The sequence below is a fragment of the Schistocerca nitens genome, chromosome 2, assembly GCF_023898315.1.
Source record: "Schistocerca nitens isolate TAMUIC-IGC-003100 chromosome 2, iqSchNite1.1, whole genome shotgun sequence".
Classification (NCBI taxonomy): domain Eukaryota; kingdom Metazoa; phylum Arthropoda; class Insecta; order Orthoptera; family Acrididae; genus Schistocerca; species Schistocerca nitens.
This window is the reverse complement of record NC_064615.1, coordinates 141,472,205-142,625,637: the sequence shown is the minus strand read 5'-3', so window position 1 is coordinate 142,625,637 and position 1,153,433 is coordinate 141,472,205. Positions and strand designations below refer to the sequence as shown.

Here is a 1,153,433-nt window from a genome sequence, read left to right as displayed (position 1 = left end):
AAGCAGGAGACCCAGGTTCGAACACCAGTCCGCATTTCTATATTTGTTATTTTTTGGCTATATGATTTTTCCTGTCAGTATGTAAGCGTATTTATAGGTGAAAAAAGTGTGCTACTTCCTGATTCAGAGGAGACTCATTTCTGCAGTGTTGATTTTATTTCAGGAAAATAATTAAATAAGTTGAAGTTATAAATCTCGAGTTATTATTTGCGATTAACCATTGTCCTTGCAATTATTACTACTATTACTGCATTTGAGCTGATCTTCAGCACGGGAAAGATGACACTGAATGCAATGATTTCTTAATGTCTTATTAAACAAATAACTGCGAGAGGATAAGAAATCCATGTGCACGAAGTTTTGTCCTGGCAGAATAACGTGCAATTTTGTAAGAAACGTGTCTACAACACATACAAGGTTAAACTGATGTCAGCCTATAAATTCATTATCTGTATTTCAGTTATACTATTCATCATCAGCGTCATACGTTAAGTTACATATTATATACGTTTTACTTTCACGGGGTAACACACTGGTGATCGACTTATAGGACTCAGTTAGTGTGTAACTAATCCATTAGCTTTCTCCTTCTCATGATACAAAAATTAAAATAAACGAGAAGAAAGAAGCAAACGAAGTCTGTACTTAAATACAGAATTCTTTACAGCCGGCCGAAGTGGCCGTGCGGTTAAAGGCGCTGCAGTCTGGAACCGCAAGACCGCTACGGTTGCAGGTTCGAATCCTGCCTCGGGCATGGATGTTTGTGATGTCCTTAGATTAGTTAGGTTTAACTAGTTCTAAGTTCTAGGGGACTAATGACCTCAGCAGTTGAGTCCCATAGTGCTCAGAGCCATTTGAGCCAATTCTTTACATGCAGAGTGTTCACAGTTTTTTTTTCTTTCAGATTCAATCTCATTATTGACTATCAGTTTCAGTTTTGTGCGTAATTGTGGTAGAACTGCACGCTGGGCTTGTTGAGACCAAGCGTCCCCAGATTATTTTCTACGCGTTACCTGCTATTACAAGACGTTTCTGACAGGAGACGTTGCATTGTCAATACTTTTTCTAGTTTTACGATACAGTAACTACTCATTTTTATTTTGTAGGTTTTTGTTAACAATAAATCTCAAAATATAAAATCATGAACAACCTAAAGCAGATGTAGGTCCGATGAAATAACAGACAGAATTACATTACATAGAACAAATTAACGAAGCATTAAGAAATTGAATTACTGATTCTTGCTATGAAAACTATATTGTCCAACCAGCTGTGTCGAGAAAGGAATTATTAAGCAAAACTGAACAATCGTCTGCTGAATACACTCGAGTGCAAACCGGTACAATCATTTTAAAACACAGCTATGACAGTCGCTGGATGTTGAGCAACTTAGTTTTATTTATGTTTCTCGAGTGAATTCATCTTCACAGTATCAAAGGTGGTCAGGTGGTCCATAGACCGGGTACGGCCCCAAGTGTGAGTCAGTAGTTTCATATAACTACTCAAGTATGAAATCAAAGACCCACACAACACGCCATACTCGTGTATAAAGCATCTTACTTTCTTTGATATTCTGAAGATGGGTTTACTCGAAATACGTAAATAAAACTGAGTTGCTAAACATCAAGTTACTGAAATATTTTTCTCCAGCGACCATCACAGCAGTGTTTAAAATTATTAAGTTCATAAAATGGTCGCAGGCCTCTTAAGTGACTATGCTACATCTTAAATGCAACTCAATATGTAACCTGAAACTGAATAAGTTTCTCACGCAGAAAAAGATGAGCCACGCGGGGTAGCCGCGAGGTCGGGGGCGTCTTGCCACGGTCCGGGTGGCTGCCCCCGTCGGAGGTTCGAGTCCTCCCTCGGACATTGGTGCGTGTGTCGTCCTTGGCGTAAGTTAGTTTAAGTTAGGTTATGTAGTGTATAGGCTTAGGGACCGATGACCGATGACCGATGACCCTTAAGAATTCACACACATTTGAACATTTGAGAAAAAAATGGTTCTCAGTTGCACGAAGAATCATCCCATGTATAATAACAATTACTCGCCACTAATTCTAAACTGCAGACTGACGTTGTGAATAAAAGAAGAAACGTTTTTAAAGACAAGGAGAGAATAATCTCATAGCAATTTCACTGGCATGTGAAAGCAATGGAAGCAGAAACGCTCAAATTTATGTGGAAAAATACGAACAAATAACCAGTCTAATCGAAGAAAGTCCCACTGAGAACAGCGACAAAAAGGCAATAGCGAAAGCTCACCTCTAAGCACATCAAGACGAGGAAGATAAACACATAGGCAAAACTGTTGATAACAATTTAACGTGATAAGATGACATCATGTTCATGTACAAAATCTAAATAAACGCATAAATTATAAAAAAAAATCCATCACATCCAAGTTCAAGAGGTAGAAACTATTGGCTGTCGCACAAACAATAATTGTTAAACAAGACCCAAACAAATTAAATCAAGTGATAGAAGCAATAGTTCACAACAAATTAGTGGCAATAATGCATGGGGTCTGAATGGCACGTTTTTAATGCAAGCCACTCAGTTCCCAACCACAGTGTTGAGACTTAATATGAGGCCGTATGCAGCTTACGCAAAATTCCAGTGACGGCACAATGCCATCATAGAGGAGAATATTATATAGCATATTCAAATTGGTGTATTCATGCCGGAGAAAAAGAGCATGGTTTTTATTAACTTCTTCAAAGGAATTTGGTCCTATTGCTGGAACAAGCTGCAAAAGATTAAACTTGTCAATGGCTGTATGCTGGGTGAAGCAGCACTCGGGGCAACACAGGCTACAGACACATGATAAACGTATGAGGAAGTCGAGAAGTGGTTCTTTACAAAATTTTGGTCAAATGGTGTGCAGGAACGCATCCAGATCGAAGTATTCATCCACGAACAATGTAAAAGCATCAAGGTAGCCCAAGGTGCTGTTTCGAGAAGTATATCAAATATGGAAATGGGAGAGGACCAGAGGAAGATTAGAAGGGAGATCTGATACTGCTTGAAGAATTTGACAAAACACTGAAAGACTTAAGTCGAAACACGACCCCAGGAGTAGAGAATATTCCGTGAGAGCTATTGTCATGTGGGCTAGGGGGTAGCGTCTTTGATTAGTAACCAAAACGGACTCGGCCCCGGGTTCGAAACCCGCCATTGCTAAAATTTTGATTAATAATCAGCATTGGCGGCCGAAGACATCCCTCATTCCGCCAACTGACTTGTCAAAGAGGCCAGAGGAGCGAACAGAGGTTCAGGGCACTTTCTTGTCCTAAGGGTGGGAAACTGGCCATAAGGGTGGAATAATCAGCAATGATCAACGGCATGAGAATGCAGAAGACAATGGAAGCCATCGTGTATCCACAGGACATGTGGCCTGTAATTGAAAAGTGTCATGATGATCTCTCCATCGGCATAAGATTCTGAAATAGTACCCCATTCGGATCTCCAGGACGGGGCTGAAAAGGGGGAGGTGACCATGAGAAAAAAAGTGGATAATGAAGGATAATGTTCTACGAGTCAGGGCGTGGAATGTCAGAATCTTGAACGTGGTAGGAGATCTAGAAATTCTGAGAAGGGAAATGCAAAGGCTCCATCTAGATATATTAGGGGTCAGTGAAGTGAAATGGAAAGAAGACAAGGATTTCTGGTCAGATGAATATAGGGTTATATCAACAGCAGCAGAAAATGGTATAATGACAGCAGGATTCGATATGAATAGGAAGGTAGGGCAGACAATGTGTTACAGTGAACAGTTCAGTGATAGGGTTGTTCTTATCAGAATCGACAGCAAAGCAACTCTGACAACGATACAGGTATACATGGCGACATCGCAAGCTGAAGATGAAGAGATAGTTTGGTTTGTGATGAAGTTTGTTTTGTGGGGCGCTCAACTGAGCGGTCATCAGCGCCCGTAAAAAGTCCCAATTTTTACACAGTCAAATTCCTTACACAGTCCAATCTAGCCGCTGGCACGAATGACGATGATGATGATGATGAAACGATGAGGACACCACAAGCATCTAGTCCCTGGGCAGAGAAAATCCCCAACTCGGCCGGTAATCGAACGAGGGACCCCGTGATCCAGAGGCAGCAACGCTAGCCACTAGACCACGAGCTGCGGACGATGAAGAGATAAAGTATGTGAGGTATTGAAAGGGCAACACAGTACATAAAAGGATATGAAAATCTAATAGTCGTGGGGATTTGAATACAGTTGTAGGGGAACGAGTAGAATAAAAGGTTACAGGAGAATATGGGCATGGGATAAGAAGTGAGAGAGTAGAAAGACTAATTGAGTTCTGTAACAAATTTCAGTTAGTAATAGCCAATACTCTGTTCAAGAACCACAAGAGGGGGTAGTATACTTGGAAAAGACTGGAAGATTTCAGTTAGATTAAATCATGGTCAGACAGAGATTCCGAAATCAGATACTGAATTTTAAGGCGTACCCAGGAGCAGATATAGACTCGTATCGCAATATAGTAGTAATGAAGAGTAGGCTGAAGCTTAAGACATTAGTCAGGAAGAACCAAAACGCAAAGAAGTGGGACACGGAATTACTAAGAAATGACGAGATACGCTTGGTGTTCTCTAAGGCTGTACATACAGCAATAAGGAATAGCACAGTGGGCAGTACAGTAGAAGAGGAATGGACATCGCTAAAAAAGGGTGATCACAGAAGTTGGAAAGCAAAACATAGGCACGAAGAAGGTATCTGCGAAGAAACCGTGGGTAACAGAAGAAATACTGCAGTTGATCGATGAAAGGAGGAAGAATAAAAATTTTCTGTGATAGAAATACAGAAATACAAGTTGCTGAAGAATTAAATAAATAGGAAGTGCCGAGAAGCTAAGACGAAATGGCTGCATGAGAAATGTGAAGAACTCGAAAAAGAAAAGATTGTCGGAAGGACAGACTCAGCATAGAGGGAAGTCAAAGCAACCTTCGGTGACATTAAAATCAAGGGTGATAACATTAACAGTGCAACGGAAATTCCATTGTTAAATGCAGAGAAGAGAGAGGAAACGTGGAAAGAATACATTGGAAGTCGCTGTGAGGGGCTACGAGGGGAAAAATTTGTGTGATGTGAAGAAGAAACCGGAGTCCATTTAGACGAGATATAGGATCCAGTAGTAGAAACCGAATTTAAACTAGCTTTGTAAGACTTACGATCAAATAAGGCAGAAGGGATACATAACATTACATCATAATTTCTATAGTCATTTTGGAAGTGGCAACAAAACGACTATTCACTTCGGTTTGTAGAATATATAGTCTAGCGACATACCATCTGACTTCCGGAAAAAAATCATCCACACAATTCCGAAGACTGGAAGAGCTGAGAAGTGTGAGAATTCTCGCGCAATCAGCTTAACAGCTCATGCATTCAAGTTGCTGACAAGAGTAACATAGCGCAGAATTGAAAGGAAAATTCAGGAATTCATAGACGAGGATCAGTTTGGGTTTAGAAAAGGTGAAAGCACGGGAGAGGCAATTCTGACGTTGTCTTGATAATGGAAGCAAGACTGAAAAAAGTGAAGACACATTCAGGATTAGTCGACCTGGAAAAAGCATTCGATAGTGTAAAGTGGTGCAATATATACGAAATTCTGAGAAAAATAACGGTAAGCAATAGGGTGAGACGGAGAATATACAATATGTACAAGAGCCAAGAGGGAAAATAAGAGTGGACGACCAAGAACGAAGTGCTCGTATTAAAAAGGGTGTAAGACGGGGATGTAGTCTTTCGCCCCTACTGTACAATCTGTACGTCGAAGAAGGAATGATGGAAATAAAAGAAAGCTTCGGGAAGTGGAATTAAAATTCAAAGAGAAATGACGTCAGTGATACGATTCGCTGACGACATTGCTATCCTGAGTAAAAGAGAAGAATAATTACATGATCTGCTGAATGGAATGAACAGTCTAATGAGTACAGAATACAGACTGAGAGTAAATCGAAGAAAGACGAAAGTAATGAGAAGTAGCAGCAATGAGAACACCGAGAAACTTAATATCACGATTGATGGCCACGAACTAGATATAGTTAAATAATACTGCTACCCAGGCAGTAAATAACCAATGACGGATGGAGAAAGGAGGACATAAAAAGTAGACTAGCAGTGGCAAGAAGGGCGTTCCTAGCCAAGAGAAGTCTACTAATATCAAACATGGGTCTTAATTTGAGGAAGAAATTTCTGAGAATGTACGTCTGGAGCACAGCATTGTATGGTAGTGAAATATGGACTGTGGGAAAACCAGAACAGAAGAGAATCGAAGCATTTGAGATGTGGTGCAACAGACAAATGTTGAAAATAAGGTGGACTGATAAGGTATGGAATGAGGAGGTACTGCGCAGAATCGGAGAAGAAAGGAATATGTGGAAAACACTAATAAGGAGAAGGGATAGGATGATACGACATCTGTTGAGACATGAGGGAATGACTTCCATGGCACTAGCTAGAGCGGTAGAAGGCAAAACTGTAGACGAAGACAGAGATTGGAATACATCCAGAAAATAATTGACGACGTAGGTTGCAGGTGCTGCTCTGAGATGAAGAGGCTGGCACAGGAGAGGAATTCGCGGCGGGCCGCATCAAACCAATCAGAAGACTGATGACCTCTCCCACCCCCCTCCACCCCCTCCCCCCCTCCCCCCCCCCGTGCTCCCCCCTCCCAAAAAAGAGCTACTGATAGACTTCAGAAAGCCAACCATGACAAAAATATTCCATTTAGTTAGCAAAATGTATGAGACAGGCGAAATACCCTCAGACTTCAAGAAGAATATAACAATTCCAATTCCAAAGGAAGCAGGTGCTGACAAGCGTGAAAATTACCGAACTATCAGTTTCATAAGTCATGGATACAAAACACTTATACAAAACTTTACAGAAGGATGGAAAAAACTGATGGAAGCTGACCTCTGGGAAGAAGAGTTTGGATTTCGGAGCAATGTAGAAACACGCTAGTCAGTACTGACCCTAAAACTTCTCACAGAAGACATGTTAAGGAGAACAAAATTACGTTTAGAGCATTTTTAGACTTAGAGACAGCTTTTAACATTATTGACTGGAGTACTCTCTTTCAAATTCTTAAGGTGGTAGGGGTACAGTTCAGGAGGCGAAAAGCTACTTACAATTTGTGCAGAACTATACAGAAACGTACATGGTAAATAGAGCTAGTTTATATGTCCATTACTTGAAGGACAGATTTTCTACTTCAGCACCTCCGGACGACATCCCTGCTGATACGGCATTTCAGCAGATTCTGAGACTTCCATATCGCTGTGCTCAAGTGGAAGTGACCTAGGACTGGAGCAGCCTTCAGGAAGTTTCAGCAGTTTGACTGACTTCTGCATTAAAAACAGCCAGGCCGTGGCCATTGGCCTGTACTCCAGAAGTTTCCTGGCAATATTTGTGTTCTGTATTCTGACACGTACCACTGGCTCTCTACGGAGATTATGACCTATTGATGGGAGGAAAATTACGTATTTTGTTAGTACCCCAGGTAACATGTTAATTATATGCATAGATCAGTCAACTAGCATGGGGTTAAGCTAATTCAATGTGACTATATTGTGTACGTGTACAAGGGTGCAAGGGATGCATGTACAGGATGTTAGTTTTAACCTGAGACAGCTAAATATCTCGAAAACGATGCAGCGTATGAAAAAAATTGATCTATGTAAAAAGTTAATAATAGGAAAAGAGATTGATATCTGTCGATGCTACAACTGACAACTTCCTCACCATCCCTCCTGAGTGAGCGGCGTCAATTTTGTGTTTTCAAATGAGAACCCATCCCCCTTCAATATTTATTGCATATTCAGATTCTACGCCCCATTTGTAGTAGGTAGCGCTGGAATTGACAAATATCAGGCGCGCCTGTTTTTGCAATTGAGAGCTGACGCATTTCTTTCTATAGTTCATTTACCATGTAAATGTAAACCTTTCCGTTCTGACGGTTGATACTGATGTTCACACGTTACTTGACGGTTGCATATATGATTTAAAAGTACAAATAATACGATCAGACATTGACGTTTCCGTAAAATACGCTACTTGTATGGTAATGTAGTTTTTTGTTCCTTACGTGGTTGAATGTGGTGAGTCCTCAAACAAAATCGTTGCCAGCAGCATGTCGAGAAGTGGTCATGATGCACAGTAGTAGTGTAGAAAACCGGTAACAGAGGTCACTGTCGTTTGAGCTACGGCGTACAGCATATCTTCGACTGCAACGAACTGAGACAGCGGCTTTCAAGTTACTCTTTGACATGAACCTTGCGTATGACTTGAGTGACAGCTGTGGACTAAAGAAGAATTGAATAAAGACGCTTTCAGTGGATGGCATATCGAGAGAACTAAATTGCGCCGATTAGTATATATAAGACGTATACTAGGTTTATTTTTCCTTTTCGCACTTCTGCTTTTACGAAACCATGTATTGACGGGAAACATTTTTCCAGGAAGACCATTATGTTTTATTAGTCTAATACTAATTGTACAATTCTGCCTTTTTCGAGCATCCTGTATTACTGACCTATTGTCCTGGAGCTGGATCACAATCTCCCCACAGATCACTCAGCTGACGCATCTTATGCTTTTGTTGATGACTGATATTATTGTGGTTCCTACTTCTGAAAACATTAAATGTTTATTACTGTGTCTACTTGAAAATGTTTGGTTGGAATAAAGTTCTGTTACGAGATATATGACTACTGTTATTTAATCCTGGCTGCGAATGTGATATCTTCGTAATCTTCGATCACTGAATTGTTTTCTTTGAGTTGCTCGCCCTGTAGTGCCAGTGTACGTTGTGTGCTGATCCTCTTCAGTTAATTGTTCTTCGCACAGATATCATTCTTATAATGTTCGAAATGAACGATACTTTTAGTTTTGAAATATAATTTTTCTGCAGATTAATTTTTAGATGTAAGTAATTTTGCTGTTGTTACCTTAAAAATAATCTTCTGACTTCATAGGTCATTTCATTTCTGCATTTTGGCATGTCTTTGATTTTTTATTTCGTACAGGACGGTGAACAAGGTATATGACCGAAACCGGTCGGTGTAAAATATAAATAAAGTCAACATCTGTGTGTCATGCATTTTATAAATTTTATTGTGCTGGTTTCCCGTGGGCGACGAACAAATCTCAGGACATGCACCAACCTAGCAACAACACCACATTAGGCCTATCAGCCAATGCACAATAACGGAATAACCGAATATATTGTCCAAATCGAACGAGAATAAATAAAAAAATGTACAAATGAAATTTGATTCTTTTATTTGAATGATTCAATTGTACTTTAGCATACAGAGCGAAATTGAATAAGACTCTTGTATCTAAAAATGTTATTGTATGCCTATAAGTATGTTCTCATTGGAAGAAAGTCAATGATTATTCTCCCATTTAATTATTCAGCTAGGTATTCCCTAAGTACATGTATTTGTCACATAGTGTTCATTCACTGTGTAGAGCTGTGTGTTTGTCTGTAGGACAATTTTTTAACATGAATATGGCTATTAAGTACGAATGTGATTAACTTTTAGTGTAAAGTATTTTGTTACGCTTTTCTCAAATACTTTGTGAATGAAAGACAGTAGAGAACTCAAAACTGTTATATGCGATTTTTGTCAATACTTACAGAGTAATTTAGGTGATAATGACAATGTTATATGACCTATTTAATGGTTCCATTAATAATATAATATGATTCCCATGGTCGTTTGGGGCAGTGCAATGTCGTTGATTATATTTACTTTTTTTAAAAGGAGGCTATACGCACTTTTCCTCATTACTTACTTGCACGTCATCCAAAGTCAGTGCTGTACATGCTGTTTCGCTGATGCTAGCCCATCAACTAACGTCTATCTTTTGCGATGAGCGAAATTTTCTAACTGAATATTCATCGTGTCTGCTCAGAGCATTCACAGGATCAGGACGCACATTTCGACTGTTCTCATATTCGCATACATAAGCGTACGTAAAGCTAAAATAGTTTGTTAATGTAATGCATCAGAAGCGAGTCACTCTCTTAATCATGAAGTTCTTTAAAGAAGTTATAAGTGCCGACTACTTATTTGTATTTAACCTATGCTATTGTATTTTTTACTGATTTGCCATATGTCTCATTTCATGTTTAGCACAGAAAAGAAAAGATTGGATGTGTTGTTCTCATATCTTAATAGCCAAACAGTTGAGAGAGCTTAAGTAAACCATATACTTGAAACTTTGTCCTCGCAGAATAACTTGCATTTTTTTGCAAGAAATGTGCCTGCACAACACACACGGTTCGATACCAACCAATGCATTTATTATTATCCATTGAATTTTATTATTAGTCATCATTGTTAAACATTAAATTACACTCCTGGAAATGGAAAAAAGAACACATTGACACCGGTGTGTCAGACCCACCATACTTGCTCCGGACACTGCGAGAGGGCTGTACAAGCAATGATCACACGCACGGCACAGCGGACACACCAGGAACCGCGGTGTTGGCCGTCGAATGGCGCTAGCTGCGCAGCATTTGTGCACCGCCGCCGTCAGTGTCAGCCAGTTTGCCGTGGCATACGGAGCTCCATCGCAGTCTTTAACACTGGTAGCATGCCGCGACAGCGTGGACGTGATCCGTATGTGAAGTTGACGGACTTTGAGCGAGGGCGTATAGTGGGCATGCGGGAGGCCGGGTGGGCGTACCGCCGAATTGCTCAACACGTGGGGCGTGAGGTCTCCACAGTACATCGATGTTGTCGCCAGTGGTCGGCGGAAGGTGCACGTGCCCATCGACCTGGGACCGGACCGCAGCGACGCACGGATGCACGCCAAGACCGTAGGATCCTACGCAGTGCCGTAGGGGGCCACACCGCCACTTCCCAGCAAATTAGGGACACTGTTGCTCCTGGGGTATCGGCGAGGACCATTCGCAACCGTCTCCATGAAGCTGGGCTACGGTCCCGCACACCGTTAGGCCGTCTTCCGCTCACGCCCCAACATCGTGCAGCCCGCCTCCAGTGGTGTCGCGACAGGCGTGAATGGAGGGACGAATGGAGACGTGTCGTCTTCAGCGATGAGAGTCGCTTCTGCCTTGGTGCCAATGATGGTCGTATGCGTGTTTGGCGCCGTGCAGGTGAGCGCCACAATCAGGACTGCATACGACCGAGGCACACAGGGCCAACACCCGGCATCATGGTGTGGGGAGCGATCTCCTACACTGGCCGTACACCACTGGTGATCGTCGAGGGGACACTGAATAGTGCACGGTACATCCAAACCGTCATCGAACCCATCGTTCTACCATTCCTAGACCGGCAAGGGAACTTGCTGTTCCAACAGGACAATGCACGTCCGCATGTATCCCGTGCCACCCAACGTGCTCTAGAAGGTGTAAGTCAACTACCCTGGCCAGCAAGATCTCCGGATCTGTCCCCCATTGAGCATGTTTGGGACTGGATGAAGCGTCGTCTCACGCGGTCTGCACGTCCGGCACGAACGCTGGTCCAACTGAGGCGCCAGGTGGAAATGGCATGGCAAGCCGTTCCACAGGACTACATCCAGCATCTCTACGATCGTCTCCATGGGAGAATAGCAGCCTGCATTGCTGCGAAAGGTGGATATACACTGTACTAGTGCCGACATTGTGCATGCTCTGTTGCCTGTGTCTATGTGCCTGTGGTTCTGTCAGTGTGATCATGTGATGTATCTGACCCCAGGAATGTGTCAATAAAGTTTCCCCTTCCTGGGACAATGAATTCACGGTGTTCTTATTTCAATTTCCAGGAGTGTATATGTTATCTATTTTTTCTTTCACGGGGCGCCAGAACTGTCTGTAAAACTGTATTAAGTGTTTGTTCAAGTGTCCATGTGTAGCTATTATGTCTAGTTCAGTAACGGTTGCTGTAAATGTGCGTTGTAATATTATTGGGATTTCCGTCGTATGAAAGCTGTGAGTACCCTTGGAAAGGCATTCACCTATCGGTATATTAAACGATCAACTTATGAGATGAGACCTATTCTTTGAAAGACATTTGTTTTATGTAACTTTCGTAACTGTAAAGATGCGCATCTAGCGCGGACGCTAATACATCGATTGCGCAGTCAAAGAAACATTTTAACAGAAGCTGAACTGAACGTTCCGCTTCGATCTAAATAAAATATGACAGTAAAAACTTTTTTAGATCTTCAGATTTTATCGTACTTCTGCTTGTAATGTGAAAGTGTAAATAAGGTCGCCTTTAAGCCAAAAAAGTAAGAAGTCATCCCAGCGTGCAGACAACAGTTATTGATTAATAAAATTCAAGTAATTTTTGTTCGAAATTGTAAATCGGCAAGTTATTGTTATGAAGGTGTTGAACGGTGCAAGAATTGTCTCGAAGGAAGGAGAAAAGTAATGAATGTAATTTCTGACAAAAACGTAAACCAAGGAACGTGAACACAGGACAGGCTGAAATCGGATCGGACCATACAGTTAGAAAAGTATTTATGTAAGTTATACTGTTTATAAATAAACCCTAATTGCTTGTGAGAATTGTTTGAATATATTTAGTGTTTACCAGATTTCTTATTCTATTCTGTTTCTTTATACTTTTTTTTTACCTCCATGTCATATTATTTTTGTAAATGTCAAACAGCCTTTACTACAGCAGAGAATACTGCGGCATCCTGGTCGTGGACAGAAGACTGCTCCTTGTCTTCTATACAACTCATAGCTGCCCCATTTATTAATGATTTATTTTCAAATGCAATTTTTTTATTGTTCATTGTTAAAGGTCCCTTAGGTGATTATAAATTTCATACTGATTACGTAAAGAAATCCGGGTTGCTTTTTTCTAAATAATAGAAGTCTTTGCGTAATCAAATACTAGCCTCCTTCTGACAATGATCAGGAGCCGACCAGAAGACGGACGTCTTCGACCGCTTTCGTGTTTCCTGTGCCAAACTGGGAACACGACATTCTAATATGAACCAATATAATTATCAGATTAAAACTGAAAGAACTGAAATATATTTAACTTATTTGTTTTTTTTTTTCTTTTGTCATACTAGAGCGTTCTATTCGTACACAAGCTGATGTGGGCATTTTTATGCTCTAGGGGATATCGGACGTACCTACTGGCTTCACTGATGGTATAACGGAAACACCATGTGCCAGAAAATCTCTCACGCCAGTTACAGACCTTCTTGACATTAGCGAGTCAGCAGTGATAAGCGTGGTGTTGTGAATGATCCACATCGTGCACTGGACGCATCCCGTTGCACGGGAGTAATTGCTCCGCGCGCGAAAGCGGGTGGCACGCACGCAGTTTGAGCTGGGCTCCAGCCGAAAGCGAAAGCGGCCGGAACAAGCAGCGAGCCAGGCTAGGCTGCAGGTGCGGCCTGTGGTCAGATCAATAGCGTTCAGGCCTACACATCGCATCGCATCGCGCGGCCCGCGCCTCAGCTGCTTTAAGCTGCGCGGCTCATTCACATGCAAATGAAGCGTGTTTTGACTCATCCAGCTCGTCAAAAGTAATCCACCACTGCTCTTAAAGCTGCCGTCTAGCCGTACCAACGTTCGATTTTACGTGAACGTGAGGCTCTCTTATCGTATAAAAGTTTCTAACAAACATTAAACACCTTTTTTTAAAAAAACGTAGTTTACAGGAAGCTGTATCGTCACTTTACTAAACAACCAGTTTCGGTCAGAAATGGACTATCCTCAGGTATACAGTGATATCATAATCAGATGCATGTCAGGTCATAACGCTTAGCAAACACCACGCCCCAGAGGTTCTCATACCTTTTCCGTCGTGTCCCCGCCCCCCTGAAACGTAAATTATTTTGCCGTCCCCCTACTTTTCTTTCCTTCATCAGCACTTCTCACACTTGGCAGAAAAACGCCCACGATATCTATTTACATCTAATTTTTGTTCAAAAATGGTTCAAATGGCTCTGAGCACTATGGGACTTAACATCTGAGGTCATCAGTCCCCTAGAACTTATTACTATTGTAAACCTAACTAACCTAAGGACATCACAAACATCCATGCCCGAGGCAGCATTCGAACCTGCGACCGTAGCAGCAGCGATGCTCAGGACCGAAGCGTCTAGAACTAATTTTTGTAACTGTCAGTTGCAATAACAATAATAGTATTATTACTAATAATAATAATTAAAAGTGTGTTCCTCAACAATATGAGAGTTAAACATTTTTTTGTTTTTTTGTGTTTTGATTATCATACATTTGAATTATTCAAAGGCACTGTAATTTAGTGATTACATCTAGTTTATAAATAATGATGGTTGTGTTTGCAGTTATTGCAACTGAACAAATATGTGTGTTTCACTATCTATGTTGTATTTCCAAATTAGTTCACAAATTCCCTCTATATTGGTTCTAATTTATTCAGAATGTTTTAATATTTGAAATATCAAGATATACAAATGACGATAGAACAATATTCAGCATCTCAACGCCAATTTAAAAATTGCTATATTTCAAATGATCATCCAAAAAAGAAATAAACAAGACTAAAATTGCTACTGTGAAGACAACAGATCAAGTCTTGGTTGTATCTCTATAAGATCAACTCGGAGGGTCCCTCTCTAGTTGCAGTCAAGAGAAATATTCGTCTTGACTAATGACGCTGCAGGACATGTTGAATCGTACAAGTCGATGTGAAGGATAATATCACAATTTGGATAATCATTGCGAGTCTGCACTCAGAAATTTTCAGGAGACTTCGATTTAAATTTATTTCGAAATCCTCTGTCACCTTAGAGTTCTATTAACTCGTCATGTTCTGCTCTTTTCAAATGTCTGATTAGTGGTCTGAAATCATGGTATCGAAAAGGTTGTGGATCCAGTCATGATCAAATGAAGGTTCATCCTCGAATTGTTCACGAAGTTTTCCGAGATGTACTACGCCCATTCTACTAATTTTGCGCACATTCCACTCATTTCCCATCATAAAATCATTTAGACAATATAAAATCTCGCAGTTACTCTTTTCCATCAGTATTCTTCAAACTCTCAGTTCTCTCTTAAATGCAAGCATTTTTCCCCTCAGAAAAATGATATTACTATTTAGGCCTTGAAATGATATGTTAATATCTTTCAGATTCTCAAAAACGTAGGCCAAGCAGAACAATATAGGAAGCCATTTTTCATACAGAAACAGAACCACGAGAAAAAGATGAAGTTCATCCTTCAGATCCATAGCGCGATGAAGAACCTTACCATGAGACAATCAACGTCCCTCCTCTGTCTGCAATACAAGCGAATCATATATTCTCGCAAGGAGCGGAAAATAGCCTACTGTTTAAAGGTCGTGCTTTCAAGAAAATTTACAACACTGATGGCATCGTTCAGTACTTTATTGAGTTCCAAATGAACCAATGGCTCACTGTGTATCACACAGCGCACGCATTTTTCAGAGGGAGGAACAGCACACACTCCCTTGAACCTCTTTTTGGTTCCAGTAATTGCTATGCTGTCGATGCATCAGTGGCACATGTACCAACATCATTTGTCCATGACCTATAGTTGGCAACGAAAAAGGAATGCACAAGACAGAAAATATCTTCGCCTGTAGTCCTCCCTTCTAGAGCTTTACAAAATAGAAAATTCTCGTACATTTCATTTTCATAACAGTAGCGTACAAAAACAGGAAGCTGGGAAAGTTTTCCGACATCAGTATCCTCATCAAGCTGCAGGGCGAGTTTTGGGCTATCATAAAGATGTGGTAGCAATTAATTTTTCATGTCTGAGGTTGTTGCATCAATACGACGACCACGGAATCATCTGCGAATAGTATCGCCTTCAGATTCTCTCCAAATCTCTCTCCACGCATTTTTGACGGATAGGGGAAGAACTAATTTCTCGCCAATAATGCGTGGTGATTTGCATTTTGCAGTTAAGTAGGATACATCTTAAATGCTCGTAGGGATTTCTTAGGAACTAATATCTGTTTTTAGAGGAATCTGACGCTATCTTTTAGTTGTTGCTCATGGGTACTCTGCAATTCACACTTAAGTGCCTGGCAGAGGGTTCATCGAAACATTCTCATACTATTTCTCAACCATTCCATTCTCGAATGGCGCGTGGGAAAGAGGAACACCTAAATCTTTCCGTTTGCATGGGGGCTTAATTAAATAGAATGCAAATAATTTTAGTAGCTGTATGTCCGGCTACGAAGTCTCGTAACCGGTTGGCCCTGAGTAGTATTACTCCGCAATCTGACTGCATAGACTAACAACAAAGAATGAAACGAAATTTCCGTTAAAACAATTGATTAATTAAATCCCCAGCAACTATAAAAGCTACGAAACAACAAAGTACAAGTGTAACTGTTCTGTATGTGGAAGTGTGATTCAACGTACACATGTGGCACGGTTCTTCCTCAATACGACAAGATGCTTTAAACGTCATTTACAATGGAGTAATTAAAAAAAAAACAGGAATACTATGAGTGCACATAGAAACCAGAATTACACTCTAATACATGAACACAAGCCAGATGCTTTGTTGACTGAACCTGTGACCAAGAGACATTGTTAGTTAGGAAATTTAAAAAAATTTTAAAAAATGTATTTTACCTTCATATATATTGACGAAAAAAACACTCTGATCATTACAACATCCCCATTCGAACAGCATCGGCTGTCTAGCCCATCAGAACAACTGCACACGACATGCTCACAACTAGTACTGCTATCGACATTCTCTCAACAAGCACTGACTACGGCAACCTCAGACCTACTACTTCCGACAGCAACTTCTGAACAAGCACTGCCAGTGGAGGCGGCAGAATAAAACTCTTTGGCGCAATCTCTGGCGCTGTGACTCAGTGTAGCCACCCGGCCCTGACTAGTATTAGTACGCAATCTGACTGCATAGAATAACAACAAAGAATGAAAGGAAATTTCCGTTAACACAATTAATTAATTAAGTACCCAGCAACTATAAAAGCTACGAAACAAAAACTCCGAAACAACAAACCACAAGTGTAACTGTTCTGTGTGTGGAAGTGTGATTCAACGTACACATCTGGCACGGTTCTTCCTCAATAAGACAAGGTATTTTAAGCACCATTTACACTGAAGTAATTAAAAAAAGAAACAGAAATACTATAATTGCACACAGAAACCAGAATTACACTCTAATACATGAACACAAGCCAGATGCTTTGTTGACTGAACCTGTGACCAAGAGACATTGTTAGTAAGGAAATTTAAAAAAATAAAAAAAATGTTTTTTACCTTCATATATATTGAGGAAAAATACACTCTGATCATTACAACATCCCCATTCGAGCAGCATCGGCTGTCTAGCCGATCAGAACAACTCCACACGACATGCGCTGATGCTTTATCACGTGCACCTGTGGGTTTGAAACAAAGTGCTGAGGAGGACTGCAAAGAAAACAATTATTGTTTGATGTATATTCAAGGTGTTGCGTTTGAAAATTGAAACAACAAAGCACAAGTGTAACTGTTCTGTGTGTGGAAGTGTGATTCAACGTACACATCTGGCACGGTTCTTCCTCAATACGACAAGATGCTTTAAACGCCATTTACAATGGAGTAATTTAAAAAAAAAACAGAAATACTATGATTGCACATAGAAACCAGAATTACACTCCAATACATGAACACAAGCCGGATGCTTTGTTGACTGAACCTGTGACCAAGAGATTGTTAGTTAGGAAATTTAAAAAAATTTTAAAAAATGTTTTTTACCTTCATATATATTGACGAAAAAAACACTCTGATCATTACAACATCCCCATTCGAACAGCATCGGCTGTCTAGCCCATCAGAACAACTGCACACGACATGCTCACAACTAGTACTGCTATCGACATTCTCTCAACAAGCACTGACTACGGCAACCTCAGAACTACTACTTCCGACAGCAACTTCTGAACAAGCACTGCCAGTGGAGGCGGCGGAATAAAACTCTTTGGCGCAATCTCTGGCGCTGTGACTCAGTGTAGCCACCCGGCCCTGACTAGTATTAGTACGCAATCTGACTGCATAGAATAACAACAAAGAATGAAAGGAAATTTCCGTTAACACAATTAATTAATTAAGTACCCAGCAACTATAAAAGCTACGAAACAAAAACTCCGAAACAACAAACCACAAGTGTAACTGTTCTGTGTGTGGAAGTGTGATTCAACGTACACATCTGGCACGGTTCTTCCTCAATAAGACAAGGTATTTTAAGCACCATTTACACTGAAGTAATTAAAAAAAGAAACAGAAATACTATAATTGCACACAGAAACCAGAATTACACTCTAATACATGAACACAAGCCAGATGCTTTGTTGACTGAACCTGTGCCCAAGAGACATTGTTAGTTAGGAAATTTAAAAAAAATAAAAAAAATGTTTTTTACCTTCATATATATTGAGGAAAAATACACTCTGATCATTACAACATCCCCATTCGAACAGCATCGGCTGTCTAGCCGATCAGAACAACTCCACACGACATGCGCTGATGCTTTATCACGTGCACCTGTGGGTTTGAAACAAAGTGCTGAGGAGGACTGCAAAGAAAACAATTATTGTTTGATGTATATTCAAGGTGTTGCGTTTGAAAATTGAAACAACAAAGCACAAGTGTAACTGTTCTGTGTGTGGAAGTGTGATTCAACGTACACATCTGGCACGGTTCTTCCTCAATACGACAAGATGCTTTAAACGCCATTTACAATGGAGTAATTTAAAAAAAAAAACAGAAATACTATGATTGCACATAGAAACCAGAATTACACTCTAATACATGAACACAAGCCGGATGCTTTGTTGACTGAACCTGTGACCAAGAGATTGTTAGTTAGGAAATTTAAAAAAATTAAAAAAATGTTTTTTACCTTCATATATATTGACGAAAAAAACACTCTGATCATTACAACATCCCCATTCGAACAGCATCGGCTGTCTAGCCCATCAGAACAACTGCACACGACATGCTCACAACTAGTACTGCTATCGACATTCTCTCAACAAGCACTGACTACGGCAACCTCAGAACTACTACTTCCGACAACAACTTCTGAACAAGCACTGCCAGTGGAGGCGGCGGAATAAAACTCTTTGGCGCAATCTCTGGCGCTGTGACTCAGTGCAGCCACCTTTCACGTTAGAGCTCTGATTTCTCTTATTTTATTATGATGATCATTTCTCCCTACGTAGGTGAGTGTCAACAAAATATTTTCGCATTCGGAAGATGCGATTGAAACTTCGTAAATATATCTCGCCGCAAAGAAAACCGCCTTTGTTTCAGTGACTGCACCCCAACTCGCGTATCATATCAGTGACACTCTCACCCATACTGCGCGATAACACGAAACGGGCTGCCCTTCTTTGGACTTTTTCGATGTCCTCCGTCAGTCCTACCTGGTAAGGATCCCATAGCGTGTAGCATTATTCCAGCAGAGGACGGAGAAGTGTAATGTAGGCTGTCTCTTTAGTGGGTCTCTCGCATCTTCTAAGTGTTCTGCCAACAAAGCGCAGTCTTTGTTTCGCCTTCCCCACAATATTATCTATGTGGTCTTTCCAATTTAAATGTTCGAATTTGTAATTCCTAGGTATTTAGTCGAATTAACAGCCCTTAGATTTATGCGATTTATCGTATACCCAAAATCGTTTTAGTTTTATTCTCCTCAACCTGTTGCAGGCTCAAATCAAAAAGACATCGTCGCCTTACTTGCTATTCAAAAGAATTCTGGTACAGCTTAATGTGAGAGAATCAGCTTGAACTTTATGGTTTTTGATTATGGGTTTAAAACTAACGTCGCTAATAATAAACAGAGGAAGACGCGAAAGAAGAATGTACTTGGATTAAATTCGAATCTTTTTCCTTATTATAACTGCATACTTTTGGGAAATAGGGGACACGTGGTGAACCACTAACATGGGATCTCTTGTTACCACTGGGAATCAGTCACTTATCTTTGGGAATGATGAAACTTGTATTAGTTTATTATAAATCCGGTTAACAACATCCACTGAACACAACTTTAATTCAATTTCTAGCAAACGTAGTGATTTTGAACTGACTTCGTAAGCCTGGCTGATATCAAGTGGATAGCCACAATAGCTGTGAAAACAATCTACTATTGTAGTCAGCGTCGCAAGGAAGTGTCGGTCACATTGTGATTATTAATTGCTTGGTAACCAGCTAACCCTGAGGGTGATCACTGATAGTTTCTCATGACAGGATCTACTGGTCAGTTCTTGTGGAATAAGACAACAAATTAATGATTGGGGAGTTTACTAACTTGGTACATTGAGATGAGAATCTTTCGGTAGCAATATTTGTTCAGCGGAAGTCTTTTTCTTACATAATATGAAAAGCAAATATTTTGGTGAAAACCTGCACCCTCTCAGTAACTTTCTGCGGCCCGCAGGGGGCACGCCCGCTCACTCTGACGGCGCCTGCCTTAAACCAATATGTTAAATCCAAGTAAGATGGTGGAGTACACACAGCCCACAGTATGTAATTTGGCGAAGCACATGGCAAGACTACTAAGAAAGTCAGTTTACGGCACGATATTTCTTTATAGTTATGATCTGCTAGGCAACGGATTAATTGTGTCACATTATACCTGCGGATGATCCGGTCCAACCGAAACTAGTTGCTTAATAAAGTGAAAATAAAGCTGTATGCAAACCATGATTTTGCAAACATTTGTATAAACTGTAAGACACCACCCCCCAAAATAATATTAAATACTTTCTTTATTAGTAGTTACTTGCTAATAAAAAACTAAGTCCAATTATCTGCAGAAGCATGGAATGTCAGGTACAGGCCTACCTGTGGGAAGATTAGTTTGGGCTGCAGCGATTTACTTATTATTAACTAGCGAAGCCAGCAATGCTTCGCAGTTCCTAAATATGTTTGAGAATTGCATATACATCCTAAATTCCTTGTCCCCTCTCTCTGCCCATCTTCTCATTCCCCTTCTCTCTCCCTACATTTACTCCCCACCTCACCCCCCCCCCCAAATCTCTCTGTGCATAGCCACTTCCCCCTCCCCCTCTACGTCCATCTCCTCCACCCCCTCACCATCTCCATTTCTGCCTTAATGTTCAGTAACTCCGCACATCTCCTTCTCGTCCCGTCTCTCTGTATACAACGTCCTTGCCGTCTCTCTCTCTTTCCAACTCCTCTCCCCTCTCTACGTTTATCTCTGTCTGAATGTTCAGTAGACCCTTGTCTAAAAATTTAAACTAAATCGGTCAAAAACTTTTCGAGATTTGGATTAACCACGCTTCCCCTTTATACATTACATAGATACGTATATATTACAAAAATATACAGCCTGTTCCTATCCGGACGGTCATTAAAACGTCATGTAAGCATTTGTAAAAAGTCACTCAAGAACTTTTCGAGATTTTCGGAAACAACAGTTCTACTGTATATATTACATATGTATTTATATCTTACTTGTATGACTGTCAAACAATTGTTTTTGTTATTAAAACATATAACAGTAGATTTGCCAAGCTGAACGGAATTTCTTTTTCATTTTCTTTTTCATACCAAAAGTACCATTTCCGTAAAAAAAAGAGGTTGAGCCAATCTCAGGTGATGATCTTTTAGAACTGATTTTAATCTGCTACTTTTCCGGTGGATTTTACAAAAAATTTCTTCAATACAAACCTTTACCTGACAATTACGAACACAATAAAGTCAAAAATCAACAAAATCTGACCGGCCTTACTTAGGTTTGACGATATTTCAAACATGCGGCAGCTGATATTAATTTAAGACTGGATTTTCAAAAAAAAATTTTTTTTTCAAACAAACCTTGTCATGAGAATAACGAAAACTACAGTAAAATAACAAGCAAATCGGTCAATCCGTTATCAGGTAGTGATCTTTCATACATGCGCCAACTGTTTTTAATTTATATAGATTTACCAATAACGCGTTTCGTCTGATTCAGGTATCTTCAGATTGGCTGAATATTAGATGGTGTTAGGTACATAGGATACCAAGCACACAGAAATCCCCAGAAAATAACTGCCTCGTTAAATGTTGAGAAACATTGCGCAGTGTCCTTATTGAGACATGCGATGTAGTCCAAACAATGCAAAACAGGATCAGGCGTACACAGATCTGTCATCATGCAAAACATGTCGGAGATATAGGTGCTTTTATACGGGCTGTGCACATAGTATCGCAGAAGCCACCGCAGAATGTTTCCCAATATTTGACAAGAGCAACTATTTGACGGGACGTTCTGTATTCTCGGTATCCCATGTACTTAACACCATCTAACATTCAGCCAATATGAAGATGCCTGAATCAGGCGAAACATGTACTTATTAAATAAATAATAAATACATCCCTGCAACCAAGAACATTCGTTTCTTCGTCATATATTACTGCCCTGTTTTGGAAAACGTTTTAATTTGAGATTGTTATCAGATGTGTAAAATTAAAATTTAGACTCTATTCAAAAATGGTTCAAATGGCTCTGAGCACTATGGGACTCAACTGCTGAGGTCATTAGTCCCCTAGAACTTAGAACTAGTGAAACCTAACTAACCTAAGGACATCACAAACATCCATGCCCGAGGCAGGATTCGAACCTGCGACCGTAGCGGTCTCGCGATTCCAGACTGCAGTGCCTTTAACCGCACGACCACTTCGGCCGGCCTAGACTCTATTGTGCAAATGAAATGACGTAGTTTTAGAGACTTACTGATCTCACGCAGATACGATTTTATGAATATAGACTTAAGCGGTGAGTGAAAATTTATACATTTTCACTCGCCGCTTCAGTCTATATACATGGAGTCCATTGGGTTAGTGGTACGGCTTCTGAGCCAACGGGACCTTCCGCTAGGTCATCGGTTTCACATACCCTTGCTTATTAGTTACGGTAACTCTTTGGTCCCCAGAATTATTTTGAAAGTAATTTCAGAAGATATAATGCTTTGTGAATAGACGTGCCAAGGTAAGTTTTTTTCTCGCATTATGTAAGTAACTAAGGAGGCTTACAACTGAAATATCGTTTACATTTGTGTCAATTTGAAAAGTAAATTATTTTCGTAAATCGAAACGTTGAGCACCATATGGTCATTAGTGAACACTGTATTGAGTCATTTGTCTAATAAAGAACGCGTAACAAGGCGTGGACAAGTGTAATCTTAACAGCAGAAAAATCCTCTTTCAGGGTGTGCAAGAATTTCTCGTCGTCTTCGAGTTAATCCCTGAACTCCTATTTGAATGTGGGAAAGTCGGCCCTGTTCATTGCCCACGTAAGTAGGTATCTCCCGAATTTGAGAAGGCTACTGAGTGCTTGGATTATATGTGTGTATCTCTCAAATATTTCTACTCAGATTTTATTCTGTACTACTTTCTACTGTACTTTGTTCTGTGGTTTTGTTCTAAGCACACAGTTATTGTATGATTTCATGTTGTGGAGGATTTGTCTAATTTGTTTCAGTGTTCAGTGATTTTGGCTCAGTTTTCAGTTGTATTTTCATATATTTATATTACTTCTGTGGTAAACGGAATTTCGGAACCTAGATTTGCTACCATGATTTTTAATTGGAGTGTATAATTTCGTTTTTTCTTACAGGTATTTGTTCCGGTGTGTGTGTCCCACGTGGTCAGGAAGGAGCTTGTCCATAACAAAAGCAGTTTTTATAATGTATAGTTCACTACTACTTTCCTTTCAGCCTATAATTCCGGCGAACGACGCTGCAACTGCAAGACTTCAGGTTAAGTCGTAAGTTATGCTAGTGTTCCACTTGGGTGCTACAGCGTTCCAGACGTTGTCCGGTACGGATACAAATAGCTGGGCGTTGCATGACGTCAGGAACGTTACCCAGTATTTCTTTTCCTTACAGAATGATGGAGTAATTCAGCTGTACTTCGTGCTTTTATGCTTAGTCGTTTATTCGGTAGTTCAGAGTATGCTCTGTTACACTCAGTGGTGTAATGTCTGATATAAGGAGTTGGGCTTTAATGTTTAATTGTTTTTTGTTGGTCGGATTACTTATTCCTTTACGCTTAGCTGCTTCGTGTGTAACATTAAGAGTTCAATTTCTTTAGTGGCCCCTGTTTACGTTCCAAGTTCAAGTTCAGAGACAGTATTAAATAACAAATGTCATACAGATGAAACATGGATTATTAGGAACATGCGATATACACTCATGGAAATTGAAATAAGAACACCGTGAATTCATTGTCCCAGGAAGGGGAAACTTTATTGACACATTCCTGGGGTCAGATACATCACATGATCACACTGACAGAACCACAGGCACATAGACACAGGCAACAGAGCATGCACAATGTCGGCACTAGTACAGTGTATATCCACCTTTCGCAGCAATGCAGGCTGCTATTCTCCCATGGAGACGATCGTAGAGATGCTGGATGTAGTCCTGTGGAACGGCTTGCCATGCCATTTCCACCTGGCGCCTCAGTTGGACCAGCGTTCGTGCTGGAGGTGCAGACCGCGTGAGACGACGCTTCATCCAGTCCCAAACATGCTCAATGGGGGACAGATCCGGAGATCTTGCTGGCCAGGGTAGTTGACTTACACCTTCTAGAGCACGTTGGGTGGCACGGGATACATGCGGACGTGCATTGTCCTGTTGGAACAGCAAGTTCCCTTGCCGGTCTAGGAATGGTAGAACGATGGGTTCGATGACGGTTTGGATGTACCGTGCACTATTCAGTGCCCCCTCGACGATCACCAGTGGTGTACGGCCAGTGTAGGAGATCGCTCCCCACGCCATGATGCCGGGTGTTGGCCCTGTGTGCCTCGGTCGTATGCAGTCCTGATTGTGGCGCTCACCTGCACGGCGCCAAACACGCATACGACCATCATTGGCACCAAGGCAGAAGCGACTCTCATCGCTGAAGACGACACGTCTCCATTCGTCCCTCCATTCACGCCTGTCGCGACACCACTGGAGGCGGGCTGCACGATGTTGGGGCGTGAGCGGAAGACGGCCTAACGGTGTGCGGGACCGTAGCCCAGCTTCACGGAGACGGTTGCGAATGGTCCTCGCCGATACCCCAGGAGCAACAGTGTCCGTAATTTGCTGGGAAGTGGCGGTGCGGTCCCCTACGGCACTGCGTAGGATCCTACGGTCTTGGCGTGCATCCGTGCGTCGCTGCGGTCCGGTCCCAGGTCGACGGGCACGTGCACCTTCCGCCGACCACTGGCGACAACATCGATGTACTGTGGAGACCTCACGCCCCACGTGTTGAGCAATTCGGCGGTACGTCCACCCGGCCTCCCGCATGCCCACTATACGCCCTCGCTCAAAGTTCGTCAACTGCACATACGGTTCACGTGCACGTTGTCGCGGCATGCTACCAGTGTTAAAGACTGCGATGGAGCTCCGTATGTCACGGCAAACTGGCTGACACTGACGGAGGCGGTGCACAAATGCTGCGCAGCTAGCGCCATTCGACGGCCAACACCGCGGTTCCTGGTGTGTCCGCTGTGCCGTGCGTGTGATCATTGCTTGTACAGCCCTCTCGCAGTGTCCGGAGCAAGTATGGTGGGTCTGACACACCGGTGGCAATGTGTTCTTTTTTCCATTTCCAGGAGTGTAGGTCAGATACGATACCAGTCAAACACCGTTACAAACACGTTCACAATGACATTGTGATTTTATCAGAGACGGCAAAAGACTTGGCAGATCACCTGAACGGAATGGATAGTGTTCTGAAAAGAGGTTATAAGATGAACATCAACAAAAGAAACTCGAGGATAATGCGAAATATTCTAATTAAATCAGATGATGCAGGAGAAATAATATTAGGCAATAAGACACCTAAGTTTATTTGGGTTGCAAAAATCCGATAATGGCTGAAGTACAGTGATTATAAAATGTAGACTGTCAATAGCAAGAAAATCTTTTGTGAGTAAAATAAATTTGTTAACATAGAACACCAGTTTTAATGACAGAAATTATTTTCTGAAAGTATTTGAATTATAACCTTAAATGGAGGCAAAATGAGGACGACGCACAGCACAGACAAGAGGAGGATAGAAGCTTTTTCAGTGTGATGCTGCAAAAGAATGCTGAAGATACAGTGACTACAGTGAGTAGATAATGTAGAGATGCTGCATCGAATCGAGATTAAAAGTGTTCCGGCGTAACGTCCAGCACCGTCACGCCGGTCAAGAACGGTAGAGCGGAGACGGCTGTGAGACGTCAGCCAATAGCAGGCTGAGCGACCCCTCTCCAGGACGACACCGAGACAGCAGCGGCCTCTAGGCGAAGACAACATAAGCACCGTTCCACCTGACCGCAGCGGAGGTGAAGACGTGCCATTCTAACAGGGGAACTTCCCCATCGCACCCCCCTCAGATTTAGTTATAAGTTGGCACAGTGGATAGGCCTTGAAAAACTGAACACAGATCAATTGAGAAAACAGGAAGAAGTTGTGTGGAACTGTGAAAAAATAAGCAAAATATACAAACTGAGTAGTTCGTAGGGAGATAGGCAACATCAAGGACACTGGAAACGCAGGAGCGCTGTGGTCTCGTGGTAACGTGAGCAGCTGCGGAACGAAAGGTCCGTGGTTCAAATCTTCCATCGAGTAAAAAGTTTAATTTTTTTATTTTCAATTTATGTGACAAACTCTTATGTTTTCATCACTTTTTTGGGAGTGATTATCACATCCACAAGAAAACCTAAATCGGGCAAGGTAGAAGAATCTTTTTACCCATTCGCCAAGTGTACAAGTTAGGTGGGTTGACAACATATTCCTGTCATGTGACGCACATGCCGTCACCAGTGTCGTATAGAATATATCAGATGTGTTTTCCTGTGGAGGAATCGGTTGACCTATGACCTTGCGATAAAATGTTTTCGGTTCCCATTGGAGAGGCACGTCCTTTCGTCCTACTGATCGCACGGTTTTGCGATGCGGTCGCAAAACACAGACACTAAACTTATGACAGTGAACAGAGACGTCAATGAACGAACGGCCAGATAATAACTATGCAAAAATAAAGTAAGTAAAATTTTCACTCGAGGGAAGACTTGAACCAAGAACCTCTCGTTGTGCAGCTGCTCACGCTACCACGGGACCACGGCGCTCCCGTGCTCATATATTCCATTATGTTGCCTATGTGGCCCATGGACTACTCGGTTTGTGTATTTTGCTTATTTTTTCACAGTTCCACTCAACTTCTTCCTGTTTTCTCAATTGATCTGTGTTCAGTTTTTCAAGGCCTATCCACTGTGGCAACTTGTAACTAAATCTGAGGGGGGTGCGATGGGGAGGTTCCCTTGTAAGAACGCTACAGCAGTGACTTGTGAACTGTATTGTTTCACTTGTATTAGGACTTGTGTACACTGAAGGTATTGCTTATATTTCATGTCGCCCTTTGCTTGCGACATCTCATTGTACATTTCTCGTAGTTAGTATTGATACTATGCTGGAATTGTTGTCTAGCGATCCGAGAAACCAGGTTTCCTAGGCACCCTATATTGGACGAGTGGGCAGCCACAACAAAAAGACCTTTATGGCGCAATATGACTGAAAGGAAGAACAGGCAGGACACATCCAGAAGCATAAAAACATCATTGATTTGGTTATGAAGGAAAGCAAGATAGTAAATATTGTAGACGGACACCGATGCTTGATCAGAGCAAGCAGTAAGCAGTTCAAGTATTTTTGCAGAGATGTAGGAAATTTCACATGTTCGTCAGACATGATGCGCTACATCAAACATAACTTTGGACGTTATACAGCAACAAAAACAAAACAAAAAATACTAATTTTAAACAAAAATCAACGCAGCAAGTCTATTCCACACGGAAGTGTCACTTCAGTGTAGGCTACATATTCACGACATAGCTCGCTGGCTGTAAAAGATGCTAACGCTTCCATACGGAATAGAAATTTAGTGAGTGTGTCTGAAGATGGCCTCAATTTGGCAGAAACCAGTTCCAGTGTTGCTCAACGATGATAAAAGCAATCATGCCCTTCCCCGACAATAGTAAAACACGCCTTGGATCTTCAAATACTGAGCGAGGTGGCGCCGTGATAAGTCAATGGATTCGTATTCGGGAGGGCGAAGCTTAAAATCCTGTGCTGCCATCTAGATTTAAGTTTTTCGTTTCAGGCGGATTCAAGGATGCTTCCTTTGAAAGAGCACCATCTATTTCCTCCCCTATCAGTCCACAATCTGAGCCTGTGCTTCGTCTCTAATGATTTCCTCGTCGATGGGACGTTAACAATTTTCTCACATCAATCTCTACGATTTGACGCGACATCATGAACATTTCATTTCAGAATATTAAACTCTGGTGAGAGGCAACTATTGAAATCATTAATGCCTGCTCTACTACTCGCCTTACTCTTTTCGGTGTTCCTGGTTCGTTGAAAGTAAGAAACTAAACATTTGACATTTTATGAGTTAGACGTTAACAAACAGTAATCAGGAGATACGATTGTATTTATAGGAAAGTGTACATCGAGATATATTACTTTTTTGATTCGTATTTCAGTTTAGTGGCTCATTTTAGAATCACGTGAAGGAATGCGCATTAGAGAGTGCTCTAAGCATTTTCCGACATTGTATACAGTTTTTCTTGTTGCTAGACATGACGTTGTGTTTTGCCTAACATTTGTTAATATTATGAGTTCTACATATTTAATTTCTCATTAACTTTCGGGAACGTGTTGTTTATTCTTCGGTAACAGAATGTTACGGCAAGAAAATATTTTATATTTTTAAAACCAGTTATATATCGTGTAGATGGTTAAGCCGTGCTTCGTCACTCGTGCACCATCTTGCACCTTGAAACAGAAGAAAGTGTTTTATCGTAGAACATGCGATATTTGAAAAATTAACAGAGTTTCGTTAACATTTAACAAATTTTACCCGTCTTGTTAATGGGAATTTGTTTTAGTTTCCAATAACTTCAGTTTCAAAATGTATTTAACTTGTAACTGTTTCATTAATGCTTATACTTAATTTGATTTCACATACTGATAATGTAACAGTTAGACGACTAATTACTAACAAAATTTTCTCGATAGCAACGCTTTTAAATTTCAACTGAACATTTGTTCCTAGGTAGATGACCATCTTGTACAAACATGTTTTCTCATTTGGAAAAACTATAATTTTCTGGAATAATATTTGCAGTTTCAGAAAAAGACTGCAGTACGTAAAAAGTAAATACCATCATTAAGAAATGCTTTAAGAAAATGTAGTGTCGTCCGAAGAGCGCGGTGCCAAAGCACGGTTGGCATCTCGCAAGGAAACCACGAAAGAGTGTAGTCAGTGCTTGCCGCACTGACGAATAAGGAACGCTACTAGCTTCTCCTCGCCACCACAACGGGTCGTCTACTTACGGCTGAGCAGAGGGAATCTCGACCCAATTCGCAGTCAATGATCAAGACGACAGTATCGTCTTAGACAGGCAGCCAGTGTACTAAACGTTTAGGTAGAACATTCATGTGAACATTATGAGTGTAAGACTTCAAGGGAAGAGTCTTACAAATTTGTCTGTATCAAGGAGACAGTTGTAAATACTCGAAATGTTCTTGGGGAATTCAGCTATACAAAACTGAGTAAACCTTCATGTCTTTAATGTAAAAAAGTGAACGAATAATTTATATGTTAAGGTTCCGAGCAATCTCTCTCCCGGAGCAAACCAAAGAACCCACCGTTCTGCCGTGAGTATATTTTCGTATGGCACAACAGAAAGAAGTCTGAAAAGTTTTCCAATGTTCATTACTTTCCCCAGCGTTAAACCGTAGCCTCGGTTGCAACAAAATTGTGAAATATCGCATATCATGAGAGACAAGCGGCTGTTCCTTGGCATGCCCATGTTCCACTTGACAAGTTGCAGAAGCAAAGCTACTTGAATAATTACATCAATCAAAAATATTTCGTAGTGAACCTTCACACAAAAAAGTCTCGAAGCTTTACGTCTACTAAATAGTTATTATTACACACAATCCCAAAACCTTCTGCAGACTGAGTCGATTCAGTACACATCTCATAGCTTCTGTTCTTTCACTACAGTTCCATTTGGTAACGCGTTAAAATACGAGTAAATTAAAGCAATCAAATTATCACACTGCTGCCAGCTTCAAATATTACACCTGAGCACGTAAAGACCCGTAATGAGGCTTTTTGCGACAGGCTATGGGCAGCATTAGGACTTACGAGCAGATTGCCGCACCGTAACCAGCCTACGAGCAACTGCACCGAGCTAACATGCAGACAATTCTCTGTGGCAGCAGCGACGCGGCCGACTGAACTGACTAACGCTGCCCTCTGCGTTATAATCAGCCAACTTGTCGGGCATCTCAATGGCGGCACTAATTCTCGGTGCTTTGAAATTACAGGGCAACACAGCGCTGCCTGGAAAGAGCGCGCCGGGCATTTAAATCTTCTAATGAAGGGCGATGACGCGATCAGTCGTTACTATAATTTTCACGGGGCCGTCCTCTGTCAGCTAACTGTCGGTGCTTCGAAATTACAAAGCTATAGCACGTTCAATACGTCTTCCAGCAACAAGCGCGCCAGGCATTGAAATCCTTTAGTCAAAACTGATGACGTGATTTTCGCGGGCATGTTCTTCACGTTAGTTGCCTACTAAGCAGTTACACAGGGCATCGTCGATAAAACAGCAGTTCGAGCTGTTCGGTAGCGGAGAATGTTAAAGCGATCTTTAGGCAACGACTGACTGAAACAGAGGAAAGTACTGCAATAAATGACGAACGGGTAGCTATCAGAGATGAAATAGTGAGTATAGCAGAGGATCAGATAGCGAAAACGAGAAGGCCCCGTAGAAATCCTTGGCTAACACATGAGCTAGTAAATAAATCTGAAGCAGTTGGAACAGGTAGATAGGAATGAGATTGATAGGAAATACAAAACGGTAAGTGTGTTACTGTGAGAATGTGAGAAAGAAGGATACTGCTTACAGACAAAATGAAGAATCAATTACAGAAAAGAGCAGCAGCTCTATCACAAAGATCACCGATGGCAAACAAGAGCAAAGCAAAGCAAAGAAGACAAGGTTGAAAGGTGGAAGGACTACATGGAAGGACCATAAAGTGGCTTCGAACTTTTTTTTCTTACATTTCATTCGCAACTCGTGAGAGCAGGACTCTTCAGTTGAGTATCCCAACAGAGTTGCAGTGGGGCAGAGGGTTTCCCCATTAAGAATCTTAGGAAAGGAGTTTCCAGTTGTGACATTGGTCTGATGACAGCGAAAAACCTACAGAAATCCTTGCACTGGGGGATTGTGACTGATTTATTCAAGGGACAATCCATATTATATTATGTTATCGAGACAGAACTGGATGAAGATGAGACGGGCGACATGATACTGCGAGAACACCTAAGTCGGAAAAAGACATTCGGAGGACACGATATTCTCCCTAAACTACTCAAATCCTTGCTAGAACATACCAGATATGAGACCGGCGGAATACCAGCACAGTTCAATAAAAATGCAATACTTCCATTCGAAAAGTAGGCAAGTGCTGACAGATGTCAATAATGCACAACTATCAATGTACTAATTGAAGACTGAAAAGTACTGGCAGAAGCCAATACTGCAGAGCTATCACTTTGCTAAGTGACGACTGAAAAGTACGGACGAGACTTATTGAGAGAAAAAACGTAAGACTTACAGAAGCTGACAAGGGGGAACATTAGTTTTGGTATCGGTGTAATGTAGAAATGACCCTACGACTTTTAGTAGAAGATAAAATTAAAAATAACAAACGTACCCTTATAGCGTTTGTAGATTTAGAGAAAACTTTCGGTAATGTTGACCGGAAACTCAGAAAATAAAAACAATAAAATGCAGACAGAAAAATAATGTCTACAACTTGTACAAAAATAAGACCACAGTTCTAAGAGTCCAAGGACATGAATGTCAAGCAGTGGGTGAGAAGGAAGTGAGACAGGGTTGTAGCCTGTCCCGATTTCACTGAATCTGTACAGGAGCATCAGTAATGACATTGAAAGATAAATTTGGAAAGGAAATTAAAGGAATAAGAAATAAATATTTCGAGGTTAGCTAATGTCAGGGTCGGTAAAAGACTTGGAGGATCAGTTGAAGCAACGTACAGTGTCTTGAAGAAAGTTATAAACTGAACGTTAACAATTTTGAAACAAGGACAATGTAATGTAATCGGTACTAGTCATGCGATGCTAACTAATTTGAATAGAAACCGAGGTGCTAAAATTAGGAAATGCCCTTTACTATTTAGTCAGCAAATTTGACTATGGTCGAAATAGAGACGACATAAAATCAAGACTCGCAATCCCAAGAAATTGTTTGGGGAAAACAGAAATTTGTTGATGTTGAATATAGCTTTAAGTGTTAGAAAATGTTGTGTACAAGTATGTAACATAGTGCACAAATGAAACGTGAGAGCTAAACAACTGAGATAAGAAGAAAGAAGGAGCTTTCGAAACATAATTCTACAGAAGAATGCTTATGAAGTGGTAGTGAATTCAGTTGAGGAGAAAAAAAAATTTATCACGCAACTTGATTAAAAAACGGTTGATATGACAAATCGTGAAGCATCGAGGAATAGTTAACTTTGCACTGGAGGGAAGTGGGGGGTAAAATTATTGAAAAGGCCAAGAGTTGACCACAGCAAGCAAGTTCAAATGAATGTTGGTTGCATTAGTTATGCTGAGATGAAGAGACTTCCACGGGACAGACAGTTATAGAGATCTGCATCAAACTAGTCGCCGCATTGGAGACGACATCGACAACAGCAATAATTAACATAATTAGAAACCATTTGATATTGCCCCCCTCACCACAACTTATTCTGACCTGGCGTGTATCGATGCAGAACGCACTGTCACAACGCATTGCTTCTCCAAGTCCAGAATGTGAACACGTGGCTTCTGGGATAGGATTATTAATTTTTGGTTATGTTCTTAGTTGCGTTTAAACTGAAATATTGATGACATAGAGGTAACGCTGATTTGCCGTACACAAAATATCAAAACTGCTCGAAATGCCACACGCGGTGCGTTAATGGACAACCTTTCCTTTTTTTTTTCTTTTTTTTTTATATATATATATATAGCATGAACTTCGTTGTGTCAGATTTCAGTTTTGTTGAAAAACTCAGTGGCAGTAGGTGAGAAGTTTACTACGGGCGGTTTCTTACGCTCCTCCTGAAAATTTGTTGTATGTCTAGTGAAGCTAAGGAAGCGATAAAGCTGTGAATTTGTGTAAATGCGAAGCATGATCATTTAGTAATGTTCGGCTTCGAACGTCGTACACGATGTTTTGGGTAGTGTTTGCTTCCGGCACCACGTAAGAACATTAACGTAGGCAACTCCCAGTAAGTACATCGATTCTGATTGAACTTGTTACAACATAAAAACGCAGTTCAAGGTCAAAAACTGTAACTGACTGCTGCTCCATGAATAGAAATGCAAGGAGACGCGTTTAATTTGTGTATGTTTTCTCGACCTAATGTTCACGCGTCACATGAATTAAGAACCATCGCATGATGTTTCGTTTATGTTAATCTGGACTTCTTAGTTTATAAAGGCAAGGACTTTTTTAACACTTATTTAGTGTTGAATTTTTTTCTGTTGACGGCAGTCTTGGTCGGATACATACAGTACTCATTATACACACCATATGGCCGAATGCCTTTAGATTTCGCTTTGGACGTACTCTCTGTTGTTAATCTTATCATTTTAGTACATCATTCTGTCTAGTCTGGTCATTCTATTATGGGATAGTTTACATGTTTCCTTTGCCAGAGTTTTCTCACAGCCGAAGTTTTTTTCTCCATGTAGTGCTCTTGTCGAGGAGTGTACTTTCGGAAACGTCTGCCTCAACTAAGTGTCAGTATTTTATGCTAAAAGAGCGCTTTTGTGTTGGCCCAAGACCGCGTAGTTCTTATGTCTCGGGCGCTTCAACCATTCTCTCTGATCTCGCTTCTCCATAGCGTCTTCTAACGTGTCTTTTCCAGTGCTAGTGTTCTCGAGTAGCTTTTCTTCCTTCTGCTAGTCATCATTATTGCCTGTATTATATTTTTATCCCTGACTCAAATATACGTTTAGCAAACTGCCTACTCCATTGAACCGTTCTAAATTTCTGTCACAAAGGCTTCATTGCCTGAAAATCTTCCGTCATTGTTTCTGTACTTACGTCTTCTTCTGATTCCTTTATCTTGTCAACTTAAGAACAGTACCTACAAGCATCTATCTTGTCTTATAACTTTCTCAGCAGTGTTAACGTCTGCACAGACGGACCTTCTCCACGCCAGCCATTCCTAGTATCATCAAGGAACGTATATCTGATGATGATCTCTTAGAAAATCAAAACGGGTCATTGAAAAATACAAATAAAAAATTAAATGCGATCACGTCTGTGTTTATTGAACAAATTATAAAGTTAATAGATCTCTTTTTTCTTTCACTAGTTCTTGCAGATGTTGTAATTGACTTTCTAATTTCTGAAATTTATATGCTCTCCTCCTTGCAGATGGTTCAGATGGCTCTGAGCACTATGGGACTTAACAGCGAAGGTCATCAGTCCCCTAGAACGTAGTACTACTTAAACCTAACTAACCTAAGGACATCACATCCATGCCCGAGGCAGGATTCGAACCTGCGACCGTAGCGGTCGCGCGGTTCCAGACTGTAGCGCCTAGAACCCCTCGCTCACCCCGGCCGGCTCTCCTCCTTGCAGTTTTGATAATCCCTTCTATCTTTCGCTGTAGTTAACAATGTTATTTTCTAAGTGAATTAAGCCTCTGCTGTCGTTTCCTGTCTACGTTTACAGCAGTAAGTTCTTACCAGGTAGAAAGAGTCGGTATTCTTCATTGTATACTACCTCAGAATAGTAGCGACTGCATTTTGTCGTTCTGTTAAGGTCAGTGGTTTGCGTGCGGCGGCTACGGCCTCCCACACTCGCCTCCAGTGGCTGCGAAGACCGCACGGGCCCCGACAGGCAATTAGGTTCCGGAACATCCCTCGGGGAGTGACACATGCTAACACGGCCACCACCACACTCCAGGGACATAAACACGTACAGTCACCTGGCACGCCCGTATCAAAAAAACGCGTGACAACGACGATATTTTAGCTCCTCTGCTGCTTGGTTTACGTGATGAACAAGCAACGAAGACAAAACAGATTCACAACAACAGCAACAGCGTGCGAAGAAAAACAGGAACTATTTAATGCCTGTGGATAACAATAGCATTTTGGTTGAAAGGAAGGCACTTCAATCTGTTGAAAAGAAACTGTGAGGCTTATACGCCTTCCCCACTCCCGCTCCCACTAGCCTGTCATCCTATCTAGATGATTCACCATATGAAATTACGGATTTACAGACAATACATCTGAGTTTGAACGCAACTTCTAAAGGAAATAAGAACAGTGAAGCCGATGCTAGTCGCTGATACTTCCACTAACTTAATTTTGGAATTCCAAATAACGATGTCGTAAGACAAAACAGGAAGCAACAGAAACAAAAATAAATACGAAAGACTTACCAGTTACGGGAGGGATACGGTAAACACGTAAACGCCGCATACGGTGTGTCAGTAAACAGCTAAAGAAGCAGAAACTGAGATGAAAATTGAGATAAGCAAATAATTATTTAGGGAAACAAACCTTTCGTTTGGTTAGCGTCAACCTCAAATAAATAAAAACAGTTTTTAACAATGCAGCATTGAAGCAATGCCTGCAGTAATTATTTCGTGTCTGAACGTTATGACACACTGTAATATGTGTTCATGTGTGCAGTGGTGAGGTAGGTTCCCTTTTCTTTCCTCTGCGTGGTGTGTTAAGTGTGCAGCAATGGAAAGCTTAGGAACCATCACATTTTCTCGTCGTAAAATGTCACTTCAGTTTAATTGCACACAATCACAAAGTAATTCAAAATTGTAACCATGTTGATCTACACTGGCCATTGTCAGAACCATAAAACGGAAGCAGCAAATGGTGATGACAACAAGATGTAGTATTAGTCTGACGAAGCATTTCGTGTCTTTGGAATACCATTTGCTACTTTCATTTTAAGGTTCTCATGATGGCCAGCGTACTTCAGTACCAGCTAATATTTCAAACACTTTTGTGTTTATGTCAGATGAAAATAAAAAGTTAACAATTTAGTCACTCACATTATCCGACGACAAAATGTCATTCTTTCCGAGTCAGAAACTGCTAACACTTGGCATAATAGGCAGAAGATACAAGACGGAACTTACAGTGTAACGTGTGGCTAACTGTGACGAACGTTGTAGGTTTATGCTTGAAGTTGGTACGAATAGTCAAAAATAAAAAATAAATAAACACGGACAGGATTAACTTGCTCCCGTCACCTTCTTTAATAGCATCAACAGAACGTCCGCGCTTACCGTCCCCATGATATGATCGCCATAGACACTCTGACGAGACGTTAATATACCGAATTTTGCAGTCAGAATTTCGGTTTCTTTGCGAGCATCCTACCTTCGTCTCTGGCGCTCATCTTAACCAAGTGGTTGTTACGACCAAGGCCACTGCAGGTTACAGTCCTCACTGTGCATTCAGAATGGTTAGAACCAGTGTTGGACTCTTAACGAAAGAAAATTGTAGGTAATTATTTATCATCAGACGCAAGATATAAACTCTGCTCCTCACCTGACACTCTGGCGATACAACCTCCTTGGTTAACACAACCAATTACGTCGCGAAGGAAAAAAAGAGAGAGATAGAGAGAGAGAAGACGGACCAGTGCTACTCTTTTAAAGCTATTCTCGACCAATCATAAGTAACCTAGTACGAGTCGATGAGTTTCTCCCTGCTTAATTTTGCACTACGCATATCAAAACTTTGTCATATATAGTTTCCAATTACAGGAACGTAGAGTACCTTATATAATAATCTCCTAGGACTCTCCTTGGTTACCAAAATTACGAATAATACTGTGAAAATAATAGCGTTAGATGATATCGAGAGTATCAGCGATGCAAGCACGTTTCCGCCAGGTAGCCGCATTGTAGTTTTACTTGCCCCAATAAGTGTGCATTTTCGGGTATGCTCCTCTTCCAGGGTGGATTAACGCTTGCTCGTTCAAATCGGCGGTGCCGTAACTCACATGGAAACCTCTTATTCTGATGATCTTGAGAGCTAGCAACAGCAACACCACTGTTCTATTCCCATCTCTGTCACAGCAGATAAACATAAAGTTAGTGGTTATGAAAATTAATAGGACTTCCTTGGTTTTGTTAATAAAGTAAGCCTTTAGAATCGGTAAATTTGTACCAAATATTACAAGGTTTGAGATTTTCCCAAGGAAAATGATGTACACTTCGATATTCAGAAACAACACGACATTGACTCATCTAATTGCAGGCTAAATTACAATGACTTTTTCCATTATTGTGAATCGAACCATACTCCTTTGGATCACCGCCGATGAAATATCATTCATTAACGGTCTCAGATATAGGACTTCAGATATATTTTCAAAAATATGTTGTACTAAATCCGGGAGGTGATAACGAAGAAAAGAAATGTAGCAAGTACAGGAATACGAACATTAAGTTACCGAAAACATTGATTATTGACGATACGAAATACACTCCTGGAAATTGAAATAAGAACACCGTGAATTCATTGTCCCAGGAAGGGGAAACTTTATTGACACATTCCTGTGGTCAGATACATCACATGATCACACTGACAGAACCACAGGCACATAGACACAGGCAACAGAGCATGCACAATGTCGGCACTATTACAGTGTATATCCACCTTTCGCAGCAATGCAGGCTGCTATTCTCCCATGGAGACGATCGTAGAGATGCTGGATGTAGTCCTGTGGAACGGCTTGCCATGCCATTTCCACCTGGCGCCTCAGTTGGACCAGCGTTCGTGCTGGAGGTGCAGACCGCGTGAGACGACGCTTCATCCAGTCCCAAACATGCTCAATGGGGGACAGATCCGGAGATCTTGCTGGCCAGGGTAGTTGACTTACACCTTCTAGAGCACGTTGGGTGGCACGGGATACATGCGGACGTGCATTGTCCTGTTGGAACAGCAAGTTCCCTTGCCGGTCTAGGAATGGTAGAACGATGGGTTCGATGACGGTTTGGATGTACCGTGCACTATTCAGTGTCCCCTCGACGATCACCAGTGGTGTACGGCCAGTGTAGGAGATCGCTCCCCACACCATGATGCCGGGTGTTGGCCCTGTGTGCCTCGGTCGTATGCAGTCCTGATTGTGGCGCTCACCTGCACGGCGCCAAACACGCATACGACCATCATTGGCACCAAGGCAGAAGCGACTCTCATCGCTGAAGACGACACGTCTCCATTCGTCCCTCCATTCACGCCTGTCGCGACACCACTGGAGGCGGGCTGCACGATGTTGGGGCGTGAGCGGAAGACGGCCTAACGGTGTGCGGGACCGTAGCCCAGCTTCATGGAGACGGTTGCGAATGGTTCTCGCCGATACCCCAGGAGCAACAGTGTCAATAATTTGCTGGGAAGTGGCGGTGTGGTCCCCTACGGCACTGCGTAGGATCCTACGGTCTTGGCGTGCATCCGTGCGTCGCTGCGGTCCGGTCCCAGGTCGACGGGCACGTGCACCTTCCGCCGACCGCTGGCGACAACATCGATGTACTGTGGAGACCTCACGCCCCACGTGTTGAGCAATTCGGCGGTACGTCCACCCGGCCTCCAGCATGCCCACTATACGCCCTCGCTCAAAGTCCGTCAACTGCACATACGGTTCACGTCCACGCTGTCGCGGCATGCTACCAGTGTTAAAGACTGCGATGGAGCTCCGTATGCCACGGCAAACTGGCTGACACTGACGGCGGCGGTGCACAAATACTGCGCAGCTAGCGCCATTCGACGGCCAACACCGCGGTTCCTGGTGTGTCCGCTGTGCCGTGCGTGTGATCATTGCTTGTACAGCCCTCTCGCAGTGTCCGGAGCAAGTATGGTGGGTCTGACACACCGGTGTCAATGTGTTCTTTTTTCCATTTCCAGGAGTGTATGTCTGGAGCTACTTTTGGAGTTGATTGCTGGTCTCTTTCCATTCAAAACTACTATTCACTAATTATTAATTCTGGGTGCAGATAAGCTACTTGGTCTTTTCTTTCTTGTTACAGCGGTTTTTTTCGGGTATTGTTCATTTCTCCAATAATATGACACTGATATTCCTTACACCGTTTAGTTTTATGGAGCTTCGATAGTCTGGATGTAACATTTATAAAATTTTTATCCACTTCAGTTTTATGAAAGTTAGAAGACATCTCGCAAAAACTGTCCTAGTCGGTAGATATGGGAATATAATAATCATTTCTAAATGTTCGCTGTTACATTTGTTAACTAAGCTAAAGCACATACACCCAACGTACTCTATGCCGCTCACACACACACACACACACACATACACACCGGAAGGTGGCTTGTGGATTGCAGATGAATCCACAACGACAAATAAAACCTTCCGCGGCTTCACTCACCTCGCAGAGAGTGTGCGCCATTCTCGGATGACTCGGTGCATTCGCTCAGAAACTGCTACATATACAGTTTACCGATTCTATATATTTCTTTCTAGGTTTCATTCGACAACAACATAATCTGACGTCACTTTAAGAGCGGGGAAAACTATATATCGCAGTTTCACATTGTACTATCATTTTTGTGCATTTGTGTTCATGTGTATGGCTGGTTTTCACTGAAATTAAAGATCTATTACAGCACTATTTTAAGTGATTTGTAATCGTGTCTTGACATATGGTGACAGTCGAGAGCTAAAGAAATTTCCTTATTTCTTCTTGAAAATTTCGTATCTAATAAGTCTCTGTCCTCTTGACTCATGGCTAGATGGTTCAACCTGTAAGAGCAGTACCTGCAAATCTAGACTCTTGTCTAGGTCCGGCACGAAGTTTTAATGTTTTAGAAAATCTCACAGGAGAACATTCTGCATTTCAGAGTGTAATATGTATTCCGGTAACAACTTCTAGGTTGTGGCTAAAAAATTCTCCGTGATATCTTTTCTTCCAAGGTCTAGAAAGGTACATGGAAGAGCTGTCCATTTGGGAAAGTGGGGAGATGCTGCCAGAAATGAGGATGTTGAAGACGTTTCTTAGTTTCTGTTGCTAAGCACAGCACAGTTCGGTTTCAAAACGACACAGAATGTGAATTTTAAACATATGCGACACCCATTATTAACACCTATCAATTTTAACACTGTGGCCTCTAGCACTTTTTCGCTGACTTCAAATACAAAAGGCCGACAAGTAAGCTGCTGTGCTGGTCATAGCCTCACATGACATGAAGGTACACAGGCCAGTCATCGGCACAAATAAATGACGTCCGGTAGCAAACTCAGCAGAACACAGTTTATTATTAGTCTCTGCACTGACGTACCGGCAGACACGTTTTGGGAACCTAATGATGTGGATTTAATGTAGAAAATTTGTGGATGCATTCATTCAAAAAAGAAACTTTGATAAAAAGTAGAATAAAATTTTCCATTAGTTCTCTTACGATAATTTTTCCTGACAACAGAAATAGCAGTGTGCGTATACCAGCGTACGCTCACAAGAAATAAACAACACGGGAGCCAGGGTAACTCTGTCAGATGACTGAGAGTATATCTTTTTAATGATGTGCAGTTCCGTCTTGGCCGAGCTACAACATTCACAAATTGGCTGTTTCCGTCAGGCGTTGAGTTCTCATAAACAACGTGAGCTTAAAACGGGGCTGTCTAAGTCCGCATTCATATTTTCTCGTATGATAATTGCTTCGTAACCTCGTTTATAAGTTGCACAGATGTTTTTTCTGTGTGTTATATTCTCTTGGAAAGAGAACACTTATTGTGCTACAACATTTATTTTGTGTAATAACCAGCTCACTCTCCTCATACACTCCATAGCGCAGAAAGCGGTTTTGTGTGTGTGTGTGTGTGTGTGTGTGTGTCTGTGTGTTTAAATATTCGGGTGAGGAAATCGGAGACTTTCTCGTCAATCACGGCAGTCACTCCAGCAAAACAGTTTGGTGGAACATGAACTTGCAGAGGGGCTGATGGTCTCGACGGAATAACCACGATGTCGAAAGATCTTCCACAAAAGCTAAGTTAATTCTAGTTGTATGTAAAGACTGTTTGTGGCACCGAAGTTACCATCCAGTCACTTGTGGACGAGACAGGAAATGAAATTGAGGATAGCAAAGAAAAAGCAGAAATTCTTAACTCTGTTTTCAAATGTCCCATTAGCAAGGAAAACCTAGGAGTACAGTCCGGATTTAATTCTTATACCACTGAGAATACAAACGACATAGACATTGTCAGTGGGGTTGAGAAACAGCTGGAACCGTCAAAACTAGACAAATTTCACTGGCCCGATGGAAGCCTTGTTGCCGGCCGGGGTGGCCGAACGGTTCTAGGCGCTACAGTCTGGAACCGCGCGACCACTACGGTCGCAGGTTCGAATCCTGCCTCGGGCATGGATGTGTGTGTGGTTCCTTAGATTAGTCAGGTGTAAGTAGTTCTAAGTTCTAGGGGACTGATGACCTCAGAAGTTAAGTCCCATAGTGCTCAGAGCCATTTGAACCATTTTTTGAAGCCTTGTTTTAGATTCTATCCTGAATTTTCCACTGCATTAGCCTGTCTTTTAACTATTATCTATCGTAGAGCCCTCATAAGAAATCGTGCCCAGTGGTTGGGTGAATCCTCAGGACACATTAGTCTGCAAGAAGTGTAGTGACTCACATCCCGTCCTATGTCCTTGACATCGATTTGTTGTAGAATTTTATAACGTATTCCGAGCTCAAATATAATTAGGTATTTCAAACAGAACAATCTTCTCCATGCAAACCAGCATGGATCCGGAAACACCGATCATGTGAAACTCAACTCGCACTTTTCTCACATGACACACTGAAAGCCTTGGATCAAGGTAGTCGGGTAAAAGAATTTTCGATTTCTGAAAAGCATTTGTCTCATTGCCACATGTGCGCTTATTATCAAAAGTATGATCGTATTGGGTATCAGGCGAAATTTTTGACTGAACTGAGGATTTATTGGTAGAGAGCGCGCAGCAAGTTACCTTGATTCAGAGTCATCGACAGATGTGGCGGTACCCTCACGTGGGTCCCAGGGAACTATCTTGGGACTCTTGCTAATCATGTTGTATATTAATGACCTCGCGAGCAATATTAATAGTATCCTCAGACTTTTCGCATTTGTCTATAATGGAATACTGTCTCACACAAACCGCATAAATATGCAGTCAGATCTTGATAAGATTTCAAAGAAGTTCAAAGACGGGCAATTGGCTTTACATGTTCAGAAATGTATGATTGTGCACTTCACTAAACCAGAAAACGTAGTATCATATGAGCATAATATCAATGAGTCACCGTTCGAATCAACTAACTCACACAAATATGTTTGTATAAGGAAATGAAATAGAATGATCTACATCTGCATCTACATTTATACTCCGCAAGCCACCCAACGGTCTGTAGCGGAGGGCACTCTACGTGCCCCTGTCATTACCTCCCTTTTCTGTTCCAGTCGCGTATGGTTCGCGGGAAGAACGACTGTCTGAAAGCCTCCGTGCGCCCTCTAATCTCTCTAATTTTACATTCGTGATCTCCTCGGGAGATATAAGTAGGGGGAAGCAATATATTCGATACCTCATCCAGAAACGCACCCTCTCGAAACCTGGACCGCAAGCTACACCGCGATGCAGAGCGCCTCTCTTGCAGAGTCTGCCACTTGAGTTTATTAAACATCTCCGTAACGCTATCACGGTTACCAAATAACCCTGTGACGAAACGCGCCACTCTTCTTTGTATCTTCTCTATCTCCTCCGTCAACCCGATCTGGTACGGATCCCACACTGATGAGCAATACTCAAGTATAGGTCGAACGAGTGTTTTGTAAGCCACCTCCTTTGTTGATGGACTACATTTTCTAAGGACTCTCCCAATGAATCTCAACCTGGTACCCGCATTACCAACAATTAATTTTACATGATTATGCCACTTCAAATCGTTCCGCACGCATACTCCCAGATATTTTACAGAAGTAACTGCTACCAGTGTTTGTTCCGCTATCATATAATCATACAATAAAGGGTCCTTCTTTCTATGTATTCGCAATACATTACATTTGTCTATGTTAAGGGTCAGTTGCCACTCCCTGCACCAAGTGCCTATCCGCTGCAGATCTTCCTGAATTTCGCTACAATTTTCTAATGCTGCAACTTCTCTGTATACTACAGCATCATCCGCGAAAATCCGCATGGAACTTCCGACACTATCTACTAGGTCATTTATATATGTATTGTGAAAATCAATGGTCCCATAACCCATAGGATCAGTCGTGGGTAAAGCAGATGGCAAACATTGGTTTATTGACAGAATACTGGGGAAATGCTGTCAGTCTACAAAGGAGATCGCTTGCAAATCACTCATGTGACAAATCCTCGGAGATTCCTGCAGTGTGTGCAACCTGTACCAGATATTACTAACAGGGGATGCTAAACGCCTACAGAGAAGGGCAGCACGAATGTTCACAGGTTTGTTTGATCTTCGGGAGAGTATTACAGAGATGCTGGCAGGCTATTGCAGACAGACGTTAACTACACCGAGAATGCCTGCTTACGAAGTTTCACCAATTGGCATCCAACGGTGACACTAGAAATATACTGCAACCCCTTGCGTATTGCTCCCATAGGGATGGAAAGTATTAGATGAGATTATACACAAAGTCATTTAAACAATCATTCTTCCCACGCTCCGTACGTAAATGGAAGGGAAAGAATCCCTAATAAGAGTACAATGGGACGTACCCTCTGTCATGCACTTTAGAGTGGTTGGCAGAGTAGAGATGCAGATGTAGATCTAAAAAAATGATAGAGCGAATTATGACAGACAGGAGGGAAGATCAAATCGTGACCTCCTAGAAATCAGAAATGCAAATATATAAAGGAAAGAGCAGAGTGGAGAAGAAAATGTTGCGTCATAGAATTGACTAAGCCAGAATGGACAACCTTGACGTAAGTCTAAATGTACGCATGTGTTTCTACATAGATTTTGAAGAGCTCCAAGTAACTCTGGTAGAGGAGGAGAGCAAATCTTCCAGTATCGGCTACCCGATACTCAATGTTAGGATGAATGACTAATGAGAATTTAGTCACCGATGGTCAGACCCCTGTGACTGATCAAAGTATGTTTGAGATGATGTGTGTTAAGGAAAAGCATGGCCAGTCTCCGCAATGCAGAGATCGAGATTACAGGGGACATTGAACGGAAGTAGTACTGAAGTGAAGAAGTAACTCCACGCAATCTGCGATTGCTCCCCCCCCCCCCCCCCCCCCCCATTTATTTTCTTGTCTTTTGTGCGATTGCTCCCCCCTTTTTTTTCCTTGTCTTTTACCTGTTTCATTACTTTGGAAACTTTTGGTGCCCGGGCGTGATGTCCGTTTTTTCTGATTTTGTGGTCCCTTTACCCTTTCGATACGGAACATTTGGTTCCATGATAACATTGGGCTGAGAATGACTCAGATGATTAGGTGATTTTATTTATAAGTAATGTCCCGTTCTCTTTTTCAATTTGTTTTGATTTAAAAATTTTAGCAGCGTAGTTCCTTATTTGATATTTTTTTTTACTTGAGCATCCCCACCCATTCGCGTGTAACGGAATGTTTTTATTATTACAGTTTACACCAGATGAATGAGCTTTAAGTGTTCCCAAACCGATCGTATGCACAGTAAAAAGAGTGTGGAATAAGAAACTGTTTGGCGGTTTCTTTATTTTTAAAAAATAGATCATTTTGTAGTTTTGATGCGTATTTACGTAAATTTGTCCGTAGAATTTGAAGTTGTGTATCTGTTTGTTGGCAAAGGAACATTTGTGCGGCTCGATCCCATGTGTGAACAAGGTAAGGATATCGTGAGTGAAAGCTTTTCTGCTGAGTAGAATGAGTGGTTCTGTGCAGAATGAACACCAGTTTGGATAATGTTTTTCAAATATAGTGGTAATTGCAGAATTTATTAATTAGCGTCTTTCATCTGTGTGGTTCAGTGGTGGTGGAGAACGAATTGCCTGTAGTAGTCACTGTGTTGTACGTGATTATTCCGACATCAGTGAAGGATTGCTCTCCTCTTTGTACGGTCTCCCAGTTCTCATCTGTTTGCCTCTGAAATTATCCACACTGCGTTTCCCCAGTAATTTTAGTTAAGCATCGTCGTGTTGCAAGCTTGGGACGCTATAATTGATATCAGTTCATGTGTTTCGAAGTGGGTTGTTGATCATTATAATAAACCACTAGTTTTATTCAGACTTGCTTTCGAAATATTCACCCTCGCCATTCACTCCCACATCCTATAGCCGTTCCCTCAAAAGAAATAGAAATCAAATCCTTTTAGATTCAAAATAAAATTTAATAACGTTTCACGTGTAGTCGAACCGTGTCACAGGGATATTTCCGAAGCTCAATAAAATCTCAAGGTTTTCATGAAGTTTGTAAATCATCTCGAACGGTCAACACTGAAGGCACTGTGGACAAGAATGAGACGAAATTTACCTAACCTACTTGCTCTCTCCCTTCTTTCCTTCTTTACTCTAGAGATAGTAGTAATGTCGAGGGGTATATGACAGCTAATGTAACTACTCGAGCGTAATAAGCATAATAATAGGCAATGTGAAAACAGAGTCAAACAGAAGTGTTGCCTAGACCGCTCAATTTAAACGAAGTCCCAGATGGAATCCAAACGGATGCAGTAGCACACTTCACCTGCAAGCTGCCGGATCTCAAGAGCGTTCGACGACCCGTGCAGCGGCGAGATGTGGCGTGCGCCTGCGAATCCGCTTACGTCAATTAGGCCGCCTTGCCTCGCTTCTGCGCCAGACCCCCAGGACAGACGGTCCGCCTATCGGCGCCAAGGAGGCGGGGGCCCGACCCCTCCCCCCTCCCCCCCCCCTCCACCACTTCCCGCGGTGCTATTGCTGCTCACGGCTGGCCTCCCAGGCGTGAATAACGATAAGGCCACTCCCACGTCGCGGTATTGTTCCGATTCTAAAAATACTCTATCTTCAATTCAGCACGAACGCAGAGAAATTTTTGTGTTTGCTTGTAACACCTCGCCTGGTAGAAAAGGTCTGTCGGAAAGACTTTGAAGAACGAATCTGTGTATTTTTAAACACAATGTACTTGCAGAAAAACAGGTTTTGATTGCGTAGAGAATTTGTCCTCTGACACAAATGAACGTGTTTTATTTTAACGCACAATGAAACTTTGGCAAAGTTTATCGATCATGCCTTTAGCTACAGGTAATTTTCTGTAAGCTAATATTTTTCTCCTCCTACGTTCCAGTCCTCTTTCAATCAACAAGGAAAACACTGTGTAAAGTTTCTGTTCAACTGGACAACTGTTAGGCAATTCCAATATATTTCAAATTTTGATCATAGTACATTCAACTATTAATTCCGTTCAAAAGTATACTCCTCCGTATCTACAATGTTTTCTTTTAGGTGTAATAGCAATATATGGCGACACATCCGAGCCAACTCATATTTGTCAAAAGTGTTATGAACCAAAGTTTCAAAGAATAGTTCCCAAAAGTGATTTCCAAAATTTCCTCAAAAATGAGGAAATTTTGAAAGAATTTATTTTCTGTTAATAATGCACACAATTTCGTAATAGAAACGAACTTTTCCTTAAAAATTCCAAGCTATAAAACCGTGATGTGGGGGAACAGACATTAAGCATTACTCGTATTTTTATGCAGAGACAGGATTTAATAGCTGTTGACAAATCTATACTCTCTAGCAACAATCCGTAAAACCTTTCATCTTTAGTTACAATTTTGTTATAATGCTAAATGAGTTTTGTTGTGGCGTAACAAGCTAGTCACGCCACACTGAGTAGGAAGCCGAAAGGCACGCGTACACACACGCCGACTGGCGTCAAGTCTGGAACAGGATACGTATTGAATACTATAAAGAAAATACGTGTCTTTGGAATATACTTAACTTTTAATCAATCCTTGTGATACATCTCTCTTGACTATACAAATGAGACTCGTAAGATACATGCACTGTGACAATTGGCGCAGCTTTACTGATTTACCTATCAGTGTACTGATAATCTATCAACTGATACTTGGACTGATTCTCATTCTTCAGAATGCCTCCAAGAGAGATCACTGTCAACACCGAACGTATTCAGTAGTCATCTCGCTGTTCTTTCTGCATGTAAATGAGCTGTTCAAGAAATACAAGAATGGTAGAGCTTCATTACGTAAACAATGTTGAAAAGCTTCGACCATGTTTCTCTAAATCTTTTCAAAGATAGTGCAAAGACCATAAATGGTACTCATTAGCGTGCCGACACATTTCATAAAAAAAATACAGCGGTGACAAGGAAAGTTCCACAAGTCACGAGTGAACGATTTTTCCACGTTTGTACAGGAAAAATTTAGTCTACTAGTGTTGCTTACTGTCCTGTCACACCAAATGTGTGAATTTTATCAGCTTCCCCGAATTCTCCACTGGGTGGCAAACAATCAATGCTTGCTCTTCTCCTGGATATTTTGCGATTTTAGGGATTCCCAGCTATTACTCCATCCTAGCCCAGAGGACACAAATTCCTGACAGTCGACTAAGGACAAAGGGAAAGTGGCTGAATTTCGAAGAACATGTCAAATTAAAAAGCTGGAAAACCACCAGAATTCTACGGAAGATACAAATAATTGTGGATAGCATACTGTTGTGAAACCGCAAGAAAGCAAAGATTTCGTTTAAAACGACCAAATTATACGGGAGAAAAGTACTCATAGACAAGGATTTAGAAACTATCAGTCTAAAATCCAAAGACCTCCCAGATCATAACAATCAAGAAAAAGGAGACTACATTTGAAAAGTAAGGTAAAAAAAAACTTTTGTGGCACTAGTATAGGAAATGAGACACCAAACAAAGAGATTTGCGATATTCTATACCGCTATTAATACTGGGCTTAGCATAAATATCGAACACAAGTCAGCACAAGTGAACCGGAACGTGGTGAAGAACAGAAAATGCATTAGTGAAGAATCTACTAATGTCAGACAGTAAAAGTGGGGAGCCTTAGATAACTGAAAACAAAGCCTAGTTAACAGACGAAAGAAGAAAACAGAGCTCTGGATAGGCAACAAAAATACTCCAGCAGTATAATTAGGAATTAAACAATTGGTAGAAAGAAGCTCAAGCCAAATGTGAAAAGAAGAACACGAAGATATTTAGGTGATGTGTACGAGAAAACACAGCTTCTGATAACTCAAAAGACTAGGTGTTAGTGTCAGAAATTTAGCTACTGAATTTCTGTTAAGACCAGAATAAATAACAGATAAATGTAAAGTATTCATCGAGAGCCTGCTGTAAGGGAAAGAAGTAGAGGAAACGAAATGCGAGTAGTGGATGAGCCAAGACACTGATAAAATTTGTAAAACTATTGTGGGAAACGTAGTAAATTAATTACGTGGACATATAAGAGAGGTGAAAAAGTTCCGTCTGCCCATTCTGTAAGAAAAGATGGGTTACTGGAACAAATTAATTTAAAACTAGAGGGAGCAATGGACGACCAATATTGTGGGATACAAAAATGGTTCAAATGGCTCTGAGCACTATGGGACTCAACTTCTGAGGTCATTAGTCCCCTAGAACTTAGAACTAGTTAAACCTAACTAACCTAAGGACTTCACAAACATCCATGCCCGAGGCAGGATTCGAACCTGCGACCGTAGCGGTATTGCGGTTCCAGACTACAGCGCCTTTAACCGCACGGCCACTTCGGCCGGCTTGTGGAATACACCAAATTTGACTATACATGTATGTCATTCCAAATATTAGAAGACAATTAACTGGCAGGAAGCCACAAGGTGCAATCAAATGCTTCGGTACAAATAAGAACTTTTAACAAAATTAAAATTTTACAAAGAAATCCGCTATAACTGCAGCTGTAAGTGTTGAGTAAATATCTCGTCATCGCTGTTTAAAGTCATGGGCTTTATTGTCCATGTAGGCTGAGAGATTCATTCACGAACTCTTACGGTTCCTGAAAACTGCCTTTGGAATGGATTTAACACTGAAATACCTTGAGTTTCTAAACGCCGTGGATGTAAAGAGCAAATCAGCTAGTAAAAAGTAAGATAACAAAAGCATGCTTTCATTCGGAACAGATACTAATACATCGTAATGAGCTTACCTGTAATCAGTGATTTATTTAGCCTTACAGCTACAAAATTTCCATACAGTTGCAGCAGAAATCTCTCATTTAACTCTAAAAATCTGTTTACACGCTTTGGATTTACAGAAACTCGTCTAACAAGAACCCCTTGGATGCGAGGTCGCAGGTTCAATCTGTAGTAAGACTCCTCCCTCACTCATTACAGATATCGGACGTCGTAGGCTGGTCAGACTGGCAACACACGACAGGCTGCGAACTGTGGCGGAACTAACATTTTGCTTTAACACTGGGCAGAGTACAAGTGTGTCTGGACACACAGTGCACCGAAGACTCCGAACGAAGGGCCTTCACAGCCGACGACCCATGCATGTCCCAATGTTAACACCACTATATAGACAATTACGACTGAAATGGTCACGAGACCATTGGCACTGGACATTGGCGTAGTGTCAGAGCGTTGCATGGTCTGATGAATCCCAATAGCTTCTTCGTCATGCCGATTTGGAGGGGGGGGGGAGGGGGACAGCTTCTTGATACTTGTTCTGCTGGACAGATACAACATATAGCACGTCACTGGATCAGTGGATGCCCACGTGAATGTTCCTTAGAGCATAATGGAGACGGCCAAGGAGTACCGTACACTGGTTGCAGGCCACGTGCACACTTTGATGACGATCATGTTTCCCGATGACAGTGGTAATTTTCGACAAGATAATGCGCAACCCACTATCATCCAGAAATTAAAAAGTAGGAGACTGCAATGGGCTGGACATGTGGCCAGAATGGAAAACAACAGAATCACCACGAAAGCATTTGAAGGAACTCTCCAGGCAACAAGACCATTGGGCCGACCTCGTACAAGGTGGTAAGATGACATACAGAAGGACATCGCAGCATTAGGAGTTTCCGCAGGGTGGAGAGAGGCTGCGAGAGATAGAAGGCGGTGTAAGCAGATCGCTGATGCAGCGCATGGTCTACAGGACCTGGGATCGCTGAGAAGAGAGAGAGAGAGATAATGCGCAATGCCACAAGGTCGGGATTGTGATGGAGTGTTTCGAGGAACACAATGGCGAGTTCCAATTGATGTGCTGGCCCCTCAACTCTCCAGATCTGAAACCTATGGGACACATCTGGGATGTGATTGAACGGGGAGTCAGAGCTCATCGCACTCCACCCGGCATTTACGGGAATTATGTGACTTTGTGTGTGCAGATGTGATTCCCTCCAACAACCTACCAAGCCTCTTTGTTTGCATGTCAAGACGCGTCGCCGATGTTATCTGTGCCAAAGGTGGACATACCTGTTATTATGTGGGTGGTATAATGTTCTGGTTGACGAGTGTACAAACCGTGCACTACGCTCAGTTAGGTATCCCGTCCTAAGGTATGCGTGTAGAATCATACTGGTGTAAAGGGGTGATGAGAACTGACGGAATGTGGTAGCATTTTACAGAATACGTAACAGTCTGTCGTGGAGCTTATCCTGGTACTGGCTATCCTTCAAGGCGTAGCTGCAGATAGTGTGATAATATGTTTCATACGCACGGAAAAGCAAACATCTAGAGGCTTAATTTCTTCAGTGGTCCTAAGTGATATGAACTGCAATGTCACACACTTTTCAGGAGGATAGTTTGCTCTAAGGAGTTAATTTTTATATGCACAGTAGGAATCAAGCAAAAGCAAGTTATTTGGATTAGCATTTGACCAAAGTCAGTGTTCATACTAAAGTTGTAGTTCTCTTACGGCAATTTTTCCACCCTTGCTTGCTGTGACGTAAATATTCCCTACTGCCCTTGCAAGATCACTCACATGAGAAATAATCGTAGGAGGCACAGCACCTCCAACGTCTCTCAGCACAGTACCTGGTAAATAGTTTTTCAACCAATTTTCCATGCAGATTAACAGGTGGCATAATTATTGTATATGTATGCGCTAAGGCATTGATATAATCGATCTTGATACAGCTCTTTTAGTACCTCTTGCTTGTCTCATCCACAAATTTCCGGGCCGATTCCGCAGTTTGCTGTGCATCGACATCGTTATATTACATCTTTCAGCTCTTTAGTTAGAAACTAAACTCCGTCCGAACCGGCCATGAAGGCCCAGCGGTACCGCCTGGCCGCCGTATTATCCTCAGCCCACAGGCGTCAATGTACGTGGATGTGGAGAGGCGTGTGGTCAGCACACCGCTCTCCCGGTCATATGTCATATTTAGAGACCGGAGCCGCTACTTCTCGGTCAAGTAGCTCCTCCGTTTGTCTCACACAAGGGATAAGTACAGCCTGCCTGCCAACAGCGCACGGCTGACCGGATGGTCACCCATCCAAGTTCTAGCTTAGCCCGACAGCGCTTAACTTCGCTGATCTGACGGGAACCGGTGCTACCACTGCGGCCAGACCGTTAGCCCAATTCTGTATCACTGTTTGAAATTATGCAGCTATTCACTGCTTCCCTTTAAATCAGTATAATATATATCGCGCGCAGTTTGATGTGCTTAACGCAGTACGTCACTATGATCTAGATCATGTAAATTGTATCCAGCATCCTTTAAACGCACAAACATCAGTTTTTGTAACAAGTTCACCTTGTCCTTCCTCTAATATCCGTTGTTTTTCTTATACACTACACGGTCATATTGCGACTTCGCACTCTAGTAGTTTCTTGTCAGTTGAGCATAGTATTGGAACTGTAGTCCGTTTAGACCACAGCAGTTGAAATGTAGGGTTATCTAGTATGTTGGTTCATGTCACACGATAATACATTTTAAGATGAAATACAACTGCCTTATTTGAGGTATCAGCTTTCTGAAGGCTTTCTAGTTGTCTGATTATTGTCGTATATATAAAATTCCCAAGGAAAACCGAAAACTACTGTAAACTATCATAACGATCAGTTACAGAATATCTAACGTAACAGAAATTTTTCTTCTTATTCAGAGATCAGATATCTCGTTCCTCTAGTAGTTACCTCGAAGTTACCACTTGTAATAATGGGACACAAAATTGAAGGAAAGATGGGCCATGAAAGAAGAGCAAAGGTAAGTAATATAAAGAAGTCTTTTCACATCAAGAAGTGACAGTTAGCATAACTCAAAGGGCAAATATTCGAGCAGAAACTGAAAATAATTACCGGTTGATATTTTGATACTCGTCGAAATATAAGACCTGTCCATTTCATGTTTTTGTGACTATTAAACGCTCCCCTCGGTTTTTATTCTACATCCAAACCCATAAGTTGATGAGACAGACCGTACAGAAGTTGTCATTGCCGCAGTATTCATGGGTATTATTAAGGATCAAACGTGCATTGTGTAGAAGCGAGAATGAAGAACAAATTGGAGATGCTACAGCGTTCATTCCACTCGTCTGTATCGTTATAGTCGCGTCCTCGGATCAAGATCCAGAGATGTGCCATAACTCATGGGGAAAGAGTTACGCGTAGAAGTAACGAAATGCGCATCATTTTTATGGCCTCGCAGCGGTTAGGAAGGGAATAACTCTGGCGATGGAATGGGTTGCGGTAGGCCGCAGCCGTGATTAGATGTCTGCCGCGATACCTAGGAAGGCGCTAACTGCCACCTGCGAGGCGGCACGTCTGCGTTCTCCGCTGCCCTAATCACACAGCTTGTCGGCTGCACCAGTCACGTAGCAGGGGCGGCGCTGCAAACTTTATGACGAATGAGTTCACGTAACAGCTGTCTCATTCCCTCAACCTGATTTCGATCTTCCACCATTCACAGCGAGACCAGGCGGCAGTTACATATTCATATCCTTACATATTGCAAAAAAGTGAATCCGGCAATGCTTCGCAGTTGCTAAATATGAATTGGAACTCAACATACATCCTACATCCCAGCCCCCTTCTCTCTGCCCATCTTATCATCCCCCTCTCCCTCTCTCCGTACATCTGCTCCTCCCACCCCCAACCCCCACCCCCAGCTCTCTGTCCGCAATCTCCTCTTCCTTCGTCCGTTCATCTCCTCCTCCACCTCCCTAGGTCAGGTTCAGTAGAGAATCGTGTAAAAATTTGAAGTAAATCTGTTAAGATCTTTTCGAGAGTTGTGGTAACAACATTTCCTCTTTAAATATTACATATATATTTATACATGCAATATAGTACAAAAATATGTAGCCCCTGTCTGCCGATGTTACTATAAAGCTTTTCAATCCAAACATTCATTAGTGTCATGTAGAAATTTGAAGCAAATTCGACAAGAGCATTGGAGGTCTTCCAACACAACGTTCCCCACTTACATATTACATATGAACCTTCATATTATACATATAACTGTCAAACTGATCATGTTTTGTTATTAAAACATGACAGTAGAATTCTCAAACTGAACATAAAAACTCTTTTATTTTCTTTTTCGTACCAAAAGTACCATTACCATCCACAATTACGAACACACACACTCACACAAATCCGCGCGGGGTAGCCGAGCGTTCTGAGGCGTCTTGTCACGGTCCGCGCGACTTCCCCTGTGGGAGGTTCGAATACTCCCTCAGGCATGGGTGTGTGTGTCGTCCTTAGCGTAAGTGAGTTTAAGTTAGACTAAGTAGTGTGTAAGCTTAGGGACCGATGACCTCAGCAGTTAGGTGCCATAAGACCTTCCCACAAATTTCCAATTACACTCACACAAAAACAAGGAAAAGATCAATCAAATCGGTCGAGCTGTTCTCAAGTGATGATCTTTCAGAGTTCATTTAATTTTCGACTTTTCTGGTGTATTTTTCACTAATTTTCTTTCATGCAAGGCTTGACCTGACAATTACGAGCACAAGAAAGACAAACTAAATCTGTGAAGCCGTTCATAATGGATGATATTTCATACATGCAGAAATTAATGTTAATTTACAATTTTTTCGTTGGATTTTCCAATTTTTTTCCATACGAACTGTGGTGTCACCGCCAGACACCACACTTGCTAGGTGGTAGCCTTTAAATCGGCCGCGGTCCGTTAGTATATGTCGGACCCGCGCGTCGCCACTGTCAGTGATTGCAGACCGAGCGCCACCACACGGCAGGTCTAGAGAGACTTACTAGCACTCGCCCCAGTTGTACAGCCGACTTTGCTAGCGAAGCTACACTGACAAATACGCTCTCATTTGCCGAGACGATAGTTAGCATAGCCTTCAGCTACGTCATTTGCTACGATCTAGCAAGGCGCCATTACCAGTTAATATTGAAATTATACTTTTGTATCGTCAAGAGCGATGTACACCGATTATGGATTAAAGTTAAGTGTTCCAGCAACAGCGTACCTTATTGGCTATATTAACTACATTTAACTGTTCCAGACCTCACGCCAGTCTGCGTGTAATTAAACGCGTGCATTTCGGCCTCCTGTAGCAACACGGTGTTGGCTCTTCTGCCAACACAGCACGAACCTTGTCCTGACAGTGATGACCACATAAAAACAACCAACCAAACCTTTTTCAGGTGATTATCTTTCATATATGCGGCAATTTATTTTTGTTTACTTAGAAAAGAAATGAAAATGTGTATGGGTGTTTGCGTGTGTGTATGTATGTATGATCCACATCTCCTTCTAAATCACTGGGCCGTTTTGAACCAAACTAGGTACGTATATGCCTTTCTGTCAGACAACAAGACAGACAGTTAAGGAAATATGACGTTATAAACAATGAGATGTGTGAGAAACTACCGCATCATGCATGACGTCTATTTTTTTCTTTTATTTTTGTGTTGCTAACTCTATTCGCAATACTTTAGCAAACAGTATCCACATAGGCCGCTAAATGCAACTACAAAATTATATCATGATAGCGCAGGTAATTCAGGGGCTATGTCGTCATAAACATTAAGGTCACGGCGTGCCTTACCCCGGCTTACCATTAGCATCTGTACACCAAGAAGCTAGTTTATAGTGATGGCGGGCACATTCAGCCTGGGATCTCACTGGAGTAGAATTGTCTTCAGTGATGAATCCTACTTCGAACTGAGCCCTGATGTCCAGCGAAGACGTGTCTGGAGATGTCCTGAACGGGATGCCACTCTGACTGTCGCCTGCAGCACGGCACGACACTCAGGATTGAGGCGCTAGGGTGCCATTTCCTTTCATTTCAAGATCACGTTTTCATCCGCAGCATTGTTACAGGACAGCAGCACGTCGGCTGTATTCTACGCCTCGTTTTCTAGCCCTTCATGGCAAGACATCCTGGACTTATATTTCAGCAATCCCCGGCCTCACACGGCGAGAGTTCCTACTACTTGTCTCCACGGTTGCCAGACCCTGCCTTTGCCAGCAAGGTTGCAAGATCTCTACGCAGTTGAGAACGATAATGGGTAGGGCTCTCCATCTAGCTGGAGATTTTGACGACCTAATGCCCAAGTTAAACACAATTTGGTACGATACCCTCTCAGGAGGATATCCAACAATTCTTATCAACCAGTGTCAAGCCGAATATCTGCTTGCTAACGGGCCATAGGTGGACTAACGCGTTATCAACTTGCTCAATTTCTGAAGCACTTTCTGTTGCATACATCATCCAATTTTTCTGAAATTTTAACCATTTGTTTGTCTACACGTGTATATCACATCTACCAACGTCCGTCCCATTCGGATAATTCCCCCATGGCGCGTGTTTTTCTTTTCCTCTTAGAGTGGACATGTACGATTCCACTTGCTTAAGATGTTCACAATTAATCTTCTAATTAGATATACGAGCTTCTTACCCTTTGTTATTGTTATTACATTAGTCCAGATTAAAAATGAAAATTTCGGCCAAGTTTTTCTGCAATTCCTTACGAGTCGCCATAGGCGATACTTTCCTCTACACAGCCACGTCGTCAACGAACAAACTTATACTGTTTTAATTATATTTCCGCCATTTTGCTGTACAGACTTTTGTACTTTATTTGACTATGACTTAAGGTTGAAATCATGATAGTAACGTAAAATAAAGAAGTTTATACAGCCAAATGGTGGAAATGTCTATAGTGCTGCTGATCCTATCTGTACGTCGTCTGTACTCGTACTTTACCTGCAAACAGCTAAGTATAAAGTTGCATCCTATGTCCGTCCCGTTCGATGCAATTCAAGAATAACGGGTGTCAAACGAAAGCTTATCCTCCAGCATTATGTATCCCGTAGTTTTAACAACTCAAACATAGTTTAATTTCAGTTCCACTATTCGTTATCCTTCAACGGACTTAGACCACGTCTCTAATGGCCTTCCCTTTGCCTTAAACATTTGACTTCCTTCTCGTTTTTGTCTTCTCTGTAATATATTGCTTAAGAAGAAAGCTTGCTTTTTTTGGATTTCTGTATATACATACAGCGGCAAATAATTATTGTAATAATGATATGCAAAGGGCGTTCAAAAAGTTATGCACAGTCGTATCTATTTTTTTTTATTTTTTGCAGGAGGAGAATGAAATTTTTTTGTGAACGTATTTGGAACAGTTAGCTATAAGCTGATATATAAAAGTATTTTCTTTTATTTACAGGTGAGCCATAATGAACCGTGAAGTAGATGTAAGGTTGCGGCAACTGTCGGTGATGGAGTTCCTCTTCAAGACCGGCGCTGACTCTGCCACATCGATTCACAGGAAGTTGCTCCCTGTTTATGGGGACGACACAGTGGATCACAGCAGTATCCAGCGGTGGTTGCAGATGTTTTAAGAAGGTGACTTCTCTCTACTGAAGAATCCACAATGCGTTAGACCATCGACGGCAGTAAGTGATATGAGTAAGGGGACCATTGATAAAATCATCCAAAATGACAGATGTGTGACGACACGACAGCTTGCTTAAATGACTCGTTTGTCATTCGGTAGTGTGGTATCACTAGTACAGTCACTAGGATACAGAAAAATCTGTGTACGTTCGGTGCCTAGATTATTGACAAGAGAAATCAAAACGATGAGGAAAAACGTTGTCGAGGGTCTCATGAAAACCTTTATTGGAGAGTGCAAACAGTGTTTTCACTGCGTCATTACCCAGGATGAAACAGGGTTGTTTTTGTTCGAACCTGAGAGCAAAACCCAATACATGGAGTGGCGTCTTCCGGGCTCCCCTCGGAAGAAGAAACCAAGACTTTCACGAACAGCAGGCCGGAAGGTGATGGCCTCCTTCTTCTGGGATCAGTGTGGTGTCATTTTCATCGACATTTTGGAACCTGGCTCCACAATTAACCTGGACCGTTGCTGTTTGTCACTGGACACGCTGCGAGGTACCATCAAGACGCACAGACCACAGCTTCAGGGTCAGCTCATCAGACTACACCATGACAATGTCAAACCCCATACAGCCCTTATGACGTAGGAGAAAATCACGAAAATGGGTTGGAAAATTGGTCCTCGTCCTCCCTATAGTCCAGACTTGGTTCCGTCTGTTTTTTATCTCTTTGGTCGTCTGAAGGCCCACCTGCGTGGTAAAACATTTGATAGTGAGAAAGACCTTATTTCCTGTGTCAGGCGATGGTGCAAAAGTCAATCCCCAGAATTTTACCAAAGTGCATTTGCATCATGGAAAGAACGTTGGCCCAGATGCGTCACAGCTGTTGGAGGCTACAATGAGTAGGCTCAATGTATAGCAAAATGTTCCAAGTATGTTCACAAAAAATTTCATTCTCCTCCTTTATTTATTTATTTTTTCCAAAAGCATTGCATTATAGGTTTCACTATGAATGGAAACCAAAGGTCTTTATCAAGACCTCACCTTGTGATTGTATCAATCAACATAGAAGGATTGTCTGTTGCCAAAGAAGAACTCCTGCAACATATTGCCAAGGAACCTAGGTGTGATATTTTATGTATACAAGAAACCCATCGAGATGACACCATGAGAAGACCAAAAATCCTTGGGATGAAACTGGCAGTTGAGCGACCCCATAGACAATATGGCAGTGCTATCTTTGTGAGGAACGATATAGCTGTTCTCTCTACCTCACTTACAGAATTCAACAATATTGAAATACTGTCTGTAGAACTGAATGGTTGTATTGTGTCGTCAATTTACAAACCCCCAGGAGCAGATTTCCAATTTTCACCTACAGACAACTACACCAATCAACAAGCTCACTTTATTGTTGGAGATTTCAATAGTCATAGCAGTGTTTGGGGTTATGTTGAGGACGACAGTAATGGTGAAGCAGTTTTGACTTGGGCTGATACCAACCATCTTAATCTTGTCCATGATAATAAACTCCCACCATCTTTTAACAGTGGGCGTTGGAAACGTGGGTATAACCCCGACTTAATTTTTGTTAGCGAGAACATAGCTCACCAATGCAGAAAAACTGTTCTAAATCCGATACCAAATACTCAACACCGCCCCATAGGCTGCCAAGTGTTTGCAGCCATTACTCCTAGAATCACATCATTCCGAAGGCGATACAATTTCAAGAAAGCAGACTGGCAGAAGTTTGCTGATCTCCTTGACTCAGAAGTTTCACGCATAGAACCCTCAGTTTCCAACTACGATGAGTTTGTAGAAGCCGTGAAAAGATGCTCAAGACTCTCAACTCCCAGAGGCTGTCGAGTTAACTACATACCTGGCTTGACAGAAGAATCCGTGAAGCATCTACATAACTATATCCAACTTTTCAATGATAATCCTTACAGCATTGAAACCTTAACTGCTGGCCAAAATTTATCCTCAGCCTTAGCCAAATCCAAAAAAGAACGATGGATAGAGTTACTCGAGAACCTTGATATGTCTAAAAGCAGTCAGAAAGCCTGGCAGTTGCTGCGACGCCTGAACAACGACCCTGTCCACAATCATGGCCATGCAAACATTGCACCAGATCAAATTGCTCATCATCTAGTTCAGAATGGAAGGGTCAATTGTTCTAAAGATAGAACAAAACTCAGAAGAGAACCTGAACGTGAAAACAACCATCTATCAAATGACTTCATCTTACAAGAACTCAGAACCGCAATTCAGAAATGCAAAAATGGTAAAGCGCCTGGTCTAGACGACCTAATGATTGAGCAAATTAAACATTTTGGTCCCATCACGGAAAGATGGCTTCTGCAATTCTATAATGGTTGTCTGAAGCGGAAACAGATCCCTGCCATCTGGAGGAAAACTAAAGTTATTCCCTTACTAAAACCTGGAAAGGGTGCAGCTGATCCCAAGAACTACCGACCGATTTCGCTCCTTTGCCATTTGTATAAAATCTATGAAAGAATGTTGCTAAATAGACTCACTCCCATTGTTGAAAAACAACTCATACCTCAACAAGCAGGTTTCCGACCTGGAAAGAATTGTACAGCACAAGTCCTTAATCTGACTGAACATATTGAAGAGGGATATGAAAAAGGATACATTTCCGGGGCTGTCTTCGTGGATCTCACAGCAGCATATGACACCATTCAACATCGACAATTATTGCACAAAGTCTACTACATCACTAGAGACATTAATTTCACCAGAACTGTGCAGACACTTTTGGAAAACCGGCGATTCTATGTGGAGTTCCAAGGAAGAAAGAGTAGATGGAGAAGTCAAAGGAATGGCTTGCCTCAGGGTAGTGTCCTTTCCCCCATATTGTTCAATATATTTACAAATGACCAGCCTCAACCTTCTCTTACAAAGAGTTTCATCTATGCAGATGATCTTGCCTTAGTCACACAAGCCAGAGATTTTGACACAGTAGAAAACCAGCTTACTGTTGCTCTCAAGGACCTATCTGAGTACTACAGAGTCAATAACTTAAGACCGAACCCTGCTAAAACTCAAGTTTGTGCCTTCCACCTACGCAATCGAGAGGCCTATAGAAAACTTACAGTGTTTTGGGAAGATCAAGAGCTTGAACATTGTTTCTACCCCAAATATCTGGGTGTCACCTTAGATCGAACGTTGACCTACAGAAAACACTGCACTAACACTAAGCAGAAAGTTGCTGCTCGTAACAACATCCTGCGGAAGCTCACTGGCAGCGTTTGGGGTGCAGATCCCAAACTACTAAGAACATCAGCCTTGGCCTTGTGCTATTCCGCAGCTGAATACGCATGTCCTGTATGGTACAAGTCATCTCATGCAAAGCAGGTTGATGTGGCCCTGAACGAAACCTGCAGGACAGTAACGGGATGCCTCAAAGCTACACCTATTGATAAACTCCATAAACTAGCAGGTATTGCTCCTCCAGACATAAGGCGTGAAGTCGCAGCCAAACTTGAGAGACATAAAGCAGATCATAACACCGATCACCTGCTACATGGATACCAGCCACCAATTAGTAGACTCAAATCTAGGAGGAGCTTCATGAGAACTACTACACCCCTCACCGGTCGGACTGGAGCAGCCAGACTATCTCAGTGGACAGCAAAATCTGACAGTAATGATTGGATGACTCCTTCTGAGACCCTTCCTCCTGGTGGAAATCAAGTCTGGACAGTGTGGAAGTCTCTAAATCGGCTCAGGAGTGGCGTCGGACGAACTAAGGACAATCTGTTTAAATGGGGCTTTATGAAGGAATCTTCCACCTTGTGTGACTGCGGAGAAGAACAGACAACCAAACATTTAATTAACTGTCCTAGATGTCCTGTATCATGTTCCACACAAGAGCTTGTTGATGTTTCAGACAATGCTGCTGCCGTTGCACAATTTTGGGCTAATACCGTTTAGTTTGTTCTTTTATGATTTGACCTGATTTGTTATATTGTGTATATTGTAAATATTGTTGTAATGTTTTTGACTCGAAATAAATATTCTCCTCCTGCAAAGAATAAAAATATTAGAGACGACTGTGCAAAACTTTTTGAACGCCCTTTGTAATAGCGTTTTTTGTGAATTTAAAACACTATAATTCCGTACGCAGTAACTTTTTGTAGCCTGTCAAAGCAGTGAATTTGTTCTTTTGTAGCAGCCTAGCCTATGTATTACACTATTTGAGATATCACCAAGGAATGGACAGAACTCATGTTATATCCCCTGTACACTCTTGTGACTCTTACTTTTCCTTCCAACTTTTCAGTAACAATAATTTAGTCAGTAAGAGACGTAAATCCTCGAGATAGCCATGAATGTTTGTGGATGAACATATTGTTTATCAGTAGGTTCTTAAAAGGAACAAAATCTCTAGGCAATCTTCCATTATTCTTTACGACGTTTCTCCTATCGTTCCTACAATATTTGGGATAAGTGTATTCCCTATCATTGTGTTTATATCTCCTATCAGTATTATTTGATGCTTATTGTCAAACTTGTCCAGAATCGACTGCAGTTTGTCATATAAATCTGTAGACTCTTCTTTTTTCTCTTCATCAGGGGCGTAAACTGTAATAATAGTCAAGTTCTATCTCTCCACTTTGTTAAAACTGTAATTCTTTTATTTATGTAACGGTGATGTGGTAGTCAGGCAGAGGCAGGATTGTGGATGGGGCCGTAATCAGCTTTCGTTGGCTACAATAAACACATACACTTTATTTGAAGAAATAATTTTCAAAAATCATTTTAAAGGAATTTACCACACTGACAACTGAAGACCTTACTAAGAAAGAATTCAAAATTATTGGTCGGCTGAAGGCCACAAGCAACTTCAGAGTACTCAACAGCTGAGGCCCTGGATTACAAGTGAGGAAGGCAGCTACACGTTAAGAAAGACTAAGATATTTTCTTCTTAAGCAATCAAAAACTGTAACAAGTTATAGTAACGGCTGAAGGCCTCATTAAGAAAAAATTGCAAATCATTTGTCGGCTGAAGGCCACAAGAAATGTTACACACAATCACTGGCTGAAGGCCTGAATTACAAATGAGGACGGCAATTAAACGTTAAAAATACTAAAACCCTTTTTTTAAACAATCTTAACAAACTGTAACAAACTTTAGTGACGGCTGAAGGCCTTATCAAGACAGAACTGAAAATTATTTATCGGCTGTAAGCCACAAGCAATGTTACATTCAATTAATGGCTGAAGGTCTGATTAAGAAAGGATTCAAAATTATTTGTCGGCTAAGGCCACAAGCAATTTCAGAATACTCAACGGCTGAAGACCTAAATTACAAGTAAGGAAGACAATTACACGTTAAAAATACCAAAACCTTTTTAAACAATCTTAACAAACTGTAACAGGCTATAGTGATGGCTGAAGGCCTTATTAAGACAGAATTGAAAATTATTTGTCAGCTGAAGGCCACGGAGAGTAATTACATGTTAAAACATTAAGGTAAATTTTTAACAATTATGACAACTTGACCAAGTAGGACAGAGCTGTCCACAGACAATGCTCCCTGGATCGATCTGAAGGTCACTACAGCTGTGTAAGCGGTGAGACTGGCAGCCAAGAATAATGTTCACCTAAGGAGGGCAAGTCAAACTAGAGATGGCTTAAACGCCGATCAGTATTCTTACCAAATCCATCTAACGCCAAATAGCCAGTACAACGATGGAATAATTCAGGCGAGGGCGAAGTTACAGACAGCTCTGCGTCTCCAGAGTCCGGCCACTATATCCAAGGTAGACAAGGAAAACAGTTATCCATACCCCAATCAAGGATGCTGTCAAATTACACGCCATGTCGGACAACATTGGCAAGACGAGGAAAAGTACACTGCTGCAAATTACGCTAACCTCCAGGGCAGATAACTGGGGCGTTAGCGGCCATTAGGCAGTGAGATACCGCTGGTTGCACTTCACCAATAATAACATCAAATTCAAACTAACATCAAACAGTAGAAGGTGGCTAATAGTTTCCGTCAACCTGACAGACTCCACTTGTTGCGGTTGATCTCACCGACCCTGGAAGCAGCAACATGCAAACAACGCAAGATCTCAAACAGTGGAGATTTCACTACTGGATAAGGTTCACTCAACTTCAAACGTCCTGGGTTCGGTCGTCGGTTACAGCCCTTCGATCCGACAGTGCCTGCACTCCGCCAGTGGTCCCAGCCTGCCCCTCCTCGCTGCTCTGTCGGAAGTCTAACCGCCTGACACACACAACGACCCGGAAATACAAGTGGTCGCACCAAAGATAGTACCACAGTACAGGCTATCCATAACCGCTGCTGCTGCCACTCGCGGACAAATAACACTACCAAACTCAGTGGTGACATTAACACAAGAAGGAAACGAGACGCCACTACCGCTATTAGAAGATGCCAGGTTAAGAACAGCAAGAACGCGAGCCGCACACGCCTCAGTAACTGTACCCTGTAATTCTCTTTTCCCATGTCTTATGTATGAAGATGGTAACCCCTCTCTCCAGTTTTTGTGTTCCGCTATGTAACATCAAATAGTCTCCTACAAATTTGTTACTCTGTAGCTTTTTCTTTGTTTGTGTTACTGAAGCGCTATCTACCGTGGCCTTTTGTTAAATTTCTGACAGCTCTTCCTTTTTGTTTGCAAAACCTCTGGCATTCTATGTTGCTAACCTGATTGTATTAACAATCCATTTATTCTTAGTCTTTTTCTGCACCGGGTTCCTCTTCGGCACATCTGACCTTGACTCGAGGCTGTTTTGGGTACTAGTAGTAAATGTAAAATTCACCTGGCCGCCTTACGAATGCTGCGCAAATATATTTGGATAGTGGTGTTCCCACTTTGGGGCTTTCCAACCTGCCTGCTCTCCTTTTAAGGGTTTACTGACCTAGGGAGGTTACTTCCGGACGTCTAAGTGTCTTCCCTACCCTTTACCTGTAAGCGGAAGTCACATGAAAAGGGGATATGGGAAGGCTAGGCTTAGGACAGTATAGAGAGACCAGTAGTCAGTTGTGGGACACACTGCGTCTAGCTGCTCCCCTTCGGCTTGTCTGGCTTGGGTGATCCTTTTGGCAGCTATACTACCGTCGGAACACGCAGACCGCCTCGCCCGCTACGTTAAGGCAATGCCCACTAAGGAGGAAAGGCGTGTCATATGACAGTAACAATAGTTACAGAGTACAGCTGTAAACGACACTCAGGCTCCATACCACACCGGCTCAAAAATTTTTAAAAGTAAATCCAGTGCAGCCAAGGTCGACTTTTAGTCTCCGTGAAGTTCCCGAGATCCGTACGAGCTGAACACATCATGTGTGTAAAACATTTACAGCCTGTCTTCAGAGTAGTTGCCCTGAACATGCGTAAGCAATCACTTTCCACATAACCCACCAGTAAAAACTTACACAGTCTTAGCCTTTACAATTTCAAAACAACCGTACTACTGTGACATGTATTGTACATCAGCACGTAACAAAATCTAGAAAGGTGCCTGCTTATTCGGTTCTTTCATTTCTTCCCATTATATCTTGTTCTAGGGAAAAGCGATATTGATCTTTGCCATAATTTACCCTAGTCTGCTATAATAAGTTTCGATTTGTCGCTATAAGCACTGCAGCAGACCTTGCCTGATCACTGTGGCAGTTTTAAGTCTGTTGGAGCGTAGTTTTTGCTTTCTAACGATGAGATTTGTTCGCGGGTATCAGACCTTGAGGTTGTGCTCATTTGAAAGAGAATTCACCACTCTGGTTTCTGATTTCGAATGGCTAGTTGAGCCTTGACTGGACTGCCTTTATCATGCAGATTCTACAATGACTAAGGAATTTGGTGAGATTGTTTCAATTTATTTACCTTGGTCAAAAATATTGAAAGTGGCAAGTTTAGACTGACATTACTTATCTGCGATCAGCCCACTGGTAAACATGTGGCGACGCACTTGCGCGTAATAAAATGGATGGTAATGGTTTCTCATAGTTAGCTGAATGGAAGTTGGTTATACCAACGCAAAGTCACTGTTTTCTTCAATGTGTTGTAAATTCAAGGTTCTTACACTCTCATGAAGTATAAAACAGATTTTTGTTTGCTGAAAAATCGTGAGACGTGAACATGATGATCTGTTTTTTTGTCATGAATATGAATTTCTACTTCTAGGTTTGAGTGCCTGTGCTGGATTGTAAGTTTCTTTATTTATGGGCTGTGACAATACAATTATTTACTGCTCTAATTCTTTCGGGTTTATTTCAAAAATACCTGGTCATGCTTTGTTACTTAATGCTGGAGATTGTGTCACGTCGCATGGCAACCGTCTTGTTACTGGTGTGAGCTCGCTTCACGACTCACGTATGTTCTAATTGATAAATAAACTGCCAGTAAGAAATAGCTCTCCTTTGCATGCCATTCAGTTCCTGATTCTGAAAGAAAGAGGTCAACGAGTTTTGTTTTGCTGATTGTTGTTTGTCGGACATTGTGCGACATGATCTTACTTCTATTGCTACGCGTTATGTAGTACTGAGAATCAGGATTTAGTTCCTTTCTCAGATGATTTTAATCATTTTTGAACATCAAACTGGTGATCACAAATTCGAGGAAACATCTAACGGGACAGTTGTACCCAACGAGCAGAAGCCTAAGACACGTTCAATTTTGTCAATGTCTTTACGAGTCAGTACTCACCATGTATATAGAAGTACGAGATATGATGGTCCATTTCTTTCTGTTGCCCTGAATTGCTGAAAAAATATATGTGTGCTTTTAATTAATTCTATCCAAATTTACGACGTTTCCGGATTGTTTTCTGGGGAATTATATTATACATTTTGCATATCTCGGAGTTATCTGGGCTTGATGTCACTACTAATGGGAGCTGTCCGCGCTTTTCTAAAGATACACGCGTCTTCCAATCTGCTAACGATAAAATATCACCGGTTGGATCTTATGTGACTTTTCGAACACTTTTAATACTTTCACTCATTGCATTCTATTAGAGAAATTAAATTATTATGAAAAATGTAGTTCAGAACATACCTGGTTTAGTTCTTACTAACAAATAGAATAATAATACAGAGTGGGACGCCATACTACTGCTCTTGTTTAATATTAATGATCGGCCGTTTTACTTGACTCAGAAGGAAGAATTAGTCCTGTTTTCGGATGATATGAAAATTGTTGTGAAGCTGAACAAATGCGCATCAACAAAGAAAAAATTCAATGACGTTTTTGTGAAATTTACCTCCTGGTTTTGAACAAATGGTCTGGTTTTTACCTTTGACAAAACACAGCTCATCCTGTTTTGTGCTGTGAAAAACATACCACCTCCTACTAAACACGTATATCGAAAGAGAATGATATACAAGGTGGGAAGTTCTATACTCTTAGGTATGTTTATTGATAAAAACTTGAGCTGGAAAAGTCGTATGTGGGTTACAGAATAAAAAATGAAGGTTGTTGCTTAAAAACAACATACTGCTGTTCCTGCCTTGGTAACAGAGTGACAGAAAAGCAGTCACACAGGCTAATATTCTAACGATAGGTAAATAGCATTCACTTGACACATATCTTTTCTATTTTTCTTGTGGAGAAAAAGTCATTTATGGTGCTCAAGACAGAATGGACACTTTGTAATATATCTTTCATTTTTGTTGTTATTATTTGCGAATAAGCCCATTAGGACTACGTAAAGTACTAAGAGGTAAGCAGTTCTCTTCCTTTGTCTGCATATTTCTTTCCTTCTCTTCCTGTAGGTTTCCTTTCTCCATTCTTACCATGTTCTTCCAGTCTGCTTTGGTTTTTTCCTCTTGGTGAACTAGCCACTTGTGATGAATATATCACGATTTTGGACATATTCCAGATTAATTCCTGTCAATTTCAGATCAGTTTTAATCTCGTCAACCCATTTCATTGTGTCCGTTTCGGATTTGCTCGTATTGTCAAAGAAATCGACTATTTGTTTTGTAAATGTGTATTGCTTCATTCTTTTAATGTCCCCATAGAATCATAACCTGCGTTATCTAATGTTACTATTGATTTTTTGTGTATTGTTTGATTTTCTGATTGCTACTCAGCCGCAACTGTTCGTCTACAAATTTTGGGTCTTTACTATTTCTTACAATTTTGTATTCCTTTCTTTCAGTTTTTCCAATGTCTGTTTTCCCGTTCAAATAATTGCTTCTGAGACATGGAGGCGTTCTGGTGTAATTACTTTGTTGTAATGTATTAGTTTGGTGTGCTTGGAGATAAATTTCTTGCTGTAAGTATTTTGTGTGCAGTATGCATCTTTTGGCGCCTCATTTTGTTGCCTTTCGATTCGATTCCATTGTTCTCAATCTTTTCACTGACATATTTAAATTGTAGAGATTGTTTAATTTTGTTATATAACCCGCCCGTGAATTTTTGTGCTTCTTTATTGCAGATTATGTAGTGTTTCTTTTCAAAAGAAATCCGGAGATTTTGGACATTTTTATTAAATATGCGTTCCGTCTTCGTTCAGCTGACGGGTTCCACATCATAACCTTTGCCGTGAATATAATCTATGGAACATCTAATTAATTAATAATTAATTAATGCAGATGAAACTAATTTGCACCTGAAAGGTATTTTACTGTGATTTGCAGTGTAAGGCTGAGGACGAGGCGGAAGGATCTGTTGAAGCAGCTCGGATGCAGTGAGCGGGTGACCTGGATTCCAGCAATGCAGGGGGGCGGTGCCGGCAGCTGGGAGGTCAGAGCACGTGGAGCCGACAGCGCGGCTGACCCAAACGTAAATGGATGGTCCGCTAACACGGACAGTGCCATGGATGTGAAGAAAGCACACAGTTCGCCATTGAAAGTAATCTGCCTGCCGAACTCATAACGTTGCCAATCATTACGTTACGGTACATTTTCGCCTATATGTGTATCTCTCAGGCTGTTCTGTACCAGCCTGTAGGATGCCTACACAGCTAAATTTAAGTCAGGTAAGTGGACTTTGTATTACACTCTCTGACACATTTACTTAAGAACCCTTTTGTAGCCGGAGTTATGACACTGCCTGTGTAAAATAAGCTAACAGCGGAGAATCTAAAAAAAAAAAAAAAAAAAAAAGTTCAAATGGCTCGGAGCACTACGGGACTTAACGTCTGAGGTCGTCAGTCCCCTAGAACTTACAACCACTTAAACCTAACTAACCTAAGGACATCACACACATCCATGCCCGAGGCAGGATTCGAACCTGCGACCGTAGCAGTCGCACGGTTCCGGACTGAAGCGCCTAGAAGCGTTTGGCCACCACGACCGGCGGAGAATCTCAGCTTATGTATTATTTGCATTATGCTGCTTTAACGAAGAGCACTGAGCAGTGACTTCCTGCGAAGCTTTTGACAGGATAGTTTCTCTGTCGAAATTACGCGCTTTGCTGGGTGCTGGTTGGCTAGCGCCCTCTATTTATGACGGCCGCGGCTCGCAAGGTGACACTCGGTCGTGGCAGTGACGGGGGGAATACAGCGCACGGAGCATCGCGAGTAGTCAGTCGGCGCGTGGTGTACCGCGAGGACGCACCGAGTTGACATTCCGGCGCCTGGGTCCGGCGGCGAGCGGAATTGGAGTGCGGAAGCAGTCATCGGTCAACATAGGCTCTGTTTATGAGTCGTGTTTAATTCGAGTCGAGAGCGCGGGAGTTCACCCTGCCGGGTATGTTAACAGCGATCTCCTGGACTAACTTTAAATGGTGAGCCATTTTCTAGTGGAAATTTTGGATGTGAATGCTCCGTGTAGCCACTCCGATTTTCGCTAGTCATTACTTAAACCACTTCGACCAGGGTCCGGTATACATGGTATTGCTAGTCCACGTAACTACGCCAAGCCCTGGTTCCGTTGCATTTATCTTGAATTACAAGTGTGACCGATATTCGGCGATTAATTTTTTGATTATTATTGTTAATATGTTAAGTGGTCAATTTTATGAATCAAAGATTATTCTCTGTATTAGTCTTCAGGGGCTAATTTAAACTGGTATTGCAAACTTCTTTCTTGTTGGCGACTATAATACACTCCTGGAAATGGAAAAAAGAACACATTGACACCGGTGTGTCAGACCCACCATACTTGCTCCGGACACTGCGAGAGGGCTGTACAAGCAATGATCACACGCACGGCACAGCGGACACACCAGGAACCGCGGTGTTGGCCGTCGAATGGCGCTAGCTGCGCAGCATTTGTGCACCGCCGCCGTCAGTGTCAGCCAGTTTGCCGTGGCATACGGAGCTCCATCGCAGTCTTTAACACTGGTAGCATGCCGCTACAGCGTGGACGTGAACCGTATGTGCAGTTGACGGACTTTGAGCGAGGGCGTATAGTGGGCATGCGGGAGGCCGGGTGGACGTACCGCCGAATTGCTCAACACGTGGGGCGTGAGGTCTCCACAGTACATCGATGTTGTCGCCAGTGGTCGGCGGAAGGTGCACGTGCCCGTCGACCTGGGACCGGACCGCAGCGACGCACGGATGCACGCCAAGACCGTAGGATCCTACGCAGTGCCGTAGGGGACCGCACCGCCACTTCCCAGCAAATTAGGGACACTGTTGCTCCTGGGGTATCGGCGAGGACCATTCGCAACCGTCTCCATGAAGCTGGGCTACGGTCCCGCACACCGTTAGGCCGTCTTCCGCTCACGCCCCAACATCGTGCAGCCCGCCTCCAGTGGTGTCGCGACAGGCGTGAATGGAGGGACGAATGGAGACGTGTCGTCTTCAGCGATGAGAGTCGCTTCTGCCTTGGTGCCAATGATGGTCGCATGCGTGTTTGGCGCCGTGCAGGCGAGCGCCACAATCAGGACTGCATACGACCGAGGCACACAGGGCCAACACCCGGCATCATGGTGTGGGGAGCGATCTCCTACACTGGCCGTACACCACTGGTGATCGTCGAGGGGACACTGAATAGTGCACGGTACATCCAAACCGTCATCGAACCCATCGTTCTACCATTCCTAGACCGGCAAGGGAACTTGCTGTTCCAACAGGACAATGCACGTCCGCATGTATCCCGTGCCACCCAACGTGCTCTAGAAGGTGTAAGTCAACTACCCTGGCCAGCAAGATCTCCGGATCAGTCCCCCATTGAGCATGTTTGGGACTGGATGAAGCGTCGTCTCACGCGGTCTGCACGTCCAGCACGAACGCTGGTCCAACTGAGGCGCCAGGTGGAAATGGCATGGCTAGCCGTTCCACAGGACTACATCCAGCATCTCTACGATCGTCTCCATGGGAGAATAGCAGCCTGCATTGCTGCGAAAGGTGGATATACACTGTACTAGTGCCGACATTGTGCATGCTCTGTTGCCTGTGTCTATGTGCCTGTGGTTCTGTCAGTGTGATCATGTGATGTATCTGACCCCAGGAATGTGTCAATAAAGTTTCCCCTTCCTGGGACAATGAATTCACGGTGTTCTTATTTCAATTGCCAGGAGTGTAGTAACAATTTTGCGCCGTAGAGCGGTGCTTTGGTATTCAAGGTTGTGTGCGGGTTGTCTGGTCATTATGACTTTGAGCTAGTTGTGGTTTATAAATTTATCAAGTGAAATTTCACGTATTTGGAGATCGTTTAATGAACTATTGCTTTAAAAGAAACTGCAGTTGCCATATTATAACGTTTAACGTCTCTTCCTGCATATGGCGTTACCCATTGCATGGCTGTTGGTTTTAGTATTTTAGTGAACTGTGTATTAATACCGGGTTTGTGTGTTCTAGAATCCGTTATTTTTGTGAGCAGGCCCTCCTGCCTGTTGTCGTCACCTGAGCTCTTGAGCACGGAATTCAGACAAGCGGCCGATGTGAGCGCCAAACGTCGAGAATGTGCTGATTGCTGTGTAGATCGTTCAGGCTGTCGTAACATCATTCGTTTTCCATAATAATTCACGATCTTATGAGATCTTGCTATATGAGTATTTTTGAAACCTAATAGCTTTTACAAATTGTTCCTTTTCATATTCACAAGGCCTGATAATTTACTTGATCTCGCAACTAGTGATCTCAGATCTGCAGTTATGTCAAAGTTATATTTGTGTTAAGTAATGTTTTATTAATTTAAAGTTGGGGTCATAAGGCTGTTTTTCTTTTTAAATTTTTTGAATTATTTTAATTGCTTTTATAAAACTGAATAATCGGTGTAGATCACCGCAATTTGCAAACGCTAGTTAATCATTGTGTTGTTACCAGTGTTCTGTTTTAATTAAAGTGGCGAATATAAATTTTTGTATCCTCAAATGAGGTCAGCATTCCACTCCGGCATCCCATGTGGCCTGCTTACTAATCCTATACCTTACCAAGCATAGGTGACAGTAATACCCGATATATTCAAACAGAAGTACGCAGCTTATAAAAATGACTTTGAGTATTATATATGGAGCGAAACTGGGAGAAAAAAAATAGCATCTTAAGGCGATAAAGTTCACTCCAAAACACACATGAAGGCTGCGAAAGAAACGTTCTCTGAAATACCAGTATGTGGTTCCAGAGAAACAGCAATTTAGATAGACACTAAAGTAACCATTCTTATTTCACCTTTCGTGCAAATACTGTAAGGATATGCTACGACAGATTAATTCATATGCAGAGGTCAATGAGACATAGCTTCATGCGTAAAACGACGAAAAATATTCCATAAAGAACCCTCTCCGCCACCTCTGTCTCCAGACCACGCATCATTATAAAGTGGCTTGGGCCAAATATATGCAGACAATTCGTAAGTGAAATGTAGCTGCGTACTAATGGAAGATCATTGGAAAGAAAGCTGTAATGCGAATCTACACTGATCAACCACAACATAATGATCACCGACCTGCTATCGACATAAACCCGTCCAGGCTATAGCTGCGTCACCTGGCGAGGAGTGACTGCTGCTCAGACACACTCATGGTGCATTAGTATTAGTGAACGTGCTGTCGTGACTAGACTGGGGGGAAGCGTTCTATCTATCTGAGTTTGACGGAGAGCAGATTGTGATGGACCGGAGGCTCGGAAAGAGCATTTTGGAAACTGTACGATGTCTCGGGTGTTCGAGGAGTACTGTGGTGAGTACCTTCAACACGTGGCGAAACTAAGATGAAATGACGTCCAGACGTCGTGGGACTGGGCGGTCATCCCTCGTTATAGATGTAGGACGTCTTAGGCTGGGCAGACTGGTAAAACAGGACAGGCGGCGAACCAGGTTTTAATGCTGGGCAGATTACAACAGTGCACCGGACACTCCTAACGATGAACCTCCGTAGCCGACGACCCATGCATGTGCCGATGGTAACACCACGATGCTGGCAAATACAATTGAAATGCGCACGTGATCATCGGCACTGGACGTTGGTGTCGATACCTTCCTCTTCATACCGATGGGAGTGCGCGAGTCTGACGTCTTTCAGGGGAAGAGGTCCTCAACAGCTATACTGTGGGGCAGAGACAAGCGGACGCCGGCTCTCTTATGTTCTGGGGAATGTTCACGTGGGAGCCCATGGGTCCAGTGGAGCTCGTGCCAGGCATCACGACGGCCAAAGAGTGTCGTGCACATACACCCCTTCATGACGATCATATTTCCCTACGGCAGTGGCATTTTTCAAAAAGATAGTGCGCCGTGTCAGGAGGCCAGGAGCATGATGGAGTTCTTCGAGGAACACAGAGGCGAGTTCAAATTGATGTGCTAACCCCCCCCCCCCCAACTCGTCATATTTGAACCCGATCGAACATATCTGAGATGTAAATGAACCGAGGCGAAACTAACGTCAAACTGTAATGCTGAGCAGAGTACAAGTGCGCCTCAAAGCGCAGTGCACCGAATGTGCTTCCAGCTTCCTCCAGCGACCTACCAAGGCATCATTGCCTCCATCCAACGACGCGTCACCGCTTTTATCCGTACCGAGGTGGATATACCGGCTATTGGGTAGGTGGTCAGCGTATAAGACTATTCAAGGTCACGCAGACGATAATAACGCCCCGGAAAGACATCGCTCTGCATTGTTACTGGATGTGAATAAGACAGATCCGGAAAGAGAAAAAATGTAATGAATTTGTGAAAGTATAAAACTAGTTACTGATATGATAACATACTGGGTTGGAAATATAAAGTAAGTAGGTCAGTCACGCGAGTTCTGAGGTAGTGACGAGTACTGAGGTAACTAAATTAAAAATAAATCACTAACATATTGTTCGTATACTAGCCAGTCTAAATGGACAAAGCTTTTTTGAGCATATTGTTTATCACTGTGATTATTCTACTTAAGTGTGGAAGGTATGGGGCACACTGCGAACGTAACATTCCCAAATGAGCAAACAAAAATAAATTAACGAATGATTGAATTCATGTGATAATGCAGACCGAATTTAAAACTAAAGATACGAAATTAAGTACTTAATGAACATGAATCCTATGTTCCATTTCACTTATGTAAGTCCATGCCGTTGCTTTAACGGTTAATTACAAATAATTTTACATAATATAGCGTTCAGGACTATAGAACGAACTTCGTTTGACCACTAGGCAAAACAACAAAAGGTTTCAACGAATCTGAACATACATTTCAGAAACAGCTTAATTTACTGATTTGTATTTCACTTACTGTTAAGTAAAAATTTCAGCCAATCAGAAACTAATTTTAAGTATGTGAGAAACACCTCCTTTAAGACATTCTCTCTCTTTTGATAACCAATTTAGCAAATAATGGATTGTGACAACATAACAGGACCAATCGAAAATCATGATCAAGGTAATATTGTCCCAGGTATATGATGAAGCCAAGATCGAAATGATGCATTGATTGAGGTAATATTAACACCATGAAAGTCAGACGCTGATCCTCTCTTTTAGTGCATTAATTGATTTCGCAACACTTTGCTTCAGATTCTGCTACGTTGTAGTAACGATTGTGTTGCGAGTTGGTGACGATATTCAGCCGCAAGCCAACTTCTTACAACTGCTTTGTTTGTGCTATGCGTGTTTTTATACAGTACGCAATTTTAAGTGGTTTGAGAATAAATAAAAAATTTATTGCCGAACAGTCACATTTTTTACGTACAGTTTCTTCTCATCACAGATGCGTAACATCTATAACTTGTAACACGCTAACTAGTTTCAGACGTCTAAGTGCTAAGTTATTGATTACCTTCAATAAAATTTATTATGTAAGCCTTTTCATTTTTTAAATATTTCACTGTACGTGGCACGGCACACATGAATAGTTATTTAAATGCCCACCAGCGGATTACCCTTCAGGTGCATGAGACTCGTCATTCATACCCACTGATAAAGCGTTTCTCACAGTGCGATTGAGAGTTAGCTATTGTTTCCTTTTATGGCATGGTGTCACTGTGTTTCACAAGTTTCAGTTTTCAATTATCTGTGCAGCTTTACTTTTAAACGTGTTTTCATTAGTATCCGCTTTGCAGGTACGAAGATGATCAGTTACAACCGGACCCGATACTTTTGTGATGAATTCATATGTGACTGTGACGGACAATAACCCTTTCTAAAATCGGTGACACTCTTCCATTCCCACAGTTCGGTGCATTCTAATAGTCTGTCTAAATACATACTCTAGGCGGTTTCCAATGGAGCACACGCCTCTTATACCAATCATTTAGGAAAAAATTGTCACCATCCTGAGTTGATTCATACAGCAAAACATTGCAGGGCACTGTATGGCAAACGATACAGCGAACCAAGTTTCAACTGTTCACCAACTGGTTTCAGTACCCAAGTGGATCGTCTCTCATTAAAAGAAAGGGTTGTGGTCGCCGAAGACGGTGGATATGGCTACTACTTTTTTTTCAAAAAGTCGTAGAATTGCGCTGCTGTTGGTAGAGGAATGTTGATCCATCTGAAGTACGTCGTATTTATGGATGTCTTCTGGCGGTCTTTATGGCTGTCTTGCGGACGGAAAGTGCCACAGTAAAATTTGATACAATTATTCCCCATTAAATATCACCTCCAAAAGATTATCGAATACACAACTAAATGAACTCTATGTGATTGACCAATTTATTTATCATTCAGCATTGCATCAGTTACTCCACTGAATTTGTTAATTTCGGTGTATAACAAATGGTACAGCGTGACATTTTTGAGGATAGTTGACTGATAAAAACCTGGAAGCTAACAACCAGTCGCAAATTGTGATTACCGTTTCATTTCCTTATCATTTTCATTTATGTTTTCTTGTTAGAATAGTACATGTATTTGATGATGAAACTGTATGTCACTAGTTGCAACACTGGATGAATAATCAAGTCCATAATGGCAACAACAAGCACACAAATTATCATTTATTTTAATCAAATACACCACTTCAGATGTAATGAAATGATAATAGACACATTCATATTTAAAGTACACTTATAATTGTAAAAGTAATGTGACTGGTAGCAGGTTATCACAAATAATTATTTCACAGAATTACGTTCGCTACACTTAACAACCATGGCCATAGTTGAAAGTGACCGTGATCTTAAAAAAATACCCCCCAGATAACAATGGTATTTTTAAAAGTTCACTAAAAAAATCTTCATGAAAATTATCTCTATTTCTTTATAGAATTTTATTTAGAAACAAACAGTATGTACAATATACAAGGCTTTAATATTATCAAATGTAAGTGATTATCGCCATATAAATCGTTATATGGGTGACATTAAGACGTATATACGTAATAACCCCCCCCCCTAAATGAACAATGGACCTTGCCGTTGGCGAGGAGGCTTGCGTGCCTGACCCTTGACTGATCTGGCCCTGTAACACCAACCAAAACGGACTTGCTGTGCTGGTACTGCGAACGGCTGAAAGCAAGGGGAAACTACAGCCGTAATTTTTCCCGAGGGCATGCAGCTTTACTGTATGATCAAATGATGATGGCGTCCTCTATGGTAAAATATTCCGGAGGTAAAATAGCCCCCCGTTCGGATCTCCGGGCGGGGACTACTCAAGAGGACGTCGTTATCAGGAGAAAGAAAACTGGCGTTTTACGGATCGGAGCGTGGAATGTCAGATCCCTTAATCGGGCAGGTAGGTTAGAAAATTTAGAAAGGGAAATGGATAAGTTAAAGTTAGATATAGTGGGAATTAGTGAAGATCGGTGGCAGGAAGAACAAGACTTTTGGTCAGGTGAATACAGGGTTATAAATACAAAGTCAAACAGGGGTAATGCAGGAGTAGGTTTAATAATGAATAAAAAAAATAAGAGTGCGGGTAAGCTACTACAGACAGTATAGTGAACGCATTATTGTGGCCAAGATAGACACGAAGCGCAAGCCTACTACAGTAGTACAAGTTTATATGCCACCTAGCTCTGCAGATGAAGAAGAAATTGGTGAAATGTATGATGAGATAAAAGAAATTATTCAGGTAGTGAAGGGAGACGAAAATTTAATAGTCATGGGTGACTGGAATGCGAATGTAGGAAAAGGGAGAGAAGGAAACATAGTAGGTGAATATGGATTGGGGGTAAGAAATGAAAGAGGAAGCCGTCTGGCAGAATTTTGCACAGACCATAATTTAATCATAGCTAACACTTTGTTCAAGAATCACGAGAGAAGGTTGTATACATGGAGAAGCCTGGAGATACTAGAAGGTATCAGATAAATTACATAATGGTAAGACAGAGTTTTAGGAACCAGGTTTTACATTGTAAGACATTTCCAGGGGCAGATGTGGACTCTGACCACAATCTATTGGTTATGAACTGTAGATTCAAACTGAAGAAACTGCAAAAAGGTGAGAATTTAAGGAGATGGGACCAGGATAAACTGAAAGAACCAGAGGTTGTACAGAGTTTTAGGGAGAGCATAAGGAAAAAATTGACAGGAATGGGGAAAATAAATACAGTAGAAGAAGAATGGGTAGCTTTGAGGAATGAAATAGTGAAGGCAGCAGAGGATCCAGTAGGTACAAAGACGAGGGCTAGTCGGAATCCTTGGGTAACAGAAGAGATACTGAATTTAATTGATGTAAGGAGAAAATACAAAAATGCAGTAAGTGAAGCCGGCAAAAAGGAATACAAAGGTCTCAAAAATGAGATCGACAGGAAATACAAATTGGCTAAGCAGGGATGGCTACAGGACAAATGTAAGGATGTAGTGGCTTATCTCACGAGGTGTAAGATAGATACTGCCTACAGGAAAATTAAAGAGACCTTTGGAGAAGAGAGAACCACTTCCGTGAATATCAAGAGCTCATATGGAAACCCAGTTCTAAGCAAAGAAGGGAAAGCAGAAAGGTGGAAGGAGTATATAAAAGGTCTATACAGGGGCGATGTTCTCGAGGAGAATATTATGGAAATGGAAGAATAGGTAGATGAAAATGAAATGGGAGATATGATACTGCGTGAAGAGTTTGACAGAGCACTGAAAGACCTAAGTCGAAAAAAATCCCCTGGAGTAGACAACATTCCATTAGAACTACTGACAGCCTTGGGAGAGCCAGGCCTGACAAAACTATACCATCTGGTGAGCAAGATGTATGAGACAGGCGAAATTCCTTCAGACTTCAAGAAGAATATAATAATTCCAATCCCAAAGAAAGCAGGTGTTGACACATGTAAAAATTACCGAACTATCAGTTTAATAAGTCACAGCTGCAAAATACTAACGCGAATCCTTTACAGACGAATGGAAAAACTGGTAGAAGCCGACCTCGGGGAAGACCAGTTTGGATTCCGTAGAAATGTTGGAACACGTGAGGCAATACTGACCCTACGACTTATCTTAGAAGAAAGATTAAGAAAAGGCAAACCTACGTTTCTAGCATTTGTAGACTTAGAGAAAGCTTTTGACAACGTTAACTGGAATACTCTCTTTCAAATTCTGAAGGTGGCAGGGGTAAAATAAAGGGAGCGAACGGCTATTTACAATTTGTACAGAAACCAGATGGCAGTTACAAGAGTCGAGGGGCATGAAAGGGAAGCAGTGGTTGGGAAAGGAGTGAGACAGGGTTGTAGCCTCTCCCCGATGTTATTCAATCTGTATATTGAGCAAGCAGTAAAGGAAACAAAAGAAAAATTCGGAGTAGGTATTAAAATTCATGGAGAAGAAGTAAAAACTGTGAGGTTCGCCGATGACATTGTAATTCTGTCAGAGACAGCAAAGGACTTGGAAGAGCAGTTGAACGGAATGGACAGTGTCTTGAAAGGAGGATATAAGATGAACATCAACAAAAGCAAAACGAGGATAATGGAATGTAGTCAAATTAAATCGGGTGATGCTGAGGGGATTAGATTAGGAAATGAGACACTTAAAGTAGTAAAGGAGTTTTGCTATTTGGGGAGTAAAATAACTGATGATGGTCGAAGTAGAGAAGATATAAAATGTAGACTGGCAATGGCAAGGAAATCGTTTCTGAAGAAGAGAAATTTGTTAACATCGAGTATTGATTTAAGTGTCAGGAAATCGTTTCTGAAAGTATTTTTATGGAGTGTAGCCATGTATGGAAGTGAAACATGGACGATAAATAGTTTGGACAAGAAGAGAATAGAAGCTTTCGAAACGTGGTGCTACAGAAGAATGTTGAAGATTAGATGGGTAGATCACAAAACTAATGTGGAGGTATTGAATAGAATTGGGGAGAAGAGGAGTTTGTGGCACAACTTGACTAGAAGAAGGGATCGGTTGGTAGGACATGTTCTGAGGCATCAAGGGATCACCAATTTGGTACTGGAGGGCAGCGTGGAGGGTAAAAATCGTAGAGGGAGACCAAGAGATGAATACACTAAGCAGATTCAGAAATTGCAGTAGGTACTGGGAGATGAAGAAGCTTGCACAGGATAGAGTAGCATGGAGAGCTGCATCAAACCTGTCTCAGGACTGAAGACCATAACAACACAACAACATACGCAATAATAAACTATCTTAAATATTGTGCGGATTAAGTTGTTGTAAATCACTGTGTAGACGTGTACGTTGTCTATGTAGCCTATCAAAAAATTATCAGGTTGTTTGAAGAAACTTTTGTGATGTGCAGGAAATCAGGCAGTGTGCAGATCATTCGTAAACATGATACAAAAACTTGGAAGAAACAGGTGAAAATATGGCTAGTTGACAGTGATATTTATTTATTGTTAAGGAAATGAAGGGTGGAAAACGAGTAAATAGTTATTAGAAATAAAAAATTCATGCATCTTACTGAAGTTGTACTTGCTCAGAACAGAAGGGTTAACGGCGTATGGATTTAGATTTGAAAATAAACGCTAAATTCTCGTTATTTTTCTTAGTAACGTGTCGGTAAAAATAGACTACGAGAGAAGTACTCGGTGTTTTTGTCAGTGAAATAGTCAGAATAGACTGAGAGAGTGGTTGTCAAATTAAAATGGCTCTGAGCGCTATGGGACTTAACATCTGTGGTCGTCAGTCCCCTAGAACTTAGAACTACTTAAACCTAAATAACCTAAGGACATCACACACATCCATTCCCGAGGCAGGATTCGAACCTGCGACCGTAGCAGTCGCGCGGTTCCGGACTCTGCGCCTAGAACCGCAAGACCACCGCGGCCGGCTGTCAAATTAAAATGAGATTCGCTGATGACATTGTAATCCACTATGAAAATAATGATGTATTACAACGCGTATGGAATGAAATGAAATGATCAGTCTGATGAATGCAGAACGTGGATCGAAAGTAAATAAAAGGAAGAAGAAAATAATGAGGGTTAACACAAATCAGATTAGCGCTAAACTCAACATCAAGATCGGGGACCACGTAGTAGTCGACATCAAGGAACTGGAAGAAAAATAATGCAGAGTAACCTAAGTATTGGAGATATAGACAGTACACTAACTAATGCTAAGAGGTCAGTCCGGACTTGAGGAAGTCAACTACTACTACTAAACACACAATTTGGGGAAAAAATTCCTAAGAACGTACGTCTAGTAACCACCATTGTACGTAAGTCAACAGCGGACTGTCGTAAACTCACGTGGCTGGACGTTACTACTCTGAGATGAAGAGGTTAGTACGGAAGAGGAAGTCGTACCGGACGACGCCAAACCAACCAGAAGAATTCTGTAGATTTGGCTAATGGTAAAATAGGTGAAACTGAAGGATCTGAAATACAGTTGGTCCATAGACCACCAAATATGATGCCATCCGAATTTCGCCTGTTCTTATAGCTAAATAATTTGTCCCTGGAGGATCTATTCAGTCTGACTAGGAAGTTACAGAGGTGCATTTGTTTTGTAAACGATCCACGATTGCTTTTGAGAGTATTTTTATAATTGAGCTAATAAGTACAAAAAATAAAATAACGAAACAACGCCCAAAGGAAGCAACCACTCCGGATAAAAGTCGCAACAACGTCTATTGATACTGTCACACCATTTATTAGCTTGGGCAGACCGTATTATATGGAGGACAAACACAAGATAAGGGTCAAATAACAGAAAAGTTTGGGGTTGTAGAGATCACATGAGAATTATGGAATTTGATCTAAGGAAGACCGAACTTTTAATTTCCAAATATCTGAACTACACTCATGCTCATAAATTAAGGATAATGCTGATACATGGTGAAACAACGCTCTGGTGGGTGGTTTGCGGGTTTAAATCACCTCCAGGTATGACCATGCGGTGCATTTGACATACGGTCGTCGAAGGGTGGCGCTGGCAGCAGCCCACATACGCAGAGGTGTGTTGGTGCATGTCAGAGTACGAAACAGCGAGTAAGTGTGCAGACGTTTTCAGACGTGCTAATGGTGACTGTGTGTTCAAAATGGCTCAAAGAACACATATTGATGACGTTATGAGGGGTAGAATACTAAGCCGACTGGAGGCTGGTCAAACACAGCAGATGGTTGGACGGGCCCTCCATGTGCCACAAAGTGTGGTCTCAAGATTATGGGAACGATTCCAGCATACAGGAAACATGTCGAGGCGCTACAGTACGGGACATCCACAGTGTACAACACCACAAGAAGACCGATATCTCACCATGAGTGCCCGCAGGCGGCCACGGAGTAATGCAGGTAGCATTGCTCGGGACCTTACCGCAGCCACTGGAACAGTTGTCTCCAGACGCACAGTCTACAGACGACTAAACAGACGTGGTTTATTCGACTGGAGACCCGCAAGGTGCATTCCACTGATCCCTGGTCACAGGAGAGCCCGTAAAGCCTGGTATCAAGAACACAGTACATGGTCATTGGAACAGTGGTCCCAGGCTATGTTCACGGACGAGTCCAGGTATGGTCTGAACAGTGATTCTCGCCGGGTTTTCATCTGGCGTGAACGAGAAACCAGATACCAACCCCTTAACGTCCTTGAAAGGGACCTGCATGGGGGTCGTGGTTTGATCGTGTGGGGTGGGATTATGATTGGTGCACGTACACCCCTGCATGTCTTTGACAGAGGAACTGTAACGGGTCAGGTGTATCGGGGCGTCATTTTGCACCAGTATGTCCGCCTTTTCAGGAGTGCAGTGGGTCCCACCTTCCTCCTGATGGATGATAACGCACGGCCCCAGCGAGCTGCCTTCGTGGAGGAGTACCTTCCCATTGAGCACGTATGGGCTGTTCTCGATCGACGTGTCGCTACACGTCTTCAAACCCCTAGGACATTTCAGGAGCTCCGACAGGCACTGGTGCAAGAATGGGAGGCTATACCCCAGCCGCTGCTCGAGCACCTGATCCAGAGTATGCCAACCTGTTGTGCGGCCTGTGTACGTGTGCATGGTGATCATAGCCCATATCGATGTCGGTGAACATGCTCAGGAAACAGTGGCGTTTTGTAGCACATGTGTTTAGGAACGGTTTTCTCAACTTATCACAAATACCGTGGAGTTACTGATATGTGTCGTGTGTGTTCCCTATGTGTCTATGCTATTAAAACCAGTTTTGTGTAGTGCCACGTTGTATGGCACCACATTTTGCAATTACCTTAATTTATGAGCAAGATCAGCTTTCTCAAAGAATCAAATGGGAAAAGACAGAGCAATGACTCATTGACAAGTATGGTCTTAAGTAGTAAACAAACGAAATCACAATTCAAGTACTGGAATAAAGGGATAGAGGTATTGGGATTATGAACTGGCGACAGATGGAGTCAACGATGAAGTAGAACACCACAGGGTGCAAATGAAGAGATGAGTGTCGACAATCTGTCGGAAAAACTGATAATTCCTAACGCGAAGTCTAACATCAATAACTATGAAGGCATAACAATGAAGACCAAAAGAATAATTTGAAACATCCGGGAAAAAAACCGAAGATGTACTGAAGACTCTGTATGTGCTCCACTTCACTACAGATGAAACATATCAGATGCTTTACGTTGTGATCAGTAATAATGAATGTGACATTTGTATTAACTGTTTGCAAGAATTACGGACGCAAATTACAGCTTTTAAAAGCGAATTGGTTATTATAAAGAAACACATGAAAATTGATAGAAAATCGTGCAATAAATTGATATTAAAGAGATCTAATAACAGGCGGTGGGAGAGACGTGCTCTGCGAAACGCCCCTGCCGGTGATTTCGGCAGTGGTCACCTCATTTCGCGACCGTTCCAATGTACGCACAAACAACTCTCCGCACGATACTACTATAAGATGTTTCCTACAGGGACTGATTTATCCGTAAAAGCGTCATAAAATCTGTTCTTTTTTTTTTTTTTTTTTTTTTCACTGGAGTCCGTTCGGGTTCTCTTTAATTAGAGGTTACCGTTGCGTGACGGAGAACATAATTTTAAATTACCTTTACAGGACCAACACTTAATGAGTCCTATCGCTGTCTCAAATGCGTTTTTCGATGCGGTAGATTATATTTTTTATCCCCCAAGTACGCCGACATTCTTTTCAAACAGACTGGCTTCACAACAGCCAGGCTATCTCGTTCTCAGATGATCGTGCATTGCTCTAGCAGCAATGGCTGAGGCAAATGTATCCTTACTAGTTCGCATTGTTTGCCTGCCTCTCAGAAGCGGCAGCTGGGTTCCCCTAAAGCTCACCCCATCTGCCCAGTGATGTTTATCATCTGTCCTATTTTCCGCTGTTTTTCGTGATCTGGATCGGTTAGTTTTAGTTCCTTAACGATTTAAGGTTAGTGAGCTTCCAGTTTGAGACTGATGACAAACGGGTGCCACACTATTCCTCAACAAATACTCATCATTAATTTCACGAAAAACGTAAGCGTGTAGAATTAGCACTTGTGTTCGTATTCGTCACAACTTTAGGAGTTGTTTCGGAACTCTTATGATTTGCTCTGTCTTGGAACATGTGTTTTGAAAGTGCACAGTCACAGCTTTATACTAGAAACAGTCTCTGTTTTTAATATTCTGCATTGAACTACTAGAACGCAAAGTTGCAGATGGACAGTCCAGTAATAAATCTTCAGTAACAGACTATTATCTTGTGAAAGAAACATGTAACGTGATAAGGAATCACGCTTCCGATAAGACGATGTCATTCATTCATGTAATGAATTTACACTACTGGCCATTAAAATTGCTACACCACGAGGATGATGTGCTACAGACGCGAAATTTAACCGACAGGAAGAAGATGCTGTGATATGCAAATGATTAGCTTTTCGGAGCATTCACATAAGCTGGCGCTGGTGGCGATACCTACAACGTGCTGACATGAGGAAAGATTCCAACCGATTTCTCATACACAAAAAGCAGTTGACCGGTGTTGCCTGGTAAAACGTTGTTGTGATGCCTCGTGTAAGGAGGAGAAATGCATACCATCACGTTTCCGACTTTGATATAGGTCGGATTGTAGCCTTTCGCGATTGTGGTTTATCGTATCGCGACATTGCTGCTCGCGTTGGTCGAGATCCAATGACTGTTAGCAGAATATGGAACCGGTTGGTTCAGGAGGGTAATACAGAAGCAGTGCTGGATCCCCACGGCCTCGTATCTCTAGCAGTCAAGATGACAGGCATCTTATCTGCATGGCTGTAACGGATCGTGCAGCCACGTCTCGATCCCTGAGTCAACAGATGGGGACTTTTGGAAGACAACAACCATCTGTTCAAATGGTTCAAATGGCTCTGAACACTATGGGACTTAACATCTGAGGTCATCAGTCCCCTAGAACTTAGAGCTACTTAAACCTAATTAACCTACGGACATCACACACATCCATGCCCGAGGCAGGATTCGAACCTGCGACCGTAGCGGTCGCGCGGTTCCAGACTGAAGCGCCTTTAACCGCTTGGCCACACCGGCCGGCACAACCATCTGTACGAACAGTTCGACGACGTTTGCAGCAGCATTGACTATCAGCTTGGAGACCATGGCTGCGGTTACCCTGGAGGCTGCGTCACGGACAGGAGCGCCTGCGATGGTGAACTCAACGACGAACCTGGGTGCACGAATGGCAGAACGTCATTTTTTTCGGATGAATCCAGGTTCTGTTTACAGCATTATGATGGTCGCATCCGTGATTGGCGACATCGCGGTGAGCGCACATTGGAAGCGTGTATTCGTCATCGCCATACTGGCGTATCACCCGGCGTGATGGTATGGGGTTAGATTAGATTAGATTAGTTTTCGTGCCATAGATCCGTGCTGAGGAGATCCTCGTGGATGTGGAACATGTCAATTTTTTAAGCTGAAATAACAATACTAATAGTATGAATATATACAATACATCATTGGTTTCTATTAAAAAATTCGTCAATGGAGTAGAAGGAGTTGGCCACTAGTAAGTCTTTCAGGCTCCTTTTAAACTGATCTTTATTTGTAACTAAATTTTTTATGTTTACTGGAAAATTATTGAAGATGAGTGTTCCTGAGTAGTGGACCCCTTTTTGAACTAAAGTAAGTGCTTTTAAGTCCTTGTGCAGATCATTTTTGTTCCTGGTATTGTATGTATGAACTGAGCTGTTTGTTGGAAAAAGAGATATATTATTTAGAACAAATTTCATTAATGAGTAAATATACTGAGAGGCAGTAGTTAGTATACCCAGTTCTTTGAAGAGGTTTCTACAGGACGTCCGTGAATTTACTCCACAAATAATACGTATTACACGCTTCTGGACTCTGAAAACTTTTGTTTGACTTGAACAGTTACCCCAAAATATTATACCATATGACATTATGGAATGAAAGTAGGCAAAGTATGCAAGCTTTTTCATTCTTATGTCGCCTATGTCTGCTAACACTCGAATTGCAAATACAGATTTGTTAAGGCGTTTCTGCAGTTCTGTGGTGTGCTCTTCCCAACTGAATTTATTATCAAGTTGTAATCCCAGGAATTTAAGACTGTCAACCTCTTCTATCTGCTCTTCTTTGTATTTTATGCATATGCTGGGTGGAAACCTCTTACAGGTTCTGATTGCATATAGTGAGTCTTTTCGAAGTTTAATGTCAGTGAGTTGGCTTTAAACCATTTATTAATATCCATGAAAATACCATTAGCAGATCTTTCTAGAACTACACTTGACATACTATTTATTGCAATACTTTGTGTCATCTGCAAACAAAACGAACTCTGCTTCTGGCAGTGTAACTGATGAGAGATCATTAATGTACACAAGAAAAAGCAATGGCCCTAAGATGGATCCCTGTGGGACACCACATGTAATTTCTTCCCATTCTGATGATGACTGATGACTTAATTCACTAGTCCCTTGCACTGACACCCTTTGTTTCCTGTTAGTGAGGTATGACTTGAACCATTTTGCAGCACTGCCTGTGACACCATAGAATTCTAATTTACTTAAAAGGATGTTGTGGTCCACACAATCAAATGCCTTTGAAAAATCACAGAAAATACCTGCTGCTTGTAATTTGTTATTTAATGAATTAAGTACATTTTCACTGTAGGTGTAAATAGCCTTTTCGATATCAGAACCCTTCAGAAATCCAAACTGTGTTCTTGATAATATGTTATTTGTGGTCAGATGGTTGAGCAGCTGCCTGTACATTACTTTTTCTAAAATTTTTGAGAATGCTGGCAAAAGTGAAATCGGTCTGTTGTTTGGTGGTATCTCTTTATCCCTTTTCTTGAATAGAGATTTAACATCTGCATATTTTAGCCGGTCAGGAAATGTCCCAGTTATAATTAACTGGTTACACAAGTAACTTAGAATTGTGCTAAGCCGGCCGGGGTGGCCGTGCGGTTCTAGGCGCTACAGTCTGGAACCGCGAGACCGCTACGGTCGCAGGTTCGAATCCTGCCTCGGGCATGGATGTGTGTGATGTCCTTAGGTTAGTTAGGTTTAAGTAGTTCTAAGTTCTAGGGGACTGATGACCTCAGAAGTTAAGTCCCATAGCGCTCAGAGCCATTTTTTGAATTGTGCTAAACTCACAAGAACATGCCTTAATTAACTTTGTTGATATTTCATCGTACCCACTAGAATGCTTTGTTTTTAAAGATTTTATTATGGATGTTATTTCTTTTGGTGAAGTGAGTGATATATTCATGTACTTGAAGCTATTTGTGAAGGCTAGTTTCAGATAATCAAGGGCATTATTTACTGATCCTGAAAGTCCCATTCTATCAGTAACGGATATAAAGTACTTGTTAAATAGATTTGCCACACAATGCCTATCAGTTACCAATGTGTCGTCTACCCTTAGTGCTATTTGCTCCTGTTCCTTTCTGGTTCTACCAGTCTGCTCTTTCACTATATCCCATATTGATTTTATTTTGTTCCCTGACATTGCTATCTTCTTCTCGTAGTGCATTTGTTTAGACGTCTGAATTACTTTTTTTAATGTTTTACAGTATTCCTTGTATTTAGCTAAATCATCAGCATTGGAGCTATTCTTGGTCGACAGATACATTTTCCGTTTTGTCTTAAAATAAATTTTTATTCCTTGTGTAATCCATGGTTTTATTATAGACTTCTGTTTAATTTGAGTAACTTTTAGAGGAAAACAGTTTTCAAACATGGTACTGACATTGTTCATGAATGTGTTATATTTTTCATTCATGTCATGAGCACTATAAACATCTTTCCAGTTCATATCTTTGAAAAGATGTTTATAGTGCTCCTGACATGAATGAAAAATATAACACATTCATGAACAATGTCAGTACCATGTTTGAAAACGGTTTTCCTCTAAAAGTTACTCAAATTAAACAGAAGTCTATAATAAAACCATGGATTACACAAGGAATAAAGATTTATTTTAAGACAAAACGGAAAATGTATCTATCGACCAAGAATAGCTCCAATGCTGATGATTTAGCTAAATACAAGGAATACTGTAAAACATTAAAAAAAGTAATTCAGACGTCTAAACAAATGCACTACGAGAAGAAGATAGCAATGTCAGGGAACAAAATAAAATCAATATGGGATATAGTGAAAGAGCAGACTGGTAGAACCAGAAAGGAACAGGAGCAAATAGCACTAAGGGTAGACGACACATTAGTAACTGATGGGCATAGTGTAGCAAATCTATTTAACAAGTGCCATTGGTTACACGTCTCGATCACCTCTTGTTCGCATTGCCGGTACTTTGAACAGTGTTACGACCCCTCGCTCTCCCCTCATTCGATCCCTGCGAAACCCTACATTTCAGCAGGATAATGCACGACCGCATGTTGCAGGTCTTGTAAGGGCCTTTCTGGATACAGAAAATGTTCGACTGCTGCCCTGGCCTGCACATTCTCCAGATCTCTCACCAATTGAAAAATTCTGCTCAATGGTGGCCGAGCAACTGGCTCGTCACAATACACCAGTCACTACTCTTGGTGAACTGTGGTATCGTCTTGAAGCTGCATGGGCAGCTGTACCTGTACGCGCCATCCAAGCTCTGTTTGACTCAATGCCCATGCCTATCAAGGCCGTTATTACGGCCAGAGGTGGTTGTTGTCGGTACTGATTTCTCAGGATCTATGCACCCAAATTAAGTGAAAATGTAATCACATGTCACTTCTAGTATAATATATTTGTCCAATGAATCCCCCTTTATCATCTGCATTTCTTCTTGGTGTAGCTATTTTAATGGCCAGTAGTGTAGTATCGCTGTAGCTTGGTCTGTTTTCATTCGCATGAAAATAAATTGCGCGGAACATATCAAAGACGACTGAGATCGATATGCGTGGAATCTTTACTTAGAGAGACTGACAGGGTGTTCTTGGTGCCAGCCCTGCCGTAAACTCACGTGGCTGGACCTTAAGTCAGGTATCTGGTGCGCGGGAACGTTTCTAGATCGAAACTTTGTGGCGTATGCAGCGCGGGGGATGCTAGTGCCAATATAATCACAATGAAGTCCCATTTTCGAGGTCTATACGGTGAGTTATCATACTATAGATATTAAATGAAGTTAACAAGTAGCTCTCCTGTTTAATTAATTCTTCAATTTAATAAACATCTCTGTTATGCTACAACTAGACAAGAAGTTTGCGAAATGAATTTAGTAGTCTGTCTAAACGTAAGTAGTTAATGTTACGTTAGCAATTCGCAGTTTCGGTGTTGGAGTGCACCTATGGTCTCGGAGGGAGGGTGGGAGGGAGTGCAAGTTTCGGATGGTAGGATTTTGGTGCGTTGGCCGTGGGAACTTGGTAGCTAGCTGTTGCAACAAAGGGATGTGTTGAGCAAAACATCCTGCAGTACTAATATCAGTGGTGCTGGTAATATACTCACGTGGTGCAGGGAAGAAGCTCATTCCTGGGAGGGGGGGGGGGGGGGCGCAGACGATTTATAAGTGAGTGTGAACTCTACACCGAGTATTGCGAGCTCATTCTTTTTTTTTTTTTTTTGGTCTACTGACTGGTTTGATGCGGCCCGCCAAGAATTCCTTTCCTGTGTTAACCTCTTCATTTTAGAGTAGCACTTGCAACCTACGTCCTCAATTATTTGCTTGACGTATTCCAATCTCTGTCTTCCTCTACAGTTTTTGCCCTCTACAGCTCCCTCTAGTACCATGGAAGTCATTCCCTCATGTCTTAGCAGATGTCCTATCATCCTGTCCCTTCTCCTTATCGGTGTTTTCCACATATTCCTTTCCTCTCCGATTCTGCGTAGAACCTCCTCATTCCTTACCTTATCAGTCCACCTAATTTTCAACATTCGTCTATAGCACCACATCTCAAATGCTTCGATTCTCTTCTGTTCCGGTTTTCCCACAGTCCATGTTTCACTACCATACAATGCTGTACTCCAGACGTACATCCTCAGAAATTTCTTCTACAAATTAAGGCCGGTATTTGATATTAGTAGACTTCTCTTGGCCAGAAATGCCTTTTTTGCCATAGCGAGTCTGCTTTTGATGTCCTCCTTGCTCCGTCCGTCATTGGTTATTTTACTGCCTAGGTAGCAGAATTCCTTAACTTCATTGACTTCGTGACCATCAACCCTGATGTTAAGTTTCTCGCTGTTCTCATTTCTACTACTTCTCATTACCTTCGTCTTTCTCCGATTTACTCTCAAACCATACTTTGTACTCATTAGACTGTTCATTCCGTTCAGCAGATCATTCAATTCTTCTTCACTTTCACTCAGGATAGCAATGTCATCAGCGAATCGTATCATTGATATCTTTTCACCTTGTATTTTAATTCCACTCCTGAACCTTTCTTTTATTTCCATCATTGCGTCCTCGATGTACAGATTGAAGAGTAGGGGCGAAAGGCTACAGCCTTGTCTTACACCCTTCTTAATACGAGCACTTCGTTCTTTATCGTCCACTCTTGTTATTCCCACTTGGTTGTTGTACATATTGTATATGACCCGTCTCTCCCTACAGCTTACCCCTACTTTTTTCAGAATCTCGAACAGCTTGCACCATTTTATATTGTCGAACGCTTTTTCCAGGACGACAAATCCTATGAAAGTGTCTTGATTTTTTTTTAGCCTTGCTTCCATTATTAGCCGTAACGTCAGAATTGCCTCTCTCGTCCCTTTACTTTTCCTAAAGCCAAACTGATCGTCACCTAGCGCATTCTCAATTTTCTTTCCATTCTTCTGTATATTATTTTTGTAAGCAGCTTCGATGCATGAGCTGTTAAGCTGATTGTGCGATAATTCTCGCACATGTTAGCTCTTGCCGTCTTCGGAATTGTGTGGATGATGCTTTTCCGAAAGTCAGATGGTATGTCGCCAGACTCATATATTCTACACACCAACGTGAATAGTCGTTTTGTTGCCACTTCCCCCAATGATTTTAGAAATTCTGATGGAATGTTATCTATCCCTTCTGCATTATTTGACCGTAAGTCCTCCAAAGCTCTTTTAAATTCCGATTCTAATACTGGGTCCCCTATCTCTTCTAAATCGACTCCTGTTTCTTCTTCTATCACATCAGACAAATCTTCACCCTCATAGAGGCTTTCAATGTATTCTTTCCACCTATCTGCTCTCTCCTCTGCATTTAACAGTGGAATTCCCATTGCACTCTTAATGATACCACCGTTGCTTATAATGTCACCTAAGGTTGTTTTGACTTTCCTGTATGCTGAGTCTGTCCTTCCGACAATCAGATCTTTTTCGATGTATTCACATTTTTGCTGCAGCCATTTCGTCTTAGCTTCCCTGCACTTCCTGTTTATTTCATTCCTCAGCGACTTGTATTTCTGTATTCCTGATTTTCCCGGAACATGTTTGTATTTCCTCCTTTCATCAATCAACTGAAGTATTTCTTCTGTTACCCATGGTTTCTTCGCAGCTACCGTCTTTGTACCTATGTTTTCCATCCCAACTTCTGTGATGGCCCTTTTTGGAGATGTCCATTCCTCTTCAACTGTACTGCCTACTGCGCTATTCCTTATTGTTGTATCTATAGCGTTAGAGAACTTCAAACGTATCTCGTCATTCCTTAGTACTTCCGTATCCCACTTCTTTGCGTATTGATTCTTCCTGACTAATGTCTTGAACTTCAGCCTACTCTTCATCACTACTATATTGTGATCTGAGTCTATATCTGCTCCTGGGTACGCCTTACAATCCAGTATCTGATTTCGGAATCTCTGTCTGACCAGGATGTAATCTAATTGAAATCTTCCCGTATCTCCCTGCCTTTTCCAAGTATACCTCCTCCTCTTGTGATTCTTGAACAGGGTATTCGCTATTACTAGCTGAAGCTTGTTACAGAACTCAATTAGTCTTTCTCCTCTTTCATTCCTTGTCCCAAGCCCATATTCTCCTGTAACCTTTTCTTCTACTTCTTCCCCTACAACTGCATTCCAGTCGCCCATGACTATTTGATTTTCGTCCCCCTTTACATACTGCATTACCCTTTCAATATCCTCATACACTTTCTCTATTTGTTCATCTTCAGCTTGCGATGTCGGCAGGTATACCTGAACTATCGTTGTCGGTGTTGGTCTGCTGTAGATTCTGATTAGAACAACCCAGTCACTGAACTGTTCACAGTAACACACCCTCTGCCCTACCTTCCTATTCATAACGAATCCTACACCTGTTATACCATTTTCTGCTGCTGTTGATATTAACCGATACTCATCTGACCAGAAATCCTTGTCTTCCTTTCACTTCACTTCACTGACCCCTACTATATCTAGATTGAGCCTTTGCATTTCCCTTTTCAGATTTTCTAGTTTCCCTACCACGTTCAAACTTCTGACATTCCACGCCCCGACTCGTAGTACGTTATCCTTTCGTTGATTATTCAATCTTTTTCTCATGGTAACCTCCCCCTTGGCAGTCCCCTCCCGGAGATCCGAATGGGGGACTCTTCCGGAATCTTTTGCCAATGGAGAGATCATCGTGATACTTCTTCAATTACAGGCCACATGTCCTGTGGATACACGTTACGTGTCTTTAATGCAGTGGTTTCCATTGCCTTCTGCATCCTCATGTCGTTGATCATTGCTGATTCTTCCGCCTTTAGGGGCAATTTCCCACCCCTAGGACAAGAGAATGCCCTGAACCTCTATCCGCTCCTCCGCCCTCTTTGACAAGGCCGTTGGCAGAATGAGGCTGACTTCTTATGCCGGAAGTCTTCGGCCGCCAATGCTGATTATTTATCAAAATTTCGGCAGTGGCGGGGATCGAACCCGGGACCGAAGACGTTTTGATTATGAATCAAAGACGCTACCCCCTTTTTTATCTCATTTTGCTCTATTTTGTTCGTTGTATATGTTCGGCGCGGACGTCTCATGACATCCGTTCAGGTAGTTCGTTGGTCCGTTCACTCAGTTTTTTTATTACAGAGGGTAACAGTTCGCTTTTGTTCGTTGCGTCTGCTCAGGGCGGACGTCGTAAGACATCAGTTTAAGTTCGTTGATGATCGATTAACTCAGTTTTTTATTACAGAGGGCAGCTAACCCTCTGACCGAACACGCTGAGCTACCGTGCCGGCGTTCTTTGGCTCGTTGTATCTGCTCGGGGCGGACGTCGTAAGACATCCGTGTAAGTTCGTTGTTGATCGATTAACTCAGCTTTTTTATTACAGAGGGCGCTAACCCTCTAACCGAACACGCTGAGCTACCGTGCCGGCCCTTAGACCACGGGTACCTTCCTTCATTCTGACTAGCAACAGAAATTAGACCCACTTGTACGAGGTGTGGCTAGAAAAACACCGGACTAGTACTGGTGAAACAATAAAACGAATGCAATAAGGCTGAAAGTCGCGTGGCCTGTCACGTGACTCTCGCTCCGCCTACTGCTCGAATTTCATCTGCCTCCTGCACTCAGTCTGCCCGTGGCGTCTGTTTTAAGTAGTTGACGTTTTGTCTGTGCGTCGGAAAATGTTGAGTGTACAGAAAGAACAGCGTGTTAACATCAAATTTTGTTTCAAACTAGGAAAATCTGCAAGTGAAACGTTTGTAATGTTACAACAAGTGTACGGCGATGATTGTTTATCGCGAACACAAGTGTTTGAGTGGTTTAAACGATTTAAAGATGGCCGCGAAGACACCAGTGATGACACTCGCACTGGCAGACCATTGTCAGCAAAAACTGACGCAAACATTGAAAAAATCGGTAAACTTGTTCGACAAGATCGCCGTTTAACAATCAGAGCAGGAGTTGACAAGGAAAGTGTCGAACAAGTTTACCGATTTTTTCAATGTTTGCGTCAGTTTTTGCTGACAATGGTCTGCCAGTGCGAGTGTCATCACTGGTGTCTTCGCGGCCATCTTTAAATCGTTTAAACCACTCAAACACTTGTGTTCGCGATAAACAATCATCGCCGTACACTTGTTGTAACATTACAAACGTTTCACTTGCAGATTTTCCTAGTTTGAAACAAAATTTGATGTTAACACGCTGTTCTTTCTGTACACTCAACATTTTCCGACGCACAGACAAAACGTCAACTACTTAAAACAGACGCCACGGGCAGACTGAGTGCAGGAGGCAGATGAAACTCGAGCAGTAGGCGGAGCGAGAGTCACGTGACAGGCCACGCGACTTTCAGCCTTATTGCATTCGTTTTATTGTTTCACCAGTACTAGTCCGGTTTTTTTCTAGCCACACCTCGTATGCCTCAGTAAAGTGTCGACTAGACGATGCGATTTTGTGTGATGGGACATAATAATATTACCGTCAGATATTCAGAACGACAACAGTTCGAATCCTGTACATTGACGCTATAATTGGTGTGAGAAACCTATCATCGGAGTGATTTAGTTTCATATTCTAAGAATAATCCCGGTATATGCAACTGATACAAAACTTGTTGCGGAAAGATAACGTCCCCGTTCCGTCATAATGGTAGAAAGACCATCGTGGTACGCTCAAATCGAATTCAGTTAATTTAAAGGAATGTTATTTTGTTTTTTTACTTTTTGGTTGAGCTGTGGGTAACATTGCGTGCCCTTTCCCACTCCTTGGGACACCCATGCTTCTAATTTTTTTACAAGCGCAGTTAGTGGCTATCTTATTGCGCCGGGAAAGTGGTTGCCTGTAATTACAAAACGCTTATACCGATTTCGTGAGGACTGTGCACTTCACCAGTATAAAAACAGGGAAAAAAGAAACAAACACCTTATTTGCTAAAATCTTCTTCAGCGACTAACCATAATCCGAGATGTTATCTTTCATCGTATTTCTGTAACAGTAATTACTGGATGTATAAAGGAGACCGGAGTTGAGGGGCAGTCCTTGGATGCCATACAAACGGTAACTACTATTCTACCGGTGTTACAGTGGTCGCTTAGTTTTGACCAAAATGGTGAATCTGTTAGTACTGTTGACATGCAGCCTTTACTGAGTGCATAGAAAACAAGCTACCAAAGTAATCCAAACTACTTGATTCTGATAAAGTATATGTTCAGTCTCAGTTAGGTTTGTACTTAGTAGCACTTAGAAATGCTAGCATCTTTCCAATAATAGCCGAAGGGTCAGCAATCCACTGTTTTTATATGGTTTCTTACCATTAAGTTTCACTGTTTTCTTAGAGAAACTGTTTTCAGATATATCCATAAAGATATCATCAAATAGGTTACATTTTAAATTAGCATCAGGTTCCCTGTACATCTCATCCCAGTGTAACTGTTGCAAGCTTCCCCTAAAATATGCAGTTGTTAAATCGTTACTGGAACGCGCTAATGATTGCTTTTCATTACTCTATGGAGCTGTGCGATACATTGTAACTAGCTTTGCATCATGATCAGAAAGACCGTTCTTCACAGAAACAGGTTTTACTTGATTAAATTTATTTTGGTTTGTAATACTTTCCTATACAGCCCGAGTAGGAAAATCAGTAACTGGTGTCAAACTGGAAGAAACAAGTAGTACTTCAAGGTCATTTTTTCTGTCAGCCTCTCTCAGAAAACATATTTTTAAATCCCCACAACCAATAATTTGCTTCCCTCTGTTTGACATATAGCACAACAAAGAATCCAAGTTTTTCAGAAATAGCTGAAAATTTCCCAATGGGGACCTATACACAGCTACAATAATAAAAATATCTTGTAAACAGAAAAGAGAAATGTATCTTATAGCTAGAGGGAGTAACAGTCCCGAAACAGTTAAACAGTATAAAAACTACTGCACTGTATTAAGAAAAGTTATTAAAAATGCGCGTTGTTCCTGAGACTAGCATCTCTGATAGTAAAATTAGAACAGTTTGGAATATTGTTAAAGAGGAAAGGGCAACCGAGAGCACAGGAAGACGGTATTTCTATCAAACTGCATGAAAAGTTTGGTAGCAAAAAGTCAGAAGTAGGAAATATTTTTAATAATCATTTTTAAGTGTTGTAGAGAAACTAGGATCCGGTTGTTCACTAGAAAATGCAAGGCTGTACACGGAAAAGGCAATACCTATGCAATTTGGTAAAACTGACATTCCACCCAACTATCCTACTGAAACTAAGAATAGAATAAATTCACTCAAAAGTGAAAGCTAATATGAAATTCATGGCGTTTTCAACAGGGTACTAAAAACTTGTTCCCAAGAGATAGGTAGGATTCTCAGCAACATATGTAGTAGCTCTCTGAAACACGACATTTTTCTGGTTAGACTGAAATTTGCTTTTGTTAAACCATTGTACAAAAAGGGGGGATAGGTCTGATGCTAACAACTACAGCCAAATCTCGTTTCTGATAGCTTTATCCAAAATTATTGAAAAAGTGATGTACTCGAGAGTAGCTTCACACATTTGTAAAACTGGAGTACTAACTAAATATCAGTGTGGGTTTCAGAAAGGCTTTTCAACATAAACTGCAATTCATGCTTCCACTCATAAATATTAAATGCTCTGAATAACCGTACATCACATACTGGGATTTTTTGTGATTCTCCAAGGCATTTGACTGTGTGAATCACATAGTATTGTAGTGTGAGTGGGACAGTGCACAAATGATTTAATTAATATTCATCTGATGGCCGTAAAGAATCCAGAATAGAGCTCTGCGGCTGGCGCTACCCCCTCCGAGGGACTATCCATTGCGATAACTGCACCTACTGGCTGAAATACCACGAATGCAGTAACAATATCGAGAAACTGCCAGAAGCTTCTACCAAGAGACTGCTACATTTACATAAGTATAAATGAGAAACCTCAGCAACAAAGATGAGTACCGTCTCAGTCTGAGATGGCCACACCGTTAGAAAGCAAGCAGTACTTCTTCCCATTTGTAAGACAGACAGCCAACAGATCTGTCAGTCGTCCGTGACAAGAACTTAGCGGTGATGTCCCAACCTGTTGTACACTCATTTTAGAGCCGTTAAGGAAAGATAGTGCAGTAAAATTGTGTTCGCAGTACGTAGAGAGACTCAGAAAGCATGTTTCCTCCAAAATTAATCTTGTGCTTTAGAAGATATTGATGTTCCTCCTATGTTTTTATTGTTCTTAGGGAATGGCGTTAGAGAGCCATAGTTTAACAGTAATGTGTATTTCACATGCAGCAAGGTCCCCCTGTGCCAATTTAGAAATATTTTTCAACGTGAGGAAGATATTCTGGAGTTAACTCTTTCATGGTTAAAATTTATATCGCATTTACTTCAAAAATAAAATGTCAAAAACTGTCTTCTTTTGTGATAAACGATACACTTTCATTACCAAAAAAATTTTAAGCGGGCCGATTTTGAAAATCTGTGAAGTGGGACAGATGTGTCCCAAGAACCTAACTACACTATGTGATCAAAAGTATCCTGACGACCCCAAAAACATACGTTAATCATATTAGGTGCATTGTGCCGCCACCTACTGCCAGGTATTCCATATCAGCGACCTCAGTAGTGATTAGACATCGTGAGAGAGGAGAATGGGACGCTCCGCGGAACTCAAGGACTTCGAACGTGGTCAGGTGATTAGGTGTCACCTGTGTCATACGTCTGTACGCGAGATTTCCACACTCCTAAAAATCTCTAGATCCACTGTTTCCGATATGATACTGAGGTGGAAACGTGAAGGGACACGTACAGCACAAAAGCGTGCAGGCCGACCTCGTTCTGTTGACTGACTGAGAACGCCGACAGTTGAAGAGGGCGGTAATGTGTAATAGGCAGACATCTATTCAGACCATCACACAGGAATTACAAACTGCATCAGGATCCACTGCAAGTACTATGACAGTTAGGCAGGAGGCGAGAAAACTTGGCTTTCATGGTCGGGCGGCTGCTCATAAGCCACACATCAAGCCCGTAAACGCCAAACGACACCTTGCTTTGTGTAAGGAGCATAGACATTGGACGACTGAACAGCGGTAAAACGTTGTGTGGAGTGACGAATCACGGTACACAATGTGGCGATCCGACGCAATGGCGAATGCCCGGTGAACGTCAACTGCCAATGTGTGTAGTGCTAACAGTAAAATTCGGAGGCGGTGGTGTTATGGTGTGGTAGTGTTTTTCGTGGAGTGGGCTTGTACTCCTTGTTGTTTTGCGTGGCACTAACTCAGCATAGGCCTACACTGATGTTTTAAGCACCTTCTTGCTTGCCACTATCAAAGAGCGATTCGGGGATGGCGATTGCATCTTTCAACACGATCGAGCACCTGTTCATAATGCACGCCTGTGGCGGAGCGGTTACACGATAATAACATCCCTGTAATGGACTGTCCTGCACAAAGTCCTGACCTGAATCCTGTAGAACACCTTTGGGATGTTTTTGAACGCCGACTTCGTGCCAGGCCTCACCAACCGACATCGATATCTCTCCTCAGCGCAGCACTCCGTGAAGAATGGGCTGCCATTCCCCAAGAAATCTTGCAGCACCCGATTGTACGTATGCCTGCGAGAGTTGAAGCTGTCATCAAGGCTAAGGGTGGGCTAACACCATACTGAGTTCCAGCATTACCGATGGAGGGCGCCACGAACTTGTAAGTCATTTTCAGCCAGGTGTCCGGACACTTTTGGTCACATAGTGTAGATCCATGTTTTCTTGTGCACCTAGGATTTTCAGGGTTAAAATCTTAATTTGATAATGATTCTATTAGGATGGAATTTACCGAAGAAAGTGTAGCAGATTAGTATCGAAACACATTCATTCTCGTGACAATGAAAAACATGAAATATCGCACCTAACCTGTATGCAAGCTGGACAGACAAAGAAGCTTTATCATTAATTTGAAGTTCCCGAAACTTTCCTGTTTTGCTATTATGGTACACATTGGTTAAGAACTATTGAAGATAGAAACTTCGTATACTATCCTAGGACATAATTAACTAAAAAGTAGACTCTATATGTACATCCTTATACAGATATTTGCAGTGATCTAAATTTCCAGGTTGTTATTTATTGAGCAGTAAGTTTCGGCAATATATTACGACATCTTCGGGCAACCTGACCGACGTGTAGGAATATTCCCGCCTCTGGTCCAGTCACAATAGCGGCCAGCATTAATGACTAGCATCCGGAGATTTATACTTGAGACAGCGATCAGTTCAGTCATCACGTGTCGGCATATGATGCTTGAAGTATGAAACTATGAGTTAATTGCTGAAATTTTGGTGATCGGTATTAAAAAAGTTTTCAATTATGACTGATGACAGTAACATATTTTTAAAAGTCTGCTATGAAGATAATAGTATCGGCGAGTTTCAGAAAAAATATAGGCTTCTACACTGTTTTTATTTCGAGAATCTCTACCTATGGGCCGGCTGGTGTGGCCGAGCGGCTCTAGGCGCTTCAGTCTGGAACCGCGCGACCGCTACGGTCGCAGGTTCGAATCCTGCCTTGGGCATGGATGTGTCTGATGTCCTTAGGTTAGTTAGGTTTAGGTAGTTCTACGTTCTAGGGGACTGATGACCTCAGATGTTAAGTCCCATAGTGCTCAGAACCATTTGAACCATTTCTACCTATGGTGTACGTAAATAATTAACATGCTTTATTTAACTTGCATCCACAGCTCGTGGTCTCGCGGTAACGTTCTCGGTTTCCGAGCACGTGGTCCCTGGTTCGATGCCCGGCGGGGTCAGGGCTTTTCACCTGCCCTGAGATGGTGTTTGTTGCGTCGTCTTCACCGTCATCATTCATCCCCATTAGGGTCGGAGGAAGGCAACGGCATACCATCTCCATTAGGACCTTGCCTAGTATGGCGGTGCGGGTCTCCTGCATCATTCCCCTACGCTCTGTCAACAAGCATGGGACATAATTTCCATTTCACTTGCAATACAAGACATAATTCAGAAAAAAGTGTGAAACTAAAAGTTGTAAATCAGACACTAAAATGTTCCGAAATGAACTGTTAAGATGGAAAGCCTAACATGGGCTTACGACCGCTATTCTTTAAACTACACCACCCAGAAAACTGACAGTTTTACAAAAATTCACTATGTGTTTCTGAACCATTCCCCTTGATTGTCCCAGATCTTTCTCTAAACTTTTTAAAATGCCCTGTTTTTTTAATAAAAATCAAATGCACACCATAGTCCATGGGCAAGCAACAGAGTGCTGAGAAAGCGCATTTAACCACACGTCACAGCTGAAGGCTAGAGAAAATTTAATCGGTGTATATCGCCGTGTCACGACGCACTCGTGCGAAACCGGCTTCGTTAAAACTGAGTGGTACCGTCGAGTACCACGATCGGGACAAGTGGGCTGCTTTGCACCGGGGGGCAAGTGGTTTGTCGGCGGCGAACGAGCGCCTGTCACGGGGAGCGGGGCGAGAGCCCTCGGCGGCGTCTATCGGCCGCCAGGTGAGCACAATGGCGCCGCGGCGGATCACCGTAATCCCGCCAATGCGCCGCCACCACATTGTGCTCCCCAAATACGCGGCGCTCCTACGATCCGGCCGGCCGCTTGCTTCATTCCCCACCTTCTCTTTTTCGCTGCGTGGCGAACGCTGCCGTTTTTAGCGGATTGTCGCTGCCCGGTGTGATTGGAATCCGGCGCGCTGAATGGGGAAACGCGATGGGACGGGGTTGACTCAGCAGCGTTCGTGACGGAAGTGGCCAGCGCTGGCGGGCGCCGTATCCCCACCGCAGCTAATGCCGCGCCGTTCCCTGAAACGACACCATTAGCGCTCCGCGTCTCGCGATTATCCCTCGCGCCAGAATCAACACCCTCTGGCCAGCTAAGCTGAGCAAATAATCACTTATGTTCTCATTACGCTCTCGGCGAAACGTGGAATCGAGCTTTAAACTCTCCCCTACCACGATTACATCTAACGACGGCACCACTGACGGGGGGCGAGGGGAGAATCAAAAGTAACGGGTGATCAAAAAGTCAGTATAAATTTGGAAACTTAATAAACCACGGAATAATGTAGACACACAGGTAAAAATTGACACACATGCTTGGAATGACATGGGGTTTTATTAGAACCACCCCATATTGCTAGACGCGAGAAAGATCTCTTGCGCGCGTCGTTTGGTGATGATCGTGTGCTCAGCCGCCACTTTCGTCATGCTTGGCCTCCCAGGTCCCCAGACCTCCGTCCGTGCGATTATTTGCTTTGGGGTTACCTGTAGTCGCAAGTTTATCGTGATCGACCGACATCTCTAGGGATGCTAAAAGACAACATCCGACGCCAATGCCTCACCATAACTCCGGACATCCTTTACGGTGCTGTTCACAACATTATTCCTCGACTGCAGCTATTGTTGAGGAATGATGGTGGACATATTGAGCATTTCCTGTAAAGAACATCATCTTTGCTTTGTCTTACTTTGTTATGCTATTTATTGCCATTCTGATCAGATGAAGCACCATCTGTCGGACATTTTTTGAACTTTTGTATTTTTTTGGTTCTAATAAAACCCCATGGCATTCCAAGCATGTGTGTCCATTTGTACCCCTCTATCTACATTATTCCGTGGTTTATTCAGTTTTCATATTTATACTGACTTTTTGATCACCCGGTGTGTCCTATAAAACGATGTCATTCGCACAGAAATGTTTCTGAAACACACATCAACGTTTCTAGAATGGACGGAAAAAGAATTGCAACACAAAGAAGGAGTTGTGTGAAATAAACGGAAGTTCGTAGGTGTGTTTCTACATCCGAAAGATATCCATTAAAATTTAGCGTCAGTCGCACAAGAGTGGAGCATGCTTTAAACACACGATGTAACAGTTATGAGCGTTAGTTACCCGTGAGATCTGACTTGGTGAGTTGATATTAGTGAAGAATGCCTTTAAGGCAACAAAGACGCCATTATGAACATCTGACTGAGTTTGGACGAGGTCGTGTAACAGGGCTACGAAATGCCGCATGTTCCTTTTGAAATGTTGTAGAAAGACTTGACAGACATGTAGCCTCCGTACATAATTGCTATCAGCGGTGCTCACAACAATGTACAGAGGCAAAGAAGACCAGTCTCCGGACGACCAGGTGGCACCACCGAAGAGGTAGACCACTGTGTTCGGCTTATGTCTCTGGCGCATCGTGCTGCATCAACGGTTCGCGCCACAGTGCTTTTTTTTTTTTGCATTTACCATTTTGACCTGTTATCTAGGTTACCAAAGTACCCCCTCTAATAGACCAACATTACAGCTAATATTTAACGATTATAATTGACAGGCAGTGGATTCTCTAAAACATTAACTCTTACAAACATTTCTCGCATGTTAGCAAACCCACTTCAGGCGGGCCAGTACCCGTCCCTAATCTCGGGGAGGTGTGCGGAGTTCACCATCTAGCAAAACCACTGCTGCAATACAATATAATTAAGATTTTATGACTTACGAAAACTTATAAAACTAATTACAGGTACTCATACAGTTATTTACCACTGGAGCACCGTTATTATTCACTACAAAAAAAATGCTAGAGGCCTGAGAAGCAAACTGACTACCAGCTTCTGTCCTATTGTTTTTCTATCTATCCTTAACTAGCGATAAGTACTATAAGCTTACATTTAACGCACCTCTCCCACCATCTCGAGACAGTGTAAATAATAAACTTGCTCCCCAAGACTATCAGTCCTTGTTGATATATTTGATCGCAAGCATTTCTACACTGAATACCCAAAGAAACTGGTACACCTGCCTAATATCGATTAGGGTCCCCACGAGCACGCAGAAGTGCCGCAAAACGATGTGTAATAGACTCGACTAATGTCTGAAGTAGTGCAAGAGGGAAGTGACATCATGAATCCTGCTGGCTGTCCGTAAATCCATAAGAGTACTAAGGGGTGGTGATCTCTTCTGAACAGCACATTGTAAGTCATCCCAGATATGCCCAGCGACATTCATGTCCCGGGAGTTTGGTGGAAAGCGGAAGTGTTAAGTTCAGAAGAGTGTTCCTGAGTCACTCTGTAGCAATTCTGGACGTGTGAGGCGCCACATTGTCCTGCTGGAATTGCCCAAGTCCGTCGAATGCACAACGGATACGAATGGATGCAGATAATCAGACAGGGTGCTTACGTACGTGTCACCTGTCACAGTCGCATCTAGACTTATCAAGGGTCATATATCACTCCGACTGCACACGCCCCAAACCATTACAGAGCCTCCACCAGCTTGAACAGTCCCCTGCTGACATGCAGAGCCCATGGATTCATGAGGTTGTCTCCATACCCGTACACGTTCATCAGATCTACACTGCCGGCCGGTACGGCCGTACGGTTCTAGGCGCTTCAGTCTGGAACCGTGTGACGGCAGGTTCGAATCCTGCCTCGGGCGTGGATGTGTGTGATGTCCTTAGGTTAGTTAGGTTTAAGTAGTTCTAAGTTCTATGGGACTGATGACCACAGATGTTAAGTCCCATAGTGCTCAGAGCCATTTGAACCAGATCGATACAATTTAAAAAAGAACTCGTCTGACCAGGCAACGTGTTTCCAGTCATCAACAGTCCAATGTTGATGTTGACGGGCCCAGGAGAGGCCTGAAGCTCTACCTCATTAACGGTACAAGAGTGGGCCTTGTGCTCCGAAAGCCCATATCGATGATGTTTCGTTGAATGGTTCGCATTCTAACACATGTTGATGGCCTAGCATTGAAATCTGCAGCAATTTGCGGAAGGGTTGCACTTTTGTCTCGTTGAACGATTCTCTTCAGTCGTTTTTGGTTCCGTTCTTGCAGGATCTTTTTCCAGCCGCAGCGATTTGGGAGTTTTGATGTTTTACCGGATTCCTGATCTTCACGGCACACTCATATAACGGTCGAACGGAAAAAACCCCACTTCATCGTTACCTCGGAAATGCTGTGTCCCATCGCTCGTTCAAACTTACTTAAATCTTGATAACCTGCCATTGTAGCAGCAGTAATCAATCTAAATACTGCGCCAGACACTTGTTGTGTCACATAGGCGTTGCCGACCGCAGCGCCGTATTCTGCCTTTTTTATATATCTCTGTATTTGTACACTCATGCCTATACCAGTTTCTTTGGCGCTTCAGTACATATTAATATTGACTAGATTAGTTGCCACCGGCCGGGGTGGCCGAGCGGTTCTAGGTGCTTCAGTCTGAAGCTGCTCGACCGCTACGGTCGCAGGTTCCAATCCTGCCTCGGGCATGGATGTGTGTGATGTCCTTAGGTTAGTTAGGTTTAAGTAGTTCTAAGTTCTAGGGGACTGATGACCACAGCAGTTAAGTCCCATAGTGCTCAGAGCCATTTGAGCCATTTGAACCATTGAACCACTTTTTTTTTTTAAATTTGTTTCCAATGTGTGCTACACAGCACAATCGGCTTCTTTCACATGTAGTCACCACGCTGCAGCTGTTCTCTCCAACAACAGCGCTGTGCGTGTGTCGATATAATATCGACTAACTTTGATAAATGACTCAGTTGGTCAACACCAAGCAATAACTGATGTACGTTCTGGCTGTTTATGGCTTCCCTCCCATCTGAAGCGGCTTGTGCGTGTGTTGCACAAGCGAAAACAACATGCTCAGGTGTACCAACCTCTTCACAACATTCGCAGGCTGCTGTTGGCCTTTTTCCAGTCCGTTATAATTTCGCCAGATATGGCCCTTTCCACGTACAGAGGGCAACCCACAGTGACACAACGAACTGTTACAAACCAGTTACTCCAAGGACAGCTCCGACTCGACGCTCTGTAGCGTGCATTCAGCGGACCCCGAACCACTGCCATTTGTGGGTCCAGCGGTGTCAACCGAGAGCTCACTGGAGGGGGGGTGGAGTCCTGTCGTGTTTCCTGATGAAAGATGGTTCTGCCTCGATGCCAGTGATGACCGTGTGTTGGTTAGAAGGAGACCAGTTGAGGGCCTGGATCCAATCTGTCTGCGTACTAGACACACTGGAGTTACATTTGGACTTATTGTCTGTGGGCAATTGTGTATGACAGCAGGACTAACCTCGTGGTTATCCCACGCACCCTCACTGCAAACTTGCACGTCAGTTTGATGATTCGACCTGTTGTGCTGCTAATCATGAACAGTATTACAGGGGATGTTTTCAACAGGATAACGCTCGCACGCATACTGCTGTTGTAATCCAACACGCCTTACAAAGTGCCGACATGTTGCCTTGGTCTGCTCGATCACCAGATCTGTCTCAAATTGATCACTTCATAGCACGACAACTCCAGCGTCATCCACAAACAGCTTTAACAATTCCTGTACTGATCGAACAAGTGCAACAGATATGGAACTCCAGCCCACAAACTGACTGAATCCGGCACCTGTACAGCGCAATGCACACACGACTGCATACTTGCATTCAACATTTCACATTTTCAGTGGCTTACCTCGTGCTTATATTAACCTGTGATCTTACAACGTTAAACACTTACATATTATACCTAGACAAATGTATTCCCGTAACTTCATTACTGTACCCTGTTTTTTGGTGTTGAGATTTTTTCCGTCAGTGTATTTCATTCTGTTACCCAAAGCAAAAGTCAACCCAGGCGTTAAATATTCATGCCGATTCTTGCCTTTCGCGAACAGCACCAGGATAGCTCTGTCAGTAAGAACATTGCCTGTGGAAGACAAATGTTCCAGGTTCGAGTCCCGATGTGTCGGCTCACAATAATAAGCTTCGTAAAAACTCACAGTCCGCTGCTGAGTGAAACGTACATGGGAAAGCTTATGTGAAATTTGCAGAGTAGGGGAGAGGTACTGGGGAATATGAAGCTGTGAGGGTGGGTTACTACTCGTACTGTGACCAGCTTAGTCGGTAAAACAACTGCTTGCGAAGGCCAACATTTTTTCACGCATCTCAGTGTTTATGACGTCATAGCCTTGAACTGCATGAGGATACTGCATGGGGATACTGCATGTGGATACAGTCTGCGAAATTTGTTGTGAAGACTGTTAGTAGCTCAGAAGCAATACATTTAAACGTCATGTATGATGCGGCAGTTTTTCATGTATTTGATTATGATGTCATCTGCTGATCTACGATAGCTGTGTGGTTCTTACTCCCACAACGATTGTTTCTTGACAATAAGGGATACGTGTATCGGCTTGGTTGAAATCGGTCCAGTCGTTTAGGAGGATGTGGTAAACACATACACCCCCCCACACACACACACACACACGCGCGCACAACTACTATACATAAGGATTTATGCTAATTTCCAATGGTGCATTACCTGAAAACTCGCATCCACCCTTCCTATAGCCCATAATAAACTAAGCTCACCAAAAAAGTCAAGCATTAATGCGCATTCTATTTGTCTGTATGGCAATCACAACAACTGGCCCCATATAAGGGTCGATTCGCACAAACTCAAGACTGTAAACTACGCAAAAGATTGGGCGGGAGAGGGGGGGGGGGGGGGAGGGGCAAGGATTGTATCTTTCACGGATGGTAAATAAATGATAATGATATTTTGTCTCTCGCAGTTTTCAGATCAAAATAATACAGCTATAGAGTGCTGTGCACTGTGTGGTGTCACCGCCAGACACCACACTTGCTAGGTGGTAGCCTTTAAATCGGCCGCGGTCCGTTAGTATACGCCGGACCCGCGTGTCGCCACTATCAGTGATTGCAGACCGAGCGCCGCCACACGGCAGGTCTAGAGAGAGACTCCCTAGCACTCACCCCAGCTGTACAGCCAACTTTGCTAGCAATGGTTCACTGACTACATACGCTCTCATTTGCAGAGACGACAGTTTAGCATAGCCTTCAGCTACGTCATTTGCTACGACCTAGCAAGGCGCCATATTCAGTTACTATTGATACTGATATTGTGAATCATGTACCGTCAAGAGCGACGTTCATCATTAGTGGTTCAAATGGTTCAAAATGGTTCAAATGGTTCTGAGCACTATGGGACTCAACTGCTGAGGTCATTAGTTCCCTAGAACTTAGAACTAGTTAAACCTAACTAACCTAATGACATCACAAACATCCATGCCCGAGGCAGGATTCGAACCTGCGACCGTTGCGGTCTCGCGTTTCCAGGCTGCAGCGCCTTTAACTGCACGGCCACTTCGGCCGGCCATCATTAGTGGATTAAAGTTAAGTACCAAACTAGCTACGTCCGCTTTCTGAATTCTAATTCCTTGTCATGTTCCAGACCTGACGTCAGTATAGTTCTTCCCTCCTCACGCCAGCCTGCGTGAGCTAAAACGCGTGCATTTCGGCCTCCTCTAGTAACACGGTGTTGGCTCTTCTGCCAACCCAACACACTGAATATTTTCAACTGAGCAACCGTTGGTCGTGTTAAACGTTCGACAAGTTCCCTAAAATATTAATGGATGTAAATCAGGTTAATTTTCGTTATAAACGACAAAGGCTGTCACATCGATACCGGTGGCACGAGCCTGCAGAAAGTAATTAATCGTCGGTGATTTATAAACAATTTACATAGATACGTTTAATACCCTGTATTTAGTGTTACAGTACAATGCTCCGAACATCGAACGAAAATAGAGAGAAATATTCATCATTAGCCGTCATCTAAGAGCCCTGCCACTGTGGTCTGAGAAGCGCGTTAATGTCTTGGTCACCAAATTCTCGTGATCTGAACTGACCCACCTCCCCACGGAACCCTTGAGGCTGTTGATATTTGGCAGTCTCCACACTCTTCTGTAATGATTATCAGGCACGAGACGAATCCTGTAATCGTAGGTGAAGATCAGGTTCCATTGGCTCTCTGGCTCTGAGCACTATGGGACTTAACATCTATGGTCATCAGTCCCCTAGAACTTAGAACTACTTACCTAAGGACATCACACAACACCCAGTCATCACGAGGCAGAGAAAATCCCTGACCCCGCCGGGAATCGAACCCGGGAACCCGGGCGCGGGAAGCGAGAACGCTACCGCACGACCACGAGCTGCGGACGGTTCCATTCCAGGTGTTACCCTCTTTCTTTGCTAATTGAGGTGCTGGAGCGTTTGCTGTATTCTTCGTAACACATGTATAGAAATCAGATTGTTTATGTGGAGACGGTTGCGTACTATTAAGCGGCGGCCAGTCACTACGAGACAGATCTTCGATGGCTGGTGTTTCATGATAGTAGCTGAACTCTGAGCTGACATCAGTGTGTTGTACGCCGATTGGGCGGTCAATTTCTCATGCCGACAACCGTTCGTAAGTGTTGGTGCAGTCATGTTCTAAACTCGAAATTAACCTTCAAAAGTAAACTGTGTGCACAAGCCGCATTGCCTTTCTGACGATTGGAGATACAACTGTACTGAATTGTACTGACGACGGGAGGCCACGATGTTCGGATCAGGATTTACTTCAAACTTTGTACACTTTTAGTATCCATCAGGACAACGTAATGTGCAAGAAGTAAGGTGTACTATTCAGGCGATTTCGAAAAATTTGCAAGAAAAGTTTTATAGAACTGTGATGTATCTTTGCGTTGCGACTCCGTGCAAGAATGACGGCGGTCACGTGATCAGCGTTCAAGTTCCGTAGTCGGCAGATAGCGGGATCGAATCCCTCTCATGGTTTTTTTAATTTATATTTTTTGGAATACAGGTCATATTATTTCATACGTGTTACATTTGAATCGTACTATGATGGAAAAAAAGTGTAATTGCACGAACGTTTATTGACTTTTCGATGTTATTTGGTTGTTCGCAAAATTTTACTATCACAACTAATATTACATTTATATCTGTCCACAAGTAAACGACCAAACGCATAAAGTTTTCCTGAGAATGCATGCCTGTGCTAAATTCCGTAAATCGGGTAAGGTAGCAAGAATTGATTTGCACGCGGACGCTTCGACCTGCAGACACTGGTTTGAAGGACGAGGGATAGGCCTGGAAAGTATAAATCAAACATCGATAAATAAAGGGATAACATAAAATGTCTGTCCTTTACCTATGATATAGCCATCATAACAAATAACAGAAAAGAAGCCAAAGAAGCCCCAGAGACACTACATGAAATCGCAACCGGAACAGGACTACAAATTTCGTATGAAAAACCCAGTACATGGGCACAAAATCCACAGACAGAAACCCACTGGTAACAAGTATGGAGAGATAGCACAGGTCGAAAGTTTCAAAAACCTGGGAGAGATTATACAGAAAACAGGACTATATTCGACAGCCAATGAAAAAAGAGTTGCAAAGCTACAAAAAGCTTACGGACTTACATGGAACCATTACAACAAAAGAAGTATTTCCATTAATGCCAAATTAAGACATTCCAAAACAGCAGTCTTACCAGAAGAGTAGTGTCGCGGAATAGTAAAGAGTTGGAAACGTGGAATATTGTCAAAGTTTCGTTGCCTATGCCGAGAGCCATAGGAAGTACGTTAGCCAAGAGGTAGGAGGATTGCACATATTCGGAATGTATCGCCACGCAGGGGCAGTGGCCTGGTTACACACAACAGGCGAGAGAGAATTGCTTAGCACGCGGGTTTATGTTAGGCGGAGACTTTCGTAGAGTGCAAGACAGAGGTATAGCGTCAGCTGTACTGCATTTCACAACTTCGCGTATGTCTGCCGTAACAACACGTAACTCTGTCGCAAGAACACCTAAGGGGCGAGTACAACAGATGAATCAGCAGTATAAGTGGAACAAATGCGGTCTTTACAAACGAGCATGACGTCAGGACGTCGCTCGTGCTTCCTTTAAATACACCAGCTTTGATAGCAACAACGCACTCGCAGTTAGACTTGCAGTTACATGTGTACTGGATTGCTGTGTAGCTCTCAGCTCGGTGATCGACATGTTAATCTTTATTAAGGAGATGTTGCAGTAAGGGCGGCCCGTCCAGCAGCAGACATGAGGGGACAGTACCAGCTCTGGTCCTCTCTGCTGCCGCTGTCAATCATCAACCCAGGATTAGCAGACATCGCGGCAGACTCGCTCGCCGCCAATGCTGACCACATCAGTGAGCCGTCGTCGAGATCGTGCGGGGCCTAGGCGCTGTGCATCCGCTGTAGCAACCTGGTGAGCCGACGACGCTGGGGGCTGCACCCCGTTCAGTCCGTCCATCGCGGACGAGCCACCAGGAGGAGCAGGGAAGAAGACGGGGTGGGATAGAGTACACTCCGCACTACGAAAACGCTTCTCGTGCCGACAGCGGCGAGGACTTCAACCCGGAGCCATCTACGCGCAACGGCCTGCTGTCCGCAGCCGAGCCGCCGCCTAGCTGGGCGCCGCCAGCCACGCGCGGCCGAAGTAAGGGGATTCCTCCGCTACGTCACAGCACGCGGCGCTGCGCTAGCAAGACTGCGCGGCCCGGATCTGGTATCATCGCTACGAGTCAGCGAGGACTCGGGGAAGGTCGTTGATATCACCAAGCCACATTGTACTCGGCAGGAAAAAAGGTGTCATGAATTAATAATGTTTCTTTGGCGTTTTTGGCGCTTCTACAGCCATTTCCTAGCATCCTGACAACTGGAGAGGTCACCGCTCGGCCATCCAGTCCATCGTAGGCGACCGGGACCACCGAGGCGCCTATAGAAGCCTTGTATGCCTCAGAAACGACAGTAATCAGGGGAAGAACGAAAATCAAGGAATTGGAAAAGCAAGAGAGGAAAATTTTGAGAAAGATCTATGGACCAGATCAGAGACAGGGGATATGGATAAAAAGACCGACAAAAGAACTGTACAGTCAGAGAAAATTACAGACGACATCAGAAAAAGAAGGGCTTAATTCTGTGGGCACATTTATAGGAAGAACGAAAATAGGCTGATCAAGAAGATTTTTAATACAGTGATCAGTAATACGATGAAAACTAACTGGGCAAAGGAAACCATGGAAGATTTTAAAAAACTAAATATCTCCACAGAAGAAATAACGAACAGAGAAAAAAATCAGTAAATAGGACTTCGAAACACCAAAAGAGAAGAAACCAGGAAAGATGTGGACAGAAGAGAGGAAGAAGAAACACAGTGAATATATGAGTGGTTTTTGGAAAGAGAAAAGAAAGAAACAAAAAAAGTACCATGAAAATTTATTGTGTTTTAATGCTCTCCTAAATGGGGAATTAATTATAATAATAATAATAAAGGGATAAATAACTTTATTTTCTAATAAAATGAGTTACAGTATGCCAGAATATGAGAGAAATGTACGACTAATCGTCGGATGTGCCTCCGACGTTACAGGTATCAGGATGATATTTTTCACATAAACATAGAAAACATCAATTACAGTGGCATCTACATCATATGAACGCATTTTTCCCGCATGCGCAAGGACTCTTCAGAGTGTCTAAGGAAAAAGTTTGACTTTCTGCCAAAATTCTCTTTCTTCAGACAATTTGGATCCAAACCATGTACAACGCAACATTTTCGTTCATATAGGTACCAAAAATTGGTGATGTAGGAGTGAATGTATTTTAATAGCGTTCTCACGAGAAGCAATTTCTCCTTCGTTGCCAGTCAAGTTTGAAGAAGCTTGATAAGGTTTTTAACTTACCAATAAAAATAAAAGTCGCATAATATTTATTGTACGACAAAAATTAGTAAACCGTGAAACAACATTGGAAATTCAATAAAATTTCATGTAAATACACGTCTTTCCATCATACTATCTTTCAAATGTAATATACACGAAGTAATACGAGTCGTGTCGAAAAATATATAAATTAAGAAAGTGACTCATCGATTAAGGATCTTGAACGCTAACTCCATGACCGCCGCTAGTTCCTGCACATGGCTGCAACACACTGGTACCTCATTGACGGCTTATAACGTTTCTTGCTATTTTGTCCTAATGAACTACTAAAGGTGTACAAAGTCTTAAGTAATTCCTGATCCGAACGTCGTGGCCTCTCCTTGTGAGAAACGTCTACTTAGGGTGCTATTCCCTGTTGTCAAACCATACAAGTCAAGTGCATGGTGAAAAAAGCTTTTTTAGCTTTTTATTGTGAAAATATTCTTGGATATATTAATTAACAGCAGATTTTGAGACGTTCCCTTCTCTTGCCCTTGGTATTTACAGAGTGCTAACGCTTTTGTGTGTGTGTGTGTGTGTGTGTGTACGTGTGCGTGCGTGTGTGTGCGTGCTTGCGTGGTAGAGAGGACATATGTCTGCTTGATAGAGAGGGAGAATCCATGTAAGACTGCGAGTCTCATACATAATAACAGCGAAACAATAGGGCAGCACAATAGCGGCGCCAGCAGACTAGTTCTCGCTGCCGCTTTCGCTGCGTCGCTAGCAAATCCCGCGCCTGAATACACTAGAACCCTCTCACAGCTCGGCACGAGTAAACAAGCCATCGTGTACACAGAAGCTTTCGCTGTTCCGGGCCCTTTCACGCGCGCCTGTGAGGAAGCAAGGAACATTACCCCGAACAGCTTCGTCAGAGCCCGCGTGAGCCTCTGTGTGCTCGCCCCCAAGTTCCCGCCGCCAGACCGCCGTCGGCGCCTCAGAAGCCCGACAGTCGGCTGTGTTCACACTCAGGCAGCAATCACGGCCGTGCGCTGACTTCTGGCGTGTCATAGTAGCTATCAATTCTCTGAAACTTCTCCGCTCATTAATGAGTCCTGTTTCGAAAATAAAGTTTCGCGAGTGTGCTACATCTCTAATTATGAGGAAAGCGGAATAAACTCGTAGTAGTCACATAAGCTTCAATTTTTCACGTGGTTTCTATGGACTTTGTCCCAATCCGGCATATGTAAATACTGCGCAACATGAAACATCTTATTTTTTTTAATAAATCTTATAATATACACTGTTGTTGTGGTCCTCAGTCCTGAGACTGGTTTGATGCAGCTCTCCATGCTACTCTATCCTGTGCAAGCTTCTTCATCTCCCAGTACCTACTGCAACCTACATCCTTCTGAATCTGCTTAGTGTATTCATCTCTTGGTCTCCCTCTACGATTTTTACCCTCCACGCTGCCCTCCAATGCTAAATTTGTGGTCCCTTGATGCCTCAAAACATGTCCTACCAACCGATCCCTTCTTCTAGTTAAGTTGTCCCACAAACTTCTCTTCTCCCCAATCCTATGCAATACCTCCTCATTAGTTACGTGATCTACCCACCTTATCTTCAGCATTCTTCTGTAGCACCACATTTCGAAAGCTTCTATTCTCTCCTTGTCCAAACTGGTTATCGTCCATGTTTCACTTCCATACATGGCTACACTCCATACAAATACTTTCAGAAACGACTTCCTGACACTTAAATCTATACTCAATGTTAACAAATTTCTCTTCTTCAGAAACGATTTCCTTGCCATTGCCAGTCTACATTTTATATCCTCTCTATTTCGACCATCATCAGTTATTTTACTCCCCAAATAGCAAAACTCCTTTACTACTTTAATTGTCTCATTTCCTAATCTAATCCCCTCAGCATCACCCGATTTAATTTGACTACATTCCATTATCCTCGTTTTGCTTTTGTTGATGTTCATCTTATATCCTCCTTTCAAGACACTGTCCATTCCGTTCAACTGCTCTTCCAAGTCCTCTGCTGTCTCTGACAGAATTACAATGTCATCGGCGAACCTCAAAGTTTTTACTTCTTCTCCATGGATTTTAATACCTACTCCGAATTTTTCTTTTGTTTCCTTTACTGCTTGCTCAATATACAGATTGAATAACATCGGGCAGAGGTTACAACCCTGTCTCACTCCTTTCCCAACCACTGCTTCCCTTTCATGCCCCTCGACTCTTATAACTGCCATCTGGTTTCTGTACAAATTGTAAATAGCCTTTCGCTCCTTCTATTTTACCCCTGCCACCTTCAGAATTTGAAAGAGAGTATATACACTAACGGGAAAAATAACAACACCAAGAAGAAATAGTGCGGTGTAAACTTAAGTTGGTACGCTTGTTTCTACTTCTGAAAAATGATACCTGTTCAGATTTCTCGCCTGATGTACAAGAGAGGCGCTAGTAGTGCCACCATGAGAATACAAATCAGGTTTGCTTTCAATACACGCTGTAAGGGTCGTGAGCGTCAGTTGCGTTTGAGATTGGACGCCGTGAGTTGATGATAGCAAAGAAAGCGTTTAAGGTGATAAAGACGCCCTCATCAATACCTCACTGAGTTTGAACCTGGTCACGTGAAAGACTACGAGAAGCTGAATGTTCCTTCTGCGATGCTGCAAAAAGACTTGGAATGACTGCAGCCAACAGCACTTGATTGCTAACAGCGGCGGTCAATGGAATGTACGGCTGCAGAAAGACCGGGCTCCGGACGGCCATGTGGCACTACCGAAAGCGAAGAACGTAGCGTATCGTATTGCATATGCAGAAGCAATTTTAGCAGCAGTTGGCACCACAGTGAAAGAACAAACGATTCCAAATAGTTTACTTCAAGGACATTTTGCAGCCAGGCGCCCTCCACTGGTCCCAAACCACCGCCATTTGCGACTTCAGTGGTGTCAAGCGACAGCTCAATGGAGGCCAAGGTGGAGGTATGTTGTGTTTTCTGATGAAATCTGATTCTGCCTCGGGCCTGTTGAGGACCTGCAACCAACATGTCTGTATGCTAGACTCACTGGACCTACACCTGGATTTGTGGCCTCAGTTGCGATTTCGTATGACAGTAGTAGCACTCTCTTGCTTATCCCAGGCACACTGACTGTGTCAATCTGGTAATTCGACCTGTTGTGCTGTCATTGATAAACGGCACTACAGAGGGTGCTTTCCAGCAGGATAACGCTCCCCCACATACCGCTGTTTTAACCCAACACGCTCTACAGAGTGTCGACATGTTGTCTTGGCCTGCTCGATCGTCACATCTGTCTCCAATCGAGCATATATGGGACGTCATTGAATGACAACTTCTGCGTCATCCACAACAAGCAATAACCGTCCCTGTATTGACCGACCAAGACTGGAACTCCATTTCAAAAACGGACACCCGGCACCTGAACAACACAATGTATGCACGTTTGCATGCCTTCATTCAAAATTCTGGCGATTAAACCGGTTTTTAATGTAGCAGCACTTCACATTTGCCATGGCTTATCTCGGGCTTGCATACCTGTGATCTCACAATGTTTATCACTTACATATATTACCTAGTCAAATGTATTCGCGAAATTTGATTACTCTACATTAACTATTTTTTGAAGTTTGTGTTTTTCCGTCACTGTATTTAGTTCAAACTACATTAATTAGAATATAGTGGCTATTACAATTTTAAAATGGTATCCTGGTGAAAAAAAAAAACATTTTAGTGGGCCAGCTGAAGAAGTTCAGGCGTCTATTTAGCGAGCAGGTTTCAGTACCCTATATATTAGGGTAGACTGAGGAAGCAGAGTACTAGCATGAAGCGCTTGCAGCCTTTTGTGCAGGTGCAAAGTGGAGGTCTACAGCTACGGGCAACCGTATTGGTTAGTTTCCCTTAGAGCACACTCTTTCTAAGGAGGAGAACATTCTTTATCTTCAAATAGTGACGTCTGCTTTTCCTTTCCACGGCATGATGGCATTGGAAAAGGATGTTTTATTGGTCTGCTTAAGACTGCTCCCCCTAACTGCTAATTTTGGAATCAGCATTCTATGTTCACACAGCAATCAAGGTGAACGTGACAAAAGGCCCTCTGCCTGAAAAATAAGTGTAGCAGTCGGAAGAGGAGTAGGAAACAAAATGAAATGAATGAATGGTATTCCAGTCATTACGAACTTCAGTCAAATCTACAAAGAAATTGGCACGATGAGCCTACCAGCCAGTATGGCGTTGCGCCCGCTCTGGCCTAGATGCGTTCACTGATTAAGTTGGGAAGCGTGTCATAACGCTGTTGTTTCCCATACTGCGACAAGGTGGCTCTCTGCAGTTGTAATTTGCCTTTATATCCAGCATACTGGGACTTTGATGCCATTGACGTCGGAGCTAGTCCCACACATATTCTATCGTGGGCAGATCTGGGGGTCCTGCTGAACACAGGAGATTCTCACATTATGAGACAGCTCATAGAGACACGCACCATGCATTGATGGGCACTGTCCTGTTAAAAAATGCTACATCGATACTGTCACATGAGAAATGACACATAAGGACAGAAGATGTCAGTGATTAACTATTGTGCCGTCGTAGTTCCCACAGTCATTATCAGCCGTGACCTAAAGACACAGATGATAGCTCCTCACATCATGACACAGCTGTGTGTCTCCAAAACATCTGAAGGATGTGAGCTCTCTCCAGGCAACTGCTGCATTCACCGACTGGTGTTATTCAGGGAAGTGCAGAACCGCAATTCATCGCTGAATGCAGTGTGACACTACTCGTCAGCATTCCATGCTTCCCGGCACGGAACTACCTCAAACGCAGCCGTTCGTGTCGTGGTGATAACCGCAGGGCGGCCTACGCATAGGACGGAAACATCCTAGCCCCTCTGCAACAGTGGTGCAGAATGACGCAGAACGCCGCAGGGAGGCCATTACCTGTGAAAATGGGGTTACGATGTTCTTGGTGTACAATACAGCAGTCCTCCCTTGTCGTAGTCAGATGTGGTCGATCGGATACTTGAGGACGAGTACGCCTGCCCTCACGTTTCCATTCGTTCCAACAACGAGCCGGCCCGATACGACCATAAGGCCAAATGGAGACCCACAATGAGCCACTTTTCAAACTCTGTCATCTGCTGATAACTCTGTCTCACACGAGTTTGCTGCGCATCCACACTCTTCACAGTGATCACTCAACATTTGGTGCTGTTCACGCCTCTTGTACATCCCACCAGGCCCCCTCTAAACACGAGGAAAACTAATGAACTCTGGTGGCCGTTCTACCTGTCACGGAGAACTGCAGTTCTAATCACTTACATACTTTCCGATGGTGAGCACTTGTACGAAGTTTGATTGACTTTCTACCATGTTTTCTGGGTGCTCCTTTTTCTGCCTTCTCAGGCCCCAACCTACAGATAGAGCGAGCGCAAGAAACGTCTGAAAGATGACGCAGATGCGGTCTACATAACTGGTGGAAGAGAAACTGTTTTTGCGCTCCTGTTCCGTACCTAGCTCACCTCCTGTAATGCCTTAACAGGCGAGAATAGGCCTGAGATACATATCTCTAACCAAGTCAACATATATTTCATTTCCTTTTCCTATTTTCTTATGAAATTAGCTTAATTCGCTTCCCGGCAGCTCAATTAAGAGGAGTTCTCTTTTTTCCAAAGACAGTGGCTTGCTCTCTCATTTCGGTTCTCTATATCATATTTGACATTTCAAATCTCACCGTGATGGTCTCAACGAGATTACAGTATGCAAAAGGCCAATGAATTTTCATGCAAGTTTTAGGGACGATTGACGAAATGAATGTGTACTACAATACTTCTCTGGTCATTGAATAGCCGGCCCATGTGGCCGTGCGGTTCTAGGCGCTTCAGTCTGGAACCGCGTGACCGCTACGGTCGCAGGTTTGAATCCTGCCTCGGGCATGGATGTGTGTGATGTTCTTAGGTTAGTTAGGTTTAAGTAGTTCTAAGTTCTAGGGGACTGATGACCACAGATGTTAAGTCCCATAGTGCTCAGAGCCATTTGAACCACTTTTTTGTCATTGAATTATCTCCTTAAACTACTTTTAAGTATTAGGAGACACGACCACCATTACAGTATTTCACCGGAGCCTGGTCGATCTAAAATCGTAAGATGAAAGCAGCGTAGTACAGTTAATACTGCATTTTTTCTATTTTTTCTAGCAATTAACTGACGTAGGGTCTGCCAGATTTCGGTAATCGCGCGAGAACGGTACACTCACAGGCAGTACTCACGCATTTTAATGTGGCATTTGCTCTCCACTGAACGAAACCTGAAACAGTGCATTCTCTATTTTTGTTGCTCTTGGAATGGCTATAAGACATAGGTAAGTTGGGCATGACTAGAATTATGCCAATAATCTCCAGACTATGTCGAAAGATGCCTCTGTAGTGAATACCTGTCTCATCCTGGTCCTCTCCCTCCTCTAGCAGTCATACGACTTCATCTACGACGAAATCTTGAACTCCAATTTTCCTTACTTGTAATCAGTAGACCATCTAAACTTCTCCAGAGCACATACTGGGGGGACAAATGTCATGGGATACCTCCTAACATTGTCTCGGATCTCCATTTTCTTGGTGTAAAGTCACTGGAACTCTTCTACAGAAATAATGAACCGTGCTGCCTCTTTAGCTGTCCATAATTGCGAATACATTGCCGATGCAGGATTTTGAGCAGGAGATGACCTCTCGATTATGTCCCACAAATATTCTCTAGGTGGCCAAATCATTCGCTCTAACTGTCCAGAATGTTGTTCAAACCAATCGTGGACTATTGTGCATCGGTGACATGGCGCATTGTCATCCATAAAAATTCCTTCGTTGTTTGGAAACATGGTGCTGCAGCTTATCTACAAATAGCCAAAATAAATATTTCGAGTCAATAATCGGTTCAGTTGTACCAGAGGACCCACTCCATTCCATGTAAACACAGCCTACACCATTACGGAGTGACCACTGGCTTGCACACTGCCTTGATAACAGCTTGGGTCCGTGGCTTTGTGGGGTCTGCACCACACTCGAGCGCTGTCATCAGCTCTTACCACCTGAAATCGGGGATCATCTGACCGGGTCACGGTTTTTCAGTCGTCTAGGGTCCAACCGATACGGTCACGAGCCCAGAAGAGGCACTGCAGGCGATGTCGTGCTGTTACCAAAGGCGCCCGTGTAGGTTGTCTGCAGCCGCAGCTCATTAACGCCACATTTCGCCGCGCTGTCCTAACGCATACGTTCGTCGTATGTCCCACACTGATTTCTGAGGTTATTTCGAGCAATGTTGCTGGTCTGTCAGCTCTGACAACTATGCAAACCCCGTTGCTCTCGGTCGTTAACTGAAGGCCGTCGGCCACTGCGTTGTCCGTGGTGAGATGTAATGCCTGAAATTTGGTGTTATCGGCACACTCTTGACACAGTGGATCTCGGAAAATTGAATTCCCTAACGATTTCCGAAATGGAATGTCCCACGTGTCTAGCTCCAGCTACCATTCCACGTTCAAAATCTGTTAATTCCCGTTGTCGGCCCAATCATGTCGGAAATCTTTTCACACGAAACACCTGAGTAATAATGACAGTTTAGATAATGCACTACTCTTTTATACCTTGTGTACGCGATACTACAGCCATCTATAAATGTGCACATCGCTATCCCACCTCGCTGTACGCTAAGTTCTTCTCTTGGATTACAACACCGAACGACAGCTCTCTCTATGCATTTAATGGACTCATATACAGAACAACGGTTCAAATCCTCCTCCGTCCCCGAATGTTTTTAGGAAAATGCAGCAATGATTCCACACGGCCAGTTTCCTTCGCCATCATTTTCAAATCGAATCATGTGTCCCGTCTCTCATAACCTCTTCATCAACTGAACATGAAACACCAATCTTCCTACTTTCCTATGTCTTTCAAGGAACAGCTTTTCCCTCCCGCCGTAGTGTACAGTAAAACTAGTTCTCCCAGTAAGGCAGGAAATTACGCAGGCAAGTGCTCATTGTTTCAGAGATGTATAAGATGACTGTAGTATCCGACACAATGGGTGCATCTCTGGTACGTAAGATATCCTCACCTTAGCTTCGGAGCCGGACTTACCACCAGCAGCGCCCACGACAGCCATATTATTAGAGGAGCCATCAACACACAGCTGTCCAGTACAAATCTGACAGACCTGCAGGTGCACATGTACTAGATTTTCACATTTTTTTATCTGGAACATATTTTCAAAGAATTAAGTTGAAAGCCTTCCACAGTCCCCCAGTTCTGACCAAGGTTTTTGAGAGATTTTTCTTGATTGTAAGGTGGATGTTGAAATGGACGTCCCCTACCAAATATTTGCAACTGGTATTGCATCTGATCAATTACAGCTCGCCTGGTTCGGCTGGAAAGACTCTTCTCTCTACCACAGGTCAGACCTCGAATAGGCCACTCCGTAAAAAAATAATAGAGTCGAAGGTACACTGACTGACGGATCATTGCTACACAACTGAAATATATCGGGGTTGCTCTTATAAGCACTATGTTCTCCGACGACTCGCAAATCTGTTACGTACCAACTGCTATTTGTACTTTTTATTGTGTTGTCAGTAATATCCCCCCCCCCCAAAAAAAAAAAAATTCCACCCTAGTTCAGTAAAGAATGGAACTCTTGTGTATAAAATAGTTCCAGACGTCTGATTACTCTACAAATGAGGTACTATGTTAAATTTTTCAGCCTCGTGATGACTGGGTGTTGTGTGCTGTCCTTAGGTTAGTTAGGTTTAAGTAGTTCTAAGTTCTAGGGGACTGATGACCATAGATGTTAAGTCCCATAGTGCTCAGAGCCATTTGAGCCATTTAATATGTTAAATATTTGACGTTAAACATGTGAGCGATAAAAAGCTTAGCAAAGGTTTGAATTTATGTCTAAAGTTTCTTGGAAGTCGCTAAGTGAGCGCCTTATCAAAAACTAGATTCGTATACTTTGGGCAATTTGAGGTTCGTTTTTCAAGCATCTCAATGTTTATAGCGTCATATCTCTTTTAACAGGTGTCGTACAATCATATAATTTTGTAGGTAGATTAGCGGTATATGTGGATACTGTCTGCAAAATGTGTTGCGAATAGAATAAGTAGTAAAGAACTAATAAATTAAAAATTAGTGTCTAATCATGGGGTTTTACTGCATGAAAGCGAGAATGTACTACGTGATAAACTATTTTCCTTTAATTATTTTGTGGGGGCTGCCAACAAGGAAAATATTAAGAAACGGTTGAAATCATGTGTGAGGGTTGTTGGAAGCCGCTAAATACTCTCATTCTCAGATATTGAACCAATATAGTCTAGGCAATTAGTACTGCCACAAGACATAGTGATGTTTTCTAACTGTAGTACTTGAACTACTACTGTTTTAAACATTCCACATAAGATGATATCGAATAATTAATAGATTACGACAGCGTTTTAGAATTTTAAATTCGAAATTATTTAAAATACTGAAAATCAAATTATTCTTGGCCCTGGAACCCATACTCCTGCAACCGGCACAGTGCACCACAAATCGTGAAGTATGAACCGGGTTAGGTGTCTAGTTATGTAGACCGATTTCTGGGTTAACATCTCCATCCTCAGATGCATCAATTAACGTCCATGTGCTCAAATCAAACTTTATATAATGCTGAAATCCAGAAAACAATAGGCAAAAACACTTACACAATGATATCTGATTTATGCGAGTTCTGTACCATCTAATAATGTTGGCAACCAGTTTACACCTAGAACTAAGAAACACTTATAATGCGGGCAGGTACAGAATGTCCGCGTTAAAGGAATACAGAAACATTTGTCTATAAATACATGAAAAAAAAAGTTGTGCTTCACCTCGGTTCCGAGAGTTCCGGAACCTGTACAGAAAATCGGAATAGAGATCAGCATAAACATCATTTCCGCCCTTTTTATTGCTCATGAAACTCACACATTGCATGTTGTACCACCATACAACGAGACCTTCAGAGGTGGTGGTCCAGATTGCTGTACACACCGGTACCTCTAATACCCACTAGCACATTCTCTTGCATTGATGCATGCCTATATACGTAGTGGTATACTATCCAAAAGTTCATCAAGGCACTGTTGGTCCAGATTGTCCCACTCCTCTACGGCGATTCGGCGTAGATCGCTCAGAGTGGTTGGTGGAAATGAAATGAACGTTTGGCGTCATTGGCCGGGAGGCCCGTTGCGGGGCAGGTCCGGCCGCCTTGGTGCAGGTCTTACTACATTCGACGCTACAGTGGGCGACCTGCGGTCCGGATGGGGAATAAAAGATGTTGAAGACTGCACAACACCCAGTCCCTGAGTGGAGAAAAATCCCCCAACCCAGCCGGGAATCAAACCCGGGCCCGTAGGCTGGCAATCCGTAACGCTGACCACTCAGCTTCTTTCAGGTACATTTCGTTAGGCCCTTACGTTACCAGTAGGACTAGCAACGTGCTTTGCAAATAATGTCCAAACTCGGTTACTATTTGTATGTGCTAACACCATGGTCCCATTAATTGTTTCAACTGTCTCTTTCTTATTTGGCTAACCACGTGTTTGTTGTGTTCAGCGTTACAAAATGTAAATTTAGGGAACATGTGACATAAGACTATGAAATGTCAGAATGAAATTAGTAAGTAAAAAGTTCAACCCTAACCCAGCATTGAACCCTCGACCTCCCGCAGCCCAACACAAAACTCCATCCATTTTATTTTTTATTTTTTATTTCTTTTACACAGGAAACACATCCAAATACACACTCAAATCGCAGTGTATTCCTTGAAAAAACGAAAATATTCTCGTTTTTTTTCCAAAACACTTATTGAAGGCAATCAATTTAAAGAAAACAAAAAGAAGTCCTTTCGACAAAAACAGAAGAGTGAAATCAGAAAAACCTATAGGAAGGAATGGAGCATGTGCCCACACATTCTTTCTTCCGTCACTTCGACATCGTGGAACATCTAAATCCATAGAAGTGTTCTCAAAAGTAAATAAATAAATAAATAAAGGGGGGGGGGGGAGCATGGTAACTCATCCAACGCCTTGGCGATGAAAAACTAGATACAACATATTAGAAAAAAATTCACGATAACGGGGCATCCGGAGCCACGTCCAATGTGCGGTGGCCATATAGTGGGAAAAGGCACACGGATCTGCGTGATATCCACTCACCATCACGTAGTGGACATAATGGCCAACAAGCCACATGAAGGTATTGTTCTTCGATCGAGGAAAGAAGGTTGAATCGCGACGCACGAGAATCTCCCCCGAGATGGCCGCCTCCGACGACCTGAGGAGAAAATCCAGTTGTCGGCGAAGCCATCTCCATTGGTCATGACCGCAGGAAATCTACCGAGGAGATAATGTATCAGTTTCATGGCAACGATTGCAGCGATCCGTTACACTGAGGCCAATACGAAAAAATCGCACGTTGGTAGGGACAATATCATGAACAACTTGGTACCACGAGGACGCCACTTCCGTCGGGGAAATCGGGTGGCTGATGTTAGACCAAACAATCTTCCAGTTCGTTTCTGCCGACAGGGCTTCCACAGAGGGAAGACTATAAGGAAGTGGCCAGCGGCTTAACAGCATTTTTAGGGAGAGATTCGCTTGGGAAAGGATATTTACTCCTAAATAACTGACCTCAAGAAAAAATTCCTTGACGTGCCGTAATTTATAACTAATCCTACCAATATCTACTGGAGGTGTTAATCTCGCAGGTCGGATATAGACATAAAGGCGAGCTGTAAGTGCGACGGATGAATAAGGCAGAAGCCTTAACCCGAATGTCAGGGAGGCCCAAACCTCCCTGCAAATGGGACCGCGCCATGACCCCATAACGCACGCGAAATACAGAGTGGCGCCAGATTAATCTGCCAGTTAAACTTTGCAACTTGCAGGACATCATCGCAGGAAGTGGAAAGATTTGTGCAATAAAATAAGCCTTACTTAACACATACGTTTCCATGGCCCGAACCTTATGAAGAAGTGAGAGGGAGCAACCCTCGTGTTCAATTATTGCATCCTGAACTTATCCGTGACAGACTTCCAGTTTATCGTAGCCATCTTTAGAGGACAGCAGTCGGTTATAACACCCAACGATCGATATCGGGTGACCTTCGAAGCCCATGTAATTTCAACAGCACCAAATCCTCGCAAGTTGAGTAAACGACATTTCTGGTCATTAATCCGCGCTCCCGTAAGACGACAAAAGCCATCCAAAACTTCCTTCAGCAGTAGTTATCATCATGGGTACGGAGAAGAAACATAACGTCATCAGCATATGCACGTACGGTAAACCTTTCTCGCAGCTGCGACCAGCCACTCAAACGAGCACCTATAGTTCGCAATAATGGTTCCAGAAACAGCACGTAGAGCGACATTGATAATGGACTGCCTTGAAGGACGTCCTGACACACCGCGCTGGGGGAAGTGAGACGGCCATTTACGTCAATGGACATCTGAATACCAGTGACTAGAGAGCTAAACAGCAATCGTGCAGCATTGTTAAAACCAACAGTCGTCAATACTCGCATAAGGAATCCATGATTGACGCGGTCAAACGCTTGGTGAAAATCAATGAAAAGCAAAGCGCTTGGCACGGAAATGGTGGAAGCAAGCGAAATTAAGTCTCGACATTCAGCAACGGGAGTCAGGAGAGTACGACCCGGAAGACAACTTTGATGACTCGCGATGATGGTAGTCAACAATAACGATAGTCGGCTATTGACCGCTCGCACCACTATTTTATAATCACAGTTGAAGAGGGTTATTGGGCGGACCTGATCCACACGGCTTTTTGGGAATCAGGACTATTTTAGTAACCTTAAAGCTGGGCGGGAGAAGGCTTCCGTGGAACACTTCATTCACCATGGAATTTATCGTATCTCCTATTAAGGGCCAAAATCGAATATAAAATTCTTTGGAAAGGCCATCGGGGCCAGGTGATTTATGGGAGGGAGAACGAACCACAATATCAGGCCAGGAGAGCTGGTGTAACAACACGATCAAGGAGGGAAGTGAAATCAACAGACGGTGGACCGTCTGAATCCACTTCAGGATAAAGCTCGGGATAGTAGTGGTAGAGTTCACGCTTGATATCAGATTTGGAGGGCCACTCACGCCCATCTAGAGAACGAATGGTAGAAAGACACGTCCTCTGGATCGCCTGTGAAGCCAGAGAAGATGATAGAGAGAGGTCAACTCATCCTGTACGATTGAACAAGGCTGGGAACGCAGCCGGACCACATCCATTTGCCTACGTTTGAGTTGGAGAAGTTTTGCCTTCACACGGTGGACGTCTACGACCCTCAAGGCGGCATCACGAGCATTATCGTAAAGATCGCGAAGGACCGCATAATAAAATTCCCTAGTGCGCCTTGTTTCAGCCGCTTTTTCAGCGCTAAAATGCTTGAGAGTATTTCGAATCCGGGGTTTAGCAAAGGTAACCCACCATTCGAGAAGTGAGGAATAACGCGTCTGGGACTGGGTCGTCCGCCGCCATACGTCTGCGATAATGCCTTCCAGAGAGGGGTCCGTGAGATGTAGAGTGTCTCAGGACTATTTTAGCAACCTTAAAGCTGGGCGAGATGTAGAGTGTTTAGCTTCCATAAAGGGCGCGAGAGATGGACCCGCTGCGGAACGTGGTTAAAAGTCATTGAAACCGCACAGTGATCAGTGAAAATGGCAGGAATTACATCAATCGATAGAAGCTGACTACATATGGGGGCAGATAAATAAAAGCGGTCCAATCGGCTACTTGAAGTAGCTGTAAAAAACAAACCGCACCAATGTAGGATATCTGCAAACCCAAGCATCCTGGAGATGCAAGGACGTCACCATATCATTAAGTTCACAACAAAATGTATAATTGGGAGTCTGATCAACACGGCGTAAGACGCAGTTAAAATCGCCCCCTTACAAAACCTTGCGTGGGTTCCGTCGGAGTAAATAAACAACTTCTTCCTTATAAAACCACGCGCGATTGGATGAACGACCGGATCCAGACGGAGTCTAAAGAAAAATTAAGGTGAGGTCATAAAAACCACAGCCTATACCGCGACCATCATCTAGCGTTTCGACGTCCGTCAGCGGGATTCCATACCGGTAGAATTTCCAGGCGCGACATTGAAAAACATAGAATATCCAGGAAGACAAAACACATCAAATAATACCTGTTGTAAACACAGGATATCAGCTTGGGAATCGTAAATAAACTGGCGTAACGCAGCAAGCCGTAATTGGGAACGTATCCTATTAACATTGAGGGTTATAAATGTATACGCCTGCATCCGTTAACACATGTACGGTCAATAAAACAACATTAAGGAGAAAGCACTATCACGCCCGTCTCTCCCCGACGTCCGGAGGCTGGGAAAAGAAGGTATAATGCTAGTCCTCCCCAACTGACGCCGAGGAATCCTCGCTTTTCTTTTTACGAAGCGCCGCGGCACAGGCAGGTTGAAAACGCTGTTTCACACCACTCCGTGAAAATATACACTTTTGATGTGGAGGGGTTGGGGGCACGTCAAGCTCCGATTTGACAGAGGAGCCATCGTCACCGCACTTATCGGAAATCGGGAACACAACTCAGAACGACGATCAGCAACATCAGGTACAGAAGAGACAGGTAATGCAGTGCCGGTGTCGCGTGGCATCTCCTGTACATCAGGAAGAGAACCCGTAGAATCCTGTTGCTCGACCGTCTCAGCGTGGAGGAGGGGTGGTACTGCACTAGAACACTAAAGACTGGCCAGCAGGCGACGTCTCTACGGGAACAACGGAACCCACGGGAACCGTCATGGCGACGGGTGAAGTGGGGGACACAGATTGAACGCACATTTCAACATCAACAAAAGCAGCTACATCCTCTCTGGTAATACTGGAATTACAATTAACATCAGTAGACAACGCATTACCGCCAGAAGGTGCACCCTCTGTCAACGCTGTGTCAGAGGAACGAGACTGGAGTGGGGAGTCCTCGAAATCTGTACCATTCTCAGTCCGCCGGCGTTTGACGTGCGCTGCAGGAGCCATCGTCCCCTCGTGGACAGAGGCTGCCCTGGTACGCGTCGGCAACGGTGGAAATTCGCGGGGAGTAGGGGGTAATGTTGTCCCTACATCGCTTAAAGCTGGGGACTGACTGACAGCTGACTGCGAAGTTACTATGTCTGCTAACGTTAAAGGAAGATGTTTTTGATAAGACGACGTCAGAACAGTAGTACGGCGCGGGCAATCAGATCTGAGATGACCGCTTTCGTTACAGAAAAAAACAAGTTCCTTCTTGCCCTGTATACGTAACATGGATGCGGTAACCACAAACAGTTAAGTGGGAAGGAATATTGTTTTTAACGCACATGTCCACAGTCCGGATACCATTATAACACTGGAAGCGATGTTGTGCTGACCAGCGTTCCCATCGGATATGCCGTATGAATCCAAGCGGAAGCAACGCTGTTTTAAGAAATGAATCGTCCACTTCAGGAGGAAGGTTATAAATTCTAACCGGAGTGTACTCAAGTGGCGCATTTTCAAGGAGGACTTGACTAACAGAACCATCGCGATGTGTAAACAACACTCTAGAACCAACCCGGGATATAAGTCTTTCTACTTGAACGGGATCATAGAATGCATACAAATCGGAATCAAAGTAACAGGGATAACACCAGCCAACCAATCGTGAATTTCTAAGGAGCCAGGTTGAACACAACGGGTACTCTTGCCAAAACTGAAACGAACAGTAGCTCGACGAGGAACAGATTTAGGAGACTCGACAGACACAATGGCGCGGACAGAAAACACCGCCGCCAAGAGGAAAACGACAACAAACTCCACTACGCAACTATGATGTGACTCCGGCCGATACACCAAGACTGAGTAGCTTCGACACAAGCGACGCTGGGGCACAGGCGGAAGTTAACGACAACCTGCTTGCTCGACGCGCAAGGCGACACTGGTCGGGGCGCACAGGGTGGTTGGTGGATCACGTCGTCCATAAACAGCCCTTTTCAATCCATCCCTGGCATGTTCGATAGGATTCATGTCTGGAGAACATGCTGGCCACTAGTCGAGCGATGTCGTTATCCTGAAGGAAGTCATTCACAAGATGTACATGATGGGAGCACGAATTGTCGTCCATGAAGACGAAAGCCAACAATATCCTGCCGATATGGTTGCACTATCTGTCGGAGGATGGCATTCACTTATCGTACAGTCGTTACGGCGCCTTCCATCAGCACCAGCGGCGTACGTCCTCCCCACATAATGCCACCCTAAACCAGCAGGGAATCTCCACCTTGCTTCACTCGCTGGACAGTGTGTCTGAGGCCTTCAGCCTGACCGGTTACCTTCAAACACGTATCCGACGATTGCCTGGTTGAAGGCATCGGTGAAGAGAACGTGATGCCAATCCTGAGCGGTCCATTCGGCATGTTAATGGGCCCATCTGCACCGCGCTGCATGGTGTCGTTGTTGCAAAGAAGGACCTCGCTATGGACGTCGGGAGAGACGTTGCGCATCATGCAGCCTATTCCGCACAGGGTTCCTCCGAGCCATAATCCGTAGGTAGCGGTCATCCACTGCAGTAGTAGCCCTTGGGCGGCCTGAGCGAGGCATGTCATCGACAGTTCCTATCTCTCTGTCTTTCCTCCATGTCCGAACAACGTCGATTTGGTTCACTCCGAGACGCCTGGACACTTCCCATGATGAGAGCCCTTCCTGGCACAAAGTAACAGTGCGGACGCTATCGAACCATGTATGGTATAGACCGTCTAGGGATGGTTGAACTACAGACAACACGAGCCGTGTACTTCCTTCCTGGTGGAATGACTGATACTCATCACCTGTCGGACTTCCTCCGTCTAATAGGTGCTGCTCATGCATGGTTGTTTATATCTTTTGGCGCCGGCCGCGGTGGTCTAGCGGTTCTAGGCGCTCAGTCCGGAACCGCGCGACTGCTACGGTCGCAGGTTCGAATCCTGCCTCGGGCATGGATGTTTGTGATGTCCTCAGGTTAGTTAGGTTTAAGTAGTTCTAAGTTCTAGGGGACTGATGACCACAGATGTTAAGTCCCATAGTGCTCAGAGCCATTATCTTTTGGCGGTTCAAATGGCTCTGAGCACTATGGGACTCAACTGCTGAGGTTATTAGTCCCCTAGAACTTAGAACTAGTTAAACCTAACTAACCTAAGGACATCACAAACATCCATGCCCGAGGCAGGATTCGAACCTGCGACCGTAGCGGTCTTGCGGTTCCAGACTGCAGCGCCTTTAACCGCACGGCCACTTCGGCCGGCTATCTTTTGGCGGGTTTAGTGACATAACAGTCAAAGGGACTGTGCCTGCTATACGATACCCACAGTCAACGTCTATCTTCAGGAGTTCTGGGAACTGGGGTAATGCAAAACTTTTTTTGATTTGTGTATTTCAGTACCTATTGAAGCTTATAAATTTATTTGTACAACACTGCACGCAGGAATTCATTTTTTGGTACAGTTCAATGTCGGCACCGTTTGTAGATAGACAGATATCGAACCGGTACTCCACTTGTCGCCACAAATTCATAAACATGACAACTAGCTTCGTTATCTCATATCCGCCAGATCTCTAACCTCTGATCTGTAAACAGTGTCCTTGATAAACCCCCGTGCACTGAAACCCAACGGAGTCAGATCGTGAGAGCAAGGGGGGCAGGCAAAGGGACCCCACCTTCGGATATAACGCTCAGGAAACTCCTCACAGAGAAATGTGGTAACGTTCCCATGATTTTGTGTGCTGGGTGGGGGGTGGGGAGGGGAGGGGGGAGGGGGCACCGTTCTGCTGGAATATGAGGTCGGGAGGCATCTGTGGAACTGCATAATTCGGCAGCACATCGACACAGATGTGGGCTCTGCCACTGTAGCACATGCGGCATTCGACTCAGCGCAGTACATGAAATGATGAAGATCAAATCTTGGAGAGTGTCTGTGTCGACCGTGTATTTACACAACAACATGCAATGTCGAGATTTTTCGCGACAAGTGTTTGTTTGTGTATACCTGTTCTCTGGACATCCTGTACCTCACACTCCAATGTCGTCGCGAATGTTTGGCGCCAGAAACTAAGTTTATCACATAACCTCAACATATTATACGACTGAATTTCCGTGTTCCATCATGATGAAAAGTTTAAATATTCCTCTTAAGTATTTTGTATAGCAAATGATATTGCTAATTCGTAGCTTTTCACGTTGCTTTAACTGCCTCGGGTTGCGGGGACAGTCCCATCTGGCGCTATAGTCAGGCTGATCTCAGGCCAGGTGATGTTCAGCTTCCTGTGCACGACTGGGAGACCTCTGATAATATACTCGCGCACTGTCATTCATCTCCACGTAGTTGTTAATATGTTGTGTATGACCGTACGAGCTGTGGCGGGAGTTTAAAGCGTCAGTTTCTCGCCTCAGAGCACATGGCTGGCGGTTGCTACGGGGCCGTGGCGAGCGGATAGCGTTTATGCGGCCTTGGAAAAACCCGAGGGGACTCTTGGCAGGGGCGCATATGACCGTGTCTGCGCGCTTGGAGAAATTTATTTGCCAGATAAAAAATGATAAAAACAAAACTAAGAGTGTTATGGAGGTGTGATTGGGCACTCATGCACAGAAAAATATGTAAAATTAAATTATCTAGACGCACCACAAAAATATATAATAGTTTTAAATGTTATTATCGTCTTAAAAATTGTAAATTTATTAAATTTCAGAAGCTACTATGTCGGCAATGCTTTGGCCGATTAATATGAACAAAATGTTTACGGACGCGGCTAGTAGGGCTGCGTCGAGTAGTCATAGCCCATTTAGCTGGATCTGTACCATTTTTAATGAGAGGTCGGAATATGGGATTCGACTGAGAGAAACTGTGCTTTTGGTAATAAATAAATTTAAAGAGACGAAACCAGAGGCAACATTCTAAAGTTTAAAGAGATACATGAGTTATTAAGTATGGTATGTATTTTGTATTTGTTTGTTTATGTTTAGTATTAGAAATCCAGGAAAAGCAATATCACGCCATAAGAACATTATTTGTGAATAAACAGTGACAGATACAGAAAATTGAACCTTAAATTGTTATTGGCTGGAAATTTTACATATTTTTCAATGTGTTTTTCTGTCTAGTGTTAGAATATTCTTAATTCTTTTTGTCAAAAATTGTTCTGAGTTAGGCAGTGGTTTCGAGGGTTCATAGGGTGGCCATCTTTGATGACAGTGGAGTTGGTTCTGAGCGACGCTAAGAGCCGGACGTGCCACGCATCTGGCGGTAGTAGTGAGTTGGTAGCCACGTTCGAAAGCGATCAAGTGGAGCGCAATATAGTGGTTTAGGACGCCAGACAAGAGTGTATTTTGTGAATTGTGAACTGACTGTCAAGTGACGTTATCGCGACATACGAATTTTACAGTGAAGTGTTGCTGCATCAGTTGTTAAAGACCGCCCTTACGTAAGAGCCCCTCAGACTGCATTTTAAGTGTTTAGTGAATATATCGAAGACAAATAAACTACTTGTTGAAATTATAAATCAACGAGAGTGACTCAAGGTTTTAAATTTCCCTCAATACCTGGATGCATTGTTGCTTATTTTTATGTTTTATTTCAGCTTTAAAAATTGCTTTTACGACAGTTGTGAGCTGGCACCCTATGACGAAAAACGTAGACAAACATTGAGACCAGCCACATCTCTGGGCCGCTTTATTATGGTTCAAATGGCTCTGAGCACTATGCGACTTAGCTTCTGAGGTCATCAGTCTCGTAGAACTTAGAACTAATTAAGCCTAACTAACCTAAGGACATCACACACATCCATGCCCGAGGCAGGATTCGAACCTGCGACCGTAGCGGTCTCTCGGCTCCAGACTGTAGCGCCTAGAACCGCGCTCTATTATGCTGAGTGTAACAAGTATATATATTTTCGTGCCATAGCACGTGGAGGCTCGAGCCAAACTACTCAAACTTCAATGCATAGTGCCCAGCACAGTTGTATATGTTACTTTCTAACTCTTACTTAAGTTTTGCAGAGCCATGTATATTTCAGGAACACCATATATTTAAGAATCCTCCCCATTATTTTCTATCTAAAGGCAGGATCCCGCTAAAGTTGACTAGACCGTAAGATACCTAGGAACGGCCTAAAGTTGAAGGAGCACATGAAACTTGTTGTAGGAGAGGCAGATTCCAGGTTGTGATTCTTGGAATGACCCTAATAAAATGCATTTCGCCCTTGCGAGAATGGATGGTTAGGGTTAAATGTCGCGATTATCATGGAGTCATTAGAGACGAAGCAGCCTTTCGGATTTGCAGAACCATAACTAAAGAAATCGACAGTAGCGTGTTCACGGAAACTGCATCGACATTTGCCTTAAGTGTTCTACGGAAATATCGGAAAACATAAAAATGGCAATTAGAACCCCGATCTCCTAAAGATGAGTACAGTGCTTCACGGCAACGCCACCTCGCTCGGTACTCCAGAAAGCACTCGTTCGAGAGGCTCTACCTTACCCGGTAGGATTAATGGAACAGTGGCACATTTCGTTTAGTGAGTACGGGAATAGTAACAGAGATGTTCATCGAACTAGAGAGAAAGACTCCATAATACAAGCACTGTGCGTATTGAAGTAGTTTTGTGGTAAAATCCCGAGACTGTACGTTGCAAGAAGTTCGGTGATTGATAAACGTGGTGCCGTCAAAGTGTTGGGAATATATCGCATACTGTATGTCTGGAAATCTACGTTTAAAGAACTGCAACACCAAACAACCAAACGTTTCTGTAATTTGTATTGGTTTATAGACACTCATTTTCGGTCAGGCTATCATATGCAAGTCACTGACACCATTACAACGCTTTAAAGTACGTACTTTATCTCTTACCTCCCGAAATTCACAGAAGCTCTCCTGCGAACCTTGCAAGACTAGCACTTATGGAAGAAAGGATATTGTGGAGACATGGCTCAGCTACAGCGTGGGGGATATTTCCAGAATGAACTTTTTACTCTGCAGCGGAGTATGGGCTAATATGAAACTTCCAGGCAGATTAAAACTGTGTACGGGACCGAGACTCGAACTCGGGACCTTTGCCTTTCGCGGGCAAGTGCTTTACCATATATTTTTTATTTTTTTTTTTATTTTTGTCCGTTGTTGATCGTTGGGTTTGGTCGTTGCGGACGTCACATGACATCCGTTAAAGTTCGTTTGTTGATCCTTCCACTCAGTTTTTTTATTACAGAGGCCAACCAGCTCCCTGACCGAACACGCTGAGGTACCGTACCGGCACCATCTGAGCTACCAAAGCACGACTCCCGACCCGTCCCCACAGCTTTACTTCCACCAATACCTCGTCTCTTACCTTCCAAACTTCACGGAAGTTCTCCTGCGAATTTTGCAAGACTGGCACTTCTGAAAGGCCATGTCTCCGTAAAACCCTTTCTGATAGAAGCGCTAGTTTTGCAGGGTTCGCAGGAGAACTTCTGTAAAGTATGGAAGGTAGGAGACGAGGTACTGTCGGAAGTAAAGCTGTGAGGACGAGTCATGAGTCGTACGTGGGTAGCCCAGTTGGGAGAACACTTGCTCGCGAAAGGCACATGTCCCGAGTTCGAGTTTCGGTGCGACACACAGTTTTAATCTACCAGGAAGTTTCATATCAGCGCACACTCTGCTGCAGAGTAAAAATTTCATTCTTGAAACCTTAAGGGAAGCTTCTTGGTGTCAAGTAAATAAATTACTGTTACTTGCACACTTGTCAGTTACGTATGTATCCATTGACAGATTCTGGAAAGGATAATAATTATAAGTTTGACGTCAAGGAACCTTCCTTTAACCTGGTGCAAAGGTATCCGCAAGATGAAATGTTCGCTTGACCGATATTGGTTCCTCATAAATGAATAGACATTGCAGCACCTTTTGATGTTATTGTTATGCCTTTGTGAAGGACCGTTTGCAGAAAATATTTTGGAAAGTCCGTGTTGGAATGATGAGCCGACCCATAATTACTAGGATCATTCACAATAAGCGGTGTTTCTGGATGGGACATACGAAGAATTCCGCCGTGGCGGAGCACACTCTTTGAGAAACCAATAGTTTAACAAAATTCGGTGACACGAAGGTTCTCGCTGTGAAGAAGAACTAGGACATCTGTTTGTTCACAAAAACCATACAATTTCAAAAAACACGACAACTGTTTCAACGAGAAAGAGGAATGCCTTCAACGGAGCGTGCTGCCTGTGACAAGGTAAATGATCAGAGAACGTCCCTCAGAAGATGGCACTTCAACAATATATAACAACTTCTGGCTGCAAGCTTGACTTCAGTCCACCACCAGCAACGGACGGTAAATTTTTCATAAGGCCACTCGTGTAGGCGAAACGGCAGGAAAACTTCTAAACGACCGTTGCCGGAAAATCTCGAGACAAGCTCCAACAGACCACATGTCAAGAAGTCGCCATAAAAGCCTCAAGAATTTATTTATGCATTATTCCTCATTATCAGGTTCAAGTATTAGCTCCTGTTTGCATGCTCGATGTTTGGTCTGGATGAAGCAGTACTGTATGAACATGCTAGTCCAAGTTCATATGGCGTAATCGTTTGCAAATAACTGGTGGTAGGTAGCTGCTAATTTCAAAAAGTAAAAATCCACTAAATGTGATCACATTTCCTGATCGTGCACATAAGCACTATTTTAGACTGTATGAGAGATTCAACATGTCATCTCTCTGTACGCCTGTCACAAATAAAACAGAGTAACGCATTTGAGAGCGGCACAAGTACATTTGTTCACCTAATGCATATGGTGTTCCACTTTTCTGAAGTCCATTGCACTCAAAATTTTACTAGTTATCGTGATTCGCTTGTTAAGATCTAACAATTAAACTAATACGTGAGTTCTTGCTTTACGACCGGCTTTTGGCCGTTTAAGGTGTACTGAATTAAAATTATATCGTACATAACTTTCTCGTACTGGAAAAACTGTCACATTCAAATGGTTTATTTCGTGTTTTTGTCACCCTATAGACGAAGAACTTCGCGATTTGACGAACTTTTGCTGCTCCTCGCGTCCATTAGAATTAAAAGCACTTCTAGGGGCGTAATTTCACTCCCTAACTTTATTTTCGTCCTTTTCCGTAGCCTCAGGATAAGGAACCGGCAGTTTGAAAATCATTCTGCAGAACTATCTCACTCCCTTGTGCTAAACACGCCTTCAACCAGGAGCAGTTCAGTTTGTTGAAGGGCCATAAGGAACACACCAAACATATTCTGTTGATGTGCAGTCATTCGCAACATGTCATGTCGAATAATGAAAAAGGAGATACTTCCTCTGCTTGTTGTGAAAGGTATTAGACCAGAATTATTCTTCCTTTCCCGATTATGACTGCATATGTAATTTGCAGTTTCATTATGAAGACACAAATCACTTATCCATTAGGAGACGTAGAGCCACAGAGTCTCATATTACAAATTCTGTCGAAGCTGCAAACAACTTCACCACCCTCTGCGCTCCCCGCACAACGGAAAACCATACGACGCTCGACTATATGATTCAACGTTCGTAAGGAAGGAAGAATAGCGTTTAAAGTCCCCTCGACAGTGAAATCATTAGAGAGTTAGTTAAATATCGGAGTAGGGTGGGATAATGAGAAAACTAAGCTGTTTCCTGTTCAATGGAAGCATCCTGACGTTTGCTATACGTGATTTAGAAAAATTACGGAAAACCGAAATCTGAATAACCGACTCCAGTGTGTGCTAACGTTGAGCAACCTTGCTCGGTGATATAACGTTCATCTCATAGCGAGCAGCTCCCACACCTTCAGTGCAAAGCTAGCGTAAATAACTGATATACTGAGGCCATATATTGACTTTGCTGTACCCCCAAGGATTTTCTTTCGAGAAGAGTATGGGACACGTTACACACAAGGTCATGGGGAGTAATTTTCGGCTATAGAACAATACATTAACGGTCGACAAAGCTGTGTGCTGACAAACCCCTTCTGTGCTGCCGTCCACTAACATAAAGTAGTTACGTTATGCCACGCCTACTCGATCTGTTTAAGTTGCAGTGTAAGAGTTGTTGGTTCATGAGTCGCATGAGTCACTTCTCGTCCAATCATACCCACACACTCTCGATTGGAGTCGAGTCCGGAGGTCATGCTGGCGAGGGAAGTTGCTGCACGCCACTTTGAGATTCACAGACAGTGTGTGGGCGGACATCATGCTGTTGCAGCAACACATCACCTTCCTGTTGCAAGAACGGCAAAAGAGCAGCTCTAAGAACACTCCGCACGTTCACTCCAGAAACACCAAGGGTGAACGAGAGTTTTAGCTTATCGCACGGCAGGCCAGCCTCAGGTGGGGCCAGTGTGTCTTGGACGAATGCAGTCTACGAGACAGCACACGCCAGGTCTGCGCCATGTGTGCAAACGACCCTCATTTGCTTGCAGGCAGAATCTGCTTTCAAAATGGTTCAAATGGCTCTGAGCACTATGGGACTTAACTGCTGAGGTCATCAGTCCCCTAGAACTTAGAACTACTTGAACCTAACCAACCTAAGGACATCACACACATCGATGCCCGAGGCAGGATTCGAACCTGCGACCGTAGCGATCGCACGGTTCCAGACTGTAGCGCGTAGAACCGCTTAGCCACAACGGCCGGTGAATCTGCTTTCATCGTTGAAGACCACGGCGCACCATTCCATCTTCCAAGTGATCCTCTGACGTCACCAACGAGCCGTGCCCGACGATGCTGTGGCGTGGGTGGAAGATGAGCTAGAGGTGTGCGCACCAATAGTCTCACTGGTAATAACCGGTTCACAACAGTCCGTGTTGACATGTCTGGGCTCACAAGCCCTCTTGCCTCTGCTGTATTAGCTGATTTCCCACAACTGAGCTTAAAATACGACGATCCCGATCCTGCTGCGTGGATGGTCAGAATTTCGTCTATGGGTATGAGGATGTACGCGTGATCACTGATACCACCATCGTTGCACTACCTACGCAGTACGCCCAACTTGTGTGGCAGTTCTCCGAAAGGACCACCCTGTCCCTCGGAAGGCCACAGTTTGACACATATGAATCTCACACATTTGGCGAAATCGTCTCCGTGGAATGGCTACCTGTTTGCAAAACTCATCTGCACCACGCTGAGCCTTCTGGCTGTGAGTATTTCCTATTAAAGGGTGGACACAGATGGAGCTCTAGTATCTACTCCACCACGCTGTCTCTTGGCAAATGACGTTGAAACTATTATCAGTTCATCTGCCATCCCCCAGCTGGCATATGGCGTCGTCGGATCACAATCTAAGTCGTCTTTTCAAGTGTACTAATTTTTTTCCCTCAGTGCATATACACTGCCGTAAAAAAATGCACCTCTCCTAAGGGCCGTGTTCAGTGGCGCAAAGGTATAAGGTGTATGCTGAGGGGTTTAATTCATTCGTCACGTGCGTGGTCAATGACATTGTGCTCAGGACGCCTATCTGTAAATCCTTTGTTTTGACTCTGTAGACAGTAAGTGTGCTGAGTTTAGAGGTGAACGGTGTTTGCAACATCACTGACGAATAGAAACTCCTGTTGAACAGCATCAGCCATTTCAACGGATCGCAATGTGGGCCTCCAGGAAACTGGATGGACGTACCGATGGATTGCTGCACATGTTGGCCGCAACATATGCTTTCAGCAGTAGTCTGTGGATCATTCCCACACCAGTGGACCAGGTTATGGACATCCGAGTACAACAGACGCAGGTCGAGATCGACGTATTTTGTGAGGAGCGGTGGCCGACCGAACACCATCCAGGGACAAAGTCTCGGTGTATGTTCCATCGACGCTGTCATCAGGGACCATTGGGAACCCTCTGCTTGTAGCAGGATTAACATCACATGATCCTGTGGCCAGGCTTACACTGACACCACGACACCGCCAAGAACGGCTACTCAGGTATCGTGAAAGAGTTGAACGATTTGGCTAAAGAGTGGAAATGCGCTTATTGTCTTCAGTCATGAGAGCAGGTGTTGTCTGTATGCGAGTGATGGATGGATACGTGTATGGCGGAGAGATGGTAAGTTGCATATTCCAGAGTGCATTAGCCGATAACACATAGATCCCACCCAGGTTTCATTGTGTCGGGTGGCATCAGTTATAACTCACGATCACATATGGCGTTTCTGCAGGGTAAAGTAACCAGTTCCCGCTACGTCACACTGGTTGTTATCCTCATGCTACTGCCATTTCTTCGACAGGAAGATGATGTGATTTTTCAGACGGACAGTGTGCTTCCACGTATGGCTGCCTCAGCGCAACGTCTTCTTCGTGGAACACAACTGACCTGGACAGCAATATCACCAGATCTCTCGCCAGTCGAACACATATGACACATGATGAAGCAGAAACTTTCTCCTTCCCCAGAGTCTGCAAGAGTTACTGCCGAATTACAATGAATGGCAGAATGTCATTCGGCTCCTTTACGATCGTTTGCATACGTTACACTTGCTCTGGAATTGTTGTTACGTACTCCTGCAATTATGCAGGATTAACGACGAGGGTGATGTGACGACCAGCCAGGGTGTGGTTTTTAGGCGGTTTCCCACATCCGACTAAGCAAATACCGGGCTGGTACCACGTCCGCCTCAGTCACACGATTCTCAAACATTTAGAAAATGTCCCCACACATTCACGTGGATAACTCTAGAAGCAAACAGCTGCGGTACACGAATTCCGTCGTAGTGCAAAGACGTAGCGGGAGAAGGGCACTCGGCTATTGTCTACCACTAACATTGTCAAATACAATAATTAAAATGTTGATTCCGTGAAGATACTGGATAAAGGCCAGGAAAAAGTTGAGTCCGAGTAATCTTACAGCCTCTCATAGATATACACAGCGTGACATATGCAACCCTACTGCTTCTACACCAAGTCTTTCACTGGCCCGGCGACATCCTGTAACAATGTGCTCAGTATGCAAGCAAGTCACAGAAAAATTTAACTTTCTAAGCCTGCCCGTTAAGGGGTATAAACGCGGTAGATTCATGCACTAAGTAAACTCACTTTTCAAAGACTCCCGAAATTAGGTTAGAAAAGTGTTAACAGTACTGTTAAAATAGACACTTATGTCCTTCTATATCAGTACAGATAAGAAAACCAGGAGCAGTGGATACACGTCTCTCACCTTCTTATCATTTGTACGACAATTTATTTCCTAGGGGCTGATCCTCCTGTCGTTTGGTCCCTTTATACCCCAAACCAATTTATTTCCATATCTTAAATGGTTATTGGGTGAAGGAGCTTTCTCCCTCTATTTACCTTCATACTTCAAGGTACCTGTAATTGTAGCATAATTACTGTATATATTGTATGTTCAGTATTCCATCCTTTCCTTTCCATAATACGTTATTTCTACCATTGTTGTCATTTCTTCTATAACAAGTCACCGAGCAAAATTCCGAGGTCCAAACCACTCCGCATTCATCAACAACCGGGAGTGTTGCCAGTGTACCTTCCGTCTAAAGGTGGTATAGAAATGTTTATTTCTGTCTTAACAGTACAACAAATCTGTCGTATATCCCTGTTCTGTCTTCGTTCTTCCCTTCTTCGCTATTAAAATTAAACTTTCCTATGTTAATCATTTTATATTCTATGTGCTGTGAAATGCCCTCGTCAAAAACCGCTAACGCTGAATTTAGGATTACATTTAAATGTAGAAACGTTGATAAAGTTTCCATATAGAGCACATGTACAAATAAATTTAAAATTCTCTCTGTGTTAATAGCTGATTTGGTGCCGCAGGTTTCTTTGTAGTGGAAAGTAGAGGAAGACATAGATTGCAATACATCCAGCAAATATACTCAGACCCACTTGCAATGTCGGGAATATACCGTATACCATGCACATGCGGAAAAGTTTATGTCGGAATGACTGGACGATCCATCAACACCAGGATCAACGAGCATAAGCGACATTGTAGGTTGGGGCAGGTGGAGAAATCGGCCGTGGCAGAGCACGCACTCAATGAGACCGACCACGTAATAAAATTCGCCGACACGGAAGTTCTGGCTGTAGAGAAGCACTATCACACGCGCTTGTTCAGAGAAGCTGTAGAAATACAAAAACACGCGAACAGTTTGAACAAGAAAGAGGAAAGCCTTAAGGTCAACGGATCCTGGCTTCCCGTACTGCAGCGAACGACCGTCGCAGGTAGCAAGAGGAGAACCGCACCGTAAATGACCGCGGAGAAGCCCTCGGACGTTGGCGCGCCAGGTACATATAGTCTGCGCCCGCGAGCTCGGCTCCAGTTCACCACCGGCAGTGGAGGGTGAAGCTTTGACAATGCCAGCCACTCGTGCTGGCGAAACGTCAGAAAAATCATTAGATGAACGTCGGCCGAAGAACCCGAGACAGAAGCCAATAGGCAGTTTGTCAAATATACTGAGGCGACAAAAGTCACGGGATACTGAGCCATGCTGCCTCTATAGCCGTCCATAATTGCGGAAGTGTTGCCTGTGGAGGATTCTGTCCACGATCTAGCCTCTAGATTATGTCCCATAGATGTTCAATGGGATTCATGTCGGGCGATCTAGATGGCCAAATCTTTCACTCCAACTGTCCAGAAGATTCTTCAAACCAATCGTGAACTGTTTTGGCCCAGTGACATGGCACATCGTTGTTTGGGAACTTGAAGTTCATGAATGGCTACATATGGTCTCCGGGTAGCCAACCATAACCGTTTTCAGTCAATGGTCGATTCAGTTGCACTAGAGGACCAAGTCCATTCCATCTAAACACAGCCCACGTCATTATGGGGCCACTACCAACTTGCACAGTGCCTTGTTGACAACTTGGATCCATGGCTTCGTAGGGTATGCGCTCATTCGAACCATACTATCTGCTTTTACCAACTGAGATCATGACTCCAGGTCACGAATTTCCAGTCGCCTAGGGTCCAGCCGACATGGTTAGGAACCCAGGAGAGGCGCTGCAGGTGATGTCATGCTCTTAGCAAAGGCACTGACGTCGGTCGTCAGCTGCCACAGCCCATAAATGCCACATTTTCCCACACTGTCCTAACGGATACGTTGGGCGTATGTTCCACATTGTTTTCTGTGGTTATTTCATTCAGTGTTTCTTGTCCCTTGGCACTGACAACCTTGTGCAATCGTCGCTGCTGTCGGTCGTTAAGTGAAGGCCGTCGGCCACTGCGTCGTCCATGGTGAGAGGTAGTGCCTGAAATCTGGTATTCTCGGCACAGTCTTGTCACGATCTCGGAATATTGAATTCTCTAAGGATGTCCAAAACAGACTGTCTCACGCTTCTAGCTCCAACTACCACTTCGCGTTCAAAGTCATTTAATTCCCGTCGTGTGGCCATAATCTCTTCGGAAATCTTTTCACATGAATTGGAAAGCTGTAGGAAGGTCTTATGGGACCAAACTGCTGAGGTCATCGGCCCCTAAGCTTTCACAGTACTTAATCTATCTTAAACTAACTTACGCATGCCCGAGGGAAGACTACCCTTCGACGGGGGGAGCTGCGCTGATTTTCATATGAATCATTTGAGTTCAGATGACAACTCCGCCAAGGCACTGACCCTTTATACCTTGAATCCCCGATACTACCGCCTTCTGTATACGTGCATTTCTCTGTCTCATGACTTTCGTCACCTCAGTGTACATTCAGCAAAATATAAAGCCAATTCACTACAGTAAAGGAATTTCTCTGCACCATGAGTTTGATATTTTTGGGATTAAACTACAAAAACACGTTAATTTGATTGAGCGTTCTCTCTGTTAAAAAATCTTATTGGTAAACACGTTTCCTTTAGCAATACGGTAATATTCCCCTCTGTGTCTAGCTCCCGAGACATCATTGTTGTTTATTTTGTGAGAAGGAAATACTTGACAGACAAATGCAAATTATAATCAATGGTCCACCGTTAAGGGCAAATGACACTGAGTTGCAAGTGGAGAGCCAAAGCCGTAGCATCGTGAACTTCTGCGAGTTTTAGTGCTCACGGAGATCTCGACCAACTCTGAAGTGGCAAGTTCCTACGGCTTTTGCCTCCCCCATCTTTCAACCCGCCCCCCCCCAACCCCACCCCTTTCTTCTCAAGGACTTAATAGCTTTTCTCGAGAAATGTCAGCCGCTTTTATTGCAGCCTTCTGATATTGCCTTCACTGCAAAGAAGAGAAAGAAATATTTCGGTGTCTCGTATTTTACTTTTATGTCAAGTCAAAAATAGTTGTCGTTGACTGTTGTTCCGCACGTCATTATCCTGAAATTGATATGCCTAACGCACAAACCGAAAGTTTCTAAGAAAAATGAGCCAGCAACAACGACGCTAGTTACAACTCTATGACACATCATACTGCAGACTACAGTCTCTGTGGAGGCCCACATTTAAACAATCAAATGACAGCCTGCAGTATGTCGTCGACCACGTTTGAAATATATACGCAGTATACATTTGGAAGGGTGGAATCAGTCAAGCGGAGGTATGCGATTTCCTTTTCAGCATGGTGATACTTATACCTGTACATAAAGTCCGGGAACACTTTCAATTCTACAGATATCATACATATGTCATTCTGAAGAGAAGCCGTGAAAGATTTTTTTTTCATGTATAACGCCATGTCAAAGCTAGTCGCAAACATGGCGAGTTCAGGTGCGGAGCGAGCTTTCTGTGTGTTGGAGTTCGACAAAAACAACTGTGCTACAGCTGTTCAGCGTATATTTAGAACCAAGTACGGTAAGAAGCCACCAACAAGGAAGGCCATTTACCACTAGCACAACAAATTGTTCCGACGTGTTGCTTGTGCCCGGCGAAGAGAAGCGGACGTCCCAGTGTGGGTGAAGTGAAAGTGAAGCGCGTACGACAGACATTCATAAGGAGTCCGAAGAGTCACTCGGTTTTTGACTGAAGTGCCTAGAACCTCTTGGACACCGCGGCCGACACTAATGGGAAGACATGGAAGGGATATAGTACTGCCTAAAAGGAACTATTAAAGCTGTAAAGCAGTTTAAATGCTTAGAATAGATTATTCATTCCTCATGAGGCTGTGTAGCTGGTGTGGAAAGCGGTATCCAGCCGGCCGCTGTGGACGAGCGGTTCTAGGCACTTCAGTCCGGAACCGCGCTGCTGCTACGGTCGCATGTTGAATCCTGCCTCGGGCGTGGATGTGTGTGATGTCCTTAGTTAGTTTTAAGTAGTTCTAAGTGTAGGGGACTGATGACCTCAGATATTAAGTTCCAAAGTGCGTAGAGCCATTTGAACCATTTTTGCAGTATCCAGCAGACATGAGGAGCAATTAAAATGCTAAATGAAGTTTGGTTTAGCCGGCCAATATCAAACGAAACAAAGAAAATTATCCTACAAACAGTAGTGCAAAATACACTGATACACGGTGCACAAGGATGAACTCTGGAGGAGAGAGAGACAAGCAGAGAGCCGGCCGAAGTGGCCGCGCGGTTCTGGCGCTGCAGTCTGGAACCGCGAGACCGCTACGGTCGCAGGTTCGAATCCTGCCTCGGGCATGGATGTGTGTGATGTCCTTAAGTTAGTTAGGTTTAACTAGTTCTAAGTTCTAGGGGACTAATGACCTCAGCAGTTGAGTCACATAGTGCTCAGAGCCATTTGAACCATTTAGACAAGCAGAGAACAGGGAGTAGAGATGGATGGAATAAGGAGGGCAGCCAGGAAATCCAGGACAGAGAGGAGATGAAATAAGAAAATTAGGGAGGTAATGGATATGGAACAAACAGTCGTGCAAAGAACTAAGAATAGAACTCTTGAATGGTATGGCTATGTACAGTGAATGGAGCAAGGACGATGGCCAAAAGCAGTCCTGGAATGTTCGCCGCCAGGAAGGGAGAAGCTTATAAGGCCGAATTTAAAATGGAGAGCTGGAGTAATTGGAGTAATGAGGAAGAGAAGTCTCAAAGAGGAAGACTGCCATGATCATGAGAGCTGGCAAATGGAAACTCAGGGCAACTGCTGAAGGGTGGAGCAATCCTTAAGACTAAAAGTAAATGCATATCAAGAAATTTGAGAACAATAAAGTTTTCAGGCACCGAAGTCATACAAAAGTCCCTAAGAATCTCACCGTCGACGGAACCTTAAACTGTCGTGAAAGCGATCGACTGTGCCAGTGTCTCTGTCAAATACACACTGTATCCCAAACTACTATGGTCAAAATGATACAAACAGTAGAAGATCCTAAGCTGTTTTGAGGTAGACTACCAAATCTCGGAAATAAATATTTTGGGTAAATTTCATTTTCTTCACGTCCATGGTCTCAAATTTTGTCATCAGACTACCTGTTACAGTCTTTAATGACCATTTTGTAAAAACATGTCCTAATAGACTGGAGCCATAGTGGCATCTTCAAATGCTATTAGGACATGCTTTTGTAAAACAGGTCTGAAGGTAGTCATTATAGACCGAAACTGGCAGTCTGATGACAAAACATTTTTTTGACCATAGATGTGAAGTACATGAAATTTATTCTATGTTCTGGTCACTGTTCAATTCGCGACCATATACTGTATTTCGGGTGCTACAAGGTGTAGAACCATGTGTTTGTTAACTTCTTTGGTTTCTTAACAAACAAGTCGTGCCTGTACCTCCAAAACCAATTCACAATCGACTGTAATATCTCCACAGTGCAGTTTGCCTGCGTTTGCAGTCCACGACTGGATGTTGAAGGTGGAGCATTACTTGTTACAGGAAGTTATAGGCATGCACTTATTATATGGCGCATCAGGAAGTTGTGTCTACAAAACTGAACGAATGGACACTTTTACTTTTCTTTCATACTGCTACTCTCGATTGACTACTCTTTTGGACGTGTGATCTGTATATTTAAGATGGGTCCTTTGAAAGCCACACTCTGTCTGGCGTTATCGTGCCGCATCACATGCAGGTAGATCCGTTCAGCCCATTCTTATAGTGATGCAACCCCGTGTATGTTCATTGCAACACTTCATACAGCCATTGTCATACTTCATAAGGCCATAAGAGTTTTGAGCTGCAACTGGTACCGGAGAGTCTCCCAGAAGCAAAACTGGGGAGGCTTAACAGCGGTGTTTACCCAGCACGGGAAGAAATTGCCCCCGCTTTAAGTCTGACAGACAACAAAAAGGATGTGGCTGTAATGAACACCTGTAGACACTGTCCGTACTGATACAAACATGTGTGTTTCTTGTTTTATGGATGCTTTTTCGCACTATTGAATGCAAACAAACACTTGGGTGATTAGCTGTTGGGATCTAGGGCTGAAAACTGCCAGAACGTTGGACACCTGAGAACAAGACGAGAGTTCCTGTGTCACATGCTAGCTGTCTCAAGATCGAAGATTTTTCACCTTACGCAAGGATTGGGATATGTGACCACAAAAAGAAAATGGTTGAGCATTGGGCGTTAATGCAAATCTGGTATGCCAATGACAAAAATGATGCAACAGAAAATTCGTACAGCCTGTGAGCAGTGTGAATAGCAAGGAAATTTTACCTGCAGGATACTCAGTCGGACAGACAGTGAGAAATCAGATGTTCAGGCGGAAACAGACTGTGAAGGGACTGTGAAGAAACAGAAATGAGACCCTGAGTTTATCTTTTGGAGGTATGCCAGCCTATTGCTGACTCAGTCTTTGGACTTCTAGTCAGATCCCTATTCCTGTTCCTATGCTATAATTACCTTGTGACGTATTCATTGGCACTCCATGATGAATTGCCGAATCCTTCTAGTCAGGCACTTGGCCCTTCAAGTGTCTGACTGCACTTCTCCACGTCTGATCTCAGCCTGCAAACATTAAGCCAACACGGCTCCCGCGAGGCAATCGCCACGAATAAAAGGCGCCAGCAGTGCAGACACAGGAATGCCACGTCGGTATCCATTTGGTACGTAAAGGATTAAGGCCCGCTGTCAGTGAGTGCGGAAAACAGAAAGAGTTCTTAGGCTGCGCAGGCTGTATCCCATAAACGAGGAGTAAAGACTAGAGGGACTAGGGGACCTGGTGGGCTCTCTTTTGTGAGTAATCTACGAAAAAAAATTACAGATTATTGCTTGATGCTCTGTACCTATAAATAATGAGTGTCCTTCCGTTTGGTTTCGCACTGTAATGATTAAAGTACTGGTTTGACGTGCGTATAGATTGTGGGTTCAAGTCTCGTCTAATGCTTTCAAATTTTTTATTTCTAAATCTTCATCAAAATGACTTTGATCATTATTTTTATTCATTTAATTGGTTTAAATGTGTTTTTAGTACTATTCCTCTGGCACATGAACGAAGATATAAGATACTAATAAGTAAACAATTGAAACTTCCTGGCAGATTAAAACTGTGTGCCCGACCGAGACTCGAACTCGGGACCTTTGCCTTTCGCGGGCAAGCGCTCTACCAACTGAGCTACCGAAGCACGACTCACGCCCGGCACTCACAGCCTTACTTCTGCCAGTATCTCGTCTCCTACCTTCCAAACTTTACAGAAGCTCTCCTGCGAACCTTGCAGAACTAGCACTCCTGAAAGAAAGGATATAGCGGAGACATGGCTTAGCCACAGCCTGGGGGATGTTTCCAGTTCTACTGGAAACATCCCCCAGGCTGTGGCTAAGCCATGTCTCCGCTATATCCTTTCTTTCAGGAGTGCTAGTTCTGCAAGGTTCGCAGGAGAGCTTCTGTAAAGTTTGGAAGGTAGGAGACGAGATACTGGCAGAAGTAAGGCTGTGAGTGCCGGGCGTGAGTCGTGCTTCGGTAGCTCAGTTGGTAGAGCGCTTGCCCGCGAAAGGCAAAGGTCCCGAGTTCGAGTCTCGGTCGGGCACACAGTTTTAATCTGCCAGGAAGTTTCATATCAGCGCACACTCCGCTGCAGAGTGAAAATCTCATTCAAGTAAACAATTAATTCTAAGTTAATACATAATAAATTGGTCAGGTGTAGTAGGACTCGCGCACAGAGGACTCTGTACAAACTGATTTATGCGTACATATAGTTCATCCATTCCGGGAATCGAGAAACCCAATGATTTTTGCCTGTGATCCACAAGGATACTGGTGACTTATTGGTCCCACGTGAAGCGAAACAAGCGCTGTACGGTGTGTGAGATACAGAGCAAGCGAGTGTACCGGGACTTACCCCAGTTCACTGATAGTAGCGCCACGTCACTTTAACGCGTCCGCGTATAGCGCACAAGTGTTGCACCACAATTAAGTATAAAATTAAAAGTCAAAATTTTCGTTTGAAACTTTGTCAACATATATTTTGTTGTAATAAAGTTTTACATATCAAGTCTTAATGTCATTAAACTAACAGTTCCGTAAAAATGCAGTTTTAAGAAAAAAATAAGTGGTGCTAAATAATAAAGCTAGAAAGCCCGAATTTGGTCAGAATGTGCCTATGGAGGTCAGAAATAAGTCGTGCAAGTTTAAAAGGAAAAGAATGAAAATTACAAACGTTTTTAAGAAAAATGGAAGCTGCTAAATATTGGACTTACAAACGTAAAAATTTATTTTATGCTTCAGTTCACCCTAAAAATAATAACTAGGAGACCACGTTAAGCTACCTCTTATAGTTTTTGAGTAATTCCAGGAAAACCAAATTTGTAACTAAAATATGCCCATTTGTAGTAGATTAAGTACCTGTAATTTTAATGATAGAAAATTTTGGTTTCAGCACATGGTAAAAACCTACTAAGTAATAGAGCTATACCTAATTTTAGAACCATTATAGCTACAACATCCAATATAAGTTCTAGTAAATGTTTCAGAATTCTAGAAGGCAAAGTTTTCATTCAAGCGAGCTGAAACTTTTTCCGTGCTTTCAAACAACTTACCTAAATATATGCAAAAATTAAGAAGAAACTAAATTAATTCATAACTTCGCTATTAAAGATTATGTGTCCGAGAAAGTGGTCATTCAGATGCTGCTACCATATGCATAAGGCAGTAGATAACAGTTGTTCCATCTGCCGTCCGCTGCGTCACATATACAGGGTGTTACAAGAAGGTACGACCAAACTTTCAGGAAACATTCCTCACACACAAATAAAGAAAAGATGTTATGTGGACATGTGTCCGGAAACGCTTAATTTCCATGTTAGAGCTCATTTTAGTTTCAAATGGCTCTGAGCACTATGGGACCCAACTGCTGTGGTCATTAGTCCCCTAGGACTTAGAACTACTTAAACCTAACTAACCTAAGGACATCACAAACATCCATGCCCGAGGCAGGATTCGAACCTGCGACCGTAGCAGTCGCACGGTTCCGGACTGCGCGCCTAGAACCGCGAGACGACCGCGGCCGGCATTTTAGTTTCGTCCACCTACGCTCAATGGAGCACATTATCATGATTTCATACGAGATACTCTACCTGTGCTGCTAGAACATGTGCCTTTACAAGTACGACACAACATGTGGTTCATGCACGATGGAGCTCCTGCACATTTCAGTCGAAGTGTTCGTACGCTTCTCAACAACAGATTCGGTGACCGATGGATTGGTAGAGGCGGACCAATTCCATGGCCTCCACGCTCTCCTGACCTCAACCCTCTTGACTTTCATTTATGGGGGCATTTGAAAGCTCTTGTCTACGCAACCCCCGTACCAAATGTAGAGACTCTTTGTGCTCGTATTGTGGACGGCTGTGATACAATACGCCATTCTCCAGGGCTGCATCAGCGCATCACGGATTCCATGCGACGGAGGGTGGATGCATGTATCCTCGCTAAAGGAGGACATTTTGAACATTTCCTGTAACAAAGTGTTTGAAGTCACGCTGCTACGTTCTGTTGCTGTGTGTTTCCATTCCATGATTAATGTGATTTGAAGAGAAGTAATAAAATGAGCTCTAACGTGGAAAGTAAGCGTTTCCGGACACATGTCCACATAACATATTTTCTTTCTTTGTGTGCGAGGAATGTTTCCTGAAAGTTTGGCCGTACCTTTTTGTAACACCCTGTATAAATACAGCCGGAGAGGCAGGAAAAAACTGTACTTCCACCGTTGGAGGGTGGCACGGAACTTAAAAGTTCCACCGCCACACCTTCACCTTGCTATGCTCGGCTGTTATTCAGCCGTTGCTTTGAGTCTCCTCTCACTTGTCCACCGAGACAGTTGGACCGGATCTGAACCGGTGACGCTGTGTATTAGTAAACTGCCACAAAAAAAGGAGAAGAAGTTCACTTCGCACTCAGCCGCTGTAAGATCCACGTCTGTTAAACGACGGATCGCGTTCTGCCTCGGATGACGACAGAGATGGACTGTGACAAATCGCATATTTGCGGTAAAAACGGATAGTGGACTCGCGAGGACTGTACACCGTCCTGGATCGCTTAGAATTCGCTAAAGTAGCTGTTAGTGCGCCGTGCATGATAATTAAAAGTGCTCGTGGCCTGTCCGCAGCTCGTGTTCTCGCGGTCGCGTTCTCGCTTCCCGAGTAAGGAGACACGGGTTCGATTCTCAGCGGGGTGAGGGATTTTTCACCTGACTCGAGATGACTGGGTGTTTGTGTTGTCATCATCATTCATTTAAGGTGCGACATTACACTGAGCAAAGGTTGGAAACTTGTACGGGCGCTGATAACCGCCCAGTTGAACGTCTCACAGAACAAACATCATCATCGTCATCATCTGCGTGGCAAGTGGTGAATATTATTTCAACTTATGTGGCAGCAATTTATTTTGAACATTTATTTAATTATTAGTCGTCAGGGCGAAGCATTATTTGACAGTAACGTACCGTAGAGGTCGCCTCTGACCTGATACTAGTGCTCTTCAAGATAAAAAGATTTACTGTCAATTGAACATAGTGACTTTCAAAGTATTGTACGTGAGATACTTTACTCGATATATGTATCAACTAGGACTTTATACCTTCATTTATAATCATTTTCCTCATCCCGTAGAAAGAGGATAGAAACATTTCTTTCAGTGGGCTGGACCAAAATGTGGTCGTGCAGACTGGAAACTAAGGTCAGTACGTTCTCCATCGCTTTCTGGCTGACCACAAAAATAATTGCCAGGCTCGCGTGAGAAAGACGGCGTACTAAACAACAATACAACCGTCATACTTTTACCCGCCGCCGCACACACGAATCCCAAGATTTTAGAGCACTCTAATTTCACTTTTGAAGGCGGAGAGCAAATGACAAAAAATATCTTTTTTCTTGTGATGCAGCTATAAATTAACAATTTTTGGATTTTTTCCTTTGGTTGTAGTGTGAAGCCTTGCTACTTTACCAAATTTCATGATTCGAGGTCAACGGGATGTACCCTGTAGGTTTTGGTGACTGAGTTTGCGAGTGTCAAAATGTGTGACATAAACGGCCATATCTTTTGAGTGCATTGAGTACAAGCTAACGCTTATTATAAAAACGAATGTCAACTGAAAACGTCTTGATTAAAAGCTGTCTTAACAGATGGACGGACGGACAGACAGACAGTCTGATAACAAAAATGTCGTGTGATATAATTATAGTTCAACAATTTTCAGATTTTTTTCCCTTTGGTTGTAGTGTGAAACCTTGCTTACTAGCAAATTTCATGATTGTAGGTCAAAGGGAAGTACCGTGCAGGTTTTAATGGGTGAGTTTGCGAGTAGGCCCATTAAAATATTTAACATAAATGGCCGTATATTTTGATTGCACTGACTTCGCGTCACATTTTTACATAGCCAAGAGACCGCAGACCACAATATGTAACACAAATTTCTACTTGATATGTCTACCCATTTTGAACAGTCGGACAGACATCAACAACTGGAGACAGAACTCAATTACCTCACTGAATTATTCAGTGCCGCACTGAAGTACTAAATTTACTATAGTTTGTGCAGTTCAAAGAGGCAGCCTCCTCTTAATCTATTAATGGTGACAGTCTCCTTCCAATTGAGACCAGGTTTAGAAAGTATAGGGCAGCAGGGAGAGTGAACCTTTCCAGCGAAGTAATCGATGTTATAAAACTTTCTGACGTATTATGATTGTGTGTCGGACTGAGGATCAGTTCCAGAAACTTACTTTACACGGTAATGTTCTCACCACCCACGTTATCGAGGAACGGCTCTCGAACAGCCATCATAGCTCCAATTCTGTCAGTATCTCTCTCCTACTAACCAAACTTAACATAAACTACTCTGCATATCTCACGGGAAGGAAGGACATTATAGAGAAATAGTATATCCAAAGACGAGGCGATGTTTCCAAAATGAATACTGCGCCATGCAGCGGCTTGTGCGCTGTTACGTAACTTCAGGGCAGATTAAAACTGTTTTCCGAGAGGGGATCGAACACGGAAAGCTATGTGTTGTAGGTAATGCTCTTACCGAAACCCTAGGAAGTAGGAATGTTGTAATAAAGAACTGACGCTGTTGGGATGTGTCGTTAGTTGTTCTTGGATCGCTCAGTCGATAGAAATTCTTGTTTTCGACTAAATAAAAGAAAAATAGTAGAGGACATATTCAAATCCTGTGAGTGTCGCGGCTGAAACTTTGCCAAGAACTACTCCCGTGGTACGTCTTCTCTTTACGATAATTTAAGCAAATTATTTTTCTGCTATCTTCCCTCTTGATGTTATTAGTTCATTTTCATTAAGCCTAACCTGCTCAAACCATCTAAGTTTCAGTTTAAAAAATGCTTTAAATGGCACTTTTATTGTTATGTAAGGCAGCCTTAACTTAATGTACAAATAAAAAATTCCATTTATCAACTACTGAAAGACACCGTGAGTACAAAAAGACGATACAGATGTGTCATTCGGAAACCATCATTTAACAGATGTATCTGCAAGTAATTGCGTGCACAAACTCGGATTTCTACTACTGCTGTCTTTTTGCTTCCATTAAAACGAGCATGTGAAGGACTCCAGCGTACAGCAATTTTATCCAAGAATGTCATTTTGCTACGAGAAAGATTTAATAGCTCTTGTGAGATATGTCGGGCGGTTTTATTGCTGTATTCTGACATTTCCTTCGCAGAAGTTAAAAGAAAGAAATATGACGTCGTTCACGTTATGTTTTGTGTCAAGGAAATGTCGTGAATTACTGCTCTCTCGTACATCTCCTGTAATACCACACAGACCGATAAGGGAAATTGACGGCTAGAAAACAACTCAGCAGTTCCAGTAAATTTTTACAGTAAGTTATAACTTTCTAAGATGTTGTCAACATCCGATACTTCCGGTGAGAACCAGAGGGATTTTATTTTTCTTATGTTTGCTTGTGGTTATTCTACGCCCTTCAGAATTGAGTTGTGGGGTATGTACAGAGAACGGTCATCAATATTACGTAAACCACACGTTGGGAAAGAAATGAAAGAAAGAATAGGCTTCAACGTCCCGTCAATATCGAGGTCGTTAGAGTCAGAGCACAAGTTCGGACTGATTGAAAGTTGGGGAAGGAGATCGACTGTACCCTTTCTAAGAAACGTTCCCAGCATTTGCCTAGGGACATTCAGAGAAATCACAGAGAACCATAATCACGATGGCCGTACTCGAATTTCAACCGTCATCCTCCAGAATGCGAGTCCAGTGTGTTAAGCACGCGCCGCCTCGCTCGCTCGGTCATATGCGAGGGAGAGTCTTTTTTGAGTAGTCACACTGCGAGGCTAAAGTGATCCTTATTTTGGCCATGTTTACAGACTTTGACAACACTCTGCTTCACGATTCAAGCCCGCATACGAAAGCGACTAGTTACGTGATCGCGTTCGTGCATAAACATACAGTTGTGGGGCCGCTTACGGATACGGATCCCCTATTCGCTACGAGTTGTTAGATAAGAATCCGAGTTCGGCAAAAAGCCGCTTAGCATGTATTCGTTATCAATTTTTCAAACCAACAAAAGCGCAGCGCCAATTTCCGTTGTGTTTGTTGCGCCGCATTAGGCCTCAATACATCGTAATAACTGACAAGTTTAAAAAAATTATAAATGGCATTGTCTTATGTTAGTTACTAGGTATTATTCCACCGTCATAACAGTGAACCCTCTACTTTGTCTGGTACTCATACAAACCTTCAAATTAATATATGTTACTTAATACCTAATTTAACTCGAAAAGGTCTTCTTAGTAGTCTGCTTTCCGTGGTAGAGTTGTAACCTTTCTTGATTCCAAACCACCAATGACAAGTTGTTGTTGGTCGTCCTTTAAGCCGCCCGAAAGTATGAATCAAGGTGTTATTTGTACAGTCATAGTCATTTTTACGTTTTTGATAGCATTATACTTTCAACAGCACTTCGGCGACTGTGTGAGTCGTCTTATGTGGAGCTGTTAGTAAATTTAATTTCTGCAACGGACTGATTCGATATTGATTTGGCTGAATGGATGTTATCCAGAGGCCAAAAACAAAAACAATAATTAACAACACAAAGATCACAAAAGAGTAATATACTGCTCCATAATGACAGAGATGCATACACCGACCGTCCAAAATGTGCCAAGACTGATTTTATTTCTGGCCTAGTAACTACTGTGGCAGTTTGACTTATCAGTTGTCAGTTGTGAGCAGGCAGTGTTAAGTGGAGGATTTGCGACCGTTTTCGGATTGACGGGTATATTGGGCCTACAGCCCAAGCAGTTGTGACGTCATTAAGTTATTGTTGTTGTTGTTGTTGTTGTTGTGGTCTTCAGTCCCGAGACTGGTTTGATGCAGCTCTTCATGCTACTCTATCCTGTGCATGCTTCTTCATCTCCCAGTACCTACTGCAACCTACATCCTTCTGAATCTGCTTAGTGTATTGATCTCTTGGTCTCCCTCTACGATTTTTACCCTCCACGCTGCCCTCCAATGCTAAATTTGTGATCCCTTGATGCCTCAAAACATGTCCTACCAACCGATCCCTTCTTCTGGTCAAGTTGTGCCACAAACTTCTCTTCTCCCCAATCCTATTCAATACCTCCTCATTAGTTACGTGATCTACCCACCTTATCTTCAGCATTCTTCTGTAGCACCACATTTCGAAAGCTTCTATTCTCTTCTTGTCCAAACTGGTTATCGTCCATGTTTCACTTCCATACATGGCTACACTCCATACAAATACTTTCAGAAACGACTTCCTGACACTTCAATCTATACTCGATGTTAACAAATTTCTCTTCTTAAGAAACGATTTCCTTGCCATTGCCAGTCTACATTTTATATCCTCTCTACTTCGACCATCATCAGTTATTTTGCTCCCTAAATAGCAAAACTCCTTTACTACTTTAAGTGTCTCATTTCCTAATCTAATTCCCTCAGCATCACCCGACTTAATTCGACTACATTCCATTATCCTCGTTTTGCTTTTGTTGATGTTCATCTTATATCCTCCTATCAAGACACTGTCCATTCCGTTCAACTGCTCTCCCAAGTCCTTTGCTGTCTCTGACAGAATTACAATGTTATCGGCGAACCTCAAAGTTTTTACTTCTTCTCCATGAATTTTAATACCTACTCCGAATTTTTCTTTTGTTTCCTTTACTGCTTGCTCAATATACAGATTGAATAACATCGGGGAGAGGCTACAACCCTGTCTCTCTCCCTTCCCAACCACTGCTTCCCTTTCATGCCCCTCCACGCATCTTAATTCAGGTAATAGCAATTATCAGCATTTGCGTTGATATAAAATTTTATTACTAATAATGAACTATAATTTTCTGCAGAAGGAAATTCAAAGTTTGTTAATTAATTTCTATTTCGCTTACACTAATGCAAAACAATACTTGAATATTTTTAACTTTACATATTTGATTACTTGTTGATGTCATTCATTTGTCGAAGGATTTTATTTTCTGTACGTGAGAACGGATGAATTACATGACAGGTTACGTTCCGTAGTCGCGCACTAGCTCGGTTGGTGGTCAAAATATTGTACCTGAAATGGAACGAACAATTCGTTGAACACTTGGATGTACACCTTTAACAAAGTATATAAAAGGTAGTTAAGTGAAAGGTATGAAAGAAATTTGACTTTATAAGTGCTTACACAAGAGCAAGTGAACACTTACATAAAATGGGAAACCAATTTATGTTAAATCAACTATGTTTAACATCCTTCTGTTATATATTTTTAAAACATACTCTGAGTTAAATCGTAATGAGCTTTTCTGAACGGATGACCCCATCCAGTAACATCGGGCTCGCCAAGAGTTGTTCTGTGCCAACCCCTTTATCTCAGAGTAGCTCTTGAAGCTTGTGTCCGCAATTGTTTTTCTATGTACTTCTCCTGCAATTTTGCCCTCTACTTCTCTCTCTAGTGCCGTGAAACTTATTTCCTGTCGTCTTAACGAATGCCCTGTCATACTGTCCCCTCTTCTTTTGTCACAGTTCCCCGTCGAATTTTCTCTAGCACCAATTCTCTTTCTGTTTCCCAACCGCGCATGATTCGCTACCATCCATTGCTGCGCTCAAAATGTGCATTCCCAGAAATTGCTTTCTCAAATTAAAGCCTATTTTCAATAATCGTAGGCTTCTCTTGACCAGGAATGCCCTCTTCCCTTTGATATTCTGCTTTTTATGCCCCCCTTGCTTCATTCATCATGCGTTATTTTGCTTCAAAAGTAGTAAAATACCTTAAATGCGTCTGAATCGTGAACACATATTTTCACGCTACGTTTCTTGCTATTCTCAGTTTTGCTACTTCAGATTACTTTCGTCTCTCTTCAGATTACTCTCAATCCATATTCTACAATCCTTAGACTGTTCATGCCATTCGATATATCCTGTAACGATTCTTCACCTTCATTGAGGATAGCAATATAATTAGCGAGTCTTATCGTTGATATCCTTTCAGTCCGAATTTCAATCCCACTCTTGAACCTTTCTTTCATTCCTGTCACTGTTTCTTCGATGCCTAAATTGAACAGTAGAGGCGAAAGTCTGCATCCCTGTGTTACGCCCTTTGTAATCCGAGCACTTCGTTTTTGGTCTTTCTATTACTGCTCATTCTTAGATTTTAAACGCATTGTATATAGGCGTCTGTCCCTACAGTTAACTCATATTTTTCTTAGAATTTCGAACATCTTCCACCGTTTTACATTACTGAACACTTCTTCCAGGTCGACAAATCCTACGAACATTTCTTGTTTTTCATTGGTCTTGCTTCCATAATCATGCGCAACGTCAGGACTGCCTCTCTGGTGCATTTACCTTTCCTAAAGCCAAACTGATTGCCATCTAGCAGATCGTCGATTTTCTTTTTCATTCTTCTGCATATTGTTGTTGTCAGCAACTTGGATGAATGAACAGTTAACCTGATTGTGCGATGACAGTTTTCGCTCTTACCAGCTCAGCCTTCGATATCCTCGGAATTGTGTGAATGATATTTTTCTGCCAGTCGAGTTCGATCATATGGAGCAACAGATTTGTAAAGATTTCATGACAACCAAAGGGTTCCTGCTATGAAAACAAATTGCACCCCAGATAATTATTCCTGATTGTCTGGCCGTATGGCGGGCGAGAGCTAGGTTATTATCGCATTGCTGTCTGGGACGTCTCAAGACACGTCTTGGCTGGTCATCGGGGCTCATTTCGAAGCGAGTTTCATCACTGAAAACAGTTCTGCTTCAACCAATGAAGACATGGAGACGCCCGGACAACAGCGGGATACCAACTCGTATTTCGCCCACCATACAGCCTGACAACCAGGAATGATGGTCTGGGGTGCTATTTCATTTCATAGCGGTTGCCATCCGCGGTGTCCTTACATAACTGCGGTAGGTCGACGATAATTTTACTATGCCCTGTTTTTTGCCCTTCACGGCAAGTCATCCTGTTCTTACATTTCAGCAAAACAACGGCGGCTCACACAAGGCGAGATTTTCTACTGCATGTCTTCGTGCTTGCCAATATGGAGCATTATGGCCATGACCCTGCAACCAACGGAATTTTAGCAATCTAACGCGCGCCAGTTGGACGAAGTTTGGCACGATATCACACAAATGTTATCTGCATTATTATGTTTTTAATGATGTATTTTGTACCGTTGTTATTGTATTCTTATGTTATAAAATTGTAATTGATACCAGTTCATCATATTATTAACTTTTAAGTTACATTTCACTGCACACGTTTCTGTTGGTCATAGTATATGGACAATATGTGAGAAGTAGGGACTGTTAGTGTTTGCACGTGTGTTAATAATTCAGCAAGGGACTGGATAACAGCATTGCTGGTTCTAAGGACAATTAAAAAACTTTGTGAGTGCACAAGTGGTGGTTTATGGACTTGCTATATTGTCCGCAAGACTCTTCGATGGTGATTGTGCACCTGCACATTTGCAACAGATGGCTGCTGGCCATCTCTACAAGGACTACAGTGGGTCTGCATCTTTGATGACTTTGATGACCCACCAGTACCATTATCTCTACAAGGACTACAGTGGGTCTGCATCTTTGATGACCCACTAGTACCATTATCTCTACAAGGACTACAGTGGGTCTACATCTTTGATGATCCATCAATACCATTATTTCTACAAGGACTGCAGTGGGTCTGCACCTCTGGTGGCCCACCAATACCGTAATCTCTACCAGGACTACAGTGGGTCTGCTCTGTGATGACCTACCCACCAATACTCTTCAAAACTTCGACTGACTCCGCTGTGGGTTTGCTCTGTTGTGGCCAATTACCTGTCAGCATGTCAAGAGTCAGCACTGTCTTTCCGCTGGAAGGACAACACTACTTCTTCAAGACTGCATGGAAATCCACTACTTCTGTGTGCAATTTCCTTTACTAATGAGACTTTGTGAAAAAAAACTGTAATTACTATTATGATGAATGATCAGGACTATCTTTATGGACTGTGAGAAAATTTTAGCTTTTGACCAACATTGTATCAATAAGTGTGTGCATTTGATTTTTTTGTTATTGTAATTACGATTATGAAAAATTTTAACAAATATGTGTTGCCCAGTGCCCAAAACAATTTGTAAAATTTTTTGTGGGGAGCATGGGGGCTATGTAAGTAGGCTGTTCAGGTTTTTTTATTGGTAACGCCACCTCTGTATGAAAATCACTGGCTGTGCTGTGTGCAGTCTGTGGCTGCTTTGCATTGTTGTAATACTCGCCATTGTAGTGTTAGGCAGCTGGCTGTGAACAGCGCGTAGCGTTGCGCAGTTGGAGGTGAGCCGCCAGCAGTGGTGGATGTGGGGAGAGAGATGGCGGAGTTTTGAAATTTGTCATGAACTGCTATATATATTATGACTATTGAGGTAAATACATTGGTTGTTCTCTATCAAAATCTTTCATTTGCGAACTATGCCTATCAGTAGTTAGTGCCTTCAGTAGTTTGAATCTTTTATTTAGCTGGCAGTAGTGGCGCTAGCTTTATTGCAGTAGCTCGAGTAACCAAGATTTTTGTGACGTAAGTGATTTGTGAAAGGTATAGGTTAATGTTAGTCAGGGCCATTCTTTTGTAGGGATTTTTTGAAAGTCAGGTTGCGTTGCGCTAAAAAATATTGTGTGTCAGTTTAAGCACAGTCCTGTAAAATTGTTCAAAGGGGACGTTTCAAATTTTTCTGAAATTCTACTCATTTGTTTATCATTACATATACATCACATCTATCGATTTCCGGGCAGTTCCGATAATTCCTTCGTTGTGTGTCGTTATTTTTGTCTTAAGAGTGCATTAAGCAGATCGAAGAATACTCTGATCAGCCAGAACATTACGACCACTGACCTATTGCCGATATAAATCCGTCCAGGCGATAACAGCGTCACCTGGTGAGGAATGACTGCTAGCCGGATACACGCAAGGTGCACGTAATATTACTGAGCATGCTGTCCAAGTGTAGAATGGGGAAAGTGCACGATCTACCTGAGTTTGACCGAGGGCGGATTGTGATGGCCAAGAGGATCGGCACTAGCATTTCAGAAATTGCACGACTTATCGGGTGTTCGAGGAGTGCTGTGGTGAGTGCTGTCAACACGTGGTGAAACCAAGGTAGAAACACGTCCAGCCGTCTTTGGGTTGGGCGACCACCCAGCATTACAGATGTCGGGCATCGTAAGCTGGGCATGCTGGTAGAACAGGACAGGCGGCTAACTGTGGTGGAATTAACACCAAACTTTAATGCTCCGCAGAGTCTGAACACACAGTGCCCCGAACACTCCTAACGAAGGGCCTCCGCAGCCTACGATCCATGTATGTGCCAATGTTAACACCACGACATCGGCAACTACGACTGACAAGGGGAGCTGATCATCGGCACTGGACGTTGGCGCAGTGGCAGAGCGCTGCATGGCCCGATGAATCATTCAGATGGGAGGGCGCGAATCTGTCGTCTTCCAGAGGAACAGTTCCTTGACACCTGTACTGTGAGATGGAGAAAAGCTGACTGTGGCTCCATTATGTTACGGGAAACATTCACGTGGGCACCACGGGTGCAGTGGAGCTCTTGCAAGGACCTTTAGGGCCAAGGAGTATCGTACACCAATTCATGACGATCATGTTTCCCGACGGCAGTGGCATTTTCAGCAAGATAATGCGTCATGGCACAAGGCCAGAAGTGTGATGGAGTGGTTCGAGGAATACAGCGGCGAGTTCCAGTCGATGCGCCGGCCCCCCAACTCGCTAGATCTGGACCCCATCGAACAGATCAGGGATGTGGCTGAACTTGGCGTCAGAGATCATCGCCCGCCTCCCCTGAATTTACGGGAAGTATGTGACGTGTATCCACAGGACATGTGGCCTGTAAGTGAAGAAGTGTCATGATGATCTCTCCATTGCCAAAAGATTCCGGAATAGTCCCCCATTCAGATCTCCGGGAGGGGACTGCCAAGGGGGAAGTTACCATGAGAAAGAGATTGAATAATCAACGAAAGGATAACGTACTACGAGTCGGGGCGTGGAATGTCAGAAGTTTGAAAGTGTTAGGGAAACTAGAAAATCTGAAAAGGGAAATGCAAAGGCTCAATCTAGATATAGTAGGGGTCAGTGAAGTAAAGTGGAAGGGAGACAAGGATTTCTGGTCAGATGAGTATCGGGTAATATCAACAGCAGCACAAAATGGTATAATAGGTGTAGGATTCGTTATGAATAGGAAGGTAGGGCAGAGGGTGTGTTACTGTGAACAGTTCAGTGACCGGGTTGTTCTAATCAGAATCGACAGCAGACCAACACCGACAACGATAGTTCAGGTATACATGCCGACGTCGCAAGCTGAAGATGAAGAGATAGAAAAAGTGTATGAGGATATTGAAAGGGTAATGCAGTATGTAAAGGGGGACGAAAATCTAATAGTCATGGGCGACTGGAATGCAGTTGTAGGGGAAGAAGTAGAAGAAAAGGTTACAGGAGAATATGGGCTTGGGACGAGGAATGAAAGAGGAGAAAGACGAGTTCTGTAACAAGTTTCAGCTAGTAATGGCGAATACCCTGTTCAAGAATCACAGGAGGAGGAGGTATACTTGGAAAAGGCCGGGAGATACGGGAAGATTTCAATTAGATTACATCATGGTCAGACAGAGATTCCGAAATCAGATACTGGATTGTAAGGCGTACCCAGGAGCAGATATAGACTCAGATCACAATATAGTAGTGATGAAGAGTAGGCTGAAGTTCAAGACATTAGTCAGGAAGAATCAATACGCAAAGAAGTGGGATACGGAAGTACTAAGGAATGACGAGATACGTTTGAAGTTCTCTAACGCTATAGATACAGCAATAAGGAATAGCGCAGTAGGCAGTACAGTTGAAGAGGAATGGACATCTCCAAAAAGGGCCATCACAGAAGTTGGGAAGGAAAACATAGGTACAAAGAAGGTAGCTGCGAAGAAACCATGGGTAACAGAAGAAATACTTCAGTTGATTGATGAAAGGAGGAAGTACAAACATGTTCCGGGAAAATCAGGAACACAGAAATACAAGTCGCTGAGGAATGAAATAAATAGGAAGTATAGGGAAGCTAAGACGAAATGGCTGCAGGAAAAATGTGAAGACATCGGAAAAGATATGATTGTCGGAAGGACAGACTCAGCATACAGGAAAGTCAAAACAACCTTTGGTGACATTAAAAGCAACGGTGGTAACATTAAGAGTGCAACGGGAATTCCACTGTTAAATGCAGAGGAGAGAGCAGATAGGTGGAAAGAATACATTGAAAGCCTCTATGAGGGTGAAGATTTGTCTGATGTGATAGAAGAAGAAACAGGAGTCGATTTAGAAGAGATAGGGAATCCAGAATTAGAATCGGAATTTAAAAGAGCTTTGGAGGACTTACGGTCAAATAAGGCAGAAGGGATAGATAACATTCCATCAGAATTTTTAAAATCATTGGGGGAAGTGGCAACAAAACGACTATTCACGTTGGTGTGTAGAATATATGAGTCTGGCGACATACCATCTGACTTTCGGAAAAGCATCATCCACACAATTCCGAAGACGGCAAGAGCTGACAAGTGCGAGAATTATCGCACAATCAGGTTAACAGCCCATGCATCGAAGCTGCTTGCAAGAATAATATACAGAAGAATGGAAAAGAAAATTGAGAATGCGCTAGGTGGCGATCAGTTTGGCTTTAGGAAAAGTAAAGGGACGAGAGAGGCAATTCTAATAATGGAAGCAAGGCTAAAGAAAAATCAAGACACTTTCATAGGATTTGTCGACCTGGAAAAAGCGTTCGACAATATAAAATGGTGCAAGCTGTTCGAGATTCTGAAAAAAGTAAGGATACGCTATAGGGAGAGACGGGTCAAATACAATATGTGCAACAACCAAGAGGGAATAATAAAAGTGGACGATCAAGAACGAAGTGCTCGTATTAAGAAGGGTGTAAGACAAGGCTGTAGCCTTTCGCCCGTACTCTTCAATGTGTACATCGAGGAAGCAATGATGGAAATAAAAGAAAGGTTCAGGAGTGGAATTAAAATACAAGGTGAAAGGATATCAATGATACGATTCGCTGATGACATTGCTATCCTGAGTGAAAGTGAAGAAGAATTAAATGATCTGCTGAACGGAATGAACAGTCTAATGAGTACACAGTATGGTTTGAGAGTAAATCGGAGAAAGACGAAGGTAATGAGAAGTAGTAGAAATGAGAACAGCGAGAAACTTAACATCAGGATTGATGGTCACGAAGTCAATGAAGCTAAGGAATTCTGCTACCTAGGCAGTAAAATAACCAATGACGGACGGAGCAAGGAGGACATCAAAAGCAGACTCACTATGGGAAAAAAGGCATTTCTGGCCAAGAGAAGTCTACTAATATCAAATACCGGCCTTAATTTGAAGAAGAAATTTCTGAGGATGTACGTCTGGAGTACAGCATTGTATGGTAGCGAAAATAGACTGTGGGAAAACCAGAACAGAAGAGAATTGAAGCATTTGAGATGTGGTGCTATAGACGAATGTTGAAAATTAGGTGGACTCATAAGGTAAGGAATGAGGAGGTTCTACGCAGAATCTAAGAGGAAAGGAATATGTGGAAAACACTGATAAGGAGAAGGGACAGGATGATAGGACATCTGCTAAGACATGAGGGAATGACTTCCATGGTACTAGAGGGAGCTGTAGAGGGCAAAAACCAGTCAGTAGACTGATGACCAAAAAAAAAAAAATGTGACTTTGTGTGCAGATGTGGTGCCAACTCCCTCCATTGACGTAGCAAGGTCTCATTGCTACCACGCCACGACGCGTCGTCGCTGTTATGAGTTCCAAAGGTGGACATACCGGCCGTTAGGTAGGTGATCATAACGTTCTGGCTGATCAGTGTATAATAGTTCAAGTAATTTCAGACTTTTTGCAGACCATGCACTTATCTTTAATGATATATTGTCTCATAAAATTGTAAGGTTCTCGATATGTCTGCTTTCGGCACGACATCGTCTCTGATAAAAATTACACAAATATTCAGACAAAAACGTAGTATTATATGACTAAAATATCATATAACTCATACAAATACCGTGGTGTGGCTGTTTGTAGCAATACGAAGTTACGCTGTGAGTCGTAAATAAAGCCGGTGGCACATATCGGTTCTACTGATGTGATTTTTGGAAAAATAGAGCCAGTCTACAAAAAAGATTACTTACAAAACAATGGCGCAACACATCCTAGGATACTACTCAAGTGTGTGGGAGCCATACGAAAAGGAAAACGGAGATATTGTGACGGATTTGTTTTGACTCAGCTGAAAAACGTGAAGTGGGAGATGCTCGAAGATAGATGCAAACTACCAGGGAAAGGTTACTTATACATTTTCAAGAAACAGTATTAAATGAGAAATTTAGAAATATGGTGCACACACCCAATCTCTCGCTTCCAAAAGGGCTATGCCGTCAAAATTAGAATCTTTCACAGCTTGTGCAGAGATACTTAAGCAGTCATTCTTCTCGCGCTTGATACGCGAATAGCTCGGAAGAAAGCTTAACACTTGATGTAACAGGGCGTACCCTGCGCCATGCACTTCTCGGAGGTTAAAAGAGTATATATGTAGATGCTGACGTACCAGATGTACAAAGACATGGATGTAAAGTGTACTGGCAGCAGAGAGCGAAACAGTATACGAAAATGGCGATGCAGATTCAGGTGCAGGAGAGGACGTGGAGAGACTAGTGAGATTTGCGTGTAAAATGGCGGCCCTTATATCACTTGGAGCGCTGCAGGCAAATGACACGTGGCGCCATCCACGGCCTGCCTGGCAGGAACTGTTATGGCCTCTGGAGAGCCCTCGGCCCTCAGCCCTCGCCGTGACACGCAAAGGGCCATTTGGCAGGCATGCCGCTCCCCCAGCTGCCCAGCTGCCGCCTGGCAGCCTCGGCCCTGGCGCGCTCTCGCCAGCCCACAGTGCCGAAGGGCAAGGAGCCGCCTGGGGGGCACTGACCCAGCCGCTGGCTGCTCAGGGTTAAGAAGTGGGCCTAGAAAGTTCAGCTGATGCACCGTTATCTGCGTAGAAAAAAGCTTGGAAGAGTGTGTCCATAGTCGATGAGCGTCTCGTAGCGTCGAACGCAACAAGTAGAAACAGGATTACCGTCACTTCACGAAGAACCGATTTTAATGCGCTACTGGCCATCACTAGTGGAATACCATGAAGGCGACTTGCAACTAATATCAACGCATTTGCAACAAATACCAACGCATATGCGAATGTCTAGCATTTCAGCGCAACTGCCCAAATTAACGCCATCTACATTCTATATACAGGGTGTACATTAAGTCCAAGAACACTTTCAATTATTTATTGCATTAAACATTGTATAGATGTCATACATTTTGCATTTTGGGGAGAAACTCTGAAAGCTTTTTTTTTTTTTTTTTCAAACATTCGATATGCGAACCATGAGTGACCTGGCAGACGTCAATACGGTTATCGAATGCTTGCCATACCCGTTCCAGCATGGCATCGTCGACTGTGGCAGTAGATTAGATTAGATTAGATTAGATTAGTAACTGTTCCATAGATCATGAATACGACACTTCGTAATGATGTGAAACGTGTCAGGTTGATAAAAGGTGTCTATACAAGATATTACATTAGACAAAATATTACATACATGACACTCAATATTTTTAATTTTTTTAATTTTATTTCATTTCTTTTCTTTTGGGGGGGGGGTTGGGAAATTACCCAATTACTGTATCCAAAAATTCATCTAATGAGTAGAAGCAGTTGCCATTAAGAAATTCTTTTAATTTCCTTTTAAATGCTATATGGCTATCTGTCAGACTTTTGATGCTATTAGGTAAGTGGCCAAAGACTTTTGTGGCAGCATAATTTACCCCCTTCTGAGCCAAAGTTAGATTTAACCTTGAGTAGTGAAGATCATCCTTTCTCCTGGTGTTGTAGCCATGTACACTGCTACAACTTTTGAATTCGTTCGGATTGTTAATAACAAATTTCATAAGTGAATATATATTTTGTGAGGCTACAGTGAAGATTTCCAGCTCTCTAAATAAGTGTCTGCAGGATGATCTTGGATGAGCTCCAGCAATTATTCTGATTACACGCTATTGTGTAATGAACATTCTTTTACTCAATGATGAGTTACCCCAGAATATGATGCCATACGAAAGCAGAGAATGAAAATAGGCGTGATATGCTAATTTACTCAGATGTATATCGCCAAAATTTGCAATGACCATAGCATAAGTAGCTGAACTCAAACGTTTCAGCAGATCCTCAGTATGTTTTTTTCCAGTTCGACCCCTCATCAATGCATGCACCTAGAAATTTTGAATATTCTACCTTAGCTACCGATTTCTGATTGAAGTCTATATTTATTAATGGGGTCATTTACTGTGTGGAACTGTATATACTGTGTTTTGTCAAAGTTTAATGAGAGCCCATTGTCAGAGAACCACTAAATGATTTTCTGAAAAACATCGTTCACAATTTCACCATTTAATTCTTGTCTGTCGGGTGTGATAGCTTCCCGTGTTCCCTCCCGGAGCTCTGCTACGTCACGTGGCAGAGGCGGTACATACACCAGATAATGTATCACCACAGAAAAAAGTCACACGGAGTGAGATCTGGTGATCAGGGAGACCATTTCATGAAACAACTGTCCGCTTCTGTAGCACGGCCACCATGTTCGCGACTAGCACTGACTATCGGCAATTTTCCAAACTACGCTGTGGTGGTATACATGAAAAGAAAATTTCAGGGTTTCTCTTCAAAATGACATATGTATGATATCTGTACAATGTTTGGTTCCCATGCAATAAGTAACTGAAAGTGATCCCGAATCTTATGCAAACTCCGTATAAAGGGAAATTAGGCAACAGGATCCTCATTCAGGAATTGCAAATTAATGATTGTTTTTAGAACATTTCGTTCTATCTCGGATCAGAATTCAATAACAGCACGATTGAGGGTGTGGTTTATGGTTCCACGATATTGCTACTCACGGTAGTCGCCAACCTATGACTGCCGTACGAATATGGAATCGACTGGTTCAGGACTGTCATACTGAACATCATGCCGGAGCTCATTGGTCGCACCTGACTATTTCCATTTGTTCTCTCGTGCAGTGTCGTACAGCTATATAACGCAAATCAGAAAATCTGCTAGTTTGTCGTAAGGCAGGTAGCCACACGGTTATTTTTTCTTAACTATTACTCTTAAACCTGCTACCTAGAAAGTTTAAATCAGGTTGCAAATATTACACAACGGAAATAATAGTCACGTAATAGTAGAGATTATTCCTTTATAACTATTTATTAATGTTACTATCTTGGTCTGCTTAGTCTTGGGTGTTACTCTCGAGTTGCCCTGCCGTAGGGCTTTGTCCGAGATCAGCCACTCCTGGTTCTCGACTACCAAACATTCACTCCAAACTCTTCATTTACATAATTACAGTAGAATTTTAACTGAAAAACTACGAGAAGCGTTCAGTAAGTAATTGAACACATTTTTTTCTAAAAGGAGGTTGGTTTAATCAGGATCCCAACAAAACATATAATTTCCCAATCCTTTGGCTATAAAACACTATTTTTCAACATTATCTCCGTTCAGTCTGACGACTTTAAACCACTTTACTGGGAAGACCTATCTGCCCGCATGACACAACTCTAGTGGTCGACGTTGGATCCAACGTCTTGCTTCATCAGTAACCTCTCCGTTCAAGTATTGCTTTCGTGCTCTGCATCCTTCATTGGCCTATACAAACACGCAAGGTGCGAGATCTGGGCTGTAGAATGGATGAGGTAGAACAGTGCAATTTAGTCTTTTGAGCTCTTCGCGGGTTCGCAAGCTCGTGTGATTGTGATCCGTCAATCACCTCGAATGAAAGTGTCCAACACTGCAGGAGTGACAGATTTGTGCGGCTTCCGGCACGCGGTAGATGTTTGTGCGACCTCCTTGTAATGATCACAAACGCCTTGCCCAACGACACACCGTCCAGTTGTTAGTTGACAGGCTTCCGTAGACATCCTGCAAGCGCCTGAGAATATCTGCAATGATCTGGTTTTCCGCCAAAAGAAACTCAATGACAGCTATCTGCTTCTAACCCACCACCCCTACAGACGCCATTTTGAAGGCTGGATCACCGTCACGTAACGAAACTTCGTGGAACTATAGGGGGTGAAGTATTCCACCATGTCCCACAACAAATTTTGCATTTTTTTTTTTTCAACCGAAACTGGCCGAGAAAAAATGTTACCTATTGCTAATTGAATACCTCTCGTAAAAAAGAAAGAAAAGTAACGCCCTAACTAGTTACAATAATAGATACATGCACTTACGGTCTATGAGAGTCTCGGAACTGCCTCGAGACTTGCCTGTACCATGAAGGCAAATTTATGTAGCTACATATACTGATACTACTGTACCAGCCTTCTTTGTGTGAGTTGGAAGTACTCAAGTCAACACAATTCCAGACGAGACTATTTTAATATGTTAAGCATGAAACTTGATATTATTTCTGTTACTACAACCTTAGGCACATAGTTAACTATTTCAGATACGTCGTTGATCTAAAATCTATTTTGAGTGATTAGGCAAGATTCAAGTCAAGCAAAATCTGGTCGGTTCTGTCCTAAAAGTCTATTAAGTAAATATGACTGAGCAAATTACATATATCTATACAGTTAAAAAGTACACTATTTATTTTCAAACTAAGACAGTAGGTACATCTGCTACAGTTAGTTGTTGGTTTAAACTGCTCAAACTTCTTCGGACACTCAAGACAGTCTTTCTTCAATACTAGGTCCATCATCATCAAATCTGGAGTCCGCATCTTCAAGAATGCCTGGAACACGCACGCCTTCTAAGCGAAACCCATGGGAATCGTCTCCTGTTAATTGCTACAGGCACCATGGGCTGTTGTTGCTGAGACAGATGTATGAGACATGTCCCCGATTCCTCTTCTCGTTCTTATTCTCACGCAGCTGCTGGCTGCAAGTGCTTCATTTCACTACATTTCTATGCAGTGCTCTCCTGATGACGTTTCCCCATGTGCAGCTCTACGTACTCTTTTATTTCCTAGGTTTTATGTGCCATGATTTTGATGAGTGGCACAACGTAGTATTCTGAAACGAGGCCATGTCGGCATACAACATTACAATGGATGTGTCCGTGGATGGAGGCTCGGCCTCAACGTGGCGTAATGGTTTAGGGTGCAGTACACAACACGTTCACTTGTGGATGGCATAACCGGTAATTTTTTGACGCCGGACATTACATTTCTCAAGTGTTAGGATCGATGGTTATGCCTACTCTTCAGGGTTACCGTGACGCTGCCTTTCAGTAGTAGTCAGCGAAAATGCACTTTGCCTGTGCTGCCTGTCCTCACTCGATACAGAGGCTATTTACTTAATGGAAACAACAACTCGGCTGTACACCCATAAGACCGTCATCAATCAGTCACGCTGAGAAAATTGAAAGGTTGTATAACCCTGTTGTTCAGTGTATTTAACCATGCTGCTAAAACCTTGCTCCACACTGCTTCTTTATTCTTTTCATAGACTGAGATCACGCGAACTCAAATGTACCATATACACCACAGAACGAGAAGTCAACTAATAACGAATGTAGTAATGGATTTAATTCGAGCACCACATTAGGAGCGTAATTCACATTCAAACAATTATTAACTAGGAAAATGTGAACTTGAGTATGGCAATTTCTATTAACAACATGTAACTGTTTTATTTACCTGCACGATTACAGAGAGTATGTATAACAAACATCTTACTCCCATAAAACATATATGTTTTAACTATAAATAGACTAAATGCAGTTATCATTCACAAAATTTACTCTGACAAAATTAACGTCTTCCCATGAAATACTACAATAAAAAAAAGAAACAATAATATGCTTTCGATGGAAATTTCGGGGTTACTTCTCCTTGTTATCAATTTGAGACAAATATTAAATCAGGAGGTGAAATTTTTGAGTAATTTCTCAAGTGGTGTGATGGCATCTCTCATGCTATGCCTGTAACAACCGTGGTCGCAATGGGCCTCTCATGATTTGCTAATGTTCATCACTTAAGTGCACGAGAAAAGCCTTGCAGTACCTTCCACCGAATGTTCGTGTCTTACATCTTACTAAGCTGTGAACTATCTTCCATAAAGTCTAGCAGAAATTCGGCCTTACTGGGTTATGTCCTTCAACGTTCTGCAAAATTTGCTTTGGGTTGCCCGTCCATTTGATTGGCTAGCTTAGATCCTTCGTCTCATCAGCTGATTTTATTTAGGAACCACATTCGTTGACTTGCGTCACGCCTTCCTTTCCCACGTTGATAGATATGCTCGCTAAGAATATTCTTCCCTAAATGCATCCATGTATAACTTCAGATAGGCTACTATTTAATCAGATATCTCCAAAGTTTGTGTAAATCAATTCGTCAGGTCCCTGTGGCTAGCTCCTTTATCGTGCAAATACACTCCTGGAAATGGAAAAAAGAACACATTGACACCGGTGTGTCAGACCCACCATACTTGCTCCGGACACTGCGAGAGGGCTGTACAAGCAATGATCACACGCACGGCACAGCGGACACACCAGGAACTGCGGTGTTGGCCGTCGAATGGCGCTAGCTGCGCAGCATTTGTGCACCGCCGCCGTCAGTGTCAGCCAGTTTGCCGTGGCATACGGAGCTCCATCGCAGTCTTTAACACTGGTAGCATGCCGCGACAGCGTGGACGTGAACCGTATGTGCAGTTGACGGACTTTGAGCGAGGGCGTATAGTGGGCATGCGGGAGGCCGGGTGGACGTACCGCCGAATTGCTCAACACGTGGGGCGTGAGGTCTCCACAGTACATCGATGTTGTCGCCAGTGGTCGGCGGAAGGTGCACGTGCCCGTCGGCCTGGGACCGGACCGCAGCGACGCACGGATGCACGCCAAGACCGTAGGATCCTACGCAGTGCCGTAGGGGGCCGCACCGCCACTTCCCAGCAAATTAGGGACACTGTTGCTCCTGGGGTATCGGCGAGGACCATTCGCAACCGTCTCCATGAAGCTGGGCTACGGTCCCGCACACCGTTAGGCCGTCTTCCGCTCACGCCCCAACATCGTGCAGCCCGCCTCCAGTGGTGTCGCGACAGGCGTGAATGGAGGGACGAATGGAGACGTGTCGTCTTCAGCGATGAGAGTCGCTTCTGCCTTGGTGCCAATGATGGTCGTATGCGTGTTTGGCGCCGTGCAGGTGAGCGCCACAATCAGGACTGCATACGACCGAGGCACACAGGGCCAACACCCGGCATCATGGTGTGGGGAGCGATCTCGTACACTGGCCGTACACCACTGGTGATCGTCGAGGGGACACTGAATAGTGCACGGTTCATCCAAACCGTCATCGAACCCATCGTTCTACCATTCCTAGACCGGCAAGGGAACTTGCTGTTCCAACAGGACAATGCACGTCCGCACGTATCCCGTGCCACCCAACGTGCTCTAGAAGGTGTAAGTCAACTACCCTGGCCAGCAAGATCTCCGGATCTGTCCCCCATTGAGCATGTTTGGGACTGGATGAAGCGTCGTCTCACGCGGTCTGCACGTCCAGCACGAACGCTGGTCTAACTGAGGCGCCAGGTGGAAATGGCATGGCAAGCCGTTCCACAGGACTACATCCAGCATCTCTACGATCGTCTCCATGGGAGAATAGCAGCCTGCATTGCTGCGAAAGGTGGATATACACTGTACTAGTGCCGACATTGTGCATGCTCTGTTGCCTGTGTCTATGTGCCTGTGGTTCTGTCAGTGTGATCATGTGATGTATCTGACCCCAGGAATGTGTCAATAAAGTTTCCCCTTCCTGGGACAATGAATTCACGGTGTTCTTATTTCAATTTCCAGGAGTGTATCTCCTTGACTTAACGCGATATTCTTGGTCGGTCTTCTGAACACTACAGTAGCACTTAGTGTTCTTCAAGTGGTGACTTCCTAAATATCCCTGTCTGTGGTATCAGAGTGGTAAGCCTTCATATTCCTCCTCTTGGCTGACACACGACTTCACTTATTGTTGGTGAACTTGGAAATACAAGCTCTCCCACCCCTGTCGGTCGACACGTCACACTATTCAACTGTCGTAACTCAACTAGTAAGTATATTTTTGTGCCACTGTTCTCGATTAATGTACTCTAAAAATATCTGTATTGGGCTCATGTTTCTCCAGTATTCAACATTCGAAATATTAGAAATCTCTTCTGCACATTCTAATCTTCCTATTTTTTCTCATTTTTACGTCCGTACAATTACTATTAGTGGTGAATCGACTAAAATGGGTGCCTAAGCAGATGTATCATTAATCTATCATTCCAATTACTTATCATTTTCGCTTCTAATCGTCACTTTTACATCAATGCTTAGCAAACCACAGAACGCTGGGTGGCAATTTCTCTTAAGTCTTTCACCTACTTTTTCAATTTCTTCTTCTTTAAAACGAGTTAAACAACAATCATGATTAGCTGTGACTCTCGTTGACACTTTTCTTAACCACAACATTTCTTTCTTGATTACTTACATTTAAAGCTTGAACTTGGTTTCTGTGCTTTACTTTCCTCGCGAATTCGGAAAAAAGTCACGTTCAGTTAAATACAGTTCCTTGATTTTTAGTGGTTACATATTAATCGTTAAATGACGACCGTTGACAGACGGTAAGATATGATAAATCATATCACACTACACTTCATTGTCACTGAATACGCAACTACAACCAACTAACAAGTTACACGGAACAATTTATAGCCTACGCAAAGGCTAAGCAGTGTAGTGAAAATACAGATATACATCGGATTTTGAATAATCGGAATATGATCTATAGAAGTGGACCACGAAAATTCAGTATTACTTTACTTTGTGTCTTAATGTTATTTCACTTAGAACTTTCAGCGCTTTATCAATTTTCCAGTTTGACGATAACTTTTTTGGTGTGGAGATATAACAAATCGGTGTAGAAAATAGCCTTGTGGGTGAAAATTTCATTGCCATCAAGGGGATTATGAAAAAAGAATTAAATGTAGTTGGAGATGCAGAATGGGATTATTAAACACACATTGTATTTTAACAACATTTCTTGTGCAAAAGTCAGCACATTCGTTGCCGTTAGAGTCTCGAACACTTCATGGCACCACGTTAATCCCTATACGTATTCCGGAGAAACTCTTCTTTTCTTTAGTTATTCGTGTCCTAGTCCAAAGAGGTGCATTTACTGCCGCTCGATCGTAACATGTACCCAAAGTTCGAAGTCTAAGGCATGTTTAAAAGCGGACACCTCTAGGGAATGAGGCAGTCTAGGGATGAAGTAGTATCCGTAATGAATAAAATGGTCTTTATCATTATCTGCAGCTTCTATATGAGGTTGTCCAATTTCAATACACCTCGGGTAATGAACGGAAGAAACAATGATGTTGAAATGTTGCACTCTACATCATCCTGATTTCTGAACGTAATCCTATTGGGGATCATCCAGCATCATGCGTGATACGCAGTATCTGCCTAAGCAGTCGTGTCATACGTTCGTCCTTTCTGGGTTGGCAATCACCTCTGCGACGTTTGACGCAAAAGCAGCCACAACTGCCGTGGTGTGGACATCCATCTGTTTAAAGACGATGTTATCGTTCCGGCGCAGTCGCGACTTTGATGTCTCAGTCAGACGATGCATCAGCCTAAACTTACCACCATGCAAATAGTAGTATTAATGACAAAGCCACATAACAACACAATGAAAACATCTACATAAATGCAGAAATAATTTCTGCGTTCACCAAAAGCATGTGTCAAACCAGCATTACAGTTGTAACACCGAAAATGCAGGATGCGTGGCACCTGCTACCGATATATCTTTTTTTTTTCAATTGTATGTAAATATTTGTAATTTAAATGCTTTCTCTTAATAAGTAAGGACATTGCTTCACTGTATGTGTACATTTAGGTAGAAGTCTGTTGACGTTTCATTGTATTTATCTGTGTTTTACTGTGAAACTTATAAGCTCTGGGAAAAAGCCAAAGGAACTGTTATTTGCATCGACTAGCAACGATAATAGCAGTGTTTGTGCGTTGTAAAATCTTTGGGTAGGGAGTTGTTGTGCAGAGCGCGCGGAGATAGCGGGAGACGGGTTCCAGAGCTTGTAGTGTGCGGAAGTGTGTTAACGCTCTCGCAGTAGAGAGTACCATTTTCGGCGGCATCATGTACGCGCGCCGGCCAGATGTCTAGAGCAGGAGTACGGACAGTGGACGGGCAGAATAGGCTGTATTAATTACGATTGCCCGTTCCTATAATTAGCCTTGGCTCCACGATATGCTACCGTCTTCAACAACAGCAGCAGTTCCAGCAACACAGTTTCGTCGTCGGCTCCGAGTTTCGGAGTTTCGTCGTATGCACAGCACTGAAGTAAGACTGTTCATTGGTAGAAAGAATTAACGGCTAACCCAACAGCATAACTGAATGTGATTTGATTGATAAGTCTTATTTAAATAATAATCAGTTAAACTGAGGGCGATTGTGTCCTCACTGCCCCCAGACATTGTTACCAAGCAGGATCCTTGTTCCTTTCTTCCCTAATATGCTGACTGAATGTCATAGGAAACAAATTGAATAGTTACAACCAGTTTATTAATGAATAATTTCTCTTTTAAGAATTTTAGCCTCAGTCTAGTTTCAATTAACTGTTGTACAACAGAGGCTTCAGTATATGACTAAAGTAAAGCAGTTTCAATTTTCAAGTTTTAGAATCAATCACTGGAAAAAATCCAAATCTAAAGAAATGCACAAATTAAGAGCGCGGAAGTCTTATTTATTTTCCACATAGCTTTGAGCACATGGCGGTTTGGTTTGGTATGAATTCTAGTGTTTAATTCTGTTCAAGTCAGTAAAAAAAGGCTCAGTTGTTCAGACAATAATATGAAATCCAATTTGCAAAATAAATAACGGCATGGTAAAAAGTGCTTGCTTTTTTTCTAAATTTCTTTGCTGACGTGCTGAGGTCAATGAAAGTCATTGTTCACGTAACGAAGTTCAGTACTAACATACAGTTTAATTGCATATTTTCAAATCATTACTCGACTGCCTTTCAAAATTTAATGCCAAACATAACGTAAGAGTGACTTCTCAGTTTTCTTTATCATTATATACTCACTTAAAATTAGTGAAAAAGAAAACCTGGCAACCTTTAGTTGCCACGTCAGTGTTTAATAATACATGTTTTTCTTTCCCATCATCTTGTACAGGATTTTGGATGTAAATTGCCCTAGTGGGCTGGCGACCGTTAATTACTTCCTTTTCGTTCTTTAGTGTAACGTTTTGATTCATGATCAGTGGTACCCCTTTCTGTCCAGTGTTGTTCATGAGTGAATGCACAAAATAACTTTCATTTTCCAAATTATAGCCCTGTTCGGTTTAATTACTTTTATTTTTAGTGGACTTTCCATCAGAAGGGTCACTTGTACACTTCCTTCCTACTTATCGGTATCACTTCTTCGGGAAATATACCCTTATACAATTAGACAAAATCCATTACACATACACGCCATACGTGGTCATATTTTATATAGCAAGCAGGATAGGCCGATTAGTAAGAGGGAGGTTACACAGTGTAACATATTATTTTGAAATTAAACTTCCAGTATGTTCACTTCACAAGTAATTTAACTCAAATATGACCTCAGTTGTCATTTTAGACTTGTATCTTCTAGTAGATAACTATTTTAGTGAACACAGTAGAGATTTTCACGAATTTATTTTGTCAGCAGTTTTCATTATCCATTATGACTGTGTAGCCAAAATAACGAATTTAACGTCTTGGCGACTTTTTTTGAAAGTCTCAACAGAGAGATACAACTAGAAAGAACGATACTGCGTTGTTTCTCTACCCGGATTGCGTTCAGGACAAGACTCCCCGTGTCTTCAAATAATGCCAACCTTTTCTCCTAATTACGGTATGATTAGCATGGAAAATGACACATTGCTTGTTCTGTAAAGAGATTGCCCCAACACATGACTTTTAAACTTTTATGGAATAATCAGAATTACAAAGCATAAAATAATGTGAAAGTGGGACAGGGTCAGAGAAGTTTACAAACACCCTTGCCGACAGGCAGTAGAGAACTAACCTGGTCATGAGCGGAAGGGACCCCTGCGCCACTATCCTCCGTCTCAGGCCTTCCACGTACACACAGGGCGAGCACAGCAGACAGCTGCCACGGACTTCAAAGCTCAAGGGTTACAAACTGCTCGGCACTCGTTTTTAATAACATGCTGTCCATAATTGCTTGATTGACAGCATCATGTAGTTCAGTGTTTCATGTGTTTGTGGCTGCATTCTAGTAAAAACTGTACTTCCAGAGTTTTCTGCTCCCTTATGAAATTAACTAAATGTGTGATTGTGTGAACCTTGATTTCGGTAACCGTTTTAGCGTTACACGACAGCCCGCAACTCACTGTGTTGATCTTTGATATGGTACCACACTTGGAAAGCCAAAGCGCTTTGTATTACCTTTTAGAGAAAGTCTGTTAATGCCACCAATTAAATAAATATATCTTAATGGCATCAAATAAAGGAATATTCTCATAGTAAATGAATTGCTGTAACATTTCCCCGTATGTGAACTATCATAACTAATGGTTTAAAGAATTACGAGACACGTTCTTTCACCGCTGTCTGGTAAGTACAGAAGAGTAAGCCGAGAGCATTGTCGATATACAGTACAGCTAATATAACATTACCTTCAGCATCTGACTGACATCGTAAAATATACGCAGCCAATGGACGAAATCCGAGAAGATTAATGGCGGACATTTCTAGGAAATGAGGCAGGCAAGGGACGAAGCAGTGGGCCAGCGCGCACCAGGGAAAATCTTATGAAGTAATGCAAATAACATTATCTATGTTCAGTTTTTATTTTACATGCAGCATTCAAATAATAGTAACACAATATCATACGTGTTCTTATGATATATTTTGGATTCTAATTGTTCGTGTCAAAGTGTAATGTACATTTAGCGCTCCTGTTTAAATACCTTGTATTGTTGACATGGTCAAACAGGATGCCACCTTTACTTTAGTGTGCGACTATCTTGCATAACCTCTTCACTCCTGAGAGAAAAAATTATTCGCAGAAAATTTTTCTTTTCATATTTCCATAAAACTAATAAACAAGAATGACACAAACTCAAAAGAAATACTTTTATGGAGATTCACCTGTCGTGAAAACGTACTAGTCTTTGCTTTGTATTTTCTTTCACATTTTATTCAGTAAGATGTATATTTGATCTGAAAAAATTAACTTTATTTGCTAATCCACACGAAAAAAGGATCATTAATGGTATCAGTACCAGATAGTGTTGATAGAAGAGATAGAGAAGATCCAACTGAGAGCAGCGCGCTTTGTTACAGGATCATTTAGTAATCGCGAAAGGGTTACGGAGATGATGGATAAACTCCAGTGCAAGACTCTGCAAGAGAGACGCTCAGTAGCTCGGTACGGGCTTTTGTTGAAGTTTCGAAGTTTCGAGAACATATATTCACCGAGGAGTCATGCAGTATATTGCTCCCTTCTACGTATACCTCGCGAAGAGACCATGAGGATAAAGTCAGAGAGATTAGAGCCCACACAGAGGCATACCGACAATCTTTCTTTCACGAACAATACGAGATCGGAATAGAAGGGAGAACCGATAGAGGTAATCAAGGTACCCTCCGCCACACAACGTCAGGTGGCTTTCGGAGTATGGATGTAGATGTAGATATAGCATATTTTTGAATTATATGATTTCCAATAAAGGTTTTTGTTGATTTGTAACAACAACGGCTCTGTACTATTGTACATATAAGTAATTCTTTTCATCTGATTTTTACTATAAGCTTATGTAATTGATGTTCTGATTTCATTTCTTTTTGTTTCATGCCATTATGTTAAGAAAACTGTAAATAAGTTTCAGTGTGAATATTAATGTTTATGTCAAATGTCAAGTAATATTGTAATAGAATTCAAATGTAACAAAATTTGAAACTGCTGCAATATGTTTAAAATTGTAACTGTGTGTCTGGTCCATACGTAGGCAATGTGTTAGGATATGTAGAATGCAAAACCTCGGGTGAATACCCGGTCTGTCAGGGAGCGGTGAAAGGTGGATGACAGGCGAGCGCGGGACAATGCACGCGGGCACTGCACGGCACAACGGGCTCAGTAGAAGTTGGAGTTTGGCACTGGTTAGAGCAACACCTTCTGGAGCGAGGAGGCTCTCCTGGAAGACATAGCTTCACTGAGACTCGGGTATGCCGTTCCAACGCCCACACAGCATGGCAAAATTCCATAGGCACTAAATGGAAAAGTATTGCGACGATAAGAAGAATTAAAGTGCCGATACGTCAAGAGCCATAGCTGTGGTTGTATGTGTGCTCTGTGCCTCGCCATCTTGCCGCCCGCCAACCGCCGCATCGATACTAGCAGGTTGAAACTTTTAGTACTGTATTCGTATGGGTCAGAGAGTGAACTGTGTTTGTTCGGTGCAATAATAACCTAAATTTTACCCGAACTTATCCATCATTTAATTATGCTCGCAACTAACCTAGACAGGGTCCTTTCCAAACGTTGTGCAATCCGAGTGTCCCGAAATGAAAATTAAAAATTGTGTTAATAAGAATTATTCGAGGAGTCATGCAGTATATTGCTCCCTTCTACGTATACCTCGCGAAGAGACCATGAGGATAAAGTCAGAGAGATTAGAGCCCACCATTAGAATGGTGTTTAAAGAAATGTTTTGTTAATGAACCAGTAAATGAATAGCGAAGGTCTAACGAAGTCGAAAGATAACTTTAGTATTGATATAGTAATGAAGTTTATTATTTCGAGACATACTTAAATTCATTTAAATGAGCAGTACAGAAGATGAAAAGAGTAGTAACTTATATACTGGAAATCTTGAATGAATAATAAATTCAGTAATCATTTTATAAATACAGCAAATCATAACAGTTTCAGGTTCCCCCCATCATTCATTTGAATTCTGAAGTGGTCTAAATTGGTCTGACCAGTAAAAGTTAAAGTCAATACAAAAGTCAAAATTTATCACTGTTTTATCTTTATCAAAGTTAACATTTTGTGTGTTGCTTGAAAGTACAATTTCTAGGGTAACCTATGCCCGATTTTAATCAGATTAATAGATAGTATAAAGTTTTGTAGTAAACATTATAGTGCAGTGTTATGTATTCATGATTTTCCATATCAGTACAGAACGTGAAACTATCAGTTCAATAGATTTTCTGGTTCCAAAATTCTACTATATTATGCAGTGTTACAACTTGTTGTTTTGCATGAATATAAACCAACTTGTACAGGGAAGAAACTCAGTTAATACCTAATTAGGCTGGCGACCGTATTATTGTCACATTGGTAGCATCTTCTGGTTTGCTTTTGATCCATCCTGACGTGTGATTGCATTTCGAACGTACTTGACGGATCATTCTCATTACAGAGTGGATGTAAGTCTGATTTGCCACCATTCAGGTACACGCGGTCGATATCTATGCGACAATCATTTCTCATAAGGTGTATCCCGCTCACTTACCATAGCACAGGCTTTAACGAGTACTGTGTCAGGGATTACAGATTGTCTAAAACAACTTCATAAATACAAGAAAATAATTATCATACAACAATTTCTGGTACGTAATAATTTGCTACAGCCAATAAATAAATCTGTACGGTACGTTTTATGCTGAGCGCCATTATTATTTTACACAACATATGAAATACATTCCATATCTGCTGCACATGTCTCTTATCTTGGAATTTCAGGCACGTTTCCTGCATTTTGAGGCATTCCTTGCCTCAACAAATTTTGGTATTTGGTCGACATTATAAAGCTTAACTTCTGTAACTGGTTGCACCACAGCTCTTTGTGGCTTTTTGTCCATATTTTCTATATAATTTACATCTTCGCCGTCAGAGGAATTCACTGTACAAGGATGTCCTCTGCTCTTAACTACTGGCACTACATCTTAACGTTCTCATTGTTTACCACTTAGTTTCATCGGGATCAGCGGAGTAATCCTCAATAAAAAAGGAGAACCCATCACCTTCCAAATCAGATAATTACGCAGTATTGACATTAACAGGAGCTTCTAATTGTTCACCAGTTACTATTTCATGTCTTCCTGCAGAGTGCAGAAATAATATTTAGACATAATAATTATTTACACCTCCTTTTCTCTTTGTAAAATTAAACGTACGCTGCGTACGAATGCCAAATTAAATTTAGCAGATATCCATTATGACTTGACGTCCATGTACGAGGACATTCAGAAAATGGGCTATTTCATAGTAACAAATAAAATTTATAAAATCTGGACTAATCCTCAACATGTAGAATAGGTAGTAAAACGTTAGGTAGGAAACACATAATATTTAGACATAATAATCATTTACACCTCTTTTTAGATTTGCAAAATTAAAAATCTCCTGCAAACGTTCAGCTGTAAACTAACAAAGGAATCTTTCCATGTCAGGTGCTGCTCCCTGGTTTGAGGACACTTAAAACTAAGAATTATAAGGTTCATACTCACGGACCATCGGTCTATAAGTGTAAAAAGAAATGAAAAGAAATGAACGAAGGTCTATATGTGTGGACCGATGGAATAAAATGGTTAAGGTCATATATGATCATTGTCCGCACTATTGCAGGATACAGCAAGTTCTAGCAAGCATTTGAGTTATTAGAGTAACTTATTGTTGCTTTCTGCAGGTTTTACTTGTATTTGCTGGGTGACAGCAGTTCAGGACTGAATCAGTTTTCGTATTTGGGAGTAAATGGCAGTTATGTAACAGTCCTTAATATGATCTTCAAAATACAAACAGGGAGATGCACTAAGCCACGATGTGGTGTTGGCGGGCACATGGTAAAGAGATTTAGGGGAATCATTATAGCGGAAGTACAGGCCGCTAGTGGGGAAATCCACGGACGTTAGCGACTTTGACAAAGAGCAGATCGTTATGGCGTGGCGCATAGGACCGCATCAGACCACGTATTGTTGATCCAACGACATCGGACTCCGTCAATTACGAGTCCAGTCGCCACGGAATCGTCGATATTGGACCAGGGATCAGTAAGGAAACCTCGCCTGGTCGGATAAATCACGGCTCTTGTTACACCACATTTGATAACCCGTCTCTAAACGAACATCTATTCGAAACATGCACCACGCCACGGACACTTGTCGGTTGGCTATAGGGGACATTCCCGTGTGCTTTCATGGCACCTGTGGTAGTAATTGAAGGCATCATGTGAGCTGTGAAGCACATGCACATTATTGCGGATTGCCTGCACCCTCCATGCTTGATGTCTTCCTAGACGATGATGGCATCTACGAGCGGTCACAACCGTGCTACAGTGGCTGGAGGAGTGTTAAGTCTTGGCCACCAAATTCTCGACATGTTAGCTCCATGGAAAACGTCTGACACAGTATCGGATGCCAGAACTGGTCTGTAGTTAACATAATTGCGTGACCTGTGCCTAGACGTCTGGTGCCACATGCCTCGTGAAATCTACCAATGTTGACAGACACACTTTTGAGAAGGTGGTTATGACTCTTTGGCTCTTCAGTGTACAATGTGCTTAAACGTTGGATTCTTCTTCTTACGCTCAACATTTTTACTCTCTACGCTCAGAGGATACACCTGCTCAGATTACGGTTTAAACTTCAGCAAATAGTAATAGCCTGGTGTTTGTTAGCGTTGCATTCTCTAATACAGATACTTTAAGGAAACGTTCTCAAGTTTCCCTAACTCGATTAAGCAAATCGTATAGAAAAGATCTTGTAAAAACAACAAAGTTACTTTCTCCCGTTTTAAAGTGTACTCCATTTCTGATTACCTCTTATCGATGAGATGCCGAACCAGGATCACCCCTCTATTTAAAAGTGACTTTCAAACGAGTGTGGTTAGAGTTTTAAGGTTTTCTGGTACGTACAACTCGTTTTAGAGAGATGTTCTCAATATGTTAACTGGGTGCTTGGCTCACCCACGTTTTTCGTAAGTCGTCAACCAGTCATATTTTACTATGCTCCTTTTTTTGATTTTCTCTAGCATTTTTTGTTCTGTTTCCGTTTTAGCACCTTCCTTTTAGCCCCTTTAAGGCATTTTACAAACTGGCTCGCCCTTGTTTTTTTTTCTTTTTTTTTGTACGTAATCAGTCAGTCTTCTCTCTGTGTTCTTAGTTTAGTTTCTCTGTCGTTTTATTTATGTTTTACACCCACGTATAGCACCCTTGTACAGGTCGACGCAATGAGGCGGAGATGGTAGCGGGTGAGTGATTGTCACTTTGTAGGTTTACTCCTCACCAGCTGACAACGTTTTTACACATTTTATCCACATTTATTTCTTTTAATCTACGTAAGGGCACTGATAACATCACCGTTGAACCCCGTAAACTCCAAACACACACACACACACACACACACACACGTCTTTCCCAATGAGGCAACCGCCGCAGCACTAAGCGACACCTTATGTGTAGTTTACCCGCGCAGCAGTGCAGGATGACAAGTTACATGCCAGTAAGGCGATCTCTTGACTCGTGTGAAACCGTCAATATTCCTATAACATACGTATAAGGGAAAGCCAAATGAAAACGTAGCAGAGGAACAAAAATTAAATAAGCTGTTTGCTATTTCAAAATTAATTGGCATAACTGTTAATATATTAAATACGCTGTGAGACAAGACGGTCAATGCGTTGATAGGAACATTTTGCTGTTGCAAACAGAACCATAACTGTATCCAGGCGTACACCTCTCCCCCATCAACCATGGACATTGTCTTCGGTGGGTGGCTTAAATGCCTCTGCGATACAGACAGCCGTACCGTAGGTACAACCACAATGGTAGGGTATCTGTTGAGAAACCAGACAAATCTGTTCTTCCTGAAGAGGGGCAACAGCCTTTTCAGTAGTTGCGGGAGCAATAATTTAGATGTTTGACTTATATGGCCTTGTAACATCAACCAAAAGGCCTTGCTGTGCTAGTACTGCGGACGGCTGAAAGCAAGGGGAAACTACAGCGGAAATTTTTCCCGAGGATATGCAACTCTACTGTATGTTTGAATAAAAGTAGAGTCCTCTTGGGTAAAATATTCCGGAGGTAAATAGTCCCCCATTCGGATCCCTGGGCGGGGACTAATCAAGAGGATGTCGTCATCAGGAGAAACAAACCTGGCATTCTACGGACCGGAGCGTGGAATGTTAGATCCCTTAATCGTGCAGATAGGTTAGAAAATTTAAAAAGGGAAAGGGACAGGTTGAAGTTATATATAGTGGGAATTAGTGAAGTTCGCTGGCAGGTCAAACAGAACTTCTTGTCAGTGGAATACAGGGTTATAAACTCAAAAGTTAAACATGGGTAATGCTGGAGTGGGTTTAATAATGAATAAGAAAATAGCAATGACGCTAAGCTACTGCGAGCAGCATAGTGAGCGAATTATCGTAGTCACGAAAGACAAGGCTACACGCACCACAGTAGTGCACGGTTACATGCCAGCTATCACCGCAGATGATGAAAAGATTGAATAAATGTTGTTGTTGTTGTGGTCTTCAGTCCTGAGACTCTCCATGCTACCCTATCCTGTGCAAGCTTCTTCATCTCCCAGTGCTTACTGCAACCCATATCCTTCTGAATCTGCTTAGTGTATTCATCTCTTGGTCTCCCTCTACGATTTTTACCCTCCACGCTGCTCTCCAATGTTAAATTTGTGATCCCTTGATGCCTCAGAACATGTCCCACTAACCGGTCCCTTCTTTTTGTCAAGTTGCGCCACATACTCCTCTTCTCCCCAATTCTATTCAATATTTCATCATTAGTTATGTGATCTACCCATCTAATCTTCAGCATTCTTCTGTAGCACCACATTTCGAAAGCTTCTATTCTCTTCTTGTCCAAACTATTTATCGTCCATGTTTCACTTCCATACATGGCTACACTCCATACAAATACTTTCAGAAACGACTTCCTCACACTTAAATCTATACACGGTGTTAACAAATTTCTCTTCTTCAGAAACGCTTTCCTTGCCATTGCCAGTCTACATTTTGTATCTTCTCTACTTCGACCATCATCAGTTATTTTGCTCCCCAAATAGCAAAACTCATGATGAGATAAAACAAGTTATTCGGCTAGTTAAAGGAGAAGAAAATTAGTTTTATCATCGCTAACGTTTCGTTTAAGAATCACAAAAGAAGGTTGTATACGTGGAGGAGACCTGGAGGCACCGGAACGTTTCAGATTGATTACGGAATGGTTGGACAGAGATTTAGGAACCAGATTTTAAATTGTAAGACGTTTCCAGGGGCAGATGTGGTCCTGGGCAACAATTAATTGGTTATGAACTGTACATTAAAACAGAAGATACTGGAAAACGGTAGGAAATTAAGGAGACGGGACCTGAATAAGTTGAAAGAACCAGAGATTGTTGAGAGTTTTAGAGGGAGCATTAGAAAACGGTTAACAAGAACAGGGTAAAGGAATACAGTAGAAGATGGATGGGTAGCTTTAAAAGATGAAGTAGTGGAGGCAGCAGAGAATGAAGTAGCTAAAAAGACAAGGCCTGGTACAAATCCTTGAATAACTTTAACTGATGAAAGGAGAAAAATTAAAAATGCAGCAAATGAAGCAGTGGAAAGGGAGTACAAACATTTAAAACTTGAGATTGAAGGAAGTGCAAAATTGCTAAGAAGCAGCGGTTAGAAGGCAGATGTAAGGATTTAGAAGTATATTTCACTAGATGAAAGATAGATACCACCTACAAGAAAATTAAAGAGGCCTTTGGGGAAAAGAGTAGTAGCTATACGAATATCAGGAGCTCAGATAGTAAACCAGTTCTAAGCAAAAAAGGAAAAGCTGAAAGCTGGAATGAGTATGTAGAGGGTCTATACAAGGGAGATTGACTCGAAAGCAATATTATACAAAGGGAAGTGCACATAGATGAAGACGAGGGGGAGATATGATACTGCAAGAAGAATTTGACAAAGCTCTGAATGATCTAGGTCAAAACATGGCCCCGGGAGTAGATGATACTCTATCAGAACTAATGATAGCTTTAGGAGAGCCACTCATGACAAAACTCTTCCATCTGGTAGGTAAGATGTATGAGACAGGTGTAATACCCTTAAACGTTTACCCAGTAATTCCAATTCCAAAGAAAGCAGTTGTTGACAGGTGTGAAAATTAAAGAACTATCAGTTTAATAAGCCATGTTTGCAAAATACTAAAACGAATTCTTTACAGAAGAATGTAAAAACTTATAGAAATAGATATCGGGGAAGTACAGTTTGGATTCCGGAGAAATTTAGGAACACGCTAGGCAATACTGACCATTCGATTTATCTTAGAAGATAGGTTAAGGAAAAGTAAATCTACATTTATTGCATTTGTGAACTTAGAGAAAGCTTTTGACAATGCTGACTGAAATAATCTCTTTCAGATTCTGACGGTATCAGGGGTAAAATACAGGGAACGAAAGACTTTTCAACTTGTACAGAAAGCAGACGGTAGTTATAAGAGTCGAGGATCGTGAGATAGGAAGCACTGCTTGAAATGTAAAAGAAAGCAAAGAAAAGTTTAGAGTAGGAATTAAGTTCAGGGAGAAAAACTAAAAACTCTGAGGTTTGCCGATGACATTGTAATTCGGTCAGAGACAACAAAGGACTTGGAAGAGCAACTGAACTTAATGGACAGTATCTTGAAAGAAGGACATGAGATGAGCACCAACAGAGGCTAAACAAGGAAAATGGAATGTAGTCGAATTAAATCAGGTGATGCTAATGGACTCAGATTTGGAAATAAGTCACTTAAAGAAGTAGATGAGTTTTGCCATTTGGGCAGAAAAATAACTGTTGATGGCCGAAGTAGAGAGGATACAAAATGTTGATGGCACTGGCAAGAAAAGCATTTCTGAAGAAGAGAAATTTGTTAACATGTAGATTTAAGTTTTACAAAGACTTTTCTGAAGGTATCTGGAGTGAAGCCTTGTATGGAAGTGAAACATGGACGATGAACACTTAGGATAAAAAGAGAATAAAGACTTTCGAAATGTGATGTTACAGAAGAATGCTGAAGACTAGATGGGTCGATCACGGAACTAATGAGGAAGTACTGAATAGAACTGGGGAGACAGGAAATTCATGGCGCAACTTGACCAAAAGAAGGAATTAGTTCACAGGAAACATCCTGAGACATCAAGGGATCACCAGTTAGTATTTTATAGAAGTGTAGCGGATAAGAATCATAGAGGGAGACCAAGAGATGAATACATTAAGCAGGCTGAGAAAGATGTATGTTGCAGTAGTTATTCGGAGATGAAGAGCCTCACACAGGATAGAGTAGCAAGAAGGGCTGCGTCAAACAATTTTTCGGATTGAAGACCACATCATCAACAACAACACTGTACACCTCTTCGTCCGAAGCAAATCTATGGCAACCAATGTCCTTCTTTGGGGCTCCAAAATTTTGGAATCGCACAAAAAAATAACAGGACGGTATGGAGGATTTGTAAGGGCTTCCCATCGAAACTTCACCTGTGTGCTTCAAACAACCTTTACAACATGTGACTGGGTATTACCCTGCAGAAAAATGATGCTGCCTGTCAACATTACTGATCGTATGGACTTGCCCCGCTGCTCCTTGACTTTCAAGAACACAACGCCACAATTAACGCATAGATGTACGTGGACACTTTATAAAAAATAAAGCCAGCATCATTTTATTGTAGGATAATACCTGTCCATATGTTCCCAAACTTGTTTCGTGTACGTTGCAGAAGTTTCTCTAGGAAGCACTTACATATCTCCCACAAGGTCCCGATCCCTCCGCATGCTAGGTAGTATCTTCGAAACCTGAAGAAAGATAGTCAGAGTCGTCGATTTGCTTCGGATGAAGGAAATCATGGATCCGTAGGTAACCATAAACATTTTTCCGTGAAGGCTCTTACCGTCTTGTCTTATTGTAGGATAAATGTATTAACAGCTATGCCTATTACTTCTGAAATAACTAACAGTTTACATATCTTTTTACATCTTTATCGTTTTCATTTGAGTGCCCCTTATACTGGTGTGCAAAACTTTAGAACGAAAGTAACTTTTGCATAATCTGTCATTGTCAAGTAATACAGCGCGATGAAACTTGAATCATACATATAACTGATATACTATAGTACTGAAGGCAGTTGAAGGAAATGATACTTTTACTCAAGAACAAAAATTGCACTGAAGTAACTGCATTCATGATAGTCCCATGGATATTACAAAAGGCGGATCATGGTTCTTAATAGGTTATGTGATCAGCACGGACAGCAATGCCTGCTCTGCAACGTACTCCCGTCCAGGTCTCAAGACTGCTAAGGAATTCCTTTGGCCGTGGGTTGTTTTTCTCCACCAGTGCGATTGACAACAGGTGAATGAAGATGTCCTATAATACAACACAATGCGTCCCTGAAGTGCTCGAAGGGTTTTAAATCGCAGGAACTGGCAGAATATACTCTCGTTCCTATTGCTACTCCATCTCCACTGTTCGATGCTATCGGACGTTGCCATCCATAAAAATTAAGTCAGGGCCGAATTAACCCGTGGAAAGACACTTATGGGCTAGAAGTACCATGTTTCAATAACGCTGACCGTTGAACGCAGCCCGTTCAAAGATTTACATGTCAGTACGCCCATGTAATATTATGCACCCCCCCCCACACACACACACACACATGCATAACAACACCTGGACCGCCAATTCTACATCTACATCTACATCTACATCTATACTCCGCGAGCCACCTTACGGTGTGTGGCGGAGGGTACTTATTGTACCACTATCTGATCCCCCCTTCCCTGTTCCATTCACGAATTGTGCGTGGGAAGAACGACTGCTTGTAAGTCTCCGTATTTGCTCTAATTTCTCGGATCTTTTCGTTGTGATCATTACGCGAGATATATGTGGGCGGTAGTAATATGTTGCCCATCTCTTCCCGGAATGTGCTCTCTCGTAATTTCGATAATAAACCTCTCCGTATTGCGTAACGCCTTTCTTGAAGTGTCTGCCACTGGAGCTTGTTCAGCATCTCCGTAACGCTCTCGCGCTGACTAAATGTCCCCATGACGAATCGCGCTGCTTTTCGCTGGATCATGTCTATCTCTTCTATTAATCCAACCTGGTAAGGGTCCCATACTGATGAGCAATACTCAAGAATCGGACGAACAAGCGTTTTGTAAGCTACTTCTTTCGTCGATGAGTCACATTTTCTTAGAATTCTTCCTATGAATCTCAACCTGGCGCCTGCTTTTCCCACTATTTGTTTTATGTGATCATTCCACTTCAGATCGCTCCGGATAGTAACTCCTAAGTATTTTACGGTCGTTACCGCTTCCAATGATTTACCACCTATGGCATAATCGTACTGGAATGGATTTCTGCCCCTATGTATGCGCATTATATTACATTTATCTACATTTAGGGAAAGCTGCCAGCTGTCGCACCATTCATTAATCCTCTGCAGGTCTTCCTGGAGTACGTACGAGTCTTCTGATGTTGCTACTTTCTTGTAGACAACCGTGTCATCTGCAAATAGCCTCACGGAGCTACCGATGTTGTCAACTAAGTCATTTATGTATATTGTAAACAATAAAGGTCCTATCACGCTTCCTTGCGGTACTCCCGAAATTACCTCTACATCTGCAGATTTTGAACCGTTAAGAATGACATGTTGTGTTCTTTCTTCTAGGAAATCCTGAATCCAATCACAAACCTGGTCCGATATTCCGTAAGCACGTATTTTTTTCACTAAACGTAAGTGCGGAACCGTATCAAATGCCTTCCTGAAGTCCAGGAATACGGCATCAATCTGCTCGCCAGTGTCTACGGCACTGTGAATTTCTTGGGCAAATAGGGCGAGCTGGGTTTCACATGATCTCTGTTTGCGGAATCCATGTTGGTTATGATGAAGGAGATTTGTATTATCTAAGAACGTCATAATACGAGAACACAAAACATGTTCCATTATTCTACAACAGATTGACGTAAGTGAAATAGGCCTATAATTATTCGCATCTGATTTATGACCCTTCTTGAAAATGGGAACGACCTGTGCTTTCTTCCAGTCGCTAGGTACTTTACGTTCTTCCAGAGATCTACGATAAATTGCTGATAGAAAGGGGGCAAGTTCTTTAGCATAATCACTGTAGAATCTTAAGGGTATCTCGTCTGGTCCGGATGCTTTTCCGCTACTAAGTGATAGCAGTTGTTTTTCAATTCCGATATCGTTTATTTCAATATTTTCCATTTTGGCGTCCGTGCGACGGCTGAAGTCAGGGACCGTGTTACGATTTTCCGCAGTGAAACAGTTTCGGAACACTGAATTCAGTATTTCTGCCTTTCTTCGGTCGTCCTCTGTTTCGGTGCCATCGTGGTCAACGAGTGACTGAATAGGGGATTTAGATCCGCTTACCGATTTTACATATGACCAAAACTTTTTAGGGTTCTTGTTTAGATTGTTTGCCAATGTTTTATGTTCGAATTCGTTGAATGCTTCTCTCATTGCTCTCTTTACGCTCTTTTTCGCTTCGTTCAGCTTTTCCTTATCAGCTATGATTCGACTACTCTTAAACCTATGGTGAAGCTTTCTTTGTTTCCGTAGTACCTTTCGTACATGATTGTTATACCACGGTGGATCTTTCCCCTCGCTTTGGACCTTAGTCGGTACGAACTTATCTAAGGCGTACTGGACGATGTTTCTGAATTTTTTCCATTTTTGTTCCACATCCTCTTCCTCAGAAATGAACGTTTGATGGTGGTCACTCAGATATTCTGCGATTTGTGCCCTATCACTCTTGTTAAGCAAATAGATTTTCCTTCCTTTCTTGGCATTTCTTATTACACTTGTAGTCATTGATGCAACCACTGACTTATGATCACTGATACCCTCTTCTACATTCACGGAGTCGAAAAGTTCCGGTCTATTTGTTGCTATGAGGTCTAAAACGTTAGCTTCACGAGTTGGTTCTCTAACTATCTGCTCGAAGTAATTCTCGGACAAGGCAGTCAGGATAATGTCACAAGAGTCTCTGTCCCTGGCTCCAGTTCTGATTGTGTGACTATCCCATTCTATACCTGGTAGATTGAAGTCTCCCCCTATTACAATAGTATGATCACGAAACTTCTTCACGACGTTCTGCAGGTTCTCTCTGAGGCGCTCAACTACTACGGTTGCTGATGCAGGTGGCCTATAGAAGCATCCGACTATCATATCTGACCCACCTTTGATACTTAACTTAACCCAGATTATTTCACATTCGCATTCGCTAATAACTTCACTGGATATTATTGAATTCTTTACTGCTATAAATACTCCTCCACCATTGGCGTTTATCCTATCCTTGCGGTATATATTCCATTCTGTGTCTAGGATTTCGTTACTGTTCACTTCCGGTTTTAACCAACTTTCCGTTCCTAATACTATATGCGCACTATTTCCTTCAATAAGAGATACTAATTCAGGAACCTTGCCCTGGATACTCCTGCAGTTTACCAATATTACGTTAACTTTTCCTGTTTTTGGTCTCTGAGGACGGACGTTCTTTATCAACGATGATAATGTTCTCTCTGGTAAGCCGTCAGGTATTTTATCGTTTCGCCCAAGGGGGGGTCCCTCTAACCTAAAAAACCCCCGTGTGCACGCCACACGTACTCTGCTACCCTAGTAGCTGCTTCCGGTGTGTAGTGCACGCCTGACCTGTCTAGGGGGGCCCTACAGTTCTCCACCCAATAACGGAGGTCGATGAATTTGCAACCATTATAGTCGCAGAGTCGTCTGAGCCTCTGGTTTAGACCCTCCACACGGCTCCAAACCAGAGGACCGCGATCGACTCTGGGCACTATGCTGCAGATATTAAGCTCAGCTTGCACTCCGCGTGCGATGCTGGTTGTCTTCACCAAATCAGCCAGCCGCCGGAAGGAACCAAGGATGGCCTCAGAACCCAAGCGGCAGGCGTCATTCGTTCCGACATGTGCTACTATCTGCAGCCGGTCACACCCAGTGCGTTCAATAGCTGCCGGAAGGGCCTCCTCCACATTACGGACGAGACCCCCCGGCAAGCACACCGAGTGCACACTGGCATTCTTCCCCGACCTACCCGCTATTTTCCTGAGGGGCTCCATAACCCGCCTAACGTTGGAGCTCCCTATAACTAATAGGCCCGCCCTCTGTGACTGTCGGGACCTTGCCGGAGAATCGGCCACTGGCCCAACAGGCGAGGCATCCTGTGGTGGCTCGGAAACGATGTCATCACCACTAGGAAGCACCCCGTACCTGTTGGAAAGGGGTAAGGCAGCCGCCACGCGGCCAGATCCCACCTTCGCCTTTCGGCCAGGCACGCGCGAGCCCACCACTGTCCGCCATTCACCCTGGAGTGATGGCTGACCGGTAAGATGCTCACTGCCGGAAGACGCAGCGACATCAGGGGTTCCATGTGATTCCAAGGCCACCGAAGTAGGCATAGGTCTCACCACAGTTGCCCCAACGCCACTACGAGCCGACGCCTGCGCCTCGAGCTCGATGAGCCTAACAGACAAAGCCTCCACCTGTCCCCGAAGAGTGGCCAATTCTCCTTGCGTCCGCTCACAACAACCACAGTCCCTACACATGACTATGTTTACCCTACTCTATACGGTGACAAATTCCCAAGATAATCTTCTGATGAGCTACTCTGATAATCAAGAAACACTCACTGAAATACGAGACGCGAAAACTACGCTAGGTTTTCCCAGAAAAACTATTTAAAAGCTAAGCGCAGCAAATAAGTACAAAAACACTGTTATTGAAATAAAAGGTTCTACCTAGTAAGCACTCGAACACGCAAGAAATTACAAAAATAAACTAGTAATTACACAGATAACTGAAAATAAGTCGCTGCTGTTTGTAAAATATGTAAGAAGCAAACGGTGTACTCGCCTTAGTAGTAGCAGGAGCTAGCGATGCGCTCTCGCTGACGGTCTAACTGTTCGGCATTTCTGGCAAGAGGTGGGAGCACGTAATGCACTGATGCACCCAGGAAAATTGTAGAACATCATCAAAGTCAAAAGAGCATACGTCTCTAGTGACGATTCAGCTTCGTAGGCTTTTCGCTTTAGGAATGCCATATTACCCGCGCTCTCAGTTCACACGACACGTACGGCAGTAAGGTGGGTTGCCTAACGTTCAGGAACTCTGTTCTTTTTCTAACATACACACACGATTGGTTGACTGTAAGAATTTCCACTCACTACCTAGAGAACCTGTATTATCGTTTTCCCTCATGGTGGTTTCTAATATGTCGGTGTAAATTTGCTTCAAGTCCAGGGTTACCAAGTTCTCAGAAATCGCAAACTACTGTCTCGTTCTTGAAGCGGTGTACTCTTTGCAACGTCGTGCCTTGTGAACGTTGTTTTATACAAGCAATTTCCAGTATTTAAAGAAATCGTCTACCGAATCCTCTACCTTCCTCAAAAATGAATAATGTTCCGTACACATTGCTGTTTCAGAGCATGGTGACGACTTGCGTAATAGGGTGCTCCGAAGACATAAGGGTCCATTAATGGAGTCAGAGTTTAAAAGATATTTAGAACATGAGTTACAAATAGTTTTCTGTTGACGGCAACGGCAGCTGAAGTAATCCATGTTTTCCCACAGCCCATGATTTTCTACCATGCAATTCTGTGATACAAACGCAGATTGTCATAAATTTCTTCCTCTAACTAAGGCTTATATTTGGTACTAATAGGCTTCTCTTGCCTGGAAATGTCCTCTTGATCCGTGCTGGTCTGCTTTTTATACCCTCGCTCCATCTTTCCAAGATAAAAATTTCTTTAGTTCACTCATTTCCTGATCATCAATTTTGATATTAGTTTTTTCATTACTGTCATTTCTATTACTTCTCATTACTTTCAACCTTTTCCGATTTATTCTGAACCTATATTCTCTCATTAGACTTGATTCCATTCAACAGGTCCCATAATTCTTCACTGAGGATATCAAAATTATCAGCGAATTTTATCATTGATATCCTTTCACCCTGAATTTTAATGTCGTTTTTGAATTTGTCGACCAAGAAAAGGCGTTCGAAAATAATTCTTCACTGAGGATAGCAACGTTATCAGCGAATCTTATCATTGATATCCTTTGACCCTGAATTCTAATCCCATTTTTGAACTTGTCGACCTAGAAAAGGCGTTCGAAAATGTGAAATGGTGTAAGATATTCGAAATTATGAGAAAAATAAGTGTAAAATATAGGAAAAAATGGGTAATATACAGTGTGTATTTGAACCAAGAAATGAAATGTCGTGTGACGAGGGCCTCCCGTCGGGTAGACCGCTCGCCTGGTGCAAGTCTTTAGATTTGACGCCACTTCGGCGACTTGCGCGTCGATGGGGATGAAATGATGATGATTAGGACAACACAACACCCAGTCCCTGAGCGGAGAAAATCTCCGACCCAGCCGGGAATCGAACCCGGGCCCTTAGGATTGACAGTCTGTCGCGCTGACCACTCAGCTACCGGGGGCGGACTTGAACCAAGAAGAAACATTAAGACTGGAAGACCAAGAGTGCTCGGATTGAAAAGGATATAATAGTGTATCATCAGTCTATGCGTCGAAGAAGCAGTGACGGGCATAAAGGAAAGTATCACGAGTGGGATAATAATTCGGGGTAGACGAATATCAAAGATAAGATTCGCTGATGATATTGACTGTGAAGAAGAATTACAGGATCTGTTGAATGGAATGGTCTAATGAGTGCAGCAAACCGAAGAAAGACGAAAGTAATTAGGAGTGACTTAAATGAGACTAACATTACACTTAATCGAAATCGACTATCACAAAGTAGACAAAGTTTAGAAATTCGGTTACCTAGGGAGCAATATATCACATGACAGACGAAGGACATAAAAAGCAGACTAAAACAGGCAAAGAGAGCATTACTGGCCAAAATAAGAATACTTGTATACATAGGTTTTCATTTGAAAAATGTGAGTGTGGTGCTCAGTATTATATGATAACGAATCACGGATCACGGATTGAGGAAGAACCGGAAAAAAGTGAATCGAAGGGGTTGAGGTGGGTCGCTGTAGAAGAATGTTGAAAATTATGTACACTGATAAGGTGATTCTCCGTAGAATAGGCAGAGAAATAACGTATGGAAATTACTGACAAGAAGAAGGATCAGGATGATAGGGCACGTGTTGAGACATCAGAGAATAACTTACACGGTAATAGAGAGGGTTGTAGATGGTAAATTGCAGGGGAACACAGTGATTTGAACGTTCAACAGTAACTGAGGACGTGCGGTCCTCTGAGATGACATTAAGGGAAGAGAGGAATTCGTCAAGGGACACATCAAACCATTCAGAAGACTGATGACTCGACAAAAATTGGAATCATTGGCGACCAATTAAATGTCCACCACAGCATGAGACTGTCCTTGCCGGCCTATGTCCGTCGCACGGTACATGTTTCCAGGAAGCGTTTGCCTGGACGATGGGATCCGGACATAATCATTGATCTGATGTAACGGGTAACGTGTTTCATCCTACTCATCCTACCGGATGGCATGTTTCCATTGATCCACTGTCCAGTATCGATGGTACCAGGCACACTGCAATGTATACGATGTTGGGTCAACATGTAAACGTCTAGTGGTCACCTCCTATGTAGCCCCTTGTTCGAGAAATGCTCTGAACGATGTGAACTGAAACACGTATGCCTGCATCAGTATGGTACTCTGTGGTGATTTCTGCCACGCATCGCCGCCTATGCTGCGTACCAGAATGGGCAGCCTCTGGAGTCCACGTTTTGTAATTAGGTGTAAACGTCCAACAGCTTGTGGCCTGATCGTGGTTTCTCGGTCCTTTAACCACTTTTCGCACATACCCATAACAGTAACGCGAACAGAGATCAATTTTGGGAATTCTCATTCCAAGGCGCCGTGCCAAAAATATCTGGCGTTTCTCAATGTCGCTGCAGTCAGGTGATTTCCCGATTTGCAGTTCGTATCAACAGTGGAATGATTCATCTATGCTCCGCTTACATAGAGTGTAACTGGGTAAGTGCAGTTATGGTGCCTTAAAAACACACATCAGTGTATTGTTGTCTTTTTTCTGTGTCGAACAGTCTCCCCACAAACACGTCACCAACTTCACGTCCGTAGTGCACTACTAAGTGAACTATGACTGTCTGTATTGACTAACCATTTTGTTTCCATGGGTCCACACCTCAGCAATTGACCTGCTGCCCAAGGAAAATAATCATTAATGGCTTGCCCTTGCCACATGTACTTGGAAGTTCTAACCAACTTAAAAACTTACAACTTGTAATTTCTCTAACTACTAGTCTCCAAAAAGTCATGTAATGTTGTTCAGAACACTGTTCTCAGTCACCAATAGAAATATATGCCCTTATACCTGTTACATCCTGTATACTTTCTTTACTGAGTCGCGTTCCCACAATGCCACCAGTTAGCGTTCATCTCGTGGTGGGCAGTCGTCATTATGTTTTTCACTAATTAGTATATGTGAATTTGAGCACTATATGTAGCACCTCCGGGAAAACGATTATTTCCATTGTTCATTTCACATAAATTCCTGGTTTCCAAGACATCGATATAGATTTAGTGACGTTGCGCGTGTCGTTCCCAAACAATGTTTTAAAGAAATGGTCAGTCAAGCTGGACACCGTAACATCAAGCAGGGAAACTCTCTAGAACTGGAACTCTACGCCTGTAAAACGTACTCAGAGACCCAATTTCAGGAGATAATAAAACAATCAATAGAATGAAAAGAAAAAACAACCACTACCTACCTCAGACAAAAACTTAGGCCTGGGGAACTGCATTTTTTGCCTGTTATGCAAAGTTTAGAGAACCAGAATAATATGAGATACCAAAGATATCCGTAACAGACTGAGAACCACTTACCACAAACACGGTGCTGAAACAGAGATGTTTTAACATTTACTACTCCTTGCAAATGCAGTCAGAAAATGCAGTTGTTGAGGGTGACCTATGCGGTATGAGGAATACTGTCTGTAAACTAGCTGTCAATTTTGAAAGCTACATAGTATATTCATACACTAGCAATGATAGTGGTACGCGATGGACCGATGCCCTTCCTGTCACCTTCCCTTTCTGCCTGGGACGGGATTTATGTACCCAAATTTCTGTGTTTAGTTTTATACCTGTGAAAGCGTGAGAAAGTTTTCTAAATGTTTGCAAATCGTTTCACTGACGAGCAACGTGGGTACCGCCCTGGTATTTACTTAGTGGGATGTCGCAAACCACCTAAAAATCACGTAAAAGCTCGGTCTTCGTCATTAATCCCTCTGAATCGGTCCGGCGCGCCTCCTCGAATAATGGAAGTGGCGTGCTTTCGCGATCTGTTATCCGAACCGATCATCTTATTTTTTTCTCTGAAAATGAAAAATGTAGTTTTTCAATGTCCCGTCCTCATTTTCAGGTGCCTTACAGGATGGCTTAAAATATTTCGAAGAAGTGGAAGTTAACATTACCAATCTTATTTCGTCTCTATTGAATGAAATCTGTGTATCACCTCAGCTGAGAAGCAATACAAGCGAAATAGCTAACAAATTTGATGCGTTCTGAAAGGAAGTCAGTAGTGAGATGTAAGGTGGAAATATTTTCCTGGAATTTGCATTACTTTTGCATTAACGTACGGTAGAATGAATAGTTGTAAGAGCTTTCTAAGAAAAGTAGATACATTTTTATGGTCCAGTTTTCATCTTATCGCAAATTGCAATCAAGTTATAGTCAAGTTATAAATGTCCGAGTAATGGGGAAAAATATTTTTACCCTTTGTATTTGCATATATGTAGCGTCTTTCTCACTTAACTACGTTAAGGAAAGACCAGGAAATATGGTAGGTGCTGCTGAGTCGGTTTATAGCGGTAATCCACAAACATACAGTCGTAAAAGAAAAATCTCCTAGCTGTGACACACAATTTGAAGAACTCTTAGGACATCGTAAAATTCTGTGGATGGACATCCCATTTAGATGCATATGAAATAAAGTGACACTTCTGCTGTTAGATTAAAAAGATTAGTGATACTTCGTTGCTGTAGTTCGTCTTTTTCTCTGTGCGTATAAGGTACTCATTTGCAGACGTAATTTATCTGTCTGCTACATCCTGAGACTTATGGACTATTAATTCTAAGCCCATAAATCGTTTCGTAATTTCTGAGGATGTGTATTTGTTTGTAGAAAATTATGTGGGATTCGTCCATATCTCTTCCCCAAAAAAACTGTTGGCATAAAGTAACCACTGCGTCATTGAAAAGTGATATTTTGCTGACCACCGTAAGTAACTATGAACATGTAGTTATAAATTGTGAGGGGAGTAAGCATAATACGAAACGCATTTGTTCGGACTGCGTATGTTTACACTGGTGCATCGATGACGGTATCATCAATGGGTTTTTAATTCTTCTCTTTTTCTTGTCTCACGTTTCACTAAACACTTACAGACTGTGTTTCTGTAATACAGCATAACTGTATTTTACTCATATTGTGCAGTGCCTAGTTAACGTGAACGGCGTGTACGAAAGACGTACGTGCAAAGTCAGTAATTATTTTCTGTTTTGGTCTATGTTTTTTCTGATTGATGAAGACGCTAATTAGTAACTAAGTAAGAGGTGTACATTGCATGTTTTGCTGTATTATGAAATTCACCATGTAATAATTTAATAATACGTGATAAAAGAGGAAGAACCAATGAATAAACTCGCTCATGGGAAAAGTCTTCCCGGCACTGGTTTGGGTAAAACACAGTGCTCTGCATTAAAACAAACTTATTGCACTTACTATTTCTATTAGTTATCACGAAAGTGTGATCTATCGCTGCATAATAATATCGGCGATCAGAATGGAGACCGGTAAATAACATCTATAAATATTATGAATGGAATTCTATGTACAGCTACTGGTATGAAATATGCAAGAAAATAAATATACTACTAGGACACGTGACTCGTTTGGAAACAAAATTTCATTTTTGAGTGGACAAAAGAGTACACACGTACGAAAACAGCATGTACGCAACGCAATAGTTTTATCAACAACGTTTCTGATAGTATCCCACAGCTTTATTGTGAAATGATATATTATTGACCAACGTAATTAGCTCTAAAATGTGGTTATTTACTGTGGACAGTTTTCATCAGGTAACCATCACGTAAGACATATTTTATCTGACAACATAGGTCTGCATTAGTATGATCTCATGATGCTATCATTACTGAAAAAGAATAGGTATGTTTTATACTTCTCATCAATGTTTCTTAGGTTTTTTATTGGTCTTGTCTCCAGTGTGTATTGCTGAAGTGTTAGTAGCTGTGTCTGATAATATAGCCTAGGGTGTACTTCACTTCTGTTGTTTGGCAATTTGTTCAAATCCTCAACACATACGAAAAATGTAGATACTAAAATAACTATCTTCCTCTAATTTGATGATTTGAAGCCTATGCTGTTTTCTAAACAGTAAAGATGCAAATTAGTCAGCGTAAGAGGGGAGTGAATTAAATGAGGTAATGAACTGTCAACGACATCGTGTAATAATTTTTTGGTACGTGAGATGAGAGGAAGAAACGAGTTAAAGACACGCAATGAAAACGTCTTTCTGATACTAGTTTTGGTGTATTTTGTATTATCACAAACGTATTTCACTGTACTTTTTCTTTTAGCTATCACAAGACTGTGTCGTCACGAATTTCCGAATCGATACTAGCAAATTCTTTAGGAATAGAGTACTGTTTTGGATACACTATTACTACTGAAAGAAACACAGTAATTGCGTCTAGGTTTGAAACGTACAAGAAAAGAAATATCATGCTAGGTAAGGGTTTTCGTCTGGAAAAAAAAAATTATTATTTCACGGAGAAAAGCGACCAGATTCGTGGGAACACAGTGTGTGTGTGTGTGTGTGTGTCTGTGTGTGTGTGTGTGTGTGTGTGTGCGAAGTAGCACTCATATCAATATCGTTACTGTTAGCACCCTCAGTTTGATTGAGAAATTATGTACAATTGATCAACATAATTACCTCGAACAACATAATTATTTCTTGTGGATCATTTTCATATGGGAAACAGTTCATATGATAACTTAGCTTTAAGTTGGTATCATGATAACATGAATGGCATTGTTACTGAAAATGAATGTTTTGTACTTTACATCAGCGGGTATTCTACGTTTGTTTTTCTTGTCTACCGTATTTGTTGCTCAACTGTTATTGGTTGTATTTGATAATATAGCTTAGCGTGTACTTTACGGCAACTAGTTCAAGTTTTCAACACATACAAAAAACGTAGATATAAAGGCAACTCTTATTCCCTGATTTGGTCATTTGAGGTCTATGTTTCTTTCTACCCATAGGAGAAAGTACTGGATAGTCAATTTTGCCACGTAATAATTTTGTAGTGAGTGAAAAGAGAGAAAAAAAAGAATTAAAAACAAGTGATGAAAACATCTTTCTGACACTAATTTGGCGTGTTTTAGATTATCACAAACGAATTGCACTGTGCTATTTCTATTAGGTACAGCAAAGCTGTGACGTAGGGCTGAAGAATAATCTCAGGTTTCCGAATGGATACTAATAAATAACGTACACCTCTGGGAAATACTTCAGGTATGGTGTCCAATACTGGGAATACTGTTACTTTCCCGCGAAAGGCAAAGGTCCCGAGTTCGAGTCTCGGTCGGGCACACAGTTTTAATCTGCCAGGAAGTTTCAATAATGTTACTGCTGAAAGATACACAATACGTGCATCTCGGTCTGAAACGTACAAGAAAACAAATTTGACGCTAGGTCACGTGGCTAGTCTGGAAACAAATTTTTATTACTGCACGGAGAAAAGCGACCGGACGCGTGGGAACAGCGTGAGCGCCAGGTAGCAGTCTGCATCAGCAACACTGCGGGCCGTGACGTAAGCGGGAGGACGGGCGTAGCGACAGGTGCGCGCGGCGCCGCACGCCGTAGCTTGTGCTGTACTCACCACAGCTGAGAGCGGACGGCGGAGGCGGAGGCAGGACGAACGGCGCGCTTCGCGGTGCTCACCGGGAGGCAGGCGGCCACGCGGCTCGCTCGCCGCGGGGGCGGCGGGGGCGGTGGGGGCGGCGGGGCGGCTCGGCGCATGCCCGCGGCCTCGGCCCGGCGACCTGCGCGGGGCGCATCAATCAATGGCCGCCCCTCCCCTCCACCGGTCCCGGATCCGGCCACGGCTGCCGAATTAATCAACAGGGTGCCCTCGGCGCGCACGGGCCACCATTGTCCGGATTAAGCGAGGAGGACGCCGGAACAGTCTCCGGCCTTCCGCGCCACCACTGTTTTTAGAGCGGGCTCGCGCTGTTGTGTCCAGTACGGACGCTTGTTGCGTGATCTTTCCTGATTACTGTCACCGACCCAGGAACATTCCTAGCATCCAAATGAGTCAATGGGGAGTGTTTAACCCTCCTACTAATGGGATGTTTTTGTCTCACTGAGTGCCAGTGGGGTCATGTAGATCCCAGGTAATTTGCACTGGATCTATTGGAAGTATCTGAATTCCTCCGGCGTATGCAGTGTTCAAATAACTTGCGGAAATTCAGCCCGCTAACGTCGTCGAAAACCGCCGGTATTCGACGGGAGCACACCCTGCCATTTTCAAGGCAGATTTACCTTAAAGATGGGGACAGGATCTGCTCCTGTCGAAATACCGGCGCTGTCGACGATGTCACCCGGTTGCAATCACTTAGATTATTTGAATACGAGCCTGCCGGTGTGGCCGTTGGTTCTAGGCACTTCAGTCTGGAACCGCGTGACCGCTACGGTCGCAGGTTCGAATCCTGCCTCGGGCATGGATGTGTGTGATGTCCTTAGGTTAGTTAGGTTTAAGTAGTTCTAAGTTCTAGGGGACTGATGACCTCAGTAGTAGGTCCCATAGTGCTCAGAGCCATTTGAACCATTTTTGAATACGGGAAGTATGTTAACTAACATAGAAACATATATTACGGTTTTTCGATGTAACAGTAATGATTCTATTTTTATGAAAATTACGTCGAAAAAACCAAAAAATCTTCTTCATTTTTAATAAACTAGTAGGAAATAGTTTATTTCTCGTTAACAGAATCTTCCGTCGGTTTTGGTAGAACAACATTAATATAAATGAAAAGCGCCAGTTTGCTTTTGTTCTACAATATTACTTTTATTGTTAAGCGGTTTTCGGCTTACAAGACCACCTTCAGACATTTACTGAGTATTATCACCAAAGAAGTTAAATGTTTGTAAACAACACTGGAAGAGAAGTAACACATCTAGACTCAAGTAGAAACATACAGTAAGTAACATCTTTGCAATGAAAAAGTAAAAATTGAACAGTACATAAATAACAATGGAGCAGACAGGAAAACCTTTAGCTCAAAATAGGAATAGCATGCCTACATAACTGTTTCTATTAATAAACAAAACTAATAAAATAAAATAAAATGAGTACTAGACAAGGCTACATCAGGAGGTATGAAACATGGAGAGTGATACATATACCAATTAAAAGAAGAGACAATTATCAATGTAACTACAGCACACAGAAGCAACTTAAGCAATATCAATAAGATAAACAGAAATAAATAAATGCAGGAAAATGGAGGTGTTTTAGGGAACCTACAGTTTGAGAGTGTGGTGGTTCTGCACTTTAACATTAACATTATGATCAAAGCAGTGGCTGTGTAACAGTTTTCATTAAATAAATGAGCAAAGTAAAATATGAACAGCATTTGATGAGACAACTACAAGGGGTGTTAAACATGGACAGTAATACCTGTACCAGTTAAAAGAAAAGCTTTAACTATTGAAACTACAATCTATGTGGAATACAAAGACAACTTCAACAAAACAAAACAACTTAATGAATACAGGAAAATGGGAATATGTAGGAAGAGAAAGTGTGGGAAGTAATGAACAACAAAGATGGTTATATGAAGTATAGGAGAGGGGAAGTGTTGAGCTGTGTCTGGTCATTTAGCATGAGATCTGGACTGTGAGCAAGATGTTTGTTAATTTCCAGGGCTTCCAGCAGGTTGAGTTTACGGCCTTTGTTTGCTAAGAGAAGTACATGGAACACTGGCTGATAGTTGTGACCCTCACTCAGAACATGATCAGCAAATACAGAGTCTGAATTCTGCAACCTCCAGGTGCGTTCATGTTTAGCCAGCCTAGTTGATATGTCTCTGCCAAACTGACGAATGTAAAATGTTCCACAAACAGAACAGGTGATTTTGTATACCCCACTATTGGCTAATAACTGGATCTTGCCTTTGCTATTAAAACACACTGGGCTGTCGTGTTCCTGACGTTGTGCAAGACGTGGTCAATAAAAACTGGATTTTAGCCATTGTCTGTGGCAACAAATTTTATTGTATCTCACTCTGCTTTAAAATCATCTGTTTCATTTATTTCTCGTTGTTTTCACATAGGTTCAGGACAAGCTTGTTTCGGCATTTGTGCCTTTTGAAGTGTTCATGTTGATTATAAACGTAGGCATCCGAGGCCATTGTTCACATTAAATAAAATTTTTCTTGGTTTGTGACCGCACTGTCAGTATATATAACACTACCGACGTTTCGGTCCCTGTTGCAAGCGACTGCTTCAGAGTTTTTTTGTTTACTCTTAGTTTTATATACACTGACAATACGGTCACAAACCCAGAGAAAATTTATTGAACGTTCCTGTTGACATTACATTTATAAACCACTCTATTTTGCTACTACGCAACAGCATTACGAAATTTTTATCTTATACTTACGTCTAGATGGTGTGACGTCCCTAAAACATCCTGGAACGTAATTTATTCTATCTACTGCGTTGATCATACAGGTCACTTATTTACCTTCTAAAAAATTTCGTGTTATTTTTTAACAGTTAGCAAATGACAGATCATTCCACTGATGCATTATGTTTCCAAGTAAATTTTATCTTAGTAGTAGTGAGAGATACTTTTCCCCAGAGATAATTTGCATTACGTAGATGTATGTTCTTAATGTTGTCTATTTTTTTTATTGTATTGTTTCATCCCTTTTCTTTTTCTGTTATGTCAATAAAGTTTCCCAGATAATTTTTATATTTGAGTTCCATTTGTTCGTTTAGGATGTCGTTAGGATATCTATTTGCGAGTGTATACATTTCTATTTCTTCCAAACTCTTAAGCTCGCACGCGCATATAATGCAAATTATCTCTGGCAAAAAATATCTCTGACTACATAAGACAAAATTTGCTTGGAAACTTAATGCATCAAGGGAACTATCTGTCGTTTGACAACTGTCAAACAATAACGCGAGATTTCTATAGAAGGTAAATACGTGACCTATATAAACAACGCAATAAATACAAAAAAATTACGTTCCAAGATATTTAATATACGTCATTTCACTTTGTCATCACTATAAAATGATACAAAAATCTCGTCGTACTGTGAATTTTAAACTGTTACACTGACGTAGCATAAAATGCTTTATAAATGTAATGCCAACAGGATCACTTGAAAATGGCACAAATGTCGAAACAAGCTCGTCGTGTACCTACGTAAGAACAACAAGAAATAAACTGTTTGCAGCTAATTTTCTAAAAGTATAAAGAAGATACCGTATTATGATCTTATGCAAACTGTGGACAAAACAGGGAATAATTTATTTATTTTTAAATTCAGTTTGCTTTCATATTGATCCCATTGTTACTCAGTGCAAAAAACATTAATAAATTTTCCTCTCTTTTAGATACAAAAATGAACAAAACATCATTGGCAAGAAATGACTAAGAGAGAGAAAGTAATATATTTTAAGAAATACCTTTGAAAACAAGGGAGACGTGATTTTACAATATGCTTGTGGTGTCATGCTGACGCGGGTAGTTTTAGGAAGGGTACAACAACAGCTGGTACAAGAAATCCTAAAATTTGTAAAAAACAATACTAGAAAATCATATTTCCATTATTTCAGGCGTTCCGTAAAACGCTCTTCAACATATTCCATTTTTATAAAGTTTATATTGAAGAAGCAAGCAAACAGTTTATGTTGGAGTGATACTGATCCCAGTGGTACTCAGTTCAAAAACTAGGTTCAAATGGCTCTGAGCACTATGGGACTGAACTGCTGTGGTCATCAGTCCCCTAGAACTTGGAACTACTTAAACCTAACTAACCTAAGGACATCACACACATCCATACCCGAGGCAGGATTCGAACCTGCGACCGTAGCGGTCGCGCGGTTCCAGACTGTAGCGCCTAGAACCGCTCGGCCACCCCGGACGGCCTCAAAAACTAGGAATAAAATTTGTTGAAAATATAAAAATGAAGGGACCATCATGTGATACAGTTGACTATGAGAGATTAATTTATATCCTAATGTTGTGCATATTAGACTTGCTGAGTGCATCTTTATCAGCCAATTCAATCATTAAATCATTTGGCCTCTTCGAGTCGTGGATTCAGGTAGACTTTCAGCAGTCCTCTCCACGTGGGCAGTTCTCTACCAGGTACTACCAGCGATCTTCTTGCTATCTTTGTCCCATCTATCCTGTGGTCTTCCTCTAGGCCTCCGATGCTCTCTCGGACTCCACTCCAGTACTAGCTTCGCCCATCTGACGTCTTTTCTTCTCGTGACGTGACCAGCCCACTGCCATTTCAAGGAGCCTACTGTCTCTAAGATGTCCTTAACCTTCGTCACAGACCGTATGTCATCCACCCTTTTCGTATCCTTTCTTGTATAGCCCAGCATTGATCTTTCCATGGCTCTCCGTGCTGTCCTAAGTTTCCGTTTTGTAAATGAGTTCAGTGTCCATGTCTAGCAGCCATACGTCAGTACAGGAAGAATGCATTGATCAAATACTGATTTCTTCACATTTACTGGCATTTTTGATCTGAATACTGTTGAATTCCTCCCAAATACTTGCCAGCCAAGCTTGATGCGCTGATAGATTTCTGGCCTTACATCTCCCTTCATATTTATAATCTAGTCAAGGTAGATATATTCACTGACCTGTTCTAATGGACTGTCCTTGACTTTCACATCTCCAGCTGGAAGCCACTTGTTTGACATTCCTTTTGTTTTGGAAAGGTTCCTGTTCAAGCCAACCAACTGACATTCCGATGCAAGATGCGTAACTAAGTTTTGGAGCTCTGAGAAGTCGTTGGCCAGTAAGCCAATATCATAAGAAAAATCTCAAGTCGGTAAGCCTTTTTACATTAATTTTAATTCCCTTACCTTACCAGCTCAGCTCTGACGTAGCCATTTCCATAATAGCCGAGAACTGATTTGGGGAGTTGGGGTCCCCTTGCTTGACACCCTACATGATGCAGAATTCTTGAGTTAATTCGCCGATATTAACATAAGCTGCAAAGTTTCGTAGATATTGCTAAGCAGTTCAATGTACGCTGCTCCCATTCCTTGTCCACAAAAAGCTTTGAGGACAGCTATATGGCTAACGGAGTCAAACGCCTTTTCAAAATCAACAAAGGCAATGCAGAGAGGCAGTCGGTATTCATTTGCTCTGCTTATCACTTCACTAACGGTCAGAAAGTGGTGAATAGTGCTAAAATTGCTTCGAAATCCTGCTTATTCTATAGGTTGGGCTAAGTATAGGGTGGAACTAATTCGATTTAACAGGATCTTTGTGAAAATTTTCTACAAAATTGAGTGACCTTAACAACAGATAATTCTCAAAACACTGTACAGGAACAGTGAGAATTTATATATTTTTTTTATTTTATTTGTGTCTTAATACTTTTAACAAGTTTTTGTACAGAATTAAACAATTTTATAATAGTTATGTGTATCTATGACCCACACTGGAAGTTAGTACTGGGTGATCATTCACTCCGTTTACATGGGGCTCCCAGAATCTGTTAACCGATTTCCCGATACCGCTTTTGTTTGGTCTTGTAAATACCTCAGAATCGATTTTGGAAATCCGCTTCTAGTTTCCAGTTTCCCAATTCCGCAATCTATTTTCGCTCCCATGTAAACGCAACTGGTTTTGAAACGTGCTTGGCTTGTCAGCTTACGTGTAGCCTTCAGAAAATGCGATTAATATGGACTTATTGTGCAGTGAAGGACAAGCAGAAATATGTAAGTGAAGAGAAATAACGATTACGTTGACTGAATCAGAACCTGGATCACCTGTTTTCCAGACTCCATATTTAAATGGGGAAGCAAATCCATTGTAATTGGAAACCGAGAAAAATGGTAGGGAGCAAAACTGGTACGTTCTAAGTGCCAGTTCACTTTAAATAACACCTTCCAAACATTGTGCAGCGTCAACCGGTATTAGCGCCGGAAGGGACGTTAAACTCTAATCTTCCTTTCTCCTTTCTTCGGAAATTAAAACCACAGTTTAAGCCGATGTTTCGATCGCGTTCGCAGCGGTCCTCTTTACGATAGCTGAACTTGCTAACTTGCTGTGAAGGAGACCGAAGCAAAGACTGTCAAATGTAGGTTTCAATAGTGGTTTTAGTTTCACGATAATGAGACCTAATGACCAAAACAATTTTATTCAAATCGTCACTTTGCACGATAACCTTCACAGTTTCGATTCATTTTATATTTTTAAAAATGGTGAAGTATGACATGGGTACAGTGTAAGGTACGGTGGTCCAGTGTTTGAAACTGTAGGATTTGTATCTCTCTATGAAGGCAAGAATATTTTATATTTTACTTAGCTACTAATTTCGAGTCATTATCATCTTCTAATCGTGCTGTAAGAATAGGGACCTATTCATGGATGATCATAACTGAAACAAACCAAAAATAAACTGACCACTTGTGCATTCAAAGTAATCAGTAAGGAAGGATGGAGACAGCTACAGTATACTGTTCCTGGGATTGTCACAAATGTCTAAATATGACTCCACTAATGGAAAAAGGGCCGTAGTATACCAGAAGCGTCTATTTAACTATCTATTGTAAAATTTGAAACAATCTATATGAGACTCTTTCATTCGGTTTAAGCACTGTTCTCAACAAAAATCGACATAAATGTATTGTTGGCGAAAGTGAGCAAGAGACTGGTGAACCTCAAGCAACAGTAAGTGACGTATACCTCTATAGTATAGTTTTATTATATCGATGAATAGTGCTAAGGCCACGCTACTTAAAAAACTTTTGTATGAAATAGTAACTCAACATAAATAAATAAATAAATAAATATGAAAGGTATATTCATTAAGCTTGCTACTTTGTAAGGTACCTCAATTCTTCGTGAGTAAATAAGAAAATTCACTTACATTAATAGCAAACTATGCAGCAACTTAAAAAAAAATACTGAAGTCTTTTTTGAAATTCAGGGTATTATGATTATTCCATTTCTCCTATACGTAAACAATGTGTGGGTTTTAAAGAAGCAGAAGGAAGGAAGGTTACTAACAGCTGATGCGAGTTTTGAGAAGTATAGCAGGCTACACAAAAAGAAAAATGAAATGATACATTGTTACATAAATGCAAATAAATTACATAACGGAGCGCTCATACGCCGGTACAACATAACAGTGTATGACTAGACGACACTTTTGACTGTAATTTCAGCATGTATTATACTACAATCTTTAGAAAATGGCTACGTCTTCGAACCTGTACAATAATGGAGAATCCGAAATAAAAGGAAATTTTAGCAAAATGAAAGTTAACCATTGCGGTATTGACATTTGCAAAGCATCAGAATGAGTAAATCTCTTCGATACAGAAGACTTAATTTGTTTTTCTTCTTCTTCATCACTGCAAGGTTGAGACAAAATGCCTGTTTCGATTTCACATTTTTAAGGCCATCATTTTCTCGGTCTTCCAACTTCTCTTTTTTTTAGGTTTTGCACTTATTTACAATGACTGGAATTATGTCAGCTTCATTACGTTTAAGATGTTGCTCCTATCGCCCCTGTATCCTTCTCCGTTCGTTTAAGTAGAATATTCGAAGTTCGTCTCGTATATTCTCAATCTTTATAAAATCCCTTTTTCAGCAATCCTTGACAGGTCTTAAAAATTTCATTTCAGCTGTTACTATGCCACTATTGTCTTCCTCTTTTCCAATGTAAGATTCACTGCAATAAAGCATCTTGTTCTTTAAAGTTTTACTTATGGTACCACATATGTGCTGAATTTTATTGATTTTAATCTGTACATCATTATAGTAATGTAAATTGATATCACACCCCAACATCTAAAACTATCTCCCTCATAAAATTAACTACCTTGTAAAATGACATCCATCGATGAGATGAATTTTATCGTCATTTTTTAACTTGCGGGTACATCTTATTACGCTTGGTGGCTGGCGCAATTTTACACCCTGTGCAATGCGTGTATGGCTGTCTAGCTAGCCGTTAGCACCAATAAACTCCAAATCGTCAGCAAAAACAAAAAAAACAAAAAAAAAACATTCTCCGAAGCTGCAGGCTTTAGTGCTTTCTACCTACGAACCATCAACTAACGCCATACCACAGAAGCAATGTCATAGTACAGAAAAAGACTAATATTCGTGTTAATAAATCTTACTCCTGTTAATAAATCTGAGAGAAAAACATTGATAACCTGAAGTAGTCTCACCACCGTATTTATTCCACCATTCTTCAATGTATATGAAAGACAAGCACGTCAGTATTAATCGTGCAGATATATCGAATACGTTTGGACAAAATTATGAGCACGTCTACGTCCAAGCACGAAGCCAAAGTGAGTATTTAAGATCTTCTTCTTTGGATAAAAAAAATTATGGAATAGCTGAAGTGTAGCAGCGATAACAATACGAGCACATTGCTATTTACTACAGACACTCTCACAGTAGCTAGTCCGACTTAAACAAAACGTAATATTCTAATGAGACATTACAGAGCCCCCCCCACCAAAGGAAGCAGTAATCTTTAAGTATTAAATATTACTGCTAGGATTCATTGTTCACAATTGCTTTAGCTGACGGCCTGGCTTTTATCGTAATTTTATTTATTTTTTCTTTGATAACCGATTTTCATACGATAAGTTCTTTTTTTATCATTTTGGGGTGGGATTACAGGTTAAATTATTTTTCCTTCGCATAATATAACGTTTCGACATACACATGTAGAGTCAACATTGCATCATTAAATGATCCCCAATAATCAATAGATTTGTGTGAGTCATCACTTTAACAACCATCAGTTCATTGGCATTGCTTCATAGCCAAAATTTAACGTCGTACGGTCTCTCTCTCTCTCTCTCTTTTTCTCTCTCTCTCTCTCTCTCTCTCTCTCTCTCTCTCACTCTATCACTCTCTCTCCGTCGCCGACTTTTCAACGATTGATTTTGTTTCACATTTACAACATTTCACTTTGACTACTAAGCTCTGGATTGGATGAAAGTTTCAGCTTTGGCACAAAATATGAATCGTGACAATGATTACAATAATTACTTCTAACAGTACGTTGCTCAAGGCTTAATGATTAAGTCGCCATGTATTCATTTATTTAGTGCGATTCCCCATTCGGGCACATCTTGCAGGAAACAAGGGGAAACTCCCAAGGAAAGTCTTCAGCCATTCATCGCAATTTCATAATTGAAAAAAAAAATGGTTCAAATGGCTCTGAGCACTATGCGACTTAACTTCTGAGGTCATCAGTCGCCTAGAACTTAGAACTAATTAAACCTAACTAACCTAAGGACATCACACACATCCATGCCCGAGGCAGGATTCGAACCTGCGACCGTAGCAGTCACGCGGTTCCAGACTGAAGCGCCTTTAACCGCACGGCCACACCGGCCGGCTTTCATAATTGAAGCTCAAGACATTGGTTACATAGAGCGTAAGATATGTTTTTGTTGATGTTGAAATTGAAGTACGTTACATATCAAGACTGTTACATACGAAATTGAAGCAGGTTGTACAGCAAGACTGTTACATACCTGATTTGTTGTTCGTGAAATGAGATTGTCGGGTCAGAGATACAGTACTTACATAATAACGTTGTGTGCCGATTGATTAATGTTATTTTTTCACGATGAATGGAATAGTAAGTCGTATTACCTCCATTCTGAGCAAGGGGAAATAAAGTCTTTGGTGGAAAATTCTCTCCTTATGTTGATGATAACGGAGTAAGTGTGAAATCGCTGTGACATTAGCAAGGTTTCCAGAATGAATTTCCACTCTGAAGCGGAGTGTGCGCTGACATGAAAATTTCTGGCTGATTAAAACAGTGTGCTGGGCCGAGACTCGCACTCGAGACCTTTGCCTTTCGCAGACAAGTGCTCTAGCAACTGAGATACACAAGCACGACTCAGAACCCGTCCTCACAGCTTTACTTCAGCCAGTACCCAGTCTCCTACCTTCCATATTTCACAGAAGCTCTTCTGCGAACCTTGCAAGACTAGCACTCCTGGAAGAATGGATACTGCGCAAATATTGTTTAGCCACAGCCTGGGGGATTGTTTACAGAATGAATGTTCACGCTACAGCGCAGTATGCGCTCATATGAAGCTTCCTGGCAAATTAAAACTATGTACCACATCGAAACTCGAGACCTTTGCCTTTTGGGGGCAGTTGCTCTACCAACTTACCCAAGCACGATTCACGATATATCCTCACCGATCATCTCCTACTTTCCAAAGCTCTCCTACGCACCTTGCAAGGCGAGCACTCCTGGAGGAGATGAGTTTCTGGTGGAAGTAAAGCTGTGAGGACGGGTCGTAAGTCGTGAATGGGCAGCTCAGGTGGTAGAACTCTCACCTGCGAAAGGCCATGGTCCCAAGTTCGAGTCTCGCTCTGGCACACAGTTTTCATCTACCAGGAAGTTTCGTATCAGCACACATTCCGCTGCAGAGAGAAAGTTCATTCTGGAAACAATCAAACTGGCTGTGACACGGCCTCATCTCCTCATTATCCGTTTTCCAGGAGTACTAGTCTTGTAGGGTATGCGGGAGAGCTTCTGTGAATTTTGGAAGGTAGGACATCAGGTACTGGTGGAATAAGGCTGTGAGCATGGGTGGTGGGTGAGCTTTGGTATCTCAGCCAGTAGAGCACTTTCCCACAAAAGGCAAAGGTACCGAGTTCGAGTCTCGGTCTGGCAGACAGTTTTCATCTGCCAGGAAGTTTTACATAGCGCACACTCCGCTGCAGAGTGAAAATTCATTCCGGAAACAATCTCCGAGGCTGTTGCTAAACGGTACCTGTGCAATATCCTTTCTTCCAGGAGTGATAGTCTCGCAGGGTTCGCAGGAGAGCTTCTGTGGAGTTTGTAAGGTAGGAGATGAGGTACTGGTAGAAATAAAGATGTGAGGACGGGTCGTGAGCCTCGGTTGGGTAGCTCATTTGGTAGAGCCCTTGCTTACGTAAGGCAAAGGTCCCGAGCTCGAGTCCCTGTCAGGCACACAGTTATAACCTACCTGGAAGTTTCATCAGCAAGGATTTCGGTGGGTTTGGTGGTAAGGTGGTGGATGGAGTGATCGGTCGAATAGTCAGTTAAGCTCTTCTTGTTCACCAGCTAGGGGTGTGTGGTCTTGGGCACATCAAGGGCCCTCAGAAGGCAGAAGAAACAGCTCTTGAAACGCGCCGTGCAGTTACTGCTGGCAAGAGTCAACAAGTGCAAGTAAAATATCATGATTAAGCTTCCTGGAAAAGATTTGATTAGAACAAGACATTTGTATGATAGTGTAAGCAAAGCCGTTTAGCCTGCAATAACATTAATCAAACTACAATTGGCATTGAGCAGAATTCGGGTGTTAGCTCTCCGACATACAACCATAGAAACTTTTACATGACAATTCATGGCACAGTTCAATATCAGTCTACACGTCGTAGGAATAGTCACAAGTCGAATTCCCTTATGTCTCTTAAAATTTGCGCAAGAAAAGTCTTAAAACTAGCAACGCAAGCACATTGCTGCTATATCAACAAATTTTCTCAAAAAAAAAAAAAATTCAAATCTGTGTGAAATCTTATGGGACTTAACTGCTAAGGTCATCAGTCCCTAAGCTTACACTCTACTTAACCTAAATTATCCTCAGGACAAACACACACACCCATGCCCGAGGGAGGACTCGAACCTCCGCCGGGACCAGCCGCACAGTCCACGACTGCAGCGCCTAAGACCGCTCAGCTAATCCCGCGCGGCAATATTGTCTCCTACGAAGCGATTGTCCATTAGCAGTTCAATTGAATACAGCTGTGAGCTTGACCAAAGCTCGTGCGAGCACCAATGTTTACCACTCTTCATGACACTTCATTACTCAGTGGTCGTGATTTGACATTACATATTAGACTCTAGAATCACGTCTTCACACCAGCACATGTGATGTACTAGATAAGTGAACGTTCATGAGTTATGTTGATTATGCAGATCCTTCCATACAGTGTTCTTTAAATTGCAGTGTATGTACCACTGATTCACTCCATCATCACGAAGGTGAAGATGGTGACTTGTATGACAAGTCAGTTCGTAGTCACAAAGTTCCTATACATTTAAACGATCAGTTCAGACTGCCCCTGAACCACACACGAATTCGGCTCGACATTGTGAACTTAAATATTAGTGACATCTAATTTACATCTACATCGTACTCCGCAAAACACCTAATGATGTGTGACGGAGAGAACTTTCGGTACCACTATCTGATCCCTCCAACCCTGTTCCACTCGCGAATAGTGCGTGGGAAGAATGATGGTCGGCAAGCCTCTGTATTGGCTCTAATTTCTCGAATTTTCTTCTCGTGGTCAATACGCGAGATGTATATGTGGGGCGGGCGGGGGGGGGGGGGGGGGGGAAGTGATATGTTGTCTGACTCCTCCTGAAAAGTGCAGTCCAGAAATTTCAGTAGTAAATCTCTCCGTGATGCACAACGCCTCTCTTGTAACGTCTGCCAGTGGAGTTTGTTTAGCATCTCAGTAACGCTGTCTCACCAGCTTAACGATCCCGTGACGAAACGCACCACTCTTCGTTGGATCTTCTCTATCTCGTCTATCAGTCCTACGTGATAGGGATCCCAGATGGATGAACAATACTCAAGAATAGGGCTAACAAGCGCCTTATAAGCCACTTATAGCGTGGTTGAATTACATTTCCTTAAAAATTTTCCGATGAATCTGAGTCTTGTGTCTGATTTTCCTCCTATCTGTTTTATATGGTCATTCCACTTAAGGTCGCTCTGGATAGATACGCCTAGATATTTTACGGCAGACGCTGTCTTCAGCTGTTTGTCATCAATAGCGTAGCTGTACAGTGGTGGATTTCTTTTCCTACGAAGGCGAAATATGTTACATTTATCTACGTTCAGGCTCAACTGCAAGAGTCTGCATTGAACCGTGAATTTCATACTTTCAAAATCTTTTCTTAAAGAATTTACTTTATTTACTAGCGATTCATCAACAACATTAAGACACTATGTGAGCGTGGAAGTAGTTGCCAAGGAGTCACTGATGCAAACAAATTAAATTTCAGCCAATGGAAATTTTATTCATAAAAGCCTTTTCAAAAACAGATTTAAAATTTATAAGCAGAAAAACACCCTCGAAATATCAAGTTTCAATTTAACAAATGTGAATTTATTCCTAAAAGCTTTTTCAAAACAGATTTAAATTTATATGCAGAAAAGCACCTTAGAAATATCAAGTTACAATTTAACATATGTGAATTTTATTCCTATAGCTTTTTCAAAACAGATTTAAAATTATAAGCAGAAAAGCACCCTCGAAATATCAAGCTACAATTATTCAGAAGCATTTTTTTTTTTTTTTTTTTTTTTTTTTTTTTTTTTTTTTTTTTTTTTTTTTTTTTTTGCTACAGTAGGAGCCTTAGGGCTGAAAATCTTTCGCTCCCTTTCAACACGGCCGTAGTCACGACCGCTGACGACGATGGAAAACTACACTGGTGCAAATCTGCAACACACCAGATTACTTTAAACTAAAATTCTTAACAACTCACACAAACACATTAATTATGTACCCCGTAAGAGGGATGGAAATGGTACAAACACTTACACTAAGAAATTATTTCCCAACAAAAGTGCAATTTGTTTATAAAAGGGCTTTTACGGTGGAAGGGTGGCAACTTTATAAAAATGACTATTTAAATAAAACCCATGAAATTCAGACTTACATAAAGTGTACAACATGCTCTACATTACACATATACCGCCTCGCAAGATGATAGGCAAGATGAAAACATATTTCAGGAATTCGGTCCTCACCTTAATTCTATACATTCGTTAACACCGAATCCGACCAACATGACAGAGGCAGCTACTAACGTACGGCAGACCGACAAACAGACAGACACTAACTGCCTAACAAATGCGGTCGAGAGACAAACCAGCAAACTGGGGGACGAGAGACTGACCAAGAACACAAGTAGGATTTAACAAGTAACTGAAACAACATATCACTAATCACTCAACTTCTAGTAACTGCGATTTCTGGCGAAGACGTGGCGCAGCACCCCCAACGCTCTCCCGAACCGTCCGCTGCCAACCACTTCAACGGACGCAGGAAGGTGCTCCGATCTCCCATCTCACGGCTTCGCAGCTCACACCGGCCAATCCGACGTCGTGGGCAGACACCTGCAGTTCCCGCGTCGGCCGCGAAGCCACTACCCCTAGCTACACGGCGCGACCCACTGGAGCGACGTGGCGACCTCACACGCGCCGACGCCCAAGACGGACAAGTCATCCCGCGTCTCAGCGCGCGACCGACCAACCGATCGATGCAACCGCCAACGACCACTGCCTAACTCGAGCAGGCTGGCGGCCTAACACATACTAGCACTCCAGACGACAGACACTCACTGCCCCACACTGACCCGGCTGACCAACTGAGCAGACTCGCCCAGACTGACAGACTGACCCAGACTCACTCCAACTGACCAACTGCCGAGCTGATAGCACCCTTAAATGCACGTGAACAGGCAACCTTTCCCCTTTCCCACCAGAGGGAGACACCAAAGCTGGGACTGCCACAGCGGCGCCATCGCCAGAAACGGAGGGCGACTGCTTTACACTACGCGCTGCGGCGCGCTCTTCAAAACAGCAAATATTACTACGGCTCATACACCATTCATCAGTTCTCTGCAGGTCGTTCTGCAAATTCTTACTATCTTCTGGCATTGCTACTTTGGTATAAACAACTGCATCATCTGCGAATTGCCTTAAAGAGCATCAGACACTTTCCACCAGATCATTTATATACACTCCTGGAAATGGAAAAAAGAAAACATTGACACCGGTGTGTCAGACCCACCATACTTGCTCCGGACACTGCGAGAGGGCTGTACAAGCAATGATCACACGCACGGCACAGCGGACACACCAGGAACCGCGGTGTTGGCCGTCGAATGGCGCTAGCTGCGCAGCATTTGTGCACCGCCGCCGTCAGTGTCAGCCAGTTTGCCGTGGCATACGGAGCTCCATCGCAGTCTTTAACACTGGTAGCATGCCGCGACGGCGTGGACGTGAACCGTATGTGCAGTTGACGGACTTTGAGCGAGGGCGTATAGTGGGCATGCGGGAGGCCGGGTGGACGTACCGCCGAATTGCTCAACACGTGGGGCGTGAGGTCTCCACAGTACATCGATGTTGTCGCCAGTGGTCGGCGGAAGGTGCACGTACCCGTCGACCTGGGACCGGACCGCAACGACGCATGGATGCACGCCAAGACCGTAGGATCCTACGCAGTGCCGTAGGGGACCGCACCGCCACTTCCCAGCAAATTAGGGACACTGTTGCTCCTGGGGTATCGGCGAGGACCATTCGCAACCGTCTCCATGAAGCTGGGCTACGGTCCCGCACACCGTTAGGCCGTCTTCCGCTCACGCCCCAACATCGTGCAGCCCGCCTCCAGTGGTGTCGCGACAGGCGTGAATGGAGGGACGAATGGAGACGTGTCGTCTTCAGCGATGAGAGTCGCTTCTGCCTTGGTGCCAATGATGGTCGTATGCGTGTTTGGCGCCGTGCAGGCGAGCGCCACAATCAGGACTGCATACGACCGAGGCACACAGGGCCAACACCCGGCATCATGGTGTGGGGAGCGATCTCCTACACTGGCCGTACACCACTGGTGATCGTCGAGGGGACACTGAATAGTGCACGGTACATCCAAACCGTCATCGAACCCATCGTTCTACCATTCCTAGACCGGCAAGGGAACTTGCTGTTCCAACAGGACAATGCACGTCCGCATGTATCCCGTGCCACCCAACGTGCTCTAGAAGGTGTACGTCAACTACCCTGGCTTCAAATGGTTCAAATGGCTCTGAGCACTATGGGACTCAACTGCTGAGGTCATTAGTCCCCTAGAACTTAGAACTAGTTAAACCTAACTAACCTAAGGACATCACAAACATCCATGCCCGAGGCAGGATTCGAACCTGCGACCGTAGCGGTCTTGCGGTTCCAGACTGCAGCGCCTTTAACCGCACGGCCACTTCGGCCGGCAACTACCCTGGCCAGCAAGATCTCCGGATCTGTCCCCCATTGAGCATGTTTGGGACTGGATGAAGCGTCGACTCACGCGGTCTGCACGTCCAGCACGAACACTGGTCCAACTGAGGCGCCAGGTGGAAATGGCATGGCAAGCCGTTCCACAGGACTACATCCAGCATCTCTACGATCGTCTCCATGGGAGAATAGCAGCCTGCATTGCTGCGAAAGGTGGATATACACTGTACTAGTGCCGACATTGTGCATGCTCTGTTGCCTGTGTCTATGTGCCTGTGGTTCTGTCAGTGTGATCATGTGATGTATCTGACCCCAGGAATGTGTCAATAAAGTTTCCCCTTTCTGGGACAATGAATTCACGGTGTTCTTATTTCAATTTCCAGGAGTGTATATTGTGAACAGCAACGGTCCTTTCACATTTCCCTGTGGCACTCCGGATATTACATTTACATCTGTCGATTGAGTTCCGTTAAGAGCGACGTTTTGAGTTCTATCTGCAAGGAAGTCTTGAATCCAGTCGCAGGTCTGCTCCGATACTCCGTAAGTTCGTATTTTTTTCATTAAATGGCAATGCGGGACGGTGTCAAATGCCTTACTGAAATCAAATAACACGGCATCAGCCTGAGCGCCGTTGTCCACTGCACTGTGGATCTCATGGAGGAACAGAGCGAGCTGAGTTTCCCAGGATCTCTGTTTGCGGCATCCATGTTGATTTTTATGGAGGAGCTGTTCATTTCCCAAGAACATCATAATTCTTGAGCATCAAACATGTTCCATAATTCTGCAACAGATTGACGTCAACGATAGAGGTCTATATTTGTGTCGATCTGTCTTATTGCCTTTCTTAGAAACGGAATGACCTGCGCTTTTTTCCAGTCGTTAAGGTACCTTTCGTTGCTAGAAGGGGAGCAAGTTCATTCGCATAATCTTTATAGAATCTTATAGGTATCTCATCTTGTCCTAAATCCTTTCCACTACTAAGCGATTGTAGCTGCATTTCAATTCCGCAAACGGTTATCTCAATATCTGCCGTTTCGACGTTCGCACGACGGTTGAAAGGAGGAACAGTGTTACGATCTTCCGCGGTGAAACAACTTCGGAAGACCGAATTCTGTATTTCGGCCTTCTCTCTGTTATCTTCCGTTTCGGTGCCGGTGTGGTCGCTAGGAGAATGACTAGATGATTTTGACCCACTTACTAATTTTACATACGACCAAAATCTCTTAGGGTTTTTACTGAGGTCGGTTGACAACCTCTTATTTTCGAAATCATTGAACGCTTCTCTCATTGCTCTCCTTACGCTCATTTTCGCTTCTTTCATCTTTTGTTTGTCAGCTAGGTTGTTACTTCTCTTGAATCTGGGCAAGATTTTCTATGTACTCTTAAAAAAATTACAGGAAACTTCTGATTATACAATCACATTTACATGACAGGAGGGATAGGTAATGGGAGAGTGTAACAATATATCACTACTTTTTCTAATGGGTACCACCAGTACTTGTACCAAGTTCAGCATAGCTTTAAAACAGCAATACCTGTACCTAAATTCCAAAGTTCAACGCAAGTCCACGGACTGATGAGAATCTGCCTGGACCAAAACAGTTTGTGCGCTGTCATGATTCAAAATTCACATAAGGGGTCATTTCTGTAAGGTAGACCTTTAAGATTATGAGCACCAGGATATGAAAGTAAATTTGCTCCTGGATTAGGGATTCTAACGATGGCAAACGGACCTGTATATATAATTCTCACCTTTTATTTTTCTTATGTATCTGCAATAAATGAAGCAGGCAAAAAGGAATACAAACGTCTCAAAAATGAGATAGACAGGAAGTGCAAAATGGCTAAGCAGGGATGGCTAGAGGACAAATGTAAGGATGTAGAGGCCTATCTCACTAGGGGTAAGATAGATACTGCCTACAGGAAAATTAAAGAGACCTTTGGAGAGAAGAGAACCACTTGTATGAATATCAAGAGCTCAGATGGCAACCCAGTTCTAAGCAAAGAAGGGAAAGCAGAAACGTGGAAGGAGTATATAGAGGGTCTATACAGGGGCGATGTTCTTGAGGACAATATTATGGAAATGGAAAAGGATGTAGATGAAGATGAAATGGGAGATACGATGCTGCGTGAAGAGTTTGACAGAGCACCTGAGTCGAAACAAGGCCCCGGGAGTAGACAACATTCCATTAGAACTACTGATGGCCTTGGGAGAGCCAGTCATGACAAAACTCTACCATCTGGTGAGCAAGATGTATGAGACAGGCGAAATACCCTCAGACTTCAAGAAGAATATAATAATTCCAATCCCAATGAAAGCAGGTGTTGACAGATGTGAAAATTACCGAACTATCAGTTTAATAAGTCACAGCTACAAAATACTAACGCGAATTCTTTACAGACGAATGGAAAAACTGGTAGAAGCGGACCTCGGGGAAGATCAGTTTGGATTCCGTAGAAATGTTGGAACACGTGAGGCAATACTAACCTTACGACTTATCTTAGAAGAAAGATTAAGAAAAGGCAAACCTACGTTTCTAGCATTTGTAGACTTTGAGAAAGCTTTTGACAATGTTAACTGGAATACTCTCTTTCAAATTCTGAAGGTGGCAGGGGTAAAATACAGGGAGCGAAAAGCTATTTACAATTTGTACAGAAACCAGATGGCAGTTGTAAGAGTCGAGGGGCATGAAAGGGAAGCAGTGGTTGGGAAAGGAGTGAGACATGGTTGTAGCCTCTCCCCGATGTTATTCAATCTGTATATTGAGCAAGCAGTAAAGGAAACAAAAGAAAAATTCGGAGTAGGTATTAAAATTCATGGAGAAGAAGTAAAAACTTTGAGGTTCGCCGACGACATTGTAATTCTGTCAGAGACAGCAAAGGACTTGGAAGAGCAGTTGAACGGAATGGAAAGTGTCTTGAAAGGAGGATATAAGATGAACATCAACAAAAGCAAAACGAGGATAATGGAATGTAGTCAAATTAAATCGGGTGATGCTGAGGGAATTAGATTAGGAAATGAGACACTTAAAGTAGTAAAGGAGTTTTGCTATTTAGGGAGTAAAATAACTGATTATGGTCGAAGTAGAGAGGATATAAAATGTAGACTGGCAATGGCAAGGAAATCGTTTCTGAAGAAGAGAAATTTGTTAACATCGAGTATAGATTTAAGTGTCAGGAAGTCGTTTCTCAGAGTATTTGTATGGAGTGTAGCCATGTATGGAAGTGAAACATGGACGATAAACAGTTTGGACAAGAAGAGAATAGAAGCTTTCGAAATATGGTGCTACAGAAGAATGCTGAAGATAAGGTGGGTAGATCACGTAACTAATGAGGAGGTATTGAATAGGATTGGGGAGAAGAGAAGTTTGTGGCACAACTTGACTAGAAGAAGGGATCGGTTGGTAGGACATGTTTTGAGGCATCAAGGGATCACAAATTTAGCATTGGAGGGCAGCGTGGAGGGTAAAAATCGTAGAGGGAGACCAAGAGATGAATACACTAAGCAGATTCAGAAGGATGTAGGTTGCAGTAGGTACTGGGAGATGAAGAAGCTTGCACAGGATAGAGTAGCATGGAGAGCTGCATCAAACCAGTCTCAGGACTGAAGACTACAACAACAACAATGTATCTGCTCCAGGGTACACCTTACTATCCCATGTCTGATTTCGGAATCTCTGACCATGTTGTAATCCAGCTAGAATCTACCTCTGCCTCCATATTTTTTCCAAGTATACTTCCTCCTATTGTGATTCCTGAACATAGTATACGATGTCAGTATCTGAAACTTATAGTAGAACTCAATTAGTCCTCCTCCTCTCTCATTCTTACCACCTAATCATTTCAACTATTCCTAGGTCTATAACCACGGTCCGATACCCAATGACTATCATATTTTCGTCTCCCTTTACATATGGAATTACTGGTTCATTATCGTTATATACTTTCTCTATCTCTTAATCTATCACCTGCGACGTTGGCATATATACCTAAATTATCATGGTCAGCGATGATTTGTTGTCGAATCTAATAAGAACAACCCTATCACGGAACTGTTCACAGTATTTCACTCTCTACCCTGCTTTGCTATTAGTAATTAGTGAATCGTGTTTTAGGGGTAGCGTCATTGTTTCGTAATCAAAACGTAATCGGCCTCGCGTCCGAACCCCTCCACTGCTTAAATTTTGAATGGAAATCATCAGTAATGGCAGCCGAAGACGTACGGCATAAGAAGTCACCTTAACTTAGCCTATGGCCTTGTCAGAGAGGGCCAAAGAGTGGACAGAAGTTCAGGGTATTCTCCTGCCTTTGGAAAAACGGCCTCTAAACGCTGAAGAATCAGCAATGATCAACGGCATGAAGATGCAAAAGGCAATGGAAAGTACTGCAGTAAAGCCACGTAACGTGTATCCGCAGGACATATGTCCTGTAATTGAAAAATTGTGATGATGATCTCTCCCTTGGAAAAACATTCCAGACTAGTCCCCCATTAGGATCTCCTGGAGGGGACTGCCAAGTGCGAGGTGATCATGAGAAAAATATTGATCAACCAACGAAGGGTTAACGTTCTACGAGTCGGGGCGTGAAATGTCCGAAGAACATGGTAGAGGAGCTAGAAAGTCCGAAAAGGGAAATGCTGAGGCTCAATATACACTCCTGGAAATGGAAAAAAGAACACATTGACACCGGTGTGTCAGACCCACCATACTTGCTCCGGACACTGCGAGAGGGCTGTACAAGCAATGATCACACGCACGGCACAGCGGACACACCAGGAACCGCGGTGTTGGCCGTCGAATGGCGCTAGCTGCGCAGCATTTGTGCACCGCCGCCGTCAGTGTCAGCCAGTTTGCCGTGGCATACGGAGCTCCATCGCAGTCTTTAACACTGGTAGCATGCCGCGACAGCGTGGACGTGAACCGTATGTGCAGTTGACGGACTTTGAGCGAGGGCGTATAGTGGGCATGCGGGAGGCCGGGTGGACGTACCGCCGAATTGCTCAACACGTGGGGCGTGAGGTCTCCACAGTACATCGATGTTGTCGCCAGTGGTCGCCGGAAGGTGCACGTGCCCGTCGACCTGGGACCGGACCGCAGCGACGCACGGATGCACGCCAAGACCGTAGGATCCTACGCACTGCCGTAGGGGACCGCACCGCCACTTCCCAGCAAATTAGGGACACTGTTGCTCCTGGGGTATCGGCGAGGACCATTCGCAACCGTCTCCATGAAGCTGGGCTACGGTCCCGCACACCGTTAGGCCGTCTTCCGCTCACGCCCCAACATCGTGCAGCCCGCCTCCAGTGGTGTCGCGACAGGCGTGAATGGAGGGACGAATGGAGACGTGTCGTCTTCAGCGATCAGAGTCGCTTCTGCCTTGGTGCCAATGATGGTCGTATGCGTGTTTGGCGCCGTGCAGGTGAGCGCCACAATCAGGACTGCATACTACCGAGGCACACAGGGCCAACACCCGGCATCATGGTGTGGGGAGCGATCTCCTACACTGGCCGTACACCACTGGTGATCGTCGAGGGGACACTGAATAGTGCACGGTACATCCAAACCGTCATCGAACCCATCGTTCTACCATTCCTAGACCGGCAAGGGAACTTGCTGTTCCAACAGGACAATGCACGTCCGCATGTATCCCGTGCCACCCAACGTGCTCTAGAAGGTGTAAGTCAACTACCCTGGCCAGCAAGATCTCCGGATCTGTCCCCCATTGAGCATGTTTGGGACTGGATGAAGCGTCGTCTCACGCGGTCTGCACGTCCAGCACGAACGCTGGTCCAACTGAGGCGCCAGGTGGAAATGGCATGGCAAGCCGTTCCACAGGACTACATCCAGCATCTCTACGATCGTCTCCATGGGATAATCGCAGCCTGCATTGCTGCGAAAGGTGGATATACACTGTACTAGTGCCGACATTGTGCATGCTCTGTTGCCTGTGTCGATGTGCCTGTGGTTCTGTCAGTGTGATCATGTGATGTATCTGACCCCAGGAATGTGTCAATAAAGTTTCCCCTTCCTGGGACAATGAATTCACGGTGTTCTTATTTCAATTTCCAGGAGTGTAGATGTAGTGAGGATCAGTGAAGTAAGATGGAAAAAAGGGATTTCTGGTCAGATGAGTGCAGAATAATGGTATAATGGTAATTCGTCATGAATAGGAAGGTAGGACATAGAGTGATTTACTATAAATTAATTTAATTGTGCTGAAGGGTGGGCTGAATCTTAAAAGCCTAGTCAGGAAGTATGAGTGCACAATGAAGTAGGATGCGGAAGGAACAGTTATTCTCAACAAAATCTATGGCAAACGAGCATCGACAACCATAGTTCAAGTATACATGCCGACGGTACCAGCAGGAGATGAAGAGATAAAGTGTAGGAAGATATTGAACTGGTAATTCATTACATAGAGTCATGGGGGATTGGAATGTGGTTGTTAAGGAATGAGTACAAGAAAGGGTTACAGGAGTATTGGGATTGGTAGTAGGAATGAGAGAGAGAGTAACTGAGTTTTGCAATAAATTTCAAATAGTGAATACACCATTCAAGAATCACAAGAGGAGGAAGTATACCTGCAAAAAGCCGGGAGACAAGGAAAAATTTTAGTTAGATAACTTCATGGTCAGGCAGAGATTTCGAAATCAGATACAGGATTTAAAGGGTACCTAGAAGCAGATACAAACTCAGATCAGTATTTAATTGTGCTGAAGGGTGGGCTGCATCTTAAAAGCCTAGTCAGGAAGAATCAGTGCACAGTGAAGTAGGATACGGAAGTAATAAGGAATGAAGAGATGCGCTTGAAATTCTCTGTACTGTAGATACTGCTATAAGAAATAGTTCAGTAGGGAGTTCAGTTGATGAGGATCGGACAGCTCTAGAAAGGTCAGTTACAGAAGTTGGAAAGGAAAAAGTAGGTACAAAGAAGGTAACTGCGAAGAAATTGTGGATAACAGAAGGAATACTGCAGTTGACCGATGGTAGAAGAGAGTACAAAACTGTTCAGGGATATTAGGGCACATAGAAGTACAAGTCACTTAGGAATAAAATAAATAGGAAGTGCAAGGAAGCTGGGGCTTAATACTGATATGAAAAATGTGAAGAAAACGGAAGAGAAACGTTTGTCGGAAGGAGTGGCTCATTTCAGTGAAATGAAAAGTAAGGACGGTAACATAAGAATGCAATGTTAAATGCAGAGGACACAGTAGATAGGAGGAAGGCGTAGATTGAAGGCCTTTAAGAGGGGAAGAATTGTTTAATGACGTGATAGAAGAAGAAACAGAAGTCAAATCGATATAGAAGAGGCAGGAGACCCAATTTTAGAATCGGAATTTAAAAGAGCTTTGGAAGACTTAAGATTGAATAGCGCAGAAAAAATAGATAACATTGCATCAGAATATCTGAAATCGTTGGGGGAAGTGGCAACACAAGGACTATCCACATGGGTGTGTAGAATGTATGAGTCCAACCATCTGATTTTCGTAAAAATTTCACCCTCATTCTTCCGAAGAGCCTACAAGTGCGAGAATTATCGCACAATCAGATTAACATATTATTCACCAAGTTTCTGATAAGAATAATATACGGAGGAACGAAAAAGAAAACTGAGGATCTGTTAGATGACGATTATCTGGATTTAGGAAAGTTAAAGGCATCAGAGAGCCAGTTCCGACGTTGCGGTTGATAATGGAAGCAAAACCAAAGAAAAAATCGAGACACGTTCATTGGATCTGTCAACCTAGAAAAAGCGTAAGAACGGAAGAGTGGAAGACTAAGAACGAAATGCTAGAATTAAAAACAATGTAGAACGGGGATGCAGTCTTTCGCCCCCGCGGTTTAATCTGTACATTGAAGAAGCAATGACGGAAATGAAATGGAAGTACAAGAATGAAATTAAAATTCAAGGTGAAAAGATATCAATTTACAAGACTCGCTAATGACATTGTTACCGTCAGTGACAGTGAAGAAGAATTACATAATTTGCAGAATGGAATGAACAGTGTAATGAGTATAGAATACGGATTGAGAGCAAATCGAACAAAGGAAAAAGTAACGAGAAGTAGCAGAAATGAGTACAGAGAGAATCTTAACATCAGTGTTGGTGATCACGGAGTAGATAACGTTAAGCACTTCTGCTACCTAGGTAGCGAAATCACCGATAACGTACGGAGCAAGGAAGACATAAAAGGCAGACTAACACGAGCAAAATGGCTTTCCTGACCAAGAGAAGTCTACTAGTATCAAACATAGGCCTCAATTTGAGGAAAAAATCTCTAAGAGTGTAGTTTAGAGCAGACCATTGCACGATAGTGAAAAATGGAGTGTAGGAAAACTGGAAAAAGAAGACAATCGAAGCATCTGAGATGTGATGCTATAGACGAATGTTTCGGTGTACTGCTGAGGTAAGGAATGTGCAGGGTCCCCATGTAATCTGCGGGGAAGAGAGTATATGGAAAACACTGAAAGTACAAAGAAGCAGGATTATAAGACATCTCTTAAGACATTAAGAAATAACTTCTGTAGTATCAGAGGGAGCTGTTGGTGGGAAAAACAGGGATTGGAATACATCCAGCAAACAATTGAGGAGGTAGCTTGCACGTGCTGCTCGTCATGCTGATTCTTCCCCCTGTTTGGGGCAGTTTCCCACCACAAGTGCACGAGAGTGCCTTGAATCTCTGTCCTCCACCTACTTTGACACGACCGTTGGCAGAGTGAGGATGACTCCTTATGCTGGAAGTTTTTTTCCACCACTGTTATTCAAAATTTAACCAGTGACTATGTTGGAAGTTGGGAGCGCAGACTTTTTGATTACCAATTATATACACAACCCCTCCCCCTTTTTCCGTTTATAACTTTCTCATATTCCTCAACATACCTAAACCTAAAAAAAGGAGCAGGAGAACTAATGTCACGGCCAATTTTAGGCTAAAATTAAAAAGAAGTCTCAAGAAAAGCTAAAGGTGTTGGCTCCTGTCAGTAAAGTCGCCAATAACGTCTACCAAAAACAGTAAAGGAGGATACAAGGAAGGATTTTCTAAAGCTATCTCCATCACACCAACACATCCTCGCAAAGATTGACGATCACCTTCGACATCAGCGAGAGAAAACCCGCGTTGTGGCGACGCGGCAAATCATCGAGGCAAGACCTCTGGCGAGTGTGTATGTAAAACCGCTGAGGCGATATCAGCTGCTCCTAGCACGGATGATCCAGCTGCGAGGGAGGTTTCGGAAAGCGCTCCAGAGAGAGTTCTAGAAATATTTTGGGACTTGGGTTCTTGAAAAGGGCACAACGTCGGTCGAAAAGATATAGCTAGAAATCGAGGGCTGATTTGCCACCTCCACCAAAGAGGTACTGTACAGCGTGCCAACTAATTCGGGTCACTGAGTGAGTCTTTTTCTGCTGCAAATAGTTCTTGTTCGGGATAAGAAGTATTGTGCGGTGAAACTATCAGGAGTCGTGTGATGAACGCCGACATCTGGCGGATCAAACGCCATACATCGCTTGCCTCGCCACGTAGAAGTCGATTGCCATTGTCGTCTTGCACACCGCATGTGGTACATAATGGCGAATGCGTCAGATGTATCCGGTGGAGACGTGACTGGCATATCTGCTTCCCATTAACGATAGTGTACCAGGTAGATTGGAAATCTGACGCAATTGTAGGGGCGTCCAACTGGACGAGGAGATGTTTGCTTCAATCATATTCGACGGAAGCTGAGATTGCAGTGAGGCATACACTATCCTGGCCGTCGACGGACATGGAGTGACAAGCGCTATCCGCATATAACTGTATTCAAGAAAGAAGTAGCTCAAGTAGAAAAAGGTCTCTGGGACGTCTGACAGCGGCACTGGGGCCACGAACGACCTTAGGGTCAGGGCCTTATCAGAAGGCTTGCGAGGTGCCGGGGCTAGCAGTGTATTTGACACTAAATTCTTCTTGAATCTACATATGTAAATGATGCTCTAAGCCCCCCCCCCCCTATTCTAACTCCGACTTTTGCTGTTGCACAAGGATAAAAAAAAAACACGCGAACTGACTCTAATCAACCCTGCCAGTGGAGTAGAAGAGAGTTTGGCACCTGCAATAATTTAATTTGATAAATAAGTTAAATAAACGAAGGTTTCATTAACATAGTGGGAAATGATGGGTTGCTCTACCGATTAACAGAATGAAAGTTCTGTCCAAAATAACAATACGATTTATTAAGACTAAACACAAAATAATCAAAAAACACATGAAATATTTATAATACATCAAATTGGCTCAAATTCGAGACTCATACAAACACTGTAAATGTGAAGTTGTCCCTAAACTAGATTGTGACATTTATGACGAAGTGGTATGTGGAGCCAATTCCTTGCCACTCAAATCTCAAGAGAGACACACAGCTAACCCAACAGTAATTGCTGCTACTCAAGTCAGAACAAAGTTAGAAAAAGGCGAACAGGCGCGCTCTGCTGAGCTCTGATTATCACCTAGGAAAATCCCTATCTGCCGGTGCTGCGGACATACATTACCAAACTGTCTTCTTAACTGCCCGAACACGATCTGGCGTATCGGCGGCGATGGCTGGTTGCTTCGACGTCCTCGACCGAAAGGCGAGAGCCGACTACCTAGAGCACCCGTACAGGCCGAACACACAACATTCCCGCCCCCACGACAGAGTCGGCTCTCGCCTTTCGGTCGAGGACGTCGAAGCAACCAGCCATCGCCTCCTGTACGCCAGATCGTGTTCGGGCAGTTAAGAAGACAGTTTGGTAATGTATGTCCGCAGCACCGGCAGATAGGGATTTTCCTAGGTGATAATCAGAGCTCAGCAGAGCGCGCCTGTTCGTCTTTTTCTAACTTTGTTCTGTCTTGAGTAGCAGCAATTACTGTTGGGTTAGCTGTGTGTCTCTCTTGAGATTTGAGTGGCAAGGAATTGGCTCCACATACCACTTCGTCTTAAACCTCACGATCTAGTTTAGGGACAACTTCACCTTTACAGTGTTTGTATGAGTCTCCAATTTGAGCCAATTTGATGTATTATAAATATTTCATGTGTTTCTTTTATTCTTTTGTGTTTAGTCTTAATACATCATATTGTTATTTTGGACAGAACTTTCATTCTGTTAATCGGTAGAGCAAGCCATCATTTCTCACTATGTTAATGAAACCTTCGTTTATTTAACTTATTTATCAAATTAAATTATTGCAGGTGCCAAACTCTCTTCTACTCCACTGGCAGGGTTGATTAGAGTCAGTTCGCGTGTCTTTTTTTTTTTTTTATCCTTGTGCAACAGCAAAAGTCGGAGTTAGAATAGGGGGGGCTTAGAGCATCATTTACATATGTAGATTCAAGAAGAATTTAGTGTCAAATACACTGCTAGCCCCGGCACCTCGCAGGCTGGTCAGGAAAGTACATCGTCACATCTTGCCATGCGTGCTTGCAAAGAGGGCTGTTGCTTGATGTTGGACAGGACAGATTGAGACCTTGTTTGCCCTTCGTCGGATCCGGTGTAATAAGCGCCTACTATTAGAGGCCACAGATTGCCTCAAGTCGGCCGTAAAATCAGTGCCCAGACATCTTATCACAACGTAGACCCCCTGGGGAGCGATGCATTCATCGGGCACCCCACGCCCTATGGGCAGCACGTGATATTTCCAAACGTTAATGGCGTAGCCTGAAGTAGCAACCATAGGACCTCACCTACCCTAGCGCTGAAAGCGGTACCATTGCACAGCAGAAAGGCCAGGTAATCCGCGTAGGCCGTGCAACAAAATTTTGGCCGCGAAGCATCATTCCGTTCAGACGTTGGCGGACGTCGCAAAGTAACGGTTCCATACTGACAGCGTACAGAATCGCAGAAAGAGGGCATCGATCGTAGTACTAGAAAGGGCGGCTTAATATCATCATTGTACTGGGTCCTAGATGTCGCACCGTTGAGGAGACGCAATATTACCTCCACGGAGCTCTCCGGGAACCCCACATTTCGCATCACTGCTGCCAGATAAGAGTGATCACCCCTATCGAAGGCCTGGTTAAAATGAAGGGAAGCCAACATCCCCGTCATGTGCCGTGCCCGCGCAAGCGCGACCATAATGCAGTCCGGATGTTGTGATTGCCTCTTAAAAATGGTTCATATGGCTCTGAGCACTATGGGACTCAACATCTTAGGTCATAAGTCCCCTAGAACTTAGAACTACTTAAACCTAACTAACCTAAGGACATCACACACACCCATGCCCGAGGCAGGATTCGAACCTGCGACCGTAGCAGTCCCGCGGTGCCGGACTGCAGTGCCTAGAACCGCACGACCACCGCGGCCGGCCAGTGCAAATATCGGCTGCATGATCTGAAAAGCCAACGAGCCATATTGCAGCGACTCATGTGCCCTGAATAACGGAGTGCGAGAGATAGACGCGGCCTATGCGGCTGAAGGGATGGTTGGTATAGTGCGTGAACCCCTCCCTTTCATCATTTACATACTCCCACGTGTCCACGAGTCGAAGCTGGTTATGATGGTGAAGGTTAGTGTGGCATTTGGACCAACGGTGCCTGAGTGGAGTTAAAACCCTTATCGAAAATTATGTCGCCTGAAAAATAGAGGCGCGACCGCATCCGAGAAGAAAGCGGGCTGTTCACGATGACGGCCCGATACGGAGACCGAGTAGATGTTAACGATTCTGAAGTCATGAAGAGTGAGTGCCGAACCTCTCGCGTCAGGGAGGAAAGCGACGTATTCGGCAATTAAGCCATCATGGGGATGAATTGCCACGCCGCCGAGTGAATTCGAAAGGAGAGACGAAATCTGTGACATGGACCTCCTGGAGTAGCCTACGTTGTAGTATCGTCAGTTTGTGGCGCGCTCGGATATTATTGACGTCGGGATATTATTGACGTCGAGAGTAACCAGGTGACGTCCGCTTGGGTAGACTAGCGGCAGCAGCGGTAGAGTTATCATTCACTGTGTCGTACTTGTGTCTGACACCTCCAACTGGACACTCCCATCCGCGGTAGCAGGTGGCAGCACCGTGACATGCTCTATCTCATCTGCCCAGAAGTTCGTCAGTACAGATGTGGGGTCCTTCGATAGGTCGTCCACTTTGCACGCAGGTGCATTGGCACCGTAGGAGGGACGCCACTTGGGATGTACACGGGTGGGATCGGCGCCGCCGCATCCTGCGACTTGAAGCGGTCGTGGAGTGACGTGGTGGAACATTATTGTCCGACATCTGAGTGTCAGAGGGCTTTTGGTCGTCATCATGTAGCCCCAGTCGTTGAAGGTAATCATCCGAGATGCCATTTCCGGCGCTTTCCTGGGTATTTTTGTTTACGTGCATGCTGTTCAGAGTCGGAATGGTAGCGGTTGCCCGTCGCCTCCTCGCCAGATGGAAGAAAGGCAGAAGTCGGTACAACGCCAGGCGCCATTTCCATCGCCGGCCGTTGTGGCCTTGCGGTTCTAGGCGCTTCAGTCTGGTACCGCGTGACCGCTACGGTCGCAGGTTCGAATCCTGCCTCGGGCATGGATGTGTGTGATGTCCTTAGTTAGGTTTAAGTAGTTCTAAGTTCTAGGGGACTGATGACCGTAGATGTTAAGTCCCATAGTGCTCAGAGCCATTTTTGAGCCATTTCCATCGCCGCCTCGCAGTCATCGGTGAACGGCAGGTGAGAGACAACGTCTCTGGTTGCAATGATGTGGCAAGTGCCGGACCTGCTTCTGTGACGGCAGTCGTCATCTGTGAAGGGTCGCGAGTTTGTGTGGAAGACCGACAGGTGATGGGGTTACGGGAACGACTGTAGACGGCGCATTGGGTGCGGTGTCATTGAACAGTGTCTGTACAAGCCGGCATCGGATGCAGTTTTGGTGGACATATTCTTCCTGGACGCAAGTAGCACACGTATGATGCTGCCCACTATGCATAATGATGGCCCTACATCCTCCTATAACCGGGTATGACGGCAATTTAATTTTTGTTTGGCGGACACCATCGAGAACAGGTTAGGTGTCAAAGATTTTCCGTTTTTCAGCCTGGCGACTGAGTAAATTGCCATACTGTTTGAAAGCCAAAATGACGACCCCCATCGGGACCTCGAACTCTAGCTCGCATTCCCTGATCGGACACAGGTCGAAACCGGCGCGGTCCGTCTGGATGTTTAAACTTAATACCTCTGTGCATGGCGGTTCAAATGGCTCTGATCATTATGGGAATTAACATCTAAGGTCATCAGTCCCCTAGAAATTAGAACTACTGCAACCTAACTAACCTAAGGACATCACACACATCCATGCCCGAGTCAGGATTCGAAGCTGCGAACGTTGCGGTCTCGTGGATCCAGACTGAAGTGCCTTGAACCGCTCGACCACTGCGGCCGGCGGTGCTTGGCGGCTCACAGTTTCGGCACACAGTTCTTCGGTGCGCATCTTGACATATACAGCATTTCCAGTGACGAATAAGTGAATGGTAGTTACACCCTGTGGACCGAGGTGAAGATCATCCTGTGTAAAGTTCTCAATTTGAGAAGGTCATTGTCACGCATATTGTGCCTGGAACGATCTTGTTAGTTGCCCCGACGTAAGAGAGTGTTCAGGGTCTCTCGTAAGAGAGAAGCAATACACGAAACATCAGCGAGAAGTAAACACGGAAATCGCTCCACGGCACGCGCGACGCAAGCAGACGTCCGCGCCTCACAGCTACACGAGCCAAACTGCCCCCCTACACCGCAGGGGCTCCTGATATTAGTGACTGATAAATTCGCAGTTCCTACATTTATTACTGGCTGTGAAACATATGAATAACTGGTATTGCTTTGATTAATATCAGAGCATAACTATTGCCAGATGTGCGTGTCATTGTATCTCACTGGACTCGCATTCGGAAGGACGACGGTTCAATCCCGCGTACGACCATCCTGATTTAGGTTTTCCGTGATTTCCCTAAATCGCTCCAGGCAAATGCCGGGATGTTCCTTTGAAAGGGCACGGCCGACTTCCTTCCCCATCCTTCCCTAACCCTATGAGACCGATAACCTCGCTGTTTGGTCTCTTCCCCCAAACAACCAACCAACCATTGTATCTCAATATGTTTACCCTTCTAATGCAGCCTATACTCCTGTCCACGACTAACATGTCGGGACCAGATGTGGTTGCACTCAGTTTCCCAGTCTTGGTATAGTCAGCTGACTGCTATTGTCGACTACTTCCGTAATCACCAGTGGCTGATTTCTCAAATCATTTTCAGTTTTCTGTTACTGACGACTAACCTGTCAATGATTGTTATTATTCCATGACAGGAAATCCGGGTCGTACCTACTCTCCTGTCGTTTTTGTTTATGTTTACTATTACTACGGTTATTCCCACAGCCATTGCCTTTGTGCCGATTCTGCGAATTCAAGTACATCTTGTTAATCACAGCACGATGATCACTCACGCATGATGTTCTTGACTGTTGCCTGCGCTGGTGACAGACCCTTGATTCATAACATGTTCAGTTCTTCACTTAACATCTCCATGTATTAAATCCATCAAGTCAAGAACAGACTTGAATCCTCCCAGAATACACTCTGCTATATGAGTCAGCTTCTCATGAACCTCATTCAGTAATTTTGATTTTAAATTTCTTAAGATGTCAAAAAATGGCTCTGAGCACTATGGGACTTAACTTCTGAGGTCATCAGTCCCCTAGAACTTAGAACTACTTAAACCTAACTAACCTAAGGACATCACACACATCCATGCCCGAGGCAGGATTCGAACCTGCGACCGTAGCGGTTGCGCGGTTCCAGACTGTAGCATCTAGAACCTCTCGGCCACTACGGCCGGCTCTTAAGATGTCATGATGTGACATGCCTTCATGTAAATACCGGGTTTTATTAACACATTTTTCGAAATACGTCCGTAAACTGCCTTGTCGGGAAGTCTTTCGTATATGCCACATGGCCAATGGCAAGAAACGCCATTTCGAATTCCGCATAAGCACTGCAAGACTCTTGTTACTTCAGTTGCGTGTTGTGCCACTGACAAATCCTGTCTTTTGGCTGTCATTACAAGACTGAAGTAATACACCATGGAATGCACTGATAAATATTTCAGGGTAAATACTTACCTTGAGCGGCAAGAAAATATGAAATTGCTGGTGTGTGATTAATTTTTTCTTCCATTAATATTGCCGCTTAATTCATCGGAGCCCACAGCGCACATTGTGTTCGAAGTGACAAATTAGCGTGGGTTCATATTCTTCACACTGCATACAATCTGACAACTGTGTAACTTCCCTGACCTTGTCCGTTTCTTACTTTTCAAAAAGTTCACTAGCGGCAGCAAAACATAGCGAAAAGCAAGATTGGGTTGGGTTGATTTGGTGGAAGAGACCAAACAGCGGGGAAGAAGGGGAAGGAAGGCGGCCGTGCCCTTTCAAAGAAACTATGCCGGCATTTGCCTGAAGCGAGTTAGGGGAATCACTGAAAACCTAAATCAGGATGGCCGGACACAGCATTGAACCGTCGTACTCCCGAATGCGAGTCCAGTGTGCTAACCAATGCGCCACCTCGCTCGGTAGCGAAAAGGCCATTGGCTCTTTACTCTTCAGTTTCATGTAACTATTGTTTAATGACTTTTCTGAATCATTATTTGCATTTGAAACATGGGTAACCAAAACCTGCATTTTCTCGCTACCTCTTTAGTAGTGTATATATCTTTTGTAGTGTCGATGTTGTTAGTTATGAGACAAATCCATCTTTCCGTAATACGAACAGCTCGCTAATCTACTTAAGACATCAATTAGTAACTCGATCGGATAAAATTTCTCTAATATTAGTTTAGAAAGGGAATTACCTATTACTACGTCTGAATTTGAACAATGTCGATGTGAACAGATAGAGCACAGGAATAAGTAAGATTTACTTTTTTTTCTTTCATTCATCTTCACTGACGAATTTCTTGTTCATGGGGACTTCTTCTTGCTATTAATTAGTTAATCCTCTTCCATTTATAACCAAGGACATGGAAGAGAAAAATGCGGGGCAAACAATAATACAAATAATATTTTATCACTGGTTCTATTATAACTATTTAATTAAAGTGCGTTCTGGAAGTTGGGCACCAATTAAACTATCTCATAAAATTGCCTTGTAAAATTAATTTCAATCAAAAATATGAATTTTAATTATTATTATTTTTCAATTTGAGGGAATATATTATTATTCTTGGTGGCTGACGTAATTTCATACCGTTTGTGTTGTGTGTATGGTTCCTCAGCTGAAAATAAGTACCAGAAAATTTTAAATTGTTGGTGGCAGAAAACAAAATGAAATATTTCCCGAAGCAGAGGCTCTAGTTGCGCTTTACCATGAGCTGTCAACCAACACCATGAAACAGAAGCAATCTCACGCAATAAAAGTAATTTATGTTCACATTTATAAATTTGAAGAAAAAGAATTAAAAATGTGAAGTAGGCGCACTATCCTATTTTTCCATCGATCTTCAATGCATATGGTCAACTAGTACATCGACGTTAATCGTGCAGATACATCGAATTCACCTATACAAAATGGCGATATAAGATTCTAATTATGGGCACGCCTTCCTCTGCCTAAGCAACGGCCTTCCCTCTGTGGATACACCGGTTCCCATCATATCACGGAAGTTAAGCGCTGTCGGGTTTGGCTCGCCCTTGGATGGGTGACCATCAGGGCCACCATGCGCTGTTGCCGTTTTTCGGGGTTCACGCAGCCTCGTGATGCCAAGCGAGGAGCAACTCGACCGAATAGTAGCGGCTCCGGTCAAAGAAAACCATCATAACGATCGGGAGTGCAGTGTGCTGACCACACTCCCCCTCCTATCTACATCCTCAACTGAGGATGAAACGGCGGTCGGATGGTCCCGATGGGAGTGATTTTCTCTATCTACAGACGAAGCCAAAGGAAATATTTAACATCTTTCTTTTTGGGAAGATATTTTGGAACAGTGGAAATGTAGCAATGATAACAATACGCACACAGCACACTTTACTACAACTACTCACACAAAGTTACTCTGACTTACACAAAATGTAATATTCCTGTGAAACATACTAGAAACTTATTCCAATGCCTTGTCTTCAGTACAGTCAATCAAGCGATAAAGATCATCAAGACGACAAAAAAAAAAAGAAATGAATAGATAAACATCGACAGTAAGAAGTAAAATTCACGACAGGCTATGCAGATTAATATGTGATGAAAGAAGGAAAATCTTTCCTATGGATAACTGGCAATAAGTCATACCTGCCAAAAAATTATTTTAATATTAAAATGCGAAAATCTACAGTAAAATACCTAGAATTAACACGTAAGAAATAGAAAACTATTAAAATTTATGCAAATGAAAATATCCGCACACCGATGGTTGTACGAATATGTCGAAGGGTAAAGTAAGATAGCAAAGCATCTACGCAACATCGCAGTTAGCATTACGTGACTGCCACAGAATGAAACACCGAGCATAGGTACACACGTTTAACATTAAGCCAGCTTACTTTGTTAACTATACACAAGTCTCCTTTCCGTACATTTTCATTATCGCCACAATTTTTAGGCTGCAAAGCTACATTCTGTTCGCGGGGACGTTTGTAACTGTGTGGTGATCCTTTGTATTACCTTTCCGTACACATCAATATTGTCATTAGTTCCGCTCGTCGCTTGTTTTCTGTATGATCGTTTTCACTCACTCTACACAACGCAGCTTTTGATAGCATGTGAAAAGATAAAATTGTATGCCGTATCGGGATTTCAATCTGAACCCTATCTCTCACATCAGAGCAATTCTGAATGGTAGAGCACTAACCGCGAAAGGTAGCCATCCGGGGCAATAAAGATCCTTTTTTCTTTTGTATATCATCAGTACAGAATACACTCCGGAAACAGTAAAATATTTGTTTATCAGTTGCATCTGTTGGTCTGCTTGTTTGCCTTCTACACCATAGTTGCGTTCCTGTTCTACGAGAGACGTAAATAACGCACTACTGAAGTTATATATAAGGTTACAGGGTTTTCGTTGCTGCATGTGACACTTTGTTCTTTTCCACTGCCAGCTGGTAGAAGAATATTGTTCTTGGCAATGAAGACCGGAATTTTCGAGGTTCTACAGTATTTTGTGAACCAATTTTCGGTTTACAAGGCCATCATCACACTATAACTAACTATTGTTATTAAACACTTTAATAGGTATCTGAAACACTTTGATAACGATATTAGTATGTGATGTGGAGTCCATAGCTCACGGGGTGAAAACAAATTTGTGGTTCAGCTACTGCTTTCATTTTTACACTCTTGCCACATCGTCTTCCTCATATTATTCATTCATTTCATTTTTATTTTTAATTTATTCTAAATGGCTTTTGTTTTATAATGTTTACAATCTTCTCTTATCTACAAATAATTCTTTATATTTATTACGTGTAGGTATTTTATACGTTTAGTAAAAGCATTCAACTAGAAGGATGGTGTGCAGACCAAAGTGCTTCAAAGGCGTGGTCCTCTTGTAGGTGATATGCACTTGCCTTTCTTCAAAGTGACTTACCCAACCAGATGTAAGAGCACTTGCACTATAACGTAGATCCTTAGCCTCTAAATCACAACTAAACGGGAAATTTTTCACATTAACAAATAATTTCCAGCTGGGAAATGAGCGGTAATGCCCAAAAAATTAGGAATGACAGTGTGAGTTGGACTTGGGTCTTTGCATATTTAGTATGGCACTGTCAAAGATGGATTTTTGTGAACTTTCAAGTCAACTTATATCTGAAGTATCTTTCTCGAAATGATTTGAAAGCTTGTTAGTGTCTTTTAAACGATACCAAGCAATCGTTCCCATTCACCCCCTAAGCCGAAATCAGATTGAGAAAATTAGTAAATATTGTAGATTAAAATCTTAAACATAGCTGCGAAAAACAGCAACTGTGTAAATCTGAAGAGGTTGAAAAGTCAGCCAACCAGTTGCAAATGATGGTTTATTAGCCCTTGACCATGGTTTACATTTCTGTATATAAGAGCCACTAGGCTTCATCTAATCTATTGTGCCATCATATGATGCAATAAGGCCACTACTTCTGAAGAAGATATTTTTGCAAATATCGAAACCATGGTCAAGGGCTAATAAACCTTTATTTGGAACTGATGTCTGATTTTTCAACCTATTGCAAAATGTTAACCATATTTGTATTCATTGTTATTCTCGAAAATTTAATAATATGATGCCACATTACTGGGAGTTTTATTAGAAGAAATAAACAACTATCCACTTTTTTATATAACTTTATGTACGCTAAGACCCGTTTCGGGTTTTCATACATCTTCAGTGGGCATAATACATTTGTATCTTCATGAATACCACATTTTTGTAGAAAATTTTTTTCAACACTGCAGCTTCCGATAATTATGTGGCCTCATGGATATTGCTGTGATGCATCCGTTGTTGGATTATTAAGAGTAACATAACATGTGAAGTGGAAGTGCTTGGGGATTATGAAAGCGCAATGATAATTTAGCAGTGATTCCATTTATTAATAACAGTAGCACTGAACAGTCACTAAACTATTGAGTAGAATTCTCTTAAACTAATTATTTTATAGGAGCACAGAAAAACATGAAAAATGGTTCAAATGGCTCTGAGCACTATGGGACTTAACTTCTGAGGTCATCAGTCCCCTAGAACTTAGAACTACTTAAACGTAGCTAACCTAAGGATATCACACACATCCGTACCCTAGGCAGGATTCGAACCTGCGACCGTAGCGGTCGCTCGGTTCCAGACTGTATCGCGTAGAACCGCTTGGCCACCCCGTCCGGCCATGCAAAATATTACTGGTTCCAAATCATTAATAATAATCTCTAAAACAATAACAGAAAAATGTTCAGTAAGAGAAATAGCGTTTGCAACAGTTCACTGATACTGGAGCTAAATTACTCTGCACTAATGACAGAAGTTTCACATTTCATAAGAAGTTCTGAACAATACTTGAAACCCTCAGTCAGACAGTAATCAACAATTTAACACTAAAACCCTAATTTAAGAGGCATAAAACGACATTGCAATTAAAACTTAAATTACATACTAAAAATACAACAAAAGTATAAAATAAAATTACAATTAATAACTGAATCATGCGATACAAATGCAACATTATCAACCAGGAACGCAGCAATGCTGGCTTAAGCCAAAACGTTAAACTAATTAAAAAACATTGTAAACCTTCCCTATACAGGGTGTTACAAAAAGGAACGGCCAAACTTTCAGGAAACATTCCTCATACACAAATAAAGAAAATATGTTATGTGGACATGTCTCCGGAAACGCTTAATTTCCGTGTTAGAGCTCATTTTAGTTTTGTCAGTATGTACTGTACTTCCTCGATTCACCGCCAGTTGGCCCAATTGAAGGAAGGTAATGTTGACTTCGGTGCTTGTGTCGACATGCGACTCATTGCTCTACAGTACTAGCATCAAGCACATCAGTACGTAGCATCAACAGGTTAGTGTTCATCACATACGTGGTTTTGCAGTCAGTGCAATGTTTACAAATGCGGAGTTGACAGATGCCTATTTGATGTATGGATTAGCACGGAGCAATAGCCGTGGCGCGTTACGTTTTTATCGAGATAGATTTCCAGAACGAAGTTGTCCCGACAGGAAGACGTTCGAAGCAATTGATCGGCGTCTTAGGGAGCACGGAACATTCCAGCCTATGACTCGCGACTTGGGAAGACCTAGAACGACGAGGACACCTGCAATGGACGAGGCAATTCTTCGTGCAGTTGACGATACCCCTAACGTCAGCGTCAGAGAAGTTGCTGCTGTACAAGGTAACGTTGACCACGTCACTGTATGGAGAGTTCTACGGGAGAACCAGTTGTTTCCGTACCATGTACAGTGTGTGCAGCCACTATCAGCAGCTGATTGGCCTCCACGGGTACACTTCTGCGGATGGTTCATCCAACAATGTGTCAATCCTCATTTCAGTGCAAATGTTCTCTTTACGGATGAGACTTCATTCCAACGTGATCAAGTTGTAAATTTTCACGATCAACATGTGTGGGCTGACGAGAATCCGCACGCAATTGTGCAATCACGTCGTCAACACAGATTTTCTGTAAACGTTTGGGCAGGCATTGTTGGTGATGTCTTGATTGGGCCACACGTTCTTCCACCTACGCTCAATGGAGCACGTTATCATGATTTCATACGGGATACTCTACCTGTGCTGCTAGAACATGTGCCTTTACAAGTACGACACAACATGTGGATCATGCACGATGGAGCTCCTGCACATTTCAGTCGAAGTGTTCGTACGCTTCTCAACATCAGATTCGGTGACCGATGGATTGGTTTAGTCGGACCAATTCCATGGCCTCCACGCTCTCCTGACCTCAACCCTCTTGACTTTCATTTACGGGGGCATTTGAAAGCTCTTGTCTACGCAACCCCGGTACCAAATGTAGAGACTCTTCGTGCTCGTATTGTGGACGGCTGTGATACAATACGCCATTCTCCAGGGCTGCATCAGCGCATCACGGATTCCATGCGACGGAGGGTGGATGCATGTATTCTTGCTAACGGAGAACATTTTGAACATTTCCTGTAACAAAGTGTTTGAAGTCACGCTGGTACGTTCTGTTGCTGTGTGTTTCCATTCCATGATTAATGTGATTTGAAGTGAAGTAATAAAATGAGCTCTAACATGGAAAGTAAGCGTTTCCGGACACATGTCCACATAACTTATTTTCTTTCTTTGTGTGTGAGGAATGTTTCCTGAAAGTTTGGCCGTACCTTTTTGTAACACCCTGTATAGAAATATGTCATCTGACAACGTCAATAACGTAAGAACGTAAGAGTATGGTAAGCCATTAACATAGCTAAAAGCCAATCCTGCAGGATACCATGATACCAAACTCAGAACTTGAGAATTTAAGGACAATGTTTTCTGTCAGTACAAACAAAAATATGCCCTACCACCTTGCCACAGACAGCAACAATGAGAGTGAACGAAGTAGGAAAGGTGACTGCGCTGACGGCATTTCGCTGCAATCGCCTGTAGTATGGGGACATACTAGTAAGTAATGCCTTCGAATGTGAAAATTCTTAAAGGGTTTTCAATAAAAGAAACGTTGTTAACATTCTACATCTCTGTTTCTCATGTGCACATATGTGCTTCACTCTGCCGCTATAGGGCTCCGAATTATAGCAATAACATGAGGATGTGTAACGTAGCAATGTAGGTGAGAGAGAAACAGTGCTCTGTAATCGAGATTCGAATTCGAAGAGTTTATACACACATGGGCCACCCTCTTCTTCAGCACGACAAAGTCAGACCACACACGAGCGCTGCGGCATTTGCGACAATCCGACGCCTTGGATTCACTGTCACTGATCGTCCTCCATACAATCTCGACTAGGCTCCAGCCGATATTCGTCTGCTTCCAAAACTTAAAGAACACCTTCGAGGAGCTCAATTTGACAGTGACGAATTGGTGCAAACAGAGGAGAGAGGTTGTAGCTCCAACAACAAAGTCAGACTCAACAATCAGCTGTCTTGTTGAGAGAAACGTGTTCGTTGCCAGAGTGACTATGTAGGGAAATGAATATACAGATATGAAGAATAAAGATGTAGAATGTTAACAACGTTTGTTTTTGTTTGAAAGGTTTAACAGCCTTCACATTAAAAGTTCGGGTGCATTACGTCCTCGTTGATAAGCAGCCAGCCGCACTCTTTGGAAATATTACAAGCACATACTAAAGCAGTCCAAACTGGTAAGTCACGAAATACATAGCAAGTACCAAAGGTTACTAACTGCACACTGCACTGCTTGAAAGCTTCCTTGAGCACTCCTGCGTACAAGATGTGCGGCACTCATCACAACCACGTCCGTGTACTCCAGGCACAGTCTTCCCGGCAAGACGCAATCAATACATTCACTGCGCGATAACAACGGTGAAGTCACTGATGACAATGCCACCAAAGCAGAGTTATTAAACTCGGTTTTCCGAAACTCCTTCACCAAAGAAGACGAAGCAAATATTCCTGAAATCCAATCCAGAACAACTGTCAAGATGAGAAACATAGAAGTAGATATTCTCGGTGTAACGAAGCAGCGTAAATCACTTAATAAAGGCAAGGCCTCCGGTCCAGATTGTATACCAGTCAGGTTCCTCTCACAGTATGCTGATAACATAGCTCCATATATAGCAATTATATACAACCACTCGCTCACAAAAAAATGGCTCTGAGCACTATGGGACTCAACTGCTGAGGTCATTAGTCCCCTAGAACTTAGAACTAGTTAAACCTAACTAACCTAAGGACATCACACACATCCATGCCCGAGGCAGGATTCGAACCTGCGACCGTAGCAGTCTCGCGGTTCCAGACTGCAGCGCCAGAACCGCGCGGCCACTTCGGCCGGCACACTCGCTCACAGAAAGAGCCGTACCTAAAGACTGGAAAATTGCTCAAGTCACACCAATACCCAAAAAGGGAAGTAGGAGTAATCCGCTGAATTACAGGCCTATATCCGGTTCTAGGCGCGCAGTCCGGAACCGCGCGACTGCTACGGTCGCCGGTTCGAATCCTGCCTCGGGCATGGATGTGTGTGATGTCCTTAGGTTAGTTAGGTTTAAGTAGTTCTAAGTTCTAGGGGACTGATGACCACAGATGTTAAGTCCCATAGTGCTCAGAGCCATTTGAACAGGCCTATATCACTAACGTCGAAATGCAGTAGGGTTTTAGAATATATGCTGTATTCGAACATTATGAATTACCTCGAAAAATACGATTTATTGACATATAATCAGCACGAATTCAGAAAATATCGTTGTTGTGAAACATAACTAGCTCTTTATACTCATGAAGTAATAAGTGCTATCGACAGGGGACGTCAGATTGATTCCATATTTTTAGATTTCCAGAAGGCTTTCGACACCGTTCCTCACAAACGTCTTCTAACCAAACTGCGTGCCTACGGAGTATCGCCTCAGTTGTGCGACTAGATTCGTGATTTCCTGTCAGAAAGGTCACAGTTCGTAGTAATAGACGGAAAGTCATCGAGTAAAACAGAAGTAATATCCGGCGTTCTCCAAGGAAGTGTTGTAGGCCTCTATTGCTCCTGATGTGTATTAACGACATAGGAGACAATCTGAGTAGCCGTCTCAGATTGTTTGCAGATGATGGTGTCATTTACCGTCTTGTAAAGTCATCATATGATCAAAACGACTTGCAAAATGATTTAGATAAGATATCTGTATAGTGCGAAAAGAGGCAATTGACCCTCAATAAAGAAAATTGTGAAGTTATTCACATGAGTACTAAAAGAAATCAACTAAATTTCGATTACGCGATAAGTCACACAAATCTGAAGGCTGTAAATTCAACTAAATACTTAGGGATTACAATTACAAATAACATAAATTGGAAAGATCACATAGATAATATTGTGGGTAGAGCAAACCAAAGACTGCCATTCATTGCCGGAACACTTAGAAGGAGCAACAGGTTTACTAGAGAGACTGCTTACACCACGCTTGTCCGCCCTGTTCTGAAGTATTGCTATGCAATGTGGGATCCGCATCAGGTGGGACTGACGGATGACATCGAGAAAGTACAAAGAAGGGCAGCTCGTTTTGTATATTCTCGAAATAGGGGTGATAGTGTTGCAGACATGATACGTGAACTGGTGTGGCTATCATTAAAACAAAGACTTTTTTCGTTGCGACGGGATCTTCTCATGAAATTTCAATCACCAGTTTTCTCCTCCGATTGCGAAAACTTTCTGTTGGCACCCACCTACATAGGGAGAAATGATCATCAGGATAAAATAAGAGAAATCAGGGCTCGCACAGAAAAATTTAAGTGCTCATTTTTCCCGGGTGCCGTTCGAGAGTGGAACAGTAGAGAGACAGTTTGAAGGTGGTTCATTGAACCCTCTGCCAGGCACTTTATTGTGAATAGCAGAGTAATAACGCAGATGTAGATGAATCAGCAAAACGCCATCCGGCCCACTCTTGTTGTGTTTGGCGCCGTTACCACAATGTCGACAGCCGTTAGCTGCCACTCACCTCTGCAGGCTTGCGTCGCCAGAAAAGGCTGCTCCGCTGCTTACCAACAGACTGCCTTCCAGTCAACGCAGCCGTTCTGTTATATGGGGCTACTACTACCAGTTGCAGTGACCAGCCACCACTCGTCTCCCAGGCACGCTTTCCAAGACTCCGCAGGTCCGCCGCTCCCCAACTGTTGCCAGACAGCAACACAACACTTGCTGACCCTTTCTCCTTGCATACCGACCTGCTCAATTGCGTTGCCAGGCGCCACCGGCGGCTCGTCTCCCCAAGCGCTACTCCAAGACTCCGCAGCTACGCTGCCAGCCGACAACTCACGAACCGACCGCTCCCGAACAGAAAATACCGGGTGGCGCAGCCCCAGTGTATGTGGCGCTGCACGTGATGTTCTGACAGTTCGCTGCTAACCACTGCCCTGGCCCTGTCTTAAACTCTTCAATGATCTGCTGCAACATACAAGACTCCTTAGTGCTGTCGCTTTCGCCCGTTCATCAATTCCAGTAGCGTTGCACTCGGCTCATTCTCCGCGCGCTCTCTGCCACAGCGACAACACATATTCAGCCTTGGCTCAAACAACCGAACGGGACGAGACTTAAACTGTGCCGCACAGTCACGGCACAGGCTATTACACGCACTACTGGCCATTAAAATTGCTACACCAAGAAGAAATGCAGATGATAAACGGGTATTCATCGGACAAATATATTATACTAGAACTGACATGTGATTACATTTTCACGCAATTTGGGTGCATAGATCCTGAGAAATCAGTACCCAGAACAACCACCTCTGGCCGTAATAAAGGCCTTGATACGCCTGGACATTGAGTCAAACAGAGCTTGGATGGCGTGTACAGGTGGTACAGCTGCCCATGCAGCTTCAACACGATACCATAGGTTATCGAGAGTAGTGAGTGGCGTATTGTCACGAGCCAGTTCCTCTGCCATCATTGACCAGACGTTTTCAGTTGGTGAGAGATCTGGAGAATTTGCTGGCCACGGTAGCAGCCGAACATTTTATGTATCCAGAAAGGCCCGTACATGACCTGCAACATGCGGTCGTGCATTATCTGCTGAAATGTAGGGTTTCGCAGGGATCGAATAAAGGGTAGAGCCACGGGTCGTAACACATCTGAAATGTAACGTCCACTGTTCAAAGTGCCGTCAATGCCAACAAGAGGTGACCGAGACGTGTAACCGATGGCACCCCATACCATCATGCCGGGTGATACGCCGGTATGGCGATGACGAATACACGCTTCCAATGTGCGTTCACCGCGATGTCACCAAACTCGGATGCGACCAACATGATGCTGTAAACAGAACCTGGATTCATCCGAAAAAATGACGTTTTGCCTTTCGTGCACCCAGGTTCGTTATTGAGTACACCATCGCAGGCGCTCCTGTCTGTGATGCAGCGTCAAGGGTAACCGCAGCCATGGTCTCCGAGCTGATAGTCCATGCCGCTGCAAACGTCGTCGAACTGTTCGTGCACATGGTTGTTGTCTTGCAAACGTCCCCATCTGTTGACTCAGGGACCTAGAAGTGGCTGCACGATCCGTTACAGCCGTGCGCATAAGATGCCTGTCACCTCGACTGCTAGTGATACGAGGCCAATGGGATCCAGCACGGCGTTCCGTATTACCCTCCTCAACCCCCCGATTCCATATTCTGCTAATAGTCATTGGATCTCGACCAACGCGAGTAGCAATGTCGTGATACGATAAACCACATTCGCGATAGGCTACAATCCGACCTTTATCAAAGTCGGAAACGTGATGGTACGCATTTCTCCTCCTTTCACTTGGCATCACAACAACGTTTCACCAGGCAGCGCCGGTCAACTGCTGTTTGTGTATGAGAAATTGGTTGGAAACTTTCCTCGTGTCAACACGTTGTAGGTGTCGCCACTGGCGCCAACCTTGTGTGAATGTTCTGAAAAGCTAATCATTTGCGTATCACAGCATCTTCTTGCTGTCGGTTAAATTTCGCGTCTGTAGCACCTCATCTTCGTGGTGTAGCAATTTTAATGGCCAGTAGTGTACATTTGAAAATACGAGCTACAAGTTACAGAAGTAACAGTAGCTGCTGCATTCACATTGCTGTCGATAAAAAAGTCGTTCTGTCGAAGATATAAATACAGTGTGTTTCAAAGAGAATATACGTAATACAAAGTATTATGTTATCATATTATCGATCTCGACGCTACGGCTCAGTTATTGGAGGAACGAATACATTGTCTAGTTCGTATTCCTTGCTGCTAGATGTCGATTGTCTTCTATTTGCTTCGTTGCTGTCACAGATTACATAATGCCTACTTCGCAGCATAAATAATATTATGTTTTCGAATATACGAAGTGCAATTCCGTGATTACATTGCAAAGACGTTTCAGTATGAGGTACTAAACTGTTCCTCCGAATGGAAGGAACATTCGCAGGTGCTATCGACATTTTGTAGACATAGGGCGTCTATGTAAAGCAAAGAGTTCTGACTGTACTCCCGTTAACGAGGAAAATGTGGCACAAATTCGAACCGCTTTCCAACATAGTACTATAAAATGTACTAGCCGTGCCAATCTGAAATTACAAATGCCACACAACAACAATTTGGCTGTTTTCGAGACGTCGGTCAGTTATAAGGCCGTGCAAGCTACAGCTGCCACAGATTTTATGTCATGATGTCATGATGACAAAATCAAACGTATGGCATTTTCTGACGAGCTTCAGAGAGCTGTTGACAATGATTACACATTCGCACAAGTAGTCGTGTTCGGTGATGAAGCGACTTTCCACCTAAGTGGCAAAGTGAACAAACACAATGTTCGAATTTGGGGCCTACAGAACACACATGCACACATTGAGCACGTACGAGACTCACCCAAAGCCAATGTGTTTTGTGCGACATCTGACTCATCTGTTTATGGCCCGTTTTCTTTTGATGGAAGCACGGATAACGGTCAACAGTATCTTGTTGTGTTACAAAACTGGTTGTTTCAGAGCTGAACGAGGACAATTTCGGTTTTCAACAAGACGAGTGACGCCGCTCTCTGCAGTCGCCAAGTGCGTAAACATCTGAATGAAGCTCTGCCGACCGGTAGAGTGCTCGTCAAACAGCCAGCGACTTGGAACTTCTCAGATGGCCTAAAAATGGTTCAAATGGCTCTGAGCACTATGGGACTCAACTGCTGAGGTCATCAGTCCCCTAGAACTTAGAACTAGTTAAACCTAATTAACCTAAGGACATCAGAAACATCCATGCCCGAGGCAGGATTCGAACCTGCGACCGTAGCGGTCTTGCGGTTCCAGACTGCAGCGCCTTTAACCGCACGGCCACTTCGGCCGGCCTCAGATGGCCTCCATAGTCACTAGATTTTACCACTTATGACCTCTTCCTGTGCAGTGTCATTATGCTCAACATTTGTCCACCTATACTACCATAGAACCTAAAAGAGTTGAAGAATCAGTGACGATGGACATGCGTGCCCCAGTACGGGAGGAATTCGAGTATCGATGTGATATTGTTGGTTTCGCTGGTAGGGGGCATATTGAACATCGGTAATCAAACTTGAGACATTGGTAAATATTGGCCCAAGTTTCATCGCTGTATATCTTAGCATTCGAAATACGTATATTCTTTTTGAAACACCGTGTATACTTCGCTGACTGAACGTGGATGAAAACCGGAAACGAACCGTGACAGAAACAAAACCGTATAACATGTTGCCAAGTAAATTCTTCGAGAGGTTCTAGGCGCTACAGTCTGGAACCGCGCGACCGTTACGGTCGATGGTTCGAACCTTGCCTCGAGCATGGATGTGTGTGATGTCCTTAGGTTAGTTAGGTTTAAGTAGTTCTAAGTTCTAGGGGACTGATGACCTCAGATGTTAAGTCCCATAGTGCTCAGAGCCATATGAATCATTTTTTAAATTCTTCATTTGTGTGGCCATATCGTCCGAAGCTGCTTTACAACTCCTGAGGCTATTTTCGTTCTATCGTCGCAACTACAAGAAAATGCGTGTTTTTCTTTCACTAGACGCGTTTCGCTTTATTGAAGTAAAGCATCGTCAATGGTCTGTTATTAAAGATATTTACAATTTGATACGTTTTTAAGATCGAAAAACAGTTCATTAACAATATCTTGCTCTTTACTTATGGCGATTTCCGTCTGGTTTCTGGCCTACGTCGGAAAATGCCGTCTGCTAGCACATGTTTGCAGTTTTTCAGACCACTAATGATGCTTTACCTAAAAAATGCGAAACGCGTCTGGCGAAAAAAAAACACGCATTTTCTTGTAATTGCAACGACAGAATGAAAATACTCTCAGAAAATGAGGCCCGTCTGTGCATTTCTTAAAATTATTTTATTTTATCCACAGCCTCGCAGCTCGGTCACCATTATCAAGGACAAATTAAATACTACAGAGATCCCAATAAACCTCCATTTTTAAATCTTGTAATGGAGACAGATAATTCAAATAAATTTGTGCACTAACTAGCTGACAAATCCGGCACCGCCCTGGGTATTCATTTGGCCAGTTTTCTATTAGAAACGAAAGCCAAAAGAGGATTGTGTCTGTAGTGTAATATAGAAAAAATTCATTTATATTTATTCGTGATAACATCTTTCAAATTATGAAACAGTTTCTGTACGCTGGGCACAGGTGTTTCTCGTGTCTACAAAGCGATTTTGTAAACGGCTCCTGCCAACACCCCTTCGCAGCTCTGCAGATGGCTACTGCTTTCGTCTACAGCCGTTTTCGCTTCGAAGTTCAAAGCTCTCAAAAGCGCTGCCTGGTGTGAGGTACTTCCGTACGTTGACTCGACTATAGTAGTGTCTTAGCAATAAAGAATAAACGTTTTAAAACTTCATGCTGATGCGGCATTTTTTCACGAATATCAGCGCTCATGGCGTCATATCTCTTGCTCTATGTATCGTACAATCATATATTTGTGTAGTCCAGCGACATATCTGGATACTGTCTGCAAAATGTATTACGAATAGAGTCAGTAGTACAGAAGTAATAAATTTAAACGTCATCCACAACGCGACAGTTTTTCGTGGATTTCATTGTTTACGACATCGTATCTGCTGTATTATGATAGGTAGGTGCTTCTTATCACCACAGCAATTTCCGCTGACAGTAAGGGATGTGGTAGAAAACAGTCCGTTGGTTTAGGAGGAGATGTGGGACATACACACACACCTACATCCATTTTTATGTATGGATGATTTGCGCCAGACAGAATATTATTAAGAGATCAGCAGGCCGCTGTGGCCGAGCGGTTCTGGGCGCTTCAGTCCGGTACCCCTCTGTTGCTACGGTCGCAGGTTCGAATCCTGTCTCGGGCATGGATGTGTGTGATGTCCTTAGGTGAGTTAGGTTTAAGTAGTGCTAAGTCTAGGGGACTGATGACCTCAGATGTTAAGCCCCAAAGTGCTTAGAGCCACTTGAACCTTTTTTATTAAGAGATCATTAAGTGGATAAATGGGAACTACGCATTGCAATGATGTAGAGCCTTGAAGGAGTGTATGACTTTTTTGTTCTGCTAACGAAATTTCACTCTGAGTATTGCACTAGGGGTCATTGCTGGCATGATGTCCTACTTTGTTGTACATGTCAGACCTGCTCTGTTTGTCGTCGCTGCTGTCCATAGGGTGGCCAGCACATGTAAGTAGATCTACAGGGTGGTCCATTGATAGTGAGCGGGCCAAATATCTCGCGAAATTAGCATCAAACGAAAAAACTACAAAGAACGAAACTCGTCTAGCTTGAAAGGGGGAAACTAGATGGCGCTGTGGTTGGCCTGCTAGATGGCGCTGCCATAGGTCAAACGGATATCAACTGCGTTTTTTAAAATAGTAACCCCCATTTTTTATTACATATTCATGTAGTACGTAAAGAATCATGAATGTTTTAGTTGGACCACTTTTTTCTCTTTGCGATAGATGGCGCAGTAATAGTCACAAACGTATAAGTACGTGGTATCACATAACATTCCACCAGTGCGGACGGTATTTGCTTAGTGATACACTACCCGTGTTAAAATGGACCGTTTACCAATTGCGGAAAAGGTCGGTATCATGTTGATGCATGGCTATTTTTATCAAAATGCCCAAAGGGCGTGTGTTATGTATGATGCTCGGTACCCTGGACGACATCATCCAAGTGTCCGGACCGTTCGCCGGATAGTTACGTTATTTAAGGAAACAGGAAGTGTTCAGCCACATGTGAAACGTCAACCACGACCTGCAACAAATGATGATGCCCAAGTAGGTGTTTTAGCTGCTGTCGCGGCTAATCCGCACATCAGTAGCAGACAAATTGAGCGAGAATCGGGAATCTCTAAAACGTCGGTGTTGAGAATGTTACATCAACATCGATTGCACCAGTACCATATTTCTATGCACCAGGAATTGCATGGCGACGACTTTGAACGTCGTGTACAGTTCTGCCACTGGGCACAAGAGAAATTACGGGACGATGACAGATTTTTTGCACGCGTTCTATTTAGCGATGAAGCGTCATTCACCAACAGCGGTAACGTAAACCGGCATAATATGCACTATTGGGCAACGGAAAATCCACGATGGCTGCGACAAGTGGAACATCAGCGACCTTGGCGGGTTAATGTATGGTGCGGCATTATGGGAGGAAGGATAAATGGTTCAAATGGCTCTGAGCACTATGGGACTTAACATCTGTGGTCATCAGTCCCCTAGAACTTAGAACTACTTAAACCTAACTAACCTAAGGACATCACACACATCCATGCCCGAAGCAGGATTCGAACCTGCGACCGTAGCAGTCGCGCGGTCCCGGACTGCGCGCCTAGAATCGCTAGACCACCGCGGCCGGCTGAGAAAGGATAACTGGTTCCCATTTTATCGATGGCAATCTAAATGGTGGAATGTATGCTGATTTCCTACGTAATGTTCTACCGATGTTACTACAATATGTTTCACTGCATGACAGAATGGCGATGTACTTCCAACATGATGGATGTCCGGCATATAGCTCGCGTGCGGTTGAAGCGGTATTAAATAGCACATTTCATGACAGGTGGATTGGTCGTCGAAGCACCACACCATGGCCCGCACGTTCACCGGATCTGACGTCCCCGGATTTCTTGTGTGGGGAAAGTTGAAGGCTATTTGCTAACGTGATCCACCGACAACGCCTGACAACATGCGTCAGCACATTGTCAATGCATGTGCGAACATTACGGAAGGCGAACTACTCGCTGTTGAGAGGAATGTCGTTACACGTATTGCCACATGCATTGAGGATGACGGACATCATTTTGAGCATTTATTTCATTAATATGGTATTTACAGTAATCACGCTGTAACAGCATGCGTTCTCAGAAATGATAAGTTCACAAAGGTACATGTATCACATTGGAACAACCGAAATAAAATGTTCAAACGTATCTACGTTCTGTATTTTCATTTAAAGAACCTACCTGTTACCAACTATTCGTCTAAAATTGTGAGCCATATTTTTGTGAATATTACAGCGCCATTTATCACAAAGCGAAAAAAGTGGTCCAACTAAAACATTCATATTTCTTTACGTACTACGCGAAAATGTAATAAAAAATGGGGGTTTCTATTTTTAAAAAACGCAATTGATATCCATTTGACCTATGGCAGCGCTACTAGCGGGCCAACCATTGCGCCATCTGGTTTCCCCCTTCGAGCTAGACAAGTTCGTCCTTTGATTTTTTTTCGTTTGACGTTTATTTCTTGGGATATTTAGTCCGGTCACGATCAATGAACCACCCTGTGTACAAGTAGTATCTGTTCTGTCGGACATGGGGAGGGGGGTTAATGGACAATGGATGCTGAATTACAGGGTGCGATAAGCTGGAAATTAGTGTTGGTCAGGGACTGTGTTCCTATGGCCGAAGCGGTTAAGGCAACCGCTCACGAGAAGCGGTAAATACGGGTTGAATTTCAAGTCCGGCAGAAATTTTCAGCTTTCGCCATTGCCTTTCCACAGTGCCCACTGCCGCTAGAAGTCCCAAGTTTCCCATCCACCCTTTCCCTTTCTTTCCCATTCCTCTATTTCATATACAGTATAACACGTGGGCAGTAATGCTCTGTTCCCGAGCCGCTACGGGCCTCATTCGGCACGCTCCGCCGTCGAAGGTCAAAGGACTTCTCTGTTCGGCGCTGCCCTGCAGTTGTAAGGCAGCAACTGATGCTGATAACGAGATGAACACGGCATGTCGCTCCCCGTTACCCTACGTGCTACATATACAACTACATACACATTTCGTGAATATGTCACAATGTTTCAAGGATGATGGAGAAGGGTACAGGCATCAATTTGAGGTAAACGACCCTTATCCGGAAATGACGAAGTCTAAAGCTATACGCGAAATTTGCTCCAACACCACTAACAGCAGGATATATACGCCGGTCGTGTTGTTGCTGACATGGGGTTTAAAATGCGTACCTTAAGTGCTAAGAGATCTTGTTCAACTTCGCTACTGTGAAACAGATCTCTTCCACTGAACAAGTGCCCATTACACATTTTAGAGCCCATATTTAGCGAACCTTCCCCCTTGAACCATGGACCTTGCCGTTGGTGGGGAGGCTTGCGTGCCTCAGCGATACAGATGGCCGTACCGTAGGTGCAACCACAACGGAGGGGTATCTGTTGAGAGGCCAGACAAACATGTGGTTCCTGAAGAGGGGCAGCAGCCTTTTCAGTAGTTGCAGGGTCAACAGTCTGGATGATTGACTGATCTGGCCTTGTAACATTAACCAAAACGGCCTTGCTGTGCTGGTACTGCGAACGGCTGAAAGCAAGGGGAAACTACAGCCGTAATTTTTCCCGAGGACATGCAGCTTTACTGTATGATTAAATGATGATGGCGTCCTCTTGGGTAAAATATTACGGAGGTAAAATAGTCCCCCTTTCGGATCTCCGGGCGGGGACTACTCAAGAGGACGTCGTTATCAGGAGAAAGAAAACTGGCATTCTACGGATCGGAGCGTGGAATGTCAGATCCCTTAATCGGGCAGGTAGGTTAGAAAATTTAAAATGGGAAATGGATAGGTTAAAGTTAGATATAGTGGGAATTAGTGAAGTTCGGTGGCAGGAGGAAAAAGACTTTTGGTCAGGTGATTACAGGATTATAAACACAAAATCAAATAGGGGTAATGCAGGAGTAGGTTTAATAATGAATAAAAAAAATAGGAGTGCGGGTTAGCTACTACAAACAGCATAGTGAACGCATTATTGTGGCAAAGATAGACACAAAGCCCATGCCTACTACAGTAGTACAGGTTTATATGCCAACTAGCTCTGCAGATGATGAAGAAATTGATGAAATGTATGACGAGATAAAAGAAATTATTCAGGTAGTGAAGGGAGACGAAAATTTAATAGTCATGGGTGACTGGAATTCGTCAGTAGGAAAAGGGAGAGAAGGAAACATAGTAGGTGAATATGGATTGGGGGGAAGAAATGAAAGAGGAAGCCGCCTTGTAGAATTTTGCACAGAGCATAACTTAATACTAGCTAACACTTGGTTCAAGAATCATAAAAGAAGGTTGTATACCTGGAAGAATCCTGGAGATACTAAAAGGTATCAGATAGATTATATAATGGTAAGACAGAGATTTAGGAACCAGGTTTTAAATTGTAAGACATTTCCAGGGGCAAATGTGGATTCTGACCACAATCTATTGGTTATGAACTGCAGATTGAAACTGACGAAACTGCAAAAAGGTGGGAATTTAAGGAGATGGGACCTGGATAAACTGAAAGAACCAGAGGTTGTAGAGAGTTTCAGGGAGAGCATAAGGGAACAATTGACAGGAATGGGGGAAAGAAATACAGTAGAAGAAGAATGGGTAGCTCTGAGGGATGAAGTAGTGAAGGCAGCAGAGGATCAAGTAGGTAAAAAGACGAGGGTTAATAGAAATCCTTGGGTAACAGAAGAAATATTGAATTTAATTGATGAAAGGAGAAAATATAAAAATGCAGTAAATGAAGCAGGCAAAAACGAATACATACGTCGCAAAAATGAGATCGACAGGAAGTGCAAAATGGCTAAGCAGGGATGGCTAGAGGACAAATTTAAGGATGTAGAGGCTTGTCTCACTAGGGGTAAGATAGATACTGCCTACAGGAAAATTAAAGAGACCTTTGGAGAGAAGAGAACCACTTGTATGAATATCAAGAGCTCAGATGGCAACCCAGTTCTAGGCAAAGAAGGGAAGGCAGAAAGGTGGAAGGAGTATGTAGAGGGTCTATACAAGGGTGATGTACTTGAGGACAATATTCTGGAAATTGAAGAGGATGTAGATGAAGATGAAATTGGAGACACGATACTGCGTGAAGAGTTTGACAAAGCACTGAAAGACCTGAGTCGAAACAAGGCCCCGGGAGTAGACAACATTCCATTAGAACTACTGATGGCCTTGGGAGAGCCAGTCACGACAAAACTCTACCATCTGGTGAGCAAGATGTATGAGACAGGTGAAATACCCACAGACTTCAAGAAGAATATAATAATTCCAATCCCAAAGAAAGCAGGTGTTGACAGATTTAAAAATTACCGAACTATCAGTTTAATAAGTCACAGCTGCAAAATACTAACGCGAATTCTTTACAGACGAATGGAAAAACTGGTAGAAGCGGACCTCGGGGAAGATCAGTTTGGATTCCGTAGAAATGTTGGAACACGTGAGGCAATACTAACTGTTGTGTCTAGACCATACAGCCTAGACACAATGCTGTAGCCGATAGGGCACGCAATGCTAACGCAGACGGGCGTGAAGTCTGGAAGATGAGACTTATAAATGAATAAGAAGAAAAGTACGTAGATGCTTGTTACTTAACTTTTAATTAGTCCTTGGAATACATCTCTCTTGAATATTAGTAAGCTATAGGCACTGATACAAATGGCGCCTTGCTAGGTGGTCGCCAGTTAACTTAGCAGAGGGCTATTCTACTGTCTATCTCTCGGCAAATGAGGGCAAGGCTTAGCACGTCCAATCGCTAGCTATGTTGTCCGTACAACTGGGGCTGAGGTCTCCTCAGTCTCTCGAGACCTGCCTTGTGGTGGCGCTAGGTTTGCGATCCCACAGTGGCGACACGCGGGTCCGACATGTACTACAGGACCGCGGCCGATTTAAGTTACCACCTAGCAAGTGTGGTGTCTAGCGGTGACACCACATTCCTCCCCCGCAAATCGGCGAACGGTCGTGAGATAAGGCTTCCGCCCGCCGTGGGGAGGACCGCATGGCGACGTATGCGATGAGGTGGGGAGCCTAACAACAGGCGAGGCTGTGCCACCCGCACCCGGCCATTCGGTCCGAGGGGAGCTAGGAAACGCCTGAAAACCTAGTCCAGGGTGCACGTCAACATGCGGTGTATGCGCACGTAATGAGACAGGAGGGGCCGAAGGGTCGACCTCCATTGCGTCGGGGAATCCGACGCGCGATGACGACATCTGGTCCGGAGCGGGCAAGAGGTCCATGGCGGAGGACGGCGGGTCACGGGAAGCGAGCGGCGGCGCGTGACCCTAGGAGGCGCCGGGCGGTTGCAGCGAAGCGTCCAGTGCGGGCGGCGCCGGCGGCGGCTGCGGCGGCGGCGCGACGCCATGAGGCAAAAGGGAAGGCAGCGTCGGTAACACCTGGGGATGAGACGAGCCAGTAGATGGGTCCCCAAGGCGCTGACCGGACGGCTCCGTCGCTGAAAGCAGACGGGGAGCGGCAGAACCCAGGCGACGACAGAGGCGCAGCTGATTGAGATGCCGACGCACCTCACCAGAGGCCCCCAAAACCAAATACATCGCGCGGCCGAGGCAGCGAAGAATGCGCCCTGCGAGCCAACGCCGTGAACCGCGATAGGTGCGATAATAGACAACGTCGCCAGGAGCAAAAGCAGGAGTCTGCCGCTGCACAGGAACCTGATGTGGCGGATGCAGCAAAGACATCAAGGTGCGATGAGAACGACCATGGAGCAATTCAGCCGGCGAGCGACCATCGCGGGGCTGAGAGCGATACGAAGACAAAAAGAGCAACAAAGCGTCCTCCCGAGAATGCGACTCTTTCAATTTCAACATCTGTGACTTGAAAGTCCGGACCAATCGTTCAGCGGCACCGTTTGACTGAGGCGAAAACGGCGCGGATGTCAGATGTTGAATACCATTGGCCTCGCAGAAGGACTGAAATTCTGCGGACATGAATTGTGGGCCATTGCCGGAAACAATAGTCTGCGGAAGACCTTCAATGCAAAAGATAGCAGACAAGGCTTGGATTGTGGCAGAAGACGTCGTGGAAGACATCCGGACAACAAAAGGAAAATTACTGAAAGCATCGACCACAACCAACCATCGAGCATTCCAGAATGGACCAGCAAAATCGATGTGCAAGCGTTGCCAAGGGGAAGTGGCTGTCGGCCATGCAAAGAATTTCCGCGGCGGTGCGGATTGTTGTTCGGCACACGCCACGCAAGAAGAGCACATATTCGTAATCGCCGCATCGATTCCGAACCAAGTACAGTGCTGACGAGCAAGTTGTTTCGTACGCACTATACCCCAATGTCCTTGGTGAAGAAGCTTTAAGACAGAGGACTGTAACGAACGTGGGACCACGACTCTGGACTGATCATTATCGGAACGCAACAACAAAACACCACGTCGGACAAAAAGTCTCTCCCTGTGAGCAAAAAAACGACGAACCAAAGGATCCTCGACCCGTGACTTGGACAAGGGCCATTGCGTAGCAACAAAACGCAAAACAGTAGCAAGGACAGGGTCAGCAGCTGTGGCTGTAGCTACACGACGAAAATCAATCGGAAACGATTCGACCACGTCATCGGTTTCCGAATCAATGAACATGCAAGCAAGTTCGGAAGAATCGAATGCTTTATCCTCAGCAACAGGCAAACGGGACAACGCATCAGCGTTTCCGTGCTTAGCAGTGGACCGATACAAGATATCGTAGCGGTACTGCGAGAGAAAAAGAGACCAGCGAATGAATTTCTGCGCTGTACGTGGAGGTACAGGCTTGTTCGGATGAAAAAGCGATGTCAAAGGTTTGTGGTCCGTGATGATTGTAAAGTGACGACCATACAAGAAATCATGAAACTTTGTAACACCAAACACGAGAGCTAAAGCTTCTTTCTCTATCTGGGAATAATTTCTTTGCGCAGATGAGAGCAATTTGGACGCAAAGGCAATAGGGCGATCATGCGAGCCATCCTTGTGCGCAAGCACAGCACCGATCCCGAAATCCGATGCATCCACCATCAACAAAAGGGGTTTCTGGGGATCGAATGGCGTAAGGCACGTATTTGAAAGTAACGCCGATTTCAACTGGCGAAAGGCGCGTTCGCATTCCGTCGTCCAGACGAACGGAACACCTTTACGGCGTAAGCGATGAAGCGGAGCTGAAATGGAAGAAGCATTGCGCACAAACTTTGCATAATAATTAATTTTACCCAGCACACTCTGTAGTTGTTTAACATCCCATCCTCGTCGCCAATAATGTTGTGTCTAGACCATACAGCCTAGACACAATGCTGTAGCCGATAGGGCACGCAATGCTAACGCAGACGGGCGTGAAGTCTGGAACATGAGACTTATAAATGAATAAGAAGAAAAGTACGTAGATGCTTGTTACTTAACTTTTAATTAGTCCTTGGAATACATCTCTCTTGAATATTAGAAAGCTATAGGCACTGATACAAATGGCGCCTTGCTAGGTGGTCGCCAGTTAACTTAGCAGAGGGCTATTCTACTGTCTATCTCTCGGCAAATGAGGGCAAGGCTTAGCACGTCCAATCGCTAGCTATGTTGTCCGTACAACTGGGGCTGAGGCCTCCTCAGTCTCTCGAGACCTGCCTTGTGGTGGCGCTAGGTTTGCGATCCCACAGTGGCGACACGCGGGTCCGACATGTACTACAGGACCGCGGCCGATTTAAGTTACCACCTAGCAAGTGTGGTGTCTAGCGGTGACACCACACTAACCTTACGACTTATCTTAGAAGAAAGATTAAGAAAAGGCAAACCTACGTTTCTAGCATTTGTAGACTTAGAGAAAGCTTTTGACAACGTTAACTGGAATACCCTCTTTCAAATTCTGAAGGTGGCAGGGGTAAAATACAAGGAGCGAAAGGCTATTTACAATTTGTACAGAAACCAGATGGCAGTTATAAGAGTCGAGGGGCATGAAAGGGAAGCAGTGGTTGGGAAAGGAGTGAGATAGGGTTGTAGCCTCTCCCCGATGTTATTCAATCTGTATATTGAGCAAGCAGTAAAGGAAACAAAAGAAAAATTCGGAGTAGGTATTAAAATTCATGGAGAAGAAGTAAAAACTTTGAGGTTCGCCGATGACATTGTAATTCTGTCAGAGACAGCAAAGGACTTGGAAGAGCAGTTGAACGGAATGGAAAGTGTCTTGAAAGGAGGATATAAGATGAACATCAACAAAAGCAAAACGAGGATAATGGAATGTAGTCAAATTAAATCGGGTGATGCTGAGGGGACTAGATTAGGAAATGAGACACTTAAAGTAGTAAAGGAGTTTTGCTATTTAGGGAGTAAAATAACTGATGATGGTCGAAGTAGAGAGGATATAAAATGTAGACTGGCAATGGCAAGGAAATCGTTTCTGAAGAAGAGAAATTTGTTAACATCGAGTATAGATTTAAGTGTCAGGAAGTCGTTTCTGAAATTATTTGTATGGAGTGTAGCCATGTATGGAAGTGAAACATGGACGATAAATAGTTTGGACAAGAAGAGAATAGAAGCTTTCGAAATGTGGTGCTACAGAAGAATGCTGAAGATAAGGTGGGTAGATCACGTAACTAATGAGGAGGTACTGAATAGGATTGGGGAGAAGAGAAGTTTGTGGCACAACTTGACTAGAAGAAGGGATCGGTTGGTAGGACATGTTTTGAGGCATCAAGGGATCACAAATTTAGCATTGGAGGGCAGCGTGGAGGGTAAAAATCGTAGAGGGAGACCAAGAGATCAATACACTAAGCAGATTCAGAAGGATGTAGGTTGCAGTAGGTACTGGGAGATGAAGAGGCTTGCACAGGATAGAGTGGCATGGAGAGCTGCATCAAACCAGTCTCAGGACTGAAGACCACAACAACAACAACATTTAGCGAACATTTTTTTCTTGTATTGGTCCTCCTGCCTTCTACAAAAACCTGGAAACTAAAGTGCTCGCAGTAGAAGAGATGTGTTCCACAGTATCGAAGATGAACAAATGCTCATAGTTTTATTATACGCATTTTACAGATCGTACTTAATACGCATTTTTCTTGCTTTGGTCTGTACTACAACCTCAGACAGTTGCCTACCCTACAGCAACATTACCGCTCATGTATTCCATTGCCAGAGGTAGCAGAACGATATTTACTTGTAATTTTCGACTCTATCATTTCCGGGCAAGAGTTCCTTCCCTCAGGTTGACACATTCACCACTCTCCATCATCCCTGAAAGTTTTAAACATCATCACGGAATCATCGTGTATATACTCCGCGACCCGCTGTACTTAAATACTGAAAATCAAATTTTTGTTGCCTCTGGAAGATGTTAGATAGGCAACCTGCAACTGGAACCGGGTGCTGAGGTTTTAGCGATTTAGTACTATAGATGATTTATTTAAAAAAATTACAACATAATTTCTAACCACAGGATGTTACAGAGTTTTCAACAATAGGAAGATATTAACTCCAAAAAGTACCAGCCTTGAAATCAAGGAAATATTTCTCAGAGCATATTTTTGGAGCGTAGCAGGCTATGAATGTGAAACATGGACTCTGGGTTCTGAGGAGAGAAGAAACTAAATTCTTTCGAGATGTGATGCCACTGAAGTACGGAAAAAACAAAGTGAATTGATGTCCTTACAAACAACGAGATTCACACAAGATGGATAAAAAGCCTATGTAAGTCAATAATCAAAATAAACGTGCAACTTTTTGGCCATCTAATAAGACATGAGAGACTCTACAACACAATGATAAAGAAGCATGTTAATGGAAACAGACCTAAAGGAAGACCATGCTAAGGTACACCGACCAAATTATGAAAGATGTGGATAACAACACCTACTGAAAAATTAACAGCAAACAATCAAACTGTTGCCAATCAATCCTCAGATTGAACACTATATATGAAAGCAATTGTGAGATATTGTTTACGTGTCAAAGCTGCGGTCGGAAACCCCGATTTTAGTTTTCCTTCATTAAATAACTTCCAACTGTCATTCATTTTGTACTTTTCCTTAAATAATTCGGCAAGCGAATGCCTTGATAATTCTTTTGACAGGGTTATAACCGATTTCTGCCGTCCTTGGAGTCGTAAACTCAGATGACTTTAAATTCCAACCTCCTCTCCTCCATTTCCCAAAACTTGTAAATTAATTGCGAATAATTCCTACCACGAAATAGGCATTCCCGGTCCTGGTCAACTCTCATTTACAGTCTTTAATTTTTTCTGAACTAGAAGTTAAAAAAGACATTACGATCTAATTTAAAATCTGACTACCTGAAGGTAAAGTTCTTCTTAACTGTTGACAAAATCTGAGCCGCTTTATGGCAACATATGCTTCTTCAAATTTCTAAACTGCCCGGTCTTTCGATCTCTCTGCAGGGATGTTTTTCGGGATTCCACTGGTTCATCTGCAAGGCTGGGAACTTATTTTATCGTCAACAACAGCGGTCATGAAAGCCTGCTGACATATATCAAGTTCCCCTTTCTTCCTATTTATACACATTTAAAACTCACATTGACCAGCAATAACTTGGTAGGAGTCTAAACTACGAATTTCATTGCTTACATAAAAGTATTTTTCCACACCAACTTTCACAGAACATTTAGCTGTTGTTGCTGTGGTCTTCAGTCCGAAGACTGGTTTGATGCAACCTTCCTCGCTAGTCTTCCTGTACAAGCCTATTCATCTCAACTACAAATACATCCATTTGAAACTGCTTAGTGCAGTGAAACCTTGGTCTATCCTGACAACTCCCCCAATCCCCAACATAAACACACACACACACACAAACAACACACAAACACAAGCACACACACACACACACACACACACACACACACACACAGAACGCGCACAAATCCCTCCGTTACTAAACTGACAAATCCTTGAAGCTTCAAGCTGTATCCTACCAAAGGGTTCAAAAATGGCTCTGAGCACTATGCGACTTAACTTCTGATGTCATCAGTCGCCTAGAAAGTTCTAATTAAACGTAACTAACCTTAGGACATCACACACATCCATGCCCGAGGCAGGATTCAAACCTGCGACCGTAGCGGTCGCTCGGTTCCAGACTGTAGCGCCTAGAACCGCACGGCCACTCCAGCCGGCTCCTACCAAACGGTCATAGCAACAAAATCGATAAATGCTTTATGAGATGCTGCGGCCATTTTAATGGACTAAAAAACTGATATTAGTCCTGACTACTGTAGTTACGGATTTTATACTGTCTTACGCGTTTCGGCCTTACACCATTCTCGAAGGTTCTACAAGAGAAATACTTGAGAGCGCCTCACTGAAAAAACGTTGGTACAGTTACATTAAACGTACTTCGTAAAAACGGAAGAATTAAGCACTAATTGAAAAAAAACATTGATAAAATATATGAAACACACATCATAAGAAAGGAAGAGAGGCAGAACTCGCCAAAATACCTATAACATATTCTTAGCGAAAACGAAACTGAATTTGTCGACCATGGATACGACGTATCTAGCCCATATTCCTTGACGACATTTGACTGCAAACTGACTCACTGTACACATCGAAGAATTGGGGGAAGAAGACCGCCAGATGGCAATACTGTACAGCTTAACGAAAATTACATGTCTAGAAATACAGAAGTACCAATACAATTGACTGATACAATTTAGTTTTAAAAGACAAATAATATTATATCCATTACAGATAGATCATAAACTGTGTGATGTAACAGATGCAATACAATATTATTTGTCATTTAAAACCATTACGGATAGATAACCTGGGTGATGTAATAAATATAATATAATATTATTCGTCGTTTAAAACTGTAGTGTATACAGAAGTTGTTTCAGCACATCTGTATTTAGAAACAAGATTTTCATTAACGCTGTATAATACTGCCACTGGCCGCCTCTTAATCTAATAGACTGGATGTTTTGTGGCCACTTTAACAAATTCAGTAGCCAAAAATGTGCTATCGATATTTTGGTGAGTTCTGCCTCTATTTGTATTCTACGATGTGAACTTCATGTATTTTATCAATGGTTTTTCGCTGAGCGTCTCTTCCATTTTTACGAAATACGTTTTATGTAACTGAACCAATGTTTCTTCATTGAGATTCTTTCAACTATTTCTCTCGTAGAGCCTTTGAGAATGGAGTCAGGCCGAAAAGCGAAAATCAGTATAAAATCAATAAGTACAGTGGTCAAGACTAATATCCGGTTTTGGGTCTATCAGACGGGTCTCCTTTGTAGTGTATTTGTGTAATTAATTTGTTTTCTCTCGAATTCAAACCACTGTCTCATGATTAGGTGTCTGATCTGTCCACCTAACCACATCTTCAGCGTTCTACAATAGTACCACGTTTCAAAAGCTCCGTTTCTCTTCTTGTCTGAACTATTTATAATCCACGTTTCACTTCCGTACAGGGTTACAAATCATATAAATACCTTGAGAAACCAGTTCTTAACACTTAAAATTTTTATCAGATGTTCAAAACTTTATCTTTTTCAGACACGGTTTTCTTGCCATTGGCGGTGTGCTTTTTACGTACTTCTTGCTTTTGGTATGACCAGAATGCTGAAATAACAAAACTCGTGTACTAATTTTACTGTCCCATTTACTTCTCTAATTCCCTCAGCATCAGCTGATTTAAATGGCTCTGAGCACTATGGGACTTAACCGAGCGGGGTGGCGCAGTGGTTAAACACTGGACTCGCATTCGGGAGGACGACGGTTCAATCCCGTGTCCGGCCATCCTGATTTAGGTTTTCCGTGATTTCCCTAAATCACTCCAGGCAAATGCCGGGATGGTTCCTCTGAAAGGGCACGGCCGACTTCCTTCCCAATCCTTCCCTAATCCGATGAGACCGATGACCACGCTGTCTGGTCTCCTTCCCCAAACCAACCACCCCAACCACTATGGGACTTAACTTCTGAGGTCATCAGTCCCCTAGAACTTAGAACTACATAAACCTAACTAACCTAAGGACATCACACACATCCATGCCCGAGGTAGGATTCGGACCTGCGACCGTAGCGGTCGCGCGGTTCCGGACTGTAGCGCCTAGAACCGCTCGGCCACTCCGGCCGGCTGCTGATTTAATTAGACTATATTAAACTACCCCCGTTTTACATTTGGCGATGCTCATCTTACATCCTCTTTTCAGCCAAATTCCTATATTTTACCGCAGTTGCAGTCAGGATTCAAACAGTTATATTCAAGTATTTTATCAAGGCATTTTGAGATATTGGTCCGCATTTATAGACACAATGTTCTTCACATTCTTTTTCTGTCGATATTTGCGAAGTTTATTATTGAGTCACGTGTTAAAAACGTGGAATAGAAGTTTAAGTGTAACTTGAAATGTATAATTTAATATTACAGTTTATCCCTAAGGTGTATTCTCGCGTAACTGTCTGCCGGTTTTCGACGGAAACGTTACGTCGAGCAACTACCAAAATAAAACGAAAATGTGTAGCATAGTACAAAAGCGACCCCGTGTAAAGGAGACACAATATTGTGTTTTCGTGGCGCAGGTCAGCGATACGGGCTGCGTTACGACGGGAAATTCCCCCGGCAGCCCAGGAGAGCGGCCCACAAATCTCGCCGTTATGTTGTTTACCTAGCAGCGGCACGTAATCTGATGCCAAGTATTCCGGGCCGCTGCGCGCCGCGTCTCGGTTTACCAGTTCGACGCTCGCGGCTCTTCAGAGGCAATGTCTCGGAAGTAAAACACACTCCGATCCCCCAGCAGCAAAATACATATTTAGCAGAAACGCAAACTGATAGTAAAATGATTTGCTCCGCTGGAGTCAGAGACTGAGCACCACTTCCATCCTGATTCAGTAAAGGCTTCTCGGTAACACGATCTCGCAAGATTTTCTCTGCAGGAACACGAAGGAGATTTCGAAGAAAAAAATATAGCAATCGAGAATCCACTATAGCAATGTAGACTCAGTAAACGTTGGTAAATGAAATATGAAAACATCAGTCATTTAACAGTCAATGACAGAGAGTAAATACTCCGTAAATTTACTTCATGATTGTCATAAGGTAATACGGTTTTAGAAAAACTAGATGTAGCCTAGTTTCTAATAAGGAATGCATTAAAACTATTTTTCTATGATTTCTTTTATAGTACAAATTATATTCATGCCTGTCGTGATAAATTATGACTATAGATGCCTTTTCCTAACTTTCTTGCGAATATTATTCCCAAGAAGTTGAGCTAATATCAAATAGCTGAAGGTTGGAAATAAATTTAATTTTAATTTTTTTTATTTTTGTTCATTATTGCTAATAGTGATCCGTCAAGAATCTCGACAATCACAGCTACCACCAGCCACGAAGCCCGGGATGCTACACAAGAGAGTGAATCTTAATACTCACAAGACGCAGCTGCTGCATTCGCTTCAGCCTAGTGACTGGCAAAAGCGCAAAGATTCTGAGTCTACGGAGAATCAGACTGTCTGAAAAAGTTAATGTTCACAGACAAACATGATTTCACGTGTTCCGAGAAGGTAAACCTACACAACGAGAGGACCTGTGACTCCGCTTCAACACGGAAATTTTGCGCGCCAGTACAAAGGGAAACGTGTGGTGGGATCTGCTTCATGATAAGTGATGGGAGCGTTTTGCTTTGCAGAGTCGTCAATAACCTCGACTGTTTATCCAGATATGTTAGAATAATTTGCATTTCCACAGCTCGAAGAACTGCAACCTGACATCTTGATGCAGCAGGGTGGTGGTCGTCCTCAATGGGCCTCGATCAATAGGAAGGTTCTGGACGACACTTTTCCTTTTCGCTGGATTGGGAGAGAGGAACCATTTCCTTGCCTCAAGATCCCTAGATATAATGAAGCTGGTGCCAGGTTGTCGTGGTCGTGTCGCGATCGTAGATACTTTAATATGTGGTTCTCTTGGGCTATGGCGTCGTCGTGCGTGAAGATCTCGACGTAAATCGTACGTAGTGTTGGCGGAGTGTGCTAGCTTTTATTTTGTTTTATTTGAATAACACAGTGACGGAGCTTCAATTCCGTTACTATACGCTGGTCACCGTGTGCGATACTAATTAACTGTTTCTTACACCTGCTACAAAATAGGCTGCCTCTAACTAATTATCTGGCCTGCACTATTGATTCTGATTTCTGATTATAGGTTTACAAAGGTTATTGTCTTTCCTTTCTTGGTAGGCCAATAAATATCCAATAACAAGTTATCAAAATCTTACAGCTAGATCAAAGTTTTCGTCCGACCATTGAGTCTAACAGGCTGCAGTTCTGAAATTTTGCCCTAACACTTGAATGTCGATATTGATACTGTCAACTTTTGCAAATATTTGCTCTAAAATGCAGTTAATTTCACTCTTTACTTTTTACTTGATAATTCCATTTAACGTCAAATATCACAAGTCTTCAGTTCTAATCAGTAAAGTATATACCTATGTCACTCTTTAAATAAATTCAAGTCTCCGAAACTTTATCTTTGGATGATGAATATTACGGCGACCTGCCGCAGACAGTACTTTCGTAAAATGATCGGTACTCTTCTTAAAATAACGTGGCATATTTTCAGTACTTTACTCTGCTCAACAATGTTAGCAATCGCAACAACAGTAATAACAGCAATCACAGGACAGAAATAGGAATAGTAATAAGTTAACAATGACGGTTACCTGTATTTATATGCTTAACAAAATACGGTATTATAGTTTTGTTCTCTTATAACTTTGTGATCTTAGTCATTTTATTCCTTTTAATTAAAATTTTTACGTAAACATTTTAAATAATGCTAGTTAAAAATTATTATGAAAGAAAGAATTACTAAAATATTTCCCTAACACTGAGGAATTGTGAGAGTGGTTACAATATCCTCATTAGAATTTTTTCTTCGTGGCTTTCTGAAGGATGCTGACTACAGACTCCGGTGCATGACCTACAAGAACTATGATCTCACATCTAGCAGTAGCTGCACACGTATATGAGGAAATACTAGGCCGGACATGGGAGAAACTGGAATATCGCTTAGATATCCTGCGTGTGCACACAATGAACTCTACGAAATTCCTACTAAAATCTTACGTGTGTGACCATTACGCCACAACTTCATACCTATTCCCCATTTCTGAAATAAGCCTCACTTTCTTTGGGAGACGTAGTACTACGTTGTTCTGCATGAGCTGGAATTATCTCTACGCTGCAAAACAGCTGTGCCGGTGTGGTTGCCGAACTGCAGGCGCTAATAAGACCACAATACATCTCAGTGCATAGCGTAATAGTTAAAAGTGCTTCACATAACACTTTTCGCGAATGTAGAGAAACCTACTTATTAAGTAGGTAAAACTCGGCTAAATACCAGTGCTTTCATATGCTGATAGATGTAAGTTTTGTACATTGGTAATAAGGTGTTAGTCGCCGTTATTAAAGTATTGTTAAAGACATTATGCATTATTCACTTTCAGCACTTTACTGTCAATTGAGAATAATACCTCCAACTCCTATTGCGCATAGTTTTGATACCTAACTCCCTCTCCCTCGTCATTCGAATAATAAGCGTTTAACTGCTTCTTTCCTGGAACGCGTAGTCGGACGTTCTCAAGTATAAGCAAAAGAGCAAAATTTTGTAGCTTTGATGATTAAATTTTTACTTAAAAGCGATCTCTGGGATTGCAGTTAGCTCAGATTGCATGAACTATAACGGTTCTTAATTTTCCCAATGCGTTTCACCCTAGTATCATCATCTAATATGATAAAGATTGTACAGCATTTCCCATTTACAATGTCAAATTGTTTTGTGGCATCTGAAACGAATAAGTAATGCCAGACAAGTTTAAAAGTGCGTACAAAAGACTATGTAACAGATAATTTTCGGTTGCTGCTCGAAATAGATTTCACTGCACATGAAAACTGAGTTATGGCCATGTACACCATGTAAAAAGAAAGAAAACTATAATTTTATTGAGAAATGAGGAATTGTGACATCTTTGGTGTCCTCAGCATGTTTGGCGTGATACTTTTTGCAGTCCAGCCAAGTAGACTGTTGACCTTTCAAGGTCAATATTTGAAAGATTGCTCTTTGTTAGGTGTTCTTCGCTTGAAATTCTTCGCTTGAAATCAGAACAGACAAGAACTTCGCAGAAGTTCTGAACAGTTATCACAGACAGACTGTACAGGAAAGACGTTATGTGTCACGTTTCAGAGTCAACAAATATGTTATTTCTAGTCAGGTACTGACTATGACTGTAGAATTATAGTAGCGACTGAGACGAATACAATCAATCATATTTTGCGCACTATGTAAGGATGGAATAAGATTAACTAATAGTAGGTAGCACGTATTTCGCACGTAATGCACAGTATGTTTTCAATACAAATGCAGTTGTAAATACTGAGGAGGGCGGGAGGGGGCGGGGGGGCGGGGGGGCGGGAGGGGGCATTCGCAAATGTCTATCAAATGTGTAGATAAAAGTGAGTGCTATGACAAGATATGTTACATTTAGAGAAAAGAATTCTTCATATGTATGACAAGTAATACATAATCAGTAGCTAGAGAAACTTGTTTTACAGTCTGCCTTGAGGACGAAAGAAAGGAAGATAACAACGCCATCATTAATTCCCTAATGTTGTAGTTGACAATGATTCAACCGTTTACCTAACACACACATCTGTACATATAGATTGAGGAACCTATATTACATTCAGCGTCTTACTGTATCTGAAAGTAACAATCAGTTCTCGGACTTGTTAATGAATGATACACATTTAGAGAAAGAGAATAACCACTGGCGTTATCGTCTCCCATTGCGAAGCAGAAGATTAAAATTTTCGTAAAAGATAAACCTTCCTCTGCAACGGTGTAAAGGTGCGGCGCCCTGCGACGACACCCTCGGGCTTAGCGACGCGTCGAATAGTGAAAAGAAGACCTGAGCTCATGTGAGGCTTAAGGCCGGTTAATTATGGCACACTGTCCCGCAGCTCGTGCTCTTGCGGTAGAGTTCTCGCTTCCCTCGCACAGAGTCCCGGCGGGGTTAGGGATTTTCTCTGCCTCGAGATGACTGGGTGTTGTGTGTCTTTCATCATCATTTCATCATCATTGACTCGCAAGTCGCCGAAGTGGCGTCAGCTAAAAAGGACTTGCAATACGGCCGCCGAACTTCCCCGCATGGGGTCTCCCGGCCAACAATGCCGTACGATCATTCCATTCATATGTCGCATTAACACCAAATTTCACCATAATTATGGTGACGGGGAAAAATTTTTCAGACACACCGCCGCTCAGAATCGACATGAAATAGCCTTAACGGATGCCACAAATGGGCGTCAATGAAATCACCCATTTCTTTGGATTTTGATTCCCATCATTTCGCGGACGTAAACTACAGTTTGCACTGTGGTAACACGACAACGTCCAGGACAACCTACGTCACTACTGACACCGCCCAGACGATTCAGCCCACCTCTAAGGATGACGAAGAATGACTATGGATCCAATCTGCATTTTAATCGGACTTCCTTGACTCTTGTGCAGAAAGATGTGCTGTATACTGCTGCATCCATTTTCAATAAGCTACCAAAATAATTCAAGAATCTTAGCAGGCATCCACGCGCTTTCAAATCGAAACTGAAGAGTTTTCTCATGGGTTACTCCTAGTCTGTTGAGGAGTTCCTTGAAAAATTAAGCAGAATCATATGTTATATCGTTGATTACGTCTACTTAAATTTATGGCTTGACATTTTTTTGGGTTCATAATCATTTTATTTTATCTGTTACTACTTTCATGTTGTAATTCCATGTCCTGACACGTTCAATGACCTTGGAGACTTGCTCCTCAGTTTGGTCCTATGGATCTAGACGTGTAAAATAGAATTTTTTAAAAAAACTACGGACTGTTCAAAACCATTCGACGAAATTTGATCACGTTCAGAAGGAGCTAATATTGCTTATGGTTTTTCAGCCTTCCTGTTTCGGGCCCTCTTGTGGAGTGATCACGCAGGTGTGCGACATGGACACACGCGTTCATAACACGGCAAAGGCCCCCTGTTTGGCAACACGCTCAGTACCACCTGCCCTCCTTCGTTAAGCACTTTATAAATGTACCTGTTCAGAAACTGTGGCGAGAGTCCTAAGCGCCTGCAAGCTGGCTTCACTCGCGCTCTTGTGCTTGATAGTACCCACCGAGAATCGAAGTGGTGTCAAGGGGCTGCCTGTCTGAAAGCAACTAGGACTCCCTCACAGCTACATTTTTCAAAGTTCTCCACAAAGGAAAGTGGGTGACACTAACGAGGTAGCTTAACCGGAGGCTCTTAGACGTACTATTTACTGTTTTATTCACGCTTGTGTTAATGTAGCACCCTCCGTGACCACGCCACAGGATGGTGCGAAACAAAATGACTGTAAAAGGGTAATCAGCCTTTGTTGCTCGGAATTGCTTTCAAACTTCGTCGAATGACTTTGAACAGTCCCTAGCGGTACCACCCTCCCCTGTAGCCAGAGCAACAACTGTGGTCGCACCAAACGTTCAGTGGTGTTGCTGGCCCACAATGTCCTTAGAGACTGATTTAACTGTCCGTGGGATGACAGTAGTGTAAAGGGTTGTCAACAACGTCATCCTGTTGCTTATCATAGCGCGTTTTCCTCGGCCACACACACAAAAACCACTTGATTCCAACGATGAGCGTCGCAGTTCTGACTTCCATCGCAGAGGTGTCAAAATAAAAGGGACAAAATGTGTGTAAGATTGGGTTTGGCACGTCCACGGTAGCGTTGATCAGGATTTTGGTGTCAATGTGACATAATTAACCCACCTCACTCCCCACACAAACTTCTGAGCTCCGTCCTTCATTTCGCAGTTTGAAGCGCCGTCGAGGTCCAGGGTGACGTCATAGGGCGCCACACTTTTGGATCGAGTACGGTTTTTAGCACCTTTTAAACAAGATTTCAAAGTTCTGCTTAGGAATGAAACGCGATTACGTTGTTTCGAAAATGTGATGCTTTAATTTATTGTGTGGCGTAATGTACGTACGAAGGAGATGCGAGCTTCATATACCATCGACGTCAAGGTCAATGGAGACGGTGCAGAAGTTCGGTTTGGGAAGGACGCGGAAGGAAATCGCTGTGTCCACTCAATGTAAATATCCCGGCATTAAGTTTTAGTGATTTGGAAAAAGTTACGGAAAACAAAAGTCTGGATGTCTGGGCAGAAATTGTAACTGGAGTCCTCCCTGATATGAATCCACTGTCTTGCACTGAGCTGTCCCCCTCGGTATTATAAAAATACGGAAAGAGTACAATTTACGGCCTCTTCGGACGATGGGCTATCGTGTGAACGTGTGAACGATGTCCAACAGAAGAGGCATATTACGGACAACAGATGTAATATGTCGTTACCATTGGCGCAACGTGCAGTTTTCCTTGTGAGTGGCGCTAGTAGGCAAGAGTATCGTATGAAATAATTTGGGTATCCGCGTCTCCAGTGATATTTATTACGTGATCTCCCGTCCTCCAAGCTCTATGTATCACCAGCTACAGAGCATTTGTTGACTGAGTTTGTAACAAAAGACTAAACAATTCGTCTTACAGACGCAGAAGAGCTGCCAGTGAAAATTCTCTAACATAAAAGTCACTGCGAGCATAGAGCACATTTTCAGTAATGTGTAGTTCTCTTTATTTCTTAAAGCCTATCCTTTGTCTTTAAACAGGCTTTCTATGGAAAATTCGTATACATCTGAATAAGGTAATTCAACGTCTTTCATTTTGAAGCAAAATTTCCTCAATTCAGAGTTTTTAAAGCGCGGACTTCCAGGCGGGGGAGTAGATGTTATCATCGCACAGATGCCTCGAAAGCTGCACAAGTTATCTGAGACATTCTCCCTAATCCGAGATCTTGTTTACTGTTATGCTCCGCCTTACGAGCCCAGAGAATTAACCGAAAGGCGCCCGCTTAACTTCTCTCCTCGACTTAATTGCGTGCTTTCTTGTTAATGGGTCACAACAGTATGTCTCAGGCATTACATAATCCCGCTTCTCTACTAAACACAGCCATTTTTAAATGGCCTGATATCTCCGGTTGATTATCTGCATTCAGAGTGCTGTGTTCCTGCAAAGGTAGCACAAACTTCAGTAGATCACGCAGTTACCTTAATTAGGTATTTCATACTTCGTGTTATTGACCAGAAGAAAGAAAAAATCCAGAGATAAAAAAATAGAGGAATAAAGATATTAGAGACATTTACATCAAATTCCAAAAACCGGAAAATCTGATTGCTTTCGGTACAAGATAATCTAGTTCAAATTGATGAACAAAATTCGCAATACCATTAAATATGGGACAGGCAGCTGTACTTTCTGACATACTTCATACATTGTTTTCATGTTACTGTAAACAGAAAAATCTTTGTGGCTGCATATTAAATTTCTTTCTGAGCCGCTGACAACAGAAATAATGAATAATATGTCGTTTTCATCTAGTATTGCAGCTGTGAATGTCATGGTTCGTCTCAAACTGTGGTGCACTATTTACAAGGACTTTCATACATTATATATGTATATCTATTGAAAGAGTGGTTAAAATACCTAACTCCTTGAAGCGGCATCATCAAAATGACACTATTGATTGCTTTTATTCCTTTTGTTTGGGCGCCATAGCCTCGATACATTAAAAAAGCATTTCCACCTAGGCTGTTTGTTTAACTCACATTATTTTCTTAATAAAGCTATTCCTATACTCTTTTTTGGGTCATAATGACCCGACTGCTATTTAAGGGCGTAATACTAATAAACTGTTAAAAGTTACTGTGGCCGGCCGAAGTGGCCGTGCGGTTAAAGGCGCTGCAGCCTGGAACCGCAAGACCGCTACGGTCGCAGGTTCGAATCCTGCCTCGGGCATGGCTGTTTGTGATGTCCTTAGGTTAGTTAGGTTTAACTAGTTCTAAGTTCTAGGGGACTAATGACCTCAGCAGTTGAGTCCCATAGTGCTCAGAGCCATTTGAACCAGCCAAAGTTACTGTGATTTTAAATTCAGGTTTTACTTGCAACCGAATAAATAACTTTTCAGTATTACAAGTAAACAATCAGATCAATCATGTAAAAAAAGCATTTTTGTCATAGACTTAGTCTGAACAGTCTGATTATAAACAAACTGTAGCGTTACTGGGCTTTTACTTAGCTTGAAGATGATCAGAACGGAAAATTTTCAAGTAATTTTCATTCAAAACTACAATGACAACAATTCGCAAATTCTCAGTTTCCTATACTACAAACGACTCCAGTTTTATTCTCATAAAATAATTTGCTTAATATTAGAAGCTCATAATCGAATTAATTATGTACTAAAAGTAAATATTTATTATGCACTTATTTTGTTACTGAATAAAGTAGAAATTGCTGGGAACGGGGAAAACTACAATAGTTGCAATAGCTAAATCCTTTGCTGCCTCAACGAAACAGAAGAACAAATTATTACAGTCCGCGGTTTGGGTAGTGGTACGTAATATGAACCTGACAAACATGTTTGTTACAATTTGAGCACTTAATAGCAATTTTTTCGTCACAACGTGATGGACATAATTTGCATCTGGTATGTTTGGAGTTCATATTTCTGGCACTGGAGCTTGGCGTTGAAGTATTTCCGTTTTTATTCTTCTAGCAAAGACTTCTGCTGATTCCTTTTCGTGGCAACTTTTTTCTAGCTTCAATATAAGGAATGGCCTCTTCCCAGTTCATCAATAAATATTATTTTTATCTCAAGAATATCTTTTTTCCACCTTCTGCTGATTTCTCTCCTTAGTATAAAAGTATCGCAGGCAGAGGTATGAAGAACATTTTTGTGTACCCACTAACAAATGCTCTCTCTAATCATAGTGTTTAGTTAGGGTAAATGAGACAGCGCCTTACAATATAGATAACTCCTCAACAGAAATCAGTTAGAATAATTAATTACTCCAGAAAAAATGTCTTTAATAATAATTTGCAAGAGACGACCTGGGCGAAATTTATACTGAACCAAATGCTGACATAACATTTAATTTATTACATGATAAATTCATATCATTATTTGAAAATATTTTTCCGCATAAGATGATCAGAAAAGACATGAAACAGTCATGTAAGAAACATGGACCAATAGAGTGATTAAAGTACCTTGTGGAAGGAAAATGGAATCATATCTGTTGGCAACAACAAGTAAAGATCCTGCAGTAGTTGCACACTACAAAAACTACTTAGAATTACTAAGAAAACTTATTAAAAATCCAGGAACATACACATTATGTAAGATATCAGTAATTCGGACAACAGACTTATGGTTTTATGGAACTTTGTGAAATGAGAGGCAGGACAACAGTCAAAGAACAGGATAACTTCGCTACTGACTTAGACGGAAGAGTCACAGATAACAAATGCCTTTAGTAATCACTTCTCAAATATAGTAGAAAACACAGAGCCAAGCAATTTAATTGAAAAATCACAGCAGTAGACTGGAAAACCAGCTCTGATAAAAATTCAATCATATGAACATACCACCAGTTTCTCCCTTTGAAATAAAGAAAATTATATATTCCCTCAAAAATAAAAGTTCATATGAAAGTGGTGGTGTTTCTAAAAGAGTACTAAAGATTTGTTCCCATTTAATAAGTCATATCTTATATGATACACTTAATGCATCACTTAGTTAAGGCGATCTCTGGAGAGATACGCGATAGCTAATCACCTTTCTATAAGAAAGGGGCAGCAGAGTTTACAATAACTACCAACCTGTTTCACTAGAGGCACCATTTTCCAAAATTTTTGAGAAGATGATATATTCTAGAGACTGTCCCACCTGAGGAACAATACCATCCTCTGTAAATCACAGTTTGGATTTCAGATGAGTTGTTCTACAGAGAACGCCATTTGCACGATCACTCATGAAATTTTACGATCATTGAATAACAAAATAACTTCGGCTAGTATTTTCTGCGACATATCTAAGGCATTTGACAGTGAGAACCACAATATCCTCCTAGATAAACTGTGTTTTATGGAACTGGTAGTGTAGTCAAGCAACGGGCAATGTCCTATCCAACCAAAAGAATGCAGGAAGTTGACCTTACTAATTATGCCAACGTTATTGTGGGATCTTCCTCTGATTCGAAAGAAATCATATGCGGAGTTCGCAAGGCTCAATCTTATGTCCGCCATTGTTTCTCATATGTGTAAACGATTTTCTGTCTTATATACGAAAGTAGAATAAGTTCCATTTGCAGATGACGCTAGTACTATAATCAATCCAAACACACATACAGTAACTGAAGAAACGGTAAACAACGTTCCGAATAGAGTCATTGTCTGGTTTTCTGTACTAATTCTAAAAGACACAACATTACTGTTTGGCTCATCTGTACGTACTACACCAATGGTAAATATGCACATGGTGAGAAAATAATAAAAAGATGGAAACTTCAAAACTTTTGGTGTCCATATTCATGAGAATCTGAACTGGAAAAAGCATGTTTTGAAATACCTAAAACAACTTAGTTCGGCCACATTTTCAGTTCGAGTCATTGAAAATCTTGGGAATATACAAATCAGTATGCTGACATATTTCGAACATTTTCGTTCAGCAATCTCATATGAAATAATGCCTGGAGTAACTAATCGTTAAGAAAGAAGACCTTGATTGCTCAAAAATGTGCTGTAAGAATAATATGTGGTGCTCACCCACGTTCATCTTGTAGACATATGATGTACATTAATCCACATTAAAGCGAAGTGGTGCACACTGCTGCCACTAAAATTTTTGATCAGCTAGCTGGTGATATAAAACGTCTGACAGACGGCAATGTAAAATTTGAAAACAAACTGGAAAATTTTCTCCTTGACAACTCCTATTTCGTAGAAGAATATCTCTTATTGTAATGTATAAAAGGTTGTAGGTAGGATTTACTGATCCACGTCTGTATATTTAATAATAATATTAATATAAAGTACATAAAAATAAAAACATAAATGCTCGACATTTAGTCATATTTTCAAATTAATTTGAGATATGAACACAAAATGTCTCGTTCTACATCACTACAATTTATCGTGCAAATGATTCATGGAATATGAAACTAACTATTATAACTAACTTTTAAAATTTTAATACTGGCCAGTGATTGGTTTCCTTCTAGCACGTGCAGTTAGCAATAATTCGACCCAGTGTGTCTAATGCTAAATTTATTGCATTGTATTCCAGTAACATTTTTATTTATTGTCTTCTCTGTTGCTTTATTACCTTATATTTGTGCATTGTACTCATCAAGATACAAGGTGTCCTTAGTAAAATAGAATTTTGAGTTTTGAACGTCTTCTTTGTTTGTATGCTTTTAGGAAGTTCAGGTTTCTTTTCTCTTTGGATTCCCAGAATTATAATATGTTAAGAAACCGTCACAGATAACGTTTTGTCCTTTCAGTTCATGTGTCAGTTCCACGACAATGTGCATCTTTGCTTTTTCACACATTTTTGCCTTGGTAGCCTTTTTGCATATATTTTTGTTTTAAAAACATAAGAATCAACACTGTCTCACAATGTCCATATTTTTGTCACATACGTTGAGGGCTTTTTTTAAATATATGTACTTTGAATAGATAACGTCCGTAGAAAGCCAAGGATTGCCCATCTACGACCATATTTGTCACAGGATTACATATTGTCGTAAGTATTTCAGCCTAATTTTCCCACAGAACACTTATATTGTAGATGCCAACTTGTAATTTGCTCTTTGTGTTTTTCAGTGAGATTTGTCATCGAAGCACAGCACACGTGAGAAGCAACAGGATCCGTTTCGGTGACATTATGTAACGAAGGTTACCTCTACCTGCTTTTGAAGCCTGTAGATTCTTTGCTGATTCACCTGAGATTTGTACAAATCAGCCAGTAATAAAAAAACTGATATAAGCTTAAAATGTAATTTTGATCTGATTCTCCCCAATTGTCACCATAACCTTTTTGACCATAAACATTATTCATTTCCACCACAGTACTCCGAAGCTCGTCGTTGACAAGATCTTGAAAAGAGGCTTTTGTATAACTTAGAATGTAACATATCTTGTAGGAGCAGAAGTCAGTTTTACAACGATTACATTGTATGCTCCTCCTGTACGTGTAAAAGGTTCCTAATTCCACATGATATTTTTGTCGTTTCTCTGAATCATTTTCACCGTTCGCATATTTCTATGTCACGTATCAATGTCTGAGTCTCTATTGATTCACATGTCGAAACAACGCTGCCGTCACTGGTGTGATTTTCCTGTTCCACCGTCAGGTGTGTTTGCTAATCCTTCCAACGACTCGTCAGAAAGAAATCATTACGTCATAATAGCCACATGGAAATTATTATTACATGAGATACATGAGCTGCATCCTCACTAAACAATTGATGAAACTTTACTTGTAGCGATAACACTGATAACTTGAAGATAATAAAGAACCTGAATTGTTGTGTAGCTTCACACATTTCAAGCAAAGAGATGCATTGTTAGAAAAAAAGTCATCATGCACGTACCTCAGGCATGTAGAAATAAAATTTTACTGCCGATAGTTGTACATACTCCTTTCTCTGTCATATTTACCTGAACTAAACGGCAGGGCTACGTTGGAACTTTATTAAACTCTACGTAAAGGTTTCGTGCCTGTGCTCATACGAACACACCACATGCCACGTGTAACTCTGCTTGGCATATAATTTGTGTTGCTTGCTTACAAGAGTCATGTGTCCCCATATGTTTCTGCATTTAAAAATGAGCACATGCTTGAAACCGACGAGAAGCGTTTAATAAAATTCTCGTTTAAACGAACATTCTCTTAAGACGATTGCTGGTAACGCCACAAATCATTGTCCCTGCTGAATTTTTGTGCAGTCGACAGTTTCTGTGCACCTGACAGGCTACCACAGAAAGCTGTACCATATGATATTATTGACAGGAATTCTCCAAAATCTTTTCAGATATCGATTATTTTCTTCGAAAATCGTACATTAAACGAAGAACAAAAGTATTGTATTTATGATCCGTAGCTGGAGTGTATTTAAAGCGAGCGTGTTTACCACAAAGGCTGTATTCTTTAGTCTTAGTTACATCCGTCTGTGGCATAACATAATATGGAACAGTCTCACACTTTCTACAGTATGCGAATAGATGCCTGGTAAAGAACCAAGTCGTAACAGCGCTGTTTCTTATTTCGACCCGGTGATAACCATTGCTGTCATTACGCCGTTCTTTATGAGAAACTGATTGACATCGTCGTCCGCACAACGTGAACGAGAAAAACTAATGATTACTCTGCTCCTGTGACCTCTGCGCTGGAGATGAGGTGAGCATGTCGATAGCAGTTCCGCTGTCGGACACAGCTGTGGCCAATGACAAACCGTCACTCCACACTGATGGCTGACGTCATCACGCCTGTTACCTCTCGAATTACTGTGAAGTGGGTAGCGGCAGCCAAATCCATCCTTGGTGTCCTATGAAAACCAATGCTCATTTATTCCATCTCACAAAGACTAGGAAATAAAGTTAGGTTAATACAATCTAGAAACTCACTTAATTCATATTTTAAATACATTTTTAGCTCGTCACTGTTACGATCTACTGGGACAATATAAATTGCTGCAGTAAATAATCACATTAATAGTATGTCAGAAGAGTCTTACGTTAACTCAAGGATGATCAAAGAGATGGATCTTGTAGATATACTTTGTTTCTGAAGTTAGGTAAACATATAAGAAGCCATGAATATTGTACTATATCTAACTTCTATCGAATGGGAGACTTAAATTGTTACATAACATAACAACCATCACCAGTAAAACTGCATCGACAGACACAAGCCTCCAGCCAATTAACATCAAAGCTTACCACCAGTTTGCTGTCCCTCAACTCGTTTTTCGTGTCCAAGTTATCACGGTAGTGCTTATACTCTCAGTTGCATCATTCTTGACAGATCTGTGTCCAGTGTCACTATTTTGTTCTTTCAAGTTCCCTCAAGTCAGTTATCTTCTTGTATTCTGAATTTTTCTAATGATTTTGCGTGTGAATCGTGTTCTTAATGTTATTTCGCCGAACAGATTTTTTATAAGATTCATCTCTGCCCTTCTAACCAGCGGCCCTTGTTCCCACGGAAAGGCAATTAAATGTAGTCCAAATCTTATAAGAAATACTTTGGAGTGCGAAGTTGAGACGGGATTAATATGGTTCGTAAACCAATAATAAAATACTTTATATACTTATATTTTTTATTACTTTTCTAAGACTTGCACTAAAACGTTTGAGTATTTGACATCTATTCTTTTAACACTTCAGGACTTAATCTTTTTCATTTTATATAAATTATTAAAATTTAATGTGGCAGTTCGGTACAGTGGCGACTATAAATGATTTGGGTGTGTTTTTCTCTCTAGTGGTAGATCAAATAATCTCTACAAAACTGGGTACACATCTTCTACCTGTGCAAAAGGGAAAAACATAAGAAGATAGGCAGAGACGTACACACTCGATTCTTGCCTGTGACTTTATGTAGTCTTATATCGAGGCAACTCATTCAATTACTTATATTTTATTCAAAGTTAAAAACATAATTTTTAGCTATGATGGAATGGAGAACCATATGAGTTGTTTCACAAAAACCAGTATTATTGAATTTCATTAGCATTCTCTCTCTTTATTCAGCTTCACTAGAACATGAATTACTTACAGTGGAAAAGAAAATACTGAAACTTAAGGAAATCAAGAATTTTCAATAAATACATGTGTATCCATCAGATTTGGTATTACTACTTCAGAACTTTGTATATAAATTTAATGACAACTAACCAACTTGATCTGAAAGTACCAGAAGGTATAGAAACTAACAACAACATAAAAATTTATTCAGTTGTTAAAAGTAACTTTGAATAAGAAGTAAAATTTAATCACCTGTCTTGAAATTTGGGTTCAAACTTGCTTTTCACGATCCATTAGAGTTGGACGTTGTTTACCTTTCCAGCTTCGAACATATAACTTCACACACACATGAACATGTCCATATTACAAGTTTGTCATTTACAGTACTGCATATGAAGTTCAACAGTTTGCAAAGTAAACTGAGAAACTATTTAAAACTACCCACCATAATGTAATAAATTGAAATAAATCCTCTTCGTGCCATTTTTGGAGAGGAGTCACAGCACGCATAGCTCAGGAAGCAAATAGATGAATTAATTTTAAACACAGTAATACCTCCCCTGATGAGTACCAGCTTCTGAATTTAATAACATTCGTTCAGTATTTCGCGTATTTGAGTCCAATTAATGAAGACACACACACACTGTTAATATTATAATACACTGACAAATGTTTGAAATCATGACTTTTTATCACGCTAGACAAGCGTCTTAATTCGTTCATTAACGTGTCAGTCACAGTGCTGCATAACGAATCCTCATCAGTCATCTCTAATACACTAGTTTTTTTCACGCTACATCCAACAACGGTCAATATTTACTCATATGAAAATTATAGTTAGAGTATCAGGTAATAATTCACAGCTCTTACAGAAATGGCTTAATATAACGCCGAAAATTGCTGTTTAATTTTCTTTTCAAAGCGCGATTGGGTTTTTTTTTAATCCACCACAGTTTTCTTGGCAGTAGGAATTACTCCTGTATCTGCTTTGGTTCATTCTTCTACTCTTGTTACTGTGGGGGTTTATTTATCAACTCGTTTGAGTCCAATGTTAGAGACTTATAATTGTGGCTGATTTTCATTGTTAATTGGTTGTATAACTAGATCTATGGCTCGCTTAGAGCGTCAATAACCACAGTGTCAGTAACATTACATTTTCAACTAATGTTGAGTTATGCATAGGTAGCTTAAACACATTTTCCTCTCCGCCATTCATTTTGGGTTCAGCCTCCGTTCAAGCCACTAATTTTTCAAACATATATGGGGCACTTGCTGTCACATCTGCGGACTAAGTCTCTCCACCCACTCCTCGATTATTTCAGAGAAACTGTTTTATCAAATTACCTCAAACACAACACGACATAATTACATAATTGGTTGACACGTTTGGCGAGTTTCTGTGGTCTACATCTACTTTTACATCTAAACACATGCTCTCTGCATCCATACCCCGCAAACCACTAAGAAATGCATGTCTGAGAGTACTTTCCATTTTACCACATATTACAGTTTCTTCCGGTTACATTCGTGTGTGTTGCACGGAAAGAACGTTTAAGAGCCTCTGCGCTCTCTGTTATTAGTCTAATTTAGTCTTTGAGGTGCCTAGGGGAAATGTTCGTAAGGGCAATTGTAATACAAGAGTAGATCCCTTACTTAATACTGACACTTGCAACTTAGTGAGAATGCATTTGGGCGACATTTGTGTTTCTTTGCGAGAAACACTATTGGGAAAATTTAGAGAATCAACATTTGAAGCTGACTCCCCAACGATTTTACTGCTGCCAACATACACTGAGCGTAAGGACTACGAATGTAAGATACAAGAAATTAGGGCTCATATGAAGGCATAAGGATAGTCGTTTTTTCCTCGCCCTATTCGCAGGTGGAACAGGAAATAAAACGCCAAGTAGTGGTACAGGGTACCCTCCACCACGGACCGTGCGGTGGCTTGCGGAGTATCTATGTAGATGTACGTGTAGATGTATATCTATCATCAGGTGCCTGCCAATTAACGTTGTTCAACATATCCGTAATACTATCTCTTGCGTCAAACAAACCTATCACCATTCGTGCACCCCTTGTTTGTATATGATTAGTATTCTCTGATAAACCTGCGCTTCGCAGCCTTAGTTGCTTCATCGACTTACAATAAACTGCTGGTAGAAGGATAGCATTTCTATTCATGTAATGTGTACGGAAGCATCGAGGTATCTTTGCAGATGGCTTCCCTCTTCAGCCAACTTGACTTTATATTCCGCGGTCACCTATTTCGAAATCTGTCGATGTTCATGCTATGATTTAAGCGAGGAACCGCATCACGATCTCCTGCATTTAAACAATTCCATATTTCGGCCTTTTCAGTATTCTTCCATTTCATTGGCAGTAAGGTCAAGGAGGGAGTGAATATATTATTTTGATTCGTTTAATTGCTTCAAATAAGGTCATAATTACTTATGATTTTTGTTCTTTTCACTTGGTGAAACTTCGCCTTCGAAATGCATTGAATGCTTCTTACTCTGCTGTCCTTACACTCATTTTGTTCCTGAACAGTAGCATATCTTTGGGGACTCTAGGTTACTTTGCACTAAATACGGTATTTCACCTTCTCATGTGATGTTCTTGAACTTGTCTGATCAGGTTCTAAACGATTATTTTTCCACAACATAAAATTTAACGCACAAGGTTGTAAGTAGCGACTGATGGCTGATGATGACCTCACGAGCAATAGCTGACTCCAGTAAGTGTCATCATAGTCGTCAACGTCGTTTTTCTTTTAAGAGCTAGTGTAAAGCGTAATCCTGACATATATATATATATATATATATATATATATATATATATATATATATATATATATTACATTAATAACCTACCGATTACTTATGTACGTCTTTTTTTTCAATGTTGCATTTTCTGCAACCAGCTGGAAAGAGAACAATGACTGTTTTATCATATACCAAACAAAAATGCACCGAAATTCAACACTTGTGGCAACTCTCTGAAAAAATGTAAGTTTTTTTCCGCTTATGCAGCATATTCATTCCTTGTCGTGTGTACAAATGTAACTCAGAAATGTTTTTCATTGAACGTTACCATTTCAGAACCTGCAAGCAGTACTCAGTCGAGCAGCATGTAACCTGCAAGAAGCTGTTGTCTAGTATCTTCCTCCTGGTCGAGCACCAGAGAATCTGCAAGCAGCAGCAGAAGATCTGCAGCAGTTGAAGACTTTAAGTTTCTCGGTAGGCTGAACTTCGTTGACTAACTTAGTAATGCAGAATTTGAAAAATTAGTGACCAGAAACATAACACATTAAAGTAGATGATCTCAGGTGGATTGCTGTCAAGTCTACATTTAGAAGTTGAATATGCACTGGTGTGCTTGATAACAGATTTGGGTTTAAGGAATTTAGCCATTTCTTGGATGCCCATTTTCGCATATTCAAAAAACAGAGTTTTTATAATTGATCAACCTCACAAAATCAATGATTTACTAGTCTGCAAGTTTCTCTCGCCTATGTCAGGTAAGCAAAATCAAATATACAGGGGATAGGCAAAATAATGTGAACAGTGGTAGTAATTGGATAATTGTGTTTAACGGTCAACAACGCAGGTAAGGCACATCTCGCGCTGGGCTGTGTAAGTTCAGGACGAACTAGGCAACAGTGCAGGTTGTTTACGAGTAGTGCACACTTCGTATTTGCATTCAGAGGCCGAGGTCGACGTGCAATGGAAGACCTAACAGAGTTCCAAAGAGGGCAGGTAGTGGAGGCCCGATTAGGCTGAGCATAGTAACTAAGACAGCCAACTTAATTGTTTCAAGAGCAACTGTTTCAGAAGTCATGACACCCTACACAAAACATGGAAAGAAATCATTCTATAAATGTAATAGTGTTTGCAAATCAAAGTTAAATGACCGATATCGTCGTACGCTAACACGATTTGTGTCAAAACAGCACAAAATTACGGTGGCTAAAGTGACTGCAGAGCTCAATGGTCACCTTCGAGACCCCATATCTATCGACACTGTCCGTCGAGAACTCCATAAAGTGAATATTCGTGGACGAGCTGCTATACCGAAACCATTAGTGACGATCATCAACGCAAAGTAGCGTAAAACTGGGTGTCGGGAGCATAAATCCTGGACGGCTGATCAGTGGAAACACATCGTATGGACCGACGAGTGCACATTTTCGTTACTTCCTACATCGGGGCGGGTTTACATCTGGAGAACGCCAAAAGAAGCCCACATTCCTGATTACTTGATTCCAACGGTTAAGCATGGAGGTGGAAATGTGTTGGTAGCGGCAGCCATGTCATGGTATTCTATTGCTCCCATCATTACTCTCAAAGGCCGTGTTACAGCCCACGATTATGTGAACATTCTAGGTGATCAGATGCACCCTGTAACAGGACAGCCTCCTCTACCATCACATTTCCTTACAGTAGTTGTCGATATCCGTATTATTTTTGAATTTTGGACAGATCTGTATTATCTCAATTTATTTTATGAAAACTTTCATATACCTTTATATACAGTATGTTATATTTCAAGCTAAAATTTATGAAAATGAATTACTTTATAAAATATTTTAGTTTCGATGTTATAATCGATAAGTACCAGTTCTGAATACACAGTTAAAATTAATTTTTTAGAAACATTGGAAATTGCGAACTGTTATTAATTACACAATACGGTGCGACTTTCTACGTTTATTTCTGGACTCATTTATGAAGTAATAATCGAAAGTAATAACTAATAGAAATTCATTTGTCAAGAAAAATTGTAAACCCTTTGAGATATTGTTATTCCCACTGAGTGAGACAGTAGAAAGCATGCCTCTGATGAGATAGGACCTTTTTGTATTTTGTGCGAATAACGTAATTTCGGCTTTATTAATGTGTAAACCAAAAGACTGAAGAATATACTAAAATCTGACAAAATATATTAACGTAAGAACAAAAATTTTGCAACAACAATTTTCAAATTTATTTGATCAATTCAACCACGAGGACCTAAAATGTGAGAATTTCAGCTTCATGAAGGAGACCCCTAGACAAGAAGAACTGGAGCGACCTCTAGTGAAAAGGTAAGTAAACTAGAAAGTTTATTGAAATCTTCGCGCCTCTCAAATCTTCATAAAAGACTAATCTAGACAATAGCTGCAAGTAGGAAGGAGGGGGTATATTACAGCCCCATGACTGAAACGCTGTTCCCCAACAATGATTCCATATTTCAGGACTATAATGTACCCAGTCACACAGCCAGGATGGTACAATCGTGGTATGAGGAGCATGCAGCTGAATTGCAGCGTCTTCCCTGGCCAGCACAGTCCCTGGACTTGAACATTATCGAACCCTTGTGGGCTGTATTGGAGCAGATTTCCGCCAGGAGAGGTTCTGATCGAAGAGTGGCATAAAATTCCACTAGACACTATACACTCATCATGTGCCAGAATTCGCAGAAGAATAGCAGATATATTACGGGAAAATGTGGGTCCAACCCCTTGTTAATAAATCGTTCCCAAGTAAGTACAGGTGTTCGCATAAATCGCCGGTATATCTCAATACAATAAATGCAAGCTTAATGTCACCCGAAATTAGTAATGGCCGCCACTCAACTAACGTCTTTGACATGTTGTTGTTGTTATTGTTGTTGTCTTCAGTCCTGAGACTGGTTTGATGCAGCTCTCCATGCTACTCTATCCTGTGCAAGCTTCTTCATCTCCCAGTACTTACTGCAACCTACATCCTTCTGAATCTGCTTAGTGTATTCATCTCTTGGTCTCCCTCTACGATTTTTACCCTCCACGCTTCCCTCCAATGCTAAATTTGTGATCCCTTGATGCCTCAGAACTTGTCCTACCAACCGATCCCTTCCTCTAGTCAAGTTGTGCCACAAACTCCTCTTCTCCCCAATTCTATTCAATACCTCCTCATTAGTTACGTGATCAACCCATCTAATCTTCAGCATTCTCTTGTAGCATCACATTTCGAAAGCTTCTATTCTCTTCTAGTCCAAACTATTTATCGTCCATGTTTCACTTCCATACATGGCTACACTCTATACAAACACTTTCAGAAACGACTTCCTGACACTTATATCTCTAATCGATGTTCACAAATTTCTCTTCTTCCGAGACGCTTTCCTTTCCATTGCCAGTCTACATTTTATATCCTCTGTACTTTGACCATCATCAGTTATTTTGCTCCCCAAATAGCAAAACTCCTTTACTACTTCAAGTGTCTCATTTCCTAATATAATTACCTCAGCAGCACCCGACTTAATTCGACTACATTCCATTATCCTCGTTTTGCTTTTGTTGATGTTCATCTTATATCCTCCTTTCAAGACACTGTCCATTCCGTTCAACTGCTCTTCCAAGTACTATGCTGTCTCTGACAGAATTACGTCATCGGCGAACCTCAACATTTTTATTTCTTCTCCATGGATTTTAATACCTACTCCGAATTTTTCTTTTGTTTCCTTTACTGCTTGCTCAATATACAGATTGAATAACATCGGAGACAGGCTACAACCCTGTCTCACTCCCTTCCCAACCACTCCTTCACTTTCATTTCCCTCGACTCTTATAACTGCCATCTGGTTTCTGTACAAATTGTAAATAGCCTTTCTCTCCCTGTATTTTAACCCTGCCATCTTTAGAATTTGAAAGATAATATTCCAGTCAACATTGTCGACAGCTTTCTCTAAGTCTACAAATGCTAGAAACGTAGGTTTGCCTTTTCTTAATCTTTCTTCTAAGATAAGTCGTAAGGTTAGTATTGCCTCACGTGTTCCAACATTTCTACGGAATCCAAACTGATCTTCCCCGAGGTCCGCTTCTACCAGTTATTCCATTCGTCTGTAAAGAATTCGCGTTAGTATTTTGCAGCTGTGACTTATTAAACTGATAGTTCGAAAATTTTCACATCTGTCAACACCTGCTTTCTTTGGGATTGGAATTATTATATTGAAGTCTGAGGGTATTTCGCCTGGCTCATACATCTTGCTCACCAGATGGTAGAGTTTTGTCAGGACTGGCTCTCCCAAGGCCGTCACTAGTTCCAATGGAATGTTGTCTATTCCTGGGGCCTTGTTTCGACTCAGGTCTTTCAGTGCTCTGTCAAACTCTTCACGCAGTATCGTGTCTCCCATTTCATCTTCATCTACATCCTCTTCAATTTCCATAATATTGTCCTCAAGTACATCACCCTTGTATAGACCCTCTATATACTCCTTCCACGTTTCTGCTTTCCCTTCTTTGCTTAGATCTGGTTTTCCACCTGAGCTCTTGATATTCATACAAGTGGTTCTCTCTTCTCCAAAGGTCTCTTTAATTTTCCTGTAGGCAGTATCTATCTTACCCCTAGTGAGATAAGCCTCTACATCCTTACATTTGTCCTCTTGCCATCCCTGCTTCGCTATTTTGCACTTCCTGTCGATCTCGTTTTTGGGACGTTTGTATTCCTTTTTGCCTGCTTCATTTACTGCGTTTTTAGTTTCTCCTTTCATCAGTTAAATTCAATATTTATTCTGTTACCCAAGGATTTCTACTAGTCCTTGTCTTTTTACCTACTTGATCTTCTGCTGCCTTCACTACTTCATCCCTCAGAGTTACCCATTCTTCTTCTACTGTATTTATTTCCCCCATTCCTGTCAATTGTTCCCTTATCCTCCCCCTGAAACTCTGTACAACCTCTGGTTTAGTCAGTTTATCCAGGTCCCATCTCCTTAAATTCCCACCTTTTTGCAGTTTCTTCAGTTGTAATCTACAGTTCATAACCAATAGATTGTAGTCAGAGTCCACATCTGCACCTGGAAATGTCTTACAATTTAAAACCTGGTTCCTAAATCTCTGTCTTACCATCATATAACGTATCTGATACCTTCTAGTATCTCCAGGCTTCTTCCATGTATACAACCTTCTTTTATGATTCTTGAACCAAGTGTTAGCTATGATTAAGTTATGCTCTGTGCAAAATTCTACCAGACGGCTTCCTCTTTCATTTCTCTCCCCCAATCCATATTCACCCAATATGTTTCCCTCACTCCCTTTTCCTATACTCGAATTCCAGTCACCCATGACTATTAAATTTTTGTCTCCCTTCACTACCTGAATAATTTCTTTTATCTCATCATATATTTCATCAATTTCTTCATCATCTGCAGACCCAGTAGGCATATAAACTTGTACTATTGTCGTACCCATGGGCTTCGTGTCTATCTTGGCCACAATAAGGCGTTCACTATGCTGTTTATAGTAGCTTACCCGAACTCCTATTTTTTTATTCATTATTAAACCTACTCATACATTACCCCTATTTGATTTTGTGTTTATAACCCTGTATTCACCTGACCAAAAGTCTTGTTCCTCCTGCCACCGAACTTCACTAATTCCCACTATATCTAACTTTAACCTATCCATTTCCCTTTTTAAATTTTCTAACCTACCTGCCCGATTAAAGGATCTGACATTCCACCTCCGATCCATAGAACGCCAGTTTTCTTTCTCCTGATAACGACGTCCTCCTGAGTAGTCCCCGCCCGGAGATCCGAATGGGGGACTATTTTACCTCCGTAATATTTTACCCAAGAGGACGCCATCATCATTTAACCATACAGTAAAGCTGCGTGCCCTCGGGAAAAATTACAGCTGTAGTTTCCCCTTGCTTTCAGCCATTCGCAGTACCAGCACAGCAAGTCTGTTTTGGTTAGTGTTACAAGGCAGATCAGTCAATCATCCAGACTGTTGCCCCTGCAACTACTGAAAAGGCTGCTGCCCCTCTTCAGGAACCACACATTTGTCTGGCCTCTCAACAGATACCCCTCCGTTGTACGGCCATCTGTATCGCTGAGGCACGCAAGCCTCCCCACCAATGGCAAGGTCCATGGTTCATGGGGGTAGGGTCTTTGACATGCAGTTAAGGAAACTTGAGAGTTTTCAACAGAGATAGTGAGGTAAGTAAAAGCATATATATATATATATATATATATATATATATATATATATATATATATATATATATATATATATATATATATATTCCAATACAATAAATGCAAGCTTAATGTCATCTGAGATTAGTGATGGCCGGTACTCAATATCAAAGGAAACTCCAGACATTTCAAGAGAGACATTCTGGCTGTGTACTGAAGGAAATATTTCAATCGCAAGTTAATGTAAATGAACATAAGGGATTTAATGCAGGAGTATACACAAAACTGCCCAAAGTGAAAGCAAATAAAATTGCAGCACTAAACGTACAGGCAAAGAAAAGTACCTACTTCAGGTGGCCAGTTGTAGTCGGATTGTCTCTTGTGAATACTCATACAGAACGTTTGTCTAGATATATTCCACATGCAAACAAATTAAACTTTGCCAGCTTACCGTTCTATACACAGCTGAAAAATGTTTGTATTTTCGAAAAACAGAATGAACGCATCTCTCTACGCGTCTGTAGCATCCACTATTGAGATTAAGAATTTATGGTCACGGGAGACAATAAAGAATCCCGAATTGTACCACTACGTATCACAAAGCAGCACCATGAGAAACATGTGACTATACTAATGTTGCAGGCAGGTAATAGATATATGTGTCATTTCTGTGGCATAGAAAACTTATTGAGGCTAGCACAAAGTAGCCTTACTGCTTGACGGTATTCAGTTGAAGTATGTGAGTGTTGTCTGCGCTATTTTCATTCCTAGGAAGAGTTAGATGCATATTTAGATGACTGTGCATTGTTTAAGCCAGTCACCTTGTATAGTGGGAAGAACGATTTTGTAAAATTTACGAAGCTCAGCAACAAACTGAATGTGCCATTTGCGTCTAATATCTGTAAGAATGTGTGTTGGAACCAGTTGTTACTTGCAGCTTAACAGTAACTTTGGTTTTTATTCCAGTGAATAATATTGCATCAACCTCTCAGTATTGCCTACTTCATACACTGTGCCTATGACCAGGGATATTCTGAATTTAAATTGTACAGAGATAGCGACTGTATGGAAAGGCTGAGAAACAGTCACATAAAATGGCTGCGAGTGTGACTGATAAACTGTTGCAAATTAAAAATATGGAAATGAGTCCTGGATAAGAATTAGCACTTCGCTCGGCAGAGATCTATCGCATTTGCAGCAAACCTTTTGAGGAAGGCTATATTTCATGCAGAGACAAGCATTATTTCACTATTTCACTGATGCAATTGATGTGCAGCCTATGCCAGCTGGGAAGGCAGCTTCATTAATCGCCAAACCAAACTTAAAAGAAAATTTAGTCACCATTGACTTTATGTAATCTTGATTAACCCATGTCTATTCTGGATTTTTGAAAACGCTTCCTATCGACTTTCATTATGGATATATATTGGACACGTTTTCGGCAAACCATGTAAAACTCTGCTACACAGACACATGAAACTTAATCTATGACATTACAGTTCCAAATATCTACGAAGATATCAGAAATGATGTGCATACAAGGTTTGATATTTTGGGTTTTCCGGTAAGTAACAGATACAATACTCTGCCGATGGATAAAAGGGATTTTGGATGATGAACGAAGAACTTAATGGAGAATCTATTACAGTATTTGTCAGTCTGCATGCTCTTGAGACAGGGTCTGGGAGCATAATACACAGAGCAAAAGGAATAAAACAGTAGATTGTTAATACGTTAACCACTGATGTGCCCTGGATTTGGAAATATAAACGGCTGTGGAGTAGGTAATTCAATCCGAGAAACATGTTTTACTACTATTAAACAACACAAACTGACTGTATCGACACAGGATGATCAAAATCATATACTTCAGGACATTGCTTTAAAGACATTATCAAATGGAAAACGATAGCTGGTAGTATTGTAAAACCTGAAAGAAATGTAAATATATATAAGAAATTTCTGTAATATAAATACTATAAAATATGTCTGTCTGAAAAATACAAAATGTATTTTTCGACTTGAGGTCATTACCATCTTTGTAAGATGAACTCACATAGTAATTCGTGATTGAACTTATGTCTCGTTATCTTGATTTTTGGCTGATGTATACCTTTTGATGGAAGTTTAGTTGTTTGTGATCCATCATAATTGTTCATATAGTAGAAACATTATGCAATTTGGGCTCTGAACATATCTTGTTTTAGCTACTGTGTGAGTAATAAGCTTTGCTGAACTGTAAGAACATGGTTTGTAACAATCATTGTATGAAAATGTATTAACACTGAATGTAAAAACTTTTCATTAAAATATACAGTATAAAAACATTGTAAAAATTTTATATCAAGAGAACCTTTTGCTTCTCTACACCATTTCCTCTGTAATATATCGTTTGTGCTTCATGCAACATACCATTGGCGAATTGGCATCTGATATCCGTCTCTCGGCAGCTGTCTGAGCTGTGGGGGGGTCTCTTCCACACTTGCCCCTCTATCTCTCTCTCTCTCTCTCCCTCGGACAGCAAGTGGCTGACGTCCATGTATATGTGTGCATGTGTGTTAGTGAGTGTGTCATTAATGACTAAAATCGAGTATTTGTACCTTTTCAACATGACTCAAAAAATTCAGAGGGGTACTTTTTTCGAATGTATGCGTAATGTGAAATTCAGGTGTGTGTGTGTGTGTGTGTGCGTGTGTGTGTGTGTGTGTGTGTGTGTGTGTGTGTACACATGTACGCGTGTTTCACGTACGAAGAGTCTTGAGGATTATACTTTGCTTGGACATGGCGCAAAAAATGAATCAGTACTGGTTACCATAGAGCAGAAGAGCTGTAGGTGTTAGACACTGGAGATGTCAGCTACTGGTGGAGTTGTCAGGTACTCAGGATGTCAGCAGCTCGTGGACTTGTCGCCTACGGGGTTGTTGGGTGCTAAGTGTACTTTTAAGATGTTTTATTGCCAAACATGAGAGATGAAACTGAACGACAAGGCAGAGGGGGAAAGAGATAGAGAGAGAGAGAGAGAGAGATGAAGTCTACTATGGTGTCCAAACAATAGAAATGTAGAAATGTTTTGTGTACATGCATATGAGATAAGAGAGGGGCAGAGAGAGAGAAAGAGAGAGAGAGAGGAAAAACCAAGATTTTGTGCACACAGGTGAAATGAAATTTAAATGGACAAGATAGTATAGTATTTATAGACATGGATTATAATGCTGTGTTTGTGTGTGTGTGTACACCCAATTCAGAGGTAAATATATTCAAACATAACGCTACTTTACACCAATATAAATTTTAATATCACTCTGATTGACTATATACTGTGATTGGCTGGAGAGGAGCGGCAGGGAGGGGAGGGGAAGAGAAAGGAAGTGGCTTGTCATGTGATGATGATGATGTTACCGTTAAGGGGCGTGGCTTGTCGCCGTCTTCGATAGTGATGTCATTACCTCTACATGTAGGTAACCTGTACTACCTCTTGCACTTGATATCAGTTGTGTGGCAAACATCAATACCACATTGAAGTACAAAGTTGGCTGGAGACGTCGTACACAAACTACTGCCAACATCGCTATGACTTCGCTAAAATCTGTATTAAAGTCCATTTTCCCTTCGCAGCCACTTTTTAATTCGTCTCTAGAATCACACCACATATTTTCTGTCCCTCACAACTTCGCTGGACGCATGTATAGCTAAGGGTGTTTTTTCTACAGTGGTTTTTAATTTCATCCTTTTGTATATCACATCTTCGTCCCAAGAGCTGAATATTTTACATTAACTGCTGAGATTAATTTGCAGTTTGCGAGTTATTGTAATATATGTGATTCCCAGGCAGCTGATGTTCCTTCAAATAATCTGTTCCCAAATGTATCAGTCTGAATATTGAGGGTTTATCTTCAGCAGCTGCCGCCCATCAGTCACTGTGGATGAGCGACAGGATTGGAAGCTCAGTAGTCTATTTTCCACTGTTGGGTCCGCTAAAGTAACTCACACACTATCTTTAGTATACTCCTGTCACCTTTCTGCCCATTGTTCTTCACGTAAGAGAAATTTCACAAGTCCATCTGGTAGGTAAACACCCGCATATTTTTCTTCTACAATATAAGCTTCAAGCTTTATTTGATGCACGCCAGTTTCTTCAAAACTACCCCTTCGACTTGTTTTAAAAAACTTTCTGATTCCTTTTGTTTTACTCTCTTGCATTTCCTGTTAATTTCAGTACCAAGAATTTTACCATTCTGAAACTCTCCTAGTAAGTACCTTCACTTTTCTCTTCTGCCGATCAGGCTGTTTTCTAATTTGTCTTTGGGATTTTTGTCTTTTGCAGTAAAGGATTCTCGTCATTACGAGCTGGAAGTCGGTGCCGGAGAGAGCGTCCAACGTGGAATCAGTGCTCCAGGTGATGGCCAGTAAACATCACGTGATTTATCTCCCACACTTCTTATAGTCTACTTATACTTGGTGAGTAGTGGAAATGCTTTCAGAAAATCATCCTTAGTACTTGGCACTGAGATCACAATGAATTTTATTTAAACATTACAATGTTAAATGTAAAATTAAAAATACAATGAAAATTATGAAATAAAGTTTAGTCTGACTCGTCATCTGTCGTGCTCAGTTGGTAAAGCAGTTGCCCAGCAGAGGCAAGAGTCCCAGATTCTAATCCCATTCCGGCACACAGTTTTATCTTCCAGGAAGTGTCATAATGTTTTACTTTCTTAGAGCGCAAAACCAACAAAAAGGGAATAGCAACCCATATTTGCCAGAAATCGATGAGAATTACTTGGTCATCTTAATTTCCACAGCAGATTCTAGTCAATATTAATAAGAACCAGCACAGCAGTATTGTTATAATGTATTCTGTCAGAACTGGTTTACTTCCAGTTACCCTGTCATAAGCCTTTCATAAGAAATCTTTACAGAGCTGTGTCATTAAAATGAGTCAGGAAGTCTAGTTGCTTTACGTAACGTTAAAGACAAATTCTGGAGCATGGCAATCACCCCATGGCAGAAACACAGCCGATTGCGCATACGTTACTGTATAGAAAAGTTTTCACATTATTTCCTCGACTACATTCTATGAAATTTTGAAGGTATCAAGGATGTAGTACAGGAAGCTAAGAGTTAATTACCTCTTGTACGGAAACCATAGAGAAGGTATGAGTCGAAGGACATGAAAGGGAAGCAGTAGTTGAAAGGAAAGTGAGACAGGATTGCAGACTATTCCCAATATCATTCAACCTGTGAAGTCTGTAAGCAGCATAGGAAACGAAGGAGAAAGGTATGAGTCGAAGGACATGAAAGGGAAGCAGTAGTTGAAAGGAAAGTGAGACAGGATTGCAGACTATTCCCAATATCATTCAACCTGTGAAGTGTGTAAGCAGCATAGGAAACGAAGGAGAAATTTGGAAAGGGAATTGAAGTTCAGGAAGGACTCTAAGGTTTGCCAATGACAGTGTCATTCTCATTGATGCGATTGCAAACAGACGGTACCATAAATTAAGAAGCATATGTCAACGCATTAACAAAACCCCACACGCGTTTCCTGCAACTTCGCCGCCACAGCAACCCAGGAGATGTTTTGCTGTAACACGATAAAGCTCGGGTACACACAAGTCTGAGGACTGCTGAACACATCGAAAGCGGGATTGAACAGTCTTACCCCATCCACCTTATAGCCCTGACCTAGCCCCCTCTGACTTTCACTTGTTTGGGCCGTTAAAAGATGCCATTCGTGAAAGACATTTTGAGGACGATGAGGAGGTGATTCACAAAGTGAAGCCCTGGCTCCGCCACCAGGACAAGGATTGGTACCGACAGGGCACAAGTCCCCTTCTTTCGCGCCGGAGGAGCGCCATAGAACGGGATGGAGATTACGTGGAAAAATAGGGTGTGTAGATAAAACACCATTCTTTCGTATGTGTAATTCTCATTATGTTCAATGAAGAATTATTGAAGAAAAAATGCAATGCATTACTTTCTGGGTAACCCACGAATTTGTGGGAAGATTCGTATACTGATATAATGGTGGTGAGCTACTGCTTGTATCACCAGCTTGGTATTTGCTAAATCAAAAATGTAACACTGCAGAAAATACTGATAACGAATTGCTTATAACACAAAATAAATAATTGCCCTACACAGTATGGCCGGTTTTAAATACGAAAGATTTGTAGGCTGAATTCCTCAAGATGGGTTCCACTGGTGCCTACCTCATAAGTGTTCTGAGAAGAAAGCATTCATTTGAAGCGTTACAGAGGTAAGCAGAGAAAGTATCGCATTGGAAGTACTTTACAGCCTGCCTCGTAACTGTGTATTAGTTTTATTGGAATTACGATAACCTTGGCTGCGACAAACGTAGTTTTTCCAGGCTACTGTTAGTTAAATTCATATTTATTATTTATTATTTAAAGAGAACTTTATTTTGAATTTTCGTCTTACTGCACCGACGTTTAGTGCGTCTACTTGGATACTAATTCTTTAGATAACTTCATAGAGCAAGGGCATGTTAAGTTGAACCCTTCATCGGTCTGAACTGTATTATCAACTTCAGCAGCAACTGTTTAGTAAATGTTGAGATTGCGTTAGTTCAGCAAGACATTCTTGCTTAAACGTTACGCCAAGAGACGGCATAAGAAAGAGACAATATAAAGAAAAATGTAGCCCCTAAGCCGTGAGAGAGTAAAACGGTTCCTCAAGTTCCGCCTTGCCGTTGCACTTTCTTCCCTTAAATTCTTTCGTTTAATTGCAATTAAATAATAATGTTCTATCTCATAATCTAAAACTTGAGTGACTGGATAAATTAAAGAGAAAGGAAGTAAACCAAAGTGTAACTATCTATTGACAAAAAATTTGGCATTTTGCGATGCTGGGACGTTACCTAAAGTATTATAGGACGATTTGAAAGTGGTGTCATCGAATTTGTATAGCGTTGGTACGGAAGACTACGTTCTCTGTTTTTACTTTGCCGTTTTGACTGAAAAGTCTCTGAACTGCGTCGACTGTGCCTCAGTCCCAGAATTTCAGCTGGCACACCAACATTATCTGTTCGCAGCTGCTCTTTCTGATACCTCGAACAGCTTCACAAGATAGGAAGTTGTCAAAATGGCATCGCATTCCTCTTTACGCTGAGAAAGTGCTATGTCAGAAATTAATGGGAAATAGAAGTAATAGTTCTAGGGTTTCTCTGTGATACTTAAGAAAAGCTGAACGAGATATAAGTAATGCTCTTATAAAAGTATTTCATTTAAGAAAGGAATGAAGGTTATGACAATAGGTAAAAACTATAGAAATGTAACGAAAAATTGATGAAAGTCATCATTGTTTCATTATCACCATTACTACAAGCCATTTGCCACACATTACTAGATAAATGACTCATGTAGTTTTCCATGCGTTACGAGAACCCAGCATCCATGCTGTACTTACTGATCTTTCATTTGGTCGTCAACTTGGTCTTTTCTTTTGCAATCGAGCATTGAGTAGGAATATCTGTCGAGTGAGTATTGAGATGCGCAGAGCAGAATTTTCGCCGGCAACAAACATCGCTTCCAAAGTCTTGTGACCATGGTACACCGCACTGTTCATCCGTAAGCGCTCTGAGAATTTTTAATGCAATTACGCAGCTAATAGAGACATATCGTTTCAAAATTACTGTGGGCTTTGTATACGTATTAGGCATCCCAACAATTATTATTCGACATTTCGAATGAACGTGACTTTGGTCTTTGATGAAAGAAATGAATGCAAGTGCATTTGCTTGTCTGCAACAAGTGTCTTAGCTCAGATGTCACTGCTTGTAATTTTTTTGTTCGCACTGCAACCGATCGATATTTTTTAAAATTAAGTTGCAGCAGTATAAAAATCTGGCCAAGATAAAGGTATCTATAGAAACATCGAATTTGGAGCGTTGACATTAAGTACATTATCAATTTATCACACACCGAAATGCTTCTACGAATTTTTTTCCGTTTCTTCTTTCTGATGCCGTATGTTTAATCTTCGTTCATCCGACGGACTTAAAATGTTAATCACTAACACTCATTTTCCACGAAATCTGCAGTTTATTATTATAACTGCTTTAATATAATCAATAGTTTGAAGAATATATATATATTCAGGAGATAATGACTGAGATGTATATAAATGTTACCTGCACCTGAAAATTGTTCGAAATGCGTGCACATTCAATGGATTGACCGATAGGACACTCCCACACTACTGATTTTATACAACACTTTTTCTCATCAATATATGGTTAGCAATAAATGTGAGCCTGGTATGGGCTTCTACCGACAGAGGTTTCTCGTCGCCTAGCAATGAATACTACGGCGTCTGGGAGAGCGCCAAATGTGCATCGCATAGCTGCTTTTAGAGGTCTGTTCACGCACACTCGCTCTGGAGGTGTCATGGATATTTCGTGATACAGCTAACCAGTGGAGACGACGTACGCCGAGCCGTCGCACAATCATCTGGATCTCAGAAAAGTTGGTAAATAATAGAAGAAAGTATTAGATATACACGTAAATTGGAATATACTGGTTTTTTGAGGTCACTGATTACAAATTTTGCATTATAATTTAAAAATTACAAATGGCAGAATCCATATTGCCGACCATATCATTCATAATTGTTTTGGAATTTCATTTAAGTCATTATATAATATTTTATGTGGTCTCTGATTACGAAATACATATAATTTCAATTTTCAAAATGACAAAATAACAGTTATAATATTACAATCGCGAAATACTAGTAAAAACAACTTATTTTTATTTTATTTTTGTTTTGAAAATTGTTGAAGTAACAGTTGTTATTTATTAACTAGCCATTTCCCCGCAGCTTCGCCCACGTACGGGTTTGACACTTACAGTATACACGCCGGCTCATTCGCTTCTCCATGTCCACTTGTTCTTCCCTCTGTCTATCCACCTCATTCTTCCATCTCTGTCTCTCTCCTACTCCCCATTCTGTCTGTCTCTTCGTCTCCTTTTCCCTCTTTCTTTGTCCATTTCCTACACCCCCTCCCTCTGACCAAATTCTCCACTCTCCCTCTCTTTCCATCTCCATCTCCATCTCCACCTCCACCTCTTCCTATTTCACCTGCCCACACACCTTTCACCTGCCTCATGGATTTTCCCCTCCTCCCCTCTCCCTGTTCATCTCCTCTTCCCCCTCGCTCTATCCATACCCTCCTATAAAGTTTAATATCGGGAATATTTTGTGTAGTCTGAAATTTTTGTGCTGTGGTAGGAGGGAGTGCAACGAACAACATACCAGGTATCCTGACTGGTGAGGGATGAGTGTGGTGTTAGAGGTGTGTTTGAGGATAACTTTTTTAAGTTTTTCTTTAATGATTCGAAAACGGTGGCATCAGCGAAAACGGTGGTTTCGAAGGCCAGGGTTACATAATATATATAAGAGATATGTAAAACTAAAACAATAAGTAAGTAAGAAAACAGAAAAAATCAGTCGGCTTCACCGTCAGGGTGTTTACCACGTTCGAAACCAAAGTCAGTATCATACTTACCAGAAATTTCCTGGAGATTTTCTGACTCATCATCAGGATAAATGGCGTCAATTGACAAATTTTTAAATTTTATCGTTTTCATTTTTTGCAGGTTCTAAATAAGTGGATCCGAAGATACAAGGATCCAATAAAACACATTTGCCATTGTTTTTGTGTGTAAATTTTTCTCGAAAACCGATTCACGAAATATTTTTATATCTTTATTTCTGGCTTCCTGAGCATCCTCAGATAACAGACCTACCTGCAAAAAAGATTATGTGAGCGCTGTCCATTAAGTCTTTATGAACTGTCATATACACATAATACCATGGAAACTTCTCGAAATTTTTGGTATTAGCGTTACAGCCACATGACATGACCTGTATGATAACGTGAAATCGATGAATGAAATCTTAGTCCATCTCCGGAATTTCAGCAGACAATGATGATTTCTCAAGAAAAAAAAATCAGAATTTTTTTCCGAAACTCAAAACGCCTTTTGTCTTCGGTTGATCTCGATTGTCATTTTTTACTTTCAAGTTTATATCCAAGGTAAACTAAATACTCAAAGCAAGGAATCCACGCCTCTACGTCTGGTAATTCATAAAGTAAATTGGAAACATGAAGCACTATATTTATTACGAAACAGATTGTTAAAATGTTTTGACGTTGCTCTACATAAGCAAACCGTTTCATAATGCATTATTATATCTTTTTCGTCCCAAACGGTTTCAGGAGGTAGCAGAGATGCAATTTGATCGTCAACATATTTCCTGTCGCTTAAGGTAGACTCTACATTTTCAAGTAAAATTGTAGCCTTGTAGGTCTACAAAAATGAGGTGACGAAGGAGCAGGGTTTTTCCGTATCATTACTTCTTTTTGGTAATAGCTTACATGTTGATGCAAGTTGCAATGGAATAACAGAAACATTAGTGTCCGAATCACTTCAATCAGTAAACTTCTGTTTGTATTCGCTGTGCCCTGAAAAACAATCAAAACCCCAATTTAATTTCAACCTAGCAATCTTTTAATGTTTCTGGAGACAATTTTTCATAGTGTGTTTCTGAAGAGTTAATTTTTTCTGATGTATCATGTGCTTCTACACTGACTTCCGTAAGAGTCTCAGTTTTGTGTGTATCTGATGGATAACACTTAACTTTGGCTTCTACGATTCTTTCGTAAGTGGGATAAATAAGAGCATCGTATTTTTCATTGAAATTCTAATCAGCATGTGCTCATATTTAGATAACTTGCTTTCAACGACATCGGACAATGCATCATCAGTAGACATTTTAATGACTGGGGGAGTTGCTTCAGTTTTAACGCTGCAGTGTATTTATCAGTTCACGTTGGTGACTGTCACGATTTGACAATACTGGCAGCATTACAGGTACCAGAATAACGAAGGCACAATTGAGTAGCCAACGATAATCCCTATTTGCTGACTGTGTTACGTAAATCAGCGACTTTTTTTCCTTTTGCTTCGATCATTGCTATCTTGAAGTCCATATTTGGACGACCGTGTTGCTGCGATTCCGTGAAGTTTATTTTTCTATATAGAAGTTGTCACCATATTTGAATCCACAGATTTATTTATTAGTAGTCCAAACATTTTGTGGGGTATATGATGGAATTATTATGAGGAATTTTGAATCTTATTTTAAGTTTCTGTACTACTTAGAACTACATTACCTTATTGGTATTAAATTTCAGTAAGTTAATTATTATGGAAGAAAAAAAGGACTCTTTATTGTTTTGAAAAAACCGGTCTGTTGTCTTTTGAGAATGTTTCGGTCTTCATTTAAATATACACAGCAACTACTTCAAACATTGTTTATCCTCGTCAAGCATTTCACAATAGTTTTGCATCTTTGTCGATAGCTGTTGCTCCAAACGTTTGAGTTGCGTGTCTATGACCGAGCTGAAAATGTTCCTGATAATCTTGAACAGTTCTCGACGAGTGTGATCAATTTACCAATATATGAATCTAAAATACAGACATAAAGCGATGTAATATTAGTAACTACTCTCTACCGTGCAGATAGGAAACATTAAAATTGTTTCCTGCTAACCCAGCTGGAGTACAGCTCTCTAGACAACAGATACTCCAAGATTTCATATTACCAACTCGCTTACAGGTTTCCAACATAATCTCTATTCGAAATATCACTTACACAAATGATAAAAAATTTAATGATACCGTGTATTAAAATAAGACACCCGCCATATACTCTTATACAGGGTGGTGCAAAATGAACCCATGGGTTTGAATTGTTTACTGTAAATGGAGGAGAGCGGTCAATTACCCCGCAGAGCTGTTATTCTGTCCGTTAGAGCAACCAGTTTCATCAGAAACGGCGCAGGGGACCGTTTCGCATCGTATTATCACTGGTTAACATCATTTAAAAATAAAAAATCTTCAGTTGGTTCGGTACCTGATCGCAACGCAATACCTCGTCGGATTAACTCTTTTCGAACAACTGGATCCGTTATGAAGAGAAAGCTGACTGGGCTCCACCTGACGGGATGTCTCGTCGCTCGTTGCAGCGCGTCTCAGAACTCCGAGTAACAATTTCTTCCTTCTAAATTATGATCTTACAGAAGCCACATGTACGTGATTTTGACGAACGGAAACTGTTTTGTGCGGTAATTCTTTATGTTCCGGCTACTGATGATGTTTTATTAATGGTGAGGGATGCAGCTCACTTTCACTTGGTCATTTTGTGAACAAGCAAAACTGTCGTTACTGGGCAGCAGACAACCCAAAAGAATTTCATCATAAATCACTGTGCAATGCTGAAGTAACCGTGTGGTGTGAAGTTTCCAAAGTGGGGATCCTGAACTTTATACTGCAATGATACGCAGTTTTTTGCGGCCACAGCGTAAGTCTTTGATGGTCAACATACGGTTACAACGAGATGGCGTCACACCCCACAAGACTAGTGCATCCGTGGCAGGTGTTCGAGAAACGTTTCCTGTACACTTAAACTCACAGTTCGGAGATCTCCCGCGTCCTGAGTGACCGCCAGGTCTGTCGGTTTGTTACTGCTTCTTATGGCGTCATTTGAAATTTACAGTCCATTGTCGCAAACCTCGTTCACGCAACGATCTGAAGGTTCCAAAACGTGAAGATATTTCTGCTGTTTCACAGGACACTTTGACGACAGTTATGCAGTACCTGAAAGAAAGACTTAATGTGCGTGCACGAAGAAGGACGCCATCTTTGCGATGTTATCTTCTAGAAATAATTGCTATTCTTAAAATGGGTTATTTACAGGTTGTACGGCTGTAAACATATTTTATATGAGATCAAAATGAAACTAATCATAGTAATTTGAAATTCATGCGTTCTTTTTGCACCATGCTGTATTAATATTATAAAAAAGAAGGCAACAGTTTGTAACACGCCCGGGGATACAAATGGCGGGGGGTCTCTTTAATAGATAGAAGTGCTTGCTGCTTCTTGACCGTGCGCCCTGTTCACACGCTGTACCTGATAATCCCACGGCGGTCGTATCGTTCTGCTCCACACTGCTGCTGGCTTGCCTGAAATTATGTATCTAAGTATACAAGTGGGTTAGGGGAGCCACTCAACGTCAAGCACAACACTGTCCTACGTCTGGTATGAACGATAAGGAGAATAGTAGGTTGCACTGTTTACACTCTAAGTCTTAAGTTTTAATGCCAACTTCTAAATGATTCTCTGTCCACAAAATCACTTACACGAGCGTACGCTTAACCGAACACAGTGCGGATGATTGTTAATGATGCGGAAGCCGAATGATAGAATGAAAGTTCTTACGCTCGCCACGCATATACACATTTCTTTTGGTACCAGTCCTCGTTGACGCTAGTAGTGATATAACAATGCTCATAAAGTTAAATTACAATTCACAGTTCGCAATTGAACGAGCGCGTGCGTAACCGTCGCTGCGCGGCTGATTGTTGATGATACGGAAACGCGATGGCCGAACGCACGTTCTCAAAAATGACTCTAAGCACTATGGGACTTAACATCTGAGGTCATCAGTCCCCTAGACTTAGAACTACTTAAACCTAACTAACCTAAGGACATCACACACATCCATGCCCGTGGCAGGATTCGAACCTGCGATCGTAGCAGCACCGTGGTTCCGGACTGAAGCACCTAGAACTGCTCGGCCACATCGGCTGGCTCACGCACGTTCTCACGCTCGCTACAAGACACTAGCACTTGATGCACTCTTTCATGGTAACTAATTTCTACTGATCCACATGATTCATGCTGTGCGACACGCAACGAGAGGATACACAAACACGTTACCGACGGCACTGCTCATTTTTAATTACATCATTGCGCACTTTCCTCTGAATCACGTCTGTATTGCACGACCTTACTGTAGTAGCACTTGTAGCAACACTTGAGCTTGCATAATAACAATGCTTCTCACATGCGCCGCGGCAGACCCCACTCTATCGGAACAGTGGCCTCCCGAGTCTCGGCGTCGTGTATTTCTAATCTCAAAAGTACATAAGCAGAGACGGCCTGGATTTTGTTTTACATTCTATTAAAAAGCATCATAAGCTACGAGGCCGTACTGAAAATTAAAGCCTCCGACTTTTCAATATGAAAACCCTTAAGACTTTTCAAATAAAACAAACTCTGTTAACATTCTGCATCTTATTCCTCATGTCTACTTATTTGCACACCTCTGCCGCTAGAGGGCTCCGAATCGCAGCGTGCAACATGACGGAGTGCAACGTAGCTATGTCGGTGTATGAGAAACAGCCTGCTATAATCGAATTTCGAATTCGAAGCGTTCCAAACTTTTTGAAGGCTAAAAATGATCATTGCAGCGGGTTCTCTAGATAAATAAAAATAAGAATGAAACGCGATTGTCTTCCGTAGAGCAGTAGTAAGGTGCGAGCCGCCGGTGCAAATGTCGTGGACTGGAATCTCGGAAGGTGGTAACATTTTTTTAATTTTCAAATCTTTTTTAAAATAATTTATTATTATTTTACGTTAATTGGTTTCAATGTCATTATTTTTAATCTTTTGTCGCATTATTTTCACTGTCGTAATGACTTTTTTATTTGCTGTCATTTTTCTTCCTATCATTCTTTTTTCGTTTGGGGTCTACCTGTATCGCCTTTAACCTTTAAATGAGCTCCAACCGGGCCTGCTCATCTGTTTGTATCGCGTCAGCTCGCGTAGAAAAAGCGGGAAGTTCAGTTCGCTTTAGCGCTGAAACAGAGTCTTTTTTTCTGACTTGAGTTTGCTCCTACAGGTCAGCTTTAATCGCCGTGAGCAAACCGAGGTGCTTAATAGTTCTGCTGCAGGTTGCTTTCTGCCGTTTTCTCGGGTAAATTGCACATCAACGTGGTTGTGGTAAGGTTAGGGCACGAGTGTAAATTCAGGGCTACAAAGTGCATTGTCTGCCACAGTTCAGTCATTTGTCATTTAAAATCAGCTGTGGACAGGGCTCCTCGTGTTTCTGTGGAACGTGATGGCAGCAGCTTCCAACACTGCTGCACGTTACATGAACAGCACGTCAGTACTTGTGAAGTGACCCGTGAGTTTGCGTGTCGTCTTTAACAGAAGGGTGGCCGGTGTGGCAACAGTGTAGCGTCAAGTGACACACACAAACTATCAAGTGATTTTAATCGAACTACAGCTGTTGGCAACTTCGTCCACTGCACCGCTAGTGGGCCACCGAAGCCTCGTAGAGCACACAGTTTCAGTTGCCTCTGTGTCACAGCCAGTGACGAGCGTGTGGTTGACAACGAAACATACTTCAACGGACTTTTATGTAACTTTCCCAGCTTCATTTGATTTCCGTGTCGTGGCAAAGCGATCTGAATCTGGATGTGTTCTCATGATATTTCTCCCTCTGTCAGGGTCTTAAAAGGGTTTGTAAAACACTGTCTTAGAGTTTAAAAGGTTTTTATGTGTGTATTGGTGATTGTGCTGCGATATCAATGGTAATTACTGCCTATTGAAGCATTCTTGAAAGTTAGTAGTTCTTTAACTTATTATTATCAGATTGTTATTAATGATTACTCACAGCTGTGAAGATTAGCTTTTTCTTTACATCCTCTGTGTGTAATCTGTAGCATTCAGTTTCTTGTTATTGTGTATTTCTTATTTATTTCCATGTTTAATGTGAACTGCCAGTTGCTGCGAGACATAATTAAGTTTATGAATTATTTAAGGGTCGATTTGGAATGTGATTAATTCCTTTATCTTTTATTAAGCCTCGTGACAATAAACCTGTACGGTTTTCATGGTTTTGGTCCAGCAATGGATTTAAAAAAAAAATTATGCCTTCGGCATAAAATTAATATTTTCTTGGTCTGGCACTCCTACACCAGACTCCTCGCTCTCGGTTTCTCAGATATTTTTGTAAAAAAAGGCATATGTGTATAACATTAGAGTTTAGCTCTTAACGGAAAATATGAGCGTTTTACTCCGTTTCATTTCCACTTCGGTCATAATTACGTCTTACACTCCATTCTGTTCCCTATTCCATATATTAGCTTTCCTGTCTCATCAAGTGATTCTATGAATTCAGTGCTACTATCTAATTAAAATAGATTTTAATTTCATTAAAGTGAATTTTCAAGTTCACTTTCACAAGGGATCTATGAACTTCTTCCATTATTTTTTGGAATTTTTCTGTTCTACATATGAAGATTACAATTTGACTAAAAATAAAAGAGGTTCATGTATATTCCATTAAATCGCATTCCTTCCGCATTTCTCCAACTTTGGCATCTGAAATCTTCCTCTACGCCTTGTACGTCCTCCCTCCGTAATTTTTGCTGCACGGACCTTTCAAGGAGAAGGATTTACAACACGTTCGAGAAGAAACCTGAACGGTAGTTTTGTTATAATTTGCTACAAAATTAATCCTAAAAGACCGTAAGGTTCTTCTGAAAAAAAGACAATGTTCTCGAACTTATTTCATTTAACTTCCAACAATAGAAACACGCCTAACCGTATAATTTTGATGAGGCACATATTTCAAAATCTATTCGTTCTGAAAAAGCTACGGTCGATTCGATGTTTCTGTTTCAATTAAATACTCAACTCAATGCACTATTAAACACCTTCTATCTCAATTTCGCGTATTCCTGATTCTCGACTCTTCCAATAAGTTAAATGTTCAACGGACCGATCCTGTCCCACTACTGGTCTTGCACACTCTCTATTCACTACATTGTGTCCCGTGTCCGCTGAAAACGTGGGAGGCTATAGAAAGTTCTAAAACCTAAGATTTGACAGATGGCTCTGGTTGCTAGGCAGTGAGTTAGTAAGGATATCGATCACGGTATGCCTGCTAAGAACAGTTTTCTTGATGTGGAATTTCCTTGCCTATATTCTTATTCTGAATTTTGTACTATCCTGATATAATTTAACGAAAGCTATATCATTTACGTATACATTGCACAGTGTATTAACCAGAGGATAGCGATTACCCGTGATCACTGATTTCGTCCAGAAATCAGAGAAGTGGGAGCTCCAGATGGACAAGCGTTTAGAAAAGAATAGCATTTTTGGCGCCGCAGGGAAAGGCATAAGCCCTTTATATTAATACAGTTTTCACGCAGCTGATGGCGAAGCGGGAAGAGTACAGAGTGGTAATCACAGGGACGTGGAGTGGAGTCCCTAGGGGGACAGTATAATGTATTCATTAATATTTCTAAAAGAGGTGTGAAAACAGGACAAAGGAACACTTTATGGATTAGTATGTGGCTAAATATATAAGGAATGTTGTCATTACTTTATCCAAATGTCATACAAAATTTTTCTTATGTGAATAAACCTTAAGTGCAGAAGAACAAATTTCTTTTGTTAACTAACTAGTGGAGAAGACAAAGAAATCCACAACTGTACGACGACATTTATCAACATGAAGAGGGATTGCCGTCATGTAGTACTACGGTGAGTCACTATCCAAATGTACTGTGCAAACCTGCGATGTCTGTTTTTATCGTCAGGTAAAGAAACTAATCAAAAAGCTTCAAAATTGATTTTATCTCACGAGGAGAGGAAAAAAAATCACTTCCCGAGAAGACTGCATCAAATTACACGTGGTTTGTTTCCACACTGTGCAATAAGAGAGAGATTCTTATGAATGTTAACCAGGCTTGTTTTTCTATTGTAACTTTAAAACGACGATGTAACTGCAAAACAGTGGCGTTTGTAACGTTTGCAACATGCCAAGAAAATTGCTGCTTTCCCTATTCTTACAGAGAATATCACTCCAGCACATGAAATCATCAAATGTACGACTGCTATCAAGAAAGTAACAGATGCTTTGCTCTATCGCAGTGGTGGACGGGGTTACAGCCGCCACCTTGGTGACATTATGTTTCTACACTCAGTACACACCCAGCGCTGGTAGCGTGGTCCGTGTCTCTGATATTTTGCTTTTTGCGACTTGTTAAAATGTGCGCTACAGTAGAAAATACCGCCACTTGTGTGATTACGTTTTCGTTGGAAAAAATTGAAACCAATTGAAATTTATCGCGGTTTTGTGACGTTTACGGAAAAGGAATAATGAGTGATAGTCGAGAGTGAGGTATTGCAGCATTTATTTTAAAAATGGCCGCTTCAGTGATCACTATGACAAACGCAGTGATGAGACTAGTCTTGTGACTGACGAACTGGCGATGAAAAATCAACGACAAAATTCGTGTAAATCGTGATTTCATGATGGAACTTTCGCAACATTTTCCCTAAATTTGACCGAATTTGGTGCATGAAGTTGTGCCGGAGAAGCTTTGTTACCACAAATTGTGCGCTAGATAGGTTCCCAAAATCCAGTGGCACGCAGCAGCTTTCTACAGAGACAGCCGGCCGCAGTGGCCGTGCGGTTCTAGGCACTGCAGTCCGGAACCGCGGGACTGCTACGGTCGCAGGTTCGAATCCTGCCTCGAGCATGGATGTGTGTGATGTCCTTAGGTTAGTTAGGTTTAAGTACTTCTAAGTTCTAGGGGACTGATGATGTTAAGTCCCATAGTGCTCAGAGCCATTTGAACCATTTTTTTCTACGGAGACAGTATTTAAAAACTTGTGCCACGGTGTGATAAGTGTCTCAATCTGAATGGCGATTACGTAGAAAAATAGCTTAAGAGTATACCTTTGAAATGCGTGTAATAAAGTTAGGTTTTTCCGCATTGTTAATTTTTTATTTCAAAGTGTCTGTTACTTTCTGGATAGCCCTTTTGTTATCATAAACGGATGTAATTTTATAAACTAAGTTATCGTGTATTCTTTAGAATCTCTTCCTGCAAATTTGTTTACAATCCCAAATTTTCGCTTGTCTTTCCTTTTCATGTCTTTTACAGAAATACTAGTAAATCCAAGATACTAAACGTTATTTCGGCTTATTTGTAGTGTAAGTGACGTAAAAGTTGTAATTAAAAAAAGAAAAAGGTTTCCGCATAGATAAATGACCTCATGACTCTCGGAATATCTTCTTTACTCCTTCCGCTACGCCAACCAAGCTGACTTATGTAGTTGACTCCTCGTCCGACACGCACCAAAAATGCTATTTTTGTCTAAATGCTTAGCCGTCGGGAGTTCCCATTCATGTCACTTTCAATTTGATATATACTCCATAAACTTGTACGAAATCGGTTATGACAAGTATGAGCAAACCTGTTGCAAGGTAGGTTGATCCACTGTCCTGTTTCTATATGATATTTCGCTCAGAGTCAAAACCACAGTCAGTATTGCGGCGTTGCTGGGTTAAAATTCGCGTAACTGCTTATTGCTTCTGTGGTGTCACCGCCAGACACCACACTTGCTAGGTGGTAGCTTAAATCGGCCGCGGTCCATTAGTACATGTCGGACCCGCGTGTCGCCACTGTCAGGATCGCAGACCGAGCGCCACCACGCGGCAGGTCTCGAGAGACGTACTGGCACTCGCCCCAGTTGTACGACGACGTTGCTAGCGACTACACTGACGAAGCCTTTCTCTCATTTGCCGAGAGACAGTTAGAATAGACTTCAGCTAAGTCCATGGCTACGACCTAGCAAGGCGCCATTAGTTACTTCATGAATCTAAAGAGTCTCACTTGTATCATCAAGAATGCTGTATACCAAAGGACGATATAAAAGTTAAGTGTTCTAGTAGCTACGTTCTTTTCTTTATCACATTCATCACGTATCCTGTTCCAGACTTCGCGCCAGTCGGCGTGTGTGTACGTGTGCCCTTTCGGCTACCCGTCTCTGTGGACTGGCTGCCTTGTCAGTCCACTACAGCTTCTTTCGTCGTACTGTAACCACAAAAGTTCCACTTACCTCAGTATAGCGTCTGGTCACCAACCGGCTTCTCTGGAACGTAGATACTGCTCTGACGATGTTAAAAGCAGCGTTGAAGAAAAACATCGTCAATACTTACGTCAGCACAGTCCGCATTAACTCTGTAGCTAAATGTCATGTAAATATCTTATAACAATTTTCGGGTGGAGGGCGATTGTTTCATCTCTTAGAAAAATGTCAAAATTCGGCAAATAAATCTTTTTTTGCTTTAGATGCCAAACCAAATAGGTGCCATCAGCCCGCATTTAAAACTAACAGCTAAACTGTTCTCATCTCATAGTTCATACCATCTAGTACACACGCTAGACAGTCAGAAATGGACCAAAGTTCTACCCGAATTGTTACGCGATTTTCACAGTTTATACTCAGCTACAGCATGAGTTTTACATTCGGTCCTCTTCAGTGGAATTCTTTAAAAGAAGTTGCTCGCTAACTATTCCGTAAACGATTACGAAATACGCCACGCGGAATTCTTCACAAAGGCCGAGAGATCACACGCGTTTATCTCTCCAACTAATTCCTTCACAAAGCTAAAATTTTCACAATCTGTCAGTAATTGCATCTGCTTTCACGGCGATATAAACCGAACGCGAAATAACAGTACCTTCTTCATTTTACATATAACTTTTTCGGACACATTCAACATGAACTGCGCGTCCGACAGCGAGACTACGACTGCCTCAATGCCGTTGCTCACAGCGCATATACTACTTGATAGAACGCAGGAAAGACTTCACTCTGATTGGTTGATCAAATGAACAGCCAGTCAGATCAATCTTTCAAGATCGTATTCGCGCCAAAACAGTTTTGGTTCAAATGGCTCTGAGCACTATGGGACTCAACTGCTGAGGTCATTAGTCCCCTAGAACTTAGAACTAGTTAAACCTAACTAACCTAAGGACATCACAAACATCCATGCCCGAGGCAGGATTCGAACCTGCGACCGTAGCGGTCTTGCGGCTCCAGACTGCAGCGCCTTTAACCGCACGGCCACTTCGGCCGGCCAAAACAGTTTTACTCCAATCAATATTCACAGATGCATTTACGTTATTTTATGCTGCAAATATTAATACCATGTTCCACCAAACCATACCAAACGATAACTAATCTTGAAATAACTTTAGAAAAACATCACCCTACAAATAACTGTTCTGGCTACCTTCTTACAAAAACAAGCACACTTGGACATACGTCATCAGCAAGTAAGGGGAATTACAGCTTTCGTTGCATCAGCTTGTTGCACACTTTCCCATGACCATGTTACATAATGTTTAACAGGAGATAATATTGAACCTTTACGTATGTCCCAAATACACACTTTCATTTACTCTCATTTATTTACACAACAAAACAAATAGTTATTACATCAGTATTAATTCTTACTGAATCCTCTATTACGAAAACGAAAAATTATGAACGTTATTTAAGTATAAAAATTCAAACATACTGACCTAACATTTTGTAAACTTCAGTAATGATTCCAACTGATAGCAAAGGACAAACTGTTATGGATTCGAACTGACTTTAATCTTACTAGTGTCGGTTTTTGGTATTTTTAGTAATTTTCTCTAACATTAATAGTATCCCAGCCAGAAAGCTAAGATTTTGCAACCAGTTTTTTTTTAACAAAAGGCTATATATATAAAGTTTTCTTCGAAATTGAATAAGATTTAGTACAGTTTCTTTAGATTCTTAAGGGTCTGAATATTCTGTCGCTGGAACTGACACAAGTATCGCTTCCCACGGTCGTGTTAGCGACAGGTGTGAGTGAATCACGCCGAGATACAAGCGGCTGTCACAGCCATCGATTCCAATCCTACAAGCCCGTACTGCATGGTAGCTTACTACAATGAACTGCTATTGCGGTTTGACTCGCATATTATCGTTCACGACTTTAAAATCGTGCATTGTACTCATATGAAATACTTAATGTTGCGTTTCTTTGCTTCATTAAAATCCAATGTCTTTTTCGGTGAACTAGACTCTGATTTTAGCGAATATCTTGTACATTTCGGCTAGAAAGCTTGTAATTCTAAAGTTATGTATGTCCTTTCTTATCTTACAAATTTCGGCTAGAAAGCTTATAAGTCTATAGTAGTTATTTATGTCCTTTCTGTCTCCTTGTTTAGGACAATAATTATAGTATTATTCACTGTAGAAATTCTGTAATCTATTTTCTTTTTATAATACTTTTCCTTTGGCTTTAATCATTCCTAATGAAAAGCTCAAATGGCTCTGAGCACTATGGAACTTAGCATCTATGGTCATCAGTCCCCTAGAACTTGGAACTACTTAAACCTAACTAACCTAAGGACATCACACAACACCCAGTCATCACGAGGCATAATGAAAAGCGTTTTAGATGTTCATACCTCGTACAGCTTTATACAACTCATCTAGAACTGCTATCAGTATTGGTTTATTTTCATCATCAACTATGTGTGTTTCTGATTCATCTCTTGAACTATTGAAATATTTAAAGAAATTTTCGAATGCTTCTATATTTTTCTTGACTTGATAGATAACGTACCATTTTCAGTCGTAACATGAAACCTGTCTACTAAAGTTAATTTTTGGTGGGGTGTTCTTTATACTTTCATTGTTTTAAACACTTCTCTGTATCTTCTCACATGCTGTCGAAGATATTTCCAGATTTCTTTCATCCTGTATTTTCTGTCATGTTATTACTGTCGTGTCTCTCACATTTTCGTTAATGGCTGCCTTCTTCCATATGACTTTTCTTTTTCTTAGCTTTCGCCACATCTACAGTATCGGCTGCTGTTGGCTTAAGTAATTTTATTAGATAATTGCTTTTTTCGGAAAAGTCTACTTGTTCTCCATTTTTATGATACTGAACGTGATTCTTAAATTAATCTAGTATTTTATTAGATAAATTCTCATAGCCTGTATTTCCTTGATACTACTGAAGAAATATCTGAGTGTCTTATATTTAATACTGTACAACAAACAAGTGTGTAAAACTTTTACGCCTAATATCACTTCGAACAACAGCCATATTTGGTAATAACGCTTTTTGTTAAAGCATTTTAAGGCTTTAGGTTTGTTTAACCATCTTAAGAAAGTTTTCACATAAGAGCGTTTCTTTGCGCACATGTATCAATTTTAGATGATGGTCAGTTATGCTGCTTCATGGTTACTACTGGATTAATGGTTTTGGGTCGAGCCAGCAGCGTGATACTTTCCTAACGTTATTGTTGATCATGTTTAGCGCCAATTCTAATTTTCTAATTGCTCCTTTGCATGACAGTGCTTTCCAGTATAATATTTTCACGTCCAGATGTAACTAATCATATATGCAAAATAAACTGTGCATTTTGAGCTACTTGTGTAACTTACCTTTTAAAATAGAATGGTCACTTGCAGAAAAAATCGTATTCGACGAACAAGCAACTCAAAGTTTCATGAGTAATGTTGCAGAAAAATAAACCTACTATATGGCGCTCTTGGAGGATAAACAGTCACCACCGCTATCAGCGTTAAAGTTTGACTGTTTACCGGCGACACTTACGGGTCCCAGGGGACACCTACTACGGAGTAAGTTGTTGCAAACCCCAGGAGGCTAACCGAAACATTTCCACTTTACGGTGGATTTTAGTTACGGCCATAGATGACGCTATTGTGTGTCTCTAGGGACATCGTTATAGCACCGCGCAACAAGAAAATGTTTTTATGGCTGAGTTTTACTGCAGTAACTAGCAATTTACGAGGTAGTATCTGAGGTTGTCTGCTCTGCTGAAGGCGAATTCTCCTCCCAGTGACCAATACGGACGATTCGTCAACACCGAGATGGATTGTTTAACAGCTGGAACAAATAACCGGCTTCAGCCAGACGTAACTTAGATGCTCACTGCCCTTGGGTAAGTAACCCACTGCAAAATAGCGAGAGAATTATCGCTGTGCAGAAACCGTGTCGCCAGTCCTGTTAGCTAGATAGTATAAACAAAGTGAAGTATGCCAAGTTATCTCTCCTTGTGCAGCGTAAATACAATGAAAAGGTCAGAATATTGTTTCACAGGCAGAACACCATTTGAAATACGCTACCTAGTCAAAAAAGGGAAATAAGCCTGAAGGAGATGAGGAAACAAAATGAAAGTTCAAGAGTTTCGTATATACGCCACTTCAGTCAGTCGTTACAAAATCAAGTTAAATTTGTAAATAACTTGACCATATCAGCCCACTTGTCAGTTTGACGTTGCAGTCCCTTTGGCATGGATGTTGTCATAAAATCTTCGTGTCTTGTTAGCAGGAAAGCTGGCTCACTACTATTGTAACTCAACCTTCATATCCTGTACACTGGCACTAGGACGGAGTTTCCCGAGGTTTTCCATACATATTCTACAACGAAGAGCAAAAGAAACTGATACACCTGCCTAATATCGTGTAGGGCCCCCGTGAGCGCACAGAAGTGCCGCGACACGGCGTGGCATGGACTCGAGTAGTGTCTGAAGTAGAGCTGGAGGGAATTGACACCATGAATCCCCCAGGGCTGTCCATAGATCCGTAAGAGTACAGGGAGAGGGGGAGGGGGATGGAGATCTGTCCTGAACAGCACGTTGCAAGTCACCGCAGATATGCCAATAATATTCACGTATGGGGAGTCTTGTGGCCAGCGAATTTTTTAAACTCATAAGGGTGTTCCTGGAGCCACTCTGCAGCAATTTTGGACGTGTGGGGTGTCGCATTGTCCTGCTGGAATTGCCCAAGTCCGTCGGAATGCACAGTGGAAATGAATGGATGCAGGTATTCAGACAGGATGCTTATTTAAGTGTCACCTGTCACTGTTGTATCTAGAAGTATCAGGGGTCCAATATCACTCCAATTGCACACGCACTATTCCATTACAGAGTCTCCAGCAGCTTGAACAGTCCCATGCTGACATGCAGGTCCATGGATTCATGAGGTTGTCTCCATACCGGTACACGTCCATCCACTCGATACAATTTGAAACGAGACTCGTGAAACCAGGTAACTTGTTTCCAGTCATCAACAATCCAATGTCGATGTTGATGGGCCCAGGCGAGGTGTAGAGCTTTGTGTCATGCAGTCATCAAGGTTACGCGGATGGGCTTTCAGCTCCGAAACCCTATATCGATGATGTTTCGTTGAACGGTTCGCACGATGACAATTGTTGATGGCCCAGCACTGATATCTGCAGCAATTTGTGGAATGGTTGCGCTTCTGTCACGTTGAACGATTCTCTTCTGTCGTCGTTGGTCCCGTTCTTGCAGAATCTTTTTCCGGCAACAACGATGTCGGAGATCTGATGTTTCACCAGATTTTTGATATTCACGGTACACTCGTGAAATGTTCATACGGGAAAACCCTCACTTCATAGTTACCTCGGAGATGCTGTGTCCCACCGCTCGTGCGCCGACTATAACATAACGTTCAAACTCTATTAAATCTTGATAACCAGCCATTGTCGCAGCAGTAACCGATCTAACAACTGCTCTAGACACTTGTTGTCTTATATAGGCGTCGCCGAACGCAGCGCCGTATTCTGCCTATTTATATATCTCTGTATTTGAATGCGCATGCCTATACCAGTCTCTTTGACACTTCAGTGTATATGTGACAGATCTTGCTGGCCAACGACTTTTTCAACAGCAGGCAGACATCATAAAGGCATATGCCACATAACGAAGAGCAGTACGCTGTTGAAAACCAGCACCACGATATTGTCACATGACAATAACACATGAGGGTACAGGGCGCCTTGTCGTATTTTTGTGCCGTCGGAGTTCTTTCAGCCACTATCAGCCGGGACCTGAAATCAAACCCCGTGGCTCTCCACAAAATGGTACCGGGAGTAACAACGCTGTGCCTCTCCAAAACATTGGAAGAATGCAATCTCACCCCAGGTCGTCGCCATACTCGCCGACGATGGTCAGTAGGAGTAGTTGAGAACCGCGATAGATAACACACAATGCGACGCCATTCATCAGCGTAATGTGATGCCATTCATGCTTCCCAGTAACGACACCACTCAAAAAATTGCTCTTTGTTTCGTGGTGTTAATGGCAGTCTGATCATGAGAAATTAATTCCCTATTCCGGCCACCGATCAGTGGTGCGGGATGACACATAATGTTGCTGGGAGTCCATTACTTGTTCCCGGATGGCTGGCGCAGATGTGAAGGGCTTTCGATGTGCACACGGCGATCCCCCCTTGTGGTGGACAGATGTGGTCGACTCTCTACTTCAGGAGAGAAAATTATTTCTGTTTAAGAGCTTGCCATCTCAGGGCATAGTGAGAAATCTGCAGAACAGTTTTTAGTCTTTCTTTATTCTCCTAATTGTATTTTGCGTACGTTGCAAACTCAGTAGCGCCATTTGAGATCCTGTATCTATTTTTACAAACTACAATATGGCTAGGAACTGTGGTTGTTGTGAGCGGACACAAGGAGAATTGTCTGCTGTCCGTTAACAGCATTAGCTTCTGTCAACATACTTCTAGCTAATGTTCATATTTGCGGCAACATCGGGTCGTTGGGGACGACAACTACGACACCTTTGGTGCCACTGGGCGGCAGGCGAAACTGGGAGCAGGTCACGTGGCTGGCTTCCTACGCCTTATCAACAGATACGAGGTGCTACCCGAACGAGATGTTGATGATACTCTGAGCCAGTACGGGATGGCTCTCCTGTTGTGCCAGCGACAGCTTTTCCTGCACTGTCCGGACAAGTGCAGAGGGTGAGTATGCTTGTTATTAGGAGCTCCAATGTTAGGTGGGTGACGGAGACTACCAGGGAACTAGCAGGCAAGGCGGGAAAGAATGCCAGTGTGAACTCAGTATGTTCTACATCTACATGTACATACATACATACTCCTCAATCCACCATACGGTGCGTGGCGGAGGGTACCTCGTACAACTAGCATCTTCTCTCCCTGTTACACTCCCAAACAGAACGAGGGAAAAATGACTGCCTATATGCCTCTGTGCGAGTCCTAATCTCTCTTATCTTATCTTTGTGGTCTTCCCGCGAAATGTAAGTTGGCGGCAGTAAAATTGGACTGCAGTCAGCCTCAAATGCTGATTCTCTAAATTTCCTCGGTAGCGATTCACGAAAAGAACGCCTCCTTTCCTCTAGAGACTCCCACCCGAGTTCCTGAAGCATTTCCGTAGCACTCGCGTGATGATCAAACCTACCTGTAACAAATCTAGCAGCCCGCCTCTGAATTGCTTTTATGTCCTCCCTCAATCCGACCTGATAGGGATCCCAAACGCTCGAACAGTACTCAAGAATAGGTCGTATTAGTGTTTTATAAGCGGTCTCCTTTACAGATGAACCACATCTTCCCAAAATTCTACCAATGAACCGAAGACTACTATCCGCCTTCCCCACAACTGCCATTGCATGCTTGTCCCACTTCCTATCGCTCTGCAATGTTACGCCCAAATATTTAATCGACGTGACTGTGTCAAGCGCTACACTACTAATGGAGTATTAACATTACACGGTTCTTTTTCCTATTCATCTTCATTAATTTACATTTATCTATATTTAGAGTTAGTTGCCATTCTTTACACCAATCACAAATACTGTCCAAGTCATCTTGTATCCTCCTACAGTCACTCAACGACGACACCTTCCCGTACACCACAGCATCATCAGCAAACAGCCGCACATTGCTATCCATCCTATCCGAAAGATCACTTATGTAGATAGAAAACAACGCGGACCTACAACACTTCCCTGGGGCACTCCAGATGACACCCTCACCTCCGATGAACACTCACCATCAAGGACAACGTACTGGGTTCTATTACTTAAGAAGTCTTCGAGCCACTCACATACTTGGGAACCAATCCCATATGCTCGTACCTTAGGAGTCTGCAGTGGGGCACCGAGTCAAACGCTTTCCGTAAGTCAAGGAATATGGCATCCGTCTGATACCCTTCATCCATGGTTCGCAAGATATCACGTGAAAAAAGGGCGAGTTGCGTTTCGCAGGAGCGATGCTTTCTAAAGCCGTGCTGATGCATGGACAGCAACTTCTCTGTCTCAAGGAGATTCATTACATTCGAACTGAGAATATGTTCGAGAATCCTGCAACAAACCGATGTTAAGGATATTGGTCTGTAATTTTGAGGATCCGTCCTTCTACCCTTCTTATATACAGGCGTCACCTGCGCTTTTTTCGAGTCGCTCGGGACTTTACGTTGGGCAAGAGATTCGCGATAAATGCAAGCTAAGTAAGGAGCCAATGCAGTGGAGTACTCTCTGTAAAACCGAATTGGAATCCCATCAGGACCTGGCGATTTATTTATTTTCAACCCATTCAGCTGCTTCACAACCCCAGGGATGTCTATCACTATGTCCTCCCTACGGGAATCTGTACGAGACTCGAATGGTGGTATGTTTGTACAATCCTCCTGCGTTAAAGATTTCTCAAATGGTAAATTTAAAATTTCAGCTTTCGTTTTGCTGGCTTCCATTGCCAGGCCAAACTGATCAGTGAGTGACTGGATGGAAGCCTTCGACCCGCTTACCGATTTTACGTAAGACCAGAATTTCCTTGGGTTTTCAGCAAGATCTTTTGCTAAGGTATGACGGTGGTAGTGGTTGTATGCTTCGTGCATCGCTCTTTTTACAGCAGCACGAATCTCTACTAACTTTTGCCTGTCCTTATTCTCCCGATCTTTCTTGTACCGTGAGTGCAACTGCCTTTGCTTCCTGACCATTCTCCGAATTGCGCTGTCAAACCACGATGGGTCTCTTCCGTCCGTAACCCACTTTTTCGACACATACTTGTCCAATGCGTGGTTTACAATGTGTTTAAAATTTTCTCATAATTCTTCCACGTCCATCGTACCGGAAGTAAATGAAGTCGATTCATTTACTAAGTGGGATGGTAACAACTGCTTATCTGCTCTTTCTAGTAAGAAAACTCTCCTATCCTTCTTGATCGACTTTTTAACTTTCGTAACCATAGTCGTAATGACAACATCATGATCACTAATCCCTGTCTCGACACTGACACCGTCGATGAGGTCTGGTCTGTTGGTGGCTACCAGATCTAAAATATTTCCATTACGCGTTGGCTGTTGATTTAGCTGCTCAAGACAGTTTTCGGATTATGTGTTCAAAAGTAATTCACACAACGGCTTGTCTGTACCACCTGTAATGAATCCATAGACATCCTAGTCTATACTAGGTAGGTTGAAGTCGCCTCCGACTAATATAGCATGATCCGGGTACTTCTGCTATACAGAATGTAGACTCCCTTTCAATGATTCTATAACTGTCATGGTGGAACCTGGTGGCCGGTAATAACACCCAACAATTAACTTTACTTCCCCTAGCCCTGTTAAACGTGTCCAGATAACTTCACAATCACACTCTACTTCGACCTCAGTAGACAATATTTTTGTCAACTGCGATGAAGACACCACCTCCTACGGTGTCTAATCTGTCTTACCGATACACGTTCCAACCCTCACTAAATATTTCAGAGCTCCCTATCTCAGGGTCAGCCAGGGGAGCTCGTCCGTGATGTGGAGGAGGCCCTGCCAGCGGTTATCGAGCGCATTGGGTGCAACCGGCTGCATGTAGTGGCACATGAAAGCACGAATGACGCCTGCTGCTTGGGTTTTGAGGGCATTCTCGGCTCATTTCTGCAGATGGCTAATTTAGTAAAGGCAAGTAGCATCGCACGTGTGGTGCAGAGTATTGTAGCATTGTACCCAGGGTTGATGGTGCTCCTCTGGTTTGGAGCAGAGTTGAAGGTCTAAACCAGAGGCTCAGACGGCTCTGCGACGGTGTCGGAAGTGAATTTCTCGACCTCCGCTATCGGGTACAGAGTTGCAGGGTCCCCCTTAATAGGTCAGGCGTGTATTTCACGCAGGTAGCGGCTACTAGGATAGTGGAGTACGTATGGTGTGCACAAACGGCTTTTAGGGCTTTTTTAGATTAGAGAAACCCTGCTTTGGGATCAAAGAAGATTGATGAATTAGCCACAGTGTCCTAAGAGAACGTTCGTCGTCGCATATCAGAGATAGAAAAAAGTTAATATGATTTTCGCAAAAGTGCAGGAGCAACCAAGGAAAGTTCCCAGAATTAGTACCACTTACTGCAGGGTATAATGCACACATAGTGGCAAGAACAGAAAGTTGGTTGAAACCAGAAGCTAATGACAATGAAATCCTAAGTTCAGATTGAAATATTTACGTAAGGATAGCTTAGTCGCCAATGGCGGTGGCGTCTTTATTGCAGTAAAGAATTCCATAAAATGTAGTGAGGTTATCACGGGTTCCAATTGTGAATTAATCTCGGTAAGACAAGTATCAAATATCGGTCAAAAATGGTAATCGGATGCATTTATAGACAGACTGGGTCAGGAGCTCCAGTGGTATATCGCTTTAGACAGAACTTGCAGAATATCTTTAGTAATTTTTATACTCATGCCGTTGTAATAGGGGTGTCGTAACAGGTATAGATTCGGAGTGTCATGCTATCAAAACTGGAGCCAGAGACAGGGATTCGTGTGACGCTGTTCCGACAGGATACAAATTTTAGAGAATCTGAGTAGTAAGCATCAAATATTCGGTAATGAGGAAGAAGATGTGGAAAACAAATGGAAAAAATTCAAAGGAATCGTGCAATATGCCCTACACAAGTGTGTTCGGAGTAAGGTCTTAAGGGATGGGAAAGACCCACGAATAGCCGTGTTAGAAAACAACTAAGTAAGGAAAGAGAACTTCATCTCACATTCAAGAGAAGTAAAAACCTAGCCGACAAAATCTGAAAGTAACGAAAATTAGCGTAGCGAGAGTAATGAGAGAAGCGTTCAATGACTACGAAAGAAAAGCTTTGTCAGCCGCTCTGAGTAAAAATCCCAAAAGGTTTTGCTAGTATGTTAAATCAGCGATTGGGTCAAAATCACCTACTCGGTCACCTAGTGACCGTACCGGCACCGAAGCGGAAGATAACAGAGAGAAGGCCGAAATACCGAATTCGGTCTTCCTTTCACCTCCTTTCGATCGTCGTACGAACGTCGAAATGGCAGATATTGATATAACCCATCGCGGAATAGAAAAACAGCTCCAATCGCTTAATGGTGGAAAGGCGTCAGGACACATCACTAGGTGGCTTGCGGAGTATAATATAGGTGCAGATGTATGCCTGCCCTCACTTTCCCAAGCAATCTAACATCAAGCCAGCGTCATATCCGAAAGCCCCACAAATCGACGGGTTGCACGATTCGACCAACCGGCTAAATGGAGACACACGACGAGGCAACTTTCTAACTCTCTCAGGTGCTGATAAAGTTGTCACATACGAGTACACAGCATCTTCGTGTTCTTCGTAGTGATCATAAAACATTTGGAACAGTTCACACCTTTCATGCACGGTGTCCGCAAAATAATGTCTCAGTTTCAATGATATACTGTTACCGTACAATTTAGTGTATTACCAACAAATCATACATCAAATTGAAGGTAAACTAACCCAGTTTTTCTTACTAATGTTCAGTCTTCTTACTAATGTTCAGTCTTTAGCTATATGACACACATCCAGCCTAATAACCAATTCTTCCCACACGTTGGTTAAACAATCCAGATTAACGAAATCAACTGCCTCTTCAGTTCTTTGTCTCAGTTCTGACAGAACAGTAGGTAGTGGTGAAACGAAGACACGATTGTTTTTATGAATCCCAAAGGAAAATATCGCATGGCATGAAGTCAAGTGAACGTGGAGGCCATCGGGAAAGAGCTCTGTCGTATTGACCATTGCGTCCAATCAAACGGTCAGAGACTTCAATGTTCAACCACAATCGTACAAAGAGAAGCCAATGGGGAGGGGCTTCATCTCTTTGTGAAATAAAGTTTTCAAGTTCACCTTTTAACTGGGTAAAGAGCCATTCTTGCAACGTATCTAGGCGTGTCACCCCTGTAATGGGAGTTTCACCGAAAAAAAAAAAATTTGTGGAATCCCTTTGATATCGTTGTAGAAGTCCATGGAGATGTTTTCCTACTTACATTAACAGTCGACGCCACACAACCAACAAAATAATATTCACGTTGCAACGCTTCACTTGCAAAGTTAGAACGTACACGATAGCCATCTGGCCTTAAAGAATGTAACAGGTATGGACACATGTGGTAAAGTTTTCTTGAAACTATAGCTTTTCGAAACTGAAATTCCGATCAGACTTCTTAGGGCTACGAAGGTAAGATACTCTGACACGGTCAACATTCTTTTCAGAAACTTTCGGCTGTCCCGTTCATTTCACATTACACACATATCAGTCGTTTCGCACTGACTGTACCAACGGTGGATGTTTTCCTACAGGGTAGATCATAATTAAACTTCAAACGAAATGCACGTTAAACTGATATTATAGATCCACTCTTAGCAAACTATAGAATACAAAATGCTTTACACTCGGGAGTGACCATTTTCCTTATGTGGCCCTGCAAGCGGGAAAAGAACAAAATAGTACTAGTGGATGAGCTTATCTAAAACTGTTTGAGTTACTCCTTAATTGTGGCCTTGAACCAACACTCTACAACGCTTACAGTTTATTTATAATTGGGACATTCTTTTCTGGAGACCCTGTACATCCTAGAAGACCTATTAACAACACCAAACACTGCTTGTAAGCAGTTAAAGTTTTACCCAAGACACGTTAGCGATCGGTGACCTCTATAGTTCCCTGTGTTAGACTTTTGTTCGCTCACGCAGGAGCACGTAACTTCACGCTTTACCTGGGCGAACCATCCACTGCAAATATTTTAGATTTTTATTATCATCTAAAAATTATTTTTAGCTTTTTAATTGTTTATTTGAAACTTCGAACATGTCAGAATATTCTTTATTACCTGACTTTGCTTCATAACAGTACAATGTAAGATACATATTATTTGCTGTACTTTTCTGTACATACGTAAGCTCCGTTTTTCAAGTCCTGCTGTGTGACGTAGTTACACATCCATTATTTTACCGACAAGCAGTGGTGATACGCCATCAATTATCAGCTGTTTTTTTAACCTTTAAATCAAAGGCGGTGGAAGGACTGAGCCAATAAAGTGAACATTTCTATTCCAATGGGTTTATTACCTACCCAAAACAATCAGGTAAAATTTGACAGGAGCCACTCGTGCAAAATTATTTAAGAGACTTTCAGTATATAAAATCATAAGCACGTTAATAAATCATATCCCATAAACATTGAAAACGGCCAGTCAGGCAAAATATTTAAGAAACTCATTACATAAAATCATTAACAAGTTAATGAAACAGCTTCCATGATATCCCACCAAAATTGACAGAACCCACTAAGGCTGAACTTAATCATAACTTTATCAAACAACTCTAGTTAAGATACATTTAAGACCCTTTCAATTTCAACTTTGACATTACATGTAAAATAACAGTGGAGACATAGTCTTAGCTTTAACACTAATACCTAAAACATTTATTACTCGTAAGCTGAGCAGTCTTGCAGAACGAACCGGAAATAATTCAAATGCCCATTGACCTGTAAGATGGACGTTTAGGGCATAGAAAGTTACATCTTTTTACAGTGATAAATGTGTAACGACAGAAGCAAGTTCCTAGCTTGTAAGGCAGAAAGTTAACCACGAACGGTGGAACTGACTGAGAGAAGTAATACTTAACTTCGAAACAAGACGTGGCTCCGTTTGGAACCCCAAGTCGAGTAGGCCACCAGAATGTGAACCAAGCAAACGCTACTGAAGAGGAACACACGAGCTCAGGTGAAGCCCACCGCCCGTAAGCCAAACTTGTAATCTAAAGGGAAGCCCAGTGCTTCGGTTGCCCACTGCCTCAGCTCACTGAAACACAGACCACGCCCGACAACAGTACGCAGAAAAACTTCCCTTAACTTTAACATTTAAGATTGATCAGTAAATTAACTCCATAAAATCAAGGCTAAACAACAACTAATTTCACTCGCAAGTGCTTCTTTTAAATAAAACTGTACTTGGTAAACAAACACTAAGAGTAGGAAATGAACTGGCTCCCGAGAACCGACACCATCTAGAACTTAATGACCCACATGTGCAAATACATCAATATTATGCGGAAGCAGAGCACACACTTAGTAACAGGCCTCAAATGAAAAGCGAACAATCATATCACGCGTTTTGCAACGTCTTACTGTACCAAGAGTGATCACGATCATAGTTAACTAAGCGTTCAGTGGCTAGCACACTGGACTCGCATTCGGGAGGACGACAGTTCAATCCCGCTTCCGGCCATACTGATTTAGGTTTTCCGTGATTTCCCTAAATCGCTCCAGGCAAATGCCGGAATGGTTCCTTTGAAAGGGCCGACTTCCTTCCCCGTCCTTCCCTAATCCGATGAGATCGATGACCTCGCTGTCTGATCTCCATCCCGAAAAATAACCCAACCAACCAACTGAGCGCTCTTAATAATTAGCGTACTTAACTGTGTGTCTTGAAGCTGGGGCGATTTTGCGAATATCTCAGACCATCAATTCGCGAGACCATAACAGCGTGTCCCTTCAAGTAAGAGGGCACATCCACAGCTCACGAGGCTGCCGGAGAATGCACAGCGCCGGCCAACTGCCGCCGACTCCAGTACAACCACGTGACACCCGCCGCCTGGCCTCAGGCATGCCGTCTTCGTTTCTGTCCGCCAGCCAGTCGCCGACTCGCGCACCGCCGCGTTCCGTTCTCAAAGCGTTGTGTCCTCTCTCTACTCGCAGTCAGCACTGCCTTATATCTTGAGCCGGCCCAAGCGCAAAGACAAACCTCTGCACTAGAAAATCGATCGCATTCATGTCAGAGATACTACTGGCGCCAGTCCCGCCACGGCTCAAGTGGTAGTTTCAGATCCGTTTGGACACATCCTGGCTGTGAATGCCAAGACCAGTCGTGAACATACATACACAAATACGTCTTTCCAACCCGAACATTCAACAGTTCTTTAGCGACTCTACGACCTTGTCCACGAGTATATAGTCACAGATGTTGTGCCTCTTACTCCCAGCTTCCAGTACTCAGAATCCATACCACGAACAGATTTAAACAAACCAATGAAAAGACATGAGAAACAGTAGCAAACTTATAAGATGACACGCTTTACACCATTTTTAACTTGAACCAAGAAACACCTCAAAAATTCTCTTCCTAAAATTTAGCAAACCTTCCAACGAAACCTCCTTGAACAACACGTTAGCGTGAACTCATTCTTCAGCTAATTCTGTGAATCAAGCCTCTTCCAACGCATCTACAAGCACTTTGAACCACATCTCCGTTTTCAAGTTACCTAGCGTAGCGTTCTTCCTATCTTTTACTAGTTCATCTATACCAACAACGCAACAAAGGCCACCCCTCCCATATCCTCTTCCTAGGCATCAGAAGAGCCTATGAACATGTCTGGGTTCCGGTTATCTGTTCAAACTTCATTGGTATATGCTTCTAAGTAGATGAATAATTCCTGACTAGTCGTCCATTTTATGTAACAGTTTCTCTCGAACATTCCATCCAACTTCAGGTATGGCCAAGAGATCCGCTCTATCACCGCTCCAGCATCTACTACACACAGTCCATGCCCTAAAACCATCCCCTCCTGGGTACCTTATTTATTTATTTTGCGTTCGACATGCCAGATGCCTTACAGTACTATACACATTCAGCATGGGAAACTTAATTAACATTCAAATGAAACAAAAAATTATTCGTTATAAATTTAGTTACACATATTACAGTACTTATAAACCTATAGTGTTAACAATTAAACAGAAACACTTAAATTACAAAGCCAAGAAATGGCACAGCCTGTGAGTCTAAGCAGATCCTCTAGTGAACCGTCGCAAAAACTATGAATTTCACACTCGATTATGTGCTGCGTCGTCTGTATTTCGCTAAAGTCACAGTGAGGATAGTCCACGTAGTCCCATTTGGCCATCAGCTCGTTGCACCGTCCAACACCAGTTCTCATTCGGTTTAGTGCTACCCAGGTTCTTAGAGGGATGTTGAGGCCAGGAACACGACAAGCTGGGTTCTTAATGAAGTGCCATTGTTAACATTTGCTTGTAGCCATTGGTGTTTCCATTCTGCTATGGTGTTCATATTGTTCGAGGAGTGGTCCCCGAAGGAATTTCTTGACTTTAATTGTGTCGAACCATGCAGATCGGCGTGTATTGGGAGTGCGGTGTCAGCAGCAAATTTTTGCATTTCTCTCTGGCTTGCGCGTTGTCTGCGGAGTGAGGGAGGGTCAATATTTGACAGCACAGAGAGCCATGGTGTTGTGGTAGGTCTCACTGTTTCAGTTACTGTACGCAAGGTGTCATTTAGGCGAGCATTACTTTATTGAGGTGCGAACTGTTAGCCCATACAGGCTCACAGTATTCTGCAAAACTGTACACTAGAGCCAAGAAGGAAGTTTGAAGTATCGTAGCATTACTTACCCGGGTAGAACCTGCGAGATTCTGGATGGTATTGTCTCTGCCTCTGAGTTTTCGGCTGACATCCTGCAGGTGTTCTTTGAATGTCAGGCTGCGGTTTAACACCCAGTTATTTTGGTGCTCTTTCATGTCTTATATTCTAGCCTGCTATATTCAAGCGCAGCTTCCTGTCTGCTTGTTTGTTATTCAGGTGCATCACTGTGCTTACTGTTTTTGATGCATTAAGGTTCAGCTGCCAGATCCTGTAGTAGTTATGAAGCTGCTCCAAGTCAGAATTTAGGCCTGATTCCAATTGTTCGAATGACTCGCCATGCAAAGCAATAGCCAGATCATCTCCTTCCGTGATTTGAGATGCGGCATACCAGAGATGTACAAGTTAAACAGTTAAGGAGCTAGCACAGAGCCTTGTGGCAGTCCATTATTCAGGATTCTGGCTTTGGTTGTTTTTCCGTGAAGATGCACTCTGTATGTAGTGGACTGACAAGGCAGCCAGTCCACAGAGACGGGTAGCCGAAAGGGCACACGTACACACACGCCGACTGGCGCGAAGTCTGGAACAGGATACGTGATGAATGTGATAAAGAAATGAACGTAGCTACCAGAACACTTAACTTTTATATCGTCCTTTGGTATACTGCATTCTTGATGATACAAGTGAGACTCTTTAGATTCATGAAGTAACTAATGGCGCCTTGCTAGGTCGTAGCCATTAACTTAGCTGAAGGCTATTCTAACTGTCTCTCGGCAAATGAGAGAAAGGCTTCGATCAGTGTAGTCGCTAGCAATGTCGTCGTACAACTGGGGCGAGTGCTAGTACGTCTCTCGAGACCTGCCTTGTGGTGGCGCTTGGTCTGCGATCCTGACAGTGGCGACACGCGGGTCCGACATGTACTAATGGACCGCGGCCGATTTAAGCTACCACCTAGCAAGTGTGGTGTCTGGCGGTGACACCACACTGTACTTCCTTGTGGATAGCTTATTATAGAAGAGCTTTAATGACGTATTACATTTTACTACTGTAGCAAGCTTATACAGTAGTCCTTTAAGCCATACTGTGTAGTATGCACCTGAGAGACCTATAAATACTACACCGGTCTTTTTCTTGTTCTGAAAACCACGTTCAATATGCGTGGTTAGTGCCAGGACTTGATCGGAGCAGAATGCGGCCCATCCTGAGTACCTGCAATATGCTGACATAATCGCATTCCAAGCAGTCCACCTTGACCTCCATTCATCCCAATGATCTCTCCAACTTTATCTCAGCAACACCTTCTAGCATAAGCAATGGTACAATTAGAACAAGCCTGCAAAAAAATAGACAATCCGCTGCCAATCAACCACTTAACTAAAACACTAAAGCACAGCAAACGCAGACATCACCCGCAGGGACACAGCGGCCATTGCAGTTAATGTACAAATCAGCCGCCACAAATCACGTGTAATTTGATTTATTTGAGTAATTTCGTTCATCATGTGTGAGCTACCTCGGATAATTCGTGCTCTGGTCACTCAGAACCATCGCTCATACCCTTTGCGTGGCAAGGGGTGGAGGGCGATCAATAAGAGAAAATCGCAGAACATAAACAGAGAACAACGAAACACAACGGAGGGTGGCCGACATTGATTTGTACTAGTAACAAACATTTTTGGGACGGCCAGTGACACGGATTATTGACAGAATCACGGCAGAAGAGAGCGAGTGTGGAAGGACTTTTTCCCCGCTACTCGCTTCCTTTCTCAACCGCGTACAACATTTAGGTTAGGTGTGAGGGAGATGAAAGGCCCTTATGTTGGATATATTCAGCGCTTGCATTTAAAATATTATTCACTGTGGTTTTAGTGCTTAAAAATTTATTCCAATCCATTGTGACGTTGTGGTACGGCCATCTTATACTATGGTTAATATTAAAAAAGGGTTGCAGAACGTTCTTTATTGGCTCATAAACGACTCGTTTCAGCCGAGTAGAGCATCAGTAGGCTATCTCCGGCGATGTTGGTCATTAGTCATAGCAGCGTATAGTAAGACTACGCCAACAAACATTAAACATTACCCTGGAAAAAAGTACTGTGGGCCGATTCGCGCTCTCACAGTGTTACTGTACGACCCAGATCACAGTGCATAACCTGATAATCCCCTCACCCGGCGAACTACATCGTTTTTGAACCAGAAAAGAACACTACGTATCCTAGGACTGCATTGTAATATTAATTTTACTGCTTAGTGGAATTCGACCACTCATGAAATAGCTTGATCTACAATGACACATTGCGAAAAGGCGGCTTCCAGTGCTGCACACTGCAGCAGTTGAACTGATAAATTACATGAAGAGTAGCAGTTGTAGATCTACATAGAGCGAGACTTTCCTGTGGAGTATCTTTTCATTTCAAACAACCTCCCTTTCTAGCCATGGGTGCATGCCGATGAATGAAACCCGAAAAAAAAAAGAAGTTGTGGGCGTTGCTATGCGTCAAGGAGCGTAGTGGCCCGCTTCTTTTCCAGTCTCAAGTGCAGCGCTTTCAGCTGTCTGACAGTCAGCAGAGGCCGAAAGGCATCTCGCTCATCTCCCGCTGCAGACTGCTTCGCTTTGCCGGCGAAATGCAGCGGCGGGCTGTGCTTTTATAGCGCCGGCAGTTGTTTTTAATTCCAGCCGCCGCCGCCGTAACTCAGCTCCGCGAGAACAATTGCCTTGCTGGCGGTGACGTGGCGGCAGAAATACGGCGATCAGCCGTCGGCCCGTCATTAGCACCCGCTGCCTTCATTCCCGCCGCTCCTGTTATTGTAGTCCGCAATTCATGGCGCCATTTCTCATTCGGGAGCCATTAACAGCGAGGTTTCCGCTGCTTTCTGCTTTGTATCTGCCAAAAGAAGCGAAATATGTCTTTTATAAACGCGGTTTGTTAATGTTCTGTTTGAGCTTAGCACATCTTCCCTCCAAGCGACTGCATCCGAAACCAACTCAGGCATGCAAACAACGTTTTTCGTTTAGCGCCGTTTAATGTTAAAGTTTCCTGTCCACGTACTTCATCTTTCACTCTTACTTCTCATCTCTTTTAATGTTGTGAATTTTTAAGGCTCCCCACGTCCTCGGAATTGATGATAAAAATACGTTTTTCTTTTTTTATCCGTGTCTGACCGCTCAGGTTTTTGAAATGCTTTTTTCTTCACACGAGAATGCTTCTCGTTCATCCTTTACACCTCTCCTTTACGGTGATTTAGAGTAATGTGCAGAAACTTCGATGCAATTCGTAAATGATGAAGCGTGGTAAATACCCATCAATAAAAGTTGCTCAAGATCTTCTTCTACAGCATTTCCACACTTTAATTTTTGTTACTTTATCGAAGACAGAAATCACCACAGCCTATATTTGCGAACTTTGTCAAAATCACTGTGTACACCATTATACAGGAAGCTTAACCCGTCGATAAAGCTGCACATTCACAACACTGTTATAATGTGTTTTGGTTCAGTACATAATTGGGGAACTTCCACGGTCGAAAATGTCACAGTAACTAATATATTTCGGAATATTACCCCGTGGTCGAATGCATTTTTGTGCATATCAAACGTTTCGTATCCTCCGCCTCCACCCCCCCATCCCACATACACACACACACACACACACACACACACACACACACACACACACCTGCCTCAAATAAGAACTTGACTGAAGTGAGTGCGCAGAAAAGTCTCTTCTGTTCAGCTGGGCTCCTTATGAGGCTATATGTTGCCAAAAATCCACGAAACAGACGTTCCGCAATGAAGATGGCATCCGCTGATGGAAAGGGAACGTTGGATTTCTTCAAGAAATTCAGTCGCTCACACCATAATAGCCCAGAACATTTTAATACGTATGACTTTATAACGGCGATGTCACATTAAAAAACGCTCTTATCGTAATGACTGGAGCCGATAATGAGCAAGAGCGCCCATATCAGGGGCAAGGGGGCGCCGCGCTCTCGTCCCTTCTAGCTCCCAGGGAAAGGAAAAAAACGTAGTGTAGTCAAGTATCTTTTTTTCCTCAATAATATGACTTAAAAGTTGGTATTTCGTAGTTTTTACCATGGTCGGAACTAGAGCTTCTTTATGGATACTTACAAGACGCCATTCGTCTTCAAACATATTAAAAATACTCCATCCCCACACGCTACAAAGTATCGTATGGGCGCCGTTGATGATGAATTAAAAATGTTTGATGCAAACATAACACTATTAGCCATAGAGTATTGTGCATTAGACTGGGGACCTAGAAACGACGAAGAGGTTTCGCCCCGCCGTAGCCCTCAGTTGTTCACAACCCCACAACAGGCCACTGCCGTCCACCCTCCCTACCGCCGCCTCACAACGAACCCAGGGTTATTGTGTGGTGCGGCCCCCAGTGCCGTCATCTTTGCAACGTGTGAGTTTTCGACAGCACGCAGGTGCTCCAAGTTACAAGATGTTACTTCAATCTTGGTGACACTGTGTTGCGACATTAACTGTGCTATGTGCTTCGCCTGTGGGTAGTGTTGCAAACACGTCTGACTGTAGCGTTTGATGTAATGTCAATAATATGGCCCAATGGCCTACTTGCTTAGAGTATCTGGTCGAGCTAGCCTCTATTACCTAGCAGCAACAAGAGTAAAACTTTTAAAAATTTTACAATTTGCGCGTCGAAGGCAGCATGACAACTGTGGAACATTATGGCGAGGCCATATACATCTCTTCACTCTTCGTGTACACCACAACAGACAAAATGGCTCTGAGCACTATGGGACTTAACTTCTGAGGTCATCAGTCCCCTGGAACTTAGAACTACTTAAACCTAACCAACCTAAGGATATCACACACATCCATGCCCGAGGCAGGATTCGAACCTGCGACCGTAGCGGTCGCGCGGTTACAGACTGTAGCGCCTAGAGCCGCTCGGCCAATCCGGCCGGCCCACAACAGACATCTTTCGGTACGATACCTACCCGTATCTTCAGGCCAGAATCGTGCAACAGTGGTTTATGAGCGTGATAACTCACCCTGATGTCTTGCCCACCATCTGATGCGCTACTGCGAGCTAGCTCCGCGCCTGCAAGCCATTGGTCCGCAATTTACGGACGTTGCGTGACCTGCGCGTAGATGTTCTACATTCTTCCAAGAACTTGTCGGATCCATTCCACGTAGAATTTAAGCTGTACTGCATTTGAAGATGGGCCAACATGCTATTAAGCAGATGGTTGAGATGATTGACGCGTCAATGTACACCTTTTTATTACGACTGTGTACATTATCTGATACTCTAGCAAATTATCTGAGATACTTCTAGGTTACTTACTTCTCACTAAAGTAAATGGTCAAATTATTAATTACTCCCTTAAAAGAGCACACTGCTCTCTTTGGCACAGGCTAGTCTAGGTGGTGCAGAGGTATCAGGCGTTCAATTGACCATGCATTCTAGACGTAAGCCAAGGCAGTGAAGTGGTTTGTATGCGTCAGTGAGTCGTTTGGAATTATCGGAGTAAGACTGTCGATACAGAGATACTAAAGTAAATGGTCAAATTATTCATTACTCCCTTAAAAGAGCACACTGCTCTCTTTGCAACAGTCTAGTCTAGGTGGTGCAGAGGTATCAGGCGGTCAATTGACCATGCATTCTAGATGTAAGCCATGGCAGTGAAGTGGTTTGTATGTGTCAGTGAGTCGTTTGGAATTATCGGAGTAAGACTGTCGATACAGAGACGTGGTTGATTAGTAGAGTGGGGGTGTCATGTTTGGATGTGACTACTACCATATTTTGAATGAAGTTGTCCGATTTTTTGGTGCATCATCGTGGACTGTGCAACGCGTCTGCACTCTGTACGATCTGTTTTCCCCCCAGTCACGAAACAAGGGATAAGAACACCGATCATAAAAAGACTCCAACTCACAGGGACTCGTAACGAGTGTCACGCCTTGTCAATGACTTTCGGTTCCAAGCCTGACAGGAATTTCTGCTTTCAGTGAATGCAGTTCTATCTCAACCGGTTTGGAGTCGCTTTCATTGCACGACACCATTTCCCACAGAGGCATAAGATTACAAGTCTTCAGTACTCCAAACAGTACAGAGCAGCTGCCTGGAGATGTGCAATGTAGTCTGACTTCCGAATGAGGTGTTTAATACGCAGTATATGGAAGACGTAAGGTTACCAGTGTCTCTGGTGTTTTGGGAATGTTTCTTACGCCATGAGCCGGCCGCGGTGGTCTCGCGGTTAAGGCGCTCAGTCCGGAACCGCGCGACTGCTACGGTCGCAGGTTCGAATCCCGCCTCGGGCATGGATGTGTGTGATGTCCTTAGGTTAATTAGGTTTAAGTAGTTCTAAGTTCTAGGGGACTGATGACCACAGATGTTAAGTCCCATAGTGCTCAGAGCCATTCTTACGCCATGAGTTGTACCTACTCATGCAAGTTATTATGGTCATGAACCAGGTTATCCATTTCATCATTCTACGACTCTGTGATTATACTGTGGACAGGCCCATCTTCCAAGGTAGCTCTGTTTACAGAGCTGCAAGCATACGTGCCTGGTTCGTCAAACACTTCGACTGGTCTACTAAATCATCTGATATTCAACCCACAGAATATGCACGGTACAATTTGGAGCAGTGAGTGAAACCCAACCATCTAGATCCTCGCAACTTAATAGAACTACGGGATCTAATCATCCATGACTGTCTTCAGCTCGATATGGCATATTTGGAGAAATCTGTACCCTCTCTTCCTCTCCGAACTGAGGCCATTGTCAAAACTAGAGGCAGTGTTACACGATATTAGCGTCTAGTCTCCTGGAGGTGAGATGTCATATGTGCTTATGTCTGACACCTTTAGCAACGTGTAGACGCTGCTCAAACCAATTACAGGAACAAAAATTTGATCCAGTGTACCATGTACGTAGATCGTGATTAAGATACTGATAACGCCCCTATCGATTTTGCTGCGAGCGTATCCAGATGGGGTACATGAGTAGTAGGCTTTTAAGCAGAGAGTTTGGCTGAGGTCTCTCTTGGAGGTATCAGAGCGAAGGAGAGAATGCACTGATCGAGAACGGTGTGGACTTTCAACTACGTGGCAATTGTAAAGGAGATACCTGTACAGCGCGAGGGGAGCACAGTACACTCTACTGATCGGCCAGTCGGTGGAAATGCTGTTGTCTGGCGGAGGTACAACGCTAGCTGCTGTGACCAAGCTGGTGTCTGAATTTGGTGAGCGAAAGTGTCGTTTAAATTGTAGCGGGTTTTGACGCTTAAGCTGCCGGACCATTTGTCAGAATTACACTACTGGGCATTAAAATTGCTGCACCAAGAAGAAATGCAGATGATAAACGGGTATTCATTGGACAAATATATTATACTAGAACTGACATGTGATTACATTTTCACGCAATTTGGGTGCATAGATCCTGAGAAACCAGTACCCAGAACAACCAGCTCTGGCCTTAACAACGGCCTTGATACGCCTGGGCATAGAGTCGAACAGAGCTTGGATGGTCTGTGAAGGTACAGCTGCCCATGCAGCTTCAACACGATACCACAGTTCATCAAGAGTTGTGACTGGCGTATTGTGACGAGCCAGTTGCTCGGCCACCACTGACCAGACGTTTTCAATTGGTGAGAGATCTGGAGAATGTGTTGGCCAGGGCAGCAGTCGAACATTTTCTGCATCCAGAAAGGCCCGTACAGGACCTGCAACATGCGGTCGTGCATTATCCTGCTGAAATGTAGGGTTTCGCAGGGATCGAATGAAGGGTAGAACCACGGGTCGTAACACATCTTAAATGTAACGACCACTGTTCAAAGTGCCGTCAGTGCGAACAAGAGGTGACCGAAACGTGTAACCAATGGCACCCCATACCATCACGCCGGGTGATACGCCATTATGGCGAGGGTTGGAACTCAAATAGTGGCAACTATTTATTCACAACCGATACAAAAAAATGGTTCAAATGGCTCTGAGCACTATGGGACTCAACTGCTGAGGTCATTAGTCCCCTAGAACTTAGAACTAGTTAAGCCTAACTAACCGAAGGACATCACAAACATCCATGCCCGAGGCAGGATTCGAACCTGCGACCGTAGCGGTCTTGCGGTTCCAGACTGCAGCGCCTTTAACCGCACGGCCACTTCGGCCGGCCCGATACAAAAGAGTTACATGTTTTCAACTGTTACTGTCCTTCAAAGTAGTCACCAGCGTTGTGTGGAACCCGTTGCCAGCGATGTGGAAGGCGTAGTATACCGTTAGCAGAACCCGTTCTGTTGATGGTGCGAATGGAGCAGTCTAAAGTTATGATGATTCTCGTGTACGACTGTGATGGTGTTATCCCAACGCATTTCGTTTCTCCACGACAGACCGTCAATGCACAGTATTACTCTTCGTTTTATGTAGCATCACCTGCGACCAGCTTTGCGAAAGAAGCGGTGACACTTTCTGCGCAACCCACCCATCATTTTGCATGACAATGCGGGAGTCCTTGTGACTTTGATTTGATTCCGAAGATGAAGGAACAACGTCGTGGCATTCGCTTCAGAACTGTTCCAGAGATTCGACAGGCAGTAGACAGCTCCATTCGCACCATCAACAGAACAGGCTCTGCTAAAGGTGTACTACGCCTTCCACATAGCTGGCAACGAGTTCTGCACAACGGTGGTGACTACTTTGAAGGGCAGTAACAGGTGTAAACATGTAACTATTTGGATCGGTTGTGAATAAATAGTTGCCACTATTGAATTTCCAACCCTCGTATAAGAATATCGGCAAAATAAATGGTATATTACTAATTAGCTGTTTTTCCACACCAGAATTCAGCACTGAAATCTGACCAGCTAAAAACGGTCACCCCCCTATACCCCGCTCTTAGCCATCCGATGTGTTTTAACAATGACAACAATCCTCCCCATTACATTAGAAAGGCATGGCTTAGTGGCAGTATTAAAATGTATTGTGCTATGCCTAAAAGCGAAATGGACGAGTAATGTCTCATTCTGCTACCTATTGAGTGTAAGTAACGATTTCGTCTCTATATTCTTTGTGTGAGTTTTATCAGGCATCTTGAGACATCTGATCGTGGCAGACCGTATTTGAATAGTCACGTTACTGTGGAAAGGTTGGACTATTCGTGCAGTGCTTACAGAGTTTGACGTCGCTTCATCTCTTGTCGTGAGGATTTGGAAACGTTTTCGTGGAACAGTTACATACACAAAAAGACCTAGGAAGGGAGAAAACGGAAAACATCAGCCAGAGACGACCGATATGTGGTTAATTGTTCTCTCCGCCAGCACACTTCGACTTCTCGGGATATACAAATACACAGCAACTCGTTGCAGTGTCAATGACCAAGCAGTACGTAACCGCCTCCGAGAGGCTGGTTTAAGGCCAAGAAGACCTCACCACCTTTCTCGGTTAATTGCTCGGCAAAGAAAGATCGACTTAGAATTGCTGATAAAAAATAGGCTCTGGTAGCTGCGTCACTGACGCAATGTATTATTTACAGACGAATCCCGCTATCGTCTAACAGAGTCCGACGAAAGTATATGTCTACATCGTCCTCTTGGTGAATGCTATAACGAAGCAACAGTTCAGGAAATGGACATATCTGGCTGCGGCTCAGTCACAGTGGGGCATCACAATTGATGGTCTATCGGACCTTCAGGTGCTCAGAGGGGACTTAATACTTAGACGTACATCATCGAGATTGCTACAGCGGGTTCGGCAGCAGCCACCATGAAGACGTTAAAGGATCTCGCGATTCAAACACTAAACTGACCTGCTCTGAGTCCTGACCTCAATCCTATTGAGCATTAGAATATACTGAACAGACAACCTCGGGCCCGTCCTGTAGCGTTTCAGACTCTTGAAGCACTTGCGAAGGTCCTTATTGAGCAATGGGAAACAATTTAACAAGAAAATGTTAGCAAACTTGCCAGTAGCATGCATCGAGGTTGTGAGGCAGTAATACGGGCACGTGGAGATCCTACTAGATACGGTTTTTTTTTGTGCCTCATGTGATTAAGTGAAGGAGTTTCAACTTTCGTTTGCGACATTGTGTTGAGCTTCTAGTCAAAGAACCATGTGTGATGAGAAGAGAACAGAATATGTACATTTCTCTTAAATAAAGGTTCCACTTTCCATGTCCGCAGCTCGTGGTCGTGCGGTAGCGTTCTCGCTTCCCATGCCCAGGTTCCCGGGTTCGATTCCCGGCGGGGTCAGGGATTTTCTCTGCCTCGTCATGACTAGGCTGTTGTGTGATGTCCTTAGGTTAGTTAGGTTTAAGTAGTTCTAAGTTCTAGGGGACTGATGACCATAGATGTTAAGTCCCATAGTGCTCAGAGCCATTTGAACAATTTGAACCACTTTCCATAACAAAAGTCTGTTGCGCTCCAAACATTCCCGCAAAAATAATGCAGGTGTTTAAAATGTAGTTCCTCTAATTTTTTTGAGCAGCGTATTTACATGCGACTTGAGTGCTTCTTTGGTGTACCGTCGTTAGTATGGCAGACATTGTGTGTTTTCGGATCCGTTCTCACAGTGACAGCAAGAAATCAAAGTTCTGTCGATGGAAGAAATATACATCAAGTAGGCTGGTTCAAACGGAGAGCCGGCCGTTGTGGCCAAGTGGTTCTAGGCGCTTCAGTCCGGAACCACGCTGCTGCTACGGTCGCAGGTTCGAGTCCTGCCTCGGGCATGGATGTGTGTGATGTCCTTAGGCTAGTTAGGTTTAAGTAGTTCTAAGTCTAGGGGACTGATGACCTCAGATGTTAAGTCCCATAGTGCTTAAGAGCCATTTGAACCATTTGAGCCATCAAACGGAGAAACGGTTCTACTAATGCTGAAAATGAAGGTTCTCAAAGTGCACGTCTCGATCATTGCATTGTATGGAAGAGAAATACCGGCTACGGGAAATTAGTTTTTGTGTCATTATCCCAACTAAATAAGTCAAAATTCAAATGAACGTGTAGTGAAAAGAATGAAGTTTTTAAGTGCACAAGAAAATTTCGTGACAAAGACTAACCAGAACAATAGGCCAGTCAGTAGCGAATTAAAAGGCAATTAGCGAGGAGTTAACGAACAATTAGATGTGAGAAAACTGTAAGGGACATATTGTGAGTACGAAATGCAATAGAAATTTGAGAAATTTAGCGTAAGACGGTAGGAGAGGAAAGCCAGCGTCAGACTGGCCCAAAGAATGATGACTAAGAACTGTTTCGCAAATTTTGACCAGATTGTAAATAAAGAGGATCAACAAATAAGGTAGAAGAAGCAGTTCATTGTGAAGAACAACAAAAATGTCAAACCTGGTACGTAAAAGTGCAGCCTGAATTGCCTTTTGCTGAAGCACTAAGAAGCAATGTTGGTTGCCTACACATAGGCTCAGCATAGGCAGTCCGTATAGGAGACCACAAGGAACCAGCGAGTATTCATCATAGACAAATCTGACATTCGGGATAACACAGAGGGAATGTAGTGAGATCTCTGTTACCGTCATTACGAAACAACGTCAGATACAGTTAGCAGAATATTCAAATTATGTAAAGGAAATATTTAGTATCTTTAGAAAAACACAGAGAATCTGTCTTTTTTGCTGTAAATAATAGTGCGGTTAATAAGTGGATTTTAATGTTAGTGAAGACAATTAAGTCTTATTTTACATAAATTTCAAACTTCAGAGATTTATGACATTTTCTTGCCACTATCATATTACTAAACTGTTCAAGATTTTTTCTTTTGGGTTTTAACGTTTCTTGGTAACTGACTGCCGTTTTTCGAGGTTTCCCACAATTAAATTTTTTTTGAGAAACTGTACATTCCATCATGATGGAGTTCGGAACTCTGTCATATTCTGAAGTTAGAGATGTGGAACAGTCATGACTCCGAGGCTATATAGGTATTTGTAACGAGATGGGCTATGAAGAAATTATAATATCCACTTTTGACTATGAAACTGCTCAAACTTTTAACTTTGATATGCAATGGAGCAAAGTTTAATAATTCTTGAATTCTAACGACTCGTTTTCCTATCAAAGTAATGTAAATACCACGTTCGGATTAAACAAGCAAATCACCAAAAGAATACAAACTACAAAAGATCACTCTTTTAGCGGAGTGTGCGCTGATAAGAAGTATCCTAGCAGATTAAAACTGTGTGACTGCGACTCGAACCTGAGGTTTTTGCCTTTCGCGAGTAAGCGCTCTACCAGCTGAGCTATCCGAACACAACTGACGACCCTCCCTTCCAACGCAGTCTTACTGAAGCCAGCATCTCGCTGCAGACCGAAAATTATTTCTGGAAACAATCCTCCATGTTGTGGCTAAGCTTTTTCTCCACATTATCCTTTTTTTCGGGAATGCTAGTTTCCTAGGAGACTGCTTCGGAGTTTGGAAGATAGGAGATGAGGTGCTGACGGGACTCATTTGTGGGTAGCTTACTTGCGAGAACATCTGCCCCAAAAGACAGTGTACGCGGGACAGTAGGATTCTTGTGGGCAAAGAATCTAAATTGCACAGATATACACAGTGAAGTTCTGGTGATATATGGACCAAATTCAATGACGCATCCAGCCATAGTGTAACGGTGCCGCAATTTCACCAAGCTGACACAGCCGTGGGTAATGCTGGTCGAGAAGGAAGGCCATCGATATCGACCACAGAGGACAATTTCCCGCGAATCGAGGAAGAACATCTGGGGAGAAAGAGGACGTTTCCACAACGGTTCTCGAATGTCTTCGTGAACCACGTGTGAATTTCTGTCGTCCAGAAATTGAGACTTTGGTAAAACGTTCCGCCCGTCATTTACAAGGATTTGGGGACAATGTTGAAAAATAGAGGAGCGTATATCTGTTACTTTGAAATGTATTGCAGCATTCAATAAAAGCTGCTTGTCCTGGCACAATCATGTACAACCTAACTTTTGAGGTTGCCTCGTAGTTTGGTACACCAGATAATCATATTTTAGTTAATAATCGTTGGTGTTAAATACTTGTTGTAAGTAAAAATATAATGCATATGCCGTATCGCTTTGATCTATGGTTTACAGAATTTCCGTTGAAGAAATAGCAGGTTGAGTTTAGCATGGCGATGTTTTCTGGATCCACCCTGGTTTTCATGGAGAAGGTCATTCTCTTCGAGACACCTCAGTAAGTTTGTGTCCGCGCTCTGCTAGAGCTTTTGCACCCGTCTCCAAATGCCTCTTCAAATGGCTCTGAGCACTATGGGACTTAACAGCTGTGGTCATCAGTCCCCTAGAACTTAGAACTACTTAAACCTAACCAACCGAAGGACATCACACACATCCATGCCCGAGGCAGGATTCGAACCTGCGACGTAGCACCAAATGCCTCTGACAGGAAGTTAACGACACAATATTCTTCCCGCTTTAAAAAAGTGGTGGTGTTTGTTCAATTCGAATGGGTGAACTGCAATAAATTTCTTTGTTTAAGACTGTTTACTGCTAATGAAAGTATTTAGTTATCTACTGGTTTCGCTTACAGTGTTTGCTAGATTGTAAAACAGGTCATATGATGCACATAAACTTGCATACAGAAGACTAAAACATAACATAGAACAACAAAACTAAAAATGTGTTAGTGTATCTCTGCATTATACTGTTTAACGAATGAAAGCATAATTTGTAGGAGATAAGAGAAAAGATAAATAGACTACTATCCAATCGCCCTCTGACACGCAAGTAAAAGCACATCTGAAATGCGTAAGGCACATGTGACTTCACTAGTGTACCATACCACATTGCTACACCACAGATTTTGTAAAATATAATAATAAGACTGACTTAGAAGGTAACATAGAGAAATTGCAATAGGAGCTGTACTTCAGGCTGTTCTAAGCTATAAGTCCTAACAGTTGGATTGTAAAATACGTTATTGTAATAATAATTTCTTTGTAACCTCACTCTGTCCCTAATCGGTGTGGCTACTATGCCTTCCGGACGTTGACAACAGCCTACGACCTGGCCGTGATATGTCCGTGTGAACAGGGGCGCTGATTCCAAGAAACGGTATCAAGCACGAATACATATAGGTGTTACTGCTGAAATAACTGCAAATGTCTCGGCGAACAGATGGAACTGCAACTGCAACTGCCTCTACCTATTAAATGTGGTTTACATTCTGGTTTGCGTAGTGATATGAAACTGGGCGCAATTTGTTCATCGTGACTGCTGACGTGCAAACATAATCGCCTGATGTTGCCGACCTACATCTACATCTACATTTATACTCCGCAAGCCACCCAACGGTGTGTGGCGGAGGGCACTTTACGTGCCACTGTCATTACCTCCCTTTCCTGTTCCAGTCGCGTATGGTTCGCGGGAAGAACGACTGCCGGAAAGCCTCCGTGCGCGCTCGAATCTCTCTAATTTTACATTCGTGATCTCCTCGGGAGGTATAAGTATGGCGAAGCAATATGTTCTATACCTCATCCAGAAACGCACCCTCTGAAAACCTGGACAGCAAGCTACACCGCGATGTAGGGCGCCTCTCTTGCAGAGTCTGCCACTTGAGTTTGCTAAACATCTCCGTAACGCTATCACGCTTATCAAATAACCCTGTGACGAAACGCGCGCTATTCTTTGGATCTTATCTATCTCCTCCGTCAACCCGATCTGGTACGGATCCCACACTGATGAGCAATACTCAAGTATAGGTCGAACGAGTGTTTTGTAAGCCACCTCCTTTGTTGATGTACTACATTTTCTAAGGACTCTCCCATTGAATCTCAACCTGGTACCCGCCTTACCAACAATTAATTTTATACGACCATTCTACTTCAAATCGTTCCGTACGCATACTCCCAGATATTTTACAGAAGTAACTGCTACCAGTGTTTGTTCCGCTATCATATAATCATACAATAAAGGATCCTTCTTTCTATGTATTCGCAATACATTACATTTGTCTATGTTAAGGGTCAGTTGCCACTCCCTGCACCAAGTGCCTATCCGCTACAGATCTTCCTGCATTTCGCTGCAATTTTCTAATGCTGCAACTTCTCTGTATACTACGGCATCATCTGCGAAAAGCCGCATGGAACTTCCGACACTATCTACTAGGTCATTTATATATATCGTGAAAAGCAATGGTTCCATAACACTCCCCTGTGGCACGCCAGAGGTTACTTTAACCTCTGTAGACGTCTCTCCATTGAGAACAAAATGCTGTGTTCTGTTTGCTAAAAACTCTTCAATCCAGCCACACAGCTGGTCTGATATTCCATAGGCTCTTACTTTGTTTATCAGGCGACAGTGCGGAACTGTATCGAACGGTTTCCGGAAGTCAAGGAAAATGGCATCTACCTGGGAGCCAGTATCTAATATTTTCTGGGTCTCATGAACAAATAAAGCGAGTTGGGTCTCACACGATCGCTGTTTACGGAATCCATGTTGATTCCTACAGAGTAGATTCCGGGTTTCCAGAAACGACATGATACGCGAGCAAAAAACATGTTCTAAAATTCTACAACAGATCGACGTCAGAGATATAGCCCTATAGTTTTGCGCATCTGCTCGACGCCCCTTCTTGAAGACTGGGACTACCTGTGCTCTTTTCCAATCATTTGGAACCTTCTTTTCCTCTAGAGACTTGCGGTACACGGCTGTTAGAAAGGGGGCAAGCTCTTTCGCGTACTCTGTGTAGAATCGAATTGGTATCCCGTCAGGTCCAGTGGACGTTCCTCTGTTGAGTGATTCCAGTTGCTTTTCTATTGCTTGGACACTTTTTTCGATGTCAGCCATTTTTTCGTTTGTGCGAGGATTTAGAGAAGGAACTTCCTTTGTGAAACAGCTTTGGAAAAAGGTGTTTAGTATTTCAGCTTTACGCGTGTCATCCTCTGTTTCAATGCCATCATCATCCCGGAGTGTCTGGATATGCTGTTTCGAGCCACTTACTGATTTAACGTAAGACCAGAACTTCCTAGGATTTTCTGTCAAGTCGGTACATAGAATTTTACTTTAGAATTTACTGAACGCTTCACGCATAGCCCTCCTTACGCTAACTTTGACATCGTTTAGCTTCTGTTTGTCTGAGAGGTTTTGGCTGCGTTTAAACTTGCAGTGAAGCTTCCTTTGCTTTCGCAGTAAACTTTGTTGTTGAACCACGGTGGGTTTTTCCCGTCCCTCACAGTTTTACTCGGCACGTATCTGTCTAAAACGCATTTTGCGATTGCCTTGAACTTTTTCCATAAACACTCAACATTGTCAGTGTCGGAACAGAACTTTTCGTTTTGATCTGTTAGGTAGTCTGAAATCTGCTTTCTGTTACTCTTGCTAAACAGATAAATCTTCCTCCCTTTTTTATATTCCTATTTACTTCCATATTCAGGGATGCTGCAACGGCCTTATGATCACTGATTCCCTGTTCTGCGCTTATAGAGTCGAAAAGTTTGGGTCTGTTTGTTATCAGTAGGTCCAAGATGTTATCTCCACGAGTCGGCTCTCTGTTTAATTGCTCGAGGTAATTTTCGGATGCTCTGTCCCTACCACCCGTCCTAAATATCTGAGTGTCCCAGTCTATACCTGGTAAATTGAAATCTCCACCTAAGACTATAACATGCTGAGGAAATTTATGTGAAATGTATTCCATATTTTCTCTCAGTTGTTCTGCCACTAATGCTGCTGAGTCGGGAGGTCGGTAAAAGGAGCCAATTATTATCCTAGCTCGGTTGTTGAGTGTAACCTCCACCCATAATAATTCACAGAAACTATCCACTTCTATTTCACTACAGGATAAACTACTACTAACAGCGACAAACACGCCACCACCGGTTGCATGCAATCTATCATTTCTAATCACCGCCTGTGCCTTTGTAAAAATTTCGGCAGAATTTATCTCTGGCTTCAGCCAGCTTTCCGTACCTATAACGATTTCAGCTTCGATGCTTTCTTTCAGCGCTTGTAGTTCCGATACTTTACTAATGCAGCTTCGACAGTTTACAATTACAATACCGATTGCTGCTTGGTCCCCGCATGTCCTGACTTTGCCCCGCACCCTTTAAGGCTGTTGCCCTTTCTGTACTTGCCCGAGGCCATCTAACCTAAAAAACCGCCCAGTCCACGCCACACAACCCCTGCTACCCGTGTAGCCGCCTGCTGTGTGTAGTGGACTCCTGACCTATCCAGCCGAACCCGAAACCCCACTACCCTATGGCGCAAGTCGAGGAATCTGCAGCCCACACAGTCGCAGAACCGTCTCAGCCTCTGATTCAGACCCTCCACTCGGCTCTGTACCAAAGGTGAAGACTGCCAGTCTTGCTAGCGGGATGAAAGCAGAGCTCACCATCTGCAGCATCGTCGACAGGACTCTGTCGACGATGCTGCAGATGGTGACCTCTGCTTTCATCCCGCTAGCGAGACTGGCAGTCTTCACCAAATCAGACAGCCGCCGGAAGCCAGAGAGGATTTCCTCCGATCCATAGCGACACACATCATTGGTGCCGACATGAGCGTCCACCTGCAGGTGGGTGCACCCTGTACCCTTCATGGCATCCGGAAGGACCCTTTCCACATCTGGAATGACTCCCCCCGGTATGCACAAAGAGAGCACATTGGTTTTCTTCCCCTCTCTTGCTGCCATATACCTAGGGGCCCCATTACGAGCTTGACGCTGGAGCTCCCAACTACCAGTAAGCCCATCCTCTGCGACCGCCCGGATCTTGCAGACTGAGGGGCAACCTACGGAACAGGACAAGCAGCCATGTCCGGCCGAAGATCAGTATCATCCGGAGACAGAGCCTGAAACCGGTTCGTCAGACAAGCTGCAAGAATTGCTAGCGGACGGACTGCTCCTGGCGAGTAGGCTCACCCGTGTTACCTGTAATGCTAGAGGGAAGGCTAGATTGCAGTGGAGTGAGCAAGGGATTGGCGGCCGCAACAAAATTCAATTCGATTTAAATTCAACGCTATGCGCAGTATACTTAATTATCCCGGCAAATTTACAACGTTCATTTTGGCTGTGGACTTAACGTTCGGTCTGTTGTGTGATATTAAACGCGATACAGAAGCGTTAACTGTTTTGAACAGAATATCAGATACATTCCAGGATAAAACTACGTAAGTATCATAATCTTTTGAGAAGCACAGACCATTAAGCTTGGTAATGTACGAGAGTACTGTTATCACTGTCATCTAGCATCAGAGGAGGCAGTTCAAAGAAACGATGACTGACGTCAACATTCGGTATGGTAAGCATGATGTTGCAACGATGTGCCAGTAATCTCGATTTTTGATTCAAATGGTTCAAATGGCTCTGAGCACTATGGGACTTAACATCTGAGGTCATCAGTCCCCTAGAACTTAGAACTACTTAAACCTAACTAACCTAAGGACATCACACGCATCCATGCCCGAGGCAGGATTCGAACCTGCGACCGTAGCGGTCGCGCGGTTCCAGACTGAAGCGCCTAGAACAGCTCGGCCACTTCAGTCGGCTCGATTCTTGAATTCATGACAAGTACCACCGGTTCCGGCTTGGTACACACTCCAATAGAGGAAAGACAGCAGCACGTCACGTCAACAACAGTACCTGCAGTGACGAACAATGGAGATAATACCCGTCACATCCAGCAGATGACACCCTACTTGCCGAAACATTACCAACGTCAATCTGCCAGAATGAAGGAAGCCGTGTTTTCCGAGTCCAACGCCGAGTGCTGGGGTGATGGGCACTCTGTATAGGGAGTCATGGACTGTGATTGGTGGATACCCTTATCATGAACAGATAAAACTATAACATAATCCAGAATCATAATCAGTTACTACATGAACACATCGTACTGCACTGTGAGCCGTATTCAAACACACACACCGAGAAACATAGCACTCAAGGATTTACACAAATGGGGAAGACGAATGAACTGTCAGCCACTCTCCAAGACAGAACACACCATCTACTGTAAGTAGACTGTTTATGTTTTCTTATTGGCAACGTTACGTAGCGCTCTGTATGAAAATCACTGGCTGTGCTGTGTGCAGTCTGTGGCTAGTTTGCATTGTTGTCTGCCACTGTAGTGTTGGGCAGCTGGATGTGAACAGCGCGTAGCGTTGCGCAGTTGGAGGTGAGCCGCCAGCAGTGGTGGATGTGGGGAGAGAGATGGCGGAGTTTTGAAATTTGTAATACTGAATATCATGAAGTGCTATATATATTATGACTATTAAGGTAAATACATTGTTTGTTCTCTATCAAAATCTTTCATTTGCTAACTATGCCTACCAGTAGTTAGTGCCTTCAGTAGTTTGAATCTTTTATTTAGCTGGCAGTAGTGGCTCTCGCTGTATTGCAGTAGTTCGAGTAACGAAGATTTTTGGTGAGGTAAGTGATTTGTGAAAGGTATAGGTTAACAGACCCTCGGAGCGTGAAATGAGCTTCGTCGGTCCACATCACGTTACTCAACCAATCGTCATCTTCCGCTATCTTTTGAAACGCCCACACGGCAAATGCCCTCCGCTTCACTAAATCGCCAGGTAACAGTTCATGATGACGATGGATTTTGTACGGATAGCATTGGAGGGTACGGCTAAGTGCCAACTGCAGAATTTGGGCTACCGAAAATCCTAGAACTGTCGTGGAAACTCCACTGCACGACGCGAAAGTCACGGTATGGGCTAGATTTACCGCATCTACTGTTTTTGCTTCAAGGAAATGCGTGATTCTGGTTTTGTAACTGCTACCGTAACGGGTGAGAGGTACGCCGATATGTTACAGAATCGCATCATCCCCAGCCTGGCTGATAAACACCTGCTGGAACGTACGATGTTTATGCAGGATTGAGCTTCACCCCATATTGATAGACGCGTGAAAGATCTCTTTTGCGCGTCGTTTGGTGATATCATGTGCTCAGCCACCACTTTCGTCATGCTTGGCCTCCCAGTTCCCCAGACCTCAGTCCGTGCGAGTATTGGCTTTGGGGTTACCTGAAGTCGCAAGTGTATCGTGATCGACCGACGTCTCTAGGGATGCTGACGCCAATGCCTCACCACAACTCCGGACATGCTTTACAGTGCTGTTCACAACATTATTCCTCGACTACAGCTATTGTTGAGGAATGATGGTGGACATATTGAGCATTTCCTGTAAAGAATATCATCTTTGCTTTGTGTTACTTTGTCATGCCAATTATTGCTATTCTGATCAGATGAAGCGCCATCTGTCGGACATTTTTTGAACTTTTGTATTTTGTTGGTTCTAATAAAACCCCATGTCGTTCCAAGCATGCGTGTCAATATGTACCTCTCTATCTACATTATTCCGTGATTTATTCAGTTTTCAAATTTATACTGACCTTTTGATCACCCGGTATGTGACTTTAGGAGGCATTGCACAGGGTTGTCGGGCGTATTCTGAGGCTTCCTACCTGGACAGCGCAGGTGAAACGACCTCTACTACTCAATCTATCCCACTTCCTTTTATCGCTTTTCTTAAATCAGTTTTTTTTTTCTTTTATAATTTCTTTTCTACAGTACGATATATAATAGTTTTATAAGAATAATACGGCTGATATTTATACACAGAAACAGGGCAAAAGACCTCCACGAGGCTGTGTGGGCAACGAAGGCTGCGGCGTCAGCTGGGTAGCGTGAGAGCTGCGCACAAGGGGCCGTTGGTTCCGGCTAAGTGGACTGAGTGGAGCACTACGGCCCGCACAAAACTTGTTACGTGGCGGGCCCTAATAGTCCAAATGAAGCATGGAAAAAGAGGGAGCAGTGCAGCACCTACCTATGCCTTGCATTATCTCTACTTTTCTATACCATTACTACTTTTTTGTTTCATTCTATTTAATATTTTCAGCTAGACAGTACCTTACGTTCCTCAATCTCATTCTTCCTTTTCCTCTGCTTCCTCCTTCCCTAGACCACTTTCTTTTCGTTTAGTTCCATCCCTTTTTTTAAACAGTCAACTAGGATAGCATGGTGTCCAGTTCCGAGACTGTTTATAAAAGAAGGCTACAATTTTACTTATACACTGTTGATTTTAATAACAACAATAATATAATAAAAGTAATAACTGCGAAATACCACCTGCGGTTGCTTCTAAAGTGCTGCTCATATGTAAAAAAAAAGAGTAATGAGTACATAAAATTGTATTTGGCTTTTGATATCCACGTTTTCGTTCCTGTTAATGACGAACGTATATGACCCGGTTTTGTAATTGTGTTCTACTATGTGTACTACAGACGATGAGTTTTAATACACAACACAAAGAAGAGTTTTTGTTTTGGTTTATTCCGAAAGAGGGAAAAAGTAATTGGAAAAATACTACATCGTCCTCCATCAACTGGCTGAGAAAATATACGGGAGAAGAGTTATCACAAGAAAAGAATGTCACCTGTACTTTAAGACAATACAGCAACACAGCAACAAAGATTTGGTATCAGGAAAATTTAGGGGTTTTTAATACGGGCTTGTGGACCATAGGCGCTATTCACCGAGTATCGAGCATAACCTATTCGCACATCAAACTCATTTGTCTCTGAAAGAGTTTTTGAGTCTGATTAGGAACTTGCAGAGATGTAGCTGTTTTGTAGTCTATCCAGAACCTTAATTGTATTGCATGTACCTCTTCTTCCATATCGACTGTTCGAGTACTCTGCGGGCTGCCTACATGATGCACTAGACATAGGACCTCCATAAGTCGACGGTGTACGACTTGCAACGTTCACAGTTGCAGCTGACGTCTGATCCGATAGTGAGTGCAGTAAAGGCGTTAAACACTCGTGTACATTGCCAGTAGCTCTGCCGTACATGAAACGCATTTCTCCCAGTTCCGAAAACGTGTGTGTTCCACTTGCGAAGTACTGTATTTTATGTTTCACAAACATTGCTGTCGCCTTCGGAAATGTTGCAGTCCAGGCCACTGTAGTATTCCAATGTAAAAAACCCACATGTCTAAGAGCGCATGAGTGAAGAGTATATGTACGTACACAACAACTGGCACACAAGATCTTAACGGAATGACAACAGACGGAATGTATTTGAATGACAAGCAGATGTAGAACACAGAAACAGTGCGTTATCTTTGCCGAACTTAGAGAGCGTGATTATTGATTGTCCTTGTTACTGACATTACAAAGCTTTCTTTGTTTCAGGTTACTTCCAAAGTAGTTTTATTTCGAGTCATCTGTCTGCTCCTTCACTTTGTGTGCTCTGTTTTGAATCACCCTCAATAAAAATATCTTTCTCTCCTAGGAATTGTATGTTCTACATACTGTAGCTATCAATCATATCCCTCCCAGTAACCTGTAAAGAAACAGAGCTCTTGTTGATCAATGACTGTATAGAAATATTTCAAGGTTCTTCAAACGGCGAATCACACGCGTTGTATTTAGGACCTGTAAAATAATAAACCGGCAACAAACACGATATTTCTCTTTATTTTCCTCCACATTCATGAATATTTCCAGGCCAAGGAATTTCCCTCCAGCGCCAATAAGACGTGTACCAAGTTCTGTACAGCTCTTTCATACCCACGTCAAACATTTGATACAACTCAGATGAGTGACTGAATTCTCCTTGTGTGTTGTTTGGAGCTGCATACGTTTCAGATTGTACGTATGATATTAACTGTGATTACAAGACCATACTTCTGTTTATGACTTCGTTTATTTGCCCACTCTGCAAATAGCCCAAACCTGAAGTTGCCGTCAGAGTCTCAGAAAGACGCGGAATTACGCGGTCAGTAGCCTGTTTATATTCACGAGAGTCTTATGGGGCATCCTCTGCGAGAAATGGATCGAGAAGTTCTCGAGTCTCTGAAGACATACCTTCACATTTCCACGCCCACCCAAAGTATAATCCAGTAATATCCAGCACATAAAAAGCATCTTGGGAATGCTTGTCCTATTGGTGTGTCCTCATCTACTCGTCGCCCAGTGCGATAAGCTGCTGTGTGGATTGCCTACGACTATTGGCAAGACATGCATCGTATTAACTTTCAGGCAGTACATGATGTCATATCTGACATTCTTTCTTTTAAATAGCTTCATTTCAATTGTTCTAATGTTAGTATTAATTCAGAAAGAAAAATTAACACTACATGCTTTGAAAACAAATGAAGTTTTCCAGTAGCAAGTGAAATTTCAAGTTTAAGAGTGCTGAAGACAAGAACAGTACGTTATTGAGTTCGGTAATTAACAGAACTTTTATCTATCACACAGAAGATATTATGCTTTTATGGTGATAGCTGTCGCAAAAAAAGAAAAAATACGTTTTCAACATTAGACAAAATTTACATTTCAAGTTAAAATTTTTGACATACTGTTGTATTTGAGCAATGAATTTTAAACCTAAAACAGCACAACAGAAACCTAGTAGATCTGACATAATTCCGTAAACATGAATTTTTGGTAAATGTGAAAATCACAGTTTTGAGAGTTTGTCTTTTTCCACACATTGTGTTGATCATCACTGAGTTAGCCTTCTTCCCGAATTTCGTCTCGAAAAATGATGCGAACTGTAAATTAGATCTAAGTTCGGAAAGCAATTAAAATGAAACGAGGCGAAGTAATCGTTTTTATGACAGTGATATACATGGAGAGCTTAATACGCAATGAAAACGTAACGGCTCAGAGGTATCATTTTTAATTTTGCGCACCGTTGCTTTTAGCGTCATAAAAGCAATGCGAAATTCACAAACGGAATTTGAAATGAATCTCTCTTTTAATGGAGGCACTCGGGGGCAGCTATACCGTAAGGCTACCAACCAAACATTTCAGTTTATTTTGCGTGCATACTACAACCGAATTAACAAGTAACGCTGAGATACTGAGCAGTCGATTCTAATGATGTCTCCTACAAGAAGTTTAAGTTTCATAACTCATCAAAGAACTTAAAATCACATTGAGATATACATATATTTTGTTGATTTCGGACTCCGCAGCCGCGCACTGTTGTGAGAAGAATATAACTTTTGTTCCACAGTAGTGCATTTACTAAGTGACTGGTTTCGACCGTTAACCAGTTACCTGCAGTACTACCATCATCAAAATATCCGATCCATTTAAATGTCGGACGACATTATTTTCATACTGTCAACATAAAGCAATTTTCTTGCAGATCCTCTAACCAGCTGGTGGTACAGTCGTGTTCCTAAACTGATTTATCATCGCAAGAGACCATCAAGGAACAATGTCTTCCGCCGCTATGTATTGCTCTACCCGAACTGATCGTGGAGGAATATCACGTTTAACGTGGAATGTAGATTTCGATTCGCTTCAGTGAGGCTGCTATGCGTCTTTTGTTCAATGTTAAAGGACTTTTATTCTGTTAAATTATATTTAACTAAATGTTATTAGAATTACCGACGCCAAAATTAATGGTGGTGGTGGTTAGTGTTTAACGTCCCGTCGACAACAAGGTCATTAGAGACGGACCGCAAGCTCGGGTTAGGGAAGGATTGGAAAGTAAATCGGCCGTGCCCTTTCAAAGGAACCATCCCGGCATTTGCCTGAAACGATTTAGGGAAATCACGGAAAACCTAAATCAGGATGGCCGGAGACGGGATTGAACCGTCGTCCTCCCGAATGCGAGTCCAGTGTGCTAACCACTGCGCCACCTCGCTCGGTAACAAAATTAAGGTCAATAATAATGATGAGGACGATGATCACAGAATAAAGATTGGTGTTACTCATAGTCAGGTTGAAGGTTGATGTTTATCAAAATCTGGTTAATGTTTCTAGATAAACACAGAACAGAGTGGGGCAAATAAAAGTGGCGCGGAGAACAGAGTTCCAGGGTAAAAAGAAACACAGTAGGGGCAAGGATATACACTACTAACCTGACTGCATCAGATGTTGAATGATGATCTCTTGTCACTTCTGGGCCCTGGTTAGCAAGTTGCTGACAGACGATCGAAGCTGAACTGCTGGAATTTATGCAATGTCATCCGAAATGTTCTGCCGCAGTTCTTGAATACTATGAGGGTTGCTGCGATACGCTTGAAGGCACGACTTGAAGGCACCCTACGCAAAGTAATCGCACACTGACAGATTAGATCTGACTGTAGACTGGCGAATAGAACCTTGTGAACAGCCGGCCAATGAAGAGAGACTGTAGCTTTTGCCGCTATATCGGTTGCCTCGTTTCCGCAGATACCAAAATGTCCTAGGGTCCAGAGGAATAGCACAGAGATGTTCCCCCAAGTGGAGCACGTGGTGGCAGTCATGAATACGGTGGAGAGTGGACGGGATAAAGAGCTTGGAGGTTGAGAAGACAGCTGAGCGATGGCGACGGATGTACTGGACAGCCTGGAGAACAGCGTAAAGCTCCGCAGTAAAAACCAAACACTGGTCGCGAAGCCGAAATCTAATGGGGCAACAATATAGGTCAGCTAAAGCTGCGACCAGACTGTTCTCTCCTAACAACTCTCTGAGGTTTGAAGATTGTGTAAATGTGCTCCTAGACTCGGCCGGTTGTATGGGCAGTTGCTCCATCCTGCTGGAAATAACTTAGGTCTTTTCCTTCTCCCTTGACGCTGCCACTAATGGTTTCAAAATGTTGGCAATGAAAAACGTCAAAGTTAGCATCTGATGAAAGAAACTGGGACCAATAATGCGGCATGTTCACGCTGTACACCAAACCCCAACCCTCTGCTCATGCAAGTGCGTTTCGTAGAAGTTATGTGGAATTTCCGCTGCACAGATCCTGTGTTTCTGTGAGTTGACATAATCACTCAGGTGAAACAGCGCTTCATCAGACACAGAGAACAGATCCGTGTCCAAGCCGTTCATTGTTACCTCAGCAAACTCACTCACTTAACTGGAGGCGCTGAGGACCGTCTGCTGGTTCGAATGCATGAACAATAGACATTCGGTAGGAATGCATGTGCAGGTCCATGTGTACCCGTCCGCATGTTGGTCTCTTGAGGCAGGCGTAGGGTTGATTTAGTAGGATTCAGAAACATTTTCTGTTGAACTGCAGGCATATTCTCTGGTGTCCGGGAACGTTTCGGAATGTTATTTGACTTCTTCAAAACATATCCTGTCTGATGCCATTTTCGGACTGAGCGTTCATGGCAGACTTTGCTGGCCTGACACCAGTAGACTTCTCAGCAGACAACTGACCACATTGTTTGAAAGACTTTGTTGCCACGTAACTTTACACAACGAACACCCGTTGGTCCACTGTGTGTACCATCAGCCCCTTTGCACTTCTCCCCTCACACAGATGCAGCCCGCACTACGCTCTGAACCGGTGTGGATCACGTTGCTGGCGTACCCGTATTGTGTGCTTCACGGGGTGTGATTATATGCATTGGCATCCACTCGTCCGAGCCACTATTATTTGTCCCACCAAGTACTTAGAATGCTACTTATGGTTTGCTTAAAGAATTTCATTTAAATAGTTTCAAGGAGGATTGAAGAAGAAGTAAGTGTTGATTAAGACTTAAATTACACCGTTTGTTAAAAGGTATTTGATCCAACAACATAGGCTGCCTATACTTCAGCAAGAGATATATTTACTCCTCTCTCTTTGACACAGTTGTAACTAAAGCAACGAATTCGTGAAGTGAAAAGTGGTATTATGTGTAGCTTTTGGTTGGAAAGCGCCTCCTGGATTCAAAATCTTAAATATACAATCTCGGCGTTACACATTAAGCGAGAATTACTCAGCATAGTTGATGGATACTAACGCTATGAGAAAATATCACATAAATTTGACAGGACAATTGTAATAAATTTGACAGGATAATTGTACATCACTCTAGGAGACGATGAAAAGCTGTCGATCATTTTCTACGGCGTAGCTAAATCTCAGTTATACTCGTGGTACGAAGAACACTTTTCCGTACCTGTATGTTTCTCGAGCGCCTCACATTTGTGAAGAAGAAGCTGCGCTTCAGAGACGCAGTGCTGGCAGCCGCCGACCTGGCTGAGGGCCAAAATAGTAAAATAATAAACCAAAGAGTTTTTTTTCTTTTCATTTAATTCGAATTTTATAAAAGGTCGTCAGTCGGTCAAACCAAAGTTTCGGCAAACGATAAAGTAATGTTGTAGACCTCAATGTTCAATGAGAAATCTGTATACACTACATCACGTTGTTCCTAAGTGAAGAAGATATATTACTACGTAATATTCAGGTTTCATATGCTATAGAACATATTATATATTTTTTAATTTTTTTTGAAACTGATACACTCGTGAAACAGAACCGTTTTTCATTAAAGAAAAAGATTATGTCGAACACAAATAGTCCAATTATTTGCTTCAGAACATACACAAATAACAAGGTAGTAAACTAATTTTGCAACGCAAGACATGATGCCGCAGGGAAACGCAATCACTGTCAATCCTTTGCAGTCACCTTTTGCAACTGATCACTCCAGAAACTCTTCTCACAATGCAGTTTCATCCTGCGGAATAAACACTTGAAGATTCTTGAGATTCACAAGTTTGCTTGATTTAATTGGAGCTTTTACTGTTGGATACGGTTTTACAAACGTCTGCTGAAAGTTTTAACTCACTACAGTGCAATTTGGAAAGTGTTCTGAATGAGTCCGTTAATAATTCGGTATCATGTTGTGACGTATCCTTTCATTTCTGTTTTAGAAACTAAATTATCAAATACTGAAGCAGAGAAATAGACACATTCATTTTGCAGATCATGTTGAGTCTTTATAGCCACAGAGATCTACTTATATTACTGCTTCCAGCAATCTTTGAAGCTGTAGATTTCGCAACACCACGCATCTTTCACAATAAATTTTCCACACTAAGAACTTTTGCTACTCATTTCGGTCAGTTCATGCACCAGGTATATTCTGACGTGCTTCGGGGACATTCGCTGAATGACTCTGAGTTTTGAGACAAAGCAACAGGGAAGAACCTAAGGACATAATGAAATTTCCTTAGTTCCAAAATGTTACTTGGATTCCATCTGATATAATCTGAAGGCAAAAATGTATGCCCTCTCGAGAAAGAACTACTGAATTTGTTTGGAACTACTCTGAATCTGTGAGTGATACCAAGTAATGACGGGACGAATGATTTTTATCTTGTACCGTACAGTTATCGGGAAACAGTTATAATTCAGTTATGTATTCAGGGATTTTCCTAACGTAACTAGAAAATGATGTACCTCGTCAGTATTTTTGCGTCTATTCTTTTTTGGTAAATGTAGATAATAGTTTCATTGCCGTGTATGTCCTGAATGCAGAATAAATGTCCGGTTAACTTTATATAACAAAACATGCTTGTTTATCTGCTGCAGCGTGCTTTGCTACGGTGTCTCGATAGGAAGATTTTAACTGCAAAATGTTTCAAATGGCTCTGAGCACTATGGGACTTGACATCGATGGTCATCAGTCCCCTAGAACTTAGAGCTACTTAAACCTAACTAACTTAAGGACATCACACAAGACCCAGTCATCACGAGGCAGAGAAAATCCCTGACCCCGCCGGGAATCGACCTCGGGAACCCGGGCGTGGGAAGCGAGAACGCTACCGCACGACCACGAGCTGCGGACTTTTAACTGCACTTTCAGGATTTTCTATTTGCAATATGCACACATCAGAGGTCTTCCAAACCTGTAATACCAATACTTCCAACAACTGACGTTCACATCTGACTCTATTTTCACAAAAACACCCTCTGCATTCTCTTTAGAAACAGTTGGTCACTCAAGTACTGGTGCGTCTTCCCGCAATTATGTGGCTCATTTACGGGGACAGATTCGTCTTCTTTGATCTGGACAGTGTAAATCGTGCTGTCTGAAATGATCTTTCCACTCTTTGTAGTATTACTGCCAGCTGTCTTCAAATCAAGTAACTTCGATAGGTATTTAATAATTACAGAAAAATCTGAGAGAAATACGTCAAAACATACATTCTCACTTTTCTTGAAGTTGAGCAAGTGATAATGGATCGAGTTTCATCGCCTTGCCACACATCGTAGACGCTTCGCTTAATTTCGTGTATATCAGCTATTGCCTTTAGATATAAATCTTTTTAGAGGGGCATATGTTGAAAATATCCAGGAAAATGTTCTCACTAAGTGACTTCAAGAATTTCTTCTGACATGTAAGACAAGAAACATGAGTTGTTAATTACATCTATTCCAACTTGTGTGACATTATGTTTGCGTATGGTTTCCTTGATTGGAGTATTTTGCAAGACAGATGTTACCAGATATGAGCATGAAAGATGAATTCAGGAGAGTAGTACATGACAAGCACACCTGCACTTCAATCTTAGTTGTTTTGCTGGTACACCGTCGTTTACATCTTTCACTGCTTTAAGTGTTGCTTTTTTGGTTATATTGCTTTTGTATCCTAGGATTTCTTTTACTTCTAGGTAGAACGTCGTCTATTGTACCACTGTCCAAACAGACGATTCCGGTTCGTGGGAAATTTATAAATAAGTATACTACATGGATAGATCCCGTGCCATTAATAATGTTGTCGAAGCTAGAAAATTATGGTTTAAATAAAATAAATGTTTATTGAAAATAGTTCACAATTAGCGAATGATGGCTATATCATTTGCTGATTCAAATAAAAGCAGACAATCCGTTGTGAAGCACATTAGGCCAGAAGACTAGAGAATCAATCTGACAGACTCTCATAGACACATCTCAAGTAAAATTTCTTTCTGAAGTACAGTATCTGATCCTTTTGGAGTTGGTACAGGAATCCGACAAGAAGATGGTTTCTCAAGGCTTCTGTTTAACATTGTATTCAACCAAGTCATCAAGGAATCGGCGACAGGTATTGACGGCATAATCATCAGGACCGAGGCAAAGAGAATCAAAGTTAAATGTCTGGCTTCTGCTGACGATCTGACTATCTTCACTACGACTAGTGAGGAAACTTTGTATGCCATGGACAAGTTACACGTGGTGGAATAAGAGACAGAACTCCAAAATAATGGAAAATTTACATAAAAATAAGAGAAAGTCCCCACTGAAAACGAAATATACGAAAAATCACTTGATCAGTGGGCCAGCCACAGCTGTAGGAATTCATCTGAGTAAATGAATAACCGTAACAACTGCCGTGAGAAAATTTATTGATAATTGTTGGAGCAAATCATTCCCCAAAGCATGGTTTATTCTGGAAACAGCAAATACATTATGGTCAATTGTTTGGCACCTGAAGACGTAAATTTATATTGCAGGAAATGGCAATTGAATCTCAATGTAGACAAGTGTAATGTACTGCGAATACGTAGAAAGAAAAACATTTTTTCATTTAGCTACAATATAGCAGGTCAGCAACTGGAAGCAGTTAATTCCGTGAATTATCTGGGAGTAGGCATTAGGAGTGATATAAAACGGAATGATCATATTAAGTTGATCGTCGGTAAAGCGGATGACAGACTGATATTCATTGGAAGAATCCTAAGGAAATGCAATCCGAAAACAAAGGAAGTAGGTTACAGTACACTTGTTCGCCCACTGCTTGAATAATGCTCACCAGTGTGGGATCCGTACCAGACAGGGTTTATAGAAGAGATAGAGTAGATCCAACGGAGAGCAGCGCGCTTCGTTACATGATCATTTAGTAATCGCGAAAGCGTTACGGAGATGATAGATAAACTCCAGTGGAAGACTGCAGGAGAGACGCTCAGTAGCTCGGTACAGGCTTATGTTGAAGTTTCGAGAACATACCTTCACCGAGGAGTCAGGCAGTATATTACTCTCTCCTACGTATATCTCGCGAAGACACCACGAGGCGAAAGTCAGAGAGATTAGAGCCCACACAGAGGCATACCGACAGTCTTTCTTTCCACGAACAATAAGAGACTGGAATACAAAGGAGAGCCGACAGAGGTACTCAAAGTACCCTCCGCCACACACCGTCAGGTGGCTTGCGGAGTATGGATGTAGATGTAGATACTAGTTGTCAACCAATAGGAGATAAAATCTTCTCACGGCAGCTATTGCACTTATTTATTTAATCAGATACATGTTTTAAATGTGTCATCTTTTAAAACATGATAATACCATCTGGAATAGGCAGTAAATCCTTCCCTAGAGCCAGCGACCTCATACTTCGGTACATGGTTCTGCTGCCAACAGGGGCAGAACGCGGCTGCTGCGAGACATTTTACGGACGGGAGCGCCGCCGTAGTCCTGCTGGGGAGAGGAGCGGACGGCGGCAGCCTGTCGGTTGAACTCGAGTAGTACGGAAACCAAGCGGCGAGTCTGTGGTGGCTCTCCATCGACAGTTAGTGCGAGGCACGGAGGGCTGGAGCCTCGGTCTGTGCTTGGAGTTGGGCGAAGTGAGTCGTCAGAAGATGCTGGAGAGACATCGTCGAAGGCAGTTCTACGGGAAGTCCAGGATTCTCACCGAGCTGGGGTATGCCTCAAAACCGCATTGACACAGTCAACATAGGTGGCACTGGCATATGGACAACAACCTGTTGGAGCACGTGTGTTTTCTCTAGTTACACAGATGACATTGCAGGAAGATGAGGAACTGCTACGACAGACTGCAAGAATCATAATCAGGGTGCTTTTGAGTTAATGTTGGTACCCTAGTGCTACTGAGTTCAAACTGAGTCACAGAGTTGTATGCAGAGGTGCATTATGTAAAGGCATTGGTAGCTCACTTCGGCCGGAAATTGTGGGCACTCAGTTACAGTTTGTTGCGGCTATTGCTAGCGGGGCCGTGCTAACTGAATATTGTGTACAGCATGTGGGGCATGCTACAGTAAATATTGTGTCTTAAGGGAATAAGGTCGTTCTCAGCGCGTACAGTGTCAATAACAGTGCAAGAGTTAAATGTAATTTAATATCTTGTTACAACTGTGGACCTATTCCTTTCTCTGTGGTTATGTTGATTCGGTACGCTTCTTGTTATTGAATCCGTGGTTCATTTATGTGTATTGTGAATTACCATTTTCTCTTATATGAAATAATATAATTGGTAACTTAGATGTAAGTGTCGGTAGTTGAGTAGCATGTTTTACCAGTTGGTGTATTGGTGGTTAAGTGTTGCTAGTAGTAGCCAGGCAAGCAGTGGTTACTAGTTTCACTTTGCTTTCTATTACAGACAATGAGTATTTTCTGGTATTATAAACTGTTTTTGTCGTATCTATTGAAGACCATCGGTCGTACATAGTAAAGTGTTACGACATTATTTGAACTGCCCGTGTGGAGCCAGTTTGTATTCTTTGTGATCATTATTGTCATTATTTCAAGAAGATATCTTGTATTATTCAAGCCATGTTCAAGTTTATTTGAACCTCAAAGAATTTTTTGTTTCTAATAGTGTTCCCTACCTTGTTACTTGGTAATTTGGTCTTTGTGTGGTAAGTATAGACGTAAAAATATGTTAAGTCATACATCTGCACAACCTCCTAGCCTGAACATCACTCCACCCAAATCTCACCCCATATTTTGGTAGCAGAGCGTTATAGTGCAGTGTACAGGTAGGGGCATAGTCTTGTGGGGCGGCGGGTGGAAAATAAAAGATTTATTATTATTATTATTATTATTATTGTATTGCCGTTCTCTACACAGGCTCTCTAACTACAGTGTTGGCAACCAGAAAGTAATTAGCAAAAACGTGATGCCTGCAATTAAAGTTCACTGTGCCCACTGTGATGGAGAAAAAGTTATTGATTATTGAAGTTCATTACTCTCAGGATTTAGGAAGGTGTCTGGGATTAATAGAAAATGCAGTTTACTGTAACAATTTTCACTATATTCTGAAAACGATAAAGCGTAAAATTCCAGACAAATGATTACCCATATCAGCTATTGTACTATCAGAGCTGTTCAGAGTCTATTGCGCGGATCCTATTATCCCTAGATAACGAAACTGTTCAATAATCGTTATCGATGTAAATGTTCAAAGTGAATGCTCGCCAAAATTTGATGTTAACACCGATCAAACACCACGCTAGTAATGGTAGAAAGTCTGTAATGCGGCGACACGTGAAAATACGACATACGCAAACTGGGCATAGTTCACTGGAGTCGTTCCGTAATTAACACATTACCCCAATGCAAACTCATTGTTAAGTGCATACCGAGTTACGTAATACGGCATCCAAGGCTGTTCCTGGCAACTGCACAAACGCGACGCGGCTTCCGACACAGAGTGTGCGCTGATATGAATCTAGAAGAGAAATGGGGCCTTACTCTAGCTCGTACGCTATTATTTATATAGCCCCTGTGCGGACCGCCGAAGGCGCAGCCGACAACATTTGCTTTACTGACTAGCCGCTGGGGCTAGCAGAACACCACTTCAAGTTACTAAATAATTAATTGCTTCATTCACTGAAGGCCAATGAATCTCTCGATTTAATTGTGCAATCCGCACATATCTATGTATCTACAATAAAATTCTAATGTGGCTAGGTTAAATACTTTTTGGCGAGAGAATTATTTTAGTTGTAGTGCACGCAATAGATAAACTCTGAACTTGCCCTTTGGAGAGACGCTACAGTTATAGTTTTATAGCTACCTTTTTGAAACTTCTCACATCTTTTTTATTATAGTTTATCTCCATTCTACCTAAATCTAAACATCCAAGCTTTATCTAATCACTTACTTAATCTTTCTTGCTTCCGAACTTTTAGGACACAAACCAGAAATTCATGAATTTCAACCAAAATATTACTTTGTGAGATCCAACAGGCTGTTTCCATTAAATTACGATGAAAAAGCAATCCGAAAATAAATTTTGAAGTTTCTAGCTCCTTTCTGTTGCGCCGATGATTTTTATGTAAAACGTCCAAATTTCGAAAACTGTTGAACTTACTAAACTGAAACTTATTGCATTATTACTTTAGCATCACTCCTGACATGCCATTAACTTTTCAAATTATTTACTTTACTTTTCAGGTATTGTGCAACATTCGTGACGTCACAGCTAGTTACAGCGGACTAGGCTGTCACACTTTAGAAAACATATGAATTCTATAAGGCGTGAGTAGGCTGCTTCCCTACAGTCTGATAGCCTCAAGATCTAAATTAGATCTTGTGTCTTGCTTTCCTGCCCTGTTTCAGTCGTGGCAGCCAGGACCTTGCCGAACACTGGTTGGCTTCCAAAAGAAGAACTCGCTCGTGGAGTGGCAGTGCTCCAAATGGTTCCAGCAGGTACAGTGGCGGAGCTGTCCCAGCAGCTACGTCAGGTCTTGAGTGAACCAGTGCAGTTGACTGAATTGCAGAGCAAGGACGTGACAAGTGCTACTGGTATTGCTAGTTTTGACCTCTTCGAGTTGGAACTTGTACAGTTCTTACGGTGTAAATTACCTTCGTGACGCCAGGTGTGCAGATTACAAGCAAGAGTTGCTCATTATAAACACAGGATTCGAGATCTGTTAGTTGTTAGGGGTGAGACGATTTCAGAATTAAATTGGTTAGAGAATACGTTGGGAGGAATAAAAACTATAATTGTGCATTTATTATCAATGTTTTCAGTGCAAGGGTGTCACACTGATTTAAGCCAGGTCATAGACGAAACTAAAGGTGAATTGTTGGCTGCTATCGTATTGCAGATATACTCTTTGTTTGCTAGGATTCCGCACGTAATAGTGTCGATGTTTAGTGATAAGGAATTATCTATTGATTATATATCTGACATTGTGAAATTTATTGATAAAATGACGTGGATAATTGTAAAAAAGGATGTTTTTAAATTGTAGGACATAATTATACAGTTAGTGTGTCTGCATTCTAATTGTAGTTTGGCAAGTAGGATAGCTAAGTCCTTAATGCAAAGGGAGATGTTGGCGGATGTTTACCAGCAATTATGGGAAAGAGTGACACCTGCGCATATTATGAGGAAATAATTTAAGTCATATTACTATTTGGTAAATGAATAAGTTAACAGGGTCTGTGTCACTGCACATGCATTTTGTATCCAGGCCCCACAGGTCGAGAGGTTACTCGTATGGTAGAAGGCATTAAACAAGATGATGGGACTCAGGTGGTGTTCACACGATCACCTTGAATGCTTAGCGATTTATTCGATTTAGTATACCGAATTGAGACACTTCCTAGTTTTAGATCAGGGTAGAGAAAATGAACCTCCAGTGAAAATGGCTGAAGACAAATAGTGGCGAGACAGAAGTACTGAGTCTTAAAGACGTTTCTTGTGCGGGATGGGTAGACGTTTCAGGAATGACAGCTAATGACAAGAAGGAGTCCCAGTAAGGTAGGATGTCAGATGTATCTCACGAACTGTGCTACGCTGCATATGCTGACGTCCAATCTGGCGGATAAGCTCCTGCCACTCTTCTGGGGGCTATCGAGTTGGTGTGTGGGTTGCTACTCCGGTTTCAATGACTATTTTGTTCTGTCTGCTGTTACGAAATGCGAGGCATACTATTCTTTACTCAAATCAGCTTATGAAGTAGAATTGTTACTATATACACTGAAGAAATGGTTCAAATGGCTCTGAGCACTATGGGACTTAACATCTATGGTCATCAGTCCCCTAGAACTTAGAACTACTTAAACCAAACTAACCTAAGGACAGCACACAACACCCAGTCATCACGAGGCAGAGAAAATCCCTGACCCCGCCGGGAATCGAACCCGGGAACCCTACACTGAAGAGCCACAGAAACTGGTAGACCTGCCTAATATCGTTTAGGAACCTCTCGATCACGTAGAAGTGCCGCGCCACGACGTGGCATAGACTAATGTTTGAAGTAGTTCTGGAGCGAACTGACACCATGAATCCTGCAGGATTGTCCATAAAGTCGTAAGAGTACGATGGGGCAGAGATCTCTTCTGAACAGCATGTTCCAAGGCATCCCAGATAAGCTCAATAATGTTCATGTCTGAGGAGTCTTGTGGCCAGCAGAAGAGGGTACCTGGAGCCACTTTGTAGCAATTCTGAACTTTTAGGGTCGTGTTGGAATTGCCCAAGTCCATCGGAAGACACAATGGACATGAATGGATCTACGTGATCAGACAGGATGCTTACATACGGTTCACCTGTCAGAGTCGTATCTAGACGTATCAGGGGTCTCATATCGCTCCAACTGCACACGCTCCACACCGTTACAAAGCCTCCAGCAGCTTGAACAGCTCCTGCTGACATGCAGGGTCCTTGGATTCATGAGGTTGTCTCCATACCCGTACACGTCCATCCGATCGATACAATTTGAAACGAGACTCGTCCGACCATGTTTCCAGTCATCAACAGTCCAATGTCGGTGTTGACGGACTTAGGTGAGGGGTAAAGTTTTGTGGCGTGCAGTCGTCAAGGGCACAAGAGGGGGCCTTCAGCTCCAAAAGCCTATATCGCTGTTGTTTCGTTGAATTATTCCCACGCTGACACTTGATGGGCCAACATTGAAATCTGCAGCTATTTGCGGAAGGGCTGCACTTCTGTCACGTTGAACGATTCTCTTCACTCGTCGTTGGCGCCGTATTTGCAGGATCTTTTTCCGGCCATAGCGGTGTCGGAGATTTGATATTTTACCGTATTCCTGATATTCGCGGTACACTCGTGAAATGGCCGTACGGAAAAATCCCCACTTCATCGCTACCTCGGACAAGCTGTGTCTCATCGCTCGTGCGCCGACTATAACACCATTTTCAATCTCACTTGAATCTTGATAACCTGCCATTGTAGCAGCAGTAACCGATTTAACAACTGCACCAGACACTTGTTATCTCATATAGGCGTTGCAGACCGCAGCGTCGTTTAGATGTCTTTGTATTCGAATATGCATGCCTATACCAGTTTCTTTGGCGTTTCAGTGTATGTGCAGCTTTGTGACCACGAATGCTCCGTTACGATCTGTTATGTTAGTGTTGAAGATCTCTCGCTTCTGCTGGGGAAGAGGAGGATAAAAGTCTCGAATGTTGGAGTGGGGAAAACTGTAGCGGAACGACTATCATCCTTGGCACCTGTGAACTTGTTCTTGGTTATGTGATGCAGGTGCACCAGAAAGCGGCCACTGCGGGACATGTAAGCGATGGGAGTGCCACAGTGACCATACTGGGGAAAAGAGCGGAGGGCGGCCCGCAGTCAGCTGGACTCGAGCAGAACAGACACATCTCCCGGAAAGAAGCCCCACGCCGTCGACAGTTTGGGGCTCTGAGGGCTGTGGCGGCAGCCAAGGCTGGAGGCTCGGCCTGTGCACTGAGAGGAGTTGCTGGAGAGAGACCAAGGAACGCAGTTCTGCGGCAAGCCAAGTCCAAGACCCTCAACAAGTTGGCATATGCATCGACACTGAATGGATATGGACAGTATCGCCGCCGTTGGAGTGGCGGACAACTTTTTGGAGGTGATGCTGTTTACACTAGTCAGCAGGTGGCATTGGAGTAGGACGTTGAACGACTTTAGCAGACTGCAAAGAGTACAATCAGAATGTGTACCTGAGTTAAGGTACGTATCCTCGAGTTATCGTGTTCAAGTTAAGTCAGAAAGTTATATACAGAGGGGCACTAAGTGAAGACAGTGGTAGCTCACTATGACTGGGAACTGTGAACATTGAGTTGCGGCTTGTTGGGACTATTACTCGAAAGACCACGCTAAGCGAATATTGTGGACTGCACGTGGAGTATGCTAAAGTCCATTTCAAATACCCTCTCAGATAGCCTTGAGTATTGTAGTGTCGTGCAATAGTAAAGAGTTGGAAACGTGGAATATTGTCAAAGTTTCGTTGCCTATGCCGAGAGCCAGAGGCTGTAGGTTAGCCAAGAGGTAAGAGGATTGCAATGTATCGGAATGTGTCGTCATGCAGGGGCAATGGCCTGGTTACACACTTCAGGCGAAGGACAATTGCTTAGCACGCGGGTTTGTGTTAGACGGAGACTTTTGTAGAGTGTAAGACAGAGATATAGCGTCAGATGTACTGCATTTCGCAACTTCGCATTAGTCTGCCATAACAACACGTAACTATGTCGCAAGAACACCTAAGGGGCGAGTACGACAGATGAATCAGCAGTATAAGTGGAACGAATGCATTCATTACAAACGAGCATGACGTCAGGACATCGCTTGTGCTTCCTTTAAATACGCCGGCTTTGATAGCAACAAGGCACTCGCAGTTAGACTTGCAGTTAGATGTGTACTGGCTCACTGCGTAGCGCTCAGCTCGGTGATCGACATGTTAACCTTTATAGGGACAGTACCTGCTCTGGTCCTCTCTGCTGCTGCTGTCAATCCTCAACCCAGGATTAGCAGACATCGCGGCAGGCTCGCTCGCCGCCAATGCTGACCACATCAGTGAGCCGTCGTCGAGATCGTGCGGGGCCTAGGCCCTGTGCATCCGCCGTCACAACCGGGTGAGCCGAGGACATAGGGGGACTGCAGCCCGTTCCGCCCGTCCACCGTGGACGAGCCACCAGGAGGAGCACGGAAGAAGACGGGGTGGGATTGAGTACAGTCTGCACTATGAGAACACCTCTTGTGCCGACAGCGCCGGGACTCCAACCCGGAGCCTCCTAAGCGCAGCGGCCTGCCGTCAGAGCCGGCCAGCCAGCCGAGCGCCGCCAGCCACGCGCGGCCGAAGTAAGGGCATTCCACGCTACGTCACAGCATGTGGCGCTGCGGTAGCAAGACGTGCTGCCCGGAGCTGCTGTCATCGCTACGAGTCAGCGAGGACTCGGGGAAGGTCGTTGATATCACCAAGCTCAGCCAGCCCGTGTTACACAGGCCACATTGTACTCGGCAGGAATAAAGCTGTTATGAATTAATAATGTTTCTTTGGCGTTTCTGACGCATGCACAGTTATTTCCTAGTATCCTGACAACTGCAGAGGTCACCGCTCGGCCTCAAGTCCACCGTAGGTGACCGGGACCACCAGGGCGCCAACAGATTTGGTGTCAGAAGTCCTCGCGCCCACCACCTACGGATTTGGTGTTCGAACCGCCCACTACAGGACTGGCCTGCAGATTTGGTATCTTGAGTCGTCGACACCGTCACTGCAGGACTGACACCACAGAGTCGCGGTCAGAACTGTCGACTCTACGCAGCCTTGTGGTAAGTGCTCGAGGCGATTTTTGTTAATAACTATGGGTGCACGTTCTTTGTTGGAAGTGCACTTTGTGAGACCTGCGGAAACAGCAGATTTATCTGAGTTTAAGGGAAACAGTTGGGAAACGTACCAGTCAGATGTACTATGTGTAATTTAACGGGCCATGGGAACCATGCACGAAGTTTGTACCAGTAGAATGTTCAATTTGTAGACGGTTTGGTCACGCAGCGCACAATTGTAGATCGCTGGGCAATAACAAGGCGGAAGGAGTAATTTTGTTTTGTTGTGCATTGTGAGTCATGTTTGTCTTCTTGTGTGTAGTGCTCAACTGTGACAAAGGAGTTGAGTAGCTAGTGTAGTTATTGTACTGAGGAGTAAATTCAGTATAGAGTAAGTTGTTGGTAATTTGCACAAATCATGCCGGAAACAAGATCTGTTAGTACTGGAGTGAGTATAGCTGCTCTGACGGAGCAAGTCTCAAAATTGTTAGAAGAGAATGCACAGCATAAGTTACGTCATATAGAATTAATGACGCAAATGGAGACCTTGCGTTCGGCGCAAGAGTCGCAAATGGGTTCAAGTGAGTGCAAGTCAGTAGCAATGTCCAACCCTGCAATATATCCTTCAGTAGCTGCCTTTCTCGGGTAAAACAACAGAGGATTGCAAAGCGTTCATTAACGATGTTTTGGCAACAGCTGCAATGAGAAATTGGTCGGACGTAACTACGTTACGTATGACAAATTTGCGACTTTCAGGGGAAGCCAAGACGTTCGTGATGTACCATGAGACGCTTAGTAAGGCGAGCACATTTGAAGCATTGGCAGAATAGTGCAAGGTTTTTTAGGGAGAAGTTAGCTACTTTGACACAGAAGATCAATGAGACAGTGGAGTCTTTTTAAGATAGGATACGGAAAATTAATTCGCAGACTTATGAATTATCTGGTAATCCTGATGCGGATCGTGTATTACTATGAGAGGCAGAAAACAGAGCCCTCGATGTATTCCTCAGGGGAATTCCTACAGAATTTTCTCGTAGGGTTAGGATGGAGAATCCTGGGGATTTAGCTGCAGCACTGCGTTTTGCAACGCATCTGCAGGAGATAGACATTGCAATAACGGTTCGCAATGATAAATGCATCTTTGCGTCGGAGAGGAATTTTTACCGTTGTGGGAGGAAAGCTCAATGCAGACAGCCGCTGTGCTATGCTTGTAAACGCTACGGTCACAAGGCTAATGAGTGTCATAGTAAACAGAATGGTAACGGGAATAAACAGGAAAAAGTGTTAAACGGGAACGGGAGTGTTTCGTCCATCGGAAGACATTCCCGGTAAGCAGAAGTACGGTGAAAACTAGTACAGAGACGGATTGTTGCTTGATGGGTGTTGTAAGGAATAGCATATGTAAGTTTTTGATTGATGCAGGGGCACATGTATCTGTTGCTAGTCTAGACCTCGTGGGTAGAAAAAGACTATGTGGCCGGCCGGCGTGGTCGTGCGGTTCTGGGCGCTACAGTCTGGAACCAAGCGACCGCTATGGTCGCAGGTTCGAATCCTGCCTCGGGCATGGATGTGTGTGATGTCCTTAGGTTAGTTAGGTTTAAGTAGTTCTAAGTTCTAGGGGACTGATGACCTCAGATGGTAAGTCCCATAGTGCTCAGGGCCATTTGAACCAAGACTAGGTACTCCTAGGTATAGATTATGTGGAGTAGGGAATAATGAGTTGCAATCATTGGGTACAACACAGTCGTTTTTAAGATTGGAACTGTAGAGTTCGGAGAGCAAATGGAAGTGTTGCCAACTGTGGGACAAGGGTATTCTGTGACAACACGTAATTATGTCGCAAGAACACCTAAGGGGCGAGTACGACAGATGAATCAGCAGTATAAGTGGAACGAATGCGTTCATTACAAACGAGCATGACGTCAGGACGTCGCTCGTGCTTCCTTTAAATACGCCAGCTTTGATAGCAACAAGGCACTCGCAGTTAGACTTGCAGTTAGATGTGTACTGGGTCGCTGCGTAACACTCAGCTCGGTGATCGACGTGTTAATCTTTATGAAGGAGATGTTGCAGTAAGAGTGGCCCATCCAGCAGCAGACGTGAGGGGACAGTCTGGTCCTCTCTGCTGCCGCTGTCAATCATCAACCCAGGATTAGCAGACATCGGTGCAGACTCGCTCGCCGCCAATGCTGACCACGTCAGCGAGCCGTCGTCGAGATCGTGCGGGGCCTAGGCCCTGTGCATCCGCCATCACAACTGGGTGAGCCGATGTCGCTGGGGGACTGCAGCCCGTTCCACCCGTCCACCGTGGACGAGCCACCAGGAGGAGCACGGAAGAAGGTGGGATGGGATGGAGTACACTCCGCACTACAAGAACGCCTCTCGTGCCGACAGCGGCGGGACTCCAACCCGGAGCCTCCTAAGCGCAGCGGCCTGCTGCCTGAGCCGGCCGGCCAGCCGAGCGCCACCAGCCACGGGCGGCCGAAGTAAGGGCATTCCATGCTACGTCACAGCATGCGGCGCTGCGCTAGCAAGACTGGTGCGGCCCGGATCTGGTGTCATCGCTACAAGTCAGCGAGGACTCGGGGTAGGTCATTGATATAGCTCAGCCAGTCTGTGTTATGCAGGCCACATTGTACTCGGCAGGAATAAAGGTGTTATGAATTAATAATGTTTCTTTGGCGTTTCTGACGCGTCCACAGTCATTTCCTAGCATCCTGACAACTGGAGAGGTCAGCGCTCGGCCTCCAGTCCACCGTAGGCGACCGAGACCACCGGGGCGCCTACAGTATTAAAACGCCGCTTCCGATACAGGAAGTGCAAGGCCCTGCAACAAATCCACTGGCTGAGTTATTGATGGGGGTTGTTGTGCCGGCCAGCTACGATGTGGTTTTCAGATTGTTTTCCACATACGACTATGTAAATGCGGGGCTAGTGCCCAAGTTCCGCTGCAGTTGAACAATTCTCAAACTTCCGCTCCCTTTGACATGAATAGTATCACATGCAGACAGTTGGGTAGACATATTCATACCCAGGGGGTAACGGGGTGGCGACAGGAAGAGTATGCGGCCACCCCTGAAACTAACCGTGTCAAATCCGTAAATAACCACGCCGACCCTGCCCCAGTACAGGCCAAATGCACAGAAAAAGAGGGAGGAGAAATCAAGCTGGTTCATATCAGTCCATGCAGTGCGCATGATTGTGAAAAACCTACATGTGATTTACAGTCTTGTTACATCTGTGAATCTATTCTGTTCTCATTGGTTTTTGTGCTGATTCATTATGGATCTTACTACTGAACCTGTGATTCATTCGTGTATATTTTGAATTAATGTTTTCTCTTATGTGAATTAATTCTTTGTATAGGCCTAATGTATCTGATGTACTAATCACTTAGACGTAAGCGTGGGTAGTTGTGTAGAATGTTGGTAACTGATTTCATGGCGATACGGGGTATCTAGTAGTAGCCAGGCAGACAGTGGCTACTACCGACTTTACTCAGGCCTGAAAGAATCTCTCGTTTATAATAGTGTTTTCTATCTTGTTGAGCTATTCTTTGCATGGTAAATAAAATGACAATAAATAAATTGAGCCCCACGTTTGCACAACTCCCAGCCCGAATTATACTCCATCTAAGTCCCATGCTACATTAGAAAGAGCCATCAAACTCCATAAAGTGTACAGAATAACGTGGAATAACTACAATATATGAGTGACTCCCATAACGCGAAATTCTGGTGTTACAATTTTATTTATTTATTTATTTATTTATTTATTTATTTATTTATTTATTTTTTTTGCCTGAAGCATTATATGCCTCGGAAATTACATTTCTAGGAGGTCAATAACAAATAAATGAAATTGCAGAGAAAGAGCAGGAAACTCTCCGAAAAATTTATGATTCCACTAATTTAAATGGCATATGGACTAAAAAGAAAATTACGGCTCTGTACACAGCAATAGACAAGTTCACTGGTGAAATTTCCTGGCAGAATAAAACTATATGTTGCTCTAAAGTTATGGAAAATGCATGCACCTGAATATGATATAATTTTGAATCAACGTAAGTGCTTATGTAATCTTCTGAAAACAGGCCTATGTGATCTACACATGGCGGTAAGCAGTCGCTGAGATCTTCTCCGTCCATGATCCGTAAGGGAAGAATCAGCCGACACATCGACCATCGATGGTATCTCTCCGTAATTTGTTTTCTTACAATGCGATTTTCAGTATTTATTCTCTTGCCTTTCTCCATTAGTACTATATCACGCTAAAGTATAAAGAATCAATGAAAAGATGGCTGCTTATGAGTATAAATACTGAAAGCCACTACATGTCGTAGAACACGTTTGCAGTTTGGGCCATTATTGAAGAAGGAAGGCAGCCTTCGACGACGACTCCTTGATGCATGTAGTTTTCTAGTTGCCTAGATTTTACCTTCGGATACAGTTATATTAATATTACAGTAACTTTCCTTTAATCAGATAGTGTATTCATGGCGATTGAGGCTTAAGTAGACATTACTAATCTCTCCCTTTGTGACGTTCACAGAAACTCTTTCAGCGCGTGTGCTCAGAAGTTCGTATTTTCTTCGATTCACCAGAATGAAAGGGAATTTGCTTTTTCTCTTGCCTTGTCCCCTTTAGATATAATGAGGTCAGTTACTCAGTGTTATTGCGTGGAACTGTTTACACGTTTCGATGTCAATAGTACCTTCGACGATAGCTTTTAAATAGTCCAGCACTTTCATTTTCATATTTATTTTCGGCAACGTTTTTCTGCTGGGAAGAGGGATGTCAATGATGATGCCAGCCCCTGCCCTCATGTGGCGTGTTTGAGGTGGACTTACCTTCTCTATGTTAAACGGGTCCCGTTCCACGATTAGTTCGAGCACATGTCTTTCTCTTTCACTCAGATGTGCATGTTGCTTACAAAGCTCTCGTAATCCAGCAGGTAGTCTTTCCAGTTCCCGCACACAAGTTAGATAAGGCCTCGGATTTTCGTAACTACCACTCATTGAAGAGATGAATTCACTTGTAAGTGCTTTATTCATTTCCTCCCACAATTTTTTTACATGTCGATTATCAGGTTATCATAACATTCCACTGCTTGATACCCCCTCCCCTTTCTTGATGTATTTAGTGTGTTTAAACATTTCTATGCGGTGCGTTTTTTCAAAAATGGTTCAAATGGCTCTGAGCACTATGGGACTTAACAGCTTAGGTCATCAGTCCCCTAGAACTTAGAACTACTTAAACCTAACTAACCTAAGGACATCACACACATCCATGCCCGAGGCAGGATTCGAACCTGCGACCGTAGCAGTCCCGCGGTTCCGGACTGCAGCGCCTAGAACCGCTCGGCCACACTGGCCGGCTGCATTTTTTCAAGTAGTGTGTCACCGCAGTTACTTTACTGTTCGTTGTGTGCATAATTTAATGTTATATGATCTATTTATTTGCTGAATGTTGCAACTTTGGGAGCTGTCTGCCCGCTATGTACATATATTACTCAGATATCCACGGATTTATTCAACAGAAACTTATTTGGCAAGCTGCGATTTAGTGGGCGAGCCAGGCCGGTAAGCAGCTGTCCAGCAGGGCGAGGCTGGTGGCCTATTCATGTTCACTGCTGCTCGGGTAAAGTTCTCTGTAAGATTGAGCAGCCAGAGAGCTGCATGTGTTCAGGTGTTTTCAGTGTTGGAAATATTCGACGTGCACTGATTCGGGACACAGTCATTTGCCAGTGTAACAGTTGGGGACTTAGACGAAGTTTGATCAGTGTTTGCTAGTAAAGCTATCAGTGACTGTTCTCTGCTAGGGTAACTGGTTATGGCATATAGTCTTGGCTGAACTTGTTCAGCTTTAAGAATATATTCAGTTCAGTTGATTTTGGTACAATGTGTTTTTGGTTTACGTTAGTCATTCCCTGAGAACGCTCTTCTTACTCTACTTGGTCAGTTATTTCACATTTCACATGTTTTGTCTTGACAGACGTCCACAGCTATCGATATTCATCAGCATCGATATTCATTTAACCTCTTATTATTCGACTTTTATAGGCTCACATTTTATATATACATGAAGATGGGACACAGGTTCTGAAATCGTGTTATGCTTTGCTTTTAGGAAATAAAAAAAATTACAACTCTAGAGGATCTTATCATTGATATGTCACTTCTTTTGCAGTGAGTAATATTACTCTAGGCAACGCCGTTATTGAAAGTAACTGAATAAACTGACAGAGTGCTTTATTTTTTATTACTGCTTATTTCTTCTTCTTCTTCTTCTTCTTCTTTATCTTTTACCTTTGTCCCACATCAGCGCAGAGTCCTCATGGTTATTAACGGATCTGGCATGGTTAGTTTAAGGGGAGACCGGGCCCTTTCTGTCGCCACTGCATTACATCACGAAACAGAATATATCTCCCCCTCCTTCCCCCGTCTGCGTGTAGTGTTATTCATGCGAGACTGAATGAATCATGTAACTCATGCGGGATTTAGCTACCAGACCGGTATTCACCTAGCGGAATGTGGGAAACCGCCTAAAAACCAGATCCAGGCAGGCCGGCACATCAACCATCGTTGTTAATCAGCCGGGCGGATTGGACCCCTGGCCGACGCATCTCCCTGTCCAGGAAGTGTTGACTTAACGCACACTGATAGCAAGGAAGGTTGATTACTTCTTATTTCCTTTATTTAAATACTTTCCTATTCTTTTATATGCTTTAAAATTAATCATTATAACACATAAAGATCCGCTTTCTTGTAGGCACCTACTTACAGATGCAAAAGTACTGTGATGCCGTTACTGTCGCTGTAGCAACAGCTCACCATAGAGTTTTTGTACCGCTCTTCCACCGCATTCAGTGAACCCAAAAGGCGCATACCAACCATTTATTCATCAGAAAAGCCATCCTTACTGCTGCATGTAACTGTTACCGTAAGCCGGCCGCTGTGGTCGAGCGGTTCTAGGCGCTTCAGTCCGGAACTGCTACGGTCGCAGGTTCGAATCCTGCCTCGGGCCTGGATGTGTGTGATGTCCTTAGTTTAGTTAAGTTTAAGTAGTTCTATGTCTAGGGGACTGATGAGCTCAGATGATAAGTCCCATAGCGCTTAGAGCCATTTGAACTGTTGCCGTGCAAATAACCTGCCGGAAAATTAAACCATAGACACAACAGAGCAGTGCTAAAATCTAGATTGAGAACATAGAGTAGAATGTGTATTGCTGCTGTCAAGAGCAAGTATCGAGAGTGAACGAAACCAGTTTGTTTCCAAAGAAGACACATGGTGCGTACTATCGACATTTGCACTGATAAGCACGTATTTTTAGTGCAGTTCAGATATAAAGATAAATGGGAATAAGAAATAAACCAAAAGGCAGACACTCTGGAACAAGCAACCGAAGACCAAGGGTATTTTCGTAATGTACGGAGAACGTATCCTAGAAGAGCTTCCAAAATTCTGTCTGTGGAGTGCAGATTCACCCTACATGTTCACTGTATTACGTATAACAGCCGGAATCGATGCTTTGTTTCTCAAGCACCGTTAGCATAGGTTTTATTCCGGTGGCGTTGTTAGGCATCTTGCACATCACGAAGAGACGATGCATAGTTTGATCTACATGTCTTCTCTGCCGCCTTCCCTCTGAAGTAAAATGCGAGCAATTATTATGGCTTACAAATGTATCTCTATCGATATACATAATCTGCAAACTACTGCAAATTATATGGCAGTAGTTACCACGTATTACATTTTCATCCTATTCCCATCGTCTGTGGAGCCCAGGGAGACCGACCGCTTAAATGCTTCTGTGCGTACAGTGAGCACACTTGTATTCATGGGAGCGAAACGTAGAAACTGATGAATACCTCTTGATTCTTCACTTTATACTGCTTCTTGAAACTTACTAAGCTAGCTTTCGCAGGATGGTTGGCTATCGTCAAATTGCCAACCATTGCTCAACTTTCTAATCTTATCAAGGTCTCACCGAATATTTGTGCAGCTTTATTGTTGTCATCCAGCGAAGTAACTGCTAAAGCCCTAATTATACAGATATAGCATTGGTTATTGCGAAATGTTTACAGAGTGGAAACGGTTGCATTCGGATTTTCTCTGCTACAGACTAAATATCAATGATGAATAAATCGATATCTCCCCTAGTCTAATTGCTAAAATTCATCACAGTGTTCAAATGTAGTATGCAAAAGATTTTAAGGAGTGTCCATAGTCACAATCAATTTTATGATGGTACCCTTTCATTCAGGTATTCGCTAACTAATTATATACTCAAAAATTACTACATCACTTCTGCATTTTGTACATAGAACAGTTTTGTTTCACAGTAGAATAACGAGCTTTGGATACTTTGTGGTGGAGAAATTAACAGGTCCCGTTCTCTTCAACTGCAATTCCGGTCGTCCTACCCAACGCACTCGCTGAATGTTGCAGGGATTACGCTCTTGTGAGTCGACGTGGTGTCTCTAAGGCACACAATGGGTATTCATCTGCAAGAACGACACGCGAAGCAGTCACCGTTAGAATGAAATGTCTGAAAAAGAGTTTCAGTGAACAAGGTAGACGTAGCCATTTATGCATCTAAGAAATGAAACGGAGTCATTTCTGTAATACGAGGAGGACTCTCATATGTAATACCTTTCAAGTTTCCTCCAGCCGTCTTTTTCTGTGTTTCACGACAGTGGACGCCGCGTCACAATAGTTTATTGAAAACGCTAACAACGATTGCACCGTGAATGGAGGCTCTCAGTAAAACATATCTTAATTAAATGTCAAATCTAAACCACTTTAAATTACTGCAAGAAAGTTTTTGTTCCAATTAAAAAATATTGTGATTACTTTCTGCGGAAGTGTTCTTTGTAATAAATATGGCCGGCCTCTGTGGCCGAGCGGTTCTAGGCGCTTCAGCCTGGAACCGCGGTGCTGCTACGGTCGCAGGTTCGAATCCTGCCTCGGGCATGGATGTGTGCGATGTCCTTAGGTTAGCTAGGTTTAAGTACTTCTAAGTCTAGGGGACCGATGACCTCAGATTTAAAGTCCCACAGTGCTTAGAGCCATTTTAACCATTTTTGAATAAATATGGTACCGAAAATTGTTCCTTACATCGATTGATTTGAATTATGTTCATAACAGCATTCTCCACTCAGTCAATCGGAAGCATTAAATGCAATGACACAGACGCAGTTGCCGATATGGCATCTTACATGACTGCCTTCATTTGTGTATTGCAACAAAATACAGGCAGTTCTCATATACTCCTACATATCTGTACGCTAGTGTGAGATTTGGAATCTGTTGGCAGCCCTGAAAATCAAGATGCATCTGGCACGCATATTTCTTTTGATATTAAATGATCATGCTCGACTTACTACTTCTCCTCTCCTCCACTTCATTTAAGTCCCAAGTTTCTCCAATTCTCCCCCAGAAGTTTGTTTCATTCTGTTCATCCATTCTGCCTTGAGTTTATTTGATTTATGTGATTGTATTTGTATTACAGATTGTTATGTTTTCTGCCGTTTCATTATGTATAAATCTTCCTTTCCCGCTTTCTGATATACGATTTAGCTTATGCAATTTCAACTGTTAGAATTGTCAGTTACAGCATTTACTCTGCTGCTGCATCACTTTTCATATGTAATACCTTTCAAGTTTCCTCCAGCCCTCTTTTTCTGTGTTATTTATATTTTACTGTGCTCGCGAATTTAATTTCAGTTTTATGTAACTTATTATGTTGTTGCACAACATGTACTTCTCGTCTGTTTAATATAATGTTTCTACTTACATGTATCAACCTCCAATCTGTGCAGTAGTTATAATTCAACATGCAGTAGTTATAATTGAATTCAAATGCAGCATATTTATTTTCTCCACCTCGTCGTGCTCCTCCTTTTCCGCCACATCCTCGCAAGTACTCACACAAACACTTTTTTTTTCAAAGCTTGTTCTCAACATTTTCCAGCGCGTTCTTTGCATACTTGTTTACTGTCTATCTTAAATATTTTCAGTTACATTGCAGTTGCACTAAAGGTGGCATTTACTCTGTTTTTGTGCATCGGTCTACTCGAGTAATACACTGCAGGATGAAAGAAGTGGAGAACCCAGAAGATATGCTTGGGTGTGAATATAATGTGGTTGGATGTGAATCTAACTTGATACACGTACACACCGACAGTGCTTACATTAATGTTTAAATTTAATCATTAGAGTTACAATTCTCTGTAACAGGTAGATCATTCACCTGAATGCATTAGTGTTGTTCGTATTTAGTGTTCTCATCAAGGCTGATAGGGCATAAAAGGGGCATGAACAGCGTCAGATACTGACTGATCACTGTCAAACAGATGCCACATACTCATGTGAGACAGTGTTATCAGCACTTAACAGATCTTGAAAGGAACCTCATTGTAGGTCTTCTCCTGGCTAACTCGTCGAATTGGGCAATATTCAGAGTTGTGGGGCTTTCGGATGTGGCAGTGACTCGGTCTTGATTGCGTGGGAGAATGAGGACAGGCATACACATAGTCTACCTTTAGTCCACAGTGTCTGCTCACCACAAGGGATAAACTCCATACTGTGTCCCCAGCCTCTTCACATTTGCCGCTGCCATCCGAGATGAAGTAACTGACCGCCTGCAACATTTCAGGTCATCCCGCACCATTGTTCAGAGACCAGCAGCAGCCGGACTAAGCAGTTACCGTCCCATTGCGTAGGCTGCCATTAACGCCACAACTCAAAGGGCTGTGTTTGAAGTGGTTCCATGACCGAGAAGCATGGATTGCAGGTGAATGGCCTCCCATACTCTTCAGAGATTACTACTCTGGATTACCATCATGGGCGAATATGTCAACAGCCTGGAGGGAGGTCGTGTTCCTCCAATGTTTTGGAGTGACATAGCTGCGTTACTCCTTGTACTATAGTCGTGAGCCATTGGGCATAACTTCAGGTCTTATCTGGTAGTGGGGACTCTGTTGACATAATAATCTACTGTATCACGTACATCCTGCAACGTCAAGTGGTACCTCTCATGCAACAATATCGTGATGTCATTTTTCAACAGGACATTGCTCATTCGCGCATGGCACGTGTCTCTATAAACTTATTGCAACATGCAGAGGTACTACGTCGATCATTTTCATTTTTTCATTTTTTATTCATTTATTTATTTATTGTTCCGTGGGACCACATTAAGGAGAAGTCTCCATGGCCATGGAACGAGTCAATACATGAAATTATAACACGATAGTGGAAACAGATAAAATGAAATATAAGAAACATATTCAGGCGACAATTCGTAAGTTTAAATAAAGAAAATCAACAATGTAACACTGGAATTTGCTTAATTTTTCAGCTCTTCCAGGAGCTCCTCAACAGAATAGAAGCTCTTCAGTTTAGACTTAAAAGTGTTTTAGCTACTGCTAAGATTTTTGAGTTCTTGTGGTAGGTTATTGAAAATGGATGCAGCAGAATACTGCACTCATTTCTGCACAAGAGTCAAGGAAGTGCATTCCACATGCAGATTTGATTTCTGCCTAGTATTAACTGAGTGAAAGCTGATAACTCTTGGGAATAAGCTAATATTGCTAACAACAAACGACATTAAAGAAAATATATACTGTGAGAGCAATGTCAGAATTCCCAGACTATTGAATAGGGGTCGACAAGAGGTTCTCGAACTTACACCACATATAGCTCGAATAGCCCGTTTTTGAGCCAAAAATACCCTTTTTGAATCAGAAGAATTACCCCAAAAAATAATACCATATGACATAAGCGTATGAAAATATGCGAAGTAGACTACTTTTCGTGTTGAACTGTCACTTATTTCAGATACTGTTCTAATGGTAAATAAAGCAGCATTTAGTTTTTGAACAAGATCCTGAACATGGGCTTTCCACAACAGCTTACTATCTATCCGAACGCCTAGGAACTTGAACTGATCCGTTTCGCTTATAATATGCCCATTCTGTCCGATCAAAATATCGGTTCTTGTTGAATTGTGAGTTAGAAACTGTAAAAACTGAGTCTTACTGTGATTTAGTATCAAACTATTTTCCACAAGCCATGAACTTATTTCATGAACTACATTATTTGATACTGTTTCAATATTACACACAAGATCCTTCCCTACCAAGCTGGTGTCATCAGCAAACAGAAATATTTTTGAATCACCTGTAATACTAGAAGGCATATCATTTACATAAATAAGAAACAGCAGTGGCCCCAGCTCCGACCCTTGGGGAATGCCCCACTTAACGGTGCCCCATTGGGACTGAACATCACTACCACTCTCAGTATTGCGGAGAATTACCTTCTGCTTTCTGTTCTTAAAGTATGAGGCGAACCAATTGTAAGCTACTCCCCTTACTCCATAATTGTCCAACTTCTGCAGTAATATTTTGTGGTCAACACAGTCAAATGCCTTAGTTAAATCAAAGAAAACACCTAACGTTCGGAACCTTTTATTTAATCCGTCCAAAAACTCACAGAGAAAAGAGACTATAGCATTTTCAGTTGTTAAGCCATTTCTAAAACCAAACTGTACATTTGACAGCAAATTATGTGAATTTAAATGCTCCAGTAACCTTGTATATACAACCTTCTCGATAACTTTAGCAAAAATCGATGGAATAGAAATAGGTCTAAAATTGTCAACATTATCCCTGTCTCCCTTTTTATAAAGTGGCTTTACTACTGAGTGCTTTAATCGGTCAGGAAACCGACCACTCCTAAAGGAAAAGTTACAGATATGGCTAAGTACTGGGCTAACAAGCATAGAACAATACTTCAGTATTCTGCTAGATACCCCGTCATATCCATGAGAGTTCTTGGTCTTTAGTGATTTAATTATTAACTCAATCTCCCTCTTGTTAGTATCATGGAGGAGCATTTCAGGTAACAGTCTCGGAACACTTTTTTCTAAGAGCGCTATATGATTCCCTGTTGGGACTAGGTTTCTATTTAGTTCACCTGCTATATTCAGAAAGTGATTAATAAATACTGTACATATATGCGACTTATCAGTAACACGGACATTCCCTCTACGCACTGATTCTATATCCTCGACCTGTCTCTGCAGACCAGCCACTTCCTTTACGACTGACCATATGGTTTTAATTTTATTCTGAGACTTAGCTATTCTATCTGCGTACCACATATTTTTTGCCTTCCTAATAACCTTTTAAGCACCTTACAATACTGTTTGTAATGGGCTGCTGCATTTAGATTATGACTGTTTCTAACGTTTTGATATAATGGCCACTTTGTTCTACAAGATATTCTTATCCCTTTAGTCAGCCACCCAGGCTGCCTCTTTGTGCTAGTACCCTGTTTTGAACGTTCTAACGGAAAGCAACTTTCAAAGAGCACGAGAAAAGTCTTGAGGAAAGCATTATATTTATCGTCTACTGTATCAGCACTATAAACATCTTGCCACTCTTGTTCCTTGATAAGGTTTACAAAGGTCTCTACAGCAACTGGATCAGCTTTCCTAAAAAGTTGATAACTATATTTAACATGTGCTGCAGCACAAAAATCTTTTAGAGTTAAAATTTGTGCATCATGATCTGAAAGGCCATTCACCTTTTTGCTAACAGAATGCCCTTCGAGTAATGAGGAATGAACAAAAATGTTGTCTATGGTTGTTCTACTGTTCCCTTGCACTCTCGTTGGAAAGAATACGGTTTGCATAAGATTATATGAATTAAGGATGTCTACCAGCATCCTTTTCCTTGCAAAATCACTTATACAATTAATATTGAAGTCACCACATATAACTAACTTTTTGTATTTCCTATAAAGTGAACCAAGAACCTCCTCTAGCTTTCGCAAAAATGTTGTGAAATCGGAGTCTGGGGATCTATAAATAACAACAGTAAGAAGTTTAGCTCCATTAAATTTAGCCACACCTGCACAACATTCAAACACCTTTTCAGTGCAGTACTTTGAAACATCAATTGACTCAAATGGGATACCGTTTTTCACATACATGGCTACTCCCCCACACCGCAAAGAGCTCCTAGAAAAGCTGCCAGCCAACCTGTATCCTGGTAAAGGAAGCCTCTGAATTATCTCCTTATTTAAGAAGTGTTCAGATATTTCAGAGTCAACATCTATAAGCAGTTCACTAACTTTATCTCTAATACCTTGTATATTTTGACGAAATATACTAATTCCCTCATTAATCGGATACCTAAGCTTTGTCGAAAGTGGTTTCTTTGTTAGAGAGACTTCCCTTAAACAGGAATACCTGTCAGCTGACTTCAACCTAAAAAAAGTACAGCTATAACACCCACAACTACCGGAATTTTCCCATGAGTGATCACACCACCCCCACCTATGCTGTCACCTATAAGCTTTGCCAATCTCCCCTTTCCATACCTGTTGAGGTGCAGGCCATGTCTAGTGAAACCCGTCCTGCTGATAGACTCCACCGACACCACTGAAATGTGACTCATGCCTTCTGTCATCAGCGCACCCCCAAGTCTCATGTTATTACGCCTGAGGGCTGTATTAAGATGAGGCCGATCGTGACGCTGAAACAGTCCCACGAAATGCACATTCGTGTTGCCACTCTGAGTGGCTATCTTTTCCAGGTCGCCATCTACGTCATACTCCCCATCCCTGTCAGTACTATTACCAGCCCCACCCACAATCACTACCTGATCCTCTTTATTAAAATCCCTACATAACCCCCCTATGTCAACAGTCACCTGAGCCAATCCTGCATTAGGCTTCACAATGCTGGTTCCCCAGATGACTCCCTGGTAGAACATGAGTGCGATCAGCTCAAACGCCAGCTCCGTTAGAGTGCCACTATCAGCTATGTCAAGGTCCACTTGCAACAGCTGTGGGACAGCTCGTCTTGAGAAAGGATAAAATGGCCTTATGACGCCCTTCCGAATCAAATCAGTACGTGCATCCAGGCAAGAGGAGGTTCATACTGATATTGGGCTCAGATTGCGAAGTACATTGTATGTATGACTCGATTTTGTATTCAACGAAATAATAGCACATACCTTCTCAACCGGAAAAGTTTTAATTTCTTCCGCCCGTTCTGGGTGCTTTACTTTTTTCTACAGGTAACATATCTTTTACAAAGCTGTTGTGCATTACTGTATGGTATTTAATGACGATACTCAGTTATAACCCGATGATGGGGCTGCAAGCCGAAAACCAGTTTGCTAAATACATTTATACTGACTTTCTTCCCGTATACCAAAATAAATGAAAATCTACATCTACATGGATACACGGCAAATCACACTTAAGTGCGTGACAGAGGGTAGGAGGAAAGAGAAAGGAAGGAAAATTAAGGTATAACGTCCCAAACACAACAAGCTCAGAATGTTTCAGTGATGGGGAAGGAAACCGGTCGGTGCTTTCAAAGCAGCCATCCGGCGTTTGGAGGGAGCGATTGAGCCAAATCAAGGTAAATCTACATCAGAATGGCCAGATGAAGATTCGTACCGTCGTCCTCCAGAAAGCGAGTCCATTGTGCTAACCACTGCACCAACTCGCTCTGTGAAATGAAATAAAATGATTCTGGTTAGCTGTGTAATCCACGACACATTGCACCCGTACAAATTGCGCAAGTACGAAGACACATTGATGTGCACATGCTGCTCGTTCTATGTGTTTGGTTACACGAAAGCTATTGGTGAAATGCTTATCAAAAAATCGAAGAAGATGAATGCAGAGTGCTCCAAGAGCAATTTCCACTCAGTCGATCATCATCTTTCCATCAGATCTAGATCAGAAATCAGAATGCAAGTGAACTGAAACAATCCTCATTAACATCGTCATGATATCTAATATCAATCCAAAACATTTACAATCCTCTTCTTCAAGTTTCAGACTAAGAACGTTGCATCTTAATGCCAGAGAACATTGAGCCGGGAATCGTCATAGAGAAGAGCACGCAGAAGGGAGCCTTGTCGTGCTCTGTAGACTGACATTCCAAGTGTTTAAACCTGGAAGAAGTTCACAATGTGAAGAAACTCCACATTTGTTTGTGAAACGATACAATGCTGTGGTGACGTTGACGGTATTCACAATAATCGTCACTAACATCCGAAACGATGTTGTGAAGGCGCAGAAATACGGCGATGAGGTTGTCTGACCCTATTGTTATGTTGTATCTTATAGGTTGGATAGAAGTCATTTTTCTTCCAATGATAATTCCTATCCTAAAAAGGAACATCAGTCGATGACAAGAAGCTAGGTGAAGACATAAATCAGCATTTACAGCGTAACAGTATAGGAATTAATATAGATAAATAAGTGAATAAACTGACGAATGTCTTCTATATAGGTTTTATATTACATACAAGTACACGTTCCATAAGAAATTCCCAGCAGATGACACTGATGTATTATTGAACAACGAAAATCCGTTACCCTGTAACTGAAACATCACTTTGAGTGCATTGATATAGCCCATCGATTAGAGATTAATTGGAACAATGACTAGGATACAGATGATTGCTCGGCAATAATCAGTGAAATTACGGTACTCAAAGGGCAGAGCGCAAATTTAATCAGAGTCATTACTGTTCCGACAATTATTAACTGCCACTCACCGTTCATTTGAGATCATTTTCATAATTAGATTGTCTGTTGATTGTCATACTTGTGTCGTGATAATGGAGCTTCCATTGTGCCATGCTCCTCTCTCATCAGTTCTTATCGGCGTCGTAGAAAGTTAATAGAGACTAACGTAAACATTAAAACTGATATTGGACATTGAAGTTAGGTAATTAGTGTTACGTATCAAGTGTTCAGAGATAAAGAGTAAAGAAATGACTGCTAACCTGGTCATTTACAAACTGAAGCGTATGTTTTGTGAATCGAAATGATGGGCATTTGCATACTGAAGCGTACGAGGTGTATCAGAAAAGTAATGAGACTGATTTTTTATCCACCGGAGTTTTTTTGAAACAACAATATTGTCCCCTTCAAAGCAGTTTCTTTCGGCAGCTATACACCGGCGGAGTCGTTGTTCCCTGTCTTGGTAGCAGCGCTGTAAGACATTAGCTGGTAGGGCCCTTAACATATCAGTCACACTCTTTGAATGTTCATCGGAGTCCCAAAATGATGTCCTTATAAGACATTTTTCATTTTCGAGAAAAGAAAAAGGTCACAAAGATCAGGTGGAGAGGAGGCTGTAGAACAACAGGAATGCCTTTCGAGTTAAAAAAAATTCCGTGATGGGTGGAGCGCTTTCATGACACAGCATCCACTTGTCTACAGTGTCTGATCTCACTCGATTCATCTTTTACCTGAGCCTTTCAAGGACATCTCTGTACAACACTTGGTTGACAGATTGTTCTGGAGGACCAAATTCCTTATGCACGATATTCCTACTGTCAAAAAAGCAAATCAGCGTTGTTTTTATCTTTGATTTGCTCATTCTAGCATTTTCGATCGAGGCGATGTCTCAGTGTGCCCCTTCTCTCTTTGCCGCTTTGCCTCAGGATCGAATTCAGTTCCAGAATTCGTCACCCGTAATCACATGACTGAACCATTCGTGGTCACTGACAATCCTCTCAACAATTGACAATCCTTTCAAGAAGATCAACGCAAACGTTTCGTCAATTGACCTTTTGCTCAGTTGTGAGATTTTTCGGTACGTTTGGCTACAAACATTCGAATGTGCAAATCTTCGATCACAGTTTGATATATGTTGAAAGTGTTTCACACATCACTCGTCGTCCTTATTGTTAATACGTCGGTTTGATCGGACAAGAGACCACACACGATCGACGTTTTCGTCGATATTTGAAGTTGGAAGTTTCCCTGTTCTCGGCTTTCCAAAAATGATTTGTGCCCTCGAAAAACTTGTACTCTTGATAAGGAATGATCCCCATAGCCCTGTTTCAACTTTTCTAACATCTCACTCGCTAGTTCTCCAAGTTCAACACAAAACTCGATTGCATAACGTTCCTCTGAATTCCGCTGTTACATTTTCGCAACGCACAACAAAAACAGAAGTTCATTGATGGCTCTCTCAAAAATCACGTGATGGCTGTGCAGAGCTGAAACTCGGACTGAACAACTGGAAGGGAATCTATACAAGGAGAACAACACGGCGCACCTCTTTCTCCCACACTTCGTTGTTTGGTAATCGAACTGATGGAGACCTGCACAGATTTGGCACAGTTAGCCACATTTGTGCTTTTGTTTTCATAACATTTCATCCAGCTATCAACGCATTGTCTCTTCGTTGCCATTTACATGAATGAACAAGTATTTACAAAAATAATTCTAGGCGTAAATGATTGCACTGAGTTCCAGAACAGTGAAGTAATATCCATACAACGGCGCACCACGCAATGATTGCTATAAATTACGACCACCAATAGCAAGCCACCAAAATAATTGGAGTGTGACATTCTGACACGATTTTCAAAATACTACAATATCTCTGATGTATCTCACTGAGGTGGTTAACTTACTGTCAGCCACTTCTTTAAACGCGGAAGCTGGACTATTATACCCAAGAGATTTTGTGCATTTTCGTAAGTAATAATCAAAAGGACTGGCAGCATATTGCAAGGTCTCCACGCAACGGACAGGTTAAATAATGATTACCGTAAATCAGTGACCGTAGTGGATCCTGATAGTGGACTGCACTGCCCCACCATAACTCGTTAATTTGAGCTGTCTCCGAATGACATCCAGAAAGCATATCCGTTCGTGATCACAGTCAATAAAGTTTATGTTACCACAGTAACTAGTATTGTTGTAGGTCTCTCTGTAACTAAGGTCGGACAGTGACCGAAATTTTTTTCATACCTGTCACTGATACCAATAAATAAATCGCCACATCTCGCCGAAATGTTATTTCTGAGCTTTTCTTGGCCCACCTAATTTATCCTAGGCCTGCCTGTTCAGTTTCATACTCTGTAGCCAAGTGGTCTTCCTGGCCATTTTTAGTGCAGGCTACTGAAAAATGATTAATTATCATTATTTATCATATGCCTGTTATTTGAAATAGAAACGCAGCCAAAATATGTTCGACAAACGGTGCAGTTTCGACGATAGCAACCACGTGACTACTCTGTTGTTCTCGGGAAAACTCGGTAACCCTTCTATGATTCTACGAAGATGATGAAGTGTTCTGCGCTTTAGGTAGGTCCACCAACCTAAGTTCACCGTTCTTCTCCCAGTCTTCCAGTCTTTCGTAGATGTTTATGATGAGTTCATCTTGATGTCGTCAATTAGTTGGCGCCTTCTTCTTCCAAGTCACCATTCCTTCGAATGCATCATTCATCATGCAGTCTCCACTCGTATAATGTCCATTTACAGAGTCCTGCTCTGAATTGTTTTCCGTACTTGTCTTCCTTCAGTTACCCTGTGTAACACAGCCTCATTCTTCGTTTCTTCATTTTAGATGTCCATTTCATACCTTCCATTCTTCTCTAGACCACTTCTCAGAAGCTACCAAACATTTCTCATCTCTCCGACACAGTGTCTATGTTTCGTCGCCATTTACTAATTTTTTCTATAATTCTTTAATTAACTTACCACAGGAAATACTCCACCTTCGGTAAAATTTTCTCTTTCGAGTAGTTAGCCTTGTTTTTACGAGGGTTATTCGGAAAGTAAGGAACAATCGGTCGCGAAATGGAAACCACGTGAAAATCCCATGAAATTTTGGACAGGTGTGTTGGGCAGTGTCTCTAGTATACCCGTCGATCGCGTTACGTCGTTCGTTTTAGTTCTGAGTATACAGGGAGCACATAAAGATACATAGAACAATAGTGTCTCCCGCCAAGTAAGAGGGCCTGGTGAGAAATTTCGTCTGAAGCTATGCAGCCAACATTGTCTTCTTCAAGACAATTCTCAGCCGCATTTTGCAGGGGCAATGAAGATGCTCCTGCATCGTTTTCAAATGGAAATCTTTGATTACCCACAATACAGCAGGTAATTTTCTCCCTCTGAGTTTCATCTCTGCTTACATGAACTGCTGGCTATGAAGACAAAATTTTGGCACAGACAATGAATTGTAGGCCAGCGTAGAGAATTGCCGGAAAGCACTGGCTGCTGCCTTCTACAACGAGGGTATTGTAAAATTGGTACAACGCTAAGATAAACGTCTACATCGGATCGGCGACTATTGAGATAAGTAGGTGGAAGTTGTAGCTAACTGTTGCAAATAAGCCGGCCGAAGTGGCCGTGCGGTTAAAGGCGCTGCAGTCTGGAACCGCAAGACCGCTACGGTCGCAGGTTCGAATCCTGCCTCGGGCATGGATGTTTGTGATGTCCTTAGGTTAGTTAGGTTTAACTAGTTCTAAGTTCTAGGGGACTAATGACCTCAGCAGTTGAGTCCCATAGTGCTCAGAGCCATTTGAACCATTTGTTGCAAATAAAACAGTTTTGATTTTCACTGCTGTTTCTATATCGCGACCTATCGTTCCTTACTTTCTGAATAGCCCTCATATTTCATCATTCATGTGTTATGACTGATTTTTTGCATCCTAGGTACTTGAAGATATTAACTTCTTATACGAACTCCTCAGAAATTTTCACTTTTATCTTCCTTAATTTTTCTCCAGCCCATATTCCTCACAACGATGTTCGTTTGGACATACTGGTACTTGCCTTTTCATTTTCATTTTGTAATACCATGTTAGCTATAAATCTTCATTTCTTAATTTACTTGAAATCAATTGGCAGCATAAACAAACCTGATCGATCATTAAATTATTTTTTTCTTAGCTTCACGTCTCACTGCCAGTGCTTCTGTACAAACATATGGACTAACTACGTTTCGAAACACGAACATCAAGAGTTTTACGCCAAGCTGTTGCATGAGATTGTCTACGTGGCTTCAGTGTGAAATTTGAAATGCCACTAATAATTACAACATGAGATATTCAGGTGTTCTGCTCGGATAAAAATAATCAGACAAAACATAGCTGATAGACGTATATAAGTGTATGTATCCTACAGTATGCATCCCAGACACATCTTCTACGCCAAAACATCGTGTTCCTTTTTCCTGTTTATTTTTGAATATCGTAAGATAAATGTGTACTGTTAGGCAGATGACAGATGACTAACTGTAATGGTACAAAGTGGTTTTCTGTATCAGCGAACAACACGCAAGTTTTACGGAAATGCTTCGGGACCTCAAATTGGAATCGCTAGAGGAAAGGTGACGTCCTTTCGAGGAACACTATGAAGAAAATTCAGAGAACCGGCGTTAGAGGCTGATAGCAGAACGATTCCGCGGCCCCCAACGTGCATTTCACGTAAGGACCACTATGCAGGTAAGGGCTTGTATGGAGGCTAACAGACAGTAGATTTGCCGTCGCTCTGTTTGCTAGTGTAAAAGTAAAGGAAATGACTAGTAGTGGTACAGGGACCCTCAGCCACGAAGCGTAAGGAGGCCTGCGGAATATATATATATATATAGATGTAGATGTAGAAGTAGTATTGCATAATTATGACATAATTATAATCACAAATTTGCATTGGCTATAAACACACTACCATAATAATGTTAATGTCAACTGGTAGATGATTTATAAAATAGCTTTAAAAAGGTTTGATGGAAATCAAAGTAAAAATAATATAAAATTGTTAAGGCTTTCGTGGCCACTTGTTGACAAACTGCCTATTGGCTTCTGTCTCGGGTTCTTCGGCCGACGTTCATCTAATGATTTTTCTGACGTTTCGCCAGCACGAGTGGCTGGCATTGTCAAAGCTTCACCCTCCATTGCCGGTGGTGAACTGGAGGCGAGCTCGCGGCCGCAGACTATATGTACCTGGCGCGCCAACGTCCGAGGGCTTCTCCGCGGTCATTTCCGGTGCGGTTCTCCTCTTGCTACCTGCGACGGTCGTCCGCTGCAGTACGGGAAGCCAGGATCCGTTTACCTTAAGGCTTTCCTCTTTCTTGTTGAAACTGTTCGCGTGCTTTTGGATTTCTACAGCTTCTCTGAACAAGCGCGTGTGATAGTGCTTCTCTACAGCCAGAACTTCCGTGTCGGCGAATTTTATTACGTGGTCGGTCTCATTCAGGAATGACTGGACGATCCATTAACACCAGGATCAAAGAGCATAAGCGACATTGCAGGTTGGGGCAGGTGGAGAAATCGGCCGTGGCAGAACACGCACTGAATGAGACCGACCACGTAATAAAATTCGCCGACACGGAAGTTCTGGCTGTAGAGAAGCACTATCACACGCGCTTGTTCAGAGAAGCTGTAGAAATCCAAAAACACGCGAACAGTTTCAACAAGAAAGAGGAAAGCCTTAAGGTAAACGGATCCTGGCTTCCCGTACTGCAGCGGACGACCGTCGCAGGTAGCAAGAGGAGAACCGCACCGGAAATGACCGCGGAGAAGCCCTCGGACGTTGGCGCGCCAGGTACATATAGTCTGCGGCCGCGAGCTCGCCTCCAGTTCACCACCGGCAATGGAGGGTGAAGCTTTGACAATGCCAGCCACTCGTGCTGGCGAAACGTCAGAAAAATCATTAGATGAACGTCGGCCGAAGAACCCGAGACAGAAGCCAATAGGCAGTTTGTCAAAAATAATATCTTACGATTTAATTATGCATATTATACGGCACTGCACAAAAAAAGTCTATGAAAATTATAGCTGCCTGACAATATAATATAGCTAAACGCATCTTTAAAGATGTGTGTAGTAATATAAATAAAGAAAAAATTATGCAAGTATATAAATTGCCCGTCATTGCATTGGATTTATTTCCAGTGTAATGTCTAAGACCTTTGCGAAAAAATTACAATAACGGAACGAAATGTCATTATATTCTAAAGCCTTTCCCTGTTGGATTTAGTTCCAATCAGACATTGATTGTGTTGCGTGTTAAACCTATGTTGCTTTTTAGTGTTAAATACAGTATAACGTCGAGTCAGTACTGTCTTGGAAAATAAAATAAAAATTACGTTATATGCTAACAAATTACACGTGCGACCGCTTCTAGAATATTGCTCAAGTGTGTGGAACCTGCACCAATTAGGATTAATAGCAGACATTGAACGTATACAGAGAAGGGCAGCACAGATGGTCACAGGTTTGTTTAATCTGTGAGTGGGGCGGCGGTTTATTGAAAATATGATTGCTGTATAAATGTCTGAAGAATGTAGAAACACTTCATTTCCCGGTATTTGGAATGTTATTTATGCTGTCTTTCGCCGTTCTCAACACTGGCTCTCTAATTACACTTTAGCAACCAGAAAGTGATTTAGTAAAACGTGAAGCCTGTAATTAGAATTCCTAGTGCCCACTTCATCTGAGAATACAATTATAGCTGCAGCTTATAGCTCTGAGGAATTAGGAGATTGTCCGGGATTTATAATCAAAAACGATATTCCAAAATAGTTAAGTATATTCTGAAAGTCATAGATGAAAAACAAAAGTATCCATACAACCTAACTAACAGATCAGTTCAGAGTCTAATGCACTGATGCAACTATAAATGTCCGAATAAAATGTTAAAATGAATGCTCGCCATAATTTGATGATAATATTTCATCAAACGCCACGCTAAATAATTGGTAGAATGTCTGTCCCGCGACGGCACGTGAAAATACGACAATACGCAAACTGAAGATCGATAATTAAAGTCAACCCAGAATTAACACATCACTTGAAAATGATTTCCTGGTTACGCGCATCTCGAGTAACTTAATACGGCATCCGAGGCTGTTTGTAGCAGTGATACCGACGCGACGCGACTCCCGACACAGATGGCGTGTTATTCAGCGTCTGGAGAGAACTGGGGCCTTGCTTCCTCGCGCAGCGTTCTTATATATAAAGCCGCGGTGCGGACGGCTAAGGGAACGCCTGATCAAATCGGCTCTCCCGACTAGCCGCTGGGCTAGTAATGCACCACTTTAAGTTACCTAATAAATCATAGCTTCTCTTGCTGATGGCCGATGAAGCTCTTAATTTAAATGTGCATTCAGCACGCAGGTAAGTATTGATAATAAAATTTTGACGTGGCTAAGTTAAATATTTTGGGCGAGAGAATTAATTTAATTACACTGCACGCAGTAGATGAGCTCTGAACTGGCCCTTTGGAGATACGCTATCGCTATTGTTTTATAGGTATTCAAATGAAACTTTTCACATCTTCATAGTTATAGCGGATCTCCAACCTATTTAAATCTAAACATCCTAGCCTTATTTATTAGCCTACTTAATCTATCTTGCTTCCTTAAGTTTTGAGACGAAAACCAGAAAATCATGAATTTCCACTAAAATCTTAATTTGTGAAATCCAAAGTACTGTTTTTATTAAATTATTATGAAAGATGAATTTAAATATAAATTTTGAAGTCTCTAGCTCTTTTCTGTTGCGCCAATGATTTTTACAGAAAAACGTCCAAATTTCGAAAATGGTTAATGTTATCGAACTGATATTCAACACACATTAATTTAGTATTACTTCTGACAAGCTAGAAAAGTTTTAGGTTATTTGCTTGATTTTTAAAGTATTGCGCAACATTTATGACGTCAGAGCTAGTTACAGCGGACTGGCTGGCACACAATGGAAAGACTGATGTGATTTTATTACGGCGTGAGTAGGCTGCTTCCCTACATGTGGGAGAGTGTCACAGAGATACTGAAGGAACTGAACTGGAAAACTCTTGAAAATAAATGTAAACTATTCCAGGAAAGTCTATCAACAAAGGTTCACGAACCGGCTTCAAATGAGTACGGTAGGAATGTACTATAACCCTGCGTATCGCTCACATAGAGATCGTGAGGATAAGATTAGAATAATTACTGCAAGAATTCAGACAATAAATCTTCCCGCTCTCCATTCGTGAATGGAACAGGAAGAAACCCTAATAACTGGTTCAATGGGACGTACCGTCTGCCATCCACCTCACAGAGGTTTGCAGAGTATAGATGAAGATGTACGTATGGTAGAGATATATCTAAAAAGCCTTCAAGTTCACGTTACTTTCATTTTACCTACACGTTACCCCAGTTCTACATAGCTTTCATGGCCCCTACCTGTGATTGCATTTCCGCCAATGGAATATGCATCTACATGGATACTCCGCAAAACACATTCAAGTGCCTGAGATAAGCTGCTTTGACCTTCATTGAGACATTAACCTGTGTACCTAGACACAAGAAATGCAATTGAGGCCTCGAATATCAACATCGTTGTAAACACTACTTATCCGTGAGTATTTGCTTCGGCATTCTAATGATTGTAGTGATTCGCTGTTTTCGATAGAGTACTTTCCGTAAACGTGTTATCACACCATCAACTGCCTAATAATCTAATATTTCCATCGAAGTGCTACTGTCATGGGTATATCGCCATTGCCAATATTGAATATATTACACTGAACCGCCAAAGCAACTGGTATAGGCATAATTTTTGAAATACAGAGAAATATAAACAGGCAGAATACGGCGCTGCGGTTGGTAACGCCTATGTAACAAGTGTCTGGCACAGTTGTTAGATCGGTTACTGCTGCTACAATGGCAGGTTAGCAAGATTTAAGTGAATTTGAACGTGGTGTTATAGTCGGCGCACGAGCGACGGGACACGATATCTCCGAGGGAGCGATGGAGATTTTTCCGCACGACCGTTTCAGGAGTGTACCGTGAATATCAAGAATCCGGTAAAACATCAAATCTCCGACATCTCCGCAGCCGGAAAAACATGAAGCAAGAACGGGACCTCCCGTCGAAGTTTCGAATCCTCCCACGGGCATGGATGTGTGTGTGTTTGTCCTTAGGATAATTTAGGTTAAGTAGTGTGTAAGCTTAGGGACTGGTGACCTTAGCAGTTAAGTCCCATAAGATTTCACACACATTTGAACATTTTGAACAAGAACAGGGCCGACGACGACTGAAGAGAATCGTTCAGTGTGACAGAAGTGCAGCCCTTCCGCAAATTGCTGCAGATTTCAATGCTGGGCCATCAACAAGTGTCAGCGTACGAATCATTCAACGAAACATCATCGATATGGGCTTTCGGAGCAGAAGGCCCACTCGTGTATCCTTGATGACAGCACGACACAAAACTTTACCACTCGCCTGGACCCGTCAACATCGACATGGGACTGTTGATCTGGAAACATGTAGCCTGGACTGACGAGTCTCGTTTCAACTTCTATTGAGCGGATGCACGTGTTCGGGGAGGTTTGTAACTGTGTGGCGCGTGTGCAGTTGGAGTGATATGGGAACCCTGATACGTCTAGATACGACTCTGACCAGGTGACACGTACGAAAGCATCCTGTCTGATGGCATGCATCCATTCATGTCCATTGTGTATTTCGACGGACATGGGCAATTCCAGCAGGACAATTCAACACCCCACCTGTCCAGAATTGGTACAGAGTGGCTCCAGAAACACTCTTCTGAGTTTAAACACTTCCTCTGGCCACCACACGCCCCAGACATGAACATTATTGAGCATATCTGGGACGACTTTTAACGTAATGTTCGGAAGAGATCTCCACCCCCTCTTACTCTTACGGATTTATGGACAGCCCTGCAGGAGGTCGGGTAACCGCAGCCAAATTTACACGTGGTGAATTACATCTTCCGCACTGGCTGTTTAAATACTTTTACCAAAACATCACTACCGGTTTCGCTTTAGTAGTGATGCATCTTCAGGTGATTCACCTGCAGATGCATCTCTACTGATGCGAAATCGCTAGTGACTTTTTAATAAAAGTGTTTTAACACGCAGTGCGGAAGCTTTTATTCACCAATGCAGATTGTATTTATTTCTCCGAGGGCAACACGCAGGATCTGATACAGGGAGACGTAGCATATGCCAAATCTAATGGGTCAAAGTGCCAATGGTAGTCACCATATACAAAATCGGTTTTATTTACTTTTTATCGGTGCCTACCTGTAATATAATGTCTACTATAATATTCAAATAATCTTATAGTCAATGTGATATTATGATGTCAAGGCTGTGTACTCTAATTTTTGAGGTAGTAACAAATTTCCATGCTTTGGAGCTCGCTTCTATCACGAAAATCGGTTGTCACGTATGGTGCCGAGACGTGGTTCATGACTGCAAATCAGGGAAGTATCCTTAACATTTGGGAGAGAAAGTTTCTGCGTAAGATACATGACCCTATATATGATCAAGAAGGATGGCGCATATGTAAGACTGAAGAGCCTGACATTGTTACTACCATTAAAATAAGAAGACTGCCTTGGGCAGAACACGCGATCAGAATGGAGGAAGACAGAACGTGGAAGAAGATTTCTGATGGCAAGTCTGGAGGCAGACGACGGAAGGGACGTCCCAGAAAGAGATGGGTGGGCGGAATTGAGACACGAAAAAGCTGGGTGTCAGAGGATGGATACGGAAAGTCATGGACCTGACAGAATGGCAGAATATTGTGATGCAGGCCAAGGCCCTTCACGGACTTTAGAGCCGAGGAGTAAGTATGTAGCAAGTAATTTTCTACATTTTCTGAAATTTTGCTATAACTTCTTTCAGTATTTCTCCTGATTTTAGTTGCTTTTACAGATTTAGTTTATAATTATCAGACTGAATCTTGTCAACTTTTCCTGTCCCGATGTAGGCTTCACTCACCAAAGACCACTGAAGTACCGATATAGGTCGCTGTAGGTTTTGATATTTTGCTACAGATCGATTAGCTACATTAGTGATGGTGGGGATACTGAACGTTTCAGCCAATGGTTCGTCTGGAAAGAGTGAATATTTGCAGTTAAATTTTCCTTCTGCGTTATACTCCTAGTTTCGTAGTGATTCATTCTTGGTTACGAAACCCTATAAAGTGTTGTGTGTTTTATAAAAATCATTAACGTTCCTCCTGGATAATATGGATTTGTATCACCCCGATGGGTTATATGCTTGGTACCATCGAGTATTTAACAATGATACAAGCAAGTAAAGTACAGCCGGCCGAAGTGGCCGAGCGGTTCTAGGCGCTACAGTCTAGATCCGCGCGACCGCTACGGTCGCAGGTTCGAATCCTGCCTCGGGCATGGGTGTGTGTGATGTCCTTAGGTTAGTTAGGTTTAATTAGTTCTAAGTTCTAGCGGACTGATGACCTCAGAAGTTAAGTCCCATAGTGCTCAGAGCCAAGTAAAGTACAATAATCATGACAGCTCTAAAGAAGGATTAATAATTTCCTGATTCGCAACTGCTTAGTTGGTTCAATCTATGTAGAATTTCTATCTGAAGACTCTAGCATTGAGTCCTGACAAACCCCTTTTCTCGTAATTTCTCAGTTCCGCCACATCTGGTCACGTGAAGTACTTTAAGAAACTGGAAATATTTTATTTCAAAATGGCACCAAATACGGGAGTCAAATTGAGATACGTATGTCAGTTGCATCAAACTGATACCCATAAATTTCCAGAAAAAGTAATTCGCATTTGCGAACGCACCTGACATCTTCCTGCATCAGCATATCTATTTTCGTATAACTTCTTCGTAAGACTCCAGCAACAGTATTCACTGAAAGACACACACAAAAATATATGTTTACACAGTTTAATGTGCTTCCTCGTTAGGCAATTTTCACAGTTTCTTCGATCTGTTTATTACTTATATTCATATGCCACAGTTTAAAAGAGATTATAGGAGGGTTACTGTGACGATCCTACATTATCAATTTTTTTTCCTTTCTTACACATAAGGATCTCAGTTACACAAGGTGTTAGAAAAAAGTCTACCACATATTTAGAAGAAATAAGAATATTTCAGACTAGAAATCAGTCGTATAAACATATATCCAACAACTGTAATCTGTGTTGATGACCTTGTGGCCTGAGAGCCTGCATACACTGTGACATGGATGAACTGCCTTCTCATACGGAATTAACAATGTAAGTGTGTATTTTACTCACCCAGCAACTCTAGTTGTTTGCTCACTTGTTTCGTGACGTTGTATTCGTCGCGATATTTGCACTTCTTATCTTGTGTGCGAACTGAGAGATGTCCATCGTAATGCCTTTGCAGAATTGCGATATTCCCTTGCAGCGTCCGTCCGTCCGCCTGCGATATCGGCATTCCGCATGATAGAACAGAAATGCGGTATGCCTTCGTCACAGCGAATGAAACCAGAGCAGATGTTTACGCTACGACCGATGTCGCTGCCGGAGACGGCGCCCATCACTCTCTAGTACTTTTATTTACGTCTTTTCTTTGCTGGATTTTCTCGAGCAAGAGACTTATGAGGAAAACATTTTATTTTGTTATTTTTCTGTTATAAGTTACGAACTGGGATCCGTACTTTGTTTCTTTTTTAAATTTTGCTTGTTTCCACTGCTTTGTCGACATTGGCAATATTCTTGTTTATTGATTTTTCTCAATAAAAACGGATTGAGGAATATCGTTCGCGTATTGTCTCTGTTACCGCAGATGCAGCACCCCTACATCTAAGTAGCTAGAAAAAAACCTGCTGAACTTTCTTTTGAGGTAGAATGAGCGTAGAGACTGCCAATTGACGTAGAATACGCATGCCCGCCGATTAGCGCTGTTAGCTGAACCGTAACAACAATACCATGTCTGTCATTTTCCGCTTGGCATAAGGGAACTTCATGAATCTTGAGTGATGGCTGTATTATTCGTGAACAAATTTTCGCAACTACAGCAATAACTATAGTCCGCTAACTCACCAAAAGAGTTAAAATTAGTGGTGAAACCTTCAGCTGTCATCTATTTTGCACAATTCGCCACCAGTTTCGGTCAATGACCATTACCAAGCTTAGTTGGCATAAACGGCAGGGAAGTTACACCATAGTTTGAACAAAAGTAATTTGTTCCTTTAAGCTCATCATTGTACGTAAAAAAAATTTCTCTCGGTAATAATTGTGTATGATAATTTCAGTCAAGAAGCAACCCCACATCGACAGCTCGTGTGTTATTAGCTGTTGATGTGGACTTGCTTCTTGAAGAAAATTATCGTACACAGTTATTGCGCTGAATTCTTTATGAGCTATGGTGGGTGTAAAAGAGCAAATTACTTTTGTTCAAATTATGGTGTAACTTTCTTGCCGTTTATGCCAGCTAAGCTTGATAATGGTCATTGACCGAAACTAGTACCAAATTATGCAAAACAGACGACAACTGAATGTTTCACCGTGAATTTTAACCATTATTTAGCGGCTGAATATCCCCCACCTGCAAACGTACATCAACCAAAGATCTTTTCCCGTGAACACACGCATGGGGTAGACCTCTGTGGTAAGCTAGTTGAAGTTGGTTCTAGTTGACGTCAGCGGTTTTCCAGCCAAGTTAGACAGACAGAATTTCGAGGGGGCACGTACTTCCATCCGGAATGCCGCTGCGCTGGTTACCCTCCGCATGCTGACGGTAAACTGTGCAGATTCTTTTCCGTGTGCTGCAGTCTCTAATTTCTTTTTTCTCAGTTAAGGCACTCTAGATTGTAAAACTGTTTTTATTAATACCATTTACGTGTTTCGCCATTTGGTGGCACCATCAGAATACGTAATCTGATGATGACGCGCAAGGGCGAAACACGTAATTAGTATTATTAAAAATCAGTTTTGCAATCGTGGAAGCCTTTATTTTAAAAAATGTAAAAATGTAAAAATAAATGGCTGTAACATACAGCCACTGATAAAATCGAACCAGAAACATCTAACCTTTTGTAACTTGATTGGGGCTGAACAATAATGTCGTGAGTTACCGTTTTTACATCCGATTCATGATTTATGATTGGACAATAAGTGGCTTGGTAGCCGCTTCACGGTAGCCACGTGGACCTAAGCATTAAGTTAGTTAAGACTAGAACGAAATTTTCGCCCTTCAGCGGAGTGTGCGCAGATATAAAACTTCCTGGCAGATTAAAACTGTGTGCCGGGCCCAGACTCGAGCTCGGGACCTTTTGATTTCCTGTACAAGTACTCTACCAACTGACAAGGAGAGGGTACAAATTTTCCTACATCGATGTGATTCACAGTGGTAAGGTGTGTAGGAACCCAACATATGTTGACAGGAAGAAGCAACTCTCAACGTTCTCGAGGAAACGAGTTTGAAAATTTTAAACGCGTTTTCATACTTCGCATGGTCGCTAGGATTCAAAGAGTCTGTAGCCCAACGAGTAAGTGCCTAAATTCGTAAACGTAACATTTGTGGGTCGATTCTCGCTGCCAGTACTTTTTTTCATTACTTCGTAATTCAAGCAACAGATGTGCGTGGTGCACCATGTAATCGTGTGATGACCGAGAACCGTTTGCGAATGTAAATCAAGTCTGATTTTCAACAGATAGCGGCCGCTGTGGCCGAGCGGTTCTAGGCGCTGCAGTCTGGAACCGCGCGACCACTACGGTGGCAGGTTCGAATTCTGCCTCGGGCATGGATGCGTGTGATGTACTTTGGTTAGTTAGTTTTAAGTAGTTCTAAGTTTTAGGGGATTGATGACCTCCGATGTTAATTCCCATAGTGCTCAGAGCATTTGATCCATTTTCAATAGACACATTGAAAAAACCATTCATACGCAAAATTTCGGCTTTCATTGCAAGTGCTGTATGTTGCAATAATTTTTTTCTATGTTTCTGAGCTCGGTATCATCCTGGTTCGCACATTGTTCCTTAAGTTACATTTTATACTAATCACAAATGTAGATAAAGTAATATAAATGAAAGGGTTATACTGATTTGATTGTAAGTTGTTGTGTATCCTGTTTTACAAAATAACGAATCAGTCGCTGGCCGCGGTGGCCAAGCGGTTCTAGCCCCTTCAGTACGGAACCGTGCGACTGCTACGGTCGCAGGTTCGATTCCTTCCTCTGGCATGGATGTGTGTGATGTCCTTAGATTAGTTAGGTTTAAGTAGTTCTAAGTTCTAGGGGACTGATGCCCTCAGATGTTAAGTCCAATAGTGCTCAGAGCCATTTGAACCATTTTTGATCGAATCAGTCATTAGACGCTGACAGTTTCCACGGTCGTAAAAAACTTAGAATTACGTGCGAATGAACAAAAACGGAGTCCCGGTCGAAACGAAGTGCTAACTCGCTCTGCTGTGGAATCCATACAAACTATATAACCACACGTAAAATTTTGAAACTCTTTTTCTCGGAAACGGTTGAGAGTTGCATCTTCCTTATTACGTATGTTAGTGTCCTAGTCATGCTCTCTACTAATCCACTCAATACGATTCAAATCGGTGAGGGGATGTTCCCACTGACCCGTCCTCACAGCTTTACTTCAGCGGAGGCGGAATCGGAACAAGGCAGCCCCTACCTTCCGAACTTCACAGAAGCCTTCCTGCGAATCTTGCTGAACTAGCACCCCTGAAAGAAGGATATTGCGGAGACATGGCTGAAGCACATGCTGGGGCACGTTTCCAGAACGAAAGTTCTCTGGAGCACATATGAAACTTCCTGGCAGATTAAAATTGTGGGCCGGACCGAGACTCGCACAGGGGTCTTTGCCTTTCGCGGGCAAATGTTCAACCGACTGAGCTACCCAAGCACGACTCGCGACCGCTCCTCACAGCTCTACTTCTACCAGGAACTAGTCTCCTATCTAACTGCGAATGCGGGTCCTGAGCCGTGCTTGGGTAGCTCAGTCGGTAGAGCGCTTGTCCGCGAAAGGCAAAGGTCCCGAATTCGAGCCTCGGTCCGGCACACGGCTTTAAACTGTCCGGAAGTTTCGTTGAATGAGACTATTTGAGAACGTAACTATATTTAATGCGACAGCTTATCATGACAAATATTAGGCGGAGTGAGAATATCATTCTAATCACTCAGTGAAGTTGCTTGGTGTCTTCAAACAGTGGGCGTGTGTTGTGGACTTAACATAATCTACAATACTGCAATGCCTGTCTTGTTAAAGAGATCAATGGAATGTTCCTTCGGACATCCAGAGTCGGCGGAATCGGAACAAGGCAGCTCGGCGCCAGAAACTATTGTCAAACGTGTCTGTCCTGTGGTCGCTAATGCTAGTTCTACCGACATGTATCGCTTCACGGTGACTAATTAATGCCTTTCATGGGAAATTTATTTTCTGTGATTGTTGCATTGATGAGATACAACAAATGAAACTTACATTAATTTTAATTGGTAAGGTGAAGGACTCATTACTAAAAATGATAATTCTTATGTATGTTGCAGCCCTATGACGACAGTCGTTTTCGGACGAAGTTGAAATTGACATCAACTTGTATTTCGTGACTATTTTATTCACACTTTGAACATAAAAATGCTGGAAGCCAACAAATGCTAATAAATTTAGTTTTCATCAAAGCATCAATATCTGTTACCACTTTCTGAGCAGTCCGAATTTAACTATAACCTTTAAAGTTGCAGACTCTGAGTGAGCTTCTGTAGGTGAACATTATCTTCACAAGTATGTAGTGCCAAACATCGACGTAATCGTAGCTGTGAACTTTGTGATGAAGAAATTGACACCGAGTAAAATGATTATACGGGTCTAAAAGACTTATTTTATTACGAAATTTGTCACGTAACACGCAGTATCGCACTGTAGGTCTATAAGTTATAGTTTACTGCCATCTTCTAAACTGATGTTGGAGTGTCCAGCCTTCTATTTCAAGTTCATAACTTGCCCTTATTGCCGCTTTTCATCGATTTAAAAAGAGCTGATCCCACGTTAAAGAATTCATCATTAAGTGTATACGCTTGCGTCTAAATGTATGGTGAATTTAACATTCGGAGTTTATGGGCAGTCAACGGCGAGATTGTTAGCGTAACACTCTGTCATTCCTCTGAAGAAGCGCACAGTCCACTTCCCCTACACTAAGTAATGGCACCTGACAATCCCATTTTTACCGCGAGGCTCGTTACTGTAGCGGCAAGCGAGATTGAGCGCTCGTACTCGGCTAACAGCCTCCAGAACAGGTCTGTTTTTTCTCATTTAACGGACGGAAAACGAATGCTCGCCTAACACGGATTCAGGAAGTTTTTACCTGGTTCGTTTCCTTCTGAGACTGTAAATGTGTTTCATGTAGGAATCAAGCGACGAAAATGTACGATGCTGTATTTGCCAGGTTTCTGTATTCCACGCTTGCCTCCACGTGGTCGTGACTGAAAAGTTTATCTAAGGAGGCATATGCTTGAAACTGAATGTAACACTTCAACAATCTATTAGTTTTCCTAGTTTCAATATAAAAATTGTTTTGAATTAAAGTTTTCTGTTGAGGGCAACCAAAGCTGAAATAACCCATGTTTCAGAAACAATCAGCTTTCAGCGCCACTACTCTCATACCGAGGAAGTTACATTTTCGCGAGTATCGAAATATCAGATGGCGTTAAGACATTACAATATACTACCATTTGACTACCTTTCAGGGACATAATGTCACAGTTTTTGACCGCTTGGTCATTGATCCTGGGTTTCCTATATGCTCTGGCTTCTAGACTATTTGGTTTTACCTATTTTTTTTAAGCTGAACTATTTTATACACTATTGGCCATAAAAATTGTTACACCAAGAAGAAATGCACATTATAAACGGGTGTTCATTGGACAAATATTTTATACTAGAACTGACATGTGATTACATTCTCACGCAATATGGGTGCATAGGTCCTGAGAAATCAGTACCCAGAACAACCACCTCTGGCCGTAATAACGGCCTAGATACGCCTGGGCATTGAGTCAAACAGAGCTTGCGGCTTCAACACGATACCACTGTTCATCAGGGGTATTGGGGGACAAGGAAGGAGCCTCCCAGAAGATTGTACAAGTACAGTCGGGCGTCCCCTGGGCAACGGTAAATACCGGCAGATCCTTCCACACACTGAGCTACGTCTAAAACGACATGTATTCAGAATCTAAAACGAAGGAAAGGCCCTTTTCAGAGCCATGTTTGACAGTCATATCTCTCAACATCGAGGGCATATCATCTGAAAAAGAAGAACTTATATCCAACACATGTAAACTTCATTCCTGCGACGTCCTGTGCCTCCAGGAGACACATAGAGGGCCATCACAACGCCGTCCAAATATTCCTGGGATGACCTTGGTGAAGGAGTGCCCTCACGACCAATATGGAAGTGCTCTGTTTATTCGGCCTGGAATCAAAGTATCCAACATTCAAGTTTACACCGTCAACAACACGGAAATCATTTCTGTTACTATCGGAAGCATTACGGTGTCATCAATATATAAACCGCCAGGGGAAAGGTTTGCTTTCAGCCAACATGTCTGCCACCCACAGCTAATAATGGGAGACTTTAACTGTCACAATAGAGTGTGGGGCTATCAAGACACAAATGAGGATGGAGAACTACTGGAAAGCTGGGCAGAAGAACACGAGCTGAATCTCATCCATGATCAGAAACAGCCTGCGTCATTCAACAGTGCAAGATGGAAGAGAGGGTATAACCCAGACCTCATATTTGTTTCTAAAACCTTGTCCGGGTCATGCAACAAATTCGTTCTCAACCCTATCCCAAAGACCCAACACAGACCAATCATGCTAAAGTTTAGACCAGTAATACTGCCACAAAAAGTACCCTTTAAAAGACGTTTTAACTTCAAAAGGGCCAACTGGAAAAAATTTGCGGACACCTTAGACATGGAAATCGTAAATTTACCATCAATCACTGAAAACTACGGAAAGTTCGTCCAAGCTGTTAAAAGATCAGCAAGACTCAGCATACCTAGAGGCTGCAGAACACTCTACATTCCTGGAGTTTCCAACGACATGAAACAAATATATAACGAATACCTGGAGCAGTACAGCATGGACCCTTTCAGTGAAGAAACCATAAAACTTGGGGATCAGCTAATTGAAACTATAAGCAAAGACAGACAAGAGTCCTGGAAACATACGTTGGAGAGTCTTGACATGAAGCACAGTAGCAGAAGAGCTTGGAACCTCATAAAGCGATTGTCCAGCGACCCGGCAGCCCCCAAAGATCAGGTTTCCGTAACAGCTAACCAAATCGCACATCAGCTCCTTTTGAATGGTAAACCAACCAGGAACAGTAAGACTGCCACCTCATATAAGAGGCCACAAGTGACAGAAATACCACCTGAGCCATACTTCACTTCAACAGAACTGGAAGCTGCTATCAGTTCCTTGAAACCCAGGAAGGCCGCGGGTCCCGACGACGTCATTAATGAATTTATACAGAACCTAGGGCCCATAGCTAAGGAATGGCTTTTAGAACTCTATAATCTCTGCTGGTCAAACAAGACGATACCTAAGCTATGGTTGAAGGCCAAGGTAGTAGCTATCCCAAAGCCAGGTAAACCAAGAGATGATGCTAAGAACTATCGTCCAATATCGCTGCTGTGCTGCCCTTTCAAGCTATATGAACGTCTTATCTTGAATAAAATAGCACCACAACTAGAAAGGCAAATCATTCCACAACAAGCAGGATTCAGACCAGGTAAATCTTGCACTGCCCAGGTCCTCTGCCTAACACAATACATAGAGGACGGTTTTGAGAAGGGAGAAAAAACTGGCGTGGTGTTTGTCGACTTATCAGCAGCTTACGACACGATAAACCACAAAATCCTCCTGGGAAAAATTTTCAAAATGACGGGAAACTACCACCTTACTGAAGTTGTGAGATCACTGATCTCCAACAGAAGATACTATGTGGAATTTCAAGAACAAAGAAGTCGCTGGAGGAACCAGAAGAACGGGCTCCCACAAGGTAGTGTTTTGTCCCCCCTACTTTTTAATCTGTATACAAATGACCAACCAGTTGGACCGACGACAAGAAGCTTTATCTATGCTGATGATGTAGCCATTGCATGCCAATCTAGATTAATCAAACAGATTGAGAGAAACCTAACAGATGCCTTAGAAGAACTAACTGAATATTACAACGGGAACCAGCTTCGACCTAATCCAGCAAAGACGCAGACTTGTTTATTTCATCTAAACAACAAGGAAGTAAACAGGGAATTACAATTGGAATGGAACTCAGTTAAACTTCAACACTGCCCAAACCCAGTTTATCTTGGAGTCACGTTAGATCGAACATTGTCTTACAAGAAACACGTAGAGAAAACTAGAGCGAAAGTCAACACACGGAACGGCATAATCCGTAAACTTACCAACTCACACTGGGGAGCAAACCCTGAAATTCTACGTGCATCATCCCTGGCATTGTGCTTTGCTCCAGCTGAATATGCATGCCCCGTCTGGAGAAGAACGACACATGCCCAGAAGCTAGACGCAGCACTGAATGCCTCATGTCGATTAATCACGGGATGCCTGAAGCCTACAAACCGTGATCTCCTTTATATGTGTTCTGGAATAGCCCCCCCACAGATCAGACGGCAAACGTTGGCGATGGCCGAACGAAGCAGGCAGTGGGAAGATAGAAGACATCCCCTGTACGCACATCAGCCAGCGGAGGCAAGACTTAAATCTAGGAAAGACTTCATAAAATTTGAACGTCCACTAACCGAAAGTCAGTCTACAACTAGAGAATCAATGTGGAAACAGAAATTGGATAAAGGCAGTCTGAAAAGTTGGAACATTAAAGAAAAACTTCCTGCTGGATCACAATTGGAATGGAGAGTCTGGAAGAGCCTAAATAGACTTAGATGTCAAATGGGAAGATCACAGGATAACCTGATCAAGTGGGGATACGCCGAAGAAGAGCCCTGCCAATGTGGAGGAAAACAAACCATGACACACCTGCTGACCTGCCCATCTTTGCTGGCCCCATGCACTTTCCAAGACCTGTGGTTGGCCAACGACGCTGCAGTGAAGTGTGCCGAACACTGGAGAGAGATATGAGCCTTGCTTTAGACAATAATGACGACTTACAATATGTGAAGATCATGAATGTATATATGAATGAATAACTATCATGTACTTGTATTTATAATCTAGCATATATAGCGTATTAATTAATTACAGATGTAGCTCAGACACGATTAAATAAATAAATCAGGGGTATTGACTGGCGTATTGTGACGAGCCAGTTGCGTGGCCACCATTGACCAGATGTCTTCAATTGGCGAGAGATCTGGAGAATGTGCTGGCCAGGGCAGCAGTCGAACATTTTCTGTATCCAGAAAGGACCGTACAGATCCTGCAACATGCGGTCGTGCATTATCCTGCTGAAATGTAGGATTTCGGAGGGATCGAATGAAGGGTACAGCCACGGGTCGTAACACATCTGAAATGTAACGTCCACTGTTCAAAGTGCCGTCAATGCGAACAAGAGGTGACAGAGACGTGTAACCAGTGGCACCCCATACCATCACGCCACGTGATACGCCAGTATGGCGATGACAAATACACGCTTCCAATGAGCGTTCACCGTGATGTCGCCAAACACGGATTCGACCATCATGATGCTGTAAACAGAACCTGGATTCATCTGAAAAAATGACGTTTTGCCATTCGTGCAGCCAGGTTCGTCGTTGAGTAAACCATCGTAGGCGCTCCTGTCTGTGATACAGCGTCAAGGGCAACCGCAAAAACATGATTCAAATGGCTCTGAGCACTATGGGACTTAACTTCTGAGGTCATCAGTCAAGGGTAACCGCAGCTATGGTCTCCGAGCTGATAGTCCATGCTGCTGCAAACGTCGACGAACTGTTCGTGCAGATGGTCTTTGTCTTGTGAACGTCCCCATCTGTTGACTCAGGGATCGAGACGTGGTTGCACGATCCCTTACAGCCATGCGGATAAGATGCCTGTCATCTCGACTGCTAGTGATTCGAGGCCATTGGGATCCAGCACGACGTTCCGTATTACCCTCCTGAACGCACCGATTCCATATTCTGCTAACAGTCATTGGATCTCGACCAACGCGAGCAGCAATGTCGCGATACGATAAACCGCAATCGCGATTGCCTACAATCCGACCTTTATCAAAGTCGGAAACGTGATGGTACGCATTTGTCCTCCTTACATGACGCATCTCAACAACGTTTCACCAGGCAACGCCGGTCAACTGCTGTTTGTGTATGAGAAATTGGTAGGAAACTTTCCTCATGTCAGCACGTTGTAGGTGTCGCCACCGGCGCCAACCTTGTGTGAATGCTCTGAAAAGCTAATAATTTGCATATCACAGCATCTTCTTCCTGTCGGTTAAATTTCGCGTGTGTACCACATCTTCGTGGTGTAGCAATTTTAATGGCCAGTACTGTAGTTCACATGGGTGTGTTGTGCAGCGGGGACGTGAATCATTCGTATAATATTTGGAGAGTCGCGAAAATGTTTCTAACTTTGGCCGCTGTGTGTGCGTGTGGTGGTGCTAGTGTCCTCAGCGACCCACATGAGGACGTCGTCTAGTAGTGTGGCCCTGCAAGGTGAGGCGGTTGTAAGGTCGCTGTCCGCTGCTTCCTGGTATAAAGTGATATTTATTAACCACGGGGCTTTCAACGTTTCTGTTTGGGGCTTTTTAGCTTTTCTTTTTTTATTGTTTTGCTCTTTTCATTTCTAGTTAAGACGATTTTAAAATTTCATTTCTTCAACTGGTCAGTTTCATTTACGACGCCCTACTTGTTGCGGGAAACAGCATTTTATTTTGGGAACGTTGAGTGCCCCTCAATCGCGTATCATGGGCTAAATGTCTTACTGACGTGTGATTATGTCATATTGACTGTCATAGACGTTAGATGATTAAGATAGGTATCCAGTTTTTTCTAACACAACGTAGATCGTATGGTTCTTGTCTTGTAGATGTACAACTGAAGATGTGATTCCATACCACATTTTACGTTTCCCATTTACTAATGGAAAACGTAACACGCCAGTCTGTTGCAAAGAGAAGAGACTCATTATTTAATCACAAACACGCTACCGCAGACGCACAACCGAAATCAGTTTGATAGGAGAACGTGGCGGGAAAATTTTACGTCATGCTTCACAGATGGGGTTGTCTCTGGACTGTCACTTGCCGATTAGGTGACCGTGTGACCGGAAAACCCTTCCTCTGGGCAGCATAACGGCTGCTCGTTTCTCATGGCCGCTTTTCACGTGCAGTGAGAAATTAAAGATTACCCCAAACTAGAAAATATTCAGCCATACTTGTCACTGTAGAGCCAAAAGGTTCATTTTAAGTGGAAAAGGTGGACGATTACGTGTGCGAGGATGCACCTTCGATATCCACATTAGTTTATATTTTATTGTAAGTGAAATGTTATAAATTATTCCTGAACTGTAAAAGTGAATGTCTCGAAAACGCATTACGCGATTGCAACAAACCAGGGGTCTACGGGTACCTCTCGTAAAACTGTATCGGACTGTGACAGTATGTCTACCGAAATTAATCACTCATGTAAATGAAAGGCCGAAAAGTGGATTTCGTTCACCTAAAAACAGCATTTCTTTCTAAATAAATAGAGAATCATTAAAAGTAGCGCCAGTATGTAAACTTAAGATATACATGAAATTAATGTGTAATTTAAATTGTTTGTTAATATCTGAAAACAGAGGAAAACCATAGAAACTATTGTTTATAAATGAACTATGCCAGATTAAAAAAAACTGGTAACAGCATAATATTTCTCGTAAAATTGTCCTGTGATTTGATTTGTCATACGTGTATTAAAGGTTAAAATTAAGAAATTCAGCAATTTCCATGTTCAGTAGTTTAACTGACTTCAGTGGTGTCCGACCGAGGTTTCCTGGATGAACAATGGCATTCTGGAGAGGTGTCTATATTCGGATGCTGTGAGGAGGCTATCAGGACGTGTTAGCCTGTGTATCGAGAAATTTTCATCTGATAAGCAGTAATATAACCGCTAGTTTGCGTGTGTGAATTTGCAGAGTTTCTACTTTCGGACATAGACATTTTTCGGCATCTGATGGGCTTGTTGTTTGGTACAAGCCGCACTTAGAAGGTTCCATTGTGTAACCACAGTGGAATTTGTAGTTTGAGATACTGTGGAACTTTAACAGCTTTCTAAAGAAACTCACGCAATTAATCTTGCTTTATTCAACCGCTTCCAAGATCTTAAGAAACTTGGTCGGGCACTGAAATTAATTTCTTGTGAACTCCGACTCGATTTCTTTATATTCTTAGTGGAAATAAAGTGGAATTTGTAAAACTTTAAAAAATACGTGAGTGCATACGTGCTTCTTGCGTAGAAAATCCTTCCTGCATTTATATTAAATACCTTTGCGGAACACTGGGCACATTTGACGAATGTGAGCTGGCGCCCCATAGACGAAGCCTATTTAAAGTTGTACGTCCAACCAAATTTCCGGAGGCCCATTGAAGTGTCTGTGCTGTGTGTGGGTAAACCTTTTCGCTAGTAGCACGTGGGGGCTGAGAGCTGATATGGAAATTGTAACAGTTTAGAACTTTGATTTTCGGCGAATTGATTAGAGAGATCGTATTTTATTTCGTCATCCACACCATATGCACATTCCAATACAACCCATGCGGTCGCATGTGTGGGCATGTTTCCGGGATAGTTCAGAGTGAACAGATTCGGAAGGCAGTGCAGGACTGCATCGTGGGAAACGGTCCTCGACAGCAGAACCGTATCATGGAACATCGTTACACGCCAGCGCGCGGAGGCTGCTGCAGTGCCGCATAAGTGCCGGTCGTTGCAGCTGCGATCCCCGCCAGCGCTACACAGTTCGCTGCACGACGCGCTAAGTGCTGTGACCGCCTGCTGCACTCAGAGATACTGGCTGCTGCTCAGTCAGCCACCGGAAAGCCGCTCCACAGCCCACCGCAACGACTGCACAGCAGTGCAGCATTCGTCAGCAGCAGCGGCAGAGTCGCAGTTATGTGTTAAGTACTGCAGCAAGACCAATTTCCTTTGTAATTTCAGATTTTGTGCCATTCAGAGTGAGGGAGCACGAAATTGGAGAAATCAAAACATCATCTACTGGTCGTGAATCCACAGCCTCAGAGCCCACAGAAACAGGAAAAAGTAGAGGATACAACCACGATGGACATGCTTAGGTCAGTGATGAGCGAGATGGGAAATCTGAGAATGGGTATGGGCAATATGAGCAGTTCTGTGAGGTGTTTAAAAGATGAACTGAGTGGTAAAATGGAGAGAGTAACAAGTCAAGTGGAAGATTTATCGATAAAATTTTGGGAGATGAAAAACAATGTGTTTGCAGAACTGATACAGTTGAAGTTGCAATGAGGGTTGAGATTGGTTCAGGCAGGCAGCTGTGTAATGCAAGGGATGAGGGAACCCCTTGTTCATCTGGAAAGGTTGTGATGAAACAAAAACTTTAGTGGTGCGTAGATTGGCAGGCACAGCTGGCAATCTGAGAAAAGAAATGTAGAATGTAGTTGCTGTTAATAATAATGAATTTTAAAGGGTAAATGATAGGATAAGTAATTTAGAATTGTGTGGTGCTTCTGGAAATTTTGGGTGGCTTAAGATGCAGGCACCCTGTGGTAAGTACCATACTGTAGATTTTTTTGCTGCATGGAAAGACTAACTCTTAAAGGGAATGTGTGATAACAGTAAAATTAAATTTGTTAAAAGATTGTAGGAGTGTTCTACTCAGACGTGGACAAATCAGTGTGCTGAACAGTTCACGTCATATGTAGTGCTTGCACAAATGTTTCTTAAATAGATACTGGAGCCAAGGAAAGCGGAGTAGGCTTCAGAATGAATTTCTAAATCGACCAGTGCGTAAGGTAAATATTAAATATTGGTTCAAATGGCTCTGAGCACTATGGGATTTAACTTCTGAGGTCGTCAGTCCCCTAGAACTTAAAACTACTTTAAGCTAACTAACCTAAGGACATCACACACATCCATGCCCGAGGCAGGATTCGAACCTGCGACCGCAGCGTCGCGCGGTACCAGACTGTAGCGCCTAGAACCGCTCGGCCACCCCGGCCGGCTAAATATTAATTATTCAGTGAGGAAATTTTGTCTGGAAGAATTAAGGAAGTTAGGACATTTACACTGACCTTTGGCAGCGTAAACTGAAATCTCTTTACTTTAAGGACAAGATTAGCAGAGAACTTGCAGTGGGAACTTATACATTGCCCCACTGATTCTGTTGAAACCTTTTTAGTTTGCATTGAAAGAGTGGATTAGGCAGTGTGCTATAAGCCAGGCTCAGGGGGTAATAACACAGGAAATAATCGTAGGGAGCATGGAGAGAAAAGGGGCAATACGAGTTGGTGAAACAATCACCAAAGTTCAAACAGAGGTAGAAAGCAAAATAAAACTGGGGGGAGACCAGAAATAGACTCCAGCTCTCGCCTGATTTATGTTTACAGAGTGGCAGGTTTAGTGCTTCTCTTTTTCTGTGTTTCCCTCGTACTATGTTTATTAAATTTCGTGCGTGTTTTTCTGTTTAAGAGGTTTAATCTCGCATTTTTGTAAGTGTAAATTCATTCTGTCTGTAGTTCAGTAGCTGTTTATCTGTTTTGTTTTGAAAGTAACCGTCCGTTCGTTTAGCAAGCCAGTCAGTCATGTTCCAGCTCTCGGCTGATATACGTCTACACAGCGGCAAGTTTGTTTTTCGTTTTCTGTGATTTATTCGTACAATATTTACTAAATTTCGTTCTTTTTCTGTTTAAGAGATTTAATCTCGCAATTATGTAAGTGAAAATTCATTCACTCTGTAACGGAATAGTTTCTCACTAAAGAGGCAGCTACATATCTCATTATTGCATCAGCGTCCATTGTTAACACATCAGGAGAGTAGTAAGCCGAATGGAGGGTCTCAACCAAAGGCTTCGTCGACTCTGTGGGGCTCTTGGCTGCAGATTTCTAGACCTGTGTCATCGTGTGGGGATTCGTAGGACTTTCCTTGACAGGTCAGGTGTGCACTACACAAAGAAAGCAGCTACTGGGGTAGCAGAATACTTGTGGAGTGCACACGATGGTCTTTCAGGGTAGGCAGTAATTTGAGGTGCTCTAATGAACACTCGCCAGTCGATACGCAGCAAGGGAAGCCAGACAGCGTAGAAAATAAAGACACTTCTACTGCCAAAATTATAAACTGTCGAAATATTCGTAATAAAGTTCCCGAATTTTCTGCCGTCCAGGAAAGGTCTAGCGCTCAAATTGTTCTTGAGACCGAAAGTGGCCAAAACCCGAAATGGTAGGCTCTGAGATATTTAGCAAGTCGTGGAACGTATATCGGAAAGATAGATGAAAGATAGATTAGAGGCCATAGGAGGGGGAGTATTCGTTGCACTTGACGAAAACATTGTCTCTATTGAGGTCGAAGTAAAGTATGGCAGTGATCTGGTCGCATATAACAAGTGTAGGTGAAACCAAGTTAATTTTTGGATGTTTTTACCAGCCATATAATTCTGTTGTGACAGTTCTAGAGTCATTGAAGAAAAGTCTACGGTCAGTAGCGTGTAAATACCCATATCGTACACTGCTAGTTGAAGTAGACTTTAAGGGGCTCCGGAAAGGCTCAAAATCATGAAAAGTTCAATTTTTACTTTTTTGCGTTTTCTGAATCTGCAGATTATTACCTTTTAATAGATATATAATTTATTCAATTCCGAAGACTACAACTATTTTTAAATTTTTTTTGAAATGTGTTCTACATGGGCGTGACCCACTGTGGCGCTGTTAAACTGCTGTCAAATGGTGTTATTATTAACGTCCGTGTTCATCAGGTACATTTTAGTGATGTGAGATAAAGTATGTGTTGTGGCTAACCTGTGATGGTTCAATATACACTCCTGGAAATGGAAAAAAGAACACATTGACACCGGTGTGTCATACCCACCATACTTGCTACGGACACTGCGAGAGGGCTGTACAAGCAATGATCACACGCACGGCACAGCGGACACACCAGGAACCGCGGTGTTGGCCGTCGAATGGCGCTAGCTGCGTAGCATTTGTGCACCGCCGCCGTCAGTGTCAGCCAGTTTGCCGTGGCATACGGAGCTCCATCGCAGTCTTTAACACTGGTAGCATGCCGCGACAGCGTGGACGTGAACCGTATGTGCAGTTGACGGACTTTGAGCGAGGGCGTATAGTGGGCATGCGGGAGGCCGGGTGGACGTACCGCCGAATTGCTCAACACGTGGGGCGTGAGGTCTCCACAGTACATCGATGTTGTCGCCAGTGGTCGGCGGAAGGTGCACGTGCCCGTCGACCTGGGACCGGACCGCAGCGACGCACGGATGCACGCCAAGACCGTAGGATCCTACGCAGTGCCGTAGGGGACCGCACCGCCACTTCCCAGCAAATTAGGGACACTGTTGCTCCTGGGGTATCGGCGAGGACCATTCGCAACCGTCTCCATGAAGCTGGGCTACGGTCCCGCACACCGTTAGGCCGTCTTCCGCTCACGCCCCAACATCGTGCAGCCCGCCTCCAGTGGTGTCGCGACAGGCGTGAATGGAGGGACGAATGGAGACGTGTCGTCTTCAGCGATGAGAGTCGCTTCTGCCTTGGTGCCAATGATGGTCGTATGCGTGTTTGGCGCCGTGCAGGTGAGCGCCACAATCAGGACTGCATACGACCGAGGCACACAGGGCCAACACCCGGCATCATGGTGTGGGGAGCGATCTCCTACACTGGCCGTACACCACTGGTGATCGTCGAGGGGACACTGAATAGTGCACGGTACATCCAAACCGTCATCGAACCCATCGTTCTACCATTCCTAGACCGGCAAGGGAACTTGCTGTTCCAACAGGACAATGCACGTCCGCATGTATCCCGTGCCACCCAACGTGCTCCAGAAGGTGTAAGTCAACTACCCTGGCCAGCAAGATCTCCGGATCTGTCCCCCATTGAGCATGTTTGGGACTGGATGAAGCGTCGTCTCACGCGGTCTGCACGTCCAGCACGAACGCTGGTCCAACTGAGGCGCCAGGTGGAAATGGCATGGCAAGCCGTTCCACAGGACTACATGCAGCATCTCTACGATCGTCTCCATGGAAGAATAGCAGCCTGCATTGCTGCGAAAGGTGGATATACACTGTACTAGTGCCGACATTGTGCATGCTCTGTTGCCTGTGTCTATGTGCCTGTGGTTCTGTCAGTGTGATCATGTGATGTATCTGACCCCAGGAATGTGTCAATAAAGTTTCCCCTTCCTGGGACAATGAATTCACGGTGTTCTTATTTCAATTTCCAGGAGTGTATATCGCTGGTGTTATTGTCGATTGTTTCATGTTTATTTACTCTGTCGTTATCTCGAAAATATTCGTAATTAATTCTGTTTCTTGAGTCTCTGTTTTGTTGAAGTATAATAATGAGTAAAAGTAAAGTTATTAAAAATCCTCTGAAGGCTTTTAAGAAAAGGAGAAATGTTGGAAAGCCAAAGGTATGTGTTATTACTGTAAACAATAAAGACGATAACCAAGTGAGTGAACCTAACCTCTCAAGTACACCTGCCCATAGCAGTCAAAGTGGGAAAGAAAATACTTCACAGAAGAAGCTTGGTTGAATGAGTGAAAACTATGAATGTGTTATGGGCGAATCGGATGTGAATGAAATATTTGATATGTCGGTTCTCAAAGGAATTTTTTCAAACTGTGTAAGATGTATTCATTGTAGTGAAGTTGGTCAGGAACTCTCCATAATAAAGCACGTAGGACTTGCTAGTGAAATACAACTGAAATGTGATAAGTGTTCATACATGACCACCTTTTGGAACAGTGTTGCAGTAACTGCAACTGAAGAAAATGGGAGCAAAATCTACGAACACAACATTAGATTTGTTTATTCCTTGCGCTCATTTGGTAAGGGTGTTACTGCAGGTGCAATTTTCTGTGGCATCATGAATCTTCCAAATCCCCCAACCAAGTTTACGACCTATAATAAATTAATAGGGTCTAAAGTAGAAGATGTCTGTATAGAATCTATGAAGAACGCTGTTGACTGCAGCGTTCGATGGTACCTGGCATAAACGGGGACACACATCTCTTCATGGTGTAGTATCTGCCACCAGTATGTATACAGGGAAAGTTTTAGATGTAGCAGTAATATCAAAGTATTGTAGATGTCCACAAAAATATAAAGGTACACATGAAAATAATTGCAAAGCTAACTACAGTGGCAGTAGTGGAGGAATGGAAGTGGCTGGTGTTGCCAGTATATTCCAGCGTTCTGAGGCGTGTGATAAAGTGCGATATGTTAATTACCTTGGCGACGGTGATTCTAAAAGTTTCAAACATGTTCAAGAACTGAAGCCCTATGGTGATGATGTTGTAGTGCAGAAATTTGAGTGTATTGGACACGTACAGAAGCGAATGGGAACAAGACTTCGGCGACTGAAAGCTTCGTACAAAAAACAAAAACTCAGTGATGGTAAAGGGTTGGATGGGAAGGGAAGGTTAACTGACAGTGTAAGTGACAAAATACAGAACTATTATGGAATGGCTATTAGGCAAAATGCACAAAGTGTCGACGAAATGAAGAAGGCTGTTTGGGCTCTTTTTTTTTTTCATACTTCTTCAACCGATGAAAATCCCCAACATAGCTTGTGTCCCAAAGAAGAAGACAGTTGGTGTAAATATAACAAAGGATTGCTAACTGGTGAAGTGTACACTCATAAGCATAGTCCGCCTCATGCAATAATGGAGGTGATAAAACCTATTTTCAGAGACTTAGCAGCACCTGAACTGTTGAAAAAGTGTATTCACGGAAAAACTCAAAACCCCAATGAAAGTGTAAATAGTGTTATATGGTCGAGAATCCCCAAGACTGTATTTGTTGGAATAGAAACACTTCACTTTGGTGTGTATGATGCTGTTGCGACTTTCAATGATGGCAACATTGTAAGGTGCAAGGTATTTAGAAATATGGGAATGAAGATAGGTTCTAACATGGTACGAGCGACGCTTGCCTTAGACAAGGAACGCCTTCGGACTGCAGACAGGGCTGTAAAGAGTCTAGAAATACAAGCAAGAGTAAACAGGAGGAGGAACAAGAGGAAGCTGGAGGAGGAGTTTGCAGAGGATGAAGATAATCCATCCTATGGACCTGGAATGCACTAAAAAGTTAATCCAATCTTTGTCGCTCGATTCCCAAAACTTTTATTTTCTCATACTAATTACATGTTTTCTACGGATCTTCCAAACATATTTGTTTCAAACTTTCAGTAAATGTTACACAGTACCTTCTGCATAATTTAACACAGCCTTTTTCTAAGAAACTGTATATTTTTGAATATATAAATAAAAAATTGCAAAAAATGTTGTGAATTTTCATTACAATTGAAAAAAAATCATCTTTAATAACTGAACTAAAATTTTGTAAAATCCCTGTGTTAAGTTGTAGCCCATATTCCAATAAATAATCTGTAAAAATTTCAACTTCCTACCTCAAATACTTTGTGAGGAAAGATGTAATTTATAAGCGTTATTTTAACATTGCAAGTATAGGGCGTTCCGGAGCCCCTTAACCTACAGATTATAGACTGGGACGTCCATAGATTCATTGCGGGGGATGCAGACGGACAGTTATGCAAAGAACTTTTAAACACGTTCTCTGAAAACTCACTTGAGCAGATAACTTGGCAGCTCATACGCAATGGAGATATCTTAGACCTTGTAGCTACAAATAGGACCGACCTTATCAGTACAGTAACGGCTTTTAGCGATCATGATGCCATTAAAGCAACTATGATTACGAAAGTTAATGAATCGGTCAAGAAGGCTAGAAGAGTGTTTCTGCTTGATAAAGCAGATAAGGAATTGTTAGCATCTCACTTAGACAGTGAATTGACATAAGTTTCAAAAAAATGTGTGTGAAATCTTATGGTACTTAACTGCTAAGGTCATCAGTCCCTAAGCTTACACACTACTTAACCTAAATTATCCTAAGGACAAACACACACACCCATGCCCGAGGGAGGACTCGAATCTCCGTCGGGACCAGCCGAACAGTCCATGACTGCAGCGCCTAAGACCGCTCGGCTAATCCCACGCGGCATAAGTTTCAGTAAGATAGATGTGGAGGAATTAGGGGCACAGTTTAAGCAGATCCTAAATCGTGGTCTGGAGAGATATGTGCCTGCTAAGTGGATAAAAGATGGAAAAGATCCACCATGGTCTAATTAAGAAATACGGAAGATTCTGAGGAAGCAGAGGCTGTTGTACTCTCGGTTCAAAAGAGGATGCACAAATGATAAGCGAAGGTTAGCAGAGATTCGTGCGTGTTAAAAGATCTATGCAAGTTATCAAAAGATCTGGCAGAGAACCCAAGAAAATTCTGGTCCTATGTAATATCGCTAAGGGGGTCTAAGGCTTCCATTCAGTCCCTTGTTCACCAGTCTTGACGTAGAGATCGAAGATAACAAACCGAAAGCCGAAGTTTTAAATTTCAGTTTGAAGAAATCGTTCACACAGGACAATCGTGCAAACATACCTTCATCGGACGGACTCCCATATGGACGACGTAGTAATAAGCATCCCTTCCGTAGAGAAACAACTGAAAGATGTGAAAGGTAATAAATCACCAGGTCTGGATGCAATCCCAATCCGGTTTTACAAAGAGTACTCTACGGCATTGCTCCCTTACCTAGCCTGTATTTTTCGTGAATCTCTCGCTCAGTACAAAGTCCCAAGAGACTGGAGAAAAACGCAGGTGACTCCAGTATAAAAGAAGGATAGAAAAATGGACCCACAGAATTACTTCTGTTTGCTGCATAACTCTTGAACATATCCTCAGTTCGAATACATTAAATTTTCTTAAGACTGAGAAGCTTTTGTGTCGAATCAGCATGATTGTAGAAACCATCGCTCTTGCGAAACTCAGGTTCCCCTTTTCTCAGATGATATCAACGAACTTTCTCTGCCTCGTGATGGCTGGGTGTTGTGTGCTGTCCTTAGGTTGGTTAGGTTTAAGTAGTTCTGAGTTCTAGGGGACTGATGACCATAGATGTTAAGTCCCATAGTGCTCAGAGCCATTTTTTGATATCAACGAACTATGGATGAAAGGCAATAGGCGAATTCCATATTTGAGATTTCCAGAGAGCATTTGACGAAGTGCGCCATTGAAGGGTCTTATCGAAGGTACGATCGCATGGAATAAATTCACGGGTATGTGAGTGGCTCGAGGACTTCTTAATTAATAGGACCCAGTATGTTGTCCTCCCCCAGGGACGTGTGAGAGGACCGCTGTTGTTCTCCATATACATAATTTGCGGCGGTTCAATTCCGGCGCCAGCGACCACCACTTTCAATTCCAGCGGAGTGTCGCCTCCGGCGAGCGCAAGGACTTAGGTCGCAGCGGTGTTGCTGCAAGATGAGGTCAGAACCTTCCGGAGGTGGGCGACGAAAACTTCTCGCTGCGGCACAGACAGCTGATGAAGAGAGGCTACAGACTTGCCCTGGTGATCCGGTGGACTGGTCGGGTCACATGGCCGGTCAACCGGCGGTTCCAACCCGTTGTTGGTTCGAGATGGCATGAAGAATTTTATGAAGGGGCCCACTGGAACTGCTGCATACCGCCATTCGCCAAATTGTGAACTCTGAACGACGCTAAGCAGCCACATAAAAATGTGATGTGGGTCGAGATGGCCGCTTCCAACTGTTTAGCCTAGGTACATTCTAGTGGCCGTTACAGCCTGTAAAGGCTATTCACTCCTCAGACGATTGAATAACTTAGTTGGTTTTAGTGAAGTACGTAATTGGTGCGCATCGTGGTAATTATATTGAGTTGATATGATTTTGGATGGGCGTGCTTGCCTTGAGAACAGTCATATTTATTATAATATGTGCTATTTGTTTCAGTACTGTGCATCTTGTAACTGATTTGATTATTGTTGAAAAAGATGTCTTACACCTTTTGGGAGGACGGTAATTTTAACGTGTGAACTATCAATTCAGTGTAGTAATGGACTTGGCTATTGTGGAGGAATTACCTGTGGTCATTGTAATACCTTTATTCTGAAAAGTAGGGTGGTAAACTCACTGTGTAAATTGAAATCTTTTCTTGATAATTCCTAGCGAGATCGGTGTTATTTCTGTCTACCATTTTAGTTGATGGGATTTGTTGTTTATGTAACGATTACCTGCGGACATGTCCGAAAGAACGGACACCACGCATTATATAATATTGATTGGCCTAACTGGGCAATGGATCCACCTTCTTCAGTGTGGCTGCACAAATATTTCCGACCTCCAGTGGGAATGACAGAGAGCAATTATGGAGGAAATGGACAGGGACTGCTGATAGGTGGCGCTCGATGTCAATGTGAATCGGCCGTGAGGCGTACCGAGATAGTCTGCACTGTTGCGATAACGCTGTGTCCCGGACGACGTAGTGGTTACCACTCCCGCCTAGTAAGCAGGATATCCCAGGTTCGAATATCGGTCCGGTACACATTTTCATTCGTCGCCACTGATTCCGCATAATGCCTCGATGCAGCGGACAGCAGTGATACCCTTCCGTTCCTTTCTTCCTCCTTCCACCTTCAATTTACATACAACACGTAAGTGTTACAAAGATGCTTCGGGAACATAAATGGGAATCCCTGGAGAGAAGATGGCGTTCTTTTCGACAAATTCTATTGAGAAAATTTAGAGAACCCTCATTTGAAGCTGGCTGCCACACGATTCTTCTGCCGCCAACGTACTAAGGACCGAAAAGATAATATACGAGAAATCAGGGCTCATAAGGAGGTCGTTTTTCCGTTGCTCTATTTGCGAGTAGAATAGGAAAAGACTAGTAGTGATACTGGGTGTCCTCCGCCAACGCACAATACCGTGGTTTGCGGAGTATCTATGTAGTATAGAGAGGGATAGAGCCGGCCGCGGTGGTCTTGCGGTTCTAGGCGCTCAGTCCGGAACCGCGCGACTGCTACGGTCGCGGGTTCGAATCCTGCCTCGGGCATGGATGTGTGTGATGTCCTTAGTTTAGTTAGGTTTAAGTAGTTCTAAGTTCTAGGGGACTGATGGCCAAAGATGTTAAGTCCCATAGTGCTCAGAGCCATTTGAACCATTTTTTTAGAGGGATAGAAATCAAAATGGAAATTGGAGAGAAAACAGAGGAATGTACAGTGATGAAAATAGGAACCAGAGGAATCCAGAGGGCGAATGACTACCGGATTGAGCAAAGACCTGTACAGGAAGATAGAGATAGGAGATGGGACATGAATAACAGATGGCAACCGGAACAGAATTCTTTAAACTAGCATATGTTCCAATTGTTGTTCGACTAGGGACAAGACACACAATAACAGAAATAGGACCAGGCAACTGAAAAATAATTATACGAAAAATAACGGGGGGAGGGAGGGTTCAGAATAAGCATGTAAGTAAAGAAGTGAGGGAGGAAAGGATATGAGGTATTGTAACCCCCCCCCAACCCCCCCCCTCCCCGCCCGTATGCAAAAATGGATAACGCTCGATTTAAATGTGGCCCTGTCACCCCTAATTAAACTTCGCTGGTAGTGTTGACGATAAATCACACCTATTTTTCCTTCCAAACATGAACGATCACGAACACTTAGGGTGTTCAATGACCTCAAACACATGCACAAAAATAAAAAATAAGCATAATGGTAAATTCAGGATAAAATACTGAAAGTAAAGGCTCTACTGATCACAATAATTTTATTATAACCTTCAGATAAATGCTGAATAAAACACAATGAACAATTTACAAATTACCTTCCTAACTGGCACTGACAGTGAACTGTGACAAAATCGGTACAAGACGGGATCTCTTATAAATTGGCTGACCGACTGACTTCGACGCAAACGTAAAATACGAAGAACCACTAAACCCCAAAGTATCGTGAAACCTCTGTGCAAACAGCAATTGCACGTGAGCCAACTACTTAACGTTCCTCCTAACACAGGCGGAGCGATCTCACCGTAATATTCCTGTTGTAGCGGCGGTCTCCGACGGCGACGGCGCAGCCGTGCGGTCGGCGTGTTGCGTCTCAGAAAGTACAATCCTACAGTATTCGGACACCAGACTGCTGTCCGTGAACTTCTCTAATTACGACAATGTTTCCGTGAGCTGGCGCGGCTAACGTCCTCTCAGCACAAAAGACCAAGAGGGGAGACGTCTTGGCTAACGTCCTCTCAGTACGAGAGCCCAGAACGCAAGACCTCTACTGAGAATCGAGCAAGATCGCTCTTCACCTTTGTTTTCCCACCTCAACTTTTATCGAGCGAATCACATTACTAGAAGCTCTCAAAATACGCTGTTTGCCAGTGCCGACCAATGTACAGCCTGGGAATAGAACTCTTTTCTACAATTCTTCCCTTTCTATAAAATTTCACAAGTAAACTCCGCCCACGCCGGCTGGGAAGAACCACAGCTGTGGGCAATAACACGTTTACTGGAATTTTTCTCCTAAGGGATCACTTGAGATTTTCCCAGCAAGATTCCCCGTCGTAGCGAACACAGACTCCTGCATTGAAAGTTTTTGTTATTCGGAACTCCTGGCCTGCCCCACTTGAGTTGCTCGAAGGTGTAAAATCAGTGGGACATAGGCGAGAGCACGCACAGGAAAGCCCATCCAGCTATCCTCTGCTCTGTTTTGGTAAACACTTCAACACCTGCAGCCGCGCGTCCCTCAGAGGCTGGCAGCCACTGTGGCCTCTCTAAACGGATTACAGAACTTCCCCAGTTCACCATTCATGCCGTTAGGCTGTCGCCTTCAGCGGCTAGCAGGGGAGGTAGCCGAGCTCTGTCTCGCTTGCAAAATCTTAAAAATCGCGGAATTCTCGCTGTAATACCCAGCCAGGGTGCCAATGCGTTTCCACATAGACTTCCTACACCGTAATTTAGAGTATTACTCCAAAAAACAACAACTACTTATCTACAAAGCGACTGCGACGCTATCAGTCGTTTGATATTGACCTAAAGTGGTCGCAAAGTGATTACAGTCACATTAAATGGACTTACGTAAGGTGCAAGACCGGTGCCACCTTACAGTATGAAGGCCATCGTAGACCCTAATGAGCTGTTTGGAGGATGGCTTAATCAGTATGATAAAAAGAGAGCTTATAAAAAAATTAACGGAAAACCCAGGCATCAAGGGGTGGAAATTAATGTTGGACATTTATTTAATAAGAGGCGTCACAGTGTAATAAATAGTGAAATTCATAGTATTGGTATGACAGCTACATTAAATAATAAATAATGTATCATCTGTGCAACTGTATAAAGTGAATGTGTGCTGTGAGGAAGAGAATGAGTGGGTGAATGGAGACAAGGAAAACATCGAAGTGGTTTAAGAGACTTCTCCAGTGAAAAGGGATGTTAATTATGTGAAGGCAGTACTGTCTGTTTCTAGCGTTATTATGGTTCGATATGTGGAGGAAGGTACATGTTTTAGTGGTGGGAATGACGACAGTGATGAGCAGGCTGGAGACACTGCATTAAAAACGTTTATTGGTAGTGGTTGTAACGCACAGAATAGAGCTGCAGAGGATAATGTTGTGATAGATGCTGTGAGTTGTTCCACTGAACCTATCGAAATAACTTCTGTTGCAAACAGTCTCAATGAAAAGGTGGAGCAGTTGCATTTACTTAAGGACGCTTGGGTGAATAAAAGGGAAATTTAGTTTGATATAAATGAGCGGGTAGCCATGGCCAGTTGGTTTCAGAAGTGGGCACCTGAAGACTCGGAGCTAAACAAGCATGATTACGCTAGTAAAATTAGGAAATTAAATGAAACGAATCATGAGTACAACACTGCAATTAGAGAAATATCCAATGGGGATAAAGATTAGTGAGAAAAAAATGTGTGTTCATGACAGGAAAAGGCAGTGTGTGCAATGATGTTCGAGAATGTAATGATTTAATTAGTGGTAGTGGTCAGGACGAGGATGAAATTAAAATCTTTTTATTCATAGTGATGAACAGCAAATTATTATAGATGAGTGATTTAAATAGTGAATTGATAGGGAAGGATGAGTATGATTATGATGCTGATGACTGGACTAACTTTGCAAAGATCGACCAGCTGTTAATACTAGAGACATGGGAGGAAGAGAATTATAGAGTTACCAGGAAGCTAGGTGGGGTTGAGTGTAGGAAGTTTAAAGGTTAGAGAGGCTTTTGAAGTAATATTTGCAGGGGATGATGGTATAGAACCTTTTAGTGAAGACCATGTGGTACTATGACTAAAGACTGTATGGATGAAATAGAGAGAGAACCTGTTAGCTGAAACTGAACTTAAGCATGAGTTTATTGAAAAATTACAGCCAATAGGGTTTGTGAAACTGCAGTGGTGGACACTGCTCTATACGTGGGTGGCAGAGAGATTTTACAAACACATTAAGAACCAGAAAACCGTTGAATTTTCAGTCTTGTGGGTAAGAATACAAATTCTATGGCGAATTACAGTACGCCAATAAGAAACAAGGCGATATTAGAAGTAATTATTGTAAAATTGCTCAGTCACGCATTTCTGGTGGTCCCAAATTTGAGTATAAATCTTTTGTTTGTGACTGACTTTTTTAATAAACATGAGGCATATGTAGGCTGTAAGGATTAGGCGTTTGAACTTAATCCTGTTGCGGGAGAAAACGGTAAAAATTTAAAAGTTCACTCAATGACGATTTAATGACTAGTTTGCAATTGGCATAGTCGTTAATTGATGAAATGGAGGCTGAGGAGGAGATAAGTTCAAATGGTTCAAATGGCTCTGAGCACTATGGGACTCAACTGCTGAGGTCATTAGTCCCCTAGAACTTAGAACTAGTTAAACCTAACTAACCTAAGGACATCACAAACATCCATGCCCGAGGCAGGATTCGAACCTGCGACCGTAGCAGTCTTGCGGTTCCAGACTACAGCGCCTTTAACCGCACGGCCACTTCGGCCGGCCGAGGAGATAAGTAACAAAGGAAATAATACTAAGGTGATTTCTGAAATTCAGAAGGCAGGATTATAACAGTTATTAATGAGAAACAGAGATATACTGGTATGCTCAGAACAACCGGGGAAGGTGACAGATTTTGAATATTCACTCAGGAATGGGACTGAGCTCTGTCTGTACGAACAGCCAATGTAATGTATTGGTGCATAATTTTGATGATATGAAAATATACTCTAGTTAAATTGTAAATTTTAATTAATATTTTGGGGGTTTTTCCTCATGTGTATATCAGTTTAATTTTTTTGTGGTGACGACTTTAGTGTAAATAAATGTGCTTAGGTTAAGAATTTTGAAAGCGTAATGTTTGATTTGGGAATTTGTTTACTTAAGGTGTGCTACTTGCAGCATAACCTATATTTAAATATTTGGAAGGAAAAGATATATTGGGGGATTAGAATTGTGGAGTACTATAACGTACAGCTAATGGAGAACTTAGGATTGGTGTGCCACAAACTACAGACGTTGTGGCTGTTGTGTAGCACATGATATGGAAGAAGGTTGAGTGAGGAACTTTGTAAGATTAAATTGAACTTTTGGAAGGTGACAAGTACAGATGCATTCTCGCACAGATTGACTAGTAAGAGGATGGGACCGAAATAGTGTACAATAAGCTATATCAACTGATTAATATTTTTGTGGTGTATAGTTTGCTCTCTGTATGTTAGTGGATTACTATTCAGTGAGGTTAGAATGAGATTCTGTATTGTTTTGTACGGGGATATTTAACAGTTTTTACTCATTTGCATAAAATTTAGGTCAAATAGCAATGAACAGCAGTTAACTTTATGTTTGCAAAACGATTAGCCAAGATCGTAGCTGACACCTACCATGATAGCAACCATGTTGCAAGATATTCTGAGTACCATCCTTGTTACATTTTCATTTTACTTTGGTAGGTGAAACTTTGTCCCTGTGTTGTACAGTTGGAATGGTTTGGCCCTTTCTGTCATTGAATAGAACAAATTGTTGCTACCAAAATGAAAAATCTGTACCAAGCACGTATTCCTAGCAAACGTGAACTCTGTCTGTGTTAGTTTTCGCCATGAAATTTAGTTTGATTGTGTCAAGTCAGGGTGGCAAAGGGTGTAGGTTCTTAATCCGTCCGATCTTTGGTACCCAGGCGCTTTTACTGGAAGGATATTGATTGGGTGATTTTTGTTTCTTGCTAGTGTCATGTCAACTGGCTGGCAGGAGTGCTCGGAACATTGCACCAGATATGTAAGCTGAATAATAGTTGCACTGGGGCAATATGAAGACAATGAAATGTGTTGTGTAGTGTCTGTGCAAATTGTTTGCAGTGAAATAAATAAGTAAAAGTGCGACTTTAAATTGATGTCGACTGACATTAAATTTGTTCATTTATTGTTTGAAAGAGAGCGCAACCTTATTCATGTCTATTTAGGATAATTATCTTTATCTGAAGGTGGAATGGGCTGCCGCACTTTATAGATTCATTTAGTTAAGTACTTTTGGCTTTCTTGTGAGAGTTTTCGGGGTAAATTATTTCTAATAATTCAGTACTGTGTTGGGTGCTGACTTGCGACACCATTTACTAGGTACATGGTGTAGCAAGTGGGGGTACTGTAATAGAATAGCCTATTGCAAAGGAAAATACACTTTTTTAAATCACAAATACGTAACCGCGGACGCATAGGACGCGGAGAAGATCGGGTCATATTCATTTTGACAGCTGAACTCTGCTTGACAGGAGCACATGGAGGGCCAGTTTCACACTATTCTCAACAGATGGGGTCGTCTCTGGACTTCCATCCGTTGCTAAAGTGACCGTGTGACTGAGAAAACCCGTCCGTTGGGTAGCAATACGGCTGCTCATTTTTCATGGTCCAGTGGAAAATTAAAGTTTGCCCCAAAATTAAAAAACATTGAATCATATGTGTGACTGAAGAGCCAGTAGGCTCATCTTAAGCAGAAAAGATGGACGATTACTCGCGTCTGTTTGTTCTGAAGTATCATATGTGTATTAAAGGTTAAAACTAAGAATTTCAGCAATTTTTATAGTCAGTAGGGTAACTGACTTGATGCTCGACCAAGGCTTCCTGGATGAACAGAGGCATTTTGGAGGGGAGTCTATGTTCGGATGCCGTTGGCACCAATCAGGCTGTGTTAGTCTGTGTTTCCAGAATGTTTTATCTGATGAGCGGTGAAATAGCCGCTAGTCTGCGTGTGTGAATTTTTCCGAGTTTCCGCTTTTAGACATTCGGCGTCTGATAGGCATGTTATTTTTCAGGTTACGTGTGACACAAGCCACACTTAGTAGGTTCCAGTGTGTAATCATTGTGGAATTTATAGTCTGAGATACTGTGGAACTTTAACGGCTTTCTAAAGGTAACTCAATTAATCGTTATTTTTTCAACCGCCTCCAAGGTCTTAAGAAACTCGGTCAGGCTCTGAAATTAATTTATTATGAACTGCGACTCTATTTCTTTACATTCTTATTGGAAATAAAGTCTAATTTGTGAAACTTTAAAAATTACGTGAGTTCATTCGTAATTCTTGCACAGCAAATCCTTCCTGCATTTATATTAAATAATTTTTTGGAACACTGGATACATTGTGACGAGTGTGAGTTGGCGTCCCACAGACAAAGCGTAGCCAAACTTGTAAGTCCAACCAAATTTACGGGGCACATAGAAGTATTTGTGGCGTGTAATGTGTGGGTAAATCTTTTCGTGCTGTACCACGTGGGGGCTCCGAGCTGATATAGAACTTGTGAACAGTTTATAACTTTGATTTTCGACGAGCTGAAGACAGAGATTTTATTTCGTCATCCACATCGCATTCACATTCCCATACAATCCGTACGGTCGCAAAAACCACCTTAAATGACAAAGCACACTTGCACTGCACGGCGGGATATATTTCACGTGCAGATGCAGACGACGATTATTATTAAAGCACTGCTGCAGAATGGAGCAAATCTTGCACGGACAGCATTTTTTTTTTTTTTAATTTCAGGGGCACGAGGAGCAATTCGTTTTACATGTTTTAAGATGAGATGATATGTTTTCAATTGTTAATATGTTCAAAGTAGAATCAATAACCTTTAAGGGCTTGAATTAGATTACTACGCTGAATCTGAATATCTTCAGGGCTTCAGCCACAATACCTACAATATTACATGATTCGAAGGTTATCAAAGTTACAGTTGAAATACCAGCATAGGTGAGTTATATTGAATGTTACAGATCACAAATTATGAACAATCGTTTAGTTTTAAAGTTTTGCAGTGCTCAAGTCTCAAACACCAAAGTTTTACAAAAGTAAATCCACATAAAGGTACCAAACTAGACGAACACTGAGTGTCGTAAGCTTTCTGCGTTGTCCACACAGCACAGAATCATTAATGTCGTTCTGAAGCCAGATCAGCATGAGAAAGATGCGGACACAACGTCTGGGCTAGGATATACGAGGGGATAGTACGTACTAAGTGCGAGAACAGCGTCACAAACAAAGGAATTAGAATAGAGATGAACACACAAATAAATTGCGAGGGATGTATCGTTTGCTGCAGATTGGACTTGTAACCTTTGAGCGTGCTCATCTCTGCTCCCGGTCGTTGCAGTTCTCATTAATCTTACAGTTACATTTGTGTGGAGCAGTGATGTTTTGCAGGCTGATCAACTTTGTTGAGACAGAACACTGACATTAGCGCTGGAAAAGTTCGCTCTTATACACAATCCTCTTAGGCTATAAAATGAAACATCGACGTGATTTACGTTTGTTATTATGAACCTTTCATGGTTTTTTATTATTACCTATAATTTGCGATAATGGTGGTTAGTCTTGATTGTTTCAGAAATTGAAATAACTGGTTGCTGACTAACTGCTTTGTAGTGAGAAGAATTGTGTGTTATCGTCAGTGAGGTATACCGGAGAGAAATCTCGGTACAGAAGTGACCCCTATTCTGGAATCGTAGTATTCCTGAAATCATGAGTTGCAGCTACAGGTGGAGAAGAGCTACAGGTTCTGGACAAAGGAAACGGTAATATTAGTTACTGTGGAATTTTTAATAATATGAATATTGTTAACTTCCAAAAATCCATAAACCCAAACGTAAACATCACTTACGGATTAGGACTTAGTCCTGTTCCGATTGACCGGATACTGTCTACAAGTCAGAAAGAGGAGCGATCTTTGGCCTTGAGACATGTGAACCGTAAGTCGCCAGTCCCGCCAAGCCGTTGTTGTCGGCATGTGAATCCTGATGATGCCGCTGCTTCTTTAGCTACTTCTTCACTCGTTCCACAGATCACGTGAACAGTTCTGTGACCCAAATGATGTGAATGAGTCAGTTTACAAGATATACTGAAAACGGCCCTTTATTTTCGCACCCAATTTCATTATTTTATCTTCCCTAACTTTCTTCTGCTATTCAATACTTATTTCACGTACATTTCTGTCTACCGCGTGTCGATGTTCAGCGGAGGATTTTCTGCTGGATATTTGGTTTTATTTATTTTTTTCTAATTTGTTATTGGCATTAGCAGCCTCAGTCCATTTCATTCAGCAAGTGCCTGTATGGTCACTTGCATCAGATGGGAACATGGCCACATAGCTTCAGGTTAAAGGAAGTTGCTTTCTTTCATTTTGTCTGTGAACCGAGGGTGGATGGGACCTGGTAGATTGGGGGGGAGGGGGGAGGGGAGAGAGTTCGTTGCCTTTTTTTATGCCTACTTGGCGGATGCAATTCTTAACGAAAAAAAATGGCTCTGAGCACTATGGGACTTAACATCTGTCGTCATCAGTCCCCTAGAACTTAGAAATACTTAAACATAACCAACCGAAGGACATCACACATGCCCAAGGCAGGATTCGAACCTGCGACCGTTGCGGTCACGCGGTTCCAGACTGAAGCGCCTAGAACCGCACGGCCACACCGGCCAGCAAATTCTTAACGGCAGAAAGGAGCCTTCGCGCAGTTTTTAAAATAGAATTCTTTGATTGTCCCTGTAAAATCCATTGCAGATCCTTCTAGAACTTTCTGGAACTTTTATATCTTCAGAAAGAGCGGCCGTTTGCTTTTTTTGTTTTTTTTTTCAGCCTTCCTTCTTGGCTTAGCAGCCCATGCTTCTTGACAGACGCCAAGGATTGGATTGGTAGGTTGCCTCCCATCCAGGTTGCCTCTGGACACTGCATCTCGGGGAGGTTGTGAAATTTTTCACGAGACAAACACCCGGACGCAGGCGGCCACTGAGTAGGCTAGACATGTTCACGAGTTCCTGCTGCAACGTGGGTTCCAGGGACGCGCAGATCGCGGCCCGCTACTGATCTGATGGCTGTCCGCTCCTCACTGGTTGTTCTTTTTACTCACATTTCATTCTCTCCCGTAAAATAGAGGGATGACTCTTGTACAACTTCATTCTTTCGACAATACATTGTTGCAACTTCGCTGCCAACATGAAGGACCACGTTTTTGAAACACCGTAATTGCCTCCAGTTCCATCGTACAAGTTTTTAATTTGTCTCAAAGATGCCTGCAACCTTCCTCTGTGATGGTGCAAAAGAATGGCGTCATGCAACGTCGCCCTCGGGTTCGATGACGCTCCAAACAGCATGACGTGTAAGGTAGGTTAATTACGTCATATTGGCACCAAATTTCACCTCAATTCTACCCAACGCCGCCGTGGAAATGTCACGAAGTGAGGGTCGTCACTACCCCCTTACCTATATGTGACCCCTTCTTTTGATGTCCGCAATGGAGGTCAGAACCACTACACCCAGCATTGAACTTACGCAGTTTTCTTATGGGTGGGTGAGGAAAACATTTCAGACACACCGCCACTCAGAATAGACACGAGCCTCAGACGGTTGCATAAATGGAGTAAATGAAACAATCCCTTTCCTTCGGACATTCTGCAGTCGTAAAAAATAGTTCTCAGTCCGATGTTCAACAGGACGACTTCGTTGACAAACTTTGTCGCTGCTGACATATCTGGATATATCAATCCTTCTCTAAGGACATTATGGGGCTGCATTCCCACTGAACGTGATCGCATGCCTTTCGAGCGAATCGCGATCGGAAATTTTTCTCTGGTGTACAGGTGGAAGCCACTAGGGGCCGTCTAAGATCATCCGAAGCAGTAAAGGGTGCTTATGCTTTTTCAGCCCTCCTGTTTCACACCCTATTGTGGTGTGGCCGCGGAGGGTTGCCACTTTGTCACAAGCATGAATAGAATGGTAAAGGGTCCCTCTAAGTCCATTAGGTCAGAATCACCGTCAGTGGCAAGGGCCCACATTTATTGAGAATTTTAAAAACGTGCCTTTATCTTTTGACACCCATCCGATGCCAGTCGCTTGCTTACAGGTATCTTGGATACTTCACGGGTTTTCTCTGTAAAGGCACATTTTCAGAATTCTCAATAGACGGTGGCAGGTGCCAGTGAGGGTAAGACTGAACGGCAGGTCTTAGAGGAGCCGTTTGCCTTTTTATTCCCGAATGTGTCAATGTTGCACCCCCCCCCCCCCCCCCCCATGAAAATGCCACAGGTGGGCTGAAAAAGCTTTACTGCTTCGGATAACGTTCAAATTTCGACGAATGATTTTAAACGCTAACAAGTGACTCCATTCTGCTCAGGAGAGCAGAAATTGCTGTAGCGTTGGGTTTCAAAGCGGTACGCCCACGTTCAGTGAGGAAGCAGCCCCACAATGCCTTTGTTTCGAAACGTCAGGTGGCGTCAGCAGACTCAAAGGTAATCAAGGACGGCGCCCTGTTGCCGAAAGCACTGAGAACTGTCGTTTTCGACCAAGAAATTTGCGCGAATCAGTGTCCCAAGAAAAGCGGTGGTTTCATTCATGCTCATTATGCTGACCCCTAAGGCCTTGATTCCGAGCGGTGGTGTTTCTGAAACTTTTCCCTCTGCCACCCATAAGAAGACAGCATGTTTCTTATGCTGAGTGTCGCCATTCTGACCTTCATCGCAGAGGCGTCAAAGGAAGGGCTGAAATGTGGGTAAGAAGGACTATAATGACCTTCCCATCATATGACACGTTCACGGAGGCACTGGGCATAATTTTGATGAAATTTGGTGCCAATGTGACGGTCTCAGCTCTGAACTTCTTTCGCATCTGTCTACACCTGGCTGTATGACGTAGTCGAGCCCAAGGGTCGCTTCGGAGGTCGCCATGCTTTTGTGCCGTTACAGAGCTGGAGTTATGCAATTACAGAGGACGTCTGTAGGCATCTTCGAGCCAAATTTTACAAATATATGTCGCAGTGGGAGTCAGTTACTGGATTTTGAAAAAGTTTTCCTTTAATTGTGTTGCGCACTGTATATATTTGTTAAAGCGAATCTTTGTGAAACGAAAGATTTCAATTAGCTTTGTATATGTGTGGTTTTTTTCGGTCCTAATCTTGTCACAGTGTAGGATTTCCAGGCGACGGTACTAACAACCCTGTATACCACAGTATCAGGTGTTGCTTCCTATTGATGCTGAGGTCGTGGCCCAGCGCTCTGCAGAAGATCCAGTTCTTCGTGAACTTCTCCTTCTGGTCCAGCGGGGATGGACATTGCATCTCTGGCTGATAGTCACCCCAGACTTTCTAGGTTATTGACATGACTGGCATGAATTGTCTACCCTCAATGGTGTATTGCTGCTTCTGGAAGGAAAATGCCGGACTCGAGTGGTCATCTCGTCCTCTCTTCAAAGCCAAGCTCTACTGATGCTTTACTGATAAAACGCCTAACATGGCAACAAATATATCGGAAAAGGATAGATAGTGACGTTGCTGCCTTGGTGGCCACCTGCCCATCTGGCCAAAGTGAACAGGCAGCCCCACCGATTCGCTATTTTCCCTGCCCAGAGACATCGACACCATGATCATGACCATTTGCACTTTACAGGCCCCTTTCTCGGAAATTCATGGTTCATCGTGGTCGATACCAGACCTGGTTTTCCATACATCTCCTGGATGTCTTCTATATCATCTCAGCACGTGGTTCAAGCCTTGACCCATATCTTCGCGAGTGAAGAGCTACTAGCAACAATAGTCACGGACTGTGGGCCGCAGTTTACGTCTGCTGAGTTCACATCTTTCTGCACATCCAGTGGAATTCCTCTTGTCCATACCGTGGCTTTCCACCTGGTTATAAAAAAATGGCTCTGAACACTATGGGACTTAACATCTGTGGTCATCAGTCCCCCAGAACTACTTAAACCTAAGTAACCTAAGGACATCACACACATCCATGCCCGAGGCAGGATTCAAACCTGCGACCGTAGCGGTCTCTCGCGGTTCCGGACTGAAGCGCCTAGAACCGCTCACCCACACCGGCCGGCTTTCCACTTGGTGTCCAAAGGTCTGGCGGAGCGGTTAGTTGACACATTTAAAGATCAGCTATTGAAGCTTCCCATCAACAGTCTGTGGACGATGCAGGTCCAGCTAAACGATTCCAGGGACGGCCGCAGTCATCACTTCTCTAGTCACTATCGAGGGGTTTCATCGCTTTTCGATCCGTGGTGATGTTTGGGTCCTGACGTTCTTCTAACAAGGCTGCCATTTGACTCCAGCAGTACTAATGCTGCTGTTGATATGAGCAATAGTCGAAGTACAGCTACCGGATCGTTAGTGCTGTCGCAAACTACGTCCACCCCAGGAAACTGCCGTAGGAAGCTGACACAGACTCTGTACCTTTCCTTATTCAAGCGAAACGCCATTGCTGAGGCACCACCTCCAACGGCCCTTCATCTTCCCCTGTGGAGGGTAGTCTTCAAGCACCCACACCCAGGCCAACAACAATGGACATCAGCCAGAGTGCACAGGACCCATATCCGCTTGGGGTCTCTGCTGACGCCATGGATATCGACCATGACGGCAAAATCAACTACTGTTTCTCATCCTCTTGTGGGGGAGCAATATCATTTACCCACCGTTTGTCTAAAGGGATCAGCAACCCGTCAGACACTAAAGCAGCATGAGGTTGCATATGTTCAAGGCGTTGCCAGACGACAGGATAAGCGCCACCAGAGGTTCTGAGCAGTAACAACCTACTTCCTTCATCTTGTCTTGAGTGCGAAACTAGGTTGGCGCAAATTCCTCCACACGCCGGCTATAAAGTGCGGTGCAAGCCAACACGTACGGAGTTCGCTCCACTGAAGCTCTAGGCCAATTCATCTGCTGCTCTTAGCAGCCCATCAGTCAGAGCCCGGTCAGAAGCCACTGCAGCGGGACCTGCAACTTTTCAGCGATGTCCCAAGATGTACCTGTCGGCCAACTACGCCGTACGCCCAGTCTCCGTCGTTAGGGACTATTGGTGGCTTAGTCTTCACGCCCAACTATCTTTATTTACTGTGTGTTTCAGGTGTACGACTGTTAGTGTCTGAGAATTTGTATTAGCTTTTGTTGAGAAGACTTTTCCTCTGTTATTAAGTGTCTATACTGGCTTCGTAACAAACCTTTGTTCTTGTTTACGTGTGTCTTATTATTTCGTATCAAGCATCTCCACGTGGGAGATATAACACAGTATTTTTACGTTATACTTACCTAATAAATAACAATTTTGATATTATAAATAGTTTACAGCACTTTTTTGTACAAATTAAACTTAATTAAGGATTCGCCTAATACAGTTCGTCCCAGCTGATTACTCAGTGTTGCCTGGCTATATATTTATCCCACACCTGGCTTAAACCATATATTCCTTCACATCTTCTCTCTCTCTAGCTCCTCCACACCCCACTCTCTGTGCATTTCCTCCTGCTTCTGTCTCTGTCAGTCTGGTCCTGCCCCCTCTGTCCACGTGATCCTTCCTCCTCTGTTCACTTCCTCCTTCCCCTCTCTTCCTCAGTCTCTTCCTGCATCTTTCTCTGTCCATTTTCTTCACCCACTCTCTCTGCCTATCTCTTGCTCTCCCTGACTCTATCCATGTCCTCCTTTTCTTTTATTCTGTCCATATCCTTCGCTCCCCTCTCTCTATTTGTTTCCCCCTAGCTTACCTCTGCGCTTCTCCTCTTCCTATCTATGCCTATCTCCTCCTTCCTCCCTGGCTGTCTGCCCATCTCCTCTTCCCCATTTTCTCTCCAGCTATCACACTCTCTCCAGTAGGAGACTGGTGGTTCCTACACCTACAGTATTTCTTTCCAAATTGTAACATGTATGTGTATCAAATTTAATTGAAATTATTCCAGGGTTTCAGGATGACTTTTACCCATCGATTTTCCTGTATATGAACATGTCGAGTATATTTCACACATACGTAACATATTTAACACGTATTTTTACACAGATTTCACCTGTATGTTTAGCAAATTCGGCCCTCAAATTTCATTTTTACGTGCTGAGTATTTATGACGCCGTATCTCTTGAATTATGTATCGAACAATGATATAATTTTACAGGTACAGCCAGTGTCATATGTGTCTACTGTCTGCGAAATCTGTGGCGAATAGAGTTAGTAGTAAAGAAGTAATAAATTAAATGGTTATGGACGATATATCAGTTTTTCATGCGTCGCTGTATTTGACGTCATATCTCCTGAACTATGACTCGTACAGTAATATATTTCTGTAGGTACATTCAGCGATAGATGTGAATACCGTCTACGAAAATTGTTCCGAATAGAATTAGTAGCAATGGAGTAATGAATTTAAATACCCTGCACAGTGCGACAGTTTTTCACGCATCTCACGGTTTATGACGCCGTATCTTCTGAACCAAGTGTCGTACAATAATGTAATTTGTCTGGTACATTCAGTGGTACTCGTGAATATTGTCTGCACAATGAGTCACGAATACAGTCAATAACAAAGAAGTAATAAGTTAGAACGCTGAGCTTCATGTGGCCGTTTTACGGTATGAACGGCGAAACTGTAGTAAGTGATAAAATGTGTATGTGGCAGTCAACGAGAAAAAGTTCCATAAAGGTTTTAAATTATGTGTAAAGTTTGTTGAAAGTCTCTAAGTGCTCTCATTCTCACATACTGGATAACTGAAGTATGGGTATTTACGCGTCTAGGGCTACGCTGCTCTCTCACCCCCACCCCTTTGATTGTTGGATGTTTCTTACAACCACAGTGATTCTTCCCAGACAGTACAAGATATATGTCCCTATTGTCTTGTCAATACAACGTAGGAGTAAAGCATAAGTGAAATAAGGAAGAATGAATTTTCTGATCGTTCTATCTATGTCCGGATCACACTGGATTTTGAAACGATGCAGCGGAAATTCCATCGTTGCTTGCCCTTGTTTCAAAATAGTCTATTTTGTTCTCTACAAACCTGGAACATTCGGCGTGATAGGCTCGACTGTCCGCAGAATCGGAAATATTTTCTTTTGCGTTCTAGTGATACTTTGGGGCCGTCATGATATTATTAGCCAAGAAGAACTCTAGAAATTATTTAATTTGTCAAAAAATGGATGAGCTGTTACATTTTAAACTTCATATTTAGAAAGAACTCAAATTTTATAGTTAATTATCTTAATTATTACCACAATTTTAATAAATCCGGAAAATTCATACAACTGTAAGTATAGTTTGTATGCTGTGCAAAATGCATCGAAGAATCTGTCTTACTTATGAAGAAAAGTGTACCTATAGCAACAGATGCAGCCAATAGTAAGTGAAAAAATGATGAAATTTTACTTGAAAAAAAATTATTTTGTTATGTCTTGGAACTTCCACTGCTATGAGTCTGAATCCTGAATCCTTCCTGGTCATGCTCACGAAGTTTTATGAATTTATTTGTAAAAGTATAGACAGTGGAAATTAAAATGTCCTGTGGTGCCGTTCATGCTCGAAGACGGACCGTTTGACGTCCTATCCCCTCTTAATATAACTTAATTCCAATTCCAGGACATTTGCTTTGTAAAGGAAACTTAGAGCTTCCACACAGTTTCTAACGACATAGTCATGAACTTCCTTTCTATCGATAACACTCTCAGCGTTGATATTCAACAAAAAATAATCCTAAATCCAAAAGACGTTGATTTGGAGACCAAAAAATGACACTCAACTTACGATTACAACGTGCCGAAACCTTCCTCACAAGTAGCCGGTATTTATAATTAAAGTACAGCTACTCACTGAGGTCCAACGTGGGCTGCAATTATTACTGTATGGCAGCGGAACCTCTTAGATATAGTGATGCGTTAATACGAACCCGGTTTACGCTGGAAAAAAAATTGGTTCTAGGTGTAAATCTGACGCTGTGAATGCACGAAGGATGTATAGAAATGTTTCCATAAGTAATGATTTAGGAACGGCATATGGGCAGAAAAGGTCAAACAACTGAGAAAGCATAAAGTTGAATTTATTATTAACACAATTTGCTCAATATGAGCACGGGAGACGGAGACGAGAGGCTTCAGCCGTAAAAAGATGTTATCAACAGCTCCTCACAGCAGTTCCAGTGGAATCCGAGCAACCTCTTCGTGCATACTGACCTTCGGACCGAAGGTGTTCCTGGCCAACGCGTTATTTCAGATGTACCCAGAACCAAAAGCCATTTGGATTCAGATCATGTGGTCTTACAGGCCATGCATCTCGGAAAACTCCGGAGATAAAAAGTTCGTGGAAGGTTGCATTAAGCACTTCTTTCACTGGGCGACCGAAATGAGATGGGGATCTCGCACGAAGACAGTGGGTTCCACACGGCGGAGCTCTTCCAAAACAGAGATCTCGGTAACTTGTAGACGTCACGGCACACCTGACAGACCCTCTGGGTGTATTCTCCTCAAGGAAGAATAGACCGAGAATAAAGGTGCTTATGAATTCAAAGCGCACACTCACATACGTGCAATAGCTCTTCATGCACGACACGCGGTTTTTTACAGTACCCCAAATTCTGTGCATTCACTGTACTCTGTAGTGTAGAATATGCGACGACGCTCCATGTAATATTGCCCAGCCACATATCACTACTTATGATCACTCCTAGGAAACGAAGAGCAAATTCAGGAAGTTGCTGCGAATCACGAGGTTTCAGTTGCTGCACCAACTGGATCTCGTGCACTTACCAGTGTAAAATAGACCGCAAAACTTCCCGCACTGTTGACAATGGGATGTACAATTTTCGTGACACTGCACTAGCAGTAGCACCTACCCGCGGCACTTGTAGCCTAGTCATTTACAGAAACGGCATCACTAACTTCCACGTGATAGGGCGCCTTCCTCTTCCTGGTACCATACCTAGTTCACCCTTCTTTTCGAATTTCATCAGCATTTTCTTTACGCCATTTAATGACATGCAGCAATTGCTGCCGTACACATAAAACAGTTTCACTAACAGCGCACGGTCTTTCTTCTCGATAACCCAACTGTTCGCCGACAATGTGGCTTGTCAAATGATAGCGTGGATGTCATACCATCGTACAAAAAGTTTTTAAAATAGAATTCTTTGATTGTCCCTGTAAAATCCATTGCAGATCCTTCAAGAACTTTCTGGAACTTTTATATCTTCAGAAAGAGCGGCCGTTCGCTTTTTTTGTTTTTTTCCAGCCTTCCTTCTTGGCTTAGCAGCCCATGCTTCTTGACAGACGCCAAGGATTGGATTGGTAGGTTGCCTCCCATCCAGGTTGCCTCTGGACACTGCATCTCGGGGAGGTTGTGAAATTTTTCACGAGACAAACACCCGGACGCAGGCGGCCACTGAGTAGGCTAGACATGTTCACGAGTTCCTGCTGCAACGTGGGTTCCAGGGACGCGCAGATCGCGGCCCGCTACTGATCTGATGGCTGTCCGCTCCTCACTGGTTGTTCTTTTTACTCACATTTCATTCTCTCCCGTAAAATAGAGGGATGACTCTTGTACAACTTCATTCTTTCGACAATACATTGTTGCAACTTCGCTGCCAACATGAAGGACCACGTTTTTGAAACACCGTAATTGCCTCCAGTTCCATCGTACAAGTTTTTAATTTGTCTCAAAGATGCCTGCAACCTTCCTCTGTGATGGTGCAAAAGAATGGCGTCATGCAACGTCGCCCTCGGGTTCGATGACGCTCCAAACAGCATGACGTGTAAGGTAGGTTAATTACGTCATACTGGCACCAAATTTCACCTCAATTCTACCCAACGCCGCCGTGGAAATGTCACGAAGTGAGGGTCGTCACTACCCCCTTACCTATATGTGACCCCTTCTTTTGATGTCCGCAATGGAGGTCAGAACCACTACACCCAGCATTGAACTTACGCAGTTTTCTTATGGGTGGGTGAGGAAAACATTTCAGACACACCGCCACTCAGAATAGACACGAGCCTCAGACGGTTGCATAAATGGAGTAAATGAAACAATCCCTTTCCTTCGGACATTCTGCAGTCGTAAAAAATAGTTCTCAGTCCGATGTTCAACAGGACGACTTCGTTGACAAACTTTGTCGCTGCTGACATATCTGGATATATCAATCCTTCTCTAAGGACATTATGGGGCTGCATTCCCACTGAACGTGATCGCATGCCTTTCGAGCGAATCGCGATCGGAAATTTTTCTCTGGTGTACAGGTGGAAGCCACTAGGGGCCGTCTAAGATCATCCGAAGCAGTAAAGGGTGCTTATGCTTTTTCAGCCCTCCTGTTTCACACCCTATTGTGGTGTGGCCGCGGAGGGTTGCCACTTTGTCACAAGCATGAATAGAATGGTAAAGGGTCCCTCTAAGTCCATTAGGTCAGAATCACCGTCAGTGGCAAGGGCCCACATTTATTGAGAATTTTAAAAACGTGCCTTTATCTTTTGACACCCATCCGATGCCAGTCGCTTGCTTACAGGTATCTTGGATACTTCACGGGTTTTCTCTGTAAAGGCACATTTTCAGAATTCTCAATAGACGGTGGCAGGTGCCAGTGAGGGTAAGACTGAACGGCAGGTCTTAGAGGAGCCGTTTGCCTTTTTATTCCCGAATGTGTCAATGTTGCACCCCCCCCCCCCCCCCCCCATGAAAATGCCACAGGTGGGCTGAAAAAGCTTTACTGCTTCGGATAACGTTCAAATTTCGACGAATGATTTTAAACGCTAACAAGTGACTCCATTCTGCTCAGGAGAGCAGAAATTGCTGTAGCGTTGGGTTTCAAAGCGGTACGCCCACGTTCAGTGAGGAAGCAGCCCCACAATGCCTTTGTTTCGAAACGTCAGGTGGCGTCAGCAGACTCAAAGGTAATCAAGGACGGCGCCCTGTTGCCGAAAGCACTGAGAACTGTCGTTTTCGACCAAGAAATTTGCGCGAATCAGTGTCCCAAGAAAAGCGGTGGTTTCATTCATGCTCATTATGCTGACCCCTAAGGCCTTGATTCCGAGCGGTGGTGTTTCTGAAACTTTTCCCTCTGCCACCCATAAGAAGACAGCATGTTTCTTATGCTGAGTGTCGCCATTCTGACCTTCATCGCAGAGGCGTCAAAGGAAGGGCTGAAATGTGGGTAAGAAGGACTATAATGACCTTCCCATCATATGACACGTTCACGGAGGCACTGGGCATAATTTTGATGAAATTTGGTGCCAATGTGACGGTCTCAGCTCTGAACTTCTTTCGCATCTGTCTACACCTGGCTGTATGACGCAGTCGAGCCCAAGGGTCGCTTCGGAGGTCGCCATGCTTTTGTGCCGTTACAGAGCTGGAGTTATGCAATTACAGAGGACGTCTGTAGGCATCTTCGAGCCAAATTTTACAAATATATGTCGCAGTGGGAGTCAGTTACTGGATTTTGAAAAAGTTTTCCTTTAATTGTGTTGCGCACTGTATATATTTGTTAAAGCGAATCTTTGTGAAACGAAAGATTTCAATTAGCTTTGTATATGTGTGGTTTTTTTCGGTCCTAATCTTGTCACAGTGTAGGATTTCCAGGCGACGGTACTAACAACCCTGTATACCACAGTATCAGGTGTTACGTCAGGTTGAGGTTTTATAAGATGCGTTTATACATGATGCTACCGCCACCCTCAAGTAAACCATCAAAAACATTTTTGCATCACCCGGTTCCCAGAACTCCTGAAGGCAGATGTTGACTGTGGATACTGTATCACAGACAAAGTCCCTCTGACTATTCAGATATATCACTAAAGCCGCCCAAATACGTAAACAATCATCCATGAGCAGCGCCTGTTAGAGGGAGGGTGTCCGACAGCCAATCAATTCCTGTCATTCCACCAGGAAGGAGGTACACAGCTGGTGTTTGTAATTCAACCATGCCTACACGGTCAATATCGTGGTTTGATCGCGCCCGCATTGTTACTTCGTGCTAGGAAGGGCTCTCAACAGGGGAACTGTCCAGGCCTCTCGGAGTGAACACAAGCGATGTTGTTCGGACATGGAGGAGGTACAGAGAGACAGGAACTGTCGATGACATGCCTCGCTCAGCCCGCCCAAGGGCTACTACTGCAGTGGATGATCGCTACCTATGGATTATGGCTCGGAGGAACCCTGGCAGCAACGCCACCATGTTGAATAATGCTTTTCGTGCAGCAACTTCACTCCCGATGACCATGGCGAGCTCCATCTTAGCAACCAGGACACCATGCAGCGCGATACAGATGGGCCCAACAACATGCCGAATGGACCGCTCAGGATTGGCATCACGTTCTCTTCACTGATGAGTGTCGTATATGCCATCAACCAGACAATCTTCGGAGACGCGTTTGGAGGCAACCCGGTCAGGCTGAAGGCCATAGACACACTGTCTAGCGAGTGTAGCAAGGTGGAGGTTTCCTGCTGTTTTGGGGTGGCATTTTGTGGGGCCGACGTACGCCGCTGGTGGTCATGGAAGGTGCCGTAACGGCTGTGCGATACGCGAATGCCATCCTCCGACCGATAGTGCAACCATATCGGCAGCACATTGGCGAGGCATTCGTCTTCATGGACGACAATTCGCGCCCCCGTCGGTCACATCTTGTGAATGACTTCCTTCAGAATAACGACATCGCTCGACTAGAGTGGCCAGCATGTTCTCCAGAAGTGAACCCTATCGAACATGCCTGAGATAGATTGAAAAGGTTTGCTTATGGACGACGTGACCGACCAACCAGTCTGTGGGATCTACGCCGAATCGCCGTTGAGGAGTGGAAGAATCTGGACCAACAATGCTTTGATGAACTTGTGGATACTATGCCACGACGAATACAGGCATGCATCAATGCAAGAGGACGTGCTGCTGGTATTAGAGGTACTGGTGTGAACAGCAATCTGGACGACCACCTCTGAAGGTCTCGCTGTATTGTGATACAACATGCAATGTGTGGTTTATATGAGCAATAAAAAGGGCGGAAATGATGTTTATGTTGATCTCTGTTCCAGTTTTCTGTACAGGTTCCGGAACTCTAGGAACCGAGAGGATGCAAAACTTTTTTGATGTGTGTATAAGGAGTGATCCATTTTAATTGTTTTCATTTTTACTTGTTTAGTTTAATTCTTTCGTGTGGAACCTAGAATCATATCATGGCCTTGTAGTAAGTCACGTGTTTGCTATGAAACGCTACTAGGTGGCCGTAGTACGAATTCCGTTTGCTCTAATGTCAATGCTGGGCGAATTTAATGATTGTTCTCTTGCCATGATGTCGGACGCCATGTCTTCATCGCCTTTCACTTCATAATCTCCATAGCTCGAAGAATGTCGGGCACACGAGTCTATCGAATCCCAATAGTTATGTCGCCAAATGAATAATCCGCTGCTACATGGAATTTACTGTAGGTTGTTAATTTCTATATCTGTGGAATCCCCATGTGAGATTGTAGATTCATTCTAAAGAAGACAGTTCTTCCAAACGCATGAAGCTGTTCGTGCCGCATTCTAGAGCTAAATTAGAGTGATCCATCTCCCTTCCGTGAGTACGTAAGGGACTAAAGTATAAAAATATTGTCTATGTGTTTGCCCATGTCCAATCCGTTATCACGTTTTAGAATAAATAAAGAGTTTTCTGAACACAGCCACCTTGTCACTTTAGATTGTTTCGTTTACTTTCTCTCAGAGAGCTTTAGTAACTATAGCAGAAACTATTAAAGATAACGCACAGTGAAAGCAAGTAATTAGTTTGTTGACAAACTGCCTATTGGCTTCTGTCTCGGGTTCTTCGGCCGACGTTCATCTAATGATTTTTCTGACGTTTCGCCAGCACGAGTGGCTGGCATTGTCAAAGCTTCACCCTCCATTGCCGGTGGTGAATGGAGGGTGAAGCTTTGACAATGCCAGCCACTCGTGCTGGCGAAACGTCAGAAAAATCATTAGATGAACGTCGGCCGAAGAACCCGAGACAGAAGCCAATAGGCAGTTTGTCAACAAGTGGCCACGAAAGCCTTAACAATTTTGAATTAGTTTGTTACTGCATGGTCGTACCGGGTCTTAGCGTATCCATTCCGTTATTTTTGTTCCTATGGGTTAAATCAGTTAGCAAATGTAGGATGCACTTGTGTTGCTTTAATAAATCGGGACCCTGTACGACCCTTGCATATGAAGTGAATGAATATTATCAGCTCACGAGGCGAAATATGGCCAGTGAAACCGTATCCACTGTACTAGCTTAAATAGTATTGCCCTTTCCCGTAGCGAATTTGATCGTGTTTGTAAATGGATATACAGAGCAGCATTCGATGGCAAATTAATGTACCCCTTTCAAAGCGTACGTGATTAGTTTGAACGTTATTGAACCTAAATATTACCGAGTGGGGTGGCACAGTGCCTAGCAAAAGCGCGACTTATCATCCTGCTTTAGGTTTTCCATGATTTCCCTAAATCGTTCTAGGCAGATGGCAGAATGGTTCCTTTGAAACGGGACGACCTATTTCCTTCCATGCCCTTGACGTAATCCGAGCTTGTGTTCCGTCTCTAATCAGCTCGATGTCGACAGGACGTTAAACGAAATCTTCCTTTCTTCTTTCCTTCCTTGAACTGATTAATTTCTAGGCCTACTCATGCAACTGCTCTTTCTACTGGCCACCAATTTTTAAATAAAAATTCGTCCATGGAATCTAAAGAGTTGCCCTCGTGAAATAATTTTCGTTTTGATTCAAAACTTGATTTGCTGCCTGTCAGACATTTTGTTGTGCAGTTGATCAAAAATTTTTGTTGCTGCATGCTAAACTTCTGTCTGAGCCACCGAAAGCTATAATATTTGGTAATGAAGTCCATCCTTTCTACTAGTATTATAGGTATGGACATCACTATTCTTCTGAAATTGTGATGGATTATTTACGAAGAATTTCGTTAACGAGTGTGTAACAACAACAACTGTACATATAATAATTTTTTCTTTTGAATTTCGATAAATTAGTGTACGCAATGTTTTGATTTCATTTCTTTTTCTTTTCGTGTCATTATGTGAAAGAAACTGTAAGCAACTTTCGATGTGAATATTAATATTTATGTCAAATTTCAAGCAATACTATAACAGAATTGAAGTGTAACCCATGTTGAATCTATTGTAACATGTTTAAAATTCTAATTGTGCGCCTGGTCCATACGTAGGCAATGTATTAGGATATGTGGAATGCAAAACCTTTGGTGAATACCCTGTCTGTAGGGGAGCGGTAAATGTGGATGGCAGGCGAGCGCGGGAAAATGCACACGGGCGCGGCACAGCATAACGGGCTCAGCAATACAGTCGGAGTTGGGCATCGGTCTGAGAAACACGCTCTGGATCGAGGAGGCTCTCCTGGAAAACGTGATTTCATTGAGCCTCGGATGTGCCGTTTCCGACGACTACACAGCATGGCTATATTCTATAGGCACTAAATTGAAAAGGATTGCGACGCTAAGAAGAAACAAAGTGCCGATACATCAAGAGCCATAGCTGTGATTGTATGTGTGCTTTGCGCCTCGCCATCTCGCCGCCCGCCAACTGCCGCATCGACACGAACAGGTTGAATCTTTAGAATTGTATTCGTGTGGACCAGTGTTAATTTTATTCCTGACTGTTCAATAACAACTTAACTTTTACCAGAATTGTCCTATCAATTAATTATCCTCATCACTAACCTAGACAGGGTCCTTTCCACATGTTGTGCAATCCGAGCGTCCCGAAATGAAGATTTAAAGTTTATGTTAATAAGAACTACCTGCAGACCTATTTATGCTAGAAAGATGTTTAAGGAGCTTTATTGTTAATGAAAATATAAGAAAATAACAAAGGTCTGACAAAGTTGGAAGATAATTTAGGAATTGGTTTAGTAATGAAGCTTAATTAATTTGAGGAAAAAATTAACGGTAGTTAAATGAGGAAGTAATAAGACAAAAGAGTAATAACTCATATATTGTAAATCTTGAGTGCTTAATGCTTCCAATAATTAATAGTTTCAACACAGTGATCATAACAGTTTCAGGGTCCCCCCCCCCCCCCTCACCACTCTTTTCTTTTCTATTCATTTAAATTCTGAAGTGTACTGAACTGATTTGACCAGCAAAGTTAAAGCCAATATAAAATCTAAATTTATCAGTGTTTTACCCTTGTTAAAATTGACATTGTATGTGTGTTTCAAAAGTGCTATTTCTAGGGTAACCTATGCCCGACTTCAGTCGGATTAATAGACAAAACGCAGTTCGTAGTAATCATTATAGTGTAATGTTGTGTGTTTATAGCTTGTCCAAATTAGTACAGAAAAGGAAAATCTTAGTTCAGTAGATTTTTCTGGTTCTAAAATTTTCCATATAATGCAGTATTACTACATGTTGTTATGCTTGTACATACATCCACTTGTACAAGGGAAAAACTTACTTAATGCCTAATTAGGCTGGCGACCGTATTATTAACAATTGGTAGCATCTGCTGTGTATGTTTCTTGACCGTCCTAACGTGTAGTTGCACTTTAGACTTGCTTGACGTATCATTGTTGTTACTGAGTGGGTGTAAGTCAGATTTTGCCTCCATTCAGGTACACGCGGTCAACATATTTACTAAAATCCTTTCTTATAAGGTGAAGCCCGTCAACTTACCATAGTACAGGCTTTAAAGAGTTAACGTACGCCAGAGCGAAGACGTTACAAGTGTAAGTATCGTGATGAGGCAGTTAAAATGCCTAACTCCTACGTGGCGGCCACGGGTTAACATCTCGTATTATTGTTACTGGTTAAGTTTTGTGCAATCAGTTCTTCGTTTCTAAGTTATGACTTACCCCAGAAAATTTTGTCATAACACCTTATAGAGCGCAAACATGCAAAATATCTCAAATGACTGATTTGCTTGTTTCCAAGAATAGCAATTATATTAAGAGCAAAAGTGGCTGAACATTTAGGAAGTATTGTTAGAAATACGTGCAACTTGTGAATTATCAGTCACAACATGGTAATTTAGTTTATTCGTCTGATATCTCCTACACTGACAGGTTGTCCTGTCACCCGTTTCTCAATTTTAATCTTACTATCTACGTTATTAATTTCTGTTAGGAACGTCATATTTATGGACATTTTCGTGACTTTCCTTAATTATTTTCTCTTCCTGCTTCAGAAAAGATTTGAGAAAGTGCCGGGAATCGAACCGAGACTCTTGTGCAAGGAAGGCAGAGAAGCCGATACTTCGGCTACGAGCTGACTCAAAAACTTCACCAATCTTGAATCAAACCATCGCTTAAAAATATATTTAAAGATATGCATAAATAAGCATTACATTATTACTCAGAATTAAGAATATCAGTTCAGATCACAAAAATGTTGTTTTCAAGTATCATTAGAGAGATCAATTTGCGTTTTCAGGAAGACGGTTGTGACTGAAATAGAGTTTGGTGATTACTTATCAAGTCTTAGTCATTGACAGTACAGCGTTAAGTTGTCCAAAAAGGTTTTCATAAATACTCGTTTTCGTTTTTCTAATGGCCAAAACAGTTCCTGAGGTCATTCAACTCATTCCAGATGGTGTCGTCCGAAAATAAGTATTGCTTATAGTACCAAAATATACCACCAGAAAGTTTGTATATTTGGAGACGTTTTCCGATGGTGCAAGTATAAGCTTGAAACTAACTGCGTTGTTGCAATTGCAGACCACAGGTTTTACTGATGCTCAGCAGTTCAATCGAAGAGTAAATGTTTTTCCAACTTAAAACTATAATTCAGCTCGGTACTCATATTCATCTACTTTCATCTATACAAGGAACTTTCTTATTGACTTCCATTGGTATTTACGTTTCAGTATTATTGTAAACGTAATGAAACAGCACCAAGGTACACACCAGCTACCACATTTATATTTAAGCTTGTAGGTGTCATTTACCTATTTGAATGTTTAATAGACATGCTCTGAATATTATTGAAATTGTTGTATGCTTCTGTGCTGTTGTTTGTCATTTTTAATGCATAAATACAAAAAAATTGCATGTGGGCATTGAATAGAACTATTAACCTTGACCAGTTTCAATAACTGTGTCTTCAGATGGACGGACTTTTACATATATGGTTTTCTGATAAACTCTCTAACCTTGACCAGTTTCAATAACTGTGTCTTCAGATGGACGGACTTTTACATATATGGTTTTCTGATAAACTCTCTCATCATGAAGACAGCAGGAGGCAAGATGAATGAGTGAACGATAGCTATAGAAACCAAGTTTGCGCAACACTAAGCGTCTCACAAGTACAAAAGTTAGTTGTTTCACACCACAACAGTCAAACGTTTGTATAAATTGTGACAGTGTGCTGCTTAAGACTAATTTGTGAACTGATTATTTAAAACATAATGTCTTAATCTTACCCTGTGCTTGACTAACTTACAGACCACGTGCATGTCTCATTTCTTTTAATATTCAGTTTTGATACTGCAACTTTGAAAGTATTTTCGTGGAAAAGTGAAGTAAAAATGGTTTGCTGCTGCTCCACAGCTTTGAAGAGAATTTTGTTATGAACAAACCCTTTTCTTAGCATTACAGTAAGTTCAGCTTACGGCTTCCTGAAATGTTCACTAGCTGGATTTTCATAAAGTTTGACTCTCAAGCACAACTTCTTATCAATAATTTTATACATCACCTGCGAAACTAGCTAATAGCTTCTAGTCAAAAATTTCTTTCTCAGTAAAAGCATATACAAGTATTATACAAATCATAGAACGCATTGATATTAACATTTTGGAAAATGGTTTATGAAAAACAGCATTTCGAAATTCTAAAGGTAAGTACTAGCTCCGATCTAACTAAATGATTGCTGTACTGCGGTGAGACTATACGTAAAGTTGGAAGTAACCAATATGCACGTAAGAAGATAATCATAACGAAGTGCTCCAGTAACTGCCAGCTAGCGTGTAGCGGAACTTTGGGAAACTATAGCCTGTCCGCGAATGTCTGTTGGTTCACATTAGGTCACGGTTTAAAGAACAATGATTCCTGGTAATGGGAAGCAATAAGTAGTTTGTTAATCAGCTTAGAGAAAATATAAATTCTGCGTAATGTGTTTAAAGCCACGTAAGGCAAAAGGACACATTAAGTTCTAAAATTTCAGTACGACAGGCAATTATTGAACATCGACATCTCTCTCGTTTAGCACGGCTAGTGATGTCTTAAATAATTGCTTAAACGAACGTAAAAAGGAAATCTGAATACAGGCGTTGTAAAGCTTTTGGCCATTTTTTTTTATATTTTGGTGGCCGTTCTGTAAACTACATTCATGCTGACGTCAAGCTGAATGTACAGAGACAGAGAAATTTAGGACTTCAAATAAATTATCCATTAACAACCCACCAATCCACGGAAAAAAATAATGTCTTGTATTACACCCAGAATGATTTTTTCCACTCAGTGGTGTCTGCGATGTCATGGAACTTCCCGGCAGATTAAAACTGTATCCAGACCAGACCCACTATCCCGGAACCGTACCTTTCGCGCTCAATGTTCTTACTGATTGAGCTGTGCATACACGACCTCGACTCATGATCCAGCCTCACACCTTTACTTTCGCCAGTACTTTTTCTCAACCGTGGATATTCATTGCAAGCGAAGGTAATAACTTCGCTCACAGTCATTTTAACTGTTCTAGAGATCCACTTAGATAAACGTCGTGGATGCCTTAGATGAGAAAACAGCTCCGAAGCGCCGGCAGAGAGCATAAGCCACCCCGCCTACAGGAACGCAAGTTGCCACCGCCTCCGCATTGTACGTTGTTTGCGGTCCACCAAGGGAAGAGCGTCACCGTTTGTAGGAAAGGCTCACTGTGGTTCAAAGCAGCTTCCCAGCGGCTTATCCGGAGCCACGATTCACCAGTTTACAATATTTATTCCGACTTTGCACGACTTCTTTCTCTACAGAGAGTCTTTCGCAGAGGAAATTGTTACCCCACCGAGGGCCATCCGCGCGCTCGCCTTAAGTTGTTTGTGCGACCAGCGGTCTTCCACAGCAGGAAGGAAATCAGAATTCCTCGTCTTGTTAGTGAAGCCACCGGCTTCTGTTCTTCCTCGCTCCCCTTTCCCTTCCTTCTTCGCAGAAATGTCCACACCCCCTTTGAATACACTAAAAGTAGGTCCTTTAGTAGTTTCAGTATTTCTTGACAAGTTAAAAACTTTTCTGTCTAAACTCACAAAATTTTTTTTTACAGATACATCGCCGTACCTACGAGAGGGACAACGTGCAGTAGCCAATAAATAAGAATCAAGTAATGATTGTTTTATAGAATCTTTTCCCACTGGGAGAACACCGTTCTCGATTGCCCACAAGCATACAAATAACGATCGAAATTCGAAGAGAAGAGTAAAATAGCAAGTCAGAATGGCAATTCTCAAACGAGGAATGAAAGCTACCGGAAATGCTTCGAATTCCGCTAACAGTAATAAGTAATGAGTAGGAAGAGATATTCATTTTGGTGTGTTTCATCTTCATTCATGGATACTTCGTGCAGTTGAACTGCATGTCTTTGGTATACTTTTATTAAATAACACATTCGCATCTTTTGTTGATAGAACGTAATTCACACGATCGACTTTGAAATTATTCAGTTTCATTTCGATGCAGTTATGGCAGTCCAACGCAAATACAAAAGTGTGGGATGTCCATAATTGAATTTCAAGTTTCAAAACGCTGTAGAAAGAGAACCACTGCTCAGAATGACGAGAGACTAGAACAGCATCTTATTAATGCCAGGGGAAACGTCATGGAACAAATAAGTTCAATAAAAATTTGACCAATAGAAGGCGCTGTTAAATATGCACACCAACAGAGTCACGCCACACGCGTGTTCCACAGTTTTCGTCCGACACTGGCAACATGACTATCTGCATGAAGGATCGCGAGTTGCCAGTAGCCCTGCAGAAGTTCCGGAGACTCAAGGCTATGAAAAAAAAAGGCGTTGGTCCAATGTCTGCTAAACGTCTGGAGAAAATGATCACAACATTCGAAAATACAGTATTCTGAAGTGCAAGGTGACAAAGAGAGGAAAGCAGCTAATCCGATGTCTGTTGGAAGACGTGGCCACAGCATTGCAGGAGGAGTCGAGTGGTGGTGTACAGACATGCAGTGCACGGGGCACGGGGAATTTCCTGAACGTTGGACATGTCTACAAACACGGAGCATAAAATCTTAGAAAATATTCTGAATTACCATCCATACAAAATCACCCATGGTCATAATTTGCTTCCTGCTGACCTGCCAGCAAGACAAAGGTTCGCTCTGGAATTTCTTGCTCGCATGAAAATGGATAATGAATGGACATGGAACATTATGTGCACATTTGCATCTCCGAGCACATGTCAGTATGCAGAACAGCAGAATATGGGAAAAGGAAAATCCGCAAGCATACCAACCGGTATCACTTCGTTCTGCAAAGGTGACTGTGTGCTGCGGAATGTCGGCATCGCTTATCGAAGGGCCGCATTTTTTCGAGGACGTGAGTCCTGGGCGTCCTGTTACCTGTGCGTCACTGGTAAACGCTATGAGAGTGTTTTGAAGACCAAGTCATTCCATTCAACAATTCACCGGCGTGGATGTGTTTTATGCAAGATAGCATTCCTGCGCACGTTTCACAGACAGTGAAACGGCTTCTACAGAGGCTTTTCGGAAATGCTAGAAATATCAGCCGTCATTTCCCTACAACCTAGCTGTTCAGATAGCCTGATTTGAGCGCAGTTAGGTGTGCATTTAAACAGCCGGTGGGGTTCAACAGGCTGCTCCTCGAGTCGCTTTGTGCTTACGTCGCTTACGATTCCGGTGCAGTGGCGTAGTGGCGGTACCGTCGCCTATGTCATGTTCGCGACGTCTTAAAACCCGCCCGGGGCGTTTCTTGGGTCCTTGGTGTCATTCTCCCTCCTCTCATGGGTCATGCCAGTGTCCTGCTCCGACTTTGTGTTGGTACATGTTCGGCGAGACCGTCCCCGTGTGGAGGTCAAGTGCGCAGTGTGCCGTGAGGTGGGCCATTTATCACCTGTTTGAGACAGTCGGGAAGCCGCGGATCGGCCGTCGGACGCTCCTGTCTTTTCACTTTAATCACGGGCTGTCACCGAGCCCTCGCGCATGTCGCCACAGCGTATTTTACTGACGTTGCTAGTAGGTGGGCTACCGGCTGAATTTCAAGCAGACAGGGATGCAATGGTCAGTGTCATTAACCTAGACTCCTTGTACAGGTTCTTGGACTGCCCGGCGTTGCAACGGCGCCAACGTCAGGTTGTATCTTCTAGTAAACAGTTTATTCCTTTGAGGGAGCGATTTTCCATCTCCGCCCTTTGTACGAATGTGTAACAGTAACTCACACTGTTAAGGTCAATTTCCTGTTGCCGCAAAATATTTTTCCATTGACACTTTTTCTGATTCGGGCTTCCAGATAGTTGATGAAGTCCATTTAGTGGCACCCATTTTTCAGGATTTCACTATGGCCATTCAACAAGCTGTTTGAGATACCTTGGGACGAGCAGAAACTTTAGAGGTACACATTCCTCATAAGTCGTCGGGGCTGCCTAAATTTTGTCGTCCGCACCCATTCCTTTCTCCATGCACGACAGGATAAAGGCCGTGTAGCAGTGCTGGCAGAATAAAGGAGTAGATATGGATAAAAACTGACCAAATAGTACCTTGTAATGAGTAGGCCTACGAACCGCTACTCTACAGATATTCTATTACTGATGTTTCTGACCCAATCTTCATGTAATTAATTACCTCTGTTTCCATAACATTCAAAAAACTGGAAATTTTATGGGACAAATATAACTATCTAAAATATTGCAGTACGTAATACCTGAGATGTCGTTAGAACAGATAGAGGACCAGGAGCGTGGACGTTCTCTGTTCTAAGGGTGCTCGCAGGCCTCCCCTGCTTTCTCCTAGGCAATAACTGCAAACCACTATGTACTGTCGTCAGACGATGCAGAAACTGTGCTATCCGCTTCACCACCTGCCATATTGACATTAGCTAGCGATGTGAACAGCTCCGGGTTATATGCTCCCGGCGGGCAACGAGCGGCGACGGGCCTGCAGCGAACAGCGATGTGCCAACAGTGTGGTGACAGCACAGACTTACCCTTAGTCATTTAGGCATGATAAGTAAGTAACGATATTGCATCTCACATTTTTTTTAACGTCACGAGTTCTTGGTTTCACAGGACATCGCAGGCGAAGGTATCGGGTGGTTGTAATAAAAGTGCAACTATTCATGGATGTCTAGTGTGGGTTGTAATTATCGTACGGTAGCGAAACTTGGTAGATATTCTAATGCATTAGTGCGTAACCGATTAACGCTAGAAAAAAATTGGTTCCACTTATGGCCACCAGGTGCAAACCTGGCGCTGTACATTGTTTGTACGATGGTATGACATCCACGCTATCATTTGACAAGCCACATTGTCGGCGAACAGTTGGGTTATCGAGAAGAAAGACCGTGCGCTGTTAGTGAAACTGTTTTCTGTGAACGGCAGCAATTGCTGCATGTCATTAAATGGCGTAAAGAAAATGCTGATGAAATTCGAAAAGATGGGTGAACTAGGTATGGTACCAGGAAGAGGAAGGCGCCCTATCACGTGGAAGTTAGTGATGCCGTTTGTGTAAATGACTAGGCTACAAGTGCCGCGGGTAGATGCTACTGCTCGTGCAGTGTCACGAAAATTGTACATCCCATTGTCAACAGTGCGGGAAGTTTTGCGGTCTATTTTACACTGGTAAGCGCACGAGATCCAGTTGGTGCAGCAACTGAAACCTCGTGATTCGCAGCAACTTCCTGAATTTGCTCTTCGTTTCCTAGGAGTGATCATAGGTAGTGATATGTGGCTGGGCAATATTACATGGAGCGTCTTCGCATATTCTACACTACAGAGTACAGTGAATGCACAGAATTTGGGGTACTGTAAAAAACCGCGTGTCGTGCATGAAGAGCTATTGCACGTATGTGAGTGTGTGCTTTGAATTCATAAGCACCTTTATTCTCGGTCTATTCTTCCTTGAGGAGAATACACCCAGAGGGTCGGTCAGGTGTGCCGTGACGTCTACAAGTTACCGAGATCTCTGCTTTGGAAGAGCTCCGCCGTGTGGAGCCCACTGTCTTCGTGCGAGATCCCCATCTCATTTCGGTCGCCCAGTGAAAGAAGTGCTTAATGCAACCTTCCACGAACTTTTTATCTCCAGAGTTTTCCGAGATGCATGGCCTGCAAGATCACATGATCTGAATCCAAATTACTTTTGGTTCTGGGTACATCTGAAATAACGCGTGGCCTGGAACACGTTCGGTCCGAAGGCCAGTATGCACGAAGAGGTTGCTCCGATTCCACTGGAACTGCTGTGAGGAGCTGTTGATAACATCTTTTTACGGCTGAAGCCTCTCGTCTCCGTCTCCCGTGCTCATATTGAGCAAATTGTGTAAGCGGCGGTTAATAATAAATTCAACTTTATGCTTTCTCAGTTGTTTGACCTTTTCTGCCCATATACCGTTCCTAAATCATTACTTATGGAAACATTTCTATACATCCTTCGTGCATTCACAGCGTCAGATTTACACCTGGAACCAATTTTTTTTTTCCAGCGTAAACCGGTTTCGTATTAACGCATCACTATATCTAAGAGGTTCCGCTGCCATACAGTAATAATTGCAGCCCACGTTGGACCTCAGTGAGTAGCTGTACTTTAATTATAAACACCGGCTACTTGTGAGGAAGGTTTCGGCACGTTTTAATCGTACGTTGAGTGGCATATTTTGGTCTCCAAATCAACGTCTTTTGGATTTAGGATTATTTTTTGTTGAATATCAACGCTGAGAGTGTTATCGATAGAAAGGAAGTTCATGACTATGTCGTTAGAAACTGTGTGGAAGCTCTAAGTTTCCTTCACAAAGCAAATGTCCTGGAATTGGAATTAAGTTATATTAAGAGGGGATAGGACGTCAAACGGTCCGTCTTCGAGCATGAACGGCACCACAGGACATTTTAATTTCCATTGTCTATACTTTTAAAAATAAATTCATAAAACTTCGTGAGCATGACCAGGAAGGATTCAGGATTCAGACTCATAGCAGTGGAAGTTCCAAGACATAACAAAATAATTTTTTTTTCATGTGAAATTTCATCATTTTTTCACCTGTTGCTACAGGTACACTTTTCTTCATAAGTGAGAGAGATTCTTCGATGCATTTTGCACTGCATACAAACCATACATACAGTTGTATGAATTTTCCAGATTTATTAAAATTGTGGTAATAATTGAGATAATTACCTATAAAATTTGAGTTCTTTCTAAATATGAAGTTTAAAAAATAACAGCTCATCCATTTTTTGATAAATTAAATAAATTCTAGAGTTCTTCTTGGCTAATAATATCATGACGGCCCCAGAGTATCACTAGAACGCAAAAGAAAATATTTCCGATTCTGCGGACAGTTGAGCCTATCACGCCGAATGTTCCAGGTTTGTGGAGAACAAAATAGACTATTTTGAAACAAGGGCAAGCAACGATGGAATTTCCGCTGCATCGTTTCAAAATCCAGTGTGATCCGGACATAGATAGAACGATCAGAAAATTCATTCTTCCTTATTTCACTTATGCTTTACTCCTACGTTGTATTGACAAGACAATAGGGACATATATCTTGTACTGTCTGGGAAGAATCACTGTGGTTGTAAGAAACATCCAACAATCAAAGGGGTGGGGGTGAGAGAGCAGCGTAGCCCTAGACGCGAAAATACCCATACTTCAGTTATCCAGTATGTGAGAATGAGAGCACTTAGAGACTTTCAACAGACTTTACACATAATTTAAAACTTTTACGGAACTTTTTCTCGTTGACTGCCCCCATACAAATTTTATCACTTACTACAGTTTCGCCGTTCATACCGTAAAACGGCCACGTGAAGCTCGGCGTTCTAACTTATTACTTCTTTGTTATTGACTGTATTCGTGACTCATTGTGCAGACAATATTCACGAGTACCACTGAATGTACCAGACAAATTACACTATTGTACGACACTTGGTTCAGAAGATACGGCGTCATAAACCGTGAGATGCGTGAAAAACTGTCGCACGGTGCAGGGTATTTAAATTCATTACTCCATTGCTACTAATTCTATTCGGAACAATTTCCGTAGACAGTATTCACATCTATCGCTGAATGTACCTACAAAAATATATTACTGTACGAGTCATAGTTCAGGATATATGACGTCAAATACAGGGACGCATGAAAAACTGATATATCGTCCATAACCATTTAATTTATTACTTCTTTACTACTAACTCTATTCGCCACAGATTTCGCAGACAGTAGACACATATGACACTGGCTGTACCTGTAAAATTATGTCATTGTTCGATACATAATTCAAGAGATACGGCGTCATAAATACTCAGTACGTGAAAATGAAACTTGAGGGCCGAATTTGCTAAACATACAGGTGAAATCTGTGTAAAAATACGTGTTAAATATGTTACGTATGTGTGAAATATACTCGACATGTTCATATACAGGAAAATCGATGGGTAAACGTCATCCTGAAACCCTGGAATAATTTCAATTAAATTTGATACACATACATGTTACAATTTGGAAAGAAATACTGTAGGTGTAGGAACCACCAGTCTCCTACTGGAGAGAGTGTGATAGCTGGAGAGAAAATGGGGAAGAGGAGATGGGCAGACAGCTAGGGAGGAAGGAGGAGATAGGCATAGAAATGAAGAGGAGAAGCGCAGAGGTAAGCTAGGGGGAAACAAATAGAGAGAGGGGAGCGAAGGATATGGACAGAATAAAAGAAAAGGAGGACATGGATAGAGTCAGGGAGAGCAAGAGATAGGCAGAGAGAGTGGGTGAAGAAAATGGACAGAGAAAGATGCAGGAAGAGACTGAGGAAGAGAGAGGAAGGAGGAGGTGAACAGAGGAGGAAGGATCACGTGGACAGAGGGGGCAGGACCAGACTGACAGAGACGGAAGCAGGAGGAAATGCACAGAGAGAGAGTGGGGTGTGGAGGAGCTAGAGAGAGAGAAGATGTGAAGGAATATATGGTTTAAGCCAGGAGTGGGATAAATATACAGGGTGAGTCACCTAACATTACCGCTGGATATATTTCGTAAACCACATCAAATACTGACGAATCGATTCCACAGACCGAAAGTGAGGAGTGGGGCTTCTGTAATTGGTTAATACAAACCATTAAAAAAATTCACGGAAATATGTTTTTTAACACAAACCTACGTCTTTTTAAATGGAACCCCGTTAGTTTTGTTAGCACATCTGAACATGTAAACAAATACGTAATCAGTGCCGTTTGTTGCATTGTAAAATGTTAATTACATCCGGAGATATTGTAACCTAAAGTTGACACTTGAGTACCACTCCTCCGCTGTTCGATCGTGTGTATCGGAGAGCACCTAATTACGTAGGGATCCAAAGGGAACGGTGATGGACCTTAGGTACAGAAGAGACTGGAACAGCACATTACGTCCACATGCTAACACCTTTTTATTGGTCTTTTTCACTGACGCACATGTACAGTCGTGGACAAAACGAGCGAGACCCCTCGCCTTTTCGTTATGCTGATCCGCACAGCTTCGAAGTCTGCTACACAGCATAACAGGCTAGGCGACGAAGTGCTACCAACATACTATGCACAGGCGTGAAATTGAAAAACCATCCGAACTTTGTCAGACTATTTTCAATCCCGTGTAAGACTATATTAACACTGATTAGTGTGTTAAACATAACACGTAAATATAAAGTATAAATCAAAGAAGAAACGCTAATTAGTATGAACTGTACTAATAAAAATGAATTCCAGCTTATCGAGATAACATAACTGTTTTAGTAAGACAAAGTACCCCACATCGTTACGAATTAGCAAAACATTACTCGCATTCGGCCACGAAACGGTCTGTGTCATCGTTCAGACCAGTCACACTGGATTACCGTTGCTGAACTACCATGAAAGTGTGCAAATTTAGCAAAGCTTGAAGATACATAACGAAATTCTGTCAAAAATCATTCGTTGCCACACTTAAGTCACTTCAGTTATCGACAGAAGCGGAAAAAGTGGGCAGTAACAAGTATGAAATTCTACAAGAGTTTCATATTGACATCCATAAGACTCTGGTTCAGAATAAAGGTAGCAATAAAACGCATTTGGGGCGCGAGAATTTCTTAAAATGGTTTTACTGATAGTCTATCTGCCTCCATCGAGATTAGAACCGAAAACAACCAGACGTCCACAAACTGCCTATTGGCTTCTGTCTCGGGTTCTTCGGCCGACGTTCATCTAATGATTTTTCTGACGTTTCGCCAGCACGAGTGGCTGGCATTGTCAAAGCTTCACCCTCCATTGCCGGTGGTGAACTGGAGGCGAGCTCGCGGCCGCAGACTATATGTACCTGGCGCGGCAACGTCCGAGGGCTTCTCCGCGGTCATTTCCGGTGCGGTTCTCCTCTTGCTACCTGCGACGGTCGTTCGCTGCAGTACGGGAAGCCAGGATCCGTTTACCTTAAGGCTTTCCTCTTTCTTGTTGAAACTGTTCGCGTGTTTTTGGATTTCTACAGCTTCTCTGAACAAGCGCGTGTGATAGTGCTTCTCTACAGCCAGAACTTCAGTTTGACAATGCCAGCCACTCGTGCTGGCGAAACGTCAGAAAAATCATTAGATGAACGTCGGCCGAAGAACCCGAGACAGAAGCCAATAGGCAGTTTGTCAACAAGTGGCCACGAAAGCCTTAACAATTTTGAACCAGACGTCCCTTGCAGTAGCCAATACCTTTCACTACACCAGCAGACAACCCAGGCAAAGAGCCCTCTATTATTACCCCACACACGAATAAGCCGGCAATTTCGCGATGAAAATGACAAAATAATCTGTACTTTCTGTCGCATAGAGCTTTTTGGACTAAAAAAAATGAATTTTTTACCTTTATGTCACCGCTTATGTGACGATCATTCGGGATGTTTGTCGAAATAACAAAATACTGTTATTAGCGAGTAAATTTAGTAGGATAATTCTGCACCACCCCAGGAAATAAACGGCGACATAGCTGCCAAATATATTCTACAATGTTTCGAATTCTCCATTAGACTCACCACAGCCAGAAAACGTTCATTAGCCGAAGTGTTTCTTAATCTAGCTAGCAATGAGGATACTCTCACTTCTAAAACGTGGTGGCATTAATACTGGGATCTGAATTACCACGTGTATAGGCAAATGGATTTTATTTGCATTCCTATAAAGGTGATTTGGATTGAAAGCGTAGCTACGATTAATATGCTGATGTATCAACTGCAACTGGAACATTTCGAATAAAGAGAAGGGCGAATTATTCATGCGGCCCTCGTCTTCAGTAACTGTCGTAGCTATTTTCGTTTTAGGATTTCGTCACCTAAATCGGTAAAAATGGAACCCTACTAGTCTCACTTTCTTGGCCGTCTATCTGTCTACCCAACCCTTGAAACCCGTTTACCTCGAGTACGGGCAGATATAATAAGCGGAAATGTGTCGCACTTCCTGCGGTATACGGTCCCTTGGTGGTGTAAAAAAGTGAGCTCCTATGTCAACGCAATCTAAAGATACGACCGTTTATGTAAAGGAAATTTACGCGACAGGGCAAAAAATTGGAACTATGCGACCAAACTACTTAGGTCATCAGTCCCCTAGACCTAGAACTACTTAAACCTACCTAAGCTAAGGGCCTCACACACATGCATGCCTGAGGTAGGATTCCAACCTGTGACTGAAGCAGCCGCGCTGTTCGTGGCTGAAGCGCCTAGAACCGCTCGGCCACCGCACCCGCTGAAACCCTTTGCACCATTAACAGAATTTCGTTATGAATCTTCACGCTTAGCTAAATTTGTACACTTTCATGGTAGTTCAGCAACGGTAATCCAGTGTGACTGGTCTGAACGATGACACAGACCGTTTCGTGGCCGTGTGCGAGTAATATTTTGCTAATTCGTAACGATGTGGGGTATTTTGTCTTACTAAAACAGTTATGTTATCTCGATGAGCTGGAATTCATTTTAATTAGTACAGTTCATACTAATTGGCGTTTCTTCTTTGATTTATATTTTATATTTACGTGTTATGTTTAACACACTGATCAGCGTTAATATAGTCTTAGACGGGACTGAAAACAATCTGACAAAGTTCGGATAGTTTTTCAGTTTCACGCCTGTGTATAGTATGTTGGTAGCACTTCGTCGCCTAGCCTGTTATGCTGTGTAGCAGACTTCGAAGCTGTGCGGATCAGCATAACGAAAAGGAGAGGGGTCTCGCTCGTTTTGTCCACGACTGTACATTACCATGAGGGGTGAGGTACACGTACACACGTGGTTTCCGTTTTCAATTACGGAGTGGAGTAGAGTGTGTCCCGACATGTCAGGCCAATAGATGTTCAATGTGGTGGCCATCATTTGCTGCACACAATTGCAATCTCTGGTGTAATGAATGTCGTACACGCCGCAATACATCTGGTGTAATGTCGCCGCAGGCTGCCACAATACATTGTTTCATATCCTCTGGGGTTGTAGGCGCATCACGGTACACATTCTCCTTTAACGTACCCCACAGAAAGAAGTCCAGAGGTGTAAGACCAGGAGAATGGGCTGGCCAATTTATGCGTCCTCCATGTCCTATGAAACGCCCGTCGAACATCCTGTCAAGGGCCAGCCTAGTGTTAATTGCGGAATGTGCAGGTGCACCATCATGCTGATACCACATACGTCGACGCGTTTCCAGTGGGACATTTTCGAGCAACGTTGGCAGATCATTCTGTAGAAACGCGATGTATGTTGCAGCTGTTTGGGCCCCTGCAATGAAGTGACGACCAATGAGGTGGTCGCCAATGATTCCGCACCATACATTTACAGTCCACGGTCGCTGTCGTTCTACCTGTCTGAGCCAGCGAGGATTGTCCGCGGACCAGTAATGCATGTTCCGTAGATTCACTGCCCCGTGGTTTGTGAAACCCGCTTCATCGGTAAACAGGTAGAACTGCAACGCATTCTCTGTTAATGCCCATTGACAGAATTGCACTCGATGATTAAAGTCATCACCATGTAATTGCTGATGTAGCGACACATGAAACGGGTGAAAGCGGTGACGATGCAGTATGCGCATGACACTACTTTGACTCAGTCCACCGGCTCTCGCAATGTCCCGTGTACTCATGTGTGGGTTCATGGCAACAGCAGCTAACACACCAACTGCACCCGCTTCTCCTGTGACGGGCCTGTTATGGACCCGTTTGCGTGCTACTACCATACCTGTTGCATAGAGTTGGCGGTAGATGTTTTGCAATGTGCGGCACGTTGGATGCTCTCTGTCCGGGTACCGTTCTGCATACACCCTGCAGGCTTCAGCTGCATTTCGACGACACTCGCCATAGATGAGTATCATCTCCGCCTTTCAGAGTTCGAATACACCATGGTCACAGTTCCTACAACACTACACTATCACAGATGTCTGGTAACACGGTGTACTAGAGTTGGTCTGCGTGCGGAGACGAATGCAGAATAACAATAGCAGCAAGCGCTATATGCGGACACTGCGACAGCTAGACCAAACCACAACAGTGCACTACAGCCACACTCGTAAACACGGGCATCATCGGAAATATGTCCCTGCAGATGCTGCTCGCCGACCGTGGCCCGTGTTTGTTACAACACGCAACTGAACGTTGGAGGTTTCAAGCGTCAACTTTAGGTTACAATATCTCCGGATGTAATTAACATTTTACAATGCAACAAACGGCACTGATTACTTATTTGTTTATATGTTCAGATGTGCTACCAAAACTAACGTGGTTCCATTTAATAAAACGTAGGTTTGTGTTAGAAAACATACTTCCGTGCATTTTTGTATGGTTTGTATTAAACAATTACACTAGACCCTCTCCTCACGTTCGGTCTGTGGAATCGGTTCGTGAGTATTTGATGTGGTTTACGAAATATATCCAGTGGTAATGTTAGGTGACTCACCCTGTATAGCCAGGCAACACTGAGTAATCAGCTGGGACGAACTATCTTAGGCGAATCCTTAATTAAGTTTAATTTGTACAACAAAGTGCTGTAAACTACTTATTGTCATATCAAAATTGTTATTTATTAGGTAAGTATGACGTAAAAATACTGCGTTATATCTCCCACGGGGAGATGCTTGATACGAATTAATAAGACACACGTAAACAAGAACAAAGGTTTGTTACGAAGCCAGTAGAGACACTTAATAACAGAGGAAAAGTCTTCTCAACAAAAACTAATACAAATTCTCAGACACTAACAGTCGTACACCTGGAACACACAGTGAATAAAGATAGTTGTGCGTGAAGACTAAGCCACCAACAGTCCCTAACGACGGAGACTGAACGTACGCGTAGTTGGCCGACAGGTACATCTTGGGACGTCGCTGAAAAGTTGCAGGTCTCGCTGCAGTGGCTTCAGACCGGGCTCTGACTGATGGGCTGCTAAGAGCAGCAGATGAATTGGCCTAGAGCTTCAGTGGAGCGAACTCCGTACATGTTGGCTTCCACCGCACTTTATAGCCGGCGTGTGGAGGAATTTGCGCCAACCTAGTTTCGCACTCAAGACAAGACGAAGAAGTAGGTTGTTGCTACTCAGAACCTCTGGTGGCGCTTATCCTGTCGTCTGTCAACGCCTTGAACATATGCGACCTCATGCTGCTTTAGTTTCTGACGGGTTGCCGATCCCTTTAGATAAACGGTGGGTAAATGGTATTGCTCCCCCACAAGAGGATGAGAAACAGTAGTTGATTTTGCCGTCATGGTCGATATCCATGGCGTCAGTAGAGACCCCAAGCGGATATGGGTCCTGTGCACTCTGGTTGAAGTCCATTGTTGTTGGCCTGGGCCGGCCGAAGTGGCCGTGCGGTTAAAGGCGCTGCAGTCTGGAACCGCAAGACCGCTACGGTCGCAGGTTCGAATCCTGCCTTGGGCATGGATGTTTGTGATGTCCTTAGGTTAGTTAGGTTTAACTAGTTCTAAGTTCTAGGGGACTAATGACCTCAGCAGTTGAGTCCCATAGTGCTCAGAGCCATTTGAACCATTTTTTTGTTGGCCTGGGTGTGGGTGCTTGAAGACTACCCTCCACAGGGGAAGATGAAGGGCCGTTGGAGGTGGTGCCTCAGCAATGGCGTCTCGCTTGAATAAGGAAAGGTACAGAGTCTGTGTCAGCTTCCAACGGCAGTTTCCTGGGGTGGACTTAGTTCAGATGTTTGCGGCAGAACTAACGATCCGGTAGCTGTACTTCGACTATTGCTCATATCAACAGCAGCATTAGTACTGCTGGAGTCAAATGGCAGCCTTGTTAGAAGAACGTCAGGACCCAAACATCACCACGGATGGAAAAGCGATGAAACCCCTCGATAGTGACTAGAGAAGTGATGACTGCGGCCGTCCCTGGAATCGTTTAGCTGGACCTGCATCGTCCACAGACTGTTGATGGGAAGCTTCAATAGCTGATCTTTAAATGTGTCAACTAACCGCTCCGCCAGACCTTTGGACACCAAGTGGAAAGCCGGCCGGTGTGGGTGAGCGGTTCTAGGCGCTTCAGTCCGGAACCGCGAGACCGCTACGGTCGCAGGTTTGAATCCTGCCTCGGGCATGGATGTGTGTGATGTCCTTAGGTTACTTATGTTTAAGTAGTTCTGGGGGACTGATGACCTCAGATGTTAAGTCCCATAGTGCTCAGAGCCATTTTTTTATAACCAGGTGGAAAGCCACTGTATGGACAAGAGGAATTCCACTGGATGTGCAGAAAGATGTGAACTCAGCAGACGTAAACTGAGGCCCACAGTCTGTGACTATTGTTGCTAGTAGCTCTTCAGTAGCGAAGATATGGGTCAAGGCTTGAAACCACATGCTGAGATGATATAGAAGACATCCAGGAGATATATTGAAAACCAGGTCTGGTATCGACCACGATGAACCATGAATTGCCGGGAAAGGGGCCTGTGAAGTGCAAATGGTCATGATCATGGTGTCGATGTCTCTGGGCGGGGAAAATAGCGAATCGGTGGGGCTGCCTGTTCACTTTGGCCAGATGGGCAGGTGGCCACCAAGGCAGCAACGTCACTATCTGTCCTTTTCCGATATACTTGTTGCCATGTTAGGCGTTTTATCAGTAAAGTATCAGTAAAGCTTGGCTTTGAAGAGAGGACGAGATGACCACTCGAGTCCGGCATTTTCCTTCCAGAAGCAACAATACACCATTGAGGGTAGACAATTCATGCCAGTCATGTCAATAACCTAGAAAGTCTGGGGTGACTATCAGCCAGAGATGCAATGTCCATCCCCGCTGGACCAGAAGGAGAAGTTCACGAAGAACTGGGTCTTCTGCAGAGCGCTGGGCCACGACCTTAGCATCAATAGGAAGCAAGACGATAGCTGCATCGTCTGCAGAATGTAAGGGGTCGCAGACTTCCGGTTCACAATCAAAGGAGGAGTCATGACCCACCGACAACCACGAAAGTAATTCGGCGTTGGCTGGGGGTCGTAGAATGCTACTGAAACTTGAAGGAATAAACTGGTGAGAAACGGAGCCCATCATAGAAGACGATGAGCCAGTTTTGTGAAGATGTTGGATCGGCGCGAAATAGTTGCCGCAATGGTTTGTGGTCGGTCAGCAGGATAAAATAACTACCATAAATAAAGTCATGGAATTTTTTAATGTATAGACAATGACCAAGGCTTCTTTTTCTGTTTGTTCATAGTTGCATTGAGCCGATGTCACTCTCTTTGAAATGACAGCGACCAGTCGATCCACCCCATCGACTATATGCGAGACCAGATGGGTCCACCACAATGACCATAGGAAGTGACGGATCGTAAGCCATTAGACGGTTGGCTGAACCAATGCCCACTTAACGGCCTGGTATGTGCGCTCGCAAGTAGTGTCTCAAGTCCACGCCACGTTCTTGCTTAAGAGACGGTGCAGCTGAGCAGCAAAGGGGTGGAAATTGTTGGGTGGAGGATGTGGGGACAGTAGGTAACACACAGTCCCCACAGCCTTCACCCAACAGTTTCCACCCGCTCTTTATCACCTTTTCCCTATTTACGACCCCTCACCTTCATTGTGTGCCGCTCTCTATCGACACACCCGTCTGTCTTTCTTTCCCATCCTTGCTTATCACCTTTCCTCCTCCGCACCTCCCCACCTTCCTGCCCTATACCCTGCTTGTGCTGTAACTGGCAGTCTTTGCGCCTCTATCTAGCCCCTGCGTCGGGAATGAACTTATGACAGTAATTCAGGTGGCCTAATATGGATTGAAATCGCTTGACATACGTCCATGTCAGTAAATCTGGCGTAGCCTGGACATATTGCGGCGCCAGCCGGATTCCTGAGGCGCTGAGGATGTGTATCAGATATTCCAGCTGATTAACGGAAAATTGGCACTTCTCTAAATTACAATGAAGGTTTACAGCACGGAGGACCGAGAAAAGAGCGTCTTCGTTATCAGCCAAGTCTTGTGCGGACCGTCGCACAACAATGATATGATCTAGGTAGTTGGCTGCGCCCGGAACTTAAGACGTAAGGTGGTCCAAATATATAACTATATATGACGGTAGTATCTGTTCCCGAAAGAACAGTTACCGTCGATGACCATGCAGCTTTGCTCGAAATGAAATGATAATTAAATAGACACCCTAGCTGCAAGCAGGCGTTGATACACTTCATTGGGGACATGTTGAAAATGTGTGCCCCGACCGGGACTCGAACCCGGGATCTCCTGCTTACATGGCAGACGCTCTATCCATCTGAGCCACCGCGGGCACAGAGGATAGTGCGTCTGCAGGGACTTATCCCTTGCACGCTCCCCGTGAGATCCACATTCCCAACATGTCCACAACACTACATTCGTAGTGCGCCTAATAGATGTTTGCCCATCATACTCATTACTCGTGGCAGATTAATCTACCAAGTCCCGTACGAGTTCGGGCATAGCGTGTGCGTTCGCACAAGAAGGTCAAAGGCCGGGAACCCATATTTTTAACTATATATGACGGTAGTATCTGTTCCCGAAAGAACAGTTACCGTCGATGACCATGCAGCTTTGCTCGAAATGAAATGATAATTAAATAGACACCCTAGCTGACATTTTCAACATGTCCCCAATGAAGTGTATCAACGCCTGCTTGCAGCTAGGGTGTCTATTTAATTATCATTTCATTGGTCCAAATATCGATGGGGCACCCGCAGTTCCACAGGGAAGGCAGTTGTAGCTGAAGAGACCGAAAGGTGTGTTGATTACCAGCAATTCGAACGATGCCTGATCCAGAGGCAGCTGTATATATGCGTCCATGAGGTCAATTTTCGCGAAGATCTTTCCCCCAGTCATTCGAGTAAGAACCTCCTCCATCTATGCTATAGGGCTCGCATCCACAATGGATTGTGTGTCAGCCGTGTTCTTCAGATCACCGCACATGCATAGGGAGCCGTCCGATTTGTCGACCAGTACGATGAGTGTTGCCCACGGACTACTGGAAACAGCTGTCAATATACTGGTGTCTTGCAAACGTCGCAGCTCCACCCATAACTCATCCTTCAGGTCAAATGGGTCGTTCAGAGCCTTCAAAAAGCGGGGCGTGGCCGTGGGAGGAGGATGATACAAGCTCCAAATCCCATGACGCCTGTAGTAGAACACTCAGACACTGAATGATATTTCTCGTGAAGACTGTGGAAGTAAAGACTGTCAACGCCTGGTTGGACGTTGCTGGTCAAATTGTGCTTCTAGTTTCAAAGCGGTGAAGGGGTGAAGGTCTAATATTTCCGTCGCCTCTCGGGTATCGACAACGAGAAGGGACCCTTTACATGTTGTAAGTCCACATTCGAGGAGGGCTGTGAACCGTTATTTTGGATTGGATTGGATTGTTTGGGGAAGAGACCAAACAGCGAGGTCATCGGTCTCGGGCAGGACGGAGAAGGAAGTCGGCCGTGCCCTTTCAAAGGAACCATACCGGCATTTGCATGGAGCGATTTAGGGAAATCACGGAAAACCTAAGTCAGGATGGTCGAAGGCGGGATTGAACCGTCGTCTTCCCGAATGCGAGTCCAGTGTGCTAACCACTGCGCCACCTCGCTCGGTGAACCGTTATTTGAACGCCACTATGTCACTGCCGTAACTGCGGAGGTGCTGGGAGAACGGTTGCAGTGAATGAGAGCCTAACCGCCGATAGGTTTTTCACTCGATGATCGTGGTGGTATAACCGGTATCCATCTAAAACTTGAGGGGATGATCATTGACAAACGCCTGGAGGGACGTTTGTCGATCTCAGACAGGAAGAAAGATGCGGACGTGAAGCACCTCTGAGGCCACGTGCAACTTGGTGTAGGCCCAGCAGACATCCGCTTTATAGCTTGTCTTCTCACAAGAGGCATATTTGGCATGGAGAAACTGCCACTGGTGCCAAGGATGCGTGATTAAACGGTTAACGCAGGATGGCAACTGTAGGGGCCGGCGGGAATGGGTGCTGCTGGGATAGCGGGCGGCGGGTAGGGTGGGCCGCATAGACAGAAGAAGGATCTTTTATGGCAGTTGAGAGATGAATGGACTGCTCGAATGCTCGAAAGATCTGAAAATAAGAGTCCAACGTGGTATCTTTCAGTTTCATAAGTCCGTCCGAATCCCCTCGAAGGGTGCGTGTAGCAGGAGCATGTCCCAAACGAGTGACATGGCATAAGACTGTTTACAGGCTTCATTTAAACTCCTAAATTGGCATTGCCGAGGAAGACCTTGGAGCATCGTGATCCATTCTCGGCACGACTGTCCCTGTTCCTTATGGCAGCTGAAAAGTTTGTGCCACGCTTCAGCAACGTGGACCTGCGAGTAGAAATATTCTTGCAAGAAAAATTTTACTTCCTCATATGACAGGGCATGCAGTTCTAATCCAGGTAAACTTCTGGTCTAACGTGGACGAAGGGAAACCCCCTACACTGGGCGTCGCTTGAGACACCCTACGCCAGAAAATGCTGCTCAAGGTGCACCACATAGTTCGCCCAAGGTTCGACTTTCTTGTCAAAAGGGGGAAAGGGCAGAGGCGTGCCGCGAAAGCCTTTACTTGTGAGATCCAGACAAGAAGGGCGTTGGAAGACATCGGTGGACGCTGTTGTAAGGCTTCCTACTGTGTCGGCCAACTTTTACAAGACTTGCTGCATGTTCCGCAGAAAGAGCAACATTTGTTGCGTCAAGTTAAGAGACTCGCATACTGGATGTTCAGCCATGGAGCAACATGATAAAGAAACCGAATATCACGTAATCTGGGAGACTAAGGAACAGATAAAAAACACACGTGCCCACCTGGGTCCAAATACCTGGTAGTCATTGCTACATCTCCTATGGGAGATGCTTGATAAGCAATAATAAGAAACAGCTAAACAAGAACAGAGGTTTATTACGACCACAGTAGAGAGATTAAATAACAGAGGAAGACTCTTCTTATTAAAAAATAGTACAACTTTTAAGACACCAACAGACATACGCCAGGAACACACAGTGAATAAAGGTAGTTGGACGTGAAGACTAAACCACCGACAATCTCTAATGACCGAGGTTGAGCGTTCGGCGTAGCTGGATTCGTCTCGGGATATCGCTGGAAAGTTGTAGATCCCGCTGCGGTGGCTTCCGACCGGGCTCTGACTGAAGGGCTGCTAAGAACCGGCACATGAATTGGCCCCGACCTTCGGTGGAACGAACTTCCGACGTGTTGGCTTGCGCAGCCCTACATGGCAGGGGTGCGGAGGAATTTGTGCGGATCCAGTTCTGCACAGAGGACACGACGGAGGAAATAGTAAATAGGTCATTGATGTGGAGAACATTTGGTGGCGCTTGCCCTGCCGTCTGTCGTCTGTCTCCCTGTTGTGAACGATGCTGTCCGGGGAGGCAACGCCTTGAACTTATGCAAACCCATGATGCTTCAGTGTCTGAGGGGTCGCTGTTCCCTTCACGTGGACGGTTGGTATACGGCATATTGTATGAGTAAAACCCTGATCCGAAGTAAGAGAGGGCCTGTATGGTCCTAATCATATCAGATCATATAAATCAATAATTAAAAAATAAAGTAAAATAAAATAAAAAAGCAGACGCCTCTTGAACAAAGTTGACAGTGTTTACCTAGACGTGTCCCTACTGCTGATAAAAACTACGAATGAACCAACAAAGTACTGATTAAGCATAAATTAATATTTAACTTTGTAAGGGAACTTATTTCTCAAATGATTATAATGAATCCGCCTCGATTGCAAATTGAAACCGGTTGTTGACCTAGGTTTCGGCGCGGATAGCCACGCCTTCTTCGGAACACACTAAAACTACAAACTGCCTAAAGAGGCGTGGTCCAACATTAATACAGAACGCCCAAAAGGGCAAAAGACTCGCATAAAATGTAAAATAAACGGTACGTGTGTACCATGTCAATAGCTGTACTTAGCTCAACGTCAGAAGCGTGCTTTCTCACCCCAGCCAACGTTCGGTGGGCCACGGACTCTCAGGTAGAGTTTACCTCAGCTGATGCCGGGAATAATGTCGCAGTATCTCTCAGAATGTAAGCAGTAGAGATATAAACCACATGCAATATTTCTGGTGCACTACGTTTCCTGTTATCGTTTGCAGTAACAAATCCACAGCAGAAATTGCATAAGGAAGGATTTATTTCGGTTGTTCGACGATCTGTCAATGAAATAATGTGCTGATCTGACACGTCTTTATCTAGACGCCGTTACAGTAAATGGTACGAGATTCGTAACCAGACACAGTTAATCTTTAATGATGCACAAACTAAACGGAAACACTTTACCTGCCTTCAGCATGCCAGGCGACGCAAACTACGGAAAACTACAGTCACGCGGAAGTTCTATGCCGACATTTCGACCAGTTTATTGTGGTCCTTTCCAGGGCAGTTCACTGCAGTTTAGCTGTTTCAGCAGTTACAATGGCCAAAATTGTTTTGTACAAAATGACACCGGCCATGAAAACCTTCAAACTTATAAAAGACATCTAAGTCTACAGAAGAATGCTGAAGATTAGATGGGTGGATCACATAAACAATGGGAGGCACTGAACTAAATGAGGGATTTTTGGCACAACTTGACTGAAAGAAGTGATTTGTTGATAACACACTTTCTGATACATCAATGGATCGTCAGTTTAGTACTGGAGGGAGGTTTGGGAGACAAAAATTTTAGAGGGGGACATAGAGATGAATGCACTATATAGGTTCAAAACGATTAAGTTGCAATTTGGAGATAAAGAGGGTTCCACAGGATAGACTGAAGATCATAGTATGAAGGCTTTCACGACCGGATGACATATCTTCTGGTAAACCTTCCGGGATGTAAGGTCGTGGTCCATGAAACTCTTCAGCTCCTAACGTTTCGTCCAGGGTGCGCTGGACATCTTCAGAGGGGTGTTTCTCCTCCGGTGAGTCTTGCCGAGTCGGCAAGACTCACCGGAGGAGAAACACCCCTCTGAAGATGTCCAGCGCACCCTGGACGAAACGTTAGGAGCTGAAGAGTTTCATGGACCACGACCTTACATCCAGGAAGGTTTACCAGAAGATATAGACTGAAGAGTTTCATCAAACCAGTTTTCGGACTGATGAGCATCATTTACATATACTGCTTGACTTTTCATCTTGTATTACGAGAAGAGGCGCACTCATATCGACCACCAGTAGAGTACAATTTCTCACTATTTTAGTCTTTCTTCACTTTGCGTCTATCGGAGAATCATTTCTTCAGCTACATTACTACGTCTGGTTTCGCACATAGCTCTTCATTCCAAATATATGGGTAGATGTAGTTTTTTTTTTAGTTACGTCACTCTATCTTTCGATTTATGTCTATACAAACTGAACAGTTACCTACCTCTAGTTGTATTACTGCATTTTAGCACTGATTTATTTATCCTCGTCTCTTGCTCCATTACAGCATTTTTTGAAACTGAAACACTGAATCATATAAATTTTTATTTATTATCAGTTCATAAAATAAAAAAAATGAGATACCCAGCTGGAACAACTAAACAGTATGTTAAGCCGAAGATGTTTAAAATTTGAATTAACACCATTTATAACATCGGCACATCTGGATTTCACAATTGCATGGCATCTCTGTTCTCTCATTAAGAAAGAACGTAGTAAACTTTCTTTAATAGATTCATATAAATTTATAAATTACTATAATAACTCAAGTTCAATCAATATTTATACCAAAATATGAAAACTTGATGTTCATTCAATACAACAATTGAAGTAAGGAGTACAGTCAACTTGTCAGATTCAAAGAGAACATAGAAACCCATAACAAATACCAGAAAACTAGAAACTAAACTATCTTCTGGATTTACTGAATGGTAAAATTATTACTCGCATAGTCCATTTTGAAAATACTTAAACTACCTAAGTTCTAGCATTCTCCTAATTTTATCAAATCGCTAACACTTTTCATTCATTACACCACACCATGCTGCTGGAAGGTACAGACTTGAACCAGCATTTCACTCTGTTGTTGCCAGTGTTAGTGCTAATGATGACGCTTTGTAATGGTTTCAACGTAAAGAAATACAGCAGTTCCATACGATCCGATTAGCAGACGGTTATTTCGTCCTGACACCACTCGGTCTAGCGGCACTCGGGGTGACATCACACGACTAACTTCACCAGATGACGGGCATTTGTTGGCGCGAAACCCGTCGTGAGTTTAAAAATAAAGCCTCACAACTCAAGGTGGTGACGTCCATGCCTATTTTATTTGGCAAAAACTTTTTAAAACCAAGCTAGCGTAAATATTTATTTATTTACAACAACAGGTTTCGACAGACATTGCTCTGACCAATCTTTTTGATAAAACGTGTTCATTTTGAGCTGGAACCTCACGCCAAGCTGTCGTGTTAGAGGATAAAATGTTGCACATTACACAAAAGTTCGGCGTAAATAAAATATTTAAAATAAAAAAAAACATTTTGTGCACATGGCACATGTGCATATGTAGCGCTTACGGAGGATTGTTACCTGCTACTACGCATTTTACTGTGTACTGCTAGTTTTACGAAGTAAAAATAATCCGTGTGTGCTACATATGCGCACATTGCCATGTGTTTCATCATTTTAAATGTTTTATTCTTGACGAACCTTTGTATAATGTGTTGCATTTCTATCTATTAACGTAACAACTTGTGAGTGTGAAACTTCAACTCAAAATGAAGAAGTTTAACAACAAAAACTTTTCGAGACTCGAACATGACAGGAAAGTCTTTCGAAACTGGTTGTAAGTGAAGAAATATTTATGCGGTTTTGGCTTTAGAAAGATTTTGCCAAATAAAAGAACGCTCCTTCTGATTTCCCAGCGTGAGAAATTTTAATCTATTTTAGTTCGAAAAACACGAAGTTAGTAATTCACACATTCAGCATTTATCCGTGTTGGCGTGTTTTACATAGGGATCTGTAGTAGAGTAAGGCACTTGTACTCTGAGGTCAGCTATTCTGTAAACGTCGGCGACAGCCGGCAGTGATTGCGCTGAGCCCAGCAGCGGGTGCGCGGCTGGTGGCAGTGAAGTAGCAGGCAGCAGGCGGTGCGGCTGCTCAGGCGGCCTCGTCCTCGCGGTCGTGGTCGTGGTTCTGGTCGTGGTCGCGGTCGGGGCGCAGCCGCAGCTCCTGGTCGCGCTGGTCGTGCCGACCGGCGGCGCCCGGCGCGTGGTTCCAGGGCTGCACCTCGCCGCTGCCCGCAGCCAGGTACACCACGCAGCTCGTCAGCGACACGGCAGACGTCACCCCGAACACCGGACGCCACTCCGACAGCGTCCGCGGCTGCGGCAAACAGACAGACAGTCAGTTCTCACGGAGTACGACACGGCCAGAAACTACTAGGTGTGTACAACAAGTAATGCAACACATTTTCTTTTTTTTCTGAAAGCAGGTTAGCTCTATTCGGGATTCCAGTACACCGTATTATTCCTCACTCATTCGACTACAAAAGCGACTTTTTCAATAAAATCGCCCTTCAATGCCATGGCCTTAAGCCACCTCACTGGGAGGGCCTGTATGCTCGCATAGTACAACGCTATTGGTCAGTATCTAAGCCAATTGCCTTCCATCATCCACATACTGATTTCCGCACCCTCATTGAGCTAAACAAATGGACGCTGGAAGGTGTGAGATCAGGGATGTAAAGAGGGAGCAAGCAACGTCCAGAGAAGTTTTATGAGCTCCTCTAGGGTGCACAGACTTGTGTGAGGCCTCACGTTGTCACTGAAAAGGAGTAATTCGTTTACATTGCTGTGATGACGAACACACTGAAGTCGTTTCTACAGTTGTCTGAGGGCAGCACAATACACTTCAGAGTTGATCGCTGCACCATGAGAGAGGACATTAAACAGAATGACCCCTTCAGAGTCCCAGAAGACCGTTCACTTGGCTTTATCGGCTGAGGTGCGGCATTGAACTTTTTCTTCGGAGGAGAGGTGGTGTGCTGCCACTCCACGCATTGCCAATTTGTATCCGGTTCGAGGTGACGAACTTATCTTTCATCGCCCGTAACGATTTTCGACAAAAAATTCTCCTTATCAGCCTTGTGATGCGCAAGCAGCTTCTGTGTTCTTTATGGACCACCCCAACTGATAGAAGAGTATATGAGCACTACCAACATAGACGTCAAGTTCTGTAGTGAGGGCCGGCCGGTGTGGCCGAGCGGTTCTAGGCGCTTCAGTCTGGAACCGCGCGACCGCTACGGTCGCAGGTTCGAATCCTGTCTCGGGCATGGATGTGTGTGATGTTCTTAGGTTAGTTAGGTTTAAGTAGTTTTAAGTTCTAGGGGACTGATGACCTCAGAAGTTAAGTCCCATAGTGCTCAGAGCCATTTCTTACTTATTGAACGCCCCTCCTAGCACTACCTTCTGCCGACATCACTACTGTGCAAGCTCTAAATCAGCTTAATTGAGGACGAGGACAGTCGAAGTTTTCATTATGACTGGAAAAACTGAGTCTTCTCGTAAAAATGACATGAGTCTTCTTTTTTTATTTTCGTGTACAAGCCAGCAGATTGCCGTATGACTCTAGTGTGTAAAGGATAAATTTTCACACGTAAAACAGTGGTGAAAAGGAAGTCGAGACGAAAAATTTTATATGGAACTTTTGTGATCTGTCAAGTCAGGAAATTACAGTGGCGTGCAAAACTTAAAGAAAAAAGTAACTTTAGCATGACGTGTCACTGCCAAGCAACATAGGTCGATGAAACTTGGACCATACATAGAAACAACTGCTACAATACAGTACAAGGTAACTGAAAGAGATACGCAAGGATACGAATAGAAACAACAATTTTATTCAAAGACAATAATTACAATGAAGTGACCGGGAATCATGATGGTTCCCTGGACGTTTCAAACATCGAGAAATGGATCTTACTAGGGTGTGTGATTACTACGGACGTCAGTGGATGCTCGCCATGTGCTCCCATGCCAACCACGAGACTGGTAAGGAGTTCTTGCGGAAGGGCGCTCGATTCCTCCACCAGCACGTTTGACGACTGAAGGATAACCACTGGTGCATATGGACGTCCTCCAATCCGTCTCTCCAACACATACCACAGGTTCTCGAAGTGAGTTAAGCCAGGGGAACGTTCAGGCCAGTCCTTCGCCGAACATCCTCTTCTTTCAAGATTTCGTCCACCGCCGTTCTTTGTTACCACTGCTCATTGTCATCCATAATAATGAAGTGAGGACTCAATGCACCCCTGAAAGGACGCACGCGGGGAATGAGTAAAGTGTTGCAATCACGTCGACTGGAGAGCGTAAAGTGCTCAAAGATGTGAAGGTCAGTACATCCATCCAACATTATCTCTCCACACATCATAAAGCTGGACCAGCATGATCGACCATGTTCGTGAATGCATTGTGTGTTCCTACTTGTGAGATTACGTTCTTTATTCTACTAGCTTCAAGTAATAGATTGTTTTCATAAAGCTTGTCCTAATATTCAGGGCAGAGTGTATTTATGGGCAAAGTCGTAAAACATTTCATATCCATGTGCTGTTGTTGCAGTCCGTCTCAGTTTTGCTAGACAGATGTCATTGCACTGTTTATGCTTCGGTTCCTCCCACCTTTAAATTTGTTTTTATCAATATTTACTAAGTAAATGCTTAGTTGCAGAAACGTTTTTCAAAGCTAACATTCCTCATCGTTTCAGGAGTGCTGGAGATCTGTGACACGACCAGTTCGATTGCTATCAGACCTAATTAAAGAGCCTGCAACGTTGACGTCTTTAGATAATTGTAAGGTTTTAGGGTTGGGGGTTGCATCCCAAACATGGTACTGTAACAACAACAACTGTACATATAATAATTTTTTTCTTCTGATTTTCGTTAAATTAGTGTAATCGATGTTCTGATTTCATTTCTTTTTCTTTTCATGCCATGATGTTAAAGGAACTGTAACCAATTTTCGATGTGAATATTAATGTTTATGTCAAATTGCAAGCAATATTATAACAAAATGGAAATGTAAGAAATGTTGAAACTGTTGTAAGATGTTAAAGTTGTAATTGTGCGTCTGGTCCATACGTATTAGGATATGTAGAATGTAAAACCTTTGGTGAATACCCTGTCTGTAGGGGAGCGGTAAAAGGTGGATGTCAGGCGAGCGCGGGAAAATGCACACGGGCGCGGCACGGCATAACGGGCTCAGCAGTAGTAGTCGGAGTTGGGCATCGGTCTGAGAAACACGCTCTGGATCGAAGAGGCTCTCCTAGAAAACGTGATTTCATTGAGCCTCGGATGTGCCGTTTCCGACGACTATACAGCATGGCTATATTCCATAGGCACTAAAGGGAAAAGTATTGCGACGCTAAGAAGAAGCAAAGTGCCGATACATCAAGAGCCATAGCTGTGATTGTATGTGTGCTTTGCGCCTCGCCATCTCGCCGCCCGCCAACCGCCGCATCGACACGAACAGGTTGAAACTTTTAGTACTGTATTCGTGTGGACCAGTGTTACTTTTGTTCCTGACTGTTCAATAACAACTTAACTTTTACCAGAACTGTCCTATCATTTAATTATCCTCATCACTAACCTAGACAGGGTCCTTTCCACATGTTGTGCAATCCGAGTATCCCGAAATGAAGATTTAAAGTTTATGTTAATAATACTTACCTGCAGACCTATCTATATTAGAATGATGCTTAAAGAACTTTGTTGTTAATGAATATATAGGTCTGGCAAAGTTGGAAGATAATGTTGAAATTGGTTTAGTAATGAAGTTTAATTAATTTGAGACAAAAATAATGATAGTTAAATAAGCAAGAAATAAGACAAAAAGTAGTAACTCATGTATTGGAAATCTTGAGTGCTTAACGATTTCGATAAACTAAAATCTCAGTACAGTGATCATAACAGTTTCAGCCCCCCCCCCCTTTTTCTTTTCTATTCATTCAAATTCTGAAGTGTACTGAACTGATTTGACCAGCAAAGTTAAAGTCAATATCAAACCAAAATTTATTAGTGTTTTACCTTTTTCAAAATTGACATTGTATGTGTGTTTCGAAAGTGCTATTTCTAGGGTAACCTATGTCCGATTTTAATCAGATCAATAGACAGTACGAAGTTTGTAGTAAACATTATAGTGTATTGTTGTGTATTTATGGCTTGTTCACATTAGTACAGAAAGTGAAATCATTAGTTCAGTAGATTTTCGGGTTCTAAAATTTACCATATTATGCAGTGTCATTACGTGTTGTTTTGTATGAACGTACATTAACTTGTACTGGGAAGAAACTCAGTTAATGCCTAAATAGGCTGGCGACCGTATTATTAATAATTTGGTAGCATCTGCTGCGTAGGTTTCTTGTCCGTATTAACGTGTAGTTGCACTTCAGGCTTGCTTGACGTATCATTGTTGTTACTGAGTGGGTGAAAGTCTGATTTTGCCTCCATTCGGGTACACGCGGTCAATATCTACCCCAAAATCCTTTCTTATAAGCTGAAGCCCGTCAACTTACCATAGTACAGGCTTTAATAAGTATCGTACGCAGTAGCGTAGTGTTACAGTACACGTTACAGTCCCTACACCACAGTACCGTAGAACGACACTGAAGGAGAAAAATCAAAATGGCGCAGTCGACTGATAAAGTATCGTACGGTAATTCGTTTTCGGTAAGTCGTGTCACGTCAATGTGGATGGCTTAAGAAATCGTGTTGGGCTACTGTGGTACGAAGGTATGTATCAGGACCGTTAAAAATAAAAATAAAATAAAAAATTAACTTACATAAATACTTTTTCGAGGTGATGAAAGCTAAGTAAGCGGAACACCCCACCTCCGCGGCTGCCAGTAGTTTTACTATTTATAGCGATGGAGGAAACAGCTGTTGAAAGCTCGAGATTTCAGTCGTAATGACGCGGCCGGAAAACCGAGACGGTTTTACTAAGCTTACCACGTCCACCGTACGATCGTAATAAAAGCCAGTTAATTGCAGGAAATGTTCTCCTTAATGCTGACCAGGCATATCTACTTTTTGTGCTATCCTTGCACGTCACTTAAAATCAAAAAATCAGTCTATCGGTGAGTCAAATATACACTCCTGGAAATGGAAAAAAGAACACATTGACACCGGTGTGTCAGACCCACCATACTTGCTCCGGACACTGCGAGAGGGCTGTACAAGCAATGATCACACGCACGGCACAGCGGACACACCAGGAACCGCGGTGTTGGCCGTCGAATGGCGCTAACTGCGCAGCATTTGTGCACCGCCGCCGTCAGTGTCAGCCAGTTAGCCGTGGCATACGGAGCTCCATCGCAGTCTTTAACACTGGTAGCATGCCGCGACAGCGTGGACGTGAACCGTATGTGCAGTTGACGAACTTTGAGCGAGGGCGTATAGTGGACATGCGGGAGGCCGGGTGGACGTACCGCCGAATTGCTCAACACGTGGGGCGTGAGGTCTCCACAGTACATCGATGTTGTCGCCAGTGGTCGGCGGAAGGCGCACGTGCCCGTCGACCTGGGACCGGACCGCAGCGACGCACGGATGCACGCCAAGACCGTAGGATCCTACGCAGTGCCGTAGGGGACCGCACCGCCACTTCCCAGCAAATTAGGGACACTGTTGCTCCTGGGGTATCGGCGAGGACCATTCGCAACCGTCTCCATGAAGCTGGGCTACGGTCCCGCACACCGTTAGGCCGTCTTCCGCTCACACTCCAACATCGTGCAGCCCGCCTCCAGTGGTGTCGCGACAGGCGTGAATGGAGGGACGAATGGAGACGTGTCGTCTTCAGCGATGAGAGTCGCTTCTGCCTTGGTGCCAATGATGGTCGTATGCGTGTTTGGCGCCGTGCAGGTGAGCGCCACAATCAGGACTGCATACGACCGAGGCACACAGGGCCAACACCCGGCATCATGGTGTGGGGAGCGATCTCCTACACTGGCCGTACACCACTGGTGATCGTCGAGGGGACACTGAATAGTGCACGGTACATCCAAACCGTCATCGAACCCATCGTTCTACCATTCCTAGACCGGCAAGGGAACTTGCTGTTCCAACAGGACAATGCACGTCCACATGTATCCCGTGCCACCCAACGTGCTCTAGAAGGTGTAAGTCAACTACCCTGGGCAGCAAGATCTCCGGATCTGTCCCCCATTGAGCATGTTTGGGACTGGATGAAGCGTCGTCTCACGCGGTCTGCACGTCCAGCACGAACGCTGGTCCAACTGAGGCGCCAGGTGGAAATGGCATGGCAAGCCGTTCCACAGGACTACATCCAGCATCTCTACGATCGTCTCCATGGGAGAATAGCAGCCTGCATTGCTGCGAAAGGTGGATATACACTGTACTAGTGCCGACATTGTGCATGCTCTGTTGCCTGTGTCTATGTGCCTGTGGTTCTGTCAGTGTGATCATGTGATGTATCTGACCCCAGGAATGTGTCAATAAAGTTTCCCCTTCCTGGGACAATGAATTCACGGTGTTCTTGTTTCAATTTCCTGGAGTGTAGTTCGGTAGGGCCCGACATGTTTTGCCGTTATGCTTCATTCCTACTCCGTACACCGCAAGACGTTTGCATTTTCTGCCATCTGCGAATGCTCCACACAAGTACAGCGTTTCTGCGTCACCTGCTTAGATATGATCATTTTCAGTTTTCTTCTGGAGCGTTATTCAGTCCTGGTTCGCGAAACACTGTAAGTCGGAATCCAAGGGTAATTCCCGTCTACCTTCAAGCTTCTAAGGCAGTTTTTCAGCATCTCGGTGACGTTCTCTCGTAACCCATACAAACCTGTGACCATTCGTGTTGTCCTTTGTATATGTTCAATATTCCCTGTTTGCCCTATGTGCTATGGGTCCAGGGATTTGAATAATATTCTCGGATTGGTCAAACGAGAGTTTAGCATGCAAGCTCGTTTCACCGAGTATCCTACCACAGAACAGTCTGCCTTTGTAGCTGAGTGGTCACCGCGGCTGACTGTCGTGGGTAAGACCCACGTTCGATTTCGAGTACTTCCATGGAATTTTCCTTAGTCGGAGGACATGAATGGCGTGCACACACAAGGGAATGGTCCAGTCCCACATGTCAAAACATGCTCCGAAAATTTTTATAGAGGAGGAATACGCCGAAAGATAGACCCTGTTAACATTTCAGTTGCTAAGTCACACCATAAGTATTTTTAAAAAAAACTTTGAAAATTGCCAAATTCCTAGGTCGCCAGGCGGCTGCTGAATTGTACACCCCTACCAGAGCTGCAGCGGACTGCGCATGCGCAACATGGCAGGTGCATATCCTTGGTTGACGGCACATCGGTAAACAGGTAACACAAGTCGGCGCGGTCTTAATATGAAAAGCGATTTTCAGTTCTCGTTGATAGTTTGTCTGAAACAATTGTCCACAATTACTGTTCACTCAAATTTGAAACTCTTTCAATATCCACAATATTTACCACTTGCTTTTGCGGTAGCGTTAAAAAGTTTTAGCAATGGAATTAAAACTGAATCTATACCTAAGCTAACCTAACCTTATTCAATATGGTTAACACTTAACGTTAAGCAGTATGCAAACACAGTTTTGTTTCGTAAAATCAGACCGTGAACCGAATAAATGAAGAAAGACTTCCACGAAGTAATAAATACTCGCCAAAATGAAACTCGCGAAAATGTGAAAGATTTACTGTACAGGGCGGCCACAAAGTCTTGTCACCCCTCATAAATAACCAATGTAAAGTACTAAACTTGAATAAATAATACACAATTCTTTAGAGGAGTTTTCTTGAGATATGAACCATGTAGAGCTGTTCGTGAGAAGCAGTGCACCATTATCAGCGGAGATCTACAAGACGACCTTTGAATTGCAGCTGAGATGAACATTGCTCATTTCATGTCTTATTCGTCCTGGTTAATCAGATTAAAGAAATCAAACTGTATTTGAAATTGCAAAACAACGAAGTTTACTTCAAGTAAAGGTGTAGAGAAGACGCCATTAATTCATACCTGACATACCTGACATGAAGACAAAGCTTGCTGTTATCCCCATGTCTGCTGATCCCCATGTCTGATCAGTCAGGTTTCGTGAAAGAACCGCGAGCAAACCCCACTTTATCTTTTACAGGAGAAAAGAAGACAGAGTCTGTTGTGCAACTGATTAATACTACGGCACATCGATACACAACAATGACGATGAGAAGTATGAACGTATTACTGTTTATGAAGCTTTATATCTGTCTTCAGAGACCTCAAGGCATACTAAACAAAAATAACAAAAAGGACTGTTTAGTGCCTAAATCTTATAATAGACCTAATTAATTCATTGCTTTTGTTGGACTCATGGCCTTGACATATCGATACCTCTGTCTTCAGGGGGACGACGGAAGGAATGTTAGTAAAATTCAGATTCCACCCAGAACAACCAAGTGACTCTCGATAAAGAAGTTTTTGCGCTGTAGAAAATATTTTAAGGTAATTGTCGGACAGTATAATTTCCAATACCTCAACGCAATTTGAGGTTTATCAATACAACATTATTCTTAAATTTCAGTTTTTTGTGCATTATCAGAGGGCATCGGATTATTTTACGAACTGCCTTGAGTATGCACCTTATACTGCACGATAAGCAGAGCAACTGCCAGGACCAATTTTTACTCCACCGCAATTCTGTCTAAATAAAATAAGCTGTTACTGTGAAGTGCCTGAAAGCATTAATTTTTCTTTAGTCAACTGTGCCTGTTGTAAGGAAAATGTTTGTTTTCGTCGTTCAAATGACACTTCGCTTTATTGTGACGACTATGGGGAATACACAAGGAACTGTTTCATTGTTACTAAACTATACATTTTCTAAAATTATCATAAGAACTGTGCTACAAGACTTTGTAAAATGATGTAACATAACAAATATTTCAATTCAATAAATTAAAGTCACGATTGATAGAAGTCAATAATGTAACATTAAATACTGCCTTGATTTATTTTCCTCTGCTAGCCACACTTGTAAGAAATACATATGCAACAGTTCAGCTGTCGATACTAACTGTATCTAAATGGTTTAGGTGCTACAAATTCGCTTGTGTCGCTCCGTAAAAGCATTCTCTTGTCACAGGCGGTCACGCGCTAGGTAGGAAGCACTGTACAAATCGCTGTGATAAGCATATCTTCGTGTGACAAAAACGAGTAACTTCAAACAATTTTTAAAGAATATTTGCAGTGTGTCTTGGCTGCTAAAATTTTGACAGTGCATTTCTTTCGTTGTATTCTTCCTGAATAAAAGACTTCAGAGCTGTACCATTCCCCTGTCAGACTCGTAATGCCAATAGAGGAGCTGCTTGATAGAGTAGTAGTGGCTCATGGTCACGAAAACCGACAACGGCCGGCAGAGCGGCGTTCTGAACCCACGTCCATCCACACCACATCAAATGACGCCATTCGCAGAGGGTGACATGGCGGTCGGTCGGTACCGGTGGACCCGTCAAGGCCTGTAGACGGAGGAGTCTACCAGCGTAACTTTTGTCCCTCTATATTCTTGCTGTTTCTTAACTGAAACAATTTCTTTGCAGAGATCGGACGTTAGTAAAGGATGATCAACCAGAAAAGGTGCTTCGTTCAAAATGTGACCGTGTTGCCCAAAGCGAAACCCTATCTCTCACTTTAATATTCGTAAAGTCATCAATTCGACAATTTAGGAGAATTGACATGGTTCACTGATTTCGTAACTAACGCACTTCATAACACTGACTAGCTCCTAACAGGCTCACATTTACGTACAGTTAAATTTAATTCCCATGGATTTTACTTTTGCTGTATTGCTATTCCAAATTAAACCATGAGGCTATAACAGTCCACCGTAGCCTTAATAATTGTTAAAGTAGTAATACAGCCCTCCAACAAGCACTACTGACCAAGATTAATGGTACTGATTTGACCACTGCTTTCGAGTCTAACTACGCGCACCCTCCGATAATAAACCAGTTAATCACTCTCTGTTGCCCTACCACCCAACGGAAAACTTTCAAACTCATATTTCATCAACTCTCCATTTTTTGCGCTATTCGACTGCATACAACTGTTTCTGTTCGACACGAAACCTAAAAAACGATTGCCCTCGTCTCGTAAACGGTGTGCTTGGGCATAGTTGAGCAGAACACAAAGACAATGGCTTCTGCCGGAAAAGGTGCTCTCAGCTCCGAATGTTCCAGACAACCAGCGATGAGTAAAGGGTACAATTAATTACGTCACTATCGATTTGTAATATCGCATACAACCTAAGTCTGTCACCTGCATTGCCGGCCGAAGTGGCCGTGCGGTTAAAGGCGCTGCAGTCTGGAACCGCAAGACCGCTACGGTCGCAGGTTCGAATCCTGCCTCGGGCATGGATGTTTGTGATGTCCTTAGGTTAGTTAGGTTTAACTAGTTCTAAGTTCTAGGGGACTAATGACCTCAGCAGTTGAGTCCCATAGTGCTTAGAGCCATTTGAACCATTTTTTGTCACCTGCATTAGATACGACTGAACCTATGTAATTATTCAGTTTCGTATCCCTAAATAGTTTTACACCGAGGTATTTTGTGTGAGTTAACTGATTCCCATTGTTATGGAGTAAAGTCAAGAGCCGGCAGGACAGTCGGGAACGTTAGAGCAGAGAGGGCTCTGAAGAAGACGTAAGACAATTGCACCCTGACCGACCTCTCTCCAGGACGACAACGCGACCGCACCGGCCTCTATACGAAGAGGACATAAGCCCCACTTCTACATCAGCTTCAAGATTAGGTATTTCAAGATCAGTCACTTACGAATTGTATATACTGAAGAAATTTCTTATTTTGATGTCGCCTTTTGCTTGCGACATTTCTGTGTTATTGTCAAAGTTAAGTATTGTTATTGTTCATTTCGTAATAAAACTCATTAATACGATTTATTTGAATGTTGTCTAGCGATCCGGGAAGGCAGGCTTCCTAGACCTCCATATTTGCCGTCAAGGTAGGATTCAACATTCACTGTGACTCATTCACATTCTAGTCTTAAAACCATACGTTTATGATTTATGTGGAGTATTAAATTTGACATTTCTAAACATTTAAAGAAAACATTTAAAGAAACCATCAAATCTAAGGAATCTTTTTTTCAGACAATATTTCATTATAGATAACGTCACCATGTGCATGAAGTCTGTAGTTTCTATTAGTAATCTCTGCCAGGTCATAATATTCAACATCAACAGCTCGGGGCCAACACACGGCCGTGAGGCACGCCTTAAATTACATCTACAGCTCTCGACAACTTTCCGTTCAGGATAACAAGCTGCATCCTACAAGACAGGCAATCACAAGTCCAAGCAGAAATTTCATTTCGTACCCCATATCACAGTAATTTCGTTAATACGTATTACAGCAAAACGCACCTCTACAAGAGGAAGCTCGAGTCCGCACTCGTAGGAATAATGACAACTCCGTAACTGCAGGCGATCCTGCTTGCTGCGAAACGCCAACAAGATATTGTCTGCAGAAAGCTATTGCGAAGAGCTCTTGGTGGAGTGGTTTCATAGCAATCTCCATTAGCCCTCGAAAGCCCCCTGGCGAGCTCATCGTGTCTGCAAGTAGCTCGCGTCTGTTGGCTATGCCGGCGAGGCATTTGCTTTGAGACGACGGAGACAATTCCAGAGCAGACGTGCGTATCGGCAAGTGGTCGCGTGGCATCCAAGCTGTCGCCCGCCCTCAAGCGGGCACAGCCAACCGCCACTGGCCCGTAATTAGCGCACCTAATCAAGAGACGCCTGCCGACTGCGCTCTAATTACATTCCTGGACACTGGCGCTTCCGTCGCAGATTGCATTCCCTCGTGACTGTCTGGCCAAAGGCATGCCATCTTACTCTCACCCTCTCACCTTCAGCAACCCTTTGTATGACATTCACTGTAGTCGCAAGCAAATTGTACCCTACTGCCCATTAAAATTGCTACACCACGAAGATGACGTGCTACCGACGCGAAATATAACCGACAGGAAGAAGATGCTGTGATATGCAAATGATTAGCTTTCCAGAGCATTCACACAAGGTTGCCGCCGGTGGAGACACCTACAACGTGCTGACACGAGGAAAGTTTCCAACCGATTTCTCATACACAAACAGCAGTTGACCGGCGTTGCCTGGTGAAACGTTGTTGTGGTACCTCGTGTAAGGAGGAGAAATGCGTACCACAACGTTTCCGACCTAGATAAAGGTCGGATTGTAGCCTATCGCGATTGCGTTTTGTCGTATCGCGAAATTGCTGCTCGAGTTGGTCGAGATCCAATGACTGTTGGCAGAATATGCAATCGGTGGGTTCAGGAGGGTAATAAGGAACGCCGTGCTGGATCCCAACGGCCTCGTACCACTAGCAGTCGAGATGACAGGCATCTTATCCGCATGGCTCTAACGGATCGTGCAGCCACGTCTCGATCCCTGAGTGAACAGATGGGGACGTTTGCAAGACAACAACCATCTGCACGAACAGTTCGACGACGTTTGCAGCAGCATGGGCTATCAGCTCAGAGACCATGGCTGTGGTAACCCTTGACGCTGCATCACAGACAGAAGTGCCTGCGATGGTGTATTCAACGACGAACCTGGGTGCACGAATGGCAAAACGTCATTATTTCGGACGAATCCAGGTTCTGTTTACAGCATCATGATGGTCGCATCCGTGTTTGTTGACATCTGTGGTAGACATGTGATTACATTTTCACGCAATTTGGGTGCATAGATCCTGCGAAATCAGTACCCAGAACAACCACCTCTGCCCGTAATAACGGCCTTGATCCGCCTGGGCATTGAGTCAAACAGAGCGTGAATGGCGTGTGCGGATACAGCTTCAACACGATACCACAGTTCTTCAAGAGTAGTGACTGGCGTATTGTGAGGACCCAGTTGCTCGGCCACCATTGTCCAGACGTTTTCAGTTGGTGAGATTTCTGGAGAATGTGCTGGCCACTGCAGCAGTCGAACATATTCTGTATCCAGAAAAGCCTGTACAGGACCTGCAACATGCGGTCGTGCATTGTCCTGCTGAAATGTAGGGTTTCGCAGGGATCGAATGAAGCGTAGAGCCACGGGTCGTAAAACATCTGAAATATAACGTCCACTGTTCAGAGTGCCGTCAGTGCGAACAAGAGGTGACCGAGACGTGTAACCAATGGCACCCCATATCATCACGCCGGGTGATACGCCAGTATGGCGGTGACGAATACACGCTTCCAATGTGCGTTCACCGCGATGACACCAAACACGGATGCGACCATCATGATGCTGTAAACAGAACCTGGATTCATCCGAAAAAATGACGTTTTGCCTTTCGTGGACCCAGGTTGGTCCTCGAGTACACCATCGGAGGCGCTCCTGTGTGTGATGCAGCGTCAAGGGTAACCGCAGCCATGGTCTCCGAGCTGATAATCCATGCCGCTGCAAACGTCGTCGAACTGTACGTGCAAATGGTTGTTGTCTTGCAAACGTCCCCATCTGTTGACTCAGGGATCGAGACGTGGCTGCACGATCCGTTACAGCCATGCGGAGAAGATGCCTGTCATCTCGACTGCTAGTGATACGAGGCCGTTGGGATCCAGCACGGCGTTCCGTATTACCGTCCTGAACCCACCGATTCCATATTCTGCTAACAGTCATTGGATCTCGACCAACTTGAGCAGCAATGTCGCGATACGATAAACCGCAATCGCGATAGGCTACAATCCGACATTTCTCCTGTAACGAGGCATCACAACAACGTTTCACGAGGAAAAGCCGGTGAACTGCTTTTTGTGCATGAGAAATCGGTTGGAAACTTTCCACATGTCAGCACGTTGTAGGTGTCGCCATCGGCGCCAACCTTGTGTGAATGCTCGGAGAAGCTAACCATTTGCACATCACATCATTTTCTTCCTGTCGGATAAATTTCGCGTCTGTAGCACGTCATCTTCGTGGTGTAGCAATTTTAATGGCCAGTATTGTACATTTAGGGGTGGAAATGGCCCCTAACGACAGATGCATATTTGTGATGCTCTTCCAGGACGACAAGATCACCGAGGGAATGCCACGCAAATGCTCTCTCATCCGACTTGGACCTTCCCGACCGTTATTGCAGGACCGTACACACCAACGGCTATGTGTCTGAAGGAACATAAAAAATGATTCTTCTGAAAAGGCTACCTGTCGCAACTCAGTGGACGCCCAGTTATGGTACTGAAGTGCAGATTCCAGCCATCATCTCCGACGAACAGCTGTGGCTACCTGTCGCAACTCAGTGGACGCCCAGTTATGGTACTGAAGTGCAGATTCCAGCCATCATCTCCGACGAACAGCTGTTAGCATGGGTGCATGAACCAGGAACCTTCTGCGGGGGCCCATATGCAGCAACGTTCGCTTAACAGACGTAGGGGGAACTGTTGGTAGCCCCGTGGTTCATCTGGACGGGAGTTTGCTCAACACTTGAACGTGTATCGCCAGTGTGAATCTCTGCAGCCATTCCTCGCCCCTGTCATCTAGGGTCCGCGGCGCACCATAGTTGCCTTGGCACTGGTTTTAGATAGTGCCTTTCTCCCATTGTAACACCCTAATGAACCCCAAAAACCCAATTAGGAATGACCATCATGATGTAAAGTAGGAAAAAGTTATCCTGACAGGTACGACAACTTTGCCAATGATATAACACCAGAAAGTCTTGATAAACACCAACATTAAGCATTACCGTGTGTGTTGAAAGTTATGTGCTGAGATTCGATCAGGATAGAGCTAGTGAAAAATGTCGATAGTTCCCAACCGCAAGGTTGGACGAGTAGTACATCTTCGAGTAGTAAGATCTTTGACAGCTAACAGAGCTAGGTGCACTCGGTAAACGTTTGAGTGGTGAGGAGATGCGCAGAGACAGCAGACGTGTTTCCAGTCGGAGCTAGATGCCTGCAGGAGGTAGCCGGGTCGTGACAGCATCAAAGTAAGAATTGGCACTACGCACATAATAAGCTATATATTGAGCGAAACTCGGCACATACCTGAGGAAACTAGAAAGAGTAATTAATAAAATAGGTTTTCTTTGGTTAAATAATGTCTAAAAGCTAGATAGAAATCTCATTGTTGATGCTTTAGCGTTTTGTGGAACTTTCTCGTAAATCCATGCTATAGAACTTTTTTTAATTTTTCACATGTGCCTTAAAAGTTTGAACAATAAATATATTTTAGATAAAATTAGAGTTTCATCTCACACCTTATGTCGTTCTCCGTATCCTGTGCTTGCATTGAACCAAAAGGTACATTAAAGTGAAGTTCCCATGAGTAAAGCTAATAATTTCATTTATCAGAGTAAAATAATCTATATGCCATTGCACAGTTGGCAAATTATTCAGATCAGGACAGAATTTTTATTAAGTAACAAACAGGGCCAAAATGAGCAAAGTTTATTTATTTATTTATTGTTTTATTTAACCTGGCAAGATTAGGGCCATCAGGCCCTCTCTTACATCTAACCAAGCATTCTACTTATTTTACATTCATATGTTTTAGTAGGCATGTTAAACTACATCTAGTACAGAAAGTGAAATAAACAATTAGAAAGGCACACCTGGAAAGATACATACATATAGAGTTTATATTTGTAGATCATAAGTACTGTTATAATTAGACATTATTGAAGAGACAGATTTTAGATAGGAGTGCTAGCAGCAGGGAGTATGAGGGAGACTCATGATGAAGGGAGGAGAAGAATAGAGAGACATGATGAAACATAATTAAGGAAATATAAAGGAAAAGAAGATTGCGTGGCTAATAGAGATAGATGAAGAGGAAGGCATCTCAGGAGCAAGATAGCTTTGCTATTTGACGGATGAGGGGATTGCCCTTGTACATTAATTTTGTGGAGAACTTTATGAGGATGATAGTAGGAAATGCTTCAACTTCTTCTTAAAAGCAGCAGGAGATTGAATTTTGCGGAAGGTAATGGACAGTTTGTTCCAGAGGCGGACAGCGGCAACTGAGAAGGAGTTTGCGAAAGTTTTTGTTTTGTGAGTGGGCACAGTTAGGATACCAAATAAGAGTGACCTCGTGTTTCGATTATGATGACATGACAGGTTTTTAATCTCTGAAGCAAGGTACTGGGGTGCTTGCGCGACGAGGAGTCGGTGGAGTAGACGTAGAGTGTGGTAGTCACGCAATTTGTCCGGCAGCAGCCACCCTAGCTCGGAGTATGAAGCACTAACATGATCATATCGGCGGATGTTGCAGGTGTAACGCACACAGGCATTCATGGTTAGCTCTAGCCGTCTTTTGTTTTCACTACTCATGCCTTGTTGAATCACATCACAATAGTGGAGGTTCGGTAGAACGAGTGCTTGCACGAGCTGGCGTTTCAAGTCCTGTGGAAATATGTTCCGAAACTTTTTGAGAGCATAGAGACAAGCAGACGTCTTTCGGCACACTGCGACTGTATTCTCCGCCCAGTTGAGATGCTCATCCAAAGTTACACCCAAGTTCTTCACTGTTTTCTGATATGGTATTGGAGTACCGTCGAGCAGAATAGGAGGTAGCCGTTCGCGGAAATCTGAACTTATTAATTTCTGATGGGCTATTAAGATTACTTGCGTCTTTTTTGCATTTAGTTTAAGCCCCAGGTTTTTCGCCCATGTCACTACTGACGACAGATCATCATTCATCTGAGAGATTGCAGTGTTTACATCTTCAGGTCTGACGCTTAGGTAGAGCTGGAGGTCGTCGGCATAGAAATTATATTTACAGGAGGACAGGACCGACGAAATATCGTTGACATATAAAGAAAACAAAAGTGGTCCTAAGACTGATCCTTGGGGCACTCCCGAGGAAACATGTTTCCAGGAAGATTTTTCATTTACGCAGACAACATATTGCTGTCTGTCTTTTAAGTAGCTTTCAAACCATCTCATTGCACTATCAGAGAAATTAAGCTGTTGCATTTTTCTGAGCAATATGTCAAAGTTAACAGTGTCAAAAGCTTTTCTGAAGTCCAGTAGCGTCAAAATTGTTGCCTTTCGATTGTCGATGGCATATTTCAGGTCATCAGTTACTTTAATTAGAGCAGTGTTTGTGCTGTGATGTTTACGGAAACCGTATTGAAATTTGTCATATAGGTTGAATTCATGCAAGTGTTCAGTGATTTGGTCATGAACAATATATTCAAGCGCTTTGGAAACAGCAGGCAGTATGCTAATTGGTCGGTAATCACTAGGCAGTTGCGGGTTTTCGATCTTAGGGATGGGTCGAATTAGGCTTCTTTTCCATGCAGTGGGATATATTCCGTTCACGAGGGAAAAATTAAATACGTCAGTTAAGACAGGTACTAAGATATCGGCAACATTCTTAATCATGGTTATACCGATACTGTCGTTGCCTATTGCATCAGAAGAGATTCTCATTATTGCTTTTCTTGCCGTATTTGTTGTTACATGTTTTAGATGGAAGGTATCGTTGTTAGTTATCCTGTTTGGGGATTCTTGTGGACGGTAATTATCAGCTGTGCTGGTATTCAGAGGTGCAGAGAAGAATTCATTTAATTCGTTAGCTGACACATGAAAAGTAGTTTCCAATTTTGCCTTTCCGACCCCCAAGCTACGGAGATTCTTCCATAGAGTCGTGGGCGTCAGATCGCTGCATACAAGGGAGCGAGCGTGCCTGATTTTAGCATTGCGAATGCATTGTTTCACTCTGTTCCGTAGCTTTCTATATTCTTCGAAACGCTCGGGTTTCGGATCTGCCTTGAAACGCCTGTGGGCAGCATCCCTATTAGTCATCATTTGACGTAATTCAGCTGTCAGCCATGGAGCAGGAGATTTTCTTACACGGATTGTGCGCACAGGTGCATGTTTATCATAGAGGGCAGTGAGTTTATCACCAAGTTCATTAATTTTGCCGTCGATTGTGGGTTTTCTGATTATTTGATGCCATGAGATTTCTGAGCAATCGGCTGTTAGAGCGTCAAGGTCAATACGTTTCATGTTCCTACAAGTTATGTAACGCGATTTGATCCTTGGGGGCTGCACAGAGTAGGCCAGGAATATTACATCATGTGTTGAGAGGCCAGGGGCCGATGTTTGACCAACATGTCTTACTTTGTCAGTCTGTTTCGTTGCGATTACGTCTATAAGAGTATGACTGTGCGCCGTATGGTGTGTAGGTTGTAATGGAAGAATGTTCATGATATTGCAACTAAACAGTCTTCTTAGGTTTATTGCGGAGGGAGTGTCTCTTAGCAGGTCTATGTTCAAGTCACCCATTACGATGACATGTTCGTATTGACACTGAAGTGAATGTAATTCCGACTGGAAGGAACTCATTGAGCTTATTTTTGGCGGCTTGTACACGACGCCAGTCAAGAATTTCCGACTTTGTATATTTATTTCAATGAACATGAATTCAGCCTCTTTTTCTTCAGCAGGAATGACAATTTTATGCCATTGCACTACGGCTGAGTTGAATATATGTTTTATTATCGGCTAAACGGGAAGGAGTGCACGAGCTAAGTCCACAGACGCAGTCAGATGCAGGTTGGTGACTCATTTATTTTTACCACTAAACTTTCATGCAGTCAGATGTGTATTTTGAGTATTAATTTTCCAACAATATTTTCATGCAGTCAGATAAAGTTCAGTTCAGTTAAATACGCATTCAGATGCAAGTTTTATTAAAGACTAAAGCAGTCACATGCAGTTCAGTCTAGTTTAAATAGAGAATTTTTATTAACAACACTTTCAGTGTTTTGGTGGAAAGGAAGAAGAAAGAAAGGTCATCTTTAGTTACTGGCCAAACATCTAAGTAATAATTGCAAATTCATACCATGAAAGTTAAGTCCAAAGAAATGTCGGTCAGAGATAACTTTTATGTGGAAGAGAGTTGTAAACGCAATGAAGAAATTCAATGCGTCTACAATACTCATTCATGGAAAAAGTAAGTCGCTTGCTAGCTATCGTGCTATCAAGTCATACGAGAGCAGCTCTTGCCACAGTTGAGCGAACGGAGCGCGACGAGATTGTTTTACTTTCAAGAGTCGTTGTTGCGCACCGTAGATGCACGGATTTTGTGAACTGATATTCAGAATAGAGACTTGAACCGAGATAGTATGCTGACTGTGTATACCGACTTGTAGGACTTTATTAACGGAAGTAGGCAATATTGGACTCAACATTCATATAAGTGAACTTATAGGAAGTAATGGAAAAAGTTTCAAAAGACTATAATACACGTTTAGTCTCGAGTAGGAGACATTGACACGAATACATGGAGAAGATACAATTACGCCGAGGGTTAAAGCTGTCGTAATTGTCACGATACTTGAAACTAACCGAACTGCCAGTACTAATTAACCGTGTGTGCGTGTGGCGTGATGTTTATAAAGTATTTAGCGAAAAGGAACAATAAAATTGTTCATCAAAAGTGGAAATTCAGCATGTCGCCTCCATCATTCTATGAATATTTGGTAATTGCTCATCGAAAGTTACTGAACAGTTTTAACTTGGAAGTAAATTCGTGGACTGTTAGTTGTTACAAGGAAGGTTTGGACATACATAATATTACGACGCAAGATAATCAAGACATCGTTAAAGAGTATCTATGGATCTCGCGTCATATAGAGCGAACAATTTTACTTAGCAACGAACAAATAGCGACCAATACGATTTGCAATTGAACTTTTTCTTCGCTTTTGGTGATGTGGACGATTCTCATGAGGAAATATTCATCAATTACTGCACTAAAGTGTTAACCGGGCACATAATAATTCAACTTCGAACCATAAGAGACAATCAGATTGCGCAGTTCGCATTAATAAGGAAACTGTGCGGACTCGCAATCAAACTTTAATCACTACGCGAGGAACGATTTCTTAAGAGCTTTTTCAGATCTTGTCTCTCGTTAACCGACGGAGACATCCACCATCGCGTCTCGACTCCACCGACCGAGCTGCAGCTGTAACAGCTCCACGGCGTCGACAACACCGGCACGCGGCGGAGAGGGGACGTCACACCATGCATGGTGTACTGTAACTACGACGGCGCGCACGCAGTTTACAAACTTAGCAATTTCGGAAATGGCCCGATGATCACGTCCTTTTGGATGTCGGATGTATCTGTCCGTTTCGGCATTACGACAACGACTGTGCCATTGTCCGCGTTCCCTCGTCACTCTTTACTTACCCTCCAGTGCCAGTGCTGCCACCTGCCACCCGTGAGTGGTTTTTGCACGATGACGTCGTGCATAGCCGGTGGTCATGTTAACGTGACTGGACCGTGCACTAACAAGGGCTTTCATGGCTGCAGCAGCTTGCTTCGGAACTTATTTCTAGTGAGGTTAAACTTAATTTTCGTATTTCCTGGCTTTTCTAAAACTCGTATCAAATGACAGTGTACTTTATATATTTGAAGTAGCATATTGCCTTACTTAAAACAATACATAGCATTTTCAAAAATATTTTTTTTATTTCAATCGAAATCACCTCTGACTCGAGTACAGCATCATTCGTACGCTATGTGCCAGGTTTTAATGGTGCACTGAGAATGCACGTTTGTGATGTTATCGTGGGAAAACATTTTACATTAGATATTCGATATTAACGAGTGAAGTGTTGCTATCATAATTCCCTAGTCATCGAACCGCAAGTCAGCTGCGGGGTGCACTAACAGCCTGGGAGTTAATTGCTGCTAATTAACTAATCACCGCTTAATACCAGCTAACATGCCGCTAATACCTGTGGTGCTTAACTCCGGAGCTTTGTAATTAGCATCCCCCGGGACCTACGGAGGCGCAGATTAACCGAGGGCGCGCAAGTTCCTTCATCAGCGCACGGAACAGCTGCCAAACCGACGAGGTCTGTTGGAACAGACTGTAGAAGCTGTTCGAATAACTGTTCCTAATGTATTTGTACACATCAAATTCGTGACGTTTCTCTCATCAGTCTTTCAACTTTATAACACGCTCCATATCTTCTTTTTTTTTTTTGTATCTTTTCATTTCAACTCATGTATCATACCAATGACTGTCCTTTTCTGTCTGCCTATTCTGTTGCTGTCATGGACGCTATAGTACATGTGTCAATAATTTTTGTCTTCTTTTGCCAATGGTATTCCCTAAACCACTAGGCGCACCTTTTAATTTTTCATTTTGCGCCTAATTCCTCTCTCCTCAACCCCCCCCCCCTCCCAGTGTTTAGCATTCCTCTACAGCACTGTATTTCTGATTCGCTTATTTTCCTATTACGAAGATTTTACTTTCATATAGAGTATTGTCCTCCACAGGTACGCTTTAGTAACTTCTTCCCTCGATTCATGTCAATATGTGACACCAGCAGGATTCTTTAATTGAAGAAGGCTTTCCTTACCTACACCAGGCTACTTTTTGCAATCTTCTGTCATGATATGCAGCTAACTCCTAGGAAAAGTCCTTCGCTTCAGCAACTCTATATTTGGCGTTCTTATGTTAAATAAATACCTATTCCTTTCTTAATTTTCCCTCTTTATTACTCCTGTTTAACAACCCAACCGTGTCTGTATTTTATCCCGATTCCTCTGAAGATGTATGATATCCTACTGCACCGTAAAGTGTCAAAGTCTACAATTATTACGAAAGATTCCAGACTTTTGCTTACTGTTTCTAGGAGCAGCTCTGGAATTGCTTCTCTGGCACCTACATATTTGCTGAAACCAATCGTCATACAATAGCTGCTCAATATTACTTTCTTTCCTTTTGATTGTTATTATAGCCGATAGTTTACAAGCGTAGCGAGTCAGTCTGTCCAAGAGCTTTTAAGTTTAGCCACTCATACCTATTTCGGTGGAACGATGAACATTCCCTCGGGAAATAGGGTGGTACGTTTGGTGTTTCATAAATTTTTGAATATATACCTAGCCCTATATCTGCAAGGGATTCCAGAAACTCCGAAATGTAAAAGAAAGTTAATGCTAAAAGTCGAAATTTAAGTGATTTAACGGAAAAAGAATATTCTTGGCACTTCTTGTATCAAAATGAAACGCTAAAAGCACATACGCTACTCTAAAACATATTATGCCATTCTACTTTCGACCTTCTCATCCCTGCAGATTTCTTCTACCCACAGTTCTCCATTATGTGTTTTAGAAAATATACTTTTTCTTTGATTCTGCAATTTTTAGCTCTCCATTACAGTGTCCAGTACGAAAACTATTTCTGAATGCCCTAAGATACGTCCGATAAACATATCCAATGTCTTCGCTACGTTCCTCTTCTCTCTACTGCCTTCTCACTTCACAATAAATTAGATTTTATATCCACTTAGAATTTGGCAGTCTTCTGAAACACGAAATTTCTAGTGTTGCCGTTTTGTTGCTCTCGGACGTTCCGATGATCAGCATTTCATAAAATACTCCGCTCGAAATCCATACTTTCACAAGCTTCTTATGGAAATCCATGCCTAAAATTATAAGATGTACTAAAGATTTCGTACAGAAATTTTTTAAAAGTCTTGTGGAACTCTGTAGAGTATTCAGTCCACACCTGCATCCACACTCTGGAATCCACATCACGGTACGCGGCGCGAGGTACCTCCAGTACCATCTCCACTGCCACTTCCCATGGCTTATTTCCTTTCGCGAATGGTGCAGTCGATAAGCCTTCACACAAACTCGAATTTCTCTGCTTTTCACGCCGTAGTCGTTACACGAGGTGCCCCTACCCTCTCGATCCTTTAACAATAAACCTGCTCGCAATCCACAACGCCTCTCTTGTAGCACCTGCCGCTAGTGTTTGATAAGGATCTCAGCAACACTCTCGCGCTTCCGAACTGGGCTAAAGACAAAATGTGCCGCAAATTTTGAATCTTCTCGGTCTTTTCTATTAATTCTTCCTGATAACCGTCTCAGAAGGACAAACAGTGTTCGATAAATGGTACAAAGAAATTATTCTTGACAATGGTTTTGGTGAATGAGTTCGTTGACTCAGAATTTCTTCAAGATTCTCAGCCTGGCCATTTTATAGGTTTTTATGGTCGTTTTGCCTTAGGTCACTCCGATAAACGCTCCTACATATTACCAGTAATAATTAACAGAGTAATCGAAAGTAACCTTGAATGAGATTTTCACTCTGCAGCGGAGTGTGCGCTGATATGAAACTTCCTGGCAGATTAAAACTGCGTGCAGTTTTAATCTGCCAGGAAGTTTCATATCAGCGCACACTCCGCTGCAGAGTGAAAATCTCATTCTGGAAACATCCCCCAGGCTGTGGCTAAGCCGTGTCTCCGCAATATCCTTTCCTTCAAGAGTGCTAGTTCTGCAAGATCGCAGAAGAGCTTCTCTTAAGTTTGGAAGGTAGGAGACGAGGTACTGGCAGAAGTAAAGCTGTGAGGACGGGCCGTGAGTCGTGCTTGGGTAGCTCAGTTGGTAGAGCACTTGCCCGCGAAAGGCAAAGTCCTGAGTTCGTCTCGGTCCGGCACACAGTTTTAATCTGCCAGGAAGTTTCATATCAGCACACACTCAGCTGCAGAGTGAAAATCTCATTCTGGAAACATCCTCCAGGCTGTGGCTAAGCCATGTCCGCAATATCCTTTCTTTCAGGAGTGCTAGTTCTGCAAGATCGCAGAAGAGCTTAAGTTTGGAAGGTAGGAGACGAGGCACTGGTAGAAGTAAAGCTGTGAGGACGAGGCGTGAGTCGTACTTAGGAAGCTCAGTTGGTAAGTCGGCTCTCAGCCGTGGCAGCGCGCGGACGGCCCCGCGCGACGGCCAGTGCTCCGCTGCAGGCGTTGTTTACTTCCGCGTCGTAGCTTTAAGGCTTGTGTCCGTCCACCGTGAACAATATGTCGAACGCTTACCGCCGTGCGATCCTTAAAGTTTCCTTCCCAGCTGAACATGCGCGACCTCGTTCACAATAAGTTGAAACGTTCATACGTGAAGAAGTTCGTTTAGATCCTAACCACGTTCTCGGAATCCATTTTTCGATCACGAGTAGTGTCGTTTATATTAAAATGACAAACACCGAGGTGTGTGAAGATGTTATTCGCCGCCATGCCAATGGACTTAAGTTCAAATACTCTGATGGTCACGTCGGAGCTGTAACACTTGAACTCGCACAGTACGGTCAACATACGATTAGGGTGTTTGAACTACCTTTTGAAGTGCCGAAGGACGAAGTTGTATCTGCGTTCAATGATACGGTAACGTCATCGGTTACGTTGAGGAAAAAATGGCAAACCTTCACGACCTACCATGTCCTTAATGGTGTGCTTCAGGTCAAAATTGAACTGAAAAAACATATACCATCATACCTGGCAATTGGCGGGGTGCGAGCCATTGTCATGTACGACGGCCAACCCCGAACATGTGCGGGTTGTGGACAAGAAGGCCACGTCAGATTCGCCTGCATGCGACGCCGCCTGATCCAGACGCCGGTCGGCGAGGAAGCGTCCCCAGCGGTGATCACTCAGATCCCTGTCACATATGCCAAGGTTGCCAAGGAAGGTAGCACCTCTACACAGGGTCTTATTGCTCCGTTGACGTCGTCTGATCAGGTAGATGCAACCGCTACTGAAATTCCTTCTGAGGTGCCACAGACGCCAGATCCTGACCTGCCGAATCTTCGTAGCACTCTGACTGAAAATGCTACTGAGATGTACGTTGATTCGGGAGTGGTACCTACTTCTGCTTTCCTTCAGACTGATCCGGAGTCAGACGAAAGCTACCCGCAATCAGACTATGAACGACATGTTCGAAAACAAGGGTCGACACGAAAGAGAAAGAAACGTAGCCGTACACCCCCTGATGCATCCATTCTACGGATGGATACCAGGAATGCAGACCGCTCTTTGATGACCAAAAGTATGATGCGAACGACCCGCCACAGGCGACCACTGGCAACGAACACCCCTCCTTACTGGCGCCGTCGCCCCCACAGGTCGACGTTGAAGAGAGCCTATCCGCTGAGCCGAAAACTACGTCTCCTGTCCACGTGGATGATGTGCACAGCCGATGCCCTACCGCAGTATCAGTCTCCTGGGCAGACGACGTGGAGATCGAAGGGACTGGGGTGGACAGTGCTGATGATGGGGCGCCCCCATTGGTTGCGCCCGCGCCCGCAAACTCTCCACAATAGCAGCCTCTTCAGCGGACCGGCAAGATCGACGGCCTCTCGCTCCTGAAGAAGGAGCCCCACCTGTGCCTGTGGGACTCCAAAACCAGCATTACCGTGTCGCAACGATTAACCTCGCGACCATTCGTGCGCCCCACAAACTAGCGCTGCTCCGTGATATGATTTATGATGCGGACATAGATATTGCGCTTTTTCAGGAAGTGCATGTCGCCGATTTTACACCACCACATGGCTTCACGGCGCATCTTTCTCCCGCTTCGGACACCGGTAGTGGTGTTGCCACCATCTTACGAGAAGATTTTCCTGCCGAAGATGTCCTATACCCCCCCCCCCCCCCAACGGCAGAGGTATGGCCCTTACTCTCTTTGGTGTACGCATCGTCAACATTTATGCGCTGTCGGGCTCCAGCTACCGTCGTGAACGCAATGCCTTCTTCGCGAATGAAGTTACACCCCTTTTTATGGGACCACACGATGACTGGGTCATGGGTGGAGACTTCAACTGCACCCAGCGACCTCAGGATCAATTGCCGCGTCACTCACCATGCGCAGCTCTGGAAACAGTCGTCACGCGGCTAAAATTTGTCGACACGTGGAGACATGTTCACGGTGATCTTATGGGCTTTACGTACTACACTGCGCACTCCTCTAGCCGACTGGATCGCATCTACATCTCGCGATCCCTAATTCAACACACTCGACAGGCTGAAATCTGACCTGTTGCTTTCTCAGATCATGAGGCTTACTTCTGTGATGTTGTCCTCACAAGACAGGCAGTATGGCACGGACGTGGTTTATGGAAACTGAACACGGCACTTCTCAATTCACCTGACTGTCGACTTCTAATAGAAGACACTTGGATCACATGTAATAGACGCCGTCCTGGTGGATCCAGTGTGCAAAACCTGCTCTTCGAAAAACTTTGATCCGGTATGGCAAAGATGTTGTAGCCTGGAGGAAGAGCACTATGAACTTTTACTACAGGATCCTACGAGAATGCTCCACGATGCCAATGCCTGCCTACCCTGAGCGCCATACAAGGATGAACCATGCTAAGGCACAAATCCCCAATCTCATGCGGAGGCATTTGAAAGGAGCGATAGTACGATCTCGTACTGCTGATCGCGTGCCTCATGAACATCCAAGAACGCCAAAATCGACGCCGAAAATTGATTCACGTCCTAACAGATCAAGAAGGGCGTCGCTACGAAACCCAGTCTGCAATAGGGAATGTGCTTCACGCCCACTACCAGCAGCTCTACGCCGCAATTCCACATTCCCCAGAATTGATCGAGGAAGTCTAACAGCTCAACTTCGGTGGTATCCCAGGAGATGCGGCGATTGACTTAACGTCAGAGTTGACTGATGATGAAGTCCGCGATGCGATCCGGGCAGGAACCATCAATTGCTCCCCAGGACCCGACGGTCTTCCCCTCGAATTTTATCGCACCTTCCGTGATTTGTTAGAGTCCACCTTCACCTCCATCTGTTGGGAACTGATGTCTCTGGAAGTACCTGTGCCGGACGCTTTCATGGAAGGAATTATTATTCCTGTACATAAACCGCATGGTGGCAGCAATATCAGTGATTATCGGCCCATCACCCTCCTTAACAGTGATATGAAAATCTTCACTCGCCTTTTGGCGGCACGACTTAAAAACGTTGCCCGATATGTTGTGTCGCCAGACCAAGCATCTTTGGGAGGGGATAATAATATCCGCACGGCTTTATGCCGCTACAGGGATATGATCGCCGTTACCCAGGCACAACGCCTCTCTGGGGCACTTGCGTCTTTGGACTTTATTCAAGCTTTTGATAGGGTTGACCATTCGTTCCTTATGGCCATTCTCCACCATATGGGTTTCCCAGTCGCCGTTATCACGGTAGTGATGCGCCTTCTGCGGGGTGCCTCATCCAGGATTATGTACAATGGCAGACTCACTCCTCCGATAAAAATAGGTCGATCCGTACGTCAAGGCTGCCCTCTATCACCGATTTTGTACGCCTTTTCCTTGGAATCCTTGCTATGTGGACTAAGACAACGTTTGGTAGGGTTGTCCATAGATCGCTACCGATTCTGTTGCACGGCCTATGCTGACGATGAAGTCATCTGTTTACGTAATATCCGACGAGGTTCGAGCTGTTTTGACGTGGGTAGCGACTTATGGTGAGGCATCGAGTAGCTCTTCAAACGTATGTAAGTCACAAGTTATGTTCATTGGCACGGGACTTCCCGTGGAGTGCATTACACCTCTCACCACCGTTGATACCATTCGCTGTTTGGGAATAGATTTTTCATCTGATCTCCGGCGTTCAGCCACCATCAACCGCCGACGCCTCCTTTTAATGATCAGAGCAGGTCTTATGGACCATCGCCTTCGATCCCTAGATATTCTCCAACGAGCTCGATATGTGAATATATATATCGCATCCCGAGTTCCCCATGTAGCACAAGTTCTACCTTTCCCGCTTACTCTGGCACGTCGCATGTTGGCAGCGATGGCATCTTTCGTCAGCTTTGGGCTCTTGTTCAAAGTTAACTATGCAACCCTTACTCTTCCCCATGAACGAGGTGGGCTATGTCTGTTTCACGTGCCGGATAGAGCTCGCTCCCTATTTGTCAGCTCCCAGATGACGGTATGGGCACGTTGCCCAACGAGCCTCACTGGTCTCCTCCTGTCGGCATATTCGCCGGTCTCACTGTCAGCCCCAGTGATGATCTCGGATGTTCCGGCCCAGTTCCATTATATACGATACTTCTTTCTTGAATTCAGTTATCTACGCCTCAGCTTACCAAGACCGCTTGTACTCAAGACAAAGGCAGTATACAATGTCCTCCAATTAGGTCGTCCACCTAACCCGATTGAACAAAACTGACTGGTACCTAACCGTCAATGGTAAGCAAATCAACCAATTTCGCCTTCATCGTATCCACCTCGCCCAATCACCTCTATGTTCCACGTGTGGAGTACCAGACAATGATGAACATCGGTTTGTTTGCGGACCGGCGGCGGAGGTTTGGCACTTGGTTCGTCGTATTGTGGCTTTTCTAACGCGGGACATTCCGGATCGGATTACTCCCCTTTCATTATTATTTCCGGAACGTGACTATTTTCCTCGGACAAAGACCAATGCTGTGAATTGGATTCGCGGACATGCCATTCACTACGTATTTGGACAAACTGTAGACTCTGTACTCGATTTTTGGACATACCTCAATGACCGTCATTATGTCGTTGTCCGTCACACAAAATACAGACAACTTTTCTCGAACTTCCTTGGGAATGCTTTCCACGACCCGCCTCGCAGCTGGAATGTGTTAAGCCAAAAGAGAAGAAGGTTTCCTCTTTGAACATTTCTGAACAATTGAACGGAACACATCAATTTCGATAAGACGTGACTCAACATATTACCAGCGGGGCGCAGAAGGCCTCTGATCAATTACACAACAAAACTGAACAAAAAATAAAAAATATATAAAAATAAAAATAAAAGCAATAAAAATAAAAATAAAATTCAGAAAAAGGAAGATTTTGTTTTGTTCGTAAGGATAGCCCTAACCTTGATTTCCCATATTTTCCCTGGTATATAGGTAGCTCTCTGGAGTAGGTTTAGTCAGGAGCCAACGCCTGAAGTGGACCAGATTTTTTTGTTATAGGATGAAAAGTGGCGGTGGGACTTAGGTTTTTTTTTGGTTCCATTTTATTAAGGGACTTTCTAAAAAGTAAAGAAGGAAAAGAGAAAAGAGGAAAAAAAAGTTGATAGAGCACTTGCCCGCGAAAGGCAAAGTCCCGAGTTCGTGTCTCGGTCCGGCTCACAGTTTTAATCTACCAGGAAGTTTCGAAAGTAACCTTAATTATGCGGGATTCGATACGTTCAATTCTTCTGAGAGTCAACTGGCAGTATTTATTTTGGAAATGGAACACACGCAGATTCACTTTGTTTTATTTTCTGCACTCGTCTGGCGTCACAACCCATTATCAAGCACAGAGGCTCTGAGTTATGGTCCCTAAAATCGTTACAACGCACTGACATAAAACGTTTCCATAATTCTACAACGCGACGACCATTTTTGGAAAATGAAATGGGATGTCCCTGTTCCAACCTACTGCTGGCAAACTGAAATTTCCACTGCTATGTTACAGCATAATAAGAAAATTTACAGCTTTAATCCCCTACACTTGTCAAAGGTCTTCTGCCACTAGAGCTCCAGTGACCTCCGGTGCTAGATTTCAATGTTACTTTCACCCACGTTATTTCACTTTCAAAATCTACAATGACTAAAAGAGATATTTTTGCGTTATTTACAGAAAATAAATATGCCGTCACCATTGGCTCTGAGGTTGCTCGGGAATATTTTCTGAATATTTTCCTGTAAGGGATATTGAGTTCCTGTGGCTCCTTACAGAATGTTAGTGATTCGTTTGATTTCTTATTCCCATTTATCTTTATATCTCAACTGCAATGAAAATATCTACACAACAGTGCAAATGTCAACATCACGTGCTTTCGTCTTGTTTGAAAACAAATTGCTCCATTGGTGGTTTATGTACGTATGACATACAACCAGTCGCTTCTTGAGTCTGATTTCAATTATGGTACCATGAAGTGGTTTCCGAGCCACTATGGTCCCAACGTTAGATGGTGTTACAGGAACATCATTTTCTGAATCACCTGCAAGCAGATACTACGTTCACCGTACTGGCGGAAATAACCGAAATTTATGCATAACTCGATGAAATGTGTATTATATTTCATACTCTTGTTGATTATCTTACATACTGCCTCCCACTTGTTCATTTTATTTTTCAACTCTTTATTATAATCGTAACTTATGTTCACAATCACCATAGTTAAAATGTTTTTCGTACAAGTGTCTTACTATTAACTAAAATTTTACTTGCACAGTTTATTTGCTTCCGAAAGGCTCTTTCTTGGTACTCCTTAAATATTGTTTATTAGTGGCTGTATATTTACGACACTAAGCATATGATATTTCATAACTAACGCAAGGATGCAATACACTTATTTATGCTGACGCCCATGCTGATAACATTAGCAACAAAAGTGCAGTTCACTTTCTACAAAATCACAACGTACTTTATTTCAACGTAGTTGTGATTATCTTAAAATCAAGCGAGTAACGCGATCGTTCCCTCCACAAAGGAAGAGCTGATTCTTCCATCTTCGTCTAATTTAAGTAGTGATCCGTGTCGAACGAAAATTTTGGAAATTCGTGGTAGTGGTCTATGGGACCAAACTCCTGTGGTCATCGGTCCCTAGGCCGGCCGAAGTGGCCGTGCGGTTAAAGGCGCTGCAGTCTGGAACCGCAAGACCGCTACGGTCGCAGGTTCGAATCCTGCCACGGGCATGGATGTTTGTGATGTCCTTAGGTTAGTTAGGTTTAACTAGTTCTACGTTCTAGGGGACTAATGACCTCAGCAGTTGAGTCCCATAGTGCTCAGAGCCATTTGAATCAATCATCGGTCCCTAGGCTTACACACTAATTTAACTAACTTAAATGAACTTACGCTAAGGACAACACACACACCAATGTCCGAGGGAGGACTCGAACCTCCGACGGGGGTAACTGCGCGAATGTGTCGAATGATCTTGACATGGACAGAAGAGTAAATTTTCAGCTTACTGTGAAATGAGGTAATAAAAAGAAACACATGTCAAGGCCACAGAGGAATTAAAGACATTAGCTGCTATCGGACATTGATCTAAATCAATGGGGAGAGTTGAAATGTTGTTCTGGACCAGGACTGTAACAAGGACCTCCTGCTCACTACGCAGATACTGTGCTCACTACGCCACCGGGACAGAGTAGTCATCGCAACTGCACGGACTGACCTAGCACGCCTTCAGTTAGACCCAAATTCTAAACCTATCCACACACTACTTATGTACTGCCCCTTGCCCATTAATCTCATTCCTCGCGGCATTTCACCAATTCCTATCAGAGGATGCCTACAGGGCAGATGCACAGCAAGCTCGATTTCTTACAGGAATCGACGAAATGTCCCAAGTAATGAGGATAATGAGCAAGTGATACTACATAAGTGGTATGTTCATAAGTACACAATTTAGGTGTGATGGGACTCTGTGTCCAGATGGCGTAGAAGTCAGCGCATTTGCCTATTAAGCAGGAGACCCACGTTCGAATATCGGTCTGGCACAAATTTTCAGGAATTTCCTATTGATTTAAATCAAGCTCACTGACAGCTGTTGTCTTTAATTCCTCTTTGTCTTGATTCATAATGGCTGCATAATCAGAAATAGTGTCTGTTCTTCTGGACATGTTCGAAGGAACAGGCACCACATATAGAGACTGACAGCAGATGGTCGTCAGCAAATGGCACGCACCTGGTCGGAGACGAAGCAGCTGACGACGGTGGGCACGAGGAAGCCGGAGCACATGGACAGCAGGCTGATGATGGCCATCACAGTCCCTGCAACAAAAGCGTCTGACACATGGGACTTCCTGTGAAAAACTCACTGAAAGTATGTAAATACATTTATGTCAGTCGGTGTCCAATGAGTATACGGAGTACATACGACTAGTGATGGCACTCCAAGTTTTCAGACTCCTTACTAACAATCTACACTACTGGCCATTAAAATTGCTACAACAAGAAGAAATGCAGATGATAAACGGGCATTCATTGGACAAATATATTATACTAGAACTAACATGTGATTACATTTTCACGCAATTTGGGTGCATAGATCCTGAGAAATCAGTACCCAGAACAACCAGCTCTGGTCGTAATAACGGCCTTGATACGCCTGGGCATTGAGTCAAACAGAGCGTGAATGGCGTGTACAGGTACAGCTGCTCACACAGCTTCAACACGATACCACAGTTCATCAAGAGTAGTGACTGGCGTATTATGACGAGCCAGTTGCTCGGCCACCATTGACCAGACGTTTTCAATTGGTGAGAGATCTGGAGAATTTGCTCGCCAGGGCAGCAGTCGAACATTTTCTGTATCCATAAAGGCCCGTACAGGACCTGCAACGTGCGGTCGTGCATTATCCTGCTGAAATGTAGGGTTTCGCAGGGATCGAATGAAGGGTAGAGCCACAGGTCGTAACACATCTGAAATGTAACGTCCACGGTTCAAAGTGCCGTCAATGCGAATAAGAGGTGACCGAGACGTGTAACCAATGGCACTCCATATCATCACGCCACGCGATACGCCAGTATGGCAATGACGAATACACGCTTCCAATGTGCGTTCACCGCGATGACACCAAACACGGATGCGACCATCATGATGCTGTAAACAGAACCTGGATTCATCCGAAAAAATGACGTTTTGCCATTCGTGCACCCAGGTTGGTCCTCGAGTACACCATCGCAGGCGTTCCTGTCTGTAATGCAGCGTCAAGGGTAACCACAGCCATGGCCTCCGAGCTGATAGTCCATGCTGCTGCAAACGACGTCGAAATGTTCGTGCAGATGGTTGTTGTCTTGCAAACGTCCCCATCTGTTGACTCGGGGATCGAGACGTGGCTGCACGATCTGTTACAGCCATGCTGATAAGATGCCTGTCATCTCGATTGGTAGTGATACGAGGCCGTTGGGATCCAGCACGGCGTTCCATATTACCCTCCTGAACCCACCGATTCCATATTCTGCTAACAGTCATTGGATCTCGACTAACGCGAGCAGCAATGTCGTGATACGATAAATCGCAATCGCGATAGGCTACAATCCGACCTTTTCAAAGTCGGAAGCGTGACGATACGCATTTCTCCTCCTTAAACGAGGCATCACAACAACGTTTCACCAGGAAACGCCGATCAACTGCTGTTTTTGTATGAGGAATCGGTTGGAAACTTTTCTCATGCTAGCACGTTGTAGGTGTCGCCACCGGCGCCAACCTTGTGTGAATGCTCTGAAAAGCTAATCATTTGGATATCACAGCATCTTCTTCCTGTCGGTTAAATTTCGCGTCTGTAGCACGTCATCTTCGTGGTGTAGCAATTTTAATGGCAAGTAGTGTATAAGATACCAATCAACAATGTTAAAAAGCGGATGTAAGTCTTAGGAATCGATTTTGCTGACTACTTTCTCACGCTATTTTGCTGTCTACTTTCTCACGCTTTACTTACAACACGTCGCGAGTAGTGTCTTCGCTAGTACTAGGGTACCACTGTCACTCACCTCCCCCCACCCTACCTTTTCCCATTCCATTCACGAATAATGCATGGAAAGTCTCGTTCTGAACTCGAATACCTCTCTAATTTTATATTTGTGGTCCTTACGTGAGGACGCAAAGATATGATTGAGTCTTCTAGGAACGGTACAGTCTCAGAATTTTAAGAGTAAGCCACTTCGTGTATGTTCAACGCTTCTCTTTTAGCGTCTGCCACTAGAGTTGGATGAGCATCTCCGTGACGCTTTCGAGCTTATTATACTAACCTGTGACGAAACGTGTCGCTTTTCTTTGGATCCTCTCTATGTTCTGCATCAATCCTATCTGATAATGGCCCCACACTGTCGAGCATTAAGGAATCGAACTCAGATTTGTAACCCGCTTGCTTCGACGATGGACTGCTCTTCAGGAGGATACTTCCAAATTGGTCTGTTATAGTTCCCGGCAGGGATGGCGAGTGAGACAGTCGTCATAGACAGCGGTGTTGTCCTCTCTCTGGCCGAGGTGAGCGAACCCGCGCAGCCCGAAGAGCCTTCTTCCGCGGGAATTCGACTGGACGGAAACCAGCACAGCCACGACTGCGTTGGTGCGAGGGGCACTGGACTATTTCACACTGCGGACTTAGACGTGCCGGCGATGCGGCCGTAGAATGTTACTGGGTTCCCCTCGTGGCAATTACATACACACTGGCGACAAAAAATTAGTACACCGTTTTAGAGGTTTCAAATTCACTTAAGATTTATTGTTGCAATAGTGCATGTGGAGTACATGAAATGATTACATTTATAGATCAATAGAACAAGACGTGCTGAAGTACCACGTATCGACCCCTGCTGAAACACCCATATTAGTACGTGGTGTAACCTCCACTGGCGGCAATACAGGCGCTGACTCTGGCATCCAGTCGATCGTACAGGTGGCGAATACTGTCCTGGTGTATGCTATGGTAAGCTTGTTCGACCTGTTCACGTAGTTCTGTAAGAGTTGTTGGTTGACGAGTCACTTATCGTCCCTCCATGTCCCCCAAGTCCGGAGATCGTGCTGGGCATATACGTTGCTGCACTTCTTGCAGAGCACATTGAGTTCCATGGACATTGTGTATAGCATTTTCCTGTTGGAACAACACATGACCTTCCTCTTGCAAGAACGACAAAAGAACCGGTGTAACAACATTCCGCATGTACCGAGCGCTGGTTAGCGTCCTGTCCATAAATACTCAAGGTAAACTTGTAGCTTATCGCATGCCACACCATAACGCCTAGGGTGGAGCTAGTGTGGGTGGACGAACGCACCTCTACGAGACAGCGCTCACCAGGTCTACGTCGTAAGCGGAAACGACCATCGATTGCGTGCTGGGAGAATCTGCTTTCATTGCTGAAGACCATTCCATCCTGCAAGCGATCCTCTGACGGCATCAGTCGAACCGTGCGCGTCAGTGCTGTGGTGTGAGTGGAAGACGGGCTAGGGGTGTGCCTGCCCATAGTCCAGTTACTATTAACCGCTTCGCAACATTCGTGTTGACACGTCGGGGCTCACAAGTCCTCTTATGTGTGCTGCGGTAGCTGTAAGATCTGCCATTGCTGCCCTTACAACATGATGATCCTGGAGGCCGTTTATGCTACATGGACGTCCAGAAACTGATCTATGGAATTGAGAATGACCACTGATACCTGCATCGTTGCACAACCGACTCAGCACGTCCAACTTGTGTGGCAATTCTCCAAAAGCACTGTCCCACAACTCGGAAGGCACAATTTGACCCATTTCAAACTCGGTCAGGTGGCAGTAGGAAGCCAGAGAGGGTGTGCGTTGCGTGGTTGCCTGCTTACTTCACACGTTTTACACCACACTAAGCCTTCTGGCTGTGAGTAGTCCCTGTTAAAGGGTAAACACAGATGGCGCTCTGGTACCTGTGCCACTATCAGTGCATCTGCTGTTCCCCATGTGGCATACGTCGTCATCGGATCAAAATCTACATCGTTTTTCAATGTGTACTAATTCTTTTTTCCGCCAGTTTGTTTCGAGTCGATTGCTGTTGGATATAACTCTACTTAATTCCATTTTGTAACGTGTGTAATAAAGATAGTGCCCTAGCTGTTCTTATACGTAACCTTATTTTGCAGTAATGAAAGGAAAGCCCTCATGTTTAAGGCAGTCAGCTGATTATGAATTTTACATCTTGCAAAGATAAGTTTGATTTTCGAAATTATTTTTGTATCACAAAGTTCATTATTCTTAGAAAAAGTTTATTATTTTCTAAAGGTTACGTATTTCGATTTGTTTAACCATTGAAGTCTCAGTTTATTCGGCTCGAATAAATATTTTAACTACTTTTTGCAATGTTAAATATTTAATAAATCAGCTTTTAATTATTGTAACGTATGTTTCATACAATCAGTCCTTCTCTCTCACTCCCATTCTGCTCGGATTTACAATGAATCTCACGCTGATATAGCCTTTGTTACGATTAATTTTATGTGATCGGTACACTTTAAATCGCTCCACTCTTTACCAGTTGTGGTTAGCTGGCACTGAAACATTGTAAAGAGAAAGAGTTTTCATAGCGACTGATATGTGTTGAGATAAAACTCAGACTATTTCACGAAAAGAGCAAACCCGCTAGAATTTATTTAAATGAGCACTAACACAAAATGATACGATGTTCTTTGTTGATCCCCATTGCGCCTTTCGGATATTAAAGAGCTGAAGCATAAATGACAGTTCTACATGTTTCTTGACTTGAGTGTTAGAGAACGACACAAAGCATAGCAAATAGTAATTTTCTCCTGGCGATAAGGGTGGTGATGGCTATCGAAGCATCAAGAATGATAGTGGAAGTGGTGCGATTTTTAAATACTTTTTGCAGACATACTGTCGCAAAAGAGGTTTTTGTGTGGCGTATTTCACTGTAACATTGTTTCGACAAAATAAAACTAGAGCCACAATACGCATTTTCTTATTTACGCGCTATCTCGCAAGCGAAAGAAAGGCGTATCAGAAACGGGACAAAAAATGATTTGGTCTTGAATTGAGAACGAAATCAACTGCAATGCTGTACACGGAAACGTCTCGGCATTCGCTCGATGTTGTTTAGGGAGAGGCCACTTCTCGCATATACAATAATTCCAGAACCCCAGCAGCTGCACGATCTAACTTCGTTCACATTTGAGACATCCCTAAGAAAATGCCGTCTTTGCCTCACTGCCTTATATCCTTCTTGCTTAGTCTCTCATGAGTTATTTTGCTTCTAAAGTAGAAGAATGTGTAGTCCAACCACAGACGAGAGGTTTACCTGAACCTCATGCCGCCCCTTTTACCTCCCCCCCCCCTTCCCCCACCCCTTTACTACCCTCTTTTACGAGACCGTTGGCAGGATGAAGGTGACTGGTCTTCTGTCACCATACAGAGGTACAGTCAAATCTAACCTGTTAGGTTCACAACCTGACCTAGAAAATCAAAGTTCAAATTGCGTGCATCTCTCATTTAATAAATTCTTCAGTACGACGACCATTTATTTTTTTAAGATAAAGTCTTACAGTTTCTTGCTCTCAGCGAATTATTTCAGACTATTATCTGTTAATCACCTCACACATTACACTACGTTGTCTCACTAAAAACTCCACCTGAACAAGTATGTTGTACAGCGACGCCACTGGCCATTGTAGGGAAGAAACAAAGAAATATACTGCAAAATAGCAACTCATTTAATTTTTTAAAAGTTTTTTCATCATTTTCCTCTTCCCCCATGAACCATGGACCTTGCCGTTGGTGGAGAGGCTTGCGTGCCTCAGCGATACAGATGGCCGTACCGTAGGTGCAACCACAACGGAGGGGTATCTGTTGAGAGGCCAGACAAACATGTGGTTCCTGAAGAGGGGCAGCAGCCTTTTCAGTAGTTGCAGGGGCAACAGTCTGGATGATTGACTGATCTGGCCTTGCAACATTAACCAAAACGGCCTTGCTGTGCTGGTACTGCAAACGGCTCAAAGCAAGAGGAAACTACAGCCGTAATTTTTCCCGAGGACATGCAGCTTTACTGTATGATTAAATGACGATGGCGTCCTCTTGGGTAAAATATTCCGGAGGTAAAATAGTCCCCCATTCGGATCTCCGGGCGGGGACTACTCAAGAGGACGTCGTTATCAGGAGAAAGAAAACTGGCATTCTACGGATCGGAGCGTGGAATGTCAGATCCCTTAATCGGGCAGGTAGATTAGAAAATTTAAAAAGGGAAATGGATAGGTTAAAGTTAGATATAGTGGGAATTAGTGAAGTTCGGTGGCAGGAGGAACAAGACTTTTGGTCAGGTGATTACAGGGTTATAAATACAAAATCAAATAGGGTTAATGCAGGAGTAGGTTTAATAATGAATAAAAAAATAGGAGTGCGGGTTAGCTACTACAAACAGCATAGTGAACGCATTATTGTGGCCAAGATAGACGACACAAAGCCCATGCCTACTACAGTAGTACAAGTTTATATGCCAACTAGCTCTGCAGATGATGAAGAAATTGATGAAATGTATGACGAGATAAAAGAAATTATTCAGGTAGTGAAGGGAGACGAAAATTTAATAGTCATGGGTGACTGGAATTCGTCAGTAGGAAAAGGGAGAGAAGGAAACATAGTAGGTGAATATGGAGTGGGGGTAAGAAATGAAAGAGGAAGCCGCCTTGTAGAATTTTGCACAGAGCATAACTTAATCATAGCTAACACTTGGTTCAAGAATCATAAAAGAAGGTTGTATACCTGGAAGAATCCTGGAGATACTAATAGGTATCAGATAGATTATATAATGGTAAGACAGAGATTTAGGAACCAGGTTTTAAATTGTAAGACATTTCCAGGGGCAGATGTGGATTCTGACCACAATCTATTGGTTATGAACTGCAGATTGAAACTGAAGAAACTGCAAAAAGGTGGGAATTTAAGGAGATGGGACCTGGATAAACTGAAAGAACCAGAAGTTGTAGAGAGTTTCAGGGAGAGGATAAGGGAACAATTGACAGGAATGGGGGAAAGAAATACAGTAGAAGAAGAATGGGTAGCTCTGAGGGATGAAGTAGTGAAGGCAGCAGAGGATCAAGTAGGTAAAAAGACGAGGGCTAATAGAAATACTTGGGTAACAGAAGAAATATTGAATTTAATTGATGAAAGGAGAAAATATAAAAATGCAGTAAATGAAGCAGGCAAAAGGGAATACAAACGTCTCAAAAATGAGATCGACAGGAAGTGCAAAATGGCTAAGCAGGGATGGCTAGAGGACAAATGTAAGGATGTAGAGGCTTGTCTCACTAGGGGTAAGATAGATACTGCCTACTGGAAAATTAAAGAGACCTTTGGAGAGAAGAGAACCATTTGTATGAATATCAAGAGCTCAGATGGCAACCCAGTTCTAAGCAAAGAAGGGAAGGCAGAAAGGTGGAAGGAGTATATAGAGGGTTTATACAAGGGCGATGTAATTGAGGACAGTATTATGGAAATGGAAGAGGATGTAGATGAAGATGAAATGGGAGATAAGATACTGCGTGAAGACTTTCACAGAGCACTGAAAGACTTGAGTCGAAACAAGGCCCCGGGAGTAGACAACATTCCATTAGAACTACTGATGGCCTCGGGAGAGCCAGTCATGACAAAACTCTACCATCTGGTGAGCAAGATGTATGAGACAGGCGAAATACCCACAGACTTCAAGAAGAATATAATAATTCCAATACCAAAGAAAGCAGGTGTTGACAGATGTGAAAATTACCGAACTATCAGTTTAATAAGTCACAGCTGCAAAATACTAACGCGAATTCTTTACAGACGAATGGAAAAACTGGTAGAAGCGGACCTCGGGGAAGATCAGTTTGGATTCCGTAGAAATGTTGGAACACGTGAGGCAATACTAACCTTACGACTTATCTTAGAAGAAAGATTAAGAAAAGGCAAACCTACGTTTCTAGCATTTGTAGACTTAGAGAAAGCTTTTGACAACGTTAACTGGAATACTCTCTTTCAAATTCTGAAGGTGGCAGGGGTAAAATACAGGGAGCGAAAGGCTATTTACAATTTGTACAGAAACCAGATGGCAGTTATAAGAGTCGAGGGGCATGAAAGGGAAGCAGTGGTTGGGAAAGGAGTGAGACAGGGTTGTAGCCTCTCCCCGATGTTATTCAATCTGTATATTGAGCAAGCAGTAAAGGAAACAAAAGAAAAATTCGGAGTAGGTATTAAAATTCATGGAAAAGAAGTAAAAACCTTGAGGTTCGCCGATGACATTGTAATTCTGTCAGAGATAGCAAAGGACTTGGAAGAGCAGTTGAACGGAATGGACAGTGTCTTGAAAGGAGGATATAAGATGAACATCAACAAAAGCAAAACGAGGATAATGGAATGTAGTCAGATTAAATCGGGTGATGCTGAGGGGATTAGATAAGGAAATGAGACACTTAAAGCAGTAAAGGAGTTTTGCTATTTAGGGAGTAAAATAACTGATGATGGTCGAAGTAGAGAGGATATAAAATGTAGACTGGCAATGGCAAGGAAATCGTTTCTGAAGAAGAGAAATTTGTTAACATCGAGTATAGATTTAAGTGTCAGGAAGTCGTTTCTGAAAGTATTTGTATGGAGTGTAGCCATGTATGGAAGTGAAACATGGACGATAACCAGTTTGGACAAGAAGAGAATAGAAGCTTTCGAAATGTGGTGCTACAGAAGAATGCTGAAGATAAGGTGGGTAGATCACGTAACTAATGAGGAGGTATTGAATAGGATTGGAGAGAAGAGAAGTTTGTGGCACAACTTGACTAGAAGAAGGGATCGGTTGGTAGGACATGTTTTGAGGCATCAAGGGATCACAAATTTAGCATTGGAGGGCAGCGTGGAGGGTAAAAATCGTAGAGGGAGACCAAGAGATCAATACACTAAGCAGATTCAGAAGGATGTAGGTTGCAGTAGGTACTGGGAGATGAAGAAGCTTGCACAGGATAGAGTAGCATGGAGAGCTGCATCAAACCAGTCTCAGGACTGAAGACCACAACAACAACAACATCATTTTTCTACACTCAGATTTCGCCAACACAATTTTAATTACTTTGAATGTTGAAATTAGAATTCCATAATGGTTCTACTAAATTTTCAGGTACATAATTTTGTCATTGATAACAACATGGCCTCGCAAGGCGGTATAATTTACGAATGTTTACATAAAAGTATGGAAACTTATAACTGAAATTAATTTCTACACACATCATCTTATGATGGCACACACATCTTAGAAACATACTAATAAATGTTTTTCACACAAATCTGCGTATTTATACATCCACAACTGAGTGTTGAAATTTGACTAAACTGAATTAGAAAGGCGAAATCACATCCATAGATGAAATATGCGATACTTCGCGTCTCAAAAACGATAAATAAGTTGTTGGATACCAATAACTATAACACATCTACATCTACGTGATTAATATGCGATTCATAATTAAGTGTCTGGTAGCGGATTCATCGAACCATCTTCAAGCTATTTCCCTACCATTCCATTCTCGAACAGTGCACATGAAAAACGATCACTTAAATCTTTCCATGCGAGCTCTGATTTCTCTTATTTTATGCTGATCATCACCTCTTCTTATACAGAAGGGCGCCAACAAAATACGAGGGGCGTTCAGAAAGTAAGCTCCGATCGGTCGCGAAATGGAAACGACTATGAAAATCCGATAAAGCTTTGCACAGATATGTTGGGTAGTGTCTCTAGTATAACCCCAGTTAGCATCACGTCGCTCTTCTCATTTCTGAGCTCGCAGTGAGTGCGTAAAGATGTCTAGAAAATAGTGTCTGCCGCCAAGTACGAGGGCCTGGTGAGAAATTTCGCCTGAAGCTATGCAGCTAACATTACATAACTGTCGTGCTGTTTCTTCTTCAAGACAATTCTCAGCCGCATTCTGCAGGGGCAATGAAGATGCTCCTGCATCGTTTTCAAATGGAAATGTGAGATTACCCACAATACAGTCCGCAATTGTCTCCCCCTGAGTTTCATCTCTGGTCACATGAACCGCTGTCTTTGAAGACAACATTTTGACACAGACAACGAGGTGTAGGCCAGCGTGGAGAATTGGCGGAAAGCACTGGCGGCTGCCTTCTATGATGAGGCTGTTGAAAAGTTGGTACAACGCTATGACAAAAGTCTAAGTCAGAACGGCGACTACGTAGAGAAGTAGCTGAAATGTGTAGCTAATTGTTACAAGTAAAACATTTCTGATGTTCACTGTGGTTTCAATTTGGCAATCAATCGGAGCTTACTTTCTGAACAGGCCTCGTATGTTCACACTCTGAGGCGAAAGTTGATGACTGAAATTTCACACAAGATACCGTCGCATACGGAAAACTCCTTTGTTTTAATGATTGTCATCCCAATTTTTCGTATCACACCCATGGCACTCTCTCCCCTATTTCCTGATAATACAAAATGAGCTGCCCTTCTTTGGACTTATTCGATGTCCTCCTTCCCACACTGCATTGCAGTAATCCAGAAGAGGGCGGACAAGCGTAGTGTAAGCAATCTCATTAGCAGACCTGCTGCACTTTTTAAGTGTTCTGCTAATATATCGCGGTCTTTAATTTGCTTTCACCACAACATTATCTGCGTGATGGTTCAAGTTTTAATCATAACTGTAATCATCCCTAAGCAATTTTATTCATAACTGTAATCTCTAGGTGTTTTTGTTAAATTTACAGTCTTCAGATTTGTGTGATTTATCGTGTAACCGAAATTTAACGGATTTCTTTTACTAGTCATGTGGACGACTTCACACCTGTCATTATTTAGAGTCAAATGCCATTTTTCGTCCCATCCAGATATCTTGTCTAAATCGTTTTGCAATTAGTTTTGATCATGTGACGACTTTACAAACGGAAAATGACAGCATCATCTGCAAATAATCTAAGACGGCTGCTTAGATTGTCGTCTAAACCGTTTATTTAGATGAGTAACAGCACAGGACCCGTTATTACTTCTGTTTTACTCGATGACTACCGCCAGTTACTAGAACTGTGACCTTTCTGACAAGGAATCAAGAATCAAGTAGAACAACGAAGACCATAATCCATAGGCACGTAATTTGATTAAAAGTCGCTTGTGAAGAAAGATGTCAAAAGCCTTCTGGAAATATAAAAATATAAAATCAATTTGACATACCCCGCCGATAGGATTCATTACTTCGTGAGAATAAAGAGCTAGTTGTGCTTCGCAAGAACGATATTTTCTGAATCTGAGCTGACTATTTGTTACTAAATTGTTTTCTGCGAGATAATTCATAATGTTTGAGCCCAGTATGTTTTCCAGAAGCGTACCGCAAATCGATGTTAGCGATGTGGGTCTGTAATTCAGCGGATTACTCCTACTTCCTTTCTCGAATGTAGGTGTGCCTTCTGCGACTTTCCAGTCTTTAGATATGGATCTTTCGACGAGCAAGCCCTTTCATTTGATTGCAAAGTATTGTGTCAGCATACTCTGTAACGAGCCTTATTCGTATGCAGTCTGGACCGGCGGCCGTGTCTTTATTAAGAGACTAAAGCTGCTTCGCTACAACGAGGATATCTACTTCTAAGTTACTCATGTTTGCAGCTGTTCTGGTTCTAATTCTGGAATATTTACTTCGTCTTGTCTGGTGAAGGGATTTCGGAAAACCGTTTAGTAACTCTACTTTAGTGGTACTGTCATCATCACTGATATCGCCATTGTTATTGCTTACTGATGGTATTGAATGCGTCTTGCCGCTTGTGTTGTACATACGACCAGAATCTCTTTGAGTTTCCTTCCAGATTTTGAGACGGTTTCGTTGCGGAAAATATTAAAAGCATTTCGCATTGAAGTTAGCACTAAATTAAGAGCTTCTGCAAAACTGCGCCAATCTTTTAGATTTTGCGTTGATTTAAATTTAAGATGCTTTTTTCCTTGTTTCTGCAACAGTGTTGTGACCTGTTGTTACTTGGTATATATATCTCCCAATTGCTGCCGATGCTATTTCTTTGAATTTAATCCACATCTTGTGTCCGCTTACATAATGAGATTAGAAAGCGTCAAGCGAATTTTTATCCCCTTTTTTTAATAATTTTTTCTCTTGTCTGGATGTTACGGTATTCAGCCTCGCCACAACATCCTTGTGGTCACTAATCCCAACATTCATCATGTTGGTCCCTATTTCCTGAGGATTATTTGTTGCTAAGAGATAAAGTAAGTATTCGCAGCCATTCAGCCCTGAATGGGCTCCTGAACATATTGTTAAAATAATTTTCTGAGAACGCATTCAGTATGATTTCAGGCGACGTTTCACGCCTACCAATGCCTTTGAACCTTCATTTCCGCCAAAATATCCAGGATAGGTTGAAGTCACCACCAACTATAATTCCGTGAGCGGGATACCTATTTGAAATGAGACTCGAGCTTTTTTAACTGTTTTGTATCATCTCAGCCGGGGGATGGGTAAAAGGAATCGATTATTAACTTATTTCGATCGTCAAGTATAACCTCTACCTATACAAACTCACACGAACTATCTACTTCAATTTCCCTACAAGGTAAACCACTTCTGATAGCAATAAACACACACAATGATTAAAACTTGAACCATCACGCAGATAATGTTGTGGTGAAAGCAAATTAAAGACCGCGATATATTAGCAGAACACTTAAAAAGTGCAGCAGGTCTGCTAATGAGATTGCTTACACTACGCTTGTCCGCCCTCTTCTGGATTACTGCTATGCAGTGTGGGAAGGAGGACATCGAATAAGTCCAAAGAAGGGCAGCTCATTTTGTATTATCAGGAAATAGGGGAGAGAGTGCCATGGGTGTGATACGAAAAATTGGGGTGACAATAATTAAAACAAAGGAGTTTTCCGTTGTTGTTGTTGTTGTTGTGGTCTTCAGTCCTGAGACTGGTTTGATGCAGCTCTCCATGCTACTCTATCCTGTGCAAGCTTCTTCATCTCCCAGTACCTACTGCAACCTACATCCTTCTGAATCTGCTTAGTGTATTGATCTCTTGGTCTCCCTCTACGATTTTTACCCTCCACGCTGCCCTCCAATGCTAAATTTGTGATCCCTTGATGCCTCAAAACATGTCCTACCAACCGATCCCTTCTTTTACTCAAGTTGTGCCACAAACTTCTCTTCTCCCCAATCCTATTCAATACCTCCTCATTAGTTACGTGATCTACCCACCTTATCCTCAGCATTCTTCTGTAGCACCACATTTCGAAAGCTTCTATTCTCTTCTTGTCCAAACTAGTTATCGTCCATGTCTCACTTCCATACATGGCTACACTCCATACAAATACTTTCAGAAACGACTTCCTGACACCTAAATCTATACTCGATGTTAACAAATTTCTCTTCTTGAGAAACGCTTTCCTTGCCATTGCCAGTCTACATTTTATATCCTCTCTACTTCGACCATCATCGGTTATTTTACTCCCTAAATAGCAAAACTCCTTTACTGCTTTAAGTGTCTCATTTCCTAATCTAATCCCCTCAGCATCACCCGACTTAATTTGACTACATTCCATTATCCTCGTTTTGCTTTTGTTGATGTTCATCTTGTATCCTCCTTTCAAGACATTGTCCATTCCGTTCAACTACTCTTCCAAGTCCTTTGCTGTCTCTGACAGAATTACAATGTCATCGGCGAACCTCAAAGTTTTTACTTCTTCTCCATGAATTTTAATACCTACTCCGAACTTTTCTTTTGTTTCCTTTACTGCTTGCTCAATATACAGATTGAATAACATCGGGGAGAGGCTACAACCCTGTCTCACTCCTTTCCCAACCACTGCTTCCCTTTCATGCCCCTCGACTCTTATAACTGCCATCTGGTTTCTGTACAAATTGTAAATAGCCTTTCGCTCCCTGTATTTTACCCCTGCCACCTTCAGAATTTGAAAGAGAGTATTCCAGTCAACATTGTCAAAAGCTTTCTCTAAGTCTACAAATGCTAGAAACGTAGGTTTGCCTTTTCTTAATCTTTCTTCCAAGATAAGTCGTAAGGTCAGTATTGCCTCACGTGTTCCAACATTTCTACGGAATCCAAACTGATCTTCCCCGAGGTCCGCTTCTACCAGTTTTTCCATTCGTCTGTAAAGAATTCGCGTAAGTATTTTGCAGCTGTGACTTATTAAACTGATAGTTCGGTAATTTTCACATCTGTCAACACCTGCTTTCTTTGGGATTGGAATTATTACATTCTTCTTGAAGTCTGAGGGTATTTCACCTGTCTCATACATCGTGCTCACTAGATGGTAGAGTTTTGTCATGACTGGCTCTCCCGAGGCCATCAGTAGTTCTAGTGGAATGTTGTCTACTCCCGGGGCCTTGTTTCGACTCAGGTCTTTCAGTGCTCTGTCAAACTCTTCACGCAGTATCTTATCTCCCATTTCGTCTTCATCTACATCCTCTTCCATTTCCATAATATTGTCCTCGAGTACATCTCCCTTGTATAAACCCTCTATATACTCCTTCCACCTTTCTGCCTTCCCTTCTTTGCTTAGAACTGGGTTTCCATCTGAGCTCTTGATATTCATACAAGTGGTTCTCTTCTCTCCAAAGGTCTCTTTAATTTTCCTGTAGGCAGTATCTATCTTACCCCTAGTGAGACAAGCCTCTACATCCTTACATTTGTCCTCTAGCCATCCCTGCTTAGCCATTTTGCACTTCCTGTCGATTTCATTTTTGAGACGTTTGTATTCCTTTTTGCCTGCTTCATTTACTGCATTTTTATATTTTCTCCTTTCATCAATTAAATTCAATATTTCTTCTGTTACCCAAGGATTTCTATTAGCCCTCGTCTTTTTACCTACTTGATCGTCTGCTGCCTTCACCACTTCATCCCTCAGAGCTACCCATTCTTCTTCTACTGTATTTCTTTCCCCCATTCCTGTCAATTGTCCCCTTATGCTCTCCCTGAAACTCTCTACAACCTCTGGTTCTTTCAGTTTATCCAGGTCCCATCTCCTTAAATTCCCACCTTTTTGCAGTTTCTTCAGTTTCAATCTGCAGTTCATAACCAATAGATTGTGGTCAGAATCCACATCTGCCCCAGGAAATGTCTTACAATTTAAAACCTGGTTCCTAAATCTCTGTCTTACCATTATATAATCTATCTGAAACCTGTCAGTATCTCCTGGCTTCTTCCACGTATACAGCCTCCTTTCATGATTCTTGAACCAAGTGTTAGCTATGATTAAGTTATGCTCTGTGCAAAATTCTACAAGGCGGCTTCCTCTTTCATTCCTTCCCCCCAATCCATATTCACCTACTATGTTTCCTTCTCTCCCTTTTCCTACTGACGAATTCCAGTCACCCATGACTATTAAATTTTCGTCGCCCTTCACTACCTGAATAATTTCTTTTATCTCGTCATACATTTCATCTATTTCTTCATCATCTGCAGAGCTAGTTGGCATATAAACTTGTACTACTGTAGTAGGCATGGGCTTCGTGTCTATCTTGGCCACAATAATGCGTTCACTATGCTGTTTGTAGTAGCTAACCCGCACTCCTATTTTTTTATTCATTATTAAACCTACTCCTGCATTACCCCTATTTGATTTTGTATTTATAACCCTGTAATCACCTGACCAAAAGTCTTGTTCCTCCTGCCACCGAAATTCACTAATTCCCACTATATCTAACTTTAACCTATCCATTTCCCTTTTCAAATTTTCTAACCTACCTGCCCGATTAAGTGATCTGACATTCCACGCTCCGATCCGTAGAACGCCAGTTTTCTTTCTCCTGATAACGACGTCCTCTTGAGTAGTCCCCGCCCGGAGATCCGAATGGGGGACTATTTTACCTCCGGAATATTTTACCCAAGAGGACGCCATCATCATTTAATCATACAGTAGAGCTGCATGTCCTCGGGAAAAATTACGGCTGTAGTTTCCCCTTGCTTTCAGCCGTTCGCAGTACCAGCACAGCAAGGCCGTTTTGGTTAATGTTACAAGGCCAGATCAGTCAATCATCCAGACTGTTGCCCCTGCAACTACTGAAAAGGCTGCTGCCCCTCTTCAGGAACCACATGTTTGTCTGGCCTCTCAACAGATACCCCTCCGTTGTGGTTGCACCTACGGTACGGCCATCTGTATCGCTGAGGCACGCAAGCCTCCCCACCAACGGCAAGGTCCATGGTTCATGGGGGGGGAGTTTTCCGTATGCGACGGTATCTTGTGTGACACCACCAGCTCTTTTTAATATATCCTTTCTGAACACGGCAAGGTCCTTTGAAAAAATTTCGACCTTTCTTATTTCCGACCTTAGGCTGCTTTCCGTACCTATAACGATTTCATCTTCAGCGCTACGACAGTTTACAACTACAATAGTGGTTCTTGCTAGGTCTATCTTCCTGTGTTTGCCCTTCACCGTTTTACACTTCTCTCCTCTTCTTATAGTTTCTATTTGTCATACAATGTAGGCTTTCGCGGCCGGCGTTGTCTTCAGTTGAAACTTCCGGGCTGAGAGACCGTGAACGATGTATAAAATTTCCACCTGGCATTTCGTCTCCATCTGCGGGAGACATCTTCTGAGGTCGTCCGGCTACTGCCACTGAGGTTCCAGGTACTCTCGCAATTATAGAGCGCATAGACGGCACCACCATTCGTCACGTGATGCCGACGGTATGCCTATCTTTGGAAGGCGTCATCATTCTCGATTAAGAGTGATCGATTGTCATTCTGCTGGCGCAACGTCGACATCCATATTTTGTCGAACTTTAAAGAAAAGAGGAAGTTTTTAAAGTTGGACAAAATATGGATGTCGACGTTGCGCCAGCAGAATGACAATCGATTACTCTTAATCGAGAATGATGACACCTTCCAAAGATAGGCATACCGTCGGCATCACGTGACGAATGGTGGTGCCCTGTATGAGCTCTATAAATGTGTGGTGTGCGTACTGTAAGACCTTCGGTATACACACCATCAGATTATTTGACTTGTCGCTCTAACGAAGTAGGCGAGTGTCAGCAATATGTCTCGTGGTCTTATCGTGGCGCGTTTATCTTCTCCCATTAGGTCAGACGATAGAAATGCCATTTGCACGCTTAGAGTAGCAGATTGACGGTGACCAACTTTAAACAGAACTTGATTAATTTTCACACACATTTATTAAAATAATAACAAGCATAAAAATAACTTAACTTGGTTCTGGATGCTATTTACAATTGACAACCTGAAGTTCCTTTGGTCTTGGTACGTTAATCTTATTCTCACATATCTCTGATACTTGACAAAGTGTCTATACATTTCTCTTCATGGCTATGTACAGGAATATGGTAATCTTATTAGGCGCAGACTGAAACTTGACTATAGACTGGTACAGACAAATGCACACTATTGCAGACTAATGCAGACTGATGCAGACTGACTACTCGGGGGTCTGTACACTCGTTATAATACCTCGCGCGTTCATGTATCACTGCGCGAGTGTGATCCGCGAGGAGAAAAAGTCCTACGTTAGCAGCAATCTCATTGGCTGCATTACATATTAATACGCGGATCGGCGGAAGCAGAATTTGGTCCGTCTCTAAGACAGCGCCATCTCGTAGTGCGGAGACGGACGAGCGCTGCGCCTGCGCTGTTGTGCTTAGCGGGGCGCGCTCTATTGGGAAAGTTGTGTACGCGCTCACTACGCGGAACTGTGTACACGACAAAATGCGAGAGTACATGGAACCTCAGTGGCAGTAGCCGGGCGACCTCAGAAGATGTCTCCCGCAGATGGAGACGAAACGTAAGGTGGAAATTTTATACATCGACCACGGCCTCTCAGCCCGGAAGTTTCAACTGAAGATTTGTATTTGTCTCTATATTTTACTGTGCTAAGGTTGGTTAGATTTCTAGAGAACCTCACGCTGTCTGCAGAATGAGCGCCAATCAGCATTTTAGAGACTGGTCCCGTAACAGGCAAGAGAAGTGAGCTGACAGTTGCGCATAAGCAAGCTATCGCTTTTATTAATTTTTAAAACCACATCTCTCGTTCGTACACTATCTGCGCAATGAATGTTAGCTCTACCTTCAGTGAACAGCATCCGGCAGAATCAGGATCACGATAGCGTGCCGCTGCAGCGCACAGTTGGCGCGGCATAGCTGGCCTGGGCAGCCGTGCAGAGGAAGCAGAAGAGCTAATGTGATTACGAGAAGAAGAGTAAGAAGAGCGGCCGAGGACGGTGGTTGATTGCAGCTGCAGGTAGCCTGGGGAAATCCCGGCGCGCCTCGCCTCGCCTTATGAAATAACCAGGCAGGCGCTGCCCCGGCTCCACCCCGGTCCCTGGGGGCGGTAATTGGGCGCCAGCAGGCAGCCGCCTCCCTGGGGGGAGGGGGAGGGGGTACGCCGCTCATGACTCGCTGATTAGGCGCACCGGCTCAGTCAGTACACACCCTGCGCAGCGCCCGGCTGCCGTGTATCTGCCCGCCTGCGTACGGTCTCCATCTTCTGCGCGAGACACTGTACACTAATTTCATTTCGCTTTCATTCGCGCGCCCGAGGGCCACAAATTGAATCTTGTCGTTACACGTAACGCAATTCGATAAGCGAACTACCAGTACTTGAATCTAGTTAGCGTTTTTTTGTCGGAGCAAAACACTCGCGAGCAGAGGAATCGTGTAGCGGTTTACTTAGATCCTCAAGTACACGCATTGACTACTAACGACACTCAGAGCAAAGAACTTAAGGTCACACCATAATGAATGGCTTTTCTACTGCTTTTATTTTAAGACTGTGACTCGTCTTGAATTTATTCCTGTGGTGTAAGAAAATAATTGAGAAAACGAGTGCCATAAAGATTCAAGACGAAACAGATAAAAGATTCAAGTCAAAACGTGTGTATACAGGGTGAAAAGTATTTAAACCGACAAATTCTGGGAGGTTGTAGGGGACATCAAAACAAATATTTTTTCCTAATGTCATTTTTTCCTATGAGGTGTATTTAAACCGGTAGACGAAGATTTCTCTGGCGGCAAATTATTTAAACCAACAAAAACTTTTCCATTTCTTTATGACCAAGAGACAACACATTAACACAACCCAATTTCAGTTACAGTAGATTTTCAAAAATGCCTCTATTGACACGTAAACAATGGTCACACCGTCGGATCATGTTCTGTATGACACGGGTAAAAACCCCAGGAGTATCCTGTATTGTTCCTGCTGCTGCTACTATCCTGGCAACCAGATCCTCTTCTGATGCAACAGGAGTTACGTAAACAAGCTTGTTCATCTCTCCCCACACAAAAAAGTCCAGAGGGAACATATCTGGGGATCGAACATGGTAGAGGGCCACCTCTGCCAATCCACGTTTCTGGGAACCGTCGGTCCAGGAATCGACGCACACGACGACTGAAATGTGCCGGTGCCCCGTCATGTTGGAACCACATGCGTTGTCTTGTAGGGAACTTGACGTCCTGCAGCAATTCTGGCAATGCTCTGGCGAGAAAATTGTAATAGTGCCTGCCATTTAATGGCCTAGGTAGCAGATACGGCCCAATTAAACAGTCCCCAACAACACCGACCCACACATTAACGAAGAACCACACTTGATGAGCGCTAGTAACGGTGGCATGTGGGTTATCCTCACTCAAAAATGCGAATTGTGGATGGTGAAGACTTTATCACGCCCGAATGTTGCTTCATCGGTAAACAACACAGTGGATGGAAATGTAGGATGCATTTCACACTCTTCCAGGTACCACTGCGAAAACTGTGCTCTGGGTGGATAATCAACTGGTTCCAGGTTGTGGACACGCTGTAAGTGAAATGGACGTAACAACTGCTCTCAAAGGACTGTTCTTACATTCGTCTGATTCGTCGTCATGTTACGTGCAATTGCACCAGTGCTGATTGAAGGATCCCGCTCCACATGCAGCAAGACAGCTACCTCAAATTGCAGCTTTCTTACCGTGCGACGGCGCCCCTGTCCAGTTAATCTGCTAAATGACCCGATCTTATGCAGACGTTGGTACACAGCAGCAAAGGTCGTATGATGAGGGATACGGCGATTAGGATATTGTTGTTGATAAACCCGCTGTGCAGCTCGTCCGTTGTGGTGTGCTACGTAGTACGCACCAACCATATCAGTGTACTCGCTCCAGGTGTATCGCTCCATTAGTAAACAGAGACAACGCACTACTACATTGGTGGAGAGCAGTTGCCTACAACTGAATAGCGTAATACGCCCTCTAACAACTGAAGATCGTAATACGGCCTCCGCCGATTTAAGTAATCCTCATAGGAAAAAATGACACTAGGGAAAAACATTTGTTTTGATGTCCCCTACAACCTCCCAGAGTTTGTCGGTTGAAATACTTTTCACCCAGTATACATATGCCACACCGTTCGTGCACACATTAAAAATAAATTTTTATGGGACAGACCTCACGTATGAACACACGACAACACTGTTCGAAATCATGTATTCAGTCCCTCAGAAACGAAAAATGACAGAGAGAAGACCGAAATACTGAATTCGGTGTTCCGAAACTGTTTCACCGCGGAAGATTGTAACATGGTCCCTCATTTCAATCATTGTACGAACTTCTAAATGGCAGATGTTGAGATAACTGATAGTACAATAGAAAAACAGCTACAATCGCTCTGTCGTGGAAAAGCGTCATTACCGAGGGGGCAGGAAGATTTGGTTTAACGTCCCATCGACATCGATGTCATTAGAGAGGGACTGTGTCAAGGTTGAGGAAGAAAATCAGCTGTGCACGGATGCATCCCCGTACGTGCCAGGAGCGATTTAGGGAAATCATGGGAAACCTAAACCTGGATGGCTGAAAGAGGGATTAACCCTTCGTCCTCCCAAATGTGAGTCCAGTGTGCTAATGGATTGAAGACTTCCTTACAGAGAGAGCTCGACATGACACTCTTAACGGAAAAAATCGACAGATGTAAAGGTAAATACCGGGGCGCACAAAGGAAGTGTGATAGGGCTATTCCTGTATGAAATTTATAGAAATGATGTAGTAGAATGCGGAGGAAGCTTTTAAGGTTGTTTGTAGGTAATGCGGCTGTATATAAGAAGATAGTAATGCCAGAAGAGAGCAACGTTTTGCAAAGGATTGATGAGTTGTGGGTTGGCAGGAGATTGACATTGAATGTAAATAAATATAACATATTCTAATACATAAGAAAAGAAATCCATTCTTGTACAGCCACACTATTCATGACAAATTGCTGGAAACAGAAACCACCGTAAAATATTTAAAAGAAACTATCCAGATCGACCTCAATCGGAAAAAGCAAAATAGAAACAGAGAACGGTCCAATGACGTGAATTGCGACATAGAGCAGCCTAAGAGAGCAATGGCGTCGTGGTTAAGCAGAAAGGAAGTGGTTTTCGAATGGGAGCCGCAAACATTTGATGACATCTGAAATTTGCTTGAAAATGCTGTGAGACGACTCTGCCATTTGGACGTACTTTTAATAACTTTACTTACGTCTTGACCACACTTTTATTTTTCCAACAACCTTACGCGTTACGACTTCCCGTCGTTTTCAAAGGCTACAAAATACATCCCTTGAAAATGACGGAAAGTCGAAACGCGTAAGGTTGTTGGAAAAATAAAAATGTGATCAAGACACAAGAAAAGTTATTTGATTGCAAGGCGACAAGTCAACCGAATCCTCCACCAGAAAACACGTCAGGTGTGTCATACGTGGCATTAGTGACACTAAGTGTGTCGTATGATGCGACTCTCTTATCGACGCACCTAATTTCTGTGCCTAGTAAGTGAGCGAGATATGCCACCTTGCCCGAATTAGGTGATCGTATGAATGTGAATGTCGTCGCTCCCAAGGAAATGATGAAACCATAATAGCTTATCACACAAGCTACAAGAAATGAATGCAACAGTTTCACAAACACAAAGTTTCTCTGTGCAGTGTCAAAACGTACGTTTTTAACGTTTCTGAAGTTGTGTTCCCTTTTTGAAGTTTTGCCTCTTGTATTCCTTTGTTGTAACATAGTTCACACCCGTTTGTTTGTTGTTTTCATTTCTGTGAGGCGTCTACGTGGTATCTCGCCTACTTTCACAATTCATCACATTTACTTGCGACGGTAACGTATTCTTACCACATGACTCATTCTACAACCAATGCACAGAATGACAACGGCCAAGACTACAGAAAGAGAGCAGACATTTCAAGGACCGGACGGACAGCTCATAATGCTGTGAAAAAAATAAATTAAAATAAATTTACAGTCCAGCAGCGAGAACACTTAGCCGCCCGCGACTGTTAAGCTTCTCTTTATATTGCACTCGTTAAACGTGGACAGTTCATTGTTTCTACTTTGCTCTTTTTTTCATAGTTCAATACACTTTCTTTCTGTTTTCGTTCTTGATCTGTGTTCAGCTTCTTACGGGTTATCCGCTGGGCCATCTTACCACTAAATCTGAGGGGGTGTGATGGGGAGTTTCCCTTCTGGGATTCACAGAAAGAATCTTAAGGAAATGTGACTCTCCCCCCGAAGAGGCTCGATAGACCCTGGCCAGTTAGGCGTGATAGAAGAGATTGAGAAGATCCAACGAAGAGCGGGGCGCTTCGTTACAGGGTCGTTTAGTCTGCGCTAGAGCGTTAGAGAGACGCTACAAGGGAGGTGTTATGCATCGCGGAGAAATTTACTATTGAAATTTCGGTAGAGCGCTTTCCGGGAAAAGTCGGACAGCATATTGTAGGTCTCGCGAAACGATCACAACGAGAAATTAGAGCCAATACAGATGCTTGCCGACCATCATTCTTCCCACTCGCCATTCGCAAACGGAATAGGTAAAGGAGAATCAGTTAATGGTGCTAGAAGTACCCTAGGCCATGCATCGTCAGATGGCTTTAGAAGTGTGGTGTCACTGCCAGACACCACACTTGCTAGGTGGTAGCCTTTAAATCGGCCGCGGTCCGCTAGTATACGTCGGACCCGCGTGTCGCCACTGTCAGTGATTGCAGACCGAGCGCCACCACACGGCAGGTCTAGAGAGACTTACTAGCACTCGCCCCAGTTGTCCAGTTGTACAGCCGACGTTCATAGGAATGGTTCACTGACAATCACGCTCTCATTTGCCGAGACGATAGTTAGCATAGCCTTCAGCTACGTCAATTGCTACGACCTAGCAAGGCGCCGTATTCAATTGATATTTATTATTGTGAAGCATGTATCATCAAGAGCGACGTTCTACAATTATGGATTAAAGTTAAGTATTACATCATCTACGTACTTTATTTGCAATTCTCAAGACCTTGTCCTGTTCCAGACCTCACGCCAGTCTGCGTGTAATTAAACGCGTGCATTTCGGCCTCCTCTAGCAACACGGTGTTGGCTCTTCTGCCAACACTTCAAGAAGTGCTGATGTAGATGTTTATATCAGCCAGTATCTTTCGTCTTTTACCGAATATTGTCTCTAGTAACATCTTTAACGGTCTCTTTAACTTAACGGTGTTCGCTTTCGCTAACAACATCTTTGACTTTAAAACCAATTCATTAGTGGCAGTATCAATGGCGGAGTCTATGACTAGCGCCTTAGGCTGTCTTCTGCTGTGGAAAAGAACTCGCCTTTTCTCGGGTAATCCATTGAGATAACATCGTGCTGCGAATAGTGCGGCGCCATCTTCGTGTGCCCAAAACTCATGTACTGGCGTCATGGACGACTGCAGCATAGCCTTAACCTTTTCAGACATGATTTTTTTCCTTTATGTGCTAATGCTCTCAGGTGATTTTTTAATGAATTTTGGATGCAAAATTTATACGATAAAATGTACCTGTTTTCAAAATATATTTTGTACACTTGGCTTCATTTTATGGACTAAAATATCTAATTATGAGTATTCTCTTTTACAAAATAACAAAATCATTATTCAATTATACAGTGAAATTGAAATATAGTGGACCAACCACAACCGTGTATTCTGGTGGTAACGAACTACTGCGTACTGCTACAGTGACTTGCAGATATTTTCACAGTGATGCCCAAGAGTTGGTATCACTTGCTTATCATGAAATGGTTGAACATTCACAAATTTGTACCCCAGGTATCCAATGGGGAAAAATATTTCTGTTGCAGCTAAGACACAGTAAAAGTTAATGTACACAATTGTAGCCAGATGTCTGAAAGTGTTAACGCCCCGAGAACGAGTCACATGGTGACACGGAATTGGACGTTCCGACACCTAGCGCCACCTGAGCGCTGTTGTAACCACGGCCTTTGCGAGATGGGAGTCGTGTGCACAATGATGAGAACAGCCAAAGGAAAATAATCTATTCAGTCGGTTGCAGGAAACCAGTGGAATCATTCGGTTCTGTTTTTATGTATCAGTAGAATTATTCATTCATTCTGTTGAGTGAAACCAGTCTATGGGAGCAACCGAATGGAAACAATCGATTCGGTAGTTTCTAGTTTGCCTATCGATTGAATTATTCATTCATTTTTTTTCGAGAAAAACCAGTTCATGGAACAGTCGATTCAGTACGTTGTAGTATTGCACATTCACCGAATCATTCACCGTTTCTTCTCAAGTGAAACAGTCTGTACATTTTCTTTCGATTGAAAAGTGTATTCGCTCTTTCGACTGAAACCACTCTTTTAGCTTATTAGTTCACCGAGTTATGCGCTGATTCTTCGAAGTGAAACCACTCTTTTCATCATTTAAAACTGAACAATATATTGCTGTGTATTAAGTTCTTTCAAGCGCAATTAATATGTAACTAATTAAGCTGATGTGTCGTTGGAGGTACAAAGTTAGGCACAAAAGTCCCCTGAGGGGCGACGAAAGAAAATTGCCAAATTTTAGCGATTGATAGCATTTCACTTCATTAAAAAGAGGTAACGATGTTCATTAATTAAAAAACATTTCAATTTAACATTTGAACACTTATTCAGCCATTTATTTGTGTGGAAGGTAAATTATTGTGTAGAAAATTACTTCATCAGTTATGTACGAACAAATCATACGGATAGACACAAACATGTCTACATTTTATATCCTTTAAAAAAATAGCAAATATAGTATTTCACGGGCATGAGAATGTACTACTCACATTTACACATTGGTATCTCGATTTTCCAGTTAACCCGCCAGGGTAGCCGAGAGCGCTAATGCACTGCTTCCTGAGCTCTGGAAGGCGCGCCGGCACCGGATCAAATCCGCCCGTCGGATTAACGACGGGGGCCGGTATGCTGGCCAGCCTGGATGTGGTTTTTAGGCGGTTTTCCACATCCCTCTAGGTGAATATCGGGCTGGTCCCCCAGTTCCGCCTCACAGACATTTGAAAACGTTCGCAATATTTCATAACTTACACTAGACACAGACAGCTGGGGTACACTACTTCCATCCTGGGGGGTTGGGGGTGGCGTCAGGAAGGGCATCCGGCCACCATCTGCAATTAACACTGCCAAGTCCACCCCGCGTTGGAGCGGGACAAAGGCCCCGAGGAAGAAAGAAAGATCTCCATTTTCCAGTTACTTCCTTCTCCAGCCGTACTATATACATTCTGAAACCACATTCATGCCTCTCTGGAGTTGCCTGATGCTCGGCGCATTCTGTTCTGAGCGGAAACATTCGATAGTTTTGGCGTTGTTAAATTATTACTGTTGGCTGCCCTCTGTTATCGCCTGTCGTCACTGTTATTCTCTTTCCGATATAGCTTGTTACCGAGGGCCTATAAGTGTCTTTTCGTTCATGTTTACCAGTAGGCAAAAGCATGTGATTAAGTCGCCAAACAATCGAAAATTTGTATCTTATATGCTTTCTGTTGAGAGAGAGAGAGAGAGAGAGAGAGAGAGAGAGACAGAGAGAGAGAGAGAGAGAGAGAGAGAGAGAGAGACCAACTTCAATAAATTTAAATAAGTCAGTAACTATTCATTTATTTAAACATAAGTATATAGTGTAGCACCAGTTATTAACATTTTAAAACATTTTAAATCAAATGAAACACCGACATTTAATTGCAGAAAAATTTTGTATTCAAGGAAATAAATACATAAATTTTGAAACACTCTGTTCGAAATATACTTTTTATTCACCTCTGCTTGAAACAAGATACTTTATTTGTCTCTGCAAAAGGATAGCGACCGTAGCCGTGGTTCATGTATAACCGAAAGGGTTGAGAGAGTGTATAAATGAAACCACGCAAACCCGGAGAGTGAGTGAGTGAAAAACATTCATTTAGTAGACATTGTTGCAGAGATAAGTTTCATTCTGTTGTTTTATTGGATAGCAAAGAAACAACTGAAGTAAAAAAAATAAGAGTGTACAGTCGGTTGTTTAAACCAGTAGTTTGTCGCATCACTACACGTGTGAACGGTGGACGTCTACCCATCGAGGCGGCTACCCGCCAAGCAGTGCTGTTAGCCTGCTGGTGTTACATCAGGGGCGAGCAACAAAACGGTGGCCCACTACGTCTTCCGTGTAGAATATGCAGGGTGATTCCGTGACGATGTTACAAACTTTCAGTGAGTTTGGAAAAGAACAAATCTTTCAATTTGAAACAACAGTCGAAAGTTGCAAGCGAAACGTCGTTCTGATACCTCTGACAGCGCAATGCATATACTGGTACTCCTGTTGTTAATGTTGTACTACCCAGAATCCTGGAACATATCCCACCAGTTATTTGTCAACGGATGTCGTTCCAGCATGATGGAGCCCCACATCACTTTGAACTGTGGGTCTTGGGTCAGAGATTCTCTAAAAGCTAGATAGGCACAGGACGTCCTATTTCGTGGCCGGCACGTTCATCTGATCTCATCTTACTTGATTTGTTCTTGCGGGGCAATGTGAAAGGTCTTGCGTACGAGAAGCTTGACGGGACTGAAGAAGAACTCCTGAGCAGAATTCTCACTGCATGTGACACTGTTCAAACGAGAGTGATATTAGAACAGGTACGACAGAACTTTCTGTAACGATGCCATGCCCCCATTGATGCTGGAGGACGCCATTTTTAACAACAGTTGTAATGTATTAGTTCGTAAAACTTGTGCAAGTACTTTGAATCATTATTGCCCTACTGTAGACTTAAGATTTTCGGTCCCTCTGACATCGAATTATGTGCTCCATTACTAGTCCAGCAACAGGGAGGATTATCTGAATGTATTATGGAGTATTCAGCGGAAATTCTATTCGTTATGATCAGGGTTTGAAAGTTGTATCCCTTAGTTTGAACAGCGCGAGATGCAAGGGCGGAATCTGAGTAGACTTTCATTCGTGCCTTTTGACTCGATAGGTTCCGGATTAGGGTCCGTTATCTCAAACTGAAACATGCATTCTTCTCTATCTTCCCTGAAAGTTTGTAACATCATTACGGAAACACAGTGTAAAAACTGTTCGATGAGCTGCGGTTGCTTATACGATAAAGCACCGGATTGTTTCAATGATGCTGTAGGGTACGCGTTGGTAATGTAAATGTGAAGCTGTACACGTTCTACCCATTTTTACCTTAGCTGCTCGGACTATTGACAAGTGGGGTCTTCGATTGAACTCTTTGCTGTACTGAAGTGACAGGATGTTCATTATTTAATTTTTAAGCTTTTATGTAATATATTAATTAGACTGCAACAAAAGGGTTGCTGTTTAATTCTGGTAAAATCAATTGGTTTTCCTTAAATTATAAAGACAGATTGGTTACAATTAATTCTTTCAGCTCGAAAGCAAGTTAGCTTTCCTCAAAGCGAAAATTGTGAATCGTACAGTGATTTCTCGTAATTTCAGTACTACTAACGCAGTTTTCTCTTTTTATAATAAATGCAGTTTGCCTGGCTTAATTGTAAGGCTCAATATACATATGTCTACCAATTTCAGCACATCCACGCCACTGTGAGATGGTTGTTCTTGAAGTATTGGCAGAAGTGCCAACACCGTGTTGCTAGAGGAGGCCGAAATGCACGCGTTTAATTACACGCAGACTGGCGTGAGGTCTGGAACAGGACAATGTCTTGAGAATTGCAAATAAAGTACGTAGATGATGTAATACTTAACTTTAATCCATAATTGGTGTACATCGCTCTTGACGGTACAGGTTTTATAATAAGCTCAATATAACTGGTAATGGCGCCTTGCTAGGTCGTAGCAAATGACGTAGCTGAAGGCTATGCTAACTATCGTCTCGGCAAATGAGAGCGTATTTGTCAATGAACCATTGCTATGAACGTCGGCTGTACTACTGGGGCGAGTGCTAGTAAGTCTCTCTAGACCTGCCGTGTGGTGGCGCTCGGTCTGCAATCACTGACAGTGGCGACACGCGGGTCCGACGTATACTAATGGACCGCGGCCGATTTAAAGGCTACCACCTAGCAAGTGTGGTGTCTGGCGGTGACACCACAGTTCTATTATACCATCCCAACATTACCAATTCCTGTGAACACAGCCAGTGTCCTCGTTCGAGTAAGAGAGAGACTAGTTTTCCATGATCTGGCCCATGCAGACGTATACCTGCCGAGGAGTGAACTTGGAACCTTTCTCAGCTATGTTAGCCTGGTATCTGTCTACATGCATACACTGTTGGCAGTTGGTTAGTGTGTGGTTTCGTAGTACAACAATATTTATATTCTCATCTTCAAGGCAAAATTTCAGGTGATTTAGTTCGAATTACAATGATTTTAATGTTGTACATGCATAGCCTAGGAGCTTTTATGTATTATTAGCGACCAGCCCCATGTTTGCATGGGTAGCTCTAAAGATTGAACAGCAGCGGTAACTTTGTTTACGGGCCACTGCGTAGAGTTATGATCAAAATTCGGAGATCACCGTTAAGTTACTGGATACTAATTCCAAATTCTGCAACTTAAGCGATTTAAGCAGCGCACGTCAGTAAAGTTCTCAGAAGGACGATTTAATAAATAAATATCCTCACAGTTCAGCAAATTTGCATGGAATATTTATAAATTATTTACTGAAACCTTCGTGATGAATCCATATGTCCAGTAGTAAGAACCATATCAAAATCCCTATAGTTGGTCCTGAAATTAGCCTTACATACTGACAGAAAAACCAAGAACGGGACTTCAATTTATGATACATAGTGATACATTGTGGTCAAGTTTCACTGCTGTCCATTTATATATATATATATATATATATATATATATATATATATATATTGTGTGGTGTGGACTGAAGAGATCATCCTTGATGACTTATTCTTCTAGGATGGGATGTAAGGATAAAAGGAAAACACTTTATTTATTACACATTCAGTTAGGCTTGGGCACGCAATGGGTTCTTTAGCCTGCTGTCTTTGGTGATGTCTATCTCCTGTGGAGGGTGAAATGTGTCAAGGCTGTTATGTGTGACTGCTTCCTCGTGTTATGACAGATTGCCTATGGGGGGTGAAACGTTATTGACTTCGGTACTCGATACTTGTGCCATCTTGCAGGGTTTACCGTTCCTACCGATTCTAATTGTCGAACTTCGTCCCTAAGGGCATCGATCTTGTCAAAAACTCGTAGAGCCTTGTCATGGACCTTCTCTTGTATAGTGGTGTCGTGGAGTGCGGTGCGGATGTCGACGTTTCTTGTCCACCATGGAGCTCCTGTAATCCATCGATAGCAAATGTTTTGCAGCGCTTGGAGTTTGTTGTAGTTGGAGACGCATGTAGTTCCCCACGAGGTGGAGTCATACAACATTGTGGGTTCCACTGTTGCCTTATACAATTGGAGTTTAGTCTTAGGGTTGAGATCCTTACTCTTCGGGAACGGAATCAATGACCTGGCCATCTTCTGGGCTGCCATCTTCTTGTCGTCAATATGCTGCGTAAAAAGTAATTTTTTGTCAAGGTAGACACCGAGATACTTCACTCCCGGCGACCATGGGATAAATTGGTCAGCTATTTGGAGTCTGTCGTTCAGAACTGGTTTCCTCCGTGTGAACAGAACGGCTGCCGTCTTCGTCGGGTTGATCGTTATCTTATTTTGCAGCGCCCAGCGTTCCATTACAGCAAGTTGCCGTTGCATCCTAGCGATTAGCTGGTCCAAGTGTCGTCCAGTTGTCAGAAAAGCCGTATCGTCCGCATAAAAACTCGCCGTAACAAGGGGGACTGTTGGGATGTCATTTATATATAAGTTGAAAAGCAGAGGCGAAATGACAGAGCCCTGCGGAATTCCTGCGGAGATCAGTTTCATTTCGGAGTTTTTGTCGTCGACTCGGACATACAGTGTCCTGTCCTGCAGAAAGCTGTCTATGAGTCTAATGTAACAATCCGCAATAGGGGTAGTGCGATGCAGTTTGACGATAAGGTTGGGCCGCCACACCTTATCGTAAGCTTTTTCGATGTCAAGGAAGACACCAATCGTGAAGTGCTGCTTGTTGTATCCTTCTTGTATCCGTTCGGTGATCCGTAAAAGTTGAAGTTCGGCAGATAACTTGTCCTTGAAACCGAATTGTTCGGGTCGTATAACATCATGCGCTGTAAGCGTGTCATGGAGCCTCTTCAACAGCACTCTCTCGAGCACCTTGCCAAGGGTCGGCAAGAGGCTAATTGGCCGGTAACTGTTGGGTTCTGCTGTGTCTTTACCTGGCTTGGGTACTGGACTACTCGAGCCGTCTTCCATGCCGTAGGAAAATATCCCTGCAGAAGACAGCTGTTGAGAATTCGGGTAAGGAGCACAGTTGGCTTCCTGGGCAACTGTTTCAAATCGGTGTTGTTTATGGAGTCGTTGCCCGGCGCATTATTCCGAGTCTTCCGGATAATTTTACGGATCTCTGCTGGTGTGGTGAGTTGTGGGCGGCTCTGCACAGGCGCAGCACGAAAAGCAGTCCATTCTGCTGTAACGACGGCTTCCTGTTCTTGCAGGCGGACGTCGTTCACGGGGGTCGCTGGTGTAGACATCTGTTCTTGGTAAGTCGTAGCATACAGCTCCGCCTGGGCGAGTTCGTCATAGAGGAGGCCATCTGGTCCTCTGATGGCTCGTTTAGGTGGCCGTTGGTGTCGTATGTTCTTGACTACCTGCCATTCGTTCTTGGTTCGAAGTAAGAACTCATCCATCTTATCTTCCCAGACCTGCTGTCGCCACTCGGCCACTCTCCTGTGCAGTTCTCGTGTTAAGACGTGTGTTTCTCGTCGATCGATCGGGTTTCTATAGCGGAGCCAACGTCGCCTACTCCTGTTTCTCTGTGTCTTCAGTTCTTGGAGTAGAGGCGGGAACTCATCGAAAGCTACTAAAGGGTAGACCGTGTGAGTAGTTGCCCTCCGTTTGGCTGCCTTTATCTTCTGCGTCAAAGTTTGTACCGCGATGTCGATGGCTTCCGGTGTTGAAACGTCCTGCGTCGGGCAGATATTGTTGTCAAGATATGTCCGAAATTGACCCCAGTTCAGAGTTTGTGAGGTTGGGGGCGGAAGGTTGGCCGTTGCGTGTTCCACTATGCTGATAACAGGTCGGTGGTCAGACGAAAGATCGTCGACGGTGCGGAGCTGGAGGTTCGTCTCAATATTTTTGATGATAGCAATATCTAGTACGTCTGCTTCTTGCCGATCGACGTAAGGAATCCGTGTCGGCTCTCGTGGGCCATGGACTGTGATGCCCAGTTCTTCTTCCATGGCAATCAAAGTTCGTCCACGAGGGTTCGTACGCCGGGAATTCCAAGCGACGTGCTTGCTGTTGAGGTCACCTCCGAGGAATATTTTGTCAAAATTGGTGAAGATACTCCTTAGGTCGTCTGGCACCAGGTTTTTACCGGGGCTGTTGTACGCCGCAATGAAAGTGATGTTGCCTGTCGCCGATCGAACCGTTACTGCTGTTGCCTCCAGATGTTGGAGGTGTGGTAGTGTTTCATGATGGTGCCGCAGTTCCCTTTTAAGCAGAACTGCGGTCCCTCCACCTCGTTGGCCTTGTCTGTCCGTTCTATAGACGTACATGTTACGAAATCTGAGCTCAGTTGTTGGACACTGCTGTCCACAGTTGCGGCAGTTGTTTAGTTTACTGCTATTCCCGGCAGATGTCGTCTCTTCTGTAGCTCATAGTTCGTACAACTGTCGCGAGATGTCACTGTAAACACCAATTAGGTATGTAACAGGTAACAATGCCTATATTACACACTCAGCAAAATTAAATTCGAACAGAATTTTATTGTGGTTCATGTGAAACTATTCCATTTAGTCAGAGGATGTCTGAACTGAAAGCAAAATTAAATTCGAACAGAATTTTATTGTGGTTCATGTGAAACTATTCAATTTGGTCAGAGGATGTCTGAACTGAAACTCGATTTCGTCTTCTCAAAGTACGAGGGCTATTCAGAAAGTAAAGTCCGGTCGGGCACGAAATGGAAACCACAGAGAAAATCCGATGAAGCTTTGCACAGATGTGTTGGGCAGTGTCTCCAATACGCCCATCGATAGGCTCAAGTCACTCTTCTCACATCTGAGTGCACAGTGAAACCTAAAGATGCCTAGAAAATAGCGTCTCCCACCAAGTATGAGGACCTCCCGAGAGATTTCACCTGATATCATTCAGTCTACGTAACAGAACTGCCATGCGTTTCCTTATTCACGACAATTCTCGGCTGCACTCTGCTGAGGCAATAAAGATGCTACTGCATTTTTCAATGGGAAGTGTTCACCCACAACACAGCCCGCAATATTCTCCCACTGAGTTTCATCTCCGCTCATACGAACCGCTGGCAATCAAAACTATATTCTGTCAACGAGCTGTAGGCCGATGTAGAGAACTGGCCGGAAGTAAAGCCGGCTGCCTTCTATGACGAGGCTATTGGAAAGTTGGTACAACGCTGCCACAAATGTGAAGTCGGAGCGGCGATTATGTAGAGAAATAGCTGAAAGGTGTAGCTAAGTGTTGCAAATAAAACATTTTTGATTTTCACAGCATTTTCCATTTGACGACTGATTGGACCTTACTTTCCAAATGGCCCTCGGATTACGAGACTTATCGACGGTTATTTATTTTAATTAATTAATAATAATAAATACATCGTATTACATGTAAAGTAATCGGGGCATTTTAACCTTTTGGCTAGATTGAAATACTTTAATTGCCTCTAAGGTCTTTTCTAAAAAAAAGTGACAAAATTAAGATGCTCCCACATCAGGCTTTGCAGGAATGAAGCTATTCCTCATAAAATCTATTTTTTCATTCCGAATAAGAGGTGATTCTAACTTACAATACGTGTTAGTTAAGCTGCAGATAATCTCTGCGAGACAAACCAAATACGAAAACTTGAATCATACAAAGAAAGCTAATGAAGTTAATCCAAGTTAAAATGTTGACATGTAGTGGCTGAATGTGTCTATTATGTTACATAAGGAACATCTTTTATTATACAGGATTATACACTACTGGATATTAAAATCGCTACAACAAAAAGAAATGCAGATGATAAACGAGTATTCATTGGACAAATATATTATACTAGAAATGACATGTGATTACATTTTCACTCAATTTGGGTGCATAGAACCTGAGAAATCAGTACCCAGAACCACCATCTCTGGCCGTAATAACGGCCTTGATACGCCTGGGCATTGAGTCAAACAGAGCTTGGATGGCGTGTACAGGTACAGCTGCCCATGCAGCTTCAACACGATACCACAGTTCATCAAGAATAGTGACTGGCGCATTGTGACGAGCCAGTGGCTCGGCCAACATTGACCAGACGTTTTCAATTTGTGAGAGATCTGGAGAATGTGCTGGCCATGGCAGCAGTCGAACATTTTCTGTATCCATAAAGACCCGTACAGGACCTGTAACTTGCGGTCGTGCATTATCCGGCTGAAATGTAGGGTTTCGCAGGGATCGAATGAAGGGTAGAGCCACGGGTCGTAACACATCCAAAATGTAACGTCCACTGTTCAAAGTGCCGTCAATGCGAACAAGAGGTGACCGAGACGTGTAACCAATGGCACCCCATACCATCACGCCGGGTGATACGTCAGTATGGCGACGACGAATACAAGCTTCCAATGTTCGCTCACCGCGATTTCGCCAAACAAGTGTGCGACCATCATGATGCTGTAAACAGAACCTGGATTCATCTGAAAAAATGACGTTTTGCCATTCGTGCAAATGGTTCAAATGGCTCTGAGCACTATGGGACTCAACTTCTGAGGTCATTAGTCCCCTAGAACTTAGAACTAGTTAAACCTAACTAACCTAAGGACATCACAAACATCCATGCCCGAGGCAGGATTCGAACCTGCGACCGTAGCGGTCTTGCGGTTCTAGACTGCAGCGCCATTCGTGCACCCAGGTTCGTCGTTGAGTACACAATCGCAGGCGCTCCTGTCTGTGATGCAGCGTCAAGGGTAACCGCAGCCATGGTCTCCGAGCTGATAGTCCATGCTGGTGCAAACGTCCTCGAACTGTTCGTGCAGATGGTTGTTGTCTTGCAAACGTCCCCATCTGTTGACTTAGGGATCGAGACGTGGCTACACGATCCGTTACAGCCATGCGGATAAGATGCCTGTCATCTCGACTACAAGTGATACGAGGCCGTTGGGATCCAGCACGGCGTTCCGTATTACCCTCCTGAACCCAACGATTCCATATTTTGCTAAGAGTCATTGTATCTCGACTAACGCGAGCAGCAATGTGGTGATACGATAAACCGCAATCGCGATAGGCTACAATCTGACCTTTATTAAAGTCGGAAACGTGACGGTACGCATTTCTCCTCTAACGAGGCATCACAACAGCGTTTCACCAGGCAACGGCGGTCAACTGCTGTTTGTGTATGAGAAATCGGTTGGAAACTTTCCTCATGTTAGCACGTTGTATGTGTCGCCACCGGCGCCAGCCTTGTGTGAATGCTCTGAAAAGCTAATCATTTGCATATAACAGCATCTTCTTCCTGTCGGTTAAATTTGGGGTCTGTAGCACGTCATCTTCGTAGTGTAGCAATTATAATGGCCAGTAGCGTTTTTATTTGAAGCAATCGATTAGTAATAGAGCGACAGGTCGCAGTTGATCTGGGGTTTACGAAAAGAGCGGTGGGTTCTGTATAATAATATCAAAGTGTATGCAGATAACTAAAATACGCAAATAATTAAAATAGTAATTAAATGCGCGAACAGAGCGCTGAGACAACACTTGCAGGAGGTCGCGACCCCGCATGCACAGACAGCACTGTACCTGCAAAGTTGGGAGCCAGGTCGACGCTGTTAGCGAGCGGTCCAGCGGCGGCCGCCCCGTTGAAGGCGGACACCAGAGTCATGATGGCCACCTCGGCGGAGGCGCTGCAGCCCACGTGGGTCAGCACCAAGCACAGCACGCCGGGAACCAGCTCCCCTGCGCAGTCGCGGCACGCGTAGTTAGTGTAGCAACAGAAAGTTTGCTGGTTAAGGCTATAGAATCGTATGAACTAGATCACATCTTCTGCATTAATTAAGATAGCAGCTTCAGCTGAATTTCAACATACGCACTTAAATTAAAAGTTTACTCTGGTTACTGTTGGCGTTTCGCTTACACAATATCAACAACAGTTTTCCATCATCCCATATATCGTGTAATGCGTTGTTTTTGTTTCTGTTCCAGTCGGACGGTTACCTCCTCAAGTTGTTTGCAAACATACACTCAGTTACCACTAGCGCTGCCTACGGGTAGAACGCTGCAATCAGCCTAGCTGCTCGCCGTGTGCACCGGACCCAAAGTGATGTGGTGCGGACGTAGAATCTATTCCAGTTGACAGATAGTGCTCAGGACTTACACCGAACACGCCGTCCAAATTTGACTAGCCCACACAAAAATCTATACCTACGACTTTTGAGTCAGAGGAACTGTGGGCAGAGTGCTCCAAAATTCAGTTAAGCTATCGGACATCATGTATCGCATCAAACTGTTACACGATTGCATGATGCGAATGTTCAATTCCTGACGATCATGGTGAAACACAGGTCGTGCCCCACAGCACTATGGACTCCGTTACAGACGGGCAAGAAATCATCAGAAGGGACGCCCCAGGACTGGCGTCGGGTGTTGTTTACGGACGAAACTCAGGTCGGTTTTTACCCTGATAATAGTAGACAACGCGGTAACATAGAACGCTTCCAACACTGTGTCCCACATGTGCAGCAAGACGACAGTGGAGTCATGTTCTGGGGTGGCATTGTGTGGCACCACAATAGACCTCTCGTAGTTGTTGACGGCAGTCTCACTGTCCTACGTTACAGGGAAGAGATTCTGAAACAGATAGTCGGACGGTATCCGAAACGTTTGCTGAAAACTTCATCTTGTTGGAGGATAATTTGTGTGCTAATCGTGTTGTTCTCGTGAACATGTTCATTCAGAGCGCTGGCCTTACCAGAATGAAGCGTTCTGCATGTTCACCGAACATGAATCCAATTATGTGTGGGTTCCTCTAGAACGAGCTAGTTTTGGACGTTGACAACGATCTATTCCTCTGGATGACTTAAGCAGAATTGCTGTTGAAGAGTGGAACACAAGGGCTGTCGGTGGTATGCCGCGACAGGTTCATCCGAACAAAGGCACATTCCACCAAGTATTGACGTCGTTCAGCAGTGCTGTGAAAAATAGCTCGTGGGAAACAGATGATTTTATCGCTATATAATTCATTTTAAAAAAATGTGGATACATTTCAGATGAATATATACGCTTGGCTCACAGAAAATTTTCGTTTTCTGGACCAAGAATTTTGAAATAAAGTTGTCATGAAAAACATTTTTTGATGTCAGAATGAGATTTTCACTTTGCAGCGGAGTGTGCGCTGATATGAAACTTCCTGGCAGATTAAAACTGTGTGCCGGACCGAGACTCGTTGTTCCAATTTTCAGTACAATATTTCGGCGATCGACCCAGCCGCTGAGTTTTGCTTCTGAGTGCACACTCCGCCAGGACTCCAAACAGACTGTGTACTATCGTTTGTCTCAAGCCGCCATTTTTCACCTTACGTTGGGGAGACTCTCAGAACAGTCGAGAAGAGCTGCAAGGAACACCCCCCTACACGAGTAGAACGATTAAGCAAATAGGCTGCCACCGTCCACTGTCACAGATATAATCATGAAGTGAAATATAATAAAATCAGTACAGTGGTGCGAACGCCAAGTATCGGCAACAGTATAATTAAGGAGTCCATCGAAATAAAGATGTCTGAAATGTTAGTAAACAGGGACTCCGGTATCGAAGTAAATAACGGTTGGGATCCCGCACAGTATTGATTAAAATCTCGTTATCCATCACACCATTAAAGCCGTAAATCGCTGAGAGAATTTGCGTTTCACGGTATATCAGTGCGAGCTATGTAAAACCAAAGAGGATCAACGCCGGTAGTGAACCTCGGGAATCGAGCTTGGCTATAAATCGCTGCGTGAGACCAACAAACACAGTCTGTTTTGAGTACAGGCAGCGAATTCACACAACAGCAGCTCCTCAAGAAGACGGCTCATTCAGTCATCGAAATATTGTGCAAAAAGTGGAAACAACAGATCGGAAAAACACGAGTACCATACTATTATTGTCTGGATATTTGTCGCCCCTAGGATGGAGGGAACGTTTAACATTTGTGAAAGGCAAATGAAAACTTCACCTTAAACCTAACTGCCATGTGTCCTCCAGGTTTGTGTGTGCATACATATAAAAGACATTCCCTTATAAAATCCGATAGCTGTTTTGAAAATAAAAAATTTGTAGTCCTTTGCGTAAGTTAAAATTCATCCAAAGTTTTTATATTCATTATTGTCGAATCTGGTGAATCTTTTTAAAACACCCTGAATTGCTGAGGCTCCAGGGGACTTCGTCGGATGACGTTGCTGAAATTTCTTACACCTTCGACGGAGCATTTGTTTCAAAACATAGGGAGATCCTATTGGCGAAATGACTGGTTATTGCTCAGCCGAAATACTACAAAGCTTCACTAACAGCATTCGTCGTACCCCTGAGAGACTCAGTAACAATAGTACGAACAATCTGTCCTTCTCCATGTCACAATTACTCATTATGTGGCTACGTGTAACAAACATACAGCAGAAGTAACGGTTCTGGCTACAGAGCGGCTTGAATAGATAAGCAAAGTAGAGAAAGAAAAACAGGTAGACTTGCAAAAATAAGAAAACAGTTTCTTAATAATGCAAATATTTTAACATCTGACATAGATTGCAGTGTTAAGAAGTCTTTTCTGAAAATAAGTGACTGGACTGTAGCCTCTCACGAAGTGAAACGTGGGCAATAAGCAATTCAGAGCAATAAGCAGTTCAAACAAGAAGAGAAGAGAAGCTTTAGAAATGTGGTGTAACGGAATAATGCTGAGGATTAGGGAAGTACAACGGATAACTGATGAACAGAAGTGGGAACGAAAGAGGCTCATGGTAAAAATTGACTAAAAGAAGGGACAGGTTGATAAGACACATGCTCATATTACCGAGAAAGTGTGGAGCAGAAAAACTGTAGAAGCTACAGTAAACAGGTTGCAGTAGTTCTGCAGAACTGAGGAGGCTTCCAGAGGACAATTTCGCATTCAGAGCTGCATAAAATCAGTCTTTCCACTGAAGACTACATCAACAAAAAGCGATGCATGGAATGGCCAAACATGGAGTATGAAACACACACGCACTTGCGGGCATACTACAAACGTTCAGTGAATATGAGGCAGTAGGACAATAAAAGAAATGAAATGAATGAACAGGAACAAATGCTTTGTACATTCAAAGTTCCGCCATAATTCGTTTGGGTAATACCGAGAAGTGTTGTAACATTCTCTGTCGACGACAAGGAAGATCCGGTTGCAACATCTACGTGTACATTTTGGGAGCAATTAAATAGAAGTCAGAAAGATATTTAATATCTTTTGAATAATGCAAATATCAATCTATACGAGTCCAGTTTCGGAGTCATGCCCGTAAGAATTCTGGATGTCGTAGTAATAACTCTAATTCGTTCAATTAATAATGTTTAATAGAAGAACACAGCTCACAGTGATTCTAGAACCATTTTGTATAAGCATCTTTGTCACAGAGTAAAATTTACGAAGGTTTAAATTAATTTTAATCGCTTACGCGAGACGGCCTCAGTACAACGAATGTTCGTTCCCAATCCCCTCCAAAAGATCCCGAAGCATTTGTATTTCTGCTTGTAAATTCCCTGTAAACGTATTACTCTAGAGGAGCATTAACTCCTTACGCTACAGCGAGATTTGCAAGCGTCCTGTTTGTAAGCCGGCAAATCCCTGGACCGTCTCTTATCTCGCTGCGACACACATTTACTTCCAATCGATCATCCCTCTCTTCCACAGGAACAATAACGTCTGTAGCTTGTAACTGCTCATTCTCTGTATGACAACTCAGAAGAGCGGCTAACTACAGATGTACTTTATTTTAGACCATCATTTAAATTATACCCGAAAAAAGCAAGACGACATTTCATGTGAACTACTGTTTAACACGTCAGGGTCATGGTGATTTGGTAACTGTTCTAATACTTATCTGAAAACTTCATCACGAAAATGTCATGGTTATCTGTTTCCTCTTTTCCATTCCAGAGCTTCAGAGCGAAAACCATTCGCTAAGACAAAAATTATAATATTTCAAGAAACTTCACTAATATGTGAATATGAAATTTCATATTTAGAAATTTTTAAATTTCAAAATATTCAAAAATTTTGAAAAAGGAAGTAGTAAATGAAGAGACAAGGTAAGAAAAGAACAGAAAAGGTTGGAGAACAGTTTTCGGAAGCTGTATGAATGAAGTATACAATGCTTCATATTCAACTTGAGTTTTTAATAGACTTATCAGAATGTTTGTCTGCTGCACGAATGTTCCTGTATTATCCGTATGGATTTTTCATTGTCCAGTGGCTTCGAATGGGATCCACTCTCGCGTGACTAACCGAGGAACTACATGAAATACTTGCTTCCTCTAGCACTACGTAAAAGTCACAACTTGGCAAACTTCCAATAAAGTTATTCCATAACACAAACGCAACGTAGTACTGAGCACTGCGTTAACTAACCAAAACGTCCGAGGTACATATAGCATACGGCCGCGAGCTCTGCTTCAGTCCACCACTTGTCGCAATGGAGGGTGAAACTTTGACAATGTCAGCCACTCGTACTGGCGAAACGTCAGAACAATCATCAGACGAACGTCGGCCGAAGAACCCAAGACAGAAGCCTACAGGCAGTTTGTTAGAGCATGCATTGCCATCCGTGGTGATCACATCCCCTATTAAGAACCACGTCTCGCCCTTTGAACGTCCAGGAACAACCACGAATCGCAGTGACTTCAGCGTAATCAGTGTGTTTCAATAGAAGTATCATTTCTGTTCGTCTCAGTGCGCATTTCTTTCATTTCCCTTCTGCACTATACTGTAACAGCTGTTTCAATGTATGACCCAATTTCTATAGAGATATGTTACTTTTCAGTGACAGATCATCCGAAAGCTACTTTCGTCCTTATGTTTCGCACACTTCGGGTAGTTTCTGTTATATTTTCAAACTTGCTCTGTGGAATTTTTCCATTCGTTGATGGAGTTTATCGTCGTTAGAGTCAAATACTAGAATGTCATTAGGAATTCGGATTCCATTAAGATATACTCCATTAATTCGTATTGTATCCTCTTTTCCCCAGTTTAGGAATCTGTCGCTTCCTGTAGGGCAATTGAAACGACATGTTTATTCTTAACATCTTAATTAAGAAGAAAAAGAGTAGAAGCAGACCTGATAAGGAGTGAATGGGACTATAAATAGGGCTGACTATTGAATGAAACAATAGTTAAATATATGATATGACAGATAAAAATCGCTTTAACGCTTTTTCGTGATCATAGCTCACAAACATACAGAGTTAAAATAAACACGAAGCCAGAAAGAAAGTTATGACGTATTAAGACTAGAGAGATTTATCATATTAAACCATGAACGACTTCGACAAGGCAACTGTTACAGTTAAGACAATAGTTTTAAGTAAGTACTAATAGGAAGACGATAGACTACGCTAAACCAAATAAAACTATCCGGAAATATCTCGGAGAGGATATGAGGCGATATGATGAAAATTTGAAAAGACAAACAAGTGGAAACAACTAGAGAATGAAGGACAGAAACTTACTTGGTATAGCCATCACATTTAACGAGTTAAGTTAGCAAATGTTGCATAAACATACACAAATCTGATTAAGTAACAGGTCCAATAACAAAGAACTAGGAACTTTTCCGGCCCCTCGACCACTGTCAAGTTCTTCTCACAAAATGCCTCCTATTGTGTAATTTACCTTTTGACAATGGCCGAGGGACCGAATAAATATAATTTCATGCTTCTAGAGGATACAACTGATAACAAGAATCGCAAATCCTTTGTCATGAGGAGCATGACAAAAAAGGATTCGAACATTTCTTTACATGTACGAGTAGGTAACCGAGTACCAATGTTAGTAGCTTATATAAAGCCATTGGAGGTATGGAGGAAGGAAAGGAGCCTGCAGATGACAGCGTTTCAATAGAAACGATTAAAATTAAAGAAAAGTAGTAAGTAGGGAGCTTGTAAAATTATGTATCTCAAGATGAACATTAGACAGAGTAAAACGAAGCTGCAGAACTTTCCACGAAGGCTGTTCACATCAAGCCAAAACGTTTCCAAAGTATTTTCGATTTTAAATCATTGCATAAAGAAATTTCATGTGTGATAAAAGCAGAAAAATTACAAGTAACAAAGGGCAAATGTTTTTATAAGCTCTCTTATAAGATCAGTACGTCTGATAAGGAACCACATACGGTGAAACAATGATTCTCAAAACAACAAAGTAAAGCTTTCAACGAAAGTGAAATGTTACGTCCATTTGACCTACGTTCACCTTCGACCGGAAGAATATATAGAATGTTGCAAACACTACTCATGGTGAGATGAGGATAACTCAAACTTTGAAGGAGAAACATTTTTATTCGATTTTGTTGATGAAAATCACTGATCTAGAATCGTATTAATTTTCAGCACAAAAATCCTTTCATTAACACCTTTTACATAAGATGTAAATGTTGCTGGTGTGGTCTTCAGTTCTAACACTGGTTTGTTGCAGCTCTCCATGCTACTCTAGCATGTGCAAGACTGCTCATGTCTGAATAACTACCTCAAACTAAATCCATTTGAACCTGCTTACTGTATTCTTCCCTTGGTCTCCCCCTACAATTCCCCCTCCCCCATTGACCCGTATTTCCCTCCACTAAGAGATTGTCGGCTTCGTAACGCCTTAAGCTATGTCTTATCAACCGATCCCCTCTTTTAGTCAAGCTGTACAATGCATTTCATTCCTCCTAATTCGATTCAACTCATCTTCATTAGTTACCCGATCTACCCATTCAATCTTCCAGCATTCTTCTATAGCAAAACATTTCAACACTGTCTATCCTCTTCTTGTGTGAAATGCTTATGGTCTATGTAAAAGGCAAAAAAAATGTGTGTGAAATCTTATGGGACTTAACTGCTAAGGTCATCAGTCCCTAAGCTTACACACTACTTAACCTAAATTATCCTAAGGACAAACACACACACCCATGCCCGAGGGAGGACTCGAACCTCCGCCGGGACCAGCCGCTCAGTCCAGGACTGCAGCGCCTTAGGCCGCTCGGCTAATCCCGCGCGGCATGTAAAAGACACAATCCAGAAATAAACCATCAGAAAATACTTCCTAACACACAAATTTGTACTAGATCTTTTTCAGAAATGCTCTTCTTGCTATAGTCAGTTTGCATTTTATCTCCTCTCTACTTCAGCCATCATCAGTTAGTTAGCTGCGTAAATAGCAGGACTCATCTATAATTTCTAATGTACCACTTTCTAATCTAATTCTCTCAGAACAGCCTGATATAATTCGACAACATTGCATTATCCTCATTTTACTTTCGTTGATGTTCATCTTATAACCTCTTTTCAATACACTATCCATCCCGTTCAACTGCTGTAGGAAGTGCTTTACCACCTCTGACAGAATTACAATGTCTGCACCAAAACTTTAACGTACTTATTTCTTCTCCTTGAACTTTAGTTCCCTTTATAAATTTCGTAACGGTTTCCTTCACTGCTGGCTCAGATTTGCAGATTCAATAACATCCGGCGTACTCTGCCTCTCTCCCTTTTTAACCACTGCTTGCTCTTCGCGTCCTTCGGCTTTTATAACTGCAATCTGGTTTTTGTACAAGATGTTAAAACAAGGTCTGATCGATCGAAAAATCGAAACGACAGAGAAAACAAAGCTTTTCATAGATGTGTTGGACAATGTCTCCAGCATGTCCGTCGCATTTTTCAGTTCTGAGTGCACGGTGAGCACGTAATGATATCTAGAAAATAATGTCTCTCGACGAGTATGAGTGCCTGTGAGAGATATCACCGGAGTTCATACAGCCCACACAACGTAATTGTCATGCATTTCCTACTGCATGACAATTGTCGTCCGCGCTCGGCAGGGGCAATGATGACGCTCCTGCCTCCCTCTGATTTCCATCTCTGTTGACATAAACCGCTGGCTATGAAGACAACATTTGGGCACAGACAACGAGCAGTAGATCAGCGTAGAGAATTGGTCGAAAACACAGGCGATTGCTTTCAATGATAAGGTTAATGGGAATGTCTCAGTCGGAGCGGCGACTTTGTAGAGAAGTAGCTTGAAAGTGCAGCTAACTACTGGAAATAAGACATTTTTTGATTTTCACTATGGTTTCCATCTCTCGAGCGATGGGACCTTACTCTCCGAATAGCACTCATAAACTTTCGTTGCCTGTTTTTGTCCCAGCTACCTTCTTAACGTCCAAGAGAGTATTCGAATTGACATTATCAAAAGCTTCCTCTAAATCTAGAAATGCTATAAGCGCACGTTTCCCTTCCTTAACCTGTGTTCTAACTAGGAGTGTCAGTGTTGTCTCTCGTGTTCCTACAGTTCTTCGGAATTCAAACTGATATTCTCCGAGGAAGGCTTCTACTGCTTTTTTCGCTCTATATGAAAGTTTAATTAATTAATATACTGTCGTACAATTTCCAACAATAAGAATGTATTCAAGTTTTATCATGAGGCATAGCGCCGTTTACCGATACTGCCTTGGAGGCGGTTAAGTGGGAGATGTGTCTCAGAGCTGGACAGTGACAGATGGTGACGCGAGACTGGACGCGCACATAGTTTATGTATCAGCCGATAGAGGACAATATTGAATAGGGGACTGATTTAGTTTCGATGGTTCCCATTAGAGTGCACCAAAGTAATAGTATGTTTTTCATAAACTGTTCTAGTATTTTCATAAAGTGTCATTATGTTTTTTTGTGTATGTAAAATGTTATAAATGTGTTTTAGCAGTATGAATGATGCTTGAGTGTGTTTAAGGTTAATATGAAGATAATTTTTTAACGAGTTATGTAGTAAGATTTAGTGCGGGAACATTTCGAAGACGTATGGATATGGACAAAGGGGATTTTTTGTAGAATAGATTTGTAAAGTAAGTTTATGGTAAAGGGAAAGTTAATTCAGGTATAAATAACAATAGTAAATAACTTTATGCATAAACAAAACTTCAGCATATTAGATAATTACGTCGATAAAAAGTGCAGTCGTTAGGTTTACTATTTTGCGATTGGTTATTGATGAAAAGCGCGGACTGACGCGGGAGAGTGTTGTTTTGCTATTGGCTGTTGAGTAAACTGACCAATGATAAAGCAATATTCTTCGCGCGCCTTTCTCTGCTGGTAGAGAAGACGTAGAGTATTCTAGAGAAGAGTGGGAGCCTAGCCATGAAACAGTTCGGACGTGTGTAGTAGTTCCGATGGAAATGATAAGTTGCCGGATCTAGCAGTGTTTCACTCATCAAAAGTGTGGTAAAGTGACGGCATAATTATTCTGATGGGCGTGTAAAAATTTCGGAATTTTGAAGTCAATTTTGTGACGAGAAAAGACATATATTCCGCGTGGCGTATTGAGCAGGTCGGTGGCTCAAAACTGTGACTGCATTTGGTACCGACAGACTTAATATTTGGCTATAATTCTCAATCAAAAACAATCAGTATTTTTGTAGCTATTACGTTTTCGGGAAATGCAACACCATAAACTTGCTAACGTGAGTGAAAGGGATTGTGAGTGACTGTGTTAAGACTAGCACGGGCTTGGCAGTGATACTTGTTCACCTAAGTTTCAGAACATAATAATTAAGCACAAAATTTCCAACCTTTCATTTCGTGTGGAAACTTTCTCCCGAAACGTAGATTAGTGACTTTAATTGCAGCCTGATTCACGTTCAAGTACAGTAGGTTTCACTCGGCTTCCCTACTGATGATATGCTGAGACAATGTTCACAGGTAGGTGCAGGTTCGTCGTAAAGGGACGGAAAGAACCGCGCCGCCGCAATCAGAGTTTTCATATTGTCTTGCAGTCAAGTATTGGAGCAAGCTGACATTTCTGTATTGGAAATAAGAATTGGAAAAAGAATTATAAATACATTAAAACAAAAATTAGTGTAAGTAAGTGCAATTCAACAAGCGAAGAATAAATATTTGAACCAAGGCTGGGATTTGAACTTGGGACTCCTTCTCACTAGGCGCACTCGCCAGCCATTACGCCACCCTGACACAGTCGTTTCGCACGACTGCACAGACTATGCTAGTTTACCTCCCTCCTCAACCCAAATTCCCGCAACCAAATAGTTTCATTTGAAAAAAAGGTTAACCGGTAACCTAGTCAACTTGCCCCGATACCCCTGCTGCAGTTGTATGAAAGGTGGGCAAGATGGGTGACAAGTAGGCTGTATGACTCGCTGGTACGGTACCTGTTGAGCAGCGAGGTGGGCGACTTACCGAGGGTGGTGGAGATCTTGCGCACGGCGGTGAGGGAGAAGGAGCCGGAGGCGAGCATCCGGTCGGCCATCCAGGAGAAGACCAGCGCGGCCAGGAAGCGGCTCACGTTGGGCAGCCCGGACACCAGCCCGTTCTGCCGGCACACCACACAGCACAGTTACACCACGTGTACCAGTCCACCAGCAGTAGTCCATTGTCGATTCAGCGTGGCATAACCAAAGTGAAACAGTAGTGATTTGACGCGGTCAGAAAGAGAGAGATCTCTAAATCTACGTAAAAAAAGCTTCCAAAATAGAAACTTTACTGTCCAGATTGCAGCTGATAAATATCTTGATTAGTAATTTGAGCAAAGTTATATTTCCACCTTCAGATCATCGGATACGTGAAACTTCCTGGCAGATTAAAACTGTGTGCCGGACCGAGGCTCGAACTCGGGACCTTTGCCTTTCGCGGGCAAGATCTCTACCAACTGAGCTACCCAAGCACGGCTCACGCCTGTCTCTTGGAAGGTTCGCAGGGGAGCTTCTGTGAAATTTGGAAGGTAGGAGACGAGGTACTGCCAGGGGTAAAGCTGTGAGGAGGGGGCGTGAGTCGTGCTTGGGTAGCTCAGTTGGTAGAGCGGTTGCCCGCGAAAGGCAAAATTCCAGAGTTCGAGTCTCGGTCCGGCACACAGTTGTAATCTGCCAGGAAGTTTCATATCAGCGCACACTCCGCTGCAGAGTGAAAATATCATTCTGGAAACATCGGATACGTAAATTACAATGCCCCTATGTATGGCACAATGCCGTATGGCCATTGAAAACATGGAACTAATCTCGCAGAAAAGACATTCCCATACAACAATAACAAGTAAACCTGTCAAAGTTATACACTTCGATTTCGATCGGCTTTGAATACATTGTAGTGTAGAGAAAGATAAGACATACACGTACATTCTACTAAACACCTTTTATCATCCAAAAACATTTTCTCAGTGCATATCCCTCACCTTTTAGTGGAACTGCAATGCTCTTTTTATAAGATCACTGTTTCTGCAAAGTCTTTTAAATGTACCTTTTCTTTTTAACTTTCAGTTTTCTCCTGTTTCAATTGTTAAAAAAAAACGACGGAGATAAGTTTGTTTTATACAAGAACCTTCATTAAATTCGTCCTTTCACAATTTTAAAAATTATTGTTAATATTTCACTTTTGAATTTATTGTTTTCGTCTTTCTGTATGTGTAAACACTTTGGATGAAGATCGCGTTGATGTTATTGCTGATACCCACTCTCCCCCCCCCCCCCCCTCTCCCACAAACATATAAACACAGGCGGGCACACACACACACACACACACACACACACACACACAATCATACACACACGTGAAGTGTGGGGAATGATACTACAATGAAGGAAGAAGACAGTAACAAGACGTCTTTTGCATTCTTCGTTTTGAAACGTCTCAGTAGAGTCGTTCCATAAGGCTATTGCCTCCTGGGACCTTGCGCCACCTTCTTTTGCACACCGCAGGTTTGCGATTTAGTTCTTCAACTACCCTATGAGGACTGAGAAGTATATATCAAACAAATTGTATGCCTGCATGACATTAATACAAGCAACGTGTCTGTTTGCATCAGCGATACAACTGATTATGCTCTACATTTTATGTTCAAACCTGAAACCGAACATCAGCCTATAATTTACTTTCGTTATTTTACTGAATGCGTGTATGAATATGAACGAATGTGTATTTTTATGTATATTTCGGGATTTGTTGGGTAGTAGCAGCCGCGTGGAGTGTCGTCTGCTCGGAGCAGAAGACAAGTTGCTGTCCTCTGCTTTGCGTACAGGATGACTAGCCTGGAGTCCCTCTTACCTAACAGAGAGTTCTATCGTTTATGTACGGGGTTTGCTTATTGTTAGGTTGGTGGGAAACGCCCCTCTGGTCAGTTCTGTCAGAATATTCTGGGGTAGCTGGTGGCTTTGTTAAGAAAAGCAATCCTAGTCTGGTCTCCGGTGAGTACGATCATAGGATTAAACAAGCCTTTTGCTGAATTAGGTTATGGTGTTATGCGCACTTTTTAGTTACTAAAGAACATTTTTAAGTTCCTGAAGCGCCGTATTTATTTTTTGATTTTGAAGTCGAATATGTTTGCTTCGGAGTTTATCAGTGAATTTCCCTTGTTCCTTCGGAACAGTGGGGTGGAACAATCACGAGTATGGGCGTTTACCGTGAGACGGTAATAAAAATATAGCGTGAATATGTTGTGATTGAGTGTATGTGCATGTGCGCTTTTATTTTTCTGATTTGCCGTATTTTCTGTATGACTTCTGTGTCTGGTCCATACTCGGGTTTGAACGTTAGGCGACGAGCCAGAGCCGTGTGTGCTACTCGTAGTTTGTAATCGTGTTCCATGATTTGGTTCAAAGTAGTGCAGGTAGAGTGTCTGAACTTTCAGACTTGAGTATTTTATGTGAATTTGTGAGAGCTTCCTTGTTCAGTTGAGAGCCACTGTACCGTAAAACCCTACTCAGCATTCATTTTTGTAAGGTTAATTCTCTCACGTGTAGCTCACGAACACTTAATGTTCTCGTGATTTTAATCAACGTTCCGTTATTCTTGGTGTTTCTGTTTTCTTGGAAACGTTTCAGTTCTTTTACATGTGTCTGATGAGCTGTCACGTGGCCACATGAAGAGGTCGGCTCTCGGCTGTCGGTCGCGTTTCATTATGCTTTGATATTGCTTTTGAAAACTATTCTAAACGCGTTAGATCTCTCTGTGGGCTCTTACATGCATTTAGTTGTGGTAAATTGTGTCTTTATATGTTCTACTTTGTGAGTGTATGAGTGATTGTTTCCCCACTTTATCCTCTACTCCCTCACGCAAGTTACAGCATAAAGTACTTTATCTTGTATTAATGCTTTACGGTTCAGACACCAGGCGAGAATCTTAACTCAATACCCCGCCCCCTCCCCCTCTCAGTTTTAATGTGTTCTTTCAATGAATAAACCTGATTCGTGGAAGTTAACTTTCTGTCTCCTCTTCGGTCATTTATGATTGTTTAAGAGCCTTTCTCATTTTAAAAATTGTGATTTCATGCTCCTCTTACATGTTCCCTGAGAAGGACTGTAACCAGATAAATTTATGAGAGCAGTATGTTCAACTGAAGAGGAATGAGTAATATTTCAAGCCCATGGCATATCAATTACGTTCATCAATTGTTCCAGTTAATTTAAATGAAATTAATATTTCCCATTGAATTAATTATTTAACTGATATTCCAGTTCAGTCATTCTTAATACTTACAAAGGGCTAGGGCTAGTGGTGAACCTATTTTATTATCACAGTTTTGTCTCTAATAGTGGCTTAACCACGCAAAAGTACGTATGTTTACGAAGCTTGCACGTGGTAACAAAAAATGATCAAAGTTAGTATTTCAGCAAGTGAAATTCAGCTGCAGTCGGACGGACTGAGTTTCGTCCAGAGTCAGGCTCTGCATATCCTACAGGGTAAGAATCCTACGGATTTTTCATTGCGCCGTTGGTCTGAATAGCCACCTGATCTCACGGTTCGTAATATTAATTTGTTGGGCTTTGTGAAAGATTCCGTCTCCATGTCTCCTGTTCCAGCAGTTACCTAATGCTGTTGGATGCCGCGATGCAAAATGTGTGAATGCAGCTACTAAAGACATTCTCGCTAACAGTGGAACGAACTTGACTATCGTCTGAATGTTTGTCGTACGTCGTGTAGACAGAACGTTTAACATTTGTAAAAAATTTGATCCTAAATGCAACAGTAAGAAGTTGTCCACGTTTATAGGTGCATACATTGTAAAGGATTTATCCATGTAAAATGTGGCGAATCTTTGCAAAATAACAGTTTTTGTAGTCCTGTGCCTAAGTTGAAAATCCACGTTTCTTATCTTCATTCATGGGAAGACGGATGCATATTGTTGAATCATCCCGTACATTCTCAGGAGACGCGCCTTTGATGTCACAGGCGCGACAATCGAAAAGCCACGCGGTTAGAGGCGCCATGTCATGGATAACGTTGCCCCTCCCGCCAGAGGTTCGAATCCTCCCTCGGGCATGGGTGCGTGTTGTTCTTAGCATAAGTTAGTTTAAGAAGTGTGTAAGTCTAGGGACCGATGACATCAGCAGTTTTGCTCCCATCGGAATTCACACACATTTGAACATTTTTTTACAATAGAAAATACCAAAAGATGAAACAATTATAAGTGCCCTCCTTAATTGTACTATATACAGGGCTATTGCAAATGATTGAAGCGATTTCATAAATTCACTGTAGCTCCATTCATTGACATATGGTCACGACACACTACAGGTACGTAGAAAAACTCATAAAGTTTTGTTCCGCTGAAGCCGCACTTCAGGTTTCTGCCGCCAGAGCGCTCGAGAGCGCAGTGAGGCAAAATGGCGACAGGAGCCGTGAAAGCGTATGTCGTGCTTGAAATGCACTCACATCAGTCAGTCATAACAGTGCAACGACACTCCAGGACGAAGTTCAACAAAGATCCACCAACTGCTAACTCCATTCGGCGATGGTATGCGCAGTTTAAAGCTCCTGGATGCCTCTGTAAGGGGAAATCAACGGGTCGGCCTGCAGTGAGCGAAGAAACGGTTGAACGCGTGCGGGCAAGTTTTACGCGTAGCCCGCGGAAGTCGACGAATAAAGCAAGCAGGGAGCTAAACGTACCACAGCCGACGGTTCGGAAAATCTTACGGAAAAGGCTAAAGCAGAAGCCTTACCGTTTATAATTGCTACAAGCCCTGACACCTGATGACAAAGTCAAACGCTTTGAATTTTCGGCGCGGTTGCAACAGCTCGTGGAAGAGGATGCGTTCAGTGCGAAACTTGTTTTCAGTGATGAAGCAACATTTTTTCTTAATGGTGAAGTGAACAGACACAATGTGCGAATCTGGGCGGTAGAGACTCCTCACGCATTCGTGCAGCAAATTCGCAATTCACCAAAAGTTAACGTGTTTTGTGCAATCTCACAGTTTAAAGTTTACGGCCCCTTTTTCTTCTGCAAAAAAAAAAAAAAACGTTACAGGACACGTGTATCTGGACATGCTGGAAAATTGGCTCATGCCACAACTGGAGACCGACAGCGCCGACTTCATCTTTCAACAGGATGGTGCTCCGCCGCACTTCCATCATGATGTTCGGCATTTCTTAAACAGGAGATTGGAAAACTGATGGATCGGTTGTGGTGGAGATCATGATCAGCAATTCATGTCATGGCCTCCACGCTCTCCCGACTTAACCCCATGCGATTTCTTTCTGTGGGGTTATGTGAAAGATTCAGTGTTTACACCTCCTCTACCAAGAAACGTGCCAGAACTGTGAGCTCGCATCAACGATGCTTTCGAACTCTTTGATGGGGACATGCTGCGCCGAGTGTGGGAGGAACTTGATTATCGGCTTGATGTCTGCCGAATCACTAAAGGGGCACATATCGAACATTTGTGAATGCCTAAAAAAACTTTTTGAGTTTTTGTATGTGTGTGTAAAGCATAGTGAAAATATCTCAAATAATAAAGTTACTGTAGAGCTGTGAAATGGCTTCAATCATTTGTAATAACCCTGTATATGCTTTAAGCTAATTGTCTAACAGGTTACATGTGTTAACATTTATGACAAAAATCCGTGAAAAATATATTGGTAGGTTCATTTTTCTAGAACAAGAATTTAGCTTCTTATGGTGACCCTTTCGATCTCAAAAAATTATTCGCCTTATATCATAAAAATCCTACTTACTTAAATTTACAGAGTGACAATTATTGAATTACATGAAAAAAATTAAATTAGTTACTAACTACGGCGTGCACACACTTTATTCTAATGTACACGTCACTGCAGATATTCGGATTTAGGTTATGGCATGTGCGATATGCCTGCCATCATTGGTGATGATGTGGTGCAGACGAACAACGGAATTATGCTCGACCCGCTGAACATCGGAACATCGATGCTGTCGGTGACCTCCTGAATGGCCGTTTTCAGTTCACCAATGGTTTTGGGGTTATTGCTATACACCTTGTCTTTAATACAGCCCCACAAAAAGGAGTCGCATGTGTTCAGATCCGGAGAATATGGCGCCCAATCGAGGCCCCTGCCAGTGGCCTCTGGTTACCCGAGAGCCATAATACAGTCCCCAGAGTGCTCCTCCAGGACATCAAACACTCTCCTACGTCGATCGGGTCGAGTTCTGTCTTGCATGAACCACATCTTGTCGAAAGCAGTGTCACTTTCGATAATGGGGATGAAATCATCTTCCAAAACCTTCACGCATCTTTCGATGGTCACCGTGCCATCAAGGAATATCTGCCCGAATATCCCGTGACTGGACACTGCACACCACACAGTCAGCCGTTGAGGGTGAAGAGACTTCTCGATTGCGAAATGCGGATTCTCAGTCCCCACATGGGCCAATTTTGCTTATTGACAAAGAAATCCAAATGAAAGCGAGCTTCGTCACTAAGCCAAACCATACTAATTCCTACCGTGGCCCTCGGCCAACCGTGCAGTTTGAACGTCCTAGCGAAAACCGTTCAGAAGTTATGACGATTTTGTTTCATGTCGTTCAATAATTACCAACCTGTATTTTGTGTATGTTTCACTGTTATTTAGAATGCTAGCACTTTATACCGTTATTGACGTAACGTATGTCGACTGTAAAAGTGACACAGCGTTTAAAACCCTCCGAGATTTGTTTCAACAGCAAGAACCTTGGTTTCGGGAAGCTTCACTACAATTCTGGTTACTGTCTAAGTGTAAATGATTTTCACTAGACACAGGCGGTAGTTTAAGCTGTGACACGTTGTGATTTGCATCGTAAAGCAAATTGAGTGCAATATGCCACTATGAACTAAAATGACCTTACAACTGTATATCACCGGTCATTTAAAACATATAGATGCCACTTGAAGACGAAGATACAAACAGCCGAAATGCGCTTTGGACTATAGAATAATGATTTCGAATTATTATTTTATCCCCCACGTATTTACTCAAGAACTTCCACAGCTGTACTCATAAAAGTGAGTGTGGTCCTAGGCCATCGCGGACTATACTCCTCAAAAAGCTGGAAATCGGATAATGGGTACAACAATCAAACCTCCACCTGCAGCATTAACTAGTACATCAACTACGCCATGGTCTCTAGCTCACTTTCACGGAGTGAATCTCACTTTATTCGTAGTCGTAGAATAGAGCTTAGTTTGTGCAGTTCCTGTTGCAATGTTTGCAGTGATAATTATTTCTTTCAGCATTATCGAAATTTCCGTACATGTGGATACAGTATCAGATTTCCGACCTTTAGCACATTTGTGGAAGCTAAACGGGGACAGTTTTTGCCGCGGTTATAAATCTATAGCTTCAGACATACTGGTATGTCAGCACACCACCTCAACGATCACATACGCACCGGCGGCTCAGACCCCTCCACAAACCATGAAACACAAGCATAAAATAAAATATAAACTCACTTCGTTACAGATAAGCAAGAAAAGGAGATTTGGAAATGGCCTGTTTATATCAAGATAATAATATTATGAGCATTTAGCTTGCATATTTAAAGTGCTACAGAGACGTTATGGTGAATGTAGATCAAAAAGACCGGAAGCAATCTGAAGAAAATATCTCTTCCCGCCTAGTACTATACTCGAAATTTGTATAAGTTCTTATTAAATATCGTGTACGTTATGTTACAGACACACTGGAAGGATTCAGACAGAGATTTAGGAACCAGAGTTGAGATACTAAGGTATTTCCAGGGGCAGTTGTGGCTCTGACCACAATTTCTTGGTTATGAACTGCAGATTAAAAGTGAAGAAATTGGAAAAAGGTAGGAAATTAATGAGATGGGACCCGGATAAATTTAAAGAACCAGAGGTTGTTGAGAGTTTGAGATGGAGCAGTATAGAACGGTTGACCTGAATAGGGGAATGGAATACAGTAGAAGACGAATGGGTAGCTTTAAGAGATGAAATAGTGAAATGGGTAAAAAGAGAAGGCGTATGAGGAATCCATGAATAACACAAAAGATATTGAATTCAACTGATGAAAGGAGAAAATTTAAATATACATCGAACGAAGGAGGTGAAAGGGACACAAATGTTTAAAAAATGAGACTGACAGGAAGCGCAATATTGCTAAGCAGGAACGGATAGAGGACAAATGTAGGGATTCATATCCATGTTCCACTAGGAGAAAGATAGATACCGCCTTCAGGAAAATTAAAGACGCCTTTGTGGAAAAGAAAAGCAGTTGTACGAATATCAGGAGCTCAGATGGTAAACCAGCCCTAAGCAAAGAAGGAAATGCTGAAAGATAGAAGGAATATGTAGGTGATCTACACAACGGACATGAGCTTGAAATCAATGTTATTGAAAGGGAAATGGACGTAGATGAAGATGAGATGGGAGATATGATACTTTGAGAAGAATTTGACAAAGCTCTGAAAGATTTAAGGCGAAGCAAGGCCCCGGGAGTCGACGATATTCCGTCAGAATTAGTGGTAGCCTTGGGGAGCGAGTCATGTCAAAACCTTTCCATCTAGTGCGCAAGACGTATGAGGCAAGTGAAATACCCTCAGACTTCAAGAAGAATGTAGTAATTACAATTCCAAGGAAAGCAGTTGCTGACAGGCGTGAAAACTACCGACCAATCACTTTAATAAGTGACAGATGCAAAATACTAAAACGAATTCTGTACAGAAGAATGGAAAAACTGGTAGAAGCAGACCTCGGCGAAGATCAGTTTGAATTCCGGATAAATGCAGGAACACGCGAGGCAATACTGACCCTACGACATATCTTAGAAGATAGATTAAGGAAAGGCAAAGCTACATTTGTAGCATTTGCTCACCTAGAGAAAGCTTTTGACAATAGTGATTGGGACAGTCTCTTTCAAATTCTGAAGGTAGCAGGGGTAAAAAACAGAGGGTGAAATGCTATATGTAACTTGTACAGAAGCCAGACGGCAGTTATAAGAGTCGGGGGCATGATAGGGAAACAGAGGTTGAGAAGGGAGTGAGACGGGGTATTGCCTATCCCCGATGTTATTCAGTATGTACAAGCAGTAAAGGAAACCAAAGAAAAACTTGATGCAGGAATTAAAGTTCAGGGAGAATAAATAAAAACTCTGAGGTTTGCCGATGGCATTTTAATTCTGTCAGAGACAGCAAAGGACTTAGAAGAGCAATTGAAAGGAATGGACAGAGTCTTGAAAGAAGGATATAAGATGAAAATCAACAAAAGGAAAACATAAATAATGGAATGAACTCTAATTAATTCAGGTGATGCTAAGGGAATCACATTACGGAACGAGAAATTTAAAGTAGTAGATGAGTTTTACTATTTTGGCAGCAAAAAACTGATAACTTCTGAAGCAGAGAGGATATAAATTGTTGATTGGCAATGGCAAGAAAAGAATTTCTGGAGGAGAGACATTTGTTAACATCGAATATAGATTTAACTGTTAGGGAGTCTTTTCTGAAGTTATTTGTCTTGAGTGTAGCCATGTATGGCAGTGAAATTTTAACGATAAACAGTTTAGATAAAAAGAGAATAGAAGCTCTCGAAATTTGATGCTACAGAAGAATGCTGAACATTACATGGCTCGATCACGTAACTAATAAGGAGGTAGTGAGCAGAATAGAGGAGAGAAGGAAATTGTGGCAAAACTTGACCAAAAAAAGGATCGGTTGATAGGACACATTCTGAGACATCACGAGATCACAAATTTGATATTGGAGGTAAGTGTTCGTGGTAAAAATCGTAGAGAGAGAGACAAAGAGTTGAATACAGTAAGCGGATTAAATTTACAGTAGTTATTCGGAGATGAAGAAGGATCGCGAAAGATAGAGTAACATGAAGAGCTGCATCAAACCAGTCTTCGGACTGAAGACAACAACAACAACGATAACAACATGGTACACATCTCCTTTTTTAATGTGAAGATTGGAAGCAACAGTCATCGAATTTCATTATTATATTTTATAAAAGATGGTAACTAAAATCTCATAAAGTTTTAATTACAAAAATTCATTACATGAAGCTGATGTATTGGGTTGGCGCGTAAGTTCATAGCGTTTTTCCATAAGCTTACTAAACACGACAGATACACATAGCAGAGAACTTAGTCATCAATAATTTATTCTGTCTATATCCGGATCCCGCTCCAGCTACTGCCGGGTCTGGGTGCTGACGAGTTCTCTCCAGTTGGCTCGACCTCCCACCACCTTTCTTCCTCCTTTTGCTGCCGGGTCACATCTCTCCTTTCCACAGATATTCTCACTCCCGTTTTCCACCGTGTTCTTGTGAGCTCTCTAGGTCTTTTTCCATCCATCTTTAGTTCTTCCATAATTTTGGGGAGTCTCTGCCCAAACATCCTCTTAACATGCTCGTACCATCTTAATCTCTTTTTTTCAATTTCTTCTCTCATACTTTCTCGTTTAAGGTCCTTTCTGCTATGTACGTTCCTTACTCTGTCCATTCTTGTTTTTCCCTTAACTGCTCTGAGAAATTTCATTTACCCTGCTTGCAGTCTGCTCCAGCCCCTTTCTGTCATTGCCCATGTTTCTCCTCCATAGGTGACAATAGCGAAGTAATAACTCTTATACATAAGGAGTTTTGCTTTTTCTGAAACTTCCTAATTCCAAATCAGGTGTTTTATTGTTTGGTAGAAATTGCCTCCCTTCTGAAACCTACTATTAATTTCATTGGTTATTTTTCCATCACTAGATATTTCACTCCATAAATAAGTAAAACTGTCTACCACTTTGAGGGGTTCTCCATTCAAAGTAATATTTCCGTTGATCCCTTTGTCTCTTTCAAATACCATTACTTCACTCTTATCTTTATTTATTTTTAATCCATACCTTTTCATTATTTCCTTCCACACATCAAATTTTAGCTGTACATCTATCACTTTATCGTCCCTTATTGCCATACCATCTGCAAATATCATCTGTCTGTCTTTTTCTTTTATTATATCTTTAACTACCCTATTCATTCCCTCCATCATGACATTAAAAAGTGAAAGAGATAGAATACTTCCTTGTTTAAGTCTTTGTCTTATCTTTAAGCATTCGGAGTTCCCCAATGATGTTCTAATTCTACAATTGTGTCCTTTGTACATTGTCTTTATTACATTAATGTACCCATCTTCTGTATCTATTTTCTTCATTTCTTCCCAGAGTCTTCCCCTGTTAACTGAGTCATATGCCTTTTCTATGCCTATAAAGACCATTATCGCCCTTTTGTTATATTCCCAACTTTTTTCCATCAGTTGACGGATAGAAAATATCAGATCGATTGTGCATCTTCCTTTCTTAAGCCCATGCTGTTCTTCACTCAGCTCCTTTTCTGTCTTTTCACTTATTCGATTTAGTAAAATTCTTTCAAAAATCTTGGCTGTATGGCTCATAAGGGTTATTCCTATGTAGTTTTTACAAAGTCTGTTATTGTCTTTTTGAAGATGGGAACAATGTCTCATCTTCTCCAGTCATCAGGTATTGTACTATTTCTCCACACATTTGATAGTACACTATACAGCCACTGCATTCCCACTGGACCTGCTGCTCTTATCATGTCCACTCATACTTCATCAGGTCCTGGGGCTTTCTCCCCATTCATCTTCCTCAGAGCTATTTCCATTCTTCCCGAGTAATTTGTCCAAATTCTGCTTCCCAACTTCTTTCAATTTCTTCATTATTTGTTGTTTCCTCGTGTACCTGCTCCTCAGCGTTTAACAGTTTCTTAAAAAATTCTTTGCAGAGATCTTTTATATTCCCTGGCTCTTCAATCACAGTACCATCCTCTGTTTCCATCTTTACTGGTACTTCAGAAGCCTTCCTTTTATTTTTGATCATTTTATAGAATATTTTCTTATTGCTCTTCACATTTTCAAGTTTTTTTGTAAACTCTTCCCATACCTTTTTCTTTGCTGTTTCCACTATTTCTTTGCACTTCTTTTCCTCTATATATCTATTATAGTTCTCGTCATTTTTAGTTTTCCACCGCTTTCTCCATGCTCCATTTCTTCTTCTAACTGCTTGGACTGTGGTATCGTCCCACCAACTTGCCTGTCTTACTTTTTCCTTTCCAGATTTCTACCACATACTTTTGGTACTGCTTCGACTAAAGTGTCGTTGAATAAACTCCATTCTTTTTCTACATCGCAGAAAACTTCTTTTGGAAATTTTTGTGTGATTAACTCTCTATACTTCTCAGCACTTTAACTCTCCTTCAGTTTCCAATATGTATCCTCATCACTTTCTTCTGTTTTGTATTTTTCATACACTGATTCATTTTCCATTGTCCTAACAGTATTCTATGGTCTCCATCTGCACTCGCACTAGGAATTACCTTCACATTTGTTACTTTCTCTCCCCATTCCCTATCTAGTAGAATATAATCAGTTACACTCTTGGTTCTTCCATCCCAACTGTATCTGGTGATAACATGACTTTCTCTCTACATAAACCAGCTGTTTGCTATTTTCATTCCATTCTCCTTCACTATTTAAACAGTGTTTTAAATCTGGGGTAACGTTCCGATTCCGCAACTGTAGAAATCACATGATTTTGAGGAGGAGAACTCGACGAGTCATGTTCGGAGCGCATTTCATTCGAAAAGAAAATTCATCACAGGTTGTTCAACATAGAGCTGAAAAGGTGAAAATCTTAGGGGGCAAGATCAGGTGAATAAATTTTGCGCGGAATGACTTCTCAACCAGTCTGAGTGCGGGTGATATGATGGAGTAGAATCACTTCACGCAGTTTTCCTAGTCGTTGTTCTTGAATTGCATCTTCAAGACGTCTCAGTTAGTGACAGCAGGTGTCAACAGTTATCGTTACACAACGAGGAAGGAATTCGTAGTACACCACACCATCACTGTTCCGCCAGATGCATAACATTATCTTTTGTGGATACGCGCAGGTCTTCCTACGGATAGTTGGTGCTTTGTTTGAGCTCAACCATTCCTTCTTTTTCCTTACGTTAGCATAAAGACACGCTCTCTCGTCACCAGTAACGATGCACCATATGAATGGTCGGTGTTGTTCTGAAGCCAATTGATGACGAGCAACCATAAATGCACATACGTCCATCTGCTGATTTTTGTGATTTTGACTTAGAACATACAGTACCCATACACTCGATTTTTTAACCTTTCCCACTGCATGAAAATGTCGCACGATGGTGGAACGACCACAGTTCATCATATGTGCCAGTTCTCAAATACACTGACATGGATCACTGTGTATTAATGCATTTAAACGATCTTTATCAAATCTAGCATGTCTTCCTGAACGTGGAGAGTCACTAATGTCAAAGCTATCCACCTTGAAACAAGAAAACTTTTTTCTTGCCGTGCTCTGTCGAATGGTGTTATCCTCATATTCTGGTTGCCTTCGCTGCTGTCGCCCCTCTATTGAACTCGAACAGAAGAATATGTCGGAAATGTTCTAATTTTTCCACTTCCCTCTCCGTTTTCTAGCGTCCACAACCCAACTCATTATCTGCAAATAATAAAGTGACAGTATGTAAACTCAAACAGAAACAGTGAACTACAAATAAAAAGTGACAATCGATTAAAACTCCTATAGCAACCGGAATACCAAGATGCAAAACAAAAGCTCTATGAACTTATGCAACAACCTTTTATTATAATAGAAAGGCTTGAAAGAGGTCACTGACCTTGGTACATTTATACAAAGACAGACCTGCGTACATCGCACATTGTTTATACACATCAGTTTTAAAGTAGCCGTTCCTAGCAAAGTTATCGTCAATTCAAGAAGAAAGAAATAATCAGTGCCGAAAACATCGTCAAATTTTTTACCGTGCAGTATTATGTACAAATGTCAAATTATGGGAGTACTCATACATGGTACGGTTCAGTATAAAATTTGACGTTGTTTTCTGTAGTTATTATTTCTTTGTTCTTTTATCTGGTGTGACAGTCTGCCTAAAACGTTTAATTTACAGCCAATGTCGTAAAATAACGTGAGATGTTGACAGGTCTTTTATTGTGAAACTGGCGTGTACTTACGATAATTAGCATGGCCGTTGACTATAAATCTCGTCACGACCAGGCACAGCTGTTGCGGCCTTATGCCAAGAATTTAGATGCAGCAGTTTAGAATTTTATTGCGCTCAAGGATCAGCCGTCTGCCGTAGGGAATAATGTATCAGATGTACTTGAAGGCTGGGGTTATATAACTACATCTGTATGCTACGGCACGCAGCCACCAGCAGCCCGTGCTGTCTATACCCTGATTCTTTGACTCAGTGTGCCCATTCGTATTGAATTCTGTACCTGTGGCAAAATGTGCTCAGTTTAACACGCCTTAGATAGGGGTCTAAAATTCTAGCAATTTCGATCGCTTCGAGTCATTTACTCGCGTTGCAACGAGGGAAGAAGAGGAATGACTTTGTACACGGAACGACTCGTGTTGCCCCTCCACATCTACCAGCCTTTGAGGTTCGCTGATGACATTGTAATTCTGTCAGAGACAGCAAACGACTTGGAAGGGCAGTTGAACGGAATGGACAGTGTCTTGAAAGGAGGGTATACGATGAACATCAGCAAAAGCAAAACGAGGATAATGGAATGTAGTCGAATGAAGTCGAGTGATGCTGAGGGAATTGGATTAGGAAATGAGACACTGACAGTTGTAAACGAGTTTTGCTATTTGGGGAGCAAAATAGCTGATGATGGTCGAAGTAGAGAGGATATAAAATGTAGACTGGCAACGGCAAGGAAAGCGTTTCTGAATAAGAGAAATTTGTTAACATCAAGTATTGATTTAAGTGTCAGGAAGTCGTTTCTCAAAGTATTTGTAGCCATCTATGGAAGTGGAACATGGACGATAAATAGTTTAGACAAGAAGAGAATAGAAGCTTTCGAAATGTGGTGCTACAGAAGAATGCTGAAGATTAGATGGGTACATCACATATCTAATGAGGAGGTATTGAATAGAATTGGGGAGATGAGGAGTTTGTGGCACAACTTGACTAGAAGAAGGGATCGGTTGGTAGGTTCTGAGGCATCAAGGGATCACCAATTTAGTACTGGAGGGCAGCGTGGAGGGTAAAAATCGTAGAGGGAGACCAACAAAAAAAAAATGGCTCTGAGCACTATAGCACTTAATATCTATGGTTCAAAAAATGGTTCAAATGGCTCTGAGCACTATGGGACTCAACTGCTGAGGTCATTAGTCCCCTATAACTTAGAACTAATTAAACCTAACTAACCTAAGGACATCACAAACATCCATGCCCGAGGCAGGATTCGAACCTGCGACCGCAGCGCCTTTAACCGCACGGCTAATATCTATGGTCATCAGTCCCCTAGAACTTAGAACTACTTAAACCTAACTAACCTAAGGACATCACACAACACCCAGTCATCACGAGGCAGAGAAAATCCCTGACCCCGCCGGGAATCGAACCCGAGAACCCGGGCGTGGGTAGCGAGAACGCTACCGCACGACCACGAGCTGCGGAGACCAACAGATGAATACACTAAGCAGATGCAGAAGAATGTACGCTGCAGTAGGTACTGGTAGATGAAGAAGCTTGCACAGTGTAGAGTAGCATGGAGAGCTGCATCAAACCAGTTTCAGAACTGAAGACTACAACAACATACTAGAGAAACAACAATTTATAGGAAACCGACAATAACCAGCAATCCAATCACCATTAACCCATAAGGTAGTCCGTTTCAGATACACTCCTGGAAATTGAAATAAGAACACCGTGAATTCATTGTCCCAGGAAGGGGAAACTTTATTGACACATTCCTGGGGTCAGATACATCACATGATCACACTGACAGAACCACAGGCACATAGACACAGGCAACAGAGCATGCACAATGTCGGCACTAGTACAGTGTATATCCACCTTTCGCAGCAATGCAGGCTGCTATTCTCCCATGGAGACGATCGTAGAGATGCTGGATGTAGTCCTGTGGAACGGCTTGCCATGCCATTTCCACCTGGCGCCTCAGTTGGACCAGCGTTCGTGCTGGACGTGCAGACCGCGTGAGACGACGCTTCATCCAGTCCCAAACATGCTCAATGGGGGACAGATCCGGAGATCTTGCTGGCCAGGGTAGTTGACTTACACCTTCTAGAGCACGTTGGGTGGCACGGGATACATGCGGACGTGCATTGTCCTGTTGGAACAGCAAGTTCCCTTGCCGGTCTAGGAATGGTAGAACGATGGGTTCGATGACGGTTTGGATGTACCGTGCACTATTCAGTGTCCCCTCGACGATCACCAGTGGTGTACGGCCAGTGTAGGAGATCGCTCCCCACACCATGATGCCGGGTGTTGGCCCTGTGTGCCTCGGTCGTATGCAGTCCTGATTGTGGCGCTCACCTGCACGGCGCCAAACACGCATACGACCATCATTGGCACCAACGCAGAAGCGACTCTCATCGCTGAAGACGACACGTCTCCATTCGTCCCTCCATTCACGCCTGTCGCGACACCACTGGAGGCGGGTTGCACGATGTTGGGGCATGAGCGGAAGACGGCCTAACGGTGTGCGGGACCGTAGCCCAGCTTCATGGAGACGGTTGCGAATGGTCCTCGCCGATACCCCAGGAGCAACAGTGTCCCTAATTTGCTGGGAAGTGGCGGTGCGGTCCCCTACGGCACTGCGTAGGATCCTACGGTCTTGGCGTGCATCCGTGCGTCGCTGCGGTCCGGTCCCAGGTCGACGGGCACGTGCACCTTCCGCCGACCACTGGCGACAACATCGATGTACTGTGGAGACCTCACGCCCCACGTGTTGAGCAATTCGGCGGTACGTCCACCCGGCCTCCCGCATGCCCACTATACGCCCTCGCTCAAAGTCCGTCAACTGCACATACGGTTCACGTCCACGCTGTCGCGGCATGCTACCAGTGTTAAAGACTGCGATGGAGCTCCGTATGCCACGGCAAACTGGCTGACACTGACGGCGGCGGTGCACAAATGCTGCGCAGCTAGCGCCATTCGACGGCCAACACCGCGGTTCCTGGTGTGTCCGCTGTGCCGTGCGTGTGATCATTGCTTGTACAGCCCTCTCGCAGTGTCCGGAGCAAGTATGGTGGGTCTGACACACCGGTGTCAATGTGTTCTTTTTTCCATTTCCAGGAGTGTACATTAATGACTTACCATTCCACATTGATGAAGATGCAAAGTTTGTTCTTTTTGCTGATGATACAAGTGTAGTAATAACATCCAAAAACCAAGAACTAAGTGATGTAATTGTAAATGATGTTTTTCACAAAATTATTTAGTGGTTCTCGGCAAACGGACTCTCTTTAAATTTTGATAAAACACAGTATATACAGTTCCGTACAGTAAATGGCACAACTCCAGTAATAAATATAGACTTTGTACAGAAGTCTGTAGCTAAGGTAGAATTTTCATAATTTTTAGGTGTGTCCATTGATGAGTGGTTAAACTGGAAGCAACACATTGATGGTCTGCTGAAACTTCTGAGTTCTGCTACGTATGCTATTAGGGTTATTGCAAATTTTGGTGATAAGAATCTCAGTAAATTAGCTTACTATGCCTACTTTCATTCACTGCTTTCGTATGGCATCTTATTCTGGGGTAATTCATCGTTGAGTAGAAAAGTATTCATTGCTCAAAAACGTGTAATCAGAATAATTGCTGGAGCCCACCCACGGTCATCCTGCAGACATCTATTTAAGGATCTAGGGATCCTCACAGTAACCTCACAGTATATATATTCACGTATGAAATTTGTTGTTAATAATCCAACCCAGTTCAAAAGTAATAGCAGTGTGCATAGCTACAACACCAGGAGAAAGAATGATCTTCACTATGCAGGGTTAAATCTGACTTGGGCACAGAAAGGGGTAAATTATGCTGCCACAAAAGTCTTTGGTCACCTACCAAACAGCATCAAAAGCCTGACAGATAGCCAACTAACATTTAAAAATAAATTAAAAGAATTTCTAGATGACAACTCCTTCTACTCATTGGTTGAATTTTTAGATATAAATTAAGGGAAAAAAAGCAACTTAAACATTAGTGTCATGCAATATTTTGTGTAATGTAATATCTTGTACAGACATATTTTATTAACCTGACACATTCCACATCATTACGAAGTGTCATATTCACTATCTATGGAACAAGTATTAATCTAATCTAATCTAATCTAATCTACACAGTAACCAACGAACGGCACGTAATGACTTACAGCAACAAAATTCCACACAGAGTGGACAACAAACTAAAGAGACAAGGACTCAAGACAGCATTCAGAACAATATACAGAACACACTAGAAAAACATACCACTAACGCTGACAAATATAGCCAGTCTGGTATATACCGATTAATGTACAATTGTTGTCAATCTGTACATGTGAGCCTAACATACAGGCACTTCAGAACTCGATATACAGAGCATCTCCAAGCTCTCATTCACCATTTTCTGATCCCGTAATAGCATGAGTCACCAGCCAACGAACATAGAAAATAATTGAAAAATTCATAAAATTAGTAACAGCTAATACCAGATATTAGCAACAGAAGATAATTGTCACATCCAAAAATTAACAGACCACAGAAAGCAAGTACTAAAAGAATACATATCACTCGAACGGTCAACCTCTACAAATAAACTAAAACTCTCTTTCCTATTCTCCACACCACTCACCCACTCACTCTACCTGTCTCACACATACTCACTCTCTCTCTCTCTCTCTCTCTCTCTCTTTCTCTCTCTCGCACGCACGCACACGCACACACACACACACACACACATATATATATATATATATATATATATATATATATATATATATATATATATATATATATACGTGTGCGCACACACACACACACACAAGCTAGGCGCCAAATCCCAGACAAACACACCACGAAACAAATGATCACAAATAGCCGTAACAATACATCAAATGGCTGGAAAAGCTCTGTTCTTGGCTGACAAGTCATACAAAATGTAAGTGTAACGATAATACCAAAAGCAATAAGCGTGTTAACATGATACCAGCAAGCAAAAAGACACCACAATATGGAAAACTGTAAGTAACACTCTAAATAAACCGACATACAATACAGCAATTCCCAGTCGGAAATGAACAAAAAACATGAAAATAAAAAGCCCTTTGCTGTTTGCAGATGGTCATGTGGAGATAGTATAATAGATTTGAAGCTACACAAATACTGACATCTGAGGTATGCAAACAAACTTATACACTAACGGAAGAAAAAGCATCACCAAGAAGGAGTTGTGCTTCATAACCAAAAGTTGGAAGGTGTGTTTCTACGTCTGAAAGATGGTACCTATTTCAGTTTCGTGCCAGTCGCATAAGAGTGGCGCTAGTAGCGCCATTATGAGGATGCCAATCAGGTTTGCTTTAAATACACGCTGTAACGATAGTGAGCGTTAGTTACCTTTGAGATAGGACACGGTGAGTTGATGGTAGTCAACAATGTCTTTAAGGTGAAAAAGTCTTCACTGTCAACGACACACTCAGATAGCGTAATAGGTCTATGAGAAGCTGGATGTTCCTTCTGCGATACTTCAGAAAGACTTGGCAGGAATGTAGACACAGTACATGATCGTTGGCAGCTGTTGCCACGTGAATGTACGGTCGCAAGAAGGCCGGGCTCCGGACATCCACGTGACACTACCCAGAGGGAAGACCTTCGCGTTTGCCATATGGCTCTGGAGCATGGTACCGCATCTGCAGCTGCAATCTGAGCAGCAACTGGCCCCACAGTGACTCAACGACCTGTTACAATTCTGTTACTTCAAGGACACTGCCGAGCCAAAAGACCCGTAGTGTGCTTTCCATTGACCCCAAACCACAACCATTTGCGACTTCATTGGTGACAAGTGAGAGATAACTGAAGAGCAGTGGAGGTCTGTTGTGTTTTCTGATGAAAGCTGGTCCTGCCTCATTGCTAGCAATGAACGTGTATTGGTTAGACGGAGGCCAGTTGAGGGCCAGCAACCAACCTGTCTGTGTGCTACATACACTAGAACGACATCAGCAGTTGGGGTACGATTCCGTATGAAAGCAGGAGAACGCTCACGGTTATCCCATTCAACCTGACTTTAAAATTCTAGGTCAAGCAGGTGACTTGACCTGCTGTGCTGCCATTCAAAATGTTCAAATGTGAGTGAAATATTATGGGACTTAACTGCTAAGGTAATCAGTCCCTAAGCTTACACGCTACTTAACCTAAATTATCCTAAGGACAAACACACACACCCATGCCCGAGGGAGGACTCGAACCTCCGCCGGGACCATCCTCACAGTCCATGACTGCAGCGCCTAAGACCGCTCGGCTAATCCCGCGCGGCTGTGCTGCCATTCATGAACAGCATTCCAAGGGGTGTTTTCCAACAGGATAACGCTCACCCATGTACTGCTGTTGTGAACCAACATACGCTACACAGTCTCGACATGTTGCCTTGGCCTGCTCGACCACCAGGTCTGTCTCCAACAGAGCACACATAGGACACGATCGGACGACAACTCCAGCGTCATCCACAAACAGCATTACCCTGTATTGACCGACCAAGTGCAATTGGCATAACAATACAATACATGCACGTTTGCATTCTTGCATCCAACATTCTAGCGATTACACCGGTTATTAATGTAACAGCATTTCACATAGGCAATCGCTTATCTGACGTTTAAAATGGCTCTGAGCACTATGGGACTCAACTGCTGTGGTCATAAGTCCCCTAGAACTTAGAACTACTTAAACCTAACTAACCTAAGGACAGCACACAACACCCAGCCATCACGAGGCAGAGAAAATCCCTGACCCCGCCGGGAATCGAACCCGGGAACCCGGGCGTGGGAAGCGAGAACGCTACCGCACGACCACGAGATGCGGGCGTATCTGACGTTTACATTACCCTGTGACCTTGCAATATTGATCACTTAAATATATTTACCTAGACAAATGTATTCCCGGAATTTCATTGCTGTTCATTAATTTTTTTTTTTTTGTTACGATTTTTTCCGTCGTTGTAAATCCACTCCATTTCGAAATTTGGTTTGATGCAGCTCTCCATGCTACTCTATCCTGTGCAAGCTTCTTCATCTCTGAGTAACTACTGCAACCTACAACCTTCTGAATGTGCTTGGTGTATTCATCTCTTGGTCTCCCTCTACGATTTTTACCCTCCACGCTACCCTCCAATACCCCTTGATGCCTCAGAACATGTCCTACCAACCCATCCCTTCTTCGAGTCAAGTTGTGCCACAACTTTATCTTTTCCCCAACTCTATTTAGTACCTCCTCATTAGTTATGTGATCTACCCATCTAATCTTCAGCATTCTTCTGTAGTACCACATTTCGAAAGCTTTAGACATAGACCCACCAAAAAGAACTTATTCGAATTGGACACATATGGGACAGGGTGGATAGATGTGATGTACAGGTACAAACAAACAAATGATTATAATTTCTTCAGAATGTGTGTTGTCTGTTCTTTAGGACATGTCCAAAAGTTTAAAATTTCAGAAAAACTAAATTACCTATTCAAGAGTCTGCCGCCGGTAGCTGAGTGGTCAGCGCGACAGAATGTCACTCCTAAGGGCCCGGGTTCGTTTCCCGGCTGGGTCAGAGATTTTCTCCGCTCATGGAATGGGTGTTGTGTTGTCCTAATCATCATCGTTTCATCCCCATCGACGCGCAAGCCGCCGAAGTGGCGTCAAATCGAAATACTTGCACCCGGCGAACGGTCTACCCGACGGGAAGCCCTAGTCACACGACCTATTCGGGAGAAAGAGCTCCACAAACTGAGAAAGTCAGTAACGCATTGATCAGCATCTGGTCTTTATGCAAGCAGTTATTCACTTTGCACCAACTGACAGAGTCATTGTATGTCCTCTTGAGCGATATCGGTCTAAATTCTGTCCAACTGACGCATCAGGTCATCAAAATCCCGAGATGGTTGAAGGGCCCAGCCCATAATTCTCCAACATTCTCGGATGGGGAGAGATCAGGTAGGATCTGTTGGAATCCCACAGAATGGAGTAGAATTGTCTTCAGTGATGAGTCCCGCTTCGAATTGAGCATTTATGACCAGCGTAGACGTGTCTGGAGACACCGCCGACATCGGTCAGATATCAGCCTTACTGTCGCCCACCATACAGCCCGACAACCATGAGTGATGGTCTAGAATGCCATTTAGTTTCATAACAGGACCCCTTTGATTGTCATCTGCGGCACACATACAGCACAACGGAACGTCGACGATATTCTAAGCCCCGTTTTGTTGGCTTTATGGCAAGCCATCCTCGACTTAAATTGCATCACGATAATTCCCGCCCCCGTACGGCGAGAGTTTCTACTAATTGTCTTTGTGCTTGCCAAACTCTACCTTGGCCAGCAAGTTCACTGGATCTCAACAGAGAACATTTGTGACATTATGCGCAGGGCTCTCGGGATTTTGACAACCTAACACGTCAGTGGGACAGAATTTTGCACTATATCCATCAGGAGGACATCTAACAACTATCCATCAATGCTAAGCCGAATATCTGCGTGCATAAAGGTTGGAGATGGATCAATGCGTTATGACTTGCTCAATTTGTGAACCTGTTTCTCTTTAATAAATTATACAATTTTTCTGAAATTGTAATCGTTTGTTTTTACATGTACACCGATTTCCATCACATTCGTATAATTCCTTCGTGGTGCTTCGTTCTTTTTCGTCTTAGAGTAAGAACAGCAGAAAAATGTCTTGCTCACAATGTTTGTGGCTACCTTCCTCTTTCACGACATTCAGAGGGAGAAAACTACGTTAAAATTTACTTTATCTCAGTGACGTTAAAAGATATTTAACGAGACGTAAACGAAGCACGCTACGTTTTACCTTTTAGATAATTAAGTTGATTGTGCAGCCTCAGAAAGAGACATCTAAGGAACGTTATGGAGACGTGTACAAGCAGCCGAGACTCAGCAATTCGCGCACAGTCAACAGAAATGTAGACAGCCAGGCGCGGGCCCCGCACAAAGGGAGCGCAAGTGGTCGTAATCTACCTGTTGCTCTGCTTAAACAAAGACGCCCACTTGCCGCTTGTAGCAGCCGAGGGCAGCACAGAGGAGGGCTTAACCTGCAAGAGGGAGCAGCGTCTTCAGGAGGAGGCAGGCTGAATCACGGCAGCAAGCACGGCGGAAGAACTGAAGCACTCCTTGCTTGCTGTGGTATCATTGACCAACGTATATATATATATATATATATATATATATATATATATATATATATATATATATATATATATATATACGTATAAATTGTGTTAAATCATCGCTATTATATAAATAAACTATACTGTCTGAAATATATGAGACACGCAGGGAGAATCGCCTAAAGCTTGGCTACCTTTTTATTTCGTGAGCCGTTCGATGTATCGAAATGAGGTTTTCGGTGTAGGATAAGGCACAGAGGATACATACCTAATTATGTTCCATATTTGTTCCTCTTAACTCTTGTATCTATCTTTACAATTTATCGTTTATTTCAAGTATCAAAATGGTGGCTGAATCTCTCACGACGAATACGTCAGTAGTAATGATTTTTATCAGCTTATATTTTGAAGCGGTTATGGTTTTTTAAAGCGAAAGATGTACTTTTTAGCGGCACTCAAATGTTCTTGAATAGGTGAGTACAGTGCGGAAAGTTTTCTCTAAAAATTACGAGAGCTGAGCTAAAATAGAAAGACAAGGTGGCCGAAATCGGCTATCGCGGTGTAAACAGCACCAAGCGGCGCTTTTACGCCAGGCTCCGTCTTTGTATCAAGCCTTTCGACTGTTTACGTGCTCCCATGTCCGCTCTCGGTAGCGGAGTGGTCCGCGCGACAGACTGTCAATCCTAAAGGATTTCCGGCTGGGTCGGAGATTTTCTCCGCTCAGGAGCTGCGTGTTGTGTTGTTCCAGTCATCATCATTTCATCCCCATCGACGCGCAAGCAGCCGAATTGGCGTCAAATCGAAAGACTTGCACCTGGCGAACGGTCTACCCGACGGGAGGCCCTCGTCACACGACATTTTATTTTATACCTGTTCCCACAAAAACTGCTCACTTAAACTACGGACGGCGAAAAATTCTGCATGTATTTAGTGCCTTCGCTCGCATGGTGACTTCTGTCACCTGGCTGCACATTCCCCCACTATCAGTCCATGCTGCCTTACTGGGCAGAAAGGGCGGAGAGGGCAACTGTGAACGTGCCACATTTAGATGGCAATGCAGTCGTGCACGGAACACTGAATATCCTGCATGTGGTTTTATTTCAGGTTTCATAACAACATAGATCACAAACAAAAAACTTTTCACTATTTTTAATTATTTCTGAAGCGCTGAAGATCTAATAAAATTTATTTCAGGCGCAAAGTGTCGGCATTTGGACAGACACAGACAATTTTGAAGATTTTTGACACTTCGGCTGCCACGTAATTGTGACTCATTTAGTTTTAGAATAGAGAAAAGCCTTTCACCCATATTTCTTGATCGCATGATTGTGTCACGTTTGCATCTACTACATACATCTACATTCTACATCTACATTTATACTCCGCAAGCCACCCAACGGTGTGTGGCGGAGGGCACTTTACGTGCCACTGTCATTACCTCCCTTTCCTGTTCCAGTCGCGTATGGTTCGCGGGAAGAACGACTGTCTGAAAGCCTCCGTGCGCGCTCTAATCTCTCTAATTTTACATGCGTGACCTCCTCGGGAGGTATAAGTAGGGGGAAGCAATATATTCGATACCTCATCCAGAAACGCACCCTCTCGAAACCTGGCGCGCAAGCTACACCGCGATGCAGAGCGCCTCTCTTGCAGAGTCTGCCACTTGAGTGTATTAAACATCTCCGTAACGCTATCACGGTTACCAAATAACCCTGTGACGAAACGCGCCGCTCTTCTTTGGATCTTCTCTATCTCCTCCGTCAACCCGATCTGGTACGGATCCCACACTGATGAGCAATACTCAAGTATAGGTCCAACGAGTGTTTTGTAAGCCACCTCCTTTGTTGATGGACTACATTTTCTAAGCACTCTCCCAATGAATCTCAACCTGGTACCCGCCTTACCAACAATTAATTTTATATGATCATTCCACTTCAGATCGTTCCGCACGCATACTCCCAGATATTTTACAGAAGTAACTGCTACCAGTGTTTGTTCCGCTATCATATAATCATACAATAAAGGATCCTTCTTTCTGTGTATTCGCAATACATTACATTTGTCTATGTTAAGGGACAGTTGCCACTCCCTGCACCAAGTGCCTATCCGCTGCAGATCTTCCTGCATTTCGCTACAATTTTCTAACGCTGCAACTTCTCTGTATACTACAGCATCATCCGCGAAAAGCCGCATGGAACTTCCGACACTATCTACTAGGTCATTTATATATATATTGTGAAAAGCAATGGTCCCATAACACTCCCCTGTGGCACGCCAGAGGTTACTTTAACGTCTGTAGACGTCTCTCCATTGATGACAACATGCTGTGTTCTGTTTGCTAAAAACTCTTCAATCCAGCCACACAGCTGGTCTGATATTCCGTAGGCTCTTACTTTGTTTATCAGGCGACAGTGCGGAACTGTACCGAACGCCTTCCGGAAGTCAAGAAAAATAGCATCTACCTGGGAGCCAGTATCTAATATTTTCTGGGTCTCGTGAACAAATAAAGCGAGTTGGGTCTCACACGATCGCTGTTTACGGAATCCATGTTGATTCCTACAGAGTAGATTCTGGGTTTCCAAAAACGACATGATACTCGAGCAAAAAACATGTTCTAAAATTCTACAACAGATCGACGTCAGAGATATAGGTCTATAGTTTTGCGCATCTGCTCGACGACCCTTCTTGAAGACTGGGACTACCTGTGCTCTTTTCCAATCATTTGGAACCCTCCGTTCCTCTAGAGACTTGCGGTACACGGCTGTTAGAAGGGGGGCAAGTTCTTTCACGTACTCTGTGTAGAGTCGAATTGGTATCCCGTCAGGTCCAGTGGACTTTCCTCTGTTGAGTGATTCCAGTTGCTTTTCTCTTCCTTGGACACTTATGCTCATAATGCAAACTACATAGAACTCCTGGAATGTTTTACCGCAAAACAATTTGTCTTTTAAACAAGATCTCCACCGCACATCAGTGGTTACATCTGTACATGTAAACAGTTGCTTCCAACTGGCAAAGAGTCTCGAAAACAGATTTAAGACAAACAGTGTCCTCAAAACGTTTAGAATACTATTCCTTTCAACACCACAATGAATTACGCTAAGTTCGTGTTTTCCTTAACGCTAGTAAGCTATGGAAACGGGCGGTTTTTTGTCAGAAGATGCCCCTTCCAGAATGCGATTTCATTTTTAATTGCATCTCCACCAAATTAGAAATAAGCTGTTTTTCATCTTGTAGCGTTTTAATGTGGGCAGTCTGCAATCCGTTATGGCTAATTTTCGTTCCTGCTTTCCTTTTTCCTTCGGAATCTCAACAAGAGTGAATCTTAATTCGAAAAATCGTTCGACGCATCTCCCTTAACATAACCAATAGTATCCAGAATGAGATTTTCACTCTGAGGCGGAGTGTGCGCTGATATAGCAGATTAAAACTGTGTGCTGGAGACGAGGTACTGGCAGAAGTAAGGCTGTGAGGACGGAGCCTAAGTCGTGCTTGGGTAGCTCAGATGGTAGAGCACTTGCCCGCGAAATGCAAAGGTCCCGAGTGCGTGTCTCCGTCCGGCACACAGTTTTTAATCCGCCAGGAAGTTTCATAACCAATGGTCTTTGGAGTAATTTATAACTCTCCATACTCTTCATTCAGTTCCATCAGAAGCGATGAAATGATCCGTGCAACTGCAGAAAATTTACTATTTATATCAAGGAACAGGAGAGGCAATACTGACACTATGACTTTTCTTAGAAGATACGTTAACGAAAGGCAAACCTAAGTATATAGCATTTGTAGACTTAGAGAAATTTTTTGACAATGTTGACTGGAATACCATCTTTGAAATTCTGAGGGTGGCAGGGGTAAAACACAGGGAGCGAAAGGCTATTTATAACAGGTACAGGAATCAGGTGGCAGTTGTAAGTCGAGGGGCAAGAAAGGGGAGCAGCAGTGGAGAAGGAGAGAGACAGGGTTGTAGCCTATCCCCTATGTTATTCAATCTGTACGTTGAGTAAGTAAAAAAATTGGAGTAGGAATTAAAGTTCAGGGAGAAGAAATAAAAACTTTGAGGTCTGCTGGTGACATCGTATTCTGTCAGAGACAGCAAAGAACCTGGAAGAGCAGTTGGACGGAATGGACAGTGTCTTGAAAGGAGGATATAAAACGAACGTCAACAAAAGCAGAATGAGAATAATGGAATGTAATCGAATGCTAGTGATGCTGAGGGAATTAGATTAGGAAACGAGACACTTAAAGTAGTAGATGATTTTTCTATTTGGGTAGCAAAATAACTGACGACATATAAAATGTCAATGGAAACAAAAGCATTTCTGAAGAAAATAAATTTGTTAAAGTCGAATATATATTTAAGTGTCAGGAAATCTTTTCTGAATGTATTTGTATGGATTGTAGCCATGTACAGAAGTTAAATATGGACGATAAACAGTTTAAACAAGAAGAGAATAGAAGCTTTTGAAAATGTGGTGCTACAAAAGAATGCTGAAGATTAGATGGGTAGATCATGTAACTAATGTAGAATTACTGAACAGCAAAGAAATTTGTGGCACAACCTGACTAGAAGAAGGTATTTTTTAATAGGACACATTCTGAGAGACAAGGGATTACCAATTTAGTATTTGAGGGAAGTGTGGAGGGTAAAAATTGCAGAGAGTGACCAAGAGATAAGTACAGTAAGCAGATTCAGAAGGATGTAGGTTGCAGGACTTACTCAGAGTTGAAGAGGCTTGTAGAGGATGGAATAGAATGGAGAGCTTAATCAAATCAATCTTCGGGGTGAAGACCACAACGACAGGATCTCCAATATTATCACGTGATCCATACTTCGTAATTCAGTATACTGTGCTTCTTAATGTATAGAACGATGAATCTAGTACAAATCGTTTGCCGATCGTTGTAATGTCTCGGCCTTTCAGAGTCAACTAAATCATTTAATTCTTTCTGCATGATGTTGTGTTGTATTTCATTGTAAATTTGCAACACCTGTTGATTATGCGACGCACAATCGATATTGAGAATTCCCATCCTCCCTTCCGTGATCCCATTCATTTTTAAAGATCGGGTTGATACGCTAGGCTGACTCTTTTTGTGCGAATAATCACTGGACCAATAAACAGCGAAGGATAAGCGACGTTAATACTCTCTTCGTTCACATTAACCGTTGGATATGAAGACAGCATATTGGTACAGACAACGAACTGTGGTCCAACATACCGAATGGGAGGAATCGCAGGCCGCTGCCTTCTATGACGATGTCACTAGAAAATGGTACCACACTATAACAAACATTTAAATCAGAGTGGCAGGTTTGTAGAGTATGTGAAAAGTGTAGTTAAATAATGTAAATAAAACACTTTTTTGTTTAAGACTCAAAGGAATTAGGCATTACCTGCCAGTGGTCATTGATTTAAATCAACGAGGAAAGTTGAAAATTTGCGCTGGAGCGGGATTAGAACCTGGGTCTGCTGCTTACTAGGCTGACGCACTGACCATTACGCCATCTCTACGCAGTGGCCATTATAATTTAACGGACTACCCCAGCACGCCTCCCATCAGACTCAAATTGCCACACATTACTGATGTAGTGCCCCTTGCCCTTTATCGTCAGCACTCGCGGCATTTCACCGATTCCCGTTAAGAGTTCGAGCTCCGTGTGCGTCTGCACTGAAGGGATCATTGCCGTCCTCACCTTAAGTATATAGGTGGTGTCTGTTCTTTCAGGCACTCGCATTGGTTGTCTGCTGCCACAGCCAATTAACGTCAGATTTCGCCGCCCTGTCCTAACGGATAGCTTCGTCGTACGGCCCAAATTGATTTTTGCTGTTATTTCGCGCAGTGTTGCTTGTCCGTTAGCACTGACAACCCTACGCAAACGCCGTTGCTCTCGGTCGCTAAGTGAAGGCCATTGGCCACACATTGTCCGTGGTGAAGGTAATGCCTGAAATTTAGTATTCTCGGTACACTCTTGACATTGTGGAGCTCGGAATTTTTTAAAGATTTCCGAAACGGTATGTACCATGCATGGAGCACCACCTAGCATTCCACATTCAAAGTTTGTTAATTCCGGTCGTTCGAACGTAATCACCTCGTAAACCTTTTCATATGAATCACCTGAGTATAAATGACAGCTATGGCAACGTATTGCGTTTTTGTACCTTGTGTACGCTGTACAACCGCCAGTTGTATGTGTGCATATCGATATCAAGTAACTTTTTCTCACCTCATTGTAAAACAAATATGTGTGTCCCACGATTGAAAACTGCGATGCTGGAATAACAAAAAGAGTATTTTGAGAAATCTGAAACAACTGGAAACAGGACTATAGCATTAGAAATAGTAAATAACTCTCGAGAAACGCAGTAAGTTATAACGACTTTCACTACGAAGTGGCCGAACAAACGAAAAATTGAAAAAAGTATTGTCGTTTGCAGACAACAAACTGTAGAACGTATGGTGCAAAGAAAACTACTGGCATGAAACAACTGATAAAGTTGTGCGAGTAACAATGTAACACCATAGCTCTGTACTGATTTATTTTGCCTTTTGTTTTGTTTAATGTTATAACGTTGAGTTTCTGTAAATGTTGTTTGATTGAATCGATACCATTAGAGTGTTTATTCTTTTCTCTTGATGTCTTTTAGAGTGTAGGAAGTGTAATCTCTGTAATCTATACAACATGAGCAAATTATATGTTTTGCCTTTCTCATATAATCTCTTTGGGTATCTTTAAAATTGAATAATTTTATTTAAATAATTTTGTGTAGAACTGCCAATATGTGCAAACTATATGTTTTGCTTAAAGTTATTGTTTGCTGTTATGTAAACTGCTGACCTTCGCTTAGGATTCTTAGTTATTTTGTTTGTAAAAGGTGGTGTGGTTCCCCTCCGGAACGGAACTTAGTAGCGCGCGCAAATTGTGGTTGGCGTAGGTAGAAGAGAAGGATGAAGAGTCAGTCGGGGATGAGCTACCAAACTGTTAACTCCTCATGTAAAAGTTGTGTATTGTGCTGGTGCCGAGAGAGGCTTTTCGTGCCGCTTTTCAATGCCTCGGGTGGATGGATAAAGAGCTGGAACTATTCTGGAATTGGTATCTATCATCACCACCAAGAAATAACAGAGTCCAGCATTTCCGCCTGCAAATCCACCCACCGACATGCACTCGCCACCACGTTATGCAGTCACTGAAAAGGAACCAAGGAATTTTAGAAATGTACAGTGAAGGATCAGCTCATGTGGCTGATTTATTTGTTTTCAATTATAAGGTAAATAAAAGACTATTTATGAAAACTTACTTTGATCTATCCTCTGTCACATTTCCACTTAGGATCCTTGCCATGCTAAAGTGATTACGGTGTTTCCTTATTGAAAGAACATTAAAGCCCAGTGTTTTACTAATTAATGCCTCTTGAAAACAGTAAAAAGAAAGTTAAAGGTAATGTGGCAAGAGAGTGAGCAAAAGTAAATAATGTTTGCTGAAAGTAATTTTGCAATTAAAACTGCTTGTTAAAAGTTTGTGGGCTTGCTAAGAAACTAAAGTGAAAAATAGAATTTAAAGTAATAAAGTAGTACAAACAGGTATTATAACAGTTTGCTATCAACTTCAAAATTAAAAGTTCTGAAAACTGAGGCTTATAAAGTTTTGCTTAGTAAATGGTCACATTGCTGCCTTTTGTAAATCGCAAAAGGTGAGTCAGTATCTTACAAATATGTCAATTTTGTGACTCACTACAGTAAAAGTTGAAAACTGCAATTGTGGAAAGTTATATACTCATAACCGTTTATCCTTTATGCTCATGATAAATAACAATTAATAGAAAGACCACTATCTATGAAAACAGTATCTTCTTTTATTCAAAGGTCAGTGAACAAGAAGTGTTTGTTAGTGAAATACATTTAACTTTCATTCTAAATAGAAAAGTCTAAATGGAAAAGTATTTAGTTGAGAGAGACTTAACCTATACCCAGTTCGTAAAAATGCAGTGAACTACATTTACAATTTTTTGGCAGATAGGAAAATGTTTGAAAAGAAATACTGAACCTATGTCCAATTTATGATTCTACAGTGAATATTAATAGTAGCGTTGTTGAGACCATTCAGTTTGACTAAGTCTTGAAGGTAATAGCGTGTATCATTATCTGTTATATTTATGCAAATTGTTTGTTCTGCTCGGTCAGCTCCGACCTTAACGTGAACATATGCAGATGCCAGATTTCATTACACTCTCGTGTGACAAAGTATAGGCTTTGTTTGCCCATTGAAGTTACTTATTTTCAGTTTCTTGAACAAGAATGTTACTCATTCTTATGCCTAATTAGGCTGTCGGCCGTTTTTATTATCATTTGGACACTGTGGACAGGTAAGTTATTGTTTGTTATTGTTTAAATATTTACGTAATTCTGCCTCGGGCGTGGATGTGTGTGATGTCCTTAGGTTAGTTAAGTTTAAGTAGTTCTAAGTTCTAGGGGACTGATGACCACAGCAGTTGAGTCCCATAGTGCTCAGAGCCATTTGAACCATTTGAACCATCAACTCGGGCGTCAACTGCCTTCCAGTACCAGTATCCTGGACGAGCTAGCCTCAGTAGAGGATACAACGGGTTTATGATAGTTTTCAGTGCGTACATCCAGGCCAGAGCGAGTAGAACTTCATACTGATAAATGGGCACGTACTGTCAAGTTCTTTGTAAATGTAACTCGATTTTTTTTAATTTCTATTATAACATACTCCCTCAACCCGTGAAGTTTCATTTTGTTTCATCCTTCCCTTCTGGTTGCCTCACTTTTTTGTCGGGCATTGAATTATCCATGTGACGCCAGGGAACTTCCTTTCATGTGATACACCGTTAATCAGTGACTTGGAGGTGGTCGCCGGAGCGAAACTAATTCTCTGTGTATACACGTTAGAAAATCTTTTAGTGGTTACACAACATCGTTCTGTAGAGAATAATAAACAATAATTCACTGAAAATGGCATACAAAGTGTTGAAACATGTTTTGGAAAAGCAAAAATAACCGAAAGGTGCTTACTTGAAGCGAAATTTGACTTCACTTTTTCCCTGAAAGCACTAACATTTAGAAGAGCACATTCTAAAAATAATATGTCGTTCCACTTTAATTTAGGTACATCATTTAGAAATGTACATTACAAGGGTCATTCTAAAAGTAAGAATGTTTGTCTCTGCAGACATTTTTATTCAACTGGAAGTTTGTTTTACAATATATTTTGATATGTTTTTTTTTATTTTCTACGTAATTGCCGTTGAAATTTAAATATTTGTCGTAGCGCTCCAGGCACTTTCCTGTGCCTGTTGCACATTCAGTTGCCGCCAATTTGTTGAACCAGCCGCTAATTCGTCTTTCAGTTAATTATCATTTCCACAGCGTTTTCTCTGCAAACCACCAATAATAATCTGATCGTGTAACTACAGGAAAGCTCAAACTCAGTCCACTAATAGTGAAACGGCTGTCGTGTTGATTTTTTCCTCAATCCTTGACGTGAAATCGTCAGTCACAAATGAAGGTCGGCCTGATCATTCTTCGCCACTCCACCATTTTCGAACTGAAGCTTCAACGTCAAATTTCCATGAACTTCGATATCTGTCTGTAAATTTCAATTCAGTGGAATTGTTTGCAATCAGGAACCGTATTACATCACAAACCAAACATATGGTGGGATTTTAATTTTTGTAACAAGTTTTAAAATCTAACAAATAACTAGTAAATGACCGTTCCGTCTCACAGTTAGCTTCATACAGGCGACAACGATTAGGAAGATCTGTGATAAGAGCGAGAGGTGAGAGGTATTTAGGTGGGTGGTGGTGAGGGGAGGGGGGAGGGGAATTACGAGGGTTGCCGGATGAAAACGTTCCTTACTTTTAGAAAGACCCCCGTATTAAGCACAATACTAAGACGGAATATTAGTGAAAAGTGGTAGGAGGCGCTGACCTGCTCGATGCCGAGTCCGTGCGCGTGCTTGAGGTACGTAGGGCCGTAGGTGAGCAGCGTCATGAAGACCCAGACGGAGCCGACGTTGGAGATGGCCAGCGCCCACATGGGCAGCGACGTCGCCATGCGCCGCCACGGCACCGCAGGCTGCACAAGGAGTTAGCTCTGTGAGCAGCTACTCAAAAAAACAAACTGAAAACAACATCCACAAGGTGAACACGTGACAAAAACCAACACATGTCCGCTCATCCATTACACTGAAATCACCTCGCAGTAAAATCACCTCGCAGTAATCTCACACTTTTCACAGATGATGTGGTAATCTACCAGGCGGTTATAATTAAACTGACGATGTTCCGAGTGCTGCCGTGCGGGCTGTATACATCGCAGGATGCTGAAACAAATGGTTCAAATGGCTCTGAGCACTATGGGACTCAAGTTCTGAGGTCATTTGTCCCCTAGAACTTAGAACTAGTTAAACCTAACTAACCTAAGGACATCACAAACATCCATGCCCGAGGCAGGATTCGAACCTGCGACCGTAGCGGTCTTGCGGTTCCAGACTGCAGCGCCTTTAACCGCACGGCCACTTCGGCCGGCGATGCTGAAACATTGTAGGTATGTGCATTAATTGAGGGGCTGAGAGAACAAGTGGTACAAGTGACATTTTACAAGAAAATGAGTTAAGCGAGCTACGGTATGGAACTCTTCAGAGTGAAAGAACTACACGCGATTTCCTGGACAATTCTGCACTCTGTGATGATTACGTTTAGTGTATAGCACAGTGTCTGAAATGCATTTAAAATAGCACTAGTGCAAGTGGAATGGTGGACGAAAGGAGAATTGTTGCTATCTTTAGTGAAGGTTCAGGTAAGCATTTTTTTAGTGCAACAGCCTCTAAGTATGCTTTTAAGATTACTTATAGCAGTATTTAACGCGTGTTTAAATAGGTTCTGTTTTGAAATAATGGTTGCACATCTTGAGGCGAAATGAGCATATTGACATTATAGATCACAAGTTCCTTGAATCTGGCCATACGTGCATGAAATGTGATAACGCAAAGAAACACTTGTATTTGTCCCCAAGACAGCCGGCCGGAGTGGCCGAGCGGTTCTAGGCGCTACAGTCTGGAACCGCACGACCGCTACGGTCGCAGGTTCGAATCCTGCCTCGGGCATGTCCTTAGGTTAGTTAGGTTTAAGTAGTTCTAAGTTCTAGGGGACTGATGACCACAACAGTTAAGTCCCATAGTGCTCAGAGCCATTTTAACCATTTTTGTCCCGAAGACAGGATGGGGGCAGTGAAGGAGGTCAGCCTTAAGTCTCCCGAAGTGGAAATGAAAACAATTAAAGCCATGGATGCCATAGCTAAGGACGAAGTCATTTAAGACACTCAAGGAAACTAAATATAATGGAAGAATAGTAGTAGGCTCAGACTCAGCCAAGACAATTCTCTAACAATGCAGTTAAATTATTCACTAAAACCTGATCTTGAGTTTATTGAAGCGGATTTTAGGAGGCACAATATTGCTCGCCCATCAACAGCTCTTCTGGAGCCTTAGCATCAGGATAAGTATGAAATAATTTTCGGAACTGGAAAAATGTTGAGGAAATAAAGAACTATATCCTTCCAACGTATCATGAATTCTATAATAAAATATCTCACTTCCAGACAGCAGTTACCATGCATGTAAGAAGAATGAGAGGAGAAAGGAAAGGACGTGGTCAAACAAGGGGAAGAGAAAGACTGTAAAATGCACAACACAGTTGTACAGTATGACGTGTATAACCACAGGAAAGACATTCTTCAAGAAATACCACAGAAGGAAACGTTTGTGATTCTATTTTAAGTACTGACTGTTGTAGGGCTATATAAAGTAACATTGAATAATATCTCGTACACGTTGAAACCACGCGAATACATTTGCGTTTTGGTATTTTTACTTTATTCTCATTTTACTTTTTTCAGATTGTTATATTAATTTTGTATTAATTACGAACATATCCTTATTCTGTAATGAGCATGTATTGTAACCTGAGAGTCCTTTCCATTGTATCAAAAACGTCTTCATAATATAGCACACTAAAGAAAATGTTTTTCCACATATACCTGTTTAACACTAAAAACTTTTAAGATACAAGGAATATAAATATTTTAATATATTATAAAAAATAATGCAGAAGCACTACAAACTCGAACCATACCTACAGATACACACGGACTAGCCGACCATTACAAAAAAGTTCAAATATTTCGATAGTAACTCACATAATTTATAAATAGCTGTTTAACTTTTGGCAGTCACTTATTCTGTTCGTATCAGCAAAGACTGGTACCACTTGTACTCTCACCCACTCCATTGGTGCGCTAGTATGCTGAAAAAATAATAATAGTTCAACTTTCTGCCATCAGATGAATATATGCCGCTTTAAGCTATCAGAATGCAAAATGATTCCTGTTTTGACGTCAGTACGCTCTTTGCCGCTTGGTGAAGCATGCTGATATCTTTTGTAAAGAGAGTGTTTGTGTAAAGGCTTAAGACGGTTGGAGATTTCACTACGAAATGCAATGGCTGTTACGAAGAAAGTTGGTGCAATGCTGGTAAAGTTGTTGCAACAGAATGGCAGCAGCGCAGCATTGCGGGAATACTGCCGATGGGAACACCTGCGAAGAGGCTTCATGTCAATAAATGGGCTAAGGAACATGGTAAAGAAATCTGAAGAAACAGATGACTTAGGTTGTGGAGTTCACAGTTCAAAAGATTTTGCGGCGCATTACACTGGCATCCCTACAAGGTTCATAACGTGCAGCAAATGAAGACCCAAGATAGGGTACAGCACTATGACTTTTCCCTTCGTTTTATGGCACGCATGGAAGTGCATGACATGCGGCCAAGAAATGTTCTTTGAACGGATGACGCACATTTTACTCTGTAAGGTGCCGTCAACGTACAGAACTGTTGAATTTGGGTTTTACTCCGCCACATGCTGTGCAAGAACATCTACTGCACTCAGCTTATGTGATTGTATAGTGTGGTTTCCCTGGCTCCTTAATTCCTGGTCAGTTTTTCTTCAAGGAGATGACACTTAGCGGCCCTGTTAGGTATTCAGTGATATCTCCATGTTGTAGGGACCTCCTTACGCAACACGTGATTCCATCTTTGCAAGAATGCAAATGCATCCACACCATTATTTTCATGCAAAATGGAGCGACACCACATGTTGCTTGCCGGATGAATGATTAGCTTTGAGAAACTTTGGGTAACGACTGCTTCATCTGTAGGCGATTTCGAGTCGTGTGGCCTTCCAGATTCTCCGATCTAAATCTGTGTGGCTTCCGACTGAGGTGATATCTGAAAGATCGTGTGTCTCAGTGATGTACTCGGACTCTTCCCGGTCTGAAGGATAGCATACGATAACATATCGCTCTGATTACACCGGGTATGCTGTGAGAAAGTGTCGACCATGCCACGTCACGGATGCGGCATGTTGCTGAATACATTATGTAACTTGTGATCATATCCTAAAAAAACATGGCATACCACCACTATCGTGTGTTTTCTCCCGCATCCAAACCACATTCTGACTGCTCACAGCGACTGATTTCCACCTGGTGGCAGAAAGTGGAACTATAAATTTTTCAGCATACTCCGCGAGCGCAACGATTAATGAAGGTACCTACGATGCATGCAATCCGCACTGCAGCAGTCGAAACAACGTCAGTTTAATTATAACCACTCGTTTTGTATTATCACGTAATAGCGCGGAGAGAGTGTGTCATGATATGCGAGTTGGGATGGAAGTCATTAAAGCAAAGACGTTTTTCGTCGCGGCGAGATCTATTTACGAAATTTCAGTAACCAACATTCTCTTCCGAATGCGAAAATATTTTGTTGAGCCCAACCTACATAGGTAGGAATGATCATCAAAATAAAATAAGAGAAATCAGAGCTCGAACAGAAAGGTTTAGGTGTTCGTTTTTCCCGCGCGCTGTTCGGGAGTGGAATGGTAGAGAGATGGTATGATTGTGGTTCGATGAACCATCTGCCAAGCACTTAAATGTGAATTGCAGGGTAATCATGTAGATGTAGATGTATAATGCAGTAGTTCGTGAAAAAGAGCTGCAGAAATATTCAGCCGTATCTTGATAAGATTACAACGTGGCGCAAAAGTTGGTATTTTCCTTTACATGTTCAGAAATATAAATTTTTACCCTTGACAAAACGAAAAGAAACATACTACTCAATGACTACAATTTCACTGAGACACAGTTGTAATGTGTCACTCGTACAAACACCTGTGTGTAACAATCTGTAGGGGCATGAGAACGATAAAAAAGGCTCAATCGTTGGAAAAGCAGGTAGCAGACTTCGGTTCGTTGGTAGAATACTAGGGAAATGCAAGCAGTATACAAAGGAGACTGCTTACAAAACTCACGTGCAACCCATTTCAGAATATTATTCAAGTTTGTGGGACCTGTATCAGACAGGACTAACCGCGTACATTGAATATATTCAAAAAAGGACATCACGAATAGTCACAGGTTTTTTTGACCATGGGAGAGAGTCATGGAGATACAGAAAAAAATTAAACGGAAAAAGCTTGAAGATACACACAAACTATGCCTTGAAAGCCGACTTTGTAAGTTTCAGGTCCAAGCGCTATGTGACGAATTTACGAATATACTGCAATGCTGTAGTATCGCTCTTGTAATGATACTGAAGACAAAATTAGATTAATTATAGCGCACACAGAGGCATTTAAGCAAACGTTTTTCCAGCCCTCCCCGCCCCCCCCCTTCAAAACGTGAATAGAACGGGAAAACGCCGTAATAACTGGTACAATGGAAAGTGGCCCCTAGCCTCCACAATGCAGTTCAAGTTGGTTTGCAGATTATGGATGCAAACAGAACGCAGATGAAACATACTTGCAAAACTGGTAGATGATATAGAAAAGATGGCTAGAAGAGCCCTCCGCTCAGTAAGTTTGTGATCGGCACGGAGATTTGCATCCATCTTTGGTTCTAGAAGCAACAAGAGAGGCAGTGTGCAACACAGAGCGAGTGTTTTACAGTTAAAATTTCGAGAGCATATGTTCATAGAATAGTAAATTAATATTGCTTCCTCCCACGAAAAGACAGTGATCATAATTAGTGAGATTCAAGCTTACACCTAGGTTAAGCAACAATCATTAGTTCTCGCATACCATACGCATCGGAAAATAAAATGGAGGAAGTCACAGTGATGCACAAAGTACCCTCCACAAACCGTAAGGTAGCTTGGGGAATGTAGATGTAGATATAGATGTGTAAGCTACTTATGTAAACCGCTAGTTCGCTGGTCTACAGTGAGAGCTATTTCTATTTGTAGGTGTAAGCTACACGTCGCAACCTTATCGATGATAATGGACTGAATCGAACCATATTAAGTACCGAATTGCATCCACACTTCGCAAATATCTGCGGTTAAGCTACCATCAAAAGACAATTTTTTTACAATAAAATTTACAGGGTCGCCACCAGCCCAAGCCCTTCCTAACATACAAGAATGACTGAACTGGAATTAATTCAAATTTGGAATTCAATGGAAACAAATGAAGTAGCAGGACACACACACATGTTTGCCTCATATGATTCAGTTACGTCTCATTTGATCCACTGCGTAATTGCGATTTTGCTTATTAACTCTCCCAGAAAGACTATGCAGTGGAACTGAAAGGTATTCACTATATATCCAACGTAAAATGGAAGCAAATGGTGCCTTGCACTAGTATTTCAATGTTACTCGTCTATTAGCACTGACAACTCAGTGCAAACGCCGCTGCTCTCGGTCGTTAAGTGAAGGATGCCGTCAGCCACTACTTTGTGTGCTGTAGAGGTAATGCCTGAAATTTGGTATTCTCGGCACGCTCTTGGCTGTAGATATCGAAATGTTGAATTCCCTAACGATTTCCAAAACGGAATGTCCAATACATCTAGCTCCAACTACCATTCCACGTTCAAATTTCCCTCGTGCGGCCATAATCATGTCAGAAACCTTTTAGGGTGTGTCTCTCACACCTACACAGTGAAAACGGTGATCAAAGTTTGGAAAAGTTTATAGACCAATAACAGAAAACGTCTGTTTTGACGATAATAACAAAATAATGATTACAGTGTTTCACAGGTACGATAATCTGATCGTATGGCGAGAAATTAACATATTAAGGGTCTTGATACACAAATACACTTGAGTAGAAACGTCTGATGAAGATGTCCTGGATAACAGCCGCATAGAAACAGAAAAGTCTATGCTGGATACAGTTCGAATGGAACGAGGGAAACAACTATGCATGCTGAGTACATCGACATCGGTCCCTATGATGGATTCTGAGACTGTCCTAAGACGATGGGGAGTGTAGTACCCGCCTGGAGGCTAGGAGATGCTGTAGAAGCCAGAAGAAATGACCACTGCAGCTTTGGCGCCGACCTTTATAGCGGCCGGAGGCGGAATGCTCGAGGCACTACTTTCTGGTCACGTGTGTGAATAGGTCTGTTGTAAGGGGCAGCCTTTGCTAGCGCTGGTACCGTCGCCTGTTGTCCGTCCGTTACCACGGCAGTAAAAGTTGGGAAACTGAGGCATGCAGGAGCTATATAGAATGCATGTGTGCCCGAGATGTCCGAAGGGTTGCCGATCGCTTTTGCAAACATCGCCAGTACATCTACATCTACATCTACGTGATTACGCTGCTATTCACAATAAAGTGCCTGGCAGAGGGTTCAATGAACCACCTTCAAGCTGTCTCTCTACCGTTCCACTCTCGAACGGCACGCGGGAAAAACGAGAACTTAAATTTTTCTGTGCGAGCCCTGATTTCTCTTATTTTATTGTGATGATCATTTCTCCATATGTAGGTGGGTGCTAACAGAATGTTTTCGCAATCGGAGGAGGAAACTGGTGATTCAAAAACGCCTTTGTTTTAATGATTGCCGGTCCAATTCACGTATCATGTCTGTGACACTATCTCCCCTATTTCACGATAATACAAACCGATCTGCCCAAGTTTGTACTTTTTCGATGTCATCCGTCAGTCCCACGTGATGCGGATGCCACAAAGCACTGCAATACTTCAGAATAGGGCGGACAAGCGTAGTGTAAGCAGTCTCTTTAGTAGACCTGTTGCATCTTCTAAGTGATCTGGCAATGAATCGCAGTCTTTGGTTTGCTCTACCCACAATATTATATATGTGATCGTTCCATTTAGGTTATTTGTAATTCTAATCCCTCAGATTTGTGTGACTTATCACGTAATCGAAATTTAGCTGATTTCTTTTAGTACTCATGTGAATAACTTCAGGGTCAATTGCCACTTTTCGCACCATAGAGATATCTTATCATTTTGCAAGTCGTTTTGATCATCTGATGACTTTACAAGACGGCAAATGACAGCATCATCTGCACACAATCTAAGACGGCTACTCAGATTGTCTCCTATGTCGTTAATATAGATCAGGAACAATAGAGGGCCTATAACACTTCTTTGGGGAACGCCGGATATTACTTCTGTTTTACTCGACGACTTTCCGACGAACTGTGACCTTTCTGACAGGAAATCACGAATCCAGTAGCACAACTGAGGTGATACTCCGTAGGCACGCAGTTTTGTTAGAAGACGCTTATGAGGAATGGTGTCGAAAGCCTTCTGGAAATCTAAAAATGTGGAATCATGCTGTAGTACTTTTTCAGATGAATCGCCTGAGTACAATTGACAGCTCCTCCAGTGCACTGCCCTTTCATACCTTGTGTATGCGATACTGCCACCATCTCTATACAGGGCGTAAACGGTATACAGATGGCACATCTCACAATGCTTGACAAAAAAGTCTAGTAACATGTTTGCGTATTTCCTACGGTTGTCCCGAAAAAAAACTGTTCGTCTCAGGATAATGGTTTTGGAAAAGTAGATACTTGGCCGTGCACGTACGTAAGCAATCGGTTAATGTTATTGCCCGCTGCGCATATTGACATCGCGAGCGTAAAACGTAAACACATAGGCAACTGCGGCCTGAGTGGCTGCGTCATTGTAATACACCGAGCGACGACAGTAGGCGAGTAACCTGTAGAGATGTAATTGCAACTCTGTTAACTGTTAGGATGGAAAGGAGATTTACTACAGCCGAACTATGCGATATGCATTTAATTTATGGAGAGGCAAAAGGTGTTGCGAGGGCAGTTGTACGAATTTATCGAGAACGCTTCCCACAACGACGACTTCCTGCACGAAAGACATTTGCTGCTGTGCACCGAAGGTTTGTGTCATTGTAATTTTAAACTTGTATGCGATTATTATGCATTTACATCTTAATAAAGTACAGTACTTACCTGCACCTTTGTAAATTTTCGTCCGTATGCGAAACGTATCTTCTGTTCTGATATGCTTTCCGTTTTTGTTGCATCATGACAGAATACAACTGACGAGTACGTATTTAATTTCTTTAGATTGAGAGATACTGGCTCTTTACTGCCCCGCGCAGAAGGCAGAGGCCCACAACGCGCCGATCGTACATTGGAAGCTGAGGAAAGAATTCTGGACCGCATCCAGGAGGATCCTTCTCAGAGTACTAGAAGCATCGCCCGCCACGTGGGTATATCGCACACTGTCGTTCATCGCACTTTACCAGAGGAGCGTCTGCGGCCTTACCACATTCAACGCGTACAAGCATTGGAAGAACAAGATTTCCCTCCACGACGTGAATTCTCAGAGTGGTTTTTGTTACACAGTGCACAGAATGATTTTGTGAACAAAATACTCGTCACAGATGAAGCGTGTTTCACTCGAGACGGAATAACTAATTTCCATAACATGCACACGTGGAGTGTACACAATGCTCGCCACGTAGTGGCAACACATTTTCAGCGACGATTTTCCGTAAATGTGTGGGCGGGTATGCTCGATAATTACATTATTGGACCCTATGTTTTACCTGCACGTTTGACTGATAACTATTACCGAACGTTTCTAGAGGAAACATTGTTACCAACGTTGTTAGAAGACATTCCGTTAGGCATACGTCATAACATGTGGTTCCTCCACGATGGTGCTCCACCCCACATTGGTCACAGAGATTTTTGGATAGTCGATTTCCAGGACGATGGATCGGGCGATCGGGTCCACGTCGATGGCCAGCACGCAACCCTGATTTAAATTCACTGGATTTTTACTTTTGGGGCCATATGAAGGAACTTGTTTATGCTGAGCCAGTAAATAATGTGGACGAATTGACGCAGAAGATTTTAGATGCTGCCAATACCATAAAGGCCAATGTTCATGTGTGTGAACGAGGGCGACGAAACTGGGTTCGCCGTAATGAAGCATGTGTAGAAGCGAATGGTGTCATTTCGAACATTTATTGTAGTATTGGTGTAAAAGGAAACGAAGTAATGAGTTTTCTTTTCGTTACGATGTTGTTGCACAGAAGGAAAATAATGTGAATGGAGTATTCGTTATGGTATTGCCGTAAAAAGGTGAAACTATCTACTTGGTGATTCACTGACTTTGTACTAATGGAAATAAATTGTGTTTGATATTAGCTTGTCATTACTACGACCTTCGTTATCGACTTGTTGAGAAACAGACTGGTTGTATTCAATTCACGTAAAGCGAATTACACATTCTTGACAACCCAAAAACCGTTTACACTCCTTTTTTCGGTACCACCTGATTATCACATCACGTCGTTGTACACGTCTAATGATTTCAATCCTCTGGTCGGCTCGTTGCGTTTCTCTGACCGCCCCGTCATTGTAGGCAATAATCTCGGTACGCCGTATACTGTCGGTTGACTACGTAAACAGAAATTCGTATACTATCTACATCTACATCTACATGATTACTCTGCAATTCACATTTAAGTGCTTGGCGGAGAGTTCATCGAACCACAATTATACTACCTCCCTACTGTTCCACTCCCGAAGAGCGTGCGGGAAAAACGAACACCTAAACCTTTCTGTTCGAGCCCTGATTTCTCTTATTTTATTTCGATGATCATTCCTACCTATGTAGGTTGGGCTCAACAAAATATTTTCGCATTCGGAAGAGAAAGTTGGTGACTGAAATTTCGTAAATAGATCTCGCCGCGACGAAAAACGTCTTTGCTTTAATGACTTCCATCCCAACTCGCGTATCATATCTGCCACACTCTCTCCCCTATTACGTGATAATACAAAACGAGCTGCCCTTTTTTGCACCCTTTCGATGTCCTCCGTCAATCCCACCTGGTAAGGATCCCACACCGCGCAGCAATATTCTAACAGAGGACGAACGAGTGTAGTGTAAGCTGTCTCTTTAGTGGACTTGTTGCATCTTCTAAGTGTCCTGCCAATGAAACGCAACCTTTGCCTCGCCTTCCCCACAGTATTGTCTATGTGCTCTTTCCAACTGAAGTTGTTCGTAATTTTTACACTCAGGTACTATCCATCCTGCGAACATTAGGTTTTAATAATACAAAAATAAAGTACATGATACAAGAAAATGTCGTTAGACTTTTTTGTCAAGCACACCGAGATGTACCATCTGTATAATTTGGCGCCTTATACCGTTTACACCCTGTATGTACACATCGGCATTACATGACTTTTGCGACCTCTTCTAGTCCTCTTCTAGTCCAAACTCATACTGAAAGGAGTCGACTCACCAGCAGCAATACAAGCTGCACGCCGTGTATTGGACGGGGACGCACGCCTGGATGTGTGGCACTGGATGCGTCCCCGCGGGCGGGTCTACGCGCCCTGGCTGAGATAGCAGGCGGCTCCCGGAGGAGGCGATACCTGTTGTGCAGGCGGAAGCGGCGCCGGCGCCCCTATTTCCCGCGGGAGCTTGCTGCGTGCTGCGTCCCGCGCCTCCGCCTGCCGCGCAGACGACCTCGCGTGCCCCGGTGCGCTGCGGCCGGCCTAATCTGGCGGATTTATGAATCGCCTTTGTGGGTGCCGCGGCCTGCGCCACGCCAGCGCCGGCTGCCTTATCGGTCGCCGGTGCCAGCCGCCGCCCCGCCACCCCCATATTTCATCCCCTTTGGTCGGCCGCCCGGCGACTAACGGCCCAGAAACTCGCCGCCTTTCAGGTAAAGTTGCCCGCCTAACTGCTGCAGGCCGCTCGCACGGAAATGATAAAAAAAGTATAACGAGCTGATATATCACTCCGCATGTCTTCGCCACATGACGACTCTCTCCTAATACTGCAAGCAGAAAACACAAAAGCTCTGCTCACATTCTTTTTTTTTAATTGTACGTTAAACCTTAATAGTCAAACAACGGTCGGTTGAACTTATTTGTAGCATGTAACACTGTTACATCCATTATACAGGGTGGGTCACTGATAGTCACCGGGCTAAATATCTCACGAAATAAGCATCAAACGAAAAAACTACAAAAAACAAAACTCGTCTAGCTTGAAGGGGGAACCAGATGGCGCTATGGTTGGCCCGCTAGATGGCGCTGCCATAGGTCAAACGGATATCAACTGCGTTTTTTTTAAAAAATAGGAACCCCCATGTTTTATTAAATATTCGTGTAGTAGGTAAAGAAATATGAATGTTTTAGTTCGACCACTTTTTTCGCTTTGTGATAGATGGCGCTGTAATAGTCACAAACGTATAAGTACGTGGTACCACGTAACATTCCACCAGTGCGGACGGTATTTGCTTCGTGATACATTACCCGTGTTAAAAGGGACCGTTTACCAATTGCGGGAAAGATCGATATCGTGTTGATGTGTGGCTATTGTGATCAAAATGCCCAAGGGGCGTGTGCTATGTATGCTGTTCGGTATCCTGGACATCATCCAAGTGTCCGAACCGCTCGACGGATAGTTACGTTATTTAAGGAAACAAGAAGTGTTCAGCCACATGTGAAACGTCAACCACGACCTGCAACAAATGATGATGCCCAAGTAGGTGTTTTAGCTGCTGTCGCGGCTAATCCGCACAGCAGTAGCAGACAAATTGCGCGAGAATCGGGAATCTCAAAAACGCCTGTGTTGAGAATGCTACATTAACATCGATTGCACCCGTACCATATTTCTGTGCACCAGAAATTGCATTACGAAGACTTTGAACGTCGTGTACAGTTCTGCCACTGGCAACAAGAGAAATTACGGGACGATGACAGATTTTTTGCACGCGTTCTATTCAGAGACGAAGCGTCATTCACCAACAGCGGTAACGTAAACCGGCATAATATGCACTATTGGGCAACGGAAAATCCACGATGGCTGCGACAAGTAGAACATCAGCGACCCTGGAGGGTTAATGTATGGTGCTGCATTATGGGAGGAAGGATAATTGGCCCCCATTTTATGGATGGCAATCTAAATGGTGCAATGTATGCTGATTTCCTGCGTAATTTTTTACCGATGTTACTACAAGATGTTTCAATGCATGACAGAATGGCGATGTACTTCGAATATGACGGATGTCCGGCACATAGCTCGCGTGCGGTTGAAGCGGTATTTAATAGCATATTTCATGACAGGTGGATTGGTCGTCGAAGCACCATACCATGGCCCGCACGTTCACCCGATCTGACGTCCCCGGATTTCTTTCTGTGGGGAAAGTTGTAGGATATTTGCTATCGTAATCCACCGACAACGCCTGACAACATGCGCCAGCGCGTTGTCAGTGCATGTGCAAACATTACGGAAGGCGAACTACTCGCTGTTGAGAGGTATGTCGTTACACGTATTGCCAAATGCATTGAGGTTGACGGACATCATTTTGAGCACTTATTGCATTAATGTGGTGTTTACAGGTAATCACGCTGTAACAGCATGCGTTCTCAGAAATGATAAGTTCACTAAGGTACATTTATCACATTGGAACAACCGAAATAAAATGTTCAAACGTACCTACGTTCTGTATTTTAATTTAAAAAAACCTACCTGTTACCAATTGTTCGTCTAAAATTGTGAGCCATATGTTTTTGACTATTACAGCGCCATCTATCACAAAGCGAAAAAAGTGGTCCAACAAAAACATGCGTATTTCTTTACCTACTACACGAATATGTAATAAAAAATGGAGGTTCCTATTTAAAAAAACGCAGTTGATATCCGTTGACCTATGGCAGCGCCATCTAGCGGGCCAACCATAGCGCCATCTGGTTTCCCCCTTCAAGCTAGCCAAGTTTCGATCTTTGTAGTTTTCTCGTTTGACGCTTATTTCGTAAGGTATTTCACCTGGTCACGATCAATGGACCACCCTGCATTCTAAAGACAAGAAGCATTTCGATGTTTATAATGGTACTACCTTCGCGACTGCTGCCTCGCTCCCGTTGACTGTATGGTCTGCATAGGTTTTCTCATTTACTTTAATCGAACTTTTAAGTTGTTCGCAAATTGCAACATCTTCTAAACTTTGCACTTTAATTAAGGCCACACAAGCGTGATCTTTTCCCACTTCACTTCTGAACAAAACGCGAATCCGGTAGCTAGAGTCGGACACCTTCGTTAATCGTGCCTTTTAAGCTCTTCTGGTGATATTCCCATAGAAGCTTTCATCCCCTAACACATATTTATTTAGAAGTCAAATACAAATTTTCATACATTTAGCTTTAAAAATGTTTTAATATAACGAAATATTTTCATAAAAATTTCCATTCCCTATTTCACCCACTTAGGGGCTGAATTTCCAAAAACACTGAAACACGTATTCTTTATTTATAACCGAGTAGTCAAATACAAAGTTGGATGGCGGTTCCAGTGTGGTATCGTTGGAGGCCCCCCTCTGAGACAAACAAATTGGAATCGTGTTGTTGTTGTGGTTTTCAGTCCTGAGACTGGTTTGATGCAGCTCTCGATGCTACTCTATCCTGTGCAAGCTTCTTCATCTCCCAGTACCTACTGCAGCCTACATCCTTCTGAATCTGCTTAGTGTATTCATCTCTTGGTCTCCCTGTACGATTTTTACCCTCCACGCTGCCCTCCAATACTAAATTGGTGATCCCTTGATGCCTCAGAACATGTCCTACCAACCGATCCCTTCTTCTAGTCAAGTTGTGCCACAAACTGCTCTTCTCCCCAATCCTATTCAACACCTCCTCATTAGTTACGTGATCTACCCATCTAATCTTCAGCATTCTTCTGTAGCACCACATTTCGAAAGCTTATATTTTCTTCTTGTCTAAACTATTTATCATCCATGTTTCACTTCCATACATGGATACACTCCATACAAATACTTTCAGAAACGACTTCCTGACACTTAAATCTATACTCAATGTTAACAAATTTCTCTTCTTCAGAAACGCTTTCCTTCCCATTGCCAGTCTACATTTTATATCCTCTCTACTTCGACCATCATCAGTTATTTTGCTCCCCAAATAGCAAAACTCCTTTACTACTTTAAGCGTCTCATTTCCTAATCTAATTCCCTCAGCATCACCCGACTTAATTCGACCACATTCCATTATCCTCGTCTTGCTTTTGTTAATGTTCATCTTATATCCTGCTTTCAAGACACTATTCATTCCGTTCAACTGCTCTTCCAAGTCCTTTGCTGTCTCTGACAGAATTACAATGTCATCGGCGAACCTCAAAGTTTTTATTTCTTCTCCATGGATTTTAATACCTACTCCGAATTTTTCTTTTGTTTCCTTCACTGTTTGCTCAATATACAGATTGAATAACATCGGGGACAGGCTACACCCCTGTCTCACTCCCTTCCCAAACACTGCTTCCCTTTCATGCCCCTCAACTCTTATAACTGCCATTTGGTTTCTATACAAATTGTAAATAGTTTCTCGCTCCCTATGTTTTACCCCTGTCACCTTCAGAATTTCAAAGAGAGTATTCTAGTCAACATTGTCAAAAGCTTTCTCTAAGTCTACAAATGCTAGAAACGTAGGTTTGCCTTTCCTTAATCTAGTTTCTAAGATAAGGCGTAGGGTCAGTATTGCATTACGTGTTCCAATATTTCTACGGAATCCAAACTGATCTTCCCCTAGGTCGGCTTCTACTAGTTTTTCCATTCGTCTGTAAAGAATTCGCGTTAGCATTTAGCAGCCGTGACTTAAACTGATAGTTCGGTAATTTTCACATCTGTCAACACCTGCTTTCTTTGGGATTGGAATTATTATATTCTTCTTGAAGTCTGAGGGTATTTCGCCTGTCTCATACATCTTGCTCACCAGGTGGTATAGTTTTGTCAGGACTGGCTCTCCCAAGGCCGTCAGTAGTTCTAATGGAATGTTGTCTACTCCCGGGGCCTTGTTTCGACTCGGGTCTTTCAGTTCTCTGTCAAATTCTTCACGCAGTATCATATCTCCCATTTCATCTTCATCTATATCCTCTTCCATTTCCATAATATTGTCCTCAAGTACATCGACCTTGTATAGACCCTCTATATACTCCTTCCACCTTTCTGCTTTCCCTTCTTTGCTTAGAACTGGGTTTCCATCTGAGCTCTTAATATTCATACAAGTGTTTCTCTTTTCTCCAAAGGTCTCTTTAATTTTCCTGTAGGCAGTATCCATCTTATCCCTAGTGAGATAAACCTCTACATCCGTATATTTATCCTCTAGCCATGCCTGCTTAGTCATTTTGCACTTCCTGTCGATCTCATTTTTGAGACGTTTGTATTCCTTTTTGCCTGCTTCATTTACTGCATTTTTATATTTTCTCCTTTCATCAATTAAATTTAATATTTCTCCTTGTTTCCCAAGGATTTCTACTAGCCCTCGTCTTTTTACCTACTTGATCCTCTGCTGGCTTCACTACTTCATCCCTCAAAGCTACCCATTCTTCTTCTACTGTATTTCTTTCCCCCATTCCTGCCATTTGTTCCCTTACGCTCTCCCTGAAACTCTGTACAACCTCTGGTTTAGTCAGTTTATCCAGGTCCCATCTCCTTAAATTCCCACCTTTTTGCAGTTTCTTCAGTTTTAATCTACAGTTCATAACCAATAGATTGTGGTCAGAGTCTACATCTGCCCCTGGAAATGTCTTACAATTTAAAACCTGGTTCCTAAATCTCTGTCTTACCATTATAAAATCTATCTGAAATCTGTTAGTATCTCCAGGCTTCTTCCATGTATACAATCTTCTTTTATGATTCTTGAACCAAGTGTTAGCTATGATTAAGTTGTGCTCTGTGCAAAATTCTACCAGGCGGCGTCCTCTTTCATTTCTTAGCCCCAATCCATATTTACCTACTACGTTTCCTTCTCTCCCTTCTCCTACCACCTAATTCCAGTCACCCATGACTATTAAATTTTCGTCTCCCTTCACTATCTGAATAATTTCTTTTATTTCGTCATACATTTCTTCAATTTCTTCGTCATCTGCAGAGCTAGTTGGCATATAAACTTGTACTACTGTAGTAGGCGTGGGCTTCGTGTCTATCTTGGCCACAATAATGCGTTCACTATGCTGTTTGTAGTAGCTTACCAGCATTCCTATTATTTTATTCATTATTAAACCTACTCCTGCATTACCCCTATTTGACTTTGTATTTATAACCCTGTATTCGCCTGACCAAAAGTCTTGTTCCTCCTGGCCGGCCGGAGTGGCCGTGTGGTTCTAGGCGCTACAGTCTGGTACCGAGCGACCGCTACGGTCGCAGGTTCGAGTCCTGCCTCGGGCATGGATGTGTGTGATGTCCTTAGGTTAGTTAGGTTTAATAAGTTCTAAGTTCTAGGCGACTGATGACCTCAGAAGTTAAGTCGCATAGTGCTCAGAGCCATTTGAGCCATTTTTTGTTCCTCCTGCCACCGAACTTCAGTAATTCCCACTATATCTAACTTTAACCTAACCATTTCCCTTTTTAAATTTTCTAACCTACCTGCCCGATTAAGGGATCTGACATTCCACGCTCCAATCCGTAGAACGCCAGTTTTCTTTCTCCTGATAATGACGTGCTCTTGGGTAGTCCCCGCCCGGAGATCCGAATGGGGGACTATTTTACCTCCGGAATATTTTACCCAAGAGGACGCCATCATCAAGAACCATACAGTAAAGCTGCATGCCCTCGGGAAAAATTACGGCTGTAGTTTCCCCTTGCTTTCAACCGTTCGCAGTACCAGCACAGCAAGTCCGTTTTGGTTAGTGTTACAAGGCCAGATCAGTCAATCATCCAGACTGTTGCCCCTGCAGCTACTGAAAAGGCTGCTGCCCCTCTTCAGGAACCACGCGTTTGTCTGGCCTCTCAACAGATACCCCTCCGTTGTGGTTGCACCTACGGTACGGCTATCTGTATCGCTGAGGCACGCAAGCCTCCCCACCAACGACAAAGTCCATGGTTCATGGGAGAGGGGGGGGGGGGATTGGAATCATAACAACTTTTTTTTTTAATCCGATGAGTATTGTTTGAGATATTTCAATGTCTTCAGTTGTAATGGAGACCCTATGCCAAATGCCATTTCATTTTATTGCATATTCAGAAACTGTCACCTGTTTTAAAAACAGGTTATATATATTACATTTCTCACGTGATAACATAAATTGTTTAATATTATAAGCAAATGAGAAGTCTAGTAACAAAGACGCGGCCAAGATCATTTTTTTCGATTTTCTGATATCGATGTTTTCTTACAGTAGTTTCCTCTCTGAATCTGATGGTAGCCTCACTGAGTGTCAAAAACGGACGAAAACAGTATAAAAACCCGATAAAAGTGCGACTTAGCTTCAAAAACGGTCAAGTCCAAGCAGGTGTTATATCAAAAGTTGCCAAATCCATCAGTAGCCAATCATAATACAGGACTTGGTATGCGACACTCAATCTTGTTTTCTGTAGTTGGGTGCTGCGTTTGTACGTGTGTGTGTGTGTGTGTGTGTGTGTGCACGCGTGTGTTAGCGTAATCATAACACAGGATTTGGTACACGGCAATCAATCTTGTTCTTTGTAGTAGGGTGCTGTATGTGTGTGTGAGGCTTGTGTGTGTGTGTGTGTGTGTGTGTGTGTTTGGTAGCGTTTTTTGTTATTGCGTTTTTGTTAAATTTTGAATAGATTTTCACTTGTAAATATGTAAATGAATGTGTCAGAAGGTTCTCCAGGCGAGGCACGCAAAAGAAAGATAAACAGAGCTGAATGGAAATGTTCCAAAGGAAAGTTAGCAAGACAAGCGAGACGAGCTAACCTTGTTTACTTTTCCATTTGGCATCTATTCATATTTTCTGAGTGTTTAGTTTTAAAAGTCATAATTACCTTATGTCATGGTAATATCTTACTAGTAATTAAATATTAACGATCAGGGCTTCTGTTTATTTCCAGATGCTCCCCAAAATCTGTGCCTACCTTTCCAGCTTGCAACCACAGTGGACATACAAAATTGCAGCGACTTCTAACAATGAATGACGTTCAGAGTTTCCATCCACCTTTCTACAGCACAAAGAAGTAAACGTTCCGATTTCATCGTTCAGTGATTGTTGTTGTTCAAACTCTTCCAACCCGTTCTGTGCTGTAAGTTTATTTTATACCAAATGTCAATAAGGCCATTCTTAAAACAAAAATGCATAAAACAGGGACTGTTAACTATTTTTGAAGAAAATTATAGTAGAAACTAATCTAAGAAGTATATAGATACACTTTGGTTTAGTTTCAAAAGCGGAAAAATGCAACAGTTCCTATCAAAGCCGGCGAAGTCCACCTTTTAACCCATTTTTACGACATACCTTTTCATTTTTAGCACGTTTACCTTACTGAAAGTCATTTGTTTGATGTAAAAGAGAGCAGACAAGAAATTCAAAAAAGTGAGAATTTCGCTAATATACTTTTACATTTTCTGCCTCTCCTGTAAAAAAATCGAAAATCGACATGCCTGTCTTTGATATTAGGCTCCTCAAATATTGTTTTCCGTCATAAAAAATTTGAAGTGACAAAAATGAGTTACAAAGAAAAATTAAATTAATTGATGGAAACGGAAGCTGTTAAGTATCAGTGTCAGTAACTTGTTGAAATTGAAGGAAGTTTAAAGATGACACAAATGTTTGGGAATCAGTTGTAGATTCCCACCACCAAGGTCCAGCGGTTAGGTATCTACCTTCCTCTACTGTACAAATAGATACATATTCAAAACCTTAGTAAATTCGGGAAAAGGAAAATAAAAATATTCTTGATTTCACGAAGGAAATAAAAGATGACGGGGAAATCTGTGGATAGAAATTATAACTCCGAACACCATGCAGTATCGGGTATGAGGGCTGGGTAGCGTACTGAATTTTTAACTTGTATGTTTACCATCGTAAAAAACGTATGCTTCCGTGTGTATACGTTTCTTTTATCTATTATTATTATTATTATTATTATTATTATTAATTGTTACAGTAATAAACTGTTTTAAACAATAAAAATTTGAAGTGATAAATTAATTAACTAAAACGGAAGGCGTTAAGAAAGAATGTGAGTAATTTCTGAAATTGAAGGAAATCTGAAGATGATAGGGAAGGTTTGGAGTGAGTTGTACATTCCGCCACCAACCTCCAGCAGAAATCTATGTGCCTGGCACTTAACGCTCCTACCGTAGTACACAAAAAGGCAAATATGTCCTGGGGAGAGTCAGGGATGTGAAAATGGGAACTAGCTTTTCGCCTTAACGGGAAGCTTCAAAGACATTTAAGTGAAAACGTGTTGACATATTTTCGTTTTTTATTTGTTGGTATTAGTATCCGAAACATGTAACACAATGAACCTTGTCAAGTAAAGTAACGTGATACATGATGTCATGTCGTATAACATGATACGTCATCATGTCACCCAACATGGCATTTATCATGTCTTCCGATATCAGACAACGTGTCATTAAAGCTTAGGATGCTTGCATGACCACTCTTGTATACTACCTGTTGTAGATGAACCCTCACTCTCGGATACTTCCTACTGTTCATGTATCCCAGTTCCTTGAAGGACATATATTCGTTTCTATTTGTTCTTACACCCTCACCATACATTTAACATGGGATCGATCCCCTCAGAGAAAAGCCCCACACCCCCTACTACCTAGAAATAAAAAAATTGTTTAAAGTTCCCCTCCCGCCATGTACAAATTCTCCCCCATAAATTTTATCCCACCTCTCCCCTCCCAGATAAACTTTTTTTAGCTATTACACGCATTCTATTCAGCCATATAGTATCAACTATTGTTTACGATAGCTGGCGAATCTTCTGGGTTTTGCCGGCCGCGGAACCACGGGGCTGCTACGGTCGCAGGTTCGAATCCTGCCTCGGGCATGGGTGTGTGTGATGTCCTTAGGTTAGTTAGGTTTAAGTAGTTCTAAGTTCTAGGGGACTTATGACCTAAGATGTTGAGTCCCATAGTGCTCAGAGCCATATGAACCATTTGAACCTTCTGGGTTTTGAGCACAGGATCAGGAAGTTTAGCGTTTAACTTGCAAGATGCAACTGCACCAAAACCTTGCAGTTAAGAGAGCTCACTGCAATGGGGAAGTAGGGTTAACTCCTAAAACGCGAGTACGTAGAGATATTTTGATTTAAATGTCTCTGGAGCCGCCAGATAAGTGAACAAGTTATTTCCATTCCTAAGTCTGCCTAGGACATTTTCGCCTTTTTGTGCTATGATAGGAGCATTTTTCATTCTGGCTCTCAGCTTTTACTCTACCGTACTTTTGACACTAGACTGCCATAACTCGGCAACTGATGCAGATTTTTGTTGGCTCTGGTGGCCACTGATCCTGTACAGGTTTCTTCACTGTCTTTCTAACCATGTTGCTTATATCTCGGTAACGGATAAAGCTTTCACAAAACGACAAGACGACGATTATTACATGTATTTGTCTACCGTCTTACGAAATTTGAACCGATTTCCATAAGTCTGAAGAATAGAAATGGCGTGCGTAAAGAAACTCGAAAAAAAACTGTTTTAGCAAGCAAAATTCGAATGAAGCTAGGTTTTTGAAAGCGAGTTTTCATCTTTATCGTAACAATGCATTTCTGTAAAATTATTCGTTTTAAACTGTTTCTGTCAATTCACTTAACGTAAGAACGAACTTTACGTGCTTCATTGACCTCAACGTTAAATCACCGTATCTCGACAACCGATGAAGATTATTGGACAAAAATAATGTAGTTTTGATTTTATCCATTTATCTACCTTCGTGCAAAGTTTGAATCGATTCTTACAATTTTAAAGTATACAAGAGGCGTGCTTCAAAATAATCACAGATAAACGTGCTTTTTTTGCATCTTTTTGCACATAAATCAGAACGGTGCACATACAAATGGTACCATTAGCTGATCATTAATTTCTGCACAACTAAAACCTTTTGAAAAAAGGAGTTATTAGATTTACACAATTTGTTTGGTCGCCAGCGCCGGTCTGTCGCTCAAACATTGCTGAATATACTGTAACATGGCTTAAGTAAGACAGATGTTCGAATGACTATAAATGGCCACTGGTGCGGGCTAAACCAGAAACTTTGTCCTCGATGTTCCTAGCTCAAAGAATAATAGAGCACCGAAGACCCCCAAACCACGATTCAGGGTGCGACCTTCCGAGCTGTAATTTAAATTAAATGGAAATCGGAAAACTCTATTGTGGCGCTCATCGTAACGGTGTCTAGATCTGCATATGCATTTAAAATCCGCAGTCCAACGTACGGTGGATGGCAGAGGTTACTTCGTGTACCACTGTCAATTTCCTCCTTCCCTGTTCCACTTTCAAATCGTCCTCGTAAAGACCGAGTGCTGTTAAGCCTGCAAGTGAGCTAGATTCTCTATATTTACCTTCACTGGTATTTTGCGGGATGTACTCCGAAGGAATCAGTAGACTACTTGACTCTTCGAGGAACGTACGCTGTACCGTCTGTCAATAGAATTGACTGAGCAGCTCCGTGACGCTTTCGCTCCTGCTAAATGAACCTGCAACGAAATGCGCTATTCTTATTTAGATCTTCTCTATTTATCAGTCCTGTACGGTACAACTCCCAGACTAAAGAGCAATATTCAGGTACCGGTCGAACGAGGGTTGTTTACGCTACCTGCTTTATGTATAGACTACACTACCTGAGAATAATTTCAGTCATCCTCAGTCTAGGATCTGTCTTAGCTGCGATTTGTCTTATTTGGATCTTATACGCATACTCCAGGATATTTTATGGAAGTGACTGCTTCCAGGTTTTGCAGTCGTATACTCATTGTAAGTATACAGTAATAGGCCTCTTTGCCCAATTATGCGCAATACGTTACACTTGTTTATGTTGAGGATCAACTGCCAACCCCTGCAGCAAACGTCGGACCTCTGTACGCCTTCCTGCATTTCGCTTATTTAGCGTTGCGACTTCTCTGAATACAAGAGCATCATCTGCGAAAAGCCGCGTGGCTCTTTCGACGTTATCCACTACGTCATATTATGTTCGGCTTTGGATTGTGATCCACACGGTTCTACATCTGCATCTACGTGGATACTCTACAAATCACAATTAAGTGCCTGGCAAAGGGTTCATCGAACCACCTTCACAATTCTCAATTATTCCAATCTCGTATAGCGCGCGGAAAGAACGAGCACCTATATCTTTCCGTACAAGCTCTGATTCCCCCTTTTTTATCGTGGTGATCTTCTCTCCCTATTTAGGTCGGTGTCAACAAAATGTTTTCGCGTTCGGAGAAGAAAGCTGGTGATTGGAATTTCGTGAGAGAAGATTCAGTCACAACGAAAAACGCCTTTGTTTTAATTATGTCCAGCGCAAGTGACACCCTGTCCCATATTTCGCGATAATACAAAACGTGTTGCCCTCCTTTGAACTTTTTCAGTCCTATCCGGTAAGGATCGCACACCGCGCAGCAGTATTTTAAAAGAATACGAGAAGACGAGGTACTGGCGGAAGTAAAGCTGTGAGGATGGGGCGCGAGTCGTGCTTGGGCAGCTCAGTTTGTAGAGCACTTTCCCGCGAAAGGCAAAGGTCCCGACTTCGAGTCTCGGTCCGGCACACAGTTTTAACCTGCCAGGAAGTTTCATTCTAAAAGAAGACGGACAAACGTAGTGTAGGCAGTCTCCTTAACAGATCTGTTACATTTTCTAAGTGTCCTGACAATAAAACGCAGTCTTTGGTTAGCCTTCCCCACAAAATTTTCCGATTCAAGTTGTTTGTAATTGTAATTCCTAGGTCTTTAGTTGAATTTACAGCTTTTAGATTTGCCTGATTTATTTTGTAACCGAAGTGTAACGAATTTCTTTTAGCACTCATGTGGATGACCTCAAAATTTTGGTTGTTTAGCGTCAATTGCCAATTTTCGCCCATTCAGATATCTTTTCTAAATCCTTTTGCAATTTTTTATCTTCTGATGACTTTATTAGTCGATAAACGATAGCGTCATCTGAAAGCAACCTAAGACAGCTGCTCAGATTGTCTCCCAAATCGTTTATATAGATAAGGAACAGCAAAGGGCCTATGACACTACTTTGGGGAACGCCAGAAATCACTTCCGTTTTACTCGATGACTTTCCTTCAGTTACTACGAACGGTGACCTCTCTGACAGGAAACCACAAATCCAGTCACATAACTATGACGATATTCCATAAGCACGCAATTTCAATACAAGCCGCTTGTGTTGTACAGTGTCAAAAGTCTTCCGGAAATCCAGAAATACGGAATCGATCTGAAATATTTTGTCCTTAGAACTCAACACTTCATGCGTTGATATTATATTTTATACATTCTATCAAAAAGCTGCTAAAACACTATTACGCTTCGCTAGTTACGACAATATATGCCATTTAGCAGATTTTGACTTTGAAAACGGTGTGCACTCACGCACTATATTGGAAATAACTTTGCGTATCTAGTTAATGGTGATGAAGCAAATGGGCCATCTGAATGGTAGACTCTCTGCTAATTGATGATGTCAGCTGCTGAAACTATCACAATACAGTTTCTAACAGATACATTACATCCATAAACATGCTCTGCAAATCACTGTGAATTGCGTGGCGTACTGTACAAAGCGCTGTACCAAATGTCATTTCCTTCCTGTTCCATTCACGTACGGAATGCGGGAAGAATTACTGCCCAAATTACTGTTTGCACGTTGTAATTAGTCTAATCTTGTCTTCGTAGTCTCTACGGGAGTGAAACGTATAAGGTTGAAGTACACTTCCATATCCTTCACTTAATACTTGTTCTTGGATTTTTGCAGGCACTTGCGCATTTAGGCTTTAGAAATATTCTAAATGGTTCATATGGCTATGAGCACTATGGGAGGTCATCAGTCCCCTAGAACTTAGAACTACTTAAACCTAACTAACCTAAGGACATCACACACATCCATGCCCGAGGCAGGATTCGAACCTGCGACCGTAGCGGTCGCGCGGTTCCAGACTGAAGCGCCTAGAACCGCTCGGCCACAGCGGCAGGCAGAAATATTCTAAAAACGGGACTCAGAAACGTTTTCTAACCCGCCTCCATTATAGACTGACTGCGTTTTCTCAGTATCCTACGGATGAAAAGAATTCTGCCACGTATACGTACGACTGAGCCTGTCTGATCATTTCATTCCTTCTTACCACAATTTGTTACAGTCAGGTATTTGTTTGAGTTGACTGATTCCATTTGTGAATCATTGATCCGCTGGTCACACAATACTACACTTTTATTGTTTATGAAGTGCACAATTTTACGTTTCTGAGCATTTAAAATAGGTTGCTAATCTTTGCATGTTTTTGAAACTTCATCAAGACATGACTGGATATTTGTGCAATCCTTTTTCAGACAGCACCATACGATAGGTAACTGCATTACCTGCAAAAATTATGAGATGTCTGTTAATATACAACAAACTGTTTATACGCAACAAAAGAGTTCCCAGGACACTTCCCCCTGGTGTGTGTGAACTTACTTCTGCTTCTGCCAATGAGTCTCTGTTGTTGTTGAGAGGATCCTATGAAGGAAGTATGAAACCAGATTGAAATGTCAAGGACAACACTGAAACGTTTTTTTTTTTTTTTTTTTTTTTTTTTGCAACAAAGAAGAAAGTTCTGGAAGGATTATTAAATCCAATATAAAGAAAAATTAGTCTCATATCGAACGAAACAAAATGGATGCAACAAAAAAGAGAAATCTGATAATATTTGTACAGTAAACACGAAGACAAAGACTTCTGCATTTCAGAAAAATCACAGAAGGTTGTCGCAAAGCATTATCCTATAAAGAGACACAAAAATAAGCCAGTGACATTGCCTTTAACACCAGAATGTTGTTGATCTGAAATGTTGATCAGGAGCCAGATCAAAAGGTCCTCAAAACTTGTGTTAGTAACAGGGCCATACAAAATGACGAATATGCTCTGATATAACATTAACGTGTAATTTCGCAAATAGCTCGTCTGGAGCGATTCTGAGGTGAAAGAACTTAATTCAGTTGCGAGAGTTGCTTCCGCATACCGTCTTTAAGAGAAAAATCACGATATAACAATAGTTCTCTAGACACTTAGTCCACGCAACTGATAAACAAAGGTAATTATATACGAATGCAAATTTTGAGGTACTGTACTACAAATCGTAGGGCAGAGTTATTGATCAGAGTTAGTGTTCAAAACAATAGGAGAAAAGAAAGAATACAGTTCGTAACTTTCGAAGTTTGTGGCTCTGGAACAACTGTAAGGACAATTACAACTTGAAAAATTATTGTGCGATTGTGTGTACAGAAGTGCTATTTTAATCTCTTCGTTCCTCCTGCGTAATTGTGTTATAATGTGCAAATAAGATTAGCCTTTGTGCAGAGGTTTAAGCACTCTTCTTCTAATCGACAGCATGAGTTCATACCAATTTTCACCAGATGCAATAAAACAATCGACTCATTTGTATTACTACAATACCCACAATACGGACTTCGAACAATGGCTTAATTACAGCAGTCTTTTCCACGTGCTGTTCCCGCGCTGATTTCGCTGCGCCAAACGTCGATGGAGCACCTCTCATCGCGCTGACGAGCAGCGGCGCCAGATAAACAAACAAATTTGGACGCCGGATCGCCGCCTCATTCCGAAAGCAGTCATTAGCGAGTCACTAACTTGCAAATCGGCCGACCGTCTGGAGAGCGGCAGCAGGCCTTCAAATTAGTTCCCGTGCTGTAAAATACTGTTTGATGAGCGCTGTCAGCTGTGCAGCTCCACACACAATGACTGCTAACAAGGGGCAGCAATCTGTCTGCTGCAGCCTACGACGCGCACACGCGCACACACACACATGCACACACAAACGCGAGAGTACGCACGCGCTCACAGGGCACACGTGCTTCCCAGGTCGTTACTCCACGAACGTAAATGAAGAGTCTACAAAAATTATGCCTGCGTTCTGTATTTTTCCATTTAAAATCATTACTCGGCTGTTTCAGTTCTCCAAAAGCTCTCTAACTCCTATTGTGAGGAGTTAGAAAATGGAATATGAAAATATTTTCTACTAAGCGCTCTTTACGTCATTTTACCTCGTATATCTGGTATTCGATTATCTGCAACCCATAGGACATGAAAGGAAGCATCGGTTGAGAACGGAGTGGGACGGGGCTGCAACCTATTCTCCATTTGTATAATCTGAAATATGAGCGAGCAGTTAACAAGACCAAGGAGAAATTTAATAAGAGAATTAAAGTTCAGGGAGAAGAAATAAAAAATGTGAGATACATTGATGATATTGTGCGCCCTATGGCAAAAGAAACCGACACACCACGAAGGATTTAACCGAATGGGGCAGAAATGGTAGATGTGAGGTACAAGTGTGGACAGACAAATGATCGTAATTTCAGAAAATTTGGATGATTTATTGAAGAGAAAGAGTTTCACAGATTAAGTCAATAAAGCTTTGTCTCATAGGGGACATCCCACTTGCGTAAGGGTCTTCGGGGGGGGGGGGGGGGGGGAAGCCGCGGTGGCCGAGCGGTTCTAGGCGCTTCAGTCCGGAACCGCGCGCCTGCTACGGTCACAGGTTCGAATCCTGCCTCGGGCATGGATGTGTGTGATGTCCTTAGGTTAGTTAGGTTTAAGTAGTTTCTAAGTCTAGGGGACTGATGACCTCAGATGTTAAGTCCCATAGTGCTCAGAGCCATTTGAACCACAAGGGCCAGAAGTGGGCCAAGGCGATGTTGACTCGCTCAATTTGTGGTGTGTCCTTTTTTTAGCTCACATCCAATCAGCACAGCCTCTTCAGCGCCGTTCTGACACACACGTTCTCGAAATCTGTGAACAAAAAATGACTACCCAGATTCCTTTCCAGTCTCTCTGCCATTAGTTGCCTTAATGTAAATATTCTGTCATTATAGGATCTTCCCTTCCGAAATCCACTTCGCTCTTCGACGTCCGTCAACATCCCCTCCATCCTGCCTTTTAGAACCATACCATAAAACCCACCAACAGAGTCAAATGTTCCATATCTAAATTAGGGTTTCGTTAGGATCTGCGGACGGGGGCTACTTAGGAGGATGTTATCAGGAAAACCGAAACTGGTGTTCTATGGGTCATAGCAAGGAATGTTAGAGAATTTGAAAAGGGAAATTAGTAAGATGAAGCTATACATAATGCGAATTATTGAAGTGCTGTGGCAGGAAGAACAGAACTTCTGGTCAAGTCAGTGTAGGGTTTTCATCAGAGAATAACTAGAAGTGCGAGGTGCATTCAAGTTCTAAGGCCTCCGAATTTTTTTCTAATTAACTACTCACCCGAAATCGATGAAACTGGCGTTACTTCTCGACGTAATCGCCCTTCAGACGTACACATTTTTCACTACGCTGACGCCATGATTCCATGGCAGTGGCGAAGGCTTCTTTAGGAGTCTGTTTTGACCACTGGAAAATCGCTGAGGCAATAGCAGCACGGCTGGTGAATGTGCGGCCACAAAGAGTGTATTTCATTGTTGGAAAAAGCCAAAAGTCATTAGGAGCCAGGTCAGGTGAGTAGGGAGCATGAGGAATCACTTCAAAGTTGTTATCACGAAGAAACTGTTGCGTAACGTTAGCTCGATGGGCGGGTGCGTTGTCTTGGTGAAACAGCACAAGCACAGCCCTTCCCGGACGTTTTTGTTGCAGTGCAGGAAGGAACTTGTTCTTCAAAACATTTTCGTAGGATGCACCTGTTACCGTAGTGCCCTTTGGAACGCAATGGGTAAGGATTACGCCCTCGCTGTCCCAGAACATGGACACCATCATTTTTTCAGCACTGGCGGTTACCCGAAATTTGTTTGGTTTCGGTGAATCTGCGTGCTTCCATTGAGCTGACTGGCGCTTTGTTTCTGGATTGAAAAATGGCATCAACGTCTCATCCATTGTCACAACCGACGAAAAGAAAGTCCCATTCATGCTGTCGTTGCACGTCAACATTGCTTGGCAACATGCCACACAGGCAGCCATGTGGTCGTCCATCAGCATTCGTGGCACCCACCTGGATGACACTTTTCGCATTTTCAGGTCGTCATGCAGGATTGTGTGCACAGAACCCACAGAAATGCCAACTCTGGAGGTGATCTGTTCAACAGTCATTCGGCGATCCCCCAAAACAATTCTCTCCACTTTCTCGATCATGTCATCAGACTGGCTTGTGCGAGCCCGAGGTTGTTTGGGTTTGTTGTGACACAATGTTCTGCCTTCATTAAACTGTCGCACCCACGAACATACTTTCGACACATCCATAACTCCATCACCACATGTCTCCTTCAACTGTCGATGAATTTCAATTGGTTTCACACCACGCAAATTCAGAAAACGAATGATTGCACGCTGTTCAAGTAAGGAAAACGTCGCCATTTTAAGTATTTAAAACAGTTCTCATTCTCGCCGCTGGCGGTAAAATTCCATCTGCTGTACGGTGCTGCCCTCTCTGGGACGTATTGACAATGAACGCGGCCTCATTTTAAAACAATGCGCATGTTTCTATCTCTTTCCAGTCCGGAGAAAAAAAATCGGAGGCCTTAGAACTTGAATGCACCTCGTAATGCAGGAGTAGGTCTAATAATCAATTATGAAATATTAATGCAGGTAAATTACTCTGAAAAGCACACAGAAAGCATTATCGTGGCCAAGTTAGAAACAAAGCTAGCATCCACAACATTAGTACGAGTTCATGCGTAAAATAGCTCGGTAGACCGCAAAGAAATTGAAAGAATCTATGATAAGATAAGAAAAAATATTAAGATAGTTAAGGAAGACGAAAATTTAATTTTGTTGGTTGATTGAGGGAAAAAATAATAAGAACCATGGACCGGACGAAAGGAATTAAAGAGGATGGCTCCTGGTAGAATTTTGCGCGAAGCTTAAATAAATATTTTGAAGAACGAGAAAAGCCGCAGGACAGTTGGTTAATCCACAGTCTTTTCTTGGGTACACGATCGATTTTCGAACAGTTATAGTTCCATCATCTGTTGTAAAAAATAAAGTCTCATGGAACCAAAGATTCCGCGTCAAAAAAGTAAAACGGACAAGAATTCCATAACAACCGTTCCCTTGTGGTGCACAGCTGGGAGAACAAACAGTTGCAGCTGCCACATAAGAAGAACTATTTGTGCATAATTTAATAGTAGCTAACACTTGATTTAAGAAGAGTGAACGGAGGTTCCAGAAATGTAAGAGACCTGGGGGAACTGGAAGTTTACAGATCGGTTGTACTGTACAACGGTAAGACAGAGGTTTCGAAACGAGATTTTAAACTTCAAGGCACATGTAGACTCTGACCATAGTTTCTTGTCTATAAACGGTCGATTAAAACTGAAGCGATAGCAAACAGATAGAAAACTAAGGAGATGAGATCAGGATAAAGTGAAGGAACTAGAAGTTGATTAGGGATTCAGAAGGAGTATTAGACAACGTTGAACAGATACAGGGGAAAGGAATACAATAGAAGAGCAATTGATAGCTATGAGAAATGATGCAGGAAAGACAACAGAGGATCACGAGGGTAAAAAGACATGGACTAATAGAAATATCTCGATAACACAGGAGATATTGAATTTGATGTACGAAAGGAGGAAGTATAAAAATTCAGCAAATGAAGCAGGTGAAATGAAATACAAACGTCTAAAAAGTGAGATTGACAGTGAGACTTGTCCATAAAGTATAGGGACAGAAGTGCGAAATGTCATCTTATTTCTCCAATTTTTCTTAGAGTGTATATGCAACCTAGAGAAGTTTGCAGAGTGTGTAATCAAAGTGGGGAACAAAATTTAGTCATAGCTTTTGAAAATTAATAAAGCATTGAAACAGGAATGCTGTTTGTCTCCTACATTGTACGAAAAAATAGTGAGATTCCACTATCAATCTTCCAGTTTCACTCCCTGAGTTCTTTTTCTAGGGTGCAGTTAAATATCTGTGGGGAGAATTTTCCAATTCCATCGTAGCAGGCTGTTACAGCAACCGGTTTAAAAGTGTTTCAGAACAAAAACAGTCTCGTTTCCGAAATTATTTGATGTCAATGATGCGGTTCAACCTTTCGGGGCATCACCAGATTGTCTACAAAAACTGGAATCCGAACAATTGGAGGAAAAGGACATTATTCTGTCTTTCACGGCTGCGCAGACAACATGAAGTAAGAGTAATAAAAACTTACGTAAAAGTAGCTGGTTACGTGACCCATCAGTCATAAATCCACATCGTTGCCGTACACCAGTTTTTATCTCAAAAGGGTCGAAGAGTTCTACCATGAGTTTTTATATAGCATATGTATTGGTAAAGGTTTCTCTGATAATGTTTGCGGTTTTGCTGTTGGCTTTTGAGAGATTTCCGGTCGCCGGCCGGTGTGGCCGAGCGGTTCTAGGCGCTTCAGTCTGGAACCGTGCTACCTTTACGGTCGCAGATTCGAATCCTGCCTCGGGCATGGATGTGTCCTTAGGTTAGTTAGGTTTAAGTAGTTCTAAGTTCTAGGGAACTGATGACCTCAGATGTTAGGTCCCATAGTGCTCAGAGCCATTTGAACAATTTTTTTGATTTCCGGTCTATTGAGTCGTTGCTGATACACAATTTGCCATTAGTTACAAATGTAACATGTTGTTGTTGTTGTGGTCTTCAGTCCTGAGACTGGTTTGATGCAGCCCTCCATGCAACTCTATAATGTGCAAACTTCTTCATCTCCCAGTACCTACCGCAACCTACATCCTTCTGAATCTGCTTAGTGTATTCATCTCTTGGTCTCCCTCTACGATTTACCCTCCACGCTGCCCTCCAATACTAAATTTGTGATCGCTTGATGCCTCAGAACATGTCCTATCAACCGATCCCTTCTTCTAGTCAAGTTGTGCCACAAACTCCTCTACTCCGCAATTCTATTCAATACCTCCTCTTTAGTTATTTCATCTACCCATCTAATCTTCAGTATTCTTCTGTAGCACCACATTTCGAAAGCTTCTATTCTCTTCACGTCTAAACTATTTATCTTCCATGTTTCACTTCCATACATGGATACACTCCATACAAATACTTTCAGAAATGACTTCCTGACACTTAAATCTATACTCGATGTTAACAAATTTCTCTTCTTCAGAAACGCTTTCCTTCCCATTGCCAGTCTACATTTTGTATCCTCTCTACTTCGACCATCATCAGTTATTTTGCTCCCCAAATAGCTAAACTCATTTACTACTTTAAGTGTCTCATTTCCTAACGTAATTCCCTCAGCGTCAGCCGACTTAATTCGACTACATTCCATTACCCTCGTTTTGCTTTTGTTGATGTTCATCTTATATCCTCCTTTCAAGAAACTGTCCATTCCGTTCAACTGCTCTTCCAAATCCTTTGCTGTCTCTGACAGAATTACAATGTCATCGGCGAACCTCAAAGTTTTTATTTCTTCTCCATGGATTTTAATACCTACTCCGAATTTTTCTTTTGTTTCCTTTACTGCTTGCTCAATATACAGATTGAATAACATCGGGGAGAGGCTACAACCCTGTCTCACTCCCTTACCAACCACTGCTTCCCTTTCATGTCCCTTGACTCTTGAAACTGCCATCTGCTTTCTGTACAAATTGTAAATAGCCTTCCGTCCCTGTATTTTTACCCCTGCCACCTTCACAATTTGAAAGAGAGTATTCCAGTCAACACTGTCGAAAGCTTTCTCTAAGTCTACAAATGATAGAAACGTAGGTTTGCCTTTTCTTAATCTAGCTTCTAAGATAAGTCGTAGTGTCAGTATTGCCTCACGTGTTCCACTATTTCTACGGAATCCAAACTGATCTTCCCCGAGGTCGGCTTCTCCAGTTTTCCCATTCGTCTGTAAAGAATTCGCGTTAGTATTTTGCAGCCGTGACTTATTAAACTGATAGTTCGGTAATTTTCACATCTGTCAACACCTGCTTTCTTTGGGATTGGAATTATTATATTCTTCTTGAAGTCTGAGGATATTTCGCGTCTCTCATACATCTTGCTCACCAGATAGTAGAGTTTTGTCAGGGCTGGCTCTCCCAAGTACTTCTAATGTAATGTTGTCTACTCCCGGGGCCTTGTTTCGACTCAGGTCTTCCAGTGCTCTGGCAAACTATTCACGCAGTACAATATCTCCCATTTCATATTCATCTACATCCTCTTCCATTTCCATCATATTGTCCTCAAGTACATCGCCCTTGTATAGACCCTCTATATACTCCTTCCACCTTTCTGCTTTCCCCTCTTTGCTTAGAACTTGTTTTCCATCTGAGCTCTCGATTTTCATACAAGTGGTTCTCTTTTCTCCAAAGGTCTCTTTAATTTTCCTGTAGGCAGTATCTATCTTACCCCTAGTGAGATACGCCTCTACATCCTTACATTTGTCCTCTAGCCATCCCTGCCAAATGTAACATGATGTAAGAAATTTTAAATGGCATATTATATAGCTATACAGGGTGTTACAAAAAGGTACGGCCAAACTTTCAGGAAACATTCCTCACACACAAAGAAAGAAAATATGTTATGTGGACATGTGTCCGGAAACGCTTACTTTCCATGTTAGAGCTCATTTTATTACTTCTCTTCAAATCACATTAATCATGGAATGGAAACACACAGCAACAGAACGTACCAGCGTGACTTCAAACACTTTGTTACAGGAAATGTTCAAAATGTCCTCCGTTAGCGAGGATACATGCATCCATCCTCAGTCGCATGGAATCCCTGATGCGCTGATGCAGCCATGGAGAATGGCGTATTGTATCACAGCCGTCCACAATACGAGCACGAAGAGTCTCTACATTTGGTACGGGGGTTTCGTAGACAAGGGCTTTCAAATGCCCCCATAATTGAAAGTCAAGAGGGTTGAGGTCAGGAGAGCGTGGAGGCCATGGAATTGGTCCGCCTCTACCAATCCGTCGGTCACCGAATCTGTTGTTGAGAAGCGTACGAACACTTCGACTGAAATGTGCAGGAGCTCCATCTTGCATGAACCACAAGTTGTGTCGTACTTGTAAAGGCGCATGTTCTAGCAGCACAGATAGAGGTTCCCGTATGAAATCATGGCGGTGAATCGAGGAAGTACAGTACATACTGACGAAACTAAAATGAGCTCTAACATGGAAATTAAGCGTTTCCGGAGACATGTCCACATAACATCTTTTCTTTATTTGTGTGTGAGGAATGTTTCCTGAAAGTTTGGCCGTACCTTTTTGTAACAGCCTGTATACGATGAGTGTAAAGACAGAAACGCAGCTAAGGAAACGTGAGCGCTGCTGGTGGCGTGCTACGCACCCGCGTGGCGGCGATGGTGGGCGCGACGGCCTCCTCGATGTAGAGGCGCTCTGCCTTGGAGATGCGCGGGTGCTGCGCGGGCGAGTCGAACACCAGCAGCCACCAGAGGGCGCACCACACCAGCGTGAAGCCGGCCGGCACGTAGAAGGCCGCCGACCAGCCGAGGCGCGCGATCAGCACGCCGCACAGCGGGTACGTCGCCGCCGTGCCCACGGAGTTGCCTGCGACCACACGACAACACACAAACAGTGACACCTGCTCTCTCTCTCTCTCAGCTCAGGTGCGGTATTCAATGCTTATCCTTAAAATATATATATATATATATATATATATATATATATATATATATATGACTGAGCACTATGGGACTTACCATCTGAGGTCATCAGTCTCCTACAACTTAGAACTACTTAAACCTAACTAACCTTAGGACATCACACACATCCATGCCCGAGACAGGATTCGAACCTGCGACCGTAGCGGCCGCGCGGTTCCGGACTTGCTCTTCAGATATGTTTCCATTGGGACGACTGGGTCTTGGTTTCGACGTCAAACCCATATACCCAAGCTCCATCACCTGTTATAACCTTCATTAGAAGTTCTGAGTCGTTGTCGACTTCATTCGGCAATACTTAAGCTATGTTTACGCGAAGTCGTGATTGGTCGAAATTCAACAATTTCGGAACAGACTTTCTGCTTCACGTTTCATGCGCAAAAGATTCGAAAAAAATGCTTGAAATGATCCAAAGAAAATGTCGACATTCTCATCATCAACCTCTCTGTTGGTAGTTCGGCGATTTCCCAGAGTCATTTTCTTTACCTCTTCCACATTCTTCTTCTTCAATAATTGAAGTACTAGGACGTCCAGGCCGATCATCGTCTTCAACGTCCTCTCCACCCTCTTTGAAACGTTTATACCACTCGTAAACTAGTGTCTTACTCGTAGTAGATTCCCCAAAAGCCACAGTCATCATTTTGAACGTCCAGCTGCACTTAATTCCATTTTTCAAGCAAAATTTAAGGCAAATTATTTGGTCCAGCTTCTTCAAAAGTAAAAATTCGCCGTGCACTCGAAAACACGTATAACGTTTCCGACTATCAACTATATACTGGGGTAGTCCGTGCAGCTGCAATGACCACTGTGTCCGGATGGTTCGGTGGTCAAAGCACATGCCTAGTAAGCGAGAGACACGGGTTCGAATCCCAGTCCGGCACAGCTTTTCAACTTTCCCCATTGATCTCAATCAATGGCCGCTAGCAGCCAAGGTCTGTAATTCCTTTGTATCTTAACATTCTCAGTACTAAAAGCAGTTGTAAATGCAAACATACATCAGGAACATGTGTACCAACAAAATAAAAAAAAAATTAAATTAAATGTATAACGCTCCTAAAATTAAAAAGTTCCCGTTACTTTTTAATCACACCTCATATATCTACATTTCCTATCCACTCTCCATCTCCACATCCACAGGCTGTCCCAAGGCAACATTAACAGGCTCCGTCTTCCTGACCTATAAATCCGTCACCTTACAGCTATAGCACTACTTCCCACATCCTATCGTTGTACCAAACCTCCAAAATCTCTGCCACTTTCGTGACACAGGCTCGCTTCTTCCTGTTCCAGCCTCCATTTTTAACTCGAGACTTGCCAACCCCACATCATCGTCCCACTCTCAGACACAGAGACCCACTTATCTTCATTGATCTATTGTGTCTTACCCATCTCTCCATCCTTCGCTCTTATCCACACAGCATCCACTGTTAGCCGAAATCGACGAACTAGCCGAAGGCGTTATATCATAGGACCACTATGACCACTGCCACTAGTGTTTCATAGTAAATCATGATAATGAATAACTATCTGCATTTTCCTGCTGAGTCACATTTATTTATTTTCTGTTTAACTTAACATTTTTCATCGCGTTTCATGCCTGATTTACTAATCATCAGGCGTTTATGCTTAAAGACGTTACTTAAACATAAAATGTCTTAGTTTAAATAAACGAAGAATTGTTCTGTTCGCTGTCCTGCTGCTGTAATTGCTATTAGGGTATTTGGTGGGAGGGGGCAGGCAGTGGATGGCCAGAAATGGATGTTCAGTGCTGCCTTTTCCTGGCGTGGAACTGTGCCTCGTTGTTGTGATTGGTACCTCAGTCTGCAGGATGCAGATGATTTTGAATTAGTAACGGTATTTTATTCGTGTGATTTACCAGCCAAGTTGTGAATTCCACACAGACGCGATTCCTAAACTTATCCAGTGAAACACGTGTATTCAGTAGCAGCGATGGCGAGGCATGACAGAATCTCTGACCAGAGAGTTATTTATCGTTGCTAGTCTGCGCTTGACCGCGCGAGAGTTCAGTTGCAGTTGCGAAGTAGTTGTACGTAGCGAGTCGCGAGAGCATGTAGTGCAGTTGCGAGGCAGTTGTTGTACGTAGCGAGTCGCGAGAGAATGTAGTCAATAATAATTTTGTTCTGAAAGTAAAAAAAAAAAAAAAGTGTAACCTCCCCGGAGAATTTTGAAAAATGACAATAATTAAATATAAATGGGCATAGACCAAAGTGTAACCTTCCCGGAGAATTTTGAAAATGACAATACTTAAATGCTAATGGGAATAGATCCTAGTGTAACCTCCCCACAAAAATTTTGAAATGACAATATTTATATGTTAATGGGCATAGAGCCAAGTGTAACCTTCCCGCAAAAATGTAAGATAATTTTTAAATGTGAATATTCATTCTGCTAAGTCTAACCTCCCCGTAATTATTATTAAATGATATGAATTGAATAGAAATGCAATTAGAGCCAAATGTTAGCTTCCCACAGTAATAATAGTCAATGATAATAAAAATGTGCAAAAATGTTAAGTCCCACAAAATTAACGTTAAAATCAACCTGATAAATTGATTCTGGGAGGAAAAGCAAAGGAAATATTGTTTCAATTGTAATGATTATTTTCTTAAAAAATTGCTTTCAGAACAAAATTATTATTGGGGCAATTCTTGAACAAATTAATTACAGTTAATATACATTACATTATCACATGTGCGCAATGCTGCTTCATTACCTTATTTAAAAATATACCTTGTCCCGAATCTTGACCAGAAACCCATGTCGACGCCCGCCGACTCCTCACACACAACTCCGACTGTCTCTCACGCGCTACTGGCACGAACGAACTACATTCTCTCGCGACTCGCTACGTACAACAACTGCCTCGCAACTGCACTACATGCTCTCGCGACTCGCTACGTAAAACTACTTAGCAACTGCAACTGAACTCTCGCGCGGTCAAGCGCAGACTAGCAACGATAAATAACTCTCTGGTCAGAGATTCTGTCATGCCTCGCCATCGCTGCTACTGAATACACGTGTTTCACCAGTACGGCCACAAATGATTATGATAATGAATAGTTTTATTGGATTTTAGTCCAGTTGCTTTAATATTTTAACAGTATAAAAAAGCTGTAGGTACACTGTAAAATAATTTGGCTGGATAGCAGCAATATGTTAAATTCTGCCCTGCGCCCTTATCCCCCCCCCCTCCCCGGACCACCACCCCATCCCAATCATGTGTGAAGGAATGAAACGATAAATACTGAAAAAAAAATGATTTCTAGATCTGTGTACGTCACTCATCTGAATTACATTGCTGCACTAACAAATAGGCATACGAACTTGTAATTAATTAAATACACTGAAATTACACAATGTATCCATATTGGCGGCATCAGTAAAGGTGAAATAGCGTGAAATTATATCAAAGGGTACCAGACATGTTAAACCGGCTACGTTATGAATATGTCGTGACAGTTGAAAATTTGTGCCAAACCGGGATTCGAACCCAGCAGAAATTCCAATTTTTTCGTGAGCAGTCGACGTCCTGGCCATGTGACCATGATTCCAGGACTGGTTCAAACTTTCACTGTCATGGAGGTTTACGTCCTACGATTTCCAAACACTACAGCCAGAGTTTATCCTACGGGGTATGTACGAGCACCACTGGGGATACGGAGTCGATGGAAGACCGAGGTTTAATCTGTCACAAGGCAACTGTATAAATTGAATTAAATGCACTCAATGAATCATTTCACCCGGGTCCTACTCCTCATTCGACACAAATTTCCGGTTGTATTAACATATTCGTTGTACTGAAGATTAAGTACGTCTGAATGGTTTGCACTGATACCATTTCATACCACTGCAAATTCAACCATTTTATCTATCCATAGAAAAGTAGATTTCATTTCTGTGCGCTTACCTCATTTCCCTTGTGGCAGGGAAAGACACGATCGTCGTCCTCTCTTGGAGCAGACAGAAAATTCATAAAAATGTATTCCAAGAGATGCAATAAATTGTAATCAACAATGTGTGTCGCTTGATGACAAATGATTTGGCCTGTAGTACTGACTCGCGCTACACACATACTGCTTTCTCTAACATCTCCAGTTCACCGACTACTAAACTGGACACACTACCTATGTACGGAAGTGTAAATTCATTTTTTGCTTCTCTGAGTATTCGATTTCAAGGCTGCATGGGGAGTGCGTGACATTCCTTGCACATGTTACATAGCGTTCGATAGGTACGTAAACAATATGACTCTATTATATTCTAAGAACTTGTGGATGCGTATAAATATATTTATTTATTTAGAATATCTCACGTAACATAAGCGCCACTGATGTTCCAGAAACGACTCAAAATTTTAAACTGCAGTTTCTACGAAGATTCAAGTATTCGGCTTAAGATTCCGGCTGAAGTGCTAAAGCACTTTTTTTTTCAGTGACACATGGAGCAGTCAGGACTTAACTAGGAGTAAGAAAAACATATTTCATTCAATATTCATAATTATCGTAAGCATGGACTCGCTAACAAGTAGTTTTCTTTGTCTTCCGCGAGAAGCATTATCCTTTATGCTATCCTTTATGAGTACGCGTGTGGCTGAGGAAACAAATCCGGGAACAATATTTACTATTGCAGTGACGGCACGTTCTGTCCATGCCAACCACCGGTCGCTTTGAATCGTTTGTCATGAGGTCTTCTTACACTTTCCTACTGTTCCGCTTGTGTGATCTTAGTCTACGGCATTGTTGTTGTATTGCGCACCATCGTAAACAGTCTGAGGCCATGCTGCATGATCGGAAACAGTAGCTTCCCATTTCGCCACAGGCGGGAGCGAAAGAGGAGATATGAAAAAGCATGAACTCACTTTTCTGCTTAGGATCACGTTCAGATTTCGTCGAATGGTTTTCAAAAAAACTGCAATCACGCTACACTCCAATGAGGAGACATCACGCTCAGTAGGGATGCAGCTTCGAGAAGTCCGTAGAGAAAGGTTGAATCGTTCAGTGAGTGCCAGCAGCATCAGCGGTTGTCAAGAACGTCGTCTTGTAGCACACTGCAGTTCAGATGGTCGTTTTCGACCACGAAATGTGTGAAAATGAACGACCCAATGGAAGGCGTGGTTCCATTCACGGACTTTATGATACCTCCTGCGGGTTTTTCGTGTCGATTCTGAGCAGCGGAGTGTCCGAAATTACTTTCTCAGCGGGTGCTAAGAAAACGTCGTAGTTTTAACACTGAACGTCGCATTTCTGACTCCCGTCACAGAGGCGTCAAGAGAAGGGGTGAGATGTGGGTAAGGGGAAGTGCGACTACTTTCCAGTCGTGTGACGCGTTCGCAGTGGTGTTGGCCACAATTGTGGTGCAGTTTGGTGTCAATGTGACATCATGAACATACCTTACGCCTCACCTGAATGTCTCTGGCCATTTTTTTTTTTTTTTTTTTTTGACACCTTGCTCTATGAAGCGTCGCTGAGCCCGAGGGTGACGTTGTAAGGGACCACGCTTTTGCACCATTATAGAGTAAGGTGTAGGCACGTCGAATGAAATTTCTACTTTTGTGTTGCAGTTTGAGAAAATCACAGGGTTTCAAAAAAGTGGTCCTTCAATTTTGTAGCTCTTCGTAGTTTTCCTTGCAAGACCACGCATGAAAATTGATCAACACGGTTCTTAGGACAAGGCAGGTACCAGTTAACTAGATTACTACTGTCATTAAAACGCGAGTGTCGTGACTGAAAATTTATACGTAAGTGCTTTGACATACTGTGAACCCAAAGCTTGTTGCTAGGCACACGCTTTCACACTACCCTGCAGAACCAGACTGCTGTGAAAGTCCCACCTGCGTGATGAACTGATGTAACGTGACGTGTCTCCGCTATTGCGTGGTTACCTACTCTACGGGCATCAAGACCGTGCTGTGAAGCCGGTGAATTGCGATACGTTGATGCAGTAATGAGATTCGTAGCATCGTGCTTTACTTTTACGATAAAAAGCATGATAGAATGTAGCTTGCCAGAGATAGAGATTTAATGTAAGAGTCTTGCAATTACAAATTAGAAAGAGAAGCTCACGTACTGAACAACCCATTCAGTAAATGCTATGACATCGACATCAACGCTGCTTACATAATTCAAGCTATTTTTACGCGAGACTATATTTATGGTGTTCCCGTTCTAGCAAGGGTAATTTCTAAAAACGTCTCCAGTTTCCAGTGTGCCATTTCCCACACCACATCCACTAAAGTTTACATAAACTAACCAAAGAAAACCGTTAGCTGAAAGTATCTCCTTTCCGTTTCGTCAGCGGACTCGACCTTGAACCTACTAAATGGTGCAATAATCCATTGTTACAATGTTGTGGTTAGGCGAAATTATTGAAAAAATATCGCAAGGTCTGAATGAGGGTGGCCGATTAGATTAGAAATACGGCTCTCGCAAGTACAAATATTGTATCGCTAATTAAATTTCCTTGTCTGACAGCCTGCATTGAACCTATGCCAGGTTGAGTATTTCCTAGCTTGCATCTGTGATTGTAAGAAGTTTCGTAGAGGAAACCTGTATCTAAAAGACAACGAAGCTTGTTTTCACTAATTCTTTTCATTCTTATTTAGTCCATAGTTATGTAGTGATGCATAGGCCCGCCTGCAGTGCCTTAGCTCTTTAGTATTGAATATACTGGGTAATTTTTCCCACCGTGTACAAACTTTTGGGATTGATCGATGATACGGAACAAAAAAGGTCTTATGAACTTATGTCCGGAAATTCATGGTTTCCATGCTAGAGACCATTTATTCAATCATGCAGTGTTACAGAGGCTGCTGTCTAATAAGAGCTGTACCTTGCAGCCACTGTTACAGTCTGTGTTGAAAATAGTTTTCATGTGCGTCAACGCATGCATGAACGCACCTTAGCATGTTCTGTCCGACCCGTTCACATCGGCCAGGCTGCATCCGAACAGTGTCAAAGGCAGCATGAATACACTGCTCCGGTCTCTCCACATCCGGAATGGGCTCCGCATGCTTTTGAGATGGCCCCACAACTATAAAACGCAAGAGGTTCAGATCCGGTGAACGAGCAGGCCGTGCAACTGGACCCCCTCGTCCGATCCATCGACCACGGAAGACAGGATTGAGATGCGTCCGGACGTTAACAGCGAAGTGGACTGGAGCACCATCATGTAGCAGCCACATAACCCTTCTTCCAGCAGGGGAGGCAAAGTCATCCGCAAGGAAGGCCAATATTTCAGGCCTGTTAGGCGACGGGGAAAGAAGACTGGCCCCAAAATACGGTCGCCAATTATTCCGGACCACACATGCCGGCTGCACCGATGCTGATGATTCGCTGTCACCATACCGTGGGGGTTCAGAACACTATCCCACCGATGATTGTTGTGAAAGTCGAAGATACCACTCCGCGTAAAGATGGCTTCATCTGTGAATAGGATAGGTGACACAAATCCCGGAACCGTCGTTGCCTGCTGAAGAAACCAGAGACAAAACTGCTGCCGACGTGGAAAGTCCGTCGCTAGTAAGCTCTGCACACGCTGTAAGTAATAAGGGTAATAATTGTCATCGAGAATGTTCCACACGGTCGTTTGGCTTACCCTGTACTGACGGACCAAATGCCTGATGCTGACATAGCGGTCGCCTTGCACTCTGTTAATGACATTTTCCTCCTAGTCTGGTGTCCAAACATTTCGGATATGTCCTTCGTGATTTCTTCCTACCTGAAACGACCCTGTCTCAGACAAACGGCGAAACACTGTTGAAAAAATTGAATGCTGTGATTGTTTTTACTGGGATAGGTTTCCTGATACAACCATTCTGCCCGCCATCTGTTGTCTTTCTCCTTTCCGTAAGTAAACGCCATATCGGCAAGCTCTCGATTCGAATACGGAACCACTGTGTACAACGCTGTATCACATTTACTATAAGGTGAGTCAGCAAGAGAAGTGACTCGGACAGAACACTACCTACCACTATGGCAGGTGAGACGGCTAGAGCAAGACGTACGAGGAACAGTGCCACCCTCCAGGAGGAAACCATGCATACTGTAACTGCGACGGCATGATACAGCGCGCCGACCGGTGTGGCCGAGCGGTTCTAGGCATTTCAGTCTGGAACCGCGCGCGACCGCTACAATAGCAGGTTCGAATCCTGCCTCGGGCATGGATGTGTGTGATGTCCTTAGGTTAGTTAGGTTTAAGTAGTTCTAAGTTCTAGGGGACTGATGATCACAGATGTTAAGTCCCATAGTGCTCAGAGCCACTTGAACCATTTTTTTTATACAGCTAATATTAGACCACAATCTCTGTAACAAAGTGTGATTGAATAAATGTATTTCTGGACATAAATTCCGTATCCTCTCGTCGAGTAACGTAACCGACCGTACTTGCATTCCCTTGTCCACCAGTGTGCATGGATTACTGTTTGTCACAGTCTCATGGTGTGACCTTAAGAAGTTGGTTAATCACAATTCGTGTCTGAAAGACAACATGGCTTGCCTTTATTCAATATTCTCTTTAGAATTTTAGTATTACGATGGATCGGGAGTCTTCCTGTTGAGTGCAGATGCAGGAGAGGCTGGTCACAGTTTGCAAACGGTAGAAGATGCCATTCTCCACCTTCTCTGCTCTCTCGTGGTGTACGGTGGCAGAGGAATTGGAGTGTCACATGGAGCAATCTGAAATATCGTTTGTGTTGCTCACTGGCAGTGCTTCCGGGACACCTCGAAGTATTTTCGACAAGGGGGAACTGCGATCACCTCAGTGTGAGTTGCGGACTGTATCACGTTCACGCCGCTCGAGGTGAAGGGTGAAAGCGGAGACTGGCCGTCTGGACCATCCCATTCGCCCTATGAGTGGGCAGGTGGCCACTTCTTCAGCGGGGTCCGAACAGCCACACGGGGATTGGGTTTGTTAGTTATCGGAAGCTCCAGTGTTAGGCACATTATGCAACTCTTTAGGGAAATAGTGTCCAGGGTGAGGAGGAAGTCCAACTTGCGCATCGAAGGTGTAGGATGCAGCCATCAACTTAAGGGGACACGCCCCTGAATGGGCTGCATTTTTAGCATTATCTTCGCCCTCATAGTGCAACTGATCTATACATGATAGATAGCTCAAAATTCTTACACACAATTAGGGTCATTAATCAAATCATTTCCCAAAAAATCATTGAGATATTTATTATTTTTTACTACTGACAACGATATTTATAACAGTATAAAGAACGGAACACTATTTCACTGCGGTACCATTTTCTTTGGAACCACTGACTGCACGGCTTGGAAAAAGAGTCAGAGTACAGACAACATTCATATAAGTATTTTATGCCTCTAGTTTCCTCCCTGATGCTGATCTGTGAGAAAGATAAGTAATTTATTTTACTACAACAAAAATATTTAAAAATGTAGCTCAAATATCACCGACATTGTTATCATGTTATAAATTTGTTAGGAAATAGTAGCCAAGGGAGGTAGAGCAGGTCGTTCTAAATATCTGTACCAATTTTTACTAGTTCAACTTCAGTTATTTAGGAGTAAAATGTACCTGAATAATGAAAATTCAAATTTTCGGTAAATCGCAAAAGAAGATTTACAGATTTATTAACTTATCACTACGCTCGCTTAGAACATTCCAGCTGCATACTCCAGTCGTCCTCCTGTTTCCTTATCGTCCATACTCTTTCTCTTCATCCTTTTCTTTATCCTTGACGCCTTGGTAGCAGCTTCTGCAGCTGTCCCTGCTTTGGTCAGAGCTGAAACCATATTCCTTCCCGTTTGGATGTTCAGTTTCTTCAAAACATTGATCCTTTAGATTGCACCATCATTGGATGTTATTATTGCATCCATTACACCAATCTTCAGCACTGTCAAACCAACAAATACGGTATTATGCCGCGTCATTGCTAAAAACTAACAACAATAATAAACTAAAACCGACTTTTCGGCTGAATTGCAACGGCCTTCCTCAGAGCACGAATGGTTTTGCATGGGGATAGGTGCTTGTATTTATTACAGACTATCGATGTCTGACGTCACTGTTGTAAAACTTTTAATTGGCCCTCTAATACGATTGGCTAGTTATGACGTAAGGGAAGATGGAAGGTAAGAGGCTATTCGTGGATGTCCATGTCGTCAACGATTTGTAGCTGTCCGCCAATCAGCGTTCGGCTTCTGGTCGGCAAGTTTTTCTCCTGGTGTGCGCGGAAGTGGACTGACAGTTGCTCTACAGCTGTTTGTGCAGTTACGCCGGTGTCCCGTGTAGCTTCTGACCCGCGACCGCTCGCGGCCCGTTGGACTGATGTGGCCGGCAGCCAGGACGCCGGTAGTTTGTAGCCATCTTCTCTGTTGATGTTGTCAGGCTGCTTAATAATTTCGATCGCCTCCCGTATTTTGCGTTCTCGCATCCACGATTCTTCCGCCAGTACTCGGGCTTCCTGGAACCTGATAGGTTGTCCACAGTTACGGTGGTGTTCCGCTATCACCGATTTATTATGTTGTTGTAATGGTACATAGCGTTCGTGTTTTGCTACTCGTACGCTGATAGGTCTCCCTGTTTCTCCTATGTAGGCAGCTCCGCACTCACACCGTAGTTCTTAAACACCGGCAGTGTTAAGATTGTTGACTACATCCTTAGTGGAACCTATCATTTCGTGGATCCTGTGACTACTTCGAAAAATCGGTTTGAAACCTCGTCGGCGGAGAACGTTGCCTAGCAGTTCACTGACGCCTTTTACATATGGTAAGTGTACCAGAGGGAGCTTCTTCTCGTGTTCTGCTCCCTTTGGTTTTAGGTACCTTTCTTATGATGTTGTCATCATAGCCGTTGGCACGAAACGTGTATTGTAGCTCCTTTAATTCTTCTTTGCTGTTATTTTCATCGCTTATCCGGGAGGCTCGGGCAGTTAACGTATGCAGAACAGAATACTTTTGGGCTGGGTGGTGGTGGCTCTCCGGCGACAGGTACCGATCAGTGTGCGTTGGTTTCCGGTACACTTTGTGTCCCAGTTTACCTTCGGCAGCTCTGTATACTTCCACATCCAGAAATGGCAAGATACTGGTACCATTTTTTCCAATCTCATGTGTGAACTTTATATTTCTGTGCAGGCTATTTAAGTGCTGGAGGAAGTTTCCCAATTCCGCTTCACCGTGAGGCCAGATAACGGATGTGTCGTCCACATATCGTAGCCAACAACTGGGACGTAACAGAGCACAAGCTAGGGCCGTTTGTTCAAAGGCTTCCATGAAGATGTCCGCAACTACAGGGGTGAGCGGGGAACCCATTGCCACTCCCTCTAACTGTTCGTAATATTTTCCCCGCCAGATGAAGTACGTAGATGACAGGCATAAGCGCACCAGTTCGCAGATATCTGGTGGGTTCAAATGGTTCAAATGGCTCTGAGCACTATGGGACTTAACATCTGTGGTCATCAGCGCCCTAGAACTTAGAACTACTTAAACCTAACTAACCTAAGGACATCACACAAATCCATGCCCGACGCAGGATTCGAACCTGCGACCGTAGTGCTCACGCGGTTCCAGACTGAAGCGCCTAGAACCGCACGGCCACACCAGCCGGCTATCTGGTGGGATCCGATCCTGTAGAATGCGCATAGTCTCCTCAATAGGTACGTTTGTGAAGAGAGACTTGATGTTAAAACTGATCATAATGTCTGATGGCTTTATTCGCTGTTCCCTAATCAGTTTATGAAGTGGGAAGAGTCTTTCACGTAGTAGTCTGTTTGTTCCACAAGATGGCGTAACTTAGGTGCCACATGTTTCGCAACATAATACGTAGGTGAATCTACCTTATGGTACTCCGTAGATTCTAGGAGGAACAGGCACCTTGGTGATTAGTCTCTTGGCTGTGTCAGGATCAGTTCTCGAGTCCTTTACGAGGGCCTTCGTCTTTCAGCCTATCCTCGCCGTCGGGTCACACCTTAGTACACTTTTGGGTATTCTCTCCCATATACAGCTGTTGAAGCTTTCATTTGCATTCTGAGAAAGACTATTCGTACATTTCCTAAGTAGATTTTTATGTGCAACGTCACTATATATAGGCCTAATTGCCTCCATTACAGCAAGTGGTAAGGAATGCTTGTGATTATATTGTATGCCTGTAGCATTGCTCAACCAGTACTTGCACCACGAATCTTCCCCTTTTGGACACAAACCATTCTGTGGGGTTTCATCTGTTGACACTCTCTGAAACCATGTTGCCCAAACAGCTCGTCTCATGTTCTCCAAAGCTCCTGCACTTTTCCTTATTTCTAGTTCATAATATTGAGTCAAAGAATCAATTTCACTTTTTGTAAGACGTCCTGGATCACCTATGTGTTTTCCGTCTAACAGTTTTTTTCCACTGAAGTTTTTACATAATTTTCTCAGCTGAGCTCCAATTCTTTTTTGTACATGCCCAACACATTCAAGCTTTTCTATCAGAGTGTCCCCATATGGTCTGTCATTAACAACAGTAGCGTGTCCTTTACAATCTGCATCCCCAAAGTAGCCTACATACTTCACATCACGACTGACCTCTGATCTTTTAAAAATGTTTAGAATTCCTTTCGTTTCCATGTTTCCACTTGGGCCATCGATGTTCTTTGCACAAACATGGGTGCCAACAAATTTACTTGAACAGGTCTGGCAGTGTTTTGTTAGACATTCCTAACCTAGTATCTTACCAGTTTCAATAAATATAGCAGTTACAACCCATTCAGAGAAGTATGACGTCTCTCCCGCCAAGATCCATCAAATGCTGCTACAATGTCTCTATTCTCATACAAGGCTGTTGCTTCTGCTGTTCTGTTCATTGAATGGTCACTTACATCACATAAAGCATCATGTATTAAGTTATTGTACCTGTCAAACCTCAGTGGAGGTAGAGAAAAATCCATGACTGCAGAAAAAGTCTGGGCAGCTCTCCTTCCATAACTGCATAAGCAAGCTGAATATTTACACTGTAATGTCGACTGTTAGTTACTGGTGATGTCGTAGTATCACTGTGCATCTTACACGAGTTACAGGCAATTACTAACCGACTTGAAAGACCCTTCCTTGATGAAATGTCTACAGAAACGTCAATACTATCTTCAAAATTGCAGTACTTACAATTCACAGCACTCTTCAAAAGTTTTGACAGCGTATTTACGTTCACAATAACATTTACGTCGTTATTGCTGCTTACAATACTACTAGGCTTGTTCTTACTACATTAAGAAACCGAAAGTTTATGTCTAGAAGCACTCCCTGTAGGCACAGTTTCTGCAGGCGACTTTTGAAGCAACTGATGTGTATTATTCGATTGTGTTTGGAGCTGGTTACCGCAAAACTTTTATTTGGGGCTAAATTTCTTTCCTCTCGGCATTTGTAGCACAGAAAACACACACACACACATAAACAAAACAACACACAATAACCACAAAACCACACGCTTATAAAATTCTGAAATCATATATTCTCAGATCTTTGTTTACATTCGAACCATAGCCTTCTAGACATGCTTGTACTTTAGTTCCGGGAGTCAGTGCCTTATAGAATACACTTGTGTTAACGATCCGTAACTAACGATGGAAAAAACGGAAGAACAAAATAATGCATCACGTATTCTGACGCACTTCAAACTGACAGACAGCTGTGGCCCCGGTGCAACATTACGTTCAACGTCAATTTTAGAACGAAACACATTTTTGAAATCAATATGAAATACTCTTTGCTATAGACCAAGAAAATGTTTTTTTTAATTCTTTGTCATTTTCACGAGCATGCCCCCTTAGCGCTCAGCATCAGTGATTTAAGTCTCTTGAATTTCCAACCCATCCTCAGTTCGGGCGATTGGCGGAAGAGGTGAAGGCTGGTGGCCTTGATTGGAGAGTGCAAGTTGTAATGGTTCTTTATTTACGTGACCATTACGACACTCCAACCCCAATTCTCGATACCAGTAATATCGTACAACTTTTCTGCGAAGTAACAGACATATTTTTGTGACAATATTCACATTTGGTTTTATTAATGTATAGGTACTCCGATGTATCGATATATTACAGTGATATGGTTTTTGTGTGTATTCATTTCTGTGAGACTGTCATAATCTTTGACTTACTTGTAACCGTTTTGGCGCGAGTGCGCACAGAGCAGTCCTTGTTTCACTTTGCAGAAGATAAGTTGTTATTTCGCTTTGTAAAAGAACAGTCAAGTCTTGTGTTTGGTTAAAGTGGAAATTAAACATATGAAGATTGATACAAAACTGTTTTCTTGGTGATGTGACAATTAAGAAGAAGTATATGTGAATTTACAAGAAGTTTAATAGAAATGTGAATCGTGAACACCAAGTAAAAAATTATTTCTACCATACTACTGTTCTGATCTGGGATTGTTTGATCATTAAGAATTTCCTGAAAAACGCATTTTTTAGGTCTTCAAATATTGCTAAAATACAGATCTGGACCTTCCAGCAGTCAAAGTGGAATCACCCTAGAATCAACAAGATGAGCCATAACAACTTCGACGAAATCTACGTGGGAATCCATTCAAGATAAGTGCCAAAATTAATGACTTTTTTACAGTGACTTCATTATTTCCATTCTGACGATACCATCCACAGTCAATAACTTTGTTGTTGCCCGATAAAGCGAACATATGCTGCGTGAGCAACATTATTAATCTGATTTCTAACCTACTCTGCAAGTTGTGGTATTGTTAGAAAGTGGAGCATACGATTTGCAGTACCATACCCCAATATGATCAGTGTCCTTCGGTATGGAGCTAAAGAATCTCAGTCAGAGGCTCTGTCGATTCTTGAACATCTTTCAATTATGGACAAGCAATGATGCACTGCACAGAGGAAGCAGTTATTCATTTATCTGAGTATGTGTGGGTGTGGAGTGCACATAGCTTTTTTTTGGGGGGGGGGGGGGGGGAGGAGGGCGATCGAATGAGCTTCATTTATATTCAATATGAAATGAGTAGAGGGATTATGGGCGAAGTTCAAAGTGACTGTAAATCATGCTTTAGAGAACTGTGTGCTGAGGGCAAAAAGACAGAAAAAAACACCATTCTTAATAACAAAATTCGGAAAATGATGAGAGAATAGAAACTGTTCCATTCTCGATTCAGAAAAAGACGTAGAAACGTCGACAAGTATTTGTTAGTAGAAATAATAACTTCCGTCGTCATACGTTAGCGATCGATCTTAGCGAGAATCCTGGAAAATCTGGTCATACGTAAAATCGCTAGGTGAGTTGAAAGCTTCAATTCAGTCACTCGTAGACCAGTCTGCGTGGTATTAGAAGAGAGCAAAAGGAAACTGAGGTTATAGATTTCGTGTTTAAAATATCATTCTCTTAAGAATATCGTACAGACATATCATCGTTTAACTGTAGCACACACACGCGAATGGAGGAAATAAAATATGTTGTTGGTTTATTGGGTGAGGGACCAAACAACGAGGTCATCGGTCCCGTCGTATTAGGGAAGATGGGGAAGAAATTCTGCCATGCCGTTTCCATGCCTTTACCTGAAGCGATTTAGGGAAATCACAGGAAACCCAACTCAGAATGGCCGGACGCGGATTTGAACCGTCGTCCTCCCGAACGCGAGTCCAGTGCACCATATTGCTCGGAGAAATAAAAATAGTCGTCCTTAGTGTTGAGAAGCAACTGAAAGTATTAAAGACAAATAAGTCAGCAGCTTCAGACGGAAAACTAATTGTGTTTTACAGAGAGAGTACTCTTCAGCATTGACCCCTTACTTAGCTTGCATCTCCCGCGAATTTTTTGCCCAGCGGAAGACCACCAGTGAATGTGAAAAGTGCAGGTAATCCCCTAATGTAAGAAGGGTAAAAGAAAGAATCGCGCAATTATAGACGAATGTCCTTAAAGTCAATGTGCTCTAGCATTACTGAGCATATTTTAAGTCCGAATACAATCAATATCTTTGAGACAAAAAAACTGCTATCCAAAAATCAATATGGATTTAGAAAGCACCGCCCTGTGAAATTCAGCTTGCCGTCTTCTCGCACGACAGCCTGCAAACCGCGGATGAAGGGCAACAGGTAGATTTCGTATTACTAGATTTCCGCAAAGGTTTCGACATAGTGCCACACTGCAGATTGTGGAATAACTGGTTCTTAGAGAACTGGTTCTTACAGAAGTAATACAACCTAGTAAGTTGTACTGGATAGCGAGTGTTCATCGACAACTAAGTTATAGTCAGGATTGCCGCGTGGAAATGTTCTCTATATACATCAAGAACCTGACAGACAGGGTGAGAAGCACTGTGGGACTGTTTGCTGATGACGCTGCAGTGTACGGGGAAATATCGTCGCTGAGTCACTTTACGAGGATGCAGTATTACTTCGACTGACTTTCTGGTTTGTGTGATGATTGAAAGAATACTTTTAATGTATAAAAATATAAGCAAACAAGGGGTAAAACAATCCTGGAATGTTCCAGTAAAGTGTTAGTGGTGTGCTGCTTCAGACAATCACGATGATTAACTATTTAGACGTAACTAAATGTAACGAGCACGTAAGGTCTACATACGGAAGGCGGATGTTCGACTCGAGGTTATTGGCAGACTTTTAGGAACGTGTAGCTGACATATAAGGGACTCAGTGTATAGAACACTTGTGCGAACTTTTCTTGAGTTAAAGAAAGGCTTCGAAGCAGTTCAGAGGAGTGCAGCTAGATGTGTCACGGGTAGGTTCGACCAGTACTCAAGTATTTCGGAAATGTTCCGTGTATAAAAATGGTAATCTCTGGAGGGAAGACGGTGCTTTTTTTCCAGTAGCAGTATTGAGGATGTTTATAGAATCGGCATTTGCAACAGCCTGCAGAACGATTCTACTGCCACCAACACACATGTTACACAATGGTAGTGATGACAAGGTAAGAGAAATCAGAGCACAATTTTAAACATGGCTGACAGCAGCAACCGTAAATAAACTTTCAATAAATGACGTATACAGCCAATTGGTGGCTAAAGTTTATTTTAATAAGCCTTGCCCAGGTTTCAGTACCACTAAGGGTATCTTCTTCATAAGGTGTAAAGTCATGTACCCTGTATTACCTTAAAATTATAAGCATACAACATGGTCTAAAACGCTCAACTCAGACGGCAGAAATCGTTGATAAATTCCTCTATGGAAAACAGATCACGCATGTACCTGAGTAATATTTTTTCCCCGAAGGTCTTTATGCATAATTTCTTTTGTTTGACTTGAGCCTTTTAGTTCATAATGTTTGCTTATAATTTTAACGTAATGTAAGGTGAATGACTTTAATTCCTTTGAAGAAGATATCCTTAGTAGTGGTACTGAAACCTGGTAAAGTGTTATTACAATAAACTTTATGCAACCGCTTGGAAGTATGCATCATTTATTGAAATAAATCAGGGTTTTTACGAAAGCATATAGACAATCGCTTTTGCCTTGTTCTATTTCCAAGTGAAATAGGAAGGTGAACGACTAGAGCGGTACAAGAGAATCTGTGAAATTCAACTTATGGTGTCACCGAACTAGGTGACGCAGTGGTTAGCACACTGGACTTGCATTCGAGGGAAAGGGGTTCAAATCTGAGTGCGACCACCCAGATCTAGGTTTTCCGTGATTTCCCTACATCGCTTCAGGTAAAGGCAGGGATGGTTCCTTTGAAAGGGCATGGCAGACCTCTTCCCCATCTTCCCTAATCCAATGGGCCGATGACCTCGTTGTTTGGTCCCTCACCCGATCAACCAACAACATTTTTTATTTCCTCCACTCGGGTGTCTGTGCTACAGTTAAACGATGATATGTCTGTACGATATTCTTAAGAGAATAATATTTTATACACAAAATCTATAACGTCAGTTTCCTTTTGCTGTCATTCCCCAGGACTTTAGGGCTTTAGAAATAGCACCAACATTCCCCACTGAAATTAAGAGAATTATAAATATACTGAAAAACAAGAGCTCATGTGGTGTTGATGGAGTCTGTAACAGAATTTTGAAGTCTTGTTCTAAGTCCTTAGCGATATACGTAATGCTTCGCTGGCACAGGGAATTTTTCCAGACAGATTGAAATACGCAATTCTCAGACCTCGCAGGTAGGAGTAGCCGAGCGGTTCTAGGCGCTACAGTCTGGAACCGCGCGACCGCTACCGTCGTAGGTTCGAATCCTGCCTCGGGTGTGGATGTGTGTGATGTCCTTAGGTTAGTTAGGTTTAAGTAGTTCTCAGTTCTAGGGGACTGATGACCTCAGAAGTTAAGTCGCATAGTGTTCAAAGCCATTTGATTTGTCAGACCTCTTCATAAGAAAGGGGACAAGACTGACTTAAATAATTATAGACCAATCTCATTGCTGACTTCATTTTCTAAAATATTCGAAAAAGTTATGTATTCAAGAGTAGTCTCACATTTAAGTGAAAATAATCTACTCAGCATGTCACAGTTCGGATTTCGGAAGGGTTACTTGACAGAGAATGCTATCTACACATTAAGCCATCAAATACTACAAGCCCTAAATAACAAATTACTGCCAGTTGGTATTTTTTGTGATCTCTCCAAGGCGTTTGACTGTGTGGATCATGTCACACTCTTAGAAAAACGCAGGTTTTATGGAACTGAAGGCTATACACACAGATATAATAATAATAATAATGTCGTGTGACTAGGGCCTCCCGTCGGGTAGACCGTTCGCCTGGTGCAAGTCTTTCGATTTGACGCCACTTCGGCGTCGATGGGGATGAAACGATGATTAGGACAACACAACACCCAGTCCCTGAGAGGAGAAAAATCTCCGATCCAGCCGGGAATCGAACCCGGGCGCTTAGGATTGACAGTCTGTCGCGCTGACCACTCAGCTACCGGGGGCGGACTTATACACACGGATGGTTTGAATCATACTTAATGAACAGAAAGCAAGAAGTTGTGCTGAATAGCACAAATATTGTTGGGATTGTGGTAAATTCTAGTGAATGGGGAGTTACCACAAAGGGCGTCCCAAAGGGTTCAATTTTAGGTCATCCGCTGTTCCTTATTCATGTGAATGACCTCCCACTTAACGGTTAGGTTAGTGGTGTTTAACGTCCCGTCGACAACGAGGTCATTAGCGAAGGAGCGCAAGCTCGGGTTAGGGAAGGATGGGGAAGGAAATCGGCCGTGCCCTTTCAAAGGAACCATCCTGGCATTTGCCTGAAACGATTTAGGGAAATCACGGAAAACCTAAATCAGGATGGCCGGAGACGGGATTGAACCGTCGTCCTCCCGAATGCGAGTCCAGTGTGCTAACCACTGCGCCACCTCGCGCGGTCCTCCCACTTAACGTTCAGCAAGTGGAACTAGTACTTTTTGCAGATAACACGAGTGTTATAATAAATCCCATTCCAGAAAAAGCAGCTGAAGATGTTGTTAAGGATGACTTTCAAAGAATTATTAAGTGGTTCTTAGAAATTCAGGCGAATACCTGGATGGTTCCTTTAAAAGGACATGGCCAGTTGCCTTCAGCACTCTTCAAAAAGGTTCGAAGCTTATGCTCCGTCTCTAGTGATATTCGATAATTACGAAACTTCTATCAGTGGCAGCAGAACATGGAAATACAAAGTTCGGACGCGAGTGACCTTTAGAACGCATCATCACATTGTGTCTTCAAACAAAACTGCCAACGATTTTCTTGGAACAGGGATGTTGTTGTTGTTGTTGTGGTCTTCAGTCCTGAGACTGGTTTGATGCAGCTCTCCATGCTACTCTATCCTGTGCAAGCTTCTTCATCTCCCAGTACCTACTGCAACCTACATCCTTCTGAATCTGCTTAGTGTATTGATCTCTTGGTCTCCCTCTACGATTTTTACCCTCCACGCTGCCCTCCAATGCTAAATTTGTGATCCCTTGATGCCTCAAAACATGTCCTACCAATCGATCCCTTCTTCTAGTCAAGTTGTGCCACAAACTTCTCTTCTCCCCAATCCTATTCAATACCTCCTCATTAGCTACGTGATCTACCCACCTTATCTTCAGCATTTTTCTGTAGCACCACATTTCGAAAGCTTCTATTCTCTTCTTGTCCAAACTGGTTATCGTCCATGTTTCACTTCCATACATGGCTACACTCCATACAAATACTTTCAGAAACGACTTCCTGACACTTTAATCTATACTCGATGTTAACAAATTTCTCTTCTTTAGAAACGCTTTCCTTGCCATTGCCAGTCTACATTTTATATCCTCTCTACTTCGACCATAATCAGTTATTTTACTACCTAAATAGCAAAACTCCTTTACTACTTTAAGTGTCTCATTTCCTAATCTAATCCCCTCAGCATCACCCGATTTAATTTGACTACATTCCATTATCCTCGTTTTGTTTTTGTTGATGTTCATCTTATATCCTCCTTTCAAGACACTGTCCATTCCGTCCAACTGCTCTTCCAAGTCCTTTGCCGTCTCTGACAGAATTACAATGTCATCGGCGAACCTCAAAGTTTTTACTTCTTCTCCATGAATTTTAATACCTACTCCGAATTTTTCTTTTGTTTCCTTTACTGCTTGCTCAATATACAGATTGAATAACATCGGGGAGAGGCTACAACCCTGTCTCACTCCTTTCCCAACCACTGCTTCCCTTTCATGCCCCTCGACTCTTATAACTGCCATCTGGTTTCTGTACAAATTGTAAATAGCCTTTCGCTCCCTGTATTTTACCCCTGCCACCTTCAGAATTTGAAAGAGAGTATTCCAGTTAACGTTGTCAAAAGCTTTCTCTAAGTCTACAAATGCTAGAAACGTAGGTTTGCCTTTTCTTAATCTTTCTTCTAAGATAAGTCGTAAGGTTAGTATTGCCTCACGTGTTCCAACATTTCAACGGAATCCAAACTGATCCTCCCCGAGGTCCGCTTCTACCAGTTTTTCCATTCGTCTGTAAAGAATTCGCGTTAGTATTTTGCAGCTGTGACTTATTAAACTGATAGTTCGGTAATTTTCACATCTGTCAACACCTGCTTTCTATGCGATTGGAATTATTATATTCTTCTTGAAGTCTGTGGGTATTTCGCCTGTCTCATACATCTTGCTCACCAGATGGTAGAGTTTTGTCAGGACTGGCTCTCCCAAGGCCATCAGTAGTTCTAATGGAATGTTGTCTACTCCCGGTGCCTTGTTTCGACTCAGGTCTTTCAGTGCTCTGTCAAACTCTTCACGCAGTATCTTATCTCCCATTTCATCTTCATCTACATCCTCTTCCATTTCCATAATACTGTCCTCAAGTACATCGCCCTTCTATAGACCCTCTATATACTCCTTCCACCTTTCTGCCTGCCCTTCTTTGCTTAGAACTGGGTTGCCATCTGAGCTCTTGATATTCATACAAGTGGTTCTCTTCTCTCCAAAGGTCTCTTTAATTTTCCTGTAGGCAGTATCTATCTTACCCCTAGTGAGACAAGCCTCTACGTCCTTACATTTGTCCTCTAGCCATCCCTGCTAAGCCATTTTGCACTTTCTGTCGATCTCATTTTTGAGACGTTTGTATTCCCTTTTGCCTACTTCATTTACTGCATTTTTATATTTTCTCCTTTCATCAATTAAATTCAATATTTCTTCTGTTACCCAAGGATTTCTACTAGCCCTCGTCTTTTTACCTACTTGATCGTCTGCTGCCTTCACTACTTCATCCCTCAGAGCTACCCATTCGTCTTCTACTGTATTTCTTTCCCCCATTCCTGTCAATTGTTCCCTTATGCTCTCCCTGAAACTCTCTACAACCTCTGGTTCTTTCAGTTTATCCAGGTCCCATCTCCTTAAATTCCCACCTTTTTGCAGTTTCTTCAGTTTCAATCTGCAGTTCATAACCAATAGATTGTGGTCAGAATCCACATCTGCCCCTGGAAATGTCTTACAATTTAAAACCTGGTTCCTAAATCTCTGTCTTACCATTATATAATCTATCTGATACCTATTAGTATCTCCAGGATTCTTCCAGGTATACAACCTTCTTTTATGATTCTTGAACCAAGTGTTAGCTATGATTAAGTTATGCTCTGTGCAAAATTCTACAAGGCGGCTTCCTCTTTCATTTCTTCCCCCCAATCCATATTCACCTACTATGTTTCCTTCTCTCCCTTTTCCTACTGACGAATTCCAGTCACCCATGATTATTAAATTTTCGTCTCCCTTCACTACCTGAATAATTTCTTTTATCTCGTCATACATTTCATCAATTTCTTCATCGTCTGCAGAGCTAGTTGGCATATAAACTTGTACTACTGTAGTAGGCATGGGCTTTGTGTCTATCTTGGCCACAATAATGCGTTCACTATGCTGTTTGTAGTAGCTAACCCGCACTCCTATTTTTTTATTCATTATTAAACCTACTCCTGCATTACCCCTATTTGATTTTGTATTTATAACCCTGTAATCACCAGACCAAAAGTCTTGTTCCTCCTGCCACCGAACTTCACTAATTCCCACTATATCTAACTTTAACCTATCCATTTCCCTTTTTAAATTTTCTAACCTACCTGCCCGATTAAGGGATCTGACATTCCACGCTCCGATCCGTAGAATGCCAGTTTTCTTTCTCCTGATAACGACGTCCTCTTGAGTAGTCCCCGCCCGGAGATCCGAATGGGGGACTATTTTACCTCCGGAATATTTTACCCAAGAGGACGCCATCATCATTTAATCAAGCTGCATGTCCTCGGGAAAAATTACGGCTGTAGTTTGCCCTTGCTTTCAGCCGTTCGCAGTACCAGCACAGCAAGGCCGTTTTGGTTAATGTTACAAGGCCAGATCAGTCAATCATCCAGACTGTTGCCCCTGCAACTACTGAAAAGGCTGCTGCCCCTCTTCAGGAACCACATGTTTGTCTGGCCTCTCAACAGATACCCCTCCGTTGTGGTTGCACCTACGGTACGGCCATCTGTATCGCCGAGGCACGGAAGCCTCCCCACCAACGGCAAGGTCCATGGTTCATGGGGCAGGGGAACAGGGATAGGCAGAGCAAATAAAGTATTACAATAGTCTGCATAAGTAATTAGCAATATCAAATAGCCTCAACCTGTGCAGGTTCAACGGCTACAGAAGCATCTGATACAGTATCAACATTCTGTCGCTGAGAAAGACGGGCTATTGAAAACAACAGAATTTCTGAGGTTGTGGTACGAGGGCTATTCAGAAAGTAAGGTCCGATCGGTTGCGAAATGGAAAACACCACGAAAATGAAGAATTTTTTATTTCCAACAATTTGCTGCACCTTCCAGATACTTCTCAGCATAGTCATCGCTCCGACTTAGACACTTATCGTACGTAGCGTTGTACCAATTTTCCATTACCCTCGTCATAGAAAGGAGTCGCCTGTGCTTTCTGCCAATTCTCTACGCTTCATAACCAGCGGCTCCTACGTGCAGACGTGAAAATCAGAGGGGGGCACGTCCGGCCTTTATGGTGGGCTATCAAAGCCTTCCCATCGAAAACGCAGCAGGAGAGTTTTCGTTGCCCTGCAGTGTGCTGCTGAGAATTGTCATGAAGAAGGAAGTGCATGACTGTTACATTATTTGGAGTGCATGAAATCAGGTGCAATCTCCCACAGGCAGTCATAGCTGGAGGGAGACACTATTTTTTAACCATCTTTAAGTGTTCATCGTGCGCTCGAAACTGGAAAGAGCGACGTGATGCGATTGACGGGCACACTAGAGACACTGCCCAACACGTCTGTGCAAAGCTTCATTGAATTTCCAGTGTGGTCTCCATTTCGCGCCCGATTGGACCTCACCTTCCGAATAGACCTCGAAGCTAAAAATCCATCAGCGCAATAAAATAACATTTTGAAGGAACAAGAAAGTGCGCTCATTAGGAAATACGCGATACGCGTGTTACAGTTTTTCTGCAAGACTCAAGGCAGAACAGTGTGTGTGCTTACCGAGGTAGGTGGCGATGAACTTGCTTCGCTCGGTGGGCGGAATCCAGCGGCTGCCCATCACGTTCATTGCTGGCCACGTTGTGCCCTGTGCAAAGCGAATTGTTATCACAGCTGTTCACAGGGTGATGCCACCCAAACTAAGCGCAGTATGGATTGCATTGATGGAGAAAAAACCACAAAAGTAGTGATAATTCAAAATATTAAGTGTTATTAAATTAGCTTAAGAGTATAACATGTGAAACAATTTAACTAAACATATAAACACAGTCTGAGCAAGGAATTCGTGTACAAAATTGGTACCATAACTTGGTAGGACACAAGGATTTTCTATATATTGTGAGTACTGCAAAGAGTAATACTGCACATAAGGTGTGTGTGATGCTGTCATTGATGGCGTCGAAGAACGCAACAAGGAGAGAAGGCATCAGAGTTGCTGTCAGTGCTCCAGTGGTTTGTATAAGAGGGCTGAGACCACACCAAACGTGATCATGAGATTCAAGTCAAGTGATCAAACATGCCGCTTCATTGCGTAATTGTCAGTTTTTGACATATTATAAACCTGTTGCACACATTGTAAAAACTAACAGAAAGGTCCTCTAACGGGTAGTAAATCTGACGATGACACCGGTTTACTTTTTCCACATGAGCAGAGTGAACAATATGTCACCGCCAGTAAAAACGCTCCTAGCATTGAAAGTGGTCTCAGTTCACAAGTTTTGTTCAAGTGGGGGATATCCAGCTGAGGCATGCACTCGTAGCGCTACCAAAACTGTGGGGATGATGATCGCTACTTCTCGCCCGCTGTTCCAAATAGTTCCACCCGTGGGATTGATTTAGCGGACCAGCTGAGATGCGGTAGAATGCCTGACTGTTCGTCAAACAGGAATGAAAGGGTACCGCCCTGTGAACGCGGCTCTGTATGATAACCACTGTAGATCTGCATCTACATCTACATGGATACTCTGCAAATCACATTTAAGGGTTCATCGAACCACCTTCACAATTCTCTATTATTCCATTCTCGTATAGCACGCGGAAAGAATTAACACCTATATCTTTCCGTATGAGCTCTGATTTCCCTTATTTTGTCATGGTGATCGTTCCTCCCTATGTTGTTGTTGTTCTGGTCTTCAGTCCTGAGACTGGTTTGATGTAGCTCTCCATGCTAATCTATCCTGTGCAAGCTTCTTCATCTCCCAGTACCTACTGCAACCTACATCCTTCTGAATCTCCTTAGTGTATTCATCTCTTGGTCTCCCTCTACGATTTTTACCCTCCACGCTGCCCTCCAATGCTAAATTTGTGATCCCTTGATGCCGCAGGACATGTCCTACCAACCGATCCCTTCATCTAGTCAGGTTGTGCCACAAACTTCTCTTCTCCCCAATCCTATTGAATACCTCCTCATTAGTTACGTGATCTACCCACCTAATCATCAACATTCTTCTGTAGCACCACATTTCGAAAGATTCTATTCTCTTCTTGTCTAAACTATTTATTGTCCATGTTTCACTTCCATACATGGCTACACTCCATACAAATACTTTCAGAAACGACTTCCTGACACTTTAATCTATACTCGATGTTAACAAATTTCTCTTCTTTAGAAACGCTTTCCTTGCCATTGCCAGTCTACATTTTATATCCTCTCTACTTCGATCATCATCAGTTATTTTGCTCCCCAAATAGCAAAATTCTTTTACTACTTTAAGTGTCTCATTTCCTAATCTAATTCCCTCAGCATCACCCGACTTAATTCGGTACATTCCATTATCCTCGCTTTGCTTTTGTTGATGTTCATCTTATATCCTCCTTTCAAGACACTGTCCATTCCGTCCAACTGCTCTTCCAAGTCCTTTGCTATCTCTGACAGAATTACAATGTCATCGGCGAACCTCAAAGTTTTTACTTCTTCTCCCTGGATTTTAATACCTACTCCGAATTTTTCTTTTGTTTCCTTTACTGCTTGCTCAATATACAGATTGAATAACATCGGGGACAGGCTACAACCCTGGCTCACTCCCTTACCAACCACTGCTTCCCTTTCATGCCCCTCGACTCTTATAACTGCCATCTGGTTTCTGTACAAATGTAAATAGCCTTTCGCTCCCTGTATTTTACCCCTGCCACCTTTAGAATTTGAAAGGGAGTATTCCAGTCAACATTGTCAAAAGCTTTCTCTAAGTCTACAAATGCTAGAAACGTAGGTTTGCCTTTCCTTAATCTTTCTCCTAAGATAAATCGTAAGGTTAGTATTGCCTCACGTGTTCCAACATTTCTACGGAATCCAAACTGATCCTCCCCGAGGTCCGCTTCTACCAGTTTTTCCATTCGTCTGTAAAGAATTCGCGTTAGTATTTTGCAGCTGTGACTTATTAAACTGATAGTTCGGTAAGTTTCACATCTGTCAACACCTGCTTTCTTTGCGATTGGAATTATTATATTCTTCTTGAAGTCTGAGGGTATTTCGCCTGTCTCGTACATCTTGCTCACCAGATGGTATAGTTTTGTCAGGACTAGCTCTCCCAAGGCCGTCAGTAGTTCTAATGGAATGTTGTCTACTCCCGGGGCCTTGTTTCGACTCAGGTCTTTCAGTGCTCTGTCAAACTCTTCACGCAGTATCGTATCTCCCATTTCATCTTCATCTACATCCTCTTCCATTTCCATCATATTGTCCTCAAGTACATCGCCCTTCTATAGACCCTCTATATACTCCTTCCACCTTTCTGCTTTCCCCTCTTTGCTTAGAACTGGGTTTCCATCTGAGCTCTTGATATTCATACAAGTGGCTCTCTTCTCTCCAAAGGTCTCTTTAATTTTCCTGTAGGCAGTATCTATCTTACCCCTAGTGAGATAAGCGTCTACATCCTTACATTTGTCCTCCAGCCATGCCTGCTTAGCCATTTTGCACTTCCTGTCGATCTCATTTCTGAGACGTTTGTATTCCTTTTTGCCTGCTTTATTTACTGCATTTTTATATTTTCTCCTTTCATCAATTAAATTCAATATTTCTTCTGTTACCCAAGGATTTCTACTAGCCCTCGTCTTTTTACCTACTTGATCCTCTGCTGCCTTCACTACTTCATCCCTCAAAGCTACCCATTCGTCTTCTACTGTATTTCTTTCCCCCATTCCTGTCAATTGTTCCCTTATGCTGTCCCTGAAACGCTGTACAACCTCTGGTTTAGTCAGTTTATCCAGGTCCCATCTCCTTAAATTCCCACCTTTTTGCAATTTCTTCAGTTTTAATCTACAGTTAATAACCAATAGATTGTTGTCAGAGTCTACATCTGCCCCTGGAAATGTCTTACAATTTAAAACCTGGTTCCTAAATCTCTGTCTCACCATTATATAATCTATCTGATACCTTTTAGTATCTCCAGGATTCTTCCATGTATACAACCTTCTTTTATGATTCTTGAACCAAGTGTTAGCTATGATTAAGTTATGCTCTGTGCAATATTCTAACAGACGGCTTCCTCTTTCACTTCTTAGCCCCAATCCATATTCACCTACTATGTTTCCTTCTCTCCCTTTTCCTACTACCTAATTCCAGTCACCCATGACTATTAAATTTTCGTCTCCCTTCACTACCTGAATAATTTCTTTTATCTCATCATACATTTGTTCAAATTCTTCGTCATCTGCATAGCTAGTTGGCATATAAACTTGTACTACTGTAGTAGGCATGGGCTTCGTGTCTATTTTGGCCACAATAATACATTCACTATTCTGTTTGTAGTAGCTTACCCGCACTCCTATTTTTTTATTCATTATTAAACCTACTCCTGCATTACCCTATTTGATTTTGTATTTATAACCCTGTATTCACCTGACCAGAAGTCTTGTTCCTCCTGCCACCGAACTTCACTAATTCCCACTATATCTAACTTTAACCTATCCATTTCCCTTTTTAAATTTTCTAACCTACCTGCCCGATTAAGGGATCTGACATTCCACGCTCCGATCCGTAGAATGCCAGTTTTCTTTCTCCTGATAACGACGTCCTCTTGAGTAGTCCCTATGTAGGTAGTTCCCATGTAAGTCGGGTCAAAAGAATAATTTCGCATTTGGAGGAGAATGTTGGTGATTGGAATTTCGTGAGAATATTCCGTCACAACGAAAAACGCCTTTGTTTTAATGATGTCTAGCCCTAGTGACACTCTCTCCCATATTTCGCGATACTACAAAACGTGCTGCCTTTCTTTGAACTTTTTCGATGTACTCCGTCAGTCCTATCAGGTAAGGATCCCACACCGCGCAGCAGTATTCTAAAAGAGGACGGACAAGCGTAGTGTAGGCAGTCTCCTTAGTAGCTCTGTTACATTTTCTATGTGTTCTGCCAATAAAATGCAGTCTTTGGTTAGCCTTGCCCACAACATTTTCTATGTGTTCTTCCTAATTTAAGTTGTTCGTAATTGTAATACCTAGGTATTTAGTTGAATTTACGCCTCTTAGATTAGACTGATTTATCGTGTAACCGAAGTTTAACGAGTTCCTTTTATCACTCATGTGGATGACCTCACACTTTTCGTTATTTAGGGTCAACTGCCACTTTTCGCACCATTCCGATAATCAAGAATATGCAAAAGAAAGGGCGAGAACTGGTCACCAACAATATTGAAATAAACATCCGCTTCACGTTCGCGGTAACCTGAAAGGGAAAGTCCAAATTATAGTACCAAAAAACACCCCCAAAATAGCACAGTACCACCCTGACTCATCCACATCTTCCACACTGTACAGGTTAAAAGCTACATTGGTCCGTCGTGAAACTCGACGGTTCGAAATTTGGGAAAGACGCAACCACACTACATGCCTCCAGTCAGCTATTGTCCAGATTCTGTGTTGTTTGGCCCATTGAAGATATGCAGCGATGAGCAATGGCCTTATGCGTGATACCCGACTCCAAATGCCTATTTCAAGGCGTACCCTTCGCAATATTCGCTCGGAAACTGCTTCAGATGGACCTGTAACACTGGCAGCAGCAAATCACTATCTGGTATGAAACCGACTGTCATTAATAGTGGCACGTGTCTCTGGTTGGTGTCGGTTAAGGTCGTTATACGACCGCTTTTCTTACGCTGTATAACAATGATGCGACAGATAAATTATTCTCTGCAAAGTTTTGTCATGGGCACACCTCATGTAAATGATATTTCACGTAAGATAGAAGCAAAGATAAATGTAATTTAATTTCATCCATCTTTTGCAACTGTGAACCTGACTGTAGACAATACACAGTAAGTATGAATAGAAACGCCTTCAGTCACAATTTTTCGTGTTTTATTGAATTACTCGAATGATTGCGGTTCCTGTGGGTCCATCGTCTTAATACATAATTTACTTCTGCTTTTTGGTGAGGTGAAATGTACATTCCTGCTATCAGAATCTTATATGTTAGGTTTTGTATTTCGTAAAGAAACTGCGGAAAATATGATGAGGAACAGTCGAAAAATCAAACAAAGTAAAATTTACCGAACAATCAACGAAGAACATTTCCAACCTTTTAACGCCATCAGGCGTTGGTTTATCCTTTCTGTCACCGCACTTCACGTCACTCACATCGCAAATCTATGAAGTGTTTTTAAAATGTATTAACAAATGTGCACCTTAAGTGACGTGTTGTCCGATGACAGAAAGGACAAACCAAGGTCTGCTGGCGTTAAAAGATTAAAAATATTCTTCGTTGATGTTTCGGCAAGTTTTTCACTAACATCTAACCATCTAACATCTAACCATCTCGTAACAGAAAGACACATTTCATCTCTCTCAAGAGCAGAAGTACGTTATGTATTAAGACGATTTGCACCTGACGTTGGTCCCACTGGGTGCGAAGTGCGTCGTGTAATTCAGTAAACCACGAAAATATTGTGACAGGAACTTTTCATTCATACATCTTGTGTACAGATGAATGCACTAAGATATGCGGCCACAACATGGTGGGGAGTTCGCCCGAAAACTCTGCTCAGCTTTCTTGAGATCAGTCTTGGATTATAGATGCATCTTTTATCACGATGGGTCAAGAAATTCCCTATCGAAACAGGACATATTTCATTGTAGCTCCATTCGAATATGCAATGGAACCACGTCATCCACAGGTACGTATACTGTCCTTGGTGAGGAAGGGGAGCAACCAGAGGAAAAACTTGAGAAACACATCTCACAGATAAGACACCCTTTATCAACGGATTAATGAAATATTGGCCAGACACTGAAAAATGTAATTTTCACTGGAAATAGACGAAATCCAATATTTAGCAAATATCTTGGATGGTGGACTTCGTACGAAAATAACTACTTAAATACAATCTCTTGCCAGAATTCCTAGCCGCATTCAGCTACCGAGAATAAAATAAAATAATCTTCGATAATATCGTGCACTACAAAGATTCTCCGAACTCCAAGTTTGTAATCAACGGTTTGCTCAATACCATCTTCCTCAATTCTACGAAGATTTCTACGAACGGTTCGAAGACCATCAACAGCGACAAAACAGGATGTGCAATATACACCCCTGCAGGAAATTATTAAGCCCTATATTCCGTACGTACGGAGGCAACCATCTATGCAGAAGTCACCGCATTTAGAGAAGCAGTAAGATATGGAAGATTTCGCTCACGAAGCAGTACGATGACATTAACCGATTCCCTAAGAATTCTGAAGAGCCTTAAGAAACCGAAAAGGAATACAAGTGTGTCACCTATAATTATAAGCACATTATAGAAACGGCTACAAATAAGCAACCAGAACGGCAACAAATTCCTTCTGTATTCCAAGGCACAGTGGAATCTTTCATAATGAAATAGTAGAAGCGAAGCGAACAATGAACATAGGCGAAGTCCTAAATGATAGACTTACTTACCAAGAAGCTTTCAGTTTAATAAGTGGAAAAGCGGGAAGCATCTGGCAGAGATAATGGTATTCGACCAAGATTTCAAACAGAGTGCATCATGCCCCATTGCAACCTAAATAGTATTATCTCCTTCATTTGTCGATTGGAATAGAAGACGATTCATAACTACGATTAGGCGCGTGCACTTAAATCATGGCAAATTTCCATCCCTTCTGTTCCAAACGGCGTGAAGGATTCTCCATTTTATGATTCATGCAATCAAAACGGAGACGTGAACCATCAACTGTTCTCGTGCACCAGATACAAAATAGAAGAAAAATTTTTTTTCAGAGGATTTGTTAATTCAAAAGTTCCTCTTCCAACACTGGCTGCGGTGATAAAGAAGTCTTTCGCGACGGCACTGATATGTAAAACATTCTCGAACTGAAGCGGTAAGAAAACCGAGAATGTTTTACATATTGGCTGCGATGTTGCTTTCAACTCAAAAGAGATTTGAACTATTATTAAGTGTGGTGTTCGCCAATGAAAAACGATCTTACTATCTAGATACATTGTGTTCATTACGTGTGGATATTTTGTATGGTCCTATGGTTTCTTCTTTTCATTATTGCGTTATAATTACTTCATGAGTAGTTGAAATGGTGTAATGTATCAGTCACACAGGGTGTTGCAAAAGGAATGGTCGCTATTCAGGGATATGACCGAAAAGAGCATTTGAAGCAAAAAAAACTTCTGTGGACATACGCCCTACTCCGAATGATTTGCGACACGTAATATATTTAATATACATTGTTATTTACGACGATTGTCTTTCAACCAGTTACAGAACTCAAGTCGTGTGGCATTTTAGCCAATGAGAAGATTGTGGACACGATCTACGTGAAATGGATACAAGCATTCTGCATGTAATGATCACCATACACGTGCTCGTGGGGTACTGATACGTGCAGAAAGTCGCCGCGCGCTGGTATTAAGGCTATGCTGCACTATTTAAACAGTGTGCTGCTCTTCCGACACATGTTTTGTAACTACAAGTTCAGAAGAAATATGGGAACTTGGAAGAATACATGTTTCACGCCATGTTCTGGAAACTCTGGTAAACATTGTACGACCAGGAATTCGACGTGTCGGAAAGCACCGACGATATTCTTTGACAGCAGCCGGAGGACTACCATCGCAGAGGCCGTAAACGTACACCGTATCTTCATATTCCTCATTAGGATACGTATATGGCATTTTACCCAACGCGAGTACAAACGCAATTAACTGCTGCTTCTCTCTGTTACGCTGTCAGTCCCTCGCGCTATTTTACCCACAACATATCGCGGACAATCGTGCGTTCAATGGCTATGTGAGACATATGCGCGAGCATCACTATCTCTAAAATACAGAGGGGTCCAAAAAAAAAGTATCCACTGTTTAAAAGTCCATAACTGGCAAACTAACTGACCGAGTTGTCTCATCTTTGGTACTGTAATAGTTTGTAGTTCCGGCAATCGCCACACAAGCGTTGTATTGCTTTGTTTTGTTTCGTCAGATGACAGTCGCCAGATAGTGTTTCGTTCTTAGTTGCACCTAGTTACTCGAGTAAACATGGCTGGCGAAAGGCTTACATTCGATGAAAGGAAGTCAGTTTTGAAGTGGTATTTTAAGTACGAAAACATTAATGAGGTTCAACGGCGAAATGAGTATAAAAAAGAGCCACCGACTCGTTTAACGCTTCGTCGCATTCAAGACAAATTTTAAGCCGAAGGCTGTGTTAAAGATTTACACAAATAACGATCTGGAGGACCTAACTCCCGTCGTGTGTTACAACAATTTACTCGCTCACCACAGAAGTCTGTGAGACAGTGTGCCCGTGAAACTGGAGTGAGTCGCTCAAGTGTTCGGCAAAATTTGAAGACAGCGAAGTGGAAGTGCTACATCACACGATTGCTACACGCAATGAACGAGGACGATCCAGATCGTAGAATGGAGTACTGCGAGTGTTTTACTAACATGGTGTGCAACGATGAAGAGTTTGCAGAGAAGATTGTGTGGTCTGATGAGGTACAGTTCAAACTCAATGGTACAGTAAATCGTCACAATTGCATTTACTGGGCCGCCGAAAATCTGAACGTCCATGTAGACGAAGCAGTGAATTTGCCAGGAGTAAATGTGTGGTGTGGGTTGTCTTACCGGGGCTTGATTGGGCCATTCTTATTTGACGGCACAGTTACCGGTGAGGTGTACCTTCAGAAGCTTCAGACATCCATTTTACCTGCCATCCGAGACTTGTATGGAGACGGAAGAGTTTACTTTCAACAAGATGGTGCCCGAGCCCACTACCAAAGTCGTGTTAGGGCGTATATCGACGAAAATCTACCAAGAAGGCCGTAGAGGTGCTGTGGAGTATCCACCACGTTCCCCAGACCTAACTCCTCTGGAATTTTACCTGTGGGGAACGCTAAAGGACGCCGTTTATCGACAAAAGCCACACACATCGGATGAACTTAGAGAATCCATCGTACATTCATGTGCAAATATCCAACTGAACACGTTGCAGTCAGTAGTTCGTGCTGCAGTTCGGCGGCATCGTTTGTGTGTGGATGTTAATGGTGACAATTTCGAACCTACAGTGATATCTTTAAGTCGGAGTTTAAGCTACACTTTCACCAAAAATGTGAGAACTCCGTCAATTAGTCTGCAAGTTACTGACTTTTAAACTGTGGATACATTTTTTGGACCCCTCTGTAGATGTACATTAAACTCATTCGTAATAGGGCATATGTTCACACGAAGCTTTCTGCTTTTAATGGGCGTTGCTGTTATATCCCTGAATATTGACCATTCCTCCTTGATCATTCCTCCTGGAGCGCACTCTGTATATTTATACCCTTTATGGCTGTGCGGAGAGTGGCCAATGTCAATAAAGAAAGGAAAAAAAAATATGTCCGTTGACCTCATCAACATTCACATCATGCTTTACAGAAACTGTCGCTCGCTTTGTGAGCAGTGCAGATTATTTCTGTTGACCATATCGACATTTTACATCATGTTTTGAACAGTACGGGTAAAATAAAAGTGGCCCAGAAAATATTTACTGCGTCTTAACTTATGCAACTCAACCTACACCAACCACACCTGAGTTAGAGGTTGCCTATCTCAAGGTGCCTGAAATATTTTCTCGGCCAGTTTCATTTTGGCAACAGTGTAGAAACAGCTGCTGGTGTGAGCGGTGCGGATACTTGCCGAGGCGGCGCCCTGCACCAGGCGCACGGCGACCAGCAGGAAGAGATGCGTGCGCGCCGCCACAGGTATGAGCAGCGAGGCGAATGCGCACAGCAGGTTGGCGCCCCCGAAGACGCGCTTGGCGCCGAAACGCTGCGCCAGCAGACCGCCGGGTACCAGTGCCACTACGTAGCTCCAGTAGAAGGCACCCAGCGCCAGCGACTGCTGCTCCATCGTCCACGGGAAGCGTTCCTGTCGACAGCGGCACGTCATTAATACTCAGGGAGCATTGTATGTTTAGTTTAGTTTAGTTATGTCATGTTCGTAGATCATTTTTATTATTATTTTATTGATATGATGTGGAACAAGTCAGATTACAAGATATATATACACACATGAATAGTGTTAATATTAATATTACTGAAATTTTTAGCTCTACACATGCAACTACATTTAGAGATAGACATTTATTTGGAAGGAAAATCACCATTGGCCGTATTTTGATGTTTTATTGTCAATAAAATCGATTTTCAGTCACTTAGTGACCATCCTCAGTGCTGTAATATACAATTAAAATTGGTAGGCACTGGTATCAACTTGATTTATGTGATCGCTCTAAGCTTGTGGTTATAGCTTAATACCAGGGCCTACCAATTTTAATTGTACATTACAGCATTGAGGATGGGCACTAAGCGACTGAAAATCGATTTTGCTGACAATAAAACAACAAAATACGGCCAATGCTGATTTTCCTTCCAATTCCATCCACTATTTGGCCGTGGTGTACACAAAACTCCATGAAGTCGCCAATCAAGACATTTATTTATTTATTTATTTATTGCCAGTTCTGAAACAAAAACTCGTCCATGGAATAGAAGGAGCTGTCCAAAAGAAATGATTTTAAGGTAGATTTAAAACTTGATCTGCTACCTGCCAGACACTTTATGTTGTTGGGCAAATGATCAAAGATTTTTGTTGCTGAATAATGTACTCCTTTTTGAGAAACTGACAGCTTCAAAAACGGATAGGCATGGCCATTTTTCCCTTTAGTGTTGTACGTATGAACATCACTGTTCTTCTCGAATTGAGATGGATTATTTATAACGAATTTCATTAGCGAATATGCAGTTAAAATACCTAACTCGTTGACTAGGTGCCTACATGATGTCCTGGGTGAACACCACTAATTATTCTCACTGCTCTATTTTGTGCAATCAATACCTTATGTCTGAGTGGTGAGTTACCCCAGAAAACTATTCCATAAGACATTACTGAATGGAAATATGCAAAGTACGTTAGGAGGCTGATCTGTTTATTACCAAGACTAGCGATTATACGAAGAGTGAAAGAAGCTGAACTTAGTTGTTTGAGAAGCTCAGTAATATGCTTTTTCCAGTTCAAGTTGTCATCAATGTGAACACTCAAAAATTTGGAGAAATCTACCTGTTAATTGAGCCCTGTTCATATGCTACATCAATTGTCGATATGACTCTATTTGGTGAACAGAACTGGATATAGTGAGTTAGTCATTACAGTCACAGAGCATGAGATTACATCCAAATTAATCTTTCAGTCTGTAAATTTTGGCAGATTGGAATTATGTGCGGAAGTGGAACTGTGAGATCTGGTTGTGAGTAGCACCTGGACAGATCAGTCAATAAGAGCATTGCCCCAAAGACTAGGTTCCAGGTTCGATCATCGGTCTAGCACAAAGTTTCAGTCTGCTAGGAAGTTTCAAAGAGATTATGAGTCTACAGTTGTCGGTTGCTAAAACTGACTGAATTCTGTACAAGAGCTGTTCGTAGACATCGCTGTAAATCAAATGTTATCGTCTTCCCTGACGCACCTTTTTTCAAAGATAATTACAAAAAAAAGTTCAGATGTGTGTGAAATCTTATGGGACTTAACTGCTAAGGTCATCAGTCCCTAAGCTTACACACTACTTAACCTAAATTATCCTAAGGACAAACACACACACCCATGCCCGAGGGAGGACTCGAACCTCCGCTGGGACCAGCCGCACAGTCCATGACTGCAGCGCCTCAGACAGCTCAACTAATCCCGCGCGGCAAAGATAATTAGAGATCATGTTGATCATCTGGACATTACAAACGGCAGGATACGGTTTTTAATAGGATGTGTGATTACCACAGACAGAAATACTTTGCAATACGCTCTCACGCTGGCCACAAGGTTGGTAAGTAGTTCCTGTGGTGGGGCTTTCAGTTCCGCCACCAGCGCGATTGACAAATGCCGCATGATCGCTGGTGTATGCGGAAGTGCTGGAGTACGTCTCCCCAATTCATCCCAAACATGCTCGATGGAGTTACGTCAGGGCAGTCCATTCGCTGAATAGACATTCGCTGAATGCCCTCTTGTTTCAAGACCTCCTCCATCTGCGCTGTTCGATATGTTCGTGCTTTGGTATCTATAAAAATGAAGTCAGGGCCGAATACACACCTGAAACGACGCAAGTGGAGCGGGAGTACAGTACCACAATAACGTTGATAAGTGAGGACAGAGCGTTTGGAGGACAGAGCGCCCATGCAACATTATGCCTTTCCCCCCCCTCCCCCCCCCCCTCCCAACAAATCGCCTGGAACACCAAAACAGTCACGTTCGACAACGCTGGACGTACCTTCATATGGGGAGAGATGGGAACACGTAATACATCTATGAATTTTTTCGGTCATGTTCGGTTTGGTAATCTAGGTACGACAAGGTACCATGTTGTGTGGACGTACAGACCTTCAGCTCCTTGAACACTCACCTTTCAACGTTATCGTGACATTGTACTCTTTCCCCATGTGCGTCTTTTCAGAGGTGCATTCGGCTCTCACATCATTTTTATGAATGACAATGCCGTCATCGAACCGAACTACGAAGGTGAAGGAACTCTTGGAACGAAAGGATGTTCACCCATTTGACTCGCCTGCCCATTTCCCCAACTTAAAACCCATCGACCACGTCTGCAACGCATTGAGAGACGTACGCGCTGGTGGAGGAATGGAACGACCTATCTCAACGACTCTCTACCATCCCCGTGGCCAGCATTGAGCACGTTACAAACCATGCATTGCTGTCCGTGTTGATGACAGTCCCTATTATAGACAATGTACTGTCTTTTGGAATTTCCAGGGGACCATCACGAGTCGCAGTGGGTTCGGTGTCATTATTGTCATTGAATAAAAGTGTCATTTCTGTTCGTCTCACTGCGTATTTCTGTCAGTTACCTCTGCACTATGATACAGTAGTTCTTTCTATGTGAGATCAGAGCAAGTTTCATCGAGTTATGTTACTTGGCTGTGACTCATCATACGAAAGTTACTTTCGTCCCTAAGTCTTGCAGGCCAATGACTGTACATTTACGATCCGACGAATAGGGTGAGCAGCGAACTGTGACAGTTTGCAGGTAACTGCGGGAAACCGTCGTCGCTGACCGCCTGAAAGAGGATACACGATGACTAAGGTGGAATTTCTATTTGGTGTGATGAATAGCAGATTAGTCTAAATGTAAAAAAAGTGAGAGTCAGTGCAAAAGAGTAGAAAAAACTGTTCTCTAACGTACGAAAACAGTACTAGAGGTGTATTACTTGACACACTCAAGTCGATTAAACATCTAGGCGTAGCGCTGCAATGCGATAAAATTAAGGGAAAGTGAATGGTCGACTTCAGCTCATTGCATTATAAAGCCGACTTGTGTTGTCGTGAAAATAGAAATAACACTACAAATATGATTCGTTGGAAGAATACGGTGAAAACAAATGCTCCAGACATGAGTTTCCCGGAAACTCACCAGTAAAACAATGCATCACATGTTTTGACGTACGAAGATGTATTGTTTCCAGAGTTATGTGAAATAGAAGCCAGATTATTTGCTGTCAGTCATTTGACTAGTTTGATACGGCCCGCCACAAATTTCTCTCCTGTGCCAACCTTTACATCTCAATAGTGGCAATTTCAACATAAATCCTCAATTATTTGCTGGATGTATTCCAGTTCCAATCTCTGTTTTCCACTGCAATTTTTATTCTCTATAGTTCTCTCTAGTATCATGGAAGCTATTCCCTAAAGTCTTAAGAGATGTTGTATCATTCTGTCTCTTCTGCTTTTCAGTGTTTTCCACATATTCCCTTTTTCTCCGATTCTGCGGAGAACCACCCCTTCCTTACGCTATCAAACCTAATTACCCACATTCTGTTCTAGCATCACATCTCAGATGCTTAGATTCCCTTCTGCTCTGGTTTTCTCACAGTCCATGTTTCACTGCCGTACAATCCTATGTTCAAACGTACATTCTGAGAAGTTTCTTCCTCAAATTAAGGCCTATGTTTGTTACTAGGAGACTTCTCTTGGCCAGGAATGTCCTCTTTGCTAGTACTAGCCTCCTTTTTATGTCCTCTTGCTCCGACCATTACAGTTTATTTTACTGCCTAGGTAGCAGAATTCCTTCAGCTACCTTCATCAACCCTCACGACAGTTACCATGCGCCGGTCATAGTAGGCGACGCTAGCGCGCTCCGTAGCAGCCACGCGGGAACATCGAGTATAGACCCAGACCGATAGAATGCACACCGAGAGATGCGGACGACCCGGTACCTCGTGAAGCATCAGCAAGAGGCCGCAGACCGCACTACAAAATCGCCGCTCCATCCAGTCGTTAGTGACTAACCCAGGGACCACTGCGGACAGTTCCCGTAGGCAAGAGCTACCCGAGTCATACGCCGACTGCTTGCAGCCCATCACTCAAGCTCTCGTTGTTGTGCCAGCGGAGAAGACTGCATCACGTCGAGCAGTTAAGGCTTTGTAGCATGCAACAGTTTTGCGAGTGCTAATCTTTACGGTATTAGTTCCAGCTCCCGGCAGTTAGTTAGAGTCCGTATCTCAGAACTGTATTTAGATAGCACCACTGAGGAGATGCAGCTAATTTCTTGTTATCGCCACTGTAACCAGCAGTTTCTGCAAGCCACTAAACAAGCTTTAAAATCAACAGAGGCTCTCCTCAATTACTAACAAATAGCAGGATTCTTTAGTGGTATCGAGGGTGTGCTGGCTGAACGTTTGGAATGCACCTTCAAGACCCAAATGGAAAAATTAATTGGGATGACCGCCAGCACAGATTACAATTATCCCTGGTGTACCCCAGAACAATCGCTCTCTATCAAAGACTAACAGATGGTGTCATTTATCTCCACAGGATCCCGTGTAGGTGCAGACGTATGAACGACGTCATGAACAGTGGAAGCCCACCTTCCTCAACCATTTGATCAGGCTGAAAATGGTCGAAGTCCAGCTGCTACGAGGATGTGGTTGCCATCGACGTGTCATCAAGTCCGGGCAAGACATGGGTCTGAACCTCCGACGGGTACACTAACACATCGTTTAGTTCCAGACACCCGGAATGAGACGCTTTTCCCACCACCTGCCATTGCATCAGCCCAAGACCTGCAGCGGACTGAGGCGGGTCGGCGAAACTCTCATCCCACGTCGACTGGTCCTGATCCCGCCCCCTTTCCCCCAAGACAGCGAAGATTCAAAAATCTCCGAGGCCTCTGGGACCCGCCGTCGCCTCGACGAAACGGTCTGGGAGATGACTGCTACTGTTGTAACCAGGGAAGAGAGCCGCAACCCTCACGACAGTTACGACGCCTCTGTCAAAGTAGTCACGCGAGTATGCTCCATAGCAGCCACGCCGGAACATCAAGTATAAAGCCAGTCTGACAGGTGGCGCACCGTGAGATACGGACCGTCGGGTACCTCGCCAGGCTCGTTTGCCACAGCACGAAACCACTTCTCCATCCGGTCACAAGTGACTGGGCGCAGCACGTCTCTTCCTGAAGAGTGGCTGTTTAAGCCAACCCTACAACCATAGCGGACAGTTCCCCTAGGCGAGAGTTTACCGAGTGATGCGCCGACTGTTTGCAGTCGATCAGCCAAGTTCTTGTGCCATCGCAGAAGACTGAGTCGTGCCGAGAAGCTAGGCAGGAAACAGTTCTTTGGGTGCTAGTTTTTCTGGTTTTAGTTCCGACTTGCGGAAGTTACGTGGAGTCTATACCTCAGATTTGTATTTATTTAGAATCGTTGAAGAGGCGGAGTTAATTTCTTGTTATCCCTATTGTAACTGCCGGTTTCCTGTAAACTAATAAAGAAGCTGTTTGTAACATCTACAAGGTCTCTCTTCAGTTTCTGAATCCCCATTCCTGATGTAAAGTTTCTCCCTGTTCTCATTTCTTCTACTTCTCATGATTTTCGTCTTTGTTAGATTTACTCTCAATCTATGTTCTGCACTTATTAGAATGTTCATTCCATTCAGCAAATCCTGTAATTCTTCATCACTTTTAATGAGAATAGCGATGTCATCTACGAATGTTATCACTGATATCCTTTCAGCTTGAATTTTAATCCCACTCTTGATCATTTCTCTTATTTTCGTTATTTTTTCTACGATGTATACAGGGTGAGTCACCTAACGCTACCGCTGGATATATTTCGTAAACCACATCAAATACTGACGAACCGATTCCACAGACCGAACGTGAGGAGAGGGGCTAGTGTAATTGGTTAATACAAACCATACAAAAATGCACGGAAGTATGTTTTTTAACACAAACCTACGTTTTTTTAAATGGAACCCCGTTAGTTTTGTTAGCACATCTGAACATATATTAATAAATACGTAATCAGTGCCGTTTGTTGCATTGTAAAATGTTAATTACAGCCGGAGATATTGTAACATAAAGTTGACGCTTAAGTACCACTACTCCGCTGTTCGATCGTGTGTATCGGAGAGCACTGCAACATACATCGCGTTTCTACAGAATGATCTGCCAACGTTGCTCGAACATGTCCTACCGGAAACGCGTCGACGTATGTGGTATCAGCATGATGGTGCACCTGCACATTCCGCAATTAACACTAGGCTGACCCGTGACAGGATGTTCGACGGACGTTTCATAGGACGTGGAGGACGCATAAATTGGCCAGCCCGTTCTCCTGATCTTACACCTCTGGACTTCTTTCTGTGGGGTACGTTAAAGAAGAATGTGTACCGTGATGTGCCTACAACCCCAGAGGATATGAAACAACGTATTGTGGCAGCCTGCGGTGACATTACACCAGATGTACTGCGGCGTGTACGACATTCATTACGCCAGAGATTGCAATTGTGTGCAGCAAATGATGGCCACCACATTGAACATCTATTGGCCTGACATGTCGGGACACACACTATTCCACTCCGTAATTGAAAACGGAAACCACGTGTGTACGTGTACCTCACCCCTCATGGTAATGTACATGTGCGTCAGTGAAAAAGACGAATAAAAAGGTGTTAGCATGTGGACGTAATGTGCTGTTCCGGTCTTTTCTGTACCTAAAGTCCACCACCGTTCCCTTTGGATCCCTACGTCAGCCTAGTGTTAATTGCGGAATGTGCAGGTGCACCATCATGCTGATACCACATACGTCGACGCGTTTCCAGTAGGACATGTTCGAGCAACGTTGGCAGATCATTCTGTAGAAACGCGATGTATGTTGCAGTGCTCTCCGATACACACGATCGATCAGCGGAGGATTGGTACTCAAGCGTCAACTTTAGGTTACAATATCTCCGGATGTAATTAACATTTTACAATGCAACAAACGGCACTGATTACGTATTTTTTATATGTTCAGATGTGCTAACAAAAATAACGGGGTTCCATTTAAAAAAACGTAGGTTTGTGTTAAAATACATACTTCCGTGCATTTTTGTATGGTTTGTATTAACCAATTACACTAGCCCCTCTCCTCACGTTCGGTCTGTGGAATCGGTTCGTCAGTATTTGATGTGGTTTACGAAATATATCCAGCGGTAACGTTAGGTGACTCACCCTGTATATTGTACTGTAGTTCTGAAAAACTATATCCCTGCCTTATACCCTTTCTAATGCGAGCACATCCTTCTTGGTCTTCTATTCCTACAGTTTCCTTTTAGTTCTTGTACATTTATCCGTCTTTCCCTACAGCTTACCTCCTTTTTCTTAGAATTTCGCAGGTTCGAATCCTGCCTCGGGCATGGATGTGTGTGATGTCCTTAGGTTAGTTAGGTTTAAGTAGTTCTAAGTTCTAGGGGACTGATGACTTCAGAAGTTAAGTCCCATAGTGCTCAGAGCCATTTGAACCATTTTAGAATTTCGAATATCTTGCAACATTTTACATTGTCGAACGGTTTTCCTGGGTCCACAAATTCTATGAATGAGTCTTGGTTTTTCTTCAGTCTTGCTTCCATTATGAAATGCAACCTCAGAACAGACTCTCTGAAAGCCAAACTGATCCTCAACTCACAAATCCTCAATTGTCTTTTCCACTCTTCTGTATATTATTCTTGTCAGCAACTTTGATGCATGAGCTGTTAATCTGAATGTGCGATAATTTTCGCACTTGCCGGCTGTTGCAGTCTTTGGGATTGCGTGGATAAGTTTTTCCGAAAATCTGATGGTATATTGCCACTCTCATACATTCTACACACATAGGTGAATTGTCGTTTTGTTACCGTTTCCCCCAATGATTTCAGGAATTCCTTTGGAATGTTATCTATCCCTTCTGTCTTATTTGATCATAGGTCGTCCAAAGATTTTTCCAATTCTGATTGTAATACTGGATCACCTAAACCTTCCCAGTCGACTTCTGTACAGACAAGTCTCTCATAGAGGCCTTCAATGTACTCTTCCCACCTTTAATATCTCTCCTCTACATTTAACATTGGAATTCCCATTGCACTTTTAATTTTACAGCCCTTGCTTTTAATTTCGCAAAAGATTGTTTTGATTTTTTTATAGACGGAGTCAGTCCTTCATTTCTTTTTCGATTTCATTACATTTTCCATGCAGCCATGTTTGGAATTCCCATTGTACTTTTAATTTTACCGCCCTTGCTTTTAATTTCGCAAAAGATTGTTTTGATTTTTTTATAGACGAAGTGAGTCCTTCATTTCTTTTTCGATTTCATTACATTTTCCATGCAGCCATGTTTCCTTAGCTTCCTATTTATTTCATTTCTAAGTAAGTTAGATATCTGTATTCCTGAATTTCCCTGAAGATTATTTGTACTTCTTCCTTTCGTCGATCTTCTGTTAGACATGGGTTCCTCGCAATTAGCTTCCTTGTTTCTATACTTTTCTTTCAAAATTCTTGTTAGGGGTGTCCATTCCTCTTCTGCTTAATGCTTACTGAGCTGTTCAAAAGCAACAATGAGGTACATAATTACAATACCAGAAGGAAAATTGACATTCATTACCCTACATTAAGGTTGTCTTTAGCACAAACGCTCCAACAACAGTTTTTGATCACTTCATCTACATCTAAATCTACATGGATACTCTGCAAATTACATTCAAGTGCCTGACAGATGGTTCATCGAATCACCTTTACAATTCTCCATTATTCCAATTTCGCATAGCGTGCGGAAAGAATGAACACCTATATCTTTCCGTACGAGCTCTGATTTCCCTTATTTTATCGTGGTGATCGTTCCACCCTATGTAGGTCGGTGTCAAAAAACTATTTTCGCATTCGGAGGAGAAAGTTGGTGACTGGAATTTCGTGAGAAGATTCCGTCGCAACGAAATACGCTTTTCTTTTAATGATTTCCAGCCCAAATTCTGTATTATTTCTGTGACATTCTCTCCCATATTTCGCGATAATACGAAACGTGCTGCTTTTCTTTGAACTTTTTCGATGTACTCAGTCAGTCCTACCTAGTAAGGATCCCACACCGCGCAGCAGTATTCTAATAGAGGACGGACAAGCGTAGTGTAGGCAGTGTAGTAGGTCTGTTACATTTTCTAAGTGTCCTGACAATAAAACGCAGCCGTTGGTTAGCCTTCTCCACAACATTTTCTGTGTTCTTTCCAATTTAAGTTGTTCGTAATTATAATACCTAGGTATTTAGTTGAATTTACGGCTTTTAGATTAGACTGATTTATCGTGTAACCGAAGTTTAACGAGTTCCTTTTAGCACTCATGTGGATGACCTCACACTTTTCGTTATTTAGGGTCAACTCCCACTTTTCGCACCATTCAGATATTTTTTTCTAAATCGTTTTGTAGTTTGTTTTGACCTTCTGATGACTTTATTAGTCGATAAAGGACAGCGTCATCTGCAAACAACCGAAGACGGCTGCTCAGATTGTCTCCCAAATCGTTTATATAGATAAGGCACAGTAAAGGGCCTATAACACTACCTTGGTGAACGCCTGAAACCACTTCTGTTTTACACGATGCCCAGTGATAAAGTGATATAAACTGTCTGACAGCCAGCGAAGCAAAATTTGATAACGAACTGAGAAAGTTTCTCTTTGACAAGTCCTTCTGTTCCGTAGAAGAAATTCTATTACTGTATTACTGTATTGTGTAGAAGGTGGTGGGTAGGAATTAGTAACTCACATCTGTATATCCAGTGTTCCTTTACTTTTTGTAAATATGAAAAAACTTAGAAATGAACAGAATGTAGCCGTATGTAGACGTTACTTTGCGATATGAATGTAAAATGACTCGTTCCACATCATTACGATGTATCGTGCAAAACGATATGTGGAACATGTAACTGACTAACTAACTAGCTAACTAACTAACGTTGGACATTTTGTGGCATCCCAGATATCCCGAGGTATCAGTCTGTGATTACTTCCTCTGAGGATTCCTGAAACACAAGTGTATGCTAGATGTTTACACACAACTGCGGAACTGAAAGACACCAATCGTTCAGAAATTAGGAACATTCCTACACAATTGCTTAAACATAACGTGAGTGTCTGAGTGTCAAAATAACAAACAGGAACGTGTTTGAAATGGTAGTATGGAAGGGATCCGTTGTTATGAGTGAAAATGCCTTACAATATAATCCTCGCCCTTCAAACAACCCTACCTCAACAAAGGTCAAAAATTAATTATGATTGTGGTGTTGCTCACTCTGCTAAATACTGCATTTTCGGACAACAACAAAGTTATATTATGTGGCAGGTGTCATTAGAGCACAGTTAATAAAGTCATTTCATGAAATAATGGATAAACTAGGCACTCATCATTTCGTGTTTCCCACGCTGGGCTCGTTGTGAAACCATGGCTCAATCGTCGAAAATCTAGGTAGTGATGATTCCAATCTCGGATGCAAAGAGGCCTAGGTGTTATTCTGCGATATTCAAAAGTTTTATACATGTGTTTCATAAACCATTATTGAAGATTAAACTTTTGCAAGTTAATACGATGGTGATATAAAATAGTAATCAGCACTCCGAATTTAAGTTACACTTCTTTTTTATTACTTTTGTTGCAATATCACGTAACTCACAATACATCACTTCACAATATAAAACATACTTGAAAATATCTTCCTCATTGTTAAAGTTCACATTTCATAAACTGACCACAATTTGCGTCTTTTCAACATGACGACCAAGACTTGACTCCTCGATAATCGCTTTCGCGCCCAAAAATCAGAGTTGCAAGTACGTCAAAGATCATAGTGACAAAAGAAAGAATTCACATAAGAATATCATTGCAATGTAAACATATCGATGTATCAAAGTACCTCTACATTAATGAAATCAAATCTGAATGTTGTCTCAGAAATATGTTAACTACTTTACAGAAACACAGTAGAATATTGCTGGTATCGAGAGGTTGAGGTGAGGTGCCGTAATGGTTACGTAATTCAAGTACCATTACACCCTCTTTCACCATATCAACATCGGCCCGTTTTTCTGCCACATTCTTTACACGGGATTTCTGTTCTTTAAGGAATCGGGGGTTTACTGGTGTCACTCATCAGCTAAAAGAAGGGATTCAAAACTTATGAACACCTATATAGGAAGGGTTGCGCGCACCTCGTCCCAGAAGGCAGTTCTGTTGAAGGCATCGAAGTCGCCCCCGGCAGTGAGATTGGCTGCCGCGCCGTCATCTTCCGCCCCCGCGTAGCATTCGCCGAGGGGCGCGCTGGCGTTGTCTCCGCCGCCGGCCTGCTGCAGCGTCTCGTTGAGGTCGGGGGGCTGCACCATGGCCACGATGGCGATGTTGATGGCGACGCGCAGCATGTAGTTGGTGAAGAAGCCGAAGAAGCCCACCACGCAGAGCACGGCTCGCGCCGGCACCGCCTCCCGAGCCCGCCTCGCCGCCCCCAACGCCCGCCGCCACCGCAGCCCGGCAGCAGCTGCCGACAGCACACACACTCGACAACACCTCCAAAGGACTACAGTTCAATGCAAAGCCTAACCTTCACAATACCAACGCATCTGTAATAAGGTCCATTATCAGGGGAAGGATGGGTTTGGGGGAGTTACTTTATGTCCAATGAAGAAAAAAAGGTAAAAAAATTAAATTTGTTTTTTGTTGTTGATTAAATTAACAATACACTTTTTAAGGGGGTGCTGATGTGTTATTAGGGTGCAGAACATGAAAATATCATTCAGCACCCTGTTAGTAACGTCAACACGTTTTAAGTAATGTGCCCTACCAAGGGAGGGTTGAGGGGGCTTACTATGCTCACCCTAAAAAAGTTCAGACAGTGCAAATTTCGTTGAGTTTTCTTGACTTTACTCACAATATACTTTTTAAGATATATTGATGTTTCATTGAAGCCCTAAACCCGACGGGGTTGGGGGAGGTACTTTATGTCCAATGAAGAAAAAAATGTAAAAAAATTAAAAAAGATATATTAACGTTTCATTGAAGTCCTAAACCGGACGCTATTGAATATGACGTTCATTGGAGGATGTGACATCTGCCAATGAGGCTTAAATTTTTAGGTTAACTTTAACTGGAAAATTTAAAACATTTATCGAACGAAGTAGAAGAATACGTTAGAAACAACAAACCTGTCTTTCAAAGCTCTAAAATCTAAAATAACTGACTCGATTACAATATTTTCAAAAAGTGAGCATGAAGCATTCCTCTTCCCTCCCCCTCCCCCTCCCCCTCCCCCCCTCCCACCCCCACACCGCCATGGTATTGCAAGGGTTAATCATAACACTTTTTGAAACGAATCTAACGCACTGAAGTGAGAGCTACAGATTGACTCGATGAGGAAGAAATCATTAATGAGGTATGAGGAAGAAATCATTAATGAGGTACTGACATGGTATAGTATCAGTGCAAGCGGCTCGGATGTGTTTATGTGAAAAATCTTTTCCAGAAGTCAAATTCCTTAAGTGGGAATAGTAAAATCTTTATTGTTACAAGTTTCATAAATCTTCTTTTTTTCCAAATCCTAAATTAAATCTTGTTACTTCAGAAAACGAAAATCTTTTCTTCTAAATACTAAACTCTCAGTTCCTTCGAAACCAAAATCGTGCTTCCTTAAAAAATTAACACTTTGTTTCTTCAAGCAATTGTGAACTTGCTACTTAAAAAGCGATAAAATCTTACTTCTTCAAAAGAAACAAAAAAAGAAAAGAAAAAAGCTTGTTTCTTAGCGAAGAACTGACACTATCTTGTACATAAAATTAAGACACATTTTGACAAAATTTTCTGTTTAAAATTGCAGACTTTTCGAGCGACTTGCTGTGGTCGTTCTCCAGGGCAGTTCACCGCTGTATACTCGTGAACCGCCCTGAAGAAGACAGTAGCAAGTCGCTCGTCGGCCAAATACCCAAAATTATTTTATCCAAATAACACCACCCGGTGAATCCTGTGAGCTTACATCTGTTTATATCTTGGGGATTAAGAAGACACTTCAGTTGTATTTAATCACTTTATTATCAGATCTTAATCGGTTTCGTGGCACTGAAAACCACATCGTCAGGTGGCACTTGCATAATAATGAATCACGAAAGCGTAACAGATCCTAAAATATCCTTTAACATGAAAAAATTTAAAGAAATTTTAAATACGCGTAAAACACAGAATATTGTTGTTACACAACTGTCATAAGAATTAAGTATCTCGGAACATAGAAGCCAATATTCGTTATCAGGCCAAGCTAATAAACCACTAAATGGTGTTACGTCAGTGAATGAAAATCAGCCGGACGTAGGGGTCCAAGTCCAAAATAGTCGGCGGAGACTGCCAATGGATTGCCGTGATGTAGTGTGTTTAGGCTCCACCATCCATTTTGTAATCGATCCCTATCTCCACCCGATTTTGATTCAATATATTTTTTTCTGTTTTAGTGTTTTTAAACGTTCTTCAAAATTTTTCATGATAGTGGTATTTTAGAACTGTTACTCTTTCATCATTCATTATTACGCAGATTTCACCTCATGATGTGGTTTTCAGTGCCACGAAACCGGTTGAGGTCCGATGATAAAAAGATTATAAACCGCTGAAGCGGCTTCTTAATCACCTAGATGGTTATTCACACCTGTGGTGCTCTGTCTACAAGCCTTTATGTCTATTTATAACAAAAGCATCTACGAAGGTTGTAAAAATTCATTAACCTTAGGGCATACTAAGTTTTCAATCTCTCCCACGGTGATATATACAATCTGCTAATCATTTGTAGTTAAAGTAGAGAATTACGTACTAAATTCTTGAAACAGTAGTGCATTAGGATGCGGATTTCATACGCTACAAATTTAACATATTTCTATACTGTAGAAGTTTTTTGTTTTAAATTATAAAAATATATAATTTTCAGGAAGCATACTAAGCTTTCAGTCTCGCCCACGGTGATATGAACAATGTGTTAATCATTTGTCGTTTGTCGTTAAGGTAGAGAATTACGTACAAAATTCTTGAAATTATAAAAATATATAATTTTCTAGAACCTATGCGTAATTCTTACCTTAGCCTTAGGAAATTGGTTATGTCACTTAATATTACTGATAATCGTCGCAAGTTTCATCCTTGCCCAGTTCGGTATTATTATCCAAGGTTTGAACTGTTCTGCATTGTCTCTAGTAAGGGGTATTCCTTACGTTCAAGTCACGAAATTTTTCTACTCTTTGATATCTTATTTTTAACTCCATCATGTCTTACGAAAATTATTTTTGTACTGGTTTGAGATCGCTAATATTTATCCAGACATTCTGCCAGTTTATACTAGTGTAATTACACTACTGGCTATTAAAATTGCCACACAACGAAGATAACGTTCTACAGACGCGAAATTTAATCGACAGGAAGAACATGCTACGATATGCAAATGATTAGCTTTCCAGAGCATTCATACAAGGTTGGCGCCGGTGGCGACACCTTCAACGTGCTGACATGAGGAAAGTTTCCAACCGATTTCTCATACACAAACAACAGTTGACCGGCGTTGCCTGGTGAAACGTTGTTGTGATGCCTCGTGTAAGGAGGAGAAATGCGTACCATCAGGTTTCCGACTTTGATAAAGGTTGGATTGTAGCCAATCGCGAATGCGGTTTATCGTATCGCGACATTGCTGCTCGCGTTCGTCGAGATCCAATGACTGTTAACAGAATATGGAATCGGTGGGTTCAGGAGGGTAATACGGAACGCCGTGCTGGATCCCAACGGCCTCGTATCACTAGCAGTCGAGATGACAGGCATCTTATCCACATGGCTGTAACGGATCGTGAAGCCACGTCTCGATCCCTGAGTCAACAGATGGGGACGTTTGCAAGACAACAACCATCTGCACGCCAGTTCGACGACGTTTACAGCAGCATGGACTATCAGCTCGGAGACCATGCCTGCGGTTACCCTTGATGCTGCATCACAGACAGGAGCGCCTGAGATGGTGTAATCAACGACGCACCTGGGTGCACGAATGGCAAAACGTCATTTTTTCGGATAAATCCAGGTTCTGTTTACAGCATCATGATGGTCGCATCCGTGTCTGGCGACATCGCAGTGAACGCACATTCGAAGCGTGTATTCGTCATCGCCATACTGGCGTATCACCCGGCGTGATGGTATCGGGTGCCATTGGTTACACGTCTCGGTCACCTCTAGTTCGCACTGACTGCCCTTTGAACAGTGGGCGTTACATTTCAAATGGTTCAAATGGCTCTGAGCACTATGGGACTCAACATCTTAGGTCATAAGTCCCCTAGAACTTAGAACTACTTAAACCTAACTAACCTAAGGACATCACACACCTACCGAGCGAGGTGGCGCAGTGGTTAGCACACTGGACTCGCATTCGGGAGGACGACGGTTCAATCCCGTCTCCGGCCATCCTCATTTAGGTTTTCCGTGATTTCCCTAAATCGTTTCAGGCAAATGCCGGGATGGTTCCTTTGAAAGGGCACGGCCGATTTCCTTCCCAATCCTTTCTTAACCCGAGCTTACGCTCCGTCTCTAATGACCTCGTTGTCGACGGGACGTTAAACACTAACCACCACCACCACCACATCACACACACCCATGCCCGAGGCAGGATTCGAACCTGCGACCGTAGCAGTCCCGCGGTTCCGGACTGCAGCGTCAGAACCGCTAGACCACCGCGGCCGGCCGTTACATTTCAGAAGTGTTACGACCCGTGGCTCTACCCTTCATTCGATCCCTGCGAAATCCTACATTTCAGCAGTATAATGCACGACCGCATGTTGCAGGTCCTGTACGGGCCTTTCTGGATGCAGAAAATATCCGACTGCTGCCCTGGCCAACACATTCTCCAGATCTCTCACCAATTGAAAACGTCTGGTCAATGCTGGCCGAACAACTGGCTCGTCATAACACGATAGTCACTATTCTTGATGAACTGTGGTATCGTGTTGAAGCTGCATTGCAGCTGTACCTGTACACGCCATCCAAGCTCTGTTTGCCTCAATGCCCAGGGGTATCAAGGCCGTTATTACGGCCAGAGGTGGTTGTTCTGGGAACTGATTTCTCAGGATCTATGCATCCAAATTGCATGAAAATGTAATCCCATGTCAGTTCTAGTATAATATATTTGTCCAATGAATACCCGTTTATCATCTGCATTTCTTCTTGGTGTAGCGACTTTAATGGCCAGTAGTGTACCTTCAGTCTGATTTGAATTTTTCTCTTATTCTCAAATACTCGTAAATATTTCTGGTGTTGAGGTCCTCCGGTGTTTCACGCTGCTTAGTTCAAAATAACACTACCACGCCTTTCACAGTTATCGTACCGATATCTGTTGGAGCAATATTTCCTGTCGTCCCCAATCTACTGAGTATCATTTTCATTATCGTGCTGTGAACTGCGTGCATTATCTTACTGGTTCGGTTAATATACAAAATAGTGTATTGTGATTTAACCTATTTGGTAACTAACCCCGGCCAGTGCATGACAAAGCTATAATTGTAAATTGGGGCCATAAAGACAGTTTTTCACCAGACAAATCAGTATACAGTGATTATCATCTATACAGCTGTATTCTTTTGGATCGGTATTAACGCGGCGATACGAAACATCTCACTAAGCACTATCTGTCAGTGAATAGCGTCCTTTCTACTCGATCGAAAGTACTGTGTTTATATTTCTGCATGTTGCTCGAATTATATTAACTCTGTGATCCCGTGGGTGCGGCTTTAGAAACATTACTAGCTGTCTCATTTTATCCACTCTGTGTAACCAGGTTATTTATTTTGTGTCATAATTCGGACCCACTAGCATGATCTTCGATTTATTCTCATTCAGTCCGGATCCTTTAATGGGAATGTAGTTGGTGATTATTTTTCGTGGCGCTTCTTTCTTCGTGCTAATTATGACGTTGATGTAAGCGAGTGAGACATACGGTTTTTACGATACAGGTGTAGTTGCCGTTTAATCGTGCGTAGTAATACTTCGTAACAGTTCTGCGCTTATTGCATCTGACTTCAAAAGAGAGCCATCGTTGGCGTACAGATCGATTTATCGGAACGGCTGTCAGTTAATTTTAAATGTGCATTTTTGTACGACCTCTTAACAAAGTCGCACAGAAATCCATTTTTCGCCTTGTTCGTCCCAAAAATTTGTGGTTTACTCACTCAAACGCTTTTTTTGAATCCAAAAAGGCAAACTGCATATTCGTGGTCATGAAAGGGTTATGATGTCTTTGAATTCGTGTAGAGCATTTGTCATGATATCCGTGGAATTACGCTCATGTCGTACGTTATTCTGCTCAAAAGTTGAATTGTCTTTCAGTTAACGATCCGAGACAGCTGTCTCAAATCCGAGGTAAGAGATGTGATAGGCTTGTATTAGTTCACGGTTTTACAATGCGGTATTTTCGGTTTTAAAACTGGCAGCCCCTCCGAGAACTGAGATGAATGTTACATATCCGTTATTATATTATTGTACTTCCGCATTAACGCCTCCTTCGACGTCCCAGAAAATCACAGGAAATTCTGTTACTAAGCCATCGAAACTAGCCTATTTATACCTGGATGACTCTGTAACTGTTTTAACTAACTCTTCATTTTTTTTATTTGATGGAAAATCGTCGATGTCATTTCTGTTACTCGAAGGTATAATTGTTGTCTAGCAATGAATGCCCAGCCGCTTGCATATATATCCGTGTAATACTGTGCGAAAGAGATGTTTTAGCTCTGAGCGCTGCAGATGTTCAATACCTCTCTCGTCTTGAAAGGAGAACACCAACTTTTGTTCAGCTATAAATATGACTGAGGTGGTTTCTTCTCTCAATTCCGGTAGAAACTTTGGCGTTATTTTTCTTCCCTCCAAAGTTTGCCGAAGATGACTAGTGATTTTTGTTCTGGTTCTGTTTGTGCTAACAACGCTTTCTTTTATGATTGTAAGGGTCATGGGTCATAAGAATTAATATCGTACGGAGTGCCTTACAAAGTATGCTTCAGCGTGAGCATGTTTAATCTGGTAATTCCTAGTCTGTGGTTTAGCATACTGCGTGAGCACATTTCGTCCAGGTCTCTTTTACCCCTTGGTACAGATGTACGTCTTCCAGATGTGGGGTTAATCACCAGACTCCTTTCCTCTATATTATGTTCGGTGTACTCCTCCATTAAGTAGAAAATACAGTTACCTGAAATATATATACACCACACTGCGCACTCGAAGACAGTCTCGCCCAAATCTTTCGTCTCATGAATCTCGTCTAACCAAGTTGTCGAAATATTTGATGCACTCGTAAACTGCGCAACATAATTAAACGGTCACATTTTGAAACCCCGCGAAGCATAAGTTTGAAATTTGTCTCAAAAGCGGGTACAGCCTTCGTCTAATAGTGGTACAAAAGCATGGTGCCCTACGATGTGCCCTTGAAACAACAAGGCGTCACTACATACGAGAAAAATGTCAGAGCTCAGACATTCATACGGAGTATAACGTGGATTAATGACGTTACATTGGCACCAAATTCCATCACAGTTCTGCTCAACTTCACCGTGGACGCGTCACGTCTTACACACATTTAAACCCTTCTTTTGACACCACTGCTCAAGACGTCAAAACGCTAACGCCGAGCGTTCAGTTCACGCTATCTTTCATGGGCGGCCGGGGAAAACATTGCAGACACACTGCCGCTCAGATCCAACACGAAAAGGCCTTAGTGGGTGGCATAGAAGCCTCAATGAAACAACCTCCTCCCTTGTGACGGTGAATCCCATACCTTTCGAGGTTGAAAATGACATTTTACAGCGTGAAGAGTAACAGGATGAAGTTCTCGATAACCTTTGACACTGCCTACACCCTCGGACTGTTCAACCCTACTCTAAGGACATTGTGGGCTAGCAGCATCATTGAACGTGATCGCATGGCTTTGAAGCGCAGTGCGACAGCAAGTTTTGCTCTGGTATACAGGGTGGAATCACTAAGGACTGTTCAAAACCACTCGACGATATCTGAAAGAGATCCTAAGCAACAATGGGTGCAAATGTTTTTTTTTTTTTCAGGCCTCCTGTTTCGCGCCACCTAACCTGGTTACAGAGGGGTGCAGTATTGACATATGCGTGAATAAAACGGTAAAGGGTGACTCTAGGATCATCCAGTCGAGAATCAACCTTGGTGCCTCCTGCTCACCTTTGTTGAGCATCTTAAAAATATAATTGTACAGACAGAACCCGCGACGAGAGTCCTCTGCACCTGCAGGCAAGCTGCGCTACCGCCTGTACTAGACCATCCGGAATTGGAAGGGTGTCGAAGGGTGTGCCTTTCTGCAAGTGCCTAGACTTTGTCAGTGGTTGTCTCTGTTGAGGACATTTTTAAAGTGCTCAACATAGGCGAATGGGTGGCACCAAGGTTGTTGCTGAACTGTAGCGTCTTAGAAGTATCCTTTGTGCTTTTATTCACGCTTATATCAACATCACAAAACTCTGTCATCACGCCGCAGAAACGGGCGAGACAAGAGGGCTGAAAATGCATAAGCACCCAATGCTGTGTTGGATCTCGGATTTGAACGGTGCCTAACGTTTCCACCCTGTACACCAGAGCGAAAACTGCTCTTGTACTGCACTCCAAAGGGGTGTGATCACGTCTAGTGGTGTTGCTCCTCCACAGTGTCCTTAGAAAAGGATCAAATGGTCTGAGAAGTGTCATTAGCGTCAAAGGTTATCAAGAAAGTCGTTCTGTTGCTCATCACATTGTGAATAATCTTTTTCGACCGCGAAATGTGTGGTAGGCAACGCTCCAAGAGAAGGACTGGTTTCACTGACGACATTTATGCCACCCCTCAGGCCATTTCTTCTTGATTGTGGGTGATGGTATGTCTAAAATGTTTTCCTCGGCCACCTTTAAGAAATCCGCGTGATTTCAATACTGGGCGTCGCGGTTCTGCACTTCATTGCAGAGACGTCAAAAGAAGGGGTGAAATATGCGTAAGATGGAGTGTAACGACCTCCCCATGACGTCAAACGTCCACGGTGGCGTCGAACACAAAAGTGGTGAAATTTAAAAAGTTTTCAACGGTATTGAGCCATAGCCATGCAAGACTTTTTTTTAAATAATAAGCCGCTATTTGACTGTGTATTACTGTATTTATCTTCTGTATTAGCTAGATTTCGGCTCTTATGCCATTCGCAAGTAGATGGTAAAATTTGTTAGACCATTAATGTGTCATATCTGTTAAGCCTATGGACCATTATAATGTCATATCTGTTAAGGCTTTGGACTACCTTAAGTGCTATGATATAACAATGGTCTAACAACTTTAAACATTGTATTTGAGAGTGGCATAAAACGGAAATCTAGATAGTACAGAAGATATAGCAACACACAGTCAACTTGCGGTAAACTCTTTTTTAGAAAAAAGGTGGTGAAATTTGGTACTAACGTGACATTCTTAACCCACCTTACATCAACAACTGAGCTGTGGCATTTTCTCGCTACTACAGACACCTTGCATTTTGAAGCTTCGCCGAGCTCGATAGTGACGCAGGACGCCACGGTTTTGCAGAGTTACGTACAATGCATGTAGGGTCCTCTGAGACAAATTTCAAACTTATGCGTCGCAATGAAGGACAGAGTTTTTCGAAATAGTGATCCTTTTGTTGTGTCGTTCAATGTACATGATCTTGCACGTGGACGGAGCTGTCACCACATGAGTTTGAAGAATACTGCCGAAAAGCAAAATTAGTAAGCCTGGAGAGACGACGTCGATTTTGATCTGGTGAAGACATATGCCACCTGGAGGGTAGTAGATGTGCTGATAATGGTAGCAACATCGTCCGCCAACAGATAGGGTAGTGGCATAGCTACTAGATGACGATCTGTGCCTACATTTTACTAGGGAATGCTCAAAGCCAGAAGGCTCAGTGTGTTCTAAATGTGTAAAGCAAGCTGGCAGCCACGCCACAGAGACACGCTGGTGCTTTCTGCAGCCAACTGAGCGAGTTTGAAAGGGGTCAAATAGTGGCCCTCCGAGTGATGGGATGGTTCTTTCAAAAAACTGCCACGCAAGTTGGACGTGCTGCGTCAGTTGTACATCGGTGCTGGTCTCAGTGGTCAAGTGAACTTTCGCACACCCGCACACGAGGTTCTGGACGTACACGCAGCACAGACACTCGCCTCACATTGTAAGGGCAGCATTAGTAGATCATACACCTATCTCAGCATAGTAAGAGGGCTTGTGAGACCAGGCGTGACAACACGAACTGTTGGGAACCGGTTATTATCAGTGGGACTACGGGCACGCACACCTCACACCACAGCATCGACGTGCGTGGGTCGACTGGTGATGTCATAGGATCACTTGTAAGATGGGCTGGCACGCCGTGCTCTTCAGCGCTGAACGCAGATTTTGCTTGCAAGTGATGGTTGTCTGTATGTACGACATAGACCTGATGAGCGCCGGTACAGTCCTTTCGTCCAAGACACACTGGCAGCACTCCCTCACCTCAGGCCTCATGGTGCGCTAAGCTACAGTTCTCGTTCACCGTTGGTGTTCCTGGAGACGACGCTAACCAGCGCCGGTACGTGCAGAATGTTCTTGCAACACGAAGGTGATGTGTTGTTCTAACACGATAATTCTCGCCCACACACTGCCTGTGAAACACAACGTGCTCTTCAATATATGCAGCAGCTTACCAGGCCATCTCGATCTCCGGACTTGTCTCCAACCGAGCACCTGTGGGATTGGGTGGGACGAGAAATGACTCGTTTGGCTGGTTTTGAAGGAGGCTCTGCGTGATTACTTTCACTTTTATCCTCTGACACTTGCCATTTTTTGATGGGAGGGGGACGGAGAGCGAGAGATGATGGTCACTATACAGGGTGATTATAGTTAAACTTTCAAAATGCGGTAGAAATAACCGCGCTGGTCGAATGACGTCAAATTGCAACGGAATATTATCGGAGGAGGGGAAAATGTATATCAGAAGAAAAAGATAGTGTGAAAATTGATCAATAGATTGCGCTGTATGTGTCAGAATACGTAAATGAAAACACTTGTTATGAGCACGACCCATTGAAGTTGGTATAAATACGCCGTATACACAAGCCCCGTGGCTTTTCCTCCTTTCGCGTCTGCGACGTTCGCCATGTCTCTTTGCAGGATCGCGCTCTGCTTGTAAAGCTGTATTGAAAGAATTATGACAGTGACCGACACGGTCTGCACTCTGCAGAAGTTCTGGACACCGAAGGGTTTGAAAGGCGTTGGTCCGATGACTGCCGTGAGTCTGGGGAAAATGATTCAGAAATTCGAAAAGACAGGTTCTTTTGGTGAGCGAACTGGAAGAGAGAAGAAACGTATTATTTGATGTCAGTGGAAGCAGTGACCTCAGCAATGCAGGAGGAGACCAGTGGTGGTGTGGAAAAGTGTAGTGCACGGAGAATCGCCCGAACATTGGACATACCCGTGAGCACGGTGCGTAAAATCCTACGAAATATCCTTCTTTGCTATGAATTCAAAATTACCCTTGTGCACAAGTTGCTTTCTGTTGACCTTCCAGCAGAAGAGACTTTTTCTTCATAATTTCTTGCTCACATGGAAGTGCACAATGACTGGCCGTGGAAGATTTTGTGAACAGACGAAGCCCACTTCCATGTGACAGGATATGTCAGTACACAGAATTGTCGAATATGGGCAACCGAAAATGCACACGCAAATCAACCAGTACCACTTCATCCTGCAAAGGTCACTATGCGGTGCGGGTTTACGGCATCATTTATCATAGGGCCATATTTTGTCGAAGAGGCAGGTGCTTCTGGTCCTGTTACCTGTACCGCCACTGGTAAGCGCTATGATTGTCTTTTGCGCAAACACGTCATTCCAGCTCTCTAACAGCTTAGATGTCAGCATGGGATCATTTTTATGCAAGATGCCGCACCTCCTCACATTGCAAATCCAGGTAAGTAGCTGCTGAAGCGCCATTTCGGAAATGCTAGAATTATCAGCCCCCATTTCCCTACGGCATGGCCGTCCCGATTACCTGATCTTAATCGGTGTAACTTCTGGCTTTCCCTACGGCATGGCCGTCCCGATTACGTGATCTTAATCCGTGTAACTTCTGCTGAATCTTCCGTATTCATCATTATGCGGGTAGAAAGTTCGTCAGCGGGCAGAAATACACTATGTTAGCTGTAAACTGTCGTTCGCCTCTAAGGTCATTCTCACTGAGACCAATTTTCTCGTACTGCATCTGAATTTTTAGAGTACTCTTCCTGTTCTGGGTATCGGACTTGAACATGAAATTTCTGTACCGAGCTGCTGTTACCCGCAACCAAACACACAACGGTCACCATGATCACGTGACGCCACGTACCCTCTGCACAGCTGTCTAGGGCAGAAACACTGCTGGTCACAAAAATTGCAACAATATGAAGATGGCATGCTACAGACATCAGACTGGAATTAAATACATCAAATAACGAAATTTTTCTTATTGTGCGTGTGCAGTGTATTGCTAGTAGGAAGAATACACTTAGACAATGAATGGAACTTTTTTTCTTCTTTTCTTTTTTCTATACGGTGGACGTAGAGGAATTATGGGTAAAGTTTAAACGGATTGTAAATCGTACTTCGAAGAAGTATGTAGCAAGTACGGGGATTAAGGACGGTAAAGACTCACCGTGGTTTAACACCGAAATTTGAAAAGTGTTGAAGAAGCAAAGGCTGTTGCATTCTCGGTTCAAGACCCAACGCGCCAATGACGACAGGAAAAGGTTGGTAGAAAGTCGCGCGTCTGTAAAAAGATCGATGCTCGCAGCTTTCAACAACTACCACCGTCATACCTTAGCAATAGATCTTGCCAAGATTCCGAGAAAATTTTGGTCCTACGTAAACTCGCTAAGTATGTCAAAGGCTTCTATAGGTCACTCGTTGACCAGTCTGGTGTGGCAGTAGAAGACAGCAAAAGTGGAGCCGAAGTTTTAAATTTCGCATTTAGGAAAGTCTTCACGCAGTAGAAGCATACAAACACACCGTCGTTTGACCGTTAGACCATCACACCGACTCCCGAATGGAGGACATACAAATAAGTATTATTTGTGTATACAAACAACGGAAAGAGTTGAGAGCAAATAAGTCGCCAGGTCCTGATGGAATCCCATTCAGTCTTACAAAGAGTACACTATAGCAATGGACACTTAACTTGCATTTATCGCGGATCTCTCGGCCGGCGTCAAGTCCAAAGCGATTGGAAAAAAGCGCAGCTGATCCCTGTGTGTGTGAAGGGCAAAAGAACGGACTCGCAAAATTACTGGCCAATATCTTTAACATCGGTTTATTGGAAGAACCTTGAACATATTCTCAGTTCGAACATAATAAATTTCCTTGAGTGCGAAGAGTTTCTGTCCACAAATCAGCACGGTTTTAGAAAGCGTCGTTCGTGGAAAACTCAGCTTGCCCTTTTCTCACATGAGATCCTGCGAATCATGGATGAAGCGCAATAGTCGGATTCCACATTCCTGGATTTCCTAAAGCATTTGTCACGATGCTACACTGCCGATTGTTAGCGAAGGTACTAGCGTACGGAATATGTTCCTAGGTATGCGAGTGGTTCGAAAAGTTCTTGAGTAACAGAACCCAGTTGTTGTCCTCGACGACGAATATTCTTCAGAGACAAGGGTATCGTCAGGAGTGCCTTAGGGAAGTGTGATAGGACCGCCGTTATTTTCTCTTCACATAAATGGTCTGGCGGACAGGTAAGCAGCAGTATGAGGCTGTTTGCTGATGATGCTGTGGTGTCTCGGGAGGTGCCGCCTTTGAGTGCTGTAGGAGGGTACAAGATGACTTAGATAAAATTTTTAGTTGGTGTGATGAATGGCAGCTAGACCTACATGCAGAAAAATATAAATGCCTCAGTCACTAAGACTACAAACCGTACTGACCATTCAAAACAGAAATACATACGGCAATCATTCCTTGACAACATGTAATATGAGTACCAATTCTGTCAAAAGGTGCTAACACGGAGTCATCCATTAGATACGAGATAGTACGAAAAACGAATGCGAACTAAAATAAAGTAGAATACGAACATAGTACACTTACAACGCATTTAAATCCAGTAGTTCACAACGGTATCTTAAGCAGAAAGAAATGTCCGGAGAACACTATGCGGCGAAAACAATTACTGTTTATGTGAAAAAAATAAATATCGATATTCCGGATTTGAGCAAAAATCAAGCGGGATACAAGCAACATATTCACAATGCAATTCGAATAGCGCATTACGCACACGAAGTCTAAATGATAAACAATATGTTATGAAACCAGTTACTGTTTTTAGCGACACCAAAACAAACATCTACATCTACATCTACATCTATACTCCGCGAGCCACCTTACGGTGTGTGGCGGAGGGTACTTATTGTACCACTATCTGATCCCCCCTTCCCTGTTCCATTCACGAATTGTGCGTGGGAAGAACGACTGCTTGTAAGTCTCCGTATTTGCTCTAATTTCTCGGATCTTTTCGTTGTGATCATTACGCGAGATATATGTGGGCGGTAGTAATATGTTGCCCATCTCTTCCCGGAATGTGCTCTCTCGTAATTTCGATAATAAACCTCTCCGTATTGCGTAACGCCTTTCTTGAAGTGTCCGCCACTGGAGCTTGTTCAGCATCTCCGTAACGCTCTCGCGCTGACTAAATGTCCCCATGACGAATCGCGCTGCTTTTCGCTGGATCATGTCTATCTCTTCTATTAATCCAACCTGGTAAGGGTCCCATACTGATGAGCAATACTCAAGAATCGGACGAACTAGCGTTTTGTAAGCTACTTCTTTCGTCGATGAGTCACATTTTCTTAGAATTCTTCCTATGAATCTCAACCTGGCGCCTGCTTTTCCCACTATTTGTTTTATGTGATCATTCCACTTCAGATCGCTCCGGATAGTAACTCCTAAGTATTTTACGGTCGTTACCGCTTCCAATGATTTACCACCTATGGCATAATCGTACTGGAATGGATTTCTGCCCCTATGTATGCGCATTATATTACATTTATCTACGTTTAGGGAAAGCTGCCAGCTGTCGCACCATTCATTAATCCTCTGCAGGTCTTCCTGGAGTACGTACGAGTCTTCTGATGTTGCTACTTTCTTGTAGACAACCGTGTCATCTGCAAATAGCCTCACGGAGCTACCGATGTTGTCAACTAAGTCATTTATGTATATTGTAAACAATAAGGGTCCTATCACGCTTCCTTGCGGTACTCCCGAAATTACCTCTACATCTGCAGATTTTGAACCGTTAAGAATGACATGTTGTGTTCTTTCTTCTAGGAAATCCTGAATCCAATCACAAACCTGGTCCGATATTCCGTAAGCACGTATTTTTTTCACTAAACGTAAGTGCGGAACCGTATCAAATGCCTTCCTGAAGTCCAGGAATACGGCATCAATCTGCTCGCCAGTGTCTACGGCACTGTGAATTTCTTGGGCAAATAGGGCGAGCTGGGTTTCACATGATCTCTGTTTGCGGAATCCATGTTGGTTATGATGAAGGAGATTTGTATTATCTAAGAACGTCATAATACGAGAACACAAAACATGTTCCATTATTCTACAACAGATTGACGTAAGTGAAATAGGCCTATAATTATTCGCATCTGATTTATGACCCTTCTTGAAAATGGGAACGACCTGTGCTTTCTTCCAGTCGCTAGGTACTTTACGTTCTTCCAGAGATCTACGATAAATTGCTGATAGAAAGGGGGCAAGTTCTTTAGCATAATCACTGTAGAATCTTAAGGGTATCTCGTCTGGTCCGGATGCTTTTCCGCTACTAAGTGATAGCAGTTGTTTTTCAATTCCGATATCGTTTATTTCAATATTTTCCATTTTGGCGTCCGTGCGACGGCTGAAGTCAGGGACCGTGTTACGATTTTCCGCAGTGAAACAGTTTCGGAACACTGAATTCAGTATTTCTGCCTTTCTTCGGTCGTCCTTTGTTTCAGTGCCATCGTGGTCAACGAGTGACTGAATAGGGGATTTAGATCCGCTTACCGATTTTACATATGACCAAAACTTTTTAGGGTTCTTGTTTAGATTGTTTGCCAATGTTTTATGTTCGAATTCGTTGAATGCTTCTCTCATTGCTCTATTTACGCTCTTTTTCGCTTCGTTCAGCTTTTCCTTATCAGCTATGATTCGACTACTCTTAAACCTATGGTGAAGCTTTCTTTGTTTCCGTAGTACCTTTCGTACATGATTGTTATACCACGGTGGATCTTTCCCCTCGCTTTGGACCTTAGTCGGTACGAACTTATCTAAGGCGTACTGGACGATGTTTCTGAATTTTTTCCATTTTTGTTCCACATCCTCTTCCTCAGAAATGAACGTTTGATGGTGGTCACTCAGATATTCTGCGATTTGTGCCCTATCACTCTTGTTAAGCAAATAGATTTTCCTTCCTTTCTTGGCATTTCTTATTACACTTGTAGTCATTGATGCAACCACTGACTTATGATCACTGATACCCTCTTCTACATTCACGGAGTCGAAAAGTTCCGGTCTATTTGTTGCTATGAGGTCTAAAACGTTAGCTTCACGAGTTGGTTCTCTAACTATCTGCTCGAAGTAATTCTCGGACAAGGCAGTCAGGATAATGTCACAAGAGTCTCTGTCCCTGGCTCCAGTTCTGATTGTGTGACTATCCCATTCTATACCTGGTAGATTGAAGTCTCCCCCTATTACAATAGTATGATCACGAAACTTCTTCACGACGTTCTGTAGGTTCTCTCTGAGGCGCTCAACTACTACGGTTGCTGATGCAGGTGGCCTATAGAAGCATCCGACTATCATATCTGACCCACCTTCGATACTTAACTTAACCCAGATTATTTCACATTCGCATTCGCTAATAACTTCACTGGATATTATTGAATTCTTTACTGCTATAAATACTCCTCCACCATTGGCGTTTATCCTATCCTTGCGGTATATATTCCATTCTGTGTCTAGGATTTCGTTACTGTTCACTTCCGGTTTTAACCAACTTTCCGTTCCTAATACTATATGCGCACTATTTCCTTCAATAAGAGATACTAATTCAGGAACCTTGCCCTGGATACTCCTGCAGTTTACCAATATTACGTTAACTTTTCCTGTTTTTGGTCTCTGAGGACGGACGTTCTTTATCAACGATGATAATGTTCTCTCTGGTAAGCCGTCAGGTATTTTATCGTTTCGCCCAAGGGGGGGTCCCTCTAACCTAAAAAACCCCCGTGTGCACGCCACACGTACTCTGTTACCCTAGTAGCTGCTTCCGGTGTGTAGTGCACGCCTGACCTGTCTAGGGGGGCCCTACAGTTCTCCACCCAATAACGGAGGTCGATGAATTTGCAACCATTATAGTCGCAGAGTCGTCTGAGCCTCTGGTTTAGACCCTCCACACGGCTCCAAACCAGAGGACCGCGATCGACTCTGGGCACTATGCTGCAGATATTAAGCTCAGCTTGCACTCCGCGTGCGATGCTGGTTGTCTTCACCAAATCAGCCAGCCGCCGGAAGGAACCAAGGATGGCCTCAGAACCCAAGCGGCAGGCGTCATTCGTTCCGACATGTGCTACTATCTGCAGCCGGTCACACCCAGTGCGTTCAATAGCTGCCGGAAGGGCCTCCTCCACATTACGGACGAGACCCCCCGGCAAGCACACCGAGTGCACACTGGCATTCTTCCCCGACCTACCCGCTATTTTCCTGAGGGGCTCCATAACCCGCCTAACGTTGGAGCTCCCTATAACTAATAGGCCCGCCCTCTGTGACTGTCGGGACCTTGCCGGAGAATCGGCCACTGGCCCAACAGGCGAGGCATCCTGTGGTGGCTCGGAAACGATGTCATCACCACTAGGAAGCACCCCGTACCTGTTGGAAAGGGGTAAGGCAGCCGCCACGCGGCCAGATCCCACCTTCGCCTTTCGGCCAGGCACGCGCGAGCCCACCACTGTCCGCCATTCACCCTGGAGTGATGGCTGACCGGTAAGATGCTCACTGCCGGAAGACGCAGCGACATCAGGGGTTCCATGTGATTCCAAGGCCACCGAAGTAGGCATAGGTCTCACCACAGTTGCCCCAACGCCACTACGAGCCGACGCCTGCGCCTCGAGCTCGATGAGCCTAACAGACAAAGCCTCCTCCACCTGTCCCCGAAGAGTGGCCAATTCTCCTTGCGTCCGCTCACAACAACCACAGTCCCTACACATGACTATGTTTACCCTACTCTATACGGTGACAAATTCCCAAGATAATCTTCTGATGAGCTACTCTGATAATCAAGAAACACTCACTGAAATACGAGACGCGAAAACTACGCTAGGTTTTCCCAGAAAAACTATTTAAAAGCTAAGCGCAGCAAATAAGTACAAAAACACTGTTATTGAAATAAAAGGTTCTACCTAGCACTCGAACACGCAAGAAATTACAAAAATAAACTAGTAATTACACAGATAACTGAAAATAAGTCGCTGCTGTTTGTAAAATATGTAAGAAGCAAACGGTGTACTCGCCTTAGTAGTAGCAGGAGCTAGCGATGCGCTCTCGCTGACGGTCTAACTGACACTGACTGAGCTGCTCTAACCAAACATACAAGCCTGCACGATACGAGAGTCGATACAACGGTCGATAGCAATGGCGGTACTGTACACTACACTGTTATTGAAATAAAAGGTTCTACCTAGTAAGCACTCGAACACGCAAGAAATTACAAAAATAAACTAGTAATTACACAGATAACTGAAAATAAGTCGCTGCTGTTTGTAAAATATGTAAGAAGCAAACGGTGTACTCGCCTTAGTAGTAGCAGGAGCTAGCGATGCGCTCTCGCTGACGGTCTAACTGACACAAACACGGAAGACTTTAAATCAACCAATAAGAAACCGATAAAATGGAATGATAAACTTTCAGTTCTCCAAGTTCCCTGGTAGCGAAGCAAGGTCTTGTTACTGAAAGTCTCTATATGAGTTACAGCCCCGTGTAGTCTTTACTCAGTCGAGACGGGTAGTCTGAGGTACTCGTAGCTTCTTTGGCGAGCAGTCTCTCGTACAAAAGCAGCTCAGTGTGGCCTTGGCTGGTAAGGCATGGCCAACGTTCGAATAGGACAAAGGGATCTAGCTGGGAAAAAAGAGTACTGTAGACAGACGGAGAGGCTGGCTGGCAGTTGTTTTAGATCTTTATATGCAGCTTCGTGTGCTAAGGTGCCATTATGTCCACTCACCATTATCAAGGCCCACATGGTCGAAATTGCAATATTAGGTTTTTCAAATAAATAGTTTTACAGATAAAACACAATCGCAGTGACATTTACAAAATTTTTCCAGCTGCCAACCACAGCTACGAGAAGTTAACCTTGGTTTTTGATTGAGATTTCTCGACTTTCCAAGGTCTCAAAAACCTTTCATTTTTCAGGAACTTTGCAATTAGACTACTAGACCAACAAAAAAAGTATAGAAGAAAAATATTGTTTGTCATCTAAATCGCCTATTTTGAATTAAAAATACGGATTTTCGCGCCATTCTTTCTCGTATTCAAAGTTGACTGCCAAGCCACTTGGTGCGCTGCTGTCGTTTTCTGTTTCCGTATCATAACATGGATTTTGCAGTTCTTATACTTTGGTATTCTGTGAATGACCGTCTTCAGCTCAGACATCGACTGCTGCGCACGTTAGCAATGTTCTCACGATTTGAACGTGCGTTGACAAATGTGACAAGCAACTTTTAGACTGTATTCCCTTGCGGAGAAGACTGAATGTCACATCGTTCATCCATAATTAATTGTATTCCACTGTATATTATGAGCTGCGTTTTGAATTGAAATAATTGAGATTTAACGAGTCTATTTAATACGCCATGTGATCATGTTATGGAGGTAAAATAAGGAAGATGGCGCTACAGACTTAATGTGTACATTGTTTCGAAGCCGGCATCGCTATTTTAGATAAGCTAAAACGGTAGGAATCAGTTGCTTGCATGGAGATTGTTTACGATTGCTTTTTGTTCTTGGTTTTTTGTCGTTTGCACGCGACAGGTTTTAAATAGTAAATATTATAGTGCTTACGCTAATAACTTAGAATCAAGAAGACATTTTCAGACTTTTTTCTGGTATTAAATACGTATTTGATCCAGTAAGAAGAGGCACTTATCCTTGTAAATGTAACTTGCTTTTTGTTTTCACATTTCAAATAACGAAGAAAGAAGGTATGTGATGTGAAAAAGATGCTTTCGTAATCTATTTAAATTCTCTTTTACTGCATTTGCATCGATAGCTGACAAAGCTAATTTCCCGAAAACAACGCTTGATTGCTTGCTGCTACTGATTCTCAGTCCTTACATTTTCAGCTTTCAAATCGTATGCACAACATGTTTGATGTTCACATTTGCAAAAAAGCTTACCTGTGTTTTCTTTATTAGTCCATAAAAGTGTACAAAGAAAAGAAACATGCGACACAGGCTATCATGACTTGTGGATGTCAACAAAGTTAAAGATATTTGGAATATTGAAGGAACAGAACTGCATAGTTACATGAAGGACGGAGTTCTTACTTCATTAGACTGTCAGTGCACCAATGGCACTGAAGGTTACACATTTTCTCACTATGAACTGTCAGTCAGTGTGTGACCAATAGTAGAAAACAACCATAAGCTCATTTTTGAAATCATATTCAAGTAATATGCAATTCAATAAATGTCACAAATAGACAGTTCTAATGATATTAATGAGCATTTAAACTAACCTCCTATATTAGTCAGTACAAAAGATCACACTATGAATAAAGGAATGGTATCAATGGCCTAGACCCGGCAAAATGGATATTTTGCTTCAACAATTATGTAACACTTTTTTTAGGATTTATAGCTTAACCTCTGTAATATGTACATGCTTCGCTGCTAAGGACCCGTATATACTTCCTTCTAAGCTATTCTCCAGACACTGTGGACGTATATGCGCGTGCCGCTTTCGATTTTCTACAGTACCATGGACGTCTGTATACGTCCTGAGCCACCGACCTCTTACTGTTGTGGACAAGTTACTTCCATATCACAACGCGTAAATAAATTTCGAGTAGTTATCATATCGTTTAAGAGATATAAAGATTGTTATGACCACATGACTGTGATGTGCAGTGGCGTGAATGAGCGCTTCGTCCGATACTGTTCATTTGATATAAAATCCAATACTCGAGAACGATATGGGATATCGTTCTGCTCTAAATTTTAAACAGAATTTCAGTATCTTATCTACGTTTCATTCACTGCAATGTATGAGGTAAACTCAACCATACGCAACGCTTACGCAAACCATTTTACCTTTGCAAACTCTTTAGAATGTCTTGCAATGTTTTACTTAATTTCATTCAGTCCTTTGTCGAGTGAAGATATCAGACAGTGAGATGTGCAAAAATCATTTTTTTCAGTGAATAGTTTTCGCAAAATCGGACGATAAGTGTTTCATATCGGCCACAACGATATCTCTCAGCATAGGCACCATCATTTGACGGGTAGTAGAGCCATAACAAAAACCGCCCTCAGCACGGAATGCAGAGAGCACGCCTGTAGCAGCGAAAGTTTTATACAGGTGTTTCATACATATTTTATTAAAGATTTAATTAATAGCATGTAGCTTCACACTTGGTTTTCACACTAAATTAGTGTATCTTTTTAAAAGCAGCCTTCTTACTTCCTTTCCCAGAATATATCTTTCCAGGACCTCTCTCCGTCAGTTTTTTAGGAATAATCTGCTTGACTTTACTTTTTAATTTCGTTTTGAGAAGCTTATACCAACATTTGTGATAAATCAATAATAATACGAGTACTAAAAATGTAATGTGGCTTCTGCTTTAATTTATTCATTCAACCATAGCACGGAAGATCAAATTTGGAAGAATGTATTATACCAGTCAGATCCCAACATGAAAGTAAGTGTGCATAATAAGAAATATGATGTATATATGAAGGCTGCACGGGAATAACGACCAAGGTCCATAATAATTTAAAACTTAGTTCTTAATGCCATCTCCTAGAGGAATGGATGTACAGTACTATAACTTGGCAAGGTTTGTTTTTTGTAAAAACGATCAAGGCGCTCTGAAGTCTGTACTGAAATAAAGCAAAAAAGATATAAAATAGTGCCAACTGTGTACCCAAAGTAGGCTGGACAGGAGGTTTACTCGATAAGTTGAGCAGAAACACGTGTTACTGTTGCCGAGATTGTGCAGGAAGTCTTTTCTTAAGTGAATTGAAGACATCAGAAATGTCGGAGAATTGAGATGAACATTCCAGTCCCGTACAGAATAAAAGTACAAAGAAAAGAAAAGTATTAGGGACCGTAGGTCCAGAAGATTATAGGCCGCAAGTCAGGTTACATGTGACGATTGTAAGTGCTTATAATGAAATGTTTTCAGAATGTTCCATTTATAGAAAAGAATAGATTAATGAGGGAATTCAGTCAAAGGAATTCCTATCATACAAAAAATTCACATTGCTGAACTTATCAGTGTAAATCCTGCGATGCGAAGAAGAGCAAAGAAAAGTGCATGTGAAGCAACATATCATATTTCCTACGTCTATAAGGCGCGTATTAATAGGCAAAGACAGGATGTTCAGGTATGTCGACCAGCATTCTTGGCATTGCATGGTATTACTAACAGATGTCTTATTACTCTTAAAAAGGCACTGGCTACTACTGGGAAATCACATATGAAGACCAGAGGGAAACATAACACTGGACCAAACAAAGGAGAACCCGTACCTAAACTGCATCACCGTAAACAGTTTCTGATAGGCTGTGAACCGCATTATAGCATTTATGATAACAAAATGTTATATTTATCAGTACGACTTAATATTTGAAATTTAGACGTGTTATACTCAGAGAAAAATCCCTTTATCAGACGTACAAAATCGACAGATTTTTTTCTGACTAACTACAAAGTAAGTTTTGGGTATTCCAGCATTGAAACGTTCGGTGTGTGACAAATTTAGAGTCGACTCTTCTATACTTGATTTACAAATAAACAACAAGAAAGATGGCCGCGCGGGATTAGCCGAGTGGTCTTAGGCGCTGCAGTCATGGACTGTGCGGCTGGTCCCGCTGGAGGTTCGAGTCCTCCCTCGGGCATGGGTGTGTGTGTTTGTCCTTAGGATAATTTAGGTTAAGTAGTGTGTAAGCTTAGGGACTGATGACCTTAGCAGTTAAGTCCCGAAAGATTTCACACACATTTGAACATTTGAACAAGAAATATTCAACTCAGATACAAACTTTTAATAAGTAGAAACAACATCTAACTACTTAAAATGAACTAAATAAGAAGAAAGCAGACAGGTTTCACGAGATTAAATGTTCCGAATGATTGATGCCCAGAAAATCTGTGATTATGAAAGTAATCCGCATGGATTACCGGAAAAATCTTCCGCTTCCTAATATTTCAACAAATGAAGCATATTACCGCAGGCAGCTATCATTCTATTCATGCAAAACTCACTTGTTTGCTTCTGCGAAATCTGTATTTTATACTTACGATGAAACACTTGTCAACAAAGGATCCACCGAGCGACGCGGCGCAGTGGTTAGCGCACTGGACTCGCATTCGAGAGGACGACGGTGCAAAACCCGTGCCCGACCATCCCCATTTAGGTTTTCCGTGATTTCCCTAAATCGCTTCAGGCAAATGCAGGGATGGTTCCCTTGAAAAGGCACGGCCGACTTCCGTCCCCATCCTTCCCTAATCCGAAGGAACGATGACCTAGCTGTTTGATCCACTCCCCCAAATCAACCAACCAACCAACCAACAAAGAATCTGATGAAGTGTGTTCAAAGTTGTGACATTTCTGTTCGTAAATTTTTCGTGACTCTGTGCGTAATCGCAAGTGTATTCTGTGAGATGGTAATGTTTTGGGGCAACTAAGATGGCGGACATCTGCTTCAAGGCTTTTTTATCTCCATGGCTCCTGTACTATGCAAATTACACTGCAGTAGAGTCTCTTGCACGATCATTTGCCTTCATCAAACGTGTTTATCCACTTCGAGCTGTTTGTGCAGTCGGCGTTCATTTCTTGAGTGCAACGATTAGTCTCAGTGTCTCTGTATGAAACTTTCAGGTTTTTAAAGGTGAGTTACGTCGAGACCTTCGTAGCAGTCGACTGTACAACAGGATCCATTTAGTGTTTATTTTAACATTTAATAATTTCTTGATTTGTGGAGAAAAGAATGAAGATCGCAATCTGAGCCACGTAGGCTCATTGCGGATGCTTTGTCTGTGAGAAGAGGCATAAAGTATTTCATAAGTGAGGTAATGAACTTGCTGGTTGGCAGTTTTGTCACTGAGCTCCATGTAAATACTTATTTATGCCCATAGGCAAGGAAAGTGTTCCCTTTCTTAACTGTTCCTAAAATATAGTCAGACAGCATTTAATATAATTACATTGGTCTATAACTTTCATTTTATAAGAGGGAGTTTTAATCAGGGCAACTTCTGTACAAACTCTTACAACAAATGAGGGTCTTATTAAATTAGTCTACACAGCATATCGTTTCGCAGCCATTTTGCTGCTCACCATGGTTCTGCCACATGATTGGAAGAATTACCAGCTTTTCCCTCTAAGGTTACAAAAGTGTAGTATGACTATTAGACTTCCTATATCATGATATTGGCACAACTGTACAACATGGTGATATAACGAACGAAACACAATAAATCCGTGTCAGTAAAATTGTGGTAGGTCACGTAAATCATTAATATTACGAAAAAAATTATGAGAAAGTCTACGAGTAACATATAAAAGAAAAAGTTCTTAACTACTGTGAGAAACTCCTCTACGGAATAGGAGTGTGGAATGAGGAAACTTTCAATTTATAATCTGATTACTTGGGATTTATCACACAGTATTTTCAGTTCTTCTGGAGGCCTATTAAAAATAAAAATGTCAAATACTGCACACCTTTTTATACATTGCTTAAGGAGGTGTTGTCCAAGTGCATACCGTATCTCCGTCTAATGTTCACTGAATGAATGTTGCAGTTTTTTCTGAATGACTCAACGCTGGCAGCAACAAATCCCGTATGTATAATCTGGTTTTGCAGGATTACAATTCCAAGACATCTGAACAACTGTCTACATCTAGTTAACGAAGTGACGCCAGAAATCAGTCTGACTGTCTTTTCCTGAGCTAAGAACGTTCTTGGTGGCTGCACAGAGTTGTCCCAAAATACACTGCTCAAAACAATGACTCTCCGTCCGAACAGGCCTCGGAAGGTACCGACCGACCACCGTGTCATCCTTAACCGACAGACGTCACTGGATGTGCATATGGAAGGGCATGTGATCAGCACACCGCTGTCCTGGTCGTTGTCAGTTTTCGTGACCGAAGCCGCTACTTGTCAGTCAGGTAGCTGCTCAGTTGGCCTCACAAGGGTTGAGTGCACCCCACTTGCCAACAGGGTTTTGCATACTCGGGCGGTCACCCGTCCAAGCGCTAACCAAGCACGACTGCGCTTACATTCGGTGATCTCACGGGAACTGGTGTTACTACCAAAACAATTGGACGAGAATCTGCTAGAGTCTACCATGTATGTAGTCCGCGATTAAGATACACAGGGTAGTCCATTGATAGTGACCGGGTCAAATATCTCACGAAATAAGCATCAAACGAAAAAACTACAAAGAACGAAATTCGTCTAGCTTGAAGGGGAAAACCAGATGGCGCTATGGTTGGCCCGCTAGATGGCGCTGCCATAGGTCAAACGGATATCAACCGCGTGAATGTTTTATGTTTTAGTTGGATCACTTTTATCGCTTTGTGATAGGTGGCGCTGTAATTGTCACAAACGTGGTATCACGTAACATTCCGCCCGTGCGGACGGTATTTGCTTCGTGATACATTACCCGTGTTAAAATGGACCGTTTACCAATTGCAGAAAAGGTCGATATCGTGTTGATATATGGCTATTGTGATCAAAATGCCCAACAGGCGTGTGCTATGTATGCTGCTCATTATCCTGGACGACATCATCCAAGTGTACGGACCGTTCGCCGGAAAGTTACGTTGTTTAAGGAAACAGGAAGTGTTCAGCCACAAGTGAAACGTCAATCACGACCTGCAACAAATGATGATGCCCAAGTAGGTGTTTTAGCTGCTGTCGCGACTAATCCGTACATCAGTAGCAGACAAATTGCGCGATAATCGGGAATCTCAAAAACGTCGATGTTGAGAATGTTACATCAACGTCGATTTCACCCGTACTATATTTCCATGCACCAGGAATTGCATGGCGACGACTTTCAACGTTGTATACAGTTCTGCCACTGGGCACAAGAGAAATTACAGGACGATGACAGATTTTGTGCACCCGTTCTAATTAGGACGAAGCGTCATTCACGAGCAGCGGTAACGAAAACCGGCATAATATGCACTATTGGGCAACGGAAAATCCACGATGGCTGCGACAAGTGGAACATCAGCTACCTTGGCGGGATTATTTATGGTGCGGCATTATGGGAGGATGGATAATTGGCTCCCATTTTATCGATGGCGGTGTAAATGGTCAAATGTATGCTGATTTCCTACGTAATGTTCTACCGATGTAACTACAAGGTGTTTCACTGCATGACAGAATGGCGATGTACTTCCAACATGATGCATGTCCGGCACATAGCTCGCGTGCGGTTGAAGCGGTCTTGAATAGCATATTTCATGACAGGAGGATTGGTCGTCGAAGCACCATACCATGGCCCGCACGTTCACCCGATCTGACGTCCCCGGATTTCTTTCTGTGGGGAAAGTTGTAGGATATTTGCTATCGTAATCCACCGACAACGCCTGACAACATGCGTCAGCGCATTGTCAATGAATGTGCGAACATTACGGAAGGCGAACTACTCGCTGTTGAGAGGAATGTCGTTACACGTATTGCCAAATGCATTGAGGTTGACGAACATCATTTTGAGCATTTATTGCATTAATGTGGTATTTACAGGTAATCACACTGTAATAGAATGCGTTCTCAGAAATGATAAATTCACAAAGGTACATGTATCACATTGGAACAATCGAAATAAAATGTTAAAACGTACCTACGTTCTGTATTTTAATTTAAAAAACTTAGCTGTTACCAATTGTTCGTCTAAAATTGTGAGCCATATGTTTGCGACTATTACAGCGCCATCTATCACAAAGCGAAAAATGTGGTCCAACTAAAACATTCACATTTCTTCACGTACTACACGAATATGTAATAAAAAATGCGGGTTCCTATTTAAAAAAACTCAGTTGATCTCCGTTTGACCTATGCCAGCGCCATCTAGCGGGCCAACCATAGCGCCATCTGGTTTCCCCCATCAAGCTAGACAACTTGTAATTTTTTCGTTTGACGCTTATTTCGTGAGATATTTGGCTCGGTCACGATCAATGGATCACCCTGTATACTGTTGCTCTGAGTCTTCCGACGTGTTTTTATAATAAGAACAGTCCTCTTTGAAACATTTGAAAATATGGCTTATTGGCAGTATTGAGATGTGTCGCGCTATGCCCAAGTCTAGTAATATCTCACTCGACCATATAGTAAGTGTCCGTACTCTTTATGCATGTTTCATCAGTCAAGATGAGGCATCTGACTGAGGCAGAACGTGTTCGTTCAGTGACACTGCTGCAGCAAGGTTGGACTATTTGTGCAGTGTCTACATAACTTAATGTGGCTTCATCTGTTGTTGAGAGGGTTTGAAAATGATTTCGTGAAATTGGTACACCCACAGGAAAATCAGGACAAGTGAGAAAATGGGAAACGCCAACCAGAGACGACCGATATGTGGTTAATTGTTCTCTCCACCGGTGCACTGAAACCTCCCATGCCCTAAAAATCATCTGAGAGGAGCAACTGGTTGCAGTGTGAATGAGCAAACAGTACAGACTCCGAGAGGCTGGTTTAAGGCGAAGAAGACTTCACTAAGTCCCTCGATTAACTGCTATACATATGAGAGTTCGACTTCGATTTGCCGAGGAACATAAACACTGGCGTCTCCGTCACAGGGTAAATGTATTGTTTACAGACGATTCCCGCTTTCGTCTAACACGGTGCTATGGACATATACGTGTATATCGTCGTCCTACTGAACGCTATAATGAGATAGCTGTCCAGGAAATGGACAGATTTGGCTGCGGCTCAGTCATAGTATGGGGTGGCATTACAACTGATAGCCGATCGGACCTCCAGATCCTCAGAGGCTGACGTAATGCTCAGAGAGATTGTATTGAGTCATATTAAGCCCACCACGGTTGTAATGGGTGTCAAGGATATCTTGTAGCACAATGCGAGAGCGCATTCACGAGCAGCCATCGTGGGAACGTTACAGGACATTCAAATATTAATCTGTCCTGTTCTGAGTCCCAAACTCAGTCCTGTTGAGCATTTGTGGGATATGTTTGACAAATAAGTCCGGGGCCGTCCTGCAGCACCTCAAACTCTTGAACAACTTACAGAGGCCCATACTGAGGAGTGGGAAAAAACTTCACAAGAAAACGTTCGCAGACTTGTCATCAACATGCCTCGAAGATGTGAGGCAGGCACAGGGGCACATGGAGGACCTACCAGACATTAAAATGTTTCTTTTTCTACCTTATGTGACTTACGTGAGGAAGTTTCCACTTAGGTTTACGACATAGTGTTGAATTTCTTTTCATGGCACCAACAAGCGTGGTGAGAAGAGGACTGGATATGTGCATTTCTGTTAAATAAATCTTTCATTTTCCAGAACAAAAGTTTATTTTATTCCAAATAGCTGCGAAAAAAATAATGCAGGTGCTTAAAATGTTGTCCCTCTAATTTTTCTGAGCAGTGTATAACACCGTACTAGATAAGAGAGTGAAAGTAAGCAAAGTGAACAAGCTTTCGTGATTCAGTGTCAGAGACAGTGGAGACCATTCTTATAGTGAAGATAGTAGCATTCCGTTTCTGTACAATATCTGTTATGTTGTACTTCAAAGGAAGCCTTCCATCTACCCTCAGTGCTAGGAATTCAAAATAGTCAACTGCAATGCCTATTTGACTACCCTCGGGTTACGTGTATCATTTATATTACGTTCCATATCTTTCACAATAACACTTGTGTCATCTGTAAAGGGAAAAATTTTTCGTCATCTCTCATGTTTAGTAGAAAATCATTCATATACATCGAGAAAATGTACGCAGAACAGAAACCTGTGAAATCCCACCCTCTTTAGAAGACCCCCAGTCACGTACCTCTCCATACTTGCTCTGAGTGGAGGACAACCCACTCCTTTCTATTTTCCAGATATGAAGCGAGTCGTTGTTGAGCGCTTTCCCTAATCGTATAACGTCCCCACTAATGCAAAAGCATTGCGTGGTCCACACAGTAAAATTGTTAAACCAGTGAAAGTACCTATTGCGTTCTACCAATTGTTCAGCCCTGCTAGTGCCGCACAGACAAAAGAACTGCATTTTCTGTGAATTCTCTTTTCTTGAAGCCAAACTGTGAGACGGACAACAAATAATGTGTATTGAGTTGTGCCACCACTTCCCTATTCACTTCTTTCTCAAAAATGTTTGAAAACACTCGCTGCCGGTAGTTGTCTACATTATGTGTGCATCTCTTGAAGTAAAGTGGTCACACTGACAGGTGCTTCAGTCTACCAGGAAACCGACCAACCTAAAAGAGACATTGCACAGATTCCTGAGTGGAGAAATAATACTTGTATATGGCGCAATGAGTTTCATAATACTGTTGTATGTGTATAAGCAACCCCAGAAAAAATAACTTCTCCTGGAAACGAGTTTGATCTGATGACGGCATATGCCACTTGTGGGAGAGTAGATGTACTAATAATTGTCTACCCTTTAATAAGGAATGCTCACAGCCTGAAGGTTCAGTGTGGTGCAAACGTATGTAGCAAGCACCCAACCGAGTCATAGAGACACACCCGTGCTTCCTATAGCCAACCGAGCGAGTTTTAAAGGGATCATACTGTGGTCTTCCGAGTGGCGCAATAGTTCTTTCGGAGAATTGTCACATAAACTAGATGTGCTGCGCCAGTTGTGAAACGACGACACTGGTATAGGTGGTCAAGTGAACATTCTCACACCCGGACGAGGTTCTGGACGCTCATGCAGCACAGACATCAACCAGGATCGTCGTACTTTAAGGGCAGCAGCGGCAGATCGTATGGCTACGATAGCACAGAAAGTGAGGGCTTGTGAGTCCTGACGTGTCAACACGAACTGTTGTGAACTGTCTGTTAGCAGTGAGACTACGGGCACGCACACCTCCAGCCCGTCTTCCATTCACGCCACAGTATCGACGTTCGCCGCTCGACTGGTGCCGTCAGAGGATCGTTTTGGAGATGGAATAGCGCACCATGATCTTCAGCTATGCAAGCAGATTCTGCCTGCACGCAAGTGATGGTCGTCAGAGCGTGTGACGTAGACCTGGTGAGTGCTGTCTCGTAGAGTTCATTCGTCCAAGACAAATTGGCCCCTCTCCAGGCCATATGGTCTTAGGTCTCGCTGCCCTGAGAAGGACGTTAACCATCGCTCGGTACGTGCAGAATGTTGTCAGACCCTTTTTTTGTCATTCGTGCAACAGGTAAGTGATGTGCTGTTCTAGCAGGAGAATGTGCCTGTCGAACTCTATGTGGTGTGCAAGACATGTAGCAACTTCCTTGGTCAGCACGGAATCTGGACTTGTCTTCAATCGAGCACATGTGGGATATGACTGGACGAAAGTGACGCGTCTGACTCGTCAACAAACAACTATTACAGAACTACGTGAAAAGATCGAGCAGGCATGGCATAACGTATCCCAGAACAGTATTCGCCATCTGTACGATGGAGAGGATGCCACGTCAGCGCCTGTACTGCCACCCGTGGACGCTACACCACATACTAATTGAGTCAGTACCTGGTGCATCAGAACCACTTGTGCTGTTGATCTGTCAATGTAATCATTTCATGTGCTCCATACGCACTGTTACAACAATAAATCTGCCGGCCGCTGTGGATGAACTGTTCTAGGCGCTTCAGTCCGGATCCTTGCTGCTGCTACGGTCGCAGGTTCGAGTCCTGCCTCGGTCATGGATGTGTGTGATGTCCTTAGGTTAGTTAGGTTTAAGTAGTTCCAAGTCTAGGGGACTGATGACCTCAGATGTTAAGTCCCACAGTGCATAGAGCCATTTGAACCATTTGAACAATAAATCCTTAGTGAAGTAGAAAGCTCTAAAAGGGTGTACTAATATTTTTCCGTCATTTTGTACGTTTTAAATTTCACTTCGTAATCCTACTTGAAATTCTATCATACCTATGGAAGTCATTTCTCTGTACTGATGCAATAACTGAATCGCCTTCCTCTTTGCTTGTTTCCTGTAGCTGCATATTATATAGTTGGCTCAAAACATCAGATTTCAAACAGTATCAATAAAATTTTGTTTGGACTTGCTGACCTTTGATAAGAAACGGTTACTGAATGTTTTGCACAACTCTGGTGCATCTCTAACAAGTTAATTCTCACATGAAAGAGATTTAATTTGTTGAGCATGTATATTCTGCCGTGTTACCTCTTTCACATTTGACCATTTAGTTTTCATTTTGGTCTGAGAGCCTTCCATTCGCTCGGTGTAAACCATCGTTTTAGCCTCTTTGATGAGGTTCCTCAGCACTTTGTAGCATTTTCTTTAGTGAAATTGTGTTACGCGGGTCTAAATGTCCTTCCTATTACGAAACTAAACCAAACTCCGCCCGAACAGGCCTTGAAGACCCAACGGTACCGAACGACCGCTGGGTCATCCTCAGCCCACATGCTTCACTGGATGCGGATATGGAGGGGCATGTGGTCAAATGGTTCAAAAGGCTCTGAGCACTATGGGAATTAACATCGGAGGTCATCAGTCCCCTAGAACTCAGAACTACTTAAACCTAACTAACCTAAGGACATCACACACGTCGAACCTGCGACCGTAGCGGTTGCGCGGTTCCAGACATAAGCGCCTAGAACCGCTCGGTCACAACGGCCATCAGCATGTGGTCAGTACACTGCTCTCCCGGCCGTTGTCAGTTTTCGTGACCGGAGCTAGTACCGCCCTATCAAGTAGCACCTCAATTGGACGCACAAGGGCGGAGTGCACCCTACTTGCCAACAGCATTCGGTAGACCAGACTGTCATCCATCCAGCTGCTAGCCAATCCCAACAGCGCTTAACTTCGGTGATCTGACGGGAACCAATGTTACCATTGCGGCAAGGCCGTTGGCTGCTATGTTGAAATAGCCCCCGTTTTCTCCTACAAGATGTTGTGATACAGTCAGTTATCCAAATCCGTCACTCATTAGTACTGCATATCTACCTGCAATTTTTTAATTCGAAAGAGCTGTCAACGAAAGTGATTAAGTTTTGAAGAACTGTATTTCATTTGTTGTTCAAATTGTCTATATTGTAGACTTCTTGTCAAGTTTGTTCTTCGACAATAGCTTTAAACATCTGTACTACCACTGAAGTCATATCTTCAAATACGTTGTTTACTACTTCGGGTTATGACTCCACCTTGATTCCCCTAACCATTAGTATGTGTGTATCACGATTTGACAGGCCACTAACAACTTCTGGCAAACTGTACTCATCAAGTAGAAAGCAATCTCGTAACATGATGATATTACTGTTTCGCTGAACTCTTGTTGAAAAGTAGAGATCTGGACAACGTGCGGGCCATGGCAACAAGGGAAAGCTCTCGGTATCGAGGTAGGTCAGGATATCAGGGCACCATACAGTCTGACGTAATCTTGTTGAAAGATAACGTATGGAAACATCGAACATAGGGCACAGCCACTGACATTAACACATCAGAAATGTAACACTCATTGTTCGAATCAGCGCCTGTGCTACCCACAGGTGATCCTGCCGTATATCCGATGTCGTCCTATGCTATCACGCCAGGCGCTAGGCCCAAAGACGTAACGTTAGCCCTTCTCGAAGGGCCCAGACACGGAAACTTCCATTATGATTCTGTATTCAGAACCGAGATTTATGTAAAAATACCACGTGGACCAGCACTGTTGCTGAGCGCACCACACTTGGCGCATCTCTATCCGTTGCTGTGTCAACGAAAGCTGCAACAATAGTCACCGTACTGACAGTCCGTGGTGCTCCAGTCATGGTCACTCTGCTCCTGTGTATATTTGTCCTACTGCAAATAAGGTCATATCCTGACTACAGGCATGTGACGTGGCTGTACCATCTGGCATGGTCGAGGCAACAATATCTATTGTGTCCTTTCGGGCGGGCTGGTCGCGTAGGGGTCTGTGAGATTCCGCATAGTGTACAGCCCCCATGAACGCAGCTACTCCATATTCGCATGGCAGTCGTTGGATACCGATCAACGCAAGTAGTAATATCGCAAAACAATGAAGCGCAGCCTGTATACGCCAGGATCCTAAGGTTGTCAAATTTCGAGGTATTCCGATAAATGTTACTTCTTCTTACATGAGGCATAGCACAATGTTTTAAAAAGCAACCCGTGTTTTTTTAAAGAACATCATATTCATCGTTAACTGTACGAAATAATTATTTCACAACTGCAGTTTCGGCCTTTGGGCCATATTTAAGTAGTACTGGGAAAGATTTTGCTTCAGCATATGTCAGACATTAAAATTTCCCGACATGTGTCCAAGTCATCTGATGTTACTGTATTTCTACTGTGAAAGGGCATATTCTTGATTATGACACGTATACATCCCGCAGGATTTTAAAGTATAACATGTGCTGAATCAAAATCTTTTGCAGTACCACTTGCAACTAGCCCAAAGTCTGAAACTGCAATTGTGAAATAAACACAATGATCAACCGGAATGCTATGACCACCTACTTAATAGCCGGTATGTCCACCTTTGTTACTAATAACAGCGCCGGCCTGTCGTCGTATCAGGGATGCAATAAGGCCTTCGTAGGTCGCTGGAGGGAGTTGGTACCACATTTGCGCACACAAGTCACATAATTCCTTTGAATTCCTGGGAGGGGGCCGACGAGCTCTGACGCCACGTTAACTCACATCCCACATGTATTCGACCAGGTTCAGATCTGCCGAAGTGGAGTCCAGGACATCAATTTGAACTCGCCACCGTGTTCCTCGAATCGAATCACATTCCTTGGCTTGTGACACGGCGCATTGTCTTGTTGAGAAATGCCATTGCCTTCGGGAAACACGATCGTCATGAAGGTGTCTATCTTGCCAATAACCAGTGTACGATACTCCTTGGCCGTCTTGATGCCTAGCACGAACTCCACTGGACCCATGGGTGCCCACGTGAAAGCACAATGCAGCCGCCGCCAGCTAGTCTCCGTCTCGCAGTACAGGTGCCGAGGTGCTGTATCCCTGGAAGACAACGGATTCGCGCCCTACTATCGGCATTATGAAGGAGGTATCGGTATTCATCAGGCCATGCAACACTCTGCCACTGCGCCAACGTCCAATGCCGATGGCCACTTGCCCAGTTCAGCCGTGGGTGCCGATGTCGTGGTGTTAAAATTGGCACATGCATGGGTCGTCGGCTGCTGAGGACCATTGTTAGGAGTATTCGGTGCACTGTGTGTTCAGACACACAAGTATTCTGCTCAGCATTAATGTCTGATGTTAGTTCCGCCACAGCTCGCCGCCTGTCCTGTTTTATCAGTCTGTCGAGCCTACGATGTCCGACATCTGTAATAAGTGGCAGCCGCTCAACCCCACGACGGCTAGATGTAGGGTCAACACAATCTGCCCACGGTCAAATTCAGGTAGATCGCGCGCCTTGCTCATTCTACTCACAGACAACACGTTCACCGATACTATGCTCCTTGCGTGTGTCTGACTAGCCGTAAATCCTCGTCAAGTGACGCTGCTATCGCTTGGACGGGTTTATATCGATAGTAGGTAGGTGGTCCTAATGTTCTGGCTGAGCACTGTAAGTTCGACTGTCAATGGCGACGTCCTTTAAAAAATTCTATATGAGAGTGAACCTCGACCATGAGAAGTTAACCAATGTTAGATGCTATTTGTGAAGCGAAACCTACTGCGTAATCTTTCCTTGTAATCACAATGTAACTAGCGATAATACTACGTACTTCACCGATCGAGGTGGCGCAGTAGTTAGCACACTGGACTCGCATTGCGGAGGACGACGGTTCAAACCCGCTCTGGTCACTCTGATTTATGTTTCTTGTGATTTCCCCAAAATAGCCTCAGGAAAATGCCAGGGCGGATCCTTTGAAAGGGCTTGGCTGACTTCTTTCCCCTACCTTCACTAATACGATGGGACGGATGACCTCGCTGTTCAGACCCATCCCCCATATCAACTAACTACTTTCTTCTTTTGATGTTCAACCCTGAGGTTGGTTTGCAGGAGACCTCCATTAATGTCTTCTGTCTGCTTTCCTTTTCATTCCACGTATGTGTTACATCCAACGTCATTCATGATCAGTTGCATGTATGATATCCTTGGTCGCCCCTGCCGACTCCTTCCCTCAACAGCTCCTTATGCTACTGTTCCAACGATGTTGTTGTGTCGTAGGATGTGCCCTATAAGTTTGTCACTTCTTTTTTGGATGTGCCCCCACAGACATCTGGTTTCCTGTACTCTTCTAAGCACCTCTTCATTAGTGACTTTGTCTCTCCAGCTGATCTTCATCATCCTTCTATAGCACCACATCTCCAGGTTCTCTAGCCGTCTTCTCTTTTCTCTCCCAATTATCCAAGTTTCACATCTATATAGGGCCACACTCCAAACGAAAGCTTCATGATACGTTTCTTTATTTTCTTGTTCGTAAGATCCTCCTCCGATTAAATGCAATTTTGCCCTTTTGTATTCAGCTCGCAATTTCTTTCCGGCTTCTATCATCCCTTGTGATTTTGCTTCCCAGGTAAGTAAATTCATCTATCACTTCCAGCTCCTCTCTTCCGATTCTCATTCTCACAGGTTCATATTCTGCTCCTGAACTGCATACCACCGCTTTAGTCTTTTTCTTGTTTATTCTCTTTCCACGCTGATGGCATAGAATCCTTTCCATTGTTCTGAGGACTTCCTCTAGATCTTCTTTTGTCTCCGTGACTATAGCAATATCATCTGTATAACGTAGCATGTCTATATTCTCCCATTAATTTTGATCCCCACCTCAGTAGTTTCTCGAACTTAATCTTCCTGGATGTAAGCATTGAATTAAGGGGAGGGATAGCACATCCTTGTCTTACCCCTTTTCTAATATTTGCTTCTTGTTCCTGGTGACAGTTCCTAATCACTGCCACCTCATTATTATAGAACATGATTATCGCACGGATCTCTTTGTACTTCATTCCACTTTTCCTCAGCGCTCTAAACATCTCTTGCCAGATAACGTTATCAAATGCCTTTTCCAGGTCTACAAAGGCAATATAAATTGGTTTACTTTCTGTAATTGCTTTCCGCTAAGGAGTCTCAGTTCCAGAATGGCTTTTGTTCCCAATTCCCTACTGAAATCAAACTGATCTTCACTCAGCATATCGAGCACCTTCTCTTCAATTCTCTTCAGAATAATTTTTATGATAATTTTTGGTGTGTGTGATATTAGGCTTAAAGTTCGGTACTGTTCACATTTTGTAGCTGCTGCCTTCTTCGGTATAGGAACAGTGATGCATATCTGGAAGTCTGTCGGTATCTCTCCTGTGTTATAGATGGACCTAATAAGTTTAAGCAGCATTGTTTTCATGCTGTCACCAGCATTCTTTATTAGTTCTGCAGGGATGTCATCAATAACCTTTGCGTTGTTGTCCCGTAGATCCTTTAGAGCTCTGTCATATTGTTCTTGCAGAATGTCATCTTCGTCTGCTTGCTCTTCTCTTCCTATTACTTCCTCCGAAAGAAGTGTTCAGGTATACAGCTCCTCTAAGTATTCTTACCATTTCTTCATGAAGTCTTCACCATACAGCATTTTCCCCTCTTTATTTTCTATTGTGCCTGAGAGTGTTGTTTTACGTTTGTTAAAAAATTTATTTGCTGTTTTGTAGGCTATATCAGTTCTTCCGTTTTGCATATTTTCTTCCACTTCCCTGCACGTTTCCTCAAGAAAATTTTCTTTTGCTTTCCTAGCTTCTCTATTTAATAAATTCATCAGTCTTCTGTATTCAGATTTTCCTTGTTCATCAATTGCATTTTTGTATAATCTCCTGTTTTCTATAAGTTCAATACTATCTGCTGCAATCCATTTCCTCTTGTTTTCGATTTTAGTTTTTCCAACTATCTTTTCTGCTGCTTTTTATATACCAGATTTAATTTGATCCCAGTCTCCATTTACTCCATCATTTTGAAAATTTTTAGCTAGGTTGTGTGTTTCGTGAGCATAGTGCATTTCCAGTCCCTCATTTTCCAATTTTTCTAGTTCCCATTTAAATTTTACTGGCTTCTTCTTCAAACATTTGAATCTGAGTGAACTTTTCATCAGGACCAGGTAATGGTCACTGCCTATGTCTGCAGATGGATAGCCCCTGCTTTCTTTTACCTGGTTCCTAAAACGTGCTTTCACTAGAATGTAATCAATCTGCTGTCTCCTCAGGTCTCCAGGGTCCTTCGATGTGTATCTTCTTCGTTTGTGATGTTGAAAAAGTGTGTTTGCAACAACTAATTGGTGCCTCGAGCAGAACTCAATTAGTCGATCTCCTCTTTCATTTTTTCTTCCGAGTCCATATTTGCCAACAGTTCCTTCCCCCGGTTGTTCATCCACAATCGCATTCCAGTCCCCCATGGCAATCAGGTTTTCATCCTCCTTAACATTTCTCATCGCATTACTTATTTCTTCGTATAATCCGTCAACGACTGCATCTTCTTCTTTGGATGTTGGCATGTATGTTTGTATTATCATAGTGTCCTTTGGTTTAGTTTCAAGTTTGAATAGTATTATTCGAGAGCTATATTGCACATATCCCTTGACACGTGAGTCATAGTTTTTCCTCAAAATTATTCCAACTTCTCCCATTCCTGGTCTATCTTGCTCAGTTCCAGTGTGAATGACTCTGTATTCTTCAGACCATAAATCATCTGATTGGGGCCGTCTCATCTCAGATATGCCAAGGATATCGATTACCAGTTGTTCCATTTCAAGTTTTAGATTTTCTACTTTTCTACACTGAAGCAGTGTTCTCACATTTCAAGTTGCTATGTTAAAATTGGGATTCTTTTCCTTCACCTTGTCTGTATCTTTTTCAGTCCCCACCCGGAGATTCAATTAGGGGACTATTTTACCTCCGGAAAATTTTACAGAAGATACTGGCATGGTTTTTAGCTGATGCTTGCGATAAGCTTAGTTCTTTAATGTGGTGGCTTCCTGTTGCCTTCCACATCCTATGCCGTTGACCATCAGCTGGTTCTTCCGCCTTTGTAAATTATTTATCATTTCCAGGGCAAGAGGGTGCCCTGCCCAGCAAATACTGGGGTGATGACTTATCCCGCTCATCCCTCGGTCCCTGTCCACGTTAGCCATCACATGAAGTGACGTTGCCCACTCTCTACCGCGTGGAGGTGTAGATCAGGAGTTTCCCTTCATCGGGTCAGCTACTTTATGTTTCTGCGCTGAAATGTTAATGATTTGTGTAGCCAGCCCGAGCCATTTGGATTTGTGCTGCATGCCGCCTTCGTTGTGTTACAATTTTAACGGCAAGTGGTGTACATTAAAGAGTCCTACATACTGTACGTGATAAATACACATGGGTGATCCAAAAGTTTAGATACAATTTCTCGATTCATGTTTACTAACCCCCTCAATGACTTCATGACTGCAGATCCAATTGAAAACTGGGTAAACAGCATACTTTTCGTGGAACAGGGGTACCAAAGCCTGCAGAGAGCTAGGAGTGATGCAGTGAACTCATCCTAGTGGCATTGTCTCTAATGAAGTCGAGGTCAGCGGGAACTTTAAAGCTTTTTTTCCTTCTTTGGCACAGTCATTGCTGTCAGGAAGAGAGCGTAGCTGCTTACCTTTCTGCGTGTCCGATACCTTCCCGTTGCACTCCACATCGTAAGTGCTGAAACAATTGAAATTACAGTTTAAATTTTCCTTTCTTCACTAGTTTCACACTTACTATATCTATAGTGCAATTACTGTTCAATACATCTTAAATATCTGTTTCAAGTTCTCAGAACGTGTTTTAGCAGATACTGACTTTCCTTATAGATTAGTTTAATAAATACGACTTGATTCGAAAGTTAATGTAGTAGATACATTTAAACAGTAAGAGAAGAGACTAGGTACCAAGAAAATTACAAGTGTGTCAGGGATTCCAATGACCCTGACGCACAGAATTTTTCCACGTAGTCACCATTTCTATGAAATTTTGATACAGCTAACAAGAATTTTCTAACAGTCTACGAATATTTGCCCGCATCTCGTGGTCGTGCGGTAGCGTTTTCGCTTCCCACGCCCGGGTTCCCGGGTTCGATTCCCGGCGGGGTCAGGGATTTTCTCTGCCTCGTGATGGCTGGGTGTTGTGTGCTGTCCTTACGTTAGTTAGGTTTAAGTAGTTCTAAGTTCTAGGGGACTTATGACCACAGCAGTTGAGTCCCATAGTGCTCAGAGCCATTTGATCTACGAATATTTCTGCCATCTGGGATTCCAATTGGCTGTCAATAGTAGGAACTTCCGAATAATGACAGCGGTCTCAAATGCGAAGTTATCGCTATCAGATGGTTTATCATAAACTTACCGTTGGAAGTTAGGTATTTTGTCACTTTGTTCGGGCAGCAGTATGCGGAAACAAAATTATCTGAACGAAGATCAATTCTTGAATTCGGCAATCATTATTGGCACGTTCCTGTTTGGAATAGCCTCAGTGCTCACGTAATCCGTCTACAGTGGCTATTAACTATACATGCAAAGCATTCGTCTCCGTAAAATAATTGGCAAACAACAGTTCTCATAAGTAATTAGAGGACGTCATAGCTCTCTGACAAGAGCTGCTATTAAATAATTATTACAACTGGTTTTAGTACTCAGACCATCATGAAGTATCCTCTGTCATGGGTGACGACACATAAAACGTACTTCATATTTAGTATATTTCATATGAATTATATTTCATGTTTATTATGTTTACAGTTAAATATGAGATGCATTTCATGTGCCCTTTCCCCGCCGCGCGGGATTAGCCGAGCGGTCTAAGGCGCTGCAGTCGTGGACTGTGCGGCTGATCCCGGCGGAGGTTCGAGTCCTCCCTCGCGCATGGGTGTGTGTGTTTGTCCTTAGGATAATTTAGCTTAAGTAGTGTGTAAGCTTAGGGACTGATGACCTTAGCAGTTAAGTGCCATAAGATTTCACACACATTTCGCCCATTCCCTCGGTGTATAGGATACCTGATAAAGGTCTAGGAGTGGGATCACTGGTGTTAATAAAGTATTCATCGCCAGCTCTTGCCGGTGAACTATGACGTTTTTTAAATACAAAGGACGTTCAAAAAGTTTTGCACAGTCGCCTCTAATTTTTTTTATTTTTTGCAGGAGGAGAATGAAATTTTTTGTGAACGTAGTTGGAAAATTTAGCTATAAGTTGGTATATAAAAGTATTTTCTTTTATTTGTAGGTGAGCCGTAATGGACCGTGAAGTAGATGTCAGGATGCGACAACAGTCGGTGATGGAGTCCCCCGTCAGGACCGGCGATGACTCTGCCACATCGATTCACAGGAAGTTGTTCCCTGTTTATGGGGAGGACACAGTGGGTCGCAGCAGTATCCATCGGTGATTGCAGAGGTTTAAAGACGGTGATTTCTCTCTACTGGACAATCCACGATGCGGTAGACCATCGACGGCAGTGAGTGATGTGAATAAGGAGACCATTGATCAAATCTTCCAAAATGACAGATGTGTGACGACACGACAGCATGCTGAAATGACTCGTTTGTCGTTGGGAAGTGTGGTATCACTGGTACAGTCACTAGGGTACAGAAAAGTCTGTGCACGTTGGGTGCCTAGATTATTGACAAGGGAAATGAAAACGATGAGGAAGAATACGTGCGAGGGTCTCATGAAGAACTTTACTGAAGAGTGGAAACAGTGTTTTGACAGCGTCATTACCCATGATGAAACATGATTGTTTATGTCCGAACCTGAAAGCAAAACCCAATTCATGGAGTGGCGTCATCTGGGTTCCCCTCGGAAGAAGAAACCAAGACTTTCACTAACAGCAGGCCGAAAGGTGATGGCCTCTTTCTTCTGGGATCAGTGTGGTGTCATTTCCACTGACTTTTTGAAACCTCCACAATTAACCGGGACAGTTACTGTTTGTCATTGGACAAGCTGCGACGTGCCATCAAGACCCACAGACTACAAGGGTCAGCTCATCAGACTACACCATGACAATGCCAAACCCCATACGGCCCTTATGACGCAGGAGAAAGTCAGGAAAATGGGTTGGAAAATTGTTCCTCATCCTCCCTAGGGTCCGGACTTGGCTCCTCTGATTTTTACTTCTTTGGTCGTCTGAAGGCCCACCTGCAAGGTAAAACATTTGATAGTGAGAAAGACCTTATTTCCCGTGTCAAGCGATGGTGTAAATGTCAATCCCCAGAATTTTATCAAAGTACATTTACTTCATGGAAATAACGTTGGACTTTATGCGTCATAGCTGATGGAGGCTACATTGAGTAGGCTCAATGTATAGTTAAATGTTCCAAGTATGTTCACAAAAAATTTCATTCTCCTCCTGCAAAAAATAAAAAAATTAGAGACGACTGTGCAAAATTTTTTGAACGCCCTTTGTATCTGTCATAATTACCACTGCACGTCGTCCGCACAGATTGCAATGGATATCATGTCAGTCACAGTGCTACCTTTGAAACATTATTTCCGATTGAAAGTTACAGCATCACTCATATAACTTGTGTGATGTGTTGTGACTGTTATGCCTGCCCTGTTCACATGATACCACACTCGTCAAAACACAGTGAGTACCGTAGTGGATTTAATTACGTTTAATATCGAAATCCGTACTACACGCCGCCAGAAACATTACGAGCCCAGTGTATTAATACATCAACAATATCTGTGAACAAGGTCAGAAAATGTTTCGCTCGACTTTATCTGCACCCCGTATTATTGCTATCTGCGTCTAGAACCAGTTATCTTACATTTCTGCAATGAATCCGATACCGTTCTGGATGTAAGATGATGTTGGAACGTATTTTGCTATTCCCCACAATGAGAGGAAATAATTTGTAACAGTTCAACTGCTCAGAAATTCATTTCTTTTTTCACTTATTTTCATCCGTCTACCTCGTTGAATGTTTCCTTGCCTCCTCTTTCACAGCAACATCCTATTATTCCAGTATCCTATATCAATCGATCACTTCTATCCTCGCTCCCTTTGCTCTTGGCAATTTTTTTATTCCTGAAATCCACTTCTGCTACTGTATAAACACAGCCCATGTTCGACAAAACAGTTTTCTTTTTATTAAGCACATTCAAAAACAATCAAAATCCTGTTTCTGACCCCATAACGTGCTATCTGTTATTATTACCATTACCATTATTATTATAATTGCTGTTATTCGTTACCTTATTCACATTTGTATATTACTGATAATGATAACGGTTTAAACAAAATAAAACTATCAGTATATTAACTATACTCTTTGAGAACTCGACGAATTATTCTGCAGGTGCTCGGACCAACTACCTTTTGTGGTGTCCAAGCAAAAGATGCAATCACAGGTCCAGTAGATTATTCTGTTTTCTGTGGATCAAGCCTGTCTCTGACGTCACCACAGGACTTACGTATACCAGTTTCTTCCCACACAGTATCTACTTCAGTTCCCCGGTCGCAAGATCTCGTCATCTTCTTACTGTGGGTCATGTGTGTTGGCAACAGAAACTCTTATTAGGAAGCTACCTATTCACATTTACTGGTCATATTATGTCAGATCCACTGTATCTGATTGTTTTGTCAGTAAATATACTGAGCTACAGTACACCTTTAAATTGTCACTTTGTACACTGGTGAAAGAATGGTATCTTTATTTTATTAATGAGAAACCTTTTCCGTTAACTGATACTGCAAGTCCAAATTTCGGTGATTATTTTAGCGACTTCGTCATGTCTCTGGATGCCACGTTAATAATTCGTGACATAATTCACTTTTAATACTCGCACTTCTTTCAGCTACAATCGTTTCTTTATTCTTATCCTTACTCTAATTGCATTATATATTTATTTTCAGTTGTAAAATTTTTTCACTGTTTAGCTTTACTTGAACATAGCTTTGTGGTAGCAGGTAACGTTCAACTGAAAAAGAAATCCAACCTGTCTTTCTCCAAAACTTATGAGTTCATGTGTCTGAAACAAATGATGTTGGTTAGAGACCCTCTAAAGGTTGATCTACGGTCCTTGCATTTTTGTGGGAACTCTTAAGGTCCTTCTATTCTTGAAATAACCGTATCATATATTTCAGGACCATTCAATTACCAGATACTGTTTATTTGAAAAGCTAATTCCTCGTACTTCGTCAGTGCTCCAACTGTTTCTGATTTTCTACATACAGTTTTACATAATTCTCGTACTATAAGTGCGTGATGTGGTTGTGGTTATTAGAGTTCATTCAGTAGCACAAAAGATTCAAGACCAATTTCACCGCCGGCCGGTGTGGCCGTGCGGGTCTAGGAGCTTCAGTCTGGAACCGCGTGGCCGCTTTGGTTGCAGGTTCGAATCCTGCTTCGGGCATGGATGTGTGTGATGTCCTTAGGTTAGTTAGGTTTAAGTAGTTCTAAGTTTAATAAGCCACAGCTGCAAAATACTAACACGAATTCTTTACAGACGAATGGAAAAACTAGTAGAAGCCGACCTCGGGGAAGATCAGTTTGGATTCCGTACAAATACTGGAACACGTGAGGCAATACTGACCTTACGACTTATCTTAGAAGAAAGATTAAGGAAAGGCAAACCTACGTTTCTAGCATTTGTAAACTTAGAGAAAGCTTTTGACAATGTTGACTGGAATACTCCCTTTCAAATTCTAAAGGTGGCAGGGGTAAAATACAAGGAGCGAAAGGCTATTTACAATTTGTACAGAAACCAGATGGCAGTTATAAGAGTCGAGTGGCATGAAAGGGAAGCAGTGGTTGGGAAGGGAGTAAGACAGGGTTGTAGCCTCTCCCCGATGTTATTCAATCTGTATATTGAGCAAGCAGAAAAGGAAACAAAAGAAAAATTCGGAGTAGGTATTAAAATTCATGGAGAAGAAGTAAAAACTTTGAGGTTCGCCTATGACATTGTAATTCTGTCAGAGACAGCAAAGGACTTGGAAGAGCAGTTGAACGGAATGGATGGTGAAACTTCCTGGCAGATTAAAACTGTGTGCCCGACCGAGACTCGAACTCGGGACCTTTGCCTTTCGCGGGCAAGTGCTCTACCACTGAGCTACCGAAGCACGACTCACGACCGGTACTCACAGATTTACTTCTGCCAGTACCTCGTCTCCTACCTTCCAAACTTTACAGAAGCTCTCCTGCGAACCTTGCAGAACTAGCACTCCTGAAAGAAAGGATATTGCGGAGACATGGCTTAGCCACAGCCTGGGGGATGTTTCCAGAATGAGATTTTCACTCTGCAGCGGAGTGTGCGCTAATATGAAACTTCCTGGCAGATTAAAATTGTGTGCCCGACCGAGACTCGAACTCGGGACCTTTGCCTTTCGTGGGCAAGTGCTCTACCACTGAGCTACCGAAGCACGACTCACGACCGGTACTCACAGCTTTACTTCTGCCAGTACCTCGTCTCCTACCTTCCAAACTTTACAGAAGCTCTCCTGCGAACCTTGCAGAACTAGCACTCCTCAAAGAAAGGATATTGCGGAGACATGGCTTAGCCACAGCCTGGGGGATGTTTCCAGAATGAGATTTTCACTCTGCAGCGGAGTGTGCGCTGATATGAAACTTCCTGGCAGATTAAAACTGTGTGCCCGACCGAGACTCGAACTCGGGACCTTTGCCTTTCGCGGGCAACTGCTCTACCACTGAGCTACCGATGCACGACTCACGACCGGTACTCACAGCTTTACTTCTGCCAGTACCTCGCCTCCTTCCAAACTTTACAGAAGCTCTCCTGCGAACCTTGCAGTACTAGCACTCCTGAAAGAAAGGATATTGCGGAGACATGGCTTAGCCACAGCCTGGGGGATGTTTCCAGAATGAGATTTTCACTCTGCAGCGGAGTGTGCGCTGATATGAAACTTCCTGGCAGATTAAAACTGTGTGCCCGACCGAGACTCGAACTCGGGACCTTTGCCTTTCGCGGGCAAGTGCTCTACCACTGAGCTACCGAAGCACGACTCACGACCGGTACTCACAGCTTTACTTCTGCCAGTACCTCGTCTCCTACCTTCCAAACTTTACAGAAACTCTCCTGCGAACCTTGCAGAACTAGCACTCCTGAAAGAAAGGATATTGCGGAGACATGGCTTAGCCACAGCCTGGGGGATGTTTCCAGAATGAGATTTTCACTCTGCAGCGGAGTGTGCGCTGATATGAAACTTCCTGGCAGATTAAAACTGTGTGCCCGACCGAGACTCGAACTCGGGACCTTTGCCTTTCGCGGGCAAGTGCTCTACCACTGAGCTACCGAAGCACGACTCACGACCGGTACTCACAGCTTTACTTCTGCCAGTACCTCGCCTCCTACCTTCCAAACTTTACAGAAGCTCTCCTGCGAACCTTGCAGAACTAGCACTCCTCAAAGAAAGGATATTGCGGAGACATGGCTTAGCCACAGCCTGGGGGATGTTTCCAGAATGAGATTTTCACTCTGCAGCGGAGTGTGCGCTGATATGAAACTTCCTGGCAGATTAAAACTGTGTGCCCGACCGAGACTCGAACTCGGGACCTTTGCCTTTCGCGGGCAAGTGCTCTACCACTGAGCTACCGAAGCACGACTCACGACCGGTACTCACAGCTTTACTTCTGCCAGTACCTCGTCTCCTACCTTCCAAACTTTACAGAAGCTCTCCTGCGAACCTTGCAGAACTAGCACTCCTCAAAGAAAGGATATTGCGGAGACATGGCTTAGCCACAGCCTGGGGGATGTTTCCAGAATGAGATTTTCACTCTGCAGCGGAGTGTGCGCTGATATGAAACTTCCTGGCAGATTAAAACTGTGTGCCCGACCGAGACTCGAACTCGGGACCTTTGCCTTTCGCGGGCAAGTGCTCTACCACTGAGCTACCGAAGCACGACTCACGACCGGTACTCACAGCTTTACTTCTGCCAGTACCTCGTCTCCTACCTTCCAAACTTTACAGAAGCTCTCCTGCGAACCTTGCAGAACTAGCACTCCTGAAAGAAAGGATATTGCGGAGACATGGCTTAGCCACAGCCTGGGGGATGTTTCCAGAATGAGATTTTCACTCTGCAGCGGAGTGTGCGCTGATATGAAACTTCCTGGCAGATTAAAACTGTGTGCCCAACCGAGACTCGAACTCGGGACCTTTGCCTTTCGCGGGCAAGTGCTCTACCACTGAGCTACCGAAGCACGACTCACGACCGGTACTCACAGCTTTACTTCTGCCAGTACCTCGTCTCCTACCTTAATCTGCCAGGAAGTTTCATATCAGCGCACACTCCGCTGCTGAGTGAAAATCTCATTCTGGAATGGATGGTGTCTTGAAGGGAGGATATAAGATGAACATCAACAAAAGCAAAACGAGGATAATGGAATGTAGTCGAATTAAGTCGGGTGATGTTGAGGGTATTAGATTAGGAAATGAGACACTTAAAGTAGTAAATGAGTTTAGCCATTTGGGGACCAAAATAACTGATGATGGTCGAAGTAGAGAGGATATAAAATGTAGATTGGCAATGGCAAGGAAAGCGTTTCTGAAGAAGAGAAATTTGTTAACATCGAGTATAGATTTATGTGTCAGGAAGTCATTTATGAAAGTATTTGTATCTAGTGTAGCCATGAATGGAAGTGAAACATGGACGGTAAATAGTTTGGACAAGAAGAGAAGCTTTCGAAATTTGGTGCTACAGAAGGATGCTGAAGATTATATGGGTAGATCACATAACTAATGAGGAGGTATTGAATAGGATTGGGGAGAAGAGGAGTTTGTGGCACAACTTGACGAGAAGAAGGGATCGGTTGGTAGGACATGTTCTGAGGCATCAAAGGAATCACCAAGTAAGTATTGGAGGGCAGCGTGGAGGGTAAAAATCGTAGGGGGAGACCAAGAGATGAATACACTAAGCAGATTCAGAAGGATGTAGGTTGCAGTAGGTACTGGGAGATGAAGAAGCTTGCACAGGATAGAGTAGCATGGAGAGCTGCATCAAACCAGTCTGAGGACTGAAGACCACAACAACAACAAGTTCTAGGGGACTGATGACCACAGATGTTAAGTCCCATAGTGCTCAGAGCCATTTGAACCATTTTGAACCAAATTCACCACAGAAGTGAATATTAAGTCTTCCGGAGATATTACCCTGTTAATGAAAGCAATTGCGTTAATCTCATCTTTGAGGTGCAGACTTGTCATGCATGTGTTGATCATTGTTTCCAAACAGTAGATGGAATTCCGACACATTCTGTGAGCATCGAAAGTCTGAATTAACCAATAAAGTGCAACTAAATCAAAAGCCTTGCTTTAGTCAACGTAATAGATACGCAATTTTCATATCTTAATATGTATCTGTTCGGTAATTAGTTGACGTTTACAACTCAAAAACCCATGGTACAACCCATCTGTTCATCTTTAGCTTTATTTTTTCTTTTTCGTTTTCTTTTTTATTATAACTGTTATCACTTTCACTGAGTGTAGATTTTATTTTTTGAATACCTGTAAACAGTTTCGACACAACATGAAGACTTCTTATTGGGAAGTTATTGTATTATTCTTATTATTTTACTATCTTTACTTCTCACAACAGAAATTATATTGTGAAATACAGTCACATCAATTCTTTGTTCCTTCGAGCTTCCCAGAAGGTAGCATGTGAAAGTTGCTGAATTTGGACGGGTTATTCCTGTAACTGACATATCAGATCTGAATATGGTTCTGAATGAACCGAAACCGGTCATATGAATAAAAAAAGAAAATTGCAATCAAGACGGACTTTGAGTAACATTATTGTACAAGTATTTTATCCCCTGCTTTCCCATTCCATTCCCAAATTACATGTGAGGCTGACGATAGTTATGGGTGTGAATTGTCATGAATACCTGGCGCGGAGAATGTCGGAATAAGTGTTACATTTCTTGTTTGATGCTGGAACGTACCGTCTCAGAATATAAGTAGGGGAGGGCGTTGTACACTTTGCTGGCTTTTGGCTCTACCCAGCAGTGCAAAAGAAGTTTAATATGGTTTCTTGTTTAATTTGTAAACGATGTCAGTCACTGTCTGTGTGCTGCATTCTTTTTCTGAAATTACAAAAATTGCTCCGAAAAATTAAGGTTTTTCCAAATGAGAAAACTTGTTCGAAGGTACTACTGGGTCATGTACCTAGGAACAAATATTCTATTGAAGTTTTAAAATGTTGCTATACAGAAAATCTGGTCAGTTCCGTATTTAATATTATAACTTGTACACTATTACTTTACTACATACCTATATTCAGTAAGAGAAATCACATTAAGTAGAAGTATTACCAAAAACCATTTATAACTTAAATATATTTTGAAATAGAAGCACAACTCTAATTTTTCAAGAAAGGTAAATCGTTAAGAAGTTAAAGAAACTCGTTTGATTTGCAAGCATTTCATTTTCTGTTGATGAAGATCTTTCATTTCAAGTTACAAGATGGCGCACGACCGACGAAGCATGGCTTAACCTTCCGCACACTATATAATCAGTTTTAAAAACATGTATAATTTTGCTCAGCATAATATTCTGTAACTGAACACTAACAATATCTATGAAACAGCATCGGTATATTATACAGCACTTAAATGTATAGATCTCCAAGAAGATGCACAAACAAAAACCTCGTGTCTCCCAGCAACAATAACAGCAGAAAATTCTGGTAACTGTTTCTGTCGACCTCTGGCACTCACGTCATCACGTGATGCGAAAGCCGGTCACAGGATTGAAGCAGCGACCAGGAAACAACATGTGTTCCGAGGCTCTCCCCAATCCTTTGTGAAATGGACAACGCCTTGCCTGTAGTGAAGTTCATTGTGGACTGTTTCGATGCCTCGCGCAGTCCACGTGATCTCACTAACAACTGCGCAGCCCTTGTTTTAACCTCCTCTGATATTTCCGTTAATCCTACTTGATAGGGTTACTACAATAGCGAAATGTACTGAATAATCGGTCTGACTGGAGTCCTAAGCGACATTCGTCATGGAGGAATACACGTTCCTACAATTCTCGCCGTGAGACGGTCGTGTCTGGCTCACTCACAATTAACCCAGTTGGTGTTCCACAATGTATCGGTTAGATCTCCCATCCCCGGACACAGCAACCATTTATACTATCGTCACTCATACCTCCATCCTTATGTGCTTCAAACCTACACAGCATTTACTGGAAACGGTCCTCGATCGACTTGCCGCAATGGTCATTATCATCGACAATGCCTTAACGCCAGCCACACCATGACTACCTGTGTTTTATAGTAAATCACGAGAGAGAACTTTTTATTCTATGTTGTTGTGGTCTTCAGTCCTGAGACTGGTTTGATGCAGCTCTCCATGCTACTCTATCTTGTGCAAGCTTCTTCATCTCCCAGTACCTTCTGCAACCAACATCCTTCTGAATCTGCTTAGTGTATTGATCTCTTGCTCTCCCTCTACGATTTTTACACTCCACGCTGCCCTCCAATGCTAAATTTGTGATCCCTTGATGCCTCAAAACATGTCCTACCAACCGATCCCTTCTTCTAGTCAACTTGTGCCACAAACTTCTCTTCTCCCCAATCCTATTCAATACCTCCTCATTAGTTACGTGATCTACCCACCTTATCTTCAGCATTCTTCTGTAGCACCACATTTCGAAAGCTTCTATTCTCTTCTTGTCCAAATTGGTTATCGTCCATGTTTCACTTCCATGCATGGCTACACTCCATACAAACACTTTCAGAAACGACTTCCTGATACTTAAATCTATACTCGATGTTAACAAATTTCTCTTCTTCAGAAACGATTTCCTTGCCATTGGCAGTCTACATTTTATATCCTCTCTACTTCGACCATCATCAGTTACTTTACTCCCTAAATAGCAAAACTCCTTTACTACTTTAAGTGTCTCATTTCCTAATCTAATCCCCTCAGCATCACCCGATTTAATTTAACTACATTCCATTATCCTCGTTTTGCTTTTGTTGATGTTCATCTTATATCCTCCTTTCAAGACACTGTCCATTCCGTTCAACTGCTCTTCCAAGTCCTTTGCTGTCTCTGACAGAATTACAATGTCATCGGCGAACCTCAAAGTTTTTACTTCTTCTCCATGAATTTTAATACCTACTCCGAATTTTTCTTTTGTTTCCTTTACTGCTTGCTCAATATACAGATTGAATAACATCGGGGAGAGGCTACAACCCTGTCTCACTCCTTTCCCAACCACTGCTTCCCTTTCATGCCCCTCGACTCTTATAACTGCCATCTGGTTTCTGTACAAATTGTAAATATCCTTTCGCTCCCTGTATTTTACCCCTGCCACCTTCAGAATTTGAAAGAGAGTATTCCAGTTAACGTTGTCAAAAGCTTTCTCTAAGTCTACAAATGCTAGAAACGTAGGTTTGCCTTTTCTTAATCTTTCTACTAAGATAAGTCGTAAGGTTAGTATTGCCTCACGTGTTCCAACATTTCTACGGAATCCAAACTGATCTTCCCCGAGGTCCGCTTCTACCAGTTTTTCCATTCGTCTGTAAAGAATTCGCGTTAGTATTTTGCAGCTGTGACTTATTAAACTGATAGTTCGGTAATTTTCACATCTGTCAACACCTGCTTTCTTTGGGATTGGAATTATTATATTCTTCTTGAAGTCTGTGGGTATTTCGCCTGTCTCATACATCTTGCTCACCAGATGGTAGAGTTTTGTCAGGACTGGCTCTCCCAAGGCCATCAGTAGTTCTAATGGAATGTTGTCTACTCCCGGGGCCTTGTTTCGACTAAGGTCTTTCAGTGCTCTGTCAAACTGTTCACGCAGTATCTTATCTCCCATTTCATCTTCATCTACATCCTCTTCCATTTCCATAATATTGTCCTCAAGTACATCGCCCTTGTATAAACCCTCTATATACTCCTTCCACCTTTCTGCCTTCCCTTCTTTGCTTAGAACTGGATTGCCATCTGAGCTCTTGATATTCATACAAGTGGTTCTCTTTCCTCCAAAGGTTTGTTTAATTTTCCTGTAGGCAGTATCTATCTTACCCCTAGTGAGACAAGCCTCTACATCCTTACATTTGTCCTCTAGCCATCCCTGCTTAGCCATTTTGCACTTCCTGTCGATCTCATTTTTGAGACGTTTGTATTCCTTTTTGCCTGCTTCATTTACTGCATTTTTATATTTTCTCCTTTCATCAATTAAATTCAATATTTCTTCTGTTACCCAAGGATTTCTATTAGCCCTCGTCTTTTTACCTACTTGATCCTCTGCTGCCTTCACTACTTCATCCCTCAGAGCTACCCATTCTTCTTCTACTGTATTTCTTTCCCCCATTCCTGTCAATTGTTCCCTTATGCTCTCCCTGAAACTCTCTACTACCTCTGGTTCTTTCAGTTTATCCAGGTCCCATCTCCTTAAATTCCCACTTTTTTGCAGTTTCTTCAGTTTCAATCTGCAGTTCATAACCAATAGATTGTGGTTAGAATCCACATCTGCCCCTGGAAATGTCTTACAATTTAAAACCTGGTTCCTAAATCTCTGTCTTACCATTATATAATCTATCTGATACCTTTTAGTATCTCCGGGATTCTTCCAGGTATACTACCTTCTTTTATGATTCTTGAACCAAGTATTAGCTATGATTAAGTTATGTTCTGTGCAAAATTCTACAAGGCGGCTTCCTCTTTCAATTCCAGTCACCCATGACTATTAAATTTTCGTCTCCCTTCACTACCTGAATAATTTCTTTTATCTCGTCATACGTTTCATCTATTTCTTCATCATCTGCAGAGCTAGTTGACATATAAACTTGTACTACTGTAGTAGGCATGGGCTTTGTGTCTATCTTGGCCACAATAATGCGTTCACTATGCTGTTTGTAGTAGCTAACCAGCACTCCTATTTTTTATTCGTTATTAAACCTACTCCTGCATTACCCCTATTTGATTTTGTATTTATAACCCTGTAATCACCTGACCAAAAGTCTTGTTCCTCCTGCCACCGAACTTCACTAATTCCCACTATATCTAACTTTAACCTATCCATTTCCCTTTTTAAATTTTCTAACCTACCTGCCCGATTAAGGGATCTGACATTCCACGCTCTGATCCGTAGAATGCCAGTTTTCTTTCTCCTGATAACGACGTCCTCTTGAGTAGTCCCCGCCCGGAGATCCGAATGGGGGACTATTTTACCTCCGGAATATTTTACCCAAGAGGACGCCATCATCATTTAATCATACAGTAAAGCTGCATGTCCTCGGGAAAAATTACGGCTGTAGTTTCCCCTTGCTTTCAGCAGTTCGCAGTACCAGCACAGCAAGGCCGTTTTTTTTAATGTTACAAGGCCAGATCAGTCAATCATCCAGACTGTTGCCCCTGCAACTACTGAAAAGGCTGCTGCCCCTCTTCAGGAACCACATGTTTATCTGGCCTCTCAACAGATACCCCTCCGTTGTGGTTGCACCTACGGTACGGCCATCTGTATCGCTGAGGCACGCAAGCCTCCCCACCAACGGCAAGGTCCATGGTTCATGGGGGAAGTTTTTATTCTAATGTAATCCAAATTAACGATTTTGAACTTCTTATTTTTTAAAAAGTTATTACCAATACTTGCCCCTCTGTGCCTTCACATGGGGGAATAAAATGATCAACAAACAAAAAAATCTATCAGAATAGGAAGAACTTGACAACGTTTCTATTACTAAATTTGTCGTCCAATTTATTTTCGGTGTTAACTCCTTTCTTTCTCTTTTCCCCCGTTGTTAGCGGAAGCTGAAACCGAAAAAAATTTGGTTCCGCTTTTACCGTCGCTATTTTTCGGGTTGTAGGAACCCACTTGCATTTTTGCAAAACTTACTGAAGTTGCCTTCAAATAAATATTATTGTAGCGTTGCCTATTTCACAATCACCGCAGTGTTTTTGTGATTCCGTTTGTTTTCCGTGAACGTTGAGAATACTGTCTATCTTGTGAATAAATCTATTTTTGTACACTTTCTGTCGCACGCGCGCGGGAGAGAGAGAGAATCAGAGAAAATGTGTTAGATTTTCAACTGAGAGGTGCGTTGAGTGAGAGGGAAGAATGGATGCGCATGACTGGGGCTTAGAATTTGGCTGGTGGTGCAACAGTGGAGGAACTATGACCCCTCTCTAACCCATCCCACTCACTCATCACCACAACCTCGACCCGTTCCTCAATCTTACCTCCTCCCAGTTTCTTCAACTGTTTCCCCCCTTCCCGACCCCCCTCCCCCCCCCCCCACGGAGCTTTAACCGCCCCTCACCCCCTCCACACCCTCTCCATTCATATCTCTGCTGAATATTAAGCCACATCTTTTGTTACATTCGCATTCTGCTTCTCTCTTTCTCTCTGCCTCTCTCTCTCTCTGTCTCCCCTTTATCTATTCTCCTAGCTGTCTCTCTCTCACACTCTCTCTCTCGCTCTCTCTCTCTCTCTCAGACACAGACACACACGAAGACTCTCTCTCTCTCTCTCTCTCTCTCACACACACACACACACACACACACACACATACACAAGAAAAAGCAAGCAAAAAAAAAAATGTAACAGTAGTCACAGGCTGCAAGAAAAACAGACACTGTGCTGAGCGCAAAACACGCGGAACTACAGTGTCAGTTTTATGAACACAACTTTTGTGAAGTCTTGCAAAAATGACGCCCACATTGCACCAAGCATTATTTATCGGCAGATCTTCCTCCATTTCACAGTATTTTTTTTATGACATGACATCCAAGCATTCAGTTGTGTCGCTCGTTAACAGCACCATAGATCGCCGACGATTTTCCTCTACCAGTCTGCAACATTAAATGCAAAGTTCAGCGTGGACTTGGATTGTAGCGAGCTTCTTTTCCTACATCCCAACATTCCCAAGCATATACATTTCTTCAAGCGAGGAATTACTTCAAATGTCCTCAGTTCTAGGACGGCAGCTCCAGCTCCGGTCAGAAATTACAGCACCATCTCCAGCGACAGTAAAAACGCGTCTGGAGCGCGGCCAGTATGTGCGAGCGAGCATAGTTCTACGGCCGTCGCTCCATGTGCGAGGCAGCCCTTTCCTGTCGCTTTGGCCCGTTACGGCCGCGAATAAATTTAGTAATATTTCAGTCGTTTTCCGGCCTAACATATTGATTTTATCTGGCGCGCTGAGAATTCGGAACGCGCGGGGCTCTGCCGACAGCAGCGCTGCACAGATGGCAGCACGTCTTCTGGGCCGAAACACCGGCCGCCTCGGCGTGGAGGGACCTAACTACAGATGCCTGCTAAACATCGCCGTTTAGGTCCAATGCTACAGTCGCAGTAAAGAGACTGAAAGAAGGTGGATGTTGTAAATGTAGTCGTGAATCTCACTATTAATTAAGCCCAAACATCCACAGTAGCAGAAAAGTTTCCCTATTACGGTTTCTTAATGGTGGCTGATTTTCAAACTTTCAAATAAACACGTATCTGACAGCGCAATACTACAACAAAAATTTCGCGACACAACAAGAAATAAAAAATAACATAAATTGAGAGTATGTTACAAAATGGTACTTAACTGTAATAGTATTTGATGCTTGGCACTTGATGTCCTATACCTAATACAGTGATATCTAAAACAACTTCGCTACATCCTGGCATTCCTTCACCCTGTCACTATAACTGAATATAATACTGCAGACACTCTGAGTTGGTTCAAGTTCTTCGTAAATAGCGACTGCTAAGTCGGAAGGCAGTCTTCACAGAACTGTACTGAGTGAGCTGCTTGCTCTAACTTGAACTGTCTAACGGCTGGTTCGTAACTAAGTCTGCAGCACATGGGGTTTGGTGAGTCTCGACGAAGGATCTGCATGCCTTCCACCACAATCCGGAAATGGAGTATTCCACGGTTGGCAGCGCGCCCTATGCCGGCTGTCCACACTATCAGTCTACATAAAGTGTGTCCATAACTCAAATTTCACAACGCTGTAGAAAGAGTACCACTGTCAGAATGACGTCAAATTTGAACAGCCTATTATTAATGCAGGGGGAACGTTATGGAACCAAAAGCTATCGAAAATTTTACTAACAGTTGGTGGTGTGAGATCGGCTACAAATGACAGTTGAATCGCAGTACATCTATGGATTGAGTTGCACATTACACCATCCGTACTGGTCAAAGTGGGTGAGTGTACAAGTTCGGCAATCAACAGTTGTAGCAATGTTAGTTAGGTAAGCCCACCCACCACGGCAAGGTCGCAAAGCGTCGGATAGAAAAAATACGTTTTTGCCTAAAACTGCATGAAAAACTAAATGACCTCGGTTTCAAATTGTCGTGAGACATGTTCAATATGCTGTTCTCCTCTCTCGTAGCGTTTGCCAGTGACGATAGAGGTAACAGGACCCGCAGGACTCTTTTACTCGAAAAAATATGACCCTACGCTGAACGAAGACGTTAACCCGCACAACACAGTCACCTTTGCAGAATTGAGTGGTACCGGTTGATGCCCATGAGGATTTTCCGTTGCCATATTCTGCACTTCTGCATATTGCCATGTCCTTGGAGATGGATATGAGCTTCGTCTATCCACTTTGGTGTGAGCAAGAAATTCCAGAGCGAACGTTTGTTTGATGGCGGCTCAGCAGAAAGAAACTCCTGAATATGAGTGACTGAATCGATAGCAATTCAGGATGTTTCGTAGGACTTCATGCACCATGCTGAGAGGCATGTCCAACGTTCGGGCAATTACCCGTGCACTGCACGTGTGCACACCACTGTTTGACCCTTCCTGCAATGCTGTGGCCGCACCTTCAACAGACGACGGATCAAATGCTTTCCTGCCTCTGCCACATTGCACTTCAAAAAAACGTGTCTTTTAGAATTTTGAAAACATTTTCTCCAGACCCTTGGCAGACATCGGACCAATGCGTTTTTTCGTACCCTTGAGTGTCCAGACCTTCCGAAAGGCGATTGGCGCACAGTCACCGTTCTCGTAAAAGACTTTCACCAGCTGTGTGCAATCCTTCATGGAGACAATCATGCTGAGGAACAGCCGTGAGCTGCTCGTCTGCTGGTGTGCATACATACTCTGACGCTTAGAGCGCCGTCTATTGCTAAGATTTTTGTTTTTTGTATCATGACGTTTCCCCCGTGCGTCAATAACAAGCTGTTAAAATTTGACGTCATTCTGAACAGTGGTTCCCTTGCTACAGCATTTTAAAACTTTAATTATGTATACCCTGTATATGACACTCTGAAAGAAGGGTCGCGAAAGAAGGATGAGTTCCGGGTTCCTGAAGGCTATCTGTGTGGTGGCGGCTTCCGCGGTATTTTTTGTGTACCTCTTGCGTGGTGCAGAACGTTGGGTAAAGGCATTTATTCTTATTAAAATCTAACGATTTTTGTGTATTTTTAAGGTAGTAGGAGGCCTGCTTCACTACGGACAACTGCTTCATCTTGTAACGGGAGATTCTCCTCTAGGATTACTTTTTCTGAACAGTAGTTGTCGATACCAGTGTTATTTTTCGAATTTTTGACATGTCAATATTACCTAAGTTGTTAATTTTATACACAGTATGTTATAGTTCAAGCTAAAATTTACGAAAAAGAATTACTTTGTAAAATATTTAAGTTACGATGTTATAATTGATAAGTACTAGTTAGGAATGTACAGTTAAAATGTTTTAGAAACATTTGAAATTACGAATTATTTGCACACTTAAAATTTCTGTCATTAATTATGAAATCCTGTACTGTTTACTATATCTCTGGATTCATCTATGACATAATAATTCAAATTGATAATATAACGAAAACTAGTAGGAATTCATTTGTTAAGAAAAATTTTAAACCCTTTGGAATATTGTTATTTCCGTAGAGTGTGAGGGTCGCAAGCTTGCCTCTGCTGTGATCGGACGTATTATTGTGTAATTGATGTGACCAATGCAATTTCGGCTTTGTTAATGTGAAAAATCAAAATACTATATGATATACTAAAATGTGAGAAAATAGGTGGAAAACATATTTACGTAAAAAATTCTGCAACAACAATCTTCCAATTATTTTGTTGAAACCAACCGTGAGGACCTGATATTAGATTTTCAGCTTCAAGAATCAGACCCCTAGACAAGAAGAACTGGAGCCTTCTCAACATGACAAACTAAGTAAACTTGAAAGATTATCGCTCCTCACAAATCTCCATAAAAGACTTTGCTTAATAATTACACTACTGGCCATTAAAACTGCTACACCACGGAGATGACGTGCTACAGACGCGAAATTTAACCGACAGGAAGAAGATGCTGTGATATGCAAATGATTAGCTTTTCAGAGCATTCACACAAGGTTGGCGCCGGTGGCGACACCTACAACGTGCTGACATGAGGAAAGTTTCCAACCGATTTCTCATACACAAACAGCAGTTGACCGGCGTTGCCTGGTAAAACGTTGTTGTGATGCCTCGTGTAAGGAGGAGAAAGGCGTACCATCACGTTTCCAACTTTATAAAGGTCGGATTGTAGCCTATCGCGATTGCGGTTTATCGTATCGCGACATTGCTGTTCGCGTTGGTCGAGATCCAATGACTGTAAGCAGAATATGCAATCGGTGGGTTCAGGAGGGCAATACGGAACGCCGTGCTGGATTCCAACGACCTCGTATCACTAGCAGTCGATATGACAGGCATCTTATCCGCATGGCTGTAATGGATCGTGCAGCCACGTCTCGATCCCTCAGTCACCAGATGGGGACGTTTGCAAGACAACAACCATCTGCACGAACAGTTCACGACGTTTGCAGCAGCATGGACTATCAGCTCGGAGACCATGGCTGCGGTTACCCTTGACGCTGCATCACAGACAGGAGCGCCTGCGATGGTGTACTCAACGACGAACCTGGGTGCCCGAATGGCAAAACGTCATTTTTTCGGATGAATCCAGGTTCTGTTTACAGCATCGTGATGGTCGCATCCGTGTTTGGCGACATCGAGGTGAACGCACATTGGAAGCGTGTATTCGTCATCGCCATACTGGCGTATGACCCGTCATGAAGGTATGGGGTGCCATTGGTTACACGTCTCGGTCACCCCTTGTTCGCATTGGCGGCACTTTGAACAGTGGACGTTACATTTCAGATGTGTTACGACCCGTGGCTCTACCCTTGATTCGATCCCTGCGAAACCCTACATTTCAGCAAGTTAATGCACGACCGAATGTTGCAGGTGCTGTACGGGCCCTTCTGGATACAGAAAATGTTCGGCTACTGCCCTGGCCAGCACATTCTCCAGATCTCTCACCAATTGAAAACGTCTGGTGAATGGTGGCCGAGCAGTTGGCTCGTCACAATAAGCCAGTCCCTACTCTTGATGAACTGTGGTATCGTGTTGAAGCTGCATGGGCGGCTGTATCTGTACACGCCATCCAAGCTCTGTTTGATTCAATGCCCACGCGTATCAAGGCCGTTATTATGGCCAGAGATGGTCTTTCTGGGTACTTATTTCTCAGGATCTATGCACCCAAATTGCGTGACAATATAATCACAGGTCAGTTCTAGTATAATATATCTGTCCAATGAATACCCGTTTATCATCTGCATTTCTTCTTGGTGTAGCAATTTTAATGGCCAGTAGTGTGCTTGGCATTGTTTAATGTGGACAATGGATGGAAGATGGAAGGAGGGGTTGGGGGGGGGGGGGGGGTAGATTACATTCTCAGGTTGTTTCAGATGGATTCTCTTCTCAGGTTTCTAATTGTTTACTCGAGCAAAAAAAATGTACTGAACAACAAAGGTGCTAAAAACGAATGGCCTGGCTACGGAAACATTAATTTGATTGTTGACTCTCTCTCTCTCTCTCTCTCTCTCTCTCTCTCTCTCTGTATCACTACTTTTTTTTATATTTCTCTACATTAACTCCAGAACATATCAATGAACTGAAGAAGAAGGCAGAAGTCCTGATCTCCTTCGGGAAAATTCAGTTTATGACAAAGGTCAAGTTGCCGCCCTTAGTAGTAGAGCTAGAAGATGGAGAAAAAGGGCCGGCCATAGTGGCCGTGCGGTTCTAGGCGCTACAGCATGGAACCGCGCGACCGCTACGGTCGCAGGTTCGAATCCTGCCTCGGGCATGGATGTGTGTGATGTCCTTTGGTTAGTTAGGTTTAAGTAGTTCTAAGTTGTAGGGGACTGATGACCTAAGAAGTTAAGTCCCATAGTGCTCAGAGCCATTTGAACCATTTTGGAGAAAAAGGAGAAATCAAAGCGACGAGGGAGTTTAAATACCTAGAAGAATGGCTAGAACCAAACACCTATGAGAGAGAAGCTTTTGCATGACGGAGGAGCGGACAGGTGAGGAGAGAGGCGACTTGTGGCAGCGAGCCAGCGCCAAATGCCCGACCCGCCCCCGCGATACCGGTGGTGCGGAGGGGTGGGCATCGCTTGACCTGAGCAAGTCTTCGGGTGCTCTCTCTCCGCTGCCCTACAAGCAATGCTGCGCCACATGTTCCAGTAGCAAACGTGGCAACACAGTAAAGGTATCCGGCTTGTGTTAGTTATTTTGCATGTAAGCCACCGGCGAGGGCCCTGACGTTACTATCGTCTGTGTAATGGCCTTACTCTTATTAGTATGAAGTTGTTACTTGTGTGCCTGTGTACTGGTGTGTACCTCTGTGCAATTACTATGTCACCGCGTGATGGCAGATAGGCTCTCTAGTACAAAATTATCTTGGATAATTATAAGTGGTGTATACATTTGCATGTCCTACCCACACACTCACGCATTACAACACACAAAGTCCACTTCATCTAAATGTACAGTTTCTCCACAAAATAAGTTTCAGAATGTCGGCGTTAATTGCTGTCGTACCCATTAAAGCAATAAGTATACATCAGCGAAGTAAGTAACCTTCTGGTGATTGGCGTAAACTGTATAGATCCAATCACTCGCTATACATCGGTAGTAACGCATTCACTTTCTAGGTCTGATCATTAAGAAAATCATCAGTCTGAATAAGTAATCTGATCGTCGCACTTTCATACACACAAACCGACAATCATTGCCTTGTGGTGGATCAATTAGCTTACCTCTCGTCTCTGAAACTTCGGTGGTTCTTGTAAAGTTCTATTATTTCTTTTCTTTTACGATAATTATTCATAAGGCGTGCGCGAAACTGCGGTTAATTTCTTAGTGCAATGGCGAATGTAGGCATTCGGCTACGGCGGACTCGAGTCAACGGAAACTTTTACAAACTTTCGAACTCAATCAATGTCGTGTGACTAGGGCCTCCCGTCGTGCAGACCGTTAGCGGTGTGCAAGACTTTCGACTAGACGTCACTTCGGCGACTTGCGAGTCGATAGGGATAAAATGATGATGACTAGGACAACAAAACACCCAGTTCCTGAGCGGAGAAAATCTCCGACCCAGCCGGGAATCGAACCCGGGCCCTTAGGATTGACATTCTGTGGAGCTGACCACTCAGCTACCGGGGGGCGGACCTTTCGAACTGAACTGATAACTCAGACCGCGTGATTGTTTGCAAGCTCCTCCGCCTAGCCAAAACATACACAACGCTGTTGCCGGCCGGAGTGGCCGTGCGGTTCTAGGCGCTACAGTCTGGAACCGCGAGACCGCTACGGTCGCAGGTTCGAATCCTGCCTCGGGCATGGATGTGTGTGTTGTCTTTAGGTTAGTTAGGTTTAAGCAGTTCTACGTTCTAGGGGACTGATGACCTCAGAAGTTGAGTCCCATAGTGCTCAGAGCCATTTGAACCATTTTGAACACCCCTGTTTCTGCCGTAAAATAACAGTATCTAATACAATCAGGCGAAGCGGATAAAATTACTATTTTCACGAACCTTTGTTTGACTGAATATAAGTCGTCTCCATTTAATGGCCCATAACAGCATACACTTGACTTCAAGTTGACCATGTCTTAGCAATTCCACAAAATTAATCGTTCTTTTCTAATGGCGCCCAGCAATGCACTTAATTTCCCTAAATTCCTTACACGTCCTTCTATTACAAAACTTCATACCACCGTGTTTAAATTTTAATCACCGAGTACACACATTACATTTAATTCAAAAGAATAATCATCCTGTCAGAGGATTCAGTGCGCTGATGAGCCGTCTATCTCGTCGTATCATCTCTGACCGTTCGACACGCATTGTACTTTCATCTGTCCGGCGCGCTCGCTCTTTCGCGCATCCAATACACTAAATTTCAAAATGGTTCAAATGGCTCTGAGCATTATGGGACTTAACTGCTGAGGTCTTCAGTCCCAACCATGAGAAGTTAATCAAATAAACAAGGTACCTCGAGTTAGCCATATCCAGCTGAAGCCATTCATGGTTAGACCACGTAGAGCTACCAAATCGCGGGTATGTTTATTGCAACGATTCATCCACTACTACATATACTCTGTCATTTTCTATGTGATCAAGTCCGGGTGATTTAGCGGGCCTGAGTGTTCGCCAAACCACGAACGAATGCGTGCAGCCATGTGAACGCGACTATTGTCATCATGGAAGACAGAAGTGTTCACGGCTTACTCATCATGAAGATATGGAAGAAAGGGCAACACGTGGCCGGTAATGAAATAAACATCCTTCTCGAAGCTCACGTTCACCAGAATGAGTGGGGGCAAGTTACGGCACAAAAACACTCCCAGAACATCGCAGAATCATTTACTTTTGAACTACACACTGCATACACTGCGGGTTAAGGCCTCATTGGGCCCTTGACCAACTCGACGTCTTCCATCATTTGAAAAGAGGCAACATCTCTTTGGTGTCGATAGTTACGATACCACAACGTAGGTGCACGCTCTCGTAAGTTGGCACTACGAGAGAAGACTAACTACGCCTACCACAGCGCCCTCTGGCCGACGCTGTGGAGCTCAGCGAGTGCCGTCTTAATTTCAGCCCATTTCATCAAGAGCAGACGGCCTGGAAATATCGCTTCTACTACCGAGTGGGCTAGCTTACTATTGAGACTTACGTTCGGTTAAAGTTTGGACAGCGACGAGTATTTGTTCGTTTTGAGATTATGCAGAACAGTCATCCTTACTTCACAGGATTAGAGCCGCGCGGGATTAGCCGAGCGGTCTTAGGCGCTGCAGTCATGGACTGCGCGGCTGGTCCCGGCGGAGGTTCGAGTCCTCCCTCGGGCATGGGTGTGTGTTTTTGTCATTAGGATAATTTAGGTTAAGTAGTGTGTAAGCATAGGAACTGATGACCTTAGCAGTTAAGTCCCATAAGAATTCACACACATTTGAACATCTTGAACAGGATTAGACATGGACTACGGTTTCACACCTACGTGCTCAGCCTAGCCAAAGTTATGTATGCATTTGATATTTACTTGTGTTTTTAACTCTATTAAGAGTGTTAAAGTTACATGCAGTACCGAAGTGCTTCACCTCTCCTGCTCCTACTCGCTACCTTCACTCTCGGCCTACATTACAGAAGCATCTTCCTGGCAGATTAAAACTGTGTGCCCGACCGAGACTCGAACCCGGGACCTTTGCCTTTCGCGGGCAAGTGCTCTACCACTGAGCTACCGAAGCACGACTCACGACCGGTACTCACAGCTTTACTTCTGCCAGTACCTCGTCTCCTACCTTCCAAACTTTACAGAAGCTCTCCTGCGAACCTTGCAGAACTAGCACTCCTCAAAGAAAGGATATTGCGGAGACATGGCTTAGCCACAGCCTGGGGGATGTTTCCAGAATGAGATTTTCACTCTGCAGCGGAGTGTGCGCTGATATGAAACTTCCTGGCAGATTAAAACTGTGTGCCCGACCGAGACTCGAACTCGGGACCTTTGCCTTTCGCGGGCAAGTGCTCTACCACTGAGCTACCGAAGCACGACTCACGACCGGTACTCACAGCTTTACTTCTGCCAGTACCTCGTCTCCTACCTTCCAAACTTTACAGAAGCTCTCCTGCGAACCTTGCAGAACTAGCACTCCTGAAAGAAAGGATACTGCGGAGACATGGCTTAGCCACAGCCTGGGGGATGTTTCCAGAATGAGAGCTTCTGTAAACTAGATCAACCAGGATCACTAATCGGGGATGACCAAATTTATAATGTTATTAGTACAGCTCACGCATTTTCTTCATAGTAATACCCATTATAATTGGTGGATTTGGTAATTGACTTGTACCACTAATAACTGGAGCACCAGATATAGCATTCCCCGAATAAATAATAAAAGTTTTTGATTACTACCTCCTTCATTAACCCTCCTTCTTACATCTTCTACGGTAGATAACGGTGCTGGTACAGGGTGGACAGTTTATACTCAACTAGCAGGAGCTATCGCACATGTGGGTGCATCTGTAGATCTAGCCATTTTTTCACTACACTTAGCAGGGGTCTCATCAATTCTTGGTGCAGTAAACTTTATTACAATAGCAATTAATATACGATCAGAAAGTATAACTTTAGACCAAACACCTCTATTTGTTTGGTCTGTTGCCATTACAGCTCTTCTCCTTCTTCTTTCACTTCCCGTTTTAGCAGGGGCTATTACAATATTATTATTAACACATCATTCTTCGACACTGCAGGAGGGGAGGAACCAATTCTACATCAACATTTATTTTGATTCTTTGGACACGCAGAGGTTTACATTTTAATTTTATCAGGATCTGGTATTATTTCGCACATTGTATACCAAAAAAGAGGCATAGTTGAAACATTCGGAACACTAGGTATAATTTATGCCATACTGTCAACTTTATTAATAGGATTTATCGTATGAGCACATCATGTATTTACAGTAGGAATGGATGTTGACACACGAGCGTACTTCACATCAGCAACAATAATTATTGCCTTACCTACAGGAATTAAGGTATTCAGATGATTAGCCACATTATATGTCTCTGCCTTCCTCTACAGTTTTCCCCTCTACAGCTCCCTCTAGTACCGTGGAAGTCATTCACTGATGTCTTAACAGACGTCCTATCATCCCGTACCTTCTCCTTGTTAGTGTTTTCCACATATTCCTGTCCTCTCCGGTTCTGCGCAGAACATCCTCATTCCTTACCTTACAGTCCACCTAATTTTCAACATTCGTCTGTAGCACCACATCTCATAAGCTTCGATTCTCTTCTGTTCCAGTTTTCCCACAGTCCATGATTCACAACCATACAATTTTGTGCTCCAAACGTACATTTTCAGAAATTTCTTCAACGCCTGGTAGACTTCTCTTGGCCAGGAATGCTCTTTTTGCTTTTGACGTCCTCTTTGCTCTGTCCGTCATCGGTTATTTTGCTGCCTAGGTAGCAGAATTCCTTAATTTCACCTACTTCGTCACCATCAATCCTGATGTTAACTTTCTCGCTGTTCTCATTTCTGCTGCTTCTCATTACTTTCGTTTTTCTTCAATTTATTCTCAGTCCATACTTTGTACCCATTAGACTTCATTCCATTCAGCAGATCATGTAATTCTTCTCCATTTTCTCTGAGGATAGCAATGTCAACAGCAAATCGTATCATTGATATCCTCTCACCTTGCATTTTAATCCCATTCCTGAACCTTTCCTTTATTTCCGTCATTGCTTCTTCGATCTACAGACTGGGCAGTAAAGGCGAAAGATTTCATCAATGTCTTACACCCTTTTTTAATCCGAGCACTTCGTTCTTGGTCGCCCGCTTTTATTATTCCCTCTTGGCTCTTGTACGTATTGTACTCGTACATTACCCGTTGCTCCCTATAGCTTACTCCCATTTTTCTCAGAAACTACGTCACACGCAAATAATCAGACAGCCTCATTCATGGTGCGGTCATAGCCTCGTTCAAGCACGACAGTATTTTCTGTCTTTCTGTAACGTCTCCATGTCGACCCATCTTATTGCGTTGATACCGTACGATGTCCTGTACCAGTGAGTTCTTTTAGGGAGGGGGATAAGATTCATCCAGTCAGTTTTTCTGTATTTAAATAGCTCATGCAAATTATAAGCACTGTAGGACTGCGGATACTAATCTCTCTGTATCTCTCTTTAATTCTTTGTGTCTGTCTGTGTGTGTGTGTATTTGAGTTGTGTGTGTTGTGAGTCAGGTATTCAAACAGACGAATACGAATCGTTGATTTGGAGTGAACCAGCACATCTGAAATCGGCCTCATGTTCACCAGAATAATTTCACTAGTGTAAGTTATGTAAAAACCGTCTTAATTAATTGCTGAGGGATTGGAAAAGGCCTGTGACCACTTCATGAGCAGTGAAAGTTTCCAGTTGAGACCTTGCGAGGTAAGTGTTTGACAGGCGGTAGCGATACTGTTCAGTTATTCTATTCACGCATTACTGACCCGAGAATATTACTCAAGTCTTTGTAGCCAAAATCATTACTGAGACATGTTTCGAGTGTCGTAAGTATGTTATTGCATAGAAACCCATATCACATAAGAATACTGTTTACTGAAACTAACAGAGGCTCCAGGAAACTCTATATTCTTGCTTAGAATGTTGGGTGAAGAATATTAAAAATATTACAACTGCTCAGTAGTTTAAGTTCATTTTATTAATTAATGGGCAGGGAAGTCAACTCTTGCTGATTATTTTTAAAAATGCTTGCTTCACTTTTGCTTCTCATCTGGACTGTAACATCACTGGCATCGTTTCCTCTCTTCCTATTCATGAAAGCCCAGTTGATTAGTGATGAAATACAGTAGGTAATGGCCAAGGGGACGACCACGCTATCAATTACATGAACCTGCAAAGATGATCTCTTTTGAATCTGGAAATTTTCGTACTGCAAATAACAAAGGAGGTGATTTACCTTTCACACATCGGCGTCACTGTGAAACAGTTCTTCCGGCATCAATTATATATATTAACGCACTGCCTGAAGAACATAACAACAAACCCAGAAGTCTACTTTCACAAAACAGTCATTTCTCTAGTAAACACTACGGGGTTTGCAAGGAGATAATGAATAAATATCTTTACACGCAATGTCCAAAGTACAAGTAATGAGTATGGATAATTAGAAATATCAGTGGCCGAGCGGTTCTAGACGCTACAGTCTGGAACCGCGCGACCACTACGGTCGCAGGTTCGAATCCTGCCTCGGGCATGGATGTGTGTGATGTCCTTAGGTTAGTTAGGTTTAAGTAGTTCTAAGTTCTAGGGGACAGAAGTTAAGTCCCATAGTGCGCAGAGCCATTTGAACCATTTAATTAGAAATATCATACGTTTCTTGGCATTCGAAAAATTTCGATTTACTGCGTATTTCCTGTTACCGGGGTGTATAAAAATATGATGATTGCAATTTTGTATGTGCATAAGTGTGTATGTATGTCTGTATGTGTGTGTGTGTGTGTGTGTGTGTGTGTGTGTGTGTGTGTGTGTATGTGTGTGTGTGATGTAAACTAGAGGACATCGCTATGGACAATATACTTCGTTCAAGCAAAGTTATGATAATACAAAAACGTTGAAAGTCTGATAAAATCATGAATTCAAGAAACAATGTTCCCAAAGTGTTCGAAATCTTTTTTTTTTTATTTTTTCAGAGAGCAGCATCTTCTATAGTGTCCACTGCCGTTAGCTGAATGGTCAGCGTGACGGATTGTCAATCCTCTGGTCCCGGGTTCGATTGCCGGCTGAGTCGGGGAATTTTCTCCGCCCAGGGACTGGGTGTTGTGTTGTCTTTATCATCATGCTATCATCCTCATCGACTGCAGGTCGCCGAAGTGGCGTCAAATTGAAAGACCGGCACCCGGCGAACGGTCTGCCAACGGAGGGCCCTAGCCATACGATTAAATAAATAAATAAATAAATCTTCTATAGTATATTTATATTAACGTCGTGCTGTACGGAACAGGGACATAATCGGCTTGAGTACAGTGTTTATGCATGTTTTCCAACTCGAAGAGTTACAGAAGAGAAGTTTTTAAACGTAACTAAAACAGTCGCGAACTTTCCTGATTGTGTAATGCAGTCAGTGCGAAAGTATCATGAAAATTGGTAAGGTATTTAAGTTAACAAATTCACCATAGACATCGTTTACTTCTTGGGAAGGTCACGATGTCTTCCCAAGGCCCTGGTGTTGCAACAACAGGAGGATGCCCAAACACAGCGTTGCTGTCCTTGACGAAACTCTGGTTCATTTATTATCTGTTCTGTCCTGCGTGGGCTTTCACTGTCATCTTCTGTGGAATTCTCTCATCGTCCTTGTAGCCTCTAAGCTGTTCTAACAGACTTACACCTAAAGATCGAGTGTGGGAAACAAGTGAATAAACCTCAGCTCTTTCATACCCAAGATGTAACAGGAGATCTCAAACGATCAGTACATAAACGCAGCGGCCAAAAAGTAGCTACGAACTCAGGCTGTTGTATCCGTGTTTATTCGTTGTGAAGATATTGTACTTAAGGACTGTGAATAAACGCAAGCTCTTTCACATCCTAGATGAAATAGGAGCTCTCAAACCACCACTACATAGATGTAGTGGACACAAAGTAGCCATGATCTTTTGTCCGATGTTTGTGTTGTTGTCTTCAGTCTGAAGACGGGTATAATGCAGTTCCCCACGCTAGTCTATCTTCTGCAAGCCTCTTCATGTCTGCGTAACTGTTGCAACCTATATCTTACCTACTTACTGTATTCGTGCCTCGATCACCCTCTTCAAATCTTGTCCACTTCCCTACACGCACTTATCTCCATTACAAAATTGAGTATTTGTATAAATATATAATCACATAAACTAACTATTTCTTGATGTCTCAAGATGTGACCTGTCAGCTGATTCCTTCTTTTATTCAAGCTGAGCCATAAATTTCTTTCCCAAATTCGATAAAACGCCTCATCATCTGTTATTCGACCTGCCCGTATAATCTTCAGCAATCTTCCATAACATCACTTTCCAAATACTTCTATTCTCCTCTTGTCGTCCAAGTTTCACTTTCTAACGCCTAAATTTCTATGCGATTTTAACAATTCATCTTTTTCGGAAACGTTCTTCTTGCAATTGCCGGTCTGCATGTTACTATTTCTCTGCTTCGGTCGCTATCAATGATTTTTCTGATTAAATAGGAAAACTCATCCACTATTTCCAGTGTCTAGTTCCCTTATCTGATTCTCTCAGCAACGCCTCATTCAATTCGACTACATTACATTTCCCTCATTTTGCTTCTGTCGACGTTCATTTTATACTATTTTTTCAAGACAGTACCTATATCATTCAACTGCTCTTCCAAATCCTTTGCCGTCTCCGACGGAATTACAACGTCGTCAGCGAATCTCCCAGTTTCATTTTCTTCTTCCGGAAATTTAATTATATTTCCAATTTTTTTTATTTCCTCCACAGCTTGCTCAATGCACAGATTGAAGAACATCGGGGATAGGCTTATGTCCGGAAAAGATTAAATTCCTTCTTGGACCGTAATTATACACTGAAGCGCCAAAGGAACTGATATAGGCATGCGTATTCAAACACAGAGATATGTCAAAAGGCAGAATACGGTTCTGCGGTCGGCAACGACTATATAAGACAGCAAGTGTCTGGTGCAATTGTTAGATCGCTTACTGCTACTACAATGGCAGATTATCAAGGGTTCAGTGAGTTTGAACGTGGTGTTATAGTTGATGCACGAGTGATGGGACACAGCATCTCCGAAGTAGCGATGAAGTGGGGATTTGCCCGTACGACCATTTCACGAGTGTACCGTGACTATCAGGAATCCGGTAAAACAAGAAGTCTGCGACAACGCTGAGGCCAGAAAAAGATCCCGCAAGAACGGGACCAACGACGAATGAAGAGAATCGGTCAACAGAAGTGCAACCCATCCGTAAATTGCTGCAGATTTCAATGCTGCGCCGTCAACAAGTGACAGCGTGTGAACCATTCAACGAAACATCATCGTTACGGGCTTTCGGAGCCGAAGGCCCACAGGTGTACCCCTGATGACTGCACGACACAAAGCTTTTAACCTCGCTTGGGCCCGTCAACACCTACATTAGACTGTATATGGGTGGAAACATGTTGCGTGGTAGGACGACTCTTGTTTCTAAATTTATCGACCGGATAGACGTGTAGGGGTATGGAGACAACCTCATGAATCCAAGGACCCTGCCTGTCAGCAGGGTCTGTTCAAGCTGGTGAAGGCTCTGTAATGGTGCGGGGCGTGTGCAGTTGGAATGATATGGGACTCCTGATACGTCTAGATACGACTCTGGCAGGTGAGACGTACGTATGCAACCTGTCTGATCATCTTCATTCTTTCATTCCCATTGTGCATGCCAACGGACTTGGGCATTTCCAGCAGGACAATGCGACACCCCACAGGTCCATAATTGCTACAGTGTGGCTCCAGGAACACTCTTCTGAGTTTAAACACTTCCTCTGGCCACCAGGCTCCCCAGACATGAACGTTATTGAGCATATCTGGGATGCCTTGCAACGTGCTGTTCAAAAGAGACCTCCAACCCCTCGTACTCTTATGGACTTTTGGAAAGCCCTGCAGGATTCATGGTGCCAATTCCCTTCAGCACTACATCAGACATTAGTCAAGTCCATGCCACATAGTGTTGCGTCACTTCTGATGCTCGCGAGGGTTCTACCGATATTAGACTGGTGTACCAGTTTCTTTGGCTCTTCAGTGTATATGCCAGATATTACACCACCTTACAAAAAAAGTGAAGCATCCTAAGTGCAGGAGGTGAGGAAAGTTCACGGGTTGAGAACGTCTGTGAAGCTATTTCAATGATTACAAAATCGAGTCAAATTTACAAAGACAAAAATGTGTGAAATCTTATGGGACTTAACTGCTAAGGTCATTAGTCCCTAAGCTTACACACTACTTAACCTAAATTATCCTAAGAACAAACACACACCCATGCCCGAGGGAGGACTCGAACTTCCGCCGGGACCAACCGCAAATTGACAGAGAACATGCCAGTATGTGTCCAGTGTGACTTTGAACCCCCTTTGCATGCACATATTTGGTTGGTAGGGGTGTCATAAAGCCGTTCTATCTTCTCGTGACGCAAGCTGACGTACAACTGTTGTAGCTGGTAGTTAATTTCCTGTATATTGGCAATGAGACGAAGCTGAGGTCAACCTGGCCTCACATGTGCTCTGTAGTGGAATAATCTAGGGCTCTTGCTGGGCACGGAAGTATGTCAGCGCCAACATATAGGTCACAAAGACACGTGCCATGTATGGACGAGCATAGTGCTACTGAAGAATGGCACTACGATACCGACGCGTGAGAGACAAGAAATGAGTTTCCATACTGTGACACCGGAAGTAACAGTGCTGTGACTCCCCAAAATACTGGAAAATTGGGACCTCTCACAACGTCGCCGCTACAGCTGACAACAGTCGTCCAGGATAGCGGAAAACCGCGATTCATCGCTGAACCCTGTGTGACGCTATTCACCGGCAGTTCATGTTTGCCAGTCATGGCGTCACTCCAAACGCAGCCTTTTGTATTTTGATGTAAATAGTAGCGTACGGATGAGTCGGTGATTCCCTAGTCTGGCTGCTACTAGGCTCCCAGCAATGGCGCAGGGTGACAGAATATTATCAGTGCACAATAAGGCGACCCTTCTCTTGTGGTTGTCAGGCGAGAGTGCCTGCCCTCATGTTTCCATGCAGTCCAGCATTGTGCCACTGTCACATGTGAATGCTCCACAAATATGGATACTGCACGTTTTGACCAGCCAGCTAAATAGAGACCCACAATTTCACCCCTTTCATACTGCCAGGTGCTGATAACGCTGTCTCACATGATTACGTAGCATCTCCGAGTGCTTCACAGTGACCAATCAACATGTGACGCTGTCCACACTGATTATACAGTGTATTTCAAAAGAATGACCTGATTTCAGAACTCCAGATGTTTTGATAAAAACGTAGTACAAACTTGGAATGGATCAAGTTGCTCACAAAATATTAAAGTTTGAGCTATGGTATTACAAATGCTCTATGTATCCACCAGCGGCAGCGTGAACAACATATTTTTACATTTTTACCACTGTTAGTTTTCAGTAACGAAGCAACATTTCATGTTAGAGGTAACGCGCGTATGTGGGGACTCCAGAAGCCTCATGACATTATTGAGCACGAAAGAGACATACCTGAAGTGAACGTTCTCTGTACCATTTATCGTGAAAATGTGTACGGTCCCTTCTTTTTTTTTGAGGAAAACACAGCGACTGTAATAATCTAGCTTCAAATGCTGGAGAACTGGCTTTTCCCACAACTTCAGGAGGCCTTCATTTCCCAACAGCATGGAGCTTCACCACACAATCAAAACAACGTACGTCGCCTTTACATCGTGACAGAAATGAAGAATAAAATAAAAGCCACCGTAATTTCTGTTAAAGCAGATACATTGTAAAGTTTATGACGTATTTAGCTATCGTCTAGATATTGTTCGTGCCGCTGCTGGTGGGCACATAGAGCATTTGTAATCACATAGCTAAAACTAAGATTTTGTGAGTATTTCGCAATTTATCCCAAGTTTGTAGTATTTTTTACCAGTAAATATGGAGTTTTGATACCTGGTTATTTTTTTAAACACCCTGTATACCCTACCAGGCTTTGTAACAACAGTAATCCACTCTAGTGAACGTTCCACGCATCACAGAGAATTGTAACTCTAATCACTGACATACCCACCGATGCGTCTGTATGAAGTTACAATGACAACCAACCGCCGCTTCTGGGTGCTTCACTTCCTCTGTAAGAATGCAGGGATGTAAAGTGTGACAAAAAGTTCGTGAAACCTGTCCAACACTCCATACAAGCCGTTCACTGACTTAAACTTTTATAGCGCCGAGAAATACAGTTCTTCGGCGTGTGTCAGTAAGATTGATTTTTCACTTAGCGGCTCATTGAGAGCAAAGTGATTACAACAGGGGCACCCACGCCTGCACTAAAGAGATACACTTGAAATGCAGTACTTCGAAACTGCGAAGAGGTCCTTTTCGATTATGTGACGAAAAGTCCCTTTCTGATCTTCCACCCAGTAATGCTCTTCGACAGTTTTTAACTCCTGTTTTTTTTTCCTAGCTTGATCTACTGGAAACTTGTTTTCAAAATTATTATTACATAAATCGAGGAAAGCTTTTAAAATGAATGCAGGGTTCACTAACAAAATATTCCGCTTAAGGACAAACAAGGATTACAAACGTAATTAACTTTAGCAGGAAATTTTATGTTAACAAGCTTCAGGCATGAAGAAGTTGTCAAATTTATATAATGTTACCGGTCATAAATAGAAAGCATAAAAATTATAAGTACCGGAACATTTAAAAGCGAAGCGAGTTAAACTTTAAAGTTGTGGATATAGTGTACGAGGTGCATTCAAGTTCTAAGGCCTCCGATTTTCTTTCTCCGGACTGGAAAGAGATAGAAACATGCGCATTGTTTTAAAATGAGGCCGCGTTCATTGTCAATGCATCCCAGAGATGGCAGCACCGTACAGCAGATGGAATTTTACCGCAAGCGGCGAGAATGAGAACTGTTTTAAATACTTAAAATGGCGACGTGTTCCTTACTTGAACAGCGTGCAATCATTCGTTTTCTGAATTTGTGTGGTGTGAAACCAATTGAAATTCATCGACAGTTGAAGGAGACATGTGGTGATGGAGTTATGGATGTGTCGAAAGTGCGTTCGTGGGTGCGACAGTTTAATGAAGGCAGAACATCGAGTGACAACAAACCGAAACAACCTCGGGCTCGCACAAGCCGGTCTGACGACATAATCGAGGAAGTGGAGAGAATTGTTTTGGGGGATCGCCGAATGACTGTTGAACAGATCACCTCCAGAGTTGGCATTTCTGTGGGTTCTGTGCACACAATCCTGCATGACGACCTGAAAATGCGAAAAGTGTCATCCAGGTGGGTGCCACGAATGCTGACAGACGACCACATGGCTGCCCGTGTGGCAAGTTGCCAAGCATTGTTGACACACAATGACAGCATGAATGGGGCTTTCTTTTCATCGGTTTTGACAATGGATGAGACGTGGATGTCATTTTTCAATCCAGAAACAAAGCGCCAGTCAGCTCAATGGAAGCACACAGATTCACCGCCACCAAAGAAATTTCGGGTAACCGCCAGTGCTGAAAAAATGATGGTGTCCATGTTCTGGGACAGCGAGGGCGTAATCCTTACCTATTGCGTTCCAAAGGGCACTACGGTAACAGGTGCATCCTACGAAAATGTTTTGAAGAACAAATTCCTTCCTGCACTGCAACAAAAACGTCCGGGAAGGGCTGTGCGTGTGCTGTTTCACCAAGACAACGCACCCGCCCATCGAGCTAACGTTACGCAACAGTTTCTTCGTGATAACAACTTTGAAGTGATTCCTCATGCTCCCTACTCACCTGACCTGGCTCCTTGTGACTTTTGGCTTTATCCAACAATGAAAGACACTCTCCGTGGCCGCACATTCACCAGCCGTGCTGCTATTGCCTCAGCGATTTTCCAGTGGTCAAAACAGACTCCTAAAGAAACCTTCGCCGCTGACATGGAATCATGGCGTCAGCGTTGTGAAAAATGTGTACGTCTGCAGGGCGATAACGTCGAGAAGTAACTCCAGTTTCATCGATTTCGGGTGAGTAGTTAATTAGAAAAAAAATCGGAGGCCTTAGAACTTTAATGCACCTCGTATGATAAATAAAAGACTATGTTATGTAAGAAGCATGATTAGGCATGGTTTTTTTGTGTCATCTGCATTCTGACTGCTTCGATGTAGGCTGCTACGACTTCCTTTTCTGTGCCAACCTCATCTCCGACTAGTACTTACACCCAACGAACTCAATTACTATTTGTTGGACAAATTCCCACCTCCTTCTTCCTCCTCAGATTTTGTCCTCTACTATGGAAATTACTAGTGATCACATAAGGCGAAAGGATACATAACATTTTATCGGAATTTCTAAAATCATTGGGGCCAGAGGCAACCAAACGACTATTCAACAAACCCACAATCCAGAAGACTGCGAGAGCAGATAAGTGCTTGTGCTATCGCACTATCAGCTTAACTTGTCGACCTAGAAAAAGCATACAGCAATGTTAAGTGGTGCAAGATGTTCAAAATTTTCTTAAATATGAGAGTAAGCTGTGAGGAAAGACGATAATAAACAACATGTGCAAGGACGAAGAGGGAACGATAATAATGGAAGATCAAGAACGAAATGATCGGATAAAAAGAGCCTAAGACAGGATTGTAGTCTTTCGCCCCTACTGTTCAATCTGTGCATTGAAGAAGCAACGACAGAAAAAAGAAAGGTTTAAGAACGGGAGTAAAATGATAAGTTTCGCTGATGACACTGCTATCCTCAGTCAAAGTGAAGAAGAATTACGCCACTTCTTCATTGGAATAATCTGTCTAATGACTACTGAATATCGATTCAGAATAAACTGAAGAAAGATGAAAGTAACGAGGAGTATCAGAAATGAGATTAGCGACTGACTTAAAATCGAAATTGGTGACCACAAAATAGGAGAAGTCATAAGGAATTCGCTACGTTGTAAGCAAAATATCACAAGACGAATGAAGAAATGAGCGCATAAAAAGCGGGCTAGCGCAGGCAAAGAAAGCATTCTTGGCCAAGAGAAGTCAATAGCAAACATCGGCCCTAATTGGAGGAATAAATTTCTGAGAATTTCCATTTGGAGCACAGCATTCTATGGCAGTAAATCTTTGACTGTGGGAAAACCGAAAAAGAGGAAAATAAAGAGTCTGAGATGTGCTGTTATAGAAGGATGTTGACATCTAGGTGGACTGAAAAGGAATGCGGAGGCTCTGCACGAAATCGGCGAAGAAATGAACATATGGAGAACGCTGACCAGAAGGAGGAAAACGGTGATAGGAAAGGTGTTAAGACATCATGGTATAACCTCCGTGCTATTATAGGATGCTACAGAGAGTAAACACTGTAAGGCAACACAGAGATCGTTGTATATCCAACAAATAATTGAGGAAGTGGAGTAGAAGTACCATTCTGAGATGGAGAGATTGGCACAAGGGAGAAACTCGTGACGGGCCTCATAGAACCAGTCAGGAGATTGATTAAAAAGAAAAAAATGGTTGTTACGTCCTGATGTCTTAAAATATCCTCAGGGTTTTACACATTTCTGTGCTCATTAGACTGTACATTGTATTCTACAGGCCCAGTAATCGTTCTAAAATTTCACTGATAGCAATTTTCATCAACGAATCGTATAGTGATATTCTTTTTTCCTGAATTTTAATCTCACTTACGAACTTTTTCTTTATTTTTTTTTTCGATGTACGTTTTTAACATTAGGAGAACAAAACGATAGGTATCAAGAAAACAACAGAATAAAACTTGATGACCACCAACGAACAAATGTTTTCCTCTATTAATGCTAATTTTTTGCAATGTATGTATGTTATTATCAAAGTAATTTGGGCATTATACTATGTACAAGAAGTTATTCAATAGGTCCACTGGTGGTGCAGAATTTGCGGCAGTAATCGAAACGACATCCACTCTGCGCCCCAATGTTGTTAACATATGCAGAAACTGGAAGAACAACTTTGCTCTGAGCAGCACGACGAGGTACGGGCACCGTTAAATGGAGGTCGGCGTGTTGGTTGGCTACGCAGAGTCTTCGTGGCTTCGGCTGCCCCAATATTCCGTTTTATTCGGTCGTAAGGAGAGCTGCCAAGTTCACTGTGTGGTACTGCGCAGACATATCATAGCGACAAAGCAGTAGCAGCAATGGTATCTAGAGCTGCGCTCTACCAAATGTACGGTTTTGATAACAGTACGTAAATGAAGTAGTAAATGATAGGATTACCAGTAGTATTGGGTACAACTGGTAGGGAAAGAAACATAAATGAATGTGTGAGACAGGAAACTGGGGGCAGACGACTTCACTTTGTTTATTGTTTGTCTGTTTGATTGTTTTGTACAGATTTAGAATCGTTCAGTGTCAGTCCAGTGTATATTTTATATACTTAAAAAATATAAATTGCATTTCATAAGTGACAAAAATCAGTTGATCGCATAACATCTGAGCTTTTACGTAACCAAAGAAATTACTTTGGATGCAAGTACAGTTTACATGCACAAACATAAAAAATCTATATAATAATTACTGTTGTTATTTTTTACTCAATAGAACGTTCTTCATCATGATCAAAGGCAAGAGTTTCCTGTTATTAGTGATAAGTGGGAAAATTGCTTATGAATAACAGAAACTTGTTTCATATAAGCTCGATGAATTATTCAAGTGGTTCAAATGGCTTTGAGCACTATGGGACTTAACTTCTGAGGTCATCAGTCCCCTAGAACTTAGAACTACTTAAACCTAACTAACCTAAGTACATCACACACATCCATGCCCGAGGCAGGATTCGAACCTGCGACCGTAGCGGTCACGCGGTTCCAGACTGTAGCGCCTAGAACCGCTCGGACACCCCGGCCGGCGATGAATTATTGAAGCGATGTTTGACACATATTTGTATTGCGTTTTGATTTTTTTATTTTACTTTGTTTTGAGGAAATTACGTTTTATAGAGCTTTATAATAAATCTTATTATTTTTCCTTATTTTTACTACAGCACCCCTCCCTTTCATTTCACAAATGAACAGTTTCGAATAGAATTTGAGTTAAAGACTGACAATTTCAAATTTTCCGTAAATACTGCCTACTTTTAAGAAAGAAACAGGAGGATGAGTATGTGGATCAAATATGTTCTGTAGGTTACGCTGCCCTTTATATATCCTCACTCGGTTTCTAGACAATTCCCTGCTTCCAGTCTCTGGGGTAATCTAGTAAGAGACTGATAGCATATGCAAAGCGATCGAAATGAGGTAACGCCTGGTAGGTATGCAACACACTTAATGCACTGGTAAAGCAGTTAGGATCTTCTCTGTCCAAAGCTACTACGATAACTACCATAGTCTGCGCAAGGAAGCAAGGATGATTGGATTTAACGTCCCATCGACATAGAGGTCATTAGAGATGGAGCAGAAGCTCAGATTTTGTCGAGGATGGGGAACAAAATCGGAAAATTGGCCGTGCCCTTTCAAGAGAACGATCCTGGAATTTGCCTTGCGCGATTTGGGAAATCACGGAAAACTTAAAGCTGGATGGCTGGACGGGGATTTGAACCATCGTTCTGCCGGATGCCAGTCAAGTATATTAACCACTGCATCATAGTCTACACTGACTTCTAATAGTCTACAGTAGCCTAAGGTAGGTTTACAACTCTAATGGTATCACATTCTGCGCAATGGTATCATGTTCTGAGTAGTTCTTACTAGCGATAGATCGTAGTATTTTGAGAAAATGCTGCTAGGAATCAGCGATTTACAGAGGATTGTTATTACCATGAGCACATAAAGGCAAATGAAACTGTCCGCATCTTGTTCCTGAATGTCATTGTCTGCGTGTCCTGTTTCTAAAACAGTTATCGGGGAGCTACTTGAAGCTCGCAAAATCGAAGAGGCAGGTGGCAGCCATCAGCAGTTTGGTAATCTAGTCGTGCGCCCTATGCGATGGAACCGAAATTTTAAGTGGTGTGTTTTTGAAGTCGGAGTGAGATATTATCGATGTGAATACCTAACTGCGATCCTTGTGTTAGGAGGAAGTACAAAAATGGGCCTCCGACTTGCAAATTAAATGTCTCCCTTATACAGGGACAACATTAATGGAATGTGCAATTACAGGAATGACACATGGGCGACGTCGTATGGAAGTTTGGGTTTAGCCGTGAGCCTTGCTCGGATAGCCGGAGCAGTCAAGGCGAGCGCTCGCGTAAAGCGGGAAATCCGGGGATCGAGTCCCGACCTGGCACAAATTTTCATTGTAATCTTTCCATTATACAGCTGTAGGTGTTTCACCATAGCAGCTGCGAATTCATTTCTTGAGTGATTATGAGCTATCAATAAAGTTACCCAGCTGGTACGAATGCCTTCGGGGATTTTCACGTGCGTTCACCTGTCTGGGCGTGGAATTCCGTCATTTTTCGGTGTTCTTTGCGACAGTTATGATTTAGAAATAAGTGGAGCTATTGGCCTCTTGGTGGTGGTGTATGACAAAAGTGATGGATATATTCTTAGTGGGACATCTAGAACTATTAGTTGGATTGCTCATGAGGAAGAAAACCCGTACAGACTCTCTCATATTACTGGATAAATTTGTTAATGTTCCCACGTGACTTGTACGGTTTATCATATACAATTAAGCAATCACTGAAAATGAGATTTGTATCCTGAAACCCTGATAGTGTACACATCTTTATCCAAAAATAGGAACTTTAAAATAACAATTGCAGTGGATTTTATTCGTCATTTACAAAAGTGTAAACTTAATGAGGCCCAACAGAACCAATAAATTAAATTTTTTTCCGTCGAAACTACAAGCTTAGCGTTATGTGTAGATACAGTCAAGATCCTGAATGTATGTAAACTATATTGATATTATGGAATGATGACAGGTATTCGATACGTGAAGACTGTGTGGAGGACACTGGTGATTAAAAACCGACGAAGTAAACAGAGCATGCGGAAAGCAAGCAGCATGTTCCCTCACCTGAGTATGGGAAGGACTTATATGATCATACATTGCATTGCATGGAGGGAGGAGAGTGGTTTCCCTGATGCTGCAACAATTTGTTCTTCCTTAAATTGGAAAGATGCTCTTCCATGATTATGCTAAGGTCTTTTACTGTTTTTTGAAAAGTTAAATGGATACCAGTAAGAAGTATTGGGGAAACCGTTTCACAAAAACGCCCGCTGATAGACTTTCGGTATGACATAAGGATGGCCCTTGGCTTCTTAGGGTTTAGTTTAAGACCCAATTTTTTGCCCATCGCGGTACCGAACAAAGATCATCATTCATACTTGATCCGGCAGCAGAAATGTTCTTAAGCTGCTACTTAGGTACGACTGGATATCATCAACATACATAGCGGGTTCTGGGGAAAGGAAGTTCAAGGAGATTGCATCAGCTAAGAATACTGGGAATTGTGGATGATATATCTGGTGTGAGGAGAAGAGTGGTATTCAAAAGCGTGGAGTCAAAAACCAATCGTGGACCAAAGAGGTCTAGGAAGCAGACTCGAAGTAAAGTGAACTGTTTGTCATTTGTGACTATCCTTAATGATGGAAATATTTACAATTTCAAATTCAAAGTAATATAAATTCTGTTTTATCAGTTTCATGAAGTTGGACAGACAGTTGGACAGTTCATGTATAACGACAATATCCTTGCGCCCGAGCATGTTCAGAACGTCCCCACAAGCACAGTTACTTCTTGTAGCACATACTGGATGTAGAAATTACGCTGAGCTCCTGAGGTACTGCATCTCTTGCAAATCACGGAAACAGCGTGTTTCAAAGAGAAGGCATAAGATAAAAAACATCTACGTCAAAGAACTTGCCAAGAAATGGTTCAAATGGCTCTGAGCACTATGGGACTTAACATCTGAGGTCATCAGTCCCCTAGGACTAAGAACTACACTCCTGGAAATGGAAAAAAAAACACATTGACACCGGTGTGTCAGACCCACCATACTTGCTCCGGACACTGCGAGAGGGCTGTACACGCAATGATCACACGCACGGCACAGCGGACACACCAGGAACCGCGGTGTTGGCCGTCGAATGGCGCTAGCTGCGCAGCATTTGTGCACCGCCGCCGTCAGTGTCAGCCAGTTTGCCGTGGCAGACGGAGCTCCATCGCAGTCTTTAACACTGGTAGCATGCCGCAAGAGCGTGGACGTGAACCGTATGTGCAGTTGACGGACTTTGAACGAGGGCGTATAGTGGGCATGCGGGAGGCATGGACGTACCGCCGAATTGCTCAACACGTGGGGCGTGAGGTCTCCACAGTACATCGATGTTGTCGCCAGTGGTCGGCGGAAGGTGCACGTGCCCGTCGACCTGGGACTGGACCGCAGCGACGCACGGATGCACGCCAAGACCGTAGGATCCTACGCAGTGCCGTAGGGGACCGCACCGCCACTTCCCAGCAAATTAGGGACACTGTTGCTCCTGGGGTATCGGCGAGGACCATTCGCAACCGTCTCCATGAAGCTGGGCTACGGTCCCGCACACCGTTAGGCCGTCTTCCGCTCACGCCCCAGCATCGTGCAGCCCGCCTCCAGTGGTGTCGCGACAGGCGTGAATGGAGGGACGAATGGAGACGTGTCGTCTTCAGCGATGAGAGTCGCTTCTGCCTTGGTGCCAATGATGGTCGTATGCGTGTTTGGCGCCGTGCAGGTGAGCGCCACAATCAGGACTGCATACGACCGAGGCACACAGGGCCAACACCCGGCATCATGGTGTGGGGAGCGATCTCCTACACTGGCCGTACACCACTGGTGATCGTCGAGGGGACACTGAATAGTGCACGGTACATCCAAACCGTCATCGAACCCATCGTTCTACCATTCCTAGACCGGCAAGGGAACTTGCTGTTCCAACAGGACAATGCACATCCGCATGTATCCCGTGCCACCCAACGTGCTCTAGAAGGTGTAAGTCAACTACCCTGGCCAGCAAGATCTCCGGATCTGTCCCCCATTGAGCATGTTTGGGACTGGATGAAGCGTCGTCTCACGCGGTCTGCACGTCCAGCACGAACGCTGGTCCAACTGAGGCGCCAGGTGGAAATGGCATGGCAAGCCGTTCCACAGGACTACATCCAGCATCTCTACGATCGTCTCCATGGGAGAATAGCAGCCTGCATTGCTGCGAAAGGTGGATATACACTGTACTAGTGCCGACATTGTGCATGCTCTGTTGCCTGTGTCTATGTGCCTGTGGTTCTGTCAGTGTGATCATGTGATGTATCTGACCCCAGGAATGTGTCAATAAAGTTTCCCCTTCCTGGGACAATGGATTCACGGTGTTCTTATTTCAATTTCCAAGAGTGTACTTAAACCTAAGTAACCTAACGACATCACGCACATCCATGCCCGAGGCAGGATTCGAACCTGCGACGGTAGCGGTTGCGCGGTTCCAGACTGAAGAGTCTAGAACCACTTGCACTGATGCACTGCACTTTAGTATAACCCTTCCATTCGCTTTCCTTAATACTGATTTTGTGCGATCGTCCCATTTCATATCGCTCCTTAGTATCACCTCTACATACTTATATGATGTAACGTGCTCAAGATGTTCACCACTAATCTTGTAATCAGATAGTATCGCGATCATCTTTCGTCGTACAATAGAACGTATTAGTTTCTTTAAGTTAGATTTCTGTCGAACTGATGAAATATCTGTGAAAACACTCCTTTTAGTCGTCGACGATGTGTTACCTTGTCGAAAGCCTTTAGGATACCTAGAAAGGCGGAATTTACCTGTACACCTGCATCTACACTATCTTCTCAATATATCCGGAAATCAGTACTAGACATTAATACCGGGGAGTGTAGGGTCCACCGTTCACCTTTACGGTGGCTTGAACTCTACTGAAGACACTTCCAGTGAGGTTTCTGAATGTCTGTGGAGGAATGGCAGCAGCAGAGAGGGTAGTCATGAACTTTCTGACTCATCCAAAAGGTGTTCTGTTGGGTTTATGTCGAGACCCTCGACGGATCAGGCCATTTCAGGAATGGTACTGTCCACAAAACCACTACCGCGCAGCTGCTGCTTTAAGACAAGGTGCACTATCGTCCTGCTACAGTCAGCGTCTCCTAAATGTTCCTCTACTGTACGCAGTAATCAATGCTGTAAAAAGTGTTCATATCCTTCCACATTTAGCGTTTTCTTGAGCTCAGTAAGGAAACCACACACTACCCACGACAAACACCCCCATACCGTAACACCAACACTTCTGTACTTCGCTGTTGGTACGACATATTATGAAAGGTAATGTTCTCTAGGCATTCGCCAAACCCAGACCCTTTCATTGGATTTCCGCATGGTGTAGTGTGATTCATAACTCCAAATCACTCGTTTCCACTCATCCAATGTACAGCGGCGTCACCATCTTAAGCGTCGCTTTAGCAACGACTACAGAAATATGTGTCTTATGGGGCGCTGCCGGACCACTGTACGCTACTCACAGTCATTGTGCTAACTGGAGAGATGCGATTCCATCTGTTGATTTTCTACAAAATTTTACAAAGACCCTAACATTTCTCGATGTTTCATGTCCATCAGTACATGAGATCTTCCTGGTGTAGGGTATATAATAATTATATGTACACCCATGCTCATAAATTAAGGATAACTACAGAATACGGTGCCACACAACGTGGCACTACACAAAACTGGCACTAATAGCATAGGTACACAGGGAACACACACAGATCTGTAAGTCCACGGTATTGGTGATAAGTTGAGAAAACCGTCCCGAAACACATGTGCTACAAAACGCCACTGTTTCCTGCGCATGTACCTCGACATCAGTATGGGATATCATCACCATGCACACGCACACAGGCCGCACAACGGATTGGCATACTCTGGATCAGGAGGTCGAGCAGCTGCTGGGGTATAGCCTCCCATTCTTGCACCAGTGCCTGTCAGAGCTCCTGAAGTGTCCCAGGGGTTTGAAGACGTGCAGCGATACGTCGACCGAGAGCATCCCAGACGTGCTCCATGGGGTTTAGGTCTGGACAACAGGCAGGCCACTCCGTTCGCCTGATATCTTCTGTTTCAAGGTACCCCTCCACGATGGCAACTCGGTGGGGCCGTGCGTTATCATCCATGAGGAGGATGGTGGGACCCACCGCACCCTTGATAAGGTGGACATACTGGTGCAAAATGACGTCCCGATACATCTGATCTGTTATCCTCTGTCAAAGACATGCAGGGGTTTATGTGCACCAATCATAACCCCATCCCACACCATCAAACCACGGCCTCCATACAGGTCCCTTTCAAGGACATTAAGGGGTTGGTATCTGGTTCCTGGTTCACGCAAGATGAAAACCCGGCGAGAATCAGTGTTCAGACTATACCTGGACTCGTCCGTGTACATAACCTGGGACCACTGTTCCAATGACCATGTACTGTGTTCTTGACACCAGGTTTTACGGGCTCTCCTGTGACCAGGGGCCAGTGGAATGCACCTTGCAAGTCTCTGGGCGAATGAACCATGTCTGTTCAGTCGTCTGTAGACTGTGTGTCTGGAGGCAACTGTTCCAGTGGCTGCGGTAAGGTCCCGAGCAAGGCTACCTGGAGTATAACCTGAGCGGTCTAAGGCGCTGCAGTGATGGACTGTGCGGCTGGTCCCGGCGGAGGTTCGAGTCCTCCCTCGGGCATGGGTGTGTGTTTGTCCTTAGGGAATTTAGGTTAAGTAGTGTGTAAGCTTGGGGACTGATGACCTTAGCAATAAAGTCCCATAGGATTTCACACACATTTGAAATTTTTTTTATTATTTTTATTTTATATATATGTATATATATATATATATATATATATATATATATATATATATATATATATATATATAATTTTTTTATTTTATTTTATTTTTTTTTTTTTTTTTTGCAGTACTCCGTGACCGTCTGCGGGCACTGATGGTGAGATATCGGTCTCGTTGTGGTGTTGTACACCGTGAACGTCCCGTACGCTAGCGCCTGGACACTTCTCCTGTCTGCTGGAATCGTTGCCATAATCATGAGATCATACTTTGTGGCGCACAGAGGGCCCGTACCACGACCTGCTGTGTTTGACCAGCCTCCAGTCTCCCTAGTATTCTACCCCTCATAACGTGATAAATACGTGTTCTTTGAGGCAGTTTCAACACACAGTTACTATTAGCACGCCTGAGAACGTCTGCACACTTTCTCGCTGCAACGTACTCTGACATGCACCAACACACCTCTGCGAATGTGTACTGCTGCCAGCGCCACCGTGCGACGACAGCAGGTCAGATGCACCGTATGGTCATACCCCGAGGTGATTTAAACCCGAAAGCCGCCCACCATAGCGTTGATTCGCCATGTATCAGCATTATCCTTAATTTATGATCATGAGTGTATAATAGTTATGTGTTATTTATGGTTGTGTATAATAATTATGTGTTATTTGTGGTTGTTCAAAGCAGAAATCCGACAGAAAAATACCTAAAGACTTATTATAGGTCAAGTGAACGTTTTAGAGACTTTGACAGGATAAACCACAATATTCGGAAGCGGCAGAAGTGGAACAAGATGGCCGATGACCAGCAGTGTTTGTGCAGCAGCAGTCAGCACTTGGTCAGATCAACGACTCAGCAGATGGGCAATGCTTCCAAGGAAAACAACGGCCAGCGAAGCAGCATATCAGAGGTCAATGCTCCAGGAACTGTCAGCATACTGAAATCACATGCATGACGCATCTGGCGATGCGGAGGAATGCCCGACCACGCTAGCACAGAGGTCAAACAAGGAAAGCCGGCGCTGTATCGAAATTGGTCACCTTCCTGCCCAACGTGAGAAGCGTAGATCAACGAACGAAGAGTGAGTCGCCGCCCTAGAAATATCGCGACATTGACGAAAACACCGAACAAATACCTCCGACAAACGGGCATGAGGTGGTCATTTGAGGGGAGAGAGAAGAGACGAAGAAACGTCGCCTGGAGAGACGGACCGGTGCTTAGTCAGCGGACATTATACTTCGCTGCAACGACTTAGCTGCTACGCTGCTCAACAGAAGATATCGCTATCGCGCCAGTAGGTTAACGCAGATACTATCCCAGATGTTACGAGAAAGAAGTTCGTGTGGTACTTACCTAGGTGGCTGGTGAGGACGAAGGGACTCCGGCCTCACCAAATGGGTCAGCTGTGAACCTAGAGGTTGATGAACTCCCCCAGAAGACGCCGAACCTGAGGGTCGCTGGTTCGATTCGGGGAGGGAGCACTTCGCGCCACGCCATAGCCGCTTGTTAATAACGCAAAGAGTGAATTCACAAGGCGAAGACCGCGAAGCCGTCGCAGTGGGTCACGGTAAGTACTGAATGGAACAACCTGGCGCTCCGCTGCAACACGAGCCGTCACCGCATCATCGGTCACTGGAATCTGCACGTTACGACTGCGCGCCGCACCGCTGCCGCGAGGAACTGAGCGAGTTAAAACACAGTGTATTACTCTGTTTGTTTAAAGGGTCTTAAGTGCCAATAAATGACTGATAGTGGAAGCAAGAGTGTTACACCTCACCCACTGCGCTAAGGAAAGAACCCATTCCACCGCCCAAAAGTGTCGCTTTCCCTGACAACATAATGACCTTTCCTCCCCTCTGTCACTGACGCTCAGTATCTAGTGTCACAACACACAGACCTGCTACGCGCTCTTGGTAGTTCCTTTCCATTTGCACTTCACTGTCACACCACCAACAGTCCACTCGGCAGCATTCGAAGGGTTGTAATGTCCCTGATACATTTGTTACTCAGGTGACATCCAACGACTAGTCCTCGTTCGAAGTCCATGAGGTCTCCTGTCCGACCCAGCTGTGTTGTAATTGGTTCCCTACCGACAACACAGTAATCCCGCTTTTACTGGCTGGCCCGCCTCTCGTGACTTCTAATGGTCAATTCCTCATTGAATAGTAGTATCTCGTAACTTTTGACAGTTAATGTGTTGTTTACGTATTGCTTATGTTCACATGGCACAGTGAAGATTGCAATTAGCGATTCCAGTGAACGCTATATTGTGACTCTCGTAGCGATTAAGCAAGTTTCTTCTGAAACGACCAAGTAGCACAGACAAAAGACTCTGAAGTAAAGAACATTCATCCGATAGGCGTAAAAATGAGTGATAATCACAGTTTTCTTCTAAGCCAACATTTAAAAATTTGTAATGGCCACAGGCTAAAAATTTGTCATCGGGTGCACATCCTTGTTGCATACACTACAATGCGCTATCTTGAGCAATCATGAACACAAGTCTGTGAAATGGAAATGTAAGCTTAAAGTGTTTGGAAAAGAATTCTTCAGTCGACGAGCCGACTGTATCTAAAAAAGACTTAGTTTCATCTAACCTTTTTAAAAGTGTGTGGAATCATTGCGAAGGTTCTAACGTGTATTTCTCGCTTTGATTTTTTTAACAGTTCGACAGCAAAACTGGCTTTCGTAACGCGACGCACTACATGGGTGATAACCGGTCGCCTCAGCAACAGGTTGGCTTTCTGTTACCGAGGTCATCTAGGTGTCTGTCGATTCAAAACGTGCTTCATAGTACGCGACGGAAAGTATAAAGTAAATATGTGTCCAACAACGAGTATTACGCGCCCTAGCAGGTCTGTTGCACCAGCACATCACTTCGGCTGATAGCATGACCCTGAGTAATTAACACTTTTAAAGAGAATCGTAAGAGTACCCCATAACAGCATACGTGGGAGGGATCCAGATGGGTATGTGCTTTAGGGTTCTCTAACAGCAGTCTTGATTATTGCGGTACACTAACTAAAAAGAGGGGACATCGATAGCTACCAAAGAAGACATACTAAGTACTCTACACACAGATATTTTTAATTTCATCATCGTCACCTTCGTTTCACAGCAGAACCCCTTCGGTTGTCATCTGCGGCAACCTTACAGCACAGCGGTACGTCAACGATATTCTTCGCCCCGTTTTGTTGCTGTTCATGGCAAGCCATCCTGGACTTACATTTCAGCAAGACAGTACCAGCTCGCACACGACGAGAGTTTCTACTACTTGTCTTCGTGCTTGCCGAGCCCTTCCATGGCCATCAAGGTCGCCGGATCTCTCCCCAGTTGAATATTGTGGGCAATACCCCTCCCCCCCCCCCCCCAAACAGATTGGTATTTTGACGACCTAAGGCGCCAATTGGACAGAAGTTGGCATGATATCCCTCAAGAGGATATTTAACAGCTCTATCACACAATGCCCCGCCAAATAACTGCTTGCATAAAGGCCAAAAGTGGATCAACGGGTTATTGACTTGCTTAGTTCGTGAAGCTCTTTGCCTTGAATAAATATTTCAGTTTTTTTTAACTGTTGTCATTTGTTTGTCTGTGCATGTTCATTACATCTACCAACTTCCACCTCGACCTGATCATTCCTTCGTGGTGCGTCGCTTTTTGTTTGTCGGAGAGTGTACGTTAGACGATTGGGCATGTATCGATCCTTTCAAATCTGGTTCCTCCTGTCGCATATAAGGGCGATTTGCTTGAATTATTGTGTGAAGTGTGATGTTTGCTTGTGTTCAGTGAATGTATTGCTTCAGAACTATTATCTACACTCCTGGAAATTGAAATAAGAACACCGTGAATCCATTGTCCCAGGAAGGGGAAACTTTATTGACACATTCCTGGGGTCAGATACATCACATGATCACACTGACAGAACCACAGGCACATAGACACAGGCAACAGAGCATGCACAATGTCGGCACTAGTACAGTGTATATCCACCTTTCGCAGCAATGCAGGCTGCTATTCTCCCATGGAGACGATCGTAGAGATGCTGGATGTAGTCCTGTGGAACGGCTTGCCATGCCATTTCCACCTGGCGCCTCAGTTGGACCAGCGTTCGTGCTGGACGTGCAGACCGCGTGAGACGACGCTTCATCCAGTCCCAAACATGCTCAATGGGGGACAGATCCGGAGATCTTGCTGGCCAGGGTAGTTGACTTACACCTTCTAGAGCACATTGGGTGGCACGGGATACATGCGGACGTGCATTGTCCTGTTGGAACAGCAAGTTCCCTTGCCAGTCTAGGAATGGTAGAACGATGGGTTTGATGATGGTTTGGATGTACCGTGCACTATTCAGTGTCCCCTCGACGATCACCAGTGGTGTACGGCCAGTGTAGGAGATCGCTCCCCACACCATGATGCCGGGTGTTGGCCCTGTGTGCCTCGGTCGTATGCAGTCCTGATTGTGGCGCTCACCTGCACGGCGCCAAACACGCATACGACCATCATTGGCACCAAGGCAGAAGCGACTCTCATCGCTGAAGACGACACGTCTCCATTCGTCCCTCCATTCACGCCTGTCGCGACACCACTGGAGGCGGGCTGCACGATGTTGGGGCGTGAGCGGAAGACGGCCTAACGGTGTGCGGGACCGTAGCCCAGCTTCATGGAGACGGTTGCGAATGGTCCTCGCCGATACCGCAGGACCAACAGTGTCCCTAATTTGCTGGGAAGTGGCGGTGCGGTCCCCTACGGCACTGCGTAGGATCCTAAGGTCTTGGCGTGCATCCGTGCGTCGCTGCGGTCCGGTCCCAGGTCGACGGGCACATGCACCTTCCGCCGACCACTGGCGACAACATCGATGTACTGTGGAGACCTCACGCCCCACGTGTTGAGCAATTCGGCGGTACGTCCACCCGGCCTCCCGCATGCCCACTATACGCCCACGCTCAAAGTCCGTCAACTGTACATACGGTTCACGTCCACGCTGTCGCGGCATGCTACCAGTGTTAAAGACTGCGATGGAGCTCCGTATGCCACGGCAAACTGGCTGACACTGACGGCGGCGGTGCACAAATGCTGCGCAGCTAGCGCCATTCGATGGCCAACACCGCGGTTCCTGGTGTGTCCACTGTGCCGTGCGTGTGATCATTGCTTGTACAGCCCTCTCGCAGTGTCCGGAGCAAGTATGGTGGGTCTGACACACCGGTGTCAATGTGTTCTTTTTTCCATTTCCAGGAGTGTATATATATAAAACAAAGTCGGGTTTGTTACAACACTTATAACTCGAGATCTGCTGGACCAATTTTCATGGTTTTTGATTTGTTGGATTTGTCTCCGCCCCGAATAGCAGAATACATCTTAAAAATAATGAAAAATTGACGAATACTTGAAAAATGCGTTATTTTCCCTAAAAGTTCTTTAGTTTCGGAGCTGTCAAATTTTTTTGTCAAAATCTGTAAGTAATGATTGACATTTATGCATGCGTTCATAAACTATTTAAAATGGATGAATAAACTATTATGTGTATTTTTTTTAAAAAAGATTGAAAAATATTACGCGTGCGTTCAGAAATGTGTAATGAATACTTAATCATTTCAATAAATGCTCATTTGTTTATTACATGTCAAACATTTGTTGTCCAATCCTGTCAAATACTGTAACAACTATTTATGTGTGCGTTCAGAAATTTATTTTGTGTAAAATGTCTCGAAAGTTCAGGTAGGTACTGTTATATTTGTTTGTTTTAGACATTAATTTGTTTAAATTATTTATTAAATTAATTAAATATTTATTCTACAGGTTAACAAAAGTGTAAATGTCTTTTCATAGGTTGTCTATGATTTTTCTTGGTAAGCTACTGTCTATGTCTCGATTGTTTTATGTGGTTTTGTGCGAGTGCATATTCAGTATTACTATTAATAAAAATGCCGCGTCCTAGAAGATCTAATCTTTCCCAGCGGAGCCGTAATGCAATTAGGCAACGGAATATCGCGAGTCAATTATCTGACGAAGAACGAGAAATTGCCCGAGAAGAGCGCCGCGTTAGGATGGAGCAAAGAAGGGCCTTAATTCGTGCTTCTCAAACACAAGAGCAAAGAGAGGCAGCCCGTGAAACGGCTAGATTAGAAACGAGAAATCGTCGAGCTTATCGTACAGATGAACAGAGGAATAATCTTCGAAGTGCAAGAAGAAATGGTTCAAGTATTGATTTGAATCGAGCAGCGTTTCGATATGATTGCACCATCGACTACAGCTTGCATCGTTTAGTTTGCATTGGTCCAATGGACGTTGTTTGCCAGCATTGTGGCGCATTGAAGTTGTTGTGGCGTAGTAAGACAACCACGCCACTTGGAAGTAGCCGAAAGGCACGAGTTAACTCACGCAGGCTAGTAGATAGGTCTGAAACAGGATACGTAATGAATGCTATAAAGAAAAGTACGTAGCTCCTGGAATACTTAACTTTAATCCATCCTCGTGGTACATCGCTCTTGACGATACAAGTGAGACTCTTTAGATACAAGCTATGTAATGCTAATGGCGCCTTGCTAGGTCGTAGCCATTGACTTAGCTGAAGGCTATTCTAACTATCGGCTCTGCAAATGAGCGAGGCTTCGTCAGTGTGCATCGCTAGCTACGTCGTCCGTACAACTGGGGCGAGTGCTAGTCCGTCTCTCGAGACCTGCCGTGTGCTGGCGCTCGGTCTGCGATCACTGTCAGTGGCGACACGCGGGTCCGACATGTACTAATGGACCGCGGCCGATTTAAAGCTACCACCTAGCAAGTGTGGTGTCTGGCGGTGACACCACAGAAGTTTGCTGGTGAAACGCCTGGTTTGTGCTGCCTTAGTGGTAAAGTGACATTGCCATTAGTGGTCCCGCCACCAGAGCCATTGCGTTCCCTGCTTTATGGCGAAAACCTAGAATCACGACATTTTCTAGCGAACACTCAAAAATACAATGTCTGTTTCCAAATGACTTCATTTGGGGCGGAAATTATCGAAGAACACGGATATAATCCGACATTTAAGGTAATTTACGTTAAAAACTTTATTTTCTATGATTGTAAAAAAAATTTGGAATGTAGTTTGTTAGATTTCTGTATTTGTCTCTAAAAAAATGGTATGTTATTATTTGAAAAATAAGTGTTTGTAAATCTAACTATAACTATGGCTTTGAATTTACAGACTCAAGGCCAGATTTGCCATCGCATTGGATCATTGCAACCTATTGAAGGTGCACAGCACAAATTCTTGCAAATATATTTCATGGGCAATATGGAAGAACAACTTGACCGGCGTCAAGGGATCAACACAGCTACGAAAAGAGCAATTCTCCAAGATTTGCAGCAAATGCTTCATGAACATCATGCATTGGTCAGGCTGTTCAAGACTGCTTTAGAGCGCATGCCAAGTGATGACTATAAAGTTGTAATCAGAGCAGATAAAAGACCAGCTGGAACACATGAACGCACATTTAATGCTCCAACAATCGATGAAGTGGCAATCCTGATGGTTGGTGAAAACTTGGAAACACGTGATATTGTGCTTACACGACGCAATACTGGGCAACTACAAAGAATATATGAAACACACCGTTCATATGACGCGTTACAATACCCGCTGATGTTTTGGCAAGGAGACGATGGATATCACTTTAATATCAAAATGATTAATCCATTGAATGGTAAGATCAATATCATTGTTTTCATTTTAACTTGATATACATTTTATTCTGTTTGCTTTTGGTACACAAAAAAGTTGTGACTCCTAATTTAGTAGAGAGTAGCTGTAAGAGTCGTTAACCTATTAGGGGTTCTAAAATACAATTTTTACTGTATTTGTTTCAGGTGAGGAAACTACCAAGAAGGTTAGTTCGATGAATTATTACGCATATCGTTTGATGATTCGTGAAAATTCTGACAATTATTTGTTGCGATTTCGTCGACTGCTTCAACAATACTACGTTGACATGTACGTTAAAATCGAAACGGAGCGCCTGACTTTCATCCGGTTGAATCAAGCTAAATTGCGTTCGGAAGAGTATATTCATTTACGCGATGCAATAAGCACAGAAGGAGATTCAGAAAATGTTGGTCGATTGACTATTTTACCAGCGACATACACAGGTAGCCCGCGTCATATGCATGAATATGCGCAAGATGCAATGACATATGTTCGTCATTATGGTCGGCCAGATCTATTCATTACATTTACATGTAATCCGAAATGGATGGAAATTATTCAATTGCTGCTTCCCGGACAAACATCAAGTGATCGACACATCACCGCACGGGTTTTCAAGCAAAAAATTCGGTCACTAATAAATTACATTGTTAAGCAACACGTCTTTGGGATTACTCGATGCTGGATGTATTCAGTCGAATGGCAAAAACGAGGCCTACCGCATGCTCATGCTCACATTCTAATTTGGTTAGTAGACAGAATTCGGCCAGATCAAATAGATGACATCATATGTGCGGAGATTCCTGCTCCTGAAACCGATCCAGACCTACATGATGTTGTAATCACGAATATGATTCATGGACCATATGGCACTATCAACCGCCAATCACCTTGCATGGTCGACGGCAAGTGTTCCAAACGGTATCCGCGAACATTCACGGCAGAGACCATTACAGGCAAAGATGGTTATCCATTGTATCGGCGTCGACCGCCCGATGATAATGGTAGATCTATCACAACTAAAGTGAAAGGAAACGATTTCATAGTTGACAACAGCTGGATTGTTCCATATTCGCCACTTCTTTCCAAAACATTCAAGGCACATTGTAATGTTGAGTATTGCAATTCGGTCAAATCTATTAAATACATTTGCAAATATGTCACGAAAGGGAGCGACATGGCGGTTTTTGGTATCCAAACATCCAATATCAACGATGAAATCACGCGCTATCAAGTTGGTAGATATGTGAACTGCAATGAAGCAATTTGGCGTATATTCTCATTCCCTATTCACGAACGTTATCCCACTGTTGTACATTTGGGGGTGCATCTAGAGAACGGTCAGAGAGTATATTTCACAGCGTCGAATGCTGCTCAACGTGCCGAAACACCTCCAGCGACAACACTGACCAGTTTCTTTGCGATTTGTCAAAACGATCCGTTCGCACGAACGTTGCTTTACTCGGAAATGCCAAGTTATTACACTTGGAACGCTACATCGAAGAAATTTCAACGTCGGAAGCAAGGCGATGCAGTTCCTGGTCATCCAGATATGCGTTCTGCTGATGCTCTTGGTCGTATTTACACAGTTCATCCGAAGAATGATGCATGTTTCTATTTGCGGTTGTTGCTGGTACATGTTCGAGGGCCAACATCATTTGAATCACTACGAACTGTTAATGGTATAGTGTGCCCCACATTTCGTGCAGCATGTCAAGAGCTGAATTTGCTTGAAAACGATACTCATTGGGAGACGACAATCGCTGAAGCAATTATTTCTGCATCTCCAAGTCAGATACGCACATTATTTGCTATCATCATTTCGATATGCTTCCCATCGAACCCACGTGACCTGTGGAACAAATACAAAGATAACATGTCAGAAGACATTTTATATCGAATTCGTGTCAGCTCAAGAAATCCCGATCTTGAGGCGAATGAGGAGATGCATAACCAGGCTTTGCTCTTGATCGAAGATATGTGTTACCTCATGTGCGGCAGTTTGTTAGTTAGGTTAGGAATGCCAGCGCCAGATCGCGGAATGAATGACGCGTTTAATAGAGAATTGGAACGTGAACGTGAATATGATCCACATGAACTAATCCAATCAGTTCAAACGAATGTACCACTGTTGAATCCTAAGCAGAAGGAAGTCTATGATACACTGATTAATGCAATTGATGATGGAAATAGTGGCTTATTTTTTTTTTCATGCCCCCGGTGGAACTGGGAAGACATTCCTCATGTCATTGATTTTGGCCACTGTACGTGCGAGATCCGAAATTGCGGTAGCAATTGCTTCTTCTGGAATAGCGGCCACATTGTTAGACGGATGCCGTACGGCTCACTCAGCGTTAAAATTGCCATTAAACCTTCAAACTACTGAACAACCGACATGTAACATTTCGAAACACTCCGCAATGGCCAAAGTTTTAGTAGCATCAAAAATCATCATATGGGACGAATGCACAATGGCGCACAAACGCGCATTGGAAGCACTAGACCGAACATTAAAAGATCTGCGCAATGACTCGAGATGTTTTGGTGGTTCAATGATTTTATTATCTGGCGATTTCCGACAAACACTACCAGTAATTCCAAGATCTACTGCTGCCGACGAAATAAACGCTTGCCTCAAAGCATCAAATCTGTGGCGATATGTAAACAAACTTCAACTGTCTGTAAATATGAGAGTTGCATTGTTGAACGATCTATCTGCTGATGATTTCTCGAAGCAATTGCTGATTATCGGTAATGGCCGTGTTCCTGTTGACGAATCGAGCGGTTTGATTTCATTTCCTCCAAATTTTTGCAATTTCGTCTCATCAAAAGACGAGCTTATCAACAAAGTATTTCCGGATATCATTGCTAACCACAAAAATACTAAATGGTTAAGTGAGCGAGCAATTTTGGCGGCTAAAAATAAAGATGTAGATGACCTCAATTTTATAATTCAAAATCAAATCGTAGGTACTCTGTATTCATTCAAATCTATCGACTGTGTAACAAACGAAGAAGAAGCCACTAATTATCCAACTGAATTTTTGAACTCCTTGGATGTGCCTGGTTTACCACCGCACAATTTACAACTGAAGGTTGGCTCGGTAGTCATCATGCTTAGAAATGTAAACCAACCAAAACTGTGCAATGGAACGCGTTTGGTGATAAGAAAACTGATGAGCAAAGTGATTCACGCGTCGATACTTAAAGGAAAATTTAAAGATGAGGAAGTTCTTATTCCAAGGATTCCGATGATCCCAACAGATATGCCCTTTGAGTTTAAACGAATTCAATTCCCGATTCGTCTTGCCTTCGCCATGACGATCAACAAATCACAGGGCCAATCCTTGACTATTTGTGGCCTCAATCTAGAAAATGCGTGTTTTTCTCGTGGTCAATTGTACGTGGCATGCTCACGTGTCGGCAAATTATCCGCATTATTTGTTCTTGCGCCTGACCAAAAAACAAAGAATGTCGTTTACCACAAGGTGCTTGAATGAAAATCCGATTAATGAATTAATCAGAGTGTATCCCAACCTGCACAACATAGTTTTCAATGATTTTTTTCTGACATGTGTTTGAAATACTTAATTATTATTATTTTTTTAATTTTTATTCTCATTCTGTATGTATTCATCATCATTCATCAAAATAAAATACTTTTATATTTCTATCTATATTAATATTATTTTGTATCATTGTATTACGTTCATCAAAGCCTAAATTAGTTCAGCTTAAAGGTAACACGACATTCATTGACTGTTAGGCGGTACGAAGTTCGCCGGGTCAGCTAGTTTAGTTAATAAGAGAGAGGTGTGCATTATTGATACGAATAAATATGAAGACAATTCCACATGCACTTTCTTATTGGAGTCGTAATGAAAACGTTCCCCTTTCTTAAGTAATCCTAATGAATAAATTGAATATGTATGGGGACCTACTAGCTATTCGTGTACGCCAGAGCCTACAATGAACATCAATATTCTTTTATTTACGTGCCTAAATAGCGAACGAGTGAATATATCTTTTCTTTGGCTTCAGCAAAAAATGGACGCCCGTTAGTAACTTTTTACACCCTTCTTCCAATATGGACTTCACTCAAATAAAAAAGTTTGCACTATGTGCGTGAAGGTGTTCTGGGTAATGCACAGAACAACGGACCCACAAACAAAACTTAAAGCGCTTGCTGGACCTTCACTTTTTCTCATAGTGGCTAAGAAAATATTTTTGCACAACACATATCAAGCACCTAGTAATTGGCCGGCACTACTGAGTCCACACTTTGAACAAATGCAGTACTACAGAAGCATTACACCCCGTATAGGCGGCAAGACCAAGATATGATAAACAAAATCCCGACAGACCGTTTGTCCCGCTATCTGTGTATATGTTTGTTATCTTGACATGCTTCTTATACTTCGGGAAATACCATTTTGACTGTCTGGATGATTCGAAAATAACGAGAGTAAATGAACAGATACAGAGCATGCAGATAGCTCTGTAAGTGCTCATTTGCATTTCTTTATATGTTCGTTATCTTGACATGGTTCTTATATTTTGGTAAATTACATTCGTACTATCCGGATGATTTGGAAATGGGTCCCAACCCTAAACGAGTCGTCAAGTAAATAAAAATGAAATTTGCAACTTTCATTGTTTTCCAATTGTGTTGATTAACAGAAGTTGCTGATCTGCAATTACTTCAGCATGCTTGAAGTTCTAATCAAGAAATTCACATTGCTAACTGTTCACAAAGATCATAAAGAGTTAGTTACACGTCGTTTGGAGCCGACAGTCGAAGTGAGTAGGTAATTCTGTGTTTGTCTGGACGACAAATATTTTATTAATTTCCTGACAGTTTTCGCCCACTGACCATCTTCAAAACCGACTTGTAATAGAATGACATACGAAATAGAATGATGCAAAATATCGCGTCTGTGTTGGCGGTGCAAATCGCAAGTGCCAACTCCGGACAAATTTTTATCTGAAGTGAAGGTTACTGCAAAAAAACATTATTGTGTAGACGAACAGAGACATAAAGTACTACGCTGAATTCACATCGACATTTGTATTATTTCTGCAGAACATACAACTCACGAAATGTGATAGGCAGAAAAATGTTTGATTAAACTGCATCCGCACGAGCGGAGTATGAATGGAAATCTGAAATAACAAGCTGCAGCTGCCGGCTACACAGCACCTTGAGTTTTCATCGCACGTTGCATTGTTGCTACTCGCATGGGTGAGCGGCGTTTATATAACGCCCCTGCTGTGGTCATGGAGGACAACACCTTTTACATAACAGTTGCCGCCTTAGCAGGACGCTAGGACCTCATTCTCAATGAAGTGATGCTTCCGGCGTTGAAATAAGGGTCTCTACAATAAGTCCCGCCATCTCTTTATATTGATTCAGTTGCTGGGAAATTACCGGATTTACTTCCCCCTGTAATATTTCATCAAAGTGGATGACGTAAATTTTTCGAAAGGATAATTATGCTGACTTGCAGTTTTTCATCGCTTGACTTACGTACGGATCCTTTCTTCTTATGGCCTTGGCCACATCGAATGCAGTAGTTTCACCGCCTCCAGGTCTGGCTGATTATCGAGGTACAGTGTGGCAGTGGTATACTGTTGCTAACGACAGTCGTCCGCGAGACAAGGAGGAGTAAGTACCAGTAGAGCTGTCAGTCCCTTGCCGTAGAAGCGGGGGCCGGACGGTGCGCCGTGTTTTCTGCGGGAGTCGCTTTAACGTGTGTGCGTTTCCACGAAACGACGAGTTCGTTGTCATACATCGCTTGGGTCTGGAAAGTTGAGCGTTGTGAGCTGGATGTCGAAACGAGTACATAATTCTGTTCTGGTTATGAAGTACTAACTCACTGGGGAAGGAGAGACCCGTTGTTTGAGATAAGAAAACTGAATTTGTAGGACTGACGCTTCTTCGTCTATTGTCTCCATTTGACCTAAAATGAAGGTAATTAAATTATTAAAGATACTTAGAATCCCTTTGTGCAAAGAGTAAAATGTGTATTTGTGTCACCATACGTATTTAGTTTTATTGATTTAAAAACAACTTCGCGGATCTGAAACGAAAAACGCTTACAATTGTGGTTTGCTTTCTATATGTAAAAAAATTACTACATGAAGTATTGAGGTGTGATTTTTACTTACGGCATTTTTTGACCGCTTTTCTTTTACAGCTGTAAGTATAAATAGAAATAACACCACAATATCTTATGTAATGACCTGTTTCTGGATCTTGAAAATAAATTAAAATGGTAAATATAGTATTTTTCATTTCAGCCTACTAACGATGTTTTAAGTCAATAAAACGAAACGCGTATCCCACCTAGATAGCCGAGCGTGTTAGCCTTCCATTTCCGGGATTCAGGAAGACGCATCGAACCCCAATATCAATTCGTCCTGCTGATTAACGATGAGGGCCAGCCAGTACGTGGTTTTTAGGCGGTTTTCCACATCCCAGTTGCTGAATACCGGGCTGCTGGCCACGATCCAAATGGTTCAAATGGCTCTGAGCACTATGGGACTTAACATCTGAGGTCATCAGTCCCCTAGACTTAGAACTAGTTAAACCTAACTAATCTAAGGACATCACACACATCCATGCGCGAGGCAGGATTCGAACCTACGACCGTGGCAGCAGCGCGGTTCCGGACTGAAGCGCCTAGAACCGCTCGGCCAAGACGGCCGGCCGGCCACGTTCTGCCTCGTTTACACAGTTAGCAAACATTTCTCGAAAGCGCTCTCACACTTTCACATGGATTACATTAGAATTCCGTATGGGGGTGGGAGGGGTGGCGGGGAGGGGAGAGAGGGGGGATAGAAGGGTGGTGTCAGGAAGGGCATTCGGCCACTCTATACCACGACGGATATTGTAAGCTCCAGATTAACATGCCGATCCCGCGAAGATAGGGGATGGACTCCGTGAAAAAGAAGGGAACGGAAACGTGTATCCTTATATAAATACGCAAATATACACTATTAGTAGTTGCTCAAAAGCAGAGCAAGCAAAGCTCAGCGTTCTGAACCTGAAGGGCTGATAGGAACCGAGCGACAGTGGCTGACAGAGGCGCCATTGAATGCCATATGGAGGGGCGCACCACTCTTTCGGGCGTCGTCGATTTTCTTGACCTTCGAGCCGTTGTTTCGCACTCAAGCATTTCCTCGATTGACGTCACCAGAGTGCATCCCGTTCCAGTTCTCCCACCATCGAAAAATCCCTGGCAGTACCGAGAATCGAATCGGGTCCTCCACACAACAGTCACACATACTGACCACTGTGTCGAATGAAGCCACATTTCATGTCAGCGGCAACATGAATAAGCACAACTGCTTCATTTGCAGTACAAGCAGTCCCCATGACCTAAGGTAGCACACTCGATCCTCTCAGAAAGTTAACGTATGGCGCGGTATTTCGAAGTTTACAATACTCAGCCCATATTTTTTTCAATGATCAGACTGTAATGCGAGGTCCTTGCCTAGGTATGTTGGAGAATTTTGTTGCTGATAATCCTCCCTCCATATCGTAAAATCAGGTTACTTCCAGCAAGATGATCCACCACTACATTATTCCTTAAAGGAATTGGCAGACGCTGAATTGGAAGAGGTGCACCTTTGGCGTGGCCACCAGTGGCACGGGATTCAACTCCATATGATTTCTGGCTATGAGGATTGGTGAAAGAATAAGAGTGTATGCTATGAAATCTACTGACAATAATTATCTTAAGGGACACATAACACTTGTTGTCCGCTCTATACCTATGGAAACGTGTGAAGGAGCTATGGCCTGTATGGTGAAAAGGTTTTGCGCATACATTGAGAACCAAGGAGTACATGTCGAAGAAGTGCACTAGCTTCATTTGGACTTATGTTTTTATATTGAAATGAATGAAATGATTCAACACTAAAGGTAAAATAATGATAAAAATAATAAAATTAAAAGTCAATCTCATATAAGTAGTAACATTTCTCTGGACAATCCTGTATTACTCTTTTAAAGTCCGCCCCCGGTAGCTGAGTGGTCAGCGCGACGGAATGTCAATCCTAAGGGCCCGAGTTCGATTCCCGGCTGGGTTGGAGATTTTCTCCTCTCAGGGACTGGGTGTTGTGTTGTTCTAATCATCATCATTTCATCCCCATCGACGCGCAAGTCGCCGAAGTGGCGTCAAATCGAAAGACAGCGGACGGTCTACCCGACAGGAGGCCCTAGTCACACGACATTATATTATACACTCTTTTAAAGCAAACGGACATTACGTAACTCTGATCTTATGAAGCGCGCCAGCCCACTATTCAGCTCTCGCGTTTCATTGTAGTAGTTCATGGTAACATAAAATCATATTGATCCAGCGAAATTCTGATTTCTGAGAAAAATGCGAATTTAAAGACGACTGATTAGACAGTTGCACCGTTTTTGTTGTAGACATCAAGTAGTGCTGGTGTCAAAAGTAGACTGTTGCTGATGCAGCTATGATATTTTAAGAAAGTCTTCCGAATCCTACCGACGGAGAAGTAAGTAATTCAGAGAGGAAAAAAGCACGGAGAGACAGTAGGTTTTTCACTCACAGACGACAGGTAGCAGCACTAGCACTGGAGTGTATATAAAGTGTTATCTGACGTTTAAAAGGGTATGGTCATTGGATTTCGGGCTAGGGGTGGAAGCATTTCCGAAACGGCAAAGTCTGTAATCTGTGCAGGTGCTGTCATGGTTAAAGTATGCCGTGCATGGCAAGATGGCGCTATCCAAAACCGGCGCCGAGACAAATGCATTGCAGCATGGTCCATAGACGAAAGGTTCAGCGACAGCTGCGGAGATTTATACGGGCGAATAGATGTGCAACTGTTGAGCAGCTAACGGCTCAGATGAACCAAGGGGCTCCTCAACGAACGTTCAGAGGACGTCGCTGCATAAGTGCCTCAGCAGAAAATTCAAATGGCTCTGAGGACTATGGGACTTAACATCTGAGGTCGTCAGTCCCCTAGAACTTAGAACTACTTAAACCTTCAGGACATCACACACATCCCTGCCCGAGGCAGGATTCAAACCTGCGACCGTAGCTGTCACGTGGTTCGAGACTGAAGCGCCTAGAACCGCTCAGCCACAGCGGGCGGCACGGCCTCTGGCGCTGGCGCCTGGTTCATGTACCCAAGCTGACTGCCGTTCACCGCCGACGAAGGCTGGAATTTGCACGCCAGTATCGGAACTGGACGTACAATGAGTGGCGACAGTTGGTCTTTTCAGATTTTAAACCCCATCAAACTGAAAGCAAACAACCTGCGCCGCGCGGAGTGGCCGCGTGGTTTGAGGCGCCATGTCACGAATTGCGCGGCGTCTCCCGCTGGAGGTTCGAGTCCTCCCTAGGGCATGAGTGCATGTGTTGTTCTTAGCATAAGTTAGTTTAAGTTAATTTAAGTAGTTTGTACGTGTAGGGACCGATGACCTCAGCAATTTCGTCCATTAAAAATTCACACACATTTGAAACAACCTGCAACAGTCGTCGGTAGGATCCAGGCCGGATGAGGAAGCGTTATGGTCTGAGGAATTTTTTCGTGGCATTGCCTGAGTGAGCTCGTCGTTCTGAAAACCGCAATCGATCGGCGCAAGAAAGCATCTATCCCTGGGGTCCATCTACTTCCGTAGTTGCAGTTGTTTTTCCCCTGCACAATGGCACCTACTAGCAGGACAATGCAACGTGTCACACAGCTTTCAGTGCACGCGCGTGGTTCGAAGAGCCCCAGGACGAATTTATCGTAATCCCCTAGCCACCAAACTCCCCGGATTTAAATCTAATCGAGAATCTGCGGGACCACCTCGATACGGATGTTCGCGCCATGGATCCTCGATCGAGAAACCAAGCGCAATTGGCCACAGCACTGGAGTGGGCGTGACTCCAAACTGTTGGCACCTACCAGAACCCAACTGACTCTCTTCCTGAACGACTTGTGGCGGTCAGCGCTCCAAAGTGGCTATTCACGGTTTTGACAGGTGGGCACATTAATGTGACTCGAAAGTCTAAAATACACAACTCCATCCAAACAGGCTGTGGAAGGGCCAACGGTACCAACCGATCGCAATATCATCCTCAGACCACAGGCGTCACTGGATGCGGATATGGAGGGGCATATGGTCAGCACACCGCTCTCCCAGCCGTATGTCAGTTTACGAGACGCAGCCGCTACTTCTCAATCAAGTAACTCCTCAGTTTGCCTCACAAGGGCTGAGTGCACCCCTCTTGCCAACAGCGCTCGGCAGACCGGATGGTCACCCATCCAAGTACTAGCCCAGCCCGACAGCGATTAACTTCGGTGATCTGACTGGAACCGGTGTTACCACTGCGATAAGGCTGTTGGCAAAATACACAACTGGGCATTAGAAAAGGAAACACCAGGAACGATAGCATATAATGAAACAGAGTATAGCGTGAAGAAGATTAACTTTCTAGGTGGTTTGGAGCCCTTGGTGTGAAATGTAGGACACAGAGCTACCACCGCTCTAATCTGGCTAGTATCGAGTCGAACTAAGCTTGACTGGGATAGATGTACGTCATTCCATGACGTTTCAACTTTTTGCCACAGTCATCGAGATGCCGTACACAGAGCTGGGACTCTGAATATCGTCGTTGGGCGCACCACTACCGGTTCGCTTCTCCCTCCATCGTCAAGGAAAGTCGTAATAGTGACTGCCATGCTGACGGTCTGTGGTGCTTTAGATAGAACATATAACACGTCAGCCTCAGTTGCAAATAGAAACCAATCTTCATCCAGGTTTCAGCCAAAATAATTTGGCCTTTTTCAGAAGCCAGTGACACTAAACTATTGCATGCCAAATTTTGGCCATGTCAAGTATAAAACTGTAGCACCGTTGTAACCAGTCATAAATCTACTGCGCGGACGAGGTCGGTAGAGGGCCTGCTGTTTCTCTTCATCCCAAGTAATGTAGATTTATGACTGGTTACTACGGTGCTACAGTTTTATACTTGACATGGCCAAAATTTGGCATGCAATAGTTTAGTGTCACTGGCTTCTGAAAAAGGCCAAATTATTTTGGCTGAAACCTGGATGAAGATTGTTTTTTATTTGCAACTGAAGCTGACGTGTTACATGTTCAATTATCGCAGTTGCTGGCAGGGCTGGACAATGTTAAAAATTCTTACTTTAGGTAGCATCACACTGTCCTTCTGAATACTCGTCTTGTTGCAAACGAACCCCCTTTCTAGTTCGAGGTACGTGACGTGGCCCTAGGAACCTGCATAACTGAACAAACAATGACTGTCCTTGGTCGCAAGTATGCATCGCGTTGAGCATGTTCCTCCTAAACTCATCAATTCCATATTCCCAAGACTGTTGTGCCATCCCGAAGACGCAAGCAATGATATCGTGCAACGATGAACAGCAGTGTGCATAGGCTACATTCCTGCAGCTCTCTAATTCCGTTGCCCGCTGTTAGACCTAGAAAAAGCGTATGATAATGTATCCATCAACAAGCTGCGGGAAAAGCTGAAAGACATCGAGCTCGGTCAAGGATTGCTAAGGGCTCTTATGAAATTATGTAGAAAATAACACAGTAAGAGTGAAGCTGTCGAAACAGTGGACGAGGCAGCTAACGTTGACGTGCACGCAAACGGAATATCCAACCTCACGAGAAACAGAGCCGTCGGTACACGCCACGAGCTTGCTAACGTAATGTTAGCTTCTCAGCGCTCTCCAGCGGCAGTTGTCAGCTTTATTTGGCTCCGAATCATACAGTCTGTTCACGAAAATTGGAGGCGAGTGGAATTCCTACGTTAGCTCCACTAAAACGTACATTTCCTCTAGTCACTATATCTAGTCATGTTGTTCTGTTTGTGGTATACGTAAATAAGAACTTAGATATCTGTGAACGTGCAATAAGACAAAGACGAAATATAGTAAGGCATCAGCTTACAAAGTTCACCAAATAGAACAAATTCACTCCTGATACAGAGCATTTATATTTACATAATATCAAATATTACAGAAATTATCTTTATTGATTTCTTAGGAAAGTTCCATAAACTTTTACAAAACGAGAAGATAAAAAAAGTTGTTAATAATGGGACACGAACCTCCAAACCGTCGTCGTATTCTGCAACATGGAGCCTCAACCAACTAGGGTTTACTCAAAGTATGCCGTCAGTCACGTGGATTTCATGTTACATTCTTCTAAAGGCATTAATAGCGAAATGTTATTAACTGATATTTAATTATAACAAATCCGATCACGAACGATACGCTTTCACGAATCTTCTGGGTCGTTGCCTCAAAATGGCTTACTATCATAACACGCAAGTTATAATGCGAAAATAACTAAATACGAAAATTCTTTAACCACCAGCATGACGTTTACTGTCATTTCGTTACAATAAAGATTCGTTCTCGAGACATTCAAAGACCTGTTGCTTACAAACAGAATATATTCTTAGGGTGTAACGTATAACATAAAACTTACCGAATATGGGATTGTACTGAATACGACGAATGTGGTATGGTGTCTTGCCTTCTGTGAAGCCCACGAGAAACCTTATGGGACTTGACTGCTAAGGTCATCAGTCCCTAAGCTTACACACTACCTAACCTAAATTATCCTAAGGACAAACACACACACCCATGCCCGAGGGAGAACTCGAACCTCCGCCGGGACCAGCCGCACAGTCCATGACTGCAGCGCCCCAGACCGCTCGGCTAGTCCCGCGCGGCGAGTAATTATTTCAGACGAGTTAAATAATAAGAAATGATAATTAATAGAAACCCTCAGCTGCCAACAGGTCTTGTTGATATACCTCCATGGGGACAGCTGAAAATGTGTGCCCCGAACGGGACATTACGAATGTAGGATGTGGACAGTTGGGAATGTGAGTCTCACGGGAAGCGTGCAAGGGATAAATCTCTACAGTCGTGCTATCCTATAACCCCTCGGTGGCTCAGATGGATAGAGCGTCTGCAATGTAAGCAGGAGATCCCGGGTTAGTGTCCGGGTCGGGGCACTTATTTTCAGCTGTCCCCATTGAGGTATATCAACAACACCTGTTGGCAGCTGAGGGTTTCGATTAATTATCATTTCTTTCTAGAGAAGCTGCATGGTCATAATTGGGATCTGTTCTTTCGGAACAGTTACTATCTTCATAGTTGCGTTGGTTGCCAAGTATTATCTTCATAGAGTTTAATAATTCTTGATTGCGCGTTTAAGTGCATGCAAACTCTCGATAGTACACGACGTTAAGATCTTTAGTGGGTACCTTTTCGATTACATCTACATGGATACTCTGCACATCAAACTTAAGTGCCTGTCAGAGTGTTCATAGAGCCACCTTCACAATAATCCTCAATTTTTCCAATCTCGAGAAGCGCGCAAAAAACGAACACCTATATTTTTCCGTGCGAGCTGTGATTTCCCTTATTTTATTATGGTGATCGTTTTTCCCTCTGTAGGTCGGGGTCAGCAAAATATTTTCGCATTCTGAAACGAAAGTTGGTAATTGAAGTATCATGATAAGATTCCGCCGCAACGAAAAACGCCTTTGTTTTAGTGATGTCCACCCCAAATGCTGTATCATACCGTGACACTCTCTCCCCTGTTTCGGCATAGTACAAAACGTCCTGCTCTTCTTTGAACTTTCTCGATGTACTCCGTTAATCCTATCTAGTAAGGATCCCACACTGCGCAGCAGTACTCCAAACAGAGGACGGCCAAGTGTAGTGTAGGCAGTCTCTTTAGCAGATCTGTTGCATATTCTAAGCGTTCTGCCAATAAAATGCAGTGTTTGATTTGCCATCCCCAAAACATTTTCTGTGTGTTCTTTCCAATTTAAGTTGTTCGTAATTTTAATTCCTACGTATTTAGTTGAATTTGCGGCATTTAAATTTGACTGATTTATCGAGCAACCGAAGTTTAACAGATTCCTTTTAGCACTCACGAGGATGACCTCACACTTTTCATTATTTAGGGTCAGTTGCAATTTCTGCACCATTTAGATATCTTTTCTAAGTCGTTTTGCAATTTGATCTCCTGATGACTTTACTAGACGATAAACGACAGTACCATCTGCAAACAAGACGGCTGCTCAGATTGTCCCCTAAATCGTTTGTACAGATAAGGAACAGCAGAAGGTCTATAACACTACCTTGTGGAACACCATAAATTACTTCCGGTTTACTCAATGACTTTCCGTCAGTTATTAGGAACTGTGACCTCTCTGACAGGAAATCACGAATCCAGTCACATAACTGGGACGATATTCCATAAGCATACAATTTCACTACAAGCCGCTCCTGTGGTACAGTGTCCAAAAAGGCCTTCTGGAAATCTAGAAATGCTGAATCAATTTGAAATCCCTTGTCAACAGCACTCAACACTTCGTGTGAGTAAAGAGCTAGTTGTGTTTCACAAGAGCGATGTTTTCTTAGTCCGTTTTGACTGTGTGTCAATAGACCGTTCTCTTCGAGGTAATTCATAATAATCGAACAAAATACATGTTCCAAAATCCTGCTGGATATTGACTTTAATGATATGTGCCTATAATTTAGCGGATTACTCCTACTACATTTCTTGGTATGACCTGTGCAACTTTCCAATCTTTGGGTTCATACTGGGTACATAGCGATTCTCTTGAGTCGTGCAAGCAGTATAGCATTCGCGAAGTATGGCGGACAAGTCGACTGGTGTGACGTCACAAGTTCGTTGCGGGGGCACTTAATTCTGATGGGCCCCGTGCTTGTCGCGTAGGGAGCGTTCTTGCTTCCTACTGGATCTACTTTACGTGGCACGTTGCCGAAATATGGCGGAACTTTCTTTGTATTTCACGTGGCGAAATGGATCCTCAACATGAAATAGCAGAAACTGAATCACAAAACTTGTAGACCACTGCATCAACGTTAGCTAACTCGCCTCGTGTGCCGACGACTTAATGATTGGGAACAGTTTGACAGAAAAATTCGAGAAGAATAAGGGTCTATGACAGATATGTGATCTGCCACCGACCCTCTATCACCTATATCTAGGAGCAATCCTCCACACTTGGCATAGAAAATGCCACGTTATGCAAGTGACAGTAGAGAGTAGCAAGATAGTTAGCCTGTATTTTGCAGATGACTGGATTGTACTAGTAGAAGATGATGATCTGAGCTATATGATGACAAAGCTTGAAGAGGGATACAATAAAACGTCTGAAGATGAACACGAAGAAGGGTGAATACCTGGCCGTTGGGAGAGGAAAGTAAATAATTTGGAGGTAGATCGAGAAGTAATTGTAGGTGAGGAAAAGGCAAGTACCTTGGCGTATACATATTATAAAATGGATTGATGTAAACTGATTAGCCAGAACATTATGGCAACCGACCTACTATCGATATAAACGCGTCCAGGCGGTAGCAGCGTCACCTGATGAGGAATAACATCTAGTCAGACGCATGAGTGGTGCATGTAGTATCAGTGAGCGTGTTATCCATGTGTACGTATAATGCGGAAGGCGCGGTCTATCTGACGACAGATTGTGATGGCTCGGAGGCTTAGCAAGAGCATTTCGGGAACTGCACGGCTTGTAGGGTGTTCGAGGAGTGCTATGGTGAGTATCTTCAGCACGTGGCAAAACCAAGATGAAACCACATCCAGACGTCGTGGGGTTGGGCGACCATTCCACATTACAAATGTCGGTCGTCGTCGTGTGGCTGCACACATGATGCACCAGACACACCAAGTGATAGGCCTCTGCAGCCGAGGAGCCATACATGTGCCAGTGTTAACACCACGACATTTGCAACTACGACTGAAATGGGCATATGACCACGGCACCGGATGTTGACGCAGTGGCAGAGCGATGCATGGTCTGATGAATCCCGAATCCTTCTTCATCACGCCGATGGCAGGGCACGGATCCGACGTCTTCCAGGGGAACAGCTGCTTAACACCTGCATTGCGGGGCGGAGACAAGCTGGCGGCGGCTGCATTATACACTGGAGAACGTTCACATGGGCATCCATGGGTCCACTGTACCTCGTGCAAGGTATCATGAGAGCCAAGAAGTGTCGTAGACTGATTGCAGACCACGTAACCCCTGCATGACAATAGTGTTTCCTGATGGCAGTGGCATTTTTCAACAAGACAATGCATCATCTCAAAAGATCAGGAGTGTGACGAAGTGATTCGAGGAACGCAATGGCGAGTGTTGATGTGCTGGCCCTCCAGCTTGCCAGATCTTAACCCGAACGACCACATCTGGGGTGGGACTGAATGTGGAGTAAGAGCTCATCGCCTCCCTCCCTGGTGCATATGTGGTGCACATGTGGTGTCAACTCCCTCCAGCGACCTACAATGGTCTCAATTGCTTCCATGCCATCACACATCGCCGGTGGACATACCGGCTATTACGTAAGTGGTCATAATGTTCTGGCTGATCAATTTATGTGTGTGTGCATGTATGTAAGTTTCACGTCTCCATCTACAGCACTGCATCGATTTCAACTAAACAAGGTACACAGATCCCCTACCGTCAGGCAGTAATCTTTGCGTGGTAATAACCACCTGCCTGCCATAGTTCAAGAGATATGGCGTCATAAACAACGAGATGCGTCCAAAACTGCCGAATTGTCCATGCCGTTTAAATTTATTACTTCTGTGCTACTAACTCTCGTTGCAATAAACTTCGCACACAGCATTCACACACGCCACTAAATGCATCTACAAATTTATATCACGGAACACCACACAGTGCAGAAGGTATGACGTGATAAACACTGAGGTGCGTGAAAAACTGCCACATCATGTACGGCCTTTAAATTTATTACTTCTTTGCTACTAACTCTATTCGCAACATGTTTCGCAGCCGTATCCACGTATGTCGCTGATGTATCTACACAAATATGTCATTGTAAGACACATATTTCAAGAGATATGTCGTCAAAAACAATGAGATGCGTGAAAAAATCACACATCATGCGTGAAATTTTAATACGTTTATTCTTTACTTATAAGACACTCCTACAGTCGGGTCAGCTTAAGGAAATCCTTGACACCTGGCAGTGGATTTGCAAGCTTTCAACTTCGAAGCGCAAATGGCCGTAGGCAAAAATTATAGCCTTCTGTAGAGCTGTAAAGAAACGTTGTCATAGAGATGTTTACAAAACCGCGTTGTAGAGACGCAAAGCAGCTGCGCCCAGCAAACAGAAACTGTCCGGAAACATCACATATCAAGTCTACCAAAAGAGTACATAAAGCTTTCGTTTCTTATAGAAAATTGACAGAACGGAAGCCCGGGATATGCCGGATTTGTCAGCTAGCTATTTAATAAACATGGCACAAGTAATGATGAACTGACAAACACGTTCAATAAAGGACGAGATGTAACAAGGACAATGAACTCTGTTCTGTGTAACAAAAAAATAAGAACAACGAAGTAGAAAATGTATAATGTTACAGTCCAGAACGGAAACTTGTACAAAGCAGAGGCCTAGAGCGTTAGCAAATAAACTAAGAATAAACTCCTTGCCAATGACATGAATCAATTAAGACGAATCTGGAACTGTACTAAGATGGATAGGATAAAAAAATGACGTAACCCGACAAAGGATGAAAATGGATAGGGATGTCTGCGAGGACAAAAACAGCTGATATACTTTCGCCATCTGAATACACTACTGGCCATTAAAATTGCTACACAAGAAGACATGCAGATGATGAACGGGTATTCATTGCACAAACATATTGAACTAGAACTGACATGTGATTACATTTTCACGCAATTTGGGTGCATAGATCCTGCGAACTCAGTACCCTGAGCAACCGCCTCTGGCCGTCATAACGGCCTTGATACGCCTGGGCATTGAGTCAAACAGAGCTTGGATGGCGTGTACAGGTACAGCTGCCCATGCAACTTCAGCATGATACCACAGTTCATCAAGAGTAGTTCAAAAATGATTCAAATGGCTCTGAGCACTATGGGACTTAACATCTGTGGTCATCAGTCTCCTAGAACTTAGAACTACTTAAACCTAACTAACCTAAGGACATCACACACATCCATGCCCGAGGCAGGATTCCAATCTGCGACCGTAGCGGTCACGCGGTTCCAGACTGAAGCGCCTAGAACCGCACGGCCACACCGGCCGGCTACATCAAGAGTAGTGACTGGCGTATTGTGACGAGCCAGTTGGTCGGCCAGCATTAACCAGCAAGTTTTCAATTGGTGAGAGATCTGGAGAATGTGCTGACCAGGGCAGCAGTCGAACATTTTCTGTATCCAGAAAGGCCCTTACAGAACCTGCAACATGCGGTCGTGCATTATCCTACTGAAATGTAGGGTTTCGCAGAGATAGAATGAAGGGTAGAGCCATGGGTCGTAACACATCTGAAATGTAGCGTCCACTGTTCAAAGTGCCGTCAATGCGAACAAGAGGTGACCGAGACGTGTAACCAATGGCACCCACCCCATACCATCACGCCGGGTGATACGCCAGTATGGCTATGACGCATACACGCTTCCAATGTGCGTTCACTGTGGTGTCGCCAAACACGGATGCGACCATCACGATGCTGTAAACAGAACCTGGATTCATCCGAAAAAATGACGTTTTGCCATTCGTGCACCCAGGTTCGTCGTTGAGTACTCCATCGCAGGCGCTCCGGTCTGTGTTGTAGCGTCAAGGGTAACTGCAGCCATGATCTCCGAGCTGAGAGTCCATGCTGCTGCAAACGTCGTCGAACTGTTCGTGCAGATGGTTGTTGTCCTGCAAACGTCCCCATCTGTTGACTGAGGAATCGAGACGTGGCTGCACGATCCGTTACCGCCATTCGGATAAGATGCCTGTCATCTCGACTGCTAGTGATACGAGGCCTTTGGGATCCAGTACGGCGTTCCGTATTACCCTCCTGAACCCACCGATTCCACATTCTGCTAACAGTCATTGGATCTCGACCAACGCGAGCAGCAATGTCGCGATACGATGAACCGCAATCGCGATAGGCTACAATCCGACCTTTATCAAAGTCGGAAACGTGATGGTACGCGTTTCTCCTCCTTACAGGAGGCATCACAAGAACCTTTCACCAGGCAACGCCGGTCGACTGCTGTTTGTGTATGAGAAATCGGTTGGAAACTGTCCTCATGTTAGGACGTTGTAGGTGTCGCCACCCGCGCCAACCTTGTGTGAATGCTCTGAAAAGTTAATCATTTGCATATCAGAGCATCTTCTTCCTGTCGGATAAATTTCGCGTCTGTAGCACGTCATCTTCGTGGTGTAGCAATATTTATGGCCAGTAGTGTAGAATGTATGAAGACAGTATACAAAATAGGATACTACGATGGATATCATCCCAGCGAAAGAAAAGGTGTCGCCCACGACGCATCTTATAAGATGATGTGGCGGAGGCAAGGGAAGCTAGGAACACGTACATTGATGAAAGCCAAGATAGTACAAAGTGGCAACTGGGGGCGGCGGTGCAGCTCCAGTCGTAGATAATCCGCAGAAGAAGAAGAAGCTGTTAGACATTTTTCCATCTTACTATCAACATAAAAATGATAATTCTCTATGAAAACTTCTCTGTGTAATCTTTCCAGATATACAGAATACAGAATACAGAACCTAGTATGCTGTCCTCGATGGTGAGAGTTTGAGAAAGTATTATCATCATATGTGCTACAAGGAAGTGTGATAGGACCACTGTTATTTTCTGTATATATAAATGATTTGGTGGACAGGTTAAGCAACAGTGTGCAGCCTTTTGCTGACGACGCTGTGGAGTGTGGGGAGGTGCCAGCGTTGAGTGGCTGGAGGAGGATACATGATGAGTTGGACAAAATTTCTAGTTGATGTTACGAATGCAACTAGATGTGAATGCACAAAAGTGTAAGTTAATCCAGATGAGTAGGGAAAAAGTCACAATGTGACAGTACAGCATTAGCATTGTACTGCTTGACACAGACGCGTAACGTTGCAAAGCAATATGAAATGGAATGAACATGTAAGGGTTTTAGTAGGGAAGGCGAATATTCGGCTTTGGTTTATTGGGAGAATTTAAGGAAAGTGTGGATCATCTTCAAGGAGATTGCAAAAAAATGGTTCAAAAAAATGGTTCAAATGGCTCTGAGCAATATGGGACTTAACTTCTGAGGTCATCAGTCCCCTAGAACTTAGAACTACTTAAACCTAACTAACCTAAGGACATCACACACATCCATGCCCGAGGCAGGATTCGAACCTGCTACCGTAGCGCTCGCGCGGTTCAAACTGTAGCGCCTAGAACCGCTCGGCCACACCGGCTAGCGTGGAACAGGAAAGGAAATGACTAGTAGTGGTACAGGATACCCTCCGCTACGCACCATATGGTGGTTTGTGGAGCATGTATGTATACCTTGCGCAACTGCGCTGAAATACCAGTCATTTGTACATTCGGGCATGCAGTAAACTTATTTCTAGTTTCATTTGTATTTTATACCGTCTTAATGGTCTTGCGGTTTTAATGGCCTGCACGGTAAAGAAATAAATAAATCGACGGCATTTAAGATCATAAGCCACTGCCTGTAAGCTCATATTTCTTGAGTTAATGATTTACGCTGCTATAGTTACCCCTAATGCGAAAACGTTTCACTGAGATTACAGCGGCTCTGGTTTTTTCCGTGGTACCCCACTTGACTTTCGTTGAGCAGGTAATCCAGCGTCACGATTCCGTGAAACCTGCACCTACACTAACTTGGCTAACCGGTTGGCGATGTGGGTTAGAGTACCGCATCGCGGACTACATATGCTAGGATCCGGGCAGAGGTTAAGTGAGTTCTAGGCAGGAAGGGAGGAGACGGGGGAGGGGGAAGGGGGGGAAGGGGGAGGGGGGGACGAATGGAAGTGAATTGCCGTTGAGGAATGTCCGTCCGTGCACCGGCCTTACATAAGCAACAGGTTCCGTTCCCCAGGCCACGCCGAGACCAGCACGGCACCCCAGGATCGGTCGGCGACTGCAGGAGTCACCGCCGAAGAGCTTGGTGGCTGGTAGCCGTGAGTCCCGCCACGCATGTCACTTCACCTTCAGCGGAGACAAATGATCAATATCCGTTTCTCCTCCAAGTTCTACAAGATTATTATTGAACCAGTTCGGAATAATGTGTTTCTTCCTGTTCACATAACACTACAAACGCTTGTGGAATTTCTCATACGGACACCTCTGAAAAAAATGAAGTATGAACCACACTTGTGAAACTTGAGTTTGAAATAACATACGAGAATGTAGCCCGACAACGTCTTCTACAACCGCCGATGTTTCAACAGCTTCTAACCCTGTCATTTTCAAGGCAGAAATGCGATGAGGATGAGCGGAACTTTAAATCTTTCGTATGTAAGGCAAGGGCGGTAATATTAAGAAAGCAATGAGAATTCCACTGTTAAATTCAGAGGAGAGAGCAAATATCATGCTAAGGGCCTCTTTGAGGGGTAGGACTTATCTGATGGTGCAGAAGAAGGAAGAGGGGTCGATAGGGAAGAGATAGGGGAGCCATTATTAGAATCAGAATTTAATAGAGCTTTGGAAAACTTAAAATCGAATAAGGCAGATGGGGCAGATAACATTCCATCGGAGTTTCTAAAATCATTGGGGGAAGTGGCAACAAAACGGCTACAACATTGATGCGTAGAATGAACGAGTCTGGTGGTATACCATCTGACTTTCGGAAAAGCACATCCGCACAATTCCGAAGATCGCAGGAGCCTAGTGCTAGAATAATCGCACAATCAGCTTAACAGCTTATACATCAAGTTGCAGAAGAATGGAAAAGAAAATTGAGGACCTGTTAGATGACGATCAGTTTGGCTTTACGAAAGGTAAAGGCCCCAGAGAGGCAGCTCTGACGTTATGGTTGATAATGGAAGTAAGACTGATGTGGTTTCGATAGCTACGATTCCATGGCGCAGGTGCAGGTTCGTAGGTTGTCAGTACGACACCGACACCGACAGCGCCCTCTAGCCGGCGCTGTGCAGCTCTACGAGCGCCGCCCCAGATTCAACACTTTTGATGCCGAGCAGGCGACCAACCAACAATGTTTCTATTTCATAGTGGAGGAGCCACTACAGATTTGCCTTTGTAACTTCTAGTAACTGTTAGCGTTGATACCTGTACGGCTTCGCACCTACGTGCTCATCTCAGCCAAAGTTAAGTAAGCCTAATGTAATCCTAATTCTGACTATAGTAAACTTGTAAAATCTACCAGCAGTACCGAAGGACTTCACCTTTTCCTGCTCCTATTCGCTTCCTACATTCGGCCTACCCTTCAGTTTACAGGAGCAGACCCACGCGCCGCCTTCCAGGCGGGATACAAAAAGTGAAGAAAAATCGAGACACGTTCATAGGATTTTTCGACTTAGAAAAACCTTAAAATGATGCAAGATGTTCGAAATCCTGCGAAAAATGTGGGCACGCTACAGGAAAAGACGGGCAATCGACAAAATGTACAGGAACTAAGAGTGACCTATAACTGTGGCAGACCAAAAACGAAATGCACGGGCTAAAAATGGTGTAGGACACGTTTGTAGTCTTTCCCGCTTGTAGTTCTATCTGTACGTCGAAGAAACAATGACGGAAATAAAAGAAATGTTCACTAGTGGGATTAAAATCCTAGGATATCAATGATAAGATTCCGTGATGACATTGCTATCCACAGTGATCTAATTACAGGATCTGTTGAATGGCTTGAACAGTTTAACGAGTACAAAATGTGGACGATCAGTAAATCGAAGAAAGACGAAAGTGATAAGTAGCAGAAATGCGAATGGCGAGAAACTTAACATCATAATTGGTGATCTCTAAATAGATGAAGTTAAGGAATTCTGTTTCCTAGGGAACGAAATAACGCATGAGGGACAGAGCAAGGACATAAAAAGCAGGCATGCACTGGCAAAAAGGGCATTCCTGGCCATGGGATGTCTACTAGTATCGTATATAGACCTTAAATTGAGGAAGAAATTTCTGAGAATTACCGTTGGAGCACAGCATTGTATGGGGGTGAAATATGGACTGTGGGAAAACGGAACAGTAGACGATAGAAGCATTTGGGATGTGGTGCTACAGAAGAATTGTATGGCAGTGACATATGGACTGTGGGAAAACGGAACAGACGAGAATACAAGCATTTGAGATGTGGTGCTACAGAAGAATGTTAATAATTCTGTGGACTGATAAGATAAGGAATGCGTAGGTTCTCCGCAGAATCGGTGGGGATAGGAATATATGGACAACATTGACAAGAAGAAGTGACAAGATAAAATAAATAAATGTCGTGTGACTAGGGCCGCCCGTCGGGTAGGCCGTTCGCCGGGTGCAAGTCTTTCGATTTGACGCCACTTCAGCGACTTGGGCGTCGATGGGGATGAAATGATGATGATTAGGACAACACAATACCCAGTCCTTGAGCGGAGAAAAATCTACGACGCAGCCAGGAATCGAAACCGGGCCCTTAGGATTGACATTCTGTCGCCCTGACCACTTTTTTTCCCTTTTTTCATTTTGTTCGAAATATCTCGTTGCGTTAGGTCTGGGTGGACGTCAGAAGACATCCGTTCAAGTTTATCGCTGATTCTTTGACACAGGTTTTTTATTACAGAGCGCATGCAGCCCTCGGACCGAACAAGCTGACTTACCGTGCCGACACCACTCAGCTACCGGGGGCGGACAGTGACAAGACGGTAGAACATCTGGTAAGACAACAGGGAATGACATAATATTTTGAATAGGACCGAATGTCCGGAAAAGTACCGTTCCCGTGCTACAGCTGTTTGGAAACATGTTTGCTAGGTAGGTATGCAACAGGGTAGCCATGATGCAGGGTGGTTACTTCGCATTGGCTGATATCATTTGACATCTGTCCTACCTCTCACCTGGTTTGAGCCTCATCCACGTGTCTGTGAGTGCCTGAGCAACATGGCTGAGTACACGTTTGCAGAATACACCTACATTATCCTTCTGAATGACGAAGCTCACCGTAATGGAAGAGCAACGCATCGCCTTTATCAAGTTCGTTGTCCACAACGTCCGACTCCACTGCATACACTTTTCGCCACAATTATGCAAAGGCTTCGAAAGAAGGTAACTTCACCGTCAGCAGGCGTGATTGTGGTGCAACAAGGAGACACCGCACACCCGGCTCGGAAGACGCCGTACTGCATCGCGTTGAAGAGAACCCGTCAACGAGTACGCGAGCAATTTTTGGCTGTTAATGAGCGGAAATGTAAAACATGTGATGTGCTGTGGCACACCTAATCAGTTACTCGAAAAAGTGGTCGTGTTATCAACATGTTTTCAAATGGTTGTAGCACGTAAACGGTAGGTTTCCGGACAGGGGCTCCAAAATATTATCTACCGACTCGTCTGTACAAGTCCTTCGAACACATTGTAGGCGGCTGACAGTTACACGGCCGAAATATAAAGAGAAGGAGTAGGGTTTATGAGGCTGCACGCCCGAAATTTGTTGCGGTTGTGAATCCATGAACAAGAAAATAACGTCCAAAAGTACTGCAATAAATTGTTTGTCGGTGTCTTTCCACTTTGGTACAGCTTTCTGACACTGAAGGAAAAAAAAGGAAAGGTCATGGCATTCAACACTGATTGGGGCTATGGCTAGCAAAGCACTGGTGTTCAAAACCAATCTTAGGTCTGGTGATAGCCTTATTTACTTCCAACATCTCTTTTTCGTGATGCAGCATGTACTGTTTACTATCACCGCTCTAATAAAACAACATTTAAACCTTCATTATTGCTTTTGGTTTATGGCTTTATTCTGCGATATTATCCTCCCAGGGAACAGTAAGGAGACAATCCAGAAAAGAAATTTCCGCATTGTTCAAAGTTCGATTAACAGTAATCACTTTAATTAGAGCAAACATTTTACTTTCAGCGAACAACACGGATCAAATCAGCGGACGAAAGAAGCATGTTGTACGTAACTGTAATATGGGTAACATCTATTGCATGAGAATATCACATAGAAGGGCCACCTTAACAGTGGTACCTAATAAGAACCGACTCCTGAGTAACAAAGTTGTCGCAATGCGTTTAAGAACAAAATTGTAGACGGTCTTACATTGTACAATACTATGTCATTCGTGGTTCTCTAATCTCATTATGTCTATATACACTATGTTAGCAAAAGCATTCGGACACCCCCCCCCCCCCAAAAAAACACACGTTTTTCATATTAGTTGCATTCTGCTGCCACCTACTGCCAGGTACTCCGCGACCTCAGTAGTCATTAGACATCGTGAGAGAGCAGAAAGTGGCGCTCCGCGGAACTCACGGACTTCGAAAATGGTCAGGTGATTGGGTGTCACTTGAGTTCAAAATGGTTCAGATGGCTCTGAGCACTATGGGTCTTAACATATGAGGTCATCAGTCCCCTAGACTTAGAACTACTTAAACCTAACTAACCTAAGGACACCATACACATCCATGCCCGAGGCAGGATTCGAACCTGTGACCGTAGCAGACGCGCGGTTCCGGACTGAAGTGCCTAGAACCGCTCGGCCACTGCGGCTGGCTCTCTCTTGAGTCATACGGTGAACGTCATCTGCCAGCGTGTGGAGTGACAACAGTAAAATTCGGAGACAGTGGTGTTATGCTGTGGTCGTGTTTTTCATGGAGGGGCGTGCACCCCTTGTTGTTTAGCGTGGTGCTATCACAGCACAGGCCTACATTAATGTTTTAAGCAACTTCTTGCTTCCCACTGTTGAAGGGCAATTCGGCGATGACGATTGCTTCTTCCAACACGATCTAGCACCTGTTCATAATGCAAAGCCTGTGGCGGAGTGGTTACACAATAATAACATCCCTGTAATGGACTGGCCTGTACAGAGTTCTGACCTGAATCCTATAGAATACCTTTGGGATGTTTTGGAACGGCGACTTCGTGCCAGGCCTCACCGACCGACATAGATACCTCTCCTCAGTGCAGCACGCCGTGAATAATGGACTGCCATTCCCCAAGAAACATTCCAGCACCTGACTGAACGCATGCCTGCGAGAGTGGAAGCTGTCATCAAGGTTAAGGTTGGGCCAACACCATATTGAATTCCAGCTTTACCGATGGAGAGCGCCACGAAGTTGTAAGTCATTTTGAGCCAGGTGTCCGGATGCTTTTAATCACATAGTGTAGTTGCTACATCCACTGTTTTAGTAATCTGTGGTAAATGTTGTCTTTCTGTTTGCTAACACTGCACAGCCTATCTATTCTGGAGAGAATTTTCCATGAACATTCTCCATATACGTCATGTAAAAGAAATGATGGTGTTTAACTTCCTGTCAAAGTGAAGATATCTTTTGGGGGTGGAGCAACTGCCAGAAACCTAATCGATTTCGAAGCCTCGTATTACCTAAACACGCACGACAGTGGCGAAATTTGAACCCCAGAGGAAATGAGGAAAGATCAAGCTGACTGGCAGAAGCATGGCCACATAGCAGCATCTCATACTGTCTGAAATGGAAGCTAAGCAACTCATAAAACTCAGAGTTGCTTTATCTCCTTGACTTTCTCGTATCTTTTCTTTTTTAAAAAAAATGTTGTGCCCCGAGCACTCGATTCTGATTTATTCTGGTTTCATATTTTCGTCCAAGTTTGCAACATCGCGGCAAATTCTTGTTCTGATGCTTCTTTCTCCTTATTTCCTGTCTCTTTAACAATCAGATTAACCAGCAGGACTCATGAACTGCATTGCCGTCTTATACATTCGTCTTTAATGGAGGAGAAGTACCACAAATACAGAATTATGGGTAGAGTTCTGGGACGCTGGATGTTTGGAATGGACGTTTTACTTGGCTTCAGATGGTTCAAATGGCTCCGAGCACTATGGGACTCAACTGCTGAGGTCATTAGTCCCCTAGAACTTAGAACTACTTAAACCTAACTAACCTAAGGACATCACAAACATCCATGCCCGAGGCAGGATTCGAACCTGCGACCGTAGCGGTCTTGCGGTTCCAGACTGCAGCGCCTTTAACCGCACGGCCACTTCGGCCGGCGGACGTTTTACTTACATACGTCGGTGCCCATGTCAGGTTGTGTAGCAAAAGTCCAACATTTGACTCTCCGGCGGGAAAAGTTAATTACTTTAGATACAGAGGCTGCATAAGCGGTGTGAGTGAGTGAGGTGAAAGATGAGTAACACAGATATTAAAATAGCAGAAACGAAGAATTGCGGTGTCATCATTCACTAGAACGCCGTCACTCTGTGCAATCGTATTAGATACACACATTAGACTTACACATGGTAAAGGGCTGAATCTTCGAAACCAATTTCTCTTCTGCGCAAAGTAAAACTGGCGCTTTCCGCCATTAACCACCGACAGTCTCCAGTAATGGTACACTCTCCAGAAATACCTACCACAGCCGTTCACTACTTAGAATGAATAACTAGTCATTTTCTCAAAAACGTTATAAATGCTGTTCATTTCCTTTAATAAGGGCAGTGAACGGAAGTGTGTACGTCTTTCAGTTTCTCCAAAACTTTCGGGATTTTAATATGACAATAGATAATCTGATACAACAAAGACGAACTGACTTAATGTACATATAACGCAATTTCCTAACGCTTTCTTAGTTTAACTTCACTCATTAACCAGGAGTCGCTAATGTTGATTCGCCTGTAAACGAACCGCATCCTCAGTACATTTAGTTGCCCCGGTGAAAGACACAAATGTTGAGGTCCGGTATTCTAACGAATAATTTGGCACTTTCTTTCAGGCAATGGGTTCATGTTCAGGAGGAGAAGAGCACAAATCACCATTTGATTATCTTGTATTAGGTCTTACCATAAAAGCATATCTAATACCACGATCGTATCTCGAAGACGATCGAAGGTGAAACCCTGATTCATCCTCCTTCAACTGGTATTCTGATCGGCTTCTAATGAAATCTCTGGCTTTAATCTTTCTTCTGATTCTTTTACCCATCATCATTACAACCGAACAAGAGGGAAACTTCATATTCGAAAAATAGTTTCCTATGTCAATAAAGTCACAGAAAAGGGCAATTCCTATCAACAGTTCGCCGAATCCACTTATGTGTAACTGAGAATCTTAGAAAATAAGCGGAACATTCTCCAGTTTTCTGTACGCTTTGCTGCTTTTCACCTCTCCCGACACCAGCCCTGCACGAAAAAGGCGCTCACGTAATCGACCAAACGGTCAGTTGCCTCCACAGCTGCATACCTCCGCGCTAAGGCGTAGCAACCAGATAAATCCGGATCAAGTGGCCAGAGGGGGGTCCGTCAAGGTCACCCATTCAGTTCACAAGCAGAATGATTGCCTTAGGGTTGCCGCCATGTGATTCTGCCGCAGCACACATCACAGCTGCTGATATGGCTGTCACTGTGGACATTGCCGCACAGTAGGTGATCAGGAACTTAACGCCACTACGCCAGAATTGATGCGTGCTGATCTCACTAAATGAACTTTTTGATCACTCGTTATTCATTCCATATATCCCTTACACTCTTTCTGAGACAGAGGCTCTAAGCTACACTACTGCCCATTAAAATTGCTACACCATGAAGATGACGTGCTACAGACGCGAAATTTAATCGACAGGAAGAAGATGCTCTGATATGCAAATGATTAGCTTTTCAGAGCATTCACACAAGGTTGGCGCCGGTGGCGACACCTACAACGTCCTGACATGAGGAAAGTTTCCAATCGATTTCTCATACACAAACAGCAGTTGGCCGGCGTTGCCTGGTGAAACGTTGTTGCGATGCCTCGTGTAAGAAGGAGAAATGCGTACCATCACGTTTCCGACTTTGATAAAGGTCGGATTGTAGCCTATCGCGATTGCGGTTCATCGTATCGCGACATTGCTGCTCGCGTTGGTCGAGATCCAATGACTGTTAGCAGAATATGGAATCGGTGGGTTCAGGAAGGTAATACGGAACGCCGTACTGGATCCCAAAGGCCTCGTATCACTAGCAGTCGAGATGACAGGCATCTTATCCGCATGGCTGTAACGGATCGTGCAGCCACGTCTCGATCCCTCAGTCACCAGATGGAGACGTTTGCAAGACAACAACCATCTGCACGAACAGTTCACGACGTTTGCAGCAGCATGGACTATCAGCTCGGAGACCATGGCTGCGGTTACCCTTGACGCTGCATCACAGACAGGAGCGCCTGCGATGGTGTACTCAACGACGAACCTGGATGCACGAATGGCAAAACGTCTTTTTTTCGGATGAATCCAGGTTCTGCTTACAGCACCATGATGGTCGCATCCGTGTTTGGCGACATCGCGGTGAACGCACATTGGAAGCGTGTATTCGCCATCGCCATACTGGCGTATCACCCGGCGTGATGGTATGGGATGCCACTGGTTACACGTTTCGGTCACCTCTTGTTCGCATTGACGGCACTTTGAACAGTACACGTCACATTTCAGATGTGTTACGACCCGTGGCTCTACCCTTCATTCGATCCCTGCGAAACCCTACATTTCAGCAGGATAAAGCACGACCGCATGTTGCAGGTCCTGTACGGGCCTTTCTGGATACAGAAAATGTTCGACTGCTGCCCTAGCCAGCACATTCTCCAGATCTATCATCAACTGAAAACGTCTGGTCAATGGTGGCCGAGCAACTGGCTCGTCACAATACGCCAGTCACTACTCCTGAAGAACTGTGGTATCGTGTTGAAGCTGCATGGGCAGCTGTACCTGTACACGCCATCCTAGCTCTGTTTGACTCAATACCCAGGCGTATCAAGGCCGTTATTACGGCCTGAGGTGGTTGTTCTGGGTACTGATTTCTCAGGATCTATGCACCCAAATTGAGTGAAAATGTAATCACATGTCACTTCTAGTATAATATATTTGTCCAATGAATACCCGTTTATCATCTGCATTTGTTCTTGGTGTAGCAATTTTAATGGCCAGTAGAGTACTTACCGCCTATGCAGCCACTGGATTAGCACTGAGCTATCCATACGCATCTCTCTTGAGAATCTCCTTGATACTCTTGAATTGACTTAACGAGCCCGAGACTGAAAGAGCAATTCATCTTTGAATCTTCTCAATTTGCCCACGCAGCTAAGATAGCACTCGGATGAGCTGTAATAGGGAATCGGTCTAACGAGAATTTTGTAAGCTTCCTTACTGAAGGTCGCATTGTGCGAGGTTATATTCGAACACCACAGTGCCCCTTGTTCAACCACGTGTGCTGAACGGTGTGCTCCAAAACACCAGCATTGTACTATGTCGTCAAACGTGCCACAGATCCACGCCTGTCCTGCTTTACAGGTTGTGTGTCGCCTATACACGGTTTCACCGTCCTCCAACCATTTTCCTTAGATGCTCACGACGGTAGCTCCCAAACAGCCTACCAGGTTCATGCTTTCCTGGATGTTTCGGGCATCATCTGCATTTGTTCTTGGTGTAGCAATTTTAATGGCCAGTAGAGTACTTACCGCCTATGCAGCCACTGGATTAGCACTGAGCTATCCATACGCATCTCTCTTGAGAATCTCCTTGATACTCTTGAATTGACTTAACGAGCCCGAGACTGAAAGAGCAATTCATCTTTGAATCTTCTCAATTTGCCCACGCAGCTAAGATAGCACTCGGATGAGCTGTAATAGGGAATCGGTCTAACGAGAATTTTGTAAGCTTCCTTACTGAAGGTCGCATTGTGCGAGGTTATATTCGAACACCACAGTGCCCCTTGTTCAACCACGTGTGCTGAACGGTGTGCTCCAAAACACCAGCATTGTACTATGTCGTCAAACGTGCCACAGATCCACGCCTGTCCTGCTTTACAGGTTGTGTGTCGCCTATACACGGTTTCACCGTCCTCCAACCATTTTCCTTAGATGCTCACGACGGTAGCTCCCAAACAGCCTACCAGGTTCATGCTTTCCTGGATGTTTCGGGCATCGGGCCGTGACAACCTGCCCCTTGTCAAAGTCGTTTACCTCAGTGAATTTCTCCGTTTGTGGCCATACAGTCGCTAAAATAATTCCTCATTCGACTCTGCTCCGCTCATGCACGAGTACTTTCCTTACCGCGCCAGGTGGCCACAACGCCACCACATGGCTTTCAGTCAAGGGGTGAACAGTGCTCACAATATTTTGGTTTATTATTGTACAGCGTGCTGTGGTCCAGATTCAGTAGATAGCATTCATTTGCAGTTAGAAATAATTGAAAAATTAGAACACCATTTTTCCCGAAAATTCACGAACAGACTAAAATTTAACATTGCGTCTCTCATAATTACACTTATCGACTTTATCCTACACATTGAGGACGATTCCGCTACACTACCGGTCTGGGAACGCAACATTTATTTTTCCTACACTACGTCTGGAGCCTAACTCACTCACAAACAACGTATTCCTTACTAAAAACTCTTCAGATGCAATAACTAGCATGATTACTTCCGATTATCAAATTAAATTCAACTCTATAAATTCAAACACCTCCAGCCGTGGACTGTCCTACAGACTTACCCATACTCGCCAGGCTCCAGTAGTGTACAGTAAGTCTGGTAGTGATTTCGAGGACGTAGTGGCTCACCTCATCGTGAAGAGGAGCAGAAATCTCGTTAAGCGAGCCTAAGATGCCTGGAAGTACGGGAAACTAAAGCAAATTAATGCTGTCACGTATCGTGTCATCTTGTAGAGCCAGAAAGGTAAAGATATCACAGACTCTTCGGCCAGCAGAGAGAAGTGTACTCCTGCGCCTGACAAGTATAGCTTACCCCACGTAGTCTACATAAAACAGTCAGAAATGCCTTTGGGCATTTGGGAGAGAAAGTTATATTCTCTAACTTCGAAGTAAACTTATACTTTTATTCTGTATGATCTTCGCCTCACTGAATAATGGAAGTGAAAATAACTTTCTGTCATTTAAATAACGCTTTATTTTGTGACGTAAATTATGAGAATTAGAGTTTTATATGCATTAGCCTCTGCTATTCTCTTGAATTAGGTTCAAGCCAAAGTTACTGAAATAGCATCAGCTTTGTTTGATTGTATTAAGATCGCATTGAAATACGTAAATAAAATTTCCGCTGCATAGTCTTTACAAAACATTGGACTTCGTATATCACTGACGAATCAGAATAGGATGCAGAACTGTGAATCATCGTCTTATATCCATTATATTAAAAAAATCTAGGCACGACTAAGAACATTACAAAATAGTTTCTTCGGGATATCGTTCTTCTTTGATAAATTATAATGTTATCTTCGGCATTTTACTGATAGATTAAACATTTTACATCTTTTATTTCATGTACGTAACTTAGAAAAAGTAGCTTAAAATAACAGAATAGTTAACGATGGTAAAGGGTGCGCCACATAGAAGCATACAGAACAACCCCGACTGAGGCGCTCGCTGCTGGTGATGCTAGATTTACTACAGCCATAACTAGAGGTAAGGAAGAGTGGTGTACAATATTGGATGAAAAAGCTCGGATACGAGAAGGTAAAGGAGGTAGTCGGCACCAGAGCTACCTCAAATCACGAAATAATAGCATGTTTTGATAGAGAATTGCAATAAATCCGGGACAGGGCAGAATCAGGGAGGAGAACCTAACAGTCTCTTCCTAAGATTGAAAAAAAGAAACTGAAACTCGACAACTCTCCAGAGATGGCTGTAAATGTGGAGCAATCGGCACCTTGGACACATCGCTTGGGAGTGTGGCATTATAAAGCGTGGGGCAAATAAAAGTGGCCCAGAGATGAGAGTTCCAGGTTGCAAAGGAACACAGCAGAGGAAAGGAAATACAGTACCAATGAGCCATGTGCGGCTCGCGTTGGTGCCATTGATAGGTTGGCATCGTGTAATAGGGATAGTGGCGTCTCGTTTTCTTCTTGTGTTTACTGGAGCCACTACGTTTTCTAACTTTGTCTGTCCGCGAGTGCAGCAGCAGCGTTATCGGGTCGGGTGTGTCGGTAGTTCGGTTGGGAACGAGCTGGAGGGAGGTCCAGCAGCGCGGGGACATGCCGGGACCGCTGGCGGCACGAAGGCACTGCCAGATCGAGAGGCTGTAGTTGCGAGGGCCGCAACCTCGTAGGCCACCAGCCCCAGGATGTTTGAGCTGAGCGAACATTAACCCAGAAGTGAAACCACCACTCTTTTTACATCACGCCATTTGTTTATGAGTTGCTGCTGCAGGGTCACTGAGACGAAGAGCAATGAGTGGAGTGTTTGGAGTTGGCGAAATTAATTAGCTGTCCTCCACTTCTTATTATTAATCACTGAATTCTTTGTGTTTATTCTTCAAGTTCAACCAGCAGTATTTTTCTGTCTAGTGGCCGCTAATGCCCCAGTTACCTGCCATGGAGGTTAGTGTATTTTCGCGGCACTGTTTCCTCACCTTGACGCTGCCGTCCGGTAAGGAGTGTAGTTCGACAGCCTCCTTCATTGTGGTGTGGATGATATTTCGTTCTTTTGAACTACCTTGGTCGTAGTGGTTCGTTCTGCTTCTGGATGTTCTAAACACTGGATTCTGAAGACGCAGTGCTGTCCGCCGGTTCCACCTTGCCTGGGTTATTCCATCGTTGTGTTGGTTACCACACGTTAGGTAGATTTCACAAGAGTGTTGGTCTGCGTTTAAACTGTCTCTAGTTAGAGTTGTCATGCCGTTAAGGAGGGTAGGACGTCAAATGGGCCGACTTGGAGCAGGAGAGGCACCACAGGACATTTTAATTTCCACTGTCTATACTTTTACAAATAAATTCATAAAACTTTAACAGCATGACCAAGAAGGATTCAGGATTCATACTCATAGCAGTGGAAGCTCAAAAACGTAACAAAACACATTTTTTTTACATGTGAAATTTCATCATTTTTTTTCACTTACTACTGGCTGCATTTGTTGCTACAGGTACACTTTTCTTCCTAAGTAAGAGAGATTCTTCGATAACTTTTGCACAGCATACAAACCATAGTCACAGGTGTATGAAACTCTAGAAGGTAATTAATTTATGAAAAAATGAATGAACTGTTACATTTTAAACTTCGTGTTTAGAAAAAACTCAAGTTTTATAGTTAATTATCTCAATTTTTTCCACAGTTTTTTAATATTTTTGGATAATTCTAGAATTTCATACACCTGTAACTACTGTTTGTATGCTATGAAAAATTCATCGAAGAATCTCTCTTACTTAGGAAGAAAAGTGTACCTATAGCAACAAATGCAGCCAGTAATAAATTAAAAAATGATAAATTTTCACATGTAAAAAAAGGTATTTTGCTACGTTTTTGAACTTCAACTGCGATAAGTGTGAGTCCTCAATCCTTCCTGGTCATGGTGACAAAGTTTTATGAATTTATTTGTAAAAGTATAGACAGTAGAAATTAAAATGTCCTGTGGTGACTCTCCTGCTCCAAGTCGGCCGGTTTGACGTCCTACCCCCCTTACGTGAATACAACTCTTGGCTGCCTGTCCCGTCGGTTACGAAGTTGAGCGACTTTTCCCAGATCGATCCTTGGAACCCCACTTCTGTCTTGGTTTGATCACATTGTCAAGATTGCCTTTTCTTTAAAAATATTTTAGTGTCTCTTGGAGAAGTTTAACTGTTCTTAAGAATTGTTATCCAGGCCTTCAGCCATTGAATTGTTTTCGAGTTATTAGTATTGGGGCCTTCAGCAGGCAAATAATTTGAATTTCTGGTCAATAAGGCCTTCGGCCGTGAATGCAATTTGTCTACAGAATTTTTTTTTAATTAGACATTGTCTCTTAATATGGAAATTTTGATGAGTGTGTCTTTCTTTTTAAAAAAATTATTTTAGTATCTCTTGGAGAAGTTAAACTGTTCTTAAGAATTTTCTATCCAGGCCTTCAACCACCAAATAATTTGAATTTCTGGTCAATAAACCCTTCAGCCGTGAGTGCAACTTGTTCAAGAATTTTTTTACTAGACATTATGTCTTACTAGTCGAATTTGATAATTGTTCGTTATTGTTAGCCTCATTTGCAATTGGTTTCAAATAAGTTGTACGTGATTTAAAGAAAAAAAACCGAGCAACCAACGGTAACTGAGTAAGGTCCCGTCCACACCAAATCCTGCCTTCCGTAAGTCCCATGTTTCAACTAACTTGACTATAGCAGATGTTGAAAGAGACCACCATTCCTCTCTTGGCACTTTTGGGCGCTGGTCGGCAACTTGCGGAAGGCAGATCGAAGCTGGACTGCGGGAATTGCACCGGCCGGTGTGGCCGAGCGGTTCTAGGCGCTACAGACTGGAACCGCGCGGCCGCTACGGTCGCAGGTTCGATTCCTGCCTCGGGCATGGATGTGTGTGATGTCCTTAGGTTAGTTAGGTTTAAGTAGTTCTAAGTCTAGGGGACTGATGACCTCAGAAGTTAAGTCCCATAGTGTTCAGAGCCATTTGAACCATTTTTTGCGGGAATTGCTGCAGCCTCATCCAAAATGTTCTGCTGCAGTTCTTGAAGACCATGAGGCTTGTTGCTATACACCTTAGACTTGCGGTCTGCCCACACAAGATAATCGCACAGTGACAGATCACGGCCAGCCGCTGTGGCCAAGAAGTTCTAGGAGCTTCAGTCCGGAACCGCGCTACTGCTACGGTCGCAGGTTCGAATCCTGCGTCGGACATGTCCTTAGGTTAGTTAGACTTAAGTAATTATAAGTTCTAGGAGACTGATGACCTCAGATGTTAAGTCCCATAGTGCTCAGAGCCATTTGAACCATTTTTTGACAGATCAGGTGAATTGGATGGCCAGCAAGGGCCGCGACCAGACTGACCTCTGCTAACAACTCTGTCAGGCTCGAGGATCATGTAAATTTTCTCCAAGGCTCAGCCGGCTGTATGGGCAGTTGCTCCACCCTGTTTTATATAGCCACACGGTGTATGGTTTTATGCACACATTCACGTTCAATTGTATCCACTTGTCCGGGCCACATTTATTTGCCCCAACCTTTACAAGGTTACAGAACAGGATAGAAATGTCTTTTCAATACACCGTGCATAGCATAGGTAAGAAAGAGGAGTTTTGGGACAAGCTGAACGTGCTGACAGTCAGAATATCAGCTTACGAGCTGCAGGGCTGCAGAATGAGAGACAACCAAGAAGAGGGCACACATTGCAACAACGAGATGCACCACAGCAGAGCATTCACCTTCAACAACCTCCGGAAGAAACCAGGAGATGAGCCTTGGGAAGGACCAAGAAGTGTGTGCTGAGACCCCGACAGCCATCTCCCAATCTCTTCAACGTTAGTTAGCAAGACAGTACAACCCCTGTGAACCACGAGTTGTGCCTCAACGCGCCATGGCTAACCATTCAGACAAATGAGAACATCCAGTTTCGTTCTGATAGCAAGTACAGAAGTTTAATGTAGTATTGTGTAGTTTTGTATACTAAACTACTACTAAACTCCGTCTACAGGCCGCAAGCGACCCATCGGGACCATCCGACCGCCGTATCATCCTCAGGTGAGGATGCGGATAGGAGGGGCATGGGGTCAGCACACCGCTCTCCCGGTCGTTATGACGGTTTTCTTTGACCGGAGCCGCTACTATTCGGTCGAGTAGCTCCTCAATTGGCATCACGAGGCTGAGTGCACCCCGAAAAATGGCAACAGCACGTGGCGGCGGGATGGTGACCCATCCAAGCGCCGGCCACGCCCGACAGCGCTTAACTTCGGTGATCTCACGGGAACCGGTGTATCCACTGTGGCAAGGCCGTTGCCGTGTAGTTTTGTATAGTATAGTTTTTTTAATCTAGAATTTTAAACTACAAAATTTGACAAAATTTGTCTGTAGCAGTATAGCACAGTACAGTAGACCAGTAGCATGTGCCTTCTGGATTCAGGACGAACATGTGTCTGTGCGCCAGATAGCCAAAGGCAGTATCTAGAGTTTGGAAATTATTTGTATTATTCTTTTTTAAATAGTTAATTAACGAATTTTTATCTTGAACACCATAATGCTTACTTATACTAACTCGTTTGAAATTTTTAAAAATATTATGTGTTATATTCATATATACTAACTCATGTGGAAAATATGATATGTTGTTGTATCTAGATAACAGACGAAAAGAAAACAGCAAAAAAATAATAATGAAACTAATGTCAAATTTCCTTTGCATATGAATACTTCGTTTTCCTAACTGTAGGCCGGCCGCGGTGGTCTCGCGGTTCTAGGCGCTCAGTCCGGAACCGCGCGACTGCTACGGTCGCAGGATCGAATCCTGCCTCGGGCATGGATGTGTGTGATGTCCTTAGGTTAGTTAGGTTTAAGTAGTTCTAAGTTCTAGGGGACTGATGACCACAGATGTTTAGTCCCATAGTGCTCAGAGCCAAGCCTAACTGTAGTTGCAGCTTCCTGTAGATGAATCAAAAACAGTTACCAAACAAATAAAACTTAATCTTCCACACAGCAAGATTCTCTATATGTATTTGTAAACTAATCCTGCATAATGACGGTCCCTCTGTATGAAACCCATAGATATACACTCCGACATTTACTGGCTTTATTTTTCAACGAGTTTCGGTCCTGCAGCTCATCTTCAGATGCAAAAACATTGCTAGTCTCGCTGCCAGAAAAACATTTCAGTCCAAATTTTGATAATGATTATTATTTCTCGCCACCACCACTGACAACTCTGCTAGTGATGTCTGTGGCTAAATGAGTATTTTACGAGTGGTAGACATAGGGTTCTAATTATATCACTTCAGAAACATCAAACTGGAAACCTGCTAACAATGTCAGTCCTGCTCTGTTCCATAGAACTGGTTTCCAGTTTCATAAAGATCTCGACTTGCGGAAATGATTCTCCGCTTAATCTTTTACAAGTTTTGCAAAGTTGTACATGCCACTCATGTGAATACTGTGCAACGGGGCGTATAATTTGGGAAATTTTTCTACCTAACGAAGTGAACAACGAGGATTTTTGACGTATCTTTCTTGACATTGCTGTGGAGGCCTCTGCTTGGGTATTGTGAATACCAGTGCCCGTTTCCGGCGTCAAGCGGCAGAGGGCTCTTTTGTACAATCGATGGATGATGGGTCTGTTTATCCATAATGAGTCTAAGCGGTTTGTGGTGAGTGCCTTCTAGGCTAGATTAAGAGCTTATGAATTTCCCTTGGAGGAAGGAATTTTCCAGAGTCTGACAGGAAGCAGTACTTTCCAGAGAAATGCTGTAACCTGAGTCGATGAAAATGTGTGTTCGTGAGGTTGACTGGCTGCAAGGTCGGAACGTTAAAAGAATTTTGTAGAGCTGCTGGGATCTCACAACACTGCGTAGACAGCTGACAGCCCTCGTGTCTGTACGGTGCTTGGCATGTGCTCTCTGAGGTTGAAACGTTAGCCGTTAGACAGCTGGATACAGTGTTTAATAAACATTACGACCTTACTGAGGTGCAATGACGGCGAATAAATTACATTTGCTCCGCCGAAATGTGGTGTTTTTGACCTATCGACTTTGAGCTATTATCCTATTCATATTAATGGCAGAAGTTATTAGGCCCAGATGGAAGTGGTGTATTGCCTGTTCGCGATGTTCGTTTACCAGTACGTAGTTCTACGTAATTCCAATCTCGAAATTCTTTTGAATGCAGAGACAGAGCATAAGTTACTGTTTTTGGAGTAGTGACAAGTTTTATGCTCATTTTGTATGTTTGCCGTCGTTCCTTAGTTGCTCCTATATTCTTGGGGAAGTGGTTCGTCTAAACCAACTGAAAGACTGTTGGTACTGTACCGCAAGCGCTGCGTTTCTTTTTATTTGTGAAGCCTTTGTAGTGGCCTGTCATAAAAGTTTGTTTTTGTACAGAATAACTGCGTTATGTAATAATTACAGATTTTTGTAATTCTTTTGTTGTTAGGTGGGAAACAACTTTATGTTGCACAAATTTCGTGAATTATATTACTATTTGTTTCAACTTACGATTTGTGATTTTGTTAGTGCATACCTACCGCCTTGGAGCTGTATTTAGTTGATCTCAGTACCCAGAGTGCCCGATCTTCAGCGTTTATCGAGTACATGTCGACTTAACACACCTTTTTTCTATTCATTTTGTTTTGGTTTACTGTGTTCACTGTATGCAGTGTTGCCAACTGTAGCTCTGTGTCTTCTGTTCGTCTTTTGTTTGTTTTGTGGTGTCTGTATACAGTTTAATGTTCTTTCGTTTGTTTTGCGTGTGTGTGTGTGTGTGTGTGTGTGTGTGTGTGTCTGTCTGTTTTCATCCTCTTTCGATGGTCAAAGTGAAGTTGCCAGACCGTTTTAGTAGCTTTTAGTAATGTGGCAGTGAAGAGATGATCCTTGTCCGCCAGTAAACGTGTTCTAGTAAATCTTGTGAGCAGAATGTCACGTAATTTGACCCGCACGCCGAGAGCGCGTCATTTCCGGGCGTTGCCGCGGAAGAGGCTTCGAGCAACGTACGGAAGCTGGAAGTAAAAGACGAAAGATACGTTGGAGGCCATGCCCGCCGAGTCTTTCAGGGTACCGCCTCATGGCTCACGTAAACCAATAATTCCGAAAACTGGTTTAGCGCTACTACAGCTTAAGATGTCACGGTTTTCGTAACTGTTTTTATAGTGCCTAGTTAATGTAACGACGAACGTCGTAAACAGGGGAGGACGTATCTGGTCAGTTGATATAAAATCCGGAACGTAAAACCGTTCTTAGGAAACAGGCTCCGGTCGACTACGTTAAGAACCTGGTCTGATACTGATTTTCCATTAGAGATTCTCTCTTTTTGTCCTTTTTACATTTTTATATCCTATAAGCCAATGTTTTGCCTTTAAAAATCCTTGTATCAGCTACCTGAAAGTACGTGAGCACTGAATAGAAACTGGATGCAACAGTATCAACATTTGCAGTGATCTTCTGTTATATATTGAAATAGCCCTCAGAATTCCTGCTTTCTTGCAATCATGTGTCACGAGGTAACTGTCTCGTCGTTACGTATGGAAGAAGTATTAAAGGTAATATGGAACTACAGTATACGAACTAGGGAACGATATTCGTCCATTCATCATTGCGATGCAGCAATGTATGATGTGGTACTGGAAACTGCTGCTCTAAACAGTTTCAGAAAAGAAGAGAAAAGCTAGTGCCGTTAGTCTGTATGTCAAAAGACCAGAAATCAAGTAAATCAACAGCTCATGTGCTCTGCTTCCTTTCAACACTGTGACAAGTCTGATGTCTACACCATGATGTTGGAGTATGGTATGCTGATCGAGTACGTCGTGGTTTCATTTCTTCTCCTCTTCATGGTCAAATACATCTGATACTACGTCGGCCATGTGACAGCACAAGGCTTAGGCTTTGGAGCGGGGTCTTCTTGCTTAAACTGTAATGTTTAAGTATAACTTTGGATGAAAAAAGTTTGAATATCGGATCACTTTCTAATCTATCGCCTGTCGGTATGCGCACAGCGTAAGCCATGAGTTTTGATCTGTGTGCTCTACAGGAGCCCAAGGCATGGACAGTGTTTCAAGTCCAGAATGAATTTTCACTCGTCAGCGGAGTGTACGCTGATATGAAACTTCCTGACAGATTAAAACAGTCTGCCGGACCGAGACAACAAATATAACTTGAGACCTTTGCTTATCGCGAGCAAGTATTCCACCGACTCACCTACCCAAGCACGACTCACGACCCGTCCTCACACCTTTACTTCCGTCAGTATCTCATCTCCTACCCTCCAAACTGCACAGTTCTCCTGACAAACTTGCAGGACAAGTACTGCTGGAAGGAAGGAAGGCAAAAAAGTTCGAATCTCAGTCCGGCACATAGTTCTATTCTGCCGCGAAGTTTCAATGTTTGGAGTACTTGTCGTCGGATTCTACACGACGAAGGACGTCCTCCTCAAAGTCGATAGTGCGGCGTGTCCGTGGAGCACCACGCTCAACCTTCATAGTTGCGAAAGCACCAGTTTCTCATGGCCGCTGTTGTAGTCGAACGAAAATAATATGTCGTATCATAATTACAACACAGACTGACGGCGGTGCCCTCTGCTCAGTTTCTGTGCCATGCCGTGAAGCGTGGAAGTGATCCCATCTTCCAAAGTAATTTATATCCCAATGGTGCATTTCCAAAATCAGATTTCTTGAAAACAATTACCTAAGAAGTTCCTTCCACAAGCCCTAGAAGCTTGAACACTCTGTACATTGGTCAGGTACAATCCCCGCTGGAAGGTTTCATTACTGGGACTAGAGGCTAGTGCAACGAGCGTGGTCTCATTGGTTAGCGGTGATGCCATCTTCATTTAATGTCATGTATTCATCGGCAGAAGGATGTAGTTGGTTGCCCGGACAAGTTTCTCGAGAATGAAAAACCTGTATCATAAAAAGACTGTCTGATATGCACTTCAATATTAGGTAATACGATTCTGGTCGAAAAGCGAACTAATTTCCGAGTAACGGAACAGCTGAGTCGCAATCGAAACTAAAATCACCATCTGGCCTTTTGAGCATTACAGTATCTGAAATCTTTACACATTGACGCCATAAATCGAACAACGACCAACTTATTCTGTGAAGGGTAACCACCGTTGCTGTCTGGGTTTCTTGTCTAAATGTGAAAATAATATAGCTGACAGCTATAAATACTTATCTATTGAATGGTCGTAGAGAAAAAGATGAGTAAAAAAGTTTTAAAACCGACACAGTCTCTTACCACATCAATCTGTCCTTTATTTCAGTGACAAGGCGTATAAACGAAGGTAGCTTTCGATTCTGAGCAACAGACAACCATCGTGTACTTAACAATTGTCCATTGCACCGATCCTGTGTAGATGTCCGGTGCATTACAGCCGACTTTGACGTTTGTGGTCAGTAAGTTTTCGAGGAAAAATTTTTAACAGTAACTGTTAGCTAGCATCGGTATTACGTGAGTTGCTGCAGATCTGTCCGAGATTCAGATTTTGTAGTCAGTGTTGTATGGTCTTACCAGAACGTTTCCAAAGTCTATATTTCTCGTAATTTATTCTCATCTTTCTCAGAAATGTTCACGTTTTTTATATGAAATTGAGCATGGAGAAAGAAAAGGATGGGTGGGAATTGGTGGCTTCCAGCCGCCCCTGGGGCACTGTGATAACGCAATGACGGAAGAGAAATTAGGTGTCGGGTCAGGACTCGAACTCGGATTTACTGCTTCTCATAAGCGGTTGCCTTAACCGCTTCGGCCATCTGGACACGGTCCCTGACGTACTCAAATTTCCAACTTACCGTACGGCGCAATGTAGCGTCCCCCATTGATCCCATAACCCCCTACTCTCAAGTTCCGGTACGGGTTCAGACGATGTTAGCGCCTCCGCACTGAAAGAGACGTCAAGGAGGCGTAGCGTTCTATGTTTGTTCTGCCAAACGTGGTCGACAGAACTGACATCACTCAAATATATATGCTCCTCATTTTGTGGTGACATTCGTTGGCCTACGCAGTGATCTGATTTGAGCTCACAGGAACTAATTGTATTCAAGTGACCGTGTAACTGCTGGACACTTGTAGAAAGCAATACAAGAAGTCGCGACAATTCTACACGCCATCCCTCACAAATACATGGGCAACGCTCCAACTGATCGTCAGTGATAGCTTTGTAATGCCCAGCGAAGCACACTGAATATCTGGCAGGGCACCAGCACCGAGAAACAGCAAGGGGAAGTAACAGCAATGGAGCGTGCACTCCAGTGTTGTAACAGAGGAAGCAACATGTTTACATGAATGAAAGACAGCGCGTGCAATTAAACACTGACCGATACGTTTGTTTGGCAACAGTCCTCGCATACTGTCACCGTGACATTTATTCATGTGAATGAATCCAGGTTTCGTCTATGTAAAACACTGGCCGCTTCAGTACTGATGTTTCCTTTTTTTCTTTAAAATATAATGTGAAAGGCGACAGTCAATTCACTGTTCGCTGTGTTTTCCCGTAATCTAATCATACCAGGGGGGATCACTCTGGGAACCGAAACTGGGCGTGTTTTACTTTTACTAATTACATTTGATATTGGTCACGCCAAATATATGAAACCGTATTTCCTAAACATGGATGATCACTGTACTGAATTAATGTGGGAGTAAATACAAACACATGCAGCTTGGTGAATTCACGTTGACTCCCTTGAGTCAGCTGCAGCAGAGGCCTGAGGACGGCAGCTGAGTTTAATTTTCAAAACCGGCTTGAGGCACCACTCGGGCGAGACATCATCTGAGTGAGGCGACCTCGCAGTTAGTTCCGTCAGGTTCAGACCCACGTGCAAAGAACGTGTTTGTTCCAGTTTTAGACGCTTAACCGACGGAAAATTTTGAGCAAGAGGGAACAGACTTTGTCTCTCCTGTCTTGTGATCGGAGTAGAAGCCTGGTACCACTGAAAAGTTCGTCTTGTTGATCGGTCGATACGCCCATTCCATGTTTTTTCGGTCTCTGTGCGCGGAGGCCTTGGCAGACTGGTTTTCTTTAGAGAAGTAGCCAGCCGCAGGACAGTCGTAGAAGAGTCGCTGAGGTTCTGTGTGATGAGTACGATGAGCTGTTTCCGTGCGGACTTCGCTGCGATTTTGTCTGGGAGTGGGTACAGATTTCTCGAGTCAGGAGCTCTCTGGGATTTTATAGTCACCTGTTAGAAGCATTATGGGGTTCTCGCAAGTGATAAATTTGCTAGCATTTAACTAGAGTCAGTTGGGACCTAACTTGTTCCTCATCTAGTCACGATTCACTTCATTCTTCGTGATCCCGAGTGAGTTTCGTGTTTCTTTCTGCTGTGAGTCACGAGTCAGTTTGCACGACTAAGCTTTCGCTAGAAAATGGAGAAATTATCTTCAATTATTCTGTGAATATTTGTCTTTGCGAGTGAGTGTACGATCGTCCATGTCAAGTCCCTGAACCACCCCATTCCTTGCTCAGTAATAAAGATTAATACAGATTACCCTTACGAAAGCATAGTGTTAGGATTTTGTACGTGTTCCGTGTTTAATGAAGATCAGGGGTACGTTCGTGTTCGTAAATAAACATCCTTTAAGCATCAATTTAGTTCGTTAATCTTTTCCCCAATGTGCATACGAGCAGGCCTTCCCTCCTTTTGTGATAACTAACCTCATGAACCCTACAAGGCAAAGTTACTGAGAACCATTTAGTAAAGTTTATTTCCTGTTCTATCGATCTAAAGTCCGGTAGTTAGATTTCTGTTGCGTGGTTTCTTTCCTTTTCGATAGAACCCCGATCTAAATTTACTTAATATTTCTGGGACTTCAGACACTTAGGCATTCAGGGGAAGTTAGAGGGAGTTAAGCACTGCTTTGTTAAACAGCAAGCTAGCGGCTACGAACAGTCCATGTTACATGGCGAAAGAGAGTCACACCAAAGAACCAATAACCAATATTTAAACGTTTTGGTTAGTCAATAAACAGTGGGCGTCTTTTAAATGATGTGCGCCTGTTTTGGAACTACACCATCTCGTTCTCAAATTATGAATCCTTAATACTGGTTCCTTTTAAAACGAAATACCATACATGGAACAATTTTTTCTCTGTCTTTTCGTTTTACCGTAGAAGTTCAGTTCTGTGGGACAAGCTTTCATAAAATTTGTATTTCTATGAGTTGTTCGTAATATCAGAGAACTCGCTGCCAATAACAAATTTATTCAGATTGTCAGTGGGATATTCATTGTCTGTACTTCGCTTCTTCTTCTTCTTCTTCATCATCTCTCTTAAATCTGATTTCGTTCACCGTTGTGTTCCTCCCGCCGTTATTCGCAAATCATCGACTTACAAACTTCTACTGCAAGCACGTTCCGTCACCTTTTCCACCAGCACTCCTTTCACGCTCTCCCGGTCAGTGAATTTAATGACTTTAAGTGCAACCCATCGTGGCTGGCCGTGAAGGCATTTTCCGTGATGGATGCTTGCACTATGAGGTGACATGCTTATCGCTTTGAAATGGACGTGGCTATACGTAGACACTCGACCAAGAGCAAGTTTGTCGAGCAATACGTTAACAACGGTTGTTAAGTGTTGGCTTCCAGCAGCCTGAAGCCACAGGCAGATGCAGAGAAAGTCGCCAAATGCCATTATAGACCATAACTCAAGACAACGCCCACAGAAAATTTTGCAGTACGCTTGGGGGAGATTCTCGTAGCATAAACACACTGAGGTGAGAAAATCATGGGATACCTCCTAACATCGTGTCGCACCTCCTTTTGCCCAGCGTAATGGGCATGGATTCAGCAACTCATTGGAAGTCCACTGCAGAAATATTGGGTCATGCTTGCCTTTATCGCCGTCCATATTTGCGAAAGTGTTTCCGGCGCAGGATTTTGTGCACGAACTGACCTCTCGGTTCTGTCACATAAACGTTCTTTGGGATTCATGGAGGGCGATCTGGTTTGCCAAATCATTTGCTCGAACAGTCCAGAATGTTCTTCAAACCGGTAACATGGCGCATTGTCAACCATAAAAATTCCTTTCTTATTTGGGAACATGAAGTCCATAAATGGCTGCAAATGGTCTCCAAGTAGCCGAACATAACAATTTCCAGTCAATGATCGGTTCGGTTGGACCAGAGGACCTATTCCATTCCATGTAAACACAGCCCACTCTTTTATGGAGCCACCACTCTTTGCACAGTGCCCACAGTGCCTTGTAGGATTCATGGCTATGTGGGGCTGCGCCACAATCGAACCGTACCATCATCTCTTGCCAGCTGAAATCGGCACTTATCTGACCACGCCAAGGTTTAGCAGCCGTCTAGGGTCCAACCGATGTGGGCACGAGCTCAGGAGAGGTGTTGCAGGCGATATCGTAGGCACTCGCGTCGGTCATCTGCTGCCATAGCCCATTGACACCAGATTTCGTCGCACTGTCCCAACGGATACGTTCACCGTACATCCCACATTGATTTCTGCAGTTATTTCATGCAGTGCTACCAGTCTTTTAGCACCAACAACTCTACGCAAACGTCGCTGTCTCGGTCGTTATGTGAAGGCCATCGGCCACTGAGTTGCCCGTTGAGAGAGGCAATGCCTGAAATTTAGTATTCTCGGCACACTCTCTATACTGTAGATCTCTGAATATTGAATTTCAAAACTATGTACCATGCATCTAGCTCCAGATACCGTTACGCGTTCAAAGACTGATGATACCCGTCGCAAGACCACAATGATATCGTAAACATTTTCACGTGGTTCTCCTGAGTGCAAATGACAGCTCCGACAATGCACTGCCCTTTTTCACCTTGTGTATACGATACAAACGCCATCTGTATATGTGCAGATCGTTATTCCATAATTTTCGTCGCCTCAGTCTACATAACTGCTAGGCATCGAGAGAGACACATTGCTTCGCGAGAGACATCTCGATTTTAGGCTTCATGAGAGACACTTTGCCGGTAGGCCAGATGTAAGGTACTTCGGAGTTCTCTCAAGACTTCGCTTCTGACTGGACTGTCAGTCATTGGGAGTAACTGTTTCTGACGATAGAAGCTCGGCACAGCCCTAGACCGCAGCCATAGGCAACTGGTGCCCTCGCTAGTGAAAGCCCAGAGCTATCACCTCGCCCCGCCTTCTGAGTGAAATGCACAGCAGCACTCATAAAAGTTCAGCTAACGATGTCACGTTTGTAAATAGGTTTCTCGGGCCAGACGGCGGATGTCACTGTGAAATTTTGACAGTATTTCGTCGGCGCAACTGACCGACATCTTCAGGTACAGCAAACACACTGCTGAGGTTGTCAGCCGGCCGGAGTGGCCGAGCGGTTCTAGGCTCTACAGTCCGGAACCGCGCGACCTCTACGGTCGCAGGTTCGAATCCTGCCTCGGGAATGGATGTATGTGATGTTCTTAGGTTAGTTAGGTTTAAGTAGTTCTAAGTTCTAGGGGACTGATGACCTCAGAAGTTAAGTCCCATAGTGCTCAGGGCCATTTGAACCATTTGAGGCTGTCTCTGAAGCCTCCTATTTATGCCAGTCTGAGAAGAAACTGCTCGGGCGTGAACACACCAAATTCGGTGACCAATAGCGCAGATATCCTGACCGTAGTAAGAGAGATAGCAGACGCTGTCAGTCATACGATGCGCTGCCATCGACCGCCGCAGCAACCTTTTTCGACAGTCACTTGCCGATACACGTATACTAGTCCGTTGGGATAGCCTCAGGCAACACAATGTTACATTTGTCTCAAAACTCAAGCCCATCAGAACTGACCATGATATTTTTATTACATTCTTGGTCGTACTATTCTACGTTTTTAATGTGTGATTGAAAGATATTGTGTCATCATCTTTTTCGTAAAAGGAATCTAAAATCGTTCTAGCTACGATTCAAGGGAGGCGTACAACTTGTAAACAAAACAATTTAAACACAATATATTTTCGTTACTAGAACTGATTTGCTAAACTATTTTACTTTTTAATAGATTATAAATGTCTCATTCAAGTGCAGATTACATATATAATGAACATAATTTACATAAATAAGCATCACATTGTGAAGTGTCACAAATACATCAATAGAGTGTTTACTGCGAATGAAACTTTTTTGTTGTCCTTGTTTCATTGCATCTACACTTTTCTTCAGAATGCGGGAGCTATTTCTAACACATCTTACAAGGAACAAAACAGTGCGCCGTATGTTCGTTCTACTTAACAGATACGCACATTTAACTGTTCTGCGCACATCCACCAACACCTCTCACTAGCGGGAAAATTTCTCTCTACCGCGAAGAGCAGTTTAAGTTTAACTAAAGAGGTATATCGTGAAGTTAGACGTGGTATCTGTACGTTACAGCGCCGGCCGGTGTGGCCTAGCGGTTCTAGGCGCTTCAGTCTGGAACCGCGCGACCGCTACGGTCGCAGGTTCGAATCCTGCCTCGGGCATGGATGTGTGTGATGTCCTTCGGTTAGTTAGGTTTAAGTAGTTCTAAGTTCTAGGGGACTGATGACCTCAGATGTTAAGTCCCATAGTGCTCAGAGCCATTTGAGCCATTTGTACGTTACAGCGCTCTGGGTGACAACTAACAACGCTCGCCCCCATGTTTTGTAACGACAGGCACACAGAATATTTAAGTTGGACAGATACGACAGACGCTGGAAAATCATACGTTTTTGTGATTTAAATATAAAATTGTTTTTGTCTATCATAAATCACATCGCGTGAATGATAAGTATAGTACTAATCACAGTACTGAAACAGTTGGAATGTCGTACTTAGGTAAGTATCAGCATCTTTTCACTTCTAACATTTCTTGTATGTAAGCATCTTATATGTCGAATTCCTACATTGTATTTTCCGGGTCTTCATAGTCATCTGCAACGTCAGCGCTCACTCCGTCTTCAGGCCACGAGCGGGCTACCGGGACCATCCGACCGCCGTATCATTCATTCTCAGTGGAGGATGCGGATAGGAGCACACCGCTCTCCCGGTCGTTATGATGGTATTCTTGACCGAAGCCGCAACTATTCGATGAGTAGCTGCTCAGTTGGCATCACGAGGCTGAGTGCACCCCGAAAAATGGCAACAGCGCACGGCGGCCTGGATGGTCACCCATCCAAGTGCCGACCACGCCCGACAGCGCTTAACTTCGGTGATCTCACGGGAACCGGTGTATCCACTGCGGCAAGGCCGTTGCCCCTCTGCAACGTCAGACAGACGATTTTTTTTAAGCACACCTCTTTACTGCATTTAGTGTGTCCCAATGTACCCTGGCGCTGCAGTCCGGAACCGCGGGACTGCTACGGTCGCAGGTTCGAATCCTGCCTCGGGCATGGGTGTGTGTGATGTCCTTAGGTTAGTTAGGTTTAAGTAGTTCTAAGTTCTAGGGGACTTATGACCTAAGATGTTGAGTCCCATAGTGCTCAGAGCCATTTGAACCATTTTTTGAACCCAATGTACCGACAGTACATCTGTTTCTCCAGAGTTTAATTACAACTAACTGCAACATGCATATTGCTTATGTATGCATCTAAACTCTAATAAAGTCAGTCTTTATTGTTTTGTACAGAATTGCTTTTCAAAACAAAGGGCTAACACAACGCAAGGTAAGCTATATAAAGTGGCAACAAGTGATGACCTATAAATATCCTAATGCAATATGACAAGAAACATGAAAGTGCTCTCTTCCATTAGAACTGATGAAAGCCACACAAGAATCAATATGACACTAGAACAAAAGACTCTGACCCACATAACTGGCAACATGACACTAGAACAAAACACTCCGGCCCACTTAACTGGAATTCTCCTTGATCGCAACCATTGTGAAGTCTTCGATACGGGTACTGAAAAGTTTATTTACGTCTACGCTACTACCGTTTGCTCTCTCTATAAGTACCAATGACCTCTATAAATAGATCTCTTTGATAAATTGGAAGGACGGAACTCACCATCGTGAAACCCGCGAAACGCCTTTCAAGTAAAAGGTGTAATATCTATACCTAAAAGATATAAGGAAATTGTCTTGTATCCGTAGGGTGACATATACAGGTAATTACCCAAATGGGCGTGTTTACATTACAGTAAAGTCACCAGAATAATGCAACAGCTCGCATATCGCGAAGGTCGCACTTGTGCAGGCAGCAAATGAAGAATAATTGCGACGGGCAGCAGAGAAGGTGATTGTAAAACAAACAAATCTATACGATTCCATACTAGTAGACGATTAGCGTCACACAGCATGACGTAGAAAAACTTGGTGACTAAGTTTATATTTGGCTTCAGATATGTCGGCGCCTGGATAACGTCTTGATTACTATATTCAAAGACCAAAGGAGCTACATATGTTACCAGAGATCTTACAATTTATTCTGAACTGAGACGTATTTCTAACAGAATGACTTCCTCCATGCCACTCAGTATAGAATCCGAAAAACATAACTCATCAGAAATTTGCGCTTTTCTCAAACGACACTTAGAAAGCCATGGATCAGTGCAGTTCGGTGTATGCGCTATTTTTTGACTTCTGAAAGGCATTTGACTCGGTTTCATCCCAAAACCTGCTAACGAAACTACGTTGATAAGCGGTATAAAAATAAATTTGTGACTGGACAGATAATTTCTTGGTAAGGAGATGCAGAATGTTATCTTTAGTAGAGATAAGTTCAGGCGTACTCAGGGGAAGTTGCTGGAGCCGTTTGTGATCATATGGTATATCAATGGGATGGCAGACAATATTAACAGTAACCCCAGGCTTACTGCAGATAATGCAAGTATCTATAATGAAGTATTGCCTGAAACAGGCTGCACAAATATTGTTAGATCTCGATAAGATTTCGTAGTGGACTAATAATAACAACTTGCCTTGAAAGTTCAGAGATCTGAAATTGTGCAGTTCAGAAAGCGTAGAAAAGCAGTATCTCTTAGGGTAACAAATTGTAGGGATTATCACACAGGCTAAGTCTTAAGTAAGTCGGGTGTCAGGCTACGGTTTACTGCAGGGATATGGGGAAAGTGCAGTCACTGTACAATGGAGATTGTTTACAAAATATTTTTGTAGTCGACTAACAGACGATACCGAACGTACACGCAGAAGAGCTGTGTATATGGTAATAGGTTTGTTTGACTCATAACCCCAGCTTCGCGGAAACAATGAAAAACATTTCAAAGTATACGTCAAATATCTCGATAAAGACTTCTTATAAAGATTCAAGAACTAGCATTAAATGAGAAATCTAAGAATATACTACAATTTCTTATGAAGAGATCCTGTAGAAACTACGAAGACCACAATTACAACGTGCACAGAGGCAATCCTCAAGCGTTCCATAAGCAAACGAAACAGGAAATAACCCTTCTATGTGATACAGTGGGAAGTACCCTCTTCCATACCGCTCTGCAGTGTAAGTCAGGAAGAAAGGTACACGTTTTGAGTGGCAACAGCATTGGTGATTCTGGATAAAAAACTTCATGTTGACATATGCTCTGTTCCGAATAGTTTCCGAGATAAAGAAACACTGAATAGACATTGTTATTTATGTTCTATATGCTTCAATAAATCGTCATTGTTTAAAACAATTCGAAACGAACAATCTGATACAGGACACATGTGGTCTATCAAGTCAGGAAATTACCTCAGATTGGTCTATATAAACTACCTACGTTGCAGCGTATGCGCGTCGCGAGAGACTTTCAATATTCCCTCGCTCTCGTCGCGCAGACTGGAGAAAAACGAATAGGGCCTTTTTTGTAGGAAATTTAGTGTAGTTTAATTTGTAATGTAAGACGTTTTCACTAGATGTTGAGGCTTTCGAGTTGTTCAAGAAAAGCGTATAAAACTGACAGTAAACGTGTTCTATCTCGGAAACCGTTCGGAATAGGGTATACGTCCAAACGAAGCTTTTTGTTCAGAATCACTAATACTATCTACCCTCAAAGCATGTACCTTTCCTCCTGACACCCTGTAGATGTTCATGTAGAGATTATGTCTGCTGATTGACTGATCCCTTGCTGATATTCGGTGCCTAACCTTACAATCATCTTCAGATTTACATAACGCTGACAATAAAAAGTTTTATTAAGGTACTGAACAGGTGATGTGGTAGCAATAAATATTTAAAATTCAAGTATTACGATAGTAAGACAATAATGTTATAGCAACGTTAATACACACAGAATGACAAAATGACTTCCTCCATGCCAAACAGCATATATTTCGAACACATTGGTCATATGAAATTCGCGCTTTTCTCAATAATGTCCTTCGACCGTTGTGAGTCAACGTCTCTGATCATAGGGAGCCGCAGGGCGACACTTCAGTAGCTGTCCACGATCACGTAGCCTCTGTGGCAGTGGTCCCAGTCACCCCGCAAGGGGTAAAATGAAAATTTTGAAGGGATAAAAACAAAATGTTTTCGCTGGAGATTTAATGGCCACTCTAATTTAATTTGTTAAAAATAATCTCCATTGTCAAAATGTCGATGTACTTTAATATATCATCAGCAGCAGCAACAACAGCCATTTGATATACACATTGGATAAAAGCCTCCTCCAGATATTTCCATGTACTGTGATTTCAGCGATATGAAACAACGTTGCTCCTGCATATCTTCTAATGCCATTTATTGTTCTTCCATAAGTTTGCCTTCGGGGTCTTTTATTATTTATTAGAATCCAGGAAAGAACTTCCTTTGGCTATCTGAGATCCATCTTCCCAGCTAATGTCCAGTCCACTTCCATTTTGCCTTCATCACAGTTGCCTCCCGTTCCAATCTGTTCCATAATTCATTTATTTGCTTTCCTGTCTCTGCAGTCATTTGGAAGGTACATCTCTTCATTAGTCGGTGAGCCACCCTCAAATTTTGAACAGTGCCACTACTATGAGTCAAATCTGATAATACGATCTGTTTGTTAAAGTTCAATTTCATACACATTAAAATTTCATTTTTCAAAATTTATTTACTTTATCAATAGAGCCCAATGTCAGTTTTACACTTCTATTTATTGCTTTTGCTACCCATCCAGTGGTAATTAATCCTAATACTTTTTTTCTTAGATTCCGAAACCGGGCCTTGTTTCTAAGAGCAGGTTTAGTGGAGGAAGGAGTATTTTGGGGTAGAAGGTAACACACTATAAACAGGTTTTCATACAGCAGAACTGGCATTGTTTTAGCGAATACTCCGTCGTTATTATCTATTATTATTGGAAGAAGTCTTAAGAATACAACTCCGATTCGCCACGACTTACCGGTGGGGAAGTGGAATGAAAACAAAAGTAAACAACTGAATGAGCTTGGGGCATGAATCATGATGTGCAGCTACATACGTCAAGCCAGATATAAAAAAAATAATTATTAGGAATAAGTAGAAGCGAACACTCCGTGACTCATTAGTTTTAGATTCATTGAAGAACGTAGAAAACGCGTGAGTTTTAGATGTCTGATTACTAACTACACTGCCAGGAAACATTCACAGCACCAAGAAGGAGCTGTGCGACATAAACGGAAGTAGATAGGCGTGTTCCTACATCTGAAAGACGACAATGTCTGTTCACATTTCGCGCCAGTAGCGTAAGAGTGGGGCTTGTAGCGTCGCTATGAGGATACAAATCAGGGTTGCTTTAGACAAACGCTGTAACGGTCGCGAGCGTCAGTTGCCTTTGAGATTTGAGACGCTAAGTTGACGTTAGTCAAGAATGTCTTTAAGGCGACAAAGACGCCTTTATCAACACCTCATTGAGTTTGAACGAGGTCGTGTAATAGGGCTACGAAAATCTGAATGTTCCTTCAGCGATACTGCAGAAATACTTGGCAGGAATGAAGCCACTGTTCCTGATTGCTGGCAGCGGTGGTCACAGGAATGTACGGTGGCATGAAGACCACCGTGTTCGATGAATGACTCTGGCGCATCGTACTGCATCTGCGACAGCAATTTGATCGCAGTTGGCGCCACAGTAACACGACGAACTGTTACAAATCTGTTACTTCAAGGACAGCTCCTAGGCAAACCCTCTGTAGCGTGCAATCCACTGACCCCAAACCACCGCCATTTCTGACTTCTGTAGTGTGAAACGAAGGATCATTGGAGGGCACGGTGGAGGTCTGTTGTGATTTCTAATGAGAGCTGGTTCTGTCTCGCTGTCAGCGATGGCCGTGCGTTGGTTAGGATTAGGCCAGTTGAAGTGTTGCAAGAGACCTGTCTGCGTGCTAGACTCACTGGAAATACACCTGGACTTACGGTCTGGGTTGCGATTACATATAACAGCAGCAGCACTTTCGTGGCATCTCAGGAACTCTGAGTGCACATTTGTACGTAATTCTAGTCATTCTACCTTTTGTGCTGCCATTCATGAACAGCGTTCTAAGGAGTGATTTCGACAGGATACGCTCGCCCACATACCGCTGTTGTAACCCAAACGCAACATGCTCTACAGAGTGTCGACATGTTGCCTTAGCCTGTTCGATCACCAGATCTGTCTCCAGCTGAGCACCTATGGAACATCACCAGACGACAACTCCTGCGTCATCCACAAACAGCGTTAACGGCACCTGTATTGATCGACCAAGAGGAATGGGCATGGAACTCCACTCTACAAACTGCCAACCGGCGGAGAATGGCAATTGAATCTCAATGTAGACAAGTGTGCACGAATACATACAAAGAAAGATCCTTTATCATTTAGCTACAATATAGCACGTCAGCAACTGGAAGCAGTTAATTCCGTAAATTATCTGGGAGTAGGCATTAGGAGTGATTTGAAATGGAATGATCATACAAAGTTCATCGTCGGTAAAGTGGATGCCAGACTGAGATTCATTGGAAGAATCGTAAGGAAATGCAATCCAAAAACAAAGGAAGTAGGCTACAGTACGCTTGTTCGCCCACTGCTTCAATATTGCTCACCAGTGTGGGATCCGTACCAGATAGGGTTGATAGAAGAGATAGAGAAGATCCAACGGAGAGCAGCGCGCTTCGTTACAGGATCATGTAGTAATCGCGAAAGCGTTACGGAGATGATAGATAAACTCCAGTGGAAGACTCTGCAGGAGAGACGCTCAGTAGCTCGGTACGGGCTTTTGTTGAAGTTTCGAGAACATACCTTCACCGATGAGTCAAGCAGTATATTGCTCCCTCCTACGTATATCTCGCGAAGAGAGGTGAGGATAAAATCAGAGAGATTAGAGCCCACACAGAGGCATACCGACAACCTTTCTTTCCACGAACAATACGAGACTGGAATAGAAGGGAGAACCGATAGAGGTACTCAAAGTACCCTCCGCCACACACGGTCAGGTGGCTTGCGGAGTATGGATGCAGATGTAGATGAACACAACGAAAAGTGAGAGGTCATCCACATGAGTGCTAAAAGGAACTCAAACTTCGGTTACACGATGAATCAGTCTAATCTAAAACCCGTAAATTCATCTAAATACCTAGGTATTAGAGTTACGAAGAACTTAAATTGGAAGGAACACATAGAAAATGTTGTGGGGAAGGCTAACCAAAGACTACGTTTTATTGCCAGGACACTTAGAAAATGTAACAGACCTACTAAGGGGACTGCCTACACTACGCTTGTCCGTCCTCTTTTAGAATACTGCTGCGCGGTGTGGGATCCTTACTAGGTAGGACTGACGGAGTACACCCAACACGTTCAAAGAAAGGCAGTACGTATTGTATTACCGCGAAATATGGGACAGAGTGTCACAGAAATGATACAGGATTTGAGCTGGAAATTACTAAAAGAAAGGCGTTTTTCGTTGCTGCGGAATCTTCTCACGAAATTCCAATCACCAACTTCCTCCTCTGAATGCGAAAATATTTTGTTGACACCGACCTACATAGGGAGGAACGATCACCACTATAAAATAAGAGAAATCAGAGCTTGTACGGAAAGATTTAGGTGTTCATTCTTTCCGCGCGCTGTACGAGATTGGAATAATAGAGAATTGTAAAGGTGGTTCGATGAACCCTCTGCCAGGCACTTAAATGTGATTTGCAGAGTATCCATGTAGATGTAGATGTAGAACACAATTTATGAACATTCTGGCGGTTACACCGATTATTAACGTGCCAGCATTTCACATATGCAATGGCGTATCTCACGCTGACATTAACTTGTGATCTTGCAATGTTAATTGCTTAAATATTTTACGTAGACAAATGTATTCCCGAAATTTCATTATTCTATATCAATTATTTTTTGGTGTTACGATTTTTTCTGTCAGTGTAGATTAAAAAGTTTGTCTCTTTATACATAAGAGTGATCTTTTTCTTACATCTAATTCTGAATTAGGTACGAAACTTTATTTAGGTACTGGATGACATTTGATCTTGTTCAGCGATAACGTCTCAGAAACGTTGGAAAGCAATGCTGTGTGTGCAGTTATTCGATATACAAGACGACTCAGGAGCCGCTGCATTTGTATAGTGACGTGTTCGCTGGTTGCTGGGAGTCAGAGAGCTGGTGATTATGTGGCAGTTTCCATAAGATAGTTTATGAGTGCGCGGCCGTCCTAGCTTGTGTACAGGAGCGGCAGTAGGAGCTGCGTAGTGTGTTGTGCACAGCCGAGCTGGCAGTGTAACCGGTTCTAAGCTGCGTTGCAACGCTAACGCCTGCTTCTGCAGATGCACAAACAACCTCAATACATCGAGCATACCAGAAGGCTGCACGTCAAAGTGTTCGACGCCAGCTGTCGAGTTGCCAACGGATGTTATTTCATGGTTGTTTGAAATTAACGGTACGACATCACTGGAGGTTTTCCATTTTTTTTTTTTTTTTCGTGATGAAGTTTGTTTGTTCCTTTCTTCTTAACGGCGTTCTTAATGATGTTGTGGTCCCACATGTTCAAATTTTTTTTCTGGTTATTGGTTGTTGCCTGGATTGCTAGTTCCCCCATAAAATAAGATAGAAAAACCAGCTGTTATTAGGCCTTGGTTATATCTGTAGATGTCGCGGAGTACGTGATGTCTTACAAGCAAGTTCTAGTTGATCAAGAAATCTTATAACTTCAGGGACTTATTTTACTTTCGTGCCTTTAAATTTTTTTTCTTATCTCAGGAACTTTTAAATTTCATAAATTATATTAAATCTGCAATTCACATTTGTATCTTTTGATAAAAAATTAAAGTTGCTAATTCCAGGTATTTATCTTATGTATATTTCATATATTTCTAAAGGTTGATCTAACATCAGAAATTGTGAAATTAAAATTTATTAAATTTGTTACAAGGTAAAGTGTTGATGCTACTACAGTTTAGTTAAAGCTCTGATGTTATTTTTTAATGGGACTAGACACGGGAATAAGGACATTGCAAATTTTAAATGCTTGTCCAGCAGCTTTTACTTATTATCATCACGTAGACTTCCCCGGTGTTTTAACTGATGAAATTCTTGTAGGGCCTTGTGGTGTGCGTACTGTAAGACCTTCGGTACACACACCAACAGATTATTTGACTTGCCGCTCTAGCGAAGTAGGCGAGTGTCAGCAATACGTCTCGTGGTCTTATCGTGGCGTGTTTATCTTCTGCCGTTAGGTCAGACGATAGAAATGCCACTTGCACACTTAGAGTAGCAGATTGACGGTGACCAACTTTAAACAGAACTTGATTAATTTTCGCACACATTTATTAAAATAATAAAAATCATAGATATTACGTAACTTGATTCTGGATGCTGTTTACAATTGACAATCTGAAGTTCCTTTGGTCTTGGTACGTTAATCTTATTCTCACATATCTGTGATACTTGACAAAGTGTCTATACATTTATCTTCATGGCTATGTACAGGAATATGATAATCTTATTAGGCGCAGACTGAAACTTGACTATAGACTGGTACAGACAAATGTGGACTGGTACAGACTGGTGCAGATCAATGCAGACTAATGCAGACTGACTAATCGGAGGTCTGTACACTCGTTATAATACCTCGAGTGTTCAGGTATCACTGCGCGAGTGTGGTCCGCGAGGAGAAAAGGTTCTACGTTAGCAGCAATCTCATTGGCTGCGAGACATATTAATACGCGGATCGGCGGAAGCAGAATTTGGCCTGTCTCTAAGACAGCGCCATCTCGTAGTGCGGAGACGGACGAGCGCTGAGCCTGCACTGTTGTGCTTAGTGGGGCGCGCTCTAGTGGGAAAGTTGTGTACGCGCTGACTACGCGCAACTATGTACACAACAGATCTGCAGTTGGATCACACAACCATCTAGACCCAATATTTCACCGCTACATCTGGGGCCACCATCTTCGGGAGACATCATGGTTTAGTAACCTTGCCGGAACTGCCAGCTTTCACCATAGGGGTGCTGTAATATCACTTATGTTATGGGGCAGTAGCAACGATTTCTCGTGCGCGCGATGTTCCAATGCGTAGATAACACGGCTGCCGTTCACGCTTTGAGTTAGTTCTGGAGAGATTGGCGAACAGCGCTGTCACCTCAAGATGGAAATCCAGACGTACTGTTGAAACATGGTGCCTAGATGGTTTCATGATTCAGGAGCAGACCCGACAAGAATATCATCAGCTCCTACTTATTGTTGTAATAAATACCAAATGGTATCTACTTATGAAATAATGTAAGGCAGAAGGAGAACAACCAGCAAGCTCCACTTCCTCATTTTTATAAAGTACCTATATTCATTGGGTTTGCAATATTTAGCAGCTTTTTTCCGGTATTCCTTATGAATAAGCACTAAATGCGTAATTTAGATTTGTTAAAGTATTTTGTCATTAGGTCATAGATATCGACTGTTCCTGATTGCGATAAGAGTCGTGCTAGAAACAGTGAGAAATTATGTATATGCCCGCTATGCAGAAGTGGCCACTGATCGCCTGGGAAAGAAAACAATCCGTCGTATTCCTACGTAGAGGGATCGAATTTAAAACTTTATGAAGAATATCGTGAAATGAGCCTAAATTTAGTTTCTGTCGGTACATCTACCTTCTTTCTGTCTCAATGTTCCTGGGATTCATAACGTTCGTTGTGACTGTGGCCGCTGTTACATTGGACAGGTTTCGTGTAAAATGTCGGAACGTTCTATAGACCATTCCGTAGTCGCAGTCAGCATATGAACGGGAACCCTACTTCTTCAAGGTGTGGCCACACCTCACTTTACGCGTACTATTGCGGGTTTGGCGCAGTAATTCGGGCACCCCAACTTTTGTGTTAGAAGAAGAGCCAACACCGTGTTACGAGTGGAGGCCGAAATGCACGCGTTTTAGCTCACGCTGGCTGGCGTGAGGAGGGAAGAACAATATTGACGTGAGATCTGGAACATGTCAAGGAATGAGAATTCAGAAATCTGACGTATTTAGTTTGATACTTAACTTTAATCCATTAATGATGAACGTCGCTCTTGACGGTACATGATTCACAATATTTTCTGTTCAGAATACATTCTTGAAGTTATTACTTATAGTAACTGAATATGGCGCCTTGCTAGGTCGTAGCAAATGACGTAGCTTAAGGCTATGCTAAACTGTCGTCTCTGCAAATGAGAGCGTATGTAGACAGTGAACCATCGCTAGCAAAGTCGGCTGTACAACTGGGGCAAGTGCTAGGGAGTCTCTCTAGACGAGACCTGCCGTGTGGCGGCGCTCGGTCTGCAATCACTGATAGTGGCGACACGCGGGTCCGACTTATACTAACGGACCGCGGCCGATTTAAAGGCTACCACCTAGCAAGTGTGGTGTCTGGGGGTGACACCACATCAACCTTCTTTGCTGAATCTTGAACCAGGTAGCATTGCTCGGTGGGTGTTCGTTCCAGCGTTGCCACCACTTGGATATCACCTCGGAAGAACTGATAACTTCTGAATCAACTCAGGGTGGTTTCCGCGATTTCGGATGAGCTGTTCGTGGGCCTTGTAGGATGTCGTACAAGGGACAGTTCTTATGACATGCGATCTGCTGGAGCAAGTTTATCTAAGCCGCTTTCCTCCTTAATCACGTGGAGCAGTATTAGCTAGGACAGACGCTGAGTGGGGGTAGATCTAAAAGTCCCAGTGATAGCTCTCATGGCTTCATTAAGCTACACGTAAATCTTCGTTGTGTGGGCACTGTTTTCCCATAGCAGAACGCGATATTCTCCAGCAGAATACGCAGGAGAGAGTGCAGTGGGGCGTAAAGTATTGGCGTCCGCACCCCAGCTGCTTCGGCAATCATGCGAAATAGATTCACTCTTGAGTCAAGTTTCTTAGTTAACTTGATGCACTGCTGTTTGAAAGTCAACGGCCGATCCAGAGTGATTCCTAGTTATGTTCTGTTGTAGTTATACGGTACTTCTATTCCGTCAAAAGTCACATGTAGATTCCGTTGAGCTTCTTTGTTATTTGGATGGAACCCAGTAATCCCAGTTTTATTCGCGTTAGGATGAAGTCTTCATGTATGCAAATAACCACTCAATTTTGTTACCTCAGTGCTGCGTTGCTGCATTGTCGTCACGAAATCATTACGTCTGTTAATGAAACGTGTGCAATATGATGCTTCCGACAATACCTGCAATACGCTATTGGAAAATGGCAAAACTGAAGACTTCTAAAGTGGTGACAATAGAAACACATTTTCGTCGAACACTGTCTGGTGGAAGCGAAGTCACATAAGCAGATGCCATGCTATGGACGAACTTAAATCACGAGCATATTAAGGCCAGAGCAGCTGTATTTCACATGCTGGTGAATTAACCAGTTCTTTCGAGCGCCGAAACGGTTTAGCAGACCCATTTTAAATCCTGAACGACGCCGACTAACACAGTTTAAGCGCTTACATTCCACATAATTCTTTGAGTGATGCTCAGATATTTTTCAGCCAATAATTTCCCCATCATACCTCGCTCAGTTTAAAAAGCCACGGCCGGCCGAGGTGGCCGAGCGGTTCTAGGAGTTACAGTCTGGAACCGCGCGACCGCTACGTTCGTAGGTTCGAATCCTGCCTCGGGCATGGATGTGTGTGATGTCCTTAGGTTAGTTAGGTTTAAGTAGTTCTAAGTTCTAGGGGAGTGATGACCACAGTAGTTAAGTCCCATTGTGCTCAGAGCCATTTGAACCAGCCAATAAGCCACGTCTGCAAAATACTAACACGAATTCTTTGCAGACGAATGGAAAAACTGGTAGAAGCCGACCTCGGGGAAGATCAGTTTGGATTCCTTAGAAATGTTGGAACACGTGAGGCAATACTGACCCTACGACTTATCTTAGAGAATAGATTAAGGAAAGGCAAGCCTACGTTTCTAGCATTTGTAGACTTAGAGAAAGCTTTTGACAATGTTGATTGGAATACTCTCTTTCATATTCTGAAGGTGGCTGGGGTAAGATACAGGGAGCGAAAGGCTATTTACAATTTTCACACAAAGCAGATGACCGTTTTAAGAGTCTTCGGACATGATAGGGAAGCAGTGGTTGGGAAGGGAGTGAGACAGGGTTGTAGCCTATCCCCTATGTTATTCAATCTGTATATTGAGCAAGCAGTAAAGGAAACAAAAGAAAAATTCGGAGTAGGCATTAAAATCCGTGGAGAAGAAATAAAAATTTTGAGGTTTGCCGACGACATTTTAATTCTGTCAGAGACAGCAAAGGAACTGTAAGAGCAGCTGAACGGAATGGACAGTGTTTTGAAAGGAGGATATAAGATGAACATCAACAAAAGCAAAACGATAATAATGGAATGTAGTCCAATTAAATCGGGTGATGCTGCGGGAACTAGATTAGGAAATGAGACGCTCAAAGTAGTAAATGAGTTTTGCTATTTGGGGAACAAAATAACTCACGATGGTCGAAGTAGAGAGGATATAAAATGTAGACTGGCAATGGCAAGGAAAGCGTTTCTGAAGAAGAGAAATTTGTTAACATCGAGGTGCGATTTAAGTGTCAGGAAGTCGTTTCTTAAAGTATTTGTATGGAGTGTAGCCATGTATGGAAGTGAAACGTGGGCGATAAACAGTTTAGACAAGAAGAGAATAGAAGCTTTCGAAATGTGGTGCTACAGAAGAATGCTGAAGGTCTGATGGGTAGATCACATAACTAATGAGGAGGTATTGAACAGAACTGGGGCGAAGAGAAATTTGTGGCACAACTTGACTAGAAAAAGGGATCGGTTGGTAGGACATATTCTGAGGCATCAAGGGATAACCAATTTAGTATTGGAGGGCAGCTTGCAGGGTAAAAATCGTGGAGGGAGACCAAGGAATGAATGCGCTAAGCAGATTTAGAAGGATGTAGGTTGCAGTCGGTACTGGGAGATCAAGAAGTTTGCACAGGATAGGGTAGCATAGAGAGCTGCATCAAACCATTCTCTGGACTGAAGACCACAACAACCTCGCTATTGAAGTCGTCTGAAGATTCTTACCGATAATACGGGTATTCATACTATGGTACGTAATCTGGTGGCACAAGATCCCTGTGGCTCAGCGCCGTAATTTTCCTCACTTGAAGCGTAAAACAACGGCGGCCTCTGGATTGGTGACAGCACAGATAGCCATCTTTTTGTCGCTTAATGGAGGCCTTCGTACGGCTGTCCAAATGCCGTAAGTTATGTTGGTCTTTTACGCCGTGAGCTATTGAGGAAACTCACCACGCTACGCTGTCTGAGCAAGGGATCGTCTCGGAATGTCGATACTGTTCGCTGCCAGATGCAGCGAGAAACAAATTCATCGATCTCGGCGTTTGTCCTCTGGTCACCTTTACATCATTCCAGTGTTCCACGTCGTCTGTCTGTCAGAACTATGTCTCACACCCTCCCTCCTTTATTAGGAGATTGATGAGCCTTACATAACGGTACTTGACGTATCTTATTTCCATTGAAACCTGTTGACACCATTTCAAAAGGACGTTTGGTTGTCACACTTGGCAGACACGTGATACACGCCGTGGGAAACAGACAGCGCCATTACATTTTCTGTAGTTACACTCGAAAATTGATATCAAAACAATACTGAATTCAAATTTTTACGGTGTGTATAGCTTAACATCTAATAATTTGTTAATACACTCTCATGGCAGTAATATATCTGAAAATGCACGCGGTGACAACCAAAACCTGTTATTCAGTACAATAATTTTGATACTATCGATTGAGTTAACCATTCTAAAACAATTTTACAGAGACGTTTCACAGTAGTAGTCACAAAAGCCGCTAACATATGGCGCTACCTATAAATAGAACTCCGAAGTCCAGAGCGATCAGTTCCAACGTTGAAACATGAAAAGAGGTTAGCGTACCTTGATGTGAAAACCGTTCGCTAGCTCATCACCAAATTCAAAAGGACAGGAAGCGCGGCTGATTACGTAGAGGGGAATGTTGGTCCCAGACCCCAGGCTGGAAACGTCGCTACAATTTCTGGATTTAGCCTGTTCAGCAACGTCCGAGGAATTCCATCCCTAGAACTACTGCTTAGACTGGTTTGAATCTTTCCAGCACACATACAATACAAAGAAAGGCTACAAATGTTTTCAGTCAAAATCTGTAGTCCTCTGATCATATCCATGCCCACTGTACAACAAAGGACTGACTTTGTGAACTAGATTTTAGCGATGATGATTTGATGCTGTTTGCATCCTATTCGCTGAAGAAGAACATCTCCACCTAAATGGAGTCGTGAAGAAACTGGCGATTCTGGTGTTCCTTGAATATCCATTTGTTTGAAGCGAAATCACTGCATTCTCACAGAGTTACTACTTAAGCTGCGGTATGCAGTAGAGGCATTGTCGGTCCTTTTGCATGCGATAATGTATAAGTAGTAACAGTCACGTTACAATTTTGGAAGCCATATAGTAAGCATTGAAGATCGACCAGCCACCGAGTCGTTCATGCAGGATGGGGCCCGACCACGTCGCACCGAACAGGCATTTCGCTTTCTCGTAGAATATTTCGGGAATAGAGTAACTGCACTGCATTATCCCAAATTTACTGGCCTCCACATTCACCCGATCTGACTGTTTGCGATTACTTTTTGTGAGGTAGAATCAAAGATACTCTCTAATGGAACTGTACGAGCTGAATATCGATCGGTGTGGCATTCGATGAACCCAATTTCTCTGAGACGCTGCAAGATATTATAGCTTGTTTCATCGTTCGTTTGCGCCACCTTTGAACTGCGAATGGTATACATTTTTAAAAGATTGTGACTTGATTGTGTCTGTTCTGGAGGGACAATGTAAGTTGTTGCATGACTCTGCTAATTATTCAAAAGAAGCATCGCCAGATGAATGAGCGTCAACGATTAATACAAAAAATGGAATATATCCCGTGACCTCTGGGCTGATTGGAAGCTATTTGTTACTTAAAGGAGATTTTCACCAAGGAATTGTAATAAGAATCAATGTTCCTCGCATATAAGTATGGCTGGTGGTCTTGATTAATCTGACGTGGGGTTAACCAGCTACCGGAATGATATCAAGAGGAATTCGATTAGTGCACATTTATTCGACAAAGGTCTATACGTATGGGAAAGACTAACAAGTTATTAAATATTAAACGGTATCACGAGGGGACCACAGACCTGTCAATCGCGGATTTTGATGCGTCTTAAGTATGTTGTAGAGGGACCTGTCCTGAGTACCTAGCTACAGGATTTTCATTCGGCGACCCCCAGTTTCCGAGAAAATTAATGCTAAAGTTTTATATGCCTCTCATATACCTGTAACTTCAGTCGTGTTCCGCCTAAGTGAGCGTAGCATTGCGGTTAGAGTTAACAGCCACCAATCTAACACTACGATTTCAAATCCAGCCCATGTACTCAACTTTTTTTTCAGTTTCGATGTACATATACAGAAGAGCCAAAGGAACTGGTACACCTGCCTAATATCGTGTAGGACGCCCGAGAGCACGCAGAAGTGACGCAACACGACGTGGCATGGACTTGACTAATGTCTGAAGTAGCGCCGGAGTGAACTGACATTATGAATCCTGCGGGCTTGTACATAAATCCGTAAGAGTACGAGAGGGTGGAGATCTCTTCTGAAAAGCATATTGCAAGGTATCCCACATATGCACCATAACGTTTATGTCTGAGGAGTTTGGTGGCCAGCGGAAGTGTTTAAACTCAGAAGAGTGTTCCTGGAGTCACTCTGTAGCAATTCTGGACGTATGGGGTGTCGCATTGTCCTGTTGGAATTGCCCATGTCCGTCGGAATGCACAACAGACATGTATCGATGCAGGTGATCAGACAGGATGACTACGTACGTGTCACCTGTCAGAACCGTATCTAGACGTATCAGGGGTCCCTTATCGTTCCAACTCCCATGCCCCACATCATTACAGAGCCTCCACCAGCATTAGCAGCACCCTGCTGACATGCAGGGTCCATGGATTCATGAGGTTGTCTCCATACCCGTACACGTACACCCGCTCGATACATTTTGAAATGAGATTCGTCCGACCAGGCAACATGTTTCCAGTCATCAGTAGTCCAATGTCGGTGTTGACGGGACCAGGCGAGGCGTAAAGCTTTGTTTCGTGCAATCATCAAGGGTATACGAGTGGGCCTTCGGCTCCGAAAGGCCGTGTCGACCATTTCGCCCATATCTCGGACACTTGTTGATGGCTCATCACTGAAATCTGCTGCAATTTACGGAAGAGTTGAACTTCTGTGACTCTGAACGATTCTCTTCTGTCGTCATTTTCTTACCGGATTCCTGATATTCACGGTACACCCGTGAGATGGTCATAAGGGCAAATCCTCACATCATTTGCTACCTCGGAGATGTTGTGTCCCGTCGCTCGTGCGCCGACTATAGCACCACGTTCAAACTCACTTCAGTCTTGATAACCCACCATTGTAGCAGCAGTAACCTATCTATCAACTGCGCCAGACACTTGTTGTCTTATATAAGCGTTGCCAACCGCAGCGCCATATTCTGAAACAGTACACAATGAGGTCATGGGATAGTGATATGCACGCATACAGGTGGCGGGAGTACCGCGTCAATGACCGAGAGCACCGGCGTTTTCATAAAGCTGTCAGTGCTAACAGACAAGCAACGTTGCGTGAAACAACCGTAGAAATCAATGTGGAATGAACGACGAACTTATCCGTTAGAACAGTGCGGTGAAATCTGGCCTTAATGTGCTATGGGAGCCAACGACCGAGGCGAGTTCATATCCTAACAGCACGACATCGCCTGCAGTGCCTCTCCTGGGCTAGTGACTATGTCGGTTGGACGCTAGACGACTGAAAAACCGTGGCTGGTCAGATGAGTCCCGATTTCATTTGGTAAGAGCTGATGGTACGGCGTGAGTATGACGCTGACTCCCCGAAGCCATTGTCCCTAGTTGTCAACAAGGCACTGTGCAAGCGGTTGGTGATCTCATGATGGAGTTGGCTTCGTTTACATGCACTGGACTGGCTCCTCTGATCAAAATGGACCGATCATTGACTGGATATGGTTATGTTCGGTTACTCACATATCTTCTCTAGCCATTCATGAATTTCATGTTCCTAATCAACGATGGAATTTTTATCGACGACAATGCGCCATGTCACCGGGCCTCAACTGTTTGTGACTGGGTTGAAGAACTCCTGGACGATTCGAGCGAATGATTTGGAAACCCAGATCGCTCACAGAGTTTGAAACCGTACAGCCATTGTGGTGGCCGTGAACCGTAGCCCCTGCGCTATTCTCCGTCGCTCGGAACAGGTTTAACGTTTACTGGTGTATGAGGTGCGCATAAGACCTCGACATCGATTTTCTCGGAAACTAGCGGCCATCGCATGCAAAGCCGCTAACCAACTACACAGGACAGGTTTCTCTACAACATACCTACAACTAACGAAATTCCTTGATTAACACGTCCGATGGCCCCTTTGCCAGTTACAAGTAATACACGTATGGTGTATCTGCAAAGTACTGGAAAACACAGCATAAAAGAGGCGTTACTTCCAGAGATCGCGACTGAATCGACTTTAAATGATGTGTCAGAAAGAAGTGCTTTAGCCTTGATATTAACGAGAGGTTAGATGCCCATCAGAATTGATATGTGATGTTGACAAGGGACGAACAACTCACGGTAACTCAAGTTTCACTGTAATAAACGTTGAGTCCTTAACCGTAATAGAAATGAAATGTTAAGCTTAACAATCGTAGCTACGGCTGTAAAACGATTCCAAATTGACCACAGGGTTCCTAAACCTCGCATGATCCTAATCTCAGTGAAATCGTAAAACTGCAGCGATAATACTAACCATTTCTGCTGCCATCTCGGATTTCGAAAGAACACCAACTTCCCCCCATCGATCTGAAACCCGAAAGTTGCGTCCTCCATCGCCCTCATAAACAGAATGTTCTCTTCACCGGTCCCCGAAACAGATGATCTCTGACACCGAATGAATCTCCATACTTTTCGTTTCCTAACTCTGGCGTCTCACCAAGAATAGTCCCTCCAAAAACTCGCATCAGCCAAGCAGGGCTGGTGCTTATTTTTTTGACCTATTGGAAGAGAGAACGTGTTCCATCCTATTCCTCTCCTCTCGTTTTATGACCCTCAGAAAGATCCACGTAACATTTTAGCGGCCAAAGAGAGCCCTCGCCTCGGCATTAGCCTATGAGACATAAGCAAATGCTCGCATCTTCCCCTACCATTCAGACCATTTTCGAAAGGATCTTAACGAAACCACCAAGTTCTCACAGTTCTTGTGAACACCTTTGACGACGCTCAGTCTGATGAGGGCATAACTTACTACTCAATCAACAAACTGTCAACTCTCGGATAGCGCTGGCATGTCTGTCGTGGGTAAAACCCGTTGTCGATTCAAAGGTGTCTCCGCCAGCGTGTCGGAAGGAGGCGTAACACTAGCACATTCCACCAAACATCCGGAGCGACGGAACACTGGCGAGTTTGAAAAGAACGCATAACCGACAGCTCAAGTTAGAGTGTTCTGCATAAATTAAGTGAGAATCTCCTTTGCCTGAGGGACACAAAGGGCCTCTCTGCCCTTAGACGTACCCGCGTGAATTGAGAATTCGGTACACCAGACGACTCTGCACCGAAGTACCGTGGCAAAATACAGTGGTTATGCGAGCCATATAAAGTGGCCTAGTCCAAGGATAAATATCGTGAAGTGATTCGGTTTCTGAAGAGACTATTCTGTGGGGGTGAAAATGTACAGTAACAATGACAGTGAGTCGTTCGCGCAGATCCTCCAGTGTGGTCAAACAAGTCTGAATGACGAAGAACGATGGGGAACACTATCTCTCAGTGAATTACCGGGAGTGGCCAGAGAAGTGGAGGCCCTGGTGCGTATCACCATGAAGGCTATAGTGGAAAAGGTGAAAATCATTCACAGATCAGTTTTAAGAATCTATTGAACATGGCAAAGAGTGGGACTGGATGTATCTGCTTCTGCTCACACTTATTCAAAAGGCCGTCGAATCGAGGGGAGGCGCCACTGCACGTGCTTGTTTGAGGTGTTATCCTCTCCTTGGCTTTCCACCAGAAGATGGTGCACACCACTCAGCTGGCCTCTGGTGATCTGTTTAGGCACTCGCTAGTGCCAACTGTTGAATCTCCGCTGTGTCAGACCAGTTCATATGACTGCTTATAAGGTATTGTTTACTTTCGATAGAATCACTTTGTTTACGACAGTCATAACTGGTTTCGGCCCAAAATGACCATCTTCAGATGCTATGGGTTTCATTTGGTTAAGAAATGTTTATGCGTTGAGATTCACAACGAGACACAAGTCTTATGAAGCTGATGGCTTTAGGCACAGCTGGCTTTAACCATACTTAGCTAACAGAATGCAAGATGTTCTGCTGAATAATTCATATCATGTCGGAAAGGTAGAAAATTTTAGTGACTGGGTAAAAAATCACAGAGGGAGTCCACATGATTCAATTTTTGGTCCACTCCTATTCCTTATATAGGTGGATGACCTTCCACTTCACATTCAAGAAGCAAAACTGACGAACTTCCCAAACGATACCGCTATTAGAACGAATCACATTAGAGAGAAAGTAACAGAAGAGATGGTAGATGATACTTTCCAATGAATTATTAAGTGGTTCTCTGAAAATGGTCTCTTCACAAACTCAATGCATTCAGTTCGGCACAACAAATAGCCATAGTCATGTAGCACATGAGCAAGAGTCAGTAAGTAGAGTAGAATGCTCCACGTTTTTGGGTGTACATATTGATGAAAACTTGAACTGAAAGAAGCAGATTACTGAGCCTCTCAAACAATTAAGTTCAGCTACTTTTTGCTTTTCGTATAATTGTTAATCCTGGAAACAAACGTATCGACTCACGACATATTTTCCATACATCCACTCAATAATGTTGTGCGGAATAATTATCTGGGATAAATCATCACTTAGAACGAAAGTACTGATTGCACAAAAGCGAGCGGTAAGAATAATATGCAGTGTTCACTCATAGACGTCATGTAGGCACTCCTCAAGGAGTTAGGCATTTTAACTGCTACGTCACAATACATATAGTAGCTAATTAAATTCGTCATAAATAATCCATCACAGCTTGAGAAGAACAGTGACGTACATACTTGCTACAATAGAGGGAAAGATGACCTTTATTATCCATTGTTAAAGCTGTCGCTATCTCAGAAAGGAGCTCAATATGCAGCAACAAAAATGTTTAGTCATTTTTCCAGTAACATAAAATGTCTGACAGGAAGCGGAGCAAGTTTTAAATCTAATTTAAGATCGTTTCTCCTGGACGACTCCTTCTACTTTATTGACGAATTTCTACTTAAAAAATAATAGCCACTAAAAAATTGCAGTAGCATGAGTAGGACTAAAAGTAATAATGTATTCTTTAATCCGATCAGTTCTAGGCGCTTCAGTCTGGAACCGCGCGACCGCTACGGTCGCAGGTTCGAATCCTGCCTCGGGCATGGATGTGTGTGATGTCCCTAGGGTAGTTAGGTTTAAGTAGTTCTAAGTTCTGGGGGACTGATGACCTCCGATGTTAAGTCCCATAGTGCTCAGAGCCATTTTTTTGTTATTTAATGTCAACACTAATGATGTATATATATCCTGTAAACTGACTTGTTCCACACCATTTCGATAAGAGAATCGTTCAGTGATCTATGGAACGTGTAACTAACTACCTAAATGAACATTCGTCCACCAAATGCCGTTCAATGCACCTGAAGATGACCATTGTATGTCGAAATCGGTTATAACTGTGTCATAAACAAACTGACTGTATCAAAAATAAAAAAGAATTGTAATAAGTCAATTAGCGTCTCCGTACATGAACGCCGTTTTTTTTTTTTCAGAAACCTCCTAATCACCATGGACAACATCAGCGTGACCCTGAGATGGTGGAGTAAGACAAGCACTGGAAAAGGTTGAATTTACCAGTAGATATAATCGAGTAAGGTAACATTGTCTTTGGGGATAGCCACAGTGTGTTACTAACAAATTATGCTCTTAAGGAACAAACTGTCACAGGAACATCTCCTGATGAGGTTACGAGAGGACATCGTAATGAAGCGTCGCGGAAAGTTGTCCCAGGTGGTCTCCTTCCTCCACCATGATGCTTCAGCTATTTCTGCACAGGATCCAGTCACATGTGTTACTTTTTTTGTCTATCAAATTTTGCCACACAACTCGTATTCTCCTGACAGAACACCCAGTAACTGCTTCCTCTTCCCTCAGATGAGGAAACCGTCGTGTGGCAATCATTTCCAGAAGGACGACTGTGTGATTTTGGAATTGGAACGTTCCTTGAGCAATCAAAATGCATTCTATAACAATGGCCTTCGACAAGTCATCCACCGTTGGGAAAAGAATTTCGCCTATAAGGGTGAACACATAATGAACGACCAACACCAAGCTTCACTGTCTCACGGTGGAATCTTAATTATTTCGAGAACGCCATTTACATGTTCACTCACCAAATTTTACAAGCATTAAATAATAATACACGGCCGATTGGTATCTTCTGCAGCCTATCTAAGGCTTTTAACTGTGTGATCACAATATTCTCCTAGATAAACTGAAGCTTTATAGGGTTGATAGTAAAGCCAATGAACAACCTCATGTTTAAAAAAAAGTATGAAGAAAGTTGTACTTAGTAATTCAACCAATATAGTCCAGAGATGCAACTCTCTCTGGGAAGAAATCACATATCAGGTTCCCCAAGGCCCAATCTTAGGTCTACTATTGTTCCTCACATATGTAAACTATCTCCCATTTAATACGCAACAAGCAGAATTAGTTATTTTTGCAGATGACACTAGTATTATTATCAATCCAACCACACATACAGAAGCAGAAGAAATGGTTCTTAAAGTTCTTAGGGGTATCACTGACTAATTTTCTGCGAAAGGTTTCATCCTCAATTTTTAGATAGACATAAGATACTCAGCTCAGCACATCTAGGGGCATTACAGAAATGATAATTGTAACACAAAGTGAGAAAAAAGTTGAGATGAAACTTCAAAATTCTGCTGTTTCCATATTGCTGAGAACTTAAACTGGAATAAGCACGTTTTGGAACTCCTGAAACAACTTAGTTCAGTCACATCTGCCCTTAGAATATTTGAAAATCTTGGGGAGGGTGAAACTAGTTGAGATATTTTGCATATTTTCATTCAGTAATCTCATATGGGATAATGTTCTGGGATAACTCATCTTTAAGAAGTCTTCATTGCTCAAGAAAGTGCTGTAAGCATAACATGTGATGGTCACTCATGATTATCTTGTAGACCTCTGTTTCAGGAGTTGGGCATTCTGACTACTGCTACACAGCGTGTTAATTCCCTCATGAAGTTAGTTACGTATAAGTAATCCACTACAGTTCAAAAGGAGCAACGATGTATGTAACAGCATACTGAGAACTTACATACTATCTCAATACCAGGACGGGAAATGGCGTTCATTCCTTCACATTAAGTTTGTCTTTAGCACAAAAAAGGGTGCACAATAAATCAACTGAAATTTTGATCATTTACCCAATGACGTAAAATGTCTGACAAACACCAGAGTAAAATTTGAGAACAAACTGAAAAAATTTCTCCTTGACAACTCTTCTAATTCGTGGAAGAATTTCTGCGAAGGGCGCTCAACCAGTAATGCAGCACACTTTTCTTCCAGGCCAATTTCGGTTGAAAAAATAAATAGTTTGTTGTGAGACATTGTGGAATATTTTCGCTTCAATCTCAATAGTTCTATAAAGATCTGACAGACGTCGCCGCTATGCGTAGCCTCCAAAAATGGCGTCTTTCTTTGGGAAATTTGTGATAAGGTCTTATGGGACCAAACTGCTGAGATCAACGATCCCTAAGCTTACGCACTATTACTCGTAAATCTAACTTAAACTAACTTACGCTAAGGACAACACACACACCCACGCCCGATGGAGGACTCGAATCTCCGACGGGAGGAAGGCGCGCGGACCGTGACAAGATGCCTAAGACCATGCGGCTACCCCGCGCGGCCAAAATGGCGTCTGCAACGAAGATGAGTTCCGAGCAGAGAGCTGTCACTTTCTTTCCGTGGAAAACCAGAGTATCGCAGATATTCATAGGCGCATGAGAATGTGTGCGGAGACGTGGCAGGGAACAAAAGCACGGTGAGCTGTTGCGCGAACCGTCTGACGTCATCACAGCAACATCGCGCGAACCTGTCCGTTCTACCGCATCCTAGCTGGCTGCACACAGGTGCGACTCCTGCAATGTTGGAACGTGCGGACACTCTCATTCGATGTGATCGACAGATCACAATCAAACACTCAGCTACACAAAAGGACGTCTCTGCTGGTACTGCTGGCACACACGTACAGCATTTGGAGTACTCACAAGGGAACCTCCCCATCGCACCCCCCTCAGATTTAGTTATAAGTTGGCACAGTGGATAGGCCTTGAAAAACTGAACACAGATCAATTGAGAAAACAGGAAGAAGTTGTATGGAACTATGAAAAAATAAGCAAAATATACAAACTGAGTAGTTCATGGGAAGGTAGGCAACATCATGAACACTGGGACTGCAGGAGCGCCGTGGTCTCGTGGTAACGTGAGCAGCTGCGGAACGAAAGGTCCTTGGTTCAAATCTTCCATCGAATAAAAACTTCAATTTTTTATTTTCAGTTTATGTGACAAACTCTTATGTTTCCATCACTTTTTTGGGAGTGATTATCACATCCACAAGAAAACATAAATCGGGCAAGGTAGAAGAATCTTTTTACCCATTCGCCAAGTGTACAAGTTAGGTGGGTCGACAACATATTCCTGTCATGTGACGCACATGCCGTCACCAGTGTCGTATAGAATATATCAGATGTGTTTTCCTGTGGAGGAATCGGTTGACCTATGACCTTGCGATCAAATGTTTTCGGTTCCGATTGGAGAGGCACGTCCTTTCGTCTACTAATCGCACGGTTTTGCGATGCGGTCGCAAAACACAGACACTAAACTTATTACAGTGAACAGAGACGTCAATGAACGAACGGACAGATAATAACTATGCAAAAATAAAGAAAGTAAAATTTTCACTCGTGGGGAGACTTGAACCAAGGACCTCTCCTTCTGCAGCTGCTGACGCTACCACGGGACCACGGCGCTACTGAGCTCACGTTCTCCTTGATGTTGCCTATGTAGCCCATGGACTACTCAGTTTGTATATTTTGCTTATTTTTTCACAGTTCCACACAACTTCTTCCTGTTTTCTCAATTGATCTGTGTTCAGTTTATCAAGGCCTATCCACTGTGCCAAGTTATAACTAAATCTGAGGGGGGTGCGATGGGGAGGTTCCCTTGTCAGAGGTGTGTGCCCGCTGTGTTCCTTGCCGCCTAACAGAGGACAGTAAAGATCAGCGAAAGACTATCAGTACGGAATTGCTTGCACGTTACGAGAATGGTCGTGACAATTTTTTGTCGCACATCGTCACAGACGATGATACATGGGTTCGCCCCTTCGAACTACACTATTGGCCATTAAAATTGCTACGCCACGAAGATGACGTGCTACAGACGCGACATTTAACCGACAGGAAGAAGATGCTGTGATATGCAAATGATTAGCTTTTCAGAGCATTCACACAAAAGGTTGGCGCCGGTGGCGACACCTACAATGTGCTGACATGAGGAAAGTTTCCAACCTATTTCTCATACACAAACAGCAGTTGACCGGCGTTGCCTGGTGAAACGTTGTTGTGATGCCTCTTGTAAGGAGAAGAAATGCGTACCATCACCTTTCCCATTTTGATAAAGGCCGGATTGTAGCCTATCGCGATTGCGATTTATCGTATCGTGACATTGCTGTTCACATTGGTCGAGATGAAATGACTGTTTGCAGCATATGGAATCGGTGGGTTCAGGAGGGTAATACGGAACGCCATGCTGGATGCCAACGGCCTCGTATCACTAGCAGTCGAGATGACAGGCATCTTATCCGCATGGCTGTAACGGATCGTGCAGTCACGTCGCGATCCCAGAGTCAATAGATGGGGACGTTTGCAAGACAACAATCATCTGCACGAACAGTTCGACGACTTTTGCAGCAGCATGGACTATCAGCTCGGAGATCATGGCTGCGGTTACCCTTGACGCTGCATCACATACAGGAGCGCCTGCGATGGTGTATTCAACGACGAACCTGGATGCACGAGTGGCAAAACGTCATTTTTTCGGATGAATCCAGGTTCTGTTTACAGCATCACGATGGTCGCATCTGTGTTTGGCGACATCGCGGTGAACGCACATTGGAAGCGTGTATTCGTCATCGCCATACTGGCATATCACCCGCTTGATGGTGTGGGGTGCCATTCGTTACACGTCTCGGTTACCTCTTGTTCGCACTGACGGCACTTTGAACAGTGGACGTTACATTTCAGATGTGTTACGACCCGTGGCTCTACCCTTCATTCCATCCCTGCGAAACCCTACATTTCAGCAGGATAATGAACGACCGCATGTTGCAGGTCCCGTACGGGCCTTTCTGGATACAGAAAATGTTCCACTGCTGCCATGGCCACCACATTCTCCAGATCTGTTACCAACTGAAAACGTCTGGTCACTGGTGGCCTAGCAACTGGCTCGTCACAACACGCCAGTCACTACTCTTGATGAATTGTGGTAAAGTGTTGAAGCTGCATTTCTTCTTTGTGTAGCAATTTTAATGGCCAGTAGTGTAGAAACAAAACGGCGATCCATGGAATTACGCTACATCACCTCTTCTCTGAAGAAAATTTTCAAAGCCGCAGTTCATGTCATGGCGACGATCTTCTGGGACTCTGAAGGATACATTTTGTTCGATGTCTTACCTCATGGTGCGAAGATCATCTCTGAAGTGTATTGCGCTACCCTCAGTAAACTGAAGAAATAACTTCATCGTGTTCGTCTGCACAAAAATGCAAACGAACTTCTCCTTCTCCATGACAGCGCAAGGCTTCACAAAAGCCTGCTCACCCGAAAGAAGCTCACAAAACTTCCTTCGACTATTTCTCCTCACACACCCTGCAGCCCGAAACTTGCTTCTTCCGACTTCCATACGTGTGGCCAATGAAGGGTGGAGAAGTTACTAATGCAGCAAGACGTTGTCTCCGACATCGACCAGTTGAGTGGTACCATACAGACATACTAGCTCTCCAAGTAAGGTGGAACAAGGCCATCGCACTGAACGAAGATTGCGCTGAAAAATAGGTTGTTGTGGCCAAAAGAGTGGGGAACAATATGGTGTACTGGAACCCTGATTAAAACCAACCCACTTTCAGAAAAAAATAAATGTGTTAAATTACTTGTTAGACGCCCCTCGTGCTATCGTAACCTGTAAGAGGTGGTGGCTTGCAATTACTAACTCACATCTGTATATTAAAATATCTGTATATTAAAAAACACATCGATACAGTTCTCCACAGTGGTGCAATGAACAAAGTAAGAGCATATGGGCTATCAGACCAATCCTTTGATTGGATTGAAGAGTTACTAGATAACAGAACGCAGTATGTCATTCTCAATGGAGAGAAGTCTTCTGAAGTGATTTCAGGTGTGCCACAGGGGAGTGTGGTAGGACCGTTGCTATTCAGTATGTACATAAATGACCTTGTGGATAACATTGGAAGTTCACTGAGGCTTTTGCGGATGAAGCTGTAGTATATCGAGAGGTTGTAACAATGGAAAATTGTACTGAAATGCAGGAGGATCTGCAACGAATTGACACATGCTGCAGGGAATGGCAATTGAATCTCAATGTAGACAAGAGTAATGTGCTGCGAATACATAGAAAGAAAGATCGTTTATCATTTAGCTACAATATAGCAGGTCAGCAACTGGAAATTATCTGGGAGTGGGCATTAGGAGTGATTTAAAATGGAATGATCATACAAAGTTGATCGCCGGTAAAGCAGATGCCAGAAGAATCATTGGAAGAATCCTAAGGAAATGCAATCCGAAAACAAAGGAAGTAGGTTACAGTAAGCTTGTTCGCCCACTGCTTGAAATTTGCTCACCAGTAAGGGATCCGTACCAGATAGGGTTGATAGATGAGATAGAGAAGATCCAACGGAGAGCAGCACGCTTCTTTGCAGGATCATTTAGTAATTGCGAAAGCGTTACGGAGATAATAGATAAACTCCAGTGGAAGACTCTGCAGGAGAGACGCTCAGTAGCTCGGTACGGGCTTTCGTTGAAGTTTCGAGAACATACCTTTACCGAGGAGTCAAGCAGTATATTGCTCCCTCCTACGTATAGATCGCGAAGAGACCATGAGGATAAAATCAGAGAGATTAGAGCCCACACAGAGGCATACCGACAATCTTTCTTTCCACGAACAATACGAGACTGGAATAGAAGGGAGAACCGATAGAGGTACTCAAAGTACCCTCCACCACACACCGTCAGGTGGCTTGCTGAGTATGGATGTAGATGTAAACTTAATATTAAATATTTAATTACTAAATATTAAACATTTAAAAAATGTCAGCATGTAGCCAAATTGGACGAGATTAGTAGCTGAGATTAGAGTTTAACGTCCCAACGACAACGAGTCCATAGAGACGGAGCACAAGCTCAGATTAGGGAACGATGGGGGAGGAAATCGACCGCACCCTTTTAAAGGAACCGTCCTGGTATTTGCCTGAAGCGTTTTAGGGAATTCACGGAAAACCTAAATCAGGATGACCGGACGCGGGTCGAACCATAGTCCTCCCGAACGCGAGTGCAGTCTCTAATCACTCCGCCACCTCACTCGGTTGGTAGCCATATTTACAAATTAATTTGCTATGTGCATGTAAAATGACTCGTTCCACACCATTACGATTTACCGTGCAAAATGAGCAATGGAACATGAAGCTAACTAGCCAGAGCCTTTTTAACACCGACTTGTGCTTACAGGTGAAGGCTGGAAGGTTCATCGACCCTAAAGAAAGGCGGGCGATCCCAGCGGCGGTTGTGGGGAGCTTGCGTTACGTAAGCTACGATGTCTGCGGCCAGCTCACGTTTGCGCGCTCAGGCGCGACCCGTTACGTAAAGGCAAGGCCAAGGGCATGGAGGCGGCCGCGCTCCAGGGCTCCACTCCAGGGCATGCGCTGGTGAACAGAATCCTCCCTTGATCACTTTGTACCAGCTACGGCTTTATGCATAGTGCAACACTAATGTCAGCTGATGCTTAAGCATCCGTTGCGTAGCACGTCCTGTTACCACGAGGTGTCTTCACTCTGACCAACCGGTTCTACTCATCAGGTAACGGTACTATTTCACGGTGGTGGTTGTTTACAGCTCTGGAAGTAACTGCTACGGAATAGGCCAACAAAGAAGTGAATGTTAGCTGTTTCCTTGCTGGGTACACTGGAAGCGTGCCTCATCTATGTGCCGTTTAAGTTGTAAACACAGGCCAACACCAATGTATCCAGTTATTATCAATCAGGAGGCATTCTGGCACTTCACTTAACGAGTTGCGGACCACCTGGCGAAACGTAGTGTGGTTGATGGCGAGTCTTACTACATTTGTCTTTCGTATGCCGATTTCGTTGCCGGCTTAAAAGAAGCAAGATTTGCAGGAATGGACACAGATGTGCTAGGCCTCATAACAGTCGAAAGGAAAACATTATGCTTCAGTACAGCCGAGCGATCTGTCAAAAAACAAGTTTCCACAGATAAAACTGTGTAATAAGCACACTACTGCTACAACGCGCATTAGGTTGGTTCACGATGGAAGTTCAGCTGTGCGAGTACTGTTAGATCATCCAGATGAGATCGCAGACCTCAACCATGTGGCAGTATGCTGTTTGCAGTGCGAAATACCTGTTACTGTGACAGAATAGTTTCGACAGCCTTCGGCCTATGTCACTGTTACTTGGTTTTTGAAAGAAGCAGGTACATAGAGACAACGCAGACACAAAGGTAGGGGACAATTCACTACAGAGAGATCGCCATACTCAGTAGGGCATCTGACAAATTCTAGCTCTGTCAGTTGAAATCCAGAGTGAGAAAACACATGGGTGGTGTTCACCAGCCAGTAGTAAGCAAGACAGATGCCGGACGAAGAACATTCTTGATGTCGGATGGGTAGCTACGCATCGGTACAGTGTCCGTGGGATATTCAAGATATCCGGACACAGTATATACTGAGGCAAGCATGCCTCTTTTCCACATGTTCCAAATGTAATGCAGTCCACTATCGTTGTAGGGTCGCAGAAAGGGCTTCAGACCCAGCTCCACAACAGGAAGACTTTAGTTTAATTTTATCCATATTTTGCAGCTGTGACGTGACCATGTTCAATATACGGGAAGTTTGAACAAAAACGCCTTCAGTCACAACTTTTTTTTCTTTTTACCCTACAGTACACAATGCATTTCGGCCCCTGTGGGCCCATCTTCAGGTGCAAATCGTCTAATACATAATTTTCATTCGTTCTTGAGTGAGGTGAATTGCATTTTCCAAACAAACAAGGATGACCATTTTTAACCGTTTGAGTTCACCATATGTTGATTTACTCCTACTTTCGTCGCACATCACGTCATCCAAGTTGCACATGTGCTTACAAATTTAGTCAGGTGAAGTCCGACACGAGTACGGATAAAACCAACGTAACCTAATCTCAAACGATGTTTGTTTGAAAATTGCATTTCACTTATCAGGAGCGAATGTAAATTATTTATAAGACAATTTCCACCTGAAGATGGCCCACAACGTCCGAAATGCATCGTGTAATTTGATAAAAAGAAAGGAAAAAAATGTTACTGAAGAGTTGTAAGTAGGCTGTTTAGGCTTTTATGTTGGTGTGGTGCTTGCTCAGATAATTGTCGTAAAAGGACAAATTATCTCGGCGGGACAGTGACGCCGCCATCGCGACCTTGGGACCCGGGGGGGCCCCTTTTTTTTTATCAGTTGCTGACCCTCATGAATCGAAACATGACTGCGTCGCGTCGTTTCATGATTCGAGGGTCAGCAACTGATAAAAAAAGGGGTCCCCCGGGTCCCAAGGTCGCGATGGCGGCGTCACTGTCCCGCCGAGATAATTTGTCCTTTTAGGACAAATTATCTGGGCGGGACAGTGACGCCGCCATCGCGACCTTGGGACCCGGGGGGCCCCTTTTTTTTTTATCAGTTGCTGACCCTCATGAATCGAAACATGACTGCGTCGCGTCGTTTCATGATTCGAGGGTGCAGTCTGTGGTTGGTTTGCATTGTTGGAATATTTGCTATTGTGGTGTTGGGCAGTTGGATGTGAACAGTGCGTAGCGTTGCGCAGTTGGAGGTGATTCGCCAGCAGTGGTGGATGTGGGGAGAGAGGTGGCAGAATTTTGAGAGCGGACGATCTGGACGTGTGTCCATCAGAAAGAGTAAATTTGTAATACTGGATATCATGAACTGATATATATACATATATGATGACTTTTGAACATTATTAAGGTAAATACATTGTTTGTTCTCCACCAAAATCTTTCATTTGCTAACTATGCCTATCATTAGTTAGTGCCTTCAGTAGTTAGAATCTTTTATTTAGCTGGCAGTACTGGCGCTCGCTGTATTGCAGTAGTTTGACTAACGAAGATTTTTGTGAGGTAAGTGATTCATGAAAGGTATAGGTTATTGTTAGTCAGGGCATTTCTTTTGTAGGGATTATTGAAAGTCAGATTGCGTTGAGCTAAAAAATATATTGTGTGTCAGTTTACTGTTGATCAGAATAAGTAAAGAGAGAAATGTCTGAGTACGTTCAGTTTAGCTCATCTGTTCGAAAAACAAATAACGTAAGAGGTTTACCAGCAAAGTCTTTCTTAATTTTTCTAAGGGGATATTTCAGAGGTCCTTATTCAAACTTCCCCTGATTTTTTGCGGGAGAAAAGACAACTTGCACATTTTTGTATTAGACTTACTATCTTTAGTTTCATGGTTGTGTCTCTATGAAAACTGTATATGCAGTGTAGGGTAAATTCTCGTACAGACCTTTGTAAAAGCTTGTTAAACTATTACGGTTATCAAGTAGTGCCATATCCAAAGGCACGTCATTTTCCGGCCGCCAGCATTTTTGTTCTTGGTAATGTGGTGCTCAAGCCGCCAGAGTGTAGCCACTGCAAGACATGTGCCGGCGGGGCACTGCCGTGACCATGCTGCGGAGAGGTGCGGCCAGCGGCGAGCAGTCAGCTGGACTCACATAAAACAAATGTACCTCCGGGGAGCAAGCGCCGAGTCTGTGGTCGGAGATGTTGTACACTGTCGACAGCGCGGGCTGCAGCGGGCTGTGGCGGCGGCCGAGGCAGGAAGTTCGACCTGCGCTTCGATAACACTGTTCTACAAAAAAAAACTTTTTTTCTATTTCTGATAAAAAAATATTGTGATCCTAGCTGTATTTTGAGTGCTGAATTGAAAACTGTTTTTGGTTTTTTTCTGTCAGGGATAGTTTATGAGTAATCGCAATTTTATTTCTCTTTTCAGTTCCTGATATAGTGCAGCAAACGCGAGGTGAAATTCGACAAACAAATGCACATCTTTATGATGTTATAAGTTCATCACATTAATGGAGGGTGGGATCTAACATATAACACAGTAACCTTTGTGTATACACATTAAAGCATTTATTTGACATGAGAAATTACAGAAAATTGACAAACAATGAGCCACTGCATTGTAATGCACATCACTTTTTTCTCTTGTATTGTGAATCTTTCTTCTCTCGAATGATATTCCAGCAATAATCTGCTAACATAGAAGGTACCCACTTCCCTTCATAGCGCCTTTCTATGGTAGAAATGTCTTTATGGAATCTTTCCCCATGTTCATCCGATATGTCACTACAACTCTCTGTGAAGTAGTCCAGATGAGAGTCCATCATATGTACCTTCAAAGACATATTGCACCCCAAATCCTGATATGCTTTGATCATATCCTTCACCATTGCTTTGTAGTTAGTAGCTCTTCTTCTTCCAAGGAAGTTTTCCGACACCATCTTGAAACAGTCCCATACGGTGTTTTCTTTATCAGTTAAACATGCTTCAAAATTTGCATCTTTCTACAGCTCCCTGATTTGTGGGCCCACACATACATCTTCCTTTATTTTTGCAGCTGAAAGATGGGGGAATTTGGTAGCTAGATATGCAAACCCACAGCCTGTTGGATCCATGGCCTTCACGAATTGTTTCATCAGGCGAAGTTTGATGTGAAGTGGTGGAAGTAGTATATATTCAGGAGCTACCAGACTTTCACGTTGTACATTCTTTTCGCCAACTTTCCATCTTCGCCTAGGCCATTTCGTTTTCACGTAGTCAGAATTTCGGTCTCGACTATCTCACTCGCAAAGAAAACAGGCATACTTTGTGTAGTCTTGTTGCATTCCCAGTACAATAGCAATTACCTTGAAATCTGCACATATTTTCCATTTGTGTTCATTGTATTTTAATGAATTTAGCTCCTTTGTACGAATTCGTAATTCTCTTTTGTCAAACTAGCGTAAGCTACTGGAACAGAGGGTATTTTATTTCCGTTGTGGAGCAAAACACCCTTCAGACTTGTTTTCGGTGCATCTATGAAAAGTCTCCACTCCTGTGAAATATAAGTGAAGTTCAGCACTTTCATCAGGCCAGCAACGTCTTTGCAAAATGTCAGTGCTTCGTCAGTTGAAAAATAAGAAATAAAGGCATGTTCTCTGTGCCTGAACACACTGATTTTGGTACTTTGGTGCAGTAGATTATACTCTTGTAATCTTGAACCAAGCAGTTGCGCCTTTTGTTTACTTAGTCCTAGATCACGTACTAAATCATTTAAATCTGCCTGTGTTAACAAATGTGGCGATGACTCACTTGTGCAGTGATATAAAGAATCATCATCTGTGATTTCTTCAGTACTACTTATTTCACTGTCACTCGGAATTTGACCTCGGGCTCTTGAAGGTACTGGAAGGTTGTCGGAATGCTGCACTGGCATTCTCGTTGAAGGCAGATCTGGGTAAACAATGTGCCTCTTCGACTTTTTGTTTGTAAAACCCTGAATTTTTGTTAGACAGAAATAACAATCAGTAACATGGTCCTTAGGCTCCCTCCACACCTTGGGAACAGCAAACAACGCCACATTCTCTTTACCTTTCCACCACTGAATTAGTTTGCAGTAACATGTAGCACAACAGAAATGTGGTGCCCATTCTTTATCTTGGTCTCCTACCTCTACTCCAAAGTAATGTTTGTATACTTTCTTTATGATTGAAGAAATTTTCTTCCTATTTCTGGCAAAAGTGAACTTCCCACAGATGTAGCAGAAGTAGTCCGGCTTATATCAACATCCACGACGACGTGGTATTTGTGCAAATTTAAAAATACCACTCTGGTAATACACCTGTATTAAATTAATAGTAGGGAACTAGAGGAACGCTGATGTGTAAAAACAAGCAGTCGTTTTACCTTCAGCACCAGGCTCAATCAGTTTACACACAGAAACTAAAAGATTCAACAGTGCTTGGAAATATGACACACAGTTACTTGTCAGCCAAAACACCCACTCGTTAAGACTGACACAAATTGCGGCTAACACCACTGTTGTAAACTCTATGCACCTGCCCCTAGGAGGCGTGAAGCTTTATTGCCCAGGCAGCGACCGGCTGTCGCCGTTCGAGTTAATGAGATGTTTCAGGTTGTCTTAATGACATAGGTGTGGCGGCGGATAACCTAATGATGTCTGATTCTTACCACCTGCTGTTGCACAAGAAATTATCACGTACTATCACTATTGGATACGGCAACATACCCGTATTTCTCTACAACGTCTCTGTGTATGCCTTAAATTGTGAATATACATATATATACATATTACATAAAAAGTATCCCTGACAACGATATTTTGTTTACATATTTGAATTTCCCATGGTAAAATGGTCTAGAAGCACAAACTTTAATATCAGAAATAGAACCCATGTCGAACAGTGTAATCAGTGGCGGAATTTGCTGGAAAGACACCAAGGAAATCACTTCCGTAAGAAGCCAAGCCCAAGACCCTCAATGAGTTGGCGTGCGCATCGACACCGGACGGACACACTCTACACGGGCGTGTGGGCAATAAGCTTCTAGAGCGGGTGTTATTTGCTCCCGGTCGCACATACAGCATTGTAGGAAGGCGACGAACGGTTTCAGTAGATTGCATCGAGCACGATCAGACTGCTTTCGAGTTACTGTTGGTATCCTGGTGCTCTTGTGGTCAAGTTAAATCGCAGTGTTTACGGAAAGGTGTATTAAGGGGGGGAGGATGTCAAACGGGCCGACTTGGAGCAGGAGAGGCACCACAGGACATTTTAATTTCCACTGTCTATACTTTTACAAATAAATTCATAAAACTTTGTCAGCATGACCCGGAAGCATTCATAATTCACACTCATAGCAGTGGAAGTTCGAAAACATAACGAAGTAATTTTTTTTATATGTGAAATTTCATCATTTTTTTTTACTTACTAATGGCAGCATTTGTTGCTATAGGTACACTTTCCTTCATAAGTAAGAGAGATGGTTCGATGAATTTTGCACAGCATGCAAACCATATTTAAAAGTCCGCAGCTCGTGGTCGTGCGGTAGCGTTCTCGCTTCCCGCGCCCGGGTTCCCGGGATCGATTCCCGGCGGGGTCAGGGATTTTCTCTGCCTCGTGATGACTGGGTGTTGTGTGCTGTCCTTAGGTTAGTTAGGTTTAAGTAGTTCTAAGTTCTAGGGGACTAATGACCATAGATGTTAAGTCACATACTGCTCAGAGCCATTTGAACCATTTTGAACCATATTTAAAGGTGTATGAAACTCTAGAATTTTCCAAATCTATTAAAAACTGTGGTAAAAATTGAGGTAATTAACTACAAAATTTGTGTTTTTTCTAAACATGAAGTTTAAAATACAACAGATCATTCGTTTTTTCATAAATTAAATAAATTCTAGAGTTTCATACACCTGTAAGTATGGTATGTATGTTGTGCAAAATTCATCGAAGAATCTCTCTAATTTATGAAGAAAAGTGTACCTATAGCAAAAAATGATGAAATTTCACACGTAAAAAAATTATTTTGCTATGTTTTCGAACTTCCACTGCAATGAGTGTGAATCCTGAATCCTTGCTGGTGATTCTGTCAAAGTTTTATGGATTTATTTGTAAAAGTATAGACACTGGAAATTAAAATGTCCTGTGATGCCTCTCCTGCTCCAAGTCGGCCCGTTTGACTTCCAACCCCCCTTAAGTGAATTCAGTTGTGCCTCTCTTCGTCCAGAAGTTGTGAGCATTGAGTTTGGCTTGTGGCTGCTGTATGCGGAGCAGTGTTAAATGAATAATGTGTTTTGCACGCGGTGCGCGCTAACATGAATATTGCGTTATAAAGCAAGGTGGTTCATAATAGTACACACAGTTCAGTATTCTGCGCTCTACGTTGATTCAGTACGGATCTCCTTACAGAACCTGTGGTTCATTCATATGTATTGTGAACTGCTGTATCAATATATTCTTTATATGAGTGCTATTAGGAAAGTAAGGTCAGATTGGTCGCGAAATGAAAACCACAATGAAAATCAAAAATGTTTTATGTTCAACAGTTTGCTACACCTTCCAGGTATTTCTTTACATAGCCACCGCTCCGACTTACATATCTGTCGTAGCGTTGGAAATTTTTTGGAAATTTGTGGTAAGTTATGGGACCAAACTGCTGAGTTCATCGGTCCCTAAGCTTACGCACTACTTAATCTGACTTAAACTAACTTACGGTAAGGACAACACACACAGCCATGCCCGAGGGAGGACTCGAACTTCCGACGGAGGGAGCCGCGCCGACCGTGACAAGATATCCTGCTTCGTAGCATTGCACCAACTTTCCAATATCCTCGTCATAGAAGACAGCCGACTGTGCTTTCCGCCATTTCTCTACGCTGGTCTACAGTTCGTTGTCTGTGCCAAAATGTTGTATGCATAGCCAGCGGCTCATGTGAGAGAGCTGAACATCAGAGAAAGCGAAGTCCAGGCAGTGTGATGAGTGATCAAACACTTCCCACAGCAATCACTGCACCGGTAACACAAGTGACCCTGCACTGTGCAGCCGAGAACTGTCATGAAGAAGGAAATGTATGACATTTACGTTGTGTGGGCTGCATGAAATCTCTCTCAGACATTCATACCTGGCCAAAGACATTATTTTCTTCACATCTTTACGTGGTCACTGAGTGCTCAAAACTGAGACGAGCGACGCGTCGCGATCGACAGGCGTACTAGATACTCTGTCCAACACATCTGTCAAAGCTTCATCGGATTTTCAAGTCGTTTCCATTACGCTTATCATTAGTCCTCACCTTCCGAGTGGCCCTCGTAGATGAAATTGGTGTACTGGTCACTTAGACGTATGTGTGAGTAGTTGACTGACTATGCAAATGTAGACGAGATGTGGCTCAAATTCAGAGATTTAGTAGCAACAGCAATTGCGATTCATACCTCATAAATTGGTAAGAGATGGAACTGATCCCCCATGGTACACAAAACAGGTCCGAACGCTGTTGCAGAGGCAACGGAAAAAGCATGCTAAGTTCAGAAGAACGCGAAATCCCGAAGATTGGCTAAAAATTTACAGACGCGCGAAATATGGCACGGACTTCAATGCGAGATACCTTTAATAGGTTCCACAACGAAACAATGTCTCGAAATTTGGTAGAAAATCCGAAGAAATTCTGGTCGTATGTAAAGTACACAAGCGGCAAGACGCAATCAATACCTTCGCTGCGCAATACCGACGTTACTGTTACCGACGACTGTGCCGCTAAAGCGGAGTTATTGAACGCAGTTTTCCGAAATTCCTTCACCAGGGAAGACGAATGGAATATTCCAGAATTTGAAACACGAACAGCTGCTAGCATGAGTTTCTTAGAAGTACATACCTTAGGGGTTGCGAAGCAACTGAAATCGCTTGGTACGGGCAAGTCTTCAGGTCCAGATTGTATACCGATTAGGTTCCTTTCAGATTACGCTGATACAATAGCTCCCTTCTTAGCAATCATATACAACCGCTCGCTCACCGATAGATCTGTACCTACAGATTGGAAAATTGCGCAGGTCGCACCAGTGTTTAAGAAGGGTAGTAGGAGTAATCCATCGAACTACAGACCTATATCATTGACGTCGGTTTGCAGTAGGGTTTTGGAGCATATACTGTATTCAAACATTATGAATAACCTCGAAGGGAACGATCTATTGATACGTAATCAGCATGGTTTCAGAAAACATCGTTCTTGTGCAACGTAGCTAAGTCTTTATTCGCACGAAGTAATGGCCGCTATCGACAGGGGATCTCAAGTTGATTCGGTATTTCTAGATTTCCGGAAAGCTTTTGACACCGTTCCTCAAAAGCGACTTCTAATCAAGCTGCGGGCCTGTGGCGTATCGTCTCAGTTGTGCGACTGGACTCGTAATTTCCTGTCAGGAAGGTCGCAGTTCGTAGTAATAGACGGCAAATCATCGAGTAAAACTGAAGTGATATCAGGTGTTCCCCAGGGAAGCGTCCTGGGACCTCTGCTGTTCCTGATTTATATATATGACCTGGGTGACAATCTGAGCAGTTCTCTTAGGTTGTTCGCAGATGATGCTGTAATTTACCGTCTAGTAAGGTCATCCGAAGACCAGTATCAGTTGCAAAGCGATTTAGAAAAGATTGCTGTATGGTGTGGCAGGTGGCAGTTGACGCTAAATTACGAAAAGTGTGAGGTGATCCACATGATTTGCAAAAGAAATCCGCTGGAATTCGATTACTCGATAAACAGTACAATTCTCAAGGCTGTCAATTCAACTAAGTACCTAGGTGTAAAAATTACGAACAACTTCAGTTGGAAAGACCACATAGATAATACTGTGGGGAAGGCGAGCCAAAGGTTGCGTTTCATTGGCAGGACACTTAGAAGATGCAACAAGTCCACTAAAGAGACAGCTTACACTACACTCGTTTGTCCTCTGTTAGAATATTGCTGCGCGGTGTGGGATCCTTACCAGGTGGGACTGGCGAAGGACATCGAAAGGGTGCAAGAAAGGGCAGCTCGTTTTGTATTATCACGTAATAGGGGAGAGAGTGTGGCAGATATGATACGCGAGTTGGGATGGAAGTCATTAAAGCAAAGACGTATTTCGTTGCGGCGAGATCTATTTACGAAATTTCAGTCACCAACTTTCTCTTCCGAATGCGAAAACATTTTGTTGAGCCCATCCTACATAGGTAGGAATGATCATCAAAATAAAATAAGAGAAATCAGGGCTCGAACAGAAAGGTTTAGGTGTTCGTTTTTCCCGCGCGCTGTTCCGGAGTGGAATGGTAGGGTTATAGTGTGATTGTGGTTCGATGAACTCTCTGCCAAGCACTTAAATGTGAACTGTACATTGGTAGTTGGTGACTTGGTGATTGGGCTTAGCCAGTAGTAGCCAATCAAGAAGTAGCTACTAGTGATTTTACTCAGTTTTCCGTTGCAGATAAGTGAATAGTTCGTCTTGTAATACACTACTGGCCATTAAAATTGCTACACCACGAAGATAAAGTGCTACAGACGAGAAATTTAACAGACTGGAAAAGGTGCTCTGATATGCAACTGATTAGCTTTTCAGAGCATACACTCAAGGTTGGCGCCGGTGGTGACACCTACTACGTGCTGACGTGGGGAAATTTCCAGCCGATTTCTCATACACAAACAGCAGTTGACCGGCGTTGCCTGGTGAAACGTTGTTGTGATACCTCGTGTAAGGAGGAGAAATGCGTACCATCAACAGTAACTTGAACTACTGGCCATTAAAACTGCTACACCAAGAAGAAATGCAGATGATAAACGGGTATTCATTGGACATATATATTATACTAGCACTGACATGTGATTACATATTCACGCAAAATGGGTGCATAGATCCAGAGAAATCAGTACCCAGAACAAGCACCTCTGGCTGTAATAACGGCCTTGATACGCCTGGGCATTGAGTGAAACAGAGCGTGTACAGGTACAGCTGCCCATGCAGCTTCAACACGATACCACAGTTCTTCAAGAGTAGAGACTGGCGTATTGTGACGAGCCAGTTGCTCGCCCACTATTCACCAGACGTTTTCAGTTGGTGAGAGATCTGGATAATGTGCTGGCCAGGGCAGCAGTCGAACATTTTCTGCATCCAGAAAGGCCCGTACAGGACCTGCAAAATGTGGTCGTGCATTATCCTGCTGAAATGTAGGGTTTCACAGGGTTCGAATGAAGGGTAGAAACACGGGTCGTAACACATCTGAAATGTAACGTCCACTGTTCAAAGTGCCGTCAATGCGAACAAGAGGTGACCGAGACGTGTAACCAGTGGCACCCCATACCATCATGCCGGGTGATACGCCAGTATGGCGATGACGAATACACGCTTCCAATGTGCGTTCACTGCGATGTCGCCAAACACGGATGCGACCATCATGGTGCTGTAAACAGAACCTGGATTCATCCGAAAAAATGACGTTTTGCCATTCGTGCTCCCAGGTTCGTCGTTGAGTACAACATCGCAGGCGCTCCTCTCTGTTATGCAGCGTCAAGGGTAACCGCAGCCATGATCTCCGAGCTGATAGTCCATGCTGCTGAAAACGTCGTCGAACTGTTCGTGCAGATGGCTGTTGTCTTGCAAACGTCTCCATCTGCTCACTCAGGGATCGAGACGTGGCTGCACGATCCGTTTCAGCCATGCGGATAAGATGCCTGTCATCTCGACTGCTAGTGATACGAGGCCGTTAGGATCCAGCACGGCGTTCCGTATTACCCTCCTGAACCCACCGATTCCATATTCTGCTAACAGTCTTTGGATATCGAACAACGCGAGCAGCAATGTCGCGATACGATAAACCGCAATCGAAATAGGCTACAATCCGACCTTTATCAAAGTCGGAAACGTGATGGTACGCATTTCTCCTCCTTACACGAGGTATCACAACAACGTTTCACCAGGCAACGCCGGTCAACTGCTGTTTTTGTATGAGAAATCGATAGGAAACTTTCCTCATGTCAGCACGTTGTAGGTGTCGCCACCGGCGCCAATCTTGTGTGATTGCTCTGAAAAGCTAATCGTTTGAATATCACAGCATCTTCTTCCTGTCGGTTAAATTTCGCGTCTGCAGCACGTCATCTTCGTGGTGTAGCAATTTTAATGGCCAGCAGTGTATATTACTCGCTTAGTTCTGGTACTTCAAATTTTTTACGGAGACTTTCAAAGGATAATTGTCGTCTATTGTCACGCGTCTGCCATTTCAGATTTCTTTGCATCACCGTAACACTGTCACACTGTCCCATGGGTCAAAACAAACTGTGACCATGCGTGCTGCCATTGTTTCTATACATTCAATATTCCCCAATACTACTATTTAGTGTGAGTCCCATACATTTGAGAAATACTTTAGGATGGGCCGCACAAGTGCTCTGTAAGCAGTCTCTGTAGACTGACTGCGTTTTCCTGGCATCGTGCCAATGAACCTAATTCTGCCACCTACAACTGAGCCTGTGCAGTTAAGCCATTTCATCTCCCTACAAATTGTTACACAGTGTGTTTATATTAGCTGACTTAACAATGTCACTAACAAAATTTCTCGTTGATAATGTAAGTAAATACAAGAGAGATTTTTTTTCTAGAGTTAGTTGTCTTTCGTGTCGTCAGTCAATTATTTTCTTGTACGTCATATCAGATCTGATGACAGACCATTTATCTACGAAGATCTACATTACTAGCACGTTACTGGATTCAGCAACCAGTCGGTTTTTGTGTTATAGCTCAGGTTATTCTCGTCATCTTTTCTGAGCCACTGAGCTCTACAGGTGTATACGGAACGGTTGCCATTACGGAAAACGATACCGACAATTCAGTAACCGCGAACGGTACTTGTTCCACACAAGAATGACCAAGTTGGCTTCAGTTAAACAAAAAGCTTCGTGATCTGTATTGCCACAAAGACAGAACACACTGAAAATTGAGTGGACCGCCTCCAAAAATTGCATTATTTAAGACAGATCCTGCAATTAATGTCGTGTGATCTTTTCTTCCTTTCGTGCGAAAAGACGTGAGGGGAGTACTGTGTAAAATTTATTACTTGTGTTGAAGAGAAACGTTAGCTTCCGACCAAAAGATAACGATTAACTGGCAAAATCTAGTAACGCTGCTGCATAAAGTCATCACGTAAAGCGGGCTTAAGTTAGTAAAGAAAAGCTGTGGGATTAATACTAAACATTTATCACTTTCAGTAAGCGTATTACACTTCCTGACAAAAAAGTGAAGCCTTAGGCTGAAATGTAGATGAATTAAAGTTTCAGTTCTCTGAGATCTACGCCTGCCTTCCGAGAATAAGTAAAGGGCTCCCTGCCACAATCTCTGTCATCCCGCAACATTGGTCGGTAACTATCAACAGCCGGCCTAGTGAATTATTGTCCCATGTGTAGGCTCCCCGTTAATACCACAAAATAAACGACTGTGTATGAAGTGGTGCCGCGACCGGAAAGCATGGACTGCTCATGAATGGCGTCGCCTTACGTTCAGTGATGGAACGCGGTCCTATACTACTTCGGATGCCAGCATCGGTGAGTATGGCGGCGATCAAGGGAGAGGTTCCGTTCTTCCAATGTTTTGGAGAGGCACGGCAGATTTGCTCCTGGTGTTATGACTTCACGACACGGTTGGTGGTTATTGAGGGAATCTGACCGCACAATGGTACTTTAGGGACATCCTGCGTCCTCATCTGTAACCTCTCATTTGGCAATGCTGTGATACCATTTTTCAACAGGACAATGCTCGTGTGTCTGTGAACTGCCTGCGTGATGTTCGAGTACTCCCGTACCAAGTAAAATCCTCAGATCTGTGCATGGGTCCATCTCGGACGTCAACTCTGTACCCAGGACATCAAGGACCAATTACGACACTTGTGGGCCCAACTTGCCTCAGAATAGGATACAACGACTTTATGACACTTTTTCTGACCCAGTCAGTCCATGTATCCAGGACAAAGGGGTGGAACTTCATACTGATAACTTTGCCTTGTTAAATCGACTCGTATTGTAAGCTAGAAGGCTTCCGAAGCTTCTGTCAGTATGAATCAAATCGTTTTGTGTATTAGACCGTGTCATTATAAAACACTACAACAACTGCGACGTAGAATACCGACGTTTTGACCGACGTTACAGCGGTCCTTTTGGAATGCTGCGAAATCCGTCAAAACGTCGGCATTTTTAATCACTATAATACCGCTATATACCGTCCCAACCTGTGAAGTTTCATTTCGTTTTCTGTTCCCCTTCTATGTGATTTACTTTTTTCGTCAGACAGTATATTTCAAAACTAATCTCTTCTCTCTTTGGGAAGTACCATATGTAACATCTAGATAAACATGATAATCACGTCTGTTGTGATGAACACCGGGCACTCCGAACACCTTGTGGTATAATCCGATACATAGCAAAGAAACATTGTAAAAATGGAAAACTACACACTGAAGGTATACAGCTGACGTCATTCTTGAGGGATTAATCGACAAAATAAGGAAGTCAAATTTCTTTTTCAGTTTTGCCATGATTAGCCCCAGATCCACAGAATGAGGTAGGTCTTACGTGTTAATTCCGGTAATTTGTGAGACAATCTCCATAACAGCATTCGCTGCGCAGAAATATGTTGGAAGCATTCCACCGACACAAAGTAAAATACGCTATCTCCCGTAATGATACCGACACGAGGCAACACGTTAACTCGTGAGTGGATAACCAGTTGTCTTGGGAAATTTATCACCTGCACTCAAGGCCACGCATTCTCATTAGAAAACAAAGAAATTCTTCCGCTTCCTCTGAAAAAGTTTACGAACCATCTCATAGCTCTCAAACTTTGAAATCAAGTTAATATTTCTTTTCAGATAAGGAAATTTGGTTCTCGTGTTATTTAATAGTTGGAAAATTATATGAAATATAACTATGCTTTTAACTTTCCGTCAATGATGTGGCGATTTGAGATAGAGTACTGGGCTGTATTAAGAAGAATGGGGAAGGACATCAGCTGTGCCCTTTCAGAGCAACCATTCTGGCACTCTGCCTTAGGGATTTACGGAAATTAAGGGATACCGAAATTTGGGTGGCCACAAAGGGATTTGAACCGTCGTCCTCCTGAATAGGAATCAGTATCATGCTGCTGTGCTATCTTCCTCGGTTCAAAAATAAACTTTGTGGAACTTCCTGGCAGATTAAAACTGTGTGCCCGACCGAGACTCGAACTCGGGACCTTTGCCTTTCGCGGGCAAGTGCTCTACCATCTGAGCTACCGAAGCACGACTCACGGCCAGTCCTCACAGCTTTACTTCTGCCAGTATCTCGTCTCCTACCTTCCAAACTTTACAGAAGCACTCCTGCGAACCTTGCAGAACTAGCACTCCTGAAAGAAAGGATACTGCGGAGACATGGCTTAGCCACAGCCTGGGGGATGTTTCCAGAATGTGATTTTCACTCTGCAGCGGAGTGTGCGCTGATATATAGGAGACGAGATACTGGCAGAAATACAGCTGTGAGGACCGCGCTTGAGTCGTGCTTCGGTAGCTCAGATGGTAGAGCACTTTCCCGCGAAAGGCAAAGGTCCCGAGTTCGAGTCTCGGTCGGGCACACAGTTTTAATCTGCCAGGAAGTTTCATATCAGCGCACACTCCGCTGCAGAGTGAAAATCTCATTCTGGAAACTTTGTGGAAATTATCTACGGGGTCTATGAGAAAAAAGACAGAAGTGGATAACAGTTATTATAGTAACCAGTCGGCGTCGTTCCTGTCATCAGGGAAGAGCAAAAGTTGACTATTTTAATATGTTTCCATCAACTCAACTTTAGATTGACAACTTTTTAAAACCTATAATTGGTTATTTTGTAACATTTTGTACCATTTCCTTCATATAAATCACACAATTCTACATCTTGAAAGTCAAATACTGTAATTATCAAATTGTAAATGAACGATCGGTAATGAAAGGACATGCAGCAATAGTGAATTAATAAATTTTTCTGTAGATGAACGCGATATTACGGCATTTCGTCCTCAAAACTGCCATCACAGATTTCCAGACTTTTTAATAGCTTTTCGCATATCAGGTAAGTTAACACACTGGTAGATTAACAGGTGTAATATCAGTATCATGGCACACTGCAGGATGTGGTAAAACGCAACAGTCATATACCGGAAATTCACTACGATACGAGTGATCGTCTTGTAAAATCTCAGACTCTGCACTCTGAGGAACAGCCACTGTGCTCTAAGATTTATTATCTGTTAACGCGTCAGCGTTCTTTATTATACCGTGTTATCAAGTGCATAAAAATAAAACTGCAAAGATTATTGCGGGAAAGAAACGTTAATAGCACTGTAAATTGGGACGCCAAAGCCTTAAATTTTACTAAGAAATTAGGAAACAACTATAGAAAGATAGTCATAAAATAAATAATATATTTCCAAAAAACGTTTGTCAATATGTCACAAATGCTGCACATATGCAGCGTTCAAACTGCCACGTTCTGAGAGTAAAGTAACGATTAACTCCGCAGGAAAGTTTTTCACCAAAGTTCATTTAGCCTTCTTAATAGCTGAAGGTCTGTATACTTTCTATAATGTGTGATTACGATATAAGTACCCGAAAGAACAATAGATATTACATTTTTCTTCAGACAGTTGAATAAAATATGCTTGTTATCAATTCATACCATGCAGCAATATCTTTATAAGCTCATTGGATGAAATATTATTTACGCCCTCAAAAGGGCACACTGGTCACTTCGAAGCGCTGTTCGGGTTGTGTTCAAAACGAAATGGTACTTTCGTGATTTTGCGTGTTGTATTAAGTCAATTTGTACAATTTTTTCGTTGTTATGTTGGTAAATATGTCTGAAAAGTTATTGCACAGTGTTAGCTGTATTGGACATTTAGTTTGGTGTCATCTGCCGAGATAGGTTACATGTGATTTGCTAGTATCGGCAATCATTTATTATGTATAAAAATGGATATCCATGGAGAAGTAATAAAAACTTTGAGGTTTGCCGACGGCATTGTAATTCTGCCAGAGACAGAAAAGGACCTGGAAGAGCAGTTGAATGGAATGAACAGTGTCTTGAAAGGAGGATATAAGATGAACATAAATAAAACCCAAACGAGGATAGTGGAATGTAGTCGAAATAAATCAGGAATTAGATTAGGAAATGAGACAGTTAAAGCAGTAAATGAGTTTTGCCATTTTGGGGAGCAAAACAGCTGATTATGGTCGAAGTAGAGAGGATATAAAATGTAGACTGGCTATGGCAGGGAAAGTATTTCTGAAGAAGAGAAGTTTGTTAATATCGAGTAGAGATTTAAGTATCAGGAAGTCTTTTCTGAAAGTTTTTGTATGGAGTATAGCCTTGTGTGGAAGTGAAACATGGGTGATAACTAGTTAAGACAAGATGAGAATAGAAGCTTACGAAATGTGGTGCTACAGAAGAATGCTGAAGATTAGATAGGTAGATCACGTAACTAATGAGGACGTACTGAATAGGACTGGGGAGAAGAGGAATTTGTGGCACAACTTGACTAGAAGAAGGGATAAAATGTGAATGTCGTGTGACTAGGGCCTCCCGTCGAGTAGACCATTCGTCGGGTGCAAGTCTTTCGATTTGACGCTACTTCGGCGACTTGCGCGTCGATGGGGATAAATGATCATGATTAGGACAACACAACACCCAGTTCCTGAGAGGAGAAAAGTCACAGACTCAGCCGGGAATCGAACCCGGGCCCTTAGGATTGACATTCTGTCACGCTGAGCACTCAGATACCGGGAGCGGGCAGAAGAAGGGATCGGTTGGTGAGACACATTCTGAGGCACCAGGCGATCACCAATTCGGTATTGGAAGGAAGCATGGAGGGTAAAAATCGTAGAGGGAGACCGAGAGATAAATACACCAAGCAGATTCAGAAGGATGTAGGTTGCAGTAGTTGCTCGGAGATGGAGGGACTTGCACAGGATAGAGTAGCGGGGAGAGCTGCATCAAACCAGTCTGTGGACTGAGTACCACAACAACAACAACAACAACTAAAATGGATATGAAAATTTGTATTATCACTATAAGAACGGAATGAAGTGTGCAACATGTCGTTGTCAGGGCGCGACATCGGAGAGTGCTGGTCGCTATTATGAGCGACAGCGTCTGTTTCCGGGCTTCCGAGGGGCGGGGATTGTTCTCACCTTCTCACATATGGATGGAAGTGTCCTACCCGTAATGGGTGGTGGCCTGGCACCACCTTGCGGTTTTCAAAGGCGACTGTTTCCCCTTCCTAATACTGATTGGGAAAAAACTCTTGAAACTGTCGGCAGGCAGCAGCACTTTACAGTAGGATCGCTTAAGCAGCCGCCAGAGAGCTTATCTAAAGCGCCAAAAACAGACATTTCTGCGCAAGCGTCGCTACGATGACCTATACACTCTGTGCTCGATGTTGGCGCTATTCAAACGATCCTTGTTCCACTTCTTCTTGGAATTTCGTTGCTTTGTCACCTGGGCGCTGTCAACAATCAAATTATGTTTTACGTCCTGCTGGATCCCGTCGTCCCAAAACTAAAATGACTGTTCGGCAGTTTTCGTTTTATAACATCGGTACAAAGAAAATGGTTTGCTACTGAGAAAATGCCATGCTTAAATACACTCATGCTTCAAAGATTTATGAAAAGGACGTCGATTTTTGCGTAACTTGATGTAGTTAAAATCGGAAATACGACGTTGGAGTATAAACGTGCTACCTTCATTACATATCTGTTTACAGTTCCGAATCAAGATAATTTTTTAATCTTGTATATCATAAATCCTACGCTCTCACTTATATACCAACCATAAAATACCTCCAGAAAGCACTTAACAAGTATATTGTTCTAGCAGAGCAGTATTCCCTATACCTCATATTATCAAGTTTTATATCTGAATTCCTTAATGACAGGCGCTATTTTTATAAAGACAAGGTTTTTCTTGTATGAACAATAGTCATTCATTTCACGTCTTGTACTTTGAGCAGGAGCATTTAATTTTCTGCTGTAAATTCCAAAAACTTAAATGATCTCAATATTTAAACAAACATATATCTGATGGCGTTTTGCTGGCCGTTGCTCTTTTCTGAGTGAGAACAACGCTGGAGCTAGGCGGAGAGAGCATGCAAAACATGTATTATGCAATAAGCCAGACATAGTACAGTGATAGTCTCTGGTGTCATCTTATATTATGCGCTAAAACAATCCTAGTTGTGTTACTTAGATATTAAAGTTATGGGATGTGGTTCTACACAGAGGTGTGAAAAGTCTCCTTCCAACGTGCCTGCCCCTATCTCCGCCGCAACCTTTAAAGCAGGTCAAACTACCGCAACAGAGACACAGGAATACACATGTACCGAAGCGCAGTGGTTAAACCAGGCCGGCTTGTGTTTACGGTAGCCTGGCAGGCATTGCAGGATCCGCTCAGCGCACTGCACCTGACAACAGGTTGCTCTATCAGTCCAGCCCGACTAGGCAGGTACATGTTTACGCAGATAGTTTCACTGCAGCCCATTTATCATAGCGGTGGGAGCAGCAATATGAACAAACCAAACTTAAACATCGTTGAGGAGAAGTTAAGAATTGGGGAATACATACTAGCCACGAAACAGAGCGCAAGTCCAGCAAGACATAAGCTGTCCCGTGTTTATGAGACAGCGTCACATAAATCAGTAGCTATCTCGCAACGCAAATTGTGTAAAAAAGTTACTAACCACTCATTCAGGAAACACAAGTGTGATACGACATTTTTGTGAATTTGACCAGCAGTTTCCTCACTTCATAAATATTTTGAAAGAGGACAAAAACTTAGTGACTGACAAGTGCGTGGAAATTTGTGCAAAGAGCATGAGACCAATTAGCAGTATACAGCCTTTCTAAATTTAGGGCAAACATTGATCGAAGTAGGAAAAACATAACGCTCGGTGTATATTAAAAACCACATTCTGGTGGTATGTAACACAGTGCGAAGAAAGCTTGGCATGATGAAATAACTTCATCTTTCAGACATTTACTTATTAGATTAACATAAAATGGAAAATGTAGTAGAAACTGTTTTGGCCACGGAGAATGAATTCAGCGAACCCGCAACATATATCCCGGAAAACGTAATTAAAATTGCTATAACTGGGGGGTCATATTCAACAGGAACACACTCGGGCTACAGAAGTTGGACTTCCCAATCCTTACTTTAGTTGGCGTTGCACTGTAATAGACATCATCAGGTTCAAAGTGCAAAAGATCTCGACTTTCAAAGGTGGTTCCCATTACTACAGAAAATATGTATTAGAGGTGACCTGATGGCGGTTCGAATTGACAGCAGCCAATACTTCTCAAAAGAGAGTGTAGTTGCATAGAAAACAGTTCATATCGAAATAAATAAGCCAGAATTATGCCTTAAAGGAGAAAAGGACATATTAAATCCAACATTTCGTGGCCTACAGTGACCCAAAATGAATATACACTGAAGCGCCAAAGAAACTGATATAAACATGCGTATTCAAATACAGAGATACGTAAACAGGCAGAAGACGGCACTGTGGTCGGCAAAGCCTAAGTAAGACATGTGTCTGGCGCAGTTGTTAGATCGGTTGCTACTGAGTTTGAGCGATGGAACACAGCATCTCCGAGGTAGCGATGAAGTGGGGAATTTTCACTTACGAGCATTTCATGAGTGTATTGTGAACATTAGCAATCTGGTAAAACATCAAATCTCCGACATCGCTGCGGCGCCGGCCGAAGTGGCCGTGCGGTCAAAGGCGCTGCAGTCTGGAACCGCAAGACCGCTACGGTCGCAGGTTCGAATCCTGCCTCGGGCATGGATGTTTGTGATGTCCTTAGGTTAGTTAGGTTTAACTAGTTCTAAGTTCTAGGGGACTAATGACCTCAGCAGTTGAGTCCCATAGTGCTCAGAGCCATTTGAACCATTTGAACATCGCTGCGGCTGGAAAAAGATCCTGCAAGACCGGTACCAACGACGACCGAAGAGAAGCATTCTACGTGCCAGAAGTGCAACCCTTCCGCAAATTGCTGCAGATTTCAATACTGGGCCATCAACAAGTGTCAGCGTGCGAACCATTCAACCAAACATTACCGATATGGGCTTTCGGAGCCGAAGGCCCACTTGTGTACCCTTGATGACTGCAGGACACAAAGCTGAACGCCTTGTCTGTGTGGTGTCACCGCCAGACACCACACTTGCTAGGTGGTAGCCTTTAAATCGGCCGCGGTCCGTTAGTATACGTCGGACCCGCGTGTCGCCACTATCAGTGATTGCAGACCGAGCGCCGCCACACAGCAGGTCTAGTCTGGAGAGACTCCCTAGCACTCGCCCCAGTTGTACAGCCGACTTTGCTAGCGATGGTTCACTGTCTACATACGCTATCATTTACAGAGACGACAGTTTAGCATAGCCTTCAGCTACGTCATTTGCTACGACCTAGCAAGGTGCTATATTTAGTAACTATAATTACTTCAACGAAGTATTCTGAACAGATAATATTGTGAATCATGTACCGTCAAGAGCGACGTTCATCATTAATGGATTAAAGTTAAGTATCAAACTAATTACGTCCGCTTTCTGAATTCTCATTCCTTGTCGCGTTCCAGCCTCACGTCAGTATAGTTCTTCCCTCCTCACGCCAGCCTGCGTGAGCTAAAACGTGTGCATTTCGGCCACCACTCGTAACACGGTGTTGGCTCTTCTGCTAACACTAAAGTCTGTACCAGTCAACACCGGCGTTGGACCTTATTTTTTCTCTTGAATGAGGTGAAATGCATATCCGTGTCGTGATAAGATTTGATGTTAGAAATTGATAACTTAACATCAAACCTGTTCATGGCAGGAATATGCATTTCACCTCATTCAAGAGAATAAAATAAAGCATGTATTAAGACGAAATACACCTGATGATGAACCCTCAGGGTCCGAAATGCATCGTGTACTTCATAAAACACGAAAAGTTGTGACTGAATGCGTTTTTTAATTAATGCCTCCAGTGCATCAGGGAATAATTACCATGGTACTAGAAAAAGATCTAGAAGGTAATAACCGTAGGGGTAGGCAGGGATTCAAATAAATTCAAGAAACAACTGAGGCCATAGAGTGGAAATGCTTCTCTGAGTTACAGAGGTTGGCACACAAAACGGTCAGGAGACTAAAGATTCCTCCCAAAAACGTAAATAAATAAATAAAAATAATAATTTTAAAAAATTTACGATGGTTTACGCGTCTTAGAATATCCAGTCTACAGCTGTCGAAGGCCATCTACATTAGCTTGGCACAGTTCCTCATTATCTCTTTTTTTCCTATCGCTTTGAGCCTTATAAACAAGTTACGGCGCAGGTGAAACGGGTTGGCCGTCCATGTCGCATACAGGCCCACGCCTCTTCCTGGGTGAGGGTTCTCGAGGGCAACCACTGTCTCGGCGGGCCCCGAAGCGTCTTTTATCCACTCTTTAGTATCGCTCGCTGTTATTTACAGTCGCCCTTACAACAGGCGCTGTCGGTGTTGTAACAAACAGAATCAGGTAGTAAAACGTGTATCGTATACTAGGCACATTGTCTACGGAGTTCACCTTAGCTGACTCCGAAGCCATTACAGATATCGTATATCTGTCACGTTGCATTCGGTGTATTATTTAACATTCTCTCTGATACTATACATCATTAATTCTGTTTTTATTGTGGGGTTAACAATTAAAGGTGGTATAGGTCTTCTATCATCGTGTGGAAAGTCACTTACTGTTCCATTCCTTTTTATAGCTTTAGCTGTTTTCCGTTTAGTTATGTTGTCCCCAAACAAATCTGTTGTCTCACTGTCAATGAAATTGCTTCATTGCCGCACAGAGATGATGATGATCGGGTATCAAAAGTTGTGAATGGGTTGAAGATTTATCAATGGGGAGGACAGAACATGTTATCTTGGATATGGAGTCATCAACAGAAACAGAAGTGATCTCAGCGTGCTGCACGGAAGTATGTTGGAACCCTCATTGTTCATGTTCTACTTTAATGACTTGGAATGCAGCATAAAAAGTAACCTCGGACTTTTTATTGAAGATATCCCAGCAAAAATCAAGTGCGAAGAAATTCTAAGAACATGATGCAGCTTAACAATCTAGAAGATTTTACCTACAATGGCAATGTTCACGAAAGCCTGGAGATTTATACTGGGTGTTACAAAAAGGTACGGCCAAACTCTCAGGAAATATTCCTCACACACAAAGAAAGAAAATATGTTGTGTGGACATGTGTCCGGAAACGCTTACTTTCCATGTTAGAGCTCATTTTATTACTTCTCTTCAAATCACATTAATCATGGAATGGAAACACACAGCAACAGAACGTACCAGCGTGACTTCAAACACTTTGTTACAGGAAATGTTCAAAATGTCCTCCGTTAGTGAGGATACATGCATCCACCCTCCTTCGCATGGAATCCCTGATGCGCTGATGCAGCCCTGGAGAATGGCGTATTGTATCACAGCCGTCCACAATACGAGCACGAAGAGTCTCTACATTTGGTACCAGGGTTGCGTAGACAAGAGCTTTCAAATGCCCCCATAAATGAAAGTCAAGAGGGTTGAGGACAGGAGAGCGTGGAGGCCATGGAATTGGTCCGCCTCTACCAATCCATCGGTCACCGAATCTGTTGTTGAGAAGCGTACGAACACTTCGACTGAAATGTGCAGGAGCTCCATCGTGCATGAACCACATGTTGTGTCGTACTTGTAAAGGCACATGTTCTAGCACCACAGGTAGAGTATCCCATATGAAACGTGCTCCATTGAGCGTAGGTGGAAGAACATGGGGCCCAATCAAGACATCACCAACAATGCCTGCCCAAACGTTCACAGAAAATCTGTGTTGATGACGTGATTGCACAACTGCGCGTGCGGATTCTCGTCAGCCCACACATGTTGATTGCGAAAATTTACAATTTGATCACGTTGGAATGAAGCCTCATCCGTAAAGAGAACATTTGCACTTAAATGAGGATTAACACATTGTTGGATGAACCATTCGCAGAAGTGCACCCATGGAGGCCAATCAGCTGCTGAGAGTGCCTGCACACGCTGTACATGGTACGGAAACAACTGGTTCTCCCGTAGCACTCTCCATACAGTGACGTGGTCAACGTTACCTTGTACAGCAGCAACTTCTCTGACGCTGACATTAGGGTTATCATCAAATGCACGAAGAACTGAATCGTCCACTGCAGGTGTCCACGTCGTTCTAGGTCTTCCCCAGTCGCGAGTCATAGGCTGGAATGTTCCGTGCTCCCTAAGATGCCGATCAATTGCTTGGAACGTCTTCCTGTCGGGACCCCTTCGTTCTGGAAATCTGTCTCGATACAAACGTATCGCGCCATGGCTATTGCCCCGTGCTAATCCATACATCAGATGGTCATCTGCCAACTCCGCATTTGTAAACATTGCACTGACTGCAAAACCACGTTCGTGATGAACACTAACCTGTTGATGCTACGTACTGATGTGCTTGATGCTAGTACTGTAGAGCAATGAGTCGCATGTCAACACAAGCACCGAAGTCAACATTACCTTCCTTCAATTGGGCCAACTGGCGGTGAATCGAGGAAGTACAGTACATACTGACGAAACTAAAATGAGCTCTAACATGGAAATTAAGCGTTTCCGGACACAAGTCCACATAACATCTTTTCTTTCTTTGTGTGTGAGGAATGTTTCCTGAAAGTTTGCCCGTACCTTTTTGTAACACCCTGTATACACATCACTGTTGTTGTACGAAGCTACTGTAATTCACACGAATAGCGTCTCGCACAGCTAATTAGTTGTACGCAAATCAGGAATCTACGTTCCTGCAGAAGTGCTCAAAGCATTTTGAAATTTATAATAGCTTCCTATGCCACTGTATTACATCAGTTGAGCCGGTCACGATATTTATTTCAAATAAATTAAGAAAATATACAGAAAATTCATTTTCCTTTTATGTGTAAAAATCGATGTTGTTGTTGTGGTCTTCAGTCCAAAGACTGGTTTGATGCAGCTCTCCATGCTACTCTATCCTGTACAAGCCTCTCCATCTCCGAGTAACTACTGGAACCTACATGCTTCTGAATCTGCTTAGCGCATTCATCTCTTGGTCTTACTTTACGATTTTTACCCTCCACGCTCCCCTCCAGTACTAAATTGGTGATCCCTTGATGCCTCAGAATATGTCCTACCAACCGATCCCTTCTTCTGGTCAAGTTGTGCCACAAGCTTCTCTTCTCGCCTATTCTATTCAATACCTCCTCATTAGTTACGTGATATACTCATCTAATCTTCAGCATTCTTCTGTAGCACCACATTTCAAAAGCTAAAAGCGATATAACTCAATTTTTGATCAATATCGATACTTTTCACCGCAGATAACAGCATATTTGGAGTTGACTGCATGTTCCATTTTGAAGCCCCTTTTTTTATTTCTTAACTGAATTAATTATTTGAAGTAAATAACTAAGCTCATACATACCACCACAGAAACGAAAAATGGGGAGAGGTTTATCGTACATGAACTTCACCTAACTGGATTTTCTTGTCACTTATTTCGAATATCACAAAATTTTCCACATACTGTTATAAATTCCCCTCAATCACAGGCACTAGAAAGCCATTACATAGTATACCTACGTTAAATAAAATCTCTGAAACGCCATCGGCACAGATGATCTAAGAAGTCAGCGGAGTTCCAGGTAAATACACAGTTCTGGCAGTCACAAGCATGGAGTAGGTGGATGAGAAGAAAACAGAAACAGGACGGTCAGATCAGCATTTAAACTGGCTCCAGATGACAGAATGCCACGTTAACGCTTGACATTACTTCAGTGCAGTTGGATGTTTGGCTGCGAATTCTGTGATTGCTTTATTAGTGTGGGCAACTGAAATTCACCATTCGTAAGTGACAGATCGAAAACAATGACAAGCGGAACATTTTCTCCCATGTAAGTAGTGTACACATAAACTGATACAGCATTTGAGCTGTGATTTGTTAATTCTAGAGCCGTATATTGTTACACGACAATTTTTTTTTCCAAAATTGAACCATAATATATATAAAATAGGAATATAAAGACCTGACACATGAGATGAAATAATAGACGCAAAGGAATGTATAACATAACGGTACTAGTGACTGTCCGTAGTCAGTTGTCGTAATTAACATTTTATTCGAATTTGCTTGCTTTATATAAGTTAAGAGGACGTTCAGAGTAGACTGGAATGAGGCGACAATGCTTGGGCGTGTAGCAGTCGTGGAGGCAAACACAGGAACAAATGTTCAAATGTGTGTGAAATCCTGTGGGACTTAACTGCTAAGGTCATCAGTCCCTAAGCTTACACACTACTTAACCCAAATTATCCTAAGGACAAACACACACACCCATGCCCGAGGGAGGACTCAAACATCCGCCGGGATCAGCCGCACAGTCCATGACTGCAGCGCCTTCAGACCGCTCGGCTAATCCCGCGCGGCTAACAGAGGAACCACCATCCGAGTAGTTCTCAGAAGGACACACTGGGAGCGGCGCAAGTCAGTGCCATGCGGTCTGCCAAACTCTCTCTTTTGTAGTACTTCACATGGGCGACGCACGCACAGCAGGCTACACAGATGCTATCTCCTGTGGTGTAAGGCTCCCAGCAGCGACCAGTTTATGCCCCAAATGTGGAAGGACCCCCCCATGAACCATGGACCTTGCCGTTGGTGGGGAGGCTTGCGTTCCTCAGCGATACAGATAGCCGTACCGTAGGTGCAACCACAACGGAGGGGTATCTGTTGAGAGGCCAGACAAAGGTGTGGTTCCTGAAGAGGGGCAGCAGCCTTTTCAGTAGTTACAGGGGCAATAGTCTGGATGATTGACTGATCTGGCCTTGTAACATTAACCAAAATGGCCTTGCTGTTCTGGTACTGCGAACGGCTGAAAGCAAGGGGAAACTACAGCCGTAATTTTTCCCAACGGCATGCAGCTTTACTGTATCATTAAATGATGGTGGCATCCTCTTGGGTAAAATATTCCGGAGGTAAAATAGTCCCCCATTCGGATCTCCGGGCGGGGACTACTCAAAAGGATGTCGTTATCAGGAGAAAGAAAACTGGCGTTCTACGGATCGGAGCGTGGAATGTCAGATCCCTTAATCGGACAGATAGGTTAGAAAATTTAAAAAGGTAAATGGATAGGTTAAAGTTAGATATAGTGGGAATTAGTGAAGTTCGGTGGCAGGAGGAACAAGACTTGTGGTCAGGTGACTACAGGGTTATAAACACAAAATCAAATAGGGGTAACGCAGGAGTAGGTTTAATAATGAATATGAAAATAGGAATGCGGGTAAGCTACTACATACAGCATAGTGAACGCATTATTACGGCCAAGATAGATACGAAGTCCACACCAACTACAGTAGTACAAGTTTATATGCCAACTAGCTCTGCAGATGACGAAGAAATTGAAGAAATGTATGATGAAATAAAAGAAATTATTCAGATAGTGAAGGGTGACGAAAATTTAATAGTCATGGGTGACTGGAATTCGAGAGTAGGAAAAGGGAGAGAAGGAAACGTAGTAGGTGAATATGGATTGGGGCTAAGAAATGGAAGAGGAAGCCGCCTGGTAGAATTTTGCACAGAGCACAACTTAATCATAGCTAACACTTGGTTTAAGAATCATGAAAGAAGGTTGTATACATGGAAGAACCCTGGAGATACTAAAAGGTATCAGATAGGTTATATAATGGTAAGACAGAGATTTAGGAATCAGGTTTTAAATTGTAAGACATTTCCAGGGGCAGATGTGGACTCTGACCACAATCTATTGGTTATGACCTGTAGATTAAAACTGAAGAAACTGCAAAAAGGTGGGAATTTAAGGAGATGGGGCCTGGATAAACTGAAAGAACCAGAGGTTGTACAGAGTTTCAGGGAGAGCGTAAGGGAACAATTGACAGGAATGGGGGAAAGAAATACATTAGAAGAAGAATGGGTAGCTTTGAGGGATGAAGTAGTGAAGGCAGCAGAGGATCAAGTAGGTAAAAAGACGAGGGCTAGTAGAATTCCTTTGGTAACAGAAGAAATATTGAATTTAATTGATGAAAGGAGAAAATATAAAAATGCACTAAATGAAGCAGGCACAAAGGAATACAAACGTCTCAAAAATGAGATCGACAGGAAGTGCAAAATGGCTAAGCAGGGATGGCTAGAGGACAAATGTAAGGATGTAGAGGCTTGTCTCACTAGGGGTAAGATAGATACTGCCTACAGGAAATTAAAGAGACCTTTGGAGATAAGAGAACCACTTGTATGAACATCAAGAGCTCAGATGGAAACCCAGTTCTAAGCAAAGAAGGGAACGCAGAAAGGTGGAACGTGTATGTAGAGGGTCTATACAAGGGCGATGTACTTGAGGACAATATTATGGAAATGGAAGAGGATGTAGATGAAGATGAAATGGGAGATACGATACTGCGTCAAGAGTTTGACAGAGCACTGAAAGACCTGAGTCGAAACAAGGCCCCGGGAGTAGACAACATTCCATTGGAACTACTGACAGCCTTGGGAGAGCCAGTCCTGACAAAACTCTACCATCTGGTGAGCAAGATGTATGAGACAGGCGAAATACCATCAGACTTCAAGAACAATATAATAGTTCCAATCCCAAATGAAGCAGGTGTTGACAGATGTGAAAATTACCGAACTATCAGTATAATAAGCCACAGCTGCAAAATACTAACACGAATTCTTTACAGACGAATGGAAAAACTAGTAGAAGCCGACTTCGGGGAAGATCAGTTTGGATTCCGTAGAAATACTGGAACACGTGAGGCAATACTGACATTACGACTTATCTTAGAAGAAAGATTAAGGAAAGGCAAACCTACGTTTCTAGCATTTGTAGACTTAGAGAAAGCTTTTGGCAATGTTGATTGGAATACTCTCTTTCAAATTCTAAAGGTAGCAGTGGTTAAATACAGGGAGCGGAAGACTATTTACAATTTGTACAGAAACCAGATGGCAGTTATAACAGTCGAGGGACATGAAAGGGAAGCAGTGGTTGGGAAGGGAGTAAGACAGGGTTGTAGCCTCTCCCCGATGTTATTCAACCTGTATATTGAGCAAGCAGTAAAGGAAACAAAAGAAAAATTCGGAGTAGGTATTAAAATCCATGGAGAAGAAATAAAGACTTTAAGGTTTGCCGATGACATTGTAATTCTGTCAGAGACAGCAAAGGACTTGGAAGAGCAGTTGAAGGGAATGGACAGTGTCTTGAAAGGAGGATATAAGATGAACATCAACAGAAGCAAAACGAGGATAATGGAATGTAGTCGAATTAAGTCGGGTGATGCTGAGGGAATTAGATTAGGAAATGAGACACTTAAAGCAGTAAAGGAGTTTTGCTATTTGGGGAGCAAAATAACTGATGATGGTCGAAGTAGAGAGGATATAAAATGTAGACTGGCAATGGCAAGGAAAGCGTTTCTGAAGAAGAGAAATTTGTTAACATCGAGTATAGATTTAAGTGTCAGGAAGTCATTTCTGAAAGTATTTGTATGGAGTGTAGCCATGTATGGAAGTGAAACATGGACGATATCAGTTTGGACAAGAAGAGAATAGAATCTTTCGAAATGTGGTGCTACAGAAGAATGCTGAAGATTAGATGGGTAGATCACATAACTAATGAGGAAGTATTGAATAGGATTGGGGAGAAGAGAAGTTTGTGGCACAACTCGACCAGAAGAAGGGATCGGTTGGTAGGACATATTCTGAGGCATCAAGGGATCACCAATTTAGTATTGGAAGGCAGCGTGGAGGGTAAAAATCGTAGAGGGAAACCAAGAGATGAATACACTAAGCAGATTCAGAAGGATGTAGGTTGCAGTAGGTACTGGGAGATGAAGAAGCTTGCACTGGATAGAGTAGCATGGAGAGCTGCATCAAACCAGTCTCAGGACTGAAGACCACAACAACAACAACAAGAACAACAACAACAACATGTGGAAGGAGAAGGATGTCTGTTTTCAGATAGATCCAGAAAGCCACTACTGTGCAACAAGGCATAGGAGGCTGTGTTTCGTTGGAACGCACTAAGGTAACATCTAAGAAATGGAGTGAGAAACCTTTAGTTTGGAATGTCTTCGAAAAGCATGAGATCCCGCTGAACATTGACTTCACAAAAACTAAATATTTACGTAACATAAGAAATGCCAGGATTGGCTAATGTAAATAAACTAGCAGTTAGAGAGAGAAACTCTGCTGACGAGGACCCACCTCACTGAGCACAGTGAGAGAGAGAGAGAGCGAGAGAGAGATAGAGAGAGAGGAAAGAGAAAGAAGAGAAAGATGTCTTCTTTCAGTACTAAATGGTAGGACGTGCATTACTGTTTAACTGCCTTGAGAAAACTCAGGGAAGTGGACCTACATTTTCGAAGGAATATAAAAATGGTTCAAATGGCTCTGAGTACTATGGGACTCAACTGCTGAGGTCATCAGTCCCCTAGAACTTAGAACTACTTAAACCTAACTAACCTAAGGACGTTACACACATCCATGCCCGAGGCAGGATTCGAACCTGCGATCGTAGCGGTCGCGCGGTTCCAGACTGTAGCGCCTAGAAGCTCTCGGCCACCCCTGCCGGCTTTCTAAGGTATAGATTTACAGTTCGGCGCTCAGAAGGTCCGTAGCTTCGACGCAAAATTACTCGTAGCTGGGAGCATCCACCGCCAGATTTCTTCTCCGGTGACCTGCGACACTGCCGTAGCACGTGATCCGAGGAACTTGGAAAGATTTCGGGCTGCTTCGAACTTATCCGCTGGCAAACGTCGCTATTGTATCGCCAACGATGGATTCTGCAGCTGCTTTACTCTACAGTTTGCTATGGTGAAAAAATGGTTCAAATGGCTCTGAGCACTATGGGACTCAACATCTTAGGTCATAAGTCCCCTAGAACTTAGAACTACTTAAACCTAACTAACCTAAGGACATCACACACACCCATGCCCGAGGCAGGATTCGAACCTGCGACCGTAGCAGTCCCGCGGTTCCGGACTGCAGCGCCAGAACCGCACGGCCACCGCGGCCGGCTGCTATGGTGAGGTCGAACCACTGCTGCTAGAGGACGTTGGAGACAGTTAAGTCATTCTTATAGAGTTTCAATAAGACCAAGTTTCACTTTGAAGACTTGCATTCAGATTCAAACGACCTGTTTGATTTCAAGTTCGGCCACAGATGCGACACTCTGCCTCTTCGCAATATGAAGATAAAATCTACAAAATATTATTTTCTTCATTGTATGTTATCATCCATCATACACAGCATTGTTTACTGCTGAGTGAAGGCCGTAATGCTCTAACTGCAGTAGCACCTGAAAGAACCGCACGCAAGTTGCTATTTTTCTAAATGCCTGATTTGTCAAGATAATCTTATTAGTCCAGCTAGAGTGACAGCAACATTATATCGTGCATACCGCTCGCCAGTCTTCCAGAAACTTCGACAGATACGCTGTTTTTCGTGTTATTCATTCGTGGGTATATGAATAATTTGTTATGGTGGGATGAATTAACAGAGATGTCTGAATTGGTTCTGAAAGAAAAAAGATTGTAAGGATCTTACATTCGTCCAGGGATATTTCATAGAAGCTTCACAGGCCCAGTTCACTCCCAGCGATGTTACTGTATTGTAGAATGTCACTGAAGCAGTACAATAGCACGCACAAAAAATTAACTAATATGGACCGCCGAAGTCTGAAGCGCACTGTCCGATCCGTTCACCAGAAATCCACGTCAGTTACTATAGAAGAGTTTCACAACAGTGTGGTTCCCTAGCTCAGTGAAAGAATGATACATCGAGAGGTGATAAGATTCGGTTTTCTTGGTTGTGCTGCTACCCAGAACCCACTGATCACAAAATCGTTTGCACCCTGTCATTTAGAGTGGTTCAGACATCCGTGATATTTATTTATTTATCATTATCTATTTTCTTGATGGTAGCATGAACCATTACATACAGATTTACATTTATGTGAATCTTCATGATAATCTAATGGTCTTTCTCCATTTTTCTTGTGTTCTGAATATTTCTAGGCAGCCCCATCATCGTTCTGTGAATGAACGTTGTACGACGTGTCACACTACATGAGAGGACATTTTTGTAACCGTTGGCGGACATAGCGGGGGTCTGATATCTCTTTTTTATCTAATGGTTTAGAGGCGACACGGAAATATGATGTTCTGGTGTAAGACTATTTATTTTTTTACGGCCTCAATTATTTCTGGTAGTTGAAAAATGAACACTGATGCTTGTGTAACCATTTTAACTAATACTTCGTTCCCTAACTGTGTGGGGTCAAGCTTAATTTACATCAGCATGATCCTGTTGTTGCCCAAAAAGCAAGCAAGGTCCTCTGGGTCGTGGTTAGGGAAAAATCAGGGAAGTTGTCTGGGTTGGCCTGAGATTCTGCAATAACTGAGACAGAGCTATTTTCTATCGATAATCTTTCGGATAAAATAGATTTTCCGTAGTAGATCAGTTCATCTAAAAACTATAAACAATAACTGAAACTTCCCGGCAGATTAACTCGCACTATACAGGGTGATTCAAAAAGAATACCACAACTTTAGGAATTTAAAACTCTGCAACGACAAAAGGCAGAGCTAAGCACTATCTGTCGGCGAATTAAGGGAGCTATAAAGTTTCATTTAGTTGTACATTTGTTCGCTTGAGGCGCTGTTGACTAGGCGTCAGCGTCAGTTGATGCTAAGATGGCGACCACTCAACAGAAAGCTTTTTGTGTTATTGAGTACGGCAGAAGTGAATCGACGACAGTTGTTCAGCGTGCATTTCGAACGAAGTATGGTGTTAAACCTCCTGATAGGTGGTGTATTAAACGTTGGTATAAACAGTTTACAGACAATGGGTGTTTGTGCAAAGGGAAAAGTTCTGGACGGCCGAGAACGAGTGATGAAAATGTAGCACGCATCCAGCAAGCATTTGTTCGCAGCCCAGGAAAATCGACTCGCAGAGCTAGCAGAGAGCTGCAAATTCCACAATCAACTGTATGGAGAGTCCTACGAAAAAGGTTAGTTATGAAACCTTATCGTCTGAAATTGGTTCAAGCACTGTCTGCAGCTGGTAAGATTAAAGAATCGATTTCTGTGATTTTATCCTTGCTCAAATGGAAACAGATGGATCTTTCGTTTCAAAGATTGTGTTTAGTGATGAAGCAACTTTCCACACTAACGGAAAAGTCAACCGTCACAATGTCTGTATATGGGGCACTGAGAATCCGTGGGAAACAACTCAGTATGAACGTGACTCGCCTAAGGTGAACGTTTTCTGTGCCATTTCAGCCAATAAAGTTTTTGGTCCCTTTTTCTTCGAAGGTGCTACTGTAACTGGACTACAGTATCTGGAGATGTTAGAGAATTGACTGTTCCCTCAGCTCGAACAAGAAGCACAACAATTCATATTTCATCAGGATGGAGCGCCACCACATTGGCAGTTATCTGTCCGTAACTACCTGAACGTCAACTACCCGAGGCGATGGATCGGCCGCCAGGCAGCCCGTGACAGAGCACTTCATCACTGGCCTCCAAGAAGCCTTGATCTTAACCCCTGCGATTTTTTCTTATGGGGGTATGTTAAGGATATGGTGTTTCGGCCACCTCTCCCACCCACCATTGATGATTTGAAACGAGAAATAACAGCAGCTATCCAAACTGTTACGCCTGATATGCTACAGAGAGTGTGGAACGAGTTGGAGTATCGGGTTGATATTGCTCGAGTGTCTGGAGGGGGCCATATTGAACATCTCTGAACTTGTTTTTGAGTGAAAAAAAACCTTTTTAAATACTCTTTGTAATGATGTGTAACAGAAGGTTATATTATGTTTCTTTCATTAAATACACATTTTTAAAGTTGTGGTATTCTTTTTGAATCACCCTGTATATTATTTACGTTCTGACCCTCCGATGACTTTAATAGACGGTAAATGAGAGAATAGTGAGCAAGCAGTCTACGAAGGCTGCTCATATTAAATCATTTACATAGATTAGGAATAGCAGAGGGCCTATATCACTTCCCTGCCACACGCCAGATATCCCTTATGTTTTACTCGATGGCTTTACATCAGTTACCATGAACTGTGACCTTTCTGATAGGAAATCACGAATCCACTCATACAACTGAACCGATACTCGATAGGCTCGCAATTTAATTAGAAGTCGCTTGTGAAGACAGGTATCAAAAGCCTTCTGGGTACCAGAAATATGGAATCTCATTACTTCAAGAGAATAAAGAACTAGAGAGCACTATCCCGCAAAAGGCAAAGGTCCCGAGTTCGAGTCTCGGGCTGGCACACAGTTTCAATCTGCCAGGAAGTTTCATATCAGCGCACACTCCGCTGCAGAGTGAAAATTTCATTCTGGAAACATCCCCCAGGCTGTGGCTAAGTCGTATCTGCGCAATATCCTTTCTTCTAGGAGTGGTAGGTTCTGCAAGGTCTGGAGGAGAGCTTCTGTGAAGTCTGGAAGGTAGGAGACGAGGTACGGGCTGAATTAAAGCTGTGACGAGGGGTCGCGAATCGGGCTTGGGTAGCTCAGATGGTGCCGGCGCGGTAGCTCAGCGTGTTCGGTCAGAGCGCTGGCTGGCCTCCGTCATAAAAGGCTGAGTGAAAGTATCAACAACGAACTTCAACGGATGTCATGTGACGTCCGCTACGACCAAATACAACGAATAAACAACAAAAAGAGATGGTAGAGCACGTGCTCGCGAAAGGAAAAGGTCCAGACTTCGAGTCTTGGTCCGGCAAACAGTTTTAATTTGCCAGGAAGTTTCTTACCAGCGTACAATCCGCTGCAGAGTGAAAATTTCATTCTGTAAACAATAACTGTTGACGTCGGGATGGTTCGTTTTAATGCACCACAGTCGACTAACATCCTCATACTTAACCATGTGTGCCGGCCGGTGTGGCCGAGCGGCTCTAGGCGCTACAGTCTGGAACCGCGGTCGCAGGTTCGAATCCTGCCTCGGGCATGGATGTGTGTGATGTCCTTAGGTTAGTTAGTTAGGTTTAAGTAGTTCTAAGTTCTAGGAGACTGATGACCTCAGAGCCATTTGAACCATTTAACCATGTGTGGTAGTGACTTGATTGCAGAGACGGTTATATTGTAATCCATACTTTTCTAGGAAACAGTTTCAGAACTGAATGGAACGCTTTTTCCAACGATTAATTTTTTTTTAGTGGAAAAAGGAAGGCTTTCTCGCTTTCAGTTGATGGTTGTCATCTTTGGAACGAACAGCAATGGGTTTTCGGTCACAAGTGTAGAGTGGTTTGTGAGGCTAAATTCGTATCTGTGACCCAAGATGTAGACAGGAGACATCAATAGACGAAAAATTGACGTTACTAATGACGCAAAGACACAATAACGTGGAAATGTATAGAACTTAGTGGTTGATATCATGTAGGTTACCGCGAACTACCCAAATCACAACTTGTTTGTTTCGGTTTCTATGACCCACAGAAATGATCCTTCGTTCAGAACTTGTATTGATACCTGTTATCGTCTGTGGTGATTTAGTTCTCTCCAACAACTCACCACACATAATGTCTTCAATACTGTACGGATTTATTCGTACACTTTCTAACTAGCCAAAAAATTCTGGTCATAATTCAGTTCGTTGCATACGTGCGGTTAGAGCATTGTAGGCCAAGACGAAATACAGCTAAATAAATAGACTAATTTTGTGTAAACACTTTGGCAGCTGTAAAAATCCCTTCATCACCTGTGCAGCAAACATAAAATATCACAGCGTTTCATCATAATTCATATATCAGCAACCAATCCCTACACTGCATTCCTTACCAAGGAGCTTGGCAGTAGATCTTATATAACTGTGTCTAACGAATGTTATCCAACCACTCAAGAATCTGTCACAAGTGTTCACATCACTTCGAGGCGAGATGGCTTGGTTACGTGATACATGAACAGGTTTACGAACCGCAACATGTTGAAACGATTCCCTTCCCCCTGCCCCTCCCCTCTGCAGGTGGTCACGAAACAGTCTGCCAGTCTCTGATGTCACCTTCAGTAACACACTCTAGAATTCCTTCATCATCTGGTAAACTGATTACTTTTTGTAAGGAACGCAGGTATCTCCATCAAAGGAAAATAAAGAATACGAGAAATCAATTACACAGGTCACCTGACCTCGTCATAAATCTCCTGGAGCCCATAAGAGAAATTATTTCATTGACTGTCTCCCTGGGGCAGCTCTGAAATTTTTCACTTGTCGTATAATGAACTGTCGAGGCGAAGGTAACAGTACAATAAAATACTTTTAAACGAAGGTATTTCCACTTTATACACTGCTGGCCACCGTAAATGCAACACCCTGAAGGAAGCATCCGAATCAAGTGAAATTTACACCATGGATTTGCAGCGATGAGATATGCAACTGATTAGAATTTCAGCGCAGACGCACATCACGCGCGCCTGTGGCGCCACCTCATAGCGCAATTTAAGGCTTGGCGATTTCCACCAGTGTACGTTCGGCACGTATGTTTACCTTGTGGTTGTTTCACAAGACGATCGGTTATGCCTCGTAGACAACAGCGAACATCTTTTGATCAAGTATCCGAGTTCGACAGAGGAAGGATAGTGGCTTACCGCGATTGTGGATTATCATACAGAGAAATCGCTAGTCGTGTTGGACGAAACCAAACAACTGTAATGCGGATATGGGACCGTTGGATGCAGGAGGGTACGACGGACCGACGTGGTCGATCGCATTCACCTCGGTGCACCACTGCACGTGCTGATAGGCAAATTGTGCGCATGGCAGTGACGGATCGCTCAGTGACATCCCGAACCATAGCACAGCACATTGCGTCTGTAACGCATCATCCAGTGTCTGCGCGTACCATTCGACGCCGTTTACAGCAGAGTGGTCTGTCCACAAGACGTCCATTGCTTCGTCTACCATTGACGCAGAACAACAGACGTCTCCGTCGCCAATGGTGTGATGACAGACGGATGTGGACGGCAGAATGGAATGACGTTGTCTTTACTGACGAGGCACGCTTCTGTCTGCAGCACCACGATGGTCGGATTCGAGTGTGGAGACACCGTGGAGAGAGGCTGCTGGACAGCTGCATTATGCACTGCCACACTGGTCTTGCACCGGGTATTATGGTATGGGGCGGTATTGGATATTACTCTCGCACGCCTCTAGTACGCATTGCCGGTACTTTAAATAGCCGGCGCTACATATCCGAGGTGCTGGAGCCAGCTGTCCTTCCTTACCTTCAGGGCTCGGCCACAGCCATATTTCAACAGGATAATGCGCGACCACACGTGGCACGCATTGTCCAAAGGTTCTTCGTCAATAACCAGATTGAATTGCTTCCCTGGCCGGCTCGCTCTCCGGATCTTTCACCGATAGAAAACATGTGGTCCATGGTTGCTCAACGAGTGATCCAGATTACATCCCCAGCTGCCACACCAGATGATCTTTGGCAACGTGTGGAAGCTGCTTGGGCTGATGTACCCCAGGAACACATCCAACGTCTCTTTGACTCAATGCCGAGACGTGTGGCAGCGGTGATCTCCAACAATGGCGGCTACTCTGGCTACTGATTCTGGCAGGAACCACATGTCACAGACGTCTGTAAACGTAATCATTTGATACTTGGTCAACAAGTTATCTACAAAATAAATTTTGTTGTGCTACCTCTTGTCTTTCTTGGTGTTGCATTTACGGTGGCCAGCAGTGTATATAAAAAATGAAATGTGGTCGTGCTATAACGTTTTGAATTGGCTTTTTTTATTTTACTTCGTATGCTTCACCTTCTGACTGCAGCAAAGAAAGCAGTTAAAGTGTGCTGCCTTTCAGTAACCTCACCTGCACCCCTTTGCCGTGCGTTCCTACACCACAAGGTATTAGAAATGGCACTTGCCGTGTCTCTCTTCTTAACATCTTGGATGACTTGTTTTGCAACTAACATGCAACAGACAGCACTATTCTTTCCTTCGCCTTTTGTGTTGTCAAATGCTAATGGAATTTTTGTCGACAAAGGGACAATTTCAGCATACAAAAGCAAGAACCAAAAACGCACGGGACTTAGCACGTAAGAGAATTCCCTGCGAGAATGATGAGTTCCACCATGTAGCTGTCATCAGAACGCTGTATGGATAAGTAAAATTAAGGTAGCGTACGCCAGCCGTCACGCGAAAAGACCACGTGCATTGTCCAATATGCCGGGCTGCTGCCGGTAGCGTACTAATTTTTCGATCTTTGATAAATTTCGGAGGATGAGCGGCGCAGATGCGGAGTGGGAGAAGCATTCTCCACCCCGTACACAGATTTCCGTCTGGAGAGGAATGATCTACGAGGAATAAGCTCCACCTACCTCACGCGGTCCCGGTATTACAACTGTACCACATGTTTTGTACAGAGAATCAGGACGAAAGTAAAAGTTGCACAGAAAGCAGAGAATGCTTAATATTTCGTACAAGTTTTCTTACTGGCATTACCTTGTCAGTAATGGTACTCATTACTGCAGTTTCACAAACTGAAATGGCAATACATAAAGTAATTGTAAGAGAGTGTTTTCCTTCATGATATGCATATTTACTCCTTGTTCTTAGTACCATGTTCGGACATTTCTCTTCTCTACTGAAAATTTACCTCATGCACCGTCTCACATCATCTAATAAGACTATTACTGCGGTGATGCGTGGAACGTAATATGTCTCAATAAGTGTGGCAACATAAATTTTCCTAACTGTCTTTTTGTTTGTGGAAATTTGCCATACGAGGCGAGATCAAATGCAAGAGGTATGAGAAATAGTCTATATTATGAAAATCAACAAACGAAACACACTAAGTATCTAAAATAGGATGGAGAACACGACATGCTACCAAACCATAAAAAGCATAAAATAGGCCAACCTGTAGAACCCCGTCTCCAAAACTCATGCAATTTAACCAATGAAACGAGTCCACCTGAAAATGAAACGTAGGTATCGAAACATGTTTGAGTAAAGAATAAAAAACAGGAAAAACATTGTGTTTGATGTTAGGTGGACTTTCAAAATACAAATTTAATCCGCAACAACGGAAAAATGTCAGCAGGACCTTCCAACCTCAACAAAACGATAAATTACGTTATTTTTGTAGTTTTAAAACACACACACACACACACACACTTGTTGCTGTCTTGATGCTTGTTGCTGTCTTGATGTTTGTTGCTGTCTTGCTGTATATTACGTATGTCATGCTATAGGTTTGTCACGTTACGTAGTGTAATTATTTTATAATTATCCAGAATCTTCTCCATCATATGTTAACTCCAATGCTTAAATGATTCTACATTGTTCTGCAAACTTTAACGTATCTGGACATAAAAGTGACTTCCGATGACAGTTTCATGACGTGATAACATCGACAGTAATCGAGACATTTATACCAATAAATAAAATAAGAGACAGACCTGATCTCACATGGTGCACAAAGCAGGTCATAAAATTGTTGCAGAACAACGAAAAAAGTATGCCAAATTTAAAAGAAGGCAAAGCCCTCAAATCTGCCGAAGTTTTACACAAACTCGAAATTTAGTGAGACTGCTATGAGAAACCCTTTTTATAATTTCAGCAACGAAACTCTGTCTCGAAATCTGACAGAAAATCCAAAGAAATTTTTGTCATTTGTAAATCAGACCAGCAGAAAGACACAATTAATACCCTCACTGCACGGTAGCAATGTAATATTAGCGATCGCAGTGCAACAAAAGTTGAGTTGCTAAATACTGTTTTCCGAAATTGCTTCACCAAAGAAGACGAAGTAAATGTCCCAGGATTCGAATCTCGAAATCACTGCCAACATGAGTAACTTAGAAGTAGGCGTCCTCGGTATAGTGGAATAACAGAAATTACTTGACAAAACAAGTTTTGCGGGCCAGTTAGGTTCCTCTCAGACTATGCTGATGCAATAGCTCAGTATTTAGCTATCGCTCGATCGACAAAAGATCCGTGTGTAAACACGGAAAACTGGCAAGGGCCACACCGGTACTCAAGAAAGGAAATAAGATTAATCCGCTGAATTGAAGGCTAGTATCATTGACGCCGATCTTCAGTAGGATTTTGGTACTCATATTGTGTTCGAACATTATGAATTATCTCGAAGTAAACTATCTATTGACATATAGCATTGGTTCAAAAAATATCAGTCGTGTGCAACTAGTTCTTTATTGAAACTTCCTGGCAGATTAAAACTGAGACTCGAACTCGGGACCTTTGCCTTTCGCGGGCAAGTGCTCTACCATCTGAGCTGTCCAAGCACGACTCACGACCCGTCCTCACACCTTTAATTCCGCCAATACCTCGTCTCCTACCTTCCAAACTTTACAGAAGCTCTCTTGCGAACCTCGCAGAACTAGCAATCCTGGAAGAAAGGATATTGCGGAGATATGGCTCAGCCACAGCCTGGGGGATGTTTCCAGAATGAAATTTTCGCTCTGTAGCGGAGAGTGCTCTAATATGAAAACTCCTGGCAGATTAAAACTGTGTGCTGGACCATGACTCGAACTCCGTACCTTTGCCTTTTGCGGGCAAGTTCTCTCTAGTTCTTTATTGTCTTGAAGTAATGAGATTCCTTATTTCTGAGTATCCAGAAGACTTTTGATACCTGTCTTCACAAGCGAGTTCTAATTACATTGCGAGCCTATGGAGCATCGTCTCAGTTGTATGTGTGGATTCGTGATTTCCTATTAGAAAAGTCACAGTTCATGGTAACTGATGTAAAGTCATCGAGTAAAACATAAGGGATATCTGGCGTATCGCAGGGAAGTGATATAGGCCCTCTGCTATTCCTAATCTATGTAAATAATTAAACCTGAGCAGCCCTCTTAGACTGCTAGCTGATTATCCTCTCATTTACCGTCTAGTAAAGTCATCAGAAGGTCAGAACCAATTGGAAAATAATTTAGACAAGATACTTGCATGGTGCGAAAAGTGGCAACTGAACCTAAATATTGTATAGTGCGAGTTTATCCACATGAGTACTAAAAGGAATCCGTTAAATTTCAATTACAGGACAAATCGCACAAATCTAAAGACTGTCATTTCAACTAAATACCTAAAGATGACACTTACGAACAACTTAGATTGGAACGATCACATAGATTGTTGTGGTTAAGGTGTACCAAAAACTGCATTTTATTGGCAGAACACTTACAAGATGCAACAAATCCACTGAAGAGCCTGCCTACACTACGCTTGTCCGTCCTGTGCTAGAATACCGATGTGTGGTATGGCATCCTGACAACATAGGATTGACGGAGGACATCGAGAAAGTCCAAAGAAGAGCAGCTCGTTTTGTTCGGCCGCGAAATAGAGTAGAGAGGGTCACGAAATATGATACGCGAGATGGGATGGTAATTATTAAACCAAAGACGTTGCGGTGAAATTTATTACGAAATTTTAGTCACCAACATTCTCTACAGAATGAATAAAACAAGAGAAATCAGAACTCGCGCAAAATGATTTCAGTTTTCGTTTCTCCCCAGAGCTGTTCGAGAGTGGAACGATAGAGAAACAAAGTGAAAGTGATTCGATGAACCCTCTGCAAGATGTAGATGTAGATGATTTATTTTCTCTTCTTTACTGCAATTGCAACTTGATACATCCACCACATTTGTTCAGATTAAATATTTATAGCATCCCCTGTGTCTATATTAATGTCTCGGAATAGTTGTTGGAAGTTACCTGGAACATTTATTTATTTAGAAACATCTCTGTAATTAGTTCTCAGATCTGTGACCTTCATCTAGATTAATTTTTTGACCTTTTTTTGGCCACTTTTCTTTGAGTTTCTTTTAAGCTACACGTTATACTGAAAGCTTTATAGAGTAATCGTGTTGCGATGTGGTCTGCCTTCTTTTTGCCTTAAGTGGTGCTATGTACCTCCAACCAAATGAATACCAGCATCTTGCCGATAACTTTCACTCTCTGTGCACCTCCCAATACATTCCATACGTTAGTGTTATTGTGTTTAGGGTTCAACTGCTTCTTTGTAGTGATAAACGTGATCGCTAATCATAGTAACTTTTGACACTATTTCTACGTAGTTATGTACCTCTAAGAGTTGTACCTTTTCTGCTGTCATCTACACTGAAGAGCCAAAGAAACTGGTACACCTGCCCAATATAGTGTAGGTCCCCCGCGAGCACACAAAAGCGGTGCAACACGACGTGGCATGGACTGGACTAATGTCTGAAATAGTTCTGGACGGAACTGACACCCTGAATCCTACAGGGTTGTCGATAAATCCGTAAGGGTACTAGGGGGTGGAGAACAGCACATTGCAAGACAATGTTTACGTCTGGTGAGTTTGGTGTCCAGTTGAAGTGCTTAAATTCAGGAGAGTGTTCCTGGAACCACTCTGTAGCGATTCTGGATGTGTGGTGCGTCGCATTGTCCTACTGGAATAGCCTAAGTCCGTCGGAATGCACAATGGACATGAATATATGTAGGTGATCAGACAAGACGCTTACTCAGACAGGTTGCTTACGTCCGTGTCACCCGTCAAGTCGTATGTAGACGTATCAGTGGTCCCATCCACTCCAATTGCACACGCCCCACACCATAACATAGCCTCCACCAGCTCGAATAGTCCCCCGATGACATCCAGCGTCCATGGATTCATGAGTTTGTTTCCATATCCGTATACGTCCATCTGCTCGATACAACTTGGAACGAGACACCCGACAAGGCAACATGTTTCCAGTTATCAACAGACCAATAGCGAAGTTGACGGGCCCAGGCGAGGCGTAAACCTACGTGTTATGCAGTCATCAAGGTTACACGAGTGGGCCTTCCCGAAAGCCCATAACGACGATGTTTCGTTGAATGGTTCGCACGCTGACACTTGTTGATGGCCCAGCATTGAAATCTGCAGCAATTTGCTGAAGGGGTGCACTTCTGTCACGTATAATGATTCTTTTTAGTCGTCGTTGGTCCCGTTCTTGCAGGGTCTTTTTTGGGCCGCAGCGATGTCGAAGATTTGAGGTTATACCGGATTGTTGATATTCGCGGTACACTCGTATGGAAAAATCCCGACTTCATCGCTACTTCGGAGATGCAGTGTCCCATCGCTCATGTGCCGACTATAACAGCACGTTCAAACTCACTTAAATCTTGATAACCTGCAGTTGTGGCAGCACTAACTAATCTAACAACTGCGCCAGACACTTGTTGTCTTAGATAGGTGTCATTTACTGCTTTGTAATTCCACTTCTGAACTTGAAAACCTCATGAATTGTGTTAGGAAGTGAGTCCACAAAGGTCTGAAAACATGTCGCTTCCAGGTTAAGCCACTCGCTGAGGATCTGATCGCGAAATTCCACTAAATTGCGGGGATGCTGATTTCGGCATTTTACCCGCTGTTCCATATATCCCACAGATTTTCTCGTGGGTTCATAGTCAGGTGATTTTGCAGAGGAATCGAGATGTAATGGGGTGGGGGAGTGTTCAGAAAACAAGTCGCATATTCTTCCAGTCCAATTAACTATGATTTTGTATGAAACTTCCTGGCAGATTAAAACTGTGTGCCCGACCGAGACTCGAACTCGGGACCTTTGCCTTTCGCGGGCAAGTGCTCTACCACCTGAGCTACCGAAGCACGACTCACGCCCGGTATGATTTTGTAGTCTTTATGTGCGTGGGTGGGCAATGCACTCTTGCAAAATGACCGACTCCAAATGTTCACTGCATGCAGTTTCCGTCAAATATTCTCTTACTAACCGGTCGTAATAGACCTTCATTCACTGCCTGCGTCAATTGCTGTTGGGTCTACAAGTGATTTTGTTTCACAAGCCGTGAAAGGTGTCTCCGGTCCATTTCATTCAGGATCTATTCCCGATCTGTATTCTGACGTCGTGTTTCCTGGTCACGTGTGTTACACCACTGCCTACAGACACGCTGAATAGTCCGCCGCGAAACATCAACAAATCCAGCAACTCCACGGCCACAGCCATGGCCAAACATTATTGCTCTTTTTCACCAATCTGCCACGTACTTACATTTACGCATCTTTACGTGCAATATCGACGTGAGACATAAATGTCTCACTGATCGCTACTGCCTTACGCTCACTTACAGACAGTGCGCATTCGGCTGAGCACGTGACTTGATTGTTGTGCCATCCCTAAAGGCTTAACGACTTATCTGAGCATGCGCACTGGGGTGACTAACTTTTTTGTCCGATGAGCTGATAAGTACACCCATGTTATCTATAGTTTCAGCACTGCACAGCACTGCACAGCACTGCACAGCACGACGGTGATTCAGCTATCGGTTACCTGTTTATTTTGGAAATTTACTTATGCTGTTAGTCCAAGTTCCTTCTTCACCCAGTAGCTAGACGTCCAGTGTCCTATAGAAAGACTTTGAGGTCTCTTTTAATGGCAAATGGTTCAAATGGCTCTGAGCACTATGGGACTCAACTGCTGAGGTCATTAGTCCCCTAGAACTTAGAACTAGTTAAACCTAACTAAACTAAGGACATCACAAACATCCATGCCCGAGGCAGGATTCGAACCTGCGACCGTAGCGGTCTTGCGGTTCCAGACTGCAGCGCCTTTAACCGCACGGCCACTTCGGCCGGCTCTCTTTTAATGAGGCAAGATTTAATCAGATGGACAGGTTTAAAAATAATTGTTTCCTTATAACACAATACACACTCATGTTCAGAAAAAACAGAGCACCTTGGACGACTACAAATAGGACATTTATATTCACAGGACACGTACATTAGTATGTTCTGCAGAAACGGTAGCATTTCAGTCACCTTGTTTCTACTTATGTCCGGTTGCTTAGTAGGAACAGGGTCCGCGGTGAGTCCTGATGACTTCTACATCTATATCTACATATATACTCTGCTAGCCACCAAGCAGTGTGTGGCGGAGGGCACAATTCGCGCCGAAGTCATATTTCTGCCCCCCCCCCCGTTCCACTCGTGGATTGCGCGAGGGAAAAACGACTGCCTGGACGTCTCAGTACGAGCTCTAATTTCATTTATGTTTGAATGGTGATCATTGTGTGATTTGAAAGTTGATGGTAAGAATATATGCTCTACATCCTTGATCAAGATCGGATTTCGGAATTTAGTGAGCAGCCCCTTCCGCTTAGCGCGCCGTCTATCTGCAAGTGTGCCCATTTCAAACTTTCTATGAGATTTGTAACGCTCTCGCGATGGCTAAATGTATCAGTCACAAATCTTGCCGCTCTTCTTTGGACCTTCTCAATCTCTTGAATCAGACCCAACTGGTAAGTGTCCCATACAGACGAACAATACTCCAAGACTGGACGGACTAACGTATTGTAAGCTATTTCCTTTGTCGAAGGACTGCATCGCTTCAGGATTATACCAATAAACCGCAATCTAGAGTTCGCCTTACCCGTTACATGTGTAATCTGACCATTCCATTTGAGATCATTTCGAATAGTCACACCCAGATACTTGACGGACGTTACCGCTTCCAAAGACTGGGCATTCATTTTGTCCTCGTACATTAATGGGGATTTTCGCCTTCGTTATACGCAGTAGGTTACACTTACTAATATTGAGAGATAACTGCCAGTCATTACACCACGCATTTATTTTCTGGAAATCCTCATTGATTTGTTCACAACTTTCGTCTGACACTACTTTCCTGTAGACTACAGCATCATCGGCAGTCTAAGGCTGCTGTCAATACCATCAATCAGATCGTTTATGTAAATTGAAAAAGCAGAGGACCTATTACGCTGCCCTTGGGGCACACCTGAAGTTACGCTTGTTTCTGTTGAAGTCACCCCCTTCAGGACGACATACTGTTCCCTGTCTGTTAGAAAACTTTCTATCCATGTGTGATGGCATCGATGCGTATACGGCGCGAATGGCATCCTGTGGTATAGCCATCCATACTATATTCATCCAAATCCACAGATCATCTGTTCTGGCCGGCATTGTGTCGCAGAGCTGCACACTCGTTTCACCATATCCCACACATTTTCCATTGGTGACGAATATGGTGATCTGGCGGGCCAGGGCAAAAGGCTCACATCCTGTGACACCAAGAAGGCACGTGTTCGTGCAGCAACATGTGGTCGTGCATTGTCTTGCTGAAAAATGGCGTCTGGGGTGTTCTGCGAAAAGGGAATGGCTGCCGATCACAGGATGTTACTCGCTTAGGTCACACTGATCACAGTGCCCTGGACACGCACCAACTGTGATTTGCGGTTGTATCCAATAGCACTCCACAATATAAGGCCTTGAGTTGGCACTGTATGTCTTGTGCAAATGCAGTCACTGTGATGGCGCTCCCCTGATCTGTGACGAACCATAACGCGGCCATCTTTTTCAAACAAACAGAACCTGGATTCATCCAAAAGATCTGATGCCATTTGTGTGCCCAGTGACGTCGTTGCATACACCGTTGCAGTCTAGTATGTTTTCGCACATTCGTCAAAGGTAGGCAGAGAAGTGGACGACGTACATGTAACCCATGCCATAATAAACAGCGGTAGTGTACCATGTGTTACACTGTTTCACTGTAGCACCAGAGCCGAGGAGGACGAAGATCTGTCCTGTAATGCCACTCGAATGAGGTGTCGATCTTCTCGGGGAGGGGGCGGAGGGGGGGGGGGGGGTCTGGGTGCTGAAACCTGACCCGTCTCGTCGAGGTCTACGGCCTTCCGTAAACCAGTCTGCACACACCCGCTGCACTGCCGAAACCGTTATTTCCGCACGAGCAGCAATTACCCGGATGGCTGCATCACATTCTCTCATGCCAATAGTGCACCCTCTTTCAACCTCACTGATTGGACGGTACTGTTCGCGCATACGTCTGGCAGCCATCCTGAACGTCTACTCGAAGTTGCACTGATCCGTTACCTTCGGTTTATAACAACAACGAGAGCCACAGGCACTTTTTAAAGGTAAATAGTGTTGCGCCGAGATATCGATGTTGACCTTGAACCCCCGGGTCGACATGGTTCAAATGTTAACCACTTCTGCAGAACACAATAATATACATGTCCTGTGAATATGGGCGTCCTGCCTCTAGTTGTTCAAGGTGTTCTGTTTTTTTCTGAACGTGAGTGCAGTTGTGTCTGCGAGTTAAACATATGCAAAGGCTGCAGAAAGTGAGTTACTCATGTCATACCACGCTAAGACCACTGCGCAACAAGTAAGACGCATTGTCACAAAAGTGTTTCCTGCAGACACAGTTCTGCTGGAATATGGATAACAGGTGCTTCACAGTTCGGGAGTGAAATTGCACGACGACTGAAGTCAAACTCCACACTTGAAAAGCGATTCTTGTGGGCAAAACTAAATTGCAGACAGATTCGTCATCAAACAGTGGCGATCTTTGGATCAAATGGAATTCAACGCCCAGCTCTAATGAAGTGGCGCCATCAATTTGACTAAGGCGACCCAAACGTGGCCGGCCGCTGTGGTCGAGCGGTTCTAGGCGCTTCAGTCCGGAATCGCGCTGCTGCTACGGTCGCAGGTTCGAATCTTGCCTCGGGCATGGATGTGTGTGGTGTCCTCAGTTAGGTTTAATTAGTTGTAAGTCTAGGGGACTGATGACCTCAGATGTTAAGTCCCATAGTGCTTAGAGCCATTTTTTAATACAAACGTGACTGATGCCGACCGGGAACTCCAGATCCTGGCTGGCTCTGAGCACTATGGGACTTAACATCTATAGTCATCAGTCCCCTCCAGATCCTGCCCCATGTGGTTTCCATGTTTGCAGCAAGCTGAAAGATCTGTGGGCCAAGAGGTTTTCCAATGGTGAGAACGCTCATATAGCAGTTCTCGAATGGCTACGGGGCTAAGGAGTGGATTTCTGGCGTCGACGAACCGAGCAATTAGTAGAACGATCAGAAATTTGTTTGCTGGAAAATAGTGTCATGAATCTGTGTCACTTTGAAGTTATAACGACCCTGTCGGTGTTCTTCCAGGCCCGCTATGTGAGATCACAGTTTCTGCTTACTTTTCCAACAAACTTTTCGTACAGATAATCCGATCAAATACATCCTCCAGGGATACTATGATGATTGTTTCAAGTGAGAACATCAATTGTTAAAGGGTCACGAATTATAATTTATTGAAACACTCAATAAATTAACACTTTTGGTATCATTTAGCATTTCAGTCAGCATGCGACAATTTGATACCGTTCGCTTCCACACTGAAAGTTAAGCAAAGACCGATCGCGGCACGGACACGCTATAAAAGAGTTAAGCGGCTACCGAGCAGCGCCGACGAATGCACTGTCCAAGCTCGGCGCACTCCGTCCTGGCCAAGAGCCCAACTGCAGTTAACTCGCACCACAACAATAACTGCTCTCCAGCGTATTGTCGTCCGCCCCCGGTAACTGAGCGGTCAGCGCGACAGAATGTCAATCACAAGGGCCCGGGTTCGATTGCCTGCTGGGTCGGAGATTTTCTCTGCTCAATAACTGGGTGTTGTGTTGTCCTCATCATCATCATTTCATCCCCATCGACTCGCAAGTCGCCGAAGTGGCGTCAAATCGAAAGACTTGCACCTGGCGAACGGTGTACCCGACAGGAGGCCCTAATCACACGACATTTACATTTATTTTAGCGTATTGTCAACAAGCAAAGATTAACTTGTACTGGTAGAAATGGCTACAAAACGTTCAATGGAGAATTTCTGTTGTGTTGGCAGAAGAGCCAACACCGTGTTACTAGTGGAGGCCGAAATGCACTCGTTTTAGCTCACGCAGGCAGGCGTGAGGAGGGAAGGACTATACTGACGTGAGGTCTGGAACATGACAAGGAATTAGAATTCAGAAAGTGGACGTAATTAGTTTGATACTTAACTTTAATCCATTAATGATGAACGTCACTCTTGATGGTACATGAGTCACAATATTATCTGTTCACATAGTACTTATAGTAACTGAATATGGCGCCTTGCTAGGTCGTAGCAAATGACGTAGCTTAAGGCTATGCTAAACTGTCGTCTCTGCAAATGAGAGCGTATGTAGACAGTGAACCATCGCTAGCAAAATCGGCTGTACAACTGGGACGAATGCTAGGGAGTCTCTCTAGACTAGACCTGCCGTGTGGCGGCGCTCGGTCTGCAATCACTGATAGTGGCGACACGCGGGTCCGACGTATACTAACGGACCGCGGCCGATTTAAAGGCTACCACCTAGCGAGTGTGGTGTCTGGCGGTGGCACCACAATTTCATCGATAACTACATATACAATGGTTGCCCAAATAGTAATGCACCGCATTTTTTCTTCAACAATTCTTCATTGAACGCAATGAGAATTACACACACGAAAAAATGGTGTTTTTCTACACACCCTGCTTTTCTCCATCCCATTCCATGGCCTTCCTCCAGTGCGAAACAAGGGCGTGAATGCCCTTTCAGTATCAATACTTGTCCTCGTGGCGGAGCCAGCGTTTCACTATGTGAATCACCTCCTCCCGTCCTCAAAATGTCCTCCACAAATGGCATCCTTTAATGGTCCAAACAAGTGGAAATCCAACCGGGCTAGGTCAGGGCTGTCAGGTGTGAGATCCGTGGATGGTCTCCCCGGCCGCTGCAAATCGTGGAGCTCCGCGAAACGCCTTCTGATGATGTTGCCATCCGTGCCCAGTGACTAACTGTACTTGTGTCGACTGCAGATGCTCCACAGACTTTACACAAGCGTTTGTGAATATTCCCCACCGTTTCTTTCTCTGTAGTGAGAAATTCAATGATGGCACATTGTTTGTAACGCACATCACCTACAGACCCCATGTTGAAACTGTCCTGCAGCTACGCTATCTGTCGGGAAGTGACAGAAACTTGGCGCCCTCACTCAGGAGACTTTAAATAATACATACGTAACGTTTCGCATTCGGAGCATTGTTTTCGGCTGAGAAAAAAAAATGCGGTGCATTACTTTCTGGGCAACCCTCGTATATCTAAATTATTTGCGTACGGCAAATATATTGCTATGTGAGGACACTGTACCCTCAGAAGTGTAGTGCAGCATTCAATAAAAGTTACTTGGCCTGCGACGATAATATGTAACACTTTTTGAAGTCCCCTCGCAATAGTGGTTCTAATGTCTCCGCAGAAGTGCATTGGTGGGCGTCGACTCATCGCTCCCTTACGTAAGCGTAGGTATTTTTACTCGTATGTTGGCCCACGGCATATGCAACTCGACTTCAAAACTGTGGTCTAATAATTGCACTGAATGTCAGTTCTATACCGTACTGCAGCCTGCTGAAGTAACAAAGTGATATGGAGGCTATGTCTTCACGATAATTCTGACGCTTCTTTCAGGACCAGAATATAATGTATGATCATTCACGCACTACCACGTACGGAAAAAGAGGTAGATTTTATTGTGAACCAGAAACGTGGGACAGGACTAGTAATGTTTGCGCTTAATGTCAATACGTAGACTGGTAGAATGATATGCAGAATGCTGATATGATACATTGTGACATGTTAAGAATTTTCCTCCCATCTGGTTCCTTGGTTCCTTACTTCCAGCGTACATGGATCAGCTTCTATAAATTTGCTTACTTCGTTTCTAGTATTTCAGTGCATTTTATTTCAAAGGTTTAGGTATTGTGGATTATCTTGTATTTCAAAATGTAGAGCGGATAACGGTTGTAGACTATTAATAGAAAGCGAAAGAAGTAGAAGTCCGAGGGGGCCAGGTCAAGTGTGTCAGGTCTGACGTCCATGAATGGTTTCCCTGACCACTGCAAACGGTGCTTCTGAGGGACCAAGAAATCGTCAATTTGATAATGGAAGGAAGAGAGGGGGAATAAAAATTGTGGATGGAGACCAAGTCTTGAATACATTAAGCACGTTCAAATGGATGTAGATCGTTGTAGTTGTGCAGAGGTGAAGAGGCTTCCACAGGACAGTCTAGCATGAAGAAGTGCATTAAATCAGTCTTCGAAGTTAAGAAGGACTTATATATAGAATGAATTTTTAACTCTGCAGCAGGGTGTGCGATGATATGAAACTTTGTGGCAGAGTAAAACTGTATTCTGGACCCAGACTCGAACTCGAGACCTTTGCCTTTTGCTAGCACATGCTCTATCGACTGACTTACTCAAGCACGACTCAGGATTCGTCCTCACAACCTAAATCCGTAGAGCACTCCCCTGCAAAAAACAAAGGTCTCGAGTTCGTATCAGGGAATTGACACCACAGAATCCTCCACGGCTGTCCACAAATCCGTAAGAGTACTAGGGAGTGGGGATCTCTTCTGAACAGCACGTTGCAAGGCATCCCAGATATGCTGAATAAGAGTGTTCTTAGAGCCACTGTGTAGCGATTCTGAACGTGTGGGCTGTCGCATTGTCCTGCTGGAATTGCCTGAGTCGGTTGGAATGCACAATGGACATGGATGGATGCAGGTGCTCAGACAAGATGCTTATTACGTACGTGTCACCTGTCAGAGTTGTATCTAGATGTATCAGGGGTCCCGTATCACACCAACTACACACGCCCTACACCATCACAGAGTCTCCACCAGCTAGGAAAGACCCCTGCTGACATTCAGGATAAATGTATCATGAGGTTGTCTCATTATCCGTACGCGTCCATCCGCTCGATACAATTTCAAACGAGACTTGTCCGACCAGGAAACGTATTTTCAGTCGTCAACAGTCCAACGTCGGTTTTGACGGGCCCAGGCGAGGCGTAACTTTGTGTCGTGCAGTCATCAAGTGTACAAGAGTGGGCCTTCGGCTCCGAAAGCTCATATCGATGATGTTTCGTTGAATGGTTCGCACACTCACAGTTGTTGAGGCCGAGCATTGAAATCTGCAGCAGTTTGGTGAAGGATTGCACATCTCTCACTTTGAACGATTCTCTTCAGTCGTTATTGGCCCCGTTCTTGCAGGATCTTTTTCGGCCACAGCGATGTCAGAGATTTGATGTTTTACCGGAATCCTGATATTCACGGTACACTCGTGAAATGGTGGTACGGGAAAATCCTCACTTCATCGCTGCCTCGAAGATGCTGTGTCCTATCTCTCGTGCGCCGACTATAACACCACGTTCAGAGTCACTTAAATCTTGATAACCTGCCATTGTGGCTCCAGAAACCTATTTAACAACTGCGCCAGACACTTGTTGTCTTATACAGGGTGAGTCACCTAACGTTACCGCTGATAAGATTTCGTAAACCACATCAAATACTGACGAACCGATTCCACAGACCGAACGTGAGGAGAGGGGCTAGTGTAATTGTTTAATACGAACCGTACAAAAATGCACGGAAGTATTTTTTTTAACACAAACCTACGTTTTTTTTTAAATCGAACCACGTTAGTTTTGTTAGCACATCTGGGCATATAAACAAATACGTAATCAGTGCCGTTTGTTGCATTGTAAAATGTTAATTACATCCGAAGATAATGTAACCTAACGTTGACGCTTGAAACCTCCGACGTTCAGTTGCGTGTTGTAACAAACACGGGCCACGGTCGGCGAGCAGCATCTGCAGGGACATGTTTACGATGACGACCGTGTTTACGAGTGTGGCTGTAGTGCACTGTTGTGGTTTGGTCTAGCTGTCGCAGTGTCCGCATGGAGCGCTTGCTGCTATTGTTATTCTGCATTCGTCTCCGCACGCAGACCAACTATAGTACACCGTGTTACCAGACGTCTGTGATAGTGTAGTGTTGTAGGAACTGTGACCATGGTGTATTCGAACTCTGAAAAGGCGGAGATGATACTATCTATGGCGAGCGTCGACGAAATGCAGCTGAAGCCTGCAGGGTGTATGCAGAACGCTACCCGGACAGAGAGCATCCAACGTGCCGCACATTGCAAAACATCTACCGCCAACTGTATGCAACAGGTATAGTCGTAGCACGCAAACGGGTCCGTAACAGGCCCGTCACAAGAGAAGCGAGTGCAGTTGGTGTGTTAGCTGCTGTTGCCATGAACCCACACATGGGTACACGGGACATTGCGAGAGCCGGTGGACTGAGTCAAAGTAGTGTCATGCCCATACTGCATCGTCACCGCTTTCACCCGTTTCATGTGTCGCTGCATCAGCAATTACATGGTGATGACTTTAATCATCGAGTGCAACTATGTCAATGGGCATTAACAGAGAATGCGTTGCAGTTCTACCTGTTTACCGATGAAGCGGGTTTCACAAACCACGGGGCAGTGAATCTGCGGAACATGCATTACTGCTCCGTGGACAATCCTCGCTGGCTCAGACTGGTAGAGCGACAGCGACCGTGGACTGTAAATGTATGGTGCGGAATCATTGGCGACCACCTCATTGGTCCTCACTTCATTGCAGGGGCCCAAACAGCTGCAACATACATCCCGTTTCTACAGAATGATCTGCCAACGTTGCTCGAAAATGTCCCACTGGAAACGCGTCGACGTATGTGGTATCAGCATGATGGTGCACCTGCACATTCCGCATTTAACACTAGGCTGACCCTTGACAGGATGTTCGACGGGCGTTTCATAGGACGTGGAGGATGCATAAATCGGTGAGCCCGTTCTCCTGATCTTACATCTCTGGACTTCTTTCTGTGGGTACGTTAAAGGAGAATGTGTACCGTGATGTGCCTACAACCCCAGAAGATATGAAACAACTCATTGTGACAGCCTGCGGCGACATTACACCAGATGTACTGCGGCGTGTACGACATTCATTACGCCAGAGATTGCAATTGTGTGCAGCAAATGATGGCCACCACATTGAACATCTATTGGCCTGACATGGCGGGACACACTCTATTCCACTCCGTAATTGAAAACGGAAACCACGTGTGTACGTGTACCTCACCCCTCATGGTAATGTACATGTGCGTCAGTGAAAATGACCAATAAAAAGGTGTTAGCATGTGGACGTAATGTGCTGTTCCAGTCTCTTCTGTACCTAAGGTCCATCACCGTTCCCTTTGGACCCCTACGTAATTCGGTGCTCTCCGATACACACGATCGAACAGCGGAGGAGTGGTACTCAAGCGTCAACTTTAGGTTACATTATCTCCGGATGTAATTAACATTTTACAATGCAACAAACGGCACTGATTACGTATTTGTTTATATGTTCAGATGTGCTAACAAAACTAACGGGGTTCCATTTAAAAAACGTAGGTTTATGTTAAAAAACATACTTCCGTGCATTTTTTATGGTTTGTATTAACCAATTACACTAGCCCCTCTCCTCACGTTCGGTCTGTGGAAGGTACCATTTAAAAAACGTAGGTTTATGTTAAAAAACATACTTCCGTGCATTTTTTATGGTTTGTATTAACCAATTACACTAGCCCCTCTCCTCACGTTCGGTCTGTGGAATCGATTCGTCAGTATTTGATGCGGTTTACGAAATACATCCAGCGGTAATGTTAGGTGACTCACCCTGTCTGTATAGGCGTTGCCGACCGCCGCGACGGATACGGCCAGTTTACAGATCTCTGTACATGAACTGTCCTTGAATGCGCATGCCTATACCAGTTTCTTTGGCGCTTCAGTATACAGGGTGTCCCATTTATCTTGACCACCCTAAATAACCATTTGTCCAGAGGCAAATTACAAAATGTTTCTAGCAAATGTTCTTTAGCCGTCACGGGGACATCAATCAGCACGAATGCCTTCGTTGTAGCTTTGTTTCTTTACAAAGATATGAACAGCAATATGACTTTTTTAAATAGCACCCTGTATTTTTTATTCGGTAATTCATATCCTCTCCTAAAGACCTATTCAAAAATGTATCACAGTATACCATTCACTGAAACACAACGTTATTCATTACATAACACAACACTGACTTTGAGCCCGGGATCACAAACTTGTCCACTTGCTGGGGTTGTCAGAAAACAAACGAAAACCAAGTAAGAACAAAACACGAAATTGACTTTGACTCTCCTGTACCATTGCCCATGAGTAGAACAATCAATGGTGTTCAAAGTGGTGACCCTGGACACCGATACACTCTTGCACTCGTTGAATCAAATAATTATTTACCGCTTCTAGTGCTGCCTACTGAAGAGAGTTACAAGCATGTCCTCTGGAATTGTTGAAATATCGCGATAGACAACGTTTTTAGTGCATCCCCAAAGAAAAAAATCAGGAGACCTAGCAGGCAAAGGAACTGTCCCTCCTCGACCAATCCATCTGGCAGGATACCTTCGATTCAGAACACGACGTGCACGCAGGGCATTATGTGCTGGACATCCATTGTGTTGATACCACATAGCATTCTGGTTCTTAGCGGAACTTCATCCAGAAGAGTAGGAAGAACTCGTCTAAGAAAGTTTGCATGTGCTGTGCCGTTTAGACTACCATTGATGAAATAAGGACCAATAATAGTAGTACCAAGCATCCCACACCAGACGTTAACTCTCCATTGACGCTAATGTTCCACCTGTCTAAGCCATCATAGGTTGTCGCTGGACCAATAATGCATGTTCCTTGTCTTTAACTATCCTTTGTTTGAGAAGGAACGTTCATCGGTAAATAGAACATTGGAGAAGAAGTTAGGGTTGGCGAGGATTTGCTGCTTTGCCTACTGACAGAACTGTACACGATTCTGGAAATCATTCCCATGCAATTCTTGATGTAGGTGTACATGGTAAGGATGGAACCGGTGCTGTGTAAGAATACGATGTACACTGGTGTTAGGAATTCCAATCTCGTGTTCAAGCTGTCGTGTGCTCACCTGTGGATTCATAGCGACGGAAGTGAGGACAGTAACTTCGGCAGCTTCGTCTGTGCGAGAGCTAAGACGATTGCGTTGTCGTGGGTTGAAACTTCCCGTTTCCTGAAACGTCGCAACAATACGAGAAACACCAGTGGGAAGGTGCGTTCTTGTCAGGATATCGCTCTCTGTAGAGTTCCGACGCCTGCGTAGTATTTCGCCTACCTTCAACAACAATAATAAAAGAAACGTTACGTCGATGCAGTTTGTAGGAAGGACAGCCTTTGCTGTATGCCTACTCTATACAACAGTATTTAAAAGGACTAAACTACTGTACTAAATGTACCCATACATAAGAAAACAGCATTGCAGTTACTGTTCTGCTAACTTACATTCCCCATAGATGAGTAGCATCTCTACCGTCTCTTCGTTGGTGTACATTCTACTCACACAACTCTTCAACTGACGACGGTTGACGGAATAACGAGTGTGCACTCTACTTATGTTTACATTTGTCCTCTGTCAACGTCAGCACATGGATGTGTTCCATTACCCCGAGTACCTGCACTAAGCGCTGGGAGCGTCAACGTTAGTGTTGTGTTATGAAATTAATAACGATGTGTTTCAGTGAATGGTACATTGTGATACATTTTAGAATGGGTCTTTAGGAGAGGAAATGAATTACCGAATAAAAAATACAAAAAAAAACGGCTCTAAGCACTATGGGACTTAACTTCGAAGGTCATCAGTCCCCTAGAACTTAGAACTACTTAAACCTAACTAACCTAAGGACATCACACACATCCATGACCGAGGCAGGATTCGAACCTGCGACCGTAGCGGTCGCGCGGTTCCAAACTGTAGCGCCTAAAAAATACAGGGTGCCATTTAAAAAAGTCATACCGCTGTTCATATGTTTGTAAAAAAAACAAAGCTACAACGAAGGCAATGATTCTGATTGATGTCCCCCTGACGGCTAAAGAACATTTGCTTGTAACATTTTGTAATTTGCATCTGGACAAATAGATATTTAAGGTGGTCATGATAAATGAGACATCTTAGAAGGACAAGGACTTGGTCGAAAGACATTGAGATTCACCAAGGAAACACTCACGGGCACGAAGTCAAAAGTGAAATTCATGGGCGAACTGACAGAGCGCTTTAAGATAAAGACCTGTGTGTGACACGGTGATGGATTATCACCACTGCTCTTCAACCTTGTTCTGGATAAAGTCATCCGAGAATGGGAGAAAGAATTGAAAACCCAGGACCACTGGAAACCCATTCAACTCGGACGAAAGAATGATGACATCAAGGTCAGTTGCTTAGCTTTCGCAGACGACGTAGCGATAGTAGCGGCCTGCGAAAATACAGCGACCAAACAGACTGAAGTCCTCAAGGAATGCGCTGAGAAAACTGGACTACAAATTTCATTCGAGAAGACCAATACATTTGCACTACATTCGACATTCTGGAACTGAACGCAAAATACGGGCAGATCAAACGCGTTCCACACTTCAAATATCTCAGTGAGATCATAGAACCAACAGGGCTCGAAAAGGAAGCACAGAAAGTTCGGTTATAAAAGCTCAAACGAGCATATGGGAGAACGCGTGAAATCTAAGACAAGAAATATATGTCCATTCATACAAAGATCAAACTCTATATTACAGTGATTAAACATGAAGTTCTGTACGCGAGCGAAACCTTGGTACTTAATACAAAAGGCGATTTGGAGAACATCCTGAAGGAGGAAAGAAAGATTATGAGGAAAACGGTGGGACCAGATAAAACAGAAGAGGGGTAAAGACTCAAATCGTGCAAAGCGACGGAAGAACTGTACAACCTTGCGGCAGATTTCAGGAAACGAAGGCTAAAATTCTGTGGACATTTTCATGGATTCCCATCTTCAAGGCTAGCTCATAAGATTCTGACATACACTGCAAAACTGAAGAACGTTCCATGGATAGAAGAAGTCAAATATGACTTGGAAAAGTCACAGATAGGAACATCAGACATACTAGACAGGAAGATTTACTGTCAGAAGACAAATAGATGGTTAGTAAAGCCAGAGAATGAACTCTTTAAAAGATCAGTGACCAAGTGGTCAGAAGAATGGAAGAAAGCACATAGCGAACCCGACATGGTCCATGCGCACACAATATACAGAGTGGCCCATTGATCGTGGCCGGGCCAAATATCTCACGAAATAAGCGTCAAACGAAAAAACTACAAAGAACGAAACTTGTCTAGCTTGAAGGGGGAAACCAGATGGCGCTATGGTTTGCCCGCTAGATGGCACTGCCATAGGTCAAACGAATATCAACTGCGTTTTTTAAAATAGGAAACCCCATTTTTATTACATATTCGTATAGTACGTAAATAAATATGAATGTTTTAGTTGGACCACTTTTTTCGCTTTGTGATAGATAGCGCTGTAATAGTCACAAACAAATGGCTCACAATTTTAGACAAACAGTCGGTAACAGGTAGTTTTTTTAAGTTAAAATACAGAACGTAGGTACGTTCGAACATTTTATTTCGGTTGTTCCAATGTGATACATGTACCTTTGTGAACTTATCATTTCTGAGAACGCATGCTGTTACAGCGTGATTACCTGTAAATACCACATTAATGCAATAAATGCTCAAAATGATGTCCGTCAACCTCAATGCATTTGGCAATACGTGTAACGGCATACCTCTCAACAGCGAGTAGTTCGCCTTCCGTAAAGTTCGCACATGCATTGACAATGCGCTGACGCATGTTGTCAGGCGTTGTCGGTAGATCATGATAGCAAATATCCTTCAACTTTTCCCACAGAAAGAAATCCGGGGACGTCAGATCCGGTGAACATGCGGGCCATGACATGGTGCTTCGACGACCAACCCACCTGTCATGAAATATGCTATTCAATACCACTTCAACCGCACACGAGCTATGTGCTGCACATTCATCATGTTTGAAGTACATCACCATTCTGTGATGCAGTAAAACATCTTGTAGTAACATCAGAAGAACATTACATAGGAAATCAGCATAGATTGCACCATTTAGATTGCCATCGATAAAATGGGGGCCAATTATCCTTCCTGCCATAATGCTGCACCATACATTAACCCGCCAAGGTTGCTGATGTTCCACTTGTCGCAGCCATCGTGGATTTTACATTGCTCAATAGTGCATATTATGCCGGTTTATGTTACCTCCGTTGGTGAATGACGCTTCATCGCTAAATAGAACGCGTGCAAAAAATCTGTAATCATCCCGTAATTTCTCTTGTGCCCAGTGGCAGAACTGTACACGACGTTCAAAGTCATCGCCATGCAATTCCTGGTGCATAGAAATATGGTACGGGTGCAATCGATGTTGATGCAGCATTCTGAACACCAATGTTTTTGAGATGCCCGATTCTCGCGCAATTTGTCTGCTACTGATGTGCGGATTAGCCGTGACTGCTGCTAAAACACCTACTTGGGCATCATCATTTGTTGCAGGTCGTGGTTGACGTTTGACATGTGGCTGAACACTTCCTGTTTCCTTAAATAACGTAACTATCCGGCGAACGGTCCGGACGCTTGGATGATGTCGTCCAGGATACCGAGCAGCATACATAGCACGAGCCCATTGGGCATTTTGATCACAATAGCTATACATCAACACGATATCGACCTTTTCCGCAATTGGTAAACGGTCCATTTTAACACGGGTAATGTCTCACGAAGCAAATACCGTCCGCACTGGCGGAATGTTAAGTGATACCACGTACTTATACGTTAGTGACTATTACAGCGGCATCGGTCACAAAGCGAAAAAAGTGGTCCAACTAAAACGCTTATATTTATTTACCTACTACACGAATATGTAATAAAATTAAGGGTTCCTATTTAACAAAACGCAGCTGATATCCGTTTGACCTGTGGCAGCGCCATCTAGCGGGCCAACCATAGCGCCATCTGGATTCCTCCTTCAAGGTAGACGAGTTTCGTTCTTTGTAGTTTTTTCGTCTGATGCTTATTTCGTGAGATATTTGGCCCAGTCACTATCAATGGCCCACCCTATATATATAGGGTGTCCCATTTACTTGACTAACCTAAATAACTGTTTGTCCAGATGCAAATTACAAACTGTTTCAAGCAAATGTTCTTTAGCCGTCAGGGGGACATCAATCAGAATGATTTCTTTCGTTGTACCTTCGTTTTTTACAAAGATATGAACAGCGGTGTGACTTTTTTCAATGGCACCCCGTATTTTTTGGTCGGTAATTCATTTCCTCTCCTAAAGACCTATTCGAAAATGTATCACAATGTACCATACACTGAAACTCAACGTTATTAATTACATAACACAACACTGACGTTCACGCTCCCAGCGCTTAGTACAGGTATTCGGGGTAATGGGACACATCCACATGCTGACGTTGACAGAGGACAAATGTAAACATAAGTAGAAAGCACACTCGTCATTCCGTCAACCATCGTCAGTTGAAGAGTTGTGTGAGTACAGTGTACACCAACGAAGAGAAGGTAGAAATGCTACTTATCTATGGGGAATATAAGAACAGTAATTGCAATACTGTTTTCTTATGTATGAGTACATTTAATATAGTAGTTTAGTCCTTTTAAATACTTTTGTGAAGGGTAGGCATACAGTAAAGGCTGTCCTTCCTACTAACTGCATCGACATAACGTTTCTTTTATTATTGTTGTTGTTGTTGTTGTTGAAGGTAGGCGAATTGCTACGCAGGCAGCGAAACTGTACATAGAGCGACATCCTGACAAAAACCCACCTTCCCAACGGATGTTTTCTCGTCTTGTTGCGACGCTTCAGGAAACGGGAAGTTTCAACCCACGACAACACAATAGTCGTAGCGCTCTCACAGATGAAACTGCCGAAGTTACTGTTCTCGCTTCCGTTGCTATGAATCCACATGTGAGCACACGACAGCTTGAACACGAGATTAGCATTCCTAAAACAAGAGTACATCCTATTCTTACACGTCACCGGTTCCATCCTTATCATGTATACCTACATCAAGAATTGCATGGGAATGATTTCCAGAATCCTGAACAGTTCTGGCAGTGGGCACAGCAGCAAATCCTCGCCAATCCGAACTTCTTCTCCAAAGTTCTGTTTACCGATGAATGTTCCTTCTCAAACAAAGGACAGGTAAATAGAAGGAACATGCATTACTGGTCCAGCGACAACACACGATGGCTTAGACAGGTGAAACATCAGCGTCAATGGAGTGTTAACGTCTGGTGTGGGATGCTTGGTACTACAATTATTGGCCCTTATTTCATCAATGGTAGTTTATGCGGCACAGCGTAGCCCAACTTCCTCAGACGAATTCTTCTTCCTCTTCTGGATGAAGTGCCGCTAAGAACCAGAATTCCCGATATTTACTATTAAACACTCTCATTGAGTGACAGCTGAGTGACAGCAGTCAGGGAACGAGAACACGTAATACGTAACACACATACCTTCGTAAATAAATGTATAACATACTTTTAATGTAACACAAAAGGTATCAAAGATTTTTAACCGAAATTTTATCCCATAGCTCGTGATATTGCTGCGCTCCATCTGAGAGGGCTTCGGATTTCGGTATATAAAGGTGAACTTGTGAATATTACGAAATCTAATATTACACCAAATCGCTAAGTTGCTAAAATATCCTAGTGCCCCAACACGACAGGAACACAACGATGGGGAATAAGTTCTACGTTGTTGTAACGTCTGCACTCTCAGAACTCTGCGGACACTGTGAAGTGTTAGGCAGTATAGGACGTAACACCAGGATAAGATTATACGGTGCGAAGGAAATGAGCAACCTAAAGCAGAGATAAACACAATCAACGCTTTATCATTGGCATAAATGTCGCAGTAGTAGACTCCAAATGAGATCCACCAAACGTGCGAAAAATATGCTCAAGGCCGTAGGAACGTTCTGGAAAAATTTTTCGGCAAGTAGTTGTCTCGCTGAGGGTAGTCCTGCACGAAAAATGACATTTATGTTCCAGAGAGGTCATGAGAATCAACAGTATCATATATGGGCGTCTGTGCTTGTATCCTGGTAGTGGGAATCATTCTCGCTGCTAAATCTGATATACTCGTTTTGTACATTTCAGTCATGTATCAATCTCGGTTGAGTTTTCATATTTTATTAACATTATGTCATTTTTTTCTCCAATTTCAGTATTTTTCTTTTCATTTTGTGTGATAATTTTTTGATTTACAGGTAACACAATTTTATTCCGTTAGCTGATGTTGCGCATTGAAATCGATTCCGTTACGGTTCTCAATTCCATTGCTGTTCTCAGCCCGCATAGAATTCTTTGGAATTACGATTGTCGTCATCATGCAATGTACAGTTACAGTGAGGGGCCAAAAATTATGGGAAGGCACTAGATGTGATGGTAATAGCTAGCCCGCGAAACTGTTGTGACCCATCGCTCTCTACGACGTGTTGGAAACTCTCTGGACAGATGCTGTCCCACAAATGGCGCAGTGCTAACCACAATTGCACTTTCGTACTTAAGTTGGTGCTCGATCCATCGAGCGTATACAGGTACTGATAATATTCCATATTTGCTTGACTCCGTTAAGACTGGATGACCTGAGTTATGAATCCGCTGTAGTGTTCATCAAGTTAACTGCATATAACACAAGAACGTTGGCATGCCACACTGCCGCGTTGAGAGGTGGCATCTCCGACAGAGTACTCTAATTCAAAGAAGGGATGTACATAACGTGCAAGAATTTCCACGTGACGTGCACCTGCCATTGGTCTCTACAGCCGGACAATGGCACCTAATTGCGACTGGGACTGTAACTGAGCCACGTGAAGCCTCAACACCACCTTGTTGACACCTAGGATCCATAGCTTCATAGGTGACACGCCAGACTCTCACCCGACCTCAGCTCGCCACAGCATATAACGTGATTCATTGGACCATGCTACACGCCACCCTTGTTCAGTGGTCCATGCTACTCGTTGAGCTGCGTCAAAGAAAGGGCGCATCACATTCCGTCAGCTTTTAACTATGCAGTGAACTTGTCTCCATAAAGTCCCGGTCGAAATGTGTTCATGAGCACATTCAAACCGGTGGCGACGTTGTTCAAAGGAGGCAGTCGAGTGACCCGCATGGATCTGCAGAATCGACGTCACGTCCGTTCATCAGCCACTTGTGGTCGTCTTTTGAGCCGATTGACTCTGAAATATTTAAGATTCACCCTAGAGATTTTTGAGCTCGGAAATACGATTTCTTCAGTAATCTGCGTTGTGCTATGGCCGACGCGTCTTGCACCTTTTACCATTACGGATTACAATCACAAACAGCTTAACCTGGAACGATCATATAGATAATGTTGTGGGTAAAGCAAACCGAAGACTGTGACTTATTGCTGGAACACTGAGAACATGCAACAAGTCTATTAAAGAGGCTGCCTACACTACGCTCATATGTCGTCTTCTGGATGATGGTGATGCTGTTATTTGGTTTGCAGGGCCCTCAACTGCACAGTTATCAGCGCCCGTAGAAATTCCCAATCTTTACACCGTCCAGTGTAGCCACTTTCATCAATGATGATGAAATGAAGAGGACAACACAAACACCCAGTCCCCGGTCGGAGAAAATCCCTCAGCCCGGCCCCTGTTCAGGTGTATTGCTGTGCGATGTGGGATGCGCATCAGATAGGGTCGTCGGAAGACACGAAAACTTCAAAGAAGGGCAACTCGTTTTCTACTGTTGTGAATTAGGGGATAATGTGCAACGGATGTGATACGTGAGTTGGGGTGGCAATCATTAAAACAAATGGGTTTTCTGTTGCGAAAGGAGCTTCTCATAAAATTGCACTCACAACTTTCTCCTCAAAGGGCGAAAATATTCTTTTGACTCACATCTACGCAGAGAAATATGATCGTAATAATAACATAAGAGAAATTAGAGATCGCACAGAAAGACGTAAGTGTTCATTTTTGCCGCGAGCTGTTCGAGAGCGCTACGGTAAAGAAATAGCTTGAAGATGGTTCTCTGCCAGGCACTTAATTGTGAAATACAGAGTAATCATGTAGATCTTTGGAGAAAAGAGAACCACTTGTATGATTACCAAAAGCTCAGATGGAAACGCATTCTAAGCAAAGAAGGGAAAGCAGAAAGGTGGAACGAGTATATAGAGGGTCTATACAAGGGCGATGTACTTGAGGACAATATTATGGAAATGGAAGAGAATGTAGATGAAGATGAAATGGGAGATATGATACTGCGTGAAGAGTTTGACAGAGCACTGAATGACCTAAGTAGAAACAAGGCCCCGGGAGTAGACAACATTCCATTAGAACTACTGATAGCCTTGGGAGAGCCAGCCCTGACAAAACTCTACCGTCTGGTGAGCAAGATGTATGAGACAGGCGAAATACCCTCAGACTTCATGAAGAATATAATAATTCCAATCCCAAAGAAAGCAGATGTTGACAGATGTGAAAATTACCGAACTATCAGTTTAATAAGGCACGGCTGCAAAATACTAACACGAATTCTTTACAGACGAATGGAAAAACTGGTAGAAGCCGACCTCGGAGAAGATCAGTTTGGATTCCGCAGAAATGCTGGAACACGTGAGGCAATAATGACCCTACGACTTAAGTTAGAAGATAGATTAAGGATAGGCAAACCTACGCGTCTAGCATTTGTAGACTTAGAGAAAGCTTTTGACAATGTTGACTGGAATACTCTCTTTCAAATACTGAAGGTGGCCGGGGTAAAATACAGGGAGCGGAAGGCTATTTACAATTTGTACAGAAAGCAAATGAAAGTTATAAGAGTCGAGGGGCATGAAAGGGAAGCAGTGGTTGGGAAGGGAGTGAGACAGGGTTGTAGCCTATCACCGATGTTATTCGATCTGTATATTGAGCAAGTAGTAAAGGAAACAAAAGAAAAATTTGGAGTAGGAATTAAAATCCAGGGAGAAGAAATAAAAACTTTGAGGTTCGCCGATGACATTGCAATTGTGTCAGAGACAGAAAAGGACCTGGAAGATCAGTTGAATGGAACGGACAGTGTCTTGAAAAGAGGATATAAGATGAGATGAACATCAACAAAAGCAAAACGAGGATAATGGAATGTAGTCGAGTTAACTCGGGTGATGCAGAGGGAATTAGATTAGGAAATGAGACACTGAAAGTAGTAGATGAGTTTTGCTATTTGGGGAGCAAAATAACTGATGATGGTCGAAGTAGAGAGGATGTAAAATGTAGACTGGCAATGGCAAGGAAAGCTTTTCTGAAGAAGAGAAATTTGTTAATATCGAGTATAGATTTAAGTGTCAGGAAGGCATTTCTGAAAGGATTTGTATACGATAAATAGTTTGGACAAGAAGATAATATAAGCTTTCGAAATGTGATGTTACAGAAGAATGCTGAAGATTAGATGGGTAGATCACATAACTAATGAGGAGGTATTGAATAGAACTGGGGAGAAGACAAATTTGTGGCACAACTTCACTAGAAGAAGGGATCGTTTGGTAGGACACGTTCTGAGGCATCAAGGGATCACCATTTTAGTATTGGAGGACAGCGTGGAGGGTAAAAATTGTAGAGGGAGACCAAGAGATGAATACACTAAGCAGATTCAGAAGGATGCAGGCTGCAGTAGGTACTGGGAGATGAAGAAGCTTGCACAGGATAGAGTAGCATGGAGAGCTGCATCAAACCAGTCTGTGGACTGAAGACCACAACAACAACAACAACAAGATGTAGATATAGCAGTAGAAATACTATCCCACGTTCGAACTCAGTTAAGATGCAACGTAGCGTCATGTTCACTGTGTATCTGTTGGTAAAGACTGCTCAGGTATCGTGACTACATTCGCGCCATACGCTGCAACAGTCGGTCGCCATACGCTGCACGTCTTCAAACGGAACGACCCTTCCCGTGACATTTAGCTACTCAGTTTACAGACAATAATTATGCCCATAAATCCTCTGAGGCTATAAATTCTGGGAACTTAAGTGACAGGACGTCTGACAGTACACACGATTCCTCAAAAATTGTCTTCTTTTGGAATTTGGTGAGTTAAGTAAGACTCTTGTAACGCTTTTCACACACTCCTTGCCCTTAATAATATTTATGGCTTTAGGAGCCATAATGCGCAACCTCAGGTTTCACTTTATAGTTTGTCTGTGATTGCATTAGCTGATGTGTGACGTATGAAGAGGAGCGAGTGCAGTGGGTACCGATTGCGTGAGAAATTGTACCAGTTTAGTATTCGAGTAATCTTATTGGCTATTGCAACAGGAAATGTAGAGATTATTCTTTGGCTAGCGCACCAAATCTGTAATTTTCATTTATTAATGTTTTTTGAAGTAAACGAGGAGCGTTCAATAAGCAATGCAACACAATTTTCTTTTTTAATAGGTTGATTTTATTCAGGATCCCAATACACCATATTATTACCCACTCTTCTGGCTACAAAAGCCAGTTTTTCAACATAATCTCCGTTCAATGCGACGGCCATAAGTGACCTTATTGGAAGGGCCTGTATGCCCCCATGTACCACACTACTGGTCGACCTCGGAGCCAAAGTGTTGCTGCATCAATAACCTCGCCATCATCCACGTATCGCTTCCAGCGGACTGCGTCCTCCATTGAGTCGAACAGATGGAAGTCAGAAGGTGCGAGATCCGGGCTATAGGGTGGATGAGGGAGAACAGTCCAGTTAAGTTTTGTGAGGTCCTCTAGTGTCTATAGACTTGTCTGACTCCTTGCGTCGTCATGGAGAAGGAGGAGTTCGTATGTATTTTTGTCGTTTCTTCGGCTTCCTGATGGGAGCACAGTACACTTCACAGCTCACTGCTGTACCACGAGGAAGGATCTCAGACAGAATAACCCTTTCAGAGTCCCAGAAAACGGTCGCCATAACTTTCCCAGCTGTGGGTGCGGAGGAGAGGTGGCGCAGCGCCTCTCCATGGGTTGCCGTTTTGTTTCTAGTTGGGAGTGAGAAGCCCACGTTTCATCGCCTGTGACGACGTTCGACAAAAACACTGTCACGGTCAGCCTTTAACGCGCAAACGATGTCGCACAGATGGTCCTCCGTTCATCTTTATGGTCTTCGCAATTGGCGGGCGGGTGTGTCGTCACTACTAACAGAGGTGTCTAGCTGTGCAATGAGGTGTTTCATTGTAATGTGTATATCAACTCGAATGAGTGTGTTCGTAAGTTCCAACAGTGCTGAAGTCACAGCTGTGTGCGCCCGACCGGCACGCGGGAGATCGGACAGGTTTGCGCGACTTTGTTGTGATGATGACAGACGCATCGCCCAACAACTCCCCGTGCTTTTGTTCACTGTCTCCGTAGATATTCTACAAGCGCCTATGAATATCTGCGATGCTCTGGTTTCTGGTTAAAAGAAATTCAGTGGCAGCTCTCTGCTTGGATGCACCTCTGTTACAGACGCCATTTTGAAGGCTACGTATAGCACTGCCACCTATCGGAACTTCATGAAACTTTAGAGGTAGGGGGTATAGCGGGAATATTCCACAATGTCCCACGACAATTTCTACATTTTTTAACCGAAATGTGTCGAGGAAAAAAAGTGTTGCATTACTTGTTGAACGGCCCTGAACCATACTAGCTATACTCTCAGTAGTAAGCTTTCATCCACCGACTTCAGATTTCATAGCTGTAACCACTTTTAGTAAAACGTGCGTTATAGGCTCCCGCCAAAAACGCTCACCGAGCAAAGTGATTCGTGCTGACCAGTCCAGTCATTTAGGGGAGCCAATACGGTATGGTTCGGTTTAGGGGCCGCATGCCGTATAGAATAATCTAAAGTAATTGAGATTCTGCGAGCAATGCTGAGAAGATCAGGCTATAGGATGTGTATATTGATATGTGTATGTAATTTCTACAGTATATTTATTACACCAGGATTTTAAGTGAACAGGGCCAGTGTTTTCAATACGGGTCCTGACTCACGGCAGTTCGGCATTACTATTATGAATAACAGGTAGTTGTCAAGAGATTTGTGGGCTAGGCCTGCGGTTGTTGACGTCGTAGTCTTGATCAACACAGGTCTTATATCTCACAACGTACCCTTACCGGAAGGCAAATCTACATAGAGGCCAGTCAGGGTAAGCTGGGGATGTCCAAGGGATTCGCAGAGGAACTATTGGCAGCAGCTGCAATGCCAACGCAGAGGATTCAATATTTGGGTAAGAGAGCCGATACGATAACGGTTGATTATTGCCAAAGTTTTACAGTAATAGAGAGGAAGCGTCGCAGCACTGGCAATAGCCGCTTGGATAAACTGTGCCATCTGTGACTTTCTCATCTAAAGAATATGTCTGACAATACGTGGTCAAAATGAGTAAGAAATAGCACTCTCCAGAGATAAAGAAAAAACAGGACTTCCGTCCACTTCTGGGAAATAAGGCGTCTCCCAAGAGTTGCTTCATGGAAGGAGACTAATTTAAGAGGAAAACATAGACTATGAGATGGCGGCAGCTGTAATTAAGACTGAGAACAAGAGAATGATGATGAGTCAGTAGAAGCAGTGACCAGCACGTAGCATACGTCCTCCTTATTTCAGTTACATTCTCGATTTTGGTTTCTCCTTCACACGTAACATCACATTTTGAGATCCATGACTCATGACTGATAAGTAGCAAAAAATTTACGGAATTCATAGTTAGTCTCTATACTGTAAAACACTTATATATTTTGACAAAAGGATTTCATCATCAAATAACTTTGATATGTTTATGAAATTTAGTAGTGTTGTATCCCAACATAGCAACAAAATTTGTATATTCTTGACAAGATAAAATAGTTTTTTTAGAAACTACGAAACAAAATTATAGATTTCAAGAACTTTAAAGGCCACTAAACATGTGAGAACTTTGATTATGTGAGGGTGCAACGTTCCTTCTTCATCTTCAAAAGTAGAAATAGTAACTTGTATTACTTTCATGGAACATTTTATTAGCAGATGTTTCCCAAGTACAACTGTGTTTCAGTATTAAGATTTCTCTCTTATTCTTCCATTCTCACTTTTTGCTCTTAGTTATTGCATATGCTGTATGTTGCCCGTCTTTCCTTATAGCTTACACACATATTTGTAAGAATTTCAAACATTTTGCAACATTCTACGTTGACGGTCGCTTTTTCTATGCCTACAAATCCAATGAAGGTGTCCTGACTTTCCTTAAATCTTGCGTCCATTATCAGGATTAGAACTGCCTCTCCCGTACCTTGATGTTTGCTGATGCTAACGTGATCGTCATCTAACAGACCCTCAACATCTTCGGCATTCTGTGGATTATGTTCTTCCAAAAGTCCGATAGTATGTTTTTTCCTCTTGAATAACCGTTTTGTTGCCACTTCTTCCAACGACTTTAGAAAGCGCGAGGACTTTCGCTTTGTTTGATCGCATTCTCCATAAAGTCGGTCAAACGCTGGCTCTAATCGGGTCATCAGACAGTTACCCCACTCCGAGGTGGCAGGCTGTTTCAAGTCTTTCTCTTCACATTTTAACTTATTTGCATACTGAATTTGCACACGAAACTCTTTACTTCATTTACTTTCGTATACTGGAGGGTGATAGAGGAAGTGTTTCTGGGAGTAGCACGCGCATGATATATATCCACACTACAAATATTACAGTATGACACAAGTTTCATCCTGCACAATAAGATGACAAAAAAAGAACAAGGTTTCCGTCAAGCTGGATTAGCAGGAGTGTGCGAGGCTTCCTATTTGTTACTTTAATAGATTGCAAATAGGATACAATTTGTGGAGAAAGGCCTAAAACAGGCTGCCATAGCCCGCATCTCGTGGTCGTGCGGTAGCGTTCTCGCTTCCCACGCCCGGGTTCCCGGGTTCGATTCCCGGCGGGGTCAGGGATTTTCTCTGCCTCGTGATGGCTGGGTGTTGTGTGCTGTCCTTAGGTTAGTTAGGTTTAAGTAGTTCTAAGTTCTAGGGGACGTATGACCACAGCAGTTGAGTCCCATAGTGCTCAGAGCCATTTGAACCATTTTTTAGGCTGCCATATCACATCACTCCGTACTCTGATTCAAAATTTCACCGAGAAACATGGTGAGACCCTTTCCAAAACAATTTCTCTCGACCTGTCCATCAATAAGGAAAGAAACGAAGAAAGTTTAAAAACACAATATGGATCCTTTTTCGCGCCTTCCTGTGGCACGTGCAAAGAGCAAGCGCGATATTGATAAGTTCATAAATAGAAAGGTAAAGGGTTCCCTTTAAAAACTCCCCATTCTGCAACACCCTCTGTGCCACTTTAAAAAATTCTCCGTACAGAGACACTCATCATCTACTCCTACCCAGTGGCAGGACAGACAACTCTCCCTATACTAACGTCTGCTGGCTGCATGCAAAATCTGAGGGGGGACGGAAGGGTTGCCTGTACTGCCAGTGGATGGGGATCAGTGGATGGGTGTCTCCATAGAATTTTTAACGTGCCCAACAAAAGCACACAGGTGGTACTGAGGGTGTTGCGGAGCTGGGATTTCTTAGAGGACGCTTTTGCCCTTTTCATTCATGCCACAGAAGGGTGCAAGAAATGAGGGATGAAAAGCATAAACACACTTTTCTGCATTTTATAAAGTTCAGATTTGGACGGTCCCTAGTGGTTGCAACCTGCATACCAGAGAAAAAATGTCACATTACATTCCAAAGGGGTGTAATCACTTTTAATGGGACTGCAGCTCCATGCTGTCCTTATATAAGGGTTGAATCGTCTGGCAGGTGTCAGCAGTGACAAATGTTGTCAAGAATGTCGCCCTGTTGCATATCGCACTGCGAACTTTCGCCTTCGACCACTAACTGTGTGGAAATAAACGGCCCAAGTGAAGGGATGGTTTCATTTATGCCCTTTACGACACATTCCAGGGTATTTTCGTGTCGCTTCTGAGCACAGGTGTGTCCAAAATGTTTCCCTCGGCCACCCATAAAAAACTGCCAAATTACAACGCTGGGCGTCACGGTTCTGAACCCCATAGCAGAGGCGCCAAGAGAAGGGGTGAGATGTGGGTCGGCCTAAGGGAAGTTATCACAACCTTCCCACCGTGTGACACGACCACGGTGGTGTTGGGAAGAAATGTGGTGAAGTTTCGCAGTTATAGCCACATTCGAGTAAAATTTCGAGCTTCTTTGTTTTAACGGGTGAAAATGATGAGCTTTCAAAAAAGTGGCCTTTTATTTTGCTGTGCAGTGTATATTGAGAGGATGATGCTAGAATTCCCAGATCCCTGAACAGAGGTCAACAGTAGGTTCTCGGATTTACACCACATATTTCTCGAACTGCGCATTTCTGAGCTAAACAAAAGAAAAAAAAACCTTTGTGAATGAAAACAGTTACTCCAGAATATAATGTTGTACTACATAAGCGATTGAAGATACGCAAAGCAGACTAATTTTCGTGCTGGACCATCTCTTATTGCGAATACTGTTCTAATGGTAAGTATAGCAGCATTCAAGTTTTCAATAAGACTTTCAACACGGGGTTTCTATAATAGTTTACTATCTGTACGACCACAAAGGAATTTGAATTGTTCAAGCTCAGTAATCATTTGCTCTTTCTAAGTAATCAAAATGTCAGTTACAGTTGAAGTGTGTGTTAGAAACTGTAAAACCTGAGTATCACTACTACTATTTAGCATCAATTTGTTTTCTACAAGCCATGAGCTATGTCTTGAAGTGCATTATTTGATATGCTGCTTATGTTGCACTCAATCTCCTTCACTATCAAGCTAGTGTCACCATCAAACAGAAATATATTAGAATCACATAGAACATTGCTTTAATATTCTTCTAGATACCCTAAGATCATCCTTAATTAAAAAATTCTACAGAAGTGAACTACTTCCTACTGTGTTGTTCATCTTCTAGATAAGAAAAACTTCTCCTCATCTTTTATAACTGAATTCATAAAAACACTTTTCACATACATTCCTCAAGGCATCACCAGTAATTTAATCATCTAAAGCAGCTAAATGAAATGTGCTCGATTGAGAAACAAAAGATAATTCACTTGCAAAAGGTGAATAATATTATTCGCATCTACAAGAAAAAGCACTGAACAAGTAACAGACGGAAAATGGTAGCAAATATAACGAAGTGTTTCTTACATTTTGTATTGTTCCTTTCCTGTTAGTTAATGTGTAAGACAGACTGAATTGTAGCAATGGAAAAATTCTGCTATTATGATTTGAACGGTCCGGGTCCATAATTTGACCTTGCTATGCTCTAGTTTTACTGAGACTACTTAGGTCAAAAACAAGGTCTAGTTTTTCAACATAACGAGGACCATGTCTTCTTCTTACTCCCAGTCCTTAATTGTCACCACCAACAAGACTGTAAAACCTCATGGAAAATTAAGCGCAAGTGCTAATGTCTCGCGGGCAACGAGGTCATTTCGAGTGGAGCGTTAGATTATGGACAATATTAGGAGATCTAAGCTGCCATGATCCTTTAAAAGAACTAGACGGTCAGTCCCCTGAAGTGATTAAGAAAAATCAAAAACCCCTACATCAGAAGTAACGAACGCTGATTCGAATGCTCCTTTCCCAAAAACGAATCCAATATTTCCAACAGGTGCGCTACCTCGATCGGTATCATTTAGTGTTATGTGGTTCAAGAACTTTATGTTTTCATCAAAAATATTAAAAAAAAGGTCACCGACTTCCCGCCAAATAGAAATTCAGTCGTAAACATTCATCATCGCTGAAGGCGAAGTTGTCAAAAATAGCTTTACAAGATCACGCAAATGAAAACTAAACATACAAATACCTGATCATGTTGTTGTTGTGGTCTTCAGTACTGAGACTGGTTTGATGCAGCTCTCCATGCTACTCTATCCTGTGCAAGATTCTTCATCTCCCAGTACTTACTGCAACCTACATCCTTCTCAATCTGCTTAGTGTATTCATCTCTTGGTCTCCCTCTACGATTGTTACCCTCCACGCTGCCCTCCAGTACTAAATTTGTGATCCCTTGATGCCTCAGAACATGTCCTACAAAACCGATCCCTTCTTCTAGTCAAGTTGTGCCACAAAATTCTTTTCTCCCCAATCCTATTCAATACTTCCTCATTAGTTATGTGGTCTACCCATCTAATCTTCAGCATTCTTCTGTAGCACCATGGATACACTCCATACAAATACTTTCAGAAACGACTTCCTGACACTTAAATCTATACTCGATATTAACAAATTTCTCTTTTTCAGAAACGAATTTCTTGCCATTACCAGTCTACATTTTATATCCTCTCTACTTCGACCATCATCAGTTATTTTGCTCCCCAAATAGCAAAACTCCTTTACTACTTTAAGTGTCTCATTTCCTAATCTAATTCCCTCAGCATCACCCGACTTAATTCGACTACATTCCATTATCCTTGTTTTGCTTTTGTTGATGTTCATCTTATATCCTCCTTTCAAGACACTCTCCATTCCGTTCAACTGTTCTTCAAAGTCCTTTGTTGTCTCTGACAGAATTACAATGTCATCGGCGAACCTCAGCGTTTTTATTTCTTCTCCATGGATTTTAATACCTACTCCGAACTTTTGATTTGTTTCCTTTACTGCTTGCTCAATATACAGATTGAATAACATCGGGGAGAGGCTACAACCCTGTCTCACTCCCTCCCCGACCACTGCTTTCCTTTCATGCCCCTCGACTCTTATAATTGCCATCTGGTTTCTGTACAGATTGTAAATAGCCTTTCGCTCCCTGTATTTTACCCCCGCCACCTTCAGAATTTGAAAGAGAGTATTCCAGTCAACATTGTCAAAAGCTTTCTCTAAGTCTACAACTGCTAGAAACGTAGGTTTGCCTTTCCTTAATCTAGCTTCTAAGATAAGTCGTAGGGTCAGTATTGCCTCACGTGTTCCGATATTTCTACGGAATCCAAACTGATCTTCCCCTAGGTCGGCTTCTACTAGTTTCTCCATTTGTCTGTGAAGAATTCGCGTTAGTATTTTGCAGCCGTGACTTATTTAACTGATAGTTCGGCAATTTTCACATCTACCAACACCTGCTTTCTTTGGTATTGGAATTATTATATTCTTCTTGAAGTCTGAGGGTATATCGCCTGTCTCATACATCTTGCTCACCAGATGGTAGAGTTTTGTCAGGACTGGCTCTCCCAAGGCTGTCAGCAGTTCTAATGAAATGTTGTCTACTCCCGGGGCCTTGTTTCGACTCAGGTCTTTCAGTGCTCTGTCAAACTCTTCACGCAGTACCATATCTCCCATTTCATCTTCATCTACATCCTCTTCTATTTCCATAATATTGTCCTCAAGTACATCGCCCTGGTATAGACCCTCTATATACTCCTTCCACCTTTCTGCTTTCCCTTCTTTGCTTAGAACTGGGTTTCCATCTGAGCTCTTGACATTCATACATCTGGTTCTCTTTTCTCCAAAGATCTCTTTAATTTTCCTCTAGGCAGTATCTGTCTTACCCCTAGTGAGATAAGCCTCTACATCCTTACATTTGTCCTCTAGCCATCCGTGCTTAGCCATTTTGCACTTCCTGTCGATCTCATTTTTGAGACGTTTGTATTCCTTTGTGCCTGCTTCATTTACTGCATTCTTATATTTTCTCCTTTCATCAATTAAATTCAATATTTCTTCTGTTACCCAAGGATTTCTACTAGCCCTCGTCTTTTTACCTACTTGATCCTCTGCTGCCTTCACTACTTCATCCCTCAAAGCTACCCATTCTTCTTCTATTGTATTTCTTTCCCCCATTCTTGTCAATTGTCCCCTTATGCTTCCTGAAACTATGTACAACCTCTGGTTTAGTCAGTTTATCCAAGTCCCATCTCCTTAAATTCCCACCTTTTTGCAGTTTCTTCAGTTTTAATCTACAGTTCATAACCAATAGATTGTGGTCAGAGTCCACATCTGCCCCTGGAAATGTCTTACAATTTAAAACCTGGTTCCTAAATCTCTGTCTTACCATTATATAATATATCTGAAACCTGTCAGTATCTCCAGGCTTCTTCCATGTATACAATCTTCTTTTATGATTCATGATCATATCATAACAAAAAGACGACGACGTGTACGTTCGAAGATGCCATATGGACCACGTCGCGCCAGCTAAGACGTAAGCATAATGTGTCCTGTGTAGACACCGACTAACATAGACGTAAGGAACAATATTACACCTATTGTACCATCTTAACAGGTACACTTGATAATAGCAAAACACCGAAACGAGCTCGTCGTGTAACTTGCATCACTGCGAGTGAATAAATAAATAATGCAGCAAAAAACATCTACTTAATATTTAAATTTTCTGTTTCTGTTTCCGTCTCGGCATTTCATTCCTCTCCTCCCCCTCCCCTCCCCCACCCCCTGCCTCCTCGGTATTATAGTTCCCTCCCCCACCTATCTCTCTCAATCTAGAAGAGTGGAGAATTGGTGAAACAATAGATTCCTAAATCATTCATATGCAAATGCTGCGATGGTTCCTTTAATAAAGGCACGGCAAATTTTCTTACCTGTTCTTCTTCAATTCGAGCTTGTGCTCCGTCGCTAATGACCTCGTTTTCGACCCTAATCTTTCTTCCTTTTCCTCCCTCTGATTCCCCTCTCGTGTACTTAGTTGAATACTTTAGTACACGAGGTCACGATTCTTTTTCCAGAGTTGACGCTTATATGTACGTTATTCTTTGAATCGAGTAAAGAGAGCTTTATTCGTTTAACTATGTTCAATTTCCGGAACGAACAACATTGAATGCTGAAAACTATTTTCATTTTTCACCTGATTTCCTGAAACACTTAGGGCAAAATCTAGAATGGTATTTCCACAAATCAGAGGTCATTCCTCCCCTTACTGTAATGCATCTACTCCTGTAAGAAATACTTACTGAAGGTTTATTCAGGGATAGGGTTTCGTTCAAATAAACACAAAGCCCCGCGATAAGATCAAATTATTATATATTCATTTCATTCCTTAAGTATTACCTCCTAGCATATTCCGACTCAAATACATAGATGGGACGAACTGACGTTTAGAGCGTACCAATGGCCACATTACCGAGCGACCACATCTCTTACGACCCGAATCAGCAGATTGTTGACCCAACTGATGATGATATCTTTAGTAGATGGAAACCGACCCACCAAAAATAAAAAGGAACAACCTATACGCGACCAAGATTGTTCCTAAATAAGTTGTAATATTGTTAGATCGCTTTTTTTCCTGGAACAATGTCCTAAAAAATTTTAGAAGTACTGATAGTAACAATAATAATAAGAAGAAGAAGGAGAAGAAGAGAAGAATTACTATTAATACGTCCGCGTGTGTGATGCAACCGTTTCTTTATTCTTCCATTCCGATTGCTTATGTTTATTCTGTGAAACTACAAATGCATTCTATAGGTATGCTACTTTCAAATAAACGAAGTGTAGGTAGACATGACAGTTTCATACGAAATCCAGCAGGAAAACTGGCATGACCAGGGCTCGAACTCAGGACCCTTGACAAGACTTCCCCAACGGAGCTCTACACGACAGACGCTCTCAGTGCTCCGTTGGTCAGGTGTTGCTTGTTAACCATTTACCCAGGTTCTCCTGGATGACAGTAGAAATCGCAAACTATGTCGGAGTTTTGTTCGATACTCAGTCGATGTACAACGTTTGGTACCGATCTGACTGACGCATGTAGGAGCTTGCCTAAGGGAGGGGAAAGCTTTTCCCTTTGCATCTTTCGAGTGTAATCTCAGGAAACGTCGAGAGCCACGAGGCTTCCAACATATTTCGTATTTGGTGGACGGACAAAATTTTAAGAAAGGAAGATTATAGTTCAACGTCGAGTCGGTGTCCATGTCATTAGCGACATAGCACAAAATCTAGCAGAACTCTTCGTGATATTGTTTAAGAAGCCTTCCTTGCATTAGCCTCGAGTGATTTGGTGGACAGGAAATCTAAATCTGGTTGGCTGGACAGAGATCGGAAACCACGCAACTCCCTGCGTCACCTCATTCGTCAAGATGTATGTTTCTACTCTCGTTTTCCATACGTAATCACGTCCTGCAGCAGGCAACAGCGTGAAAGTAGACTAGCCGGACCACTTCATATGCGTCTGTTGGCCTCTAGTCCTGCTTCAGTTCCCACCGCATACTGGAATCCCTTATATGTATTCGCCCGGTTTATAAGAGGTAACGCAATAACAGCAACCAAGCGACATGAAGCACTAACACACTGACCTCCATTCGGAAATTCAATTCCAAGTCGACCTACGTTAATTTTAGGTATACCGCTGATTCCCTAATTCACTTTAGGCAAATGCTAAGATGGTCCCTTCCCAAACGCTGAGGCTCGTTTCTTGCATTAGCCTTTTCAGATTTGTGCTCCGTCAGTTATGATCTTGTTGTCGACGCAACATTACGCCATAAAAAAGGTCATGTTTCAGAACCTCTAATTAACTGCAGATTTGGATATTCTGATCACCTTATACTATTATAAAATCACAATGAGTGGCCGAAAACCTACGCGCTGCAGTATTTTGTGTCTGGCTCACGTACAAGTGGACTCCTGACGCCGCACTTTCAAATCGTGGACACTAATGGACTTTGGAATCCAAATTTTCCTGATCACCGATATGCTGTGATCTAGGCGTCTTGCACCATTACTATCTCACGCTCAAAGTCAGTTAACCGGCGACCTTCTGGTACTTGCCTATAAAAGACTCCTCAGACATCATGTCTACACTCGCGTCATACGCCGTATCTTATCCTAACATTTGGTGTCCTACGTCTTCAAATGGAACACTCGTTTCCGCAACTTTCGGCCATTTAGTCTATTTACAACAGTCTGTATCAGAGTTCTTAATGGGACGTCAGATAAAATAAAAACCACCATGTGTTACTGCCGGCGATAGTAAAATTTATTGTTTCTATTGCACTTAATATTATCTATTGCGTAAAGTGCAATTTCACGTTAAAAAATAAGTTTGGTGCACAACAGTTTGTGCAGGTGGATTGTATCATTGCTTACAATATTTGGTTATCTAAGAACTAGTGTCCCCCGCAGACCCTAGTTAGTTATTTCCTGAAGATTGCCTAATAAGCCGGAAACTAGTTAGAAATAAAGAAAAATTAGTAGTACTTGCTATTCAGCTTTAAATATGGAATTGTTCTACCAAGAAATAACAGAAAAACCATAACTAATATTTACTTTACAGTCAACAGCAAAATGCACTGATATTGTAACTTAATTCTTACACTCACATGTTTAGCAGTCGAAGTTTTCCAATTCGTTTCGAATCGTGACATTCATGAGTTGGGTTTCTGTAAGGTCCAGCATCATAGAACACACTACAATGGTCGCAGACGAACTCACGATTCAGAGCTCTAGCTCATTAACGGCTCCAAAACAATAAATAAATCTATATAAATAAAAAAGTATAAATGTTCATTTGTTCGAAATCTTAAGTCTCCGAAAGTTCTTCGTCGATTGCTTTGAAATTTTTACATAAGGCTGCATTCGAACACGCGCATGTTTTATGTAGCTAGTAGAGCTCTGTCTATAATATAATTATATACTGTATAACATAATATACTAATGCATAAGGGGGAAACGTGCTTACCAATTATCTCTAAAATTTCTTTACCGATTACTTCATATTTCTACATGATACTCTAATGAACAGGGAAACGTTGCTACCAAAAACTTCCGGAAGTTTTCTTGACCATTTTACTTCACATTTTTACAGGGTACACTAATAAACAGTTGTGGCGACAAGCCACATAACGTGATAAAAATGATATTGAATAAAATCGCAAATATAACAAAACTGACGTCGTAACGAAATAAATATTACCGCAGAAAAATAACAAACACTGTAGTCAATTAATATGATCTGCGAATTTAATTGCAATCTCTGTTCCTTTTGCAAAAGGATCGCGCTCTCTTCCCTTTTGTTTCTTCTCAGTGTAAGAAGCCATTTTGGTGACGAGGCATAAAAACGTAGGTAGGTGGTCGTAGGTTGTGTTCCAAAAATGAACAGCATAGAGACACACGTGATGACACTTTCTGCAGGACCTGACCATCATTTTGCAGGACAATGCTCAAGCACGTATGGTGCAGGTTGTTGCTGATTTGTTTGACTGATGGGGCTGCTAAGTGCTATACCACCTACTGCACTCTACTGGCTTAACCCCTCGGGAGTTCAGATCGTTTTCTAAACTGACGGAAACACTTCACGGCATTCGCTTCAGAACTACTACAAATTCGTCGGGCAATAGACTGCGCCGCTCGAACTGCCAACACAACTAGCACTGCTAAGAGTATTCTACGACTTCCACATCGCTGGCAACGGGTTATACACAATGCTGGTGACTACTCTGAAGGTCAGAGAAACTTTGAAACACGTATCTATTTTGTACGAGATGTAAATAAATAGTTGCCACTATTAAAGTTCCAACCCTCGTATAAAGACGTTCTAACTACATCTGAAGATAGGCGAGAGAGAATTGTCAGAGCATATGCTTCGATAAGGGCCGATGTGATAAGGAATGCCACTCGATCCATGATAAGGATCATTGCAGCACTGCATTGATACCAACGGTCATCACTTCGAACACCTTCTGTAAATGGACGATCATGACACTTTTGTGACCTTCGTTGACCTTCAAACACCTTACTGTTGCACACCATTGGATTCATCTTGTTAGCCGCTATCAGGAAATAAGTACCAAACTATAGCATACCATTAAAAAAAACGAAGATGACCTTCATATCTCTGAAGCGACCCCACCTATCAACAAAAAACCAACGTCATACTATCGCCGCCGTTGTCCGATGCAAAACGTTTCAGTTCCTATCATACTTTCGGAGTTATTCTTGATGGCAATTGTTGTGGATTGGCAAGAGGGCCAACCCACTAATGTAAGAGGAAGCCGAAAGGCACGCGTTTAAGCTCACGCAGGCTGGCGTGAGGTCTGGAACAGGACAAGGAATTTAGACTTCAGAAAAAAGGATGTAGCTTGTGGAATACTTAACTTTAATCCATTAATGTTGAACGTAGCTCTTGTCTGTACATTATTTACAATATCAATAGCAACTGAACATGGCGCCTTGCTAGGTCGTAGCAAATGACGTAACTGAAGGCTATGCTAACTATCGTCTCGGCAAATGAGAGCGTAATTTGTCAGTGAACCATCGCTAGCAAAGTCGGCTGTACAACTGGGTCGAGTGCTAGGAAGTCTCTCTAGACCTGCCGTGTGGCGGCGCTCGGTCTGCAGTCTCTGATAGTGGCGACACGCGGGTCCGACGTATACTAACGGACCGCGGCCGATTTAAAGGCTACCACCTAGCAAGTGTGGTGTCTGGCGGTGACACCACAGCAATAGTTAGTGACTCACCCTGTATATTATTAAACAAAATTTTTAAACACAACAATGTATTGTTTTGTTTTCTCATGGCCATTGCTTTTCACAGAAAAGAGAAACCCTTATCAGCTTATGACTGGAATATCGCAGCGGAGTCTGACTTTGCAATAACAATAAACAAGTCTCAAGATCAGAGGAAGGGTAGGCGTAGATGGAAACAGAAGTGCGAGGGGGGGGGGGGCACGGGACGAACAGATAGGAGGAAGGAGGAGAAGATGGATACAGAGAGAGGAAGGAGAAGATGGAGAAGAGGGAGGAACAGGAAATAGACACAGAGAGGGGGGGGGGGGGGAAAGTGAAGGAAAGTAATATGGTGGAGGGTGAGGAGATGGACAAAGAGGGGAAGAGAAGAAGAAGGAGGGGCTGGAGGAGGAGATGGACAGAGAGCGGGGGAAAAGGAGATTAGGATATTTATCCAATTCTCATACATATTTAGCAATTTCCAAGTAATATCGGGTTCGATAGTAAAAAATCAAAAATATATATTTCCGCCACCCTCCTAGCTTGGACTGTTTGTTAACGGTAATTTCTCTCTCTATACCCTTTTAACCATAATAAATTGCTACCGCTGGGTACAACAATCCACAGGTGAAAGTAAACCTGCATGGAGAACACTTTGTGTCCAATCGTGAATGGGACAATGCGGCTTGTGTACAATGTTCAGTCTGCTGACATTCCTCGAAGAATCATGTCAGGTCTACAACACCTGCCGAATGCCGCTAGGCACATTTTATGGTCCGATGCTTTATCGGAGGACACTGGGTCTATGTCGAACCAGACAGTGTGCAACTATCTCCTCACGGTCAATTTGGCAGCTGGGCTTCCATTACGAACAACATTACAGACATGTCAACCTTGAGTGAAACAAGGTGAGCAGGAGAACACCTGGACTAGAACCTGAATCGGTGGCACCTGGTTGATGAGTGCAGGATAGGTCTGACGTTTGATTTTCTTTATGGAAGTCAGTGGAAACGGCCAGAAACCAAAGCTCGTCTTAGGCATTAATACCACGAGTTGAGCAGGGAAGATTGTCAGTCACGTTTCGGCTGCCATCATATCCACATCATGTGCCTCTCATCGCTATCAAGGACGTCTTAAGGGCTGGGTAGCGTCTCGGTGGGATCCTCCAACCTACTATACAGCCCTACAGTCGAGATTTCGGCTATTAAATCGACTTTCGACGAGCAAAGCGCTTCCGCCTTGCGAATACCTTGCGCCACAAGGCATAAATCAACGGAGCAGTCTGGCCTTCACTATCTGCTCACACTTACCCGACTGATCGTTCATGCCACCAGTTGAAACTCGCATTCCGTGTCGCAGGAACCTTCCCCTCCGACTGGACGACCTTAGGTGGGCTGCCAGTGCAGAGTGATGACTGTCTTTTATTTTGTTTACTACTGTCTCTTCATTTCATAGTACAGCTATTCAGGTTGTTTCACAATGTTTTGTGATTTCAGAGTTGAGTAACTCACACTAAAAACAAGATACAGCGACGGTGGCGCCGTGTATTAGTAGTGAGTGCTAAGTGTCGTGTTTGTTCCCACATACAGGTCAGTAACCATGTCTTTTTAGTCGAAGCAACACTGTGCGTTCGCAGTGGAGCGCTGTTTCCGCTACGGCGAATTTGTCATGTGCGTGCAATGTGCCCTGCATATGCATATCCAGATTCAGCCGAGATATCCAATACCTGCCAGTGGAACAATACTGAACTGGTAAGACATTTGCGTGCAACTACCATTGCATCGAATCGAAAGTCAACCGACGCTCGGAAAAACAAACTCCCCACAACTTCGAAGGTCAGTCCTCGTCGTTCGTTACGAAAATTTAGTTCCGACAGGACCGCGAGACATGCTACACATCTAGCGAGACCTTGAGAGTTCTCCGTGAAGCGTCTGGTAATCACATAGTTTCCAAACGTGCACGTACCGAATGGCAGCCTCGCTCACATGATTTAACCGAGCCAGACCTGTGGTGTTATTTGAAGGCGAGAGTCTACTCCGACCAGCCGAGAAGCTTGCAGCAGTTAAAACATCGAATTCACGGTGAGATTCGCAGAAGTTACGAAAGATGTGTTCAAAAACTGGATGGATCACCTCGAGTATTTTGTAGGCACGAATGGTCGTCATTTGTCAGTTGTACTATTTCGCTATTTCGTAAGTGAACTTGAATAAATGTTGTACCTTCTGTAAAATGTTGACTTCTGTAGTTCTAATTCCCATTCCTGTCGCCACAGCCGTCAGTTAACATACGGGAACAAACGTGCGTCTACGAATCGTGTAAACTTTGTTCCCTGTGTTGCAGTATTTTAATTGATTATGAGATTTTCTGAGGAGGACCAGCCCAGCATATGCCTAAACGAACGAGGGAAATTGCCTGGAAACGCCACTCAGGCTGGCCACTGTACCACACCAACGGTCGTTAATCCAGATTCGATCCAGGCTTTGCTCACTTTCCTGTCTCCTAAGCTAGCTCGCTCCAAGCATGGCAAGCTGGTAATATTCTTTTAATATTCCTTTAATCCCTGCTCGCCTCGAGTCTAACAAGAAACCCCTTGAGTGCGAAGCCGCAGGTTCAATCTTGAGTAGGGCTCATCGAAAGTGTAGTGTTAACAGTTCTGACAGGAAAAATATTATCTGCTTACTGACTCACCATGTTCATCAGGAAGGCGACCGAAAACGAGTGTCCGGGATGGGCAGAGATCAATCTTCCATCGCATGTATGTACTACACTTCACAAAATGTACAGCGTCGACATTTGAGAAATGTTCAAAATAAACCATTAACTTGCATCATGAATACCGGATGAAAAACAGCGACCCACAGTGATCACAAAGGTTCGCACTATCAAAATCGCAAGCGAACTCCTTGGGAGTTACAAAAGTACAGGACGCTCAGCTAAATATCGACTCTTAAAGAATAATATTGGTGTAACTGAGTAATGAGAACTGATGGAATGAGATGACATGAAACCAAATACGAAACAGCCTGTCGTGGAGTTTATCGTAAAACTGGCTATTCTGTAGGGCGTACTGCAGATATGTTTTATAGGCATGGCAAAAAACAAAGATCCAGAGCATGAAATTATCCAGTGGTTCCAGGTAGTATGAACTACAATGTCACACACTTTTCAGGAGCGATAGTTTGCTCTAAAGGAGCATGGTTTTTATACGCTGATCAGTAATCAGTCACCCCACAGCAAGTTTTTTCACCAGCTATATTTCTTATTTTCCCACTCCCCCTTGCTGTGACGTAACGTTCCCTCCCTCCCCTGCCAGATCACGCATACGAGAAAGAATCGTAGGCGGCAGAACACATCCAACTTCACGCAGCACTACAAATAACTTTCCAGCCAATTTTCAATTCAGATTAACAGTTGGCATAATTGTGTACGAATATGTTATGCACTGATGTTAGTCGGTCTTAACATAACTCTGTTGGTACCTCCGATTTCGAAGGTTCGCTTCCTATGCATTGCCTCTTCAAATCACAATGGGTCGGAATTGGAAACAAACCCTTTACTGAACGATGGGATAAGTTTATTTATGTCATCTACGAATTTTCGACCTGATTTCGCAGTTTTCTGTGCATAGTCAAATTGACACTTTGTTTGAAATTTCGTTATCTTACGTCTTCCAGTTCTGTAGCACTGTTTGATGTTATACAACCAACCACTGCTTCCCTTGAAATCACTGTAATCTATGTCGCGCACTATTTGATGTGCATAAAATAACAGGTCACTATCATCCACGTCCTGTAAATTGTATTGCTCCTCCTTGAAATGCGCAAACACCAGTTTTTGTATTAAGTGCGCCTTGTCTTCCCTTGAACATCCGTTGTTTTTCTTATACACTACAAGGTCATATAGCTTGTTTTTACTATGCTTCGGATGATCTTCCATGTACGTAATTATATTCAATACCCGCACCTCGGACGACGATTGTCCTTTGTTATGCTTCACTGGAGACTGGATTTGTGGCTCCCTGTCTGACAAGGATGATGAACTACGTGGCTCGAAACCTGATCAATATCACTCTCGCTTGATAAGCACGTATCGTCATCATTGTAATCCTCGTGAACATTGTCTGCACAATCAAGCATGTACTACAACACACATTCCACTGACTGATCTTGCAGAAACGCTAATATTTCGTCTGCCAATTCTTTCTCACTCGACTGGGTGTTGTGTGATGTCCTTAGGTTAGTTAGGTTTAAGTAGTTCTAAGTTCTAGGGGATTGATGACCATATATGTTAAGTCCCATAGTGCTCAGAGCCATTTGAACCATTTTTTTCTTTCTCACTCTACAAAATTCCTAGAATTTCTTTATGACGAAACGTCAGCTTTGGAAACAGTTGTCGCTGATATTATGCAATGTTTGCTTTGCTTATCAGCTCGTGGTCTTGCGGTAGCGTTCTCGCTTCCCGCGCACGAGGTCCCCGGTTCGATTCCCGGCAGTGTCCGGGATTTGTTCTGCCTAGAGATGACTGGGTGTTGCTGTGTCGTCTTCATCATCATCATTCATCCGAATTACGGTCGGAGGAAGGCAATGGCAAACCACTTCCACTAGGACCTTGCCTAGTACAGCGGTAAGGGTCTCCCGCATCGTCCCCTACGCAGCTCGGAGTATGGGACCTCATAATCATCATCATCATCATCATCATCGTTGACATGGCTATGATTTGTATCAGCACCACTAGCATAGTGGCACTGTTGTGAGTTGCTCGTCAACTAATCAGTTCGACTACGCTTCGTAACCTCATGCTGTGCTCACCATTGCATACCTCCAGACCCGCCCCTGTTGCCAATACTGTGGCGTACATGGTAGACTTTTGAAGACATAAAGTCTTTTGTATAGATACCAGATGCATTCTAATCATCGCCAGCACTTAGACTATGTACCTACATGTTTAGTTTGACGTTGATACTACGAGGGTCACTCCAAAAGAAATGGACACTATTTTTGTAAAAATACAGTTTTCATTCTGCATGTGTGAAAGTTTTACAGTGTGTAGATACATCCTTCCCGCTTGTTTTCAAACTTAGTTCAACCTGTTCCCATGAGTGGCGCCGTCACAGCATGTCTTCAAGATGGCTCCAACACTTGACGTTCGTCAGAAGCAACGTGCTGTCATAGAATTCCTGTGCTGTGAAAACGAGACAGTGGGAAACATCCACAAGAGGTTGAAAAAGGTGTATGGAGATGCTGCTGTCGATCGCAGTTCAGTTAGTCGGTAGGCAAGCAAGTTACGTGATGAAAGAGGGCACGGCAATATTGAGCATTGTCCTCGCAGAGGCCTCGCACTGCACACACTCCAGACAATGTGCAGAGAGTGAACGAATTGGTGACTGCTGACAGACGCATCACAGTGAACGAATTGTCATGCTACGTTGGGATAGGGGAAGGAAGTGTTTGCAGAGTACTGAAAGTGTTGGCGTTAAAAAATGTTTGTGCCAAGTGGGTTCCCAGGATGTTGACAGTGGCTCACAAAGAAACAAGAAAAACGGTATGCAGCGAACTTTTGGAACAGTACGAGAATGGTGGAGATGAATTTCTTGGAAGAATTGTGATAGGTGATGAAACATGGCTCCATCATTTTTCACCAGAGACGAAGAGGCAATCAGTGGAGTGACATCATGCAAATTCACCCAAGAAAAAAATTCAAAACCACACCTTCTGCTGGAAAAGTTATGACTACGGTGTTTTTCGATTCCGAATGATTCTTGCTTGTGGACATCAGGTCAAGTGGAACCACCATAAATTCTGATGCATATGTGACGACACTGAAGAAACTTCAAGCTCGACTGAGTCGTGTTCGACCACATCGGCAAAAACAGGATGCTTTGCTGTTGAACGACAATGCACGGCCACATGCCAGTTAAAAAACCATGGAAGCGATCACAAAACTTGGATGGACAACACTACAACACCCGCCTTACATTCCTGGCTCCATGTGACTATCATCTCGTTGGGAAACTGAAAGATTCTCTTCGTGGAACAAGGTTTGAAGATGATGACTCCCTTGTGCACACTGCCAAACAGGGGCCCAAAAACAGGTTCGTCCAAAATTTTACCGTGCGGGTATTCAGGCGCTGGTTCCAAGATGGCGTAAGGCAGTTGAGAGGGATGGAAGTAATGTGGAGAAATGAAAACATTGTTCCTAAAGGATGTATCTACACACTGTAAAACTTTCAAACATTTGGAATAAAAGATGGGTTTAAAAAAAAATAGTGTGCATTTCTTGTGGAGTGACCCTCGTACATCAGAATATTTCATGGTATGTATGTCTGGTATACATGGCTATTAATCATGTAAACACCTTTTATCTTTGTTATGTAGCACCAGATCGTTTATAGATTTAGCGTCAGTAAACTGGTCTTAGTTGGTTACACCCTGTTTTTGTTTGTAACAGATTTGAAGATGGCAGTAGCGGAAACCGGTAACAGTGAAGTATAAAAGTTTGTGTGATCAAGACAGACCTGTAAAATAAAAAAAATTAAGTATGTGGTAGACAACTTGTGGGGAATCTAATGCCGAAAATATCATTGGTATTTTGTGACTTAGCTCTCAAGGGGTTTCTTGTAACACCAAAATACATTAGCAGATATGTAGGTGGTAAAAAATTACTAGTTTTTCAACTCTTCGTGTCATAATACAACGGAGAGGAGTAGGGGGGCTTGTTGTTGTTGTTGTGGTCTTCAGTCCAGAGACTGGTTTGATGCAGCAGCTCTCCACGCTACTCTATCCTGGTGCAAGCTTCTTGGTCTCCCAGTACTTACTGCAACCTACATCCTTCTGAATCTGCTTAGTGTATTCATCTCTTGGTCTCCCTCTACGATTTTTACCCTCCACGCTGCCCTCCATTGCTAAATTTGTGACCCCTTGATGCCTCAGAACATGTCCTACCAACCGGTCTCTTCTTCTTGTCACGTTTTGCCACAAACTCCTCTTCTCCCCAATTCTATCCAATACCTCCTCATTAGGTATGTGATCACCCATCTAATTTTCAGCATTCTTATGTAGCACCACATTTCGAAAGCTTCTATTCTCTTCTTGTCTAAACTATTTATCGACCATGTTTCACTTCCACTGTAGGGCTACACTCCATACAAATACTTTCAGAAACGACTTCCTGACATTTAAATCTATACTCGATGTTAACAAATTTCTCTTCTTCAGAAACGCTTTCCTTGCCATTGCCAGTCTACATTTTATATACTCTCTACTTCGACCATCATCAGTTATTTTGCTCCCCAAATAGCAAAACTCCTTTACTACTTTAAGTGTCTCATTTCCTAATCTAATTCCCACAGCATCACCCGATTTAATTGGACTACATTCCATTATCGTCGTTTTGCTTTTGTTGATGTTCATCTTGTATCCTCCCTTCAAGACATTGTCCATTCCGTTCAACTGCTCTTCCATGTCCTTTGCAGTCTCTGACAGAATTACAATGTCATCGGCGAACCTCAGCGTTTTTATTTCTTCTCCATGGATTTTAATACCTACTCCGAACTTTTGTTTTGTTTCCTTTACTGCTTGCTCAATATACAGATTGAATAGCATCGGGAAGAGGTAACAAACCTGTGTCACTCCTTTCCCAACCGCTGCTTCCCTTTCATGCCCCTCGACTCTTATAAATGCCATCTGGTTTCTGTACAAATTGTAAATAGCCATTCGCTCCCTGTATTTTACCCCTGCCACCTTCAGAATTTGAAAGAGAGTATTCCAGTCAACATTGTCAAAAGCTTTCTCTAAGTCTACAAATGCTAGAAATGTAGGTTTGCCTTTCCTTAATCTATTTTCTAAGATAAGTCGTAGGGTCAGTATTGCCTCACGTGTTCCAACATTTCTACAGAATAAAAACTGATCTTCTTCGAGGTCGGCTTTTACCGGTTTTTCCGTTCGTCTGTAAAGAATTCGCGTTAATATTTTGCAGCAGTGACTTATTAAACTGATAGTTCGGTAATTTTCACATCTGTCAACACCTGATTTCTTTGGGATTGGAATTATTATATTCTTCTTGAAGTCTGAGGGTATTTCGCCTGTCTCATACATCTTACGGGGGGGGGGGGGGGGGGGCGCTTAGAAACAAATAAGTCAGAAAGCAAGCTCCGAAAGTCAGGTGACCGCACTACTTTGTGTAACTCTTGTAGAATACGGCAGGCAGGAACGAGGACTTTGCTCCTCGCCGCCGCGTCGCGTCCGGTGTAGACCAAAGTCCTCGGCGCTGTGGAACAGAGGGCCGTTACGTGCGCGCCGAGCCGCGGATGGCCAGAACAAAGGAGCTCGCGTGGGCGGTCGCCGACGCGGGCCACGTGCGCACGTGGCGGAGAACGGAGAGAGGACGCGTGGGGCCGCAGGGATTACCAGACACCTGACACCGGCCGCAGGATTACCTCTACACGACACCTCCTCCTCGTCCCTGCTGTCACAACTCTCGCCGCTGCCCGCTACTGTCCGGCCCAACTGCTTCCCCGTCCTTCGCGACGACAATTTAATTACGGTCAAGTTACTTGACTAGCTTCGCTCGAACGTCTATCGAGAGCTCGCCAGCGGTACGTGTGCTGGGACCTCGCACTCAGTCTGCTGGGGCTATACGCGACGAACAGCGGTGGACACAAACATGGAAAAGCCCTGGGAGATGCACGATTGTTCATAAATGCAGATGTTAGCCAACGTGCAAGATGCGAGCTGTGCTGTTCTGTTTTGGCACAAACGAGACCTGCGCAGTGTCCTCAGTGCGTTACAAGTGCCACTTGTGGGCAGAAAAGTGATCTGCGTAGAGCCGGATTAGAATAATACAGTGGTTGACAGCGAAGCACAGTTGAGCCTGAATGAGGCGTGTATGAACGGTATGGCTGCAGCAGTAACAGCTGTGCGGTTCCTTACTCGACTAGCTTCTCACGCCGCCTTTTATAGTGCGGTATTCGCTTTACAGTATCATCCTTGTCGCTAAAAAACGCACTCCTCTATATGAAATGATACCTTGTTCCAGTTGTTTGTATACATATCTCAACAAAAGCAACAGGAAGCCCACTGTCTTTTACAATTATTAGAATGAATCACGTTCAGTGGTATTTGATACGGAAGGGTGTTAAAATGGGTATGAATTGGTCATGTAAATACAACACCTAAGATCATTAAAATAATATAATCTGCTTGAGTACTTCCCAATCACTATAGTGTGCATGTAGAGCGTTATACTCTACTGGCCATTAAATTGCTACACCAAGAAGAAATGCAGATGATAAACGGGTATTATTGGACAAATATATTATACTAGAACTGACATGTGATTACATTTTCACGCAATTTGGTGCGTAGATCCTGAGAAATCAGTACCCAGAACAACCACCTCTGGCCGTAATAACGGCCTTGATATGCCTGGGCATTGAGTCAGACCTTGGATGGCTGCCCATGCAGCTTCAACACGATACCACAGTTCATCAAGAGTAGTGACTGGCTTATTGTGACGAGCCAGTTGCTCGGCCACCATTGACCAGACGTTTTCAATTGGTGAGAGATCTGGAGAATGTGCTGGCCAGGGCAGCAGTCGAACATTTTCTGTATCCAGAAAGGCCCGTACAGGAACTGCAACATGCGGTCGTGCATTATCCTGCTGAAATGTAAGGTTTCGCAGGGATCGAATGCACGGTAGAGCCACGGGTCATAACACATCTGAAATGTAATATCCACTGTTCAAAGTGCCGTCAGTGCGAACAAGAGTTGACCGAGACGTGTAACCAAAGGTACCCCATAACATCACGCCGGGTGATACGCCAGTATGACGATGACGAATACACGCTTCCAATGTGCGTTCACCGCGATGTCAACAAACACGGATTCGACCATCATGATGCTGTAAACAGAACTTGGATTCATCCGAAAAAATGACGTTTTGCCATTCGTGCACCCAGGTCATTGAGTACACCACCGCAGGTGCTTCTGTCTGTGATGCAGCGTCAAGGGTAACCGCAGCCATGGTCTCCGAGTTGATAGTCCATGCTGCTGAAAACGTTGTCGAACTGTTCATGCAGATGGTCGTTGTCTTCCAAACGTCCCCATTTGTAACTCAGGAATCGAGACGTGGTTGCACGATCCGTGACAGCCATGCAGATAAGATGCCTGTCATCTCGACTGCTAGTGATACGAGGCCGTTGGGATCCAGCACGGCGTTCCGCATTACCCTCCTGAACCCACCGATTCCATATTCTGCTAATAGTCATTGGATCTCAACCAACGCGAGCAGCAATGTCGCGATATGATAAACCGCAATCGCGATAGGCCACAATCCGACCGTTATCAAAGTCGGAATCGTGATGATACGCATTTCTCCTCCTTACACGAGGCATCACAACAACGTTTCACCAGGCAACGCTGGTCAACTGCTGTTTGTATTTGAGAAGTCGGTTGGAAACTTTCCTCTCAGCACGTTGTAGGTTTCGTTAATCATTTGCATATCGCAGGATCTTCTTCCTGTCGGTTAAATTTCGCGTCTGTAGCACGTCATCTTCGTGTTGTAGCAATTTTAATGGCCAGTAGTGTACTTGCGCAGAGGAGTAGTACTTAGTAATGACATGGGATTTATTGCACTAATGCAGCACACACCATTGAGCCAAAAATACGAAACACAGACAAAAATAAAATCGAAATACGGAAAAGGGTAAATTCCACTTACTTCAGAAACACTTTCTTCCTCGACACTCTCGTGATCTGAGCTCTGGTCCGTGGGAGAGTCATTGGAATTGTGCATGGATCTGATTACATTTTCAGTATTACTCTCTACATTCACTTTACTTTTCCACGGTTCTGATATGTGTGAGTGCATTATGTCGGAGCTAATTAAGTTCGAACGTAGGCTAATTGTTCGAGCTCGTATAGTGAGTGCTTCAATAACTAAGGTAGCTGAAGCGTTTGGTTCAAAAATGGTTCAAATGGCTCTGAGCACTATGGGACTCAACTGCTGTGGTCATAAGTCCCCTAGAACTTAGAACTACTTAAACCTAACTAACCTAAGGACAGCACACAACACCCAGCCATCACGAGGCAGAGAAAATCCCTGACCCCGCCGGGAATCGAACCCGGGAACCCGGGCGTGGGAAGCGAGAACGCTACCGCACGACCACGAGATGCGGGCCAAGCGTTTGGTGTTTCAAGACGGAAAGCGGATACAAGTATGTGTTGAGCGACCGTTAAGGACGGTCATTAAAGAAGATTGTGACTAAAAATAAGTGGACAACAGCTGCAAAATTCTCGCGAACACTATCAGCACCAAAACAGCACAAGGGAGCTTCTTAAGCAGGGAGCTGAAAGACGAGCTGAAATTCCAAAACCACTCACCAGTGATACAAATGCCTGTTACAGGGAAACGCAGTGCCGACGCCATAGAACCTAGCCTTTGGAGCATTGGAAGAGTGTCATTGGGTCGGATGAATCTTGTGTCACACTGTTTCCAGCTTATGACCAAGTTTACGTCACAAGAGTGAAACATGGCGGGGGTTTGGTGATTATTTGGGCAGCCTCATCGTAGTATTCCATGGGTCACATTAGTGCCAAGGATTATATGACCATTTTGACAGATGAGGTCCCTCCCATGGCTCAATGTTTGTTCCCCATTGGTGATGCCGTGTTCCAAGACGACAGGGCCCCTAATCACACAGCTGGCATCGTCCAGGGCTGGTTTTGAGAGCACGATGTCAGTGGCTGCACCAAGTCATCGAGGTCTCCGTGACGTTAGCTTTCAACAAGATATCGCAGTACCGTGTGCTGCTCGTGCTTTCCTGACCTACGTCGATAGAGACGGTGTTAGACTGTTGCCAAGTCACCACGTCTCCAGATGTCTCACCCAGTCGAAACATCTTGCTGGAGGCTTACACGCCACCACTCGCGAGCCATTACGATTGGTAAACTTAGGCACAGAACTGTCATCCAATGTCGAGGCCCAGTCGAGTTAGAAGCTTTGTTACTGCCAAAGGTAGGAGCTCTGACTGCTAAATTCCGCGTCCTTTATGTGACGTCACCGCCAGACACCGCACTTGCTAGGTGGTAGCCTTCAAATCGACCGCGGCCCGTTAGTATACGTCGGGCCCGCGTGTCGCCACTATCAGTGATTGCAGACCGAGTGCCGCCACACGGCAGGTCTAGAGAGACTTCCTAGCACTCGCCCGAGTTGTACAGCCGACTTTGCTAGCGATGGTTCACTGTCTACATACGCTCTCATTTGCAGAGACGACAGCTCAACATAGCCTTCAGCCACGTCATTTGCTACGACCTAGCAAGGTGCCATGTTCAGTTACTATAAAAAATATCTTCAAGAATGTATTTTGAACAGATAATATTGTGAATCATGTACCGTCAAGAGCGCCGTTCATCATTATTGGATTAAAGTTAAGTATCAAACTAATTACGTCCGCTTTCTGAATTCTCATTCCTTGCCATGTTCCAGACCTCACGTCAGTATAGTTCTTCCCTCCTCACGCCAGCCTGCGTGAGCTAAAACGCGTGCATTTCGGCCTCCACTCGTAACACGGTGTTGGTTCTTCTGCTAACAAAAAACTTTATATCCCCAACTCACTACAAATTTAGACATGTACACTTTCTACTAAGGAATATTCCCCTCCATGAAATGTATTCACAGTTGCGAATGTGGACAACCATAAGCTGTTTCTTCTGACATGCATGCAAGTCCAAACGAACATTGCACTGTCCTGAACAACACAGGAACTGAATATCGTAAAATTTCCTTATTTGCTTTTCAATTGCCGGCAATGAACGAATGATGATAATCGTGCAAACTAGGGCGTCTCGATGAAGACTAGTTGCAAAATGAAATAGACAGGATTTCTGTACACTGTGCGAAGTGGCAGTTTTTCGTCCTCCAAATCATTACCAAAACAATCCTTTAAATTTCGGTTACGCGATCAGTTACACACATTTAAAGGTTGTCGTTTCAACTAAATATCTATGGATTATAATTACGAATTTAAACTGGAGCCATCACACAGAAAGTTTTATGGGGATGGCGAACCAAAGACTGTGTTTTAGAGGCAGAACATTTAGAAAACGTAAGAAAACCACTAGAGGCTGCCTACACTACGACTGTCCGTTTTCTTCTGATGTACTGCAGCGCAATAAGGGTTTCTCACAATATAGAATTGACGGAGAACATCGAAAAATTTCGAAAAATTTTAGAGGTAGGTAGCTTTCTCTTTTTTATTACCATGAAATAGGGGTGGGGAGGAGGGGGGCGATCTCACGGATGTGATACGATTTGCAACGATTAGCTACACCTTCCAGCTACTTCTCTACAAAGTCGCCGCACAGACTTAGACATCTGTCGTAGCGTTGTACCAACTCGTTATAGAAGACAGCCATCAGCGTTTTTCGACAATTTTCTACTCTGGACTGCAGCTCGTTGTCTGTGACAATATATTATCTTCATAGCCAGCGGTTCATTTGAGCAGAGATGAACCTCAGGGGTAACCAATTATGGGCTGTATTGAGGGTGATCAAACACTTCCCATCGAAAACGCTGTAGAAGCATCTTCATTGCCCCTGCAGAGTGCGGCCGAGAATTGTGTAGAACGAACCACATGACAGTTACGTTATGTGGATTGCATAGCTTCAGGCGAAATCTTTCTCCAGGCCCTCATACTTAGCAGGAGACGCTAATTTCTAGTCATCTTTACGTTCTCACTGTGAGCTCAGATCTGAAAAGAGCGCCATGATGCTATCGATGGGCGTACTGGACACAGTGGCCAATGCACCTGTGCAAAGCTTCATCAGATTTTCACTGTATCTTCCATTTTGCTACCGATCGTTCCTTACTTTCAGAATAACCGTCGTATTACGATTTTTTTAATTGGGGAAAATGCAGTGTTTGGAGAACATTAGTATATGAAGATAAGTTCATAGCGAGGAATGAAATACTATCGCAGGGGATGTAAAACAATTTTCCGAAGCACGGTGAAAAAACGATCAAATCGCAACAAAAATATCAAGATATGTATTTTATTACAGACGAACAGAATAGGGAGAAAATTCAGATTTTAGCTTCATTATAAACAAGTAAATTAAAAACACTTTATAGATACTGAAGGAATTCAGCAGGCTTAAAAAAACTAGCGATATTACTAAACATTGAAATCATTCAGTGATTTGCCTGGTGACGTGAGGGATTTCAAAGAAACACTACTCTGGGTATACAAAAGCACGCTATTCTAGGTGTGCAAAAGCGTAGTCTCCGGCCACAGATAACATATTTAGAAAGTGTATCAAGAACGCCACCATCTGTGACTTAATTGCATACGTTGCGGACCGCCAATCCGACGCCGGGAGAGAAGGATTGTTTTCCCCCTTTTTGTTTCCCATGACGGCGAAATCACGCCGCGGGAAAAGCCATGGTCTGTCGCCACAACCAAATTGTCACCCCGGCTAATCTCAGAACAGCGCCAACAAATAGTTGTTGCCATTAATGTGACCATACATACTACTAGAATTGAAATTGTTAGCAACGAATGTTTAATCTGTTCAAGATTTAATATATCGACGGTGGAATAAGTTATATTTTACTCAACGGTGGTCCTTTCATAAGCGCCGGCCGGAGTGGCCGTGCAGTTCTGGGCGCTACAGTCTGGAACCGAGCGACCGCTACGGTCGCAGGTTCGAATCCTGCCTCGGGCATGGATGTGTGTGATGTCCTTAGGTTGGTTAGGTTTAATTAGTTCTAAGTTCTAGGCGACTGATGGCCTCAGAAGTTAAGTCGCATAGTGCTCAGAGCCATTTTAACCATTTGAACCTTTCATAAGCAACGAATCATGTCCACAAGTACGAGTAATAGAGAGTTCAGTGACGCCCACTCAGGATTCCATGCTCAGGACCCAATAAAAGATCGCGTTTCATTAAATTTCGTTGCGTAATGTGAGTAGTACGCACCGGCTCCTGAGCAGTGATCTGTCGCCATAACTGTATTTGTCAGATCAGTCAGGTGTAGAATCAGACGACTCTCCAGATCTTGCAGGTTATAGCTTATGAAGTGAATGTGTGAACACCTTCCTCACACAGGCCACTTAATATACAAATACTTTGTATCATACATCTTCGATTGTAAAATCGATACATATATGTTGCATATGCTTAAATATCTCATGAAAATGCTTTCCCAAATTGTAAATAGTTCCCGCAATGGACCATAAATTGCTTCATTATTCATTTAAAAATACCCTTCTGGCCATTAACATTGATACACCACGAAGATGACGTGCTACAGACGCGAAATTTCATCGTCAGGAAGAAGATGCTGTGATATGCAAATGATTAGCTTTTCAGAGCATTCACACAATGTTGGCGCCGGTGGCGACAGCTACTCCGTGCTGACAAGAGGAAAGTTTCCAACCGATTTCTCATACACAAACAGCAGTTGACTGGCGTTGCCTGGTGAAACGTTGGTGTGATGCCTCGTGTAAGGAGGAGAAATGTACCATCACGTTTCCGACTTTGATAAAGGTCGGATCGTAGCCTATCGCGATTGAGGTTTATCGTATCGCGACATTGCTGCTCGCGTTGGTTGAGATCCAATTACTGTTAGCAGAATATGTAATCGATGGGTTCAGGAGGGTAATACGGAACGCCGTGCTGGATCCCAACGGCCTCTTATCACTAGCAGTCGAGATGACTGGCATCTTATCCGCATGGCTGTAACGGATCGTGCAGCTACGTCTCGATCCTTGAGTCAACAGATGGGGACGTTTGCAAGGCAACAACCATCTGCACCAACAGTTCGACGACGTTTGCAGCAGCATGGACTATCAGTTCGGAGACCATGGCTGCGGTTACGCTTGACGCTGCATCACAGACAGGAGCGCCTGCTATGGTGTACTCAGTGACGAACCTGGGTGCATGAATGGCAAAACGTCATTTTTTCGGATGAATCCAAGTTCTGCTTACAGCATCACGATGGTCGCATCCGTGTTTGGTGACATCGCGGTGAACGCACATTGGAACGCGTATTCGTCATCGCCATACTTGCTTATCACCCGGCGTGATGGTATGGGTGCCATTGGTTACACGTCTCGGTCACCTCTTGTTCGCACTGACTGCACTTTGAACAGTGAACGTTACATTTCAGATGTGTTTCGACCCGTGGCTCTACCCTTCATTCGATCCCTGCGAAACCCTACATTTCTGCAGGATAATGCACGACCTCATGTTGCAGGTCCTGTACGGGCCTTTCTGGATACAGAAAATGTTCGACTGCTGCCCTGGCCAGCACATTCTCCAGATCTCTCACCAATTGAAAACGTCTGGTCAATGGTGGCCGAGCAACTGGCTCGTTACAATACGCCAGTCACTACTCTTGATGAACTGTGATATCGTGTTGAAGCTTCATGGGCAGCTGTACCTGTACACGCCATCGAAACTCTGTTTGACTCAATGCCCAGGCGTATCAAGGCCGTTATGACGGCCAGAGGCGGTTGCTCAGGGTACTGAGTTCTCAGGATCTATGCACCCAAATTGCGTGAAAATGTAATCACATGTCAGTTCTGGTATAATATATTTGTCCGACGAATACCCGTTTATCATCTGCATTTATTCCTGGTGTAGCAATTTTAATGGACGGTAGTGTAGTTAAACGAACTAATTGACAGCACAAGCCACAATATCTACGTAATGGCTACTACATCGATGAAGGGTCTTCGCCGTATCATCATTATTATTATTATGCCTTGCGGGCACATTTTGATATCGATAGTTCCCACTCGTTATTAGCGTCTGTGGTTGCAACAGCTTCTGGATCAGCATTTAAGCGCCGTCGCTGCCAGGAGGCGCTCTCGAGGTGACGGGCGGTTAATCGGTGTGTTTGATAGCAACTGGAGCACACGCCGCGACGGAGTGGCCGTCAGTATTCTTGACCCTTTGCTAAAGGTTGCGTTTTTGTCGCTGCGGGTTCGGTGGAATTGAGTGTCGGCTGGGGCCGTGAAGATTGCTTGTTGAAAAAATTATCTCTGCGTGATGCACGCAATCCGATTTGTTCTCGGCATTTTAATTTGCAAGAAGTCATTGTCCACTCTGATGCCGGGTTGGGTTTCTGTCGGCCAGTTTGAAGAACCGGGTGCAGGCGTATCTGGTGAAATAACATCCGTTGGTTTCCGATTCTTAGCAAACTCGTCGTAATACCTACTTGATGGCAGCTGTTCTCAACTTCATACGCTTCGATCTGCAAGAAATTATGGTGAGCGTGAGCGCGTGCATGATTGTGTTGTGTCGCGCAGCAGCTATTCTAACTCGCCATCATAGTTATCCATCGTGGCATGTAAACATCTTCATTCACGAATACTTTAAATAATCTCACTCAAATTATATTTCTGTGAATGTGTGTGACTAAACTAATGGTGCTCGAGCTGTTTGACTAAGTTTGGCAGCACCTGCAAATAAAATTTATTTTCGAATCAGGTACTTCATGCGAAACGCTCGCCCTTTTCAAGTGTATTTACAGTGTCTATTTGTGTTGTAAATGGAAACTGTTAATTAATGGCTCGTATGTGACAGGCTAGCTCGAAGTATCTGTTGTTTATATTGTGCGTCCATCTATGGAAACCTGGATACGATAAATGGCTTTACTGAGATTGTCTAACGCTATCCACACTTAAGTGAACAGAAATTGCTTGCTTCTGCAACTCCCACTGTATCATACTTTGAATTTAATGTTATCAACTTACTCCGCTTGCTTGGAACTATGGTCTTCCTTTTAATTATCTGCAAACAGTCACGTAATAGTGGATGGCTGATGTTAATGACCTGCTGGCTACTGTCAATATATTTTTGAAACTTGTAATGTGGAATATGCAGGTAAATTTTATATACCTATGATCTGATTAGACCCTTATGCTAAACATCTATTAATTTTTTTATCTTAATGTTTTCTCAAAAATATTTTTTCTTTAATTTCATTCAATCATTTTGAAAGTTATATAATATCTACTACGAGTTAACTGGAAATTAATTAATTCCGAGGGTAACTGCTGAGATTGTCTTGCATCATTTTCTGTGTTTTAATAAATTGGTTTGTGTTTTTAATAAATATGTTGAGAAACTAGCGGCCCAGCATCCTTCCACTCAACCCCTGCTCCCTATCTCAGTGCAGTCAGTATAATCATTATTGTTACAATGTTGTTATTAGCGAAAGTGGACACACAAAGTACGGCAGCCTGAAGTCGCCCAATTTCAGTCGGTTCAGAAGTGAGGAGCCAGCAATCAAGTGAGTTACAAACTATAAGTGGTTGATTTTAAACAGAGGGGTGGTGTGTGTGTGTGTGTGTGTGTGTGTGTGTGTAGCAGGCAGAGAAGTGGTGCAGAGGAATCGTGTTTGTAACAAGTGTCTACCGTCGATGTGGACAGTTAGCTGTGTTTTCTGAGGAGCAGTCGTAAGTAGTCCTCGCGATGCACTGACAGTTGCTTGATTATTCTATGAAGAAAATGTTTGAAATAAACTGTACCAATTGTCTCATTAGTTCGTGATTTAATGAAACACGTACGAAAAACAAAAGGTAATTTATCATTCATCATTTTAAAAATAAACGTTCTCAGTTACAATTGCATTTCATCAGATTAAAATAGTACACCAGAAGATAATAAGCAACATTTATAGTACCTAAAAGAAAGGAAATTATATCTACATCAGTGAACTGGGCAATTACTTGGAAAAGGTACTTAGGCAAATTCCAAAAGGTGTTACAGATATGAAGCAAGCAAAAGAAAAATAGTCTTAAGTGGAACATGGCAAGTAACATTAAACCTACTACTCATTCCATTCATGGGAGCAGCGTGGGCAGCATAAGCGTTTTTATGAGCCTGTGCGACATGTAATGAGTCTGTTTTCACTTAGAAGTTATAAGTCGTGGAATAAGAAACACGAGTCACACAGGTGTGGCTTAGAAGCCTCAAGTATATTCAGTTACACTAAGTTAACAAGATTCATGGGGTAGTTATATGCGCATATACAGATGGCTGTATTATCACGTACACAAGATATAAAACGACAGTGCATTGGTGGAGCTGCCATTTGTATTCAGGTGATTCATGTGTAAAGATTTCCGACATGATTATGGCCCCACGACGGGAATTAACACACATTCAACGTGCAGTGGTAGTTGGAGCTAGACGCACAGTACATTCCATTTCGAAAAACGTTGGGGAATTCAACATTCCGAAATCCACAGTGTCTAGAGTGTGTTGAGAATACCAGATATCAGGCACTACCTCTCATCACGGACGACACAGTGACCGACGGCCTTCACTTAACGGCCGAGAGCAGTGGCGTTTGCGCACACTTGTCAGTGCTAACAGACAAGCAACAGTGTGAGAAATAACCGCACAAATCAATGTGGGACGTACGATGCACGTATCCGTTAGGACAGTGCAACGGAACTTGGCGTTAATGGGCTGCGTAGTAGACAACAGACGCAAGTGTCTTTACTAACAGAACGACATCGCCAGCAGCGCGTCTCCTGTGCCCGGGACTATATCCGTTGGAACCTAGACGATTGGAAAACCGCGACCTGGTCAGTTAAGTCCCAATTTCAGATCTGACGGTGGGGTCAGTTAAGTCCCAATTTCAGATCTGACGGTGGGGTTCGAGTGTGGCGCAGACCTCGCGAAGACATGGACCGGGTTGTCAACTCGGCAATTTACAAGCAGGTGGTGTCTCCACAATGGTGTAGGCTGTGTTTACATGGAGTGGACTTGGTCCTCGGCTATGTACGGCTATTTGGAGACCTTTTTCAGCCATTCGTGGACTTTAAATTTCCAAATAACGATGGAATTTTTATGGATGAAAATGCGCCATGTCACTAGGCCACAATTGTTCACGATTGGTTTGGAAAACATTTTGGACAATTCGAGCGAATGATTTGGCCACCCACATCGCCAGACGTTAATCCCATCGAACATTTATAGGAATAATCGAGAGGTCGATTCGTGCACAAAGCCCTGCACCGGCAACACGTTCGCAATTATGGAGGGCCACAGAGGCAGCGTGGCTCAGTTTCTGCAGGGGACTTCCAACGACTTTTTGAGTCCATGCCACGTCGAGCTGGTACACTACGCCGGGCAAAAGGAAGTCTGACTCAGTATTAGGAGGTATCATCATATGACACATACTTCAAGAGATATGACTTTATAAACACTGAGAGTCATAAAAAAAACTAGCTTTTGCTTCAAATGGAGCGCACGTTATCTGTACCACATTCATGCAGTATTTCATAGCGAAAGCACTTAGCGACTTCCAGCAAACTTTAAGCAGAATTTCAAACCTTTCTACAGCTTTCAAGTCAAATATTTGCCACGTTAACTCCTCTGTAAAGTAATCAGACGTTTGTAGCTGATTTACACACTGGAGTTCAGTTCTTCAAACAAACGAGGTTTAACTGGTAACTCTAACTCCGAGGAAGTAGCAGGTACCTTGGAAAAGATGAGTGTTACAGAAATTATTGTCAGTGGCGTCTATACGTAAGTGAAATTGATAAACTTGAGCAATCTATCACCAATACCTCGAACAGAAAACTTTAGCTAGTATTGGGAGCACCTGTGCTAAAGAGGAGAGATTTCGCGAGAGCTTCTACGTCACACGTTGCTCGGCCATCGTTCATTCTCCTCACAAAAATGTGATGACTCCCATACAGTGTGTGGTTCCAGAAGCAATAGGGGGTGGGGAGGGAGGGAGGGGGGCAGTGCCATATCCACGGATGAGTAGGGGTTTAGACTGTACTGTTCATCTGGGACGCTTGTGGAACAGTCCACAATCCTATCACTATTACAGAAAGGTACTGATACGGCAACATGAGATTTCTAGTACGAAACAGCCTACATATACATCTACATCTATACTCCGGTACCTTGAGTACCTCTGTCGGTTCTCCCTTCTATTCCAGTCTCGTATTGTTCGTGGAAAGAAAGATTGTCGGTATGCCTGTCTGATTTTATCCTCATGGTCTCTTCGCGAGATTTACGTAGGAGGGAGCAATATATTGCTTGACTCCTCGGTGGCCGGCCCGAGTGGCGTGCGGTTCTAGGCGCTACAGTCTGGAGCCGAGCGACCGCTAGGGACGCAGGTTCGAGTCCTGCCTCGAGCATGGATGTGTGTGATGTCCTTAGGTTAGTTAGGTTCAATTAGTTCTAAGTTCTCGGCGACTGATGACCTCAGAAGTTAAGTCGCATAGTGCTCAGAGCCATTTGAACCATTTGACTCCTCGGTGAACGTATGTTCTCGAAACTTCAACAAAAGCCCGTACCGAGCTACTGAGCGTCTCTCTTGCAGAGTCTCCACTGGAGTCTATCTTATCATCTCCGTAACGCTTTCTTAATTACTAAATGATCCTGTAACGAAGCGCGCTGCTCTCCGTTGGATCTTCTCTATGTCTTCTATCAATCTGTCTGGTACGGATCCCCCACAGGTGAACAGTATTCAAGTAGTGGGCGAACAAGTGTACTGCAACCTACTTCCTTTGTTTTCGGACTGCATTTCCTTAGGATTCTTCCAATGAATCTCAGTCTGGCATCTGCTTTACCGACGATTAATTTTATATGGTCGTTCCATTTTAGATCACTCCTAATGCCTACTCCCAGATAATTTATGGAATCAACTGCTTCCATTTGCTGACCTGCTATATTGTAGGTAAATGATAAAGGATCTTTATTTCTTTGTATTCGCAGCACATTATACTTGTCTACATTGATATTCAATTGCCACTCCCTGCACCATGCATCAATTCGTTGCAGATCCTCCTGCATTTCAGTACAATTTTCCATTGTTACAACCTCTCGATAGACTACAGCATCATCCGCAAAAAGCCTCAGTGAACTTCTGGTGTTATCCAAAAGGTCATTTATATATACTGTGAATAGCAACAGTCCTACGACACTCCCCTGCGGCACACCTGAAGTCACTCTTACTTCGGAAGACTTAAAAGCACATTGGCGCTCGATTTATAGTGTATTTTGACGATCGAGGTAAATACAAATGATACCTTCAGTGGTATGTGTGCTTTATTCATAGTCGAATGTTGTCTAGACGAACGTTGCATTTGATTGGTCATAATGTCAGAGTATACCGGATTGATCTGGTGTATATGTGTGTAAATCTGTTGCGTTCTCTAGTCTGTTTTGTCAGTCTACGATTGCAAGCAGTCTATCTACATCCAAACGATTGCTTGAAATGTCTATTGCAAGATGTTGAAAATTCTCAGAAAAAATTATGTAAGCTGTGGCGAAATACGGGAAATACACAACAGTATAAGAACTGAGAGGGAACGATAAGAACGGAAGATCAAGAACGAAATACTAGGATTAGAAGGTAAGGGATACAAATATAGTATTTCACCCAACTGTTAATAATATGGATGAACCAATGACGGAAATAAAAAAATGGTTCATGAGTGGGATTAAAATTCAGGATGAAATAAAATCAATGATAAGTATCGCAAATGACTTTACTGCACCCAGCGGAAGTGAAGAACAATTACGTGACTTGTTGAATGGAACGAACGGACTACGGATTGAGAGGACGACAGTAAAGAGGAATAGCAGAAATGAGATTAGCTATAAATCTATTATTAGAATTGGGGGCTCCTAAGTAGACGACACGAAGGAATTCTCGTGTCTTGGAAGCAAAGTAGCACAAGGGGAGGAGGATATAAGAAGCAGACTAACACAGACAAAGATGGCATTCCTCGCAAAAAGAATTTTCTAGTATCAAATGAAGGCATGAATTTGAAGAAGAAATTTCGGAGAATGACGTTTGAAGCATAGCTTTTTATGAGAGTGGATCATGGACTGTGAGAAAACGGGAAAAGAAGGATTTGATATGTGGTGCTATAGAATGACGTTGAAAATTAGACAGACTGATAAAATATGAGGCTCTCCGAAGAATCAGCGAGGAAATTCAAGAAAACTGGGACATGAAGAACGGAGAGGATGATAGCATATGTTTTATGTCGTCACAAAATAACTTCCGTGGAAATACAGGGATCTGTAGAAAATAACAATAGTAGAGGAGGACAGAGACTGGAATGTTGTCGTTGTTGTGGTCTTCAGTCCAAAATCTGATTTGATGCAGCTCTCTACGCTACTCTAACCTGTGCAAGCCTCCTCATCTCCGAATAACTACTGCAACCTACGTCCTGCTGAATCTGCTTTCTGTGTTCCTCTCTTGGTCTCCCTCTACGATACGATTTTTACTCCACACACTTCACACCAGTATTAAATTCGTGAACCCTTGATGTCTCAGAACGTGTCATACCAACCGATCCCTTGTCCTAGTCACGTTGTTCCACAAATTTCTTCGCTCCCCAAATCTATTCAGGACTACCTCATTAGTTATGCGATCTATCCATATAACTTTTAGCATTTTCCTGTAGCACTGCATTTCGAAATCTTCTATTCTGCTTTTGTCTAAACTGTTTCACTTCCATACATGGCTACGTTCCATACAAATACTTCCAGGAAAAGCTTCCTGACACTTAAATCTACACTCGACGTTAACTAATTTCTCTTCTTCAGAAACCTTTTCTTGCTATTGCTACCCGACATATTATATTTTCTCTACTTCTGCCATCATCATTTATTTTGCTGCCCAAATGTTAAAACTCCTCTAATATTTTAAGTGTCTCGCTCGTTTCCTAATCTAATTCCCTCAGCATCAGCTGTTTTAATTCCACTACATTCCATTATACTTGTTTTGCTTTTGTTGATTTTCGTCTTCTATATTCCTTTGAAGACACTGTCCGTTCCGCTCAACAACTCTTCCAAGTCCTTTACTGTCTCTGAGATAATTACGATGCCATCAGCAAACCTCAAAGTTTTTATTTCTTCTCCCTGGACTTTAATTCCTACTCCAAATTTTTCTTTTGTTTCCTTTATTGCTTGCTCATTGTACAGATTGAATAACGTAGAGGATATGCTACAACCCTATCTCATTCCATTCTCAACCACTGCATCCCGTTTATGCCATTCGACTGTTATAACTGCCGTCTAGTTTACGTATAACTTGTAAATAGGCTTTCGCTCCCTGTATTTTGTCTCTGCTACCCTCAGAACTTCAAAGAGATTATTCCAGTCAACATTATCAAAAGCTTTCTCTAAGTCTACAAATGCTACAAACGTAGGTTTGCCTGTCCTTTACCTATCTTCTATGAGAAGTTGTAGATCAGTATTACCTCAGATGTTCCTACATTTCTCCAGAATCCAAACCGGTTTTACCCGAGGTCGGCTTATACCAGTTATTACACTCTTCTTTAAAGAATTCGTGTTAGTATTTTACAGCCATGATTTATTAAACTAATGGTTCGATAATATTCAAACCTGTCACCGTCTGCTTTCTTTGGAATTGGAAATATTATACTCTCTTGAAGTCTCATACATCTTGCGCGCCAGATGGATAAGTTTTCTCATGGCTGCTCTCCCAAGGCTATCAGCAGTTCTGACGGAATGTTGTCTACTCACGGAGTCTTGTATCAGTGTTCATCGTCATCTACGTCCGCTTCCATTCCTGTAAGATTGTCCTTAAGTACGTATTCCTTCTATAGACCCTCTATATACTCCTTTCGTCTTTCAGCTTTCCATTCTTTGCTTGGTACTGGTTTTCCATCTGAGCTCTTGATATTCGTACAGCTGCTTGTCTTTTCTCCAAACGACTCTTTAAATTTCCTATAGGTGGTATCTATCTTTCCCCTAGTGATATATCCTTTTAAATCTTTACATGTGCCTTCTAACCATTCCTGCTTAACCATTTTGCACTTCCTGTCAATCTCGTTTTTAGACGTATGTATTCCCTTTCGCCTGCTTGATTTACTGCATTTTCACGTTTTCTTCTTTCGTCAGTTCAGTTCAATATCTCTTGTGCTACCCAAGCATTTCTACAAGGCCTCGTCTTTTTACCTATTTGATTCTCTGCTGTTTTCAATATTTCATCTCTCAAAGTTACCCATTCTTCTTCTTCTATATTCCTTTCCCCTGTTCTTGTCAATCGTTCCCTAATGATCCCTCTGAAACTCTCTACAGCCTCGGAATCTTTCAGTTTATCCAGGTCTCATCTCTTTAATTTCCTACCTGCAATTTCTTTAGTTTTATTCTACAGTTCATAACCAATAAACTGTGGTCAGAGAGCACACCTGTCCCTCGATATGTCTTACAATTTAAAATCTGGTTCCGAAATTGTCTTACAATCATATAATCAATCTGAACCCTACCGGGATCTCCAGGTCTCTTCCATTTATAAAGCTTTCTTTCGTGATTCCTAAACCAAGTGTCTGCGATGATTAAATTATGCTCAGTGCAAAATTCTACCACAAGGCTTCCTCTTTCCTTCCTTTCCCCCAGTCCATATTCACTTACAATTTTTCCTTCTCTTCCTTTTCCTACTATCGAATTCCAGTCCCACATGACTATTAAATTTTCATCTTTCTTAATTATCTGAATAATTTCTTTTACCTCATCATACATTTCTTCAATCTCTCCACCGTCTGAGGAGCTAGTTAGCATATAAATTTGTACTACTGTGATGGGCGTGAGCTTCGTGTCTATCTTGGCTGCAATAATGCCTTCACAATGCTGTTCATAGTGTCTTACCCGCATTCCTATTTTCTTATTCGTTATTAAACCTATTTCTGCATTAGCCCTATTTGATTTTGTATTTATAATTCCGTATTCACCTGACCAAAAGTCGTGTTCCTCCTACCGCCGAACTTCGATAATTCCCAATATATCTAATTTTGACCTATCCATTTTCCTTTTTAAGTTTTCTAACCTACATGCCCAGTTAAGCGATCCGACAGTCCATGCTCCGATCCGTGGAACGCCAGTTTTGTTTCTCCTGATAACGATATCCTCCTAAATAGTCCCCGCCCGCAAATCCGAGTGGAGGATTATTTTTACATCCGGAACATTTTACCCGAGAGGATACCATCATCATTTAACCACACAGTATAGCTGCATGCTCTCGGGAAAAGTTTTGTCTATAGTTTGCCCTTGCTTTCAGAGACTGGAGTATATCCAACAAATAACTGGGTACAGGTGGTACACTGGGATGAAGAGGTTAGCACGGGAGAGGATTTCGTGGCCATGTCACACCAGTCGGAAGACTGAGGAATCAATAAAACACGGTGACACTCAGATATTTTTGTTTGTTTGTGCGTGTGTGTGTGTGTGTGTGTGTGTGTGTGTGTGTGTGTGTGTGTGTGTGTGTGTGTGAGTGAGTGAGTCTGGTAACACTATCAATAACACTGTCATCTCGACAACTGTAATACTAAATCTCGGATAGTTGGGAAGTTTATCAAGTAGCTTCGGTGCTAAATGAGATGCTGGATTTGAAGACGAAGAGCCGTTACTGTAAAGTTGTAGGTCGCACGACTCCAGCGTGAACGACAAGGCCACACGGCAGGTGGCGCTTCTTGCATACGCCTCAAGGAGATCTACCGCGCCCTCGCGAGCCGCTACGGGACTTGGCGTTCGGTTCCAAGCTGCCTCTCCTTGTCGTCTTGTTCATCTCCCTTTCTCCTCTCTCCATGTCCCTCGCGGGTAGCAAAACTCGATGTTTTCCGACAGTGCCGTGACGACCGACGCTGAACTTGGCCAATGACAGATTTCACCACTTACAATGTACACTGCTGTGCAGAACAAAGGACGGAAGAAACTTTCCCTTGATTTTTCACTAAGAAGGAACATAGCCCGACTAAACTTGGACCGTACATATAAAGAGCTGCAACAGTAGAAGGTAACTGAAAGGAATACGAAATGAGACGAACAAAAATGACAGTCACCGCGATTCATGATGCCCCCTGGAGATTATAAACGGGGCCACGTGGTTCTTAATAGTGTGTGTTACCGTCACCGACTACAGTGCGTAGTCTGCAACGTGCTGCCACGTTGGGCACATGGTGGGTGAGGAGTTCCCATGGTAGAGCATTCCTAGTAATACTAGGGCCCGTGTTGCCCGGCAGCCTCGTCCAGCGGCCAAGTCCTGTTCAAGGACACCCGCCTTGCGTGCAATCAAGAACAGGACGGCCACCAAAACAAAAAGTGAATAGATTTTTGTAATAAAAAAAGGGAAGGAGATAAGTAATAGAGATAAGGAAAGGACAGAACATATTTTATTGTCTATAATAAATCATACAATCACCATTGATCTTTATTTTACAATTGCCATTGCCGACTTTGGCCCATATAAACACACTTGTGTTAACGTGCCACAGCAATGCCTCTGCGACGTGCATGGCGTCGTCGCTGGCGGCGCAGCGTACCTGTGTATCGCAGTTTGAAGGCGATTGATATTGACTTGACTGGGCAGTTTAATAAGCAGCAATTGATTTGAGGTCCAAATGTTTTTCGTGGGCTCCACCTGAACTTCACCTGTGATGTACAAACAGTGTTTGGGGGTAGTACCTGGTTGGCACTTGCTGTTGTATGGGGCAATCAAGCAGATTATGGTGGCGTTGAAGCATTTCCTGATGCTAACATTTTGGCTTGGAAGACATGGAGTATAGCTGAGACTACAGGACTGTTGGCTAAACAGCCTTATGGTACTCTTGTTCCAAGTATGCCATTTGTTTTGACTACGAGAAGGAAGAAGAAGTTAAATGCTGATGAGTACCTGTTTATAAGGGCCAAAGTCGGCAATGGCAATGGTGCATGTGGATGAGTGGCAATATGTCTCCCCAGTGCAACTACACGTGCTCCACGGGATTTAAGTTGGGGGAACAGGCAGGACAGTCCATTTACTGAACATCCTCCCGTTCCAAGAGCTCCTGCACCTGCGCAGTTCGATGTGGTCGAGCATTGTGATCCATAAAAATGAAGTCAGGGCCGAATGCACCACTGAAAAGAAGAACACGGAAAAGGAGTAAGTCTACACTGTCACAGCAACGTTGGCTGGTGAATCTACCGTGTTCAGATATTCGGAGGAAAGTGCGCTCAAGCAATATTACGCCTTTCCACGCCTTAACATCTGAATCAGCGAGGCGATCAAGTTCGACAATTTTTCTGGGTGCATTATGTGTTCCCACTTCTCGCCGTATGAGGGTATGTCCAGCATTGTCGAACATGATCGTTTCGTTGGTCTAGCTGTTTGATGTGGGGAGGCATAATGTTGCAAGGGCGCACCGACTTTCAGATCTTTGAAGACGGTATACTCACCGGTCACGCCCATTGTGACATTGCACTCCTTACCCATGTACGTGTTTTCAGGGACGCCTTCGGCCTTGACTTCACTTTTATGAATGACTGCGTGACTGCATCGAACTGAGCAGGTGGAGGAGCTATTATAACAAGCGGATATTCGGCGAATGGACTGGCCTGTCAGTTTCCCCTACTTCACTCCCATACAGCATGTATAGGATGCGTTGACGAGACGTACTGCAGCACGTGTATATGCACCAATGGCTATCCAACAATTGTCAACTGAGGTATGTAGCGTCCTACCCCAACGCTTAACAACACGCTGACTTTGACCATGACTACTCGCGCCTGCAGACGCTCTTTCTCCAGAGCAGATCAGTTACATTATGGTGGGGATGAGGGAAATGCGCAAGCATCGTGTGGTCGCGACTACACGGGAGAAGCTCCAACTGTGAAACAGGTATTGCTCAGTTTTGACAGCGATGGCGAGTCGGCATTGTGTAGTACCGACAATGTCTCCGTAGTTCAGTCCAGAGTGCAAATGATCTTATCATTTTATGTAACGCAATATGGGTTCAAATAATGATTTGCGTAGCGTAATACGTTGGATACTTCCAGGAAGTTCAGTTTACCAAGGCATCACATGTCTTACCACGTTAAAGTATACGGAAAGGCAAAACATGTAGGAGACTATATAAAGAGGAAGACGAAGAAGGAAAAAAAAGAGCGTGCCGTTCAGATCACTCCGTGTGCCCTTAAAAAGGTCGTGATTTAGAAAAAGAATTCTTGTTAAAATTCAAATGGTTCAAATGGCTCTGAGCACTATGGGACTTAACATCTATGGTCATCAGTCCCCTAGAACTTAGAACTACTTAAACCTAACTAACCTAAGAACAGCACACAACACCCAGCCATCACGAGGCAGAGAAAATCCCTGACCCCGCCGGGAATCGAACCCGGGAACCCGGGCGTGGGAAGCGAGAACGCTACCGCACGACCACGAGATGCGGGCAATTCTTGTTAATTGAGATCAACATTTTTCCCTACTTTAGATAGAACCGTTTCGCATGATGCCATTATCAAACATGAAATCATATGTCCCACACAGGTTACTGCAAACGGCGTTCAGAGATAGCTTGCAAAATCTTTGTAAAGAGTTTGTTGCATACTCTTTAGCGCTCTATGGAAGTGTAGATATGGCAAACACACAGCTGCCTGAAACATCCTTAGCAGGGTTAAAGAAAGTGTAGAAAATGTAGATTCGTAGTGGAATTCATTAGTTGCTGTGCCTACAGACAGAACGCCATTCACGTTGGGAAAAATTCAGGATGTTTGCGAAAATGAATCGAAAAGTCCGCCATGTTCTGCAGCTTGAAGTACTTGATCAGTAATGTGACAGGCAATATAAAGACAGTCTAGATTTCTCCAAGTATTTCCTTCAGGATCGATTTCCAGAGGTCGCTGCTCACTAGCCTGCACCATCGTCTGCTCGCGAAGCGCGTGTGCTGCGAATCCTTGTCCTACCAAAACAAATGCTTGCCAACCTTGTGGCCAGTATGGCAGCACATTGCAGAGCATACATTGCCGTCCGTGGTGATTATACAGCCTATTAAGATCAGTGTCTCGGCTTTTGAAATGTCCAGAAGACAATCATTAACAGCGGTGGCTTCAATGAAATTCGTGTCTTTCAACAAAAGTGTCATTTCTGTTTGTCTTATTCTTTGAGTCAACCTTCAGTACTGTACTATATTAGTATGTATGGCCCAAGTTTCACCGAGCTATATTAGTTGGCAGCGACACGTCATACGAAATTTAATTTTGTACTGAAGTTTTGCACACCAATGTGTAAACGTACGCACAAATGGTGAGTACTCTGGTTTGAGCTCAGTTCCTGCAATAGCTTCATTCTGCCCAAAAGTCCTTTGATTGGTTTGAGACTCTCAGACATTTTTCAGGCTCACAATAATCTTTGATCTGCTACATACTGTAACCTTTCCATGTCCTGTCGTTTTCTAATCTTCCTGGCTCTCCCGTGTCACGTTATGTATACCAGTTTTGCGTCACTCTATCGGTTCTTCTAATCAGTTTCACACAGATTCATTTCCTCTAATACTAGTTTTCATACTCAGACATTCACGTAACCACTGAATTTTAAGTGCCTTTATGTAGCACTATATAGGACATATCGAAAATATTGTGTAATGCTTTAGGATTAGATTCCTTAAATAAGAACTAAGAAAAGTATACATTAACACGAGTCAATAATTGTTTACTTTGGATCAGACTTTCACACATAAAATGTCAGTTTAATTACTGTTCACATGTGCTTCACATACCACAGCTCTATCACCAACAAACTTACCTCGCTATCTCTCTCACTCTCCCTCCCTCCCCCCCCCCCTCTCTCTCTCTCTCTCTCTCTCTGTCTCTCTCTCTCCCTCCCCCTCCTCCCCCTCCCTCAACCCCCTTCCCAGCCTCACTCAGACACACACAAACACGCACAAACACACGCACACATTCGTTTCAATACTGGCATGAGTTCGCCACCGCAATGGTCCATAAATATTGCTTGGCCGATGGCTGCGTCAAAAGTTGCTAGGAGCCGCAAGGAAGTTTTGACTTCTATCACGTTTTGACGCAGCAGCCTACCAAGTGGGCCATTGATAATGACTGGACTGTCGAAATCGGTACAACCGCTAAACAATTTGTCGTCATTGACTCAAATAAACTATGTTAATGAAGAGTGTAGAATATATTCGAATACATTACTTCCTCACACGCGTCCACAACACCACATAGGAAAGGGTTCTGCTTAAACCGTGAACTCGACGTAACCTCGAAGACAGAAGTTCATTTTGTTGCTGAGAATGATCAGCATGGAGGCCAAGAAATTTGTCCACAGCTGTTTATTAAGGAGCACTCGGGCTTGCATAGTGAGAAGTGCAAGAGTGAAGCCGCGCACATGGTACATTCCTCGACGGCCTGCTACTGCTATGTCACCCGTGTATTCGGGTAATACGTTATGTTTGTACTTCACTTCTTCACCCCTATACGTCTCTACCATTCCTTGGGTACCGAATATGCGACCACTGACAAGTGGACAGTCTCGCAGGTGAATGACACAGGAGTCAGAATAGCGGAGCAGTTTCGAACAGTCAACCAGAGCCCAGAGAAAGGTGCCTCGCGGGGTAGCCGAGCGGTCTGAGACGTCTTGTCACGGCCCGTGCGGCTTCCCCCGTCGGAGGTTCGAATCCTTCCTCGGGCACGGGTGTGTGTGTCGTCCTTAGCTTAAGTTAGATTAAGTAGTGTGTAAGCTTAGGGACCGATGACCTCAGCAGTTTGGTCCCTTACCACAAATTTCCATTTTCGAGCGAAAGATGATTAGGGCGAGGCATTCTCAAATAGGACTATACAGGGTAAAGTCGCTAATGCGGGCCGCAGAAAATACTTCTAGAAGAAATAAGTGCATCGAAGGGCGGTTTTCGTTAACTTACAGCCAACAATGTTGCAAATTTTCTGATATACCCAACTTGTAGCAATAGCTGTAGACAGAGACTAGGGTTATCGCAGATGCGTTAACGTCTACATTGCAAGACAGAAATACTGTACATGTTTGTGATATCACGTTCTATAGCAAAAGGGGGCGTTTCAAGAATTATAAGTTACTGCAGTTGTGGAATGCACAGTGAAAAACACCTTTTATGGCTGGGGATGGTGAAAGTGTAACTGAAATGGATAGTCAAAATAAAAACCTTTGTGAAAGTTTTTCAACACTGCCTACACAAAATATACGCAAGTATCTGCTGGCAGCCGAATAATGAGACAGACATAGTTTCCTTTGCTTAAACGAAACTACTCTTCCTGACAAAAAAAAGTGAAGCACCTAGAAGGGAAGGACCAAACCAAGTGAAACTTCACGGTTTTAGAGGGTGAAAGATGTTAATTCAGTTATTACAAAGAACTTGACTGTATGAGCCCAGGTATCAGTAAGACGTTGGTCCCCCACTGGACTGTATGCACACACTGATTCGGTTGGAAAGGGTGTCATAAAGCCGCTGTATCCTCTCCAAAGGCTAGACGGCCCAGAACTATGGTAACTAGTCCCTGGTACCCTGGATACTGGCACTGGGTCAGAGATAACGTCCGAGCTCGTCCCACACATGTTCTATTAAGGACAGATACGGGAGTCTTGCTGGCTTCGGGAGTTCCTCAAAAACGCTCAGACAGTTCTTAGAGGCCCGTGACATGTGTGGATGAGCGTTGTTCTATTGACAAATTGCAGCACGATGCTGTCGCCTGACAGGTAACACGTGAGGTCACACAATGTTCGCGACGTACTGTTGTACCGTCAGAGTTCCCTCAGTCAAGAACAGCGGTCGCCTGAAATCACACCCAATGGTTCCCCACGCCATGACGCCAGGAATAGGACCGCCGTGCCTCTCGAAAGTACTGGAAGAACGAAACCTCTCCCCAGGTGGCCGCCATATTCGCCGACAATGGTCATCCGTGGTAGCGCAGAACCGCGATTCTTTGCTGAACAGAAGCATCAGCATCCCGTGTTTCCCGGTCATAGCACCACTCCAAGGGCCTTTACTACACTATAAAATTTCTTTGGTAAAGAAATCTGATCAAATATTCATCACATAACTTAATTTTATCCATTTTTTTGTCAGTGTTTCGTCCGCGACGGTTTTACTTTCGTAAAATGAAGAACAAACCGCCTTCAGTCACAAGTTGCGTTTATTTATGCACTATGCATTTCGAGCCCTGGAGGCTCATCTTCAGGTGCTTTTTAGTGATTGACATCAGGTTTTTTAGTTGTTTGCCTGTTGATATTACATTTTTGTGTTACAACATGGTATATTGTAGATATAAGTTTAACAGCGTTAATAATATGAAACTAACTTACAGTTTAACATTGTATGATGTCTGCTTCTGTTGTGCAGTTGGTATACACAATACACATCTTTAATCTTGCGGTACATACTGGGATATATACATTGTCCCACACTTTTTCGCACATTGTAGCAGCAGAACGTAAACATGCCAAAGATTCTCGTTCATACAGATGTTCTACTTCTAAATATAATTAATTTTCTTATTTCACAGAAGATAATGTGATATAGTATTACTAGTAACATCTGTATGGACGAGAATCTTTGGCATGTTTACGTTCTGCTACTACAATGTGCGAAAAGTGGGTGACGATGTATATATCCCAGTAAGTACTGCAAAATTAAAGATGCGTATTGTGTATACCAACTGCACAACAGAAGCAGACATCATACAATGTTAAACTGTAAGTTAGTTTCATATTATTAACGCTGTTAAACTTATATCTACAATAAACCATGTTGTAACACAAAAATGTAATATCAACAGACAAACAACTAAAAAACCTGATGTAAATCACTAAAAAGCACTTGAAGATGAGCCTCCAGGGCTCGAAATGCATAGTGTAGTAAATAAATGCAACTTGTGCCTGAAGGCGGTTTGTTCTTCATTTTACGATTCATCACATATCTTTGACAAAGAACTTCGACGTGGAGTAAAATGGTGTATTATATTGTCACGAAATACTTCGTCCTACAAATGAACTGACACAATTTCAGAGACTTTACTGATCTCGTACAGATATGATTGTATGTATATAGACTGAAGCGGCGAGTGATAATTTGTACCAAGGCCGGGAATCGAACCCAAGTCTCCAGCTAACTTGTCAGGTGCGTTAGCCACTAAGCCACCTTGGCATAGCGGTTCACGCAACAGCGCGGATTACTAATTTAAATTCGTGCGTAAGGTGGAATTTAAAGTAGACTGGGGCGGCAGTGAGAATTTGGATCGAGGAGGGAAGCGTGCCAGGATGTTCCGTGCAGTTGTGTGAACTGCTGTGCCAAAGGGGCTTACTGGCTAACATACCTGCCTAGTAAGCAGTAGACCCGGTTCAAAAATGGTTCAAATGGCTCTGAGCACTATGGGACTTAACTAACCTAAGGACATCACACATATCCATGCCCGAACCTGCGACCGTAGCGGTCGCGCAGTTCCAGACTGTAGCGCCTAGAACCGCTCGGCCACTCCGGCCAGCAGTTGACCCGGCCTTGGTACAAATTTTCACACGCTGCTTCAATCCATATACAAAAAATATTTCGTCATAGTTCCTTCAGAATGGCTAACATGTGGTAACAAAAGGACCGCTTGATATTAACTGAGAAATTGCTATTTTAAATGCTGTTAGTTTCACAGTTCCCAGTAATTAAACGAGGCAGTAATTTTTTAAACTCGAATTCGAAATGTAATTAAAGTAACATCCCTCCGGTCCATGTTAACAAACAATAATAAAATATGAGTGCAATGTAATGCTTACAGTCACAGTAGCCGAGTCGCATTATAAATCCTTTGAAACGAGAAATGAATAGTGACCTGGCTTATTTCAAAAGGAATTGACTGAGTATATCGTGATTGGCAAGTACTTTCTGATGCTTTATGCCGATTGTAATTCTTTTCGGCGATTTCTTTGCGGGTTTCAGACTCATTTTAAAACATTCAAAACTAGGTACGATTTTTGTATTCTTGGACATTAGCTAATACTTATCCTGATAAAAGTCCCTTTGGGCTAGCTCAACAAAGAACATCTGTGGTGACAATGAACTCTCCCTATATCTTTCCTGGTTTTGGCATCTTATATAAATCTGTCAGTGCAGACTATTCTAATTCGTTTTGAAGAAAGAGAATGGAACTCCATCTCTCTGACTTAAATGGAAAATATTTTATTTCATCCCAGATTACAAGTGAGTCACCTAACATTACTGCTGGATATACTTCGTAAACCACATCAAATACTGACGAATCGATTCCACAGACCGAACGTGAGGAGAGGGGCTAGTGTAATTGGTTAATACAAACCATAAAAAAATGCACGGAAGTATGTTTTTTAACACAAACCTACGTTTTTTTAAAAGGAACCCCGCTAGTTTTGTTAGCACATCTGAACATATAAACAAATACGTAATCAGTGCCGTTTGTTGCATTGTAAAATGTTAATTACATCCGGAGATATTGTAACTTAAAGTTGACGCTTGAGTACCACCCCTCCGCTGTTCGATCGTGTGTATCGGAGAGCACCGAATTACGTAGGGATCCAAAGGGAACGGTGATGGACCTTAGGTACAGAAGAGACTGGAACAGCACATTACGTCCACATGCTAACACCTTTTTAATGGTCTTTTTCACTGACGCACATGTACATTACCATGAGGGGTGAGGTACACGTACACACGTGGTTTCCGTTTTCAATTACGGAGTGGAATAGAGTGTGTCCCGCCATGTCAGGCCAATAGATGTTCAATGTGGTGGCCATCATTTGCTGCACACAATTGCAATCTCTGGCGTAATGAATGTTGTACAGGCCGCACTACATATGGTGTAATGTCGCCGCAGGCTGCCACAATACGTTGTTTCATATCCTCTGGGGTTGTAGGCACATCACGGTACACATTCTCCTTTAACGTACCCCACAGAAAGAAGTCCAGAGGTGTAAGATCAGGAGAACGGGCTGGCCAATTTATGCGTCCTCCACGTCCTATGAAACGCCCGTCGAACATCCTGTCAAGGGTCAGCCTAGTGTTAATTGCGGAATGTGCAGGTGCACCATCATGCTGATACCACATACGTCGACGCGTGTCCAGTGGGACATTTTCGAGCAACGTTGGCAGATCATTCTGTAGAAACGCGATGTATGTTGCAGCTGTTTGGGCCCCTGCAATGAAGTGAGGACCAATGAGGTGGTCGCCAATGATTCCGCACCATACATTTACAGTCCACGGTCGCTGTCGCTCTACCTGGCTGATCCAGCGAGGATTGTCCACAGACCAGTAATGCATGTTCCGTAGATTCACTGCCCCGTGGTTTGTGAAACCCGCTTCATCGGTAAACAGGTAGAACTGCAACGCATTCTCTGTTAATGCGCATTGACAGAATGACACTCGATGATTAAAGTCATCACCATGTAATTGCTGATGTAGCGACACAAGAAACGGGTGAAAGCGGTGACGATGCAGTATGCGCATGACACTACTTTGACTCAGTCCACCGGCTCTCGCAATGTCCCGTGTACTCATATGTGGGTTCATGGCAACAGCAGCTAACACACCAACTGCACCCGCTTCTCTTGTGACGGGCCTGTTACGGACCCGTTTGCGTGCTACGACCATACCTGTTTCATACAGTTGGCGGTAGATGTTTTGCAATGTGCGGCACGTTGGATGCTCTGTCCGGGTAGCGTTCTGCATACACCCTGCAGGCTTCAGCTGCATTTCGTCGACACTCGCCATAGATGAGCATCATCTCCGCCTTTCCAGAGTTCGAATACACCATGGCCACAGTTCCTACAACACTACACTATCACAGACGTCTGGTAACACTGTGTACTACAGTTGGTCTGCGTGCGGAGACGAATGCAGAATAACAATAGCAGCAAGCGCTACATGCGGACACTGCGACAGCTAGACCAAACCACAACAGTGCACTACAGCCACACTCGTAAACACGGTCGTCATCGTAAACATGTCCCTGCAGACGCTGCTCGCCGACCGTTGCCCGTGTTTGTTACAACACGCAACTGAACTTCGGAGGTTTCAAGCGTTAACTTTAGGTTACAATATCTCCGGATGTAATTAACATTTTACAATGCAACAAACGGCACTGATTACGTATTTTTTTATATGTTCAGATGTGCTAACAAAACTAACGTGGTTCCATTTAAAAAAACGTAGGTTTGTGTTAAAAAAAATAGTTCAGTGCATTTTTGTATGATTTGTATTAAACAATTACACTAGCCCCTCTCCTCACGTTCGGTCTGTGGAATCGGTTCGTCAGTATTTGATGTGGTTTACGAAATATATCCAGCGGTAACGTTAGGTGACTCACCCTGTATATATATATATATATATATATATATATATATATATATATATATATATATATATATATATATATATATATATATATATATAGCGCCACAATGAACTCCGAAATAGATCCTCCTCTGCAATTTTTAATTTGCTTCTCCACTCCATATATACAACACACAATGGTTTCACGGTGTGTGTGTATACATGCCAGCCGGTTGCAGTAAACAGAATACAATCGCTTTCTTTGATCAAATATAAAGCGAGGCGCTAGACGTGATCAAATAAATTCACCGTCAGAAGAGATCCTACATATGTCTGCCCAACCGTACCAAATGTAAGAAAATACATGACATTTCCGGACAGTGTTTTTGTTATTATGGCTGCCACGTCATGTAGTGTAAGTCCTCTTCGAAGACTCTTTCCAACGCTACAGAAACAGCACATGATCCCATTGACTCATAATTCCGCACCTAAAAACAGTCAACAGTTACCTGCAGCGTCCGAAAGCTCGTAATGTTGTCAGTTATTATAGCTTAGCGAAAACCGCACTTTGATATATTATCTCCGCAACTGACGCCGTATCATATTTAACGCGACGCTTTCGTTATCCGTACATATGAAAATATATGTATGTGTGTGTGTGTGTGTGTGTTTCACATCTGCTCCAAAACCAGTGGACCGATTTAACCAGACGTGGTACACATATCCCTTACTGTCACAGTTGACAGTGGCTGCGGGGAGGGGGGGGGTAAGAACCACGTAACTATCATAGCTCAGGAGATGTCGTAAGTGCCGCACCATGCATTACATTTAATCTTATTACTTTTTTTTACTAAATCTATTAGTCACATATTTTTCTGAGAGTATCCACACATTCTGCTGAATGTACCTATACAAACATATCATTGAACGACACACAGTTCAAGAGATATGACGTCATAATCACTAAGATAAGTGCAAAATTGCCGCATTCATGAAGTTTTAATACAATTATTCTATACTTCTAAGGTACTACTACAGTCGAGTCAACTTAAGGAAATCCCTGACTTCTGACAACACTTTTGACAGCTTTCAACTGCGAAGCGCAAACGGCTGTATTCGAAAACGACAGCCGTCTATAAAGCTACGAAGAGGCGTCGCCATAGAGACGTTTACAAAAACACGTTGTACACAAATGGTTCAAATGGCTCTGAGCACTATGGGACTTAACTGCTCAGGTCATCAGTCCCCTTGAACTTAGAACTACTTAAACCTAACTAACCTAAGGACATCACACACATCCATGCCCGAGGCAGGATTCTAACCTGCGACCGTAGCCGTCGCGCGGTTCCAGACTGTAGCGACTGGAACCGCTCGGCCACGCTGGCCGGCCGTTGTACACAGGCGAAGCAGATGCGCCCAGTGTTCAGAAATTGTCTGGGATCATGTTTCTTAATTTGGATACTGTACTTACACATTGGTACATTATGCATATGCCCTTGTTCAACTGTTTCATAATTTCAACGGTATTTTCACGAATACATGTAAATGACATCTTTTTTCTATACTTGGCTACAAACACGGTTCATTTCTTTTGTTTTCGTTTCTAATAGAAAATTGGCGAAATGAATTCCCGGGCAATGCCGGGTTTGTTAGCTAGTAATTAATAAACAAACACTGACTGTATCACAACTTTTCATTTACTGACAACCGCTTTCAGTATGCGCTGCAAATCATCTTCAGGTCTAGTGCTGCAAAGTGCAATTTGTCAACAGTTGCGTTGTTTCGCTGTCAGGACAACTATTGACAAACTGAACTTTGCGCCGCCAGATCTGAAGATGTTCTGCAACGCAGATTAAAACTGGTTATCGCTAAAAAAGAAGTTGTGATCCAGGCGGTGTTTGTTTATTTATTATATGTTAACTCGTTCCAAATATACAGGGTGATTCAAAAAGAATACCACAACTTTAGGAATTTAAAACTCTGCAACGACAAAAGGCAGAGCTAAGCACTATCTGTCGGCGAATTAAGGGAGCTATAAAGTTTCATTTAGTTGTACATTTGTTCGCTTGAGGCGCTGTTGACTAGGCGTCAGCGTCAGTTGATGCTAAGATGGCGACTGCTCAACAGAAAGCTTTTTGTGTTATTGAGTACGGCAGAAGTGAATCGACGACAGTTGTTCAGCGTGCATTTCGAACGAAGTATGGTGTTAAACCTCCTGATAGGTGGTGTATTAAACGTTGGTATAAACAGTTTACAGAGAATGGGTGTTTGTGCAAAGGGAAAAGTTCTGGACGGCCGAGAACGAGTGATGAAAATGTAGCACGCATCCAGCAAGCATTTGTTCGCAGCCCAGGAAAATCGACTCGCAGAGCTAGCAGAGAGCTGCAAATTCCACAATCAACTGTATGGAGAGTCCTACGAAAAAGGTTAGTTATGAAACCTGAACGTCAACTACCCGAGGCGATGGATCGGCCGCCAGGCAGCCCGTGACAGAGCACTTCATCACTGGCCTCCAAGAAGCCCTGATCTTACCCCCGGCGATTTTTTCTTATAGGGGTATGTTAAGCATATGGTGTTTCGGCCACCTCTCCCAGCCACCATTGATGATTTGAAACGAGAAATAACAGCAGCTATCCAAACTGTTACGCCTGATATGCTACAGAGAGTGTGGAACGAGTAGGAGTATCGGGTTGATATTCAAAAAATGGCTCTGAGCAGTATGGGACTCAACATCTGTGGTCATAAGTCCCCTAGAACTTAGAACTACTTAAACCTAACTAACCTAAGGACATCACACACATCCATGCCCGAGGCAGGATTCGAACCTGCGACCGTAGCGGTCACGCGGTTCCAGACTGAAGCGCCTTTAACCGCACGGCCACACCGGCCGGCTCGGGTTGATATTGCTCGTGTGTCTGGAGGGGGCCATATTGAAAATCTCTGAACTTGTTTTTGAGTGAAAAAAAAACTTTTTAAATACTCTTTGTAATGATGTATAACAGAAGGTTATTTTATGTTTCTTTCATTAAATACACATTTTTAAAGTTGTGGTATTCTTTTTGAATCACCCTGTATTTTGAGCGTCCTTTCTTAGGTACCTAACCTTGTATTGGACGGGGGAGGGGAGGGGGGGGGGAATGGAGATTTCTTGCTCCTGCATTCGCTTTACTAGCACGGAAAGCCTATTTTGGAAGCAAGGGATTGGAGATATTTTCAGTTTGCTTCTGGGACGCCGTGTCGTGGACAAAAATATGGATGCCTGATGTGTGTATGAGCATCTAATCCATTATCTTGAAAAACGTTAATTCCGCCCTGCTTCGATGTTTTCCTTGTGCATCTTGTGCAAGGTTATTCTGGACTCATCGATGTCGATGTGATGAGAGTCAAAGCCCGAGCTGAGTTCAACAGGAACTGAAAGAGAACCGGTCGTTGCCTTATCGAAGACATCTCCCGATATTCTGATGAAATTGTAACGGGGTGACTTTGTCAAGCACGTGGCCAGGCCACAGTACCAGTGCACACCAGTCCTCGCCACAAAGGAAGAGAGAAATAATATTATTCCTTTAATACTGGTCACAGAGCCAAATAAAATTCTCAGCTCCGATCAGTCGAATATTTAATTAATAATTCATCAAACTTGATCATTGAATTAATACCACTACATTAATTTTCCCAAGCCCACAGACACTGCGAGGTATTGTCTACATAGTGGACCATCGGCTAGAGGGAGCAGGATAATTTTAGCATCCACCGTTTAATTAATATAGAAAACGCCCAAGATGGCGAAACCTTGCTTGTTGTTCTGGCCGTTATTTCAAATCGTTGTTGGAGCCACGCGTTGGCGGGGGCACGCACGGTTCTCCCGCCTTCTAAGAATTCTTGCCAGTTTAGGGCACCCAACGTGGGGGGCGGGACTTCACCTCCACGAGGCTAGAAGAGCAGCAACGGTTCCACCTCTCACCCCTGTTCAAAGGGAACTTCACAGTAAACATAAACATAGCCAAAGCCTTGCAGACAAACAAAAATTACGCGAAGCGAAATGTAGTGTGAGGAGGGCAACGCGAGAGGCGTTCAACGAATTCGAAAGTAAAGTTCTATGTACTGACTTGGCAGAAAATCCTAAGAAATTCTGGTCTTATGTCAAAGCGGTAGGTGGATCAAAACAAAATGTCCAGACACTCTGTGACCAAAATATGGTACTGAAACAGAGGATGACAGACTAAAGGCCGAAATACTAAATGTCATTTTCCAAAGCTGTTTCCCAGAGGAAGACTGCACTGTAGTTCCTTCTCTAGATTGTCGCACAGATGACAAAATGGTAGATATCGAAATAGACGACAGAGGGATAGAGAAACAATTAAAGTCGCTCAAAAGAGGAAAGGCCACTGGACCTGATGGGATACCAGTGCGATTTTACACAGAGTACGCGAAGGAACTTGCCCCCCTTCTTGCAGCGGTGTACCGTAGGTCTCTAGAAGAGCGTAGCGTTCCAAAGGATTGGAAAAGGGCACAGGTCATCCCCGTTTTCGAGAAGGGACGTCGAACAGATGTGCAGAACTATAGACCTATATCTCTAACGTCGATCAGTTGTAGTATTTTGGAACACGTATTATGTTCGAGTATAATGACTTTTCTGGAAACTAGAAATCTACTCTGTAGGAATCAGCATGGGTTTCGACAAAGACGGTCGTGTGAAACCCAGCTTGCGCTATTCGTCCACGAGACTCAGAGGGCCATAGACACGGGTTCCCAGGTAGATGCCGTGTTTCTTGACTTCCGCAAGGCGTTCGATACAGTTCCCCACAGTCGTTTAATGAACAAAGTAAGAGCATATGGACTATCAGACCAATTGTGTGATTGGATTGAAGAGTTCTTAGATAACAGAACGCAGCATGTCATTCTCAATGAAGAGAAGTCTTTCGAAGTAAGAGTGATTTCAGGTGCACCGCAGGGGAGTGTCATAGGACCGCTGCTATTCACAATATACATAAATGACCTTGTGGATGACATCGGAAATTCACTGAGGCTTTCTGCAGATGATGCTGTGGTGTATCGAGAGGTTGTAACAATGGAAAATTGTACTGAAATGCAGGAGGATCTGCAGCGAATTGACGCATGGTGCAGGGAATGGCAATTGAATCTCAATGTAGACAAGTGTAATGTGCTGCGAATACATAGAAAGATAGTTCCCTTATCATTTAGCTACAAAATAGCAGGTCATCAACTGGAAGCAGTTCATTCCATAAATTATCTGGGAGTACGCATTAGGAGTGATTTAAAATGGAATGATCATATAAAGTTGATCGCCGGTAAAGCAGATGCCAGACTGAGATTCATTGGAAGAATGCTAAGGAAATGCAATCCGAAAACAAAGGAAGTAGGTTACAGTACGCTTGTTCGTCCAGTGCTTGAATACTGCTCAGCAGTGTGGGATCCGTACCAGATAGGGTTGATAGAAGAGATGGAGAAGATCCAACGGAGAGCAACGCGCTTCGTTACAGGATCATTTAGTAATCGCGAAAGCGTTACGGAGATGGTAGATAAACTCCAGTGGAAGACTCTGCAGGAGAGACGCTCAGTAGTTCGATACGGGCTTTTGTTAAAGTTTCGAGAACATACCTTCACCGAAGAGTCAAGCAGTATATAGCTCCCTCCTACGTATATCTCGCGAAGAGACCATGAGGATAAAATCAGAGAGATTAGAGTCCACACAGAAGCACACCGACAATCCCACTTTCCACGAACGATACGAGACTGGAATAGAAGGGAGAACCGATAGAGGTACTCAGGGTACCCTCCGCCACACACCGTCAGGTGGCTTGCGGAGTATGGATGTAGATGTAGATGTTAGATTGGCTTCGAGGATATTTTCGCGTACCGCGGAGGTGCACTGTTGTTCAACGAGTGAGCCTTTAAATAACCTGAAGAGCAGCTCTCCAGCCCCATTCCGTTGCAGTTTCTAGAGGATTCATTATCGCGAAGTCCAGTGTAGGGAGTTACCGCCATCTAATGGCTAGTGCTTCCCATTGCCCTGGGAACTGCATAGGTTTAGTCGTCCGGGAACCACTCGTGATATTTCTGAAGCAGTCCGCAGTTAACGATGGTTGCGTCTGCGTTAGAGCTGCGTCCGTACCGCAAGATACTGGCGCTGCAGACCGGCATGTAGCGCAGGGAGCTGATGTGGCCGACCCCTGCTGCTGTTAGCGTGGCGCAAGGTTAGTTCTCTGGTTCTAGAGATACCCGCTATTTCATTTCTGTGCTCTCTCCGGGGACTGGTCTTCACACTGAGGAAGGTTTTGTAAGTGATCTTATATACTTTCATCTTGTCCTACAGCAAGTATCCTCGCCCAGCGGCCACATTTCGTGTCTAACAGTTTGTGAATACTTTTGACAGGGCTACCTCTGAATTTATAAGCTACTGGCCATTAAATTGGCTACACCAAGAACAAATGCAGATGATAAAAGGGTATTCATTGGACAAATATATTATACTACAACTGACATGTGATTACATTTTCACGCAATTTGGGTGCATAGATCCTGAGAAATCAGTACCCAGAACAACCACCTCTGGCCATAATAACGGCCTTGATACGCCTGGGCATTGAGTCAGACAGAGCTTGGATGGCGTGAACAGGTACAGCTGCCCATGCAGCTTCAACACGATACCACAGCTCATCAAGAGTAGTGACTGGCGTATTGTGACGAGCCAGTTGCTCTGCCACCATTGACCAGACGTTTTCAGTTGGTAAGAGATCTGGAGAATGTGCTGGCCAGGGCAGCAGTCGATCATTTTCTGTATCCAGAAAGGCCCGTACAGGACCTGCAACATGCGGTCGTGCATTATCCTGCTGAAATGTAGGGTTTCGCAGGGATCGAATGAAGGATAGAGCCACGGATCGTAACACATCTGAAATGTAACATCCACTGTTCAAAGTGCCGTCAATGCGAACAAGAGGTGACCGAGACGTGTAACCAATGGCACCCCATACCATCAAACCGGGTGATACGCCAGTATGGCGATGACTAATACACGCTTCCAATGTGCGTTCATCGCGATTTCGCCAAACACGGATGCGGCCATCATGATGCTGTAAACAGAAACTGGATTCATCCGAAAAAATGACGTTTTGCCATTTGTGCACCCAGGTTCGTCGTTTAGTACACCATCGCAGGCGTTCCTGTCTGTGATGCAGCGTCAAGGGTAACCGCAGCCGTGGTCTCCAAGCTGATAGTCCGTGCTGCTGCAAATGTCGTCGAACTGTTCGTGCAGATGGTTATTGTCTTGCAAACGTCCCCATCTGTTGACTCAGTGATCGAGACGTGGCTGCACGATCCGTTACAGCCATGCGGATAAGATGCCTGTCATGCCGACTGTTAGTGATACGAGGCCGTTGGGATCCAGCGCGGCGTTCCGTATTACCCTCCTGAACCCACCGATTCCATATTGTGCTAACAGTAATTGGATCTCGACCAACGCGAGCAGCAATGTCGCGATACGATAAACCACAACCGGAATAGGCTACAATCCGACCTTTATCAAAGTCGGAAACGTGACGGTACGCATTTCTCCTCCATACACGAGGCATCACAATAACGTTTCACCAGGCAACGCCGGTCAACTGCTGTTTGTGTATGAGAAATCGGTTGGAAACTTTCCTCATGTCAGCACGTTGTTGGTGTCGCCACCGGCGCCAACCTTGTGTGAATGCTCTGAAAAGCTAATCATTTGCATATCACAGCATCTTCTTCCTGTCGGTTAAATTTCACGTCTGTAGCACGTCATCTCCGTGGTGTAGCAATTTTAATGGCCAGTGGTGTATGTTCACTTCTGAATTTATGTTTCGCCAGATTACCCCGACTTTCATTGCTTCTGGTTTTCCCATTATCCGTTTTGTAAACCAGTGTCTTACTAAGCGACGAAACATCTGCAGAAAATACGAAGTCCGACGCTTGGTTCAAAAGATCCTCAGTTGGACGATCTGCTGATGAACATTGTCAGCCGGAGCTTCATTGCAAATATGCTACTGTTACTTCCACCAAAAACCCAAATCCTACAAAGTGATTCACGACATCACACTTTTTTAATATCCTAAGCAGGAATTGGCAAAATGGGATTATTAAATGAAAATATCATAGTAGCTGGCATAGTAATATAGTAATGGTCACTGTACATTCGTCAGATGAAAATGATAAAGTGGAACGTATGCTATTATTCATTATCAAGCACATTATTTACTCGCTGTTGCGATAATGTGGACGTATCAGGAAGCAATGATAAGGTACATAAAGAAAGACAGTGCGTTATCGTATGCAGGTGAGGAGCGCGACATTGATTTCGATTACCCGTTCGTTGGCTGTTGACGTAACGGCGACTACCTTGGCATTGTTCCAGACAATCGACTGTGTAGTGGAACTAGGATTCCCCTTTCTCCTTCTTTTCATTTCCATCTTAACCATACCAAACACGACCCTACACTTCAGAAGGACTCATCGTAGTGATTACATAATTCGGTTAAACACTTGACTGAAGTAAGAAAGGGGGACTTTTCTTTAACACTGCAGTGAAAAACTGATGAAAGCATGTCACAGCATTCGTTTCCGAACTAATGGTGAAGAATTTACGGTACGTTTTACGGTAACCAGTTTCAACTTGTACTCAAACAACTTTCAAACAGTACATGTTACCTGGTTTACTCGTCGCTGCAGCTGTTACTGCTGTGAATCGTAAGGTTCAAAACAAACAAAAGTTTCTAAAATTATAGTATTCCGCAAAAAAAGGAAGTGTTGTAAGGGATGTACTGAACAAAGTGCGACAACTTCATCATGAAGCTGTTATTCAGGGTATACACACCAAGAATATAGAACGGAGAAGTTCATAAACAAGGAACTCCTTATATAGATATATGTCATTCCATGTCTTACACAATCACAATTAAGACATTCATTTCTAAATAAATCAAATATTTGCGAATAGTAACAGCAAGACCTGTAGTGTATTTGCTAAAGCAGTGAAGCTATCTAGGGCGGTTGATAGTAGAATGCCAAGCGGAGAAGTTCGTAGATGACCGTAGCTTAATGAGTCTGATGGAATATATCAAAAAGAAGAGTATAAGGACTATGTCAGACTTGTACCTTGGATATTTTAAAACACTCGTTGGATTATTTGGATTTTTTACAGCATGTTCATTGTGGTGTAGCTGCAAAACTCCAGCGTCACTGCAAATATTTGAATCATCGAGGAAAAGTACCCGCTTATTGTACAAGTTCTAACCAGATACGAGCCACAGTTTCTCCTAACAGTATTCGATCTGTCACGTAATGTATCCCATTTCCTCATCATCAGATTTGGGAGATTATGGTTTGTGCTATGAGTCAGCTAAGCTGCGGAGATTATGGTTTGTGCTATGAGTCAGCTAAGCTGCGGTGTTATTGGGCCAAGGACAAAGCTGAGTAGAATCACAGACGCCTGACAGCGCCAATGTAAGCCCTACCTGAAGTAGCGACCTTGCAGCCTAGCGCTGTGCGAGGCATTTCTATGTTTTGTACAAGGGACACACACTGCCAGCAGTAGTAAAGCGATTTATAAATAAGAGTCTTGTCTCTGTTCGATATCTGAATGAAGAAGTACTATTTCGGGAGATCAGGAGGGCGCCAACTGGAGTACGTTACATCGTTAAAATTCACTCTAAGATACAAAATAAAAACGACGCACTACGAAGGAATTATCCGAATGGGATGGAAATAAGTATATGTGATGTATGAGCACACAAAAACAAATGACTATAGTTTCAAAAAAATTGAGCACTTTATTCACGAGAAAGTACTACATAAATTGAGCAAATGAATAATGCGTCGGTCCGCCTCTGATCCTTATGCAAACAGTTATTCGGCTTGGCATTCATTGACAGACATGTTTGATGACCTCCTGAGGGATATTGTGTCCAATTCTGAGCAATTGGCAAGTTAGATCGTCAGAATCCTCAGGTGTTTGTAGGGCCCTGCTCATGAAGATACCAGTGTTCTCCCGCAATCTTGCTGGCCAAAGTAGGGTTTGGGAAGCACGAAGACAAGCAGTAGAAATTGTCGCCGGGTGCAGGCGGGCATTATCTTGTTGAAATGTAAGTCCACGATGGCTTTCGGTGAGGGGCAGCAAAATGGAGTGTCGTAAAATATAGTCGACGTACTGCTGTTCTGCAAGGGTGAAAACCAAAGCGGTCCTGCCAGGACATGAAGTGGCACTCAAGATCATCACTCCTGGTTGTCGGCCCATATGGTGGGCGACAGTAAGGTTGGCATCCCACAACGCTACGTCGAGGATATTCTCCGACCTGTTTTGTTACCCTTCACGACAACCCATCTCTCTCCCAACTGAGGATGTTTTGGAGCGTTTATGGACGGGACCCTCCAACCATGACTATCTAATGCGCCAGTTGCACAGAATTTGGCACGATATCCATCGAGAGGACTTCCAGAAACTCTATTAATCAAAGCCAAGCCTAAGAACTGCTTGCATAAGGGTCATAGGTGGACCAACGCATTATTGTGAAGTTTAAACAAAATGAGCCCTCGGTCACAGTTATTAGTCTCATTAACCAGGTTTCAACACTCCTAAGAGTGCCTTCATCAAATTTTAAATGTTGAAAGCGGCCTATAACATAATTACAAATTTATGGGAATAGAAAATTTTTTGTATAAAAGTGTAAGTACTGACTAACAATACAAGACAGAGACAGTACTTACATGTCACGTATAAAATAAATAACAGGTCAAAAGGGTAGTGACAAAATTTTTAAAAAATTGTGACTAAAGCCCTTCTGGCCTGTTATTTATGTTATACGTATTATTTATTATAATGAATGCACAACAAAAGAATATTTTAAATCCCAGTAACAATAGCCAGTGCGGAAGAGTGTTGTCATTTTTTATGCCAATAACTGGGAAAAGAGGCGAAGTAGTTCTGATGAAATCCTTTTGGGTAAATTTAGACAAACTGTAGGAGGAGCGGATGAGAGGGCCAACGACCTTGCCGCAGTTACTGTTGCTTGCCGCAGTACTGTTGTTGCTATGATTTCAGGGTAGGCAACTTTCAGAGGTAGTAATGTGGACCAAATTAAGAAAAACATGTCCATTACCTATGGGATCAAAAATACATAGCTTAAGAGCTATGAGCACATATCTCTTCTACTGAACAAGTGCCCATAGCTATTAGGGTATGCATTTTAGAGCACATCTTTACTAGACACTTTTTTTTGTTTTAGTCCGTACAACCACCTCTGAAAGCTGGCTAGCCTATAGTCTTAGCAACAACAGTACCAGCATACGTATTCCACTGCCAGTTACCATTTTTTTTTCTTTATTCGATTTCAATTCCCCCCAAGGATGGGCGGGCTGGCAGCAGCGTAATATGCTGCTCAACAGCCTACAGAAAAATTAAAAAACATTAAGAGAAGATGGACAAGAAAACAGGCGAATAAAATGGTGACATTGTAAAAAACTGTAAAATGGCGGAAAGTTGTGGAATGTAAAATATAAAAACACTGTGGTGATGATGTAGATGAAGATACACAAGGAGAAAGGCACAATTAAAAAACACGACGACAGTATGGTTTCTGTTCGCATGAGATAAAAATCACAACTAGCGACAGTATGGTGGCTGTTCGCAACACTGACAGAGCACGCACAACACTGAACACTCACTTATAACAGCACTATGCAGGCGACACAGCAGCAGATGGGGGGGGGGGGGCGGACCTAAGAGGGGGAAAAAAGGGGGGAGGAGATAAAATAAAAAAAGAGGGATCCAATGGAAGGAGGGGAAAATAGAAAAGGGGGCTCTGGGCGGATGCGAGAAGGAGTGGGAAAGGCAGGGGAAGGGAGAGCAAAAGGACTTGGGGGAGAGAAGAGAGGCAGAGAGAGGGTAGGAGGAAAAAAGAAAACAGGATGGAAGGGGGGAGGAGGGAGCCCAGGGAAAGGACAGAGGAAGGGAGAGGGACGTGAGGATGAGTTGATAGGATGGATAAATGGAGGGAGTGAGGGCATCACCCAGGAGAGGGAGTCGACAGAAGCCACCTAAGGAAGGGAGATAGGGGATGTAGAGGTGAAGGGTAAGGAGGACACAACGGCAAGGCGCGGCAGAGGGCGGGGGTTAGAGAGGAGAGGAGCAACCAGAGGATGAGGGGGATCAAGGCAGCGGGAGGTGTAGAGGACGCTGATACGTTCGAGGAAAAGGAGCAGATGGGGGAATGGAATTAGGTCGTAGAGGATCCGCGTGGGGAACGGGAGGTGTATAGGGAAGGCGAGGAGGAGTGCATGGCGCTCGAGGATCTGGAGGGACTTATAGAATTTGGGGGGGGGGGGGGGGGGGCGATATCCAGGCGGGACTGGCATAACAGAGGATGGGACGGATTAAGGATTTGTAGGTGTGGTGGATGGTAGCTACCAGTTACCAGAACGATTTCCGCTAATAACTTTCGGCTTGGTCGTTTCCGGAGTGTCTAAAATTGGTACATTGCCCTTCTCTATCACACATGGAAGTTTGTAACATCATCATGGAATCACCCTGTATAAGTAAATGTGGATTTAGATGTAGATTTAGATGTAGAGGCTCAATGCAACACATTTTTTTTCTCGGCTAGTTTCGGTTAAGACAGGCGGAATTTGTTGTGGGACATCGTAGACTATCCAGCTCCATCATGAAGTTCCGATACGTGGCGGAGATGTGCATAGCCTTCAAAATGGCGTCCGTAATGGAGGCGCGTTCCAAGAACAGAGTTGTTATTGAGTATTTTTTGGCGGAAAACCAGAGCATCACAGATATTCATACGCGCTTGTATATTGTCGGCGGATGAATCGTTGGGCGAGGCGCCTGTCATCATCGCAACAGTCTCGTGAACCTGTCCGATCTCCCTCGTGCTGGCCGGCCTCACACAGCTGTGACTCGTGCAGTGTTGGAAAGTGCACACTTTCTCATTCGAGGTGATCGACGGATCACAATTACACTCCTCGCTGCTCAAATACACCTCTGGTGGTAGTGCTGACACATTCGGCCACCAGTTGAGGTACTCAAAAGTGTGTGGCCGCTGGGTTCCTCGCCGCGTAACAGATGACCACAAAGAGGAACGAAGGACCATCTGCGAAGAATTTCTTGCACGTTACGAGGCTGCTAGTGACAAATTTTTTGTTGAATATCGTCACAGGCGATGAGGCGTGAGTTCACTACTTAGAAACGGAAACAAAACGGCAATCCAGCCGGCCGGAGTGGCCGAGCGGTTCTAAGCGCTACAGTTTGGGGCAGTTTGGAACCGACGACCGCTACGGTCGCAGGTTCGAATCCTGCCTCGGGCATGGATGTGTGTGATGTCCTTAGGTTAGTTAGGCTTAAGTAGTTCTAAGTTCTAGGGGACTGATGACCTCAGAAGTTAAGTCCCATAGTGCTCAGAGGCATGTGAACCATTTTTGAACGGCAATCCATGGAGTGGTACCACATCACCTCTCTTCCGCAGAAAAAGTTCAAAGCCGCACACTCACCGGTAAAGTCATGGTGTCGGTCTTATGGAACTCTGCAGGGGTTATTCTATTTTATATTCTCCCCCATAATGCAAGGATCAACTCTGAAGTGTATTGTGCTATCTTCGGACACTCAAGAAACGACTTCAGTGAGTTCGTCGCCACAAAGATGCAAACGAACTTCTCCTTCTCTGTGACAACGCGAGGCCTTAGACAAGTCTCCATACCCGAGAGGAGCCCACAAAACTTCAGTGGACCGATGTCGCACCTTCCGACTTCTAACTGTTTGGCCCATTGAAGGATGCACACTGCATTAGATAGTACGTAGATGATGTGGAGGTTATTGCTGCAGCAAGATATTGGCTCCGACGCTGAACAGTAGAGTGGTACCTTACGGGCATACACATCCCCCCCCCCCCCCCCCCCCCAGTAAGGTGGCGTATGGCCGTCGCACTGAAAGGATATTGTGTTGAATAACAGGGTTTTGTAGCCAAAAGAGTGAGGAATAATACGGTGTATTGTAATCCCGAATAAAACCAACCTGCTCTCAGACAAAATGTGTTGCATTAGTTATCGAACGCCCCTCATAGATATTACAACGACACTTCAATTCTTTTCGTCCGGTCTATCTCCTGCATATAAAGTGCTGACCCTGCTGTACTCGGAGGCAGGGGAGACTTTTGTTCCTAGAGCATAGGGTACCCAAGAACAGGGGATGTTTCCTGATCGCTGTTTCGGTATAGTGATCGACTTTAGAATCGCATGTAGGACTGCGCTCTAGAGACCACCGTAAGCAATTTCCGACATTTTATACTGTTTTTGTTGTAGATAGGTATGAGGTTGTGTTTGATTTAGCGTTTGTAAATATTACGAGTTACACATATTTAAGTGCTGTACAGTATTTGAATTTATTACGACGATACTGTTGATTCTTTAAAAAAATGGTTCAAATGGCTCTGAGCACTATGGGACTTAACACCTGAACTTAGAACTAGTTAAACCTAACTAACCTAAGGACGTCACACACATCCATGCTCGAGGCAGAATTCGAACCTGCGACCGTAGCAGTCGCGCGGTTCCGGACTGAAGCACCTAGAACCGCACGGCCATCGCGGCCGGTGATTCTTCAGTTACAGAGTTTTATGATGAGTAAAGCTGTCTGCATTTTAAAACTACTCTATCGTATGCGAACAGTTAAGTCATACCTCGTCAATCGTGCATCGTGTTGTATCTTAGAACGGAAGGTCTTCTAACATGGAATAAGACATCTTTACAAATGAACGGAGTTCCTTTACTATCTTGGGAATGGAAATTTGTGTTAGTATTCAATAACTTATGTTTCAAAATATTTATAGTTCTTCTACTTAATGCGATTTCACTTACTGATTTTTGATGTTTAGTAGAGCAACAATGTAACACATAGAATGTTAAATACAGTATTGACAAGAATTTTCTCAGTTGCAACACTTTTAAATTTGAATAGACTATTTGTTCCTAGGTACATGACCGTATAATACCTGGAGTCTTTTCCGCAGTAATTCTTGTAATTTCAGAAAAAGACTGCAATGCACATAAAGTGAATGTTATCATTTCAAAATGGAATAAGTAAATATATTTAACTTCTATTAGAGGGCTGGTTAGAGACGAAAGTCTCTAAAGTACACCATTCTTACCTACTAGTAAACAATACAATTTTGGTTTTACTAAGTGTGATGAATGACGATCAGAACAGTATTGAATATAGAAGCAGTATCTGCAGGTTCACAAATGCATGTACACATATGGAACACAAACAATGAACCAAAGTTAATTGTAAAGATATACAGTAGCACTGTGTGTTTGCGCTTGTGAACTGGCAAATGCGGGTAGCTTTTCTTCATCACAGTAAGCAAAGTGAAAAGGTATATCAGTGACGGAGGTTTCAGAAATCTTTCTGCAGTTGTATGGGACCCATCCGTTAGACTTGTAACTAACACTGGTTGTCGGAAGCAGGCACATTACTTGTTTCATAAAGGCTAATCGTCATTCTTTGGACTGGCCTGATTGAGTTCTCCACGTTTCTCTATACTGCACTGGTATCTTCGTCTCTGTCTTAGTACTACATCAAATAAGGGAAAAAACGAGCTTTATTGTTTGACTGAGCCTTACACCTCTAACTTTTCACCTTCACTGATATGCTAATTGGTTATAGAAGCCTTCACTAATCTGTCCTTTTTCTAGCATTACATTATCACATTTCTACAGACTTTTCTACTATGCTTACAACACCTCATAAGATAACCACCGACAGGAAGTAAAAAGTACGCAAATGAAGTCTATTCTTACGCACAGAAATACTTTTTTTTCTGTCACGCCAACCAGTATTGTAAATAAAGTGGAAGATATCGGATCATGTAAGCTAATCGAGCATATTTAATGAAATGCCCTGTTATATAAGATAACGTATTATATGTGAGATTAGTATAAACAACCCGCTGCGTATGAAGAACATAGCCATGCCGAAAAGCTTTTCATAAAGCTTGTAGAGTTCAAGGAAAAACCGATTACACATCTGCTGCTTGGTCGTATTACGATGAATGGGACCGGCTACATGGATTCGAGGCAAAGTTCTCACGACACGAGAATAATTCAACAATTTTGCAATGGCAGTTCTTTATTTCAGATATTGTTAACAAAGACAGAAACTAGCGTTAGGTTACCGTTAATGAACTGAGAGAGAAGCGTTACGTAACAGACGTTAGACTGGAGGTCCGGCTGTTACGTAACGGGCGGCTCCCCGAGTGCACTGCAACAATTTAGAAGCCAGGGCTATGCAACATGATGAACAGCAGTTCGTCGATTGCGGAATCGTTATAAACAGACAAAGGTCGAGGAAAAACTAGGGTTGTTACACGCAAGGCTTTTCACTAAGGAATTGAGAGCAAAACGGAAGTCTTAGGTGTAATGCGATGACCAGGACTTTTCTCCTTAACCTACAACCATTTCTCAGAGACGGAAAAACTGAGGTTACTAGAATCATTTCAGCAAGTTACTTATAACTAATCCAGCTATTAACAAACAATAATTGTGATCTGGGGCGATAAACTGTAAGAACAACTTACGTTGGGTCTACATCTTAAATATTTGCCTCAGCTTATTAAAGGTCTTGTGAGAACCATAGCGGCGTCAAAGAGCGAATAAAGTGTCATTCTCTTCGTGAACATCTCCCACTCCGTTGTAAAATATTTTTCCCCAAACTAATGTTTTTGACTATAATATAATTTGCATTAGCACTTTAATATCGTAATCAACATAGTAATTCTTGTCTTGGCTGCAATTCAGACTTTTCGAATAGTTGTTTGTCTCTGAAAATGTCTCGCTTTCACTTCGTGCTTTTGGTGTCTAGCGGTGAAAGAAGCCTTAGGATTTCAGCTGCATAGCCTGCTTGATCTACTCAAGTCACATTTTGCATAGTTCTTCTGTCGTGACAATAACTGTACAAATATCCTGTTGCTAGCATCACTTCGATATGTACATTTGATATATTTGTAGTCCTTTTAGCACGAAGATATGTAACCATGACGCCACAAAAGTATCGATAGATTTGTTACAATAATCAGAGGGCAGTTCTTTCATCTTGACAATCGTCAGTCTTCTTTAGAAAGGGGAGAGAAACCGCACAAAACGTAGCGTGACTTACGTCTACATTCTCATCCGTGCAGTTCAATGAGAAATGCTATACCTGTGACTGTACCATTAAAAAGGCAGTTATCTATGGAAAATCGTGTTTCCAAACGCCAGCATCATGCCTCACGCCTGACTGCGACCTTCGGAAGCACATTATGTGAGTCCAATAAGAGGCAAAGGTCGCTCAATGGTTGACTAACGACGTAAGTGGTGTCTTATATAAGAGTTGCAAGAAATTTCTAAAGTGGCAACGTGTAGCTGCCAATACTTTACGCCTGTCTTATGTTTCTGGCAAAACATGTTGTACTGGAGTTTTTCTCTTTCCTAATGAGCTTCTTTTTACTGACGAAATCAACGGTAGTAATTATTGCACAGCCACGGCCTATGTTCTAATAATGAGCCGTTCATCACACCTGTCAGCAGCACACGTGCCCCCATGAATTACGCGTATTTCGCAGCTTGTGCTTATATCTTTCACATCGAACTCTCATTTTCTCTAAGAGCGACTGTAAACTGCAGACCAGAAGTGTATGATTGCGGGCATTGCACAAAAACTCGAACACTATGCCATCTAAAAGCAACTTAATGAGACTACCATGATCTTCTGGAATGGAATTTAAAGCTGTGAGCCAACATGTTACACATAAGTAGTATGAAATTCAGCGCAAGTCAAACTCGAGATGTTGAAACAAAGACGGATGATAACTGTTGGAACACACCATACGAGAAGGCGCTGAATATTGGCAACAGTAATTCAATATGCATGCGATGTTTGTTCTTTAGGATACGCCCGAAAGAACAGACACCATATATACAGTTAAGGCGTTGGAGGCCAAAGACCTCTTCAGTGCAGATGGATACCAAGCTCGAACTCTTACGGGGATCGGCGATATGCGGCGAGTAACGAGGCCAATGAGCAGGGTGACTACACTAGTAGGGAGTGGTATGAGTTTAGAATTTGGGTCTGACGGAAGGCATCCTAGGGTATTCCGTGCAGTTAAGGTGACCGCCGTGTCTGCATCGCATAGCGGTCAGCGCATCTACCAATTAAGCAGGAGACCCAAGTTCGAATCCGGCACCAATTTACGATTTCTCCCATAAATCAGTGCCCACTGGCAGCTAATGTCTTTAATTCCTTCTTGTCGTGAATAATTCGACAAAACGAAGACGGGACTAATTTCCTGCAGAAGAGCTAACTAGGCCGAAGTTTCACTCTTCCAGCAAAGAACGAGTGGAGTGTCTAAGGAGCAGCATTGACTGGCAGTCTTTTGAAAGTATTTCGGCTGCAGATGGAGCATAGTATGAATGTGATGACAGTACACCATTATACATCATTCGGCTCCTTGCAAAAGGGCAAGTATCAGCACTGTATTTCACTTAAAAATCAGTCTGAGAATAGTTCTGGTGCGCACTGCACAGCTGAAATCAATGATAAATTAGTAGTAAAAATACTCGTATTATCGCCTGCAGGCCTTTACCTCCTTTTTCTCGATAGCAGTATCAGACTATTTTGTAAAGTCTGCTTACGGTATGCTACTTAAGCAATACACTGTTTAGGTATATCAGTCAAGACAGGTATCAATGTATTTCTGCGTATTACAAATAGTCACATCGGGATCCAAGATAAATTCTCTCTTCACCTCGTTGCTCTCCACTTCCTCTTTTATGTGCCATGATTTGCTGTGATACAATAACCAGTAAAAAAACAGGAAATCTAATTACGATCGTTGATCCTGTGCTCGCAACACACACACGCTCGTAAACGCACTCGAACGCACACAAGCGCGAAAATATCTGCGAAATAGAAGTCATTAACAACTGTTATGGATCGTTAATAAAGTATTTCATTACAACGGAGAAATAAGTGTGCAGGCCGTAGTTACGTAACTCCAATTTACTCAATTACTAGACAAGCACTCGTGCTCTCGTAGATCAAGAGAGAGTGGATCATATCCTTTATAAACAGATCAACGGTATGAATAAATTGATTGTCGAGAATAGTGGCAAACTTAGTATGAAGTCTTTTCAGCGCACACATTCGTGATGACGATCTTGTTTCAGTAGATACTCAATACCTTAGAGCGACAATACCATCCACTTATTTCCTTCCTGAGGATATTTTTTATTGGGTGTATCACATTTGCTAAAGGAGCCCTCGCGTCAACATTGTCGATAGTTTTAGGTATTCTGCATCTACATAAATATTTCGCAAGTCGCTGTAGAGTGGATGGGAGATGGTACATCGTACCAATATTGACGATTTCCTTTCCTATTCCATTCACATAATAGTTAAAATTAGTTTTTTTTATCACATCGTAGTAGTCATCAATTCCTGCACGTGGACGTTACGCACGTGCTATATGCTCTTGTGACATCTGAAATAAAATGAAACGAAAAAGCTTATAATCTAAACACGGTGTTGCGGCTCGTCGTGAGATGTGAGTTGTTTACGTCTTCCACCATTACGCTATACCGTAAGGACGCCACGGAAGGGCTATTAAAAATGCTGCAGATAAATGAGGACACTTCGGTTGCCTACAGATGGTGCCGACAGCAGCGGAAGTGGATGTTCGGGAGACACGTAGAGAGCCGGTGGCAGGGTACTCACCCGGCAGGCACGGCCGGTCTGCTGGCGTCCTCCATGGCGACTACGCGGGCTTCCTTCTGCTCCCAGGGGCCGCCGCCGCCGCCACTGCCGCCAACCACTGCCGGCCGCCCCTCCACGTCTCGTGCCGCACAACACTCAATGGACGTCGCCGCCTCTGTCACCAGTCTGCAGAAGGACCTTGAGGGCGTGGAATTCCGGGCTTCTCTCACTACTCGGTGCAGGTATTACGCCACTGTATGAGGTGTAGTCATGTAGTTTCCACGACGAAACTTTGCCTCTAAATCTGGCAGAAATCCCATAGAGATTCTGGTCGTATGTAAAGAAGACCAGTGGCAAGACGCAATCAGTATCTTAACTGAGCGATAACAATGGTGATATTGGCGATGACAGCGCAAAATATAACTTACTATATATATTTTACTTGAAAGAATGTTAAATCTCGTTAAATAAAGAGAATATTTTATAATTGAGACGACTTCTATTGACAGTAAATAGTAACTTTTGTATGTTAAGTTAGTAACATGAAATTTACCTTTTGTAGTTTCTGTAGCGAAGTTCTGGAAAAAGTCATTCAGCGGTAAATATATTGTTTTTTGGCTTTTATACCAGCTAGCTTTTAAAGAGCAGGGTAAAACTTTGCTAAGAAAAATATTCTTTCTTATTAGCGTCCAGAAGTGGGGTCCACTAACGATAAAATATAGAATATCTGAGACTCTGAAAATCTAACTAATAAATAATTTTGTGAAAAACCATCCCGTTTTTATTTTACAATATTTCAGATTATTATTTAGAAAAATTGTTTCGTACATTTACAAGTTTCATGGCAGACATCTTCTGCAAAGAAACCACAATGGAATTTGCCAACTTACGGCGAAAATTTGTTATCGTTTAAAAAGTTTAGTCCTGTATAGAAATTAGAATGCTCATCAGCAGAGGAAATCATCGTGGAAAATAATAATATCTCAGTAATTGCGATGCATGATATGTCATAAGACACAAGGAATAATTACAATACTAAGAAATAGAACTCACTAGAACTAAAATGTCTGACAAGATAGAATCTGATAGTTCGAGAGGCTAACAGAAGGGCGCTAGAACAGCAGAGAGCGCAAAATCGGTCACGCATCGTAATTTATAGTAGTAACGGAGATGTTAATGCCGCACCGATCAGAGTAAGCCTCGCATTAACACTCAATCAGCCTTACGTGATCGCTGCAGTTAACGCAAAATATATCTTTCCTTAGACATAAACAATTAATTATTTCTACCTGGTCACGAGAGGCGTTATTTCACAAGCGCCACTAAAGCAGAGCTAATAAACACGGTTTTCAGAAATCCCTTCACAAAAGAGGACGAAACAAATACTCGAGGATTCGAATCAAGAACAACTTCGAGCATGAAGCGGCTTAAAACACTTACTAAAGGCATGACTCTGGTCCAGCTTGTAAACCGTTCGGGTTCCTTTAAGAGGACGCTGATACAATAGCTTCATAATTAGCAACTCAACCGCTCGCTCGTACAAAGATCCAGAGACTGGAAAGTTGCACAAGTCACACCAATACCCAAGGAAGGGAATAGGAGTAATCCACTCAATTACAGACCTGCATCACTAAAGTCGATTAGCAGTTTGATTTGGGAACATATACTGTGCTCGAATCTTGTGAACCACCTCGGAGAAAACGATTTATTGACAGCCAACACGGATTCAGACAATATCGTCCTTGTGAAACACAACTATCTCTTTATTCTCAAGAAGAAAGGCCATAGTCAGAAAGATCACAGTTGGTAATAACTGACGGGAAGTCATCGACTAAAACAGAATTAATATCTGGCGTTACCCAAGGAAGTGTTACAGGCCCCCTGTTGTTCCTGATCTACAAAAACGATTTAGAAGATAATCTGAGCAGTCCTCTTAGATTGTTTGCAGATGATGCTGTTATTTACCGACATGTAAAGTGATCAGATCACCAAAATGAACTGCAAAATGATTTAAACAAGATATCTGTATGGCGTAAAAAGTGGCAGTTGCCTCCAAATCATGAAAAGTGTGAAGTTACCCATATGAGTACTAAAAAGAACCTGCTAAATTTTAGTCACACAATAAATCACACAAATCTAAAGGCTGTAAACTCAACTGGATACTTTGGTATTACAACTAGGAACAACTTCAATTGGAACGATCACATATATAATATTCTGGGGGCAGCAAATCAAAGGCTGCGATTTACTGCCAGTACACTTGGAACATGTAACAGGTCTGCTAAAGAAATTGGTTACACTACGCTTATCTGCCCTCTTCTGGAGTACTGCTGTGCGGTGTTGGATCCGCATCAGATACGGTTGATGGAGACATTGAAAAAATTCAAAGGAGGGCAGTTCGTTTCTTATTATGGCAAAATATGGGAGAGAGTTTCACGGATATGATACACGAACTGGAGTGGCACTAATTAAAAGAAAGGCGGTTTTCATTGCAGGACGATCTTCTCACGAAATTTATGTCACCGACTTTGTCCTCAGAGTTTGAAAACATTCTCTTGGCGCCCATCTACATAGTGACAATGATCACGATAATAAAATAAGAGAAATCAGAGCGCCGGCCGTTGTGGCCGAGCGGTTCTAGGCGCTTCAGTCTGGAACCGCACTGCTGCTATGGTCGCAGGTTCGAATCCTACCTCGGGCATGGAGATGTTAAGTTCCATAGTGCTCAGAGCCACTTGAACCAGAAATCAGAACACGCACGGAGAGATTTAAGTATTCGTTTTTCTCCTGCTCTGTACAAGAGTGGATCGGTAGAGAAGTAGCTTAAAGGTGGTTCGATGAACCCTCTCCCAAGCATTTAACTATGAATTACAGAGTAATCATGTAGACGTAGATGTAGATCAACTATCAATACGAAAAAACAAACTTACGTAATTATTTTTTGTTTGTTTGCATATACATGTCTGCAGTCCTAGTACACACCTATACCTGCGCTGTATTACCGTAACAACTCGCGAAAGGAGGCGAAACAAAATGTGATAGCCAACTGATAAAGTGAAGTGTCTTACAGTAATACGTTTTCTACCAACCATAAGAAACAGTCTTCATACATCCATAGCTGAAATTGAGGACAGTGGGACGTCAGCTGGTATAAATTTATATTAGAAATGAAGAAATTCCTCCAGCTGTATTTAAGGTGTCGATTTTATTTTGATAACTAGTTTCAACGTTGTAACAACGTCATCTTCAGGCCCATACACTTGTCGACGTCAACTGCGTGCGTCTGATACTAGAAGTCAGTGGTGAGATACGGACGTACTCCGTGTGGAAGGTGGTTAGTAACTCCACACGGGGCACGTCCGTATCTCACCACTGAGCTCTAGTATCACTTCATCTTTTTGTGAAGAACTGGAAATAGCAAGAGAAGGCAGTGGTGCTGAAGACTGGCGCATCACAGTCGAGGAGATAGTGAAAAAAGTGAAAACCGGTAATGAATCACATTTTAGCATGTCGCACGACATTCTGGACGTAGCACAGGTCGCGAGCACCCACGTCCGAAGGCAAACTGCATCGCATTTCAGTACAACACAAGCTGTGCAATATCCAACTCTGAGTTGACAAAAGTCATGAGATAGCTATATGCTATACAGGACCCGGTAGTATTGTTTACAGAAGATATCAAAGAGCAGTGCATGGGTGGCGGATATCATTTGTACTCAGGTCATTCACGTGAACAGGTTTGCGAAGAGATTAAGGCCACACGACGGGAATTCGCAGGCTTTGAACGCGGAATGGTAGTTGGCGCTAAACGCATGGGACATTCCATTTCGGAAATAGTTAGGAAATTCAATATTCCGAGATCCGCGGTGTCAAGAGTGTGCCGAGAATGCGAAATTTCAGGTATTACCTATCATCGCAGACAACGCAGTGGCAGGCGGTCTTCACTTGACGACCGAGAGCAGCGGCGCTTGCGTAGAGTTGTCAGTGCTAACAGACAAGCAACACTGCATGAAATAATCGCAGAAATGAATGTGGGACGTACGGCGAACGTATCCGTTAGGCTAGTGCGGTGAAATGTGGCGTTAATTGGCTATGGCAGATGACCGACGGGAGTATCTTTGTGGTATGTACTTACATCGAATGAACTGGTTTCTCTGGTCCAACTGAATAGGTCACTGACCGGAAATGGTTCCTTTCGGCTACTTGGAGACATTTTGCAACCATTCATGGACTTCGTGTTCCCAAATAACGATGGAATTTTATGGGTGACAATGTGTCATGTCACCAGGCCACAATTGTTCGTAATTGGTTTGAAGAACATTCTGGAGAATTCAAGCGAATTGGTACATAATCGAGAGATCAGATCATGCCCAAAATCCTCCATAGGCAACACTTTAGCAGCTATGAGCGGCTATAGAGGCAGCATGGCTCAATATTTCTGCAGGGGACTTCCAACGACTTGATAATTCCATGCCACGCAGAGTTGGTGCACTACATGGGGCAAAAGAAGGTCCGACACGATATTAAGATGCATCCCACGACTAGTCACCTCAGTGTATTATCTGCCAACACCGGCCAAGCAACTTTCAATTAAAATGTTTGCTCTCTACGGGAATATACATAATATATGTACAAGTACAGGTCCTAGACACATGGTTGACGACATTTGGAAGTTTGGGTGCTCGCTTAGCCTATTAGTAAGATGACCGATCACGATGAGAGGAAAATCCGGGTTCGAGTCCCGGTACGGCACGAATTACCATTGTCGTCGTTCCATTACTAAGCTGAACGTTGTCTGTATTCGTAACTGCGAATACATTTCATGTATTTCATAACGGCTGTAGTCGCCACAGTACCTCGTCCATCGGACATGCTGCTTGTTCGAAGGAACATTGCATCGTATTTATGAACAACATAGGCACTGCAACGTCGTAGATATCTACTAGGTCATTTAAATACATCCCAGTGTGGAATGGTCACAGAAAACTAACTGTAGTAAAATCAGAAGCTCCGCTGAGATTCACTGAGGAATCTCAAGGAAATTTAATTCATCCACGAAGGTAGTGGCTTACAACAAATCTGTAAGATCAATTCTCGAATATTACCCATCTGTCTAGGAGCCTTACTAGTTTGTATTACCAGAAGTGGCACATAAGATCTAACGATGAGCTGTACGTTCGTCACGAGATCGTGTAGCAAGAGCGAGAATCTTACGGAGACGCTTAACAAACACCTGTATCAGACGTTACAAGAGAAGCATTGTCTACCACACAGAAGTTTATGGTTGAAATTTCGATACCTTACATTCGAAGAAGAGTAGGGTAACGTATTGCTTCCTACCACATATGTCTCGTAAAACAAAACGACCACAACGAATCAATCAGAGAAAATGGAGCTAATGTGGAGGTTTACCGACAATCGTACTTTCACGCGCGTTCGTGAATGGCAGTTGTTTTGTGCTAGTTGTGGCATATACAACATTCACTGAGCTGACAAAAGTCATGGGATACCTCCTGATACCGTGTCGGACCTCCTTTCTCCCGGCGTACCGCAGCAATCTGACCTGGTCTGGATTCAACAAGTCGTTAGCAGCCCCTGCAGAAACACTGAGCCAAGCTGTTTCTAAACCCGTCCGCAATTGCGAAAGTGTTGCCGATGCATGATTTTGTGCACGAACTGACCTCTGGATTATGTCCCAGAAATGTTCGATGGATTTCCTGTTGGGCCATCCGGGACCAAAAGATTCGCTCGAATTGCTCAGAATGTTCTTCAAATCAATCGCGAACAATTGTGGCCCAGTGAGATGGTGCATTATTATCAATAAAATTCCAACATTGTTTGTGTATATGAAATCTATGAATATAATTGGAAGGACAAACAGCATTGGTCGTATTTTTTTGTTGTTTTATTATCCGCAAAATCGATTTTCGGTCACTTAGTGACCATCCTCAGTGCTGTAATATACAATTAAAATTTGTAGGCACTGGTATCAACAAGCTTAGAGCTCTAGTCCGCGATCGGTTCAGTTGGACCAGAGGACCCAGTTGATTCGATGCAGGCACGACCCACACCATTATGGAGCCATCACCAGCTTGCGCAGCGCCTTGTTGACAACTTGGACCTAGGGCTTCGTAGGGTGTGCACCACACTCGAACTCTACCATCAACTCTTAACAACTGAAATCTAGACTGATTTCACCAGGCCACGATTTTCCAGTCGTCTACGGTCCATCAGATATGGTAACGAGCCAAGGAGAGAGGAGAGGCGATGTCGTGCTGTTGTAAAAGCACTCGCGTCGGTCGTCTGCTGCCATAGCTAATTAACGTTACATTTCACCGCACTATCCTAACGGATACATTCTATGTACGTCCCACATTGATTTCTGCCGTTATTTCACGCAGTGTTGCTTGTCTATTAGCACTGACAACTATATTCGAACGCAGGTTCTCTCGGTCGTTCAGTGAAAGCCGTCGGCCACTGCGTGGTCTGTGGTGAGAGGTAACGCCCGAAATTTGGTATTTCGGGAAACATTTGATACTGCAGATCTCGGAATATTGAATTCCCCAACGATTTCCGAAATGGAATGTTCCATGTGTAGGGAAGCAGCCTACTCACGCTGTAGTAAATTCACATCAGTCTTTCCATTGTGTGCCAGCCAGTCTGCTGTAACTAGCTCTGACGTCATAAATGTTGCGCAATACTTTAAAAATCAAGCAAATAACCTAAAACTTTTCTAGCATGTCAGGAGTAATACTAAATTAATATGTGTTGAATATCAGTTCGATAACTTTAGCCATTTTCGAAATTTGGTCGTTTTTCTGTAAAAATCATTGGCGCAACAGAAAATAGCTAGAGACTTCAAAATTTATATTTAAATTCATCTTTCATAATAATTTAATAAAAACAGTACTTTGGATTTCACAAATTAAGATTTTAGTGGAAATTCATGATTTTCTGGTTTTAGTCTCAAAACTTAAGGAAGCAAGATAGATTAAGTAGGCTAATAAATAAGGCTAGGATGTTTAGATTTAAATAGGTTGGAGATCCGCTATAACTATGAAGATGTGAAAAGTTTCATTTGAATACCTATAAAATTATAGCGATAGCGTATCTCCAAAGGGCCAGTTCAGAGCTCGTCTACTGCGTGCAGTGTAATTAAATTAATTCTCTCGCCCAAAATATTTAACTTAGCCACGTCAAAATTTTATTATCAATACTTACCTGCGTGCTGAATGCACATTTAAATTGAGAGCTTCATCGGCCATCAGCAAGAGAAGCTATGATTTATTCGGTAACTTAAAGTGGTGCATTACTAGCCCAGCGGCTAGTCGGGAGAGCCGATTTGATCAGGCGTTCCCTTAGCCGTCCGCACCACGGCTGTATATATAAGAACGCTGCGCGAAAAGGCAAGGCCCCAGTTCTCTCCAGACGCTGAACAGCACGCCATCTGTGTCGGGAGTCGCGTCGCGTCGGTATCATTGCTACAAACAGCCTCGGATGCCGTATTCAGTTACTCGAGATGCGCGTAACCAGGAAATCATTTTCAAGTGAAGTGTTAATTCTGGGATTATTTTCATTATCTAGCTTCAGTTTGCGTATTGTCGTATTTTCACGTGCCGTCGCGGGACAGACATTCTACCAATTATTTAGCGTGGCGTTTGATGAAACTAATCATCAAATTATGGCGAGCATTCATTTTAACATTTAATTCGGACATTTATAGTTGCATCAGCGCATTTGACTCTGAACTGCTCTGTTAGTTAGGTTGTATGGATACTTGTGTTTTTCATCTGTGACTTTCAGAATATTCTCAACTATTTTGGAATATCGTTTTTGATTATAAATCCCGGACAATCTCCTAATTCTTCAGAGCTATAAGCTGCAGCTATAATTGTATTCTCAGATGAAGTGGGCACTAGGAATTCTAATTACAGGCTTCACGTTTTGCTAATCACTTTCTGGTTGCTAAAGTGTAATTAGAGAGCCAGTGTTGAGAACGGCGAAAGACAGCATAAATAACATTCCAAATACCGGGAAATGAAGTGTTTCTACATTCTACAAACATTTTAACAACAATTATTTCCTACACGCCGCCCCACACATGCTTCTAGCGCCAAATACCATTCCGCGTTCAAAGTCCGTTCATGGCGGCTGCAATGTAACTCGTGTTAAGTTCGGCTCGCGAAATTTAGTTGAATTCGAAGGTGTTCTCGCAGGTGGTGTTGTCTAGTACCAGTGGAAATTGTGTAAACAACAGTTTTCTGTGCAGTAGTGCTATTTTTTTCTGTGCTCCGCCAATATCTTCGAGAAAATGGTAAACAGAAGAGTCAACAGCAGCGCGTCCAGCAGCGGACTAGCAGCAGGTGCGGCGGGCTCGCTCTTGGCGGAAGGTGTGGCCGCGGCTCCCGGTATAGCGGAGCTGGTCCGCTCTGAGGTAAACGCTGCGCTTCGCGATAAAAACAATCTCGATCTGATAGCAGGCACTATATCAGATACTGTAACGGCAGCAATATTGGTCAAAATGCGTGAAACTGTTCAGGCCAATACTGCCGAAATTACAGCACTAAAAATGTCTGTGTCTGAATACGAGAAAAAGGCACGAGAGTTGGAAGTGAAACTATCTGCCGCAACAGACGAGCTAGAACAGTACCAAAGGCGAAATAGTCTACGACTGTTTGGAGTAGCAGAAAATAAGGAAGAAGACACCGACAACCTGCTTATACAGGTTGCGCGTGAAAAATTAGACATTGACAGGAATCATCGGGTGGGACGAAAACTACCAGGTGCTACCAAACCTCGTCCAATAATAATTAAATTTGTCTCGTACCGATAAAGGGCAGAGATCTTTACCCAGAGGAAGAAGTTAGCAAGGACAGGGCTTACAATAAGGGAAGATCTGACACACAAACGGCTAAAGAATTTAAACAGTGCCATATCCCATTTTGGTCTTCAGAATGTGTGGACTCAGGATGGCAGAGTAATCATTAAGACAGCAGCTGGAAAGAAGACAGTCACAAACATGACAGAACTGAATAGTATTAAGTGAAGCTACTCGAGCCAAAAGTACCAACTTAACACCATTTGCAAATTGTAACAGCCCTATACTCAGATATAGTCTTGTAATAGTATTAACTTTTTAATTATACCCATATTTGTACCTTCAACTAATTGTTTTTGTAACTGTATTAACTTTTTACTATTTTTTTGTATCTGTAGCTCTAACCATTACTTAATTTTAGTTACTGCTAATACTTTTTTCATTTTCATTTTCTCTTCCATTCTGTAATAGTTCTATTGCAATTATTAGTCTCTCCTTTAGTTCATTAATAACCCATCTCTTCGGTTTCAATTGTTCATAACAAAAATCACTATCAGTATCACTTTAGCAAATTTCAATCTAATTGTAGCGTCCTACGATAATCACTACCAGTATCACTTTAGTAAATCTCAATTTAATTCTAGCTTCCTACGATAATCTATTAATTATTAAGCTTAGTTATCTCTGCTGGCAGCATCGGCCTCTTAAATCACTCCCCTTTCCCTTATTTCCGCCGGCCGCGGTGGTCTAGCGGTTCTAGGCGCTCAGTCCGGAACCGCGGGACTGCTACGGTCGCAGGTTCGAATCCTGCCTCGGGCATGGATGTGTGTGATGTCCTTAGGTTAGTTAGGTTTAAGTAGTTCTAAGTTCTAGGGGACTGATGACCACAGATGTTAAGTCCCATAGTGCTCAGAGCCATTCGAACCATTTTTTGGAATCCTTATTTCCACCCTAAGCTGTTTCAAATACGCTAATTACATTTCTCCTCTTACGACATAGGATACACAGTGACACACAGCCGTCACTATTTTGGTCATATTCTCCTTGCACCGAATACCACTAATCCATTTTCTATTCTCCCGCAACCTCAGGAAATCTCTTGCAGTCGCCTTTCTTTCGGCACTCGCCGAGTCACAAACAGTGCGCGCAAAATCACGGACACCCCTGTGTTATGTCACTTGGCGGAAGCAGCGGCCAGTGCCCCTCGCGGCAGGTAGTGCCTAACAAAGGGACAAACCAGTTGAAACGTCCCCTTAGAAAAATTTTACATGACTGTGCTTGACACACAATATTTTTAGCGCAACGCAATCTGACTTTCAAAACTCCCTACAAAAGAATGGCCCTGACTAACATTAACCTATACCTTTCACAAATCACTTACCTCACAAAAATCTTCGTTACTCAAGCTACAGCAATACAGCGAGCGCCACTACTGCCAGCTAAATAAAAGATTCAAACTACCGAAGACACTAACTACTGATATGCATAGTTAGCAAATGAAAGATTTTGATAGAGAACAAACAATGTATTTACCTTACTAGTGTTCAAAGGTCATAATATATATAGCAGTTCATGACAACCAGTCTTACAAATTTCAGAACTCCGCCATCTCTCTCCCCACATCCACCACTGCTGGCGGCTCACCTCCAACTGCGCAACGCTATGCGCTGTTAACAGCCAACAGCCCAACACTACAATGGCAGACAACAATGCAAACCAGCCACAGACTGCACACAGCACAGCCAGTGATTTTCATACAGAGCGCTACGTAACGTTGCCAATAAGAAAACATAAACAGCCTACTTACACAGTCTGCCACCCTACTCCAGGCTGCTCAGCGGAACGCGTCAGAGCTGTTAGCAGCTCACTGCAACATCCAGTCTTTACCTGCACATTACGAAGAACTTACCCTCCTCTTCAACCCACTAAACTACCACGTAATCCTCTTATCCGAAACGTGGTTGAAACCACACATATCCTCTGCATCTATACATCTCCCAGGGTACACATTTCTTAGGGCAGACAGATCAAAAAAGCGAGGTGGCGGGGTCGGCGCGTATATACGAACAGACCTCAAAGCGAAAGTCTTATGTACGTCAAACCCTGCTGAAGAAAAAGAGGCTGAATTCATGTTAATTGAAATAAATATACAAAGTCGGAAGTTCTTGACTGGCGTCGTGTACAAGCCGCCAAAAATAAGCTCAATGAGTTCCTTCCAGTCGCAATTACATTCACTTCAGTGTCAATACGAACATGTCATCGTAATGGGTGACGAACATAGACCTGCTATGAGACACTCCCTCCGCAATAAACCTAAGAAGACTGTTTAGTTGCAATAGCATGAACATTCTTCCATTACAACCTACACACCATACGGCGCACAGTCATACTCTTATAGACGTAATCGCAACGAAACAGACTGACAAAGTAAGAGATGTTGGTCAAACATCGGCCCCTGGCCTATCAGCACATGATGTAATATTCCTGGCCTACTCTGTGCAGCCCCCAAGGATCAAATCGCGTTACATAACTTGTAGGAACATGAAACGTATTGACCTTGACGCTCTAACAGCCGATTGCTCAGAAATCTCATGGCATCAAATAATCACAGAACCTACAATCGACGGCAAAATTAATGAACTTGGTGATGAACTCACTGCCCTCTATGACAAACATGCACCTGTGCGCAAAATCCGTGTAAGAAAATCTCCTGCTCCATGGCTGACAGCTGAATTACGTCAAATGATGACTAATAGGGATGCTGCCCACAGGCGTTTCAAGGCAGATCCGAAACCCGAGCGTTTCGAAGAATATAGAAAGCTACGGAGCAGAGTGAAACAATGCATTCGCAATGCTAAAATCAGGCTCGCTCGCTCCCTTGTATGCAGCGATCTGACGCTCACGACTCTATGGAAGAATCTCCGTAGCTTGGGGGTCGGAAAGGCAAAATCGGAAACTACTTTTCATGTGTCAGCTAACGAATTAAATGAATTCTTCTCTGCACCTCTGAATACCCGCACGACTGATAATTACCGTCCACAAGAATCCCCAAACAGGATAACTAACAACGATACCTTCCATCTAAAACATGTAACAACAAATACGGCAAGAAAAGCAATAATGAGAATCTCTTCTGATGCAATAGGCAACGACAGTATCGGTATAACCATAATTAAGAATGTTGCCGATATCTTAGTACCTGTCTTAACTGACATATTTAATTTTTCCCTCGTGAAAGGAATATACCCCACTGCATGAAAAAGAAGCATAATTCGACTCATCCCTTAAGATCGAAAACCCGCAACTGCCTAGTGATTACCGACCAATTAGCATACTGCCTGCTGTTTCCAAAGCACTTGAATATATTGTTCATGACCAAATCACTGAACACTTGAATGAATTCAGCCTATATGACAAATTTCAATCTGGTTTCCGTAAACATCACAGCACAAACACTGCTCTAATTAAAGTAACTGATGACCTGAAATATGCCATCGACAATCGAAAGACAACAATATTGACGTTACTGGACTTCAGCAAAGCTTTCGACACTGTTAATTTTGACATATTGCTCAGAAAAATGCAACAGCTTAATTTCTCTGATAGTGCAATGAGATGGTTTGAAAGCTACTTAAAAGACAGACAGCAATGTGTTGTCTGCGTAAATGAAAAATCTTCCTGGAAACATGTTTCCTCGGGAGTGCCCCAAGGATCAGTTTTAGGACCACTTTTGTTTTCTTTATATGTCAACGATATTTCGTCGGTTCTGTCCTCCTGTAAATATCATTTCTATGCCGACGACCTCCAGCTCTACCTAAGCGTCAGACCTGAAGATGTAAACACTGCAATCGCTCAGATGAATGATGATCTGTCTTCAGTAGTGACATGGGCGAAAAACCTGGGACTTAAACTAAATGCAAAAAAGACGCAAGTAATCTTAATAGCCCATCAGAAATTAATAAGTTCAGATTTCCGCGAACGGCTACCTCCTATTCTGCTCCACGGTACTCCAATACCATATCAGAAAACAGTTAAGAACTTGGGTGTAACTTTGGATGAGCATCTCAACTGGGCGGAGAATACAGTCGCAGTGTGCCGAAAGACGTCTGCTTGTCTCTATGCTCTCAAAAAGTTTCGGAACATATTTCCACAGGACTTGAAACGCCAGCTCGCGCAAGCACTCGTTCTACCGAACCTCCACTATTGTGATGTGATTCAACAAGGCATGAGTAGTAAAAACAAAAGACGGCTAGAACTAACCATGAATGCCTGTGTGCGTTACACCTGCAATATTCGCCGATATGATCATGTTAGTGCTTCATACTCCGAGCTAGGGTGGCTGCGCCGGACAAATTGCGTGACTACCACACACTGTCTACTTCACCGACTCCTCGTCGCGCAAGCACCCCAGTACCTTGCTTCAGAGATTAAAAACCTGTCATGCCATCATAATCGCAACACGAGGTCACTCTTATTTGGTATCCTAACTGTGCCCACTCACAAAACAAAAACTTTTGCAAACTCCTTCTCAGTTGCCGCTGTCCGCCTCTGGAACAAACTGCCCCTTACCTTGCGCAAAATCCAATCTCCTGCTGCTTTTAAGAAGAAGTTGAAGCATTTCCTACTATCATCCTCATAACGTTCTCCACAAAATTAATGTACAAGGCCAATCCTCTCATCTGTCAAATAGCAAAGCTAGCGTCTCCTATCTTGCTCCTAAGATGCTTTCCTCTTCATCTATCTCTATTAGCCACGCAATCTTCTTTTCCTTTATATTTCCTGAATTATGTTTCATCATGTCTCTCTATTCTTCTCCTCCCTTCACCATCAGTCTCCCTCATACTCCCTGCTGCTAGCACTCCTATATAAAATCTATCCCTTCAATAATGTCTAATTATAACAGTACTTATTATCTACGAATATAAACTCTACATGTATGTATTTTTCCAGGTGTACCTTCCTAATTGTTTATTTCACTTTTTGTACTAGATGTAGTTTAACATGTCTACTAAAGTATATGAATGTAAAATAAGTAGAATGCCTGGTTAGATGTAAGAGAGGGCCTGATGGCCCTAACCTTGCCAGGTTAAATAAATCAATAAATAAATAAATAAAGTCCCGTCGTGTGGTCTTAATCACGTCGGAAACCTGTTCTCATTAATCACCTGAGTACAAATGACAGCTGCGTCAATGCGCTGCTCTTCTGTACCTTGTTTATACGACACTTCCGCCATCTGTACTTGTGCGTATCACTATCCCATGACTTTCGTCACCTCAGTATATAACAGCCGTCGTAGTTTGTAACTAGAGTAATACACGAGGTGACGTCAGAATCGTGATGAAACAACAATGATATGCGCATGTAAGAGCTAAAACAGCGATACTGTACAAAAAACTGTCTTGACACACCTAATGCAACGGTAAACATAACGCCTGCACCAGAAACCATGGTACATTGCATAACAGATGTTATTTATTACACTGCCAGCACAGGATAACTGATAGCCTTATTGGAAGCAGATTGATAAAATGAACACTGAAAACAGATCATAAAGTGCTGAAAGTTATGTGTAAAACAAAAACAAATGAATTGTGTTTTGCATAAGGTGGAAATTGCCCTATTTTTTTGTTTCCAAGAATGGAAATTCAAAACTTCAGCGCTCGAATGATAAGGTGACACAGCGCAAACTCAGGATAATTTTCTTCATCCCTGATGTCACTCCCGCCTCTTGATTCAAACAGCGTGATAGACCTGACTTATCTCGAGTACCTTGTACCGGTTTCGTGGCGGTATTCAAGAGTAGAATACGTGCCACGGTCGAGTTTAACAGGTGCCCCTCCCTACATACTTTATGTTAGCCATTAGAAGACCTTTATGTGCAAAAAGTGAATACCTTCGAGTGGAAAGCCTAGTTATATACGAACAAATACGCACCCTACGTAGTCGACGAAAGTGGAATGTCTCGCTTGTTGCAAGATAAAACTGATGACGTTACATACACATCTACATTCACACTTTGCAAACCACTGAGAAGTGCATGGCAGAGATAAGTAGGGGTTTGTAGCACACTCCTAGAGGCATTATTTGCACCTAGTTTTTGAAATTCTGTAAGTAGGTTTCCTCGGGATACTTCACGTCTTTCTTCAAGAGCCTGACAGTTCAGTTTCTTCAGCGCATCTGTGACATTCTACCACGGATAGAACAAACGTGCAACTATTCGTTCTGTCCTTCTCTGCATGCGTTCAGTATCCTCTGTTAGTCCTATCTGGTACTAGTCACACACATATGAGCAATATTGTACGATCGACTGGAGGAGTGATATGTAAGTAACCTCCTTTGCAGTCTGATTACATTTCTCTAGTATTCTACCACTACATCGAAGTGCGCCACCTACTGTATCGAAGACTGAGCCTATGTGATCGTTCCACGTCTTATCCCTACAATCTGTTACACCCAGCCATAAGAATTGACCGATTCCAGCTGTGACTCACTGATATTATAGTCATAGGATACTGCGTTTTATGTTTAGTGAAGTGCACAATTTTACATTCCAGAACATTTCAAGCAATTACTTTGATATCTTATCATTATCTGGCTGAATAATGTAAAGTTTCTTTCAGACAATACTTCACTATAAGTAAGTGTATCATTTGCGAAAATTCTGAGGTTTCTAGTAATATTGTCTGCAAGGTCATTAATGTACAACATGAATACCAAGGGTCCCATCACACTTCCCTGTGGCATCCCCGAAGTTATTTCTACAACTGCTGATGCTACTTGCTACGTCATCCCTACCAATAAATCCTCAATCCAGTCACAAATTTCGCCTGATGACCCATACGATCGTACTTTTCATAATAAGAGTAGATGTGGTACTGAGTCAAATGCTTTTCAGAAATAGAGAAAATACTGGAGCTACCTGACTGCCTTGATCCATGGCTTTCAGTGCGTCATGTGAGAAAAACGCGAGTGTTGTTTCATATGGTCGTTGCTTTTGGAATCCAAGCTGGCTGGCATGGAGAAGATAACTCTGTACAAGGGATCTCAGTATGTTTCAGCTTAGGATGTGTTCTCAGATTGTACTACAAATCGATGTCATAGATATTGGACGGCAGTTTTGTGGAGCACTTCTGCTAGCCTTTTTGTAGACAGGTTTGACCTATGATTTCTTCCAACTACTGGGCATGGTTTGTTTGATGGATCTGCAGCAACCTGAAGTTAGAAGATGAGTTAACACGGTCGCAAATTCGATTAGAATCTTATAGGGATTTCTTTGGGCTCTGGGATTTTGTTCAGTTTCGATTTCAGCTGTTGATACTAATATTTATTTTAACCATCTTTTCAATGATATGACAAATCGGGGCAATACTCCTGGGATTTCCTTTGTAAAAGAACATTTGAAAGCAGAGCTAAGCATTCCTGCTTTTGCTTTGCTACCCTCAATTTCAGTTCCTCTCTCGTCCGTGAGTGCATGGACACTAATTTTGGTGCCGCTAGCAGCGTTTACACATAACCAGATTTTCGTTAGGTTTTGTGAAAGACCTTTCGACAATATTCTACTACAGTAGTCACTGAAGGCTTTACGCATTGCTCTCTTGCCAGCCGAAATGTTTCATTCAGCGTCTCTCTATCTATAGCTCCATGGTTTGTTTCATACGTATTATGCAGAAGTCTGTGTTTCCTTAAGGATTTCTTTACAGTGACTCTATGCTATCAGCGTCCCTCCCACCATTAACTGTTCTATTGAAAACCTACCAGCGAATCTTCCAGGGCACATATTCTCATCTCGTTTAGCCAGAAACCGCATTCAGTCTCTGTGAATACCGAGCCTTGGGCTAGTGTATGTACAGCAACAGCTTATGCAAGTACTTAATTCTAGTTTGTCTAGCAGGGCGCGTTCTCGAATTATCTTCAGTGTGACGCACGCCGTTTATAACCGGTCCCAGAAAGGCTGCTGCGCCAAGACTGCACCTGGCCTACAACATTCCCCAAGGAGAACCACCGCTGGCTGGAGCGCGAAACTCGCGAAATCGTGAAAGTGCGTACAAGCGCTGCCCCACATGCGCGCTCTCCCAGCACTGGAGCCGTTAGAAGTGAAGCAGCCCTCGTGAAGGAAGCCTAGCTCCATATTCTATAACTAACCATCTCGCTCATTATATCCGTAGCGCCAGACCCAACATCTATTGTAATACAGAGTTTGCTTTTAATAAGTTATATTTTTAAAAAGTCCATTTTACAAAGACTTTAGTGTCCTTTGCCACTTTCGGTTTAAGTGAAGCATCTTGGTATTGATTAACCAGTTAGAAGCGAAGACTGGGTCAAGCAAGTAAAGCTGACAGTCATAGTAACTTCATCAACTTTGAAAGATGTGTAAAATCTGAATTAGCTTTGTAATGACTAAATGAAACTATCCTGCAGATTAAGTTCAGACGTGACTCCAATTGTGTTGCTTGAGGCTTTACCGACGGGCTAGTTCTAAATATTGTTCACAGGCGAGACGTCGGGAGTCGTGTGAAGTTTCCACAGTAATTCTTCGGCACGGTTGACCGACATCTTCAGGGGCGGCAAACACACTATGGAGGTTGTGTTTTTCTTTTTTTCCTTTATTGTATTTCAATGCCCCATCTGGGGCGGGCTGGCAGCAGCATATGCGGTGCTCTTCGCCAAAGGCATTAATCATACAACAGAAGACATTTAAAACAACATAAAGGAGAGAATATGGTGTATATCGATATAAAAAAAGGGGGGAACATCGTGGAAGAGAACAATAAAGGGGGGCAACTGTAAAATGGAGATAAAAACCGTAAAAAAATAGTGCACACAAAACAAAACCACACACTGGATCATAAAAGTATCGACGAACGGCATAGCACGTAACAACCACTGACAATAACACTATGTACAAGTCCAGCACACAATTAAAACCACAGCTCTTGACACACAGGAGAACAGCACCAAACACAACACTGACGTAGCACACTGATGACGATGAGCAAACAGAGAGGAACTGCCAGGGGCAGACAGATGTGGGAGGAGGGAAGGAGGAGAGGGGGAGGAGGGAAGAATGGAGGGAGAGGAGGAGAGGGGGGTGAAGGGAGGAAGGGGAGAGTGGAGGAGATGGAGGAGAGACGGGCGGGGGGCGCACCGAAGAGAGCCGGGGAGGGAAGTATGTGGGAGGGAAGCAGTCGAGGAGGGGGTGCAGGGACTCAAGGAGGGAAGGAGAAAAATCCGCACTGGGAGAAGGAGGGGAGAGGAAAAGGGTGGCCCTGGGGTGGGGAGGGGGGGACAAGGCCAGGTTACAGTTGGAAGGAAGGGTAGATGTCACAGTGAAGTTCAACATTCAGGAGGGTGAGGTCCTGAAAATTGCCCTGATGAAGGAGATGGAGGGTGTGGAGGTGGACAGAGGGAGGGATACAGCGATAGAGGTGCGGCAGTGGGCGGAGGGTGGAGAGGAAGGAGGAAACCAAGGGGTGGGGGGGATCAAGCCTGCGACAGCGTAAACGATGTGGAGATGTTGGAGGAAAAGGAGGAGGTGGGGGAAGGGGATGAGGTCATACAGGAGCCGTGTGGGGGAAGGAAGGTGAATACGGAAGGCAAGGCAGAGTGAATGCCATTCGAGGATTTGGAGGGCCTTGTAAAAGTGATTGGGTGCAAAGATCCAGGCAATGCTGGCATAACAGAGGATAGGATGGCTGAGGGATTTGTAGGTGCGGAGGATGGTGGAAGGATGGATTCCCCATGTCTGGCCAGACAGGAGTTTCAGGAGGCAAAGGTGGGATTGGGCTTTCTGCTGGATGCTCAGGAAGTGAGGGGTCCAGGTGAGGTGACTGTCAAGGGTGAGGCCAATGTATCTCAGGGTGGGGTGAGCTGGATGGGACGACCATAAATGGCGAGGTAGAAATCATGGAGAAGGAAGGAGCGGGTGGTGCGGCCTATGATGATTGCCTGGGTTATGCAGGGGTGGAGACGAAGGAACCACTGGTTACACCAAGTGGTGAGCTGGTCAAGGAGGGATTGCAGGGTGCGTTGGGACCGTTGAAGGGTAATGGAGGTTGTGACCGAAGCCTCCCATTTATGCCAGTCTGAGAAGAAACTGCGCAGGCGTGAACGCGGCACAATCGATGATAAATATCGCAGATATGCTGATCGGTAGCGATAGGGACAGCTACGCCATCTGTCGTACGATGAAGCATGCAAACATGTCAATCATCCTGTGCCCCAGCGGCCCGGTGCCGAAATACGTGTCCGCGCTGGCGTGTGCCCGTCCACGGCGTTGTCAATCGAATATCTGCGTCGCCACTGAAGCGTCATGCCGTGTACGACCATTAGTTCTTCTCTGTGGTTGCTGTAAATGGTTGCGAAAGCATACTTGACCTTTTAGCAACAAATAATCCTGGACAAATAGTGAGTGTTGTGGCGAATACAGGGATTAGCGACCACAAGGCAGTTGCTGCTAGGCTGAATACCGAAACACTTACAATCATCAAAAAGAAACGCAAAGTATATCTATTTAAAAAAGCTGATATAAATGCTCTTAACGCCTTTTTAAGAGACAGTCTTCACTCCTTCCGATCTGATCATGTAAGTGTAGAAAAGTTGTGGAATGCTTTCAAAGAGATAGTATCAACAGCAATTGAGAGATATATTCCACATAAATTAATAAGTGATGGTACTGATCCCCCATGGTACACAAAACGGGTCAGATCGTTGTTGCGGAAGCAACGAAAAACGCATGCCAAATTTAAAAGAACGCAAAATCCCGAAGATTGGCAAAGTTTTACAGAAGTTCGAAATATGGCGCATACTTCAAAAAAAATGGTTCAAATGGCTCTGAGCACTATGGGACTCAACTGCTGAGGTCATCAGTCCCCTAGAACTTAGAACTAGTTAAACCTAACTAACCTAAGGAAATCACAAGCATCCATGCCCGAGGCAGGATTCGAACCCGCGACCGTAGCGGTCTTGCGGTTCCAGACTGCAGCGCCTTTAACCGCACGGCCACTTCGGCCGGCGGCGCATACTTCAATGCGACATGTTTTTAATGATTTCCACAACGAAATTCTGTCTCGAAATCTGGCAGAAAACCCAAAGAGATTCTGGTCATACATAAAGCATACCAGTGGCAAGACGCAATCAATACCTTCACTGCGCGATGACAACGATGAAATCACTGATGACAGTGCCACTAAAGCAAAGTTATTAAACACGGTTTTCCGAAACTCCTTCACCAAAGAAGACGAAGTAAATATTCCTGAATTCCAATCAAGAACAACTGCCAAGATGAGAAACATAGAAGTAGACATCCTCGGTGTAACAAAGCAGCTTAAATCACTTAATATAGACAAGGCCTCCAGTCCCGATTGTATACCAGTCAGGTTCCTCTCAGAGTATGCTGATAAAATAGTTCCATATTGAGTAATTATATACAACCACTCGCTAAGAGAAAGATACGTGCCTAAAGACTGGAAAATTGCTCAAGTCACACCAATACCCAAAAAGGGAAGTAAGAGTAATCCGCTGAATTACAGGCCTATATCACTAACGTCGATTTGCAGTAGGGTTTTAGAACATATACTGTATTCGAACATTATGAAGTACCTCGAAGAAAACGATTCATTGACATACAGTCAGCACGGATTCAGAAAATATCGTTCTTGTGAAACGCAACTAGCTCTTTATACTCATGAAGTAATAAGTGCTATCGACAGGGGACGTCAAATTGATTCCATATTTTTAGATTTCCAGAAGGCTTTCGACACCGTTCCTCACAAGCGTCTTCTAATCAAACTGCGTGCCTACGGAGTATCGCCTCAGTTGTGCGACTGGATTCGTGATTTCCTGTCAGAAAGGTCACAGTTCGTAGTAATAGACGGAAAGCCATCGAGTAAAACAGAAGTAATATTCGGCGTTCCCCAAGGAAGTTTTATAGGCCCTCTACTGTTCCTGATCTATATTAACGACATAGAAGACAATCTAAGTAGCCGTCTTAGATTGTTTGCAGATGATGCTGTCTTGTAAAGGCATCAGATGATCAAAACGACTTGCAAAATGATGCGAAAACTGGCAATTGACCCTGAATAAAGAAAAGCGCGAAGTTATTCACATGAGTACTAAAAGAAATCAGCTAAATTTCGATTATGCGATAAGTCACACAAATCTAAGGACTGTAAATTCAACTAAATACTTAGGGATTACAATTACAAATAACCTAAATTGGAACGATCACATAGATAATATTGTAGGTAGAGCAAACCAAAGACTGCGATTCATTGGCAGAACACTTAAGAAGGTGCAACAAGTTTACCAAAGAGACTGCTTACACTACGCTTGTCCGCCATATTCTGGAGTACTGCTGTGCGTGTGGGATCCGCATCAGGTGGGACTGACGGATGAAATCGAAAAAGTACAAAGAAGGGCAGCTCGTTTTGTATTATCGCGAAATAGGGGAGATAGTGTCACAGACATGATACGGGAATTGGAGTGGCAATCATTAAAACAAAGGCGTTTTTCGTTGCGACGGGATCTTCTCATGAAATTTCAATCACCAGTTTTCCCCTCCGATTGCGAAAACATTCTATTGGCACCCACCTACATAGGGAGAAATGATTATCACGATAAAATAAAAGAAATCAGGGCTCGCACGGAAAAATTTAAGTGCTCGTTATTCCCGCGTGCCGATCGAGAGTAGAACGGTAGAGAGACAGCATGAAGGTGGTTCATTGAACACTTTGGCAGGCACTTTATTGTGAATAGCAGAGTAATCACGTAGATGTAGATGTAGATGACTTTAACATAGCCATTGCTGGATGCCATAACGTGCTGAGTTGGTATCCGTGTCCCTGTTAAGCAGATTAGTCGAGCTGCGCATTTCCACTGCATCTATAATGACGCTGTGCCAGTACGAAGACGTCGGTGAGAGAAATTGTTGTTTTTCTATTCCATTCCGTGTCCTGTACTGAGACAAAGCTCGGTTCCAGACGTGTGTGCCAACGATGTTCGACACGTCTATTCTTTACGGTGTGACAATTTTGTACAATATATGACGTCCCGCAGCTACGGAGACTCATATAGACACCGGGCCATCGTTCACTGAGCCTAAAAGGGCTCTGAGTTTCGCTGGTGGACTAAAGACGCATTTAGCTTTATGTTTCTCCAATAATCTCCCTATTTTCAAAGAAACAATGCCGACGTTTGGTAAGATGACCATTGTTCTTTATTCTTCACTGTCTTCCAGCTCCTACTTTCGTCTAGCACGCGCCAGGCATAAGGTACGGCGAATCTCCAGTTCACTATATCCATTCTCTATGAACACTGTACGGAGGTGGCGTAGCTCATCAGATAAGCTGCCTGAGTCCAATATGGCTCGTGGTCCGTGGACCAACTTCCTAAGAACGCCGCCGCGTTATGCAAGATGGTGACAGCTGGTGTCCTGTAAGTATTAAATCCGTTGTGTAAGTTTACGGTACGCTGCGTGACCCAAGGTGCCGTTCTCTCTCATCCGGGCCAACGCGTCTAACCACGGTAGTTCGCCGTTCTTATGTATCTCCAGTGTAAATTTGATGTTCGAATGAATAGAATTTGGGTGTTACAAAAATGAATCCAGCAATACTGCGCCGTGGGGCCAGATGACAAAGGTATCATCCCCAAATGGCCAAAAGCACGTAGGTTTCAACTTCTCTGGCTGTGAAAAATTCCATAAAAGGTTGGCCAAGGATGGATATGAAATAAGATATGAAATAAGCAGTAAGAAGAGTTGCAGGCAGCTTCTCTGGATAAAGTGCCAGCAATATGCTACTTGGTTTCATAAAGTGTGTGTGTGTGTGTGTCTGTGTGTGTGTGTGTGTGTGTGTGTGTGTGTGTGTGTGTGTGTGTGTGTGCACAAAGGGCGAAAAATGTGGTAAATGCTTCAGATTTTGACAATGGCTGAAAAGGGATTACCCATTGCGACACTGTCAGTCTGTTCAAAGTATTGCTCACTGAATAAAGAGTAAGTCGAGGTGAGCACGTGCTTAAACAAATCAACAAAAATCAACAAATTCCCCTTCCAGTTTCTTGCCAATGTGCGACAGTGATTCCTGCAATGGCATTCGATTGAAAGTAGAAACTAACGAAAATAGCTGATGGCGCAAGTCTCTAGTTCTTTAGCCGACGGACGAAATCTTTTGAGTTGCGAATGCAATGCTCATATTTTCCCTCTAAAGGACTTGTATGTATTGTATTGTATTGTATGTTAATCGGAGGCCTACAAACGACGGAGAGGCTCCGTCCCCGCCGCAGTCGCAGTGGTCCACAACCCGACGACACTACGGCAACCCACTTCACCCTCCGCCGCCCCATACCGAACCACTTTTTCTACATCTACATATACATTTATACTCCGCAAGCCACCCAACGGTGTGTGGCGGAGGGCACTTTACGTGCCACTGTCATTACCTCCCTTTCCTGTTCCAGTCGCGTATGGTTCGCGGGAAGAACGACTGTCTGAAAGCCTCCGTGCGCGCTCTAATCTCTCTAATTTTACATTCGTGATCTCCTCGGGAGGTATAAGTAGGGGGAAGCAATATATTCGAAACCTCATCCAGAAACGCACCCTCTCGAAACCTGGCGAGCAAGCTACACCGCGATGCAGAGCGCCTCTCTTGTAGAGTCTGCCACTTGAGTTTATTAAACATCTCCGTAACGCTATCACGGTTACCAAATAACCCTGTGACGAAACGCGCCGCTCTTCTTTGGATCTTCTCTACCTCCTCCGTCAACCCGATCTGGTACGGATCCCACACTGATGAGCAATACTCTAGTATAGGTCGAACGAGTGTTTTGTAAGCCACCTCCTTTGTTGATGGACTACATTTTCTAAGCACTCTTCCAATGAATCTCAACCTGGTAACCGCCTTACCAACAATTAATTTTATATGATCATTCCACTTCAAATCGTTTCGCACGCATACTCCCAGATATTTTACAGAAGTAACTGCTACCAGTGTTTGTTCCGCTATCATATAATCATACAATAAACGATCCTTCTTTCTGTGTATTCGCAATACATTACATTTGTCTATGTTAAGGGACAGTTGCCACTCCCTGCACCAAGTGCCTATCCGCTGCAGATCTTCCTGCATTTCGCTACAATTTTCTAATGCTACAACTTCTCTGTATACTACAGCATCATCCGCGAAAAGCCGCATGGAACTTCCGACACTATCTACTAGCTCATTTATATATATTGTGAACAGCAATGGTCCCATAACACTCCCCTGTGGCACGCCAGAGGTTACTTTAACGTCTGTAGACGTCTCTCCATTGATAACAACATGCTGTGTTCTGTTTGCTAAAAACTCTTCAATCCAGCCACACAGCTGGTCTGATATTCCGTAGGCTCTTACTTTGTTTATCAGGCGACAGTGCGGAACTGTATCTAACGCCTTCCGGAAGTCAAGAAAAATAGCATCTACCTGGGAGCCTGTATCTAATATTTTCTGGGTCTCATGAACAAATAAAGCGAGTTGGGTCTCACACGATCGCTGTTTCCGAATCCATGTTGATTCCTACATAGTAGATTCTGGGTTTCCAAAAACGACATGATACTCGAGCAAAAAACATGTTTTAAAATTCTACAACAGATCGACGTCAGAGATATAGGTCTATAGTTTTGCGCATCTGCTCGATGACCCTTTTTGAAAACTACCTGTGCTCTTTTCCAATCATTTGGAACCCTCCGTTCCTCTAGAGACTTGCGGTACACGGCTGTTAGAAGGGGGGCAAGTTCTTTCGCGTACTCTGTGTAGAATCGAATTGGTATCCCGTCAGGTCCAGTGGACTTTCCTCTGTTGAGTGATTCCAGTTGCTTTTCTATTCCTTGGATACTTATTTCGATGTCAGCCATTTTTTCGTTTGTGCGAGGATTTAGAGAAGGAACTGCAGTGCGGTCTTCCTCTGTGAAACAGCTTTGGAAAAAGGTGTTTAGTATTTCAGCTTTACGAGTGTCATCCTCTGTTTCAATGCCATCATCATCCCGGAGTGACTGGATATGCTGTTTCGAGCCACTTACTGATTTAACGTAAGACCAGAACTTCCTAGGATTTTCTGTCAAGTCGGTACATAGAATTTTACTTTCGAATTCACTGAACGCTTCACGCATAGCCCTCCTTACGCTTACTTTGACATCGTTTAGCTTCTGTTTGTCTGAGAGGTTTTGGCTGCGTTTAAACTTGGAGTGAAGCTCTCTTTGCTTTCGCAGTAGTTTCCTAACCTTGTTGTTGTACCACAGTTGGTTTTTCCCGTCCCTCACAGTTTTACTCGGCACGTACCTGTCTAAAACGCATTTTACGATTGCCTTGAACTTTTTCCATAAACACTCAACATTGTCAGTGTCGGAACAGAAATTTTCGTTTTGATCTGTTAGGTAGTCTGAAATCTGCCTTCTAGTACTCTTGCTAAACAGATAAACCTTCCTTCCTTTTTTTATATTCCTATTAACTTCCATATTCAGGGATGCTGCAACGGCCTTATGATCACTGATTCCCTGTTCTGCACATACAGAGTCGAAAAGTTCGGGTCTGTTTGTTATCAGTAGGTCCAAGATGTTATCTCCACGAGTCGGTTCTCTGTTTAATTGCTCGAGGTAATTTTCGGATAGTGCACTCAGTATAATGTCACTCGATGCTCTGTCTCTACCACCCGTCCTAAACATCTGAGTGTCCCAGTCTATATCTGGTAAATTGAAATCTCCACCTAAGACTATAACATGCTGAGAAAATTTATGTGAAATGTATTCCAAATTTTCTCTCAGTTGTTCTGCCACTAATGCTGCTGAGTCGGGAGGTCGGTAAAAGGAGCCAATTATTAACCTAGCTCGGTTGTTGAGTGTAACCTCCACCCATAATAATTCACAGGAACTATCCACTTCTACTGCACTACAGGATAAACTACTACTAATAGCGACGAACACTCCACCACCGGTTGCATGCAATCTATCCTTTCTAAACACCGTCTGTACCTTTGTAAAAATTTCGGCAGAATTTATCTCTGGCTTCGGCCAGCTTTCTGTACCTATAACGATTTCAGCTTCGGTGCTTTCTATCAGCGCTTGAAGTTCGGGTACTTTACCAACGCAGCTTCGACAGTTGACAATTACAATACCGATTGCTGCTTGGTCCCCGCATGTCCTGACTTTGCCCCGCACCCGTTGAGGCTGTTGCCCTTTCTGTACTTGCCCAAGGCCATCTAAGCTAAAAAACCGCCCAGCCCACGCCACACAACCCCTGCTACTCGTGTAGCCGCTTGTTGCGTGTAGTGGACTCCTGACCTATCCAGCGGAACCCGAAACCCCACCACCCTATGGCGCAAATCGAGGAATCTGCAGCCCACACGGTCGCAGAACCGTCTCAGCCTCTGATTCAGACCCTCCACTCGGCTCTGTACCAAAGGTCCGCAGTCAGTCCTGTCGACGATGCTGCAGATGGTGAGCTCTGCTTTCATCCCGCTAGCGAGACTGGCAGTCTTCACCAAATCAGATAGCCGCCGGAAGCCAGAGAGGATTTCCTCCGATCCATAGCGACACACATCATTGGTGCCGACATGAGCGACCACCTGCAGATGGGTTCACCCTGTACCCTTCATGGCATCCGGAAGGACCCTTTCCACATCTGGAATGACTCCCCCCGGTATGCACACGGAGTGCACATTGGTTTTCTTCCCCTCTCTAGCTGCCATTTCCCTAAGGGGCCCCATTACGCGCCGCACGTTGGAGCTCCCAACTGTCAGTAAGCCCATCCTCTGCGACCGCCCGGATCTTGCAGACTGAGGGACAACCTCTGGAACAGGACAAGCAGCCATGTCAGGCCGAAGGTCAGTATCAGCCTGAGCCAGAGCCTGAAACTGGTTCGTCAGACAAACTGGAGAGGCCTTCCGTTCAGCCCTCCGGAATGTCTTTCGCCCCCTGCCACACCTTGAGACGACCTCCCACTCTATCACAGGTGAGGGATCAGCCTCAATGCGGGCAGTATCCCGGGCAACCACAGTCGTAGTCCGATCGGGGGATGCGTGGGACGAGCTGGCCGTCCCCGACAAACCCCCATCCGGACCCCCACAGTGATGCCCATTGGCAACAGTCTCAAGCTGTGTGACCGAAGCCAACACTGCCTGAAGCTGGGAGCGAAGGGATGCCAACTCAGCCTGCATCCGAACACAGCAGTTGCAGTCCCTATCCATGCTAAAAACTGTTGCGCAAAGAACGTCTGAACTAATCTACAAAGAGCGCAAACAAATCGACAAAATTTAAACGGTTATTAAAATACAAGATTGCCTAGTAAATGCAGTAATGCTGCTACTTGCGCACTGCTGACACACTGCTCGGCGGCGGAAGGAGACTACGCGATTTTACACCATTCAGGTACTAAAACGCGATGCTACAACTCTCAAATACAATAATACGCCCGAAATTTATGAATTAAACAATGCAAGTACCAAAAACACGCAAAGAAATTAAGAATTAAACTATGTAACAAATGAGTGAGCTAGGAGTATACGACTTGCTGCTGCAGCTGCTTATCCAACGGCGGCAGGGAGCACACTGACTGTGACCAACCGACACTGGCCGTTCAAAACAAAAAGAGAAGACAAACGACTACGCGAATTTACACTGTTCAGGTACTAAAACGCGATGCTACAACTCTCAAATACTATAATACGCCCGAAATTTATGAATTAAACAATGCACGTACCAAAAACACGCAAAGAAATTAAGAATTAAACTATGTAACAAATGAGTGAGCTAGGAGTATACGACTTGCTGCTGCAGCTGCTTATCCAGGCGGCAGGGTTATTGTGCGGTTTGGCCCCGGTGGACCCCCCCCCCCCCCCCTCCCAGGGAACCAGGGAACGTCTCACACTTCACGAGTGTAATTCCTAATGTTTCCGTGGTAGAGTAATGGTGGTGTACGCGTACGTAGAGAACTTGTTTGCGCAGCAATCGCCGACATAGTGTAGCTGAGGCGGAATAAGGGGAACCAGCCCGCATTCGCCGAGGAAAACGAAAAACCGCCTAAAAGCCATCCACGGACTGGCCGGCTCACCGGACCTCGACACAAGTCCGCCGGGCGGATTCATGCCGGGGACCAGGCGCTCCTTCCCAATCCGGAAAGTCGTGCGTTAGACCGCACGGCTAACCAAAAAATGGCTCTGAGCACTGTCGGACTTAACATCTGAGGTCATCAGTCCCCTAGAACTTAGAACTACTTAAACCTAACTAACCTAAGGATATCACACACATCCATGCCCGAGGCAGGATTCGAACCTACGATGTAGCAGTCGCGCGGTTCCGGACTGAAACGCCTAGAACCGCTCGGCCACCGCGGCCGGCCACGGCTAATCAGGCCGGCTTTAACGTCTTAAGGACTTAATTGCGCTGCTAGATGTTTAGCCAGATTATATGTTGGGGGCCCAGTATTGCTAACTATTGGTCGAAGAGGCACGGGATCCTTATGAATCTTAGGCAGTCCGTATAGTTTGGGAGGAACAGGTGCCAGAGTACGAAGTCTTTTAGCCACAACATAAGGTATCATGCTGTTCTTGAAAGCTCTACAGTTCCCCGTTGTATTCTGGGCGTGGGATATTTGTTTAGAAGGCGACAGGCAGAGCCGTCCAGTAACTGGTTCAACTTGCTGAAGTACATCTGTTTGAAGAGGATAACAGTTGCGTTGCCTTTAGCCGCCGGTAAGATTACAATAATAGGATCCTCACGTAGAGACCGAAGCGCTGATCTCTGTGCGGCCGAGATATCATTCTCGGGCGCAGCGGCCGTGTCAGAGCACGGCCCCGAGCAGTGAACCACATAAAAGGGAGTGTTTAATTTAAATTTGTGCGCAGACTGGCGAGTAATATGCGTTTCCACCTACGTCGGGAGTTTATTATATACATAAACATGGCCCATTAAACAAGACAAATAACGATTTTGCGCAACGGCTAACTCGAATCTAAGCAGACATGCAAGGGAAGGTAACGTAAGGAGGTTGCATTACAATTTACTTCATGGTACGTCTCTTAACTGAGTCTTAATATTTTTCGAGACATCTCTGCGTGTCCTTTACACTGATCTTTTGGGGGCTGTGTGGGAGGAAGGAATCTGAATGCGCAGTATGAACATCATTTGGGGAAAAAAAAGGGGGGGGGGGGGGAAGGAATCTTTGATCGTGAATTACGAAAATTTAGGATACAGTCGGGCTATTACGCTCAAGGGGCTAATCCGGCTTAAATAAGAAACGTTGCAACAGTGCGCTTATTCCTCACAGAGTCAAGGTCGTTTTGCCTTCAGTGTGTACCATGTCACCGCATGTGACTGTAGTAATGTTTCCTGTTGCATTATTGACGGGACAGAAGAACAAACTCTGGAGCTAAGCCAACTGTGATGGATTATTAGCATAGTTAAAGAATACTACCTAACCAGTTAAGGTGTACCATGCACAATAACGTGAAATTATAAATTCTTCGTGCTAGTTGAATAAGAACATGGATTACACCGTGCTTGCACATAGGGCTATTTCGTCCGTACACGTGGGGCTATTTTAGCTCAGTCAAATTATTAATTTACTTGACATTTTACTGCGAAATTACAAAGAACACATTTTCTTGGTTTCTTTTCAGACGGTAAGTACACACAAAGGCGGAAAATTCAAGTTCTTTACGGTCCAAGTAAGATACGAAGCAAGCAGTAAGGAGCGTTGTAGGCAGCTTCTCTGAATAAAGTACTCGCAATGTGCTACTTGGTTCCACCAAGTGTGTTTGTGTATGTGTGTGTGTGTTGTGTGTGTGTGTATGTGTGTGTGTGTGAGTGAGTGTGTGCGAAAAGGACTAAAAATGGTTACTTGTGGTAAATGTTCTAATTTTGACACTGAAATACAATGAGTGGAATAGCCTCTTGACTAGGTAGAATAGCCCCACTATTTTTACATACTGTGATTTCTGCCGTCTTTAGCTGTTTAATTAATACTTTGTTCGTATTAAGGAATTTGAACCTTTTATATACTGGAATGTATTCACAATCCATATACGGCAATTGTATCACACTGGATGATTTTTAAAAAGCTTCATGTCATATTATATAGAACTTACAGTTGAAATGAGCGGAATAGCCCCGCTATACCCTGTGCGACTCCGTTACAGCAATGCAGGTATATACATTTTAAAATACATCTATAATACGGGACACTCAAAACACAAACTGGAGTAAATTATCTAGAAAAATAGTACTTGATTTCACTTCGAAATCATTTACTAAATAGAGATTCCCTTAACACATTTCAAAGTGGGTTTCAAAGGAAACTGATTTTGTTGTGAAAGGATCGGCCTCGTTTTCGAGACATCAGCGTTAGCAATCACGTGAAGAAATTCATTTGATTCCGAAGCATTCGTGCAGGGAAGAAGCGGATAAAGTCTCATTCTACAATCTGCTCACATTAACGCAAGCAAATAATAAACAAGGGGTAGTGAATGGTATTGTAATAGAGACGCGCGGTCGCACAATTACGGTCGAAAATCGAAAAATGGTTAATGAGAGAAAATTTCTGTTTCATGTGGGTACTAACTATGCTTGTTAAGCCGGCCGGTGTGGCCGTGTGGTTCTAGGCGCTTCAGTCTGGAACCGCGTGACCGCTACGGTCGCAGGTTCGAATCCGGCCTCGGGCATGGATGTTTGTGATGTCCTTAGGTTAGTTAGGTTTAAGTAGTTCTAAGTTCTAGGGGACTGATGACCACAGATGTTAATTCCCATAGTACTCAGAGCCATTTTTTATGCTTGTTATTTCATATTCTACACGGTTCATAGCGACTTTCACTGAAGACTAGAGATCACTAACACATGGGTATGTAATGGACAAAGGCAATGGCAGTGCGCACAATGGTTCATCAGTTAAGATAACGATGCAGTTAACGCAGTCTGGCCGGCCGAAGTGGCCGTGTGATTCTAGGCGCTGCAGTCTGGAACCGCGAGACCGCTACGGTCGCAGGTTCGAATCCTGCCTCGAGCATGGATGTGTGTGATATCCTTAGGTTAGTTAGGTTTAACTAGTTCTAAGTTCTAGGGGACTAATGACCTCAGAAGTTGAGTCCCATAGTGCTCAGAGCCATTTGAACGATAACGCAGTCTGCGCCACACGGTTTGTGATGTCATACACTGTTCAGTCACATTAATGCGACCACCTATCAAAAGTCTGAATAACCACATTTCGCAGCGTGGTCTGCTGTGAAATGAGGGTCTGTATGTGTAGCCACGCCGAGTCCAGTACCACGCCAGCTGTGATAGATTTCTCGGTTAAAGGTCCATAGCGCGAACAGTCCGATCGAGGAGGTGTCACAGATTCTCGATAACTTTCAAACTCGGGGCTTTGTGGGCCGAGTTCAGTAAACTCATACCGGTGCTCTTTGAATCACGCATGTACTCTGACAGCTGTGTGACAAGTCGCATTTTCCTGTTGCCAGATGACATCATGTCGAGGAAAAACAAACTGCATGTATGGATATACCGAAACGTCCCCTTAGAAAAATTTATGAATGACTGCGCTGATAAACCTCTTACATTATTTGGTTTTCAAACAGCTGAGCAAAACTGAACGTACTCAGACATTACTCTCTTTACTTATTCTGATCAACACTAAATTGACACACAATATTTTTAGCGCAACGCAATCTGACTTTTAATAATCCCTACAAAAGAATGGCCCTGACTAACAATAACCTATACCTTTCACAAATCACTTACCTCACAAAAATCTTCGTTACTCAAACTACTGCAATACAGCGAGCGCCAGTACTGCCAGCTAAATAAAAGATTCAAACTACTGAAGGCACTAACTACTGATAGGCATAGTTAGCAAATGAAAGATTTTGATAAAGAAGAAACAATGTATTTACCTTAATAGTGTTCAAAAGTCATATTATATATAGCAGTTCATGACATCCAGTCTTACAAAATTACTGTCTCTGATGGACACACATCCAGATCATCCGCTCTCAAAACTCCGCCATTTCTCTCCCTACATCCACCACTGCTGGCGGCTCACCTCCAACTGCGCAACGCTAAGCGCTGTTAACATCCAGCTGCCCAACACTACAATAGCAAACAACAATACAAACCAGCCACAGACTGCACACAGCACAGCCAGTGATTTTCATACAGAGCGCTACGTGGCGTTACCAACATAAAAACCTAAACAGCCTACTTACAATACATGATCCCTGAGGACAGATGCATATTTTCGTTGATCCATTGTGCCTTACAGAATGACAAGCTCTCCCAGAAAATGCCAAGAAAACGCTTCCCAGACCATAAGGCTCCCTTCTCCAACCTGGATCCTTCCGACGGGTGTTTGATTCCAGACGTTTCACGAAGTACACGCCAACAGCCATCTGTCACGTGCATAGATCACATGTCGGCAGTTAGTGGCTGTCCAGTTGCGGTATTAGCATGCAAGTTGGAGCCTTAGTCGCCGATGAACAGAAGTCAGCATGGCTGCGTGAAGCAGGTGCCTGCTGTGGAGGCCCATACACAGCAACGTTCGCTGAACGGTCGTTGAGGAGACACTTCTTGCAGCCCCTCGGTTCATCTGGGCAGTCACTTGCTCAACAGTTGCAGGTCTGTTCGCCCGTACACATCTCTACAGCCGTCGTTCGCGCCTGTCATGTATGGCTCGTGATGCCCCACAGTCGCCTCGGCACCAGTTTCGGATAGCGCCATTTTCCCATTCATGGTTTACTTTAAACCATGATGATGATGTAGTAGCTACATTAAGACAACAACTTCCAAACAACAACACATCTGACCTATTAAGACACGAAGAGACTTTCGAAACTCTGAACAACTTGGCAAATGAGGTATCACTAAAAGTTCTGACTGCATACCTGAGGGACTTTCGCGACTAGAAAGAACCACTGAACGTGTCGTAGTGCCCTAATCCTGTACCGCCTGTGTGTGGACTGGTCGACTTTCAGTTGGAATCCGCCATGTGCAGGACCAGGGGGACCGGGATACACCTATTCTTGACTAAGACAGCACCGGATTTGACGTAGGTTAGTACAGTAGTTAGTAGCATTAGAAGTACACTCGACAGCAAAAAAAGTGGGTCACGCCTGAATTCCAACATGTAGGCTGCACCTGAATGTTTGCAACCAACATTGCATGACTGTGTTGCACATAGTCGCAACCCTCCACAGTACAGTCGTTGTAAGATACACAATGGGTACCGCTAGAGACTACCAAAGAACACCGGTCTTTATGACAGTCTGTCCAGATGTCAAGTAATACCACGATAGTACAGAAGATATCAGACAGTCCTTAACGTTTGTAAACTAAACTTAATTACAATAAGTGACATTTCAAATGTTATGGGACAACTAGTTTTGTCACATAAATCGTTCAGTAATCCTTAGGCACAATTAAATATTTGAGACAGTATATGGATTTATAAAGTTGTATGGAAATTGGAAACAAGTTCTTTGCTGTCTAAAAGGTTTACCCAACACATGCTGAACGTCGTTCAACGTTCAACGGGGAGTGGTTTCGCATCAACTTTATGTAATACTAAGCAGTTAAAAGAAAACGTGATTAATGGCGGCAACCACTCTACGGAAATACCAACATTAACAGTGAATCACAAGTAATATCATTGTTCACATTACTCATTAACAGTTACTTGTACACGAAGTTGTACTTTAAATGACATAACCAACGTCTTCGTTCTGGATCCGGATGCAAACCCAGAACGTAAAGCCATTGTTAACCAAGCAAAGCTTTGTGCCTTATCGAGACTCGATCACTAGGCAGAAAGAGACGTCAAATATTGACGTTTGCACCAGTATCAGTTATCAATTCTCAACTTGAACGTAAATGAGGATAATGTTTGTACGAAAGCAGGAACCCTAACATGACAATTACCTTCTTGGTAATTAACCTCGAAAGACGTTGTATAGTGTTGCATTGTCAAGGAATAAAGGATGCACATGTTTAAAATTGAAATGCCATCATGTAGCTGGGAACAAGGATGCGAACCCAGCACCTAATCGGATTGTTGAATAAGTACGTAAAATCAGAATGTAGATATCACAGTTTGTCATCAGCAGTGGGGTTGGAACCTTAAATGACGACTGAAGTTGTATTGCCTGACCGGGATTCGAACCCGGCGCCTACCGCCGTCGTTGTCTAACCAGGAACAGACGAGTAATGTCCAATGTTGGTCCACCATCAGCGAGATGTGCACACGTTTAACTAGAAATAAGGCGAAGAAAACGTTTATGCTGACTGAGAGTCGAACGCTGCACACATGGTTACGAAGACACGTTAACAATCAACTTCATATTCAGTAGTAGCTAGGAGTAGCATATTTAGTTGCAAACCTTAAGGCCTTACTCATCCCTAGTAACGTGTTTCCTAATATCTGCGATATCATGATGTTAATTTACACGTGGATTGACTGCCGTAAAGAGCAACGTCCTCTAGTAGTCGTGTATCATTTGGATGTAAATAAGTGCCTCAGCAGAAAGTAATTTCCGTCGTGCAGCACGTATTGTTTCAGAGACACTGAGTACATGTTATAAGTGCACAAAACGTGTATTATATACTATTATTTGGGGAAGCTGCCGCCAAACCTGTTTACTTTTACATTCCGCTTAGTTGTCGTGGTTGAATACAGGTTTTCTTAAGGCTACATCTAATGCACAGCGCTTACAAGAAAGTATAGTTTCCTGCGTCATGCTATTGCTAGCTAGGTGAAATATTTTGTGGTAGCTATTTTTAAAATGAATGTATTTTTGAAAGTATTTTTCGTCAAATGTTTGAATAAATCGTCAACTGTAGGTGTGCCTGCACATGTTATAGTATAATAGCAGTAGCTGCGTTACTTTGTACTACAGACTTGGGTAGGTTAGGTGTAACTTTTGATCCTTCAAGCGGTGATCGTGGCCATGCGGCCCGGGTCTGTACTAGCCGCGGCTCGCGAGCTACGGGCCAGCCAGGCTGGCCGAGGCGAGACGCAAGTGAGCGAGCTGGCGGTGGCGTTGGTGGGCCAACAGCCCGGGACGAGCCAGCACGGCTGCGCCGCATGCCTCTGCCTCTGCCGCTCCGTTTGACGTAAATATGTTTACCTCCTCTCCTGGAATCAGTATAAGAGCGGCAAGCAGAAATACACAACAGGCTGTCTGCCGTAATGGCTCACTGGAAGAGGTCTATTCGAGGTAGAGTCAAAAAATGGTTCAAATGGCTCTGAGGACTATGGGACTTAACATCTGAGGTCATCAGTCCCCTAGAACTTAGAACTACTTAAACATAACTAACCTAAGGACATCACACACATCCATACCCGAGGCAGGGTTCGAACTTTCGACCGTAGCGGTCGCGCGGTTCCAGACTGAAGCGCCTAGAACCGCTCGGACACTGCGGCCGGCCGAGGTAGAGTCGTCGCTCTCACTGAGGAAGGAGGATGTTCCATCAGAGAAGCTGGCAGACGGTACGGCGTACCACATACCACTGCAACGAGATGGTGGAGGATTGCCTTGAAAGAGGCACCACCAACAGGGCTCCTGGCTCAGGCAGGAAGAGAGTAATCTCACAGCAGGAAGACAGGGACCCAGTGTCTAGGAGTAGAGAAAATCCCTTTCTGAACGCGAAGCAGTTGCGGCGGGAGACCAACTTCCCCGGCTCCAGTGACACGATTCGCCGAAGGCTGAGGGACGCTGGACTGCATGCACGACGATCCGCCGTGAAACAAGAGCTCAGCGAAGACAACGTTTTATACCGGCTAGCATTTGCGGAGCTCTATCTGAGGGCGTCGTGGGACAACGTCATTTTCACTGATGAGAAGGTGTTTTCCACCAATAACGTCGGTCCACGAATCGTTTTCAGGTCGCAAGGGACTCGCCATCGACGCGAATATGTAACCACGACGAGAAGAAGTGGCCGGCTATCTGTTACCTGCTGGGGTTGGAATTCTGCGAGAGGGGCGGGAATTCTTCACAGGATAGAAGGAACTCTGGACAACGCGCAGTATGCCCACATATTGGAAAATGTGATGCTTCTGTCAGTGCGAATGCTGTACGCAGAAGGTGACGTCACATTGGAAGAGGACCATTCTCCCATTCACAAGTCTGCATTTGTTCAGCAGCGGCTCTCCACGATTGGCGTCAACGTCATGGACTGGCCGCTACGGGCGGCTGATATGAATTCCCTGGAGAACATGTGGGCTGAGGTCGCCAGAACATTAACAGAGAACTGGCCACGAAACCAACCAACTACTGCGGACGCTCTTTGGGACTGCGTCCTGGAAGCCTGGGAGGAAGTTGCTTCTTCAGGCTGTTACGTCCGACGGCTTATACATTCTATGCCAAGACGCGTGATAGAAGTACAAAATAATGACGGATTCTGGATAAAATATTAGAGTTCTTAAAATGTTTTATTGTGTCTTCTTTTTCGTCATGTTTCCTCATTGGGAGATAGTGGAAGATCGCGTGGCAACAGAAAAGATACAATATGGGTTAGCTTTCCTTTGAGTTGCCCTTTTAATTCAAGTGGGTTTCTTTTGAATATACAGTTTGTTAAGTATTCTATTTTGATTTCATTTATACCCTGTCTACACACTTATAAACTAATCAGCGTAGATGGACTCTGTCACAGTAGTTTTTGTTATTTCAAATACGGTTCTCTCTTCCCCTCCATCCATGAATACACAAGTAGCTCTCCTTCACCCCTAGTAACGCCAAGTGCAGAACGCCAGTAAGCTCCGTAGTTCAATATCCGCAGTAAAGATAACATCCCTTCGCTGCCGACTGGGCATTCGTTTGAGCTGTGACAGATGGAGAAACCCCGTAAGGCAGAGACTCTGTCACCAGCAAGCCGTCGTAAACTAGAAAAGGTATTTCATTTAATGAACCAATGGCCATGTGAGTTCACAAGGCTCTTACTTTATTTTTGAAACTGAGACGTTGAAAATTGTGGTGCTGGACTGGGATTAGAATTTGATTTCACTGAGTTCCCGAAGATGGCAAACTCTTCTAGGCGTCCTCGAAAGGCACCTATCTGGTTTCGAATCCTGATCAGCACAAAATATTCATTACTTCATTTCAAGCCCTAGCATGTGCACTCCGAACTACTGGTGAATAATAGTTGCCTTTTAACGTCTCTTCGTGCGTTGTCAGCTGTAACGTGTTCGTTTCAACTCACAGCCACATGATGAGCTTTTTATCACATTACAAGATCAAACGTTTCCTTACATCTTTTCAAGTTCAAACATTCCTCTCTATCCTACTGGTGAAAACGGATTTGGGTTTGACGTTGTGTTCGTTGTGATCACCAACGACGACATGTTGTGGATTCAACTTCGAGCCAGCAGAGTATTTTCCATCACATCATTGAAAGTACAAACATGTCATTCCCAGCTATTATTGGAAAAGAATTTGATAGTTAAAGTTTCTTCATGACCACGTGTGCGGGGTTTTAATTCTATTCAGCACAGAACTTTTCGTCGCCTGATGTCTAGCTAAACATGCGTCCATCTCGCTACTGGTGAACCAACAATAGCTATTTATCGTCTGTTCCTGGCTAGAAAACGACGGTGCTAGATGCTGGGTTCGAATCCCAGTCAGGCAAAAACAATTCTATCGTCAATTAAGGTTCCAGCATTTCGCTACTGGTGAAAACGTTTGATATTTAACTTCTGATTTTATGTACAGTCGCGCTCAAAAGTATCCGAACGACCTGAATTGCAACTCACCTGATTCCCAAGCGACCTATATAACGCAGCTGTCTAGCAGGTCCTCTAATCGCTCCTTGGAAGGCGTTTACACACACGTATACGAGGGTAATCCTAAAGGTAAGGTCTCCTAAGGGACACGCAAGTGCCAACGCAGACACAAACGAGAGATCCTTAATTTTAATGGCAAGCAGCAACAACAGTGTTGGCTGCATGGTGGCGAGGTGGTGAAGAGCGAGACTATGGATACGAAGGTCTCAGGTTCGATCCCTCACCAGTCCCGCGATTTTTATGTGCCGTTTTACACATATTTCCCCTCGGGGCAGTGTTTTTTGATGTGAAAAATGCTGAGTTGCACTGTGGTCCGAAAGCCACGTAAAATTGTAGGTTCACCTATTAACTGGCTAGGTAAGTCAACTCAAAGGTCGGAGAAAGCAACAGCATACCACCTCCAACAAGTCCGTGCCTATTAAAGCACTGTGGTGTTCAAACCACTCTTGCGACTGATGACTGCTTTACTTTCTATGGATTCCAACTAATGATCTTCGGGTTATCAACATTTTTGTGTTTTCATGCTGTAGCTTTGATACCAGTAAACGTAAGTAACCGGCCGAGCACTGTCACCGTTCGAGTTGTCAAGGTGGTAAACGACGATGCTGTCGACCCCAGTTACAATTTTGGTCATGATTATGTTTCAGTCGAATACCTCTATGGGCCTTTCTGCGTATTTCAAGATATACTTTTATACACTTGGTACGCTTCCATATTGATATCTGATAGAGGTGTATTTAGCAACATGAATCAGTTATGTTTTCCGTGCAATATATCGGACAACACGTAAGTGCAGCGAGATTTCGTTTATGTGTTGGGCATGGTGCAATAAATATTTGTGTTTTGCTTGCTTCTGTGATACGTTTCACCCCACTGAATGCGAGCAAGCTCACGAATAGACTGTCAATAACTGGAATTACGCAATAACAGACTTCAAAGTTGTATTTTTGCGTTATGTATCCCGATGAAAATAACTATAAACAGGTTATATGCCTACTTGATTATTATCGCGCTTCTCGATGCTTTCCTCAAAAAATTAAAATAAACATAAAAATAAAGAGAGAGTAAACAGAAATGTATTTCAAATATCAGCTCAGTGACGCCATGTTCGTCTCGTGATGTAAAGCAAGGATATTTGATAGGTAATATCTCGTTGCACCAGCGATATGTATGGTTACAGGGATCTTTGTTTTCTCTCTGCAAACAACTATAACAGAATTCATAACAAAGTGGTAAGAACACCTACTCAGTGCACCAATTAAACAGTCAGCCAGTCTTGGTTATTTTGTTAATCGTCTGTAATGCAGTAAACTTCCTTGATTATTGATTTATAATTACTACCATTGTTATTGTTATTCGTCACCCCACAACAGCTTTCCTATCACTCATTGCCGCCGATGCACGTAACGAATGGATCAGGATGAATGGAATGTGGGATGTTTGTCACGGAGAATATACACATTTATCTCGGCGTCTTGTGTCAGGGTAATATGAAAATCTCAATAAGAAAAGACGACAATAACACCCAACTATTTCTGTCCACTTAACACCATGACGACAGACAAATTGGCGTCTCACTGTATTTTGATTATAAATCGTTAGCCTTTTTGCGACCTCATTTTAATACCTCGTGGGAGGAGGCATAATATTTTGCTTTTTGAACACCAAAGAATAACACACAAAGATAGTAGATGGAAGGATACAAAGAAAAAATCAGACTCATGGGTGTGGATCCAGTTCATCACAAGAAGATTAAACAAGAGGGAAACATTACGAAAGCAATGAATACACTGGTATGTATACATGTATAGATCCGAAGAGGAAAATGCGCAGATCTGCACAGTACCCGCATCTGCACTTTAGTTTCTGTCTTAATGGGCATAATTTTTAGTTTCTTCTCTTCTGAATTATCAAATGAATTGATTATTACGTGGTACAGAATAATTGGGTAACTGTGTTTCTTACAGCTTCCATTCGCACCAACATTTTTCTACATTCTCGTGCAATTCATGAAATTCTACTTGTATGATCACAAGACTGCACATAGATGCAATCGATTTCGAGGTGCAAAACGTTTGTTATCTTACTTTTCGTGACAGGTTGGCAAAGTTGATTTCCAAAGACTTTTTATTGTACTGAAATAATCTTTTGTAACAAAGTAACAAGGTAAGTGTTTTATTCGTATATATTTTGTGGGAAGCTCTAATCGTAATGGAAGATTACACACCTGAATGTTTGACACAGCTGGTAGGAGAAAACGCTGCATAATAACCAAACCCCGCGCCTCCTCTCCGTGTCCTCCTATGACACGAGCACAGGATTCTCCTCCTATAATGCTTCAGAGCTGTTCCTAGCGCAGCTGAGGATTGGCAACATCGTCACAAACATTTAACAACACTGTGACAGTGTAATCACTCCCGCGTATGGTACTGAACTGACTCGCTAAATTCACTTGATATTGCCTTTCCATTTGAATGACTCGTGGTATATATCTAGGCTGACACACCTGTAACGCTGCACGCAGTTAGGAATTAACAAGTAGGTAGGAAAATTAACAACTAGGTAGTAGCGTATAGATTAAAAATTGTAATCTGCCTGTTAACATGTACTGTGTCTGTAGCTCATAAATAAATATTGTAACATTGTAATAACAATAATAGCTGCCGATAACATATAATATTGAATTAACATTAGGACCCACTAATCACTAAGGTGGTGGGTTAATTTTTATAACTATTACAGATGTTATTGAAATAAAGATTTTTTTAAAAAAAACCATGGCAGCAAGCGAACGATTTACAAACTTAGACATTTCGGAAATCCTTCCACTCTTGGTCAGAAAGCTTTGATCATGCTCTTTTGCACGTCAGAAAAAATCACTCCCTTTCGGCAGTACGACAACGACTGCACTGTTTCCCTGTCACCCCGGCACGCTTTACATACCTTCCGCTGCTAGTTTGCCACCAGCCGTCTGTGAGGGGTTTATTGCACGATGGCGTCGAATGTAGACAGTGGTCACATTAATGTGACCGGACCATGTACATACTCAAATTAGCGGAAAGGGAGATCACACTACCTTTCAGATAAAGTTTACACTTGGTGTCAGTTTATGAGGAACAAAGCAAACGTCATCAAGTTCGAATTAATACATGAAGTTAAACAAATTAATAGAAAAGACGTCCTAAAACGTTTCCTTAGCATAATGAATCTGAAATAAATTGGATTAAATACTTCTACAAATCACACTGCCATATTCAAATACCCGCTTCCTCAGTTAGACAGGGCTGCTGTCGAGAGCACGGGTGTTAACTTACCAAAAACTCCGCAAGATTGGCGAAAACTGTATGTGATCGAAACGATTCCACTTTTAAACAGGTGAAGGGGAGAGAAGCCCGTCAGTGACACCGGGACCTGTCGCTTGTCTTTGACACTGCACACTACGTTTCGTTCGTTCTCTGCTGTACCTCCCCCCCCCCCCCCCCCAACATCAACAGGTTAAGTTAAAATGTTTTACAACCTACACTTGGTGATCAAAAGTATCCGGACACATGGCTGAAAATATCTTACAACTTCGTGGCGCTCTCTATTGGTAAAGCTGGAATTCAAATGGTGTTGGCCCACCCTTAGCCTTGATGACAGTTCCACTCTCGCAGGCATACGTTCAGTCTGGTGCCGGAAGGTTTCTTGGGGAATGGCAGCCCATTCTTCACGGAGTGCTGCACTGAGGAGAGGTATCGGTGTCGGTTGGTGAGGCTTGGCACGAAGTCGGCGTTCCAAAACATCGCAGAGGTGTTCTATAGGATTCAGATCAGGATTCTGCACAGGCCACTCCATTACAGAGATGTTATTTTCGTGTAACCACTCCGCCACAGGCCGTGCATTATGAACAGGTGCTCGATCGTGTTGAAAGACGCATTCACCATCCCCGAATTGCTCTGCAACAGTGGGAAGCAAGAAGGTGGTTAAAACATCAACCCTCTCCATGAAAAACACGACCACACCGTAAGACCAACGTCTCCGAATTTTACTGTTGGCACTACACACGCTGGCAGATGACGTTCACCGGGCATTCGCCAGACCCACACCCTGCCATCAGATCGCCACATTGTCTACCGCGATTCGCCACTCCACACAAAGTTTTTCCGCTGCTCAATCGTCCAATGTTTACGCTCCTTACACCAGACGAGGCGTCATTTAGCATTTACCGGCGTGATGTGTGGCTTATGAGCAGCGACTCGACCATGAAATCCAAGTTTTCTCACCTCCCGCCCGTCATAGTACTTGCAGTTCCTGATGCAGTCTGGAATTCCTGTGTGATAGTCTAGATAGATGTCTGCCTATTACACATTACGACCCTCTTCACCTGTCGGTGGTCCCTGTCAGTTAACAGACGAGGTCGGCTTGTACGCTTATGTGCTGTACGTGTCCCTTCACGTTTCTGCTTCACTATCACATCGGAAAAAGTGGACCTAGGGATGTTTAGGAGTGTGGAGGCCTCGCGTACAGACGTATGACACAAGTGACACCCAATCACCTGACGAAGTTCGAAGTCCGTGAGTTCTGCGGAGCGCCCCATTCTGATCTCTCATGATTTCTAATGACTACTGAGATCGCTGATATAGAGTACCTTGCAGTAGGTGGCAGCAGAATGCACCTAATATGGAAAATATATGTTTTGGGGAGTGTCCGGATACTTTTGATCACATAGTGTACTTGTGCTAACTGTGGCTGCCTGCAGAAACGTTAGAAATACACTCAAATATGTATTCATTCATTGATAATCATTAATAGGATATATGGGTATTGGAAATAACTTACACAAGTGACAACAATGCACAAATTGTTTCATCGCTTCTCCAGAGGCTGATTCTTAGCTTGCAGGGTAATGCACATCGCAAATTCATCACTGTGGGCACTGTATTCTAGATACGAGGGTTTAGGAAACGAATCTGACTGACTCATTTCAGGGGCGCGTATCTATATACCAATAAAAACACACTAATACTTTGTGCATCTACATCTACATCCATACTCCGCAAGCCACCTGACGGTGTGTGGCGGAGGGTACTTTGGGTACCTGTATCGGTTCTCCCTTCTATTCCAGTCTCGTATTGTTCGTGGAAAGAAAGATTGTCGGTACGCCTCTGTGTGGACTCTAATGTCTCTGATTTTATCCTCATGGTCTCTTCGCGAGATATACGTAGGAGGGAGCAATAAATTGCTTGACTCATCGGTGAAGGTATGTTCTCGAAACTTCATCAAAAGCCCGTAACGAGCTACTGAGCGTCTCTCCTGCAGTCTTCCACTGGAGTTTATCTATCATCTCCGTAACGCTTTACGAATTACTAAATGATCCTGTAACGAAGCGCGCTGCTCTCCGTTGGATCTTCTCTATCTCTTCTGTCAACCCTATCTGGTACGGATCCCACACTGCTGAGCAGTATTCAAGCAGTGGACGAACAAGTGTACTGTAACCTACTTCCTTTGTTTTTGGATTTCATTTCCTTAGGATTCTTCCAATGAATCTCAGTCTGGCATCTGCTTTACCGACGATTAATTTTATATGGTCATTCCATTTTAAATCATTCCTAATGCCTCTTGTTGTTGTTGTTGTTGTTGTGGTCTTAAGTCCTGAGACTGGTTTGATGCAGCTCTCCATGCTACTCTATCCTGTGCAAGCTTCTTCATCTCCCAGTACCTACTGCAACCTACATCCTTCTGAATCTGCTTAGTGTATTCATCTCTTGGTCTCCCTCTACGATTTTTACCCTCCACGCTGCCCTCCAATGCTAAATTTGTGATCCCTTGATGCCTCAAAACATGTCCTACCAACCGATCCCTTCTTCTAGTCAAGTTGTGCCACAAACTTCTCTTCTCCCAAATCCTATTCAATACCTCCTCATTAGTTACGTGATCTACCCACCTTATCTTCAGCATTCTTCTGTAGCACCACATTTCGAAAGCTTCTATTCTCTTCTTGTCCAAACTGGTTATCGTCCATGTTTCACTTCCGTACATGGCTACACTCCATACAAATACTTTCAGAAACGACTTCCTGACACTTAAATCAATACTCGATGTTAACAAATTTCTCTTCTTCAGAAACGATTTCCTTGCCATTGCCTCTCTAATTCGACCATCATCAGTTATTTTACTCCCTAAATAGCAAAACTCCTTTACTACTTTAAGTGTCTCATTTCCTAATCAAATCCCCTCAGCATCACCCGATTTAATTTGACTACATTCCATTATCCTCGTTTTCCTTTTGTTGATGTTCATCTTATATCCTCCTTTCAAGACACTGTCCATTCCGTTCAACTGCTCTTCCAAGTCCTTTGCTGTCTCTGACAGAATTACAATGTCATCGGCAAACCTCAAAGTTTTTACTTCTTCTCCATGAATTTTAATACCTACTCCGAATTTTTCTTTTGTTTCCTTTACTGCTTGTTCAATATACAGATTGAATAACATCGGGGAGAGGCTACAACCCTGTCTCACTCCTTTCCCAACCACTGCTTCCCTTTCATGCCCCTCGACTCTTATAACTGCCATCTGGTTTCTGTACAAATTGTAAATAGCCTTTCGCTCCCTGTATTTTACCCCTGCCACCTTCAGAATTTGAAAGAGAGTATTCCAGTTAACGTTGTCAAAAGCTTTCTCTAAGTCTACAAATGCTAGACATGTAGGTTTGCCTTTTCTTAATCTTTCTTCTAAGATAAGTCGTAAGGTTAGTATTGCCTCACGTGTTCCAACATTTCTACGGGATCCAAACTGATCTTCCCCGAGGTCCGCTTCTACCACTTTTTCCATTCGTCTGTAAAGAATTCGCGTTAGTATTTTGCAGCTGTGACTTATTAAACTGATAGTTCGGTAATTTTCACATCTGTCAACACCTGCTTTCTTTGGTATTGGAATCATTATATTCTTCTTGAAGTCTGTGGGTATTTCGCCTGTCTCATACATCTTGCTCACCAGATGGTATTGTCATGACTGGCTCTCCCAAGGCCATCAGTAGTTCTAATGGAATGTTGTCTACTCCCGGGGCCTTGTTTCGACTCAGGTCTTTCAGTGCTCTGTCAAACTGTTCACGCAGTATCTTATCTCCCATTTCGTCTTTATCTACATCCTCTTCCATTTCCATAATATTGTCCTCAAGTACATCGCCCTTGTATAAACCCTCTATATACTCCTTCCACCTTTCTGCCTTCCCTTCTTTGCTTAGAACTGGGTTGCCATCTCAGCTCTTGATATTCATACAAGTGGTTCTCTTCTCTCCAAAGGTCTCTTTAATTTTCCTGTAGGCAGTATCTATCTTACCCCTAGTGAGACAAGCCTCTACATCCTTACATTTATCCTCTAGCCATCCCTGCTTAGCCATTTTGCACTTTCTGTCGATCTCATTTTTGAGACGTTTGTATTCCCTTTTGCCTGCTTCATTTACTGCATTTTTATATTTTCTCCTTTCATCAATTACATTCAATATTTCTTCTGTTACCCAAGGATTTCTATTAGCCCTCGTCTTTTTACCTACTTGATCCTCTGCTGCCTTCACTACTTCATCCCTCAAAGCTACCCATTCTTCTTCTTCTGTATTTCTTTCCCCCATTCCTGCCATTTGTTCCCTTACGCTCTCCCTGAAACTCTGTACAACCTCTGGTTTAGTCAGTTTATCCAGGTCCCATCTCCTTAAATTCCCACCTTTTTGCAGTTTCTTCAGTTTAAATCTGCAGTTCATAACCAATAGATTGTGGTCAGAATCCACATCTGCCCCTGGAAATGTCTTACAGTTTAAAACCTGGTTCCTAAATCTCTGTCTTGCCATTATATAATCTATCTGATACTTATTAGTATCTCCAGGATTCTTCCAGGTATACAACCTTCTTTTATAATTCTTGAACCAAGTGTTACCTATGATTAAGTTATGCTCTGTGCAAAATTCTACAAGGCGGCTTCCTCTTTCATTTCTTCCCCCCAATCCATATTCACCTACTATGTTTCCTTCTCTCCCTTTTCCTACTGACGAATTCCAGTCACCCATGACTATTAAATTTTCGTCTCCCTTCACTACCTGAATAGTTTCTTTTATCTCGTCATACATTTCATCAATTTCTTCATCATCTGCAGAGCTAGTTGGCATATAAACTTGTACTACTGTAGTAGGCATGGGCTTTGTGTCTATCTTGGCCACAATAATGCGTTCACTATGCTGTTTGTAGTAGCTAACCCGCACTCCTATTTTTTTATTCATTATTAAACCTACTCCTGCATTTCCCCTATTTGATTTTGTATTTATAACCCTGTAATCACCTGACCAAAAGTCTTGTTCCTCCTGCCACCGAACTTCCTAATGCCTACACTCAGATAATTTATGGAATTTACTGCTTCCAGTTGCTGACCAGCTATATAGTAGCTGAATAATAAAGGCTCTTTCTTTCTGTGTATTCGCAGCGTCAACACGTTGCAGATCCTCCTGCATTTCAATACAATTTTCCGTTGTTACAACCTCTCGATATTCTACAGCATCATCCGCAAAAAGCCTCAGTGAACTTCCGATGTTATCCACAAGGTCATTTATATATACTGTGAATAGCAACGGTCCTACGACACTCCCCAGCGGCACACCTGAAGTCACTCTTACTTCGGAAGACTTCTCTCCATTGAGAATGACATGCTGCGTTCTGTTATCTAGGAACTCTTCAATCCAATCACACAACTGGTCTGATAGTCCATATGTTCTTACTTTGTTCATTAAACGACTGTGGTGAACTGTATCAAACGCCTTGCGGAAGTCAAAAAACATAGCATCTACCTAGGAACCCTTGTCTATGGCCCTCTGAGTGACGTGGACGAATAGCGCGAGTTGGGTTTCATACGATCGTCTTTTTGAAACCCATGCTGATTCCTACAATGTAGATTTCTAGTCTTCAGAAAAGTCATTATACTCGAACATAATACGTGTTCCAAAATTCTACAACTAATCGACTTTAGAGATATAGGTCTATAGTTCTGCATATCTTATCGACATCCCTTCTTGAAAACGGGGATGACCTGAGCCCTTTTTCAATCTTTTGGAATGCTACGCTCTTGCAGAGAACTACGGTACACCGCTGCAAGAAGGAGGGCAAGTTCCTTCGCGTACTCTGTGGAAAATCGAACTGGTATCCCATCAGGTTCAGCGGCATTTCCTCTTTTGAGCGATTTTAATTGTTTTTCTATCCCTCTGTCATCTATTTCGATGTCTACCATTTTGTCATCTGTGCGACAATCTAGAGAAGGAACTACAGTGCAGAACAGAGTATGAATAAATCGTCCCCTCTGAATTCATTCAGCATTACAAAAAAGGAGCATGAATTAATAGACACAAATAACATTACACAGCAGCAGGAGACTATGAGAATGCGTACTAAAAGACCTTACCCCAGAACCAAACCGTAAAATTCATCCAGTCAAAGCCGACACTTTACTCAGTACTACACAGGCAACACAAGAGGGACAAAATCAACAGTAAAAGCAACCGTAAGTACGCTCTGCTGTACATAGAAGGTAAGAAGAGTAAAACAACGAAATCTAATAGCAATGAAAATGAATTCTCACTAGAGACACTTCGACCAAACAAAACTTTTGGACAAAATTGTTAAGGCTTTCGTGGCCACTTGTTGACAAACTGCCTATTGGCTTCTGTCTCGGGTTCTTCGTCCGACGTTCATCTAATGATTTTTCTGACGTTTCGCCAGCACGAGTGGCTGGCATTGTCAAAGCTTCACCCTCCATTGCCGGTGGTGAACTGGAGGCGAGCTTTTTTAAGAGAAGATGGGGCCCCTCCACGCCCGCACCAACGTGGTGACCAAACCAAAAGTTCTACTGTCACCTCCGTAAAACATGTTAGTTATCTAGTAAGTGGATCACAGGATGCTGGGCTGTGATGTTGTCCGTGCGTCTGGGTAAGGCTACGCATTAACACGGTCCATCAGGTGATAGATAGTGGACGAAACGCGAGTGAGGGTAGCGATTTGAAGAGCAGAGGGAAAAAAGTGCCATGGCTCGTGCCGTGGGAAAAAAAACCTCTGCGACAGTGGGATGGGTAGTAAGAGCAGTAGTGGCTTACTAGCTGCGATAGCTCATGCAAGGTTGGATTTGTTAGTATGGGTATCATGCATCATTACCGTGACAAGCGATGGCGATGTATCCCAGTGGCTGCAGCTGCTACATTCCTGGAACAATCAAGATCGTTATACAGTAGTGGGAGATCGGCCATAGATCGTCTCACTGTGTGGGGGATGTGTGGAGCTTGTTTGCATGCGGTGTACGGTACGGCTTCCCTGTGTGGTGCCAGTTATTCGGCAGTGTATTTCAGCTGGATATCCAGTAATAGCGTCTGATTAACAGGGGCTCGCCTGTACCGTTATGTTTGCGTATGCTTGGCCATAGATGTTATGCCCTTACAAGTATGTCTTTTGGTCTTTTATGTTTCCATCTATGGTTATGGTCGTAGTTCCCCAGATTCAGAATAAACGGGTTCTGCGAATGTCTGGAGTTTCTGTATAGTCTTGTGGTGAGTTTGTGGATTACCTCCGTGAGAGTCTCAAGTCGGTATTCCCGGTGAAGGTCCGCGATGCGTGTGTATCGTGGAGCATTGCTTATGATTTTGAGTACTTTGTTTTGTATGAGCTGCAGACGGCGCAGGCGTGTAGGCGCAGCGTATCCCCAGGCAGGAGCTGCGTACGTCATCAGGGGTCGGATAAGTGTCATGTACATGGACCTCGACACCCTTCTGTTCAGTGTGCTACGCCTGTTGAGCATAGGATAGAGCTGTTTGAGCCTCGCGCTAGCTCGGTTGGTCATGTGTTGTATGTGGTCCCCCCAGAGTAATTTCCGGTCCAGCCAGACACCGAGGTATTTGACTTTCTCGCGGAAACGTATTGGACGTGCATGTAGGGTTATTGGTCTGCAGTAACGGTGTTTGCGCAGTTGCTTCGGTCTTCTAGTGAACAGAACGGCTTCGCACTTGTCGACGTTTACTCTAACACGCCATTTCTCCAACCAAGGCTCGGCCACTCTGAGTGCAGTCTGTAGGCGTGACGTAATGTTTGATGGTTTCCAATCTTGCGCAAGGATGGCTGTGTCATCCGCGTAGATTGCCATCATTGTGTTGTGTGTGGTTGGGAGATCGTTTATGTAGAGATTAAACAGTAGGGGCCCTAGGATGCTTCCCTGGGGTACTCCCGCATGTATACCGTGTCGTGTTGATTGTTTTCCCTGCACATCAGTGTTGAAACTCCTGTCTGTGAGGTATGAGTGTATTAGACGCAGCAGCCCGTCGGGGAATCCCGCGTCGCTGAGTTTGCGGATGAGGCCGTTGTGCCATAGACGGTCGAAAGCCTTTTCGATGTCCAGGAACACTGCCCCTGTAGCTTTGTTTATGTTGAAACCATGTGTTATATGTTCAACGACCCGTAGGAGTTGTTGTGTTGTGGAGTGGTGATTCCTGAAGCCGAATTGCTCCGGTCTCAGGATGTCATTTGTTATGCAGTGCCTAGTGATGCGTTTGAGAATCACCTTCTCAACAATCTTACTGAGCGAGCTCAGAAGGCTGATGGGTCGGTAATTTTGTGGGAGGCTGTGGTCTTTCCCCGGCTTCCTGAACATCAGGACCTTGGCCGTCTTCCAAAAGGCGGGGAAGTGTTGGTGTTTTAGTATGGCATTCGTTATGTGTGTTAGGTACTCAGTTGCTTTATCCGTGAACTCCTGGAGGACACGGTTTTGAATGCCATCATGACCAGGGGCTTTCCTAGCGGCGGAATGCATTATAGCCCAGGAGACTTCGGCTGTGCTAGCATGTCGAATGTCGTCGCGCGATGGTTGGGCTAGAATGCGTGTAACCTCTTGGTCAGAAGCAAGTGTGAACACTGGATCTGATGGTACCAGGTTCGGTGTGAATGACGCTGCGAGTGTTCGGGCCATTAGTTCTGCTTTCTCTTCCGCTGAGTATGCAGGTCCGTCGGGCCCTTGAAGCGTTGGGGTGTATATTTTCTCCCTGGTGAAGTGTCGGGCTAGTTGCCACACGCCAGGTCGTGTGGTGTCCAGCCCTTCGAGTTTTTGGTTCCACTGTTGTGTTCTATGTGTTTGTATTTTATCATGTATGATGCCCTGTAGTCTGTTAATGTGCCGTTTGAAGTACGGACGCCTGGTGCGCTGCCATTGTCTCCTGAGGCGATTCCTCATTGAGATTAGGCCCAGGATTTCCTGGGGCAGGGCCGCACTGCGTTGTTGTGAGGTGCGATCAGGTATGGTGCCTGCCATTGCGTCCTGGACGGCATTAGTGAGGGTTTCTACTGCCTCGTCAATTTGTGCTGTTTCATTAATTTCGTGTATAGGTGGGATGTGGCTATCGAGCGTTTGCTTGAACCTTGTCCAATTCGCACGCCCGTAGTCCAACATCTTGCGTTGTTCCATGTGCTGCAGTGTTTCCTCAATGTATAGTATTACAGGTTGGTGGTTTGAGGGCAGATCGTTTTCAACGACAACGTTGAGTGTCGTTGTAATGCCCTTGATGAGGGCCATGTCTATCACGTCTGGCCTGAGTCCCCTCTGATAGGGAATGTGCGTCGGTTCAGTCGGCGCTAGTATAGTGTAGTTTCTGCCAAGTGAATGTTCGTACAGTTTTTTGCCGTTGGGATTTCGTATACGTGAATTCCATTCTGGGTGTTTTGCGTTCAGATCTCCAGCGACTATTACTCGCGGTGAGATGTTGAGTAATGTGCTGATATCGCGTGTTGAAATGCCTACAGGGCTGTTGTATACCGATATCAGTGTGGTGTAGGCTCCGTTGAACTTGACTCTGACGGCCGTAGCCTCGATTTTTTCCAGTTCAGGGAGCTCTATGTTTGTGTGCTCAATGTCTTTGTGTATGACGATTGCAGTTCCACCTGCCACGGCGTCGCCCGGTCGGTCGGTACGATAGACACAGTAGCCAGGAAGGTTTAATTGTTTGTGCGGTTTAAGTTTAGTCTCGCTCAGTAGCGCGACAAGGATTCCCTTGCGCTCCATGAACGCGGCAAATTCTGCCCTTTTGTTGTGGATCGAGTCTGCATTCCAGAACAGGATCCGTGATAGTGTGTGCGGGTCTGCGTTATGGGCCAGGTGTGGTATATTATTCATATAAGAGTGTGAAAGAGTGTTGTGATGGCAGTGTGTATGACAGCCCAGTATTGCCCGGGTTCGGCGCTCATGAGCTGGGTGATGAGTGTAGTGACGGCCATCAGCACCTTGGTAAGGATTTCAATGGTCGTGTGTCGGGGGAATAGTGTTTCCAATATTCCCCCAGGTGATGTGTTGGTGTTGGGTGTGGCAGCCTGAGGTGCTGTTGTGGGGTTAGCGGCCGCTTGTGCGGGTATTGGTGTGTTGTTAGGAGCGGCATTTGTGTTTCGTGGCAGAGGTTGTGGCGCCTGTGTTACTTCTGTGGTGAGGGGGATGGTAGTGTGAGTTACAGTCTCGGTGTCTTGTTGACTGTTTTCCTGTGTGTTGCTGTTCTGTTGTTGCTGCGTGGCCTGTTGTGGTGATTTCGTGTTCCCCGCCCTGTGTTTGCGTGTACGTCTATTCCTCCTCTGGGCTTGGGGTTCGGGGGGTTCTTGTGTGGATGTGTTTTCCTGTATATGGTGCGTTTCTTCGCAGCTCGTGATTTCCGGGAGTGGGGTCGTGTTGTTTGGGGGCATAGGTGTTGGTACCGATGCTTGCTGGGTTTCAGGTGTTGTCTGTAGCTGTTGTGTGGCTGTTGCAGCGGTTGTTTCACGTGTGTGTGTAGGGCGCTGAGGTTCCGCAGCCTGTGCCGTTCCGCCAGGGCGTGCAACCGTGGCAAACGTTACGCCGTTCCTTACTGGGTTCGGCGCTGGCCTTGGGCGTGGTATGTCGTACAGTACCCTGCTTTTGTCTTGTTTTCGCTTCAGCGCCTGTTTGTATGAGTTGCACTGTCTGAAGTTGGCCGCATGGGGCCCACCGCAGTTGGCACAGCGTCGCTGGTGTGGTTGTGTTTGTGTGCAAGTGTTGGATCTGTGGTTGCCAGCGCATCCGCGGCAGCGAGTTGCCAGGCCGCAGCGGAGGGCCGAGTGGCCGAACCGCTGGCAGTTGTTGCATTGTTGGGGGACGTTGGGTGGTTCGTAAAGTTCTACACGTACGTCCATCCGCAGAAAGCTCTTTATCTGCAGGATGGCGCGGGAATCAGCCGTGTCGGCTAACTCAACCATGTAGTGTGGTAGCGGTGCGTGTGTACGGAACCCTGTCATCCGGGAGGCACTTTTACAGTCGAATCCCAGATAACTAAGGGCCGCATGTACTGTCTCGTTGGGGGTGCTGGGGTCCACTCCCTTGATCACGTACTGCTGGGTTCTCTCGTCCAGCGTTCTGTACGTGTAATGTTCGATCTTCCGATCTTTGAGGAAGGTCAGAAGATCTTTGTATTCATTGTCTGTGGCAACGTACAGTGAGGCCCTATCCCCCGAGTACTTTGCATGTAATGTGCTGTTTATGTGCCTCTCCGCGAATGCAGTGTTAAGGGCACTAAGGTTCCCGTAGTTTTGTATAACAACTGGGGGGAAACCAGTCTTGTGTTGTGTGGGCACTGTTGTGGCTTTGTGTGCTTTGTTGTTGTTCGCCACAACTGTGTTTGCGTTTTGTTGTGTGTTAATGTTGCTAGCCTGAGGTGAGCTAGTGGGTGTAGGCAACAGCGCCTTTCGGTTGCCTAGCGAGTTTGGTTGCTCGCTTGTTTGTGCTGGTGTTTTTTTGGGTCTGCGTTTTGGGCCCTCCACCTGCCAGGGCTCTGTGTAATAGTTTTCTGTGTCCACATCCGCCGTCGCTGCCTCGATCTCTTGAGGCTGCGGCGTCGGTGGGAGAATGGTGCATGACTGTCCAGTGACAGGTGAGTGTAGCGTGATGCTAAGTGTACTTGTTTTTGTGGGAGAGACGTCCGCCCCGAAAAGTTCGGTGATTAGCCGGCGCGACTCGAGCTGCTTTTGCGCTTTCGCGCCAAGCTGTCGAGCGTCGCCAGCCGCTCCCTTGCCTTCGGTAGCGGGCGGGGCGCGAGTTCCGGCGGGTGCAGTCGATCCTCGAGCCCCTTGTGTTGCAGTCTTGCTGCGGGTGACAGCGGGGGAAGTGCTAGTAGCGTCCGCCATCTCGCACTTAGGATTATTTATTGGGTGGGAAGGGGGAAACGACAATTTTACTTTTCTCGAAAGGCGAGAGAAGTGTTGCTTGTTCCCTATGGAAGTGGGTGGTCCCTACTTTACGCTAACATGCGCTGTTCGTACAAGCGCGGCACCTAAAGGAGGTGCGGAAGAAGAATGGCCGGAGGCGAGCTCGCGGCCGCAGACTATATGTACCTGGCGCGCCAACGTCCGAGGGCTTCTCCGCGGTCATTTCCGGTGCGGTTCTCCTCTTGCTACCTGCGACGGTCGTTCGCTGCAGTACGGGAAGCCAGGTAAACGGATCCTGTACACGCCCCCCAAGCTCTGTTTGACTCAATGCCCAGGCGCATCAAAGCCGTTATTACGGCCAGCGGTGGTTGTTCTGGGTACTGATTTCTCAGGATCTATGCACCCAAATTGCGTGAAGATGTAATCACATGTCAGTTGTAGTATAATATATTTGTCCAATGAATACCCGTTTATAATCTGCATTTCTTCTTGGTGTAGCAATTTTAATGGCCAGTAGTGTATTAATCTCAGATTCAATGGTTACTAACCTTATCATCAGTTCACCAATTATCACTGGACGTCCATAAGAGAGTCGTGGCCACTGTGGACAATGTGGCTTCAGTTTATAAAAGTTTATTCATTAATAAATGATAAACGAAAATACTGTAGACCAGGGGTTTCATACGACCTACGACAAGATTAAACCCAGCCTGCACTTGAACGAAAGCTTTTTAAAGTAGCCCGCTGCCCTTCCCCCTCGTTTAACTCCTGAGAGAGACCGCTAGAAGAATTGCCATAACTTTTTCATAAATATCAGAAATGCCACCAGGAGGCTCTGCCTGCAGCTGACTGTGATTTCCCAGGTGTGTTGCTATTTCAAGTTTTCTTTCTTTCGAATAAGTGTGCAGCATGTTCTTTGGAACTACAAAGAGAGAAGCGGATAGCGAGGGCCACGAAAAAGACAGGTCGCCGCTCGTACATCGTCACACCACGTGACACTGCAGGTTTTACGAGTTCCAGCCAGACGTCTCTAGAGGGTAGCGATTAACTCTGTAAGACGAGTTTCATAATTCCTAATTGAACGTTTGAAAGCATGGAAGCTCTCGATAGCAGACTACAAAATTAAGATTTTTAGCGGGTACCTTTTAACCGACTTATTGATTTCCCACGGGCTCTGCACGGATCCGAGCGTCGGCAAATGTGGGAGACAAACCTACGAGTGTGACATCACAAGCTCGTTGCGGGGGTCGTATTTCTCGTAGGCCCCAGTTTATAGTGAGCGTGATATCTTCAGTAGAACGAGGATCGTGAGGCATTTCGTTATAGAGAAAGACAAGGAACAAAAGTGCGCTCTTTGTTACGCAGTTACTGCTGTTCTTAAATAATACAGTTTTCGTCGCCATTACGAATTAAAGCATGGTGCACAGTTGGACAAACTCAAGGTCAAATTACAATCGAGACATTGAAACGTGGACTTAATTTATAACAAAACGTTTCTGGGGGAGGTACTCAGGAAATTGAAGTCATTACGAAGGTAAATCTACAAATTGCGAATGAAATCGCCAAACAAGGCAAGCCATTCTCTGACGGTGGTTACATAAAGAGGTTGCATATTACAGCTGAAGAACTGTTTCCTAGTAAAAACGAAGAATATAAAGCAGTTACTCTTTCAGAAAATGCTGTGGCGCCTGGGGCTAAAGATATTGCTTGTACATTAATATTGCTGTAAATTAATGCAGATGAATAGGAAAAAGAATCCCGTAATGTTTGAATACTCCATTAGTAGTGTAGCACTTGACACAGTCACGGCGATTAAATATTTGGGCGTAACATTGCAGAGCGATATGAAGTGGGACAAGCATGTAATGGCAGTTGGGGGGAAGGCGGATAGTCGTCTTCGGTTCATTGGTAGAATTTTGGGAAGATGTGGTTCATCTGTAAAGGAGACCGCTTATAAAACACTAATATGACCTATTCTTGAGTACTGCTCGAGTGTTTGGGATCCCTATCAGGTCGGATTGAGGGAGGACATAGAAGCAATTCAGAGGTGGGCTGCTAAATTTGTTACTGGTAGTTTTGATCATCACGCGAGTGTTACGGAAACGCTTCAGGAACTCGGGTGGGAGTCTCTAGAAGAAAGGAGGCATTCTTTTCGTGAATCACTACTGAGGAAATTTAGAGAACCAGCATTTGAGGCTGACTGCAGTACAATTTTACTGCTGCCAACTTAAATTTCGCGGAAAGACCACAAAGATAAGATAAGAGAGATTAGGGCTCGTACAGAGGCATATAGGCAGTCATTTTTCCCTCGTTCTGTTTGGGAGTGGAACAGGGAGAGAAGATGCTAGTTGTGGTACGATGTACCCTCCGCCACGCACTGTATAGTGGATTGCGGAGTTTGTATGTAGATGTAGATGTAATTTATCGGATCAGTTACAAGAAAGAGCATCTGAATTTGCTTGGCGGTCAGTAGCGGCTGACGAATCTATAGACATCCCTGATACTGATAAAGTTCTGTTGCTTTCTTTTAAAAAAGGCTTCGACGTAAGTGAAGAACCAGCAGGTGTGAGTTTCTTACATGATATAGCAACACTGAGGATATTTTTCAAGTGTACAGTTAACGTTATTTGAAAAGTATACCCTTGTTTCGTTGGATGACTACAATCAGAATGTGAAGCCAGTAGTGTTACTAAACCTTTGACAGTTGATGACTCCGATAGTTGGCCGCTGTGAAAATCGCATCAAAAACTCTTAGATGTTCATTGAGAAAACGAAACAGATTAGAGTTGGCCCAAATGATATTTTAGTCAGCCAGGACGTAGTTGCGCTATTTACAAAAAGGACACATTGAAACTGTTGGCAGAGCATTGTCCTCCCGAAACGATAAAGTTGTTCAGACTCGTTATGACGACCACCTACTTCTTGCACAGTGGTAAATTTTATGAAGTGACGGACAGAATGGCTATGGATGCTCCATTGTCTCCAGCAATGGCCAACTTTATTATGAAACATTTTGAGGAACGTGCATTAAATTCGGCTCCCCTTCGTCCGTCTTCATTTTATCGTTATGTTGACGACACGTTAATGGTCGGGGCATACGGCATAGAAGCTCTTGAGCACTTCCGGGAACATATGAGCAGCATGCACACAAACATCCAGTTCACTGTCGAGACATAGAAAGAGGGAAGACTGTCGTTTTTAGATGTTCTGGTATAACGAAAGTCGGATGGAGGTCTCGGCCACTCAGGAAGCCGACGACAACTGATTTAGGTTTTTTTTCCAGTTCAGGAGATATTAGCTTTAAATATGCTGGTACACAGAGCAAAAACCGTTTATGATGAAGAAAACTTATATTCCGAAATTAATCATCTGTTCCGAAAGAACGGCTATGGATTACGTGATATCAAGTCAGCGTTCTCCAAGAAAAGCAAACGTGAAAATGTTAAACATTCACGTGATGAGCCACCGATTGCGTTCCTTCCCTTCTGCGGCGCTACATTCTGGGAAGACGAGGTATCAAATCTATTTTCCGACTTCCTAAGAATATAAAGTAGATGCCACGCTCTGCTAAGGACAGTCTCGATCTCAGGATTCTTGGGATTTACAACATCCCATGTGAGTGCGGAAGAGATATTCGTCACAATGTGTACGCTACGGCGGGAGCTGTGGCGAAACCAGTGCAGACGCTGACACCATCTGCGACAGCTTGGAGTAACTATCGACCAATCAGAAGCCGTCTTTGGGCTATACAAGGCTACCACACCAGCAATTTTGGAAGTCAGTTACTCCTGACGAAGACGATGGTGGAAATCGCAGAAGGCTCGAGATTTCATCCTGAACTAACGCGGCAAGAAACCCGAGAATGTTTTATACAGTATTACTTGTGACCTTTACACACACACAGGCTTTCGGACAGAAACTGATACTTTTTGAACAAGTCAGATAGAAAATTTTCTCTTACTTCGCCAATTGCCAGTCATTGAAGAGTGATGAATGTGGCACAAGTTTGTGCCTATCTTGCATACAGTGGAATTTCTTGATGGCCGAAAAAAGTGCTCTCTTCCAGAGCCTCAAAGTTAGATGCTCGTTCCAGATGAAGATCCAAGTTTCCCAGAAACTCTTTTCTTGTGAAGCAGATGTTCAGGCAGTACAGCAATTAGAAATCACTGACGTGCAAAATTATGAGACCATGAAGGACAAGTTTCAAAAAAGAAATGTTGTTCGTTTTGCATTGTGAATTAGCAATTCATGGCACAGTTGTATTCCTTCCCTGGCTAGCAGATGGCGCCAGTCAGCTCTTGCTACAATCCGCCCTTTATCAAAGTCGGAAACGTGATGGTACGCATTTCTCCTCCTTACACGAGACATCACAAAAACGTTTCACCAGGCAACGCCGGTCAACTACTGTTTGTGTATGAGAAATCGTTGGAAACTTTCCTCATGTCAGCACGTTGTAGGCGTCGCCATCGGCGCCAACCTTGTGTGAATGCTCTGAAAAGCTAATCATTTGCATATCACAGCATCTTCTTCCTGTCGGTTAAATTTCTCGTCTGTAGCACGTCATCTTCGTGGTGTAGCAATTTTAATGGGCAGTAGTGTAGTTGGTGGATGATACAGCCGCTATTGCCACCAGACGGACAGCCTCAGTGGAATGGAGACTGGATGGCCAGTGAAGAAGAACATTACTAACATTAGCCTGGAATATAAGGATAGCCAAAACAGGAAGGATGGGGCAAAGCATAGGGGCAGCTTGGTGGGCGGACGACAGAGGCTAGTGGTGGCAACGTTCCAGCTGGAGCAGCGGACTTTGGTTGGCTGCATGGATCAAGGAAACACAGTGCAGCCGCGAGTGAAGAGTTGGTTGCCATGGCCTGTTTTCAGTTGCGATAGAGCTGAATGTGTTTGGTGTGACTTGCTCGCGTAGTGCTTATGACTGAGTCAGGGCTGTCCTACTTAAGTCATCCACTAATTACGTTTTTGGAACACAATGTGTCCACTGTTGGACTAGTGTATTAAGTCCAAAAGTTTTGACAAACTGCCTATTGGCTTCTGTCTCGGGTTCTTCGGCCGACGTTCATCTAACGATTTTTCTGACGTTTCGCCAGCACGAGTGGCTGGCATTGTCAAAGCTTCACCCTCCATTGCCGGTGGTGAACTGGAGGCGAGCTCGCGGCCGCAGACTATATGTACCTGGCGCGCCAACGTCCGAGGGCTTCTCCGCGGTCATTTCCGGTGCGGTTCTCCTCTTGCTACCTGCGACGGTCGTTCGCTGCAGTACGGGAAGCCAGGTAAACGGATCCTGGCTTCCCGTACTGCAGCGAACGACCGTCGCAGGTAGCAAGAGGAGAACCGCACCGGAAATGACCGCGGAGAAGCCCTCGGACGTTGGCGCGCCAGGTACATATAGTCTGCGGCCGCGAGCTCGCCTCCAGTTCACCACCGGCAATGGAGGGTGAAGCTTTGACAATGCCAGCCACTCGTGCTGGCGAAACGTCAGAAAAATCGTTAGATGAACGTCGGCCGAAGAACCCGAGACAGAAGCCAATAGGCAGTTTGTCAAAACTTTTGGACTTAATACACTAGTCCAACAGTGGACACATTGTGTTCCAAAAACGTAATTAGTGGATGACTTAAGTAGGACAGCCCTGACTCAGTCATAAGCACTACGCGAGCAAGTCACACCAAACACATTCAGCTCTATCGCAACTGAAAACAGGCCATGGCAACCAACTCTTCACTCGCGGCTGCACTGTGTTTCCTTGATCCATGCAGCCAACCAAAGTCCGCTGCTCCAGCTGGAACGTTGCCACCACTAGCCTCTGTCGTCCGCCCACCAAGCTGCCCCTATGCTTTGCCCCATCCTTCCTGTTTTGGCTATCCTTATATTCCAGGCTAATGTTAGTAATGTTCTTCTTCACTGGCCATCCAATCTCCATTCCACTGAGGCTGTCCGTCTGGTGGCAATAGCGGCTGTATCATCCACCAACTACACTACTGCCCATTAAAATTGCTACACCACGAAGATGACGTGCTACAGACGAGAAATTTAACCGACAGGAAGAAGATGCTGTGATATGCAAATGATTAGCTTTTCAGAGCATTCACACAAGGTTGGCGCCGATGGCGACGCCTACAACGTGCTGACATGAGGAAAGTTTCCAACGATTTCTCATACACAAACAGTAGTTGACCGGCGTTGCCTGGTGAAACGTTTTTGTGATGTCTCGTGTAAGGAGGAGAAATGCGTACCATCACGTTTCCGACTTTGATAAAGGGCGGATTGTAGCAAGAGCTGACTGGCGCCATCTGCTAGCCAGGGAAGGAATACAACTGTGCCATGAATTGCTAATTCACAATGCAAAACGAACAACATTTCTTTTTTGAAACTTGTCCTTCATGGTCTCATAATTTTGCACGTCAGTGATTTCTAATTGCTGTACTGCCTGAACATCTGCTTCACAAGAAAAGAGTTTCTGGGAAACTTGGATCTTCATCTGGAACGAGCATCTAACTTTGAGGCTCTGGAAGAGAGCACTTTTTTCGGCCATCAAGAAATTCCACTGTATGCAAGATAGGCACAAACTTGTGCCACATTCATCACTCTTCAATGACTGGCAATTGGCGAAGTAAGAGAAAATTTTCTATCTGACTTGTTCAAAAAGTATCAGTTTCTGTCCGAAAGCCTGTGTGTGTGTAAAGGTCACAAGTAATACTGTATAAAACATTCTCGGGTTTCTTGCCGCGTTAGTTCAGGATGAAATCTCGAGCCTTCTGCGATTTCCACCATCGTCTTCGTCAGGAGTAACTGACTTCCAAAATTGCTGGTGTGGTAGCCTTGTATAGCCCAAAGACGGCTTCTGATTGGTCGATAGTTACTCCAAGCTGTCGCAGATGGTGTCAGCGTCTGCACTGGTTTCGCCACAGCTCCCGCCGTAGCGTACACATTGTGACGAATATCTGTGGCTCTTCCGCACTCACATGGGATGTTGTAAATCCCAAGAATCCTGAGATCGAGACTGTCCTTAGCAGAGCGTGGCATCTACTTTATATTCTTAGGAAGTCGGAAAATAGATTTGATACCTCGTCTTCCCAGAATGTAGCGCCGCAGAAGGGAAGGAACGCAATCGGTGGCTCATCACGTGAATGTTTAACATTTTCACGTTTGCTTTTCTTGGAGAACGCTGACTTGATATCACGTAATCCATAGCCGTTCTTTCGGAACAGATGATTAATTTCGGAATATAAGTTTTCTTCATCATAAACGGTTTTTGCTCTGTGTACCAGCATATTTAAAGCTAATATCTCCTGAACTGGAAAAAAAACCTAAATCAGTTGTCGTCGGCTTCCTGAGTGGCCGAGACCTCCATCCGACTTTCGTTATACCAGAACATCTAAAAACGACAGTCTTCCCTCTTTCTATGTCTCGACAGTGAACTGGATGTTTGTGTGCATGCTGCTCATATGTTCCCGGAAGTGCTCAAGAGCTTCTATGCCGTATGCCCCGACCATTAACGTGTCGTCAACATAACGATAAAATGAAGACGGACGAAGGGGAGCCGAATTTAATGCACGTTCCTCAAAATGTTTCATAATAAAGTTGGCCATTGCTGGAGACAATGGAGCATCCATAGCCATTCTGTCCGTCACTTCATAAAATTTACCACTGTGCAAGAAGTAGGTGGTCGTCATAACGAGTCTGAACAACTTTATCGTTTCGGGAGGACAATGCTCTGCCAACAGTTTCAATGTGTCCTTTTTGTAAATAGCGCAACTACGTCCTGGCTGACTAAAATATCATTTGGGCCAACTCTAATCTGTTTCGTTTTCTCAATGAACATCTAAGAGTTTTTGATGCGATTTTCACAGCGGCCAACTATCGGAGTCATCAACTGTCAAAGGTTTAGTAACACTACTGGCTTCACATTCTGATTGTAGTCATCCAACGAAACAAGGGTATACTTTTCAAATAACGTTAACTGTACACTTGAAAAATATCCTCAGTGTTGCTATATCATGTAAGAAACTCACACCTGCTGGTTCTTCACTTACGTCGAAGCCTTTTTTAAAAGAAAGCAACAGAACTTTATCAGTATCAGGGATGTCTATAGATTCGTCAGCCGCTACTGACCGCCAAGCAAATTCAGATGCTCTTTCTTGTAACTGATCCGATAAATTACATCTACATCTACATACAAACTCCGCAATCCACTATACAGTGCGTGGCGGAGGGTACATCGTACCACAACTAGCATCTTCTCTCCCTGTTCCACTCCCAAACAGAACGAGGGAAAAATGACTGCCTATATGCCTCTGTACGAGCCCTAATCTCTCTTATCTTATCTTTGTGGTCTTTCCGCGAAATTTAAGTTGGCAGCAGTAAAATTGTACTGCAGTCAGCCTCAAATGCTGGTTCTCTAAATTTCCTCAGTAGTGATTCACGAAAAGAATGCCTCCTTTCTTCTAGAGACTCCCACCCGAGTTCCTGAAGCGTTTCCGTAACACTCGCGTGATGATCAAAACTACCAGTAACAAATTTAGCAGCCCACCTCTGAATTGCTTCTATGTCCTCCCTCAATCCGACCTGATAGGGATCCCAAACACTCGAGCAGTACTCAAGAATAGGTCATATTAGTGTTTTATAAGCGGTCTCCTTTACAGATGAACCACATCTTCCCAAAATTCTACCAATGAACCGAAGACGACTATCCGCCTTCCCCCCAACTGCCATTACATGCTTGTCCCACTTCATATCGCTCTGCAATGTTACGCCCAAATATTTAATCGCCGTGACTGTGTCAAGTGCTACACTACTAATGGAGTATTCAAACATTACGGGATTCTTTTTCCTATTCATCTGCATTAATTTACAGCAATATTAATGTACAAGCAATATCTTTAGCCCCAGGCGCCACAGCATTTTCTGAAAGAGTAACTGCTTTATATTCTTCGTTTTTACTAGGAAACAGTTCTTCAGCTGTAATATGCAACCTCTTTATGTAACCACCGTCAGAGAATGGCTTGCCTTGTTTGGCGATTTCATTCGCAATTTGTAGATTTACCTTCGTAATGACTTCAATTTCCTGAGTACCTCCCCCAAAAACGTTTTGTTACAAATTAAGTCCACGTTTCAATGTCTCGATTGTAATTTGACCTTGAGTTTGTCCAACTGTGCACCATGCTTTAATTCGTAATGGCGACGAAAACTGTATTATTTAAGAACAGCAGTAACTGCGTAACAAAGAGCGCACTTTTGTTCCTTGTCTTTCTCTATAACGAAATGCCTCACGATCCTCGTTCTACTGAAGATATCACGCTCACTATAAACTGGGGCCTACGAGAAATACGACCCCCGCAACGAGCTTGTGATGTCACACTCGTAGGTTTGTCTCCCACATTTGCCGACGCTCGGATCCGTGCAGAGCCCGTGGGAAATCAATAAGTCGGTTAAAAGGTACCCGCTAAAAATCTTAATTTTGTAGTCTGCTATCGAGAGCTTCCATGCTTTCAAACGTTCAATTAGGAATTATGAAACTCGTCTTACAGAGTTAATCGCTACCCTCTAGAGACGTCTGGCTGGAACTCGTAAAACCTGCAGTGTCACGTGGTGTGACGATGTACGAGCGGCGACCTGTCTTTTTCGTGGCCCTCGCTATCCGCTTCTCTCTTTGTAGTTCCAAAGAACATGCTGCACACTTATTCGAAAGAAAGAAAACTTGAAATAGCAACACACCTGGGAAATCACAGTCAGCTGCAGGCAGAGCCTCCTGGTGGCATTTCTGATATTTATGAAATAGTTATGGCAATTCTTCTAGCGGTCTCTCTCAGGAGTTAAACGAGGGGGAAGGGCAGCGGGCTACTTCAAAAAGCTTTCGTTCAAGTGCAGGCTGGGTTTAATCTTGTCGTAGGTCGTATGAAACCCCTGGTCTACAGTATTTTCGTTTATCATTTATTAATGAATAAACTTTTATAAACTGAAGCCACATTGTCCACAGTGGCCACGACTCTCTTATGGACGTCCAGTGATAATTGGTGAACTGATGATAAGGTTAGTAACCATTGAATCTGAGATTAATACACTACTGGCCATTAAAATTGCTACACCAAGAAGAAATGCAGATTATAAACGGGTATTCATTGGACAAATATATTATACTACAACTGACATGTGATTACATCTTCACGCAATTTGGGTGCATAGATCCTGAGAAATCAGTACCCAGAACAACCACCTCTGGCCGTAATAACGGCTTTGATGCGCCTGGGCATTGAGTCAAACAGAGCTTGGGTGGCGTGTACAGGTACAGCTGCCCATGCAGCATCAACACGATACCACAGTTCATCAAGAGTAGTGACTGGCGTATTGTGACTAGCCAGTTACTCGGCCATCATAGACCAGACGTTTTCAATTGGTGAGAGATCTAGAGAATGTGCTGGCCAGGGCAGCAGTCGAACATTTTCTGTATCCAGAAAGGCCCTTACAGGACCTGCAACATGCGGTCGTGTATTATCCTGCTGAAATGTAGGGTTTTGCAGGGATCGAATCAAGGGTAGAACCACGGGCCGTAACACATCTGAAATGTAACGTCCACTGTTCAAACTGCCGTCAATGCGAACAAGAGGTGACCGAGACGTGTAACGAATGGCACCCCATACCATCACGCCGGGTGATACGCCAGTATGGCGATGACTAATACACGCTTCCAATGTGCGTTCACCGCGATGTCGCCAAACACAGATGCGACTATCATGATGCTGTAAAAAGAACCTGGACTCATCCGAAAAAATGACGTTTTGCCATTCGTGCACCCAGGTTCGTCATTGAGTACGCCATCGCAGGCGCTCCTGTCTGTGATGCAGCCATGGTCTCCGAGCTGATATTCCATGCTTATGCAAACGTCGTTAAACTGTTCGTGCAGATGGTTGTTGTCTTGCAAACGTCCCCATCTGCTCAATCAGGGATCGAGACGTGGCTGCACGATCCGTTACAGCCATGGGGATAAGATGCCTGTCATCTCGACTGCTAGTGATACGAGGCCGTTGTGATCCAGCAGGGCGTTTCGTATTACCCTCCTGAACCCACCGATTCCATATTCCGCAAACAGTCATGGGATTTCGACCAATGCGAGCAGCAATGTCGCGATACGATAAACCGCAATCGCGATAGGCTATAATCAGACCTTTATCAAATTCGGAAACGTGATGGTACGCATTTCTCCTCCTTACACGAGGCATCACAACAACGTTTCACCAGGCAACGCCGGTCAACTGCTGTTTGTGTATGAGAAATCGGTTGGAAACTTTCCTCATGTCAGCACGTTGTAGGTGTCGCCACCGGCGCCAACGTTGTGTGAATGCTCTGAAAAGCTAATCATTTGCATATCACAGCATCTTCTTCCTGTCGGTTAAATTTCTCATCTGTAGCACGTCATCTTCGTGGTGTATAGGTTTAATGGCCAGTAGTGTACAATATCTAAATGAGAGTCCCAAATGTATTCAATTCCTTTAACTATGACACTCAGTTTTAGGGCAACGTCAGGATTCCATCAGTGGAAAATGCAAGTGATTTGGAGTCGTGAAGCTAATTTTGAAACGAATCTACACACTTGACGAATATTGTGCAAGCCTCTAGAAGAAATATCAGAGGAATATGGAAGATGAGGAATTACATCAAGCTCCAGTATAACAGGTTCCATCATATTGGCACTGGCCAGTCGTATTACCGCTTTATATCAGCACTTCATGAAATGTGTTTTTCCTCAGCTATCGCATCCCGTTATACGAGATGCTCACAGTTGCTGTCCGAACGCATTTTTCCATTTTTGAAATCCATCAATAAAACACTGCACCTTATGTACCCTACCCGACAGCGGATTCATCTACAACGGATGGGATCAATCATTCGTACAGCCTTAGGGGTTAATCGGCTCGTTTCTTATGCTGACATAACGGAATTACTTTTGTCAAAAGAACAAAATCTTGTACAGGAAAAACCGTTTTGTCCACCTGTAATTAATGACGAGAAAACAAAGATTTAGACAAGATCACTGATGATTTTTGTGGCTTTTACTTAAACTGTGCATTAACGTGCAACATATTTTTCTGTAATCATCTGTGGACTGCAAATGTTCTGCGATACTTAAATCTCCAGTACATCAAGCGCATTTTTATGGACTGATTGATATCTCTCATCACCAATCAAATTGTTCAGAAAGTCTTCCTTGCTTCATCGATGTTCTTTCTAGGCGTATTAACCTCTCAAGTCAAAAAGTGTCTCGTTGAATTAGCATAAACATTCTCTCGCCGCGTTTTTTTCCGTGGTATTCTTCCGATATACGGCAAAAATATTTCAAGACGATTCTGCTACCTTAACTGGCCAATGACATCAAAAGAAAGAATTCATCGTAATAATACTCTTTTCCGTTTGAGACTTCGTGTTCTTCACCTGAAGACGTATCTACAGTCGAAATACTTCAACTATTTAATGAAAACTGAAAAAAACAAATCAGTGCTCTAGTAAATCATTTTTGCAGTAACGAACAAAATTACGAATTTCTGCATAAATCTAATAACGACTTCACACCAAGCCCTCTGTTTATCTCTTTTAATAACATTCGGCTTCTTTTCGCCTCAACCGAGCACGGAAACGTTTCAGCTAACTGTAATTTTATTGAATCTCTTCAGACACTTGTGCTTCACGTGAATGTGCACTACTGTTTGTGAAAAGTGCAACACCGATAAGGAATAGTCGGGATGTGTAGAAGAGAAGTGGCTAAAATTGTATAGAGGTGGCGTGTACGGAGGCCCTGCTGCGCCCTCTTTTGTGTGACAGGAGAGGTCATTACACCACGCCCAGTCGGTGCGTGCAGACTTGTAAATGCGCAATCAGTTACCAGTATGCCTCGTCAACGTCAGAAGCGCAATACCGGCATGTGATTGAGTTCGAACGGGGCTGGATAACTGGTCTCCGGGAAACGGGTTTGTCGTACCGTGACGTTGCGGCTCGTAGAGGGCACGCTGCTACGACAGTGGTGCGTGTCTGCAGCAAGTGGACAGAAGACGGTCGTACACAACGACGAGCGGGTGCTGGATCTACCAACGTCGCCACCGCACCGGATGACCGACATATTGTCCACATGGCCGTAACCGACAAACACTTACGTAAACAGCGTTGGCTGAACGTTGGAGCACTGCAATGAGTGTGGGCATGCTTGAGTCGACGGTTCGACGCCGTCTGCTGAAACTTGAACTGGTGGCATGCGTACCAGATTCCACTGGGCACCAATGCTTCATACTGCAATACTTCGTTAAGGTGCAGTGAGTGGCTAAATGTAGTGATTTCGGACGATTCCTTCTTCAACTTATCCTGCAGTGATTGAGGCGTACGTGGTGAAAGATATTGGACAGATTGCAGCATGGTGGACAAAAGCCGAGGGTGAACCTAAGGGGCACCGTTGGGTGTAACATGCGATCTCGCCTATGGAGGGCAATCTGAACAGCAACGACTTCATCACGAAGGATTTAGAGACCGAGTTACTGCCCTCCCGCAGGCAGCTCCATATGCCATATTTCAACAGGGCAAAGTCCGACCACATGTGGTGAGGAATGTGCAAGCCTTCGTCAAAGAACGATGGGTTACACTTATTCACTGCCCTGCACGTTTGCCTGATATGTCGCACATCGAACTTATGTGGGACATTGTCTGTTGGCAAACTTGTTCGTTCTGTTCCTCCAACGACCACTGTCGATGCTTTTTGAAAGTACCTACAAAGCATGTGGCAGAGCATTCAACACCAGCATGTACAGCACCTCTTTAATTCCATGCCATGGCATCTAGAGTCTTTGATTCTGGCACATGGCAGCTTTACTTTGTATTGAATTCTAACGGTTCAACTACATGTAACGTTCTGTAATTCTAATCATTTGTATACTGTCATGTCCCTAATCCAGGGACAGACAAGAATTCTGCATGCATGCGGTGCTCTCACATGCAGGCAGAGCTCTGTCACGTGGCTGCACACTTCCCCCACTATCACGTCATGCTTTCTGAGTGAAAGGAGGGCGAAACAGGGGCAAATGCGAACGGCTTGCATGCATATTGGTTTCGAGTTTAATATTCCTCAGCAACATAGATCACAACAAACAAAATTTCAGTATTATTTAATTATGTTTGGTGCACTGAAGATATAACAAATTATTTGTCCGATACATATTGTCGGAATACAAACAGATTTCCGCCACTCGGCTGCCAGGTAATCGTGACTCATAAGCTTCATAATCGTACAATCCCTTCACGCACATATGTTGATCGAAGTATTTATCACGTTTGCAACTTCATTATGGAGACATGGAAACTCGTCCCACATAAAACAATGTAGAGCAGTTTTCACGTAAAAGAATTTTAAAGAAATTTCTTATATTCATCATCGACATTAAAGTTACTTTTATTGGCCGCTTTCGACAGGTACAACTGTCATCTTCAGATCTGCAAAAATGTTTTTGGTTGCACGTCATGTTCCATTGTGCGTTCATTACTCAAGCCATGTTACTCATGCCATCTTAACATGGCATTAGTAATGAAAGCACAAAGGAACATGATGTACAACCAAAAAACTGAAGTTTTGAAGATGACAGTTGTACCTGTCGACACCGGTCAATACAAATAGTTTTGAACGCAGTATTATTTATAAAAAATATCCTTTACTGTACATACAGATAGCTCCTTCTCATTTTTCAGTATGAGAAATTTTATTCAGTAAAAGAATTTGTCTTTTAAACGGGCAGTTCGATCGGTTACATCTGCACATGCACAGGGGTGCTTTCAATTCAAATGGCAAACGGTCTCGAGAAGAGATTAAGAACACATGTAAGATTCACAGTGTCCACAAAACGTTTAGAAAATTGTCCTTGTAATTCTTCCAAAGCCACAATGAATTCTTTAGAATTCACCTTTTCTTTAATGCCCCGTGAGGTTAGGAAAATTGACGATGTTTTTCGGCAGAATTTGCCTTCCACAACACAATTTCTTTTTAAATAATTCCCATAAATTCAGGAATAAATTGTTTCTCACCTTGCAGCGTCTTACTGTGGACAGCGCACAGTCAAGTCAGCTTCAAACGCAAGGTCTGCTATCCTTTCAGATATTCTAATTTTCGTTCCTACTTTCATTTTCCTTCATAAATTCACCAACGAGGTTTGTCAATCGAAAAATAGTCCCAGACATATCCCTTGTCGTAACCAACGTACTTTTGCAGTCATAGTTCAATTCCATCGAAAAATGTTGCAGCTGATAGTGTAATAATGCGAGTAATTTCAGAAAATTTACTGCTCCTGCCATCAATTTCATCACGTGCTCCATTCCTGGAAATTTAGCACAAAGTGCTTTTTGATGTACGGAACAATGAAACCAGTAAAATCGTGTGTCAAATGGTTCAAATGGCTCTGAGCACTATGCGACTTAACTTCTGAGGTCATCAGTCGCCTAGAACTTAGAACTAATTAAACCTAACTAACCTAAGGACATCACACACATCCATGCCCGAGGCAGGATTCAAACCTGCGACCGTAGCGGTCGCTCGGCTCCAGACTGTAGCGCCTAGAACCGGACAGCCACTCCGGCCGGCGTGTGTCGATCGTCGTAATTTTTTGCTCTTTCACGGATAACTAAGTCTTTAAATTCTTTCTGCATGCTATTGTAATCCCTTTCCATAGCAAATTTGCGGTACCCGTCGATTATGCAACTACATATTAGTTACTGATAACTCTCATCCTTCTCTTCAGTCACTCCCATTCATTTTTAATGATGTGTAATGAAAGAGAGCTAGACTGGATATTTTTGTGCAGACGCATTCTGCATGCCATGGCTGACCCAGCCCCAATCTGTGAAATTTCTATGTAAGCATATTATGTCTCCTTCTTCGTGTCGAAATTTTCACAGATTCTTGTGTATATGTTACATTTCAGCGTTTTTTGAATTGAGTTTCTGATCATTGCTATACGTAAGGTCCCACAAAAAAGAAGTTATGCAACACATACTTAACTTGCACTGTATGGATCTTTTTAACTGGCAATCTCTTTCTCGACGTTCTATGTACCGCCTGTGTAGCTGAGCTAAAAGTAACGTCGTATACTCAGTGTATTACCATATCACAAACTTCTGGCACTTGGCCTCACAGCGCCGTTATCGGAAACGCGCGGCGACATTACGGTAAAATGAAAGTACACGGTGGAAGCCCTAATACCCTCGTGGGCAAGTTGTGTGGTCATTAAAACAGTAGAGCACATTCTGATCGGCTTCAAGCGCACAGGTAAACACACGAGTCGACCGGTTCGCCCTCACTTCCAGGTGCAATAGTATTGTGGTCGACTAATGGTTCAGATACCAAAATGTTTTCAATCGTAAACAGGACAACGCGGCTTGCGTACATTGCTGCACGTCGGCCAGCCTGTCAGCATGTATAGAAGCATCATTTCAAGCTAAGACCACGCACACATTGTCAATTTACGAAAAAAAGTATTGTCAGCACTGGAAGTCGGGCACTGAGCGATGTGGCGCAGTCATTAGCACACTCGATTCGCATTCGGGAGGACGACGCGTTCGGCCATACAGATTTAGGTTTTCCATAATTTCCATAAATCGCCCCAGGCAAATGTTCATTCGAAAATGGTTCCTTCGAAAGGACATGGCCGATTTCCTTTCCCATCTCTGACACAATCCGAGCTTGTGCTCCGTCTCTAATTACCTCGATGTCGACGGGACATTGAAACCAATCTTCCTTCCATCCTTTGGAAGTCGCACGCGTACTTACGAGAAACCCCTTGAGTGCGAGGTCGCAAAAGGTCAGTGATATTTACGGCACACGACGCCTCACAGTTTGCCTACCATGCAGCCGCAACATTGGCTGCTAACGTATAACAGGAGGCGGGACTAGAGGTATCCGATATCGATCACAGCATGAGGCTACGCAGTGCAGCTGAACCGCACAGTCTACGAGTAACTCACAACAGTGTTACAATGCTAGTGGCGCTGATACAAAGCAGAGCAATGGGGAACTATAAACAAAGCAAACTTAGCACTATGTGTACAACAACAGTTCCCGAAGTTGACATTTCATTAGAAAGGAGCCTAAGGAGTTCCGCAGAGTGACAAAGAAGTGACAGATGGAATGTTAATGTTTCTGGATGATGAGCCAGTGGAATGTGTGGTGTTGTATACGCTCGACTGTGCACACAATTTGCCAGATAAGCACAATGACGGCAATACGTGCTTAACAAGCGAAATTCGTACTGAAACAGGCATCGAGCCATATAATTCTTCATCTTTGTTGGACAGGGAACCACAAATCTCGTCTCCAGTAAAACGTAGTGAAGGACAATCGTTGTCCAAGAAGCGAATATTAAGCGTAATTACGTAAATGGAAGGTCACCGGTAGTATAGTATAAAAGCAATTATGAACAGAATTATAATAGCTACGGTCGCAGGTTCGAATCCTGCCTCGGGCATGGGTGTGTGTGATGTCCTTAGGTTAGTTAGGTTTAAGTAGTTCTAAGTTCTAGGGGACTTATGACCTAAGATGTTGAGTCCCATAGTGCTCAGAGCCATTTGAACCATTTTTTTTGAATTATAATAAGTCTGCAGCAATATGACGGTGTAACCCATAAGGAAAGCCATGGACATTCAAGCGAGGACAAGGCGTACTTGCTACAAAAACTGGTGTTTGCACGTTTCAAGGGTGCTCGATACAATTAACAGGATGTGCGTGATAGTGATTTACCGCGTTATGTACATCAAACTACGCACGACATAGGTTACAGTGATTTCAATGGAAGCAGTGTATGACTGCATAACTTCAAACAATGTTACAGATTTGGAAGAAGTAAGGTAACGAAATTTCAAACAAAGCGTCAACTTGACGATGCACAGGAAACGACGGAATCGGCTCGCCCGCATCTCGTGGTCGTGCGGTAGCGTTCTCGCTTCCTACGCCCGGGTTCCCGGGTTGGATTCCCGGCGGGGTCAGGGATTTTCTCTGCCTCGTGATGGCTGGGTGTTGTGTGATGTCCTTAGGTTAGTTAGGTTTAAGAAGTTCTAAGTTCTAGGGGACTGATGACCATAGCTGTTAAGTCCCATAGTGCTCAGAGCCATTTTTGGAATCGGCTCGAAAATTGATAGATGAAGTAAACAAGTTTATCCAGTCGTTCAATAAGGAATTCGTTTTCAACTCTGACCAGTTGGGATTTGAAGGGGAAATACATATGAAAGGAATCTTGGAAATTAGAGATACCAAAAAGAATTATATCAACATCAACTAACATCAATGACTTAACGCGTTCGTAGACAATTATGCCGACTGTTAATCTGAATAGTAAATTGGATAGAAAGTTATTTATTGTGCCCCCTACGTGTGCATTATCTTTTACGTCACAGTAAGCAGGGCTGGGAAAAGGGAATAAGAGAACTACAACTATGGCTGAGCACTGCTTTTGGCCTGCTATCCCCTCTGAAAAGTGTGTGACATTGCCGTTCGTACCAATTGGAACCAGTGGACAAATTCAGCCTCCGAATGTTACTTTTTCAGTGCCTATAAAACATATTATCGCACGATCTGCAGGTATGCCTTGCAGAATAGCCAGTTCCACGATAAGCTCCATGACACACTATTTCACATTCGGTTGCATGCCGTTACAATCCATCAGTTCTCATCAGCCCGTTACACCAACATGATTCTATATACATTCCTTAAGAGTCGATATCTAGCTGAACGACCTGCACGGTTTGTAACTCCCGAGGAGTTCGCCTTCGATCTTGATGGTGCGAAGCTTTGTGATCACTGTGGCGCGCCAGTTTTCATCCGATGTTCATTTTGCAAGTTAATGGTTTGTTTTGAACATTTCTTGAATGCTGACGGCGCCCATTTTGTGAAGTGTAATAAATACATCCAATAGAAAGCTGATCTCTGTACCTGCCGGACACTCACTTTCTGTCACCTTCCTGATGCACATAGTGAGTCATCTGCAGCTAACATTTTTCCTGTCATAATAGACAACACTTTCAAATGCGCCGTAGTAATGATTAAACTTGTGACCTCGCACCCAAGATTTCCTTGTTGGCGTACTCCACGGCGACGTCATTTGAACATTCGACTACAACGCGCAGGAACGTTAAGTCGGCATAGGTTGCAGGGCTGGGGGAAACATAGAGCATCTCTGAATTAGTAAATCCAATTGGTAGTTGAATGTTGCAGTGATATTTAATTCAGTCAGTTATTCTAATAATTCAATTAACATTAATCATCAGTAAATTAAATAATTATTTATGTTTCTTATTACAGCTTTAGTTTGTCCGTGGGACTGCCCCCACACGCCGATAACAAAGAGATACATTTGTCCATCAGAAATTGTCAATGCTGTTAATGCAAATTGCAGGACCAAAATATCTAAGAAACTCGTCTTCTTTAACGTTTAGTTCGGGGATTTCAAAGTCCGATGCCTTCAAATTGTTCTGTTATAATTTCAGTTTTAAATAACACTGTCACGACATCCCTTTGTTAAACAGGCAATGGCACGAATGCTAATATTTTCTTAATAAGGTAAAGGGTCTTCCAGCTAGTCCCACGCACTTACACCGTTGCATAAGTAAGATGCTTTTCATAACTGATCTTCCCATCTGAGCTAAATTTTATACCATCACTAATTCCGAAATCTAATATTCAACCACTAAACCTTTCACCTGATCGTCGGGTAAAAGTCATTGCCTTCTTATTATGTCATCCCTTCTTAATAAAAGAACAGATATAAAATGACAAATGCGCGATGGAGGAAGAAACCAGATACAGATTAAGCTCTAAGACCTGACGTATCTTATTTTTCCCCTGCTTAAAGTTATTTTTCCCTTGGGTGGCTGCGCGAGTATTCCAGAAGACTGTGGCGCATAGTAATTCTTGGACACGAAATTTAATGTCGCATAACCACTGAGGTCGAAGTATGCCCTGTATTACGACCATCTGACGACAATCTTCCTCTAAGGCCTAAAAAACTAGTAAAGTAGAGGAACTGAAGTGACACTCGTCTACCTACGGAACCTGCAATAACTAGTTACGGGAGTGTGCCAGTTCCTTCGATGATTGAAGTCACAGAACCTGAGTGGCTGAAGGCAAGTCGCCGAAGACTGAAGGAGTGCACGTAGTGCACATGAGGAGCACCACAAGAGGAGGCTATATTATCACGTCATAACCACACCCAAGTCCATATCCGAAATACAACACTCAGAATTGAAATCATGTTTATTACGAACGCCAACGTACGGCGAGAAAAGAACTGACCTCCTGGACAGAGAGTGCAGCTATTTACATAACCATCGAATATTCCAGAATGTACAAATACTACAAACACAAGATATTTCAACAACCTTCCAGAATGATAAATACCAAATAACAGATAACTGCTGGTCGTCGAATTTGAAGCAGCGCCGCTAACCACTGTGCCCCGATGCATGCACAAGAGCTCGGAGCAATATTAAATGGGACAACCTGTAAACTGAATAACTTCCTTACGAAACACGAAGTTTGAACAAGCTGATGCACTTCAAAGTCGATAGCAATTCAGCAGTTGAATAAAAAATATCCATGACACATCGAGCTGAACATTCATGAGCTGAAAATCTTGCTGTATCAACCTCCAAAACGAGTGGCAACTCCAGTGAGTTTACCACCTTCCATCGCTTTTGGAAACAGGGTGTGTGGGGGGAGGGGCGGGGGAGGGAGGGGAGAGGCGAGCGGTGGTAACAACCCTCGGGCAGGGACCAATGATGCGCACTCCGAGGGTAGTGCACGACAGCCACTTAGCAGGAAATCGTCTTCTCCCATGCCCCAGGCTGTTCCCTCAGCCATTCACAGAGCCAGTGCTCGTCCCTCTTCTTTTCAGCTCTCCTTTCTAGTGCCGATCGGAAAAGCACGTAAAAAGTAGTATTACTATGGTATAATATTTTATTTTATTTTATACATTGATCCATCTTTAGGCATTTTCCATACAACTGACGTCATTTGACATATGTTATATAGCTACATAGTAAGTCATACATTTTCAATATGCTGAAGCATATATATGGTTTATACTGGATACATTTAGGATCATTCAATATAAATACGTAATGCAGAATGAGAAAAGAAGAAACAGTATGTGTATCAGAATACACATGCTGAGAAAAACATTATAACAAACATAAATGTGACAGGCTTCATACAGGGTGTTTCAAAAATGACCGGTATATTTGAAACGGCAATAAAAACTAAACGAGCAGCGATAGAAATACACCGTTTGTTGCAATATGCTTGGGACAACAGTACATTTTCAGGCAGACAAACTTTCGAAATTACAGTAGTTACATTTTTCAACAACAGATGGCGCTGCGGTCTGGGAAACTCTGTAGTACGATATTTTCCACATATCCACCATGCGTAGCAATAATATGGCGTAGTCTCTGAATGAAATTACCCGAAACCTTTGACAACGTGTCTGGCGGAATGGCTTCACATGCAGATGAGATGTACTGCTTCAGCTGTTCAATTCTTTCTGGATTCTGGCGGTACACCTGGTCTTTCAAGTGTCCCCACAGAAAGAAGTCACAGGGGTTCATGTCTGGCGAATAGGGAGGCCAATCCACGCCGCCTCCTGTATGTTTCGGATAGCCCAAAGCAATCACACGATCATCGAAATATTCATTCAGGAAATTAAAGACGTCGGCCGTGCGATGTGGCCGGGCACCATCTTGCATAAACCACGCGGTGTTCGCAGTGTCGTCTAAGGCAGTTTGTACCGCCACAAATTCACGAAGAATGTCCAGATAGCGTGATGCAGTAATCGTTTCGGATCTGAAAAATGGGCCAATGATTCCTTTGGAAGAAATGGCGGCCCAGACCAGTACTTTTTGAGGATGCAGGGACGATGGGACTGCAACATGGGGCTTTTCGGTTCCCCATATGCGCCAGTTCTGTTTATTGACGAAGCCGTCCAGGTAAAAATAAGCTTCGTCAGTAAACCAAATGCTGCCCACATGCATATCGCCGTCATCAATCCTGTGCACTATATCGTTAGCGAATGTCTCTCGTGCAGCAATGGTAGCGGCGCCGAGGGGTTTCCGCGTTTGAATTTTGTATGGATAGAGGTGTAAACTCTGGCGCATGAGACGATACGTGGACGTTGGCGTCATTTGGACCGCAGCTGCAACACAGCGAACGGAAACCCGAGGCCGCTGTTGGATCACCTGCTGCACTAGCTGCGCGTTGCCCTCCGTGGTTGCCGCACGCGGTCGCCCTAGCTTTCCAGCACGTTCATCCGTCACGTTCCCAGTCCGGTGAAATTTTTCAAACAGATCCTTTATTGTATCGCTTTTCGGTCCTTTGGTTACATTAAACCTCCGTTGAAAACTTCGTCTTGTTGCAACAACACTGTGTTCTAGGCGGTGGAATTCCAACACCAGAAAAATCCTCTGTTCTAAGGAATAAACCATGTTGTCTACAGCACACGTGCACGTTGTGAACAGCACCCGCTTACAGCAGAAAGACGACGTACAGAATGGCGCACCCACAGACTGCGTTGTCTTCTATATCTTTCACATCACTTGCAGCGCCATCTGTTGTTGAAAATTGTAACTACTGTAATTTCGAAAGTTCGTCCGCCTGAAAATGTACTGTTGTCCCAAGCATATTGCAACAAACGGTGTATTTCTATCGCTGCTCGTTTAGATTTTATTGCCGTTTCAAATATACCGGTCATTTTTGAAACACCCTGTACATACACTCCTGGAAATGGAAAAAAGAACACATTGACACCGGTGTGTCAGACCCACCATACTTGCTCCGGACACTGCGAGAGGGCTGTACAAGCAATGATCACACGCACGGCACAGCGGACACACCAGGAACAGCGGTGTTGGCCGTCGAATGGCGCTAGCTGCGCAGCATTTGTGCACCGCCGCCGTCAGTGTCAGCCAGTTTGCCGTGGCATACGGAGCTCCATCGCAGTCTTTAACACTGGTAGCATGCCGCGACAGCGTGGACGTGAACCGTATGTGCAGTTGACGGACTTTGAGCGAGGGCGTATAGTGGGCATGCGGGAGGCCGGGTGGACGTACCGCCGAATTGCTCAACACGTGGGGCGTGAGGTCTCCACAGTACATCGATGTTGTCGCCAGTGGTCGGCGGAAGGTGCACGTGCCCGTCGACCTGGGACCGGACCGCAGCGACGCACGGATGCACGCCAAGACCGTAGGATCCTACGCAGTGCCGTAGGGGACCGCACCGCCACTTGCCAGCAAATTAGGGACACTGTTGCTCCTGACGTATCGGCGAGGACCATTCGCAACCGTCTCCATGAAGCTGGGCTACGGTCCCGCACACCGTTAGGCCGTCTTCCGCTCACGCCCCAACATCGTGCAGCCCGCCTCCAGTGGTGTCGCGACAGGCGTGAATGGAGGGACGAATGGAGACGTGTCGTCTTCAGCGATGAGAGTCGCTTCTGCCTTGGTGCCAATGATGGTCGTATGCGTGTTTGGCGCCGTGCAGGTGAGCGCCACAATCAGGACTGCATACGACCGAGGCACACAGGGCCAACACCCGGCATCATGGTGTGGGGAGCGATCTCCTACACTGGCCGTACACCACTGGTGATCGTCGAGGGGACACTGAATAGTGCACGGTACATCCAAACCGTCATCGAACCCATCGTCCTACCATTCCTAGACCGGCAAGGGAACTTGCTGTTCCAACAGGACAATGCACGTCCGCATGTATCCCGTGCCACCCAACGTGCTCTAGAAGGTGTAAGTCAACTACCCTGGCCAGCAAGATCTCCGGATCTGTCCCCCATTGAGCATGTTTGGGACTGGATGAAGCGTCGTCTCACGCGGTCTGCACGTCCAGCACGAACGCTGGTCCAACTGAGGCGCCAGGTGGAAATGGCATGGCAAGCCGTTCCACAGGACTACATCCAGCATCTCTACGATCGTCTCCATGGGAGAATAGCAGCCTGCATTGCTGCGAAAGGTGGATATACACTGTACTAGTGCCGACATTGTGCATGCTCTGTTGCCTGTGTCTATGTGCCTGTGGTTCTGTCAGTGTGATCATGTGATGTATCTGACCCCAGGAATGTGTCAATAAAGTTTCCCCTTCCTGGGACAATGAATTCACAGTGTTCTTATTTCAATTTCCAGGAGTGTATTAGTCATTAAGTACAAATGCATTACGAAAATAAAGCACAACAGTATGATACAATAACATTTTTGGAAAAGCTCAAGTAATATACTGATGATGCCATACAGCAGCTTTAATAGATCAGATCATTTTTGTTACATGTTTTAAATTCTTCTAACGCATAGAAGCCTTTTTTTTTTCAAACTACCTTATTGTAATAGTTCTGAAGACTTTTAGTGACACACTGTGTGTTGTAGCTGGTAACATATTAAATAATTGTATCCCTATGAATGAGTAAAAAAACTATTTTGGATTTTTTAAGTGTAGTAACTGGGATGTCTGTCACCCACCTTTGACCTGTGTCGTGGTTGAGTATAGACTCTCACAGTTTATGGCTGTCTCGATTTTCCTTGATATGCACCAAGCAGCTGAAAATAAACAGTAATGCAATTGTCAGTATTTTTAGCTCTTTCAAGTGTTCTCTACACTATGCATGGTTTCTTACTCCAGCAACGCACTTGATGGCCATGTTATGCCAAATAAAAATTCTTTTTGCTGCAGAGGAACTGCTCTGTAGCGGCATTGCATTCGTGAGGTGACAGTGAAATCAGGAGCAACAGGAGTTCAGTAGTAGCTCGTCCGTCACACACGTCCTAAGTTTAGTTAGCAGAGTGTGATTACGACTAACTTTTTCCATACATAATTAGTGTGAGTTTGCAAGTTAATTTTGGACCAAGATGAATGCCAAGAAGCTTAAGGCACTACAGTTGTTATTACATAGGCTGAAAAGTATATTCACAGTTTTAGAGTGGTTAATTTGTAATTTATTTTCTCTGAACCATGTATTAGATATTCTGAGTTGTTCTGCATTTTTCTGCTCGAGTGTGTCCAAGGCCCCATAACTGTAACAAAGTTAGTGTCGTCTGCGTGTAGTATGGACTTACGTGACATCATATTGGACAAATCACTTACATAAATTATGAAAAGCAAGGGTCAAAGATCGGAAATTTGCGGGACACTTCATGTTACACTCGGAGTGTCTGATTTGTCTTTGTTGAAATATGTAATTTGTTTTTTCCTCATTCAGATAAGATGTAACCAGAGATAGAACTTTTTAATAGAATTCTGTGGCTACCAGAGTCGAAAACTTTACTCAGGTCTACAAGTATGGTATTTAGAGAAAGTCTGCATTCGAATGCGGACAAAGTGAAAGAAATAAAATTTTCCACTGATTTCACAATTAATAAGCAAGTTCTGAATCCATATTGAGAATCACTAATAATGTTTTTGGCAGATAGATTTCTTATAGATTTGGTGTTGCGTGTAGTGCTTAACTGCTTCGATAGAATGAGTATAAGAGATACTGCTCGATAATTACTTGGACAAGACTTATCTCCTTTTTGTGTAGTGGTGTGACCACTGTCATTTTTAAACATGATGGGAAATAACCAGAGAGGGTGTACTATTATGTCTCCTACTTTTAATTATAAAATAAGATGAACCTTAAATATCTTCTGCTTTTGAGCTGCTCAATTTTGCAATAGATTTCATGATATCACCTAACTGAACGTCTTTCCATTCACATGTATAACAAATGTGTTCAGAATATTGTAGGAAAGGGATAGTTTCCTTTAGGTCCTGCTCGTATTTATTATATGATTCAGTTGCAATATAGAAACTTATATCACAAGCATTAACAAAGTAGGTACTGAATTCATCTGGTATGATATTAGCATTATAGTTATCACCTTTGTAACTGTTGCTTCTTCTCAGATCAGTCTTTAGCACATTACAAGGAGCTTTACATTAATTGTGGGGCTTATTAATGTAACTGTCATTTACCTTAGATTTTGCTAATATGATTTATGATCTGTATTCACTCTTTAACTTAATATAGCTAGCTTTCTCTGCATCAAAATTTTTATATTTACCTTAGTAAATCATGACTAATAGTCTAAACCTCTGCAGAATGGGTGTAGAGTCACGTTTTCAGACTGTTGCTGTTTATCTTTTCAGAACCCTTCGGCAATAGGTCTTAAAACTGTCTGCAAGTACACTGATAAATACTGCAAATTTATTCTCAACGTTCCCACTTTAAAGCAGAATATCATTCCAGCTGATCATACGCAACAGATCTTTTTCAACATTAGTGATGACTTTATCAAGACAGGGTGACTGCCTTGTCGGATTGTTATTAACGCAATACAGATCACGTGATCTTAACATATTCTGCAGATAAAGGTGCTTTGACGCCTTTAGCCTTCTATCAATGTTTATATCTACAAAGATTAATATTCTGTATTTGCTTAATTTCAGTGCAAAATTATTTTTTTCTAAGACCTGTGTAAATAATCCACTGTGATCATTTGGAGTATGGTAGACTGATACTATTATGAGTTTTAGTGTTGGAAGTATCACTGCAGCTGCTTCAAGCACATTTTCTGTACAGTAGTCACCAACATTAAAGACCTATATTGCATATCTAGGTCACTGATAATATGTATTGAAGATCCACCATGTTCTTCAGTTTTTCCACAGAACCCTGTGACTAAATCAAAGCCAGGTGTTACATACAAATGCAAATGACCTTCACTTAACCAATGTTCATTAACGCATAATATGATATTTTTGTTCTTTCCTGAAAGAATACCCAAATCATTAATTTTATTTCTTAAAGACATGATATTTATATGCACAAATAGAAAAGATTCATTGTTACATAATGATGGGACTAAGTTGTTCTGCAAGTGTATATCTGTTTGTGATCACCCCTTGTAAATTTTTCTTTTACTTCGAGTTGGCTTACTCAAACATGCTGCCAACTTCTTGATGGTGCTGGATCCTGGTGCTGGTGACGAAGAAGATTCCCTGGAGTTGTTGTTGTTGTTGTCGTCTTCAGTCCAGAGACTGGTTTGATGCAGCTCTCCATGCTACTTTATTCTGTGCAAGCTTCTTCATCTCCCAGTACCTACTGCAACCTACATCCTTCTGAATCTGCTTAGTGTATTCATCTCTTGGTCTCCCTCTACGATTATTACCCTCCACGTGGCCCTCCAATACTAAATTGGTGATCCCTTGATGCCTCAGAACATGTCCTACCAACCGATCCCTTCTTCTGGTCAAGTTGTGCCACAAACTTCTCTTCTCCCCAATCCTATTCAGTACCTCCTCATTAGTTATGTGATCTACCCATCTAATCTTCAGCATTCTTCTGTAGCACCACATTTCGAAAGCTTCTATTCTCTTCTTGTCCAAACTATTTATCGTCCATGTTTCACTTTCATACATGGCTACACTCCATACAAATACTTTCAGAAACGACTTCCTAACACTTAAATCAATACTCGATGTTAACAAATTTCTCTTCTTCAGAAACGCTTTCCTTCCCATTGCCAGTCTACATTTTATATCCTCTCTACTTCGACCATCATCATTTATTTTGCTCCCCAAATAGCAAAACTCATTTACTATTTTAAGTCTCTCATTTCCTAATCTAATTCCCCGCAGCATCATCCGATTTAATTCGACTACATTCCATTATCCTCGTTTTGCTTCTGTTGATGTTCATCTTCTATCCTCCTTTCAACACACTGCCCATTCCGTTCAGCTGTTCTTCCAGGTACTTTGCTGCCTCTGACAGAATTACAATGTCATCGGCGAACCTCAAAGTTTTTATTTCTTCCCCATGGATTTTAATTCCTACTCCGAATTTTTCTTTTGTTTCCTTTACTGCTTGTTCAATATACAGATTGAATAACATCGGGGATAGGCTACAACCCTGTCTCACTCCCTACCCAACCACTGCTTCCCTTTCATGCACCTCGACTCTTACAACTGCCCTCTGGTTTCTGTACAAATTGTAAATAACCTTACGCTCCCTCTATTTTACCCCCACCACCTTCAGAATTTGAAAGAGAGTATTCCAATCAACATTGTCAAAAGCTTTCTCTAAGTCTACAAATGGTACAAACGTAGGTTTGCCTTTACTTAATATATTTTCTAAGATAATTCGTAGAGGAGTTTACCATAAAAAAAAACCTGGAGTTAATCACAACCCTGGAGTTAACCATAAAAAATCATTTCTTCTATTCGGTAGTTTTCTTGCACTAGAGGACACCTGTACTGGAGCTTGTTTGATGCAAGGCGCAGCCTGGCTGCTTGCTTTTTGCATCTTCTCAGCAGAGAAAAAAGATGTATCTTAGTTAACATTTGCAGGTGGTGCGTTGGCTTTTGCAGACACCCTTCTCTGTTGGAAATGCTGTGATGGATTAGAGGACTGTGTAATAGTCTCACTGCATTCCACCATGTGAGTACTATGCCTCAGATTTAATTTCAACCAGTTTTCTGAACTGGAAACGACTTTTATTACATCTGTTCCCTTCCATGCGCATTTAACTGAAACAGCAAGGCATCTGCACAAATTAAGTTTTTTTCTCCCATTGAGAATTGACCCACGTTTTGCGTAATCATATATTTGTAGAAAATAGTTGATATCCACTGGCATGGACGTTATCATGCACAATATCCGTTAGAGTGTTATTGAGATTAAATATGGATTTGTTCAAATATGGCTTGTCACATCGATAAGATGTTGCACATAGTAACAGCATGTGTGGCTCATCACTGAGATTTGTTCCTGAACAGCAGCACTGAAGTTTCTTCTATGTTGGTTAATGTCATTAGCAACTGCAACAACTATCACTTAGTCATTCATTGTGAAGTCACCAATGAGTTGAGCTGCTTCCTTCACTACATTTTTAAAATGTGCATTTGGTTTAACTATTGCTAATTCTTTGTAGTCCGAGGATAACATCTCACTAACGACTGACGCACAGCCACTTCCGTGGCTAGAGGCCAGTAGACTTCGATTTCATTACCTCGTTTGTCGTAGACATGCCATTCTTGAGAGTCCTACTGCTTTTTAAGCGCGATTGTGAAGTATCTGACTGTTTGCCCTCTTGTATCAGCTGTGTTTTTAGCAAAAACGTTCATTTTTCTCGTTCCCGTACTGTTATTTTTCTTTTTGAGCAGTTTCAAATTACTTGAACAATACTGGTAAGCACTTTGTAAATTACCCTTGTGTAGTGTTTCACATTCATTATATCCGTTTTTCTCCGACAATGCGTCATATTTACGTCTCAGAACTTGTACCTCGTCCAGAAGTATGGACAGGACGTTTTTGCTACGGAATTTTCCGAGTTTAGGTCTAAATCATTTTTGCAGCACTGACGATATAGCCAAATTTTTCGCTTCAGATTCGCCTTTGCACACGTGAGAAGGTAAATTCCTTAGTGGGCTACTTCTGTATTGGCAGAGCTATGTAGCGCTTTGCATTGGATCTCTGACTGCGCTTTCTTTGTAAGAGACTCTGTGGCTGGTTGGACTCGTTGTTGGAAGTTAATCGCCAGTAGTGTTGGGCAGTTAAAAGTTAGTCGCCAGCAGTGATGGAAGTACTGTTGGGCAGCTGGAGGTGAACAGCCAGCAGTGATGGATGTTAAATGTGAGAAGTTAGCATTGGTAGAGGGTAGAGGTCTGAAGTGTTAGCGTAGGCTAACGATCTGTACATGTTCGACTTGGAGATTGAATATTATTCATGATTATATACCTTTGAACTAGATGTCAATGACGACTGATATTCGTGTCTGAACTGAATGTCACATTATTAAGGTAAAAAATACATTATTTGGTTTTTAACAAAGTCTTTCCTTTGCGACTTGGAGATTGAATATTATTCATGATTATATACCCCTGTACTAGATGTTAATGACGACTGATATTCGTGTCTGAACTGGATGTCACACTATTAAGGTAAAAAAATACATTATTTGGTTTTCAGCAAAATCTTTCCTTTGCTAACCACTTGCCTATTAGTAGTTAGTGGCTTTAGTAGTTAGAATCTTTTATTTAGCTGGCAGTATTGACGTTCACTGTATTGCTGTAGTAAGCGTAATGAAGATTTTTGTGAGGTAAGTGCTTAATGAAATGTATATGTTATTGTTAGGATTTCTTTTTAGTCAGGGCAATTCTTTTGAATTAATTATTTGAATTCTCCTTATCCCTTTTTTTCTTTTTTCTTGAGCAGTCAGATTGCGTTGCGCTGAATATTGTGGGTCAGTGTTGACATGATAAGAAAAAGAGAAAGTAGGTTGAACTGCATTCAGTTTCGCTCAGCAGTTTAAGTAAAATAATTTAATTATGAAGTTTCACCTTGTATTTGAATAACCGAATCCCTTTAGTCGCTGGCTTTGTGCAGTAGCAATGTTTTGAATTCAATTCCTGAGTTACACACCCTTGATCGTAAAACGACGTGGAAGGTTTCGTCAACGTGTTTCCTTATTTCTGCGTTGTTTTCCACTACTTTTTAACGGTATAACTCGACATGCACTTACTGTCGCCGTAAACTATGAGTTTTTCACAAATCACACATATTTTATAACAGTTCTCAACCACATTTGCAAAGTTAACACACTCGAAATTTACCCCGGGCGCAAGTGCGGGCAGCGAGCTAGCCCGGTAAGGGTAGTGCGAGATGACGGTCTGTACATTGCCCGCAGTTCAGCAGTAACGCATATAATGGTCAGCGAAGTAATTCAGGACGGATCATATCAGACAGTCTCTGCGATTGCATACGGTATTTGGTTTTGGTTGGCCTATGTTGAGGAGGAGGGGGAGGAGGAGGAGATTAGTGTTTAACGTCCCGTCGACAACGAGGTCATTAGAGACGGAGCGCAAGCTCGGGTGAGGGAAGGATGTGGAAGGAAATCGGCCTTGCCCTTTCAAAGGAACCAACCCGGCATTTGCCTGAAGCGATTTAGGGAAACCACGGAAAACCTAAATCAGGGTGGCCGGAGACGGGATTGAACCGTCGTCCTCCCGAATGCGAGTCCAGTGTGCTAACCACTGCGCCACCTCGCTCGGTTGGCCTATGTTGAGTTATTCGGACTCTAACCTGCAGGTGCTATGTCTCTGATTGCTCTTTCCATCACAGTGCGCAGAGCATCGGTTTCTGTGTATGCTCTGAAAAAAAAATAGTGATTGTTTAGCACTACAAAAAAACTAGTCGGAAGAGCTTAAATATTTAAAAAAAAAAGTTGTTTCGTAGGAATAATTATTTTCCAAAATAGATGACTTAAATGGCTCTGAGCACTATGGGACTTAACATCTGAGGCCATCGGTCCCCTAGACTTAGAACTACTTAAACCTAACTAACCTAAGGACATCACACACATCCATGCCCGAGGCAGGATTCGAACCTGCAACCGTAGCAGCAGCGCGGTTCCGGACTGAAGCGCCTCGAACAGCTCGGACACAACGGCCGGCGGTACATGACTTAATTAAAGCTGCAAGGCTACCATCAATGTTTATTTCCTTCTGACCACAATGCATGAAAAAAAAACTAGGCCAAATAGCTGTTGACCATGATGTTGACCATGATGATGATCACAATGAACTGTGCCTCACTCAGTGTTCCTTGTTACCTATACTCTATACAGGAACCATGAATCCCGATGTCTTAGTATACGCCGGCCGAAGTAGCCAAGCGGTTCTAGACGCTTCAGTCTGGAACCGCGCGACCGCTACGGTCGCAGGTTCGAATCCTGCCCCGGGCGTGGATGTGTGTGTCCTTAGGTTAGTTAGGTTTAAGTAGTTCTAAGTTCTAGGGGACTGATGACCTCAGATGTTAAGTCCCATAGTGCTCAGAGCCATTTGAACCACTTTTGTTGTTATACCCTTATGAGCACACAACATAGTAATCCAGTAGTATGTCAGTAAAGGTATTTCGGCACACTTAAGTGTGGAATTTCTTCCGGTAGTTAGTAACGTCCATGAACCATGGACCTTGCCGTTGGTGGGGAGGCTTGCGTGCCTCAGCGATACAGATAGCCATACCGTAGGTGCAACCACAACGGAGGGGTATCTGTTGAGAGGCCAGACAAACGCGTGGTTCCTGAAGAGGGGCAGCAGCCTTTTCAGTAGTTGCAGGGGCAACAGTCTGGATGATTGACTGATCTGGCATTGTAACACTAACCAAAACGGCCTTGCTGTGCTGGTACTGCGAACGGTTGAAAGCAAGGGGAAACTACAGCCGTAATTTTTCCCGAGGGCATGCAGCTTTACTGCATGGTTAACGATGATGGCGTCCTCTTGGGTAAAATATTCCGGAGGTATAATAGTCCCCCATTCGGATCTCCGGGCGGGGACTACTCAAGAGGACGTCGTTATCAGGAGAAAGAAAACTGGCGTTCTACGGATCGGAGCGTGGAATGTCAGATCCCTTAATCGGGCAGGTAAGTTAGAAAATGTAAAAAGGGAAATGGATAGGTTAAAGTTAGATATAGTGGGAATTAGTGAAGTTCGGTGGCAGGGGCAACAAGTCTTTTGGTCAGGCGAATACAGGGTTGTAAATACAAAGTCGAAAAGGGGTAATGCAGGAGTAGGTTTAATAATGAATAAAAAAATAGGAATGCGGGTAAGCTACTACAAACAGCATAGTGAACGCATTATTGTGGCCAAGATAGACACGAAGCCCACGCCTGCTACAGTAGTACAAGTTTATATGCCAACTAGCTCTACAGATGACGAAGAAATTGAAGAAATGTATGATGAAATAAAAGAAATTATTCAGATAGTGAAGGGAGACGAAAACTTAATAGTCATGGGTGACTGGAATTCGGTAGTAGGAAAAGGGAGAGAAGGAAACGTAGTAGGTGAATATGGATTGGGCGTAAGAAATGAAAGAGGAAGCCGCCTGGTAGAATTTTGTGCAGAGCATAACTTAATCATAGCTAACACTTGGTTCAAGAATCATGAAAGAAGGTTGTATACATGGAAGAACCCTGGAGATACCAAAAGGTATCAGATAGATTATATAATGGGAAGACAGAGATTTAGGAACCAGATTTTAAATTGTAAGATATTTCCAGGGGCACATGTGGACTCGGACCACAATCTGTTGGTTATGAACTATAGATTAAAACTGAAGAAACTGCAAAAAGGTGGGAATTTAAGGAGATGGGACCTGGATAAACTGACTAAACCAGAGGTTGTACAGAGTTTCAGGGAGAGCGTAAGGGAACAAATGGCAGGAATGGGGGAAAGAAATACACTAGAAGAAGAATGGGTAGCTTTGAGGGATGAAGTAGTGAAGGCAGCAGAGGATCCAGTAGGTAAAAATACGAGGGATAGTAGAAATCCTTTGGTAACAGAAGTAATATTGAATTTAGTTGTTGAAAGGAGAAAATATAAAAATGCAGTAAATGAAGCAGGCAAAAGGGAATACAAACGTCTCAAAAATGATGTCGACAGGAAGTGCAAAATAGCTAAGCAGGGATGGCTAGAGGATAAATGTAAGGATGCAGAGGCTTGTCTCACTAGGGGTAAGATAGATACTGCCTACAGGAAAATTAAAGAGACCTTTGGAGAAAAGAGAACCACTTGTATGAATATCAAGAGCTCAGATGGAAACCCAGTTCTAAGCAAGGAAGGGAAAGCAGAAAGGTGGAAGGAGTATATAGAGGGTCTATACAAGGGCGATGTACTTGAGGACAATATTATGGAAATGGAAGAGGATGTAGATGAAGATGAAATGGGAGATATGATACTGCGTGAAGAGTTCGACAGAGCACTGAAAGACCTGAGTCGAAACAAGGCCCCGGGTGTAGACAACATTCCATTAGAACTACTGACGGCCTTGGGAGAACAAGTCCTGACAAAACTCTACCATCTGGTGAGCAAGATGTATGAGACAGGCGAAATACCCTCAGACTTCAAGAAGAATATAATAATCACAATCCCAAATAAAGCAGGTGTTGACAGGTGTGAAAATTACCGAACTATCAGTTTAATAAGTCACGGCTGCAAAATACTAACGCGAATTCTTTACAGACGAAGGGAAAAACTGGTAGAAGCCGACCTCGGGAAAGATCAGTTTGGATTCCGTAGAAATATTGAAACACGTGAGGCAATACTGACCCTAAGGCTTATCTTAGAAGCTAGATTAAGGAAAGGCAAACCTACATTTCTAGCATTTGTAGACTTAGCACTTAGACAATGCTGACTGGAATACTCTCTTTCAAATTCTGAAGGTGGCAGGGGTAAAATACAGGGAGCGAAAGGCTATTTACAATTTGAACAGAAACCAGATGGCAGTTATAAGAGTCAAGGGGCATGAAAGGGAAGCAGTGGTTGGGAAGGGTGGGAGACTGGGTTGTCAGAGACAGCAATGGACTTGGAAGAGCAGTTGAACGGAATGGATAGTGTCTTGAAGGGAGGATATAAGATTAACATCAACAAAAGCAAAACGAGGATAATGGAATGTAGTCGAATTAATTCTGGTGATGTTGAGGGTATTAGATTAGGAAATGAGACAAAGTAGTAAAGGAGTTTTGCTATTTGGGGAGCAAAATAACTGATGATGGTCGAAGTAGAGAGGATATAAAATGTAGACTGGCAATGGGAAGGAAAGCGTTTCTGAAGAAGAGAAATTTGTTAACATCGAGTATTGATTTAAGTGTTAGGAAGTCGTTTCTGAAAGTATTTGTATGGAGTGTAGCCATGTATGGAAGTGAACCATGGAGGATAAATAGTTTAGACAAGAAGAGAATAGAAGCTTTCGAAATGTGGTGCTACAGAAGAATGCTGAAGATTAGATGAGTAGATCACATAACTAATGAGGAGGTGTTGAATAGGATTGGGGAGAAGAGAAGCTTGTGGCTCAACTTGACTAGAAGAAGGGATCGGTTGGTAGGTCATCACCAATCAAGGGATCACCAATTTAGTATTGGAGGGCAGCGTGGAGGGTAAAAATCGTAGAGGGAGGCCAAGAGATGAATACACCAAGCAGATTCAGAAGTATGTAGGTTGCAGTAGGTACTGGGAGATGAAGAAGCTTTCACAGGATAGAGTAGCATGGAGAGCTGCATCAAACCAGTCTCAGGACTGGAGACACAACAACAACAACAACAAAAGTTAGTAACGCTATAACTTTCGTGTCATTTGGTGAGAAAGTCATCCAAACTCATCCGACTGAAAGGAGACATGTGTAACAAGTTGGATCGGCATTCTGATTACCAGTTAATGACATCCACCTATTGCATTCCCTATAAGAAAGAAGCAAAAGAACGATGTAACTAAAACACTTAAAACTGAAACTTTTTCAAACCGTGTTCGTAACCGTCAGAAATCATTTTGGAAATTCTTATACTTTGCCGCAAATGTCTCGAAAACATCATGGCCTTTGAATTCAAGAAACGCTGAAGTAAAATTATCTGGGCGGCCAGTGCACCGAAGAAATTGAAAGCTCTGTCCATAGTTACCTTGCCAGTTGAGATGAAAATGAAGGGCGCCTTTCTATAATAATCCTGTTTAAGTTAACTGTCTTCACACGCGCCTGTAGTGGTCTCCACGGGAAAAGATAAGTTACTGTCTTAGTTGTCATTCAGGGAAGGTACGCTTGTAAGTAGGCTGTTTAGGTTTTTATGTTGGTAAAAACACGTAGTGCTCTGTATTAAAATCGCTGACTGTCCTGTGTGCAGTCTGTGGCTTTTATATATATATGTGTGTGTGTGTGTGTGTGTGTGTGTGTGTGTGTGTGTGTGTGTGACCTTTGAACACTGTTAAGGTAAATACATTGTTTGTTCTCTATCAGAATCTTTCATATGCTAACTATGCCTATCAGTAGTTGGTGTCTTCAGTAGTTAGAATATTTTATTTAGGTGACAGTATTGGCGCTCGCTGTATTGCAGTAGTTCGAGTAACGAAGATTTTTGTGAGGTAAGTGATTCATGAAAGGTATAGGTTATTGTTTGTCAGTGCCATTCTTTTGTAAGGATTATTGAAAGTTAGGTTGCGTTGCGCTAAAAATATTATGTGTCAGTTTAGTGACTATCAGAATGAGTAAAGAGAGAAATGTCTTAGTACGTGCAGTTTTGGTCAGCTGCTTGAAAATCAAATAACGTAAGAGGTTTTCCGGCACTGTCATTCTTTACATACAAAGGGGTCGTTTCACGCTACAACGTCACAACAGCAACTGCGTGACAGGCATCTATTTAGTCGCGAGCTCCGACACTGCCTACCCTTTGCTCTCGCTGCTAATTCGTAGCGTGGGGGTCAACTCATCAGTCCACAGCAGGTCGTTCGTTGATCTGAATTTTCACTGAACATAATAACTGGCTGTCCCACAAACTGTATCTACTAATTAAACTCAGATATTATTGCGTCGGCCATTAGCCTGATTACTGATCCAGGACGATCGTCCAGAACTGAGCTGAGCTGAGGTTTCGCTCGCACCACTCATTGAGAAGCATGTAAGAGGCTGTCTACCCACAGAGCACGTAGCATGCGAGTGTGCTGTAACACTTAACTGTTTTGAACCAAAAATATTAGGTTGGTGCATAAGTTCGTAGCGTTTTTCCGTAAGTTCAATAAACACTACAGATACACGTAATAGATACTTTAGTCAGTAATATATTCTCTTTCACTAATTATAACTGTCTTCCAACGCTGGGGTAACTTTTCGAGTCCGTGACTATAGAAATAACGAGGTTTTGAGACGAAGAACACGCCGAGCCATGTTCGGAGCGCATTTTCATCCGGAAAGGAAGTTCCTTGAAGGTTGTTCGATAGAGAGCGTAAAAAGAGAAAATCTGATGAGGCAACATCAGGTTCATAAGGTGGGTGCGGAATAACTTCACAGCCCAAGACCTGCATACTGATTTTTTGTCAGTCTAGCGGGTGTTATCGTGGAGTAGCATCCTGGTCGCTGTCTTCAAGACACAGAACGGGTCAGAACACTATTGCAGAAACAACGAAAAAAACATGCCAAATTTAAACGGACGCAAAATCTTAAAGATTGGCGATCTTTTCCGGAAGCTAGAAATTTACCTCGGACTTCAATGGGAAATGCTTATAACAGTTCCCACAACGAAACTTTGTCTCGAAACCTGGCAGAAAATCCAAAGAGCTTCTGGTCGTATGTGAAGTATGCTAGTGGCAAGACATAATCAATGACTTATCTGCCCGATAGCGATGAAAATACTATCGAAGATAGTGCTGCCAAAGCTGAGTTACTAAACACAGCCTTCTGAAATTCCTTCACCAAACAACACGAAGTAAATATTCCAGAATTCGTATCAAGAAGAGCTGCCAGCATGAGTAACGTAGAAGTAGATATCCTCGGAATAGTGAAGCAACTTAAATCACTTAACAAAAGCAAGTATTCCTGTCCATCCTAAATAACGAAAAGTGTGAGGTCATCGACGTAACTGCTAAAAGGAATCCGATAAACTTCGGTTACACGATAAATCAGTCAAATCTAAAGGTCGTAAATTCAAGTAAATACCTAGGAATTACTATTACGAACAACTTAAATTGTAAGGAACACAATAGAAAATGTTGTGAGGAAGGCTAACCAAAGACTGCGTCTTATTGGCACGGCACTTAGATAATGTAACAGATCTACTGAAGAGACTGCATACATTACGTTTGTCCGTCCCCTTTTAGAATACTGCTGCGCAGTGTGGGATCCTTACCAGATAGGATTGACGGAGTGCATCGAGAAAGTTCAAAGAAGAACAGCACATTTTGTATTATCGCGAAATAGGGGAGAGAGTGTCACTGAAATGATACTGGATTAGGGGTGGACATCATCAAAACAAAGGCGTTTTTGGTTGCGGCCGGATCTTCTCACGAAATTTCAACCACCAACTTTCTCCTCCGAATGCGAAAATATTTTTTTGACGCCAACCTACATAGGGAGAAACGTGAATTGCAGAGAACCCGTGTAGATGTAGATGTAGGTAAATAAATAGCAACCGACATACCAACATGCAAAACAGAAACGCTATTAACTTATCACCAACCTAATAGTTATACTCTGTAAGATTAGCCGCACGGCCGGCCGGTGTGGCCGAGCGGTTCTAGACGCTTCGGTCTGGAACCGCGCGACCGCTACGGTCGCAGGTTCGAATCCTGCCCTGGGCATGGATGTATGTGATGTCCTTGGGTTAGTTACGTTTAAGTAGTTCTAAGTTCTAGGGGATTGATGACCTCAGATGTTAAGTCCCATAGTGCTCAGAGCCATTTTAGCCGCACGTGCTTGTGCAATACAAGAAATAAAAGATCATTGACATGAAACTGATTTTAAATTCGAACGGGAGCGTGTGCAAGTGGTCTGGTGGTATGCAGAGACAAAATCGGAAACCCAAGTGCAAAGAAACTTTCGTCGAGTTTACAACAAAGCGCCGCCGTCGTTCAAGACTATAAAGAAGTGGTGTGATCAGTTTTTGGCTACTGGGAGTGTTGCGAAAGGACATGGTGGTGGTAAGCCTGGGATCAGCGAACATCATGTGGAACAAGTGCGGCGGTCATTCGAACAAAGTCCACAGAAGTTAGTGCGACAGGCAGCACGAGAACTTCGTATGAAACGTTCAATAATGCACAAAGTGCTTCATCAGCGATTACGTTTGTACGCTTATGAAGTGCAGGTTGTGCAAGAAATCAAACCTGATGATCGACCAAAGCGAGAAGAATTTGCATGTGTCATGTTAGATCGCATTGCCGCGGACGAGACATTTTTATCACGCGTGATGTTTACTGACGAGGCAACCTTTCACGTGTCAGGGGCTGTCAATCGTCACAATGTGCGCATCTGGGGGTCCGAAAATCCACATACACCTAGGGAACGCATGCGCGACAGTCCGAAAGTTAATGTATGGTGTGGTCTGATGATAAATCGCATTGTTGGGCCGTTTTTCTTTCAGGAGCCGACTGTGGATGGAGTCATCTACCTGGACATGTTGGAACGATTTGCCGTGCCACAGATAACAGACCTGAAACCAAATGTGATGTTTCAACAGGACGGTGCACCACCCCATTGGAGCCTCGATGTCCGAAAATTTTTAAATGACACATTCCCGCAACGATGGATTGGCCGTGGAGGTCCAATACCTTGGCTGCCACGTTCGCCCCCCCTCGATTTTTGCTTGTGGGGTTATATGAAAGACCGGGTATACGCTACACCAGTAAAGGATCTGCAAGTCTTGAAACAGCGCATAAGAATTGTCATCAACTCTGTCACTGAACAGATGCTCCGCAACACGTGGCACGAAATCGATTATAGACTTGATACTCTTCGCGCTACCCATGGCGCCCATGTTCAAGTGTACTGAACCGTCCACCTGTGTATGAAAACTTGATGAGCCGCTGTATGATTTCCCTGTATTTTTTCGTCAATAAATTGTGTTTCCTCTCAGCTTTTATGAGTTCAAATGTTGGAGTCTCATTGTCGACACACTGTATTATACTAAGCCACATTTTACGGGTTACAAATTGGCACAATAGTTTTATTTACATGTTGCGAACTTTTAACACACTATCATTAACACAGAATGTTTGCTTTAAATTGGTAACAGAGTTCGCCGAAAAATCATTTGTTGATATACCCTCACACCGAATGACATAGGGCGTTAAGCAAAAACAGTCGGACAGTCACAAATCGTTTTGTGATGATGACACTATTTATAAGGCAATCTCAAGATCATTTCTATACGTATAAATTGAAAATGTTTAACAAAATTGTGGTAATTTTCTGTGAGAGTAAGAGCTTAGATATGTATCGACAAGAAGCGAGTTTTTTGGATAACACAGAGAAGACGGCAGTTAAGGACAGGTTGTTTGCCGATGAACGGGTCTGGATGGCGAATTTGTAACTGCAGACATACAGATTGTTTTACGTGCATTCTGGGCTGTGAAAATAAAGGGCAAAGTGTGTTGAAATCTTTCTAGTTCTGGATTTAATTTCCGCTTAGTATTATAAAAGCTGCAGCATTGGAGTAGTGGGCAACGCCGACTGCCAGGTTAAAATTTCAATGTGTCAATGCGTCTCTTATGGTGAATTAATATACTGTGGAGTAACATGAAAGCAATGTCTCTAGAAATGCAGGTTCAAATGGTTCAAATGGCTCTGAGCACTATGGGACTTAACATCTGTGGTCAACAGTCCCCTAGAACTTAGAACTACTTAAACCTAACTAACCTAAGGACATCACACACATCCATGCCCGAGGCAGGATTCGAACCTGCGACCGTAGCAGTCGCGCAGTTCCGGACTGAGCGCCTAGAACCGCTAGACCACCGCGGCCGGCTAGAAATGCAGGTTTTTCGAGGGAATTGACATCAATATTGAGCACATACTGGGAACTGTACTCCTAGCACAAATACTATAGGCATTTTTTCATCATCTTCATAATAGCGATCACTTACAAATGGCGAAGCGTGGAATTTCTTGTAGGGTAGGCTGAGAATTACGAATAAAAATGAAAATAAAAGCTTGTAAAATGCAAACACTGCAAATGTTGCTTCGTTACATATATCTACTAAACTGAAACAAGTACAGTAATTGTTGTAAATAAATGCCATAAAAATGTTAAACAGCTACACATTAATAAAAGTACAACACATAGTAACTCACCGATACATCTTTTTATAAATTAGTTCTATCCTCCTGCACTTTTTCTGGCTGTAAACATTGATAATGCGAGACATAAACTCCTATCGTTTCGTTGAAGATTTCACAGTTCCCTTCTCTACAGCCAAAATCGCGAAGTTTGACAGTCTGTCATTTGTCACTGTGCTGCGAAGGTACGTTTTGGCGCGTTTTAATATACTCATAATTCTTTCGCAAGACGCGGTGGTTGCTGGAATTGCGAGAACCAACGACAGTAATTTCACACATTCAGAGAACACGTTTTTTAACCCATTGTTTATAATGTATTTGAGGAGGACCTCAGGCTGTAGACGTTTATCCTCACTGTAAATAAATGTAACTTCTCCTTTCAGTTTTTCACTTCAAGGAAAAGATATGTTCTAAGTAGTTTTTCAGATTCATGTATCGGGAAATTATTTGGCCTACTATAGCCTCAGAACTTGTTTTCATTTACATACTCTGTAAAATCTGTTTCATGAAAGTCCTGAAATGTAGTTTCTATGTTTACTACTACTGTGTCAATTATTTGAAATGCTACTATTCTCAATGTCTGAATACTTTCTTCTGTTTGGTTAATATTAATTTCAGATACTTTTAGCTTCCACTATTCATTCCAGAATAATTTCCTCACGTCTTAGTCCTTCAAGAGCCTTAATGCAGTTATCAATTTCGAGCTTACAGCGTGTTATGTCCGCAGTTTTACTTTGCAAGATGCTAGACAAGATACTTGTATGCCGAAAAATGGAATTGTACAGCTGCAGTAGAGAAAGAAAAGTTTGTTCATACAATATACTATTTAGCCAAATTGCTTGATGGAAAGAATTATCATCCCACCCTTCCTTGACTATCACATCATTAAATGCCACTCTCAGGTCTGTATAGTGAAAAATAATGGTTTGTATAACACGTGAATGAAAATTCCACCTTGTTTCACAAGGACTTCGTAGTTTAAATCCCCTTTCACTTCTTTTACTAGAACTGCTAAAAATGGATGAAATCCTGATAGATTTGCCACAAAAATTTTGCTTAAGTAATTTTTTACTAGCGTAGAGGAGAACTAGGTTCAAGAGATGTGCGTAGCAGCGGATGAAGAGAGCATGAGGACACCACATTTTTTTCCTTGCCATTGCACTGCAGTCGTCGTATATTTGCGATACTAATTTGTTTTTATCAATATTCCAACTGCTTAGCACTTTCAACAAAACAGTGGCTATGCCTTGTGCACTCTGGTCTCTGGATACCTCATAAAACCCTGTGAATCTCTCTTGCATTTCTCTTAATTCGTTATTTGCAAAACTAAAACTTACACTCATTTGATGTCGAGTTGAGACATCCGTTGTTTCTTCGGCTTGTACTGATATAAGAGGACTATTTTTAACTTCACTTGAAATTTGTTCTTTGACAACATCCGTAATACAAGCTATTAATTCATTCTGTGTGTCAGAGGAAGTGCCTTTAAATACTCCATCGGATGCTAAATGATCTTTCATGCATGGTTCTTCATTTGCCAATAAATTCAAAATTCCTAAATAATTTCCTTTATTTACTGACACCTCAGTTTCGTTACGACCTCGAAGAGCTAACTCTTGCCGTGCTAAAAAGCAGATGATCGAAATAAGTCTCTTCATTATACTTCTGTGTTGATCAACCTACTCGTTACATTTCAGAGCTTCCAGGCGCGATGCTTCTGAAAGAGCACGGTCAATTGTATGTAGCTGATTGTATTTAACAGCGGCTGTGACATGCGAAATGGAACATTCATGCATTTTATCTTTCGAAAGGATATTTTCAAGACTCGCTTCGCCTACTCCCCACTTAAACAATTCAAAACCGTTATTACACGCTCCAAACAGTTCACAGTAAAAAATAAATAAATTAATTAATTAAAAATTAAAAAAAATTGTTCCTTTCAACGCTGCCACTTAACCACGGTTTTCGGTTTTGAATTATACCATTGTTTTTGTAACCCTTTGGTCCTTTCACCAGGAGTTTATATTCCAAGGAAAGACAAGAGAAGAATGCATGATTTTCAGTTAGAAAATTCAGTGGATCTTGTGATGAAATAAATATGTCCATGATAGTTTGGAGTAATCAACAATACCATGCGTTACAAGATAATGATCTAAATATTCGGTTTTCCCTTCGACAACACAATGACAAGACAAATTAAGAATGGCACCTCTCACGTGACAGGGCACACAGAAATATACTTCACTAATCAGTTAATCATTATCACCGGTTACTACATTTAACTACAAAATTCATGTTCCAGGTTTCCTCATAAGCACATCTAGTGCAATTGACATGAAAACGTACAGACACGCTATGGGACTACCAGCGTTTCAAATAAGTCAGGTTTCTAAATTTTAATCTGAGGAATAATGAAAATACATAGGCTACTCCCTATCATTTTGCAACAACATACAGTGATGCTTTCACATTTATTTTCTATGAATTATGAATCTCTTCTTGTTTGTGTTTTAAATAAATAGTTAAATTAAGAGTTAATGGTTTCTCATTCTGCCCGGCTTGCAGCTACCGTGCTAGACGATGCGAAGTACCGCTATCTTTCAGGGAACTGCTGAATGACTTGTCATTGCATTTAGGCGTGTATCCACTTGCTGGCGAGAAGTAGAAACAAAAAACCATGTCCACAGTGTAGAACCCCACCCCCATGTGAAAGAAACGGGCTTATTGTGCATGCTCATGACAAGAACAGAATTCCGAATTGCTATTGGTTGCAAAGCTAGAGGAGTAATGCATTACACTGGCGGGTGCATATACAAAGTTAAGACTTAAAATATTTGAAAACATTTACTGGAATACGTGATCAGATCAGATTAAATTCAGTTTCGACGAATTATTTTTGAATTTTTTGGGGAGGCTCAGCCTTAGGGCATTAATGGAAGCTTCACCAGATCGCCGCTTATTACAAGAAAAAAACTATACTTGCACATATCAGAGACCGCAATTCTGTGACTGTGTGCCGCCGGCATGGGACAACTCGCCAATACTCACAGCTAAGGTTCTTTCTTGTAACATTTTAAGTGTTTACAGCTATTTACTTTTCACGAATAATTATTTGCACTTACGACTCGTACAGTCGTTAACTCTCGATTTGTTGAATTAATTTGCCGTTTCTCATTGTTAGTTACCACTTGACGTAACTTCGTCACAAAAACATTTAAATAATTCGTACATCGATGTCCAACACTCAACCAAAGCTTGATATAGCGTTTACACAGCGGGAAAGCTCTAAATTCGGTAGTTTCGTACTGAATAAAGTTTGTTTACATCTAAAAGCAGTCATATTGCAGTACCCCAGAGCCATTGCCGAAACTTGTCTGCTTTTATTGATGAGTGTTAATGATTCTTCTAGAACAAAGTGAGAGCACTATTCGGTAAATTGCGGAAACAGTCAGATCTTATAAATTTTTTATTTAATCCAAAAGTTGCTTACGACAAATTTTGTTCTCCTTTTATTAATGAGGAACCGGGTTTCTTCCCTCTTTCTTTGAAGTTATTCGCCAGATTTCACCTTCATTTAAAAGCTCAATTAAATTTTGTTACATTTTTGCATGAACACGGTGATTAAATGTAGGAGGATTAAATGAGGGGATCCTGTTCCGTCATAATTTAAATTATATGTCCTGGTATGCTTACGTTTCTGTCACTAGTTTTTAGTTCAGCCAGTGTACCTTTACAGCGGATTTATCATTTTGAGTGCATTTCTTTTAAGTGTGCATGCATACCGATTCGCGCTTAACTCACTGCGATACGCCAGCGTGGCCGTTCTCAGCGGAATGAAGCAGTTAGGTTCCGAGTCTTACGCGAACCGATAGTTAGCGACGAGTAGCACGGTCTTATGATGTGTCGCGAAATTTTGTTCTGTCCAGAGATCTTTATAACACGAAGTATTTTACTTTTTAGAGTAATCTGTAGTTAATGAAGAGAGTCTACATAGGTCGGAGACTGAATTTAGGCTGGGCATCTCTCAGCAGCATTTGCCGTTAATTCGAGCTATCCTAAGAAATTTAAACAGTAGTTAGCTTACTTTCTCATCAATTGAAAACGGGAACAATCAGATCACTTGCTCAGTTTAATTGTACATAAAAAAGTAAAGTAAAATTTTATTAGACATTACCTTCACATTTTCGATGCAAGTAAATAATAAGTTGAAAAAAGTAGGAGTACACATTGCTGGATAGGGGGCCAGCAGATCGCTAGAGTGCTAGTCTTGCGAGACTTAAAAACGGCTCTGAAGCACACACGACACATTACCCGCAAACAATAAGCTCTAGTTATTTAAGAATATATTACTATTCACAAACGTTTCATTAAACAAATAAATTGATCCCACTAGATTGGTTCAAATGGCTCTGAGCACTATGGGACTTAACATCTATGGTCATCAGTCCCCTAGAACTTAGAACTACTTAAACCTAACTAACCTAAGGACATCACACACATCCATCCCCGAGGCAGGATTCGAAACTGCGACCGTAGCAGTCGCGCAGCTCCGGACTGAGCGCCTAGAACCGCTAGACCACCGCGGCCGGCGATCCCACTAGAGTCAAAGCGTATATTAAGAATACATGTCGGCGGAGGTGTACCTGAATAATTTAGCAAAATCCAATTAAACTTTTACAGTAATGGTGTACGCTTCTACATGCTTCAGTATAGTACACATATAAGTGTACATCGAAGTCAGTCATTTTATTCTAACAATTTGCAACGGGTCAAGTGTTCTGGAGCCAAATGGTTCTATCGTGCGAGCTGCCTCGATTGGCACAAACAAGTAACGTGTCAGATGTGAAGGATCGCCATTAGGATTAGAATGCTTGCAGCAACAGTTTCTATTTTCTTTTACGGTGTACTTCAAGCTTTACGATGCGTAATTATACGCAAGGTCAAACTGAGCAGATAAATATTCAGCAGTAATGAATCGTGTATGACGACAGTCGTTAAGGTACAACACCGAGAATTAGATGTAATCTAAAAATTAATGATGCGATCCATGTAGTAGAATAATTTAATGTAAACAGATACTAAGGTACTCTGAATGAATATTTATATCGTAAACTTTCTAGATAATTTATCTGTATGTGAAATACTGAATACTCCTTTTTTCAAAAACTTTCCCCTCGTGAAACATGTGCTTTAGATATCAAAATGGACTTTCACGGCCGGAAATATCATGTCCATTATAATTATCCGGGCTGTTATGCCGTGGTCGGTTGATGAATTCTGTGTCGATTCCCAACGTTTCGTCTCCGACTGCGGGAGACATCAGAACCCACAACAGAAGCGGGGTGTTATCAAGACGTTAGGGGACAGAGCTAGAAACATTTGTGAACCTTAGTTGCTCGACGCTGAGATGGAACATCTCCACAATACACTAATGAAGAACGGAATTCGTCCGCCGAAATAAAACGTGCGTTGAGGCAGCCACGCACAAATCATACTGACGTACAGGCTACAGCAAAATCTAAGGTTTTCCTGCCGTTTGCTAAAAATGTAACGGAAAGAATAGGGAGGACCTTGACGAAGCGGAATATTACCGTAATTTACAAGCCCACCAGGAAGATACAGGAATATCTTAAGCCTGCCAAGGATGCTCGCAAACCATTGGAAAAAGCTGGAGTGTATAGGATACCACGCAGCTGTGGTGATGTTTAGGTGGGTACCACTAAAAGAACGGTTTCTAAACGTTTGGAAGAGCACAAGGGAAATTGTAGAAGAGAAGAAACGGAACGATCAGCTGTTGCGGAGCATGCTTTCCAGCCAGGGAACCACAATATTCGTTTCGAGAAGACGCAAGTACTAGCGGCCACAAGCGGATATTACGAAAGGCTCTACAGGGAGGCAATCGAAATCGCTAAACACCCAAATAATTTCAACTGAAAGGAGGAGGGCGTGAAATTAAACGGTATATGGATGCCGGTGTTAAAGAAGATGTGTACCACCCGTCCACTACTGGGTGATGGCAACGGCGATCGACGGCGACGGACAGCGGCCAATTGCACTGACGTTTTCAAAACACGTGACGTCACGCCGCGGCGTGGGAGCGCGCGGACACGGAATTTAGCGGCAGTCAGTAGCGAGCCAGTGGGTGTGTTGGACCTTCCATCGACCTACGGACCCCCTTGAAGATGTCTCCCGCAGTCGGAGACGAAACGTTGGTAATCGACACAGAATTCATCAACCGACCACGGCTTAACAGCCCGGATAATTATAATGGACATGATGCTTTAGATATCGTATTCAACCACTGAGAAAAACTGGCTGTTGGTTGGTCCTGTGTTGCTTATGTGAACAGTGTCTTGAGGAAATGCTGAATTAAAAATAATGAATATGAAACTAATAAAATGTCAAAAGAAACTAATGATGTCCTCAGTGAAAACTATTTAACTGACACTCAGTACTGAAGTACATCAAGAAAGTAACGTGAGAGGAAGTACAGTATCTGACTTGAAATAGCAACGAAATAAAATACTGCTCAACACGGAAGAAAATAACTGTTTAATATTACTGTCATTGCACACTGTAAATGGATGAAACCCTCCCCCCTTAAGTTGTTGTTACGTTAATTGATTTATGACCCCTGGGGATAATCCGTCCTTCTGAGAAATCCCCCACACCCCTCCCACTCCTCCTCCCACACCTCTCTGGGAATCCCCACGCTGTTACGAGTACACTTTTGAAATCAAATCACTAGACTTATTAATTAAATCGATAAATTTACTAACCCCGCCCCCTCTGGTAAATCCCCAGCCCCCTCCCCACCAAGAAAAAAATTGCTAGGAAAAGGACTGTCTGTGCTGGATACGAAGGATCTCATGATACAAAATTGAAGTCAATGTCAATTACATCTACATCCATACTCCGCAAGCCACCTGACGGTGTGTGGCGGAGGGTACCTTGAGTCCCTCTATCGGTTCTCCCTTCTATTCCAGTCTCGTTTTGTTCGTGGAAAGTAGGATTGTCGGTATGCCTCTGTGTGGGCTCTAATCTCTCTGATTTTATCCTCATGGTCTCTTCGCGAGATATACGTAGGAGGGAGCAATATACTGTTTGACTCCTCGATGAAGGTATGTTCTCGAAACTTCAACAAAAGCCCGTACCGAGCTACTGAGCTTCTCTCCTGCAGTCTTCCACTGGAGTTTATCTATCATCTCCGCAATTCTTTCGCGATTACTGAATGATCCTGTAACGAAGCGCGTTGCTCTCCGTTGGATCTTCTCTATCTCTTCTATCAACCCTATCTGGTACGGATCCCACACTGCTGAGCAGTATTCAAGCAGTGGGCGAACAAGCGTACTGTAACCTACTTCCTTTGTTTTCGGACTGCATTTCCTTAGGATTCTTCCAATGAATCTCAGTCTGGCATCTGCTTTACCGACGATCAACTTTATATGATCATTCCATTTTAAATCACTCCTAATGCCTACTCTCAGATAATTTATGGAATTAACTGCTTCCAGTTGCTGACCTGCTATATTGTAGCTAAATGATAAAGGATCTTTCTTTCTATGTATTCGCAGCACATTACACTTGTCTACATTGAGATTCAATTGCCATTCCCTGCACCATGCGTGAATTCGCTGCAGATCCTCCTGCATTTCAGTACAATTTCCATTGTTACAACTTTTCGATATACCACAGCATCATCCGCAAAAAGCCTCAGTGAACTTCCGATGTCATCCACAAGGTCATTTATGCATATTGTGAATAGCAACGGTCCTACGACACTCCCCTGCGGCACACCTGAAATCACTCTTACTTCGGAAGACTTCTCTCCATTGAGAATGACATTCTGCCTTCTGTTATCTAGGAACTCTTCAATCCAATCACACAATTGGTCTGATAGTCCATATGCTCTTACTTTGTTCATTAAACTACTGTGGGGAACTGTATCGAACGCCTTGCGGGAGTCAAGAAACACGGCATCTACCTGGGAACCCGTGCCTATGGCCCTCTGAGTCCCGTGGACGAATAGCGTGAGCTGGGTTTCATACGATCGTCTTTTTCGAAACCCATGGTGATTCCTAGTGAGTAGATTTCTATTCTCCAGAAAAGTCATTATACTCAAACATAATACGTGTTCCAAAATTCTACAACTGATCGACGTTAGAGATATAAGTCTATAGTTCTGCACATCTGTTCGACATCCCTTCTTGAAAACGGGGATGACCTGTGCACTTTTCCAATCCTTTGGAACGCTACGCTCTTCTAGAGACCTACGGTACACCGCTGCAAGAAGGGGGGCAAGTTCCTTCGCGTACTCTGTGTAAAATCGAACTGGTATCCCAGGACATACTGTTCTTTTATAAAATTCCATTTTCAAGTATTGAATCTCTTTATTTGTTGGGAAAAGCTCACAGCCAGCAACTGCATGTCCTAATTGCGCAATTACACTGCTGCAGATTGAAGTTGTTTGTTCGTAAATTTTCGTGTATGTGTTCACCTTGGCATGCAGGGTTCAATTGAGCTAGTGCACGATGCCACTAGCAGAGGACGACTCACCCTATCCCTCGCTCCCTTCCTCACCCTCTCTACCAGAAAAAACTGGTGGGAAAAATAACTCTTTCTGTGCTGGAGAGAAAGGATCTCACAATACGAAATTCAAATCAATGTCAATAAAATATTGATGAATAATCTGTATTTAATCAGTCTGCAGGAGAAGGGCTCCTCCCACTTGGGTAGAGCTCACGTCTACACCCCCACCCCCACTTATGATAACTGTAAGCACCGAGGAATGGAATTACGTGCGGTGTAGTAGCTGCCGTTTGGGGTCTCCTGCGCGTGTGTCTGCCGCCTGGGCGCAACCACAGAGGTCAAAAACCACCCAATGTCCTAATTACAGATCATGATACTAAATACCACTGACCATTGGCGAGATGTCAGCCTCCTTTGATCTTGCGACCCTGAAAAATGCAACAGGTGGCAGTAACTCTTCGATATTGATACCTGAGAAATTCCTGTCGACACACATACGCTCAATCTCTCTATCTTCTCTCTCTGTCTCTCTCTCTCTCTCTCCCCCCCCCCCTCTCTCTCTCTCTCTCTCTCACACACACACACACACACACACACACACCCTAATGGATACTCCCCAGTGAGCATCTGTCGTGCGCACACTAACCCCTCTTTTGTTCTGAACAAAGCAGTGGATACCTGGTAAATCACCAGCTGTGGATATCTTGGAAATGTTCTCCCACTCTGTCAGATTGATTGACTAATTAATTAAATCGATACCCTTTGTGTGTGGACAGTTTTTCCTTGCATCCTAATGATGGATACTAGGACTGGTATATTTGGCGGAATTCGATCCCGCAACTGCCCGATTTCCAAACCCATCTGGATTTTTTTTCCCTTGTCTTCTATTGCTGGATACTGGAACACTTACATAGTTTGTTAGCAAGTCCACTACGTTGGATGTGGCTGAGAACTTCAAATTTCAGCTCATTGTATGCCATGTACTTAAAATATCTCTGAGGGGTTGGATTAATGTGTGTGCTCGCAGTACCACTATTGGAAGCAATAAATTGGCCAATCAGTAATTCGATGTTGTGATTGGGAGCAGTGCTATATAATATGATAGCTGTAATTTGAAATTTCGGTGTGAATTTAAACCCTTACCGTTGCGAAATCCTCGACCACTACAGGTCTGGTAAGTGTTTTTTATGAAGGACTATAGAATTCAGCAACACCAAGATGAAGGAGGATGGGGAAAGGGTCCGCCGCGTGATAGGATAGTAACAACAGCAAACACCACTGCACGACAGAGTGCACTGCAATTTATTGAGAAGTACTAAACCACGATCCTAGTAGTTTTGTCACGGCTAGATGCCTGAGATCGCTGAGAACGCTCGTACGTACAGTCCAATCACCTCCCAGAGATGTACACGCAGCATGCCCATCCCCTCGTACACCGCCAGCACCAGTGCTCAAAGGCCGGAGAAAACTGCCGCTGCGATCACTGTTGCAGTCATGGGCGATATGTCTCAGTGATCGCGGCTGGTCTGCAGCCGGACTCGACCTGCTGAAGAGAATTGCCTGGTCTTGTAGGGTGTTCAGGATGACGTCCAGCGCCAATTCTTGTCAGTGAAAGATACTGAATCTTCTCAAATATCCACATGAAAATTGGAGAATACATACAACACACACAATCAAGGAGGCAGCCTGACGCATACAGAGTATTAGTTCACAGTTCAGCTATTCAGAGGACCCCACCACCGAGACTTGACCCCACAGCTGTGGGCAAGACCGACTAGATGGCCAGGTGGAACTATTTTGTACCCCCTTCTCACAACAGCCTTAAGCTGGAAATGTCAACTTGTTCTGGTCACCAGCTACCTAAACTGTGTATCCAGATGGCGGGCAGAGTTATCCTAAGAAACTAGTCAATATTTATTGGTGTAATTACAATTAAACACTACTATTGCAGCCCCAATTTGGTGACATTTGACAATCAGTGAAGTATCAGAAATACCTCCTTCTGGTGGCTGTAGCTCTGGGACAAATATCACGTTGAAACATCAATGACTATATCCTCCTTATGACTAGACATAATTTCCTCATACAAGCTTTCACCGCCCTTAAGACTACTAATGAGTGGTAGGAATTTGGATGTTATTAATAAGTCCAGCGGCAATACTTGTCAGTGACAGATATTGAATCTTCTCAAATTTCCATGTAAAAACTGGAGAATACGTACAAGACACGCAATCATGGAGGCAGCTCGATACATAAAGAGTATTAGTTCACTATTCAGCTATCCAGAGGGCGCCACCGTCGAGACTTGTCCCTGCGGCTTTTGGCAAGAACCGACTAGGTGGACAGCTGGAACTTTTTTTGTAGCCCCGCTTGCAACAGCCTTAAGCAGGAAATGTCAATCTGTTTCAGTCACCGACTGCCTAAACCGTGTATCAGGAATGGCGGGCAGAGTCATCCTAACAAACAAGCCCCATATTTATCACTGTAATTGCAATTAAATATTACAATTTGCAGCTACAATCTGGTGATATTCGCCAATGAGCGAAGATAGGACGAGGAATTTCGCCTTATGCAAGACACCTTTTCAGTTTCGTTTTCCCGGACATGTTTCAGCACTTTGTAGCAGCACCACCGTTTAGGATAGGGATAGTTAGTTTTGTGCAATATTCTGAGCACAAGTTACAGCCAGGTGCGGGCCAGATTGCAGTGAGTTACACATACCAATAGTTGCAAAGTAGAATAGAGGCCACAGGGCCATCAAACTGCTGAAAGAGTAAACGTAGCAGTTTTGCATGTCGCAAATCACAGGCAGAAGGGGCCCTTGGCCAACCTAGCATATTATGAGTACGTGACACGGAACCGCGCATATGGCAAAACAGAGGCGCACTGCTGCGTGTAAATAGGTGCGGGCTTCTAACGAGATTCATTCAAGTGTGGCACCTCTCCTGGACGGCGGGGCGTGTCACACCACCTACACACAGCAGCAGATGGGGTGCCAGCGTTCCAGTCCACGGCAGGTCGCTGGTTCGACCCTCTGAGGCTGACGCGGGGTCCGTAGCCAGCCAGCGGCGGGCCACTCCACAGCTCGCTACTGCTGGCAAGCGTCCTGGCTTCCAACACATGCTGGAGGCATCCAGAGGTGAGGACCGCAGATTCGGATGCCGGATTGTAGGCGCTTGTTGTCGCCGTAATCTCAGCCATGCCAGCGAGAACCACGCAGCTGGTCACCTGTGGCTCACACCAAACAGCGCTGAGTCGGCAGGGACACAGACTGATGAGTCTAAAGCCGGGATCCTAACGATGCCGCAAATCCGGTGCCACACCAGGGCGACACACAGCAGTGAGTGCATGGGTCGCTGAGGCTGCCATTCCGTGCCAAGGCGTTTCTCAGACAGTGAAGTGGTGTCCTAAGCATTGCGGGACCCAGTAACGCAGATCGAGAGGAACGGGGGCACTGTAGTTGGAAACAAAAAATCACTTGGAAAGCTCAGATGAGTCTTCTATCTTCAGTGGGTTTCTTTATTTTCTTACTGTAAAATTGTTGTTACATATTAACAATTAGAGAAACTTTTCATACAAAATATTTACAATTGTGAATGTATAATTGTTGTAAAATATTATGCATCATTTTTTTACACAATTGTAAATATTTTGTACCAAAAGTTTCTCTAAATGTTAATGTGTAACAACAATTTTACAGTAAGAAAATAAAATCACCCACTGAAGATAGCACAAAAATGCTGAAACATGTCTGGGTAAAACGAAACTGAAAAGGTGTCTTGCATAAAGCGGAATTCCTCGTCCTATTTTCATAGTAAGCATGGACATAAGAAGAACTGCAACACCACAAGATAATGAACGAAGTATTAGAAGTACTGTACCTCCTCCTGGTGGATGTAGCTCTGGGACGAATACCACGTTGAAATATCAATATCTTATCCTCCTTATGACTGGACATAATTTCCTTGTAAAATCTTTCATCAGCTTTATGGTTACTGATGTGTTGAAATCGCAATTTTCCACTTCAAATTCAACCTCCCTTAGACCGGACATACTCTTTTTCTTTGCACCTGTCAAAACACTGACCCCAGTAAATTTAAACCACAACAAATATATTGTAAGTCTGTTGATCCCAGTGAATCTATCACACATCCCTTACTAAGTATAATACTTCGCCAACTCTCGATTTGAATTCTGGAATATTTACTTCGTCTTCTTTTGTGAAGGCATTTCGGAAGGCTGTGTTTAGTAACTCTGCTTTGGCAGCACTGTCTTCGATAGTGTCTCCATTACTATCGCGCAGAGAATGCATTGATTGTTTCTTGCCGCTAACATATTTCACATATGACCAGAATCTCTTTGGCTTTTCTGTCAGGTTTCGAGACAAAGTTTCGTTGTGGAACTGTTATAAGCATCTCGCACTGAAGTCCGCTTTAAATTTCGAGCTTCTGTAAAATATCGTCAATCTTGAAGATTTTGTGTCCGTTTAAATTTGGCATGTTTTTGTCGCTGTTTCTGCAACAGTGTTCTGACCCGTTCTGTGTACCAAGGAGGATCAGCTCCGTCATGTGTTAACTTATTTGGTATAAATCTTTCAACTGCTGCCGATACTATTTCTTTGAATTTAATCCACATCTGGTCTACACTTATATTATTAATTTGGAATGAGTGGAGATTGTCTCTCAGGTAGGCTGGAAGTGAATTTTTATCTGCTTTTTTGAATAAGTATATTTTTCGCTTATTTTTCGAGGATTTGGGGATTACAACATTCAGTCTCGCTACGACAACCCTGTGTTGACTGAACCGGTTTTGATGCTCGTCATTAACTCAGGATTATTTGTTGCTAAGAGGTCAAGTGTGTTTTCACAATCGTTTACTATTCGCGTGGGCTCATGAACTAACTACTCCTAATAATTTTCAGAGAATGCGTTTAGCACAATTTCGGATGATATTTTATGCGTACCTCCGGAATTAAACATGCATTTTCGCCCATATATTGAGGGTAAGTTAAAGTCACCACCAACTATTATCGTATGAGTCGGGTACGGGTTTGAAATCAAACTCAAGTTTTCTTTGAACCTTTCAGCAACTGTATCGTCTGAATTGGGAGGTCGGTAAAACGATCCAATTGTTATTTTTTTCCGGTTGTCAACAATGACCTCTGACATAGATTTGAATTTCGTGTCGTGAGATCCTTCGTTTACAGCACAGAATGAGTTTTCTTCTCCCCAGTTTTTTCTGCGAGAGGTGGGGAGGAAGGGGGCGAGGGGCGGGATGGGACGTCCTGTGATGATGGCATTGTGCAACAGCTCAGTCGATCCCTGCATGTCAAGGTGAGCACACACACGAAAATTTTCCAACAAGACAACAGCTCCAATCTGCAGCAGTCCCTTGTAATTAGGAGATGTGGTTGCTGGATGTGAGCTTTTCCCACCAACTAAAGAGATTCAACCCCTGAAAATTCAATTTTATAAATAGACATTATATTCTGTGCTATGTAATAGACATTGACTTCGATTTCACATCATGAGTTCCTTCCTCTCCGGCAATTTTTTTCTTGGTGTGGGGGGTAGGGGGAGGGCTGGAGGATTTACCAGAGGGGGAGGAGTTAATTAATTTATCGATTTAATTAATTAGTCAAATAATTTTATCTCAAAAGTGCTCTTGTAGCAGCGTGGGGATTCCCAGAGAAGTGGGAATGGAGGAGCAGGAGGGGTTGGTGACTTCTCAGAAGGATGGTCTATATCTGGGATGTTATAAATCAACCCCTATGCGATCATAAAACAATTAGCATAACAGTGGGTTAAGAGGAGGGGGTCATAAATCAATCAGGTTTGTCCCTGAATGTATGCAACCTGCACTAACATAATGGCTCTACTACTCTTCTGGTACTTACTGCGGGAACACCATGACTGACCAAAAACACATAATCAGAGATGGATTTTAGCCAAGCTCCATATGACATAACTCAAATGTAATAATCGCCATACCATGTCATTCAGTCATTTGCACCGATTTAAACCACATCACCATAAATTTCATAGGTACAAATTACTGCTGCGACACAAAAGCTTGTATTAGTATGGAACTATCTGTCATAGCATATTAGTGTTTGGCTGTTTTTCGACCTTGAACTGGGACATTATACTGCTGCAATACGTTTTGTCAAAATCGATAACTTAATGGTAGTTGGCGAACAGTTTACTACTGCTGCTAGAATATATATTCGTCGTATGTCCTACTTGATGTATGTGGTTATTTCATCCGGTGTCTTGTCTGTTAGCACTGGCAACTGTACGCAAATGCTGCTGCTCTCAGCCATTAAGTGAAGGCTGTCGACCTGTGTGTTGTACACGGTGAGATGTAATGCCTGAAATTTGTTACTCTCAGCACACTCTTGACGCTGTGGATCTCGGAATACTGAGTTCCCTGACGGTTTCCGAAATTGAATGACCATGAATCTAGCTCCAACTAATATTCCATTTCAAAGTTGTTAATTCCCGTAGTGCAGGCATAATCGCGTCGGAAAACGTTTAACACGAATCAACTGAATACAAATGACAGCACCGCCAATGCCCTGCCATTTAATACACTGTGTACGTGATACTACCACCATCTGTATATGTGCATATCGCTATGCCATGACATTAATCACCGCAGTGCAAGTAGTCCTCAATATATCGGCAAACAGATTTATTGCCTTCTGCAGGTGATTCCTGATGACTGTTGCTCTGCTCATGTCGGCTCCTAGATACATTAGCCTTTACCCCCTCCACCATTTCGCTCCTATCGCTATCTGTGCAGCTGCTGCAGTGTGTGGTGGCGGTGGTGAGAGTAACAGTGGCCAGCTGGAAACTGTGCTCTACAGTGTCTGAGGAAGTCACTCTACAGGAATGCTTTGATTTTTGTAAAAACAGTACAGAATTCCCCACTGACTCAGTCGTAGGCCATTGTCTTTGTTTATTTGTTCGTCCTAGACCGTAATTTCAATGACCTCTCTGATAAAACTGTGCTCTCCAGAGTCCGAGGAAGTCACGCTATGGGAATGCTTTGATTTTTGTAAACTCAGTACAGGATTCCGTACCTGACTCAGTTGTAGGCCACTGTCTTTGTTTATTAGTTGTGCCTATACCCTAATTCCAATAGCCTCTTTGATCACACAACGCCAGAAGATGGAAAAAGCTTAAATATTTTGGTTTTTTGTAACCTATAGTATGGCCAGTTCCTGTACTAGTCAGCCACGGCTGATTTGGTGGTCTGACGTTCTTCAGTGTGGCCTCTATGTTTGTGGCACGTCTCTTCTGCTGTGCAAGCAGTTTCGCCAACGTATGTCATGATGCATTGGTGGGGGCTACGTAGACCACTGGTTTACGAAGGCCTAGATTCTTCTTTAAACTCTCCACCCGAAAACCCCCAGGAAGGCTCAATGGTACCGACCAGCCGCCATGTCATCTTCAGCTGATAGGCGTCACTGAATGTGTATGTCGAGGGGAAGGTTGTGAGCACTCTGCTCCCCCAGCTGTTGTCAGTTTTCGTGACTGGAGCTCCAACTAGCTTCCCAGTTGGCCTCGCAAGGGGCGAGTGCACCATGCTTGCCAACAGCACTCAGCAGACCTGGGCAGTCGCCCAACCAAGTGATAGCCAAGCCTGACAGTGCTTCATTCAGGTAATCTGATGGGAACTGGTGACACCACTGCAGCAAGGCTGTAGGAAGGTTATCCTTTACTGGGCCTAATTGTGTCAAGGTCTCAGGAGATGGACGCAATACACATCTGAAATTGTGTCGCCCATAATTCTGCTTACTTTCTAAAGTTATTGCAGGGATATTTGCACGCTAGTGATTTGTAATCCTGTTTTTCTTCCTGTTGTTGTTTAGGTACAACGTGCCTGAATGCATACCGTGTCTGCTTGTTGCTGCACCCTTCGGAATGTTGTTTTCAGATGCTTCAGCTCAGCTGGAAGGCTGTCACCATTGAAGATATATCGCGCCCTGTGAACACATGTGCGTTCATGGACGACCTGTGGTCACTACTGAGGCATGCAGATACAGAACAGTGTGTATTGGCTTTCTGAACACATTTGTCCCAACTTGCTATCTGGTTTCCATTTCAGCAGAACGTCAAGAAACGGGAGGATGTCATTCTGTTTCACCTCCTTGCTAAACTGTGTGTTGGGGTCAAGCGAGTTGAGGTGGTGGTGAAATTCACTTAAGCTGTCCCATCCATGTGGCCAAACGATGAAACGTGTCGTCCATGTAACGGTAGAAGCAGGATTGTTTTAGTTGGGCTTGCTCCAGGGTCCTATGCTCGAGATCTTCCATCACCAAATTTGCCACAATTGGCGACAGAGGACACCCCATGGCGACGCTGTCCGTCTGTTCATAATGATTTCCGTCGAACAGAAACAGTGCCTGTTCTAGCGGTTATGTCGCCCCGGAGAAAAAGACAAATTGATGCCACTTAAGAATATATAAAGTGTCCATAATTAAAGTTCCACTTCCAAAACGCAGGGGCAGCGTCATGGAGTAAAAAAAATTAAAGAAAATGTGACCAATAGATGACGCTGTAAGCGTTAGAATATGCTCACCAACAGTCACGCAACACAAGGCTTTTCCTCCGTTTGCGACTGAGACGCCCGACATGGCTGTCTCCATGAAGGATAGCGCGCTGCTGGTAAAGCTCTTTTACAAGGACGGTAACTGTGCGCCAGTAGTCCTGCAGAAGTTGCGGACACTCGAGCGTATGAAAAACGGCGTTGGTACGATGTCTGATAAGGACCTGGAGAAAGTGATTATAAAATTCGAAAAGACAGATTCTTTTGGAGTGCAATGTGGCAGAGGGAGGAAACATGCAGTACACGGGGAATTGCCTGCGAACACGTTGGACAAAATCCTACGAAACAGCCTGCACTGCTATACGTACAAAATCAGCTGCTTCTTGCTGACCCGCTCTGAAATTTCTTGCTCTCATAGAAGTGGACGATGAATCGCCATGGAATATTCTGTGCGCAGACGAAGCCAATTTCCATCTCCAAGGACATATCAATACGCATAAGTTAAGAATATGGGCAACGTAAGATCCGCACATCAGCAGGTACCACCTCATTCTGCAAAGGTGGTGCAGGCTAATGGCATCGTTCAGCGAGTGGCCGTATTTTTTCGAGGAGATGAGTCCTGAGGGTCCTGTTACCTGTACCATCACTGGTAAACGCTGTGCAAGTCTTTTGCGCGTCAATTTCATTCCAACATTTACTTACTTTCTTTCCGTGTCCGGAACTACACTTCAAACTTCCAAAATCAGAAGCCAATATGGCCTTGTCATTTGCCTCCCATAAGTCATTCATTGTGCAGGGCTGGTCTAAATATGGATAGATAAGCAGGTGTTGAGGATCTTGGACAGAACCACACAGACATAGAGTGTTCTCATTCTCTTTTAGGAAACCCCATTGCTGCAGGTTTGTCTTGCACTTTGGCACTTCTACCCTCATACGGTTTAGGGTTCTCCAGACTGTGTATGGTAGGTCTCCACCAGGCGCCAGCTCTTCTTTTACATCTTTATGGGAGTTTCTCAGGTCGATTGCCCACCTTTTCAAACGATTCTCTGCAGCCGACCCTTCCAGGGCTCGGGTACATGACAGGAAACTCTTCCTCGAACAAAGCCGTCGGTTAGCAGGCTGGTGTCCATACAAAGGGTGACGCATGTCCTTTTCTTGCTTGGTTTTTTCGGCATCGGCAGCGTTGTCACGTCGTATGTTGGGCGGTGCGATCCCCATGATTAAGTACATCTTGTGCGCTGTGGTTGGCCTCAAGCATCCGGTAACAATCCGTGCCATTTCATTCACCGCGACATCAACTTTTCTCGCGTGTGTTGATGCAGACAATACTGGAGCGGCGTATTCCGCGGCTGACACACTGAGCGCAAGGGCTGAAGTTCTCAGGACTTTTGGGTTTGCACCCCAGGATCCGCTGGTTAGTTTTCTGATGATGTTGCGTCATCGTCAGGATGCGCCGACAGCCGACTCAGTGTCCAACGTCGCCGTTGCCTCAGCACCGCTCAGTGTGAGCCGCAGGTGCCCTGCTGCATTTTGGTTAAGATCACGGCGACAACAAGTACCCGCGATCTGGCGTCCGAATGTGCGGCCCTCGCCTCGGGATGCCTCCGGTGTGTGTTGGAAGCCAAGACGACTGCCCACGGTAGTGAGCTGTGGAGTGGCCCGCGGCTGGCTGGCTATGGGCCCCACGTCGGCTTCAGAGAGTCGAACCAGCAACCCGCCGTGGACTGGAATGCTGGTGCACCATCTGCTGCTGCGTTTAGCCAGTCGTGTGACATGCCCTGCCGTCCAGGAGAGCTGCCACATTTGAATGCTTTGTTAGTGAACCGGTACCTATATACACTCCTGGAAATGGAAAAAAGAACACATTGACACCGGTGTGTCAGACCCACCATACTTGCTCCGGAGACTGCGAGAGGGCTGTACAAGCAATGATCACACGCACGGCACAGCGGACACACCAGGAACCGCGGTGTTGGCCGTCGAATGGCGCTAGCTGCGCAGCATTTGTGCACCGCCGCCGTCAGTGTCAGCCAGTTTGCCGTGGCATACGGATCTCCATCGCAGTCTTTAACACTGGTAGCATGCCGCGACAGCGTGGACGTGAACCGTATGTGCAGTTGACGGACTTTGAGCGAGGGCGTATAGTGGGCATGCGGGAGGCCGGGTGGACGTACCGCCGAATTGCTCAACACGTGGGGCGTGAGGTCTCCACAGTACATCGATGTTGTCGCCAGTGGTCGGCGGAAGGTGCACGTGCCCGTCGACCTGGGACCGGACCGCAGCGACGCACGGATGCACGCCAAGACCGTAGGATCCTACGCAGTGCCGTAGGGGACCGCACCGCCACTTCCCAGCAAATTAGGGACACTGTTGCTCCTGGGGTATCGGCGAGGACCATTCGCAACCGTCTCCATGAAGCTGGGCTACGGTCCCGCACACCGTTAGGCCGTCTTCCGCTCACGCCCCAACATCGTGCAGCCCGCCTCCAGTGGTGTCGCGACAGGCGTGAATGGAGGGACGAATGGAGACGTGTCGTCTTCAGCGATGAGAGTCGCTTCTGCCTTGGTGCCAATGATGGTCGTATGCGTGTTTGGCGCCGTGCAGGTGAGCGCCACAATCAGGACTGCATACGACCGAGGCACACAGGGCCAACACCCGGCATCATGGTGTGGGAACGATCTCCTACACTGGCCGTACACCACTGGTGATCGTCGAGGGGACACTGAATAGTGCACGGTACATCCAAACCGTCATCGAACCCATCGTTCTACCATTCCTAGACCGGCAAGGGAACTTGCTGTTCCAACAGTACAATGCACGTCCGCATGTATCCCGTGCCACCCAACGTGCTCTAGAAGGTGTAAGTCAACTACCCTGGCCAGCAAGATCTCCGGATCTGTCCCCCATTGAGCATGTTTGGGACTGGATGAAGCGTCGTCTCACGCGGTCTGCACGTCCGGCACGAACGCTGGTCCAACTGAGGTGCCAGGTGGAAATGGCATGGCAAGCCGTTCCACAGGACTACATCCAGCATCTCTACGATCGTCTCCATGGGCGAATAGCAGCCTGCATTGCTGCGAAAGGTGGATATACACTGTACTAGTGCCGACATTGTGCATGCTCTGTTGCCTGTGTCTGTGTGCCTGTGGTTCTGTCAGTGTGCTCATGTGATGTATCTGACCCCAGGAATGTGTCAATAAAGTTTCCCCTTCCTGGGACAATGAATTCACGGTGTTCTTATTTCAATTTCCAGGAGTGTATATAGGTGGCTGTGCGCCTGTGTTTTGCTAAATGCGCCACTCCGCGTCACGCACTCATAACACTTAGGTTGGCCAGCGAGCCCCTTCTGCCTGTGACTTGCGCCATGCAAACCACTGTGGTTACTTCTTCCGGCGGTTCCACGCCCCTGTGGCCTCTATTTTAGTTTGCAACCGCTGGTGAGCGCAACTCACTGTAAACAGGCCCGTGCCTGGCTGTAACTTGCTTACTCAGAAATAATGCACCAAAACTCACTTTTCCTATTCCAAACGGTAGTGCTGCTACAAGGCTGATCACAATTTGCTTAAGTGGTTCTTGCATTGTTTTCATCATGCTGCAAGACATTCATGCTTTGATGTCTGTTTAGTTACAGATTTTCTTCGTGTGCTGTCTGCCTTCTCTCATGTGATAGCGTCAACCCACTACCATGAAGGAGGAGAGTCCTGAAGTTATCTTGAGATGGACATTGAGTAGTTTTTTTGAGGTGGTATCCAAAAAGTGGAGAGTATGGTGGGTTCTCTCTCTTACCAGCATGAAGCGCTCTCGAAAAAGCTACTGTGTTACTCCTGCGTGCAGAATATAAACAGAAAGTTTTTGAACTTCTAGATCAGCAGCGTGTAGGGAAATAGGAGATTTGACAAATGACCATTGAACGTCTACACAATACCCTCAGTGCGAAAACTGACAAGAAACTTCGACCACAGGCTGATACTCCAGTACAAAGTCCACAAAGAGAACATCTCTCTGCAGCCCATAGTGAGCAATGTAAGCGAAGGAACTTACAGCGTGGCCAAGCACTTGACTAGCCTCATGAGTCCACTGTGGAGAATGCCAACATCACACCCAGAACTCGAGTCATTTTGTACATCTACAACAACTTCGTTTCAATGATAATGCCCTGTGGCTGAATTTTAATGTAATGTTCTTCTTCACCAGGGTACCATTAACGAACTCCACAGAACTCATAAACAAGAAAGTCGAGACCAATTCAACGAGACTCTTTGAGCTTCTGTCCATCTCAACTTGCTTTCTGTCGATGGGAGTAGATGGACAGCGTGGCCATGGGGTGTCCTCTGTCGTCAGCTGTGGCAACTTTGTTAAGAGAAGATCTCGAGCATAAGCCTCTGGAGCAAGCCCAACTAAAACCATCCTGTTTCTACAGACGTGTGAATGACACGATCGTCGTTTGGCCACATGGGTGGGAGAAGTTGGTCAATTTCACCGCCACCTCATCTTGCTTCGCCTCAACATACAGTTTAGCATGGACGTGGAAGAGGATGACCTCCTCCAGTTTCTGACGTCCTGGTGAAACGGAAACCAGATGGTAAGTTGGCACACAGTGTGTAGAGAGAGCCATCACAACTGATCTGCACATGCCTTCTGTACAGATCAGCACCTCCAGTAGTCACCATAACTTGCAACTTGAACGCCTTCCAATTGGGCTGAAGTACCTGGAGACAACATTCCGATGAAATGGCGTGCAAGCAGTAAGGCGTGCGTACAGAAACGCTGTATGCAAACAATAACAGCAAAAAAAAAAAGAAAGGAGCACAAATCATTAGCATATATATATATATATATATATATATATATATATATATATGTTGTTCTATAATACACAAATTTGCATATCGAAACAAAATTGAATCATTGTAGATCCCCCTGAAGATGCATTAAAGTAAAAGGCGAAACACGTCTGGAACAAATAAAATACATTGCAGCAAGAAAAAAGCATTTTTACGAGCAGAACGAAATAATCAATAGTTGTAGATACTTAGCAAATTGCGTCTAATGACATACCAGTAAATAAGTTTCGGTTTAACGTCTGTAGGTCTATATAGAATATTGTAAATATTGATGTGTTCCACGTCACCGTCACTGTAATTCTCATTTCACATGCTATTAAATACAATTTAAATAAGTGAGCCACTGTGAAAAACTATGGTTACTTTCACATCTCAACAGATAAATAGATTTTATATACTTATCACATGACAAAATAAGTGGCTCTTTGCAAGCTATCATTTGCAAAAAACATGCTCTCAACTTTAAAACCAATTTTGGTATGTTGGCTAAATTTCATAGGCAATAATGTATTACCTAAAATTAACTATACGCAAAGTCTATGCAATGCTTTTTTACCTCTGTACACTGAATAAAATTTCGCGTAGTGGTTTGCTTAAATCTGATACAACAAGTAACCACAACGAAATTCAGTTTTTATGAGTGAAGATATCAGGCTGAAAGATGCAGAAGAATCAAATTTTTTCACTGATCAGTTTCCTTGTAATCGGATGATAGGTATTTCATAGCTGCTGCCGTGTCCGCGATAACGTTTCGGCGAAAGTTCGTACGGCCAGGGATTCTGTACCTAATGTCACACTCAGTGTGTGATGGTGTTCTGTGATGGCGGTGCGCACCTGCTGCACAGCACGCAGCAGCAGCAGCAGTTCGACATGGGCAAACTGCGATGCAGAGCCGGTTGTGCCGCGCTGCTGACAGCGTTTCCATGGCAACGAAGCCTCAACCACGCGGTTTTGACGCGCGGCAGCCCTAGTGGGAACCGGCCCTTACGTATGACACGCCCTGAGACGTCTAAAATTCAATCGCAACTCATCATGCCTTCGGCAGGCGCTGCAGTATACTGTGGCACCACATTAGCCAAATACAGCACTGGCTTTAGTTCGACTTTGCCAGCCACGTATTACAAGAATGACGTCACAGTATGCCGGGTGGCTTTATAAGACGCCACCATCAGCTCGCCAATCAGTCTACGAGTGAGCGACTTCCAGTCTGAGAGTTCGACATCGACGTCCAAGTTCTGCTCATCAGAGTGCAGTGCATGTCAGTTGGAACAAAAAAATCCTAAAGTGTAGCATAAACTAACTATGCCTATGACAGTGTCTCCATACTGTGACAGACAGTGTACTCAACTATACGTTCAAGAACTGTTGTAGAACAGCCCAGTTTCTCATCAGAACACAAAAGAAAGAAAATTACTTGTTTACTGCTCACCCAGATAACCTGCCTCTCTTCGCTTGTATGCCCTCTACATGGTGTTTTCGTGATTTTTCCCAGCATTCAGACTTCCACCAGTCGTTGTTGGCTGTTTACTTTGGCTTATTTGCTTTTTTTGTGTCACTCCTTTCCATTAAGCGGCACTTTGGCTCATTCGTTTCTCTGTATGTTGTTTCCTTATTATAGGTGGTCCTTCCTTGTTTCGTGCCTTTATGCCTTTCAGTTCTCTGTTACTGTGACTTTCTGTACTTCACATTTACACTGCAGTTTTTGGACTTTCCACGCCCCATCGTTGGATAAGAGAGATCCCTTTGCCAGAGATACTTCCTCGCCAGAATTATCGCTCTTGCAGCTTGTCCAGTTATGGAGTCAGAATTTAGGGTCGTTTGGCGATCCACTCCAACGTGCAACTGACAGGACAGCACAGCTTCTGCAACATGCACAGCACATCCTGCACACCACCAAGCTACTTTTATGGCGACTTGCCCAACTCAACACAACCCTTGCCCAGGAATCAGCTACTCTGCCCTCACAACACATTGGATTCATGGCCCGCCTTCTTCCTGCATTGGATCACTTCCTTCATGTTTCTGCTCTTCCTGACGTTTCTCTCCTCGCCACCTCCAGTCTGTCAGCCTCCTGTCGTCTGCCTCTAGCACACTCGCCTCCGTCATTACCTCCTCTGATCCTGACCTGGTGCTCCTGCCCTAGCACCTCCTGTCCTGGCACCTATAGCTCATCCTATGCTGGCCAATGCTCTGGTGTATTCTGTTCCACTGCCACTGACTCCTGTGCCTTGTACTCTGCCAACAGCTGCGCCTCAGCCTCCACCTGTTCCTGGGTCATGGGCGCTAGAGTGTCTGTGCTTTGGGCCCCACCAATACTTGCATCGAAGGCCCTATAGGTCTGTGCACCATGGGTCTACCATGTGCTTGGACGCCACCTTCTCTGGCACAACCTGTCCCCAGCACCATGTTCTATGCTGCCAACTACTCTGGCAGCAGATGCTCTGGCACTTCTTGCTCTGGCGTCTCCAGCTACAGCACCAGTGCCTCCTGCTCCTGCTCCTCCTGCTCTGGTGCTGCCTGCTCCTAAGCTGCTTGCTCTTGCCACCAGTTGCAGCATCACGGCTCCAGTACCACATGCTCCAGTGCTACCACTTCAAGTGCTGCTGGCTCCAGTACCACCAGCTCCAGTGCATCAACTGCAGTACCACCAGCTCCAGTGCACCAACTCCAATACCACCAGCTCCAGCATCACTGACTTCAGCGCCATAAGCTTTAGTGCATCTGTCCCCTTTGCACCCAACCCTTCTCAGCCGGCCCCTCTGCAGTCATCCCAGTCGTTGGTCCTCTCCATCAGATCCTCCCCTGTTCTTCCTGTACCATTGGCACCCACCTACTCTGCTGACTCCCTTTCTCCAGGTAATGGTCACATCGCTCATCTCTTTTCTGCTCCCACTGACCCTGAATCACCACTTCTTGACACACATTCTGCTGGAAGCTCGCAGCTGTGGCCAGTCTTCCTACTGTGGGTGACTCAGTGCTATGGCCTCCTCCTACCATTGGCAACATGGTGTCTTACGACATCCCAGGACATTTTGCTAACACTGTTGCATCTGGCCCCAGCTGCTGTCATATCCTTTCCAGCCACTGCTGACCGGCCAGCCCCGTCAGAACCCTCACATCTGTTACCAGTCAGCCACTGACGCCCTGCCCCTGTCCTCTAGGCCGGCCTGCATCAATGCTCCAAGACACGGCTTGCAGCCCCGAAGCCACGGACCTGCCATGCCCTTGTCCAAGCATCCTTCTGGACGCCACTCACACCCTCACCTCTGTCCCAAGTCAGGATTTCCCCTTCCTCCACAAGTCACTTTCTTCTCCAGAATGGCTTCACCTCTGCAGCAGACACCTACGTCACAGCTGCGGGCCCCAGTGTGATGGCTCTGCGATCTCCACCGTAGGGGAAAGAGGTGCTGCAACCTCGGCTGTCGCCAACATTACAGCTGCAAACTACACAGCGAGATGGCTTCGCAGTTTCCTCTGTAGGAATAAAGGAATGTCGTATCCATGATTGGAAGCTTACGATTCAGTCACCAACGACACAGCAGAGAGCCGCAGGTTGCTGCCCTGCCAAAGCACATCAAACTCAATCAGAGATATCACACCTATGGCAGTCACTACGATATCTGGTGGCAATTCATCTGCCGGATACAGTGCTGCAACCGTTGGCACTAGCTGTCCTCTGCAAGCCACGTGGTATAAGTACGACTTCCCAATAAGTTGGAGAGCATTATAATACGAAACCCATCAGCTCGCCTGTCAGTCTGTGAATGTGCGAGTTACAGTTCCAGACGACGTTCAACGAGTTCTGTTCGACAGAGGGCAGTGCATGTCAGTCGGAACCAAGACATTGATAGTGTAGCAGATACAAACTGTGTCTACAGCCTTGTTTCCTTACTGTGGCAACTATGCATTCAAGCGCTGTTATCGAGTAGTCCAGTTTCACATCAGATCAGGACGATCTTTGAGTTGCATTCATTGAGAAGCTGTTCAGCTGCTAGTCAGAAACTTATGTTACTGTGTATTCTCTGGATAAGTAATATAGTTCTATTGTTCTTGGTTGCCTGGGAACATCTCTTTTGTTGTAGAATGCATCACCCACAATGTGATACAAAAATCATCACCATCGCCGCCACCACCACCACCGCCAGCACCCCGATCTTCCACATCTTATCCACCTTCCTCTACTCCTTCTTCTTTTTCTCCTGCAATAACTCCTCCTTCTGCCTTCGTGAATACATTATTTCCCTTAACTTCATCTTGGCATGTCTTCTCCTCATGGAATAACTGCTCCAGTCTCTACAGAGATCGAGTAATGAGTTTAAATACATTTTCTAGTTCAGAGTCAGGTTCAGCTTTCCTGTTTTGCAGCAACATCATTTTTTTGCGAATATTTCGTCGAGATTTCAACATCCGACTTTTAAGACTACTCTTTCGTCCAACGGAATTGAGAGACAGTTCAAAAGTGCACTGCTCTGTCACAACTGAATCTATTGTAAGAAATCGTCTCAATTTATGTCACTCTTCATTGTGTTTGATGGTCTGTACATCCCTCAATCGTGATTCAGATCTAGAGGTTAAAACGTAACCAGCTCTTTCACCAACAACAAACGTAGTCGAAATGCAAAAATTACTTTTAAAACACGTTTGTTGCAACACACCACAGACAAAACTTATAAGTGATTCAAGGCGCGTAAGATAATACAGCTACCGCAGCTTGTGCTTATATAATATCCAACATTTCGATAATTTTCTGAATATTGTTTGAATTGTACATAATTAAGCTCACAATTGAAATCTCTGTGCTTTCATGAAACTTGATTAAAGAATTTAGTTTCAAACATAGTGGGAACAAGTTTGAGCTATCAGTATGTTGGAGTAAATCACCTTTCACATCGAAATTTCATCAAGTGTTCATTGTAAACAACTCATTTATTAGTTCTATAATAGCTTTGTAGTACCACACTGAATTTTTTCTGGCATTGTTTCAGTGTCTTTACATTGAGTCCAGTCATTATTACTACTGCTTTTTCGTATCCTGTTCCCACAAACAATAAATTCACTGTGTATTTATGGTCTAACTTAGTTTGAATTTATAGAGCAACATATCCATAAAGTAATTACATTTGCCTGTTACGCATCAAATCTCATCATAAGTTAATTGATTCTCATAAAGATAACATGTGTAGGATAAAACAATTGAAAATTTCTGCTTGTATGTAACAATGCACGAAAATCACGCAATAGTATCGTAATGTCTGAAACGCTTGGTATAGATCTGTTCATTATACACTCTCCCATTCTGCTTCATTATAAGGACCTGGCTTTATGTCCTGGTGTAAGTAGTTTTTCTGTGTCGTCATCAGTGACACTGAACCCTGGTGAGATCGCATGACATCAATGATCTCTTAAATGTGTGGCATCATCAAAATGGGAGGTAATTTAGAAAACTGAGATGGAGGTGGACAAAATCGTGCTTCAACAAGGGAAAATACGTCAGCTTGCCCCAAAGATGTATCAATGTGCCACAAAAATGTATCTAATTGCCATAAAAATGAGAGAAAAACAAGTAACACAAACTGTATTGCATGTTTGAAGTGACACGTGACAGTACATACACGTTCGAGCAATAAATAGCTTTTGCTATCTACCTTGCATGATGGATAACCACTGGAACTTGAAATTGTGAGAGACATCTCTGTTAATTCCGAAAATTAAATCTCTATCTGGGCTGCTGCTATTCTCTCGAAGTATCTCGAACAAAATCGAGGTACCAAGACTCAGCGACTTGTGTGCCTATAGCTCATTTTTTCCTCAAAAGCGCTTTCATATACGTAACGTCTAAAGGTAAGTACAAGATATCTTTTTTCGGACAAAACGCAAGCAAAGAGGCCACGTTTAACGCTGTTGCATAAAAACCTTATTCATTGACACAGGACTGAAAACTCCATTTGGCGTGAATTTTGCCTGTTCTTTTCCGTAGCAAGTTCAACGTCAGAAATACACCAAGTGTGGGAAAAAATTATTCACCGTTGGTGTTGCAAGCAGACGCATTCTGGGCCCAGTGCCGTGTATTTAATAAATGCTTTTGCACAGCTTTCTAGAGAAAGTTCAAGATTCTATGAATTGTATTGTTTTTAAGTATTTAAAACGCTGTTGGTTTCCACGTGCGTTGTATTTTTCCGTCTTTACTCTGTCATTTGTAGCTTTCGTAATTGGTAAAGAGTAAAATTCGATCTGAAAGACAGAAAAGCAATGTGACTTGCAGCTAATACTATGCGCATTGTAAGGTGTAAATGCAAAAGATAGTGTTTGAATTTCGAAACGATACGACATGGATTTGCAGACACAATACGGGGCTCGTGAGAAAAAATTTACAGCACTCAAGTTATATGTAGAAGACTGCTCAAGGTGTGCATGCGGCGTCTTTTAAACGACAGAGCTCAGATTAACTTTGTGCCACAATTCCGTTCGTTTGCCCATGATTCTACACCAAATATTGGAAACTGAGAAACTGCACCACCTACTTGTCAGTAATGGCATATGAAACTGAGTAAAGAAATAAGGAACAATCCCGAAGACAATAAAATTATAATAGTATATGTGCATCTTTGTACACATGTACGATATAGTCCCATTAAATTGCTAATCCCCCACTACAGCCGTCTGATATAGGCATACAACTCACATGTGACATGGATTAACAAGAAAACATGTAATTTTCCTTCCATCAGTATGTTACAATTTTTGTAGAGAGCCAGTGGCATCTGTTAGAATACAAACATACCGAAGTACAGTAAAGTTCGTGATATTTGAAATATGAGAGAGAATGTGTATGCACATTTCATCGATTCAACTAACCTCCTCAAAAAAAAACTAAATAAAATTCCCCAAGGATCTATCAACTCATCCTAAGATGTGTAATTAATCAAAGAGTACAGTATTATGCATTAAATTGCACAATATTTATCTTCGTTAAACTGTAACTGGAATACTCTCACTGAAGTTGACACATCGCATAGAATATACCATCTTACAAGTAACGTAAAGTGAATTACTTACTATGTGGTCCCTAGGTAATGGACATAAAACCAGGTCTGTTTATTATATACATTGCTATATAGGGTATACACAGCACCTGGAAGTTTGTAACAGGTGACTTGGCCTAGAAATACTGCAGAAAGCGTGGTAGTATGTTTCTTGAGGATATTCATCGAGTTTACATTCATATTCACAGATAATACCAGGAAGTTCCTCAAAATCGTTATCATTGGGTTTCAATACTTGTTCTAAACCTGTTGGCTAGGATCTGCTAGCTCTCCAACGAATCTCAACCACCTGGCAAAATTTACCACAATGCGTCACTGCAGTAATGACGTGATGACTTTAACATGTAATTTTCCAGCAGAGACATTGATCACTGAAACTCTCTCACTCAGAAAATCAATTCATGTGATGCATAACGAAAAACATGTGTGGAAACATCATTTCTCCTAATCTGATCTGCAATAGAGTCTGGATTTTCACAGCGTTTGTGGGGCGGCGGGTGGAATAATTTTTGTTATATATGTTCCTACTATTTATTTAATGCTGTTGTTTGCCGTTCTCAACACTGGCTCTCTAACTACAATATTGGCAACCAGAAAGTGATTAGCAAAACGTTAAGCCTGTAATTAGAATTCCTAGTGCCCACTTCATCTGAGAAATACAGTTATAGCTACAGCTTATAGCTCTGAGGAATTAGGAGATTGTCTGGGATTCATAGTCAAAAACTATTCTCTCTAAAATGTTCATTATATTCTGAAAGTCACAGACCAAAAAGATTCCGCACAATCCAACTACCAGAGCAGTTCAGAGTCTAATGCACTGATGCAACTATAACTGTCCAAATTAAATGTTTAAGTGAATGCTCGCCATAATTTGATGATAATGTTCATCAAACGCCACGCTAAATAATGGTAGAATGTCTGTCCCGTGGTGGCACGTGAAAATACGACATACGCAAACTGAAGATAGATCATTAAAGTCATCCCAGAATTAACACTTCACTCGAAAACGATTTCATGGTTACGCATATCCCGAGTAACTTATTACGGCATCCGAGGCTGTTTATAGCAATGATACCGACGCGACGCGACTCCCGGCACAGGTGGTGCGCTAATCAGCGTCTGGAGAGAACTGGGGCCTTCCTTTCCTCGCGCAGCGTTCTTACATATAAAGCCGCGGTGCGGACGGCTAAGGGAACTCCTGATCAAATCCGCTCTCCCGACTAGCATCTGGGCTAGTAATGCACCACTTTAAGTTATCGAATAAATCATTGTTTCCTTTGCTGATGGCCGATGAAGCTCTCAATTTTAAATGTGCAATCAGCCCACAGGTAAGTAATCATAATAAAAGTCTGACGTGGCTAAGTCAAATATTTTGGGCGAGAGAATTAATTTAATTACACTACACACAGTAGACGAGCTCTGAACTTGCCCTTTGGAGATATGCTATCGCTATAGTTTTATAGTTATTCAGTTGAAACTTCTCACATCTTTATGATTATAGCGGATCTCCCTTCTACTTAAATTTAAACATCCTAGCCTTATTTATTCGCCTACTTAATCTATCTTGCTTCCTTAATTTTTAAGACAAAAACCAGAAAATCATGAATTTCAACTAAAATTTTAATTTGTGAGATCCAGAATACTGTTTCTACTAAATTATTATGAAAAAGGAATCTAAATATAAATTTTTAAGTTTCTAGCTCTTTCCTGTTGCGCCAATGATTTTTACAGAAAAACGTCCAAATTTCGAAAATGGTTAAAGTTATTGAACTGATATTCAACACATATTGATTTAGTATTACTCCTGACATGCTAGAAACGTTCCAGGTTATTTACTTGATTTTTAAAGCATTGCGCAACATTTATGACGTCAGAGCTAGTTACAGCGGACTAGGCTGGCACACAATGGAAAGACTGATGTGAATTTTATAAGGCGTGAGTATGCTGCTTCCCTACACATTGTATCTGGGGCTAACCGTTCCCACAGTATTGAATACGCTCACAAGAAGTGTCAGTGCTTTCCGTTGCTCACAGATTCAGTTAAACAGACTGGCAGATAAGGCAGTCTACTGCACATCAGTGTCGAAAAGTACTGTTACAGGTGCCCTTTAGGTGAAGATGTAATTATTTAAGCATGGTATTTATCATATTCAGTATGCTTCTGGGACAAAATGGTTGAAATGGCTCGGAGCACTATGGGACTTAACTTCTGAGGTCATCAGTCCCCTAGAACTTAGAACTACTTAAACCTAACTAACCTAAGGACATCACACACATCCATGCCCGAGGCACGATTCGAACCTGCTACCGTAGCGGTCACGCGGTTCCAGACTGTAGTTCCTAGAACCGCTCGGCCACCCCGGCCGGCACTTCTGGGACAATTCATCACGCTTGCTTCGTAATAACTCGTAAATTCGTGGCATGCTGCGTGTCCCTACTATTCTCTGAGACCGGGTGAGTGTTACACTTACCAGCCTCATTTAGTTTGTTGACTTATTCTGAGTCGAATTAGAGTGATTTCGTTTATGCTCACTCCAGGCTGATGGCTTCTGGATCGGTGCTCACGTCTGTTAAAATGTTTATTTTGTCACTGTATATTCGATGAGCAATAGTACCTGTCACGATCACACCTATTACCACGACCACCATTGTAATTTTGTCCATCTCGCCTCTCGCACGGTGGGCAGTGCCTGTGAGAACGAGAGCGACCATTGATCTACGCCTGTCACTGTAGAAGAGGTGGTTTGCAGAGCACTCTGAATTCTGGAATTTGTTCAGTTTTAGTTAACATACCCACCTGTTTGCGCATTGGTGATCCTTCCCATGCACGAGGAATTTGCTCACTTCTAATCAACAATTCGTGTTTTTTTTCTCAACTTGGTTGCCCAAAACTGTTTTCTTTGTAATAGTTAAAGTTTCAAATTACTTAACATTTCGTTAACCTGATCTATGGAATTAGCTTCTGTCTCTTGCAGCATAGGATTGACGTCTGCCTGACCTTGCTCGGGCATTTCCATTTTGAAATTTGTTATTAACAAAAATGCACAAAATAAAAATGAGTAACTACTATATCGCAAAACTACAAAAGCAATACTATAGATAGCGAAGCATCTCTTAGAGATGTTAGTTAATGGCTGCCGGTGCACAGGAAACAATCTCTGAGTGCTTTGCTTTCTAGAACCTCTGCGAGCAGTTCTGTCACCATTACAGGCAATATTGCAAATTTTACAGAGTGATGATACTGAATCTGAAAAATTCTGAGTGCGATCTGCACGTACGTCACCACTCCGCGCGAAACCAAAAACGCACGATAAAAGGAAAAGAGTAGACTTGCAGTGCTCCAACGTCGGAAGCCATCTTTTGTACTCGCTTTAAAAATCTCACTTTGTGTTTATCCTTGGCTTGCATAGTTCCTATCCTTTATTCTCTCATCAACTGCGATTTTGTATCATGCAAAAAGAGAAAACACATAGATTAGATACACAATAACTGAGTCATGTAAATCCGTCGCCAATATAGCGTCCACTATAAATAGAAACTGATAATAATGAACTAACAAATAATATTACAGCTAAGAAATATACAGTGTTTATCGATAATAAATATAATGCAGAAGGTGGTATCTCGAACCATGTGTGGTTTGCAGGAACTTTCTTACAACAATGCAAATTATTCTGCGAGGACAAAATGTCATGTACACAGCGGACCTACGCAGTCGCAGTTACTTGTCAAGGAAATATCACGGAGACGTCCCTTTGCTTTTCAGTTCAGTAAAGAATGATCTACGCCTTCGCAAACAGAGGTCCACCAAATGCCCTGTCAATGCGGCAAGGCATACGTTCGTGAAACAATTCGCACGGTAGAAGAGAATGTGCGGTGAACACAGACCACCAACTCAGCCGCAGCTCAGACTAGTACAAAAACACGAAAACTGGCCATACCACAGACTACAAAAAAAAAGAGAAAAAAGAAAAACAAATAACTCAAGCAATCGTCCTCCTTCTGGGAGTGCATGCTTATAAAAGCCATTGAAATTAGGATCCAAGACGATCTGATAACTGATTAACAAACACAGCGGCGTACAACTGAGTCAGGCATGGAACCCCATACCAAGTCTAGAAAAAGCGAAGCGTTCCCGTACAGTGAGGTCCGCACCCTACGACGAACCCATGCACACCTGAATCCACAGTTCACAGCCGAGCGTCGCTACCCTCACCACCGACACCACCCACTTGGGCAAATGCGCACATAGCGATAGGAGTGGGATGTCGAATGGAGGAGGGGTGGGGGGTGTTGGGGGATAATGCCAACGTGGGAGGAGCAGCAGTCATCATGAATCATCTGAATGAAGGAGGTAATGAGACTGTTTGCCGAAATGTCACGGACAAGCTACGACGTGACCCCGGCGAAAATCCGAGAATGAGTTCATGGCTTGTAGCAAATAAATCGATGTTAAATCACAGTAATATTCACTTTTAGTAGTTTCCAACACACAATTCAACAAAAACTGGCTTTTTTATTATACACAATGGGCGTACGATTAGTGAGACTAAATCGTTGAAATCCCTGGGCGTTCAGATACACAGTAAGCTGTCGTGGAAAACCTATGTTCAGGATTTTGTTTAAAAAGTAAATGCTGCTTTATTGAACATTAGATCACTATCTGAAATAAGTGATAGTTCAAGACGAAAAGCAGTCTACTTCGCTTATTTTAATTCGTTGTGACTATGGTATTATTTTTTGGGGTAACTCTTCTGATTCAAAAATATTATTTTTGGCTCAGAAACGGGCGGTTCGAGCAATATGTGGTATAAATTCACAAACCACCTGTCAACCCTGTTCAGTAGTCAGGTGATTCTGACATTGGCCTCTCAATACATATTTTCTTTAATGTCGATGCTTGTTAGCAATATCAGCTTATTCCGAAGAGTTAGCAGCTTTCACACACTTAATACTAAGCAAAAATCCAATCTGCAGATGTAAAGCAACATCTTGACTCTTGTGCAGAAAGGCGTGCAGTATTCTACTGCATTTTCAATAAGCTGCCACAAGAATTCAAAAATATTAGCACTAATCTACGCACTTTCGAGCCTAAACTGAAAAGTCTCCTCACGGCTCACGCCTCCTATTCTGTCGAAGAATTCACGAAAAATTTATAAAAGTAAGCTAATTACTGTGTTGCGTTGTTCATTATGTTTATTTAAACGTACGGCATGTCGTCTGCATAGGACTCATATGCGTTTCATTTATCTATTATTACTCTTCTGTCATAATTTCATGCACTGACTCGTCCCATGACCATTTTCTCCGACGGAACATAACATATAAAATAAAATAAAAAATAAATAATTTGTAGAAGACATGCGGAAATGTTTGATGTAGAGGACGCAAGGAATGCAGATACGTGTGGACGCAAGTTAGTGTTACTCATACCTTGTAGGCTGCCACCACTAGCTGCACATATTGAGTCAGTATATAAGTCTGCCCCCCCCCCCCCCCCCTCCTTCATGAACCGCGGACCTTACCGTTGGTGAGGAGGCTTGCGTGCCTCAGCGATACAGATAGCCGTACCGTAGGTACAACCACAACGGAGGGGTATCTGTTGAGAGGCCAGACAAACGTGTGGTTCCTGAAGAGGGGCAGCAGCCTTTTCAGTAGTTGCAGGGGCAACAATCTGGATGATTGACTGATCTGACCTTGTAACATTAACCAAAATGGCCTTGCTGTTCTGGTACTGCGAACGGCTGAAAGCAAAGGGAAACTACAGCCGTAATTTTTCCCGGGGGGATGCAGTTTTACTGTGTGGTTAAATGTGATGGCGTCCTCTTGCGTAAAATATACCGGAGGTAAAATAGTCCCCCATTCGGATCTCCGGGCGAGGACTACTCAGGAGGACGTCGTTATCAGGAGAAAGAAAACTGGCGTTCTACGTATCGGAGCGTGGAATGTCTGATCCCTTAATTGGGCAGGTAGGTTAGAAAATTTAAAAAGGGAAATGGATAGGTTAAAGTTAGATATAGTAGGAATTAGTGAAGTTCGGTGGCAGGAGGAACAAGACTTCTGGTCAGGAGAATACAGGGTTATAAATACACAATCAAATAGGGGTAATGCAGGAGTAGGTTTAATAATGAATAAAAAAATTGGATTGCGGTTAAGCTACTACATACAGCATAGTGAACGCATTATTGTAGCCAAAATAGACACGAAGCCCACGCCTACCACTGTAGTACAAGTTTATATGCCAACAAGCTCCTCAGACGACGAAGAGATTGACGAAATGTATGATGAGATAAAAGAAATTATTCAGGTAGTGAAGGGAGACGAAAATTTAATACACATGGGTGACTGGAATTAGATAGCAGGAAAAGGTAAAGTACTAGGTGAATGTGGAATGGGGGTAAGGAATGAAAGAGGAAGCCAGCTGGTAGAATTTTGCACAGAGCGTAACTTAATCATAGCTAACACTTGGTTCAAGAATCATGAAAGAAGGTTGTATACATGGAAGAGGCCTGGAGACACTGGAAGGTTTAAAATAGATTATATAACTGTAAAACGGAGATTTAGGAACCAGGTTTTAAATTGTAAGACATTTCCAGGGGAATATGTGGACTCTGACCACTCTGGTTATGAACTGTAGATCAAACTGAAGAAAGTGCAAATAGGTGGGAATTTAAGGAAATGGGACCTGAATAAAATGAAAGAAGCGGAGGTTGTACAGAGTTTCAGGGAGAGCATTAGGAAACCATTGACAAGAACGGGGGAAAGAAATACAGTAAAAGAAGAATGGGTAGCTTTGGGAGATGAAATAGTGAAAGCAGCAGAGTATCAAGTAGGTAAAAAGACAAGGTCTAGTAGAAATGCTTGGGTAACAGAAGAAATATTGAATTTAATTGATGAAAGGAGAAAATATAAAAATGCAGTAAATAAAGCAAGCAAAAAATACAAACGTCTCAAAAATGAGATCGACAGGAAGTGCAAAATGGCTAAGCAGGGATGGCTAGAGAACAAATATAAGGATGTAGAGGCATATATCACTAGGAGTAAGATAGATACTGCCTACAGGAAAATTAAAGAGACCTTTGGAGAAAGAGAACACTTGTATGAATATCAAGAGCTCAGATGGAAACCCAGTTCTAAGCAAAGCAGGGAAAGCAGAAAGGTGGAAGGAGTATATAGAGGGTCTATACAAGGGCGATGTAGTGGCGGACAATCATATGGAAATGGAAGAGGACGTAGATGAAGATGGAATGGGAGATACGATACTGCGTGAAGATTTTGACAGAGCACTGAAAGACCTAAGTCGAAACAAGGCCCTGGGAGTAGACAACATTCCATTAGAACTACTGATAGTCTTGGGAGAGCCAGCCCTGACAAAACTTTACCATTTGATGAGCAAGATGTATGAGATAGGCGAAATACCCTCAGACTTCAAGAACAATATAATAATTCCAATCCCAAAGAAAGCAGATATTGACAGATGAGAAAATTTCCGAACTATCAGTTTAATAAGTCACGGCTGCAAAATACTTACACTAATTCTTTGCAGACGAATGGAAAAACTGGTAGAAGCCGATCTCGGGGAAGATCAGTTTGGATTCCGTAGAAATGTTACAACACGTGAGGCAATACTGACCCTACGACTTATGACTTATCTTAGAAGATAGATTAAGGAAACGGACACCTACGTTTCTAGCAATTGTAGACTTAGAGAAAGCTTTTGATGTTGACTGAAATACTATATTTCGAATTCTGAAGGTGGCAGGGAGCGAAAGTCTATTTACAATTTGTACAGAAACCAGATGGCAGTTATAAGTAGTAGATGAGTTTTGCTGTTTGGGGAGCAAAATAACTGATGATGGTCGAAGCAGAGAGGATATAAAATGTAGACTGGCAATGGCAAGGAAAGCATTTCTCAAGAAGAGAAATTTGTTAACATCGAGTATAGATTTAAGTGTCAGGAAGTCTATTCTGAAAGTATTTTTATGGGGTTTAGCCATGTATGGAAGCGAAACATGGACGATAAACTGTTTAGACAAGAAGAGAATAGAAGCTTTCGAAATGTGCTGCTACAGAAGAATGCTGAAAATTAGATGGGTAGATCACGTAACTAATGAGAGAGTACTGAACAGAATTAGCGAGAGGCGGAATATGTGGCAAAAAGAAGGAATCGGTTGGCAGGATACGTTCTGAGACATCAAGGAATCACCAGTTTAGTATTGGATGGAAGCGTAAAGGGTAAAAATCGTAGAGGGTGACCAAGGGACGAATACACTAATCAGCTTCAGAAGGATGCAACGTGCAGTAGTTACTCGGAGATGAAGAAGCTTGCATAGGACAGAGTAGCGTGGATAGCTGCATCAAACCAGTCTCTGGACTGAAGTCCACAACAACAAGAACATACAAGTTTGCAGCATCAGTCTTGTTCCTTTGAATGAAATGCCGCACACAATATTTTCCAACAGAGCGTAAAAAGTCTTCTGAGGTATACTGCTTGTACACTGTCACTGAGTTGGCCAATTTCGACTAAACTAGCCACACCGAAAGCTTTTGTAGTCTGATGCTTTCCCAAGATATTTTCTGCCAGGTTTCTTCCGAAACAGTTCATCGATATTAAACAAATGTAGTGAAGGACCAACTGTTGAGTGGTCGTAATCTGCACGTTTGTGACAGATAATACATCTACCAAATGGAAAGACGGTAAAAACGTATTCTGCTATATTTCTAAGTGTGGTCAGATGATTGGGCATTGAATATAAGGCTAGACGTAGATGAAGAATGTGTATAACCCTAACGTTTAAAGTTTGTGATGTTAGTGGTTCCTTTTTGGCACACCTACACTCCAAAGATGGCGTGATCGTCAGTCATAACCTACGATGCTGCACAATGTGTCGGCCTTTCTTAATCTCGTTGTCCCTAAGATACATGTAAAGTTATGTAGTTATAGTTTAATTCTTTGTAATGTAATCAGTAGGAATAATCCGGTTTCCATCTCAGGAAATAATTCCGACAGATGAGGGTGAGGGAGCACAGTGCTTCAATTGTTGTTTTGTTTCTGGTGTAATGTGGTGGGTCCAAGTCTTAATCAAACAGGCTGACTTCTTTTTAAAATGCTATAAACATCGCTGAGTAATTCGTTTAGCATTGGCTTTGGTCCCAAATTCAACTAAGGCGGCACCCATGTAGTACAAAGTAGTGCATTAAACAAGTAATCCACGCTTGAATTCATCCGCCTGTTTCTTAAATATTGAAATTCATGAAGTAGGTGGCTTATCACCTTTCACGAGCTTTGGATGAATATCCGTTGGTGAAAACCTGTCGAAAACAAAGAACTTTTTTAAAAGCACGATTTTCAGCGGCCGGATTAAAACGGTGTATGTAGCTAACTATTTCGATGATCAAGCTAACACGCTACTTACGTCACTGCACAACTTGCTCGAAGATGATACCAACAAGAACTAACTGATATCAACGTCATCTCTCTGTCCAACCAATAACTTTTCACCTTCTCATCGTACTCGTCACAGTAAGTGGTTAGAAAATAAGTGCCCTGTTAAAGTTTGGGTAGTAAAAACCAGACATAAGATAAACTGAAGTCCTAGCGCATGTGAACGTGCATTTGTATGTGAGTATGCGATGTAAAGTCGATATCTTGGACGACATTCGATCTTCATTTTTGTAGTACTTTCCATTACATTCTCCTAAATGCGTAACAGGCTGTTCGGGTAAATATCTATTGGAGAGTGAGCGACTTTGCAGCCAATATGCCAGACGAGCTGGTATTTGCCTTACAACTAAGGAAAACCTCCCGAAAAACTTGGTCGTAATCGGAGGATGAGAACTTGCTACACTCTGAATACGCGCGTAACTTGTTTTTGGTTCATTTTCTGCGATGCAAGTTAGCTGTGCATACTTCGTGACGTGTAAATATGGTGACTGATGATGCAATCTCTGGTTGCGCTGTCTCTGTTGTGTCCAATAAGGCAACTCTTCCTCAGTCAACATCACGAAGATTACAGATGGCAGATAAACGAGTGACTGCCGCTGTGATTTAGCAGTTTCTGGAAATTAAATCATCGTAGTACAGTTTATGGTAGCGTGTTCAGTATGTTTTCACACATACACTGGTCTCATTTGTGTAGGACATTCGCTTAGTTTTTATTTGAACAAACGAGCGATCGTTTATTGATTACGAAACACACTAAATTTGCGTTCTATGCCCTTACACTTTAATTTCTAGTACATGTTTTTCTTCCACAACACTGTTTGTGTTTATGCCCTTTTAAACAATGTTCTTCCTTGTTTAAGAGTAACACAGCGAATGTGCAAGGGGTGAACCAAAATTTGGAAACAACAATAACGTAACACATTACAGTGCAAAATACGTAATAGGAAAACCACTGGCATTCAAAATAGCTTCCAGTCGTCTCAGAATGGATAAATGTAAGTCCTGGATGGTATTCAAGGGAATCTTCCACTAGGTAACGACGAGAAAGCTGGTGTATTCACTCCAAAGTAGACCACAAAGGCCCATTAACACTGATATCTGGTGACTGTGCTGGCCAGCGGAGATGCGACAGTTCTTCTTCGTGTTCTTAAAACCAGCCCTGCACAATGCGAGCTGCGTGGACGGGAGCCCTATTGTCTTGGAACACAGCATTACCATTGGGGAACTAGTATTGTACCGTAGGATGGACCAGATCAGTAAAATGGTGACATAATCTTTAGCAGTAATGTGACCTTTTTGAGTAAGTTTTATTGGCAGCGAGCAGTCTGCATGATAGGCTTGGGGTGGTGTTCGCCAGACGTAAAATCGGCCAGAAGTTGTAAACAATGTGAAACTTATCCGACCAAATGACTTCCTTCAAATGGTTCAAATGGCTCTGAGCACTATGGGACTCAACTGCTGAGGTCATAAGTCCCCTAGAACTTAGAACTACTTAAACCTAACTAACCTAAGGACATCACACACATCCATGCCCGAGGTAGGATTCGAACCTGCGACCGTAGCGGTCGCGCGGCTCCATACTGTAGCGCCTAGAACCGCTCGGCCACTCTGGGCGGCTGACTTCCTTGCATTGCTTCATGTTCCAGGTTTCTAATGTCTTCGGCGCCTCGTTTTCTGCTACGGGTATTTGCGTCACTGACGTGTGTTTTTGTAAATCCAGCTCGACCCAACCTGCAATCCCTGTTTCTGGATCTACCTTCGTGCTGATTAGGTGCTGACAGGGTGCGCGACTGCGATATTCACTTCTGCAGTGTCTTCTCCAGCTGTTTTTAATTGTCTTCACAACACCTTTCAATGACTGTCTGTCACGATAACTCAACATACAATTTCGTCCCTGTTGCGACTTTGTGGATGACGTTTTTCCGCTTTCCCAGTACGAAGTATAAATCTTTAATACGGTACCTCTTAAGATATCAAACACTTCAGTTATTTTGGTTATGGAAGCTCCAACAATATGACTACCAATTATTTGCCCACGGCCGAATTCGCTTCGCTCCAACATAATCCACACACAACTACAAAGAACGCTCTTGTGATCACGACTGACACTTTCAGCTGCACAGGTGCCAATCGTGGTCAAATACAGGGTGTCCGAAAAGTCTTTCCCTGATTATATAAGTTGATAACTTAGGCTAGAAGAAAGATACAAATATGAATCTAAATATGAAACTGGTGTCTAATTGTTTACAAACTATCAAAGTTGTTTCACACATCAGTAAACTTCCACATTAGCACCCTTGGTACCACGTAGCACATCTAGGCGATATTCAATTTCCGTCCACACATTAGCCAACATTACTGGAGGGATCGATTCAACCACTGTGGTTATCCGTTGCCGCAGGGTTTCAAGATCTGGTACACGTGTTCGGTAGACCTCGTCCTTGACATAACCCCATAAAAAGAAGTCTAATGGGGTTACGTCAGGGGAGCGTGGAGGCCAAACCGTTGTCCCATCATGAGCAATCCATCGCCCAGGAAAGGTTATATTGAGATAGGCACGGACGTCCAAACCCCAATGAGGCGGAACACCGTCTTGCTGAAACAAGACATCGGGGTGATACTGAAGCCGCTGAGGAACAGCATACAGTTGCAACATGTCCGGATACACTGCAGATGTGATGGTAGCCTCAGCGAAGAAGAATGGCTCGATAATTCGATCGTGCAATAGCGCTCACCAAACATTCAACTTTGGACTGCCTCTGGTGCACTCCATGACCTCGCCAGGGGGTTGTGAACCCCAAATGCGCACATTATGGCGATTCACTACTCCACTGACAAAAAAGGTCGCTTCGTCGGAAAAGGCAATTCGTCTGAGATAACCATCATCGTCCTCAATACGTGATAGCATTTCGACCGCAAAGTCATATCGACGTGTACTATCATTGGGCAACAATGGGAGTGGAAGTGAAATTTACTGATGTGTGAAAAAAACTTTATAGTTTGTAAACAATTAGACACCAGTTTCATATTTGTATCTTACTTCTAGCCTGAGTTATCAATTTACGTAATCAGGGAAAGACTTTTTGGACACCCTGTACAACAGCGCCACTTGCAGGCTTGGCTAGAATCTACTTTTATCGTATGTTCAAGAACGCATTTCTCTCGGTGTTTCCATATTTTCGTCACACTTCTGTCTACTCGCATAAGCAGTTCTTTTTAAAAGTTATCCTTCTAACAACAGTCTTGATTCCAAACAGACGATTAATTTTTAACTTCTACAGTACCTTTATGTACCTCTCGCTCAACATTTCATTAACACATCTCATGCACTCCATTACACTTCTCTCGTGCAACGCATACAGCTTTCTTCATCCATCTCAAACCACATCACACACCAACAATTAATTATTAGTGTCCTTAACTGCAACTTTTTGTGCCTGTCTCGTCCATCGAATTACTAATCAGTCCAACAAACGTCATCAGGCGTTCCTCCATATACTACTGACATTCAGGTGTGTCTATCACGCTATTCCTCCATGTACACAGTGATATTAATTTCACTAGGCATACAAACATGTGTAAAATTTCCATACTTCAGATAATGTAATCAATATTAATTAAAAATATACAAATAAACACAGAAAGAAAATTTCCGTCTCATCTGATCTTGCCGTGTCCGATTACTGGACTTCTATTGTATGTGTATACCTAATGTAAGACAGAGAGTTCAGTAACGTAATATTAAGTGATTTCCACCCTAAGCAGATGGACGTCGCACAGATCCACATTAAGTTTAGTAATGTGGGTATTTTGTGACCGCAGCTTTCGGGGGCCCCAGACGGTGAAGCCATACGAAGCTAAAGCGAAAGTCAAGGAACCCGGACACGAACAGTACGAGCATTTTCAGACAGGGCTTAGACTGAAGTTGTTCTGTTCGATAATCACATACGATAGTACCAGTACAGTATAACAGCTGTTCGATGTGTTTGTACAAAACTCGGCCGTGGGTGTTATCCCCCAACTAAAAATTTGGAGCTAAGGATCATCGTTTTTATGTAAGTAATAGGGCCGATGTGCACTCCGACCACAGTTAATTCGTTATGAACTGCAGATTAAAACCGAGGAAACTGCAGTATAAAGAAACTGAAAAAACCAAAGTCCTCTGAGAGTTTCAAAGGAATTTTTAGGAAACGATTGAATGAAACAGGGGAAATAAATACAACTGAAGACGAATAGGTAGTTTTGTGAGAAGAAGTAGTTAAGAAAGCAGAGGCCCAAATAGGTAAAAAGACCAGGGCATGTAGAAATCCTTGTATAACGCGCGAGATATCGAATTTAGTTGACGAAAGGGGAAAATATAAAAAAACAGCAAATGAAAGAGACAAAAGGGAATATAATAACCTAAAAATGAGATTGGCAGGATGCACTGCGCACGAATTGCTGCCTATAACTTCACGTACCTAGCTCTGTTACTGGCAGACACAACACGGCCCCCATAAGAGACGAAATTGAAAAAATTTTAAATAGTCTTAGGAATTATGATTTTTAATGTGAAGGAACGCAGCGCTACAACCCTCGCTACACAGTTTGGGTTCTGGGGAATTGCAATTGAGCACACAAACGGCAGCTATTTGCCTAGATTGTTTTCGATATAGTTTTTAAATACATTTCCATTATGTATTATTATTATTATTATTATTATTATTATTGTATTCCAGTCAACAGGTCTTATACTAGGTAGTTCCTCCTATCATGACGTCAACACGCTAATGGAAAAATGCAATTGCGTATCGTATACTGTCCAGTAACACCAAAGATCAAATACCATAAACTGATCGAAATTAATCAGAAATTATTTTGTATAAGTACGTATATAATAGGTAGCGCTCGAGAACCGTTCTTGTGATAGAAATAATACAATTCACTTTCTCGTAGCCTTTTAGAGTAACCAAGAATCACTACTACCAATACACACGTCAGACCGCTCCTTAACACAAGTCACATACCTTAAATGTACTCACTTCCCTATTTAGCTTTTAGTAAAATCACAGTAAAGGTTAATATATTTTGCTACCTTCTTACTTACCCTTACTACCTTCACCAATCTTCATAAACAACGTCTCTGTCTTTAGGCTACGAAACTACGATCGTAAACTTTCAACTTAAGAATAAATATAAACTAATCCTCATATTTTCTGTACTTTTAAATAGATAACTCACTCTTACATCCTTTTAAGCACTAACAATAATCCTAATTATTTTATTATGATTTTAGCAATTAAATGATCTTGAATGGAAAATTGTTTAACTTGTAAATACTTTGGACTACCTATCTTGGGTTCATTTGTCACTCAATAATCTTTGACTTTGATAGGTATTTTCTGCTTATTAATATTCCACAGTCTAAGGTCTCGTTTGTTTCTACCATAACCAATGATTTACTTCAAATATCAATTATTTAGTAACTTTAGGCTAAATGAGAACGCGAGGACTATCTTTTGACTTTTAAACATGAAAAAAAAATCGCATCTATCAGTGGGGTAAACTTTATTAAAAAAAAATACACCGGTCTGGGTGTTCCGGTAACAGTCTTCAAAACTCTACAAAAATCGATAACTCGGCTCGACAATAAAATAATTCAGTATTCACAAAATCCTACTCACGTATCACTTCAACTACCAAATCCATGCCTCAGAGAACACCTTCTTCAACTTTTTCAATTAAGCACACACTTCATAGGCGTGTTCCAAATACACCATAACCAGAACCCCGATTCAAATAGCTTCAGTCTGATAGCTGAAGTCAAACAATACTTCTTCGATTCACGATTCATAATACTCAAGAAACCAAGTTACAAGTACAAAACCTAAACATACACTCAGCTAATTGAAGAATGCGTCACTGCGATAATTCTCCAAAATAAATCGAGAGCGTGATAAAATTAAATTATTTTCAGTCTTTGATATCCAGCCCTATACCCGTTGCTGCAATCTTTCGCCGAAATACAGGCACTTTCAGACATACTTCCAAAACTGCGAATTTTCCTACCTGCGCAATAAATCGATACAACTGTCCGGCCGCGCGGGATTAGCCGAGTGGTCTAGGGCGCTGCAGTCATGGACTGCGCGGCTGATCCCGGCAGAGGTTCGAGTCCTCCCTCGGGCATGGGTGTGTGTGTGTGTGTGTGTCCTTAGGATAATTTAGGTTAAGTAGTGTGTAAGCTTAGGGGTGATGACCTTAGCAGTTAAATCCCATAAGATTTCACACACATTTGAACAACTGTCCGATTAATTAATATCGATAGCTAATCGAATCAGCTCAACTTAGCGAACAACCAGCAACAAAATATTAGGTCCTTCCGACCATCTGGTTCTAGGCGCTTCCGTCCGGAACCGCGCTGCTGCTATGGTCGCAGGTTCGAATCCTGCCTCGGGCATGGATGTGTGTGATGTCCTTAGGTTAGTTAGGTTTGAGTCGTTCTAAGTCTAGGGGACTGATGACCTCCCATAGTGCTTAGAGCCATTTGAACCGACCCTCTACAAAAAAACTTAGTTCCTCTTAAGTGTCTCTCACTGCTCCTAGTTAGTGACTGCCTTTCGCCAGGCGTAAAACCATAGCTGAACGATTTCGATGACACTGGTACGACGCCACCATTATTCCTTAACAATTATCAATGAGAAACATACAGCCGTCGTTCGTTCTTCTGCGGCCAGCTGGTGCTCGATGGTCTCTGTCTCCTGCGCTCTGCGGTTCTCTCTGGGCTGACGGATGATCATTGCCGCCACCTCCCGAACATGCTGTACAAGCTACTCGACTATCTGCATAAATACACAAGACATACATTACATACTGAATGCTACAAATTTTTACATGTTCCTTTTCCCATATTTTATTTGCCTCGTGCAGTTCCAATAGAGTAAAACGAACATAAAAAATTATATCGCCAAAACGTGCGAGATTCTTCTGTCCCAGTACAAGAAACTGAAAAATATGTGTGCAGGCATGGCTAGAGGAGTAATGTAAGGCTGTAGATGTATGCATGCCTAGGGGGAAGAGAAATGCTGTTTTTGTCAAAATTAAAGTGACTTTTGCAGAAAAGAGAAATAGCTGTACGAACATAAAAAGCTCAGATAGCAAGAAGATACGAAACAAAGAAGGGAAACCTGAAAGGTGGAAGGAATATATAGGAGGGAAATGAACCTTGAGTACAATATAACAGAAAGAGAATACGAAGTAAATGATGATGAGATAGGAGACTGCGAAAAGAATTTGAGAGAGCTCTGAAAGATTTCAGACGACACAAGTACTCTCGAGTAGAAAACACTCCCTCAGAATTGCTGAGATCCTTGAAAGAGCCAGCTATGATAAAACTGTTCCAACCCGTGTCCATGATGTATCAGAAAGGCGAGATACCTTCAGATTCAAGAAGACTGTAATAATTATGATTCCAAAGAATCAACAATAGCTGTACAGTATAGAGTAACGGCACTGCACCCTACACAATGCCGGACACGGACACGATATGCAGCCTCTGGGGCTGGCCAGTGTGTTTATAGCAAGCAGGAGCAATGCACGCAAACTTTGAGGGTCTTCCCGGCAGGGGCAGGCGCGCTTTAAGAGTGGATTAACGGCCGTCGAGGAACTCTGACTACTGTGTAACGTCTCAGGTTTCATTGTTTATGCCAGTTCTGTTCTCATCGTGGTTTAGAGCGCTTTGGTAAGAGTCAAATGCCCTCAAACGTCGAACGTGTACCTCACCCCTCATGGTAATGTACATGTGCGTCAGTGAAAAAGACCAATAAAAAGGTGTTAGCATGTGGACGTAACGTGCTGTTCCAGTCTCTTCTGTACCCAAGGTCCATCACCGTTCACTTTGGATCCCTACGTAATTCGGTGCTCTCCGATACACACGATCGAACAGCGGAGAAGTGGTACTCAAGCGTCAACTTTGGGTTACAATATCTCCGGATGTAATTAACATTTTACAATGCAACAAACGGCACTGATTACGTATTTGTTTATATATTCAGATGTGCTAACAAAACTAACGGGGTTCCATTTAAAAAAACGTAGATTTGTGTTAAAAAACATACTTCCGTGCATTTTTTTATGGTTTGTATTAACCAATTACACTAGCCCCTCTCCTCACGTTCGGTCTGTTGAATCGATTCGTCAGTATTTGATGTGGTTTACGAAATATATCCAGCGGTAACGTTAGGTGACTCACCATATATATATATATATATATGTGTGTGTGTGTGTGTGTGTGTGTGTGTGTGTGTGTGTGTGTGTGTGTGTGTGTGTACATTACATTGTATCATTTCCTTTTCTTTCAGTTTCTGACCAATACATTTGGACGCTGATGCATCTGCAACTATATTGTTGCTTTCAATCTACATTGTATCTAAGCTAATACGACGATACTGACAAATTTTTCTTTACTTTTTCAGTATTGCATTTGTGATATTAGATGAATTTCCCTGAGTGACACGTGGCAGAGTCCAGTTGAACTGCTCTTTATTGCCAGATGGAGTTGCTACACAGCAAGGATTTACACCACGTCACTAAAAATTCGAATATATCACTTATGAATAAAAAATAAAACACCTGTTAATTTTTGATATACTTATCTGCTCTAATACTGAGAATTGTAATTTCGAAGAAGATGACTTTTATCTAGTCATTCCTTATTCTCAGCTTGTTAACGATCGTAAAAGGTAATATGCCTCTTGTAAAATGTATTGCTTTCTATGTATTCGAGCTCACAGTCTTTAATTATCTGCTTTCTCTTGTAAATTAATTACGCTGATGAGTGGTTTGATGCGTATCGTAAACTGGAAGCAGATAATATTTGTTTTGTCAGCTGGGCAATAAAAACGCTAGTATTATCATTGTAATGATTTGAGTCAGCAGCATTATTTAAACATCACAACAAATTAAGACTGCAAATGTCAAACTTTCTAAGCGTCAAATCCCACATTAGTCAGGAGAAGCAAAAAACAATGCATCACTTTTTTCACATAACTTATTGGGATCGATAAATTGAGAAGAGATACCACCTCAACACTGCAGAAAATATCGAGACAAATTAGAAAGTAAATAGCCGGCAGCTGTGGCCGAGCGGTTCTAGGCGCTTCAGTCCGGTACCGCGCTGCTGCTACGGTCGCAGGTTCGAATCGTGCCTCGGGCATGGATGTGTGTGATGTCCTTTGGTTAATTAGGTTTAAGTAGTTCTAAGTCTAGGTGACTGATGACCTCAGATGTTAAGTCCCGTAGTGCTTAGAGCCATTTGAACCAAAGTAAATACCTGATTAACAACGCTCTAGATGTTAGACCAGGGAACTTACTGCCTCTAATTACAAACAAGAATTTTTTGTTTCAAGTACCATTAATACTGAGGCATTACGTTTTATTTGTGATAGCACAAGTTTATAAATACAGCAGCGATTTTTTAACTACTAGGAGTGTAGTTAACACAAACTATTTCTCATATCTTTTAAATTTTTTAAGAGAGAACAAAAAAATTAAATTAACGAAACAAATCTCTCAGTATTGATATCTATTTCTTACACAATTCCATTCCTTGGCTCAAATGTTGCGATGTTTACTGTAGAGTTCCCGGTGCTGGTGAGGAAGAAATGGCAACATTGCCGGCAGGTCTTCCTGTTTTGAAACTGATAAACATGGCCGGTATTTCAGATGGAGTACGACATGCCACACGTCAACTATGGCCTTTCCTCTTTTGAGTACATTGACAATTTTCCATTCCCCTGTTTCAGAGTAAAGGTTTTTGATTGCTATTTGAGATGGATGAACATGAGACACTTTGATACTCCATATAGAGACCTTACACGCTTGCATTGACAACAGTCTTTCAGCGGCCTCTTTAAAATCAGTCAGTAGTACGCACTGGAATGACATGGAATGGGTTCATAGCTTTAGCTGACTGAAGGGACTTGTGTAATCAAGAAACTGAAATTACAACATTAGCCGCAGTGCGACAGTGAAATAAATTCACTGGCGACAAGTGAAAATTTGTGCTGGACCAGTACTGGAACCCGAATTTCTCGCTTTATGCACGCGGTCGCTTAAACCACTTCGCCTATCCGAACAAGCGTCTCATCAAGCCCAAATTCCCAAATTGTCGCACAATGCGTATGTAGGGTCCTTTTTCCATTACCCTCATTCCTCGCAGCCTCTCGTTTGATTCCTACAAGATGTTGAATGAAGAGTGCATCCGCACTGAATTATCATTAATTACCATCAAGGCGCACGTATTTATATGTGTGGAGTCTGTTCTATCAGACATGTCGAAAAAAAGACACCGCACATATAAATCTTGTATCAGTCTTGCTGGAGAAAGGCCTTGCTTACTGTTCTAAGTTTCTCTAAGTTGCAAAACCTTCCTTCCATTACAAAGACTTTTTATCGATACAAACAATGATTTATTACATGGATTTTGCTCTCCATACAAACTGTGCTGCATCAACTAAATTGAGAAGACCTTGACGCATAGCACTTAGAGCTGCAGAAGGAAACACTATTTAGCACTTGAACCTTGTGCTATCGAGTAATGAATGTTTGAAACGCTTTTCTATGATTTGTCACTTGAAGAAAGAGACATACTCTGAAGTATCGAGAACACAACAGTGAAATGGCGCGTTTTCTGAGAAAAAAAAAGCGCTTTGAGCGTTTGACATTACCACTCTTCAGTTAATCCCTCATTTTGTTCAATTTGTTTTAAATGAGTGACATTTTTCGTCAAATAATGAACAGAGCCATCAGCTACCATTAAAGTCTTTATAGAATATCATGTTAATGTCACCTCGAAACCGTTTAATTACAACTGAATGAAACGTTTTTTCGTGAAGTACGCGTTTCCCTTTATTATTGCAAAGGTCCCGTCAGTCGCCTGAAATATGTACATACTGTATCTACAATGAAACTTCCTGGCAGAATAAATCTATGTGCCGGACAGAGACTCGAACTCGGGACCTTTGCCTTTCGCGGGCAAGTGTTATACCATCTGAGCTACCCAAGCACGACTGACGACCCGTACTCACAAGTTTAATTCCGCCAGTACCTCGTCTCGTACCTTCCAAATTTCACAGAAGCTCTCCTGCAGATCTTTCAGAACAAGCACTCCTGGAAGAAAGGACATTGTGGAGACATGGCTTAGCCACAGCCTGGGGGATGTTTCCAGAATGAAATTTTAACTCTGTAGAGGAGTGTGCGCTGATATGAAACTTCCTGGCACATTAGATTGTTAGTTCTGCAATGTCTGCAGGAGAGTTTCTGTGAAGTTTGAAAGGTAGGAGACGAGGTATTGGCGGAATTAAAGCTGTGGGGACGGATCGTGAGTCGTGCTTGGGTACCTCACATGGTAGAGCACTTGCCCACCAAAGGCAAAGGCCCCGACCTCGAGTCTCTGTCCAACACACAGTTTTAATCTGCTAGGAAGTTTCATATCATCGCACACTCCGCTACAGAGTGAAAATTTCGTTTTGTGTTTACACTGTTATATTTTAAATATTGGACATTGTGTAATGAGGTTATGAACAGTTCTGGCACTTTTTAAATTTCTAGTTACAAATTTCGTAGATACTGCTCTAAATCTGTTCTTGTCCCGATTTTGTGGTTGATCAGCTTATTTCCATGTGAAAAGACGCGAGGGTCGTTCGCGATAATGATCTAAGAGTCTTGTCTTCACGAAGTCCAGAGAGGAGCTGTCCTGAAAAAATTACATATAATGAGGGTTCACAATAAATGTTCCCGAGCATTTGGGTGCTTCACAACATTTCAGTTTTGTACCTAATTTCCTTTCGTGTATAGATATTAGATTCATTCAGTCCATATAAGCTATCATTTTTCTTGTTACAATGAGACAATTTTAATGTAAATAACAAAAACAGGTAGGTAATAATTTTGACTTGGGTAGTGTTGATGTCAACTTCCTCCTAAGTTATATAAATGGTGTTTGTACTTTTAGAAATGTCTGAAACGACGGACTCAGTTTTTGATCCTGCAGTACTGTGTGAATACGCTGAGAATTTGAGCCTGACAGGGAGCGTAATAGGGAAGTCGGTGCAGGTGCGATGACCACACTGTCCTAGCCACAGCCAATGTCAACACCATTCGCTCACGCCATAAAGTGCCATTACTCCATGAAATGCTGTATGCCGGTAACGTTGACGTGACTCTCCTTCAGGAGGTGTACGTTGCAACCTTTTGTGCTCCCCATGACTTTACAGCATACGTTTCCCATTCTTCCGTTAGCGATAGTGGGGTGGCGATCCTCGTACGTGACTATATCCTTGCTGATACAGTTGTCCATCTCTCTGATGCCGGAGGTATGACTCTCACGATTAGTGGCGTCAGCCTCATCCAACACCTTTGCGCCATCTGGTTGGGTCGCTACTGCGAACGTTTCACTTTCTTCTCTGAGGCAGTCATGCCTCTCTACCTGGATGAGCAGGATGCCTTAATCATTGGAGGTGACTTCACCCAGACTCCCAAAGACCAACTGCCGTGTCACTCTCTGTGCATGGCACTAGTGGCAATTGTCCAGCACCTCAACCTTGTGGACTCTTGGGAGCATGTTCATGATGATTCCAATAGGTTTATTCATTTCACTAGTCATTCTTCCAGTCGCTTCGATCGTTTTTACGACTCCTGCGATGTTATCGGTGGGGTGCAGGCTGCTGAAGTTTGCCCCGTTGTATTCTATGACCGTGGCGCAGATATCTGTGCCGTCAGTCTCTGCCGCATAAGAGTGTGGCACAGCCAGGAACCATGAAAATTGAACAGAATCCATCTTACTTCACTCAACTACCGGCAGCTCATCAAGACAATGTGGACAGCTTGTCGTCGACGCTGTTACGCATATCAGTCTGCCGTATCATGATGAGTTCTCTGCTCAAAGCCTACCCTCCACAAGGTCTTGATTGATTACGGAAGGGAGGTTGCGTCATGATGGCGATGAACCCAGGATTTCTGCTTCATTATTGTCTGGGAATGTACTATTATGTAATATTCGCCAGAGCATCTGTTGGTGGTGAATTGTGCCGAGGCATAGCTCATTGCAAACTCTCCACATCGCCCTGAAGAAGCTATGGTCAGATGATGGGTTAGTGCAGGAGTGTCTGTTTCTCTCAGTAGGTGGGACTATACCAGGCACGGCCTACAACTCAACAGGAAAGGGAAGGGGAAACTGGCTGGGGTAATAGCAGGAAATTTAAGGGGGGGAGGCACTGCCATGAATGGTAAAATACCAGTGGTTACAAGTGTTGGAGCAGCACCTTTTTAGGATAGGTAAGACAGAACGATGTCAAGTTCTACGAGAGGTCAGGATTGAAACAAATCTTCAGTTTAGGAAAGAAATTAAACAACACAATTCTAGCACATTGGATCACCAATCACAGCTGTCAATTATAAATTTTCGCCAATCACCAGAAATTTTATCTCCACCAAGTTGTATCTCAGTCCTAGGTAATTGCATTGATGAATTAAAGTCACCCAACCCAGTTGACATAATCTGCCTCTCTGAACACCATGTGACCACTGGTATAGGAACTAGGCCTAAGTACAATGAGAAACTCAGACAGGAGAGTACTGCAAATGTTAGAATAAGGAATGGTTCTCATAAAAGTATAATTAAAAATAATGTAAGTATATTTCATCAAAATATTGGGAGTTTAAAGAATAAAATAGATGAGCTTCTGGTTTGTTTAGAAGATTTAGAAGTTGAGGATGAAATAGATATACTATGCCTGTCTGAGCATCACATTGTTACTGATATGGATAAGGTAAATGTAAGTGGATATAAGCTCTCTGCACATGTAATGAGAGAAAATATGGAGAAAGGAGGAATTGCCATATATGTCAAAAGTTATCATTGTGCAAAAAGTATAGAAACAAAAAAGTTTTGTGTAGAGAAACATATAGAAGCATGTGCCTGTGAGCTTAAATTAAATAAAGGCACATTTATAATTGTAACTGTATATAGGTCCCCATCAGGAAATTTTCATCTATTTCTGAAAAATTTGGACTCCTTGTTGTGCAGGGGGAAGCAAATTATTATTTGTGGGGACTTCAATGTAGATTCTCTGAAAGAGGGTAATAGGAAAAATGACCTTGATTTTCCTACTTGGGTGGTAAAGGATAGCAGCTCACTGATAAATAATTTCTTTATAGACCAAGATAAGTTTAACCAGATAAATGCTCAGCCTGTTGAGAATGGTCTTTCTGATCATGGTGAACAGCTAGTTACAATATATGACATAGCTCCATTCAGCAATACTAAACAGTCCTCCAAAGTAGTACGTTCAGTCAGCGATTTAACAATTGCAAATTTCAGGGAAAGCCTACAGCAGTTAGACTGGGATGAGGTGTACCGTGAACCTGATGCCAATTTAAAATATAATTTATTTCATGACATTTTTGTAAATGCATTTGAAAACTGCTTCCCCAAGAAAATAGTTAAATATACTCGTAAGAAACCTTGTAACAAACCATGGCTTACTAAGGGTATAAAAATATCTTGTAACTGGAAAATGGAAATGTATCTGACAGCAAGAAAGAGTAGTGACCCAGAAACTATCAAACATTATAAAAACTACTGTGTTATATTAAGAAAAGTTATTAAAAAATCCAGAAGTATGTGTATCATGTCTGAAATCAGCAACTCTGATAATAAAATTAAAACAATTTGGAATATTATTAAAAGAGAAACAGGTCAACCAAGAGCAGAGGAAGACAGTATTACCATCAAATTGAATGAAAACCTTATGAACAAAAAGTCAGAAGTTGAAAATATTTTTAATAATCATTTTCTAAATGTTGTGGATATAGTAGGATCCAGGTGTTCATTAGAAGATGCTAGGCTGTTAATGGAAGAGGCCATACCTATGCAATTTGATACAATTGAAATCTCACCCACTTCTCCCTCTGAAATTAGGAAAATAATAAACTTGCTTAAAAGCAAAAACTCACATGGAATTGATGGCATTTCCAGCAAAATACTAAAAGCTTGTTCTCAACAGATAAGTAAGATTCTCAGCCACCTGTGTAATAGCTCTCTGGAACAGGGCATTTTCCCTGATAGACTGAAATATGCTATTGTTATACCTTTGCATAAAAAGGGGGATAGATCTGATGTTAACAATTACCGTCCAATCTCCCTTCTAACAGCTTTATCCAAAATTTTTGAGAAAGTAATGTATTCAAGAGTAGCTTCACATATCTGTAAAAATGAAGTACTAACAAAATGTCAGTGGTTCCTTGTAAACGGACTCTCACTTAATTTTGATAAGACACAGTACATACAGTTCCGTACAGTGAATGGTATGATGCCATTAATAAATATAGACCTTAATCAGAAGCATATAGCTAAGGTAGAATATTCCAAATTTTTAGGTGTGTCCATTGATGAGAGATTAAATTGGAAGAAACACATTGATGATCTGCTGAAACGTTTGAGTTCAGCTACTTATGCAATAAGGGTCATTGCAAATTTTGGTGATAAACATCTTAGTAAATTAGCTTACTACGCCTATTTTCACTCATTGCTTTCATATGGTATCATATTTTGGGGTAATTCATCACTGAGGAATAAAGTATTTATTGCACAAAAGCGTGTAATCAGAATAATAGCTGGAGTCCACCCAAGATCATCCTGCAGACATTTATTTAAGGATCTAGGGATATTCACAGTAGCTTCTCAGTATATACACTCTCTTATGAAATTTGTTATTAACAACCAAACCCAATTCAAAAGTAATAGCAGTGTGCATAACTACAATACTAGGAGAAAGGATGATCTTCACTATTCAAGATTACATCTAACTTTGGCACAGAAAGGGGTGAATTATACTGCCACTAAAGTCTTTGGTCACTTACCAAATAGTATCAAAAGTCTGGCAGATAACCAACAAGTATTTAAGAAGAAATTAAAAGAATTTCTGAATGACAACTCCTTCTACTCCATAGAGGAATTTTTAGATATAAATTTAAAAAAATATTAAAAAAACACAAACAAAAATAAAAAAGTTGTTATAATAACTTAAGTATGTTGTTAAATTAACTTAATTATGTCACATATTGGAAAATTTGACTCGTTCTACATCATTACGAAATATCGTATTCATGATCCATGGAACTGGTATTAATCTAATCTAATCTAATCTAATCTAATCTGTTTCTGTACCACATGATAACAGAACGGCACCACCATCAGAGGACTTTGAATAACGTTCTTACGACTGACGATGGGCGGCGCTTATATACCCAATGGTATAGGATCTGCCAACCGCGCACATCACATTATGCCTCCAACCTGCCAACATTATGGCGGTTTCCCGACTCTTCTTTGGCTTGGTTCCTGGGGATGAAGTGATGGATCTGCTCGCCGAAGTCATGGGATGAAGTTCATGATGCTATCCAGGCGGGTTCTACGTGCAAGTCGCCCTGCCCTGACGGACTCCCACTAGAGCATTCTCGGATATTTCATCCCCTAAAGGCGCTGGTGTGGATGTAAATTTGTTGGGGCCTTATACCGCCCCTCTTCCAAATACCAGATCCATAGTCTCCTCGTTCCCATCCACAAACCTTGGGATACATCACAGATATGCGATTACCACTCCCTGACTTTGCTCAACAGCGACACAAAGATCTTTACCCAGCTGTTCGCTGCATGGCTTAAAAAAAACAGCCCAGCGTGTGGCTTCCCTTGAGCAAACCTCTTTGGAAAGTGTCAATAACACCAGCGCTTACATCTGTCGCTTTCAGGATATAATCGCTCTCGCGCACGCTTATCATGTGCCTGGACGTTTGGCTGCTCTTGACTTCAGTCAGGCATTCAATCGGGTCAGTCACAACTACCTGAAAAGGGTGCACCGCAATATGGGTTATCCTGATACCAACGTCGACGTCGTAATGCGTCTCCTTGCCAGAGCAATGGCTTGTGTACTCTACAATGGCCGTCACACTTCTCCCACCTTGATCTGTGTCATTCAATGTGTCGAGGCTGTCCACTCGCACCCTCTGCACTGTTGTATGCTTTCACCATGGAACCAATGCTCAGCAATCTACATCAACGCCTGTCTGGGATATCTCTCAATGGCCACTTATTCAAATGCACTGCTTTTGCAGAAGATCTCATTCTCGTTCTTCGTAGTGGTTCTGAGATCTGGTAGCTGCCTTAACTTTCGCAATGCGAGCTCTGTGTTCTGGAGACAGCACTGCTTCATTACGTGTAGGAGAGAAGAAGAAAAAGCAGGAGACCTTGAGATCGAAACGCAGTCCGGCACAAGTTTTTTACTTTCTTCGTTGATTCAAATCAATGCCCACTGGCAGCTTATGTCATTAATTCATATGTGTTACGGTGGGGCGGGGTCGGCCGTCTGCCTTCCCTCTTTCACTTATCGAAAGTCCACCTGCCTTGATATGCTTCTTTCCGACATCCCTTCACTCGGTAGTAGCAGATATGTGCTAGGCAGTGTGCTAGACAGTGTAAAGCAGCGTTGATGAAACCACTACCTAATACCTACCACACAGAGGCCGAATAATTCAAGTTAAAAGTCATTTCCTGAAAGTTCATTTTTAAAAAATCGGGCGTTCGGCGGATGCAGTTTACTTGCAGAAAGCATTTAAAATTACACTGAATCTGCTTTTTTATTCATATAGAAACACGTGAAATGGCTATCGAGTCCATATTTAATGTGGTAATGCTCTACCATTCAAAGTTCACTGTCTGTACAACACAGTTTCAATCGAAAAGCAGCCAGAATTTTTGCAAGTCCGACCCAACTAATTTTCATGTTCTACCAGGTACCGACCCACAACTATTCGCGAGTTAAACATTCGGTCGTTTTAGTGGTCTTCGAAAGAAGTGCTCGCCAAAGCATTCTGTACAGAGCATGAAACTTGCCACGTGAAATTGTTACTGCGACCAGAAAGTTCACACGCTCATAACATTCAAACTATTTAATTTAGAAACACCAAACTTTCATTAAAATATTCATAACTCCAGTCGCTTCAGTCACGAGGTATTCGAACGGCAATTAACTCACTATTTCTTCATTTTTCAGAGTATTTTTTACGGAACTATTTAACATGGTGTTATCCCTCGTATTTGCGCGGGAATAGCTTAATTCTGATTGGCTGTTGATCTAAACGACCAATCAGAATGTTCCTTCCAGATCATTCTCACGGCAAAACTTGCCTTATCCAATCAATAATCTGATAGTAAATAACGTCATTAAAACTTCAATTTCTAGTATATTGTTTAATCAAAATAAGCGAAGGGCGAGTTATTCTCCAAATTGATAAATAAACTTATTCAGTCTCTAGCTTTCATTCCAGCTGCTTTTATACAAAATCAAGCTCACACTGCCATACATCATCTGAATCGTGGTTGCACCATAACTTTCCCGCGGTCTATTTGTACAAGGTTTTATGAAAAATGACATATTAAGTTTTAACGTATGTCCCGCATACACTCTCTCAATCATTCTCACGCACTCACACAACAAAATATAATCAAACAATAATTTTGACCGATTTTTGTATTAGGTAATGCATAGTGAATACAGTTTTGAAAAAAATTCTAACTAATTTAATTTGTAATGACTTCAAATGATAATGAAAGTCAGTCTGTATTTATTCCTGAGATGGTTTTAAAAACCAAGGGTCAGTTTTAGGACTTTTAGGTAATTTTCTCTATCTCCATAACTACAATAAATAAAAATCTGAAATTTTAACTGCATCGTTCCATTAATAACAAAAGGCTGTATACCAAATTTGAACAAAATCGGATAATAACTAATATGGATTATTTAGATTCGTAGAGGGTATGAATCTTCGGATCAACTGAACCTGCAGCCACTGAACCAACCGGCTGCGTGCCTTACTGCTACGAATGTCATCTCGTAATAACTTGCTACTTTACAGTGTCTTGTTTCTCCCAAGCAATTTATGAAAAAATTGGAACTGATAGTAACATGTAATTATTTTTCATTTCGATAATAAATAAACCTGTTGGCAATAATGTGATGTTTTCTAATTTTTCCAACCCATTCAATTCTAAACTCCTTGTAAAATATATAGCGGAAAGCAAATTTTCAAATAATATATAATTTTAAGCACAAGATACTGATCAATTATTAGTTCATAATCGACAATTATTAGTTCATTGGAGTATCCGTGTCATCTAATTTTAATATAAATTTTGTTTTTCAGTATAGTTAAAATAAGAAATTGTGAAAAACTTATTTATGATTTATGCACTCTGTATGAAGCTATTAATAATACTTTTTGTAGTGTCGGCAGACTTGCCAACACTACGCACACTAATTGAAAGAGGAGGCCAAGATGCACGCGCTAACTCACGAAGGATGGAGTGAGGTCTGAAACAGGAGACTAAATGAATGTGATAAAGAAAATACGTATCTTTGGAATATACTTAACTTTTAATACATCCTTGTATACATCGTTCTTGATGAGACATCTGGAGATTGTGGCGATACAAGTGACTCTTTATATACAAGCTATTTAAGGTTAATGGCGCCTTGCTAAGTCGTAGCCATTAACTTAGCTGAAGGCTATTCTAACTGTCTCTCGGCAAATGAGAGCAAAGGCTTCGTCAGTATAGTCGCTAGCAACGTCGTCGTACAACTGGGGCGAGTTCTCGTACGTCTCTCGAGACCTGCCGTGTGGTGGCGCTCGGTCTGCGATCACACAGTGGCGACACGCGGGTCCGACATGTACTAATGGACCGCGGCCGATTTAAGCTACCACCTAGCAAGTGTGGTGTCTGGCAGTGACACCACACTTTTGAGTGAATAATAACGCGAAACGTAAGTAAAAAGTGTCAGAGTATTCAGAAAACCACCATAGTACAGATGTCTTGCTATTACTTCTATCAGAAATCTCTCTTAACTATATCTCCTCTTAGTCAAAGTAACTGCTGACAATGTCGAGTTTCTTACAACTCTAACTTGATTAGATTTTCTGCCTGACAAAACCATATGAATGAATTCGATACGATAAGAACTGGAGACGGTTCACACAAAGTGGTACCTTTCACTTACATTTACAAAAACAGTGCACTGGGTACAAATCTCCTGCTTTCAACACATTTATATTTAAAACCGATACTTTTCAGATGCAGAATACTAAAACATAGGTGTTAAGGGGAAGTAATTGCGATCTTCACACACACTGCTACGGAGTTTCCCTGCGCCAGCCGAGTGCATTATGCTCAACCACCATCTTTCAGAACTTTTCGTACGATAACAGACATATTTTTTTTAAAAAGTTAACTGATATATTTTTTAAAAAAGGTCGAAAGTGAATATTTTAAACATCTGAAATTCATAATTGTGGTTCATTAGTTTGTAATTAAAAATTAAGATATGATTTTGAGAATGCTGAAAACCTTTGCTGCTGGTGTGTTCTTCAGCCTCAAGACAGGTCTGATGCAGCCCTCGAAGCTAGTCTGTTCTGTGCAAGTCTCTTCATCTCTACATAACTAGTGCAACCTACTCGTATATTCAGTTGACACTCCTTACTGTAGTCGAGTAGTGCCATAAATTTCGTAATGTTCCTTTCTCCGTAATGCGATACAGTACCTCTTCAATACTTTTCCTATCTACCCATCCAATCTTCAACAGTCTTCTCTAGCACTACAATTCAAAGGCTTCTATTCGCTTCTAGTGTCCACGTTTCACTTTCTATAAGGTTATACTCCAACAAATACACTGTGAAATACAGTTAAAGGACCGCTTTTTCGAAACCCCGTAATTGCTTCCCGTTGCGACGTATAAGTTTGAAAATTTGTCTCAAAGGTGGCCCAGCGACGTCACCCTCGGTCTCGACGATGTTTCAGATAGCGAGGTGTCGAAACATGCGAAAACAAAAGATCAGAGCTCAGAGGTGCATATGACGTGGAAGGTAGTTTAATGTTGTAATGTTGTCACCAAATTTCGTCACTGCCTTACCCATTGCCACCATGGACGTGACACACGATGAAAAAGTCGTCACACCCCTCTTTCTCACATTTCACCCCTTCTTTTCACACCTCTGCGATTGAGATCAGAACGGCGTCACCCTCTGCTGAAATCACGCTTTATTTTTATTGGTGGCCGAGGAAGAGATTTCAGAGACACCGTCACTCAGAATCGATACGGAAGAGTCCTCAAGGGCTGGCATAAAGGGCGTCAATGAAACTACCTCTTTCTTTGGGACATTGATTCCCGCAGATTTTGGAGTCGAAAACGGTAGTTTTCAGTGCTATAAGTAACAGGCCGACTTTCTCGACATTTTTTGACGTTACTGACACCCCCGAAAGTTTCAACCCCTCTCTAAGGACATTGTGGTTTTCGAGTGCAGCGCAACAGCAGATTTTGCTCTTGTTTATAGGTTGGAACAATTAGAAGCCGTTGACAACCGTTCCAAGAAATTTGAACGTGATACTAAACAGCAAACGATGCTTACGCCTTTTCAGCCTTCTTGTTTAACTCCCTCCACTGGTGTGATGACGGAGGTTGCGACACTGACACGTGTGTAAAGAAAATGGCAAAGGGTTCCTCTAAGATATCCCAGTTCGGCAACACACTCGGCGGGATCCACTTACCTACACTGAAAATTTTATAAAATGCACCTCTACAGAGAAAACCTGTCAAGTAGTCCTAGGCGCCAGCAGGCAGGCAAACGGAATAGAAGAGTTGTCAGTGTTGGACGCACCTTTGAGCCAAATTTCAGACTTATACGTCACAATGGGAGACAATTACAGGGTTTCGAAAATCTTTAATTCTGTTGCGCAATGTACTTTCAGGAGTGATTCAAAATACTTCAAGTTGTATAGGATGCTAAAACGTTTCTTTTTCCCGTGTACCATTTTCTTGCCATTGCCTTTCTGCATTTCACATTATCCCTACTTCAGTCATACTCAGCAATAATGCAAACCAAACATCAAAACTCCCCTTTCTACCTATTGCGTCTTTTCTCCTAACCTAATTCCCTCTGCATTGCCTGATTCAACTGTACTGTATTCCATTATCCTTCTATCACTTTTGTTAACGTTAATTTTATTCGTGTAATCTCTTTCAACCCACTGTCCATTCTGTTCAGCTGATCTCACAAGACTTGTCTCGCATCTGACAGAATAACAATATCATCAGCAAACCTCAACATTCCTTTCTTTTTGTCCGTAAACTTAATCTAGGATACAGAGTTGAAATTTGGTGACTAGGTGATAGTTTTTAATATAATTAATATTTTACATTATTAATATTTTCAAAGATATATCATATTTAGAACTTTCTCAATCTTTAATTAAGATCTCAGAAGTAGGTTTATCTCCATCCCCCCTCAATGAGCCAGGGACCTATCCGAGATATTTCACCCCTCGATGATATACACTGCCTGGCGAAAAGGAGCACACAGAAGAAATAGTCAGTTGCCAGTCCAACTTCATACCCACACAGAATCAGTGGTCATGTAAACCACTGGAGTTCTCTGTGGCAGGTAAAATTCCCACCCTAGTGTTATCGGGCCTGGTAGTGTATATAAGGTGCCTGAACAGTGTTATTGTTGAGTGATCACTGTGAAGAACATGGGGATAATGAATTTTCTTGAGAGACGCGATTATCAGCACCTAACAGAATTTGAAAGTACCCTCGTTGTGGATCTCCATTTCGCCAGCTGGTCGAATCGTCCAAAATCCAGATTTGGGGGGCATTCCGGTGTAACAGTGGCACGATGTTGGACTGCATGGGTATGTGAGGACAGGCGTACTCGTCGCCCAGGTTCTGGTGGACCACATCTGCAGCCACAGGTTGACTGCCATATTGTGCACCAACCACTTCATAACCTTCAAATCTGCCCCTGCAATCCAAGAACAAGTAACGAACTCTCTGCAAGATGAAATGAAATGTCGTGTGGCTAGGGCCTCCCGTTGGGTAGACCGTTCGCCTGGTGCAGGTCTTTCAAGTTGACGCCACTTCGGCGACCTGCGCGTCGGTGGGGATGAAATGATGATGATTAGGACAACACAACACCCAGTCCCTGAGCGGAGAAAATCTCCGACCCAGCCGGGAATCGAACCTGGGACCTTAGGATTGACATTCCGTCACGCTGACCACTCAGCTACCGGGGCAAGATTATCTCACACCATTGGTATGAGGATAGCAACAGTGAGACCAGGGTATTACTGACCCATGTGTGGCTGCCGTTAATACCACAACACAAACAGCTGAGTTGGAAGTTGCGCCACGACCGGGAAGCATTAGCTGCTGATGAATGGTGTCGCACTGTGTTCAGCAATGGAACATGATTCTGCACAACCCTAGATGACCATGAAGGCGAGTGTGGCGGGGACCTGGGGAGAAGTCTCATTCTTCTAGTGTTTTGGAAAGTCACAGCAGTGTTACTCCTGGTGTCATGACATGTGTATGACTTCAGATCATTGCTGACAGTATGGTGGCACAATTATTCAACAGGATAACACTCGAGCACACATGGCCTGTGTGTCTATGAACTGTTTGCATGGTGATGTACTTCCGCCAGCAAGATCTCCAGATCTTTCGTGGATAAAACAAGTGAAGGACCGTCTTGGACGTCAGTTCCACTCCATTGCCATTATCCAGGATATCAAAGAGCAGTTATAACAATTATGGGCCACTTTAACGCAGGGGAGCATATAACAGCTTTATCATTACATTACCATCCGAATCAGAGCATGCATACAGGCCACAGAGAGCGCAACTCCGTAATGATAAGTAGTCTCATGCATCCAATTCTTTGTAAATTTGGTTCGACTTTCTAATTACTGAAGTAACAGCACATACCATGTCAAACAGTGAAGTTTCATTTCATTTCCTCCTCCCCTTCAGGATGCTTCACATTTTTTTTGTCAGGCAGTGTAGACATGAGTACTTTAGATGCATCCACAATGGAGATGTATCCTTGGAGGGACTGGTCTAACCTGTCATTTCTGAAAAGCCTCAACAGTCTTTTCAGTAGCAGCAGGGGACAGGAATCTGAATGACTGACTGATCTGACCTTGTAACACTAACCAGCATGGCCATGTGGTGCTGGTCCAGCGAATGACTGAAAGCAATGGGAAACTACCCCATTATTTTGTTCCTGAGGGCTTAATGAAGATGGCATCCTTATGGGTAAACTATTACAGAGGTAAATCGACGCTCTTCTGATATCCGAGCAGGAATTACTCAGAAAGATCTTGTTATCAGGAAAAACAAAAATGGAATTTTACAGGTCTGTGCGTGGACTGTTAAATTCCGTAATCTGGTAGGTAGGGGTCGCCGAATTTAAAGAGGGAAATGGATAGGGTGGTATGGTGGATAATAATGAGTTGTGAAGAACAGGTCTTCTGGTTAGGTCAGTTTATCAACACAAAGTCAAATAGGGGCCATGCAGTAGCAGGCCTAATAATGAATTAGAAAATAAGATTGCAGCTAAGTTGCTATGGGCAGAATAGTGAACAAATCATCGTGGCCAAGATAGAAACGAAGCCTACACCCATCACAGTAGTACAAGTTTATGTGCCAACTAGCTCATATTTTCATATTGCAAGAAAATACGAAATCAGATCGATTATAATCTCCTCAGTCCTGAGAAAATTTTTATTTAAATTTTTTATATTTTCTTCCATAATTTGTTTATTAGCAACACTAAAAACACAAGAAAAATGTTTTAAAAAATCATTCATTTCTCCTAGTCTTAGAAAGGGATGTCCTCCACAGGGGACGTTAGGTCTCAATGTGTAATGAAGTCCCACAAACCACATTTCATTAAGAACATTATTTTTAGTTCTATCGATGCATTATCAATTTAAATTACTACAAAAATACATTTTATTGTTACAAAATTGTACCTAGGTATATCTACTGAACAAAAGAAATGTATATTAGAAAAAAATTCGGAGTACAGCAGATCTATCATCATTTATTACTGATGACAAATTTAATTCATATAGTCTTCACAGCTCATGATAAAGCTTGAAGAAGTTGCATGTATCTTGCAGGCAGAGGAAAACTTTGCAGATGGAACATCTTATGTGTGCCTTATTTGCTGGACACCCTGGAAATTGACAGCGATTTTTGGTAACCAGTTGAGGAAATTCTGGTAGATGTAGAACATTTTTAGTTCGAATGGCATCAGGAGCATGATGAACTCTAGATTTTGAACGCTTTGGTGCTGGATTTTCGAATCATCACCAGATAGCACTTCAGGTTCACGTATATGTCATAGATATTCCTCATACTTTCTTCTGAACTCAAGAACGTCTAGAACGTCTTTCTTCAGTATACCCAAATCAGCTTTATCGCGTTTGTATTCTACCCACGAAGCACAAATAGCGAAATCAATTAAGTGCATAATCACTCTTACAGCCCACTTCTTAGTTCTGACACTCATTCTATAATAGCTAATCAACCTGTCGAGGAAGTCAACCCCTCCAATATTTGAATTGTAGGTCTTGCAATTGCGGGACGATCCACTTGAATCCACTTTTTTTCCTTCCTGCACCAGCGGCGACATTTGTCAACTGGATTTACTCTTTCTCTACTGGACATGAACATAACAGGACGATTGTCAGACCACTATGCAAAACAAACTTGGCCATCACTTCTCACTGACTGATCAATGGATCCCCTACCACTTTTCTTCATATCCTTGTCCAATGATAGTTTGGAAGCTTTTAGAATTCTGGAGTTCTGTAATGTTCAGTAGCTTGACACTCAGCTTCACTGTGTAATTTGTCTAAAAGTGACTCCGATGTGTATATGGTCACTCCAGGAGGAAGAGTGGCTGTCAGTTTTATAACGACTTTCCCACCTACATCCAAATTTTCAGATTGAGTGTCAGTCACTATAGGATCACCTTTCCGTTGGCAAAAGAAGCAATCTAAAGGAAGGCCGTCAGTTGCAGCCAGTACAAAATTCTTTAATCCACAAGGGTTAGGTTTAGATTTTATGGCTTGTCTTGGTGGTCTGTGACCCCAAAATGGAATCATCTGTTCATCAACAGAAACGTTAGTGGGCCTGGGGTTCAATCTGCAACCTTTCCATACACTTTCAAGAATAGGTTGTATTTTCCAAAATTTATTGTTTTGTTTTACTTCGAGGGACACTTTATCACCAAGTTTCAGATGTTTTCTAATTGTAAAATATCTGTCACGGAAATTTTTTTAGCAATACCTTCCACCCTTTTGGCCCAAGCCATCCTAATCCTAGAATAGCAAAAGTATGACATCATCACTGTTGCAGAGATAAACCTTTTCATTTCATCTACAGTACATTTCAGCTCCCTCCCAGTATTTTTAAGATACCTTCTAATTTGGATTTTCGGTAAGGGTGATAAAAATATTTTCTGGCAGATGTTTACTCACATAGCCATGAGGTGGTAAGTTCACACGACTGCCACTTGTTCCTCATGTTCAGGTGCATGTGGTATGGGGAAAAAATCCAAAGTCTTCCTCCAAAATGTCCTATCGGTGGTAGATTTACCAGAACAGATTCTTTCAGATCTGCTATCGTTCCTGTCTTCAACTGCGTCTTCATCTTCATTAGCTATATCTAATTCCTGTTCATTACTAACATTGTAATGTGGATCTGTACAGATATCATCATCATCATCGTCATCATCACTATCATCAGAGAGCTCCAGTTCACTAACAAATGGTTCAAATGGCTCTGAGCACTATGGGACCTAACTTCTGGCGTTATCAGTCCCCTAGAACTTAGAACTACTTAAACCTAACTAACCTAAGGACATCACACACATCCATGCCCGAGGCAGGATTCGAACCTGCGACCGTAGCGGTCGCGCGGTTCCAGACTGTAGCGCCTAGAACCACACAGCCACTCCGGCCGGCAGTTCACTAACATCTGGTGTCAAATACTTCATTTTCCAAATCTTCAAATGCCTTTGAATTTGAAAAAAAATCGAAATCGGGCCTAAAAATTGTTAAATTGTTCACCTGTAGATTACAGTTTCCTGAAACATTATTAATATTAATCTAATGTTCACCACAAAATATAAAATGAACAACTGAAACATTATTTTTGTAAAAAAAGATGAACTATATTTTGCTGACAAATCATGTTATCCATTACACTAAGTCCTGATGTCCCCTGCAGGCTACACTCGAATTTCAATACATTTTTCAAAGACAATTGTAAAATTATTAAAATTATAATATTGAATAATTATTCTCTGACTACTCATTTACATTATCCCACATAAATTATATTGAATAAAATAGAATAAAGTAGTAATAAAATACTTACAAAGAGCCCCTCCACTGAAAACACGCTTTCTTCTGTCAGGAATTTTCTATTCTGCCTGGCAACAATGTTATTCAACACAACGATGATGAACTGCTTTTGCATGAGGTGCTGCCATCTCTGAAATTCCTTCAAAAATACATTTCAGAGTTGCCAACATGATACGAGCTCGGGGAAAAATTTCAAATAATGCTATGTGTTGTGTCCCCCGTAGGGGACACCAGGACTGAGGAGGATAAAGACCCGAGAACAGCTTCATTGCCTTTCTCAAAACCACAGTCTCTGAGGAGCTTTACATGATGTTAACCCCTTCCACAACAAGACGAGTTCTGACGCAAAAAGGCGCCAAGCAGTGATAATGTAGACTATGTTAATTATTCGCAGAGCTTCCAGAACATTCTCTGAGTCAATATAATGCATTGTGGTTCTCGATTTTATATTACAATACAACTTTTATTTAGTAGGTTTTTATCAAGCGTGTCAATTCCTTTGAGGATTTTTGAGAGTAATAGCTGATGTTAAAGTTTTCATGTCATCGAAAATATCGAAAATATTCTTAACGCTGTTAGCTTCATGTCATGATGAAACATTGAGTATCGACAGAACTGCAATAAAATTACATTTCTCTGATATTAAAAATTACATGGTAGAATAATAAGAACTGGTATAGTTTTCTTTTATTATCAGTTTGTCATATATTTGCATACTAATCTTCCTAGAGTTGTATTACAATTTTTAAAATATCGACATATAAACGAAAAATCATATTTGTGGCAGTTTCACTCTAGTGGTTTAGAAAACATAGTTAATATCCACAGTCATGGATTTCATAATTTACAGGTAAAAATGTGTTCAAATTAGGCCACAACGTCAGTGGTATCGTAGATTTCTGTAAGCGATAAAAGTTCCTTCAGGTCTTGATTTATTATAATGACCTTCTGTCTTGCTTCCACTAGTGGTTTCACATGCAACGGAAAATTAAATACCACCAGGCATTAGCGCCTGAGCCTCACTCACGTTTCCATAATAACACAGCTTACACTTGCCTGACTCACCAATTATTTAAATAATTCAGTATATTGCTTTGTTCACAACATTCTCTTGCCATTAACTACAAGTACATAACTATTTTTTTATCTAATCAAACAGAGACGTAGTAATAAAATTGTGAAAATGTACTACCATTCTTATAAATTCAACTCTACTTGACTCTCATAAGCAAAGCAACATAAATCTTAGCAAAAACTTTTTCCCATCCACAATTTAGGAAAGATGAAATAGAAGTGGCTCTCACAACTACACTCCTGGAAATGGAAAAAAGAACACATTGACACCGGTGTGTCAGGCCCACCATACTTGCTCCGGACACTGCGAGAGGGCTGTACAAGCAATGATCACACGCACGGCACAGCGGACACACCAGGAACCGCGGTGTTGGCCGTCGAATGGCGCTAGCTGCGCAGCATTTGTGCACCGCCGCCGTCAGTGTCAGCCAGTTTGCCGTGGCATACGGAGCTCCATCGCAGTCTTTAACACTGGTAGCATGCCGCGACAGCGTGGACATGAACCGTAGGTGCAGTTGACGGACTTTGAGCGAGGGCGTATAGTGGGCATGCGGGAGGCCGGGTGGACGTACCGCCGAATTGCTCAACACGTGGGGCGTGAGGTCTCCACAGTACATCGATGTTGTCGCCAGTGGTCGGCGGAAGGTGCACGTGCCCATCGACCTGGGACCGGACCGCAGCGACGCACGGATGCACGCCAAGACCGTAGGATCCTACGCAGTGCCGTAGGGGACCGCACCGCCACTTCCCAGCAAATTAGGGACACTGTTGCTCCTAACGTATCGGCGAGGACCATTCGCAACCGTCTCCATGAAGCTGGGCTACGGTCCCGCACACCGTTACGCCGTCTTCCGCTCACGCCCCAACATCGTGCAGCCCGCCTCCAGTGGTGTCGCGACAGGCGTGAATGGAGGGACGAATGGAGACGTGTCGTCTTCAGCGATGAGAGTCGCTTCTGCCTTGGTGCCAATGATGGTCGTATGCGTGTTTGGCGCCGTGCAGGTGAGCGCCACAATCAGGACTGCATACAACCGAGGCACACAGGGCCAACACCCGGCATCATGGTGTGGGGAGCGATCTCCTACACTGGCCGTACACCACTGGTGATCGTCGAGGGGACACTGAATAGTGCACGGTACATCCAAACCGTCATCGAACCCATCGTTCTACCATTCCTAGACCGGCAAGGGAACTTGCTGTTCCAACAGGACAATGCACGTCCGCATGTATCCCGTGCCACCCAACGTGCTCTAGAAGGTGTAAGTCAACTACCCTGGCCAGCAAGATCTCCGGATCTGTCCCCCATTGAGCATGTTTGGGACTGGATGAAGCGTCGTCTCACGCGGTCTGCACGTCCAGCACGAACGCTGGTCCAACTGAGGCGCCAGGTGGAAATGGCATGGCAAGCCGTTCCACAGGACTACATCCAGCATCTCTACGATCGTCTCCATGGGAGAATAGCAGCCTGCATTGCTGCGAAAGGTGGATATACACTGTACTAGAGCCGACATTGTGCATGCTCTGTTGCCTGTGTCTATGTGCCTGTGGTTCTGTCAGTGTGATCATGTGATGTATCTGACCCCAGGAATGTGTCAATAAAGTTTCTCCTTCCTGGGACAATGAATTCACGGTGTTCTTATTTCAATTTCCAGGAGTGTAGCTTGCAAAAAAATATCAGTACTATTATTATACACTCCTGGAAATGGAAAAAAGAACACATTGACACCGGTGTGTCAGGCCCACCATACTTGCTCCGGACACTGCGAGAGGGCTGTACAAGCAATGATCACACGCACGGCACAGCGGACACACCAGGAACCGCGGTGTTGGCCGTCGAATGGCGCTAGCTGCGCAGCATTTGTGCACCGCCGCCGTCAGTGTCAGCCAGTTTGCCGTGGCATACGGAGCTCCATCGCAGTCTTTAACACTGGTAGCATGCCGCGACAGCGTGGACGTGAACCGTATGTGCAGTTGACGGACTTTGAGCGAGGGCGTATAGTGGGCATGCGGGAGGCCGGGTGGACGTACCGCCGAATTGCTCAACACGTGGGGCGTGAGGTCTCCACAGTACATCGATGTTGTCGCCAGTGGTCGGCGGAAGGTGCACGTGCCCATCGACCTGGGACCGGACCGCAGCGACGCACGGATGCACGCCAAGACCGTAGGATCCTACGCAGTGCCGTAGGGGACCGCACCGCCACTTCCCAGCAAATTAGGGACACTGTTGCTCCTAACGTATCGGCGAGGACCATTCGCAACCGTCTCCATGAAGCTGGGCTACGGTCCCGCACACCGTTACGCCGTCTTCCGCTCACGCCCCAACATCGTGCAGCCCGCCTCCAGTGGTGTCGCGACAGGCGTGAATGGAGGGACGAATGGAGACGTGTCGTCTTCAGCGATGAGAGTCGCTTCTGCCTTGGTGCCAATGATGGTCGTATGCGTGTTTGGCGCCGTGCAGGTGAGCGCCACAATCAGGACTGCATACGACCGAGGCACACAGGGCCAACACCCGGCATCATGGTGTGGGGAGCGATCTCCTACACTGGCCGTACACCACTGGTGATCGTCGAGGGGACACTGAATAGTGCACGGTACATCCAAACCGTCATCGAACCCATCGTTCTACCATTCCTAGACCGGCAAGGGAACTTGCTGCTCCAACAGGACAATGCACGTCCGCATGTATCCCGTGCCACCCAACGTGCTCTAGAAGGTGTAAGTCAACTACCCTGGCCAGCAAGATCTCCGGATCTGTCCCCCATTGAGCATGTTTGGGACTGGATGAAGCATCGTCTCACGCGGTCTGCACGTCCAGCACGAACGCTGGTCCAACTGAGGCGCCAGGTGGAAATGGCATGGCAAGCCGTTCCACAGGACTACATCCAGCATCTCTACGATCGTCTCCATGGGAGAATAGCAGCCTGCATTGCTGCTAAAGGTGGATATACACTGTACTAGTGCCGACATTGTGCATGCTCTGTTGCCTGTGTCTATGTGCCTGTGGTTCTGTCAGTGTGATCATGTGATGTATCTGACCCCAGGAATGTGTCAATAAAGTTTCCCCTTCCTGGGACAATGAATTCACGGTGTTCTCATTTCAATTTCCAGGAGTGTAAATATCGAATGGAAAGATCAATTTTTAGTATCAAGGGAGGACCGTAACACGTTGTGGCAAAGTTTATATGATCACTGCATCTCACAAACTTATGTGTATTACTTCATATATGGATACCTGTACTTCATCATGTCATCATGTAATATAAATTAAGGGAGACATAGCCATAGTTGTATGCTTGGCATTTAGGACTCTTGCTTTATATAGATTGATTCATAGATAGATAGATAGATAGGGAGGGTGGGAGGAGGGAGGGAGGGAGGAGGGGGAGGGATGGAGGGGGTAGGGCTTGGTGGACAGAGAGGGGGGAAGATTTGGTGGACAGAGAGGGGGAAAGAAGAGATGGTTAGACAGGGAGGGAAAATGAAGAGATAGATAGGGGCAGGGTGAGGAGGGTATAGACAGGAAGAGGGGGGGGGTGGACAGAGATAGAAGGGAAGAGATGATGGCTGGAGAGAGTGTGGAGGAGAAGATGGTAAGAGAGAATGTGGAGAAGGAAAAGGTGGGCAGAGGGAGGGAAGCAGAGAAGATGGTCTGAGAGAGTGGAGAGGGGACAGCCAGAGGGGGAAAGGAAACATACATAGAGAGGGGGAGGAGGAGATGAACTGAAAGAGGGGGGAGGAAAGGGAGATGCAGGAAGCAGGTGAAGATATAAAAGAATAGAGGCAGTTGAAAAGGAAGAGGGGAGAGGAGCAGAAGGACAGAGAGAAGGGGAAGAGGATATGGACAGAGGGAGGAGGGAAGGCATGGTCAGAGAGAGTCGGTGAAGGAGATGGACATATAGGGGTGGGAAGGAGGAGAGGGACATATAGAGGTGGGGTGAGGTGGTGGACAGAGAGATGGGGAAGGAGGAGCTGTGTGAAATATATGTGTCAAACATGTATGGGAGCAATGTCATGGTGAAAAAGTTAGTACTTCAACTGCCATCATTATTAGCTCTCACCCACAGATATACACTTTTGCGTTGTTGTTGCTCTCTTCATTTCCAGATCATTCGTGAGTTACTGTCATCAACACATGTGCAATCGCTTTAATATAATGCAAGCTACAAATATTTTTTTTTGTTATTAAACAGATAAACTCAGTCTTATACTCTCTGTTATGCAATCTTCATGGAAATTCTCCTTACTTTGCTTCTACCAGTGAAAAATACAAATACACCCACAGACTCATATCCTATCTATGACTATTCACGTTATGGTAAATTTCCCCTACTTTTTTACTATATAATAGCAACTCCCCGTACAGCTTATGCAGCTTCTCCTTCACTTTTTCTTCCAGACAACTTTTCATCCATTCAAAAAATTTCCCTAGACTACCTCCCTCAATAGAGGCGTCTCTACACACCACAAACTACTTCTTATCCATTCTCCTTGTTCTCTAAACCCAGTATCGTAGATTCAGCATCCATCTTATTACCTAACTATTCGATTTTGTCTACCCACAATTGACAAAATGATTTTGAAGTCTCTTGATGAGGATCGTGCTTCTGGCCACAAACAAATTTGCTTAAAATAGTGTGCTGCTGTTCTTCAGATCAAAATTCCACCAAGAATTTGCCCTCAAACTCGGCTACAGTTTGACATGAGTTGGCCACACCAGCAGCTCACCTAAATGGCTCTATAAATGAAACTTTCGCTTTATTTGCCCAGCACACTGGTAAAGTACCACCAAAATATTTAATAAATTCAACACGAAGAACATCGCCTTTAATGTCAAATTACAAAATTGTTTATACAGCATCAACATGTTATCAGATTGTAAAGCATTATTTACTATACATATACTACTCAGTTGATTGATAGGAGATTCTAAGACTACACATTTCGCTGTAATTTCTTTTACTTGTTTCTGGAGATGCTCCATTATTCTCACAGTGCTTTACAATTTCTTTTGTCCTGTTCTGACAGTCATTATGAAAAGTCCCTATTTGGTTAGATATTGCAGTTTCAAACAGAGTAATCTGACATCTACGTTCTTTCTCAATGGATAGTAGCTTTTGTCAGTTCCCTTAACTACTCTTCTAGTTTCTGGCTTTTCTGCTCACTACTTCCCTTCATACTGCTTATTTGACCTCCCACCCATTTAATAAACATTTCTAGGTTCATATTTACATTTCAAATATTGAAATTTATTCCTGAAATTCAACTTAACTGTAATAAATTCAAGTTACAATGAAATGAACACCCTTAGCTGCTTACAGGCGTTGACATACGTCAACGGGGACAGATGAAAATGTGTGCCCCGACCGGGACTCGAACCCGGGATATATATATGTAAAGTACTTCCACATGTTACACACCTATCTATTTCTTCTCATAGATTATTAATTCATTTACCTACGCTCATGTATCTTGAAATTTACATAAATATCGCTGGCCGGGGTGGCGAAGCAGTTCTAGGCGCTACAGTCTGGAACCGCGCGACCGCTACGGTCGCAGGTTCGAATCCGGCCTCTGGCATGGATGTATGTGATGTCCTTAGGTTAGTTAGGTTTAAGTAGTTCTAAGTTCTAGGTGACTGATGACCTCAGAAGTTAAGTCCCATAGTGCTCAGAGCAATTTGAACCAGTGAATAAATATCAGGAATAAATATCAATATCAATATATTAGTCATCAAATATAAATATACACTGTTCAGATACATTAACGTGACCATCTGTCAAAAGCCTGAATAAACACCTTTTGCAGTGTGGAGCACTGCGAGACGTGCAGTGAAAGTCAGTGATGTTCTGGAAGGTACCAACACGGATGTAAGGCTATGGAGACATGCCAATAGTGGTGCTGCCGCCAGCTGCACTACGTTTCTCAGTTGAAGGATTTATGACGTAAACAGCCCAACTAAGATTGTCTCACAGATTCTCCACTGAGTTTAAACCGGCAGAGTTTGGTTGCCAGAGGAATAAAATGAACTCATTCTGGTGCTCTTCAAACCACGAATGTACACTACGAACTGAGCGACACGTTGCATTGTCCTGCTGGTAGACGCCATCGTGCCGAGGAAGAACAAACTGCATGTAGGGGTGAACACGGCCCCCAAGGATAGATGCATACTTGTGTTGATCCACTGCGCCTTCCAGAATGACGTGTTCACCTAGTGGATGCCATGGAAACTTTCCCCAGACCATTACACTCTTCTTTTGTGGCCTGGACCCTTATGACAATTGTTGCAGTCATATACACCAATGGCCATCTGTCCAATGGAGCATAAAATGTGATTCATCTGAAAAGGCCACCTGTCACCACTCAGTGGTCGTCCAGTTGGGGTACTGGCGTGCCTATTCCACTCTTTGTCGCCTATGAACAGCAATTAGCATGGGTGCACGAACCATATGCCTGCTGCAGAGGCCTATACACAGCAACATTCACTGAATAGTTGTTGAGAAGGCACAGTTAGTTCACCTGGATGGTCAGCTGATTAACAGTTTCACATCCGTTCACCCACACACATCTCCACAGTCACTGTCCACCACTTTTAGCTATGATCTGGGTTGCACCACAGTTGTCTTGGCGCCAGTTTTAGACAGTGCCATTTGGCCACTCACAGTATACTTTAACCACAGTGGCACATGAATAGTTTACAGACTTAGCAGTTTCGGAAATGGTTCCACCGTTGTCCCAAAAGTCAATGGCCACGGCCATTTGGACGTCAGGTAAATCAATCCGTTTCCACTTTGTGACGACAACTGCTCTATTTTCCTGCTTTCCCTGATATGCTCTATATAACACTGCTAATGTTGCCATCTACCGCCTGCGAGTGGTTACTGCACGTTGACGCCAAACAAAAGACTGTGGTCACATTAACGTGATTGAGCCATCTATATAAGGTGAAGACAAAACGTCTATGACTTCTCGTTGTCTTGAGTCTAAAACCTGGACATGAATCACATCAGCGAGTGTGGCTGAGGGTAAAAGAATTAATTATGTATGAGAGGAAAAATACAGTTGTGTGACATGAGAAAGTCTGGTTCAGTCCACAGAGTGTACTCAGATATCCTAAGTGATAAGGTGACTGCTTGCAGTAAGCAGGAATTCTAGATTCTACTACCGCTCAGCACAAATTTTCATATGTCACTTAGGTAGTACATCTATACCTATTGCAGTTAAGTGGCACAGCTTCTGCGTTGCACAGGTTCCTCCACATGTCCGCCGAGAGAGATGATATCTCAATTAACTGATCCGTATTCTGGGTGACTTGCTGCATTGGATCTGTCGTTAGCTTTCTGTATGTGTTCAGATTTTAACACGCCCTTAATCTTCTGCTCACAATACTTGGTCTTCATTACCTAACGATCGAATTTCCCTTGTCGGCAGCCAGGTTACACGATGATGGTTTTGCTTCGCACAAGAGTCTGGATGGTCACTTTGGTGTTATCAATGATGACCTGCATAGGTAAAGTTCTCGGGGTGGTTGGTCTGCTTTTCGCAGCCTGCACTCTTCTGTTGCTCAGTGCAGGGACAGAGTTCGTCCTGCAGGCTCCTATGAATGATGCCGTGAATCTTATCCCAGTTGTCCTTGCCGATGCTGGCACTTAGTGGATAGTTCTTGCCAGATCTCTACATGTTGTATGAATTCACTCCCACAGAAAAGCTCATTCCATTCTGTCTTAGATATAATGTACCCAGTTGGTGGCGATTAGGCACTTACGTTTCAAGAACTTGGGTGTAACCAGTCATCACTGTACTGCAAGAGAAAGCCGAGAGAGGACAGGAACTGGGCGTTAATCTTCTTCTCACACTGGTCAAGGCGCCCTGCCAATAGTCACGCAATAGAAAATTGTTGAGGCTTTTGTGTCACTTGTTGATATACTGACTGTGCGTTTCTGATTTGGGTTTCTCAGTCGACTTCTGTTTGACGATTTTTCAGACTTTTGTCAGCACGAGTTACAAGTTATCAAGAACCTTAACACCAACAAGAATACACCAGTGCTGCCTGCTGACAAAGGAAATGCGACAGTTGTAATCAAGACTGAGGATTGTGAACAGAAGATTCGGGACCTGTTAGATATGACAATGCACTGAAAGATAAGTGCAGGTCCGACGCAGCAGTTAACACGGAAAATATATTGGTTAATTGAGGAAACTTCTCTCTTAGCGGACATACAGAGAGACCTGCATAACACAGAAGCTCTACCAGCTTACCTGTAAGGATTACCAAAAATCATAAAAATGAAGTAGCGTTAAGTCTGATCGTATGCACTCCTGGCTCGCCAGCGTACAAACTGGCGAAGCACTGGCCTCTATGGTTCAGCCAACGTGAGAAAACTGATACATATATACAGAACCCGAGACATTTCACTGAGAAGCAAAGGAAATGAAAACTTTAACAAATCGACGTCCTGATCAGCTTTGATGTGGTTCCTTTCTTTACCAAAGTGCCACTCAGTATTTTGTGGAGCACATCAGTTCTGTTTTCCCGCATGGCATCACCAAGCTCTTTCACGCGTTTCTTACCACTACCTATATCATGTGCAATGTCAATTTTTGCGAACAGTTGGAACTCATTGCCATAAGTAGTCCGCTGGTGGCCAACTTCTTCGTGGAGCATGTCGAAAGACAGGCTCTTGACTTGGCACCTTGCAAAGCTTAGGTGTGTTACATGTATGTCGACAGTACCTTCGTCATGTGGAGTCATGGTGAGGGACAGCTCGGTGACTTTCTAAGATACTTGAACAGTCCCAGGCCAATATAACATTTACTAAGGAGGTACGAGAGGACCGACATCACCAATTTTAAGATGTGCTGCTTGTGAGGAATTGTGAAAACCTGGGACACAGAAGTATAGAAAACCGACACACACGTCGTATTTCAACTGATTCATTGATGATGGAGCGCCAAAACTTAGACGTATGAGCCACAATTTTTGTTTCATTATATTTCATCAAATGACCAGAAGAAACATAGTGTTCTGGGATACCAGGAATTGTTTTGGAGGATGTCACTATGCTGCCGATGTTCCACAATGCGACCCGAATGCATCATTTGACCTCTGTAAGATTTGTAAGCACCTACCTTGTGCAACTCTAAGTAGTCTTTGATAGACTATACTTTGAAGGAAAAAAAGCACGAAAGATCACTTAAAACTTATGTCTTCTTTATGTTCTGTCCATTTTCACGGAAACATTGCCGAAATATGGTAGACAAGCAGTTGTTTTGAAGGTCATGTCACCTTCCTTGTTCAGTCACGTGGTGACGAGAACCACACCATCGAAGAGCAGCATTTCACATATGGAGAGCGAAACCCTCAGTAACTTATGAGCGGATGTGGATATGGTAGTACTCAAAGCAGACAAAGGAGCTCACCAAATGAGAGATGAGAAAATAGCAGAAGTATCTAGAATTTCTCTACCAAAGTAGCTCTTAAAGGTCCATAAAGGTGTGCCTCTACATCACGTTGCAAGTAACAATGGAGCCGCCTATGATTTGGCAAAGTACTTGGCATCGTTACTCAAAACCATTGTAAGCAAGTGTCCACATAGTACAAGCAATCCTATTGATTCTATATGCAGACTAAAGTCACTTACGCTGGACAGCCATGATTTATTAGTATGCTTTGATGTTCAGGTTTTTACAAATGTGCCTCTGGTGGACACACTACATCTCATCGGCAAAAGGTTTGGGGGCTGACATTACAGCTCTGTTGGAACACTCTGTTTCCTTGATGGACCTTTAATGTAACAACGAGTTTTTCGAACAATCTGACGGCACCGCCATGGGGAGTCCTGTGTCTCCCCTGGTGGCCAGCTTCATTATTGAAGATTTTGAGAGCGCTTACCTCAGCTATTTTGAAACCAACAATATTTCGGCGGTACGTTGATGACAGTTTTATAATTTAGCTTCATGGTTTGGTGAGTCTCCAAGAGCCCATTCAGCATCGGAACTCTACAGAAGAAAACATAAAATTTGCTACGGAGATAGAGATAGAAGGTTGTTTGCCGTTTTTAGACATCTTGGTGCGATGCAAGAGCAATGAAGCACTTGGATATTGGGTGCTTTGGAAGATCATTCATACAAATCTGTATTTATAGGCTACAGGTTGCCGCCATATGGCACAAACGATGGTGTATTATGAAGACCCACCGTGCCCATACCATGCTCAGATGCTGATAATTTGCAAATACAACTGTAACATCTACAAACTGTGTTCCCAAACAATGGGAATTCGTATAAGCACGTACAGAGAGTCCTACAAAAATACAAATTACAGAACAAGGAAGAGGATGAGGCCTTCGACACGACTCCTTTTCTACTACATTTTGGAAATGTTTCTACGAGAAGAGACAGAATGTTAAAAAGACATACCGTTAAAGTGATATTTCGTCGTCCCTCGAAAATAATGGCGCTCTTGGAGTCTACCAAAGATGACTTAGTGTTGCACAAGGCAACTGTTTACAGCAATGCATGCAAATTTGCAAATTTTAAAGACGGTGATTCAGCTGCCCCTATCCAGAGGTTTTATGCACCTCGCAATTCCTTCATGCACAAGATTTTCATATTCTCTCGGTCGCTACATTCTGTTAGTCCTACAGAAAAAATGAACGGACCCTCTTGCAGGAAATTTAATGTACTTAAATTCTGTACTGCAATATATTTTCACTGGAGACCATAGTTTTTTAATTATTCACGAAAAACGAACAAAAGTGACCTTCAAACGGGTTTTTCTTTAAGAATGCAAAAACGGTGGCCTCCAATGAAAACGTAACCCAGCACATAATTTAATTACATTAATTTTCCCACAAAAAGGTCTTGTTCATTTTTTCACTAGGACTAAAAGTTTACACGTAGTGAGCGAGAGAGTATGAAAATCTCGCATGTGGTTTCTGACGGCGTTGTGGATTGCCTAAATCAATAGAGGCAGCTGAATCGCCCTGTATAGGGGAGACAAAATGCGTACTGTTCAGGATTTCATTGTGGAACATCAACGGCATACTTTTAATTCCACTTTTGCTGAACAATATTTCTGCTTATTATTTGATGAAATACAATGAAACAAAAATTGTGGCACATATGTCAAACTTTTGGAGATCCATCATCAATGAATCAATGGAAATGAGATTATCTGAGTCCTTTATTAATACGGATGGTTGCCAATTAGATTCTGCATGGAATCCTGTCACAGAAAAACTTAATGCTCTAAGTAGTCAGTGTCGTTCTGCAATTTTTTCATGTAAAGACGATCGATTTCGTATCGGTGAGGAGAGCTTTCAGCACAGAGCAGCTCACAGACTTGCAGCAGAAGCACATGCGCCCAAGCAGTGCATGTGCAGTGTCAACTGGGTACATGATGCATGTGCCAGTGATGTCTCAAATATTGAAGTTCATCACATCTGGCAATTAGTTGATCTGAAATTTCATGGAACAATCTGTTCCTGGGAAGTTTTAAATTTCATATGAATATGTTTATTCACTATGCATAACGTAAACAAGTCAGTGTAAACGTGTATTATTTCAATAAGGTGGGCCACAGAAAGTAGTAGTCTTGACTGCAGTGGTTGGTAATGTGACCAGTCTCTAGAATAAGCAGATGGAGTGTGCCTTGTGGTCTCCAGTTTGGAGGTCATGATCATTAGGCTAGGTAAGGTTAGGTAGTCATTGAGCCACATGTGTTAAAGTTGTTCAGTCGAGTCATATTACAAATTTAGTGAAGTTTCTATGTGGCTACATGGAACAGTATAGTACTATGTGAGTGAGAAGAACAGATAGCAGTGACTATTACCTCAGTCCTTCAGTGAGCTTTTTGTGGAAGTTTTGTAAACATGTTGATCAGTTTATTTACATAATTGTGGTAAAACCATTTAGAATTACGTGGCCAACTTCTTGAACTGCTCTGTTGATCAGTTTATTTACATAATTGTGGTAAATCCATGAAGAATTATATGGCCAATTTCTTGAACTTTTTTCTTGTTCTTTTACTTGTAATAAATTTAGAAGTTGAATTTAAATCTGTGTATTAGGATACATCATAATCCTTCATGATTCAGTGCCTCATTTTATTTTTAAATTTATCAGTCTGATACTAAATGTTTGTAAATATTATTTGGGCCAAAAGGCACACAACCAACCCCTACCCATAATCAACCAGAATTATTGGAGGTTGTATGCTTGCCCAATCACTGAAAATTGCTATTATTAGGAACTCAGTGAGCATACAGTTGCTTTGCTCATCCAAAATAGTAGCTCGGGGAGCTTGCAGGTTACACCTCCTACAGGCCAGTTAAAGAGGGTACAGATCCAATTATTCCACTAATCCAGTGACGTTGCAACATACTCAGATTGGCAGCAATAATTTTTATGTGTGCACATAGTTCCACAACCAGATGTCAATTCAGCTTCGTTTGTCAGTATTTTTAGTTTCCATAGAACATGATGTCAATTTAATATTCACTTTCCAGCTTAAGACAACTTGTATCACATTCAAATGAAGTCACACATTACAGTAAAGCCAATGGCAGTAACAAAATTTTTTCATAAACACTTGTTCCATCCTAACTAAATGAACTCGTGAAAGCTGATATCGATAAACTTAAAATCAGACAGGGATTGCACCAGCAGAATACTCAAACATGCTAGACACCCCCATGGTATGCAAAACAATATAAAGAAGTTTTGTAAGAAACAACACTTACTGCACATTGGTACAAAGCAAAGCTTAAATCCACAGTTAGAAACATATTAATTGAAATATGCATGGCTACTAAAAGGGGAGTCATAAAGCCTGAAGTAACCAATGTGGTATGATGAGATTGTAGTACCAGGCGAAAGTTGTCAGTGGCCTGAAATTTAGTGCATACATCCTTTTTGACAAGACAGGCAACAAAATATGTAACAGCAAATAAAATCAAATTTTGAATTCTATCGTCATCCATTTCTTCACAAACAAAACTCAAGAAATATTGTCATCACACAATTGTCATACTGCTGAATAGATCAGGTCAGTTATCAGTGATGAAAAGTAGCTGAAATGACTAAGACTGGACAAGCCGTAAATACCTGAACATCAAACACTACACAGAACTGCAAATGAATCATTCATCCACAGAACTACTTTCTTATGCAACACTATACCCATAAGAAATTTATGTGTTTAGAGCTCAAACGTCATTGTCTAAATGGAACATATGACTTACTTCCTGGAAACCATGGGATGGATCCAAAGAACATTTATCATGCAATGTCCAACTCGTGCTCTAAACCTAAAATATCTTAAATCCTATGGTTAGGGGAGATTGGATGACTGGTCTGTCTAGACATCTGAAAAGTTTCTGATTCAGTACCAAATTGATGCCTACTAAATAGATTACATTTGTATGGAGTATCTAACAAGGTTTGTGGTTGAACTGAATATTTCCTATCAAAAACATTATTCTGTTTGAAACATCCTGAGAGAGTAAAAAATGTGTGCCAGATTGGGACTCTAGCCTGGTGAGCAATTTAAGTGCAACTCACAACCCACACTCAAAGCATTCATTCTGCCAGTACCTTGTCTCCTACCTTACAAACTTCACAGACATTCTCCTTCATACTTTGCCAGAATAGCACTCATGAGAAAAAAGGACACTGTAGAGAAATGGCTTAGCCACAGCTTGCGGGTTGTTTCAAGAAAGAATTTCCAATCTGCCTGAAAAAGACAAAAGTCCCAAGTTTGAGCCCCTAGTTGGCAAACAGTTTTAATCTGTCAATAATTTTCAAATCACTACACATTTGGCTGCAGAGTGTAAAATCATTTTTGAAACTATTCCCCAGGCTGTGGCTATGCCAGTCCTCAACAATATCCTTTCTGCTTAGAATACTAGTCCAGGAAGCTATGCAGATGAATATATGTGAAGTCTGGAAGGGAGGAGAAGGTGGAAGTAAAGCTGTAATCCTGTGAGGGAGAGTCATGAGTTAAACTTGGATAGCTCAGTCGATATAGGAATTTCCAGCAAAAAGCAAAAGTCCCAGGCTCAAGTCTTGGCCTGTAATGCAGTTTTAATCTGCCAGAAAGTTTCACACCAGCACGCACTCCATTGCAGAGTGTAAATTCATTCTGTAAAGAAGACAGTTGTTCATAGTGGTTTGTCCTGGACACAAAACAGACAGAGAGCAGTATGTCAGCCTGAATGGGGTGACTTCAACAGAAACAAGAGTAACTTCAGGTGAGCCCCAGGGCAGCAGAAGAGGTCCACTGCTTTTTACAATTTACATAAATGATCTGGTTGATAGTATTGACAGTGGCATTAGACTGTTTGCCGACGATGCTGTAGTCTACAGGAAAGTAGTACACATGAAAGCTGTGATCAAATCAATGAGGATATGCAGAAAATAAATGCATCGTGTAATGACTGGCAGTTATCTCTCAATATTAGTAAGTGTAACCTACTGCATATAACAAGGCGAAAATCCCCACTAATGTACGAGTACAAAATAAACGCCCAGTCTTTGGAAGCGGTAACATCCGTCAAGTATCTGGTGTGACTATTCGAAATGATCTCAAATGGAATGATCAGATTACACAAGTAACGGGCAAGGCGAACTCAAGATTGCAGTTTATTGGAGAATCCTGAAGTGATGCAGTCCTTCAACAAAGGAAATTGCTTACAATACTTTAGTTCATCCTCCCCCCCATGAACCAGTAACCTTGCCGTTGGTGGGGAGGCTTGCGTGCCTCAGCACTACAGATAGCCGTACCGTAGGTGCAACCACAATGGAGGGGTATCTGTTGAGAGGCCAGACAAACGTGTGGTTCCTGAAGAGGGGCAGCAGCCTTTTCAGTAGTTGCAAGGGCAACAGTCTGGATGATTGACTGATCAGGCCTTGTAACATTAACCAAAATGGCCTTGCTGTTCTGGTACTGCGAACGGCTGAAAGCAAGGGGAAACTACAGCCGTAATTTTTCCCGAGGGCATGCAGCTTTACTGTATGATTAAATGATGATGGCGTACTCTTGGGTAAAATATTCCGGAGGTAAAATAGTCCCACATTCGGATCTCCGGGCAGGGACTACTCAAGAGGATGTCGTTATCAGGAGAAAGAAAACTGGTGTTCTACGGATCGGAGCATGGAATCTTAGATCACTTAATCGGGCAGGTAGGTTAGAAAATTTAAAAAGGGAAATGGATAGGTTAAAGTCAGATATAGTGGGAATTAGTGAAGTTCGGTGGCAGAAAGAACAAGACTTCTGGTCAGGTAACTACGGGGTTATAAACACAAAATCAAATAGGGGTAATGCAGGAGTAGGTTTAATAATGAATAGGAAAATAGGAATGCGGGTAAGCTACTACACACAGCATAGTGAACGCATTATTGTGGCCAAGATAGATACGAAGCCCACACCTACTACAGTAGTACAAGTTTATATGCCAACTAGCTCTGCAGTTGATGAAGAAATTGATGAAATGTATGATGAGATAAAAGAAATTATTCAGATAGTAAAGGGTGCCGAAAATTTAATAGTCATGGGTGACTGGAATTCGGTAGTAGGAAAAGGGAGAGAAGGAAACGTAGTAGGTGAATATGGATTAGGGCTAAGAAATGAAAGAGGAAGCCGCCTGGTAGAATTTTGCACAGAGCACAACTTAATCATAGCTAACACTTGGTTTAAGAATCATGAAAGAAGGTTGTATACATGGAAGAACCCTGGAGATACTAAAAGGTATCAGATAGATTATATAATGGTAAGACAGAGATTTAGGAACCAGGTTTTAAATTGTAAGACATTTCCAGGAGCAGATGTGGACTCTGACCACAATCTATTGGTTAAACTGATTAAAACTGAAGAAACTGCAAAAAGGTGGGAATTTAAGGAGATGGGACCTGGATAAACTGAAAGAACCAGAGGTAGTACAGAGTTTCAGGGAGAGCGTAAGGGAACAAATGGCGGGAATGGGGGAAAGAAATACAGAAGAAGAAGAATGCGTAGCTTTGAGGGATGAAGTAGTGAAGGCAGCAGAGGATCAAGTAGACAACATTCCATTAGAACTACTGATGGCCTTGGGAGAGCCAGTCCTGACAAAACTCTACCATCTGGCGAGCAAGATGTATGAAACAGGCGAAATACCCTCAGACTTCAAGAAGAATATAATAATTCCAATCCCAAAAAAATCAGGTGTTGACAGATGTGAAAATTACCGAACAATCAGTTTAATAAGCCACAGCTGCGAAGTACTAACACGAATTCTTTACAGACGAATGGAAAAACTAGTAGAAGCCGACCTCGGGGAAGATCAGTTTGGATTCTGTAGAAATACTGGAACACGTGAGGCAATACTGACCTTACGACTTATCTTAGAAGAAAGATTAAGGAAAGGTAAACCTACGTTTCTAGCATTTGTAGACTTAGAGACAGCTTTTGACAATGTTGACTGGAATACTCTCTGTGGTGTCACCGCCAGACACCACACTTGCTAGGTGGTAGCTTTAAATCGGCCGCGTTCCATTAGTACATGTCGGACCCGCGTGTTGCCACTATCAGTGATCGCAGACCGAGCGCCACCACACGGCAGGTCTCGAGAGACTTACTAGCACTCAGCCCAGTTGTACGGACGACGTCACTAGCGATGCACACTGACGAAGCCTTGCTCATTTGCAGAGCAGATAGAATAGCCTTCAGCTAAGTTAATGGCTACAACCTAGCAAGGCACCATTATCATTACATTGCATATCTACAGAGTCTCACTTGTATCGCCAAGAGCGATGTACAACAATGATGGATTAAAGTTAAGTATTCCAGCAGCTACGTACTTTTCTTTATAGCATTCATTACGTATCCTGTTTCAGACCTCACGCGCATCTGCGTGAGATTAACGCGTGCCTTTTGGCTACTTCCGTGTGGCGTGGCTGTCTTGTTACGCCACAACACTCTCTTTCAAATTCTAAAGGTGGCAGGGGTAAAATACAGGGAGCGAAAGGCTATTTACAATTTGTACAGAAACCAGATGGCAGTTACAAAAGTCGAGGGACTTGAAAGGGAAGCAGTGGTTGGGAATGGAGTAAGACAGGGTTGTAGCCTCTCCCCGATGTTATTCAATCTGTATATTGAGCAAGCAGTAAAGGAAACAAAAGAAAAATTCGGAGTAGGTATTAAAATCCATGGAGAAGAAATAAAAACTTTGAGGTTCGCCGATGACATTGTAATTCTGTCAGAGACAGCAAAGGACTTGGAAGAGCAGTTGAATGGAATGGACAGTGTCTTGAAAGGAGGATATAAAATGAACATCAACAAAAGCAAAACGAGGATAATGGAATGTAGTCAGATTAAGTCGGGTGATGCTGAGGGAATTAGATTAGGAAATGAGACACTTAAAGTAGTAATGGAGTTTTGCTATTTGGGGAGCAAAATAACTGATGATGGTCGAAGTAGAGAGGATATAAAATGTAGACTGGCAATGGGAAGGAAAGCGTTTCTGAAGAAGAGAAATTTGTTAACATCGAGTATAGATTTAAGTGTCAGGAAGTCATTTCTGAAAGTATTTGTATGGAGTGTAGCCATGTATGGAAGTGAAACATGGACGATAACTAGTTTGGACAAGAAGAGAATAGAAGCTTTAGGAATGTGGTGCTACAGAAGAATGCTGAAGATTTGATGGGTAGATCACATAACTAATGAGGAGGTATTGAATAGAATTGGGGAGAAGAGGAGTTTGTGGCACAACTTGACCAGAAGAAGGGATCGGTTGGTAGGACATGTTCTGAGGCATCAAGGGATCACCAATTTAGTATTGGAGGGCAGCGTGGAGGGTAAAAATCGTAGAGGGAGACCAAGAGATGAATACACTAAGCAGATTCAGAAGGATGTAGGCTGCAGTAGGTACTGGGAGATGAAGAAGCTTGCACAGGATAGAGTAACATGGAGAGCTGCATCAAACCAGTCTCAGGACTGAAGACCACAACAACTACTTTAGTTCATCCAGTCAGAGTATTGTTCGTCTGTATGGGACCCTTAACAGTTGGGTCTGATTCAAGAGATTGAGAAGGTCCAAAGAAGAGCGGCAAGATCCATAACTAGTACACTTAGCCATCGCAAGAGCGCTACAAATCTCATAGAAAGTTTGAATTGGGACACGCTTGGAGATAGACGACTCACTAAACAGAAAGGGCTGCTCACCAAATTCCTAAATCCAATCTTCGCCAAGAATGTAGAGCATATATTATTACCACTAACTTTCAAATTGCGCAATGATCACCATTCAAAGATAAGGGAAAATGAGCTTGTACTAAGGCATTCAGACAGTCGATTTTCCCTTGTGCGATCTGCCAGTGGAACAGAGGGCTGGAAATATGACTTTGGTGTGAATTGCATCCTCCGCCACACACTGCTTGGTGGCTAGCAGAGTATATATGTAGATGTAGATGTAAAAAATGTAATGTGCTTCAAGGATGTACAAGATAACTGTTACTATTAACATTGTTAATAAATAACTTATGGTAATACTCTTCCAATTACAGACTTTTCATAGATGATATTATCAACATGAAACATTTATATGATTAATGTTGCTGCAATATTCATTTAAATCATGGAGAAGTATCTCCTAAGTGAACACACAGGTCCTAAATGTACAGAAACAAAATCTTGGTGTCACCTATATTCATTCTTGCTGCCATAAGACTAGAACAGCATTTGCCAGACTCAACACAGATTAGATTAGATTAGTTTCTTGTTCCATAGATCCATGCTGAGGAGGTCCTTGTGGATGTGGAACGTGTCAAACTTTTTTTTTTTTAAAAAAAAAAAAAGCCGAAATAACAATACTAATAGTATGAATATACACAATACATCATTTGTTTCTAGTAAAAAATTCGTCAATGGAGTAGAAGGAGTTGGCCACTAGTAAGTCTTTCAGGCTCCTTTTAAACTGATCTTTATTTGTAACTAAATTTTTTATTTTTGTTGGCCAATTATTGAAGATGAGTGTTCCTGAGTAGTTGACCCCTTTTTGAACTAAAGAAAGTGCTTTTAAGTCCTTGTGCAGATCTTTTTTTTTCCTGGTATTGTATGTATGAACTGAGCTGTTTGTTGGAAAAAGATATATATTATTTAGGACAAATTTCATTAAGGAGTAAATATACTGAGAGGCAGTACTTAGTATACCCAGTTCTTTGAAGAGGTTTCTACAGGACATCCATGAATTTACTCCAGAAATAATATGTATTATACGGTTTTGGACTCTGATAACTTTTGTTTGACCTCAAGAGTTACCCCAAAATATTATACCATATGACATTATGGAATGAAAGTAGGCAAAGTATGCAAGCTTTTTCATTTTTATGTTGCCTATGACTGCTAACACTCGAATTGCAAATACAGATTTGTTAAGGCGTTTCTGCAGTTCTGTGGTGTGCTCTTAACCAACTGAATTTATTATCAAGTTGTAATCCCAGGAATTTAAGACTGTCAACCTTTTCTATCTGCTCTTCTTCATACTTTATGCATATGAAGGTTCTGAATTACATATAGTCAGTCTTTCCGAAGTTTAATGTCAGTGAGTTGGCTTTAAACCGTTTATTAATACCCATGCAAATATCATTAGCAGATCTTTCTAGAACTACACTCGACATACTATTTATTGCAACACTTGTGCCATCTGCAAACAAAACGAACTCTGCTTCTGGCAGTGTAACTGATGAGAGATCATTAATGTACACAAGAAAAAGCAATGGCCCTAAGATGGATCCTTGTGGGACACCACATGTAATTTCTTCCATTCTGATGACTTAATTCACTAGTCACTTGCACTGACACCCTTTGTTTCCTGTTAGCGAGGTATGACTTGAGCCATTTTGCAGCACTGCCCTTGACACCATAGAATTCTAATTTATGTAAAAGGATGTTGTGGTTCACACAACTGAATGCCTTTGACAAATCACAGAAAATACCTGCTGCTTGTAACTTGTTATTTACTGAATTAAGTACATTTTCACTGTAGGTATAAATAGCCTTCTCGATATCAGAACCCTTCTGAAATCTAAACTGTGTTCTTGATAATATGTTATTTGTAGTCAGATGGTTGAGCAGCTGCCTGCACATTATTTTTTCTAAAATTTTTGAGGATGCTGGCAAAAGTGAAATCGGTCTGTAGTTTGATGGTATCTCTTTATCCCCTTTCTTGAATAGAGGCTTAACATCTGCATATTTTAGCCAGTCAGGAAATGTCCCACTTATAATTTACTGGTTACACAAGTAACTTAGAATTGTACTAAACTCACAAGAACATGCCTTAATTAACTTTGTTGATATTTCATCGTACCCACTAGAACGCTTTGTTTTTAAAGATTTTATTATGGACGTTATTTCTTTTGGTGAAGTGAGTGACATATTCATGTACCTGTAGCTATTTGGAAAGACTAGTTTCAGATATTCAAGGGCATTATTTACTGATCCTGAGAGACCCATTCTATCAGTAACGGATATAAAGTACTTGTTAAATAGATTTGCCACACTATGCCCATCGGTTACTAGTGTGTCATCTACCCTTAGTGCTATTTGCTCCTGTTCCTTTCTGGTTCTGCCAATCTCCTCTTTCACTATATCCCATATTGTTTTTATTTTGTTCCCTGACTTTGCTATCTTCTTCTCGTAGTGGATTTGTTTGGATGTCTGAATTACTTTTTTTAATATTTTACAGTATTCCTTGTATTTAGCTAAATCAACAACATTGAAGCTATTCTTGGTCGACAGAAAGATTTTCCTTTTTGTCTTACAGGAAATCTTTATTCCTTGTGTAATCCATGGTTTTATAATAGACTTCTGTTTAATTTGAGTAACTTTTAGAGGAAAACGGTTTTCAAACATGGTACTGACATTGTTCAAGAATGTGTTATATTTTTCATTCATGTCATGAGCACTATAAACATCTTTCCAGTTCATATCTTTGAGCAATTTTCTAAAACACTCAATTTTTCATTGACTGACTACTCTCCTGTACTCAGATTTAGCAGTCTTGATAATCTGCTTAGAATTTACATCTAAAACAAGAAGCTGCATGTCATGATCTGATAGTCCATTTATAACATGTTTTATGACATGATTTTGTTCCTTTGATTTGTCTATAAAAATGTTATCAATGGCTGTCCTTGAGGATTTAGTGATCCTAGTTGGAAAGTTTATAGTGTGAGTTAGATTGAAAGACAACATTACTAACTGCAGTGAATGTTTACTGGAAGATTGCATTAGAAAATCTGTATTAAAGTCACCAGCAATCCAAATTTCTTTGTTTCTTCCTGTTAAATAACCCAAAAGAGCTTCTAGATGATTTATGAATAGATTATAATTTCCTGCAGCTGCTCAGTAAATAGTTACTATTATATAGGATCTGTTATGGAACTCTATTTCTGTTGCACATGCTTCTAGATGCTGCTCTAAACAGAATTTATTAATGTCAATGTTCCTGAATTTATGGCAGTTTTTAATAAATGTGGTGGCAACTCCTCCTCCATCCATATCTACTCTGCAGAAGTAGGAGGCTAGCTTAAATCCTGAAATGTCTAACATATCTACACCAGTGGTCACCTGATGTTCAGAGAGGCAGATTATGTCAATTTGGTTAGATGAATTCATTTCATCGATATAAATGAGTAGTTCATCAACTTTATTTCTGAGTCCCGGAATGTTCTGGTGTAATAAAGATAACTGATATTTCATACTAATGGGATTATAACTGCTTTGGCGAAGATGAACTGGCAGTTTCTGATTACTTTATGTTAAACATTGTTTAAATGGAGACACTATGCTAAAATCTGACTCCTGTTCATCTGTTTTCTCAAACTGAGTGTGTCTGCCAATCTTAAAACTTGTTTTCTTTCCCCCTTCCCTGAATATGTTTCTTATATTTCATTTTATGTTTCCACTATCGTGGTATAATTTCATGTATTGACTCATTCCATGACCATGGAGACTTCTCCTTAATGTGGTCCCATGGAACAATAAATAAATAAATAAATCCTAAAAAAGGCATCCCTCTGACACCTGTGACCACTGGTATTTTACCACTTGTGACAGTGTCCCCCCTTAAGTTTTCTGCAATCAACCCAGACAGTTTTCCCATCCCTTTCCTATTGAGGTGAAGGCCATGCATAGTGTAGTCCCACCTATCAATAGTATCCACAGGACTCAAACTAATATGGGACCCTATATCCGTCCTAAGCAGCCACTCCAACTCCAAGTTCACCCTCCCTACCGAAGAGTTCAAATGAGGCCGATCATGGCGTCTCAACACAGACACAAATCCCACACTCGTATGCTTCGTTGCTAATGCTATCTTCACCAGGTCACTCTCTATGGAATATTCAAAGTCTCTTCTGTCAATGCTGTTTCCCGGACCACCCACTATAACTACAGCATCCTCCTTTGTGAAATCCTTGCATAAAGAACTAACATCCTCTGTTGCCTGACCCAGATCTGAACTAGGCTTGAAAAAGTTTGTGATCTGGTACTCTGGACCTAGATATCCCAGCAGTAGTTGGCCAACACCTCTACCTAACAACAGAACTTTCTTTCTCTTTACAAATTTCCCTACCTTTTTCAAGTCCTTGAAAGCTTGTTGTACCCTTTCTACAGCTTCAGCTACATGAGGCTCATCCGATTCTGACTGAGGCAACAGGTCAAATCTATTTTCAAGATTTATGACAAAGCTGTCTGATACTCTCCTTTGCCTGTTCCCCCTATAACCTGTTGCCACTTCCCACCTCTGTTCACCCTTCTCCCTCTTTAACCTGCCCAGATCCTCCCTTGCCTTGTCTAGGTCAGCTTGAAGAGCTGCAATTTTCCCTTCCTGTTCCAGTATTTTCCTATCTCTACTGCAGATCCTACAATACCACTGGTGAGCCTCATTTATGTCCCCATTTCCCACGCCACTACATTCGCCCCAATGAAAGAAACTACAGCATCCATCACACCATACCCCGGAACTAACGATCCTATAGCATGTGACACACTTCTCACTCGTGGTAAAAACAGAAATCATATAAACTGATTTAAGTACTGACTAAAATGCAAACAAAGGACCCTAGAAACTATTCAGGCAGATATAAATAAATTGAAAGAGTACTGAATAAAAAAACTGGTGATTACATATAAGTTTAAGTCACTGTTTACTTACGATACATGCACGTGAAATTAAGCCTAAAATCTGTGCTATAGGCGCGAGAAGGAAAATAAACTTCTTACCCCGTTTAATCTTCTTTAACACTTCACTAACACTTCCACTAATGTAACAACACTTCTATTATATTTATACCAACTGGAAACGTTTACCTATAAGTTTAATTCACTGCTTACTTACGATTTGCATGCTTTAAATTAGGCCTAGGATTCATGCTACAGGCGCGAGAAGAAAAACATGCTTCTTACCCCGTTTAATCGTATTTTATTCTTCACTAATACTTCCACTAATTTAACATCACTTATATTATATTTGTAACACCTGTACACATTTAAAAACAGCTTAATAACAATGCTTTTTATAATTATTTAGTGCAGCAAATACTCAAAGAGTCCGTGTCGGCGCAGTGTTGCCAACCAGTGTTGCCAAACAGTGCAATCAGAACCACTATACCAAGATCGTTTCCTGCACAGAGTCTTGCAGGCATGATAAACAGACTCATAGTGGTTTGCTGTATATACAAGAGACAAAAGGTGTTCACAGACAGGCAGTATCCTCCAAAGCTAATCTTCAAACAGATTTCCCATGCCATATCCTCACACACTCGTGGTCCTCCCACCACCCCCAAGAATCAGCTACAAAGGAGCCTCCCCCCCTCTTTTTTTTTCACCAAATATTACACTGGACTGGAACAACGAACTTCAACCCCTGCCAGGGATTTGATTATCTCTCATCATGCCCTGACATAAGGGACATTCCACCCAAGATCCTTCTCACCCCTCCTACAGTGGTGTTCAGTCACCCTTCCAACCTCCACAACATCCTAGTCCATCCCTATACCTCTCCCACTACCAAACTGTTGCCACAGGGATCATATCCCTATGGCAGACTAAGGTGCAAGACCTGCCCCATTCACCCACCCAGTACCTCCTACTCCAGTCCTGTCATAGGCTTATCCCACCTGATCAGAGGCCGGCCCAACTGTGAAAACAGCTATGTAATATACTACCTCTGTTGCAAATTCTACTCAGCTATTTATGTTAGTATGACTACCAGCTGCAATGAACGTGTCATCAAGCAGCAATAATCATAATGTAAATTTTTGTAAAATAAGATGTTAAACAAATGTAACCAATACTGACATGAATGTAATTGATAATGTGAATACTGAACCAAAATCACAGCCACTGGTGGAATAATGACAAGTGTACTGTAGGACAGTTACGCTCATGGAATGCCAACAACAAACATTGAAAATATGTGCCATTAGCATTCCAGAGGACCATATGTCATCCATATACCAATACGTAATAATAATAATAATAATTATTATTATTATTAATTTTTTTTTTTTTTTTTTTTTTCAAGTGGAGTGAGACATAGAATAACTATAAGAAAAACCTTGTGTGACCATTAAATGCGTAAAGACAGTTTTTCATGCAAACAATTACGAAAATAATAGTTTAAAAAACAAGAGACAATAATGATGTACTTGAAAAATAAATGCTATCATTAATAAGTGTTCATCTGCAGTCTTCAAATGATTTATGTATGAAAAGGCTCTCTCTCTCTCTCTCTCTCTCTCTCTCTCTCTCTCTCTCTCTCAGGCGTTCTTCCAAAGCGTTATGAAGTATGCTGCTTAACGAGGTCTGTAATATAATTTACTGAGCTGTTATCAAATAGATAATAAGTTAAAGTGTGAGTTGGGTTTTATTTGTAGAAGTGTTAAGCCTATGTCAAATAATCCTAGTTTTCAGAATTATAGCATCCTCTGCAGCAGACAGGAAACAGTATTGCTGAGAAGCTGCACCCTGCTGTCATTATGCAGCAAATTTGAAATTTACACCATTGTTTTCCAGGCGTTACCTGTCAGTGCAGATTATTTACTAATTTTTCTTCTATCATTTCAAAAAAATGGTTCAAATGGCTCTGAGCACTATGGGACTCAACTGCTGAGGTCATTAGTCCCCTAGAACTTAGAACTAGTTAAACCTAACTAACCTAAGGACATCACAAACATCCATGCCCAAGGCAGGATTCGAACCTGCGACCGTAGCGGTCTTGCGGTTCCAGACTGCAGCGCCTTTAACCGCACGGCCACTTCGGCCGGCTTCTATCATTTCTGAAGACCTTGACCAGGCAGTTTAATGACAAATTTGGCAGTCATTTTAAGGTATTGTGTGCAATTAGGTCCTGGACTGTACTATGACTAAAGGACGATGACTTTCATTACAAAGATTGAATATTATATTTGATCCAGAAATCTGAAAAACAGAGTGATGGCTAAAACTATATTATTTTCATGAATAGTTATCAAGATGCATTTAGTTGTGTTTTAATGTGTTTGTGAGATTGATCATATGTGGCTTAGAATTTGCATGGCCTTGTTAGATTGTTTTTACTGTTTTATCAACTGTAACAATATTCCATCACACACAGGCAATTTCACTGAAATAATAATAAATATATTTAATTAACATAATAACAAACCGAAATATTAACAAATTTTCAAGGAATATTTAAAATATAATTTAATCTGATTATGAGCACAATAAAGAGGTTTTTTTTTTTTTTTTTTTTTTTTTTTTTGCATGTCAAACCGGTCTTTATTCAGCCAATACAAGTTTCAAACCAGCAATCAATGAATATAATATCGTGCATTTATGATTCTACCTTTTTACAAGTAAACTTTGATAAGTATTCCCTGGGATCCCAAAAAGCAGTAACCATCACCTTACCAGCTGCAAAATGGCCTTTGCCTTTTTTAATGCACTTTCACCAGCCTTTGTCCATTGTTCTGACTGCCATTTTGACTTGGGTGCCTAATGATGGATCCAGCTTTTACGAACAGTCACAAATTGGTACAAAAAGTCTTGCAGATTGTGATTAAACATCACAGACATTGTGCTGGAATGTTCTGCTGCTAGCACTTTTAGTCAACTGTGAGCAATCGCAGCATCCATCTTGAACATAGTTTCTTCACAGCCAATTTTCCATTAAGGATATTATGCACCTGGTCAGCTGAGATGCCTACAGTCTTGCCAATTTCGAATTTTTATCCAGCAGTCTTCCAATACCGAATCATGGATTTCATCAATAGTTTCCGTTATGGTGACCTCAATTGTACAGCTGAAGTATGCTTCATCTTCTATGAGTGTCCGATAACGTTTAAATTCATTAATTCATGAGTAGCTGGTCTTTCATGACTGTGCAGAGCCCATGTGAACTTCATTCAATTCTATTTTGATTCCCTTATATGAAAATGTTTAGTAACAGTACAACACTCAGTTTTTCCCATTTTCAATCGCAGCCAACACACTGACCAATTCAGATAGCTGTCAACAATGAAATGTACATTGCCCATTGTTGAGGTTCTTTATACAATTCTTGGTAAAATCAAGCTTACCAACCATGAAGGTGCAACAAAAATGTTCTGTTCTTTCATGGAAATTTACCATACTTATCAGACCACCCTCACATATGTTACACACTTACAGTTACATGCCTTTTGTTACAGCTAAAGACCTTCAAGTGGCAAAAATTTCCTGTATCTATTTCTTCTTTTAGTGACAGCTACAGTGTGTAGTGGTATCATCTCCCCATCGTGGAGTCTGGCAGTATTAATAATAATATTATTTATCATCAAATATGAGCTAATCCCACTTATTGCATTACAATACATTCAGTTGGGCTCTTCATATTATGAATACCAGGCCAATGGACAAAGCAAGCTATATCAAGATTAATCTCCATTTTCAACCAGGAAAACGTTTTGCAGGCTTTACATAGCGCAAGCACCCACCCCAGCAGTAACATGCGGATAAACTGTCAATGACAAATGAACTGTTAATTTAAATTTTATGAGTCATTTCATCTATTGATGGATATGTACACTAATCACCCAAACATTATGACCACTGACTTACAATATAAATCTGTCCAGGCGATAGCAGCATCACCTAGTGAGGAATGACTGTTAGTCACACACACACACACACACACACACACACACACACACAGTGCATGTAGTATCAGTCAATGTGCTGTCTCTATGTATAATGACGAAGGCGCATGATCTGTTTGAATTTCACTGAGGGCAGAGTGTGATGGCCCAGAAGTTCAGTATGAGCATTATGGAAACTGCACAACTTGTCATGTGTTTCAGGAGTGCTATCATGAGTTCTAACATTTTGATAACACGAGAAGCAGTGCAAAACTGGATTGTATTCACAATTCACACCTCACACTCATCAGTTGACTTACGTGATGTGCGTAGCCGATCCTCTTCTCTGGATTACCAGCTACGTCGATCTCCCGAAAGCTTCTTCTCTGAAGAATTATAGGAATTTATTTGGCTATTTCTTTACTCTTGAAATAATTGGGTACACGCAGGATACTTTCAGTTCAGTTACAATATATTTTCAACTGTCACAGGAAACAATTTTACCATTTCTCTTACAAACATTTAAACTTCTGCAAATCAACTTAGTCATCGAACATCAGACTCAATTAAACACATTCACAATTGCATTGGCTTGACAATCAAATAATTCGTGATCGCCACATGCATCTTGCCTCATTCAGAGCTAAGACATGAAGTAAGGTAAAAGTCTATAATCAATTGTTCATTTGTCTTTTTACAATAATCTCATTCACCAACACAGCAAAGAATAGCCTATAATTACTCCATGTTCTTTCACACAGCGTCTGTGGTGCTAGCGGCAAACACTTGTCGTCGTCAGTGGACCGCCACTCTTACAGTCTTCTAGTAACAATCTTCCATTCTCCCACTTATATTTAAAATATCATGTGTTCGAGACGGTAGAAGGACGAGTAGTTGTAGAATTTACGCGGAAATTCTCGAAGCACTACAGAGTGTCTTCAATATGTGGCAAAAATAAGGTGAAACCACATTTTGATGTCATGGGGTTGGACGGCCACCTCTCATTACAGATGTCAGACGTCATATGCTGGCCATACTTTTAAAACATGACAGGCAGCGAACTGTGGTGGAACTAACACCAGACTTTAATGCTGGGTAGAGCACAATTGTGTCTGAACACATAGTGTGCCAAACATTCATAACATTGGGGCTCTGTAAACGACGACCCATGCATGTGCCAATGTTAACACCACAACGTCGGCAACTACAACTGAAGTGAACACATTACCAGTGGCACTGGACATTAGCACAGTGGCAGAGCATTGCATAGTCTGATGAACCCCCATACCTTCTTCATCATGCTGATGGGAGAGCACAAATCAGCCGTCTTCCAAGGAAACAGCTCCTTGACACCTGTATTGTGAGACAGAGATGAGCTGGCAAGGGGTCCAATATGCTCAGGGGAACAGTCACGTGGTCATCCATGGGCCAATTGGAGCTCGTGCAAGGCACCATGATGGCCAAGGAGTGTCATACACTGGTTGCTGACCACGTACACCCTTCACGACAATCATGTTTCCAGATGGCAGTGGTATTTTTCAGCAAGATAATTTGCCTTGTCATAAAGCCAGGGGTGTGATAGATTGGTTCAAGGAACACAGTGTTGAGTCCCAGTTGATGTGCTGGACCACAGCACACCAGATCTGAATCCGATCGAACCCATCTGGGATGTGATTGAACATGACATCAGAGCTCATCACCCCCTCCCTGGAATTTACAGGAATTAGGTAACTTGTGTGTGCATATGTGCCAACTCCCTCCAGCAGCTTTGGCCTCATTGCTTCCATGCCATGTGTCTCTGCTGTTATCCATGCCAAAGGTGTGCATACCGGCTATTAAGTAGGTGGTCATAATGTTCTGGTTGATCAGTATACTATATCCCTATAGGCACTACCTCTAATGTGAATATTACACAAACATGGTTTGTGAATCATTTACTTCTATTGTTCTTGTTTAGTGGTTACACACCGTGACTTAGATATACTGAAATTCACATCACCAACAGCTATTGTGTAGTCGATGTTGCTAACAAACAGTAGCAAAATGGTATTCAATATAGCAGCCTCAAGTCCTGGTGATGAAAATGTTTGATCACCACTTTGGACAGTAATTCCGGAGTACCAGCTTGCACGGAAATATTCTAGGCTACATCTACATCTGCATCTGCATCTGCTTTCACACTCTGCAAGCCGGCATGCACTGCATGTTGGAGGGTGCCATGAACCACTACTAGTCATTTGATTAATCCTAAATCTCTCAACTGTGTGTCAAGGAGTGACAGCATGTTACATAGACACACAAAGACAACTTAACTGTTTGTCCTTCATTTACAACTACCAGTCCCCTATTGGTGCAGAATTGCATTGCCTCAATTGTGAGATGATGGCCTGCAAGAGACGACATATCATGTTAAAGTTTGTCCTCCACTAGCGTCATTGGTCGACCTGTTCACTACCTTTCATTCACCTATGCTTCAGAATGCAAGAAAGTGGGCAAGAAAATAGTTCCCTTAATGAAGTTTCATCTGCTCAAGCACCTTGCAGACAGCTCGGCAACAAACAGTGTGAATGCCTTTGGAACTAAACTGCAGTACATCTACAATATCATAAAATTATAATCTAGATACTTCATCGTAAGTGCTTGATTTATTTGTAGTTGACAAAGTTTAGGAATTTTTATGCTATGCAAGAAGACAATTTCGCAATTTCCTCCCTTATTGACAAAGGATTCTAGTGAATGTCACACAGATTACCATAGTCTGATGCTTTACTGCATGCAATTTCTTACTGAAGTGGAGAACAGAGGACTGAATTTGCTAGCAAACAAAGGGCAAAAACTGACAGTTTTGGAATCTCTTGAGATTAACATACACTATGTGACCAAAAGTATCCGGACACCCCCAAAAATATACGTTTTTCATATTATGTGCATTTTGCTGCCACCTACTGCCAGGTACTTCATATCAGCGAACTCAGAAGTCATTAGACATCATGAGAGAGCAGAACGGGGGGCTCCATGGAACTCACGGACTTCAAACATGGTCAGGTGATTGGATGTCACTTGTGTCATACGTCTGTACGCGAGATTTCCACTCTCCTAAACATCCTCAGCTCCCCTGTTTCCAGTGTGATAGTAAAGTAGAAACATGAAGGGACATGTACAGCACAAAATTGTATAGGCCGACCTCGTCTGTTGACTGACAGAGACTGCTGTCAGTTGAAGAGGGTCATAACGTGTAATAGGCAGACATCTATCCAGACCATCACACAGTAATTCCAAACTGCATCAGGATCCACTGCATCAGGATCCACTGCAAGTGCTATAACAGTTAGGCAGGAGGTGAGAAAACTTGGGTTTCATGGTTGAGCAGCTGCTCATAAGCCACACATCAAGCCGGTAAATGCCAAATGATGCCTCACTTGGTGTAAGAAGCGTAAACATTGGATGATTGAACAGTGGAAAAACGCTGTGTGGAGTGATGAATCACGTTACACAATGTGGTGATCCGATGACAGAGTGGGGGTATGGTGAATACCCAGTGAACATCATCTGCCAGAGTGTGTAGTGCCAACAGTAAAATTCGGAGGTGGTGGTGTTATGGTGTGGTCACATTTTTCATGGAAGCGGCTCGCACCCCTTGTTTTGTGTGGCACTATCACAACACAGGCCTACATTGATGTTTTAAGCATCTTTTTGCTTCCCACAGTAGAAGAGCAATTCAGGGATGGCGACTGCATCCATCAACACAATTGAGCACCTGTTCATAATGCATGGCCTCACCAACTGACATCGATACTGTGGTGTCACCGCCAGACACCACACTTGCTAGGTGGTAGCCTTTAAATCGGCCGCAGTCCATTAGTATACGTCGGACCCGCGTGTCGCCACTGTCAGTGATCGCAGACCGAGCGCCGCCACACGGCAGGTCTAGAGAGACTTCCTAGCACTCGCCCCAGTTGTACAGCCGACGTTCATAGGAATGGTTCGCTGACAATCACGCTCTCATTTGCCGAGACGATAGTTAGCATAGCCTTCAGCTACGTCATTTGCTACGACCTAGCAATTTGATAAAAGGAAGACAAAGAGAAGGAAAACTAGAAGGAGAATATGAATTGGGGGAAAGGAATGTGCAAGAGACTGGGGAAACTGAAATGTTTCTGACTGATTATACAATGGTAAGATCAAGATTAAAGGATCAGATTTTAAATAGCAAGGCAGTTCCAGTGGCAGATGTGGACTGACCATAAGTTACTGGTTATGAATTTTATATTAAAACTGAAGAAATTGCAAGAACATAGGAAATTAAGGAGATGGGACCTGGATAAGCTGATACTACCAGAGGTTGTTGAGAGTTTCAGAGGGAGCATTAGGCACCGATTGACTAGAACAAGGGGAAGGAATGCAGTAGAAGATGAATGGGTAGCTTTGAGAGATGAAATAGTGAAGGTAGCAGAAGATCAAATAGGTAAAAAGACTAGATCTACTAGAAGTCCTAGGGTATCATAAGATATATTGAATTCAAATTATGGAAGGAGAGCATTTAAAACTGCAGAAAATGGTGCATGCAACAGGGAATGCAAACCTCTAAAAAATAAGTGACAGAAAGTAGAACAGCTAGAGAACAAAGGCAAGATTATAGAAGCATGTATAAATAAGGAAAGACAGGGACTGACTACACGAAAACTAAGGAGGCCTTTGGGGAAAATTAAAGCAGTTGTATGAATATCAAGAGCTCAGATGGAAAAGCAATACTAAGCAAAGAAGGGAATACTGAAAGATGGCAGAATGCAGGGGTTGGACAAAAATATGGAAATCCATGAGAAATGCATACTTGAACGTCAATGCAGATGCTGGCCAAGCCTGCAGGTTTTGCTGTTATTTCTGATCACAAATGGCATCTGTGCGTTGTCCTCAATACATTGCAAGTGTTAGTCATGATCAAATCAGTTGTGAGTGCATTATGTGAGAGCTAAGAGAATTCTAACATGGGCAAATTGTTGGTGCTCATATGGTGAGTGCTTCCATAGTGAAGGTGGCATAAGTGTTTGGTGTTTTAAGGGTAACCAAATCCAAGAATTATAATGCATACAGGGAAAGCTGAAAAACATCGTCCACTAAGTCACAACATGGATGATAGTGTGTCGAGCAGTCATGATGGATTGTCATTGAGAAGGATTGTGATGAAACATAATAGGACAACAGCTGCAAAAGTTGAATAAAAGTCTCTCGGTGTACATGCCGTGTCATTTCAGGATAAAACTCCAAGCTTTCAACCACTACCTCCATGGTCGTCGTCAGGGCTAAAACTGACAGTCAGTTTTAGCCCTGACGACAACCATGGAGGTAGTGGTCAAAAGCTTGGAGTTTTATCCTGAACTGACACGGTATGTACACCGAGAGACTTTTACTCAAGAAATACGTCGCAAAAGACTTCATAGCCAGCTGCAAAAATTATTGCAGAACCGAGTGCTACACTCAAAAACCCTGTCAGCACTGAAACAACATGAAGGGAGCTCCAAAAGCTAGGAATTACACAGCAAACTTGAATTTCAAAATCACTTATTAGTTAGGCAAATGCCCCTCACAGGAAAATGTAGTGCCAAAGCCATAAAAGCTGGAAGATGGAGCAATGGGAGAATGTCATTTTGTGTCTTGTTCCCATAGTTTCCAACTTCTGGTCGAGTTTATGTTCCAAAAGTGAAGCATGACGAGGGTTCATTGATAATTTGGACAGCCATTTAATGGTATTTCAATGGCCTCATGATTACTCTGCAAGGTGCTATTACTGCCAAGGATTATGTGACCATTTTGGCTGATCAGGTCCATCCCATGGTACACTGCTCTTTCTCAAGTGGTGATGCTGTGTTAGAAGATGACAGGGCCCTGATACCACTGCTCACATCATCCATGACTGGTTTTGTGAGCACGAGGATGAATTATCACATCTCTCCTGCCCACCACAGTCACTAGATTTCAATGTTATTGAGCCTTTGTGGTCTACTTTGGTGAGAAGTGTGAGAGATCGCTATCCACCCCCATCACTATTTTCCGAACTTGCCACTACTTTGCGGGACAAAAGGTACAGATTCCCTTGAAACCGTACAGGATCCATAAAATATGCCATAGAGAGACGGAGGTCTTGAACTAAAGATTAAGTGTCCTTTGACATATTGCTACATAGGATGAAAAGTAAAATATGGTTGGCAGCCCGTGTGTCATTTGCTAAAATGGCCATTAACTCAGATAGCAAACAAAAATGAGAATGTAAGTGGTTAAAGACAGGGAATTCCATCACTAAATGGTGAACTGTCAGAGGTTGAGGGTAATGAACACGAAGTTGTGGGAGAGCAACACTTAACAAATGGCTATGGCTAAAAAGACAGTGCCCGATACGCAACCTAGCTAAAATGATCTCCTCATGGCGAGAGGGCCAAAAGGAGGTCGTCCAAGTTGCTGGGAGAGGCTCAGTTCCCTGGAGCTTGTTCCCATGAAGGGAGGAGCAGTGGTGATGCCAAAGTGACACCACCTGCTGACAGACGGCAACACAGAGGGAATGGAAGATCTAGCGGACAGAGGTACGACGACTTCAGCCTTGGCAGCAGTGTCAGGAAGCCTCATTTCCCATCGGGCTGATGTGCCCAGGAACCCACATAAACATCACTGTGGCTCTATCAAAAGTGAGCAAGTGACAGCTTTCCTGGACTTGTTGCACTAAGGAATGGACTCAATTGAAAAGCCTGTGTTGCTGGAAATCAGGCCACACAGGGCCTGATACAGAGCGAAGAGCTCTGCTGTAAATACTAAGCAGTGTTCTGGAAGCTGATACCGGAAATCGCCGGTGCCAATGACGAAGAGACACCCCATATCATGATCAGTCCGAGAGCCACTGGTGTACATAAAGGTACTATCGCAAAGTTCCATGTGAAGGTTATGAAACTTAAGGTGATAGAGCGAGGCTGGAGAAGTGTCTTTAGGAAGTGAACAAAGGCCAAGGTGAACACGGACCGACACGTGAAGCCAAGGTGGTGAAGAGTTCACACCCATCAGAAAAACGGCAAGTAGCATGAAGTTGACCTGCCAGAGCAAGAGCCGAAAGTGAACTCCAGGAGGTAACAGAGAAGAGGGATGCACTCCACACTGGCGATAAAAGGAATCATCGAAGAAGGAAGCATAGGATAGGTGGCAGGGCATGCCAGACAAACAACATGTGTATCTGCTGGGGAGAAAGTCTTGGCAGTATGACAGCGGTAGTTTGGCAGCTTTGGCATACAGACACTCAACTGGGCCAGCCGTAAACATGCCAGTGGCCAAACAGATGCCGTGATGGTGAATAGTATTGAGATGCCGTCAGAGGGACAGACATGCAGAAGCATAAATGAAACACCCACACTCTAGTTTTGAACGGACAAGGGACTGATTCAAATGGAGGAAGGTGGTCCGATCTGCTCCCTTGGAAGTACTGCTGAGGACAAATAGGACACTGAAGGACCACATGTAGCAGGCAGCCAGGTAAGACATGGGAGGGCCAAGAAAGTTTCATATCGAACATGAGCCGCAGGAATTTCATAGTTTCAATGAACAGAAAAGCAACAGGTCCACAATGTATAAAGCCAGTGGAGGAAACTAATTGTGCTGCCACAAATTCATACAAACGGTTTTTGCCAGTGGAAAAGCAAAGCCACTGTCAGTGCCCCACGATCAAAGACGGTCAAGACAACGCTGAAGATGCCACTCAAGGAGACAAGTCCATGGAGAACTGTAATAGATTGCACAATCGTCAACAAGAAGTGAGCCGGAGGTGCCCGGAACTCCCATGTGTAGAGAGTATGGTGGATAGCAGAACTCCAACAGAAGTCATAGGCTTCCTCAAATCGAAACACACAGCCACAGTCTGGTATTTCTGCAGAAAGCCATTCATGATGTGGGTTGGCAAAGTGACGAGATGGTCAACTGCAGAACAGCACACTTGCAATCCACACTGTGCAGTGGTTAGGAAGTTGCAAGATTCGAGCCTCCATACCAGCCAGGCATGAATCATGCGTTCCATCACAGTTGGTGAGAGAAATGGGGTGATAACTAGAAGGAAGGTGTTTGTCCTCACCAAGCTTGGGTATGGATTTGGCAGTGGCTTCACACCAGTGTCTGGAAAACGTGCCCTCTGCTCAGATGCATTTATACACATGAAGGAGAAAGTGCTTGCGAACAAGAGAAAGGTTCTGCAACATCTGAATGTGAACACCATCTGGACCTGGGCGGAGGATCAGGATGAAGTGAGAGCATGATCTAGCTCCCTCATAGTAAAGGCAGCATTGTAGCACTCATGATTCTGAGAAGAGAAAGGTATTACCCAAGCCGCCTCCACTCGTTTCCCATGGAGGAAGCCTGGTTGATAGTGGGTGGAGCTTGAAATCTGCGCAAAATAGCAGCCCAAGGTGTTGGAGATAGCAGTAGGGTCCACTATAACATCATCTTTATTTGTCAGGCCACAAACTGGGGAATGGACCTTGGTCCCAGAAAGCCATGGGAGGTTGGCTCACTTGACAGAAGAGGGAGTTGAACTGTTAAGTGAACTAGTAAAGAAAATCCAGGTAACTTTTCTGCTATCCCAAAGAAAGCGACAACACTGTGCATGCAACTGTTTGTAATGAATGCAGTTTGCCATTATAGGATGATGATAAAAATGCGGACAGCACGTCTCCGTGCGTGAATTGCATCACGGCATGCCTCAATCCACCAAGGGACCGGGACACAGTACGGTAAAGAGGAAGCGTGAGGAAAGGAAAGTTCTGTGGTGGTAAGGTTAACGATTATAAGATATTCAACCTAATCATCACAGCTGGGGAAATGATGTTTGTTGAAGGTCGCCATGGAGGAGAAAGCCTCCAGTTGGTCTTAGAAGGCTGCCATTTGGGTATGCACGGAGGTGGGGTAGGAGTCAGTAATTCGAGAGCACATGGGAAATGGTCGCTTGAGTATGTGTCAGAAAGAATGGACCACTCAAGGCAATGGACAAGCTGGGCTGTGCAGAAGGAGAGGTCCAAATGGGAATAGGTGTGAGTGGAGTCTGAAAGGAACATAGGTGCTCCTGTATTAAGGCACATGAGGTTTAGTTGACTGAGAAGGTCAACAAAGAGGTCACCCCTCTGACAGGTTCTGGGAGAGCCCCAAAGGGGATGGTGTGCATTAAAGTCACCAAGCAGCAGAAAGGGGTGAGCGAGCTGCTCAATAAGCTGGAGGAGGTCTGCCTGGCGACATCAAATAACAGAGGGATGTTAACAGTACAAAAGAAAATGATCCAGAGAGGAATGAAAATGTGGACAGCAACAGCTTGAAACTGGGTAGTCATGGAGGTGGGTTGATTATGAACATAATCCCGGATGAGCAGCGTGACTTGCCCACGACATGGAATGCCGTCCTCAGCGAAGGAGGTCAGAGCGGACTGGGAAGAAATGTGAGAGCTCAAAGCAGTCATAAGGATGTAGTTTTGTTTCCTGGAGGCAGAGAACAAGCGGACGCTGCGATTCCAAGAGCAGCCTTACGTCCTCTTTGTTGGATCGAAGGCCACAAATGTTCATTTAGAGGAGAATCACGATGAGGAAAGGGGAGGTGGGGAAAAAATGAATGGGTGTCACCCCAGTGGCTTTTGAGTGCCAGCCTTCAAAAACTCACTGCTACAGGGTGCAGAGGCTGGATGATCATGCTCCTTCTCCTTCTGTCAGTCTGTGGAGTTCAAGGCAGAAAAATGGTTGATGGTCTGCACTGGCGACATGGGGGTTGGCCAGGCAAGGATATCACATGGCAACACTGTCAAAGAGTATCTCCCATTTGGTGAAGGAGAATTGACATTGTTTGACTTTTTGGAGCCCTTCTGGTTGGCAGAGGAAGACTCGGATGTTTGTTGGTTGGAGGGACATAGAAGTCTTCATGGGAGTATTCCTTCTGTCCTTTCTGGCCTGCTGGTTGTGTATCAAGTGACTTTGCCTCATGAAGCCGAATGTTTGGTGGCCTGATACACAGC

At 42.9% G+C, this 1,153,433-nt stretch overlaps 1 protein-coding gene, 1 non-coding gene and 2 pseudogenes across 2 annotated transcripts; all 4 read right to left on the bottom strand.

Annotated features, from left to right (window-relative positions):
- Positions 1–454,459: 454,459 nt before the first annotated feature.
- On the bottom strand, positions 454,460–454,534 carry Trnat-ugu (transfer RNA threonine (anticodon UGU)). The gene has a single exon. It is a non-coding gene; the product is annotated as a tRNA-Thr (tRNA).
- A 5,178-nt stretch (positions 454,535–459,712) lies between these two features.
- On the bottom strand, positions 459,713–1,073,698 carry LOC126234876 (sialin-like). The gene is made up of 12 exons (XM_049943616.1): positions 1,073,640–1,073,698; positions 956,090–956,254; positions 690,008–690,054; positions 651,162–651,484; positions 639,321–639,551; positions 629,234–629,318; positions 605,005–605,225; positions 571,399–571,545; positions 538,221–538,353; positions 527,580–527,735; positions 492,681–492,766; positions 459,713–461,562 (listed from the first exon to the last, which is right to left on the bottom strand). Exons 1-12 carry the CDS (start codon positions 1,073,696–1,073,698, stop codon positions 461,338–461,340), a joined length of 1,878 nt encoding a protein of 625 aa, XP_049799573.1. The 3' UTR covers positions 459,713–461,337.
- On the bottom strand, positions 752,553–752,670 carry LOC126238600 (5S ribosomal RNA; annotated as a pseudogene).
- Positions 790,755–790,872, bottom strand: LOC126238532 (5S ribosomal RNA; annotated as a pseudogene).
- Positions 1,073,699–1,153,433: the final 79,735 nt, after the last annotated feature.

Excerpts from the sequence above, each read along its gene's own strand:
- LOC126234876 (XM_049943616.1), bottom strand. The coding sequence starts at position 1,073,698 with ATGACCCAGGAACAGGTGGAGGCTGAGGCGCAGCTGTTGGCAGAGTAC. Across the intron at positions 527,736-538,220 it reads CAAGATCTCCACCACCCTCG|GGGAGCTGGTTCCCGGCGTG; the intron begins GTAAGTCGCCCA and ends GCGACTGCGCAG. Across the intron at positions 492,767-527,579 it reads CCTGGCTCCCAACTTTGCAG|GGACTGTGATGGCCATCATC; the intron begins GTACAGTGCTGT and ends CTTTTGTTGCAG.